This window comes from Felis catus, chromosome E1, assembly GCF_018350175.1.
Source record: "Felis catus isolate Fca126 chromosome E1, F.catus_Fca126_mat1.0, whole genome shotgun sequence".
Taxonomy (NCBI): domain Eukaryota; kingdom Metazoa; phylum Chordata; class Mammalia; order Carnivora; family Felidae; genus Felis; species Felis catus.
The window spans coordinates 44897298-45784176 of record NC_058381.1 but is presented as its reverse complement, the minus strand read 5'-3'; the positions used below and the strand labels follow the sequence as shown (position 1 = coordinate 45784176).

The window sequence follows — 886879 nt, the reverse complement described above, 5'->3', positions numbered from 1 at the left end:
CCTCTCTCTGCCCCTCCCCCGTTCATGCTCTGTCTCTCTCTGTCTCAAAAATAAATACACGTTAAAAAAATTTTTTAAAAAGATTTTCATTCCATTTGCAACATCTTTGTGCTTCCTTTACGAATTTCTCCATCTCTTTCAGCTCTACAATGAGCTATTTTTAAGACTGTTTTTCTTTCATACAGTAATACCGTTCAGATAGGCAACTTAATTGTCATCAGACCTTTTCTTAGTCTTTCAAGACCTTTTGTTACGGTGAAATAATTTTAGGCACACCAAGCACAGATCCATTAAATACTTTCCTTATTTCACTAATGAACTGTTGTGGGTGGTAAAAATTAATTTCATTCCACCCATGATACCTACATATCTGTTCAATTTTTATAGTTGAGAAATGGAGGTTGCAAATAACTGCACTCAAATGAAAATCCCCTCTTAAAGTGTCTGTTGTTTCATTTATGCTGAGACATACCCAGAGGAAAAAAAATCTATAAAAATACTTCATGATTTGAAAATGGTTCAATAGGTCCAATCTCAGGGTTGATGTTGCAAAAGTTTGTACAGACTGAACATGCTTAGGAATTGGAAGGCCCCTGTGTTGACGGATTGGAAGAAAATCCTCTGAGCAGATGTGTTTAAACTCATCTGGATGGACATGTGGGCTATTAGCAGACTTGCTTAAACAGGATACTGATGAGACCAAGGGCCTGGATTGAATGACCGTACGGCTCAGCCAGTGTTGCTTAATTCCGTAGGTCAGGCGGTAGCCCTAGCATCTCTGTCATTTTACATTCCATGCACCCCTATGGGAGGTCAAATGAGAAGGGCAGAGGCTGGGGATGAACTCAGGCAAACCCCGACCCACAGCATGGAAAGGAATGCCGAGCACAAGCTGTACCAAAGGCCAGGGAAGCCACTTTAACACATTTTAACAATTACAGGTCAGACTATTAGTTCTGATTGGAAGGCGTGAAGAAAAAAAGAAAAGAAACGAAACCACGCCCATCCCAATGGTAATGATCCCATTGGCAAGTGGAGGGTTGAGGAGAGAGATGTGCCTTCAGAGAAAAAAGGCAAAAGCCAGAGTTCTCTTCAGGGAGACAGGACAAGCATTTGAGTCCTGTACCCAAAGATAAATCTTTCCAGAACTACGAAGGACCTTGACAAATGTAAAGTTGGGATGGACTAGTACGTGCCTCCTCGTTTACAACCAGTCCCTTCCAGAGCCGACTCTGACTTACTTAACGTCAGTGCCTTAGGAAGCAGCAGCAGCATACTGATTTTGCTTTAGTCAGATTTAATTCTAGTTTCTGGCTTAAATGTGTGCAGACTGCCCCACAGGGTTCCACGAGCCTGGCGCTTTAACAACACTGCCTCACCTCTTACTGTGGACTCCTTTCTCCGCTCCTTTGTTTCCAAACCCCAAACCACAGATTGTTGAGAAGACACAATCAAGCAGAGTAATGAGAAGACAGTCTGAAAGAAAACAGGTAAGAATCCCCAAACTCATGTGCTGTGGCTCTGAAGTAATGACTCAGGAAAGTCTGATGGAGTTCATACCAGGGCTGAGTTTAGGGCTTAACAACATAACCACCAAGATCAGTGACAACTTTAAACAAGAACAAGAATGAAAAGGTAGTTGTCATATTTTTGCAGGCTATAAAATAATTATTTCATTGTGCTTCTTTTCCACACACACGTTCTAACACACACACACACACACACACACACACACACACAACCTGATACCTTTTTTTTTTTTCATATTAAATGGCAGCGAGCCATGAAAGACTGCAGAGAATAAGAAGTGGAGTCTGCCTCAAAGAAAAAAAGAAAAGATTTCTCTCCTCAAGTGACAGTAAATTGGATAAATGCTATTTTTAGATGAAATATATCTCACTAATGTCCAGATGTGAGTCTACCACATGAAGCGAAAAACAAATCTATCTAAAGCACTGAGCTGTACTTGAAAACATTTTTAAAAAAATTTCTGGGAATAATGATTTACAATGGAAAGACTCGAGGCACATGGTACTGACCATCAGCCTCTACGGCAGTTCACTTGGAAACAATGTCTGCACACATGGCTTCAACATGTAGATGATCCCAAGGTTTACATTCCTGATTTAATTGTTACTAACTCGCTGGGCTTGCAACTTGTCGGCAGTTTATTTCCATGTGAGCATAAAGGAGAGGAACCAGGCGTATCAGGATTTCTGCGCTAAGCCAGGGGGGTCCTCTAAGGACTGTCACCTTAAGAGGTCACCTGCTTGTTCCAATGCTGAAGCTTCTGCTCTAGACATTCTTGGAAGTCCTCCTACTCATTCACTCAACGTTATTTATTAAGCGCCTACGATTTTCCAAGCTGAGCATAAAGTGATGAGTAGAGCACACACAGCCCCTGCCCTCACACCTACAGTCGAGTGGGATTTCTTTTGGAGCCCAGGTTACAAACTGCAAAAGAAAATCAATCTGATTACTTTAGTGACACAAATAACGGTGTTGCGTCTGATCACAGTCTTCATTACTGTGCATGACCCTGAATAATGTCTGGCCATTTGAAAAAAGTCAACCCCTGAAGTAGAGTCACTGAAGATATTCAGAATAACGTGATACACGCTTTAAGACCAGAGCTGTACAAATAAATTATTGGATAGTGCCATCATCGCTGGAATAAAGGCTTGGCCTCTCCAAGTACCTGTGTAGTTTATGCTCCTACAAGAGAGTAAGGACATCTACCCGGGACAGCAGCAAAGTGGCAGGAAAGAGGCAGGGGAGGGGATGTGGCAGGAAACTAGGTGGGGTGAGTCCAGGCAGGTGATAAAATCCCTGGATAAAGGAAGGAGTGGATCATGAGGGAGAAAAGCATTAAGTAAGGCCAGCTCAGAGAGTTGAACCCTGATGGTTGGAGAAACTTGGCTAAGTATGGAAGAGAATCCATCTAAAACTGGATGTGGAAGCATGGGAACTAGGTCAGTAACCTGGATACCAAAGCCCAGGCGAGTAGAAATTTCCACGATATCCAAGACAACCTGGCCACTAGGAGCTAGACGATGATCTGGCCTCACCTAGGGCTAGACAAGAAGGTGGCCAGGCCACATGGCTTTGTGGTGCCCTGGAAGCATCTGGCACTTCCGCTGTAGGAACAGCCACAACTACTTTAAAACCTTCAAGACCACCTGGTTGGTCCCTCCTTTGTCCCAAGAAGAGGATGAAGGAGCATATGGATGAAGAGGATGAAGATAATGAAGATTCATTATAGTCAGTCAATAAAGGGTTAAGATGGAACAGGGACTAAGGACGCGGACACAATTTCCTACTGATTTCTTAAATATCCAGTAGCCATCAGAAGACACACGTGTACAAAAGGATCCTTTTGTCATAACTGACAAATCATATGCACGGTTTTGCAGGGTTGGTTTTTCCCTTCCCTGGCATTAAAGGTGGATTTGTACATACCTCTCCTACTTTATCTCGCTCACAAATAGCCCAGCTGCAACCTGAAACTGCTCAAACCAAAGAAGAAATCAGGCACAAAGCCTCCATTTTGCTCACATTATACTCCACAACTTAATGGAGGAGAGCCAGAGTTTGCCTCCTTTCCCTCCCCAAGGGCCACCCCATCTGAGTCAGCTTTTAAGCCTAGCGGGTCAGCAATATACTTATCTTGCACTCCTTGGCACCTCAGGTAACACAGCTCCCCTGTAGGGATTATCATGGAGCTGTCCTCTTGATCTCCATCTCAATGACCTGCTTGACAATGTACCTCAAATACACAACTGTGGGATAGCCTAGTGGGTGGGACCAGGCTTCCCCACTTAGTACACACTCAGCTGTTCTTTGTATTTTAAATCCATTTGCTAAACTGGTCTCCATGCAAGATTTTGTTTGATAAAACGAAAAGATTAGGGGAGGTTCTATTATATATTTATTTTCAAAAAAGAGATGAGGGTACTTGAAATCACTTTTCTAGACCAAGGGTCAGCAGTCATTTTAACCATATGTGGGATGAACAGGGCTAGACAATGGGATAAGTAAATTCTTTCCATGGCCTGTTAAAACCAAGGCATAGTCAAGAAGAAAAAATAGGTAAAAGGAAAAAGAGGGAAGTCAGAGAAAGAAAAAAGCCAACTGCTTCCATAGTAATTTGGGGGGTGGGCTTTCTCCCCAGCAATGCACATATATACATATTCACCTAATACTTTGCAAATCATCTGTAGGTCTCTATGACTGTGAAGTCCCTCACCTAGGGACCCAGGTTGAAAACCTCCATAGGAAGGCATCATCAGCCCATAGCAATGACCTTGGGTTACTCTATTAGTTATATAGTGCTGGTCGTGGAAGCAAAATTCTGGATTCTTAACTTTAATGCTGCTCTGATCACTTTACCTAATTCTCATGTAGATGTGACTATGAACCACACCTAAAGTTTTGAGCATGGCCTTTCGAGTATTTCACTGAGGATTCTTATCTGATTTAATAGCCTTTATCAGAGACTCTCCAAACCATATCTTTAGATCTCTAATTGGAAGAAATACTGAAATTGTCAGTTTCAGGTGATACTTGCCAAATGTGTTCAACAGTTGTCACATTAATAGCTCCCCTTGGAAGCACAAACAGTTCAGGTTGGTATGGAGACATCCAAATTATTTGGTTCTTTTAACAGCAATGGCCTCCTGGTGTCATCCTTAAACCTCTCATACTCCCTTAGATCTTAATTGTTATTGATACTAAAACTTTTAATGAGCCTTTTATTTAGAACCTTGAGACCAAGTAATCTACCAGGTCCATACCCTGTCATGCTGGATCATTACCCAAAATTATCATGCCTTTCTTACCATCTATCCTCTCTTGAACTAAATGAAGTAGAGTTTAACTCCTACACAGACTTCCTCCTGAGTTCTAGCCTCACACACCCAGGGGCTCGCTAAATCACCACTCAGATGTCCCAAAGTCACCTTAAATTCAACATGCCAAAACTATACTCTTCTTTCCTCCACATTTACTCCTCTGTCTACCTTCACCATCACCATACACACAATGCTTAAGACAAAGATAACTGGACTCTTTCCTTCTTCTTGACTCTCAGAGATCATAGATGTTAAGGTCTTGATTCTGTCTCCTTCATAACTAAGTGCTTTAGTCCAGGCCTTCTTCTTCTTCCTTCTGAACCCAGAAGGGGTTAGAGTAAAATTGAACTGGCCTTCCTAAGTCCACTTTTAGCCCTTCTCCCTTCGATCACTTGCCAATGACCTTTCCAAATCACAAATCTGATTTTGTAACCATTTCTACTTAAAATTGTTCAACAGATGCCCCTTGCCTTCAAAATGCAAACCAAACTCCTTAGCCTGGAATTCAGTGCCCCCCTAATGCCTCAGGCCGGCACCCAGTAAACCACCTGCTATGCCTTTGAAGGATGGCCTTCCCCTCTTGGTCCACATTCTTCCCTTGCTAAACACCTACTCGTTCTTCAAAAATACATGGACTGTTGATGCTGGCACTGTTTGGGTGCTCTACACATAGATTCTAATTTCTAATCCTCCCACCAACCCTATGGGACTTGCAGAATTTGCTGAAGATCATGCAGCCGATGGGTAAATTTCAATCCAGGCCTGCCTGCTTCCAGTGCCTACATTCTTTCCATGAAGCCAAGAGGCCTCCCTTTAAAACTACACTCAGATGTCTTCTCTGGGGGCCTCCCCTGACTCTTCTCATTGCTTGCCCTTACAGCACCCTGGCCAGCCCTTCCTCTACTGGCCTCAGGTTAACGTGCAGTACAAGTGTTCATCAGTCTCTGTCCTGTGAGCTTCTAGGAGGCAGAGGCAGATGTTGGACCTTTTAATTATTAAACAAAAACAAAACACCAAAATATTCACAGATACTAAAATTCAAATAATGTATAAAAATATGGGTAGACCCCCACCCCAGCTCCATAGAAGTAATCAATGTTAACTTCTTGTATAACCTTCTTGTGTAACAACATACACTTCTTGTGTAACCTTCCAGACTTTTAGGACTATGGAAATACACCTACATGCACTCTTCCTCCAACAGATGGGCTCATATTATATATACTTTCCTGAAATTTGTTTTTTCCTTTGAACTACATCTTAGCCATTTTTCTACGTGACTACATACAGATATCTTTTTTTTTTTTTTTTTTTTTTTTTTGAAGAAATAAATCCATAAGGGCGCCTGGGTGGCTCAGTCAGTTAAGCGTCCAACTTCGGCTCAGGTCATGATCTCATGGTTCATGAGTTCGAGTCCTGCATCAGACTCTGTGCTGACAGCTCAGAGCCTGGAGCCTGCTTCAGATTCTGTATCTCCCTCTCTCTCTCTCTCTGCCCTTCCCCTGCTCATACTCTGTCACTTTCTCCCTCTCTCTCTCTCAAAAATAAACATTAAAAAAAAACTTTTAAGAAATAAATCCATAATACTATTTTCACAGTTTATATAAATGAATAAAACTTACCATTTAAAGGTTAGAAAGACAGTCTAAGGGCGGGGGGTGGGGGTGGCGAGGAAGGCCTATCTGTATGCTGATTATAAGAGAAACACCTAAGACAGGATGCAAAGAGATTAAAAGTCAAGAAATTCATTGAATAAAATAGGAATAGGAATCTGTATGTGTGTAAATAAATAAATGGAAGACAAAGGACATTTCTGTCTTACAGAATAAAGCCAACTGATAAATATGGAAGGAATGTTGGAAGTAAAAAATTGCCATTTGGCAACCATCATCGTAATAATAGATCCAAGTAAAAGTCATTCATTTTTACTAAAACTAAAGGGTAAAAATTTGAAGAGTAAGAGCATATTTATAATTGCCTCAAAATCTATTTCCTCAAAAGAAAATGATCTTCTAAGTTACAAAGGGAAAACTAACTTTCCAATGAAAATACTAGACAGGCATCACTTTAACCAAGTGAGCTAAATTAATACAATTAACGGGACCTGTTGACATTATCTGATGTGATGGACTAAGGAGGACACAACATTACTTCTGGAGAATTCCTGTCACAATGTATAACCTGAGGGGCCCTGGGTGGCTCAGTTGGTTAAACATCCGACTCTTGATTTTGGCTCAGGTCATGATCTTGCGATTCATGGGATCGAACCCTGCATTGGGCTCTATGCTGGGCATGGAGGTTGCTTGGGATTCTCACTCTCCCTCTCTCTCTCAGCCCCTCCTCTGCATGCACTCTCTCTTTTTCTCTCTCAAAATAAATAAACATTTTTAAAAATGCATAACCTGAATATAATCATGAGGAAACATCAGACAAACCCAAATCAAGACATACTTGCAAAATAACTGGCCAGACCATTCAAAAATGTCAAGTTCATGAAAGACAGCAAAAGCACTAAGGAGGCATTTCTGATTAAAGGTCACTAAAGAGTTGTGACAACAGAATGCAATTTGGGACTTTCTTTTGCTATAAAGGACATTACTGGAACAAATGCCAATGACCTTTGAAAATTACAAATTTGATTTATAACCACTTCTCCTTAAAATTCTTCAAAAGACACCTTTAGCCTTCAAAATACAGACCAAACTCTTCAGCTTGGAATTCAACACTCCTCATAAACCAACTCACTTGTAAATATTTCTGTATGTATTTCTAAACCATGACTTTTTTGTTGTTAGCATAGCCATAATTTCATACTGGACTGGTTGTGGAAGCTATAGGAAACTCAGGGCCTGTGTGCAAGCCCCACCCCATCCCCCCAAACCTGGGACGTCAGAACTGCCAGGCTGCACCTGCTGCAGATGAACTATATTCTGGATCTCTCAAGGTGATGCCCAAGTGGTGCTATCTTTAACCCTCCATCCAAGGGATTAAAATGTGCAGTTGGTTCTTGCCAACCTCTTCATTCTATTTCCCCATCCTCTGCCTTTGAATTCTGTGTGATAAGACCCACAGTCTTGACCTGCTGCTCCTGAAGGTTTTGTCCTGTTCAACCCTCTCCCTTCGCCAGCACCTGGTCGTTCTGGGCTCCTGGATTGCTCTGGCATTGTCACACAGGATGGGGGTTTTCCATGGGTACATGTTTATCATCTTCAATAGATAGATCTCCTTGAGTTTGACCAACAAGCAGTGTGGACTACACTGAACCAGAGGCTCTAAAATCTGGGAGAAAAGGGCAAGATGTCACAGGCTTAGAAATTAGAAAAAGGCATCCTGGAAGGAGTGGCCTTTCGGCAGAATGATCACAGCAGGATGGGATGCGGAGCACCTGAGTGGCTCAGTTGGTCGAGTATCTGATTCTTGGTTTTGGCTCAGGTTGTGATCTTACAGTTTGTGAGTTTCAGCCCCATGTCTGGCTCTGGGCTGGCAGTGTGGAGGCTGGTTGGGATTCTCTCACTCTCACTCTCTCTCTCTCTCTCTCTCTCTCTCTCTCTCTCTCTCTCTCTGTCGCTACCCTTCCCTTGCTCGCACTGTCTCAGTCCCTCTCAAAATAAATAAACTTAAAAACAAATTTTTTTTGAAAAGGCAAGATGGGATGGGTGGAGACCTATAATTGGACTTGTAACTGCCTGAGTTCCCTGAACACCTCAGGTGTTGTATTTCTTTTCTCCACCTCTTACCTACTTTAACTGTGATCTTCTGTATCTTGAGGGTGGTTTAAAACATGGTCATCAGAGTCTGAAAACACTGGGGTTTGTACCTGTGTGGTCTGGGGCAAGTCAAGGGACCTCACTGACCTCAGGCTCCTCATCAGAGAACTGGGAATAATGGCACTTCACAGGGTTGCAGTAAGCATTAAATGGAATGTTCTAGATAGAGTCAACAGGGAACCACTGACAGTGAGTAGTTGAACAGTCATTCTGAGGTGGGCTTGGAATAGGGACAAAGCTGGAGGACCCTTTAAGATATCAGCCATATCCCAAGCAGTAAAAACATTACCTGACTCTTTTTAATTAAATGTTTATCTTGGGATCATTGTAGATTCACAAGAGTTATAAGAAGTAATACAGAAAATTTTCATATACCCTTATCCAGTTTCCCCCACTGGTAACTTCTTATAAAACTATGGCACAGTATCACAACCAGGATATGGATGGACATTGATACAGTCAATGTCCTTTACCACAAGGATCCCCTATGTTAGGCATTTTATTACTATATCTGCTTCTCTTACTGCCCCCTCCCCTCCTTAATCCCTGGCAACCACTAATCCATTTCTGTAATTTTGTCATTGCAAGAATGTCATATAAATAGAATCACGTATAAGCTTTGGGGATTGGCTCTCTTCGCTCTGCATAATCTCCTGGAGGGTCATGTAGGGGTCATTATATGTATCAGTAGTTCATTTCTTCATAGTGTTCAATAGTATTTTGACTGTACCCCATTTCATTTAACCATTCACCTGCTGAGAGACATTTGGGTTGTTTCCAATTTTTGGCTGTAAAGCTGTAATTAACATTTGTGTACAGGGTTTTGTGCAAATTGAACATACATGTTCATTTCTCTGAAATAAATGTCCTAGAGTGTAATGGTGGAATCATATGGTTGTTACATGCTTAAGAAATTGCCAAACTGTTTTCCAGATGACCCATGTTTTCCAAGTGATCCAGTTTCTTGGTATCCTTGCTGGGTATTGACACTATTTGGATAGGGAAATAGTAGTATCTCATGGTTTTGATTTGGATTTACCTAATGGCCAATGATCTTGAACACCCTTCCATGTGCTTATTTGCCCTCCTTAAGATCTTCTTCATGTCTTTTGGCCATCTTATAATTGGATTTTTGCTTATTTTACTGTTGAGATTTAAGAATTCTTTATATATTCTATAGAACTAGTTCTTTGTCAGATATATGGCTTACAAATATTTTCCCTGTAGAAATGTGTCCACAACTGTTTTTTTTTTATCCTCTTGATAGAGTCTTTTGCAGAGCAAAATTTGATGAAGTCTCATTTATCAATTTTTCCAGGGCTCCTGGATGGCTCAGTCAGTTGAGTGTCTGCCTTCGGCTCAGGCCATCATCTCACAGTTCAGGAGTTAAGCCCCACATTGGGCTTTGCACTGATAGTGCAGAACCTGCTTCAGATTCTCTGTCTTCTGCTCTCTGCCCCTCTCCTGCTCATGCTCTCTCAAAATTAAACATTAAAATTTTTTTTAATAAAATACCAATTTTTCCTTTTATGACTCATGCTTTTCATGTCATCTAGGAACTCTGCCTAGTCCTACATCTCAGAGATTCTATTTTTTCTAAAAATCTTATTATTTTACACTTCATATAAAAGTTTGTGACTCTGAGTTAATTTTTGTATACAATGTGAGATTTAGGTCAAGGGTTTTTGTTTTTGTTTTTTCCCCACCAATGGATGTCCACTTACTCCAGCACCATTTCTTGAAAAGATTTTCCTCCATTGAATTGCTTTTACATCTTTATCAAAAATCATTTGGGCATATTTGTGTGGGTCTATTTCTAGATTATTTTTTCTATTCTATTATTATGTGTTTAATGTGTGTTTTTGCCAATACTAGACAATCTTAATTACTATAGCTTTATAGTAAGTCTTAAAATCAGATAGGCTGATTACTCCCAATTTATTCTTTTTCAAAATTATTTTAGCTTTTGATTTTCCATATAAATTTTACAATAGCCTTATCTATACCTATAAAAATATCTTGCTGAGACTTTAATAGGAATTACATTAAATCTTTATAATCATTTGAGGAAAAGATACATCTTTGCTATGCTGAGACTTCAGTTTATGAACATGGAATCTCTCAATTTATTTAGATCCTCTTTGATATCTTTCATCATGTTGTATAGTTTACAACATATAACTCCTGTACTTATTTTATTAGATTTATACCTAAGTACTTGATTGTTAATAGTATTATACTTTTAATCTTGGTATCCATGTGTTCATTTCTAGTATACAGATGTAAGATCCACATATAAAAATCATATAAAAAGATCTATCACACACCCTGTTGAACTAATTTATTAGTCTCACATGGCTTTTTGTTCTTTTCTTTTTCCCCTTTTGCAAATTCTTTGAGATTTTCTATGTGGACAATCTGTCATCTTCAGATAGGAATTTTTATTCCTTCCTTCCAATTTATGGGACTTCTCTTTCCTTATTGCACTGGCCAGACCTTCCAGCACTATGTTTATTAAGAATGGTTAGAGTGGACATCCTTGCCTTGCTCCCAATCTTAAGGGGAAGCATCAGTCTTTCACCATTAACTAGAATGTTAGCTGTTGTAGACATTTTGTAGATGCCTAAAGGCACAGGATAGACATTCCCGTTACTAAAGGGAGAAATAGGAAAGAAGGAAGCGGTGATGGATCTCAAGCAAATTCCAAACACACCGAGGCAAATTCCGCTAGATCTGAAGGCTTGAGAATAATCCTCTTTGGTTGGATGCTCTACCTTCTGGACTCACTGGGACAGGAGTCCCACCTCTCTGGCTCCACCAGGCAGGAATCATACCCCCAAGGATTCAGGAACCCTATCCTCAGTCAGGTCATGAACCCTGATGGAACCCAGGTGGTAGCCTTGATCTCTAAATTGCCTTCAGGGTTCTTCTTCCCTTTTATTGAATAGCACCTGTTTGCAACTGAATAGCTCTATGGTCCAGTCCTGTAGGAACTAAGCAATCTGACAGCCTTCCTTCATTTTATCTTATTTTTAAATGTCCTGTTTCATTCAAATTGGCAGTGTCTTTACTGATATAATCCCATCTCTTTTCCTGCCTTCTGTTGAAATGGCAGATTAATTTCATGAATCACACCCATTATCTCTTTATCAGATAGATGTTCAGCCACTCTTAGAGTTCTCTTTGGAAAACCCTTTCTCATTTTTTGCAGTATGGATAGGTTGACAATTTTCCAAATCTTCAAGTGCGGTTCCTTTTCGTTTAATAGTTCATTCTTAAATTCATCTTTCCTCCTTTACATTTTATTGTGAGTATTCAGGAGGAACCAAATTTCTCCTTTGACACTTTTTGTACAAAATGTCCTCGGCTAAATGTCCGATTCTATCATTCACAAGTTCTACCTTCCACAAAACACTAGAACCCAGTTCAGCCAAGTTGTTTGCTATGTTATAACAAGGATCATCTTTCCTTCAGTGTCCAGATACGTGTTCCTCATTTCTGAGATCTCACCAGAATCACTTAACATCTGTATTTCTAAATGCATCTCAAAACTCTTCCAGCCTCTCCTCATTACCCAGTTCCAAAGTCACTTCTATATGTGTAAGTATTTATCACAACAGCAACCCACTTCAGTACCAAAATCTGTCTTAGTCTGCTTGGGCTGCTATAACAAAATACACAGCATAGACTAGGTAACTTAAGCAAAGTTTTTCCTCACCATTCTTGAGACTGAAGTCCAAGATGTAATAGGGTCCATGCCTGGTAAGGACGCTCTTCTTGGGTTGCCAATGGCCACCTCTTGCTGTGTCTTCATAAGGTGGAGAGAGAGAGAGAGAAAGAGAGGGAGAGAGGGAGGGAGGGAGGGAGGGAGGGAGAGAGAACATGCAATCTCTCACTTTCTCTTCTTCTAAGCAACTAATCCCATCATGAGAGCCTCACTTTCATGACCTCATCTAACCCAAATTACTTCCCAAAGGCCTCATCTCCATATAGCATCACATTGATGGTTAGGGTTTCAATATATGAATTTTGGGGGCACACAGTTCAGTCCATAGCATTATGGAGAAGTTTTCCGTCTTGCTAGGCGGCCCCTCTCCCAGTCCTTTAGTTAGAGACAGCATGTTATTGTTAGGGTTTTCTCGTCTACTTCTGTTGGCATTTCTAGGTTGCTAGCTTCTTCAGCTCCAAGTCTGGGACAGAGGAGGCAAAAAGAAAACTCAAGGAACTTGCTGCCATGTTGTTCCTTGGGTCCCGAAATCCCTAGCCATTCTGTCTCTTCTCCACCTTTCATTCTCCTGTTTCAGGTCATGTCTGGCATTTTCACTGTAAGCATCTTTGCTACAAGTTTTTTTGCCATGTAACTAATTGGCTGTGAGGAAATGTTGTCATGAAAGAGAAAAAATAACCAGTTGATAGTTTGGTTTGTTTGGCAGTTTAGTTTCATCAACTGGTTGAGTTTGGTTTCATTTCCCCCATTGATGCAGTACTCTCATTTTTATATAAATCATAGCCTTTATAATGATCTATACAGTGGTATAGAGTTTTGAACCCACATTTCCCATAGAACTTCAGAACGTCTATCAACAGACATGTGACAATATGCTAAGAACAACCATGTAGAAGGCTTTTATAATGCAAACAAAGCTAGTTAGAAATGTGCATCCTAGGTGCGCCTGGGTGGCTCAGTCGGTTAAGCATCCAACATTGGCTCAGGTCATGATCTCACGGTTCATGGGTCTAAGCCCCGCATCGGGCTCTGTGCTGACAGCTCAGAGCCTGGAGCCTGTTTCAGATTCTGTGTCTCCCTCTTTCTCATTTCCCCTCCCCTGCTCGTGCTCAGTCTCTATCTCTCAAAAATAAATAAACATTAAAAAAATTTTTTTAAAATGTGCATCCTAGTATTTGGAAATGGATACCTCTCTTAATGAAGAAATTGTAACAAAAAAAAGAAAACATGCCATGCTGAATGAGGACATAAATCAACAAGAGAGGGAAAAAAAAACAGCTTAACACCTTAAGTGAAAGACTTGGAAGATAGGTGCTTAGGTACAATCCACAAAATTAGATCAGTTATTTGGCTTGTATTGCCATGGATCTACATATCCTTTAAGTGTATTCAACTATTCTGTATTTCACAGGAAAGTCTTTTTAATCTTGTTCTTCATTTTTCAGGTTTCATTATGTCCTTTTTAATGGATGCCCTCTTAGTTAAGCAGTGAAAATGTTTGCAGTGAAACTACCTAGAACCATTTCATATATAATGTCTAGGGTTTTTAGCTATACTTAGTGGAAGGAATAGGGAAAAGTGAATCAACTCTACCATCCTGCTACTTATTTTTTAAGGACTCTGTTGGAGGGCTGTGCCATAAATTACTAATGAACATTTAGGTTGCTAATAAATATAATTTTTTTCCTATTAAAAACAGCACCTCAATAAACAAGGGAGTCGATTGTTTGGGTATTTGCTTGTTTTTCATTTCTGTATCACCAGGGCTCAGCAGTGCCAACCTAATAAATGTTTATTGAATGAATACATGCATTATGACTAATGTTCTACTTCCTTCTTGACCTAGCATGTGCTTCATTGCCCCAAAGACTCTTACCACATCAAGAGCAGACTTAAAACCTCAATGATTAGAACTGATATTGGCTAAAAATTAGCTTATTAATTGATAAGGCTTGAGGTATGCCTTCTCCATCAGTGTTTGCATTTTATGGTGGAAAGAACTTAGCTTTCCAGGTATGGGTGAAAAATAGGATTAGAAGAAATTTATCAAAATCCCAGGGTTAACTCAGATGATGATGTGTTTGAAAATTTCTTAGTGTCCTAAGTTTTCTACAAAGATCCTGTGTTATATCTGAAAAGAACAAAACAAAAATCCTTCTAAGGGTAGATGGAAGAGTTTTTAAAACCCAGTGACCTAAAGCTGTGGTCATTGGCGGAGGGTACCTGGGTGGCTCAGTTGGTGACTCTTGATATTGACTCAGATCACGATCTCGTGGTTTGCGAGACAACACAGAGCCACTTTGGGATCCTCTCTCTCTCTCTCTCTCTCTCTCTCTCTCATGCTCTCTTCCCCTTGCTCACATGCTGTCTCTGTCTCTCAAAATAAATAAGTAAACATTTTTAAAAAGAATTTTTTAAAAACACCATGCTGCCCATCAATTAACTGGTAACCCTGGCCCTGCATTAATTTGGAAATAGAAGTGAAAGCTTAAGTGGGATGCGTCACTTCATAAAAACATTGTGGTGTCTAAGGGTGAAAGGCGTGCGGGTAAACCACACAGAAGTTTCACAAAGCTATACTCAGCATTGGTCAGATGAGTGAGCTACACGGGTGAAGATAACAAAAAGTTGCCATTTACTGAGTCCATACTTCACATAAGGTACTGTTCTGGATGCTTTACATGGAGTGTTGTCCTCAGAACACTTCCCCCATTTTACAGATGAGAAGACAGAGGCAGAACTGCCTTATGTGATTGCCCTCAGCCACTCAGTACCAAGCAAAGGAGCCAGGACTTAACGCATAGCAAGTGTGGCTCCAGATCCCAAACTTTTAATTTCAGGGGTGTCAAGGTGGCCTCCTCTGCCCTAAAAATATTCCAGCTGTTTCTTGGTATGTCATCCTTGCCAAAAGCAGCATTAAGGTGTTTCTGGATGAAGAGAAGAGGCAACTAATCTTGCCCATGGGAATTCTGTGTGGGCAAGTACATCACTGTGACATTTCCCTGGTGGGTGGCCACTGGTTTTTCACTCCCGCTACTTCTGGGACACACTCCATAGTTTGGTCTCATCTTGAATTTTTTTTAAGGTTTTATTTTTAAGTAATCTCTACACTCAATATGGGGCTTGAACTCACAACCCCAAGACCACAAGTTGCATGCTCTACCGACTGAGCCAGCCAGGCACCCTTCATCATGAACTTTTGACCATTACCAGACCTTTGCCTTTAGAAGGGGCCCTGGCCACTTCATCAGTTGTATGTCACACCTCCTATGGTCCTATCCTTAGGTTCTGTTCTAGTTATTTCTCGTGTTCATTTATGTCTGTAGTCCCTCTGCTAAAGACGGACAATGCTAGAGATTTCTCGCTCTGGTTTTGGTCCCTGTGAAAACTTAGTATTCCTAAAGGGGAACACTAAGACTTATTAGTATTTTTTTCTTCACTAAGCTCACAAGAAGGCATAATTTCCTGGGCCAGAAAATAAGATTATGAAACTATTAAAAATGGAGGGGATGGCTTTCGGTGATGATGTTGATTACTTGAGTGATATCCATGAGGTTCCAGACCCTTCCTTCACATATCATATATATATATATCATATATATATATATATATATATATATATATATATATATATAAAATCTTTGCAGCCTTAGCCATAATATCCATTCCCTTCTACAGATGGGGAACAGAAGGCTCAGAGAAGTTAAATAAGATTACGTAGCCAAGATTCAAATCCAGGTCTGTCTGGTTTGCCAAGCTAGAGTTCTTTCCCCATTTCTATGCTGGTTGGACACTGTTGGAGGAATAAAAACGAGAAAGTTGGGGGCTCCATATATTGTCTCTATATACAAATAAACTATAAGCCCATTTACTGGGCATCAGCTAGCAATTTTTTGGCTATTGGGAGACATTGGCTCACAGACTTTAGTTGATATTTTTACACACACACACACACACACACACACACACACACACACACACAAAATGTATTTCTTGGAAAATATTCTGCCAAGAATCATTGGAAAAAAGTGTCTAAACAAAATTGGTTTTGACTCTGCCCAATGAATTAGAACACTAACTTCAGCGCATAATATTTCTTCTGTGCCTTCTAAATCATTTTTGCAGAAAACGAAGTTAACATTTCACATTTGGAGAGCTCATGATTTCCAATTCTATTTGGTCTTTCTGAAGCTTGAACTAAATCGTAGGAGTTGTACTTGTTTGCTCTAAGGCAATGGTTCTCAAAGTCTGTGGGCCCTGGGGAACTCAAAGGCCTTTCTGGGGGTGTCCACAAAACTGTCTTTACAATACTACTAAAATGTTATTTGCCTTTTCTCTGTGTTGAGATTTGCACTGATGTTACTCAACAGTGCTGGGTAATGCTGCTGGGGCTGCAGCATAAATCAGGGCAATGGCATCACACTGTACTAGTATGGAAAGCCTATTGATTTGAGAGAATGGAAAGACAGGCCACAGACCAGGAGAAAATATTTCCATAACACATATCTGACAAAGGACTAGTATCTAAACAGGAAAAGATCTCAATAGACACCTCACCAAAGAAGATACACAAAAAATAAGCATGGGAGGGTCTCCTGGCTGGCTCAGTCAGCTAAGTGTCTGACTCTTGATTTCAGCTCAGGTCACGATCTCATGAATCATGAGATCTAGCCTTGCATTAGGCTCCACTATGACAGCGTGGACCCTGCTTGGGATTCTCATTCTCTTCTCATTCTCTCTCTCTCTCTCTCTCTCTCTCTCTCTCTCTCTCTCTCTCTCTCTCCGCCCCCCCCCCCGCCGCCCTTCCCCCATTTGTTTGCTTGTGTGCAGGTGTGCACATACACTCTCCCTCTCTCTCAAAATAATAAACATTTTTCAAAAATAATAAGCATTGGAAAGATGCCCAACATCATATGTCATTAGGGAATTGCAAATTAAACAATAATCAGATACTACTGTATATCTATTAAAATGGCTAAAATCCAAAAAAACCCCACAAAAACCCTGATCATACCAAATGCTGGTGAAGATGTACAACAATAGAAACTTATTTAACTTGAGAGAGCACGAGTGGGGGAGAGGGAAGGAGGGGAGGAGGGAGAGGGGAGGAGGGAGAGGGGAGGAGGGAGAGGGGAGGAGGGAGAGGGGAGGAGGGAGAGGGGAGGAGGGAGAGGGGAGGAGGGAGAGGGGAGGAGGGAGAGGGGAGGAGGGAGAGGGGAGGAGGGAGAGGGGAGGAGGGAGAGGGGAGGAGGGAGAGGGGAGGAGGGAGAGAGAGAATCCCAAGCAGGCTCCACACTCAGCACAGAGCTTGACATAGGGCTCCATCCCACAACCCTGGGATCATGACCTGAGGTAAAATCAGGAGTCGGTTGCTCAACCGACTGAGCCACCCAGGTGCCCCCGAAATAGGAACTCTTAAATCATTGCTAGTGGAATGTAAAATGGTAAAACTACTTTGGAAAATAGTCTGGCAGTTTCTCACAAAGATCAACAGTCTTACTAGAGGACCCCACAATCACAGTCTTTGGTATTCACCCAAATGAGTTGAAAACTTATGTCCACACACAAAGCTGCACACAAGTATTTATAGCAGCTTTATTCATAATTTCCAAAAGCTGAAAGCAACTAAGATGTCCTCAAAAGATGAATAGATTGCTATATACTCATCAATGGAATATTATTCAGCGATAAAAAGAAATGAGCTATCAAGTCATGCAAAGACATAAAGGAACATTAAATGCATATTGCTTAAAGTAACCAGTCTGAAGATGTGGTGTGTGTGTGTGTGTGTGTATGTATATATATACATACACACACACACACACACACACACACACACACTGGAGTATTACTCAGCAATGAAAAAGAATGAGATCTTGCCATTTGCAACTACATGGATGGAACTGGAGGGTATTATGCTAAGTGGAATTAGTCAGTCAGAGAAAGACAAAAATCATATGACTTCACTCATATGAGGACTTTAAGAGACAAAACAGATGAACATAAGGGAACAGAAACAAAAATAATATAAAAACAGGGAGGGGGACCAAACAGAAGAGACTCCTAAATATGGAGAACAAACTGAGGGTTACTGGAGGGGTTGTGGGAGGGGGGATGGGCTAAATGGGTAAGGAGCACTAAGGAATCTACTCCTGAAATCATTGTTGCACTATATGCTAACTAATTTGGATGTAAATTTAAAAAATTAAAAATAATAAAATAAAAAAAAAGAAACCAGTCTGAAAATGGTATACACTATGTGATTCCAGCTGTAAGATAGCCTGGAAAAGGAAACACTACAGAGATAATGAAAAGATTGATGGTTACCAGAGGTTCAGGGGAAGAGGAGAGGGGGTGAATAGGTGGACCACAATGATTCTGGGGGCAGTGAAACGATTCTGTGTGATACTGTGCCGGTGGATACATGACATGCATTTGTCAAAACTCATAGAACTATACATCACAAAGAGTGAACCCTACTTTAAACTGTGTGCTTTGGTTAATAATATAGCAATATGGGCTCATCAACTGTAACACATGTTAGACTACATTAATGCAATACATTAACCATAGAGGAAACTCTTTCAAAACTCTTGCACTATCTGCTCAATTTTCTATAAACCTAAAACTGCTCTAAAAAGAGAGAGAGAGAGAGAGAGAGAGAGAGAGAGAGAGAGAGAGAGAGAGAGAGAGAGAGAGGCGGGGGGGGGGCAGGGGGGAGCCTGGGTGGCTCAGTCAGTTAAGCGTCTGACTTTGGCTCAGGTGGTGATTTCATGCCTTGTGAGTTCAAGCCCCGTGCTGGGCTTTGTGCTGACAGCTCAGGGCCTGGAGCCTGCTTTGGACTCTGGGTCTCCCTCTCTGCCCCTCCCTCTCTCTCTCTCTCTCTCTCTCAGAAAGAAATAAACATTAAAAATGAAACAAACAAACAAACAACAAAGTCTGTTGGGGTGCCTGGCTGGCTCGGTCATCAGGATGTGTGACTCTTGGCCTCAGGGTCGTGGGTTCGAGTCCCATGTTGGGTGTAAGATTTTATTTATTTAAGTAAACTCAACAAATAAAGTCCATTAATTAAAAAAAAAAAAGTCCACTGATGGGATTTCAGATTCCTCACTGTAACTAACCTTTAAAAAACCACCACTTGTCAAATTTAGGTTTGCAATCCAAGAATAATACCCATAATTATTTGAAAAAGCTGTGAAAATGCACACTCTTTCAGCTACATAGCTGTGCAGGGCCAGATTTTCTTCATATACTTCAACTAAAGCAACAGATCACGACAGACTGAATGGCAAAATGGATAGGAGAACCCACTTTTCCTCTGTCAAGTCACAATCTAAAGCAATCCCTTTCTCAAAAAAATTTTTCTTTAGAAAATAATTTTTTTTCTTTTGAAATGCTATTTATATTAACATGCGATGGGCTTTTAACATTATTTTTAAGTAAATGATTTTTTGAAGGTCTCAGTTCTCATTTCTTATACAGGAAATATTGGCAGACAAAATCCACACAAACAAAAACTCTTTCAAGAGTATAAAGGGGTCCTGAGACCAAAAAGTTTGAGAACCACTGCGCTAAGCCTCTGTGGTTTAGTCCAACTTTAATTTGTAGGCTATTTTCCAGACCATTGAACAAGTGATATACTAATAGCAACCACATCTAATAGTTAACTACACAGAAGCTGCCAATATCCAGAAAGTGGCCATCAAGCTGTCCGGGTGTATTCAGAAAATATGTATGCTAAGCGTATCTTTCTTCAAGCATGAATTTGGAATTTGTTCAATTTTCATTCTTCTGTTATCTTCCTTTAAAATGAAATATTTCAAAGAATATAATGAAACATGAAGGTAAATAAAAAAACAGTGCAAGTCAAATTTCTGGTGTGGGAACATAAGGCTTGCTATTACAGCTTTTAATGGCAGATAGTTTACAATAAACATTGGGCTTCGCCTGGTAGAAAATAGTCGCCGACAGGAGGTAATTACTTGTCCATCTCCAAGCATCAGAAACTCTGGAGTCCCTCCAGTGGAATAATGCAGATCTGCCAACTGTCACTCATTTGAACTAACGCTTTTTTGCTGTTGTTTTAATTAAATTGGAAACAAACAACAACAACAACAAAAAAAACCCAGAAGATAAACCTCCCTCCAAAAGGGCTAAAATTCCATGGATGGATAAATCCGTGACCCATCCTTTTACACTGTCTTTATTAGCCTTGAGTAAATCACACGGCCTCCCATAAATAGAGTCACAGAGGGGAATGGAATGTATACTGTGTTAGCAAGGGCTCATTGCCAGCAAATCTGAATGTTACAGTGAGGTTCTATAAACAGTAAGAGAAAAACAGCTAGGTCCCCATATAGATAACAAGAATATAAATGGACCTTTTCATGAGCTTTGCATCATCACGTATGAAATGATAAATACACCCAAACAGAGATAAAAAGGGGAAAAGCAAAATTATGCAATGATTCTGTCGTTAAGATATGTGGGCAGTGTGGCTCAAAATAGAAACCAAGGAGCTTTCCAAAGACGTGAAGGTTTTCGATAAAGAAAATATAATCGCTCTAATTCTTGTTTAATCCTGTTCCCTTCCGCTTTTGTCAGAAACTGTTACCCACCTCTGGTTATTTGAGGACAGTGGAACTGTTCACAGAAATATACCTGAAACAGATTCTTACAAGTACATATTCTAAGGTTTTTACATTTAAAAAAAGAACTGAGGCAAAATTCAAGGTTATGTGTAGGAAGAATAACCAAGATACAAACGACACACATATTTTATGTTAATCTCTAACATGCTCCGCAAATAACTTACATTTATTTTTGCTGTATGAATACTTTGGATTAAAGGGTAATTTCGCATCAACTCTTAAATTGTTAACTAAAAAGACTTCACCTGTGATTAACACTTCAGATTACTTGAAATCAAGGGCTCTCAATATAAATGCCGTGTACTTATCCAGGGTGTTTCTTGAAATGAAAAATGTGGTTACGAGTAATTCTGATTTTTATTTGGATCATCGTTTCATTGGCTAAGAGGTTGTTGTAGTGCTACAAAACTTCTATTTCATTTTACGGTGAAGGAAAACATTTTCTTTCCATAGATGTGTATGGAGGAACTAGTCTCCCCCATGGCAAGTGCTAGTAACTGCTTGACTTGTTTTATGGTCCAAAAGAATTTAAAAATAAACGATGCTAGATTGTAGCAACTGTAATGATCTTTACCTTCAATGTCACTGTGAAAATTTATGACGTGTCACAGGTGCCAAAAACCCAAAAGGAATGATGGGGTCAGCGAGAAAATGAATAAAATTTGAAAAGGAACTGAGGTACTTGCTTTTCTACTATTTTTCCTTCTGGTATGGATGTTCACGTTCATCAGTGTCCTCAGGGTCTAGGGCAAAAGTAAGCATGAGGATATCAGATCAACATTTTGCCAACCAACACAACTCAATATTGAGTATGAAGCGGTCTTAGACTTATCTAGAAGGTGGCACTCAGACAGCTTGCAGGTAGAATAGAGCTTATGAAAGAGTGGGCTTTATTTGACCTTTAGGGTGTCTTTCTAAAAACTGAATTCATGGGGCACCTGGGTGGCTCAGTCGGTTGAGCGTCCGACTTCGGCTCAGGTCGTGATCTCGCAGTCCGTGAGTTCGAGCCCCATGTCGGGCTCTGTGCTGACCGCTCAGAGCCTGGAGCCTGTTTCCGATTCTGTGTCTCCCTCTCTCTCTGACCCTCCCCCGTTCATGCTCTGTCTCTCTCTGTCTCAAAAATAAATAAACGTTAAAAAAAAAAACTGAATTCATTGTCAACATCACAAATCGGGATATTTCACAAAAACAAACAAAACAAACACAAACCTGCATCCCTGTCTTCTGGAATAATTGGAAGGTCTGGCAACAGAGCCTGCATCGTTGTGCCAAGGCATGAAACGCGAAGGCTGGGCAATGACGGTTCTCCTCCCAGAGTCTCCCCAACCCACCCTACTCACGCATGTTGCCTTCTTGGTGCGTGGATATATTTACCTGGAAGGCTGTCGTCAATGAGCTGTTCCAGCTTTAGCTGTGAGTCAATGAAGACAAGACTGATCAGGCTCAGGTGTCTGCTCCTTTGGGATTCCTCCCTACTCTTGCAATGAAACTCTATTATAAAGTATAGAGTTGCAGAACCCAAGTGGACCTAAAATGGGAGGCATTTAGGGCCATCGTCCCAGATGAGAATCATTTCAAAGTTATCATTGATCTGGAGATTTTCTGGGAAATAAGGGCTCAGAGTCTTTTCTTGGAGGTGATGTCAAATCTAAGTTGAGCTGGGTACTGTACCTCAATTTAGAATGAGAATAATTCTGAGGTCAAACAGGAAAAAGACCCACTATGGAGGTATTACTGAAATGTCTTTCTGTATATGAGATGGGGTAGAGATGAATACCCGGATTCTGCCCCACTTCCTGCCTCTAACCAGCTGTGAGACCTTAGGTGAGTCACTTAACCCAGCCTCTGTTTCTTCACCTGTAAAAGGAAGGGGATGTTTCTGCAGAGCCCAGGCCATACATTAGAATCACCTGGGGGATTTTTAAAACTACTGATACCTAGGCCCCATCCCAGATCAACTGAATCTGATTCTCTGAGGGGGATCCAAGAATCAGTATTCTCCTGACATTCCTCTCTGTGATTCTGAGGCACAGAGAGGGACACAATTCAACATGATCTCCAAGGAGAGACAAGGTCCAACATGATTGCCAAGGTTCCTTTCCAGTCTCCAATTTCGTGGTCTCACGGCTTGGTAGCAGGTGCCAGGTGAATAGCTATTTGCCCTGGTAATGTATCAGATTGCAAGCCAAGACTATTCTTTCACAGGAAGGAAGGAAGGAAGGAAGGAAGGAAGGAAGGAAGGAAGGGAGGGAGGGAAAAAGAAAGGAATGAAGGAAGAAAGAACGGAAGAAGAAGAAAGAAAGTGTGGTCATAGTTTTTCATTTATTAAGTCACTAAACCCAAATTCAACACCCACTCCCTTAAATTCACTCTCTACAACCACATTCAGGTATCGCTTGTGCAAAGCACACTCGTTCCTTCAATTTAAATATGTTTATCTGGAGAAGGTATCTAAACTGCTGCCATTTGAAAGATACCAAGACTTTCCCAATATAATGAGATAACCACCAGCCACACGTTGCCCTGAACAGCTGAAATGTCATTTGTCCCTGTTGAGATGCACTGGAAGTGAAAAATACACACCCACCTTTGCATGGTGAGTACAAAAAGAAGTAAAATATCTCCTTAATAATTCTTTTATCAATCATATGTTGAAATGGTAATGTTTTAATAGAGTGGGTTCGTAAGATATATAATGAAAATTAATTTTGGCTCTTTACTTTTCAAAATATGATTACTAGAAAATTTTCTTTCTTTTTTTTTTTAACGTTTTATTTATTTTTGAGACAGGGAGAGACAGAGCATGAACAGGGGAGGGTCAGAGAGAGAGGGAGACACAGAATCTGAAACAGGCTCCAGGCTCTGAGCGGTCAGCACAGAGCCCGACGGGGGGCTCGAACTCATGGACTGCGAGATCATGACCTGAGCCAAAGTCAGATGCTTAACCGACTGAGCCACCCAGGCACCCCTAGAAAATTTTCAATTAGGTGGCTCCCATTATATTTTTATTGGACAGTGCTAGGAGATGTCCACTTTCTTAAAGTTTAATTAAAGTTGATAGTATTAAAAAAAAAAAAAAAGATAGCTCAGGGTGCCTGGGTGGCTCAGTTGGTTAGGTGTCCGAATTTGGCTCAGGTCATGATCTCACAGTTCGTCACAGTTCGTGCTGACAGCTCAGAGCCTGGACCCCGTTTCAGATTCTGTGTCTCCCTCTCTCTGCCCCTCCCCACTTGCACACTCTCTGTCTCTCTCAAAAATAAATAAACATTAAAAAAAGACAGCTCCTCAGAATGAACTCAGTCGGGGTTTGAAAAACATTTAATTACTAGTCTTTACTGCATAGGATCCTAGAAGGGGACTATTCTTTTTTGTTGTTGTTTTTTATTTATTCATTTTGAGAGAGAAAGAGCATGCAAGTAGGGGAGGGGTAGAGAGAGAGGGAGAGAGAGAATCCCAAGCAGGCTCCTCACTGTCAGCACAGAGCCCAGCGTGGGGCTCGAACTCGCGAACTGAGAGATCATGACCTGAGCCGAAGTTGGACGCTCAACCAACTGAGCCACCCAGGCACCACACAAGGGGACTATTCTTTTTTTTTTTCAACGTTTATTTATTTTTGGGACAGAGAGAGACAGAGCATGAACGGGGGAGGGGCAGAGAGAGAGGGAGACACAGAATCGGAAACAGGCTCCAGGCTCTGAGCCATCAGCCCAGAGCCTGACGCGGGGCTCGAACTCACGGACCGCGAGATCGTGACCTGGCTGAAGTCAGACGCTTAACCGACTGCGCCACCCAGGCGCCTCAAGGGGACTATTCTTAATAGAACTTACTGGAACTACCCAGCCCCAATTGGACGGGGATATGCAAATCAAAAGCTGTACTTTAACCAGTAGGACACTTCTGTGCACCCACATACGGCCCCTGGGAGAATCCTAGTGGAACACGGTGGGGACAATGATGTGGTGATTCCTTCCACCTAACGTTAGGAATGTGACTTCAAAACATCTGCCCTCTCCCGATGTCTCCCCCCAGTCCTGCACTCCAGCCAGCTGTGTGCTTGCAGCATACATAGGGTCAAGAATGAACTAGAAGAACGAGTGCATTTCGAAGGGACAACATCTCAATGTCCTACTCACCCACCTTTGGTTTTCATCACTTGTCTCTCAAATGCCTCACCGTGGTTGTGTCCGCAGTCTTAACAGGATTTCCAGCCAGAAGGTCTCAGATTAGCAGTTGTCAGCCCCCGCCCTTGCCTTATCGTGCAGCCACAATAGAGGGCCAGGAGGGGAAACATGTAAGACTGGATGTTTGGAAACAGGGCCAGCTTTAAGTGCAGAAAGAGTAGGCAACTGTCCAGAATATGTGATTTCAGAAGTGCCAGGAACACTCCAGCCCACTAAGCAAACGCTTTTCTCCTTAAGCTGACTGAAGCCCTTTCTGCTTAAGGCTTTGAGGCCTCATAAATGCACACGCTCCCAGATGCACCCCACCTTAGTCATTTATGGCTTAACGTGAATACCTTTCAGATCAATTCGATTCAATGAACCCTGATCCACTGTGTGTGTGGCCGCCCTAAGCAGATTCCTAGAAGACCGTCAGGACCCCCCTTCCACACAGGAAGGGAAAGAAAGGGCAGGGAGGGAGGAAGAGGGCAGAGTCGGGAAGGCTGGGAGAGCTGACGACAGACGTCATCTAGCTCATGGTCCAGCCAGCGTCTGGCACTGTGAGAAATGCTTCCGTCTAAAGGGAACCGGCCCCGGCAGGCAACACTGAGTAGGGCCTCAAGCGATACGTGGAGGCACCGTGAGAACTTTTCTTTCCACTCTCGCATCTCCCCCTCTCCCTCTCCCAGGCCCACACCTACCTCTGCTGTCAAACTTACTCATGGTCTTGTTTATTTTCCTTCCTCCCCCACAGGCACAAAGGCCAGGCCTTATTCCTCTGTGAGTCCCCAGAACCCAGCACACCACTTGGCACCTAAGTGCTTCATAAGCGTTCGATGAATGAATGTGTGACTGCATCCCCCTGCCTCTTTGGGGGCAGCAGGACAGTCTGTCATCCTGCCCATGGCGCTCGGCTCCCCTGCATCAAACTCTGCCTGCCTTTCTCAACTCTGGACACAACGTTGCGCAAGGAAGATAAAGGGGAAGAGGCACAGGACAGGTCAGGGCATGAGGATACCACCACCCATGTGCGCACAGACCCACTTACCTGCTGTCGCTCTGCCCTTTCCCACGGACATGTGTCACTGTTTTACCCCTGACCTCAGTAGGTTTCTAAAATGTTTTTTTTTTTTTCGTTTATGTTTGAGACAGAGAGAGACAGAGCATGAACGGGGGAGGGGCAGACGGGGAGACACAGAACCGGAAGCAGGCTCCAGGCTCTGAGCCATCAGCCCAGAGCCCGACGCGGGGCTCGAACTCACGGTCTGTGAGATCATGACCTGAGCTGAAGTCGGACGCTTAACCGACCGAGCCACCCAGGCGCCCCAGTAGGTTTCTATGAGAAAAGCCACTAGCATGACTCCTTATCCTCTGTTGTGTATCAAAATAAATGAAAAGCAGAGTCTATCAAAGCCCTACCCCCATGACAGTTGATGACTATACTTTCTAACAAACAGACCCACCACCGTTTTCCAGCACTTACGATATGTGCTGCAAATAAGTGGCTGGCACTCAGCAAGCTCAAGGTTCCAGCAACAGTTGCGGAGCCTTGGACAAGGAATACAGGGAGATGCTTTGTCTTCTGGTTTCTTCAGTGCATTAAAAGAGATAGTGGTATATTCAATGGGTATGAAGAAAGCTTAACATTAGTCTGCATGAAGCTCTTTGAAATGCATGAAGGGCACTACAGTGTATAAATTTAACACTTGCCCTAGTGTTCTCAGAACCCTTGTCCGAACATTTAGACAATCTCTCTGTGGATGTGCACGCACACACACACACACACACACACACACACACACACACAAATACATTTTAAATCGCTTAATTGCTTTTAAAATTTTTTAAGTAAACACACTGAAATGATTATAAGGCATCTGTGCAATGTATCCATTGCAAGCCTGCCATGATAAGGGCTATTTGAGAAACTAAATCACATCAATGGAAGAATAGCAATGAGTCAATTGATGAAATATTGCATTAGCAATGGCCTCTGACCCCGTATGATGCCAACTGAATGCTTTTTCCTCTTTGTAATTTAATCATTTTCCAGTTAAATTAATTTCTTAAAATCCACTCAGATAAGCCGCCTATGTTAACCACACACACACACACACACACACACACACACACATACACACACACACATACACACCCCACATACCTCCAGGTGTAGGTGAAATAAAAGACAAACTACACTTGTGTTGTGACTTTCTACCCCTACTGTGTTCTGGAAACGGACAATATCCTGTTTCTTTTTTCTATATTTGACAAGAATTTTCCATAATTTCTTCCTGCTAAAGTATGATGTCAAAGGCTCCCAAATTCCCCAAGGCAGAGACCCAGTCAACACAACACAAAACCATGAAAACGCAGCCATGAACGGCCCCAGAGTGTGTCTACTGTACAGACTAACTGGCTGTCATGTTGTGTTGTTTTTTTTTTTCCCGTAATACAAACTAACCAGCTCAGAAGGTGGCTTTGTACAGGTAGCAGCTCTGAAGAATGCTACCAAGCCCGCCCGCACGTTTGTGCTCAGGCTTGCTGGTGGCGTGTCTTCCACACACATCCAGGAATTTGTTTGAGGCCTGAGCGTGGTTAAGTCATGTTCTAAGAATGTGCTCTCATTATCCTGACTCAGAGGGCGCAGTGAGCCACTGAAAGGAGGTTGCACAGTGATACCTTCTGTTTTGTCTGGTTTTCAAGACCTGTCTTCCACTGCATTGATGGCCACAGACTGATGTCACTGAGGTTCATTCCGTCACATCTTTTGACAGGGCTAGAGCAAGAGCATTTTTTCCTGATGACATTTCTCAAATCGCGTGACCTGGGGGGTAGGCCTGTTGAGGGAGGGGAGTGTGGGGAGAAGCCCCTAGAGGGGAGGGGAGTGGAACCAGTGGAGGGACTAGCATGGAATGAGAGGAGAAAAGCAATGACAAAAATGAGGAGCCAAGAAATCTGGGAAACAGAAATCAAAGAGCTGTGGTTTGGCAAGTAACTTTTTTTTTTTTACTTTTTTTTTAAACATTTATTTATTTTTGAGAGAGTGCAAATGGAGGAGGGGCAGAGAGAGAGAGGGAGACAGAGGATCCAGAGCAGGCTCCAAGCTGACAGCAGAGAGCCTGATGTGGGGCTCAATCTCACGAAGCATGCAATCATGAACTGAGCCGGAGTCGGACTCTTAACCGACTGAACCACCCAGGCGCCTCAGAACCGTCTCTTAATGAGAAAGGCAGAGAGAGAAGGAAGAAGAAACAGAGGTGAAGAGCGCTGAGGAAAGGAGAGAAGAGGAAGGAGAGGTGGAGGAGAGTGAGAAAGGAGGACAGGCAGGGGTGTAAAAGCAGCAAGACTCAGTGTGTGACACAAATGCATCAGTAAGGGATGTTATGAGGAGATGCACTGTGACGAGAGCCCGGAAGTGAAAAATCAGGATATACCACCCAATATGGCACCTCTGGTTGTGTCAGTGTCCCGGAACTAGGAGAAGTAGCTTGCAATTCATCTTTAATCAGCTTGTCTCGTGCCAATGGACAAGCATGTGCTTGAATGACATTTTGAAGTTTCCTCAAAGGCTGGGATAGGGATCGTGAGGTCATCACTAGCAATTCTGGTAAAGAACCTTCTCACAGGTCTCCACATGATATGTCTCTGTCTCTCTCTCACACACACACACACACACACACACACACACACACTCACACTTTAAAAACCACTCCATGGCTTTCCATTGTATTTAGAATAAAACCCACCCCAACTCCTGAGTCTTACCAGCCTCCCCTCACAACAGCCTTGTGGCCATACCTGCTGCCTTACAGTTCCCTGAATCCCGTGAGCTCCCTCTCACCTCAAGATTTTCCCAGTGTTGTTTTATCCACCTGTGCCCCTTCTTCACCCTCAGAGGGCTGGCTCCTCTCCATCCTCTACACCTCACCCAGTGAGGCCATCTTCAAGCACTTTGTCTCAATAGGGTCCCACACTCCCCATCGCCACCCCCAGCATTTCATCTCTGCATCTATTAATGTCCCAGCACTATCATTTGTCAGTGTATATTTATTGATTTGTCTACCTGCAAATTGTCCTTGACACCTACCTATCAAATATTTGTGAATTAAGTGAACAGGTGGAATGTTCTAGATTCACCGATTTGGGATGCCCAGCTTTGAACACTGGTAGCAGTCCCCAGCAGCCCTTCTTTACTAAGTGTCTCCTCCTCCTCTCTGCTGCCTCACACTCGTTCCCACCTTGGCCCTGAAGATGTTCCCGCTGCGTGAAGCCGTTCCTGGCTACCTACTAGTTCAAGGGGAGGCAAGCAGCTGTCCTTGGGTGGGGCAGATTCAATCAGAAGCTTCAAGAAGTTAAAGAAGGGCATTAGAGCTAGCAACTAACCGGTTGCTCCATCTGTATAATTAGAAAAACAGAAAGAACATCACAAAAAAGCGAGCCCTGGAGAGCAAAGAGCACAGAGATTAGAAATGCTCTCTGTCAGAGATGAATGTTCCTCTGCGTGGTACGGTCCTCAGGGGGACGGGGGGATCCCCACTGCGCCCCTGTGAGTGCAGAGGGCATTCCTCAGAGCCAAAGCTCCCTGGCTGCCACCATCAGGAAATGGGCGGTGGGAAAAGAGGCCACCTGCCCCCCAAACCAGAGCTGCCTCTGCTCCTCCATCCAGCTACCTTCGTGCAGCTCTCTCCCTCATTGGCTCAGCACCTTTATCCAAACAGAACATCCCAGGGTGACATCTACTTCCTGAAGGTCCAGGAGTTGCTTAGTGCTCATGTTCTTCTGCCCTCTTGATAAGAATGTGTTTTTTTTGGCCTGAATACTTATCCATCCAGAAACATGTTTAAAGATCACATGCAATCCTGACACTGTCATGGCTTTCTGAAGCCTGGGTTCTGAAGCCTGGGATCATCTTGCTCAGAGCTTGATGATCAGTCCACAAATTAAACTCTTGGCCAAAAACATGTATGGCTTGAGTTTATCCAAAGTCCAAACAAATCAGATACTCCTTCTGGAAAGAAGTCAAATGCTTTCCTTGGGTAACAATTGCTCAGAAATTTAGAAAAGCAGTATGTTTTGTATCCCCAAAGTTCTTATAATCACATCCAGTCTTGTATAAGATGCATCAATTGCCATAATGAAGGTTCTGAAAAGTCTGAGGCATCCAAAACGGATAAAGAAATCAAAGCCTGCTTGAACTTTTGAGAAGTATCTCAACACTATAGGATCCAAAAACATTAGTGAGTTTGCCCTCTCTTCGTGAGACAGCACAATAGGCCAGCTACAATTCCAAATGAGGAAAATTCTAAGGGATCCCCTAAAGGAGATGCATTTTTTTAAATCAATTATAGGGAGTTTGCCAATCTTTACTAGAGTCTGCTTTGTTCCACAAGAGAATCAAATCTCGGATATTTGGCCTATGAAAGCCCAAAAGGCATTACTAAGTTTCATATAGTTCATAGATGACTGCAACCCCCAAATTGGATACACCCTCATAATTAGAGATGAGGTCATAAAATGTCAGTCTCTGAAATTCAGGATAAAAAAATATCAATATGAAATTAACCACCATGACATCAGCAACGTAAGATTACCATTTTAAAGAAATAACAAGCCTTTGGAGCGGTTTGCTAAATTTGTAGGTGATGTACCCTGGTGTGTCCTCAGATCTCAGCCAGGAGAATTAAATCTACATGATATAAATGATAATGATAGCCACCATTTGCTGAGCAGCTATTACGTCGCCGACTCAGTGCCAGAAACTTTGCTATTTCATTAATCCTCACAAGGATGGCAAGGAGGCTCTGACTATTCCCATTTTAACTATGAGGATTTTGAAGTGTGAGGGGGCTGAAAGTTCACTGTCACGCAGCAAGTGTCACTGCTGGGACTCCAACCCCGCTCTTCTCAATCCCAAACTATGCTGTTAATGCCATAAGTGGAAGAGAAATGGTCCCGTGAAGTTAAGCAGAAAGTCAGTTAACTGAAACAAAGACGTGGTCTCTGAACGCCTTGAGGTGAATAATCCACAGCAGCTATTCCAGACTGAAACAACTCTGGAGGGAAGGCACATTATTCCTTAAGGCCTCCTCAGCCTGCTGGAGATATCCCTGAAGAATACTCAGGTCGCTTGGATCTAATTCAATATTCACCAAGCCTTATGATCTTTAATTTGATCTCCTGGGGATGCCTTCCTCCCCATTCCACCCCCCTCCCCGGGGAAAGTACTTTCGGTACCTGACCAGGGCTGGTCAGCTACCGGCTATACTCTCTGAGATAAAACAACTTGGTCAAGTGGAGGGCATTTAGTCTCTGCTGAGTGAAACTACTGGGAATCATTTCCTAAAAAGATCGGCTCCAAATGAACTAAAATGGTGTTTCTGATCTTAGAAAATCGAGGGCCTAATCCTGGGTCTTCAGTGACCTCCCTCAAAATGTCCAGAGGGCACACCTTGGAACAGCCTACCCAAGCTCTCTAGCCATTTTAATGACACCTATACAGGCCACTTTTAATAAGTGACATCAAGAGACTGTCACATTGCATGCTTAGCCTGGCCAAATATAGCTGTGGGATGAACACAGAATGTCACACGAGCCCATGGCAAATTCAAAAAGCCATTAGCCAGTTTTTAAAATTAATCAGATGAAGGGGCGCCTGGGTGGCTCAGTGGGTTGAGTATCTTGACTCTTGATTTCAGCTCAGCTCACGATCCCAGGGTCGTGGGATTGAGCCCTGCATCAGGCTCCGCACTGAGTGTGGAGCCTGCTTAAGATTCTCTCTCTCTCCCCCCCTTTTCCCCTCTCCCCTGCTTGCTCTCCATCTCTCTCTCTCTCTCTCTCAAAACTGAAAAATGAAATAAATAAATTAATTAAAATAATCAGATGAATCCCCTGCATAAAGGGGTTCTGGAGGAGAACCCGTGAATCTTTAAAGGACTACCATGCCCACAGTCCCCTTCTCAGGGAAGCCTCTCCTAGAGGTTCTTTCTGTAAAACTGCCATGGCCCATGCTTTGTGCATTGCATGAAAGCAACATCGCCACATTGGTCTCAACTGATGACAACAGAAACCCATTAGTCATGGCAAGACCCAAGGCAAAAATGACCATGTTGCATATAAGGGAGGCCATCAGCTTCTGAGGCCACTTAGTATACAGCTCTCTACCTTTCAGGAGAGCTCCTGATTAGACAGTAACAAAGTGACCTAGTTAGACTCCTCTCTTAGGAAGGGGAAATATTAGATGGACAAAGTACGTGTTGTTCGGGATCGAGTGAGTAGCTGGGCCAGGTCTCCATGAGGCTCTTGGATATCCCAGGCTTAGGGCGTAGTCCCAGTCTTGGGAAGCTTAGAATGCATAGCTACCCCCTCTGGACAGCTTACTCTCTGCACGAATTCAATTATTTCCCTCAAAAATGTTATTTCTGAAACTTAAGACATGGAACATTTCTGAAATTTTATACTTAAAGCTGCCCTTTGCAGAACGTTTAGATTAAGCTAAAGAACTTCCTGATGCTTATTTGTAAACACCAAATATCTCTATCTTTAGAACCCATGATCTACTCGAGTCTGTTTTCTTCACTTATTCATCATCTACCAGGGACATTTTGCAAAGAATAAGGAAGAGTAGGATTCTTTGTCCAAGCAGAAATTGTGTTTCCTCCCCACGCTAATATTTCTCTTCCTTAGCACTTTGCTTCTTAATCCTAGAACCAAGCTTATTTGTTACTTACATGCCAAGCGTAAATTCACTCATTAAACACTAAAGTTGGAGTCACTGGGTAACTGTTTACAGGCTGACCCCTAGCACTGCCACGTTCTTTCAAGAGCACCAAGATCCTTTTCATGGAACTTAATTTTCAGAAACACTTTGAAATGTAGAAGAGTTTAAAACTGAGGTATGAAGTGCCATCTCCAAACCTTGTTATTTAAAAATCTGAAAATATGGGGGCACCTGGCTGGCTCTATCAGTGGAGCATGTGACTCAACCTTGGGGTTCTGAGTTCGAGTCCCACACTGGGCACAGAGATTACTTCAAAAATAAAAAAAATAGGGGCACCTGGGCAACTCAGTTCGTTAAGTGTCTGACTCTTGATCTTAACTCAGGTCCTGATCTCAGGGTTGTGAGTTCGAGCCCCACATTGGGCTCCATGCTAGGCAATATATATGTATATTAAAATCTGAAAATATTTACAGCTGGCATCCATGTGCATTAAATAAAGTCTTAAAATGTACCTCAGAAAGTAAAGGTACTGATTATTGAGTGCTTACTGTATACTAAGTATGATGTTAAATGCTTTGTCCTCTCTTGTTTAATCTGCACAGCAATGTTTTATTTTATATGGATGTTGAAGTGGAAGGAGGAAAATCTGGGTCTAATATATACTAAGGTGCTTTTCTTACTAGTAGGCAAAATCAGGAGCTGAGAATGGGAAGCCCTACATTTGAGCCCTGATCTGCTACTTACCATGCGTCCTCCAACATGTCCCTTCTCTCCAACTTTCTCGCCTGGCTTTCACTTCCTCCCTCTGTTAGTCATTACTAGTTACTGATTATCATTAATCATTATGATTATTTTTATTTGAAGGGGGTCCTTGCTTCAACAGAACAAGGTCTACATCTATAATTTCACTTATAGTTTTGATTAGTGTGTCTGAAAGATTGAAAGGCAGAGGCCCCTAGGTGGCTCAGTTGGTTAAGCATTCAACTCTTGATTTTGGCTCAGGTCATGATCTCACGGTTCACGAGTTCGAACCCCGTATAGGGCTCTGTGCTGACAGTGCAGAGCCTGCTTGGGATTCTCTCTTTTCCCCTCCCTCTGCCTCTCCCTCACACCCTCACTCTCTGTCTCTCTCAAAATAAACAAATAAACTTTAAAAAACAAACAAAAAAGATTGAAAGGCAAATTCGGGACGACATGAATGGACCTAGAGGGTGTTATGCTAAGTAAAATAAGTCAGATTGAGAAAGACAAATACCATATGATTTCACTCATACGTAGAATCTAAACAAACAAACAGACAGCAGAATCAGACCTAGTATATACAGAGAACAAACTGGTTGCCAGAGGGGAGGGGATGGGCAAGATGGGTAAAGAGGAGTGGGAGATACAGGCTTTCAGGTATGGAATGAATAAGTAACGGGAATAAAAGGCACAACATAAGGAATATAGTCAATGATATTGTAAGAGCGTTGCATGGTGACAGATGGTAGCTATACTTGTGGTGAGCAAACCATTATGTATAAACATGTCGAATCACTATGTTGTACACCTGAAACTAATGTAACATTGTGTGTCAACTATACTTGAATTAAAAAAAAAATTTTTTTTTAAAGATTCAAATGTAAAACCCATGGGGAGAGGTCTTAGGTTAGTACTTATCAGTCAATGCTTTAATTCGCAGTTAATGCTTTGATAAGGATTACTTGATAGCCAGCTGAGAACAAGAACAGAACGTGGGTTGGGCTACCGTGGATGGAAAGGTACTCGTGAATGCTGAAGGACCAATGAAGGTTAGATGACAAAATGCCCCCCCAAAAAGGTTTTACCTAAGTACATATCATCTGGAGTCTGCCCGGCTCAGGATATGCCTTAGAGGTTGGCGTGAAGGCAGCGAGTAATGTTCAGGGTGTAATATGCAGTCTGGTCTGCCTGAAGTATGAATGAAGTGCTGACAGAGGAGAACCAAGAAAGCAAGCCCTGGGGGAGGGTACAGGGAAAGCCATAGTCAAGAGTTTGGACTTCATTCCACAGTCAGTGAGGAATCTCAGAGCGCTGCTTAACAAGGGCACCACACCATGAGACCTAAGCTGCTTATGGAATAAGGGAAATGGGGGGGGGGGGGGTAGGGTAAGGAAGACAGGGGCTCAAGATGTGGGCAAGAGGCCCTTACAATAATCCAGTTATGAAGTCCTGGAGGTCCAAACTAGGATGGTGGTGATGAGAATAGAGGAAGAGGGGAGCCTGGGTGGCTCAGTAAGTTAAACAGCTGACTTCAGCTCAGGTCATGATCTCACGGTTCATGGGTTCAAGCCCCGTGTGGGCTCTGCACTGTCTGCCCAGAGCCTGGCGCCTGCTCTTGATTCCGTGTCTCTCTCTCTTTCTGCCCCTCCCCCACTCGTGCTCGCTCTCTCTCTCAAAAATAAATGAACATTAACATTAAAAAATTTTAAAAAGAATATTAGGAATGGTGCCATGCTGCAGGAGATACAGATGCCGACTGGATTTGGGGGTTTGCTGAGAAGACACCCCAAGCCACAGACACCTAGGGACGCTGGGCACTGACAAAAAGTCCAAGAATTTCTAGTCTCCTTTCTCCCCGTTCTCCACCCAATCAAAACTGCCCTAACTTGACATCAGTTGGCAAGTTATTGAGTGCCTACGCATGCAAAATAAATGTAAGAGTCATCTTTGCATACCCCAAGCCACGGACAGAAATAAACCTGGCAGAGAGAAGGTGAGGCTAGCACCGCTTTCCGGTCCTTCTTTCCAAATCTGTGGGCACTAGTCTAAAGCTCTAAAAACCTCCTTCCTTGGGAAAGGCAGCCAAGATTACTGATAACCAGGAGATGACTGGGGTCTGGTCTCCCTTCTACCACTGGCGGGGTGCCCCTCTTAATCATCTACTTCTTCTTACGTTGGAGCAGGTATTTCCGAGATCCCCCAAACTCCCTCAAACTCCAGGGCTGCCCTATCTTTCCTCTACCCGTGCATTGTCTTTCATATTACTTCATTCAGTTAAAAACATTTTCCCCTCTCGTTTTCTAACCACGTTCTTTATAAAGCCCAGCACCGACACAGGGCAGAAGTGATGGCCTCAGTATCTGGGCCTGGGCTCGGGCATCAAGACAAAGCCAATCGGCCTCCTCCTTCAGCGTGTCTTCTCCGCCCGCCGCCATCACCGCTAGGCCTTCCCGACCGCATCCCGTTCCCACGGCAACCGCGGGGCGCGCGTCCGGGCTCTGGACCGCAGGGCCGCGGCCCCCGCCCCGCCCCCTCCCCCCCACGTTCGCGCGCGCAGGGCGAGGAGGTCGCGTTGCCAAGGGAACGGGAGGACGCTAGGCAGCCGCCCCCGCCGCCTCCGCCCCTAGAAAGCCGGGCCGCCGCCGCGGAAAGCTGTCCCCGGGGAGGAGGAGGGTTAGGGGAGACGAGACAGGAGGGGGAAGAGGAGCACCGAGACGGCCCCCGCGTGATTGATGGGCGGCTCCTCCGCCCTGGACCGGCCCGCCTGCCCCGCCCCTCGGCCCCTTCAGCCCTCGCAGGTGGGGAAGGACTGACCCGCCAGGTAACGGCCTGCCCGCCCCGGCCGCGCGCGCCCCCTGCGCCCCCCGGTCCTCCTCCGAGGCGTGGGGAGGAGAAGGGGGACAACGTAGCCTTTCGACTCCCGCCATTCTGGAGGGAAATCGGGCCGAGGCCTGGAGGCCTGGCCGCTCCCTGTCCCCCGTGCTTTCCTGCCTCAAAGGGACAGGTGCGGGGGCGGGGTGGGTGGGTGGGGGTGGGCTCTGTGGTCACGTATATTCGCGCTCTGGCAGCCGCCCCGCAGCTACAAAACTTCCCCGCAGGCTCCTCTGGTCTGCAAGCCCAGGGTATGGCCGCCCATCTCTGCCACAGTGTCACAATAAAATGAAGAGTCACCGCCAAAGAGCTTTTCTTATGAGCCCCTTACACACACCCCCAACCCAGCCCTTGATCTCTTAAACCAAATTGGCTGGGAGAGTCCGATTATCTGCGCACCCCCCACCCCCCATCCATCTCATTTCCTCCACTTTCCCTTGGGCCACAGCATTCTCTCAGTAGCTGGGTGTCAGGAAAATTGGCCCCAGATCACTCATCTTTGTTGCTTATATTCAAGTCATTTTTATAAGATTTTAAAACTCTTAAGATTTTTTTTAAAGCCGAGACTTAAAGGAATCCTGTAATCTTTGTCATTACAAATTAATTAAAAGGAGAACTAAGTTCTGAAGTCTTTCTTCCAAGCACCCACTTGTGGAAAAGGGGGACTTTAGAAACCTGATTGTCAGGTATTCATATAGCCATTTAGATTTGGTTCAAAGGAAGCTTCAGCCTAAAGAGGGGCTTAAATTTACATTTTTCTTGATTGCTGAACCAAGAAAATATTCACTTTAATACTTCTAAAAGACCATATTAGAAACTTCTAATAAGAAAAGAGTGAAATAGCTTGATGTCATTAAAAAGAGCTCCCTTCAATTCTTTGGACAAGTGTGGTCACTGAGCAGGACAGTATGTATGATATTTTAGAGAACTGAAATATATTCTGCAATCAGAGTCTGTTCTCCTTAGTCAGGGAAACTTGGTTTGAATTCATCACAATCTTACACTAGAGAGGAATACATATGTCACAAAGTTCTTAGAATATTCCTCATTGAAATTTCACAGATATGTAGAATTTTGAGGCCAAGAAGAAGCACTCCCTCTTCCTTTCAGCAAAGCAGGGCTCATCTCCCTTCCCCACATCCCTCCTACACCCTTCTCTCCTTCTCCCTCTCCCAATTTAATATGGCTTCTTATGTTGATTTTTAAAGCACAAGTTTGGCCCAATCTATTGTCACCAGAGACTTAAAACAGAAGTGTGCATGACCATGAGTGGATTTTAAATTGAGAAGCAGTTCAAAGGTGAGAAATGGGAGAGAATACAGGGTGCTATTTTAGAAACATGTGCCTTGCCCACATTTTATTATCACCCCCCCAACACACACACACACACACACACACACACACACACACACACACACTCTCTCTCTCTCTCTCTCTCTCTCTCTCTCTCTCTCTCTCTCAACCTGTGTGTATTTGCTGAGGAAAAATTTGGGGGCTTCATTTGGTTGAGAGGCCCACTAAACTGAGATCTGCAAATTAAGCATGATCTCACGTGAACTTACTTCCATACAGTTATTTCTGTTTCTTGTTCATCCTGGGCAGTTTTCGAACCTGCAGTACAGTATGAAATTCAAGTGATACTTCAGAAAGGTGGAAAGTGTTTACCTGTTTACTTAAACTGTGGCGATCTCCTAATCATCGGTTTGCCTAGTGCCTATGGTATTCGTTTACTCTCAGAGAGTACTGGGGTATTTAAATAAGAAAGCACTTGTGGCACGATGATGCTTCTAAATATACATTTTATAGTAAAGTACAGTAATAGAGAGTTTGTGGGAGGGTAAAGAGACTTTTGTAGGTAATTTCAAAGTCCTTTATTTGGTGGGTGTTTGTGAAGTCAGAGGTAACCTAACAAGTAGTTCAAATAGTGTTATTTCCTACCTAGTTAGGCAAAGTTTTGCCTCTTGACTCAGGACCCTCTTTAAAATAACACCACATTAAAGCCAGACTCTATTAGCTAGTTTTTCTATGTGAACTTTGTAACCAAAATGTATCATCCAAGTGGACTCTGGGATGTGCCCCTTTAGTGACCATTAACATATTTTCATTATGAATCCTTATGTTGTCTGCCTGATTAATATTCGGACAGACTTCTCTTTCCAACAGTAGCAGCAAGGGTTCATCTTTCTGCCTGTTTTAACACCATTGTTTTCTGAAAAGAGTGGGAACATAACTTCACTCTGTGCAGGTACAAATTCATAGGAAAAGGTGAAAGTGATCTTTTAAAGTGCAGTTCCATAAATGACTACTAAACTGGTCAGAGGCAAACTTTAGGTTTTGTGTGCAGTCTGTGGAACTATCCGTTGGATTATAGTTTCAGGTTCAGACCCTCAAAGACCAACTTTCTGTACTAGAGAGACAGTAACTCTGCAGGAAGCAGCACAAGTTGCTAGATGATATTGCTCAGAGCTAGGTGATAAACTTGGTGAGATTTCACAATGACCAGTCCAGACATGGAGTCACCACGAATCAGGGGCAACCTGATTTCGCCAATATCTACACAACTGAAAAAAAAATGGAGAGGGGAAGGAAAGGTTCAGAATGCAGAGACACCTGAGGGTAGGGATGTTGTCTATCTTATCCTACTGTTTTCCCCAGAACCTACAGCAGCACCTGTCACATGGTAATTATTTAAAAATGTGTGTAGGAGGGGCTGGGTGGCGCAGTCGGTTAAGCGTCCGACTTCAGCCAGGTCACGATCTCGCGGTCCGTGAGTTCGAGCCCCGCGTCAGGCTCTGGGCTGATGGCTCAGAGCCTGGAGCCTGTTTCCGATTCTGTGTCTCCCTCTCTCTCTGCCCCTCCCCCGTTCATGCTCTGTCTCTCTCTGTCCCAAAAATAAATAAAAACGTTGGGAAAAAAAAATTTAAAAAAAAATAAAAATAAAATAAAAATAAAAATGTGTGTAGGAAAGAACAACAAAGCTGGAGACATGGTGCTTCCTGATTTCAAACAATATTACCAAGCTATAATAATAAAATAGTATGATATTGGCATAAAAGCAGATACGTAGGTCAGTGGAACAGAATAGAGAGCCTCAGAAAACTCATGCATATGTGGTCAATTAACTTATGACAAAGGAGCCAAAAATTTGCCACTGGGACAGAACAGTCTCTTCAATAAATGGTGCAGGGAAAACTGGATGGGCACACGGAAAAGAATGAAACTGGACTATATTACGCTGTATGCACAAATTAACTCAAAATGGATTAAATAATTAAACCTAAGACCTGAAACCATAATACTCCATAGGTGGTAAGCTCCTTGACTTCAGTCTTGGCAAGATTTTTTCGGATTTGCTACCAAAGGCATCAAAGACAACAAAAGCGGGGCACCTGGCTGGCTCAGTCAGAAAAGCATGCGACTCTTGATCTCCAGGTCATGAGTTTGAGCCCCGTGTTGGGTGTAGAGATTACTTAAATAAATAAACTTAAAAAAAAAAAAAGGCAACAAAAGCAAATACCAGCAAGTGGGATTCCACCAAACTAAAAAGCTTCTACACAGCAGAGGAAACTATCATCAAAATGAAAAAGCAGTCTACTGAATGAGAGAAAATATTTGAAAATCATATATCTGATAAAAGGTTAATATCCAAAATACATAAAAAATGTATACAACTCAATGGCAAAACAAAAACAAACCTGATTCTTAAATGGGCAGAAGATTTGAATAGACTTTTTTTTTCCCAAAGAAGACATACATATGGCCAACAGGTACATGAAATGTGTTCAACATCACTCATGATGAGAGAAATGCATATAAAACCACAATGAGATATCAGCTCCCCCTTGTTAGAATGGCTAGTATCAAAAAAGATAAGAAATAAAGGTTGGTGAGGATGTGGAGAAAAGGGAGTCCCTGTGCACTGTTGATGGGAATGTAAAATGGTACAGCCACTATGGAAAACAGTATGGAGGTTCCTCAAAAAAAAAAAAAAAAAAACTAAAAATAAGAATAACCATATGATCCAGAAATTCCACTTCTGGATATTTATCCAAAACACTAACACCATGTTAGGCCATCTAGGCCATGGAGGCCAACTAGGTATCTACTGATGGATGAATAGATAAATGGGAGATATATTATATGATATATAATTATATATATATTAGATTATATATATATATATAGAGAGAGAGAGAGAGAGAGAGAGAGACAAAGACAAATACTGTATAACCTCAAATGGATTAAAAAAAGAAAACAACAAAACTCATAGGCAGAGAGAACATCCAGAGAACAGACTGGCAGTTTCCAGAAGCAGGAGGTGGGGAGGGTGGGCAAAATGGGTGAAGAGAGTCCAAATGCACAAACTTCCAGTTATGAAATAAATAAGTACTGAGGATGTGACATACAGCATGGTGACTGTAATTAATAATACTGTATATTTGGGGTTACTGGGGTTACTGGGTGGCTCAGACAATTGAGCATCCGACTTTGGCTTAGGTTGTGACCTCACGGTTCATGAGTTCGAGCCCCGCATCTTGCTCGCTGCTGTCAGCTCAGAGCCGGCTTCGGATCCTCTGTCCCCCTCTCTCTCTGTTGCTTCCTCGCTCACGCTCTCTCTCTCTCTCTCTCTCTCTCTCTCTCTCTCTCTGTCTCAAAAATAATAAACATTGAAAATAAAATAATACTGTATATTTGAAAGTTGCTAAGAGGATAGATCCTAAAAGTTCTCATCACGAGAGGAAAACCATTTTAACTCTGTGTGGGTGATGGATGTTAACTAGACTTATCAAATCAGAATGTTGTATGCGAGAAACGAATGTTATATGTCAATTAAAAAAAAAAATACCTAGAGAAACCAAGAGAGCGCTTCTCTGGCCAATCAGCAGGAGGTGCGGGACCTTAGATGACCATACTGCTGAGGTCTAGCAGGCTCGTTATGAACGGCGCCGTTTGATAACCTTGTGAACTTAAATATTTTGGCCATAAATTTAGGCCACGCCAATCCGAGCCAAAGCCCTTGGAAGCACTGGCGCTCCTTCCTTACCTCTCAGGCGCGGTTCCCTGCAATCTGTCTTCAGCCCCGCCGCTCTCTCGGCTAAGTGCTCTCACCAAGGTTATAAATAACCTGCTCTTCCCAGAATCTCTGAAACTGCACCCACCTGGTTTTCCTCCTGCTTCTCTGGCTCCTTTGCAGTTTCTCCATGTTCTTAAGTTGGAGCGTTCCTCAGAATCCTGTCTCGGGTCCTCTTTGCAGCACACCTTCTGCCTTCGACTCTGGTTGTCCCCCAAATGCCAGTGGTGCCCAGACCTTCACTTCTCCAGCCAGCTCCAGAGCCCCGCGTCTGACGGCTTGCTTGACATCTCCATGTTGTTTACCTGCCCCTCCTCCAGAATCGTCTGAGGGGACCTTCTCCCTGACCAGCTAGCTGCTGGAGCCGGTAACCTGGGCGGCTTCCTCCACGTTCCCTCTCCTGCGCCATCCATATGATCACCAGCCCTGAGTAGCCCTCCAACCCATCGTGGTTAGCACGGGGGCCCTGGTGTGAGACCCTCTGGGTTCAAATCCCAACTCCACCATTTAGTAGCTCTGTAACCTTAAGCAAGTGACTTACTCCCGCTGGGCCCCGGTTTCCTGATCAGCAAAAGAGAATTGTGATGCTTGCCGCAAGCATGGGCCGGAAGATGGAATGAGTTCACGTGTGGAAATGTTTAGAACAGTGCCTGGCACTTCAGCAGGCTCAGTAAATAGCACCTATGGCCTCCTCCTCCTCCTCCTCCTCTCCCCTGTTGCTACCCAAGTGTGGTCACCATCTTGTCTGGATTATTGTAATATATTCCCAGTGGTCTTTCGACTTCCATTTTTACTCCACCCCCCACCCCCCATTCATTCTCCATACTAGATCTGGAGGGGCCTTTTAAAATGCAGATCTAGCCATTTACTCCCCAGGTTGGATCCTTCCAGTGGCGTTGTGTGGCCCTTCCAGTCATAACCTTCCACACTCCAAGTGAACTGGTTCCTGCCTACCCTGCAGCCCTTCTGTTGCTGTCCTCCCCTCTCTCTGCTCCAGCTGCACTGGCCCACCTGTTCCTCAACTGCACTGCTGCCCCCAAAGCTCCTGTACCTGCTGTCCTTTCTTGCCTGGCTCAGCGTCTTGCCTGGCTCACTCCTTAGCAAGCCCAGTGTCCTCTCCTAAGGGAACCCTTGCCCCCTAGATCATGTGATGCCCTCCCCATAATAACCATCTCTCATAGAAGGCCACATTTCTGGGGCGGCTGGGTGGCTCAGTCAGTTAAGCGTCCGACTTCAGCTCAGGTCATGATCTGGTGGTCCGTGAGTTCAAGCCCCGTGTTGGGCTCTGTGCTGACAGCTCAGAGCCTGGAGCTTCAGATTCTGCGTGTCCCTCTCTCTCTGACCCTCCCCCCGTTCATGCTCTCTCTCTGTCTCAAAAATAAATAAACGTTAAAAAAAAAAAAGCCCACATTTCCACTCCATAGTGCTTATCACAATCAATGTTCCCTTGTCAGTGCTCAAAGGCTTAAGATTTGAACCCAGAGGGTCTCACAACACAAAGGCAAAGACAAAGGTCATGTTCCTCTGGCCAACTGCTCTATCCCAGTGCCCAGCCTAGTGCCTTAGCTGGAGTAGGGACACAACAATTGTTGAATGAGTGAATTTAAATTACCAAGGGCTCGTAACTTCAGTCGTCACTAATTTAGCTAGGTTTTCTTTTTTTTTTTTTATCAAGTTGTAAAACTTCTCCTGAAGCGGGTGTCTGTCAATCTAACCCTCTCTGAATAACCAGGACAGGATCACTGAAGCCAGCTGATGAACGTGGCTGCATTATTTATGCCGGGAATAGGAGGGCTGTAAGGGCATCAACACCAATACAAAGAGTCTTTGCAGGCTGAAAGGGGCATCTGTGGCTTTCAAACAATGGAAATTGGATTTGTAAGAGAATAAAAGCAGTTATACTATGCTAAATCCAAATATGGCAAAGCAACAAAGAATTGTGCCACAGCACATTCATTTATCTTGTATATGCAGGTTGGGGATTAAGGATCATGTTGCACGAAGCAAGGGACAGGCAGAAGTTCGTGAGTGATGTTCAGTATCTGCGGGACATGCAGCACAAAGCGGACTCTGAATACCAGGTAAGTGTAGAAAACTAGAACTATCCTCCCCCTCCGCCTACAGCTTTATGAGAGAATTCAGGGTGCAGTATCAGTGTTTGATCAGCAGTAATCGTTTCGTAAAATCCAAAACCCATCACGTCCTAGATGTGTGACCATGGAAAGCCACTGAACCTCTCTGTGCTTGCTCATCTTTAAAATGGAGTTAATGGGGCGCCCAGGGGGCTCAGTCCTTTGGGCGTCCGACTTCGGCTCAGGTCATGATCTGGCAGTCCGTGAGTTCGAGTCCCACGGCAGGCTATGTGCTGACGGCTCAGAGCCCCGAGCCTGCTTCGGATTCTGTGTCTCCCTCTCTCTCTGCCCCTCCCCTGCTCATGCTCTGTCTCTCTCTCTCTCTCTCAAAAGTAAATAAACATTAACTTAAATGGGGCTAATAATAGTACCTACTTCAGGGTGCCTGGGTAGCTCGGTCGGTTAAGCGTCTGACTGTCAGGTTTCGGCTCAGGACATGATCTCACAATTTCGTGAGTTCAAGCCCCATGTCAGGCTCTACCTCGTTGGTGCAGAGCCTGCTTGGGATTCTCTCTCTCCCTCTATCTCTGCCCCTCCCCTGCTCACACGGTCCCTGTCTCTCTCCAAATAAATAAATAAACTCAAAAAATTTAAAAAAAAAATAATAGTACCTACTTCATAATATTGTCATGAAAATAAAATAATACTGAAAAAGTATTTAGCACAGAGCTTGGCTCACAAACCTTTGATAAACAAATGACATTTGATAAACCAGCTATCAAGAAAAAAACCATTAAAGAGTTAACTGGATCGACGCACCATTTATAAAATAATATGGCCTTCCACTGTCATCCCACCAGAAAAAAGGTGTTAGCACATTCTCCAACAAGCTAACTATTCGTCACCCTAGTTACAGTGTTTACATGCAAAAACAAACCAGACAGGGAGCCTGAGGAGTCATGATGTAATTACCCAGAGCTGGCATAGGACAAGCTTGCCAGACTGGGTGTGGGATTCTGGGAGCAGTTAGAAAGTGTCGCTCAGCCGGATGGCCAGAGGTCAACCCTCGCCAATCAAGGAGGCGTGTCCTCAGCCTCAGCCGAGGATTGAAAAGTGCTCCTTCCCTTAGGAAAACACAGAACTGTCCTTATCAGATTCTTCTCCTTCTTAGCAATGTCAAATATAACCAAACCTCCTGGGTCACCAAGGAAACCAGACCTATCTTAGTAACCTGATTTCACCTGTATAACACAGCTTAGCTTTGGGATTGGAAACAAAGTCAGCAATTTCCTCCCACAACTTGCCAACCCATGTACAAGACTGTAAAATCGACGGAATTTCTGCACAATGAATAAGAACATAAATACCTGAACTGGTCACACTGGGAATCCATCTACTTTTCACCAGGATGCCTCTGCCACCTGACCCTCCTTTGGAAATACGTGTTTGAAATGGTCTCCAGAATAGGCATGTAAGAAAATCCATCATTATTTGATGGTCTGTGCTTAAGAAAATCACACAAATGTGTGGCTTAAAGTCACCACGGTCGTATTTTTCTAATCTCATTGAGTCTTCAACACTGTCCTTTAACAATACTTCTTAAGTACCTACTATGTCCTAAATGAAGTCCCCTCTCTCCCAGAGTTTTTATTCTGGGATTGAAACAAACACTACACACAAGTAAATAAATATGTAAGATAGTTTCAATTACTGATAAACATAAGGAAGCAAATAAACAGAAGTTTTGGGCAGTGACATTTGGCCATGGAGGTAAAAGATGGGAAAGAGTCGGCCAGAGCATCCTGAGTAGGAGGAAGGCAAGTGCAAAGGCCCTGAGGCAGGAACTAACTTGGAGCCCTGGAAGAAACAAAAGAAGGCCAGAGTAGCTGAAACACCTTGACCAAGGGAGAATGTGGCACATGACAAGGTAGGAGAGGTAAAAAGGGCCAGATGATGCCTGAATCTCTCAGGACAAAGCTTGGTGTTAGGAGTTTCTACTTATCTCACTGAGAATTATTGGATGATTTTAAGCAGCGGAGTGGTATGATCTGATTTACGGGGAGGTGGGGGGGGTGGTGGTGGTATTTATTTATTTATTTTTGAGAGAGAGAGTGCATGAGCTAGGGAAGGGCAGAGAGAGAGAGAGAGAGAGAGAGAGAGAGAGAGAGAGAGCGCATCCAAAGCAGGCTCTGTGCTCAGAGCGCGGAGCCTGATGCGGGCCTCAAACTCAGAAACCGTGAGATGCTGACCTGAACAGAAGTCAGATGCTTAGCTGCCTGAGCCACCCAGGCGCCCCTGATTTACACCTTTTACAGATCACTCTGGCTGCTGTGTGGGGAAAGGACCAAGAGGGGCTAGGGAAGCAGCAGAAAAACTTAGTAAGGAAACCCTGGTAGAAATTTAGGAGAGAAATTATGGCGGCTTGGACCCAGAGGGTAGGAGTGGAGGCGGTGAGATGTGGCCCCACCCAGGAAACAGAGGCAGAAGAGACATCTTGCTGATAGATGGAGAGGCGGAGTGGGGGAGAGAAAGGAGTGAAGGTTGACTCACATCAACATGTTTACTTGTCCATCAGCTTCCTCTGTCATCGTCCCTTTTAAACTTTTCTCCTTTTTTTTTTTTTTTTTTGGACCTCCCATCCCCACACTTTCAACAAAGAACTTCCCTTCCTGTTTTACACACACAGGAAACAAAGCAAGGCCATCAGGTGGGAAGCCACGGCACTCCTCCCCTTCCATTCCAGGCTCCGCATCCATCCAGCCCCTCAAGTCCCGAGGGTGAAGTGACACTCTCCCTGCCAGTGCCTGGCCCGAGTTCTTGGTCCACGCCCCGCCCGCTGTGCCCAGCCCCTCCCCATCCAGGCACTTCTCATCCGTATCATGGACATTTCCTTCCTCTAATTGGCTCAGCCTACAAACACGTTCAAGTCCCTCCTGTCCTCAGAACAAAAGAACAAAGCTGCCTGAGGACCCTGTGTCCTTCTCTGGCCACAGCCCAAGATGTCCCCAGACAGCTACATTTCTGTCACCTCCCCCCATCCCTCCCCGGCTCCCCATTCATTCCTAACCCATTGTGAGGACCCATTGCCTGGCTGTCACCTCCCCTCCCCTGAAACTGTTCTCTACTCAGGTCAGTAGCCAAATCCAGCAGCCGCCTTTTCAGGCTTTGTTTCCTAAAGCTTTGTCTACATTTGACACTATTACTCTTTTCTTCTCAAAACATTACTCCTTTGCCTTTCTGACGTCACACTGTTCTGATTTTCCTTCCGCTCCTGTCACAGTCTTCTCTCTGCCCCTCAAATGTTAATTCCCCCAGGTTTCCATCAGCCCAGTTTTCTTCTAATACACACGGTCCCTGTGACCCATCTCATCCCTCCTGTGTTTTTAACCACCACTCCTAGACTAACGACTTGAAATCCCGAGTCTCCCCCAAAGTGTCGACATCACGTGCACGCCTGCTTGCTGGGCATTTCCAGCTGGATGTTGCAGAGGGATGCCAGCCTGTTCCACCCCCTGCCATCCTCCTCTGCGTTCCCTCCCTGACGACAGAGACCTAAGCCTGCCCGACTCCCCTCTCTTCCTCACCACCCACACCCCACCAGTTACCAAGTCCTGCCACCATTACCCAAATGCTCGTGAACTTGTGCCTTCCTTCCCATGCTGTCGCTGCCATTCCGGTTCCCACCGCCACCGTTTGTCTCCAGGATTGTTCCATTGTCCTTATTACTGGTCTCCTTGCCTCCGACCTTGGCACCTTTCAGATTGCTTTTTTGAAGTGGATCTAAAATGTGAATTTGACTATGCGGTTGGAATGCATGCAGCTCTTGAGTTATTTCCCCTCACTTAAAGGCAGGCCCAAGACCCAAGAACCACAGCAAGACCAGCCTAAACCTTAACCACGTCTCCGACCTCCTCTCCTCCCTTCTTTACTCTCTTGACAAGGGTGGTGAGGACTGCAGTTTGAATTTAGAACTAAATGGAATGTCTGTACTCCCACCACACCCTCCTTTAAAAAAAAAAAAAAAACAACTTTAGGGGCACCTGGGTGGCTCAGTCAGTTAAGCATCCGAACTTCAGCTCAGGTCATGATCTCATAGTTTGTGAGTTCAAGCCCTACATCAGGCTCTGCACTGAGAGGGCAGCGCCTGCTCCGGATCTTCTGTCTCATGTTTCTCTGCCCCTTCCCCACTCCTGCTCTGTCTCTCAAAAATAAACATTAAAAAAATTACAAAAAACAACTTTATTGAGGTATAATTTACATATCATAAAATTCATCTGTTTTAAGTGTGTAGTTTCATAACATTTACCAAAGTTGCCCCCCTCACCATCATCCAGTTTTAGAACATTTCCATCACTCCCAACACCAAAACATCCTTTCCTAACTCTTTCACACTGCTTATGAAATAGTATTGAAATTGTCTTTTGTGTGACTTCCTCTCAATCCGGACCACAGCCTCTTAAGGACAGTGATGGAGTCTTAACTTTTCTATGTTGAACTGAATGCCCTGTCATTGATGTGAGTCAGCATTACCCAACTTGACCACCAACTCTGTTTATCAGACTTAGATTCAGCTGACTTGTAACTATTCCTCAAGGCCAAGTCCACCCCCATTGAGCATTTTCAAAACCACTCACCACAAGGTCTGCAGAAAATAATTATGGTTGTCTTTAATATGTTCTGAGTCTTGTTGAATGAAGGATGTAGCAACCCAGCAAAACTACTTTGAAGGGAACAGTAATAAGTTATTTGTGTTATTTAGTCTCTCCCTTGTCTTGTTCCAGAAAGGATTTAAACTAGGGGTTTAAGGATCTGTTACGTGACCTTAATAACCCCTCAATAACTTGGTCCATATATGACTTGTGTGTATCTAGATAATTGACCAAGGTAGACTTTGCATTAGGTCAGTATTGAAATCCTGGGTCATCAATGAGCTTGGCCGGTTACTTGTGGCCCAAGAAATCCCAGCTCTCGCTCCTAGCACAGCAACCTGCTTGGACACCCGTGAGTCCCATTTCAGGGTGTACAAATAGCATAAGACCTAATGACTAGATATGACTCCTAAATCATACATTTGCCACAGATTCCTTCCTGCGCTTCACTTGCCTTTAATGAACTGGCTCAAATTGAAGCCCTTGGAAACCTCCTGTATGCACTATTCCTGCTACATCCTAAAATATGCGAAGGCTTGGTACGCACCAAATTAGCAGTGCCTTTGCAGGTCTGTCTGCTGGCAACAGGAGAGGTGGGTTAAACCCACCCTGAGTTATTTTGATGCTACTCCTTTCAGTGGTTGGGTGGGGCCCTTTTGAAAAAAAAGAGGAAATAAACATCTATTTGGCCTATTACATGCTATTTCGGAATCTGGTAACTAGTACATAATTATATGCCATCTCAGGCTCTGGCTCTTATTTCTTCAAGGGTGCTCATGCTGCATAGGCTTTTTTTTTGGTCAAACGTGTTTATGTAACTTAAGGCAGAATTTAGCCATTAATGTCTACTGAAAGCTGGAGAGAAAGATTACACTTGGCATTTCAGAATGTTATTCGGTAATCTATCAAATGTGTTCAGATGGGTTTCATTTCCCGTCATTTATTCACCCTGATTTTTCACGTACCAGGCAAACAACTCAACATGACGATATAAACTTGTTCAAAGACGTGCTAGGTGACTATACCAGGTAGCAGGGGCTCGGGAACCATCGACTCAGGGGGTTGAAGGAGTAGAGATAATTCGGCTTCCTCTCCCATAGGAGCCAGGTGGGTTCCCTGCTCTGCTCACCTCTGGGGTGCATGCTTCTATACTCTTCACAGACAGAAGAGAAAAAGAAACTCATTTGAGGGGAATATCACGTCAAATTATTTTTACACCTTTGTTTTTTTAACCTCTTAAAACTAATGAGCTTGAACAATGCCCCCCAATGATAATTAAATCCCAAAATGTTGGATCATAAGAACAACAAAAACGTACCCACTGAAGCAGGGACAACTCCCACGTTTCAAAATGCTTGGAGACTTCAAGCAACAATAACCTTGACAGGGGCCACCTGCTCAAGAGGCAGAGATGTGCTGTGGTGTGGGGGGGGGGGGGGGGGAGGGGGGGGGAGGGAGGGGGGGCGGTTCACACCAGAACCCAGTGAGTCTGGGAAGTGTTCCTGGGGCATGTGGCTTCTTAAGGCACCAGGAGCTTGGATGGTGACTAGGAGGGACTGATTGAGAAACTGAGGACCCCTGTAGGTTCCGAAAGCTGTTAACACTTGGAGCGCCTGAATGGTTCAGTAGGTTACACGATCGATCGACTCTTGATTTTGGCTCAGATCATGATCTCACCCTTCATGAGTTTGAACCCTGCATCATAGGGCTCTGTGCTGTGCTGTGCTATGCGAACAGAGCCTGCTTGGGATTTGCTCTCTCCCCTCTCTCTGCTCCTCCCCTGCTCATGCTTGTGCTCTCTCTCTCTCTCTCTCTCTCTTAAAATAAATAAACTTAGAAAGTGAGAGAGAGAGATGGAGGGAGGAAGGAAGGAAGATAGGAAAGAAAAGAAAAGAAAAGAAAGAAAGAAAGAAAGAAAGAAAGAAAGAAAGAAAGAAAGAAAGAAAGAAAGAAAAGAGAAAAAGAGAAAAAGAGAAAAAGAGAAAAAAAGAAAAAAAGAAAAAAAGAAAAAGAAAAACGAGGGAGGGAGAAAGGAAAGGAAAGGAAAGGAAAGGAAAGGAAAGGAAAGGAAAGGAAAGGAAAGGAAAGGAAGGAATCTGTAACACTGAAGAAAAATCAGTTTCCAAGGCAGCCTGACTGACTGAGAGCAGGACTTTCTCAGTTGTCTGGCGGGGGAACTGCGGGCTCAGGAGACAGACCTCTGCTCCCAGAGCACAAAAACAAGGATGAACCTCAGGCCCAGACAGAAAGATCCTTTCTTCTTCCCTGACCAGAATCAGAGTCACATGATTTGGCAAAGGCTGACTTTAGAAATAGAAGTAAACCAAGAAATGGGATCAGAAACAACAATTAAAGCCTAATGATGCTAATGACGGCGGTGACGGTGGTGATGAGTGTCTTTCACTGAACACTCCCCATGAGCCACTCACTCTGCTGAGCGTCCTGCCAACGGGGACCCCAGGCTCTCCAGCAGTCTGGCAGCAGAGGGCATCTCCCTCGTACAGATGAGGGAAACAAGAATCAATGGAGGTAGTCAGCCTGCCCAAGGTCACGTTGGAGAAAGTGGCAGAGTGCGGGTCTGTCGTGTTTACCCGTATTGAGTTACCGTGAGTCACAGAAGCCACGTCATGCCCCACAGGCACATGTGCACATTCTGTGTTCTGCCCCCACAGTGGTAGCTTGTGCTCTGTGCGTGCCTGCAGTCACAGGGATGGGCTGGGGGGTGGGGGCCGCTGGGCGCCTGCAGTCACAGCGATGCGTGGGGGGTGGGGGACTAGTGGGTGCCTGCAGTCACAGGGATGGTGGGGGGTGGGGGGCTGCTGGGCGCCTGCAGTCACAGGGATGGGCTGGGGGGTGGGGGGCTGCTACACCAGAGGAGGAGGGGAGGAGGAAGCCGCTCATCCCAAGGAGGAAATGAGGAGTTACCTGAAGCCTTCCATTTTAAGACTGCCCTCAGCCAGTTCTGTCACATGAACAGAAACTTATTTATAGCAATCTAGCTCCAGACATGTGGAACTCTGAAAGGGGAATATTTTTAAAGTTCCAGAGGAAGGGGAGCCCCTGGTGATCATTACAAATCAATTCAACCTCTGCATCCTGCATCCTAAGGTTTCACACTTTGCCCTTGTCACTCCAGGACCCCCAAAGAGGAAGCAACTCCAGCATCAACAACAACAACAACAAAAATCATTCACATTACAAATAAAGAAAACCAGGGGCGCCTGGGGGTTCATTGGTTAAGCATCCAACTTCAGCTCAGGTCATGATCTCACGGTTTATGAGTTCAAGCCCTTCATCGGGCTTTCTGCTGTCAGCGCAGAGCCTGGAGCCTGCTTCGGAGTCTGTGTCTCCCTCTCTGTCTGCCCCTCCCCTGCTCACACACACTCTCTCTCTCCCTCAAAAATAAATAAACATTTAAAAAAGATGAAAAAAAAGCAAGTAACAAGAAAACCAGCCCCTGGAGGACGAGGTGGCAGTTATGGCTAGGTTCTTGCTATTTCTAGGACTGGAAGTCTAGACTTGCCTCTCTGTCCTGGTGTCCCTTCAACTCTGCAAAGCTGTAACTTCGAGAGGAGTAATGCTTGATTTACACAGAAAGACTGCTTGGCTTTATCAGGATAAAAATGAGGAAGGACCTACCCTGATGCTGGTTTGTTCTCTTGCTCCTCTGTGAGAGGAGGCATAAGGAACCAGAGGGAGAAAAAAATTTTTTTTTTTTTTACATTGCAAACCATTCTACTCCTCCTCCCCCTTTGGTAAAGAAATATTTAAGTTGCATGCATTCTTGGAGAGAATTTTCAAAAAACACTCAACCCACAAGAATTCTGTTCATCCCACAAAATCTGCTTTGGTCCTGCGTGCATTTGCTAACACCGTCCTGCACTTTTAGCCTATCAGCATTTGCCTCTTGCGCCTTTAATCCCAGTCGGTTAGGATAACACAGACATCTGCCGCTCCAGGAAACAACAGTGGCAGCCAGGACTCCTCCCAAACCAGCTCCAATCTGAAGTCATTGTGAAAGGAATGGGAAAGAAGAGGCCCATATTTACTTGAACGTCATTGAACTCTCTGGCTAACTCTCTCTAGGTTTACCTTGGTTTATTTTATTACTTGGTGTTTGTTTCACTTATTTATTATAGTTACTGTCCAGTATTCTGGGGGGGTTTCTTGCTTCAATTATTGATGAAAACAAACACTGCCCACGATTTATTAAAATGGCTTGCTATCTAGATAGCATAGTTTTGAAAATAAGGTTAACAGTGAGACAGGGGGGAAAATAAAGCGGCAACCATTTTGGAGTGCTCTCCCTTCCCCAGTAAGGCAGGGTGGAACAGTACCCTTCTCCTGGGAATCCAGGATTCCACTTGCTGCATGTATCACCTGGCCAGCAGTGCATGAGCCACACACCACCCCCCCAACCCCCAGGCCAGTGCCTCACCAGCAATTGTTGTGAGGCACAATGTAAACCAACTTGCTGTTCCCAATTCCAAGTGGTAAATGTTTTGTTAATATCAGGTCATTTCTATTTTTAACCATGTAGCATGATATTAGGCTTTCCCAGTGGTGTGAAATTCTGGCATGTCCTTCCACATCAAAGAAGGAGATGCATTTTCTAACAAAGGGGGAAAATGCGGAAGGAATCTTTCCTTTCTTAACCCAGCCAGGAAAGGGAGATGTCAGGCCCTGTTTAGAAACAGTATTGTTGGGTCCTTACGTTGCGTTTCTTTACCATGACAGGGGATAATTTGGCTCTAGCAGAGCAAAGGTGAATCTGGGCACTGGATCTACAGAAAGGCTCCAAGAAGTTTTCCTATTTTAAACTATTTAAAATATCACTGGAAACCCCCATATAGCACATGATTTCTTGGGGTTTGTTCAGTCCTGATACTGGAGAAGAAATCTTTTGGTACTAGATTTTTCTCTTAATTTCGTTTTTTGAAAATGGAATTTTTTTTTGTGGTTATTTTGTTTTTATTATTTTGCATTCAGGGACTGATATTTCCCCCTGAAACAATAATGCAATTGAGCTAACATGCCGTGCTAGACGCTGAGAGGATTCAAAAGGTAAGAGGTGGTCCTTACCCTGAGGGGTCGTCACTGATCAGCAGGAGACACGGGCTCAAAACAAAGCAACTAAATACAACAGTAAAAACGAAAATTGTGTAATTCCAGCTGCTTTTGTATAAAGGAGCAATTAATTCGGCCTGGGGAAGAAGAGCTTGGCGAGAGATGTCTCTTGAGCTGGATCTTAGTAGATCCACAGATTTGCCTGCCGTGCTGTGAACACCCCTGTGAAAGGCATTCAAAGGGGAGGAAGGGCAGGTGCAAAAGCTCTCAGGTAGGAAGGGTCTGATCCCACAACTGGGAGTGATCCAGGGGGACAGGGAGCCACGCTGGAATGAGCAGAGCTTTGAAGAGAATGAAGACAGAGGGGAAGTGAATGCTGCCTTTCAGGTACTTCCTGCCTTAAGGAAGCAATTGTTGGGGACACACTTGTCAAAACGCCTCTTAGTGTGTTTGTCACTGTAACTTATTAAAGCAGAGACGACTATTTTTGACCTGGCATTTTGGGGCAAAGGGAAGAGAGTCGTGATGCCTGGCTGAGTGTCTTGACACTTGGTAAATGTGCTGATGAGCCCTTGAAGCTGGACATTGTGTATTTCATGTTCCTCACGATAGGAATTAAGCAAAAAGTCATGAAAGTTTGTCGCAGACCTAAGCCAAAGATACTTTTTAAAAAAATTGTATTCTGCAGGCTTGTCTGAGACGACAGGAATACAGAAGAGACCCAAATGAGAAGAAACAAGATCAATTTGGGGGGCAAGAGACAAATTTGGAGAGACCCCGGTTTTCAACTGGGTCATCTTCCAAACAGGTACTTAGAACTCTGGGAGATACCCTCCTGCTGCCGTGTGTGTGTGTGTGTGTGTGTGTGTGTGTGTGTGTATACACGTGCGTGCACATGCATACGTCACTTAGGAAAAAGCCAACTCCAAAAGGAGGTACTGGAGAATCCTGAAAGTCAGGGTGGTCAGTCAGTTGGGCGTCTGACTTCAGCTCAGGTCGTGATCTCACGGGTCGTGAGTTTGAGCCCCACGTCGGGCTCTTTGCTGTCAGCACGGAGCCTGCTTTAGATCTCTGTCTCCCTCTCTCTCTGCCCCTCCCCTGCTCAGGTTCATGCACACCCTCTCTCTCATAAATAAAGCAAACAAGCAAACAAAGAAACAAATCCTACAGTTCAGAGCAGGGAGATACAGGGGCAGGAGATCCCATCCTGGATGCCGCCTGGGGCCGCTCCTCTGCTGTGTGACTGTCCCCCTTCACCCAGGTTGGGCCTCGTTCTTCTTTCCTGATGGATCCCATGGCGATGGTCTCTGAGATACCATCCAAATCAGAAATGCTACAACTCTTCCACTTCAAGAGTTGAGGCACTGGGCTTTCTAAAGCACAGCATCATCTCTCCATCTAAACGCCTGCACCTGTGTCTATCTGATCGGTCCATATAACCACAGCCATACATAGATATGGGTACGAAGATAATCTTATTTGTATATGGACTTATAGTCTAACTCGTTGCATTGCTTAGTCTGGTCTTTCAAATATAGTTAAAATGTAGTAATAACTGCATCGTGTAATGACTAGAAATTGCTCAAATATTTCTGTCTGGATGATAATAAAAAAGGATAAGATCCAAATAATAGTGATAAGACAATGACAATACTAGTCACCGTCATTACCATCATCTGAGTGGTGGCAGTGTTCCAGCCCTGTGCCAAATGTTTTATACATATTAGCTTATTTAATTCTCATAAATCTCTATATATTTACCTCCCCTCACAGATGAGAAACTGAGCCTCAGAAAAGACCAGAAAATTGACCTAAGACTCCATAGCCAGTGTGTGGTAGAGTCAGAGTTCCTTTCCAGGGAGCCCAGCCCCGGGGAAGTTGCTCTGAACCACTGAACGATACGATCATATTTCATGTTTAAGATCTTATCCGAGTAAGAATTTTACTTATCCTATGTAAGCACCAAACACCACAAGCTACATTCAACACCCATTTGTTAGCATGGTGAATTGATTTAGGATGAGCCAGACGCCTTTTATGAATTCTTATTTAATATTTTATGCCTGCAATATACTCTAGAGGATGGACTCTCGCTTTCTGTCAGCGGTGTGGATCCCTGAGATAGATCCTGGACACCTGATATCAATCGATTTGTTGGGATTTCTTTTTAATCTAGGAGGTTCACACTGCAGTTATTTAATGTTCAAAGGATCCCTCAGAAACATCAGCGATTGATGTATATGGGTGTAGATGTATCCCTGGGTGAGATCTATACTCCCTATTAAGGAACGTAAAATCACACAATCAGATATTCCACCTAGAGTCTAAAGGTGAAAGAGACTATCTTCTAACATTGGCAGCATCGAGAAGAACACATCGCCTGGATCGCTCCCTGTTAGTCGAAGACTAAATATAATGCCTGCTGCTGATTGAACTTAGGGAGTGAGATTAATCCAAAAATTAAATCTAGTTTGGCTCGAACAGCACACTTCTAGCATTAAGATAAATTCTCACATTTTTTGCACTTAGAAACAAAACTCAAGGACTGATAAGAAAAAAGGCAATTTAAGTCGAACGGTAGCATGTAGCAATCTTCCTAGATTGGTAAAGAAGTGGGCAGCTGGGTTCTTCTATTTTCACGCAAAGATTCACATGCATAGCAGTGGCCATTTTGTATGGCAATACTCACACATTTGGGACATTCTAGGACTAGAAGTTCTATGCTCCTCTCCATAAACTTTGTTTAGGGGACAGGCTGGTGACAGATTTCTGTAGTTTTCTTCTTTATGCTATAAAAATTATTCATTCTTTAAATCATCGTGGCAAAATGCTCAGACCACATCTAAAAAAGGATATGGTTGTACATATAAAAGTAATTATGAAATAAGGACAAAAATATGTGCTAAAACGCATAAAGCTGGCAATTTCTAAAGTGTAAGAACAGGATTTTTCATGTTGCACTATGCCACTGTACCTCAACCTGCCAGAAACCCCAAAACAACATTACTTAAATAATCTCAAATTTATTTTCCAGGTAATGATACCCCAAGGGTTTGGGCCTTGATTGTACAAGTGCCTCCAAGGTCACATCTTCTGTGTCAAGAAGAGTGACGAAATCAGAATTTTCCCCAGTGAAATTCACCTCTGCTTTCCTCTCTGTATTACAGATATTCTTTGGGGGATACTGGAGAATTTCCCCCCAGATACAAAAGCACAGGAAGGGCACGGGGAGTGAGAATTGTCACTGAAAGCATCATTCAACAGCCATATGACTTGTGTGCTCCTAGTGTTGACCCCACCCCCCACTCAATCCTTCCACTTTTGCTTGGTACAAGTGAAGCCAGAGATCCCTTATGAGACAGACCGTATCCAGAACTCTTCAACCCCCAGGATCATGGGTTGGTTTGGAGAGCTCTCCTCCCAGGTTTGGACCCCCACCCAAATTTCTATGAAAATCTGGCTGTTCCTAAGCCTTCATAGTCTGGGCCTGCCCTGCTATATTTTGAATCCTGAGGGGATACAGAACTTATCAAACCTCTTTATCAAACCTCAGTGCCAGGGAGGATGAGGATCCCAGGGGATCCCTGAGGATGGGATCCTCAGGTCCCAGAGGAGGGTATAAGAACATGGGCACCTCCCAAAGGAGAACCCAGGCCAGATTAGTCCCAGTTTCCAGAGCTCAGTGTATTGAATGTCACATCAGACAATTAGAGTTGCAAAAGATCATTGGTCGATGAGAAAAGACCAGGAGAAAGATACGTGTCCATGAGCAGACGTAAACCTAACCTAGCCCTCCTCCCTAGGTAAACATTCCCCTAAGTAATCCCCTTTTAGAGACTCCTGTGGCTGAAAACTCCAAGGAACGCTTTGCCTCTGATCTGTGAAGGGAAGTTCATTCTGACTGAGCCGGTGGTAGGGAAGTGGACTGCTTAATCCATGGGAAGTTTTCCACCACACGGTCAATACGTGAAGTGCACCACCACCCGTATTTTGACACTGGTATTGCAACTTCTGTCACTCGTTCCTTCCTTGCCCCAATCTCAGATTGTCACAGTTCTGATGAACCTGGAATAAGTGAGACATTTATCATCAAGTAACAGATCCACTATCAAGCCATCGTTTCCAGACACCTGCCTGGCAGGTGGCAGATCTCCCAACGCGGTGGCCCCACCATTCCGCACAAGCGCCTCACCACGACCAGTGCCTCGGGCAGAGGTTGTCTTACGTCTAAATCCAAGATAAAGCAGTAACCACCCAGCTCGTGCTGAGATGTTCTTCAAAGTGGTACCTCCTAAATACATTTAAGTTAATGGTGTGGCATAGAAAGAACCCTTATCATCAAGGGCCATCTCTGTCCCTCATTACAGTGTGAATTCAGACAAAGCACTGTAAGCACTTCAGTTTCCCATCACGGAGGTACTTATTATTAATGCTTATCTTGTGGGATCAATGCAAGAACAAGTGAGACTCTTGCGCTCATACTAACATTTGATTACCTTATAAATTGCCTTGGTGTCCGGCTGTTCTTACAAATGGTGCTCCAGTAGGTATTGGGTTCTGAGACTTCCAGAATACCTTCTTTTGCCTCAGCCCAATCCCAGGCCACATTACTAAAAGCCAACCTTATGTGGCAACTTAATTTTAGACCCTTCTCAAAGTTACATGCAACCTTGTTAACGAATCAGATTAGAATAAATAGGGAAATACATAACAGCTCCACAAAGTCATCAACTAGGAGCTGGATGAGCAGTAGACTAAAAACAAAGCAGTCTCTCAATATGAACAGGAAACAGTGTCCCCAGGAGAGCTGCTGGCCTAGAGGAGGACACATCGCCTGGATCATTCCCTGCTGTGATTGACAGGATATGTTGCCTTCTCAAACCTTCACAGAAGAGAAACAGGAGCCCTGATTTCCCCATAGAAAATGATGAAAATGAAAGGCGTCTGGGTGGCTCAGTCGGTTGAGCGTGTGACTTCGGCTCAGGTCATGGTCTCACAGTTCATGGGTTTGAGCCCCGCGCCGGGCTCTGTGCTGACAGTTCAGAGCCTGGAGCCTGCCTTGGATTCTGTGTCTCCCTCTCTCTCTGCCCCTCCTCCGCTCACGCTCTGTCTCTCTCAAAAATAAACATTAAAAAAAAATCTTTTTTTTTTCAAAGAAAGAAAATGACGAAAATGATAAGCCCATGACTTTGCAGGCAGCAACCTTCTGTGAAAAGGGACATCATGAGCATTTCTCATCTATCCTTGCTGGTCCAAATGCACAAACCTCAAGGACTTAGGACAGATCGTCACTGCATTTACTTTGCCGGCAACGAAGGCGGAGACCACCCAGCTCTCGGTTTTTCAAGAGTACTGTTTGCTTTGCTAATAGGAACAAGATTATTGTCCTTTACCATCAGCAACCAGCAACTAAATATTTAGATTCCAGGTCACAAGGACCCAACGTTACATTGGAAAGAGGCAGTAAACCTGATAACAGTAGCAACTGGCTCTTCCCCAGGCCTGGCTCGGTGGGATGTTGACCAGTGAGATCACCTGAACCTCCCAGAAAGCACGGTACTCTCAAGTGTGAAGGCAACTACCCAACATAAACATCTTAATTGTTTTGTCCATAATGATCCACACAAACTTTGGAGGTTAAAATTAAAAAGAAAGCCTCTTCAAGTAACCTGCAGTGGCTTAAAAAGTCAGAATGTCCATCCATACGTGAGGGCGGCGAAAGTCTAGAAATGTGTCGTCCAATAAGGTGGCCACTAGCCATGTGTGGCTAGTTACCTTTAACTTTAAATTAATCAAAAGAAAAATTTTATGTTCAGTTCCTTAGACGCACCAGCCAACATTTCACATGCTCAGTAGCCACATGTATCCCGTGGTTGCCATATTGGACCACGCAGATATAGGACATTTCCACCATTGCCGAAAGTTCTACGTGACAGCGCTGCTCCAGATTGTGGTCAAGTTCAAAAAAACAAAACAAGACAAGAGCCCAGGGGCCAGAAAGTATAATCCACAATACGGTGCTTTACATACTGTGGCTCTTTGCAAATGTTAGCTCTCTGAGGACAGTGCAGCTGTCCAAGAAGGCTGGCTCAATTTGCATTTTGTGTTTTCTGTGACCTCGCTATATTTGCATGCCTCCTTTCGTTACCTTCTTATTCAGCCTACCCTGCCTGTGAAACCTTCAGCTTCTCCTCTTTCAAACAGCTCTTGGGGAAGTTATTCTCCCATTAATCTGTCAGTGTCAACCCACCAACACCCTTACCGGTGTCATGAAAGCAGCCAGGGCTTAGCACATAGCATAAGCGTTCCATGACTCATCCTTCTCATTTTTCTGACTTCTGCTTGTCCGTTGTCGGATTCCTTGAGGGTCGGGCCTCCCTTCTTTCTGGCTCCAGGCCGGTGTGCGGCTGAGGCAGGTCACACACGCACACACCGGTTCTAACTGCCAGAAGGCCCCACCCTGGGAGGCTATGAGTCACCGTTAGCACCTGGTGTGCTGTCTGTCCTAGCCACCCTCTCGACTGTAGCTCAGATTCCGCACCCTCAAGGTGCACCTGAGCAATAACGTGGCTCTGCACACGACGTCTCAAGCTCCAAATGTACGTCATGGAGAGAGAATGTGCAGCTCACAGTTTGACAAGTGCAGATCTGTGAGAATTCTCATCTGAGTTTGTTTTCCATTTTAGCTGTTGATCTTTTCCCCATGGCATGTCCCACAAGCACCTCAGACTCAAGATGCTGACTGCGTCATCTGGTTCCCTCAAAACGGTCCCTCTTCCTGAATTAATTTCTGCCCAAGCCAGAATTCCAGAAATTATCTTGGGTTCCTTCTGCTGCTATTTCTCACACTTCACAGTAATCACACACCAAAGCCAGATCATCTTGTCTCCTTTCTCGGGAATCTGTCCATCAACACTCCCCTCTGCCGGGCCATCTCTTTTTTTTTTTTTTTTTTTTTTGCCTGGAAATTGTCAGAGTCATTTCCTTGGACATTTTGCCCTCACCTCACCCTTTCCAGCCAGTCTTCCAGACGGTACTAAGAGTGATCCGTCTGGATCATGTCACTCCTCTGTTGAAAATTCTTTAGTGGATCCCCACAGATCAAGTTCAAACACACAAGGTACTCAAGGCCCTGGCCGGCCTGACTCTCAACCCTGAGGGCACCTCTTCTGTGAAGTTTCTAGAGCTTCTCCTGGGGGTCAGGTGACTTTGCTGCTGTCTTTCCTCTGTATTCCCATAACACCCTCTGGACTCAAGTCCACCTTGGGGTTCCTCTTCCTATCTCCCTCCTCCCTTAGGCTGGAAGCCACTCGAGAGCAGGTGCATTTGTTGTCGTATCTCCAATGCCCACCATGTAACAGGAACTCAAGGAATGGCCGACGGCTGACAGTTACTGGAATGGTTTAGGAACACGCACGTGTTATAGGCATATAGCCGTAACAGCCAAAATAGGAATCCTCACCCCGCACGAGAGAAAATAGGAGATGTTGTTACTTGGAGTGGAGTGGTGAATGCTCCCTGACCTTGCTTGCAATTACTGAGAGGCAGGTAGTTTAGTAAGGTTGCCAGTGTGCAATGGCCAGTTTGGGCTTGAAGAGGAATCCATTCCAATCAACCACTTGGAAACCTCCACAGTGGTGATCACCAGAGAGTGACCAATGAAAGAGAGCACTCTTCCGTGCATACCCTTCCGCGAATGGACAGATGGCTTCTTCAAAGCTCTGGGTAATTTCCTTTTGTCACAGATAGGCAAGAACACGAGGACGTAGAAGGGCTGGGTTCAAGGCTCTCCGTGGACAGAGGAAACTCAGAACAGCCCAAAGTTGCTCCGGGACTCCGCTGTACTTTATTTTTTTTTATTTATTTATTTTATTTATTTTTGGGACAGAGAGAGACAGAGCATGAACGGGGGAGGGGCAGAGAGAGAGGGAGACACAGAATCGGAAACAGGCTCCAGGCTCTGAGCCATCAGCCCAGAGCCCGACGCGGGGCTCGAACCCACGGACTGCGAGATCGTGACCTGGCTGAAGTCGGACGCTTAACCGACTGCACCACCCAGGCGCCCCTCTGCTGTACTTTATAACAGAAGTCATGTTGTTATAAAGATGTGAATTCATCTTCCACCAGATAAGTCACCAGACTAAATTGGGTATTTCTTTTATAATTAGGTTATAGATTAATTGGAATACACTGGCGTGCATGCCCTTCTGTGGGCAAACCAGGGTGCTGAAGGTCTCCAACAGCATTAATGGAGAAAGCAAACAATAACTGTATCGTGGGCAAAGCCAGGAATGCTTCACTTCTCCTTCATTTCTGGGCTTTGTCTGAGTTCCACTAGGTAATTTAAAAATAGGCCATGGCAGTAAAATGGGGCAACTGTCAGTTCAAATTGCAGCTGCTTCCAGAATGTTGTCCTGCCTTTTTTAACAGATAAGCAAGACAAGCCTAGAGTCAGTCCTTCCACTAGGGCGATTCTGCCATGTGGCCGGGTGATACAAACACCAATTGTTATCCCAGTTCAGTGAAATTGTGGATGCCGAGAGTTGGTGGCCTCTGATCCAGAGGGCTCCTGATGTTAATTGGACTCAGCAGCTCCGAAATTGCATGAGAGAAGATTATAACAAAGTAGATTTTTGCCCATTTTATGCAGTGCTATGTATTTTGGTTTACTACCTTTTATTGAAATTCCTTACTTAAAAAAAAATGGCCCTAATTAATTTTTAAAACCAAAAAAAAAAAAAAAACCCAAACCTTGTTAAAAACCAATTAAAACTCAGCTATCAAACTTTAAAATTTTTTCACTTGCAAGATATTATTCAGGTGCATACCTGGGTGAAGCATGAGTTAGAACATACAACATCTCATCCTGAAACCTTTTGTTTTACTTTTATACCACTTTACTCACTAAGGAATTGCAAACCACTTTGTGTCCAAGACACGGTGTTAGATGCTGTGGGCACACGGTAATAACAAAGCCGTGCCCCGCCCGTTCACAGTGTGGGCGAAATAAGACGTTACACTAATGCCTACAGTTCAAGACGGTATCTGATGAGTGTAAGAAAAAGGCAAAAGGAAACCTGGAAAAGCTTCCTAGAGGAATGCAGATTTTCATCTGGATCTTAAGGCACGACAGGATTTGGGGAGCTGGGAGTGGGGGGTGGGGAGCTGAGGCAGGGCACCGTCACAGGTGGAAGGAAGAGACGAAATCAAAGAGAGATGGGCACGTTTGGGAAAGGGTGAGCCGCCCAGTCTTCCTGCAGCACAGGAAATGCACATCAGACCTCTCTTCAGAGCTCCCCTCCCTGGAGGACACCCGTCATACCCCCCTGCACCCTTTCCTTAGGATCAGGACACAGGAGGGTGCCCTTCTCACTCCCAATTCTGCTCCCAGACCACTGCTCCCCAGGCTTTGATGGAAACACGGGTGCCCTAAGGCTTGTGCTGTTTCGCTCCACCATTCTCCCCCCCCCCCCCTCCCCACACACCATCCCTCTTGTCTCCTGGCCACTCTCTTACTCAGTGAAGACGCTGGCAGTGGCTTGGTCTCTGCTCACCCATCCCCTGATCTCCTGCCGCAATCCTGGATGACTTTGGCACCCACCAGGCCACACCCTGGCTTCTCAGTTCCTGATGCGTCTTAAGTGCCCCCCTCCACTCCCCTCAGCCGCCGCCTCCCCCAGCCCGCGGCGCATCCCAGACTGCGCCATCGACCAAAAGGTCTCCATGTCCAAAATCCATTGGTGACAACAGTCTTCCAGCTCTCCTGCTCATCCACTTTTACTCTGACGTCTCTCCCACCTCTTGGGAACCTTTGGTCCATTGGCCCTTTGTCTTTTTTTCTCGCCTCTCTGGCAGTCTCAGCCTTCCGTGGTCTCTGGGTCCATATCCAGGCCCCTGGTAACTGCTGCAGAAAAGTCACTCAAATTTGAGAAATGGTCTTACTGAAAGGTCACAGCCACCAGTCTCCTGGAACCCCTCAGTGCTGCCGCGTTGCCCTGCTCAGCTCTCTCACTTGGATCCTCTTTCCCTTTGCCCAGTCTTCAATCCCTCCTCTCTTCCATTCCACACCTTGGTGGTCCTCAGAGTTTTCCCTAGCTCGTTGCTGCCCTGCCCACCCATCCCCTCTCTTGTGCACTACCCTCTCCTCAAGATCCCTCCTCCTTGCTGCCCACAGACCCTTTTCCATCCAGTTCCCTCACCCTGCCTGCACCCCCAGCTGACCCAGAACCTTCTATCAGCATCTAATCATGATCCACGGTCTCCCACCAAAAAAAAAAAAAAAAAGTTCTCCCTTGATCCTGTCCCTCCATTTATTTCTTCTCCTTCACAGTCAGAATTCTCAAAAGAATTATTTACACTGACTGACTCCATTTCCCCACCTCCCACTCACTCCTCAACCCACTGCAATCTGGTTCTCACGCTCCCTCATTCCACTGAAATGGCACTTTGTCAAACGACTTCCACATCCATGAATGGGGCAGGTCTTTGGGTCCTCTCCACATCTGCCCTCCCAGTGGCTTCCACTGGCCCCTTCACTCAGTCCCCCCGAAGCATGTGCCCCTGAGCTCCTGCAAAGCCATCTTCTCCTCCGGGTTTCCTCCCGTGTCTCTGGAGGTGATTTCTCCTCCTGTGCCTCCACTGCTGCCCAGGCCCTGAGTCCCGGGATTCCTCGAGGCTCGGGCTCTCTTCCCACTCCGTACCTAGGGGTTTATCTTAATTTTGTATCACAGACCTCGTGGGCACTATGGTGAACGCTCTTAGATCCTCTTCTCAGAATATTTCAAACGCATAAAATAATAATACAAAGGATTTCAAAGGAAGCCACTTTTATCGAAATAGTCATCAAAATATTTTTAGAAATCTGTGATTCAGTAATGTATGTGCTTCTTTATTAACACATTAAATAACAAGTGATGGGCGTAAAGGGTATTTTGAGACATCTGCAACAAATTTAATGAAATGTGAAAATATCTGTGATTTCTATTGGCGACAAAGTCACAGGAACTGCCAATACCACCGTGGTTCGTTGCCTGCGTTCAGAAATGAAAGCTACGCTTAGCTTTCAGTTGGGGGTTAGTGGAAATAACGATATAATTTTTTTCCCCCATCCAAGTTCACGACCCGCCCCCCAAGAAGCCCTGCTCTATAAATTTTCCTTAGGTCACCTCATCAAGATGTTAACTGCCAAAGTCAAGATGTTAACTGCCAAAGACCTCCAGATCTGCATATCCAACCCAAAACTCACTTGTAATCTCCAGGTCTGAATATTCAACTGTTTACTCAATACGTCTACTTGGAAGTCTCAACAGGCCCAACACCATAGTCCCCAGCCCGGTCCTTCACGATTCCTTTTGTGTGGCATCATCCAAATCTGGCACTTTCTCTCCTCCTGACCCTCATATTCAATTCAATCACCAAGTCTATGCCATTTACTTCCCCAATTGCTTTTTTTCTTTAATGTTTATTTTCTTTTGAGAGAGAATGAGCATGAGCAGGGGAGGGGCAGAGAGGGAGAGAATCGCAAGCAGGCTCCACACTGTTGTCACAGAGCCCAATGTAGGGCTTGATCTCACCAACTGTGAGATCATGACCTGAGCCGAAATGGAGAGTTGGACGCTTAACCGACTGAGCCACCCAGGCACCCCTTCCCCAAGAGCTTTTTAATCGGTCTGTGTGTGCTTTTCTTCCATTGCCTACTTGGGTTACTGCCGACACCTCCTGGCCAGTCTTCACACTTCTACTCCTCCCCCTAAATTCCACTTTCTGTACCACATGGAGTGACAGTGACGAGTGGAACTCAGATCATGTCCCGGGCCCGCTGAAACCCCTCCCGTGGCCTTCTGTGACTTTCAGAATGGGAACCAGAATTCGTCATGGAGCCAATAAGGGCCTGAAGGATCTGGTCCTCCGTACTGCCCCAGGTCCGTCCACCCTGGCTTCGGGTCTTCCCACCTGCCAGGCCACCTCTCTTACAACACGCACCCTGCCTTCCCACCATGCCTCAGATGTCAGCCCAGGTCACTTCCTCAGGGAGCGTTTTCCCAACTGTCCCCTCCCGCAACTAGATTCAGAGCCTTCTGCCCTATCTTCTATGGTTTTTCATATGCTTCCTTTTTTTTTTTAATTTAGGACTTGTAATTTTACATTAATAATTATTTGATTAAATGATCTACCTTCCTACCTAGACTGTAAGCTCTGTAAGAACCAAGTCTTTGTTTTACTCGTCATTCGCATATCCCAACATATGTGGCTATATTATCTCTTCCGTGGAGGGTCTCTGTTAGTATAAATTTATGTTCATCCTAAATCACCAAGTATAAGATGAGGCATATCTTTTAAAATTTATCCTGCATTGACTTCTCTGTATTGATCATTGATCTCTCATTGTTACCAGATGGTATCATGAAGGAAACATTTTAAATCTAATGAAACGTTCATTATGAGGTATAAAAAGAAACTGGCAGTGTTCCCACAAAGTACCTACTTTATCCTCGCAGCCCGACAATATCTATCTATATTTCTGCTCCATTTCCCCCCAATATTTTACTCTGAGGACTTCAAAACATAGAGAAAACTTGACAGAATTGTATAGTAAATATCCATATACCTACCACCTAGATTCTACAATTGTTGACATTTTGCTATATTTACTTTATCACGTATTTATCTGTCCATCTATCCATCCACAGATCCACCTTGGGTTTTGGCGCATTTCATTTTAATTCTTTTTAATAACGTTTATTTTTGAGAGACAGAGAGAGAGCACGAGCAGGGGAGAGGCAGAGAGAGAGGGAGACACAGAATATGAAGCAGGCTCCAGGCTCCAAGCTGTCAGCACAGAGCCCAACATGGGGCTGGAACTCAAACCGTGAGATCATGACCTGAGCCAAAGTCGGATGCTTAACCGACTGAGCCACCCAGGCGCCCATGTTTTGATGCATTTCAAAGCAAGTTGCAGACTTGCAACTTGATCAGTACTCTGCCCCCCAAAATACTTCAGCATGTACGTCATTAACTAGCATTGAATACTTGTTTATGGCTTTTGTGGTTTTGATGGTTCATTTTTTTTTTTTCCAGTGTTTGCTTAGGCGGTAGAAATTACCTGAAGTAAATTGTAGAGAATAGATTTTAAGAGTAATATTTAATGAGTTTTGACAAATGCATGTGCCCTGTAACCCACACCCCCATCAAGTTTTCATCACCCCATGAAGATTCTTTATGCCCCTTTCTAGCCAGTTCCCGTCCCTGTCCCTCTCAGAGATGGCTGCTATTCTAAGTATTTTCTCCATAAATTAGCTTCTGCCTTTTCTTGTTCCATTTCTTAAAAACGGTTTTGAGTTCTTTTAAGTAATCTCAGAACCTTTTTAGAAATAGGTGGAATATACATTCTAAATAGCTGAGATAAATGAGCCTGTGTAATAATTAAAATTACATATGAGTTACAATTCAAAATTATAATCTCCCAAAATGACTTTTCAAAAAAAGATAATAGTTGGAAAAGTTATGTGGAAGTTGGCATTCTCACATACATCTACAAATGTAAGTTGATACCAATATTTCTGGAGGACAATTTGGGAACAAAAAATTTTAAATCTTTGTGATGCTTTTAATCTACTAATATAAATTCCCACTTTGGGAAACTTGAGATAATTAAAGATGTGCATAAATCTAGAAGAATATTCACCATAGCACTATTTATTATAGCAAAAAGCTGGAAGCAAAGTACATGATCAACAAAAAGAATTATGATCGATCCATTCAGTGAGGAGTGTATTCTGAAGACAAAGAGAACTGGGGCATCTGGCTGGCTCAGCCAGCAGAGCATGTGACTCTTGATCTCGAGGTTGTGAGTTTGAGCCCCACATTGGATATAGAGATTACTTAAATAAATAAAAACTTAAAAAAAGAAATTGTAAACAAAGATTAAAAAACAAAGAGAACTACCAAGAAAGAACTTTACTTAGTGGGTTTATTCTTACAGTAATATTTGTATTGTAATTCTGACATCATTTCACATTTATTACAGAGCAAAACATGAAAAATATTAATATAATTAAGGAATAAAGATGCTAAATGTAAAATACGAATATAAAACTTTTCAAAGGAATGGAAAGCTCCATATAGTGTTAAATTTTAATTAGAAAGATTGCTGTGAACTCATGATTTTTTTAAATACATATTTTTTAAGTGTATTTATTTTTGAGACAGACAGAGACAGAGCATGAGCACAAGAGGGGCAGAGAGGGAGGGAGACGCAGAATCTGAAGCAGGCTCCAAGCTCTGAGCTGTCAGCACAGAGCCCAATGCGGGGCTCAAACCCACGAACCATGAGATCATCACCTGAGCCGAAGTCAGACACTCAACCGACTGAACCACCCAGGTGCCCCTAAATACATATTTCTAATGAATTCTATTGAAAGGACTTAGGAACAGTGTCATTCCAGTAGCAATGAACACACCCAGCATTGATATTAAGTCCTAACTACCATTTTAACTAAAAGGAACCAGAGCTACTTGGATTCCAGGTCTGAGACAGGTAAAATACAAGGGGGAAACTATGATATTTTTATTGTACCAGAAAGTAAGGAAGTGCTCAAAAACTCATGTCAAAAGTCAACTTCAGTGGACTCCCAGTGATAATAAATAAATTAAATATGTACATAAATAAAAGAGAAGGTGGGGGAATGTTCTTCTCTAGAGAAGAATGCCAGTTATTAATTGTAGAAGAAATGACAGAATTGGAAAAAAAAATTGTTTTGCTACTACCCCCAAATGATTATCAATTCAGGAAAAGTACATCAAGAGACACTAAAATCATTGGGTAAAGTGTTGTTTACGAATAGGCTATTCAGTGTCAAAGAATCATTCATAGATTACCTACTAATTACAATGGGGGGAAATGTAGTTTACATTGAAGACATCTGGCAGTCACCACCTTAGCTAGAGATCAAACAGCATTACCAATAGCATTGTTAGGTGCTGATCTGTGATGTTATACAGAAGGACACCACACCACTGATGGAATATGCATACCCAAAATGGTTAACCTGAATTTTATCATGAGAAAACAATCAAATTCAGAACGTAAGACCTTCTATGGGGCTGGGACTCTCCAAAACAGTAAAAAACATGAAAAAGCCAAAAAAGCAGAAAACCAAAGAGTAAAAGGACATAAAAACTGCATGCAATCTAAGTACCTTGACTGGATCATAGATCAAAACAAACAGCTAGAGAGACATTTTGGGGACAATTTGAATATGCTGTACGTATTAGACAATGTCACGGAACCATTACATTTTTTTAGGTAAGATGGCTGGTACTGTGGCTTTGCAGGGGAATGTCTATTTTGATAAGAGATAGATGTTTAAGTATTTAGGGGTGAACTATCATGAAGTCTAGTGACTTTGAAATTCTTTAGAAAAAGAATATATATAGAGAGAGAGTGTGCGCATACTTGTGTGAGAGTGGGCGCAAGAGAGCATAGCGTGCAAATAGAGTAATGGCTGTTTTTTGTACCGTTCTTTCGACTGCTCTATAGATTTGACATTTTCAGAATAAGATTGAAACATTATTAAAAGGTACCTGTTGATGCAACGTATTGTTGAGTGAAACAATATGTATGGCACAATTCTATTTTTTTAATCACACTTGTATAGGCATAAACGTGTGTTAGCGTAACATCAGCTGCTGTAACAAAGGGACCAAAAATATGATGAGTGATGAGTGAATCAAGGCAGTTTAGTTCTTGCACCTGTGACAGTTCAGGCTGGACGAACCAGATGGGCAGACAGCTCTCCTCCACCAAGACTTCCAGAGACTCGGGCTGATAACAGTTCGGTTGTCTTCAATGCATGACTTTCAAAGTTGTTGCCTTTCTAGCTGAAGTGCCGGGCCAGACACTGAGGCAGAAGTGAGGCAGACACTTTCATTCCCACTCGGTGGGTGAGACTTTCCTCCGAGGCCACACCACGTGGCAGGGGAGATGGAAACGTTCTGTTCAAGGAGGGTGGCCATATCCCAGCTTCACCCCATTGCTTGAGAAGGGATTTCAGTGGAAATCCATCGCAGTCATTAAAAGGGAGTCTTAAAGAATATAGACCAAGCTGCTTGCAGTTTTTAGTTCTAGGTTAATGGGGCTTTGAATGTTTTAAATTTTCTTTCTTAGGCTTCTCTTTATATGTCCATTATGAGCATGCATTCCTTTTGTAATGAAGAGTTACACTTCACCAAAAAAAGCCATTGAAACTATGAAAAGATCATTTCACTGGCAAATTTTCAGGATGCTTTCTTTTCCCGCTCTGAGAGAAACATACATGCTCATCTTAGAAACCATGTTAAGCATTTTTCTACTCAGAAACCTTCAGTTGGACCCCATTTTCTATCACATTGACTCTCAATTCTTTGCTTGCATCTCAGGGCCCCCCCCCCCAATCTGACGCCACCCTGCCATCCAGCTTTCGCTCTCCCCCTCCTCCCCCACTCTCTGCTCTGGCCCCTTGCCCTGTCGTCTGAGAATCATGCCCTACTCATTACTCCATCCATACCTTGGCTCCTGTGCTGCCTCCAGCCTAAGGCAGTCACCACTCATACTTCAGGTTCCAGAAACCTCAGGAACCCTGCCTTGACTTTGCATCTTTTTCTGTGCGTTCCTTTGGAATTCAGAATTGGTGCCACCCGATTTATCGCTTAATTAAATGTTGTTTTGCATTTCATGAGATTATAATCTCATCTCTCCCACCGCAAGCTTCTTGTCTTTACATGCCTTCCTGGTGCTTGAGTAGGGTTGAAGGCATAGTCGTTGCAAATGATGCTTCTCAATTAATTCCCACGTTGTATGACATATTATTTCGAGTAGGAGGTACTTTTGTAGAGGATCTCCATTTGACGGCCAAATCTTTCATGTTCCTCAGAGGATCCTCTCAGCTAAAAGGGGCACAGGAATTCAAATAAAGAATGGAGGAGAAAGTTATTGTAGCCAAACTCTACTTGAGAAATATCCAACGGAGGGCAGTCTCGATGTGTTACTAACCACTACACTTTAGTGTTCAAATTTTAAAAATCCAGCATTTTCTGGCCACACACCTGCTGCCCACCACACAGAACTCCATCCCAGAGCACATCATATGCACTCACTCACTCGCACAGGTCCCCAAAAGCATGAAAATGTGTCACCACCCACAAGAGTGATTTCTACAACTCACGAGGGATTAATTTGCATTACAAGAAATAGCTAGCAAGTGTCAGAAAACCTGTCATGTCTGCCATTTGAGTAGCTTGCAGCTCTGAGCTTCACCCAGAGGCCATTCCACAGTCAGACGGAGAGTCATCACGAAGCAAATTCTATGGTCTCATGTGCCCCTCCTTCAGGGAGCCGACGCCGTGGTCATCAGATGTTGGGAAGACTTTGACCAAGGCCACTAGTGACAGATCAGTGTCTCGGGCTGAGTCATTCCAACTTGCTAGCATGAGAATCACAGAGACCGTGGCAGGTGGGGGGTGGGGCGCTCTTTACCGAAGTCCATGGTAGACACAGGTGCACGTGATATTTACACACGTGGCAGCCCCCCTGACTCCAAAAAGCATCTTGCGGCGAAATGGAGCTCAACACTGTCCTGAACATGCGAAGGACTTTGCTGCTTTTAGAGTTTTTTCTAGATTAGAGACAGGTTAGCCTGCTTTGTGACAAGCCAGCCCTCTGTGTAGAACATGCTTTTATGCTTCTTGAATGCACAAAGGAGTCCACCCTGTCCAGAATGCTACGTATACAAGCTACCTTCGATTCTCTAAGGCTGTTTCTGTGTCTGAGGCACAATTTGAACGTAGACTTTGGAAACTTGAAGGTACACGTTCGCACCCACAGTCCTTCAGTCACCCTTCCCGTGTTGTTACTGTTTGGACGTCAAGTGTCACCGCGTTGGTCACCGTCTTTCATGGTCTCATGAAAACATACTTATTTCAAGTGTCATAAACACACGGTCCTTCTCTGGCAATAGCCCGACTCTACTCTTTTCCTCTTGTTCACAGCAGGTCGTACCCTGATCCACACCATATCGGGAGATCTGCTCAGCCCAGCTTTCCATCACATGACATGTGGCAAAAATGGGGCTAGTCTACGGCAATCAGAATGCAGTAGCACACCCTGAAGGAGGGAGGGCGGGAGAGAGGGGCCATCCCATTTGAGGACCAGTTTCCTGGGTCTTGGAAATGAGCCATCAGGCAAGAGCTGGAAAATAACCTGGTCTCGTCCATCCCTGACTACTTAAGTCTCCTTCTCTTCTAATTGTCTCTGTTCACTGTCACCTTGCCATTCCAGATCCCACATTGTGAGGTCCCAGGCGAAATAATCTCATCATTCTCACGTCCCTGAGGCAATGTGTTCCACTTCCCAACCCCTGGGTCTCCGTCTTCCAGGAGGCCTAACTAGAACCATTATAGCATCAATAAGTTGTTCCCTATGGAAGTCCCTAATGGGACTCCCAGACAGGAGTCTTTCTCTGAACTTTGGAGAGAGCCTTGCCCTGGGCAAGGTAGTCTCTCTATTCTGCCAGAAGAGCAAGTGGGGGACCGGGGGAGAATGATAAATACAAAAGTAATAACACTCTAGAAAAATGTTCATTTTGACAATAGCTTATTTCTATTCACATGGCTTTATTAGGACTTTCTTACCAAATTATGAATAGGGAACTGAGAATCCTCACATGTATCCTGTAGCTTGATTTTTAAAAGTTTCTTTCTAGTTAGGTTTTTTTTTTTTTAATGCTTTAGACTTTGATTTTGAAAGACAAAGCTGGTTTTCTTCCCCCAAAGGAATAGCAAAATGTGCTGTTGCCTCCACCTCCATGTGACATTTCAACTTAGGAACATATGGGGGAAGAAATGAACATTGTAATTACTGTTCAAAATTACAAGGGGGAAAAGACAGTTTTAAAATCAACTTTAAATCAAAATAACTTAATGATTATTGTTTGATAATCTCTGACTGTTGTTAAATATTTTCTGTCAGAGCTTTACTGTCTGAAAAAGAAATCGTGCCATATTTTCTTAAGACCAGACAAATTTCAGCTGGATACTTAGAAGACAATCATAAATTCAATAGCTTGTGAAAGAAACCAAGGGTCCAGGTGCGCCTTGGTGGCTCAGTCGGTTAGGTGTCTGACTTCAGTTTAGGTCATGATATCACAGCTCATGGGTTCGGGCCCCGAGTTGGGCTCTGTGCTGACAGCTCAGAGCCTGGAGCCAGCTTCGGATTCTGTTTCCCTATCTCTCTGCCCCTCCCCAACTTGTGCGCTCTCGCTCGCTCTCTCTCTCTCTCTCTCTCAAAAATAATAAATCAATCAATATATAAATCAAGAGTCTGATGTAAGATCTGATCTACCTCTCTGCTCACATTTCTTCGGATGAAGTGAAAATCCAATAGTATTTCTCACTGGGGATTTGGGTTTTGCTTTCAACCACAGGTAGTTAATATTCGGTTGTTAGCGAGTTAATTTTTTAAATGGGAAATTACAAAAGCCAACACTCACATGGCATTTACTGCATGCCTGATATTGTTCTAAGTGCTACGAGCATGTCCTAACTCATTTAATCCTCGCAGAACCACCACAAGGTAGACAGTATGGTTCATGGATGGAAAACTCTGAGATGCAGAGAGATGAACCAAAATAACACTATGTCGCACAATAACCCTGGGAAACCCAGAACCCCCTCCCAGGAAGTCTTAAATACTACACTTTGGTGCCAGAATGAGTTACTACACTTGTCACACCAAGGATCATCCTCCCTGATTAATATTATGCATTTTCATAAGAGAGGAGAGAGAATGGCAGAGAACGCAAGAAGACGTGAATAAAGGCACAAAAAAAGTTGAAATGATTTGCTTACGATTAGTGAAGCAAGCACGTTCATCATAACTATTATTATTTCTGCCATTGCGACTTTAGTTTCCCACTGACAAAACACCCCCTTCCAGTGGCAATTTCTAGACTCTTAAGAATGATTAGCAACTGGAAGCAAGTAAAGCTGATGGAACTAGGAACCGGAAAAGGATGTATTCAGAGCACAGGTACACTATTCCCTATGTAATAGGCACTGTCTCGTGGACCAAACTTTCGTTCACCTTTGGTGCTATTAAAGGCTTGAAGTATAATGAGTGGGTGAAGGAAGGATAAAATATGGCTTAACACCCACCCAATCAAAAGTCTTGTAACCAACTCCTCCCAATTCACCACTGCCGGGACAAGCAAAGAATCCAGCCCTGGCTGAGGGTGACAGACCCACCAGTAACGGTGGACGCTAATATTGCTCCTGATACTGTAACCATGGATATTGGTAGTCGTAACCCAGAGTATCTTTTTCCTGCCTTTGCATTGGCTAGAAATAAAGGGCTGAAGAATAGACCCTTTCTATTGTCCATTCACTCACATGAGGTATTTGTTGGGCAGTTTGTGGAAAAAATTCCATCCCATGTTCACTGACGTTCTCCTTGCCTAGGACAGTCTTGGGCATCATAATTAAAATTTGCCCACATTTCCTACTCTGAAAACAGAGAACCTGTCTCATGTTCAGAAATGACGTAATGCTTCATAGGGTGCCTGGGTAGCTCAGTCAGTTAAGTGTCTGACTCTTGATTTTGGCTCAGGTCATGATCTCACGGTTCGTGAGTTCAAGCTCCATGTTGAGCTCTGCATTGACAGTGCAGAGCCTGCTTGGGATTTTCTCTCTCCCTCTCTCCCTGCCACCTCCCTGCTCACACTCTTCCTCTCAAAACTAAATAAATAAACTGTTTTAAAAATGACCGAATGCTTCACCTTTGACATTTCAGAATCATTTTCAAGGATTTCTATTAAATTCCAGAATCGAAAAGGAAAATAGAGAACAACCAGTTCATTAAGTCCCTTCTTTTTCCTGTCTCTTTATCTGATTTGTTTTCTGAAAACACAGGGAGAAACAATAATTATTTGTTTGAAGGCTGTCTCCAGACTCTAAATTACAAAACAACAATTTATAACCTTAGAGGATAATGATCTGTCCACCTGTAGATTTATACAGACATCTTTGAAGAAGACTGACAAGCAGGGGAATTTTTTTTAGAATTTAGTTTGTCTTCTGTTGCACCCAATAATTCGAAGCTACTCAGGGTATTTTCCTGAGTCAGGAGCCCTTGAAATGAAAATGCCACAATTGTCAGCGGGAACGATGAGCAAGATCAATACAAATCGCCACGTTTGGGGAAGAGGGGGGCATTAGTGTAGCACTCTGTCTGCAGAAGACCATGCATCCTGAGAGGACTTTCCCAAGACTGGACTAATGTGCCTGTAGAAGAACTGAGTGACCCTCCCCCTGGGGAGGGAGGGGCGGAGACCTTGCAGTTTAGTTTGTTGCAGAGTGTATCACAAATCATAACACCAGGACCTAAAACCATGAGGTAGGACTTAACTCACCCACTGTGACCAGATTTCCCATAGCCGGTTACGTTGCTTTCATTATTCTTTTGGTGAGCGTAGTGGCGGCAAAGTAGAAAACTATCGAATGCCTGGATAATTTTTGTTGTGTTGGCAAGGCTGCGCTGAGACACTCTGACGCTGCAGGAATCATGATTTGGCTGTGCATAGATTTATACTGACTTCTTTATAGAAGACGGACAACTAGGAGACTCTTAAAAAGATTAGTCTGTCTCACGTTGCACCCAGTAATTCAGAACGGTAAACGGAGGTCTAATTTTTTCAATCCCAACACACTATCTAAATTTCCTTTTCATTGTCAAGTATATGATTACCATTAGGAACATCTTTCCTCACCCACCCCCAAAGCAGTTCAGATAACAAAAGCAAGAAGTTTAAGGGCATTGATTGTTTCTTTTGCTTTCATACATAGCTTTCATAACATGAGCTGTTTGTTGGTCATCAAATTACTTAAGGGTCAGAAATGTATTCTTTTCATAACGTTCTACAAGATAGACTCGTAGAAGTGTCTCCTTTTTATGGTGTTCTGCAAAATAGTCTCATTAGCTTTGCTATTATTTCTAATTGATTCTTCTAAATTGATACAGTCCATCAAAACCTCACTGGTAAAAGGGCATATTAAGCATGGCGGGATATTCCAGTGTTAGTGTTGGAGGGATCCCTGCAGTCAGCTAGTCTCTTTTTCCCTCTCTGCCCAGCAGAGATGACCTATTTGCCCATTAATACTCAGACACCTTTCATTTCTGGTAGAGTTCTGGTGAGGAGGATTCTGTAGCCGAACCAAGACTTTCCACCAAGAGTTCTGCGGTCAAGGGTGATTCCAGACTTCCGGCAATTGACCAAACATCAGTCAAACAGAAACATAAAAGTACCATGACCCCACGGAAACCGGAGAAGGTGGGCCCCAGCAAACCCTCTTCAGGTGAGTGACTGATGTGTGGAAATTCACAAACTCTGAAATCCCAACACTACAGGTAATGCCAACACTCAGACTGGTGGTACCAGTTACACCGAGGGCCCTCTGAGTGGCGAATTCAGGTTTTGGAGGGTCCGGTGATCTTACACAAGTGGTAAAATTCATTCTAGAGTACAAGAGCAAGTCAAGAAGGTGTGACTTATGCAGAACAACTGTTCCCACTGCCCAAATTTGCTGCCCAGTCATTGGCTTTGTGTGACACTTTCCTAGAATTGGTGCCTTTTCGTCTTCCTTACCCTTCTGGGGGGGGGGGGGATGGGGGAAGGCATTTGGCCCCAGGTATCAAATTTTATGACTCAAGCGAGAGCATGAAGAGAAGCTTTCAAAAGCATCTGAATGGCATAATTTATAGCCAAGAAAGAGAGAGTAATAAAGTCCTCCAATACTGGGGTTGTCCTCTCTGGGAGAAAAGGGGCTTGATACGTCCTCCCTTTTGTGCAATTTGGTAAATAATTCACTCTTTAGCTGCCTTTGAAGCAGAGAGCAGTCCTCCGCTTGAGGCAGGAATGATTTAATAGTATCCAGAAAGAGGATAAATTCAAGTGAAAGCGTAGAGTCCCTCGGGCTCATCCCCATCAAAGCCAACATATGGAGGACAAACTTGATTCCTCCAGGAACTGACTTCGAAGTTGGGGTAACTAGGCAGAAAGGTCTGCCTTCTGCTTGCAGTAGAATGGAAAGGATCCAAATTAACTGCCGAAGAATTTGTAAATAGCGTGCAATTCATTTAAATACAAATCACAACTACTCTCTAATCCTAAATAGCTCTTGTCATGCAACCACCCGTCCAGTTAAGTCTTAATGCATTTTTAGAAAATGGCAGCTTTCCCTCAGATTAACCACCCACATTTTGTTGCTTTAATGAGGTAAAAAAAAAAAAAAAAAAATCTGAAATGATGTCCTTCCAAGCAAAGCCCCAACACTTTTTCCTTATTTAATTAGGGGAAAGTATCATTAATAGTTAACAATTTCTCATTTTTAAGACTTTTAGTAGGAAGTGTGTTTAAAAATTTTTTTAATATTTATATTTGAGTGACAAAGAGGGCACATGGAAAAAGGGCAGAGAGAGAGGGAGACACAGAATCCTAAGAAGGCTCCAGGCTCTGAGCTATCAGCACAGAGCCCTACGAGGGGGCTCAAACTCACACACCATGAGATCATGACCCAGGCCACAGTCAGACGTTTAACCCACTGAGCCACCCAGGCGCCCCAGTAGGAAGCATGTTTTCAATTCAGCTGTTTAAGAATGGAATAGGGCAGATAAGATGATTCCCCAATTACTTCAAAATATATGTGGTCATTTATTGAATTGGGGAGGTTTTTAATAAAAAAAAACCCTGAAGTTTAAATAATGCAATTCCATTCACTAGATATGATTTCTAACCTTCTTGCTAAAACCGGGTAGCTATTTGCTTGGGCTACTTTGTCATCTGTCAAGTAAAATCATTAAAATGTACGGTTTAGGCCCACTAGATGATCTTAGTTTGTGTGATTAATACAGATGCTTTTCTGACCGAGCAAACTCCAGATGGACCTTACAACACTGACAAAAGGAAGAATTGATTCACTTTACATTTTATAAAACATCACGTCTGAAGAATTACTAGCCTGGAAACACCAAGGTTTAGGCAAGAGAGCCAAGTTGGCAGAAGGCTACCTATTTCATCAAATGAGGGATGTTACTTGGAGTAAAAGCTTTTAAAAAGTACCAGCTTTATCGTCCTATTATGACCCCAGACCATGTCCAGGACCCGCGCAGGAAGGGGCTAGACTGGGGCCTGGCTGTCCAGTGAGCACAGCGGTCCTGGTGATCAATGCCGGTTGCTACAGAAGCCTGATCAGTTGTACAGCAAACTGGATTCACGAAGTTGGCTAAAAGCAAAGCGTTGGCGTGTTAAGATCCACTCGTTCTGCATGTGTAGATGCACCCTCAGAGTTCCTTAATTAGCACAGTGAAATGAGAGCCCAGAGACATGGTGAGAATTTAAGCTGAGTCTTTTCAGGAAAAGTCTAGTTGAGTGACGCTAGCAACTCAGAAAATTCAAAGGACTCTCCTGTGGTTCTAGAAAAAGAGGATTGGGGGTCTGAATTATCTAGACACATTGATCCAGCTCACCAGGTTCCTGTTTTTCTTTACCTCTGTAGAGGAATATTTTCCTAAAGCATTTTGGGGGTGGGCCAAAGTTGACAGTGAGTCACCAAAACTCCTCCCATTTCAGAACTGAGATTCTGTGTCAAATTGAAGCATCCAAGCCAGTGAAATCCCTTTGCAACACCTGTGTAATAGACTAACCTTCCATACCGAGGTCTACCAGGCTTTTCCTGAATAAAATAATATAGCTGGGAAATGTGGATTGCCTTACACGCGAATCTATGTAATGATAATCCATTGAAATCAAGTTTTTCCTTATATCCATGTGACCTACCATCTAGAACCCCCAAGAAGGCTATTTACAATAGAGGAACCCATGGTGCCCTCTACCAATAGATTTATAACTGAGAAGGTGTCAGATGTTCATTGTTCTTCACACTCTTTTAGAAGGAGTTCACGCATTTTAAATTAAGTAAATTCATATATTCCATCAAACTGCTGCTAAATGAGTTGGCTTGTAATTCTCCGTGTTACACCCCCCCCCCCCCCCGCCTCCGTGTAGTGTCGGGGAAGTGCCTTAGAGTCAAAATGCTTGGATTAGCATCTGGGTACCATTTCTTATTTTCTTGTGTGCTTTGGGCAAGTGACTTCTCTGTGCCTCAGTTTCCTCATCTGTAAAGTGGGGGGTCAAAACAGATCCCACCTCCTGGGATTGCTGTGAAGTTTCAATGATAAAATGTACGCTCAGCCATTAGAACAGTGCCTGTTACAATTAAATACCTGGTAAATTACAGCATATTGATATCTAGGACACAAGAACTGTGTTTAGTAGGGAATGAATTATAAAACCTTGTTTTCTCCGTCTTAATGTTGCCCCCACTCCCCACAATCCTTTTTTTCCCCTTTACCAAAAATCGAGTTATATTTTTTAAATCCTAATATAAATGCAGGTACAAACACTTTTACTACACCCTGAATTTCCAGAGCAGAACACAAAAGGGGGAGAAATGAATAATCAGAAAGCATTCACCAAGCCAGAGATTTGCTTCATCTCCAAAAAGACATGGAAAAGTCAGGCAGCGAGTCCAGACCCAGCTGTGTCTGATGTGCAATGGATTCAGAAATCCTATTTCACGATCAAGGTGAACTCTGGTCCAGGGAGGGACAGAAGCAGAGCTACATATTCTTTCAGAATTCTCCATGGATCTGGGAGAAGCTGAGCAGGTCTCCAGGCCCCGCAAACGCTGGGGGACAGAGAAGCACAGGGAGCTACTATGGCCTCCTGGCCTCCTGCCTATACCCGAGACCCCGCCCAGTGCTAGCCTGAGTTGTAAAGGAGCCATCTTCCTTTTCCAGGATGCGTAGAGGCATCCAAAGGCCACTGTGCTGCGGGGTTCTGGCGCCTGGAGTCCTGCAGACCTCTCTGCCTCAGTGCCCGGCACACGGGAAAAGAGCATGCCCTCTCCTGTCACCTAGAGCTTGGGCATGGTCTCCTAGTTCTATGCCAGGAAAATGGATCTGGATGGAGTCCTAGAGCCTGCTTCCAAAATCTTGCCCTTTTAAACAAAGCCAAGTGTTCTGAAATTATCCTCACTTATTACTGAGTTCAATGTTAGTCATTACCAGATTCACATTTGTGGGAGTAGCAAAGCCTATTCAGCTTAATAATGGCTTCTCGTGAGGACGTATTCTTGTAAAACCAAGAAAAAGCAGTGAACTCAGATTTAAAAAGATAAACATCTAACATAACTGTGGTCTCTTGTGAGTCGGGAAATATTTATTTGAAGGGCGGCCTGGAAGAGAAATTGGACGCAAATCCCAAATCTTCATAACCTACCTTGCAAATAAATTCTGTGGAAGGTTTTCTCGAAAGGCCAAGATTAATGAATTTCCAGGCAGGTCCCTTGGTGTCCCAACAACTTTCCAGGCCATCTGCCCAAGTTAGAAAACAACCACCATAAGTGAACGCTCTTTCTACGTAGAGAATACTAATCCTCAGTCGTTTATGGTAATGCTTCCGAGACCGTGGGGCTCAGGGAGGTCACAGGGCCCAGAACGGGAAGCCATGGCTCAGCATCCTGGTCTACTACTTTATAGCCCTAAATGTGAGCTGACAACTTCCCCGAACTGTTTCCTCATCAGTAAAGTCGAGTTGTTACCTACCTCACCAGGTAGACGGGAGGATTAAAACCTTGTGGGGAGACTAGCCGTAGGGAAAGGTCAGTCCCCAGTCCTCCCTCTGCTTGGAAATCCCGACTCCCACCCCCACCACCTGCTGCTCCAGGCCTGGCATCTTCTTATAAGCTGCTCAACCAAAGCCATGTTAGTCTGAGATGTAAGACAGGTTATAACTTTCTTGTAAAAAAATTGAGGAACTCCAAGTAGTCTAGGGCCTTGGGCCTTAAAATGTCCCCAGACCAGGAGCAGAGGCCTCACCTGAGAGCTTGGTAGAAATACAGAACCTCAGATCCCAGTCCGGACTGACCAAACCAGAACTTGCCTTTGATAGTATCTCTGGGGTATTTGTGTGCACAGATGAGTTTGAGAAGCTCTGCTTTAGGGTCAGCCTACAAATTAAATTAGGAAGAGGAGAGTATAAAGCTGACACCGTATAGGGAGGCAAGGACCAGGTCCCTGAGGGCCTTGAATGTCAAGCAGAAAGGCATTGGCGCATCAACCTGGGAGGGGATCTAAGTGAGATGTGGTGCGACCCAACTGGCACTTTTACAAGTGGGCTGTGGCATGGAGAGGGGTCTGAAAGGGGAGTGAGAGCAGCCTGACAGAGGCCGAGAGACCAGACAAGCTGTACGTGCACTGCACCCAGAGAGAAATAAGAGGGGCTTGTCCTGGAGTAAAAGCAGAGGGGATGGGGAAGAGGGCTGGGCTTGAGGGATGTTCAAGGAAGTACTCCTGGCAGTACTTGGTGGTGACTCCTGGGTGTGGGGATAAGGAAAAAGGAGGAACCAAAGAGAAGCTGGAGCTCTGGCCCAGAAAACTAGGCCTGTGGAGGTTGCCTTTGTCAAGGCTGAGAAAGCAAGAAGAGAATGGGCCCCATTCCGTGAGTGTTGTCTTTGAGGGGCAGGCAGGATGGCCGGGAGGAAATGCCAGGAAACACCGGAGGACCCAGGTCTGCTGCTGGGCAGAGAGCTCCTGGCCACCAGCAGGAATCCAAGGGCCTAGAGGGAGAGCAAGGGAGCTGAAGAGGGTCTCCCCTGTGAGAGCTCATGGAGCAAGCAGGGATGATGTGGGGAAAGGGCAGAAGAAGACAACCACAGAGAAACGAGGCAAGAAGTAGCAGCCACTGCAAAAGCCTAGGGAGGCAGGGAAACGAAGGAACAGATAATTGTGTCAGATCTTGCACAGGATAGGAGTAACTAAGGGCTGAGACCCACCCCCACCCCAATTATACTGGAGGTAATGATCATGGTTTTCAACTGGATGCTTCCAAGGATGGCATTTTAGAATCGGGACTGATTGCAGGTGCAGCCTTTCCCAAACTTCTCTGATAAGAGTCACCCGGGAGGTACTTGATGAAAAGACACATTCCTGGTTCCCGTTCCTGACCCAGAGCGTCAGAATCGCCACTGAGGCCGCCTGTAAAACCACATCTTTAACAAGCACAGCAGGTGATTCTCATCACGGAGGTTTGGACACCTGTCTCACAGCCTTGATTCTAGAACATTAAAGTTGATGAGCTACCTGGAGACTCCAATAAGCTGCAGGTTGTGATTCGGTCGATTTGGGAGCAGGGGGCGAGGATTCTGCATTTCTAAGAAGCTTCCAGGGGACATCCATGCTGGCGGTCAAAGGACCACCCGTGGGGGAACAAGGCCTAGAGAAAACACCTGTCTCATTTTGCGGATGAGGAAATAGTTTTTGAGAAGGTAAACAGATGATCCAAGGTGACCCAGCTGGCTAGTGGCAGCGCTGAGAGATCTGTCATGCACGAGGGGGTCTCTCTGGATCGTGTCTCCATCAGGTGCCCATACTCCGCCTCCAGAAGGTTGGCAGATTAAGTGTGGGTTTAGCGGGCAAATCATTCACTTCGCTTGGACACCTCCCTCGTCCACCTGCTTCTTCCCCTCCTTGGTCCCTCCCCCTTTCCGTGATCCCACCAGGATCTCTCTGCTTCTTTCTCTTTTCTCAAACCTCCCCTCTGCAGCAGAAAGGCCAGATTAGGGCATGACTGCCGCCTCCTCCTGCGGGCAGCTGGAGGACTGGAGGGGGACAGCCTTACCGAGGTGAGACCCTGCCAGCCACCGTATGTTGCTGCGGGCACAGCTAATTAGACTGGCCGTGGGGGCGGAGAAGGGACCCCGCGCTGCCACGCAGGAACTTAGTGGGGGAAGAACTTTCCGGCGTCTGTCAGGGACGCCAGAGACTATTGGCTGGAAGAGGGTGTGATGATGAGGCCGTGTCCCTCAGTTAACTCTCGGGTGACTTTGAGATCCCATCGGCCACCCCTCTGACACCTGGACAGGCCAGCCCGAAGAACCCTCTTTGTGTTCTGATTCATTCACAGGCTTTCCCACCGTGAGTGCTGCTTCCTGATTGCTCTTTTTCTTTTGTGCAGGTGACAGCAGCGAGCACCCCCTGTTCTGTGTTGAATATTCCCCTTACTGCTCCGTCTTCGCTTTCTCCCCCTTCCCGCAGCCCAATACCAATTCCTGCTGCCTCCTCCTGCCGCTCCTGCCGCCAGCCTCCCCGGTGGCCCAGGACCCCTTCCCCCAGCTCCCTCCTGCCCCCTCTCCCTCCTTCACCAACCCCTCTTCCTTGTCCCCGGGCCCCGTGCCCCAGTCCCCGGCCACCCTGTGTTACTTCCCCGTGTCCTGCCCGACCCCAGCAGAGACCCCTGTGCTGTGTCTGCCGGGCCCCAGGAGGCCCAGTAAGATTTACCTCGTGTGGTAAGTCGCCCTCGGCCAGGCACACAGCACAGAGGCGTCAGGGAGAGGGGGACTTCGGGCTTCCGGAAGGCAGGTGGAGAGGTGGGGGGGCGGAGGGCAAGGTCACGAGCAACACCCAGGCGGTGAGGTGTGCAGGGGAGCAGGAAGACCAGACAGCTGCCACTTGACTCGGCCTCCTCGGAGCGCTAAGGCGTGAGCGACCAATAAAATCCCGTCCTCTCTCGAGACTCATCTGATTTCTTCGCTCCCGTGGCTGGCACACTCTGGAACATGACGCCCAGAAACAGAGCAGGCCCTCCTGTGTCCGATGGCAGCCCCGAGAGGGCGGCGCGGGGGGGGGGGGGGGGGGGGCAGGCCCTTCCCAAGGCACACGCTGGGACTGAGAAGCCACGCAGAACAGTGCCGAAAGGGGACAAATTAAAGGGCTCACTCACTGTTTACATTCCCTTTCCTGCCTACTTATTAGGCACCACATTTCCCAAAATCAAAAAATCCCACCTCCTGGGCTCCAAAATAAAACATATTTATGGTACATAATTAAGCTTTAATTAAGATCTCCTCTGGGTATGTGAGACAGCACACATTTCCAGCACACCCAAATAGGCAAATCGACGCGGCCTGTTATTTGTGAGTGTACAGAAAGCTGCCTATTACTCCAGGGCAACACTGGCCCTTGCAACTAAGCTGTAATTCTTCCCACGATCTAAAGGAAGAAGGACTTTTTTTTTTTTTTAAGTTTATTTATTTATGTTGAGAGAGTAAAGGAAGCAAGACATTTTTTTAAGAAGGCATCTCTTAGACAGAATCTTGGCACCTCCTTGTCAAGACGGGGAGGGAGTAAAGGTTTAGGAGTTGTATTTTTCTCTCTCTTCGACCTGGTCTATCAAGAACCGTGTCTGTGTCTGGCAAGCATGTAAAGAACTGAGCAATGATGAGGCACATGGAATTAACATGCACGGTTAAGTGGATTTGGTTCTCAGTCATCAGGGCCTTGGGTAAATAGGAGATTACTACATTTTCCCCCCCTAGTCAAATTAAGAACTATTCAATCAACAATTACAGCATCCCAGCATCGTCAAGAGAACTAGGACAGGCACCTTGTATCGAAACAGCCATTTGGTTTCTTTGTCCCTGGAGGCATCGCCTCGCTCAGACACTAGAAGAGGGTCCAGTGCAAAGCAAACCAGTCTTCCCCAAATTCGCTAACAAACTTCAGGGTGTTGAGTGGCAGCAATGGGACTGCTGAGCACAAATGCCTTCTCTCCAAGGCAACGGGTCTGTCCTCCAACCTGAAGAGGAAGCTCTATTTCCTCTTCCAGTGTGACTCTAACTTGGGTCTCTCTGTAGGTTAAGGTCTGTACCGTGCCACGGGGAGGACCATGCTAGAAAGGCCCCAGAGGTCTGAAGTTTGGTTTGATTTGGGTACGGGGAAGGTGAGTAGGACCCGGAAACAGGGTGCATAGAAGCTGTGCGGCCCAGGTCACCTCATCTGTGCCTGCAACGGCAGGTGGTGAAAAGGGATATTTTGTAAGAGTTTGCCTTCCACAGACTCTGAAAGGGTAATCACAAGGAAGAAGTCAGCAGTACCACCAAATTGGATTACAGTCTTTAAGGTCATGACCAAACTGTCTTACTCATCTTTGCGAACCCTCAAATTATTACATAGCAAAGGCACACGGGTATTTGTCGAACAGATTATAATAGGGAGTTGCTATTTGCCTTTTGGATTTTATAAAGGATTGAGGGAGGACGGCTCGGCAAGAACAGCACAGAAATGAAGGTTATCGAGTAGGTTATTCTCAAGGGATGAAACCTGCAGAACACGTTCGGGGCCAGTGCAATTCTCTCCGGGGAGCGACTTCAGATCCCCAATTAGCAGTAGGAGCAGTAAACTGTTTGTGGCACATGCTGCAACAGCCACTGAGAGCGGCCCAGAAGCACCGGACTCTGAGGCCATTTACGTACATTATGGCGAAACGTCGCAGTAACTCGGCAAGATAGGAATATTCCCGTTGCAGAGATGCCAAGCCTGAGGTCCGACCTGCCCAAAGTCAGGGGCTCCTGCCCACCCTGCCAGCTTCGCTTGCCAGACCTCGTAAAACCATCTCCGGGTTCTCAGCTTTATTACTCTAGTCTGCTGAAACCCTCGGTTAGAGACAGACAGGCTCATTTCTGGAAATCATTTAAAAGAGCTGATGCTTCGAAGAAAGCGCGCTTTTTTTGGAACAAGACAAAATCACCTTAAGTCATCTTGGATGGTTAGCCCCAGAAAAAGTTTGTTCTACTTTTGGACTCCCCCGTGGTAGCCGGGTAGCCGAACGCACCTTCGCACATCACACTAAGCAATTACTCTTTGTCCTGAAGGAGACCAGGCCACACGCGGGCTAAGACAGGGTCCTCATCCTTAAGGAGAGAAAAGATGTATACCTCGGGCGACGTTAGACTATTTCAATGCTAAAGGTCCTAGGAATCCTGAAAGTTCTGGCCAAAGCAGAGTCGGAGCATAAAAGCATGTGGGTGGGCATAAAAGTGGAAATAGGCCTCAAAGGACCTGCCGGCTGGGGCAGGCTGGGGCAGAAAGGCCCCTGGGGAGGAGGACCCCACCCCTGCACCCTGGGAGGGTGTGGAGGGGGGCGAGGGCATGGGGCAGTGGGCAGTGTGAGGTTCTGCTGCCCTGGGCTCTGAAGGAAATGCAAAGATTCTAACGGGATTCCCGCTAGGAATCAACGTGCAGTCCTTGTGACCAGGACCTTGGGGCCTGAATCCCAAGACTGCCCCTCCCTCGGCCCTCCAGCTGCCGCTTCTTCAGTAGGAATCCCATTGCTTCCCGCCCTGGCCGTCAGGGGAGAGGTAGGAGGCAGTCTTTGACTGCCGAGAGCTGGAGGGATGAGGTCCTAGATGACCAGGGAGAAACCCGGGGGTTGCAGGAAAGCAATCTGGGTGCCGAGAAAGCGCCTCGCTCCCCCCTCCGTCCTGGCTCCCAGAGCGTAAATCCCCTCTCACTCTCCTCCAGGTTGGTGAAATTGTGTCTCATCACCACCCCGCACCCTCTGAAGAATATGTCCTCATCTTCTGGAGAGCTCCCTCCTCTCCTTTGCGGGCACACCCGCAACCCCTCCAGGCCCCACCAGCTCACCCTACGTGAGCCGCCACCACCACCGGCCGCGCCCCTCTTTCCGCACATCCCCAGTAGAACATGGTCCCCTCTGTCTCGGGGACACAGAACTGAGTGCCTTCCCCTCCTGGGGCCCATCAGGAGAAGCGGGCCGTACCTAATCGCATTAAACTCGGCTTCGTGAGCTGCCAGGAAGAACTTTCATTCATTTCCTGAATCTGGACAAAAACCACAACTTACTCTCTGGAACATAAATCCAGTTGTCTCCACAGGCCAAGAACGGCTGCTCTCTCGCACACAACTCAAGGACCTTCCCAGCTTTACCCGTGTTGCCTGCTGGCTACGGTTATTTGTGAAACTTCTGAACTGTCCAAGAGGGGATGAGCCAGGCAAATTCCCCTGGAAAGATCTAGTTCAGATATTCACAATTCAACTGCCTTGTAAACTCAAGAACTTGCAGAGAGGCATGGAAAATACTGAAACGCTTGCCCCAAACTCTGCGGGCACCGGCGCTTCCTACATGTGCAGAAGACATTTGAGATTATTCAAACCAATTAGCAACCTAGTTCAAAATGTGAATTTCCAAAAAAAAAAAAAAAAAAAAAAATTCATCGGGAACTCATTCCACGTTAGCATTCCCACTACTGTCTTTCCCGTGAGTTTATCCTCCCAGCACATAGCCAAGCAAATAGGTATACCTGGTATTCCAGACGCTTGGGACTTTTCTGGAAGGCCATCTTAGCTGCTAATAAACAACCTGAGGGTACAAAATAGGCTGTGATTCAACCTTGGAAGAGCAGCTGGAGAGAGGGCCTTTGCACGTCCCAACGGCACAGGGCTCTCGACAGGGTTCCCAGCATGCCCATCCCAACATCTATAAACAGGAAGCTAGAAGCATCTTAGCAGAAGGGCACACCCCTTATAGACCCTGCTTGCAGGTGTCACAGGTGCTCCTTAACGGTGAGTGATAACAACCTTGCGAAGTAGGTATTATGATTTTCCATTTGATAGGGGAGGAAACTGAGGCTGCAAGGGGTGATGTGATCTGCCCAATTTCACACAGCTACAAGGTCACAGAACCAGGTTTCAAATCCAGCTCTTCTCTGACCACCTGGGCCCCAGTCCCTTACCTGCCTTCCCCGTTGCTGGGCCTTTGGAGCATTCTTTATGCAGAAGCTGTTTCCCTGTAAAAATTATTGAAAAGATTTTACACCTTTCAGCAGCCCAGGCACCACAAATTTTATCAAGGAAGAGGAGGCCAAACCTGGGGAGACTGACAGTCAGCCCAGAAACGCAGAGCCCCAGAGTGCCAGGGGACAGGAGCAGACAGAAATCGCAGCTGCCAGTGAAGTCGCCGGCCCTCAGGGGACCAGGTAAGGACCTGGGACCCATGCGTCTTGGTCCTCAGAGAGGACGGACTTGTGTGGTTACCTGGCGAATTCCATATGGTTTTCAGACACTTGGGCTTTTATGTGGAGGACAGCGTACCTTAAAATGAAATGCTTAAAAGGATTTGAAAGCAAACTATTGGATCTAGTTTCCTTCTCGGAGAGAGGCTGGCCGGAAAAGGTAGGGCAGGGGAGTTTGTTTTTATTTTTTTCTCCCGTTTATTCCATAAGCATGACTGTGCATGGTTTTGAGTGGGGGCCAGCCATTCGGCTTCTGGAGAGGGCATCTGGGTGGTGGGGGACAAGGGGTGGAAAAGCAGTCTGCAGTTCTGGGGCTGTCTCACCTGGCCCAAGAGGCGGGGAGGGGGGTCTGTGGGTGGCAGACTGCTTACCTCCCGCAGGGATCTTCTCGCCTCACCATCCAGAGCGTTGAGATCTCAGTGTGTAAGAAATAACATCAAAGCAAATATACACTTTCCTTCAAAACCCTGGTCTGGTGGATACGTCCTCTTTCCGTCCTGAGCATTCATCCAAAGGCCCAGGCCATGTTGCTCCACTGACCACACCACCCTCCCCTGTGATGGCAGAAGGAATAGGACCCGAAGAGTCTCCATGGGACTCAAAGAAAGTGACACTGGACAGCTAGCCTCGCCAGGGACCTAGTCTTCCCCTTGGAGAAACCACTGAGCATCACACTTCCTCACCACCCGATGAACACAGTAGGCTTTATTTTAAAATGTGGTATATACTTCAGTGGACACCTATAAATATCAAACAGGGTAGTGGTTTGGATGGCTTGGAATTAGGGGCAATTAGAGCATATGTGAACCTGCAACAACCATATGTCACAGGCCCCCAGTGATGTAACACCTCCTATTGAGAAGGGCAGACCTCCCTTCTAATTTTAGGTCTTCTTCCTCCCTGCCTTGGAGCCTGGGATGGTCAAGTAGCCCCTCTGGGTTACAGTTCCCTTGTCCTAAAATGATGCTAACGAGGGGCATCTGGGTGGCTCAGTAGGTTAGGTGTCCGACTCTTGACTTTGGCTCAGGTCATGACCTCACAGTTCATGGGATCTCACAGCGTTGGGCTCCGTGTTCTGGCAGCTCAGAGCCTGCTCAGAATTCTCCTCTCTCCACCCCTCCCCTGCTAGCTCACACTCTCTCAAAAATAATAAAAATAAAGAAACTTAAAAAAATAAAAGATAATATAATCTACCTCACTGTATTGCTGTAATAACTAAAGGAAGTAATACACCGACCAGCACCTAGCTATAGTAGGCTCCAAATTACTGTTAGTTTCTCTCCTGTACCGCGCCAATGGTCCTAGTAAACCCTTGAATATTATATGAAAGGTCAGGTTCCCCGTGCATGAAACATCCCATGAGGCTCATACAATCCTCCACCTATACCTGGAAGACATCTTCTGTTATCCTGAGATTCACTGAGAATTTATCCCAATTTTCTAGTATATATTCAGCTTTCTATTATATAAGGATAAGGCCTCCTTGTCTTCCCCCAATTTTTTTCCTCACTAGTCTCTCCTTCATTCTTTCTCTCACATTCTCAAGTGGTTTGTATAAATTGGAGTAGGAGCCAGATGTTTGAATCGCATCCGTGAGAAATTCGAAGCCAATGTGACAGAGAGGTAATATATAGAAAGCTCTTACAAATCAATAAGAAAACCCACGAGTACCTGATAGGAAAATGGGAAGAGGCGTAGCAGACAATTTCACAGAAGAAATGCAGGCAGCTAATAGACATGTGGAAGAAAACAACAAGTTGAACCTCACTAAGTAATAAATGTAAATTTGCACAAGATCGATTTGGCCCATGAAATTGGCTAAGGTTTTAACAATAACACCCAATACTGATAACAATATTGTTACCCAATACTGGGTAACAATAATACCCAATACTGATAGTGAAACGAATAACATTTCCTGCGCACTGTTGTGTCAATGTCATGCCAAGCCCTTGGCAGGAGCTGCTGGTGACACAGCTATGAGAGATGCTTTCATTTCGTACCTGTAGGGTAATTTGGTTACAAACTGGAATTTGGCAACATGTGTGAAAAGTCTTTAGAAGGGTCATACCTTTTGACCTAGCAATCCCATGCCCGCGAATCTGTTCTAAGAAGACACGTAGTCAAAGACGTACGAGCAAGGACATTTATCATGGTGTAATCTGTAATAGCAAAAACCATGAAACCACTTATATACCCAAGAATAGGAGAAGAGTGAAACAAATTATGATACATTTATATAATGTATCTTTTTTTTTTAATGTTTTTATTTATTTTTGAGACAGAGAGAGACAGAGCATGAGCAGGGGAGGGGCAGAGAGAGAGGGAGACACAGAATCGGAAGCAGGCTCCAGGCTGACCTGTCAGCACAGAGCCCGATGCGGGGCTCAAACTCACAGACTGTGAGATCATGACCTGAGCCGAAGTCGGACGCTTAACCGACTGAGCCACCCAGGCGCCCCTGTATATCTTAACCTGTCCTTAATATCATGCTCTTGAAGAATAATTGAACTTCTGGCAGGAGATAATGCTCACACTAAAAAAATTAGGGAAAGAAAGCAGGACATAAAGTTTTATGTACCCGAATATTCCAGTATTGACTTTTTTGAAAAAAAGTATTTCTAGGTAAGAGCGCTGACTTATAAATTCAAATGACTTCAGGGAACCCATGGAAACGGCAGGAGAAACACATAACCGAGGCTGTGGGGACTGAGGTAAACCAGAAAGTACAGGCTCCACCTAAAGGCAGTTAACTCAGTGTTCAGAGGCCGAGCCAAACCACTATTGCAGGCTGAAAATGGCCCAGGGGTCTTGGGTTTGCAACCCACCCCTGAATTCCAGAACAGGAACAAGGGCAGTCTGAGTCTTAGATTATGGGGATTTTTATTTCTTCTTCATCCTCTTCTGAAAGTTCCAAATTTTCTCCAAATGAACATCAACTACTTGTATAATCAGAGGAAAACAGGTAAAAAGTATATGGTTCCTACATTAGGACTGGTTGGTCAAGCACATGAAGAAATCTAGACCAAAGACAGAGAGGATGGATGCTTTTTCTGGTTTCATCTTGTTGCACCTGGAACATTCAGTGGCACCTGGTTGAACTTCTGGAAATGGAAGCCCCTCCCTTCTGAGCTGGAGTCCACACAGGGCCCAAGAGGCGTTCGGCAGAATCTGTAGGGCCTGGTCTATGAATAGCGCATCCTGGCATACCAAAGGGGGTGTTTATTCCCAGCCCGCGCACTATGAAGTCTGCTCCCTATCTGATAGACGCAAGAAATAGGGTTAAAATAGTGGAAATATAGAATGGCACAGTCTGCCACCTTTAGGGGAAACACACCAAGGAAACGCTGATTGAACCTTTAAAGAGGAAGGCAGTGGTGGTGACAAGGAGAGTGAAGACGCATTCCCTGGGGTGTTTTGGGATACACAGGAGCTGCCTTGCAGCATTCAGAAGCCAGTGTTGCTGGGCGACAGCTCTCTGGCTTCCTTGAAATAAGCTTGTGGTTCCTGTTGAGTGTCCAGGTCTGATTTGCAAAAGTTGTCCTGGCCGATCATTTTGCTCAGGTGTCTCCTGAAGCCCAGACTGAATTGGCTCAGGGCAGAGGGACAGCTGTGTGTTCAGGGACAGACCAGAAGATTCAGGTTCCAGCAACTTGTTAGCTAATCTCCACGGTGCTTCATCGGATTCAAAATGAAAAGCAATCGACCGGAGCCTGCATTTCTGAATCTTCTGTATCACTTTTTTTTTTTTCTCAAAAAAAAAAATCAAGAGAATTCAGTTGGTCACTTAGAAGAATTTGTCCCCCCAAACGGGATCTGAGTGGGCATACCAGCTCTACTCCTAATACACATACAGCCAGATGCTCAGAGCTTCCTGGAATCGCTGATATATCTCTTATTGGGGTTTATAAAACCCGTGAGGGGCCTGATTGGGAGAGCTTAACTGATTTCTGGAAGAGCTGATGAGTAAAAATTCACACTGCGTCGCTGAGTGTCCCATGCAGTTAACAATAAAAGAGGCTTAGAGAGTATTAGGACGTTAGAAGCTGGTGCTCCCAGGAGGCCCTCAATTAAAGTGAGTCGGTATTGACTTGGCCCTTGGCTGGGACGGAGGCTCTGCGGATTTGCATTTCACTTGCCTGAGCTATTACCACACAGGCCTTTCCAACCCCGTGGAGTCCCGTCCACTCTAGGGGGCGAACGGCTCTGGAAAGTAAATGATAAGGACCAGATCCTGCAGGATAGCACAGGGGAGGTGGGGGGTGGGGCCGGGAGGAGGCTGATGCCAGGAGGAAACCAAGAGAAGTGGGATCAGAGAAGTAAGTACTTTCAGTGTCCTATCTGCACTGAGAGGGTTAAAAAAAAAAAAAAATCCTGAACAGTACATGCACATCACAATGAATTAAACGGATACTCATTTTCACAAGGAAATTGGAAGTCCAGCCATTTTCTTAAGGGGGACACAGGATCGGGGTTAAGAACACAAACCATAGTGTCAGGCGGGCTTGAGTTTGAATGATCACACCCTGACTTCCTAGAAATGTGACCTTGGGTAAGTTTTGTGACCTAAGCCTTGGTGCCCTCAATCATAAAGTGGTGTCCTTGTAGCACCTATTTCCTAGGATTCTGAGGCAAAATGTGTGTATGTAATAAAGTTAGTATGGTGCCTGGCCCGTTCAGTATAAGCCCGCAGTAAGGTGTGCTTAGTCAAGTTTTGACCAAGGCAAGTTTTGACCAAGTGACTTCACCACTAGAAATTGCTACCCATTTGGGCACTTTGCCTCCTCTTCTCCATACATCTCTTCATAATTTAGAATCAGGGGGCGGGGGAGGAATTCTATTATTACTCGAGGTTACAAATCGACTGGGAGCTAGTGACAAAGAGAAGGTAATGATGTCATGAGAGAGTTATAATTTTTTTTTTTTTTTAAATTTTTTTCAACGTTTATTTATTTTTGGGACAGAGAGAGACAGAGCATGAACGGGGGAGGGGCAGAGAGAGAGGGAGACACAGAATCAGAAACAGGCTCCAGGCTCTGAGCCATCAGCCCAGAGCCTGACGCGGGGCTCGAACTCACGGACCGCGAGATCGTGACCTGGCTGAAGTCGGACGCTTAACCGACTGCGCCACCCAGGCGCCCCGAGAGTTATAATTTTTATTGCACTAAGCACTAAATGTAACCCAAGTCATCAGGGTAACTGGACACCAGCTTCTAGAGCCTTCCTCCCAATCTGCCCAGGTAGATTATATTTTCTTAAGATTTTTTAAAGCTGTGTGTGGTGCAGGAGTGTCATAAATGCGTGTTGAATGAATCCAGATGAAAAGGCACTGGTGGTTTTTGTAGAAGCCATTCCTGGAGTGCTGGTTTTCCTTATCCACAAACACTGTTATGAAAACCAGCATTTGAGAGATTTCCCCATAATCGGCCCTGACTGACCTGGGCTGGACAGTCTTCCCAAAGCTTCCACAAAAAAAAGACCTGTATCCTCAGGGTCACCCTGTCGCCCCAGAACCAGCCCGCGCTCCACAAAGTGTACAAAGAAGACTCCAGAAGCATAAAATGAAGCTACCTCTACTGTCCTGCTTCTGCACCTCCAGCCGTTTTATTTATTTTTTTTTTCACAGATATATTTATTTTATTTATTTATTTTTTATATGAAATTTATTGACAAATTAGTTTCCATACAACACCCAGTGCTCATCCCAAAAGGTGCCCTCCTCAGTACCCATCACCCACCCTCCCCTCCTTCCCACCCCCCATCAACCCTCAGTTTGTTCTCAGTTTTTAAGAGTCTCTTATGCTTTGGCTCTCTTCCACTCTAACCTCTTTTTTTTTTTTTCCTTCCCCTCCCCCATGGGTTCCTGTTAATTTCTCAGGGTCCACATAAGAGTGAAACCATATGGTATCTGTCTTTCTCTGTATGGCTTATTTCACTTAGCATCACACTCTCCAGTTCCATCCACGTTGCTACAAAAGGCCATATTTCATTTTTTCTCATTGCCACGTAGTATTCCATTGTGTATATAAACCACAATTTCTTTATCCATTCATCAGTTGATGGACACCTCCAGCCGTTTTAAAGCGTGCAGATCTCCTTCTCTAGGCTTGCTTGTTTCCTTGAGGGACTCTCACTCTTAGTGCTCGAGCTCTTTCATCCATGAGCACCTATAGAAGAATGATAAACTTGTCTTTTCTCCATGCAGATCCAATAGTTCAACAAGAGGGCCCAGTGTGGGCCAGTGGCACCAAGCTGAAGAGGCCAACTCAAGAGAGAAGACACTTAGTCCCATCTTCACAGCTAATGGCTATGACTGAGAATACCCCTGAGAGAGCCAAAAGAGGAGACTCAAGTGTTCTTTCTCAGAATGAGCCACATTCAGGCCTATCTCAGGCCTTCCTAGGAACAAACAGCCCTCAAGTGTCGAGTGAGTCCTTGGGGCCCCCACTCCTAACCACCACCATGGGAGGGTCAAGAAGGGCACCATTTAGGTTCAGAGATGAAGATTTTTATTCCATTTTATCATTAAACCCTGGAGGAGAAAATGATGACACTGAGGAGGAGACCCTCATAGAGGAAGAACTTTTGTTGGTTGGTATGCACCGGCCTCGTTCTCCTTCCAGTCATAAGAGAAGTCGATTTCTTGGGACGTCAGCCACTCAGGCCAAAAGTAAAAATTTTGAAGAAAGTCCTGAAAATTGCAGAGCAAATTCGGTAAGAAGAACTGAGTCCAGTCGTGGCTCATTAAGAATGAGCAATGCAATGGAACCAGTGACAGAGCAGCTTCCTGTGGGGGCAAGGGTGTCTCAAGACCTCAAGCCACCTGGTGGAGGGTCTCCTAACGAGAATGACAGTGGTGACAGTGAACATGAGAAAAGCACCTTTCCTTCATGGGACACCAAATCCACAGCTAGTCTAGATGATGACCTCAGTGCTGAAAATGGATTTAGAGACTGTACCTCCACGGAAGACAGGCCTGGTATCCGTGATTATGAAAGAGATTGGCATGGCTACTTAAGCAGTTCTAGTAATTCTCTTGACTGTTTTCTTTCTGGTGGACCAACAGCTCCAAGATCACCAGTGAGTTTATCTTATAACACTCCTGGATCATTAATGCATTCTGCCATGAGAGATGATATTCCAGTAGACTTGTCGATGTCGTCTACATTTATTCACAGTTCAGACTCAGAGGGAAATTCAAGGTTTAATGTTCGCCGACCATTGTCCCCTATTAGAAATAGGAATCCACTCACCGGTGCTGAGAACCACGGTTATTTTCCAGTAAATAGTGCACATGAATTTGATGTCAGGGGAGCAGAAGATATTCCTTTAACGAACCCATCCCAGGGGGCTCTAGAATATACGGAAGAGCTCTTACTAAATCCTCAAAGCAACTTGTCCTTGGGGGAGTCTTCTAGCTCCTCACCATCAAGAATGAACTTACAAGGCCATTTGCACGCGCCTGGGTCCCTGCAAGAAAATATGCCTTTTACTTTCTTCGCGGTCTCTAATTTCCCAAATCAAAGTGATAACGGGAACAGAATGGCAGCCTCTGCTTTCACAGATGAAAAGGAAGCCAATAAGATAAAGGCAGACTCTGAGAAACTCAAGAAACTGCAAGAAAGGTGAGGAATTTTCATAATGATATGTATATACTTTTTTATTCCATTTTTCCAGGTAGAAATAAGCACTGCCTTCATTAGAGCATCATGGGAATTTTAAATCCTAAGTAGGCCCTTCCTTGACATTTTAATGATTGCTTTTATCGACAACATTATCTATTTTGTTGCTCTTAAAATGTGTGTATCTATGAGGAAAATTTTGGTGTTCCAGCTCAATCTCTCCAGTATTCCCCAAATGTTTTTTTCCCCAAATACCATAACTTTAAGGAAGGCAAGTTTGCTAGACATAAGGGATTTTTGACTGCTACATAGGGCTAGCTCTTCTCATGGGCAATTAGGAACCAGGATCTTTTACGAAAAGGTTGCTATCTCCCCAGAGAGTGAGCCACTCCACACTTGAAGTTCACCAGCTCTCCCTCATGGGACTTTGTGCAAATCCAACCAACAGTTCTAGAATTTGAATCTTTCCAACCAAAAGGCCTGTCCCAAACCGTTACCATGGTTACCTCGGTTCTCCGAAGGGCTATGCTGGGGTAACCACAGCTTCCATTTTATGTGTTCTTTCTCACGCATGAGAGAGAAACAGGTCTTTTTTCTGGATTGCCCTTTCCTTTGATCTTCCCTGTCTTGTAAGATGATGTGGGGATATTTCACAACATCCACAATATATGAAATTGGATACTTTTTAAAGCCATCATTAGACACCGTGTCAGGATTCTGTTTCCTTTACGTAGGTGTTACCACACCCTGATGTTGGCTTACTGATCAGGAAATGCATTCTGTGAATGCAAGCCGCCTTTGTATACGTTAGTGTGGCTCATTTCAGCCATTAGTTATCTATTGATATTCATTGTAAGTGGGGAAATTCTAAGGCAATGAATTAGAATGCAGAGGGTAAGAGAGGACACAGGACACACACCTACTACTCCTTGAGGTCTGTTATCCAACTGCAGGAGTTAAGTCACTCTCCTATTAGCAGTACCTTTTCCTTTCCATATTTATTTATTTTTTTTAATATTTATGTATTTTTGAGAGACAGAGAGACAGAGCATGAGCAGGGGAGGGGCTGAGAGAGAAGGAGACACAGAATCCAGGCTCTGATCCGTCAGCACAGAGCCCAACGGGGGGCTCAAACTCACAAACCACGAGATCATGACCTGAGCCAAAGTTGGGCACTTAACCGACTAAGCCACCCAGGCACCCCAATTTTCCTTTCCCTATTATACGAGCTACCAGCAGACCGACTCATGGTTAAGGGCCAAAAGGCCTCACATTCACCCATCTACACCTGTCCAAAAATACAGCTTCAGACCCACTTGTCAGGAGTCTGGTCTTCCACCATCCCAGAGTGATGCCTTGGAGCTAAAAATGATTTCTTCTAAAAATACATCCACGTCTCGGCATGGCAATGCATTAAACAGCTATGAGTTATGTACTTCGCCTATCAGACACCCTTTTTCTTTCTGTATGTAATAAACCTTATGCTTTTCTGTTTATCTCAAAAATGTTCATTCTAGGAAGTATGAAAAATATAAACTTAAAAGAAAAATCACCTGTAATCCTATAATCCAGAGATAAGCACTATAAAATAACTTTGCTTCCCATCTTTTATCTTTGCATATAAATGCAATTTTTAGTAAGCATTGGCTCATATTTTATAATATGCCTCATTTAAATATTTCAAGCCCATTTCTCAATGCCACTTATACTCTTTAAAAATTTTCCCTTAGTTACTTTAATGCATACAAATAATTAGAGAATTCGAAATAAGGCAAAACCCAGATATCCCTGTGCCTACCTTCCAGCTAATAGAACTTTACTGGAGCCCTTGAGCCCCTCACCCACCCTATCTCATCTACCCCCTCCCAATATCCTTTCTGCCCCCAGGAAACCATTCTTGCATTGTATTTATCATTCCTTTGAATTTATTTATGTATGTATGTATGTATGTATGTATGTATGTATGTATGTAATCTCTACACCCAACGTGGGGCTTGAACTCACAACCCTGAGACCAAGAGCTGCATACTCCTCTGACTGAGCCAGCCAGGGCCCCCTCTTGATGTCTTTTAATGAAAATAAATTTTTAATTTTACTGGAGTCAAATATATCCATCTTTATGGATTGTGATTTGTATCTTCTTATCTTGATGAAGAAATCCTTTACTAACTGAAGGTCATTAACATGTTCTATCTATTTGGGGCACCTGGGTGGCTCAATACATTGAGTGACTTTGACTCAGATCATGATCTTGTGGTTCATGAGTTCGAGCCCCACATTGGGCTCTGGAGCTCAGAGCCTGGAGCCCGCTTCGGATCCTGTGTCTTCCTCTCTCTCTGGCCCCCCACCCCCCGCCCCACTCATGCTCTGTCTCTCTCTCTTTCTCAAAAATAAATAAACATTAAAAAAAATTTTTTTTTTACTGGGTGTTGTATGGAAACCAATTTGACAATAAATTTCATATATAAAAATAAATAAATAAATAAATAAATAAATAAATAAATAAATAAATAAATAAAATGGCATAAAAAATTGTTTTAAAGATACTCTTCCTATTTTTTTCTAAAATCTGTACAGTTTCACTTTGAACACTTAGGACTTAGTGTGAAATGGATTTTGGTCTTAAATGTGAAGTAATGTTTAATATGTGATGTGAGGTATGCTTTGTGAATGCCCAACTGTCCCAAGATCTTTCCTTGCTCAACTGAAGGGCCACCTCTGTCTTAGAACTATAAATGTACGAGTCTGCCTCAGAGCTCTCTATTCTGGCCTGTTCCTTTTTGTTTTTCCCTAATCCAATACGACGTCATCTTAATGTCTGTAGCTTTTATAAGTTTTGGTAGCCAGTGGTGCCCTTTGGTAGGCCTCCCCACTTTGTTCCTTAAGAGTCCTGGGCTATACACGTTCCAGAATCAGCTTGTTGGGATTTTCGCTGAAACTGCATTGAATCTGTAGATTATTCTGGGGAGATAACTGGCCAGAATGTTGGCAAAATTTCTTGGCAAGTGTTATGCTATTGGTGAATTCACATCCAGGTTCCTTGGTTCATCATCATCCCAAACGACATCTAGTGAGGGGTCTCTGTGTGCAAATACTTTGCCAGACTCTCGATGCACTTTGCAGAGCGGTGACACCGCCATCATGGCATCCAGGCTGCCCAAGACCCTGTTAGATAAGTAGTGGTGGTATTGGCACCACATGGCTTTATACGTGAGGAAACAGAGACCTGAGAAGCTTCGAGAACTGGTCCAGAGTCACCAAACCCACACGTTTCAGAGGCAAGCCTCAAACCCAGGCCCCCTGCCTGCAAATCCCACGTACTCAACAACAAGCCACACCGCCAACTCCCTCACAGTGGCCACGACAGGGGGAGGGGCGCCCAGCCCTTTCCATGACTTTCTTCTGTAGCCCTGTCCCACGCCTCTAGATTTATGGAGGCACTGCTGGTTCTCCTGGTCAGCTCACACGTACCACTAGCTGCAGAGGAGCCTGACACAAGACTTTGTGCACCTGCTATCAGTAACCCGGAAGAAGTTTCAGCAGGGTGGGAGGGAGCAGGGGGTGGGCCTGGGGAGTCCTGGGGGTGGGCCTCCCCCTTGAACATCCCGGGACGTGGTATTTGTAGTCTGTAGACACTGCAACTGTGCAGACCCCTGCTCACCAGGGCTTGTTTTCCATTTAGTCTCCTGGAGGAGGACTCAGAGGAGGAGGGAGACTTGTGTCGCATCTGTCAGATAGCCGGGGGTTCCCCAACCAACCCCCTCCTGGAGCCTTGCGGCTGTGTGGGAAGCCTGCGGTTTGTTCATCAGGAGTGCCTGAAAAAGTGGCTGAAAGTGAAAATAACATCAGGTGGGTGGGGAAGGAGAAGCGGAAAACGTGAGCCAACATATAATTAATAAGAGACACCACCGTGCGGGACTCCGAGCCTGGACAACTGTCCCCTCTCCTCCTAAGCAGTAGCCAGAAGAACCATGGCCCCTGACCCCAGGACTCTTGCTCACAGCGCTGATGGATAGTAGCGGGTCTAAATGCTGCCTTGAAATTATGGGAGGGAAATGAATTTGTTTCCCAAGTCTGAGAGAAGAATCTTGGCGATGCTATTAAATCCTACCCCACTTGAGCCCGAGCAGAGATGCTAAGATTCCCTCCCAGGAGGAAGGAAACTGAAATAGGTCAGTGGTTGCACCTCGGCAAAAGCACACAGCAGCCATGCCTGCTAATAGACACCTGGCAAAAGCAGTTCTGCTTCCTTTTATTTGCGGGGGAAGGAGGGTGTCACCTAAGAAACTGAGCAAAGCTGCGTTTTGGCAGTAGGGGCAGGGAAAGAGCGCTGATCTAATTTTCTAGAACCGTATTAGGTAAAGAGATTTCCGCGTGCTGGCTTTGTCAGCTCTGTCTTTTGCAGATCTTGTAACTGAATGTGAAGCCCTTTCTCAACTCCCCGGGGAGGTTATAACCTAAATACGGCCACATGGGGAGGTCAGCTGTGGTTTTCTTGGCAGAAAACAGGGGGTTTCTTTAAAACATGGTTTGAGGAAGGAGGGCAACTTGAATAACAACAACCAAAAACAAACAGACAAACCAAAACAAAATTAACAAACAAAAACAAACAAAAAACCCAAAACAGGAAACGGCAATGCAAAGAACCCATTACAAAATAGCTGCTATGTCTTCCTGAAAACCTTTTACCCCATAGCTGGATCCTAGTTCTCTTCTCTCCGTGTTTTCCTCCTTGGTTATCACTCTTTCAGGCAGCCTGGGAGACCTAAGAGCTTTATCCTGTCCCCATAGGGAGTGGCCACGTCCCCTCCAGAGAAAGAGGCAGGAACCGTGGGCCGATCACATTACCCGTCTCCTCCCTGATCCCCTGTCCACCTTCTGCATTTTCCCGAGCAAGGGAAACAGACCTGGGCCCATCATCCAAGCTGCTTAAACACATCTCCACGTAGCGAGCTTGGTACTCAGTCCTTCAGACGGGGAGGAAACGGGGATCTTGGCCGCTAATGACCCCGTCATGCAGTGTTTTATCTTACTACAAATTTGGGCCAATTAAACATCTAGCACAGGAAAAGATCACTCATGAAATGTGCAATGAAAGCGCCGCTAACTGCTTGTAAAACGCCAGCATCAGTAGGGGTGTGTTGAGCGCCATCAAGATCAGAGGCACATGGGACACTCAGTAGCCTAAAGCACTACGGAGAGGCCCTAAAAAAAAAATCAAGCAAACAAAATGCAGACACAGGATCACCATTCATCCTTGTCTTTTGACGTTCTCTACCATTTACTATTTCTTTACGTCCCCGTTGAGGCAGAGTAGAACTGGGGTATAAAACGGCACCAACCCTACCTTTCCCAGATAAATGCAGGTAACTAACCAGGCCTCTAGTTTCTAATGCATGAAAATAAACACCAGGACATCATTAGCAAAACTGCAGCACCCACGTGCCAGGAAAAGACGCTGGGCATGGTGTTTGCCTCAACGCAGCACAGTTCTGCATCTTCCATTTTTGCTTTGGGGACCAGGATAAGCGGAGAAAAAAATGCTGATCTAGAATGCATGTTAAAAAAAAAAAAAATTAAAAAAACCAACAACCCCACAGCAACAAAGGAAGGCTTCTCATGTTTCTTTTCCCAGATGAGGCTGAGCTCAGTCTCAGGGGCTGGCCAGAGATACTGCTGTGCTAGTTCCCATACATGGCCCCCGGCTCCCTCACCCCCTCAGGAGGGAAGTCACCTGGGTGAGAGGAAAGGCAGATTTTTTAAGCCACAGCCTGAGAATAGCTTCTGCCATCAATGTGGTCCTCATTTATTTGCTTGGACCTGTGTTATGTCTGTCAGAACAACAACAACAACAACAAAAACAACAACATAGGCCAATCTTCACTCTTTTGGCAAACACCTATGTTACAGATTCTCTGCCTCCATGTAGCAACTCCAGTTTTATGAAGCAGTGTGTTTATATTTAAACAGAAAGCAAGGCCTATTATTTAAAAGTCACGAGAATTTCACGTATACAAAGCTTGCATGCATAATAATGAAAACGATTACGAAGGAAATTTTCCAGATCTCAGATTCAAGGTCCTTTTCTACAGACAATGGCTGGCTTTAAAAAGGTCACTGAAACTCAGAATTCATAACAGACACAAGTTCACTCCCAAAATGTCAGCACAGAGAGACCCAGGGCTACATGTAACAAAGAATTCTTTAATTTCAGGAGCGGATCTAGGTGCCGCGAAGACCTGCGAAATGTGTAAGCAAGGCCTGCTGGTCGATCTGGATGATTTTAACGTGACCGACTTCTACCACAAACACCAGCAATCCCGGGTAAGAGACGCTCACGCCGATCTGCTTCCACGGGTCAAAGTCAGTTAGAGGCGGCACATGGTAGGAAGACATGCTGTCCCTGATAAAGGGACAGTATTAGGCCTGTGCATGGCATGAGTCTGGGAATGTCCCCCCCCCCCCCCCCACCCCGGCTAGCATCTCCAAGAAGGTCTGCTACTAAATCAGGCCATCAGGAGGGTTCGAAAGTCTTGGTCACCTGGGGTTGAGGTCCCACTGTTGTCAGGGGCAAAAGTAGGAAGGCAGAGTAGCCGACTGGACACAGAAACAGGAATACTCTGGCAAGCTCCATGCCCCGATTTGCTGAAGTAATTTAAATTTAATAGCGACAAGGAAAAAAAAAATCAGAGTCTTGGAAAAAATGGTCCCTAATTTACATAGCAAGTAACTCTAGGGTAATAAGAAACTGCTTTACTGTTTATTAACAGGTAGTAAGCACCTAGTGTGTGCTTTTTAACACCTGGTGAATTAATTCTCCTGGGGCATTTGGGTTGCAATTCTAATACTGTGAAAAAGCTAGCGGGGCCCCTGGGTGGCTCAGTCGGTTAAGCGGCCGACTTCGGCTCAGGTCGTGATCTCGCGGTCCGTGAGTTCGAGCCCCGCATCGGGCTCTGTGCAGACAGCTTGGAGCCTGCTTCTGTTTCTGTGTCTCCCTCTCTCTCTGCCCCTCCCCCGTTTGCGCTCTGTCTCTCTCTGCCTTCCAAAAATGAATAAATGTTAAAAAATTTTTTTTAAAAAAAAAGAAAGAAAAAGCTAGGTAACCTTATGTGGGAAGGTGATCCATGCTCAGAATAATAGTTAATTGTTCAGTTCTCAGGCAAACGATCTTTTCTTTAGAACTGCACTGTCCAATATGGCAGCCACAAGCCACATGTGGCTAATGAACAAGTGGCTACTGCCACTCAAGATGTGCTACGTGAGGGGCACCTGGGTGGCTCAGTCCGTTGAGATCTGACTCTTGATTTCAGCTCAGGTCATGATCCCAGGGTTGTGAGATCGAGCCCTATGTAGGGCTTCACACTAGCCTCCCTAAGATTCTCTCTCTCTCTCTCTCTCTCTCTCCCTCTGCCCCTCCCCTTGCTCCACCCCTCTCTAAAATTTAAAAAAAAAAATTAAAAAGAAAGATGTGCTGTGTCAAATGCACACTGAATTTCAAAGACTCAGTATTAAAAAAGGCAAAATATCACATAAATAATTTTATATTAATTAAATGTTGAAATAATATTTTGAATATACGGGGCTAAATAAAACATACTATTAAAATTAATTTCACCAGTGTCTTTTCACTTCTTTAATGTGGCTACTGGGAAGAATCAAGTTACATACCGGGGTTGCATCTGTGACTCACATTGTATTTCCATCGGGTGATGTTTATCTACAAGGTGCCTTGCATGTAATATGCAGTCAATAAGTATTTATCAAATGAAAATAGTCATCATTACCATTATGATTTAACATGATTAGGAAAAAAAAAAAGGATTAATAACCGTAACTGTAAAGCACATTACTTTAAAACTATAAAATCATTGTTAGTAACTAAAATGTCATTCTTCAGAGGAGTCCCTTTGACTTTTAAATCATTAGCCTGTGCCCAGACCTTTTTGTTTGTTTGTTTGTTTGTTTGTTGGAAAAAAGCACAGCTGAGTCAAAATGCTGCATCTGAGTCTAGGCAATTGTTTAGTTACCTTTTTTAAAACCCTAAGGCTTCGAGACAGAAGGACAAACTATTGATAAGAAGGAAATATTTGAATAGCACAACCAAGAAGTTTCTTGGAAAACTTGGAAAAAAGGAAGAAAGAATTTCCTGAGAAATAAATGTATTTTGAGTCCATCCTTTCTGAGGCCTGAGGGTCTTGAATCACTCGGTCACAAACCACAGGCACTGAGATGAGAAACAGAAATGATTCTGGAACCACACTACTGAAGGGAACCAGGGCCCATGAGCGCCTGAGATCAGGATGCCAGCCAGGGTGCAGAAGGTTCCACGTGGTCATCTTGGAAGATTATTTCCGGAAATGGAACCTGTGGGACTTCCTGAGAAGGACATGTCCAGACAAGGCCAGGTTATGTGGAATACTACCAGAATGGTCTGCAGACATCACACAGTGCAGCCCAAGGGATTGCCTTGTCTAGGGAAGACCCCTGTCGGTTCCAAGTATTTCTGCATCGTTCACCCTCTGCAAAGCAGCTACCACCACCGTGCACTGTTGGTTTACCATTGGTATTTGTAGAATTCACTCACTCACAGCAGACTTTTCAAGTTGTAGCAAAACGTTTGCACTCACGTAGCCAGAGGCAGCCTACCCCACCGAAGAGCACACCAGCTTTGATGCAGGTATGAACCTAAATCCCTATTCCCCTCCCCAAAGTTGCTGTGTGACCTCGGGGAAACTACACAAGCTCTCTGGATCTCAGTTCTCTCATCGGTAGGAAGGAGGAGATAGTTCCTACCCCGCAGGATGGGAGGTAGGAAAAGACTTGAGGATAACCCCTAATCCAGGACGTGTGCAGAGAAGGCGCTCAGGAAATGAGATCCACCGTGTTACAGCCCCAGAGATGCCCAACGTCTCTGGACTCGAGGGAGGCAGCTAAGAATGCCAGGACAAGGCTAGAGTCCATCACTGAAAAAAGCCGACCAGCCCATGCAGGGGTCATACCCGTAACCTTGGCTTCACTGCATCCTACCAGTGGAGAGAAGCATCTACAAGCATGTCCTAACCAGAACCTTGGAAGTAACTGTGTTAGCCAGAATCTTGGTGGAAGAGATCGAGGCACCCTCAACAGGGGTGAGTAAGGAGAGCTGACCTAAGAGCAGAAATGTGCAGGAAAAGAAACCAACAAGGTAGGCTGAAGTATCCTGAGACTGGCATTGTGACCATTCCTAGGCCTCAAGTGACAAGGGGAGGGTGCAACCCCCAGGATCAAGAGACCCATAGGTATAGGAGAGAGAGTCCGCAATGGCCTGTGACCTTCAGTAACGGAAAGCAGCCACTGCCACACCACTCTCCAGCAGAGAGGGAACAAGAAGAATAACCACCCGGCCTCCCTCTCCTCCCGCCCTCTGGTCCCCTGCCAGGGCCTCCCATTGGCCAAACCCAACGGGAAGCCAGAGAACAAGGGGGTCTAGTTAATGCGATCCATTGAGATCGGCGTGTAGGTCACAGCACAGGGTGGAAACTGAATCTGGAGGGGAAAGCAGAAAATACCTAGCACAGTGATTACTCTACATGGAAGCAGAAAAGAGTTTAAATGAGTTTCAGCAAGAACCTGACAGGCCATCAAAGCCTTTTGAAAATGCCCTTCATTATAACCACAGGTGGAAACTAGACAGACAGACCCACCCTGGTGGGCGAACAACAGTCCCAAGAACCAACGCGAAGTATTCACCTGCAGGTGGAAAACAGTTGCGGGCTCACCCTTTCGCAATGGTTCTGACTGCTCTGATGGACCCTTGTGGATTTAATGGAGTCTGTTTGCCAACAGTCTGAGTTAAACTTGAGACAGTAGGGAAGCATGACTTAGACAAATTCAGAAACTCCATGGACCGATGCGGAAGTACCTATTGTTGAACAGAAAGATATGGAGGATATAATATGCTCTCGGCTCATCCCCAGCCGGGGAGGCCCCTTGGCCTGGCCTTGGAGTTGTTATGTCTACACGGGCTCCTGAGGTCCAGGCCTTTCCCGACTCCCAAACCTTAGTCCTCTGGCCATCTTAGCCAATGCCCAGTGCCCTTCATTCCTGGCAAACAAGTTCCTTTGTTGAGACGTGAGGTAGCTGTTCCCCAAAACAGACATATACAAGGAAAAGATCAAAACCAGAAGAAGCCTAGAACTGACTTCAGCCCAGTCTGGGTCTCACTTGACCTCAACTAACTTGCTAACTCACTAATTAACAATTTACTTATTATCTTATGCATTTTTTCTTTAGGTAGTTTTGGGTTTTTTTGGTTTTGGTTTTTGTTTTTGTTTTTGTTTGCTTTTCTTCAATTATAAAAATCACAAACATGCAAAAATCCCCTATAATTAACATTTAGCTGCATGCCTTTTTATTTTCCTATTAAAGTATTCATGTCTAGGCCGGGCCCCAGAGATTCTGATTTAATTGATCTGGGATGGGCCCAGGTATCAAATTTTTTTTTTTTGAAGTGTGGCAAAATACACATAACATAAAAGTTTAACTTTTTTTTTTTAAATTAATTTATTTATTTTTTGGGACAGAGAGAGACAGAGCATGAACGGGGGAGGGGCAGAGAGAGAGAGAGAGAGACACAGAATCGGAAACAGGCTCCAGGCTCTGAGCCATCAGCCCAGAGCCTGACGCGGGTCTCGAACTCCCGGACCGCGAGATCGTGACCTGGCTGAAGTCAGACGCTTAACTGACTGCGCCACCCAGGCGCCCCAAGTTTAACTTTTAAAACACATATTGAGAGCCTAGTGTACATCAGATGCTCTGCTGGAGATATCGAGGTGCCCAAGACCAACACAGTCACTTCCTTCTAACCGGAAGGGCATAGGGAGGGTAACCCTAGTGTGGGAGCATCACAATGAGGGATGCGCAGGCAGCTTGGGAACAGCCACAAAGAGGTCTGACCCGTTCTCAGGACCAGAGAAAGATTCCCTGAGGCAGAGACAGTTAAGACCAGGAAGGAAAAAGAGCAGTGAGCTCTCTATCCACGTGCCCTTGAAGGCAAAATCTGAGATATCAAAGAAAGACACCTGACACAAGATCTGATCCCAGATCGCAGTCATGCCCACTGGGTGTCCAGTCAGCATTGTCAATGGCTTTGAGGGTGTGGAGGGGCTTAGATCAGTGTTTTCCTGGTTTGCTTCAATGCACCAGAGTAGGAGTAGAGTGAATGTTGCCCATGGGTTTTAACAGGGCATTGAAATGTGATTATGCCCCATCCCTCAGACACTGGGTGGTTCCTGTAGGCCCCGTAGATCAAGGCTTGTTACTTGGCTTCTAGTGGCTGGATTAGGAGCTCCTACAGGCTGTGTGCAGAGTGGCCCCATGAAGCAGAAACAACTGCGGGGGCCCTAGGACCTGGACTCAGCACTTTGGGGCCGCTGGCACCTGGTGGCCCAATCATAGCTCAACCCTCCCACCCTCCTTACTCAAGGATGCCTGAAAAGGAAGCCCAAGAAGCACCCATTCGCTCTGTGGTTGCTGTCCAGGAAGGAGGAGTCCTGTGTGACGTTCCTCACCTGGGAAGTAGGCCTCAGATCTGGCTCTGGCTGGGGCACTCAGTGTTGGGGTGCAAGGAAGAACCCCCCAGATAGAGCTCGAACTAACATTCCAAACTCCAAGACGGGCCAGGAGAAAGCAGGCTGAAGCACAGTTTAGATCACAGATTGTACACTCAGACGCCATAGAGGCCAGGCCCATATTAAATGGTCGGAATCCTGCAGGCGTCATTATAATAAAGGGAGGTGGTCACCGAGGCAAAATGGAGAGTTCTGTCTCCAACTGGAGAAGTTCGTGTTTGTCTGTCCATCCTTCCTCTCCTTCGTTCCCTTTCTTTCCTTCCCTTCCTTCTGCCCTCCCTACTTCCCTTCCCTTCCTTCTTTCCTTCCCACCAGAGCACATCCCCAGACCACATTGTTGATCCATAGCTTAGAGCAGTGGTTCTCCAAGACGGGTGATCCCCAATAGCATCAGCATCAATTAGGAACTTGTTAGAAATACACATTCTTTGGCTCTACCCACCAGACCCACTGAATCAGAATCTGGGGGACGGGGAGAGGTGGTGCCCAGCAACTGCTTTTTTTTTTTTTAAGTTTATTTATTTATTTTGAGAGAGAGAGCGAGAGAGCATGTGTACTGCATATGAGCAGAGGCAGGGGAGGGGCAGAGAAAGAGGGAGACAGAATCTTAAGCAGGCTCCATGCTATCAGCACAGAGCCTGATGCTAGGCTTGGGCTCAATCTGACGAACGATGAGATCTGGACCTGAGCTGAAATCAAGAGTCAGATGCTTAACCAACTGAGCCACCCAGGTGACCCCCAGCAGCTATGTTTTAAAAGGCCCTTTCAGTAATTCTGATGCACATTCAAGTTGGGAGTGACTAGGGTCAAAAGACACGGCTAAATGGGCCACTGTCTGGTCCAAAATCATACATTTTTGTCATTCTTTCATCTGTACATATATTTATTGAGCACACACCAAATATCCAGGGCTAGGCACGAGCACAGGATCAAACAGGCACATGTGGTCCTTGCCCTGAGTCCTATCTTTCCTCTCTGCCTCTCATAGGATATTTTTATTTTGCAAAATACCACGTCCACTTGTATTAGCTCATTTTGCCAAAAACACCTTGGGGAAACAGGCAGGATAGAGGTTACTTCTCCCCTTTTTATAACTGGAGTCACTTGGGTCAGGCCCAGTTAAAACTCCGCCCAAAGTCTTAGCACTCGATGGCCCCAGGCTGCCCGCTCTGGGGGCCCACGCCCACTGCGTGATGGAGATGTGCTGCCGTCTTCTTTGCCCGGCTGCACAGGAGGGTCTCAGCGGGCCTCTGGCTGTCATTGCTCTGAAGCACAGGCCTGGCTTTGCTCCATCGCAGCCACGGACAGATGTCCTTGGACACACGCAGCCACCTAATCACCCTCACACCTAGGAGCATCTCTTGAACACATCTGAAGACTTGATAGGACATTCAGCCAGGCTGTCTGCGTCTTTGAGTGGATTATATGGAGAATTTCCATAGGTAGCCAATCTCTTGGCCCAAATGAATATTAACAAAATGAAGGGGTGGGAGGGAGGTGGGAGAAAAGAAAGAAAAACATCTGGCAGGCAGCCTGAGTGCTTCGGGGCTCCTGTCCATGGCTTCATGAGCCTCCTCTCTTTCGAGCCTCCCTGCCCCCCACCCACCCACCCACTGCCGACACTGCACATGGGTGTCAATGCCCCACCAGAATGGTTCGGGGAGGGAGGGTCAGGAGAGCTACAAAAATAACGCTCCAAAACCTAGCTCATTTTGCCCTTGCCGAACAAATGCCCTGGAACTCTCTGTGATAACAAGTCCCTCCCACTTGTGGCTCGGAGCCTGAGATGACAGAGTTCACTAGCAAACGCATGCTCTGATTGGTCAGCCCAGCCCCTCTGTGGTGCATCACCAGCTCTGCAAAGGGCGCACATCAAGGGGCCCCGGCCAGTGAGATTTATGGCGCCACGTGACAGGTTCCCTCCCACAGGCCAGAGAAGAGACACAATCTGCTAGAAGTGACTTTTCAAATTATCTGCAGAAAACATTAGTGGATATTTTCCCCATCTGCATGCCTCCGGGCCTTATTGAGTCATAAAAAGTAAATGATTTCCCTGAATGCTTTGACAAACCTGATCGTTCCAAGCCATTTTCTAGCTGATTGATTTGCCATTATGCATCGGAGTGTCTCTCAGCACAAAGGCTTACTGGCGAAGAGGGTGCTGGAGAGAAAACCAGCAGCAGCTCGCGGGAGGCCACCGCCAGCCAGCGATAGAAGCGAGCAAGGGAGAAGGCTCGGTGTGCAGGGAGGAGCCGAAGGGTGTGGGTTAGGAAGGCTTCCCAGAGGCGGTGGCTTGCGAGACAGCCGACAAGGAGGCAGGTGGGAGGAGGCAATTAGGAAAAAAGTGAAAACAAGCAACTTCCTCTCTGCCCGCTCTAGGCCAAGGTCAGGAGAGCACAGAAAACACGACCAAAGGCTAAAAATAGAAGGCTGACTGCTAAGGACAGCTGACCAGAGCCTTTAAAGACAGGTCCGTAGGAGAGCGGAAGGGCCTTGAGCCGTGACCTTGGGGCCAGTGGTCAAGATCCAGAGTTGGACCTGATCCAGAAGGAAGGGTGCACCGATCCTTGCCAAACCTGGGCACCTCTTCTGGCAGCTGTTTTGTTCTTCCTGAGCTACCCTTGATGCAATGGGAACAGGGAGATAGGCCCGGAAGGAAGGGAAAAGCTCTGAGCTGGTCGCCGCGTCAGGTCTGAGCTTCAGTTATCCTAGGAAAACAGTCACACTTCTGACCTTTCCCCAGGGTGATGCAGAGGGCCATGTCCTCTGCTAGGGATTTTAGTCTCCCAGGGGCTTCCCGAGCTTGGTCTGGCCTTTCCCCATCCCCCAGCCATGGGGATCTGATGGGAGGCCAGGCAGGGAAACAAAGCGGAGGGGGAGGAGTCGTTTCTAATGCCCCTAATTTATTGAAGGTCCAGGAAGGGTCCACAGGCCTTGTGGCATAGACCGCCAAAGGCACTGAGGACAGAGGAGCTGTCCTCAGCCAGACAGCCAGACCCTCCCTGTGTACCTCCCTATGTTCCCAGCACCCGTGAGAAAAATAAAACACAACCCACCGCTGAGGAAAAGCAAAATGAGGTTCATCAGGAAGGCTTCTACAAGCAGGAGACATTGCGAAGGAAGTCCTGTGAAAGGAGTGGGGGAGGGTGGGGGGGAGGGGGAGGGGGGCGGGGGGCACTCAAAACAGAAGAACAAACCAAGCCCACCGATGGAATGAGGAAGAGGTGAGCCAAGGCCCTGAGGTTCGCAGTCCATCTGGAACTCTACTGGGCACATGCTCAGCTTGCCCTCTGGGAGTTAATGGACCAGCCAGGGCTGGGGGCTTTAGGTGAGACCATCATTAAGCCCAATTATACAGAGAGAAACACACAGAACTAAGACCTGGGGCCTTTTGTCTGGACAAACAAGGGATCTAGGAAAACAAAATGCCCGTGGCATCTGTGCTCCACATTCTCCCACAGAAAACTTTTCCTTCCTAAGATGCACATCTCATTGTGTTTACTCCTCCGCTCAGGTAGCTAGGTATACACACACAGCAGGACATCCACACTCTTGGTTCGGCCTGATACCCTCCCACCTTCCCATCTCGCCAGCCCATGCCCAAAGAGTTTTTCAGTCCAAGACAAACACCTTCCCCATACACTCCAGCCACACCAGTGCGTAGGGAATGTTACCCAATACGTGCTCTGCTCTCTCCGCCCCTGTGCCTTTGCTGGCATCCCATGCCTCTGTCTGAAAGGCCCTCACCAACCCTCAGAGCCCACCCAAGGTGCTCCCGTCCATTCGGGACCGTCCAAGGGGCCTTCCCCATGTCTTAGTAAACTGGTCTCTCTTCCCCGTGCATCTCCAGTGTAGCATGTGACACTCGCAGCTGGTACTAGAACCGTCTCTGAACGAGGCTGTCCCACACCAGACGACGGGCTCCCAGCAGGACCTCATATTCCCCACAACACCCAGCTCAAGGGTTTGACGTGTAACTGCTCAATACACGTTCAAGGCATGGGGTTGAGCCTGGAACACGGGGCTTTTTCAGGGCATCCTCCACTAAGCAGTAAAGAATTTCCAGCCTCTGCCCTGAGAGAGCAGTAAAGGATCCCCCCTCTCTTGCTCTGTTCTCTGATCCCCAAAGGCAGGCCTTGCCTTGGGGTTTGGGGTCTTGTCCCACTTCTTGTCACCTGGTGTCCTTACTACCCTCTGCCCTGTGATGTAGACCGTGAATAGTTTATAGATGCACTTAGGAGTCTCTTTTCCATATTTAGGCACAAAATGAGCTGATGAACTCAGGCTTGTACCTGGCGCTCCTGCTTCACCTCTATGAGCAGAGGTTTGCAGAACTCATGAGACGCAACTACAACCGAGTCATCAGAGAGAGGGTGAGTGTGGCTCCGACCCGGGCCGTCGGCAGCAGTCCCCCAAACCTTGCAGCGCTGGTTAATACGTGTGCAATCTGTTGAGGCCTTCACGGTCACTTGGTAGGATATGGCACTGCCATCATTAGGACTAAGACGTAGTGGCTGCTAAGTGTATGCACGGTGGGCCTTCTGGCTGAAAAGTAAGGGATAATCACATGATTGCTTCCTATTGAACATAAATAGCAATTAAATGGTCACTCTTGGTCATATAAGCAAGTGAGTCTCTGGAGATATTTGCTCCCCCAAGTAGAGGCCAGCAAGGCTGTGAGGCGTGCCCACGGCCCAAGCTCGGAGGGTCCATAAAAAACAGGGGCCTTCCCCCAAGGAGAACTGTTCCTTTTGCCTCGGCTCCCAGAGTGTGTTATTCCAGTGTCTCTGCATGTGTGAGGCCAGGAAATAAAGGTGCCGACAGTGTCCCATTTGTCATTAGAGAGGGGACAATGTGTTCACCGGGAATAGTCATCTGGGGCCGCCCTTCGTTTAATAGGAGAACCAGGAGCCCTCTATGAGGCCACGCAGTTTGGAGGGAGAAGCCTGGCCCCGCTACTAATTGGAGCCTGGACTTAGCAAAGTCCAGCAAAATGTACATTTGGTCACTGTCCAGTCAGAACGCAGAGCCCCAAGGGACTTCCCTCTTGGCTAAATGCCTGTCTGTGGCCAGGCCAGGAAAGCGTACTCCGTAGCCACACATGGGTACCTGGCTTACCTTAAGGTCATGCCAGGGACTGGTCTGCTTTTAGCATTCAATGCCCCTCGGGGCCTGAAACTTGACCTCTGCTCCTATCAGGAGGTCGTGACTGGCAAGCAAGGCAGTGTGGGCGACGGGCAAGCCACCAGTCGTGTCATAAGGCAGTTTTGGTGACACTCTGCCACCCTTTCCCTATGCATCTCTCTTTCTCTTGACTTTCTCTTCTCTGTCCCCCACTTTCTGTCTCTCTTCATGTCTCTCTCCTCTTCTTCCTCAAGTGGGTAAGAGGCACCTGCCTGGAGGCTGGAACCCAGTGATTCTGAGGGTCCCTGACATAGCCCAGACCTTGCAATGACAGCAGGCTTCTGAGCCATCCCTATTAGTGATGCTGTGTTCAAACCATCAGTCATAAGAATTCTAGATTTGTCCCTCCTTTTTTTTTCTGGCATAAATTCTCCCCTTAGACCTCAAGCTCTCAATTAAGCAAACAGGCTGGGTCTTGGCCAAGATATCTCCTCAGGAATCTCACCCTCTTTTTGACCCAGGCCTGTCCTTCCTTTAACTCTTCCGTAGTTTTAATGGTGACATAAATTCCTCAGAGAAATACATTTAAAAAAAAAAAATACAGGAAGCAGGAAACGATCCTTTGTTAACATTTCTGTAACCTTATTTTCATGATTCCACATCTTTTTTAATGAACTTTTTATTGCACATTGAACTTCAAAGCACCCAGTGTTTGATATAGGTTACAGATGGCTAAAACGTCAACAGGCTAATGTAAGCAATGCTAGCCTCCAGGACTGCAGGACAAACACGAGAGGACAACGTACAGTACAACCCCATGGGTGAAAACCAAGGCCTTAAAGCATTGAGTCTGCAGAACTTTCTGGTAAAACTATCCTAGAGAAGGAGTAAGTGACACCAGGAGCAATCTGGGAGCCCAGATTGCTGGGAAGGAAGAAGGAAGCAGAATGGACAGGGCAACACTCTTAGGCTTACATTTAATTTGGGAAACCCTGAAATAGATCTCACGCACTAAAACCACCACACAATAACCAGTACAAACAGCCAGTTAAGAGGGACCCAAATGGAAGGACGAAAACAAATGACTTTTGTCAAATTCACACTCTCCTGGATTTGAGTCTCGGGATCTTCTTGTAGAATATACTAAGAATCTGAGGGTAACATGTAGCAAAAAAAAAGAAAGAAAAAAGGCCCTATGTTGGGGGAAAAAACCCTTCTGTCCTTTACCTATCAGAACTGGAGAACCCATTCATGTCTGACTCCTTGGTGATGTCTCATTAAGACACCCAGTGATGAATGCTTGCCCATGGCGATGATCATTCACTCACTCTCTCATCCATGCCCTGGCTTGTTTCGGGTGCCGAGATGGGAATCAGGGGAAGTGGGCACCTGACATGATGCCATGTTGTCCCATTCTGACCAAGCTGGAAGATGAGACTCACGTATTTATAAAGACTGGAAATAACTGGAAAGTAGCACTTGGTCAAGAGAACCAGTGGATCCAGTGAATTTCTAGAGGCTGTGAATTAACAAGATCTTCCCTGGCTGGGACTTCTGGGGTTTCCAGTGACCCCATAAACAAACCATTTGTCTCCCTCATGAGGTTGTGTTACTTGAAGGCAAAGCCGGGCCTTCTACACCTGTCTGATGATCTGGGCATACAGTGAACCAATCATATTTGATGATCATGTCCCAGGCACTGTGGACGCCAGCAGCATTGAGTGATTACCAAAATGCTAAATGACTGCAAATGAGGACATGGTCTCCTGGGGGGCGGGGGTGGGGGGACGGTGGCGATCACTGGCAGCTCGGTCGTGGAATTTTTATCTCTCTTTGTGACCCACAAACCTCCAGTGCCTAGAAAATGCCTGCCGCATAGTAGGTGCTCAGTAAACTTTGATGCTCAAATCAATGAACTAATAAACCAAAGCCTATTCTCTAGGAAGTGAGTTTTGAGTTATGTTTTGGAGAAAGTAGTAGCACAAATTTGTGGAGCGTGAACAGTATTCTAGGTAAAGGAACCCTCTCAAGTTCAAGGTATATATTTGTCTATTCAAAGAATTTCTGTATGCCTACTACGTGCCAGGTTCTAAACTAAATTCTGGGAATACAAACTCCTTGCCTATAAGGGGCTCCGAGTCTGAAGAGAGATAAGCATGTAACCAAGAGTATCAAGAAATGTGCTTTACGATGGAAGAAGGAGCCAGATGCGGAAGCGCCCAGAGCAGTTAGGTCCCGGGAGGAACCACCCTTCTCACCCCTTCCTGCCACTCCTTCTCCAGGACCAACTGTCCAGGCAGGGTCTTCAGAGACACAAACTAACGTTCCAAGAGGACTTGCTTTTAATCCAGTTGGGTTGTACCCTCTGCCATAGGCCTTCCCACTGCTTGAGAAGCCTCATGCCAAAGCTGCTTCCATGCTCGCCCCCCCAACCTGATCAGCTCAGGAGGTGATGTCCCAACCAAATCTTGGGGAGTTTAGCAGCTGGACAAGGGGTGGTGGTGAGGGAAAGGGCATTCCATGCAGAAGGAAAGGCAGAGGCTCAGAGAAATGAGGAAGACTTGTATGTTTGAGAGAGTCGAGGAGAGGAGCGCGGCTGGAGCTGGCAGGAAGTGAGTGTGGAGGCGGAGGCAGGGAGCAGGGGCTGGAGGGTTTGTGTGCAGCTCTGGGAGGGCTTCTAGCTCCAGGCTGGCGGGCCAGGAGATTTGCATTTTTGAGCGAAAACTGCAGCAGCTACGTGGAGGGCGGGCAGCTGCTGCTGCAGTGGGATGGGTTAAGGGGGCCCAGGTGGGAGCACTGAAGACTGAAAGGGCACAGAGCGAGGTCCAGGCTGAAGGAAACACTGGCTGTTACTCTCTGCAAGGGCCCAGCAGGAAGCTGGCCTTTTCTCCAAATGCTCACGGTGGAAGCATCTCCAGAGAACACAGGACCCCACCAGCTGCCTGTTAAGCTGATGGGGACACAGGGCTGTCCTCTGTGGGGAAGCTAAATGGACTCGCCTTCCCTCACCTCCCTCCCTCTCAGTGCCCATGTGGGGTACTCCATTATTCAGAGCCAGTACCCCCAAAGCCCCCTGTCCTGGTCTCTCTCCTAGCCATAGGTTTTGTCAGTATCATGCTCTCCATTTCCTCAATGAAATGTACCTGTACCCTGAATCCCTCTCCCTGCTTGCCCAAGGCAGCTCCCCGATGCCCCAAAGTGCCGACCTCCATGGACTACGTCAAACCATAGAAAGAATCTCGGTCCATGAGCTAAAAGGCAAAGAGCAGAAGGGACCCCGGGCCTTTCAGGGATCATGACAGTGCCTGCGTCCTCCTGGAGTGAGCACCCGCACCCGCCCTGGTTTCCTGCCCCGGGTGTGCTGTATTAATTAACATTTCACCTGTAGGGCAACTTCCACCTGTATGAAACTGGGAGGAGGGGCAGGGAACGCAGCGGCTGGCCTGGGAGGCGGGCAGGGTCTTGAAGGAGCTCTGAAACCCCACTGGCCCATTCACGTGTGAGGCCACAGGGACTTTCTCCAGGTCCTCCTATTCACACTGTTCGTAGAAAACCCAAAACTCTTGCCTCAAAGGACCAAGTCTACCCAAAACATTTGAGGCCCAGGCTTGGCCCTCATTTGGGGAAACTTCCCTGCTCACCGAGAAGGCATTTCCTTGAGGAATGAGGCCTGGTTAATATAGATGCGGTCACCTGGCTCTGAGTCTAGGCCAGGATGTGGCCGGCTCAGCAGGAGGGCATGGGAGCTGCGGATAGCTCAGTCCTGGCAGTCCCCAGGAATGCTACTTAGGACAGAGTCCATCCTTCTCCTGCCCTCCCCCTAGTCTGCGGGTGACAGGGACCCAGGGGCCAACGCTGCCTCCACAATGGCCAGCAGTTGCCCTAGGAACAGCGTCTGGCACCCCTCGTTTTGTCCTCCAGCCTGTCACAAAGCCCCTCTTCTGCTGGGGGGAAGACCACCAGCCCTTCCGCACAGGAGCCACATCCTTGCAGCCTGGCACAAAGGGCTCCCACGGAGTACACAGTGTTTCTCATTGTGGCATAAAATGCCATAAAGTCAGAACAAAGAGGGAGCCCAGAGCCTTGATGGGCCTGCTGCTTCCTGCCGGGCAGAGAATACAACCGATTGTTTAAAAGCCAGTGGTGAGGCAAGTGGCCAATTAGCACGGCCTTCACCCCCACTGGCTCGTAGATGATTCGGGCCATCCAGAATGGGATTCTGCTACTCAGATCAATTGCTGAAAGGAAGCAAGTTGCGCACACATGGCCAAATTTAGAAGCCCTGAACCAGCAAAGGTGACCTGGGTGGTGGCCACCGGTGTCTTTAGGAGAGGCTAAGCCCTGCAGGTGAATATCAACACTGCCCTTGGCACCTCTGCCCCTTTAAGGTGATGTAAGGGAGTCCTAGGACATTCCTGAGACCGGGGAATTATACATCTGTTCACAATTGCTTTGGAGAAAAAAAAAATTCATTTTTCATTGTCTTCTTTCTCATAGTTGTCAAGAAATTACCCACAACCCAGACCGGAAGAAAATGAAAGTAGGTTTGGGGGTCAGTCCTGCCATCTTGAGGGTGTTTTTGCTAACTTACTCTTTTTCCCCCGTGGCTGTGTCGAACCTCATAGTGTGGAAGGAAGTAATGACCACCACCCAGAGGCAAAAATAACCCCACCAAGCCTGGTAAAGTCTAGCTGCAGCAGTCAGGAAAGCGAGTCCGAGTAGGCTGGAGGCACAGCAGATAAGAATTTTAACTCATCCTGAAATCAAGGACAAGGGCCAGCCAAAGGGAAGACGGTATGGTCAGGCGGGCTCCGGAGGGCTGGCTGCAGGCTTTTTTCCCTTTGCCTTTGCTGGGATTTTCCAGCATCCGGTACTTGGGGAGCCTCCTGGGTTATCTTCTAAACCCTGGAAGGGAGCTGTTTAGCCATCACGGGAAGGGACCACGTTCATTCACGGGCTAGTGGCTGTCCTGGATCCTCTCACCACGCGGTCCAGTCAGGCGGCTCAGCCGGATACGGAGGCTGAACGAGGAAAGCAGGTCCCCCGAGAAAGGTCCCACAAAGGAGGCAGCACAGCTGTCTTCCAACAGGTTCGTTATCCCATTAAAAAAAAGAAAAGGAAAAAAAAAAAAAAACCCACCACACGGAAGAAAATGTGCTTAATTAAAGCAGGAGGGTTTACAGCCAGACTCAGGAAGGATTCCTCCATCAGCAGGGAGAATGAACGTTACCGTGGACTGAGGCGGGTGTGACAATCCCATCTCCAGAAGTTCTCCAGGGGAGAAATTTTACAATCGCCCGCCCTAAGGCAGGTGGAAGGTTTAGAACGACGATTCCCACACTGGCCTCGCCATCGGAATCACCTGGGCGATTTACCAAAAGGGCAGGTTCCTGGGCCCCTCCCAGGGGTTCGGATTCAGACGGTGGGGTGGACCCCCGGGGATCCCGACGCAGCCGATCGCGGCGATGCTTTGGGGAACCCCGACCAGCTCAAAGCCCCACAGGGTGGGGCCCGGATTCCGACCCCAGAGAACCCAATTTATTATTCGGGGCACGCAGCGCTGAGAACCCGGGCTGCCCGTTCTCAGGGACGCGGGGAGGAGACGCTTCCCTCCGTTCACAAAAGGAGCCCAGAGCGCGCCACGGTGTCCCCCCCCCCCCCCCCGCGTCCCCTGGCGCCCTCGCCAGGTCCCGGGGCCGCTCGGGGCCCCGCCTCCCGGCCCTGCTGCCTGGGCCCACCCGGAGCCGCTGCTCCCCCTGCGGCAGCCGGGAAGGGAGCGTGGAGATCTAGAAAAGACCTTTGTGTCTCGGGGAAAGCGCCTCTGCGCCTCGCTCGCAGGTCCCAGCGGCAGCCTTCGGCGAGAGCCCCTGCTCCGAAAGGGCGCGGCCGGGAGCAGACCTCGGGCGCCTGGGCCCGCGCTCCGGCCGGGGAGTGGGGGGGGCCGCGGCTCCGGGCAGGGCGGCGGAGGCGCCCCTCCCAGCTCCCCCGCCCCGGAGGCTCTAACCGGTCCCGGGAAACCCGCGGCCCGCGCGTGATGGCTGGGCTGGGCGGGGGCGACCCCTAGTGCCCAGCGCAGGTCGCTGTCGCCCTGCGGTCCCGGGGACGCAGCCTTTCCCCGGGGGTCTGGGGGCCTCCTCGCCCGGGCCGCAGGGGAGCCTGCCCTCTCTGGAGAGCGGGGGAAGAGCATCCCTGGGGCTCTGCTTTAAAAAAAAAAAAAAAAAAAAAAAGAGTCTCCGCCGAGACCTGCGGGAGCCCTCCCTGCAAGTGCCTGGCGCTGCGCTGCTGCCCCCCTGCGTCGCTCAGAGGCAGATGGTCCCGCTGATCGTCACTTGCCCTCCCCTCTTCAGGAAGCTGGGACTAGCTGTAGGATCTGCCCCAAAGCGGGGCAGCCAATGCTCCCCTGGAAACGCGGGTCTAGGCCTTCTCTCCCTGCACCATCCCAGACACTGGGGATACAGCCCGGGTGGAGGAGGGCCCTGCACAGAGGGGCTATCTTGGCACGCTGGTCAGGTGCCGCGCTTGCCTAGCTTCCGGCCGGGGCCACGATCAAGACCCAGACAAGCCGGGGCAGCCAGAGGCAGATAGACGCACATGCCTCCGGTCCTCCTCCGGCCACACTCTCCTTTGCTCCCCAGAAGCCTGGCATGGCTCACCGGGTCGGCAGCACTTTTTTAAGTTGGGTTGCCAGAGCTGAGTCACAGCTGCCCTAGCTCAGTTCAGGTAAAAAGGGAGGAAAAAGACGAGACATTGGGGCCCATCAGGTGGCACAAGGAGACGCCAACCTCTCTGGGGCTCCGTGGTGCCCATGCCAGGCTTCTCACTGGGTTCCCCCCTCCCCTGGATCTGGAGCACACAAATGCCACCGGCAGCACTGAGGTAAAAGCAGCTTCGGAGAGTTCCTGGGTGGGTGTGCCCAAGTTCCACCACTTGCCATATGGCTCTGTGACCCAGCCCCCCCCAACAGGCACTTCACAAATGACTGACACAAATGACTGTCACCACAGCCAAGTCCAAGGCCTGGGAGGAGAACAATGCCTCCTGTAGCCAGCTGTACAGGTGTGGACAGGTGCAGCCTTGAGGGTCTTCAGGCCAAAGGCTGGGCCAGACCACCTCACCCCCATAGACACAAGTCTAGGCAACTAGCTTTGGGGGAAAGAATAGGATAGGCCAGGGCACAGGGGCAGCTCGTGGGGCTGGAGCTTCCTTGTAGCACAGGCAGAGGCAGAGAGGGTCCAGGATGTCAATTAATCCTGCTCCCTGCCCTTCTTCAGTGGTTTCCAGATAAGTCAGGGAGCACTCCTGATGCCAATGGGAAAAGTATTCTGAGAACAAGAGTTCCCCCAAGAATAAAGACAACTCCCCCATACTCCCCGTCTTCCCCGGGGCCCCCACTGCCACCCCACTGCCTCTTTGCTCCCTGTCTTCCCATCCCAGGACCCTCTACCTCCAGCCATTTGATCTCTGAAAGATTTCTTAAAGACCCAGCTCAACCCTCTCCCCATTCCCCCACCCAGCAAGGAAGTAGAGGTTTATGTGGAGGCATTGCCCTGAGAGGCAGCAAGGCTCCTCTGGGGATTCACCCTGCAAACATCTGCCACACCAGGTCAGGCGAGGATGTGGACTAAGGTGCTTTTGTGGAGGGGCTTACAGTCCCCTCTGCCCTGGTCTGGCTGGAAGCCCCGAGGGGCTTATCCGCCCTTATCCGTGCTGTTGCCGGCACTGCAGCGAGCGAGTGTGTGTGTGTGTGTGTGTGTTTGTGTGTGCGCGCGCGCGTGTGTGTGCACGCGCGCGCACACACACGCGAATGCCTGGGCACAGGTGCTGGGGTGGGGGCAGGAGGGGAAGCCCAGCCACACCCTGGTTGACAGAGCTCGCTGTCCACTATGGCTCCACAGCCTGAGATGCCTTCTTACTTTCCAGATTCCGAGCTGGGGGATGGAAACGAAAGCAACGGCCACGTTGTCTAGCAAGGGAGCTGGCCCTGGAGCTCTCCAAGGACATCGCCCCACAGCCGCTTCTTCTACATCCCCGTATGCCTCCTTTCCTCCTCCTCCTCCTCTTTACTGAAACGGAAACCAAAGTGTTTACATTACCGTTTTCCCCTTGTGCCCCTCTCTTCTCGGGGTCTGGCCCGAGCAATACAGACGGCAGCAGCGACCGGCGCAGCCCCAGTGCGGTCCCAGACAGCGCAAGCCAAGCAGCCCGGGGCTTGTTGGGTCCCTGCAGGTGGCCCTGCTGCTGGCTCAGCCAGAAGCCCAGGTGACCCAGCAGCCCTGCCAGCCCAGCAGCCCGGGGGGCCCTCTGCTGAGGGCACCTGGTCAGGCCTTACTCCATGCTGAGTGGAATCGAGCCACATCCTCAGTAAACGGACTTAATTCACCCAGCTTCCTTTTGTGTGTGCGTGTGTGTGTGTGTGTGTTTTGGTCTCTTTGCACAAAGGCTCAGGGCCTCAAACTTGGGGGACAGGGAAGCATATCTCACCCCTCTCCCCACCTCCACCTCTCCTTGCTCCCCACCATCACGGTGACATGTCCTGGACCCTGTGGACTGTGACAGGCTGGAATGGCCAGCAGCCCCTGTAGTACCTACTTAGGTCGGGCTTGGTGTGTGGACTCCATACAACTCTCCTATTGACACTGTAGGGCCCAAAGACTAGGCCAACACGTGAGGTTAAGAAAAAAAAAAAAAAAAAGGTCAGGGGTGCCTGGGTGGCTCAGTCAATTTAGCATCTGACTTCAGCTCAGGTCATGATCTTGCAGTTCATGAGTTCGAGCCCCACATCAGGCTCTGTGCTGATAGACCAGAGCCTGGAGCCTGCTTCAGATTCTGTGTCTCCCTCTCTCTCTGTCCCTCCCCTCCTCATACACTCTCTTTCTCTCTCTCTCTCTCTCTCTCTCTCTCTCTCAAATATAAATATTAAAAAAAATTAAAAGCTCAGAGAAGGTTTGTGCGTGTATGAGAGAGGGACAAGGGTCAAAAAAATAATAAAAGATGGCGGGAATGAAGTTCTAATACATGTAAAAGCATGATGCTAAGTGAAGGAAGCCAGGCACAAAAGACAACACTGTACGATTCTATTTACATACAATTTCTAGAAAAGGCAAAACTATAGAGATAGATCGGGAGTGGCAGGATTGGGACCAGAAGGAGAGACTGTCTACACACGGGCTCAAGAGGATCTGGGTGAGGAGGCTGCTCTAAAGCTGGGTCCTGGGTGATGCTTCCACAGCTGGACAAATTTACTAACGCTCATCGAACTGGGTGCTCACAATGGATGAACTCTGTGGTATAACTGTAAAATACGCCTCAATAAATTTTCTCTAAAAATGGAGGAAAAGACAGAGAATGAGAGAGAAGAGGGAGAGAGAAGGGGAAAATGAGAAGAAAGAGGTATGTCTCCCTCCTACCTTCCAAGACCAGGAGCAGCCATTGCAGATTTTGCCACAAAGACGGGGTCACCTGAGATGAGTGACGGTGCCGGCAGGGTTTTAGGAAATCCGAGTTCTGACTGAATTCCCTCAAAATCTTGTCCATCCCTGACACGATCCAGTTAAAGTGACTCTATTACTGCAAGCTGGTGGGTGTGGCCAGGCAGCCTAGCTCCAAGAGCGGAGAGCAAAGCACAGGGACGCCTTTGAATGTTAATAGAATCTACAAGAGCCATTCCAGTTGAAAATATCTCCCTGATGTAAATAAAACTCCTAAAACCTCAAATTCTTCCATTCACAAATGCAGCCCCAAGCCCTAATCATTCTATGAGAAAATGGGCCTTTATTTTTCAACTGCACTCAAAGGTTGACTCAAGACTAAAGAATTGGTCCAGGAGCCAATACTGAGAAATGTCTAAGAAGGAACAATACATATTTTAAAAAAAAAAAAAGTTTCAGGGCGCCTGGGTGGCTCAGTCATTTGAGTGTCCGACATTTGACTTTGGCTCAGGTCATGATTCTAGGGTCATGGGATGGAGCTCTGAGTCAGGCTCTGTGCTGAGCAAGGAGCCTGCTTAAGATTCTCTCTCTCTCGGGTGCCTGGGTGGCTCAGTCAGTTAAGTGTCCGACTTCGGCTCAGGTCATGATCTCCCAGTTTGTGAGTTCGAGCCCCGTGTAAGGCTCTGCGCTGACAGCTCGAGGCTGGAGCCTGCTTCGGATTCTGGGTCTCCCTCTCTCTCTGCCCCTCCCCCACTCATGCTCTGTCTCTCTGTCTCTCAAAAATAAATACATGTTAAAAAAATTAAAAAAAAAAAGATTCTCTCTCTCTCTCTCCTCCTCACCTCTGCCCCTCTCCCCGAATTGTGCTCTCTTTCTCTCTAAAATAAAAAATAAATAAGTTTTATAGAGAGCTTGATGGAATCTGAGGTGGCCGTATAAACATTGACAGGCCCAATCCACTATAAGATGGGACAATGTTTGAGGCCGCTACCCTGAGATTGTCACAGGTTTACATCAGCCAACACTGACTTTTTGAAAACTATTTCAAGGATTTACCCTCCTCGGGTGCCTTAGAGTGCCTCCTCTGAGGTCTCGGTGGGAAAGACACAGCAGAACTAATATCTACCGGCTCCATTAATTCAACATTGCTGTGGCCCAGGGCTCCACTGATGGGGCTTCTCACGGCCTGAGGTACTTCAAGGATCAAGTCTCATTTATTAAAAGACCCTGGTGAAAAGGGCTACATTGCCCCTTTCTAACTGAGTAAATATTGTCAAAATCTATTAGAGGTTGAGACACAGTAGATGGAACATGGATTAAAAAAAACAAAGCAAAACCTTTGCCTTCACCATGACCCTCAAACATTTATCAACCATCAACCATGTGCCAGGTTGTAAGGACACACAGAAAACAAATGATGCCCGCCCCCTAGGAACATAGCCTTTCTGGGGCAATAGGATATACACAGAAAAAGTCAAATCAAGGTTATATAGATGCCACCCATAGAGCACTTTCTATAAGCTGGGCCTGGGGACTCACAATAAGCTTGTGAGGCAGATATTACTAACCCCACATTACTTGAGAGGAAACTTGTAGTAGGGTTCTCCAGGGAAACAGAACCAATAAGGTATATTTATAAATATATGGAAAGAGATTCATTATGAAGGATTGGCTCACACAATGACGGAGGCTGAGAAGTCCTGCCATCTACCACATGCAAACTGAAGTTCCAGTGAAGTCTGTGAGGTAGTTCTAGTTCAAACCTGAAGGCCAGGGGTGCCTGGCTGGCTCAGTCGGTGGAGTGTGTGACTCTTGATCTTAGGGTTGTGGGTTCAAGCCCCACGTTGGATGTAAAGATTACTTAAAAATAAGAATCAGAGAGAGAGAGAGAGAGAGAGAGAGAGAGAGAGAGAGAGAAAGAAAGAAAGAAAGAAAGAAAGAAAGAAAGAAAGAAAGAAAGAAAGAAAGAAAGAGAGAGAAAAAAAATCACCAAAAACTGAACGCCTAAGACCCAGAAAGGCTTATTTTTGAGGGCAGGAGAAGACGAATGCTCTAGCCGAAGCAGAGAGAACATTCCCCCTTCCTCTGCCTTTTTGTTGTTTTCAGGCCCTCAACAGATAGGGTGATGACCACCCACCCTGGAGAAGGAGATATTCTTTACTCAGTCGACCCATTCAAATGCTACTCTTTCCAGAAACCCAGACACACTCAGAAGTAACGCTTTTCCAGCTATCTGGGTATCCTTAGCCCAGTCAAATTGACCCAGAAAATTAACCATCACAAACCTAACCTTGTGTGATGCACCGAAGTTTACAGGATGAAGTCTGTTGGCCAAGGCCAGGCTCCCAGACTGCCTAAGAGAGGGGGTAATATCCTTAACCAGCTCCAGGAGGGCCAAAGGTTCAGGGAAGGCTTGTGGAGGAGAAAAGGGCCTTGAAGGATGGTGGAGCTCAGGTAAGCAGAGAGGTGGTGGAGGGAGGGGCAGGTGGGGAGCACATACAAACATAGGGTATGGTGGGAGCCACTGGCTAGAAAGGGCTCATTGGGCAGGGGAGCTAGGGGACCGTGGGGCCAAGACAGGGAGCTGAGAGTCCACACATAGGCAGCAGGGAGCTTCCATAGTCACAACCCAGGCTGGCACAATGAGAGTAGGACCCAGAGGCACAGGCAGTAGGAAAGAGGGGAGCGCACCCTGTCACAACAGCACGTTGGATAAGTCAACTCCCACTGAGGAGGCGAATATGAGTTTTTAAGTATCCTTAACCTTGTAAATGTCTAACATATCAACCGAGTGCCCACCTCATTTCTGTGTATTCCCTGCAATTCCGCACATCGTACATTGTAACCCTCAGCCCTACCCCAGCCCAGGCTACCCACGTCTCCCTCCTCCACTGCCTTGGAAGGGCAAAAAGAAAGCCGTCCTTCTCCACCCTTAAGCTCAAAATAGGCTTCTGAAACTCTAAGCAGAAATGATAGGTTGAGACAAAACTCTTGGGTCTCAGAGACTGGCTTCAAGATCCCAGGGGCTCTCTGTTCCCATGGCTGACTCTGCCACAATTCCTATAGAGCAGCGGGGGGCGGGGTGGGGAAGAGGTGACATGGCAAGTCCTCCCCTCTTGTGCCTCCATTCCTCACCTGTTCGTGGTGTCTTGAAAGGGTAAAATCAGTTAGTTCATGGCAAACAGAACAGGGCTGAGCATAGTAAATACTCAATGAATATTTTGATTTTTACCATGATCATGGAGGAATGGCCTGTCTGAGGCAGTGTCCTGAGCCCCCTGCAGCCCCCGTATGGGGAAAGACACTGTCCAAAAGTTTCCCAAGTCCCAAAGAGAGACACACAAGGGCAAAAGAAGGGCATCTCTTCATCAACCAGCAGGGAGCTGCAATGACCAGGGACCGTGTCGCTGGATACTCCAGAGGACCACAGAACTTAGAGGTGCCGGGGAGGAAAGGAGAAAACCGCCCAGTGGACCAGAAAGCCTTAGCCGAGCAGGATTCCCTGGAAACGGCTAAAACTAAACTTCCACCATCTGCTATCAGAAGATAGTCAATTTTTTGCATTGGGTGCCAGCGACGAATCCATTTCAAGGGGAGGGGGGCGGATGCCTGCTTACTGCTTAGCTCCTCTCCTCCCTCCAGGGCTGGCTGTCCGCCTGCTTTTCCGGACAAGGAAGGATTGAAATCACACCTCGGGTTGTGCCGACTCTGGTGGCAGTCAAGACCGAGGTCAGCCTTTTCCTGGGGCCTCTTGGCAGCCCTGAGCCCTATGATAAAGGCCTGAACGTCTGGGCACTTGGATCTCATTGTCCCCCCTTGAGGCCCCTCCCTTTTTCCTCTCCTTTCCCCCTCCTGCCCTTCTTTCTCCGGTCTGCCCTCAAGATGCAATTCTTTACCTTGTGCCTGTCACACACCGGAGCCCCAGTGCTCCAGGCAGCTTGGCAGGGCTCAGACAGCCCGTTCCAGGAAAGCCATGTGGTGTGGCTGGCTGGCTCCTCACCCCTGCGGCCTCATCGTGCTGCCCACTGGGCCAGCCCAGGTCTGCCAGGACACCTGGGAGGAGGCCATCTCTGCCTCGACAAGGAGAGGTTGTGAGAAAAGGCCTAACACTGTTCTCTGGAGGGCGGCCCCACTCTCCCGTTCATTCATGGATTCAGTGAGCTGTCACCGAACATCCAGGAGGCCAGAGCTGAGCCAGGTTAGCCCTGCAGGGGGAGGTTGGCCTTGGTGCCTGGCACACAGTGCCCTCGGCCAGGCCCACCGGGATGAGATCCTGCCGCCGGCAGAGAGGGAATGCAGAGGCATCCTTAATGTTTATTGAATTGAAATGAACAGAAAGACAGGAGGTTCAGCGGACTCCATCAGAACCAGCACTGTTGAGAGGCCCGAGGGAAATGGCTGCTCCCGGCCCAGAGTCTTCTTCCTGCCCTGACAGAGAGCTGCCAGAGCCTCCCCTTACCTTCCTCTGGGCCAGCAGGAGCCTCCAAGCATAGAGAACAAAGTCTACAGGGAGCCCCCAGGTGTCTGTGAAGTCCAGCGTTTAGCCGGGGAACAGGGCTCTGGTGAGAACAACAGCCACCTGAGGGAAGGATAGAGGGGCCAGGAAAGGTATTTCTGGAATAATTTAAACCTCTGGACACTCACCATCGCTACCCCCAGGCAGCACTAGACATTTGCGTCCTCGGTTCCTTGGCTGCTCCTCCCACCCCCAGGAATCCCGTGACCCTGCCTTTACCCCTCAGCTTTTCTTCCCTCCCAGGGCAAGGGGTCAGCAGAGGCCCAGGGAGCTTCTGCCCCCAGGTGGCTCCCTGCAGGCCGGTCAAGCAGTCTTTTGAGCTGCAGATAATGGCAGGGCCCTTAGCGCACAAAGGGAGCCGCTCCCTAATTTGGGGAGCAAATCGCTTCAGGGGGAAGTGGATTAATCATTAAGGACCCCTCCCCTGTGGGATTGGGGCTCCCTCCCCAAAGTGACCAGCTCCCTCCACGGGTCCTGCTGCTGCCCGTCAGAGGAGAGCCACTGCAGGGAGGCGAGAGCTGGACGATGGCCTCGGGCTTGGCCTCAGTCACGGGTTCAGAGAAGCAGCTCACAAGCCCAACCTCGGCGGGGGGAGGGGCGGCTCAAAAAATGGCATCCCATTTACCCTACTGTCCAGGCCAAAAGCTTTGGACTTCTCAATGTGTATCTCTTCATACTGTTTAGGTTTAGACTCTGAACCACGTGGTGTTACAACTTACTCAAAAAACAGAAACTTGTTTTCAAAAATCACAAACAAGGTAAAACATGCACGTAATATGTGCCGGCGCCCAGAACCTGGCCACACCGAGGTACCGGTCCACACCACCATCTTCAAAGGACAATCGGATTAGCCATTCCCACCGACTTCCTATCATACCTCAAACAACGTCCATACTCTCTACCACTGCCTTCAAGGCCTTGGACTCCCCCATGCTCCCCTTCCCAACCCTCCAGCCAGCCTGGCCTCCTTGCTGGTCCTCTGAAGCACCAGGGACCAACACACAGCAGGGCCCAGCCGGCACCGCCTCCACCCCCACCCCCACCCCCACCCCCCGGCCTGGACCTACCTAGGTGTCTCCATTGCTCACTCCCTCACCTCCTTCAGGTTCATCTCACTTCCTCTGATAAGACTCTACCCCACCAGCCAGTCCAAACTAACACCCCCTTCCCATGGCCTAGTTCAGTCTTCCCCACAGCACCTAGCACGTACCTGGCATCGTTGACTAGCAGAGCCTTCTCTTTGTTCGCTGCTGTCTGCAGCTCAAATATCCGGAGTGAATGCTGGTGGGAGAAAGGTCTTGCAAGCCACCGACCCCGCCTCTGGGGGGTTTCAGAGCCCAAACTCCCCAAGAACAAATGTGCACTTTCTCGAAGCTCAGAGACAGGTATGTGGCTGCCTTGAAAGATGGTGACGTGGAGCCCCCAGCCCAGGGCTGGCCTGAGCACCTCCAAGGCTGCCCTGGGGGCCGCCGCCCAGAAATAACAGTAACAGCTGGCATTTATGAGGCCCTTACTGGCTGAGCTCGGAGGTGCTGGGCTGCTAACTGCTTTGCACAGATGATCTCATTTAATCCTCCAATATCCTTAAAGCAGCCCCAGGAAGCTCATCCTGTCCTCCTATCTTACACACGTTGAAAAGTGAGCTAAGTTGCCGAAGCTCACATAGCCGTCAGGTGGCTCCTGAGCTGTCCCCAGGAATAGGGAACGTGGGGAGCAGGCCCAGAAAGGCAAGGATCCAGAAGAAGAGACAAGGGTGCAGGGGTCTCCATGGGGCCAAGGCATAGTAACAAAATGGTGGACTGCAGAAAGAGCACACAACACGAACTCCAAACACGACATTTACCTCTGAGGCAACACGAAGTTTTGACGACAGAACAAAGCATGAACCCTTCTCTCTCAAGCCTCTTAAAGGTGTTTTATTTGTTTGCTTCTTTCTCTTTTCTTTTTTTCACAATAATGGCACATTAAAAAAATCAAGAACTACAAAAAAGGACGTCTTTGAGTCTGTGTTCACACTGCCCCGCGCCGTGGCACAGGGACTGGCCGCCCGCCCCAGCCCCCGCCGGGGTTCCGGAAGGCACTGAGTCAGCGCCCTGGGACTGGGCCCCCCAGGAGCTTGGGCACTGTTCCTCTGGGCCCCACTAGAGGGCGGTCTCCTGCTTCTGAGGTCCCTGGGGCTCTAGGAACCCCCTCCTCTCTCCCGACCAGAGCCAGGAGCTGGAAACGTTAGGGAACTTACTTTGGTCCCCACAGGGGACTCTTTAGGGACAGAGCCCTCCCCTAACCGGCAGGAGATGACACCTCAGCCCGGTCACCCCCAAAAGGTCAGGGCGTCTCTCCCAGTCCTGTCTCCAGCCCAGGTGACACCCCAGTGGTGCCCTGGTTCTCAGGCCCAACCTAGGCCCCTCCTGCCATGCCCCATGGGCCACTCCAGCAGGCACAGGAGTGACAGATGCTTGGCTCCCTCCGCTGACACCCACCATGAGCAACAGGGCTCCCCAAACCCTGGGGCTCTGGCTCAGGAGGAAGGGCTGCATGAGAAGCAGGGAGAGGGGTTGGGGGAGAGGGGCTGGGAGCCTAGGCTGCCAGGAAGGAGAGAAGCGACAGAGGCTGGCTGAGGGCTCAGGGGAGGACCCTCAGGTTCTGCAATGAGAAGGGGGTCCTGGGGCGTGGGTCAGCAGGCCTGGGCGTGGGGCCTGGGGAGAAAGGGGCAGAAAGAGGCTCCCGTCCTGCTTCCGGTCACCATGGGGGCACAGGCCTAGGTGACAAGACCTTAGGCCCCCCAAAAGGGAAACACCACTCTGCACTCAGCCAGGTCTCAGCCCGGCCCTCGTGGGAGGGAGGGACCCCACCAGCCAGGCCCTGCTCAGCCCCAGCTCCCGACAGTGATCCCAGAGGCACCCCTCCATAGGCCACCTGGGCTGGTAGCTGGTGGGGGGGGCCCCGCTGACCCAGGGCCCAGCCTCCCCACTCCTCCTGTCCCCACCCTGCCCACGCCCTTGGCTCTACTCCTGCTGCTCATTCATTTCCATGTCAGACACCAGAATGTTCTTCTCAGTGGCCTCGCCGGGGCCAGAGGCGCTGCGGCTGTAACGGGCGCCCTCAAAGGTCCCACGCTCCGCGCTCTGTCGCCGCCGGTAGAGGATCAAGGCCGCAGTCAGCAGGGCCAGGAGCAGCAGCACCGCCATCAGCACCACCACCAGGGCCGCCGGGTTTTCCGGGAGCGCTGCTGCGGCAAGCCGGACACTCAGGGGACAGGCTGCCCGCCGGCTGCCCACCTGCCCACCTGCTGCCCTGCATGCGGGGGAAAAAGCGGGGAGAGGGCTGGTCTGGGCCCAGCTGCAGACTCACCCGATGGAGAGAAGCTGCTTTCCTCGGCTGCAGGGGAGAGGGAGGGACCAGTCAATAACCGAAGTAGTTAACAGAAATAACAAGCAACCACGGAGACAGCACTTCCCGAGCGCCCGCCACGTTATGAGCTCATGAGCTCGTTTGATTTCGTAGGTACTGTGATTACCCTCATTTTACATAGGAAGACCCTGAGGCCACAGGCTTCAAGTAACTTGCCCAAGGTCACAGAGTTGGTAAAGTGGTTTGCCCGAGGCTTGAACCTTGTCCCTGCCCTTAACCACTACAAAATGATGGGTTTGCTGTCTAGTTTGGAAATTTGTAGGAAGGGCCAGTCCCTCCTACAGACCAATTTATCCCGGGGGAGGGTCCTGGCGGCCCCGGGGCCTGTCGGTTCCCGCCCTCCCGTCCGCCGTGTCTCCGGCAGAATGAGAAGCAGGCCCCTGGCCCAGGCCCAGCGCCGGCTGGCCGTGTGGGGGCGGCAGGGGGCTGAGCGCAGCATCTGCCAGCGCACTCACCTCGAGGGAGCTTGCAGACGACGCCCATGGTGATGTTGGTGCAGGCGCCCGGGCGCCACAGCCCGCTGCTGCTCTGGATCCAGTAGCAGCTGTTGTGGCTCAGCATGCTGGGGCCCAGGCCGGGGGGCCCCCAGTTGGAGTAGTTCACAGCTGTGTTGTCATGCCAGACCAGGGTGCCTCCTATGGGAAACAAGACACTGAGGGGTGTGGGGGAGAGGACACAAGGTGGAGCAGGAGCGGGTGCAAGAGAGCAGGCCTGTTCTAGAACCAATTCCCACCTCCTACAAGCCCTCACCCCCACCAAGCCCTGGAGGAGGGCTTCCCCCCTGTACCCTGAGGCTTCACCCTCCCGATGCCACACACAGGGTACCCACCTTTGGGGTTGAAGTTCATGCCCAGCCAGGCACCCCGACTCTGGCCCTCAGAGCTCTGCAGATGCTCCCAGACGAACACATTCTCCATCTCATCCAGAATGGACAGGACCGCCCCACCCGCTGGACACAAGGGAGGCCCATGTCAGGGCAGACAGGTCTCCCCAGGGGGTGGCGGAGACCCCCCCTCCCCCTTCCCAGAGGCCCCAGCCCTCTTCTCTGGCAGCCTGGGTAGAGGATGGTGTGGAGTCTGGGCGTCTGCGTGTGCGTGGCAGGTGTTACATGCGTGTAATGTCACATGTGGTCCCTGTAAATCGGAACACGACGGGGCACTTATGTGTGAGTGCAGCCTACAGGTGGAGCGTAGCAGGGGGACTGCATCCATGGAGTCTGTAAGTGTCCACGCCAGGGGCCACCACCTGAAATGCCCATGCGTGGGCACTCGCCTGCCCCGGCCCACCTCTCTGGCAGCGCTGCAACGCCTCCTTGTGGCCCAGCAGCAGCTCCATGTGGAAGGAGTAGCAGTGCTCCCGGAAGGGAATCCAGGCGGAGTCGGCCAGCCCTTGGGGACAGCTGCCGTGGTAGCTTATTCTTCGGGGAGGAGGGGGCCCTGCGGGGGTGCAGGGTTGAAGAAGTGTCCCAGAGTCCTCCCCGGGATAACCTGCGCCTTGCCCACCCCTCGGCCCCAGCGGCTGGGCACTCACCACTGTTCCCACCACAGACAGCACCCTGCAGCTTGGTGTCACAGCTGGTGGTGCGCCAGGCCCCATCTACGTCCACGTAGGCACAGCCCCCTGGCTGCTGGGGCTCCCCGTCCTGCCAGCTCACATAGCTCAGCGGCTCCTCCGAGACCCAGGAGTACCTCCGGGAGCCCTGGGCACGAGGGGGCCATCAGGGTGGGAAGAAGGGGGCCAGTGGGGGGAGGGGATGGGGGTGGGGGGAGGTGGGTAAGGTAAGGCAAGGAGTCGGGAGGAGACAGGGAGGGAAATCAGGGGAGCGGTCCCCAGCCCCGGCGTCAGGACAAGTGTGGGGGGCCCACCTCCTCACTGGCCAGCCCGATCCAGAGCGGGGTGCGCAGCCCTCGGGAGGCCTGAGTGAGGAAGGCCTGGGTATAGGGGTCAGGCACGCGGGCCAGGCTGGCGTTGCGGCTCTCACACAGCAGGAGGGCGTCATGCCAGCGCAGAGGCTTCTGCAGCAGCCGGAAGGTGCCGTTGAGGTAGGAGAGCACAGTGCCCGGGGCAGGGGGCGACGCTGCTGGGGATGGGCTCAGGGAAGGGTCTACAGGGAAGGGGGCAGAGCTCAGGCCAGGCTCTGCCTCCCTCACCCCACTTCCAGGCATGAAGCTGAGAGAGCACCAGCCACGGGGCAGAGACCAGGTCTCTGCCGGGCACGGTGCCTGGCACAGACTAACAGGAAATGTTAGCCACTGTTCCTAAGAACACATTCTTGCTGATAAACGGAGGAGCAACCTAGTCCTACCCCAGGAACCCATGTAGAACATGCACGGGGCTGCAGGTGCCTCAGATGCGGAACTTCAGGTTCCTGACAACAGGCACGCGCAGTGTCTAGCTGCCCCCTGTCAGCCCTCCATCCTCCCAAACCTTCCTCCTGAGACCCTCAGCGGTCACTGCCTTTCCCTCTGACTGGCGCCTGGCCTTTCTGCCCATCTGCTTCCCAAGCAGATACTAGACTCTGGGGGTGACCTCAGGGGGGGGGTCCTGGGTCTATGAGACTATGTTTCATTCCTCCTGGCATGGCCCACAGCATCTGGCCCCAGTGCTGACGTTTCTGAGTTCGCTGGTGACACGTACCCGTGCTCTTCTGGCAGATGAAGCCGTGCGTCTCCTCCGTGCAGCTCCGATCATCCCAGCGGCCAGTGAAGTGAGCTGAGGGGCTGTGCAGGACCACCGCACAGCTGGTCTGGGGGAAAGGAACTGCTCAGGGGAGCCCCGGCAGCTTTCCCCTGTGCCACTGCCCTGGAAAGGCTGCACTCTGAGCAAAGAGGCTGGAAGACAGGGGGACCCCGGGAGTGAAGGCAAGTGCCGCAGGTTGGCGTGGGGGTGCAGAGGGAGGGGCTTCCTCACCGGTATGTTGCCACTGGGAGCAGGGCTGGGGCCAGAGGGCTCCCCAGGTGCCCAGTTGGTATACAGCAGAGGCTCCTGCTCCACCCACTGGAAGTCCCTCTGAGAGGCATGGAGGCCAATCCAAAGGTCAAAGGTCACATTGGGCAGGCTGGCTGTGATGAAGGCTACAGTTCCCCAGAAGAGAGAATTATGAGTGACAGGACAGCCCCTCGCTCACTTGGCTCTAGCCATCCTGGGGGAGGGGGGGCGGGATCGCGTCAGAGGATACTGGGGCCCTCCCATGGGCTGGCCCTACCTTGCTCTAAGGGGTTGGCAATGGTGACCAGTTGGGCCTCTTGCTGTTCACAGGAGAACTGTGCCTCTGACCACTTCACCCGGTCCTGAGGGTCCTGGCCCTGGATTCGGAAACACTGGGGCGGAGGGGGAGACATGATGTCCTGCCCCACCATCCTGTCCCACAAACCCAGAAACTCTGCTGTGCAGCCCTCAGTGGGAGGCCCTGGGAGGCTTTGAGGGCTGTGAGAACAATAAACCAGAATCAGGACATCTGGGGCTCCTTGAGCAAGGCTCTGGCGCCCTCTCAGCCCAGCACCCCACATTCACACACACGTCCCTACACTCGGGAGAGTTTGTCAGTGGCAGGATTTCTTTGGGTCACCAAAGTCTCTATTACCTATGACAGCAGAGCCTGGACCACGCACGGAGACAAGGTCTGTCTCAATTTCAGCTAAACACGTTTTTGAGTGTTGCCTGAAATCTGCTATTTTCCCCCATGAACTTAAAAGTTCATCTGTATGATATCCTTATCTTTTTTTTTAATGTTTATTTATTGTGGGGAGACAGAGCACAAGCAGGGGAGAGGCAGAGAGAAAGGGAGACACAGGATCTGAAGCAGGCTCCAGGCTACAAGCTATCAGCACAGAGCCCGACACGGGGCTTGAACCCATAAAGCGCAAGATCGCGACCAGGGCTGAAGTCGGACTCTCAACTGACTGAGCCATCCAGGCGCCCCCAACCTTAGCTTTACTTTCGAATGATCTTTATTAGGCAGCAGCCTGTAACTCTGTAATTTTGTTTCTCTGTTCCCACCTTCACTACTTCTGTAAGGTCAAAGGAACCCTGTGTGGGAAATCTTTCAAGTGAAGACTATTTAAAAATGAATGACTTCCAGTGATTTCTTCCTTGGTAGGATGGAGGAGAAAGAAAGGAAGGAAGCTTTGGAGTCACAGAGGGCCGGGGGATGTGCAGCTCAGATTCCAGATCTAACTTAACCCTTCTGTAAAATGGGAATAAAAAAAATCTGTCTTTTGGGGTCATTTTAAAGGTTAAAGAGAACAGTGCACAACACAGGAGCAGGAGCTTAACAAGTAAAAGCTCTTACTATTACTCTTATGACCAGCTCTAACATGAGCTTACTGATGCAAATGTCAGATTTGGGGTAGAAAACTATAAGCCCAGAAATAACGCCAAGAGTTTGGGGGAGGTTTATCATGAAGCCCATGCATTTGGTTTCACAGAAGCAGTTCAGAGACATGGAGGCCTCCTCTAAATAACTAGCAAAATTAGTCACAAGATGAGAAGCAGCAAGGTCACACCCGTATCAGCAAGTATCAGCAGTTAAAGAGAGGAAGTATTCAGCCCAGCCCAACAAACACTACGGGACCTCCTATCATGTGCAAGTATATTTAGTGATACGTCAGGAGCCAGTGGCCCTGCCCTCCAGGAGCTTAAGGCTAGTGGGAGAGGTGGATCCTTACATCCAAATGCTATGGGGCTGCAAAGAGGGCAAAAAACTAGCAGAGCAAGGTATCTGGGGCCAGGGAGCAAAGGGGCAAACAGCCTCTCATAATTCAAAGGCTTCTGACAGGGGAGTAACTGGTATCTTCACAATGATGCTGATGCATTAAGACAGAGAGACCAGTTAGAGGCGCCTGGGTGGCTCAGTTAAGTGTCCGACTCCGGCTCAGGTCATGATCTCGCAGTTCGTGAGTTCGAGCCCCGCGTCGGGCTCTGGGCTGACGGCTCGGAGCCTGGAGCCTGCTTCAGATTCTGTGTCTCCCTCTCTCTTTGCCCCTCTCCCGCTCACACGCTCTCTTTCTCAAAAATAAATAAACATAAAAAAAAATTTTTTTAAAGAAAGAGACCAATTACCTACATATGATATATTGTTTTATATCAGGTAGGAGAAGCCACAAGAGTAAGTTTTTGAAAAAGGTAATGACATGAGAAAAATGCTCAAAATACAGCCCTGAGAAAGAAAATCGTGTTACGTGGTTTGATCGTGTTACGTAGTACAATCTCAATTATGTGGAAAAAGGCAAGAAGCGGAGTAATAATATCAATAGTGGTTATTTCTGGAGAGGATGAGTGAGTGAATTTTATTTTTTCTTTCTGTGTTTTCCGAAGTTTTAATAATACACGTGTTTGTTTCTAGAAAAGGTATAATATTCTCTTGAATATTCTGAAGACAGTAAGAGCTCCATGACACCAAGGGCTGGCTGCACTCCACTACAGGACAAAGATTTACGGATTATATGATCTGGGGTTAACTAATCTAATCCTCACAATCCGGCTAAGTGGTTTTACAACCTCGGCAAAGCAAGCAGGGACTGAAGCTCATACTCATGATGCCAGCACAAACAAAACTCTCAGCAGTGTTTTCACCACGAGGTGAAAACAATGAAGGTCTAATCAGATCTATAAATCAACCCGCTAGTGCAGAAGTAACCACTTTGGGGAAGAAATTCACACTCTTGAAGGAACATTTCGAAGCCCTGTTTGGAAATATACCCCTTCTGATTCATGTGACCGCCCCAAACTTTCCTATCTGCACACTCAGAACCCTTGGGAAAAGAATTTCCTAAATGGCGTTTCAAAAAAAATCTTCCAAAGGCTTGTTCTTAAACCATCTTAATCAGGTCTTCTGATTAGTTTATGAGGCAGATTAGTTTAGAATGCGGAAACTTCGTAGCTGATTGTTAAACAAAAACCTTTGTTTAACTGGTAGAAAGACTGGAAAATGAAAAAAGTCCAACCAACAATGAATGAACTTTTTCATTCTGATGTATTTGTCTTTGTGAGGCAACTTTTTCATCTACAATAACCATTAAATCCAAAATAATTCGAAGACCTGTGAAGCCCCGAATCACAAAGTGTCAGACCAAGATATTTGTTTAAATAATGAAATAATGCAATTACCTTCTCTTATCCAAATTACTTAAATACAAAAAATTATTATCATTGATCATTTTTGAGGCCTTTTCTCATACCACTAATATAGAAAACATTTTTACACTTAACTTAAAAATACTTTTTCAAGGGGCCCCTGGGTGGCTCAGTCAGTTGGGCATCCAACTTCAGCTCAGGTCATGATCTCACAGTTTGTGAGTTCAACCCCACCCCCCACCCCCCCCCCGCCCCGCCCCTCATCGGGCTCTGTGCTGACAGCTCAGAGCCTGGAGGCTGCTTCAAATTCTCCCTCTCTGCCCTTCCCCCACTCATGTTCTCTCTCTCTCTCTCTCTCTCTCTCTCTCTCTCTCTCTCAAAGATAAATAAACATTAAAAAAAATTTTTTTTAATACTTTTTCAAAAAAATACCTGTATTCTCTTTCAATCTTTAGCTCATGCTTTATATTCTTTTGTTCTTGTGCATATTTTAATACATATAACATTAATCACATTAGTACAGAAGTAAATATATACATATTCACACACATATATATACAATGTACATACATATTCTTTGAACGTTCAGTATTTCGTTTCCTAACAGGAATTATCAAAATTATCAAACATTATCGAAATGTTTGGCAACCACTAATCTCGAAAACTCACCGCACTATGTGGACACTCTACCTGGTGGATTAGAAGGTGCTACCAAAAGAAGTTGTTTTCCAGGGAGTCTAACCCCGGCACCAGGGCTAAGCAGGAGAGACGTTGGTGGGCACAGGCAAGGGGCCACGAATTTGATGTTGCCGAAGGGCCAGGACTCCTGAAAGTCGGCCTTGCCGTGTTCACATCTTCTCCCCTGACTCCCTTGGGGGGCCCCCTCCCCATCTCCTACCTTATTGAGGAACTGCTTCCAGCCAGAGGGGCAGCCCCCCAGAGCCGTGGGCGGCAGGTCTGGGGGCTGCGGCTCTCCAGTGCTGTTGCTGCGTTTGCAGATGTAAGGCAAGGCTGTCAGGCACCTCTGGTCCCCCCAGTCCTCTGCAGAAAGAGGGGGGCGGTCGCTCTAGCATAGGGCAGGGCAGGCAGCACCCTTACCTCATGCCCTAAGAAAAGAGCATGGGGGTCAGGTGCCTGTGTCCAGCTCTATCTAAACTCTAGTCCTCTATGGCTGCTGGACCGTGGAGACAGGTCCCCTCTCTGGGTCTAGCCCCTCTTGGGTTGTGGGAACAAAGAGAATGAGAAGAGACTGTCGGTCCTGCCTAGGCTCACCTCACTGCCCCCAACATCAACTTTCTCCTAGGCGTCTGCACCCTCTCTGCCCCCGCCTTGCTCTCACCTCGGCTGGCGGTCATGTACACGCACTTCTTATCCTTGCCGATGGGCCGAGGTTTACCGGGTGCCCAGGAGATGAAGTTTATAATGGAACCATCTGTCCACCTGCAATGGCACCAGGCAGAGGTGACTCCAGGATTGGCCCTGGGCCCAACCTCCCTTGGATGCAGCAATGAAGGCCACCAAAAGGGGGGCAGGAAAGGGCCCAAGTCCAGGGGCTCCAGGCTGAGAATGAGGCTACTGAGCTCAGGGCAGCTGGGGACCCAGAGACCTGGTGCCTCCAGGGAAAGCCCAGCCCTCCCTGGGCTCTCATTCTCTACCTAGAAAAGCCCAAGAATCCCAGAGCAGAGGCCCAAGGGCAACAGTGTGCTGAGATACCTATGTGCTCCTGGTCCTCGCTGCCTCAAGCCTCTTCATGCATGGTAGGTGGGTACTGAATACAGACAGAGCCCTCTGGACATCATATGTTCTTGCCCATGTCCTGAGGGGGCCTTATTCAAGAGTGGCCCCAGCATAATATGAGCTGCCATTATTTGGTGCCCAATTATATGCTGGATGCTGTGCTAAAGACTTCACATACCTTCTTTCTAATCCTCAGAGCAATCTTACCAGGCAGCATTATTCTCATTTTTAGGTGAGAAAATCAAGGCCCATTCGATCAAGGCCACACAGCCAGTGAGGAACAGAGCTGGATTCAAATTCAGGTCTATCTGCCTCTGTCCTCAGCCTCCCTAGCTCCCACCTGGGCCATGGGTGGCCATCCAGGCATGTGCATCCCCCACACCCGCTACCCGCCCCCCCCCCCCCCCCCCCCCCCAGGAAGGCTCCTACCTGAAACGCCCGTCACTCTCTGCAGTGTGCAGGCCGATCCACCAGTGCTGCTCCTGGCCCCGAGAGAACTGGGGAAACCGGTCAGGCAGATGAGGGGTAGCAGGGCCTCTCCTCCAGGTCCTGCCCGCAGGCCCCTGCCCGCTCAAGTGCTCACCTTCTGCAGGTTGTGCCCCAGGAAGTCCAGCTCGGCCTGGCTGTGCACGGAGGCCAGCTCGGCCTGGAACCACGTGCAGATGCGCTGCGCCTGGGCCCACGTGGAGTGGTGCTCGAAGAACTTGTACTCGGCCTCCTGGAAACGCAGCCACTCCCGCCGGCCTGCGGGGGCAGTGTGAGCATGCGAGTAGCGGCCAGCCAGGGTTTGCTTGCTCTCCCGGTGGGCAAGGCCCGGTCCAAAGGCAGGCAGTAGGTGGCTTTCGAGCCGCTAGGACCCGGGGTGGGAACCACTCCAGGCCCAAGCTTGCCCCTGCTTGGAGACGGAGGCCGACAGGGCTCCAGGCGTCCCGATTCCCCTTCCCTGGGCTCGAATCCCTAACTCCTTTCGTTCCATCTCAGCCAGGCCCTGCCCGGGAGGTGACGCCCCTCACCCTCTCCACACAGCCCGGGTGGGGGGGCGGGGCGGGGGCCTCACCTTGTGGGCTGACGTCGGGCTCCCGCACGTCTGTGCCTACAGGGACAACAGGGACAGAGACGCTGCAGGGAACGGAGGCCCCTCCCCCGGATTCCCGGCACCGACGCCCTTCACCCCATCCCCCCGTTTCCCAGCGCCATCCCACCCAACCTCGAGGGATCTTGCAGATCCAGTCCAGCTGCGTCTCACACTGCATGGCCACCCACTGCAAGGAGGCCAGGTCGAGCACTGCACAGCCCCGGATGTCGTCGTCGTCGTGCCGGCTCCGGTCGAAATTGTGATAAGAAAACTGGAGGTCGAGGTACGAGAGAGTTATCAGGCACGAGGCACACGCTTCAGCGTCCGAAGGACAGACGAACAGGGGGGCCCGACCTGAGCTGGGAACCCCTAACCTGGGCTGGATGCCCCGCCCCCCTTTCTTTACCCTGCGGGGTCAAGCCAAATACCCTAAATCCTCTAAACCTCGCCCACCTCCAGGACCAGTCCTGCCCCGAAAGACCACGCCTACAACCGAGCCCCGCCCACCTGCTGGCCTGTCCCCTCTAGGCCGGCTCACCCCCAAGCCGTCGCTCCAGCGCCAGCTCTGTCCCGCTCCGGGATCTCGACGGTTCAGACCAATCCAGAACCAGTTCTGCTCGTGGATCTCGGGCTCTGATTCACTTCAGCACAACACAGGGGTGGGGACAGAAGACACGGGGATAAGAGGAGCAGTCCCAAGGGCCTGGGGCCTCTCCCGTCTGGACTTCACACCCAGAGAACTGAGCTCGCTGGACCAGACGCCCAGCTCACTGGGGGAGGGTGGCCTGGCTCCCTTCCGGTGGGGTTTGCCCTGCCAGCAAGACTGTGGGCTTTCACTTCAGGATTTCAGTAAGTCGATGGGGATGGAGCATTGACCTGGGACTCTGGACTCAGATAAAAGTAGATTCCAGTCTGGGGTCACCCGTGGAACAGCTCCGTGACAGTGGGCAAATAACCCAACCTCTCTATCAGCCCACATGGGTCAGTGGCAATGTCTACTTCGTAGGGTTGAAAACAAGCCTGAATGAGGATTAAATGTTTAGTGCAGTGCCTGAGACGTGGTGAGAGGCCATTGGCAAGAGCTGTATTTACGTCAAATAACGTAACCTTGATGTTTGCTGGGAAGACATGGCCCTGGAATTAAGATCTCAGGAAGCCTGGTCCATTTGGCCTTTTCCCAGTGCCAAGGGATTAAAGGTGCTCTGTGTCATAGGGTGCTGGGAGCCCACAGGACAGACACAGGGTCCTGGAGGGACCCCCATGGGCAAATGCTCACTTGTGTAGCTTTTGTCCTCCTCTTTCTCAGGAAAAGCAGTTTATTGAGGAGAGTGGGTTGTTATGGGATGGTGTTGGGGGTGTTGGGTGTTGATGCTCAACTTGGATCAGCTTGCAGAGGGATGGGAAGGGCAGTTACTTTTGTCAAAGTCTGTGAGTCTGAGGGGGCCACTGCTGGCCCCCCGACACTGGTGAGCAACAAAGTCTCCAAGGGAGACTTCCAGGGAGATGACGGCTACCTGAGGGAGGACAGCATGGTCCTGGCACTCACTGTGGATACACAGGTCATTCCGAGCCCTCGGACAGGCCTCACCGGGGGCGCCCTCACCCTGCCCCCTGCCCTGCGCCCGGCAGAACCAAGAGCCCACACAGGTGCGTGCAGGCCACCGCCCCAGGCTCCGTACCCAAAGATCTTGTTGAGCATGTTGGCCACAAAGTGCTCCTCCTCATAGCTGGCCAGGCTCAGCAGCTGGGCTCCCAAATCCTGGCAGGCCCTCTGGGCCTGCACCCAGTTCTTCTTATCCTGCAGCCGCTCTGAGCTGAACACCTACAGGAACAAAGTCCAGGTGTCCCAGCTGTCCCCATGGGTCCACACGCCCTCCCATGACAGCAGTGGGGAAGGGGGCTGGGGCCGCACTGGACGGGGGTGCAGGCTACCTAAGACAAGCCTGCGCCTCAGAGAATGAGCTCCGGGGAGGGGAGCCAGCACAGCCAGCTCCTAGAGAATACCCCTGCCCAGACCCCTGAACCAGCCACAGTGTGCTGTGGGCCAGTCCCTTCCCCTCCCTGGACTCAGTTTCCTCATGTAACAAAAAACCTTGGACTATGTCAGTGGCTCCCGAACCCAGCAGGGTTTAAAAATTTAGGCCCCACCCCAAGCTAGCAAATCCCAATCTCCACAGTGGCAGCCCCAGGAGTTTATTTTTATCAAGCTGCCCAGATGATGCTGAAAAGCAGACATCCCAGCCCCAACATTTGGGAACCTCTGAAACTGATTATCTCCACGATTTTTTTTCAACCCCTCACACGTATATCGAGCACCTATTATGTGCCACACCTGACATTCCACTGACAAGCCTGTCATCAGAAATTACCTCTGTCTGCAAGCTGCTGTGGGGAAACATTGTCCCTGGGGCCCAGTTGCCTGGATCGAGCCTGGGCCCTGCTGGGGCTGCCCTCACCCCGGGCGTGCAGCTCCTTTGCTCCCTCCTCCCACGCCGGCAGGCTGCCTACCTTATAGCAGTGCCGGAGTTTGGGGTCTGACCCCCAGCCCTGGGGACAGGAGCCGGTGAGGCTGGGCGTGGGGTCTGGCCCAGGCAATTCAGGCGTCACCGGCGTGCCCAGGCTCTGCCGGCAGATGTAGCGGGCCCGGAACGCGGTACAATTCTTCACCTCCCACAGCCCCATGGCGCTGCCCGTGGCCAGGGCCACACAGCCCCCACGGCTGTACCCTGGAGGGGGGAGCAAGAGACCCGTTTGCTGAGGACTCGTGGTCCAGTCCTCCCCACAGGGCACCACCCCAGCCGGGCCCTGCACACTGGGTGACCAGCTCGGCCGGCAGCAGGGACCCGGAAGGGAATGGAGGCAGAGTCCCAGCTCTGTGTTTGCTCCTGCGTGAGATCTTAGGCAAGTCGCTTAACTTCTCTGAGGCTATTTGACCATCTATCTCATCAGGAAATTGAAAAGGCTACAAAAGATAATGAATGTGAAATGGCAATAATCATAATAGCAAGCACCTGTGCTAGCATCACATACAATAATTAGGCACTTCATGTCTATTAATCCATCTCAACCCCAAAGTACCTTATCGTCATTTGACAGATGAGAAATTGAGGCTCAAAGATGCACCAGGCGGTTTGGCCCCAGAGCCTGTGCCCCTAACCATTTCACCACACTGTACCAATAATCAGTTTACTGGGAAGCCCTGAGACTCAGTCCCGGCAGGGCAGGTCCATATGGCCTCCTGGCTTCACCAAGGAAGGTCAAAGAAGGGGTTGGCCAAGTGCCGTGCGGGAAGGGCTCACCAGGCTGGTCACGGTTCCAGTGGGTGTACATGACCTCATCCCCGCTGAGCCAGCGGAAGGAGCCGGTGCTGTTGAGGTCCTGCAGGGCGGTCCAAAAGTACTCGCCGTCCCAATTGTAGATGAGGCTGCTGACAAAGGCCTGCTCAAACCTGTAGAAGAGAAGCTGGTCAGGCAGGGAGCTCGCCCCAGCCCCGACCACTCCCTGGGCCACAGGCCAGATGCCCTGCCCCCCCAACCAGTAACTTGGGGGACCATGGGGACCCTACAGCTGACACATAGCAACCAAGCTCCCCGCCCACTGCCTGCACCTTCGTGCCTTGCTGAGAAGAAAGTAGAGAAAATCAGACACAGCCAAGGCCTCTCTTGGGCATCCAACCCATATCTACACCTGTTCCTGCTCCTGCCCCTGCCCAGGCCCTGCCCTACACTGGGGTCACTTAATAAACGGGAATCATTCTCATGACAATATTAGAAAAAAGGTCCTGAAGCCATTTGAGGCTCCCAGGACTCAGGTCCCTCTGTGCTTAATGTTACAACGCCACCCCGTTTGGTGCAAGGTCCACACTAGGCATTGAGACAGGCGTTGAGGGCTGGTCTGGGCACACGGTCCCGGCCTGTACCTGTTGGTGATGGTGACCAGCTGAGAGCCGTGATGGGTGCATAGGCGCCGGGCCTCACCGTAGCTTACTTGGTCCTCTCCCAGCCAATAGCAGGATGGGCTGTGCCATGTCCAACCCTGGCTCGAGAGAGTGGGCAAAAGAGGGACGTCAGTGGGAAGGACTCTCCTCCCTCAGCCAGAATCCCTGGGGTGGGGGATGCCATGGTGGCATCACTGAATGTGCCACAGGCTTGGGCACAGGACAGAGGGGACTGGCTGGACACCAGAGACGGCTCTTCCTGTGCTATGTTCTGCATCTTACCACTTCACTTCCCCACTCCCTACCATCACCCACAACTGCCAGACCAGAGGTGGAAGCATGGCCCAAGGGCGGCTGATCTGGAGGCAGCCAGTGGCCGGCCTGTGGGCCAGTGAAGAAAGATGGGCGGCCCACTGGACTCCTCTCTCGGGCATTTAAACCAAGAGTCACGGTGGGAAAATTGCCAGTTGGCTGCGAAACCAGAGCTGAAAAGCTGGGAGAGCTGCCAGGAAAGGCTGGGTAATCCTCGGGTCCTGGAAAAGGTACAGTGAGCAGAGGAGGCAGCTAGCCCGGGGTGGGGGGACGGACCCTCAGCGAGGAGCAGCGAAGCTTTGGAAGAGACCACTGCTCCTCGGTGGTTGGTCCTCTACCATCCAACCCCCAGGGGACCAGGCAAGGCTGCACCCAACAGACCTCCCGCCCCTCGGGCCACCCTGAGCTCTCTGCTCCTGCCTTTCACAACAGCAGCCGAGGCTCAGAGAAATTAAGTGATCGGACTTTGTACACAGACAGTACAAGGTGGAGCTCAGACTTGAACCCACACCACAAAGGCTGCTCCTGTCCTGACCACAGCCCTGTTCCATCCTAAGATGACACAAGGTGCCTGCCAGGGCCTTCACCTCCAGGAGCTCTTGAAATGGGAAGGCCTGGGGTGGATTTGAGGTTGGGAGAAAGTTACAGCCCCTTGAGCATGAGCCCAAGCAAAAGAGAAGCTGGTGGGGCAGGGCGGGGGGGGGGGGGGGGGGGGAGGCTGTGCTAAGACCCCAGGTCTCCCAGGGTGTTGACTGGGGCTGCTCAACATTGCACGTACATTTCAGGTGGCCCCGGGGCCAAGGCTGTTAGTCACTCCTCCTCTCTCCCCTGCCCCCACCTCACCCAAGCCAGGACAGAGCCCCTGGGCCAGTCCCTGCCCACGCCGGCCCCCTAGATGCTTCAGCAGGGCCCCTGCTCTCTCTCCTCCCCACTTCAGGTCGTGCCTATCGTTGTATCGGGCTCCTCCCCAGGGGAGAGCATGGGGTTCAAGTGAGATGGGGGTGCAGTAAAGGAAAACAGAGTGAGGAGCCAGACTGGCAGCAAGGGGCTGGCAGGAACGTGGCCTTGGCAGATGGAGCCACCAGGGGCCAAAACATCATTAAGTGTCTTTTTTGAGTAACCTCCCTTATTCATCCACACCACTTACGCCCCTGCTTGGCTGAGGGCCAGGCTGTGGGGAGCCTGGGAGGGCCTGGAGGACATGGGTCCCTCATTCATACACACACTGCCCCACTAACGTGGGCAGTCCTGGCCCTCTCCCTCCCTGAACATCTGGAAGCCCCTGGGGCTAGGAATGCAAGGAAGGAGACACCAGAAGGGCTTCATTCCTCCAGGAGACAGACAAGTGCACCGTGTGTCAGACGGCAAGGTGTGGGCCAGCAGAGACAGAGCCGGCGGGCGGGGGTGGGGGATGCACCCCGGCAGTCTCACTCAGGTGAGGACTTGGGGGCCTGCCCGCACCCATCTCCTGTTCTCTGCCGCCTCTGAGAAGTAGCTTCCCCAAAAAGAGCGGGGGTGGGGAGCTCTGCTTCCTCCCAACAGCCCCCACCCTACCCCCACCCTGCCTCAGCCACTATCACTCTTTCTGGAACAGAGCAGTGTGGAGAGTAGGAAGGAGGGATGTGCCAAGCACGGGAGGATGCCGGGGGAGGCTCTCCCCTCCCTCCCTCCTCTGGGAGCCCCTCTGGTTGGCCCCACCCAGGGGCAGCTCCAGAAGCACCCTCACCTTCCGGCAGCCGTGGTCCTCCTCGGCGGCCCCCTGGCTCAGCTGGCCTGCCTTCTTGCAGATGGACGGTAAGGATTGGTTACAGGGGCTATCATTCCAACGACCTTCCTAGGGACACAGGATGAGGGAGAGTCTCAGCACCCACCTCCCCCAAACCCTTTGGCGGACCTGACTTTTAGACCTGCCCCTGCCTCCAACTTGTTGTGTGATCCTGAGCAAGAGACCTGTCTTCTCTGTGTTCCAGACTGTCCTGTGTCCCCAGTCTCCTCGCCAGCAGTTTATCTGCCTTTAGCTCCATCCAGAGGGCAGAGGTGTCTGTGTCCCAGTCCCCAGGAGAATGCCTGGCACGTGGCAGACACTCAACAAATAATTGTTTATAAATTTTTAAATAGCGTCCCTTATGCCAGATGGCTCTGTCTCTACAGTCCTGGCACCATTTTGAAGCATCTCACAGCAGAATGTCCTGTCTGTCCCTGGAGTCCATCCTCTGTCCCTCTGACTTGGTCTCTTTTTAAAGGTTGTCTTGTCTCTACTTGAAGCTCTACATCAATTCCTACATCTACCCACACTGCATCTGAGCCCAAACCATGGCAAACAGCCATCACCCCATAATTTTTTGAGGAGACAGGACCCTGGGCTGGGTAGGGCTGGCACAGAGCAGCCCAGCCACTGGAGTGTGCCCACAAAATGTGGCTTCTGATGCCACCTGCCGGTAGGGAAGGGCAGCCGGTAGACCAAGATCGTGCCAGGCAGAATCCCAAGGCTTCACGAGAATTAACTCCTTTAATTCTCCCAATGACCGTCTGAGGTTCGCACTGTTAGTGTTCCATTGACAGATGAGGAAACCAAGGCACAGAGAGGTTAAGTAACTTGCCCAAGGTGCCCCAGCCAGTTGGGGGTGGGGAGGATTCAAATCCTCGCGATCTCTGCACATGGAAGGGAAGGGGCTGGTGGGGAAGTGGGGGATTCTGAGAGGCCATGGGGTGGTGGTACAGAGGCAGAAGCTGACAGCGGCACCAGGAGGGTGGGGAGAGGGGGTTCTCACCGGCCCCCAGATGGTGACACAGTCTTCCAGGCTGTCCCGGAAGTTGTTGGGCTCAAATGGGTGCCAGTGGGTGAAGCTCACGAGGCTCCCATCAGACCACTCAAAATTCATCTGCAGTTTCAAATCATTGAGGCCAATCCACAGCTCCTCCACCTCTGGGATGCAGCAGGGGACAGGGGAGAGAAGACACGGAGAGGTCAGCCTCAGCCACCAGCAGCAGAGGGACAGTCCCACAGCCTCTTGGGTGGGACCGGATGGGCGCTGGGAAGGCCCTGCCCTCCACTCCGGGTGTGGACGAGCAGCCGCTCACCTTGCTTGATCTGCTTGGTGATGAACTCCAGCTCGGCCATGCTGTGGATGCTGAGCAGGTCGCCCCCGCCCCGCAGACACGCCTTCTTGGACTCCTGCCAGCTGCGCTTCTCAGCCTGCAGGCGGTAGCAGTGGCCCTGGAAGGGCTGCCAGCTGGGCTCGCACTCCACCTTCACGTTGGCCCACACGTCTGCGGAGACCCACGAGGTGCCGTTCAGGACCAAGCCACCCAGCCAGGATGCCTTGACCCGCTGAGTGTCAACATGGGCAGGGCCCTGAAGTCACCTCCTCCCCACACCTGCCTCAGATCAGCCCTGGCCGCCAGAACAGGTCCGAATGCCGAAAGGTTCTAAAAAGACAAAGCCCTCCAGGGCTGCTGGAAGCCCAGAAGCAGAGCCCCAGGAAGTGGTGGCAGATTTCACCCAGGACAGGACAGCCCCTCCAGCTAGGGCTTTCAGAAAGAGATGAGTGGGGAGACTCAGGTCAGACCAGCCCTGGGAGCCTCAGTTTCCTCCTCTGTAAATGGGATTTCCTGGGGTGCCTGGGTGGCTCAGTCTGTTGAGTGACCGACTTCGGCTCAGGTCTTGATCTCACGGTTCGTGGGTTCGAGCCCCATGTTGGGCTCTGTGCTGACAGCTCGGAGCCTGGAGTCTGTGTCTCCCTCTCTCTGCCCCTCCCCCGCGCATGCTGTTTCTCTCTCTCTCTCAAAATAAACATTAAAAACATTTTTTAATGGTATTTCCTATTATAAGATTCAAACTTAGCTCATGTCCACCTTGCTTAATAAATGAGACCACTGTCACTACCTCAGAGAGCATATATTGAGTGTGGACCCAGGGCCGACCTCGGCAGTCCAGGATGTAGGGATGGGGAAGTGGGGCCACCAGGCCCGAGGCCCAAGAAGTCACTTGCTCCTTCCCCTACCCTCAGCTCCACTCAGGGCTGAGAAACTAACCAGGGACAGGCTCTTCCTCACCCCCACTTCCATGCATTTCAGGGTCACTCTCTAGGGATCCGGGTCCCAGAGCAGCTGAAGCAAACAAGCCCTCACCTGGGCCTTGGCAAGAGAAAACAAGACTTTACTAAACCACCCACAATGTCAGGCTCGGGCAGGACTCTGCCCAGCCAGGCAGGAAAGCATGCACCCACTGGAAGCGTCACCCCAGACCGGGATTCTGGGATCCACTCCATTCTGTGAGACGCTCCAGGGTCCAGCATAGTGCTTCTCAGAGGCCTGAGCCTGAGCTGACTCACTCCTCGGCTCTGACTTGTCAATCATCTCCTGGGCCTCCCGGCTAAGACCCAAGGTTGCCGCCACAGACAGAACCCAAGTTCAGACCCAACGGGGCCTTCTTCCGGCTGTTGGGAGGAAAGAAACTCAGGAAATATGGATGCCTTGCGGACACAACGGTGCCTGCCTTTGGAATGACATGCCTTGCATGATGAGACCCAGAAGACAGAACGCATTTGAGAAATTGCTTGGAAAAGATGCCTCATGCAGAGTGGGATGAAAGAGTCAGTCCAAGGCCACAGACACATCTGCAGATCCAGGAGGCCTCAGAGGAGACCTCCCCCAATGGGGACACACTGGCGAGATCCAGGAGCCAGGGGACTTGGTGAGGAGCTAGGCCCAAAGGGGGCCACAGATAGGTCAGGCCTGCCCACAGTAGGGCCCTCCTTCCTTCTAGGTCTGAGAAGACCTTGACTTGGTGCCTGCCCCAGGCCCCCTCTAGCTAGAGGGGAGGTGCCCTATGTGTGGGGTGCCAATCCCTAGGGGAGGAGGAGAGAAAGCAGTGGCTCCCACGGCTACTGGACTCCTGTCGTAGCCCTTCCAACCCACACTGACGAACATCTTCTGCTACCCACGGTCACGCTCCTTTGGGCAAGGCCCTGTCTCCAGCCTTACAACAACCCTGCAAGGGGTAGGAGCTTATTCGCGATTTGCGCTCAGAGACAGAGCTCCTTGCCCAAAGCCACACGCAGCAGTCCCCAGAACGGTGCTGTGCCCATTACCCCAACCTCCTCCATAGGCCCCTACAGCTATCTCTGTGAATCACAAATGTGAGCAAGACACTCCCTGGCTTAAAAACCCGCAGAGGCTCCCCACAGCCTACCTGGCCCCACCCAAACTTGACCCAGCAGCCAAGACCCTTCAGGGACTGGCTGCAACCTGCCTTTCTGAACTGTTCTCTTCAGCATGCCCTCTAAGCCAGGGTGCCTTGGCTGCACCTGCACACACACCTTGCTTGACGATCCTGTGAAATGGAGGCCAGGTGGAGGGGCTGAGAGTCCGCATTTATAACAGCATCACGCTGCCGGTCCAAACACCACACCCTATGTAGAGTCTACACTCCAACTAGACTGCAATCCTCACCAAACTTAAAGCTGCTGTATACTTCCATGCCTCTGCACCTTTGCACATGCTGTTCCCTCTGCCAGGAATGCCCTTCCCTCACACCTCTTTACAGTCAACTTAAAAAGCCCAAATCAAACGTCACGTCCATGAAGCCCTCCTTAACTCTCAGGAGCTTAAGCAGTTTCTTCTCTAGGCATGTCTTCTCTAACATTTATTACACATATTTTTATAGTGGTACACAACTCGGGATATTCCAATTGTGTGCTGAGATGTCTGTCACCTCCGGCTTGAGTGCGACTGCTACAAGGACCGTGCGGATTACCAGCATTTAACCACATTCCGGTTAGTCCATCAGCAGAGAGTCCCTTGTGTCGCCGCCCGACAGGCCCGTCCCCCGCCCCGCGCCGGGACCTCCGCTCACCGGGGGACGGGCGCTCGGCCGTGGCGTTGGGCTTTTTCTTGCACACGTAGGGCAGCGCGATGCTGCAGTCGCGGTTCTGCCAGCCGCCCGAGGACTCCGTGCGGATCACCCCGCAGTTCTCCTCACTCGGGTTGTCCGGCTGATCTGTGGGGAGGGGAGGGGAGGGCGCCAGCAGCCCGGGAGAGAGATACTCAATCACACCCGGGCCTCCTCCGGGCCCTCCTCACAGCCTCCGGCTCCCTCGGGGCCCCTCGCTGCCTCTCACCTCCGCCTCTCCCTCCCCCCTTGGGCCCAAACCCTCCTCCCGACACTGGTGACAGGCCCCCGGGGCCTCCCTGGCCGGGCTGCCGGTGCCCTGGGTGCAGCTGAAGGGACGGACAGGGCCTGAAATCCAGCCCGTGCCCCAGGCCCTGCGCCCTGAGGAGAGGGCATCGGGTTCTAGTTTACGCAAGGCCACTGCACGGGCCCGGATGGGGCGGGACCCGGTCCAGGAGGGGGTGGAACCCGGTCCAGGAGGGGGTGGAACCTGCCCCGCCGCCCCTCCCCCACACGGCCTGGAGAAGGGTTCCCGGGGAGGAATAAATAGGAGACCAGATGCCTGTGCAGTCCCCAGGCCACCCTGCGCCCGAACCCCACGCCTCACCACTCTCCCAGTTGAGGTACTTCAGGGGCGAGTTGTCCGACCACTGCCAGCCTCCACTGGTGTCCAGGTCATTAAGGCCAATCCACAGCGTGGAGCTGTAGCCAGTGAGGAGCCCTGACAGCAAGTCAGAGACAGTGAGAAGGGGACCGGCCTACCCGCGGCCCTCCCACTGTGTGCGCCCCCCCCCCCCCAAGGGCATCCGTGCCCCACCAGCAGGAAGGGCCCAGGGCCCTCCAAAGACGGGCAGCAGGGCCCAGGCTGCCGCAGCCCTGCCCTGCCGGGCTGCCAGACCCAGGATCCCCCCCCCCCACCCCACCCCGGGGACTGCCCTGCCGCCTCACCGTTGATGTAGGTCTGCTCGTGGATCTCCGTGATACTCAGCAGGTCCGCCCCCTGCTGCTCGCAGCTGGCCCAGGCCTCCCTCCACGACAGCGTGGACTGGAAGTTGAACTGGTAGCAGCTGTCAGTCAGCTGGTCCTTGTCCCAGAAGGTCTCACAGTCGTTACCTGCCACCACGACAGCGGGACATGGGTCCCACACGGGAGTCCCTCAAGGAGTGCAGACCCCACACACGCTGCTCCGCGCTACGAGGAGGGGCATCTTATCACCCCAGTCCGGCAAGTTCTTCCACCCACGCTGAGGCCCCTCGGGGTCGGCCTCCCTCCAGGAGCCACCCTGGCCCACCCTCTCCACCCTGCTCTCACTCTTGATAGGGCAGAAGCCCCAGCGCTCGTCCTTGCCGTAGTCCTGGGTGGTGGCACACCACAGGTGCCCATCCTCACGGCCCGTGCTGGTGCAGCTGTGGAACCACTGGTTGTCATACTTGAAGGGGATGGTGCACGGCTTCCCATGGGAGTTTCCCTGGATGGTGTAGACCTCTGCAGAACGGAGCCAGTGTCTTGGCATCTGGACCCCAGAGGCTGCCCGCCTCCCTCCCCCCTCAGGGAAAACCCCCTACCCCAGGGAGCTAGGGATGGGGCAGCGATGCGAAGGCCAAAGCGGCGCTTAAGGCTTTGAGGCCCCCTCCGCCGTCAGATCAGCCAGGGAACCTGGGAGAGGTCCTGCTGCTCATCCCACAGCGCTGGGAAGGGGTCCCCCCAGCGCCCCCCATGCCTGTCCAAAATCCAGCTGCCCCTCCCCACAAGTTCCATCTCAGAACTCAGGATGTCTTACAGGAAGAGGACCCCCCTGGACAGAGCTGTCCACCACAAAAGGCCCCTCACTGAGTGACCCCGGTCCCCGGTCGCCCCTGCAAAATGGGGAGCAAGACACCAATGGGGTTACTCTAGGGTCTACCCTGGAGAGTGGGCCTGGGAGAAGGGAATTTCAAATTTACGTGATACGCTTTTGCACCGTTTGAGGTCCTCGCAAGCATGTATTAATTTTTTAAGTCCTTAAAAATAAATGCTTTGAGGTTAATATTCTTAATTATTCCCAAATGCTTCCCATTACAATTAAAGATACGGCTGCCAAGGGTCTGTATCTGTCGCTCCTGCATCTGTCACTCTGTGGCTCCGGTCCTCCTGACACTGGGGCGGGGGCCCACCTCTTCCCGGCAAGTGGCCTCTCACCATAGTAGGGCCGAGCGCACAGATCCTCATCACTGCCATAGATGCGCCACTGGCCACCGCGGGTCTGGTCGCCGCGCTCGGGGCTGCCGGCCTTGGATGTGTTGCCAGTACGGCCCCCCAGGAGCAGGGACAGCTGGTCACCCAGGGTGCGACAGTGCCAGCGGAGGTTCAGGGCCTCCCGGTCACACTCGTACATGCCCAGGGAGGCTGTGGTGTTGGTGCCCGGCCAGCCCGTGCCCAGGCACTGCATGGCACCCAGGTTGAAGAGCCGGTTTCGGGAGACCCACTTCCAGCGCTGGGCGGGAAGGCTGGCATTGCAGGCTGGGGAGACTCTGACTTGCCCACCCTGGGCCTCCAGGCAGCCCTGCAGTCCATGGCTGAAGATGAGGAAGACGTTGGGTTCTGGAAGGGAAGGCAGGGCATGATGCCATCCCAGGGGCTCTCCTGGCTGGCTCTTGATGGCCAGTGCCACCTTCAGACGCTGCCCCGGAGCCTGAAACCGGCTGCATGGCCAGCCTCTGCTCTAGCCCCATGCTCAGCCTAGAGGCAGAACTCAGCCCTCCATCCCACCTTCAAACAGTAAGCCCGACTCCACCTGGCAAGTTGGGCGCTGTATACTTTTCCCAAGATCTTGTGAGGAGCAGTGGACACACTGACATCACTCGGCACATCACAACTTTATCCCAGGCTCCATGACACAGTGTGGTGTTCCCACCAAAGTTCCTCTCTGGCCTGGAGTAATTGGTCTTGTTCTTCCCCTTGGCCCCTCAGCTTCACTGGCTCCTTCCTTTCCTGACTTCTAGAATCTTCTAGAACGCCCTCCACCTCCATATCCAACCACTCATGCCTCCCAGAACCATTGCACACCATTTTTTAAGCAGCATTTAGCTGGGCTAAAGCTAGGGCTTCCCCCAGTCACTCATCAATTCACCCATCGCCTCACTGTGCAGACACTCTGGGGAAGGCAGTGAAACCCAACCTGCCCCCGAGCACACTGACTTTACAGATTAAGAAATGGAGACTTAAATGTATGGGAAGTTGACAGTGGTTGCCTGGGAGCTGGGCTGTGATGGGAATGGGGGGTGACTGCTAAGGGGTACAGGGTTTCTTTTGGGATGATGAAAATGTCCTACAGTTAGAGTGGCATGATAGCTGCCAAATTCTGTGAATAGAGTAAAACCCAATTAATCGTCTATTTTAAGTGGATGAGTTCTCTGAGACGTGACTTACATTTCAGTAAAGCTGAGAAAGAGAGGTAGAGAGGGAGAGATGGAAGGAAGGAAGGAAGGAAGGAAGGAAGGAAGGAAGGAAGGAAGGAAGGAAGGAAGGAAAGGAAGAAGGGAGGGAGGGAAGGAGGGAGGGAGGGAGGGAAGGAGGAAGGGAGGGAGACAGACAGGAATAAAAAAGAGAGAGGATCATGGTTAGTTTAGAGTCATGAGGTGACCTGCTCACGGTGTCACACAGCCAGGAAGCAAGCCCAGGCCTGACATCCACGTTTCGTCACCTAGTTGTACACAACACACACACAGCACATCCCTGTCACCAAGGAATTTTTGCATCCATGAACCACTACCCCCTCGGGATAATTTCCAGGTCTTAAAGGCATGAATCTGACAGCTAGGGTACAAACCCCAGCTCTGCCACTTAACGTGTGACTTGGGGAAGCTGCATTCCCTCTCTCTGACTCAGTTTCCTCATCAGACTATTGTAAAGGTTAAATGAGAGAATACCTGTAAAGGGGTCAGGCACACAGTAAGAGCACTGTAAATTATTGCTGTTGCCATTTATTATCATTACTATTCCATGTTATAGGTAAAGAAATTGACCAAGGGTAGTGAAATGATTTGACCGATCACAAGGCTGGTCAGAGAGGAGCTGAAATTTGGTCCTGGTCTTCGGAGTCCAAACCTCAAGCTCCTTCTGTTCCACCATGGTCTTATCATCCCTCTATAAGTCATTCTCTTGGCCAGCTGGAATGATTTTTTTAAAGATGTGAGTCCCAAATCTTTAAAAAAATAATACTGGAGTGTTGAAGGTCATAAAGTAAACAGTGATGAATTCAATGACATAATAATCTTTTCCATGGCAAAAAAATACCATGAACAAAGCCAGAATTCCAATGACAAATATATACATAAATTACTGATGGCAAATAGCTTATTCCCTAATATAAAAAGTTTCTACAAAAAATAGAATGAATTATGAGGAAAATATCAGCAGCAGTAGAAAAGAACACACATACACAGCTAAAAAAATGAAATGCAACTGGCTCGTAACTATTTGAAACAGCCTCACTCGTAGTAAGATATAAAATAACATACGTGAGGTAAGTTTCCCTCCTACTTAAAGTCCTTCAAAGGCAATTAATTCATCATTCTTCAAATAAAATTCAGACTTCTTACCATGAGCCACAAGATCCTACATGATCTGGTCCTGCCTACCAGTCTGATCCTGGATCACACTTGCTCCTTGCTCAAATCACAATGGTCTCCTTTCCCTTCCTTGAACAGGCTTGGTTCTTTCTTTTTTCTTTCTTTCTTTCTTTCTTTCTTTCTTTCTTTCTTTCTTTCTTTCTTTTTTTAAGGTTTTATTTTTTTAAGTAACCTCTACAACCAACATGAGGCTCCAACTCACGACCCTGAGATCAAGAGTCATGTGCTCCACTGACTGAGCCAGCCAGGAGCCCCAAGCTTCTTACTTTCTTGCCTCAAGGTCTTTGCATGGTTTTTCCTGCCTGATATTTCACTTCTCAGAAAAGTCACATCTTTAAAGAGGCCCTTCAGACCTGTAGTAGCTACTCAGTTACTCTCTATCATATTGCTCAACTGTAGTTATCTTCACTATTTATTATTCTCTGATTTTTTTTCAACATCTGGGTTCTCTGTGCACCTTTGTCTAATGATTATTTTTTCTCTTGATTATGGGTCACTTTTCCAGCTGCCTGCATGTCTAGTGATTTTTGTTACATACTGGACATTGTGGGTAATGTTATAAAGAGTCTGGATTTTTTTTTTTTTTTTATTGTATACAGGATGTTGTAGATGACATGTTATAGGGAGTCTGAATTTTTTTTTTTTTTTTTATCTTCCTAAAAAGAATGTTGAGTTTTGTTCTGGCAGGCAGTTAAATTACTGGTGGATCATCTTGATCCTGTAGAGGCTTGGTTTTAGGCTTTGCTAGGGTGGGGTTGTTTTGGTTTCGCCTTTAGTCTTAGGGTGCGGCTGTTAGCCTTGGGTTTAATCATAAGGTGAGACCCTTCTGGAGTTTCAAAGGAAAACCTTAGGCAATTACCAAGCCCCTCTAACTTAGTGGATCTTGAATTCCAAACTCTGTTCCCTCAGGACCAGGCAGCATCTGAAACCTCTGTCTCTCAGCTGCTGTTTCTTGGTGGATTCCCGAATGCCTCACCCTGCCCATGCACAGTTTAGGAGCTTCTGGAAGCCCCAAATGGTGACCAGTAAAACTGCCACTTTCTGTCTGAGGTCCTCAAATAGGGCAGTGCTCTCAGGGAGATATGCTGCTTAAATGAACCTCTCACTTCACCCACTTCTTTTCTTTTGGTGATTTTTTTCCTCCCCAGAATCTGCCTGTTTTTGATTGCTCTCAAACCACTGTGTTTTATATTATATCCTTTGTGTATAAGTACCCTTGTCTAGAGAGTTAGACTGCTACCAACTACACTGGTATTTCCAGAAGCAGAACTCATTATCTGATGTTTCTATTTTGTGTGTCTCTCTTCTTGTTCATAAGCTCCCAAGGACTTTCTCAGTCTTTTCCACCACTGCACCCAAAGCACCTACAACTTGGCCTTACGTGCTTAATAAATACTGGATGAACACGTGGATGAATGAATGAATGAACGAACGAATCTCCTGCCTAGATGACAATCACAACCAATCAGTCTATCTTTCTGTTCCTTGATCCAGCTGCCAAATTAATTTTTCTAAAACAGAGCACTGTCACAGCTTCTGTCACTGAGTGCTCAAAACACCACGGTAAGAAGGCTGATGGTGCAGGGACACTGGTCACTCTATTCTTCAACAAAACCAGGATGGGGGTCCTCTGTTCCCTCCCCACAGCCTGCTCCTTCCCTTCCAGCCGCACTCTGGAACCATAAACTGGCCCCATGACTTAATCCAGGCCTGACTGAGGCTCCTCTAAGGACTGGGTGTTTGATTCTCAAAATGTCCCCTCCAGTGAGAAGAGTCAGTAGTAACAGAAAGTGGCCCTTGGCAGGGGGTAGGGAAAGGGCCTGGGACCGGAAAAGGGAGAAAATAGTGCTTGCTTTTGTAGATGTTTCTCAGAGATGGGACAGGACAATGCAGCCCAAAACATCACAGGAGCCCACAGCAGCCCAGGGGGGTAGAACCCTCTGCTCCTCCCCAACCAGAAAACCCACATGTGGGCTGAAGCATTCCGGCCAGGCTGTGCATCATAATAAATGGCAAATGAGGGGTCTGAAGGGGTCTGTGTCAGCCGGGGGGGAGGCAGTCCCAGGGTCAGGCCACCTTTCCCTCACTTGACAGATGAGGAAACTGAGACCCAGAGAGGAGAAGAGATTAGGACGCCCAATCGCAGTACTTTTCAAGGTGTCAGTTTCCTCCTCTGTCACATGAACCACGCCTGCAAGTCCCCTCCATCCTAGGACATCCTAGGTTCTGGGTTCAAATCCACGTATCTTCCTGGTGCACCTGCCGTGTGTGTGGCATGTCCCAGGCAACGCTGGGGCCAGGAGGAAACACACAGCACTGTCCTAGTTAGAGAAGGACAGTGGGTTTGGACATGGCAGAACATGAGGCAAACAAGCCCTTAAAAGCCAGGTGTCTGGGGGTGTCAGAGAGAGCTGTGCTTCTGGAGGGGGCGGGAGACTCTCTGAAGACACTAAGGGTCTGGAGGAGGCAGGGGTGAAGAATGCAAGTCAAAGAACTGCCTTGGCAGCAAATGAGAAAAGAACAAGGAATTTGGGAGCAGAGGGGTGGAAGGCAAGAGAGCTACAAAGGGGAAGCTGAGGGGGATTCTTGGAGGTGGATCCCGGGGACTTTGCCAAGCTGGGACCTGAGTGGGGCGAGTTCCTGAGAGAGCATTTTCCACCCAAAGTCTAGGGGGTAGTGCCTGGGCCCTCACAGAAAGGAGGCTCTTTCTCCAGGGCCCAATGCAGGAAGAGATCAAGCCCAGCCTTGGCTGAGCTGGAAACGGTAAGGGGGCGAGGGAAGGGCACAAAGGTGTTTTGAGCTGAGACCGTGTTCTTTGCAGCCCTGTGCTCAGCCAGCCCGCATGAGGCAGCAGAGGGAGCTCAGGGTACAGAGGCCTGATGTCCCCCCATCCCGGGAAGGCCCCCTCCAGCCTTACCCATCCCTTCGCCTCACTCCACATGCCCTGGGGAGCATCAGGCGTCAGCACAGGAAGTAGAAATGCCCCTCACAAGGGTTGTGGTACGTACATCCCTCAAGGACAAGGACGACCTCCTGCATTTTGTTTGCAACCACACCACGACCAGCACAGTGTTGTGCACCAGGTTGTGTGTGGCTCCTTGTGTACTTGCTCAGTGGGTGAATAAAGAAATGAATGAAACCGGGCAGGAAGCTATATGTTGAGCACATCTATCCATCCATCCATCCATCCATGCATGCATGCATTCATTCATTCATTCATTCATTCAACAAACACGTATTGAGAATTTCACAGGTGCCAGGCACGGTGCCAGGTTCTGAGAGTACAGTGGGGAGCAACAGAGACATAATCTGGCCCCCACCACCATATGGTCTGGTTGGCACTGGGCTCTACATGGAAGATATGGAGATGGTAACAGAATCCCTGAACCTCACTGAACTTCTCTCAGTCTCTGGCCTTTGTTTTTGTCTGCCCAATGAACTTCCCATCCCTTCTTCTTCTTCTTTATAATTTTCTTGCTCTGGCTACGTGAGTGGGCACAAGGCTCACTCCTGGCCAGTAACAGTGTCCATCCCCCTGGCACGGTGACTGGGCACATAACTCAAACAGGGCTGATCAGAGGCCTCCCCTGGAATACGTGATTTTCTCTCTCTGTTGTGATCGCTAAACTGCGGCTGCCAATGGCCATGTCTCCTACCATGAGGGAAAGACCTTCCTGCTACAGACGAGAATGGGGACACTGGAGAAAGAGACACAGCTGAGCAGTGGAAGGGGAGGAAACTAGTCTTCATGTGCTGAATACCCAGTCCCAGACCCAGAGTTCCTGTGGCTCTTCTTCCAGCCTGTGAATCACTCCGGCTCACTGGCAGCCACATTCCCCTTTTGTGCTGAGCTTGTCTACAAGGGTTTCTGTCCTTGTAACCAAAAGGACCCTGATAAACACACAACCCTACGTCTTGGAGCCACAGCCTCTCTCCCAGCCTCCTTACTCCCCAGAGGCCACCGTTCCAGGATTCCCTCTGACCCTCAGACCAGCGATGGGCCTCTTGGGCTTGTCAGAGGAGGTACTTGGAGGCCAGACCCCCACCCCATCCTCCTTAATCACCCTTCTGCCTGCTCCCCCAGAGGCTTTCTCACTTGTGCAGATGACAAGCATTTATGACTAGGTACGACGGGGAAATTAGACAATGCAGCCTCTGGCCTCGTGACATTTACAATGAAGCCGGAGAGGCAGAACTCATGAAGCAATCCATGAAAAAGTTACAAGCAACACGTCAGCCCGTGTGTAAAACCCCCAGGTCCAATTCATACTGCGTGGCTGGGGATGAAGGTGTTGGAAAGCATGGATTTTCCAGATAACAGCAATCTTTCTGCTGCCGTGTCCACCCTTCCTTCCTTCTCAGACATCTCCAAGTCGTCAGCCTGGACATTTATGCCTGTGCTCAGAAGCAACTGGGTTTTAAGGCTATGTGCCCTACATTGAGGAGCCCCTGTCTCCTCCCTCCCTGTTGACTCTCACCGTGGCCTCTTTTCCTTTCCCATCTGCTGTGAGGTACATGCAATGCTTTGGCGGAGTCCTGAGGCTGAGTGCAAAAGACTCAGAACTGTCTCTGTCTCTCAGGAGCAAAGCTCTCAGCTGTCCCAGCAGCTTCCCGGCACTCAGCCCAGCAGCGAAGGCAGCCAGAGGTCTGACCTCGGATAAGACGGCTGCTCTCCATTACAAGAAAGACATGGTGCTGAAGGAAGCAGAGGGGAAGTTAATTCTAGCGGAGTGTCTGGCACTCAGCAGACTCTCAAAATCTGCTGAACGAGAGGCATGTCAAACAAAACCCTGAGACGCACCAGCAGAGACAAGAGCAAGGGAAGGTGTTCCAAGGTGGGGGAATGGCGAGAGCAAAGATTGGGGACCCAGTCACCAGCCTGGCTCAGCTCCTAGGGACCAGCTGGTGAGCCCTGGGGGCTGACCACATTTGGTCCCCGGGGGCATGGCAGGGTGACCTCTAACCACTGAGTCTCTGTAGTTGGCCCTTCTCCTCAGGCCTCCTCAGGCCATGCAGAGGCAAAGGGTCATCCCAGGGAGAGCCAGGGGCCGTAGGGCCACCAGCCAAGAGGAGCAGCTGCTTTCAATAAGCCGCTTGGCCCTGAGGCCAGGCCTGGAAATGTCCCTGAGTCAGCAGAAGCTGCCAGCCCCTCCCTGTTGAAAAGCTAACCCTGGGGACCCAGCACCCCACCCTGCCCTACCTTCTGCTAGAAGGTCCATGCGCACATTGGACCCGGATGGGGGAGGCGGGGCATCCCTTCACAGAAGGGCAGGACAGTTACAGGACACAGGGGCCCAATGCCCTGTCCAACTGTGCGATATCTCCACCCAAATCCTGGGCGATTGTGGGCTCCCGTCTACTCTCCACCCTCCAGGCTTTTCACACTCTCCTCCCTCCTCCCAACCACCCCTGCATTCCAGCGGGGCCAGACTGCCTGCTCTCCATTGCTTAAAGTGCATGTGACCCAACTCGGCACACGCAGCCCCCCTCTGCTGCTGTCACACGTGTGTGTGGTGTCTCTCCCTCTCTCCCTCCAGCCATGGTGAGCTTCCTCTATCAGTCATTTCTAGAGATGTTCTTCTCCCCCCTTAAAACGTATGTGCTGCAAAATGTGACCTGCTCCGTCCCAGGAAGATGTTGAAGCAGTCTCTGGGCGGGGAACGGGTTGAGGTGGACTTGTCACGTCCACGTAATAAACGCAAGAGAGGGGGTACGTGAAGCGGGTGGGAGCGACCTGGATTATTCGTAAAATCGGAGAGGCGATTTTCACCTTCCTGCAACTCTGCCGGGTCCCCCCACCCCCACCCCTCGGCCCCCACCCTCCGGGCTCTCTGGGAACCAAATACTCTCAGGCCCTGGCCTCCCCCCTGGCGATTTAGTGGTGTTTGATCTCACCCTCTGCCGGCTTTTGTCTCCTCAAACTAAGGCATCACAATCTTTGCGGCCTGTCCTTTCCCGGGCCCCATCTGGCAGGATGAAACGGGGATGCCGCCGGGCCCCTACAGAAGCGATCACGCCTCTAAGCTCCGGACGGACCGTCGGCTCCCAGGCCTGTCCTCTGTGCCCCTTCCCCAGCTGGACTCCTCGCGGGAGCATCCCCGGGGCGGGCACACCTCGACCCCTTCCTCCCTCACCCCGCCCCAGGACCTGGGGGCAGGGGGCCGTCGGCCCCCGGAGTTCTGGGTCCTCGCGGCCGCGCGCCCCCCTCCGCACCGCGCCGCCCCCCTCCTCGGCCGCGCGCCCCCCTCCTCGGCTGCGCCGCCCCCCTTCCCGGCGCCCCCTCTCGGCACCGCCCCCCCAGCGTTTCGGCGCGGGGCCTCCGCCCACCGGCTCCACGGCCCCGCTCTGCGAACGCGGGGTCTGCGCGGCCCGCGGCCCCCGGCGCCGTCTGCCAGCCCGCCGCCAAAATAAACAGCGCAAAGTCACTTCCTTCCCCCAGGGGGCCGCTTTCACCACGACTGCCCGCTCCAGTCGCGGCAGGAAGTGGCTTTTTCTGGGCCGGCACCGTCCAACCCCACTGGCCCGCCCGCGAAGAGCCAGATTCAGGACTGGAGGCGAGGCGCCCTAGTCACCTGCCCAGCAATGCCCACCGACGCATGAAAGCACGCCCCTACCAGTGCTGAGCCACGCTTGTTTATCTGCAGGAGGAAGTCGCGAACGGACAATTTCATTATATCGCTGACAGGAGAGCCGTCTGGGGCCCCAGGCACAGCGCCAGGTTGGGTATTCCATACCTGGTTGATGGAGGATGGATGGATGGGTGGATGGAGAATTACTTTATTAGGAAATGCGCAAATGTGGGGAGAGCCGCTTTTTAAAGTTTAGTTTTGACAAAGTGGCCTCAGGTGTGTGGGGGCGAGGAGTAACCTAAAGCTAAAACATTAGATGGCCCCTGGCTCGTTGAAGAGTCAACGGAAGAATTTCCTTTGGGCCTTTCTGTATTTTCCAATTTTCCACACTGAAATAATTTTTTAAAATTAGATAGCCACTCACAAGATAGAAATGTGTAGAGAATTACACTGCATGTAATGGTTTGTTTGCTAGAAACTGAGGTTTCAAATAGAAACATTCCATTCACTAGAAACATTTTGTGAACAATTTCTAGATAAGTCTTTCAAATAACACTTTTAAAACCTGGTAGGGATTCCCACCCCGCTGCCCGAGAGGTCCTTATTGGCCTCCGTCTCTGGCCTCTCCACATGCTGGGCATTTGCCTGGCATAGTCTGGACTCACGATAAATGTTTGTCAAATGACAAAATGAACGCAGACTGTGGAAATCTTAGAATTCATCTTGTCAATCCTTTAGAATAGTGAAATCAAACACATAGGGAGACCAGACTTGAAAATTCCCTGAGCAGACAAAAGCAGTTTAGTTATAAAAGCAAAGCTTAATTTAGCTTATTTTGCAACACAGGCAAATCTAACTTGAACTGGGTCAATACTTAACGTGTGCCTCTGAAAATTATAAGCAAAACTTAAATGGATCCCCAAAATTCATACGAGATAACCATGAACCATTTCCCTTTCATTTAAGAAAATACTAATATTAGGGGTGCCTGGGTGGCTCAGTCGGTTAAGCATGGGACTCTTGGTTTCAGCTCGGGTCATGATCGCACGGTTGGTGAGTTCGGTTTGGGAGTTCGAGCCCTGCATCCGGCTGTGTGCTGACAGTGCAGAGCCTGCTTGGGATTCTCTCTCTCCCATTCTCTCTGCTCCTTCCCCACTTACTTTCTGTGTGTCTCTCAAAAACAAATAAATAAACTTTAAAAAAAAAAAGAAAGCTCTAATATTATAACTAATCGCTGTGAAGTATAAACAGCCACTGCCTCCACACTATCTAAGTGCTTTATAATCATATACCTCTGAGCCTCATTCCATGTTTTGGTTTGAGTCCTCCTGGTTTGCAATCTTTGGTGTGTGCACAAGAAACTTTTACTAATTATATTTCAGTGATTCATTCTTTTTTCTGAAACTTTGACAAGAATGTGGAAACAGAAACATGGAAAGCCTAAGTGACTTGTCCAGAGATCCTCATACAACTGGAACCATGATCTTTTCATTGGAAATACAATTTGTTAAAGTCCTAAATGGCACAAGGCCAGTATTTGCTTAAATAGGTTGACCATATAATTTATTGTCTAATATTGAGAATAAAAAGGGGAGTTCATGATAATTACACATGTACCACAAGATTGAACCAGGGCTGTCCCAGGCAAACTAGGACATAACGTCACCCTGCACTTATGGAAAGAGACACAAATAATGAGATGTAAAAGTATTGAAATATAAAAGTTAATGTTTACTGTGGGCTTGGTAGGTACCAGGTGCCAGGTTTCAAGCCTTTTCTCGTTAATTCTCATAGCGGCCCTCAGAAGCAGGTAAAATTACCATCTCCACCTGACAGATGAGGAACATAAGGTATTAAATGAGAGATTAAGACAGCTTGATAACAGCTTGATAAGGGGCAGAGCTCAGAGGGGAGTCCAAGAGGACCGGGTCCAGAGCTGAGCACTGAACAACTTATTCCAGGTGCTTTAAATTGATAACCTACAGGTGGGTTATATTTGGTCATCACAGTGTGTGAAAGAAAAGTGAGGCAACATTTAAAACTGAAGAGATTTCAGAGGGTCCCCTGGCTGGCTCAGTAGGGCATGCAATTCTTGATCTAAGGGTTGTGAGTTCAAGCACCATATTGGGCATGGAGCCTACTTAAAGAGAGAGAGACAGACAGACAGACAGACAGATTTTACATAATAATCTGGATTTCCAGTTTCCAGTGTGTCCACAGGCAGCCAGTCCCGGTTCATGGGTGGAGCTGCCCACCTGGGAGGGTGCTCACTAGCTTGCCACAGTCCCCACCCACCCCTTTTGCAAACCCCCCAGCCCCCAACCCAACACTGAGGTAGAATGCAAGCAGCCACATAGTATCATGTTTGTACGACTGTTTTTATCAGAGAGGAGAAATGTTCTTCAGTATCCTGGTCTCTATTAAGAGTGACCAGAGGGCGCGCCTGGGTGGCCTGGTCAGTTAAGCTTCGACTTTGGCTAGGGTCATGATCTGGCCGTTCCTGGGTTTGAGCCCCGGGTTGGACTGGGGCTCTGCACTGACAGTGTGGAACCTCCTTGGGATACTCTCTCTATCCCTCTCTCTCTGCCCCTCCCCAACTTGCACTTTCTCTATCTCTCAAAATAAATAAACTTAAAAAAAAAAAAAAATGACCAGACAGCTATGCCTATTTCAAAACCAAAAATAAAAAGGGGGGGAGGGTCCTCTAAGTGAGGCTCTATTGCAAGCACAATGTCCCTGTGACATGTCGTATCCCTTTCGTAACACATTTCTGAATCGCAGCACAAGACTTTGAGAAATCATGACACATTTCATAATGACCCTTTTCCTCTGCTCTCTGGCAATTTCCTGACCTTCTGACGTGGCAGCAGCCAAAGATGACTTGTTTGGTTCTAGAAGCAAAGCGTGGCACTCTTCAGGATCTCCCTAACACGATATGCCGAAGATCAAATGTTTGCCGGCTTCTGGAATGACGGGCCGAGAGCACCTTGCCCACACCTTCTCCGGGAAGCACAGCGGTGGAGCAGTTAGGAGATGAGCTCTGCAATCTGTACCCACCCAGGTTCAAATCCCTGTGTGGGCCCCGGGGCTGGCTGCCTCACTTCTGCAAGCCTTGCTTTTGGAAGGACATTAATAAGGCCCGTCTCCTGGGTTTCTGGGAGGATTATGCAAGAAAATGGTGGAAGATGCTCTGTACCTGGTAAGTCCTCGGTAAGTGGAAGGGCCATAACTATTTTCTGATATTTAAGCGAGAGCCTCTGCCTTGACTGCGGCTGTGAGCTCCAGAATCTGTGTTTTGCAGCAGAGAGCCTGGGAACCAGGCTTAGCAGATGCTGCTGTCTGGATGAGAGGAAACGATAAGAGGAAATAAGGCCAAGGACGAAAGTGTTTAAGCTGGTCTTCCACAGAATTAAAAGAAAAATAAATTCACAGTCCAGACGCAGGATCCTCCCCCCAATTCCCGTGGGTGCCTTGGCAACCACCATTTGTTTCTGGCCTCTCAACTTTCGGCCCCTCCCCAGGTGTGCCTGGAAGGGAGATACAGGCGGAAGAGGCCGCAAAGTGTGTCAGGGCAAAGCGAGGGGGTCTCTGGGAGAGTTAGGGCGGCCTGGGGTGTACCCTGGTCCCTACCACATTCCGGGTCTGCAGAAATAAACTCCAAGGGCCGTTGTAAAGGGAAAATGAGGTCACAAAATACGCAGCTGGAAGGGAGAGTGTGGAAGGGAGTGGGGTAGCGCCCACACCCCTCAGCCTGGCAGATGCTGGGACAGCGGGTGGACAGAGTCTGCAAGGGACCTTCTCTGGGGCTCAAGCAGTCATGCGGCTGCGGGGCCCCGTTACCTACAAGAAGGAGGCTGGAAAGGAAATCTCAGATCTGGCTCAGGAGTTCAGGTTCTGATCCTGCCATTACAATCTCAATGACGTTAGGGGACTCTGTCTTCTTACCCGTAAACTGAATTATAAAATATTCTCCCTGACTCTTCACAGACTCCTCCTGGGGAGATCTACAGGGAGAGAAGTCTATGGAATCCTGACACGATCCTTTTAGGGTGTGTCTCCCTCAGTGACCAGTTCCTGGAGAACAAGAGCTGTGTCTCATCCACGCGCCTCCCGAGCGCATGGCATACAGCAGGTGTTCCCTACGTGTGTGCTGAATTGAACAGGACCCGGGGAGGGAGAAGGCAAGCTGTGTCCTATGGGTAAGGGTTTAACATCCTCTAAATTATACCCTCTTAAAAACAGATCTCCATATGGACAATGAACAGAAGGGAATAAAGTGAAAACACAAAATTATTTGTTGTGCCAGGAGGTTGGGATTACACATAACTTTCCATTATATTGTTACAATGTTTCTAGAGCAAATAAAACTGAGGGAAGGAAGACACAGGGGATCTTAACACCTTTGAAGAAACCAAATATTTCTGTACATCCCACAGAACCTGCCTCAGTGTCCAATGTTTGTGAATGTAACTTGCTTTGCCCTGGACGGAAACAAAGGGTCTCATACACAACACCGCACTACGGCCACCACCATTGTGACATCACCCAGACCCACAGTAACACACTAGACCTGACCTACAAAGGAACGTCTGTGCCGGTCCCCTCATATTACTTCTCTTTCCCCAGCCTCCGATGCCTTTTCCTGATTTCTTTCGTACAGTTTTTAGAACCATATAAAAAAAAAAAGTACTCCTCCCACAACCATCACTCTCTGATATCAATTTAAAATCATGGTGTGGTGGGGCTCCTGGGTGGCTCAGTTGGCTGAATGGCCACTTCTTGATTTCGGCTCAGGACGTGATCCCAGGGTCATGGGATCGAGCCCTGAGTCCAGCTCCTCCAGGAGTGTGGCACCTGCTTGAGATTCTCTCTCTCTCTCTCTCTCTCTCTCTCTCTCTCTGTCTCTTTCTCTCTCCCTCTGCTACCTTCCCTGCTCACGTGTGCTTTCTATAAAATAAAAATTAAAAAAGAAAAAGAAAACAAGATGTATTTAAAAATAAATAAAATCATGGTGTGGTTAAGAGCTCTCAGGCTCCAGATACAAGGCTGGGTTTGAAACCCTGCTCTCAAACTGGTTATTTGACCTCTTCATCCCTCAGTATTGTCATCTGTTCAGTGGAGAAAAGGGTCAGCCTGTGCCAGGAGCCGTGCTGGGTACTACCCACCAGGTAGTTGGCAGTACTGGTTGAGCCCACGGACAGAAAGGCCTCACCAACCTGCCCGGCAAAAAGTGAGCTTATGGAAGTAGCAGTAACCTCCATGGTAGTAGGAGGGTGACTTTCTTGGAGGAGAATTTGACAACATATATCAAAAGCCTTCAAAAGCACAAATGCAGGGCACCTGGCTGGCTCAGTCAGTGGGGCACACGGCTCCTGATCTCAGGGTCACGAGTTCAAGTCCCATGTTGGGTGTAGACACTACTTAAATAAATAAATATTTTTAAAAACTAAACTAAAATAAAATATTAAAATAAAACAATCTCACTTCTATTTTCCTTAAAAATGTCTATGCTTACTTATTATTTTTGAGAGAGAGGGACAGAGCACAGGTGGGGGAGGAGCAGAGAGAGAGGGAGACCCAGAATCCAAAGCAAGCTCCAGGCTCTGACCTGTCAGCATAGAGCCTGATGCGGGGCTCAACCCACAAACTGCGAGATCATGACCTGAGCTAAAGTTGGTTGCCCAACTGAGCCACCCAGGCACCCCTCTATTTTCTTTTAAATCAAGTAATGTCTGGAAAAACATTGGTACTTTCTTGTTCTTAAACTTGAGTGTCTAAATTGCCTGCGGAGCAATGTAGGTGCCCAGGCCTGGCAACAGACCTACTGAATTGGAACCGCAGAGTAAAGGAATATCTGGATTGTAAACAAGATTCCCAGGCACCCCAGAGTTTCGGAACCACTGTATACACCTAAGTGTCAACAGTGGTTATCACTGACTTAAGAGATAGCTGGTGGGTTTTTTTCTCTTCCTTGCATTTTCTACAATGAACATATTTGCTAATTTTAAAAAGATAGAGAATGTGTGTGTGTGTGTGTGTGTGTGTGTGTGTGTGTGTGTGTGTCTGTCCTTTGTTTCAAATGTAACCCTAAGTGACCTCAACCTATATGTGCAGAGTTCTACACTAAACTCAGCCCATCTGGAAAGGGAGATTACAGAAATAAACCAGAAGAGATGCTCCCCGGGAAAGTCTACAGATGGGGGAGACAAAACACCTAGTCCTTGTGCCAAGGAGCAGAGACTCGTAACAACAAAGAAGCTGGGTGAGTCCGGATGCATTAAACTGATGCCAGTCAAGCCACCTCCCCAGCCTGAGCCAGGATACCCATTATTTTGTAGATCCAATATGCTAGGATGCATACAGAGTTATCCACAACAGCGAGATGAGAAATGACCCAAATGTCCAACAAGGGGTAAGTTATGGTACAACCATACAATGGAATCCTACCCAACCAACAGAAGCATTGGGTAGAAATACATCAATAACGTATTGGCATACAAAAGAATGTTACAAAACAACATGAAAACATTTATGTCAAGTTTCATAAAAGAAGGGGGAGAGAGAAGGGAGGCAATTTGGAAGGATATTCTCCAAAATGTTAAACAGTGGTTGTTTCTTAGTGATGAGATTTCAGGTAAATTTTCTTTTTTGGTAACTTGTTCCTATTTGATTTTTTTAATGCTGCAAGTAAGTGCAATTTTTTACAATCGCGGAAATGTATTCTTTTTTTATTAGACAGAGAAAGCACGAGTGGGGGAGGAGTCAGAGAGAGAGAGAGAGAGAGAGAGAGAGAGAGAGAGAGAGAGAGAGAGAATCCTAAGCAGACTCCACACTCAGCACAGAGCCCCATGCAGGGCTCGATCCCTCTACCCCAGGATCATGACATGAGCCGAAACTGAGTCAGACGCTCAACTGACTAAACCACCCAGGCACCCCAAAATGTATTTTTTTAATGTTTATTTATTTTAGAGAGAAAGACACAGAGCATGAGTGGAGGAGGAGCAGAGAGAGAGGGAGCCACAGAATCTGGAACAGGCTCCAGGCTCTGAGCTGTCAGCACAGAGCCCGACGTGGGGCTCGAACTCACAGACCGCAAGATCATGACCTGAGCTGAAGTCAGATGCTTAACCGCTTAACCGACTGAGCCACCCAGATGTCCCTACGATGTATTTTTTGAAGTAATCTCTACACCCAAAATGGGCTCAAACTCATGACCCCAGATCAAGAGTCACATGCTGTGTGACTGAGCCAGCCAGGTGCCACCCAAATAAAAAATTTAACTTAAGAACAAACTGGAAAATACTTGTAACAAATGCAGCAAGAAGCTTATGTAAGTCAATGAGAAAAACACAGACACCTGCATAATTTTAAGCCGCTTAGATCTGAAGAGAGAAGATGATCGAGGATAGGAACACAGTTCACAAAGAAAAAATGCTCATGTCTAATTAGGCCACAGAACATCTTTACAAGCACTTGGAATACTAATAATACTAGTAACGCTCTTATTTGCTGGATCTGAGCACTGGCTTCATGGGTGTGCTGTTTGTGAAAACTCATTGAACTGAACATTTATATGTTCACTTTCCTATATTTATATTATACTTCAAGAATTAAAACTTTTAAAACCAAGGGATTGATAAACACAAAGTTCAGGGCAGAGTTGGGTTTGGGGGAATGAAAAGGAAGACAGATGAATAGCACATAGCTAGACAGAAGTATTGGAATGTCCTCTGTCTTGGATTCGGTGGTGGGTTCCCAAACGTTCATTATATATTAATCAATACTTATTTGTAAAATAAAAGAAGACCATGGAAGGAACCAAACAGGCCAGCATTACATCCCTGGCTCTGCCACTCACCAGCTATGTAATCCTGGCTCTGAGTGTTTCTGGCTCAATTTCCTCATCTGTGAAAGGGAGGCATAGGAGACTTAAAATACTGTATACGTGGAATTGCTTAACACTGACTCTGGCCGACTTGATGCGCTCAGTAAATATTCGTGTAGTCTCCATTTCCCATTTGTTGCACAGTGTTATACAGAAACGTATACAATTTTAAAAAGCACAAAGCCTTCCAAAAGCCCGTCCCCTTAACTGGCGCCCTTCTGATGTGCTCTCCAGTATGGGACGTACGTAGTGCTACTGAGTGCTTCTAGAGTGCTGTGTCCTGCTGTTGTCTAAGTGCAAACTTGCACTTCAGCGTCGTGGGTCCTCTCCCCTAGCCCCCTTCTGTACACACTCGACGGCTAAGTACAAGGTAGAGAGGGGCAGCCTCGCGTTTGGAGGGGCTTTCCAAACAGGCTCTTCCTGTTAAGGGGAAGAGCGTAGAGGTGGGTCCCCACAGCCGCTCCGCGACCCTGCGCTCGCCCCGGGAACCTGCCTGCGTTTTCGGAAAACCCGCCCCGAAGGCTGAGCCCCGGGTGGAGAGGCCCTACTCCGATTCGGCACTTACAAAAACGACGGGAGAGGAGGGTGGGTAACAGCGGGGGGAAAACCGCAGCCAAGGTCTCGGCAGGTCAGCGTCTCAGGCCCCAGGGCCGCCCACCCCGCTCCCTAGCATCCCTCCCGCCTCCCGGGGCCAGGCCGCAGTCGCCTGGCCGAACCGCAGCCCAAGACAGATACCTTGGCGTCCGGGCCGCCCAAGAAAGGCCCGCCCTTCCAGCGCGCCCCTGATTGGCTCTGCCGAGTCACGTGCTTCGGGCTCGGACCAGTTACGCGGTGGGAGTCAGGGGAGTGCTGCTGGCGTCACGTGGTTGGACGAGGAGAAAGTTGCCCCCTGCCTCCCAATTGCCAAACACGCAGACGTGTTCAAACAAAAAAAAGGCCTTATCTGTAATCACCCTTGTTGGATAATACGTAACACAATATGGTATAGAACAGTAGAATGTGACCTATAACCTCTGCTAAATTTTGGTATGACTTTTCTACCAATTTTATCTATAGACTCAAAATACACTATATACTCATGTGTATGCACATAATATGCATATGTGTACAGTGTGTGTATATATATATACACATTATATATGCAGATACATCACACACCTACACAGACGTTTTTAAATCTTGTTTTTGTCCTTTATTAACATCTCAGCAAAAGGATTTTTCTGTCTCTAAAAACTTTTGTAAAAACCATTTTCATGGCTATGCTAATCCATGAGGCACTGTATACTACCTTTCATTTATTCACTATTAATAGTCTTCAATTTATAGATTTTCATAATTATAAATAATGTTATATTGAACATATTGTTACATCAATCTTTGTTGGCACTATCGTCAGGGGTGAAAATGGTACCTTATTTGCTACTAATTTTAAACATTTTCCATAGGCTTATTAGATACTGCTACTCGTCTTCTTTGCAAAACTCTGTTCACAGCCTTTGCTGTCTTACCTATTCTGATTTTAGATGCCTTAGAACTACCGGGGAGGGGCACCTAGATGGCTCAGTCGGTTAATCGCCAGACTCTTGATTTCTGCTCAGGTCATGATCTCACCATTTGTGAGACCGAGCCCTGCGTTGGGCTCTTCACAGAGCGTGAAGGCAGCTGGGATTCTCTCTCCCTCTGCCTCTCTTCCCCTCTCACTCTCTCTCTCCTGAAATAAATAAACTTAAAAAAAAAAAAAAAACCTACTGGAGATTCCTGTGTTTTTCCCTATTGGCCTCTATGAGCTTCTTGCCAAAGACATAATAGATCTCTCTTCCCTGTGTGTTGTTTTTTTTTAATTTTATTTAAGACTCTGGTCACAACTGCTTTCACTAATGGTAACCACTCTCCTGATTTCAAACAGCATAGATTAATTTTGCCTCTTGTATTTTATATTAGTGGGATCATGAGCTCCCTCGAGTCTTGCTCAGTGTTTGTGAACTTCATCCACACTGTTGCACGGAGTTGCAGATTGTTCCTTCTCATTGCTCTATACTATGCCCTTGTGTGGGGCTACTCTAATGTATCCCTTCTACTGTTGATGGGCATTTGGGTAGTTTTTAGTTGGGGCTGGATTTCAGTTTGAGGCTATTATGAATAGTGCTGCTATTAATAACTTTGCTTTTTTAGCTGTTCCTTTCCTTGTTTTAGTTGAAGCTCCTTGGATTATCTACTAAACACAAAGGGGAAAACATAACTTTTTAGTGGAGAAATCTGGTAAACAACATGAACCAAGCGACCAAAGTTAGCATTACCAACAGAGGAACAAACATACTTAATGTGACACAATGGAAAGGACACAACATCTCCCATGTAGTTTTCTTTCCAAAAATGTTTAACATGAATGTAATGAGTGAACATCAGACAAATATAGACTGTGGACATTCTACAAAACAACTGGCCTGAAGTCATTAAAAAAATGCAATGCTTATAAGACAAAAAGACCAAGCAACTATTCTAGAATAAAAGAGATTGAGGAGATGTGACAACAAATTGGATCCCGGACTTTAAAAAAAAACAGCTGTAAAGGGTATTCTTGGGACAACTAGAGAAATCCAAACAAGGACTGCATGTAAAAAAAAAAAAAAAAAAAAAAAAAAAAAAGGTTGTATATTTCTTGAATGTGATTATGGTATTATAAAGGATAACGTCTATGTTTTGAGTTGATGGTGAAGTATTTAGGTGTGAGATGTCATGCCTACAACTGTCTCAAAGCTTCACCAGACACACACACACACACACACACACACACACACACACACACACACAGTGAGCTAAAGCAAATGTGACTAAACGTTAACAGTTGGTGCTTCTAGGTAAAGAGTATATGGGTGTTCACTATTTTCTCAGCTTTTCCAATGGCTTGAGGAAGTATAATATCAAAGTAGTACTCTGGGATTTTTTACCCCACTCGACATTCTGTCTCCAAGATTCACCCATGATGATGCATGTCGCTGAGGTTCACTACTTTCACTGCTGCATTATATTTCATTGTGTGTCTATACTCTGTAATTTATCCACATTTCTTTCAATGTACATTTGTTTGTTTGGCTATTATAAAGTGCTTCCAGGCTCTTCTAAACCAGCATTGCTCTTCTAGCCTCAGATCCTTCAGAAATGAGGTTAAGCATCTTTGGGGTTGTACCAGAAAATCCTTTCTTGGGGGCCATGACTGACTGCAAGGCTGTTTCCAGGTGAATTCCTACTTGCCCAGGCTGGTCTCACTCAGGGCTTCTCTCCTCTCAGACAGGTTCCCAACCCCATGTCTGAGATTGCAGAGATGTCTATGGCTCCCATCTTTCTTCTTTTTTTAAAGTTTATTTATTTATTTTGAGAGAGAGAGCGAGCGAGCGAGAGAGAGAGTGCACATGGGGGAAGGGCAGAGAGAGAGGGAAAGAGAGAGAATCCCCAGTAGGCTCAGAGCTGTCCATGCAGAGCCTGACGTGGGGCTCAAACTCACAAACTGCAAGACCATGGCCTGAGCCAAAATCAAGAGTCAGACGCGTAACTAATTGAGCCACCCCTGGGGGTCCTCCTGGCACATTGTCGGCACTCAGGAAAACAAAACCAAAACAGTTAAGTGAATAAACGAAAAATGAAGGTCCATGATAAGGCATGCATCCCCACTTGTTACTAGCATGTGCATAGTATTTTGTAAGATTGCCTTGTGGTCATGAGAACTTGCCTTCTTAGACATATCTGCATGCACTGACATTAGTTGTGTATTTGCCATTTAGAGCTACATAAATTGTCCATTGTGTTAAGACATCTTAGGTGCTTATCTATTATCTTACCAACTGGCATTTAAACGGTTTCCAGTTTGTTTTGCTACTATAAATAGCACTACTATGAGCATTTTTTTTTCCTTTGGGATTAATGCCTTATAAATTCCTCAAAGTGGAATAATGAGGTCAAAGGATATGGAGTCTTACATAACTAGTTTCTTACATATTGTCTGAAAGACTGAATCCTGAAAAACCGAACCAATTTATAGTGCCCTAAGTCATACAGATTGGTGTCTTCATAGCTGTCAAGTTTAGGTATTCTGTTTTTGCTAGTTTAATTACATATTTAAAGAAAGTTAATTTCTTTAATTGCTAGCGATCTTTTCACTTTCCATGTGACAACAGGCCCTATAAATTCCCTTAAGTGTGATCAGCTATAGCTTGAAATTAAAACTGTAATAATTATAATCTACTTGTCCAATAATATTTAAAAGTAAAGATTCTTTCCCCCACTAATGTGTTGTTTCTGGTGTTTCTCCCATTAAGTTCTTTTTTTTTTTAATTTTTTTTTCAACGTTTATTTATTTTTGGGACAGAGAGACAGAGCATGAACGGGGGAGGGGCAGAGAGAGAGGGAGACACAGAATCGGAAACAGGCTCCAGGCTCCGAGCCATCAGCCCAGAGCCTGACGCGGGGCTCGAACTCACGGACCGCGAGATCATGACCTGGCTGAAGCCGGACGTTTAACCGACTGCACCACCCAGGCGCCCCTCTCCCATTAAGTTCTTATAACAAGTTTAAGTCTACTTCTGGAATTTATTCCAGTCCATTGGATTCTTTTCTGTTTAATTCCATGCCACATGTTTTTCATGACTGTGACGTCATCTAAAACTCTGGAAGCATAGCTCTCCTTATTGCCTTTCTATTACAAAAAAAATTCTCATCATAAGAAAAAAAATTTTGTAGCCATGTGAGGCAATGGATGGGGCAATCATTTCACAACGTATATGTGTGTCAAATCATAATGCTGCACACCTTAAACTAATACAATGTTACAGGTCAATTATACCTCAGTAAAACCGGTGACGGGAGGTTCTTTGAACACTGGTCTGCTCTTTTCTTTCTTTCCTTTTTTTGTTTCAGTAACTACTTACTAAATGCCACTGTGTCCAAGGCAATGTGCGGGGCCAGTGTGGGGCCATAAATGCCTGTCCCGGAGTCCAGGAAGGGAAGGAGTGGCTCCACCAGGCAGGTGGCAGTGATGAAACATGAGAGGAGTTCTAGAAAGAAAGGCTTCTTCCAGCTGAGGGCAACTTGAGGCCTCAGGTATGAGCCGGGACTCGGACCTGTGGAAGCAGGCACTCCAGGCTGGGAGAAAAGCCCGAGCAGAGGCCGCGCTGGGCAGAACACCAGGGCCATCTCTGCGCGACACCAAGTAGGTCGGTTTGATTTGTGCCAGGGGTTGAAGAGAAAGGGTAGAATCTGAACTCAGCAGGCCCTCAAATTCCCAATTCTGAAAGTTGAGACCTTGTTCTGTTGAGGATTAAACCTGCCTTTTAGGAACAAATGTGGCAGCAATGCTGGGCTCTGCACTGAGGATGGAGGGGAAGACAGGAGGCAGAGACCACGGATGCAAACTGAGTGACAAAGGCCAGAGGAGGAGAGGATTTTCAAAAAGTGTCCATCCGTAGGAAAGGAGTTTCTTTGTACACCCCTTCACCAGAATCCTGGGCACTATTAAGGATGTGGCAGTGGGGCGCCCGGGGTGGGGGGGGGTGGTCAGTCGGTGGGGCATCCAACTCTGGCTCAGGTCATGATCTCGTGGTTTGTGGGTTTGCGCCCCGCATCGGGCTCTGTGCTGACAGCTCAGAGCCTGGAGCCTGCTTCGGATTCTGGGTCTCCGTCTCGCTCTCTGCCCCTCCCCCACTCGCGTTCTGTCTCTCTTAAAAATAAACATTAAAAAAATTTAAAAAAAAAAAGGATGCGGCAGCTCTCTAGCCTGTCATGGAAAGACCCACAAGAATATTATAAAATAAAAATTACTTTGTCACATCATAGAGTATAAAATGAGGCCCCAACTGTCTAAAAGGAGTATTTATGTGTGTGTGTGCATATGCATAAAAACCGGAAGATGACCCCATGACAGGGGTTACTGTAAGCTGTGGGCTGAGGGGAGGGAGGACCCCAAACTGTTCTTGTTTCACTTCCGTGTGAAACAAGACACTTCCGTGTGAAACAAAAACACTTCCACCGAGCATGCATTCTCTAAACCGAGGGTATCGACAGCACCCCCACGCTGCAAGGTGAGGCCTGAGGAGGGTCACTGAAATTAATAATCCGGAAGCCTAGTTACCATGACCATCGAGACGCAGCACGCTACAGTGGCCGGGGGTCAGGAAGCAGCTCCATTTGCCGGGGACTGTCTGGGTTTTCACACTGAAAGTCCAGTCTAGGAAACTCCTCTGTTCCTACGTGAAGGTCAGCTGGAGAAGCTTCGTGAAGAAGGGAAGTGAAGAGGGAAGGTGGGGGATTGAAGGGTTTTAGGAGCAAGAACAACTGAGGATAGGATTTTTTTTTTCCTTTTGGATTTAAATTGAGGTTCAGAAAAAATATGGTTACTTTCAGGCACTCAGAGTAGCCGGCGAAGTGTCAGTGTCACTGAGATGTAACGGGTTTAGACCGGCTTTGATCTCAAAACAAAAGTGCTATAGTTAGGATCTCATCTGTTGAGGACTGTTTTTTCACATTTAAGTCCCTTGGTATTCATGTTCTCCTTTCCTAATAATAATGAAAATAGCAATAATTTAATACGGTTTGCTAGGAAATTGACTCCGTACCAGGCATGCATCTCATACACATATTATCTCATCTCTGTGTAATATGATACCCCTAAGGAGGGGGTTTTGTTTTATTTTTCCCCTTTTACAAATGAAGAAACTCACACAGCTGGTGAGCGGCCTTACCTCAGTCCCGATTTACATTTCTGGAGGACTGAGGGGAGGTGGGACATTCCTGGCCACACCTTGCTCCTGCCTCAGTCTACACTTGGGCCGGGTGGGGGGACCACATGAGCTTCCCCTTCCGGACACTCTCGGGAGCGTGCCAGGAACAGATGGGAATCTGGCTTCCTGTTTTTACCTGTAGGAAGCTCAGGACAAAAGTGTGTCACTGTGTCATCCCAGAGGTGACCCAGAGAAAGAGATACAGAGAGGGCCCCCCACCCCATGCTGGGGTTTAGCCCCACGTGCAGTGTCTGGATGCTGGTCTCCCCTTAGCCCAGGTGAGCCCGAGGCAGTGACCAAGACTCCTTTGTGTCTTTCCCAGCATCCTGAGCCCTTTTTTTTGTTTATTTATTTTTGAGACGCAGAGCATGGGCAGGGGCGGGGGGGGGGGGGGGGCGAGGAGCAGAGAGAGGGAGACACAGAATCCGAAGCAGGCTCCGGGCTCTGAGCTGTCAGCACAGACCCTGACGTGGGGCTCGAACTCACGAACTGTGAGACCAACACCTGAGCTGAAGTCGCATGCTCAACCGACTAAGCCACCCAGGCGCCCCTAGGTTCCTGAGTCTCGAAAGGCAGAGTGTGGCAGGAGCCAGGGAGGAAGAAGGGAAGGGCATCCCGGGGCAGAGGAAGGTTCAGGGGAGATGGAGCAGACCGTGCTAAGGACAGGGGGAAGGTGTGGGGGCCGGGGGACCTGGGAAGAGGCTATGGTCTCCTAGCCATCATCTAGCAACACAACCAGAGTTGTGGGGGCAGAATGCACAGTCAGAGGAACCGAAGTGGGGAAGGGCAGGGCTGAGGTGAAGCAGAGAAGCAGCCCCCCCATCCCCCCACTCCGCGGCCAAGCAGGATGGGAGGGGTCTGCACAGTCAAGGGGAGAGGAGGGGGAAGGGCAGGAACCCCCCTGGCGTTGCCCGTCAGGCCACGTGTGAAGCTTGGGAGCCGACTCAATCTGTCCCCTAAGTGGCTGGAGCTGGCTGATGCCGGCAGGTCCCCAGGGTCACAGATGCCACTGTGTGGCCTTCACCCAGCCTGCCTGTTTACTGACACCACTGAGGAGTGAGGAGTAATGGGGATCTGCAGTGCCCAGGGTGAGATCCAAGAGCTGCATCACCACTGCCATGGCCCACCCCACCCAGATTTATAGGATCCAGTCATGGGAAGCGGCCCCTCCCATCTCATGAAGGAGCAAACAGGAAGGGACTCTTCCTGTCAGCAGTGCCCAGGCCCTCCAAGTCCAGGGACCCCCACCAGAGGGGTAGGCGGAGGTGGGCTCAAAAGAAGAGGCCACAGCCATCCCTGCTCTCAGCGCAGCCCCACGATCCTCGGACCAAATGAATGAGCCTATGAATCCCTAACCTTTGGGAAGCTGGGGTGCAGGGCGGGGGGGGGGGGAGGAGGGCTGGCTCCTCCTCCATCAGACCCCTTCCGTCACTCGCTTACGGAGGCCTCCTCAGAGGGGGCATCTCAGATATCCTGAGGACGCTGAGCAGGTCTCAGTCCCTGTGTCTTGGGCCCCGTGGGACTGGGGGAGAGACAAGCCCCCTGACACAGCCAAGGTATAAATAAACACAGGGTTGCCCGCTCTACCGTCTTCCTAGGGTTCCTCTCAGGACAGACTCATCGAGAGGATGCTCTAGAGGGCTTAGAGCTAGTGGGGAAAAACCCACCCAGCAGAATTTTCCAGCCTTTCCTAACACATACCACGTAATTCGGAGACGCAGCATGTTCTGGTACTGAAGTGTTCAGGCTCAGCAGCCACACCTGAGTTCGCATCTTGCTTTTACCACCTTCTAGGCTGTGGCGGTGTGCTCTCGAGCACATGACTTAACATCTCGCATCTGCTGACTGCCAGTGGTGGTGGTGACGCCCTCCCAGGGTTGTGAGATACCAGAGCTGTTGCCTATAAAGCCCTGGGCGAGGCGCCCGGCCCATGAATAATGGTAGCCATCGCTGTTATCACCTCATCCCTCCGCAGGGTGCAACAGGGCTTAAATTAACGGTGAATCCAAACGAATACTCTTCTGAGAATTTCATGGCACTTCTGAAATCATCTCATCGGCCCAAATCCCTGCACCATGCAAGCATCAGAAAGGGAAGATTTCTCTAATGTGCACTGATGGGGACAAAGACCTGGGCTTCCTCCTCCCCTGCCTGCGCCCTCGCCTTGTCCAGGTGAGCCTGAGGCGGAGGGCCAGCTCCCCAGCATCAACTGCGGCTCAAGCCAGGCGCCACCCCGGCCCTGGCAGCCCACAGAAGGCAAACGGGGTGGAGCAGGGAAGATTGGGTTTTGGGGGGCTGGCGGGTAATAAGGAGGCCCTGAACTCTGTGACTCACCAGGAGCGGGGCCGGAAGTGCAAGCTATTTGTCTGGCTGACTGGCAGCAGCAGGGATACCTGCCTGCCTCTCGGAAGGAACGTCTCCCTCCCTGTTCTCTAGACAGTGGTCTGTCCCCACAGGAAGACCTCCCAAGGTCTCTTCACCCTTCAACCTGGGTACCTGATCTCCAGGACCCCAGCAACCCTCTTTCCAATCCGCATCCCGTTCCTCCTCTGTTCAGAAACCCCAGGGGGTCCCTGGGATTCCCCACCCCCACCAGCAAGTGGTTCCCCCATTTTAGCCTCCCAGCCACCTGGCCCGCTTCCCCTTTCAAGCCTCTCCTCCACCCAACTCACCAACTCTACACCCCAGCCTAGCAAGCTTCCACATCATTCCCAGACAGCTAGCCCACCTTCCGGGTCTCCCTCTCGGCTCCCCTCCCTGCCGCTGCAAAGCCTGGTCCCACAGAGAGCCCTGGGGACCCTTTGCCCCACTCAGTTTCTCCCGCCTCCAACAAAACTTGCTCTGAGGATGCGCCTTACACTCTTCTGTCCCTTCCACCACCCCACCCCCCCCCCCAAGTATCTGGTTCAGCCTTGAGCAGTGAATGCTACAAAAAAAAACAACAAAAAAACAAAACAAAACAAAACAAAAAAACCCCGCACCAACCCTGCAATTAACAAAGAGGTCTTCCAGCCACACTGTGTGGGGCACTCCACGGAGCTGGAGAAGAGACGGGTTCTGCCATCACATACCCACAAAGGCACTGCCAAACTGCTGCCTCGCTGCCCCCAAGGGGCGCTGTGGTGCCCCATACTCTCACCCCACAGGGCTCCCCTGCTGGTGGTCAGACAGCCACTCGCAGACAACCCCCACCCCCCAGGGTTGAGTTCCGCCCCAGCACACTGGCCTGCCAAGCCCAATCCATCCCCCCCAAGCATTTCCTGGACCATTAGGATCCTGATGGCGGTAAACTGTTCCCACCCGTGGCTACCAAATTCATCAGGTACAGGGGCATGAGGAAGGACTGCGACCTAGAGGAGCGGCATTCCGGCCGAGGGAACAATGATGTGCAGGGATAGCACTGGTAACAACTTCTCCTTCCCGTCACTCCACTGCCGCTGTGGGGACCCGTCCCCCCACCGCCACCTCCCTGCCCACACCTAAGCTTCGTGCGGGGGTGTTCAATGCGATGCCACTGGGAAGGGGCCCCTCTGAGGCTGTGGGGGCTACACGTCCCGAGACGCAGTCCGAGGGAGGGCAAGAAGAGGGGGGACGGCAAGGCAGAGGGGATCCTCTCCCCCTCCCTGATGGGGCCTCTCCCCAGGCATTTCCAGCTCCCTCTGTCAAAAGCTCCATGAGGGAAAAGGCCGAGTCAGCATCTAGGCCACCACTCTCCCAGGGCCTGACTTTCAAATGTGCTCTTGGGCTGTTGGAAGGGCCATCCTCCTCCACCCCTCCCACCCTGCCTCTTCGGGGATCCTTCACAGAGGAGCAAGACACAGGCAGGAGGGCAGGGAGGCAGGGGACAGCGGGGGGTAGGGAGATGCTGCCTGGTTTGCGTCTAACATTCAATTCCAGGTGGGTGTGGAGTTCAGTGGTGGGGGGTGGGGTGTCTACATGGCGTGAATGTGGGTCACTCCAAACCCCATCGCTCCCATCCACACAATCCGGACAGCACAATCGGGCAAATACGGGTCTTGGTCCTCTACGTCACACTGCCCAGGCCAAGCAAGCAAGCAAGCATCGGCCATGGCTAGAGAACCCAGACCCTCCGGGGGGCTGTTTGGGTTTTGCGCAAAACTGCAAACACTGCACTACTGTCCCCTTCCACTGACCCCCATCCGCAAATTAAACATAAAGCAAGATGAAGCTGGGCCCAGCACTGGGGCTGTAGTAACTACACTCCCGGGAGGTTCCAGCTTTGACTCCTGCACCGCCCCCCCCCCACCTCCGGAAGTAGATCTTTCCCTTTAGTTCTCAGATTCTTGGTGAGGGGTCTGTCTGTCCCCACACGTCACTGTCACCCTTTGAAAGAGCAGCAGAAAGAAAAGGCACAAGTTCGGTTTTTTGTTTTGTTGGTTGGTTGGATTTTTGCATCTTTAGCAGCTTTTTTGGGACCCAAGGTCTGTCTACTCTGGAGGGGTGCCAGTTTGGTCAGAGCCACCCACACACCACCACACACACACACACACACAGTGCCCAGCTTGTCGCTGCATCCTGGGGGCACAAAAGTGCCCCACAGTGTTTCCTTCAAACAGTGAGGTTGCCACATGCCACAAGCTGTCCTTGAAAAACAAGTGTGGAAAAGAAAATATAAACGCCCCCGAGATGCCAGGAAGGGCAAAGGAGCCCTTACGAATAATTCGAAAACAATAATAACGTATGGGTCCTGGGGCAAAGCAAGGAGACTGGCCTGGAGGGAGCCTCTGGTTTCCCCGGACGCGCCCTGCAGGTCTCCGGGCCCAGGGCAGGGCCGGCGCCGGGTGGTCCGGGAGGGCGGGCGCGGGGGTCCTCCCGGAGCCCGCCCTCTTCCTCCGAGGCAGCTCGAGACCCCCGAGCTCCCCTCCCCCGCCGCCTGCCACATCTGGTTCCACTCAGGTCCTCCCCCACCTCCCGGCGTGCTCCTCCTCCCCTCTCCTCCCCACCCCGCTTTCAGAAAAGCGGAGACGATTTTTAAAAACCCAGTCACACACACACACACACACACACACACACGCACGCACGCACACGCACACACGAACACGCACACGCGCTTCTGGGAGAAAAAAAAAAAGGAGGGAAAAGTCGAGAGCGGCCCGCTCCCCGGCGCCCCCCCCCTCCCCCGGCCCGGCCCCCAAAGTTGGCCAAGTTGGCAGCGCCTTACCCGGGAGGGCGGCGGCGGCGGCGTCCCCGGGGGCGCCGGGGTGGCCGAGGTGCAGACCCCCGAAGAGCAGGACGCAGCGCAGCAGGTGACGAGACCAGGGCGCGGGGCCCGGCCGGCGGGGCCCCATGCCCGCGGCGCTGGGGGACGCGGGGACCGAGGGCGCACGGGCGCGGCGCGCGGTGGCAGCGCGGGCGCTGGGCTGTGACGACCGCCCGCGAGGGGCTCGCGTCTTCCTCGGGTCGGGACGAAGTGATGCCTCTCGGGGAGAAGAGGGGAGGAGGAGGGAAGGAGGCTGGCCCGGAGCGGGGGTGGGGGGGGGGCGGGGAGGGAGGGCGGAGGGAGGAGCGCAGAACCCGGAGGAGGGTTTGAGGGGTAGAGGGGAAGGGAAGCGGGCAGCGTGGGATGGGAAGGGGAGGAGGCGCCGGCGGGCGCGGGGCCGGGGCCCGGGCCGCAGAGAGAGCGCCAAGGGGGAAAGAAAGGGGAAGCGGAGAGGAGGATCCGCGGGGTCGAGGAGGACCCCGGCGGGTGCTCTTTCTCTCGTTCTCCGTCGCCCTCCCTCTCCCCGCCTCGCCTTCCCTCTCTTCTCAGTCCGGGCTTGGAGCCCCAGACGCTGCGTCACAGCTCCCCGGCTGGCGCGGGCGGGGAAGCGACTGCAAAAGTTTCCGCAAACTTCACGGCGTGGCGGGACCTGGGCTGCGAGGCTCGCTGGGGCGGGGGCGCGCGGCCGACCCAGGCGGCCAGAGCCCGGCCGCGGGCGCCCCCTCTATCCCGCCTTTCTGCGGACGTCTGCTCTGGCGAGCATCCGCTACCTCCACGCCTAGGAGGACCCCTGGTCGGGTCTGGGGGGAAAGGGGCGGAGCCCAGGGCTCGGCCACCAGGGCGAAGATTGGGGGAGGGGGAGGCAGGGCCCCCGGCAGTGTGCGGAGCGCAAACACTTGCACGTCGTTTTAGCATTTACGCGACCCCTGGGTCAGCGTCCTTGGCGCAAAGGGGTGCAGTGCTTTTGCTGGTTGGGGTTGCATCCAGAAACCCAGAGAAAAATCTGTCCGCTGAAGACAGACGTCCTCACTCTTACCAGCAACCATACTGCTGGCCGGTCGCAGAGGGCCGAATGGAAATTTCATAAAAGGAAAGACAATCCACAGTTATTCCGTATTATGCAACAGGTCACCGCAGTGCAGAGCACTGGATTGGGAGTCAGGATGTTGGAGTCTAGCCCCAACTCTACCTCTGATTCCCTGAGCAACTCTGGAAAGTCGTTTGGGATCTCTGGGCTCAAAGGAGGACTGAGGCATTCAGAGACCCTAAATGCAAAGGAGATTCACGTTCTCCCACCACGAGTAATCCAATAAAAACACTAGGAAACTGTAATATAAATTTTATTGTTTCCTGGGCTGTCCACCTCGGTGCTATTTTTGGAAATAGGGAACTCAGCTTTTTTTTCTTCTTCTTCTTCTTTTTAACTACCTTCAGTAAATCTTCCCCTCCCCATCTCTGCAGTAAGAATACCGGGCCAGAGATGCTCATTTAACTCTGTCTCTGCTGGGCTGAGATTCTTGGCAAATGTCAGTCCAGAGGCTGCAGGGCCCCAAAGTGAGCACCCGTGTGAAATCGCCTACAGTCCCCTGGAAAAGATTCCCACTATCCATACTTTGGCCCTAAAAAAATGGTTAGCCACCAGGCCAGGGGAGCCCCTGGCACTGCACAGCTGGCTTGGGGAAGTCTGACAGAACCAAGTGACTTCTGGGACACATCTTCGTGATGTGGCATGTCCCAGGACCCCAGTGCTCTGCGGGTGACTGGCCATGCTGGGGCTGCCTCAAAGATCATCCTCTTGGCCTCCCCTGTTCACAGTCCTTCTATCTACAAGGGGTTGACGACTGGCCAGCTTTAACTAAGCTGCTCTTTTTCTGTCTTGAGAGGCCAGATCACAGGATGCTTTTTCTCGAAGTCATCTTACAGGCTGCTGACTTATCTTTGGATGTGCTGGCCGCAGTCCTTACCAAAGGGTCCCCTTTCTTCTGAAGGGGAACTCAGGCAGGGTACCCGAGGAGCCCTCCAGGTTCTGGAACAGGGCCGGTTCGACATTCCCCACCATTCCTGCCACCAGCAGGGCAGAAGCCAACTACCTGACCTCACCAGTCAATCACGTGGGTCCAAAAGGCCCACTACTTGCCTGCACAGGACACAGAGTCCCCAGCACACAGGAGATGCTCTCTCATTTCTTCATTCACCCACTTCATGACCACTGATTGCTAGCCCTGTGCTAGCTGCTGGGGGAACAAAGATCAGCCAACGGTCGTAGCCCTAGAAGAGTTTTGTTTAGTGGGGAAAATAGACCCAATTTTTGCCATCCTCCAGGCAGAGAAGATGGCAGGCAGCTCGGGGGCTGAGGAGCACAAGTGCATTGCGCTCGCGGGGACAGATGTCTGGCCAAGTCTCTGAAGCCCTATTCTAGTCTCTGCCGAGCGTGAGACTTCCTGCTCCAGTGTGTCAGGGTTACATGCTGTATTCTGCTGACTGTCTGGGCCCACATCTGCGGCCACCATCTGTCTTAGATCTTGAACTCGGAGGGCAGAGAGCTGGGCCATGTCTGGGCAGTTCTCTTTGGAAAATCCGGCCGGTCCCCCACTGCTTCAAGATCCTGCACACCATCAGTTGATAACAGAACATGGTCACGGTCTGCAGGAGTGGTGGGTGTCCTGAGAGGGCTAAGGCTTTCAATGGGACCCTTTACTAGCACCCAGGCCCTCCTCTACTTCCAAAGGGCCAGTGTCCTCTGTGCCTACAGCCTCCTCACCATTCCTGTTAAAGCTCAGCTGAACAGCCATTTATTACTATGTGTCAGGCATGAGGCTAGGTGCTGGGACTTTAGTGAGGTCTGTGACCTGGTCTAGGAGAGTTCTACCTGGATGGTATCTACTGTGGTGCCATCGATACTGAGAAATGGCTCTCCTTCTGAAACAGCCAGCAGTAGGCACTGTGGGTTTGTGGATTTCAGCAAAACCAGTTCAGTGAGTACAGAGAGCAGACTCTGGAGTCAGAAAGACCCCAGTTCGAATTCTGACTCTCTCCCTTACCAGCCTTGCGGCATTCAGTGTTACTGAAGCTCTGAGTTCATGATTCCTATTATAAATGAGGCAACAATTCTTACCTTGTTCTGACAATTAAACGTGACGCATAAAGGGATGGCACAGCCCCGGATAAAGATGTTCAGGGAATGTTCGTCCCCTCCCTGCTTCCCACCTTCGCCATTTGAACGTCAGGGTGTCTCCTTACTCCTTATCCCTCACCCCGCCTGCCTCTCCAGCCACCCATTAACCCCACTGTCCATGAGAGCTGCACAGGGCAGTTTTATCAGGATTGCAACACTGGGGGCTTTCCTTTGGCTGAGAGAATACAACCTCCCCTCCCTGTCTGAACATCTCATATTAAATTGTATACAAAACTGGTGTTCTGGAGTGTAACCGTGGTCAATGCCCACCACGGCTGGCTAATGAATGCACGCCCATAAATCACCAAGCACGGAGCAATGGGATGAGTCCGGGCCTGGGGGCTACCGCTGAATTGGAATGCCAGCTGTCAGTTCTCACCACGTTTCCCTGAGCAAAGTCACTTCCCTTCTGAGCCTTGGAGCCCTTGGATGTGCACTTCTTGGCATCATTACTCACTGTGCTTCAGGCTCCTCTCGCATTAGTCTCCTCTTCCCTGGTTCTGGAGCTCAGCAGCCTCTCCAGACAGAGGGTGCCCGGGGGATGCAGACCTCTGGACACCCCCAGCAGGAGGATGTAAAGAAAGATGCAGTCGGTCCTTACCTGGAGAAGAGGGTGTGAACCCAAAGGGGCAGCCATGATTTTCTTCACCCGGGACCTTTCCAAGCCAGGGGAGAAGTCTGGCCAAGCAAGGGGCTGGCTTATGCCATTCCCACCCTCTCTCTCCTCTCCCCACTCTTCCTACAACTCAAACTCCTGGGTCTCCACTCAGACAAACCACCCTTTGAGTCCATGCGGCTACTACCCCCTCGTCCGCAGCACTGAGGATCTCAGAAAGGACTGGGCTATAAAGGGAAGAAAGGCGGCAGATTGGGATTCAGACAGACCCAAGTTTCAAAGTTTGGCTCCCCCTCTTCTAGGTTGTACGACCTTGGGACAGTTAACCTAAAGGAAGTATTTCTCCCATAGCAACATTACTGAGGAATCTTACCACTCTCTCTTGACTAGTCTACCCTATAATGACCACAGATACAACCTGAGAAAAACTCTGTCCACTTTACCTTCTGTTGGAGAACACCCCCCGCCCCCGCCACCCCTACTCCCTGGAGGGCTGCTGAGTTTGTATCCATTGGCTTTCAGTCCAAGGCCTATATTAGAAGATGGTTCCTTTAAAGGGATCCAAACCCTAGGGGTAGGAGATGATCACTTCACAACCCCTCCAAGGAGGCAAGTCGTGCAGACTCCCTCCCCAGGAGATGTGGACCCCCAGTTGAACGAGTCCCCATGACAGGCCTTCAGAAGTCGCCAGGGCCTTGGAGTTAAGTTCAGAGCAGGTGGGCCAAGCAGAGCCCAGGTCGCAGGCTGCAGCAGAGGCCACAAATCCATCGTCTCCAGGATCCTCACTGGCTCCTGTCTCTGTTTGGAAGGCTTTAGCAGGTCAGGAGCAAGCTGGCCAGTGGGGCTTCAGAGAGGAGCAGAGCTTGGCCTGAGGTGCCAAAGTGGGGATGCCAGAGCTGAGCTGAAGAACCAGCTGCAGTTGGATGGGATGTAGTTTCCAGAACCCTCTACGGCCCTACCCAGCTGGTACCAGGGCTTAGGGGAAGAAAAATGCCACATCATCCTGTCTGCTCTCAGGGGCCTCTCCCAACCTGGAGCTGCAGCTCCTCTGAGCCTGTCCTTGCACCGAGGGTAGGGCTGAGGCAGGAGTCGAGGCCCACCCTGGTCCACAGCACTGGCTAGGCTGGCTGCTTCTGCACCTGCCTCTTCAGGAGGTCATCTGACGAGGTTCCCTGGTCCTTGCCTCCCTCTGCCCAACTCAGGGAGGACAGGCAGGAGGTTTACTCTAGTCTCAGTACTTGACCTTCCGAAGCAAGGCTGGGCCCAGTCTTAGCCAACAGCCTCCTGGGATTCTTGCGGATTCTGGCCTGGAGGCAAAACATGCAGGAGGTGGTTTTGCAGACACAGAACCTCCCCTGACCCATCCTAGACCCTTGCTGGAATAGAGCCCCTGACGAGAACAGGAGCCAGGCAGCTGCATCCAGCTGGCCCACCATCCCACCCCAGCTCTGAGAGGCTAGCCAGACCTTCCAGAGTCCCGACTGACACAGTAGTAAGTGGACCTGTCGGGGCCCCAGCAGATGGTAACCAACATTTAAAAAAAAGAAAACAGTAGGGGCGCCTGGGTGGCGCAGTCGGTTAAGCGTCCGACTTCAGCCAGGTCACGATCTCGCGGTCCGGGAGTTCGAGCCCCACGTCAGGCTCTGGGCTGATGGCTCAGAGCCTGGAGCCTGTTTCCCATTCTGTGTCTCCCTCTCTCTCTGCCCCTCCCCCGTTCATGCTCTGTCTCTCTCTGTCCCAAAATTAAATAAAAACGTTGAAAAAAAAATTAAAAAAAAAAAACAGTAAATAACAGAGTATATTGCATGTTGAGCTAAATTCTGTTCTGTGAAATATGTATTGGGTTGAGATGTTAAGTGCTTTTTACTGTGGGTCCATCAAATTTTTTTTTAAATATTGGGGGGTGGGGAGGCGCCTGGGTGACTCAGTCAGTTAAGTGGCCAACTTCTGCCCAGGTCATGATCTCACAGTTTGTGAGTTTGAGCCCCGCGTCGAGCTCTGTGCTGACAGCTCAGAGCCTGGAGCCTGCTTTGGATTCTGTATCTCCCTCTCTCTGACTCTCTCTCTCTCTCAAAAATAAACATTAAAAAACATTTTTTTTTTTAATTTTTAAATATTTGGGGCACCTGGCTGGCTCAGTCAGTGGAACATGCAACTCTTGATCTCAGGGTCGTGGGTTTGAGTCCCATGTTAGGCATAGAGTGTAATTTTTTTTTTTTTTTTAATATTGCTGTTGAGGACCTGGAACCAGCTACTTCAGCTCCCTGGCTGGCCCTGCCCAGTTCCTATCTGCTCACTCCCTGACCGGCCCCAACTTCTCCTCTGTCTCCTATCTGAGGTCCCCCCCACCCCCACCACTGGTACAGTCCTGGGTCCCTAACTACTTCATCCTTCTAAGCAGTCCCTAGGCTTACCGAGGGCTCAGTTCTCCTGGTGCCAAACGAGCACATACACATAGCAAGGCAAGAGTTCAGGGAAAGGTGTATAAGGCGATGTGAGAGTCCAGACACGGGCAGGCTGGCCGCAGGTGATGCCAGAGCCAAATTTTCAGAGAGGTCAGACAGCCAAGGCAGGTGAACAGCATTTGCAAAGGCCTGGAGGTATGTGGGAGTATTGGCGGGGGGGGGTAAGGGGTTGGAGGGGCAAACATGCTATATGGGAAGAGCACAGAAAGTGTGAAGGACCCTTTGCAACAACACCCACCCCTTCTCATTCTCTTGAATTCTGCCAGGTTTCAGAGCCCCCATCTCAGCTTCATGTTCCCACTCCTCAGGGACCCCATCTTGCTCTTAAAGAATTTACTGGCTCCCATCTTTATTGCATTTAGCTTCTAAATTATAACCTTCCTTAAAGCAGGAGCTGAGTCTGATGTACCTTTTTACCTCCCACAGAGCTTAACCCAGCATATTATACTGTTTCGAGTAGATGCTGGAAGCTTATAGAACTGGCAACTGTAGCTCAGAGCGTGAGCACTGGGCCTGCACACGCAACAAGTTCAGAGTTGTGACCTGAGTCTAGTCCACACTCCGGGCTCTCCTGTTGGTTCTGGATACGGTTGTGTCTAGCTAATGTGGGACGAGGAGCAGGGTTAGCGTTAACACTGTGAACAGTGTTCTGAAAAGAGTCTGTGGGTATAAAGACGGAAAGAGTTCTTTAAGAGTCTGTAGGTATAAAGACTCCTAAAATACATTTGTAAGGAAGGCCTTCTTGTTCATGCTTCCCAGTGGCATGCCCTTTTCTCAGGGCATGGAGCCAGGCTGAAGGGCTCAGGTCTGGCTCTAGAACAGGTTCCTTTTAGAACAGGCCAAGGCCTTCACTGGGGGAGCTTCTACATCCTGCAAACCTCTCTCTAGGGGCCCCTGTGACATAGAGCCGGCATCTAGCAACACCCTTTGACTTTTACCTTTTCAGTTGCCAAAAACAACACATCTCCCACTCCAAGCCTGACAGCAACTTGGGAGGTGCCAAGGCAGAGGGGGCCATTACTGCCGGTCCATTAGGACACCGAGGGACAGGAAGACAGCAGTTGGCCAGGGCTGGGGCGTGGGGCAGGATTTTCTATTTCCTCATCTATAGATGACATGATCAGAATACGCAGGAACCTGAAGAACACGTGTTCTGTGAAGCCATGCCCCCAGCTTCCCCACCTCAGTTCAGTTCTGGCCTAGGACTATAGAGAGAGAGATGGTGCTCAGGCCAGCTGGGCCTCCAGCTAGACTTCTAAGACTGGCCGTGAGGGAGTGTGGGAGAGTGGAACCCTAGGTTCGGGCAAGATAGCTTCCAGCTGGGAACCGAGGTACAGCCTTCACCCACAGCGGTCTGCCCAAGGATGGCACTCGGAGACTCCACCCCCCCCCCCAAATTTTCAGGCTTGTAGTCCCTCCCCATTCAATCCTGCTCGACCTACTACCAGTCACCAAATCTCTGGGACTCCGTTTCCTCATCTGCAAAATCAGCGAGATACTCCTACCTTGTCTACCCCTGGGCTGTGAAGCAACACAGCTGAAACTTCCCTACACGGCACCAGTGCTAGAGCCCCTTCCCCTTGCTGATACTGCCCACTGCGCCCCACAGCTGCAGGTGCCTGGAGGCTACTAAGGGCAAAGGTTACCCTCCGTCTCCAGCCAGGCACTTCCCTCCAGACAGGGAGGCCCGAACCCACAGGCCCGAGGTGGGTGGGGCCGAGTCAGCCTGCCAGCTGCTGTCTGACCCCTTGCTGCCCACAGTGGGGGTCTCCTGTCCAGTGCCACACACACACCCTTTTGCTGACTCCAGCCTGTCTCGGGCCCCTGCTGACCAACCCCAGCACAATGGGTCTCTTGTATTTCCTGCCCCTCCCAGGTCCCACTGCTTCCCTCTGGCAGGTTCCCCCAACCCACCCGCAGAGCCCCGCAGCAGCCAGAGTCCCTAACCACTCTCTCCTTAACCCTCTTCTCCCTGCAAACTCTCTGCTTCCTCCACCCTCACTCCATCCAAAGAGCTGCAGTCCCAGGCTCTCCTCACTCCTGATCCAGAGTGCCGGGCTGGATTCATGGGCCCATCCAGGTCTGACCCAGGTCGCAGCTCTTTCCTGCAGCCCTGGACCCCACGGGTAAAGGAAAAAAATGCTAAGTTAATTCACGATAAAGTGCCGGTGAGTTGTTATATGTTTTCAGAGAAGACCAAGGATGAGAAGCTTTGCCCAAAGGAGTGAATGATTCCTGAATAGTATGTTAGGTACCAAGGCACCAGTATAAGAGATGTTGTCTGGCCACTCCTGGGGCTCCCCATAACGGAGTATATATGCATGAACATATAGAACAGCCCAGAGCAGGAGATAGATTTTCATCTCTAACACAGAAAATAAAACAGTCATCTCTGTCTTCCAGCCGGGTGAGTTTTAGACAAAGCCTGACAGCCACCCTCTCCAACTGCCCCATCCTTGTTGCTGCAGCTGATAGGAAGTCAGGAGGACTTGTGACCCTCAGTGCTCCAGCCATCTGGGAGGCAGACTGGGGGCGGGGAAGTGCTGAGAATGTGAATATCTAACAGGTTTCAGGTGATGCGGATGCTGCCGGCCTGGGCACCACACTGGCCTCTTAGCCATTCCTCCCAGATTCAGCCAGAGCAGTCTTGGACCCAGGGTAATAAGAGACTGTTGAATGAACCTATACAGGTTTGCAGGGAATCTCAAGCCTAAGGTGTGCATCACTTACCCAAGGCAAAAGGACCTCCTGACCACCTGGCAAGTAGAAAGGCTCTGACTCTTCACCAGCAAACCTGGGGGTTTCAGTCTCAGCAATCTTACTCACTGATCTTGTGATCCGTCTGCAAACCACATTTTTTACTCCCCTCTTGCGTGCCAAGTGCTTTACATACCCTATTTCTATTCTTGACAACCATGCAAGGAGCTATCCCTGAAGCTTACAGAGGTAGGATCTGAACCAGACCTACTTGTAAAGCCCGCAATCTTAACTTCTAGGTGATTCTGCCTTAAGAAATAAAAAGAGAACAGCTAATTTTAGGAAGCAGAGATTTTCCATACCTCAACTAGTGTGTGTACCACGTCTCTCCCCCACTTACCCCGGGGCTGATTTTAATTACAGACTGAGCTAGCTTGGGCAAGTAGAATGATGAGTAAGTGGGAGGGGGGAGGGGTAGAGATTCTCAGAAAGCAGAACTCCCCAAGGTGGGTCAGGCTAGTTGTAAATGTCGCCTTCTTAGAAGCGAGGAGCTGGACCTGAAGATTCTTCTAGCTCTAGCATTCTAGGAGATGACTGTGTTTAAAGAGAGTTTTTTTCTAAATGAGGAAACCAAGAGCTCCTTGACTGCTCACCTTCTCACCTGGAGGAAAACCTGTCCTCACAGCACTGGGGGAAAGGCAGAGGATAGCAGGTGTGTGTGGGTCGGCCACACAAGTGGGGTACATACCGCTCTCAGCAGCAAGTCTCCATGTAAAGCTGCCCATCTCCTGATGGTTAAGTTGGAGCCCGATTCATTCCCACCAGAGCCCTGTATCCCTTCCCTTCCTGGGCCCAGAGCCTTCACCCCTGGGTTGCAAGCCGATGGCTGTGGGCTTTCCCTATCCTGTTCACTGCTGTATCCCCACCAACAAGCATTAGTTGCTGGCACACTGGAGGTACGAAAGGTGTTCTACGAATCGACACATGGCCATCATGCCTGCGATGTCCACTGGGACTCGGTCAGCTGCAGGACTCCCCTACCTACCCGCCCCCTGTTTGAAGCTAAGAACTAGAGCAAAATCAAGAGGCTGGGAGATTCACTTCTTGAAACTTATTTTAATATCCTCCCCACCCCACCCCCCAAGTTGGGAAAGTCCAAAACAGTCTGACTGGATTTAATTACAAATTAATACACATTTTTTTTTTTTGTCATTGTTTAAAGTAAATCAGTTGTGGCAATAAGGGATCATCCTTGAAAAAAGTGAAACCCATATTAACAAAATATGTCATGGAAGAACCCCACTTCGTGATTTCACTGGCTACTTAAAAGTCTAGAAAAAGTCAGCGTTCCGCATGTTCTCCGGGGCTAGTCCATGCAGTGGAAAGAGGCCTTGCCCAGACTCAAGCGAGCCCCGTCAGCTCCAACCAGGCCCCAGACCCGAGGGAAGCGAGGAGACAGGGCGAGGGGAGAAAAGACAGATGGACAGATAAAGTCCTGAAGCTTCACTTCTAACTAAGCACATGGGGAGAAGGCGGCGGGAAGTTAGAGGGACGGCTCAAAGAAGCGGCATTCTTTCAACCTTAAGAAAAAAAAAGGTCTCGCAAAATCACTGCACGAGAAGAAAACAAGGAAGAGAACGTAATAATGCTGAGTAAGTCTGGCCTTCTCCGTCTCTTCACATATGCAGACACCATCCTCTCAGGGTTTTCAGGGTCGTGCTCAACCCGAGACCCTGTAGGGACTCTCTGCTTAACAGCTTGAAAGTAATGGTTAAAAAAAGGTACTACACAAACACACACAGACATAGATCATGTGTGCAACCCGTGCATAGACACTTGCGATTATGATAAAATGGAAAGCTGGGGGCACCGAGGACTCCTGGACCGACTTCCTTCCGTTCAGAGTTCCGCAGACCATATCTACCCACAAACATCTCTCCAACTGGGATTACCCCCTCTTCCCCTAAGATCTCCCGGTACTGGGGAGACTGGGGCAGAGCAGGTCCACAAAACCAACAAAGGTCCCAGCGCAAGTGTCACCAGTGACATTTTTCACACGTGAAAGACAGACTACAGTTATCTGAGAGCTCTCTGCCCTTCCTGACTGCCCTCCCCCTGCCCAGGGAACTCGCATGCCTGAATGCTGCATCTTTAAATATTTCTGGCTGAGCCCTCTTGCCACATATGTCAGTAACATTCCAAGCTGGCTACCACATGCTCAGGCTCTGGCCTCCTCCCCTCCCTACTGTCGAGTGCTGTGCTGTTTCAAGGGCACGTGGGGCCGCACATCTCCCGTTTCAGCTCTGTCTTCAGCTGATCACACATCTCAGAAACGACCGAATGTAAAAAAACAAAACAAAACAAAAAAACAAGAGCTCCAAAAGAACGTTCATATTCAAAATGCCTATCTCCCTGCAATTATTTTTTTAATTCCACTTGATCAATCTATTAAGGTGAGTTAGACAAAGCGAGTGTGCACATGCACACACAGACACACACATCAGCGCACACCCACAAAATTTAGAGGCTTGGAGGTTGTTTCCTGCCAAAAGATCTAACAGAGGAAAGCTTATGAGCTGATCAAGTTTTAATATCGTGGTTAACAAGAAAGTTACACCATTTAGCAAGCACACAGAGACCGCAGGTAGGACCTCCTGATCCCTGGAGCATTTGGCTCCCTGGCCCATTTTCTGCCTACCTCTGGGACAGTTTTTTGATAGTTACTACATTCAGAGAATTCAAGAGGACTGCATGGACAGATGAACCTTTATTTAAAAAAATAGCACTTCAAATAAATTAAAAGGGACAACCGTCAAGTGTTCAAATTGTGAAGAAATAGTTGAAAACCTAGAGACTCCAAGCTGCGGGCTTCTAACCTCGTTCTTTGTCCAATGGCAAAGCCCCACACATCTCAGTCCTGCCACTCGACGTTTTCCCTACTGAGATGAGGGAAGCAATTGCAAACAGGAGACCAGACGGAGGAGAAAGCTGCATCTGACTGGAATGAACATTGCCACGTACTTGCTAATACGGGTTTCACTTTATGACCAAATGTATTCTTTCAAAAATAAAAAAGGGGGGAGGGAAGCTGCATGTTTTTAAAAATTGAAATTATTTAGGGATAAAACACTAACTCTAGTGCCTTTAACGGGCAATAGCAACTTTTTTTCCTCCGAAGTCAAACACCATCCCCAGCTGAGCCTTTGTGCTACAAGCTTTTCAGGAGATGTTACCTAAACTTTATTAAAAGAAAAGAACAAGTTTAAATATAGACACTGGACTAGCCCAGTCTGTATTTTCAAGTCCACATTCTTCATCTGAAGCACTGCATCAGGGACCCCCCTGAGTCTGCATGTTTTCAAGTTCACAGTACATGGAACCAGTTTTTCTTTTTCATTTTTTCCTCACTCAGAGCAGCCACACGTAGTGGCCGTTGACGCCGGAACCTCGGGCGGGGCCTTTTCCTACGAGGCCTGGCCAGAGCTGCCCAAGGCTTCTCCTCAATGAGAATCGATGCTGTCATGCTCTATGGATGGGAAAAAAGCAAGAAAATAAAAGCACCTGGTACAGGTTTCATGAGATCCATTCGGATTCGCTATGTTCCAAACCCGCTGCTGAATGCCATTTGTCCACTCTGTGTGTGTGCTGAACAGTTTGCAGCCTAGGAGTGGGTCTCAATTCGAAGAACTGTTATTGGACGCCCCCGAGGTCGATGCAATAGCAGCTCCAGCAGGGCTACTCGTGGAGACCGACTTTCGGATGTGAGGCAGCAAGTAGGGGTCACAGGCCAGCTGCTGGACATCGATGCGGTCCTCCTTTCGGTAGGCCAAGCATCGTCGAATAAACGCCTGAAAGGAAAGTTTCTTGAAGAAGCCTGAGGCAGATAATCCTGCTGCTCCCAGAGGGAACCCTGAGGCTCTGTGGCAGCTGCCAGGGCCCAGGCCCAGAGCAAACACCCTCTATAAAGAGAAGGGGCTCGGGGCCTTTCCCAGAAATCACGCCCGGAGAGGACCAGGCAAGGAGACACACGGGCAGCAGCATCTCTCTGTGACCACGGGCTCCTTCCCTGACAGAGGCACCTGAGCCATTCCTGAGTGGGAATGGGGCATGACCTGGCCTCTAGAGACCTCTGCCCCCAAAGCACAAAGACCAACGCGAAAATCTCTCTGCCTTGGACGGTTTACACAGGCACATCTAACCTAATGGTCCTGCGTGTACAAATCACGGCCTCATGTGAACTCGCCACATCCTGAGGAAGTAAAAATTGTAATGACAAACCACCGCCACGTGCAGGGTGAGGAGACCAACACTAACACTACGACGTGTCACAGATTGGTAAATGCTTGCCTTGTGTATCACATTCTCCCCTAAAAGGTGATCAAGCAAATGATGAGGCACACGCCTACGTACTAAAGAAAACCTGAACAGGACTTGTTTCCCCAAGAGCTCTGCAGACAGAGAATCATGCTATGAGTGGGGTTTCATTCAGAATCCTAATTTAGTGGCGCCTGGGTGGCTCGGCTGGGCATCGACTCTTGATTTCAGCTCAGGTCACGATCTTGTGGTTCCTGAGTTCAAGCCCCACATCAGCCTCCATGCTCTCTTTCTCCTTCTCTCTGCGCTGCCGCCCCCCCCCCCGACCCCCCCCCCCGCCGCCGCTTATCTGCACCAGCTCATTCTCTCAGAATAAACTTAAAAAAAAAAAAAAAAAAAAAAAAAGAATCCTAATTTACTACCAACATGGAAGCTTCCTTTGTGCTAGGTATGAAGGGCTACACAGGATCAGTTTCTATGATTTGTATCACAGAGGCCCTTAAACAGATGGTTTATCTTTTCCTATTTTTTAACCAGACCATTTTAATCAAAGTCTCGTAATGCAATTATTTTAAATACAGGAATTGGACTTTTAAAAATCTAAAATGTCATTATCACCCAAAGATCATACTTTACATTCAGGTGATCATAATGTCCCAATGTAGGGTCCATCGAGGGTAACAAATGTCTCATTCTGGTGCACAATGCTGACAGTGAGGGAAGTTGTGCATGTGTGGGGACAGAAGTACATGGGAATTCTCTACTTTCTGCTCAGTGTTGCTATGAATCTAAAACTGCTTTAAAAAATAAAGTCTAACAAAGTCTATTTAAAAAAAAATCCAGGGACGCCTGGGTGGCTCAGTCGGTTAAGCATCCGACGCTTGATCTCAGCTCAGGTCTTGATCTCAGGGTCGTTGAGTTCAAGCCCGGTGTTGGGCTTGGCACTGGGTGTGGAGCCTACTTAAAAAAAAAAAAAACAACCTAAAACACGAAATGTATTATTTTTTTCCCATGTTTAATTAATAAAACACGTAAGTATAACAACAATCCTGGTTTTCCAAAATAAAAAATACCTGTAGGTAGCTGCCTGATTAAAGTATTTGGAAGATAAAAATGCATTCACAGAAATAAACTTAATAATCCTTGGCCTTTAAGAACGACCCTTCTTAGTGAGATATGTGACACGGTAACTTGAGTTAAATGGGTTACTTTGGGTTGGATACAATACTGGTCAAACTCCCACCTTGAACTTTCTTTCTACACAGCCTCCAGGGCAGGCTTTTGAAACAGCCATCAGATCACACGGCTGCCTTGAGTAAAACCTTCCTATGCCTCCCATCTCTCCCATCTCGGTCTACAATCTGCCCTGCAGCCTCTGCCCTGCCTACCACACTCTCCTCTGTTCCTCCTGCATCCTCTGCCCTGCCTACCACACTCCCCTCTGTTCTGCCTGTTCTATGGATCTCCTGAGCTTGTCCTCACATCTGAGCTTCGTGCGCTTCTCTGCCCAAAATATTCTTCTCCCCGGGCACCTGGGTGGCTCAGTCAGTTAAGCGACCCACTCTTGATTCTGGCTCAGGGCATGATCTCACAATTCGTGGAACTGAGCCCGAGCTGGGACTGTGCACTGACACCACGGAGCCTGCTTGGGATTCTCTCTCCCTGTCTCTGCACCTCTCCTGCTCGCACTCGTGTGCTCTCTCTCAAAAATAAACAAACTTAGGGGTGCCTAGGTGGCTCAGTCGGTTGAGCGTCTGACTCTTGGCTTCAGCTCAGGTCATGATCTCAGGGTTCATGAGTTCGAGCCCTGCGTGGGGCTCTCTGCTGACAGCATGGAGCCTGCCTGGCATTCTCTCTCTCCCTCTCTCTCTGCCCCTCCTCTGCTCTGTCTCTCAAAATAAATAAACTTAAAAAAAAAAAATCTTCTCCCAAATCTACACAGGGCTCCCACCATCACGTTATTCAAGACTGCTCAAAAACATCACTTCCTGCTCCCACACCCCCGTACCCTCCCTTTCTTTTTCTTCATAATCTCTATCACCATCTGAGATGGAACCGTTGTTAGTTACTGTTCGTCTCACCTGGTGGAACAGAACCTCCTAGCAGGCAGGGAACTTGTCTGTACTTCATTGCTACACACTCACCGTTCCCTCTCTATGACTTAGTACAGTGTCTAGTACTCGACAGGCACTCGGTAAGTATCTGTTGTAGGAGAGCGGGTGAAGAGGGTAAAGGTTTGAAAAAATACACATTTAGAAGGGGGAGAAGGCTTTTAATGACTCTTGAATTTTGTACTGATAATCCAGAAAACAGCAGTTGTTTCCTGCTGACCAGTAGGTCAAAACTTACCTTTGCTTCAGGTGTTACTACTGGCTTTGGCGGGAACTGCACTTCAGTAGCTTTAAGAATAGTATTTTCTTGTAGAATGTCTTGCTGGGACTGGTTATGGCCAAAAGGCTATCAGATAAAAACGAAACAAACAAAGGTGGGCCTGTGGTTAAAATTAAAGAGAACACAATTCAAAACCATAGTGAAGGGAAAGGAGAAGATCTGCTTTGATGAGAACTGCTAGAAAGAACTTCGGAGATGGTCTCCTCGCTCTCTTTTTATAGGTAAGGGGTGGAAAGGGTCAGAGCTTAAGTACTAACAAGCTCACGGTCCAGCACGGAGGTTAAGGCAGGGCTGGCACTGGAAGCAGCGTCTGCCACAGGATAATACCTCTGTTGAGGTTTGCTGACAACAAAAACCATCCTAGGAGGAACCGGCAACCTCTTCTGCCCTGAGTGACAACTGTAGGCTTAAGTAGTACACATGTGTGCCACTGGCAGACCCAAGACCCAGATAAAGACAGATGGAAAAGGAAGTAAACAGGAGACGGAATAAGAACAGGCGCGTGGAATAAAAGCTGGGGTTACTTAGCGGCTTCATCTGTGCCCCAATGTGCCATTTTCTAATAGCCTTAAAATACAAATTCAAGTTTAGTGTCATCTCTACAATGTTTCTACTAAGAGATCACAATTCTTTCTACATAACCTCTAGCAACATTATCAGCAGTACTTCCTCATTATCAGAGAGTATAAATAATAATTAACTCCTACTTGGGATGCCTGACTGGCTCAGTCAGTGGAGCACCCAACTCTTGATGTTGGGCCCATGAGTTCGAGCCCAACGTTGGGTGTAGAGGTTACTTAAAAATAAAACCTAATAATAATAATAATAATAATAATAATAATAATAATAATAATAATATAATTAACCATTACTGGCTCTGAAGTTTCCCCATATTACAAAGGGTAAGATACAGAAACAAAGACCAAGGGGCGCCTGGGTGGCTCTGTCAGTTAAGCATCCAACTTCAGCTCAGGTCATAATCTCATGGCTTGTGAGTTCGAGCCCCAGGTCAGGCTCTGCGCTGATAGTTCAGAGCCTGAAGCCTGCTTCAGATTCTGTGTCTTCCTCTCTCTCGGCCCCTCCCCCACTCACACTCTGTCTCTCTCTCAAAAATAAAAAAGAAAAGAAAAGAAAAGAAAAGAAAAGAAAAGAAAAGAAAAGAAAAGAAAAGAAAAGAGAAGAAAAGAAAAAAGAAAAGAAAAGAAACAAAGACCAAGGAGAAGTTAAAGAGGAAGCTGAAATCTAAATTAAGAGCTTGGTGTAGGGATTGTAACAAAAGTATTAAGAGTCCAGGGGAGTCGCAGAACCCCCAAATGGCTTATACTCACAACCTACACTGTTGGAACCACCTACAAATTTTGATTATTTATAACACACTGACAGCAAAAATACGGCTATATGTGCCCTGTATCCTAGTATGTATGTTTACCCTAAGGGAGCATTCTCATAAGGAAAACATAAATGTGAACAATTCATTAGGTACAGTTCACTACCTAGGTTATTAGGTGTCCAAATGACCTATCACCTTGATCCAGAGGTAACAGATGGTGAATATTTTCTAACACTACATCTCCCCAGTACAGAAGATAGAAACCACGCTTTTATTAATAATAGCTTTAACTACTGGGGTAGCTGGGAATGAAGACCCCTGTAGATTTTCCAAATTCCAGTCCATGGGACCCTGAAGAATGCCTCCTGGGACAACTGTATATTTGAAATAAACCAGGTCATATAATTCCTTATACATATTATCAGAATCAAAACCGATCCTGGATCTAATTGAAAACGGTAAAAATGTATGTTTTTCAATAGCCCAGTGAAATTCATTAGGTACTCTGTTGAAAAGTTCTGCTTATGCATAAAGCTGTTATTGTTGTCTGTGTTTTCCTCAAACCACATCCAAAAGTTCTGTATAACCAAACGATTAATTCCAGGAGAATAACGGACACCATGCCAGTGCATACATATGCCACCCAAGCCAGGTATCAAGCCACCACATCCGACCTTCCTTACCTTCCTTCCATAAAGACACTGGTAAAAGATCACACCCACTGACCAGACGTCAACTTTATTTGAGATCTTTGGTGGCTCTTTCCCAACCACAAAACACTCTGGTGGTAAATACCTGGGACAAAAGGAAAATAAAATGACTGTATAAATCTAGGACATATACAAAAAGGCAAAGTAGAAGACCTTGTGGGAAATAAAAATATCTCAATTTTAACTGAAATTTAGACGAAAAAGCGACTTGGGCCTTGCTGGGGAAAGTCCGTGAGAAAACACTGCAACTTAAGGAGGCAGCATGTCCTAAAAGCCTTAAAATACATTTCTCAGTTCACCGAGAGAGGCAAATATTCTCCCCCTGGCCCCTGTTTCACCCACCACAGCATCTTTTCCCAGGGTTGCGCCAAATAGGAGTGTCATTCAACAAGTTCCAAAAAGGAGGGGGAACACAAAAGAAGTGCATTCCCTTTTATAAGAGCTGCAGCAACAAACATCAAAACAGAACTTGAAGTGGTGTGGGTTTGCTTTCATGTTGGCTGAGAAAGAGGACTGTCTCTAAAATAACTATGTTAGAAGTCCAAAGGAGGCGGGGGGGGGGGGGGTGCCTGGGTGGCTCAGTCTGTTGAGTGTCCAACTTTGGCTCAGGTTATGATCTTGCAGTTCATGGGTTCGAGCCCCGCATAAGGTTCTCTGCTGTCAGCACAGAGCCCGCTTTGGATCCTCTGCCCCCTCTCTCTTTGCCCCTGCCCTGCTTGCACACACGCTCTCACTCTAAAATGAACAAACATTTAAAAAAAATAATAAAAGTCCAAATGAATTCAGAACCCAGTATTAATCTCTGAGGGGAGGGGCTGTCTGCCTTCATAAGGTAGCTCTCTTTGTAAAATCTGGACTGGGAATAACTACAAAATATAATAAATGGTGATACTACAGTCCAAATTATCAAAGGGTATTTTGTGTTGCCCACTTGAAGGGTGATCAGGGGCTTCCTGAGGGCTTCCTGAAGACTAACAAATAGGGGAGAAAAAGCCCACCAAACTAGTAGTTAGCACAACTCAATCCTCATCTGAATTCCTTCCCTCCCCACCCACTCCTGGCTTGGAAAAAGACTGGCTGCACAGCCAACCACACCAAATTGTATGGTGTGGAAGGTAAGTGCCTCTTGGCATTTAGGAAACCAAGCAAATACGCTTCCACTCACTGCCTGGGGTCTTAGCCATGGCACAGCTGGAAGGCAGCATTCTGAAGATAACAGATCGATTTTTGCAGATTTCATGCTGGCAAAATCAATTCTGTGAAAAATTCTTTATTTTAGACCCTGCTGTGCTTCCGGCATAAAAATCTAAACTTACAACTCGAAGGGGGCCACAAGAGCTGAGAGGAAGAAAATGTTCCATGATGGGCTTTTTTCTTTTCTTTTAAAAAAGTTTAGTCTTATGTTCTTGTTTCTTATTTATTTATTTTTAACAGACATTTGGGGATGATTAAGACCACTGACCTACATTATTACTTCACAGTGAAAACTGTTAGCCAAAACACACACTGAACTCATGAAGTGGGGAAAAAAGCAAAGTAACAAGAATATAGGAAAAAGAATAAAAAGAACAGCTCTTCCAAATGTCACTAAAACCTCCCTGAACCTGACTTTTCACGGTTCTTGATTCTTTAACATACATAATTTAAATATGATCTTGCATAAACAACGAATAGAAACTTGGTTCCAAAATGATCATTTTAATGTATTTATAACTCTTGTGGAGGTGGTAGAGAAGGACAGAAGTTGTTGAATTTGTCCAAATGATGAGTAATAATTTAGCCAAATATTCACAGTACAAAAGACATTGATTTAAAAAAAAAAAAAAAAAAAAGACGTTGACTGCCACTTGACAGTATCAGTCTGGAAAAGTCACTTTCTAGGTCTCAGTTTCCCCATGTATAAATGAAGAAATAAACTAGTTCTTCACCCAAATAATACTGACAATAATAAGCACTCTAATTCCCTATCAAGGACTTCGGGAGAGAGTAGAGGACGGTTCTATGATATTGCACGAAATTATGTTTAAAAACATAATTGCATATTCTGTCACAATAGAATCATCCTACAGAAACAGGATTCTCAGGGCCTAATCTATAGGTCATTTATTTATAAGTAGTATTGAGGGCACCTGGCTGGCTCAGTCAGTGGAGCATGCGCTGATCTCACGATTATGAGTTCGAGCCCCCATGCTGGGTATAGAGATTACTTAAGAATAAAATATTTTTTTAAAAAAGTAGTATTCAATGTAGGAGAATTCTACCAAACACTGCAACTACCAAAATACTGCAAACCGTTGCCTAGAATTTGTTATGTCTTCCCACCCTGTTTGTATCGATCCTCTAGGACCTAAGAGGATGACATATGAGGAGTGTGATTATGACAATGCTTAGCACTACCAATATGGAGATTTTTTAAACCTTCAGAGGAACCCACAGAATTAAGTTTTCTCAGTAGCCCCCTTTTTACCTCTCTTTTTGTTATGAAAATAATCTCCAAATATCATCTAAAGTAGAAAGAACAGTAAAATGAACCCCCAAGTAACCATCATTGAGCTTCAATAATTATCAACACGGGGCCAATCTCTGTTCATATACACCCCTCCCCCCACCAACAGATTACTCTGAAGCAAATCCCAAACATCACATAATTATTATTTAAATTCCAACCACTGAATTTTTATAGCTCAGCAAATACAGCAATAGGTAGCAATGAGAAAATGAACTGAACACAAAAAGGCTTAACTTTTTATAAGAACAAGTTACCAAACAAAAAAGCTAAAATCTAAGTTTCAGTGAATTTATATAGCAGAGGTATAGACCTGTTTCCAGAATTTCCAACAACAGATATTTTTGTGCCATTTAGTGACAGGAACACTAACCCACAATAACCACCATAGTAAATAAACACTGTAAATGTAGCTTCTATTTTAAACCCAGGATCTCAAAGGTTTAATTTAGGGACTGATTTTCACTATAGGTACCATCTCCACAAAAAATAAGGAGCAATGAAGAGTAGGAATTTTGTGCACATGATGCTTTTCTAAGGATTTGATGGATTCTCTAATATACATAATTTACATATGATCAGACTGATGAGAATAAAGCTCATCCTGTGGGCTGTAAATGATACTCTCCCTTCTCTGTCTGCTTCCAATCAACGCCCTCATTCCCAGGCAGTCAGTATTCTGCTAAGGCCTAGGGCCCTCCAGTCTCAAAGTTAAGTGATCTGACCAACTGACCCTGGGGTTTAATATATGTGGGACTTCTATGCCGCCCCCAACCTCAGTTTGGAATCAAATGTCCAATTGGCAGCTTTCTGTTACCACCTCAGAAGGAAAAAGAAAGCTCTGTTAACACACCTTTACAATCACAAAGTGAGTTGTTTGGGCTGTAGGTATCTTTTATGGCTCCTGCTGTCAAAAGCAGGCAGAAATAAGAGGTCATGGAATAAGCAGGCAGAGCTAGCTGGGGTAGGGTGGTGGTGGGGAGACGAGTGACAACAGATGGGAAGAAATGTGGCTCAAAACATTTTAGAACATGGCTGATGGGTACGGATAAATTTCTTTGCAAACTGTGCCCACTTTTTTCCTGTTTAGATTTCAAGGGATGCTGGGGTTACTTTACATACTGATCTTTGTAACTTCTTAGTTCTTGACAGGGCATCATCTGTAGGCAGCTCTAGAAATGAATCCCTCATCCCATTAACCCATAACAAGAGACCTACATTTGTACTGAAAAAAATTTAGGGCCATTCTTTAAATACACAGGAGCAATCTCGTTCTCTCCCTACTCCATAGGGCCAGCTCTAAAGAAACACACAACTCCAACACCTGGCCATATATAATCTCTCTCAATAGTTTTCAAGAAAGGAAAGAAAAATTAAGACAAGTTAATATAAATACAGAGAGTCAAACGGCCGAAAAGGCAGTGATATTTGGGGAGGAAAATCTACTTTGGTTTACTGCATTTTGCCTAAGACAGGATGTAGATATTAATGATCAATTACCAACATTTCAGTATAGCACAGCCATATCTCCACCAGCCAACCTGGCAGATCTCCCAGATACCTACCAATAAGTACCAGCACCTTGTGACGTTAGCTCCATGCCATCCACTGAATTGTAGCTATCATCATCCATGATCTTGGAAAGACCAAAATCTGTGATTTTTATCTCTCCACATGCTGTACCATTTACTAAAAGAATATTACCTAAAAAGATGAAAATCTTCATGAATAAAAAGAGACTTACTAATTAAGAGAAAAGTTCAAGGTAAAACAGACAAGAAGGGGACAAGTGAACTCAAACTCTCGCAAGTAATAGCAAACATCTAAATTCGTGGAATAAAATGATCTGGACTCTGGATGCTAGAGGAGAGTCCTCAGTGTCTGGCTGCAAACTTCCATTTTCCAAGAATCACCTGCTAGATGTGCCAAAACCACCACTATGAGCAGTGGAAAAAAAATAGCAACTCGCCAAAGTAAAATATCACTTGGACGGCTGGTCAAAAATGGTGGGAAAGTTTCATCTGAGCTTTCAGTAACAATCTCTAAACCACCCTGTTTAGAACAGTAGTTTCAGGACTGGGGGGGGGGGGGGGGGGAACCCACACAAGGGAATCAAAACTAGTACCACAGTGCCACCTACAGCTCCTATGATGGGAAAATGTATTAGATTCAGTGCTGGAAAACCCAATAACACAAATAGCTGTTGTTTTAAAAACCACTTCATTATAATGACTTTTTTTTGTCATTTGAATTGTATTAGAACATTAAAGAATAGTAAATAGTGAGATTTAATACGTAGCTACCAGTAGAGGAAAGCAGAGTTAACAACTGTGCCCACCAGGAGGTAAATGGGAACCATCTTCCCAACACCCAAGCCAAAGCTGGTTCCAGCTGTCTACAGAGAACATATGCACACTTCTAAAAAACAACTGAGGATGATGACAAAAAAAAACAGAGGTGGGGCGCCTGGGTGGCTCAGTCGGTTAAGCGTCCCACTTCAGCTCAGGTCATAATCTCATGGTTTGTGGGTTAGAGCCCCACACCGGGCTCTGTGCTGACAGCTCGGAGCCTGGAGCCTGCTTCAGATTCTGTGTCTCCCTCCCTCTCTGCCCCTTCCCTGCTTGCACTGCCTCTCTATCGTGAAAATAAAGAAACATTTAAAAACAAAAACAAAAAAAACAGAGGTAAAAAGTCTAACTGCCCTCTACTGTTTGCTGAGGACTACTGAAATTAGATAGTAACCATACAAGAAGATGTAAATCTGTTCGAATTTAATGAAATGGGAGGCATACCTGCAAAATAAGTCATTAATTTGGAGGCACTTTCGTCGAAAAGACTTGGACTAGAGGACTACTATGTAGTGTGAAATGGAGCTCACCCAGAGCAGGCCTTGCTAAATCGGTCTGACATGGTGACCCGCCCTGGCTCTACAGACAAGGGCATCGTTTCTCCAGAGCATTTCATCCGACTTATCCTCTCAAACCCAGCATTGTGTGGCTGGGCCTCTTTCATTCCCACACCTACCCAGGCAAAGCCAGATATTACTAGGCCTTCTAGGCTCCTGCCACATTCTCTAACTTTATCAGATTAGAAGTCACTTTTAAGATCAGAGAAAAGCCATCAATACTGTCACCTAAAAGTCAGACATACCTGGTTTGAGGTCATAGTGTATGATGGGAGGTTTTATTTCATTTAAGTACTTTAAAGCATTCACAATCTGCATGATAATGGACCGGGCCTCTTTCTCCGACATTAATTTGTGCTGTTTCAGGTAGAAGTCCAGATCATTTCCCTCACAGTACTCTAATACTGTACAAAACCTAAAGACAAATAAACCAACATTTGACTGTGGGAAACAGCAAGCAAATCAAGACTAACTAAACCAGCCCCAGCGAAAACTTTAATTAGCTTCTTGCTCTGTTCTTTAGTCCTGAAAATACTCTTCTATTCTTTATTCAGTATTAGCTACCTGAGTGTTTGCCAGGAAGGAAACGGCTTTCTCTCCTGGTGAAGAGCCTTCACACCCTCCACACTGGACTCTGTTGTGCTACAATTCGCCCACGCATACCTCTTCTTAAATCTAGTCTATAAGAACACTGACAAGAACTGTAATGTACTTAAGCTAGGTTATCTTTCTAGAGGGGTCTCCTACACATTTCCACACCGTGCTCCAGTTCTAAACAAGCATATGGTACTCAAGCATACAAGTCTCAATGCAAACATTTCAAATGATCCTAAGCGCTGACAGTGAGAAAAAATCTAGGGTTTGCCCACGTCCCAAGAACTGGTTTCATGTCATGTCTCCTGGTAGTTTGGCACAATACTGTATATAATTGCTTTTTGCTAAACACAAGAGAACTTTTAAAAGTACAGTATCTGTTGTTCTAACAAATATGCTATTGCATAGTGTGAGTTTTTTCCTTCACTTATATCAATTCATCATATAGACCCAAATTTAAAACTACATACCATTTGTGGCATGAAGGGTCATGTGTCTATCTTCTAAGGGAACTGTAAACTGAAGTAAGGATTCCTGAATTGTTTGAGTACTCCTGAGAGATGAAGACCTTTTAAACAGTCCTAAGCTGTGACAATACGGTTGTATCACTCAGGATCTAGCCAGGAAATAAAAACCACCTGAGTATTTAAAACAGAGAAGTTTTAGCTCAGGGAATTGATCACATGGATGATGGAAGAGCTGAGAGGATAAACTGGCCAGTGAGGCACCCCAGAGATCATCCAGAACAGGAAGCCATTAGCACCCTAGGGCCAAAGGGCGGAGATGGTGCAACCTGAACCCAGGGTCACCAAGAGAGACTGGAATCACAGCGGGGAGGGGGAGGAGTGTCCCTACCCACCACCATCTCGGTCTCCCCAGTGGCTGAGCCCAGCTGAACAACAACTGACACCGGAGCCTGGCAGAACAGCCTACAAGGGTCATCTTCCCTAAGATGCAGAGCAGGGTAAGGGTGAGGAGCAGACCTGAGAGCTAACAGGCTCAGGACTAGAGAGGACTAGGAGGCCTCTGGGAAATCTGAGGCCTTCAAAAAGCACTGCGATGAAAGGCGGACATACACCGTCCTGCGGGATCCCCAAACTGAGCAGCTTGTGTTTTCTATGAAGCATATTAGGGCATGTTAGCACCCTATTTGAGAATGAATATCAAAAATTTATAGATTCTCTGATCTAAGATATAGATTCTCATGTTTAGTGGAGGTATTTTTTGACCCAAGTGCAAGCTTAAAATAAAATGTCACTTTAACACCCAAACAACTCTCAGAAGATTTTCTAACATGATGGTGAAAAGTCACCACATACACAATAGGAAGAACAAAATAAACAACTCAAGAATAGCACACAACCAAGTCAATTTCTTAGATCAGTTAAAAGTATATATACAATTTGAAACCATAGATAATCTAAGTCATTCTCCTTATTTTTGAAATGTTTTTGTTATTGGGTGGGGGGCAGTCTACCTAGTATTCAAGGAATTTAATCACCCTTGGAAACCTGTTCTCTTAACCAGATATTCTTCTAAACCCCATCCACGCTAAACACACACTGACTATGCCTGGTCCGAGGGCCACCCTTCTGGAAAGGGGTCATCCCTGAGCAGATGGAAAAAGGGATGGTACACATTTCCAAAGGGAATGAAGGTCTCTCCCTTTGGGAAACATTTCTAAATGTGGGGTGGTTCTTGGCATAGCAGTCTCTGAGACACCTGCTGTTTAGAATAGGCCTGAATGCCTAGAATCACCCGGAAGGCTAAGAGGGAACACCTGCCGACCAGACTCTGAAGTTCAGACTCCTACAGAGAAAACATTTCCAAACGCTGAAATATTCCTAAACTCCTGGGTAAACCCAGAGGTGACAGAGCTTACCTTACCCAGTAATAAAATACAACAATGCCTAACAGTATTAAAGATCTTGGGCAAGTCATTTCACTTCTCTGGGCCTCAAATTTCCATCTATAAAATAAAGCTGAACTGAGATCCCTTCCAACTCTAACATCCCACATGCCTGTGAGGCTATGTTTTCAGGGCAGCACTGGGTTATGCCTTCATTTGTGCCACATTCGTTCCCATTCTATGATAAAATCACATTGCTGGTACTTCTTTAAAAGGCCCATCACGGTTCATCAGAATCTCTGGGGTGGGGCAGAGGCTCTCTTGTATAGTCCACACCCACTGGGGCACGTCAGAGGCAGCTGGCACCAACTTGTGACAGTTACCAAGAGCTGACAGTTAATTTTCAGGAATTTTATGAGTTGGTTATTAAGCCACTGGTAGGATGCAAGGACAAACAAAAGGTGGTTTATTCATACAATGGAATATATTTGGTCGTAAAAAGGAATGAAGTACTAATATATGTTACAATAAAAAACCTTGAAAAAACATCATCTCAAATAAAAGCAGCCAGTCAGAAGACTCCAGATACTACATGAGTGATTCCTATACAAGTCCAAAATAGGAAAGCTATAGAGACCAAAAAAAAAAGACTAGTGGCTGCTTAGGGCTGGGAGTGGGGTGGTGGTGGGGTGGAAGAATAAGGGGGTGACAGCAAAAGGTATGGGGTTTCTTTTTGAGGTAGTGAAAATGTCCTAAAAATGACTATGGCAAAAAAAAAAAAAAAAAAATGACTATGGCAATGATTGCAGATCTGTGAATATACTAAAGGCCTTGAACTGTTTACTTCAAGTGGGTGAACTATATGGCATTTAAATTATATCTCAATAAAGCTTTTTTTTTTTAAGTTAGTAGCTTGAAATTGGACCTGTTGAGAAATTTGTTATCACAGAAATTGTCAAATACTACATATTAGCCCTATTCCGACCCCCACCAAGCTGGTTGTTAAACATTAACCAGCACACAACTATACAAGTCCTGTGGCTAAGAGATGTGTTGCTGACCCAAACATGAATTCACACACGATCATTTGCCCATAAATACATACACTTGACTCCCTCAGAGAGTATTTCCTTGACCCAGATTTAAGCTCCATTTCATGAGTAGTCAACACACTGGAAGAAAACAACATAACTGCTAAGCTAAAATGTCACGGCACTTACGAGTCAGTGTCCAGTGAAAAGTAATCATACAGCTTAACTATTCTGGGATGATCCAGTTCTTTGTGAATCCGGTATTCCCTACATGCGTGCCTGTAAACAAAGTGGAAAATTAACATTTTGTATTTTGGACTGTCTTTTAGACCTCTAAAAGGATACTTCTACACATTCTCTCATTTTTCCTTGCTTCTGCCTATTCATTCCATTCAGATCTGGCTGGCTCTGTATCTTTCCTCATCCTGTTTTCACTATTGGTATCCACCAATCTGTTGAGAAAATAGTAGGTGCTCAAATATCATTGAATGAATGGATGCCGACCGTTTCAAGTTCACTCTATCACAATCTCACCTGTTTTATATTTATACCCATATATCGAAGCTTTAAAAATTATAAAGACAGCTTTTTCTCTCTCCTCAAAAACTTAGGATCTCTAAGTGTTTATATCCTGGGGATACATCAAGGAAATCAATTTTAGCATGTAAACTCCTTGGGTAAAAGGATCACTGACTGTACAAGGCAATTAGTAGTATTCTGTATTTGTTTTTAAACTCTCCTTACAAAAAGAACTTAAAGGGCTATCAGCTTGACTTTCTTTTAAGAAAATGTGAATCTGATAGAAAATTATGAAGCCCTAGTTTTCTTGGAATGAGAATCTACATATATGCAAATTAACATCTTTTTATTAAATACTTTTCCAATTTCAAATCACTTAATGAGATTAGGAACAAAAATATACTACATAATCCGACATATTCACTGAGTTTTAAAAGACTAGAACGTGTTTATTCAATGTAATTACTAATAATTTTTAAGGTAGTTCTTATTTACAAAGAGAAGAACAGAAAATTCTTGTATTTTAAGTAATCCGGCACCATTTAGCTTGGGGCATTTTCTTATAAGGCAAGATCAGAAAAGAGAAACTTTCCAGAGTATGGTAAAATATAATCAGGTGATGTTTTCTGAAACTGGTGTGTCCCAGTATGTCAAAAATACACAGAAAGTACTCAACTAAAAGAAAAGATGAGGAAATGATCAGGGCAAGGAGGAGAGAGGAACAAGAATCTAAAAGTAATTAAAATCTATTTTTCCCGAATGGAAACTGAGCCTGACTGAGCTTGTTTTTCAAGCTGCCACTTTTAGCAGTTTTTGCTTCTTGTGATACTTCATTTCATCATCTTTATGTCTTTCCGAACAGAAAAGACATGCCAAGCACTTAGGCAGAGAAGTGTCAGGACACCACTACCCTGGGACCTGGAAACCTGGCTGCAAGAGTCCCAGCTGTGTAACGCCACTTCTCTGGGCTTCCCCGACGCTGCACAGGATTGGAGGTTTCCGAGGACGCTCCCTGCAGACGCAGGCCTCCAGAGCCCCGGTGCAGACCCTGAGCAAATGTAGCTCTGGCCCAGCTCCTCATTCCACCTAAGCAGCATCACATGTGTCCTTTTCGTATATCAAGATCCCACCCAATAGTTCGTTCAGTAAAATTCAGACGATGCTGTTAACAAAAACCAAGTTTAGAAAGCTAGGGACTAACCAGATAACCCTCAAGTCATTTCTTCCTCTAACATACTAAAAATCTACAATTCTCTGCCCTTCTGTTGTAACTTTTTGGTTTTGTTGTGCATTTCAGGGCAGAGACCGATTTCTCCCTCAAGGTACAAGAAACAGAGGCAAGTAAAGGAGGCAAAACTTAAGAACCAAAGGAAGGGTCAAAGTCCTCCCCAACTAACGGCATTTGCTGTGTCACTGAGCACACTCCCTCAGCATCATGTGAAGCTCTAAGCCCGTTTCTCGAGCTTCATCGGGCAAGGCCGTGGCTCTTTCCACATCCCTCGCATGTTCAACTTTTAATTTAGCATCCAAAGGATTAACGCACTACAGAAAGCTTAATTAGAAACGGGAAGAATCTTATCCGCTCATGTGTTAGTCTTTTACTCTTTTATAAGTGGATATACATTCAATAGGCTTACAAAATGACTTTATCCTAAGAAATTAGAAGACCATCATATGTAAGTGTATACTAACTCAGATAAAATGATTTCTGTGGACAGCTTTATATGAAAGGTTTCCTACTGTGGAGTTTTTAATATGTTATTTGGGGGAGTCAAAGAAATCTTGTTAAAAAAAAGGGATCTTATAATACCTACTAATGCTTTAATAATGCAAAAGTAAAATAATCAGTTTGCTTTTCGTTTGTGGAGGAAGGAGAAGAAAGGAGGTGCAGAGCAGAACTCAAAATTAAACAAAACAACAACCTTTTGAGTTCTTCCTTCTTTCTTAATAAAGACTCAAATAAATGTCTTTATTCCAGATGGGACTGCGAAGTCACTCCCATGAAAGTAAAAGCAATCAGAGACGTTACTATGCAGGATAGCAGCATTTTCATATTTTATAATGTTACCATAACACTAAAGTGTACCACTTTTTAGTTTAATACTAAATTTTTAAAGCACTGCCTAAAATCTGTTATATGTTTGATATACGCCTCTGTAAGTTCCAAGGAGTTAATGACATTTTGCTAATTCACTATCATCTGTATAGCCTGTATTCATCAGTATGATTTCATTATAAGCAAAATCTTTCAAAGAAAGGTGAAAGTGTGTAAGAATTTCTCCCTAGGTTTGAGCAAAGGTCTTAAGAACTTGGCACGCTCCCTCCCCATGTGTCTGTCTGTCAGCTGGGAAATGGCCCCTGCAGAGACGGCTCCACAGAAGGTACTTGGGTGCCATGATTCCCACCTCTGGTGAGGAAATGAAGAGTAGAAAGGTACCACCATGAGCCTGGAGCGGGACCAGTAAAGAGCTCAGAAAGCTGAGATGCCCCCTTCACTTGCTCTAGGACTCTGCCTGGTAGAGAAACGTGAGGAACATGCCCAATCTCTACCCACCAGCACTCAAAGCAGCTTGCCAGATGTGTCACAGAGGTACAAGGTCCAGGCTTCGACCCCTCATTGTTTCAAAAGGCTAAGGTGGGCAGCACCCCACCAGCAGTCATCACAGTAATCCTCAGTAGAGTTCTCTTTAGGGCCAGCCTAAGAGCTGGACGCTGCAACTAGGCAAAGTATGTGCAAATCCCAGCACAGGAACCACCTTCTCAAGGTTAATCAAGGCTGGCCCCTCATAAAGTCAAGTGGTTTAGAGTGGTCAGGTCACACATAAGATACAGAACAGGCTCCAAGGATAGCTGGAGAGCATTTTTAAAGAGAAGCAAGTACCATTCCAACTCCCTGCGCACTCTGAGAGTCTCAATGTAAGGGGGACATTTCGCGTTTCTAACTGGTCAGAGCAACATGTGGCTTCCTTCTCTGAAGTGCTCCTGGCATTCACTGTGGCATATGCCATTCGTCCCTGAACGCCAAGTGACTGGAATGTGCTTGTAATAATGTAACTGTTCCTCAGAAGCATCTGGACTGCAGCTGCCTGTCACGTAAGATACACAGACAAGGTGCCATGCATAAAGCACACCTCATCCCTTTTGCTACCTCCGCTAAGCCCAATTTCTCTTAACGCCACAGGAACCTTCACTTCTCCAGTGCTGAGTGCCATCCAGCACAGAATGGGGGGGCGGCGGAGGGGAGGGGAGGTTCCTGGACCCCTGATAAGGAACATGTATACAGCAAGAGTTGCCTTGGTCTATGAACCAGTGGCCAAGAACCACTGATGATGTAGAAATGTTTTACTTTTCCCTTGAGATTTAGAAGCCAACTGAAAGGCTATTTCAGGGGTGCCTGGGTGGCTCAGTCGGTTAAGCGTCTGACTTGATTTTGGCTCAGGTCATGATCTCGTGGTTTGTGGGTGCAAGTCCTGCATCTGGCTCTGTGCTGATGGCGCGGAGCCTGCTTGGAATTCTCCCTCTTTCTCTGCCCCTTCGCCACTTGCACCCCCCCTCTCAAAATAAAATAAACTTTAAAAAAAAAAAAAAAAGGGCTACTTCAAAGTCCACTGCTTTTTTTCCCTTCAAAGTACAACCTGTAAGAAAAAAAAAAACACAACTGCTCTCATAGAAAGGAGGTGAGTTTACATTAAAAGTGGTTATCTTCTCCTTCCGGGGTCAGGACATGTCTAATTCAGTGCTTTTACCTACAACAAGGAAACAATACTAAGCCCAGTGGGGATCCTAACAGCAAATCAGGTATGAGTGGCCTCCAAACCGAATGAGCCATGAATTCCAACATTCTGAAGCTTGGGGCGGGGTGGGGAAAATAAGCAAAACCCGCCATTAGTGGATCAAAGAAATTCACACCTGTACATGTAATCATTATTCAAGCTAAAGAAGTCACCCTCCCAGCCCTTCTCCCAACACAGAAGAGGAGCGTCAGCCAGTGGCATTCAGGACCCTGAACACAGAATTCGGAGGGGAAACCGTGAGGGGGAGGGGGACACAGCACTGAGGAACTGAATGTCCAACAAGCACCACTGCAGTCAAGAGGCACCCCAGGTACCCCCCCTTCCCGTTTCCTCCATGAAGAAACGACTGAACAGGCAGGAAAAAGCCCAGCCCAGAGCCCCTCAGGATGCCCAGGCCACTGAAGGACTCCATCATCTGCTTTCTATAGACAGCAAGACAGTTTCCGAGGCTTTACTTGTTTACTGTAGCTAATGTTACACACATAACGGAAAGGGAGGTTGAAGAGCATGGGTTTTGGATTAAGGGAAGTCTAGATTTAAACACCAGCTCAGCCATTTCTTAACTATTACTCAAATTCTGTAAGTTTCAATTTGCTCATCAGTAAGATGGAAAATTTCTTACTCTCCCAGGATAGTCATAAGGATTAAATGAAACAACAACAATGCATGTACAGCTGTTAGCACAGGGCCCAAACTACAGCTGTTACTTCCAAATTTTGAAAAATCAGACACTCTAGGATCACTTACTTGTGGTAATTCTCCTTTTTCTCATCTCTCCAGTTTTTATTTAACTGGTGAATTTTCACAGCTACATATCTTTGTTCTGTTAGATCAAATGCCTGCAAAGAAAAGGAATAAATTATGTTCTGGATAAATGCTAACAAGAATTACAGGCAAGTAATGGACTCAAAGCTTCTATTTAACACATCCATGATTCAAAACCCCAAATGCATTATAAAATAAAAACAACAGTGGATGACAACACATCACATACTTGTTTCAGAGTTGCAACCATCTTCTTGAAACTTGTGATCAGATAATTTAGAAGTCTCCAGACTCACTGGCACCAAGGGGCTTAGAAAACAACCAAGTACACACCACAAACAGCAAGACAGCCCATGCCTTACCAGTCATTTCCAAACAGTTCTCTCTGTGGACAATATCCACCCTCTCTGGGACCTCACTCCCTTGCATTGTATCTCGCCCCTCTGCTGACACTGGGACAGGACACTTCTAAAATGCTGGGGACACACACTATCTGCTCCTTGAGAAATAACCCCTCCAGATACACCTCTTCACTGTTTGCTTAGAAAATAACCTCGTAATTTGTTACACTGTTTATTAAAATACAAACAAATAAAATAACACCCTGCCTTTAGCCCCACCCATATACAATGGGCAAATAAAAAGCAGTTTTTGATCTCAACATGTCTGAAAGTTGTCACACCAGATCACATCTCCAGCACTGTCCAAAGAAAAGGACATACTTTCCCCAAAGACTGCCACTGCTGGAAAGTCCTGCATCAGCTAGGTAGTGCTAGATCATGGGGCGGGGGTGGGGAAGAAGGGGAACAGGTGGGTTTGTGAGGATGCTAAGTGTAAATCACAAGTTGATAACGTGAGTAGTATTTTAACACAACAGGGTATTTCTCCTATACAAAAGAATTTATTGAAGAACTCCTTTGGGATGAATAGTTTTTTTAATTCTTAAGGTTGAGATGAGAGGTGCCTGGGTGGCTCAGTCAGTTAAGCCTCTGACTCTTGATTTCAGCTCAGGTCATGGTCTCATGGTTCCTGGGATTGAGCCCATCGGGCTCTGCACTGATAGTGTGGAGCCTACTTGGGATTCTCTCTCTCTGCCCCTCCCCCCCCCCCAAAATAAATAAACTCATAAACAAATTAAAGTTCAGTAAGAAATTTAATACCTCAGTTCCAGCACTATTACCACCCATCTACCCGTTTCCACAAATGTACGGACAGATGAAACCAACAGGTACAGGATAAGTCATGGCTCCTGTTCTATGGATCTTTTAAAACGTAAGCTACCTCTAGGGAAGCACTAACTGCAAGAGATGGCTACTCATGAAAGAAACTTCTAATTTATACTAAATTTAAACCAGCATTTTTTTAATATAAAAACTACACAATTTAAACAGAATAGCTTATTTCACAGAAATGGAAACTTCTGAACTCTTTTTTTCTTATAGAATCTGAAGTCCACCTACAAGCTTATAGAACATCATGCCTTTACAGGAGAAAACCATTTATAACCATTAAAAGCCAGATCAAATACCACCTAATTTGTAAGAGCACTAATGACACGACAAGTGTCTTTTTGTCCACCTACTGTACCCTATTTCTGAATCCAAGACACTGTGATCCACCACCGATTTAAGAAGCATCTAAATTTCAGGAATGTAAACATGACTAAGGAACACACTAGGAAAACACAGGATGAAGAAATAACTAACAAGTAACTGGGAAGCAACAAGAACAAATGCTGATGATTTTAAAAAAGTATTTGTTTCACTTGTACGTTTATACCCAAAAGAATTACAAGCAACTTCTCTAAGAGGTATGTGCACATGCATGTTCAAAGCAGCACAATTCACTACAGACCAGGAGAGGAAGCAACCCCAACATCCACTGCCAGAGGAATGGATAAAGAAAACGAAGTATATGCATACAATGGAGTATTATTCAGCCTTAAAAGAAGGAAATCCTATCACATCAACATGGATGAGCTTGGAGAACATCATGCTAAGTAAATGAGCCAGTCACAAAAAGACAAATACTGTGATTCCACTTACACAGGTATCTAAAAGTAGTCAAGTTCATTGAAACAGAAAGTAGAATGGCAGTTATCAGGGGCTGGGAGAGGAGACTTGTTGCTTAATGGGTAAAGTTTCAGTTTTGCAAGATGAAAAAATTCTGCAGATCTGTTTCACAACAACATAAATACACCTAACACTACTAAAATGTATACTTAAAAGTGGTTATGATGATAAATTTTGTTTTTTTTACAACTTTAAAATTATCAAAAACAAAAAAATAGAGTGTTTGATTCAAGAATGAAAACAGAAACAAAGAAAGCAAAAGGAAGGAAAGATTAAAAACACAAGTTAATGAAAAAATCAAAGAGTAGACGTGATCAACAAAATAAAAAGTTGATTCTTAGAGGAAAAAATAAACATTGACTCATCTCTGACCTATCACTCAAGAGATATAAAAATAAACACTTCAGGGGCGCCAGGGTAGCTCAGTCTGACTTTGGTTCAGGTCATGATCTCACTGCTAGTGAGTTCAAGCCCCACGTCGGGCTCTGTGCTGACAGCTCGTAGCTTGGAGCCTGGAGCCTGCTTTGGATTCTGTCTCCATCTCTCTGCCCTTCCCCCACTAGTGCTCTGTCTCCTCTCTCAAAAAATAAAAAAATTAAAAATAAATAATAAAAATAAACATTTCATAAAAAAGAGAAATAACTAAGGTATGGATGATATATATTTTTTAATGTTTATTTATTTTGAGAGAGAAAGAGGCAGAGCATGAGTGTGAGAGTAAGGCAGGGGCAGAAAGGGAGACAGAGAGAATCCCAAGCAGGCTCCATGCTGTCAGCACAGAACCAGACTCAGGCTCCATCCACCTCACCAACCGTGAGATCATGACCTGAGCTGAAACCTACAGTCAGATGCTTAACTGACTGAGCCACTCAAGGTGCCCCATGGATGACATTTTTAAACCAAGGTGAAATAGATTTTCCAGGAAAATTATCAAAACTGGCTTAAGAAGGGGAAGAAAATAGCAAATCAGTATTTGTAGAAGAAATTAAAAAGGTTATCAAAATGTTTTCCTCTACAATGACATCTACCCATGTGATTCGGAGTCTGCCCTTTTATTTTTTAATTTATTTTTTAATGTTTATTTGTTTTTGAGAGAGAACTCACACGAGCATGAGCAGGGGAGGGGCAGAGAGAGAGAGGGAGACACAGAATTTGAAGCAGGATCCAGGCTCTGAGCTGTCAGCACAGAGCCCGACACGGGGCTCGAACTCATGAACCATGAGATCATGACCTGAGCTGAAGCTGGACGCCTGAGAGACCGAGCCACCCAGGTACCCCTGCTCTTTTAAGGAGCCAACAATTCCTATGCAATGCATCCCAGGGCATGGGAAAAAAGAAATTTCACAACTTACTCTGGATAACTAGGACATAAAAGCTAGACAATGCTGCCTGCACACAAAAGAGGACTATGGGCCAGCTGCACTTATGAACAGAGATAGAAAATATGAAATACTAGAAAATCAAGCCCAGTCGTACACTAAAAATAATATTCTAGTTCTGGAAGTGAACAGTAATGGTAGTTGTACAACATTATGAACATACTTAATGCAAACAAATTGCACACTTAAAATGGTAAATTTTTATATATATCATCACAGTAAAAATTAACACTAAAGAAAACCGTGAAATCATTATGTTATACAACTAAAACAAATATATCATTGTATGCCAAGTAACTTCGATTAAAAACATTAATACACATGGGGCGCCTGGGTGGCTCACTCGGTTAAGTGTTCGACTTTGGCTCAGGTCATGATCTAACGGTTCGTGGGTTCGAGCCCCGTGTTGGGGCTCTGTGCTGAGAGCTCAGAGCCTGGAGCCTGCTTCGGATTCTGTGTCTCCCCCTCTCTGCTCCTCCCCCACTCATGCTCGCTCACTCCCTCTCTCTCTCAAAAATAAACAAACATTAAAAACAATTTTAATAAAATATTTAAAAATAAATATAAAATAAAATATTTAAAAAAGAAAGGGGGGTACATAACTAGTTTTTACTGTTTTTATCTGAAATGAAAACATTATTTTGCTCAAACTATTTCCCATATATAAATTCACAAGGCATAGTGTAAATCCCAACAGTGAAGACTGCACCTCAGGAAAAGGGAATTCACAGGGCCAGGCAGTAGAGACCATTTAATAAACCGACTATGCATGTAAAATCCTGGTGCCAGAAACACCTACAGAAACAAGGAGGCGGTGACTGGTGAACATGTTATGGATCTGCAGCTATACTGAAAACCTGCTGAATTTCTCATTTAGTACAAACGAACTAAAGGCACAGTGGTCTGACCTTCACTGGCCCGGCTAAAGCCAGGACGCTGCTTCAGAACGCTCTTAAAAGATGAGAACTTTTTTTTTTTTTTAATGTTTCATTTATTTTGAGAGAGAGAAAGAGAGAGAGAAAAACAGCACGAGCAGGAGAGGTGCAGAGAGAGAGGGAGACACAGGATATGAAGCAGGCTCCAGGCTCTGAGCTGTCAGCACAAAGCCCAACGCAGGGCTCAAACTCACAAACCACGAGATCATGACCTGAGCCTAGGTCAGATGCTTAACGGACTGAGCTACCCAGGCACCCAAGATGAGAACTTTTTAAAAATAAGAAGCAGGTTTTCAAATAAGAATGAACTTTAAGGCATCTATTTAAAAAAATCATAAGAATAAAAGTAACACAAACGTATTTCTTTAAAAAAAATTTTTTTTAATGTTTATTTTTGAGAGAGACAGAGCATGAGCAGGGGAGGGGCAGAGAGAGAGAGAGAGAGAGAGAGGGACACACAGAATTTGAAGCAGGCTCCAGGCTCTGAGCTGTCAGCACAGAGCCCGATGCGGGGCTTGAACTCATGAAATGTGAGATCATGACCTAAGCCGAAGTCGGACGCTTAACTGACTGAGCCACCCAGGCGCCCCACCCCCACACTTACTTCTAACAAATGTAAGTGAGGCAGGAAGTATAGAAACAGAATATAAATCACCATAATTTCACTACTGAGAAACAATGCTGTTTTTCCTTCCTGATTTATTAATTTTTTTTTAATTTTCCAAACTTGAGAACAGGGCAAAATACTATATCCTGCCTTAGTAAGTTTTTGAGTTTTAACCAAAAGATATCAATTCACAATTATTACTATTCTTAATGTTCTCCAAGTCAGTAATAACCAATCATTTAATCTTAGTCTTTGTATCCAGTTTCTTACACTTACCTTGTAAACTTCACTGAAACCTCCTCTACCCAAAAGATGTAACAACAAATATCTGTCATTTAGCGTTGGATGATCTTTAAATCTGTGGAAACAGGGAATACAGAACATCCTGAGGTCAAGGACTACACAATCTTCCATACTAGCAAAATTCCCAGAATATCCAACATGCTATGTACATGATTATAGCTGCTACTGACAGTTTGGTAACACCACCAATATAGCTAATTGTAAACATGAAATAAGTTACATAGTTCAAAGAGACTACATAAATACAAGGATGGCACTGGCTATAGAGCCGTAAGGTATAGATGCCAGCCTCAGCACAGTCACAACTGGACCTGTGACGTGTGTTGACCTTCCTCCCTGTCTGCCTTGCTATGAAGTGAGGGGACTATAGACTACACTAGATCAGGGATTTCCAAAGTGCGCTACTCAGTTCCTCCAAAGTATTCAAAGCCACATGTTCCCACCATTCCAAAACTAACACAATAAAACTCCAAGATATTTTACATAGCTTTAAAAACAGATCTGATTATAAAGTAAATCACATGTTCGTTCTATGTACATTTATTTTCCCTCTTTGAGACAGTCTCATGATATAACTGTTTCTGCCACACAGGATTCCACCTTGTGTTGTTTTCTAACAATAAGACAAAGACAAGAGAGATTCTGGCAAAAATAACTTTAAAACTATTTCTACCTAGTTCCTGATCTTAAACTGCCCCACTGTTAATCCTGGAAAACTATTTTAATTTTGAGACAGTGGCATGCCTGCAGAGGGGTGCCACTGCTGCGTGGGGGGTCGGCTCTGGCGTTCCACAGCAAGTTCGGCTCTTTGTTTAGTCGCAAAGCTGTGGGTCCCTGGTCAAGTCAACGTAATTTCGTTGGGGTCTCATGAAGACAGCTCTATGCCTGACACATACAGAGTGCTCGGTCACGGAAACTGCTGTGGCCTGCCACCTCCCAGAAAGAAAAATCCATGGCTCACACTGGCCAAACAAAAATACACAAGCAATAGCTATGTCCAAAAAAATCATGTTTCAGAGTCAGAAAAATTTTTAAAAGAAAAGATTACAAACTAAAGGTATTTCCCATATCAATCTACTTTTCAGTTTCAATCCTTTAAATGACTTATAAACAAAGGTGGGCATTCATCTACAATTAATACCTAAACCTAAGACAGTCTTGTTTAAAATCTCAGCACCCAAAGGGTCCTTAAAGGTCATTCTAAAACCATGCCATCCCAACCCAGGAACCCTTCCATGCCATGACACTGTCACCCGTGCTTCCATTTAGCAGGGCTCTGCAGGAATCTGAAAACACAGAGTATCCCAACCACCTACAACTGCAAAGCTATATTGTTTAGTGACCTCTATTTGTGTGAAAATGCTAGAATACATGTATACATATTTAACATATAAATCTATATTTATTTATTTTTTTAATGTTTACTTTTTTTAGTTTTTTTAACATTTATTTATTTTTTTGAGAGAGAGAGAGAGAGAGAGAGAGAGAGCGAGAGCATGAATGGGGGAGGGTCAGAGAGAGAGGGAGACACAGAATCCGAAGCAGGCTCCAGGCTCTGAGCTGTCAGCACAGAGCCCAACACAGGGCTCGAACTCACAGACGGTGAGATCATGACCTGAGCCGAAGCCGGATGCTTAACTGACTGAGCCACCCAGGAGCCCCTTAATGTTTATTTTTTGAGAGAGAGAGAGTGTGCGCAAGTAGGGCAGGGCCAGAGAGAGAGGTGGAGACACAGAATCTGAAGCAAGCTCCAGGCTCTGAGCTGTCAGCACAGAGCCCGATATGGGGCTCGAACTCACAAACCATGAGATCATGACCTGAGCCGAAGTCGGATGCTCAACCGACTGAGTCACCCAGGCACCCCTATATATATTTAAATTAAAGCAAGCCATAGTTGTGTTCACAAACCTGTATTACACCCTGCAATAGAGCTAAATACACCATGGAATCATATACCCAATTTATATTGAGCAGAACCATCATTCTAGACCATTCAAATCATGTCAGAAACTGTTTAGCAATCTCCAACCCAACATACCCCCAAGTTGCTTACTGTGAATTATCTTCATTATGTATCCTTTTTAGTTCCCTGATATGTAGATTTCTAACCCTTTCTAGCCTTTCCAGCTCTGCCTGGATCTCTGCTTCCTCCTAAAGTGAAAAGGAAAGAAAAAGCTCAGAACACAGGAAACTACCCTTTAGGAATCTCATTTCAAAACCAGACATTTTTCTTTTGAAAAACTAAAGGAAAATGTTTCTTCCACATTAAAAAGGATTTTTTTTTAAGTACTAGAATTTTAATCATAAAAAGCAAGATCACAGTAAATAATAAATAAAATTCAAACCATACAAAGGAGTACAAGTAAGAAAAAAGCCCTCTTGCTGCCCTGCCCTCTCGTCTCCATGCCCATTCCCCAGATGTAACTACTGTTAAGTATCCTGTGTAAATTTTCAGAAATGTTCTCTGTATTTATATACAGGCATACAATCTTTTTTTTCCTTTTTTTTTTTTTTTTCTTTTCCAAAAATCAGGTTCTGTATCTGGTTCTGCTCTGTAAGTATGGATTATGTTTGGTGCCTTAAGTTCCACTGATTTAACAAGATCTGAGAACCCAGTTGGAAAAACACACACCAAAGGCAGTTTATGAAATGCTTACTGACCATCATCCCCATAAGTAGTATCTACCAAAAATGTATGGGCTGTTGAATTTAGGAGATGGGCAATCCATATTTAAGACGCCTCTGTGAACATCATCAATACCTATTTTTATGTAGGTGACTTTGTGTGGTTGGTACAAGTTTAAAATATTAAGAGCTTTCAGATCAAATCTGAACCACCTGCTCATATTGAATATTTAACTTTTACCTAAGGATAACTACTTATGAAACTTTATGAGATATGCAGAGTTATCTATTGGTATATCACTGGTTGAAAAAAGTGCTCTCATTGGGTGGCTGGAGTTGACTCAAAAATTCAAAGACATGAATTCCACCATTCACGGTGGAATACGGGATATAATAGGGAGAAGAACTACTCCAGATTTTAGCAGGTATGTCCAACTATGACATTTGCTTTAATACTACATGTAAACTGATTTCTCCAGACATATTTTGCTCATTATTCTTACCTTTTTAAGATGACCTAATCTGAGTTTGAAGATTTCTTCTTGTTCATGGTATTCTGCTAATGTTAACCTAGAAGATAATGGTAGAAATTCCAGTAAATTATTTGAAATTGTAGTGTGCCTATCAAAAGAGAAATGCCAAAGCATGCCATATGGTAGAGTCAGTCTGTTAAAATAACTAAAAGCTAGATTATCTTGCAATCTGACAAAAGAAAACTTCTGTGATTTATCAGATGTGACATGAAGAAAGGAGGCTAATTTACAAAAAAAATGAGAAAAATAAATGAGCTTATATTTTTACATTATTTATGAAATGAGTTTTGTCCATACAATCTCAGATGAAAATCCATTGGGAAAGTAGCCAAAAATTATATGCCTGAACTTTCTTTTTGAAGAGACAGTAATAAGCCAATGGATGTGATGATTTTTGAGAATCTCTTAGACTCTGATACCATGATAACAAGGAGTAGGACGACATAACGGAAGAGTCCAGGATTTGGAGTCTGAGGTCTAGGGTTCAAAGTGCAACTCAGGCCAATGGCTATGTGACCTGGACAAGCAACTTAAGTCTCAGTTTCTTAAGAGTGGCAAGCAATAGCACCCATCTAAGAAAGCTGTTGTGACTATTAAGTGAGAATGTGAAATAATTCCTAAGTTGTAAAATGGTATTTGAATACAATACTCAAAGGGCTGACTTGAATGGGTAGTCACTTGTTGTGTTCCACCTACTCCAATCACAACTTTGTATCTTAAGAATGAGCATTTAAGGAGTGATCACTTACTCCTCCATCTTCACCCTCTTCACATTCTAGAAGCAGACACATAGACTTCAGTGTGTTAGATGTCACTGTTCAGTTATATTCCAAATAGCAGGAGAAAGAAGGAACAGCTATCCCATCAACGAGGAAGAGCTACAAAATAGCCTTTGAGGTCTGACTAAAAGAGACTAACAACAGGAAATACATCCACTAGGTTGTTACATCTGTCCCTTCACAGAGGCAGAAATACTTCTATCCATACTCCATATCACACGAGTAGAAAAGGGAGAAATGAAAATACAGTTAGGGATTCTCTCTGCCTGAAATAGGATTGATATCAGAGGTGATAATGTGACTCACTCTAAGGCTCCAGAGGACTGTTTTTGGCTTCTGGCCAAAGGAATGAGCCAAGTTACAGATACTTTAATTAAAAACTGGACTAAAGGCCTTCCAGCTTGGATTTTACACAGGACTCCAGATGGCAACTGCTTACTGACACACTACTGGCCTAGACTGAGTTCTAATTATTGTTCTATGGCAAGGAAACAGCCTATGCCTTCTTTATTACTACTAAGCCAATAGTCTTATGCATTAGCATTAAATAATTTTCAAGTAATACTGGAGGGACAGTCTCTTCACAAAATAAATCTGGGAATGGTCACAAAGAAGACAATGATCAGATTGATGTGTACAACATTTGCCCAGAGAATCTTCCAAATCTGGGTTCCTACTTGGACTTTCTGAAAGAAAATATTTTAAATTTAAAACCTAGTTTTAAAATATTTAGTGAAATATTTAGTTATAAGAATGAAGATGTTTTCCAAGTTTATTCACTGTGTATACTATTATCACTATCCTCAATGAAATCATTAGTTTATTTACCTGTTCATTTCCCCTAAATAAACTGTAAGCTCCTAAGGCTAGGGCTGTATCCTTTAGCTCTGTATCCCCAGTGTCCAGACCAAGGCCAATTGTACAATATGCATTTACCATAAACTTACTAAATGAATGTCCAGGAAAAGGCTCCCCAAACCATCAAGTATGTATGGAGTAAGGAATGGTATTAAGCCATCTTTCTCACTGGAATGGGATGTCATGGACCTTAAACAATAGTGCAGTACGCACACTATTATATTTGGTGGATTGGAGGTTAATGTTTTTGAGAACTGAGACGAAAACATAAAGGAAAAAGACATATTCTTCAATAAATTATACAATATCATTATCTTTTGTGTCTATCTTTAGACCTAAAACCTATTTTCAGCCAAAGACTCCCACAATGACAGCTTTGCAAAATTTCTTTTTCCCTTGAAAAACCAATGAAGCCACTACAGATATACAGATTACAATACTGGTTACTGTTTTTATGAAAAATGTATTTTAAATTTCAAACATCCAATTCAGGAATGAGCTTCATGGCTACCATCAATTCTTCAGTGATTGCCTACACTACTATCTATAGATCTTTCCCCCTGCCTATTTTTTTAATTTTTAATGTTTATTTATTATTTTTTTTTAATTTTTATGTTTATTCATTTTTGAAAGACAAAGAGAGACAAAGCACAAGCAGGGGTGGGGCGGAGAGAGAGGGGGACACAAAATCTGAAGCAGGCTCCAGGCTCTGAGCTGTCAGCACAGAGCCCGATGCAAGGCTCCAACCCAGGAACCATGAGATCATGACCAGAGCTGAAGTAGGACACTCAACTGACTAAGCCACCCAAGCACCCCAATGTTTATTTATTTTTGAGAGAGAGAGACACACACACAGAATCCGAAGCAGGCTCCATTCCGAGCTGTCAGCACAGAGCCCACCATGGGGTCCAAACCCACAAACCACAAGATCATGACCTGGGCTGAAGTCGGACGCTCAACACACTGAGGCACCCAGGTGCCCCTCTTTTTTTCCCTTTTTTATGTGAAAGCTTCTTGAAGACAGAGGCCATGACTTAAATGTCTTCATATTAAGTACGAATAAGAAATATTTTAAATAGGTAAACAATATATAGGTTTTATTTCCCATGTGAATTCTGTTTGGCAGTTCCTGCTTAGTTGACCCATGGACCATTCACCTCACAGTCTGTTTTTGTAAATCAAGTCTTATTGGAACATAGCCACACCCATTCATTTACGTACTACAACAGGCTACAACAGTCAGCAGTGCAGAGTAGATGCAATAGAGACCAGCCTGCCTACAAAGCCTAAAAGTATTTACCATAGCCCAGTATAGAAAAAGCCTGTCAACTCCTGCCCTAGACGAAGATTCTCTTAGTGGTCAAAATGGGATGATCAGGGGCGCCCGGGTGGCTGAGTCAGTTAAGCATCTGACTTCGGCTCAGGTCACGATCTCATGGTTCATGGCTTTGAGCCCCCGTCAGGCTCTGTGCTGACAGCTCAGAGCCTGGAGCCTGCTTCAGATTCTGTGTCTCCCTCTCTCGTTGCCCCTCTCCCGCTCACACTTGGTCTCTCTCTTTCAAAATTAAACATTAAAAAAAAAACTAAAGAAAAAAAGAATGTGATGATCAATTAGGGAAATCTGACACAGGGCAGGGGTGAAAAAAGAAAGCATCTATACTAAGGCTATGCTATCCCTCCTATTCATGGCAGCTATGTGACTACACTGCAACCGAAGATATTGGTGTTTCCCACAGGTCCACAGAACAGGAAAAAATACTGGTGATGTCAAGATTTGGCTTAGTGGCAAAATATCTTTTTCCTAAAATAATACCTATTTTTTTCTTAGCTTGCTCCTACAGTTTCTGTGACTGTTAACCAAATGCTCTTTAGACCAGTTAAGAGCATTCTCCAGCTAGACATTTTTTACTTCAAAAGGACAGCCAGGTAATCCCAAGATGATGCCAATGTACCATAACCCAGAACCACACATAAACAACTCTATCATTTGACCACCATGCTGATACCACATTTGTTGTGAGAGTGGCCGAAGACCATGACGTCAAGTGACCTTATTTGTCCCGCTCACTTGAAAATACCTAAATAATAATTAAAAAGAGAAGAAATAACAAGTGGTGGTGAGGATGTGGAGAAAAGGGAACTCTTGTGCAGTGCTGGCGGGAATGTAAATTGGTGCATCCGTTATGAAAAACAGCACAGCAGTTCTTCAAAAAATTAAAAATAGAACTATCCTATGACTTAGCAATTTCACCTCTGGATATTTATCCAAAGGAAATGAAATCACTCTCTCAAAAAGACCTATGCACCCCCATCTTCACTGCAGTATTATTCACAACAGTTAAGACATGAAAAAAACCCCTAAGTGTCCACCAATGGATAAATGGATAAAGAAACTGTGATATACATATACATAGCATGGCGTCTAAAGTTAATAATACTGTATTGTATATGTGAAAGGTGCTGAGAGTAGATCATAAAATTCTCGTAAGAAAAAAAATTGTAACTTTGTGAGGTGATGGATGTTAACTAAACTTATTATGGGAATTATTTTATAATATCTACACATATCTAATCATTATGTTGTACACCCAAAACTGATACAATGTTATATGTCAGTTGTATCTAAATAAAACTGAAAACAAACCCCAAAATACACCCAACCACCCCCCCAACAAAAAAGAAAGAAAATACCCAAATAAGATGAGGACTAAGAAAATGAATGAATTTTACGTGGTTTTTATATAAGTTGTGAGCAAATTCACCAACGTAACTAAAAAGAAAGCTTACGCCCTAGAAATCCCCGTAATTTATCCTTTTTTCCAGTGGCACTCCACAGGGCATTTGTATTTTGGGGAAGACTGTGGTATCTCACAGAGTTCACATTAATAAAGAACATACGTTTCATTTTCAGCTCCGTTGGTCTTGCTTTTCCGCTGTTTCTGCTCATTGGTTGCCGGAGGGGCCTGTCCCATGGCAGGGGGTTTCCGCTTTGCTAACATTTTCCGTTGTCTTTCTATCTCTTCCCTCTGTGAATTTATCCTTTCCTGCTGCCTACAGATATAAAAGATGTTGCACAGAGAAGAAGGTCAAAACACTGTAACGTGGCTGGAGAGTAAACACAAATATCTTGGCACCTATATATTTGATAGACTTGAGAAAAAGTAAGCCCCTTTAAATCAAGTAGAAATCTGATTATAACTTCAGGTTAGAAAAGCCAAATAACTGATGATAGAAAGATTTTTTTTTGGAATGAGTCTGTGCTTTAAGACAGTAGTTATGATTATTCTCCGAACAGGAAAAGTAGGCAGGAACAATATCAAATTTCCACTGCGACCTTATTTTCTGACTCAAGAAAGAATTTTCTGATTCCTTTTTAACAGTTAAGAAAATAACTCTCAGGGCGCCTGGGTGGTATCAATTTAACAAGAACTCTTGGGGCGCCAGTTTGTTGAGCGTCCACTTCGGCTAAGGTCATGACCTCACGGTCCCCGAGTTTGAGCCCGTCAAGGCTCTGTGCTGACAGCTCGGAGCCTGGCGCCTGCCTCGGATTCTGTGTCTCCCTCTCTCTCTGTCCCTCCCCTGCTCGCACTTTCTTTCAAAAATGAATAAACATAAAAAAAAAATTTTTTTGTTTTAAAAAGAAAACAACTCTTGGTATGGCTCCATTAAAAAACCATATTTATGTAAGAAAAATATTACAAAAGGTCCCAAGGGCCTTTTTATTTTTTTTATTTGAATTAAAGTTTCCTCAAATTATATCTAGAAAGTTAGCTAATATGAGGGATGCTGAACAAAGTAAAAAAAAGATTTTGCTTTTAGATCTATCATTTATTCTAACTCTAAGTGAGCCATAACCGCCCCATAGTCATTCCCACTCACTGATATGGTCAAACCTAAACTAAGTTTTTAAAAATCAAGTACATTCAGAGAAACCACAATGAAGCCTTGCAGCTAGTAAAAAACTCCTTAGGGAATAGGACGTAAAATGAATTCATAAAAAATATACATAAAGATTCTTCAGATATCGGGGCGCCTGGGTGGCTCAGTAGGTTAAGCGTCCGACTTCAGCCAGGTCACGATCTCGCGGTCCGTGAGTTCGAGCCCCGCGTCAGGCTCTGTGCTGACAGCTCGGAGCCTGGAGCCTGCTTCGGATTCTGTGTCTCCCCCTCTCTCTGCCCCTCCCATGTTCGTGCTCTGCCTCTCTGTCTCTCAATAATAAATAAATGTTTAAAAAACAATTAAAAAAAAAGATTCTTCAGATATCTAACACCATTACCATTAGAGGATTTCCTAAAGAAGTCTGAATTTTCTATAATAAACCCATTTGCACATTAGTAGCCAATAAAAATACCAATATATGAAAACTTTCTCTGTATATGTCTAATAGATATTGAAGTTTGGAGACCTGGCATATTAAAAATATACCAAGATTTCAGATTAACCATTCAAAAGACTAAAATCTATAAATCACCAACCCTAGTTGAGAATCAAATGCTAGCTCCCTTCTCTTTCTTCTACCATGCTTTCCCCCACCTCCTTTGCTTGATTCCACCTTCATTTTTGCAAAGTAAGAGAATCTAAGTTTTTAACCCATTTTCAAATGAAATCTATTCAACTCTCTTTCCTGAACACTGTAGTAAGTCAGTCTCTAGACTTTCCCTATACTCAGTGTATTTTCTTTAGAAGAATGGCAACCAGAAAAACAAGCCTATATTCCAGGGCAGATGCCCATCATACAATTTATGCTGCCGTTATCTATAAGGACAATAATGTAAGCAAGATTAACCTAGTCCAAACACTCTAAATAAATAACCATTCATCTCATAATACAATTCCCTTGGCTTTAGGATGAGCTGGGTCATTGATTGGATGTCAATGTAACAGAATGGAAATCAAAACTCAAGAGTTTTCTTGTCTGAAAAACCCTTTCAACTATCATTAGAGATATGTCTCCCCACCAAAGAATATGTAATATGAATCCTTCATGGCTTGAAAGAATTCTGGATTGAGACATAGAATCCTTAGGTAAAATCAAAATCCTCCTTTTGACTCAATGAGATAGCATGGTCTCTGAACGGTCTCTCAAGAGGAGTTTCCCAATTTAAAAAAAAATGGTAAAGTATCTTTAGCTCCTTTTTATCCTTTCATGGACCATGAATGCAAGGCACAATAAACTCTCTGGAGATAACCATAAATATTTAGTTTAAACTATAAACTATAGTGGGGCTAGTGAAGTACCACAACATTTTATCTTTGAAGACTGGCTGCTTTGGAAGACAGATTTTTAGCAATCACCCTTATCAAACATACAAATAATTTTCTATGGTTTCCAGTAAGAATCCAAACACTTGATCTCCAGAGATTCATAAAGAAAGGGGCCCCACAGTCATCATACATATTAAAGCATAAACACAGGGTGCAATGATGCCAAAACACCTCTGGGGAAATATTAAACCGTATATACTAAGAACAAGAGCACTTGCTTGAACACAAAAATGGATGCACCAGAGTTCACGATTATATATAACAATTCCTACGTTAATTCTTGATATTTTTGAAACGATTTAGCTATTTATACTGACAAATAAAAGTCATCTAAAGATAGACCATCAGTGATACTTAATTTAGGTTTATTTTGGGAGTAGAATCTGGAGTTATATCAGTAAACTTGGAAACTTCTCTTAGAAAAGGACCATGCCTTATCAAGCCTTGTATCTCCAACACATCTGACACTGCCTTTCAGAACTGATCCTTAAGATATTTCTTGCATTGCATCAGTTTTAGAGAATGCTTGCCATTTACCACCCATGGAAAGAGTACTACTACCACTACTACTACTATCTTTTACACAAGTATTGATGATTTGATAAATCCATCTCACTCAAATCTAAATAATCCTATTTAAAAAGCCACTGCCTCTACAAGAAAACAAGACAATTTGCCTTAGGTATCGTTACAGGCTGAGGTAGGTCACCTAAAAAGGTATGTTAAAAGCTCTAACTCCCAGAACTTCAGATTATAACCTTAGGAGATAGGGTCATCAAATGTCCTTACTTAAAATGAGGTCATACTAGAGTAGGGTGGGCCCTTAATTCAATATGACTGATGTCCTTATAAAGGGAGAGAAGACGCAGAGACACATGGGGGGGGGGGGGACACTTTGTGAAGATGGAGGCAGAGACTGAAGCTATGCTGCCACAAGCCACAGAACATCAAAGAACGATCCTCCCCTAGGGGCTTCAGAGGAAGCATGGTCTGTCAACATCTTGGTTTTGGATTTCTGGTGTCCTGAACTATGAGAGAGTAAATTTATGTTGTTTAACCCACCTGGTTTATGGTATTTTTGTTACAACAGCCCTAGGAAATGAATGACAGGCACTCTCAACAGTAACACTGTATTCCTGACTCCAACCCACCATACATACATACTAGTAGGAGGTATTAAAAAACAAACGTATTTTCAGATATCACTTTAACCAAAAATAATTTAGCAATGATCTACAGGTAGCTCCTGAATAGCCCAGGTAAGAATTTTTAAAGATTCCCACAACCTCATGTTCTGTATCTACTGTGAAACAGTATGGATACCCAAGGGAGATCTTGACACTTACAGAATCAAGAGAGTTTTTCATTATGGATCATGTAACCAAGAATCAGATGGTTCACAAGATCACTTTAAAATGGGATTCTAGGGGCACTTGGGTGGCTCAGTTGGTTGAGAATCTGACTTTTGATCTCAGCTCAAGTCACGATCTCACAACCTCACCGTTTCGTGGGTTCGAACCCCCCACCATGAGGCTCTCCGCTGGCGGCATAGAGCCTGTTTGAGATTCTCCCTCTCTGCCCCTCCCCCACCCACTCACTCTATCTCAAAATTAATAAACTTAACAAATTTTTTAAAGAATAAAATAAAATAAAAATGGGATTCTATAATTCCTTAGACACCAGAATAAATACCTGGAGTATCATTATGATGCTATAATGTTTAATTTACTCGTGCTGATAATCCACTTCTTAAATGACCACAATTTTGTTTATAAATCAAATCCCATTACGTCAATGTTGTTTCATTTCAATATAAAAAAATTTTATCTATCTATCTATCTATCTATCTATCTATCCATCCTCTACACCTAATGTGGGGCTCATGACCAGGAAATCAAGAGTCACATGCTCTATGGACTGAGCCAGCCAGGTGTCCCTAAACAAAATCTTTTTTTTTTTTTTTTTAAGGTTTATTTATTTATTTTGAGAGAGATGGGGTGGGGGAGAGAGAGAGAAAGGAGAATGAGAATCCCAAGCAGGCTCTGCGCTAACGGCCTGGAGTCCCATACAGGGTTCTATCTCACAAATCATGGGATCGTGACCTTAGACAAAATCAAGAGTCGGATGCTTCACTGACTGAGCCACCCAGGCGCCCCTAAACAAAATCTTAGTAAAGAATTTTTTCCCTCTTTGAGGAAAACATCCTAGGAACTTAACTGGAAAGCAAAGCCTTTTGAGAAATGCACCAACCACGCTGCATCCAGACTTTCCAGCCTGCTCTTCTAATCTATAGCTGCTGGACTTGAGTGGCAGCCTCCAGCTGTGTTTCTGACCTCCAGCCCAGCCACCCTTGCTCTCTCTGCAGACCTGCCAACTCCCACAACCCAAATCCTTCATCTATCCTGTTGATACTGTTTCTCCTGCCTAATGGGGATTTTGTGCAGTTCAGTGGTTTTTGTAAACTGACAAGAGTCTTTTAGTTTGTCTGAAGTCAAGGGGAGATTCTTCTCAGCAACAAGGACCTCCCTTCTGTCCTAAATGGGTTTTCCTCCAATTCCAATCCAAACTTTTACACATCATGCTCTTCCTACAGTTTATCTGTGTCACTAAATGCATAAATGTTTGAGAGAATTTACCACTCCCCCGAGATTCTCTAATTATCTAATATATTCTACATCCTTCAAGTGATCTGTTCGAGCTCTGCATTTCAGAAATCTTGACCTAAGGACAAGCATATACTTAGGCTCAATATTTAACGGTGAAATTTAGATCACTTCAATAAAAAACATTAAAACCATGCCCCCCCCATCAAAAACAAATTTTTTATTGCCTTGCCATTGACTGAGATTTTAAGATTTATTCAAATAAGAAAGAGTATACTGAATAACAACAGTATGTAACAGAACTACTTTCTCAAAACTATAAAATAAACTACTTCTTCAACAGGTTCAAACACACTTTGGAAAGGAAAAATTGCTAATCTGGACAAAAAATAATATAAATTTGATATGATTTTCTTACTAGCTGGTAAATCTTCGGTGTTAGGGAATAAAGATCACTTGAAAAGAGCAGAGGAACACAGTGAAAACAAAAGAATTGCACTGGAGGTCCTGTTGAGACTGTACTTGATTATCTGATTAATTTTTAAATGTTTTGAGGATGGTCTCTTCTCATAAAACCTAGTACTGCTACCTGGTGTTCAGCCACGTCACCCACAAATTATGTTGTCATGGAGTTTCTCATATACAGAAAATAATCATTTATAAGGATATCAAACATAGCCTTTACAACTGAAGAATTTCAACTGCTGCATTAAAACTGAAAGGGAATTAATTTATTAAAGCAAAACTTTAGAAAATAAAATACCTGTAATTAGTAGACACTGGCCAGACAGCTTCCCAAAAGAGATGGAGATATTTTATATGACATAAAAGCATGAAAAAATGCTATCCACCTAGGAGGAACAATCCTAGTTAGGGATCTCATTTAGATAGTCCCAATTTCTCTGATGGCTCTACAGCTAAGTCATCATTTTGTACTCTGTGTAAGATTTCCAGAACCTTCTGGGACTCGGGGGCTGCTTACAGAGTAAAAAGATAAAATATCGCTGTCAGCAAAAACTATGAACATTTTTCTTAAAAGTAATTACATTTTACAGCTCTATACAAACACACTATCTTCAGTCAAAGTCTTCAGATATTTTAAAGACAGCCATCTAAGAAGTAACCATTGTCAAAGACTTGTAGGGTCACTATCACATCTGGGACTCAGTCTGAGCATGAGGTGGCTATGGCCAGTACTGGGGATATAAGTTATATCTTCAGATCGCACTCTAATGAAACTGGATGGGGTGTCACTTGCAGGACAATGTGCACGTCCTGGTCAGGGTGTTAAGGAATGGGTGGGTACCATGACTCCACGTAGTGGCCACTATTATAGTGCCCTGGTGCGTTCCTGCTATCACCAGTCACCCATGCTTAGTGCTCGGAGTGGATGTCATTCTGAGCCTCTGGCACCTGACTTAACTCAAAAGGCTTTGTTTTCCTTTGTGGGTATTGGATCTTTGACTCAACAGCTAGCCTCTTATCACACCAAATTACACATACTCAAGGTACATGTGTGAGGCAAAAACATATCTAAGCCAAGGGGAGGGTAATGTATCACATATAAAGCAGTGACTACTAATGTGCAATCCAGGTTAGTATTATACTTTATTTCAGGCATATATTTGTTGTTTCTTATGTTTCCTTACTATTAAAGGAGTCCCACACTCTCCAATTACTGCGCAGGAAGTTATTTCAGCTAGGAAAAAAGGTAGGAAAAGCAGTCTATAGAATCCTCTAATTCATAGTGAGCTACAGATCTCAAGTTTGAGAGCCCATGATTAAAAACACAATGCCGTTCTCCCCAGTCTCAGATGGAAATAATCTAATAAAAATAAATAAGATATACCAAAATACACGACAATCTAAAGATTTGCTTAAGTCCAGAGCCAATATTAGCTATTTACACAGTTGGAATTTTAGGATTTTAAATGGTAATTCCCTCCTTGGAGTAAATACTTGAATGTTGAGTGCTTAGGATTCCAAGTCACTGACAGACACTGGGGGTGGCTACCAGCCTGACCACTGGTTCAGCCCCTGCTTTTGAGGTAGCCGCTCTCTCCAAGGTCTAGACACGGTCTCCTTAAAGGGCCTCAGGGACAGATCCTAAAGGTTTGCCTAAGGTTTTTATTGTTTTATACCTAACTCAGGATGTTCTTCCTCAGGTCATTTGTCTATGGAGCCAGAACAAATACGTTCATGGACTCCTCGTGAAAATCCATTACATAATTTAAAAGATAACAAGTCCTAGGATTTTTCTTCCTTAGCTTCAGCAATTCTTATTCTTTGTTAAGCTTTAATGTAGAACTCCTTTATTTTTTCTCTAATAACTTGCGTCATTTTTCCCAGGACTTCACCTCATTCCCTACCTTTCATTACACATATGGGGACTAAAGCTGAATGAAAAGAGGACTTCTACTACTAGCATTTTTAATGACTACAATTACAGCAAACTTAAAGCAACTTTTCAATTTCAATGTGATCATCGCACTTCACTTACTTGATAAGGTTCTGGAAAGCATAACCATCTGTCCATTGCTCAGTAAAAGAGGCCCCATGTCGAACAGTGGTAAAATGGCCCAATCTCAAGCGGTCTTGCATGCTTTTATCTCTACATGCCATCTTCTCTTGTTTTGACTTAGGAGAAAGGACAAATAGAAAATAATTTTATTCTCCTATGAGAATTCAGATATAGCATGATGTGTACTTTCTGTACTGTACTGATCAACATTTAGTACAACTGGCTGATTCTACATGGACTCCGGGAAGTACCTTAAAACTTTAAATTCTCTGCATTAACATATACCGTCTTATTTCAAAAATAAAAATGGAAAAAAGCAGTTTCTTTTCTATAAAATTAATGAATTAATAGCCGAAACAAAGTTCTCCTATCTCTGACATTAATAAAATGACCTACTATCAGCGTTCCCTGTCTTTTTAACAGCATTCCAAAGATTTCAGCAAAAGTAACCACCAGTCTCTCAAACCTCTAGCTTGTAACAATTTCATTAGCAAGTACTGCTATCTTTCAATATAAGATAAGTGTGTGTTGGGGACATATTAAAAAACTTTCAAGAAACAGTTACTAACAACTATTAACATCAAGTCACAACTAATCAATTACTATAATAAAGGAAACATCGGCCATACATAAGTATAGGCTGACTTAATTTTTTAAAGCACAAAGCACTTAATTATCACATTTTTATATACATAAGTTACTTCAAATATCATCTCTAAAATGGAAATGTAAGTACTGCTAAATGTTTGTAAGAGTTCTAGGGTATGTACTTCAAAGGTCAGGATGAGTGTAAGAACCAAGGAGCGCCACACCGCAAACAAACCAGGACAAAGCTGTCCCTGTCCGATCAACATCACACTCAGAGCAAAGCACAACCAGAAACGATGTCCCATATTATCACTCTGGATGTTTGCTGCTATGTCCATGGAAGAAAGAATTCTAACTGTCAAATTATAAGGAGTCTTTTCCTAAAGGGGTGCCTGGGTGGCTCAGTCAGTTAAGCATCCAACTCCCGGTCTCAACTCAGGTCATCACCTCACGACTTGTGGGTTTAAGCCCTGCATCTGGCTCCGCGCTGACAGCCTGGGATTCTCTCTCTCCGCCCCTCCCCTGCTCATGCTCTCTCTCCAAAAATAAACGAACAAACATTAAAAAAAAAGTCTTTCCCTAAAAAGCCCAACTTTAAAATACTTCCATCTCAGGTAAGGAATAAGGAGGCACAAAATGATACCCTGAGGATCTTGGGAGCAGGGGTCAGGCCACCGTTAATCACTCACCTTTTCTATAAGGAGTTTCTTGCTCATTGTCACACACCGATTTAATCGTTCTTTATACTTCTCTAGCATCTTTTGCTGTTCGTCAATCTGCCGCCTCAAATCACAGTTGGCCTTCAATGGAAAATATTTTTTATATTAGCTCCAAGGAAGATAGATGAATACAAAAGCAGTTTCTAGGGAGTCCAAACAGTATTTCTATTGTTAATCAAAAGCAAAATTAAAGTCCAAAGAGCTAAGATTAATTATGTTTACAATTTTTTATAATATTTCCTTCCTTTTTTTCTCTCTTAATAAACTTATCTTTTTAGTAAAGATGAATTCTGTTACAAGTGGGCATGTTTTTCTACTGATCGTATTTCACTCCTCTCAAAAAGCAGTTATAGTGCTCGCTTCGGCAGCACATATACTAAAAAGCAGTTATAGGTAAATCTAGTACATCACATATACCTAAACTGTCACAAAATAAAAAACCTACAATTAGGGAGATGTTTAAAATACATACAAAAGTTGATTAAGCACTTTACAGCACTCACAGAATACTTTCAAAGAGTAATTAAACACAAAAAAAACTGCAGAATTTTTTTTTAAACCACATAACGTTCTCAGGATCGATTGTTCTTTGTTTTTCTATTCTTGTTTCCAAAGAAAAAGAGACATGAATTTACATAAGTGTTTCTTTCCAGAGAAGCCAGGCACACCCAAGCCCGCATAAGACAGAACAAACGGGATGAATATAAGGTCCCGGTTCTCAAGAATGCCAGAATGTAAATACATAGTTAATTTAGCTGTGGTCAGAAGGATGGGCTAAATACTTTGAAAATTCAAACCTCCTACAATAACAGAGAAGGGAAGAACCACTAACCCAAGGTCAATTTTGCCCTGCGATTCTTAAATTTATTCTTGTATTAACAAAAGATCTCTACTCTTTCAACAAATAAATGCTACTTTATAATAATGTGCTTGAGTTGTGAAAAAAAATCTGGTTTTTCCCAATCAAATGATATAAGTGTTTCTGAAACAGTAAAAAGCACAAATGGAAGATGTTACAGCACATGCAATTTTAGAGACTTTTCAGCTTCATTATTAAAGTGACCAGTGTACAACAGCTTCCATCTCCAAATTTCTACTCTTCTCATAAGTTTAATTTCTACCTGTTTTTTGTACAGAGTTCTATGTACCACTCTATCAAAGGCAAAGTGCAAGTACATTTGGGGAAATGTAACTAATTCATAATAAAGAATCCATGGTGCGCCTGGCTGGTTCAGTCAGTAGAGACTGCGACTCCTGATCTCAGGGTTGTGAATTAAAGCCCCACGTTGGGTGTAGAGATTACTTAAAAATAAAATCTTGGAGGAAAAAAAAAAAAAAGAATCTTTAAGACAACGACTATGTAATGTTTATATGAAATTCAATCTTTTTTTGGAAGGTAAACACTCCCTTAAAATCTATAATCAAATGTATGGAACCAATCAATCTCTGGCAGCTTATTTAAAATCTTAAGAACTCGACAGGCGCCTGACTGGCTCAGTCAGTAGAACATGTTAAAACTCTTGATCTCAGGGCCAAGAGTTCAAGCCCCACACTGAGTGCAGAGCTTTCTTTAAAAATAAACAAATAACTAAGTAAATAATTTTAAGAACTCTAAATTTTTGTGGTTTTCTAGCATTAACAATTTGTGTTCAGGTTTACAACAGCACCTGCCTATCAGTTCCTGATGTCGCCTTATCCAACATATCACTAAAATGGAAAAACCCAATGAACCACCCATGCCTGCCTAAAAGGAGACATGAGGAGTGCTCATTGCCCATCCTGCCCGATCCAAAACACAAAATTTAATCAATTTGAGAAAAATGGCAGCTGCCATCAGTGTCTTCCTTTTTGATGTATCCATTCCTTTGGTATTGTTCTACAGCCAAAGAAGACTACAACCTTTAGAAAACAAGGTAGTAGAAGGTGGGCAATGGTGAGTAAAGGGAGCATACTACTTTCTAGACAACGAAAGCATTTTTTTTTAACTCAAAAACAGTGCTAAGTCAGTGCTAAGTTTTTCATATACTCCTCAATCTTTTCTGAAAGAGTTGGGTGATGAAGAAAAATGAACCCATGCTCCTTTTTCAATCCAGCAGAGATTCTCGGGAAAAAGACTACCGGTACTAGAACTGGGCTAGGAGCTTTCTAAACCCACAATCTAGCTAATTAAAACCTTGGCAATACAACCAGCACCCACATGAACAAAAAGAGGAGTTAAGAGCAACCCCAAGCAAGCACATATGCTAACAATAAAAGAGGGAAGATAGGTACTGACTCTAAATATGCCTCTCCAAATCAAAAGATGGAGAAAAGGAAACAACCAAAAATCAGACCCAAGGAAAACTACTTCTGAATAAGGAAAAAGAACATCAGCTTGAGAACGATGAAAATGATCTCCCTAAAGAATGAAAAGAACATTTTAGAATACTGCTTGTCATAGTCCATAAAACACAAAAAGACATCATGTCTATGAAATCAGAGCAAAAAACCATCAAGAATGTACAGGATGGAATAAGAAAGTGAGTTAGATAAGGGAAAAAAGTAAGTTCAAATGTAAATAACAGAATCAAAATTACATAAGATACAGTAAACAGCAGAAAATATATGGAACACAAATTAACATTTTAGTAAGATTCAGAAAAGAAGGTTGATCATATTAAATAAGACTCCAAGTGATAGAAATAAAGGGAAGAAATCAGGGATCCAGCCTAGAAACCAAGGAAGAAGCCAACACAAGACAGAAAGAGGCAAAAATTAAGCATAACCACACATTTCCAGAATAAGAATTTAGAGACCCATGTATACAGAAGTACCCTGGCAAAATTTCTTGAAATCTAAGAATAAGGGGGGAGAGTACCTACACTCATCACAAAAAACAGATTACAGTGCAGTGTTTGTTCCTTTGGTCATGGTCTTCTCAGAAAAATTGAATGCTACAAAAAATTGCAAAGGTTCACACATGTGTATGCGTGTTACAAGAAGGTAAGAGGTGAAGGCTAATAGGTTGTAACACAAAAATACCTTTTATATGGAGAGGCAAAAGAAAGAGTTCTCAGATCTACAAGGAAACAAAAAAACTTAACACTAATACATCCTTCTTGAAAAGTAATTACTTAAAATGTATTTCAGTTGGGGCGCCTGGGAGATTCAGGTGGTTAAGTTCTTGATTTCAGCTCAAGTTGCAATCTCACAGTCATGAGATCAAATCCAGTGTTGGGCTCTGCACTGGGCAAGGAGCCTGCTTAAGATTCTCTCTCTCCCAAGGGGCGCCTGGGTGGCTCAGTCAGTTAACTGTCTGACTTCAGCTCAGGTCATATCTTGCAGTTCATGAGTTCTAACCCCACGTTGGGCTCTCCGCTGATAGGTCGGGGCCCGCTTCACTTCAGATTCCGTGTCTCTGTCTCTCTCTGCCCCTCTCCCGCTCTCTATCTCTCAAATCAATAAACATGTAAAAAAAAAAAAAAAAGATTCTCTCTCTCCCTTGCCCTCTGCCCCTCCCCAAATCACATGTACTTTCTAAAAATTAAAAAACAATAAAAAAATAAAAACTTGTTTAAAAAATAAAACAAAAATTAAAAAATATACTACCAATGAGTTTAACAAACACGTGTAACTAATTATTGTAAATTAGGTCATAAAACTGCTTTTCATATAAGAATTATTCTTATATATGATATTAAAAGTAATAATTTAATAAGAATAGCCTAAAAACATCAGATTTTACTCATTACGACCAGGTTTATGGTTTAGATATGTGCTAAATTCCAGGTTTTATACAGGAGGGAGTCAAATAAACTAATACTATATTTCAATAATTACAGAAATATAGGTAAAAATTTTTGGAGGGAGAAAATTACAAATACAGTGGCTCTTATTATTTTTATTATTAAACATTATTATTATTGTTAATAAACAAAACCCTTCCTTCAGACAGTCTTACCCAGTAAAAAAGACTGCAAGATCCGCACCCAGCTGTGTCATGGGAGCCCTGGAGGTTCCTCCACAGAACCTTCAAGGCCCCACAGAGCCAGTTGGAAAACTACTGCATTAGTACAAATAAGAATCAAACCTAAACCTTCTAAATCACTGGAGAAGATAAAAATGTTAGTCAATTTTATTTATATATCAGTAATACCTATTTATATATGCATATACATATACACACACACAAACACACACACACACACACACACACACACACACACACACACACTACAAATGGCTCAAAAAAATTACTGAAGGAAATGTGCCAAATGTTTTACCCAGTTAATGGAATTATGGGTATCCTATCTTTCAGTATTCTCTAAATTTATTGTAAAAAGCATATATTGCTTTTATTTAAAACAAAAAGTTTTTTTAAGAATGTGTCAGTCAATATGATAAATTGCATATTACAAAATCTATCCTTAAAGACATCATGGGATAGGGGCACCTGGATGGCTCAGTCAGTTAAGCGGCCGACTTGGCTCAGGTCATGATCTCATGGTTTATAAATTCAAACCCCCTGCTGTCAGCCCAGAGTCTGCTTCAGATCCGCTGACCACCCCCGCCCTCTCTGCTCCTCCCCTGCTTGTGCTCTCCCTCTCAAAAATAGAAAAACATTAAAATATATATATATATATATATATATATATATATATATATATATATATATATATATCATGGTATATTTTCTAGAAGTATCTTTTCAATTCCAGATTATTTTTGAAGTTTGTCTTATAAGCACAAAAAACTTTAGACAAATACTTATAAAAGATACAAAATGTAAAACCAGGGCTGAAAAGTACTTGTGAGATAGTTTTAAAAACTGAAGAATATTGGGGTGCCTGGGTGGCTCAGTTGGCTGACTGTCTGACTCTTGATTTTGGCTCAGGTCCTGGTCCCAGGGTTGTGGGGTCGAGCCCTGCATCAGGGTCCTCACTGAGCGTGGAGCCTAAGATTCTCTCTCTCACTCTACCTCTTCCTCTCTCTCTTCTCACTCTGCTCCTTCCCCCACTCTCTCTCTCTCTCTAAAATAATAAAATATTTTAAAAAGTTCAAGAATATTTAAAAAACTTCTCTGGAACAGGAAAACAGTATTTTATATCATTTCCCACAGTTCTAGATGAAACCGAATACTCCACCTATCTCTCTAGTATATACTTAAATACTAAAATTCGGGGCGCCTGGGTGGCTCAGTCGGTTAAGCGGCCGACTTCGGCTCAGGTCATGATCTCACAGTCCATGAGTTCGAGCCCCGCGTCGGGCTCTGTGCTGACAGCTCAGAGCCTGGAGCCTGCTTCAGATTCTGTGTCTCCCTCTCTCTCTCTGACCCTCCCTCGTTCATGCTCTGTCTCTGTCTCAAAAATAAACATACATTAAAAAAAAATTTAAATATTAAAATTCTACAGCATAAGATATCCAATTTAAAGACAGTGCTTAGAATATAGGTTTGATCCTAGTTCCTACTCAGATTACCTCAGATTAAAGGAAAATATCCAAATGTTTAGTATTTAACTTTGTTATTTAGAAATAATAATGATCTCTACATTATTGTAGATCTATGTACATAATCCAAATATATATAACATCAATCAGTGCTTCTTATAAAATCTCTTACCATATTTTAATACTTACTCTTAACAAATCATCTATTCTTCCCTCCTTCTTTTCTAAGTCAGAATTCTTACTGTTTTCTAGTGCAGATATTTTTTCTATGGTGAGGTCAGACTATACAAAGAGAAAACAAATTTAGGATTAGTCTCAAAATATTACATGTTATCATACTTTTCTCATTACCTTTCTGGGGGGGAAAAAAAAACAACCAAAACACCTGCTAACACAAATAGTCTGGAATCACATAGCTAAAGAAATTAGGGGCGCCTGGGTGGCGCAGTCGGTTAAGCATCCGACTTCAGCCAGGTCACGATCTCGCGGTCCGTGAGTTCGAGCCCCGCGTCAGGCTCTGGGCTGATGGCTCAGAGCCTGGAGCCTGTTTCCGATTCTGTGTCTCCCTCTCTCTCTGCCCCTCTCCCGTTCATGCTCTGTCTCTCTCTGTCCCAGAAATAAATAAACGTTGAAAAAAAAAAAAATTAAAAAAAAAAAAAAGAAATTAAATATGCTTTCCTTAGCCCATTCTTTAGGTCTTGTATTTTATTACACAAATACACGTTACCTCTGGTATCAAATATATGAATCCTCAAACTGTTGTGCGTTGAATAATGCAGAAACATACTACTCTAGAAATGAAACTAACTTTGAATAGAAAAGGACTTCAGAGGAGACAGGGCCCAAATGTCTAAAGAACACACATGCCACCTAGTGGAAATAAAGAACATCAGAAGGGGAGAGAATGAAGTTACCTGAATCTAAAGTCTGTCCAACTGGCCAAAAGCTGGTAATTCAGATAAAATAAAAATCTATTCCTAAAGCTCTTGAGATTTAAGAAATTCTCCTAGATTGCCAAGCATCTTGTCTTAAAGGCGACACAATGCCAAGAGGCTTCAAAGAAAATGCAGTATACGATTTGGCTATATCAAAACTACAGAGTGGAGGATGCATCCGCTATCCTTTTCACATACTAACTTTGAATATTCCCAAGATTCTCTGAATTACGAAGTTTCTAAAAAACTCTTTACGGAGGAAATTGTGTTGGTATGCCACATGTTTAAGAATTTTAGCTTTATTCTTGCCAAATAAACAGGAATAAATCAACTACTTTCATAGGGTAGGGAATGAAAAATCACTGAGGTGTACTGTAAGCCCTGTCCTAATGCGCATTTTGTATACACTGTCTGAGATAACTAGAATCAACCGTATTTTACAGATGATTTCTATTAAAAAAAAAAAAAACTGAGGCCCAAAAAGATAACAGTGTTAAGTTGCAGAGTGAGGATCTGAACCCCAGCCTAGCTCTCCAAAACAAGTGCTCTTTCCCCCCAGCACCATGCTACAGTGTAGGCATTTCTACTGCAACACACCAGAATGGTAAAGAGACACACCTCAAAAAGTTAAAGCACCTTCCAAAAGACTTTAAAAACTCAAAATGCAAGTTCTGAGTATAATACACACAAATAATGAGGTAATGTTGGAGAAATAAAGGAAAGACAGAGAGGACTCCAAGATATCATATCTGGTTAGCATTTATCCCTAAGCACATCTTTTCCTCTGTATATTGATCACCAACCTACCTGGGTCTGTCTGTGCTGGATGGAGATCTGTTTCTGGGAGCTGCTGGAATGCTCTGTGTTGCCAGATCCCGTAGAAGAGGGACTGTTTTGCTGAGCCTGTAAAAAAGGTATATCAACTAATCACTAGAAAGTTTTGCATCTTTCTCCACACACATTTTTAGTTTTGTTTTTGTTTTTGTTTTTTTAGTAATCTCAACTCCCAAAGTGGGACTCGAATTCACAACCCGAGATCAAGAGTTGCATGCTCCACTGACTCAGCCAGCCAGGCCCCCCCGCACCCTCCCCACAAACGTTTGTAGGCATGCAAACAATTATATTAAACACACTCCTTCTGATGAAAGTCAGAAGTCAGGGTCATGCAGCCCAAGATGAAAGTAAAACAATTTAAATGAGAAGCAGGGGAGGGGGGCACTTGGGTGGCTCAGTTGATGAAGCATCCAACTCTTGGTTTCGGCTCAGGTCATGATCTCATGGTTCATGAGTTCGAGCCCTGTGTCAGCCTCTGCACTGACAGTGTGGAGCCTGCTTGGGATTTTCTCTCTCTCCCTCTCTCTCTACCCCTCCCCTGCTCTCTCTCTCAAAATAAATAAACTTAAATAAATAAATAAATAGATAGATAGATAGATAGATAAATAAATAAAAATGAGAAGCAAGGGCTGTAACATGGTGGCTTGGCTCATGTCCCTGTAAATAGTGTGAAGTACTCAAATGTGCCCAAATGAATTTTTAAATCTGTAAATCACAGAACACTGAAAGCTATTCCTGTAATAATATATCCTTTTTACTTGTACGTCATGGCAATATGCTTCTGTTGGAAAAGGCTGGCAAAGCATCCACCACACAGGGGATGCTTATGACTCTAGGCAGAAAGAACTGTGAACTACTATTCAGAATAGTCTCCTAAATCCATAAACCTTACCCATGAACACTCAGCAGTCCAAAAATCCAGGCTGATTTCCAATAATGTCGCTTGCTGATGTGACTTTAATACATAGTCACATAGTCACACTGGGCATTCTAAGGCATTTAAAATTTATAGGGTTTAGGTCTTAATGTAATTCATCTTTTCAGGAGTATACAATCCTTATACTCCCAAAAGTCCTTTTAAAAAACAAGATTGAACCTAACATAATACAACCCTTCACAGACATAATTAGAAAATATTGGATATTCTGAGGATTATGGGCTAATCCCATAATCTTATCTGAGATCTACTGCTACCATCTTATCAGAGAAGATGTAGTGTTTCCACATATGTGAATTTTGATACTTTCTATACATTCCTTAAACTAGTTTCCTCATCCATTAACATATAAACAAAACTATAACCACCACCTACTGAGAATTACTGTCAGCTAACTGCTTCAATGTCATGCTCACATGCAATCTTCACAAAACCCTGTAAGATAGTCATTATTATTACTTCCATTTATAGATAAAGGAAATGCAAATCAGAGATTCTAAGCACCTATGCACGGTCACAGAGCTAGTAAGTGAGAGACCATGAATTAAGGAGTACTTTCATCTACAATAACCATTCTCAATGGCCACAGCAGACTGACTCCCTCTCAGTAACAGAGTTACTGTCTCACCAGGCCACAAGCAAGCTAATAAGCACTTCATACACATAATTATCTTGAAGGCTCACGACAGCCTTATAAAATAAGGCAGGCAGTATTATATTCTGCACGTGGATTTCTTCATTCAACAACTACTCACTCCCTATGTCTAACCACTGTGTTAGATGTTAGGAACACAATGACCAAGTCAAACAGAAATAAAACCCACAGACCCAGTCATTATTCTGCCTTAACAGAGCTTAGAATCCCAGTGAAGATTTATTAAGCACTCAATAAATATTTGTTGAAAGAAACTGCTAAATAAACAATCATACAGTAAACACAAAATTCCAACTGGGATAAGTGCTGTAAAGAGTATTCAACAGGGGGGGACAAAGAAGAGTATCCAACAGGGCACATAATCTAATCTAGAGTCAGGGATGACTGCCTCAGGAAAGCAGCATCAGAGTTAAGATGTGAAGGAAATAAGCAGTCAAGGAGGAGACGGTCAGGTCATTCCCAGGAGAGAATGTGTACATAAACACAAGGGGAAGAGAGAAGACTGATGTGGGGATCAAAGAGGTCAAAAATGAGAAACCAGTCTCAAAAAGGCTGAACACCGTGCAAAGTCCGAAATGACAGAGGTGGGATCAGAGCCACATTCAGGGAAGTCCAAATAACGGAAAATGTTCTTTACTCTCTACGATGCAGCAAATCTTTTTTTTTTTACTTGCTAATTAATAAGGGTCATTGATATGAACCTCAAGTATTATACTGAACTATATGAGCATTATCTCCTTCAGTTATCATTAGATTTCTCTTACAATCCTCTCCTTTTGAAGTGTGTTTCTAAACAAATATGACTTTCAAATCATATAAGAGCCAGTAAGAATCACATGACTGACTAAAAGCCTCTTCTATAACTTTCAGGTTTTGGTATACAAGCTTTGTATATGTGCTCATTTGTGATTCTGAGTTTTCTTTCAGCAAACAGGGTGCTAGAATGTAACTCAGTGGGATGTGCCAAATTAAAGCTCTCTGTAAAGATATATGTAAAATAGTTCAATGATAAGAAGTAAAAATGCAAAAAGTTAGCTGAGCAAGGGGGACATAGGTTAGGAAGTAGCAAATCCTCATAAAAAGGGAAACAATACTTTCCAAAGGCAAAAGAACTACAGAAATAGAAGGACCTATTATTGTGACAAATGAGTCCATGGTAGAAAAAAAATGCCCTCATTCTGATCATTCATTCAATATTAACTGTGGATCTCTGTGCCTGGTCCTGGTTAAACTCTAGAAATGCAAAACTGGAAAGCAAAGAGAGCTTAGTCTCCCAAATGAGAACAGAAGTCGCTGGCTCTTCTAAGCCGGCCACAGTAGTTGTTAATTTAGTCCAACCCCAACCTTGCAAAACACCTCCCCAGATGTCCATATTCTTTGTTCCTATTATAAAAGTAATACTGGCTTCTAATTCATGATGACAAGATGGATCTTCCAAAGTCCTACTGATATGCAGAAACACTTTTAAAATGAAATCACAAGAGCACTAAGAAACAAGAGAGAGTCAAGGATCAGAAATGCTTTAAAACATTAAATTTTAAGAACCATTCAAAAACAGTTGGGTTCAGGTAGAGAAAGTGAAATACATTCACAGCTTAAAACATCACCAGTGAAACAGACTGGGTCTTTTCTAATTAAAGAAAAAAATTTTTAATGTTTATTTATTTTTGAGAGAGAGAAGAGTGTGAGCAGGGGAGGGGCAGAGAGAGAGATGGAGACACGGAATCCGAAGCAGGCTCCAGGCTCTGAGCTGTCAGCTTAACCAACTGAGCCACCCAGGTGCCCTTAGACTGGGTCTTTTCAAGGGAGCTCCTGAAAAGCTCCACTTGAGATTTACATTCACAAAAACCAGGAGTAAACCATGTGACAATTACCATGCATTTAAAACCGGTAAGGTCCAGTAAAGACCCCCTGGATCCCTCCCCTTGCATACTGAAGGGCCTGGATACTACCATTCTGACCCCAGGACAAAGCACCAGAACAGATCTCTTAAATAAGGCTTAAAAAAAAAAAAAAAAAAGTAAAGATTTAAAAATGAAAAATAAGTGGGTCCAGGGGAGGGCTCCTGGTGTGAATATTGTGGCTTGAGGGAAAAAGCAAAGAAAGTACAGTACCCCTGCCCTCCACAACTGATACAATGGGGAAAGAAATGGAAGGTACTGCAAAGAGTAAAACAGCTCACCCATCAAAACAAAGCCCTCCTTATTTAGACACTGGTAGAGGAGCTGGTGTTCCTGCCCAGAGCTTACCAAACATTCACACAGTCAGCCCTCCCACCATCTGGGAAGCAGAACTATGCCACTTGCAAAGGAAAATCCACGCCAATAACCAATATTAACCACCTTACTACTTCATCCAACTAAAGCTAAAGACACATTTCCAAAAAAGACAACAGCACAAAAGGAAGATCCAATGTGAAAAGACAAAGATCCAAGAGAAAACAGATAACTCCATAAAAACAACTTCAAAAATAAATTATGTCCCCAGAGAAAGGATACATCTATAAAAATGAAAAAGCAAACAACATGAAAATAAACTTAAAATTATCAAAAATTTGAAAACTGAATAGATTAGCTAAATAACAAAATGAACATAGTTGAATACAGAATCAGTCATCTGGAAGACAATGCCAAGAAAATCTCTCAGAAGTGAGGTACCTGGGTGGCTCAGTTGGTTAAAAGTCGGACTCTTGACCTCAACTCAGGTCTTGATCTCAGGGTTGTGAATTCAAACCCTATGTTGGGCTCCACGTTGGGTGTAAAGCCTACTTTAAAAGGGGGGGGGGGGGCGCGGTGCCTGGATGGCACAGTTGAGTACCTGATTCTTGATTTTGGCTTAGGTCAAGATCTCAGTTCGTGGGATTGAGCCCTGCCCTAACGGTGTGGAGCCTGCTTGGGGTTCTCATTCTCTCTCTCTCCCCCTCCCTCCCTCCCTCTCTCTCTCTGCCCTTCCCCTACTCACTCTTTCTCTTTCTCAAAATAAAAATAAACATTAAAAAAAAAAAGAAAAAGAAAATCTCCCAGAAGATAAAAAAAAAGTCAAATAAAGGAAAGAAAAGTTCAGAAACGTGAACAACACAGAGGCTCCAAAACAATCTAATAGGCTCTCCTGAAGAAAAAAATAAAGAGAAAGAAATAATCAAGGAAGAGTAAAATTAAAACTTCTCTGAGATAAAAAGGCACATTTTAAGAGTGAAAAAGCCTACTATATGACAAGTAGTATTTTTTTTTTAATTTTTTTTTTCAACGTTTATTTATTTTTGGAACAGAGAGAGACAGAGCATGAACGGGGGAGGGGCAGAGAGAGAGGGAGACACAGAATCGGAAACAGGCTCCAGGCTCTGAGCCATCAGCCCAGAGCCTGACTCGGGGCTCGAACTCCCGGACCACGAGATCGTGACCTGGCTGAAGTCGGACGCTTAACCGGCTGCGCCACCCAGGCGCCCCTATGACAAGTAGTATTAATGGAGAAAAACACAGTAGACAGACTTCAAAAACAAAAAGATACCATATACACCTCAATAGATCTAGAAAAAGCATCCAGCACTTTCATGATACAGACATTTAACAGACTCAGAAATAGAAGGATACTTTTTCTTTTTCTTTTTTTAAGTTTTTATTTATTTCTTTTGAGAGAGAAAGAGCAACTGGGAAAGGGGCAGAAAGAGAAAGGTAGACAGAATCCCAAGCAGGCTCTGCACTGCCAGCGCAGAGGCTGATGTAGGGCTTGAACCCATGAACCACAAGATCACGACCTGAGCCTAAGTCGAACACTAAACTGACTGAGCCACCCAGGTGCCCCAGAAGGTCACTTTTTCAACCCCCAAAAAGGCATCTCTGAAAAACATATAGCTAGGGGCGCCTGGGTGGCGCAGTCGGTTAAGCGTCCGACTTCAGCCAGGTCACGATCTCGCGGTCCGTGAGTTCGAGCCCCGCGTCGGGCTCTGGGCTGATGGCTCAGAGCCTGGAGCCTGTTTCCGATTCTGTGTCTCCCTCCCTCTCTGCCCCTTCCCCGTTCATGCTATGTCTCTCTCTGTCCCAAAAATAAAAATAAACGTTGAAAAACATATAGCTAGCCTAATACTGTCAAAGATCACATGCTTTCCCCCGTAAGATCAGGAATAAGACAGGATGTCCACTTGAGCCACTTTAAGTTAAAACTGCCAACATTGAGGGGCGCCTGGGTGGCGCAGTCGGTTAAGCGTCCGACTTCAGCCAGGTCACGATCTCGCGCTCCGTGAGTTCGAGCCCCGCGTCAGGCTCTGGGCTGATGGCTCGGAGCCTGGAGCCTGTTTCCGATTCTGTGTCTCCCTCTCTCTCTGCCCCTCCCCCGTTCATGCTCTCTCTCTGTCCTAAAAAATAAATAAACGTTGAAAAAAAAAAAAATTAAAAAAAAAAAAAACTGCCAACATTGAAAGAAAATAAAGAGACCTATATAAATGGAAAGTTATCTCATGTTAATGGAATAAAGACTTAGTATTTTTAAAAAGGCAATACTCCACAAATTGATCAAAAGATTCAGCACGACTGCCATAAATCCCAGGTGGTTCGTTTGCAGAAACTGAAAAGCTGATTCTAAAATTCTTATGGAAATGCATGGGATCCCACAGCCAAAACAATCCTGAAAAAGAACAAAGTTGAAGGAATCACACTGCCTGGTTTCAAAACTTAATTACTACAAAGCTATGGTCACTAAGACTGTAGTACTGACATAAGCATAGGCATATAGATCAATGGAGTAGAATCTGAGTCCAGAAATAAACGCTTTACATTTATGGTCAACTGATTTTTGACAAGGTGGCAAGACAATTCAATGGAGAAACAATAGTCTTTCCACAGAAATGGTGCGGGGGGGGGGGGGGGGGGGGAGGGGAAAGGGCAGGGGGTACCGACTGGATATCCATATGCAAAAGAATAAAGTTGGCCCCCTCCCCCCTTCCTGACACCACACACAAAGAATAACACAAAATGGATCACGGACCTAAATATAAGAGCTAAAAGGACACTGAGAAGAAAATACAGAAGTAGAGTTTCATGACCTTATGTCAGGTTAAGGATTCTTAGCTAAAACACTAAAAGCATAAGCAACGAAAGAAAAAAGATAAACTGGACTTTTTCTAAATTAAAACCTTTTGTGCTTCAAACACTTTCAAGAAAGTAAAACAACAACCCACAAGAGAAAATACATGCAAATCATACAGTGGACATGGGTCCCTTTCAACTCAACAACAACAAAAATAGCTCAATTTACAAATGGACAAAGGATTTATATGACATTTCTTCAAAGAACATATACAAATGGCCATTAAGAAAATTTTAAAAGTGCTCAGTATCATTAGTATTCAGGAAACGCAAATCAAAACCACAATGAGATATTACTTCACGTCCACTAGGATGGCTATAATCAAAACAACAGATAATGACAAGTGTTGACAAGGATGTGTAGAGGACCCTCATGTATTACTGCTGGGTTTGTAAAATGGTACATCTGCTTTGGAAAGCAGTTTGGCAATTCTGAAGAAATAGTTACCATAAGACCCAACGATTCCACTCTTTAGCACATACCTAAAATGACAATATACGCCTATACAAACTTGGACATGAATGTTCACAGCAGTATCATTCATAATAACCAAAAAGTGGAAACAACCAAAATGTTCATTAAATGATGAAAGCATAAAAAAGGCTGTGAGCAGCTGAGCACCAGGAGGAATGATTAGATTTACAGATACACATCCACAAAAATCCATGAGACCATAAGGATAACCAAAGAAGAGAAAGTTAGGGGCGCCTGGGTGTCTCAGTTGGCTAAGTGTCTGACTTCGGCTCAGGTCATGGTCTCGTGGTTCATGAGTTCAAGCCCCGCATTGGGCTCTGTGCTGACGGCTCAGAGCCTGAAGCCTGCTTCAGATTCTTTGTCTCCCTCTCTCTCTATCCCTCCCCCCTTTGTGCGCACACACACACACACACACACACACACACACACACACGTGCGCTCTCAAAATAAACATTAAAAAAAGTTACATTAAAAAAAAGAAAGTTACTTGTCAACATTTCATACAGCTATTCCTCCTTCCTTTAAAAATTAAAGTTTTATTTAAAAAATTAAAATTGGTAATTAAAAGGTAAGAACTAAGCATTTAACCTGCTTTTCTGAAGAACTGTAAGTCAATGTAGCCAAAGAGGCCCAGATGCTGACAGGAAAGTTCTATTTTACATAAGAATAGACATCAATAAAAGGTAAGTGTGATAATGTTAATCACGCTATCTAGGAAAATATCAATATTTCTTAGAAAATACCTGTTAAGTTATTCAGAGATAGGCGTTCAGAATTTCTGAATGTACTTTAAAATACTTCAGCATAAAACAATATGAAAGTACATTTTTAAAAATCCAAGCTTTTAAGAATATCCTGTGTAATGTTAAAAGATGCAGCTTTCGGGGCGCCTGGGTGGCGCAGTCGGTTAAGCGTCCGACTTCAGCCAGGTCACGATCTCGCGGTCTGTGAGTTTGAGCCCCGCGTCAGGCTCTGGGCTGATGGCTCGGAGCCTGGAGCCTGTTTCCGATTCTGTGTCTCCCTCTCTCTCTGACCCTCCCCCGTTCATGCTCGGTCTCTCTCTGTCCCAAAAATTAAAAAAAAAATAAAAAAATAAAAAAAAAACGTTTAAAAAAAAAAAGGATGCAGCTTTCAAGAAAATAAAAAACCTGACATTAAAAAAAACAAATCCAGAAGACCCTGACAACTAGAATTGTCTCATTCAATCAAAACTCATCATGGGGCGCCTGGGTGGCGCAGTCGGTTAGGCGTCCGACTTCAGCCAGGTCACGATCTCACGGTCCGTGAGTTCAAGCCCTGCGTCGGGCTCTGGCTGATGGCTCAGAGCCTGGAGCCTGTTTCCGATTCTGTGTCTCCCTCTCTCTCTGCCCCTACCCCATTCATGCTCTGTCTCTCTCTGTCCCAAAAATAAATAAACGTTGAAAAAAAAAAATTAAAAAAAAAAAAAAACCTCATCAATGACTAGGATGGTTTTCTCAGTGAATCCAACACAACGACTTGGTTTTGCAATGCCTAATAATGAAACCGTCATAATATTGTAAATGTTCCTTAAGTATTTTCAAAGTTCTAGAAGAATTTGGAAAACAGAAAATACTAAATTATTGTTAAAATAAAATAATAAAAATAAAATAAAATAAAAAATAAATAGCACACACTTACAATGTAACATTAACTAAAAAACTGAAAGATGAGAAAGCAGATGGGTGACAGTTTGAGTATGTTAAATTCATCTCTTATAATGGAGAGTAGACAGGGGAGCCTGGGTGGCTCAGCTGGTTAAGTGTCCTACTTCGGCTCAGGTCATGATCTCTCAGTCCATGAGTTAGAGCCCAGTGTTGGGTTCTGTGCAGACAGCTCAGAGCCTGGAGCCTGCTTCAGATTCTGTGTCTCCCTGGCTCTCTACCCCTCCCTCACTCGCTCGTGTGCTCTCTCTCAAAAATAAATAAACGTTAAAAAATTTTAGAAAATAATGGAGAATAGGGAGATCTTGTTTATAGTTAATTAAGAGATACATTATTTAGGGGCTGGGTGGCTCAGTCGGTTGAGCGTCCGACTTCGGCTCAAGTCATAATCTCACGGTTCATGAGTTCGAGCCCCGTGTCAGGCTCTGTGCGGACAGCTAGGAGCCTGGAGCCTGCTTCCGATTCTGTGTCTCCCTCTCTCTCTCTGCCCCTCCCCAGCTTGCACTCTGTCTCTCCCTCTCTCAAAAATAAATAAACATTAAAAAAAAATTTTTTTAAAAAGAGATACATTACTTGAAGTTCAAACAATAAATCAGTAGAAAATCTAAAACAAACTCTGGACAGTGGTTACATTTCTGAGGGTTGCAAAGGAAAGACTCTTTCCATCATTTTAATTTTTTTGTGGGCAATGTACATATACTAGTTTTACAATTTAGAAAATTGTATTATGGGGTGCCTGCGTGGCTCAGTTGGTTGAACATCAGACCAACTCAGGTCATGATCTCACGATTCATGGGTTCAAGCCCCGCATAGGGCTCTGTGCTGACAGCTCAGGGCCTGGAGCCTGCTTCAGATTCTGCGTCTCCCTCTGTCTCTGTCCCTCCCCCGCTCACATTCTGTCTCCCTCTCTCAAAAATAAACATTTAAAAAAAACATTTTTATATTATCTTACAATTTAAAAAATCAACTTCCTATATGTTAATTTTACTTTAATAAAAAGAAGAAAAAATTGAATTTCCTATGTTAAAACATGTAAAATTACATTAACAATATAATTTTAGATATTTATAGAATCAAACTCGGGGTGCCTGGATGGTTCACTCCAATTGAGCATCCAATTCTTGACTTGGGCTCAGGTCATGATCCCAGGGTCATGTGATCTAGCCCCCCCCACCCCTCCCCGGGAGATTCTCTCTCTCCCTCTCCCTCTGCTCCTCTCCACCACTCACGTTCAGGGTTTCTCTCTCTCAAAAATAAATAAAAATAAAAAGGATCGAACTCACGATATTCTGCCACCTGCTATTTTTATTTATCAACACCTATCTAGACATCTTTCTCTGTCACCATATACAGTTGACCTTGGAACAACAGGGGTATGAACTGCACAGGTCCAGTTACATGAAGATTTTTTCAGTAAATACAGTGAGGTACTGTAAGTGTATTTTTTCTTTTATGAGTTTCTTTTCTTTTTTAAAAAACATTTATTGGGGCGCCTGGGTGGCGCAGTCGGTTAAGCGTCCGACTTCAGCCAGGTCACGATCTCGCGGTCTGTGGGTTCGAGCCCTGCGTCGGGCTCTGGGCTGATGGCTTGGAGCCTGGAGCCTGTTTCCAATTCTGTGTCTCCCTCTCTCTCTGCCCCTCCCCCGTTCATGCTCTGTCTCTCTCTGTCCCAAAAATAAATAAACGTTGAAAAAAAATTTAAAAAAAAAAACACATTTATTTATTTATTTTGAGAGAGAGAGCATGAGCAAGAGAGGGGCAGAGAGAGACAGGGACAGAGAATCCTAAGCAGGCTCCATGCTCAGCATGGATGTGAGGCTTGGTCCTATGACCATGAGATCACGACCTGAGCTGACAGCAAGAGTCAGATGCTCAACCAACTGGGCCACGGAGGCACCCCTCATATGATGCTCTTAATAACATTTTTTCTCTAGCTTACTTTATTCCAAGAATACAGTATACAATATAAATAACATACAAAATATGTGTTGACCGGCTGTTTATGTTATCAGTAAGATTTCTGGTCAACAACAGGCTGTTAATAGTTAAGTTGGGTGGGGGGGGCGGTGGTCAAAAGTTAATACTGCATGATTTTTGACTGCCAGCAGGGTGTTGGGTGTCCCAGTCCCCAATGTTGTTCAAGGGTCAACTGCGTATATACCTTTCTCACTTCTTCTGTCAACTGTATAGCATTCCATTAGACTCTATATGAAGGATGCCTTTATCAATTCACACAACATATAATTGCCCTGAGAGTGTGTTAGAGTAGATCCTGTTCTGGTATTGGAAAATCAAAAGGAACAAAGCAGGGGAGCCTGGATGGCTCAGTTGGTTGAGTGTCCAACTTTGGCTCAGGTCATGATTTCAGGGTTCGCAAGTTCAAGCCCCACGTTGCGCTTGCTGCTTTCTGTGTGGAGGCTGCTTCCATCCTCTGTCCCTCATTCTCTCTGCCCCTCCCCCACTCATGCTCTGTCTCTCCAGAACAAACAAACATTAAAAAAGAAAAGTGAACAAAGCAAAGTCCTTGACCTGATGGAGTTTCCATGCCGTGGGGGCAGGGGAGGAGTCAGACAAGTAAATTATAGCAGGTCAGCTGGTGATAAGACTGAGAAGAAAAACAAAGCAGGGCATAGGAGGTAGACATTGTGTGGAGTGGGCAAGGAGGAGTTGCTATTTAATAGAGTGTGATCAGGGTAGGCCTCTCTAATAGGGTAAATTCAAGCAGAGAACTGAAGAAGCATGGCAGACTTACTATCTGGGGGAAGAATGTTAAGACAAAGGCAACACCAAGTGTAAAGTCCCTGAGGTGAGAACATGCTAGGTAGTATTTGAGAAGGCAAGGTGGCCGGTGTGGATGGAACCTAGTAAGGAAGGGAGGTGGCAGTAAGAGATGGCCAAGTGGTGAGAAACAGACCACGCAAGTCTTTATGTGCCATTTTAAGTACCTTTGAGCAAACATGACTGAATCACTCTCATCGGTTGAAAACAGATTAAAAGGCAAAGAAGGTAGGAGCAAAGAATCCAGTGAGGAGGCTACTACCATAACCTTAGTGGGGGACAACGGTTTAGTTCAAGTAGTAGTAGGAGTAGGAGTAGTGAAGAGGTTAGAAGCAGTAGGAATCTGAACATAACCGTAATAGTAAGATTTACTGATGGATTTGTAACTGCGATATAAAATAAAAAGAGACAAGAATGACTCCATGGTTTTTAAACAACTAGAAGGAGAGAATGGACAGTTACTGAGATGTGGAAGGCTGTTGAAGAAATGGGTTTGGATTGAATTCAGTTTTGGACATGTTAGGTTTGATATGCTTATCAGACATAAAGAAAAGTCTAGAAGCAACTGACTACATACATTTGGAATTCGGGGCAGGGCTCTGGGCTGGAGATATAAACTTGGAAGTGCTCTGCATATGGGTGATAACTAAAGCAAAGAAACTCAATGAGATTATGTAGAGAATAAAGGTAGACAAAAGTCTGAAGACTGAGCCCTGGGGCACTCCACTGTTTAGAGGTCTGGGAAATGAGAAAGAACAAAAAGAGTGGAAGCGGAGGGGAGCACAAGAGGACGTGCTTGGAGAAAGGAGTCATCAGTTATGGCTAATGAATCATGCTGGACAGATACATTCTGAGGACTGATCACTGGGTGCAGCAGTGTGGAGGTCACAGACACCCTCGATACAAGTTCCTGTGAAACACCGGTGAAGGGAAACCACTTCCGGATTTCTGCAATAATAAACAATGCAATAAACATCTTCATATAGTTTTATGGGAATAGAATTCCTGGGTCCCAGGACATGTAAATTTAACACTCGGATACAAACCAACTTGTCCAAGAGACTGCACCAATTTAGAGTCAGTATAAAACTTGCATGTGTATCTAAACTATAATCTACACTGAGAATTATCAAATGTAACAATCCTTAACACTCTGACAGGTCAAAAGTGTTATACCTTGTTTTATTTTGCATCTCTCCACGGCTGAAGTTAGGCAGTTTTCATGCTATTAGTCATCTGTCTTCCCTCCACCTACCCCGTAAAACTGCCTGCTAATTAATAGCTTTTGCCTATTTGTCAGGAAACTGCTGGTCTTTATTTATTAAAAACGTTTTTTTAAATATGTTAATGTTAACTCTTTTGCTTTCTTCTTTCTTTAGACTACTAAGCTTATATCCTGGCTGGAACTGCAGAGAAGCAAAGAGATCCAGAACTGTACCAAACCATTTAAGCCTTTGTTTTTCACATTTATTTCCCTGTTCCTTCTTCAGACACGTTCATTTCTTACTCTTCTCTGCCATCTCTCCTCTCCATGAGAACAATCTGGCTATAGCATCTGCACTCCTCTGACAGCCCGAGTGCACGAGCTGATAGGACTGAGGAAGCCGTTATCCACGTGCACCCATCCCAATACCTTTTTTGGAAGGCTCACAATAGGGGACCGAGTTTTGCTGATCGAAATCCTGGGTACTTAGCTACATGCCTGTCACATAGTGGGCATTCAGTAAGTATTCGTGCAATAAACAAAGGGAACTCCCCTCAAGTGAAATGGAAATAGCTTTCAAAAAGGCAATAAAAGAACGTAAGGACAAACAAACCTCTGATTATCCAAGGTTTGCCTGGGAAAGTTAGCTCGAAGATGAAGATTTAATGGTCAGTGAATAGTAAACAATGTAATTTTTACACACGCGCACAGACACACGCTCTGTAAGCATACTATAGAGAACCACAACATTCTCACACAAACTATGCCATACTACTGTCAGGCCCACACACAGGACTGTATTGGTCAATTCTCCAATTTTGTTTCTGACACCCACAGAAAAATTAGACCCTCTTCACACAAGAAGTCTCTCCATTCCTCTGATGCTTAAAAAATTCTCCAAGTTTAAAAGCTGTAATATCTCTTTGAGGAAAAGCAGTAATAATGGTAAGAAAGTATTCCAAGTTGTGCACAATGGTTCGCTAATTACTTCATAATTTTTATTTCCTTTCCTTAAGGCACCCACCCTTTTCGTGGCCTTTTTGAATACAATTGCATGTGGATTAATGACTCAGAATCCACGAAACAAATAAAGAGGAAACTTAGGTTACAAGTGGAGCGAATGAACCAGGAGAAGAGAAAGAAATTTGGATCAGTGATGACTTTAGCTCTGAAAGAGGCCCCCAAAAATGGAAGAATAGGGCAACGGGGCTTTCCCTTGCTCTGTATCATCTGTGGTGGGGCACAGAAACCAAGAAAAATAACAACCCTGGAGTCAAACTGCACTAGATAATTTGGTAAGTAAAAATGGGGTCAAACCTACTTGCTCTCCAAGGAGAGAGAAAGAAGCAAGCTGAGAACAGCAAACAGGTAGCCAAATACTCCTGGAAAAAGTATCTGTCCCAACACTGTGAAGAGGTGAGAGGAGGCAAGCGTACAGGTCACGCCAGTACCACGGAGGGGAGACAGACTGGCACACACACTACAGAATGCCCGCCTACCTGCTAACATTTTCTGACCTACATGCTGCTTCAAATAAGTGACGCCCGGAGTTTGGCGACTTTAATTAGACAAGTACTTTGGCCGTAACGGAATTTGATCTGTATCTTCTTCACTTCTTTGTCAACCTAAAACCGTATTTTCTTTCCCACGGTGTGCCCAGACTTTAACAAAGTAGTCCCTCTCACCCCCTGGAACCAAGGGACACTGAAGAAAACCACGCTACCTTTAGAAGGCACACAGTTAGTAACGGCATCATCTCTTCACGAACATAATTCCTCAAACTCCATCAAGGAGCTCGAGGGCAACACGGATCTGCATCAGGTCAGCCTTGGTACTCACTGACACAAAGGTGAAGCAGAGGCCAGCTCCCCTCTGCGCCAGCTGCTCCGTGTCAAGCCGAGGCTTCGCCAGCATCACCGACATGAGGGTTGGCAGAGCGGACTGCTCCTCCGACACCTCCTTTGCAGCGCTGCCATCTAAGCCATAGAGGGGCTGCTCTACCCGCCGCTGCAAAACATCAAAGAAACCCCACAGATTACATGAGAAAGCAGCCAGAAACTGCCAAAATACATAATGGATTAAAACACAGCGCATAGAAGAGTAATTTTTGAAAAACACCTTCTCTGAAAACAAATATGGACAGCATAATCACAGTGTTGCTGGATTATAACTTATCTGTAAATCTGGGATAGTACCTCACTTGAATTCTGTAAAATCAATTGTATTTTACAATTTTAATTGTTCCGTATTTCTACAACTGAAATTGCAGTTTACTTTGCAGAGTTCAACAAATCGACTTCACAATACCTTCAAACCTACAAAGGAAATGTTATTTCTATCCTGTAGGTAAATGAGGATGAAGACATTTGTCCCCTAATTTACAGGAAGCTTATTTCACTCTCAATTCTATCCTTACCATGCTATACTTATATGCAAAAATCGAAAATAAATACAAGCAACACAATTTCCACAGAACACTAAAAGAATGATATAACACAATTATGTATGGTTTATTCCAGAAATGTAAGGATGGTTCATTATTAGCAACTCTACCGATATAATTCATTACATTAGTATTGGGGAGCGGAGATATCAAGATTCTTCCCTTTAGATGCCAAAAGAGGATTTGCACATTGTTGGGCAACTCTTAAAAACAAAAACAAAAACAAAAAACACTGGGAGTATCCGTCTTTAATACAACACAGTATTTTTTTTCAGAGATGAACATAAATTCATGGTGCCATACCAAAGACACACTCAATAAAGTTAACAAAACTAGAAAGGGGTTAACACATTAATATCACAATCATTCAACATTATTACAGAAGGTTTAGCAATGTGATAAGGGGGGGGAATGAGGTATAAACAAGGGGAAATATTAAAGATTGAAAAGTGTCATTTTTGGATGATATAACTATTCACAAAGGAAACTAAGTAAATCAACTGAAAAACAACAAATAAGAGCTCGGTAAGATGGTCGAATATAAAATAAATATACAAAAAACAACAGCTTCCCCATATACCAATAATTGATTATTATCAGAATATATAATGGAAGAAAAAGCAGATTCAAAATTTCAAAAAATCTATACGAGAGAAATAAGTCTAGAAATAAACTTAAGAAATATGGAGATTACATATAAGAAAAACTATAGATTCACTGGCAGATGTAAAAGATGATCTACACGGTAATACCATGGGCCTGCATTCAAATTTTATAAATGTCAAATTTCTTTAAAAGCCAACGCATGTGGCTTTTTATTTACTTTTGTTTTTCCTTTTTCTCTCTCTCTCCTGCTACGAGAGAGTGCTGTAGTGGTGCAGTGATCACAGTGTCACTCTTGCTCTCTTTTGGGAGTTGATTTGGTGGAATTTCACACATTAATTCTAAGGTTCACTTGGAAAGATAATCAAAATTAGCCACACAACTTTTGATAAAGAACAGCAGGGAAACTTGACTAGTTATTAAAACATACCACAAAACAGCAAGACCACATCAGTATAATACCGGTACATGAGCAGACAGATCAATCAGTGGCACAGAACAGAAAACTCAGAAACAGACCCCTATGATATGGATATATAATCTGTGATTAAGCTGTGTTTCAGATTAGTGGGAATTTACTAAATAGATGGTAGGGTATTTGTATAGGTATCAGAAAAAAGTAGAAAAGCAGATTGCTTCCTTATACATAAAAATTACAAGGAAATACAAACAAGTATTTTTATGACTTTCTAGTGGTGAAGGACTTTTTAAGCATGACATTAAAAATACAAACCATTCAGGTATATCTCAGAATAACATAAAACCAGTAAGACATAAAGGAAAACAGTGACAAATCTGACTCCAAATTTTTTTACTCCTGAATGGCAAAAGTCAACCTGAAGTTAAAAGATAAAATTATAAATAGGCAAAAATGTTTACCATATAAATGACAATGAGTTGACAACCTTAATAAATAATGTGCTCCTCATCAGGAAGAAAAAAACAAACACTCTGATAAATAAATAGGCAAAGAACTTAAAGAAGCATTAAAAGAGAAATCCAAAAGGCCATTAAACTTATGAAAATATGTTTAATACCACTAATGAAGAAATGCAAGGTAAAACAAGGTATTCTTCTGACAAAATTACAGTGATAAACTTCAGTATTAGGAGGGTACATGGAAACTGGGACCTGCGAAGTGCTGATAATCTGCTAGCAATTATGTGATGACATTTTAAAGTAAGCATATTCTTTGACTAGGGAATTAGAGCTTGGAAATTTATCCAAAGCAAAAGAAAAGAAATGCGAAAGACACACACACACACACACACACACACACACACACACACACACGGACATTTGTTACGGCACTATTTAGAGGACAAAAAAAATGTTTACAGGATACTGGTTAAACAAATAAAACAACAGAAATTAGGAAACTATTATATGAGCATACATGTACACACATATATGCCCAGTAAACCCTAATTTAATAACAGTTCTGGAGGAGACCTGAATTGTTGGACTTTCATAACATGTATGTATCCCTTCATGAGGAAAAACTAACATTTTCATTTTAGAAAATAAAAGTAAAATAAACTAACCAAAATGATCCCAACAAAAGAATTTAGGTTTTTAATCTGTAAGCGGAGTCCACCTCCTCGAGGCCAACACTCCTACCCCAACCAAATGCAACTGTTTAAATTCAGGCTCCAATGTGCTTGTGATACCCATTCACAGCAATATCTGCACTACTTGGGAGACTATATCTCCGAAGCCCCAATACTAAAATTAATCATTCTGTTATGTACTCAATAAATGTTTGCCAAGGATTGAAAGATTTTATAGAATATTTCTGGAAATACAGCAGGCTAGGATGTTTGAACTAACCTTCCCTTAGAAAATGATTATAAAAACAGGACAAAACATGGGGAAAAAAAAGATGTTAAAAGCATTGAAGAGTTGATAAAATAAGGGATCTGCCAGGGCAAAAATCTAAGGGAAATTAGGAACGCAAGACACTTAAATGAAGCATTCAAGTCATATTTGCCCTAAGGGTACCTGCATATCTTGACTATCCCGCTTACAGAGCACAAGGTGCCAAACGGATCGTCACAGGCCAGAGTCCACTAAGGGCAGGGGGTTCAATAAGGAAACCCTTCGCGCTTCAAGCTTCAAGGACTTTCAAAGGCTTACACTCTAAAGGAAAATGTAAACCAGGAGAAAAATTTCCTCCACCCTCAGAGAACTAAAAGGAAGTTGCCCTGGCAATACAGGGAGCGGGGGCTCCCCTGAGAAATGCTAACACAATCCAGATCAATACCGACTGGGTAGCTGAAACAAACAAAATAAACCAATCAAACAAAATGCAAGCCATGAATTCAGCGGTTTAAAGTAGTACTGGATGGGTAAAATCTCTAGGCATTTGGAAGAAGCAAAGAAAAATTCTCCCTGGAGGAACACATCTTTTAGATCTCAAAGAAACTTCACAAATAATTTTTCAGGAAAAATGAGCGGCACACAGTCAAAAAACCAAAGAAGTGTAAAAGAAATAAAGCCCTGAGCAACAGCTAGGAAAAACAACAGACAACAAATAGATTCATAACACATCAAATGCCAGAATTATCAAATACAGATTATAAATACTCTACTAAATAAATAAATAAAAGACAAACTTGAAAATATCAGCAGGGAACACAATAACAAAAATTAACAATTCAGTGCAGTTGGACAGCCTGGGTGGCTCAGTCGATTGAGTGTCCAACTTCGGCTCAGGTTGTGATCTCAACGTTTGCCAAGTTCAAGCCCCACAACAGGCTCACTGCCGTCAGCACAGAGCTCATTTCAGATCCTCAGATCCTCTGTCCCCCTCTCTCTGCCCCTTCCCTGCTTGCGCTCTTTCTCTCAAAAATAAATAAACATTAAAAAATAATAATAATAATTCAGTGAGGTTAACAGCAAATTAGATGCAACAAAACAAGAGAATCTGGGACCAGAAAGGCAAGAAACTATCCAGAGTGGAGCAAATGGAGACTAAGAGAAAGTAGAAAAAAGTCAAAAGGCAAAGTGATAAGGTGAGATGGTGTGACACACAATTAATTGGAATTTCATAGGAAAAAGAAAAAGAGAACAGGGCAGAGACACTATCTGAAGAGACAATGGCTAATAATTATCCAGAACTGGTACAAGACCCAACAAAAAACCCTAACACATTGCAAACAAGAGAAATAAAAGGATGCATCATAGTGAAACTGCAGACCACCACAGATGGAAGATTTTTAAAGCAGCCAGGGGAAAACAAGAGCAGATAATTTCAAAGAAATGAGAGATATATGAAAGTTGTTTTCTCAGTAGTAACAATGGGAGTCAAAAGATGGTAATAATACATTCAGCTGTTAAGAGAAAAAAAATGCCAATGTAAAAATATACACAGCAAAAGTATCTTTTAAGAATAAAAGCAAAATTAAGTACTTTAAGCAACCAAAACCTAGACAATTAACTCCTCAGCAGATACATATAAAAGAATACTAAAGGAGTACTTCAGGTAGAAGGAAAGGGACCCTAGGTAGAAGACGTAAGATGCAAAAAAGTACAAAGAAAGAGGTAAATGAACACTGACAGTAAAATAGATGAACAGTGACAATATAAACTAATAATGTTGTATGAGGCTAAAAAAAAACAAACAAAAAGCAAAATACAAACATACACCACCACCACCACCAAGTTAGTAGCAAGTAAATGGAGTTAATGTTCTGAGGTCACTGTTTATTTCGGAGGAGGATAAAGATACTATTAACATCAAACTTTGGCAAACTGAAGATATATGTGGTAATTTCTATGAGAAACACCGAACAGGACCTAGCTTCTAGTGGAGAATGAGAATACACAATGATTAACCTGCCCCCCCAAAAAAACAACAACCCAAATAAAGCAAGAAATGAAAGAAAAGAGAATATGCAGCATGAATAGAAAACACATTAAAAGATGGCAAATAAATGCTAAAGGGGCGCCTGGGTGGCTCAGTTGGTTGAGCACCTGACTTCAACTCAGGTCATGGTCTCGCAGTTCACGAGTTCGAGCCCCGCACTGGGCTCTGTGCTAACAAACAGCTCAGAGCCTAGAGCCTGCTTCAGATTCTGTATCTCTCCCCCACCCTCCCCCCCCCGTTCATGCTCTGCCTCTGTCTCTCAAAAATAAATAAATGTTAAAAATAAATAAAATAAAATAAAATGAAATAAAAGCTAACGTTAAAAAAATACTTTAAACAGAATAAAGAAAAATTCAACTATTTATGTGTCAGGTATACTGAAAACATAATGAAAAGCTGGTAGTATAAAAATGGAAATATCTATACCATATAATGGTTTGGATACATTAAATATTGGATAAAATGCATTTAGAGCAAAAAGTATCATAAGAGATGAAGGGTCACTTAATAATACACAAAGCAAAACTATAAATACATGAAGACACAACTCGCACAATCATGAGAGATAATAAATACACCTCTCTTGGTAACTGCCAGGAAAAACAACCAAAAATCAGAATACAGAAAATTTAAAAACTATGATTAAACGCCATGATTAACAAAACTGACTTAATGACAGAACAAAACTATACTGTTTAGGGATACACACACGGTCGAACTGTAAGGAAGAGCACATTATAATCACGAAAGTTAGAATAGTGGTTGTTTCCAGGGTAGAGAGCGTTGTAATCAGAGAAGAGCACACAGGTTTCCAGGGTGCTGGAAATATTTTACTTCTTGACCTAAGGAATGATTACATGGAGTTAACTTTATAAGGATTTCCTTTTTGTGAAGGGCCACACAAATATTTTAGGCTTTACAGGCCATATAACATCTCTGCGATATATTCTTCTGTCTCCACAACTCTTTAAAAATCTAAAAATCATTCTTAGTTTGCCAGCTATGAGTTGTAGTTTTTACCAAACTCCTGCATTAAAAGCCTCATGTTTTAGGTACTTCTTTGTTTTCAACAAAAAATACAAAAGAACCTGGGAATGCAAGCTGGTGTAGCCACTCTGGAAAACGGTATGGAGGTTCCTCAAAAAACTAAAAATAGAACTAGCCTACCACCCAGCAATTGCACTACTAGGCATAGATCCACGGAATACAGGTGTGCTATTTCGAAGGGGCACATGCACCCCCATGTTTACAGCAGCACTATCAACAATAACCAAAGTATGGAAAGAGCCCAAATGTCCATCGATGGATGAATGGATAAAGAAGATGTGGTGTGTGTGTGTGTGTGTGTGTGTATATATATATATATATATATATATATATACACACACACACACACACAATGGAGCATCAAAAAGAATGAAATCTTGCCATTTGCAACTACATGGATGCAACTGGAGGGTATTATGCTAAGTGAGATTAGTCAGTCAGAGAAAAAAAATCATATGACTTCACTCATGTGAGGACTTTGAGAGACAAAACAGATGAACATAAGGGAAGGGAAACAAAAAGAATATAAAAACAGGGAGGGGGACAAAATAGAAGAGACTCATAAATATGGAGAACAATCTGAGGGTTTAATGGAGGGGTCATGGGAGGGGGGATGGGCTAAATGGGTAAGGGGCACTAAGGAATCTACTCCTGAAATCGTTGCACTATATGCTAACTAATTTGGATGTAAAATTTTAAAAATAAAAAATAGAATAAAAAAAATACAAAAAAATACTTAGGGGGGAAAAAACTAAAATAATTCTTTACCTATCGATTCTTTTTTTTTTTTTTAATTTTTTTTCTTTTAACGTTTATTTATTTTTGAGACACACAGAGAGAGAGAGCATGAACTGGGGGAGGGTCAGAAAAGAGGGAGACACAGAATCTGAACTGTCAGCACAGAGCCTGACGCGGGGCTCGAACCCACGGACCGCGAGATCATGACCTGAGCCGAAGTTGGACGCTTAACGAACTGAGCTACCCAGGCGCCCCTCGATTCTTCTTTTCAACAACTCTGAGCATCTGCTATGTGTGCCAAGCACGGTTTTGGGTGCTAAAGACCAAAAACTGAACAAGATATTATCTCTTCACGTCAAGTCAAAAAAACAGTAATAATAATTATACCGTTAGGTAATAAGACTGAGAGACGGAAACAGCAATCAACTACAAAGCAAAGTCCCAGGTCTCATGAGATTAACATTCTAGTGGAAGAAGATGTGCAACAGATTAACCAAATAGTTAAAAATTAAAATATAGGAGCGCCTGGTTGGCTCAGTTGGTTGAACGTCCAACTCCTGATTTCAACTTAGGTCATGATCTCACAGTTCATGAGTTTGAGCCCCATGATGGGCTCTGTGCTGACAGCATGGAACCTGCTTAGGATTCTCCCTCCCTCTCTCTCTGCCCCTGCCCTGCTTGCTTGCTCACACTCTCTCTCAAAATAAATAAACTTAAAAAAAATTTTTTAATTAAAATGTTAGTAAATAAAAATATTAAAATCATACCACACACCAGTGACAATGAGTGATCTACAACAAAACACACAACAATATGGATTCATCTCACAGAAGTAATGCTGAACAAAAGAAGACAGACATAAGAGTGTACATTGTATGATTTCTTTCATACAAAATACAAAAACAGAAAGAAAAAAAACATCTCTGCTGTTAGAAATCAGGACAGTGGCTATTCCCAATGACAGGGAGGGGGCTAATAACTGGCAGGGAGCATAAGGGGGTTTGGGGAGGGAGGCTGGTAATATTTCTTTCTTGTGTTGGAATACTTTAAGCACTTTAGTTGGTTTAAAAATTAAAAATAGGGGCGCCCTGCCGGCTGAGGCAGTGGAGCATGCACCTCTTGATCTTGGGGTTGTGAATCTGAGCCCCACGTTGGGTATAGAGATTACTTTACAAATTCTAAAAAAAAAATTTAATGAACATATAAATAAATGTTAAGAAAAATAGACACAAGCCTCCTCAACAGTTACCTAAAAACCCTCAACCTAACCAAATAGATCTACACATCAAACATTTCTAACTTTTTTAAAAATGTTTATTTTGAGAGAGAGAGCTCACATGCACGTGCAGGAGTGTGGGGGGGGGGGGGAAGAAGGGAGAGAGAGGGAGAGGGAAAGGGAGAGACAGAGAGACAGAGACAGAGAGAGAGAGAATCTCAAGCAGGTTCCGCGCTGTCATCATAGACCCTGATGTGGAACTTGATCTCATGTACCGTGAGATCGTGACCTGAGCTGAGATCAAGAGGAGGACACTTCCAGTTGAACCATCCAGGCACCCCTTTACATTTCTAACATTTTTAAATATAGCAAGGATGACAAGATAATAGCCAAATTTTCAAGTTGGATACAGTTTACCAAGTGCTTTAATAACTGCGGTCACCTTAATGAACGCATGTCTTTACGAGATAGAAGAGGAAAAGAAATGCATTCTAAACACTTTAACACAGAAGACTAAATCACTTAGGAGAAGATCAGTATTACCCAACTCTGCTAAGGTAGCAGAGTCAAACAGCTTTCCTAAAAACAGACCTAGCACAAAAACTGAACATCGGGAGATCCCTCTTCCCCCAAATCCCAAAGCAATACCTGAGGCATCAGCAGACAGAACACACTCCTGAGTACAAAGATCTTGTATGGTATCAACAAATTATCCAAAGGCACTCAAGTAAATTAACACAAAATCCCCTATTAGGTAGCTAGCTCAGGAGTCTCAATCTCGGCACCAGTGACAATTGGAGCAAGAAACTCTTTACTATGAGGGCCTATTCTGTACTTTGTAGGATGTTTACTAGCATCTGGCCTCTGCCTACTAGATGCCTACAGCTCCCTCCTCCCACCCTCCAGTTGTGATCAAAAATTACTCCAACAGTGCCAAATGTTCCCTGAGAGGCAAAACTACCCCACGTTGAGAACCACTAATCTGGCTATAATGGTCTTAAGATCTTCAGTTCTCACTTGAAGTAAGGAAACAGATGGGCTTGGCTGGCTCGGTGGGTGAAGCCTGCGACTCTTGATCTCAGGGGTTGTGAGTTCGAGCCCCACACTGGGCGTAGAGATTATTTAAAAATAAAAATCTTATTTAAAAAAAAAAAGAAGGGAAGGTAACAAACCCATCTCAAATTTGAGTAACATGAGTTTCTCTACCACATCACTGAGAAAGCCTTGAAAATAAATCAAATGCCAAACTTATATTTAAGTTTGGCAAGGATACAAAGTTTACGTTTAAATTGGAAATCATTTCCTTGACGGAACTGAGCTGTAGGCTTAGAGGTAACTTACTATACTGAGAAACAGGGGTAGCTCTTGTGCAACATAAATTTACGGAGACAGACTTGAGTCTCAGTGACTCACAGGTAGCACTGAATGTTTCTCCTCAGTGCCTCATTCCCCTGGGTAGTTAACGGAAGAGAAACTGCTGGAGTGATCCTGGGTTCTCGCCTCCTACAACAGGTGTCAAATTTCTCCAGGTGAATGCTTACCGGTAAGGGATTGGATAAGGAATGTTGCGGTGAGGATCGTGCAACTGGCGGAACACTTCTGCCAGGGCTGGTTCCTGGCCCGCTTCCCCCAGCAAACTGGCCAACAGGGAAAAACGGATATGAATAATTCAAAACAGTACTGTGCTTCAGATAAGGAGAGTAAAAGATTAACACACAAACAGGTCTTAATTATATGGCCCCTTTAAGTCAATACATCTCATGCTAAAGAGAAAAATACCATGTAAGTCAAATTTTGGCTAGCTTTTCAGTGAGATTTTAAGAAGGAGCTCCAGCAGAAATGTACCAAAAAGATATAAAGAAAACGTGGCTGAAAGCTGAAGGTACACATGGTTTTGAAAGGACATCAGAGAAGAATGTTTTCCCTTCTTGTCTCAAAATAACCCGAAGCAGGAATACAGTGGTACAGTGGATGTTAGTGTCTTCTTTAGGAACCACTAACGATGGGTCAGTGAGCTCACTACGTGTCCCACCGAACTAAAGGGAAGAGGACAAAAGAAGAGTCCAAGTCACTCCATTTCAATCTTTGCAAGACCCGAAACCTAGTCTGGCCAAGAGAAACATCACCTCATTTGTGAATTTTTATATCATCACAGACAAGACACATCATAAACAAATTTAAATTTAGGAAGTCAGCAGCAGTTTCCTCTTAACAGAGAGAGATGGGCCAACATCAGATTGATGAAGACGGGGAGGAAGGGGAGGAGAGCACAGTAAAGGCAAAACACTGCTTTCTAAAGCCTTAAATGAAGGCAAGGATTCAGATTTTTTAAAAATCACTATAAACTTTTTTTCCAAAAATTTAACTTACCTCAAAGTAATCACTAATCTTATGTCCCCTAGGAGTGCCTTTCCCTGAAAATGAAACCAAAGTAAGTATAGTTTTTCCAACAACATACGTAAACCATCATTCACTAAAACGTACTATGCGTTCACTAACTGCGTACGTCATCATCAATTCAAGTACTGGCTTTACTTTTAACAAATAAGCCAAATTACCTGTATCCTAAGAACAGAGACAGTTTCCTCCATCTAATAAAAGTCTTAATAAGCAGTGAAAGGAAGACTTTTTCTCAGCTTGCTTTCCTTTAAGATTTGCTAATCTTTCTTTTATAATATGGTAAGAAAACCTAGGCCACAGCTATGAATCAAAATAAAACAAATGTACAGTCCATGCCCTCAATCAAGAGAACAAAAAATTCAAAACAAACTCATCAGGACTAAAGGGTTTTATGCTAGGCCACAAAAAACTTTATGTGACCATGTCGCTTTGGGACAATTTTCTGCCCCCTGCCCAAAAGTAAAAAATAATTTGTAGATAAAAAAATAAGAAAAATGCAAAAAAGACTGTGACTTCCATTCCTTAGAGGGGGTGGAGGTGACGAAGCAAACCATTTATTCCCTCTTTAATTACACAAAGATATTTGGTATCATAACCCATCATATTTATAGATTTAGCCCACTGGGGGCCAATGCTCAACTGAATTGCCACAGGAGAGCAGGTACAAAGGACAGCCATGTAAATGAAACCATTTCTGGCTACCAATTATTAACAAATCACTGAGCTAATGCAAGACATAGTTACAACACCAATGTAACCTCTTTTCTGTATAATACATGCTTAGTCTGAAGAAAAACCTGTGGTGAGAAGATCGTTAACTTACAACAGGGAAAACAAGGGTCCCCAAAGAACTGACACTTTTGGCAAGTGTGTATCAAATGGCGAGTCTAGACTAAACAGCCTGATATTCCCTTAAGGTACACAAATCTCCTTTGTTAGGAATCCCTGTGTAGTAACTAATTATTTCGTGTTAGTTGGAAATTCTAAGTATCTAAATTCCAAGAATTCAGTATTTTTATTGGTATGAAATTATTAATACCTTGGCTAGTTTCATATGGTTCAGCTTTTCTTTTCCGGTTTCGCTGGTCATTCTGTTTTTTCTCAGGAGTCTGTTAAATACCATATACATCACAATTAGCATTTTGTTAACTTTTTCACATTATGAGAGTAGGTACAAAATATCAAACTTGTAAGAAGATAGAAGGCAAGTCCTAAATCAGAGTCCTGGAGTTATGCAGTGCTACCTTTCAACCCAGACTGAGGGTGTGGGAATGTGTAGTCTCATAGTGAATGTGGCCTCTTACCTCTACTTCTTTATCACTCAAGGACCCCACGCTGCACAAGCTCTGATTGGAAGACTCACTATTGAGTGGCCCCTGGAAAGAGAGGAAGAAAAAAAAAAAGGAATCAAAAGAAACTAATTTAAGATGACAGCGACACTGAAGAAGCCTGCCAATTTTGGTGTCTGAAGTCAAAGAAGTCAAGAATTAACTAGAGTACCCGTAAAAGCCAACTTGAAAAGAACTCCATCAACTATATGATGGTGCCCTCACATTAAAATTCTCTAGGCTCAGTCGGTAAACCACACAACTCTTGATCCTGGGGTTGTAGGTTTAAGCCCCATGATGTAGGGTGTAGGGATTGCTTAAAAATAAAATCTTTAAGTGTCCGACTCTTGATTTGACTCAGGTCATGATCACAGTTCAGGAGTCTGAGCCCTGGGAGGGGCTGTGCACTAACAGCTCAGAGCCTGCTTGGGATTCTCTCTCTCCCTCTCTCTCTGCCCCTCCCCCATTCCTGTTCACCCTTTCTCGCTCGTGCTCTCTCTCTCAAAAATAAATACATAAACACTTAAAAATACCAACTCTGTAATCATGTGCAAATTTTCCCTTCTAGAGTACTTCTGCACGCAGTGAATTCATTTCTTAAGGAAAATAAGCAGGGGAAATCCATTCTCTCGCCCTTCTGTATCACACAGGCATCATCTGAAAGTTGATATGCTAAGGAGGATGTTAAGAGTTTCTTACAAAGAATGGTCAGAGACTAGAATATGAAGGAACTGCTTTTCTGAGTCAGGCTTTAAGGAGGCATGACCACTAGCTCAAAAACCAAAGTTACAAGAGACTGACTTCCACCCTAATGGCATGAGGGGCTCTGCTGGCCCGCTCCTCAGTGAAACTGGTGAAAATTATTTAAAAAAATAAACAAACAAACAAAAAAAACCCATCATTCAAAGCCTCTGGAAATAGTCCCTAAGGGGAAACAGTAAATGAAGAAAATAATCATTCAATAAAATCTATGAAAATTTAGGCTGAAAGGTCAAAGTCTGAGGAATTTGAACCCAGACCACTCCCACTCCTCCCCTCTCCCATGTCAGCAATGTTCCCGTTCTTGCAGTGGCCAAGAACACATGGCTCCTTCTTCCCCCAGCTCTCAGTCCAAGAGCTTTCTTCTCTAAGGAGCTGGACTGTCCCCAGGCCCCTGCTGCTGACACTAAGTCCCAGGCAAGTACATCAAAAGCAGGGGCTCCCCTGTGTGCAACCCCCACTTGCAGAACAGAAGCTATACCTCAGGCGTGGCACACTGAGAATAGTGGGACCCCAAGAGCTCTTCCGTCCAGCTCATGAGATGATGGTGGCTCCACATCTGGAAAGGTTGCTGCATGCGCTTCCTTCCCACCTGACTGCCATCCTCCACCCGCTCCAGCACTCAGCTCCCAGATCCAGAATGTCACTCACAGAAAAGATTGCCATCATCCCCATCCCCAACTCCAGGAACCTGACTCAAATACTCTGCCTCAGGAGAAAGGCAGGAACACTTAGTACCAAATCTCTTCCCCAAAAGACTTGACTTCATTCCCATGGACGAGTTTAAGCCTAAGAGTATTCTCAAGAACAGTGGAAGCTGTGGTAAAAGAAAGGCAAACAGAAGATCTGTGGGTGAAATGAAGATACGGCTTAGACTGTAGGCCAGCTAGTTTGCAGAAGAGAACCAGGGAATAAGACACCTGGGAGAAGTCCTCCTGGGGTCAGAACAAACAGCAGCTAACACTGACCTCAGAAACTCTTCCTTCCAAGGAGCCCCAATTTGATCTGATTAGTTTGTAGAGGAATTTAAGCCTCAGGGCACTGTTGAAAACAAGAGAGCAATCCGGGCAATTAGTGGAGTTTTAACAGCTGGGTTGGTCAGGGAACGAAAGCTCTATTAGTACCAGTCATCCCGGGGCGACTGTAGGCATACTTAAAGCTGTGTCTCCCCAAAGTCACCACCAGAGGCTTGACACTGGATGAACAGTGGATAGAAAAGACGTCACTAAAATAATCTAGCCAGTCACTAAACAAATAAACAAGCAAACAACAATAAGTCCATCAGGGCACCTGGGTGGGTCAGTCAGTTAAGCATGACTTCAGCTCAGGTCATGATCTCATGGTTCGTGAGTTCAAGCCTCGCACTGGGCTCTCTGCTGTCAGCACGAGCCTACTTGGAGCCTCTGTCCCCCTCTCTCCCTACCTCTCCCCCACTCATTCTCTGTCTTCTCTGTCAAAAATAAATAAACTTAAAAAAAAAAAAAGTAAGAGCTTCTCTTTAAAAACAAAACAATAACAAGTTCAAGACTGGGATGAGAACTCAGTACCCAGAGTTGGTTGGTACAAATACGTCATCTAAAATGACCAGTTTCCAACAAAAAATCATGAGGCATGCAAATACAAAAATATGACCCATATACCAGGACGAAAAAATGGCAGACTAAAGAAACTACCTGTGAGAGTGACTAGATATTGGATTTAACAGAAAAATATTCAGAACAGCCATATAAGTATGTTCACAGAGCCAAAGGAAACCACAATTAAAGAAAAAAAGTGTGAGTGACAATGTTGTATTAAACAGCGAATATCAATAGAAACACAGAAATATATATTTTTTAAAAAAGGGGAATTATGGAGCTGAAAACCACAATAATGGAAATAAAAAAATGCACTAGAGAGGCTCAAGAGTAGAAATTAAGTGACAGAAGAAATCATTAGCAAATGTGAAGATAGATCAATAGAAATTATGCAAACTGAAAACCAGAGAGAAAACAGAAGAAAAATAAACAGCTCCAGAGAAACGTGGGAAAATGTTAAGTATGCCACAATGCACATAATTGAGGTGAGAAAGAGAGAGAGAGAGAGAGAGAGAGGTGAGCAGAAAAGAAGCAGAAAAACATATCCAAAGAAATAATGGCTGAAAATTTCTCAAATTTACTGAAAAGCAACAACTTATTCATCCAAGAAGCTTAATGAATTCCAAGCATGATAAACCAAAGAGACCCACATCATAGGCACATCATAGGAAAAATGCTCAAAGGCAAAGACAGGAGAAAATCTTCTGAAAGAAAAATTTTTTATAGTTTATTTATTTGGAGAGCCTGTGTGGTTCAGTCAGTTAAGCATCCAACTCTTGGTTTCAGCTCAGGTCATGATCTATCTCATGGCTTTGCAGGTTCGAGCAGGCAGTGCCTGCTTGAGATATTCTCTCTCTCTCTCTCTCTCTCTCTCTCTCCCCCTCTCCCTCTCCTTCTCCCTCTCCCTCCCCCTCTCCCTCCCCTGCTCATGCTATCTCTGTCTCTCTTAAAAAAAAAAAAAAAAGGAAAGAAAAAAGACAAAGATAAAAATCTTAAAAATAAAGAAATTAATTAAAGTTCATTTATCTATTTTAGACAGTGAGAGAGAGGGAGAGAACATGTGTATGTGGGGCAGAGAGAGAGGGAAACAGAATCCCAAGCAGGTTCCATGCTGTCAGTGCAGAGTCTGACTCGGGGCTCGAACCCACCAAGTGTGAGCCAAAATCAAGAGTTGGATGTTTAACCAACGGAGCCACCCAGGCACACCCCCCCCCTTTTTTTTTATGTTTGTTTATTTTTGAGAGGGAGAGAGAGAGAGAGACAGAGTGTGAGCAGGGGAGGGGCAGAGAGAGGGAGACAGAATCTGAGGCAGGATCCAGGCTCTGAGCGGTCAACACAGGGCTCGACCTCACAAGCAGTGAGATAATGACCTGAGGTGAAGCCAGATGCTTAACTGACTGAGCCACCCAGGCGCCCCCGTTTTTTTTTTTAAGTTTATTTATTTTTGAGACAGAGACAGAGATAGAGATCATGCGTGTGAGTGGGGTAGAGGCGTTGAGAGAGGGAGCAAAAGAATCCCAAGCAGGGCTAGACCCCATTAACAACCCCACAAACAATCACCTGAACCGGAATCAAGAGTCAGACCGCTAACCTACTACGCCACCCAGGAACCCCCTCAGGAGAAAGTCTTAAAAAGCAGAAATATAATGCATCACTTACAAGGGAATCCCAATAAGATTAACAGCTGACTTCAGAGCAAAAACAATTTAAAAGGGGGCAAAAGATCTGAACAGACATTTCTCCAAAGACTATATACAAATGGTGAATAAACACATGAAAAGAAGCTCAACACCATTAGCTCACGGGAAATACAAATCATAACCAAAATGAGACACCATTTCAGACCTACTAGAATGGCTAGACTAAAAAAGAAGTAAGAGGGGTGCCTGGGTGGCTCAGTGAGTTAAGCATCCGACTTCAGCTCAGGTCATGATCTCAAGGTTCATGAGTTCAGGCCCCGTGTCGGGCTCTGTGCTGACAGCTCAGAGCCTGGAGTCTGCTTTGGATTCTGTGTTTCCCTCTCTCTCTCTGCCCCTCTCCAGCTCACTTGCTCTCTCTCTCTCAAAAATAAGTAAACATTAAAAAAAAAAAAAAAGTAAGAAAGTGCTGGCAATGAGCACTGAGATATGCACAGAATTGTTGAATCACTGTATTATACACCTTAAATTAATATAACACTATATGCTAATTACACTTGATTTACAAAAAAAGTGCTGGCAAGAATGTGGAGAAACTATGTTCTCACCAGAAATATATTGCTGGTGGGAACATAAAATGGTGCAGTTGCTTTCAAAAACAGGCAGCTCCTCAAACAATTAAACATAATTACTGTATGACCCAGAATGCTACTCCTAGGTATATAAGGAAAAGAAACGAATATGCACAAAAATTTGGACACAAATGTATAGCATCATTATTCACAAAAGACATTTAATGTCCAATTGATGAATGGATAAACAAAATTCCATACAATGGAACGGAATGGTATGTAACTGTGAATATACTAAAAAAGCAATGGATTGCATATTTTAAAAGGGGTAAATTGTACTGTATATGAATTATATCTCAATAAAACTATTAAAAACCAATAGTCACTAGGCTTAGTGTCAAAAATAATTTGCATTCTTACTAGGGTGTATCAAGTATTCCTTTCGCCATATTCTTAACACACTACTTTTTAAGTATAATAAACACACTACAACAGACAGCTTCATAGTGAGATACTTGGGAAGCTGCGAAAATAATAAAGTGAAACTAGGGAGAAGAAACAAAATCAAATCATGTATTCCTAGTGACATAACTCAGCAAAAGACTTATTCCTACAATGGTATAGAGTTCCATGATGTTTTGAATGAGACAAAAAGGAGTTTTATTTACACAAAAATTCTACAATAATTCTTTTTAAATGTTTGTTTATTTTTGAGAGAGCGAGTAGGGGGGAACAGAGAGAGAGGGAGACACAGAATCCGAAGCAGGCTCCAAGCTCCGAGCTATCAGCACAGAGCCCAACACAGGATTCGAACTCATGAACCACGAGATCATGACCTAAGTTGAAGTCAGACGCTTAACTGACTGAACCACCCGGCGCCCCTAATTTTTTTTTTTAACATGTATTTATTTTTGAAAGAGAGAGACAGAACATCAGTGGGGGAGGGGCAGAAAGAAAGGGAGACACAGAATCTGAAGCAGGTTCCAGGCTCCGAGCTGTCAGCACAGGGCCCAACGCGGGGCTCGAACCCACGAATCATGAGTTTATCACCTGAGCTGAAGTCAGACGCTTAACTGACTGAGCCACCCAGGCGCTCCAAGAATTCTACAATAATTTAAACTGAACATTCCTATGCCCAAATTTTCAAAATATTCTGTTCATGAATTATCTTTATTGTAACCATTATTAAGTTTTTTTTTTTTCCTTTGGATAGTAATAAAACCACACATCGTATTTTAACTATACACTTGACTCACCAAATACCCCTCACTTTCAAGAGGAAATGGCAAATGTGATACAGAGAAGAGAGAACTGAACAGTCTATTTTTTACTCGGAATTACTGATACTGAAATACACTGGCAAGTGTACCTAACAGTGATGCACACTGTTGTGTTTGAAATGCTGTGTGTGAGGCACAAGGCTTCTTATGGTTCTCTGTGTCTAACCAGAAGAAAAAAGGATTAAGAATTATTTAATCCTCCCTTTTGCTGTCCTTTTCTGAAGCACAGCATCCCAAATTATTATAAAATCATTAGATTAAATTAGATTAGCAGGGATAAATGACATATATTGCCTGTTCTAAGGCAGCTTACTGTCTAGTAAAAGAGCTAAATAAAAGCTTTAAGGCAAACTGAATGTTATCTTTCAAAAATGCCACTATCACTAAAAAAACAAAAATGGCAGGGAAAATCTCAACTACATTAAAAGAGGATAAGAAGGTATGAGTAAATTAAATGTATGATCCTTGATCTGACCCTGAATATTGAAACAAATCAAAACCAGCTATAAAGGGCATTATTGAGACAAAGGCAGAAACTGAATATGGACTATATATTAAATAAGTAAGTGCTTTTACAAATTGGTCTATTATTATCAGTTCCTCAACTGAAAATTTTCCATTGGATGCATCTTTTTAATAGAGTGCTTTGTACGTTTTGTATGAGTTCATGTCCAGCTTTCTGAGCGTCTTCTACATTTCAGGGGTCAGGGGCAGTCCCAAAAACAGTTTAATGTCTGCCTCTGCCAATGGCCTATACTATTCATCAGTTCCAAACACATTTATTTATACATTAGTCATCCTGACCAAGATTTCCACACAAGGTTGAAGTTTCCATTTCTTGCAGGTGGCTTTTATTTATTTATTTTTTTTAAGTAACCTCTACACCCCAACCTGGGGCTCAAACTAAGGATCTCGAGACCTAGAGTCGTGTCTTCTACCAACTGGGCCAGCCAGGCGCCCCACTTCTTGAAGGCGGCTTTTAACAGCCACAAACCTAATATAAGTAGCTCACTTCTGTCCTATGTCTTGGGCCAGTGGGCCGTTTTACCAGTCCTAGCTCACAGAGAAGCTTTCCAATTCCCAGCTTTATACAGTTCCAGTTCAGACCTCTGGACTCAATTACCGCCCCCAGGGGTAAATTAAACCCGAAAGCAGAAACGCTTAGGGGCCATCAAGTTTAACTCCCATTCACCACTGTGACAATGTCATATATCTGAAGCTCTAACAACTGGGACTTAATTTTTCCAATTTCTCTTACACTGCTGACATTCAGGAATTACATAGTTTTCATATATTTCATTAAATCACTTTACTGAATTGTTATTCTTTCTAATCATCTGTTAGTTTGTTCCTTTGGTTTACTTGTCCAGATACAAAATCACAGCATTTTTAAGTAGTAAGTTTATATCTTCCTTTCCACAATTTGTATCTCTTACTTGTTTCACATTTTACTGTACTGAATAAAACAACAGAAATAAAAAGCATAGAGAGAACACAGTTCTTTTCTTTTTCAAGGTAACTCCTCTAGTGCTTTACCATTAAAAGCTGTATGAAGACCTCAAATAGCACTTTCCAGCCAGGGCCTGGCAGAATGGCTCCCGCAAAGCAGGGAGAAGAAGAAGGGCCATTCTGCCATCATCAAGGTAGTGACCAGACAACGTACCATCAACATTTACAAGTGCACCCAGGGAGTGGCTTTCAAGAAGAGTGCCCCTTGCACACTCAAAGAGACCCAGAAATTTGCCATGAAGGAGACAGGAACTCCAGATGTGCGCACCGACACCAGGCTCGACAAAGCTGTCTGCATCTAAGAAATAAAGAATGTTCCACCCCATATGCGCGTATGGTTACCCAGAAAACGTAACAAGGATGAAGATTCACCAAACAAGCTCTATACTTTGGCTACCTATGTATCTATCACGGTCACTACTTTCAAAAATGTACAGTTAATGTGGATGAGAACTAATCACTGATTGTCAAATAAAGGTATAAAACTGCAAAAATAGACAGACAAACAAAAACAAAAAAACCCAAAAGAACCTCAAATAGCCAAAACAATCTTGCAAAAGAACAAAGTTGGAGGTCTCCCACTTTCTGATTTCAAAACTTCCTACAACACTATAGTAATCAAAACAGTATGGCACTGGCATAAACACAAGATAGAGACAAAATGGAATAAAGCAGAAACCTAGAAATAAACTTTCACATATATGGTCAAATGGTTTGTTGGGGGGTTTTTTATTCCAATTTTTTCTTTGATTTTTTTTTTCAGTTTTATTGAGATTTAACTGACACACAGCTCTGTATGAGTTTAAGATGTACTGCATAAGAAGGGTGATTTGATAGAGGGGTGCCTGGGTGGCTCAGTTGGCTAAGCATGCAAGTGCGGCTCAGGTCATGATCTTGCAGTTTGTGGGTTCAAGCCCCACATCGGGCTCTGTGCTGACAGCTCAGGGACTGAAGCCTGCTTTGGATCCTGTGTCTCCCTCTCTCTCTCTGCGCCTCCCCTGCTTGTGCTGTCTCTTTTTCAAAAATAAATAAACATTAAACAAATTAAAAAAAAAATTTAATGTTTTCATTTATTTTTGAAGGAGAGAGAGAGAGACAGAGCATGAACGGGGAAGGAGCAGAGAGAGAGGGAGGCACAGAATCAGAAGCAGGCTCCAGGCTCTAAGCTGTCAGCACAGAGCCTGATGCAGGGCTCGAACCCACAAACTATGAGATCATGACCTAAGCCGAAGCCAGATGCTCGACTGACTGAGCCACCCAGGCACCCCCCCCAAAAAAAATTTTTTTAAAGGATGACTTGACATAGAAGATTTTCAACAAGAATGCCAAGACCATTCAACAGTGAAAAGGACACTCTTGTCAACAAATGGTGTTAGGAAAACCGGAAATCCATATGCAAAAGAATGAAGTTGGACCCTTATCTTACATCACATACAGGAATTAACTCAAAATCGAGGACTCCAAAAGCATAGGCAACCAAAAACAAACAAAAGATAAAGTGGACTACACCAAAATTAAAATCCTCTGTGCATCAAAAAACATGATTGGGGCTCGTGGGTGTCTCAGTCGGTTAAACGTCCGACTTTGGCTCAGGTCATATGAGTTCGATCCCCACATTGGGCTCTGGGCTGACAGCTCAGAGTCTGCAGCCTGCTTTGAATTCTGTGTCTCCCTCTTTCTCTGCTCCTCCACAGCTCGTGTTCTCTCTCTTTCAAAAACAAATAAACATAAATGACCAACAGGGGCACCTGGGGAGCTCAGTTGCTTAAGCAGCCAACTTTGGCTCAGGTCTCACAGTTGATCTCACAGTTGGTTCGTTAGTTCAAGCCCCACATAGGGCTCTGTGCTGACAGCTCGGAGCCTGAAGCCTGCTTTGCATTCCGTGTCTTGCTCTCTCTCTGTCATTCCCATACTCTCACTCTGTCTCTCTCTCTCTCAAAAATGATAAACATTTAAAAAAAATTTTAAAACAACAACAAAAAAAACCCACAAACACATGATCAACAGAGTGAAAAGGGAACCCACAGGAGAAAATATTTGTGAACCATATAGTCTATGATAAGGAGTTAATATCCAGAATATACAAAGAATTCCCACAAATCAACAAAAACACAATAGCCTGATTAAAAACTGGGCAGGGGCACCTGGCTGGCTCAGTTGGTAGAGCATGCAACTCGTGATCCCAGGGTCATGAGTTCAAGCCCAATGTTTGGGGTAGAGTTTATTTTAAAAAATAAATACATAAATAAATGGGGCGCCTGGGTGGCTCAGTCGGTTAAGTGTCTGACTTCGGCTCAGGTCATGATCTCACGGTTCGTGAGTTCAGGCCCCGCGTCGGGCTCTCTGCTGACAGCTCAGGGCCTGGAGCCTGCTTCTGATTCTGTGTCTCCCTCCCCTCAGCTCCTCTCCTGCTCACACTCTGTCTCTCAAAAAAATAAAGATTAAAGAAAAAAAAATTTTTTAATAAAAAAAAAGGGCAAAGGACTTGAATAGACATTTCCTCAAAGATATACAAAAGGAAAAGGGCCAGCCAAACAAGCACATGGAGAGATGCAACATCACTAATCATTAGGGAAATGCAGATCAAAATTACAGGAGATACCATAACACCTCTACCTGTTAGAATGGCTACTATCCAAAAAAGGAAAGTAATGAGCACTAGCAAGGATGTGGAGAAATCGGAACCCTGGTGCACTGTTAGTTGGAATGTAAAATGGTAAATTTTATATGTATTTTACCACAATCAACGCTTTTTAAAAAAAAAACTGTATTGTTTTTTAAATTAGGAAGTTCAGATGGCTACTAAGTTCATCCAAATACTTTCTTAAAAGTTATTACTTATTTGCTATTGTAATAATAATAGTCAATGCTTACGTAGCGCTTCTTTGGGTTGGCTGGGCATTCTATATTAGCACATTTCATTCTCACAACTTAAAAATAGACCACACAAATATGTCCCAACTAATTTTTGACAAAGTCACAAAAACACTTTGATAGCCTTTGCAACAAATTGGTGCTGGAGCAACTAGACATCCATAGGCCAAATTGTGAACCTTGCCTTAAACCTTATACTTTATTTTAAAAATTAAGTCAGGCATCAACTGTGTGGCTCAGTTGGTCAAGCATCTCTTGACTTCGGCTCAGGTCATGATCTCAGTTTGTGAGTTTGAGCCCCACCTCAGGCTCCGTGCTGACAGCACGGAGCCTGCTTGGGATTCTGACTCCCTGGCTCTCTACCCCTCCCCTGCTTGCTATCTCTCTTTCAAAATAAAAAATAATAATTTAAAAATTAAAAAAATTAAAAATTAACTCAAACAGGGACATCTGGGCAGCTGAGTCAGTGAAGCATCTGACTCTTGATTTCAGCTCAGGTGCGTGAGCTTGAGCCCTATGCCAGGCTCTATGCTCACAGCGTAGAGACTGCTTGTGATTCTCTCTCTCTTCCTCTCTCTCTCTACCCCTGCCCTCACGCTTGGGCATGCTCTCTCTCTCTCAAAATAAATAAACTAAAAAAAAAAATTTAACTCAAACAGAATCAATAACTTAAATATAAAACAAAACCATAAAATATTTAGGGGGAAAAAAGGGAGAAAATCTTCACAACACAGGAGTAGGTGAAGAGGTCTTAGACATGACACCAAAATCTTGATCTATAAAAAGAAAAATTAATAAACGGAACCTCATCAAAATTAAAAACTTTTACTCAGCAAAGGACCTTGTAGGAGGAAGACACAAATCATAGACTAAAAGAAAATATTTGCAAACCACGTATCTGGCAAAGGACTTAAAATTAAACTGTATAAAGAACTCAAAACTCAATAAATTTTCTAATCCAATTAGTAAACTGGCAAAAGACATGAACAGACATTTCACTGACAAGGATATATAGACCAATAAGCATGAGAAAGATGTTCGACATCATTAGCCATTAGGGAAATACAAATTCAAACCATAATAAAATTTCCTTATATACTTTTCAGAATGCCAGAATGAAATATAGTGACAAACTAAATGCTGGCAAGTATATAGAAAAACTGAATCACTCATACGTTGCTGGTGAAAATGTAAAAAGATGCAGCCAATTTGGAAAATTGTTTGGCAATTTCTTTTAAAAGCTAAAAATGTACGTAACACAAATCATATCCCAGCAATAGTACTACTGGACATTTGTTCCAGAGAAATAAGGTTCATGTAAAAACCTACATACAAATGTTCACAGTGATTTTATTCATTATAGCCAGAACCTGAAAACAAACCAAATGTCCTTCAATGGGTAAAAGTTAAACAAACTGGGACATCCACACCATGAAATACTACTCAGTAATAAAAAGGAATGAACTATTTATATATGCAACAATCCGGATGGACTTCAAGGAAACTATGCCAAGTCAAAAAACCCAATCTCAAAAGGATACATACCACATGATTCCATTTTTATATTATACATATAACATATATGTACATATGTCTTGAAATAATCTATAGAGATAGAAACATTAGCAGTTGTCAGGAGTTATGGTGTCAAAAGAGGAGGTGCGGGTGGCTACAAAAGGAGTAGCAAGAGAGCCTTATAGTGATGGGGCAGTTCTGCACCTTGATTATGGGTACAAGGAGCTTACACAAGTGATCAAAGTGCACAGATGCACACACACACACAAACACTAATGGTGCACGTATAATGTGAAATCTGAATGAGTTGTGTGGATTTTACCAATATCGATTGCCTGATTTTAATACTGTACTGTAATTATGCGAGATGGTTACATTAGGGAAGGAAAAATGCATGACACTTCCCAATACCTTTTTTGCAATTCCCTTTGAATCTGTAATTATTCTGAAATAAAAAGGGTTTTAGGTTTTATGTATTATTTACTTGCTATAGGTAAGTACTAAACAATACTTAGGTAGCAGTTGCTACATAGGCAAGGCATTCTATATTAGCACATTTAATCCTCATTAACAACCCATTAAGGACTCGACTGTGTCCTTATTAAATTTATGTTGAAGCCCTAACCCTCAGTACATCAGAATGTATTTGTTTCTTTTCTTAAACAAATATATTTTTAAATATTTATTTTTGACACAGAGAGAGAGAGAGATAGAGCATGAGCGGGGGATGGGCAGAAGGAGAGGGAGACACAGAATCCGAAGTAGGCTCCAGGCTCCAAGCCGTCAGCACAGAGCCCAACGTGGGGCTCGAACTCATGAACCACAAAACCATGAACTGAGCCACACAGGCGCCCCCATCAGAATGTATTTGGAGATAGGGTCTTTAAAGGAAGTAATTAAGTTAAAATGGGATTGTTAGGATGGACCCTAATCCAATATGACTGATGGCCTCATAAGGGGGAAATCAGGACACAGAGATACCAGACATGCATGCACAGAGAGGAAAGATCGTATGAAGACACAGCGAGAAGGTGGCCATCTGCAAGCCGAGGGAAAGCCTCAGAAAAAAAACCCCAACCCAGCTAACACCTTGATCTTAGACTTCCAGCCTCCAGAATATTGAGAAAATACATTTTTGTTCTTTAAACCACGCAGTCTGTTATGGCAGCCCTAGCAAACTAAGGGCTGCACAGTCTTATAAGAGAGTTGCTATGATTACTCTCATTTACAGATGAAGAAACTATAAGAAAACTTAGTAAACTCCCTAAAATCACACAGCTGGTAAGAAGCAGAGCCAGGATCCAGACCTAAGCAATGTGGCTTCAAAATATGTGACTTTGAGCTATACTGACTCTAGATACATTAATCAATTTTTTAAGTGTTTGTTTATTTTTGTGAGAGAGCACACATGAGCAGGGAAGAGGCAGAGTCCCAAGCAGGCTCCGTCCCCCTAACACAGAGCCCGATGTGGAGCTCCAACCCGTGAACTGTGAGATCATGACCTGAGCTGAAATCAAGAGTTGCAAGCTTAAGACTGAGCCACCCAGGCACCCCAAAATATATTTTAAATATAACATCCTTGTCAGGGCACCTGGTGACTCACTCAGTTAAGCGTCCAACTTCGGCTCAGGATCATAAATGAGATTAGGCTATATTTTTAATTCCTCAATTTTGTCAAATCTTGCTATTGGTGTTTATTATTTCTGTGTTATTATTAGATAGATCTAGTCCTTGAAAAATTAGGAGAGAGCACCAGTAAACAGGGAGCGGATTTCTGCCTCCTTCAAAGAACAGGACAGGGAGGAGGAGATCATTTCATAATCTTGACTTCTAGGTAATAGAGGAGACTATCCTGATTTTTACATCTTACTTTGTGAACATGAATTCCTACTGAGTAAAATTATCTACTTCACTAAGACTTTTAAATGAACAGGCTATAACCAACAGCATCCATTTCCAGGTTTTTTTACTTTTAGGTCCTCAGTATCTTTTGTTATACCCAATTTACTCCCTCAGTTTTTCCTCTTTCCCAATTTTCCAATTCTGGATTAACTGCTAGTCTTCTGTTTTGCAGTGTACTTATTTCTTCTTGTATTTTTATTATTTTGTTCTTTTTTCCCCTAAAACCTTAAGTCGTGATGGCAAATTCATACTCTTGTATGTTAAGTATGCCTTTGTCCACATGAGATAAATTTAATAACTACATAGTATTTTTTCATTTATTTTTTAAGTAAAATAGTCTGTCACTTGATATTTGATACACAATAGCTATTTAGAAGAACGCTTACCAACATCCAAGTCACTGGGCAGAGGAAACTGTCCCTTCAAAGAGTCCTCTCAGGCTCAAAAAGAAGCTAGAAAGAATTTTTTTAATAATGTATGATAGTAAGACTCCTTAGCAAAAGCCCCATTTTCTATGCCAACATTTCAACTATTTACCCTGTCTCCTGCTACTGATCATTTTTTTCATAAGTAAAAAAACCAATGACAGTTTAAGAAATAGACAAAAAATCCTTTTTTTGTTGTTTAAAAAAAAGTATGGTTTTCAAAAACAAAACACATTTCTAATATACTTAAAATGCACTTGGGTGGGGGGGGGGTCTTAAAAAAGTACTTTAGTCACAAGCCAAAAAAAAAGTGGATAAATGATAAACCCTTGAAAAAAGGTTGACAACCACCTTTAGCACATGAATGACGCCCGTATGAACAGAAGAAAAACTTGTAGAAGTAGGGGCCAAAGGTTAATCTTTTCACTCCTGTAAAAGCTTAAAATGTCAACATTTGTTGAGTTTTTAAAGTTTTCATTTCCTCCTTAGACTAAATTGGCATCTTAAAAGGAATTGAGAACAGCAGACAAAACTTGATTAAGTATAGAGGAGCACAGCTGACGACAGGGTCAAACTACCTGATGTAATAAAGATACTCCATTAGTCTATATCTAATGGAAATTAAAACTAAGGGTCTCCACACTTGTAGTAGCACCACCTTTTCACACCATAGCAGAGTCAAGTCAGCAATCAGAGCAGTCTGACTCCCAGAGACCTCTGGCACTGGCTAATTGATCAGTGTTCCCAGCAGTGAAATAGATGAGAAGTCTTATTAATCCTTCCTGATCTGTATAAGCAGAAGAGTCTAGGTCAAGTGAGAAAAGCATAACCTCAGTCGTTAAAAACACAGAGCCACAACCCTTCAGTCAATCCCAAGATGTGAGTCAGTTTATAGACCCAGAACCAGTGAATGGGGGGGGGGGGGGGGTCTCCTTGAGGAAGACAACCAAAAATTTACACTACAACCAAAAATTTACACTTTTAATCTTTCTCTTCCAGGCTTTCCCCAAAGGACTACACCTTTTACCAAGGCGTCTGCCTGGAGGAAAATGAAATCATCAACGACATTTTGAGGATTATTAGACACTGGCTCTGAACAGATACTAATTCCAGAAAACTCAAAACATCACTGTGGTCCACCAGTCAGAAGAGGGGCTGATGGAGGTCAGGTGATCACAGTACAGTTTTAGCTCAGGTCCACCTAACAGTGGGTCATGAACACTGATGTGGTTATTTCTCCAGTTTCAGAATGCATAATTATAATACACATACTCAGCAACTGGCAGAACCCCCTTACTTCCAGAATGTTCCCAATTGAGGAGGGAGTACGGTACCTTTAAACTTATAAAATCATTTTCAGCAACATTCTCCTAAAGAAAAAAAATATGTAAAGAACAAAAACAATTTGACTTATTTAAAACCTGGCAGCACCATTTCAATCCATTCCAATATAACTTTTATTGGTAACTGAGGTAGCTTTTTTACTATGATAATCAATCACGATTCCAAGTGAAGCTATCTACTTATCCTAGAAAACCCGAAAAAATGTTCAAATGAATCAAGTGGTTTAACTTTAATAACAGTAGCAAACATACTTGGGTGGCATAGGTATAAGGAAGTTCATTTTTTACTTCCATTTAATTTTGAGCAAAGGGGGGTGATTTTATTGTCTATCTGAAATATAATGTTGTATGACAATTACACCTCATTTAAAAAAAGCCTTCGTTGGGGCACCTGGGTGGCTCAGTCGGTTAAGCAGCTGACTTCGGCCCAGGTCATGATTTCGCGGTCCGTGAGTTCAAGCCCCACATCGGGCTCTGTGCTGACAGCTCAGAGCCCGGAGCCTGTTTCAGACTCTGTGTCTCCCTCTCTCTGACCCTCCCCCATTCATGCTCTGTCTCTCCCTGTCTCAAAAATAAATAAACGTTAAAAAAAAAAATTAAAAAAAAAAATAAAGCCTTCATTAAGAATACACTTATGAGGGGCGCCTGGGTGGCGCAGTCGGTTAAGCATCCGACTTCAGCCAGGTCACGATCTCACAGTCCGTGAGTTCGAGCCCCGCGTCAGGCTCTGGGCTGATGGCTCGGAGCCTGGAGCCTGTTTCCGATTCTGTGTCTCCCTCTCTCTCTGCCCCTCCCCCGTTCATGCTCTGTCTCTCTCTGTCCCAAAAATAAATAAACGTTGAAAAAAAAAAAAAAAGAATACACTTATGAGGGGCGCCTGGGTGGCTCAGTCGGTTGAGTGTCCGACTTCGGCTCAGGTCATGATCTCGCGGTCTGTGAGTTGGAGACCCGCGTCGGGCTCTGTGCTGACAGCTCAGAGCCCGGAGCCTGTTTCAGACTCTGTGTCTCCCCCTCTCTCTCTGCCCCTCCCCTGTTCATGCTCTGTCTCTCTATGTCTCAAAAATAAATAAACGTTTAAAAAAATTTTTTTAAAAAAGAATACACTTATGATGAGCACTGAGTAATACAGAATTTCTCAATCACTATATTGTACACCTGAAACTAATATAACACTGTATGCTAACTATACTGGAATTAAAATTAAAAACTGAAAAAAATCAACCTCCCCCCAAACAAAAAATCAGATTAACTGAAATTTACAGTGAATATACCAGGCCACAAGAACAAAAACATACCTTCAACCAAAAAAACCAAAAACCAAAAACAAAAAAACCCAAACACACACACACACACACACACACACACACACACACACACACACATTTTAAATGATTTTTTTTTTTAGTAAGTAAACAAAAATGTATTACACTGTCAAAAAAAATCCTTAATTGATATTAATGATTTTTTGTAACATTTCAGTCATGCCAAACTCTAACCATGTAATTTAATAATATCGATTTCCAGACAACAAGCAGGCCCAACAATAAGAAAAACAAGAAATCTTTTAACTGTCTTCTCTCCTGGAAACCTGCCTATTAAAGTCTACATAATTCACTCAAGATTTGATGCACATAATCAAAACAGATAATAACGTGTCAGCAAGGATATGGAGAAAGCTTAACCCTCACACACTGCAGGCAGGAATATAAAATAGGGCAGCCATATTGGAAAAGTCTGGCAGTTCCTCAAATAGTTAGACTAATGACTAAAATAAGAGATCTTTAGGGGCGCCTGGGTGGCTCAGTCATCTCATTGTTAGTGAGATTGAGCCCTGCCGCAGACTCTGAGCTAACAGCACAGAGCGCGCTTGAGATTCTCCCTCCTCTCTCTGCCCCACCCCGGCTCATGCACAGGCACACACGCGCCCTCGCGCACTCGCTCGCTCGCTCTCTCGCTCGCTCTCTCTCTCTCTCTCCCCCTCCCAAAATAAATAAACTTCAAAAAAAAATTTTTTTTTTTACAAAAGAGATCTTTTGAGTTTTACGTTAGCTCCAGCCTTTAACAGAGCACCTCTTAACCATAAGATCCAGCAATTCCACCACTAAGAATACAGCCAAGAGAAATAAATACATGTACACACAGAAATATGTACATGAATATTCACAGCACCATTATTCATAATAGCCAAAAAATGGGGGAAAAACCCAGATGTCCATCAACTGAAGAATGGATAAACAAAAGGTGGTATATCCATACAATGGAATATTATTTGGCAATAAAAAGAAGTTCTGATACATGCTATAACATAAATGAACCTTGAAAATATGATGCTAAATTAAAGAAGCCACTCACAAAGGACCACATATTGTATGATTCTATTTATATGAAATGTTCAGAATATGCAAATCTATGGAAACAAAAAGTGGACTGGTAGTTGCCTAGAACTGAGAGGGGAGGGGGTTTTGAGGGTAACATCTCAGCCGTCAGCGAGGAGCCTGCTTCGGACCTTCTGTCTCCCTCTCTGCTCCTTCCCTGCTCCTGAGTGTGCACATATGCGGGTTCTCTCTCTGTCTCTGTCTGTCTCTCTCTCTCTCTCACTCCCCCCATCAAAAGTAAACAAACATGAGAAAGAAAGTGAAAGAAAGAACAATCATCCAAACTAGGTCTATATAGCAACATCTAAATGGCAGATCTCAAAATCATCTGCTGAGTGAAAAATAGGCAAGTTGCAGAACAGTAATGATAGTTGGATTCAATTTCTGTAAAAATCACAAAAATCAGTCATGTATGCAAGTGGATGTATGCAAAAATATGTATGCAAGTGGATAAGTACAATACTTTAAAAATCTAGGGGCGCCCAGGTGGCTCAGTTGGTTAAGCATCCGACTTTGGCTCAGGTCATGATCTCACGGTTCATGGGTTTGAGCACCACATCAGGCTCTGTGCTGACAGCTCAGCCTGGAGCCTGCTTCGGATTCTGTGTTTCCCTCTCTCTCTGCCCCTCTCCTGTTCGCCTTCTGTCTCTCTCTCAAAAATAAACAAACATTAAAAAAAAATTTTTAAGTCTACACGGATACATCTCAAACTTTTCAGAGCAATTACAGTTACATCATTGTAAAAGTATGCATGCATTCCTTATATAATTAAAAATCAATAAAAACTAATTGTAAGGGAAAGGAATATGACTTCAACACATGTAGAAGCAAGTCATACGGACTACTTACTACGTATTTCACTAGAAAGCTTACATTTTAGCTTCAGCCTTTCTCCTTATGCTTAGAAACTCCTTTATAGATTAAAAACTACAAATTCAATATTTACAAATAGAAAAGAGGAGTTCTGTACAAAATTCTGGGGGCATATTCACAGTGAAGACAACACAGAAGAAATGGTCATAAGAAAAACAAAGATCAACATAATCTAGATTCAAAATATGCAAGAAGTACATAACCATGAAAAAAGTTTGATGATCAGTAAGTTTAAGTTCCTGGCTTTTACTGTTTTGAGGAGATCATTAATTAATCTGTAAGAAACAAACCTATTGCCATCTCTTACAGGAAACTATCACAAAATTTCTATTGCAGAGCCCAATATATTGGTATAATCACAGGAGTCAGTAGTCTAAATTCCAGTTCTGCCATTTAATGATTGTGGTACAACCTTTGGCAAGTCAACTGCTCTGAGCCTCAATTTACTCATCTGTAAAAAGCCAGGCGGACCAAAACCAAAAAGGCAGACATCACTAATGCACTCTCTGCCCCTTCAAAAGCTAGAATGTAACACAGTGATTTTAAGTTTATATAATCAATGACTTGGGGCACCTGGGTGGTTCACTCAGTTAAGCATCTGACTTTGGCTCAGGTCATGATCTCAGTTTGTGAGTCTGAGCCCTGCATGAGGCTCTCAGCTGTCAGCACGGAGCCTGCTTAGGATCCTCGGTCGCCTGCTCTCTGCCCCTCCCCCACTTGCATGCTCTCTCCCTCAAAAATAAACAAACATTTAAAAAAATTATAAAATTGGGGCGCCTGGGTGGCGCAGTCGGTTGAGCGTCCGACTTCAGCCAGGTCACGATCTCGTGATCCGGGAGTTCGAGCCCCGCGTCGGGCTCTGGGCTGATGGCTCAGAGCCTGGAGCCTGTTTCCGATTCTGTGTCTCCCTCTCTCTCTGCCCCTCCCCCGTTCATGCTCTGTCTCTCTCTGTCCCAAAAATAAATAAATGTTGAAAAAAAAATTTTTTTTTTAATTATAAAATAAAAAATAGATTCAAACTTAGAACTGTTAAGTGCATTTCCTGAATGGGAAAGAATGAGATGGCTCAGGAGTGTGACCAATAGAAAAATTACTGAAAACGGCTGGTACCAACAGTTTAAAATCAGACAGGTGTGGGAATCAGTGAACCACTGTATGAAACTGGGCAAATCACTGATATGATATATGAGCTCTGTGATATATGAGCTCTTTTCATCCATGATAAAAAGAGGGAAAAACACCCACCTTAGGGATAGTAAAAGGATTAACTAAAATAATACTATATACTGGGGAAGGAAGAAAACAACGCCTCTTCTATGAGGTGGTGCTCAATGAAGACTAGGCATTTCTTTCCCCTTGGGAATAGGGAGGCTATTCACAGACCATGTTTAACATGAAATTTTAACCAACCAACCAAACGAGTTTTGTCTTGTTTTTTCCCACATTGCTATCAGTTTTGCACAACTTAATGTGTATCTCAACAGCACAGAAAGGACTCATCGCTAGAAGGACAAAGATGCACATCCTTTTATTTCTAAAAAACATTTTCCTTTTTTAAAATCATGGTAGGTGTACTCTTTAATCCTCATCCTCTATTTCCCCATCTGCACCCACCTCCCCTCTGGTAACCATCAGTTTGTTCTTCAGAGTTAAGAGTCTGTTTCTTGGTTTATGTCTCTTTTTTTCCTTTGCTTGTTTTATTTTCTTAAATTCTACACGAGTGAGGTCATATGTTGTCTTTCTCTGACAGACTTATTTCACTTAGCATTATACTATATACTATTATACTAAAGAATGTTGCAATAAACATAGGAGTGCATGTATCCCTTTGAATTTGTGTTTTTATATTTTTGGGGTAAATATCCAGTAGTCCGATTCCTGGATCATAGGGTAGTTCTATTTTTAATTTCTTAAGGAACCTCCATACTGTTTTCCACAATGGCTGCACCAGTTTGCATTCCCACCAACAGTTCAAGAAGCCAAGCCAACCAGTTTTACTCACCCTATAAACTGTCAAGCATGTATTACAATAAAACAGTTTGCCCACACAGAGACCAGATTATTCAACTAGTTGCAATATTTCAGATACAACCAAAAGGTAAAGACTTTGAACCATTCACCTAATTAAAGCTGCAGCCCCCTCTCCCCCCAGCCTGGCTCAGTTGGCTCAGCTGGCAGAGCATGGGTCTCAGGGTTGTGAGTTCAAGCCCCATGTGTTGGGTGTAGAGTTTACTTAAAAAATAGAAAGATAAGTAAAATTTAACAATGCTAAGCCAAAGCTGGAAATTCAGTGACCTAAATCTAGTTCTTCCTTCAATCTCCACTAGATTATAAACTCCATGAGGGCAGGAATTATCTTCTTTATTCACTACCATATACTACTATCCCCAGCACAGTATCTGTTACTTAATAGGTGTTTAATAAAGGCGTGCTCATGAACAAGTAAGCGTTCTATAATCCTTTGTATCTAGATGCCCTCACAATGAAATGAGAATACAAGGTAACTTCTATTACGAGGAACTGCAACAAATATTCTCTTCTGTTCTTGGGGAATGTTTTTATATTTATATTACTTGATGCTATTGTAAATGGTATTGCTTTTCAAATTTCAATTGCCAACTGTGCATTCCTAGTATGCAGAAATACAACTGATTTTCATAAATTGATCTTGTATCCTAAACTGAAACTCTAATAGCATTTTTAAAGATTACTTAGAACTTTCTACATATGCAATCATGTCATTTATAAGACATCTAAAAAATAAACATAGTTTTACTTTTCCTTTCCAATCTGTAGGCTTATTCCTTTTATTTGCCTTAATACACAGCTAGGATCTTCAGAACAGGTTAAACAGAAGTGAGAATGAATATCCTTAACTTGTTCTGGACAATGGATGGAAAGCATTCAATCTTTTACCATGAAGTATGAGGGCCACTGCCAGTTCTTCACAAATGCCTTGGATCAGATTGAGGAGGCTCCTTTCTAGTAGTCCTCATTAGCTGAGAGCTTTTATCACAGATCAGTCAACTTTGTTTAAATGTTTTTCATGCATCTGTTACAAGGTCATTTGGCTTTTCTGCCTTTTTTTTTTTTTATCAATATGGTGAATTACACTGACTTTTAATGTTAAATCAACCTTGTAACTGGGATTAAACCCAATAATTACCCTTTACGTATGTGTGTGTATGTATATATATAGAGAGAGAGAGAGAGATTCAATTTGTTAATACTTTTTAATGATTTTTGACTATACTTTCATGAGGGATGTTGAGCTACAGTTTTCTTTTTACCTCATGTCTTTGCCTGGTTTGATATCTAGATAATGCTGTCCTCATTAGAGTTTTCTGATATTTGTGAAATTTTTGTTACCATTTCTTCCTTAAATGTTTGATGGATAGAATTTACCAATAAAGCCATGTGAGTCTGGACTTTTCTTTGTGGAAAGGTTTTTAATTACAAATCCATTTTTTAAAAATAAATATAGGGTTATTCAAATTTGCCTCTTTCATTTATTTTAGCTCTTTATTTCTTTCCTTCCACTTAGTTTGCTCTTTTTCTAGCTTCTGAAGGCAGAAGCATGGGTCATTTAGACCTTTCTTTTGAACCTTTAAGTTTCCTCCTAAAAGCACTGCTTTAGCTGCACTCCACAAATTTAGATATACTGTGTTTTCATTTTCATTTAGTTCAAAATAGATTCTAATTTCCCTTGTGAATTCAAATTTAAAGTTTATCTAGAAGTATGTTATTTTTATTTAGAAGTATGTTATTTAACTTTTAAATATTTGGCAATTTTCCAGATATCTTTTTCTTTTTGATTTCTTTAATTCCATTGTAGTGAGAATACTCCTTATAATTTAAATCCTTTTAAATTTGTTGAAACATGTTTCATAGCCCAGCATAATCTATTTTCATAAATGTTCCTTGTGCACTTGAAAAGAATGTGGGCATGGTGTTCTAGAACTGTCAATTAGGTACAGTCCATTGATAGACATGTCCAAATCATTTATATCCTTGATTTTTTCTTTTTTTTGCCTGCTTATTCTATCAATTATTGAGAGGATGTTGCAATGTTCAACTACAATTATGGATTTGTCAATTGCTGCTTTCAGTTGTCAGTTTTTGCTTTGCTCTATTACTGGATGCACAGACATTTCGGACTGCTGGGTCTTCCCAATGAATTGATCCTTTTTTCATTATATGTGCTTCATTATCCCTTACAATATTTTCTTTGTTCTGGAGACTCCTTTGTCTAATACAAACATAGCCACTCCAGCCTTCTTAGTGTTTATACAGTATTTTTTTCCATCCTTTTAATTATAAAGATACAGATTAAAAATAAAGTGGGTTTCTTTTATAGACAGCATTTGGTGGGTCATATAACAGTGACCTAACCTGACATTCCCATTTAACTGGAGTGCTAGACCTTTAACTATTTAATATCAATACATGTGTATTTAAATCTGCCATATTACTAATTTTTCTCCTATTTGTCACATCGTGGGGTTTTTTTTCCCTTTCCCTTCCTTAAGATTGAGGTGGGGGTACCGGGGTGACTCAGACAGTTAAGCATCCAACTTCGGCTCAGGTCAGGATCTCGCAGTTTGTGAGTTCGAGCCCTGCGTCAGGCTCTATGCTGACAGCTCAGAGCCTGGAGCCTGCTTCAGATTCTGTGTCTCCCTCTCTCTCTCTACCCCTCCCCTACTCAGGCTCTCCCTTTCTCTGTCTCAAAAATAAACATGAAAAAATAATAATAAAACAAACAAATAAATAAATAAAATAAAATAAAACATGGCCTCTCAAGGGAGTGAGGGAAGAATAACAAAAGACTGGGAATTACTCAAGTCTCCTGCACAGTAACTCTCCATACAACATCTCTAATAACTACTTACATGCTCAAATACTTCTTGCAAAAGACAAATATGTGTTCTAATTTGAGGTAACCAACTGCTATACAGTGTTTTTTAACCCTATTTTGAGTCACAAGACTGTTTAAGAATATATGAAAGCTGCAGAACCCCTACCTCCATAAATATATACAAATTTTACCTAAGATACATCCATAAATGTATACAAATTTTACCTACCATTTTACGAGGTTCAAGAACCCTAACACCTGTCCATGAACTCCTTTGCCATAACTGACTATGAAGAAACCAATGGTTTTATTCAGAGATACAGAACACTGACTGACTTAAAGACAGGTATCAAACTATATTCCTCCTCTCCACAGACAGGAATGTGGCTATAACTACTGAAATTACAAAGGCTCCTTTCCTTTGACCCAGCAATTCCACTTCTAGGGATTTATCCTGTAAACATAAATAAACACATGTGAAATGCCATTATGTACAAGGCTATTCACTATAGCACTGCTTATATCAACAAAAGCCTGGGGTACCTGGGTGGTTCAGTCAGTTGGTAAGCATCCAACTCTTGATTTCAGCTCAGATCATGATCTTGCAGTTCCTGAGTTCGAGCTCTGCATCAGGAGCCTGCTTGGAATTCTCTCTGCCCCTCTCTCTGCCCCTTCCCAACTTGCGTGCTCTCTCTAAACAAATAAACTTCAAAAACAAATCTTGTCCATTTTAAATGTCCATCAACAGGAAACATGGTTCAGCTGTACAATGGAATTTAAGCAGCCTCTGGAAAAAGGTCTAGGAAGCTCTATGTATCTTATTATAAAACAACTTCTAAGATTTTAAGCACAAAAAGCAAAATATACAATAGTACATATAATATACTTGTCACTGTATTTTTAAAAATTGGAGGGGGCTGGGGCACCTGGGTGGCTTAGTTGGTTAAGCATCCAACTCTTGATTTTGGTTCAGGTCATGATCTCAGTTTGTGGGTTTGAGCTGCACAACAGGCTCTGAGCTGGCAGTACAGAGGCTGCTTGGGATTCTCTTTCTCTCTCCCCCCTTCTCTGCTCATACTTGCTCTCTCTCAAAATAAATAAATAAACTTTAAAAAAAAATGGAAGGGGCTAATATAGCAACGTATTTGCACACCTATATATATATGTGTATATATATATATATATATATATATATATATACACATATATATATGTGTGTGTGTATATATGTGTGTATATATGTATATATACACACATATATGTGTGTGTATATATGTATATATAAGTATATATACACATATATAAGTATATATACACATATATACACACACACATATGTATATATAAAATATATTACATATACAACAAATATATGATTTGTATCACACCTATCCTATCACATATATACATAAAAGAAACTGTTAATGGTTGTCTCCAGGGAGGGAAACCAGATGGACATAGGAAAGGTGTCAAAGAGATGTTTCACTGTATATCTCTGAAATCTTCTGAGTTCTGTACTAACTAAATATATCATACCTAACTGAAATTAAATCTTTAAAAAAGAACCTCTACCCTAGACCCCAAGCAGTTTTGTTAAGCTTCAAAACCAAGCTGTGCTATCATTCTGTGACTTATTCTGTAATAATATTTTATCAGAACTTTTCTTAGGTTGTTTACCTGCGGTGTATGTTACGGTGATCTTTCTGAGCAGCACAGAAAAGGTCTCATCTTTTCCACACACAATCTGACTCCTGAGCAAACTACACTCCCTTCTTGGAGGCTCACAGTACCTTCACATCTCTATATTCACCCTCAGCTGTGTGCTATAGACATCTGGGTCCATGTTGGCCTAAGTGCCTCAAGAATATATAGTGCATCTTGCTTTTTTTTTTTTTTTTATAATCCTCCACAACACCTAGACTTAGTACAGACTCAATAGAAGTTGGTTGAACTCTAACTGCTGAAAATTTTGAGCATTAAAACTTCAATTTAGCTATTATGTCTCTTTTCCTTCATCTTATCCTGATTATCATACAAGCGGGTCAAATGGTTCATAAGAAACTGATGGAATGTTTTGTGTCTTGGTTCTAGCTAGTCAATCGTTAACATAACACAGACTGGGTAAGTTGGTTTTGCTTTGATGCTAGTAGCTTCTCCTAAATTTCAACATTAAATCTGTCTGTTAGAGTTAATTAACAGAAGATATCCTGAGCTGGAGGCACCATCTCCTGAGATCAGCCAGCCCTTCAGATTACATTTTAATTCCACAATTAATCCTTAGTATTCCTCTGGAGTCAGGCAAAACAGGAACCATATTAATACCAACTCTGGCAGCAGTTTATGTGATAAAAGTCACATATTTACTCCTTATAGAAGCAAAGTTATCAGTCATTACAGGTCACATCCATTACAACAGATATTAATATCTTATTTTCTTTATGTGGGCAACATTAACAGTCTTCACAGGACCTAATATTTAAGACAATACTGGTTAAAATAAAATTCTACGACATGAAATTTGGATAGATTGCTATTATTGTTCTAAAGCTGGCTAAAATAAAAGGCTATCCTATGTAACTCATCAAATTACACGATGGCTTATTTCTTCAACTTCCTAGGCCAATGTACTATCTGCAAAAACTGCAATGAGTATTATTACTAGTTCTTCTATAGATGTTAATGCAATTCCTAAGCCTAGGTTTTTGTAGATGTAAACTAAAAGAAAAAGAATCACCATTTTTGGCTGCCCTTTGTCCATTATAAGAGCTGAAGGGAGGTCAAACTCCAACCAAATAATGAAATTTAATATGATCCAGCCATTTAACTTCTGCCTAGGTACCCAAAAGAAATGAAAGGACTCAAATAGACATTTGTACACCTATGTTCACAGCAGTATTCACAGTAGCCAAAAGGAAGAAGCAACCCAAGTGTCCAGTGACAGATAAATGGATAAATAAAATGTGGTACGCATAATGGAGTATTATTCAGCTTTAAAAAGGAAGGAGAGTCTGACACATACTACAACATGGATGAACCTTGAGCATACTACGCTAGGTGAGATAAGCCATTCACACTGTATGACCCCATTTATGTGAGATTTCTAAAGCAGTTAAATTCATAGGAACAGAAAGCAGAATGGTGATTGCTACGGTCTGGGATGAGGAGTAAATGGGGAGTTACTGTTGAATGAGTATAGACTTTGTTTTTGCAAGATGAAGTTTCTTGAGAGAGATGGTGGTGATGGCTGCACAACAAAGTGAATGTCCTTAATGTCACTGGACACTCAAGAATGATTAGAATGGGGGGCACCTGGGTGGCTCAGTTGGTTAAGCGTCCAACTTCAGCTCAGGTCATGATCTCACAGTTTGTGAGTTCGAGCCCCACATCGGGCTCTGTGCTGACAGTTCAGAGCCTGGAGCCTGCTTTGGATTCTGTGCCTCTTTCTCTCTCTGCCCCTCCCCCGCGTGTGCTCTGTCTCTCTGTCTCTCAAAAACAAATAAAAATGTAAAAAAACAAAAAAAATTTAAAAAAAAAGAATGATTAGAATGGGGGAGGCTGCCTGGGTGTCTCAGTCAGTTAAGCATCTAACTCCAGCTCATGTCAGGATCTCACAGTTCATGGGTTCAAGTCCCACATCAGACTTTGCACTGACGGTGCAGAGCCTGCTTTGAATTCTGCCTCCCTCTGTCTCTGCCCCTCCCCCACTCACTGGTGCCCACATGTACGTTCTCTCAAAAAGAAATAAACATTAAAAAAAATTATTACAGGGGCACCTGGGTGGCTGAGTCGGTTTAAGTGTCTGACTTCGGCTCAGGTCATGATCTCACGGTTCGTGAGTTTGAGCCCTGCATCCGGGCTCTGTGCTGACGGCTCAGAGCCTGCAGCCTGCAGCCTGCTTTGGATCCTGTGTCTCTTTCTTTCTCTGCCCCTCCTCCACTCACACTGTGTGTGTGTGTGTGTGTGTGTGTGTGTGTGTGTGTGTGTGTGTGTGTCTGTCAAAAATAAACACTTAAAAATTTTTTTGAAAAATGACTGGAGGGGTGCCTGGGTGGCTCAGTTGGTTGGGTGTCTGACTTTGGCTCAGGTCATGATCTCACGGTTGGTGAGTTTGAGCCCCACATCAGGCTCTATGCTGACAGCTCTAGAGCCTGGAGCCTGCTTCAGATTCTGTGTCTCCCTCTCTCTCATGTTCTCTCTCTCTCTCTCTCAAAAATAAATAAACATTAAAAGAAATGTTTTCAGGTATTTTTTTAATTTTTTTAACGTTTTTTTTTTTTTTTTTTAATTTTTTTTTCAACGTTTATTTATTTTTGGGACAGAAAGAGACAGAGCATGAACGGGGGAGGGGCAGAGAGAGAGGGAGACACAGAATCGGAAGCAGGCTCCAGGCTCTGAGCCATCAGCCCAGAGCCCGACGCGGGGCTTGAACTCACGGACCACGAGATCTTGACCTGAGCTGAAGTCAGACGCTTAACCGACTGAGCCACCCAGGCGCCCCTTTAAGTATTTCTTAAAACAAAAAGTTATTATCCTGATGAGCAATGAATGATGTACAGAATTTCTGAATCACTACATTATACACCTGAAACTAATATAACACTGTATGTTAACTATACTGGAACTAAAAACTTAAAAAAAGAAAAAAAAAAGAAGAACAGGGGTGTCTGGGTGGCTCAATCAGTTGAGAGTCTAACTCTTGATTTCAGCTCAGGTCATGATCCCAGGGTCGTGGGGTAGGGCTCCACACTGAGCATGGAGCCTACTTAAGATTCTCTCTCCCTCTGCCCCTCTCCCCTGCTCATGTTCTCTCTCTCTCTCTCTCTCTCTCTCTCTCTCTCTCTCTTTCTCTCTCTCTCTCTCTCTCAAATAAAAATACATAAATAAAAAGAACAGTCCAAATTATAAAACCAGATTTCCCATTAAAGTCGCCGTAAGGGCAAAAAAGTTGACCAAGGGGCAGGCAGGTGCTAAGACAAACGACCCTACAAGAGAAGCTCTGTGGCCCCACACTAAGCCAAAAGACTACTCTCGAGTGAACCAAAGAGAAGAGAGAAACGGAAAGGTGAAGCCCTCTGTAGGGCAAAGTCACCAAATACTCCAGAAATGATTTTTTTTTTTTTTAATATGTCTAAAGTCCAAGGAAGGAATATCTGGAACTAGAAAAAAAGTAAAGTTTCCTTCTGGATTAGGGTAACGGGGCAACTGCACTGTAAAAGCTCAAAGAGAATAGCCCAAGAAGCATTTAACATGGCTAACATACTAGGAAGCATAATGTAAACTAATCCAGTCCCATCACATCTAGTAGTAATTAGGGCCAAGTGAAACCTACCACCAAGAGAGACCTAGCAATTTGAGACCCAGACAAGGCCAAGAAGAACAAGACCGACCAAGCCAAATCATCCCTAGACTTAGGGTTGAAATATGAAATCACGGATAATATACCTTATTTATTTCCCTTCTCCTTGCCTTTTTTAAATAGTTTTAAGGAATATTTCAATTCAATCTTTATTCACCTAAAAGTAAACAGAGAATAAGAAATAACGCAAGTGACACTAATGGCCAGGAGTGATGACAACACCTCATACAGGAAGGAAGGGAGCAGATGAGAAGTGAAAAATCACAAGGGAGAAACCTAAGTATGGATTCTTTACCTGCTGTGGCACAAGAGTTCATGCATACTTTTTAAGTGTTAAACAGGTTTATAATATCACTGACTGTAAAAAGTCCGGGGTGCCTGGGTAGCTCAGTCAGTTGAGCAACCGACTCTTGATTTCAGCTCGTGTCATGATCCCAAAGTTGTGGCACTGAGCCCCATGTTGGGCTTCATGCTTGGGATATTCTTTCTCTCTCTCTCCCTCTCCCTCTCTCTGCCCCTTCTCTGTTCATATGTACACATGTGTGCGCTCTCACTCTCATTCTAAAATTAACAAAAGAGGGCACCTGGGAGGCTCAGTGGGTTAAGCAACTGACTTTTGATTTCAGCTCAGGTCATAATCCTGCCCCACATCGAGCTCTGCACCATGACAGTGCGGAGTCTGCTTAGGATTCTCTCTCTCATTCCCTCTCTCTCTCTCTCTCTCTCTCTCTCTGCCCCTCCCATGTGCACTCTCTCTCAAAATAATAATAAAACTTAAAAAACCTTTTTAAATTAAAAAATGAAATGAGGAATTACTGCACCAAAATCCATGAGAAAACAAAAACTCAGAAAGGTAAGCTCAGATGGGTGGCTCAGTTGGTTAAACTTCTGACTCCTGACTTTGGCTCAGGTCAGGATCTCCCAATTGGTGAATTGGAGCCACATCAGGCTCGCATCAGGCTCATGCTGCCTGAGAGTCTCTCTCTCCCTCCTTCTCTGCCCCTCCCCCCACCTGCACACATACTCTTTCTCTCTCTCAAAATAAACTTAAAAAAAAAAAAAAGAAAAAGAAAAAGAAAGGTAAGTTCAGCACTCAAAATTTACTTCTATTTGAGGGCATTTGCAGATTTAATTCCAAAGAAAAACTTCGAAAATGAGCTATACTTTTAGGAGGCCTGGGGTGTCGGTAGAGAATAAAGTCAAAGCCTGGGACCTCCCCAATGAGGAAAGTCTGAGAAATCCACCCCATACTTTAAACAAGGAGCACAGGGCTACCTTTTCAGGGCAAGAGTGACCCAGAAACAAACCAGCCCTCATGGAAAGTCAATGGATAGGTTTACGCAGATTAGACAAATTTAAAAAGAAAATAAAGAAGCGGAACGTAGGTCAGAAGAAACAACACAGTATTCAGCCCTGGGAAATGATAAAGACCAGCAATACAGAAAACAAGGTAGGAGGCAGTGAAAATACAGTAAGAAGTTCTAACACGTTTAAATAGAGTGCAAGACGACAATGACAGAGGAGACATATGAGACAACAGCTGAGAATATTCTAGAACTGATCAAAATCAGCAATCCATTGATTCAAGAAGCCCAATGAATCCCAAGAGAATAAAAGTACTTCAACCATTCACAAAAATCTGCACATTGATGTTTATAGCAGCTTTATTCATAAGTGCTAAAACTTGAAAGCAAACCAGATGTCCTTCAGTAGGTGAATGGATAATAAATTGCGGTACATCTAGACAATGAAATATTATTCAGTGTTGAAAAGAAATGATCTAACAAGCCATGAAAAGCCACGGAGAAAACTTAAGAGGAATATTACAAAGTGAAAGAAGCCAGTGTGAAAAGGCTATATCCTGTGTGATCCAACTATATGACATTCCAGAAACAATGAAACTATGGAGACAGTAAAAAGATCAGTAATTGCTAAAGGCTGGGGAGGGAGGGATAAAGAGCCAGAGCACAGAGAGTTTTTAGGGCAATAGAACTACTATGTATTATGCTATAATAGAGAAATATTGTACATTTGAGCAAACCCATAGAATGTATAACACCAAAAGTGAACCCTAACGTAAACTACAGACTATGGGTGATAATGATGGGTCAAAATCAAGGTGCCTGGGTGGCTCAGTCAGTTGAGTGTTAGACTCACAGTGTGTGGGTTCAAGCCTTTCACTGGGCTCTGTGCTGACAGCATGGAGCCTGCTTGGGATTCTCTCTCTGCCCCTCGCCCACTCGTGCGCATATGCTCACGAGAGCTCTCTCTTCCTTAAATAAATAATTTTTTAAAAAAACGATGGGGCACCTGTGTGGCTCAGTCGGTTAAGCATCCAACTCTTGGTTTGGGCTCAGGTCATGATCTCATAGTTCATGAGTTCGAGCCCTACACCGGGCTCTCTGCTGTCAGCATGGGGCCTACTTCAGATGTTCTGTTCCCTTCTCTCTGCCCTTCCCCTGCTCATGCACTCATGCTCACTCTCTCTCTCAAAAAAATAAACATTTAACAATAATAACTGACAAAACTTTGGAGATGGGGAGAGAAAAAGTACTAAATGCTTATTTATTTTTCATAATAGAAAAATCAATAAATGAAAAAAATCATTTTAAAAGAAGGTAAAAGAGGCATAAGAAAGATTTAAAAATAAAACACAAGGAAGATTTAAGCCTAAATATATGTCATAGCTTTATATGTGGATGAATTAAATCTCCTAAATAAAAGACAAGAATTTTGAGACTGGAGTAAAACAATAAGCTAGAGCAGACCATGCCTATGGGTGACAACTAACTTTACTTTCATCTTCTCAATACTCTTTTCTAACTCAACAAAGACTTATTCAATGTGTATGATGCGCTGAGCATTTCAACAGTCATACGTGTTCTCAAGGAGACTAACAGGGGAAGCAAACAATGCATGTCATAATAAAAGTAGGTTATCAGGTGCTAATAAAATAATTCAACGAGAATGGTGCAAGTATCTGGAAAAGCTATAAAGACACATTACGCTCTGAACAGTAAGCTGAAAGTTCATCAGGCAAATAAAAAAGGAAAGGTAAAGGAGAGAGCATGAGCCTGTTTGCTAACAGATCAGTCACGGTTTGAGCAAGCAGAGCACAGCACTAGGAGAACAGACCACTGGCTGTGAAGTTGAAAAATTAGGGTAGGAGTTTTAATTCAGTCCAACAGTCTATGGGAACCTTTAAAGCAAGGGAATAAAACAATACTGGTATTTTTAGAAATATAACTGGAGACAGTTTACAGAAAGATAAATGGGGTAGCAGAGGCTGGTTATTACAGTTATGAACAAGGAAGGATTGAGAAAGTAGCAGGGAGAGCAGACAAATGCTTGAGAAACTTCAGAGAAAGAAGAGACAGGAGCTGATACTTGGCTAGATGTGAAATGAGAGAATTAAACAAATACGAAGTAAATGAAAGGGAGAAGTCAACATAAAGGCAAACATAACAATAAATTTAACAGTGCCTTAAAATTCAATGGTTTAAGTACAGACTTTCTCTCAGAATTTATGCTTATTAAGCATTGTCTAACTATGTATTAAATGCAAAACACCTAAACATATATTTTTTTAAATTACTGGATTGGTATGTAAAATAGCTAACACTAGCTATCCAAAACTGACACCTTCTAATTGATGCAATTAACTAAATAACAGGAGAAAAAGTTATCAGTTGGTTAAATATCTTTTCAGAAGTTAAATCTGATCATTTAAACGGATCGTGTATCAGAAAAAAATAAAAATATTTTAAATACGCTGATCACGTATCACTCACAAACTTACAAGAGGTAGAAAATGATCACTTTTCTTCAAGACATCAAAAAATCTACTATGTGACACTACTTAAAAATATATGGTCTTACAGCAGGCTCTATAAAGTGAAGGTTCCTGTGTCAGTACAGACCGTCCCACTTTCGTGGATTCTCATTTTGCTCTTCTTTTCAATACCATCCATCACAAACCATATTAATCCTTTTTATTCAATACAACTGAAACTAATAACATTAATCAAAAAAGTAGGTTGCAGTGGGGAATATAAAAAAAAAATTACACCTTAGACATTTTCTTTGAACTTGAAACATGTAAATGTATATTCTGTTGCAAGTCTTTTGATGCAGCCCTTTTGAGTTACAGATCCACTGACGACAGACCTGATCTCACACAAACCACACCCATAATGCATCAGCCACAATTTCTAGTTTCAACTTCTTTAAAAGTGAAGCAAGACTTAAGAGATATTTGCCACGGATCTAAATGAAGAATTCTTGGGGCGCCTGGGTGGCGCAGTCGGTTGGGCGTCCGACTTCAACCAGGTCACGATCTCGCGGTCCGTGAGTTCGAGCCCCGCGTCGGGCTCTGGGCTGATGGCTCAGAGCCTGGAGCCTGTTTCCCATTCTGTGTCTCCCTCTCTCTCTGCCCCTCCCCCGTTCATGCTCTGTCTCTCTCTGTCCCAAAAATAAATAAACGTTGAAAAAATAAATAAATAAATAAATAAATAAATAAATAAATAAATAAATAAATAAATAAATGAAGAATTCTTCCAGATTACAAAAAAACAAAAACTTATAAACCTTCAGAAGTATCTCCTTATTGGCTCACCTTACAGTTCTTCCATAGCAGTTAACTTAGTTTTCATAGAATCAACAATTCTTACATTTTGCAATTATATTTCATTGGTCTCCAAAATTTTTTATTAGATTATGTAATTATAATACAAGTGCAAATTGTAACAATGTGATCCTTGGTAAGTCCAGAATTCAACCAGCGGGAGCAATGCAGTGGGCATTAGCAGGTCTCACAAAAAGAGAACAGAGGTTTATTAAGACTAGTATCCCTGTTACAAAAGACTTAAATTCACATCACTTTTATTGTATTTTGAACAGTACTTGGCACTTAGTAAGTACCATGTAAGTATTTACTACTATATTAGCATTAAAACTAAACTGGCTACAAGGGCACCTGGCTGGCTCAGTCAGAAGAGCATGAGATTCTTGATCTCGAGGTTGTGAGTTTGAGCCCCACGTTGGGTAGAGAGACTACTTAAATAAAAAAAATAAACTTAAAAAAAAAAACTAAACTAGCTATAAATACAGTGCGTGCAGGGGTGCAATTCTACCTACTTCACACGGCCTCTGGAATCACAGAGACTACCTGTACTTAAATTGTCAAAATGGGGTGCCCTGCTGGCTCTAAAATGGTGGAGCATATGACTCCTGATCTTGGGGTTGTGAGTTTGAATACAGAGATTACTTAGAAGAATATAATCTTAAAAGAAAAAAGAGAGAGAGAAAGCAGGGTAGGGAATATAAGCTACAACAGGTCCTCACTGAAAACATTTAAATACAAGGTAGAGTCAGTTTCACATAACTAGAAGTGGCTTATCCAGTATAAGGGAGGAGACCTTAAAAAAAGAAGTAGGATAGCTCACATATCAGGTCAACAAGAAATGAAGAAGTAGGTTCACAACCCAATTTAACCTTATCACCTCAAAAATGCTAAAAGGATGGTTACATGCCCTCCTAAAAAAACTGGCAGCTAGATAGAGAAGAAAAACCAACCCTATTTTCTTGGTGTCCATCAGGCTACTTTCCTCTGTCATCAACCCACTAGTGACAGAAAACCCCAAACTCTTAAAAATCCACACAATGCATCCCAAGGCACAAAACAAATCCTTCTGGCTTACCAGTCATTAAAAATTAAACACGCTAAAAGAAAGAGAAACTGCATTTAAATGCAAGAAAATTTTATATTTGTGAATTAAAATCCTACCCATAAGAGCAACTTAAACATAAATAATAAATGTGGTGGCTTTTGACCATTTTATTTCAGTCTAAGTTTTGTGATGTAGATCTAACTTGCAGGTGTGAAAAACTTGAAGCGACGTAACAAAAGATCTGTTAACAACCAGGAAGTTCAAAGACTGCAGCCACTTAAAACACCCTTGTCCACTAGGAAAGAATCCACAATGGCACTAACTTTCTTCCTTCTATGGACATCAAAAAGTACTGAAAATGTTATGAATAGTTAGGAGAAACTCAAGAGACAGCCCCTGTGGCTGCACCAGTCCCACTAGATGGCACTATCACAGGAAAGTCACTCTCCTCTCCCATTTGGAGCAAGGGCTGAAACTGAAAACTATCAACTCAGTGACATCCTCATTGGGAAATGATGACCCATAATGAGGAATTCAAAGCTAGGAGGCGGAGTTTTTCTCAAAGCACCTTTTCTCCCAGTACATGGCCTCCTCCTCCTCAGTCCCATTTCAAATCAGTGGTCTGAGGGATACAATGTCTTGCAGGCAAAAGAAGTTATACAAAATGGATATTTTCTTTTCTTCTTCCTAACTCCAACTTACAGAATATTTACTTGCTTCCCCCCCCCCCCAAGTTTCTTTGCTATGGGGAAAAAAAAAATCCCTTGCCAGTCCTTGAATAATATTTATTATGATATACTACAGTAAGTATAGTCATAGTAGACTAAAAACATCAAAATAACATACAGTTACTGGCATAAAAAACATTTGGATATAAATAAACTTCCTTATATATACAACAGGAAGAACTTCCTATTAAACAGATTAAGTCTTCTGACACCTTAATTACAAGATTTTAACTTAGGCCTGGGCAGCAAGATTCACAAGGTCAATTATCGCCATCACTTATGCTCCACCCCATCAAAAGAGTACTTGGATATAGCTATCACGACCTTAAAAATTGAGGAAAAGAAAGGCATACTAACAACAAAACCCAATGAGTTTAAACTACCATACAATTTGAATACAAACTTACTTTTATTCCATAGGTGACCACTTGAACAGACAGATTTGGATATGAACCTTGTGCTGAATTCCCAAATGAGAAGACACATAATCAATTTAATCCAGAGATCAATTTAATACTCAAACATACTGCTCACTTCCAGTTGAAGCTACTTCTCCTAGATCAGAGAACTTACACTTATACGTGTATCTTCAATATGTGTCAACAGTCAGCATAGCCTTCCCAAAGTGCCCTAAGTACCACTTTAATCAAAGTGGCCAAAGAAACCAAGAACTACAAAATGTGCAACAAATCCTGTGTTCCCACAGCACCTGGTCACGGTTCTAACCCAGATGTCACCGAGGTATCATCTCTCTCTCGCTTCCTCCACAATGGAGGCTTGGAGGCTCTAAGTTGGGGTGTCATTCCTCACACCCTGCACAATGTCCAGTATGCGGTAGACACTCAATTTATCTGTTGAATGAACAAAAACTAACAACCTACTCCAGCTCACCAAAATTATGAGACCCCTCAAAGCAGCCAGTTTTTCCAACTAAACCTTGACAAACACCTTCTTCTTCAAGAAGCTACTGACCAAAGCAGGTCACTAACATTCAGGTCTCCATGAGAAATAAGGTTTCTTGAGAAGCATGGAAAGGTATGTATCATGTGAAGTCAAAGATCAAAAATTCACAAGTCTCAAGCCCAATTAATGCAACGATCTTAGAATGGTGAAGCTTTTAAATACAACATCGTAAATATATTTTACATATTGTATTAAAATCATAAGTATATTGTACTAAAACCATCCTATGAGAGCAGAGTGAACTACATAAGGACACACAGGAAGCCATAACATTGCTTAATGTAACCACCTGGGGGCTTGATCTTATTTTATGTTCCGTAAACAAAAACAGTGAACAAGAAGGAAAAATAGGAGGAGAGAAAGCAGTCTGGGGGTGCAACCAGGAGGAATCTGCTGAGCTACAGATCTGGAGAACTGACAAACAGCAGAAGCAGATTTTTCAAAACTCTTATCACAGAACTATCCAAAAAACCTACCGTAATGAATCTATGCCAATACCTTTTCGTTAAGTTTTTTTTTTTTTAATTTAATGACTGAGTTGTTTTGACAAAATATGGCACAAAAGCCAGATACACATCCCATTAGTATCCTTGCAACGAGATCCATGGGAAACCTCTCCTAAATTAGAGGGGAAAGAGATGCATATAGTTCCATTTAGAATCCCTTCAAATGTACCGTGAAGTTAGCGGAATGACTGGTAGGAGCTAAAAGTTCATCGGAACAGGTGAGCCCATCTCCCCTGCAATCTACCAGTTTGACCCACCCAAAATGATCATAACTGTTTTCTAAATGTGTTTCCATTTGACTGTGAACAGTGCTCATTATGGTCATTTTACTCACCTTACTAACGCCAACCCCTGTAAACCTGGCCTCTAATAATTCCTGCCGTCGAGGGTCCAGGCTATGCAATTCTTCCATCATTTCTACTGGAAAAGAAAAAGTAGGTTGTGAGACCATAAAAGCTAAAACACGAGGCACCAATTTTTAGTTACAACAAAATGTAATTATTTCATTGAATGGTCACATACAGGTAAACCTCAAGTAAATACGGCATACAAGCGATAAACTACAATGTGCTGCATCAAACAGTAATACATTTAAAGTTAAAAAGCTCAGAAGTCCTCTTCGGAGGGCTACTATATCCTTGTCTAGCTCTGATTTTAACAGCAAAAAACCTCAAACCACTCATATAATCTCAGTAAAAGTTGAACAAGGATTAACTTGCAAAACAACGACAAAAATTCCTTCCATCAACCTTTGAATTTAACGAAGTACTTTCGGATATTTGTTTCCCAAACCCACAGGAACTAGTTCTTAAACTAAAAATATGAATCATTAATAATAATTTAAAAATAATGCAGCATGAATCAGAAGCTACAAATAACTTCAAATAACGCTATTATATAGCTCCTTTCTCTGAAGAGCTCACGGTAGCTCATGAAAAAAGGAATTAATTATTTTAAATTTAATAGAGAACCCATGGTAAAACCATCAACCAGCATTCACTCAGGAAATTAGCAGAGCTCCATAACCATCCCTTTACAAAATCTTTTTCTGACCACTCCCTGGAGCAGTAGGTTTCTCTAGACATCTGCTTTTAGCACTCCTTCCAAGCAGGGAAGGGCAGGAGGACACCATTTTTAAACTCCTTCCACAACCAATAAATGCACAGGCTACTTTCAGCAAATACGTCCATCCATCGCAAGAGATCAACTCTTGCAGAGCCCACTGGAAACCTAATATTACAAGTGGGATAGGAACATATACCATTACACAGAACCCCTTTGAACATATTATTAAACAGCGATTGGAATGATTGGCATGATTTAAAAGTTCACTGAGAACATGAATTAAACATGCTCCTCTGCAATCTAACAACTCCACATTAACTGTAACAACCCCTACCAGTCTTCCAGTTTCATTTCCCTTCCTGGATTGAGAGCCTGGGGCAAAGGGGAATGAAAGGGTGACAAATTAAAGTTTCACCCACACAAACGAGCGCAGGTTAGCGAGGGAATAAGGAAATTCTCGAAAAGGCAGAAAGGCATCTTAAAAAAGAAAAAGAAAGAAAGGAAAAAGGGGACAGAGTGTGCTTCCCCTAAGTGGCCTTCCTCGCGTCTCGCCCTGCCTGCCCTAATCAAGGCCGGAATGGCAGAGGTTGCAGCCTCCCTCAAACCCTAGGGTCTCTCAGAACATTTCCTAAACCTCCATCCCCAGGCCTGGCCCAGAAAATGACGCCCCAGCGGTTATTCCATTTAATGTCAACTCATGTTAAGGAAATCTCCACTCTGTCTCATTCCTGCGGGGCCTTGGACTGGGATCCTCCCTGCAGCCCACAGCCGGGAAACAGAACCGATGGGGCCTGGTCCCGGCGCCCCTTGCCTCCCGCCGGCTCCAAACTTTCCCCAACTCCAGGCCCACCTGTCACGGAGGGAGGGCGGGCCGGCTCTCGGGGGTGCCCAGGAGGCTGCCGGGGCCTCCAGCTGCCGGGGCGTCCCCTTCGCCCTGCCGGCCGCCGGCCCCACTCCCAGGCCGGGGCTGCCTGGGCCTCCCCCATCTTCAGCCCGGCCCCTCGGCGACCCGCAGCCCTCGGGGAGCCCCTCCCGCCTCAGCGCCGAGGAGCTGCGGCCCGGCCCCCGGGTGGGCCCGGGCCGCAGCCTCCTCAGCTGAGGGGGGTCCCCCGGACGGTTAATGCCCCAGGCCCGGCGCCCTCCCCCGCCCGGGGCTCAGCCTCTCACCTGCCGCCGCCGCCGCCGCCGCCGCTCCACGCTCCTCCCGGGAGGGGCCCCGACCCGACCCGGCCGCCGACCGCTCCGCTCTCCCCCTGGGCAGGCCCGGGGCGGAGCCGGGGCCTCTCCTGAGCGCCGCAACCCCCCGCCCGGGCAGCCGCCGCCGGCGCCGGGCTCCACGAGAGGGCGGGCGGGGGAGGGGGGCCGCGGAGGCCGCAGATCCCCGGGCTCGCGTACAGAGCCAGGCGCCCGACGCGGGCCCGGGCCCGGGCGGCCGCGGGGGGCGCGGGACCGGCCTCCTGGCGCCGGACAAAGGCCAAGGGAGGCGCAGGAGGGCCCAGGCCGGGCCGGGAGGTGGGGGCCCGCTCGGCTGGGGGCCACTCGGGTGCGGCGCGGAGGGCGGGGGGGTCGGAACCGCTGGTGCCCAGGACCCGCCTCCGGCCCCTTAATCCGGATCGGTTCGGTCCGGATTAGTAGTGATCGGTGTAAACACACTAGTGAAACCGCGTGTTTCCTCGCGAGATTTGCACGGCTGGGAGGCAGGGGGGGTCCTGGGGGGGTGGGGGAAGAGCCGACAGTGGGGGAGGAGGGGGAGGGGACGAGGAAGGTGGGGGGGTCCCCGCTGCCCCGGCGCCCCGCCTCCTCCAATCAGCGGCCAGGCTGGCGGGCAGGGGTTAACCAGGGGACCCCGCGCCGGCGGAGGAGGCCGCCGCCTCGCCGGGCGGCTGAGGGCGGGCGCACGGGCGGCGCCGGCGACTGGCCGCCCCGAGCCCGACCCGGGCCGGAGTCCCGGAGCCCCCGCCGCCGTCAGCGTGTAAGCGGTCCCCGCCCGCGGGACCGGCCCGGCCGAGGCGGCTGAGCCGGCGCCTTGGGCCGTGGACCGGCGCTGGAGGGGCCTCGCCGCCTGGGCCAGGCGCTCCCCGATCCGCTTCAACGAACCCCGCGCCCGCCTAGTCCCTCGTCTCCACGAGTTTGGGTGAGAAGTGGGCTTGCTCTGCCCAGGGATGGATTTTAGAGGAAGAAAGCCCGAGAGCCGGCGGACCCCGCCCGAACTTCCTCGGAGACGCCCAGTTAGTGAGTTCGCTGTGCCCACCGTGTTGGCTTCTCGCACGCCCCGCCACTCTCCAAAGGGACTTTCCGGCTCCCCAGACCCACACTGGCCGCCCTGGAAAGCGGACAGCACTTTCCCTCCACATACCTGGCTGGCAGAGGGCGCCTCTAGGGACAAAAGGTGCCCTGGGATCAAAGCTGAACCCCCCACCCCCGCCAGGATGCTGCCCTCCGGAAGGGGGGGGGGGCGCTACCCCAAAGGGACTCCCCGGGCACCCAGGGGGAGGTTCCATTTCACCCTCTGATTAAACAAAACAAAAAAACACGGCCCTCCTGGTACTTAGCGGGACCTGAGTGCAAGTACTAGAATGGAAAAAAAAGGCCTGCCCTTCACAGAAATGTCTACTGAGGAATGAGAACTAGGAAGGGGTGCGTTCCTGCGCACAGTAGCCCCAGCAGCAAAGAGGGCTTCCTGCACAGGAAAAGGCTCGCACTCTGATCACCCAGCACCAGAGAAAAGAAGCACATTCTCCACCGACTTCTAGGAGCCAGGACACTGCAATGCCAATACCCGACTTTGTATTTTCCTCTAACACTTCCTTGATCAGACGTCTGAAGATGATTTAAGGAATACAAGTGAATCACAAGGGGGAAAGTTCAAACAATGAACAACAGCCTTGAACTTTTCCAGGGGGTCCGCAGTTACTTCAAGTGGAGTTTTGCCTTTTTTTCCTTACTAGTTTTTTCTTATGTCTTGCTATATTAACAGAACACAGACCTGCTGAAAGGGCAAACGACTGCGGTTTACTTTTTGTTAGTTGTGTGACCTTCCAAACCCTTGGGCAAATTAAGGCACTGTGGGAAAAAAATCCATTAAACCAAGCGTCACCTTGCCCCTGATCCCAGCCAGGTTGGAAAGTGCACACACATATTTCCAAAGATAACAGTGTTTGAAGGGGAGGGGGAGATCCAGTGGGGGGCAGAGGGTAGGGAAAAAAGGTCAAGGTGGAGGGCTATCCAGAGAGCAGGAGAACCAAGGGACGCATATTATACATATGACTTGTCTTCCACTCCAACACAGAAGACCTGCAAATTGCGTTCTAATGAATAATCAGGAAAGTAACTCCTTAAATGACACTGGAATGTCTTAAGTGGGGAGAAAAGAGTTTAAGAGAAAGAGCACTGGACAGAGAGCTGAGTTCTAGCCTCGCTGATCCACAGACAAGCCACATGGACCTGTTGCCTAACCTTTTCAAGCTTTGCCAACCTCATCCATGAAGGAGTCCTTTCCAGACCTAAAATGCTATGATTCCATTTTTTGAAGTAATTATTTAGAATAATCATTGGAATACAGGGAAAGGTGTTATTTTAGTTTCACTTTTCCAAGTGTGTTTTCTCAGCATGTCAGAGAACTTCCACTGCCACAGGCCTGTTCACAGCCACGCTCTAGATTTAACACTCATCCCAGTAGGAATTGCTTATAGGCATTTAATGAATTTGCTTACCACAAAGATTGGGTGCTTCTATTTATAAGCATCATATACAAGAAGATATCAGATATCAACAGCAAGGGAAAATAACCTTACCCTTTCCCAGAGTAAGATGGGCAATTTTTTTAAGTTTATTTAGAGAGAGAATGAGTGAGGGGGTGGGAGGGGCAGAGAGAGGGAGAGAGAATCCCAAGCAGGCCCTGCACACCAAGCGAGCACAGAGCCCAACGTGGAACTGGAATCCACAAACAGGTCAGGATCTGAGCCAAAACCAAGAGTCAGATGCTTAACCAACAGCCACCCAGGCACCCCCAGATGGGCAATTTTAAAATTGTCCAATGGTTCCTCTCACAATGTGATTGAACCTTTGGTTCATGAATCAATGTGTTTAAAGTGTGTTTGCTCACATGGTAACTTTGTCAGACTCAGCTTGTCACAGACTGGCAAATGGTGACATGCCCCATGCAAAGGCCCACTGGCTGTGGGCAAATAGATCCAAATAGAAGCTGACCACATTGTGCAAGCTGCTCCTTCCTATCTTCAGGGGAATGTAGGACAGCTCCTCCAGGTTTATGTTCATAGTCACAGAGAAGAACACGGAGCTGGCTGGACATGCCTCAGACTAGTTCTGATCCTCCCCAAGGAGTGCTCTGCAAACCTCAGTAGGTTAATATGCTTTAAAGGGAAGAGATGTACATTGGTCCTTGGGAAGTTCTCGCTTAAAGCTAAGTGGAATCCGTTGGGGCACCTGCGTGGCTCAGTTAAGTGGCTGACTCTTGATTTGGGCTCAGGCCATGGTCTTGCAGTTTGTGAGTTCAAGCCCTGTGGAGGACTCTGTGCTGACACTGTGCAGCCTGTTTGGGATTCTCTCTCTGCACCTCCCTGCCTCTCTCTCTCTCTCTCTCTCTCTCTCTCTCTCTCTCTCTCTCAAGATAAATAAATAAACTTAAAAAAACCCTAAATGGAATCCGTTATTTCAGTACTACTTGGAGCCTAAAATGTGTAATATGCATATGGCAATCTCCAGGAGGGGGATGGAGGTTTTCAGCACGTTCCCATTTAATTTTGGAATCATCACTGTTTTTTGTTGATTGGTTGGTTCAGTGTAGCCATGGAAAAGGTGTTCTGAGGAAGACACTGGGGGAAACTAGTTTTAACTTCCTTTTGCTCTTGGCCTATACCACACTAATGATTGTCCGGCATCTCCTTGAATGTTTCATAATATCCACCATCTGCAGCAAAAAGATCCTGGCATATTTTACTGAGCAGGTTGACAGTGAGTCTTAGTGTGATTGCACCTTTTCTAAAAGGAGCCTGCAGTGGGGTGGCAAAGAGGACATAGTTATTAGTCAAGATCCTTGATTTTAATCTGTCTCGCCTCTTACCAGCTGTATGGCCTTAAGCAAGATATTTAACTTCTCCATACCTTTAGCTTATCCATAAAATGGTGTTAAAATAAAATCTCCCAGGACTGTTGGAGGATTAAATGAGATAATATATATATGCCTGATAGAGTAATCCCTGAATAAATGATTCCCGAACTCCACATTTCTGCAAAAGGTTTACGTACATTTGTCATTAGATTGGTTTAGAGGCACACAGTTTAACTTTGGGAACCAGGCTGCCAATGCACTGAGTTGTTTAGGTGTGCTGTTTCATAACAGAAAAAGGAAAAAAAAAAAAAAAGACTTAATGTCTTTTTAATGAAGCATTATGTTTGTTGTGGGGGAGTGGTGTAGGGAGTAGAGAAAAACAAGAGTTGCCTGCTTGGTCTCTTTATGTTGTTTTCCCCCATCCCTAAGAACTGAGGGTTTCTCATCCTCTGAAGAAATACAGAATTTCATGCAGGCAGTATTTCCACTATAGATTGCACTAGGCAGGACAGTATACAACACTAAAGTATTTGTGACTGGACAGAGCTAGGTTCTGATCCTGTCTCTTCACCTCTGGGTTCCCCATCTGAAAACTGGCCAGCACATCTAATTCCATGAGTTGCTTTAATTAAAATTGAAACAGTGATGGGGCTCCTGGGTGGCTCAGTCGGTTGAACGTCCAATTTCAGCTCAGGTCATGATCTCGCGGTCCATGGGTTCGAGCCCCGTGTCAGGCTCTGTGCTGACAGCTCAGAGCCTGGAGCCTGCTTCAGATTCTGTGTCTCCTCTCTCTGCACCTCCCCTGCTCACACTCTGTCTCTCTCTCTCAAAAATAAATAAACATCAAAAAAATTTTTAAAAAAAATTGAAACAGTGATGGAAAATGTCATAACCATGCTGGATGGGACATACAATAGGCATTTAGTCAACATTATTTCCCCTCTTCTCCCCATTCCTAACAATGGAAAAGAGTCTGGTTGCCATGAACATGCACTACAGATTTTAAAAATTCAGATCTTGTCCTTCATAAGACTCTCTGCCAGTCACTCTCCTATCTCTGTTTGACATGTCCTCCTACTGACTAGCTTGCTCCACAAACCCCTCTTGAGCAGATGCCCTTGACACCATTTGCTTTATTTATCATGTCCTGCATTCTTCCCCCCCCCCCCCAGCCTCCTGAGGGTGGAACAATATTCTTATTCTCCTAAAGAGTATCTCCTTTCTCTAAGTTCCTCTTCCAACTCCATCCCCAAATGTTATTTTTTTAATAATTGCCTTTTCCCTGCATTGTGTGTTCCTTCTTCCCAGCAGCTGCAATGCAAGATAGACAAATAGAGGAGTGAAAGAGAGTAAAGGCCACTGACATGTAGCCAGCCCCCTCCCCTTAGCTGTTGAATCCCCCATACTGGTCTTTCTCAGAAAACTTCAAGACAGGAAACAACAGCAAACACACGATATTTTTGGAAACGGACAAAGTATATTTTTAAAATCTCTGTTCTTCAGGGATGGGTAGATGGCTCAGTCAGTAGAGCATGTGACTCTTGATCTTGGGTTGTGAGTTCAAGCCCCCATGTTGGAGGTGGAGCCTACTTTAAAAAATAACTATAAAAATAAATAAATAAAACTCTGCTAAAATCTCAGTTCTCCTGTGTTTTTTTTTTTTCTTGTAAATATAGGTCTTTAAAGTTTATTTTTATACAACCCAACATGGGGCTCAAACTCACAACCCTGAGATCAAGAGTCAGACGCTCCACTGACTGAGTGAGCCAGGCATCCCTCTTCTGTTGGCTTTTTATATTAGGCTTAAGTAATTAACCTTCTGACACAGTGACACAGGTCATGAGGGAAAGGGGGCCCAAGCCCCATGCCCATATGAAAAAAAGGGGATCACCCAGCAAAGGGGCAGGATGCTTGGGGATGGTCAGCCGTGAAAGGCAAGTCAGAAGATGAGCGTGTTTTTGTATAGCCTCTGAGTTAAGAATGAACTTTACATTTTTAAATGGTTGAAAGAAAATAAAAAGAGGCATAGTATGGCACATGAAAATTACATAAAACTCTAATTTTGGCATCCATAAATAAAGTACCATTAGAACACAGCCACACTAATCCTTTACATGTTTGTCTGTGGCTGCCCTTGCACCACAAAAACAAAACTCGATAATCATGACAGGCCAGTAAAACCTGAAGCATTTACTATATGGTCCTTTACAGAAAATGTGTGTCTACCTTGGCTCCGGGCCTAGGGTTTCTCAACTTGTACTAAGCCTTGACCGTTTTGCAAAAATGCAGGTTCTGATTTAAGAAGTCTGGGATGGGGCCTGAGATTCTGCATTTCCAGTGGCTCTCAGGTGATGCTATTGCTGCTGCTCTGTAGACCGTCCTGAGCATCAAGGCCTTGAAAGGCTTGTCTGTTACATCAATTTTTGTGCATCATTTCTAAGTAAGCAAATCTTAGAAAACATGAAAACTTGGAGTGCAACCCATAATAACCTCAAACAGACTTTCCACATTTTGTTCCATTGTTTTGGCATCATGTGACAGCCTGAAGGATGTGGAAATGGATTTGCCAGCAACCTCACTGAGGCCAAAGGGATGGGGGCCCCAACACTCCTGTTACGTGAGGCTCCCTTTTTTTTTTTTTAATTTTTTTTTTTTAACGTTTATTTCTTTTTGAGACAGAGAGAGACAGAGCATGAACGGGGGAGGGTCAGAGAGAGGGAGATGCAGAATCTGAAACAGGCTCCAGGCTCTGAGCTGTCAGCACAGAGCCCGATGCGGGGCTCAAACTCACGGACCGCGAAATCATGACCTGAGCCAAAGTCGGCCGCTTAACCGACTGAGCCACCCAGGCGCCCTGAGACTCCCTTTTACTTGTCCTAAACTTATCATCCCAGCTACAGAAAGGTCATCTTTCTAGGTGTTCCAGAACTTGAGAAAGAGGTCTGAGTTGACCTTATCCAAATTATTCTTGATTTTTCTAATTTGTGGCAAATTAGAGCTAAGAGCCTCTCTTAGCTCTTCCTTCAGTGACCAGCGTTCTCAGACCCTTGGAGAAACAGCCTGGGTTCAAATCTAGCCCTTCTGTATACATGTTCTGAGACCTAGAGACACATAAGCTCTCGTGCCTCAATTTTCCTACCTGAGCAACAGAGATGATGTTTGCAAAGCACATGGTATGCCACACTGGATTTGTGCAAGCATCTCAAAATGTCACATATCCCAGGGCACCTGGGTGGCTCAGTCGGTTAAGCGTCCGACTTCAGCTCAGGTCATGATCTCATGGTTCCTGATCTCGAGCCCCACGTCGAACTCTGTGCTGACAGCTCAGAGCCTGGAGCCTGCTTCAGTTTCTGTATCTCTCTCTCTCTCTCTCTCTCTCTCTCTCTGACCCTCCCCCACTTGCTCATGCACACACGCTCTCTCTCTCAAATAAATAAAACATTAAAAAAAAAAAAGTCACATATACCCCAAACCTGTTCCTCCCCCTAGCTGACTTGTTTTAGCAAATGTCAATTCCATTCTTTACAATCTAGACCAGAAAGCTTGGAATTATCCTCTTCCAATTTTACCCCCAGCTCTTTCATTCCAGCCTGTCTGCTCCCACTTCAGAGCCTCTGTACTTACTGTCCCTCCACCTGGAATGCTCTCCATCAGATGCCTAACTGGCGTTGGCCATGTGTTTTGACATCACCTGAAGTGCGTCCTATCTTCTGTGTACATTTGATAATGATACGGAGCTGGCAAGTAGCTGCCTTTCCATGACAGAGTGAGAAGAGCCTCCCACCTCTTCCAAGGGACAACCATTACAGGCTTTTGAGTAGAAGAAGTGAGGAGGGTATTTTAAAAAGAAGAGCATAGCCCCAAATCAAATGCTTGCTCTCATGTCCATGCCACTTGGAGAAACAGACAATAAACACGTGACTATGTCAAGGGTTATGACTGCTGTGGGGAGAAAGCAGGAAACATGAATAGAGCACCAGGCCCTGGTGGCAGTGTAGATGCTACTTTCTATAGGGAGGTAGGTCAAAGACAGCCTTTCTTCGATAACGTGCCATCTGAGCAGGTGCCTAAATGAAATGAAGGTACAAACTCCGTCACTGTCTAGGGGAAGAGCCTTCCAGGAAGAGAGAACAGTGAATGAAAATGCCCTGGGCCCACAAACTCGCAGGCCTATTTTGTCAAAGCGCGTTTCTGGGCTTTCTGGGCTCTGCGTGATACAGTGAGAGAGATGCCCGCCGCAGAGCAGAGCACACGGGCGGACCACAGGTGCAGCAAGGTTCTGCTACAACAGGGTACTCAATGCTGTAGCGAGTTTCAGCAGTTTTGAGGCTGTGTTTAATGTCTGATCCCAAAGGACAGGGATTATAACAAAAAGCACTTATTGAGCATTTATAGGGCAGGCACTAGAATAAGAGCATGTTCATTATCACATTTAATCCTTTCAATCTTGAGGGAGGCCCACCAGACAGACAAGGAGAAAGTGCAGGAGAGGTATGAAGTCCCCAGCCAGCTCACAGGCAGCTGAAGGGGAATCCTCGCAGAGAACGTCTGGCTCCAGGGCCAGGGCAGTTCGCCACCTGTGCCACTGGGTCTGGGTGGCAGCAGGTGGGCTGAGTGCCCAGTTCTGCCCCTCCTGGCCTGCCCCAGGTTCCACCTGCTCTTTTAGTTTGGTTCAGTTAACTCTAACTTTCCTTCACCTCATTCTGGTTTCTTGTTTCATTACCCCATATTCATTGTGTGCCACGTCTTTCCTTAGCTGGCAGCTAGTCCTCATTTCCTTTGAAAGTTCACACCCAGGCAGGTGGTTACTCAGGTAAGACTCTTATCAAATTCATCAGCACCCAGAATCTGGTTCAGGTCCCTTGCTTCAGAGTTCATCTAGCTCAGGAAGAATGTAATCAAAACACTGAGAGAATGGGCCACACCCATGATGTCACTTCACTCATTTTAAAAGGAGAACGTGACTGCCAAGCAGGGGCGTTTGACCAGCAGACTCTCCTCACAGAAAAGCTACTCAGGAAGGCAGACCGCCCCAGGAGGTGGCTCAGTGAGCCAGGGGAATGAGTGGGCTAATCTTACCGGCTCCACCTGTCAAGCTGTGTTCAGCTGCTGTTCTCAATTCCTCAAGACAGGACATGGTCTTCTAAAAGGCCAGAGCATTGGTCTGTCCCTGTCCTGAAATTACACCAAAGCCCTGCTTTTTAGACTCCTCTCTTGGATGCTGGGTGGGCAGATCACAGCTCTTCTGAAACCACAAGCAATGTAGAGGCTTACGTTTTCTTAGACATTTGGATCGCCCATTTTTAGCCAACTCTGCTTCTTTGTAGGTGGCTGATCTCATCCTACACTTGTTGAATCTTCCAAGTCTTGTTCTCAGGGTTTTGCAGGTATCTTGGTGAGGCCTCAGGTTTTAGGCTCTGCTCTATTTATTAGCATAAGACTTTAGGAGGTGCCTAGGTGGGTCAGTCAGTTGAGTGTCTGACTCTTGTTTTCAGCTCAAGTCATGATCCCAGGGGGATCGAGCCCCACGTCAGGCTCTATGCTCAGCATGATGCGTAAGATCCTCTCTCTCGCTCCTTCTGCCCCTCTCCCCCACTTGCACGCGCTCTAAAATAAAAAAAATTAAAAAAAGATTCTCTCTCTCTCCCTCTGTCCCTCTCCCCTGCTCTCGCTCTAAATAAATAAAAATAAAACCTACTCTTAAAAAAAAAAGACTTTAGGAAAGTTACTTCAATGTCCTCATCTATCAAACTGAGAGCTAACACCTGTCTTCCTCCCCAGCTTTCTCAAGCATTAAGCCTGTTAACACAACCAAGCTTTTTGAGAATTAGAAAAAAAAAGTATGTAAATAAAAATTGAAATTATTTTTCTTTTCCTTTTTTTAAAAATGAGCAGCAGGCAAAAGTTTATTAGAGTATAAGATTAGAAAGGAAGAACAGTATGAAAACTCTCTTTACAGAGAGCGGGCATTCAAAAGTGAATGCCCCTAAAAATGAAATTATTTTTCAAGGCAAGACCTCCCTATATCAACAGTTGCACCAGGGAAAGAGAAAGTGACATCAGAGCTGGCCCCAGAAACCCGCACACAATCTACAGCCTGTACTGTCTACCCAGCAGCCCAGTGTCCATTATTGATGGCAGCGTGGTTCTATCTGGTCCAAGAACCACTGCCCTAAAAAATACTTAATATCTCGACTTGAAGCCATCCACAGACTAGGGATATTGTTTGCCTGGTCTCCCATTGTTCTTCCCTAAATCCAGATTTTGGTGCAGAGTAAGTGCAATGTTGTGAAAGGAATACAAGACACAGTCATAAAACCTGGTTCAAAAGTCAGCTCTGCCTATCAGTGAGGCTCAGCCAAGAGTCACTCCCCGGACTGAGCTCCTGGCTGCTCCCCGTCTGTAAAAGGGCTGCTCAGATGACCTGCCCTCAGAACGGCTGTGAGGCCACGACGTGGTGACCCAAGTTAAGAGAGACTAGCATGAAGGTTGGCATGTAGCAGATACTCCAAAGATGCTTGCTAATATTTTTTCCAAAGAAGCTTGTTTAAAACAATAAAAACATCAGTCATGGCAACTGATTTGACAAGAGAAAACAGTCTATCATTAATCTCCTCAAAATGCTAGCTTTCTTCTGAGGTTTTAACTTTTGCCTGATATCCTAAGCTCTTTTGTTTGTTTGTTAAGAATGTTTTTTTGTCTTCCTAATCTAACAAAATATTTGGAAGCCAGAATAGATAACTGTGTGTACGAGGGGGGACTTCTTGGTCACTATTTTAGCCACCAAGACAATGGTGTGTTAGCCCCCAGGTTACTTAAGATTTTACTTTTGTTCTGAGGTTCAGTCACCAGCTTCAATGCTGCAAGGATATCACATGGTAACAGGCTCCCCAGTCTGACTGCGAACTTGAAATCTTATTGACCCATCCATGCCACTCCTGTGTCAAAGCGCGAACACCCTGATAGGTGCCTTTCTCCTCTCACACAGACGCAAGACTCACCTGACAAGTCCTTCTTCCCTGGGGAACCCTTACACAAACCCCCACATTGACAACCAGGAGCTGAGCTAAGGCCCCGCGGCCTGGGTTTTGGTTCGTAGGGAAGGGGTGGGGGCTGGGAGGCCTCAGGTGTTCATGCCTCCAGAAAGCTGGCATCACACCTGGCACTGATGCTGCATTTCTGTGCTGCCCTGTTGGGCTCGTGCAGGTGGGGAGCTGGCCTGGGCCCTCGTGGGCCTTCCACGGCCTCCCCTCCCCTCACCGGGCTCCCCAGCACAGCCCACCCCTAGGGAGGAGGCTTGGGTTTGGTTCTCCAGCTCCTGCTGGTCTGTCTCCTCCACCAGAAAAAGAGAAGTGTGTGTGTTATGTTAACAGATTCCTGTGGAGTGTCTCCTTGTCCACTGAGGGCATTCTGTCTTACAACTGGGAAAACAGAGGTGTAGGGTGTGGGGCAAAGGGCCTGACCTGGGAGCAAATGCTGAACCAGGATCCAGTCCGAACGCCATTCTGTGAACGTGGGCTGGTTACTTCACATTCCAAGCTCCAACTTCCTCCTCTATAAAATGGGGATACAATACCCTTCCAGAAAGACATACCTAAAGCATCAAGCGCAGTGCTTGGCCAAACAGATAGGCTGTAACATGGGTCTTCCTGGAATGAGGACTTCTTCTTTTGCTCATTTGACTTTTAAAAAAACCACCTTCCCACTTGTGTTGGCCGGTACAGATTTATAATACATAAAATTGACTTTATAGGGTTTTCAGGAAGTCTCTGCACTAGAGCTGGGTTCCAGCATTGCTGACTGAAGTGTGGTGGCCAGAGGCCCTAGCAGCACCAGCCACAGAAGAGGGATGGAGGGGGGAAAGGGGCCCAGCCTCTCCTCCCCCGCCACTCCTTGGGAGACGGCAAACTTTTTCTGTAAAGGGTCAGATATAGTAAATACTTCAGCCTTCACAGGCTATTGACCCTGCTGCAACTCTGAGGGCTAGCAGGAAAATAGCCACAGGTAATATATAAGTGAAGGACTATGGCTATTTCCAATTAAACTCCGTTTGCAAAAATAAGCTGCTGGTTGCAAAGGTGGTTTGCCAACCCCTGCATGATTCTCAAACTGTAACTGACATTAGAAGCACGAAGGGGACTTCTTCCGGGCATTCATTTTCAAACGTCCCCTCTCTGTAAAGAGAGCTTTCCTATTATTCTTCGTTTCTAATCTTATACTCTAATCAACTTTTGCCTACAGCTCAAAAAAAAAAGAATCACCTGGGGGCTTCCTCAGAGGCTGATCACTGAGCTCCACCCCCAGAGTTTCTGATTCAGTGGGTCTGGGGTGGAGCCTGTCGTCGTTTGCAATTCTAACTTCCCAGATGAGGCTGATGTCGCTGCTTTGGGAGCCTCTCTAGAACCACTGTAGCCTTTCCCACTCCCCTTCTTCCTACGTGCACCTAAAATACAAGCACAGCTTATATGATATTAATTATATTATATTATATTATATTAATTATATTATATTATGGTTAATGGTCAGTGTGTGGGTCTCCAGGATCGTTTTTTTTTTTTTTTTTTTTTAATCTTTAAGTAAGCTCTACATCCAACATGGGGCTTGAACTTACAACCGGAGGATCAAGAGTATTACCAACTGAGCCAGCCAGGTGCCCCTCTGGGATCCTTTCTTAATCATCTTCCCATCTTAGTGCCTAACCATAACAGTTGCTCAACATTCATTGAATTCAAGGGAAGGTCACAGCCATTGAGGCTCCAGGTCCCTCCCTGCTCCTTGGTGGACATTTCTGTCTGGCACTCTATGCCCCTGGGCCCAGCCCTGCCATGGAGAAGAGGAAAAGGGACTTTGTCTCCCTGCCTGCCCAGAAACAGACCAGGAAAGGAGACATTCCCTGCTCAAACTAGACCTTGAACCTGGACTATTTCCTAAGGAAATAAAAGAAGAGAGGGTGAGGGTTGGTTTAATTTTGTTACAATTATCATCATCATTATTTTGCTTCTAAATGGACTATCTTAATTTGTAAGTATGTGTGTGTGTGTGGAATCCAAATAGGTGTTTGCTCTGGAAAACCACTATTTCTAAGTTATAGAGACTAAGTAGACATGGCTTTTTCTCAGATCAGACAGAAGCAAGTTTGGTCTTGATAAAAAGGAATAATATTATGGGGCACCTGGGTGGCTCAGTTGGTTAAGCGTCCGACTTCGGCTCAGGTCACGATCTCACAGTGTGTGAGTTTGAACCCCACGTCTGCTTCAGACTCTGTATCTTCCTCTCTCTCTGCTCGTTCTTGAGCCTGCTTCAGATTCTGTATCTTCCCCTCTCTCTGCTCTTCCCCGGCTCACATGCTGTCTCTCTCTCAAAGATACAGATTTAAAAAAAAATTATTTTTAAGTCTAATGCATGATTTACTTAAAAACAAAAAGGAATAGTATTAAAGACCTTTCCATATTTTGAGTGGCACGAGCTTCAGCTACTCTCAGCCACTCTAGTGGCCACTTCCCTCTCCTGAAACTTACTAAGTCCTGGTTTTTACCCCTGGGATGCTCTGCAGGAGGCAGGTATGCAGCCCATGCTTCCCACCTTGCTCAACAGACACAGGGCTGTACAGTGGGGTAGCGGTGGTAATCCCAGTCATGGGCTGGCTGCAAACTGCACATGTAACAATGACCTCCCTCTTTCAGATTCCCAGGCCTGTCTGAGGGAGGATTACACAGGAGTTCCTTTGATCTGTGAAGTTTCAAGACCATCCCTACCTAAGTTCTGTCCCTCACTCTCTCTTTTCCAAGTTAATAGACAAAACCAGAAGTAAGGGCTCCTTCCTACCCCATTTTTTTTTTTTTTTACATAAACTCCATGCCCAGTGTGGGGCCAGAACTCACAACCTTGGGATCAAGAGTCAGATGCTCTACCAGCTAAGCCAGCCAGGTGCCTCTTCCCCTCCCCATCTTGATGAGGTCTGTGAACACTGCCCAAGGTCCAGATGACATTTGCTGCTCATCTGGACTGTAGCGCACAGAGCCATGCCTTGATAACCCAGAGCATGGGAAGTTAGCATGGCAAAGGAGGACTGATTCCTAGAGTGACTTAGACTCCTTCTGATATGCCCTGTCCCTGCCACCTCGTTACCTCTGCCTGCCAATCAGTTTCACATCAATAAACTTTATGTTCAGGGCTTTGCGGAATGAAATCAAAGGAGAGCAGCTAAAGACTGATCTCTGACCTTGGCACGTAAACAGCCTACAGATTGGACTTGACAGTTAATAAAGGAAAGGCCCAGTGATTCTCTGATGCCTCTTTGCTTTAATTAGAGTGAGCGTTCATAAGTTATGGGGAAATCTTCAATTTGAAGAGGAAGGCCCCACAAGACAGGAATTCACATCTCCACTCATTCATTCATCTGTCCCTCTGTCAACAGTCACTGGTACTTGTCAAGTGCCCTGTTACCTGCATTCAGCACCGCGCTAAGGCTTTCGAGTAAAGGGCTACAAGAACTCCAACGTCCACATGGTGCTCTCCTGGACGACGGCAGCCAGCTGGGCTGGCTGGGCAGTCAAGAGAACAAGCTTCAGTTCACTCGAATCTGAATTGGAATCCTGATTCTCCTGGGTGGCCTTTGACAAGTTATTTAACCGCTCTGCCCTTGGTTTCCTCTTGGGGTTAATAATGCCAACCGCCAAGGGCTGTCATCGAGACTGAGTGAGACCATCTGCACAAAGCATTCAGCACAGAGCCTGGCGCCCAGAGAGCACGCCAGAAATGGACGGCCCGGTGCAGTGCACTTGGCGTGCTGGCAGGCTTTCAGGAGCTGAGAGGCTCCGTCCCTCCCGCTGGCGCTCAGCCAGTCATGGGGAGCCGGTGATGACATCCGCGGTCTCTGCCCTCAACGATACTAGAAACCTACTGTTGACTGCTCTTAGTTTCTTCATCTCTAAAATGGGGTAGAGGTGGTCATCTCCCGAGAGGATCTGGAAAGAGCACGAGTGTGGAAGCCTGCAACTGCACCCTGCCTGAGGAAAGGACTGTGGGAATATTAGGTTCCAGTACAGTCTATGGCTTGTCATCCGATGCCACCGCAGCCCTGCGGGCTGTCTTTAATAATAGATATTTTAAAATTCCTGAACCCACTTCATGCTATATTTGCTCACACACAGAGGTTTATTCAGTGTTAATCACATTAATCTGCTGTTTCATTTCACGCTGTGTGGTGCCAACTTCAGTGAGAGCCAGGAGAGAGCAGAATTTACTCTCAAAGGGCTTCGTGCTGTGTTCACCCAAACGGCGCCTCGTCAAGGCATCTCAGAGGCCCAGGGACCTCTGGGCCACCCCCACACTCCTCAGGGGTGCCCTGAAGCCTTACACAGTCTTGTCTTTCAAGTGTCTCTCTGTATATATTAGTTTTTACCCTCAATTAGAAATCTCTTAGGCAAGCGTCCAGTTTTTACTAGCTATCTCTAATTCTTAGACAATGCGAACACATGCTGTTCAGTAAAAGCTCCCCAGCAGGTGTCCCGAAGGGACCTCAGCGTACAGGAGTTTGGAGGGTCCTGTGAGATCTCCCAGAACGATCCCCTTGTGTTACAGACGGAAAAACTGAGGCATAAGCACTTAAATCTCTCCTCTGTTGGCTCCTTTCTTAAACCAATGAATAAGTCTTCATTCAGATCTTAAACACAAAACAATACATTTGCCAGTTTTTTCTTGGCCCTGTGCCCCAAGCTGCTTGAACCTCTCACTTGACCTCCAGGTCCTGTCAGCCAGCCCACAGCCCAAGATCCTACTTCGTGAAGAAAATGGAAGTCATCAGACAGGAAAACCCACCACCCGATGACCCCGTGGCCAAGCCCAGCACAGAACAGTGTCCCCTTGGGCCAAGGCTGCCCTCCGTGTGCTCGCGGCTGGCATCTGCCACTGGCCTTCCCGAGGACCTTGCCCTGCACCTCTCACCCCTTTCTTACATCACCAATTTCTCTTTCCACAGGATCATTCCTGTCAACACACACATGCTCTCGTTTCTAAAAATTGTGTATAAAACCCTCCCCTGGCCTCGTGTTGCCTTCCAGCTACTGTACCATTTCTCTCCTTGAAAACTCTGCTGTATCCCTTACCTGTTCATCTCTCACTCACTTTTTCTAAGTTATCTTTTTTTTTTTTAAATTATGTTTATTTATTTTTGAGAGAAAGAGAGACAGAGTGCAAGGGGGAGAGGGGCAGAGAGAGAGGGAGACACAGAAACTGAAGTAGGCTCCAGGCTCCGTCCGAGCTGTCAGCACAGAGCCTGACGCGGGGCTCGAACTCACTGATGAGCCGAAGTCAGACGCCCAACTGACTGAGCACCCAGGCATCCCTAAGTTATCTTTTTTTCGTTTGTTTATTTATTTTGAGAGAGACAGAGTGTGAGTGGGGGAGGGGCAGAGGGCGAGGGAAAGAGACTCCTAAGCAGGCTGTGGAGCCTGACACAGGGCTTAATACCATGAACTGTGAGATCGTGACCTGAACCAAAACCAAGGGTCGGACACTCAGCCAACGGAGGCACCCACGCGCCCTTAAGTTATCTTTTTTTCCAATTTTTTTTTCCTACATAAGCCTACAGAAAAGTTGAAAAGCATTAAAATACCCTAGACCTAGATTTTCCAATTAGCATTTTGCCACATTTGCTTTCCTTTGCTCTAATAGATAATATACCTGTATAAAGTATGTAACATATACACATAGGTAATAGACATAAATGAGTATATGTAAATATATGTAGGTAGGTATGTTTGGTTTTGTTATTATTGCACCATTGGAAAGTTGCAAGCATCCTGCTCCTTCACCCCTCAATACTACAATAAATACTACAACGTGTGTCTCCTAAGAACCAGGATACTCCTTGCTTAACTGCAGACCATTATCACACACAAGAAAGCGAATGCTAGTAAATATTCAGTATAAAGTCCATTTTCAGATTTCTCCATTTGCCCCCAAAATGTCCTTCGTAGCTATGTTTTGCAGATTCCAGTGAAGGATGACTGGATTTAAACTTCCAGATTAAACCTCCACCCAGATTATCCAACATCAGGGTAACTTCATCACCAAATCTAAAGGGTGCTTCTCTGGCCTCAGCTGGGGCTCAGCCAGAGCAGTCTCCTCTGGGCTTTTGGGTCACCGCACATTCCTCTCCTTCCGCCTTCCTCGTTCTCCTCTACCAGTCCTCTGAATGTCCTCCCCAGGCCTCTGTGCTGGGCCCTCCTCTCGAGCTCCCAGGTGGTCTCATCTAGGCCCATGCTTTGGACCAGCTGCAGTCTGATGCCTCCCACATTTCCCGCATCCAGGGCCAACCAGTTCTAACCCAGCTCCCCAGCTCCAGACTGATGCACCCCACTGCCTTCTTCTCAGCATCTTCGCTGGGACGTGTCATCAGCACCTCCAACTTAAAATGTCCAAATGGAAGCCTCGAGGTTTGCCTTTCCCGTCTCGGTAACAGCGTCACCATTCACTTACTCTCTGGTTCTGACTCCGCCCCTTCCTCCCTGCCACACCCCCTCCCCACCCCACCCCCCACTGGGTCCTGTCTGGACTCCCATCTTCACAGCCACTACCAAAGCCTGGTCTACCCTTAGCGGCCTGGATACCCTGGGGGCCTCCAAATTGCTCTCCACCCTTACAATACATTTTCCACCCGTGCTAATCTTTTAAAATGTAATCCAGGTCAGGCAGCTCCCTCTCATAAAACTTTCCAACAGTTTCTCATTATAATGAGAAAACATCCCAACTCCGCAGGGTTTATGAGGCCCTGGTGGTCTCAGCCCCGCCTCTCTCCAACCTCCTCCCAGGAGGTTGTTTCTGGTGACCAGACCCTGGCCTCCCACAGGGCTTTGTTGGTACTGGCTTTTGCCTCGGGGCGGCCATGCTCTTACTCTGGGTCTCCTCAGCTTCCTCAGCTGCCCTGTCCTCGGCCTTCGTGGCTGCCGACATCCCTTAACTCACACAGCAAAGACCTGCCCACCCGCGTCCTCGGCCCTCCCTTGTAAATGTCCTGGGAAGGGCTCTGATTGGCTTAGCCGGTGTCACATGCACACCCTGTCCAATCACCTGTGGCCAGGGAGAAGGTCACCGGGCGGAAACATGGCTGCCGGGAGCTGCCCTCGTTTTTCCGGGGCTGAAGGGCTGAAGAAGGGGAGCTGGTCCTGGAGAAAGGGGTGTGTGTATAACACCCCAATTCGTCTTCTCTACGTCTCTGCTCAGTCTTCAGTGTGCTGGGCTAGTCAGCAGCACTTAACCTATCGGGGAACTGCCCTTTTTATTTTTCCAGTGAAAGACTTTTAACCAAAAAAGGGGAATGTATAGTTACCAATGAAAGAGTTCAAAAACACAGAAAATAGAGGGGAAGGAGACTCTAGATTTCCACCAGCTGATGACAACCACTGTTAGCCTCTAATCACTCTGTTGTCTTCTCTTTGGACAGTCTCCAGCCATGAAACTGAAGGGCCCTTCTCCTCTCAGCCTCCTCAGAGTGCAGTTCTGATTCTTTTTATTTATTTTTTTTTTAGTATTTATTTATTTAGAGAGAAATCACAGGTGGGGGAGGGGCAGAGAGACAGGTAGAGAGAGAGAGAATACCAAGCAGGCTCCACACTGTCAGCTCAGAGTCTGATGCAGGGCTCGAACTCACAAACCTTAGGATCAGGATCATGACCTGAGCCAAGTCTGATGCTTAACCGACTGAGTCACCCAGGTGCCCCAACTTTTTTAAAAAATATTTTTTAGGGGCGCCTGGGTGGCTCAGTCGGTTGGGCGGCTGACTTCGGCTCAGGTCATGATCTCGCGGTCCGTGAGTTCGATCCCCGCCTCGGGCTCTGTGCTGACAGCTCAGAGCCTGGAGCCTGTTTCCGATTCTGTGTCTCCCTCTCTCTGACCCTCCCCCGTTCATGCTCTCTCTCTATCTCAAAAATAAATAAACGTTAAAAAAAAAAATTAAAAAAAATATTTTTTAAGTAGGTTCCACATCTAAAGTGGGGCTCAAACTCATGACCCCAAGTTTGACAGTCACGTGGTCTACCAACTGAGCCACTCAGGCACCCCTACAGTTCTGATTCTTAACCCCATTTTTTTTTTTTTTCCAACTCGCACTCATCCCTTGTAGTGGCTTCAATCACCACCTTTGAGCAGACGATTCCTTCATTAAATCCTCTCCTGCCTATTTCTTAGCTACAAATTTGTATCCGGTTTTTGGATCTGGCCTCTCCAGGAGATACCTGTGGGTGACTCAAACTATAGGCTCATTACTCTCCCTCCATAGCCTCAAATCTCTTCCTCTTTCTCTTGACTGAAACCCTAATTATGGCATTAACATCCCACCATGGTTAAAGCCAGAAACTTCCAGGTTATTCTGTTTGTCTCACTCCCTGCCTCCCTTACCTCATACCCACCACCACTTCTGTCCATTATACTGGTTAAGTGCGGGCTGGCCCTGTTCCCAACTTTCTGCCCTCACTTCCATAGCGCTGGTTCATCCCATTGTGTTGGAACTAGTGGAATCTTCTCCGGGACCTTCCCGGCTCTGGTCTCCCCTACAGTTCTCCCCACCACACCCTTTTGTCCTCTGTGATTATCTCTCTGAATTGTTGCCAGAGGTAACTTTATTAAATGTCTTTTTTTTTTTTTTTTAAGTTTATTTATTTTGAGAGAGAGAGAGAGCATGAGCAGGGGAGACACCTGGGTGGCTCAGTTGGTTAAGCGTCTGACTCTTGGTTTGGGCTCCGGTCATCATCTCACGGTTTGTGAGTTCGAGCCCCATGTCGGGCTCCACACTCACAGCACAGAGCCTGTTTTGGATCCTCTCTCCCCCTCTCTCTGCCCCTCCCCTGCTCGTGCTCTCTCAAAAAAAAAAAAAAAAAAAAAAAAAGAAAGAAAGAATGCAAAAGGTTAGATTTTGTTCCTCAATGCCCTGGATGCTGCCATGCCACACTCCTCATCCATAGACACTTTCTCCCAGTTAGACTGCCCTACCTGCATATATAAATGCTAAAGACTTTACAAAACACTTCTTTCCGCAAATGTGTTTCCTTAAGGCAGTGTGAGTTGGACAGAGAGGGAAGGTGGAGGGAAGGGTTCACCCACATTTACCTCTATCACCTCTGCCCCCGCATCTGATGGGCTGATGACAGTGGGATCACACTGTGACTTACGTGGGTTCTGGGCATGTCTGCTTTCATGGATCCTTTCCTCAAAAAAAAAAAAAAAAAAAGTTAACTGTATTACACACGTGTTGATATAAAAACAAACATAAGCTAGGCTGCCTTCATTATCATATATTCATTAAATTCATTAAAGTTATATTCACTTTTCTTTCCTTCTGGTTTTAAAATAAATTAACATTAAAACATTTCCCAGGACCCCCAAAGGATCATGGGCCTGAGGCTGAATGTGCTCTGTACCTGATGGAGAAGCTGGCCTTGACTAAGGGGGAAACCCTGAAATTTGTTGAAAGCCCGAAGGTCTTACCTCCTCTTCACTGCTCTCTGGGAGCTTAGAGAAGACATGTAGATTTGTGCTTTCTGCTACAATCTTATCAACGATCATACAGTAACACATGTTTATTCTTTCCAGGCCAAGGGACAAACTGTTGGTATAACTATTAAATACACAACATATAATGACATGTATCTTACACAAAGGAGTCTTATAAATAGCCCACTGAATTTGGCGTTCAATGGTGTTCTCTGCAAGGAGTTCGGGTTGTGTTACGGGGGCCACTAGGGCTGCCGGATTATGTGTATCCTATTATTTATATCCAAATCGCAGTTGAAGGAACTGAGAATCAGAGGAATCCACTGACTGGGCCCGGGTGACACAGAGAACAAGTGAAATGTCGACTCTAGGATTTCAACCTCAGCCTGTGCTCTTATGAGTGGTTTTGGACAGAGTTGAGGTACCCAAGGGCCCTCTAGGGGAGAGGCATGTCTAGGAGGTATTTAGATAAACTAGTTCAAGGCTCAGGTGAGATCCTTAGCTCATGACATAAAACTAAGGAATTATCCAAGTATTGGTGACCTTTCAAAATTCAAAGTGGATCATCTTGTTCACTGTGTTGGTCTCTCTGTATCATGGGGCCCAAGCAGCCAGTTCCCTATGGCTGTTTCTGCACCTTTAAACCATTCTGACTGGGCCTCCTCTCTCGGGTAGCTGGGCAGTCTTGCTCCCTTGGTGGCTCTTGGTCCCTGTGCTTTCCCGGGGATGGTTGGTTTCTGAGAAACTTTTAGGGGGCACCTTCCATCTCCAGACAAACTATTTCCCACTGGATTAGATGACACAACTTGACTTTCCTCACTTTCCATGATAGGCAACTAGGGACCCAGTTCCTGGGTGACCTTCTATGTACTTACCCACCCAGGAAATATTTGTTGAGCACCTACTATGGGCCAGACACTATTGTAGGTACTGAGGATACAACTGTGATCAAAGCAGACAAAATCCCTGACCCTAAAGAGCTCATAGTAGTAGAGAGACAGGAGGTAGATATACAATTAAGAATAATACGGTGTATGGGGTGCCTGGGTGGCTCAATTGGTTAAGCGTCCGACTTCCGCTCAGGTCATGATCTCACAGTTCATGAGTTTGAGCCCTGCATCGGGCCCTGTGCTGACAGACAGCTTGGAGCCTGGAGCCTCCTTCGGATTCTGTGTCTCCCTCTCTCTCTCTGCCCCTCCCCTGCTTGTGCTCTGTTTCTCTTTCTCAAAAACATTAAAAAAAAAAAAAAAAGAATAATGTAGTGTGTCATAAAGAAGATAAAACCCCATAATGCGGTATGACTGAGGGAAAGGAGAGAGCTGTAGGGGGTGGTAGTGACATTGGCCGAGGGCATCAGCAGAGAGGGACTCTCACAGGTTGAGGGACACTTGAGTTGAAAGCTGAGTGAGGAGAAACCACAAGTCATGAGAAGATAGGGTACCTGCAGGGCTCTGGGAGAGTAGGAGCAGTGAGTCCTGAGGGGTCCAGGTATGGCACGTCTGGAAAGCCTGCCTGAGCAGGAGAACGGAAAGGCAGGAAGAGCCGAAGGTGGGCAAGCGGTCCTTCCCTGGACAAGAAGGCCCAACCCGGGGCCGCCAAGGATCAGCAGACAGGTGGGGAGGGAAAAACAAGTCAGGAGAAGACCACTCTTTTCTAAGGAAGGAGAAAGAGAAAGGAAGAAGGAGCAAGAAGGAAGCAGCGACAAGGCTGGCTACACAGTTTGAGGGGCCCTTTGTTAAACATTATCAAGCATTTCCAGATGGCAACAGCAGAGCTTTGAGCCTAGCTGGGCGCTTCCGAGTGCTCAGGGGTGTGAGTGAACAGGACGCGCCCCCTGGGCTGGAGTGTCTGTGGAAAAGCAGGCCCGGATCCTTCCTTCACCCCAGGGGGTGGGAGCCTCCCAGGCACCGGGTAAAATTGGTGGATTACATTTTTTTTTTACTATTTTGAGGAAAATGTCGCAAATTGTACAATGTTGCAAAACCAACACAATTTACGCAAGAGATTTCATGGACTACCTATAATTGTTTCACACTTCGGAGAGTTGCCCGTGTTTTCTTTTTCTTGGGAGGTTTGGGGTGGGTGGTGGGTGGTGTGGGGCCAGTGCTCTTTCTTCTCCCCCCGCCCCACGTGGGAGGCAACAGGGCTGACCTCTGAGCAGGCGTGGCATTTTCCAGACAGGCACAGTTGGTTGGAGCCAAGAATGTTTAAACCCATATATTATGTCAAATACCATTTATATCAAAATACCCCTCCTGAATCTTAGGCTAATTACCTGACAATTAACACTAGCCATCTGACCTTGGTAAACCATTTATCCTCCCTGAACACCAGATTTCCTCATCTGTAAAATGGAGATAATTACACTTATATTTCACAGGGGTGCTGTGAGGATTAAATGTATGAAAAGCTTTTTAAAGAGTATTAAGGTCTAAACAAACGCCGGTTAATGTTACTAAAGATCGGCTCAGCATCGGCTTCATTGGTGCGGACGGGGGACCTTGGTTCGGCCACAGTTTGACAGAAATCTTGGGGCCACCTGACTAGTGGGCTCTGGTGTATTCTTAACAATCAACTTCTGATCTTCAGTTTCTCAAGCAGCTTCCTTTCCTGGGGGGATCCCCTCGGCTTGTCAGTTAAGTTTGAGATCACAGGTCAATAATCCTGGTTTATATGCCAGGGTCTGGTGAGTTGGGCTGGCTTCATAATGTTAATAGTCCCTAGATGAACTGAGAAGACTCCAGACCCTGGACCTGAGGGTCAGTAGGAGACAGATAATCATTCTTACTCATTTCTTAGTACATAGTGCACTTGAGTAATGCTCTTTTTAAAATGTGCTAAAGGCAGATGCATTTCTGACAAGGGTGAGCAATTCAGCACTCCCGATGCTGTGGGGCAGGGAGAGTGGAGTCTATCATGGTCCTCCCACTAGGCCAGTGGCCATTCCTTCTGCCTAGAAGCCTCTTTGTTCAGACATCTGGGAGGGATGTCACCTCCTCCAGGAGACCCCATCTGAAAGGGCCTTTTCCCCGACTCCAACCTCCACCTCTGTCTACCCTGCTCAATCCTCCTGGCACATGCCCACCTGATTCATGCTTTATGGATGAACCATACGTGAGCTCCACGACAGCTGTGACTCTGCTTGGTGTTTCTAGGCTTAGGGTTCAGAGCCTTTGGTCAGCAACGGAATCCAGCTGGAATTTATAAGATTTAAAAATTTTCATTGTATGTATGTATTTTACATTTTTTTTTTTTTAATTTTAGAGACAGAGAGTGTGCGATCGGGGGAGAGGGGCAGAGAGAGAGAGAATCTTAAGCAGCCTCCATGCTCAGCGCTGAGCCCAATGTGGGGTTGGATCCTACGACCGGAGGCAAAGTCAAGAGTCAGACACTCAACTGACTGAGCCTCCCAGGCACCCCTCACCGTATTTATTTTTTTAAATACCTTCTGAAAGAGAAAGAAAAAAAAAAAAAACCTTCTGCTCATGATGAGTGATACTTGTTTTACATTTATAGTAGTGATATAAAGTTTCCTTTCAAAATAAATGTAAGAATATCAGTTATTTTAGAAGACCAAGGAAATAATGATGGTGCGCAGGGGTCAATATTTGGAAGGATGAAACAAAACAGTGCTCTGGGGATGCCTTTTGAGACTCTGCCTGGCCTGTAGACCTATTCTGGGACCAGCTTACTGACAAAGACACACACACACTGTGCACCCATTTAACAGATGCATCAGGTCTCAGGAGCTAAGTGATGGTTGCCTCCTACAGGGGCGGAGAGCAGATCTTAGAGAGATGGGGCAATGGTGGGCACACACTTCCCAGGGCTCTTCTGAGGCCCCTGTACATTTCTGTCCTGGGGGTCATGAGACACCCTGTGTTTTCCTACCTTCTGTCTTCGCCTTTAAACCAGCTTGAGCTGCTGATACTGGCAACCATAGCCCTGTACACGATGGTCTTCTGAAGTTAAACACAAACTGTGTGTCAGTGGGTGTCTGGGGGGGGGCGTGGGGGCAGGGCAGGAAGAAGCTGTTTAGTCAGTCCCCGTTCATTGTGCACCAACCAAGGGCCAGGCGCTTTGCTACTCTGCTAAGTGTTGAGAATCCAAAGTTCCCCACTAAATGATGAGCTCCACCGTCAGCCTTACTCACCCAATGAACGTTGAGGAATGGGAAGCAAGGCTGCGGAAGGGGTGGGGGGCTTACCCACAGCAGGTATGTCAGGGCTTTCTCCTCCCCCTTGGAGGGGTTTCTCTAACATGCCACTGCTGATAAAGGTTTAAGGTACGGCTCCTTCTGAGGATATTTTAAGTTTCAATGGAGAAATCCAAACTCAGAGAAAGGAAGGTGGGGAATGAAGGAATGAATGCAGTTTGGGGGCTCGCCTCAGGGTGAAGATGCCAAGCTTGAGCCTTTGTCGAGGATACTGGCTACTGTGTCTCGGGGTCCCCCCACTGGAGCATGGAATCCAACTGTGGCTGTTTGCTCGGTAACTTGGTCATGCACTGTGTTCCATGAACTGCAGGTGAGGCGATGTCCAATCTTGAACCTAGAAATTCACTGAAATAAAGGGAGGGGGCCATAGTGCACCATTTCAGTATTTTTTACCTGTGAAACTTACCATTAATGCTCCTTCCACCTCCTAACCAAGGTTCCCAAATCAACCTGCACAACCTGCACACCTGCACACATTCAGAAGCATATAAAAGCCTGCAACGCATCGATGCAACAGGCTCTGAAAATAGCAGCAGAAGCCACAAACCAAAGAACAGACCTTTGTGAACGGAGTGAAAGAAGCTGTTTGTCCTGAGTTCATCGTTTAAGCTACATACGACTCCCCACGATTACTAAAGTAACATCTTTAGGCAAAGATAGGGATCAACCCGAGGAAAGTAGAACGTCTTAATACGTTGGGTTTTCATTTTCCTGTTAAGTCTCCGGGGTTCTGATTTTCTTTTTTTTTTAATTAAAAAAATGTTTATTTATTTTTGAGAGAGACAGACAGAGCACGAGTGGGGGGAGGGACAGACAGAGAGGGAAACACAGAATCTGAAGCAGGCTCCAGCACAGGGCTCGAAGAGGGGCTTGAACCTATGAACCGTGAGATCATGACCTGAGATGAAGTCAGACACTTAACTGACTGAGCCACCCAGGCGTCCCAGGCCCTACTTTTCCAACCAGAGCCCCAGGGAGTGGGAACTTACACGAAGGCAGGTAGTGGAACCATTGCAAAGCACAGGTTTGACGGCATTAGCAGAGGCCAGGCTCCAGTGAAGTATATAAACCAGGGGATGAATCTTTGACGATGAATGGGTTCACAGCATAAGAACCCATGCACTCCAGGTGTCACTTGACCCTGGACGCCACCCACATGAACATGGCTTCACTCCCACTGTAGTCCCAGTGCACCCACCTTTCTCAAACCGTTACTCATTTTCCAAGCGATATTGAATCTATCTCCTCCGCCTAATTAACTGCTACTCAGGCAGATCAGTCAGTTTCAGAAACTTCTCCATTAGACTTGAATCTAAACCACACAACTTCCTGAGCAGTTTCACACGTGGAGCTACCTTCCCAGCCAACGCAGCACTTTTCTTGCATCAAGACTATCAAGAGATCAGACTCGAAAATACAAAGCACAAACTGGTGGTTGCCAGAGGGGAAGCGGGCTGGGGGATGGGATGGACAAAACGGGGGAAGGGGAGTGGGAGGTACAGGCTTCCAGCTATGGAATGAATAAGTCAGGGGATGAAAGGTACAGCATTGGGAACACAGTCAATGGTACCGTAATAGTGTTGTATGATGACAGATAGTAGCTCCACTCGTGGTGAGCACAGCATAACACAGAGGGTTGTTGAATCACTATGCTGTACATCTGACATTAATGGAACGTTGTGTGTTGACTATACTTCAATTAAATAAATAAATGTAAAAGAGAATATCAAGAGATACTGTTGGCAGTCAGACACAGTCCAGTCTGTGTGTTTTTGAGCGGCACCGAAGTCCTACTTTAATCTACCCCGACCGTGTTTAACTGTTCTCTGCCCAGTATTAGTGATTCCAAGGCTAGAAAATTACACAAAGTTCCTGCAGAGTTTAAGGTAGGCTGACAGATAAAAAGTCAGAGGGCAAGGGAACAGAGTGTAGCAGATGACTGAGAAGAAAAGGTAGCAGCGGGCAGAAAGAGGCTCTTTTTTTACGCCTAAAGCCCAAAGCCCAAGTCAAGTGCCCCAAAGATGGAATCAAAACTCTTCTTGTTGCTTGGAAATGCCTCAGAAATGCCAAAGGAAGGTTTTAGTGGATCATTTAATATATCTGTTCCTCATCCCAAAAGATAAGTGAAATACCATTCCAGTGACTCAGCCTTTTCCAGTTTTAAATACATTCAGTGTAATGGAAGAGATGGGAAGTTCTCTTTCTCTTACCCTTTAAAGATGAAGCCGAGCAAGGTGGAGGTTAGTGCAAGGGCGGAGGGGTGGTGGTGGTGGGGTGCTGGACCCTGGCAGGGCCTCTGTGTGAGGCGGGGAGCTGTGGCAATAGTGACTTGGTGTGGGTGTCAGAATATATGAGGGCACTGGCCCCCATATATTGAGGACCACAGGAGTTTGGGATTGTTGCAAAAGGAAACTAAAGTACAGAGAAGAGTAAAAACTAGAATAAATCTTGTGTTGGATCGGTACCAAAGGCAGTGATCTGAACTGATAGTTTTCTTTCTTTTTTTTTTTTAAATGTTCATTTATATTTGAGACAGAGACAGAGACAGAGCGTGAGCAGGGAAGGGGCAGAGAGGGAGACACAGAATCTGAAGCAGGCTCCAGGCTCTGAGCTGTCAGCACAGAGCCCGACGCGGGGCCCAAACCCGTCACCCGTGAGATCATGACCTGAGCCAAAGTCAGATGCTCAACCGTCTGAGCCACCCAGGCGCCCCAGAACTGATGGTTTTCAATGTGCAGTAGTATGAAAATACAGATGCAAGTATGTGTGTGTGTACCTACATGCAAATATCTTGGCGCTCCATCCACTCAGGGGGCTGGGAACGGGCACATACCAGGAGCAATGAGCACACTCAGCTTGGTTTCTAAATACCAGCACCTCTTGGGGGGAAATGCTGGATTCAGAAACTGTAAAATAAGCTTGGAACAACTTGTGCTTGGAGTGCTCTGAGAATCGTGGGGACAGTCACGAGATCACAGAAGCATTTGAAGAGGCTCCCACTGGCCAAATCTGGGGTAACAGGAGCACCAGACAGTAGATGTAATAACCACTAAATAAAACAGAAATCTGAATCCAGATTAAGAGAAGTAAATGAATAGGAAAAAAAAGGTTTCTTTACAGAACCAATATATGGAGAAAAAATGGTAGGGTTAGGAGACACTCACAGGCCACCATAATAGTAATTCAGCCAAGAAATTGGAACGCAGATGCCAAATGGAGGGTAAAGATTGATGAGGAATGGGTGATTTACCCGATTTCAAAGCATTACCCTATGAAATGCTTATTAGTAACTTTTCAGTGGAGAAAAACAGCAGATACCACCTCAATGAAGTGTTCAAGGTTAACACTACCAATGACAGGGTAATTCAAAATCGATTCCCTGATAGAATGTAATGGGAAGAGCACAGCATCACTCAGTGTTCCTGCCAGAAATGTCACTTGAACCAAATCATGAGAAAGCATCGACAAACCCAAACGAGGGACAGTCTGCAAGATAGCCTGTGATCTTCAAATGTCAAGGCCATTGAAACACGCCTGGGTTGTTCAGAGTATAGGGGACTGAGATATGACTACTAAATGCAACTTTTTTTCTGGTGATAGGTTATTGGGACCATTGGGAAAACGTGGTTATCTGTGGATGTTTTCAGATTTCTACTTCTGATGGATTTATTTGGTGATAGAATGTCTTTAGTTATAGGGATTATACATGAAAATATGCAGGAGAGTTGGGACATCACCTTGCAACCTATTCTTAAAAACTATTCTGACAAGAAAATGGACTATTCTTGCAATATTCTTGGTAATTGGTACTTTTCTTTACGTTTGAAATTAAAAAAAAAATTGCTTGTTTCTTATCACATTTCCACATGTAATACAATGATAAAAAGCAATTATGGGAATATTTGAGTTGAACATGCAAAACATAGGAAGAACTGAAAATTCTTTATTTGGTAAAAATTAAGAATACATTGTATAACTTATGAACCACCAAGAGGGAAACATGTAGGAGTGGTAACTGAAAAAAAGCAGAACATAAAAAAAGCAATACTGATGATGATCATTTTCAGTTGTACAGTCATGTGGCTAAAATAAAGTTCTCTCAATTCCTTTTGTGTCAAACAGTTAAGGGCACAATAAAAAAAACGAGACAAGTTTGCTAAATGTCAAGATCTTTTTTTCCCATTACTTATTTATTTTTTAAAATTTACATCCAAGAAAAGTCTAGATCGTTTTACTGTTTGAGAAATAGGTTACTTAGAGGGGGAACAGTGTCTAAAATTCCACAGAACTAGAGTTAAGTGGAGACCATGACTAAATAAACACGTAACAAGGACATGTTTTGATTCTCTTTAAAGCAGTAATTTTTTTAAATTGTTTATTTTTGGGGGAGGGGGAGGGAGGGAGGGAGACAGAGCGCCAGTGGGGGAGGGTCAGAGAGAGAGGGAGACACAGAATCTGAAGCAGGCTCTAGGCTCTGAGCAGTCAGCACAGAGCCTGATGTGGGGCTTGAACTCGTGAACTGAGAGATCATGACCTGAGCCGAAGTCAGACGCTTAACTGAGCCACACAGGTGCCCCTAAGGCAGTATTTTTGAGTCAGGAAAATATCCAAAGAAAGAGGATTCTTCTTGACGTGCTTCTCGCTGAACGAGACCTTTATTCACCGTATATATCAACTGCCTAGTCCAGATATTTGAACTCCGAAATAATTTAATGCAACTCACAGTCAGATGACACTTTATCACGTATAATACTTCCACATGGAAATAAATTCTTGACGCCTTTTGAATTCACGATTCCCATGAAATTTTAGTTATGATAAATTACAAAATGGCAAGAAAGATTCTTTGATATTTCAAAGTAAGAAAAAACTTAGGAAAGTACATATTAAAGGGCTTCCCAAATTGGAAGCACAATTATTAGAATCTTGATAAAAAGCAATTTTTTCTAGGTTTAAGGTTCAAGTCTGAATCCTTGGACTTTCCCACATCGACAAGACACCACTTGTGAATGTTCTTTTTAAAAAGCTCCAATGAGCTCACGCGTCAGGAGCAGGTGCCACTCAGCCAGCGCTGGACAGAAGAGGCTTGCGGTATTTGCACTGAATCCAGACTCGGTACATGGTCAGCTGTTTCCCTCGGTTCACTTGTAATCGGCGATCCACCAGGTTCTGAACCTTTTCCAGTCCAGCCGTAGTGAAAAGTGTATCCAGCTCATCTGGTTCGGAAAAGAGATGTTTACATATTTTCCGCTAAAGAAAAAACATGGTCCACCACTTCCTATATTAAATGGGGCTCCGTGAGACTGTTTTTATTTATGTACTACAAGTGGCTTCAGCAGGGCTGTTTATTTAGAAGTGTAGGAGCAGCTTGGTAATATTAAGTTCGTGTTTAAATGGGGGAAGCCAAACCTTCTGGCAAGGGCCCCTTGGAATCCAGAGGGAGAGCCTTAGAGCTGACAGGGAAGAATTTTCAAGGGCTTTATGGACACCTTCAGGTTATATGCAAAATCTCTATGCACGTAATGTCAAAGCCACTTTTTTAGCAGAGAGTTTCCACTATATTTCAACCAACAGCTCAAAGAAGTATGTGGCACAATAAAGGGGCCAAGGATGGCACTGGTGGGGGAGGAACCCCGAGGCAGGGCAAGCCGCAGAGGAGGGCAATTCTGGATTACACCTGGGAGCCGGGGCACGGGGAGCACAGCCTAATTCTGGCGCACCTACAGGACAACCCGGCTTACAGGGCAAAACCAGCTGCACTGGGGTCTTGCCGAAGGGGCAGGTTTCCCATCTGGGACAAAGCCACAGGGAGGAAGCGCAGACAGTCGAGGAGCAAAGCAGAGGACTGAAGGCTCCTGTAAGTGGAGCCCGTGTGGAGAACAGTGAACCGTTCAGGTGGCCTGGAAAGGCAGGAAAAGTCTTCAAAAGGCAGAAGGGGCATGACAGTTTTACTTCCGAGACTGTATCAAGCAACATTTGATCTGGTGTTTGGGGGGCTGTTAGCATGAAGAAAGAGGAGTGTTTCCATACCTTGTGTGAAGAAGTAAACTCTAGTACCATCGCCTCTCACGTAGAAATTTTCAGACAGACACTGACCTGTGGGGCGATGTGATAAACATCAGAGAGACTTTAAAGCACTTCCTTGAATTTCACTGCCAATCAAACGTACATCGTGATACCATTTCTTGGGCAGAGAACAGAATCCCTTCTTGGTTGCTCTGGGCACGTTGCAGCAACCTTCGGAGAAGAGGACCCCAAGGGGAGTGATCGAAATGCAGTGTTACGTCACACATGTGAACCTCAGCCTTCTGTTCTAGAGTTGTTTCGTGTTGGAAGGTGTTTTCCCCCCTCCCTGACTACATAAATACCACATACTCTTTGTAAAACAAAAGTAAATAAATAAAAGCCAGGGACCATAGCTGAGTCTGAGGAAAGGAAACTTGAGATGGACACCATGACCATTTCCCATGTCTGTCCACGTGCCCACACTCGTTCACAAGTACAAGACATACGCTGTTTTGGTTACGGACGCTCTCCCTTCAGCCGCCAAGCCCTCTGACCTAACGTCAATTTACCAACCTGGTACGTCGCCCCTCTGTACCTTCTGAATGCCAATATGATCTTACTTGCTTCACTTCTGCTTATTTCTCTCCAGCTACTCTTACACGTGGGGTCAACTTAAAATACTTGTCTGTACACTGCTCTTCTCATTCTGGGAATGCAGAACGGAAACCCCTCCAAGACCAACAGTAAGGGATCTACCCCACGCGGCAGGCACAAGATTCCCCTCTCCAGAGGCATTCACTTGGTTTTCGAGATTTTGCTTACATATGTATTACATGCTAGTTCTTGAGGAATTCCCGAAAGGACTGTTAGACTGAGTCAATAGCCCCAGTGTGCTCAAAAAACCCAGTGGGCGTCTGGGTGGCTCAGTCGGTTAAGCACCCTGCTTTGGCTCAGGTCACAATCTAACGGCTCGTGAGTTCAAGTCCCACATCGGGCTCTGTGCTGACAGCTCAGAGCCTGGAGCCTGCTTCGGATTCTGTGCCTCCCTCTCTCTCTGCCCCTCTCCCACTCACATTCTGTCTCTCTCCTTCAAAAAAAAAAAAAAAAAATCTTAAAGCAAAAACAAAAACCATTAATGGAGAAGCATAGCTCTTTTCGTGAGTTGGCAGATTAAAGAAGTGGTCATCTCATCCTAATTTTTGTTACCCTCAAGTTTGTTTTTGGTCATTTGGATATGTTCTTCTGGGAATCAAGTCTAAAATTTTCTTCCCTGTGTTTTGGGTGGGTTGCTGATCTTTTCCCTATCAACGTACCAACAGTCCCCGAAGAGCCCAGATAATAATGCAGTCTTTATCTGTTCTATGCACCGAAATTATCGGTCTTTAAACTGTTTTAATGGTACCTTTGGCCATACTTTGTTTAAAATTATTCATGTAATCAAATGTCTTTTCTAAAACTAGCTCTTCTAAATGCAGCGGTCTTGGTTTTAAAGATTTGCCCAATACCTAGATCACACAATCTTCAAAAACATACCACCTCTGTCATGTATTAAATGACTTCATATTGGAGCTGTAACTCTAGGTTTCTAATCGATTTCACGGATTTGTACATCTATTCGGATGGCCAATCTGTTGTTTTGCTTACAGTAGCAAAATATGTTTTATTTTATTTTATTTTTAAAGTTTATTTATTTATTTGGGGGGGGGGTGCAGACAGAGGGAGAGACAGAATCCCAAGCAAGCTCCGTGCTGACAGCAGAGAGCCCAATGCAGGGCTTGAACTCATGAACCATGAGATCATGACCTGAACTTTTAAGTTGGATGCTTAACCGACTGAACCCCGCAGGTGCCCCCATGATACCTTTTTTATTTTTTAGTTATTAAAAAAATTTTTTTTAATGTTCATTTATTTTTGAGAGACAGAGATAGAGTACAAGTGGGGGAGGGGCACAGAGAGACAGAGACACAGAATCCAAAGCAGGCTCCAGGCTGAGCTGTCTGCTCAGGGCCCATCGCAGGGCTTGAACTCACTAACTGCGCCATCATGACTTGAGCCGAAGTTGGACACTTAACTGACTGAACCCCCCAGGTACTCCCACGATACCTTTTTTAAATCGAAGCTGAGCCATGTCGTGGCGGCCATAATCTCGCAGAAGCATCATCCCTCCGGGCTTCAGAAGCCTGCTCAGCCTGTTGATAGCCTTCTGCATCCTGTGGGGCAACAGAGAAGGAAGATCAGGTCTCCTTAAGGACAGGGTCCCTTCTCCTTGTAGCACGTCTGGAAGAGCCAGTGGACTTCGTAACCCTGCTGACACATGGCCCCTGAAATCTTAGCTCCTCTGCTCTCCCTTCAGATGAGAACAGGAGCGCGTGTCTGAGCTTCTGATGTGCCTTCTGTGGTCTGCTCACAACTGTGGCTTCGACCCAGTCCCTTCAGTATGAAGAGGCCCGAGGACAACCTGCTTCTGCTGGAGAGTTCGACCATGGGCCAAGTTACATACTCTGCATCTGGCTCACTGCCCACTCCTGCGATTACTTCCCAGGGAAGCCGCCCCTGGCCTGTGCGCCTGTGCCTCTCTGGGCGCCACGCTGAAAACCTGCAGTGAGGCCTACTAGTCGGTGGACTCCTCTGCCTGCCCCCCCAGGCCCGAGCTCTTTGTGCGCAGAGACTGTGTCTTTCCATTTGTGGCAGATCAAACCCTAAGAACTTGCAATTTACAGGGTGAGTCAGCATGCAAATGAGCGCCTCGGCAGAGAGCTTTCCATTCTGACTGCACTTTCCATACACAGTCCTCGTGGGGGTTTCGGCTGTGCTAACCTCAGAAGTATAAGTGCTACACAGTCTATTTAAATAACTGAATAATGAATTTTAATTCTAATGTTTTGTTTCGGTCCATGTCAGTTTTTAAGTCTATAGCAGTTAAACTTCTGCCGTTTTAAAAAAAATCTATCTAGTAAACTCTACCCTCAATGTGGGGCTTGAGCTCATGACCCTGAGATTGGGTCACATGCTCTACTGAATGAGCCAGCCAGGTGCCCCTGAACTTCTGCAGTTATTAATGTTTAGAAGCATGCCTGGCTTTTGGGCTGTCCTGCATCTGCCTTTATCCACACTCACAAGGTCCGTGTCAGGTCAGATGACTCAGTGCCATCCTAAAGGCAATGGGAGCTAGAGAAAACCAATCACTCCTCTGGGTCTTTGGCTGATGCTGCTTCCTGAGGACAGTACTTCATCAGGACAGCTGGTTGCCCATGTCTAAGAAGTTTTTTGTTTTTTTTTTTTAAGGGAGAGAAGAGTGCATGTGAGCATGGGTGGGGGTGGGGGTGGAGTACATACAGGGAGAGAATCTGAAGCAGGCTCCATGCCGAGCGAGGAGCCCCTCAAGCTCGATCTCATGGCCCTGAGGTCATGACATGAACTGAAATCAAGAGTCGATACTTAGCCAACTGAGCCACCCAGGCGTCCCTAAGAAGCTTTTAGAGTTCAGCAACTGACTTTCCTTTCATCTAAACTTTATTTTATGGAATTCTCTTGTAACTGCAGTTTTCCAAAGAACTTAAGCATAAAGGAACACCTGAGTTAAGGTTCACCATAAATTCTGTGTTGTTAATAAGCTTGGTTTACTGCAAGCATTTAAAAAGGCCAATGAGGGGTGACTGGCTAGCTTAGTGGGTACAGTGTGTGGCTCTTGGTCTTGGAGTTTTGGGATCAAGCTCCACGCTGGGGGCAGAGATTACTTAAAAGAAAAATTAAAAAAACACAGCCACTACTCTCCCATTCCTTAGGGATGTTAAACCAGAACGATGACCAATCACTGCAGTCAACAGGCAGAGATTTAGAGGCTGAAAGAGAAGTTGGGAACTTGCAAATCTAGGAAAAGGGATGAGACACTGGTAACACTTTGACAGAGTGGCTTTTCCCTGCCTATCAGAGGATCCTTCTTACTCAGGACCCAACTTTGACGAACGCTTTGTTTTTGTTACACTGCTGGTGAAAGGACCTCCAACTCACTTGTCTGGCACAACTGCAGAAAGAACAAATATGAGGATGATGATATCAAGACTCCTCGTGGGCACTGGGTAACTCTGATCTTCATCACACAGATCGTGAACAAAGGCAAAACACCGGCAGGGATCATATGCTGAATTTGTCTGCAGACAGTTGAGAGACACACAGGTTAGAAAATGTTCTCTCTCTCTCTCACACACACAGATGCGCACACACACACACATCCACACAGCCTCAAGGAAATCTTATCTTGCTTTAAGTGTAACCGCAGCTACTGCCCACTGAGGGTTATCGGTCTAATCATGAAGGCACGCAATCTTACTCAAAGGTTAAGATTCTTGAACGATTCCAGAGAGGAGCTTGTGGAATCCAACTGGTACTTTTGTTTATTTATTTCTAAAAGATTTTAGTTTTGGGGCATCTGGGTGGCTCAGTCGGTTGAGTGTCCGACTCTGGCTCAGGTCATGATCTCAGAGATCGTGTCTTCAAGCCCCACATTGGGCTCTGCACTGAGAGTGCCGCTTGGGATTCTTGGGATTCTCTCTCTGCCCCTACCTACCTCGTGCTTTCTCTCTCTCTCTGAAAATAAATAAATAAACTTAAAAAAAGATTTTTGTTTTAAGTAATGTCTGCACCCAGCATGGGGCTCAAACTTGCAAACTGAGATCAAGAGTTGCATGCTCCACTGACTGAGCCAGCCCGAGGTGCCCTTAACCGGTACTTTTAAAACTAGAGTTCTTCATTCCTCTACTTTTATTCTTTACTCTGATGCAGAGTTAGATTTGAAGACTGGAAAATCATCAGGAAGGTAAGTGGCCATAAGGAAAAATAAAACCCCCATCAGGAGAGAGATAAAACATACAGACATTTAAACATTTAAGAGCAGGATTTAAAACAACTCCCAACTCAACTATACCATATTACATAGACCACAGAATTCTCCAGGAAAACCTATGTCTCTAGATGTGGAAAATTTAACTTTATATTTTATTACCATAAAATTAACTAAAAAAAACCCCAAAACTAACTAAAGATAAGCCTCAATATTCACCTGGTCTGGATCCATGAAAGTAACTCCAGAAAGACACAACTACCAATTCTGGAGCTCCTCTGCTACAAGCATTAGACATGATTGTAACAGACACATTAGGGTAATTTCCCTTTCCATATCTCTTCTCCAAAAATGTGACTTTATTCCTCATTGGCCCCCGCTAATTCAAACAGGGCAAGTAGATTATCAGCTGGGCTGGGTCAATCAGACTATTCCTGGGGACTTTGGAATCAGGACAAGTCATTGTGGTGAGGCTCTGAGAACCCTGAACAGGGTGGACTGGTAAGGGTGAGCATGTCAGGATCATATGTAAAACCAGGAAAAACCTATTACAGAAAGTTGGTCTGTAAACAGAGAACAAACAAAGGAGAAATGGGCACTGAGCTATGATTGATAGGAAACCATGAACTTGAGGGAGGTACTGTGATAGGAGGAGGAGAGGGTGGTGCCATCTTACTGGCTAGTCAACTTGCCTTGGTATCTGCCACCTTTTTAGGGCTCAGTTACAGTCCTGGCTACACTTTACGTCCTTGGGTTGCATGACCTTCTCTTTCTTTCACTGGCTGAGTTTGTCTAGATGTTTCTGTGACTTATAATTCAAAGAATTCTGACTAGAAACAGTCTTCTCATTTCAATCCTTAAAAGGAAAGTTTGGAGAGGTCAGGAGGCAGGCCCAAAGTTCCACAGCTGGCCAGTGAGAGGTTCTGTATTCATGTTTAGTTTTTTCCGCTACTGCTGCCTGTAAATCTCTTACTTTTGGACCACATAAGAATAAGAAATAAAAGGGGCACCTGGGTGGCTCAGTGGGTTAAATGTTTGACTTTGGCTCATGGCTTGTGAGTTCGAGCCGCACCCTGGGTTCCATACCGCTGGTGCGGAGCCTGCTTGGGATTCTTTCCCTCCCTCCCTCCCTCTCTAAAAAATAAATAAAAACTTAAAAAAACACAAGAATTAAAAACATTGCTAGAGACCCTGACTTTTAGAAGACGTTTTCCCCTCTAACCAGTGAAAATGATGGATAGGAGCAATTACACTCACCTGGACCAGTTCTATAGCTGTGGAAGAAAAATCACAACAGTAAACAAAGAGTCCTGGATCACTGAAATGGGCAGAAAAACAGTAGAACAATTAAGACTATAAAGTGAATTGTGTCTGTTCTCTTTCCTGTGTAGCAGAGGTTAAAATATCAAAGACACCACATATTAACAATGGAACAGGTTTTGAATCTTACTAATTTTCCTGATGACAAAGATAACTTGGAAATCAAATTAAATCAAGACCATTAAAAAAAAAAATCCAGACCATAAATCCGATCTCCCGTCACCCATGGTGCCCAATAACTACTGTTGCCAGTTTGCTGCAGTAAGTTCTGAGAAACAACACAGCCCTTTCTCCTCTGTGCGGTCACACAGTTAAACTTTAAACACACTTACTTGTTAGTTTGTAAAATCGGAAAGACTGTGTTTCCCACACCACAACCAACCTGCAGACAGAAATGAACTTATAGTTACAGGATTTTCCAAAAAATTAATTCCTGGAGCTAGATAAATAATAATCTTGCCTCCTAACTCCATTAGGGAAGGTGTGGTGACCAGAGCTAAATAGTACCCATGCCGTTCCCTGACCTTGACCTCAGAAAGTCTAAAAGAGGCAGCCATAGAAGACTTTGAAAGCATGGGCTTTCAACAGCAGAAGGGAGCTGGTATGCAAAAAAGGGCATAGATTGCTTTTACTTTTTCAGTTTTAGCAAACAGTCCTATAGATGAAATATTTTCTTACTGAACTGCACTATATCATTACTGGAAAAAATGTTTCTAATTGACTAAGCTGAAAAATTTATGAAAAGGGGACCACAAATAAGATTAGTCTGGGTGTGGTAATAATAAAAACCACCACCATATACTAAGGACTCACTACTTGCCAGACACGATTCTAAGCCATTTTACATGTTACCTCAATGTATGCAATCCTCATAACTATGAGGCAGACAGAGAGGCAGAAGTCCCGTTCCGCTTGGGGAGGGTAAGGGACTACTGACAAGGTCATGCAGGAAGTATACTCAACCCTAGGGTAATCTGCTTCTGGGGGAGTGTATAGTCACCGTCTGGCCTCAGCCACACCACCCCAACTAGGAAGACAAGAATTCTCCCATGCCGGAGAAGCAGGCACCCTCCCAACTAACCCCTCCATGTTCTAACTGTATTACAAGAGAAGTAAAAGACTTTGTCTTGTGACTTGGGACCCTTTTCTAGGTGGTAGGTACAGCACGATGCTACAACGTTCAGGGCAGTACAATGTTCCCAAGTAGCACCCCAAGTGATGTATCTGTGTGCTACAACCATCAAATATCTGGTCTGAATTTAGGACATAACGTTAGCTAAAAAAAAAAAAAAAAAAAAGGAGGTGTTTCTAGGCCAATATAGGAGTCAAGTCTAGGCACCTTCTTCACCACTTTTGTGGTCAGCCTCCCTAGGCCACCCACGTGTACGACAGCCTCATTAACCCTATTATCAGGACAATAAAGGGGGGTTACCTCAAGTATTCGGTAGGTGGCTGAGGATCCAGGGAACTCATCAGCACAGATTTCCAGGTGATTGAATTTCTGAGTTACATTTTCTTCCACAGGAGCTGTCTGTGTTTCATGTTCAAGACTATTTGAAGAACACTTGTGCTGTTCTATTTTTAAACCAGGTCCATCCTCACTGGTCCTACATTCGGGTACTTCACTCCTCTTGTTGTCGGAGGGCAAATCCTCCAAGTGATCTTGGCTTTGGCCTGGTGCCAGCTCTGGGAATTCGGTAAAAAGCCAGTGTCTATCCTTGAAAAACCCGTTTTCGTGGATTTTGTAGAAGTCATTCCAGTATTTGTGGGCATTTATTTCATAATCAACTGTGAACATTAAGGGAAGAGTTTAAAAAACCATCTCTCAGGATTTTATTTGTCCCTAATGTCATATACCATTCTGTCTCATTGAATGTCATTTTATACTAAAAGTATCCTCAAGCAGAGCCATTGTCTCAGAGCTGGAAATCTTTTAGTCCTACCATGTACCCTACCTGAACTCCCTCTGCATCCTGTCCTTCTAGGGAGTCCAGCTTCTGCCAGCGAACTTACTACCAATTCTCCACCCACATCTTTGGGTGGCTCTTAACTACTAGAAAATTCTAACATTAAGCAAAAAATCTGTCTTTTGATCAAAAAGTCCTATTTCATTTCTTCTTCTTTTTTTAAAGTTCTACTACTTCTTAGGGCCATACAGAACAACTCTTTTGCATTTAAGGGCAGTTATTTCCACCTCTAAATTTTCTCTTTTACAAGTGAAACGTCCCAGGTTCTTCAGTTATTCCCCATGTAAACTCAATGGTTATGATACATGCAGCTCTTCTTAAAACACACTCCCGTCTGTGGCTCTTCATAGAGTGTGGAGCTGAGAAATGAATTCAGTAATACCACAAGATACTAAAAAATAGAAACAAGGCTAAAAGGAAAGGAGAAATGCGGACAAGAGAGAAAAATGTCTTCAGATGAGAAGAGTTTTGATGATGGAGGACAGGAGAGACTCGAGAAGGGTAGACTGTTTACGCTGTAGTCTAAGGTGATCAAGACGGTGTTAGACTTGAGTTTTGTTTTGTTTTCTTTCTTTTTTTTTTTTTTTTTTAAGGCTTCAGTTTTTGGTTCTTTGCCAGACCTTGACTAGTGTAGTAGAAATGAATACAAATCTAAGAAATTGGATTTTAGTTCCACCCTTGCTACTACTAACTAACTGCTTACCTCTGGGAAAGGCACTTAATGTCCTGTGGTCCAAGTTTCTTTAACTGTAAAAAGAGGATATTGGACTACATGATTTTCAAAATCCCTTTCAACTCTAACCTGCATTGATCTAGTCTCTGTCAAAGCATGTAAAGTGAGTATTTTGCAACTGGAATCTTCTAATTGTTACACTGAACTGTGGGATTGCTACCCTCTCAGTTTCCAGTCCTACTTTCAATTGTCTTTTAGGAAAAAGGCCCAATCAGTACTAGTTTTAGTACCCAGAGATATTCTGCAGTGAAATCATCCACCTCTCCAGAAGGGGCCTCTTTTTCTTTGGCCAGACTTATCTACACTCTGCTTCACCCAGCTCTCCTCGGCAGAAGCCTTAAATCCTCTCAGCGAAGAAAAGACACATTCACCAGTCATTGGCTTCCTCCCCCAACAACATTGGGAATCAGATCACTAGAATCTAGCTTCAATCACATTTCCTCAGTAAAAGTGCAATCACATAGAGAAAGCACAGCCTCTAAGCCAATCACGTGACCACACGGTTGACGAAGGCGAGTCACATTAACATGGGTCTAGACAACGTAACTAAAACTTAATCGCTAGAAAATATCAAGATACACTTACTCTCAAATAAAGCCCAAAACAAAACTCCCTGTTTGCTCTAACAAGATTTTAGGGTGACGCCCTTTTCCGTCCTAACCCACCACCCCACCCCCCTCCCGTTCTACCCCCGAGTTCGGTATCAGTCCAGTAACAAAGACTCGTGGCGGTCTCGGTTCTCTGCCTCTCGTGGACAGTGCGTTCAGCAGTACACTGGCTGCAGATACCACCGAGGGCCCACCTGGGCGCACCTTGCTTCTCCTGGCACACTCGCTGGGTACTGTTCTCCCGGACTTTCCTCTCCGCCGCCGCGGCCTGCTCTTCCGACCACTCAACATTGTCCCTGGGAAAATCAAACGGGCAGCTTAGAGGCCTCACGTTCCAGCCGCGGGCAGGGTGAGTCGCTGGCCCCGGAGCGCCTCTCCCACGGGAGGAGAGCGCCTCAAGCAGGGCAGCGGGACTCGTGGCCGGCGGTCAGGGGCTTCTCGCAGCGCCCGGGGCGGCGGGCCAGAGGGCGGGCCGCAGGCCAGGCGAGGGGCAGGGCGGTTACCAGGCATTATGGTGGAAGACGCGCGCCGGATCGCTCAGGAACCGGCTCCCAAACTGCTGCCTCTTCTGGCCGACGGCAGCCGGCGCGCACTCGGCGTAGGGACCAGCCATGACACCGGAGCCGGATATGCTTACTTTTCCGTAAAGAGAAAACTTCCTGCGGAGCCACGCCCCCTTCCGGAAGTCGCGGTGTCTGGGCGGGAAAGGACCAGGGCAGGGCGGGGCGCGGCAGTCCCCTGTGGAGGTTGGTGCTCGAGCTCCGCCCACTGGGGCGGGGCCTGAGTTGGGGATGGGGTTGGGGAATGGGGCGGGGCGTACTCTGGCAGAATGTCTTCTCGGAGTGGGTTTCCTACTCCCCATCCCTTGCCAGGAGGCCCTAGTGGTCTTGCAGGCCCGCAAGAAAGTGGGAGACATTAATTAAGCTTGAGCCTCCTCTCTATGCTGGGGTCCTCTAGCAGGTTCCCCCGTTTCCCTCAAAAATTTTTAAAATGTTTATTTATTTTGAGAGAGAGAAAGAGAGAGAATGGGGGAGGGGCAGAGGGAAACAGAGAATCCCAAGCAGGCTCCGCAGTGTCAGTGCAGAGACTGATGGGGGGCTTGATCTCCTGAACTGCGAGATCATGACCTGAGGAGAAATCAAGAGTCTCACGCTTAAATGACTGAGCCACCCAGGCACCCCTCCTTCAAGTTTTAAGACAGGAAAAATCACTTTGAGAATTAAAGGTAGCTAGTCCCATGGAGCTTATGGTCAGAAGAATTTGAGGAAGGTAGCAAGCTGGCCCAGGAAATCTGGCAGTTTTTCAGCTTCCATCGTCAGCTTTTTGTAGTGTGAAAAGCTATGAAAAAAAACTTTTTCTGGGAGGAGGATATGAAATGAATTCTGAGAGCGCAAGGTTTATCTGTTTAATCAAATGGAATATCCATCCAAGGACAAGTTAAAAAATTTTTTGTAACCACATACTTTTTGGAATTATCCATATCCGAGCTTATTCACACAATCAGGATTGTAATGCAAACACACATAGTTTGTTATGTTCATACATTTTCAGCCTTCCATTTCTATTTTGATAATTACTACAAACTGATTCTCAAAAGAAAGCATGCTGTCTGCACAAGGTTAGATGAGAAGAGTTCCAGGAGAGTAATGATTACCATCTGGAAGAAGATAAGGAAAGGGTTAATTAGTTACTTAGATGGTGCATTACTAGACTCAGCACACTGGTACCCAGTTGTTTCCTTCATTGCAGATTCTTTCCATACGCAAAACTGAAGGGAGCTATGAGAGGTTCTGTATCTTTCTCAGAAAAGAAACTGGAACAGGCCCTAAATCCTCCTTAATCACAAAGAAAAATATGTGAGTGAATTGAAAAGATAAGAGAGTAGAGAATTTGTACTTTATTTGAAAACACTTTTGCCATTCTCATGGTCTTTTGAAACATTTTGAACAAGACCTCCTCTCCAACAAACAAGTGACGAGGATTTTTATAGTTTCTCGAGGCCAGTTGTTTGACATAGTGGTTGATTTATATGTATTCTTGGCATCTTGTTGTCTCTTCTACACTCGTTTTTCTCCCCACACCAAAAGCTATTCATGCTCCTAATCAACATTCTCACTGCAGAGTTTCTTGCAGGGAGCTCACTCTGTTTTCACTTGAAGTCACTTACTATATTAATTCCCATAACTAGTCATTTAAAATGGCAAACAACTTGGGCCCTTTTGGTGAAATGGGAGAAAAGTATCCTGAATTTTCGTACAATTATCTTATCTTTGGTTGACCTGTACAACTCATGTTTCTCCATCTTTTGAAGCACCTGAAGTTATTTTTCTGCAGAAATTTGGAAGACGTGACTCTGAGTCCTCTGTGCTACCAGACTTCACGCTGGACTGTATCTTCAGCAAGCAAAACTTTTCAGGGGAGTTAAGGGTCCCTCTGCTGGTGAGCTGGAAGAGCTCTTCTAGCTGGGTGGCATGGGTTCAAAGCCTGGAAAGGTTAACAACTCTCAGTCTGGATCATTGCCTTGGGTGTCAACCTGGGACGTGGGTAATTATTTCATGCTTTTCTTTAAGTTCCAGTCAGTGGAAATTCCGGTCTGTGTAAGCATGTGCTCTGGAACTGAAAGTGGGGGAAGGGACCCTGGTGTCCTGATTTGCTCTCCTTAAAGTTTCACAGAACATGTAGCAGGCCTAGATAATTGAATAAGCTGATTTAACAAATTTAAACAGCCTTTTGTGTTTTTTTTTCTTATTGCAAAATAAATATGTTTATTGTAGAACATTTAGACAAAAGAAAAAAAGAAACTACCCCATTCCATCCTTAATTTAACCCATTAAATACTTTGGTTTAAAAAAAAACAACACTGGTGTATACCTTCCAGTCTTTTTTTTTTTTCTTATGTATTTATAGAAGTAACTTTTAAATTACAATAGTTTCAGAACTGCTTTATGCCCTCTTATTTTACAACTTCATTGAGGTATAGTTTACATATAATTAAATTCACCCATTTTAAGTGTACCGTTTGATAAGTTTTCATAAAAATCTATATTTGTGCAACTACAATCATAATTAGGTTCTAGAACAATCCCATACAGCCTTCTCATGGCTCTGAGCAGTTGTAGCCTATTTTATAACCTGATGATAGCTTGTAATATCATTCTTTTGTTTGAATGGTCTTTTCTAACATCATTTTAATTTATAGAACTGTACCGTGACTTACTGGACGTTTAGGCAACTTTAAAATCCAACACGATACACATCCTTGTAACTAAATCATTTTGTATATTCATGATTATTTCTTTAGGAATAATGTCTAGAAGTGGAAGTAGTGAGTCAGTGGTTATAATTAGCTGGATTACTAAGCTGTGAGGTCAGGGCATTTTATCTGTTTGTTCACTGTTATATCCAGGTCCTAGAACAAGGTCCAACACATAGTATGCAACTCAATAAATGTTGAAGAATGGGTGCCTGTCAGTTAAGCATCCGACTTCGGCTCATGATCTCACTGTTTGTGAGTTCAAGCCCCGCATCAGGCTCTCTGCTGTCAGCACAGCGCTTGTTTCAGATCCTCTGTCCCTCTCTCTCTCTGCCCCTCCCCCCTTGTTTGCACATGCTCTCTCAAAAATAAACATTAAAAAAATAATTGTTGAATGAATGGCCGAGTACCTATTGCTATACTGACAGGATGCCAGTTTATACTGTCACTACAGTATGTGACAATTTGATAGAAAGACTGTGTTACTGTACATTTTAGATTTTCCAGGACAGATATGCTTAAAAATATTCTTTCCTGTTATCTCATTGATCCAAGAAAATATTTCAGGAATTCTAATTTTGGCATCCAAATTACATCTCTTAGATTGCCTATTACGGTCATAGCCATACCAAAAAAAGAAAAAAATCTGTCAAACCATAAATCTTATTCTTCAGGTAAGAAACATGGCCACTTGTCAATAAGCTTCTTTTTCTCAACATCATAACATTGTAAAGAATGGCAAATATATTTAGACAGTTTTGACTCTTCAAGGTAACACAAATTTACTTCAAGACTGTCATTAAATAGTTCTAGGAGCCTTCACTATTTTCATTGCTTTTTTCTGGCATGTTATGATTTTATATTATAAGCCACTGTCCCCATCAATGTGAAACATGTTTTTTTTCCTTTTTCTAACAGGAAAAAATAATGTAATGGATGATATACACCTAAATGTGATTAAAATAGTAAATTTTGTGTGTAGTTTTCCACCATAAAAATTATAACTACCAAACGTGTAATATAGTTACATATGTGCATCTTTATTAAATGCATTAAAGAACAAGTGTAATGGATGAGATAAACTTTAAAAAAAATTTTATGTTTATTTATTTCTCAGAGAGAGAGACAGAGCATAAGCAGAGGAGGGGCAGAGAGAGAGGGAGGCACAGAATCTGAAGCAGGCTCCAGGCACTGAGCTGTCAGCACAGAGCCCGACGTGCTGCTTGAACCCAAGAACCGTGAGATCATGACCTGAGCTGAAGTCGGGTGCTTAACCGACTGAGCCACCCAGATGCCCTGAAAACAACATCCCTTTTTAAAAGGTATCCAAGAGCTCAGCCTGAAAGATGTGTGGCTAAGGAGCCTTAGGAACACCCAAATTTAATCAAGATTCCCTGGGAGATGGTGATATTATTCCCTGGAACTGAAGGATCATTGTCATCTGCTGTCTTTGGCCTCTTTTACAAATAATCAAAAATCTAGTGCCACTTACAGTCACATAAACTAAGAGGCACGTTACAGGGAGAGCCCCTACGGGCTCACAGAGGCCCTTAAGGTAAGCGCACATCTCAGGTTTTCTCCTCGTGCCCAGGCCGTTTTGAGCCAGGTGGGGGCAGCAGAGTGCAGTTGTTTGCTGGGGGAAAAAAACCACATGACCTCTATTTACTAGGTAAGAATTAGGAAAGGGAAACCACATTATGACTTAAACTTTTTTACTGGTCAGAATTCAAAAGATGTCAACATTTCCAGCTGCTAAGAATGTACTAGACAAAAGCAAGAAACCACAATTTTGATATCTATGAAAAAGTAGTTTGCAGTGAGCTGTTTAGAAAATGTAGAAATCTCATCGTCGAAACCCTTTGAAACCTTTCCGTTTTCGTTTTCTTCCTGTGTCTGTGTCACATTCACTGATATCCGAGGAAGAAGAGAATACAGAGTTGTGGAAGGTATGCCTATTCATGTAGGCATCATATAACCTTAAGTCCTTTGGTGAAAGTAATTCTTGGCAAACATTCCAGGACCATGTGTAAGTAGAAAAGGTATCATAAAAGGACTCATTTTTAGTGTCTATTCCAATCAAATCCCCTCGGATCTTCTGCCAGAGGTTTAGCATGTCTTTCCGGTGCTCCAGGGCAATTCCCAAGTTATAGGTATCTATAGCTCTCTTCACCTGCAGTGAGAGAGCAGAAGTTGGCAGTAGTTACCTTACCATATCTTTGACTTATGGACCACAATTCTAGATATCCTAAGAGTTACATTCCCAGGCTGGTTGAACATCACTGAGTTTACACATTGGTAGGACCTTTTGAGGACACGCAAGTTAGGAGTTGATGGACAATCCAAATGTATGATTTGGGAATAATGAGAGAAGAAATGTTATGAGAATATTAAAAACACAATAGACTAAAACAAGGAGGAAATGGGGGATGGAGACAGGCTCTGGATATAATAGGAGTGCCAAGGACGGCACTCAATCCAGCTTAGGACAGGGAGGGAGAGATGCTGAGTAGTTCCTCAAGGCTTTGGCCAGACTGAGAGAGTCACTGGTGATGGGGAGGAGTTTCAGGGACAGGAGATAGCAGAAACAAAGGAACAAAGGCCTCTGGAATTGGTAGAGGCACAAGCACGTTGGTGTCGCTAAAGTGTCAGGTTTTGAAAGTGGGAGGGAAGGAGTGAAGGAGATGAGGCAGGCAAAGCACTGTGCTGTACTGGCCCTTAGACTTGATCTCAGGGAGGTTGGGAGAGCCCTTTCCTAGTGAAAATCATGCTGTAGTGAGCCACCCTTCCCTTCCCTTCCCTTCCCTTCCCTTCCCTTCCCTTCCCTTCCCTTCCCTTCCCTTCCCTTCCCTTCCCTTCCCTGCCCTGCCCTGCCCTGCCCTGCCCTGCCCTCCCCTCCCCTCCTTAGTAATTTCTCCACCTAATGTGGGGCTCAAACTTAAACCCTGAGATCAAGAGTGGCACACTCCACCGACTGAGCCAGTCAGGTACCACAATTACCACCTGTTTCTGACGGAAGGGAGATAAGTCTCTCAGAGTGTGGAGCAGAAAATCGAGTTGAAAACTCCTGCCATCGTTGAGAGGGAAGCATTCGTTCTTAAGCAGGACAGGGGCAGAGCTGGGTCTTTATGTTAGATCATGAGCAGCTGTGTGGAGAGTGGGTGGAGGGGAGCAGCTGTGAGGTAGGGATAGGAGGTTGGGGGGTCCAGGCAAGACCTAATGAGGGCCTAGTGAAGGCAGTAGTGATAGGATGGGATGAAGGAGACAGATTTGAAAAATTTTCAGGAGAACAAGAGTAGCCAGATTGTAGGTGGATGTAGGTGGATGTGAGGAGTGAGGACAATTCACAAATTAAGGGTGACTCCTGGCCTTCTAGTTTCATTGACTGGGTAGAGGGTGGTATCAGCAGCTGACATACGGAATCCCCAAGGAAGAGCCCGTTTGATGCAGATGACGAGTTTGGTTTGGACTGGTAGAGTTAGATAGGCTGAGACAGTGAGGTAAAAATGTTCATCAGGCAGCCAATGAGCTAAGGTGAAAGTACTGGAAAGAAGTCTAGGCTAGAGACAGATTTAAGAGTTACCTGTGTGTAGGTGGCAGCTGAAACAAGAAGGGTGGATTGAGATAGTGCAAAGAATGCTTGTCCTGGCTTTTCCTTCACTTAACGCAGAGATCCCCAAAGTTCTGTTGTGACTGGTTTACAGGTATGCCAACTGACTGCCTTCCTCAAGCTCCTTAGCCCTTGGGGCAGCCGGTACTCTGGGTTGGAGGCCTCCGGCTATAAGGAGCCTCCATTTATTCCAGCATGAGTATGTGCCATGATGAGACAGAGGTCGGGAGCCCACTCCTTTGTGTTCTTGTGGCGTCCAGTGCCGATCTCACCTGTTGTTTCACTTATCCCCATGTATTACTTCTGTTTATTTCCTTCTCACCCTCACGCCAAGCTCACGGAGGGCAGGAACTCTGTTTTTTCCTCCCCCGTGGTATCCCGTAAACCTAGAACTTTGTTAATAATGTATAAATATTTACTGAACAAATGACCGGACGAGTGCCTATAACGGGAAGAGCAGTAGGAAAACGAAGAACCATCAAGACTGAAGGGATGAACATTCAGGAAAGAAAAGCGAGAGGAAGGGACACAGAGCTGCAAGATGCAGTTCTGTAAAGGCCAAGGAAGTGGAAACCATCCAGGAGACCTTGATCATTAGTGTCACGTGCAGAAAAAAGGCGGCATGAAATACATATACCCCAGTCTGTCTCTGTGGAGTATAAAAGCTGCTAAGATGTCACGGCACAAAGGTAGTCAGGGAGCACAGAGTTATGGTTAAAAGTGTGGATTCCAGAGCCACACGGCTCGTGTTTCTAATTCTGGCTCTATTCCCCTATTCCTTCTGCCTTTAGACAAGTGAACCTCTCTGTGCTTATCTCTAAAATGACAAAGAACCATAACAGCACCTATCTGGAAGCACTGTTGTGATCAGTAAATGAATTAGTACCCGTAGAGTACTTGTGGAGCACCTATATAGCACCGTGCTTGGCACCTGGCAAGTGCTCTTGAACTATCCTTTTAGCTGCTGTAATCAAGATGCTTTCACTCATCATGGTTCCCTCAGTACACCCCCCTCACCGTGACAGCTGGCTGCCTTACCTAGTTGCTATTTCCAGCATGAAACAAATGAATGTCCCAGAAGCGATGCTGGGTATGGTTCCATGGATGATTAGCAGGATGAATTGTAACAGTTAACATTTGAATCCACTTGATTACAGAGCAAGAAGCGTCATTGCCATGGGTAAAAGTGAGAAATGAGCTTGTCTTGTTTTAAAGACACAGAGCAGAAAAAATAACGTTGGGGTTTATGGTTGTAGTATTGAAATGGAAAATATTCTCATCGGTGCTTTCTGAGAAGGTGCCGACAGTGAATACTCACGGGCTGTTTAATAGCTGCCGCATCAGTCACTGTCCAATTCTGCTTCTTTTTGAGCATTTGGTCAATGGCCAGGATGTCAGTAGGACAGCCTGAGACGGGGTCAATAGGCTTTATATTTGCTGCCTTTATACACATTTAAAAAAAGAAGGTTAGTGATATCTTTTGGGTTGAATTATACAATATAGACATAATAAGGAGAAATACATTGCATTATGAAGGGGTTTGTGTATGATACAGAAGGTAATTGCTAAGCCACTTGTCAGTTGTTTGGGGCTACATGGTATGGGCCATGTGTAAATGAGCATTTAGCAAATTTTCTTTCATAATGATGAAGCCTACTCAGAAGTATAGACCAGAAGATGGGGCGCCGGGGTGGCTCAGTTGGTTAAGTGCCCGACTCTTGATTTCACCTCACGTCATGATCTCACACTGAGTGAGTTCGAACCCCGCATGGGGCTCTGTGCCGACAGCGCGGAGCCTGCTTGGGATTCTCTGTCTCCCTCTCTCTCTCTCTGCCCCTCGCTCACACACACACATGCTCTCTCTCTCTCTCTCTCTCAAAAATAAGTAAATAAACATTAAAACAAGAAGAGATGGCTTATGTGTGGAATGGATATGGAAGGGAGAGAGGAGCCAACTCTACTTTCACCAAATTTCCCAAGCCATCACCAAGCTCTGAAAATGAAGATGGTGCCCTCCACAGATGACAACCTACGGTACTTCCAAACTTCCCATGGGGAGCCAGCCATCCATTTTCCCTGCTCCTGGGCTGCTGAACAATGCTGGCAGAAATCACGTAAATATGCTCATTGATTTCTTTGAAGACGTGTATTACCCAGTCTCATTCAGGCCCGTTGTACCGCCTGCCATTACTTTTCTTCATTCGCCGTTAACTCTCTTACAGCCCTCAGAGCAGTCCTCTTAGTGGCTGCTGGGAAACCAGGTCTGCACACTCCCTCAGCTACCGATCTTGTCTCTCCAGGGCTGCCTAATATACATTCTTTTCACTCTTCTTTCCACCTTAGGATTTCTCCATCTTGTAGCCTGATTTTTCCTCTTTGCCTCTTCGATGTGAGAGTTTTTCCTGAATATTTATTTGCTCCCTGGACCATTTCCCTTCAATTTCCCTTGTTCCAGAGCTGGCTTCGTGGGTGTGTGATCTGTACAATCACACAGGACCACGTACTTAGAAGGGCCCTGAGTTTGGTTTACTGTTCTGCTGTTGCTGTCTTTAAATTCTTAGTGATTTTTGGACAAGGGGGCTCCACGTTTCCATTTTGCACTGGGCTCCACAAATGGCATAACCAGTCTTGCCCCTCTCCTACAACTTCAGTTTCTCTGCCTCGGGCAGTGGTTGTCAGCTTTGGCTGCATGTTGGAACTTTTAAAAAATGCTGAAGCTTAAGCCCCATCCCGAGATCTGATTTAATTGGTTAGGGTTGTGGCCTGGGCACAGGGCTGTTAAAAGCTCTCCTTGGTGATTCTGTTGTGCAGCCAGGATTGAGAACCATAGCTCTAAGGGCTCTTCCTCCTGGCTGCTAATGTGCTCAAGTTCCCCATGTCCGGAAACAACTTTTTTCTAGATTCTGATTCTATATTAAGCTTTAGTTCCATGTCTCTCTTCCTTAACAGATAAGAGTTTTTTGTAAGATGAGTTGATTTCTTCTTCCTTCTTCTTCTTCCTTCTTCCTCTTTCTTCTTTCTTTCTTTTTTTTCTTTCTTTCTTTCCTTCTTTTCTTTTTCTTTTCTCTTTTCTTTTCTTTTGTTTTCTTTTCTTTTGGTCTGCTTTATCAGTTTCTGGAGATGCATGATAAATATCTCCCTTCTTTCTTTTCTTTTCTTTCTTTTTTCTTTCCTTCCTTCCTATTTTCTTTTATTTTTTCTTTTCTTTCTTTCTTTCTTTCTTTCTTTCTTTCTTTCTTTCTTTCTTTCTTTCTTTCTTTCTTTCTTTCTTTCTCTTTCTTTCCTTCCTTCTTTTCTTTTCTTTTTTCTTCTTTCCTTTCTTTCTTTTGGTCTGCTTTATCAGTTTCTGGAGATGCATGATAAATATCTCCTTTCTTTTCTTTTTTCTTTCCTTCCTTCCTATTTTATTTTTTCTTTTCTTTCTCTCTTTTCTTTCTCTTTCCTTCCTCCTTTCTTTTCTTTTCTTTTCTTTTCTTTTCTTTTCTTTTCTTTTGGTCTGCTTTATCAGTTTCTGGAGATGCATGATAAATATCTCCCTTCTTTTCTTTTCTTTCTTTTTTCTTTCCTTCCTTCCTATTTTCTTTTCTTTTTTTCTTTTCTTTCTCTCTTCTTTCTTTCTTTCTTTCTTTCTTTCTTTCTTTCTTTCAGTTTGCTTTATCAGTTTCTGGAGATGCATGATAAATATCTCCCACTGTGATTATGGGTTTGCCTATTCACTTTTTTAGCATGCATAGTGCCTTTAAAAAGTCTAAAGTTAATCCTTACAATTCTGTAAACTGTTATCTGTCAGTTTGCTAGGTACACACAGGTTCAGGATAGTTATATCTTTCTGAAGATTTTTAAAAGTAATTAAATAGCATCTTTATCTTTAGCTATGTTTTCCTTAAATTTTACTTTCCCTATGCTAATATATTGATACCAACTCTCTTTGATTTGTATTTGCCTGATTTATCTTTTTCAGTCTTTTTACTTTCAAACTTTCTGTGTTGTATTTTAGGTGTGTCTCCTTTAGAGAACATATATCTGAGAATTATTAAAAATCAGTCTCAGTGTCCTTTTTTATTTTAAACTTGAAAGATGATCCGTTGTCTATGTATTTTTCTTTTTCATCCTTGTTTTTTTAAACTAGCGTGTTTAATCTTTTGTTGTGATTACTGACATACTTGGATTTTTCTATTTTTTAAAATTTTTAAAAATATTTATTTAATTTTGAGAGAGAGAGACAGAGCATGAGCAGGGGAGGGGCAGAGAGAGACAGACACAGAATCGAAAGTAGGCTCCAGGCTCTGAGCTGTCAGCACAGAGGCCAACATGGGGCTGGAACTCACAAACCACGAGATCATGACCTGAGCTAAAGTCAGATGTTTAACTGACTGAGCCACCCAGGCACCCCATCTGCCTATTTTGTTTTACATTTTCTATTATCCCATGTTTTCTCTTTTTTCTTATTCTTTTTTCCTTCTATTTGACAATTATTCATTTTAATGATTATTCATTAACTTATTTATGATTCATTTTAGTGATTATCCTCACATTTTTAACACTCAATTTTATTTTTGAGGCAGCATGAGCAGGAGAGAATCAGGGAAGAGAGAGAGAATGGGAGAGAATCTTAAGCAGGCTCTATACGCAGTGTGGAACCACGTAGGACTTCATCTCACGACTGTGAGATCATGACCTGAGCTGAAGCCAAGGGTTCAGCGCTTACCTGACTGAGCCACAGAGGCGCCCCAACACTCATAATTAATTTAACAAATTATAGATTTGACCAGTATCCTAAGTCTCTACTCAAACAATAAAATGAACTTAGGAAGCTTTAATTCTGAGCACCACCCTTCTCATCGCCCATGTCACTGTGCTGTAGAGTATTTTAGCTCTTGTTTAGTACTCCCCAAAACAGTTAATTCTTTTTTATTTCCAATCTTTAGGAGTGTAAAACATACATATGCTTCAAAAATCAGAGTATGGTGAATATACACTGTGATCTCCTTGCCTCTTCGGTCTCCCAGCCCCTTACTTTCTCTGTCTGCAGGCAACCAATGTTACTATTCTCTTGGATTTCCTTCCAGAACATTTTACAAGGAAAAAGTATATGTACATACTTTGTATTTATTTATTTTTCTCCTTTTTATACAAATAGCAGTGTGCTACACATACTGTCTCATATCCTTTTCCTTTTGGAGACCTTTTACATCATCACACAAAGAGTTTCTTAAGTCATTAAAATGGCTGCAGGGGCACCTGGGTGGCTCAGTCAGTTAAGCATCCGACTTCAGCTCAGGTCATGATCTCCCAGTTTGTGGGTTTGAGCTGCACATGGGGCTCTCTGTTTCGGATTCTCTGTGTCCCTCTCTCTGCCCCTCCCCTGGTCGTGCGCTCTCTTTCTCTCTCTCTCTCTCTCTCGCTCTCGCTCTCGCTTTCTCTCCCCAAAATAAATAAATTTTTAAAAAATGGCTGCAGAATATTTCACGGTAAGGATAAAGCATAAGTTAACTAGTCCCCTAGTTATTTAACCTAGTAAATACAGTAGTAGTTAACCTAGTAAATAGTTAACCCAGTAATAGAGGTAATCTAGTAAATGATCATTTAGTTATTTCCCCAACCGTTTGCTAGTATAAACAACCATGTAATGAGTTGCCCTGTATGGGTGGCATTTGGAACAAGTGTATCCCAGATAGTATCCTAGGGGTGAGATGCTAGGTCATGAAGGTGGCTGAATATGCCACCCCAAATATGTGACTTTGGCAAAAGGAGTATTTTGAGTTAAAGGGACTTGGAAAACAGCGGGTGTTACGAAGAGCACTCTGATCTCTCTCCTCTTCCTTCCTGAATGCAGATCAACGCCCCATACGGAAGATGCTCTCTTTATACCAGGAGGAAAGTATCATTCTTATCACTGGCAATGGGGAGTTGAGGCTGGCAGAAATCTGTACAAATCGTGTTAAACTAACCTTTGTCTTCTAAACTCCACCCAATTAACTACCCTAGGCCAAGTCCCTTTGCCTGGACACGTTTTCACTCTATTTACAACTCTTTGGCCAATTTAGCACACAAGTGTTGGACTCTGCTACTTTGAGTCTTCGTTTTCTGTGGGGACTCCCCCGTACCTGTAAAATTTTAAAAATGTGTATGCTTTTCTGTTGATCTGTCTTATGTCAACTTAATTCTCAGGCTCAGCCGAAAGACCCTAAGAGGGCAGTGGAGAAATTGTTCCTCACTCATAGTCCACAGGTGTGAGGTCTGTCACTTTGGTAGGTATTACCAAATTTCCTCTGTGGAGGTTGAACCAATTTAAACTCCTATCTGCAATTTATGAGTACCCCATGTATTTTTCAACCTTTTGATCTTGGTCAGTCTAATATGGAAAGATACTATCTTTCTGCATTACCACTTTCAGGGTGGTTTTGATTTGGATCTTTTATGAAGAATGGGATTGAATATCTTTTCACACTACTGAGAACTATCTGTTCATATCCTTTTGCTTATTTTTATACAAGTTAGTTTCTTTCTAATCAATTTGAAGCTCTTTGATGTATTAAAGGAGTTAGCCCTTTGTGTACGAGTTGCAAATGTGATTATTTTTGGCCATGCAGAAATTTTTGATCTTGAAGTAGCAGAATTAATATCTATTAAAAAGGGGCACCCGGGTGGCTTGGTTGGGCGTCTGACTTCGGCTCAGGTCACGATCTCATGGTTCATGAGTTCAAGCCCCACATCGGGCTCTCTGCTGTCAGCACAGGGCCTGCTTCAGATCCTCTGTCCCCCAACCCCCCACTTCTGCCCCTCCCCTGCTCTCTCTCAAAAATGAATAAACACTAAAAAAAATTAAAAAAATACAATGACTGAAAACGTTTGTCATTAAAAAACATGTTATTAGTTCTGTTAAGTTAGAACTTAGAAACTTAAGTATTTGAATTAACTAATGTTTAACTATATTAATTTGAATTAATTAATAATTGAAATCTTACCTGTGCTTTCCAGTCTCTTTTATGGAAAAAATAGTTCTCAAAGAAGTTCAGAGGCTCCTTTCTCCTTAGCATTTCTAATTTCTGCATGTCTTTGAATGGCTTTCCCATCACCACCCCATCCACATTAGGGAACAATGGAAAGATGGGTATTTTTGAATATGGGCTATCTGAAGGAGGGTTGCACCCTAAAGATAAAAACAAAAATGATATTATGAACCGTGTAAGAGGAAATTCACATAAAAGACATACATGTAGTGCCTATTTTGCTCTTTGTCTAGTCTTCTCAGTGGCTGTGACCCCCACTCTTCACTCTCCTGCCCTCTCCCCCGCCCCCAGACTCTAGGCTTCACCTGAATCATGAGGACTCAGATTAAGATGCAGATATGCTTTCCAATGATACCTGTGTGACATAGACCAGACAGAATAGGCTGTGGTCCTGTTTCTATAGCACTTGACCTCTAGTATTTATTTCTGACCAGTAATCTACAAATAAATCCTTTGCAACAGTGGGGAGAGGACAAATGGCTCTTACTCTTGAGCTCTTCAAGAAATTTAAATAAATCCTTTTCTTTCATTATTGCAGTCCGGGCAGCATTGGCAAAGGCAGCTGTGCTTGAGCTGGGAGGGGTGCATATGTCTTGCTTAAATCTCCTTTTTTCATAAGCCATGGTGTAGGGATTCCATAACATTCCTGTTTCCTGGAATTTTCTTTGGAAATAGCTAAAAAAAAAAAGTAATCAAAAAAAGAATAAAAAGTGCTGTATAGTCCTACTGAAAAACTGCCTAAGTGTTGGACAAAAGGAAAAAAAGTCCAGCTGCAAGGTATTGGCTGAATCCATTTATTTTAAACTTAATTTATATATTCATTCAATATCATTTATTGAGTGCTTAATTTTGTGACATTCATAGAATATCTACTAATACTTTCCCCAGGCCATTTGGCTAGCTTATATTTCTAGTTTCTGGGCTTTGGCTTCCTTCCTCCTCCCCCCAAACCTCAAGTCTTGTCTAGAAAAATACCTATCGATAGTGATCCTTGACAAAGCCTTGAGTGGTACCAGCTTGAATACAAACATTAATCATGCCTACCATTATATTACTTTGTGTTGAGTTTTAAAATGCAACGTTCTTTTAATTAAAAGAAATCCTTATTGCAGAGAATTTGGAAAATGCAGAAGAGTATAAAAAGGAAGTGTCACCAATAATCTTACTATTCAGTAAATTACTATTGGTTGCATTTCTTTGAGTTGTGTGTGTGTGTGTATGCATGCACATGTGTATCAATGGATTTAGGAGATCTGTTACTGTGCATTTTAGTTTATAAATACTTTAAGATATGCTAAGGGACTCTCATTCACAGCACAAACATCCCCAAAGGTATAGACATCTGATTTACAAACATGCATGCCTTAAACATTCATTGCAGATCAGATTCCCTCTTGCAGCTGGAACGATGGATGTCTCTCTGGAGCTGTGGGCAGTGGGGGAGGACTTGGTATAGTGGGGCTTCAGTACCAATGTGGGAGACCTCGCTTCTCGGTTTGCGGAGCAGAGGACCGTCACTGCTTACTGTCTCAGAGGACGAAATGCAAGACCTTGCTTATCATTACACAGGCAGGTTTTTCTGTTACAGCAATGGGAAGCTTCATTGCTTTCTGGGATGATGACAGGCAACCTTTTTTTTTTTCCTCTCAGAAAGAGGGAAAGAACTCATTCTAAATGTTGGAGCTGCAGCAGTGGTTGGGTAGATGTGCCAATAGCGTTCTGCTTAGAGTCTGGTTTATAAATTTTATTTTATTTTATTTTATTTTATTTTATTTATTTTATTTTATTAGAAAGAAAGAGTGTGTGATCAGCGGACAGGGGGAAAGGGGAGGGGAGAGAGAGAGAGAGAGAGAGAGAGCGAGCATATGAATGAATCTTAAGTAGGCTCCTTGCTCAGTGTGGACCCCAACTTGGGGCTCTATCCCATGATCCTAGGATCATGACCTGAGCCAAAATCCAGAGTCAGATGCTCAACTGACTGAGCCACACAGGTGCCATAGCAGTCTGGTTTATAATCAGATAATTCCTTCCTTAACCTTGAGCCCAACTATCCACAATGTTCTTATCCTCCTCTGAAAATATATAATGCTCATTTCTCTTAGTGTAATTTAAAGGTCTTGAGGCAGGAGCATGTCTGGTGTATTTGAGGAACAGCAAGGGTGCTACCCTGAATGGAGCAGAGTAACAGGAGACAAAGTCAAAGAGGTCAAAAGTGAGGGCAGGTCACCTAGAAGACCAATTAAGTCACATACAGTCTAAGACTCATACTCAGAGGGAAATGGAGGGGTTTTGAAGGTTTTTTAAAATAATATTTTATGTTTTTAAGTTTATTTTGAGAGAGACAGAGACAGTGCAAGTGGGAGAAGGGCAGAGAGAGAGAGGGAGAGAGAGAATTCTAAGCAGACTCTGCACGGTCAGTGCTGAGCCTGATGCAGGGATTTCATGAAACCATGAAATCATGACCTGAACTGAACCAAGAGTCGAATGCTTAACTGACTGAGCCACCCAGATGCCCCATTGGCTGAAGATTTTGAGCAGAGGACTGACATGATCCGACATTTTAAAAGGATCATTTGGTGCTGTAGGCATTAAGACATCAGCTAGATAGAGGGAGTGTTGAGAATAGACTGGAGTGGGCAAGGCTGGGGTGGGGAACCAAAAGGTACAAACAGGGAGACCAGTTAGGAGACAGCAATCCAGGAAAAAGCTAATGCGTGTAAAGTGCACACTCAGAAATTGCACATAATGTTTAGTAAACGTTGTAATCAACTACAGGAACACCTGTCAAATTCTACCATTACCCAGCTCAAGACCGGCTTTCTCAGGAAACTACATGAATGATCTTTGCCACTCATTTGGCATTATTTAGTTGTCTACGTACTTAGGGCTTTACTCTCAATTTATATTTTAAGTTCCTTAAATGCAAACACTACATATCAAACACTTCATCTCCTTAGAAACCAGGTATATGATAAGTAACAACCATCATCATCATCAACAACAACATCATCATCATCATCATCATCATCAAAACACCAATATCAGCAAACATTTCCTGGTCACTTACTGGGTATGAGAGGCAGTGTAGGGCAGTGGAGAAGAGCATGGGTTCTGGAATCAGACTGTGCTAAAATCCAGGCACCATTGCTCCATGGGGCAAAGTACAACTACCTGTACTTTAGGTTTTTCATTTGTAAAATGAAGACAATAGTACCCATTAAGGAGGTGAGGATTCAAACACACACACATACACACACACACACACACACACACACACACATATATATATATATATATAGTAATGATTATTCTAGTTACTTCCACATAATAATAGTTTTTTTTATGGGGTGCTAGGAATATTTCTTCCTACGTTCCCACAAATGCCCTATAAGGTGGGTATTATTATTGTTGTTCCCATTTTATACGTGAGAAAACCAAGGCTGAAAGGTTAAGCAATGTGTCAAGTTTGTGTACTAATAGCAGGCATTTAATAAATGCCTTTGAACTGGAATGAAGAGTAGAATTTTGTGTGCCTTCTGTTCCACACCTGACAGATACAGGACAGCATAGAGCTACCCACGGAGGATTCAGAAAACATTCTGTATTTTTAAGCCTAGGAGGGAAGGCACAACTTTGAAAGAGAATTAGTTAAAAAATTGGTAACAGCAACATTCAATATAATATAATGATAACGATAGATTGAGAAAATTTATCTTTAGTGATATTTGTTGGAATAAAACACATTTGGGTGTGAGAATATTTCCTCATCCTCCATTCTCGTGTCTACTTCTGGCTGTGCTCCAGTCCAAAAGGCTACTTTGGGATGTCTGAAATTGCTATACATCGTCCCAGAGTCAAAGGAAGCCCCGGGGAGTTCCAACATGAATGAGAGTGTCTTCCAAATGAGATTTCCAAGCCCAACACAAAGATCATCCCTGGAAAAGTCTGAATTCTTCTGGGATTCTCTAGCCTAGGGTAGGAGAGTCTGAACTTTCTTGGTTGTCTTAGGCCTTCAGTGGGCCCTGAGATGGACTGAGGTCAGTCTTGCAATTTCAGAACTAGGTAGCACAGTTGGGATGAAGGAATTAGGTCTCATGTGGCACGTGAGCATTGCCACAGACCCCATCTCCTTTGTTCTGGGGCAGACCCTGTAGAGAAGGATGTTAATCAGAGGTGACTGCCTTGTACATATCCTCATAAGTGCTTCTAAGAAGGCTGTTTTTACCCCTTTCTTTGCCACTTACCTTACTATTTCCATTATAGCCTTTCTGGGTAAGGCCGAAGTCTCTACAAGCTTTGATAGGATTTCAAACAACAGGATCCCTGGGTTGGCAGCTAAATCTAAACATTTCTCCTTTTCTGGAACTATGAAGGAGAAAAAAATTCAAAATGCTTTCCGAAAAAACCATCTGTCAAAAAAAGTAATAAGCTGACAAGTCTTTTTATTCTATTTACAAGAGTAGTACCAGGTTAGGTACTAGAGAGTTATAGAAAAACATTAAAAAATCTGTTCTATTTGGTAGAAAGGTCATTTTAATTACTGAACAGACAGAATAATCATTAAAAAATACTTTTAGTTCTGGGAGCCTGGGTGGCTCAGTTGGTTAACAACCGACTCTTGGTTTTGGCTTGGGTCATGATCTCATGGTTCATGAGTTTGAACACCGTGTCGAACCCCGCTTCAGGCTCCACGCTGCCAGTGCAGAGCCTGCTTAGGATTCTCTTTCCCTCCCTCTCTTTGTGCCCTTCCCCTGCTCACACGGGCTCATGCATTCTTTTTCTCAAAATAAATAAATACTTTTAGTTCAGTGACTTCTAAGTATATATTGACTTGAAGTAAATATGACTTGTAATTAAATTGAATTTAACATAAACACGAGTCATGTATTAAGGACTATTGTCTTGTTCTTCTAGATTAAGAAATTGTTGATAAACATATCTCGGGTTTGCAAGCAAACCCTCGTTACTATAGTAGTACTTGAAGCAGTAACTTCTGTTTATTCTAAGGACAGTTCACAGCCTATGAATGAGTGCTTTAAAAACATTTTTTTTTTATTTTAGAGAAAAAGAGTGAGCAGGGGAGAGGGGGAGAGAGAGAGTGAGAGAAACTTAAGCAGACTCCACACTCAGCACAGGCTTGACACTGGGCTCGATCCCATGACCCTGGGATTGTGACTTGAGCCGAAACCAAGAGTCAGATGCTTAACCGACTGAGCGACCCAGGTGCCCCTGAATGAGTGTGTTTTCAAAACAGTACACAGTATTTAGAATTTAGAATGTATTTATCCTAGAAAATATAACCTGAATTGTGGTTAGTTTTTCCAAGGCAGGCTGTTAAACTCATAAATAAACCATCAGAGGACTAATAATATGTCAAATACACTTTCACATCATTTACGACCATGTGTGAGAATATGCTCTTTAACCTCTAGCCGACTCTCCAGTCCTTGCACTGAGGGAAGACTTCATCAGGGTGAGGAAGGTATTTTTTAGGAATAGTAAATTATTTATACCCCAAATTTGCACGAGAGAGAGCATTTTTCTTTTTCTAAAAAAATTTTTTCATTTGTAAAGGGAGCTCCTCTCAAAGTAGCACAGGCGCTTGGTAAAGAATATTATAAAAGGTGACCGATTTTTTCTACACTACTCCAGATGTTCACACCAGAGACCAAAAAGCAGTGTCTCCTGCAGAAGGACTTGATGCATTTAAGTTAAAATTCTAAAACTGTATCAATTTGCTTAGCAAATAGTGTTTTGGAGAAGCAGTATGGCAAGTAAATCTCATCCCAGAATACACCTTCCTCACGTGTCTCCTGATCAGAGGCCTAAATGAATAATAGTTACTATGCAGTGACTCACAGCTACCCAGCTGCCATCTGTTCTGTAATAGCTCTACTCACCCACAGCTTTAAGAAAGCGGTTCTTATCTGTTAACACCTTTATGAAGTCTGAGAAATTCACCTTTCCATCCCCTGAAACAGAAATTTGAAGGCTCAGAACAAAGATATAAGATGCATTTTAGTAATTAGATTATATGTTAAATGTCAAATGAAAACACCTTGGACTATTCAATATGTAAAATCACAGCATGTTAAGGCTGGAGATGTGCTCAGGTGAGCACTGGTCTTCTCGAAGTGGTTTTAGCACTGTTACATGAGTCACCCACAGCCACCAGAAGCAATGGTGGGGTAAAAACATCAACCAGGCTCTCAGCCCCTGCAGTCCTAACCACTCACTCCTTTCCTGGAGACTTGCCATTTTTGCATGGAATCCACCCCTGGCTTCCCATACCCCCCTCTGCTATTTTTATTATTAAAACAACCCCAAGTTGTACCCAGTCACCTCTAATGTTAAAGAATAGTGCTGTTAGAGGTATGTATGTGTGTTCTGATGAAAGAACAGACAAATTGGGCGGAGTTAGTGGAAACAAGCGATGCCTTAATTGACCAGTGACACTGATTCACATGTGGGCCTTATGCTAATTGAATGGGGCACTGGCAGTTGGGTGGGGAGAGGTGAGAGGAGATAGTGAATATATACTCCATACAACATATCAGCATGGGCTATAATCACTAGGTCAGTGTATTCAAAGGGAATGTTATCTAACAGCTTTAAAAATAGCAACAAAAATGCTGTGGCATTTTTGTCACAGTACAGATGGGCTCAGTGGGTGATGGGCATTAAGGAGGGCACTTGGGATGAGCACAGTGTTATATGTAAGTGATGAATCACTGGGTTCTACTCTGGAAACCAATACTACATTGTATGTTAACTAACTTGGAATTTAAATAAATTAAAAAATATGTAGGTGGGCTCTAATGATGGAAGGAAGATTTGTACTAATAAGATTCAAATGGAAACAAAGGGCTTGGATTTTCTTGGTAACATGTCATTTTTGAAGTTGTCAATGACTTGGTATCTGTTATTTCAAGGCACCCTCCAAAATGTACATCATGACAAGTAATCTGAATTTGATGTTGAAATATGACAGTCACTTTTAGTTTCCACACAGAACTTTTCAAAGGATAGTCCATTTTGTACAATTTGATTTTGTAACTTGTACACATACTTTACTGATATCCTTAAAGAGAAACACGTATATGTACTTTTGACAATAAATGAGATTTATTTCTCATTTATGTAATCACTGATAGAAATATATAAATTTATAAAAACCTTCTATGAGAAAAGTAATTACAAGTCAAAGTACTCACCATCAATATCAGCACATTTTAATTCATTATAGACATCATGCTTGGTTAGATTCATTCCCAACTTGGCTAGAGTGCACATCATTCCGTGTAAATCAATACAGCCAGTTTTATCCTTGTTAAAGAAGTTGTAGGCATCTTGGAAGGCTGAGGAAATGCAGTTAAGTTAGTCAGACAGTTAGTTATTCAAGAATGAGTATAGGGGTGCCTTGGTGGCTCAGCCAGTTGAATGTCTGACTTCAGTTCAGGTCATGATCTCACGGTTTGTGAGTTCGAGCCCCGTGTCAGGCTCTGTGCCGACAGCTCAGAGCCTGGAGCCTGCTTTGGATTCTCTGTCTCCCTTTCCCTCTGCCCCTCCCTTACTCGTGCTGTGTCTCTCTTTTCCAAAAATAAATACTAAAAAATGTATTAAAAAAAGAATGAGTACATATTCTAATGAACTAGGACAGACTATATAGTTGATTGGAGATCATGTTCTAAAAAATTATTGAGAGAAAAATGAGTACATAATAGACATTTCATATAAAGGACATCATCCTTCCATGAGATTTGAACTGGAATAAACTACTTGGTGGAAAACCAAATATGTTTGCAAAATGGTCTTTGAAGGATGTCCATGCCCTAATCCCTGGAATCTGTGGATGTATTACTTACACAATAAAAAGGACTTTGCAGTTATAATTAAGATAAATTATTGTGGATTATCGGAGTGTGCCCAATATAATTACAGGTCCCTTAGGCAGCCAGAAGCAAGAGAGATGTGGCAAAAGGAGAGATCGGAGAGATTCAAAGAATGAGGAGGGATTGGTTTAAAGATGGACCGGGTCATGTAATGTGGAATGCAGATGGTTTTACGGGGCTGAGAGAGACTCCTGGCTAACAGCCAGTAAGGAAACGGGTCCTCAGCCCCAGAACCACAAGGAACTGGATTCTACCAAGAACCTAAATAAGCTTGGAAGTAGATTTTCCTTTAGAGCCTCTTGGTAAGAAGCCAGGCTGGCCAACTCCTTCATTTTGGCCTTGAAAGACCCAGAGAAGAGGAACTAGCTGAACCCACCTGGACTTCTGACCGACAGAGCTGTGAGATAATACATCTGTGTTGTTTTAAGCTGCTAAGTTTGTGGCAATTTGTTATGGCAGCAACAGAAAACGAATGGACCCAAATATACCCAAATTATATGCATGCGAATGTTTTGAATAGAGTCAAAGTTTTTTCAAAGACATACTCCACGCATTAACTGGAGCCAAACTTAGACATGTATTTTCTAAAATCAGCGAATGAATAAATAAACCGAGAACAAAGTATATCCCAAATGGCACCAGAATAAAACTTATTTCATATCACAGTCAAGTATTAGCATCTATATGTATGCAATGTGTCTGTATGTATGAGATTCATCTTATAGAGATAATGATATCTGTCTTAAAAATGTGTGAATAGGTAACATCTTTCTCCCTTGATAGGAGGCAGGCTTCTCTAGGGCTGGAGCCATCTCTGACTGGTTTCTAATTTCTCCCTAGTATTTCTAGCATGTTAGTAGGTATTACCTTCATTCATGCAGCCTTTCAACAAATACGCATGTGTTTTTTTTTATGTTCATTTATTTTTGAGAGAAAGAGACAGAACACGAACAGAGAAGGGGCAGAGAGAGACAGAGGCACAGAATCCGAAGCAGGCTCCAGGCTCTGAGCTGTCAGCACAGAGCCTGACGTGGGGCTCGAACTCATGAACCGTGAGATCATGACCTGAGCTGAAGTTGGACGCTTAACTGACTGAGCCACCCAGGCGTCCCAAATATGAATGTCTTCTCTGCGTCAGGTGCTGCTCTAGGTGCCTAGGCTGCACTAGTGCCCTAAATAGACAAAGATCTCTGCACTTACATAAATATAATAAATAGCTAAGTTGGATAACATGTTACAAGGTAGAAGACAAAGGAAAAAAGAAAAAGAAATGCATGTTGGGGGGATTGGGAGTTCCAGGGATTGAGGGATAGGTTGCTTGTATTAAATACATGAGATCTGAGCAAAGACTTCAAGGGGATGAGGGAATAGATATCTGGGAGAAGAGAGGACCAGACAGAGGGAAGAGCCAGAGTGAAGGTGCCACGGGGAACAGGCCTGGCAGGTTCCAGGAACAGCAAAGAGGCTGGTGTGGCTGGAGTGGAGCGGAGTGAGCAACAGGAGAGGAACAGGAAAGGTCAGAAGTGTAGTGTGTGTGTGTGTGTGTGTGTGTGTGTGTGTGTGTGTGTGAGTGTGTGTGGGTATATTTTACCATTTATTTTAAATTTTATTTTAAAATGCATTTTTAAAAGTTTACTTATTTGGGAAGAGAGAGAGAGAGAGAGAGAGAGAGAGAGAGAGAGAGAGAAGAGAGAATCTCAAGCAGGCTTCACACTGTCCGTGCAGAGCCTGATGTGAGGCTCAAACTTATGAACTGTGAGATCATGACTTGAGCTGAAATCAAGAGTTGGGCACTTAACCACCCGAGCCACCCTGGCACCCCAAATTTTACTTCAGATTGGTTTTAGATATAGTTGCAAAGATAGCCCAGGGATCCCGTAGATCCCTCACCCAGTTTTCCCTAATGTTAGCACCTTACATTACTCTGGGACATTCATTACATCTAAGAAGCCAACACTGGTGTAGTGCTATTAACTAAACTGTAGACATGAATGGGATTTCATTAGTCTTTCCCACTCCAGGAAATAGTCTATCCCATCCAGGATACTCTATTACATTTAGTTGTCACGTCTTTTTAGCCTCTTCTCTGTCACAGTTTCTCAGACTTTTCTTGTTTTTGATGACCTTGGCAGTTTTGAGGAGTACTGTTCAGGTATTTTATGGAAGTCCCTCAATCTTGGGTTTTCTAATGTTTTTCTCATGGTTAGCCTGAGATTATGGATTTTTTGGAAAGAAGATGAGCAAAGTGAGGTAACGTTCTCCTCATGGTGGTAAGAAGGCTGCATATTGTCAAGATGACTCGGCACGGATACGTTTACCTGGATTACCTGGCTGAGGGAGTGTTCGTAAGGGTTTCCCCCTGTAAAGTTACTTCCCTCCTTTCCATTTTCTACTCTTTGGAAGCAAGTCACTAAGGGAAGTCCAGACTCAAGGGCCGGAGGGCTGGGGAATGAAGCGCCATCTCCCGGAGGAGGTAATAACTACATTCATTATTTGGAATTCTCTTGTAAGGGAGAGTTGTCGCTTCTCCATTTAAAAAAAATTCAATCAATGACCAACTAGGATTTATCCCAGGAATAAAAGGTTGATTTAATAATCAAAACCATGTATTAATGTATCATCTTATCAAGCTAAACATAAAAAATGTGGTAATTTCAAGAGACAGAAAAAAGTACTTGACAAGAACATCTATTCTTGCTATCTAATATCAACAACGTAGAAATACGAAAGAATGCTCTCATCCTAATAAATTTTATCTTTGAAAGACTCTGTAAAAAAATTCAATCATTTATTTCTGTCAGTATGGACTTGCAGTGTTATAACCCAACACTACTTTATTTATTTTGGTTGCCCCAAATTACTCTAGCTTTAATCATTGTGAGCCCTTCCAGGTTGCCCTCATGCATCCCTTTGAAAAGCTCCTGTGTCCTTTTGTTTCCTGAGTGCTTCCTTACTTTCTGCCAGTACAACATGTCCCAGATTTGTCTTGTCTATTCCCTGCCCGGGCCCCAGAATCAGCCATTTATCCAAGCTAGTCTGCTTCTTTTATGGGAGACCGGCATTAGGAATCGAGATCTGGGTGGTGGGTATGCTGTGGGGGTATTGATGCTTCTAAGTCCTCTCAGCCGACAGAGCTAGGAAATACTGTGCATGGATAGTAACACATGGATACACACATACTTCTAATTATTTCTTGATCTGTCCATCTGTATTCATATGAAGCTAAACATGAGTTCACACTGATGTCTCAGAACCTAAGCCAGCACCACTGGTTTACTGGAGCCTTCTCCCCGTGTTTATCTGTAACTTCCCACTCCAAACCGTGAGAAACCTGGCTTCTGCCATCTGTCGTCCATTTACTGGGATACTCCACCCAGTCCATAGGTACAACAGTTTCAGAATTGTTAAGCTATACCCCTATGGGAAACAACTTTACTGGCTAGAGTGTGTTGTTTCTGTACAGTTCCTTTTGTGTCAGGTCTTAGAGTTCCCAGTCAAAATACCATTTTCAAAGTTCCTTAGGTCATCTCCTCCCCTCACACCCACCTGACTTATGTTTCAACAGGATCACTCTGGCCGTTAGAAAAACAGACTTTTGAAAGAGTTTGGATACAAGTTGGAGACTGGTGGTCAGGAGGCTATTGTGGGTGAACAACAATGGTGCCTCTGACCAGGGTTGGAGCAGAGGTGGTAAGAACTGGCTGCTTCTAGATGTATTTTAAAGGTGGAGCCAATGAGATTTCCTCGTGGACTGATAGGTAGGGTGAGACAGAAGAGTCAAGATTTTTTTTTCCAGAATAGTGAAAGATGGAATATCATCATCTGAGATGGGGAAGGTTGTGGGTCGAGCATGTTTTAAGAGTAAGAGGCTGAGGGGAGGGAAGAATGGGGAGGTACTGTTTAGTGGGTGTGGAGGTTCAGTTTGGGAAGATGAAAACGTATGGAGGTGGATGTGGTGACGGCTGTAGAACATGTGAATATATTTAATGCCACTGATCTGTACGTATACACTTGAAAATGGTTAACACTGTAATTTTTATGTTATGTGTATTTTTGAAATTAATTAAATTTAGTTTAATTTTTTTATTTTAGAGAGAAAGAGAGAGCGAGCATGTGAGTGGGGGAGAGGGGCAGAGGGAGAGAGAGAGAGAATCTTAAGCAGGCACCATGCTCAGCATGGAGTCCGACACAGAGCTCGATCTTATGACTCTGGGATCATGACCTGAGCCGAAACTGAGTTGGACACTGAGTGTCACCCAGGTGCCCCTATGTTGTGTGTATTTTACCACAATGAAAAAGAGTGTATGAAGAACACGTCAGGAGTTCAGTTTGGGATATGTTGATTTTGTTGTATCTATTAGACATATACATATAGACATATACATACATATACATATGACATATTAGGTGTCAAGGAGGCAATCACATATGAGCCTGGAGCTGGGGAGAGAGGCTTGGGCTGGACATACACATTTGGGAAGTGTCAGCATGTAAGTAGTATTTAAAACCTGTTCCTTCCTGCAGAAACCACAGGAAGGGACCTTGCCCACTGCCCCCCACCCTCCACTTTGCCTCCTGGCTGACTCTGGTGCTGCCCCGTGTGCCCTTCATGGTTTGCTGTGCCTCTTATTTCTAGGGATGTAGGAGTATAACACTTTCTTCCTCCTTAATGGTCATTTATGTGTCTGTCTGTCTTATAATACCCAATTAAAACAGATCCTGGGAACCCTTAAAACAAGCATCAATGTATATGAATGCTATTAGAAACCTTAAAGTTAAAAAAAATTTTTTTTAATGTTTATTTATTTTTGAGACAGAGAGAGACAGAGCATGAACGAGGGAGGGTCAGAGAGAGGGAGACACAGAATCTGAAACAGGCTTCAGGCTCTGAGCTGTCAGCACAGAGCCCGACGTGGGGCTCAAACTCACGGACCGCGAGATCGTGACCTGAGCCCAAGTCGGCCGCTTAACTGACTGAGCCACCCAGGTGCCCCGAAACCTTAAAGTTTTAGAAGGCTATCAACTGTTGTTGTTGTGATTATTATTATTTTAAAGTTTATTTATTTATTTTGAGAGAGACAGGGACAGCCTGAGTTAGGGAGGGGCAGAGAGAGAGGAAGAGAGAGAGAATTCTAAGCAGGCTCTGCACTTCCCGTGCAGAGCTCCATGCGGGCCTCGAATCCACAAAATCGTGAGATCAAGACCTGAGCCAAAACCAAGAGTCTGACACTTAACGGACTGAGCCACCCAGGCACCCCTATAAACTATTATTAAGGCATTTAGCTCAGTTTTACAAGGATAAATGCAATTCCGATCTCGACAATCTTTTGTTTTTCAAACCGGTTTTCCCAGAAATAAAGGTGATTCTTTGCTTCCTGTTTTTTCAACTGGTCCCAAACTTGGAGGGTGAAGCATTAGCCTTCCCAGAACCCAAACACAGTCATGACTGACTTTCTTTCTTTTTTGTTTTGTTTTCTTTTTTTTCTAACGAGTCATGCTTTCCCTTTCCTTTGGGCCTTTGCAGATTCTACTCTATTTTGCCCAGAACGCTTCCTTTTTGCTGTCTGCCTTCCACTCATTATCCAACTTTCTCTGGGACTCCCTTTCTATCCTCCCAAGACCAAGTCAGGAGACTGTCTTTTATGCTCCCATAATACTTTATACTTCCCCTATCATAACTTGTGTCATATTGTGATTTAAATTGTTTCAGTCAAAAATTCACACTTTAATGATCTGACTTGTCTGAAAGACTTCCTATCAGGGCAATGACCATGTTTCCCAGGCTTACTACATCGTGGGCTTTAAATAAATATTTGCTATTTGGACTGATAAACTGTAGGAAGCTTAGCTAATTTTATCATTATGATTTTTTTTTCTGTGAGAAATCCTGGGGCTTCAGTTGTATTTACACTGCCCCATTACTTGATTTCTTTTTTTTTTTTTTAATGTTTATTTATTTTTGAGACAGAGAGAGACAGAGCATGAATGGGGAAGGGTCAGAGAGAGAGAGAGAGAGAGAGGGAGACACAGAATCCGAAACAGGCTCCAGGCTCTGAGCTGTCAGCACAGAGCCTGACGCGGGGCTCGAACCCATGGACCGCGAGATCATGACCTGAGCCGAAGCCGGCCGCTTAACCGACTGAGCCACCCAGGCGCCCCCCCCCCCCATTACTTGATTTCTATTTGACTTTGCATTTGTTCTTTTGCATACCCACAAGTCCTTATTTGAATAAAAATATTTGTCTAGGACTGTCCAAATTCTAGGAAGATGTCTGTTTGAAAGTAATGGCCCTTCCTACCCATAAATTAGACACTGAATTAGAACTTCTGGTCTCAAATAGCAGAGGACTACAGTCAACCCTTGAAGTTACAGATCTCAGAGAAGAAAATGATCAGATATATCAAGGAGCTTTCATTTGGGGATGATTCTCATTACCTTGTATTTGTGAAGCATTCAGCTTCCTTTCTTTGTGCTGTAATTGGCACGGGAGAGATCCTGGTAAATCTTTATCCCTGACAAAAGACATGAGAAGATTTAATACATATGTGAAACCAGCAAAGGTTAGTTCCATTCTTCAGTTTTTGCTGACTGGAATGACTGTATGCATCACAATATATCCAGAGGAGATGCAGCGAGAAAATGTTGGCCACCAAGGTCCACCTCTGCCCTATCCCTGCCCATCGCCCTTACATCCTTAAAAAAAAACCCTGATTTTCTCCATTTTACAAATGAGAAAACTGAGGCTCGGAGGGATTAAATAACTTGTCCCAATTGCACAGATAAAAGGTAGAAGTCCTGGGATTCAGACTCAGGTTTATCTGACTTCAAAGCTCAAGGATATAAGCCCTACACTATTCCTATTGCTAGAAATATAAATTCAAATTTTTAACGGGTGTAGGGGTGCCTGAGTGGCTCAGTTGGTTCAGCATCTGACTCTGGATTTGGGTTCAGGCCATGACCGCATGGTTTGTGAGTTCAAGCCCCACATCGGGCTCTGTGCTGACAGTGTGGAGTCTGCTTGGGATTCTCTCTCTGCCCCTCCCCTGCTCATGTGTGCGTGCTCTCTCTCTCTCTTAAAAGAAATAAACATTAAAATTTTTTTTAAACTGGTATAAATAATCTTATGTTGAATATCCTTATACTGAAAACTTTGTATCTATACTTATTTTATGACTTTAACTGACAAATTGTATTTTTACCCGCATATGAGATAGAGGCAGATATATCTATATTTACATCTATGCCTGTATCTATATATGGTCTATATGTATATCAACCATATCTATATCTATGTATCTACCTATCTACTGAGACAGTGATCACTTCTGGAAGGTTTGGAACACTGGGTTACTTTTCATTTCCTCAGAGAAATAAAATCTGGAAAAAAGAGAAAACGTATGGATACTTTGGGGATATTTTGTATAGATCTACAGGAGGTTATTAGTTTAGAATACATACATAAAGTACATTATGCATAACTGGGTTTTCTTATAGTAATTTAAAAGTTTTAAAAAAATCATAATTTTATACATTAATTTTATTTAAAATACATTTAGGTTTGATACTAAACTAAATGTTTCATTATTATTTTTTAATGTTTTATTTATTTTTGAGACAGAGAGAGACAGAGCATGAGCAGGGGAGGGGCAGAGAGAGAGTGAGACACAGAATCGAAGGCAGGCTCCAGGCTCCGAGCTGTCAGCACAGAGCCTGACGCAGGGTTCGAACTCACAAACTGTGAGATCACGACCTGAGCCGGAGTCGGACGCTCAACCGACTAAGCCACCCAGGCGCCCCTATTATTATTTTTTTTAATGTTTGTTCATTTCCTGAGAGAGAGAGAGAGAGAGAGAGAGAGAGAGACAGAGACAGAGTGTGAGCAGGGGAGGGGTAGAGAGAGAGAGGGAGACACAGAATCCGAGTCAGGCTCCAGGCACTGAGCTGTCAGCACAGAGCCTTACACGGGGCTCAAACTCACGAACTGTGAGATCATGACCTGAGCCGAAGTCGGATGCCAAACTGACTGAGCCACCCAGGTGCCCCTAAACTAAAAGTTTTAATGGAATCTCTTAGTTTTTATCTTTCTACAAGAAGCAAATGAAGTGAAACTGGAAGAAATACTACACATGGTAATTTAAAAAATTATCGTTTATGAATTTAGTCTCCTCCTCAGTATCTAGTAGGTTCAACTCATTTTCAAAGAGGGACCTAGGGAAAAAGGAGGTAATAGGTCTCAAAATGCACCATTCCCAACTTTTACAACATGGAATTTTACCTAATTAGTTTGTTTTCTCTGCTTTTACCAACACTGATTTCTTCTGCTGCTGTTTCCATTCTATCACTTATTTGAATCTCTGAAAACTCCAGTTTGCCCTTACTCAGGTTATTTTATATTCATCGTATTTCTAAATATAAACAGGTTCCTTTTGCATGATATAAAAGATGCGGTAGATGGAGAAATAGGAAGTTCTCGAGAAGCAAGTCAGGCAGTGTGATGTCTTTATTAGCAACATTCAAAAAGGATCCTCTTGGCAGAATTTCAAACCACACAGGAAATGGTCTTTTTATTTTATAATGTTTCAGAGCTTTGAAGAACCTTAGGTTTGGAATGAGCCTGGGCTAGCCTCTCATCTCATGTAGGAATTCCCTCTACGTGTGCTTTGTCTAGACTCTGCTTGACTCCTTTCAGTGACAAGAACGTCACTAGTTCAAGAGACAGTTTGTAATGCAGGGTGAGGGAACAATGAGATCAAGGGACTTGGGGGCTGTAAGGTGTCCTGCCCACATCCCTCGGAAAGAGGTCAGGAATCTATTCCTGCAGCAGCAAACGGCACAGTCAAGGACGCTTGGAGAAATCTCTCCAAGTGGCAGAGAAAATGGGTGGTTGTGAGGGAGAAGAGAGGCTCTTCTTCTTGTGCTCTGATAAAATATAGATCAGGCTGTTTTAGTCACTAGTGGCTACTGTTTATTGGAATTTGTAATTATCAGACGGAGGAAAAAGCTTTTGCTAATATCACAGGCAAATCTCCCTTCCCAATTTTAGCTCAAGGTCAGTCACGGCTAATTTACTAGATTTCATTTTACCCATCATATTTGAGCTACAGACATTCTCTGTACTGACTTGCTTAGGGGATTAGGTCTTCTTTGTGATCCCCTAACGTTATTCTCCTTTAAACTGGCACTCAACCCGCTTCAGATTCTGTGTCTCCCTCTCTCTCTGCCCCTCCTGTTCATGCTCTGTCTCTCTCTGTCTCAAAAATAAATAAACGTTAAAAGAAAAATTTTAAAAGAAAAAAAAGAAAAAAGGGGCGCCTGGGTGGCTCAGTCGGTTGAGTGTCCGGCTTCGGCTCAGGTCACGATCTCACAATCCGTGAGTTCGAGCCCCGCGTCGGGCTCTGTGCTGACAGCTCAGAGCCTGGAGCCCATTTCAGATTCTGTGTCTTCCTCTTGCTGACCCTCCCCTGTTTATGCTTTGTCTCTCTCTGTCTCAAAAATAAATAAACATTAAAAAAAATTTAAAAAAAATAAACTGGCACTCAAAATATCTTAATGTACTGCTGACAACTTCTTAAGCCCTCTAGGATATTCTGTCACCTTACACAAAAATTGTCTCTCATTTGGGTGAACAGGAAGAACTTTTTGTTTCTCCAATCAAAAAGGATTTTTTCTTTTCATAAAAATCTTTATCTTCAATTCATATGTTTTGTTTTATAACTAAATTTATCACAGGATACTTGAAGAACATCCTAATTTGTTTCCTCATAGCCTTTACGGGTATTTAATATATTTACCACCTTAATAATTCTTTTTTTTCCATTTATTTTATTTTAAAATTTTATTTATTTAAATTCAAGTTATTTAACATACAGTGTAGTAATGGTTTCAGGAGTAGAACCCAGTGATTCATCACTTACGTAGAACACCCAGTGCTCATCCCAATAAGTACCCCCTTAATACCCATCACCCGTTTAGCCCACCCCTCCCACTTCACCTCCAGCAACCCTCAGTTTGTTCTCTGTATTTAAGAATCTCTGATCGTTTGCCTCCCTGTTTGTTTTTTAAATGTTTAATGTTTATTTATTTTGAGACAGAGAGAGAGCAAATGGAGAGGGGGAAGGGAGGGGAAGAGAGAATTCCAAGCAGGTTCCATGCTGTCAGTGCAGAGCCCAATGTGGGGCTCGAACTCACAAACTGTGAGATCATGACCTGAGATGAAATCAAGAGTCAGATGCTTAAACGACTGGGTCACCTAGATGCCCCATCTCTGTTTTTAGGTTATTTTTCCTTCCCTTCCCCTATGTTCATCTGTTTTGTTTCTTAAATTCCACATATGAGTGAAATCATATATATGTCTTTCTCTGACTTATTTTGCTTGGTATAATACACTCTAGTTCCATCCACATTGTTGCAAATGGCAAGACACCTTAATAATCCTTTATCTTAATCTACTTATCACCTGAATACATTCATTACTTACCTCTTGCCATGGGAGCTGGGTACTTTTGTTAGAGGATTCAGCTTAACTTTTGATTTAATATCAGAAACTGCCATGGGGCCAATAACTCTGTCTGGAATTCAGAAGATACAAATAGATCAAATCACAGATTAATCCCTCTATTTTCTTTTGCAACTTCCCTAGCTTAAGACCTAGAGTTTGAAGTCCAGGGCCTTGAGGAATGGTAATATGTGCAAATTCAAGTTAGAGGTGTGTGCAGAGTTGGAAGGCCATGCGGAGGGGCCCTTCACCGTCCAGAGATCTCTAAGCAAAATTCTTATCATTGTCTACCCCCTTCACAGAGTAAAAATAAGTGGTACCATGTGACATAAAGCATCCTAGAAAGATGTGGAAAGAGTTATTTAAAGACAAAATTTATTTCTGAAATTGGTAGAATATACACGTCATAATTGACAGAGAATAAAACGTTACAGCATTTATAAAATATTTACCTACTTATTTATATCTTGGATACCTGCCTAGTAGTAAGAAGATCTTCCCAGGGTTTCCTTCCTGGAGGTCCCTCCCTGTCCCGTCAGTTCTTATGAACCTACTCGTCTTCCTTAAAAGTAGGAGTGGAGGTAGGATACAATGCTGTTTCACCGCCCTAGACTCTCCTGAATGGACTTTTAACCAGTAGAGCCTCCCTAGTCCTGCCTTTCCACTTCTGCAGAGTTTGGACATCAGGGCCTATGGGCCCGAAGCCAGGTTGGTAGGGCTTCCCCCTTTTATTGTTGGCTTGCCCTCTCTAATTATTTTTTCAAAGTATATTAGGTGGTTCACTGACAAGAATACTGGGTTGCTGACTTAGGAATAAGAGACAATCAAATACTCTGAAACCACGAAGAAAAAGTCTTTGTATATTTAGTTATAGTTTGATCCATTTTCCCAGCTCTTCACCTCAGAGCCTGGAAAGCCAGTTGTTTCTAAACAACTCAATTACATATGTTCACGGTCCAAAAACCTACCACAGAACTGGGAACTCCGGAGAGGCTCAACAATTTAGGCACTTGAAAGGTGCTGCGACATCATCCTCATGGTACAAAATAATCATTCCTTTAAAAAACTACCTTCAATCTCTCTTAGAGATGATAGATTTGGAAAAAAAAAAAAAAGGACTCAGCATAAATTCCTACACAATCCAGATATTTGCCTACTTCTAAGCCGCGCTACCTACCACCCCTGGGCTTCAATCAGATCAAGAATCCAATAAAGGGTTTGTTCCATCATACAACTGTGACCTCATTCACTTCTCAGGCTTGGGCCCAGGAGAGAATGACTTATAAGCTCCTTCCAGATTTAAAGCAACGGGTTTTTCAATGTGGTTCATTTAGTACCCTTGGGGTATCGTGGGTGTGAATTACAGAATGGGAACGTTTTGACACTGTCGGGGTTTCAGGGGAGGGGAAGGTTTTTTTTTTTTTAATTCTGTATTAGAATATTTCCATGTTAAACATCAGTGAGTTGGAAGTTGTTCGAATGAAAAATTTTACTGAAATGCCTTGATTTAATGGTGATTAAGAACCATTTCATTAATTGTTTTAGCCTAGAAAGAAGGACAAAAAATACCCCAAACTCTCATAGATTTGTAGACTGTGGTATTATTGGAAAGAGTGATTGAAAAAGAGCAATTTAGAAAAGGATTATGATTGTTGGGGCGCCTGGGTGACTCAGTCGGTTGAGTGTCCGACTTTGGCTCAGGTCATGATCTTGCGGTTTGTGGGTTCAAGCCCGGCGTCGGGCTCTGTGCTGACAGCTCGGAGCCTGGAGCCTGCTTAGAATTCTGTGTCTCCCTCTCTCTCTGCCCCTGCCCCGCTTGCGCTCTCTCTCTGTCTCAAAAATAAATAAAAACATTTAAAAAAATTAAAAAAAAAAAGGATTATGATTGTTTTAATTAGAAACTTTAATATTCAAGATCTGACATGCCTAATGGCATGGTAAATCAAATAACATGAGTTAGGCATATTTTTATAGTCTTCCTCGTGGCTAAACACAGATACCTTTGGCACCCAAGGTTTAGCTTGAGCCCCCAAAATTGTTTCAGGCCTCATTCAGGAGCTGCAGTTCTAGAGGCTTCTTATTCCTGTTCTCAGAGTTTATTGTAAGCATAATTTGACACTTCCCTAGTCTTTTGAACTTGATATTTGCCTCCCATTCTGGTCTGGGATACAGAGGGAAAGAAAGTGATGGTTTAATTTATGAATGAATTAAGTATTTAATAAGGGCCTACTGTGTTATGGGCCTATCAAGAATAAAATGGGAATTATGGGGGCGCCTGGGTGGCTCAGTTTGTTGAACGTCTGACTCTTGATCTCAGCTCAGGTCATGATCTTATGGTTTGGGAGATCGAGCCCTGCGTCAGGCTCTGCATTGACAGTGTGGAGCCTGCTTGGGATTCTTGCGCTCCCTCTTTGCACCTCTCTCACTTGTGCGTGTGCTCAATAAATAAATAAATAAATAAACTTAAAAAACAAAATAAAATGGGAATAATGGCATTGTCATTGGATGGGATTATTGAGAAATATTATTATTTTAAATATTATTTTAAACTGCGGTAAAAACACATAGCAAAATTTACTATCTTAACCATTTTAAGCATACAGTTTATCAGTTTATTTTTTAAAGTTTTATTTTTAATGTTTATTTATTTATTTATTTATTTTTGAGAGAGAGAGCGCATGTGCACACAAGCAGGGGAGGGCAGAGACAGAGGGAGAGACAATTTGAAGCAGGCTTCAGGCTCTGAGCTGTCAGCACAGAGCCTGATGAGGGGCTTGAACTCACGGACTGCGAGATTATGACCTGAGCTGAAATTGGGGGCTTAACCAACTGAGCCACCCAGGGGCCCCTAAGCATATGTTTGTAACTAAGTATATTTAAATTTGGGGCCCCTGGGTGGCTCAGTCAGTTAAGTTTCCGACTCTTGATCTTGGCTCAGGCCACGATCTCCTGGTTCATGAGTTTGAGCCCCACATTGGGCTATGCACTGTCAGCACTTGCTTGGGATTCTCTCTCTCCCTCTCTGTCTCTCATCTGCTTGTGCTCTCTCAAAATAAATAAATAAACTTAAAAAAAAGTATATTTACATTGTTGTGCAATCAACTTCCAGAACTTTATTTTGCATAAATGAACCTCTAAATTCACTGAACAATAGCTCCCCAATTTACCCCTCCCTTTAATCCCTGGCAACCACAATTCTATTTTCTATGAATTTGACTTCAGAAATCTCATCTAAGTGGAATTACACAGTATTTGTCTTTTTGTGACTGGTGTATTTCACTTAGCATAATGTTCTCAAGGTTCACCCATGTTGTAGCCTGTGTCAGAATTTTCTTATTTTTTAAGCCTGAATAATATTCCATTTTATGTACCACATTTTATTTATCCATTTATCTGTCATTGGACACTTGGGTTTCTTCCACCTTTTGGCTACTGTGAATAACGTTGCTATGACACATTGGTGTACAAATATTTCTTTGAGACCTTGCTTTCAATCTTTTAGCTTTATACCCAGAAGTGGAATTGCTGAATCACACAGTAATTATATTTTTAATTTTTTAAAGAAATATTGTTTGCCATAGTGGCCATCATTTTACATTCCTGCCAAAAGTGCACAAGAATTCCAATTTATCCACATCCTTTCCTTTTTTTTTTTTGATAATAGCCACCCTGATGGGTATGAGGTCATATATCTTATTGTGGTTTCAATTTATATTTCCCTAATAATCATTAGGGATTATTAATGTTGAGCATCTTCTCATATGCTTGATGGTCATTTGTATATCTTCTGTGGAAAACTGTGTATTCAATTCTTTTGCTTACTTTCTAATTTTTTTTCTGTTGTTGAGTTGTAGTTCTTTATATTTTCTGGATATTAACCCCTTATTATATAAAATATTTGCAAATATTGTCTTCCATTCTGTAGGTTGCCTTTTTACTCTGCTGATTGTGTTCTTTGATGCACAGTAGTTTTAGATTTTTATGTGGTCCAATTTCTTTTTTTATTTTTAAATTTTCCTTTATTTATTTTGAGAGAAAGGGAGAGTGTGGGGGAGGGGTGGAGAGAGAGAGAGAGAGAATCTCAATCAGGCTCCGAGCTGCCAGTGCAGAGCCTGACGTGGGGCTTGATCTCACGAAATATGAGATCATGACCTGAGCTGAAATCAAGAGTCGAACACTTAATGAACTGAGCCACCCAGGCACCCCTGTGGTCCAATTTATTTCTACTTTTGTTGCATGTGCTTTTGGTATAATATCCAAAGAATCATTACCAAACCCAATACCATGAAGCTTTTCTCCTATGTTTTCTTCTAAGCATTTACAGCTTTAGGTCTTCTGTGTAGGGAAAAGTAGAATTTTAATGTGTAGCACTGAGGGAAGAGCTGTTTAGAGTGGAAAAGGAACAAAAGTATGTAGAATAATCATGAAAATTAGGAGACAAAGAACAGCTCAACCACATTAGAGGATAGGATTGCATGAAGTGAGAGAGTGGGAGCAGAAATAATTAGGTAGGTTGGATTAGGTGTGGTTAATAGAACAGAGATTGCAAATTTGATCCTCACACAAATTTCATTAGGCTTATACCACATTTAAAAACTTGAATTTCAAAAGTGAAAACATGGGTAAATTAAGAGTTATCAGTTTACGACTTCTCATGAAAAACCCAAAGATCGGAAAACATGGGGCCCACATTCCTGCTTAGCCATAATTGGCTGGAGCAGAACAACTGTCATCCCCTTAACTGGAACCATATGTTTTCTGATTGCCATAGTCCCCATCATTTTTTGTAGTTTCCTAGACCAACCATGTCACTTATTTAATGTCTTTTTTTTTTTTTTTTAAGACATATATACATCTTCATTGTTAAGCTGAGGCATTCTGGACTTTATTAGCTCCGGGGAATCCTGAAGATATTTGAGTAGGAATGTTGAATGTCTATAGCTGTTTTCAATGGGAATTAATTCAACCATATTACTCTGACAGTTGCCTAGGCTCATATTCTCTTCTGACCTTATGAAGAATAAGAAGGAAATGAATATTAGATGGGCAGAATATTAGTATTTGGCTTCTTCCTATGTAGTACTGTTTGCTAAAGGAGAAAAACTTCATGATAAAAGGTTGTGTCTTGGTGTGATTTATAATTTGTAAGTTCTGAAAACCTAATATTTTTTTTAATGTTTATTTATTTTTGAGAGAGAGAGAGAGAGAGAGCGCACACAAGCAGGGGAGGGGCAGAGAGAGAGAGAAGGAGACACAGAATCTGAAGCAGGCTCCAGGCTCTGGCTGTCAGCACAGACCCTGCCATGGGGCTTGAACCCACAGACTGTGAGATCATGACCTGAACCAAAGTCGGACAATTAACCGAGTCACCCACGCACCCCTGAAAACCTAATATATTAGGGTAAAGTCTAGTTCATCTTGTACCGTTAAAGATATATGAGCTTTAAGGAGAAGAAAATCTCACCTGTTCTGTCATTTACCAGATTGATAGGAAGGGTACTTTTCAGAAAAAGAAAAAATGTAGCTAACTCTCTGTTAGAGATACTGCCCCAGTAGGCCAGTTTTTTTTTTTTTTTTTACAGGCAGATTCCTTTGTTTCTCTCCCTGGCTGTTTTGCTTTCATTGAGTGTCAGCACCTTGAGGTCAGAAGCTGCCATGTTCTATGACAGAGTCCTAAGAGATGTTCATTGAATGACTGGGGAAAGTCGAGATGTTCCTTCCTTTTGGGCACAGAAACTGTACTTCCCAGCAACTCCCTCATCTTTGGCTTTTCTCACTCTTTATCACCTAGAAATCATCAGGGTATGTCAGCATGAAGGAAATATTATTTCCTACCTTAACTCTGGTAACCTGGGTAGGCAAAATCCTTTGGGATGACGTCATCCTTTAATTTTTTCCCCCCAAATTTTTATTTAAGTTCTAGTTAGTTAACATATAATATTGGTTTCAGGAGAACTTAGTAATTCATCATTTATATATAACACCTAAGTGCTCATCACAAGTGCCCTCCTTAATACCCATCACCCATTTAGCCCATCCCCTGCCCACTCCCCTCCTTCAATCCTGTTTGTTCTCTCTAGTTAAGAGTCTCTTGTGGTTTGCTTCCCTCTCTCTTTCTTTTTTCTTAAAAATTTTTTTTAAATGTTTATTTATTTTTGAGAGACAAAGAGAGACAGAGTGTGAGCAGGGGAGGGGCAGAGAGAGAGGGAGACACAGAATCTGAAGCAGGCTCCAGGCTCCGAGCTGTCAGCACAGAGCCCGATGTAGGTCTTGAGCTCAAGGACTGTGACATCATGACCTGAGCCAAAGTTGGTTGCTCAACTGCCTGAGGCACTCAGGCAGTCCTTCCCTTTTTATTTTTTTCCCCTTCCTCTGTGTTCATCTGTTTCTTAAATTACATGTGAGTGATGTCATATGGTATTTGTCTTTCTCTGACTTATTTCACTTAATTAAGTGAAATACACTCTAACTCCATCCACGTCATCACAAATGGCAAGATTTCATTCTTTTTGACGGCTATTCTTCCATTGTATATATACACCACATCTTCATTTATCCTTTCATCAGTCAATGGACATTTGGGCTCTTTCCATAATTTGGCTATTGTTGGTAATGCTGGTATAAACATCAGGGTTCATGTGCCCCTTTGAATCAGTATTTTTGTATCCTTTGGGTAAATATCTAGTGGTGCAATTGCTGGGCCATAGGGTAGTTGTATTTTTAACGTTTTAAGGAACCTCTATATTGTTTTCCAAAGTGGCTGCATCAGTTTGTATTCCCACCAACAGTGCAAGAGGGTTCCCCTTTCTTGGCATCCTTACCAACATATGTTGTTTCTTTTGTTAATTTTAGCTATTCTGACAGGTGTGAGGTGGTATCTCATTGTGGGTTTTGATTTGTATTTCTCTGATGATGAGAGACGTTGAGCATCTTTTCATGTGTCTATTAGCCATCTGGATGTCTTCTGTGGAAAAATGTCTATTCATGTCTTCTGCCCATTTCTTAACTGGATTATTTGTTTTTTGGGTGCTGAGTTTGACAAGTTATTTACAGATTTTGGATACTAATCCTCTATCAGATATATCATTTGCCAAGATCTTCTCCCATTCCGTAGGCTGCCTTTGAATTTTGTTGATTGTTTCCTTCACATACAAATATGTGCAGAAGCTTTTTATCTTGATGAGCTCCCAATAGTTCATTTTTGCTTTTGTTTCCGTTGTCTCGGGAGACGTGTCTAGTAAGAAGTTGCTGTGGCCGAGGTCAAAGAGGTTGCTACCTGTTTTGTCCTTTAGGATTTTGATGATTTCCTGTCTCACATTTAGGTCTTTCATCCATTTTGAGTTTATTTTTGTGTATGGTGTAAGAAAGTGGTCCGGGTTCATTCTTCTGCACGTGCTGTCCAGTTTTCCTGACACCATTTGTTAAAGAGACTGTCTTTTTTCCATTGGTTATTCTTTCCCGCTTTGTTGAAGATTAGTTGGCTATACATTTGTGGGTCCTTTTCTGGGTTCTCTATTCCGTTCCATTGACCTATGTGTCTGGTTTTTGCCAGCACCACACTGTCTTGATGATTAGAGCTTTGTAATACTAGCTTTAAGCCCAGAATTATGATGCCTCCAGCTTTGTTTTCCTTTTTTAGGATTGCTTTGGCTATTCAGGGTCTTTTGTGGTTGCATACAAATTTTAGGGATGGCCCAGTCCTGAGGATCCCCAGTTCCTCTCTTGCTCCCTCCTGAGTAGTCTAGATTAATGGTAATGGAAATATTTGCAGAAATTAAAAGGCTTACTCCCCTTTACACAATACCATTTTAGCTATTACTCATTTAGACCAACTAGTTATAATTTAAAAATATATGTACATCAACATGGATGGTTCTTTTGGAGCAGCAACAATGGAAATACACAGCAAAAACACTCACCCCCATCCCATTCCAGCACGGCATGGATTCGAGAATGGGAGGGGGATTACAAGAATCAATATACATAGGCCCTAAGAGGAAAATACAAATATGTGACAACCACCTGTTCCTCTCATTGGTTTAGCTTGAGAATCAATCCAAAATATCAGAAAATTTTGCTAGCATCAACTTGATAGCAAGTTTTAATATTAAATTGTTTGACCCATATTCTGAAAACCACTAAATACTCTGATTTCCAGTATCTCCTCTTTCCATAATATTTGCATCCATACGTATTTGAATTCATTTCTTCACTAACTCAACAAATATAACACCAAATATAACACTAACTCAACAAATATAACAAATATATTCATTGGTCTCTTCACTTAGGAAACGGCAGTTCCATCCTTCCAGGCCTGTACTCCATGCTGTTCAGGCCAAACCCCTGGAATATGTTCCATTCCTCTTCTCTTGTATTCCACATCTAATCCAATCCACTCATTCCATAAATATTTTTTTGTGTGCCTACTGTGTTCTAGGCCCTGGGATACATCAGAGAATATATCTATCAGGAAATACTGTTGATTCCATCTTCAGAATATATATGTAACCAAATTACTTTCCCCCACCTCCATTTCTACCTGCACTTCTTGTCTAACTGGTCTCCCTGCTTCTGCTCTTGCTTCATCCACTTCTTGCCAAGTCTATCCTATACACAGAAGCCAGGATAATCCTTTTAAAATTTAAACCAGATCACATCATGTCTCTGCTCAAATCCTCCAGTAGTTTCCTATGTCACTCAGGGTAAAAATCCAACTTTTACAATGCCCTTCAAGGCTTATATGATCTGTTACTACTGCACCTGTTTCCCCAACCCTGCCATTGGAACACGCTATTGCAGGGTCCTGGAATTGCGCACTGCAGAGCCTACGTGCCTGAATGTGATGGTCCTGTCTCCTAGTCTATGACTTTATCTCTTCCTATACTGCCCTTGCTCACTCTGGCTAATTTGCTTTTTCTCAAATACTGCAAGCATGCCTTTGTATAAAGGCATTTACACTTGCTCTGCCCTCTGCATGGAGGGTTCTTGCCCTAGATTATTCATGGCTTACACCCTTACCTCCTTATTTTTTTCCTCAAATGTCCTTTATCAGCAAGGCCTTTCTTGCTTACCTTCTCCCACTTCCAGCATTCCTTATACCCTCTTTCCTTGTTCTTTTTTTAATCTGTAATCTCTGTCATACTATTATCTTATTTGTTTATTGCATACATCTCTTTACTAGAGTGTAAGTTCCATGAGGGTAGGGATTTTTGTCCTCAGCACGTAGAACAATGCTTGCACATGGTTGACACTGATAGTTTAAATGAATGGATACATGCATCCATTCATCCCTTCAGCAGATACCTACTATTTGCTAGGGACAGAGAATAAAGTCTTTTTAAGACCATTTTTTTAAAATGGTATGCCTACCCAGCTAGGTATGCCTAGCTGACAGACAAGTGGGACAAATTCATCCAAATTCAACTTTTCATGATCTGTGACAGAAGTCATCAAAATTAATAGGGTGGTATAAATATCCCAGGAGGCAGGCATGTGTTAAATTTAGTTACGCCAATAGTCATCTAGCCAGAACCAAATGGGATGAAGGGCTGATTTCACTTAATTTACTTGTGGGCCTATCCTAGGTGGTTTAGACCTGGTAGGCTGGTGTATAATTTATCTGTGGGGCTTATGGTCCCAGGATATAAGCTGGGTTCCACAGATAGGTACACTGGATAGATGGAAAGTGCTTTTGGGCTAGGACTTATATTTGGGGCCACCTCTTGTTTATTTTTTCCACTTAAAGAGCTTGACAAGTATACAGGTGCAGGTTTGGCATTCGTGTGTTTTTTTTAGCAGATTTTTTTTGGGTCATTCCTATACTTTTAAAAAAATTAAAATATAATTCACCTACCACAAAACTTACTGTTTTAAAAGTCTGAGTTCAGTGGTTTCTAGTATATTCACAAAGTTGCACAACCATATACTATCTACTTCCAAAAAAGTTTCATCACCTAGAAAGAAACCCTGTACCTCTAGCAGCTACTCCCATCTTCCCCTTTGGTTGCCTGTAGGTAACCACTAATCTGTCTTCTATCTCTATCAATTTGCCTATTCCTGACATTTAATTTAGACAGAATAATATAATATGTGGCCTTTTTATCTGGCTTCTTTCACTTTGTGTAATGTTTTCAAGGTTCATCAATGTTGTGACATGTATCCATGCATCATTCCTTTTTATGGCTGAACGATTATAGCTGTGCAGATAGGCCACATTTTGTATATCTGTTTATCAGTTGATGGGCATTTGGATTGTCTTTACTTTTTGACTATTATGAGTCATGTTTCTATGAACACTCTTGTACAAGTTCTTATGTGGACATAAGTTTTCATTTCTCTTGGGTCTTTCCCATGGAGTGGAATTGCCGGGTCATATGGTAACTAGATTTCACATTTTGGGGACTGCCAAATTGTTTTGCACAGCAGCTGCGCCATTTTATATTCCCACCAGCAATATATGACGAGTTCAATTTCTCCATACCCTCATTAACATTTGTAAGTCTCTTTTTTATTATAGTCATCCAAGTGGGTGTGAAAGTGGTATCTTGTGGTTTTGATTTGCATTAAAAAAATTATTTTTAAATGTTTATTCATTTCCTGAGAGAGAGAGACAGAGAGAGAGAGACAGAGTGTGAGCAGGGGAGGGGCAGAGAGAGAGGGAGACACAGAATCTGAAGCAGGTTACAGGCTCTGAGCTGTCAGCACAGAGCCTGATGCGGGGCTTGAACTCAGGAACCGTGAAGTCATGACCTGAGCCGAAGTTGGACGCTTAACCGACTAAGCTACCCAGGTGCCCCTCATTTGCATTTCTTTAATGACATATGATGTTGAACATCTTTTCATGTGTTTATTAGTCATTTTCATATCTTCTTTTGAGAAGTATCTATTTAGATCTTTTGCCTGTTTTTAAGGTTGGGTTGTCTTTTTATTGTTGAGTTATAAGGGCTCTTTATATAAGTCTTGGATACTAGACACTTATCAGATATATAATTTACAAACATTTTTTCCTATTCTGTGGCTTGTCTTTTCATTTTCTTGATGGTATCCTTTCAACCACAAAAGTTTGAATTTTGCAGCTAAAAGAGAATGAACGGATCTTAATCTAACTCACCTTTTTCATTTTTTAAAAGTGTTCATGGGGCGCCTGGGTGGCGCAGTCGGTTAAGCGTCTGACTTCAGCCAGGTCACGATCTCGCGGTCCGTGAGTTCGAGCCCCGCGTCAGGCTCTGGGCTGATGGCCCAGAGCCTGGATCCTGCTTCGGATTCTGTGTCTCCCTCTCTCTCTGCCCCTCCCCCGTTCATGCTCTGTCTCTCTCTGTCCCAAAAATAAATAAACGTTGAAAAAAAAAATTAAAAAAAAAGTGTTCATATTTTTTTACAGTTTCTTTTTTTACAGTTTATTTATTTTGAGAGAGGAAGGGAGGGAGAGTGGAGAGAGGGACAGAGAGGAGAGGATGAGTGCAAGTTGGGGAGGGGCAGAGAGAGGAGAGAGAGAAACCCAAGCAGACTCAGTGCTGTCAGCACAGAGCCCAACGTGGGGCTCCAACTCATAAAATGTGAGGTCGTGACCTGAGCCAAAATCAAAGTCAGATGCTTATCTGACTGAGCCACCCAGGCCCCCTGATTCACCTTTTTCATTGTACTGATAAGGACACTAAAGTCCAATGAATTGAATTAATCTCTTCAGTGGCAGAGTTAGGAACACCTGCTTTATGTAATTGTGCTATAAATTGCATCAAACAAGGTACCAGGTAACAAGAGATAAAAACAAATTCATCACAAATGAATCCATTAGAAAACAATGTAAAATATCTGATAGTCACATGTGATGCAGTGTGGTATGGACTATAAAAGCAAAAGGAGCTCAGAAAAACAACTGGAGAGATGATAGTGTACAGTCACGTAGCAAGAAGTAGACGGAGGGTAGTAACTGACAAAACTGTGAGGGGAAAGGACTATGGGATTGAAATACAGGAGTCAAAGTATTAAATTCCTTCACACCAGGCCTCACACTCACCTTTAGCATCGTGTTCAGTTTTCATCAACTTGTGTAGTGGCGTGAGTCCTTTTGCTTATAGGATTAAGATTAAAGACAAGATTAAAAATCAAAATTATTTACATTTCTGATGTTTTGAAAAGTAGCATAGTAGGCTATTATAATTTTCTTCTAATTTTTCCTTAGATGAGTGGGGAAGTGAAGAAAATGTCAGTTACAGGTGATACATCTCTTGTATTTCTCAAAAGGTTTGATTCAAATTCTAGTTAGTTAATAGGGGTGCCTGGGTGGCTCGGTCGGTTGAGTGTCTGACTTCGGCTCAGGTCATGATCTTGCAATTTGTGAGTTCGAGCCCTGCGTTGGGCTCTGTGCTGACAGCTCAGAGGCTGCACCCTATTTCAGATTCTGCGTCTCCTTCTCTCTCTGCCCCTCCCCCACTTGTGCTCTGTCTATCAAAAATAAATAAAATAAAAAAAATGTTTTTAAAATTCCAGTTAGTTAACATACAGAATTAGATTCAGGTGTACAATATGGTGAGACTCCACACCTCCATACATCACCCGGTGCTGATCACAAGTGCACCCCTTCATCCCCAGTTGGTGATACACCTCTTGGTTCATACTGCCTCTTTTGGTGCCTCAATGGATCAAACTCCAGAAAATTTTTTTCGAAAAGCATTATAGAGTTAACATTGAAGGCAAGACTGTTCATTCATCATCTTTCAGGATGAAAAGAAGTGAACAGGTTTTGCAAATTTGTTGACTCGAGGGGGATGGCCTGCTCCCTGTTTCATTTTCATTCGTGCTTTGGTTCTGAACTGTTTACCAAGTATATACCTTTTAATGGCATGGATATTTCTTTCTAGTGAATTCTCCTGTGAACTGCATGCACAAAATATTTGTTATAATATTAACTACAAAATCTCCTCCCCTTGCCCTACCCCAACCTCTGGCCAGAACAACAACCGAACAAGTACTTTAAGAGTACGGATTCAATTCTCCCCTCCCCACCCCACAATGTCGGGTTTCTATACACAAGGAGCTTAAATCAGGAGAAAAGTGCTGGATATAATGGCTCAATTCTCCAAGTTTGGTCTAGTTTGGCCAGATAAAGCCAATAATGTACTATTTTAATACCAGGAAAGGTCAGTTGCAGGTTATGGGAACATGAAAAAGGTTTTGGTAGCACATTTTCAGGCTGTGAAGGCTATACAGGGTAATTTATCCTGGAGAAGGCAGTACCCATCAAGTAGATGTATTTTCTTTATGAGAAGGGAGAGATTAATACTGACACAAGACAGAGATATGGGATTAAAAAACCCTACCAAACGTCTTTATTCCCTCCCTTTCCCCTCATCCTTCTCCCCTCTATTGCTTGCTTCTTTTCCCTGCCTAGACATTAGTTTGCTAGAGGCATCCCGTTCCATTGTGGGAGGCTGCATGTGGCGCCATTCTGGTTGGGATAGTGACGTGGAAGATTTGTTTCTGTCAAGAGGCAGACTTTATTTGTACACAGCAGGTTTTTTTACTGAATGTGTATTAGAGGTTTTCTATAGCCCTAATAAGTAGGGTTTTAGAAATTCTCATTCAGAACCCTACAACCCAAACAGCATCGCAGGCCAGAGTAGAATTTTGAATGTTCCCCGTCAAACGATATAAGTATTAGCAGGTCTTGAAGTTGTTCATATAGAAGGGTCATTTTCATGTTGTTTTGCTTAGTAACTGAAATTTGCTTTTATTCCTGAGAAAATTAGAAATGGCGAAATGGGAACTGGAGAGAAAAGATACTCACGTGTAAAAAGTGCCATTATCTAAACAACGAGTGTATCTAGTCATCAGAAATTTGTAAGTAAAAACTTTAATCATAAGTAGTATGTATTTGAATGTACAGCAATGTCAATACAATGTTCAGAAATAAAATCTGTTCCCTCAATACCGACATCTATAAAGGAAACTTAAGAAGTGGATATGGAAAACAGTATGGAGGTTCCTCAAAAAATTAAAAGTAGAACTACCCTATGGCCCAGCAATTACACTACTAGGTATTTACCCAAAGGAGACAAAAATACTGATTTGAAGGGGCACATGAACCCCAATATTTATAGCAGCATTATCTATAATAGCCAAATTATGGAAAGAACCCAAATGTCTATTGACTGATGAAAGGATAAAGAAGATGTGAGATGTATATATATACATATATATATATATATATATATATATATATATATATATATATAAAACAGAATATTAGTCATCAAAAAGAATGAAATCCTGGCATTTGCAAATGATGTGGAAGGAGCTAGAGTGCATTAGGCTAAGTGAAATAAGTCAGTCAGAAAAAGACAAATACCATATGATATCACTCATATGTGGGATTTAAGAAACACAACAGATGAACATAGGGGAGGGGAAGGACAAATAAGATAAAAACAGAGAGGAAAACCATAAAAGACTCTTAAACACAGAAAACAAACTGAGGGTTGCTGGAGGGGTGGGGGATGGGCTAAATTGGTGATGGGCATTAAGGAGGGCACTTGTGATGAGCACTGGGTGTTATATGTAAGTGATGAATCACTGAATTTTATTCCTGGAATCATTATTACAACTATATGTTAACTCACTAGAATTTAAATAAAAAGTTGAAAGAAAAGAGTGCACTTATCATGATGAGCATTGAGTAATGTATGGAACTGTTGAACTGCTATATTGTACACCTGAAACTAATATAACACTGTATGTTAACTACTTTGGGATTAAGATAAAAAGCTTAATAATAAATAAAACAAAACTCCAAATTAAAAAAAAAGAAGTGGACATTGAGTAGTAACAATGGGGAATTTGTGGAATAGACACTACTGTTGGAAATTTCTAAAATGAGGAAACGTACTTTTAATGTCTACATTTTCTTCAAAGCACTGTGGACTTCACAGAATAAAATATATTTTGGAATGGGCTTACGTAGTGAAGAAAGCAGTGGGACAGCAGGATGGGCATGTGAAACATTTATGTGTGATAGAGACTAGACGGGAAGAAAAAAAAGGCAACACTACTAGGAAAACAAGTGGAAGCAGGAATGAAAGAAATGTAATCTCTTATAGAGACAGGGAGAAGAGAAGAACAGGGAAAAAGAAGAAATGAAAGAGGAGAAAGAAGAAGAATGGAAAAGTAAGCAGGGGGGACTGGGAAGCTGTGCTTTCTTAGCTTTGCGAAAGGCTGATTTGCAGAACTCCCTCGTGTGCCCTGGGGTTTTACATAGTTTTACATAACTACTTCTTCAGAGTGGCCCAGATTGGGAGGGGTATTATGAGAATGACCTCAATACAGCTGCTAGGGTTAGTGAATCTTCAATTATCAAGAAAGCAGGAGACTAGAACCTTTATTAGTCAATCAAGAAGCATTTATTGAGCACATACTATACTCAAAAACCAGGCTTGCTAAAAGCAGGAACTTTGTCCCTTTTCATTGCTGAATTTCTTTCTTTTTTTTTTTTTTTTTTTTTTTTTACAGTGTTTGGGGACTGAATAAATGCTTATTGATGAACATTGATCTTATTATACATGATCTAGAGGATTGCTTCTGTATCTCTAAATTCAGCATCAGGATTTTAAATGCTGGGATTAAAAACTACCAGACAGACATTTTTGAAAGTTTTCTGGCATCAGTGACAGAGAGAGCAATATATGGGATAGAATGGGACCTATTCAGAGGATTTTTTTTTCTTTTATAAATAGTAAAATACAACAGGACTCGTTTGGAAATGTTAAGTGTGGGTGTCTAGAATTCAAATTTATCTTCTCTTATTAAGATTCATTTTGTAGATACTTACATAAAATACCTTAAATTATTCTTAAATTCTTTTTGAAACACAATCAGGCTTTCAAAGACATCAATTTTTACAAAATCGTTCTCGTTGAAGAATGCTGGCGCAGACAGCAAATCAAAATTATTGAAGAAGTACAGATTGAGGTTGTGTGTGGGGGCAAGGGGACCGAAGACAAGTTTTACCTTGCCTCTCCTGGCAAGTTTCATAGCATCATTTTCAAACTTACCACTTATTATTTTCTAAGTAAGTACAGACTGTGGCATTTGGCATTGGAAAACTTATTTTAGAAATAAATATGCTGGGGTACCTGGGTGGCTCAGTTGGTTAAGTGTCTGAGTCTTGGTTTTGGCTCAGGTCATGATCTCATGGTTTCATGAGTTCAAGCCACACGTCTTGGGTTTGGGGCTGGCAGCGCAGAACCTTCTTGAGAGTCTCTCTCTTCCCCTCTCTCTCTGCCCCTCCCCCACTTGCACTGTTTCTGTCTCTCTCAAAATAAACAAACAAAAAAATTAATATGCTAAGAGACCTGCAAACAAAATGTACTAAGGTTATATGCTAAATTTCACAGGCATCTAAAAAGGAATTTTAGGTCATTAGACATACCAATCAGTAGGTAAGATTTTTTAAAAAAATTTATTTATTTATTTTTGAGAGAGAGCATGAGTGAATGGGGAGGGTCAGAGAGAGAAAGAGAGAGAGAGAGAGAGAGAGAGAGAGAGAGAGAGAGTAAGAATCTCAAGCAGGCTCCATCCTGTCAGTGCAAAGCCCGACTCAGGGCTTGAACTCACAAACTGTGAGATCATGATCAATAGGTAAAATTTTAATATTAATACGAAAATGGAAAAGTACTTTGAAAGTATGACTTTAAAGCTAAATGCACAAAAATTGTGTGTATAAGGAAATAAAATTGGGGGTGAGAAAAATTATAGATTATCATTGGGTGATACAATTAAGAATTATTAACATTTTCCTTTTTCATTCTTTCATTTTTTCATTATAGAAACTTTCGATAATGAAAAACAGAACTTTTCTATAATGAATATGTATTACTTTTATAACCAAAGAAACACATGTAAAAATAGATGCATAGCACCAGATCTTCCATTTTTATAAACTGAATCATAAATTTCCACTCACGTTTAAACTTCTTCAGGCCCGCCATAATTGAAGGCACTCTAACCTTCCCATTTCCTGTAAAACATTTGAATCGGATACAGAGAAAGTCACATAAAAACTCATAAAAACTGATAAAAGTTGTGAAGTGATTAAAATGACATGGTAGCCTGGAACTTTGTCCGTGAGTTAGGAGGACTAGAGAGACTGGTTTGCTTGGGACTTGGATTCATTTTTCCCTCCGGTGAGGATGATGGAGCAAAGGAAAACTCTTCAGTGAGACAAAACTCTCTACGTCTTCAACACAGCTCCTCTCTTCTGTGTTTCAAGGTCTGACACTCCAAAGGTGACAGGCGGAAAAGGGATATTATAAAAAGAACCAGGGCTCAACTCTGGCAGCATCTTTTACAGACTCAGATCTATGTTATTTTAGAAACAGAGATATGAAGAGAATATGTTGGCCAAGTGCTCAGAGTTGGAATAGGGAGAGAAGGAGCTGCTGTATGTTTTCTTCTAACAAGTACTTCTTGAGAATGAATACATGTGAGGTGTGTATTTGTCCTTTTAAGGACACAGAGTGTGCTTCTCCGGCTAGAACCATCTTCCCGTACTTGTTCAGCTTAGGGTCTTCTCCAGGAAACCCCAGCCTTGGCTAAATCCTCCCTTAGCACCTTCTGCATACACATAGCACCTTTTTTAGGTGATGAAAATGTTCTAGAATGACTGTGGTGATAGCTGCCCCTATCTGTGAATACTAAAAACCGTTGAATTATATACTTAAATGGATAAATTGTTTGGTATGTGAAGTATATTTTAATAAGGCTGTTAAAAATGTTGGTTTGAAAAAAAGGAATAGGGGCACTAGGGTGGCTCAGTTGGTTAAGTACCTCTTTTTTTTTTTTTAACATTTTTATTTATTTTTGAGAGACAGAGTGCAAGCGGGGCAGGCGCAGAGAGAGAACGAGACACAGAATCCGAAGTAGGCTCCAGGCTCTGAGCTGTCAGCACAGAGCCCGATGCGGGGCTTGAACTCATGAACCATGAGATCATGACCTGAGCCAAAGTTGGACGCTCAACTGACTGAGCCACTCAGGTGCTCTAAGTATCTGACTCTTGATTTTGGCTCCGGTCATGATCTCACAGCTTGTGAGCTGATAGCACAGAACCTACTTGGGGTTCTCTCCCTCGTTCTCTGCCCCTCCCCCGCACTCTTTATTTCTCTCTCAAAAATAAACATTAAAAAAATAGAATGAGTTTTATAGCATAATATCATTTAGGGAGATTAAATACCACACACATGGAATTTTTTAAAACATTTTCTTAATGTTTTTTTTTTTTTTTTTGAGACGGGGGGAAGAGAGAGGGGCAGAGACAGAGGGAGACACAGAATCTGAAGCAGGCTTCAGGCTCTGAGCTGTCAGCACAGAACCTGACTCAGGTCTCGAACTCATGGACTGTGAGATCATGACCCAAGCCCAAGTGGGACGCTTAACCTTAACCCACTGAGCCACCCAGGCACCCCCCCCCCCACATTGAATTTTTAAAAGGATACATACCTATCTAAAATAGACATGAGGAAGGTAGATTGAAGAATATATATTAAATATAATACAGAATTTCCCTCCTGAAACAAATATTACACTATATGTTAACTAACTATAATTTAAGTAAGAATTTGACAAAGAAAGAGCATAAAGTTTACAAGTACCAAAAAAATAAAGATAAAAAAGAGAATGTACCTATGATGGAGGGAAGGAGCTAGGAATGGAAATGGGAGGTAAAGGGGAAAATAATAAAATGAAACACAAAGAGTCTTTGCATGGGCCAATGATGATAGTGCACCATACCGAGGAGTTCGATTAGCTCACTGTGTGCATCTGATGTTTAAGAAAAAGTCCACTCTTCAAAAAAAGTTTAAGATGCTGGTAGAAAAGGAAGAAATATTTAACAGGCGGCTGGAAACACAGCGGTGACAAAGAATAATTCAGGGAACAAAGGTTTTCAAACATTTTGGTCTCAGGGCATCTTTAAATTCTTAAAAATTTTTGATAACCTCCCAGAGGTTTATGTGGGTTATAATTATCATTAGATATTAAAACTGAGAAATTAAAAAAAAATGAGAAAACATTTTTTAAAATGTTTATTTATTTTTGAGAGAGTAGGAGCAGGGAAGGGCAGGGAGGGAGACAGATACTGAAGCAGGCTCCAGGTTCTGAGCTGTCAGCATATGAGATCATGACCTGAGCCAAAGTTGGAGGCTTAACCAACTGAGCCACCCAGCAGCCCCTAAAAAATATTAAAAAATTTTTTTTTCAATGGTTATTTTTTTTAACGTTTATTTATTTTTGAGACAGAGAGAGACACAGCATGAACGGGGGAGGGGCAGAGAGAGAGGGAGACACAGAATCGGAAGCAAGCTCCAGGCTCTGAGCCATCAGCCTAGAGCCCGACGCGGGGCTCGAACTCGCGGACCGCGAAATCGTGACCTGAGCTGAAGTCAGAGGCTTAACCGACTGAGCCACCCAGACGCCCCATAAAATAGCAATAAATCCAGTACATGTTAACATACTTTTTTATCCTAGCCACTAGACCACCAGGGAACCTGTTAACATACTTTTAAATGAAAAATATGTATCAGTTAAAAATGAAAAATTAAAGCATTAACATTTAGTGGGAAAGGAAGTGTTATTGACTGAATGTTTATGTCCCCCCATAAGCCCCCTAATTCATATATTAAAATCCTATCCCCAATGTGATGTTATTAGGGGGCTGGGTTCTGAGGAGGTGATTAGTATAGGATGAGATCATGAAGGCAGACCTTCATGAACGGGATTAGTGCCCCTGTGAGTCAGGAGAGAGCCTGCTGCTCTGAGCTCTCTGCCCTGTGAGGATACCATGAGAAATTGACAATCTGCAGCCCAGGAGAACGTTCTCACCAGAACTCAACCATGCTGGCACCGTGATCTCAGGACCTCTGGCCCCAGAACTGAGAGAAATAAATTTCTGTTGTTCATAAGCCACCCAGTCTATGGTATTTTTGTTATAGCAGCCTGAGCTAAAATAGCAATGTTTTACATTTTTGCGAATCTCTTTAATGTCTGGCTTAATAGAAGACAGCTGGGATTCTCAGTCTGTTTCTGAATTTAGTTTGCTGAGATGTATTTTTTTGGTTGAAGAAAATCTGGCCTCATAGACTCAGGTAGTCAGAAAAGAAATATTTTCATAGGTTTTTCAGTATATCCTGTGGATATATCATGTAGCTTATTGAAAAAGCTATTGTATACTTGTGAGTGAATGAGAGTGATGAAGGCAAATAATGTTTTAGAGTTATTTTAAAGTTTCTGGGGTGCCTGGGTGGCTCAGTCAGTTAAGCATCCAACTTCGGCTCAGGTCATGATCCTACGGGTTCATGGGTTCGAGCCCCGCCTTGGGCTCTGTGCTGACAGCTCAGAGCCTGGAATCTGCTTCACATTCTGTGTCTCCCTCTCTCTCTGCCCCTTCCCTGCTTGCGCGTGCTCTCTCTCTCTCAAACCTAAATAAACATTAAAAAAAAAAAGTGTCAGATCATTTCTAAAAAAAAAAAAAAAATAGTTTCAAACTCGTGGACCTCCCAAGAGAGAGGGGTCCCTGGACTGTCATTTGAGAGCTGCTGTCATAGAGAGTTGGTAACTAAAGCAATGATCAGGGAGCCATATAATCAAAGGGTGGAAGGAACTAAAACTAAGAAGACAGAAATAAACCCTCGGTTGTTCCCAGGTTGGGAACCTTGAATAAGTGAAGCTGGCAAAGGAGTCATTAGTGATTTCGGATTCTGGGGGCTATTTTGGTAGAGTCACGGCTATGTGAGTGAGGAAGCCAATTGCAAGGATTCAAAGAATGTGAACCTAGGAAGCAGAAGTGGCTTCCTATAGACAATTAAAAAGAGGATTGAGAAAGGAATGAGGGGTGGATGGTCATAATTATCAGGCAGAAGAGCCAGGGGAAGGTAGGTCTTTAAAAGGGATGGGAGAAAAATAAAGAAAAAATAAAAGGAGTGGGGGAGGGGTGCCTGGGTGGCTCAGTTGGTTAAGCGTCCAACTCTTGGTCTTGGCTCAGGTCCTGATCTCACAGTTGTGGGCCTGAACCCTGAGTTGGGCTCTGTGAGCTGAGAGTGTGGAGCCTGCTTGGGATTCTTTCTCTCCCCTTCTCTGCCCCTCCCTTGATCTCTGTCTGTCTCTCTCTCAAAATAAATAAACTTAAAAAAAAAAAGACGAGGATCATTTCTGAGGATCTTACATATAGGATAACAAAGACACACTTCTGGGAAGATGAGAATTTTTCTCACCTTTAACTGTCAAATGAGGCATCAGCTCCTTCATATCATCTTCTGTGAGCTCGATCCCTTCACTGGCTAGAAAGGTGTCCAAGTCCTGGATATCAATCACCTCTCCTTAGAAAAATTAAGAAACAAATTATGTAAATATTATAGAACTATCTATGAAGGATGAAAAATGCTATCTTATATATACTATACTTATATATACTTACTTATATATACTTATATATACTATTACCCACGAGTGCCCAGAATTAACAGGAGGGTCAGAAAAAAGTTCTGTGTCTTTAATTCTGGCGGCTACAAAAAGGAAAGCACACTATGGGTCAGGAATCGACTGGTGAGTTATTGCAAAATCCATAGCAAATTAAGCCACATATAAGGATTTGGCTTTGTTTTTACCCTTTCTCCTACCCTGCTTGAAAATTCAGTGTGTTTCTATAGACCAGTCTTAAAAATTTTATTTTCATCTGAAAATATTTGCTTGTAGCTTGCTTCTGTGATCACTATGCATTCCAAGAATTTTATTCATCTCAACACAGAAGTAATTTTTCCTCATTCACTGTAAAAAGAATGCAGCAACGTTAAAGATTAATATAAAAGGGGAAAAAAATAGAATTCTGCCATCCTACCACAAAACGATTTGTAGTTTTTCATATTCCATTTCTGGACTCTGACAATAAGGCTGTACTTTTACTATGTGGAAATCTAATATCCACACCGTCTGTATTCTGCTTTTCCAACCTAATATGATGTCGTTAACACATTTCCAAGTTACCACGTCATCTTTACAGTTAATTTCAACACATGATATCTCAGTGGCCTAATAGGCCAGGGTATATGTAGTCATTCCTCTACTGTTAGATATTTAGGCTGTTTCAAATTTCTCTGAAGGTCTTTGGATAGAGACTTTTTTCTTTTATTCAGCTATATTATTGCCAGAGGATAAATTTCTGGGAGTGGGGTTCATGGAGAAAAGGAATGTTTCTTTGGCTCTTGATCTGTTACTGTGGTGAAGAACTCTTTGGGGGAAAACTGAGAATATTATGGGAAGTTATATGTTAACACATATTAACTACATATTAACTACACATATTAACTGTTCGCCCAAGTTCAGAAGCATCCATAAAAGCACACATATGAAAGAACTGAAACATATGTGAAGGGGAAATATTATTCTCTACCAATTATAAAATATGAAGATGTTATTTACAATATCCTTTTATCACAGCTTGGAACTTACCCTTTATGCAACTGGCAGCATTCATCAAATCATTCAGACCAACGGTTCTATCATCTGTAAGGCAAGGGCAATAAACTTCAGAATAAGACAAGCTGGCATAACTGAGACCCACAAAATTTACGACACCTAAGTTCGGAAACTGTGAAGACCATGAAAATTCAGTAATTTTTTCCCCAAATTTTCCTTAGAATTTTATGGACTTAACTTCAGAGATAACAGTGTTATCTTAGAAATGAAGAAAGCTTTCAATCTGTAATGAATCATTCTTATATCTTCCTTTTTCTTTGCTTTAGAGGCCACCAGAGTAAGATTAAACCAAGAAGTGATTGGTTACAGGTAAGTATAGGGAAAAAGGACAAATGAACCTGACCCTGAGTATTTTTTTTTTTAATTTAGTCAGTGAATCAACAGATATTTAAGGGGGTGGCTTTTATGTGCCAGACACTTTGCTAGGCTTTGGGGATATGAAAGTAAACCTGCTGGCCGGGTTCTTGCTGTCAAGGAGTGTACGTACAATCTCACAGAGGGAAACAGGCAATTAGCATATAAACAAATAAACAAAAAGGATCATTTTAAGTACTATTAAAATGTCATTGAAATAAAATAGGGTTATACAATAAAGAGCAATGGTAAGATTGCTTTAGATGGGGAAGTCAGGGGTGGCGTCTCTGAGGACTATTTGGGTTGAAGCCTGAATGACAAGAAGGAATGTTCCAGGTTGAAAGACGGTACGAGGGACAGCCCTAAGAATGGGATGAATTTGATGTGACTGAGAGGCAGAGAAAAGGCTGGTGTGCATGGGCCAAATCATGCAGGGAATTGTAGGCCCCCATGATAAAGGTGGGGTTTTATTCTGGTTGTAATGGAAGGTCATTGGAAGCCTCGAAGAAGGGGGAGTAATTTAACTGGATTTTAGCTTTGAAAAGATCATTCTGGCTGATGTGCACAGGATGGGGAAACTGGAAGAATGGAGACTAGACAGGAGACTGTTTCAGTGGTCCAGGAAAGAGATCCTGGTGGCTTGGGCTATGGTTGCAGCAGTGGAGGCAGTGATAAGTGGATGAGTTCTGGACATATTTTCCAGGTGGAGCCTAGATTTAAATGTGTGATGTAAGGGAAAGGAGAAACTAAGGAAGAAAACTATTTGTCCCCTTCCCCAACCCTCCTTCCCCTCTTTCTCCATCAACAGGGTAGATGGGATGACATTACTGACATGGGACTAAATGTTATTACTAAATGTCATTACTAGAAAGCCTCAAACCTTTTTAGGGGAATTAATCAATATTTTATTAAATTTATGATGCCTTTTGGACATCAAAGTGGAGGTCTCAAATAGCTAGTTTGAGATACCATTCCTGACTTAGGATGGTTGAGCTAGAGAAATAAATTTGCTTTTATCAGCTTTAAGAAGTCATCTGACCCAATGAGACTGGATGCAATCCCCTAGGAAGAAGGTGCAGATAAAAACAACCAACCAACCAAATAAACAGCCAAGGTTCTACTTCTGGACCCTTCATTATTTAGAGACCTTGCAGGGGAAAAAGAGTCAGAAACTGAAAAGGAAACTGAAAAGAAGCTCCCAGTAAGGAAAGAAAAAAATTAGGTGAGTATGGGGCTTCAAAAGTCTGTAGAAAAAAATGTTTTAATAAAGATGGGTTAGTCACTATGTCAAACGCTGCTGAGATAGCAAGTGAAATAACAGAGACGTGACCATGAACCTTGGCAAGAGAGAGAGGTCACTGATGATTGAGAGCTGGTTTGGTTCCATGGCAGGGAACGAGTGCTCAAGAGTGAATGGGGGTGAGGAACAAGAGACAAAGAGTCACCACAAATGTTAGGGATTTTTTTGAGGTATAGTCGACACACAATGTTATATTAGTTTCAGGTGTACAACAGAATGATCCGACAAGTTTATACATTATGCTATGCTCAATGTAGCTATGATCAGTCACCAGACAATGCTAAGTAATGACAACTTTTTGAGAGGTTCTGCTTGTGAAGAGGAACTAAGGGATAGAATGGTCACTGGCAGGGGACAAGGGGAATAGAAAAGCATTATCAGCATGTCAATGGAATACATAGAGAGACACTGTAGAGAGGGAGAAATTGATGGTGCAGGAGAGAAAGGGGGAAAATTGTAGGAGTTGAGTCCTTGAGAAGGCAAGTGGAGGTGAGATCCAGGCTACAAGTGGAAGGGCCAGCCCACAATGGGAGCCGAGATTCCACATGGCTGGTGAGCAACTGGGGTTGGAATTCTGTACTCTGTCCTACTACAGCGCATGTTCAACAGCATTAGTCATCATATTCAGTTGGTGAATGGGGTAATGTCACAGCAATGTGGATGGTATGTTGGTTCACACGGATTTTTTTTCCTAAGTGAAAGAATTAGAATTATGAACTTCAGTAGGAAAAGTAAAAATTCTAGGTTGGGTATGGCAGGGGCTTTTTCAGCCCTATTTTCATAAAATAATTAATATAGGAAGAGATACTTGTGATATAGGAAGGGGAAGGAGGTTCACTGGCTCAGAAATCTACTTCCATCTACGTTATTTCAGAACTGCAAGCCAGCTTTTCAACTCTTTCTTTGTGGGTGTGGGTGTGCATTTTTTAATAGTCTCCAGCCACTCAGCTATTTACCTGGGCTGTCTACTCTTCCTCACACAGTATCACTTACTGCTTTTCTTAGTTTTCTGGTTACATATTTTGACTGGGCTTCTCCAATTTTCCCTATGAGCTCAGTTACTTTAGTGGGCAATTAAAATTTTTTTTTAATGTTTATTTATTTTTGAGAGAGAGACAGTGAGTGAGTGGGGTAAGGGCAGAGAGAGATGAGACACAGAATCTGAAGAAGGCTCCAGGCTCTGAGCTGTCAGCACAGACCCTGACGCAGGGCTCGAACTCACGGACCATGAGATCATGACCTGAGCCGAAGTCAGACGCTTAACCGACCAAGCCACCCAGGCGCCCCTAATGTTTATTTATTTTTGAGAGAGAGACAGCGAGTGAGTGGGGTAAGGGCAGAGAGAGACAAGACACAGAATCTGAAGAAGGCTCCAGGCTCTGAGCTGCCAGCACAGAGCCTGATGTGGGGCTTGAACTCATGGACTGGGAGATCATGACCTGAGCTGTAGTTGGACGCGCGTAACCAGTTGAGCCATCCAGGTGCCCCTAGTGGGCAATTTAAATTTTACAGAACAGGAGGTTTTTCAGGCATTCCTCCATTGTGTTATGGCAGAAATGTCTGCACAGTAAATAAACTGGAAAGGTAATCGTCAGAGAGTGGGTACGTGAAATAGAGTTTTTGGGGATGATGAAGTATAAGGTGGGGACAAGGTGTAGGTCATCACCATGTGAGTAGCAGTTAAGGGACAGGAGTGAAAGATGACTGAAATTAAGGAAGTCAAGGAACAGGAGGTCAGAGTGTTTAGATGGGTGACTTATATCAGGAGTTAAATAATATTTAATCAAGATTTCTTAACCTGGGGCCTATGTACCCTCTAATGATAGAATTCAGGGAGTCCTTGAGCTTGAATGGGAAAAAAATACAGTGGACCCTTGAACAACATGGGTTTGAACTACACTTATATATGGACTCTTTTGATAAATACAGTACTGTAAATATATTTTTTTCTTTCTTATGATTTTTTTTTAATTAAGTAGGTTCCACAGCCAACGTGGGGCATGAACTCATGACCCTGAGATCAAGAGTTGCATGTTCTACTGACTCAGCCAGCCAGACACCCCAATCTTATGATTTTCTTAATAACATTTTCTTTTCTCTAGCTTATTTTATTGTAAGAATATAGCATATAATACATATAACATGTAAAATATTTGTTAATTGACTTATGTTATTGGTAAGGCTTCCAGTCAACAGTAGGCTATTAGTAGTTACATTCTGACTACACAGGGGGCTGGTGCCTCTAACTCCCACAATGTCCCATCTGTATTTTCACTAACCACTCACTTAAATTTAGCATTTTCTTCAATTATTAATGCAGGCTACAAACCACAGTCGAAGTAGTAAAACCTATGACTTTGCCATTAATACAAATCACTGACATTTTGGATGTTACATGGTAGCTCTTGCAAATATATTGAAAAGTTACTTAGGCTCATCACTACTTTATTTATTTAATTAATTTATTATTATTATTTAAATATTTATTTATTTTTGAGAGAGAGAGGGAGAGGGAGACACAGAATCTGAAGCAGGTTCCAGGCTCTGAGCTGTCAGCACAGAGCCCAATGTGGGGCTCGAACCTGTGAACCGCAAGATTGTGACCTGAGCCAAAGTCAGACACTTAACCGACTGAGCCACCCAGGCACCCCTTTTTTATATTTATTTTTTTGAGAGAGAGAGATTGCGAGTGAGGGGGCAGAGAGAGACAGAGAGAGAGAGAGAGAGAGAGAGAGAGAGAGAGAGAGAAAAGTGGGGTTCACCTGAAGCAGGGCTTGAGCTCATCCATGTGGGATTTGAACTCACGAACCATGAGACAATGACCTGAGCTGGAGTCAGATGCTTAAATGACTGAGCCACCCAGGCACCCTACTCATCACTACTTTAAAACAAATTTTTTTTTCAACGTTTATTTATTTTTGGGACAGAGAGAGACAGAGCATGAACGGGGGAGGGGCAGAGAGAGAGGGAGACACAGAATTGGAAACAGGCTCCAGGCTCTGAGCCATCAGCCCAGAGCCTGACGCGGGGCTCGAACTCACGGACCGCGAGATCGTGACCTGGCTGAAGTCGGACGCTTAACCGACTGCGCCACCCAGGCGCCCCTCACTACTTTAAAATTCTAACAATTATTACATCTACTACTAGAACTTGTTAAATGTGTTATTAAGTACTAATAATTGATATTTTAATGTTTTGATAAATTTAGTTTCTTCATAATCTTACTTATTATATTTTAGGCATTTAAAAATATTATACTCAGAAGTGATCCATTCATCAGACTGTCAAAGGGGTCTATGGCACAGTAAAGTCACAAGCCCTGATCTGCCTGGAAGTTATGGAAGTTGCCAAGAAGAAGAGGAGTAGTGAAGGATGAAGACGTGAGCCCAGTGCTATTTCTTACCAAATGCTCTGGTCGCATCTCACCTATTTATTTATATAAAGGTCATATTTAGTAAACAAATATTTATTCGATTAGGACTTATATTTTCACAATGGCAAAATTAATTCATAGGTCATGGAATTTCTTTTCTTCTTCCTTCTGTTCTTCCCCAGCATCTCTTCCATATTCCCCGTCACCTTCACCGTCACCACCATCATCATGACTAACATTTACGGAGTCTTCTAGACATTGCATTAAGTACTTTGCAGGTTTTATCTATATTGATTTCAGAGAAAGAAGTGACCCTAGAGAATTATTTAGTTCAACTTCCCATTTAACATGGGAAGACACTAACATTCAGTAGGGATAAATTATTTGTTAGCAATTTAGTGGCAGAACAGGGACCAGGCCTCAGCACAAAGAAAAGCTACACTACAGATGAGGCATATTGGCTAGATTCACCAGGGGAAAAGGGAATCCCCCCCGCCCGGGAATCCCCCCCCGCCCGCCATAGATACTGCTAAATGATTTTTCTAAGACCATCTCTAGCAGTGGCAAACTCTTACCTGTCAGTGAGTCCCTTTCCTCATACCCTCGCCAGAACTGGATATTATCAATCTTGCTAATTTTTGCCTGTCCAATGAGTGAAAATAATACTGTATTTTTTTAATTTGTATTTTCATGACTATTGGTGAGGTCAGACATCTTTTATGTTACTGGGCAATTATATTGCTCTTTTATGAATTATCTATTTGTGTACTTAACTTTTTCTACTCTCAGTATGTTTTATAAATGTGTGAGGGCTTTTTCTACCATTGGGATACTAGCTCTTTGTCTTGCAATCATTCTCTGCTAACTCATCATTTGATTTCTGACTTTGTTAATTTTTCTCTTAAATGTTCCCGTATAAAAAATTTAATGTTTATTTATTTTTGAGAGAGATAGAGAGAGAGAGAGAGAGAGAGAGAGAGAGAGAGAGAGAGAATGAGTTGGGGAGGGGCAGAGAGAGAGACACACACATACAGAATCTGAAACAAGCTCCAGGCTCTGAGCTGTCAGCACAGAGCCCAACGCAGGGCTTGAACTCCAGAACAGCGAGATCATGACCTAGGCTGAAGTTGGGGGCTTAACCAACTGAGCTACCCCGGTGTCCCCAACATGTTTCCTTATAAATGAGGTATAAAATTTCACTTTTCTTTCAGTGACTTACTTGTATGGCATTGAAGGCATGGCTAAGTTTTACAAGTAGTATCCCTAACATATATTTTTTTAAATTTATTTATTTATTGAGACCGAGAGATAGAGATAGAGACAGATAGAGGGAGAACACACATATGACCAGGGGAGGGGCAGAGAGAGAGAATCTCAAGGAGGCTCTGTACTGTCAGCACAGAGCCCAACTTGGGGCTTGATCCCATGAACTGTGAGATCATGACCTGAGACCATTTCAAGAGTCGGATGCTCAGGGTGCCTGGATGGCTCAGTTGGTTGAGTGTCCAACTTTGGCTCAGGTTATAATCTCGTGGTCCATGAGTTTGAGGCCCACATTGTGCTTGCTGCTGTTTCGGATCCTCTGTCCTCTTCTCTCTCTGCCCCTCCCCTGCTCATGCTTTCTCTCTAAAAAAATAAAGAAAACATTAAAAAAAAAGTAAAGAGGGGCGCCTGGGTGGCGCAGTCGGTTAAGCGTCCGACTTCAGCCAGGTCACGATCTCGCGGTCCGTGAGTTCGAGCCCCGTGTCAGGCTCTGGGCTGATGGCTCGGAGCCTGGAGCCTGTTTCCGATTCTGTGTCTCCCTCTCTCTCTGCCCCTCCCCCGTTCATGCTCTGTCTCTCTCTGTCCCAAAAATAAATAAAAAACGTTGAGAAAAAAAAAATTAAAAAAAAAAAAAAGTAAAGAGTCGGACGTTCAACCTACTGACCCATCCAGGTGCCCCTGCAACATAGCTTTAAAAAAATTTTTTTTAATGTTTATTTATTTTTGAGAGAGAGAGAGAGACAGAGTGTGAGCAGGTGAGGGGCAGACAGAGAGGGAGACACAGAATCGAAGCAGGCTCCAGGCTCTGAGCTGTCAGCACAGAGCCCGATGTGGGGCTCAAACCCATGAACTGTGAGATGATGACCTGAGCTGAAGTCGGACGCTCAACCGAGTGAGCCACCCAGGCGCCCCACAACATGGCTTTTTAAAAAGCATTTTTGGAGATAGTATTTCCTAATGAGTCAGGATGAAGTTTTTCTATTTACATTTACTTCATTAAATATGAAAAAGGAAGGCTACTTTCAGTAGTTCTGATAGAAGGGTTCAATATTTCTTTGAAGGGCAGAATGACAGCCGTAATACTCACCATCAGTTGACACATCAGTCATTATTTCCTCAAGTTCCTCATCATTGAGTCTAATTCCCATGTTTTCCACAAGGGATTTCACTTTTTTGAGTTTGACCCTTGGTCCTTAGGAAAGAAGGGCACGAAATAAGATCATAAATACTGATGCTTAAGAGTGAAAAATGCTAATCATGGTCATGCATCATAAATTCCAACTGGAGGATAAAGCATAAGGGCACAAAGAAACCATTAACATATATATCTCCCTAGATTTAGATATTTCTGTTGAAAGTAGGAAAAGAGGTTAGAGAAGGAGAGAGCCAAAGCATAAGAGACTCTTAAAAACTGAGAACAAAGTGAGGGCTGATGGGGGAGTGGGAGGGAGTGGAGGGTGGGTGATGGGTATTGAGGAGGGCACCTTTTGGGATGAGCACTGGGTGTTGTATGGAAACCAATTTGACAATAAATTTCACATTAAAAAACAAAGTAGGAAAATTGAGAAAGATAACCATTGAGACCCAGGTGGACAGTAAACAGTATTTACCTTTATGGGGACAGATGAGATTGATGGAGGTAGGAGGACTCTCGCTTTTCAAAAAAATTGGGATATAATTGACACATTATATCACTTTCAGGTGTACAACATAACGATTTAGTATTTGTATCTATCGCAACGTGATCACCACAATAAGTCTTGTTAATATCCATCACCATGAAAAGTTGCGAATTCTTTTTCTTGTGGTGAGAACTTCTAAAATCTATCTCTTAGCAATTTTCTTTTTTTTAAAAAAAATTTAAATGTTTTTATTTTTGAGACAGAGACAGAGCATGAGCAGGGGAGGGGCAGAGAGAGAGGGAGACATAGAATCTAAAGCAGGCTCTAGGCTCTGAGCTGTCAGCACAGAGCCCCACACGGGACTGGAACTCACGGACTGTGAGATCATGACCTGAGCCGAAGTCAGACACTTAACTGACTGAGCCACACAGAAGCCCCTATCTCTTAGCAATTTTCAAAGATGCAATATGGTATTGTAACTATAGTCACCATGCTGCATATTATATCCCCATGACTTGACTTAGCAATTCTTTGCAGAATTTTTAAAAATGTTTATTTATTCTGAGAGAGGCACAAGCAAGGGAGGGGCAAAAAGAAAGAGGGAGAGAGAGAATCTCAAGCAGGCTCCATGCTGTCAGCGCAGAGCGCGATACGGGGCTTGATCTCACCAACTGGAACTGTGAGATCACGACCTAAGCTGAGATCAAGAGTCAGATGCTTAACTGCCTAAGCTACCCAGGTACCCCTTAGCTTACAATTCTTTTCTCAGTGTTCTAAGTGGTAGAATTGGATTGTTTTCTTGTAGTATTTGATGTTTTGAAAATAATTTCTGATCAAAAACTTAAAAAATTATTGCTTATAACAGAATAGTATAAAGGGTAGAGATAGGATATTTTCCTTAACACCCATCCAGTGGACTCTGCTTCAGTTTCCCATGAGAGGTGAACAGAGGGGAATAAGTGAGTCCACTCATGGTTGAAAATAGCATGTACAGTTCTAGCCGGAATACAGTGTTAGAATTTCTATCCTGAAATGTCAATGCACCCAAGAAAAAATGGGAAGTTACGAGTCTAAAACAATGGATCAAAAAATTGGCAAGAAGCAAAGTTGGAACATTTAAAGGCAAATGCTAAGCACGAGGAATTTATTTTTATTGGTGCTTTCACCATGATTCTCACTTACCACTGAGTGCTTTCACACCTTTTAGCAATCTCTTCTTATATACTCTTCCATCAGCTGTAAGACAAGACACGGTTAAGAATATAGGTTAAATGAAGGGAAGATTAACAAATAGAGCACAAAGACAATCCAACATCCATAATCTCAGGGGGAAAATGCTTCAGATCTGTTGAGGATTTTATTTTATTTTGCCCTCAAGTAAGAATGAAACCAAAGATAAAGTTCTCACTGATGTAAATCTACCTATTGGTTGAATTAAAAACAGTCTTTTTTTTTTTTTCAATGTTTATTTATTTTTTTGGGACAGAGAGAGACAGAGCATGAATGGGGGAGGGGCAGAGAGAGAGGGAGACAGAATCGGAAGCAGGCTCCAGGCTCTGGGCCATCAGCCCAGAGCCCGACACAGGGCTCGAACTCACGGACCACGAGATCGTGACCTGGCTGAAGTCGGACGCTTAACCGACTGCACCACCCAGGCGCCCCACCATTTGGTGGTTTAAAAGAACATCATAATTGGTATGATAGGGGGCTTCTGGTTAAGCAAAACAAAATGCTTTTTAAAAAAATTTTTTTTAATGTTTATTTATATTTGAGGGAGACAGAAAGAGAGAGAGAGAGACAGAGTGTGAGCAGGGGAGGGGCAGAGAGAGACGGAGACAGAATCCAAAGCAGGTTTCAGGCTCTGAGCCGTCAGCACAGAGCCCGACACGGGGCTCGAACTCACGGACCGCGAGATCGTGACCTGGCTGAAGTCGGACGCTTAACCGACTGCGCCACCCAGGCGCCCCTAAAAACAGTCTTTATCTCCCTATTTCTCCCATTTTCCTTCTTACTCTTACTCCTCTGATTTTCCTCATTTCCTTGGTCAGGATTTAGGTGAAGCAGTGATCCCAGGGTGACAGGATAATGTAGCCTTGATGATGGAGACTAGTGAGAGATGTTGCCAATTTTCAATATTAAAATGTAAGTGACAAGAACAGGATTTCTTCTTTTGTAACACCACGTTTTCTAGATGGGGTTTTACTAGACATAGGCATATATGATCTCAGCACTTTTCATACACAAGCCCATAAATCCAAGTTTCAGAGATGTGCTAAATGCTCACCACGAATGTTCATAGATGTGCTAAATGCTCACCATGAATGGGCAGAGTTTTCAACAGCTCCTTATTCTCCTCATCAGTCAGTACTAGTCCCATTTGCCTCAGCACATTGTTCAGATTACCCACATTAACCTTCTCTCCTTTGGAAAGATGAGAATTGTTCATGCATAAGATTTTTTTTTAATTAAAAAAATTTTTTTACATTTATTTATTTTTGAGAGACAGAGAGAGACAGAGCACAAGTGGGGGAGGGGCAGAGAGAGAGGGAGACACAGAATCCGAAGCAGGATCCAGGCTCTGAGCCATCAGCAAAGAGCCTGATGCGGGGCTTGAACTCATGAACTGTGAGATCGTGACCTGAGCTGAAGTCGGATGCTCAACCGACTGAGCCACCCAGGCACCCTGTTCATGCATAAGAATGTTAGGAATGGGCAAATAATTTCAAATTATAGAGAAGATTGCATATTTGGCATAAGTTTAATTAGAATAGCAAATTGACAATGAAACTTGTTAATCTATGTAGGTTTAGAGTACATGTGGGCAAATGGATTATGTTCAGAAATAGAATTTATACTTTCAATTCAAGCAAAAGAAAAGTAGATATAATCCCAGATATAAGTCAAATGCCATTATGTTTCCTGAATTATGGGGTCTTTTGACACATATTTCCTGGCTGTCCTACAAAAGCTTCACCTTGAGACTGAACAGCATTCACCTATATTTTGGTGGTTTAAACAATGGTGAAGTGGAAAACATTCTTGGTCCAAACTCCATATAATGTAGGTCTATGCAGGAAAAATCCCAAATCAAACAGTAAGATTATAAAGCAAACATTTAACCATTAAATTTGTAGGATGGGGGCAGGTCAACTTCGCATGTCAGTAATAGCCTGAAGAGAAAACTACTGTTTTAAAAGCATCTTTTTTTTTTCCTGTAAATCATTAAGGTCTTAGTTAATAACGAATTCCCTTTTTACCACTACTTCTTACCTATAAAAGCTTTTGCGTTGTCCATCACCACATTCAAATCCACCATTTTATTCTCTGTAAGAAGAGGCAATTCAGGCACAGAGACCAAATCTTAGACTTAGAAAAATGATATGAAAAATTTAAGTCGTAATATAAAAGGTTCAAATTCAGCTGTTTTTCATAATTTTCCCAGTAACTTTTTAAAGTCAAAATAAGCAAGAACAAAGAGAAAGATCAAAATGTTAAAGTGAACATCCTCTAATTAATACTACTTGGTAAAAAGTATCCAATGACCCTTAACCCAGAGATTAAGCAGGTTTAATAATACAGTTGATTCTTTTCTTTTTAAATTTTTTTAACCTCTATTTATTTTTGAGACAGAGAGAGACAGAGCATGAATGGGGGAGGGTCAGAGAGAGAGGGAGACACAGAATCTGAAACAGGCTCCAGGCTCTGAGCCATCAGCACAGAGCCTGATGCAGGGCTTGAACTCACGAACCGCGAGGTCATGACCTGAGCCGAAGTCGGACGCTTAACCGACTGAGCCACCCAGGCGCCCCAATACAGTTGATTCTTGAACAACGTGGGGGGTAGGGGTGCTGACCCCCTTACAAAGTTGAAAATCCATGTGTAACTTCTGACTCCTCAAAAATTACTAACAGCCTATCGTTGACCACAAGCCTTACCGATAACATAAAATATCAATTAACGCATATTTTGTATGTTCTGTGTATTTACTGTATCCTTACAATAAAGAAAGCTAGAGAAAAGAAAATGTTACTAAAGAAATCATAAGGAAAAGACATTTACAGTGCTGTACTGCAGTGACAGAATTTAAAAAAATGTGCACATAAGTGGATCCACACAGTCAAACCCCTGTTGTTCAAGGATCAACTGTAACCCCTTCTAACGGGACTCTCCCTTCCTTCAGACCCAATAAGGAAGCATATTTCAATAGACAAGATGGAATTTGAGGCCTAGATGTCATTTATTTACATGAGCAGTTGACTGTTAAACCCTGACAGAATGCTATCTTCCCACTCTCGAAATTTTGCTTATAGTCCCCACCTCCAACCCTCAGGACAGTGAACTGTTTGAGAGCAGAGATCATGCCTTAATTTTCTTTGTCCTACCAGGTATAAATTGTTCACTCTCTAGTTCAGTGTTTTGCATCTAGTTTTGTGCTAGCTAAATGAATGAATTCCAGTGGTATAGTAGTCATAATGTTGGATTAGAAAAAAATTATTCTTTCCTTTTTTTTTTTTTCTTTTTGAATGGCCTCAAAATATTCATTGGTAATAATCCCTTTTCTGGTAGGAAACATTTTAAGGGTGCCTAGCTAATATATGGGGACAATGTCACAATTAAATGATTTATAGTGATATTTTTCATGATAAGAAGAGGCTCCAGACAAAATAATGGATAATAACTCAGGGAGAGGGATTCATTCATTCATTCATTCATTCATTCATTCATTCATTCATTCATAGAGCATGCAGGGGAAGGGGAGCGAGAGGGGGAAAGAGAGAGAATCCCAAGCAGACTCTGCACTGTGAGATCATGACCTGAGCTAAAATCAAGAGTCGGATGCTTAACCGACTAAGCCACTCAGGTGCCCCGGAAATTTTAAACTACAAGGTGGGCTCAAACTGTTTTCTTCATTAAGACCAACTACAGGTAGGGGCAGCAAAGATGTTTGCTGGTGACAGTGGCCTTAGCCACACCTGCCAATCATTAGTTGAGAATAGGAACCCTGAAGTAGGGAAGAAGAATAATTTGTTTATTTTGGTGTGGCATGTGCTGGTTGTGCTGAAAGATGTGCTGTCTGGCTCTCTTACAACTTGTTTTTCATCAGGCTTTTAATGGGAAGCCGCTGGCTCTATGTTGGAATCCAAGAGCCCTCTAATTCAGGACCTTTTAGCCTGGCGCTTACCCCTTAGCCAACTCTTTCTTTTTTTTTTTTTTATATATATATATGAAATTTATTGACAAATTGGTTTCCATACAACACCCAGTGCTCATCCCAAAAGGTGCCCTCCTCAATACCCATCACCCACCCTCTCCTCCCTCCCACCCCCCATCAACCCTCAGTTTGTTCTCAGTTTTTAACAGTCTCTTATGCTTTTAGCCAACTCTTTCTAATGAATTCTACTATTTTTGCCTCCATGACATTTTTACCCAGCTAAATTGGTCTTATTCAGTCATTAATGAAACTGTCTTATTTAAAAAAGACATACTTGGAAAGGAAGGAAGATGTATGAAAGAAATAAGGAAAAATGGTAACATCTGTTAGCTGTAGCCAGCGGATACACAAGTATTTGTTACAGTGTTTTCTGCTTTGATAGATGTTTGAAATCTTTCAGAAGTTTTTCAAAGAGATCAAAAAATAGGTTTGCCTTCAGAAGCCCTCATATAGAAGCTCTAAGATTTGCTCCGAAGTACAGTGGTATCTGAAATACTTACTATCAGTCGGCAGGTGTTTCAGTAAGTCCTGATGGTCCTCTTTCTCAAGCTGAATTCCCATGTTCTTTATAAGGGGGTCCAGGTTACTGATACTGACTTTCTTTCCTTGGGAAAGAAGAGGATGTAAATAATAGAAGTAAGTCCAAGAAGTGGAAGATGCTAGCTTTGAATGTGTATCCACCCTCGGTGGAGAGTGAAACACTGGCCATTTAAATGAACCCAGATAGTCAGTGTTGGAGGTGAGAAGAGAAAATGCTCCCTCAGCACTGTGTTGTAACTTTTCATTGAAATAATCATGGAGGTGCCTGGGTGGCTCAGTCGGTTGAGCGTCCGACTTCGGCTCAAGTCACGATCTCACGGTTTGTGAGTTCAAGCCCCACGCTGGGCTCTGTGCTGATAGCTCAGAGCCTGGATCCTGCTTCGGATTCTGTGTCTCCCTCTTTCTCTGCCTCTCCCCCACTCAGGCTCTGTTTCTCTCTGTCCCTCAAAAGTGAATAAACATTAAAAAATTTTTAAAAAGAAATAATCATGGATGAAGAAGAATTAGATAAGCCTGATGAATTGTGATAATCAGCGTAAATGAAATCAGAATGTCAAACTTGCTGCATATTATTAAGAATAACTTGAGGTAGTTATACCTAAAGAAGAGTGGTAGGTTATGAGCATAAGTTCAGTGTCATTAAACCAGTGGAATAATGGAATAGCATGATTCTAATCAGAAATTTAAAAAGGCAGGGGTGCCTGGTGGCTCAGTTGGTTAAGCATCCGACTCTTGATCTCGGCTCAGGTCATGATCTCATGGTCCGTGGAACTGAGCCCCGTGGCAAGCTCTTTGTTGCTAGTGTGGAGCCTGCTTGGGATTCTCTCTCTCCTTTTCTCTCTGCCCCTCTCCAGCTCCCACTCTCCCTCTTTCTCAAAATAAATAAATAAACTTTAAAAAAAGAAAAAAAAGCAAATGCAAAGCCTAATAGATTTTAGCTGCTGTTCTCATGATTCTTACCTTTGAGAAGTTTCACACTATTCAGTAATCTTTTCTTGTACACCTTTCCATCTCCTGTGAGACAGGGTAAAGTTTAAGTCAAAAGAAAAAGGATAAGGAATTCTATAATTTTATAAAACATTTGACATGATTCATCTAGCAATTTATTTATCTCACCCTCAAAGAATAATAAAAGGAATGCCCTCAATGTGGTCAGTCTATTCCATCACTGGAACCTATGGCAGTAGCTGATGCAGGCTAAAAATACACCCATATAGTTGCCTCTTTCTTCTTCTTTTTTTTTTTTTTCTTGAACTTCACTTTGATGCTCTGCCTTTCTCCCTTTTCCTTGCTCGTGCCCTAGGCCCATAAGGTATTCCTCTAAGTCTATGTTTAGCCTGAATGATAGACCTATAAAGGGATTTTATTAAAAATAATTATCAATCCAAGCGGTGGTATAAAACAATATTTAAATAAATGTTCTCTAGACAGTTTCCATAAATGGAGAGGAAATTCAACAGGGTTGGAGAACACGGGACATCTGCCAGCCCCACCCATCTCCACAGGTGCTGTCTGTCCCAAAGGGCCCCTTCCTGTGGCAGGAGTGTCTCCAGTGTTGACAGACTCCACAATGCCTGGCATGTATATGCAGTTATCTCCATGACAGCCCATCTTCTCTCTGCGTCTTTGTCCTGCTGTCTCAGAGCCAATGTCCCAATTCTCATAATTGGCTCCTTGAGAAATCTAGGGGAATGCTAGACACGGGAAGTGGCCACAGCCTTAGGTGTATGTGGGGAGAATACAGATGGGCATCGGGCATTTGCTGCCCATGGTGCTGCTTCTGCCATCAAGGGGTACCAGCCCCCTCGGTGATGTGTAGGCTCGCTCTTGCTTAGGGGACAAGTGGTGACGGGAGTGTGTATGTGGGAAGAAGGTCTACGTGGAGGTCCATGAGACTGGGCAGGAGACACAGGTGGGGCACAGGCTGGTCTCTAGGGTCTCTAGTGGTGAGCATATGCAGGTGCCCAAGAGGTGGTTTTTGAGGGACTAATTGGATGACTGACCAATCGGATTCGAATACTGACAGTCCCAGCACGTGGTTCTGGAGGGCACCCTGCTCTCAGGTGTTTACCTTTTAGTTGCTGGATTATGGGGTGTTGGGGAGACACATTCAGGGGAGCTACAGAGAAGTCAGCTGTGTGGCATTTAAAATATTTAGTTGGGGGGTGGGGCGCCCGTGTGGCTCAGTCAGTTGAGTGTCCAACTTTTGATTTTGGCTCACGGTTCCTGGGATTGAGCCCTGCATCAGGCTCTGTGCTGACACCATGGAACCTGCCTGGGATTCTCTCTCTCTCTCTCTCTCTCTCTGCCCCTTCTCTCTCTCTCTCTCTCTCTCTCTCTCTCTCTCTCTCAAAATAAATAAATAAATTTTAAAAAGTTAAAAAACTATTTAGCAGGGGCCCATTGACTTGTAAATTTTTCACTTAAAAATTAATCACTTCCAAACTGAAACACAGATGAGAATGGGGTTTCTGTCTGGACTGCATGTTCCTTAGGGGGTTTCTTAGGGCATCAGACAGTTCTCCCCCAGAAGCCCACAGTGCCACATTTCCCTGAGCACCACGGTGGCATGTTATATACTCACCAGAGACTGGCAGAGTTTTTGACAGCATCAACTGCTCTGTTTCAGTGATCTCAATTCCCATGTTTCCCAGTACATTTTTTAAGTCATTGGCTTCCGCCTTTTCTCCTTTGAATAGATGGGAATCGTTTCAGGTGAAAACATTAAGAAATCGAATTATTCTGAATTATGGCGAACATAATCTAGTGCAGCATTATTTCCAACTGCAGGATGAAGTTGAAACACACAAGCTGACTCCAGTCACTAGAGTTATGGTAAAATCCAACACCTGAAAAGTTTCTTTACTCAAAATGAGAAGACAACTCTTCTCTTCTGTGTGGGGGTGAATATAGCATTGAGTAACATGGGGGCAGTGTGATGGTATATAGAATGTACATAGTTATACTGATACTAGCTCTGATAGTGCTTCATGACTTGGACTATGGGGCTGACTGTTCTTAGTGACCATATTTCCTGATGCAAAAACTTCACCTTGAGGTTTACTGGGTTCACCTGGATTTTGATTCTTTAAACACTGGAGAAGTAAACACTGGTCAAAATATCGAACAAGTTAATACTTCTTTTTGAGAGTGGCCACACTTTTCCTAAATCTCTAATAATCTAAGTTATTGGCAATAAGATGAAAATCATCAATAAATAAGTAAAAGAACAAAGCAAACTTACTAATGATGGATGGAGGGGGCAAAGTACTGCTTTAAAAAGGTACTTCTCTACAAGGCATCAAGATCTCAACTTTATGATGTCTTCTACAAGTTCTCACTCACCTGTAAAGGCACTGGCTGCTTCCATCAACACAGCCAACTCCACCTTTTCATCTTCTGTAGGAAAATTCAGAATGTAGAATCAGATGAAGATAATGAGACTTGAAAAGTTATATACAGTTCTTTTTTTTTTAAGATTAAAAAAAAATTTTAAGTAAACTCTACACCCAGTGGGGGGCTTGAACTCACAACCCCAGGCTCAAGAGTTGCAGGCTCTACCAACTGAGCCAGCCAGGGGACCTATATAAAATTCTTAAATGAAGATTTGGTGTATGGAATCCCAATAATTTTTCATGTTTTATTCTAAAAATTTTATATTTTCTTTTTAAAAATATTTTATTTAAAAATTTTATTTTTTAAATGTTTATTTTGTGAGAGAAAGAGAGAGAGATAGAGGGGCAGAGAGAGAGGGAGACAGAGAATCCCAAGCAGGCTCTTCACTGTCAGCCTGATATGGGGCTCAAACTCACGAACTGTGAGCTGAGATCAAAAGCTGGATGCTTAGCCTACTGAGCCACCCAGGTACCCCTAAAGATTTTATTTTTTCGGTAGTGCTGCTGTGAACATTGAGGTGCATGTGCCCCTTCGAACCAGCATTTTTGTATCCTTTGGATAAATACCTAGTAGTGCAATTGCTGGGTCATAGGGTAGTTCTATTTTTAATTTTTTAAGAAACCTCCATACTGTTTTCCAGAGTGGCTACATCAGTTTGCATTCCCACCAACAGTGCAGTAGGGTTCCCCTTTCTCCACATCCTCACCAAAGATGTGGTATATATATACAAATGGAATCCTACTCAGTGATGAAAAAGAATGAAATCTTGCCATTTGCAACAACATGGATGGAACTAGAGGGTATTATGCTAAGCTGAATAAGTCAGTCAGAGAAAGACATATCATATGATTTCACTCATGTGGAATTTGATAAACACAACAGATGAACATAGAAGAAGGGAAGGAAACGTAAGATAAAAACAGAGAGGGAGGCAAACCATAAAAGACTCTTAAATACAGAGAACAAACTGAGAGTTGCTGGAGGGGAAGTGGGTGGGGAGATGGGTTAAATGGGTGATGGGCATTAGGGAGGGCACTTTTGGGGGTTAGCACTGGGCATCATGTAAGAGATGAATCACCGGGTTTTACTTCTGAACCCAAGACTACATTGTATGTTAACTAACTTGAACTTAAATTTAAAAAAAATATTTCATTTTTAAGTAATCTCTATACCCAACGTGGGGCTTTGAACTCACAACCCTGAGATCAAGAGTCATATGCTCTACTGACTGAGCCAGCCAGGCACCCCTTATTATATTTCAATCTACAGGAACATATAATAAAGGAAAGAAGTTTGAGCTTTAAGTATATAACCATTCAATTAATAAAACTTCTTAATTATTTCATAAGCTGTTAAAAATCTTTGGAATCTTATGGTGAATGGGATGTTTTGTTTGTTTGAAGTCAGCTCCACCCCAGGCAGTTTTCCTTCTTTCAGACCTAGTTCTCTTGCACTAAGTAGAAGCCTGAGACAGGTTAGAGCAACAGTTCTCAAAGTGTGGTCCAAGGACCTTTGGAGTCACCCAATACCCTTTGCATTTTACACTTGTGACATTTGCACTGATGGTGCAAAAGTAGTAGTGGGTAAAATTGCTGACATCTTTGCATGAATTGAGGCAACAAACAGCACTAGCCATCGTTGTGTTCATCACTGTACATGCTTGTAGTAAATGGATGTCAGTTTCACTTAAGTGTTCTTGATGGTTCAGCAAAAGGTGTTAGTTTTATTAAATCTGAACCCTTGAGAACACATCTTTTTAATATTCTGTATAGTGAAACGAGAAGTTTGTAGAAAGCATGTCAGTTGCATACTAAAATAGAATGATTTCTTACAGAAAAGGTAAGAACTGGTGTGATTGAGTCTCAAGAAAACCAGCTGCCTTTTTTTTTTAATGTTTATTTATTTTTGAGACAGAGTGTAAAAGCAGGGGAGAGTTAGAGAGAGAGGGAGACACAGAATCTGAAGCAGCCTCCAGTCTCTGAGCAGTCAGCACAGAGCCTGATGTGGGGCTCGAACTCACAGACTGTGAGATCATGACCTGAGACCAACCAACTGAGCCACTCAAGCACCCCCAAACTAGCTGCTTTTTCATGGATCACCATTTTTGCTTGAGAAAATGGACAAAATTTACTTTGGTACTTGGGAAGCATCTACTTGTAAAGGAACAGAGTAAACCTGTTAATTTAAGAAAACAATTGACAGTAGATGTTTTAATGGTAGAGTTCAAATTTTCAAACACAAGTTTGAATTTAGGAAACCTTGTATTTACACAATGACTTGATAGATTCCCAATACTGAGCACTCTTCTGATTAGATTGGTGACAATATTAACAAATATCATTTTTTAATATCGAATAATGAAATGTGCCAGTATTTGGAAGATCTGTATAACTCAGTGAACCACTATTTTCCAAATGACCAAAATGTGATGTTACAAATATCCATGCATGGGTAACAGATTAAGTGTAAGACAGACCAACAGATTTTTAATGTAACCAAGTCTAAAAAGTTCATTTATATGATTTCTGATCCTATATTGCTACTAAACTTTAAGAAGCTACCACTTGTTGAGTTTTGGGATAATATCAAAGAAGAATATCCACAATTATCTGAAGAGGCTATTGAAATACTCCTTCCTTTGCCAACTATATACATCTATGTGAGGCCAGATTGTCTTTATATACTCCAACTGAAACAACATATCCCAATAGATTTAATGCAGAAGCAGATAGGAGAAACCAGACAGATGTAAAACTGACATATAAATATGTAAAACAGTACCTCTCTTCTCACTAAATTTTTTGTTTTATTTTGGAAAAATACATTTTTCTTTTTTTTATTAAAAAATTTTTTTTATGTTTTATTTACTTTTGAGAGAGAGAGAGGCGGAGTATGAGCGGGGGAGGGGCAGAGAGAGAGAGGGAGACACAGAATCCGAAGTAGGCTCCAGGTTCTGAGCTGTCAGCACAGAGCCTGACGAGGGGCTTGAACCCACCAACTGTGAGATCATGACCTGAGCTGAAGTCGGATGCTTAACCGACTGAGCCACCCAGGTTCTCCAGAAAAATACATTTTTCAAAAAATGTTTTTTATTTAACATGTAATAGATTTATTATTTTTAAAGTGAATTAATGCATATTATTAAAATGTGCTCTAATTTCTAATACAATTAACATTAATAGGTAGATATAATCAAAATCAGAAAAGCTCTTTGTTTTAAAAAGTTTTTATTTTACTTCCAGTTAGTTAACACACAGTGCTATGTTAGTTTCAAGTACAATATAGTAGTTCAACACTTCCATATATTACCCTGTGCTTATCACAAGTGCCCTCCTTAGTCCTCATCACTTATTTAGCCCATCTCCTTGTCCACCTCCCCTCTGGTTAACCATCAGTTTGTCCTCTGTAACTTAGAGTCTGTTTCTTGCTTCATCTCCTTCTCTCTTATTTTTTTTCCCCTTTGCTTGTTTGTTTTGTTTCTTAAATTCCACATATGAGTAAAATCATATGATATCTGTCTTTCTGTAACTGACTTATTCACTTAGCATTATATGCTCTAGTTCCATCCATGTCATTGCAAGTGGCAAGATTTCATTCCTTTTCTAATGGCTGAATAATATTCCACTGTATGTTTATATATACCACATCTTTTTTATTTATTCATCTATCAGCGGACATTTAAGCTGCTTCCATATTTTGGCTATTGTAAATAATACTGCAATAAACATTGGGGAGCATGTATCCATTTGAATTAGTGTTCTCGTATTCTTTGGGTAAATAGCCAGTAGCACAATTAAAGGAATGTATTTAAAACTCAGGACCTTAGGGAGGGGCCAAGATGGCAGAACCGCATGGAAGTTCTCGGCTTCTCTTGTCCCTGAAATGCACCTAGATCAGCACCAAACCATTTTGCACACCTAGAAAATTGCTCTGAGATTAACACAACAATTTGTACAACTTGAGCCACAGAACTCAGCAGGTACGAGGCACAGAGAGGTGAACTGGGGGAGAGAGAAGCCACGGAGGGTAGGAAGCTGTTTTTGCAGAGGGAGGACAGAGAAAGGGGAGAGTGCTACGAAAGTTGCTAGAGAGAAACTGTGGAAACACCCACAAGTGACTGAGCAAGAAAGGGAGAAAGGAGAAAGGAGAGGGTTTCAATACCATTAGGACTCCATAAACAGGGGAGAGCAGAGTCAGAAATTCCGCAGCTCAATAACTGGCGGTGCTCTGGTGGGAAGGGTGAATCCCCAAGAGCAGGCAGCGAGGTCCAAGGGGTCTGAGAGCCACAAGGGGAGAAACGGTTCCCCTGCTAGAAGGACATTTGGTAGAGGCCATGCAGCCTCCTCACAGGGAAAGGTCCCAGTGGACCCTGGAGAACAGCCACATTTGCTGCTATTGGAACAAAGATGCTAGGGTATGATCACACAACCTTTTTCTGGAACAAGCAGGCACCTGGCCATAATCTGTGAACCTCTGCAATAGTGCAACCCCACAAACGTTCCGGGGGGCAAGTCAGGACCCAGCTATTGCCTGGCAAGACCCTCCCCCAGAGGGTCGGAGCAGGTCCAAGCTGCAGGTCTCTAGAAGTGAGGGAAACGGCCCCTTATGAGATTTAATTCAGGAGGGAGGTGCCACCTGGCAGGCTGACACTTGGACACAGATAGTGTAGAAGTGGGGAGCGGATGGAAGCTGGAGATAAAGGAGGGGTGCTTGATCGCTGGTTGGTGACAGTGCAGAGTTCTGGTAAGAGAGACTGGGAAGCTGAGTGACCCCATTTTCACCTTTCCAACGCATGCGCGCACCCCAAACCAATCCACCCCAGTAAGCTAAGCGGCACCGCTTAGTGGAGAATGGAGCCATTGCACCAAGCCCCATCCCCTGCGCCAACTAAGCTGAGGCCCTAGAAGACCACCACAAGTCTCTCTGCCTGCTTAGTGCATGGACCATAAAGTGCTTCACAGTTAAACTTCAAGGGGAAACTGGATGTAATTTCAGTCAGATTTCATTCTGCTCACTGGTCCATCTATTGATTCTTTTTTTCTCTCTTTTTTCCTTTTTTTTTTCTTTTCTTATTCTTGGATACGGAAAGAAAACATTTATTTTTATTTTCTGTTTTTAATTAAAAAATTTTTACTTAAAAAAATTTTTTTTGTAAATTTTTAAAATTCTATTTTACTTCATTTCATTTTATTCTATTTTATCATATACATTTAAAAATTATATTTTCTTTTTTTTCTTTTCTTTCAACAACCAGATCAAAATACACCTAGGATCTAACTTCCTTTGATTTTTTGTGTCATTTTTAATTTTTTAATTAAAAAAATTATTTATTTCTAACTTAGTTTTATTTTTTTAAATTTACATCCAAGTTAGTTATCATACAGTGCAACAATGATTTCAGGAATAGATTTCTTAATGCCCCTTACCCATTTAGCCCATCTCCCCTCCCACAACCCTTCCAGTAATCCTCTGTTTGTTCTCCATTTTTAAAGAGTTTCTTACGTTTGTCCCCCGCCCTGTTTTTATATTATTTTAGCTTCCCTTTCCTTGTGTTCATCTGTTTTGTGTCTTAAGTTCCTCATATGAGTGAAGTCATATGATTTTTGTCTTTCTCTCACTAATTTCGCTTAGCATAATACCCTCTAGTTCCTTCCATGCTGCAAATGGCAACATTTCATTATTTTTGATTGCCGAGTAATACTCCATTATGTACATATACCACATCTTTACCCATTCATCCATCGATGGACATTTGGGCTCTTTCCATACTTTGGCTATTGTTGACAGTGCTGTTATAAATGTTGGTGTGCATGTGCCCCTTCGAAACAGCATACCTGTATCCCTGGATAAATACCTAGTAGTACAATTGCTGGGTCATAGGGTAGTTCTATTTTTAATTTTTTAGGAACCTCCATGCTGTTTTCCACAGTGGCTGCACCAGTTTGCATTCCCACCAGCAGTGCAAAAGAGATCCTCTTTCTCCACATTCTTGCCAACATCTGTTGTTGCCTGAGTTGTTAATGTTAGCCATTCTGACAGGTGTGAGGTGGTATCTCATTATGGTTTTGATTTGTATTTCCCAGATGATTAGTGATATTGAGTATTTTTTCATGTGTCGGTTGGCCATTTGTCTTCTTTGGAAAAGTGTCTATTCATGTCTTTTGCCCATTTCTTTACTGGATTATTTGTTTTTTGGGTGTTGAGTTTGATAAGTTCTTTATAGATTTTGGATACTAACCCTTTATCTGATATGTCATTTGCAAATATCTTCTTCCATTCTGTCGGTTGCCTTTTAGTTTTGCTGATTGTTTCCTTCATTGTGCAGAAGTTTTTATTTTGATGAGGTCACAATAGTTCATTTTTGCTTTTGTTTCCCTTGCCTCCGGAGACATGTTGAGTAAGAAGTTGCTACGGCCAAGATCAAAGAGGTTTTTGTCTGCTTTCCCCTCGAGGATTTTGATGGCTTTCTGTCTTACATTTAGGTCTTTCATCCATTTTGAGTTTATTTTTGTGTATGGTGCAAGAAAGTGGTCCAGGTTCATTTTTCTGCATGTTGCTGTCCAGTTTTCCCAGCACCACTTGCTGAAGAGACTGTCTTTATTCATTGGATATTCTTTCCTGCTTTGTCAAAGATTAGTTGGCCATACGTTTGTGGGTCCATTTCTGGGTTCTCTATTCTGTTTCATTGATCAGAGTGTCTGTTTTTGTGCCAGTATGAAAACATTTTTTTAAATGTTTATTTATTTTTGAGAGAGAGAGACAGAGTGTGAGCAGGGGAGGGGCAGAGAGAGAGGGAGACACAGAACCTGAAGCAGGCTCTGGGCTCTGAGCTGTCAGCACGATGTGGGGCTTGAACCCATGAACCACGAGATCATGACCTGAGCTGAAGTTGGACACTCAACTGACTGAGCCACCCAGGTGCCCAATTCAGTTATGTTCTAAACATTTTTGTCTTCGTTCTGCTCCTTTTTCTGTTTCTCCTCCCACTCTTGCCTTTGTGTGTGTGTGTGTGTGTGTGTGTGTGTGTGTGTGGCAATCATATAAGCTATGAACCTCTGCTTCACACTTCTAGTACCTCTCTCCCCTTCACCTACCACATCGCCTGCCCCTTTATCAGTCCTGCCCCTTTATCACCATGTAGTTCCTTAATACTCTTATCATCTGGACCTTGGCAGCAACATCTAAATTGCATCTCTGCCCCTGATTTTTCTCTCCCCAGCATGTGTTTCCTCACTGCTTTCAGAGTAGACTAGTCATTGTCTACTGGAAAAAGGTTTCTGTCCTTCCTCCCTCCCTTTCTTCATCCCTTCCTCCCTCTCTCCCTTTATTTATTTATTTTTAAGTAGGCCCCACACCCAACATGGGGCTTGAACTCATGACTCTGAGATCAAGAGTTTCATGCACTACCAACTAAGCCAGCCAGGTGCCCCAGGATAAATATATCTGAAATACTCACCAATAACTGGTAGGTGGGTTTGCAGGTCCTGGATTTCTTTTTCTTCATGTCTGAACCCAATACTTTGTAGAACATTTTTTATGTTACCAACATTGACTCTTCCTCCTTAATAAAAACAAGAAAAAGTAGATAAGGATGTCACACAATGAAAAATGCAGGCCATCAACTCTATCTAGAAATGAAAGCACAAAGAAGCTCTTTATAGCAAGTTGTGTGGGAGTCAGGGACAAAACATGACCCCATAACTAAACTTCTGAGAGAAGTTTATACAAGGGAGAAGAAATGTAAAGGAGGAGGAGTTTGGCAAATGGTAAATTAGGCAAGGACAACAATCAAATCATGCTATTCTAGACAAAGGATTTGAAACTTGCTACAGTAATAAATTACCTTCTTAATATAATTATACATAAGGAAAAACTAGTTAAGGAGGCAGAATAACTGAAAACAATAGTTTTTTTTTATCAAATCACCATAAAATATGAGGATTTACAGAGAGTCAGTGTATACATTTCAGATGAGTCAAATAATAAATGAAGAAAGTGAAATCTTAGGAAGACAAGAATAAAGTGTATATAATTTTTTATATGCTGTGTAGATAGTAAATACTTTTGAAATACAAAAAAAAAAAAGAAATCACAGGAGGAATGACTGATATAATCAAATTCATAAAATGAAAAACGTCTGTGTGTAAAAATACAACATAATGGACAGAGAGTAGATTGTTGGTTGCTTAAGTTTGGGAAGGTTGTGGAGAATGAGGAGTGACGGCTAATGGGTATAGTATTTTGGGGGGGGGTGATCAAAATGTTCTAAATTGATTTTGATGATGTTTGAGCAGCTCTGTTAATATACTAAAAACCATTGAATTATACACTTTAAATGGGTGAATTGCATGGTATATAAATTATATTTCAATAAACTATTATAAAACATATGACATGACAAAGCAAAAAAGTATTTTCTGTAGCTATGACAATTGTGCTAATATCTTTAATTTATAAAGAGGCCATTCAAATTAGGATGAAAAAGCTTGGATTCTGATAGGATAATGGGCAAAAGACAGGAACAAGTAATTAAAAGACCAAAAGACATAATGACATAAAAATAATTTCAACTTCATTGATAATAAAAAAAATCAAAGCAATGATTAGATTCCATTTCTCGTTTATCAAATTGGCAAGGATCAAAAAATGTGAATAAACTGTTGTGGCAAGGGCATAATGGTAACCAGTAGTCTTATCCACTCAAAAAATCACAGCCTTAACCATGTTAAGATTTACTGGATTTACTAGAAAAATCTATCCAAAGAAACTGACTAAAAGTTGGACAAAGATCACAGATGTATAAGAGCAAACCACTGGAGACTATGTAAATAAATGTTCAACAAGAAAAAAATGACTAAGTAAATCATAAATACAACTTGATGTATAGTCATTAAAAATGATGTTCATAAAAAAATTTTAGGGGCGCCTGGGTGGCTCAGTAGGTTGGGCGTCCAACTTCCGCTCAGGTCATGATCTCACAGTTTGTGAGTTTGAGCCCCAGGTCAGGCTCTGTGCTGACAGCTCAGAGCCTGGAGCCTGCTTCACATTCTGTGTCTCCCTCTCACTCTGCCCCTCCCCCAGTCTCTCTCTCTCTCTCTCTAAAGAATAAATAAACATTAAAGAAAAATTTTTTTAATGACATGGAATTCTTACACTATAATTTTAGGATTAAGTGTAGGATACATAAAATATACAGTAAGAGTTTAATTATCTGTACACCTGTATACACAGAAAAAAAGAATAGTGATAACTATAATAAAAAAGGTGAATATCACCTGGGGTTATGGGTAATTGCATTTTTTTCTGTATGTTACTTTATATATTCCAGCTCAAATACCCGACACAGAGGAGACACTTGGATATTTGTTGAATAAATGCATAATTTCCTGATTATTTATATTATCAGCAAAAACAGTTACAACAGTCTGATATTTTATTGTCCTTATCCTTTTCCTCACTCACCTTTGAAGGACTTCACACCCTCTAGTAATTCTTTCTCAAACACCTTTTTATCAGCTGTAAGATAAAACATAATTGAGTTTTTGATGGTTCACGGAAATTAAAGTGTTTACTTTCAGGAAGGGGAAATTTAGAAATTTATCACAATTCATTCTCAATGAAATGCAAAACTCAGTGTATTGATACTCTATCTCTGGGCAGAATACAAGGCTATTGTTAGTGGTACTCTAGTTTGCTAAAATGCACACAGCTTTTTCCTTCTCGTTATCTCCTCACAATTTGGTTTCATTTTTTCTTTCTTCATCTTTCCTGCCCTTCTGCCCTTTCATGTTCTTCCAGTTTAGACCTTAGATTTTTTTCCCAAAGGGACAAAAGAACTTGTTTGTCCTGTAATGGGACCTCTGACTGTAGAGGTCCCAGTTTACTAGACCAAAATCTAAATGAAAGAACAATATTTTTTAAAATGCTAGGATTGAGTCTTTTAAAAAAACATAGTTTTAATTGACATAAAATGTTTCAAACAGCAGAATTTCTAACACAAAACTTTAAAACAAAGCTTCTGTGCAGTTTTGAGGACTTGAGGAGACCTGGTCACTGCAGACATGGTCCCTGTTTGTCCAGAATTTAGGATAGTGCCATGAACACAACAGATCTTCAATAAATGTTTGTTGAATGAATAAATTTTTAGATATCAGTAAAGTAGAACTTCAATGCTTACCAGAAACTGGCAGGGTTTTCAGAAACTTTTTATATTCCTTATTTGTTATCTCTATTCCCATGTTTTTCAGAACATTTTTCAGGTCCTCAGTAGGAATCTTCTCTCCTTTAGAAAGACATACATATACATAAGGAAACATCCTTTTCAGGTTCAGCGGGGAAGAACTAGGCATAATCAAGCTTGGTTTAGCTATTCAGAATCAAGGAGGTAAGAAAATCTTCTCTTAACCTAAGAGAGTATCTTCAATGATAAGATAATATCATATATAATAGGTGAAACAGGGATTGTACAACTTCTCAGTAATTTAGATGTGTTTGATGACTAATAATTCAACCACTAATATAACATCTGTATTCTTTTCTTTCTTTTTTTCCCTCTTCTTCTACACTTTTCTCCTTACCCTCCTCTGGGCCTCCCTGCCCCCTTCCCTTTCCTCTTCTTTTACCTGAATTATTGGACTAGTTTTAAAAATGACAATAAAAGCTGGTTCTCTATTAAAATTTTCAGTAAATCTGAGTAAATTTATATTTACATTGTTACACTGTAAGCTGGGCCTATGAGAATAGGGAGATAGATTTGAAATCACATATTTAAAAATCTACTGAAGACAAGAGAAAACAAAAAAGCCATAAGAACAAGAAATCGGGGGAAAAACAGGCTAATTTGAAAAGGAACTAAAACAATATCTAGAAATAAAAATGTAGTTATTGAAATTAAAACCCCAATGGATAAATAGTATGAGACACAGTTGTATTAACAGTGAGCTAGAAGAGAGGTTTAAGAAAAGACAAAAACATAAAACAGGGAAAATATGAAAAGAAAGAAATGAAGAGCAAATGAGAAGGTTCAACATACATGTAATTGGAGTTTCTAAAAATGAGAAAAGAGCAAAAAAAAGAAGCAATATTTGAAACATAAGGGCTGAGAGTTTCCAAAACTTGATGAGAGGCATGCATGTTCAGTTTTAGGAATCATAAGTTCCAAGCAGGAAAAATGAAAAGAAGTCCACACTTGGCCACATGATAATGAGAATTTCAAAGATAGAGATAAGAGTGATAAGAGAAAAAGAGATTAACTATAAATAAACAATGAAAACTTATAGTTGATTTTTAGCAGCAAAAAAAGAGGTCACAGAACAGTGGATATATGAATCTATCATCTTTCTGTCTAATATTCATATGTATTTTCTTCTTTCTCCTTTTTTTTCCCTTTTAAATTTAAATATGACTTTTTATTATAGGTTAACTTTACAAGATAGTCTTTAGGTTACAGAATATTCAGATGGGACTGTAACGAAATTTGAGAATTAACATAGCACAGAGATAGTATGACTGTCTCCCAGAGATAGACTCCTGGAACTTTGCTTCTCCTAATTCTGGTAAGAGAATGAGAACACCTTCATTTGTAGGAAGGACAGTTGCATCTTATTCGTTGGAAACAAAGAGTTGTTTTGTTGTCATATGGAAGTTAAGTTCAAACATATGTAGAAGAGTCCATAGCTGAGTAGCCAGAGGGGTAGACTATTTCAGCTGTTTAGTTATTATCTCTCAGTCCCAACTCTACCCTTCTAATCTCTGCTTTGTGATGCTGAGGCTGGGACTTGGTAGACCATGTTTCTGTTTTGCTAGCTGGTTCCATATTAAACTCTGCCAATGAGTGGATGGGGGGAGTGGTAGAGAAACAGAGGGACTGAAAGACTGTCCAATGAAGTTCCTTCCTGTGGTAATAAATGAATACAGTTTTCAATTTTTCAACCTTGTGGAACCAGTTTCATTACACTCGTCAGAGATACGCACGGCAGACTTCAGAGTTCTAAGGTAGAATGATAATCTGTAACTCTAGACATAGTCAAAGCATGAGTCAAGGCTGAGTGTAAAACAAAGACATTTTCAGAGAGTAACCCTTGTTGAAATTACTAAGAAGTATGTACTTCAGGAAGAATGAAACTGAACCCAAAAAAGAGCAGAAGTAAAAAGCAATGGTGAACAAAGAAAGTAAGTGTATTCAAGTTTTGCAAAAGATCAGATTTAAATTGCTCTGCCCTTGCTTGCAATATACTCACTTGGCAAAAGCTCATTCCTGTTTAAATACAAGTTTGTGCTTACTCTGTGCCTGCAGGCAGGTAGCTGAACTAGAGCTGGAGTCAACTGTGCTGACTGTTCTCACTTTAAATGGATGATCGTGAACCTCAGGTGAGTCCTTAATTCGATTGGGCAACCACACTACTCTTTGCTAGTGTATTAACTTTCCTCCTTTTCTAGATGACTACTTCATATCTCTTCTTTTCAAACTCCCACTTCCTCTTCTTCCATTTGATCATATCTTCTTTTATGTCTTTAATTAAAAAAAAAAAACAACAAAGCCTTCTCTTGATGTCACTTTCACCAATTTACTTGCCTCGTTGTTCCACCTCTTTGCTTCCCCTGGCAGCAATATTTCTCAGATATTCACAATGCTTCTAAATGCTATCTTCCCATTTTCTCTTAAACTCACTTCAGTCGGCCTTCTTTCCACCCTCACTACCTGATAATTTTCTTCTTTGTATCATTAATGGTAGTTGATGATTTGAGATCACTATTGCGGCTATACGCAATGGTCAGTTCTCAGGTCTTATCTTACTTGAACTATTGACCTATTTGACTGTTGATCTGCCCTCCCGGCTGATACTTCTACAAGCTGCTGTAGATGCACTGATCACATCTCTTCAACCCTTACCATTTTAATGTGTGCTAGCCCAAGTTTCGGTTGTTGGCATCTCTTTATCTGAGGGATTTCTTTGGTTGCAGAGTTCACTCTGCCTATGCTCAACTGGCTGGAAATACAAGTGGAATAATATTGCCTCCCTCTCCTTGAGCAGTTACCAACCAATGACTGATAGGAGTTGATATAAAATCCTAGCTCTCCCACTCCCCCTGAGGCTGTGTTCTATGCCATTTCCCAGATATTCCCCAATGGGATTAAGTTCCAGTTATCTTCTTGGTAACTTGCCTGATAAACACATACTTTATTTGCTGCCTTCATTCACTTCTCTACTCCCCTATCTGTGTTTCTTGGACTCATCTTCCAAGTAAACCATCTGCCTGTATGATATTTGTCTCAGGGTTTGTGTCTGGGGGCACCCAACCTAATCTACTTATTTGGCTTTTAGGACACCATATTCTCTTGGTTTTCTACCTACTTCACTGGTCACTTCTTCTTGGTCTTTTTTGCTTTAACACTACTTAAAAAAATTAATGTATTTATATTTTGAGAGAGAGAGAGAGAGGAAGAGAGAGAGAGAGAGAGAGAGAGAGAGAGAGAATGTGAGCAGGGGAGGGGCAGAGAGAGAGGGAGAGAGAGAATCCAAAGCAGGTTTCGTACTGCCAGCATGGAGCCTGAAGTGGGGCTTGAACTCACAAACCATGAAATCATGACCTGAGCTGAAACCAAGAGTTGGACACTTAACCAACTGAGCTACCCAGACACCCCTGCTTTAACACTCCTTAATGTTGAAGTGTGCCAAGATCACTCCTTAGTTCTCTTTCATTCTCTATCTATACTCACTCACTCATTGGGTGAATTCATTCAATCTAATGGCTTTAAATATCATCTATATGCCTATGGCTTTCAATTTTATATTTTTAGCCAAGATATCTTTCTTGAATTTGTGACTTACTGGTAGCTTTGTACCTGTTATCTCTATTTGGGAGTCTATTAGATATCTTAAAATATCCCAAACTGAACTCCTAAGTTTCTTCCATCTAAACCTGTGTTTCAGGCAACTTTCTCCAGACTCTGATGTAAAGTCTATCCTTTTAGTTGTTCAAGACAAAAATCTTAGAATCATTCCTGACTTCTTCCTTTATCTAGTTGCTGTCAGGAAACCCTGTTGACTTCTTTTATTATTTTTTTTAATTGAAATAAAATTGACATATAACATTACTTTAGTTTCAGGTATACAACATAATGGTTTGATGTTGGTATAAGTTATGAGATGATCACCACAATCAGTCTGGTTAAAATCCATCAACACAGTAGCTCCTTTTAAAATATATCCAGAATCCAGCTACTTTTTAATCATCTTCATTGCTTTCTACCCTGGTATGAATCACCATCATTTCTAACATCAATTACTTCAAAAGCCCTTTTAGGGTTTTAATTCCCTATTCTCTACCTCCCCGAGTCTGTTCTCCCCATAGAATCCAGGAAGATCTGATGAAAACATCTGACATAGGTCAGATCATATCATGCCTCTACTCTAAAACCTGCAATGGCTTTCCATTTCTCTAAAACAAACAAACAAACAAAACAAAAAAAGAAAGCCCAGGTCCTGGAAGGGCTTTCATGGTCCCGACTAATCTCGCACCCATCACCTCTTTCTCCTCATCTCCTATTACTATTTTCCTTCCTTATTCAGCTTCAGATACATTGCACTTCTTTCTTTCCTTGAATAGTCCAGGTATGCTCCTGCCTTTAGGTCTTAGTCCCTATTCCTTTTGCCTATAATTCTTTTCCTACAAGTCCCCACATGGACAAAACCCTTACCTCCTTCAAATATTTGCTCAAATGTCACCTTCTCGGAGGACTGATTATCTGTTTAAAGCCATAAGTGCCCCTTTCCCCAAATACACCTTCCCCTTCCAATGTCCTTTAGTATACTTTTCATTTTTCTATAGCATTTATCACTTTCTAACATACTACATAATGACTTATTATGTTTATTGTTTATTGCTTGTTTCCCCTGCTAGTGTGTAAGCTCCAGAGGAGCAGTAATCTTTGTTCTGTTTGATCTTATATCCTAAGTGTCTAGAACAATGCCCACATTTAAATGCTGAGCAAATAGTTGTTAAATGAATAAGTGGAGGGAGGAAACACTATTGTGTTAAAAATATAGTTCCATATAGGAAACAAAAGCAAACCTGAACTACTGGGACTTCATCAAGATAAAAAGCTTCTGTACAGCAAAGGAAACAAAAAAATTAAACAGCAGCCTATAGAATGGGAGAAGATATTTGCAAATGACATATCTTCTAAAGAGTTGGTATCCAAAATCTATAAAGAACTTATCAAACTCAACACCCAAAAAACAAACAATCCAGTTAAGAAATGGGCAGAAGACATGAATAGGCACTTTTGCAAAGAAGACATCCAGATGGCTAACAGACACATGAAAAGATGCTCAACGTCACTCATCATCAGGGAAATACAAATCAAAACCATGATGAGATATCACCTCACACATGTCTGAATGGCTAAGATTAGCAACACAAGAAACAACTGGTGCTGGTGGGGATGCAGAGACAGGAGAACCCTCTTGCACTGTTGGTGGGAATGCAAACTGGTGCAGCCACTCTGGAGAACAGTATGGAGGCACCTCAAAAACTAAAAATAGAACTACCATACAACCCAGCATTTTAACTATTAGATATTTACCCAAAGGATACAAAAATACAGATTTGAAGGGGTACCTGCACCCCGATGTGTATAGCAGCATTAACAACAATAGCCAAACTATGGAGACAGCTCAAATGTCCATAAACTGATGAATGGATAAATGGATAAAGAAGATGTGGTGTGTGTGTGTGTGTGTGTGTGTGTGTGTGTGTGTGTGTAATGTAATATTACTCAGCCATCAAAAAGAATGAAATCTTGCCATTTGCAACGACACAGATAGGGCTAGAATGTACAATGGGAAGCGAAATAAGTCAATCTTCAAGATTTGTCAAGAGACAGACAAATAGTAGATATTTCACTCATATGTGGCATTTAAAAGACAAAACAGATGAGCACATGGGAGGGAGTGGGAGAAGAGAGGGAAACAAATCACGAGATTCTTAAGGAAAGGGAACAAACTGAGGGTTGGTGTAGGGAGGTGGGTGGGAGAGAGCTAGATGGGCGATAGGTATTAAGGAGGGCACTTGTTGTGATGAGCATTGGGTGTTGTGTGTAAGTGATGAATCACTGAATTCTACTCCTGAAACCAATATTGCACTGTATGTTACCTAAATTTTAAGTAAGAAAAATAGTTCCATATAAAACTTTAAGATCACATCATATAATCCTCATTGTACCATCTCACTCACCTGTAATATTTTTAACTTCATCCATCAGTACATTTACATCAATCTTCCCATTACCTTTAAGATAAAAAAGCATGAAAAAGATTTTTAGAAAAATGATATAAAAATTTTAAATTGCGAAATAGAAACCCCAAATTCAGCCACTTTGAGACACTTTCCCTAGAAATTTATTATTTTTTTATGTCATTAACTTAAATTAATATAGCTCCTGCATTTTACATTATCAAATTACATACAGCACAATGCACGAACAAAGTTTAAAGCACTCTCCTTTCCTTCAAGACAATCTATTATTTACTAGGTTACTCTTTTGCAGGCACGGGTCTGAAATGTTTTGAGAGTTTAAAAATTTTGTTTAAAAATGATGTTTCCATTTTGTCAGTGCTGACTTTCCCTTTGGGCTTATGATCACCTTAGCATCAAGTGATCCCTGCAAAGGATAGAGTGCTGTACGCCATGTCTAGCTGCTCTCAGGTTGCCAACATGATAATCATCATGTTGATATATTCAGTTACATTCCCAGATATGATGACAAAACTCTTGTGCAGTACCCATTCTCAACTGAAAGACTTTTTCATAGACTACGTGCTTAGTTTCTTTAGGCTATTTCTCAATTCTGAAGCTACTGGAGGTCAACGGATACATTTTTAGTAGTTTGTAATATTGCAAGTTTGAGAAGCACTGGGTTGGGATGTTAAGACAGTAGTTAAAAGATGCAATTACTCTAATTGGCAAGATTCAGTTTGGAACCTTAGAGCCGCCTGTGGACATACTCATTTTCCACTTATGACTTGGTCAAGGGTGCCAATCCGTCACTCCTCAAACATGTTCACACTCTTGTTTTAAGTGTAGTAATAATTCTAAGATTGTCAATTCCTCCAAGAGTGAGATACCAAGAATCACTTTGTATTCCTACTATTACCTTAGCATTAGTTTAAGAGTTTGCAAAAGATTGTTACTAAATTGATACTAAAGATTGATACTAAACACAAATGCTTCCTAAATAATTAAGTTCCAGTAGAATGCAAACATATTGCAGAGAATGAAGTAGCTTTAAAACCAGTTTATAGTTCAGGTTCTTAGATATGGAATTTTTCCTGGCTTGTTTTTTTTTTTATGTCTTTTCAGTTATGATGATCTTTTATTGGTATCCTTTTATAGTTTTAGAGCATCTATGATGATGATGATGATGATGAATACTATTATATTATGACTTTTACACAGGATAAGGAAAAACTTTTATTGGAGAAAAATCTGTTCCTGTAAAGGACAGATCCTAGAAGGTCTTTTGCTTTGTGTGTCTCTTAATCAGCTTCACTGAGGCCTATCGGGCCCCTGAAACAGTCTTCCCTCCTATTTCAGATGGTTCCACAGATGTACAAGGTAGTCCACAAGAATTAGGTTAGAATTAGCCTCATTTTAAATCACTGTGCTGGTATCTTTTCTCATGTTTCAGGATAGTAGAAAAACAAGGCAAAGACAAATATCTGTATTTATTGAACTGGCAGGTTAAGAGAGCTATGAAAGGGATTAAAAACCAAAGAAAAAGCCATTTTTGGGAAAACCGCTTACCTCTTACTAAGGCAAAGTTTCCGAGGCTCTAGAACAGTGTCTGACATATTATAGGCATTCAGTTAAAGTTTATGGAATAAAATAGTGGAAGGTACTACTGGTTTAGAAAAGTCCATGTTCATTGACTTGGATCTTATATCTTCACTCCTTCCTCAAAGGGGCAGGTGTCAAAATTTCCTCATGAATGTTTCTCAGTTCTACCAGCATGAGGACAGTCTGATATATGCCAAGTTTAATGAATTCTGTTGACCATTACTATGTATCCTCTTAAATTTCTTAGTTCTAGTAGTTCATGGCAGTATAGCAGAGTGGTTAATAGTTTCTGGAGCCAGATTGCCAGCCCACCACTTACTAGCTCTATGACTTTACACAAGCTACTTGAGTTCTCTGTGCCTTAGTTTCCTTATATGTAAAATGGGAGTAAAATTAGAACCTGCCTTATAAAGTTGTTTGCAAGATAAAGTAAGACGATATATATAAAGTGCTGATGATAGTGCCTTACACATTTCAGGACCATGTTGCTCATTGCTGTTTAATGCTGGTTAGTGGTAGGGACTCAAAGATTAAAATCTTGAGTATTATCCATTGAACTCTGGCGTTCCCTGTGAAGAGTGACACTTGCCATGTATACTGGGCACCATTCTTGGTGATACTTCCCAAGTGAGAACCATTGAGCTTAGTTTAGTAGCTATGCGAAAGGCCTCACTCTTTCTTTTTATTCTCAGATACGTCATATCTTCAGGTAGGTAGTCCAGGCCTGATACTAGCCTCAAGTCCAAAGTTTGGCTAAAGAGTATATTGACACTTAAAATTCTCACCATCAGTTGGTAGGAGGTCCTTCAGTTCCTGGATTTTTTTCTTCTTGAGATCAATTCCCATGTTTTTCAGGAAAGTGTCCACCTTATTTAGAGACACCTTCACCCCTTAGGAAAGAAAGGGATGGGATATGAAAAATATTTGTAATGATGTAAAGAGTGGGTTATTATAGATCATGCCTAGGCATCAATACTACATAGACAATGAAGAGCAAAGAACAATTAAACTATCCAACTAAATGTGGTTTGTTGTTATCTAAGTGAGGAATTCCTAAACCCTGACCTATGGAATTCTGTTATTACTTTTAGGAAAACATTTAAGAGAAGAAAGTGAACAATTAAGGGTATTTGGTAAGTCATAGCACAGACTAAAAATAACCTTTATACATGTGTTTGAACAGAAGAATGTGAAACTTGCTAAATTAATGGACAACTACAAATCCATCCATCCATCACCCACCCACCCACCCATCTGTCCATTCAGCTAGCCATCCATTGAGCCAGACAGACAGCCAATCCATGGATTTACTCTATCATAATTCTCTGAGACACTTTTTAAGAATATATGCTTCTAGAATCTATCCCTGGAAATTCAAGATCAATATAACTAGAAAGGGGCCTAGTGACTTGAATGCTACATATTCCACCCTCCCCCTGGTAATTTTAATATACAACTTTATTTGGGAACCGCTGCCTTTGGGTTACTGTAATGTACCTAAAGCATATGAAGAATAAACACTGACTTAACAAACCATTGGGACAGCTGGGATAATAATCTGAAAATTGAAAAATAGGAAGAGTTTTTGAAAATAAGAGCAAAGCCAAAAATGCACCCCTGGGACCTCATCAAAATAAAAGGCTTCTGCACAGTGAAGGAAACAATCAGCAAAACCAAAAGGCAACCGACAGAATGGGAGAAGATATTTGCAAACGACGTATCAGATAGAGGGTTAGTATCCAAAATCTATAAAGAACTTATCAAACTCAACACCCAAAAACCAAATAAACCAGTGAATAAGTGGGCAAAAGACACGAATAGACATTTCTCCAAAGAAGACATCCAAACGGCCAACCAACACATGAAAAAATGCTCAACTTCACTCATCATCAGGGAAATACAAATCAAAACCACCATGAGATACCACCTTACACCTGTCTGATGGCTAACGTTAACAACTCAGGCAACAACAGTTGTTGGAGAGGATGTGGAGAAAGAGGATCTCTTTTGCATTGTTGGTGGGAATGCAAGCTGGTGCAGCCACTCTGGAAAACACTATGGAGGTTCCTCAAAAAACTGACAATAGAACTACCCTACAACCCAGCAATTGCACTACTAGGCATAGATCCATGGAATACAGGTGTGCTATTTCGAAGGGGCACATGCACCCCCATGTTTACAGCAGCACTATCAACAATAACCAAAGTATGGAAAGAGCCCAAATGTCCATCGATGGATGAATGGATAAAGAAGATGTGGTACATATATACAATGGAGTATTACTCAGCAATCAAAAGGAATGAAATCTTGCCATTTTCAACTATGTGGATGGAACTGGAGGGTATTATGCTAAGTGAAAGTAGTCATTCAGAGAAAGACAAAAATCATATGACTTCACTCATATGAGGATTTTAAGAGACAAAACAGATGAACATAAGGGAAGGGAAGCAAAAATAATATAAAAACAAGGAGGGGAAAAACATAAGAGACTCATAAATATGGAGAACAAACTGAGGGTTACTGGAGGGGTTGTGGGAGGGGGGATGGGCTAAATGGGTAAGGGGCACTAAGGAATCTACTCCTCAAATCATTGTTGCACTATATGCTAACTAATTTGGATGTAAATTTAAAAAAATAATGAATAAAATTAAAAACTAAAAAAAAGAAAATAAGAGCAAAACCTGATGACCAGTTTTACCTGCCTTTTCAATATGCTTCTTACTCACCTTTGAGAGACTGTAACTCTTTCATCAATCTGTTCATGTACACCCTTCCTTTGGCTGTGGGGAAAAAATAAGTTTCAGGCAGGAGTGTTGATATTTAAATATATAATGAAACATGCATAGGTTCAGAAATGGAGACTTCTAATATTTTATTCTAGAAATTTAAATGATTAAAAAATTTTTTTCATGTGCATTTATTTTTGAGAGAAGAGAGAGACAGAGCGTGAGTGGGGGAGGGGCAGAGAAAGAAGGAGACCCAGAATCTGAAGAAGGCTCCAGGCTCTGAGCTGCCAGGACACAGCCCGATGCAGGGCTTGAACCCATGAACTGTGAGATCATGACCTGAGCCGAAATCAAGAGTTGGACACCCAACCGACTGAGCCACCCAGGGGCCCCTAGAAATGTATATTTCACTTCCAAGAATAAAACTTAGAGGAGTGGAAACAGCTCTCAATTTGGTGAAATCATTTTGGTGATGGGGGTAGGGGGATGAAACATTCCTTAACTAGGCAGTATTAGTTAAAAAAAAGTCCACATATTCAGGGCGCCTGGGTGGCTCAGTCGGTTAAGCGTCCGACTTCGGCTCAGGTCATGATCTCGCGGTTCGTGAGTTCCAGCCCTGTGGCAGGCTCTGTGCTGACAGCTCAGCGCCTGGAGCCTGCTTCAGATTCTGTCTCCTTCTCTCTCTCTGATCCTACCCCATTCATGCTCTCTCTCTGTCTCAAAAATAAATAAACGTTAAAAAAAATTAAAAAAAAAAAGTCCACATATTCAACTTCTCTAAAGGCCACTGAGATTTTTCCCCACTGTGGTATTTTTAATGCTCACCATCAACTGGAAGCTTGTTCTGTAGTTTCAGGCCTTCATCTTCTGTGAGTGTTATCCCCATATTTTCCAGTAAAATTTCCAGGTTACTAGTATCGACCTTCTCACCTTTAAAAATTAAAAGGTGGTAAAAGTTGAAAATTTGAAGAATGGTGATCTCATGTTCTAAAAAAAAAAAAAAAGAAAAAGAAAAAAAAATCCCGGGGTGCCTGGGTGGCTCAGTCCGTTGAGTGTCCGACTTCAGCTCAGGTCATGATCTCACGGTTTGTGAGTTCGAGCCCCGTGTCAGGCTCTGTGCTGACAGCTCAGCACCTGGAGCCTGCTTCGGATTCTGTCTCCTTCTCTCTCTGCTCCTCCCCACTTGTGCTCTGTCTCTCAAAAATAAATAAATGTAAAAAAAAATTGTTTTTTTTAAATCCCATTTGTTGATTAAACAATGAAATAATCCTGACAAGAATGCCAGCTAAGACATCATCTTAGAGCTTTTTGGCTCAAACAATGGCAATCAAATTTAGGCCAGCAGTCTGTAGATGCAAACATTCACGGATATACAGGTAGAGTGAGAGAATTTATCAGTAAGGAAAACAATGCTGCTGAAATATAATTTTGTGTAAATGTTAAAATCCTGGTGTTGCAAAGTCTTCTTAATTACCTATCATGGAATCATACAGGGCTTTTCTCCAGGGGCTTCTTTCTTAACCCAAACTGGCTCTCTGTCATGCCTCAGGGATTTGGTGGGCTTGCCTCCCTCTCTTCTTGGCAGCCTCTACCACCCATAAAGTTTTTTTGGTGGCTAGGAAATTAGATGCAGCCTTCCAAGCTCTCCTGCTTTTAGGGTCCCAGGAAAACTGGCACATAGTTATTTTTATTCTAAGGGCTTCAATGTAAAGTGCTACAATGAGCCAGACAGGGGAACATCAGACTCTCACAGAATGGGTAAGACACAAAGCTAACAAGTTTGTTTGGTAATGGACTTTTAGGAGGGTGGAAATCACCACTTATCCCTGCCGCCCAGTAGCTGTTTCCCAATCTGCTCGTAGGATGGCTGTGTGAAACTTTCCTTCATGATGGCTCTTGCCTCTAGCTTGAAGATGCAGTTTAGCAACAAAAACAACAAAATGGTAATTATGTGAGGTGACAAATGCGTTAGCTAACCATATTATGGCAAATATTCTGAAATACGTGTATCAAATCATCACATTGCATACATTAAACGTACACAGTTTAGTTTATATATATCTATTATATCTCAACAAAGCTGGGGAAAAAAGATGCTGTTTAAGTGGGCAATTTGCACCTCCTAATCATTTCCGATTTCAGGAAAAGAAAACTCTTGCTTTTAGTCCTCTGGAACCACACCGCAGTACTTCCATTGGGAGGATAATACCTGGGGAGGGAGCCAGTCTTCTGCACAAGTGCCTGGGAGGAAATGTGTACAAGGGTTGCTCTCCCCTAGCTGCTTCAGACTCTTCTGGAAAGCCTTGCACCATGGAGCTTCTAAAATGCCCCCCTCCCCCCCACCCTGTAAGCAGCCAAGGAATGATTCTTCAGATACAACAGAGCAATTTCCTAGTCTGCTAGCTCAATCACTTTTTTTTTATTAAAAAAAAGGTTTTTTTAATGTTTATTTATTTTTGAGAGAGAGATAGAGAGACAGAGCGTGAGCAGGAGAGGGCCAGAGAGAGAAGGAGACACAGAATCTGAAGCAGGCTCCAGGCTCTGAGCTGTCAGCACAGAGCCTGATGCACAGGGCTTGAATGCACTAAACCCCCTCCAAGATCATGACCTGAGCTGAAGCCGGATGCTTAATCAACTGAACCATCCAGGTGCCCCTAACTTGATCACATTTTGACAGACATGGGCCTTCTGCTAGGTTATCAGTCTAACTACCCCTGCCATCTGTATCATTCCCATTCTTCAAAATGTAAGCCCACAAAGTTTTCTATCCTCTCAAATCTATTCTGTGTTTTACCACTCTGATTTTTCTTTCCATTGCTAGCTTTCTTTTCACCCTTCCCACAGTGCCCTCTCGGGCTCATATTTCATTAAATATGAATTTCTCTAAATCTTCAGTCTCTTTATAGACTCTTACCTTCTTTCCTAACTGAACTTTGTCTGTTCTGGATAGATTTTCCTTTTGCTTTTCCTTTTCCTTTTCCTTCCCTTCCCATGCCCTCCCCACCCCTCCCTCCTTCTTTCCTTCCTTCCATCTCCCCTCCCTTCTTTCATTTCCTTCTTCCTTCCTTCCTTCCTTCCTTCCTTCCTTCCTTCCTTCCTTCCTTCCTTCCTTCCACCCTCTCTCCCTCCCTCCCTTCCTTCTGAGAGAAAGCTGCTCTTTTTTCCCCCCCCCCCATAACTCATTTGCCATAGGGCTTACATTCTCCGAGATCCTATGTGCTGCTTTCTGGCCATACTCAAACCTCTCCTTTTGTGAGAATTATGGTACTTGGCTTTCTTTTTATTGTCACTTACTGACTTCTTGGTCATTTAAGGAGCTTGTCCCATTACTCACAGTCTTCCTCTGCACCCAAATTCCTGGCATCATAATAGGCAATTCTAGTCTTTATATAGATAGTTCATTCCACAACCTGGCCTCTCAATTTCTTGAGCTCCTTAGCCTCAATGATGGTCCCCTAAATCCTATACTACTTACCTATCAAGGACACATCCTGAACTTTGTCATCACCTGGAAATGCTTTGCCTCTAACATCTTCAATTGTAGCATACCTACTTTTGGTCGGAACCTATATTCTTGCACTTCTTTTACTTCCTTCCTCCTACCACACCTGTTACAGTTTTGATAGAGACTTTCATTCCCTTCTCTCCTGCTTTCCTCCAAGTTCATGCTTTCCATGATAACTTCACTTCCTCTTTTAGCCACACTAGACCACCTAACCACTCTCTTCACAACACCACCATTGTCTTTAGGCTTTCATTCTTTTGGCACATCAGCTTTAAGAATCTCACACTTTGGGGGGCACCTGGGTGGCTCAGTCGGTTAAGTGTCCGACTTCGGTTCAGGTCATGATCTCGCGGTTTGTGAGTTCGAGACCCGTGTCGGGTACTGTGCTGACAGCTCAGAGCCTGGAGCCTGCTTCGGATTCTGTATCTCCTGTCTGCCCCTCCCATGCTCATGCTCTGTCTCTCTCTGTCTCTCAATAATAAATAAATGTTAAAAAAAAAAAGAATCTCATACTTTGGGGGGTGCCTGGGTGACTCAATCGGTTAAGCATCCAACTTCAACTGAGGTCATGATCTCATGGTTCATGAGTTCAAGCCCTGTGCCCGCTTTGGATTCTGTGTCTCTCTCTTTCTGCCCCTTCCCCATTCATGCTCCGTCTCTCTCTGTCTCTCAAAAATAAATAAATGTTAAAAAAAATAATAAATAAATAAAAAGAATCTCCTACTTTGGTCCAACTGAAGGATATCATAATCATGTGAAAAGTCGCCATTACTTATTTATGGTGTCTGACTTTGGTTAGACTCTTGGCACTTCTCAGCAAGGCTTTCATATATTCCTCATCAACTCTAGTTACTGTTCTCTTATCTGAATTATCCACCATCATTAACACTTTCCTTAATGTCCTCTACCCCACCACTGGGTCCTTTCTTTTAGTAGATGATCCTGTTTCCTACTATGCAGAGGATGGAAGGTTTTAGATGAAATCCTCTGAATCTTACTTCCACGTCTACCTAGATTCTCTATATCTGTATCCTTCCTGACTCGAGGTCTGCTTGTCTCAGAAAAAGAGGTGGCCTCAGATTCTTACTCACATATTTAACTGCCTAAGGTTCAGTCTCCCTGGAACCTCAAACTCAGTATGACCAAAATGGAAACTGTATCTCTACTTCTAAATGTATTTTACTGAATTACATATTTTGGTCAATGTCACTGTCACCCACTCAACTACTCAGCTCAGAAACTGAGGAGTCGTCCTTCATTTCATCCTTTTGCTCTAGCTCTATACAAAATCTACAGTAACCAAACTCTACAGTTTCTATAGCTGTAACATCTCTTCTACATGTTCCTTCCTCTCAAGCCTCACAGAGAATGATTTACTTCTACTCTTTACTGTCATTCACCTGGACATTTACAACATGCTTCCTAGCTAGTTTCCTTGACTCTATTCTTGTACGTACACCTCCCTCAATCCTTTATACTGCTGCTAGAGTAATCTTTCTAATTTACAAATCTAATTACATAGTCCCCTGCTTAAAATCCTGGAACAACTGCCCCCTCTGTGCAAAATGAAAGTCATACTTTTTTACTAGGTATTCAAGGTCCTCCGTGAGTTGCCTCCTGTATTAGTTTCCTATTGCTGTAACAAAACAGCAATTACCGAAAACATGGTGGCCTAAAACAATACAGATTTTTTTTTCTCTTACAGTTCTGGAGGTCAGAAGGCCAAAATTAGTTTTACTGAGTTAAAGTCAAGCTGTTAACTGGGCTGGTTCCTTTAGGAGGCTCTTGGGAAGAATCCATTCCCTTGCCTTTCCCACTCCTAGAGGCCACTTACACTCCTTAACTTACTCCCCCTCTTCTATCTTCAAGGCCAGGAATGGAGCATCCTGCTTCTGTTGTCACATTGCCTTCTACTTTTTCTGTCGTCAACTCTAACCTTGCTTCCCTCTTCTAAGGACACTTGTGATTATATTTAGAGCCCAACTGGATAATCAGGGATAACCTCCTCACTTCAAGATCCTTAATCACATCTCCATGGTCCCTTTGGCTGTATAAGGCAACATTCATTCCCAAGTTCTGGGGATTAGGACATGGATATCTTTGTGAGTCATTACTCAGCCCACCATATCCTGCTCCTTCCTCTTTAAGTTTATTCTTTGCCAAACTCCTGACAGCATTTATGGTGTAGCTAGCTACCCCAAATTTTTTCTAGTTCCTTAAAGCATCATACAGTTTCTCATTTTGGTGCCTTTTATTATTATTTTCTTCTCTATCAGGAATGCCCATCCTGCTGTGTCTGGAAAAACTGACTTATAGTTTAAGGATCAGCTCTTGTGTTGACCATTCTATTAAAGCATTTCCCAATTTCTCTTCCTCAGGAGCAAATGACCATTCTTCCTCTTCTTTACTTTGTATAGGTTTTTAACATCGCCCAATAACATCTTATTGCATTTATTTATATGTTTTTTTTCCTTGCCCAAGCTACATGACCTCCTGGATGGTTGGTTTTTATAGATCCACACTTGAGATGTACAGATGTTTACTAATGAGGTAATAAAGATCTAACCCACCTGTAAAAATATTTCCTTCATCCATTACCACATTCACTTCAATCTTCCCCTCATCTGTAAGAGAAGACAGAATTTTGTGCCCAAAACAATAGTAGAAATAGAAGAAAGACAAAGAAGCCACACACTGAAGTACAACACAAAATTCAGCAAATTTTAATGATTTGCTCTAGAATTTTATCCTATTTTTTATCAAACGTAAACGTAGAAAGTCAAAGCTCTGATTATAAAAAAGATACTTAATTTCATATGAAGACATCAGTATTTATTCTATTAAGACAAACTGCACATAGTAGAGTACTGCTAGGCTGACATTTAAAAAGTAGCCCTCTCTATTTTCAGATCAGGAAGAACTCCATTTTACTGATTATGAGGGTGACAAGCACTGTAAAAGGGGTAAATGCTCCAATAGGAAAGATCTGACTTGAAGCATTAATAATGTCTATTTCTGTACTGAAATGACAGGTGACATTTAGCTATGTTCTTCCACTATCCACATTCAACATGTATTTAAAAAGCTTGATCAACCTAAATGAATTTTAATATTTTTTTAAAAATTTTGTATTTTTTAAAAACTTTATTTTGTATTTTCCTCTTAAATGAGGGTATTTAGAAGGAACCACCTGATAGATTGTCAGTGCCTCACAGGAAAATGTCTCATCCATTCTCATGTATTTCAATTAGTCCCACAGAAGACTTAGGATGGTCTGAGATGGGTCTCTAATGCTGCTTCCTGTGGGCTCACTGACCTGAAGAGGGGTACTCAGGGAGATGGCTGACACTTCCACAACCAAAGTCACTGTTGTGGCATTCCAGTAAACTTTCAAGATACCTGGAAAATGTGGTAGCAAAAAATATCTACATCCTTTCATAGGCAGATCAAAAATATTGGGAAATTATATGTTTCTAGTAATAAAAAAACTGTCCTATGGAAAATTCACTTTTTCTGGCAACAGCAAAGGCATAATTAAGTGGCATTGTGTTGAGATGAATATAGACTGGTTGTTATTATTACTACTAATAAAAACTCTATGCTAGGAACTTGCAATGTTTAGGAAAGGTAGACATTATTCTGTTTTTAACAAAAGGGAACTAAGACTCAGAGGGGTTCATTTGACCAATCTTGCACAGTTAGGAATTTTCAGTGCTGAGATTCAAATCTGTGTCTCATTCCAACTTCTAAATTCTTTCCACAATGCCATCTAATCAGAGGAACAAGTGGGATTAATCTCAGGTTTTTGCTGTTTTTCCCATGAGAGTTGTTATCTTGGAAACTTTTCTGAGTAGGTCTTGTGGGTCTTGTATTATGGGGTCATGCTAACATATGCTAGGTGTGAATTATATATTGGCAAAGTACTTTGAAAATTATTCTCCATCTTGAAATTATTTCTGGTAGTTCAGAATCTACTCTAGGTAAATGTTTTGTTTTTTTTTTTTGTCTCTCTTTTAACACTATTTCCTCCTTATTCTATTTGCTTACTTTCAAACTTTTCTTATCAGATATTCCCTCCATTCTTCTTTTTTTTTTTTTTTTTAATCTTCTTATTTTGGTCTGATTATAATCTCATCAGTGCTCTGGCATGTTGCTAAGCTTTGCTGAATCTGTGGATTGGTAACTTCCTAAGTAAAGATGAATTATTAGAGTATTCATTTCTAACCATATTCATACATATACCTAGTTGAATGTCATGTAGGTATATTAAAGTCAACATGTCTAAAACTGAAACTACTCTCTTGACACTGTAACCTGAACATCTTCCTGAATTCTCCAATTGGCTTATGATATGACTGATGACCTAGCCACCAAAAGGTCTCTGTTTTCTTAAAATTCTTATTTTTCATAATTCACATGTAATCAGTCATCAAACCTATTCATTTTAATTCTAAAATATTTCCTAAATCTCTCATCTGTCATTAAGTTTACTTTGCTTGCTCAGGCCTTATCATCTCTTGTTGCATCATAGCAATATCTTTCAAATTTGAGTCTTTGCTTTCAATAGTGCCTCCTACATTGTCATCAGTATTGACTTCCAAAAGAGAAATACTCTAGAAATATCATTGCCTATAGGATAAAGTCTAAGATCAAGGAGAAAAATAGACAATTCAAGAACAATAGTTGGGATTTCAATATTCCACTCTCAATAAAGGATAGAACAACTAAATAGAAAAGTCAGTAGCATAAAGGAGACTTGAACAATATTATCAACCATGAGAAATTCTCTAGGATATACCAGGCCATAAGTCTCATTCAATTTAAAAGGACTGAAATCATAAAAAAGTATGTCCTCTGACTATCATGGAATTAATTCAAAATCAACAGCAGGAGAAAATTTGGGAAATTCACAAATATTTGGAAATTCAAAAACACATTTTGAAATAACCCATGGATCAAAGAAGAAATATTGGAAATTAGACAGTATTTCTAACTGAAAATGAAAACACATCATATTGAGATTTCTGGAATGCAGCTAAAGTCGTGCTTTGAGGAAAATTTATAGTCATAAATAAACACCTATATTAGAAAAGAAAAATTTCAAATTAATAATCTAAATTATCATCTTAAGAATCTAGAAACATAAGAGCAAATGAAATCAAATGTAAGCTGAAAGAAGGAAATAATAGAGATTAGAGCTGAAATCAATAAAATGGAAAGCAGAAAACCAGTAGGGAAAATTGATATCGGCTCTTTGAAAAGATCAACAAAATTGACGAATCTTTAGCTGGGTTAACCAAATAAAAAGAGAAAAGACACGGATCAAAATCAGGAGGGATGACATCACCATCAACTCTACAAGAATTAAAAGGAATATAAAGGAATACTGTGAACAACTTCGTGTCAACAAATTAGACATGAAATGGACAAAATGCTAGAAAGGTACAAATTACCAAAACTAATTCAAGAGGATGAAGGCTCAGCTCCACAGCATGGTATAAGGTCTTTCCAGTCTCAGCAGCCTACCTTTCCAGCCATGTTTCCTGTTTCTTTACAACATGAAGCATATATTCTAGCCACAAGGAAATACTTGCTGCTCTCCTAACATTCATGAATTTGCATGATTTTATGCTTTTGTATGCATTGCTTTCCTCATCTGGAATGCCTTTATCCCCCCTCAGGTTATCCTTGAGTTTTCTCACATAAGTAAGCACTTGCAAGTATAGGCTCTATATGTACTGTACATGTAGCCTGTGGGTGGGTGCTTGTTTGCTGTGGGTTGTCCCAGCTTTCTTTTCTTTTTCTTTTCATCTTTATTTTTAATTTTTTTTTGAGAGAGAGAGAGAGAGAGAGAGAGAGAGAGAACGGGAGATAAGGAGGGAGGGAGGGAGAGAGAGAGAGAAAATCCTAAGCAGGCTTCACGCTCAGCATAGAGTCTGATGCAGGGCTTGATCCCACCACCCTGGGAATCAAGAGTTAGAAACTCAACTGACTGAGCCATCCAGGCACCCCTCTTTTAAAAAAATTTAATTCCGGGGCGCCTGGGTGGCGCAGTCGGTTAAGCGTCCGACTTCAGCCAGGTCACGATCTCGCGGTCCGTGAGTTCAAGCCCCGCATCAGGCTCTGGGCTGATGGCTCAGAGCCTGGAGCCTGTTTCCGATTCTGTGTCTCCCTCTCTCTCTGCCCCTCCCCCATTCATGCTCTGTCTCTCTCTGTCCCAAAAATAAAATAAAAAAACGTTGAAAAAAAAAATTTAATTCCAATATAGTTAATGTACAGTTATATTAGTTTCAGGTGTACAGTATAGTGATTCAAGAATTCTATACATCATCCAGTGCTCATCATGACAAGTGCCTTCCTTTAACCCCATGGAATGCCTTTTTGTTTTCCCTGAAGAATTTCTATACATTTTTGACAAGTCTTCCTCTGATTCTTTACCTGGTGAACTTAGCTTTTCCCTTCCTCAGGATCTTACTGAATCATTTTTAGTATTATAGCACAACCGCATAGTGGTATGATGGCTTGTCAGCATGTGAGACTCCTTACTAGATGCTGAACTCCTAGAGGACAGAGAACCATCATCTTCATTTTTATATTCCTAATAGTTTATGTATATTAGGCACTCAATAAAGTCCACTGCAGGAATTGATGAATTCTTGAGGATTGGGTCTCTTTCTGTTTTTTAATGTTTCTGCACACTCTAAACATGCTCTCAGAAATTCTCACATACAAATGCAAAGTTTCACCGTAGGAGCAGCTCACCATCAGCAGGCAGGTTGCTGAGCAGGTCCAGGTACTCCTCTTCTTCCAGGTCAAAGCCCATATTTTTCATGAAGAGTCCTAACTGATTAACATTAAGCTCCACTCCTTAGGGAAACAAAGGATGGAAGTGAGAAGGGCAAACAATAATGATAAAGTGAAAAATGCTAGGCGTGTCCATGCATTAATTGGAGGGACAACAATCAAAGGAACAATAAATTTGCTTAAATGAAAAGAGCTAGCATGGGAATCAGGAACAGAACCTGCTCTTCATTGTTGTCCAGAAGACTTGACTGTAGCTCTCGGGAGACATTTATAAGGAGAAAAATAAAGGATTGGCAAGTCTGATGAAGACCATCTTTCTAATTCCTCTCTGGAAATAGGACTTGGAATGATAGAGACAAAAGTAATTCCTTCAAAGGTAGTTATGTTAAAAGTAGTAAATGATGAGACAAAAATTGTTAGATTGACAAATTTGTCATCACCAAAAATAAATGTGGTTTTTAAAATGTAAATACGAAACATAAGGAATCTCAATTTTACCTGACTGCTCACTCACCTTTGAGAGACCTTATGCCACGCAGCAACTTATGCTTATACAACTTTCCAGCAGCTGTAAGATAGGGCACAATACAGTAATTGGTATGGGAACCTGTTGTAATAATTCAAAACCTAGCAATTTCAGAAAGAACAATTCTTATAGTTTTACTCATTTCCCCCCCTGTTTATTATATCCCAACTTAAGAGTTAGACCAATAGAAAAAGCTCTCAAGAGAGTAAATCTACACACTACTTAAAAAATGTTTATTTACTTTTGGGAGAGAAAGAGAGAGAGAGCATGTGTGGAGAGGGCAGAGAGAGACGGAGACACAGAATCTGAAGCAGACTCCAGGCTCTGAGCTGTCAGCACAGAGCCTGATCCGGGGCTCAAACTCATGATCCGTGAGATCACAACCTGAGCTGAAGTCTAATGCTCGACTGACTGAGCCACCTAGGTGCCCTGTACCCACTTTCTGATTTGACAGTTGAAACAATTATTAGTGGTGTCTTTCCATACCTTTCCCATGTCTCTCTTTTCATCTTCTTCTCATTTTCTCCTTTTTTTGCTTAAGATCACACATATTAATGCTCGCAGGGATAAGAGTAGATACTAGTGGGATTCATGAGTGAAGACATGGATGATTTCTGAGCTAAAAAAACCTGACAACCATGACAGGACTTCTTTGAATATTAGTAATGAGTATTTCTACATGTTTTCCACGTGACATCACATAGATGTTGTTTTAGATATTTTCATTGACAAGCCCATGAAAATGACTCTTCTGCAAGGTAATCCCTCAGTGAGATGTCCTGTGCTGCCAACACAGGTGTTGTATTTTACAAAAATTCAAACATGGATTTCTACTCCCACATAGGTGGTGGACTAGCATGAATATCTGGTTCCTTCCCCACAAATCAACCCTGAAGAAACTGAAGTCTGAGCAGTGTCTAACCACTGCCCTTAAACCCCACAGGCTGATGTTCACTGGAGCCTGACCTTACACCTTTACCTAAAGCATATTTTCAAACATAGTAATGATGCCCCAAGAGAACAAGGACTCACAGGACAGGACCAAAGTAGCCAGTCATCTGAGGAATATAACTACTTCAAAAACAAACAAACAAACAAACAAACAAACTGAATAATGTATATCATTTGAATAAGAATTATTGGAATAAAAGGACCAGGAATTTAAAATAAGCATGACAGATATACTTAAGGAGAGAAGATATTAGCAAAATATAAAAAGAACAAGAAAATATGAAAAGAATCAATGGAAATATTAGGTATAAAACATTTGGTATAAAAACAATTTTAATTTTTTAAATGTTTATTTATTTTTGAGAGAGAGCACAAGTAGGGGAGTGGTAGACAGAGAGAGAGAGAGAGAGAGAGAGAGAGAGAGAGAGAGAGGTAAACCTAAGCAGGCTCTGTTCTGTCAGCATGGAGCCAGATGAGGGGCTCAAACCCATGAACTATGAGATCATGACCTGAGGGGAAGCCGAATGCTCAATCAAGTGAACCACCCAGGCTCCCAGGACACCCAGGCACCTCTGGTATAAAAAAGTTTAAATAAAGAAACACAGTGGATGAGATAGAGTACAAAGGAAATATCTAAAAAATTAATTAGTGGGTAGTTTGATCAGATTGAAGAATTCTCTCAGAGGGCAGCAGAAAAGGATAAAGAGGTGGAAAATGGAAAATTATAAGATATGCCTATAGAAGTAGCAGTACTAATCTCTGGGTAACAAGAGTTCCAAAGGAGAGAAAAAAAATGGTAAGGAGAAACTATTTGATGAAATAATTTAAAATCTCCAGGATTAAAGAAAGATGACTTTATATTAAAATAGCTCATATAGATTTAAATAGAAGATGGAAAATTCCAACCTAGATATACATTATAGCGACTTTAATAATATCAAATAAAAAGAAAATTCTAAAACTCTTCAGAGAGAAAAGAAGGAGACCTATAAAGGAAGAAAAACCAGATTGACATCAGATTTCTCAACAATAATTCTAGATGCTGAAAGGCAATGGAGTAAAATTAATGGAGAAATATTAAAAGGGCTTCGAACTTAAATACAAATTGTTATTTAAGCATGAGGGCATAACCAAAATATTCCCAAGGACTCAAGGTTTATGATTCATCACACAGACACCCATATTGAAAACTTTTTAAAAAGAAAGTACTCAGGGGTACCTGGGTGGCTCAGTCGGTGAAGCACTTGACTTCAGCTCAGGTCATGATCTCACGGTTGGTGAGTTCAAGCCCCCCATTGGGCTCTGTGCTGATAGCTCAGAGCCTGGATGGAGCCTCCTTAAGATTCTGTGTCTCCCTCTCTCTCTGCCCCTCCCCCCATTGTGCTCTGTCTTTCTGTCTCTCAAAACTAAATAAACATTAAAAAAATTTTTAAAAAGGGCAGTACTTGATAAGTAAAACAAATCTAGGAGTTGTTACAAGAGGTATGGAAGGGAAAAATGAACAAATATCTGGTGAAGTATATTGATTTTTTTTAAGTCAAGAGAAAAAAGAGAAAGAATATTATCTATAGTAACCCTGACTTAAATCCTAGTTAAATACCAACATAATTGGTATAGCAAGCAAGGTAAGTTGACAAATAGGACATGAGAGTATACTAAAATCCTTGTCTTATTTGGGGGATTGATGAATTTAAGAAATCAGTGAGGTAAGTGGCCATGAATATGGGTCTTAAGGACAACCACTATAATTTTTCAACCTGTAGAATAAAACTTAATGAATCTAATGGGAAATATAAAGACAGAAAAAAGTAATAAGAATACTGTAAATGGAAACTATGAAATATTATAGCAGAACCATGTCCTATGAACAGTAATTATGAAGGAATTTATTAAGGAATTTAACTCAACAATTATAAAATATAGACTCTTAGATGATATTAAAAAATAAAACCAAACAGTATATTGTCTACAAGTGACATAACAAAAAGACAGTAAAACTTGAAAACAAAAGCATGGATATGAACCAAAAGAAAGCCAGAGTAACAGTACTATACCTGACAAAATAGTATTTAAGGCAAAATATATATCATAAGGGACAAAGAAGGATGTTCTCTTAATGGTGTCTTATAAGTCCTTAGGCCTTCTTTATTCCTTTTCATTTTCTGTCCATTTTGCTTCTCTAATTAGATAATTTCAAATGATCTTTCTTCAGGTTCACTGATTCTTTCTTCTGCTTGTGCCAGCTGGGTTCTTAAGTTTTTAAGCTCATTATTGAATTCTTCAGTTCAGTTATTTTATTTTTCAGCTCCAAAATTTGTTTGGTTCATTTTTACATTTTTCATCTCTATGCTGAATTTCTCATTTTGTTCTTGTATTGTTTTCATTATTTAAATTGTTTATTTGACTTCTCTTGTAGCTCTCTGAGTGTCTTTAGAACAATTATTTTGAATTCTTTGTTAGGTAATTTGTGTATCTCCATTTCTTTGGGGTCAGTTACTGGAAGTTTACTGTGTTCCTTTGGTGGTATCATGTTTCCCTGATTCTTCATGATCCCAATAGACTTGTGTGTGTCTGTGCATTTAAAGAAGCAGTCTCCTATACTTTATATGGACTGTTCTCAGTAAGGAAAGACCTTCACCCATCTTTAGGGATACACCAGAGTTGTTGCGGCTCTGGGACTAGTGGTACCTGGTGCCAAGAGTGGAGATATGTGTTGACTCCAGGTCTGGGGGTATATGGTGTCTTGTCTGCTCACATTCCTGGGGTCCATGACATGAGCAACTCCATGGTCCTTAGTGAGAGCTATGGGGGATCCACAGTGGTTTCAAGGGCTTTTGGGGTCCTCAGTAGCACCTCCAGGTCCAGTGGCTAGGGAACAGGACAGGTGGCAGTGCTGGCTGGAGTTAGTGGTTTGCACATACTCAGCTGTGGGGCCTCACTGCAGGTGAGCCAGGGCTGGCTGCAGACATACTCATAGTAACGTGGGTAGCTGGCTTCTGTGAACACAAAAACCTTGAGCGAAAATCTTAGTGGCAAAATCTGCAGGAAATCTGTAGTGGCTGTGTTGACATTTGCTTTCTTCAGTAAGGAAAGCTATTGGGGTCCTCTGTGGAGCAGTGTGCTGGGGTCTGTAATGAGGTCCTCAGTGATGAAAGCTGGGGGTAACTTTCATATTTGCAAGGGCTATTGAAGTCATCAGCAGCAAAAATTGCTGGGGCCATTTGCAGATGAGGCCACTGGGAACTGTGGTTGCTCCCACTATGAACTGATAATGGTTTCCCTTTCCCTTCTTCCTTGTTCTTAGACATCTCTAGATGTCTTACCTTTGTTGGTCACCAGGTGGGGTGAAACGTAAGCAGGTCCTTTGTGCAGTGCCCCAAAGGCTTGGAAAGTTAGTCACTTACTCCATTCTCCTTTTCTTAGGAGGGGAACTCTTTTGGGCTGGGGAGTTTCCTCTCGGCACTGAGCAATGTTGGCCTAAGGGTGATGCAGGCAAAATGAAGCTGTTCTTTTTACTCTTTTTGTGTGGTTATTCATGGGTTTTCTTGATCCACTGTATTGCTTCAGGTTTTTAAGTGGACTCCTGAGCTCTCTCAGAGCTAATTTTGTTTGTGGATAGCCGTCTAATTGTTGATCTTTGTTGGGCGAAGGAGGCTAGGGTCTCCTACTCTGCCACCTTGGTGATATCTCTCCCCCAAGTAGTTTTTAAAAAATTTTTTTTAACGTTTTTATTTATTTTTGGGACAGAGAGAGACAGAGCATGAATGGGGGAGGGGCAGAGAGAGAGGGAGACACAGAATCGGAAACAGGCTCCAGGCTCCGAGCCATCAGCCCCGAGCCTGACGCGGGGCTCAAACCCACGGACCGCGAGATCGTGACCTGGCTGAAGTCGGACACTTAACCGACTGCACCACCCAGGCGCCCCAACCCCCAAGTAGTTTTTAAGAAATGATATTAACTTATAAAATTTTTTTAATGTTTATTTATTTTTGAGAGGGAGAGAGAGACAGACAGACATGAGCCGGGGAGAGGCAGAGTGAGTGGGAGACACAGAATCTGAAGCAGGCTCCAGGCTCTGAGCTGTCAGCACAAAGCCTGACATGGGGCTTGGACTCATGAACCATGAGATCATGACCTGAGCTGAAGTCAGATGCTTAACTGACTGAGCCACCCAGGTGCCCCCAAAATGGTATTTACGTAGGAATTTTTTTCTGAACCTTTGCTCAGAAAATGTCTTATTTTGTGACATATCAGATAAAGGGTTACTATCCAAAATCTATAAAGAACTTATCAAACTCACCCCCCCAAATAAATAAACCGGTGAAGAAATGGGCAAAAGACATGAATAGACACTTTTCCAAAGAAGACATCCAGATGGCTAACAGACACATAAAAAGACACTCAACATCACTCATCATCAGGGAAATACAAATCAAAACCACAATGAGGTATAACCTCACACCTGTCAGAATGGCTAACATTAACAACTCAGGAAACAACAGATGTTGGTGAGGATGCAGAGAAAGAGGAACACTTTTGCACTGCTGGTGGGAATGCAAACTGGTGCAGCCACTGGGGAATACAGTATGGAGGCACCTCAAAAAATTTAAAATAGAACTACCCTATGAATGGATAAAGAAAATGTGGTATATATACACAATGGAATCTTATTAGGCCATCAAAAAGAATGAAATCTTGCCATTTGCAACAATGTGGATGGAACTAGAGTGTATTATTCTAAGCTTAATTAAGTCAAAGACATAGGATTTCACTCATATGTGGAATTAAAGAAACAAAACACATGAACATAGTGGAAAGGAAAGAAAAATAAGATAAAAGCAGAAAGGTAGGCAAACTGTAAGAGACTCTTAAATACAAAGAACAAACTGAGGGTTGCTGGATGGATATTGGCGGGAAAATGTGCTAAATGGGTGATGGGCATTAAGGAAGGCACTCAGGATGAGCACTGGGTGTTATATGTAAGTGATGGATCACTGAATTCTACTCCTGAAAGCATTATTACACTATATGTTAACTAATTTGGATTTAAATAAAAATAATTAATTAAAAAAAGAAAATGTCATATTTTGAAATATGTGAGGATATGAATTTTATTCTCATACTTGATTGATAGGTTAGCTGGATATAGAATTCTAGGTTGGAAACAAATTTTCTAATAATGTTCAAGGTATTACACAATTGTCTTTCATCTTCAAGAGTTGTGGAGAAGTCCAATACCATTCACATACCCCCAACTTTCTATGTGACCTGCTTCTTTCTCTTTGGAAACTTTTATAATTTCGTTATTTCTGGTGTTCTGATTATTTTACAACCTACTCTGATGTGAATCTTTTTCTTTCTTTTTTTTTTTTTTAGTTTAATTATTTTTGAAAGAGAGAGAGAGAGCAAGCAAGCGAGCATGAGTGGGTGAAGAACAGAGAATGGGAAACAGAGAATCCCAAGCAGGTTCCACACTGACAGTGCAGATGTGGCGCTCGATCTCATGAACCATGAGATCATGACCTGAGCCAAATTCAAGAGTTAGTTGCTTGACTGACTGAGACATGTAGGAGCCTCGGGTGTGGATCTTTTCCTATTCTTTGGAGTGGTAGGTACTTGGTGAGCCTTTTCAGCCTGGAGTCACATTCTTTCAGATTTGAAGACATTTTTTTAGTAGGATTTATTTTACAGTTTGTTCCTCTATTTTCTTTGTTTCATCTTTTTGGGACTCCTTCTATTATTCAGTTGTCAGAGTTGTCAGACTGATTTTCTTATTTTTTTTTCTATTTTCCATCTTTTTTGTATTTTTGTTCCAATTTCCAAATTCATCTTCCAGCCCAATGAATTTCTAAATTTTTAGCGCTTTTTTTCCCAAAGAGCTTTTTTCTTTAAAAAAAAAAGTTTATTTTGAGAGAGAGAGTTAGAGACAGAGAGAGAGAGAGAGAGAGAGAGAGAGAGAGAGAGAGAGAATATATGCAAGCTAGGGAAGGGTAGAGAGACAGGAAGAGAGAGAATCCCAAGCAGGCTCCACATTCAGTGGAGCCTGACATGAGGTTCTATCTCACCAACTGCGAGATCATGGCCTGAACTGAGATCAAGAGTCAGCTGCTTAACTGAGTGTGCCACCCAGGTGCACCTCCAAAAGAGCTTTAAAAAAAATTTTTAGAGTGCTCCTTTTTTTTTAATTAAAAAAATTTTTTTAATGTTTTTATTTATTTTTGAGAGAGAGAGAGAGAGAGAGAGAGAGAGAGAAAGAGACCAAGCCCAAGGGGGGAAGGGACAGAGAGAGGGTGTGACACAGAATCCAAAGCAGGCTCCAGGCTGTGAGCTGTCAACACAGAGCCTGATGCAGAGCTTGAACTTGTGAACCATGAGATGATGATCTGAGCTGAAGTCAGATGCCTAACCCACTGAGCCCCCCAGGAGTCCTGTTAAAAAAATTTTTTTTAATGTTTACTTATTATTGAGAGACAGAGACAGCATGTGAGCTGTGAGATCATGACCTGAGCCAAAGTTGGACGCTTAACTGACTGAGCCACCCTGGCGCCCCATAGCGTGCTCCTTTTTCATAGTGTGTCCTAGCTTGTTGCAAGCCTCCTTTTCTTGTTTCGTAACTAGGGCTTTTCTCATCTTTCTGAAGATATTAGTTAAAATTGTTTTGAATTATTTTTCTGCTTTCTCCCTTGAGTATAGTAGTCTCCCCTTATCTTCAGTTTCACTTTCCCTGGTTTCAGTTACCTGTGTCAACCGTGGTCTGGAAGCAGATGACCTTCCTTCTGATGTTATTACCCAAAGGTCAATAGTAGCCTAATGTTAATCACAATGCCTCCATAATTCATTTCACTTCATCTAATCATGTAGGCATTTTATCATCTCACATCATCACAAGAAGAAGAGTGAACACAGTACAATAAGATATTGAGAGAGACACAGAGCACATTCATGTCATGTTTATTATGGTGTATTTTTATAATTGTTCTATTTGATTTTTAGTTATTAGTGTTAATCTCTTACTATGCCTAATTTATAAATTAAACTTTATCATAGGTATGTTTGCATAGGAAAAAACATATATAGTCTGGTACTATCCATGGTTTCAGACATCCCCTGGGGTTTTGGAACATATCCCCATGCATAAAGGGGGATTACTGTACTTCATCCAAGTTCCTTCTTTTCTGCTGGCTTTTATTTCTGTCCTTCATGTAACAAACCTTTCTTACAAGTCATATGATTCTTGGTTGTCTCTGTTTAAGGGTGAGGTGTTTTTATTTTAGTAGTACACATGTTATTATCTATAGTTTCATTGCAAGCTACAGATCTAAGTATCTGAATAAAGGATATTAGAATTCACTGCCAGCATCTAGGCAGGCCAATGGGAGAAGATGATGGGGGATCTCACCATGCTACACGTTGACTTTCATGTACTTTCCTTGTTTCAGTAGAAAATTCACTCCCAACCTTGGCTGGGTCTGATGTCTGAGAATCTCCCCAGTTTAACCTCTCCAGAGAGTAAATCTCTATGCTGCATGGATAAGAAATACTTGCTTAGCTGTGGAGTGAGGAAGGGGATCTGTCGATTGCATTGATCTTTTTAAAGACTTTCAGCCATATCTCATACTCCTGACTTTAGAGGTAACTGGTGCCTCTATTTCCTGAGCTGTTTACAGTTTTGTGACATGAAGTAGCCCTATTTTTTTAATATTTTATTTTTAAGTAGTATCTATACCCCACATGGGGCTTGAACTCACAACCCTGAGATTAAGAGTTGCGTGGTCTACTGACTGAGCCAACCAGGTGCCCCTGAAGTGGACGCCTTCTTGTTTGCTTCTCCTTTCAGGCTCAGTTTTCACCTTTTATGGTCTTTCATGCAATTTGTTTTTCAATATTTAACTGACATCTCTTATCTGCTATAATATTCTCTTCTCTTAGTCTTTGTGGAAATATTTAATTTGTTTTAAAATTAAAAGAAATTTTTAATTTGTTTTAAAATTAAAAGAAAATTTTTATTTCTTTTACATCTTTTTGGTATTTTAGAAAGTGGTAAAGATAAATGCAAATATTAAAAAAAGATTGCCATGTTTAGCCAGAAGGTCAAAATATGTATCTCTGTCTTATTTAGTCAACTAGATTATGAACTTTTTAAGTGCAAAGACTCTGTGTTATTTTGAGCAGTGAGCTTCTGGCACATATCTTCATAGCTCCTGAATCCAGAAAAATGCCTTAAATATAGAAATCATTTAATAAACATAACTGGAGTTCTGAAATAGAAAATCTAATAATTAATATATTTAGATTTTAAACATTAATTTTTTCATATTTTCACAGCCCCTATTTGGTTATCTTCACCACCATCATCATAGATACACATTGTTATTATCCTGTTTCACAGATAGATTATATAAGAATTATTGATTAGTTTGAGTCAAGCTCATAAAGTACTTGTCCACATAGTGTGAGTGTGTACTCAGCATGAAACTGTGCATGGTGCCCGAAACTTGCCATGGTTAGGTATCCCTCTTTGACTTTTTCCATGCTTTTACTTTTGGCTCTTCGTACCCCCTACCATCAAACCTTTCAGGCCTGTTTAAAGTAATAACCACTCTGTGAGGTCTTAGACACTCCAGGAATAGTTGGTCAATATCTCCTTTGCAGTTTCATAGCAGAATATTTATTAATCTTATAGCACGCATCACAATGTATAGCATTTCTTTCTGTTTTGTATGTGCTGTCCATCTCTAACTGAGGGCTTTTTAGGACCTGGGCTATGCCTCATTCATCTTTGTAACCCTTTGTAGTATTATGTCTCATACCTTACGGCAACCAGTAAACTTTTAGGGGGTGGATGAATACCTCATTGGTAAATTAAACACTCACCATCAAGTGGCAAACTTTTCATCAACACAGAGTTCTCCCTCAGTCTGAGTCTTAACCCAATGTTTTTCAGAATATTTTCCAGGTCTTCATAGTGAATTTCTTCCCCTTAAAAAAGAAAATAATGGTAGAAGGTCAAATTTCAAGCTTTAAATCATCATCATATCAATTATTTTTGTGTAGCATCACCCTCAAATATAGGATAAAAAGTAATGGAAACATTAAGTGTTGCCTAATTACATAAAATTAGAAGGGAGATTCAGAAATAGAACTTCTTTTTGTAAAATGTTAGGAACAAGGAATTAATACAACATGCAGAAAGTTGGTATTTTAACAGCCCACTAAGTTTACTGGTGTAAATAATTCTGCCAGCATGTACCATTTGCTATATTGTTTTATTTTTGCCTGAATTATGAGCTTGTTCATCTGGTCATATTACTGGTATGTGCAATCTGCCTTGGAATTTTGTCACTAGAACAGTAGAAAATAAAATTATACTATTGAAACTCCAAAGAACATAGGGGTTGTTACTTCAACGTTATACTGTGGCCTTTTGCATAAGATGTAGATAACAACTGATTATACTAATAACATTTAGTTTCTAAAGTTTTTCTTTAATTATGTATACATTACCAATTAAAAGAGATAAAATGACAGAATTAACATGTCATGGATAGGATAACAGAAAATGCTTTAAAATGGATAAAGATTTGTTATATATGCACAATGGAATATTACTCAGCCATCAAAAAGAATGATATTGTGCCATTTGCAATGACATGGATGGAGCTAGAATGTATCATGCTAAGCTAAATAAGTTAGAGAAAGACAAATGCCATATAATTTCACTCATATATGGAATTTAAGAAACAAGACAGATGAACATATGGGAAGGGAGGAAAAGAAGAGAAGACAGCAAACTACAAGAAACTTAAAAAAAAGAGAACAAATTGAGGGTTGATGGAGGGAGGTGGATGGGAGATGGGCTAGATGGGTGATGGGTATTAAGGAGGGCACTTGTAATGAGCACTGGGTGTTGTATGAAAGTGATGAATCACTGAATTCTACCCTTGAAACCAATATTGCACTGTATGTTGACCAAAATTTAAATAAAAAAATAATTGGGATGAGGTGGCCAAGTGGTTAAGGCAATGGACTTCTGAATAAAAAAGAATTATTTTAATATAGGAAAAAAATAACTTCTTTTGTTAAGTATTAAGAAATTTTTTTGAAGTAGGCTCCACCTCCAGTGTGAGGCTTGAACTCACAACCCTGAGATCAAGAGTTGGATCCTCTACAGACTAAGCCAGCCAGGTGCCCCAAGAGATTATTTTTATTATGCTTTATCATTATTTCTTCTCACTCACCTAGAAGTTCATGTACTTCATCCAGAAGTTTATCCAGCTTAACCCTTCTCTCATCTACAAGACAAGACAAAAATTAGGTATAGTTCCACTATGGACTGAAGTGTGTCCCCTCAAATTCCTAGTTTGAAGCCCTAACCTCTGATTTGACTGATTGGAGATAAGGTATTTAGGAGGTAATTAAGGTTATGAGGTCATAAGGGTGAGGCCCAACTCTGATAGGACTGTGGCCTTATAGGAAGAGGAAGATAACTCTTTCTCTTTCCGTCTCTCCATTTCTCCCCCTGTATCTCTCCCTGTCTCTCTCCCTCTTTCCTATCTCCCTGCCATGTGAAGACACAGTGAGAAGACAGCCTGTGCAAGCATGGAAGACAATCTCCATCAGAAACTGAATCAGCTAGTACCTTGATCTTGGATTTCCCTGCATCCAGAACTGTGAGAGAATACATTTCTGCTGTGTAAGTCACACAGACTATGGTATTCTGTTATGGGAGCCTGAGCAGACTAATTCAGGTTCCCATTACATAAAATTCTTAAACTGCAGAGTAAAATATAAGGATTTAGCAGTGGCCTAAAATTTTTTTTCTAATTAGATATTTTATTTTCATACTGTAAAGCAAAAGGTCGAAAAAAGAAAAAAATCTAAATAAGATAGAGACATCTATTCTGCTCCTTTTTCTTTTTGTGTTCCTCACTCATCAGAATGGAAGAAGAGAAATTCTTTCCATTTTTTGTTTTTTTATATCTGCTTTATTGAGGTATAATTAACAAATAAAATTGTAATATATTTAAGGTGTACATCATGGTGATTTGATATATGTATACATGAAAGGAATCCCCCATCTAAACTAACACATCTATCACCGATTATATTTGTCTTTTTGTGTGTGTGAGGATATTTAAATTCTATTCTCTTGGCAAATTTCAATTATATAATACAGTGCTATCAACCTTATTTTTCATTAGGTCCTCTGTCCTTACTCATCGTAGAGCTGGGAGTTGGTGCCCTATTGCCGTTTTGTTAATAATCATTTTCTGGCTGTTTCGTAATTCCTTTGATACTTTCTTCTCTTGATTTCTTCCTTTATAATTTGATTATTTTCAGGAGTGTTATGCTTAGATTCCTTTCTCTTTCTCTTTTGTGTACTGACTGTAGGTTTTTGCTTTGTGGTTACCAGGAGCCTTACATAAAACATATTTATAATAGTCTATTTTAAGCTTATAAGAACTTAACTAAGAATGCATACCAAAGGTATAAATTTCTATTTTCCCCTCCTTTTATGTTTTTGTTATCACAACTTACATCCTTTACCTTGTGTATCCATTAACAAATTGTTAACTAAAAATGTAGTTATAGTTATTTTTAATACTTTTGTCTTTTAATGTTCATACTAGATTAGTAAGTGATATACCCCTTACTATTACATTAGAATATTCTGAAATTAACTGTACATTTACCTTTAGCAGTGAGATTTACATTTTCATATGTTTTCCTGTTACTAGTTAAGTACCCTCTTGTTTCAGTTTGAAGAAGTTTCTTTAACATTTCTTGCAAGGCTGCTCTAGTGGTGATGGACTCCTTCAGCTTCCGCTTGTCTGGAGAACTATTTCTCTTTCAGTTCTGAAAGACAACTTTGCCAAGTAGGGCATCCTTGGTTGGCAAGTTTTTTTCTTCTCTCACTTTGAATATATAATGTCACTCCTCTCTGGCCTACCAAGTTTCTCCTGAAAAATCTGCTGATAGTCTTATGGGGTTTTCCTTGTATATAACAAGTTGTTTTCTTCTTTCCATATTTAAGATTTACCCCTTGAGTTTAACAATCGTAATGCACCTTAGTGTGGCTAGCTTTGATTTATCTTATTTGGGGCTACCTGAGTTTCCTGAATCCTCATGTCTGCTTCTTTTCTCAGGTTGGGGAAGTTTCCAGGCATTATTTCTTTGAATAGTCTTTCTGTCCTGTTCTCTCTCTCTTCTCCTTCTGGGAGCCCTATAATGTGAACATTGGTCCACTTCCTGGTGTTCCATAAATCCCTTAAGCTATTTTCACTCTTTTTCATTCTTTTACTTTTAGCTCTTCTATTTGGGTAAATTCCACTGCCCTGTATTTTGAGTTTGCTGGTTGTTTCTTCCACTTGATTGAGTCTACTGTTGAACCCCTCTACTGAATTTTTCAGCTGAGTTATTTTATTCTTCAGCTTTCTGATTTCTCTTTGGTACTTTCTTATGTTTTCTATCTCTTTGTTGAAATTCTCACTTTGTTCGTGCATTGTTCTCTTGACCTCAATAAGCATCTTTATGATCATTATTTTGAACTCCTTATCGGGTAAATCACTTAACTCCATTTCATTGAGGTCTGTTTCTGGACTTTTATCTTGTCCTTTTGTTTGGAACATATTCCTTTGCTTCTTCAATTTCCTTGACTCTGCTGGTTTCTGTACATTACATAAAAGAGCCACCTCTTTTAGTCTTTTTAATTTTTTTTAATTTTAAGTTTTTAATTATAGTTAGTTAACAGTGTTGTATTAGTTTCAGGTGTACAATATAGTGATTCAGCATTTCTATATATCACCCTGTGCTCATCACAAGTATACACCTTGATCTTCCCTTACTTCCCTCCCCTCTGGTAACCATCAGTTTGTTCTCTATAATTAAGAGTCTATTTCTTGCTTTGCTTCTCTCTTATTTTTTCTCTTTGCTTGTTTGTTTGGTTTCTTAAATTCCATATGAGTGAAATTGTATACTATTTGTTTTGCTCTGACCTATTTCTCTTAGCATTATACTCTCTAGCTCCATCCATGTTGCAAATGGCAAGATTTCATTCTTCTTTTTATGGCTGAATAATATTCCACTGTATGTGTGTGTGTATATATATATATATATATATATATATATATATATATAGCACACTTTCTTTATCCATTTATCAATCATCATCTCGATAGAGTGGTCTTATGTAGGAGGTAAACCTTATTTGTTCAGCTTAGTGAGAACTCCTGGTTGTTTCTCAAACCCATGTGTTTATCTAAGCTGTCTTTGTTTTCAGGGGCTACCAGGAGTTGAGGGTGTGCCAAGACTTGTCAGTGCCCCAAAATGTAAGATCTCAGGCAGCATCTTGGTGCAGGCTGATTTTTTTCATTTTTTAACTCACCAAAAAGTATTTGCTGGATGCCTACATATATGCCAGGCTCTATTTTCAGTGCTAGAAATACAAAGCAAACAACATGAAGTCTCTGCTTCTGTTGTAGCAATTACCAACGTCAGAGCAACCACTGGGTTACGAACAATTTCAGAATGACCAATAGAGCATTGAATTAAAACAGAAATTTATTTAAAGTGCTCTATCTCTTTGTTCCTTAGATTTATTTGGGTATCTTTGTTTCTTTGGTTATATTTTTAAAAGTCAGTTCTTGGTAACCTGTTTTACAGAGCAGAGGCAATAATATTTATTTTGAGGTTTTTAGCTAGACTGCCCTCCAGATAATTTAGGGTGGGGCCATATTCCAATTCCAACAGGAGTTTTATAATCTTGTCTGGCTCATGTGTTACACATGTGAAAAAGAAATAGTTTGAGACAAGAAATAGGAGACTCCTTTTTTGACAAGCATTTTGACAACGCTTGATTTCAAGCATGATCAGATCATATTAGATAAACTTGTAAACCAACACTTCTAGGATGCTTATCAAACTATTAATTAATCCACAGAATCATTTCAAGATACTAAAGATGTTAAGATGCTTAAGATACTAAGACTTAAATAGAGTGCTTTGATCAAATGCTATTGCTGAAAACCATGCCAAAAAGTGCTAATCCTAGATAAATATACTAATTATATTTTTCTCTATATCATAAAGGTTAGCTATTTCAACAAATTAACTATAGTGGGGGTTGCTTATTTAAAATTAAGATTCATAGGGGCGCCTGGGTGGCTCAGTTGGTTAAGCTTCCGACTTCGGCTCAGGTCATGATCTCACAGTTCCTGGGTTTGAGCCCCACATCGGGCTCTGTGCTGGCAGCTCGGAGCCTGGAGCCTGCTTCGGATTCTGTGTTTCCTCTCTCTACCCCTCCCCTGCTCGTGCCCTGCCCTGCCTCTCTCTCTCTCTCCAAAATAAATAAATAAGCATTTAAAAAATAAAATTAAGATTCATAGCCTCCACCTAAAACATATTTGATCATAGTCTTGAGGGGGCAGGTAATTTCTGTGTAATTTAAAGTTTGATACCTGTGAATTAATTTTAATGTGATTGTTAGATATATGCTGTATATATTTTACAATAGCACAAATAACATTTAACAGTTTCCAGCACCCTTCCCCATTTCTTTTTGTTGCTTTCTGAATTCCTTTATAATTTTCTCTCCCTACCCCTCAAAAATACTTTTTTGTTTGCTTTATTTTTTTTCACTTTTATTTTTTAACATGTTTATGTATTCATTTGGTTGGGGGAGGGGCAGGCAGACAAGAAGAGAGAGAATCCCAAGCAGGCCCTGCAATGTCAGCATAGAGCCTAACATGGGGCTCGATCTCACAAACTGCAAGATCATGACCTGAGCCAAAATCAGTTAAGCCAGATGCTTAACTGACTGAGCCACCCAGGTGCCCCTGTTTAGCTTAATTTTTTAACTTGTTTACTTGATCCCAACACTGATTTTCATCTCATTTTGGTATTCTCTGGCATAGGAACTCTTCAAGCAGCAATATAAGCAATTATTGATATTTTATTTAAGATTAATATTGAGACAATATATCTCCATTCTTTAGGATTGGGTATCTATAAACGTCTGGCTTTTTCCATGAAATTAGTAAGTATGTTTAAGATCTTCCTACGGAGCTCGGTGTGGGAAGATGGCGGCGTAGGAGGACGCTGGGCTCACCGCATCCTGCGGATCACTTAGATTCCACCCACACCTGCCTAAATAACCCAGAAAATCGCCAGAAGACTAGCAGAACAGATTCTCAGAGCCAAGCATAAATGAGAGGTCCACAGAAGAGGGTAGGAAGGGCGGAGAGGTGGTGTGCGCTACACGGACTGGCGGGAGGGAGCTGGGACAGAGGGGTGGCCCGCGGCCAAGCAGAGCCCCCGAGTCTGGCTTGCAAAAGCGGAGGGGCCGGGGGGAGTGTGTTCTGACAGCAAGAGGGACTTAACATCCGGAAGGTTATAAGTTAACAGCTCTGCTCAGAGAGCGGGAGGGCTGGAGGACAACGGGAGGGAGAGTTGCTGAGCCCTGGACGACAGAGCTCAGCTTGGCAGGGAACAAAGGCGCTCGCCAGTACCATCTCCCTCACCCATCCCCCAGCCAAAATCCCAAAGGGAACCGGTTCCTGCCAGGGAACTTGCTTGCACCACGCAAACACCCAATGCTGTGCTTCTGCGGATCCGTCCCTCCAGCGGGTCTGACTCCCTCCCGCTGCCACAGGGCCCCTCCCAAAGCAGATCTCCCAAGGAAAGGTGAGCTGAGCCTGCCCCTCCTGCCCCTGTGCACCTTGCCAATCCACCCCAGCTAATACGCCAGATCCCCAGCACCACAAGCCTGGCAGTGTGCAAGTAGCCCAGACAGGCCACACCACCCCACAGTGGATCCTGCGCCTAGAGGAGGGGAAGAGAAGGCACACACCAGTCTGACGGTGGCCCCAGCAATGGGCTGGGGGCAGACATCAGGTCGGACTGCGGCCCTGCCCACCAACGCAAGTTATTCAAGACAGCACAGGGGAAGTGCCCCACAGTCCCGCACCACTCCAGGGACTATCCAAAATGAAGAAATGGAAGAATTCCCCTCAAAAGAATCTCAAGGAAATAACAATAGCTAACAAACTGATCAAAAAGTATTTAAACAATGTAACAGAAAGTGAATATAGAATAATAGTCATAAAATTAATCGCTGAGCTTGAAAACAGTATAGAGGACAGCAGAGAATCTATTGCTACAGAGATCAAGGGATTAAGGAACAGCCAGGAGGAGCTAAAAAATGCTATAAACGAGCTGCAAAATAAAATGGAGACAACCACAGCTTGAAGAGGCAGAGGAGAGAATAGGTGAACTAGAAGATAAAATTATGGAAAAAGAAGAAGCTGAGAAAAAGAGAGATTAAAAAATCCAGGAGTATGAGGGGAAACTAGAGAACTAAGTGATGCACTAAAGAGAAATAATCTACGCATAATTGGTATTCCAGAGGAGGAAGAGAGAGGAAAAGGTGCTGAAGGTGTACTTGAAGAAATCATAGCTGAGAACTTCCCTGATCTGGGGAAGGAAAAAGGCATAGAAATCCAAGAGGCACAGAGAAGTCCCTTCAGATGTAACTTGAATCAATCTTCTGCATGACATATCATAGTGAAACTGGCAAAGTACAAGGATAAAGAGAAAATTCTGAAAGCAGCTAGGGATAAACGTGCTCTAACATATAAAGGGAGACCTATAAGACTCGTGACCCATCTCTCTAGTGAAATTTGGCAGGCCAGAAAGGAATGGCAGGAGATCTTCAATGTGATGAACAGAAAAAATATGCAGCCGAGAATCCTTTATCCAGCAAGTCTGTCATTTAGAATAGAAGGAGAGATAAAGGTCTTCCCAAGCAAACAAAAACTGAAGGAATTCGTCACCACTAAACCAGCCCTACAAGAGATCCTAAGGGGGATCCTGTGAGACAAAGTACCAGAGACATCGCTACAAGCATAAAACCTATGGACATCACAATGACTCTAAACCCATATCTTTCTATAATAACACTGAATGTAAATGGACTAAATGTGCCAACCAAAAGACATAGGGTATCAGAATGGATAAAAAAACAAGACCCATCTATTTGCTGTCTACAAGAGACTCATTTTAGACCTGAGGACACCTTCAGATTGAGAGTGAGGGGATGGAGAACTATTTATCATGCTACTGGAAGTCAAAAGAAAGCTGGAATAGCCATACTTATATCAGACAAACTAGACTTTAAATTAAAGGCTGTAACAAGAAATGAAGAAGGGCATGATATAATAATTACAGGGTCTATCCTTCAAGAAGAGCTAACAATTATAAATGTCTATGTGCCGAATACGGGAGCCCCCAAATATATAAAACAATTACTCACAAACATAAGCAACCTTATTGATAAGAATGTGGTAATTACAGGGGACTTTAACACCCCACTCACAGCAATGTATAGATCATCTAGACATACAGTCAATAAAAAAACAAGGGTCCCGAATGATACATTGGATCAGATGGACTTGACAGATATATTTAGAACTCTGCATCCCAAAGCAACAGAATATACTTTCTTCTCGAGTGCACATGGAACATTCTCCAAGATAGATCACATACTGGGTCACAAAACAGCCCTTCATAAGTATACAAGAATTGAGATCATACCATGCATACTTTCAGACCACAATGCTATGAAGCTTGAAATCAACCACAGGAAAAAGTCTGGAAAACCTCCAAAAGCATGGAGGTTAAAGAACACCCTACTAAAGAATGAATGGGTCAACCAGGCAATTAGAGAAGAAATTAAAAAATATATGGAAACAAACGAAAATGAAAATACAACAATCCAAACGCTTTGGGATGCAGTGAAGGGAATCCTGAGAGGAAAATACATTGCAATCCAGGCCTATCTCAAGAAACAAGAAAAATCCTAAATACAAAATCTAACAGCACACCTAAAGGAAGTAGAAGCAGAGCAGCAAAGACACCCCAAACCCAGCAGCAGAAGAGAAATAATAAAGATCAGAGCAGAAATAAACAGTATAGAATCTAAAAAAACTGTAGAGCCGATCAACGAAACCAAGAGTTGGTTTTTTGAAAAAATAAACAAAATTGAGAAACTTCTAGCCAGGCTTCTCAAAAAGAAAAGGGAGAAGACCCAAATAGATAAAATCATGAATGAAAATGGAATTATTACAACCAATCCCTCAGAAATACAAGCAATTATCAGGGAATACTATGAAAAATTATATGCCAACAAACTGGACAACCTGGAAGAAATGGACAAATTCCTAAACATGCACACACTTCTAAAATTCAAACAGGAGGAAACAGAAAGCTTGAACAGACCCCATAACCAGCGAAGACATTGAATCGGTTATCAAAAATCTCCCAACGAATAAGAGTCCAGGACCAGATGGCTTCCCTGGGGAATTCTACCAGACATTTAAAGCAGAGATAATACCTATCCTTCTCAAGCTATTCCAAAAAATGGAAAGGGAAGGAAAACTTCCTTCCCTCATTCTATGAGACTCATTCTATGAAGCCAGTATTACTTTGATTCCTAAGCCAGACAGAGAACCAGTAAAAAAAAGAGAACTACAGGCCAATATCCCTGATGAATATGGATGCAAAAATTCTCAATAAGATACTAGCAAATCGAAATCAACAGTTTCTAAAAAGAATTATTCACCATGATCAAGTGGGATTCATTCCTGGGATGCAGGGGTGGTTCAACATTCGCAAATCAATCAACGTGATACATCACATTAATAAAAGAAAAGATAAGAACCATATGATCCTGTCAATCGCAGAAAAAGCATTTGACAAAATTCAGCATCCTTTCCTAATAAAAACCCTCGAGAAAGTCAGGGTAGGCGGAACATACTTAAACATCATAAAAGCCATTTATGAAAAGCCCACAGCTAATATCACCCTCAATGGGGAAAAACTGAGAGCTTTCCCCCTGAGATCAGGAACACGACAGGGGCGTCCACTCTCACCGCTGTTGTTTAACATAGTGTTGGAAGTTCTAGCATCAGCAAGCAGACAACAAAAGGAAATCAAAGGCATCAAAATTGGCAAAGATGAAGTCAAGCTTTCACTTTTTGCAGATGACATGATATTATACATGGAAAATCCGATAGACTCCACCAAAAGTCTGCTAGAACTGATACATGAATTCAGCAAAGTTGCAGGATACAAAATCAATGTACAGAAATCAGTTGCATTCTTACACACTAATAATGAAGCAACAGAAAGACAAATAAAGAAACTGATCCCATTCACAATTGCACCAAGAAGCATAAAATACCTAGGAATAAATCTAACTAAAGATGTAAAAGATCTGTATGCTGAAAACTATAGAAAGCTTATGAAGGAAATTGAAGAAGATATAAAGAAATGGAAAAACATTCTGTGCTCATGGGTTGGGAGAATAAATATTGTCAAAATGTCAATACTACCCAAAGCTATCTACACATTCAATGCAATCCCAATCAAAATTGCATCAGCATTCTTCTCGAAGCTAGAACAAGCCATCCTAAAATTCATATGGAACCACAAAAGGCTCCGAATAGCCAAAGTAATTTTGAAGAAGAAGACCAAAGCAGGAGGCATCACAATCCCAGACTTTAGCCTCTACTACAAAGCTGTCATCATCAAGACAGCATGGTATTGGCACAAAAACAGACACATAGACCAATGGAATAGAATAGAAACCCCAGAACTAGACCCACAAAAGGATGGCCAACTAATCTTTGACAAAGCAGGAAAGAACATCCAATGGAAAAAAGAGTCTCTTTAACAAATGGTGCTGGGAGAACTGGACAGAAACATGCAGAAGAATGAAACTAGACCACTTTCTTACACCATTCACAAAAAGTAACTCAAAATGTATAAAGGACTTGAATGTGAGACAGGAAACCATCAAAACACTAGAGGAGAAAGCAAGAAAAGACCTCTCTGAGTTCAGCCGCAGCAATTTCTTACTTGACACATCCCCAAAGGCAAGGGAATTAAAAGCAAAAATGAACTATTGGGACCTCATGAAGATAAAAAGCTTCTGCACAGCAAAGGAAACAATCAACAAAACTAAAAGGCAACCAACGGAATGGGAAAAGATATTTGCAAATAACATATCGGACAAAGGGCTAGTATCCAAAATCTATAAAGAGCTCACCAAACTCCACACCCGAAAAACAAATAACCCAGTGAAGAAATGGGCAGAAAACATGAATAGACACTTCTCTAAAGAAGACATCTAGATGGCCAACAGGCACATGAAAAGATGCTCAACATCCCTCAGCGTCAGGGAAATACAAATCAAAACCACACTCGGATATCACCTCACGCCAGTCAGAGTGGCCAAAATGAACAAATCAGGAGACTATAGATGCTGGAGAGGATGTGGAGAAACGGGAACCCTCTTGCACTGTTGGTGGGAATGCAAACTGGTGCAGCCTCTCTGGAAAACAGTGTGGAGGTTCCTCAAAAAATTAAAAATAGACCTACCCTATGACCCAGCAGTAGCACTGCTAGGAATTTACCCAAGGGATACAGGAGTACTGATGCATAGGGGCACTTGTACCCCAATGTTTATAGCAGCACTCTCAACAATAGCCAAATTATGGTAAGAGACTAAATGTCCATCAACTGATGAATGGATAAAGAAATTGTGGTTTATATACACAATGGAGTACTACGTGGCAATGAGAAAGAATGAAATATGGCCCTTTGTAGCAATGTGGATGGAACTGGAGAGTGTGATGCTAAGTGAAATAAGCCATACAGAGAAAGACAGATACCATATGGTTTCAGTCTTATGTGGATCCTGAGAAACTTAACAGAAACCCATGGAGTAGGGGAAGGAAAAAAAGAAAAAAAAAGAGGTTAGAATGGGGGAGAGCCAAAGCATAAGAGACTCTTAAAAACTGAGAACAAACTAAGGATTGATGAGGGGTGGGAGGGAGGGGGAGGGAGGGTAGGTGATGGGCATTGAAGAGGGCATCTTTTGGGATGAGCACTGGGTGTTGTATGGAAACTAATTTGACAATAAATTTCATATAATAATAATAATAATAAAAGATATTCCTACAGAAAAACAAAAATTTCCTTACAGGGCACTGTGTACTTGAAATGCTCACCATCAACTTGTAGGTGATTGCACAATTTCTCAATTTCTTCCTCTTCAAGTGGGAATTCCATATTTTCAAGAGCATCATCTATTTTATTGACATTAACCTTTCCTCCTTAGGAAAGAAAGAGATAACAAAAGAAATTTGTATTTATGCCAAAGAGGGAAACTGCTTGGTTATACAAATCAAGAAACACAAATAGGAAGTAAAAAGCAGTGTTACCATTAAGTTCTTGGAGTGATCAAAAGAATTAGCTAAGGATTAAGAATAGAAAAATTCTCCCTGTCAACTTTCCAGAAAACACTATTATAGCAACTTGTATGATGAGTTTACCCAGAAGAGAGAGAAAAGCAGGCAAGACTGATGAGTTATAGCAAAGAGACAACCAATACACAAATTTCTTACCATTAAATAAGATTTGAAATTTGCTACAATGACAAAATAGTGTAGGTTATTTTCCCAAATGTGACTGTGTACAACCAAGAATGGCAGCTCATTAAAAAAAATAGAATAACATAATTAGCAGTCTAATCATTGAGAAATAAGAGAGATTTTAAGTAAATGCAAAAGCTTGAAGATGTTTTCTCTTTCTTGGCATGCTTCTCACTCACCTCTGTACGTCTTCACTCCATCCATCAACCTTTTTTTATACACCTTATTGTTATCTGTAAGATAAGGGTCAAATTTGGTTGACTAAGAAGTGGAAACAGAGAAAGGCAGTAGCAGTTAGTTATTTGTAGATTTTTACAAGTTATTACTAGTTATAATTCCAAAGAAGAAGGAAGCAAAGAGATGACTAAGATTCTCAAGGTAACTATTCATCTCTGCATCTGAGCTACTATTGGTAGAACTCTAACATGTTAAAACAGATTTCTTTCTTTTTTTTTCTAAAGTGTCCCTCCTTTCCCTTCTACAACTGTTTTATCACCTTTTTCCTATCTTTAGCTTTAGACTTGTTATAGATGCTGGTTCCAACATTGAAAAATGTTTATCCATAACAGCAGTACCCCAAAGAGAACATTACTCCCAAATTAATATTTAAGTGGTAAGGACAGAATATTTTATATCAGAAGTGGCTCTTTCTACATTTATTTTTCTCTTAATTTTTAAACACTGAGTATAATTGACATACAACATTTGTGAAGTTTAGGGTATACAACATATTGATTAGATATATTTATATTGTAGTATGATTGCCATTGTATCATTAGCTAATACTTCTACACATCAAAAAATTATTTCTTTTTGCAATGGGTAAAATTAAGATCTGGCTACTTAGCAACTTTAATGTTTACAATACAGTTTTGTTTTCTATAATCACGTTCTGTATACTAGATCTCTAGGATTCATTTATCTACTAGTTGTAAGTATGTATCCTTAAACAACATCTCTCCATTCTTCCATGACTCCCCCTACCACCCAGCCCCGGTAACCAGCATTCCACTGTCGAGTTTTTTTTTTTTTTTTTTAGATTTCACATATATGAGATATCATTCAGTATTTGCCTTTCTCTGCTTCACCTATCTCACGTAGCATAATGTCCTCAAGGTCTACCCATGCTGTTGCAAATGGTAGGATTTTTTCTTTTCTCATGGCTGAATAGTATTCCATTGACTATAATACACCACATCTTCTTTATTCATTCACTCATTGATAGGCACTTAGGTTGTTTCCATATTTTGGCTGCTATAAATAATGCTGCAATAAACATGGGAGTGCATAAATCTCTTTGATAACCTGTTTTTACTTTTTTCGGATATATATCCAGAAGTGGGATTGTATATTGTATTGTAGTTTTATTTTTAATTCTTTTGAGAAGCCTCCATATTTTTCTCCATAGTGGCCAAACCAGTTTACAATTCCATCAACAGTGTACAAGTGTTCCCTTTTCTCCACATCCTCACCAACACTTGTTATCTCTTGTCTTCTTGATGATAGCCATTTTTACAGGTGTGAGGTGGTATCTTATCGTGATTTTGATTTGCACTTCCTTAATGATTAGTGATGTTGAGCACCTTTTCATGTACATGTTGGCCATCCGTATGTCTTTGGAAAATGTCTATTTAAATACTCTGCCTTAAATTTTTTTAAATGTTTATTTATTTTTCATAGAGAAAGAGAGAGAGAGAGAGAGAGAGAGAGAGAGAGAGAGAGTAGGGGAGAAGCAGATAGAGAGAGAGGAAGACACAGAATCTGAAGCAGGCTCCAGGCTGTGAGCTGTCAGCACAGACCCTGACATGGGGCTCAAACCCATGAGCCACGAGATCATGACCTGAGCTGAAGTCCGACATTTAACCAACTGAGCCACCCAGGCACTCCTAAATACTGTGCCTTTAAAAACATTTGATTGTCTTTTGCTATTGAGTTGTGTGAATTCCTTATATCTTTTGAATATTACCTTTTTATCCTATACATGGTTTGAAAAATTTTTTTTTCCATTCCGTAGGTTACATTTTCATTTCATTAATTGTTTCTTTTGCAGTGCACAAGTTTTATGTAGTTCCACTTGTTAAATTTTTTTGTTGTTTGTGCTTTTGGTGTTATAGCCAAAATACCATCGCTAGGACCAATGTCAAGGACTTCCTTCCCGATGTATTCTTCCAGGAATTGTACCAAATTGGGTCTTATGTTTAAGTCTTTGATCCATTTCAAGATATTTTATGTGAGTTGTGTAAGATAGGGGTTAAGTTTTAGTCTTCTGCATGTATTTATCCAGTTTTCCCAACATCATTTGTTGAAAAGACAATCCTTTCCTCATTGCATGTTCTTGGTTCCCTTATCAAGTATTAGTTGACTGTAAATATGGGGGTTTAGTTCTGGGCTCTCTCTTCTATTCCATTTGCATATGTGTCTATTTTTATGTCAGTACCATACTGTTTTAGTTAACAAAACTTTGTAATCCGGAAGTGAGATGCCTCAGATTTTGTTCTTTCTCATGATTGCTTTGGACATTCAGGATTTTTTGTGGTTTATACAATATTTAGGATTGTATTTTCTATTTCTATGCAAAATACCATGGAATTTTTATAAGAATTGCATTGAATCTAGAGACAGCTTCAAGTAGCATGGGAATTTTAACATTAACTCAATCTATGAGCACAGGATGTCCTTCCAATTGTTTATGTCTTCTTTGATTTCTTTCAACAAAGTCTTGTAGAATTCATTCTACAAATCTTCCACTTCCACTTCTAGGTATTTTATTGTTTGTGATGCTATTGTGAATGGGATAGGTTTCATTTATACATTCATTTTACTTTTTTTTTAAAGTAAGCTCTATGCCTAATATGGGGCTTGAACTTAAGACTGTGAGATCAAGCGTCACATGCTCTACTGACTGAGCCAGCCAGGCACTCCTGGGATAAGTTTTTTTTTTTTTTTCCAGATGTTTTATTGTTCATATATAGAAATGCAACTGATTTCTGTTTATTGCTTTTATATCCTGCAGCTTAACTGAATTAATTGATTATATCCAACACTTTTTCTTAGTCGAGCCTTTGAGATTTTCAATGTCACTTGCATTTCAATATCATTTGCAATTAATGACAATTTTGCTTCTTCCTCGCTGATTTGGATGCCTTTTATTTCTTTGTCATGCCTGATTTCTTTAGCTAGTATTTCCGGGATTATGTTGAACAAAAGTGTTGAGAAGGAACACCCTTGTCTTGTTCCTAATCTTAAAGGAAAAGGTTTTGGTTTTCCACCATTGAGTATAATTGCTGTGGGTTTGTTGCATATGGCCCTTTTTATGCTGAGGTATTTTCTTCTTATACCCAATCTGTTGAGGTTTTTATCATGAAAGGATGTTGTATTTGGTCAAATGTTTTTCTGTATCTACTAAGATGATCATACAATTTTATCTTTCATTCTATTAATTAGTGTATCACATGTGTTGATATGCATATATTGAGCCATATTTGCATTCCAGGGATAAATCCTACTTGGTCATGGTGTATAATCCTTTTAATGAGTTCTTGAATTTGGCATGGTAATACATTGTTGAGAATTTTGCATCTGTGTCCATCAGGGATATTGGTATATAGTTTTCATTTTTGTAGCAGGTGATGCTGGTCTTGTAGAATGAGTTTGGAAATGTTCCTTTCTCTTCAGCCTTTTTGGCAGAGTTTGAGAAGGAGTGGAATTCTTTAACATTCTTTTTTTTTTTTTTTGAAGAGACAGCAGACTCTTGAAATTTATTTTATCTTTATAATACTGACTAGTTTTGTATTGCTTACTTGTTGTCATACATATTACTTATCCATTACTTGAGACTCCTCTATCATCTTTAACATTTTTTTTAAGAAAGAGAGCGCAAGCAGGGGACAGGGGTAGAGGGAGAGAGAAAGAGAATCTCAAGCAGGCTCCATGCTCAGCCTGGAGCCTGATGTAGGGCTCTATCTGACAACTACAAGATCATGACCTGAGCTGAAATCAAGAGTTGGCCACTTAATCAACTGAACCACCCAGGTACCCCAAGAAGGAGTGGCATGAATTCTTTAAACTTTTGGTAATATTTGCCAGTGAAGCCATCTGGTCCTGGAGTTTTCTAGGTTGGGAAGTTTTTCATTACTGAATCAATCTCCTTACTCATTATTAGTCTGTTCAATTTTCTATTTCTTCTTAATTCAGTCTTCATAGGTTGTATGTTTTTGGAAATTATATATTCCTGTTATCTATAGTGTCAGTTGTAATTTCTCCTCTTTCATTTCTGATTTTATTTGAGTCTTCTACTTTTTTGAACCTCATTAAGAGTTGTCAATTTTGTTTGTTAAAAAATCAGCTCTTAGTTTTACTTATCTTTTTTATTGCTTTTTTTCATCTCTATTTCATTTATTTCCACTCTGATCTTTCTTATTTCTTCCCTCCACTAATTTGAGCTTAACTGTTCTTCTTTTTTTTTTTCTAGTTCCTTTAGGTATAAAGTTAGGTTGCTTATATGTGATCTTTCTTATTTCCTGAAATATTCATTTATCACTCTAAACTTCTCTAACAGAACTACTTTTAAAGAATCCCATAGGTTTTGTATGTTGTATTTCCATTTTCATTTGTTTCAAGGTATTCTTTGATTTCCCTTTGATTTCGTCAACCCATTGACTTGCCAAGAGTGTGTTGTTTAGTTTCCACACATTTGTAGATTTTCCAGGTTTCCTCAAGTTGTTGATTTCTAGTTGTTCATTGTCTTTGGATAATGTACTTCTTTCTTTTTAAAAAAAATTTTTTTTTAACGTTTATTTATTTTTGAGACAGAGAGAAACAGAGCATGAACGGGGGATGGTCAGAGAGAGGGAGACACAGAATCCGAAACAGGCTCCAGGCTCCGAGCTGTCAGCACAGAGCCCGACGTGGGGCTTGAACTCACGGACCTCGAGATCTTGACCTGAGCCGAAGTTGGCTGCTCAACCGACTGAGCCACCCAGGCGCCCCAGATAATGTACTTATTTCACTGTTGAAAGCAGGACATTCAAGTCCCCTGCTATTATTGTACTGCTATCTATTTCCCCTCTCAGATCTGTTAGCATTTGCTTAATATATTTGGATGCTGTGATGGTGAGTTTGTGTATATTTATGATTGCTGTATCTTCTTGATGATTTTACCCCTTTATTATTATGTAATGACTTTCTTTGTCTCTTGTTACCATTTTTGATTTAAAATCTAGTTTGTCTGATATGATCATAGCTGTCCCTGTTTCTTTTGGTTTCCACTCACATTAAATGCCTTTTTCGATCTCTTTACTTTGAGCCTATGTGTGTCCTTAAAGCTGAAGTGAGTCTCTTGTAGGTAGCATATAGTTGGATCTTGTTTTTATCCATCCAATCACTTTTGACTGGTGAATTCAATCCATTCACATTTAGAGTGGTTATTGGTATGTCAGAACTTACTAATGCCATCTTATTAATCGCTTTCTGGCTGTTTGTGTTCCATTGTTTCTTTTCCCTTCTGTTTCTGCCTACCTTTATGAATTGGTAAGGTTTGGTGGTGGTATCCTCTGACTCCCCTCTTTGTATCTTTTGTAAATTTTATCCAGGTTTTTGCTTTGTTGTGACACCATAGGGTTTACATAAAATATCTTATAGATAAAACAGTCCACTTTAGGCTTATGGCAACTTACTTCAATCACCTACAAAGGCTTCATCCTTATATTTCTCAGTTTCACATCACTGATGCTACAAGTGACCTATTTTTAATATGTGTATTTGTTAATAATTTATAGTAGTTATAGTTATTTTTACTAGTCTTCTTTTAACCTTTATGCTATAGTTGACTGATTAACACACCATTCTATTATAGAATTGGAGGTTTTTAAAAAAGTCTAACTGCATATTTTTCACCTTTGCCAGTATGTTGTGTACATTTGTATGTTTTCAGGTGACTGGATAGTGTCTTTTCATTTCAGCTTAAATAACTCCATTCAGTATTTCTTGGCCAGACAGGTCTATTAGTGGTGAACTCCCTCAGCTTTTGTTTGTCTGGGAAAGCCTTTATTCCTCCTTCATACGTAAAGGATAACTTTGCTGAATAAAGTATTCTTGGCTGGCAAGTTTTCTCTTTCAGCACTTTGAATCTGTGATTAAACTCTGGAGTTTCTGCTGAGAAATCTGTAGATAGCATATAGTGGGAGTTCCTTTCTGGGTTACATTTGTTTTTTACTGCTCTTTTCAGGACTTTTTATCAATGATTTTTAAAATTGAGATATAATTGACATATAACATCATATTAGTTTCAGGTTTACAACATAATAATTTGATATTTGTATAGATTATGAAGTGATTATCACAAAAAAGCTAGTTAATACTATTGATTTTTGACTGTTTCAATATAATGTGTCTTAGATAAAGTCTTTTTGCATTGAGATAATAGGATGATCTATTATTAGCTTGATGGACTTGGATGTCCAAATTGTTCCCCAGATTTGGGGGGTTCTCAACTATTATTTCTCTGTTCTCTGCCTCCTTTTCCCTTTTTTCCTTCTGGGAACTGATTATTCTAATATTTGTCTTTTGATGGAATTCTGTAGCTCGCGTAGGCTTTCTTTGCTCTTTTAAAATCTTTGTTTTTCCCTCTTGCACTCTTGGTGGGAATGAAAACTGGTGCAGCCACTCTGGAGAATAGTATGGAGGTTCCTCAAAAAGTTACAACTAGAACTACCCTGTGATCCAGCAATTGCACTACTAGATATTTACCCAAAGGATACAAAAATACAGTTTCAAGGGGCACCTGGGTGGTTCAGTTGGTTAAACGTCTGACTTTGATCTCACAGTTCATGAGTTTGAACCTGCATCAGATTCTCTGCTGTCAGCACAGAGCCTGCTTCATATCCTCTGTCTCCCTCTCTCTCTGCCCCTCCCCTGTTCTCTCTCTCAAAAATAACCAAACATTTAAAAAATACAAATTTGAAGGGATACATGCACCTTGATGTTTATAGCAGCATTATCAACAACAGCAAAACTATGGAAATAGACCAAGTGTCCATCAATTGATGAATGGATAAAGAAGATGTATATGTACAATGGAATGTTACTCAGCCATCAAAAAGAATGAAATCTTGCCATTTGCAATGACATAGATGGAGCTAGAGTGTATTGTGCTAAGTGAAAGAAGTCAGAGAAAGATAAATACCATATGATTTTCAATCATATGTAGAATTTAAGAAATGAAACAGATGAACATATGGGAGGCGGAGAAAAAGAGAGAGGGAAACAAGCCATAAGAAACTTTTTTAAAATTTAATTTATCTTTTAAAATTTACATTCAAGTTAGTTACCATACAGTGCGACAATGATTTCAGGAGTAGATTCCTTAGTGCCCGTACCCATTTGGCCCAACCCCCTCCCAGAACCCCTTCAGTAACCCTCTGTTCTCCATATTTAAGAGTCTCTTATGTTTTGTCCCCCTTCCTGTTTTTATATTATTTTTGCTTCCCTTCCCTTATGTTCATCTGTTTTGTACCTTAAAGTCCTCATACGAGTGAAGTCATATGATATTTGTTTTTCTCTAATTTCACTTAGCATAATACCCTCTAGTTCCTTCCATGTAGTTGCAAATGGCAAGATTTCATTCTTTTTGATTGCCGAGTAATACTCCATTGTATATATATATATACTATATCTTCTTTATCCATTCATCCATCGATGGACATTTCGGCTCTTTCCATACTCTATTGTTGATAGTGCTGCTATAAACATTGGAGTGCATGTGCCCCATTGAAACAACATACGTGTATTCCCTTGGGTAAATACCTAGTAGTGCAATTGCTGGGTCGTGGGGTAGTTCTACTTTTAATTTTTTGAGGAACCTCCATACTGTTTTCCAGAGTGGCTGCACCAGTTTGCATTCCCACCAGCAGCGCAAAAGAGATCCTCTTTCTCCACATCCTTGCCAACATCTGTTGTTGCCTGAGTCGTTAATGTTAGCCATTCTAATAGGTGTAAGGTGGTATCTCATGGTGGTTTTGATTTGTATTTTCCTGATGATGAGTGATGCTGAGCATTTTTTCATGTGTCTGTTAGCTATCTGGATGTCTTCTTTGGGGAAGTGTCTATTTATGTCTTTTGCCCATTTATTTCTTCACTGGGTTATTTGTTTTTTGGGGTGTTGAGTTTGATAAGTTCTTTATAGATTTTGGATACTAACACTTTATCTGATATGTCATTTGCAAATATCTTCTCCCATTCTGTTGGCTGCCTTTTAGTTTTGCTGATTGTTTCCTTCACTGTGCAGAAGCTTTTTATTCTGATGAGGTCCCAATAGTTCATTTTTGCTTTTGTTTCCCTTGTCTCCAGAAACGTGTTGAGTAAGAAGTTGCTGCGGCCAAGATCAAAGAGGTTTTTGCCTGCTTTCTCCTCAAGGATTTTGACGGCTTCCTGTTTACATTAAGGTCTTCCATCCATTTTGAGTTTATTTTTGTGTATGGTGTAAGAAAGTGGTCCAGGTTCATTCTTCTGCATGTCGCTGTCCAGTTTCCCCAGCACCACTTGCTGAAGACTGTCTTTATTCCATTGGATATTCTTTCCTGCTTTGTCAAAGATTAGTTGGCCATACGTTTGTGGATCCATTTCTGGGTTTCCTATTCTGTTCCATTGATATGAGTCTGTTTTTGTGCCAGTACCATACTGTCTTAATGACTGCAGTTTTGTAATACAGCTTGAAGTCCGGGATTATGATGCCTCCTGCTTTGGTTTTCTTTTTCAAGATTGCTTTGGCTATTCGGGGTCTTTTGTAGTTCCATACAAATTTTAGGATTGTTTGTTCTAGCTCTGTGAAGAATGCTGGTGTTATTTTGATAGGTATTGCACTGAACATGTAGATTGCTCTGGGTAGTATTGACATGTTAACAATATTTGTTCTTCGTATCCAGGAACATGGAATATTTTTCCATTTTTTGGTGTCTTCTTCAACTTCTTTCATAAGCTTTCTATAGTTTTCAGTGTATAGATTTTTTACCTCTTTGGTTAGATTTACTCCTATGTATTTTATGGTTTTTGTGCAATTGTAAATGAGATCGATTCCTTGATTTCTCTTTCTGTTGTTTCATTATTGGTGTATAGGAATGAAACCGATTTCTGTGCATTGATTTTATATTCTACAACTTTGCTGAATTCATGGATCAGTTCTAGCAGGTTTTTTTGGAATCTTTTGGGTTTTCCATAGAGTATCATGTCATCTGCAAAGGGTGAAAGTTTGACTTCCTCCTGGCCTATTTGGATGCCTTTTATTTCTTTGCGTTGTCTGATTGCTGAGGTTAAGACTTCCAATACTATGTTGAATAACAGTGGTGAGAGTGGACATCCCTGTCATGCTCCTGACCTTAGGGAGAAAGCTCTTAGTTTTTCCCCATTGAGCATGATATTAGTGTTGGGTCTTTCATATATGACTGTTATGATCTCAAGGTATGGTAAGAAATGCTTAAATAGAGAACAAACTGAGGGTTGACACAGGGAGGTAGGTGGGTGATGGGCTAGATGGAGGATGGGTATTAAGGGGGGCACTCGTTATGATGAGCACTTGGTGTTATATGTAAGTGATGAATGACTAAATTCTACTTCTGAATCCAATATTGCACTCTATGTTAACTAACTAGAATTTAAATTTTAAAAAAGGAAAAAATATTTATTGCTTTTATTCTATGTTATTTCAAAACTTCTATCCTCTGAGTAATTTATTCTTTCTTCCATTTTGTATGCCCTGCTACTGATGCTCTCTATTGCATTTTTCATTTCATTCACTAAATTCTTCAGCTCCAGAATTACTGCTTGGTTCTTTTTCATAATTTCAATTTCTTTGGGAAAGAACTCAATTTGTTCTTACATTTATTCCTGATTTCACTGAATTTTCTTTGAGTTTTCTTGTAGCTCATTGAGTTTCTTCAAAACAATTATCTTGAATTCTTTATCCACTAGATGTCAATATGCATACCTTTGAGCTCAGTCTCTGAAGAATAATAATTTTCTTTTTATGATGTCATATTTCCTTGATTTTAAATTTTTCCTGTGGTCATGTGTTGCTACTTTGGCATTCGAAGGAACAGACACCTCCTTAGCTTTTTGCCTGTTGTCTTCAGATGGGGCGTTATATTCTATGGCGTTGTTATTATGAGTTTTTCCTTTGTCTTTGTGAAGGTATGCTTCCTCCACTCTTCTTGTTCACTTTGTGGCCAAATTTAATTTTAATTTTTTTCAACATATTTTTTAAAATTTGAGTATAGTCAATACATGTTACATTAATTTCAGGTACACAACATAGTAATTCAACAACTCTCTCTGTTATGCTATGTTCACTACAAGCGTAGATACCACCTGTCACTATGCAGCACTATGACAATACCATTGACTATATTCCCTATGCTGTACCTTTTACTCCCATGATGTATACATTCTGTAACTGGACACTTGTAACTCCTACTTCCATTTTGCCCAACTTCCACTCCCCCTGCGCCACAGCAACCATCAGTTTGTCTCTATTTATAGGTCGGATTCTGCTTTTTGTTTGTATAATCTTTATTTCTTTTTAGATTCACATATGGATGAAATCATATGGTATTTATCTTTCTCTAACTTATTTCACTTAGCATAATACTCTCTAGGTCCATCCATGTTGTTGCAAGTGGAAAGATCTCATCCTTTTTTATGGCTGAGTAATATTCCATTGCACATATACACCACATCTTCTTTATCCATTCATCTATCATTGGACACTTGAGCTGCTTCCCTATCTTGGCAGTTGTAAACAATGCTGCAATAAACACAGAGGTGCACACATCTTTTCAAATTGGTGTTTTTGTTTTCTTTGGGTAAATACCCAGTAGTGGAATTATTGCATCATATGGTATTTCTATTTTTAATTTTTTGAGGAACCTCCATACTGTTTTCCACAATGGCTGCACCAATCTACATCCCCACCAACAGTGAATGAGCATTCCTTTTTCTCCACATTCTCACCACTACCAGTTATTTCATGTCTTTTTGACTCTAGCCATTCTGATGGGTGTAAGGCGAGATCTCAGGGAAATGCAAATCAGGACCACAAAGAGATGTTACCTTATACTTGTCAGAATGACTTTGTGGCCAAATTTTAAGCTTTTATATATATTTTTAATGGTCTTTAGAATTCACCAGGTTGGCTATTGAAAACTTTTGTTTTCCACCAGGTGGCGCTCTAGCTCAAGTTTATGGTTTCTCACTTGCCACTCCTGGCGGTTTTCTGAGCATGCTTACTACTGGAGCTCGCTCTAGAGGACGCAGTTGTCACTCCTGCTCAAGGAGCTAGCAGCAGAATAAGGGGAGGTGTGGGCTTAGCACTTAGGCATTGGGAATCTTGAGAACCATAGGGAGATCCCCAGGTGTATTCCCAGAGACTCATGGGTCGACTTCCTGCTGAGCACAATCTCAACACTGCCAGTTGAAATTCATCTCTGCCTCTAAGAGTTCCCGCCTTAGTCCCCTGGGTGCTGGTGGAGAGAAATGGGTTTTCCCAGCTGGTCCTGCTCTGCTGGGGAAGCCAGGCACTCAGACACTCACTCACTGCTTTCCTTTCCCCTAGGGGAGAGGTCACTGTGGCCTACACATCACTCCTGTGCATTATTTGCTTCGGGGAGAGTGGCGCCAGGGAAGTTTCTCTTACTGCCTCCGCTGTGACCAAATTCGTATTTTTCTTTCTTTCTTTTTCTCTGATGGTGTGTTGGGAGTCTCCCTCCAGCAAGGCTAGACTTCTGCAGATTCTCTCTCATGCCTGGGTCAGCACTCATCCGATTTTTGCCTGACAGCACTGAGAGAGATGTACAGAATTTTGCCGGAATTTTGTGTTGTACGCAATTTGTACGCAATTCTGTGTTGGCTCTGCAGCCCCGTATGGAGGCTGGCTGTCTCTTGCGGGCTGCACAGGTGGGTGAGGCTCCTCCTGGGTCCCTTGGAGTAAGGTGCTAGTTCCCGAAACACTCCCAAAGGCACTCTTGTTTGTGTGTGAATGTCCAATTCATTGTTTTTGTTTTTAAAGTTTTATTTAAGTTATCTCTACACCCAATGTGGGGCTCCAACTCAGGACCAGAGATCAAGAGTTTTTTGCTCTTCCAATTGAGTCAGACAGGCGCCCTCTAATTCATTGAGTAAGAAGGGTGGTTAAAAGGACAAAGAGCTTCCATGCCATGTTGCTGATGTCACCCCTTTTAAAATTTTTAATAGGACTTTAAAGAGTTATACTTCGAGAATTTTATACAAAAACTCTTAAGCCCAATATTCTCTGAAATCCACAGCAATGCCTGAAATGCTTACCATCCAATGGCAGTATGTTCAGTAGATCCTGGCTTTCTTTATTTGTTAACTCAATACCTACATTTTTCAGATAAAGTTGTGTGGCACTGGCATTAATTTTATCACCTTTAAAAAGATGGGAGATAAGGTTTGTGAACATTTTCATGCATAACAATTCTAATTTAAGAAAATTATAATAACATAGCAGCATCTCAACTTGCTAGAGATATAACTTCAGAACAAGGATACAGGGAGGCTTGTCTAACTGCATCACAAGAAGGGGTTAAAAGATAACATGTCTCCTTTAAGCCTTGTCAAAAGAATGCTTTTTTTTTAAATTTTTTTTTAACGTTTATTTATTTTTGAGACAGAGAGAGACACAGCATGAACAGGGGAGGGGCAGAGAGAGAGGGAGACACAGAATCGGAAGCAGGCTCCAGGCTCCGAGCCATCAGCCCAGAGCCCGACGTGGGGCTCGAACTCACGGACCGCGAGATCGTGACCTGGCTGAAGTCGGACGCTTAACCGACTGAGCCACCCAGGCGCCCCAAGAATGCTTTTATTAATGCTCTAAAAAAGGGGGGAAAGCCAACCAGCCTATAATAAAATAGACTTCTTAAAAAATGATACTTCTAAAACCATAGGTAATAAGAAGTCCATCTATATTCTTAAAGACAAACACGCCATCAGTATATCGGTGAAATAAGGCTTGTGTATAGTTTGGAATACTGGGATATACGATTAAAATATGGTATGTACATACAACAAAGGATCCTGATTTTACATTTTTTCCTCATTACTTCTCACTCACCAGAAAATAAATTTGCTGTCCTCATAAAGGAGTTCAGTGAAATCCTTCCACTATCTGGAATACAAATCATAAATTGTACACAAACAAAACATGTATTGCTGTTGGGAATAGGACGCCTTTCTTCCATGAAATTTTCTAACTTCTCATTCCTTACATAGAGGGAATTTGTTGGTTTTTCATTTTCTTAAACCATCCAACAACCTTCTAGAATTCTAAAGAGGGTGTTTTAACATGCTAAATCAGATCTTTAATTCTTTTCCACTTGACCCTTTTCACTTAAAAGATATCTCTCTGGTGCCATATTACTGGTCTAAAGTCAGATATCACTGAGCTTCTATTTCAACCCAACCCGACATTCTTATTTGTGAAATCAGAATATGATCACCTCTGGTTTGTACACTACTTGTCAGACAATTCCAAACCTTTTTTTTTTTTTTTACCTCCTCATATGGTTTTGTCAATCTCTGACCTTTTTCCAGCATCTATTTCAATAACTTCTATTGTTTTCCTCTGAAGTACTGTTTTGCTTTTCCTAGCTAAATTGTAATCTACCAGCGCCCTATTGATCCTCACATGATATTAACAATAATAATCAGAAGTCCTATTTCTCATCCTCGAATGTTATAACTCTACAAGTGCTTTTAACTTTCGAAGTGAAATTGAATAAGAATACTCAGATTTCATGAGAAGATTTCAAAGATTTTTCTGAAAGGAAGTGGTAAGTGAAATACTCACTATCAATTTTCAAATGATTCCGTAGATCTTTGATTTCTTCATTTTCAAGGTCATAGTTCAAGTTTTCCAGAATGGTTTCTAGTTTATTTTCTAAAATTTTCCCTCCTTAATAAATAAAGAGGCAAAACAGAAATGTGAAACTATGCCTATTATTAAAAGAATTCTAGTTAAGTCTATGCACCAAATCCCAATGGGGTTGGGGGAGAAAAGCAAAGTTGCCATGCAGATGTTCAAGGAAAACATAAAACTAAGGTGGCGGGGGACAGGGCTGGGGAATGTGAAGAAAAGAACATTGTCCTTACATATGCTATAAGACACCCTGCTAAAATTTGTTATAGAATATAAAGCAAGGAAAAGGAATGAAATTTCTTATTCATTCTTCATTTATTATTCATAATGGAGGAATATGTCAGAAACAACAGCCACGATTCTGGCTGCTGAGTTTGAAACCTGCCATTATAACAGTAAACCATTTCTACACACTTAGTGGTTACCTGACCTTGAATTATAAGTCATAAAGGGGAACAAAAAGGTTAATAACCTAACTGTTAAATATAACAGAGTGGTTAGGAATAGGGGTTCAAATCCTCTTCCTAAGTTCAAACTGTGTGACCTTAGGCAAGTGAGTTAATACCTCCCATTTGTAAAATGGTGCTAATGTAAGTACATACCTCATAGAGTTTTTGTGATAATTAAGCGAGTTATTAGACATCAAGTACTTAGGACAGTACCTGGCATTATAATCAAGAGAAATAAGCTATTGCTATCATTAAGCTTATCACTCACCTTGGAAAGTCTTTACACCTTCTAGCAACCGAACATGATACACCTTTCCATCAACTATAAGAGAAGTCATAATTGATGTCTTAGAGAAAGTGATACAGCAATTCATAACAAGAGTACAGTCTATTTAATAAAGACAATGTCACATGCTTTGCCTTACAGATTTATCTCATTTCTTATCCACACATCCTTCTCTTGGCTTTAAGAAAAAGGGAAGGAGGGGGTGCCTGGGTGGCTCAGTTGGTTAAGTGTTTGACTTCGGCTCACATAATGATCTAGCTCACAGTTTGTGAGTCTGAGCCCTGTATCAGGCTCTCTGATATGGCATGGCTCTCTGAAGCAGCATGCAGCCTGCTTCAGATCCTCTGTCTCCCTTTCTCTCTGCCCCTTTCCCCTCTCAAAAATAAATCAACTTTTAAAAGAGTACGTGTCTATTAAAAAAAAAAAAAAGAATAAAGGGAAGGAGTAGAGGAAGGTCTTAAATTTATCCATTTTACTGTTCTGAATCTTTCCATCTCTTTGATTTGACACTTTTTAACCTGACTTCCTCTCTTTTTCCCCCTTCTTTCTCTTTATGCTTTAGGGCTGCCAGACATTTCAAAGTTAATATACTAAATTAAATTTTATCAATTTAAAAATCTTAATTTCTTTATGAAGTCCTCAAGCTAAGTCCCAATCAAGTAAGCTCCATCCCCTATGGCAGCCTCCATGAGGGCAAGGATTTTTGTCTTTAATCCCATAACCTAAGAAGTGCTCAATACATGCACTGAATATACATATATGTTTAATAAATGTTTAATAATTCCCCACCTACCCCAATAATATATACACTTAAACTACGTTCTCCTAAAGGCCAAACCAGTATCAGAAATGCTCACAAGTAATTGGCAGGGTTTTTAGCAGCCTCCAGCGTTCCTTAGGTGTGAGTTCTATCCCTATGTTTTTCAAAACGTCATCTACTTCATCAACATTAATCTTGATTCCTTTGAAAAGATGTAAATTATGACTGATGAAAAATTTAAGGGTGATGAGTGATTCTAAACTATGATTTTCATCTAAGTTTAATTGCAGAATTAAGAGTGGGGTTGGTCAAAATACTGAGTCAAGACTCTAAGGGAATGTCAGAAACAGCACTAAATCTCATAATTCTAGAGAGAAAAAAATACTCTTTGAATGCTCAAATAAAAATGGGATAAATCAACACTCTGAAATGGGAGTTGTATACGAGACTAGAACCACTTATATAAATGACTATATAAATCATTCTATAAAGATGGTATGTATATTACTTTTTATCTGCCTGTATGATAAGTTATTCAGAAAAATATTTATACCAATATTTTATCATGCCAGTTATTGTGGTAACATAGACTTTTGGCTCTTCCAACAATGGAAAGTGATGGGCATTTTTGAAAAAAAAAATCCAGAGAACACAGGATATTTTAGTAAGACATAAAAATTTAGTAGTTTTGTTCAAAAAGCATGTAACTCAGAGCTAATCTGGACCATTAATATACCAAGAAGACTAATAATGTCAGTATTATAGGAATAAAATGTTTAAAACCATAACATAAAAGCATCAGAATATTGCTATTTATAATAAGTTTTTCCTATAAGCTTTCACTCACCTCTGAATGGCTCTAAATTTTCCATGAGCATATTCAGCTTAACCTTTATATCTGTAAAATAATGTACAAATGAGACCCAGCCATAATGACTCAGACCCAGAAAACATTATAAAGATGTCATATTGTGGAACAAAACCCTGAAATTTAGAAGTTTATCCCAGATGAACATGGAATTGGAGAACAAAATTTTATTTTATTAATTTTTTAATGTTAATTTTTTTTTGAGAGAGAGAGAGAGAGAGAGAGAGGTGGGGGGGCAAGGGGGGAGGGGAAGAGAGGCAGAGAGAGAGGAAGACAGAATCTGAACCAGGCTCCAGGCTCTGAGTTGTCAGCACACAGCCCGATTCGGGGCCTGAACTCACAAGTGTGCGATCATGACCTGAGCCGAAGTCAGACACCCAACCGACTGAGCCACCCAGGTGCCCCAAGAATAAGAATTTAAATATGACAAATATATAGCAAAGAGGAAGAAGCTGCAGTATAAGATATCAAATACTGTACATAGGAGTGTTAGCAAGTTTTATTTTTAAATTTATTTTTATTTTTACTTTGATAGTTTCATGTCTACAATTTATTGAGTCAACGCTTCCACAAATCACCCTGTGCTCATCACTACAAGTGTACCCTTAATCCCCATCACCTATTTCACCTATACCCCCACCACCTCCCCTTTGGTAACCATCACTGTGTTCTCTATAGTTAAGAGTCTGTTTCTTGGTTTCCCCCTCTATTTCTTCTCCCCTCTGATCTTTTGTTTTGGTTCTTAAATTCCACATGAGTGAAATCATATGGTATTTGTCTTTCTCTGACTTATTTTGCTTAGCTCCTCTAGCCATATAAGCTCCTTATATCCTCTAGCTCCATCCACGTCGTTGCAAGTGGCAAGATTTCATTCTTTTTATGGCTGAGTAATATTCCATTGTATATATCCGTTTATCAGTTGATGGACATTTGGGCTCTTTCCATTATTTGGCTGTTGTTGATGATGTGTCCATAAACATCGGGGGGGCATGTGTCCCTTCGAATTAGTATTTTTGCATTCATTGGGTAAATACCAGTAGTTCTAGAAAGTTTTGAAAGCATTGCTGGTCCTGCCTTCCACTTCACTTGTTCTACTTTGGACTCCAGGAGTATTCTGAGGTTTGGCCACCTTACCATTGCAGGATTTAAAAGCAATGTATACTGTAACATCAATGTGTTTACCTACCTAAAATGTTGTATGTGGCTACTTCCACACTCAACCCTTACTCAGCACATTCTTTAAGCTTCCAATTCCATAGCCACCAAGATTTCCAGTCTTTTCTAAATCTCTCATTTGTGTACTTACTGGTTGAAAATCCTCGTTTCTAGGGCCACATCACACAGCCCCCTGAGGGTATCATTCATACCACAGTCTATGTAGTCCTCCTTACCTCTCCTACACAAGGCAGTATTATTTAGTAGAAAGGGCAAACCTTTGAAGTTTATATAAACCTAGAAAGGCTTCTATAGGGTTGACATCCCCACTCTGCCACTTAGCAGCCATGTGGCTTTGGTCAAGTCAATTAACTTCTGTGACTGACTCTCAATTTCCACGTCAGAGAAACTAGGATTACGATCTATTTTTCAGAGTTGTTTTGAGGACTATTGATAACATATTTCAAGTGCCAAATATTGTTTGTTGTATATAGCAGGCATTTAATACTTTGTAATTGTTGAGGAATAATGTCAGCATCATGGCAGGATAAGACATCCCTCCTTTTTGTCCCCCTTTCTAACAACCGAATTCAGCATCTATCCATGAACAAAAGTGTCTCTGTGGGAGTTGTGGGATCCGGCACCATATGCCAAGGAACCCAGCAAGAATCTACCCACATGGGTACTGGGTAACAGGTAGACAGACCTTGGTACAGGCTGTAGAACCAGCAGGAACTTGCAAACCAGGCACAGGCCCTCTGTGGTTGGGAAAATCCAGAAGAGTGATGACTTGCGCAGACACCAACAATGAGTGGGCCTTTGTGGAGGTCCACCTCTCCTGAGGAGAGATTCCAGCACTCCATTGGAGTTTGGATGCACTGGAGAGGGTAAGAGGAATCCTGCCAGTGTGGCCCCACCCTGAAGGCAACACAGCGCAGGGCTATACTACTAGCTGGTGACAGTCTCTCCCGTGGAGGAAGGGATAGCTGTGAGTGATTGTCCAGCTACCCCAGCTGTGTGGAAGACTGCTGGAGAAGCCGGTTTCTCTCCTGCAGCACCCCAAGTGTTGAGGTGGGACCACTATGACTGGGGAAAGGAAGAAGATCATGAACAGGCAGATAATGTTAAAGAGCATTCAACGGATGTGGTTTCTGCTGACTGCCTCAGGATGCAGTAGATAAGCCTGTCCATGAGCTTCTGGGAGAACCTCACCTGATGAACCCCACACCTGGCCTGTGTGGGCACCTCCAACACCCCGAGTTCTAAGCCCATACCTCTCCCCAACTCTGCAGCAAGCTGCTTGTGCAGGCTCATGAGTGTGGTGGCAACAGTAAACAGGAGTGTCCTCAGAGAACCCTCCAGGGGCTGTGGACAAGGGAGAAACCACAAACTTGAGCTGTAGCTCCACCTTTTGGAAAACAAAAGAGAGGTTTCCAATAGCCAGCCTGGTGTGTTGTAAGAACCAAAGACAGACAAGCCTAAGAGTTCTTCTGGAAAGTGGAGCTAGAAGTGTGGGCCAGGTGTATCCAGACAATGTTGGAGGAAGTCCCAGATAGAAGCAGGACCAGTGAAAAATCTCTCCCATCTGAAGATAATCCTGAAGACAAGTAGATTTGGGGAAGTGATTACTTGTCTTTTCTGCTATTATATCTCCTTCTTTTAGTCTAGTTAAAATGTATGGTGATTTAAGGGCTTTTTCCTTTTTTTTCCCCCCTGGCTGGTTTTAAAATTTCTTCTTTGACTTTACTTTCCTTTGTTTCATTTCTCTACCTGCTTCTTAGGTCTGTCAATTTCTAGTTGGTGTCTACGAATTTAGGCCTGCAGGGGTGTCACTGTTTTAACAGATTACTGATGTCTGATTTAAACAATAATGATCTGAGATGATACATTTTTTCCCATATGAATAAATTTGGAAGTTTTATTAGAGGAGTTCACTTTCCCTAAAGGTGGAACAACAAACTCACCATCAGTTGGCAGACGATTCTGCAGGTCCTCAACTTCCTCATCCTCCAGCTCGTAACCCAAGTTTTCCAGGATGCTTTGCATTTTAGGGGTGTAGCACTTTCCACCTTAGGGAAGACGGAATAGGGATAAAAATAGGAACTGATATCCAAGAAAAATACTGGCTATATTCACACACCAACTGAATGAAACAAATCCACAAGCACAATAATTAAAAACAAAACAAAACTGTTTAGGGCTACCTGTGGGACATGTTGACACATTCCACAATAGAAATGTATTGTGGAAGCCAAAAATAGAATATACTCCTATATATATATATATATATATATATATGTATATATATATGCATACATACATATGCATATACATATGCATATATGCATATGTATATATGCATATATATATACACACATACATATACACACACATACATATATATATATACATATGTACATATATATGGTGAATCTGATGAATTATGTTAGAAAATAACTAGAGCTCTGGATAGCAAATAGATTTTTGAAACTTTTTCAGTATCAGAGGACTATAAATTATCACATTGGATGTAGTTGCATCTAAAGTAGATCTATAGGCTAATGGGATAATAAAATCAATAATCCAATTATTGTGTAATGATAAGGTCTTTTAAAAGTTAAGGTAAAGTCTGGGGTGCCTAGGTGGCTCAGTCGGTTAAGCATCCGACTTCAGCTCAGGTCATGATCTCTCACTCTGTGAGTTCAGGACCCACATCCGGCTCTGTGCTGACAGCTCAGATCCTGGAGCCTCCTTCAGATTCTGTCTCCCCCTCTCTCTGCCCCTCCCCTGCTCATGCTCTGTCTGTCTCAAAAATAAATAAAAACATTAAAAAATTAAAAAAAAAGTTAAGGTAAAGTCTGTAGATCTTAGTTTTATTTGCCTTCTTGTTGAGATTCTGACTTACCAGGAAAAGCTTTTATATAATCGAGCAGTGTATTTTTCTCTACCTTTCCATCAGCTGTAAAATAATACATATTTAAGGTTAAAAAAATTAAGGTTATATGGACAGAGTAAGAAGAATGAAATTTCATAAATACATACTTTAAAAATATCATCTTAAGTTATATGCCTACATTTCCCAGGCCTACCTATCCTTAATAAATAAGAAAAAAATAAGATGAAGAGAAATTTTTTAATGTGGACAGTCTGTCCATTCTTCTACACTGAAACAGATACACCTTTCCCTCTCATCCTGATTTCTCCTTTTTCTTCCTTTGCTACCTGCTAAATTAGCCTTCTTTTTGTCTTTGCCTTGCTTAAGCTTCATTCACTTCCGAGTAATGATACTCTTAATGGCAGAACCTAGGTTGGAAGATACCACAGCCTCCCCAAACAATACACTTAAATGTCAAAGGCATAATTTCTTTACAACTAAGTGCTGATCTTTTTGTCTTTTAGATTTTTATAGGAAACCAGATGGGTCCATTCTTTAGATGTTCTCACATTAAAGTTTACACTAGCATAGAGATATACCATACGTATACAGTGATACAGAAACTACCTACCAGTAATCGGCAATGTTTTCAACAGCCCCCAGAGCTCTCTATCTGTGAGTTCTATTCCCATGTTTCCCAGTGCTTTGTGTATATCCTTGGCTTCAACTTTTCCTCCTTTAAAAGATGGGAACGGTAACAGATGAGAATTGCCTACTGACTCCAAATGAAGCGTCTAAGCTTAAAAGGGTTATCTATAGTTATCAGAAAGTATTTCTTGAGTTCTAAATAAAATATTTATTCCTAGCGCCCTTAGTGACCTCAGAGGAGTTAACCCAGATCACAGAAAGGAATATATAGGAGGCAAAGTGATCTAAGTTATGTACAGGCAGCTACCTCATTTTAATTGTATTATCATCACTAAAATCTGTTACTCTTTGCTTTGCCCTACTTGAAGATAGATTAGCTTCACTGACCGCATTATTTGTATCCCTGCCAAAGTTTTACCTTAACAATTTCTGGGTTACAGTAAACGGTAGTTAAATATTTTAAGTAAATGACCACAGGTGTGTTGCCCATTGGAACGAGTCACAAAATAAAAATGAAGTTTCAGAGAATACAGAACTTGTTATAGAGAGAGAGCAGCGCAACATTTTTGCCAAAACATAAATGTCCAATGTAATCTTCATGTCATTAGAATCAAATTTTAATTATTAAAAAAGTAGAAGTTAACGGTCAATGACAGAATAAGAAAACATAACCTTAAATATGTATGTGAATGTGAAGTATTTGCTTTTTTTGTTTTACATCTTTTCACAAAGCATCTTGCTCACCTGTGAATTTCTTTATTTCTTTTAGCAGTTTATGCAGATCAGCCATCCCGGAAGCTAAAAAAATAAGCCACAATTCAGACAGACACAATTGCGCACTGATAGAGAACGACTGTTAAATAGAGCAAAGGGATTAATGTTTCTTTATGATTTCTTGTTGAATACACATATGCAAATTAGCATGAAATGGAAAACTCCTCTCTAAAAATGCTCATTGTTAATTACACTATTTATTTTCTGCTTTCTTTTAATATCCCAACCTCCACACACCATGTAACATCTCCCTCCTCAGGCTTGTTCTCTTCAATGTATACCACCTACTATACCAGATCCTGGGAACAAGAGTAAAAAAGTTTCAGTTCAGAAATTTAAATCTAACTCTTTCCTCATTTAACATTCTCCAGTATTGACACTGCCAAGTTAACTTAGTTTATTGCATGTTTTCTAGTAGGTATGTTCATTATATGCTCAAAGATTGTGAGTGCCTTTAAATGAAAAAAAAAAAAAGTATTTATTCTGTATTCCCTCCAAACATCCTAACCCAGGAAGCACCATAAGGCTTTGCACATGGTAATGCTAAACACTTAAAAATTGAACAGTGGAGTGGAACATGTTAGAATGACAGAATTAGCTCTGAAATCAGTATATTTTTCCAGGATTGCAGATACAGTGTATTTTAGAGTAAGGAAAACTTAGAAATTATGCATATTATTAGCATTTTCTTACCCAAAAATATGCCACTTATTACTATGAAATCCCATTCTTCCTTTAGGGTAGGTTCCAGTATACCGTCTCCATATATATTTTGTTAGCAGATTTGCACCTTACGGGCTCTTGCTACATATATAGCATGACGTCATTTTACATAAAACTCCCAGTTAACTATCAGTTAATGCCTATTGCTGACCATAACTGGAAAGTCTTTGTGGAGAGCCTTGCAGAGTGGTTAAGAAACATATTACTTAATTAATTCAATTCCTCATTAATTCAACAAGTATTTACAAAGTATCAAGTATCTGCATATATGTGGGAGGCACTGAGGGATACAACAGTGAGCAACATAGACATGGTTCCTTTCCTCACAGAGCCTTTATTTATTACATATTTCACTGAGGCTAGGTAAGAAGAAACCTTTGATCTGTCAGCTTCTCTGTCAGGACACACTTTCAGAAATCTCTCTTTTATTTTTTATTCTAAGATAGCAAGGAAAATTTGTGCTGATTTCACAGGATCCACAGCAAAGGGATAACAGCTAATCATGCACACGATGATAATGGGAATCATTGAGGGAAGCAGAGTATTATTTGTTTGACCTGGGTTTGTAAATGCTTATCTTTGCTCCAGAAGTACATAATATCCTCTAGCCTGAGGACTAAACCCAATGGCTTCTCACTTCTCAATTTTTAATTGGAGCTCTCTCTCTGGATTTGTTATTTCAGTTTTTTTTCTGAGGAAAAAAATTAGTTTGATCAATTTGTTGGCTAGGGTGATGTTTCAAAACCTTACTCTCCACAAGTATTTCTTTCTTCTTCTTCTTGGAAACTTCACTAAAATGATATGAAAGGAATAACAAATGAATATGCTCACAAGGACAACAATATAGAAGATACCAGTGAACAAAAAACTTCACAAATAATTGCAAATTAGAAAGCAAGTAAGGTAGTGGTAACTAATTTAGCAGAGCTGAGGAAATTATATTCCCCTTATGAGGGGAATAGTAATGAAAAGTCATTGGAATGTCTCTGACAGATAGTAAACTCAAGTGAATAGGAAGTAAAGCAAATCCTTTCTGGAGGAATGCATTTCATTTCAGGTGTCAAAGAATTCTCACAGGAATTTTTCAATAACATTGAACAGCGTATAGTAAATAACCAAACACATAGGGAAACAAGGACACCGTAAATGAGAATCAGAAGAAACAACAGAGACAAAACCCCCAGCAATAGTTCATTAACTGGAATTATGAGACCAAGATTGTAAGAGAACCATGTTAATTTGAAAGTATCTGTAGGGAACAACAAACTAAAAACCTGACCTACTAGATTCGGAAGAGAACTAAGTAGAATTTCTGGAAATTAAAAATAAAAAACCAAAAGGATACAAGACAAGATACAAAAAAATACAAACGACACAAACTATTGTTTATATTTCTATTGAAATACAAAAACTAAAACCAAGAGGTTAATAGCTAGATCTAACACCAGGCTAGACACAGTTGAAGAGTTAGTATACTGGAAGTCAAGTCAGGCGAAATTATCGAGAATGAAGCACAGGAAGAAAAATACAGAAACTACTGAAGAGGGGCTAAGTGTCATGAAGGATAGAGGAAAACGGTTTAATATACGTTTAATTAGAGTTCCAGGGGAAGAAAAAAAGACTATGTGATACAGACAATATTGGAAGAGAGGACGACTGAGAATTTTCCAGATGTGATGAAAGATTCTAATTTTCAGACTCAGAAGTCCCAAAGAATCCCAGGGAGAATAAGTGAAAAGAATTCCATTCTTATCTTCCACATTATAGTGAAACTTTGGAAACAAAGATAAATGTTTTAAAAGAAAAAAAAAGACTACCCCCAAAGACCAATAGATTCATAGCTGACTTCTCATCAGCAACATTATAAAGCAGAAAACAATCGAATAGTATTTTCAATGTGCTGAAAAAAAAAAACAACTGTCCACCTAGAATTCTAAACCCAGAGGAAATATTTTTCAAAAGTAAGGGGAAAATAAAGATATTTTTAGGCCCAACTCCCCTCCCAAATCATTATTTGTTACTAGCAGATCCTAAATAAAGGAAGTTACTAACAGCAGAAGAAAAATTATCCCAAATGAAAGATCTGAAGAATGAATAGAAAAGAAAAGGTAAGAGTGGTTAAATCTGGATGAATATTGGCTTTATAAAACACTGGTACTAATGATGATTTGCTGAGTAAAAAGAATATAAGACAGTATTAAAAGACATTAAACAACTTTAATATACGGAAGGGGAAAATGGAGTTAAAAATGTTCTTAGGTCCTTGTACTATCCAGGAGGAAATGAATTTGGAGGGGCATTAATCTGTAAGTTTATATGATTTTCTTTAGCAAGGTTCAGAAATAAGAATGGAGATTTGAATGACTGAGATGATCAAATGTTGGAGTTATATACAGCATGTATGACAGAGAGAGTGGTCGGACAGTGAAAGAAGCAAAGTTAAAACAAGTTACATATTGAAAGAAAATGTAGAAATGCAGGGACTAGTATTTTTGATGAATATGAGGACTACATTTCTTGGTAATTAAGGTGAGAAAACTAGAAGGCTATTTTTGTTTGTAGGTATGTATGTAATCTCTCTATACCCAGGGTGGGGCTTGAAGTCACAACCCTGAGATCAAGAGTCATCATGGTCTTCTGACTGAGCCAGCTGGGTACTCCTAGAAGGCTATGTGAAAGAAGGCAAAATATTGCTGTTTAAAGTTCCTAATGTAGACCAGGGAGGAATAATGAAAACTAGTACCAAAATACAGGAGGAGGGAATCAGGAAGTTGGTATATCACAAAGGTACAGAGGAATGGTTGGTTCACAACCTTGGAAGCTTCCTGGATGAAATCTAAACCTGGACCCCCTAAACAGAGGGCCGAGAGAGAGCAAAGAAAGAGGTGGACCACTCCAGATTGGTAGATGGCAGGTTTAATAAGCAAGGGAACTTACATATAAGGATTCTCCTGGGTAGCCTCAAGATGAATAGATCTCTGCATCTACACTCTGGAATCTTAAAGTTCATAGAGAGGTCTTAACTGGGTTCGGTCATGTATACTGTCCAGATGGTTTCAAAACACATTGTTTTTCCAAGACAACATCCTTGAATATAGCTCTCACTGTGGGAATGGTGGGCAGAGCATATATTCCAGGGACAGGGGAGGGAGTGAGGAGCCTCTGATTGTCTGGGTCCAGCTCGATGGTCAACCAGTAGTCATATCCTTTTGATTATTCCTCCAACAGGATTGTATAGCTAGGTGATATGACTTTTAAAAGATATTTAAACTTTTTTAATGCTTATTTATTTTTGAGAGAGACAGAGACAGAATGCGAGTGGATTGAGGCAGAGAAAGAGGGAGGCTCAGAATCTGAAGCAGGCTCCATGCTCTGAGCTGTCAGCACAGAGCCCGACGCGGGGCTCGAACTCACGAGCTGTGAGATCATGACCTGAGCCGAAGTCGGATGCTCAACCGACTGAGCCACCCAGGCGCCCCTAAAAGATATTTAAGTCACATAGTTAATTTGAAATTAGCAACCTCTTCCTTTTGGGCAATAAGCCTTCCTTCAGCTACTTTCAAGTAAATACTTATCACCTATAACTTACTCTAACACATGTACCATGCACCGTGAGATTAATGAAAACACACTGAATCAAAAATATTGTTACGTTTAAAGAGTTAAAAAGTCATATTAGCACCAAAACAGATTTAGTTCCAGACACTCACATAAATAAGCTTTTAAGTCTAAATTTCCCTTAAGAGGTCTCTAATATCTATTATGCTTACCATCAGTTGGTAGGTTTTGTGATAAATCTTTAAGTTTCTTATCTGGGAGCTTGATTTTCATGTTTTCTAAAATGTTTTCCAGGTTACTGACATCAACCTTCCCACCTAAAGAAAGAATTGGGAATACAAGAGAAATTTGATGCCTTCTCCAAAGGAAAAAATTCCAATGAATCCCCCCGTGCCATGCAAAAATATCATTGACTGAACACATTCAAGTGCACAAAGGTGGACAAAGTAGAATGGCAACCTTTTCCTTGGTCTGGAGGACAATCCTGCAAAGTACAAATTCGTTCTCCAGTGAATTATAACGGTAGAGACAACCAATTGAAACCTTTTTTTCTGATAGGCAGGGCATAAATGCTGAGTTTCATTCTTCCAGTCACTGAAATGCCCTGAACAACTGCCAATTCTTTTTTTTTTTTTTAATTTTATTTATTTTGAGAAAGAGAGACTGAGAGAAAGAGAGAGGGAGAGCCGAAGTGGGAGAGGGAGGGCAGGAGAGGGAGGGAGGGAGGGAGGGAGGGAGGGAGAGAGAGAGAGAGAAAATCCGAAACAGGCTCCATGCTGTCAGTACAGATGTAGCCCTACAGGGGGCTTCATCCCAGGAACCTCGAGATCATGACCTGAACTGAAACCGAGTCCGATGCTTAACTGACTGAGCCACCCTGGCACCCCTACCAATTTTTGCCTCATGTTTTCTATGTACATGCAGATTTAAATATGCTCTTAAATTAAATTTGACAAAAACCAAACTTACTCAACAGCAAAATGAAAGAATTTGAACAAGGCAGCTATATTCACAACAGCAAAATAAATACAGAATCAGTTTATATGAGAGGTGGTAACAGCCACAAGAGAATAGCTAAAAATAATACAAATGTGAGGCAGGGGAATCTTATTTATCTTTCTTGTCATCATGTTACTCACCATTGAAAGATTTCAAACCGTCTAGCAATCTGTTTTCATATATGTTTCCATCATCTGTAAGAAAAGGCACAACTGATATCACAGATAAAGTGATATAGAGATAGACTTTATTTATTTATTTATTTATTTATTTATTTATTTGTTTATTATTTTAATACGAAATGTATTGTCATATTGGTTTCCATATCAGACAAAGGGCTAGTATCCAAAATCTATAAAGAACTCACCAAACTCCACACCCAAAAAACAAATAATCCAGTGAAGAAATGGGCAGAAAACATGAATAGACACTTCTCTACAGAGATTTAAAGAGACAGTACAAACATGTCATTTCACAAAGATACTTTTAAGTGATTTGCCTTAGAGATAAGTCTGATTCTTCTTTCTCTCCAATGAATCTGAAACCATGGAATGGAGAAAACTCTCAGAGCGCTGTGTCTGGCCAAGTGCAAAGCCAATAATTAGTGGCAGGTGCCATCATGGAATATGAAGATATTTTTCCTTCACTTTCTTTGACTTTTCCTTCTTTCTCCTAATCTCTTAATTCTCCCACCCTCACTTTTTTCTTACACCTCTCAGCTTAACTTTTAGTTTTGAGGGTGAAACCAAAATAGCTGAAAATTTTATATCGAAAGGGAGGATTCAAGAAAATAGAGTTGCTGACTCCCAAAGAACTAATTACACTTTCTAAAGGAAGAACAAGGTTATGCTAAAATTTCTTAGACCTTCCTTTTGTTGTTGTTTTAAAATTAGGAATATGGAATAAGTATAGCTTTTAAAAATCTATTTAAATTCAAGCAGTTCACAAATAATGTAGTATTGGTTTCAGGAGTAGAATTTAGTGATTCATAACTTATACATGACACCAGTGCTCATCCCAACAAGTGTCCTCCTTAATGTCCATCACCCATTTAGTCCACCTCCCCACACACCTCTTCTCCTGCAACCCTCAGTTTGTTCTCTGTATTTAATCTCTTATGGTTTGGGCAGAAGACTTGAATAGACACTTTTCCAGAGAAGACATCCAGATGTCTAACAGACACATGAAAAGATGCTCAACATCACTCATCATCAGGGAAATACAAATCAAAACCACAACGAGATACCTCCTCACACCTGTCAGAATGGCTAACATTAACAACTCAGGCAACAACAGATGTTGGTGAGGATGCGGAGAAAGGGGAATACTTTTGCACTGTTGGTGGAGATGTAAACTGGTGTAGCCACTCTGGAAAACAGTATGGGGGTTCCTCTAAAAATTAGAAATAGAATTACCCTATGACCCAGCAATTGCACTTCTAGGTATTTATCCAAAGGATACAAAAATGCTGAATCTAAGGGGTACATACACCCCAATGTTTATAGCAGGGCTATCAACAATAGCTAAATTATGGAAAGCGCCCAAACAAATATCCATCGACTGATGAATGGATAAAGATGTGCTGTATATACATGCAATAGAATATTACTCAGTGATCAGAAAGAATGAAATCTCGCCATTTACAACAATGTGGATGGAACTAGCATGTATTATGCTAAGTGAAATAAGTCGTCAGAGAAAGACAAATGTCATATGATTTCAGTCATATGAGGAATTTAAGAAACCAAACAGATGAACATAGGGGAAGGGAAGGAAAAATAAGTATAGTGCTTTTTTAAAAAGTTGTTTTAAACACACAGGACCACCTCCCTTGAAGGCTCTAAGAGTATTTGAAATGCTTACCGTCAACTTGAAGATTTTTCACCAGTTCCAGGTATTCTTTAGGTGTGAATTCTATCCCAACGTCTTCCAGAATATTTTTCAGATCTTTGACATTAACTTTTTCTCCTTCAAAAAACAGAAATTGCAAGTGTAGTTGACAATATTAAGAATTACCTAAGTATTCAAAAAGATGAAACAAAACTGCCCCTGTTTAAACATCACCCTCCCCAACTGCTAGGTTAAAGACAAAAGCACAAGACCTGCTTGGTGGAGTAAAGGGCAGGCAAAGAATTAGAATGTATTCCCTTGTCCCTAAGGGAAAGGTGCACTTTCTTAACACTGGGGATAAGAAAGCACAGTTCTCAGTAAACTGGGCTTTTTAGGTAATGTCTTGCTAATTAGAATATAAAGGTTAACTTAATATTGCTCTCGGTCCCCCCCCCCAAATTATTAGATTCTTTGAACAATATACCCCAGTTTTTACTTCAACTATTGTTGTGGTGATCTAGATCAAGGATTGGCGAACTTTATCTGTAAAGGGCGAGATTGTAAATATTTTAGGTTCTGCAGGGTGTACAGCCTCTGTTACAGCTACTCAACTCTGCTGTTGTAGCACAAAAGTGGCCATTAATAATACATAAATGAGGAATACAAGTGTGTTCTAACACAATTTTATTTATAAAAAGAGGCAGAGGACTAGATTTGGTCCATGGGCTGTAGTTTGTTTATCCTTGATACAGATTTTCAGGTTTTTTCCCAGTGGTGAGGATCAGAGGCATTATTATAGGCAAGCATTTTAGAGGATACAGGACTTGCTACTGAGAAATGAGAAAAAAATTTTAATCCAGACAACCCAAAGATTGACTTTGGGCAATTAGACATAAGCACTTGGAACAACATCTTTGTAACCACCATGTAGGTGAGAAATAGAACATGACAACACTCTGGGGGTCTGTCATACTCTTTCCCAATCCCTATCCACAGTCTTTCTCTAGAGGTAATCACTATGCTGACTTTTTTGGACAATGATTTCTTGCTTTTCTTTATAGATTTCTCACAATGATCTTAAAAAACAAGTTATAGAACCTGCAAATTATTAGGGTTAGGGAACACTGCACACTATTTGTGATAGCATTTTTACAGAGGCAGATGAAGCAAAATGAAATACTATGCTATTATTATATAGGTAATAAAACTATTATTTTTAAAAAGAATAATGAACAATATAAAATTCAGAATAGTGCTATCTCAACAAGTAAGGAGGCACGGTAAAGGAATAAGGAAACAACCATGTGTTGATGCAATGGTATTGGAAATATTCTAGCTACTTCATTGAGGTGGAGTCATGGAAATGAGTACTATACTTATGGATTATGTGTTCACTGAAAACAGGAAAATGTCATTAAAGAATTAGAATTTTAATCTTTATGATAACTTGTAACTTGCCTGTAACTGCTTTCACATCACTCATCACTTTTTTCAGAGAAACATTTCCATCAGCTGTAATACAAAACATAAAAAATTCAGACCATGACATAAGTCTTAGGAAAATTGGGACTTAGGGCCCAGTGAAAGTCCATATATTCTACTAAATAATTTGCGTTCACCTTAAATTTGTATTTTCTGCTTTGAGTGCTTGATTCCTTATTAGTAAGAAGGACAATGGCATTTGGGTCATGTTCCTTGAACACAGGGTCTGAATATGACAAATGTACTATCTCCAGATACTTTCTTATAAGCATGGCAAAATATATCATTTATAGAGGCCAGCTGGTTTTGTTTTTGGTGAACTTTGCATCTAGCACAGATACTGAGCAAGGGACTTTGCATCTTCCCTCTATTTGCCATTAACACTTCTTGAGTGTTTTCAACTCCTGTATCTATCTCAAAATGTTGGTGACATGTGGTTATTGGATATAATATTAGTGGTGGAAATATTAATGATGTTCTACTATTTCCAAGATGTATATTTTTCTCCCAATGATTTCAGGCTCCCTTGGTTAGTCATTCATTCATTTTCCCCACTGTTCCCATGTTTGTTTCTCTCTACCATTCTCTGGCATGACAACAGCTATAAATAAACTTTCTGCATTAATCACTGTTGAGTGGGATGATAATTTCAGATGAATAAAAATGAAAAAAGACAGGATTTCTTCTTAGTTTAAGACCAAGTTCTTTGGACGTCTGGATGGCTCAGTTGGTTAAGTGTCTGACTCTTGATTTTTTGCTCAGATTATGATCTCATGGTTCATGGATTGAACCCTGCATCAGTCTCTGCACTAACAGCATGGATCCTGCTTGGGATTCTCTTTCTGCCTCTATCTCTGCCCCTCACCCACTTGCAGGCACATGTTTTCTGTTTCTCAAAATAAATAAATAAATTTAAAAAAAGACCAAGTTCTTCTCCATGATTCTTAAAAATATCTTAAACTCCTCAAATCAATCTAGTTTTAGAAATTCTTATACATGATCCCAAGATTCTAAGTTTTCCCCTAAAAGGTGATGTAATTATTGACAATGCTCACCGTCAACAGGTTGATTTTGTATCACATTTTTAAATTCCTTATTTTTGAGCTTGATCCCCATGTTCCTCAGAACTGTGTTCAGGTTATTAGCATCAATCTTTCCTCCTTAGAAAGGGATGGAGATGTAAAAAAAAAAACAAACCAATAAAGACACAATATGAAAAATACTTCTTGTGCTGATGGATTAAATCAACTCTGAATAGGTCTGGATGCTAGTCACAATGTTAACTGGAATTATCTTACTGGAAAATGGTTTGGCAGTAACTATCGTGATTCTTCCAAATTTTTGTAATAGCCCACTAATTCCACCTTTGGGAATGTCGAAAAAGCTTATGCCACAGGGGGGAGAGAAATGTTTATTACAGTCTTACTTAAAATAAGGAAGGAAGGAAGGAAGGAAGGAAGGAAGGAAGGAAGGAAGGAAGGAAGGAAGGAAGAAAAACAAAGAAGGAAGGAAGGAAGGAAGGAAGGAAGGAAGGAAGGAAAGAAAGAAAGAAAGAAAGAAAGAAAGAAAGAAAGAAAGAAAGAAAGAAAGAGAAAGAAAGAAAGACCCAGAATTTCAATATCTAATGACAGGGTATTGGTAAGCAAACCATTATATCTTCATTCCACGGAAAAGTACATAGCCATAGCTGTTACAAAGGTGATTGCCACAGGAAAATAGTGTCATTTTATAGGGTGTTTTTATTAAAAAATTACATTATTTTATAGGGTGAAGTTATATCAATCATTTAACATATATGAATTAAAATCATATGCCCAGTAAAAATATACATAAAGTGAACAATGTAAATAATGCATGGGATTCTGACATTCCACAGTCAGCAAGTACATAAATAGAGTCAACCCAGATGGACATCAACTTGTTATTCCAGGAGATGGATTCATTTCCCCTATACCTATCATGCTGCGAGCATCTTAAGTCAATGTGATTCTAGTATTAGAAACAATTTTTTGTATATTGTGGCTCTTAGGCAAGCCAACCACTTTATCTAATTGCTTAACTATAGCGATAACAATGTATTTCATCGCTGGAAGAATATGTTTGACTTACCAAGACTAGCACATTGGTGTCTTTTATGGAGTCTTCCAATGGAATTTCAGAGCACTTGTGACTCTATGAGATTATTGCTATTTTAACCATATAGGGCTTTAAAATATTAACAGTGGTCATGATTGGATAGGATTATGAGTGATCATTTTTCTTTAATTTATATTTAGTGAGCACATGGCACATTTAATATTGAAAAAAAATAGAAGAAAACTAACAATTCACAGTTGACATTATGATGGTTATTTTCAGCATCGTGAAGGCTGAAAGTCTAATTAGACCTATCCAAAAGTGCATAGAAAGACAACTGTGGAGATACTTAGGACTGATTCCTTTGAGTCTGATCCTGAGATCAAGCTTATATAGCACCAAAAAAAAAAAAAAAGATTCATATATAGAAGGAATGGCAGAGGAATCATGATCTCATCGCTAGGAAAAAAATACAAATACAAAGATTAAAGATGTCAATTTTATATACTTTCTTAGTACATTTCCTACCTACCTTTGAAAGACTTCAAAGCTGACAGCAATCTATTCTGAAAAACTCTGTTGTCATCTGAAAGAATAGGCACAGTTCAGGATAGAGAATGAGTCACAAATAGATACAGGGGTCAGACTTTCCTTTGTGTGACTAACTTTAGAAATCTATCCACTTTAACCTTCAAATCATGATGACGTTAAGCAATGAAAACAGTTCTCGCTATGGTATAGAGTAGTAGTATGGTTTAGAGGTTCAAATGGCCTGGGTTCAAATTCTTGCTCTGGTGATGACTAGTTTTGTGGCCTCAAGCAAATTATTTAGCCTTTCTGTGCCACAGTTTCCTCCTCTGTAAAATGGGCACCAGCTGTCATCATTGTGTGTGGTGAGGACAGAACCTGGCACATCATTAGGGCTCAACAAATTTGAGCTGTTGTTGTTATTAGATCTACTTTGCTCTTTCACTCTCAAGGCAACTGTTGGTTCATATGCTACAGAGGTGAAGCTCACATACCCATACTTTACTGTTCTATTTTTGGCTCCTCTCATTTCTTATTTCTATCACATTTCCATTGTTTCCTTTACTTCTTACTCCCAAAGTTTGTCAGATCAGTGACCTAATGAGTAACAAAAGGAATTTGCTTGTGCCGTTTTTTCTTTTTCAACAGCACTTAACTTCTGAAAAGCAGGTGATTATTCCTCTGTGTTCTGCATCTTCTGTATCTGATTCACTTCCTGCAGGCGTTCTCTTGTGTTTTTTTGAGAGAGAATTCATAAATGCAGGAAGGCCTTTGCCAGAGAACATCTTTAGTAAATAAAGAGAACTCTGGTCCTGGGGAGATTTGAGATCATTTCTGGCATCTCCTGAACTTTTTCATAATTGACAAGTGCTCTGAGAAACAGGACAAAGCCTAAAATCAGGAACACCTGCCAAATCTCAGGATAGACCATCAAAATATCCAGAGAAATAGGTATAAAACTTGACAATCAAGATCCACTTAATTTGAGAGAGACCAAATCCTAGAATGGTCTCATACCTTCCTGTGGCTGAGGTGGTCAAGAAAAAGACATAAAAAACCCAATCCAGTTAAAGGGGCATGCCATGAAAAAGAGTTAACATGAAAATCCTCAGTTGGTCAGCATCATCAAAATTATTCTGACCCACAAAATCCTCACCTCTTCCAGGAATCAAAGGGATAGTAGCTTCAGCCTTGGTTTTCATGGCTTCATCATAACTTCATCATAGCGGTGCAGTGTCATAGATGGAGGCTTTGGAAACCCAGACTCATCTTTGTAGTCGAAATAATGCTGCATTCTCTTCCCATATGGTGGAGGAGTTTCACCTGCAGTCTGTTCAAGTTCCCCTCACCCTTTCTCATTTTGCAACTGCTGGTACCTGCTCCCATAAAGCTTGTGCTTGAAGGTTTTGCTAACTTCCAAACTGGTATAATAATGTCTAAAATTTTAATTTTCTAGGAGATGGTATAAGAGTTACTTGTATAGATAGACCTTTGTTAAGAAGATGCCATTTATTTATTTAGGAAGATGATGCCTTCCTTTGTGCTTAAAGGAAAAGAGAAATAATATTCATAAACAAAAGAGGAGACAATTGTGGCATCCTTTCAGAAACTGAGCTTAAAGAGGAAGGAAATAATAAAGATTAGAGCTGAAATAAATGATATAAAAAGTAAAAAAACTTCAATAGAACATATCAGTGAAACCAGGAGCTGTTCTTTTCTTTCTTTCCTTTCTTTCTTTTCTTTCTTTTTCTTTCTTTCTTTCTTTCTTTCTTTCTTTCTTTCTTTCTTTCTTTCTTTCTTTCTTTCTTTTAAAATTTAAAATTAAAATCAGGAGACTATAGATGCTGGAGAGGATGTGGAGAAACGGGAACCCTCTTGCACTGTTGGTGGGAATGCAAACTGGTGCAGCCTCTCTGGAAAACAGTGTGGAGGTTCCTCAAAAAATTAAAAATAGATCTACCCTATGACCCAGAAATAGCACTGCTAGGAATTTACCCAAGGGATACAGGAGTGCTGATGCATAGGGGCACTTGTACCCCAATGTTTATAGTGGCACTTTCAACAATAGCCAAATTATGGAAAGAGCCTAAACGTCCATCAACTGATGAATAGTAAAGAAGATGTGGTTTATATACACAATGGAATACTACGTGGCAATGAGAAAGAATGAAATATGGCCTTTTGTAGCAACGTGGATAGAACTGGAGAGTGTCATGCTAAGTGAAATAAGTCATACAGAGAAAGACAGATACCATATGTTGTGAAAACATATGGATCCTGAGAAACTTAACAGAAGACCATGGGGGAGGGGAAGGAAAAAAAAAGTTAGAGAGGGAGGGAGCCAAACCATAAGAGACTCTTAAAAACTGAGAATAAACTGAGGGTTGATGGGGGGATGGGGGGATGGGGGGGTGGGAGGGTGGGGAGGGTGGGTGACGGGCATTGATGGGGGCACCTGTTGGGATGAGCACTGGGTGTTGTACGGAAACCAATTTGATGATAAATTTCATATTAAAATTTTTTTTAAAGTTTTTAAATTTTATTTATTTATTTATTTATTTATTTATTTATTTATTTATTTTTAAGATTTTTAAGTTGATTTATTTATTTTGAGAGAGAGAGAGAGAGAGAGAGAGAGAGAGAGAGAGAGAGAGAGAATGAATGGAGGAAGGGCAGAGAGAGAGGGGGACAGAGGATCCAAAGTGGGCTCTGTGCTGAAGCAGAGAGTCTGATGTGGGGCTCGAACTCACAAACTTTGAGATCATGACCTTAGTTGAAGTCAGATGCCTTATGAACTGAGCCATCCAGGTGCCCCTTAATTTTTAAAAAAAAATTTATTTAAATCCAAGTTAGTTAACATATAGTGTAATAATGGTTTCAGGAGTGGAATTTAGTGATTCATCACTTACATATTACTCTCAGCGCTCATCCCAAGTGCCCTCCTTAATGCCCATCACCCATTTAGCCCATCCCCCGCCCACCTCCCTCCATCAACCCTCAGTTTGTTTTCTGCCATTAAGATTCTCTTATGCTTTGCTTCCCGCTCTCTTAAGAATCTTTTATGGGGGCACCTGGGTGGTGGTTAAGTGTCTGACTTCAGCTCAGGTCATGATCTCAAGGTCCATGGGTTCACCCATGTCCGGCTCTGTGCTGACAGCTCAGAGCCTGGAGTCTGCTTCAGATTCTGTGTCTCCCTCTCTTTCTGCCCCTCCCCTGCTCACATTCTGTCTTTCTCTCTCTCAAAAATAAATAAACAATAAAAAAATTTTTTAAAAAGAGTCTTTTCATGATTTGCCTCCCTGTTTCTATCTTATTTTTTCCTTCCCTTCCCCTATGTTCACATGCTTTGTTTCTTAGATTCCACATATGAGTGAAATCCTATGATATTTATCTTTCTCTGACTTATTTTCCTTAGTATAATACACTGTATCTCCATCCACGTTCTTGCAAGTGGCAAAATATCATTCTTTTTGATTGCTAAATAGTATTCCATTGTATATATATTTTGCATTTTCTTTATCTATTCATCAGTCGATGGACCTTTGGGCTCTTTCCATAATTTGGCTATTGTTGACAGTACTGCTAAAAACATTGGGGTGCATGTGCCCCTTTGAATCAGCATTTTTGTATCCTTTTGGTAAATACCTAGTAGTGCAGTTGGATCATGGGGTAGTTCTATTTTTAATTTTTTGAGGAAACTCTACACTGTTTTCCAAAGTGGCCACACAAGTTTGCATTCCCACCGACAGTGCAAAAGTGTTCCCCTTTCTCTGCTTTCTCACTAACATCTGTTGTTTCCTGAGTTGTTGATGTTAGCCATTCTGACAGGCTTGAGGTGGTATCTCGTTGTGGTTTTGATTTGTATTTCTGTGATGATGAGTGATGTTGAGCATCTTTTCATGTGTCTGTTAGCCATCTTCATTGGAAGCCATGTCTTCATTGGAAAAGTATCTGTTCATGTCTTTTGCCCATTTCTTCACTGAGTTGATAAGTTGAGTTTGATAAGTTCTTTATAGATTTTTAGGAGCTGGTTCTTTTAGAAGATCAGCAAAATTGATAAACTAGCCAGACTCATCATCAAAAGAGAGAGAGAAAGACAGAGAGAGAGAGGGAGGGAGGGAGAAAGGACTCAGACAAACAAAATCACGAGTGAAAGAAGAGAAATAACAAACAACACCACATAAATACAAACAATTATAAGAGAATATTAGAAAAAACTATACACCGACAAATTAGACAACTGAAAAGAAATGGATACATTCCTAGAAACATATAACCTACCAAAATGGAAGCAAGAGGAAATAGAAAATTTGAAGTGAATGATTACCAGCAAGGAGATTAAATCAGTAACTAAAAAACTCTCAAGAAACAAAAGACCAGGATCAGATGGCTTCACAGGTGAATCTTAACAAACATTTAAAGAATAGTTAATGCCCATTCTGCTCCAACTATTCCAAAAATAGAAGAAGGAAAAATTCCAAATTCATTTTATTAGGTGAGTATCACCTTGATACTAAAACCGGATAAAGACACCACTGCCAATATTTCTGATAAACATAGATGCAAATATCTTGAACAAAATACTAAGCAAACAGAACCCAACAATACTTTTAAAAAATCATTCACCATGATCAAGTGGGATTTATTCCTAGGATGTAAGGGTGGTTCAATATTCGCAAATCAATCAACGTCATACATCACATCAACAAACGAAAGGATAAAAACCATATGATCATCTCACTAGATGCAGAAAAAACATTTGATAAAATACAACATCCATTCATGACACAAGCCCTCAACAAAGTAGTTTTAGAGGGAACACACCTCAACATAATAAAGGTCACATATGAAAACTCCATGGCTAACAAAGACAAGGATGTCCATTCTCACCACTTTTATCCAACATAGTACTGGAAGTCATAGCCACAGCAATTAGACAACATAAAGAAATAAAAGGCATCCAAATTGGTAAGCAAGAAGTAAAACTCACTATTTGCAAATGACACAATACTCTATATAGAAAACCCCGGAACCTTGTGGTTTTTCATTGCTGAGGAGACCCCAGGAAAGAAAGTGTGCAAGCTAATTTTGAGCTGCCTCTTTTTGTAGTCTTAAGAGAGCAGAGCACCTGTTGTCTGACTATTACCCTCTATTTTTCTGTAGACAAGTCTTGTCTATACCCCTCACCATGGCTCAGCTCCAGACACGCTTCTTCATGCTTGTCTGGATTTGTTCAAAATCTCCAGACATGCTTTTGAACAACTTTTTTTTTTGGGGGGGGGTGGGGGTGTGCAGGGTCTGCAGTCTTTTCATTACTAGCAAGATATTGTTCTTGATTCAGAGATATTCACATAGCATTTCCCACAAGTGCTTATCTTTACTTCATCTGTTGATGTACAGAGATTCTTTTTTTTTAAGTTATTTATTTTGAGAGAGAGAAAGAGCAAGTGGGAAATGGGCAGAGAGAGAGGGAGAGAGAATCCCAGGCAGGCTCCACACCATCAGCACAGAGCCTGATATGGGGCTTGAACTCATGAATTGTGAGATCATGACCTGAGCCAAAATCAAGGGTCAGACGCTTAGCCTGCTGAACCAACCAGGTGCCCAAGAGATTTTGATACATAGTTACTTCTAAATTACAAGACTGTCATATAGTCTTCTTGTTGAAAAAGTCTTTGAATAAGAATTATTCTTGTAATAAGAGCTTTGCAATACCAGTATATGGATGTTTGTCGTTACCCAAACAGTTGTATATTTTTCTAAATTTGTAGACTGAACATTGATTTTTTTGTATAAATCTAATAATTAAGTCATTGTTCTTAAGTTGAAGATGTAAATGATTCAGATTTCAGATTTTTAAAAAGTAAAAATCCAAATAATTTAGTGAGAGAATTCTTTCAGAAGTATTTTAGTTAATAGATGCAGGAAGAATGAAGAATTTTTACCATTTTGTAACTCCAAGTGAAATAATGGGTTTAAGTAGTGATTATCAATAGCTGCTAAAACTATTCATTAGGTAAAAGGCTGACAGAGAATATTATGATGGATGGGATCAGAATGACATCATCAGAGTCCAGATGTAGATTTTCACATCATATAGAAAGAGATACAAGCTAATGCACTTCCTCATGTGATGCAATATGAAGCACATGATACTAGGTGTAAATATTCTTTCTGGGGAAAAAAAAGCAAACCTGAAATCTAATCAAGTGTTTAGGTCTGCCTAGTGTACAGAATGTGTAGGTGGTAGAGGAACATTTAAAGAACGCCCCAGAGGGCTGCCTGTGTGGCTCAGTTGATTGAGTGTCTGACTTTGGATCAGGTCATGATCTCACAGTTCATGGGTTCAAGCCCCACATCAGGCTCTGTGCTGACAGCTTGGAGCCTGGAGCCTGGAGCCTGCTTCGGAGCCTGTGTCTCCCACTCTCTCTGCTCCTGCCCCACTTGTGCTCTCTCTCTCTCTCTCTCTCTCTCAACAATAAATAAAACATTTAAAAAAATTTGAGGAACACCCTGGAGATGTAATCAATGAAATCTAGAATGTAAGAAATATTAGAACAGATGACCCAGTTTCTTTAATAAATAAATGGCAAGAAAAAAGGGAGGGGGAACTGTTAAAGTTTAAATAAAACATACTAATAAAAAAGAAAATCCTAAAGACTTCACCAAAAACTACTACAACTGATAAATGAATTCAGTAGTCACAGGATACAAATCAATAGTCAGAAATCTGTTGTATTTCTATACACTAATGATTAAGTAGTAGGAAGAAAAATGAAGAAAACAATCCCATTTACAACTGCACCAAAAATAACAAAATGCCTAGGAATAAACCTAATCAAAGAGGTGAAAGACCTGTACTCTGAAAACTGTAAAACACTGATGAAAGAAACTGAAGAAAACACAAATGAATGAAAAGACATTCCATGCTCATGGATTGAGAGAACAAATATTCTTAAAATGTTTATACTACCCAAAGCAACCTATACATTATTGTAATCCTTATCAAGATATCAACACATTTTTTAACTAGAAAAAAACCCTAAAATTTATATGGAACCACAAGAGACCCCAAATAGCCAAAGCAATTTTGAAAAAGAAAAGCAAAGCTGGAGGTATCACAATTCTGGACTTCAAGTTATATTACAAAGCCGTAGTAACCAAAACAGTATGGTACTGGCACAAAAAGACACATAGATCAATGTAACAGAATAGAAAACCCAGAAATACACTCACAATTATATGGTCAATTAATCTTTGTCAAAGGAGATAAGAATATCCAATGGGGAAAAGATAGTCTCTTCAATAAATGGTGCCGGAAAAACTAAACAACGACATGCAAAAGAATGAAACTGGACCACTTTCTTACACCATACATGAAAATAAATTCAAAATGGATTAAAGACCTAAATGTGAGACCTGAAGCCATAAAAATCCTATGAAAGAGCACAAGCAGTAATTTCTCTGGCATTAGCCATAGCAACATTTTTCTAGATTTGTCACCAGAGGCAAGGGAAACAAAAGTAAAAATAAACTATGGGGACTTCATCAAAATATAAAGCTTATGCACAACGAAGGAAACAATAAACAAAACTAAAGGCAATCTACTAAACGGGAGAAGATAATTGCAAATGACATATCCAATAAAGGGTTAGTATTAAAAATATATAAAGAACTGATACAACTCAACATTCAAAAACCAAATAATCCAATTTAAAAATGGGCACAAGACATGAACAGACATTTCTCCAAAGAAGACATACAGATGGCCAACAGACACATGAAAAGATGCTCAACATCACTCATTATCAGGCAAATGCTAATCAAAACTGCAATGAGATATCATCTCCCACCTGTCAGAATGGCTAAAATAAAAAACATAAGAAACAAGTTTTGGTGAGGATGTGGAGAAAAAGGAACACTCTTGCACTGTTGGCGGGAATGCAAACTGGTATAGCCAGTGTGGAAAAACAGTATGAAGGTTTCTCAGAAAAGCTAAAAATAGAGCTACCCTTTGAATTGCACTACTGGATGTCTACCCAAAAAATACAAAAACACTAACTGAAAGGGATACATACACCCCTATGTTTATAGCAGCATTATTTACAATAGCCAAATTATGGAAGCAGCCCAAGGGTCCATAGAGAGATGAGTGGATAAAGAAGATGTGGTAAATACACACACACACACACACACACACGCACACACACACACACCCCAGAATATTATTCAGCCATAAAAAGAATGAAACCTTGCCATTTGCAACAACATGGATGGAGCCAGAGAGTATATATGCTAAGCAAAATAAGTTAGTCAGAGAAAGACAAATACCATATGATTTCACTCAAGTGTGGAATTTAAGAACCAAAACAAGGAGAGAGAGAGAGAGAGAGAGAGAGAGAAACCAAGAAATAGACTCTTAACTATAGAGAACAAACTGATGGCTACCAGAGGGGAGCTGAGTGGGGTGATCATGAAATAGGTGATGGGTATTAAGGAGTACACTTGTGATGAGCACTGAGTGAGGTATGGAATTGTTGAAATGACTATATTGTACACCTAAAATGAATATATCACTGTATATTCACTACACTGGAATTAAAATAAAAACTTAATAAAAAAGAAATTGAGCTTAACAGAGGGGGGAGTTTTGAGGGTTCAGCTCTTAGAGGGATAAGGATTAGGAAAAGGGAACCCCCCAGGGACAATGTAAGGAACAGTAACTCTGGGAGAGAACAGGAATTTATGAGGACTTTTGCAATGTTTACTGAGACAAGATATAAATCCCTCTGTCCTTTCCCTTCCCAAATCATCAGTAACATCTTTCCTCAATACTGATTTTGTAGAAAAGGATTCTTTTTCACAGCTGAACTCTGTACTTGAATAGTACAGAGTAAGAGACTGTTCAAGCAAGAGCTGGAGGATGGGTGCAGGTAACAAATACCTGAACATGTGTCACTTTAAAATATAAAGATCATAAATAGAACCATTAAACTGAACTCTCTGGAGGTCACAGATGCAGCTCACCATCAGCGGGTAGTAATTTTTGTAGTTCCAGACATTCCTTATCGTTGACTTCTATCCCCATGTCTCCAAGAATGTTTTTCAGATCTGTGGCATCAATCTTTTCTCCTTTGAAAATACAGAAGGTTTATAGGTGAAAATTATAGAAATTAATTACTCAATATTACGTAAGTTTAAGAGGTTCATAAGAAAATGTTATTGACTTATATGATATGTACTTTTAAATATACTTAAAATAGCTTATATGGCATCATTCCCAGTTGGGGATTAAAGAGTGAAAGTAAAATGGAATGTGGAAATACAGTGTGTCATTAGAAGTCAAAGCAAATTTGTTCCTAAATTATTGACATAATAAAGGCTCCCTTAATTTGGGGGATAATGAACAGAATAAAATCTAGTTACCAAATTGGATAATGAATTGCCAAAAGAAATGATTATGGCAGGAGATCTTATACTGACTTATGTAGTTGATCGTTGACAAAACCACATTATCTTGAGCTTTCCAAAACTTTACCTTATTTGTTCATGTGCTTACCTAAAATTTAGCTGTTTACATGTAGGTGAAGACATATATACATATATGAGAAAAAAATCTGTACAGTACATAGGACATGTTATCAAAAGCAAGTCTTATAGTTTATTTTTCAAACAGATAATCCAAGATCAAATGGATTTTATCAGGCAGAAATATTTTATATTTTATAATAACTTGGTAAAATGGCAAAATTAATACGGACAATAGACTACTAGGAATATAAAATTTTAAATATAATTTATTATAAAGCATTAGGGTTTCAGTGTCATAGAAACTCACCTGTAAACTCTTTCATTTTCATTGTCACATTTTTCAGATCAACCTTCCCACCACCTGTAAGACAAAAAGCAGTCACAGACCAACAATGAGACTGTTCCTTCTGCTTTCTCTACTTATGATACCTGTCCCCCAACTAGAACATTGATATCATCTTGAATTTTAGTTCCAGACTATTATATTACATTTTTCATCATATTTACTTAGATATAAGAATGCATTTTACAGTTTTTTCCTCCACTTTGTTTCATGCATCTCAGTTTTTCCCCCTGTATTCAGATTCTGTTATTTTGTTTATAGTTGGTTTTTTGTTCTCCTGTTAACTATTTATACATTTCTTTTGGTTCCTGATGCTGTAAAATTTTATATGACTGTGTAGGTACAGGTTGAAAATATATTTTTTTAATTTTTTAATTAAAAAAAATTTTAAGTTTATTTATTTTGAGAGAGAGAGAGCACACACACAAGCAGGGGAGGGGCAGAGAGAGAGGGAGAGAGAGAATCTCAAGCAGGCTCCACATTGGCAGCACAGAGTCTGACACAGGCCTTGATCTCACAAACCCTGAGATCATGACCTGAGCGGAGATCAAGAGTCAGACACTTAGCCAACTGAGGCATCCAGATGCCTGAAAAAAAAATTTTTATTTGACTTAGCTCTCAGTGTTGCCTTTCAATATAGGACAACAGGGAAGGAAGGATAAGAAGAAATGAAATGATAATATATAAATAATTCTGGGAAAACATCGTATAAAACAAAAACAGTATCATCTTGAATGAGGATAAAAGTCCAAAATAAAATCGGATTATGATAGATTAAGGATGCATATTGTAATTTCTACAATAACCTTTGAGGCTTCTAAATTAACAAGAAAAATAAAAAATAATTAGTCCAAAAGGAAGGCAAGAATGGAAGGAAACAGAAAGTTGAACATGTGGTACAAAAACGGGAATTCAGTAAAAGTAGATTTAAACACAAATATGTCAGTAATCTCATAATTACCACTAATATTGCAAAAATGATTTTCAGATTGCTAATTGTTTAGGGTTTTTGCATGCTAATTGGTTAGGATTTTTGCATTGTTTGTTTATACAAAGATTAGCCTGTGATTTTCCTTTTTTGTGTTGTCTTCATCAAATTTCGGTATAAAGATTATGATAGTTCCACAAATCAAACTGGCAAGTGTTTCTTGTTTTTACGTTTTTTGAAGAGTTGAGTAACGTGGAAATTATTTCTTACTTATATGCTAGGTAAAATTCATCAAGGAAGTGGTCTAAGGCTCAAAATTTAAGAATTTAAAATATCTGAAATCTAAGGATTCAGAGAAGTCAAAAGTAAAAGGATGGATAAGTATAGACCATACAAACACTAAGCAAAGGTAGAGTAGGAATATTCACATCAAACAAAATAGGCTTTAAGAAAAAGCTTTTCTAGTAATAACAAAAAGAAGTTTAATTCACCATGAAGATGTTATAATTCCAAACTTGTATGCTCGTATTAACACGGTCTCAAAAAAACAAAGAAAATTATAAAATTATAATGAGAAATAAAAATCCAAAATTACACCAAGAGAAATTTTTTAAAGTTCATTTATTTTGAGATAGAGAGTGTGCGAGCAGAGGTCAGGGGCAGAGAGAGGGAGAATCTTAAGCAGGCTCCACGCTGTCTGCACAGAGCCAGATGTGGGGCTCAAAGTCACAAATTATGAGTCATGACCTGAGTCATAAGCCATCTAGGCACCCAGAGGGAGATTTGATACATCTTTGTTAGTAGTTAATAGAATAAGCAGATATTAAGATATTAAATCATTAAGACTTTAGGATATTTGAACAAGAAACTTAACAAAGTTGATTTAATGGAGATATAGGCAACACCGTACCCAATAATTCCAGAATGCATATTTTTTCACATAGGGAATATTTAGCAAAAATCACCATGTACTGGATTATAAAGCCACATCTTAACACACTAAAAAGTAATGGCTATAAGCAATTCAAAAATAATAGTAAGGAAAGTGTCACTTAGAAGAGCACTAAATAGAATAAATCACCTAGGAATAAAGTTAACAAAAGAAGTACAAAGATCATACTTCAAACACTACAAAACATTGTTGAAAGAAATTAGACAAAACTCTTAGCAAAATAGGAATAGAAGGGAACTCCTTTAATCTGATAAAAGTTATATATACAAAACTTCAATAAAGTAATACTTAATGGTGAAATATGGAAACGTTTCTCTTTGCGATCAGAAATGAGGCAGGCTGGGGCACCTGAGTGGCTCAGTCGGTTGAGTGTCCGACTTCGGCTCAGGTCTTGATCTCATGGTTCATGGGTTCAAGCCCCACATCGTGTTGACAGCTCAGAGCCTGCTTCAGATTCTGTGTCTCCCTCTCTCTCTGCCACTCTCCCACTCATGTTCTGTCTTTCTCTCTCTCAAAAATAAATAAACATTAAAAAAATTTTAATTAAAAAAAAAAAAAAAGAAATGAAGTAGGAACTCCTGGGTGGCTCAGGAGCAGTTTAAGCATCTGACTCTTGATTTCAGCTCAGGTCACAATTTCATGGTCCTAAGATCGAGCCGTGGTGCTGAGCATGGAGCCTGCTTAAGATTCTCTCCCTTCCTCTCCCTCTGCCCAGCCCCCACTTGTGCTCTCTCTCTCTCTCTCTCTCTCTCTCTCTCACTCTCTCTCTCTCTCTCTCTCTCTCTAAAAGAAAAAAAAGGAAAAGAAATGAGGTAAGGATGTCCGCTATCATCACATTTACAATACTATACTGGAAATTCTAACTGAAGCAGTAAGGCATGATGAAGAAATAAAAGGCATAATGATAGAAAAGAAAGAAAACTGCCATTATTTGGAAACATATATGTAGAAAACTCAGGAGGATATTCAGATAATTATAATTTATAAAAGTATAGAAAGGTTGCTGGGTACAAGGTCATTACACAAAAATCAATATTTTTTATGTATCAGCAACAAACTGAAAAAGAAAAAAATTTAAATATACCATTTTAAATATTATAAAAAATACCTAAAAATAAATCCATTGCATTAAATGCAAAGCTTTACCTAGAAAATTATACAATAGCCAGCCTAGGACACCAGAACACCAAGAAGATGATGTTAACTTTGTTAGTCCAAGCCACTGTTTGGACTGTGAGGAAAAGGAAGATGCAGGCTGACCCACCTGCCCCTACTCTGACACTTTCAGCAGTAAACAACTTCTCAAAAATAAGTTTGAACACATAGGTGTGAAAGTTTGTGTTCAAACCAGGGATTGTAATAGCTTTTCTTATATTCTAGAATATACCAAAACAAAAGTAGATTCCGATGGGGACGTTGTTCAAGATGGAGTCAGAGTGTTCATCAAAAAGAAAGCACAGCTAACACTTTTAGGAACAGAATTGGTCTAAGTTGAAGAGTTTGTGTTCAACAACCCCAACAAGAAAAGAAACTTGTGGCTGTGGAGAAAGCTTTAATATGTGAAACCTCGGGACTAGTCTGGCTGTAAGCTCCTGGAGGCTTGTGGAAGTCTGCGGGCTTACGGAAAAAATCACGTGACTGTTCTATGCTTAAGGTTTATAATGTATAACTGCCTTATGAGGAAAATACAGTGATGCATTTTGAAAACGAAGCCACTATGTTAGACTCTAGATGATGTTATTTGTATTCTTTTTAGAGGACAGAAAATGAGAAGCCCTCACTTTTGGGGGGTCATTTTTCTACCTTTTCCCTTCCTTTTAAAAGATTCATGTGTAATTAACATTCAGTAAGTTTTAGATGTACAATATCCTAATTACACAATTTTATACATTTCTCAGTGCTCATCAAGATAATTCTACTCTAAATCCCCTTTACCTATTTCACTCACCTGCTCCACTCACTTTTCTGTTAAGGAAAAAAAATCCTACTCTGCACTTAACTCTCTTGAATCTTTTCTGTTAGAACTAATTCCATTACAGTTGCCTTTCTGAGAGGATTTTGGGAAATGTATTCTTAATAGGTATGCAGTCATTAGATCTCTGTTGAATGGCCTGACTGCAAATCCATTGGCATTTTCCTGACCAGTTGACAGCTTTTAAAATTTAGAGGTAGGAAGTTCTGACTTTTAATCATTAAAAAATTTTTTTTAGTGCTCACAAGTTTATATTTTTAGGTTTGTAAAGATTCTTGTGTATTTTCTAAATACACTGACAAAACAGATTTGGAGGTTTACATACGTCTTAGGACACTTATACTAGGCAGGTAAATTACATTAAAAAGATTGGTCTTCATAAAAGATCTTCCCAGAGAGCATTAATATATTTTTTAAAGATTTTATTTAAATTCCAGATAGCATTAGGGGTGCCTGGGTGGCTCAGTTGGTTAAATGTCCAACTCTTGATTTCAGCTCAGGTCATGATCTCACAGTTTGTGAGTTTCAGCCCCTCATAGGGCTCTGTGCTGACAGCACGGAGCCTGCTTGGGATTCTCTGTCTCTTTAACTCTCTACCCATCCCCTGCTCACTTGTGTTCTCTCTCTCTCTCTCTCTCTCTCTCTCTCTCAATAAATAAATAAATAAACATTAAAAAAATTTAAATTCCTGATAGCATTAATCTTTTCCCTCTGCTTTTACTGTGATTATCTTAAGTTCTCTTAGTCTGTCAATAAGATTTCAGCCACATCTATTTTTTACTTTGATGTTTATAATTTATTTAGTAATTCTATAATGATTGCTTAGTACTTTGTTTCTTTAGTTAGGCAATTCCCCTTGTTTTATTTTTAAAATTTAATTATTTTTTAATTTTATTTTTTATAGTTTCAAGTTTTAATTAATTTTTTTAAATGTTTTTTAAAATTTATCTTGAGAGAAAGTGTGCATGAGAGGGGGATGGGCAGAGGAGAGGGAGAGAAAGAATCTTAAGTCTGAAGCCAGCCTCCATCTCAGGACTGTGAGATCATGGTGTGAGCTGAAATTAAGAGTCAGATGCTTAAGGGGTGCCTGGGTGGTTCAGTCGGTTCAGCGTCCGGCTTTGGCTCAGGTCACGATCTCGCGGTTCGTGAGTTCGAGCCCCGCATTGGGCTCTGTGCTGACAGCTCAGAGCCTGGAGCCTGCTTCAGATTCTGTGTCCCCCTCTTTCTCCACCCCACACCTGCTTGTGCTCTGTCTCTCTCTGTCTTTCAAAAATGAATAAACATAAAAAAAAAAAAGAGTCGGATGCTTAAAACCAACTGAGCCAGCCAGGCGCCCCTCAAGTTTTTACTTAAACTCCAGTTAGTTAACATATAGTGTAATATTACTTTCAGGAGTAGAATTTAGTGATTCATCGCTTCCATACAACACCCAGTGCTCATCACAAGTGCCCTCCTTAATCCCCATCACCCATTTAGCCCACCCTCCCCACCTTCCCTCCAGCAACCCTGTGGGGATAAGCTTAGGAATCCCCCAGGTTTACACCAATGGGTTAACAAGGCATAAAGAAATACAGTCATAAAATGCTCACACCCAAGTTTGGGTAAACTAGATTGGCACTCCAAGAATAGGGGGGTGCAAAGACACCCCGAGAATAGGGAGGCACAAAGCTGCCAGGAATAGGGAGGAGCAAAGGCACCCCAAAATAGAGAGGGGGTGCAGAGGTCCCAGAATAGAGAGGGAGAGGCAAAGGCCTAAAATAGGTATGGTGCAAAGGTGCCCAATAGATAGGTATGTGAAATTTTTTTTTTAATGTTTATTTATTTTTGACAGAGAGAGAGAGAGCATGAGCAGGGGAGGGGCAGAGAGAGAGAGGGAGACACAGAATCCGAAGCAGGCTCCAGACTCTGAGCTGTCAGCACAGAGCCCGACACGGGGCTTGAACCCACAGACCGTGAGATCATGACCTGAGCCAAAGTCGGATGCTCAACTGACTGAGCCACCCAGGCACCCCTGAGAGGTATATGAAATGAGCAAGATTAGATATTCAGGGTAGAAGCACCCCCAAGTTAGTACCACAGCAGAAAATCTGCTTTCACAGGAGAATAGGGCCAGGTTAGGTAAATTGGTGAATTGGACTATGGACCGCTGTACTGCAGGCAAAGCAGCCCGAAGCGGGAGATGGTTAACCTAAGAAAAGGTGCCTTATTAACCCTGAGGTTATTTCCCCTATCTGCCTTATCCCCTAGGCTGGCAAAGATAAACAGGTATGATAAAGAGCGCCCCCTGTCTGCTGTTAACAACCATCTACCCATCTGCCGGGTGCCCAGATTTTGTTTTATATTGACCCAAACCCCAAACACTGTATATCTTCAAAACCCCCCTTTTCCCTCACGTCCCCAAGTTAATGTTCCTAGTTTGTCTCTTTGTACACACCCATTACATTTGGGTGTAAGCCTTCTGATCTGAATCAATATGGGGCAAGGGCCCTTATTCGGGGCTCTTGTCTTTTCCCCAGACATTATCCATCTCTTGCTTTAATCTTGTGTCCACTCTTTTGCTGGTCAAAAGAAAACTTTAGCCTTAGAGTCTATGACACAACCCTTAGTTCTTTATCATTTGGAATCTGTTTCATGGTTTGTCTCTCTCTCTTTTTAAAAAAACATTTTTAATGTTTTATTTATTTTTGAGAGAAGAGCACAAGCAGGGGAGGAACAGAAAGAGAGGGAGACACAGAATCTGAAGCAGGCTCCAGGCTCTGAACTGTTAGCACAGAGCCTAACAAGGGGCTCGAACTCACTGAACCATGAGATCATGACCTGAGCCAAAGTCGGATGCTTAACCGACTGAGCAACCAAGGCACACTTGTCTCTTTTTTTTTTTTTTATAAAAAAAATTTTTTTAAGGTTTATTCATTTGTCAGAGACAGAGCGCGAGCGGGGGAGGGGCAGAGAGAGAGGGAGACACAGAATCTGAAACAGGCTCCAGGCTTTGAGCTGTCAGCACAGAGCCCGATGCAGGGCTTGAACTCATGGACTGCAAGATCATGACCTGAGCCAAAGTCAGATGCTTAACCGACTGAGCCATCCAGGTGCCCCTGTCTCTTTTGGTGCCACCATGTTATGTAACCTTCTCATTTTGAGATCTAGTTTTATTGAATCCATGAAATTGCTCCGTAATATGAATTAATTGTCAAGTACTTCTTTTTGGTTGTTCCTTAGGTTAAACTGACTATATTACTACGAGATGGGGTTGTTTTTTGCATGCTATCTTCCTTCCATTCCATCTTGTTTCCTTATTTTTCTTTCACTATTTTTCTCTGCTGTGCTAATGCTAGAATTGGTGCCATATCCTTTCTTTTCATTTTGCATATACTTCAGCAGTTGTGTTCAGATTTTCATTTTATTCTCAGGATTTAATGTAACAATGTTTAGTTGCTCTTTTGATAGCATCTCAGACCAGTTACCTTTCTTCAGCTAGATGCATTTAAAGAAAACTGTTCTATTCATTTCTATTGTAATAGGAGAGTGTGGTGATATGTTACATGGTCTTCATTATATGTGAGCCCTGCTCCCATATCTGAGGTTTGGTTTAATGTCCCAGCAGGGTTCGTTGCTCTAGTTAAGTAGAATGAACTCGGTAAAGACATTTAACCAAACCACAGATCTGTGTATGGGATGGTATTCTTGGGCTTCCCATCAGACCTTCAATTCTGCCTGTAGCTCTTTGTTCTTGTTCACTTTGTTAGGTATTGGAGGAAAGAAAAACTAGACAGATTTTGGTTTTTTCATCATCTCAAACTGGAATCCTCTGGACCGGTTTAGATAGGATTTAAATAAATTGAAGATTTGAAAGAACTTACTCCTAAAACTCTCTGTGCCTGTCACCTTTTGTTAGAGTGACAGGTGGTGGTGGACAGTTGATAGATGCAATTATTTGATAGGTTTTTGCAATTATTATTATTGGTCTCTCGATTTTTTTCACTTCTTTGCTCAACATAGGTAATTTATTTATTTTACACTGGAAAAATGTTCATTTTATTAATATTTTCAACATCTTGATCTCATGTTATATATAACATATTGTAATAGTATTATTATGCTTGATATCTAGTATGTTTTTAAAATTCTTATTATGTTTCTCTCTATCCCTTTTTAGTCTTTCTGACTATATCAGAATAGCTGAGGCATATATACTGGAAATAACCATCCGTCAATGTTTTAAATATTTTTATTTTTTACATTTATTTTTATTAAAAACATTTTAAGTGTTTTTATTTATTTTTGAGAGAGAGAGAGAGAGATAACAGCAGAAGGGCAGAGAGAACAGGAGAGAGAGAATTCCAAGCAGGTTCCACACTGTCAGCACAGAGCCTGATGCAGGGCCTGAACCCATGAACCATGAGATCATGACCTGAGCTGAAATCGAGTCGGACACTCAACCAACTGAGGCACCCAGGCACCCCAACCGTTAGTCAATTTGAATCATTCTTCATCATAGGCTGTTCTCTTATTGTTTAGTGTTTCTTTTAAATGTTTCTCATTCTGTTTTCATTTTCTTCTTTATTCTTTGATCTGAGAATGGTCTGTCAGTACTCTCACCAATTTTAATTATTCATAGTAGAACACTCTCTTAAAGAAGAGACAGGATGTACTTTCACATGAAACTTGAATTCAGCCACATCCTTTAAAAAATGCCCTGTTGATACTAAATAAACACTATCACTGGTCTATGGATACTCTCAAACCCAAGCTGTCCTAAAGGGAATGCATTTTTATGTGCAATGCTCACCATCAACTGGTAGGTTTTGTGAAAAATCTTCAAGTTCTTCGTGTGACAGCTTAATCCCCATATTTTCCAGAAATGGGACGAGGTTATTCATAGCCACCTTTCCTCCTTAGGAGAGACAAATTATCATAAAAACAACCAAGATGCAGAAAAACTCCTTACTAATTCATGTATATTATGGTTATCACTTTACTCATGAAGACTTTAAGGTCCAGTAAAAGATAGTCAACGGTATAAGGAGGGTCAATTTTAAGACTAGATGTAGAGTCTCATCCTCAGACTATCTTTTTGTTCATATCAACATAGTGCAAATTCGAAAAGGGCTGGGTAATTTACTAGGGATTTATGGCATATATCACATATCCATAAATATTGGGAAATACACATGTGAAATTTTTAATGTAATAAAAATAAATCAGTGTATATGAAAAATAAGAGAATATCACAGATATATCTGTTTTCTCATCATACTTCTCACTCACTTTGAAGAGCCTTCACACCATCCAGCAGCCTTTTTTGATACACCTTTCCTTCAGCTGCAAGAAAAGACATGATTCACGGTCAGAGAAAAATAATAAGGGAGATTCACCTAAATAATAAATATTCTACAATTTTCCCCCTATTTCCATAATTTCAAAAAAATAGACTTTTTAATGATTTTTCTGAAATGTACCTAATTTCCTCTCAAATAGTGACAAAGTTGGTTTGGAGAAAGTTTTAATGAGGCAAATTTATTCACTTTTGCATAAAAGGCAAGGATTAGTGGCTTAAAACTTATAAAACATATCTCATTTGATTCATTTTTACCTCTGACTTCTTTCCTTACATTCTTTCTTTTTCCATTTTTACATTTTTCCACTTACTCTCAGGAATATTAATGGAACTAAGGACAACAATACACATATCTTATTGGCAAGATTAAGGGAAATAGCCATTGATTACCATAATGAAAATGAAATGACCCTGATTTTTTGGGTCACTTAGTTTTTATTCTAAAATAAAAACTAAAATTTTAGTTTTATTCTAAAATAATTATTTAGAATTATTCTAAATAATGCTAAAAGTTTTCAAAAATGATTAAATAAAACAAAACAACCTGTAACAATCTGACAGCATTTTAGAAGAAAATCTCACAGGCAAGTAGTCTAAACCCCTTGAAGTATACATATATATTTTAAATCCTTACCATCAACTGGTAGAGTTTTTACTAAATTAAAGTATTCCTTGTCTGTGACCTCAACTTTCATGTCTTCCAGAGCACTGTCTACATCACTGACATCAACTTGCTTTCCTAGAAAAGACAGAAATGGTGATAAAAAAGAACTTGCGAAGAACACAAAATTAGTGAGTTTGATTACAATCAAATGCTGTTAACTAGCAATATTTTTACTCATGTGCCATTAAGATAATTTCATCGGTACTTAAGAATCACATAATCTATAACAAACAAAAAAATTAAAATAAAAAACCTTTTTTTAATGTTTATTTATTTTTGAGAGAGAGAGATACAGAACATGAGTAGGGAGGGGCAGAGAGAGAGAGGGAGACAGAATCTGAAGCAGGCTCCAGGCTTTGAGCTGCCAGCCCAGAGCCCAATGTGGGGCTCGAACTCATGAATGTGATCAAATCACGCATGACCTGAGCTGAAGTCAGACACTCAACTGACTAAGCCACCCAGGCACCCCCAAAAATTAAAATTTATTATCACCTTGGCTGGTTTATAAATATATAAAAAATAAAATAATAATTTGGGTCTTTTCTTCACAAAATAGAAATGTAAGTAGTTCTCCTGATGGTTGGAAATTGTAATTATGTTAGGAGCAGTATAATGTTAGGCACATAAATCTAGAAAGGTACAAAGATTATATGCCTTAATATGAATTAATAATTAATATAATATATATAAAAATACACATAGTGATGCTTGTTAAAAGTATGTTTCAAAACAGGGCCTCAGGCTTCCACAGTAATTTTTGTTTTGTACTATTTTTATGGTAAATAATCTTTTGATTAATATACTTTTGTAACTTTAAGAAGGAAAAACAATTTTGGTTTAAGTAAGCCTTTTGTTTAAATCAGTGTAAAGGGAACCTCTGAAGTTTGCTGCCTAGAATCCTAAACTTTTAGTTCACAAATTAGATATGTTGCATATTTCAAGTGCATATGTCTAGTATAAATTTCTTTTTATTTATTCTGCTTAGGAGTCACTTGGCTTCATTAGATTTATACTATTTATCTGTTCTGGAAAGTTCTCTTCAAATATTGCCTCTGTCTTGCTTTCTTTCTCTTTTCTTCTTGGAATTCCAAATAGATATATATAAGATTTTCTTATCTATCCTCGGTGTCTCTTAACCTCTCTTTCATAGTCTCCATTTCTTTGTCTTTCTGTGCTATATGCCTGGTATTGTCTTTCTCTGACTGACTTAGTTCACTTAGTATAACGCACTCTAGCTGTATCCACATTGTTGCAAATGGCAAGATTTCATTCTTTTTGGTGGCTGAGTATTATTCCATTGTATATATACACACCTTCTTTATCCATTTATCAGTTGATGGACACGTGGGCTCTTTCCATAGTTTGGCTATTATTGATAAATGAAACTAAGAGCTGGTTCTTTGAAAGAATTAATAAAATTGATAGCCTCCTAGCCAGACTTATCAAAAAGAAAAGAGAAAGGACCCAAATAAATAATATCATGAGTAAAAGAGTAGAGATTACAATCAACACTACAGAAATACAAATAATTATGAAAGAGTATTATGAAATTTTATATGCCAATACACCAATCTGGAAGAAACGGACGAATGTTTTAAATTTTTACTATTTTCACCTCTCAAAAGTCTTTTTGGTTCTTTACCAAATTGCTTGCTCTTTCCTTATATGTTCCAGCCTCTCTTTTGATTATTAAACTATATTAAGCATGCTTATTTAATAATTTTTGGTCTGATAATTCCAAAATCTAAAATCTCGGGGCACCTGGGTGGCTCAGTCGGTTGAGCGTCCGACTTTGGCTCAGGTCATGATCTCGCAGTCCGTGGGTTCGAGCCCTGCATCAGGCTCTGTGCTGACAGCTCGGAGCCTGGAGCCTGCTTCAGATTCTGTGTCTTCCTCTCTCTGACCCTCCCCCGTTCATGCTCTCTTTCTCTCTCTGTCTCAAAAATAAATAAACATTAAAAAATAAAAATAAAAAAAACAAAATCTACAATCTCTGCTCATCTGCTAAATGTTGTTCATTATGGGGGTCTTACTCATGGTGACTTGTTTCTTTGTATGTTTAATAATAATTTTAAACTATAAACTGCTCTTTATGTGAAATTTTTGTTTTGAGAAAGAGAGTACCCTTCAAGACAAGAGTCAGATTGATTCATTCTAGATTATCAGTGCATGAGGTCAGGCGACACTTCAGGAGCATTAACATAGCACATCAATACACAAAGACCATTGCTTATTATAGATTATCCCTTAATTCAGTAGCCTTGGCTATATCCTCCTTGCTTCAGAGAAACAGCCATTTCTAAAGTTAGTCAAAACATCTTCAGATCTCACATTAAGATCATATTTAAACCTGACAGCACTATATACAGTTATAATCTCTACTGCTACCTGAAAGTATCCAATATTGTTTTGACTAGTTGGTTACTAATAATGGACTATTGCTACTTTCTCCCCATATTACTATCCATGGTGGAGATATGATTACTATCATATCACTCTCAATCCAGTGACTCTATTTCCTTCACCGGTGGAGAAGAATTCTACTTCTGTAATTACAATTTCTGTAGTTCAAGAAGGGCCCATATCCTAAACAGATCATTTGGAAACTTCAGTACCACACTCTGATTTAATATTATTTGTTGGTGGGTCTTGTATTAAAAGTGAAAAGGGACATAGTAGGCTAAATATGCAATAATTAGTTTAGTTTCTCTTGAAAGATCCAAGTCCTTAACAGATATAATATTGGTTCAAGTGACTGAACATTGCCCTTTCTAGAGATTTCAAACTGGTAAAACTAAAGGATAGGTGACATACTTTTGTAGTAATTATTACTTGGTGCTTTGATGCTGCTCAAAGAAATTGCTATCATAAAGGTAGAAGTCCACAGTAAAACAGATGATATAATGACTAGAGAGAATGCTGTAGCAGATCGTCTTATTAAATAGACTGTGCAGAAAAGAGTTAACACAGCAAACCTAAGTCTACGATCTTTACAAGAGCCTGCTTGCCAGGTGGCACTTGGCTGGCATACGGGAACTCAGATTTCAGAATGTTCCCTCCAATATCAACTGATAAGCCTAAGTCACTGTGCCTAGACTTGTGCAAACAATGCGATTCATGGTGAATATTTGTTTTTCTTCTGGGAGTCTGGTATATTGAGAGTTGTTAGGCAGAGAGTGCCTATGTGACAAGCCTCCAATAAAAAACCTTGGGCACTGAGGGCTTAATGGGCTTCCCTGGGCACACACGTGAAACTGCATTTTTGCTGCTGGAGAGAAAAGTATGTTATGTGTGACCCTTCATAAGAAGGAGAGCATAGGAAGCCTTCACATAGATTCTTCTAGAAGCTGCCTACATGTTTTTCTCTTACTGATCCAGCTATATCCTTTGTGTTTACCCTTTGCATCATACAGTTCTATGGGTTTTGACAAGTGCATATGTCACGTATTTACGATTACAGTTACAGAATAGTTTCACTGAACTAAAATTCCCTTGTGACTCTCGTGTCCATCACTCCTTCCTATGCCACCCCCCGTAAACTCCTGGAAACCACTGATCTTTTAACAGTCTCTATAGTTTTCCCTTTTCCAGAATGTAATATGTTGGAATAACACAATATGTATGTAGCCTTTTCAGACTGGCTTCTTCCACTTAGCAGTATGCATTTAAGATTCCTTCATGTCTTTCCATAGATTGATAGCTCATTTCCTTTTATAACTGAATAATATTTCATTATGTGAAGGTACCACCATTTGTTTATTCATTCTTTAATTGAAGGTCATCTTATTTGCGTCCAAGTTTCAGCAATTATGAATAAAGCTACTACAAGTATTTGTGTGCGGTTTTTGTGTAGACATGCTTTCAGCTCATTTGGGTAAATACCTAATTTGCAACTGTTGGATCTTATGGTAATACCGATTAAGTTTAGCTTTGTAAGAAATTGCCCAACTGTCTTCCAGAGTGACTCTACCATTTTGCATTCCACCAACCATGAATAAGAGTTCCTTTTGTTAGCCATTCTAATAGGTACGTAGCATTCTCTCATTGTTTTCGTTTGCAATTCCCTAATGACATATGATGTTGACCATCTCTTCATATCCTTCTTTGCCATCTGTATATCTTCCTGGGTGAGGTGAATATTCAGATCTTCTGTTCACTTTTTAAAAAATGTTTGTTTATTTATGAGAGAGACAGTGTGCAAGGGAAGGGCAGAGAGAGATGGGGCAGAGAATCTGAAGCAGGGTCTGCGCTGACAGCAGAGAGCCCAATGCGGGGCTTGAACTCATAAACCATGAGATCATGGCCTGAGGCGAAGTCAGATGCTCAGCCAACTGAGACACCCAGGTGCCCATGTTCACTTTTTAATTAGGGTTGTTACCTTATTGTTTAGGTTTTTTTTGTTGTTGTTTATTTGTTTTTTAATTTTTTTTCAATGTTTATTTATTTTTGGGGGGACAGAGAGAGACAGAGCATGAGCGGGGGAGGGGCAGAGAGAGAGGGAGACACAGAATCGGAAACAGGCTCCAGGCTCTGAGCCATCAGCCCAGAGCCCGACGCGGGGCTCGAACTCACGGACCGCGAGATCGTGACCTGGCTGAAGTCGGACGCTTAACCGACTGCGCCACCCAGGCGCCCCCTTACTGTTTAGTTTTAAGAATTCTTTGAATATTTTGGATATAAGTCCCTTATCAGATATGTGTTTTGCAAATATGTCCTTCCCGTCTGTGGCTCATTTTTTCATTTTTAAAAACTAAAGTTTGTGGTTTTTTTTAAAGTTTATTTATTTTGAGAGAGAGCATGCTCACCCATGCAAATAGGGGAGGGGTAGAGAGAAAGAATCCCAAGCAGGTTCTGTGCTGTCAGTGCAGAGTCGGACATGGGGCTCAAATTCATGAACCAGGAGATCATGACCTGAGCCAAAACCAACAGTCAGACACTTAACCAACTGAGCCACCCAGGCATCCCTAAACTAAAGTTCTTTTTGAGTGACCTCTTATAGATAAGAAAAACATGTGTAGGATCAGATTCAAAGATTCCATTATAGAATCACACAATTTGACTTCAATTTTGTAAAGAAATACTTGGAATGGTCAGATTATAATATCCATGACAATAAGATCTGGCAAAGCCAGGATTTTTAACTCCTTGCATACATTTCAAATTGATTATTTGCCACAATCCTACATAAAACAACATATCACTGTAGGAATAAAAACCCCACATTATTGTATTTTTAATTTTATTTTGGGGGGGGGGAGAGAGAGAGAGAGAGAGAGAGAGAGAGAGAGAATCCCAAGAAGGCTTCATGCTAGGCATGGAGCCTGATGTGGTCCTCAAACCCATGACCCTGGGATCATGACCTGAGCCAAAATCAAGAGTCAGACGCTCAATCAGGTGCCCCAAATTTGCCACATTATTAAAAACTGATTAAGATATTTTGTATTATATTAGAGGACATCACCAATTCATGCCTACTCTGAAATAAAAATAATTCTGGAAAATCTGTAATCTTGAGCCCTGAATTAGAACTATACCTTAAGGGACCATTTGGGCATTTCCAAATGGATTTTATATAGTTGCTTCTGAGTTACGAATATGTACTAATAATATTATGTTTATTTTCTGGATGGGTTGAAACACTCTTTTGTCAAAAATCCATAGCACACATAGTGGTTAACAAACTTTTAGATGTCCTGTTACCTACCTAGAGCATTCCATCTTATCTATTCAAGTGTAGGGCAAAATATTTTCTTTTGGTAGTTATTCATGATTATACAAGAAGTCTTGCCTATTATTCAGAAATCTCACTGTCTTTTGAACACAAAAACTTCTGGTAATATTTAAGAGACATTATCAGAATTGGAAAATTACATTAAAGACCTCAAACTGAGGTTCTTCAGAGAGTCCAAGAAGCAGGTGGTTCATATAAGTCACCTGCTGACCCCAAATCCAAGATCCTCAGAACAAGCGGAAAATTGCATGAAGTAGACAGCTTCCATGTAAGATCATGAGAATAAAACACTGATTGTCAGTGCTCTGTATACTTTTCACGTATTTTTATTCTTATTTTGTCATATTTATTCTTTTTATTACTTAATTATATACTTCTGATTTAACCTATCATGATCTCCCTTAGTACTACCAATAACTTATTAAAGTTTAAGTTTTACTAGAGACAATCAGTTTGCTACAGTTAGGACAATCCTAACTCTATAACTCAGCCTTTTACTAGCAAATCAATTTAAAGAATTGCTGTGGGGCTAAGTGACAATTTATGTGTATGAATTGTGCATGACTTTCCAATACTCTTGATGGACCTTGTCTTCTTATAAAGAGTCCATGAGATTAGAAGCTTTTCTGGGGAAATAAATAATATCTAGTGGAACAGATTCCTAAGTATAATGTATTCCATCTACAGTAATAAAAAAAATTTGTCGCTGACTTAGCATATCATACAGTCCATGCCCTATTATTCAGTACAATAAGCCAGGTAAAATTCCCTGGATAAATGATAGAATTGCCTTCAATTTTCTTTTGACTAGAGGGGCATTTGCCCCATTGTTAATAGTGCGTATTGTACTTAGATTCATACCATAGACCAATTTATCTAAGAAAAGATAACTTGATTATGTAAGGTAGACTTAAGGCATTATTGGGACTAGTTTTCTTTCAGGCCTAAGAAATACTGGACCATGATTCTAGACTGCCTTCCATTTCCTTCTTACAACACCTTCAGCTAGTTTTGTTTGTCTCACAGCTGTTTGAGTTCTGCTTTTCAGAGTCTTAAATGCTTCTATGTAGCTGCTGTATGAACAAATAGTTAAACAAACGATTCAGAGGCAAAACCAGGATGAAACTATCCTGACATTCAGATGTCCGCTCATCTCAAAGAAAATCAACAATAGTGAAGGTCTGGACAGTTCCTGATAATCTCTCCTGGGGCTTTGGTTGAGTGAGGATCAAACGGTGGAATTAGGAATAAAAACATTCTCACATTATTAAGAAAAGTCTGTTGCTATAATAGAACATTATCAAAAGAATACAAGTTGTGAAAGAACAAAATGTATTTGGACAGTACCATATTCTTTTTTTTTTCAATATATGAAATTTATTGTCAAATTGGTTTCCATACAACACCCAGTGCTCATCCCAAAAGGTGCCCTCCTCAATACCCATCACCCACCCTCCCCTCCCTCCCACCCCCCATCAACCCTCAGTTTGTTCTCAGTTTTTAAACTCTCTTATGCTTTGGCTCTCTCCCACTCTAACCTCTTTTTTTTTTTTCCTTCCCCTCCCCCATGGGTTTCTGTTAACTTTCTCAGGATCCACATAAGAGTGAAAACATATGGTGGACAGTACCATATTCTATTGCCAGATGAAAAACAAAGACCTAAGGTCACCTGCTGTATTATGCAGAGTGAATACCAGACTTAAAAATATATATTGTTCCTTATTTATAATAAAAGGCACATATTCATAATGTTGGAGGAAAATACTACATATAATAATATAAGGCTAATATCACTGCACAGAAAATTATGTTGTTGATGACCTATTCAAATAATTATGTCTACATATAGTATCTCAGTTATAACCTAAATTTTGAAATTTCTTCTCATAGGTAAAGACCTAGTACCTCTGTTGCAAAAGCACAGATTATCAAAAATAAATAGGTTATCAAAGCAGGTAGAAATATTTAATCAATGGAAGGTTAAAATAGTGAAATTAACAAATAAAGGGTTGGTAGAAAATATCATTTGAACCGTGTAAAGAATTAAGTAACTTTTCACTTACCTAAAACAGAACTCAATTCTTCAATCAACGTATCTAGTTTGACCTTCCCTTTATCTGTAAGTCAAGACAAAATTTAGACACTGAAAAATCCAAACTCAAAAAAAATAAAGCATAAAAGACTTAAATTATGAACTAGAGTAGAGCCTAGATGAAAGCCATTCACTATATCTTGTCCTTTTTTAAATTTATAATTCTTGGATTTTGATAGATAGCTCCATTATCTGCAAGGGACACTAAGATTGTTTGAATCATACAGTTTATCTTAGGTAAATAAATCTTTTGGATTCGTTCTGTTTCAAACTCCATGTTTCCTTAGGAATGGCTGATAACACATGACTGGTATACATTTAAAACCATTGTTTGTGGTATTATGTTGCTTTCTATCATTGGAGAAAGACAAAAAATTTCAGGAAAAGGATCAATGAAGAGCAGAGTGTGTGGTAAAACTAAAGCTTTTAAATTTTGCTTGAGGGAAAAATGTCATGTAGGGAGTGGAAAGATGATTTGAAAGAGATTGGTTGGAACCAACAGTTTAGACATTGACATCAGATTGCCTGGATTTGGGAATAGAGTAGTGGGGAAAAAAAAGGTAAAAATCTTGGCTCCACAAAAGTGACATGAATTTGTTTTGTTTGTGGCTGTATTCCTAAGGCTAAAATAGAGACTCCTAGGTGTTAGGTGTTCAATAGACATTATTACATGAATGAATAAATTAATTTATCATAAAAATGCTTAGCACTGTGTCTGGAATATTGCAAGACTCGATGCATATAAGGTAAGAGGGGTTCACTGAAAGTCTTTTTTTTTAATTAAAAAATTTCTTAATGTTTATTATTTATTTAATTTTGAGAGAGAGAGAGAGAGAGCAAGCAGGCCAGGGGCAGAGAGAGACACTATCCCAAGCAGACTCCACACTAACAGTGCAAGGCCTGACACAGGGTTTGAACTCAGGAACTGTGAGATCATGACCTGAGCCAGACACTTAACTGACTGAGCCACCCAGGCACCCCCATTGAAAGGTTTTAATCAGAGGAATAACAAAGTCAGATTTTCACTCTGGTTAAGTCATTCAGGCTAGTGTGTACAGAATGAATTTAAGGCAGTGTGACCAGTGGCTGTTACACCAATCGGGAGCCTTCGGTAGCAGTAAGTGAAGGATGATGAAGATTCATCAGTAGGGTAGCAAAGTCAGAGAATATGTCTTTGGGATATGTTTAGGAGGGAAAATGAGGGAACATAAGTCAAAGATAGTTTGTGGCTTATTTCATGGGCAATTGTGGGTAGATGACAGCAGCAGAGAAATAAGAAAATAACTAGGAATGAATTTAACAGGGAAAATAGTTTACTTTTCATATGTTGAATTTGGATTTCCACTGGGAAATCTATGTCTCAATACGGATTTGTTCATATAGGAGATCTCTTAATTGATCTCCGTTTAATCAACCTGATGGCCTGAACTATATTCATCATTCATACTGATGCTGATGGTATGCTAAACTTTTATATCTAGTAAGCTACACTTTTAGTAAGCCAACACATTTGTGTTCTTATGGGTTGAGTTGTTGAACTTGTTTCCAGGCTTCTTTTTATAGAGTTGTACTTATTATTAAATTGATAACTTAATCATTATATAAACTGAGGAACTATAAATGGAAAAGGGAGTTATTACCATAAAAACAAATTTGAATGTTTTAGAGAGTTTATGTAAAGGCAAATTGCTAAAAAATAGTTGTGTTGAATTTGGTGTGGATAAAGAACTATAAAAAAATTGGGGAAAGAATTAAGATCTAGATGGATTCTGATGGAAAATTCTGCTCAACGTTTAAAAAAGCACTTTGCTCCACTTAAGAGAAACTGAAAATGGGGGGTGCCTGGATGGCTTAGCTAGTTAAGCATCCAATTCTTGGTTTCAGCTCAGATTATGATTTCACAGTTCATGAGGTTGAGCCCCACAACAGGCTCTGCACTGACAGTGTGGAGCCTGCTTGGGGTTCTCTCTCTCTCTCTCTCTCTCTCTCTCTCTCTCTCCCTTCCTCCCTCCCTCCCTTCCTCTTCTTCTCACTCTCTCTCTGTCCCTCCCCAGCTCATGCACACACATGCATGCTCTCTCTCAAAATAAATTTTAAAAAAACTTAAGAAAAGAGAGAAACAAAAAATGGGAGTGTAGATGACAAATGGGTATATTTGTGCAAGAAAATCTCCAAAGAGCATGGCTACATTAAATTAAAATGGCATTGGCTCAATTTTTTTATGGAAACAAAACATTTGAGGTATGTGTGTATATATATATATATATATATGTATATATATATATACATATGTGTATATATATATGGATATAAGTATATGTATACATGTATATATATATATATATAAATTTAAGGTATGTATACATATATATGTATATGTGTATATGTATACGTGTGTGTGTATATATATATATATATGTATAAATTTTATTATTCCTTACTTTAACTAAAATTTTATATTATCAGATCTTGCCCCTGCCATGGTACATAAAAAGACCTCACTGTCCTAAACTGAAATGGATGAAATAAGTATAGGTTTGAGATAAAAGGCTTGAAATCTTAAATACATATGGTTAAGTGGAATCATACAGGAACAGTGTGGAAAGAGCCTGAAAATAGAACTGTTATATTACTATCATTTAAGCCAGTGATTTTCAAAAATTTTTACTGTAAACCATACTAAGAACTCTGAGCACGTGCGCCCACACACATGTGATCATGAAGACTCATGAAACAATATCTAGCTTTACTATTTTATTCTATTTTATTAAAAAAAAACTCAACCCACTGGTTTGAAGTGAGAAAGAAAAGCCTATAAGAAAATGAGCCTTGTGAACAAGACAAGGGTACACATTCTCACCACCTCTACTCAACACAATACTGGAAGTCTATTCTAGAGCAATCAGTCTAGGGGAAGAAAAAGCATCCAAATAGGAAAGGAAGAAGCATAATTGTCTTTGTTTGCAGATTATATCGTCTTATATATAGAAAGTCCTGAAGACTCCACCAAAAAACTGTTAGAACTAATCAATGAATTTAGTAAAGTTGCAGGATACAAAATCAGCATAATGAAATCAGTTGCATTTCTATACACTAACAATGAAATATCTGAAAAAGATATAAAGAAAACAATACCACTCACAATAGCATAAAAAAAACAAGATATTTGGGAATAAATGTATGTATGTATGTATGTATGTATGTATGTATCTATCTATCTATCTATCTATCTATCTATCTATCTATCTATCTATCTACAAATAGGCTTCACAACCAGTGCAGAGCCCAATGTGGGGCCTGAACTCACATCCTGGAGATCAAGACCTGAACTGAGATTGAGAGTTCGACACTTAACTGACTGAGTCACCCAGGCGCCCCTTTGGAATAAATTTAAATAAGGAGGTGGAAGATCTATATAATGAAAACTACAAAACCTTGATGAAAGAAATCGGAGAAGACACAAGCAAATGGAAATATATCTCATATTCGTGGGTCAGAAAAATTAATATTGTTAAAATGTCTATACTACCAAAAGTCATTTATAGATTCAACCCAATTCCTATAAAAATTTCAATGGTATTTTTTTCATAGACATACAAAAAAATCCTTAATTTATATGGAACCACAAAGGACCCCGAACAGCCAAAGCAATACTGAGAAAGAAGAACTAGGCTGGAGGCATTACCCTTCTTGATTTCAAACTATTATTACAAGGCTCATCAAGCAGTATGGTACAGCATAAAAATAGATACATGGGCCAAGAGAACAGAATTGAGAGCTTGGAAATAAAACTTCACATATACAGTCAACTGTCAACAAGGCAGCCAAGAATACTCAATAGGGAAAGGATAGTCTCTGATATGATGGTATTGGGAAAACTGGAGAACCACACGCAAAAGAATGAAACTGTGCCATAATCTTATACCACTCACAAAAATGAACTTGAAATGGATTAAAGACTTAAATGTAGGACCTGAAAACTGTAAAACTTCCAGAAGAAAACATAGGGAAGAAAGCTCCTTGACATGAGTCTTGGCAATTATTTTTTTAGATAGGACACAAAAAGCACAAGCAAAAAAAAAAAAAAAAAAAAAAAAAAAAAAAAGAAAGAGAAAGAAAAAGAAAAAGAAAAGAAAAAATTACTAAGTGGGACTACATCACACCAAAAGGCTTCGGCCCAGAAAAAGAAACAATCAACCAAATGAATAGGCAACTTACAGAATGAGAGAAAGTATTTTCAAACTGCATTTCTGGTAAGGGGTTAATATTCAAACTATATAAGGAACTTGTACATTCAGTAGCAAAACCCCCAAAAATCCAGGGAAAAAATGGGCAAAGAAACTGAATGGCCATCTTTTTAAAGAACACACACAAATGGCCAATAGGTCCATGAAAAGGTGCTCAAAATGACTAATCATCAGGGAAATGCAAATCAAAACCATAATGAGATATCACCTCACACTTGTTAGAATGGCTATCATCAAAAGGATAAGAGATAACAAATGTTGATGGAGATGTGGAGAAAGGGAAACCCTTGTTCACCGTTGGTGGGAATATAAATTGGTGCAACCACTGTGGAAAACAGTATAGAAGTTCCTCAAGTAATGAAAAATAGAGTTACCATATAATCCAGCAATCCCACAGCATAGGATTCAAAATCCCACTTTGAAAGAGGATTTCAAAAAGATATCTGCACTCCCATGTTCATTGAAACATTAATCACAATAACCAAGATATGTCTCTGTCAACAGATGATTAGAGAAAGATGTGGTATATTATATACAATAGAAAATTATTCAGCCATGAGAAAAAAGGAAATCTTGCCATTTGTGACATGGAAAAACTTTGAAGGCATTGTGCTAAGTGAAATAAGTTGGACAGAGAAAGACCAATACTATATGATATCACTTGTATGTGGAATCTAAAAAAACTGAACTCACAGAAACAGTAAAATTGTGGTTATGAGGGGCTGAGGGAGAAGGTGGGGAAATGGGGAGATGTTAGGTTAAAGGTACAAACTCCCATTTCTAATGTGTGTAAATTCTGAGACTATAATACAGAATGGTGATTATAGTTAATAACACTGTCTTACATACTTGAAAGTTCCTAAGAGAGTAGATCGTAAATGTTTTCACCATAAAAAAGAAAGGTAATTATGTGATGCAACAGGGGTGTTAGTTATGGCATAAACATTTTGCAATATACAAGTATATAAAATCAACAGGTTTACACCTTAAACTTACACAACGTTATATGTTGACTGCATCTCAATAAAGATGAAAACAATAAATATCTCTTAAAAAGTACAGGGGGAATGTCAGTGCTCACCATCATCTGGCAATCTTTCTATCAGATCCATGAATTCTCCTTCTGTGATGCTGATTCCCATGTTTTCTAAAAGAGTGTCCAACTTACTGACATCAACACTGCCTCCTAAGTAAGGAGCAGGAAAGGAATATAGTAAAACAATCTTTCTAAAACTGGGACCGTGCATTCACTCTACTGTGTTATTATTCCTCTTTATCAAGCATATGTTTTATTAGAATAAGGAACATTTCACATATTTCTTAGCATTATTGTTAAGATTTTCAAGGCAAACACCAAAAATCCAGTTTTGTTCAGTTAATAGGACAATAAACTTCCTTTCACTTTTATGTTAGGATTCTGAAAAGCCAGAGCTAGAGGTGACTGACATAATATTCTATAAAACAAGAGGTATTTTTGTTGCCTGCGCTTTCAAATTATTTGCCTTTACTTTTGATTGAAATCTTTATCTGGCAGCATTCATTCTTCACCTTTTGCTTCGTACTTTATTTTGTTTCTTTGGGGCTAAGGTAGGAAGATCCCAGACAGTTTAACACTTTCTGTCAAGTATTAGTGCAGGAAACTACTTGGTTTACCTGATAAAATGCAGATCTACTAAAGAAACATAAATAAAGACACAATTATATAGGAAAGTATGATTCCTATTTTAACAATACAACTAAAGGTTTCAGATTCCATCTTTTCACAGTGCTTCTTACTCACGTTTGAGAGACTTTATGCCCTTCATCAACCTTTTCTTATACACTTTTCCATCAGCTACAAAAAATGGGTATTTTGAAAACAGAGTCAGAAAGAAAGAGTTTAGAAATCTTTGAGTAAGGAACATTTCAAATTACAAACAGATAAATAGATATACCAAAATGTTTGCTCTCAGGGGTAAAGGAGTAAATTGGAAATCATAATCATGAGATACTCTTTTTTGCTGCTGTTGTTCTGTATTGAGAATGTAGGGACAATAACATCCTCAAATACTGTTTGTGGGAGTTCAAATTATAAATATTCTGGAAGGCAAGTGAGAAGACAAAATATCTTCCATTCTGTAAGTCTACTTAAAGGAATTTCATCTCAAAAGATTTCAGAATGCTTACAAAGATTTATCCACAAGGCTGTCAAATAAAAAAAGGACATCTATTCAAAGATGGAAAACTGTAAAATATACATCTCATTTTTCACAGTAGCTATCACTTTGAGTTGGGAATAGAGAGGTTTTATTTTCACTTATCTACACTATCAAGATTTCTATGATAAATACACACGTTACCATTGTGAAGACATAACAGTTATAAATAATATAATAACACATAAATATTATCTATCAATCTAGTATCTACTGTGCACTAGAAGGAAATGTATGAAAATATTAATAATGATTATCTTTGGGTTAGAGGATTAAAAGCATTTTTTATGAAATTTTTTGGTGTAGTTAAGAACTATGGCCTTTTCTCAATGTACCATATTACCCACTTATTGATAAACTATATATTCGATGCTGCAGAAACACACAACTACATTATTAGTTGGTGCTGGGAAAACTGGACACCTTCCTCTCTCTCTTTTTTCTTTTTTTTTTAAATGCTTTTTTTTTTAAATGCTTTTTTTTTTTTAACAAATCCAGCTGATCAGTAACCTGAGGGCTGAGTAATGAATTTTTCCTTTGATAGCAACTTATAACTGAAAAGGCTTAGACAGATGATTTTTATTTTTTTATTTGTTAATTTATTTTATTTTATTTTTTATTTTTAGACAGATGATTTTTAAATCAAAATCCAAGTGGTGAGATTTTTCTGTGTATTTGCATTAGCTTTTTAACAGTTTTCAAGCATTTTTAGTTTATTTTGTAATTTTTCATATACTTCTACAAAACTAGTCTTTCTAAAACACCAAATTAGCACCCATAAGACTCACCATCAAGTGGCAGTGTCTTCAGCAACTTCAAATGTTCATTAGGTGTGAGTTTAATCCCCAAGTTTTCGAAAACACTTTCAAGTCTATTGGCATCAACTTTGTCTCCTTTGAAAGAAAAACGGACTGTTGACACATGGAAATTTTAGGACATTAGAATGATCCAAAATAATGAAAAGGCTGACTTATAAGAATACCATCCTCACTTTCATATTCTCATATATTCTAATAGTGTTTAAGAATAATGAGGCAAAACTTATTCCTTGATTCTTCATAAAGACAGAGTGGCCTCCGAAGACTAATGGTAAGACACCATAGAAGAAAATCAGGTTATATAATTGGCTAGTAATTTAGGATATTTAATCTGTTTTTCTCTTTTTAATGTTGAATCATGTGATTATTATTTAAAGCAGAATATTTTCTAAACTTATTCATCTTCCTATATTCTGTGCCTACCTATATTTGGCTACTCAAGCCAGTAGTCATTAACTCAAAAGCTTATAGGAGCCTAGACAAAGAAGGAATGAGTGAAACTAGCACATGCCTTGTCCCAAGAGAAAATACATCAGTTATTGTTGTGAGGAAATGTAGGGCCAGTGTTGCCTTATCTTACAAAACTTGACTGCAGACTGGATTCAATTCATGGGTGGCCCGTTTGTTAAACCTCTGATTTAAACACTGGTTAGGATCAATATAATACTGGCAGAAACTACAAAAAAATATCATTATTACTTAAACATCACCATTTTCTTTTGTAGCCAAATGCTAGATAATTCAAAGGGAGAAGTAAAGTTGAATGGAAATACTTCATGAAAATATGTAAAATATCAACATTAATAAATTTATGATATAATATTGGGAAAACACTATGCAGAATATAACATAGGGTTAGAATTTAATTAAAAATGTTTAAGTAATGTCTTACCCGAAAAAGATTTCACTTCATTCATCAGCTTTTCCAGATCAACCTTGCCTTTAACTGTAAGGCAAGGAATAAATTGGATAGAAACATGACAATGAGACCAAGAAAATGTGTTGCACAGAGCAGAAAAACTTAGCAGTATTTATTTGCTTTAGAAAATTTAACCTTTTGCAGGTACACACATTTAGTTACAAAATAAGTCATGGGGTTTAATACACAGCATGATGACTATACTTAATACTGAAATATTAATATTTGAAAGTTCTAAGAGAGTGGATCTTAATTTTTTTTACGTTTTTTTTTTCCTTTGAGAGAGAGAGAGACAAAGAGAGAGCAGGCAGGGGAGAAGGGCAGAGAGAGAGAGAGAGGGGGGAGAGAGAGAGAGAGAGAGAGAGAAAGAGAGAGAGAGAGAGAGAGAATCCCAAGCAGGCTTCAAGCTCAGTATGGAGCCTGATGCGGGGCTCAATCCCAATATCCTGGGATTGTGACCTGAGCTGAAATCCAGAGTCAGATGCTCAATCGTCTGAGCCACCCAGTTACCCTGAGAGATCTTAAAAGTTCTCATCAAAACAAAAAATATTTGTAACTGTATATTATGATGGATGTTAACTAGACTTAATATGGTAATCATTTTGCAATATATACAAATATTGAATCATTATGCCTGAATGTAATGTTATATGTCAGTTATACCTCAATATAAAAAATATAAAAACTGGTTACACATACACACACACACGCACGTGTACATGACACACAAGTGCACACACACTAAAACTTAACCTTTGCTACACCCTTCATAAGAAGGTAGACGAAGAGGGGCACCTGGATGGCTCAGTTGGTTGAGCAGCTGACTTTGGCTCAGGTCATGATCTCACGGTTCATGAGTTTGAGTCCTGCATCAGGCTCTGTGCTGACAGCTCAGAGCCTGGAGCCTGCTTTGGATTCTGTGGTTCCCTCTCTCTCTGCCCCTCCCTACCTCATGCTCTGTCTCTCCATCTCTCTCTCAAAAATAAACATTAAAAAAAAAGAAGGCAGAAGAAGAAAGATGTCAGCTTGAATGATAATAAGCACAATTATTTCCTGAAACAAGTAATACTCCAATATTTCCAATATATTATGCTCAGGGAAGAAAAGTGGCTAATTCCCATCATTTAGTTTCTGAAAAGTGCTTTTTTCCCCACAGTAAAATAATACTCCATGTTGATGAGAAAATCTAGCTATAACCTAGTGTTATAGGAAACACAGTGTAACATGTAGTTATTCATGAATTCAACAAACTTGTTTTTGAGTGCCTACAAAATACTCAAAGAATAACCAGAAAAGTGTATCAATTACCAATAATGTTGCTAATTCTGTGGTGAGAATTTTTGGACCTTATTCTTTGTCTCTTAAAGTGTTCTTAGCCACTAATAACTTCTGCGTCAATACCAACTACAGGTCAGGGCAAAATGGAAAATGTGTGCTGGTTTACCTGGGTCATTACAAGTAATCAAGTCTGTCATGAAAAAGAGATGGGATCCTTGGAGAGGATTACAATTTTTGGCCTGGCTTTGTACATGGGTCACTGTGGTTTTCTGTTCATCCTTTCCTTTGCCCATCTGGCTTATTACTGGGAAAATTCTGACCCAAGATGAAAGGGCTCTCTGCCATAGGCCGTCTAATTGGGAGGGAATTCTGTTCCATTAAAATATTCCAAGTTCCTCTCAGCAGAGGAGGAATCTACTAGTAAGATTTAAAACATCTGTGTGACAAGGGAATTTTTTTAAACTGAAGTTGATCATTTTCCTTTATTTATAATGTTATTCTTACTCTTTTGTATTTACTTTAATAAAAATTTTGGAAGGGCTTCTGTGAACATGGAGACTGGAACATGGCTCATATCCCTTTAACTACCACCTCAAAGCTGTCTGCCTTTGAAATTCAAATGCTGCTGGTCTCTCTAGGCTGCCAGGGCTATGTCAAGCCTTCAGCTCTGGTTGTGTCCTGGAAGAAGAATGGGCATGGGATTCTTTCCCCTCTCAACTAGGGAAGCACCAGAGAGGTGTCAGAGTGCACGAGGAGAACTAGAAAGTAATAGATCTGGGGAAAAGCTTGGCATTTAGAATCCTGAAGACCCTGGTGAAGATCAGTAGAGGCCAGCATGAGGGCATTCCAATTCCTCTGACTCCTAAAAGAGCACGAAGGAAGAAGATAGGTGGGCAGAAACATATATGCTCCTGAGGTGGTAGAAATACAGAGATGTCAAAACAGATGCTTCCTTCTTTTCTAGAAGTTTGAAAGTAATCTTTTATGGAATATGTAATATTAAGTGCTAAATAAAGAATCTTGAAATAGAAAGGAAATTATTTAAGATAGGTTTTTTTTATTATTGAGAGAGAGAGAGAGAGAGAGAAACACACACACACACACACACACACACACACACAGAGCAAGCAGAGAAGGGGCAGAGGGAGAGGGAGAGAATCTTAAGAAGGCTCTGTGCTCAGTGCAGAGCCCAATGCAGGGCTCAATCTCACAACTGTGAGATCATGACCTGAGGAGAAATCAAAAGTTGGATGCTTAACTGAATGAGCCACCCAGACACCCCTAAGAGAAATTTTATGAGTTGTTTGTTTGTGGGAGTTAAAACTGTGTGGTTGGGGAAGTAAAAGACATTCCCAAGGTCTCATGGTGGGGAGTGGGGGAAATGGTAGGAGGAATAAGAGTCTTCTAAAAGTTTGCCCGTATTGTGATTGTGTGGGGGGTGAGAGGGAAGGGATAAAAGTGAAATGAAATATTTGATTGGAAAGGCTATCTTGATGGAGAATAAAGTAGTATTTTATTGCCAGTAATAGTTATTATATGTAAGTATGACAGTGAATGGGAGGAAAAGAAATGTAAGACTTGATGAAATGTGACCCTCCTCTGAAACTTCAGAATTAATTAGGAAGAAAACAAACATAATGAATGACAACTTGAAGAAACCAGTGATAATAAGCCTAAGAAAAAAGAAAAAAAAACAGAAAATAAATAATAAACATAAGATTAAATAAATAAAATTAAATATATCCAGTATTACACCAAATCGGAGCAAACTGAAATTTCTCATTAAAAAAGGAACGATTGGGGTGCCTGGGTGGCTCAGTCGGTTGAGCGTCCGACTTCGGCTCAGGTCATGATCTCCTGGTCTGTGAGTTGGAGCCCCTCGTGGGGCTCTGTGCTGACCACTCAGAGCCTGGAGCCTGTTTCAGATTCTGTGTCTCCCTCTCTCTCTGCCCCTCCCCCGCTCATGCTCCATCTCTCTCTCTCTCTGTCAAAAATAAATAAACATTACAAAAAAATTAAAAAAAAAAGGGAATGATAGGGGCACCTGGGTGGCTTGGTTAAGTGTCTGACTTCAGCTGAGGTCATGATCTTGCAGTTCGTGAATTCGAGACCCGCATCAGGCTCTGTGCTGACAGCTCAGAGCCTGAAGCCAGCTTCGGATTCTGTGTCTCCCTTTCTCTCAGCCCCTCCCATGCTTGTGCTCTGCCTGTCTCTCTCTCTCTCAAGAATGAATAAGCTTAAAAAATTTTTTTTTCAAATAAAAAAAATAAAAAAGGAACAACTGTCAGATGGGTTCCTTAAAAACCCAGCTATATGATGATTTCGCAAAATATATTTCAACCAAATGATAAGAAGATTGAAAACAGAGGAATGGGCAAAGATATATGAGGCACATATACAAGCAAAAAGAAACCAGTACCATCAGTTATTAATATCAAAGTATAACTTAGAGTCAAATCATTAAACAGATATAAAGGGGACATCAAAAGGTATAGTTTATGAATAATATTATAACAGTCATAAACCTATAAGCAAAGATTACTATTTTATCAACATTTATTTAGAATTTGAATATGGATTATGGTCTGATTCAATTTTCTTTTTTTCTGGTTAAGTATTTAATCGTATTTGTTTTCGTTTTTAAAATTTATTAATTTTTTAAAAATTTACATCCAAGTTAGTCAATGTATAGTGCAATAATAATTTCAGGAGTAGATTCCAGGGATTCATCCCCTACATATAACACCTAGTGCTCATCTCAACAAGTGTCTGCCTTAATGTCCCTGGCCCAATTAGCCCATCCCCCCACCCACAACTCCTCCACCAACTCTCAGTTTGTTCTCTGTATTTAAGAGTCTCTTATGGTTTGTCCCCCTCCTTGTTTTTATATTATTTTTGCTTCCCTTCTCTTGTGTTCATCTGTTTTCTATCTTAAATTCCACATATGAGAGAAGTCATATGATATTTGTCTTTCTCTAATTTCACTTAGCATAATACACTCTAGTTCCATCCACGTTATTGCAAATGGCAATGGCAAGATTTCATTCTTTTTTGATCACTGAGTAACACTCCATTACACACACACACACACACACACACACACACACACACACACACACACACGTACTACATCTTCTTTATTCATTTATGTGTCGATGGATGTTTGGGCTCTTTCCATACTTTGACTATTGTTGATAGCACTGCTATAAACACTGGGGTGTATGTGCCCCTTCGAAAAGCATTCCTGTATCCTTTGGATAAATACCTAGTAGTGCAATTACCCAGCTGTAGCTGGGTAGTTCCATTTTTCTTTTTTTTTGAGGAAACTCCATACTGTTTTCCAGAATGCCTGCACCGGTTGGCACTCCCACCAGCAGTGCAAAAGGGTTCCTCTTTCTCCACATCCTCACCAACATCTGTCATTGCCTGAGTTGTTAATTTTAGCCATTCTGACAGGCGTGAGGTAGTATCTCATAGTGGTTTTGATTTGTATTTCCCTGATTATGAGTGACGCTGAGTATCTTTTTAAGCCTGTTAGCCATCTGGATGTCTTCTTTGGAAAAATGTCTATTCATGTCTTTTGTCTATTTTTTTCACTGGATTATTTATTTTTTCGGTGTTGAGTTTGATAAGTTCTTTGTAGATTTTGGATGCTAACTCTTTATCTGACATGTCGTTTGCAAATACCTTCTCCCATTCCGTCAGTTGCCTTTTAGTTGTGCTGTTTTCCTTGCCGTGCTTAATGAGGTCCCAATAGTTCATTTTTGCTTTTGTTTCCCTTGCCTCTGGAGACATGTCAAGTAAGAAGTTGCTGTAGCTGAGGTCAAAGAGGTTTTTTTCCCACTTTCTCCTCTAGGATTTTGATGGCTTCCTGTCTTTCATCCATTTTGAGTTTATTTTTGTGTGCGGTGTAAGAAAGTGGTCCAGGTTTTTTCTTCTGAATGTCGCTGTCCAGGTTTCCGAACACCATTTGCTAAAAACATTGTCTTTATTCCATTGGATATTCTTTCCTGTCTTGTCAAAGATCAGTTGGCCATACGTTTGTGGGTCCATTTCTGGGTTCTCTATTCTGTTCCATTGATCTATGTGTCTGTTTTTGCACCAATACCATACTGTCTTGATGATTACATGTTTGTAATACAGCTTGAAGTCTGGAATTGTGATGCCTCCAGCTTTGGTTTTCTTTTTCAGGATTGCTTTGGCTATTTGGGGTCTTATCTGGTTCCATACAAATTTTAGGATTGTTTGTTCTAGCTCTGCGAAGCATGCTGGTGTTATTTTGATAGGGATTGCACTGAATATGTACATTGCTTTGGGTAGTATCAACATTTTAACAATATTTTTTCTTCCAATCCAGGAGCATGGACATTTTTCCTTTTGTGTGTGTGTTTTCTTCAATTTATTTCATAAGCTTCCTATAGTTTTCAGCGTATAGATTTTTCACATCCTTGGTTAGGTTTATTCTTCCATATTTTATGGTTTTTGGTGCAACTGTAAGTGGGATCGATTTCTTGATTTCTCTTTCTGCTGCTTCATTATTGTGTAGTGAAATGCAAGTGATTTCTGTGCATTGATGTTATGTCCTGCGACTTTGCTGAATTCATGGGTCAGTTCTAGCAGTTTTGGGGGGAAATCTTTTGGGTTTTCCACATAGAGTATCATGTCATCTTTGAAGAGTGAAAGTTTTACTTCCTCCTTGCTGATTTGGATGCTTTTATTTCTTCATGTTTTCTGATTGCTGAGGCTATGACTTCCAATACTATGTTGAATAACAGTGGTGAGAGTGGACACCCCTGTCGTGTTGCTGACCTTAGGGGGAGAGCTCTCAGTTTTTCTCCATTGAGGATGATATTGGCAGTGGATCTCTCATATATGGCTTTTATGATCTTGAGGTATGATCCTTCTATCCCTACTTCCTTTAGGGTTTTTTATCAAGAAAGGATGCTGTATTTTGTCAAATGCTTTCTTTGCATCTATTGAGAGGATCATGTGGTCCTTATCCTTTCATTTATTAATGTGATGTATCACATTGATTTGTGGATATTGAACCAGTCCTGTATCCCAGGTATAAATCCCACTTGATTGTGATGAATAACTCTTTTAATGTATTGTTGGATCTGGTTGGCTAGTATCTTGTTGAGAATTTTTGCATCCATGTTCATCAGGGAAATTGGTCTGTAGTTCTTTTTTTAGTGGGGGCTTTGCCTGGTTTTGAAATCAAGGTAATGCCGGCCTCGTAGAATGAGTTTGGAAGTTTCCCTTCGATTTTTTTTTTTTTTTTTTTTTTTTTTTTTGGAACAGCTTCAAAGGAATAGGTGTTAACTCTTCTTTAAATGTTTCCCCTGGAAAGCCATCCAGCTCTGGATTCCTGTTTTTTGGGAGATTTTTGATTATTGATTCAATTTCTTTACCAGTTATGGGTCTGTTCAAATTTCCTTTTCTTCCTGCTTCAGTTTTGGTAGTTTATTTGTTTCTAGGAATTTGTCCATTTCTTCCAGATTGCCCAAATTGTTGGCATGTAATTGCTCATGATATTCTTACTATTGCTTGTAGTTCTGCAGTGTTGGTTGTGGTCTCTTCTCTTTCATTCATGATTTAATTTATTTGGGTCCTTTCCTTTTTCTTTTTGATCAGTCTGGCTAGAGTTTTATCCATTTTGTTAATTCTTTTAAAGAACCACCTCCTGGTTTCACTGATCTGTTCTACTGTTTTTTTCTATTTCAGTATCATTGATTTCTGCTCTAATCTTTATTATCTCCCTTTTTCTGCTGGTTTAGGGTTTTTTTTTTTCATTTTTTTGTTTTTGTTTTTGTTTTCGTTTGTCTTTGCTGTTCTTTTCCCAGCTCTTTTAGGTGTAACGTTAGGTTGTGCATTTGAGACCTTCCTTCCTTCTTTAGGAAGGCCTGGATTGCCATATAGTTCCCTCGAGTGACTGCCTTTGCTCCATCCCAGAGGTTTTAGACTGTCGTGTTTTCATTTTCATCGGCTTCCATGTACTTTTTAATTTCCTCTTTAAATTCCTGGTTAACCCATTCATTCTTTAGTAGGATGTTCTTTAACTCCAAGTATTCATGGTCTTTCCAAATTTTTTCTTTTAGTTGATTCTGAGTTTCATAGCATTGTGGTGTGAAATCATGCAAGGTATGATTTTGATCTTTCTGTACTCATTGAGGGCTGATTTGTGTCCCACCATGTGATCTACTCTGGAAAATGATCCATGTGCACTCGAGAAGAATGTGTATTCTGCTGCTTCAGGATGAAGAGTTCTGAATATATCTGTTAAGTCCATTCAGTCCAGTGTGTCATTCAAAGCCATTGTTTCCTTGTTGATTTTCTGCTGATGTGATATGTCCATTGTTGTGAGTGGGGTGTTGAAGTCTCTTACTATTACGGTATTATTATCAATGAATTTATGTTTGTGATTGATTTACATATTTGGGTGGAAACGTTGGTGACACAAATATTTACAACTGTTAGATCTTCTTGGTGGACAGACTCCTTAATTACCATATAATGACCTTCTTCATCTCTTGTTATGGCGTTTACTTTAAAATCTAGTTTGTCTGATATAAGTATGTCTACTCCAACTTTCTTTTGATGACCATTAGCATGATAGATGGTTCTCCATTCCCTTACTTTCAATCTGTCAGTGTGTTTAGGTCTAAAATGAATCTCTTATAAACAGCATATAGAAGGATCTTTTTTCTTATCCATTCTGATACCCTATGTCTTTTGATTGGAGTGTTTAGTCCATTGATATTTAGAGTGAGTACTGAAAGATATGAATTTAGAGCCATCATGTTGCCTGTAGAGTTGGTGTTTCTGGTGATAATCTCTGGTCCTTTCCATTCTTTGTTGCTTTTGGTCTTTTTTTGTTTTATCTTTTCTCCAAAGAGCCCCCTTAAAATTTCTTGCAGGGCTGGTTTAGTGGTCACAAACTCCTTTGGTTATGTTTGTCTGGGAAGCCCTTTCTCTCTCCTTCTATTTTGAATGACAGCCTTGCTGGATAAATAATTCTTTGCTGCGTATTTTTCCTATTCAGCATGTTGAATATATCCTGCCACTCCTTTCTTGCCTGCCAATTTTCTGTGGATAGGTCTGCTGTGAATCTGATCTGTCTTACCTTATAGATCTACGACTTTTTTCCCCCTTGCTGCTTTCACAATTCTTTCCTTGTCTGTGTATTTTGTGAATTTTACTATGACATTCTTTGTTGATGGTCTGTTTTTGTTGAATCTAATGGGAGTTTTCTGTGCTTCTTGGATCTTGATGTCTGTGTCCTTCCCCAGATTAGGAAAGTTTTCTGCTATAATTTGTTCACATAAACCTTCTGCCCCTTTCCCCTCTTTTCATCTTCTGGGACTCCTATGATTCAGATGTTATTCCTTTTTAATAAGTCACTGAGTTCTCTAAGTCTTGTATCATGCTCTTTTGCCTATATTTCTCTCTTTTTTTTCTGCTTCATCATTCTCCGTAATTTTGTCTTCTGTATCGCTATTTGCTTCTCCACTTCATCCATTTTTTGCCGTTGTGGCATCCATTTGAGATTGCATCTCAGTTATAGCATTTTTAATTATGTCCTGACTAGATTTTACTTCTTTTATCTCTGCAGAAAGGGATTCTCTACTTTTTCAATACCAGCTAGTGTTTTTATTATCATGGTTCTAAATTCTACATCAGACATCTGGCTTATATCTGTGTTGATTAAGCCCTTGGCTGTCATTTCTTCTTGTTCTTTCTTTTGGGGTGAATTCCTTCGCTTTATCATTTTAGAGGAAGAAAAATTAATTAAATAAAAAATAAAAATTAAAAAATTGAAGACAAAATATCAAATGAAGGAAGCTAGATCCTATATGTGTTTTGGTCTGCTTCTTAAAAGAAGCTTGATAGAATAGAGGCAAGAGGGGCGCCTGGGTGGCGCAGTCAGTTAAGCATCCGACTTCAGCCAGGTCACGATCTCGCGGTCCGTGAGTTCGAGCCCCGCGTCGGGCTCTGGGCTGATGGCTCAGAGCCTGGAGCCTGTTTCCTATTCTGTGTCTCCCTCTCTCTCTGCCCCCCCCCATTCATGCTCTGTCTTTCTCTGTCCCAAAAATAAATAAACGTTAAAAAAAATTAAAAAAAAAAAAGAATAGAGGCAAGAAAGGGGAAGAAAAGGGGAAAAAAAGGTAAGAAAAATTATATAATAGAATAAAATTAAAGAAAATGAAATGGAAGAAAGTATTTTTAAAAATAAAGAATAAGGTATAAAAAATAAAAATAAAATTTTCTCTTTCTGTATCCAAGAAAGAGGAAAAACAGAAAACAATTTAAGCAAAACAGAAGGAAAGAAAATGAAGAAATAAATGAACCATCAGGTGGAATGAAACCTGAATGAAGTTATATCCAGTTTCCCCTAGAACTGGAACTATGAAGTCTTCTTTAGTCCGTACACTAAACAGGTGGAGTGACTTGTGCTGGTCTTCTAGGAGATGTGCCTGGAAGCGCAGTTGGGTGGGGCTTGGTGTAACAGTCTGTTCTCCACTAGGTGGCGCTGCTTAGCTTGCTGGGATGGATCAGTGTGGTGAGCATGTGTGTGCAAGGGAGAGGTGGCTTCGCCCAGCTCCCTAGTCTCTGGCATTGGAACTTTGTCCTTTCACTGATACAATCAAGCACCCCTCCTTTGTCTCAGGCCTTCCTCGACTCCCTGTCCCTACCCGGTCTGTGTCCAAGATGTCCACCTGCCAGGTGGCACTTCCCTCTAGAGTTTATCTCAGATGGGGCTGTGTTTCAAAACCCCAGACACTTGAGAGACCCCTGAGGCTGGGACCGGTGCCAACTCTGGGGGAGAGTCTTGCTGAGCAATGGCCAGGTGCTGACTTGCCCCAGAAGACATTTGTGCAATCGTGCAGTGGCTGAGGGTCAGGGATTATGGCAAACCACAACACACAGCCGGTTCCAGGTTTCATTGCACTCTGACGTCCAATATGAGCAAATGTGGCTGCTCTCTGGGGTCTGTGGGGACTTTTGCCCATGGGGAGGCCATATGGCCTCTACCAAATGCACCCCAAGTAGGAGAACTGCTTCTCCCTATTGGCACAAGGACCCGTCAAACCCCACTACCTGCCCCTGGGGATTTGCCCTACTTCCTTACCAGAGCACCACCAGGCACTGGCCTCCAGAACTTCAGGCTCTGTGCTCCACTGTTTATAGAATCCTGGTGGTACTGACACCCTCTCCTTTCTTCCCATCAATAGGTTTTGGGGGGCAGATTTCTTGTTCAGTCCCCTGAGAGTGTTTTCACTCTTTCTGTTTCTCTCCAGCTACTTTCAGGGAAGTGTTGTTCTTCCATGATCGTGATGGACCACGCTCTCTTCCTCTCTCTTTTCTCTGTCCTCTCTCAGCAAAAACAGCTCCCTACCCTCCGTGGCTTTTCTCTCCCCCAGTCCACCTCTCCACACTGTGTACCTGCTGAGTTCTGTGGCTCAAGTTACGCAGATTGTTGTGTTGATCCTCAGCTCAGTTTCCTAGGTGCTTGACATGGTTTGGTGCTGATCTAGCTGCGCTTCAGGGATGAGGCAAGCTCAGGGTCCCCGTGCTGCTCCACCGTCTTAACTCCCACCAAAACAAATCACTGACACAGACACCAGAGATGAATCTAAAACACGTATGCTGAGTAAAAGGAGCTGTGGCAGAACATATGTTTCAAGGATGGCTGAGACATAGATTTCCCGCCCCACACGATCTTATTACAGTGTGACTGATACATCTCCCACCAAAAGCTTAGACTGAATCTGGGCAGGGTCTTGCGATTGCTTCAGTAACAGCATTTGGTGGAAGGGAGGCTCTGTGACTTCTGTGACTTCACTCGGCTACCGATTTAGAGAAGAACTGTTTTAAGTTGCCTGCAATAGACTTTTCCCCATAGGACCCATGTGAAGGTGAGACACAGACAGACGCTGAGATGGCGGCCATGTAGTGCAGGGATACTCTGGCCACATTAACAAAGAAAAAAAACAACAACATTACAGATAGCCACACCTATACTAAGTACCCTTTTTATAAATACTGATGTCACGCATTAGCAAATGTGGCCAAAGAGCTCAATTGTAATTTGAGCAATACCTACAATTCTCCCTTACTCTGTAGGGAAAAAAAGGTAAGGTTGAGTGAAAAAGTCGAGTTATCTTGAAATCTTTCTCTAGTGTGCGTGTGAAACCAGCGACAGACAGGATGCGTTCTTTCTTTGGACCTGAGTTTTTTTCCCCAAGCTTTTCAGAATGCCTTCTTGATGTCAAACAAGCATTTTGAATGATTGTTATAAATAGGCTTACAAAAGTAGTCTTTCTGGAGTGTTCAGTGGCATCCAAAATGCTCACCATTAACTGGCAGATTTTGCATTATGTCTTTAAGCTCCTTTTCAGTGAGGTCCATGCCCATAGCTCCCAAAACTTCATCCACTTTACTGGAATCAATCTTCCCTCCTTACGGAAAAAGAAGTATACAGGTAACAGTTAATGTCCCTAAAATGTGGGATAAACCCTGACCTCCGGAGGATTATGGTTATCATGTTCCTCCAAAAAACCAAAGCCTGATGAGATCTTTACAGGAGGACAGAGTCAATAAAAAGAGTTCGAGTTTGAGTTTATTGTTTTAATTTTAATCTTAATATAAGCATGCCCAGTATAAAAACTGAAAGGTGACAGAATGACTTCTCAGAGAATTCTAGTAGGGTGATAACAATTCCAGCTTTTCTAACCACTATTGTCTCATTTTCATTGTGTTCGTTTTTACAATTAATGTCTAGTTATGTTAAGGCATGCTGTTTTTCCATTACCATTTAAAATTGTTTATGGGGCGCCTGGGTGGCGCAGTCAGTTAAGCGTCCGACTTCAGCCAGGTCACGATCTCGCGGTCCCGGAGTTTGAGCCCCGTGTCAGGCTCTGGGCTGATGGCTCGGAGCCTGGAGCCTGTTTCCGATTCCGTGTCTCCCTCTCTCTGCCCCTCCCCTGTTCATGCTCTGTCTCTCTCTGTCCCAAAAATAAATAAACGTTGAAAAAAAAATTAAAAAAAAAATAAAATTGTTTAAAATTTAAGTAAAAAGTAAATCAGTATCAGTGAAAATATTAATAGTAGTACAAATAGTGTGTGGATTTGGCAGAAATCATGAAGGTGGTATTCGGAACCTTGCTTAGACATGACCTTTTTCCTGGCCTGCTCCCTGTCTATCTATTCAGTCCTGTGTTCTTTCAGCTTCTTGGAGACTTTCTAGCACTCTCTTGCTCTCTTGGTCTAAATGTCAGATTAGTAGTCTTTTGTTGCTGAATAAACTAACTGAAGAGGTGCTAATTTTCCCTTTACTTTTGCTATGTCGCCTGGGCTCTGATCATTTCTACTTCCGTCAAAGTTTGAAAAATCCCGAGAAAGCACAGGAATTCTTTCCAAGTTACAACATAAAAGATGATCTCCTAAAGAACACGATCATCCACAAAAGAAACAAAAGTATATAATAATGTGTTAAGTGGCAGAGTTGACAATTTAATCACAAGGAATTAGTCTAAATGCCAAACGTGATGATCTCAGACTCATTTGTGTTTTGCTAAGTTTCTCCCTTACCTTTAAGAAACTTTATACCATCCAGCAACCTTCTTCGATAGACCTTTCCATCTGTAAGGAAAAGGACTATTCAGATCACAGAAGAGCAATGTGGAATTTCATTACTGTCTAGTAAGAAATCAGCAATTTCAGTAAGACATCTTTTGTGAACTGCCTTAGAAATTTTCTGATTTAGTGGCAAACAATGAAATTATAAGGGATGGGGATACTGACATTCTGCCATTCTGAAAAATATCTTTTACTTTTCTTTTGTGATATTTTCATTTTCCCCTATTAGATCACTCCTTTCTCTTTTTCTCATTTATTCTGGATTAAATTTTACATCTCTTGATAGACTCAAAAGTTATAAGTAATATAACTGAATCCTGATGATAGGAGTCATGATGATACAACGGTTACTTCTCAAACTAAAGATAAATTTGGCACAGAGAAAATTTTAACATATAATAGTCATTTAAAATTATGTAACATGAATCATAAAATTATTTCTGACAAGCAATAAGATAGAGGCAATTTTACAAGTTTTCACAAGTTAACAATACACTTCCCTGTATGACTACATTTTTATTTAAATACTCACTATCAACTGGCAGATTTTTCACCAGTTGTGAGAGTTCTTTATCTGTGAGTTCTATTCCCATGTTTCCTAGAACTGTTTCCATGTCATTGACATCAATTTCCTCTCCTTTAAAAGGACAGAAATGGTAACATGTGAGATTTTAAAGAACCATCTAATTATTCTAAATAATAATGAAATCTCTTATTACTGTTTAATTATTAGCACCAACTACTCAATCTGTAATAAAGTCAAATGAGTCCTGTTTGACTGTAGTTATGGTAAAATATTAAAGTGTTTATTTCCATAACTTTAGTAATAATAGAGACAAAATAACAGAGTGCAGAGTAATGCATTTCATAATATTCTGTTGTGGGAGATTACTAGTAGGTAATAAAACTTTAGTCTCTTTTTATCGCACTAATATGTTTTTAGTAAAAATCTGGAAAAAATGAGATTATAGGGCCTAACAAAATATGGCACTATGTTTTGTTGTTAAAGCATTGACAAACCGGAGAAAGACAAATACTTTCTGATTTCAGTCATATGTGGAATTTAAGAAACAACACAGATGAACATAGGGGAAGGAGAAAAAAAAGGGAGAGGGAGGCAAACTCTTAACTATAGAGAACAAACTGAGGGTTGATGGAGAACGAACTGAGGTGGGCAAGGGATGGGCTAAATGGGTGATGGGTATTAAGGGGGGCACTTGTTATGATGAGCACTGGGTGTTACATAAGTGATGAATCACTAAATTCTACTCCTGAAACCAATATTACACTATATGATAACTAACTAGAATTTAAAGAAAAACTTAAAAAAAAAAAGAAAACCCTGAAAAACCAAAGTCCAGGAAATCAGTTTATTAAAAATTATGCCTAATTTATTTACTATTATTTTTAATGCTTATTTATTTTGAGAGAGAGTAAGCAGGGGAGGGGCAGAGAGAAAGGGACAGAGAGAATCCCAAGCAGGCTCCGTGCAGAGCCAGGTGCGGGTCTTGATCTCACGAACCGTGAGATCATGACCTAAACCAAAATCAAGAGTCAGACATTAACTGACCGAGCTACCCAGGTGCCCCAAAATATCATAATTTAAAAGGAATATAAAGTAACAGGGAAGAATATAAAATATGTGTAAAGAATCAGAATCATATGCATTTGGTAACTTTTTCCTCACCTGTAACAGCTTCTACTTTTTCCATCAGTTTTTGCAGATCAACTTTCTTAGAGCCTGTAAGACAAAGTTTAATCAGAGAAGAACAATAACATGGACTCAGAAAAAAGATACACAGGACAGGAGGTTTTTTTTTTAAATCTAAGATTTATGGTTCCAGAAGATGACCAAGGAAAATAATTCATTAGCAATGAGGACCAAGATTTAATAATAAATAATGAAAAAAAAGATCTTAAATGGTTTTATTAAATAATAAAGATGAAAACTGTCAAAGTTTATTTCACCTAATATTTAAGAAAATTCAGGTTATAACTATTCCATGATTCTTAGAAGAAACAATGAATTCAATGGCGACTGTTACAAGTGTGTTGGGATGTGATTTTTTTCTGAGCAAATTAGGTTATTGTACTCCACAGCTTTTGAACTTTGAAATGAGACATATAAAAATAACCTTTACCAAAAAAACTGACTTTGTTCCAAGAGGTCCTTTAAAATCTTTTGAAATTGAAAACACTGTATGTTGAATGTCCTATCATATTATTCATGTACATATTATTCACGTACAATTTTTCTTCTTCAATTATTAAATGTTCTAACTCTGCCAAGTCCACATTCGTTAGTGGCTTTGTGTGATTTGAGTAATCCTTCAATCTTACTTTCCTCACTTTTTAAAATTATGTATCTCTCAGTATTCGTTAGGATTGTTCTCTTGTGTTACCACATGTTGATGCAATGGGCAGGTAGAGACCAGTGTTAAGCAGTGAGGGATATTTGATAGGAACTAGTTACTTAAATGGTCAATTTAGTGATCCGCTGAACCTAATTGGTAGATAAAAACACAGCCCAAACCCTGTCATTTTACCACACCATTTGTATACATCTTTTTAAAAAATTTTTTAATGTTTATTTATTTTTGAGACACACACACACACACACACACACACACACACACACACACACACAGAATGTGAGCAGGAGAGGGGCAGAAAGAGAGACAGACACAGCATCCGAAGCAGGCTTCAGGCTCTGAGCTGTCAGCACAGACCCTGATGCAGGGCTCAAACTCACAAACCGTGAGATCATGACCTGAGCCGAAGTTGGACGCTTAACCAACTGAGCCACCCAGGCACCCCATGTATTCATCTTAAATTAAAAACAAAATAAATTAAGCTTAAAAAAGTAGAATTTAGGGGCGCCTGGGTGGCGCAGTTGGTTAAGCGTCCGACTTCAGCCAGCTCACGATCTCGCGGTCCGTGAGTTCGAGCCCCGCGTCAGGCTCTGGGCTGATGGCTCAGAGCCTGGAGCCTGTTTCCGATTCTGTGTCTCCCTCTCTCTCTGCCCCTCCCCCGTTCATGCTCTGTGTCTCTCTGTCCCAAAAATAAATAAACGTTAAAAAAAAAATTTAAAAAAAAAAGTAGAATTTAAAACATACTTTGTGTAACAGACTAAAAAAAAAAAAGAGCATTTAAGAAAAGGTAAAGGTCCCTTCTTTTACCTCTCCTCAGCTTCAGTACCTCTCCTATTACTAACAGTTTTGTGTATAGCCTTCCAGAACTTTCTTATGTTTATAAAGTGTATTACATATATTTTTTAACAATTGTAATACTATACATATTTTTCTGTTAACTTTCTTTGTTATAGTGACCAGAAAATAAAGCATCTCAATATCTATGAATAGAGAAATGAGGAATGGCTGAATAATTACATTTCACTTACATTTGCAAATAAAAAAGGCAGATGTTACCACTTTACACTGACAGATTCCTCAGAATGTGCCAATCTACACAGGCTCCTCTTTACATGGGACATACTGCATTATCAAGATTTGACACATGGAGCTTTCTCCTGAAGGCACAGACAGGTGTGTGGCATTTCTAGGTTTTAGTTTTGAGAACCCTGTGTCAATGACAGGTGCACTTAGTGGCTGTCAAATCTTCATATTCTTTTATAAGCGAATAAGCCATCCGGCTCAATGGTCAGAACACAGAGAGGACTGTATTTGGCAGGTACACACGATGGCCTTGGCACTGAGGAGTGGAGCCTCTCATGGATGATGTTCTGCACCATGGTGTGAATGGCAGTGATATATGGATCAGCGAAAAAAAAAAACAAAAAACCACATTGCAGATCCTATTTTTGTAAAACCAGACAACAAAAATCCCTCCCCTTGTCACTAGCATCCACCCCTAGTCCAAGATGTATGAAGAAATAGATGAGAGGTTTTAAAGCCACAAAAATGAACAGCCTTTGGGGCACCTGGGTGGCTCAGTCGGTTAAGCATCAACTTCAGCTCAGGTCATGACCTCACGGTTCCTGGGCATTGGGCTCTGTGCTGACAGCTTGGAGCCTGGAACCTGCTTCGGGTTATGTGTCTCCCTCTCTGCCCCTCCCCTACTCACATTCTGTCTGGCTCTCTCTCAAAAATAAATAAATGTTAAAAAAAAAAAAACTAAAAAAAAAAAAAAACCAGCCTTTTTCCCCCCTGAGGTCTTCTGCAAGCTATTCAAATGCCTTCAGGCAACAAATAATTTAAACCTTCGAAACAGTCAAAATTAATGCTGCAAGCACAACATCTGTTTAAAATCACAGTGTTTTCTATAATGCTCACCACGCAGAAGATCCTTTAACAGATTCAGTTCCTTTTCTGTCAGCTTGACCTCCATGGCTTCTAAAACAGGATCCAGGTTATTTACATCAATCTTCCCTCCTTGAAAACACGAAAAGGAAAGAAAAAATGGAACGATTACAAAATATTTAGAAAAATTCATGAACGTATATTATTATCTTCAACTAACAGACATGAATGTTTTCCCCCTTTCCCCCAGTTTTATCTTATTTAAAAAATTTTTTTAATGTTTATTCATTTGTGAGAGACAGAGAGAGACAGAGCATGAGCAGGGAAGGGGCAGAGAGAGGGAGACACAGAATCCGAAGCAGGCTCCAGGCTCTGAGCTGTCAGCACAGAGCCCGACGCGGGGCTCAAACTCACGAACTGCAAGATCATGACATGAGCCGAAGTCCATCGCTCAACCCCCGAGCCACCCAGGTGCCCCTCCCCCAGTTTTATTGAATAATTGACATATGACAGTGTATAAGTTTAAGGTGTACAATATATGTATATATATACACTGCAAAATAATTACCACAATAAGGTTAGTTAACACATCTGTCATCTCACATAGTTACATTTTTGGTTGTGTGTATGGTGAGAACTTTTAAATTTACTCTTTTAGCAATTTCCAAAAATATGATAGTGTTGTTAATTATAGTCAGTGTGCCTTACGTTATATCTCCAGAACTTACTCCTCTTATAGCTGGAAGTTTGCATCCTTTTGACTACCTTCACCTATTCCTCTCCCCAACCCCCTGCCTCTGGCAGCTACCAATCAGGTCTCTGTTTCTATGAGTTTGGTTTTTCAGATTCCACCCATAGGAGGTATCATATAATATTTGTTTTCTTCTGTCTGACTTATTTCACTTAGCATAATGCCCTCAAGTTTCATCCTTGTAAATGGCAGGCTTTCCTTCTTTTCTGCGGTCAAATAATATTCTATTATGTATTATGTATGTACAAATATATATATTTATTCTATTTTCTTCATTCATGTGTCAAGAGACATGTTGTGTCTTTGTCTTGGCTATTGCAGATAATGCTGCAATGAACATGGGGGTGCAAATATCTCTTTAAGATAGTAATAGTTGGTGCTGTTACATGAATATACTGCTAAAAGAGAATGACTTCACAATCTAGCATAACTGCTAAAATTTTCAAGCAAAGAACAAAACTACAATATATATGTACAGCTCTTTACAAGCTGAGTTACAATTTAAAGAGTTAAAAGCAGGGGCACCTGGGTGGCTCAGTTGGTTGAGCGTCCAACCTCAGCTCAGGTCATGATCTCATGGTTTGTGAGTTCGAGCCCCACGTTGGGCTCTGTGCTGACAGCTCAGAGCCTGGAGCCTACTTTTGGGTTCTGTGTCTCCCTCTCTCTCTGCTCCCTCCCGCCCCCACTCGCACTCTGTCTCTCCTGGTCTCTCTCTTAAAAATAAAAAAGCATTAAAAAATTAAAAAAAAAAATAAAGAGTTAAAAGCAGAGTTAGAATTAGAATTTGTTTCCTCAAACGTTAAATATACAGGCCCAGGAAAAAGTTAGGTGGGGCAGGGCTGAGCAAGTGTAACTAAAGAGCAATAACCAGTAATCTCCACCAAGAAGTAGAAATTATAGTCCTTTCCTAAACTCTTACTCTGAGATTGTTTTGTCTGCTTCTGCTCACGTTTTGGAGTAAGTCCCAAACCTTCTTCCTTTCTCCTTCCCACCTTCCTCCCTTGCACACGCCTGCCTGACTTCCTTCCTTCCTTCCTTCCTTCCTTCCTTCCTTCCTTCCTTCCTTCCTTCCCTCCTTACTTTCCTTCCATCTTTATTTCTGTTCATATAATTGTTTCTTCAGAGAGAGCTTCAAAAACACAATGCAGTAGAGAACTTTTCATCTAAGATAAAGGATTACTACCAGCAAAAACATAGATGTGGTACAAGAAGCAAAATAAGGTGTTATATTCTAGTGATATAAATTTAATGCTTAAGGATATTTCATATGCCTCATCTTTGTGCTTCTTACTCACTTTTATTATACTTCACATCCTTCAGCAACCTGCTTTGAAACACCTTTCCGTGGGCTGTAAGAAAAAGTACAATTCAGATCTCCAGAAAACCAAAACATTACAAATTATATGATTGTAGAAAGATACATTTCAATGATTTGCTTTAAAAATGCATTTATTTTATAGTTATACGATATGGACATTTAAAAATATAAATGTTTGTGGTGCCTGAGTGGCTCAGTCGGTTAAGGATCTGACTCTTGATTTGGGCTCAGGTCATGATCTCCGTCATGAGACTGAACCCCATGTCAGGCTCTGTGCTGAGTGTGGAGCCTGCTTGAGATTCTCTCTCTCTCTCTCTCTCTCTCTCTCTCTCTCTCTCTCTCTCTCTCTCTCTCTCTCCCCCTGCCCTGCTCATGTGCTCTAGATAGATAGATAGATAGATAGATAGATAGATGTTTTCCACAGTGACAAACTTACCCATTCTCTGGAATTAGAGACATTTATTAAACTCTCCCATGGTGCCATTCTAAAAAATACTTTAAAATATTTCTTCCTTTTTATTCTACTGATGTCCTCCTTCTCCTTCATTATGTTTCCTTGCTCTTATTGCAAAACTAATACCAATCTGAGAGGATAGTATTAGTCACTCAGATTACTATATGGCAATGTAGTGATGAATTTCAGATTGTGTTCCAAGAGGTAATGAAAGAATTTCTTTTCAAGTCAGAAGTGCTTTTCTCTATTAATTTATGGCATTTTAAGACAAAACTGTACTACTAAAAGATTGAGAATGGCTCGCACTGACCCATAAAGTCAGGTTCCCTGGAAGGCATGGTGGCATTTATGTGGCATTCACTTACCATCAAGGGGCAGTGTTTTCCTCAGTTGCTTGGCCTCCTTGTCTGTAAGCTCAATCCCCATGTCTTTTAGAGTATTTTGTAGGCCCCTGGAATCAACCTTTTCTCCTTTGAAAAGACAGAATAGTTACAGGTCAAACTATTAATGGACAATCTGATTATTTAACATGATCTCAACATTTACTTTTGCTGCTCTAGTCCTTTCTCTGATACCAGAATGAAAAGGAAAGATGGAGTGAAAGATTTTCTAATAAAAAGAGTCAAATGCTAAATAAAAAATAGAATTTGTCCCTCGATATTAGCACATGGGATGTATCCCTAACACTGGGAATGATATCACATAGTACAGAAGCAAATCTGGTCATATAATTATCCAGAAATAAGGTCAAGAGACGGTTAGTATGATACAAGACACAATTAACAAAGTGTGACATATTTTGCTTTACTTTGTTAAAACTATGTAATTAGCTGTTGGTAATGGACTTTTATTTCTACAGCTCCACCCTGCTTTTGCTGTGATCATCTAGGTTTGGGTGTATAAATAAGAGCCAGGCACTTTTACTGAAAAAACAGCATCAAAGAATATATGACTTACAATGAAGAAATAGTCCTTTTGTTTTACTTATAAACCCAGATAATGTTAGATTAAGATGTTGATCAGTAGATGCACATATTTATCAAAATGAATACTGAAAGTATGTGAATCTGTAAAGCAGTAGTAGAATTTTGAGAAAATGCTATTAAATTTTTTAGTGTAAATCACAATTTGTTGCAAATCATTTATAACAAATTCTTGCCTGTAAAAGCTTTCACTTCATCCTTCAAAGTTTTCAGAGCAACTGTATTATCAACTGTAACAAAAAAAAACATAACTTGAAGCTCATAAAATGACATAAAATAGCATAAGAACGCTCTCCTCCCCTTCAGATTATAACAGCTGTTACTGGGCATTTTGTTATGCACTTTAAATAGCCATTCAACAAATATTTACTCAGAATATGCTTGAATATAGAACAGAAGAAAAGATTTAAAATATTAAAAATATACTTATTTAAAAAATGTAAATTTGACTTTCTATTTCATAAAATATCAACTCTTGAATTTGATAACAAAAAGATGAGATTCAAAAGCGGCCATTTTGTAAAGGCAAACTTTGTCGTCCTCAGAACTTCACAGACTCTTCTAGTGGCCATGCCACCTGTGTCCAAATACTACATTCTCAACTTCTTTGTCAGTGTTCTTGTCCCATCTACAATCTGGACCTCTTCTGCGTAGAAAGTTCCCTCGTTCCATTCCTTTCATTGCTAACGGTACATAACACCTAAAGCTCAAAATCCAATGGTATCTCACGTGCTCACCACTGACTGGCAGGTTTTCTTTCAGATCTTCAAGTTCCTGGTCTGTGAGCTTGATTCCCATGTCACCTAGAATGGTTTCCAGGTTTTTGATGTCAACTTTCCCTTAATCAGAAAGAGAAAGGCTCGTGAGGGAAATTTAGTGACTCTAAAAAGTTATTTTTAGATTATTTAAAAAAATTTTTTTTAACGTTTATTTATTTTTGAGACAGAGAGAGACAGAGCATGAATGGGAGAGGGTCACAGAGAGAGGGAGACACAGAATCTGAAACAGGCTCCAGGCTCTGAACTGTCAGCACAGAGCCCGACGCGGGGCTCGAACCCACGGACCATGAGATCATGACCTGAGCCGAAGTCCGACACTTAACCGACCAAGCCACCCAGGCGCCCCTTTAGAGTATTTTTTTAAGAGAGTAAGGGTCTTCCTACCAAGACTTGAACCTAAAATTTTATTACCAAAACATGAATACCACAAAGTCCAACTCTGGACAAATATTTATAATAAGGAGTACAGTAACAGAATCAACATGGCATTTAAGGTTAATGGTAAAATATAGTTAGTGTTCTAATGGGAATTTAGGTTTATAGTGACTTTGTGCTCACCTGTAATAGCTTTCATTCCTTCCATCACGTCATGCAGATCAACATTCCCGTTTGCTACAGAAGTCCAAAAGAGACATGTAATCAATGACATGAGCTCAGAAAAAGATACACTTGGTTTATAGAGTATAATAAAGTCCAGCTAAATTTGTCTCACAACATAATTTTAATTGATACTCCTTTAAATCGAAGATCAAGATAAATAGATCCTGAATGCTATCTTTGGTACTCACCATCAACTTGTAGGTCTCCTGACAATCCAGCAAGTTCCTCATCTGTGAGCCCCATTCCCATATTTCCCAAACTAGTATGGAGGTAATTCTTTTTAATCTTCCCATCTTAGGAAAGAGACAGTAAAGCAACATTTGAAAAAAAAAAGTTGTATAATAGGAAAACTTAAAAATGTTTTTTAGGAAAACTATTATTAACTTTAATGACCACATATTATTAAAACAAAAGAAACAAAAGATAAAATATATTTCATGCCTCTGTTATTATTACACTTTGACAAGGCTGAAATCCCAAATAGACTTTTCCACTTAAAGACTCAAATAGAAAGTCAATGGAGTCAGAACTGCATTTCCTTTAGTCTATTCTTGTGGACAAGCCTACAAAGTAAGACAAGGTTAAGGTGCTGGAACAAACAGAACTGCAGACCACTAACTTAATTACTCTGCATAAAAAGTAGGGTTCTTTTTTGTTTACTGGCTTGACTTATTAGTGATTGTTGTAGCTGACCATTGCTTTTCAATAACAACCAGGGTTTTTTGTTTGTTTTTGCCAGGGTTGGTTTTTCTTCTTGAGAAAAAGTTGAAAAAAATCTAAGAAGACAGTGGACTTCCTGCCAAGAGAAAGTGTATATTAACAGCAGGTAAAATGTAGTTATGCTGGAAGAATTATAAATAAAAGCTTATATAGGGCCAAGATTCATGCTTGGATGGTGTATCTGGAGACCTAGATAACATGCCTTATAATTTCGTTTTTTACTTACTTTTGAGAGACTTCATAGCCTTCAGTAGTCTATTACGATATAACTTTCCATTGGCTGTAAGAAAAGTCATAATTCATGTAATGGTAGAATGAATACGAGTTTCAAAAAAATAGCATGAACTGAATAATTTCAGAAGCAGAAAATGCAGTCTTGTATCAACATACAAAAATCAACTGTATTGCTGCTATAGAGTTGCAACAAGCAAATGAAAAGAAAACTTAAGAAAGCAATTTCATTTACAAGAGCATGAAAAGCATAAAATGCCTAAGAATAATTTTAACAAAAGAAGTACAAAACTTATACTCTGGAGACTATAAACCATTATAGAAAGAGATTAAAGAAGACCTAAATAAATGAAAAGACATCCTATGTTTATGGATTGGAAGACGTAATACTGTGAATGTGACAATATTTCCTAAACTGATCCATGGAGTCAATACATTCTTATAAAAAATTCCAGCTGGTTTGTTTGCAGAAACTGATGAGCTGGTCCTAATATTCATATGGTAAAGCTCAGGCTCCAAAAAGCAAAAATAATCTTAAAAAGGAAAAAGAAGTAGGGGACTCACACTTTTCAGTTTAAAAACTACAAAGTGACAGTAATCAAGACAGTGAGGTACTGGCATAAAACTAGATATATAGATTAATGGAATAGAATTTACAATCCAGAAATAAACCTTCCAATGTTTGGTCAGCTGATTTTTGACAAAGGTACTTGCACATTCAATGAAGAAAGAACAGTCTTTTTAATAAATGGTGCTGGGACAACTGGACAGTCACATGCAAAGAGAATATTCTTTTGGATCCCTATCTCACATTTTATACAAAAAGTAACTCAAAATGGATCAAAGACCTAATTGTAAGTGTTAAAACTATAAAAATGTTGAAATAAAACGTAACTGTAAATTTTCTTAACTTTAGATTAGACATTTTTTTAATATATGACACCCAAACACAAGCAACAAAAGAAAAAAGTTATATTATACACTGGACATCATCAAAGTTAAAAATCTTTTGTGCATCAAGGAACACTGTCAAGAAAGTAAAAAGATAATTCACAGAACAGGAGAAAACTTTTGCAATCATGTATCTGATAAGGAACTTATATCTAGAAAATATAAGGGACTTGTATCTAGAATGTATAAAGAACTTCTACGATTCAATAATAAGAAGATAACCAAATTTAAAAACGGATGAGGGTTATGGGAATGGATTTTTCTCCAAAGGAGGTATATGTTTAGCCAATATTCACATGAAAAGATGCTTAACATCATTAGCAATCAGGGTAATGCAAGTCGAAACCAGAATAAGATACCACCTCATACCCACTAGGATATTATCAAAGGACAGAAGTAACAAGTGTTGACCAGGATGCGGAGGAACTGGGACTCTGATACACCGCTGGTGGAAATGGAAAGTAATGCAGCCTCTTTGGAAAACAGCCTGCACTTCCTCAAAAGGTGAAACACAGAATTACCATATGACCCAACAATTTCTCTCTTAGGTATATACCCAAGACAAATGAAAATATATATCCATGTAAAAACTTGTACATGAACGTTCATAGGAGAATTATTCATAATAGCTAAAATGTGGAAACAAAACAAACGCGCATCAACCAATGAATGGATAAATAAAATGTGTTATATCCATAGAATAGCCTATTTTTCAGCAGTGAAAAGAAACAAAGTACAGTTGACTTTAGAAAAACAGAGGTTTGAACTGTGCAGGTCCATTTATACGTGGGTTTTTTTTTTTATAGTATAGCACTGTAAATGTATTTTCTCTTCCTTAGGATTTTCTTAAATTATTTTTTTAATGTTGATTTAGTTTTGAGAGAGAGCTGTCAGCACAGATCCTGATGCAGGGCTCGAACCCACAAACCGTGAGATCATGACCTGAGCTCAAGTCAGACGCTTAACTGACTGAGCCACCCAGGTGCCCACCTTATGATTTTCTTATTAGCATTTTATTTTCTCTGGCTTACCTATTGTAAGAATAGGGTATATAATACATATAACAACAAAATGTATGTTAATTGACTTTATGTTATCAGTTAGGCTTCTGGTCATCAGTAAGCAATTAGTAGTTAAGTTTTTGGAGAGTCAAAAGTTATACACAGATTTTCGACTGCACAGGGAGTCAGTGCTCTTAACCCCTGTGTTGTTCAAGCGTCAACTGTATTAATACATAACAGGACAGAGATAAACCTGGAAAACATTATGTTAAGTGAAACTAGTCACTACGGACCACATATTATATGATTCTATTTATGTGGAATATCCAGAATAGGGCAACTGATGGAGACAGAAAATAGATTAGTGGTTGCCCAGGGCTGAGGGAGATGGAGAAATTGGGAGGTGACTGTTAATAGGTATGGAATATCTTTCTGGGATAATAAAAATGTTCTAAAATTGATTGTTGTGATGAATGTGGTGAATACATTAGAATTCACTTAATTGTATGCTATATTGGGTTACTTGTACAATATGTGGATGATAATTCAGTAGTACCATTATAAATATTTCACTTATGGGGTGCCTGGATGACTCAGGTGGCTAAGCGTCTGACTTCGGCTCAGGTCGTGATCTCGCAGTTTGTGAGTTTGAGCCTCGCGTCAGGCTCTGTGCTGACAACTCAGAGTCTGGAGCCTGCTTCGGATTCTGTGTCTCCCTCTCTCTCTGCCCCTCCCCTGCTCGTGCTCTATCACTCTCTGTCTCTCAAAAATAAATAAACATTGAAAAATTTTTAAAAAATGTTTCACCTAAAATTTTCATCTTTATATAACAGTGAAATTAAGGAAGAGAAGGCTTTTTCAATATGATAAGCTGTTCCCCTTGAGTGGGCCTACTGTATTGTACAAATATCTCTTTCTTTTTAATTCTGACTTTTATTTTTAATTTCTTCCATTGCTCGCTTATCTCTCTCTTTTTCCTTCTTATGGTATAAGCCCTGAAGGGAGACAGTAGACATTTGTTGGCTCTGATGGCAACTTACATCTGAGGAGTTGCTTGGCTTCTAAAATAAACTCTAAACGACACTTACTGTTTTAAGATGTAGCTTACATTTTAGTTTTTTAAAAATGTTCCATCATGTTTGAGAAGAAGTGAAAATTTTCATGCAGATCTGTAAAAATCTAGTTTCCCTGGAAGCTCCCACAGACACTTGTATGACTCACCATCAATTGGCAGTATTTTCAGCAGCTTCTCTAGTTCCTCATCTGTGAGCTCAAGTCCGAGATTTCCCAGAACATTTCTTAGCTCACTAGATTCAATCTTCTCACCTTTGAAAATAAGAAATTTGGTATACATCTTCATTTCAGATAGCAGTAATCATTTCTTTTTTTTTAAGTTTTTAAATGTTTTATCACTTATTTTTGAGAGAGAGAGCGAGTGGGCGAGGGGCAGAGAGAGAGGGAAACACAGAATCTGAAGCAGGCTCCAGGCCCTGAGCTGTCAGCACAGAGCCTGATGCGGGGCTTGAACTCACAAGCTGCGAGATCATGACCTGAGCTGAAGTCGGACGATTAACCGACTGAGCCACCCAGGCACCTCCAGATAATAGTAATTATTTCTAATGAAAAAAGTTATTTTAGGATAATACCATCTCCTTGTTTTCAGACTGAAAACTACAGTAATAAAAACAAACAAACATTTTCAACTACAGAATCAATGTAGATGATAGGTCAAATTTATTTTCTTAATGTGAACAAGAGAGTCTTGTAAAATCAGGACAGAGTACTTTCAGAATGAAATTTGATCTATTAATTAAAAAAATAGATGCTTATATGAATTTTTCTTTGAAAAAGTATTTTAATTTAAAAAATAAGAATTATATGATAAATACAATAAATTCATTACTTCCATCAATTTTAGGCTTCACTCTCTAATTTGCTGTGCCATTCTATACTGTGTTTATTAAACACTGGTGAAGTGAATTACATTATTGGCATAAACAACAGAGATTTTAGAATTTGAAAGCAAGAAATAGTATGGTAATTTCATTGCAAAATCAGATAATTTTATATCAATACATGTAACACTAGAAGCAAATATTTCATTAATAAATATAGAGAAATGTCAGAATTTACAAGTCAGTGATGAAGTACCAGGAAATATTAGCAAAAACCAAAATTTAATGTAGATAATTGGAATCCTAATTTTATAGTAACTTTTCAGTCACCTGTAAAATCTGTGATGTTTTCCATCAGTGTTTCTAGAGGAATTTTCTCATCAACTATAAGAGAAGATAAAATCGCAGTATATTATAGATCCCATATATTATGGATCTCATATATTATATAGACTTCAAATATTACATTCTAGATATAATACAAAAGTTTGTGAGAAAACATGGGAAGAACTGTAACAGTTGCACTTAACTATGTGTCAGGCCCCATCATAATTGCTAATATTTATTTAAACAAATATTTTTGAACACACTTTTTAGATTATTATTCTACTCCACTTTTATTCTAAGACAAGCATGAATAACAAGAAAATTCTAAACATGAAAACCACGCAATCGCAATGGTGCGGTTTGGCCTATAATATCTCAAATTTATTTGTGTTAGTAAGGGGAAGTTACTTAGAAGTGAATGTGTCTAAAGAATCTGCATTCTTGTATTCAAAACTGGAAAGACTCAACTACAAACATGATACTTACAGAGAACATAAAAGTCATACATATCACACATACAGAAAACTGGTTTAATTTTGACTTTGTTAACTGGATACTCATAAACTCAAATGACATTCTCTGTGTTTTAGTCATTGATATGGTGTCTCACACTGCTCTTGGGCCTTCCCTTCTCCCTATGAAAAAGGGCATTTCCCTGCCCCCCCCCCCCAAGTTTCTTGTAACTAACCTCTCTCCGGGGTTAACTAGTATATATGATAATATGCTTACCACCAACATGCATGTTTTCAGCCAGATCTTTAAGTTCCGTATCTGCAAGCTTTATCCCCAGGTTGTTCAGAACAGTGCCCAGGTTGTTCATATTGACCTTCCCACCTAAGAAAAGTGACAGTCCATAAAGAATATTAAATGACTTCAAAAGAGAAGTTCTTACACTTTTTTGATACACATATCCCATTGTGAATTTCTTGAGCAGTAGATCATTATTCACAAAATTTGCTTTGGACCAAACAGAAAATGTTTGCTCTAAAGTGAAAAAAATAAATTAATGTTCAACAATTTTAGCACAGAGACAAAATATTTTAAGCAGTCAATTACAAATTTAGCACTATGGCTACTTCCCTTGAGACTTGTCTTGGGGACCAGCCTACAGAAACACAAGGTTTTAAATAGCATTTAATGCTGAAATCAGTTTGAGAATTAGGTACAGAAATATGGGCTCAGAGTACAGAAAAGTCTCTCAAGAAATGGATGAAAAAGGGAAGAAAGAGATTGAGTTGTGGCCAAAAAAGGGTGTGGAGAGTTCTAGTTTGCTTATTTTATAGGATGGTGTATGTTGAACATGTAAATGGGCTGAAGAGGTTGAAAATGGCCAGTGGGGCAAGGTCTTAAAAGATATGGGAGACAGTGGAGTCAAGGGCATCCTGGTAAGCTTTGAGGAGGAAGAGGGACTTCTCACTCATCCTTTATACTAACATGGGTGTGCTTAAAGATACCTGAATAGGGAGGGATTGAAGATGTAAAGCTGAGGGCTATCACTCTTGCCAGCCTCAATTTTCTTAATGAATTAAAAAAAAAAATCTGGTTGAAAAAATGGTGTTCAATGAATGCTTAGGGAATTCTGGTACTGGAGGCAAACATTATTTAGTTCTAAACAATAGTAGGTTGACTTTTGATGAATGAACTTCCAATTTAGTTTTTTCTATTTATTAAGTTCTCTGAATCACTGCTAATCATTTATATTTTTTCCCATGTAAACATGAAATTTGATATTTCTCTTCCTGAAAATTTCGAAAATGACAAGAAAGTGTGGTGCTTTACTTCCAAGATAGAACATCAGATTCAACTGCTAAAATAAAGATTGAGGTCCAAAAAAGCATACATTTGCAATCAGTACATATGACAGATGGCAGCATTCAAATTCACATCTTGGAAACAGTATAAAATGAAGATCTCATATTCATTTGTATTCTTATTATGTTTCTCACTCACCTTTAAGGGACTTCACACCATCTAGCAACCTGTTCTTAAAGACCTTGTTATCATCTATAAAAAAGAACACAATTAAGGTCATAGAGAAATGATGTGGCTATTCACTAAAACTTTAGTAAAACTGAGATTTTCATGATTTGCCCTAGAAACTTCCCTCATTAAAATAAAGTTTGAGAGAAAATTAGGGAAAGTTTATAATACGGTAAGTCTATCTAAAATTTAGCATAGAAGACACTCTATAACATGCACAGCTTTTTTGGAAAATATCACCCCTGACCTTTTATCCCCTTCTAGTCTAACACCACTTCTTTCCCTTGGTTGCTTCCCACAATTGCCTATACGTATCTAAAAAGGTAAGGGTAGCCTCAGAAATGTAGTCCCCTTGATGGCATGAGTCAGCATCATGGGGATGATTATTCCAAAACAGAGAGTTAAACTGCATAGATGGAAATTTCCCTCTAGAATGAGTGAACATTTAAATTATTTTGTTTGGCATTTGTTTGTTTATTTACTGTTGCATCTTAGCAAATGGGGATAGTTTGAGTTTCTAAAAAAAAAAAAAAAGCTTAAGAGGAGACAAAACAAACACGGGGTAAAAAAGCCAGGCAAACCAAGAAACAGACTCCTAACCATAGGGAACAAACTGATGGTCACCAGAGGGGAAATGGTGAGGGAAGGGTGACACAGGTGATGGGGAGGAAGGAGGGCACTTGTGATGAGCACAGGGTGATGTGTGGATGTGTTGAATCACCAAATTGTACACCTGAAACTAGTATTACACTGTATGTTAACTAACTGGAATTTAAATTAAAAAATCTTTAAAAGCTTCAAAGAAGACTTTAAGGTCACATCAGTATATAAATGCCTACCATTGAAAGGCAGATTTTTCAGCAGCTTCAAACGTCCCTTATCTGTGAACTCTATTCCCATGTTTTTCAGAATAGCTTTCACATCTTTGACATCAACCTCCCCTCCTTAAAAAAATAGACATCATTACGTATACGAATTTAAAGGATCATCTAATGACTCCAAACAGGGAACGTTAATCTACGGCTATGTAGATTAAATCGGTACAGAATAAAGAGCATAGGCCAATGAGACCTCTCCAAATATACTAACGATGACTTTCACAGAAAAAGAATTTGATCTCTAAGTGCTAATAAAAGAAGTCACAGTCACAATGACAATGGCAAGGCAACTCTGAACCCTGTGAGATTTACATTATGTATCTGCTATTCAATTGGAATATTATAAATTACTTATTCAAATAAATGTATAAAATAAGGTAAGATCTGTTAGTCTCATTTTTTGTCAGTTATCTGTAGTCTTTATCAAAATTTTACTTCATATATTATTTCACTAGTACAGAGTTTGGCCATTCTAAAAGAGAGAAGAGCAAAATATACAAATAAAAAATATACCAGAAAACAAATGATTTGCTAGTAATTTAATGAACAAAGAAATAAATGCCATAACTAATATGGCAATTGAGGACTAATGATGAAATATAATTATTATAAATACTAAGTGTTTTAGATTCTTAATTTCTCTCTTACCTGTAGTAGCTTTTACTCCATCCATCACCTCTTTCAGACCAACCATTCCATTAGCTACAAGAAAAGGCACAATGAAAATAATGTCAGAAGCCCAGAAGACAAATTTAAGACATATATTTTAAGGAAACAATTCCATTAAAAATTCCTTACATCTTCATTTTACCTGAGACCATTTAGAAAATGCCTGGATCTCAGGGAGTTAAGATGATCTCCATTAATACAAAGGTCTCTTGTATACTAGAAACTGGGTCAGGAAAAGTGTGCTCTTCCTAGTATTTTGGATGCCATTATAAGCCATAGCTGAAGATACTATTGGAGTTGGCCAGGTATTCTGGTAACTTTACCTCATGTACCCACAAACAGCTGAGGAAGGGACCACTAATCCAGCTTGGTATGTTCTAAGATTGCTTCCTGCAGGAGATGTGTGTGAACTACATTAATGTATCAGAGCAGTTGATATGAAATATGGAAGGATGGAAGAGACTTCACATGGAGGAGAAGTTGAGAAAAATGTCCAGGGACATCATGCTATGTGTGTGAAACTACAAGCAGCTCAACGTGGCTTGAACAGTAGAAAAATGAGAGAAGATATGTCCGCACAGGCAGATGGAGCTTGAAGGTCTCATGCACTATGATAAAAATCTCGGAACACATTTTCGAGTGAAGATTTCATTAGACAGGAGGATAGATAGAAGAATGGCTTGTTGACTTCTCTATAAATAGATTTTCATATCCCTATTATTTTGCTTTCTTATTATTTAGACTATTAGAGTCCTGACAGCACCCTCTGCAGTTTTTGGTATATTTACGGAAAGGTGATGCTGTTTTAGGTTAATTGTAATGAAGATCTAAGATTTATTCTGACTTTAAAATTGGGCTCTCCTCCAAGTATCCATCAATAGATGAATGGATAAAGACATAGCACATATGTATGTGTGTGTCTACGTGTGTGCGTGTGCGTGTGTGTGTGTGTGTGTGTGTGTGTGTGTGTGTGTGTGTGATGGAGTATTATTCAGCCTTAAAAAAGAATGGAATCTTGCCATTTGCAACAACATGGATGGAGCTAAAGAGTATAATGCTAAGAGAAATGTTAAAGACAAATACTATATGATTTCACTCATATGTGAAATTTAAGAAACAAAATGAGTAAACAAAGAAAAAAAAAAGAAGAGAGAGACAAACCAAGAAGTAGACTCTTAACTATAGAGAACAAACTGGTAGTTACCAGAGGGGAGGTGGGTGGGGAAATGGGTGAAACAGGTGATGGGGACGAAAGAGTATGCTTATCACATATATATAGAATTGTTGATATATTGTATACCTGAAATAATATAATTTTTTATGTTAACTATATTGGAATTAAAATTAAAGACTTAAGTAAAAAAAATAAAATTGGGCTCTCCTCCAAGCTTTCTAACATGTATCTGTCAATTAAATCTATTTTCAAACATATCAGATATAAAAGAAAAATTAAAAAATGGCCTGAGGACATCTGTAGTGTTCACCATCAACTTGTAGATTTTTTGACAGCTTTGCAAGTTCCTCTTCCGTGAGCTCAAGTCCCAATTTCTTAAGGGTGTTGTCCAGGTTATTTACATGAACCTTTCCCCCTTAGGAAAGACAGAAGGGAGGAACATGAAAAAAAAAGTGTATTATGCCAAAATTCTGCATGCATATCAACTTTCTATTTATTTACTTATTATGTTTGTTTGTTTAAGGTGAAGTGATTTTTTCGTGCATGGAGAAGGGGTGTACAGAGTTGAAAAAAAATGCAAGTTCCATATGGAACTTCCTACAAGATAAAATATACACTGTTATCAGTTAAAATGTGGGTAGACTGCAAGAATCATAAATAAGGAATGATACCAAAGTGAGGAGCCAGGATTCATAATTGGAATAAAAGTGTCAAGTTGGGGAATGTCAGACAGTATGACTTTTAATTGGGTCTTACTCACCATTGAGAGATTTCACACCCTTTAGCAACCTGTTGTGATACACCTTTCCAGCAGCTGTAAGAAAAGCCATAATTCATGCAATGGGGAAATTAACATGAAATCACAAAAATGGTGTGAAATAAATAATAATTTAAATAAATAATTTCAAAAATAACATTTTAAGAAGAGTTGTCTCTAATTTTTAGTTTATTTCATCTAATATAATGAAGTTTGGAAACAGAAACCTCTCTTCTTGTGACAAACCTCTATTCCAGTACCTGAGGAAGTCTCCTTGCTCAAACATGAGTATAGCTTCCCTTTGCTTTTAAATTTCTGCTTCCCATCTTTATTTTTTTGTCATGGATCTCCAATCTTTCTTTTTTTTTTTTCTCTTCTCATGATATGAACAAATTAGTAGCTTGATAGGTAACAATATGTTTAGCTGTTAATGTCAACTCTTGTCTAAAGGGTTATTTAACTTCCAATATAAATTCTAAGCGACAGTGACAGGTTGCTATATACTTAGAACTCAATTTAATATTTTTTCTTTTATACTCTTGGAGAAAAATAAATAGAAACAAAGTTGGAAATATTTACACAGACCTAAAGACCAACAAAAGACCTCCATGACACCTCTATCAATCTCACCGTCAATTGGCAGTGTTTTCAGTAGCTTCTCTTTTTCTTGATCTGTGAGCTCAATCCCCAGGCTTCCCAGGAAAATTTTCAGGTCATTAGAATCAACCTTCTCATCTTTTAAGAGAGGGAACAATAGACATATAAGCTTTTGGAACTCTGGTATTATATCAAGTTGTAAAATATGTTCTATGAAGTTTAATGATACCCTAATATCAAGATGAGGTGTTAGGCGAAGATGTTCTCAATTGCAGAACCCTTGAGCATATCTTATGGTAATAAAGCATATCTTTATGAGCATATCTTATGGTATCTTATGGTAATAAAATACCACATTTATTATAAATTAAAGACCATTTTTCCTAAAGCTGGAAAAACTTTCAGAATAAAATCTGATGAGTGAATTAAGATAACGCAGATTCTTATATAAATTATTCTTCAAAAATATTTGCTTTGGTAAGAATTATTGATGATATCAGGAATACATTATCTTGATCATTTCTAAGCTTCACCATGCCATTTTCTATACATTTCTAGATATTTTTCATTTAAACATTTGTGACCCGAAGCATATTACTTGCACAAGTAACAGAAAACTTAGGATTTAAAATTGACATATAGTCTTGTATCCTAGTGTAGAAACTTCCCTAATGTCAATCCATGATTCATATATTTAAAAATAAAACATCAGAATTTATAAGATACCAGAAATACCACTGAAAAAAACTATTATAAAGGACCGAAACCCTAGATTTACATCAACTTTTCATTTACCTGTAAAAGTTTGGAGTTCCTTCATTGGTGTTTTAGGAGAAGTCCTCCTATCAACTGCAGAAGAAAATTAAAGTCATAATGAGATATAAAAGACTCATGAAATATCGTGAAAAACAATGTGGGGGTAAATATAATAAATCCTACCTTACTATGTGCCAGGCATTATCTTAAGTACTTTATATATGCTTACTTAAGAACTATTTACTGAAGAATATCTTTCTAGGCTATTAATTTATTCAGTTTTCATTGTCTTCATTAATACTATAAAGAAAAGCCTAAACATAAAAACATGCCATTTCAAAAATATTAATTTTACTTATAGTCCTATACTATTTCAAAGCTATATGCATTAGTAATGGGAAGAAATTCAGAAGGACCGTCATCTAAGTGGCCTGCATATTTCTTTTTAAAATGTGGAAGACTTTCTTCTAGTGACCATAATATGGATAAAGAACATAAAAGACATTTATACAAAGGGCAATGTTTTCACGGTGACTTGGTAGCTGGCTGCTTATATGCTGTTTACATGCTTTGCCCATATTTATAGCTTCTTACTATCAGTGTAGGTTACCATTCCTAAGGGCCCTTTCCCCCGCAACCTTTATTGTCCAAGCTCTCCCAACATGGAACTATGGTATCTGGAAACTTGCTCACCATCACCAGGGAGATTTTGAGTCAGAGCCTCAAGTTCCTTATCTGAGAGCTTGATTCCCATATTATCCAGTATTGCGTTCAAGTCGTTGACATTGACTTTCCCATCTAAGGAAAGAGAGTCCATGAAGAAAATTATGTAACTTCAAAAAAGAGGTTCATAAACCTTTTAGAGACACATGCCCTGTTGTGAATTGCATGAGCTATATGCTAGTGTTCACAAAGATTACATATCATTTCGGGGGGGGGGTCACATATTCTCTAAAGCCTATTCACAGACCCCCCTTAGTAGTAAGGTTAATAATCTTTGTTCTAAAATGTGAAAAAAAAAAACACCAATTTTAGAACAAGAGACTAAGGACCTTATTATGCCTATAGAGAAAGTCAACTATGACATTAGAATGAAGGTCACTTCTCGTGAGATTTGTCTTGGGGATCAGACTATAAAATACAAAGTTTTAAATACCATTGAATAAATGCTAAGTGAATTCTAGTTCTGAAGGCAAACATTTTTTACTTCTAAACAATAGGTTTTGATAACTGAATTCCCAGTTTAGTATTTATCTGCAGCTGATTAAATTCCCTGAATCAGTGCTAATCTTGTCTGTCACATTTTGCTATGCAAACTTGAAATCTGGTATTTTTTCTCTTGAAAAGTTTGGAAGAATTTTGAGAAGGTAGAAGGCTTTCTTCCTAGATATAAAGTAAAAGATCAGCAGCTAACGTGAAGCTTGATCTTCAGTGGGAGCATAAATTTGCAATCGGTATATATGATCAGTATAGCAGCAACCACTAATACCTTGGAAACAGTATAAAAGCAAGGATCCCATATTGGTCTGCACTCTCATTATGCTGCTCACGTACCTTTTAGAGACATCACAACTTCTAGCAACCTGTTTTGAAAGATCTTGTCATCATCTATAAGAAAAGGCAGAATTTAAGTCACAGAGAAATGTGGAAAATCACAGAGAAATTAGGAAAAATGACTTTTCGAGAGTTTTCTCTTATTTTAATAAAATTTGAGAGAAAATTGGGTGAAATTTAGCACATCATGCACACCTCTGTTCTTCTTCCCAATCCTGCCTTTATTCACTTCCAATTATTAATCCTTTCTTCTTTCACAAATCCCAGTTTAACCTTTGTTTTTTCCTTTTTTGTTTTTCCCTATTGATAAAAAGACCCATCATAATGGAAATGCTGCTTCCTAATCTAAAAGTAAAACCACTTAGGGATTCATTTCAGGTATAAGTGGACAATCTAAAAAAAATTTTTTTTGAAATGGATTTTCTATTTCCTAGAACTTAAGAAATGGAGATAATTTTAGAGCTTCTCGCAGACACAGAAATCTAAAACTTCTTTTTGGGGAATTAAGCATCCAACTCTTGGTTTTGGCTCAGGTCATACCTCACGGGTTGTGAGATCGAGCTCTGAGTCCGGCTCTGTGCTGACAGTACAGAGCCTGCTTGGGATTCTTTCACTCTCCCTCTCTCTCTGCTCTTCCCCAACTCACACATGCTCTCACCCTCTCAATATGAATAAACTTAAAAAAAAAAAAACCTCTCTTTGAATACATCAATATTTAAAATGCTTACCCTTAAAAGGAAGAGTTTTCACCAGCTCCAAGCATTCTTTACCTTTGAGCTCGATCCCCATGTTTCCCAGAACAGCTTTAACGCTATTGACATCAACATTTTCTCCTTAATAAAAAGATTAAAACAATGACATACATGGAATTTAAGTACAATCAAATTATTGCAAATAATTAAACTAAATTATGATGCTAAAACAATAGGATTATGAGCTGGGGAAGGTAATGATCACTGAGCTCTGTCCAAATACATGGAGATAATGTCACTTATGGAAACATAATTGGCTTTTTTTTTTAAGTTTGTTTTTGAGACAGAGAGAGACAGAGCATGGATGGGGGAGGGGCAGAGAGAGAGGGAGACACAGAATCAGAAGCAGGCTCCAGGCTCTGAGCCATCAGCCCAGAGCCCGATGCAGGGCTCGAACTCATGGACCGTGATCGTGACCTGAGCTGAAGTTGGACACTTAACCAACTGAGCCACCCAGGCGCCCCAGCTTTCTAAAGGCTAATAAGAGATGGCACTCTCACTCTTAAATACTGAGAACAATACTCAGGGGTGATCGGGGTAGGGGAGAGGGGAAAGTGGGTGATGGGCATTGAAGAGGGCACCTCTTGGGATGAGCACTGGGTGTTGTATGGAAACCAATTTGACAATAAATTATACTTAATAAAAAAACAAGAGAGAGAGAGAGATGGAACTCTCAACGGTGGTCATGAGAATGTATCCATAGGAGTTCCAACTATGGAGAACATAATTAACCAAGGGCCCCATCTTCTGCTTTGAAATTAACCTGTGTTTTTTTGCACTAATGCCATATGTATCATTGGCACTGGCCAATCACAAGTGCAGCCAAGATACTAGGGGAGCCCTGTTCCTGGAAGATACAGGTTGGTGATTTTAACTAGAGGATTCTTGAAAGCACTTTCGCCAGGCCCTCCTCAGACTGCATGACAATCTAGGATGCTTCCGCCCAAACATTTCTTCCTCTTTCCTTCACCTGGTGACAGATTTGCCCTGCAGTCTGACAGCCTCCCAGCCTTTCAGGCATCCTCCTTATTTTCTCTTACGCAGGCATTTCCCCTAATAATGTCCTGGCATGTTTAACCCTGCCCCGGCTTTTGCTTCTTGGGAGGCTTGGACTAACATACTCAAAATGACAATGACACAAAGTGGGTATTATAGATCTCTTTTGTCAACTTTCAAGCTGCAGATGGCTCATCTTCATAATTCTACTGACATGAAGAATGTATCACCTCTCCTTTAAGTAACTACCAGGGTCTTTTCCAAAGATTCATTTCACCTTTTATTGTACATTTTGGCTGTCTTAAAATAAGGAAAATGAAGTGTATTCGTGAAGAATATATCATAAAATTCTCCAATTTCTGGGCTACTGGTTATGAAAACCTTAAGCAAATAGGAGGTAAAAATGATAGAATTAGCCTATCAATTAAGGCATGAAGAAAAACAGTTCTGTAAAAATTAGGATCCTATGTTTACATTAACTTCTCAATCACCTGTGACAGCTTTCACTTCATCCATCACTTTATTCAGATCAATGTTTCCATTAGCTATGAAGAGAAGGGACAATTGAGACATGTAATCAATGTCATGAGCTCCAAAAAACATATACAAAGGATATACATTGATGGAAAATTCCAGATAAATTCCATTAATATCATAATTTTATACACACTTATATTAAATCTCTGAATTTCAAGGATTTTGGCTGATCTATTTTTCCAGTGTTTCTGGATCATTGGTATTTATCAGCTCTCTGGTAGCACTTCAGGTACTGCTGTGAGCCATGAGTGCCATAGCTCATATAGGAACCACTAATTCAAACTAGAGTGTTAAATGAATACATCATAGAGTATGTAGTGCCTGGCAAGTTAAAATATCAGATTTTAACTAAAGGAAAGGGGAATGCATAGAAAGAGTCTTCTACATGGAAGAGAGGCTGAGAAATATAAAGTAAAACCACACCTGGGTACAACATATACAACAGATACATATGCAGTGCATGGAGAACTATAGTCGGTTCAGCACTGCAGAAGAATGAAGTATGGATTTGGGAAAGGAAAGTTCATACAAGAGAGGTAGGTTGGACTCAGATTATTAAGGGATTTGTAAGTAATTTTAAGAAGCTTAGCCTTTATCTACTAGGTTATATAGAATCACTGAGTGGTTGGTTATAAGTTCAGGAATGATATGGACCAATTTGCATTTTATTTTAATTTTCTTTAACTTTAAATTATAATTAATTTTATTATTACAAAATTACATTTATATTGAAATATATAGAGAGTGATGTCATCAAGATGGTGACATAAGTTTTTCCTGACTTCAGTCCCCCTCACAAAAAGACCATCTTGCAAGTATCCACAGACAAGACACCATTGTGAAAATCCCACAATATGGTTGTGAGGCTGATGAATCTCCCTGAACCACAGAGACTGAGAAGGACCACATTAGAAGGGTAAGACAATCAGCTATGCTCTGACTGCACTGCCCCTCTCCCAGGCTAGTATAGTGCTGCACTGAGAGGGCTTCCCAGAGCTATGGTTTCTCTGGTGGGAAAAAGAGAGCCCAAGGTAGACATCCAGCTCCTCCAGAGTTGGGGGTTGCTTCCTGGAAGGCCCACCTGGGTCCTGTCCCATAGGTATTGGGGGGGGGGGAGGTATCCGTGGGTCTTAACCATTTGAGATCAGAATGAGATGGAGAAGGGAAACATGGCTTACATTAACCAGCACTTGGGTCTTGGCAGATTGTTTCTCCTAGCAGCAGTGCCTGAGTAGATATCTAACACAGTGGTTTTGCCCATCTGCAGAGCCAAGATGGTGGTCCCTCTGGCCAGGGAACCATTCTGCTTGAGTTGGGTCCCCAGCCAATAAGCCTTTCTGGCCTTGGAGCCTCTTCTATCACCCCATCCAGATGAGGAAGCAAATTCATGGCTCCTGCCTATTGCTGAGTATAGATAGTCCTCTGTCCTGCCTGACCAGAAAACCTATTGAGACCATCCCAGAGACTGTGTAGATTACCCTACAGCTCCTCTTACAGCAGTGCCTGAGTGAAGAGCCCACTCATGGGCTCTGCCTCTCTGCAGAACTGAGCTAGTGGCACTATCTGGCCAGGGATATTGATGGATACTCCTGCCTGGCTCAGGTACCCAGCCAATAAGCCTTCTCAGCAAAGGAGCCTATGATATAGAGACTGGGCTGGGAAGGAAATTCAAAGCCCTGACCAGGGATGAATATAGCTTCCAGCCTTATCTGACCAAGAAGCCTAACCAGAACACCTGGGAAGTTGCATAGTCCATCCTACAGATCTGGTTATAATGGTGCCTGAGCAGAGACCCCAAAATTGACAACCTAGAGGAAACGGATAAATTATTCCTAGAAACATACAACCTACTGAGATTGAATCATGAAGAAACAGAAAATCTGAAGAGACCAAAAACAAGTAAGGATATTGAGTCAATAATCAAAATCTTCTTCCCCAAAAGTCCAGGACAAATGGTTTTATTGCTGAATTTTTACCATTTAATGAAGAGTTAACACCAATCCTTCTCAAATTCTTCCCAAAAAATTTAAGAGGAGGGAACACTGCCAAACTCATTTACAAGGTAGCATTTACCCTGATACCAAAGCCAGACAAAGACACTACAAAAAAATTAAAACTATAGGACAATGTCCCTGACGAATATAAATGCAAAAATTCTCAACAAAATTCTAGCAAACCAATTCAATAGCACATTAAAAGGATCATATAGCATGATTAAGTGGGATTCATCCCTAGGATGCAAAGATATTTCAACATGTGCAAATCAATAAATGTGACATACTGCATTAATAGAATGAAAGATAAAAATCACATGATCATCTCAATTGATGCAGAAAAAGCATATGACAAAATTCAACATCCATTCATGATAAAAGCTGTCACTAAATTAGGTATAGAAGGAAAGAATCTCAACATAATAAAGGCCATGTATGACAATACTCAATACTTAACATCATACTCTAACAGTGAAAGGTTGAAAGCTTTTCCTCTATAATCAGAAATAAGACAAGTGCTCACTCTTACCACTCCTATTCAGTATAGTACTAGAAGTGTTAGCTAGAACAATTAGGCAAGAAAAGAAATAAAAGTCACCAGAATCAGAAAGAAAGAAAGAAAGAAAGAAAGAAAGAAAGAAAGAAAGAAAGAAAGAAAAAAAAAGTGTGTCTATTTGCAGATGACATTATTTTAAGTATAGAAAATCCTAAAGACTCAACCAAAAAAAAAATAATAACTTGTTAAATTTAATGAATGAATTCAGTAAAGATGCAGGATACAAAATCAACATACAAAAATCAATGGTGTTTCTATATACTAACGATGAATTATCAGAAAAAGAAATGAAGAAAATAATCTCACAACAGCATCACAAACTATAAAGTACTTAGGAGTAAATTTGGAAGAGACACAAATAGAAAGATATCCTGTGTTCATAGATTAGAAGAATTATTAACCTTAAAATGTCCACACTAAGGCAATGCCATCTATAGATTCAATGTAATTCTTAAGATTCCAATGGCAATTTTTACACATACATAAAACATAATCCTAAAATTCATTTGGAACCACAAAAGCTAAACCAATCCTCAAAAGAAGGGTAAAGCTGGAGGATCACAATTTTTTACTTCAAACTGTATTATAAAGCTATAGTAATCAAAACAGTATGGCACTGGCATAAAAACACACACTTGGACCAATGAAAGAGAATCAAGCGCTTAGATACAAACTCATACATATATGGCCAACTTCTATTTGACACAGAAGCCAACAATATTCAAGCAAGCCTAGAATACTCAATGGAGAAAAGTGTGTCTTCATTAAATGGTGTTAGGAAAATTGGATATTTACATGACAAAGAGTGAGATTAGACCCCTGTCTTATACTGTTCACAAAAATCAACTCAAAATGAATTAAAGAATTAAATGTAAGGCCTGAAATCATACATAAAACTCCCAAGGGAAACGGAGAAAAAAGCTCTTTGATGTTTCTCTTGGCAATGATTTTTTGGATGTGACTCCTATAAAGCACAAGCAACAACATAAAAAATAAACAAATAAGTAGGGCTACATCAAACTGAAGAGCTTCTCTGCATGGCAAAATAACCATAAGAGACCCTTAAATACAGAGAACAAACTGAGGTTGATGAGGTTTGGAGGGGAGGTAAATGGGTGACAGGCACTAAGGAGGGCACTTTTCAGGATGAGCACTGGGTGTCATATGTAAGAGATGAATCTCTGGGTTCTACTCTTGAAGCTAAGACTACACTGTATGTTCACTAACTTGAGAATAATAATAATAAAAAAAGAATCAACAAAATGAAAAGACAGCCTATGTAATGGAAGAAAATATTTACAAACCATATATCTTATAAGAGGTTAATATCCAAACAATATAAGGAACTCATACACCTCAATAACAAAGAAACCAAATAACACAATTTAAAAATGGGTGAAATATCTGAAAAGACATTTTTCCAAAGAAGATATTCAAATGGCCAACAGGTCCATTAAAAGGTGGCTCATCCTCACTAATCATCAGGGAAATGTAAATCAAAACCACAATGAGGTAGCACCTCACACCTGTTAGAATGGCTATCATCAAAAAGACAAGAGATAGAATGTACTGGTAAGGATGTGGGGGAAAGGGAAGCCTCGTGCACTGCTGGTGAAAGTGTAAATTGGTGCAGCCAACGTGAAGAGTATGAAGGTTCCTCAAAAAATTAAAAATGGAACTACATATGATCCAGAAATTATGACTTGGGTATATATCCAAAGTAAACAAAATCACTGTCTTGAAGAGATAACTGAATCTTCACATCCATTATAGCATAATTTATAATAGCAAATACATGGAAAAAACCTCAGCATCCATTGATGGAGGGATACATAAAGAAAATGTGGGGTATATATACAATGGGATATGAGGGTATATATGGGGTATATATACAATGGGAATGAGTTTTGGAAGCATGTGGGTGTTTAGGAATTTGTCCATTTCTTCTAGGTTGTCCAGTTTGTTGGCATATAATTTTTCATAGTATTCCCTGATAATTGCTTGTATCTCTAAAGGATTGGTTGTAATAATTCCATTTTCATTCATGATTTTCTCTATTTGGGTCATCTCCCTTTTCTTTTTGAGAAGCCTGGCTAGAGGTTTATCGACTTTGTTTATTTTTTCAAAAAACCAACTCTTGGTTTCGTTGATCTGCTCTACACTTTTTTTAGATTCTATACTGTTTATTTCTGCTCTGGTCTTTATTATTTCTCTTCTTCTTCTGGGTTTAGGCTGTCTTTGCTGTTCTGCTTCTATTTCCTTTAGGTGTGCTGTTAGATTTCGTCTTTAGGATTTTTCTTGTTTCTTGAGATAGGCCTGGATTGCAATGTATTTTCCTCTCAGGACTGCCTTCGCTGCGTCCCAAAGCATTTGGATTGTTGTATTTTCATTTTCATTTGTTTCCATATATTTTTTAATTTCTTCTCTAATTGCCTGGTTGACCCATGCATTCTTTAGTAGGGTGTTCTTTAACCTCCATACTTTTGGAGGTTTTCCAGACTTTTTCCTGTGGTTGATTTCAAGCTTCATAGCATTGTGGTCTGAAAGTATGCATGGTATGATCTCAATTCTTGTATACTTATGGAGGGCTGTTTTGTGACCCAGTATGTGGTCTATCTTGGAGAATGTTCCATGTGCACTCGAGAAGAAAGTATATTCTGTTGCTTTGGGATGCAGAGTTCTAAATATATCTGTCAAGTCCATCTGATCCAATGTATCATTCAGGACCCTTGTTTCTTTATTGACCGTGTGTCTAGATGATCTATCCATTTCTGTAAGTGGAGTGTTAAAGTCCCCTGCAATGACCACATTCTTATCAATAAGGTTGCTTATGTTTGTGAGTAATTGTTGTATATATTTGGGGGCTCCTGTATTTGGTGCATAGACATTTATAATTGTTAGCTCTTCCTGATGGATAGACCCTGTAATTATTATATAATGCCCTTCTTCATCTCTTGTTACAGCCTTTAATTTAAAGTCTAGTTTGTCTGATATAAGTATGGCTATTCCAGCTTTCTTTTGACTTCCAGTGGCATGATAAATACTTCTCCATCCCCTCACTCTCAATCTGAAGGTGTCCTCAGGTCTAAAATGAGTCTCTTGTAGACAGCAAATAGATGGGTCTTGGTTTTTTTTATCCATTCTGATACCCTATGTCTTTTGGTTGGTGCATTTAGTCCATTTAGTCCATTCAGTGTTATTATAGAAAGATATGGGTTTAGAGTCATTGTGATGTCTGTAGGTTTCATGCTTGTAGCGATGTCTCTGGTACTTTGTCTCACAGGATCCCCCTCAGGATCTCTTGTAGGGCTGGTTTAGTGGTGACGAATTCCTTCAGGTTTTGTTTGTTTGGGAAGACCTTTATCTCTCCTTCTATTCTAAATGACAGACTTGCTGGATAAAGGATTCTCGGCTGCATATTTTCCTGTTCATCACATTGAAGATCTCCTGCCATTCCTTTCTGGCCTGCCAAGTTTCAGAAGAGAGATCGGTCATGAGTCTTATAGGTCTCCCTCTATATGTTAGAGCACATTTATCCCTCGCTGCTTTCAGAATTTTCTCTTTATCCTTGTACTTTGCCAGTTTCACTATGATATGTCATGCAGAAGATCGATTCAAGTTACGTCTGAAGGGAGTTCTCTGTGCCTCTTGGATTTCTATGCCTTTTTCCTTCCCCAGATCAGGGAAGTTCTCAGCTATGATTTCTTCAAGTACACCTTCAGCACCTTTCCCTCTCTCTTCCTCCTCTGGAATACCAATTATGCATAGATTATTTCTTTTTAGTGCATCACTTAGTTCTCTAATTTTCCCCTCATACTCCTGGATTTTTAATCTCTCTTTTTCTCAGCTTCTTCTTTTTCCATAATTTTATCTTCTAGTTCACCTATTCTCCCCTCTACCTCTTCAATCTGAAGCGTGGTCATTTCCATTTTATTTTGCAGCTCGTTTATTGCATTTTTTAGCTCCTCCTGACTATTCCTTAGTCCCTTGATCTCCGTAGCAATAGATTCTCTGCTGTCCTCTATACTGTTTTCAAGCCCAGTGATTAATTTTATGACTATTACTGTAAATTCACTTTCTGTTACATTGTTTAAATCCTTTTTGATCAGTTCGTTAGCTGTCGTTATTTCCTGGAGATTCTTTTGAGGGGAATTCTTCCTTTTGGTCATTTTGGATAGTTTCTGGAGTGGTGCCGAACTGCAGGGCACTTCCCCTGTGCTGTCTTGAATAACTCACGTTGGTGGGCGGGGCGCAGTCAGACCTGATGTCTGCCCCCAGCCCACCGCTGGGGCCACAGTCAGACTGGTGTGTACCTTCTCTTCCCCTCTCTTAGGGGCGGGATTCACTGTGGGGTGGCGTGGCCCGTCTGGGCTACTTGCACACTGCCAGGCTTGTGGTGCTGGGGATCTGGCGTATTAGCTGGGGTAGATAGGCAAGGTGCATGGGGGGCGGGAGGGGCAGGCTCAGCTCACTTCTCCTTCTGTGATCCGCTTTGGGAGGGGCCCTGCAGCAGCTGGAGGGAGTCAGGCGCGCCGCCGGAGGTGTGGGTCCGCAGAAGCACAGCGTTGGGTGTTTGCGTGGTGCAAGCAAGTTCCCTGGCAGGAACTGGTTCCCTTTGGGATTTTGGCTGGGGGGTGGGCGAGGGAGATGGCACTGGCGAGCGCCTTTCTTCCCCGCCAAACTGAGCTCTGTGTCCCGGGGCTCAGCAACTCTCCCTCCCATTGTCCTCCAGCCCTCCTGTTCTCCGAGCAGAGCTGTTAGCTTATAACCTTCCAGATGTCAAGTCCCGCTTGCTGTCGGAACACACTCCCTCCGGCCCCTCCGCTTCTGCAAGCTAGACTCGGGAGCTCTGCTTGGCTGGCGGGCTGCCCCTCCGCCCTGACTCCCTCCCGCCAGTCCTAGCACGCACCGCCTCTCCGCCCTTCCTACCCTCTTCCGTGGGCCTCTCGTCTGCGCTTGGCTCCGGAGACTCCGTTCTGCTAGTCTTCCGGCGTTTTTCTGGGTTATTTAGGCAGGTGTAGGTGGAATCTAAGTGATCAGCAGGACGCGCGGGGAGCCCAGCGTCCTCCTACGCCGCCATCTTCCTCTCCGTCCTAACTCTACTATTCACTGATTTAATACAGAATATTTTTCCCCAACATAGAAGAGGTGTCATATATTAATGTCAAATTAAAATAAAAAAAAGAATTTGCTACCAAGACACAGAATTGAAATTATTTATTTTTATTTATTATTTTGAAAGAGAAAGAGAGACAGAGAGAGAGAGAGAGAGAATGAGTGAGTGAGAGGCAGAGATAAAGAGAGGGACAGAAATCCCAAGCAGGCTCCATGTTTTCAGGGCAGAGCCCCATGTGGTGCTTGATATCATGAACCTCAGACCATGACCCGAGGCAAAATCAAAAGTCAGCTGCTTAACCAACTGAGCCACCCAGGCACCCCAGAATTTAACTTTTATTACTAACATGCAGAGATTTAAAAGTGTAACTCTAAGAAATTAGATAAAAAACGATCTATCAAATGAAGGATAAAATGGTAGAATAAGCAAAGAAATAAAAGTCTTTGAAATATAATTTTGACTAAAACTTATATTCTTAGATTTATATTAACTTCTCACCTGTAAGAGTTTTCACTCCATCCATCAATTTATCAAGATCAACCTTCCCATTATCTATAAAAAAAGGTAAAGATAAAAATAATAAAATGATGCAGACTCAGAAAAACAGAGTATGAAAACCTTATATTGTGAAAGTCCACTTCTTTTCATTGTGCTCTATGTCAATCCTCAACTTATAAATCCAGTTCTTCAGAAATTCTATGATAGAAGACGTGCCCTATTCCCTATCAGAGGTGAGCCAACTATCGTCCATTGGCCAAATCCAGCCCACTGCCACGTATCTTTTTATTTTTTCACCACCTATTTTTATATGGCCCATGAGCTAAGAATCATTTTTACATTTTCAAATGATTGTAAACCCCAAAAGGATATTATTTGTGACACATAAAACTTACACAAATTTAAAATTTTAGTGTCCATAAATAAAATTTTATTGGAACACAGCCACACTAATTTGTTTACACATTGTTTACAGCTGCTTTTGTACTACAACAACATAATTGAGAAGTATGACAGAGATCACATCATCCACAAAGCCTGAAGTATTTATTATTTGCCCTTTATAGAAACATTGCTGACCCTGCCCTAGAAGACAGAGTCCACTCAGAGGCAATTTATACTCCTGAATTGTTTAGATTCACCCTACTTTATAAACCTGGAAGAAACTATTATTGATGTTGGCCATGTTCTATGACCCTGCTCAATTATGGTATATCCATAAAGCCTACCTACCATTGTATAATAAAAGGAAAAATGAAGTAATCTTTCATATATTCCCAATATAATTTTTTTAAAAAGTCTTTTCAATTACTATGATAATCATGGAATGGCTAGTGACATATGACTGGTGTATTTTTGAAGCAATTGTTAAAAAACTTCATTCATCTCATTATAGGCAAATTTCCTTTTTTTTTTTTTCTTATTTTCCACTACTTTTATTTACTTAGTCATCATACATTAGTTACTGACAAGTGGTCAAGAAGTTCCTAAGAAGAGGTATGGTATTTAACAGGATCACAAAGATTGCCACTGAAACTGCTAGGTTGGCTCGTCACATTTCCACAGATTTTGATGGTAATGAGACAATGAGCCCAAATGGATTAAGATAGTTTATTACTTATACCCAAGAAGTAAGATCAGCATGGTGTTGGATCTCTGCCACTTTAGTCCCAGAGTACAACACGGAACCAGCTGGACAGTGGACTGGTGGGACATGTGATGAGTTGTTCTGCTGCTGGGAAGCTCACTCAAATGGTACCCAACAAGTTTTATAGACTTATACAGAAATCTGCAGCTGTATCCTAAGGGAGAGAGGCAGAAAGTTGTGTTCAACTGAAACTAGGGAGATGAATGAGAAATGACCTTGTGACCATCTCCTGTAGATAGGGAAACAGATGGAGACACTGCTTGGTGGCAGCTCTTCACAAGGCTGCCTACTTCTCCTTGTTCCAGGAGGAATTGTGATGCTTTCAAGAAAGACTTTGGTAAGATTGTGGTCAAGATATATTTATGTGGCCTAGGTGGAGATGTGCAAAGTTGTTAGAGAAGAACCATTTCCCTCAAATTACATATCCAATATTTGAAATATGCTAGGTCTTAAGGGCACAAAGATAATTAAAGTACACTTTCTACTTTCAAGGACTTCAGAGTTTGGAAAAACTGGTTATGCTGAGTAAACAAAATTCAGAGATAGTGTACTTTTATGGAAGACTCTGATCAAATTGCCTGAAATTTTCCCATATACACCACATAGGAATTTTCCTTTTCCATAAGTAACAAGTTAAATTAGGAGATTATTATCTATTATTGTCGAGCCAAGTATTTTATTTATTTATATATATATTTTTAATACAATTTACTGTCAAATTGGCTTACATACAACACTCAATACTCATCCCAACAAGTGCCCTCCTCAATGCCCATCACCCTCTTTCCCCTCTCCCCCACCTCCATCAACCCTCAGTTTGTTCTCTGTATTTAAGTATCTCTTGTGGTTTGCCTCCCTCCCTCTCTGTTTGTAACTATTTCTTTTTTTTCCCCTTCCCATCTCCCATGGTCTTCTGTTAAGTTTCTCAAGATCCACATGAGTAAAAACATGTAATATCTGTCTTTCTCTGGCTTACTTATTTCACTTAGCATAATACCTTCCGGTTCCATCCACATTGCTGCAAATGGCATGATTTTATTCTTTCTCATTGCCAAGTAGTATTCCATTGCATATATAAACCATATTTGCTCTATCCATTCATCAGTTGATGGACATTTTGGCTCTTTCCATAGTTTGGCTATTGTTGAAAGTGCTGCTATAAATATTGGGGTACATGAGCCCCTATGCATCAGCACTCCTGTATCCCTTGGGTAAATTCCTAGCAGTGCTATTGCTGGGTCATAGGATAGTTCTATTTTTAGTTTTCTGAGGAACCTCCACACTGTTTTCCAGAGCAGCTCTACCAGTTTGCATTCCCACCAACAGTGCAAGAGGGTTCCCATTTCTTCACATCCTGGCCAGCATCTATAATCACCTGATTTGTTCATTTTAGCCACTCTGACCACTCTGATCATTTGGTGTGACGTGGTATCTCAGCGTGAGTGTGGCTTTGATTTGTATTTCCCTGATGATGAGTGATATCAAGCATCGTTTCATGTGTCCGTTGGCCATCTGGATGTCTTCTTTGGAAAAGTGTCTATTCATGTCTTCTGCCCATTTCTTCACTGGATTATTTGTTTTTCAGATGTGGAGTTTGCGAGTTCTTTATAGATTTTGGATACTAGCCCTTTATCCGATATGTCATTTGCAAATATCTTCTCCCGTTCCGTTCCATCGGTTGCCTTTTAGTTTTGTTGATTGTTTCCTTTGTAGTGCAGAAGCTTTTTATCTTGATGAGGTCCCAATAGTTCATTTTTGCTTTTAATTTCCTTGCCTTTGGAGAGGTGTCGAGCAAGAAATTGCTGTGGCTGAGGTCAAAGAGGTTGTTGCCTTTAAGCAAAGTATTTTAAATATACATATGTCCTATTGTAAAAGATAAGATTACAAACTGTAAGAAGAATATGAAAATCATCTAGGCCTGGAAATCTGCTAACTTGCTTTTTTTCCCTTATCATTTAGAATATTTATTTTATATCATTGAATGATGTTTATTTTTTTTTTTTAATTTTTTTTTCAACGTTTATTTATTTTTGGGACTGAGAGAGACAGAGCATGAATGGGGGAGGGCCAGAGAGAGAGGGAGACACAGAATCGGAAACAGGCTCCAGGCTCTGAGCCATCAGCCCAGAGCCCGACGCGGGGCTCGAACTCAAGGACCGCGAGATTGTGACCTGGCTGAAGTCGGACGCTTAACCGACTGCGCCACCCAGGCGCCCCTCATTGAATGATGTTTAGAGTTAAACCGATTTTTAAAATATCACTCTTATGCAGGGGCGCCTGGGTGGCTCAGTTGGTTGACTGTCCGACTTCGGCTCAGGTCATGATCTCGCAGTCTGTGAGGTCAAGCCCCCCACCTCGGGCTCTATGCTGACAGCTCAGAGCCTCGAGCCTGCTTCAGATTCTGTGTCTCCCTCTCTCTCTGCCCCTTCCCTGCTAGTAGTCTCTCTCTCTCTCTCAAAAATAAATAAGAAACATTAAAAAAATTTAAAAATTAAAAAAATTAAAATGTCATGCTTATGCAAACATAAAAATATGCGAGATAAACTTACAATTACTATAATTTCATATTTAGAATCTAATTCTTTTAAATTGCTGTTCAGCTCTTCAACGCAGAATCACTGGTGTCTGCTTTTGTCTCCAAAATATTGTCCAGTGTGCTATCAACAGCACTGGTGACACAGCATTTCTTAGATGAGGGCTCCACTAGAGTTTTTTATTTAAAGCGAACAAGAAATTAAAAATGTTTCTTAAGAGTAGTTGACACATAAGGCTACATTGGTTTTAGGTGTACAACACACTCATCTGATAGGTTTTTATACGTGATGCCACAGCACCACAGGTCTAGCTACCATCTGTCACCATACAACGCTATTACAATATCATTGACTATATCCTTATACAGTGTCTTTTATTCCCATGACTTATTCATTCCATTACTGGAAGCCTGTATCTCCTACTCCTCTGCATCCATTTTGCTAATACTCACATCCCCACCCCTCCGGCAATCAGTTTGTTCTCTGTATTTACAGGTCTGATTGGTTTTTTTTTGTTCGTTTATTGACTTTTTTTTAGATTCTACGTGTGAGTGAATTGATATATTTGTCTTTCTCTGACTTACTTCACTTAGCATAATACCCTCTAGGTCCATCTGTGTTGTCCCAAATGGCAAGATTTCATCTTTCTTGACGAATATGGCTGAGTAATATTCCAGTGTGTGTGTCTTCTTTGTCCATTCATCTATTGATAGGCACTTAGGATGCTTCCATATTGTGGCTATTATAAATAATGCTGCAATAAACATAGAGTGCATCTATCTTTTTGAATTAGTATTTTTGTTTTCTTTGGGTAAATACTCAGTAGTGGAATTATTGGATTATATGGTATTTCTAGTTTTAATTTCTTGAGGAACCTCCATACTGTTTTCCATAGTGGCTGTACCAATTTACATTCCCATCAGTAGTGCACAAGAGTTCTTTTCCTCTACATCCTCACCAACAATTGTTATCCTCACCAACACTTATTATTCTCATTGTTTTGATTTTAGCCAGTCTGACAGGTCTGAGTTGATATCTCATTGTGGTTTTTATTTGCACTTCTCTGATAATGAGTGATACTGAGCATCTTTTCATGTGTCTTTTGGCCATCTGTATGACTTCTTTGGAAAAGTATCTATTCAGATCCTATGCTCATTTTAAAAATCAGATTTTTTTTTTTGGTGTTGAGTTGTATAAGTTCTTCATATTTTTTGGATATTAACCCCTTATTGGATATATCATTTGCAAATATCTTCTCCCATTCAGTAGGTTGCCTTTTTGTTTTGTTGATAGTTTCCACCACTGTGCAAAAAAGGCTTTTATTTTGAGGTAGTCCCAATAGTTTACTTTTGCTTTTGTTTCCCTTGTGTTAGAAGACATATCTAGAAAAATGTTGCTACAGCTGATATCAAAGAGATTACTGCTTGTGTTCTCTTCTAGGACTTTTATGGTTTCAGGTCTCACATTTAGGTTTTTAATACATTTTGAACTTATTTTTGTGTATGGTATTAAAGAGTGGTCCAGTTTCTTTATTTTATATGTAGCTGTCTAGTTTTCCGGACAAATGGTCCAACAATACCATTTGTTGAAGAAACTGTCTATTCTCTATTGTATATTCTTGCCTCTTTTGTCATAGATTAATTGACCATATCATCACGGGGTTATTTCTGGGCTCTCTATTCTGTTCCTTTGATCCATGTGTCTATTTTTATGCCAGCACCATACTGTTTTGATTAGTAGGGCTTTGAAGTAGATCTTGAAATATGGAATTGTGACATCTCCAACTTTGTTTTTCTTTCTCAAGATTACTTTGGCTATTTGGGGTCTTTTGCAGTTCCAAACAAATTTTAGGATTATTTTTTCTAGTTTTGTAGAATGCACTTTTGGTAAATTGCACTGAATTGTAGGTTGCTTTGGATAGTATGGACATTTTAACAATATTTGTTCTTCCAATCCCTAAGCATGGAATATCTTTCTATTTGTTTGTTGTGTCATCTTCAAATTCTTTCACCAATGTGTTATAGTTTTCAGAGCACAGATTTTTTTTCCCTGTTTGGTTAAATTTATTCCTATTTCATTCTTTTTGGTGCAATTAAAGTTAACAAGAAATTTTGACAAGTTGATGTCTGATGTCCATCCTCATTGCTTGGAACTTTATTTTACCTTTGTGAGGGATTTGGCAGTTTCGTTTGCCTTCACTTACACTGTATGGTGTATCATAGGCAATTCTTTTGTGTATGCATCATTAACAACAGGTAGTATCGATTTTCTACTTGTGGGTTTCTTTCTTTCTTAGGTCCAAAAAGCATTTTGTTGTAGCTTTGCAATAAAATTTTGAAAAACAGAATTGTGGTCTTTCCTCCAATGGTGAGATGTTTTCTTCACTAATCATAAATTTATACTTTGCCACTGTTTCCATGCTTTTCCTGTATACACAACTTTCCCTTCAATTCTTAATGACAGCGCAATTTTCTTGGAGAAGTTTTTAAACAGCAATTAAACTCAACACATGGGGTACCAACAATACACAACTTAAAGTGGTAATGTGCCACAGTGACAGGCTAAAACCAAATTCACAAATGCAGACTCAATGACAAGAATGTAATAACTCTACTATGTGATTGGTAACAATTATAAGATGCATCCTGATTCACATGCTAAAATGTGAAAGTATTATTTACATATATATTTTTTTAATTTTTTTAATTTTAAAGAATATATATTTTTTAAATAATGAAATATGAGGCTGATTCTGATTCTGCCATGGCCGTATCAGCTCTCTACAATCTATTTTTCCTGATGATTAGACTAAAAGTCTAAAGAAAACACAAAAAGCAACAACACTAGACTATAGAAGAGAACCAAAACTTGCAGAAGTGACTGGCAACGGAAGTGAGCCTTCTGTTTTGGTTTTCTCTTTTCCCTAATGGCTTTGTCCTGAGGGTGGGGCCCCAATCACAGAACTGCAAGACAGAGCAGGAAGCTAAGACTGATAAAAACTCCATCTCTTTGACCAGAGAAACCTGGAAAAGAGGCCCCTTCAGGTTGGAAAATATGGGGTAATTCCAGAGAGGAGAGAACAATGGAGAAAGGGATCCCCTAATTCTGTGTATGAATCTGTAAAAGTCTTGGGCTCACTTTTGAGTTGTGCATGCATGAGACAGATACAAAGAAAGCATTCTTGCAACGGCTTTGAGAACTGAATTAAGATTTAAACCAGGGCCCAAGTCTCAGACTAACCCAAGTGGCACATGCAGACAGACCCATAGCAGTAAAACAAAGCTTTGTAGAATGAACTGAGACTGGAACCATCCAGAGAAATGGGAGATGGAATTTGTGTTCTGAATCTGAGTTGATTACCTGCTAAAACAAAACCCACCAGCATTGTTCAATGAATTTTAAAAGGATCCAGAGTCTACACAACAAAATAGTTGACAAAGTTGAGGATACAATTCAGAATTATTTAACATACAAAAAGTTAGGAAAATGAGATCAATTATCAAGTGAAAAGGCAATCAATACATGCCAATCCTTGGATGACTCAAGTGTTAGAATTATCAAAAAAAAAAAAAAGGCTCTAAAACAAATATTTTGGTCACAGAATCCCTTTACACTGTTAGAAGTTTTTGGAGACTCCAAAGAGCGTCTGATTATCTTGTATGCTAAATCGTAAAACAAGTGTTAATAAAATTCAAAGGACTGAAATCATGCAAAGTATGCTCGCTGACCACAACAGAGTTCAATTAGAAATGAACAACCAAAGGAAATCCGAGAAATTCAAATATTTTGAAATCAAACAACACATTTCAAAGTAATCCATGAGTCAAAGAAGAAATTACAAGAGAAATTAGAATGTATTTTTATCTGAATAAAAATTAAATACATGAGACACAGTGAAGGTGGTGCTTAAAGTAAAATTTATAGCCTTAAATAACTATGTTAGAGAAGAAGAGAGATCTCAAATCCATAATTAAGTCTTTATCTTCATCTAGGAAAGTAAGAGCAAGCCAAACCAAAGACAAGAAGAAGGAAGAAAATAATGAAGATTAGAGAGGATATGAGAACAATGACAGAGAAACTCAATGCAACCATTTAGTCTTCGAAAACATCATCAAAATTGACTAGCCAAGAAAAAAAGAGAGAGGACACAGATGACTAAAATTAGTAATGAAAGGAAGGATTAACCCACTGAACTTAACAGTAATTTAAAGGCTAAAGAGGGAATACTGTGAACAACTTTATGCCAGAAATTAAACAACTTACATGAAATAGATTCCAAAATGGACACAAGCTGCCCAAATGTAATAAAAAAGAAACAGAAAATCTGAATAGTGTTGTAACACACAAGAAAATTAAGCATTGGAAATTTTCTGAGAGAGAAGGGACTATGTCCAGATGGCTTCTTTGGTAAATTATTACAAATAATTAAAGAAATAATATCAGTCCTACATAAATTATTTCAGAAAACAGAAGTGGGAAAAAACACCAATTCATTCTATGAGACTAGTGCTACATTAATACGAAAGCTAGACAAAGACATCACAAGACAAACTCCAGTGGTGATGCCTTGTAATGATACTGGGAAGGGATGAGTTTTAGTAGAAAAATCAAGAGCTCGGACTAAGACAAGTTAAGTTACAAGTTATTTGAGCTATCCAAGTGGAGATTGCAAATAGGTAGTAAATAAACCAAATAGAGATCCAAGGAGTGTTTTAGGTTAGGAATATCTATCAGTGATTCATCACCATACAGATAGAATTCAGAGCTCGAAAAGTAGGTAAGATCACTTAAAGAACCCATCAGAGCCTTGAGTTATTTCAACGTTTTGAAAAAAGGTACAGAAAAGTAGAAGAGGGGAAGATAAGATGGGGAGAAAAAAACCCCAACTAGTTTTATGATCAGGTTTACATAGAAATGGATCATTCTGCCCACTGTGTGTAGAGTGGATTTAAAAGTAACAAAATTATAGGCAGAGAGAGAGTTATCTAGCAGTCTAAGAAGAGATAAAAAGAAATAGAAAGAAGGGTAGTGATACAGGGCTAAAGAGTAGGAATGGATTTTAAAAATATTTAGGAGTTTAAATAGGCAGCAGCAAGTAATTAAGTGGATAGAGATTCCTGGCAGGGTCAGTGAAGCAGAAAAAAGGATGATCAGTTTAAAAAGATATGGAATATATTAGATTACGAATTTTATCCTCCAACAGCTATTTGGGGTGGACTAAATAGAAATGTCTCAGAAGATTTAGAATAAAATAGTTTGAAGACTGGGGAGAAGACTGGGAAGAACATAACTGATGGTTCAAACAGATGGTTAAAAGTAGGGGTTCATAAAATCACTCAGGGAGAACACATCAGACAAAAAAGCAAATGGTTCAGATTGGAAGAACTAAGAAATGAAGCGTTAGCCAGCGTATGATCACTTTTAAATTTAATCCGTAGAAGTTTTATTCTACATTCTGACTATTCCTCAGATAAACATTCTGGCTTCTCTGGTTTCTGTATGAAAACATGTCGATAACTTTAAATTTTAAAAATGAGGCAGGATTTCTTTTTACTTTAGAATGGGTTCTACTCTAAGATACATTTCCTTTCAGCATCAAATAATCCTAATTTCAAAAATTCTCATATGCACATTCACAGGCAAAGCTCTGCAGAAATGCAGAGAAATAACCACAGTGCTTACCGTTAACTGGTAGGTTATCTGTTAGACTTTGAAGCTCCTCTCCTGTGAGCACGATTCCCATGTTTTCTAGAACAGTATTGACTTTACTTCTTTCAACCTTCCCTCCTGAGGAAAGAGACATAAAGAATGACAAAAAATATTAAAATATGAAAGAACATTAAATACTAGAAATCTATCAGTGCTCTGTTACTATTATATTGAAAATGTTTTTACTATCAATATGAAAAAACTAGGAATAAGGAAAAATAGAATCCTTTTCAGTACTATTAATATTGCTTTGAAACATGAGTACCAAACTCTATTTTAACATCGTGTTAAAGAGCCTTAAGCTTTGCCTTGATGAAACTATGGACAAGAAATAATTTATGAAGGGATTTTGCAACTTAAGCTAAAGACAACTAATTGAATTTGCAGTAGAGAAGGATTTTGAAAAAAAACTCTCAGTTGCCAAAAAACTTGTACTGCTTTCCACTGGAACTTGACAATTACTTTACGCCTGGTTTATCCATACTGTGAAAACAGTTTATGAACACCGATTTTTTGGTGAATATTTTAAGACAGAAAACTATTTGTATTAGTTAAAAAGAATAGATAATTATCTTGTAAACTACCTAGCATGGTAGTTTACAGAGGGCTTTAGTTAAAATGTTAAAAATTTAGTTAAAAATGTTCTGAAGCTGAAGCAGGAGCTGAGGCTCAGAGTGCATGGAAAGGAAAATTTATTATTAAAATTGTAAAACAGGAGGCCTAGAGACTAGAAAAACTAGATGGATAGGGAAAGAGAACTACAGGGAGGCCGACAAGTATCTGGCTATGATTGTCTCATTTTTAAGGTGACGATTTAGTTGATAAAGACACATAGCAAGATGCTATCAAATGGGCAGCATGGTGGACAACTTCCACATTAAATTGAAAAATAATCCTGCTCCCACTCTTCTGGAGGGCCTGGGAATGCGAAGAGGCACTCTTCTTTTGACAGGTGACTCCTCTCAATAGGTACCAAGTGGCAGAGCTTTTAGGTCATTTCTTCATTCTCTTCTCTTCTTCTGGACTAAGCACTAGGAGGGAAAGCAAAACCAAATCCTAGGCACAAGCTGGTACCTTTGCCTACATTTTTTTTTTGTCTTAACTGAATCTCACACTAAAACCACATTCTTTTTAGAGGAATTATAATGAACATTAATTTATGATTTGGATTCTATCAGGAAACAGTGTCCAATATTTCTAACAATAGAAACTATTTTTATTTTCTTTGCTTAATTAATTTTCAGACTACCTATCATTCTCTTCATGTTTTGTTTTATCTACCTAGAATTCAATTTACACTTTCAAGATTAAGTTATGAAAAATACAAGAAAATGTGGGACCTACAAAGATTTAAAAAAACTCATCACAAAATACCTCTTTTAAAATAAAGAAACTACATTTAAAAATCAGTTCATAAAAGGATGGCTTGGGTAAAGCTCTAATGATATAAATTAAAATGTTAAATCTCAAACTGCTCATTAACTCACCTTTGAAAGACTTCAGACCATCCAACAATCTATTTTGATAGATCTTCCCAGAAACTACAATGTAAATCACACTCTATGTCAGACAAAGCATTATATAGATGCTCAGAAACATAATACATATACTTCAGAATTTCAGGGAGAGTTTTCATTTACTGAGTAAATATGTTCTTATTCATCCTCGAATAACAACAAAAAAAATGAGATGGGATACAATAGTGACAATTATGCCATTCTAAACCCCTGACAGAACAGTCTCTCTATGCTGGTTTCTTATCCTTTGATTTCTCTTGTCCAATTCTTCTAAAATTCTCTCCCCTAATCACATTCCTTCATTTTTTTTTTCTAATAGTTTTGTCATTGGCTAGAAGGCATGACATGGCAGCATTTATTTTGCCCCTGGTGGCCTGGGTTATATATAGAGATAGAGATATATAGATTGATAGATATAACTTAAAATCTGCCTTTTCTAATTACTTTAAATATATATATATATATATATATATATATATATATATATATATATTAAATGCTAGAAGAGAAATTTTTAAAAAATTAAGTTTATATATTTAGAGAGAGAGAGAGTGAGTGGGAGATGGGCGGAGAGAGCTAGGGAGAAAGAGAGAAAGAATCTCAAGCAGGCTCCATGCTGCCAGCACAGAGCCTGGAGCAGGGCTCAGTCTCACGAACTGTGAGATCATGACCTGAGCCAAAATCGAGAGTTGGACGTTCAACCGACTGAACCACCCAGGCGCCCCTAAAGAGAACTTTTAAAACTTCTCCCATGGTACCATAAAGCTAAGTATTCTAGAAGGCTACTAAAGTATCTTTATGGCTTACCATCAACTGGAAGCTTCTTTAGCAGCCTCTTTTGTTCTTTATCTGTTAGCTCAATACCCATGTTCCTCACAAAATCTGATAGATGTTGCACATTAATATTTTTTCCTTTGAAAATATGAAACGTGATCATTCAAGAATTTTATAGAATAAGTATTTCAAGTAATAATTTAATAGTGTTAAGCATGTTTCTTCCTAACTTGAGGAAGTTCAAAGATATAATAAGATATATACATCCATACAGAATTGAGAAGGGTCATATATCAAATTTGCTTAAAAATACTGAAAAGTATGATTTCTTAATCTGACAAGAAGTCAAAGTAGAATAGATTTTACCTAAATAACTGTCTGATTAATGAAATATCAACATCAATTCATTTCTCCATCTTATCAGAGAATACTATATATTTTAAATTTTTTTTCTGAAATATGTTATTTGCTCTTGATACTGACAATAAATAAGCTTTTTTTAATTAATATAATATATTGTCAAATTGGCTTACATACAACACCCAGTGCTCATCCCAACAAGTGCCCTCCTCAATGCCCATCACCCATTTTCCCCTCTCCCCCACCCCTTCATCCACCCTTAGCTTGCTCTCTGTATTTAAGAGTCTCTTGTGGTTTGCCTCCCTCTCTCTCTGTTTGTAACTATTTTCTTCCCTTCCCTCCCCCCATCATCTTCTGTTCAGTTTCTCAAGATCCACATATGAGTGAAAACATATGATACCTGTCCTCCTCTGACTTATTTCACTCAGCATAATTCTTTCCAGTTCCAAGAATGGAAAAAAAAAAAAAAAGCTTTATTTTACTGTTGCTTGATATACTCTGATTTGGGAATCTATTAATAATGTTGAAGTGAGTATTATTAGTATAAAAACTCCAGAAAGTTCAGAAGTTATTAGTAAGTTATAGGCTTTTAATTACTATATATAAAGGTAAACCGTGGGACATTAGGAGCAAATGTTTCATTAGAAAAGGTTGAAAGCTACAATTTACAAATCAGCAATAGAATGGTAAAAAATATTATTTAAAACTATACTACTACATAAAGTCTGCAGATCTTGGTTTTATATAACTTCCCACTGACCTGTAAAAGCTTTTAATCCACTACACAACTTTTTCATTGTAGTTCTCCCATATACTGTAAGAAGAAATGCAAATAATAAAAAGAGACAGTGAAACACACAAATAATAGGAGAGGAAAATATTCCAGCAACACTTTCGTACTAATAATATTCTCTACTTTTACCCACTTCTTGAGAATGAGTGTAAAGAGGTTAAATATGAAAAATATAACGTCAACAATACAACTATGACTTAATTCTTCTATAAAAAATCAAACCTACAATAGTCAAGGGATAAGATTCAAAAGCCACTTACTGTCCAGGGTCTACTTTTTAGCTCTAAGACTTTGAAGAACTTTCTTATTTCTATCAGGCCATGACAACGGGTTTATGTTTGGTACATGCTATTCAAAAATGTTTAAACTTGGGTTTCAGCAGTGATTTTCTCAGGTAATGTGTTCTCATTCAATATTCCCTGATGTTTTAACAGACCCAGAAAGATTTATTTCCTCCATTTGGATTACAAGATAAATTATTAAGCACTTTGAAGACAAATCCTTTATATTAGCAATTGGGGGGGCAGTTATCACACTGATAGACTAACAGATTTTATTTCCAATTTAATATTTTTTTTGAAAATTTTATTTGGGTAATTGTAGATGCATATGAAGTTAGTAGAAAAAATAGAGAGAGATGCCTTGTACGTTTTTGCCCAGCTTCCCTTAATGATAAGACTTACAAAGCCATAGAATAATACCAAAAACAGAATACTGGCATTGATACAATCCACCGATGTTATTTACATTTCCTTAGTGTTACTTGTACTCATGTGTATGTCTCTGTATTATTAAATTCCAGACAATTTTATTACCTGTGTAGGTGCATGTATGCACTGCCACAGTCAAGATACTGAACAGTTCCAGTCCCACAAGGACCCTATTATAACCACATCCACCTCCTTCTGCCTCTACCAATCCCCTATCTCTAAATCCAGGCAAGCTCTAATCTGTCCTCCATTTCTAAAATTTTGTTATTTCAAAAATGATATGTAAAGATCTTACAGTATGTAAGCTCTGAGGTTGGCTTTTTTAGCTCTGGATAACTATCTGGAAATTTGTCCAAGATGTTGCATGAATCAGATAGTGTACTTTTACTGATGAATAATAGTATTCCATAATATGTATGTACCACAAGTTTGTTTAGCCATTTACCTGTTGAAGGAGACTTGGGCTGATTCCAGTTTTTGGCTCTTACGTTCATGTACAGATTTTGTGCGAACATAAGTTTCAAAGGTGTAATTGCTACGGTAGCTCTATGCTTAGTTTTGTAAGAAACTGGTACTTTTTCTGTAGTGATTGTATCACTACCTTCCCACTACCAAGTATGAGTGGTCCGGTTTCTCTAGCATCCTCATCAACATTTGGTGTTGTCATTATTTTTTATTTTAGCTATTCTGATAGGTATGCAATGATATCTCATTGCAGTTTCAAATGGCACTTCCTTAATACCTAATGACGTCAAGCATCTCTTCATGTGTTTATCTGACACCTGTATATCCTCTTTGGTGCAATGTATTTTCATTCATATAGTTTCATATATTTTCCCCATCTTCTTATTGGTTTGTTTGTATTTTATATTGCTGAGGTTTTCTCAAATCAAAAAAAAAAAACCTTTTAATGTTTATTTTTGAGAGAGAGAGAGAGAAAGACAGAGCACGAGAGGGGGAGGGGCAGAGAGAGAGGAAGACACAGAATCTGAAGCAGGCTCCAGGCTCTGAGTGGTCAGCATAGAGCCCAAGACGAGGCTCAGCCAAAGTCAGACGCTCAACTGACTGAACCACCAGATGCCCCTATATTGCTGAGTTTTGCGTGTCCTTTAAATGCCATAGATGCTGCTGCTTTGTCAGATGTATCATTTGCAAATATTTTCTCCCAGACTGTAGGTTGTCTTCCACCATCTCCACACAGCTTTCCAGAGTAAAAGCTTTTAATTTTAATGAAGTACAATTTATCAATTTTTTCCTTTGGTGAATCATGCTTTTCGCATAATATGTTTCTAAATCAATTTATTCTTACTAGGCGGCATAAGCATAAATTACATAACTCAAATGTTACCAATAAGAATACAGTGAAAAATATATCTCCTTTATAAACATCTCCATTGTCAGAATTCTCTTCCTTCTAAGGAACAAACATTGACATTTTTTGTTTACCTTTTTTAGAGATATTCTATGCATATATTTGTATATAAGAATAGAGCTGACTGGTTCTTTTGATGGCTCCATATATTAAATTGACTAGATGTTCTGTAATTATGGAATCAATTTTAAAATGCATCAAAATGGGTATAAATTGTTTTTCCTTGCATTTTCAGATACATTGTTTTAAGAGAATATATCTTGTTTGTACAAATATTCTCTTCCCCTCTGTATCAAGTCTGTATTATGGGAGGATTATACTTCTGTTCCCAATGATATCATGCAATTTGCTTTGTCAGATGAAATATTTGAGTCTCTTCTGAGTAGAAACTTTAAGAACTATCACATGGCTCCATCATCTCTCTTTTTCCTGTTACAAAAGTGACACTGTCCAGACAGGGACTGTTCTTGCATCCTATGTCCTATAGTAGAGAACAGATGGACAGCCAACCTATGGGCAGTGTCTAATATTGAGTGTCACTCTGAGCGCAACTATTGAGTGCAACTCTGTTGCCACTGAGATTTGGGGGTTGTTTGTTGCTACTGCAGCATAGCTAGCTGATAATAGGAACTGGAACCACAGGGCGCCTGGGTGGCTCAGTCGGTTGAGCGTCTGACTCTTGGTTTCAGCTCAGGTCATGATCTCACAGTTCATGAGTTCAAGCACAGTGTTGGGCTCTGCACTGACACTGAGGAGCCTCCTTGGGTTTCTCTGTCTCTCTCTCTCTCCCTCTTACTCTGCCCCTCCCCTGCTTAGGCCATTTCTGTCTCTCTCAAAATAAAGAAACTTAAAAAAAAAGGAACTGGAGCCACAAGTGTGTTGCTGTCTTAGCAACAACAAAATTAGTAGCAAAAACACCAAAACTATGTGGCATTGGCTCTGGTGCTGGAAGTGTTTGGTGAAGAAATTGTTACTGGAGGCTGGAATGAACCCATGCCTTGCAATGGTGTTGGTGAGTTTAGCAATTTCAACAACTTAGAAGGCAGAAAATGTACTGAATATGCTTGTACTTTAAAAGAAGAAGCTGTGTGGGGCGCCTGAGTAACTCAGTCATGTAAGCCTCCAATTCTTGGTTTTGGCTCTGGTCATGATCTCACAGTTTGTGGGTTCGAGCCGCACATCGGGCTCCATGCTGAAGCCTGCTTGGGATTCTCTCTTTCTCTCCCCCTCTCTGCATCCCTCCTCCACTCCCTCTCTCTCTTTCTCTCAAAAATAAATAAATAAACTTTTAAAAAAGAAGAAGAAGAAGCTAGGAAATACAGTGTTACTAGAGTATCTGGTTGATATTGGCAGCAACGGACAAGTTACTACAAAAAGAAATGAACCCAGAAAACAACTGGCTGGCTAGCAAGCAAGGATAAAGGAGAACAGAGAGAATCCAGAGATTCAGGGTGTGACATGGCACAAAAAATGAACTAGTTCTCATCTTCTACAAATAGAAGATAACACCTGGAATTTCTTTTAGTGACCAAGGGCATTCAAAACTAAGTCTTCTGGCAAAGACAATATGAAGAGTGTGATCATCATTCCTTTTGTTGAAACCTCTGATTTGATTAACATGGTGCCTAGTAAATCCTCCAAATTTGAAAAAATAATTCAGGAACAAGCATCTTAGGTTGTGCTTCTCCCCAGGGAAGTCTGATAAAACTCAAGGGATCTACAATTAAATCTAATGAGAAGCACATCTCAAAAAGAATTGTAGATGTAACTATTGGCACATTAAGCAAGTTGTAATCAATCAGATAAAAAGTCAACCCTATTTTAGTATAAAACTTAAACTAAAAGGTACTCTGTTCATGACTTAAAGTGGGGTTCCTGCCCTCTACAAATAGGAAGTACACTAAGAAAGTTGCCCCAGCCCCCAAGAAGGGGTTATTCTTCAATGCCTTCTTCAGATGTGAGAAAAAGAATAATGGAAAAAGGTAGAACTTCTTTAATCCCATAACCAAGATCCATAAAGAACAATGAGCTGGGAATCTAATCATCATGGTAAGATTTTTCCCAAAGAACTTAAAAATATTTTCAATGCTCACCATCACTGGGCAGGTTGCATTTGAGATCCTTAATTTCGTCTTCTGTGAGTTTCCATCCCATGGTTTTCAAAACTGAATCAAGTTTATTGGCATTAACAATCCCTCCTTAGAAAAGCAAAATGGTCAAGAAATACCAAAGGAAAGAAAAATACAGTTTATATATTTAAATAACCTATGGGCCCACATGGCTGTAGTGTAGGTGGAAATATAAAGGGTGTCCCGTCAGAAATATTTTTTCTTTTGCAGGCAAGGGATCTTTTTCTAAAATTTTTGTTTGGGGGATTTTAGTTCTTAGAAAGTTCCGTCTGCAGAAAAAAAACAAAACAAAACAAAACTGAAATCTTGAACTAATTGTCCAGAATGCATTTTATTATAGTCAATTAGCATGCTGTATAGTTTTTGGATTTAAATAACTTAAATAGGCTCATATATAGCATGACAGTTGACTTGTTTTAGCAAATACATCAAATTGTTGACATATACTAACGTTATTTTCAGCAGGAACATCAAGTGTCTATAGTACAAAGAGGGTCAATAATAGATAATAATAGATAATAGCTCTTTAAAAAGAACCTCTTTCTTTAGTGGGATCATGGGGACAGGTTTACAAAGCATAAGCTTTAAAAGGGCCTGCACTGGGGTGCCTGGGTGGCGCAGTTGGTTAAGCGTCCGACTTCAGCCAGGTCACAATCTCGCAGTCCGGGAGTTCGAGCCCCGCGTCGGGCTCTGGGCTGATGGCTCAGAGCCTGGAGCCTGTTTCCGATTCTGTGTCTCCCTCTCTCTCTGCCCCTCCCCCGTTCATGCTCTGTCTCTCTCTGTCCCAAAAATAAATAAACGTTGAAAAAAAAAATAAATAAATAAAAATAAATTAAAAAATAAAAGGGCCTGCATTAGTATTTAATAATTCATAGTAATGAAAAACATTATTTTATCTTCTCACTAATAAGTGGGCTCATTTTTGTTTATTTTATTGTCTCAATGCCTAACCAAATTCCCCAAGTATTTTCCCTTTAATTTTACTGTTCTGACACAGACTTTATTTTCTCTTATGTAAAATATTATTTAAATTTCTATATGGACATAATTTGCTCACAGGTCTATATCAGAAGCTAGGAATGATATCAGTATTTAAGGAGGTTAGTGAAGTTCACAATTGGATATCTAGGAGATAGTATAATGTGTCTCTTAGAATCATCTGGCTTTGTATTATGCTTCTCACTTACCATTAAGAGACTTCAAACCATCCAGTAACCTATTCTTGTAGACTTTTCCTTTAGCTACGTGGAAACATAAATCAGGTCATACACAAGTAAGTGATGTGGAGATTCACCAAGGCAGCAAGTCATTATTTAATGTAAGGAGGATTTGTAATTTTCTCTAGAAAATTTCCAATTTACTTTCAAATTTTTAAAAATGAAATAGCCACCAATGTATCCACTCTATTCAATTATTGACACTTAAGCATGTTAATCTTGTAATCTTAGTGCTTTTTTTTAAATTCCTTTTCAGCTCTCTAATGTCCTTTTCTGTTCTCTCACCTAGTTAGCACCCAGTGTAACTTTTACAATTCCCCATCTATAGAACCACAACTACAAAAGGTATTTCTTAGCCCTGATGGCAGGTTGTGAATAAAGCAGCAACTGATTTCCAACTAAAAATTAATGGAATTCCTTCTTAAAAATCTTCTCTTGAAATATTTTTATTGTAAAGAATTTTAAATATATACAAAAGTAGAATAGAAACAATGAATCCCCATATACACTCAGCTTACAGTTACTGATGTTCTACCATTAGATAGCATCCTTTTAAGGTGAAAATGTACCATTCATTTCTTTAAAAAATTATTTGCATACATAAGTGTATAAATTGAACCATATCACAATGGCTGTACTTTTTCGGTCTTTGTTTTTGTTTAAGTGCCTTTTTCTACTTCTTCCTTCTCAGTCTATGGTGCAGCCACAAGTCCCTAGATCATTCATGTTAACAACCTAGAATATACCTACATATTATCTATCAGTATGTGAAGATACATAATTACATGAGTGAAATCATTCATACTAAGTAGTTTTTGAAAGCATTTTTTCTATGCTATCAGAAAGTATATAGAAGTTCTCATAAACAAAATAAGAAATGTATGCTTCCTTCAAGACCATATTAATATTTTAAATGCTTACCATTAACTGGCAGGTTTTTTACGAGCTCTACACATTCCTTATCTGTGACAGTTACTCCCATGTTTTCCAGAACACCTCCTACATCACTGACATCAACCTCTCCCCCTTCAACATAACAAAATGGTCACAGATTAGTAGAGAGAAGGGCCTAACCACAGCCCCCCCAAACCTGTTGACCCTTTACAGCTTCAGCTACAATAGCTGAATGAGCAAACACACACAATATGTTAACTGTTCGCCACTGTCATTAATTGGGGGTAGAAATAGAATTTTTCTCTTACGCTTAGTAAAGTAATAGACATACTGATGCAGTTTATATAATACAAATTAGGACACTGTAGGCATAAGATCCATTTATTTTGTAAGGATATTATCTCTCCCCTAATCTCTTAATGATAACAGAATTTTATCTCTGTGAAAGTTTGCTGTATCATTAGCTATGCTAATTCAAATTTAGGCTTTCAAAATCAAGAATAGTGACTATTCTTGGCAAATATTCCAGAAACTAAGAAATTTGCTACTATAAATTCACACAGAAAAATTAGTGCTAAAATGCAAATGTTCTAATGTGTAATTCTGGGTAACTGTATGCAGATATTCATCAATATAGAAGAAAAATGGGTAGAATAGAATAAAAAAGGGAATGTAAAAATGATGGTTCTACACAAAAATATAAATTAGCTAAAGAATAAAGACATTAGATTTATAGAAACTTCTAATTAACCTGTAATAGTTTCCACTGCTTCCATCAATTTTTTGAGCTCAGTCTTCCCATTAGCTGTAAGAAATACCATAATGTGGCAATATTATAAAAAGATAAAGGAGCTAAATTAAGAAATAGAGATTCTCCCCACAATTTAATCTCACCAGCCAAAAACTTTTATGCAATGGATTGTAAAGAATTCATTCTATGGTAGATAGAGGGTTAACCCAAGAAAGCTTTCTCTGTCTTATGCTTGCAGGAATGTTACAGTAGGCTAAGTATGTTGTTGTTTGGTCTCTGATAGCCCTTCTGATGCAAACGCAAGGTTCTTCCCATGATTGATGTTGAAAACATTTTTCATGTTCTATCTTTTACTAATACTTTTCTTTAGTTATTCCAACTATTAACTTGGAATGGCTGGTTATGTGTTCTCAATCTTTTGTTACCAGCACGTGCATAAAGTTTGGGTAAACGTTTCTACCTTTCTATGTTTGGGAAAAAAGAAATCATTAGCTAAAGCTAGAGAGTTATAGCAATATGGCATTGTTCCAATATCAGGAAGGATTGATCAACCCCCTAAGACCAGCTACTTTATTTACTGGGCCAAGTACAAAATGAAAACGTGGGACCCCTTGTTCAAAAATCAGGAAAAAAAACTTTGCTTTTTTTTTTCTTCCACAGTCTTGTTCCCAAACTGTCATGGTGGTGTTTTTGTTTTAGTTTTTGTTTATAAGTCAGCTGGTAAATGTTGCACTGTCACAGGCATGGCATCTTCTAGGGTTGAGTGCAGAACCTCACAGGCACCCTGGGTGGTCCCATTACTCAGCATGCACGAGGCTCACTAGCAGCAGACTTCCTTCCTTCCTCCTGCCGCCAGAACCACACAACTGAAAATTGAGTCACGTGTCTCACTTTCCTATGCACTGGTTGCCTCAACTCACTATGGACAGGCGACTCCCAAGAGTAATGCAGCCTTGACGTGGGGACACACTAGATACCTGGAAGGGGATGAGGAACAGGCTTGACCCTGCCAGCCCAGAGTGGGGACTGCTGCTGCCATGTCTTGTCACAAGATGCCTTCAGGTACAGGTTGCCAATGCCAGCCCTCCCTGCAACCATGCCCAGGTCCCTGCTGGGGTCAGGGGATGCAGATGTTGCCAGGCATGGTGGTGAAAGGGAGGTTGGCCATACCAGAGGCTGTGGAGTGGTTGATCCAGAATACATCCTGGGGACTAAATGGCAAGGGCAGTCACATGCCTGAGCCAGGGTGCCAAGCCCCAGCCATGCTCTAGTTTCCCATCAGACTTCAATTAGGAAACACAAATTCAAAGATAAAATTGTGAAGACTCTCTTGTGGCACTTGGGGAGCTCAGTCGGTTAAGCGTCCAACTTCAGCTCAGGTCACGATCTCACGATCCGTGGGTTCGAGCCCCGCATCGGGCTCTGTGCTGACAGCTCGGAGCCTGGAGCCTACTTCAGATTCTGGGTCTCCCTCTCTCTCTGCCCCTCCCCTGCTCACGCTCTGTCTCTCTCAGTCTCCAAAATAAATAAACATTAAAAAATTTAAAAGCAAATTATGAAGACTCTCTTGATGGCCAAATCAGAGCACTAAACCCCAAGCATGGCACTCTTGAGATCACGGCTGTGTCCAACTAACCTCACTGGTTGCACACCACCATTCCCCAAAGCAAATAAAGGAAGGCCTACAATGCCACAAATCTATAAACCAAAAGCCTCAAGAGGATAGCTGACTGCATAAACCATAACCCCTGTTCCTTAGGTCTTTCTAACATTTCTGAGTGATGTTTTAAAACATAATGAGAAGGTAAGTGATTCGACTTGAAGAACGTGAAGCTGGAATGGGCAGGTGACAGAGAAGCCAAGCATGTGCAAGAGAAGCAAAGAAGCCTAAGACTACACCTTTTTTCTGTTAATGAGCCAGTTTCCCCATTGCGGAACTTAAGGCTTGTCTAAGTTGTGGTTGGTTACAGGCTCCTCGAGGCATTAACAGTCCTCAGCTGGGGACAAAGCAAAACTATCTGCTGCAATCTGGTGTTGGGCTTGTTACCTGGAAATATATACTGTTAACCTCAATGAAGATGACTAGGAAACAGTTTTCCTTTATGGATTTATTTGGATTTGATTTCGTTTTATTTTACCTTCTTCAGTTCTAGTCTCACGGAGACTTCTTAGGGAAGGCCTCCTGGGCTTCAAATCACATGGTGCATGTATATTTGAGGCAACTGTCAACGAATACGAAACAAAACACAAAAAGCAGCTAACTACCTACCAATACTCTGATTTCCTCTCAGAGCATAGAATCATAAATGGAAGTGGATGCCCAGACAGATACTACATCTCTACCGCCCCACCTCCGCCTCACGTTTATTTAGGTGCAGCCACGTGACCAGTTCTCCACAAAGGAATGGCTACGGAAATAACGCGTGCACTCTCTCTCCTTCATGCTCTCCTTTCCGTTCCATTATTAGATAGAAACGATGACAAGGCCTTAAAAAGGAATCCAAGAGGCAAGGAACCTGGATCCCTGTATCGCCGAATGGAGAAGAGCCACTGTCCGTTACCCAAAGATACTCTCGCCTTGGACTTTCACGGGGGAAAGAATTTAACTTCTGCTGCATTTAACCGGGACATAATTTTAGGTTTGTTTTTATTTTTTTTTCAACTTTTTTTTTCTTTTTTTTTAAATTTATTTTTGGGACAGAGAGAGACAGAGCATGAACGGGGGAGGGGCAGAGAGAGAGGGAGACACAGAATCGGAAACAGGCTCCAGGCTCCGAGCCATCAGCCCAGAGCCTGACGCGGGGCTCGAACTCACGGACCGCGAGATCGTGACCTGGCTGAAGTCGGACGCTCAACCAACTGCGCCACCCAGGCGCCCCTAGGTTTGTTTTTAAATAAAAATGTAGTTTCCCCTAAATAATACGTGATCTGTTCTTAAATGAAGACTGTTCATCCCTATCTTTGCAAATGCTTCTAATTTCTTTTGGTATACCAAATATCACTAGTTAATGTACATTCTCTTACACAAGCTCATAAATGTAAACTCCTAAGGCTCATTATTATCTACAATGCTTACCACTAAGTGGCAGATTTTCTGCCAGAGCTTCACGTTCCTTTTCTGTGAGTTCAATTCCCAGATTTTCCAGAACCCTGTCTAGGTTATTGGCTTTAACCATTCCTCCTTAAGAAACAAACAGGAAGTAATCATGAAAAAAAATATTACGTGATTTCCGAAGATTATATATAATTTTTTTTCTCACATGCATTTTAGTATGATAAAAAAACAAAGAAAAAGGTACAATTTATTTGTATTAGTGAACAGGCATATAAGGTTGACTCAGTAAATCACCTAAAATGATGTCAAGAACAACTTAGATAAAATGTTCTGAGGTTGGGTGTGCCTGGCTGGCTTAGTCAGTAGAATGTGTGACTCTTGATCTTGGCGTCTTGAGTTCAGGCCCCACATTGGGCATTTAGCCTACTTAAAAAATATTCTGAGGTTGAAGCATTACTGGGTGACAGGCTGTGATTATGTGTTTAAAGTTACTATTTGTAGTATTAAGTAATACTCATCTGTTAAAAGAGGGGCCAAAAGAATACCAATGATAGGACTGTCCCCATGGGGAATACAGAGAGAGTACTGTGCAGGTCTGTCCCCAAAACAAAGCCAAGGTATCAGCTGAGAGGGATAGTTCAAGATTCAGATCATCAATGTTCTGCTATTGCAATATACAAAAAGTGTATGAAAGATGAAAAGACTATAAAAATGGATTCAATGCTCTCAAAGAGAAAACTGTCATGAACAACACATTCACCACAAAATTCTCCAAGAATGTTGCTGACTGGAATTATTCCAAGTATCTGGGATGTCAGGAGGCCAACTGCCACCTGCAAGAGGCTTCTCTCATTAAATAGCAGCAAATCTTCTATCCTTTTCCTCTTTCCCTTCCTACTTCCCCTTCTGGTCTCTTTTTCTAAGGACCTACAGGAAGAGGAAGTAAAAAAGCATTTTGGCCACAATACCATGCTTCTTTTCCACATTTGCTGTTGCTGCTATTGTTGTTAACTGGTCTTTAGGAAAGAATGTTTTAGAGAAAATAACTTGAGGGGCGCCTGGGTGGCTCAGTTGGTTGGGCGTCCAACTTCGGCTCAGGTCATGATCTCACAGTTTGTGAGTTCGAGCCCCGTGTCGGGCTCTGTGCTCACAGCTCAGAGCCTGGAGCCTGCTTCCAGTTCTGTGTCTCCCTCTCTCTCTCTGCCCCATCCCCACTCATGCTCTGTCTCTCTCTGCCTTAAAAGTAAAATAAAATAGGGGCGCCTGGGTGGCGCAGTCGGTTAAGCGTCCGACTTCAGCCAGGTCACGATCTCGCGGTCCGTGAGTTCGAGCCCCGTGTCGGGCTCTGGGCTGATGGCTCAGAGCCTGGAGCCTGTTTCTGATTCTGTGACTCCCTCTCTCTCTGCCCCTCCCCCGTTCATGCTCTGTCTCTCTCTGTCCCAAAAATAAATAAACGTTGAAAAAAAAAATTAAAAAAAAAAAATTAAATAAATAAATAAATAAATAAATAAATATAAAAAAGAAAATAACTTGATTTGTGCCATAAAATTATTAAAGATCACTCCAAAATCCTTTGTATTGTTGTTGGGCAAACGCTCAGAAAAACTGCCTATGATATTCTGTATATTATGTGTTGTATAAATTAGATTTCAAATGATTCTTTGGGGGTGCTATTTAGAAATATTCTCCAAGAGTGAATGGATCCCTTGCAATACTATACCATGGGTGATTATGCAAAAGTGCTTAACATAATGAAATAAAAAAATCTAAATACAGGAATGTAGACATGACTCAAAACCTGGTGGTAAGATGTTTGTGTTGATATTTGTGTTGACATTTAGCAGACTTTTCTGCTAATCATGGTTCTTAAATACCTTTTACAGACTTCACACCATCCAACAATCTGTTCTTATACACCTTTCCAGCAGCTATTAAAAAAGAAAAACCATAATTTATATCCAAAGGAAAAGAACATGGACACACAGTTTTTGGGCAACTGGGTAATTCTAGGAGCAATCTTTTTTACTCTTTCCCTAGGAAATCTGTTCTATCTCCTCATCAAACAAAAATTATTTTAGGAAAAAAATTGTGACAAAAATGTACCCAGTGTTCAGCAACCAAGAAGACTGCTGGGAAGACTATACTGTGCAGGAAAAAAAAAATCACTACTTCTTTGTGTCCCCTCCCCCCTTTTTTTTTAACCTGTGTCTCACTTCCCTCAGTTTCCTTCCTATCATGCAGGCCTCTCAGGGGTGTGACTGGGTAGTGTTATTACAACCTGCATCAACTCTGATGGCAATATGGTTATGGTTAAAGAGCTGGGTTGACAGATTGAATCTGTACGTCAGCAAAGTTAATTTGTTTTAAAAATTATTTTCAGTGCTTTTTAGGAGAAACAAAGAGACAACAATTTAGAACTGCTGACAATGACCCCCCAAAACCAATGTCCCCGGAAAGGCTGTTCTGAGACTTATATGGCTCACCGTCGATAGGCACGGTCTGTCTCAGCCTCACTAGTTCCTTTTCAGGGAGCTCGATCCCCATGGCTCCCAGGACCTTTAGCAGATCATTGGCATCAATCTTTTTTCCTTTCAAAAGACAGGAACATCAGTGCGTGACAATTTGGAATCTAATGATTCCAGATAATGAAAAAATGATCACCTTCAGCTCGGAGGTAGCGAGAGAGTAAAAGGAAACACATACAACTACACAGAATCACAGGGAGGCCACAAATAGAACACAGGTCCTTAATCTCCTAAAAGGCATACTCTCTTAGTGATGGATCTGTGTGCATCTAATGCAGCAGAGGGTAGATTTGCTTTTAAGATTGGCCAGCAAGTTAGAATGATGGAAATCATGGAAATTTATAATTTTGGCAGGGGAACTTAGAATTTTGGGGAGATCCTAAATTATGTGATTTTTTCTCTTCATATATGCCTATCAAGGTATGGGATTATTTGAATATTAGTGAGGTACGTGATATTATTGCTTTATTAAAAACATTTGGGCCAGATTTCTTACCAAGACACAGAATTTTCATTGTATTTTTAAAATTTAAGTTGTACAAATAAATACAGCCTAAAACTCTGAAAACAAATATTCAATAAGACATAATATAAAGACATATAAACAGTTTGGGGAAGTTGAGGAGATATTCTAAAAATAGTACAATTTTATAGTAACTTGCCACTCACCAGAAAACATTTTCAATGCATCCATCAACTTTTTCACCTTAACCTTCCCATTATCTGTTAAGAGAGCCACGTAAATCAAATACAAATATAACACCGGCACTCATTAGCAATATGGAATTTAAAAAAGAAAGCAATATATGTATACTCTAATATTTTATCCTATATTCATCTTGAGCCAGAAGTTCTAAAATATTACTAGAGCTTTGATTCATTGAACTACAGAAAATTAAACCTCTGGTAGTTAAGGATGAGATATAAAATTAAGTCACCATTTCCCACAGAGTCTGCTTCATGACTCCTATACGTTGGGAAACTCTCCACTGTTTACATCAGGCACAAGGAACGGAATTTACAATTTTTGTGTGCTACATATTAATGTTTGTATCTGGCTCTTACAATTGATCTCCTTATGTAATAAGCTGATACTCAGTAGTTCCTGACTTTTTTTTTTGACACAGAGTTTCTTACTCCTTTATTCCCTATGAGTAAATTAATGATCACTTCAGTGATTGGCTTGAGATAATTTTAAAAGTAGAGATTCTGTATATTTTTAAATCAATATTTAAAGACATTAACATGAAACCATATTACAAAGATAGAAATTTGGGATTCTATAGGATCTCAGATTCATTTTTCCTTACTAGACCAAAAACAACTAAGACATTGCATTTACACAAATTATTATTTTTTGTCTAATTTGTAGATGACAAATATGTAAATAGAAGCTTCATGTCATTTTTGTTCTTTATTATCTTCTGGCTCTAAAAGTACAGAGCAGGCCAATATTCGTTTTTAAACAATTTATTGAGATATAATTTGCATACCAAACAAATTCATCCATTTCAAGTATACAAGTGAACAGTTTTCGGATATAGACTGAATTCTGCAACTATCACTGCAATCTAATTTTGGAACATTTTCATATTCCGCAAAAGAAACCTCATTATAAAAAAAGAAACCTCATACCATTAATTTGCAGTTCCCATCTACAGCCCCAACCGCAGTCCTAGGCAATCACTAATCTATCTGTGTCAGGGAAAGTGTCAGGACTAAGTGTCAGTATATTATATGAGGAAAAGATTTCTAAAAATCCAAATGGAAACATTAATATGTAGTACATACAGATCTGCTTATTCTGGACATTTCCTATAAATGGAATCATACAATACGTGCTCTTTTGTGACTGGCTTCTTTCACTTAGCAAAATGTCTTCAATGTTCACCATGTTGTAGCCTGTGTCCCAATTTCTTTCCATTTTAAGGTTGATGAACACACAGACTGAGCCCATCTCTTGGCTCTTTGAATAGTGCTGGATATACAAATTTGGATATGCACTACAAAAGCCTGAATGTCTGTGTGCCCCCCTACCCTCTGCCATTCATATATTGAAAACCTAATTCTCAAATTGATGCTATTAAGAGATGGGTCCTTTGGGAGGTTATTAGGTCATGAGGGCAGAGCCCTTATGAATGAGATTAGTGTCTTTATAAAGGATAACCTGCAGAGATCCCTTGCCCTTCCACCTTGGAATGATACAATGCGAAGTCACTGTACAAATACAACCCAAAGGAGGGCCCTTACCCACCCATGCTGGCATCCTGATCTTGGACTCTAGTCCCCAGAACTGTGAGAAATGAACTTCTGTTGTTTATAAGCCATCCAGTCCCTGGAAATTTATTACAGCAGCCTGAATGCACTAAGACACATGCCCAGAAATGGAATTGCCGAATCATGTAGTAATTTTAAGTTTTTGAGGAACTGCCATACTGGTTTTCATAGTGGCTGCACCATTTCACGCTTCCACCACCAGCGCACAAGTGTTCCAACTTCTCCACATTCTCACCAACACTTGTTATTTTCTGTTCCTTTTTAAAAATTTTTAATTTTTTATTAAATTTTTTTTTCAACGTTTATTTATTTTTGGGACAGAGAGAGACAGAGCATGAACGAGGGAGGGGCAGAGAGAGAGGGAGACACAGAATCGGAAACAGGCTCCAGGCTCCGAGCCATCAGCCCAGAGCCTGACGCGGGGCTCGAACTCACGGACCGCGAGATCGTGACCTGGCTGAAGTCGGACGCTTAACCGACTGCGCCACCCAGGCGCCCCAAAAATTTTTAATTTTTTAAATGTTTATTTTTGAGCGGGGGGCGGAATGGAGAAAGCATGAGCGGGGTGTGGTGGGGAAGGGGGGCAGAGAAAGGATAGAGGATCCAAAGCACAGCCTGATGTGGGTCTCACACTCACGAACTGTGAGATCATGACCTGAGCTGAAGTTGGATGCTTAACTGACTGACTGAGCCATGCAGGCGCTTCTGTTCCTTTTTATAAAATCGCCATCCTATGGGGTGTAAGGTGGCATCTCATTGTAGTCCACTATAAGTCTAATTTTTCATTTGTAGGTAGTCAGAATGCACTGTGGTTGCCCGTAGGGTTTTTTGTTTTATTCTGTTTTGGTGTTCTGTGACTTGCTTACGATTTGATTAACCAGAGACCTCTTAAGCAACCTTTTAGGACTCATTACGTGCCCTGTGTTTTAGGATCCATGTCTTTGAACAATCACAAAAAATTACCAACTGTTAGGTATTCAAATTAGCATTTTCTTTCTTTGTCTCTGTTAGCTCTTTTGTATACTGTTGGATAAATTGGCAGATTTTTCACTCTGACCCTCAGGCCTCTTACTCCTCCTTCCTGTTTGTTACTTTTTTGTCTCTATGCTGGAATCTTGGTAATTTTTTCAGAGTTCTATTCCAGTAATCCAATTAATTCTTCATTTACTTCTGCTAATAAAACCATTATGTTTTTAAATTTTCCAGGCTAGACATTTCATTTCTAGAAATTTTGACTCCTTTCAAATCCATTTTTTCCTGTGCTAGTTTTTAAGAGTATTTCCATTTTCTTTTTGTGAATTTAGTCATTTAAAGCATACTTATTTTATGGTCTACTTAAAATATTTGTATCATATGAAGTCTTCGGGGGTTCCATTTGTTATCGTATATATTGGCAAATTTTTTTTAAATATACTTTATTGTCAAATTTGTTTCCATACAACACCCAGTGCTCATCCCAACAAGTGCCCTCCTCAATGCCCATCACCCACTTTCCCCTCTCCCCCAACACCCATCAACCCTCAGTTTGTTCTCAGTTTTTAAGTCTCTTCTGGTTTGCCTCCTTCCCTAACTTTTTTTTCCCCCTTCCTCTCCCCCATGGTCTTCTGTTAAGTTTCTCAGGATCCACATATGAGTGAAAGCATATGGTATCTGTCTTTCTCTGCCTGACTTATTTCACTTAGCTAACACTCTCCAGTTCCATCCACGTTGCTACAAAAGGCCAGATTTCATTCTTTCTCATTGCCAAGTAGTATTCCATTGCATATATATAAACCACATCTTCTTTATCCATTCATCAGTTGATGGACAGTTAGGCTCTTTCTATGATTTGGCTATTGTTGAAAGTACTGCTATCAACATTGGGGTACATGTGCCCCCATGCATCAGCACTCCTGTATCCCTTGGGTAAATTCCTAACAGTGCTATTGCTGGGTCATAGGGTAGATCTATTTTTAATTTTTTGAGGAACCTCCACACTGTTTTCCAGAGCGGCTCTACCAGTTTGCATTCCCACCAACAGTGCAAGAGGGTTCCCATTTCTTCACATCCTGGCCAGCATCTATAATCACCTGATTTGTTCATTTTAGCCATTCTGACCACTCAGCGTGAGGTGGTATCTCAGCGTGGCTTTGATTTGTATTTCCCTGATGATGAGTGATGTTGAGCATCGTTTCATGTGTCTGTTGGCTATCTGGATGTCTTCTTTGGAAAAGTGTCTATTCATGTCTTCTGCCCATTTCTTCACTGGGTTATTTGTTTTTCAGGTGTGGAGTTTGCGAGTTCTTTATAGATTTCGGATACTAGCCCTTTATCCAATATGTCATTTGCAAATATCTTCTCCCGTTCCGTTCCATCGGTTGCCTTTTAGTTTTGTTGATTGTTTCCTTTGTAGTGCAGAAGCCTTTTATCTTGATGAGGTCCCAATAGTTCATTTTTGCTTTTAATTCCCTTTTGGCAAAATTTTTTCATCTTTTGTAATTTTCTGTTTCAAGTTCATTTTAAGAAAAGTTTTATAGGGAAAATTCTTCTGACCATGATATGAGGATAAATTTCTTTAATACTAGAGTTACTACAATGCTGGTGCAAACTTTAAAAAATTTTTCTTTTAATATTTATTTCTTTTGAGAGAGAGAGAGAACGCACATGCGTGTGAGTGGGGGAGGTGTGGAGAGAGACTGAGACAGAGAATCCAAAGCAGGCTCTGCACTCTCAGCACAGAGCATGACATGGGGCTCAAACCCACAAACCATGAGATCATGACCTGAGCCAAAGTCACACACTCAACTGACAGAGCCACCCAGGTGCCTCACTTTTTGTTAAATTTTTGTGAGTTCCTGGGCCATGCAGGGAGTGCAAATATGAATTGGAACCAACATGAACATAGGTCCATAGTCATGAATTTTCAAAGAAGACATTTCTTCGTGATCTTAGAATCCATGACTATACACATAAACTTCCTTTTACCTACTTGTGCTCATTAGACATTTTTCTAGTTTACCATTTCCTTAAGGGTGAAGTTATTCAAGAGTTCTACTTTTATGTGGATTTTTGCTTCCATCTTAAGGTAAAAGAATGGTACAGGAGGCCATTTCGTAAAATAAATACAGAGAAGATCTTTGGAAAAAACATGAATGTAGTTTTACACACACATACACACACAGTGGTAAAGGCTTCTCGTCTGCTTTTCAGATTCAGATTCATCTGCTTTTTTGCTATAACTGTCACTCACCTTTAAGGGTTTTTACACCATCCATCAACCTATTTTGGTACACCTTTCCAACAGCTGTAAGAAAGAAAGAAATCAGACCACACCAATGAAAGATTAAGTTAGGCATTTAGGAAAAACAGACATCATAATTTACCCCCAGAAAAGGCCTAATTTAATTGTAAATAACCAAGAAAACAGTTAACAAGTAGAGAAAATTTTCAATATGGCCCCTGGCTTCTGAGGGAGTTATTATGGGCACTCTACTATGCTGAAACACACACATCTTAATTCCCTATGCCTTCCTTTAATTTCCCCATTTTCCCTTTCTGGTATTTTCTCACTCTTTTTACTTTCCTGTATGTCCCTGTTTATTCTTGAGGATGCCTTCTGACTAGAATCAAAAGTTAGAATAGGCACTTCCTTGACTTAATACCAGGTTAGTGACTGAAGGGGCCAATGATTCTATAAACAAAGTGGCACCGCTGGGGTTACTTCTTAAACTGGAACTGCATAATTCCTTCTAAATCCTGTTTTTATCAAATGGAAATAATTCTAGAACTTCTCAAAAAATAAACACAGGTCTGAGTTCCTTAAAGGCTACATTGTTTTTTTAAATACTCACCATTGACTGGCAGACATTTCTTTAGTTTTGAGCACTCCTTGTCTGTGAGCTCTACCCCCATTTTCTCCAGAATACTTTGAATATCACTGACATTAACTTCTCCTCCTTCAAAGAAAGAAATGTAAGTCGATGAAAAGTTTGGATATGACCTAAAATCTCCAAAATATGAAAAAAAGAAGTCATTTATCTATTCAGCAGATCATGCAACAGCTATGAACAAAGTAGCATGAGACCTTTGTGCCATCAGACATCATGGAAACAGAATTGTTCCCTTTACTCAAAAAATTCAATATCTATAATTATGGAGTAAAGCAATTTTTTTTGAGTAAAGCAATTTAAGCAAGATATAAGTGGCTTGGGGGATTCCAAGTTATTTAAAATATCACAGATATTTAAAATTCAGTGTCTCTGTTATTACCTTAATTATGAGTGTTGTACCTGGTTTTACTTCACTACTTAATATTTTAATTCAGCATAATGTGCCTTTGCCTTTGAGAACATTTAATTCTATTACACAAGTGAAGTAAGTACATTAGTTCTAGTTTGTAGTTTACAAAACATGGGCTACATCTTTTAAGATGTTTTGCAATACAGACAAGTAGTTTTTAAGTAAAGGGTATGTAAGTTAGATAGAAGGGAATGAAAGAACTGAGCAATATTTAATACTCATGAGGCATTACATGCACATGGAGAACATGTTCACTAAATATATGTTAGACTAAATGTATAAGAAGCGCTAAATATTTGCGATACTCTAAAATTGCTTGAGGCACCAAATATTCAAGATGTGGTAAATATTTATGACACTTGTTCAAATGACTCTAATTTGGCAATCCATTGGTGATACCATTTTTAGGTCTTCTGTGTCCTCTGCTCAAGGAACACAAAACCTATGGCTCTTTGATGGCCTTAATGGCAAACTACAACTATTAACAACAGGTACTTGTCCTTGTGTCTTTCTTTTTTTGTTTTTGTTTTTGTTTTTTTAAGTTTATTTACTTTGAGATAGAGTGGGGGAGAGGGGCAGAGAGATTGAGAGAGAGAGAGAGAGAGAGAGAGAGAGAGAGAGAGAGAGAGAGAATCCCATGCAGGCTCTGTGCTGTCAGTGCAGAACCTGACATGGGGCTCGATCTCACGAACTGTGAGATCATGACCTGATACAAAGTCAAGAGTCAGACGCTCAACTGACTGAGCCACCCAGGTGCCCCTAACCCCGAGTCTTTCTGAAAGAGTTTGTGTCACAGGCTAGAGCACTTTCCATCTGTGGTCCATCTGCTTGAATCTCAATTCTGGTCCTTATAACCACATCAGCAGCAGGAAAAACTAATGCTGCTGAACAGAGAGAGACACAAAACTTATTATGCACATCACACACCTTAGATTCAAGTAGTGTAGTCCTTCCATTCACTCTACCCTGAATTTGTTAATGTATTCCATATTTCTGCCCCATTTTTGCTGTGTGTTTTTATTTTATTTTATTTTATTTTATTTTATTTTATTTTATTTTATTTTATTATTTTTTTGCTGTGTGTTTTTAAATGATTTAATACTGTGTGACTCAAACATTTTAACTGGGTCCATGAGCCTTTCTGTCCTGCGCACTCTGGGCTAGTACTTTGAGGCTACAATTGCAGAAAGTCCGTTTCCCTTCAAGACACTCAGATTATGCATATCGAAGTACTGTTTGGAAGAAACCTCAGAGGATAATGAATTTTTTATCAAGCATTGCACTTCAGTATATAGTGTAAATATCAAAAGTTAAAATTCCATACAATTTATCACATATATAAGGACTACTTGGAGTAAAAGAGGGTATTAAAAATAATTCGTTAAAATTAATCTCCCTCAGTGGTAAACCATAACAATCTAGGATGTAAGATCACTCTGAAGTTAAACTCTAGTCTAGGAGTCAGCCAACTTTTCTATAAAAGTTTATAAACAATAGAAAATATTCTAGGTTTTGTAGGACTTATGATCTCTGTCACAACTACTCAGCTCCACCTTTGTATGGTAAAAGTAGCCATAAATAATGCACAAACTAATGGGCTGGATGTGTTCCAATGAAATTGTTTACACAAACGGAAGCAGATTTGGCCCAAGGGTCAGAGTTTGCCAACCCGTAGTTTAGACAATTAAAGTAGAAACACTTCCCCAATAAAATGGTAAAATGGCAGAGTAAAAAGGTAGTGATGGGAGAGTTGGAATAGAGCATTAAAATAGAACTTAATGTACGAATTAGGAGCTTAGAGTCACAGTAATTGTTCACTAACCTGTAACAGTGGCCACTGCATCCATCAATGTGCTGAGCTCAACCTTCCCATTAGCTACAAGGAAAGTCAAAATAAGGTAATAAGGCCAGAGAGCCATATATAAACAGACAAAAAATAGGGTAAATTGGGAAATAAGAGATCGAAGTTCATTAGCTCCACTGCTTTATCTGACTCAACTATAAGGATATAAACCCTGGATTTAAAGAATTAACTCCACATTAGTTGAGGGAGAGTCTTTATCTCTTGGACGAAATGGAGTCTTGAATGTACCTCTTGAATTTGAAGGCTGCTCTCCATCTTACTGGCAGGGTGAAAGGTCCCAGTGACTTATTTGACTGTGTAGCAATTTATCGGCTTTGGTTCAGCCACATTTGTCAGAGGAGTCTTTGGGGACCACCTTTCTTGTCTTCTTACCTTTTCCCAATTTGTCTTTCTCTAGTTTCTTTGTCTATCACAACTATCTTGGGATTTTTGATCACATAAATTGGTGACCTGTTTCTTCTATTAACACTACATATACTTGTGTGTAAAGATAGGTATGTATTTCTCTTTAACCCTAAAAGACGGGTAGATATTTCAGAGAGTCTCCAAACTGAAAGGACTTGTGGTAACATAATAACTAGTTACAAAGGGGATTCAACAGTTCACTGAAAGCTAATGGGTTAATAAAAATTCTACGTGATGAGTCGAATGTGCAGACTTGCTCTCCTATGTCCTAAGGCTTCATGAAATCCTTGTGTAACACTAGTAATTATTTTTTTTAAAAAAAGGGTAATGAGTCATAAAAAAAGCAATAAACTTTAGAAGAATATTATGCCTTATTGGGAATAACTTGGAATTAGGATGGTTCTGAGGGGGGGTTTCAAGAGAAGGTCAAGTTTGCACCCGTGTGCTAAGTATGAACAAGTATTCCCTTGTATGCCACTGAAATTGGCCAGGATGTTGCTGGTTGTTTCAAAATGAGTATAATTTCTGCCAAACCTTCTTTGGAAAGCAGAAAACTGCATGAGTGATGATTAGGCAATTGTCTTTTTGCTTTGATAACATTTATACCAATGATTTGGAGCCCTTTGGTTATGTACTGCTCAAATGAAGTGTTAGAAGGCCAGCCTATATTTGACGTTCCTCTTGGAAGACTTTCTGTCACTTTGAATTATTTGTATTTTTCACTGTTTTTCATTTGTTTAGTCTAATTATTCCATCATTCCATTCATTCTTCAATATTTATTGCCTCTAAATATAAAATGATGTAGGTATGGTTTCTACTTATGAGAAAATCACAGTTCATAAACAAAGAAGAGTGATATAAAGACACTCACTTTTTATACAATATGCTAAGTGTATAATAATATATGTGTGAATAGGATGAATTTTAAACTAAGAGGAAGAGTAAATAAAGTGAATTCCAGGGATCAGGGAGCTCTGGAAAAGGTAAACTTTGAGATTAATTTTATAGACAAGAATTGGCCTGATGAAATATGCCTAAGTATTTTTGTTCTAGGAGTTGGAGAGTATGTGGAAAAGGACAATTGGATAATCAAATCAGATGCCATGGTATAAGCATTAAATAACAAAGAAGATCTGTATATTAATTGAATAAAATTTTATGAATTATCTACTAAATTTCAGGCACCATATGAGGCACTAAAAATTAAAATATATTTAATAATAAATTTAATATAATTTCTGAACAAGTCAGTTTCTGGGGTGAGACGGACAAGTAAACATACTGTAATAGAGTAGTTGGGTTGATGTACAGCAAACGATAAAATCAGGAGATGCTCCCGCTAAAATTCATCCATTTATAGCTACTGCTTTGCAACAGGGTGGAGAGCCGACTATATAAGAATCCTGAACCCTGCCTATATCCAATACTATGGTTCAGACACCTCAGTGTTATAGGGCAATGTGGAAGCAGGAAATAATGTAAGATAAAGCTAAAAGGAAAGCAAGGGTCAGATCACAGATGTATGAAATAGTCAGCACTCCTAATTGGTAGGACTTGGTATTCAATGAGATGTGGCACTAAGAAAAAGTTGCAGTGAAAAATACCAATTCGGTTTTTCTTAATATTTATTTATTTATTTATTTATTTATTTATTTATTTATTTATAATTTTTTTTTTCAACTTTTACTTTTGGGACAGAGAGAGAGAGAGACAGAGCATGAACGGGCGAGGGGCAGAGAGAGAGGGAGACACAGAATCGGAAACAGGCTCCAGGCTCTGAGCCATCAGCCCAGAGCCCGACGCGGGGCTCGAACTCACAGATCGTGAGATCGTGACCTGGCTGAAGTCGGACGCTTAACCGACTGCGCCACCCAGGCGCCCCAATATTTATTTATTTTTTGAGAGAGAGAGAGAGAGAAAGAGAAAACGAACAATTGGGGGAGGGGCAGAGAGAGAGACACACACATAATCTGAAGCAGGCTGTAGGCTCTGAGCTGTCAGCACAGAGCCCAGCACGGACTCGAACTCATGGACAGCGAGATCATGACCTAAACCAAACTTGGAGGCTTAACCCACTGAGCCACCCAGGTGCCCTGAAAAATGTCAATTTTTAAATTTGTTTTACTAAGAACATGATGGTGCCACCAGCTGAGAAAGGGAATATATAATTAGGAGATAGTTTTTGGTAGGTATTTTTAAATATAGTGAATTTAAGATCTGAGGCTTTGCTGAGCAAGAATGAATTTGGCAGATACAACCCAACAGGAATCTGGATGTGGTTTTACCCAACCCATATTTGGGGAGGAATTTGGGCTGCAGAAAAACATCTAGAAGTTTTCAGCATATAATGACACTTGGAAATAGGAGTGTGGATAATACTGTCCACTGAGAATTGTAACACGGAATTGTAAAAGTTAAAGTGATTAATGGGCTTAGGACACAACTATTTGAGGGATACTAATAATAGGGAAATTAGTCATATTTTTCTTCCTTCCTTTCTATTCTCTAGCCTATGAGATTCATTTTGCTCCTTGTAAATTCATTACTGGATCAGAAAGTAGTTATAATAGTTCTGTGTGTGATGCTTGGAATCCAAAAGAGAAGAGGTTAAAGATATGGGGCTTATAGAAATGAAGAGAAGGCTAGTTTCTTCTCTAAGCTTTGCAAAAATGTCATTTTGAGACTAGGTAAAACTAATTATGGACACACTCATGTACAAGTGCAGAAAGTCTCCGTAAGAAACAGTAGTATGTGAAACACGCACCGGTAAGTGGTAGATTTTCTGTCACATCTTCGTGTTCCTTTTGTGTGAGCTTGATTCCCAAGTTTTCCAGGACAGTGTCCAGGTTATTCACCTTAACTTTGCCTCCTTAGGAAACATACAGGAATGAAACATGAAAAAAAATGAGTTTAAAATATTAGAAATATATTTGTGAATGTGAATTGTTATCTGAATATATATACTTTGTCATCATTACAATAAAAAACAAAAGAGAAAATGTACTTATGTGATTATTACTTTTCTGTATGAACTTCCATTTAACATGTCTAAGAGCATTAAATAATCAACAGAAAAATCAGAATTAGTAATTCTTCCTTTAAACCTTGAATGGAAGCCTGTATTAAAAACAGCTCATGAAGGGATAGGCTACATGATTTGATTATAACCAATATTAGAGAGAATAGGAATGAGCTTTGATGATAAGACCTCATTAATTCATTAACTAACTAATAGTAAAACAGAGTGAAGATCATAAGGTAACCTTAAAAACAAGCAGAATCTTAGCACTTTTTTAGATAAAATCAATCATTTTAAAGTGAACACCTTAGTGGAATTTGGTACATATTCACAATGTTGTACAAATATCACTTCCAGTTCCAAAACATTTTCATCATCCCCAAAGGAGAGCCCATACATATTAAGTAGTCACTCCCTACTTCCCTCTCCACCCAGCCCCCCGCAACCCTAATCTACTTTTTGTTTCTATGGATTTGCCTTCAATCTTCCTTCATAACAAGCTTTCCTTACACAACTCCCTAAAAATTCGGTAATCCTTTTCTTCATAATTTGCTGTGTATGATTAGATTTTTTGGGTTGTGAGTATGGATTCCTAGAAAGATGTATTGAGACATTTTAGTGTAAAATATTATGATGATGAAAGTAACTAAGTAACTGGGATGCCTAGGTAGCTCAGTCGGTTAAGCATCTGACTCTTGATTTCAGCTCAGGTCGTGATCTCAGGGATGGTGAGTTCAAGCGTCTGGCTCTGCACTGTCAGTGCAGGGCCTGCTTGGGATTCCCTTTCTCTCTCTTTCTCTCTGCACTCCCCCACTTACTATCTTTCTCTCTCAAAGTAAATAAATAAACTTAAAATAAAAGAAAGTAACTAAGTAATCTATACATAGGAAGCTAGACAGGACTCGTATCTAAATGATGTGAACCTTGAAGATTTCAGATGTCTCTGCCTTTCTTATCAGGCTTTTAACCTACCCTTAGTGGATTTCACCCCCTCCAACATTGCATTCTGAAATACGTTTCCAGCAGCTATAGGAAAAGGAACAATTCATGTCAGAAGGGAAATGGTATGAACATTCACTTACTTATAACTTCAGTAGAACAACTGTAACTGAGGGGGAAATGTGTTCTGTCTCAGTATTAAATTTAAAAAGAAGTTATGGAAAAGAAAACTGTCTCAGTGTGACAAATATATGTATTTTCTGGCAAGTAGGAGACTGACAGCTGAGGGAAACACTATTATGTTGAAACAATCACACATCTTTCCTTTTTCTGTTGACTTCCCCTTTTATTTCTTTTCCTAGTCCCCTCCAGTTTCCTTCCTTTTCTTCCTTAGGATATAGGCTGATCAACTACCTGACACTCAGATGGCAAAGCTATGGCTGAAGGGTTTGGTAAACTGCAGACTAAACCCAAATGACAATGCCTTTTCCTAATCAATTTCAGGATTTTTCAGAAAGCCCTTGACAGGTAAAAATTTGAAATTGTTCACACGGGCCACAAAACCAAGTTCCCTAGAAAGTCTTTGTGGCTTCTGTATAGCTCACCATCAATTGGCAGAGTTTCCTGCAGCTTTTTAAGCTCCTCAGCTGTGAGCTCAATCCCCATGCTTCCCAGAACTTTCTCCAGATCACTGACATGAACCTTTTTTCCTTTGAAAATACAAGAACATTAATGTCTGAGAATAATCATTCCATGAAATGGTGAAAAATTCATTCTCATTATAATGCATCCCCCCCATTTGAGGAAATGGAAGGGGAAAATGAAACACGTCTACACAGAATTATGGGGAAGTCACATAATAGAACATAACCCCTTAGTGTTTACAAAAGGAAGGTCTTTTATTTCTGGGAACAAGTCTGCCCTGCTGAGAACAAATTTGTTTTATAATTGGCCAGCAAATTAAGATACTAGATGGAAAACGTATAAATTCAGCTATCATTTATTGTATTTATTCTTGTCTCTGAATAATGTGACTTTTTTCTTCATAATGACAATAATTTGATCCTGTCAGAGCTTTACAATGTAACTGGAATAAGTGTACAATGCACAATATAATGATTCCACAACTCTATACATTAATCGGTGCTCATGATAACAAATGAACTCTTAATCCCATCAATTTATTTCACTCATCCCCTCACCCACCTCCCTTCTGGCAACAATGTGGTCTCTATAGTTAAGAGTCTAGTTTTTTTTTTGGTTTGTGTTTCTGTTTTGTTTTTTTTTTTAATTTTTTTTAATGCTTATTCATTTGTGAGAGAGAGAGAGACAAATACAGAGCGTGAGTGGGGGAGGGGCAGAGAAAGAGAGGGAGACACAGAAGCTGAAGCAGCTCCAGGCTCAGAGCTGTCAGCACAGAGCCCAATGAGGGGCTCAAACTCATGAACCATGAGATCATGACCTGAGTCGAAGTCGGATGCTTAATTGACTGAGTCACCCAGGCACCCCATTCGTTCGTTTCTTAAATTCCACATGAGTGAAATCAAACGGTATTTGTCTTTTTCTGACTGATTTATTTCACTTAGCATTGTACCCTCTAGATCTACTTAAAAGTAATTTCTTATTGAAAGATTGAGCGACATTGGCAAAAACAGCTGAGCAGTGAGTGGGTTGCTTCATGAAACTATCCTTCCACCAAAACACAATGAGTGAGAAAGAACTATCAGAATCAACTTCCTTAGAACTCTGGAAAATAGTCAAAGTTTGGTACATCAACCAAGTGAAAGCAGAATTGAGAAAAAGGTGACTTATAGTAAGAGAGCTCTGTGGCATTTTGACTCCCTTGCCCAAACTGTTTTTGATCATCCATCCCTGTGAGCAAAATATTTTCCAGGACAAAGGTGACAGTCTCTTATTTACCTGTAAAAGGTTTCATTCCATCCATATGCGTTCTCATTTCAACCTTCCCATGAACTGTAAGAAAATGTAAATCAAATACATAGTGGCATTCACTGAGAAATGCAAAACAGGAAGCACAATGGCATTCATTGGCTACTGAATTTTATCCCCCACCTACCCCAAGGAGCACAAAAGGACATGGAAAATAATCACTCTGCTTGTTATAAAGGTGCCTGTTTTAACAATTGCTTTCATCCATTGTCATATGGCAACACGCTAAAGGTGTGAGATTCAAAAGTCACCTCTTTTCATCAGACTTTATTTTTAGCTTTACACTTTGGAAAACCAAAGATGATTTGGGCCACGCCAGGGAAAACAAAATTTAAAACTGGGATCTTATTCACCACTGTTTTAACGGGACTTTTGAAATGATCTCTTTCTTTACTGAGATTCTAATTACTATTTCCTTTCACAGTTTACTCTTGATTTGCATGACGTATGATTTGCTTGAGGGCAATATTCATTTTGAGCTTAACTTCCCAACTCTAATGATTTGCATAGTTTTCATAGTAGACATAGTAGACAAATTGAATTTCATACAAATTAATATTTAAAAAGACATTAATATGTTAAAGAACAGAAATATCTCACGAATAGATGATTTTTGAGATCTATATTTTGCCAAGAAAGAAAAACGACCTAAAAAACTGTCACTGTTGGGGCGCCTGGGTGGCGCAGTCGGTTAGGCGTCCGACTTCAGCCAGGTCACGATCTCGCGCTCCGTGAGTTCGAGCCCCGCGTCAGGCTCTGGGCTGATGGCTCAGAGCCTGGAGCCTGTTTCCCATTCTGTGTCTCCCTCTCTCTCTCCCCTCCCCCGTTCATGCTCTGTCTCTCTCTGTCCCAAAAATAAATAAAAACGTTGAAAAAAACTGTCACTGTTGGTAAGTTACTTGAAAAATTCCTGATTTTAGATTGTAATAAATTACAGTATACAGTATCTAAAAACCCCTATACCATGGAAAATTTACAAATGAAGGTCCTGGATAACTCAAAAATATTTACTGAAGTATTAGAAGTACGCAGTGACTCTTAGCAGAAGCTGTGTGACACTTACATGTACACAATAACAAGTATTAGAACAGTGAGCAGGATAAATATACATTTATTCATTGGTTGCTAAATCTAGGCTAAACGAGAATCTTCCTTGTTTTTCTTCTGGATCTTTTGAGGCAGAACATTCCAAAAGTTATTTCTGTAGTAAAACCAATTAGTGAGGTCAGGAAAGCATGAAGATATGTGTCAGTTTTACGGGGCCACTGGAAATTCTCAGAAACAAAGATGATAACACCTATTTGGTGTAAAATTCGCTATTTAACTTGGGTCCCATTTCAACTGAATCTTGCCCTCTCCAGTAAATTCATATCTCCATCCTGACAGACACAGTATGAGAAAAGCTTTGCCCTAAATGGGGTCTTTCTGTCCCAAATGATATAATTGGGGCTCTATGCTTGAGCCTTAATCTTTCACAAAACTTCTTTTTAAGCTCAATACTGATGGTAACTCTTCAGATGAGCAGATCACCAATAAGCAATAACTTAAAAATTTTAACTCTGGGGGTGCCTGGGTGGCTCGGTCAGTTAAGCATCCGACTTCAGTTCAGGTCATAATCCCATGGTTCATGAGTTCAAGCCTGCATCAAGCTTGCTGCTGTCAGCACAGAGCCCACTTTGGATCCTCTGTCCACCCCCCTCTTTGTCCCAGCCCCCGCTTACGCTCTCTTTGTGTCTTTCAAAATAAATAAATTAACTTTAAAAAAATTCTAACTCTGATTTAAAGAAAAAAGGATTAATCATTCCACATGTCCATTTTATTTCATGTGTACTTTTTAATCTCACAATGATTTTCATTATGTTGGTTGATCTGAAATTATTATTTTAAAATAAGGAACAGAAATCATTGGCAATACCAGAGGATGGTTTCAAATAATAGCTATATTTCCACCCATAATTCTGCTTTTTTTAGCAATATTAAAAAAAATTCCACCATAATCTCAAATAGACAAAAAATAGTTTTCTATTACGAAAGCTGATTGTTCCATATCTAGTCTCATTCACGGATACACCATTGCAAGCAAAGAAAACAAGACAGTGAAGACCACTTGCATGGTCCTTCTAGTACACTACCAGTGGTAAAAATTAGAGAATAAATTAAATGAATTAACAAAAATAGTTTTACGGGTACACTGCTTATCTTACACAATGACGTGAATAAATGCACCTTAATAAGATGAGCAAGTATTGATTCATCTAAGGTTATATGATAGTTAAGGCATGTTCCAGACAGATACTTCTTAGCCCTACTATAACGTTCTCAGGCTGATATTTAACATTTGCTTATTTAGCTTGAGAATTCTTTTAGCCCCAATTCAGAATGTACTAAACTTTAGACTTTGTCTCTAGCCCATCAAGGGAGGAGATTAGAGCTTTGGGAGCAGTCAGTCCTTGGACCATGGAATCCAGCTCAGAATGAGGGGATGTAAGCAGAGGCATAGGTGGGGCCGCTGAGCATTCAGACATTCCACACATTCAGGCCTGAGTGGTTACTGTTCCTTTTCCCCTCAAGGGTATCTGGAAAACTTGGTCCTATTCCTTTGGTGCAGGAAATAGGTCCTACACTTCATATTCCTCCTTTATCACGCTTTTTTTTTTCTTTTAAGAGAGAGAGAGTGAGCGCGCGTGTGCACGAGAGAGACAGAGAGAGAGAGAGAGAAAGAGAGACAGAGAGAGAGAGAGACAGTCCAAAGCAGGCCACACTCTGCACAGAGTTGGATGCAGGGCTCGATCCCACATCCCTGGGACCATGACCTGGGCCAAAATCAAGAGTTGGACGCTCAACAGACTGAATCACCCAAACGCCCCTATTCTGCCTTTCTACATGTCCTTGAAAATGGTGAGGCAAAGACAGAAATGCTATTTTAATAACCTCCCACTTAGGGGTACCTGGCTGGCTCAGGTGGTAAAGCACGCAACTCTTGATCTCAGGTTGTGAATTCAGCTCTACACTGGGCCTAGAGCTTACTTAAAAGAAATTAAAAATAATTTCCCACTTTGGGCTCTGCTCTCTTTTCTCTATAATTTTTAAAAATTTTTTCTGTGTTAAAGTTTCTTCTATTTAATGCACCCCACTCCCTTCCCTCCACAGCAGTGTCTCTCTCTAATTTTGTTCAGTTCTAATAGTGGCCTTGGCCTTGGCCATACTCCAAGTGGAAATGAAGTTACTGAAAATGTCAAGGGGCAAAACATGTTTACTTCCAGTCTGAGTCATCTTTCATGTTTTCCGTCTTCTTAATGCCAAAGTAGAGTTTTCAGAGATTCTTTTATAGAAGCTCAGATTAACCGATTCAAACATATCTTAAATACTCACCGTCGGCTGGTAGATCACGTGTCAGATCATTAATTTCCTCTTCTGAAAGGTTCGTCCCCATAGTTTGCAAAGGAGAATCCATTTTATCGACATCAATAATCTCTCCTTGTGAAAAAGTAAAGAATACAGGGAAAACTCACTGATTCCAAAATGTGACCACTCGCATTACTCATAGTGCATTAATGATTATCAGTCTCATGGGGAAAACAAGATTTAATATAGTCTATTCACATATATCAAGGGGGTCAATAAGGATGTTAGAATTCGAATAGAAATCTTCTAGGTGAATGAGCAATTTTCAAATCTTTCACAGCAAATGGTAAAATCAAACTGTGGCTGACAATGAGGGTTTTTTTTTTTTTTTTCCTGAACTCCCAGATTAGATGCCTCAACTCCTGACAAAAATCGATCATCAAGTTCTGTTTCCATTTATGTGGAGGACGATGTTATTCAGACCAACCTTCCTCTGGAAACTGAAATCTTGGATAAAATGTAAAAAGCATCTCCTCAAAAGTACTAAAGAGCTGATAAGAGAGTAAGTTACTAGTGCAAAGTCTCATCAAAAGTAGGAACCTAGGGAGGTAAGCAGAGCCCTGTTACTGTTTCTGTTCTAAGGATACTTGCTCCATCTGGATTTGAACTGTCATGTTGATGACCTCATGGAGTGTGGGTGATTCTGTCCAAGTGCCCAGCAGAAGCAAAGGCAAGTATTCCTTAGGAACATGCTTCCATCCTTACCCTCAAAGGTTTCTTTCTATAATTTTCCAAGGAAAATAGCTCACACTCCAAAGAATCAAACACAGAGCGAAACAAGTTACCTGAGAGAGAATAAGCAGAAATAACAGGCAGCAGCAACATGCTCATAAAAACTTTAGATTTAGAAGTTATCAGGCACAAGTTACAAAACTATTGTGCTTCCTATGTGTAAAGCAATGGAAAACAAGCTAAAAGTATCTGCATCTGCAGGAGATAGGAAACAATACAAAATGACCCAGGATAGCCGAAAAAGAGAAAAAAAAAATGCTTAGAAATGAAAAGAAGGGGGAAAGAGGAGGAAGGAGGGAGGAAGGAAACAAGACAGCTGTATGGGAACATGAAGGGGACCTTGAACCACATGGAAACTCATCCTCTACCCACTGGTGAATCTAGGGCTGCGGGAAAGTCCTTTGGGACAATCCTTGGTTTAGTGCCAAGTAGCGGTGGTGTGTCTTTCCCGAGCTTCCTAGTGGGCAGCTCACGGTGTCTATGGGGCACTCTTACTGGTGCACACCGTGCACATGGCATTGTCTGCACCCATGGAGGCCGGAGCTACAGCCAAGTGGGTACATCACCACGTGGTTAAATCTTGACTCACAATAACGCGGATCTGTATTGAATGTGGAAGATTTCGATGTTAAAGTTGAAATGGTAGTCAGTATTTCTATACGACAGAAAACAAGAAATAAGGGTGCATGATATGCTTTCATATTTCTTCATTATGTTGGGATTTAAACTTGACACAACAGTAAACACGTACATGTGATAAGTCCTCTCATAATATAAGTGGTTTTCAAACCCTAAGAAATCAATCTTCTCACCAGGAAATATGTTACCCAGCAAATGGAAAATGAAAGAAAAAAAAAACAAGACAAATACACTCCTACTAAAAGTCACACAAAAAAGATGTTTCTATAAAGAACAGCCAGAACTGGGCAGGGTGGACAAGGGAGCGTGTGTGTGTGCGTGTGTGTGTGCGTACAAGGGCTGAGGAGTGAGGGGTTAGATCTACTCATATCAAAAGACTATAAAGCTGTTATACTCAACACAATTTAGAGCATGAATAAGCAGACCAATAGAACGGAATGGAAATTCTCAAAATAGACAAGTGCACATGGAAATCAAGTATATAGTTAGGATGGCATCTCAAATTCAAGGATGTGGTGACAGACTTTTAAATAAATGATTTGGGACAACTGTAGAGCCGTTTTCAAAAAGATAAACTAGATCTGTATCTCCCGATGGAATGCAATGTGAAATAAACAGTATTACTTATGAAGCATTCTTGTCAAAAAATGTTGAAGATGAAAACAATTAAGCCATCAGAGCTGACTCCTGGTTTATGAGGAATACGGACAACAGAGAAACAAGAGAGATGAGAAAACAGACAAAAACGGGTAAATTTAGTATATGGGAAATTTTTCTTTTTTTGGTATATAGAAATGCTACAAGACAATCGGTAACCCAGTTTCTTAAAAAAAAATCAGTGCCTAAAAAGAAAAGACGAAGAAGGTAGAGGAATAGCTGTAGAGTACGTGAGATTTAAGTGTCATAATAGATGCAGTGTGTAAAGCTTGTTAGGTTCTTTATTTGAATAAGCTCACTGTAAAAAATATTTTAAAAAAGGGAAATTTAAAAATAAACTGTATAATGGTATTGCAGTCATGTAAAAAAATCCATACTTTTAAAAAAAATTTTTTTTAACGTTTATTTCTTTTTGGGACAGAGAGAGACAGGGCATGAACGGGGGAGGGGCAGAGAGGGGGGGAGACACAGAATCAGAAACAGGCTCCAGGCTCTGAGCCATCAGCCCAGAGCCTGACGTGGGGCTCGAACTCACGGACCATGAGATTGTGACCTGAGCTGAAGTCGGATGCTTAACCGACTGCACCACCGAGGCGCCCCAAAAAATCCATACTTTTTAGAAGATGTATACTGAAGTATATAAGGACTAAATGAAAATTTGCTTTGAAATAAATAAGAGGGGCTCCTGGGTGGCTCAGTCGGTTGAGCATTAGACTTTGGCTCAGGTCAGGATCTTGCGGTTTGTGAATTCAAGCCCCACGTCAGGCTCTGTGCTGACAGCTCAGAGCCTGGAGCCTACTTTGGATTCTGTGTCTCCTTCTCTCTGCCCCTTCCCCGCTCATGCTCTGTCTCTGTCTGTCTCTCAAAAATGAATAAACGTTAAAATTTTAAAAATAAATAAATAAATAAATAAATAAATAAATAAATAAATAAATAAGAAGCAAGTGAGATGAATCTTCATAACTGTTGAATCTAGGTTCATTCTATTATTCTTTATTCTTTATCATTCATTATATTATTCTTCCTACTTTGTATATATTTGGAAATGCTCATTATAGCCAAAAGGCAGAAAGAACCCAGATGCCCATCAAAGGATGAGTGAATAAACACAACATATACACATACAATAGAATGTGTTATTAGGCAACAAAAAGGAATGAAATTGTATACCCATGTTCACAGAACATATTCACAATCACTAAAATGTGGAAGCAACTCAAGTATCCACTGATGGATGAATGAATATATATACATATAGTAGAATATTATTCAGTCTTAAGAAGGAAGGAAATTTTGACATATGTTACAACCTGGATGAAACATGAGGACATTAGGGTAAGTAAAATAAACTAGTCACGAAAATAGATACTGCATGATTCCACTTATATAAGGTATTTAGATTAGTCAAAACCATACAGACAGAAAGTAGAATGGTGGTTGTCAGGGGCTCGTGGGAGGGGAGAATGGGAAGTGTTTGTTTAATGGATACAGAGGGTTTTTTTTTTTTTTTTTTAACGGTTATTTATTTTTGAGACAGAGAGAGACAAAGCATGAACAGGGGAGGGGCAGAGAGAGAGGGAGACACAGAATCTGAAACAGGCTCCAGGCTCTGAGCTGTCAGCACAAAGCCCGACGCGGGGCTCGAACTCACGGACCGCGAGATCATGACCTGAGCCAAAGTCCGCCACTTAACCGACCGAGCCACCCAGGTGCCCCTAATGGATACAGAGTTTTAATTTTACAAAATGAAAAGAATTCTGGAGATGGATGGTGGTAGTCATTGCACAAAAAATGTGAAGGTGCTTAATAACACTGAACTGGACACTTAAAAATGGTTAAGGTAGTAAACTTTATGTTATGTGCATTTTACCACCATAAATAAATTGGAAAAAAGGAAGAATGGAATATTGATACATGCTACAATATAGATGAACCTGAAACCATCATACTAAGTGAAAGAAGCTAATCATAAAGACTACATACTATCCCGCTTATATGAAATGTCCAGAATAGGTAAATCTATAGGGACAGAAAACAGATTAGTAAGTTGCCTAGGGCTTGTAGGGTGGTGGGGAGAGAATAAAAGGGTGATAGCTAAAGGATATAGGGTTTCCTTTTGGGGTGTTCTGGGTATTCACAGAGTCCTTTGATAAAGCTACTAACTATAATGAAATTGTAATTAGTCCCAATAAAGTAAATTATAACCCAAAAAGGGACATTCGGTGACTCAGACTAGAAGGACATGGGGGTAGAATGGGGAGACGACAAAGAAGAAATTGGAAGAAAATAAGAGAAGTTTCGGTCTCTATCTCTGCATTGTCTATGAAACCATCTTTCTACCATGTCATTGAGACTTGAACAGACTGCAATAGATTACAAGGTTCCTTGAGCGGAGCACCTGGGTGGCTCAGTTGGTTAAGTGTCTGACTCTTGATCTCAGCTCAGGTCATGATCTCATGGTTCGTGGAATTCAGTCCTGCATTGGGCTCTGTGCTGACAATGCAGAGCCTGCTTGGGATTCTCTCTCTCTCCTCGCTCTCTGACCCTCCCCCATTCTCTCTGTCTCTGTCTCTCAAAAATAAACTTTAAAAAGAAAGAAAAGTCCTATAAAACTTACAATACACAATATTTGAGTGAGAAAATTGATCTGAAGATATAAATCTGAATATTTTGAGGATATAGGGATGATGGGGGAAAGGAAGTTTTTTCAGAGAGTGTTAAATGAAACAATGAACTACATACAGAACTTCATTCTGCTCCCTGGAGTTTATAAAAATGAAGAAATAGGACTTTTACATTAGGAATTAATCCCTCCTTAAGATCTGAAAATATCTTCTGAGTGCTTTAGAAATTCTGGTATGCATGTTCACAAGCGCTAACTCCCTTCAAAGACACAGTTATTTCTAAAATCCTCACCATTAAGTAGCAGGTTTTCTGTCAGTTTTTTCTGTTCCTTTTCTGGGAGCTTAATCCTTATTTCCCCCAGAATGCTGTCCAAATTACTCACATTAACCTTCCCACCTTAGGAAAGCAATAGGGATGGGAAATAAGAAAAATGGAATGTTTCCACAATATTAAAAATGCATTCGTTTCTGTGTATTATTAACTTAATTAGCCCGTGCTAATGATATGAAAAAAGAGAGATAGTGTAATTTATGTCTTCATATTATCATTTAACATTTTAAAGAGGAGTACCAAGACTCATTTGACTTTTCTAATTATCTGGAAAATTTTAATAGGATGGGTAAAACTAGAAGCTGTCGCCTTTCACCTTATCTTGGGACAACTTGAAACAGCAAAGGGTGCCTAAGGGCTTTTAGCCTTAGGGCTATTTAGCCTTAGGGCTATTAGACCACAGATCTCATTTCTTATTCTTTTCTGCTCTTTTCAGTTTATCTCTTGATTCATCTTTCCATACTCATGAATTATTCATTTATTAATTCATACATAAAGGGAGACAGATATAAAGCCTCACTCCAAGGAACTACCAAACAGACCAAATAATGACAGTTCTTAGGCAATAAGGCTTTGAAAGAGCTCCAGTTCCCCTCTGCTCCCTCCAGTGGTTTCCAGGCTACTAGTTTTCACTGCAAATAGAAAATGTTATTTTTCAAGGCTATTACGGAGCTGTAAGACAGAGGATGGGAATAGGGCAAATTAAAATATCACAAAGCTCACTATTCTTACGGAGATTCAGTCTTTTTTCTCTTAAATCCTCCCAGATTGCAGCAAACCTTTGGTTAATTTCCAGTTCTGAAAATGTTAATTTTGACAATTTTTGCCAGTTTGCTCATTGCTCTTATGGAGGAGAGAGTTTTTCGGTGGTTCCTATTCTGCCTTTTATCTGACATCCCCAAGTGAGTTTCTGAAGCTAAAAATAACCTCTGGCAATTGTTGATAGTCCCACTTAGTTATTTTTTCCAGATGTCCCAGGGAAACTTAAAAGCATAAAGAAAATAAGCAAATAAAAAACTAACTACATGTTTTTCATTGGTACACAGTAGTACTTGAAAATTAAGGAATGATTCAATAAAAATATCTTTTGGGGAAAAAAAACTCACCCTATCAGAAGGGTATAAAACCCATGGCAAAGACATAACTAAATAGTATATGAATCATGTGAAAAAAAATATTTTTTCAGGTAAGAGGCAGTATTCAGTAAAATGTTTCTAGGTGATATTGCTTGACCTCAGTGGATTGTGCTCAGCTAAACATATTCTTTTTTGGTTTATTTAAAGTGGGGATTACTTTGTGATACATCACACTTCAATCCTAATATTTTATTTAATACATACAATACTGACCTTGAATCGTGAAGTCTGGTCCAAGGATATGACGATCCATGCCTATATAGAAGTGGCAAAAATGTCATTCATATTGGCTGAAACCAAAGCCCTTGTTCCTGTGAAAACTACTAACCTGACTGAGGCCCCAGCAACATTCTCAGCCTCTACTAGAATACTAAGAATTGTGATACACTAGACATTAAGTTCCTTGGGTCAAGGACTATGTCTGTATTTCGTGGTCATTGTATTTCTGGCACTGAGCAGAATACATACTATACAGTGCTCAGTAAATATTTGTTAAATAAACGAGTATCAACTTTAGATTAATATATTGAGAGAAAAAATAATTCTTATTTCAGCTACATAAGTCCTATAAAAAATGTCAGCTGCAAAACCCAAATTTTCATGAAGGCATAATGATACCTAAATCACTCACCATCAGCTGGTACATCTGAAGCATCTGAAGCAACTGGTACATCATTAAGTTCCTCAGCTGTAAGTCTGATTGCCATGTTTTCAAGAATAGAGTCAAGGTCATGGTCATCATCTTGCAACCCAACAAAAGAGAAAGATATGAGGATATTAAAATAAAAATCAAAATATAATATAAATTCCTAATGTATGGTGGTATCAATTTCATCATAAAAAAACAGGCTAAGGACATTTAAATTTTTTTTTTTTTAATTTTTTTTTTCAACGTTTATTTATTTTTGGGACAGAGAGAGACAGAGCATGAACGGGGAAGGGGCAGAGAGAGAAGGAGACACAGAATGGGAAACAGGCTCCAGGCTCTGAGCCGTCAGCCCAGAGCCTGACGCGGGGCTCGAACTCCCAGACCGCGAGATCGTGACCTGGCTGAAGTCGGATGCTTAACCGACTGCGCCACCCAGGCGCCCCAGGACATTTAAATTTTTAAAGAGAAATACTAATGGACTAAAATTATCTATTCATTTATACCCAAAATATCCCACACTGAAGATAAGCTTACATAACACAATACATCAGAATAAGGCTGAGACACCACTCAGGTTAATTTTAGCAGCAAAAACTGCAAATATAATAGTTACTTTTTATATAAACATTTATACAAGGAGATTCAGTTTGGTCACTGTATTTCAACATATACTACCTTAAATTTTTATAGCTGGGCCTAAATTTTATTATTTCCACATCAAAAATCTAGGTAAACCTAAATATTTAGAACACCTTTTAAAAACAAGACAGAAAATTATTTAATCAGTAGGAACATATGTGTGTATTATAAAACTAATCGTGGAAATATATATGAGAATGGCAGGGGGCAATATTTAATAAGAAAAAAAGCAAAACACAAGAGTCTCAATCTGACATCTTTATTTGAATCTCACTCACCTTTTACATCTTCTGCACAATTCAGCAAACTAGTCTTATATATTTTTCTACTAGCTGTAGCTGCAAGAAACACATAATTTAGGTCATAGAGAAAATATCTAGACATGCTAAAACAATATCAAATATCCAAGTTCAGAAATATACAGCATAAAATAATTTGCTCCTAAAATTTACCTAGTATCTTCTAGAAATAATAAAACAAAAAATGTAAACGAAATTCTTAATATGGTAAATCAATTCTTTAGCACCTGCGACAATTATTAATATTTACCAGGCCAGAGCAAAAACACTTCCTTATGTTGTATTTTTTCTGAGTCCACATTTTTCCCCCTCTACTAGTAAGGATAGTTCTACATCTCTCCTCGTCCTCCTCCTTTTTCCTAGAGGTCTTAACCCAAGGCATCTCAATGGAAGGAAAAATAACTATCAATATTCCTTAGTCCAGATGGCAAGACTGATGATTGATGAGCCTCTTGATTTTGACATATTTTTAAATGGCAATTTATGTATTCCTAAATATTAAAAATAATTATCTTTAGAATTACGGATATTTTTAACTCTAACTTCTAAGTGATCTAGAATAAACACGGAGATTTGGATTATAAAAAATTTTTAGGCTATAATTCTAATTCCCTCAAGATTCTACCTGATACTTGCAATGGCTGAACAACTCCCTGGATGACTATATTAACTCTCTTGAAGACTATTCTGATATTTGAAATGCCCACCATTAATTGGAAGTAATTTCTTTAGCTCCGAATGCTCTGGTGAGGACTCTATGCCCATATTTTGCAAGACATTTTCCAGGTCACTGAGGTCAACTTCTCCTCCTGCAAAACAAAAGAAGTAGAGAAAGATGACATTTTAAAAAATAACATAATTTCCAATTGTTAAAGAGAAATAAAGCATAATGATACCTGCTAAAAAATAAGCAGTCAGTTACAGACACAAAATGAACAGTGTTTCTTTAACACTGGCAAAAGAGATGCTCCCATAATAATGGTTATAAAGTAATATTTCACAATTGAATAAGGTTCATATAATTTAAAAATTATTAGAATAATAAAGATGATCGGTACAAATAACTTAATATAGGGTATGGAAATTAAGCTAGAAATCAATAGCAAAAGCTACTAGGAAACTCCCCTAACTTTGGAAACTAAAGAATGCCTCTCTAAGTAAATCATGTGTCAAAAAAATAAACCATACTGGAAGTTAGAATATTTTGAATTGAGTAAAAATAATAATATTACATATTAAAACTTGAAGGATATGGTAAGGTTGTGCTGAGGGAAATTCACAGCCTTAAATGCATGTAATAGAAAAGATGAAAAGATCAATAACCCAAGGTTCTATCTTAAAAAGTTAGGAAAGAACAGCAAATTAAACCCCTCAAAAGGAGAAGAAAAGTTCTAAGGACAAAAGCAGAAACTACTGAAATGAAAAGCAAACTTTAAATAAAATCAATATAGCCAAATGTTGGGTTTTGGAAAGACCAACAAAAGTGATACATACCTGCACTAAGACTGACAAAGAAAAAAAAGAGAGAAAGCACAAAGAATAAATATTTCTAATGACAAAAAGGACATTACTAAGAATAGCCAAGAAGATTTTAAAGAAGTAAATAAAATTGGGAGGATTTATGCTTCAGATATCAAGACATATTAAATCTACATTAAAAGAGTAGGTATACTGGTGCAAGGACCAGCAGATAGACCAAAGAACAAAAAGAATAAAAAGTCCAGATATAGCAACACATTTATTATCTTTGATTTATGAAAAAGCTAGCCTTACATTAAAGTAGGGAAAGGATCATCTTGTAAATAAATGGTGAATATCCATTTAGAAGAAAAGGGGACCCTTATCCCACATCATGTAGAAAAATCAACTGAGTGGATTATATAGATCTAAATGTGAAAGGAAAATAATAAAGCTCCCAGAAGATAAAATAGGAGACGTTTTCATGACCGTGGTGTATGGAAGGATTTCTTCAACAGGCTCCCAAACATTCTAACTATAAAAGAAAAAAGGTTGACTAATTCAACTACATGTCAAAGAGAAACTTTTGTTCATCAGAAGATAAAATACAAGAGGAAACACCACACAGCACTGCCAATGCCCCTGCGGAGAAACTGAGATCACCACCGAATTTGAAATATTTAAAGTGGATACAAAATTGTTTCAGTAATGCAGACAATTAAGTGCGTTGTTGTGGGTGACGGTGCTGTTGGTAAAACATGTCTCCTGATATCCTACACAACAAACACATTTCCGAGGATGTACCGACTCTTGGTGACAACTATGCAGTCACCATTATGATCGATAGGGGGCCATACACTCTTGGACTTTCTGATACTGCGGGGCAAGAGGACTATGACAGATTACAACTGCCAAGTTATTCTACAAACGTATTTCAATGTATCTACGAATACATTTCTACAAATGTATTCCAGTCTGTTATTCAGTGATCTCTGCCTCCTCATTCGAAAATGTGTAGGAAATGTGGGTGCCTGAGATAACTTACCACTGTCCCAAGACTCCTTTCTTGCTTGTTGGGACCCAAATTGATCTTAAAGATGACTCCTCTACGATTGAGAAACCAAGAACAAAGAGATGTCTATCCCTCTGGACTGCTGAAATGATGTGAAAAGCTGGCCCATGACCTGAAGGTGGTCAAATATGTGGCGGGTTCTGCGCTCACAGAAAGGCCTACAGAATGTATGTGATGAGGCAGTGTTGGCTGGCCTGGAGCCTCCAGAACCAAAGGAGAGCTGCTGCTATGAACAACTCTCCAGAGCCCTTTCTGCACTGCTGGTGTCAGCATTGTACTAAAAGCAATGTTAAACTAAAGATGAAAAATTAAAATTCATTTCTGCAATAATGACAAGTGCCTTGCACCTACAAACATGCACTTGTGTGAGACAAGGCCCATAGGTATGATTCCCTTCCCCTTCTCAATATTAGTTAATTCAGTAATTGTGTATTGTCAGAAAGTGATTAGTACTAGGTTTTTATCTTGTTTCAAAAATATTTTTTTTTTAATTTTTTTTTCAACGTTTATTTATTTTTGGGACAGAGAGAGACAGAGCATGAATGGGGGAGGGCAGAGAGAGAGGGAGACACAGAATCGGAAACAGGCTCCAGGCTCTGAGCCATCAGCCCAGAGCCCGACGCGGGGCTCGAACTCATGGACCGCGAGATCGTGACCTGGCTGAAGTCGGACGCGTAACCGACTGCGCCACCCAGGCGCCCCTCAAAAATATTTTTTTTTGTTGTTTAAAAGCAAGGCATGCTTGTGATGACTCTGTAATCGACGAATTTGGGTTGTTAAAGCTACTTCCAGGCTCCATCCACTCTCGAGTTGCAAATATTTATGTGCCCAACATGAAAGCAGCCAAATACATAAAGCAACTCTTAATAGATATGTAAAGGAAGAAATTGATAGCTATGAACAGTAAAGGACTTTAACATCCCACTTATACCAGATATATAAAGCAACTATTATTCTGGAGAACAATCTGGGAAATCCAGTTTTTTTTTTCTTTTACCTTTATTGGGGGGGAGGAGAGAGTATGTGGGCATTTGTTTTTATTTAGTCATGCTTTTTAAATTCATTAGCCACTGGACAGCTCTTAGGGGGAAGATGGACTGACTCCACATTCCATTTCCTAGATCAAGTTTAGAACACTTGTCCCCCACCTGGTGCTCTTAGGAAGGAGTATAGTAAGTGCCTCATTTAATAACATACTCATAGTTAAAAGTTGCCTTTTCTCTCCACCTATGAGTAGGTCCAGTACTTGATGAAATTCCTGAAAGTAGGGAGAACCTGTCTGGCCCCTCCTCTTTTCTAGGATGTACTCTATATGTGACTGTGACTTTCAGGGAAATTTGATTGCCATATGCTATTTTTTTGACATTACTTTCTAACTTCTTTCACTGATAAATGAAGAAAAGTGTTTTGGGGGGTATTTTGAAATACATCCAATGGGGGCGCCTGGGTGGCGCAGTCGGTTAAGCGTCCGACTTCAGCCAGGTCACGATCTCGCGGTCCGTGAGTTCGAGCCCCGCGTCGGCTCTGGGCTGATGGCTCAGAGCCTGGAGCCTGTTTCCGATTCTGTGTCTCCCTCTCTCTCTGCCCCTCCCCCGTTCATGCTCTATCTCTCTCTGTCCCAAAAATAAACGTTGAAAAAAAAAAATTAAAAAAAAAAAAAAAGAAATACATCCAATGGATTGAGTGTGTAATTAAAAAACATTTTTCCCTATCAAAAAAAAAGAAGATAAAATATAAGTGAAAAGTTAAACTATACAGTAAGATATTTATAATTTATATAACCTGCAAGGGACTTGTATCTAGAGTACATTAAAAAAAAAACAAACAGGTAAAAGATAAACGAAAAATGCGATATGAATTTCTGGGAAAGATGGCAAGGTAGGAGGATCCTAAGCTCATTTGTCTCATGGATACCCCTCGATACACCCATATCAGTATAACCAACCCAGAAAACAACCTGAAGACTGTCAGAACAGACCCTCCACAGTTAACTGAAGAGGAGAGGCCACAATGAAAAGAATGGGAGGAATAATGGAGATGTGGTTAGAATCAGACCCCCAGGAAAACCAACCACAAATGTGAGGGACGCCACAAGCACGGAAAAGGGAGAGGAAGAGATCTCCTACCAGGCACCCCAGACATGGGTGACCTGCACTGTAAAGACAAACCCCCATAATATTTGGCTTTGAAAGACAGAGGGGCTTAACTTTTTTTTTTAACTTTTGCAATCACTGGAGCTTAACACCTAGAATTTTAAAAATCAGTTGGCTTGGCTCTGGGAGAGCTGGAGGGCAAGAGGAAACAGTCTCCATCCTTAAAGAGACAGCATAACAAACAGCCCTGCAGGGATCCAGCATAGAAGTGGCAGTTTGAAAAGTGGCTGGGATATAGAGAAAGGAGATTTATTTACTAATCTCAGAACTTCTCCTGGAAGGGCAGGGATCTTTAGGAGACTTCTCCAAGAATAAAAGACCTGGCAGGCACCATTTCTCTCCCCTACCCCCACCCTAATCCAGATACCCAGACAGCTGCAGGAACCAGCTGGAACACTTACCATGTAGCTTGCTAACACCGCTCGACCCACCCCTGCATTCTCCTGCAGACTGCCCCCTCCAACCATCCCCACTGGGCAGGAGTCCATCCAAAGCAGCACTAGATGCCTCTCATTTTGTAAGCAGCAGGCAGCTCCAACACTGTCCAGGACCACTCCCAAGTGACTCTTGCCCTGGGAGACGGAACATAATCACACACATCAGTTTGACTATATTCCCAGCTCTGGGATGGGTACAGACCTCTGACTGCCAGCTCTACCCACCAACGAAGACCTCACAGCGGGCAGCAGAAAGTGAGCACCCTGAAGTTTGGTGCAACCACAGCTCTGGCAAATGGGGTGAGGGCAGGCATCTGGTCTGACCCAACTCAAGCCCAAGGTGGCCCCAGACTGGCCCTTTAGCATCACAGGGACCAAACCTTGTCCACAACAGGCAAAGAAGGCCATTGCAGATGACAACTGATGGCAAACATGACTCAACAATCACAGCCCTAGGGCATGCAACACCCAGAAAAGACACCTGAAATGCTAGTTTTTGGTGAACAGGGGACATTACACAACAGGACACTACAGGGCCTCTTCTTCATAAGACCGCTTTTTTCAAGATCAGGGACATAGCTGACTTTCCCAATACACAGAAACAGACACAGGGAGTTAGACAAAATGAAACTGCGGCCTATGTCCCAAATGAAAGAACAGGTCAAAATCACAGCAAAAGAGCTCAATGAAACAGAGATAAGCAATATACCCGATAGAGAATTCAAAGTAATGGTCATGAAGATACTTACTGGATGTGAGAAAAGAGTAGAGGATCATAGTGAGAAATTCAACAAAGGTATTAGAAAATACAAAAAAAGAACCAGAGATGAAGAACTCATTAACTAAAACTAAAAAACACACTAGAGCACCTGGGTGGCGCAGTCGGTTAAGCGTCCGACTTCAGCCAGGTCACGATCTCGCGGTCCGGGAGTTCGAGCCCCGCGTCAGGCTCTGGGCTGATGGCTCAGAGCCTGGAGCCTGTTTCCGATTCTGTGTCTCCCTCTCTCTCTGCCCCTCCCCCGTTCATGCTCTGTCTCTCTCTGTCCCAAAAATAAAACAAATAAAAATTAAAAAAAAAAAAACACTAGAGTGAATAAATAGTAGACTAGAGGAAGCAAAAGAACAGATCATTACTGAAAGAACAGTAATGGAAAGCAACTAAGCTGAAAAGGAAAGAGTAAAAGAACAATATAAAATGAGAATAGAGAACTCAGTGACACCATCAAATGTAATAACGTTAGCATTATAGGGATCCCAGAAGGAGAAGAGAGAGAAAAGCGGCCAGAAAAGTTTGTTAGAAGAAATAATAGCTGAAAAATTCCCTAATGTGGAGAAGGAGACAAATCAAGATTCAGAAGACTCTGAGTCCCCAACAAAATAAACCCAAGGAAGTCTACACCAAGACACATAATAATTAAAATGGCAAAAAATAGTGGTAAAGAGAGAACTTTAAAAGCAGCAAGAGAAAAAAGTTATATGCAAGGGAAACTCCTTAAGTCTGTCTGCCGATTTTTCAGAAGAAACTTTGCAGTCCAGAAGGGAGTGGTACGATATATTCAAAGTGCTGAAAGAAAAAAACCTGCAACCAAGAATACTCTATCCAGCAAGGCTATCATTCAGAATAGAAGGAGAGACAGAGTTTCCCAGACAAACAAAAGTAAAAGGCATTCCTTACCATTAAACCAGTCTTACAAGAAATGTTAAGAGGAATTCTTTGGAAAGGAAAGGCCATAATCAGGAGCAAGCAAATTAGGAAAGGAAAAAAATTCACGGGGGCATACAAACATAACCAAAGTGGTAGATCAATCACTTATAAAACCAGTATGGAAGTTAAAGCATAAAAGCAGTAGAATCAATTATAGCTATAGAAATCAGTCAAGGAATTCACAAAATAAAAGGAAGTAAAATATGAAATCATACATATAAAATGTGTGTGTGGGGGGGGCGAAATTTAGTGCTTTTAAAATGGGTTCAAACTTAAGCAACCAGCACCTAATATAGGCTGCTATATGCATAGGATATTATATATAAACCTGATGGCAACCACAAATAAAAAAACGTGTAATAGATATGCAAAAAACAAAAGAAAAAGATATTGAAGCATATCACTAAAGGCCATCAAACCACAACGGAAGAAAGCAAGAGAAGAAAGGAACAAAGAAGAACTACAAAAGCCACCAAAAGCTACTAGAACCGATAAATGAAATCAGCCAAGTTACAGGGTACAAAATCAATATACAGAAATCTGTTGCATTTCTACATGTTAATAATGAAGTAGCAGAAAGAGAAATTAAGAAACCAATCCCATTTTCAATTGCACTAAAAACAATAAAATATTTAGGAGTAAATTCAACCACAGAGGTGAAAGACCCATACACTGAAAACTATAAAATATTGATGAAAACATTTGAAGATGACATAAACAAATGCAAAGATATTCCATGCTCATGAAGTAGAAGAACAAATATTGTTAAAACGTCCATAGTATGCAAAGCAATCTACAGATTTAATGAATTCTCTATCAAAATACCAGTAACAACTATAACAAATAGTCCTAAAATTTATACGGAACCTCAGAAACCCCAAACAGCCAAAACAACCTTGAAAAAGAAGAACAAAGCAGGTGGTATCACAATTCCAGATTTCAAGTTATACTACAAAGTGGTAGCAATCAAAACAATATAGTACTGGTATAAAAGTAGACATATAGATCAATAGAAAAGGGTAGAAAGCATATAAAGCATATTTAGGCATATAATCCACAATTATATGGTCAATTAATCTTTGACAAAAGATTATACAATGGGAAAAAAGACAGTCTCTTCAACAAATGGTGCTGGGAAAACTGGACAGCTCCATATAACAGAATGAAACTGGACCACTTTACACCTCACACCAAGGGATACTAAAATGGATTAAAGACCTAAATAGGAGACTTAATACTATAAAAATCTAGAAAAGAGCACAGGCAGTAATTTCTCTGACATTGGCTGTAGCAACATTTTTTTCTAGATATGTCTCCTGAGGCAAGGGGAATAAAAGCAAAAATAAACTATTGGGATGCCATCAAAATAAAAACTTCTGCATAGCAAAGGAAATAATCAACAAAATTAAAAGACCACTTATTGGATGGGAGAAGATATTTGCAAATGATGTATCTGATAAAGAGTTAGTATCAAAATGTATAAAGAACTTACACCAAGTCAACATCAAAAAACCCCAAATAAACCAATTAAAAAATGGGCAGAAGACACAAGCAGACATTTCTCCAAAGAAGACATACAGATGACCAACAGACATGTGAAAACAAGCTCAATATCACCTATCATCAGGGATACACAAATCAAAACTACAATGAGATATCGCCTCACACCGGTCAGGATAGCTAAAATCAAAAACACAAGAAACAACAAGGGTTGGTGAGGATGTGGGAAAAAAGGAACTCTCGTGCACTGTTGGTGGGAATGCAAGGTGGTGCAGCCACTGTGGAAGACATTATGGAGAGTCCTCAAAAAATTAAAAATAGACTACCCTATGATCCAGTAATCACATTACTGGGTATTTATCCAAAGAATACAAAAACACTAATTCAGAAGGATATGTGCACCCCTATGTTTACTGCAGCATTATTTACAATAACCATACTATAGAAGCAGCGCAAGTGTCCATCAGCTGATGAATGGATAAAGAAGATGTAGTGTGTGTGTGTGTGTGTGTGTGTGTGTGTGTGTATGTGTGTGTGTGTGTGTATATGTATATATATATATATATATATATATATATACATACACATACATTTATATAACGGAATATATATATATAATGGAATATATATATATATAATAATGGAATATATATATAATAATGGAATATATATAATGGAATATATATAATGGAATATATATATAGTGGAACATATATATATAATGGAATACATATATAATGGAATATATATGTAATGGAATATTCGGCCATAAAAAGAATGAAATCTTGCCATTTGCAACAACATGGATGGAGCTAGAGACTATAATGCTAAGTGAAATAAGTCAATCAGAGAAAGACAAATATCAAAGGATTTCACTCATATGTGGAATTTAAGAAATAAACAAACAAAGAGAAAAAAAAGAGTGAGAGAAACTAAGGAACAGACTCTGAAGTACAGAGAACACACCGATGGTTACCAGGAGGCAGATGGGTGGGTGGGTTGGGGGATGAGTGAAGTAGGTAATGAGGATTGAAGAGTACACTTAGCTGATGAGCACTGAGTAATGTATAGAGCTGTTGAATAATGTATAGCTGTCACTAGAATGTACACCTGAAACTAATATAACACCTTATGCTAAATATACCTGAATTTAAAAAACAAATAAAAATTTTTTTAAAAATTCAGTATGTAGAACACAGACATCCAAGCAAATAGGCAACAGACAAGAAAGGAGCTTTATAGTAGAGGTATCCAAATAACCAGTAAACATGAATGCTCAACATCATTAATCATTAGGGAAATCCAAAAATAACAGTGGGATACCACAGCACGCTCACCAGAATGGCTACAATGGAGAAGAGAGATAATACCAAGTATTAGCAAGGATGTAAAGCAATTGTTGATGTGTCAAATGGTACAACTGCTTTAGAAAATGGATTGACAATATCTAATCAAGTACATACAATCCCATCTTACAACAAAGAAATTTCATTTCTAGGTGGATGGCCTAGAATTGTGCACATATGTTCACCAAAAGGCATATACAAGAATATTCATAGCAATATGTTCTTCCTGTGATGGTAGACTGGATACATATCTTGTGGTATACTGATGCAGTGGAATATCGCACGGCAATTCAGGTACAACGAGCTAGTCAGAAATCATTTTACCTACTACCGCACATTCTCTTAAGATCTCTTTGACTATAATTTGGTAGACTGTACAATATGCAGCAATGAAAACTAACAAACTGCCGCCACATGCAACAATGTGGACATATCTCAGAGAATAAGATGTAATACAATGTTACATGAAAGAAGTCAGACATCATGGAACACAGTTCAGATGACTGCATTTATACAAATTTCAAAAGTGGGTGAAACTAATCTGTGGTCCTAGAATACAGGATACAGTTACCTCCAGAGAGTCCAGAGGACATGACTGTGAAGTGGTATAGTGGATCTTCTGTATTATTGATAATGTATTTCTTCATCCAGGTGATAGATAAATATGTATGTTCACTTGGTAATAATTCTTAAGCTGGACACATTATACAATGTAGTAATTACGTGTTTCATACTTCAGTAAAATATTTATCACAGGAAAAAATATAATTTAGTGTAGACTTGGGATCTCATATTTATAGTAATTTCTCACTGACCTGTAATAACTTGTACTGAATCTATCAATGTTTTTAGATCAGTCTTCCCTTTAGCTAAAAAATAAGACATAACAGGGGCGCCTGGGTGGCGCAGTCGGTTAAGCGTCCGACTTCAGCCAGGTCACGATCTCGCGGTCCGTGAGTTCGAGCCCCGCGTCAGGCTCTGGGCCGATGGCTCGGAGCCTGGAGCCTGTTTCCGATTCTGTGTCTCCCTCTCTCTCTGCCCCTCCCCCGTTCATGCTCTGTCTCTCTCTGTCCCAAAAATAAATAAAAACGTTGAAGAAAAAAAAAAAAAAAAAAAGAACGCTGGCTGCGTTTAAAAAAATAAAAAATAAAAAATAAGACATAATGGAGATACAAAGCAGGTTCTTTAAAAAATTATAAAATAAGAAACCAGAAATAAGCTAAATTTCATTATTCCACATCACCATTTGGGCTCACTTGAATTGCTTAATTCTTAGTTTTATGACATTGATTCTATTTTACTTTTTTAAATTTTTTTAATGTTTTAATTTATTTTTCTTTGAGACAGAGAGAGACAGAGTATGAGCAGGGGAGGAGCAAAGAGAGAGGGAGACACAGAATCCAAAGCAGGCTCCAGGTTCTGAACTGTCAGCACAGAGCCTGACGCAGGGCTCGAACTCACAGACTGTGAGATCATGACCTGAGCTGAAGTCAGACGCTTAACCGACTGAGCCACCCAGGTGCCCCAAGACATTGATTCTATTTTAGTAAGCTGGCCTTTGACCCTTGAACCATAAAGTCTGGCCCATGGAAAAATATGCTTTTACTCAGCTATTTTAGTCCTTATAAACAGGATAGAAAATACCATCCATGAAAGTTAATTCTCTAAAGGCCCTCAATTCTGGTAATGCTATGACTCTTAAGTATGAAGTCTCTAGTGAACAAAAGTCTATTTTCATCTCTGGTTTATTGCTAATATACTCTGATTCTCCCTGTTGCTCAGAATTGCTGCAAATGATTACAATGTACTAGAAGTAAGTATTAGTGGCCTGACCAAAGGCAGTTTTTGTTTTCCTTAGGAATCATTCATTTTTTGCTCATTTACTCTATCATCTCTCACTCAACATTTATAGGGTGCTTACTTATAGGCCAGACACTCTGCTAGGTACTAGATACAGAATAACCTTTTCCATTCTAAGGTCACATTAAAGTGACAAGACAGGCAAATAAGCATACATTTACACAATGTGGCAATTATAATGAAAAATGTATGCAGTTATTGTGGAAACACAGAGAAGAGACATCTAATGGAGCCTGGGTATTTAAAGAACTTACTAGAAAAAGTGCCCTCAACTCTAATAAGCAATGGTGAGGAGTAGGCCAAACAGAGGGGAAGGGGAAACTCTCTGAATAGCGGGGAAAGTATAAACAAAACAAAGATGCGGCAAAAAGCATGATATATGTATGCTTGGAATAAAAGTTCAATGTTAGTGAGGGTAAAATACTAGATTGGACAGATAAGGCCAACCCAGATAATGAAAGAGCTTGTTTGCCATAAAAAGGACTTGAGACATTCCCAAGTACCTAACTGAAAGCCATTAAAGGATTTTAAATTGGTGCAGAATGTCATCAGATTTGCATCTTATATGGATCACTCTAATGTCTAATATTTTGTGGAAGCCGTTGTAGTAGCTGAAGTCTGGAATGAAAGGACCTAAAATAGGGCAGTGGTAGCAGGGAGTGAGAGAAACTGATGGATTTACATATGGGATTTTTTCCAATGGTTTATTATGAAAATTTGTAAACATATAGCAAAGTTGAAGGAACTGTGCAATAAACACCCATATGCCCACCATCTGATTCTACTATTTAACATTTTACTATACTTGGCTTGTCACATATCCATCCATCTACCCATCTGTGTGCAGTAATTTTTAAATTTAGGCTTATATAAAGGTAAAACTTACAAAATTAGGTGACAGATAATCCAGATAGTGGTTGACAGGAATTGGGGGAATCAAAAATGAATTCCATATATCTAGCTTAGGTGAATAGATGGATAGGGAGAGCACAAATGAGATTGAGAATACAGGACTAGGAGACTGGACAGGAAAATACTGAATTCAGTTCTAAATTCTAAATTCAGTTCAGTTGGGAAAAAGAAGCATCCCATGGAATATCCAAGTAGAAATGTCTAGCAGGCATTTGGATACACCAGTCTGAAGCTGTATAGAAACACAGATTTACAGTCATAAGCATGTAGATGATAGGTTGAACAAAAGACAGTGATGAGATTACCCAGGTAGAGTATGCAAAATGAAAATCAAAAAATGAGAAGATCCAGGTTAGGAGGAAAAAAACACAGAAGCCAAAGGAGAATAATTTCAAGAAGGTGAGAATTATCACCAATACAAAAGACAGTAGAAAGCTCCAATAAAAAGTGAATAATGTCTAATGCAACTAGCAAATGGCAGGTTACTGGTGCCCAGAGAGAACTTTCAGTAGTATTATGGGGCTGTGTCCGAAGAGAGGAATGATGGGGAATGTGGGAAGGGTACACAGTGGGCTTGCATTTATTTCCTTTCCCATCGTTTAACTGTGCTTCCTCAACATTCCCAGATGTGAAAGATGGTCTTGGAATCAATCTAGTCAAGTGCTTTGTGTTCTATATACATTCAGAAAATGGAAGACAGGATTAGTTCTTGTTCTAGAACTACATTTTTCCCTAAGATTTTACATCACAAAATTAATCTGGTTTCAGAATAACTCTTACATAGACCCTCGAGACCAAATTTTCCTGAAAGACTTTTTATATCTAAAATGAGTCACCATAAAGTGGAAGTTTTCTTTTCATCTCTCCAGAATCTTCTTTGGTGAGTTCAAAGCCCATGTTCCCTAGTATCTCGTCCAGGTCTCTGACAGCTACTGTCTCTCCTCAGGGAAAGAGAAAAAAATATGAAAATTCCTACTAATGCTGAAATGTTCCATATATTTTACCCATTCATTATAGACTTGGCAGAAATATGCAAGATCCATGGAACATGTTTCAGTTTAAGGCAGGGCTTCAATACGGTTAGAATTAAGCTCACTTCTCTTACACCTTTTTGGAAAAATAACCATATACACCATAAACTTCTAAAGGAACAGAATTACTTTCCAGTGTCTAATTTTTATGATAGAAACAGGCAGGGGGCGCCTGGGTGGCTCCGTCAGTTAAGTGTCCGACTTCAGCTCAGGTCATGATCTCACAGTTCCTGGGTTCAAGCCCCGCATCTAGTTCTGTGCTGACGGCTCAGAGCCTGGAGCCTGCTTCAGATTCTGTCTGTCTGTCTGTATGTCTCTCTCTCTCTCTCTCTCTGCCTCTCCCCCACTCATGCTCTGTCTCTGTCTCTCAAAAGAAAATAAATGTTAAACATTTTTAAGAAAAATAAATAGGCAGTTCCAGTGAAATGAGAAAATCACCATGGTTGGAGTAAGAACACAAGGGTTGAATATCGTTCTCTACTATTTATTATCTACTGGAACTTAGGTAAATAACCTAACTTTGAGTCCTAGTTTTCTGTTGCATGAAACAAAGATGAGACTATCTCGCAGAGCTTCTGTGAAGATAAAATAACACTTATGAAAAGATCTAGAACTCTGTCAGGTATGTAGCAGACATTTGATACGTTTTGTTTTAATTTTTTTTTTACATTTATTTATTTTTTAGAGACAGAGCAAAGCGGGGGAGGGGCAGAGAGCGAAGGCGACACAGAATCTGAAGCAGGCAAGCATTCAGCACAGAGCCCAACGTGGGGCTCGAACCCACGAACAGGGAGATCATGACCTGAGCTGAAGTCGGTCACCTAACCTAACCAACTGAGCCACCCAGGCGCCCCGCATGATACATTTTAATAACTACATCTAAGCCAAAGTAGCATTGGCTTCCTTTTTTTTTTTTTTATCTCTAACTAGATTCATTGCCTGTGCTAACCAAAATCACAGAATAATTACATTCTTATTCTGCATTTCACAATTAACCTGCAATAATAAATTCTGTCTCTTGTCTTGGAAAATTTGTTAAAATTCATATCAATAAGATCAATATAAAAGCCCCAAAGAAAACAACCTACCAAGATAAAATAATTTCAATTATATGGAATCCATATGTTGGAGAGTATCAGGATTCTTTATCACACGATTAGGAAATAAGACAATAAGTGATACATTGCGAGTGGTTTGTTGATTCATCATCAATCTCACCTTGGAAAGGTAAGATTTCACAATGATACAGCTTCCTGTTAGCTAAAGACAAGGCAAAATTCAAATCACAGAGAAAGAGAAGTGGAATTCATAAAACTGCTTAAGTTTCATAAAGAAGCACTTTTCTCATTTGGCTTATACATCTGGAATACCTATCTCCATAATAATATAAAAGCTAGGTCAAAATCTTTTCCCCTTGAAGTAGCTGTGAGTGACATCCTGCCATGTTGAAACATGTGGAACAGGTATGACGTTGTAAATTGTACTCATGTATTTTTCTTCTTCATATTCCTTTTCTTCCATAAAATTTTTCCTATTCAGCCATAGAATTTATATAACTCAGAGGAAAGAGGGTTTTTTTTTTAATTTTCAAAAGCTACTTTTTATAAAGCAAACCTGAAAATCTAAAATTTCGTTTTACTGTGAACCAGAGGGTTGAAAGGGGAAAAAAAAAAATGACACAAGGAAGCTCCCTTTCCTTCTTCTTCCCGTATCCTATTTGGTAAGAAGAGGAGGGGAAAAGTCTGTTAACTACCTGAAGGGAGTGGGTGAGGGGAGGAGAAACAGGTGATGGCGGAGAAACAGTTTCACATCCGAAACTGGTATCACACTGTATGTTAACTAACTGGAATTTAAACAAAAACTTAAAAAATAGAGTTAACCTAGTTTCTTCCGGTTTAAAATAAAAACTTCCTTTTTGGTTGACCTCGTTTATTTTGGGAAATTCTGTTTTTCAAACCTTTCCGCACTTCCGCTCTGAGAGGCCTCCTTGTAGTATCAGGGAAAGCTTGGGGGTCCTGCTGCCCGTAAAGGAGGGCGGCCAGACCTTGGGTTGCCCTCTGGATTCTCGATAGCCTCTTCAACAAAATCCACATTTCATGAGCCCTGACAGCCCATTTCATGAGTCCTGACATCTCCTGCTGAAGCTGATGGCCTGAGAAACTTGTGGTCTGTGTCGTTGTGGTCTGTGTCGTTGTTGTTTTGTTTTTTAGCAAAGTCAAGGTTCTTTGGTCCTTCCTTCACTAACTTGGTTGGCTAAGCCCTAGCATTCACTGGTGATGAGGTCCTCTGTGTCTCAGTCAAGTATTCTATTAGTCCCCAGACCGTACTGTCTACTCCATAGCCTCTGGAGGGATCACCTCTCCCTTTGACTTGGTGCCCATGGCAGACCCACTGACCTCCATCTCTGAGAAACCTTCTACATTGCTTACTGGGAGTACGTGGGAAAACTGGATATCCTTCATACCACACAAAGCCAAAGGGGGCAAAGCGGCGGCCTGTTTCCAGCCCTCCCTCTGCCTAAGAACACCATACCGCAATATCTATTCTGGTGAAAATGGCATCTTGTCTGGACACTCAGTGAGGTGGTGACATCCCAGAGTTCCAAATAGGAAGCACGACAAAAGGTCTCCTTGGTTTTTTCTATACCCTCACTCCCATCCCAACAACACATCTAGAGTTTTTCTTCTATCTTACCTCCTATCAGGGTTTGATTAGAAAGAGGGGTTGAGGGTAGAGATGACGGGGATGTGCAGCAGGCAGCAAAAACACTTAAACCTTCTTTTGAGAGAGAGAGAGATCTTTATCTCTGTTTCTCCCCCCAGTTGCACTTTCTTAAGCCATAGATTCATAAATACAGAGAACAAACTGTTGGTTGTCAGAGGAAAGGGGAGTGGGGGGGGGGATACATGAAATAGGTGAACAGAGTCACAAAGATGAAAAGTACAGCATAGGGAATATAGTCAGTAATATAATAACGTTGTATGATGACAGATGGTAATGACATTTACCATGGTGAGCAGTTAGTTAAGTAGATAATTATTGAACCGCTACATTGCACACCTGAAACTAGTATAACGTTGTATGTCAACTATACTTCCATAATTTAAAAAATATTGCTAAGAATACTGTTGCAAAAATATGTTTTAAAAGCATTACTATCTCAGGTGCGCCTGGGTGGCTCAGTTGGTTAAGTGTCTGACTTCAGCTAAGGTCACGATCTCATGGTTCGTGGGTTCGAGCCCTGCATCGGGCTCTGTGCTAACAGCTCAGAGCTTGGAGCCTGCTTCTGATTCTGTGTCTCCCCATCTCTCTGCCCCTCCCCCCCCTCACAAATCAATAAAACATTAAAAAAAGTTTAAAGCATTGCTCTCTCAGTTTTATATCAACTTCTTCCCTGTAACAGTTTCAGCTTTATTCATTAGTTTATTAGGTTCAACTGTTCCATCAGCTGTAAATGAGGTACAAATTACAGAGATCATAATGAGATTCAAACACATGAAATTCTTAACTGTGAAACAGAGCATAAGAAATCAACAATTTCCCATGATTTTTACTACAACTGTACTTCTCTCCCCCCGCTCCGCCCGTGCCTTCATATTCTTTTCTGTGCTCCACCCCACCAGGTACATAACTCCACACACCAGTATTTCCATTCAAAATGCTTTTATTACCTGCCCTGGTCTATAAAGTCCATGTTAGGACTGCTTTACCTCTATTCCCACTTCTCTGCAAACTAGGGGGTCTGGGACATGAGCAGTCATCCCTGTATAATTCTATTTTTACAGACTGATTCATTTAGTCCTGTTTCCTTCACATCCAGTTCCCTGTCGATGTCAGTTGGCCCTTCCACTTTCATGCTCCCCTTGCCTGTGGAACCATGTCTGGTCCTAGCTGTGGTTCCCATTGCTCGCTCATCGCCCTCCTTGGTCAACCTTGTGACCGTCTCAGGTATGATCATATCACCAAAAGGGGGGAGGCAAGATAAGGGCTTTTTATCACATTTTGATTTTTTTTAACATTTATTCATTTTTGAGAGATAGAGAGACAGAGCGTGAGAGGGGGAGGGGCAGAGAGAGAGGGAGACACAGAATCCGAAGCAGGCTCCAGGCTCTGAGCTGTCAGCACAGAGCCCGAAGCGGGGCTCAAACTCACCGACCGCCAGGTCATGAACTAAGCTGAAGTCGGACACTAAACCGGCTGAGCCACGCAGGTGCCCCTCACATTTTGTAATCATATAAAAATAGTAGATAAATTGCTTAATGGTTAGGTTGTTCCACAACTTTCAACATTTTGATATTTTTAATCAGATTTGCAAGTTAAAGGATTTGTCAGTGTTTCTTTAAATAACAGTAATGCACGTTACCCTATGCATAAAATGTTCTTAGTTTTATAAAGTTGAAACTCCTGCCTTTTAATATTGTAAAAAACACAAACAAACTTGTATCTTGTAAATTTTTTCCTGCATTGAGCTATTTAATAGCAGTGTAATACAGCTGTATTTATTCTATAGAAATCCTTTTCTTCGGAAGCTGATTCTTCATCATGTCTTGATTCTGTTTTCAAAGTGCAGAATAGCATTTTAAAAGGAGAAAGGAGGAAAAATTGAAAAAAAAAGTTTAAAGAACAGAATGTTGTGTGCCAGGCCTTTCTTGGTGGATCGGACTGGGTATACACGGTAACGGTGGCAGTTTAGGATGCTACCCTGCTCCTAAAGTTCGAGCCCTTCGTCGGGCTCGGTGCTGACGGCTCAGAGCCTGGAGCCTGCTTTGGATTCTGTGTCTCCCTCTCTTTCTGCTCCTTCCCCGCTCATGCTCTCTCTCTCTCTGTCTCTCAAAAATAGAAAACGTTAAAATTTTTTTTAAATAATAAAAAGAATATTGTGGGATCTTAATGATGCTTTTTGAATCAGTGATACAGAGGAAAGGTTGCCAAAGTATTCCTAGAAACGTAAGTTTGGATCTAAAGTACTAACATAGCAAATGGAACTTTTGGAAACCATAAAATTTATTCTCAAGGAGGAGAGCCTAAAGCATGACACTTAAGGTAACTTTTTTTTATTTTTATCATTTTCTATGGTTCTTTCTATAAGAATTTTATATCTAAGAAGTTTACATTAATAAAAAGACTTCTCACAACATAGAACCATGTGAACGATGTCTATGTATATGTCACCTTCAACTGACGGGTGCTTCAGAATCTTACAAAATTCTTTACCTGACATCTCCATCTTCATGTTTCCTAGAAAAGTGTCTAAGTTGCTGTCATCAACCTTACTTCCTAGGAGAAAAATAGAAGCGGTAAAAGCTATGAGAATGGGAAATGCTAATAATTTTCAATTTCAGAAAAATACTTCCTATTATCTTCACATCGCTATATTCCATTTCAGTGTGAAAAGAAGAGTCTTTTGACATGTATTCAGATGCACACTTTCAGTTATTCTATCAGAAATAGAAACATGTTCTTTTGATCATTTTAAAGAGAATATGGCTAAAAGCACAGGAACATTTAACCCAGTACAGCCCATATGATATTAGACAAGAAGTGTTACTGGCTGATGTTGAGGGAACAGTTAGGAGCCAATATGTTAAATGTGGTAGGGGCACCTGGGTGGCTCAGTCGGTTGAGCGTCCGACTTCGGCTCAGGCCATGATCTCACGGTCTGTAAGTTCGAGCCCTGTGTTGGGCTCTGTGCTGACAGCTCAGAGCCTGGAGCCCGCTTCGGATTCTGTGTCTCCCTGTCTCTCTGACCCTCCCCCGTTCATGCTCTGTCTCTCTCTGTCTCAAAAAAATAAATAAACATTAAAAAAATGTGGTAAATAAAGAGTCATGTAGCCATAGAATGGGGAATCAATTTTCAGCTTGTACTCAGAGGAAAAAGTGATTTCTCTTCCAAAATGATACATTCGGTATTCTCTGCCAGCCAATTCATCAGGAAGATATAACAATCATAAATGCAGATGAGCCAAATTAGTCTAAAACGTATATAACAGAACTGACAAAATTTCATGGAGAAATAGAAAATACAACAATCATAATTAGAAATGTAAGCATCAAAAACACATGAGAAAAAGGTAGTAAATAACAAACAAGGCCAACATGGTTAATAGTGCTTAAATATTAAGTTTAGATCTGAAACTTTTTGGAAGCTAAGGCATAAAGGGGAACTCAGGTTATTACCTACACAAAGAAGCACACTGGTCTTTGGAAGAGAGATTTTTTTTTTTTTTTCTGATATTAAATTTCAAGGAGTGCCTGGGTGTCTCAGTCAGTTAAGCATCCAGCTCTTGATTTCAGCTCAGATCAGGATCTCATGGTCAATTGTGGGATGGAGAGCCACATCAGGCTTCACAATGGAGCCTACTTAAGATTCTTTCTCCCTCTCCCTCTGCCCCTCCCCTGCTGGTGAGCACACCTGCCCTGTCTCTCTCTAAAAAATCAATCAATCAATCAATCAATCATCTAAATTTCAAGACACTTTTCATCACTAAATAATCTAATGGGCAACATCTTCTGAAGATATAGTGACACTCTTGATATGGCTATTTTTAACACCAGTTCCCAAAAGCAGCTGATATATACTATTAGGAAGTTGTCTCAAAAAAGGCATTTCTAGGGATGCCTGGGTGGCTCAGTCAATTAAGCATCCGACTCTTGATCTCAGCTCAGGTCTGGATCCCAGGTATTTCTACAAAACATCTCTTCATAAATATTTTTTTGCTTATCAAAGCTACATATATGTGCTTATCCAAAAGTAGGTGGAAATGGTCAAAGAAGTAAACCTTGAATTTCTGCAACCATAGAGGGCACTTAAAAATGGACAATATGAAGTGGTTTGAATGTGTGTATAATTTTGGCTTGGTGCCAGAGATATTCTTCTCACTTAAATGTGCAAAATGTAAATCATTCCTTCCTTTTCAGCACCATAGTGGCAAGAAAGGGTAGCTTATCAGAGAATTCAGAGGCCTAAGGTTACAGAAATACTATGCAAACCAAAAGAAGAAAAGGGTCCTTAACATTATAATTGACAAACATTGTGCTAAAATTAAACTTTGAATTAGTGTATAAAGAGAAACTAGGGGCAAAAACATGGAGCCCATACAAAGAAATAACCAAAGAAAACAACGTTGAAATAACAAAAGAAAAAAAAACAAACCTGAAGAAAAATTCTCCTAACAGTAACAAAGATTTTCACTCATTTCTTAAAGAAGAATTATTGTAAATCAATATCAGGAACCCACTATTTATCATATTAATATGTCTCACACAATTACACTTGAGTTAAAGTAGAGTAACTTGCAAACAGTGTAATTCTAAGTGCTGGTTTAGTCATTTTAATTAATGTGATTTTTTTCTTCACAAGGTCCTTAGTGGAAAGATAACTGCAGTCAAGACTCTGGTCTCAGACTAGGCAGAAGAGGTAACTAGAACTCTCTAAAGGGCATGTTCTCATGTGCTACATACACATTTGACATGTGTGGAGTAAAGATACTAGAAAATTATGCCAGTGGTAAATCAGTTTAAGACCATCTCAAAATCTAGCTAGGGTTTTCCCAAGAGATCTATAACCTACATATCATTAGCTATCTCCATTCAACTGAAAATTCTTACTTTCAGGTAGAAATGAAAATCCTGAATTGACTAAATTGCCAATGAACCCTTCTAAATTCACTTTCCCATCTTCTGAAAGAAAAAGTGCATGTCAGAGAACAAGGAATATGAACAGAGATTGGCAACTATAATTGCTATACTGAAAAACGTTTGATATTTTGTAGATTCCATCAAAAAGACAGACTCATGCGTATCATTCAGACACATACCTCCTACCGTATAGATCCTCCTCTGTATGATGCTACTTAAAAATAAGTAGAACCCAAATGGGTAGTTGGTAGAAAAGAGCTCGGATAATCCATGAAGTGGATAAACCCTTTAAGGATTCTTGAAAAGTTCAAACACATGCATGTCAGCTAAGATAAAGGATACCTAGAAATGTTAAATACTCACCCGTGATAGCCACATTCTTCAGGGATCTTTGAATCGCATCTTGGGGTAATGGAACTCCTATATTTTTCATCATGGAGTCTAGATCATCGGGAGTGACCTCATTTTTCCTAATGGCGGCCAAAGTTTTCAAGGGGCCTTCTTTTTCTATATTCAAAAAAATATGCAATATATGAAGCTAAAAAATATGCAATATTCAATGGGTCCTGAGTGACAATAATTACTACTAGTAGTACTACTACTGCTACTTCTACCACTTATTAAGTATTCAGCTTAGTGCTTGCTAAGCACTATGCTAAGTGCTTTATACACACCATCCCATTTTATCATTTAAAAAAATTTTTAGAATGTTTATTTACTTTTGAGAGAGACAGAGACAGAGTGAGAGTGGGGGAGGGGCTGAGAGAGAAGGAGACACAGAATCTAAAGCAGGCTCCAGGCCCTGAGCTGTCAGCCCAGAGCCCTAGGTGGGACTTGAACCCACAGACTGCGAGATCATGACCTGAGCTGAAGTCGGATGCTTAACTGACTGAGCCACCCAGGCACCCCTCCACCATCCCATTTTAATACAAAGATTCTGTGAGGTTGTTACCAATATTTCCCTTATTTAACAGATAAGGAAACCTAGCCTTAGAGAGGCTAGTCTGTCTAAGCATACACAGTTAGTAAATGTAAAGCCAAGTGTGAAGTGCAGGCTATCTGATTTCATAGAATGTTTAGGCGCTAGGCTGAACAGGGCATTTAAATATTTAATTTGAGATTGAGGAATGATTACATATAAAGGAATCTCAGGACATCTGCTTATACTCATCTCTGGCATATCAGAGGCTGGGAATTCCATTAAACCTAGGATAACTAAGCATAAAAGTAATTCTAGCAATTCTCTTGCCAAAAATTAGATAACCAGCCATAGTTTGATGTGACTATTCTTAATTTTTTTCATTCAGTGGATACTTGGATATATCCAACACATACACACAAAAAGTCCCCCAAATAATGGAAGGATTAGCACTGCTATCAATACCAAAAAAAGGTAACATTCATTTCTGAAAGTATCATGGTTCAATTGTTCAAGTAAGAAAACACATTTTAAATGTATTATGATAAACACTATCACATCATAAACATTAATACTGTAAGAGATTTGCTTATAAACCACATACCTAGGAGAGTTTTATAGATCCCATTCAGAAAACCAGAGATTAAGGACAAAATATTTTGTCAGTTGAAAAAACATACCATTTTGGTCACATCCTAAACACTTACACTCTAGGGGATAATTTCATTTTTGTAGCTACCTAAATTAGGCCTTCTGAATTTTGTTCAGTTTCAATCTTGGGAATTAAAATTTAGAGGAAATTAAGCCATTTCAATTAATCTCAAGAACAAAGGCTCCAAGGAGACCCAGAAGTTCCACAGATATCACAGATATCTCACAGTTGGAGATGTCAATTAAATGAACACATTGAAACCAGATTACATTCAATGCCTCATGGCTAAGGCAGTGGAATAATGAGATGAATACCTCTTACAAAATATGGAGGAAGCTTGTATGTTTCAACATATTCCTACATGTTTCAATAGTTAATCTTCTCATGATAAGATCCCATTTTTATGAACATATAATAGGATAAAAAAAGAAAAGGTAACATTGATTTTTTTTTTTTTTTAGTATAGCTGACACACAATGTTACATTAGTTCCAGGTATACAACTTAGTAATTTGACAAGTTTATAGTTATGCTCTGTTCACCACAAGTGTAACCGCCATCTGTCCCATTACATCACTATTACAATATCATTGACTGTATTCTTTATGCTGTGCCTTTTATTCCTGTGACTTATTCATTTCATAACTGGAGGCCTGTATCTCCCTCTCACCTTCACCCTTTTTGTCCAACCCTCAAGACCCTCCCTTCTGGCAACCATGAAGTTGTTCTCTGTATTTATAGGTCTGATTCTGCTATTTGCTTATTTATTTATTTGTTGTTTGTTTATTTATTTATTTATAATTCTTCTTTGTATTTTTAAGTGATCTCTACACCCAATTTGGGTCTTGAACTTAAAAGCTTGAGATCAAGAGTCACAAGCTCTACCAACTAAGCCAGCTAGGTGCCCGTGTTTGGCTTTTTTTAGATTCCACTAATAATTTGAATCATATGGCATTCACCTTTCTCTGTCTGATTTATTCCACTTAGCATATGGTCCATCTATGTTGTCTCAAATGGCATGATCTCATCCTTTTTATGGTTTCCTTATTCATTCAGCTATTAACACTTAGTTAATCCCCTTTGAGTGATGGAAAAATACTATAAGTTCATAAAATTTAAGTCAAGAAAAGGTCAGGACTAGGATCCCTTACTGATTCATCATCCAAAGTACATTTGTTATATACATGATGTGCTTCAGCATTAGAAAACTGCACAAATGCATATAATCAAAACTAAAGGATTCCACTCAAAATTTTTATTGTTAAAAAATTCTCACTTACTTTGAACTTTTGTAAAATATGGCATTTTCATTAACTGAGTCAGGAAATCTTTTAAGTTCACTTTCCCCTCGTCTGAAAATGAAACATCAAGAAATGAATGGTCTTTCACCCAAAGTTACAAAGGGATGAAGTCAAAAGATATGCATGCTTACCAAATCTTCAGAACCAAGTTAGTCCTGTTTTCTAACTCTGATTCTGCTAAACACACCTCAGACTATAAAAAGGAACATGATTATGATAACTCTTGCAGTCTTTTTTGTTGTAGAGCCAATGAGTGTTTTATGAATTTTACATACATTTTAACCACTTGGGACCATTGTTTTTTGGTATGTTTCCTCTCTGGTATGACATTCTCTGAATTTTTCAGCATTACAAGTCCTACTACCACTATCTATGCTACGAGGGAAGAAGATATTCCCTACAAGTACCATAAACCAAACCCCAACCGAAATACCTAATGGAGACTGTATATATACTTATAAGCAAAGATATATTAGTAAAGGAAGTGTGCATCTTTTGTTTTTTATTAGCCATGTATTTGGAACTGAAGAAGAAGAAAAGTACCCCTTTGCTTTGCATGTAAGTTAAACCTCCCACTGGCAGGATTCCAAAAACACCACTGTAGCCCTTTGAGGACTGTGGGGAAACCAAACTGGTAAGTGTGTGTCACCACACTAAGGCTTGGCCCTGCATTTCAGGGGCTTGAGAGAGCTGCACAGCTCCTGTCCAATAAAAACGTATGATTCAAACCTCAGGAGGCAAAGCAATGGGATGAAGACAGGAAGATTATACATCCCTAGGATAATTCAATATGAGAATAATCCAAAGCAAATTCTCACCCAAGCCTAATAGGGAAAATCTAATGTTGTTGAACTCATTGCATTTGATTCCTAATTAATCAGCTCTGTGGGTTTATAAGTGAAAGTAAACACGAGTGTGATATGTAATAAATGACTCAGAAAAGAAATACTTACTATCAAGAGAAATGGATGTAAGCATCTCCTGCAATTCTTCCTCTGGCAAATAAATCCCCAAGCCTTTCAGTATAGGTTTTATATCATCAACAACAACTTTTTCATTGGTGACTTTGTTTAACGCCTTTGCAAGTTCATTAACCTCTATCCGGAGAAAATACTTTCAGTTTAGATGCAAATTCTAAACAATTAGCTTAAACTATGATTCAAAAAACTAATATAGATACCTAGCATTTTTTAAGCATTCACCTTAAATACTCTCTTGAGGTACATACACATCTAACTCTAATTGTATACCTACAAAATAGGTCACTTATAGGGCAAACTCATGGTAGAAATTAAGCCTTGATATCTGTCTCCTTCTGTCCATCTATCTTTGCCTCTCAAGTTTCTTACATCTTTTCTGTATGTGTCCAGGGATCTCTCTGCTGCCCCTAGTCACTGCCACCTCAAATCTGCCTCTTTCCCGTCCCTTTATTAAACTTAATTTGTCTTATACTGATTCTCTTGTACTTAGAGCTGAGAACCTTGGTATACACAAGTAACCGCTAATTAATCTGCTGATAGAATTGTTATTGTTTTTAATATATGAAATTTATTGTCAAATTGGTTTCCATACAACACCCAGTGCTCATCCCAAAAGATGCCCTCTTCAATACCCATCACCCACCCTCCCCTCCCTCCCACCCCCCATCAACCTAGAATTGTTATTTTTTTAATAATTGGAAACCAATGTTAACAGAAGAGAGAGCTTTGCTTCCCCTCCGTGTCAGTTTCCTTCTTATTTAATAACAATACTTTAATAGTGGCCTAAGATAGGTAATACAAAAGAATGTCTTAATGATAGTAATTTCTGATGCTGTGAAAGATCCTAGAGAGCTTTTTTTTAGAGGTTAACTATCCTTCCTATCACTTTAAGTAGTTACATATTCTGTCTAGGAAAAACCTGTATTTATTCTCTAATAGTATATAAGCAACCTGAATTTAGCACTTTGGAATATGGATTTATAACTTCTGACTGTGATGACTGTACTTCCTAGGTACAAAATGTGCTGACACTGCTTTTGTATTCAGGTAAAACTTTTCTGCCTAGAAATAGACACCTAAAAATATGATAGCTATAAGGTAGTTAGTAATTCCATTATGTATTTGGGGAAAGACAAACTCAGCCACATTATAATTTGCAATGTTATAAAGTAGGTATTTTATCATTCAGATTTTGTGCATTCCCAAATCTATCCCACATCTTTCTACTTTATTCCTCACAGACATCTAAGTCATTCTCACATGTTTTCTTTGGGCAGGCTGGTCTCCTCATCTAGAATATACATCTAAATTCTCTCCCCAGTCCAGCAACCAGTTCAAGGTCCATCTGCTCCTTTAGGCTTCCCCAGATTACCATAGTTCATTCTGATATACCATTATATATAATAATGACATAATATCAGTATATATAAGATGTATTCTTCTCATTATACTTAAATTCTTGTAGCTCTTATGGCTGGTGCCACATGATCTAGTATACAATCTTCTAAATGTCTTTTTTCTTTCATCTCACCATAACCTCCCTTGTGAGCACAAGACCCTTGTGCTATAATACTTCTACGATCTCTACCATGCATACCAAATAGACTCAATAATTGTTACTTGATTATTGGCTAATGTATTTTCTCCTCTGCTCCCTTAATGTTTCCATTCCTCTATCCTATTGTCATGCCTACCTACTATTCTACTTCCCTCCATTCTGTATTACTGAGCTTCTCAAATGAGTAATTTAGTATTTCTTGCCCCTATTTCATCACCCAATCTCTATTTTAAGCCCCCATAGCTCTCTTGGAATGATACTACTTTACATTTGACCACTTTTTATAACTTATGGGGTACTTCTATATTAGTTCCTTTGACAGCCACAAAAAAATCTTATGAAATATATAGGACATGTACTATTATCTATAGTTCAGCACATATACCTGTATTTTATATTTAGATGAAGTGATTTGTCCAAGATCATGAGGAAGAAAACATTAGACTACAGGTCAAACATTCTGATGCAGAGCACAATGCTTCTGCTATTACAAAGAACAGCAAATAACTTCTCAACCCCCTTCTTTGTCAGATCTAATAATCTTAGCCTTCACTGTCCTCTGTATAATTTGGGTAGCTGACTATCTGCCCTCACGTCTTAATTAGCCTCCTTCCTTCCAATTACAGAATGAGTACACGCCATGCCACGTGCTTAATGATTTACATTTTAACAGTGTTTGGTCCTAATACTCTTTAATATCAAGTTTCATTTCATTTAGCAATGTATTTTCAACATTTTCCCTTGTCAGCATATTATTCTAGGAGTATTATTTTTATTTATTTTTTATTTTTTTATATGAAATTTATTGACAAATTGGTTTCCATACAACACCCAGTGCTCATCCCAAAAGGTGCCCTCCTCAATGCCCATCACCCACCCTCTCCTCCCTCCCACCCCCCATCAACCCTCAGTTTGTTCTCAGTTTTTAACAGTCTCTTATGCTTTGGCCCTCTCCCACTCTAACCTTTTTTTTTTTTTCCTTCCCCTCCCCCATGGGTTCCTGTTAAGTTTCTCAGGATCCACATAAGAGTGAGACCATATGGTATCTGTCTTTCTCTGTATGGCTTATTTCACTTAGCATCACACTCTCCAGTTCCATCCACGTTGCTACAAAGGGCCATATTTCATTTTTTCTCATTGCCACGTAATATTCCATTGTGTATATAAACCACAATTTCTTTATCCATTCATCAGTTGATGGACATTTAGGCTCTTTCCATAATTTGGCTATTGTTGAGAGTGCTGCTATGAACATTGGGGTACAAGTGGCCCTATGCATCAGTACTCCTGTATCCCTTGGATAAATTCCTAGCAGTGCTATTGCTGGGTCATAGGGTAGGTCTATTTTTAATTTTCTGAGGAACCTCCACACTGCTTTCCAGAGCGGCTGCACCAATTTGCATTCCCACCAACAGTGCAAGAGGGTTCCCGTTTCTCCACATCCTCTCCAGCATCTATAGTCTAGGAGTATTATTTTTAAATGACCACATAGTATTCCACCGCATCCTATCTTTCTAAACCAAAATTCAGTGGAATCCTAATAATGAACCCTCTTAGAATTTTCTTTCAGAAGAATTGGCCCAATTTACACAAATACGTAGGTAGTGAAAAAAAAAAAAGCCATTCATTTCACCACATCCTTTCCAACTCCTATTTCCTCCTTATTCTCTTCTTATTCTTCTGGAAGAACTTTAAGATCATGCTGTCAATCATTTCCTGCAACACCTTCCCACAAAAACATCTCTTCAGGAATTATATTACATTTATCAATTAAAGAGAAGTGACTTATGTATGATATGCGACATCTATCCATAAAATGGTAAAATCTTTCTCATTTTACCTTAAGGGGATTAGCATTAACTCAAAGATTGATAAAACAATCAAAGTAATGAAATTGACTAAACAGATTAAGAATCTAGGCTAGAAGGTCTTGGTCATTGCTTTTTCTTTTCTATATTATCTCTGAGATTTATTTCTCCTGATTGTTATCCACCTATTACCTCCATGAGGCAATTACATGGCCAAATTACATCTCCAGCTTTTCTCATGTGCCTATTTCTCTGGACAGTCTCTGAGGTACCATCATTGCTACTAACTTGAAATAAATATACTTTCAACTAGATTCATTCCTTCATTAACCTAAGTTGGAACCCATGGTTCTGTTTTCATTTGTTTCTCTCTAAACCCAGACACCACAGTTTTTTCCCCTTTTAGCATATCTCTTTCATTCATTTTTCCTTACTAATCCATACTGAGGACCCTATTTAGGTCCTCACCTCCCCAGGCCTGTATTATTTCCAAACTTTTCTAAATACTATTAAATACCACTCTTTCCCTCTCTCAATCCAATCTCCACACTGCAACGGGAGTGACTAAATTGATCATATCACTCTGTTGTTTAAAATCATTTCATTGGGGGCATCTGGGTGGCTCAGTCAGTTAAGCCTCTGACTTCGGTTCAGGTTATAATCTTGTGGTCCGCAAGTTCGAGCCCCACACTGGTCTCTGTACTGACAGCTCAGAGCCTGGAGCCTGTTCAGATTGTGCCTTCCTCTCTCTCTGCCCCTCCCCTGCTCACTCTCTCTCTCTCAAAAATAAATATTAAAAAAAATAAAATAAAAACACTTCATTGGTTTCCATTATATTTTGAATTCGATTCAAATTCCTTACCTTTTTTTTTTTATAAATTTTTTTTCAACGTTTTTAATTTATTTTTGGGACAGAGAGAGACAGAGCATGAACGGGGGATGGGCAGAGAGAGAGGGAGACACAGAATCGGAAACAGGCTCCAGGCTCCGAGCCATCAGCCCAGAGCCTGATGCGGGGCTCGAACTCCTGGACCGCGAGATCGTAACCTGGCTGAAGTCGGACGCTTAACCGACTGCGCCACCCAGGCGCCCCTCAAATTCCTTACCTTTATTTTCATTAAAGAATCTGAATGATCTGGTCCATGACCATCACTCTAACATCATCTTTTGCCAGTCTCTCCTTTTTTCACTAGACTTCAGCCAGAAAGGCCTTTCAGTTTCTTAAACATATGTGTTATTTCCTACCCTAGAACCATTCACAGCTTCTTCCTCTTGTCTGAAAGATGCTTCTGCCAACTCTTCCAGCAGCTGATTCCTTCTAATCCTGTAGGTTTCAGCCTAAATGTCACATGTCAGAACATGCTTCCCTGGCCATCCTATTTAAATTAAGTCACTGCACCTTAACGCTCTACCTCCTCCTTGTACATTTTCTCCTTAACATTTAGCACAATTTGTAGTTATTTATTTGCTCATCTGTCTTTCTTCAGTGAATTCTCTGGGGTCAGAGACCAGTATTTACCTGTCTTGGTTACCAGCATAGTGTCACTCATTTGCTGACTGAATGGATTAAATAAACGATCTTCCTGTTTCTAGTGGCTCCTTAGTCCAATCCACTGTTAAATCAATCTTTAGAGACAGCTTAGTACCTGACACTCTCTTGCCCAAAGACTATATTGAGACCTGTTTTGAGCAAAACATTTAATATCTCCTCCAATGTAGACCTACCAACTATCTCTCATTCCTTATCTTTCAAATCCTACTTACACCTCTGGTCTTTTCTTCCCTTTTAAATCTCTAGGTGTCAATGTTTTCTGGCTTTCCCTCTACCTATCAAGCAAGATGCTACCCTTCCTTCACAGTTCCTCCATTTTTTTCATAGGAATCTAATCTTCACCTAAACTCTTAAAATAATATGCATCACTAATTTGCCCTTACAGAATACTAGTTATATTTTTATGTCAATGACCTATCTTTTCATCTAGATTTTAAGATTTCTCACGGCCTACTTTATGCCTATTTTTGCCTATTTTTGTGTTCAATATATGTGTGCTGATCATGATAATATTAATCGGTAAGTTATAGCATTAAAGGAATTTTGAAACTGAACCATTAAACTATAATACAGTAAAAGAAATATCTGCACATGGAGTCCAACACTTGCTGTGGGGTCTTAGGTAAGGTACAATTTCCTCGAACTTCACTTTTCTCTTTCTTTATTGTAAGATTTCTACTTAACAGGATAGTCATAAAGAATAGTTAAAAAATAAATTATGTGAGGGGCGTCTGGGTGGCTCAGTCAGTTAAGCGTCCAACTTCGGCTCAGGTTATGATCTCATGACGATTTGTGAATTTGTGATTTTGAGCTCTGCATCAGGCTCTGTGCTGATAGCTCAGAGCCTAGAGACTGCTTTGGATTCTGTCTGTCCCTCCTCTGCTCATAGTCTCTGTCCCTCTCAAAATAAATAAATATTTTTTAAAAAAGAATAATTATAAAAAAATAAATTATGTGAAAGTGTTTGGTAAAACATCAAACACTATGCAAAAATATTATTTGCCAACCATTAATGATATTATTTGAAACCAAAGAAAATAAAGTATACCTTTAGAGACTATGAAATAAAACTATGTACTTTTGACCCTAAGATACTTTTAATACTGAAAATAAGAGTTAAAGAAGAGTTTTGGTAAGTTCATAAAACATTAGGCAATTAACTCATTTTTAAAGTGAGTTAGATATTTTCAAAATTATACTCAAAAGTTAGATAATTCACACAGGGCATCCATCATGTGACGCTGCAAAATGTTTCTTGGTACCACAATTGATAAAACAAAGATTCAAGTTGGAAGGATCACTGATCCCAATAAGTTAAATATACGAATTTCCATCAGGGGTGCCTGGGTGGCACAGTCAGTTGAGCGTCTGACTTTGGTTCAGGTCACGATCTCACAGTTTGTGAGTTCAAGCCCCATGTTGGACTCTGTGCTGCCCGCTCAGAGCCTGGAGCCTGCTTCGGATTCTGTGTCTCCCTCTCTCTCTCTGCCCCTCCCCTGCTCACACTCTGCCTCTCTCTCTCTTTCCAAAATAAATAAACAAAAAATTTTTTTAAAAATAAAAATAAACTAAAAAAATAAATTTCCATCAGAATGAGAATTCACATGTTCTCTATGCAACTATAAAAAGGAATGAGAAAGGCCTTTATATTCTGATATGAACAAATATCCAAAATATATTACTGTATTAAAAAATCAAGGATACAGAACAATGTACATATCATGCTCTCACATAAAAAGTGAGGGAGGGATATGTATATATATATATATATATATATATATATATATATATATTCATACATATATATACATACATATATTCATATTTTCTCAAATGATCTAAGTACTTCCTGTCTCAAAAATAAATAAAACATTAACAAAAAATTAAAAAAAAAAAGAAACTAGTTACTTATTAGTTACTGGGGAAAAAGAATAGGAACTGAATAGACCAGGCAAGAAGGAGATTTTCATTGTGTATCTTTAAATACTTTTTTATTTATTTTTACTTAAAAATTTTTTTTAATGTTTTATTTTTATTTCTGAGACAGAGAGAGACAGAGCATGAGCAGGGGAGGGGCAGAGAGAGAGCGAGACACAGAATCCAAAGCAGGCTCCAGGCTCTGAGCTGTCAACACAGAGCCTGATGCTGGGCTTGAACCCATGAACTGTGAGATCATGACCTGAGCCGAAGTCAGACGCTTAACCAACTGAGCCACCCAGTGCTCCAATACTTTTTTATTTATGATTTGTGTGAATGTATTACCTAATCAAAAACCTTAAATTTATTAAAACATTTTTAGGGTCACGTATTTTTGGCAACCTTGTTAGAAGACATATTTGCTCCAATTACAAACTTATAATGTTTCAAACTAGACTTACATGAACACAGGAAGCTCACCTTCATCTGAATACCCAAAATACTGAATGTATACCATTCATTTAATCTTGTAGCGTATTAGTTATATGTTGATGTAAGTAGTCCATCACTTTTCAACAACTAGCTAAAAATTTCCTATATTCTAACTGTGTTCAAAACTTCCTAATTATTCTCACCTCTAAAATCTCGAAAACGCTTAATGCTCTTCAGGGCTAAAAGGGCAGTCTTTAGAAAAATATCTCCCTTTTCTGTGAAGACAAAAACAGAACAAAGAAAAATTAGTAGATTCAAGAAACATAAAGTACTTCCACAGTGAGCTAAATCGGTTCTCTTGCTGCCCCTTAAAGCATCTTATGGTTTTCTAGCTACGTAAACTTTTGTCCTGAATGCAATCTACAGTCTGCCTATTTAAATCCTATTCATGTCAAAACCAGCTCCTAAGTCTAGATTTCTAAAAAGCCTTCTGTCGAACCTAGATGATACCCTCTAACCACTACTCTTTCCTTTTCCTTTCCTTCCCAAACTATTTTCTGGAAAAACAATGTTCTTATTCATCATAATCATATTGTCATTCACACATCAAACTGGTCTTATCTAGCTTCCACCCTCTCAAAACTGCTTTTACCAAGTTCACCCATTAACTATTTATCGCCAAATCAGTGAATACTTTTTTTTGGTCTTATTTAATACTTTCCTCTTTCATTCCCAAATTAATGAATACTTCTTAATTTGTTGGTCTTATCTAATACTTTCCTCCTTCAAACTCTTTTTTCTCTGTTTTGTTGCTATAGCTTTCTTTTGGTTTCTCTCCTACCGTTCGTTCTAGTTACTTCCTGTTACGTCCTTTATAAACTATTCTTTCTCCACCATTACTTAAATGTTAGCATTTCAATGTCCTTGGCCCTCTTCTTGTTGCACTCTATAAACCATTCCTGAATTCTCTTGTAACTACAAACTGTATGTTGCTGAGTCTCAAGTTTCTATTTCTAGGCTAGACCATTGTCTACTGCACATCTTCAACTCCGTGTCCACTCCATGCCCTCAAACACAATATTTCCTTTTTGTATGATATATTGAATGTGGTTCAATGAATTCAATGTGTGATATATTGAATGTGATTCAATGAATTAAGTGAATTCAAATGAACAGATGATTTTATTTCCATGCAAATAACAACTCTTTGGGACAGATCAGATACATTTTTTTACTTCCATATTGCCAAATTTTAATTTGATCGGTTCTATATTTATCCCCCTGTGGCAGCTGGAGCATTGACAGTAGACAGAAACTTTCCTCATTCCAGTCTATCAAGGAAAATCTGCAGTTAAAAACTTTGATCAGCAGGCATTCAGAGAATGGTAGGTGGCAAATAAAGATCTTAGTGGATTATTCTAACTGCATTTTGTTTTACCTTCATAACTTAAGAAGCTGTAAGAAAAGAGAGAGGACAACTTTCTGTGTGTGTGGTTTTTTTAGTATAATTTATTGTCAAGTTAGCTAACATTCAATGTATACAGTGTATACTCTTGGCTTCAGGAATAGAATCCATGATTCATCGCTTACATACAACAACATACAGTGCTCATCCCAATAAATGCCCTCCTCAATGCCCATCACCCACTTTCCCCTGATCCCCACCCCCCCATAAATCCTTAGTTTGATCTGTGTATTTAAGAGTCTCTTATGGCTTGCCTCCCTCTCTGTTTGAAACTGTTTTTTCCCTTTCCCTTCCCCTATGATCTCTTGTTAAGTTTCTCAAATTCCACATATGAGTGTACACATATATCTCTCTTTCCTTGACTGACTTATTCCACTTAGCATAATACCCTCCAGTTCCATCCACGTTGTTGCAAATGGGCAGATTTCATTCGTTTTCATTACCGAGTAGTATTCCACTGTATATATAAACCACATCTTCTTTATCCATTCATCAGTTGATGGACATTTGGGCTATTTCCATAATTTGGTTATTGTTGATAGTGCTGCTATAAACATTGGGGTACATTTGCCCCTATGAATCAGCACTCCTGTATCCTTTGGATAAATTCCTAGTAGTGCTATTGCTGGGTCGTAGGGTATTCTGCTTTTAATTTTTTGAGGAACCTCCACACTGTTTTCCAGAGAGGCTCCACCAGTTTTCATTCCCACCAACAAGTGCAAGAGAGTTCCCATTTCTCCACATCCTCACCCACATCTGTTGTTTCCTGAGTTGTTAATTTTAGCCACTCTGACCTGTGTGAGGTGGTATCTCAGTGTGGTTTTGATTTATATTTCCCTGATGATGAGTGATGTTGAGCATCTTTTCATGTGTCTGTTGGCCATCTGGATGTCTTCTTTGGAAAAGTGTCTGTTTGTGTCTTCTGCCTGTTTCTTCACAGGATTATTTGTTTTTCATGTGTTGAGTTTGGTAACTTCTTTATAGATTTTGGATACTAGCCCCTTATCCGATATGTCATTTGCAAATATCTTCTCCCATTCCATCAGTTGCCTTTCAGTTTTGTTGATTGTTTCCTTTGCTGTACAGAAGCTTTTTATTTTGATGAGGTCCCAATAGTTCATTTTTGCTTTTATTTCCCTTGCTTTTGGAACTCTCATCACTGTTATTTAACAGAGTGTTGGAAGTCCTAGCTTAAGCAATCAGACAGCAAATGAAATAAAAGGCACCCACATTGACTAAGAAGAAGTCAAACTTTGGCTTTTTGCAGGTGACATGATACACTACATGGAAAACCCGAAAAACTCCACCAAAAAGCTGCTAGAACTGATACATGAATTCAGTAAAGTCACAGGATGTAAAATCAATGTACAGAAATTGGTTGCATTTCTATACACCAATAGTGAAACAATAGAAAGAGAAAACAAGAAATCAATCCCATTTACAATTGCACCAAGAACCATAAAATACCTAGTAATAAACCTAACCAAAGATGTAAAAGATCTATATGCTGAAAACTATAGAAAACTTGTGAAAGAACTTGAAGAAGACACAAAGAAGTGGAAAAACATTCCACGCTCATGGATTGGAAAAACAAATATTGTTAAAATGTCGATACTACCCAAAGCAATCTACACATTCAAGGCAATCCCAATCAAAATTGCACCAGCATTCTTCTCAGAGCTAGAGCAAACAATGTTTCAATTTGTAGGGAACCACACAAGACCCTGAATAGCCAAAGTAATGTTGAACAGGAAAACCAAAGCAGGAGGCATCACAATCCCAGACTTCAGGCTCTACTACAAAGCTATAAACATCAAGACAGTATGGTATTGGCACAAAAACAGACACGCAGACCAATGGAATAGAATACAGAACCTAGAATTGGGCCCCCAAGTGTATGGCCAACTAATCTTTGACGAAACAGGAAAGAGTATCCAATGGAAAAAAGACAGTCTCTTTAGCAAATGGTGCTGGGAGAACTGGACAGTAACATGCAGAAGAATGAAACTGGACCACTCTCTCACACCATACACAAAAATAAACTCAAAGCGGGTGAAAGACCTAAATGTGAGCCAGGAAACCATCAAAACCATAGAGGAGAAAACAGGCAACAACCTGTTTAACCTCAGCTGCAGCAACTTCTTTCTCGACATGGCTCTGAACTTTCTGTGGTTTTTGACAGTTGTATTTACATCCTTCTTTAATGAACACTGTACGAAGTTTTCACAGACTCTAAGTATGAATCTAGTTTGAAGTGTCTAGTGTCAATTTGCACAATGGATGCAGAGAAAAAAGAACTAGGATAATTGGATGTGCTAGATATATAAAAGTATTGACTAATGTTATTACAAATTATTTTTATCATATTCTCTTATTTATTTTCACCACTTTCTTTACTGGTGTATTACTTTATATTGAAGACAGAAGAGGTAAACACAACATTTAAATAAAAGAATGAAAAATTAAGATGAGGCAAAATTAGGTCTAAAACAAGCAATAACTGGATTAATTTGCATCTTCTTTTTAAAACAAAATCATTTTATTATAAATCAACCCCCCCCCCAAATCTCAGTTTAAACTGTTATTTTGGGTTTTATAACATATATCTGAAAGGAATTAATTTTCACATATTAATTGGTTAAAAGAATGAGCATTTCTGGGAAATCAGTTTTAATGTAAACCAATGACTATTTGCCTAACAATTCCTTACTTTTTAAACAATTGAAAACAAGAAACTTGAAGATTCATCTAGGGGGCAAACTTTAAAAATGACCACCTACCCAGTGGTAGTGTAGTTCCTACTAATTTTTTTATGTTTTTATTTTATTTCTGAGAGAGAGACAGAGAGAGAGAGAGAGAGAGAGAGAGAGGAAGGGGCAGAGAGATAGGGAGACACAGAATCTGAAGCAGGCTCCAGGCTCTGAGCTGTCAGCACAGAGCCCGACATGGGGCTCGAACTCAAGAATGGTGAGATCATGGTCTGAGCTGAAGTCTGATGCTGAGCCTCCCAGGCACCCCTCCTGTTAAATTTTTTTAAAGCAATATGTATATATTGTATATTCAGAAATATGCAAGTACTTTTATTTTTCCTGTTAGCTGGAAGAACCTGCAAAATAAATGAGATACTGTGATGTAGGTCAAAGTAAGAAGTGGAAACCCAAACAAAAACATATGTTTCTCATTTGATCTTTCCACCTACCTCACACTGTATTATGGCTTTAAATATTTAACCTGTTCTCCCCACAGAATACTTTAAATTTGTTTACAGTTTAAGTATTCATTTTTCATCAGTAACCAAATGCTCAAAATGTATCCTCTCCTCATAATTTTCATGGAAATTTCTCCAAAATAATATCACTTTTCTCAAACAGTTATAAAGCAAAAATTGTCTCAATGATGCTAAACATGGCATGTTATTGAAATGTAAAAGGCTTCCACATCTAACTGAATGAATTAAGAAAAGCTTCAAGGAGGTTACATTTTTACTGACTTGGCTGCATATTTGAAGGTTGACAGAAAGACTCATAAGGAAAATGTATATAAGTGAGTACGATGCGTTCTGGAAACTATAAGTAGTTTTTTAATTTTGGATTTAGTTTAAATTATTCTATTTGTGTCTATTAACCTTACAAAAATGTGTCAGAAAGTTTGTGGGCAAAGGTTAATCTTAACAGGTCCAGTAACGGGAACTAGATTTAAAAAGGCCTTGTGCATTTTGTGAAGGAATTTAGATTTATCTATTCTCATTTCAATCTCTTCCCTCCATCATGCCCTTCATCAAACACAATATATCCTAAGCTGAATTCATCTTTGCACTAAAGCCTCCTCCTATATTCCCCAGCTTATTAAAATGCATCACTTGGGTGCCTGGGTGACTCAGTCGGTTAAGTGACTGACTCTTGATCTTGGCTCAGGTCATGATCTGATGGTTCATAAGTTTGAGCCCCACATCAGCTCTGCGCTGAGAGGATAGAGCCTGCTTGGGATTCTCTCTTTCCTTCTCTTTCTGCCCCTAGCCAGCTCACGCTCTTTCTCTCAAAAATAAATCAATACACTTAAAAAAAAAAAAAGACATCACCATGAAATGTCTCCCAAACCAGAAGTCTGTTAATCATTCTCAATTCCTCTCTCTTTTCCTTCCCTAACTTAACCAAACAATGAAAAAGTTCTGCCTCCTAGAACTCATATCTGTTCCCTTCTTCCCATCCCTGGAGCCAATGCCTTACATCAACACTCATTACTTTCAACCTGAATTCTTGCGTGCCTTCTAAAATGTCTCCTTGCTTCCAATCTTGCCCCCCTCTGCTCTTTCTTAACACTGCTATCATAATGCCCATTACAAAGTGCAAAATTAGTCATGTCACTTTTCAAATTTGACTTCTTCAATGACTCCCTAGAGCCTTCAAGATAAAATTCAAACTCTGTTGCTCAGAGAACAACAAAGATAGAAACAAAACCCTTCTGGATCTGCTCTTGACTATATGGACACTTCATTTCTTTCTTTTCCCACTCCTTCCACCACTATGCACCATCAAGTTGATAGTCAAACATCAACCTGAACTGTAAAGCTTGTTAAACACACACACACACACACACACACACACACACACACACACACACACACACACCTTGGCCATGATTCAGATATTCTGGGTTTTTAACAAATTCCTAGGTAGTTCTGATGTAAATCAGTCTGAGATCCAATGCTGTAAGTCCTACTGGACTACTTAGAGTTCCTTGGCTTCTCCATGAGCTTTGTTCTGTACTTTGTACATACTGAACATTCCTTCCTAACTCCTTTCAGCCCCTTTCCCTGCACCCGCAATTCTTGGCTAGTTCCTATTCATATTTCAAAACTCAACTCCAACAGCATCTCCTCCAAACAGCCTCTCTGACTACCCTATCCAACCCTGTGTGGGTTAGGTACCTATTGTATACGATCCCATAACACTCTGTTTACCTCTGTCGTGGTATTTAACAACTGGAATTCGCGTTGTCATCTCGACAGACTATAAGCTCTTTTATCTTTATATACTTAGTGTCTAGCAATCAACAGTGCTTAATAAACTTTCATTGAATGAATGAAATAGCTCACCTCTGAACTCTCATACAACTCAGTATCATCACTTGTGGAGGAAAAAACTCAGTCCTCCTCCTGTGTTTCTTCTTTACTCTCACTCTACGGCCACACTTACAGAACTCTGACACCAGATATGTGGGGGGTTTTCTCCCACCAAGCAATTCTCTGCAACACCAACTGAGTGTCATACAATTTAACGCAATTCTGACACTATCTACCTGGAGATGGCATCAGGTCTCACAAGTTAAGGGCTCAGTCCCATGAGACTGCTCCCCCTCCACTGCAGATGCCAACCACAAGTAGTAGGTCCCCAGGTTACCTACAACTTCTGTCCAACTTGGCTACAAATTGGAGGTTCCCATGACTTTCTCTCCCTTGGACTCAATTACTTCCTAAAATAGTTCACAGAACTTAGGGAGACACTTAACATTTATCAGTTTATTAAAGGATATGATAAAATATACAAATGAACAGTCAGATGAAGAGATACATAGGGTCTGGGGGGTCTGGGAACATCCCAAGCATGGCAGCTCTGTCCCTGTGAAGTTGGGTCAGTTACCTTTCTGGTATGTAGATGTGTTCACCAACCTGGAAACTCCCCAAACCCCATACTATTGGGATTTTATGGAGACCTCCTCACATAGGCATAATCAATGATTCACTCCATTTCCAGACCCTCTCCCTTTTCTGAAGAATGGGGGTGGGGGACAGAGCTGAAAATTCCAAAGTTCCAATCATGGCTTATCCTTATGGTGACCAGTCCCCACCTAGAAACCAGAAGCCTTCCCAGAATCACCTATTAGAACAAAAGATGCCCCTAGAGTTCTCATGACTTAGGGATTTGCCAGTGTTTTAGGAGCTCTGTGCCAGGAATGGGGTTGAAGGGCAAATATATATTTCTTATTATAAATCACAACACATCACATCACTATGTCCCTGGCTATTATTCAAGTACTGCCATATATCATTGCAAATTCACTGAACTTTTATCTCTTATATTGTTATATACCCTTTTGTTGTTTACAGCTTGCCTCACCAACTAGACTGAAAGCTTCCTATGAATATTTTCTATTTCCTTGATTATCTGACACATTACATGACCCCTTACATATAAAAGACACTCAGGATCAGGTCTGTCCCTAGCCATGCAGGCCAGGCACTGCCTAACACTGAAGGGTGCTGTTTACAAGCACCCATAAGTTGTGCTGTACAGCGGCTCCCGTCAATATGATTAATGAAACAATGCTTAAACCCATTTAATAATGGAATAAAGAAAATACTTTTAGGAGCTGAATTTAAATGAATAAAAGAACCACATAATAATTGGCAAAATTTGAAAATTATACATTGTTTTCTCTGAAACCTCCTAGGATTCAATCAATCTTCTCCCACAAATGTCTCCTGCAGAGGGGAGAAAGTCCTCCCTCAGTCTCTTCCTGGCTCAGAGCAGTTTCCCTTCAGCACAGCTTTCACAGAGAATGACCTTGCCTTCCCTGAAGATGCGAAAAACATACACACAAATACACTCTGATGGAATCAACACAGGATACTTCACGGGTCGTAAAAAATCTTATTAATCTTATTCAAAGATTTTTCTGTCAAGATAAATCTATGATCTCAGTAGACATGCTCTCTTAGAGTACTTTTTCCATTAGGATAATAAAGAAAAAAATTATTGGGGAGTGATGAACGGAGGATAGGGAAGGGGAATGGAAAATTTGCTATCACTTTATTTGGAAAGTCAACGTAGTTATATATACCATCAACATCAAGCGTTTTCACTAACATCTGGTGTTCTTCAGGCTTTACAGAAACATTGAGGTCATCAAAAGCATCTTTCAAGTCACCAATCTGAATTCTGCTGCAATTCATCAAGTTGACAGTTTGGAGGGCAGTACATAAATCTGAAAACACAGGGGGATTCTATAGGTCATATATTTCAATTAATATTATCATTATGATTCCAAAATTAATAAGCCAAACATCCCTTTATTCCAAGCATATTTCCCTGAGATGTTCAGTTATTTTTGTCTCAAACTAAAAAAACTAAGATGACTCAGTTTTGTTTTTGTTTTTTAACTTAACTGCCTTACCAGTGAGTTACACAAATCATCATACACTCAAGGTATCAGCTTCTCAAAAATTAAAATAGGCCATTATTGCATCTTTTAGGGAACTGTTTCATTGTATATCCATGAGACAGAATTTGGGGCTTACCTCTGTCTATATGAAATAGCCCAAATTTCAGAGTAGAAAAATATTAGTCCTGAATTTTCTTCTGCTTATTTTGCTACTGCTTTCATTTTTTGCATATTCTTCATAACTTTCACTCTATTATTAGAAGTCCGCCAAGGAGTGTGGGAGTATTAAGGTGCCCCATTCCCAGCTCTTATCTAAAACCTCTAAGGATTTTCCCTTCTAAATGGGGTCCTTAGGATTAGAGCCAAGCCTCGGTCTGCCTTTTCAATGACTCACACAAATCATGGTACACTCAAGGTCACTGTTTGGATTATAATCTCTAGTTTATCTAAGAGAATATTTAAAAGGAGGCAAAGTACTGATACTCAAAAGAATTGCAGGAAAGAGTTGTACTATTTAGTAAGACATCATTAGATAAGACATTTTCCAACAAATCCTAATTTACGAGTGCCTTATTTCTCCAATAAATCCCAGCAGGCTTTTTTGTAGAAATTACAAACTGATTCTAAAATCCACATGGCAGTGTAAAAGTCCTAGAATAATCAAAACAAATTTTTTTTACATTTTTTAATGTTTATTTTTGAGAGAGAGAGAGCGCGAGAGAGCGAGCGAGCAAGCAGGGGAGGGGCAGGGAGAGAGGGAGACACAGAATCCGAAGCAGGCTCCAGGCTCTGAGCTGTCAGCACAGAGCCTGACATGGGGCTCAAACCCACGAACCATGAGATCATGACCTGAGCTGAAGTCAGACGTTCAACTGACTGAGCCACCCAGGTGCCCCAGTCAAAACAACTTTTTAAAAGTAGAACAAAGTTAGAGGGCCAATACTACCTGAATGGTTTCAATGTTTATTGTGAAGCAACAGGAGTCAGACAATGTGGTTTGTGTAAAAACTGACAAAGATTAATAGAACAGAAGAGAGAATCCAGGAAATAAATATATATGTATATTTATATGATTTGTTACAAAACTACAAAGGAATTTCAGTATAGAAAGTATAGAGAAAATACAATCTTTTCAACAGTGGTGCTGGAACAAATGAAGGTCCATATGCAAAAACAAAACAAAACAAAAAGGAACTCTGATCCATACTTTATTCCACATATAAAGATTAACTCAAAATAGATCACAGAGCTAAAATACAAAACCAGAGGTGCCAGGGTGGCTCAGTCAGTTAAGCATCCGACTTCAGCTCAGGTCATGATCTCCTGGTGAGTTTGAGCCCCGCCTCAGGCTCTGTGCTGATAGCTCAGAGCCTGGAGTCTTGCTTTGGATTCTGTCGCCCTCTCTCTGCCCCTCCCCAACTTGTGCTTTCTCTCTCTCTCTCTCTCTCTCTCTCTCTCTCTCAAAAATAAATAAAAATATTAAAAAAATATTTTTTAATGCAAAACCAAAACCCATAAAACTTTTAGAAGAAAGCATATAATAAAACATTTGTAACCTTGGGTGAGGCAAAGTTTTCATACATGTGACACCAAAAGCACAATATATAAAAGAAAAAAAAAACTAATTAACTGGACTTCATCAAAATTAAAACTAATGCTCTTCTAAAGACACTTAAGAAAATGAAGACACTCAGAGAAAAATGTGCTCAGTAGAAGACTCAGAGAAAATATTTGCTAAGTATATATCTCATAAAGGACATGTATCCAGAATACAAACAGAAATACAAAAAAAACCATCCAACTTTATTTTTTTAAATTTTTTTAACGTTTATTTATTTTTGAGACAGAGAGAGACAGAGCATGAACGGGGGGGGGGGGGGGGCGGCGGTCAGAGAGAGAAAGGGAGACACAGAATCCGAAACAGTCTCCAGGTTCTGAGCTGTCAGCACAGAGCCCGACTCGGGGCTTGAACTCACGAACCGCGAGATCATGACCTGAGCCGAAGTCGGCGGCTTAACCGACTGAGCCACCCAAGCGCCCCAAAACCCATCCAACTTTAAAAACGGGCAAAAGATCTGTACAGACACTTTATAAAGAAGATACACAGGGCACCTGGGTGGCGCAGTCGGTTAAGCGTCCGACTTCAGCCAGGTTACGATCTCGCGGTCCGTGAGTTCGAGCCCCGCGTCGGGCTCTGGGCTGATGGCTCAGAGCCTGGAGCCTGTTTCCGATTCTGTGTCTCCCTCTCTCTCTGCCCCTCCCCCGTTCATGCTCTATCTCTCTCTGTCCCAAAAATAAATAAACGTTGAAAAAAAAATTAAAAAAAAAAAAGAAGATACACAGATGACAAATAAGCACATGAGAAGATGCTCAACATCATTAATCAGTGAGGAAACACAAATTAAAACCACAATGAGATACTACTACACACTTATTAGAATGAAAAAAATTAAAAAGACTGACTACACCAAGCACTCCCAAGGATATGGAGGAATTGGACCTCTTCATACACTGCTGGTGGAAATGTAAAATGGTGTGGCCACTCTGGAAACCAGTTTGCAGTTTCTTAAAAAGTTAAACATACACCTACCATGTGAACCAGCCAATCTTTGGTAACTACTCAAGAGAAAGGAAAAGCATATATTCATACAATGAATTGTACACAACTGTTCATAACAGCTTTATTTATAAGAGCCCCAAACTGGAAATAGCCTAACGAGCCTCACCAAGTAAGTAGATAAACTGCAGTGTATCAGTAAAATGGAGTGCTATGCCAGTAATAAATAAGAATGAACTGCTGATACATGCTACACGGATGAATCTCAAAATAATTATGCTGAATGAAAGCATCTAGCAAAAAAGAATATACCCATTTTATAAAAGTCTGGTAAATGCCAATGGATCTATACTGGCAAAAAGCAGATCAGTGGTTGCCTACGGATGAGGAACAGGATGGGAAAAAGGCAGGAGAGATTACAAAGGAGCATGAGGCAGTTTTGCAGGTCAGGGATGTGTTCATTACCTTGATTGTGATGACAGGTTTATAGGTGTGTGCATATGTCAAACTGTGTACTTTTAATTATAAAAATATACAGCTTTTGAATATCATTTATAGCTCACAATACTGTTTAATAATAACAAAAGGCAATGGGAAATATGACCCACCTTCAAATTCAGGAGCTGGCTTATTTGTGTTCAAAGCCTCCAAAATTTGTTTGAGACTTACTTCACTATTTTCTAAAAAGTAAAGTATAAGGATTATAAAATGGCAAGGTGTCAATGTTAATAATCATCATTAAAATAACCATGACAGGGAATGGTGTGTGTGGGGGGGGGGGGGGGGGGGGACAAATTTTGTTAATGTCTGAAAATTAGCCAGATAAAAACTAATCAATTTAAAATAATTTTACCACGAATCTATTCCCTTAAAACAAGAAAAAATTCTAACCGTATTATTTGTCTTAATTAAATATTGATGTATACGTTCTACAAATGTGATGTCAGACAGAGGGTGACTCTTAAAAATATTTCCAAGAGTAAAAAAATATTAATTTTAATTTGTTCTCAGTATGCCTACATTCTCATTATGTTTCTAAGACCTAGTTTATCTAAAACATACATATATAAAACATATCCCAAGCACACAGTAAAACTAGGACTTCAACAGAGATTGTTCTTTTAAAAAGGACTCACCATCAATAGATGCTTGACCCAGAATTTCCTGGAACGTCTTGTTGCTTAATGGAATTCTAGCCTTCCAGAGTTGGGACCTCAGCTCATTTATAGGCATCTTATCATTTCTGATCTTATCAAGAGTTGTAATCTCTTTACATAAATCTGTAGACAAGTCAAGAATAGAGAACTGATGAGGAAGTTGAGGCAAAGCCCTTTTTTAGACTTAACACCCTAACCTGCACAGAGTAGATGCATTACAAAAGGAATTCTGAGTTAGAGGGCTTTCAAAACACGTCAGTGGGCTTTGTTTTCAGAAGTCACTTAAACAATAAGCAAAATTTAACATACCCCTAGCCAGCTAAAAGTTGAGTTTCTGCAACATTTTTGTAGAAGTTTGCTTTTATTTATTAACTATTTCTCTTCAAAGGTTTTTCTACTACATGCTCCAGTCTTTCATAGACTGTAAAGCATTTCAAGAACAGCTTGATAATAAATAGCTCTTAGAATGAAGTCAAATATCAAAAATAGAACCCAGCTAGTTGGCAAAAGGAAAACTGAAAAATATAAATCTGTTATGCACTGAAAAACAGTCACACCCTATTCTAGGCATTAGAAAGCCTCTCTTTCTTGCTAGCCTACCTACTAGTATTACATGCAGTAAATCCTTTTTTTTTTTTGTACTTTTTTTTAACGTTTCACTATAGGTGAGAAAAAGAAGCATATGGAAATTATTGGAGGTGAGAGAAAATTGTATTAGATTCACCAGGGGAGAAAATGTGTACCTTATACTGGAGCATATACTGAGACAAACTATTTTGCTTTAAGAAAGCATATTCTAGGAATGTAATTCTAAATAATTCATTACAGTCAAAGCACAGATTAAATATGATAAGGAATAAGAAAGCAGATTATAACATCTTGATACATTAAAAAGAAAACTTAAGGAATTAAAAATACAGGGGAAAACAAACCATATTTTAGAAAAAGAATACCATTGAATGATCTTAGAAATTTACTTTTAATTTTCATTCTTTTACTATACTTACTATTGAATGGTGTTGATGGTTTAGGTGAATTAGTGAAAACATCAATTACATCTTTTAAGATCTTTTTACTTTCTGCAAAGTTAAGAAATAAAATGGAATTTAAATAGATTTTAGGCTCATTAAAGCAGGGATCTGGTATTGTTTCAATTTCATTCAGCTTTCAAACTTCTGTGACCATAATGCATGGTAAGAAATACACTTAGATTATGAGCATGTGCGTGTGCACACACACACACACACACACACACACACACGCATACACACACACAAACAGGGAATGCAAGGAAACACAATCTGGGAATTGCAAGGTACAGTTAGGATTCAGACCTCCCCATCCCCTGCCCCGAGGCAGGTCATAAGACACTCAATGTGAGAGATGCCCTTGCTATACCCAGAGGGAGGGTGCATCCTTATCTCTGAAGACTGAGGGTTGGAGGGACACCAAGAGGAATCTGAACGAACAGACCTTACTAAGTTTCCCCTGGTTGACCACCCTCAGCCATATCATTTTGTCCCATCACAGTTTTCTACCACTTTCCACACTTCATCAAAGCTAACACCAAAACATTCAGGTTTAACAACTCCTTATGAATATTCCCCTTTCATGTAAAATTTACATTAAATTTGAATGCTTTTCTCTGGTTGATCTGTCTTTTGTTACAGGGCTCCAGCTGGGAACCTAGAAGGGTAGAAGGAAAAGATTGTGTTCCCACTCCTACAGAAGCCTGCTTCAGGGATCATAGGCTGGTAGCCCACAGACTGAATATAGCTGAGATTCAGTCATGTTCATTGTCCTAGGGAGTGGGGGGGTTTTCTCTCCATTTGAATTTAACTGTCTTCATCTAGGACACATGCTCTCAAGTTACCCTACAGTCCACACCCCTTCCTTTTGTCTTATAACCAACTCATTTTATTAATTTTGCATTCCGTGCCTGGCTACTGCAGGCATTTGAGTCAGCGGACTCTGCAGAGCCTGATTCAAAAGTTACCCTTCTCTATTGAAGTCTATTGTAATTTATCTAAATAGCAAATATTGGAGCTATGGCACTATACCTCTTGAAGTGGCAGGATAATTTGACCCATCTTTCCTATTCGAAGCAGTTAGCTTGGCCTTAAATATTTCCTCACTCCTGAGATTTTTGTAGACTGAGAGTTTTTGTAGGGACTGTGTTTGCAAAAACCTAGAGTCATTGAAGAAAATATGCCAAATGCCTAAATAGAGAGGAAGAGTTTGTCTGGAGACAGAGACAGAAGGAAAGAGAGGGACAGGGAGGGGTTGAGAGACTAGAGGTTTGATGGGAAAGAGTGAGAATTACCCTGTGGGAGCTTCCCTTCACACAGATGCAGGATTACCACAGGCTCCAACAACAAAGCGTCCGTAGAAACACAATGCAGGGAAGTTTTAAAAGCTCTTCCTCTGTCTCCCACATTATGGTGCGACTTTGGAATGGGAGAGGGTGCCAGTAATCAACCACCCTGCCCCCAGGGTCTGATTTAATTTAATTGAAAGAAAAAAATGATTTCAATTCCTGGTATTTAGTAGCTAGATATCTGGATCAGCCCTCCTACTAAAAACAACTAAAAATTCTAAATAAAATTATTGCTATAAAAAAAAATCTTGGGGCGCCTGGGTGGCTCAGTCAGTTAAGCGGCCGACTTCGGCTCAGGTCATGATCTCACAGTCCGTGAGTTCGAGCCGGTCATGATCTCACAGTCCGTGAGTTCGAGCCCCGCGTCGGTCTCTGTGCTAACAGTGCAGAGCCTGGAGCCTGTTTCAGATTCTGTGTCTCCCTCTCTCTTTCTGACCCTCCCCGACTCATGCTCTGTCTCTCTCTGTCTCAAAAATAAACAAACGTTAAAAAAAAATTTTTTTTAAATCTTGAATTCATCAATGTGCTGCCAAGAAAGTAAGAAATTCCCAGACCAAACAACTGATGAAAGGCTGTAATCCAGAAACACGGCGACTGTTTTTACCCAAAGAGTGTTTGCCAAAGACAAAACAAAAACAAAACAAAATTGGATGAATTTTAGTTTGTAGTTTCAAAGGCTCAGACAAAGCCCAAGTTCCTCCCAAAGTGGAGGGGAACGTGGGGTGGTTATCCTCAATTTACAAAAATGTTTCTCTAGATTTCAAGACCCAGAAAAAAATATCAAGAATAAGAAAAAGTTCCTCCTTTATAGATAATTTGACTTTTCTCTCTAGCTACCTTTAAGATTTTTCTTTCTGTTTGGTATGTCACGGTTTCATCATGATAACCCTACGTATGGATTTCCTTTCATCCTATGTGGGATTCCCTGGAATTCTTGTATTGGTAGGTTTAGGTCTTTCTCATTCTGGAAAATTCTCAGCTATAGTTCTCCAAATATTTTCTCTGCAACCACTCTGTCTCTTCTCTCCTGTGTGGATATATATCACATCTTTTCATTCTTTCTTTTTCTAGCTTTACTGAGATGGAACATTATATTAGTTGTAACTAATATATAACGTAATCAGATACACATACATACTTCAAACTGATTGCCATACTAAGTAGACCTCTTCATTCTGCCTTCCTTTTAGCCTCTTCTTCTTCTTTTTTTTAATGTTCATTTATTTGGGGGAGAGAGAGAGTAGGAGATGTGCAGAGAGGGAGACAGAGGATCTGAAGAGGGCTCCATGCTTCCAGCAGTGAGCCCAATGCAGGGCTCTAACTCACAAACCACAAGATCATGACCTGAGCAGAAATCTGATGCTCAGTCAACTGAGCCACCCCAGCGCCCCTAACCTCTTTCCTATATTCCAACTCTGTCTTTCTATGCTGCATTCTGTATAATTTCTTCAAACTCCTTTGCACTTCATATTTCTCTCTTCACCCATGTTTAATCTGCTAATATTGTTGTCTGCTAATTAATTTTATTATATTTTTAATTTCTTTATGTCCTGTTTCCTTCTTTTCAAATTCTAGTTTCCCTTACATGTTTTCAAATTTATCTTTTTTTAGAAGAGTACAGAAAGAGTGAAATTAAAAGAATAGAAAATACATATATATCCAAAAATATACTGTATTGCATATTTGCAGGTTGCTCAGAGAGTAAATCTTAAAATTTCTCAACATAAGAAAAAAACCCCTTTTTTTTAACTATGCATGGTGACGTGTTAACTAGATCTATCGTTGTGATCATTTCATTCTATATGTGAAATATATATACAAAATGTCACAAAATCAATGGTAGAGAAGAAAATGATACAGATGAAAACATAAATTGAGGAAACAATAAACACACATGATAGAGAGGATCAGAAAGCCAGGAATTAGTTAAGAGTTATTAAAATTGACAAACCACTAGCATAAATGACCTAAAAAGAAAAAAGATGGGGCGCCTGGGTGGCTCAGTCGTCAAGCATCCGACTTCAGCTCAGGTCATAATCTCATGGTCCATGAGTTTGAGCCCCGCGTCAGGCTCTGTGCTGACACCTTAGAGCCTGGAGCCTGCTTCAGACTCTGTGTTCCCTCTCTCTGACCCCTCCTCCTCCACTCTCTCTCTCCCTCAAAAATAAATAAAAACATTTTTAAAAATCTTTAAAAAAGAAGTATCTGATTTTATTTATTTTTTAAAATGTTTGAAAACATCTTTTTAAACATTTTTTTAATGGTTATTTATTTATGTTTGAGAGGGAGAGAGAGAGGGAGAGAACAGGGGAAGGGCAGAGAGCAGAGAGAGAATCCCAGGCAGGCTCCGTCTGTCAGTGCAGAGCACTGTGAGATCGTGATCTCAAACCGTGAGATCATGACCTGAGCCAAAATCAAGAGTTGGACGCTTAACTGACTGAGCTACCCAGGCGCCCCAAGAAGTATCCGATTTTAAAACCTGGATAAAAACAGTACTTGTTTCTACTAGTCTTCTCCAAACAAAGAAGAGTATCCACACACTTTCCAAAAGGGTTACAACAATTCTCAGTAACCAATTTATAAACATAGCAGTCCCATAACAATCTTCCTAAACCTATGGTATTAGTATTCTTAAAAAAAAAAAAAAAATGAGCCAGCATGAACACGTATAGTCTGAACAGGAAAACTGAGAGGTAACTCAGGAACTCACCATCTGTTTCAGAGTTCAGTAACACCTCAGGTTTTTCTTCATTTAAAGGTTTCTCCAGGCCCTCCAACGCAGATAAAAGGTCTTTAACTTCAACTTTCCTATCAAAGACACTATTAACAACGTTACATGCATCTTCTATTCCTAAACAGAGACATGACAAAATACAAAGATATCTAGTTGGTCAGTCTATCCAGAGAAGCACATAACAGCTTGATTTGGGTGAAATGTATTCATTTTCTAGAATACCCAGTCTTGAGAGATTTTGCCTCTCTGAAATATTCTCCAAACTGAAAGCTCAACAACATTTACAGGTTTACAATGCTTATATCAGAAAACAAGACACACTGAAATAGGTTACCTTACTAGTTCAACGCAGGAAGCTAAACAAAACAACAAAATACCAAAATTATCTCTAAGAAAATAGTGCCATGATGGGGAAACAAAAGGGGGCACTTGGGTGGCCCAGTCAGTTAAGTGTCTGACCTTGGCTCAGGTCTTGATCTCACGGTTTGTGAGCTCGAGCCCCACATCAGGCGCTGTGCTGTCAGCGCAGAGCCAGCTTCAGATCTGGCACTCTCTCTCTCTGCCCCTTCCCTACTCATGCTCGCTCACTCTCTCTCTCTCAAAAATAAATAAACAAACATTAAAAAAGGCAGCCCTTTCTGTCTTCATCTAAACATTCGGAAAGAATGACAGTGTTGTTGATGACATGCCAATAATTTGTTGCTTTACTAACTTAAGTGTTATTCATTTATATCTTTTAATCTCCCTGTATCCAAGTTACAACTGTTTTCTTTATTATGTCCTCCCTATTTTTTCCCCTTCATCATACTTCCTAAAGAGTTCTTTATTAGTCTTTTGAAAGAACCAACTTTTGGTTATATGGATAAGTGTGTGTGTGTGTGCTTGTGTGTGTGTGTGTGTGTTCTATTTCACTAACTTCAACTTTCCACTTTGTTAGCTCCTGACTAGCACTTTTCAGGGGGATTGTACTGCTCTTTTGTTGTTTATGCTGCTGGTTAGCTCTGTAAGCTGAACGTTTAAGATAAATTGTTCTGGAAGCGCCTGGGTGCCTCAGTCAGTTAAGCGTCCCACTCTTCATTTTGGCCCAGGTCATGATCATGTCAGCCGCGCTGACAGCAAGGAGCCTGCTTGGGATTCTGTCTCTCCTTCTCTCTCTCTGCTCTTCCCCCCCACCCCCCATATGCACTCTTTCTCCAAAAATAAATAAACTTAAAAAAAGATAAATTATTTTTGATATTTCTTGTTTTCTAATAAAAGCATTTAATGCTATAAAATATCCTGTAAGATTGTTTTGGTCACACTCTACACGATTTGATACATAGTGCTTTCACTGTCATCATTTCTAAAATCTTTCAGGTTTCTTTTATTCTTCAACCAAGGAATTACTTACAAGGCAATTTGTTTTTCATCTTAAAAGCAACACTTTTCCTTTCTTTCACAAATAATTTTAATGTCACAACATCATGGTCAGACTATGTGGTCTGAATGACTTCTGATTTTTAGAATTCACTGAAATTTTTATTTGTGGCTTAAATACATCATCTATTTTTGTGGCTATTCCATAAGTATTTGAAAAGAATGTGTATGTTTTTAGGATACAGAGTACTCTAATCTGTTTCTGAAGTCAACTTTGTTAATACTGTCACTTCAATCTCAATCTCTTTATCAATTTCTTTCAATCCGTCTATTTCAATCTCATCTTTCTATTTAGAATTCAGTGTTTACCTGGAAATAGATATAAATATGGTTGTGTTTTATGGGCATTAGTAGAAATCCAACTTCTATAAAGCATTCTTTGTTATACACTTATTCCATTTTTTCCTTTCTTCATGGAACCGTATTATTACTGAGGTCTCTCTCTGGTGCAAATGTAAATCTAGTTTACTGTTATGACGTGTATGTATGGACCATATTTTATTCAACCATTTCCCCAATCATGGACTCATAGATTGTTTTCATTTCTTTCCTCCCATAATGTTGCAGGGAGCATCCCTGTACATGTCTCTACAAGGAACTTATCTGGGCTATTTATCTGAGAATAGAATTATTGGATCATAAGAAATATGCATACTGAATTTGACAAGTACTGCTAGATTGCAATCTGGAATGCTGTACCATTTTACCTACTCACTAGCAATTTGTGAGTATTGCCAACTCTCTTCATACACATATTTAGCTATGTGGGTTTCTCCTCCTGTATACTAAGTCTTATATCCTTACTTATTTTTCCAATTGATTTCTTTCTTTCTACTGTTGATTTGCAGAATTTCCTTATATTTGAGATATTAATTTTTTGTTAGTTATCTTGTAATTATCTTCTTCCAGTCTGTTACATGTTTTAGAGTCCTTCATTTACCAGAAATCCTTAATTTTGATGTAATCAAATCCTTTTTTACCCCATGGTTGTGCTTTTGGGGAGTAACATCTTTAAGAAGGCATCCATGACCACAAGGCACAATAGTTTTTCTTACATTTTCTTCCATCAGCTTTATAGTTTAATCTTTGAGATCCATTTTAACATTCATTTGATTCTTTGAAGGTTATTTTTGTATATGGTATGAAATAGGGATTCTACTTCATTTTCTCTGCATTGTAAGACAATTTTCTCAAATCAGAAGCTAAATAATACATCTTTTCCCCCACTAACTGATGATGTCATTTCTATCACATTCCGAGTTCCCATTAATAGAAGTCTCTACTGGGTTCTATATTGTGATGCACTGGTCTATTTTCACAGGTCTATATTAAAACAGCATTATGCTATGTACTAACATGTGACAAAGCAAGATCTTTATCTTTTTTTTCCCAAAAGGGTCTTAGCTATTCATAGATCTATAATCTTCTATAATGAATATAGAATTAATTTGTCAAGGTTCCCACCAAACTTATCCTGAGATAGTGAGTGGAACTGCATCCCAAGTACAGATTATTTAGAGAGAATCCACTTATTTCAATACTTCTTTTAAAACCCCAGTTTTAGGACTACAATTCTCAATCTCAATGTCTGTGGTCCAAGGCTGTTTTAGTGTCCCCATGATAGAACTGTGCTGAAATGTCAAAACAAGCCGAAAAAAGTTAAGCATTTGGCCAATGTTTTTCACAAGGAGATAGAGAGCAAATGTAAAAATATATATATATGAAGAAATAAACAAGAAAGATAAGAATACAGAGGGGAAAAGTCATTAGATGTGATTTAAAAAAACAAACCTGACTACTTTGATTATAAGATGGATAACCCCATCAGCATTAGTAAGGACAAAAGAAAGAATATAGCAATAAAACACATGACAAGGAAGAAAGAGAGACAACAGAAATTTTTTTAAATATTTCAAGAATATTACAGTATGAAAAATATGTATCTATGTGTGAAAACCTAGAGTTTACAACATCAACTGAGTTTAAATGAGAAAATGCATAAAAGGGGGGTTTGGTAGAGTATATATAAAGTCTATATACACACATACCTATACATACACCAACCCCCAAAAATGAAGTTCCTGTTCATATGCATTTTGAATTTCATACTTACTGTGGCACTCGATAAATTCATCACTGTTGTTCAATTCTCTGATGAAATCCTTAAAACTCACCACTTCATCTTTTTTTAAAAAAGAAAAAAAAGAAAGAATTTAGATATTATTGTAAAAAGGACCATTTGATGTTATAACACCAGAGCTATAAACACAAAAATAATGGAGAGGACTGGTAATCCTATTGTGACACATGTGATATGCAGAATAGACCTAAAATAAAGGTGTCAGAGATGCACTTTGAACATCAATTCCTCTGATAAAAACCCATAAATTGATAGACAAGAAACAATTTTTAATTTCTCTTTTAAAAGATATATGGCAGTATATTTCCTTTGGCATTTAGAGTGAAACTTCTGAAATACGCAAAATTTGTTATTTTAAATTGAAATAATTACTCACCGTTAGGATTAGTGTTATCCAAAGTCTCCTTTATTTTATCATCTGTTAGATAGATTCCAATGGCATTTAAATTTTGCTGAAGTACAGGAATGTCTTTAAGTTCATTTTTGTAAATGTTGATGTTGTAAAATTGATTTTTATTTCCTGGGAAGAGATAATCACCTTCAGTTAGAAAGGAATTTTCATGTTTCTCCTTTATATTTTAATTTTTTTAATGTTTATTTATTTTTGACAGAGAGAGAAAGAGCATGAGCTGGGGAGGGGCAGAGACGGAGGGAGACACAGAATCTGAAGCAGGCTCCAGGCTCTGAGCTGTCAGCACAGAGCCTGACACGGGGCTCGAACTCACAGACCGTGAGATCATGACCTGAGTTGAAGTCAGACGCTCAACCGACTGAGCCACCCAGGCACCCGTCTCCTTTATATTTAAAAAAAAGTGGGGAAAAAATCTCCCAAGATATAAAATTATACTTAAGAGAAAAGGCAGTATTTGTATTTATTTATGTACCTAAAATAATTTAAAATAGGTGACGATAGGTACACATAAATGTATAAATATAAGTAAGGAAACTGGGGGAAAGAAACAGAAGAGCAGCAAAAATAAGACAAAAGAGAGCAACAGACAAAGTACATTTCATAAGGTCATATACATTAAATTTTGCAACAATATCAAATGTGTATGCATCTAACAAGAGCCTTCCAAATATAGCAAAAACTTGCAGAATTAAAGGGAGGAATGCATGAACCCATAATCAGAACCGCAGATTTGAAAATCTTGCACTTAGTAATTAATAGAACAACTAGAATAAACATCAGTAAGAATTAAGGGCGTCTGGGTGGCTCAGTCAGTTAAGTGTCTGACTTTGGCTTAGGTCACGATCTCACAGTTCATGAGTTAGAGCCGTGTTGGGCTCTGTGCTGACAGCTCAGAGCCTGGAGCCTGCTTTGGATTCTGTGTTTCCCTCTCTCTCTGCCCTTCCCCTGCTCGTTCTCTCTCTCTCTCTCTCTCTCTCTCTCTCTCTCTCTCTCTCTCTCTCTCAAAAATAAATATTAAAACAAAAAAAATTTTAATGTTTAAAAAAAATCAGAAATTAGAATACCCAACAAAACTAGCAAACAATCTAACCTAATGATATTTATAGAACACTACCCAACAACTACAGAATATACATTCTTTCAAGTGCACATGGAATATTCACCTAGGGAAGACCACATGCTAGTCTTTAAACCAAATCTTAATGAATTTAAAAGAATTTAAATTGTACGAAATAAATTCTCTGACCAACGTGTATTAAATTAGAAATCAGTAACAAGATCCCTAGCACATGTCCAAATATTTGGAAATTAAATAATATAATTTTTTTTAATGTTTATTTATTTTTGAGAGACAGAGAGAGGCAGAGCGTGGGTGGGAGAGGGGCAGACAGAGAGAGAGACACAGAATCCAAAGCAGGCTCCAGGCTCTGAGCCGTCAGCACAGAGCCCGACACGAGGCTCCAACCCAGAAACCATGAGATCATGACCTTAGCCGAAGTCGGACACTTAACCAACTGAGCCACCCAGGTGCCCCTAAATAGTACATTTCTAAATAACTCATGTTTCAAATGAGATATCACAAGGTAAATTAGAAAATATTTTAAATAAGTGATTATCAAATCACAACATATAAAATTTTGTGAGATGCTGTGAAAGTGCTCAGAGGGAAATTTGTAGTTTTAAATGCTGGAAAGGTATAAAATCAGTAGTACAAAAAGTAGTGGTATGAAATTCTTTTTTCTTAATGTTTATTTTTGAAAGAGAGAGAGAGAGCGCGGGAGCATGAGTAGGGGAGGGGCAGAGAGAGATGGAGACACAGAATCCAAGGCAGACTCCAGGCTGGCACAGGGCTTGAACTCACGAGCCGTGAGATCATGACCTGAGCCAAAGTCGGACACCTAACCGACTAAGTCATGCAGGCACCCCTGAAACTCCTTTTTAAAAAATTCTTTTTTATAGTTGTATAATACCCTACTGTACATAGAAACTAAAGTTTATTCAACTAACCTCCAATGTTTACACATTAAGTATTTTCATTATTTTGCCATCTCAAATAATTCTGTAATGAATAATCTTATGTATCTATATTTTCACATTGTTGGAGGGTATCTTCAGGGAAAATTCCTAGAAGCAGGATTGCTGGGTCCAAAGGTAAAGGCATATGTAGTTCTGTTAGACATTGCCAAATTCCCTCCATTAGAATGGTAGCATGTTAAATGCCCACCAGCTATAGGTGAACGTCTTTTTCTCTACAACCTAACAGAGTATGCTGTGAAGGTTTTCAATTTTTGCCAATCTAATGGGTGAGAAATTGTATCTCCATTTTAATTTGCATATTTCTTATTATGAGTAAAATCAAACATCTCTTAATATGTTCATAAGCCATTTAAGATCTTTTTTATGATTTATATATCCATGACTTTTGCCCATTTTTCTATTTTTCTTCTGTGATATACATTATAGTTTCTACCATATTGTTATTTGTTCTTTGACTTTACCTATGATATTGTATTAATAGATAAAATTGGGTTTTTTTAAATTTTTTCCAAGATGGATGTCAGAGAGCTTACTGCCTATGTTTTTCCCTAGATTTTTTTTAAACGTTAAAAAAATTTTTTTTAACATTTTTCATTTGTTTTTGTGAGACACAGAGAGAGAGAGAGAGAGAGAGTGAGCAAGCATGAGCCGGGGAGGGGAGGAGAGAGAGGGAGACACAGAATCCGAAGCAGGCTCCAGGCTCCGAGCTGTCAGCACAGAGCCCGACGCCCACAGCCCGCGAGATCATGACCTGAGCCAAGCCAGACACTTACCTGAGTCATCCAGGCGCCCCTCTTCCAGGAGTTTTACGGTTTCAGGTCTTACAAGTGCAAGTATTTAATCATAATCTAAGATAGGAATCCAGTTTCATTCTTTTGCATGTGGTTGTCTAGTTTTCCCAACACCACTTATTGAAGAGTCTGTCCTTTCCCCACTATATATTCTTGCCTCGTTTGTCCTAAATGAATTGACTGTATATGCAAGGGTTTATTTCTGAGCTCTCCGTTCTGTTCCACTGATGTCTGTTTTTATGCCAATACCATAGAGTTTTGATTACTATACTTTTGTAATAAAGTTTGGAATCAGAAAGTATGATGGCTCCAGCTTTGCTCTTTCTCAAGATTGCTTTGGCTATCAGGGTTTTCTACAGCTCCATACAAATTTTAGGATTGTTTGTTCCAGGTGTGAAAAATGCCATTGGAATTTTGATAGGGATTGCATTGAGCCCGTATATCGCTTTGGGTAGTATGGACATTTTAACATTATTAATTCTTTGACTCCACAAGCATGGAATATCTTTCCATTCATTTGCATCATCTTCAATTTCTTTCTTCAATGTCTTATAGTTTTCAGTGTACAGGTCTTTCACCTCCTTGGTTAAATTTATTCTTAGGTATTTTATTATTTTCAATGCAATTGTAATGGGATAGTTTCCTTAATTTCTTTCTGATAGTTTATTAGCAAATAGAAATGCAACTGGTTTTTCTATTGGATTTCATATGGTGCAACTTTACTGAATTTGTTTATTAGTTCTAACAGTTTTTTTTAATAGGGCCTTTAGGGTTTTCTACATATAATATTGTGTTATCTGCAAATAGTAACAGTTTTACTTCTTTCTTTCCAATTTGGATGACTTTTGTTTCCTTTTCTTGCCTAATTGTTCTCAGTAGGACTTCCAATACTATGAATACAAGTTGAGTAAAAGTAGTGAGAAAAATTACAGCAACTGGCAAAATAGGCATCCTTGTCTTGTTCCTGATCTTAGAAGAAAAGCTTTCAGTTTTTCCCCATTGAGCATATGTGTGGCCTTTCGTATATGGTCTTCATTAAGCTGAGGTATGTTCCTTCTGTACACACTTTGTTGAGAGGTTTTTTTTTTAATCATAAATGGATGTTATCTATCATAAATTGATGTTTGGCAGTTTCTATCAATTTAAATATATATCCCAGCAATCCCATTTCTAGGTATTCAACTAGGAGAAATGAAAATATATGTCCACACAAATACCTGTACATAAATATTTATAGAAGCTTCACTCATAATCACCAAAACCCAGGAAACTTCAATAGTTTATCAATTGGTAAATATACAAACATTACATTCATGTAATGGAATAATACTCATCAATAAAAATAAACACACTGCATGCAAAAAGTTGATGAATGTAAAGTATAATATGCTATGTGAAAGAAGCCAGACTCAAATGAGCTTCATATGTTATGATTCCATTTACATGACATCCTAGAAAAGGCAAAACTTTAGAGTCAAAGAATAGATCGGGGGTCACCAGGAATGAGGGTTAGGGAAATGGATGGACTACAAAAGGACACAAAGAAACTTCTGTGGTGATACAGTCTATGTGCTGTTTAGTAATGGTTACATGACATTATTTTTAAGAATTTAAACAATGATATACCTAAAAAAAGGTGAATTTTACTACATGCAAGTTATACTGCAATAAATATAAATTTGCTCCTCAAAAATATAGTCAAGAGAGTAGTTGAGAATACATAAAAACAGAAAAGATAGGTATAAAATCCACTTTGCTAGGTTGGTCAAAAGTTTTAAAGTTGTCTTCTTTTTTTTTCAAATTTTTATTTAAATTCTAGTTAGTTAACATATAGTGTACTCTTGGTTTCAGTAGAATTTAGTGATTCATCACTTACATATGACACCCAGTGTTCAACGTAACAAATGCCCTCCTTAATACCCATCATCCTTTTAGCCCATCCCCCGCCCACCTCCCTCCATCAACCCTCAGTTTGCTCACTATAGTTAAGACTCTTTATATGGTTTGCTTCTCTCTTTCCCCCACCTTCCCCTATGTTCATCCGTTTTGTTTCTTAAATTCCACATGTGTGAAATCATATGGTATTTGTCTTTCTCTGCCTGACTTATCTCGCTTAGCATAATCCAGTCTGGTTCCATCCACATTGTTGCAAATGGCAAGATTTCATTCTTTTGATGGCTGAGTAATATTCCATTACATATACATATACATACACCATAACTTCTTTATTCATTCATCAGTCCATGGACATTTGGGTTTTTTCCATAATTTGGCAATTGTTGACAATGCTGCTATAAACATCAGGGTGCATGTGGCCCTTCAAATTAGTATTTGTGTACCTTTTGTGTAAATACCTAGTAGTGAAATTGCTGGGTCATAGGATAGTTCTATTTTTAACTTTTTGAGGAAACTCCATATTGTCTTCCACAGTGGCTGCACCAATTTGCATTCTAAAAATTATTTTCTCATCATTTATAATATTCTAATAAATTCAGGTCAGATATACCTAGTGAATAATCTCAGAGAACAGTATATATTCTAATATTTTTCTAGCACTATCAAAGTAAAACTACCCATAACTTTGAGTTTGGGGTAAACTTAGCAGTCTTTGCCATATAATTCAAACACAAGTTATATAAACTAATACTGTATTGTTTTATCTTTAAAAAAATTTAATGTTTGTTTATTTTTGAGAAAGAGAGAGACAGGGAAACCGAGTGCAAGCGGGGGAGGAGCAGTGAGGGAGGGAGACACAGAATCCGAAGCAGGCTCCAGGCTCTGAGCTGTCAGCACAGACCCTGATGGGGGGCTCCAACTCATAGACCACAAGATCATGACCTGAGCCGAAGTCTGACGCTTAAACAACTGACCCACCAAGGTGCCCCTATATTGTTTTATCTTTATATTGTTTCTTACTTACCTGTGCTTTATCTAATCCTGTGTGTTTTTTAAAAGATTTTGTTTGTTTGTTTGTTTGTTTGTTTACTATTTTAGGGAGAGAGAGAGCACAAGCTGGGGAGAAGGATGAAGGGAGAGAGGAAATCTTAAGCAGGCTTCATACTCAGAGCGAATGGATGCAGGTTGAGCCCATGACCCTGGAATCATGACCTGAGCCAAAGTCAAGAGTCAGTTGCTCAACCGACTGAGTGATACAGACACCCCAATCCTGTGTTGTTTTAACATGAAAACCACTGTCTGTCCTTCCACACGGAGCCAGTAGATACATATTAAGTGGAACTCACCTGAGGCTTTAGGCATGTTCAATGTATCACAGAACTTAATAAAAAATTCTTGAAAGGTAATCTTGCCATTTTCTGTAATGCAAAGTAAAATGTAGATGAAGGAATTACTGCTTCTGAATTAATCTGTCAGCAGTTAATAGTCAAGTTATAAAAAAGGTGAAAAGCCCGGGGGTCAGCCTGTACTGTTCCTTCTTCCTTAACTTCTGCATACATATGATTATCAATTTCTATTCAATTATTTCCAAATACTTCTTGAATATATCACTATATTAGTTAATGCCTATGCTATTACAATAGCATTGCTAAAAATCTATCGCATCAGTCTCATTGCTCTCCATTTATTTTAAACAATGCAGCAAGAGAGGTCTTTCTCTTTAAAAAAAAATCTGGTTACTCCTCTGAATAAAACCCTTCAGTAGCTCCTACTTGTCCAAAAACTACAAAAGCAAAACAAAACAAACACATGGTGGGCAGGCAAAGAGGCTATAGGCCAATATTCCTTACAAATGTGTTAACATCTAAGTGAAATTCTAGAAAATAGGGTTTAGCAGTATAAGCAGAAACTAAAGTTCTAGATACCTTTAGGACATGCATTTTCACTGAGGGTGATAGGCTTTCAGGAAGGAAAACAGGTTCTCGGAGGGGAAAAAATCTTAGCCATTACAATGGTTTGTGGCCACAGTACATAAGCAAATATTTATTTTTGGCATTAAATATTCATAGCGTGTGGGATGGTGAAAAAGACAAAAACGTCTAAAAAGTCTCCTTAGGGGAGTGATATTTTTTTAAAAAGGTTAAGAAACACTACTTTTAGGATAATGGGAACCACCTAAATTTACTCTGGAGAAATCTAAGAAAAAGGCTTAGAAATCCATAGGACCAAAGATGGCACCTTGATGTGGAACTCAGTGCATAGGATTTGGCGGTGAAGGAAAAGAAAGAAGCAGTTAAAGATGAAGTCCCTACTAAACAGTATCAAAATGTCAGAAGGCTCACTACCCCCACCTCCCACCCTCTGCCCCAAAGGTGCCATTAAAGTAAATGGACTTCATCTACTTCAGTAGAAACTGAAGACAGAGCTCCAAACTGAATGTGCCACCCAACACCCTCAACTCTTTCAACAAATCGGGATAGAAATGGACAAAGGAAGATTTGAGATGGGAACCAACAACTCAGAAAATAGATTGTGTAGAAAGACCAAGTCAGCTCCAAAATAAAGACTCAAGTAAAGTAAAGGTACACAAGGTGGAATGGATATGACAAACTATAGTAAGGGACATAAAGGATAGACATGAAAAGAACCAAAAGGAAAAAAAAAAAGGAGGGGGAGAGAGAAAAGGAAGAAAAAAAAAAAAACCAATGCAAAAAAAAAAAAAAAAAAAAGTAGAAAAGTTTACAGCAGAAGTGACAGAGCCCAGAAATAAACTCCACATACGCTCAACTAATATTTGACAAGGCAGCCAAGAACATTCAATGGAGAAAGGATGGTCTCTTCAACAAATGGTGTTGGGAAACTTAATAACCACTTGGGATACTCCCCAAAATTACCTCAAAATAAATTAAAGATTTAATTGTAAGATCTGATACTGTAAAGAAAACATAAGGGAACAGCTTTCAGACATTGGTCTTGGCAATGATTTTTTTGGACATGACACCAAAAGCACAAACAACAAAAGCAGAAATCAACAAGTAGAACTAGATCCAATTGAAGATTTTTCTTTTTTTTAATGTTTATTTATTTGTGATAGAGAAAGACACAGAGCGTGAGCAGGGGAGGGGCAGAGAGAGAGGGAGACACAGAAACTGAAGCAAGCTCCAAGCTGTCAGCAAAGAGCCCGACATGGTGCTTGAACTCAAGAATCATGAGATCAAGACCTGAAGTCGAATGCTTAACTGGCTTTAGTCGACGCTTAACCAACTGAGCCACCCAGGCACCCCAGAACTACATTCAACTTAAAAACTTTTGTACAGCAAAAGAAACAATCGGCAAAATGAAAAGGCAACCTACAGAATGAGAGAAAATATTTGCAAACCATGTATCTGATAAAGGATTATTATCCAAAACATATAACAAAGAATTCACACAGCTCAATAACAAACAAGCAAATGAACTATTTTAAAAATGGGCAGAGCAATAGAATAGGCATTTTCCCAAAGAAGACATCCAAATGACCAATAGGTGCATGAAAAGGTGTTCAACATCACTAACCATCAGGGAAATGCAAATCATAACCACAATGAGATATTGCTCAAACCTGTTAGAATGGCTATCACCAAGAAGACAGGAGATACGGATTTGTGATGATGTGGAGAAAGGGAACCCTCATACACTGTTGGTGGCAATGTAAATTGGTGCAGCCACTATGGACAATAGTATAGAGATTCCCCTCAAAATTAAAAATAGAACTACAATATGAACCATCAATTCCCCTTATAAGTGTATATTCAAAGGAAACGAAAACAGGATCTTGAAGACACACTCCTGTGTCTATTGCAGCATTATTCACAATAGCTAAAATATGGAAACAATCTAAGTGCTCATCAACAGATGAATAAACAGAGGTAGTGTGAAAATATACAACAGAATATTTTTCAGCCATGAGAAAGAGAGAAATCCTGTCATTTGCAACAAGATGGTAGGATCTTGAAGTCCTTATGCTTAGAGGAGATAAGCCAAAGACAAATGTTGTATATATCACTAATATGTGGAATCTAAAAAAGCCGATCTCATAGAAAGAGAGTAGAATGGTGGTTACCAAGGACTTAGGGGGTGGGGTGATTGGGGAGATACTGTTAAAAAGTACAAATTTGCAGTTAAAATGAATAAATTCTGGAAATCTAATGCTGTGCTGATCTAATACTGTATTACATAATTGAAAGTTGCTAAGAGACTAGATCTTAAATGTTCTCACCACAAAAAAAGAAATTGTGATAATTACGTGATGTGATAGAGGTGTTAGATAACATTACAGTGATAATTATATTGCAATATATAAATGTATCAAATCAGCACATTGGACACCCTAAACTTACATAATGTTATTATATGCCCACTATATCTCAATTTTACAAAAAGGAAAAGAAAAACTCTGTGGAGGTGGAGTGGGGGAAAAAAAAGCTCTAAGTCACTAATATTGAGGATGAAAATGAAGGTATCATTATAGATGAAGCAGAAATCAAAAAAGATAAAAAGCAGATGTCAAGGACAACTTTATCCAATACATTTGAAAAGTCAGATGAAATGGACAAATTCCTATAAAGACACAGCCTGCCAAAATTGACAGGAAAATAGAATATTTTCTTGGTAATACCATGCAATTTAAGAAATTAAATCAATAATCCAGAATTTATCCATCAATAAAACTCTAGGCCCATAAGGCTTCACCTGTGAGTTCTGCTTAACGTTTGAGGAAGAAAAAAATCTCTTACAGAGAATAGGAAAGTAAAGAATATTCCCCAACTCTTTTGAAAACATAGCAAAAATGATGTTCAACAATACCAGTCATTAAAATAACGCAGTTATTTTGTACATTTATAAACATCTGCTTCCCTGAGCCAATGCCACAGGCAACACCCCCTGAGGTATTCCTGGATATCAGCATAGTTTACCTTCCAAAGGGTTAACACGTGGCGAAGGGCCTCACGGACTCTGTTGTACTCTGTGCATGGCATTCTGATTGAATACTGCCCGTGCCAGTCAGTTCACAAAGTGACCTCATCTCCCAAGTACCACCACCCACAGGGATAAAGTAGGCCCAGACTCACCCATCTGTTCAGTCTCACAGAGCTCAGGCTTGGCACACTATGGTGGCACTGGTGCTCACCAGTCATCTCACTGCAGCCACCCCCAGGGTGCCCTCCATTGCTGTATACCCCATCCGTACATCTCCCATCCCCACTGGTAGATGATGGCCTTTACAACTAGATGCATTTAGACTACTAACCGTGTTCAGGTCCATGTCTTAATACTTCATCAAGTAAAACATTAGCTGCATGAAAGTCACTGTTCATCAATAATGCCTTCAGGTTAGAGACATCAATCAGATCATTCTGGAGAATTTGAACAGTAACGAAGAGTAGCTGTGTAACTGAGAAAAAAAAAAAGAGCAAAAGCATGCTTCAACAGCAGAAATAAGAGTACATTGTTCACTTTCACTTAATGGGCTTGAGTTGCATAAAAGAAGTTTACATGAAATTACTAGTAGTTTTAAAAACCATTGTGTATTATAACAGCTAGCAGTTACTGAACACTAAGTGCTGGAGACTCTTCTGAGTACTTCTACTTTACCTATTTAAGTCTATTATTACCTATAATAATTCCAAGATAGGCATTATTATCCCCATTTTTCAGATGAAGGAATTGAGGTTAGTGAGATTTAAAAAATTTTTTTAATGTTTATTTATTTTTGAGAGAGAGAGACAGACAGACAGACAGACAGACAGACCATGAGCAGGGAAGGGTCAGAGAGAGACAAAGATGCAGAATCTGAAGCAGGCTCCGGGTTCTGAGCTGTCAGCACAGACTCCAACGTGGGGCTCAAACTCACTAACCGCGAAATCATGACCTGAGCTGAAGTTGGGCGCTTAACCAACTGAGCCACCCAGGCGCCCCGAGGTTTGTGAGATTAAGTGATTTACTAAAGAACATACTGGTATTAAGCGGCAGGGCCAGGATTCAAATCCAGGCACGATATTTCCAAAGCCCATGCTCTTAACTACTGTGGCTTTCAGGTAGACATATGTAACTGGTCAACCATTATGCCTACAGCTACATAATACTTCATATGTGGACCCTGAAATAATTGTGAAGCATTACAAAGAAGTTTACATCAAAACTTTATTGCCTTATTTCACTTAAAGTTATGTTACAGAGACAAAATAAGAAGAAGAAGAAGGTGCTGTTTCTGTAAGTCGTGCTCTTTATATTTATCTTATAGCCCCACAAATCTTGACAGCCTTGGTCACTTTCCAATGCCTTCAAACAGTTGTGGTTGTTGATGCTGTTTAATTTAGTCCACATTTTACTAGTTGTTCTCAGCAGGAGGGTTGGTTTCACATAAGCTACTCCATCATAGTCAGAAGTAGAACCAGGTAACTCAAGCTTTATAGGTAAATTTGATGCCCTGCTCTGGTTGAAAATTACTGTTTAGGCTATTACTTTACTACAAAGCTATAGTGATTAAGACCATGTGGCATAAGAATAAATAAAAATCAATGGAATGGAACTGGGAGTCTAGAAATAAATCCATACATTTCTGATCACTTGATTTTTTACAAGGATGGCAAAACCATTTATTTAAGGGGGAAAAGAATGATCTTGTCAACAAATGATGCTGGGGTAACTGGCTATCTGCATGCAAAAGAATTAAAGTGGACTCCCATCTCACACCACATACAAACATTAACTCAAAATGAATCAAAGATTGAAATTAAAAGGCTAAAACTATAAAATTCTTAGAAGAAAACATTAGTATAAATCTTAATGATCTTGGATTATGTTTAGACATGATATCAAAAGAAGTGACAAAAGAAAATATAAACTGGATTTCACCCAATTTAAAAATGTTTGTGCTTCAAAGGACACCACCAAGAAAGAGAAAAGACCCATAAAATTGGAGAAAAGATTTGCAAATCATCTATCTGATAAAGCTATAGTATCCAGGATATAAGAACCCTAACAACTTGATAAATAACCCAATTTTAAAATAAGCAAAGGATACATATCTCTAAATGGCCAGTAAACACATGTAAAGATGTTCAAAGTTATTAGCCATCAGGGAAATGCAAAACAAAACCACGGTGAGATACTTGTGAGACTAGGCTAGAATAAAAAAGACAGACAATGTAACAAGTACTGACAAGGATTTAAAGAAATGTACAATGCTGTTGGGAATGTAAAATGGGGCAGCTGCTTTGGAAAACGTTCCAGCAGCTCCTCAAGTTGAATGTAAAGTTACCACGTGACCCAGCAGTTCCATTCCCAGGTAGGTACCTGAGAGAAATGTAAATGTACGTCCACACAAAAACCTGTACTCAAAAAAATGTACACATGTTCACAGCAGCATTATTCTTAGTGGCCAAAAAAGGGAAACAACCCGAGTGTCTATGAACTGATAAACGGCCAAAGAAAATGTGGTATAACCACAGAATATTATTCTACCACGAAAAGGAATAAAGTACTCATTTATGTTATAATACAGGTGAACCTTAAAAACAGTATGCTGGGGCGCCTGGGTGGCTCAGTCGGTTGAGCGGCCGACTTCAGCTCAGGTCATGATCTCATGGTTTCGTGGGTTCGAGCCCCACATCGTGCTGACAGCTCAGAGCCTGGAGCCTGCTTCGGATTCTGTGTCTCCCTCTCTCTCTGTCCCTCCCCCGCGCTCTCTCTCTCTCAAAAATAAACATTAAAAATTAAAAAAAAAAAAAAACCAGTATGCCAAATGAAAGAAGCCAGACACAAAAAGCCACGTATTATATGATTCTAGTTATATGATGTTCAAAAATCAACACAGATAGAAAGCAGACTAGCGGTTGTCAGTGGCTGGGGAGAGCGGGGAAATAAGCACTACAGGGTACAGGGTTTTTTTTTTTTGACGTGATGAAAATGTCCCAGAATTAGAGTGTGATGGTTGCACAACTTTGTGGATATACCAAAAACCACTGAATTGAACACCTTAAAAGGATGAGATTTTATGGTATGTGATTTATATCTCAGTAAAAATGTACATTTGATAAATAATGCCATTGATTATAAAGGTGCTCTAATTTTAGAGATATTCAAACGTGAAGAAAAAAAGACATTTGTTTCCCCAACGCATTTAGAAATACATTGTTGGCAGGGGTGTCTGCATTTGTGGAGAGTTCTTCGGTAGGTGTTCTCTGTAGACATGGGGGTTTAGGGAAAGATGCTGGTGTTGAAATGGTTTCCCTAATTTCAAGGAGCACGAGAGGAACTTTGGGGACAAAGACCAAGCAATTGTCTTTATGCAGCAGGGGCAAAATGATGTGGTTAGGCCACAGAAATGACATGGTAGTAAGAATGATACAGGGATTAACGGCCCAAGCATTTAAAGAAACTAGATAGATGAAGCTAAGATTTCTATAAGTGAAATCAATGGCCAGTCCATTTGGGTAAACCTGAAAACTCCAAAGGCCTGACTTGAGACAGCACAGAGGGTAGTGGTCCCTCACCCAATTTCCACACCTGATTTCATTCATAGATCCAGAACCCCTTGAGTGAAGAAAAATTTATCTCCTCTTGAGGAAGGACTTTATATTAACAGCAAAGGTATTTACTGTGTATCTTCTTCAATGCTGTTTTATTTCTTTTCCCTCCTTTATAACTTTGCCCCATTTTCACTTGTTTTTTTTTATATCGCATAAGCTGCTTGAAATCCTTTTTGAAACTATAGACACTACAAATTAAACACTTGAAATCCATTTAGTGATTTTTTTTTAATTTTTTTTTTCAACATTTATTTATTTTTGGGACAGAGAGAGACAGAGCATGAACGGGGGAGGGGCAGAGAGAGAGGGAGACACAGAATCGGAAACAGGCTCCAGGCTCTGAGCCATCAGCCCAGAGCCCGACGCAGGGCTCGAACTCACGGACCGCGAGATCGTGACCTGGCTGAAGTCAGACGCTTAACCGACTGCGCCACCCAGGCGGCCCTAGTGATTTTTTTTAAATGTGATTTCATTATCTTTATTTTACAGTCACTTCTTTAAACTGGAAGTATTCACTTACCTATGGACTCTTTGAAAGGTGGACTTCCTTTAATTCTTTCAAAGAAATCTTTTAAATTCACCTCATTATCATCTGGAAATATCAAAATCAAGCATATTGTCATTAAAACCCTGATACTCAATCGGTACACAAAATAAAGGCTCTGATTAACAATACCTAAAATCTCATTCTACCTCATTTCTCTCTCAAATGGCTGAAACTATTTCAATGTAATTTTTCATACTTTCAGGAACCACACCCATTGATCAGTTAATGATATTAATAGTTCACTTTTTTTGACTTCTTACTCAAAAGTAAGAACTTAAAATAACTTTTGAGTTCCTTATGTATACTAAGTATCCTTTTATGATGCTTCACATTTATTAACTAAAATATGTACAAGAATTCTATAACATGCTTGATATGCCTATCCCTAAAAGATGAAAGCAAAGAGAAATTAAATAACTTGTCTAGGTCACAAGAGCCAGAAAGTGCTCGAGGCTGTATGTGAACTAAGGCAGTCTAAGGCCAGAGGTGACAATGTTAACTGTTGGGACACACACACACACACACACACACACACACACACACACACAGGAAATAAAATACAGTAATGTAACCACAGCAGAAAATATAGGGCTATACCTACAATGAAAAGACTTTAACTTATAACAAAATGGCAAGCTGGGTAGCACAGGAATGATTACAAATTCCTAAAGATGCTGTATGAAATACTTTATTCTATAAATGCATTATCAAGTTGTATGAAAAGGAAATAATGAAACGTTAAGTGGGCACAGAGATCCAGAGGGGAAAACCAAGTGAATACTAAGCCTACAGCTATTTGGGGATACATATTAGATCCAAAAGCAGCAAGGTGCTTGATTTAAATGTTCATGCATATTCATAAAAGAAAACTTGGGTCCTGCTACACGGAGAGTTTGAATTTAGATACCAAATGAAACTGGGATGCTTAAAGAATTTCAATCCAGTGAAAGGGAGATTAAAATATTATATTCACTGGCCCATGTAAACACCAAGGTGACCTAAATCTTCCCAATTTTGAGAGGCAGTGGGTAAAAAAGATCACCTGTGAAAAATCTCCTGCATCTCATGTGGGCTTAGGGTCTAAATTTATACCACTCTCATGATATGAAAAACCCCAGGTCAAAACATAAAAATTGATTGAGGTCAATAATAATCTATGGCAAAAGCAATAACCAAACAATGCTGGGGAGGTACTCTTAAACCTAAGACATGCTCATGGGATTCCCATAGAAAAAACAAGCTGGTTAAGATAAACCCCAAATAAAAAGCCACCTAAAACTGGTAAAACTCACCAGCTTCTAGAAGTATTCCCACGCGATTTGACACTTAAGAGTGGATGTAAATAGGAAAGGAGATCAAGTACACAATACATGAAGTCAAAGATGGAAAACAAAGATAAATATGTGACCACTTGGAAACAATGATCAAGACTAAATAATTATTCTTCTGAGATGTAATGAAACTTTGGGTATTTCCTTTGGTTAAAAAAGCAGAATGGGACAAGCAAAATAAAAGGTGAAAGTGGGTCTCCTCTGAAGAAAGACTGCAGATCAAAATGAAGCTGCTGATGTCATGTCTTTGTTTTATTACATAATGGTATTTTCCCACCCATGCTTACAAGAAATGAATGCTAATTATCTAAATAAGCATATGTAGAGTATGAACAGATAGATACGGTCAGTAAATAAATTAGCAGACTATTTTGGCTCTAATTTATATCAACCTAAGCCTCATTGCGACTGCCTTTAGCATTTTACCTCCATATAAAACACTCTAAAACTGGTTCCTATAAACAGGGAAAAATGAGCAGAATCTCAAGCCAAAAAAATGCTCACCACTGATGTCACAATATTTAAGGGCTTCACTGACGTCCTCCTCAGCTAAATTAACATTCAAACTTTTCAGGGCATGCTCCAAGTTACGTATGCCAATCTTGCCATTATCAACACTTGTCAAGATATAAGCAGCTTCTTTAAATGCTACAAAGATAAATAAATATATATAAGATACTATTATTTTAAAAAATGCAAAATAGTTTGTCCAGAGTCCACTATAGGTGAACTCTCAATTTAAGTATATATATTTAACTAAAATCTCTGCAGAAAAAAAGCGAAGTATTTTCTACTTGTAACTGACAACCTATTTATTTCAAGCAGCATTTAAAAAAATTAAGGGCGCCTAGGTGGCTCAGTTGGTTAGGCATCCAACTTCAGCTCAGGTCATGATCTCATGGTTCCTGGGTTTAAGCCCCACATTGGGCTCTGGGCTAAAAACTCAAGCCTAGAGCCTGCTTCAGATTCTGTGTCTCTCTCTCTGCCCCTCTTCCACTTGTTTCTCTCTCTCTCTCTCTCTTAAAACTAAACATTTAAGAAAAGAAAAATTAAACCAAAAAATTATATGCAGAATTTGATGGGTTATCTGAATCCATTCATCCATTAGATACTGAATAAGCTGTGACCCTTTCTTAAATAATAGTAACGTCCTGTACATGTAGATCTAAAGACTTCTATCAACTGATGAAATAAACCAAAAAAAAAAAAAAAAAAAAAAGCTAAAATTTGAGATTAAAGCTCTTGATCTCCAGGGCCACTACCAGTCTATATTGTGCTTTTGTATGAATTGAAAAAAGGCACCCCTCTCTATGTATCAATTACAAAGAGGCATACCTTCCTCTAGGTAGCTGCAATCTAGCATTGGTGGTCCCAGCCTGGGGAGCACAGTGGAATGTAGAATGCATTTCAGTCTCTACTTGTACCCTCTCAACCAGGCATCTTTGTGCAAGCACAACCCATACAACCAAATGTAGTCCTGTTGATACCACACCAATTTAAAATATAAAACGTGATCATTACTGGGAGTTTCAATTTTTTGTCAATACCATTTCTCACCCCATTTCTCTCTCAACCCCAAAATGAAGTTATCGTGTATGTTTCCATAGTCCGAAAATCGTTGCATTATACTAACAGATCTAAACCTTCAGTTGGAAAGAATACCATAATACCATTTTAGACCTATATTCACTTTTACTAACATTTATTTTATAGCTATAAAACCAACAATGAAAATTTCAGCCCTCTTAAAGAGTTTCCTTTAAATTCCTTGAAGACAGGGACTTTAGAATTTGTCTTGTCTATAAATAAAATTATAATACATTATATAGTTGGTACTATGAGAAAAATGTGTGCCAGATATGAGCACTGAGCACTCAGATATAAAGCACTGAGACAGTTCACCTAACCTATAACTCTAAAAAGTCTTATGGGTTGAGGAGTGATGTTTGAGCTGAGTTTGGGGGAAAAATGTGAATTTGTTTGACAGAAAATACACAGAAAGGAAACAGCACATGCAAATATATGGAACCAAAAGCACATGGAAGATATGGAACCAATTTAAATTATAATAAGTAATATGGCTACAGAATACAAATGCAGAAGTGATGAGAGATGAGGCTAATGAGATAAGAAGGCAGATTTATTGTCATTCTTTAATTCCATAAATATTCATAATTATATAAGTTAATAATATAAAAGATTTGAAACAATGCCTAGCACAGTAAATATCATATAATATTAGCTATTAAATTAGCTATTAATAAGGGGCTTCTGAAAGCCAAAATTGTGCTAGGATCTGGAGAAACAATGCTAGGACTTGTAGCAAAATGGAAACATGGTTCTTGGCCCAATGACGCTTCCAGGCACGTAAGAAAAGAATCATTAACCAAATAATCAAAAATATGACTAGAAAACAACCAGATTTTAACATGGGCAGAAGACCTAAATAGACGTTTTTCTGAAGAAGACATACAGATGGCCAACAGACACACGAAAAGATATTCATCACCAATCTCAGGGAAATGCAAATCAAAATAACAATGAGATATCACCTTACACGTCAGAATGACTAAAATCAAAAACATAAGAAGTAACAAGTGCTGGCGAGGATGTGGAGAAAAAGCAGCCCTTCTGCAATGTTGGTGGAATGTAAATTGGTACGGCTGATGTGGAAACAGTATGGAGGTTCCTCAAAAAGTAAAAACAGAAATACTATTTGACCCAACAATTCCACTACTGGGTATTTACCTAAAGAGAACAAAAACACTAATTCAAAAAGGTATATGCACCCCTATATGTTTATTGCAGCATTATTTACAATAGCCATGATATGGAAGTATCTCAACTATCGATCAATAGGTGAATGAATAAAGATGTGGTATATTATGGAATTTGACACAACCATAGAAAAGAATGAGATTTTTTTTTGCCATTTGCAACAACATGGATCGACCTAGAGGGTATTATACTAAGTGAAATACGTCAGACTGAGAAAGACAAACACCATTTGATTGCACTCACATGTGGAATCTAAAAAACAAATAAAAAAAAAAAAGAAAAGCAAAATCAGACCTATAAATACAGGAACAAACTGATGGTGGCCAGAGAGAAGGGGGGATAATGGGTAAAATGGGTAAAGGGGAGTAGGAGGTACAGGTTTCCAGGAATGTAATGACTATGTCATGGGAATAAAAGGCACAGGAAAGGGAATATAGTCAGTGATACTGTAATATTGTTGTATGGTGACAAATAGCTATGTTTGTGGTGAGCATAGCAAAATGTATAATCACTACACCTGAAACGAATATAACATTGTGTGTCCACCGTACTCAAATAAAAAAATTTAATGAGAAATTATATTCTTTTGGTCTTAATGAATTAAGATAATTCAAAGTTCTCTAATATTTTTGCTACTTTTTTTCCTAAGTAAGCTCTACACCCAACATGGGGCTTGAACTCATGACCCTGAGGTCAAGAGTTGAATGTTCTACCAACTGAACCAGTCAGATGCTCCTACTTTTGTCACTTTATAAGCTGAAATATATTGAGCATTTCTAGTGTCATTTAAAAAAATATTAATGGGTATTTATAGTATGAAGTAAATGCTATGAAAAAGACATAGTTTAATGAAAGCTTATAATAAAAGAAGCTGACCTCGACTAGCAGATAATGACAGGCTCCCTACAAGAAATTGACATTCATTCAATTTTTTTTTAATGTCTATTTTTGAGACAGAGAAGGAGAGACAGAATCTGAAGCAGGCTCCATGCTCTGAGCTGTCAGCACAAAGCTCAGCACAGGGCTCAAACTCACAGACTACGACATCATGACCTGAGCCAAAGTGAGACACTTAACCAACTGAGTCACCCAGGCACCCCATCACTCATTTGAAAGAGGAGTAAACATTAACTAGGCAAAGAGTGTCAGGGAAAACTATTCCAGGGAACAAAATACGCAAAAGCTTTGTAGTTGGATTTCGAAGGAAATGAAAGAAAGCCAATGTACTTGAAAATGCAGAAAGCAAGGGTAATGGTACAAAATTATACCAGAGAGCTAGGACATGCAGGATTTTTATCTTTAATAACAATGGAAAATGTTTAAAGAGTTGAAAATAGGGGGACATCACACAATCAGATTACTTTTTTGAAAAAAAAATTACTCTGGCTGGAGTGGGAAGAATGGACTAGGAATCCATTGGCACCTGGCAATGATCCTAAAAAATAACTCTTTCATGGGGAATGCTTTCTTGTATACATATATAAAGTCCTTACCATCTGCTGTTGGTAGTTTCAGATTTGAAGACAAAGCCTCTTTCCTAAAGTCTGCAAATTTAAATAGAGAGATTTTGCCATGAGGAACAGCATCCTGATTTTACCCAGTTTGGAAGAAAACCAATGGATAAATTACATACTTCATTTCTCAATAACATTTAGCATTGACCATTCCCTTCTTCTCAAAATCCTCCACTAGCTTCCAGAATAACGTTCTCTACTCATCTTCCTCTTACTTCTTAGACTCCATGGATTCGTCAAGCTCCACCAAGCTTCTTAAATGTGGCTGAGATTCTGTTACAAATGCTTCCTTTATCCCTAAGAGAACAGCTTAATCCCCAGGCTCATATATTCAATAACATGTTTAATTATTAGTCTGAAGTGTCCTTCTTTAGTCCTGCCTGCCTACCTATCTATCTAATTCTGGAGCTTTTCCTAAGGACAAGGTGCAGTTATACCCTTCATCCTATACATTTTCTACAAAAATGCAAATTGATACAGAGATCTATTTGAAGGACAAGTGATAGAAACAAAATATGTCCATTTGCATAGATGGACCACATTGCAGTTAGAGAGCAGTTTAGAATAACTCACAACTAGTACAGGTATTACCTTGAAGCAAAAGGGGGTTAGAATCAAGATACATTATATTTACATTAATTTTTAAAATGTGATCTAAGCAGGATTAAAAAATATAACTAACCTATTAAAAAGTACTTTCAAAATAGTAGGTTTGGCAATTTTACAAGATAACTCTAAAACAGAATTTCTCAACCTGAGCAAAATTACATTTGGGGCCAGCTAATTATGTGGGGGAGTGCTGTCCTATACATTATAGGGTGGTTAGTAGCATCCCTCACCTCTACTCACCAGATCCCAGCATTCCTCCCCCATCAGTTTTGAGAATCTAAACTGTCTTTGCATATTGCCAGTTTTTCCCTGAGACACAGATCTGATCTCATTTTTTAGCTGAAGTTAAATTTAAAGGCAGGATATGGCTTTCCAAGTATTGATAAAATCCATCTGGGTATATCCCAGATAAGCATATGGATGGATCAGGTAAATTCTTTGTAAATAGAGCAAATAGCCAGATCAACACTTACACAGAATGTTATATAGACCAACGGTTTAATTGTTCAACAATAACTTGTATTTTTCAAAGAGACTTTCACCTAAAAGAAAAAGAAAGCTAGACAACTATTAGGACCTCTCTAAAATTCATAAAAGGAAAGGGATTAACTTTGAAGTGAAAGTACTCTAGAAAGAAACATTTTAAAGCCATATGACAATATATATAAATACTTTCAGACCAAGTTTACAATGCAGTCCAAGAGATCATCCAGGAATTTGATATTGTAATAACTAAATCTCCGTGAATATAGAATATAAGATATATATCTAAATCTGATCTGTAGTAAATTGCATTTCAATACATTTACAGTAGTATTTAGGAACTAAGTATTAAGATTTAATTAATTATTTGGTAAAATATTTTAAAACCTTGGATAAAATTTTAGAAGAAATTTTTATTACAAGTTGCTGGTTATCTGCTCAATCAACTCACCGTCGAGCAAGGAATCATCCAGCACTTCTTGAAAACTATTATCAGTGAAATAAATTCTATTGGTGTTTCCAAGTACATCTGCATAGTTGTCCTTGCCAGACTGATCACTTTCCTCCATACATTCCAATGTACCGATGATGTCATTCAATGCTACAAACACAGAGAATATACATGCAACATGTAATTCAGTCCACGGATCTAAATTTTTGGAACATTAACAGTAAAACTGATGGATTCTTCCAGTTTTGCACTGTCCAAAATGGCAGCCACTACCCACATGTGGCCATTTAAAAAGGTAGAGCAATCCATTCTCCACTATAGTTTTCTATAGTCCCTTATCTTTATTCTTAGATTATTTTGTTAAAACTCCGGGTTCTGCGTGGGCTATTCCTTTATGAACAAAAAAGTATGCCAAAGTTTCTCTAGTTATTCTATTAACGAGCTCACCATTTCATAAAAAATACCCTCCATTCGTCACAACTGCTCCCAAACTCCAATCCTTCCCTTTCTACTTTCTTTCCCTACACCCCTTGCTCCTGTCAGCTCACTTTACCCAATTTAGAGAATCAGCAAAGCCTATTATGTTTAGCATGATAATATCAAACATCTGAACTAGGAAATCCATGACTGACCATCCCCCCCCCCTTAATTAAAACAAACAAAAACCTCTTCACATTTCTAAAGTACATGTCTAAAAAAATAATCTTTCAGAATTCATTAAGAGAAATATATAATAAATTACTTTAAAATTAGCTAATTTATGTGAAAGTATAATTTAATATATTATGTTGTTCCATGAGTTAGTCATTAGTCATTGGTAAGAAGTTTCAAAAATAGGCCATGTGAGGAATGGTTGAAGGGAAATCTGAGTCCAGAGAAAAGATGATTCAACGTAAAAGAAAGAAAATATTAGAGCTCTCCTCCCATCCCTGGAGGGCTACTGACAGGGGGAAGAGTCCAAATGTTAAGTTTGGGAATGGAATTATAAGGCAGGATTTCCATCAAATATGTGGAACAATTGACTAGTTCTACAGCTGTCCAAAAATTATGGAATGGGCTGCTTCAAAAAGTCATAAGGATTTCCAAGACAAACAGTAGGATGAGTGTACATTACGATTAGCCTGTCCCTGAAACCCACTAATGTGGTTTTTTTAAATTTTTTTTAATGTTTATTTCTGAGACAAAGAGAGACAGAGCATGAGTGGGGGAGGGGCAGAGAGAGAGGGAGACCCAGAATCTGAAGCAGGCTCCAGGCTCTGAGCTGTCAGCACAGAGCCCGACGCAGGGCTCGAACTCACAGACCGCAAGATCATGACCTGAGCCAAAGTCGGACGCTCAACCAACTGAGCCACCCAGGCGCCCCTAATGTGGTTTTTAAATAAACATGTAAAAATCGAAAAAACTCCATATCTAATTAACACAGAAACTATCAAATCCTCTACTATAGACCTCATTCTCTGACCACAGTAAACTAAAAATAAACAACAAAGAGAGGACAATAATGAAATTCAAATTCAAATTTAAAATTTTTAAATTCATTTAAAATTTTTCAAATAATTGCTTTTTACATCAAGGAGAAAATCAAAATACAACTGAATATACTTAGAAAAAAACAAGAATAAAGACTTTGATAAACCAAAGTCTTACTGAAAATTGATAGTCTTAAACATTTATTTCTCAGTAAGAAGAAAAAAGTAAGTTCATAATTTAAACAACTTAGAAAAACTATAAAATGGACAAAAGGGAACAATAGAAAGGACATCCTAAAGATAAAAGCAGAATTTTTTTTTACTATAAATAGAAACACTAAAGATAAATCTAAGATGTAGAGCTTTAAAAACAGAGATAATTAAAAGATCTGCTAGGAAATCTAGAAAAAGATATATAAATACACACACACACACACACACACACACAAACATATATACAAATTTAAGAATGAGAAAATAACCAGATACAAAAAAATCAAAAGAATTATCACTGCATAGGATTGTACTAATATTCCCAAAAAACACTTGAGTAAAATAAATTTCCTAGGAGAATAAAAATTACCAAAACTGACAAAATAAAACAGAGGATGGCAATAAGCAGTCCACCAAAATCAAAGTCAAAGATGAATAATAAACTAGAAAAAAAAATGGCAATAGACAAGACAGAACATTAATGTCCCTTATATAAAGAGCTATTTATAAATTCATATGAAAAAGACAATCTAATTAAAATAAAAGCAAAGCATATTCGACAATCATATGAAAAATGTTTTACATCACTAGTCATTAAAGACATGCATATTAAAACAATAATAGAATTCTTCTACCAGCAGAATTTTCAATAAATAATATCCATTACTGATAAAAGTGTGAATTTTTACAAACTTTTTGGAGGATAATTAAGCAGTAGCTGTTAACATCTCACATCTGCATATATTTCAGTCTAGCAGTGTGACTTCTGAGGATTTTATCCCCCAGGAGAACTTTATGCACATATATGCATACAACAATGCTCATCAAAATGTTTCAGTGGTGAAAAATTGGCAAATTTTCAGATTTTTAATTGGCAAATATCATCAAAAGTGTTGTGGATAAAATGACAGTACATCCCCCAAATGGAATATTATGCAGTCTTTAAAAAGAATGAGGTTGTTTATGATACAATGGAACATGGAACAATATCTAAGATACATTGTTAATTTCTTTAAAACTCCAAGTCGTGGAATATTATGGACATGGTAATTTTATTTTAATTAATTAATTATTAATTAATTAATTATTAATTAATTAATTAATTTAGAGAACAAGCAGGGGCAGAGAGAGAAGGAAACAGAGGATCTGAAATGGGCTCTGTGCTGACAGCAGAGAGCCCAATGTGGGGCTTGAACTCACAAACCATGAGATCATAACCTAAGCCAAAATCAGACACTCAACCAACTGAGCCACCCAAGTGCGCCTAATTTTTAAATAATATCAGAATACACAAATATTCATAGATTCAAATAAAAAAGGCTAAAGGGATATTTACCACACTTTAACAGGGATATTTCCAGAAGGTGACATTACATGAGCCTTGCACTTTATATCTCTTACACTCCTGGTCACTAAATTTTTTTATAACAGTTTCAAAATTGCCATTATTATATAATAAAATGTCCTTACTTTAGCTATTGGAAAACATCATAACCTTGTGATTTTCCCAATCTTTTCCATTAAAATACAAATTCTTAAATGAAAAACAAATGTAATCAAGTTTGCCATAACTGGAAGAGTTCAAATGTAGATGAAACAAACATTTGGCACAGATACTACAAAGAAGATCTGAGCACCAAATATAATGTTTGGCTACGTGACCTCTGAATGAGTCCTGTGTTGTTTGCCATTCAACAGTTTTACCATAAAGTTCTTACCAACAAAACTGGAAAATTTCTGAGTGTCCTTCAAAGCCTTCATACAGTCTTTAACATTCACCATGTTGTCATCTGTAAGAAAGAGAGAGAGGGGGAACAGACAAGAATCCCTGGAAAACGTAATATTAAAAAGCTCATATGAAAATCAAAACCAGCATACAATTTCTTTACTTTACATACAAGATACTTGGGATTCATTTTCACCCACTGTGCCTTGCAATTAACCTTACAAGATTGTAGATATACTAATTCTGATTCTACCTGTAAGGCAACTAACCTACTAAGAAAGTTGTAAGTCCAATAACTTTACTTGGTACAAACGAACAAAGCTAGGTATTCTATTCACAGAGCTGGAATTTCCAAACTATGTGTTAGTCACTAAATCAAGATCTATCTAAAGAGAGTGGATACCAACGAGCCCACTCCCCCACAAAATTTCTACCTGCTTGCTAAGAGTATTCTCATTAACTGTAAAAACGGACTGTAGGGGCGCCTGGGTGGCTCAGTTGGTTAAGCGGCTGACTTCGGTCCAGGTCATGATCTCATGGTCCGTGAGTTCGAGCCCCGCGTCGGGCTCTGTGCTGACAGCTCAGAGCCTGGAGCCTGTTTCAGATTCTGTGTCTCCCTCTCTCTGACCCTCCCCCGTTCATGCTTTGTCTCTCTCTGTCTCAAAAATAAATAAACGTTAAAAAAAAAATAAAAAAAAAAAAACAAACGGACTGTAAAAGAAAGTCTCCTCTTTAAGGACATTTACAGCAATACAAGCAAATACCTATAGATATTAGCTCAAAGGAGCCCCATTTGCTTGAACAAAAACCTTGCACACTTTCTTCAGTTACTCCTACCCAAAACAAAAAAAAATGGATAATATTTAAATGCTTACCAGAAACAAGATCTGACTGAAGAATTTTCTCTACCTCTTCTTCAGGTGACTTAATCCCAATATTTCCTAGAAAGCTCTCCAAGTTCTTCCCAGATATCATGTCACCTTCAAGCCCATCAAGAGCTAAGACAATGTCTTGTAACTCTAGAAACAGAAAAAAGTGATTCGGTAATTGAACTAACCTCTGACTTAAAAAACAACAGTAGCCATCACTAAAGACTTTTGTCAGTGGTAGTCCATGATTTATGGTCACCTCTTGAATAAGAAATCTCAGTGAAGAATCCAGCCCTCAGGAAATTCTAAGTCCAGCAAAATATGCTTGGTCTGCCATGTTTCTTTGGTGCTAATAGAAAATTGGCACAACCAAAATGGTTGCTATGGCTGAATTTTTCACTGCAATGACACAAAGTAGTTATTTTAAACTAGAGCTCTAATGGTAGCAAACGAAATTAACTCATCCTGGTGGAAGTGAAATAGATTTCAGAAGCATGAGAAATGTAAAATAGTAAACACAAGTATCACAAAGACTCACTCACCTTTTCTTTTCAATTCTACCAAGATCCAGTTGTACTCTGGCATCTGGAATTTTGTTTTATTTCCAGCCCTTTCAAAGGAGGCAGTGTTAAGTACATTCAAATCCTGGCTCCAGGATTTGTGACCTGAAACTATCTGACCTTGAGCAAATTATTACTATTTAACCCCTCTATCAAATTCAGTAAGTAGTCTTATATCTAAAATAATTTAATAATACTATCTACCTCACACAGTTAATATGGAGATTAAATATATGATGTATGAAAAACACTTAAAACAACATTAGGTATATAGCAAACACTAAGTGTCATATTAATAGCAATAAAGTTACTATTATTATTATTATTATTATTAAGCCATCAGGAATAGCTGCAAACAGTAATCACAGCTTCTTAGTACCTTCGATCCCGCTTCACTTTCTGTCCCCCTAACATCTCAGCGAGGCAACTGCAAATGGCAGTCACCTAAAAACCTGTATCAGCTCTGCTTGTTTTACCTAAAGCTTGGTTTCCTTTAAAATACGGTTTCTTTGCACAGACACCTTAAGAGGAGTCTGCTCATCCTCCCATGCTCCACATAGGACAAGGAAGCAGAGAAACACTCCTAAGATTCTGCTGTCTGGCTATTTTAGTTCCACCTTCAATCAAACCTATCCCTCCCCTGAGATTCAGACCTGTCATTGACCTACACTACCCTCCGGACACCATCATCTACTGACTTTCTGATCACTCTTTCACCTTCTTGGAGGATCTTTGGTCACCCTGCTCATAATCCTCCCTCAGCCCCATTTCCCATTATCATCTGATGACAATAAGAATGACCTTGACCTCTCAACTCCAAAAACTTTCACTTCCTTTCCAAAGTCATCCAAATCAATGGCTATCCTTAATCCTCATCAATACCTAGAACTGCCTGCCCAACCTCTAAAATCTTCAACTACAAGATCAGACACTGACCATAATCCCTTAAAACTGTGTGTATACTGAAGGAAAGCATAGAACTTGATCCACAATATGCCTATTTTCTCAGCCCCTCCAAGTTTGTCAACAAATAGTCCAGGCACAGTGAACTAACCTTATCAGTCAGTAATGAAGGGAACATTCTGCGCATATGACAGTCAACCTTGCAAGCAGACTTTTCTAAACAGAGCAGTTTCAGGCCCGCCATGTTAACATTTTTCTTCCAGGGTGGCCCTTCCTAACTCTTCCCTGTAATTATTGGCCTTTTCTTGCACTGGCTGACAGATTCCAGTGTCAACCCCCAATCATTATTACCAGCTCCCAGATTCAGGTACCTAAACTACACCTTTCTCCTTTTTCACTGTTCTCCTTTCTCAATGGTTTAGTTTCCATTTTTTTTCCTTCATCCACATAAAAAGTTACCTGTCCTGAATACCAGTCTTTCTGAACTCTGTTTTCTGATTTCAAAATTAACTACCATTTACCAAGTATATAGTATGTGCCTAATAATTAGATTATGTGCTTTATATGTGTTTTTGCAGTTGATCCTGACAACTCTAGGAGAAACGTGATTTTATTAGCTTCCTTGTTTTAAAGATGAGGAAACCAGAATGACCTACAGAGACTACCCAGCTGGTAAGTCAAAAACCCACAAACCACCATGTATCAAACTCCATAGCCCATGTTCTTTTCTACCTGTATGCATTGTTTCCTATAGCACAGCTAATCTATTTCACTATACTATATTGATGCTAATTATGTTATGTGACCCAGGTAACATATTAATATGTCAACAGGGAATTATTAAGTACTTTTCTTAACCTAAAAGAGAAGCAATGATGTTAAAATTTTTATACGAGGGCAGAGTGGTTATTAAAAATCTGAAAAGTATCTATCTACTTCTTTACACCCAGAAATGACTCTGCTTCCATTTTCCTAAACATATACCTATGTTGTTATTCTTCTCCTGACAGTCCTCATTGACCAAATAGTCATTTGAATGTTATTCAAATAAATTACCAGTGATAATTAAGTTTTAAACTTATTTTCCCAATAGAAAAGTACACAAACTCTATGAGTATGATCTCCATTGGTTTTCGGTCTATGATTTTAACTTTTAAGCAAAAATGGAAGTCAAGTGGTAGGAAATACCCACGGTACCAAAATGCACATGGTCACTCTTGTATGTTAACAAAATCCAAAGAAAGGAACGTGAGGAATGTCTACTAAAGGAGGAGGTAGAAGATTTCTGAGAAATTCTATAATATATAAGCCTTTACACAGGGTAGAGTCCTAAGTCTGAGGCTAAAAATGGTATAGAAAATTTTCATATCTGAAAAATTGTAAAGCTAGTATCTGACTTTACATAAAGTCCAGAACAAAACACACACACACACACACACACACACACACACACACACACACAAATAACAACAACAAAAAAAGGGATTTAAGATAGGTTTACACAGGCCCCATTCCAGAAAAAGGCTTTTTTCTTTCATCATGGATGCTGCCAACTTTTAATCAAAATCAAGTTTTGCCTGCCTTAAAACAGATCAATGCCAACATGGTAAGCAGAAATTAACAGAACTAGAAATTCTAAAAAACAAAACACGAAGACATCTATTCAATAAAAGTAAATGTAACAGTCACAAATAATTTACTAGTTACCTTTTAACCTGGAGGCATCACGAATATCCTTTACCACTTGTCCAAATTCTTCTATTTGTACTTCATCATCTTCTGCAAGAAAAACATTTTTTTAAGTTTATTTATTTATTTTGAGGGGGAGGGAGGGGAAGAGAGAGAGGGAGAGAGAGAATTCCAAGCAGGCTCCATCCTGTCAGCACAGAGCCAGACAAGGGGCTCGAGTCCATGACTGTGAGATCATGACCTGAGCTGAAATCAAGAGTTGGACACTTAACTGATTGAGCCATTCAGGCACACCCCCCCTCGCCCCGACCTTTTTCCTTTTTTAACATACACCATGGTCAAAAAGAGGATCCTAGGTCAGGAATGCTTACGTTCTTTCTCACGTTTCTAAAGCTCTGTTGAAATACTTAAGCAGTTCATTTGGTCATTGCCCCCACTTTATTCAGAGAAACTCAACTTTTATGATTTATATATTGAGGGACTCTGTAAGATTTCATTTAGAAGAAAAGGATTCTACTGCTTTACCAGCACCAAATATAAATACAAAACCAAAAATAACAAGGTTCAAAACTTTGCAAACCACTGCATTAAAATAAGAATTAAATCACGTTGTACTGAAGGTCCAATAAAAGGTCTCAGTAAAAGAGAGGGAAAAAAATCGCTATTATCAGGTAGTATCATATTTTCATCAACCCTCCTCATCTCAAATATGTTAATAAACAAAACAACCAACACACTTAAAGTTCAAAATTACCAGTCTCACTTAAACAGGAGCTTAATGAAGAAAAGGGGGTAGGTAATCCTCACAGGGAAAGACAGTTCTTTGACAAAGACCACAGACAGCATGCTCTTGTTACTAGGCTAGTTTTGCATAAACATTTCACATAAAAGAGTATAATAGTACATTTGTAACTTCAAGGTATGAAAAGTACGAAGGAGTGGAAATGTTCACCTGTGGTTGTGTACTACCTGGCTCCTACATGCAGAACATCAGCAGTAAATGATAGTCTTATTTGAAAAACTGTAGAGGTGCCTGGGTGGCTCAGTTGGTTAAGCGTCCGACTTCGGCTCAGGTCATGATCTCATGGTTCATGAGTTTGAGGCCCGCAACGGGCTCTGTGCTGACAGCCCAGACCCTGGAACCTGCTTCTGATTCTGTGTCTCCCTCTCTCTCTGCCCCTCCCCCTGCTCCTGCTCTGTCTCTCTCTCTCTCTCTCTCTCAGAAATAAATGCTAAAAAAAAATTTTTTTAAGAAAAATTATAGTCCACGGTCTTTGTTTTACTTTGTAAACTCATTTTTGTTTTGTTTGAATCTTTTTTTACTTGCTAACTTAGTAGTGGTGGTGGCCACCATGAAGTCTATTTTACAGTATGGATATCTGAAATCATGTTAATAAAAAAATGGGAATAGATCTCTTAACATTTCCTAACAGTCCCCTCTGTGTTCACGGGGATATGCCATTTTCCAGTTGCATGTTACACAACTTGAAGGTAATCAATGCATATTTGATCAATTTAGAGTAACAATAAATTAGATATTAACATTTTTTCTGTTGGACAACCAAACAATCTGAGCTTTCTTTATATTTTCTAAGTGTATATATTGGCATATCAACCAAGTACAAGATACAAGGGGAAAAAAAGATTGACAAAAGGCAGACCGACAGTCTTATATATCTTTTAATTGTAATATTTGGAATACTTACCATCCACTGTTGTTAATTTCAGTGCAGCTAGGAATTCATTTTTTTTCAAGTTACTATTCAAGTTAGACAGAGTGGTCCACAGGTGAGAAATATTCATCTTCCCTTTGCTGAGATTATGGAGGTTTTCAATAGCATCAGGCAATACTGAAAGGTAGATCACACACAAGTTTTACAACACCCTTGTCCAAGAAGTTAGTACAGTTAAACTATTACCTGGAACAGTCAGGAACTAAGGTTTTTATGGCTAAGAAGAATAACAAATATGTTATAAATGATTGCCAATTTTCAAATATTAAAACACAATAAAATATTTAACACCAAAATTAGTGTTTCTTTGAGGATTCTGAAATATTTCAAGAACTTATAGTGACCCTCTGCTGAATAACCAATATAAAGAGTCATTTTCATTGACTTATAGATTTACAGAAGTCTGAATTCATAAACAACTCCAACTGATTAAACCATGAATTAAACCATGAAACCAAAATAGCTTTTGCTCTACATCTCCCCCGAACATTGTTCCCTGGATCTTACTTTCTCTTCAATCTACTACTGCAGCCCATGGAAAGAAATTTTGTGGGTTTTTTTGTTTTGTTTCTGTTTTGTTTTTAATTCCAATGGAAAACCTTTGGAAGGTTTAAGGGGCAGGGAGTGAAATTATCTCATTACCAATGTGTAAAAAGATCACTCTACTACTGTATAGAGAATAGACTCTCTGGAAGATCAAGCAGTTAGGAAGCTAGTTCAGAGAAAAAGATGACCGTGGCTTCAGCAAGGGTAACAGTGATGAGAACGGAAGTGGACAAATATAGGATGTGTTTGGAAAATAAAACTGAAAGTATTTAAAAAAAATTTTTTTAATTTGTTTAAGATTTTATTTTTAAGCAATCTCTACACCTGATGTGGGGCTCAAACTTACAACCCAGAGATTAAAAGTCACTCACTTTATCAACTGCACCAGCCAGGTGCCCCAAGACTGAGAGTATTTAGTGATGAACTGAATGAGAAGCTGGGGCCATGAAGAACTCCTAGGTTTAGAACTTAGAAGCTGAGTGGACAGTGGTGTCAAAAACTGAGGTAAGAGAGCCTAGGGAAAGAATAAGATCGTTGGACAGCAAGAATTCTTTTTTATACATATTAAGTATGAGATACATGGGGAGTCAAAAGAACAGCAATATTATTTAAAGCAATAAGATGATTCGGGAAGAGGCTTAGAGAATGGGACTCAGAATGGATCCTGGGATCATGTTAATATAAAAGCCAGTCAGAAAAGAAGGAGCCAGCAAACAAGACCAAAAAAGAAGAGCTAGGTCTACAATGGAATATTATTCAGTTATGAGAAAGAAGGAAATCCTGACATTAGGGACAAAAGAGTGACAAGCACTATGCTTGGTAAGATAAATCAGAGAAAGACAAATACTATAAGGTCTCACAGCTGAAAAAGCAGAACTCAGAAACAGAGTAGAATGGTGGTTACCAGGAAATTGAGAAGAGGCTGGTCAAGGGTACTAATTTACAATCAGAAGATGAATAAGTTCTGGGCATCTAAGGCACAGCATTGTGATTATAGTTAGCAATACTATATTATATACTTGAATGTTGCTAAGAGAATAAATCTTGGTGTTCTCACCACAAAAATAGAAATGATCATTATGTGATGTGATGATACTGTTAACACTATGGTGGTAATCGTATTGCAATATATAAGTGTATCAAATCAACACTTTGTACACCTTAAATTCACACAATGTTATATGCCAATTATATCTCAATTTTAAAGAAAAAAAAAGGAAGAGCCAATAAGGTGGGAAAAAAATGAGATGACGGTGTCACAGAAAACATAAGGAGAAGAATTCTGAAGAATAAACATATTAAATTAAAAATAATGGTTGAATCATTCAACCTGCACACCTGAAACTAATGTAATACTGTATGTTAATTATACTTGGGTTAAAAAAAACTACTAAAGGTAAACAAGATGAAAATAGAAAATTGGCAAATGGAGTTAAAGTGAGATTTAACTTTTGTAAAAAGCTAAGGTGGAATGTCAAGGGTTTTTTTAAGTTTATTTTATTTCTATTTTGAGAGAGACAGAGAGAATGAGAGCAGGGAAGGGACAGAGAGATAGTGGGAGAGAGAGAATCCCAAGTAGGCTCCATGCTGTCAGTCAGCACAGAGCCCAACATAGGGCTTGAACCCACGAAACTGTGAGACCATGACCTGAGCCAAAATCGAGAGTTGGATGCTCAACCAACTGAGCCACCAAGTCACCCCATGAATGAGTGTTTTTATTTTTTATTTTTGAATGTTTATTTTTGAGAGAGAGAGAGAGACACAGCATGAGCTGGAGAGGGGCAGAGAGAGAGGGAGACACAGAATCTGAAGCAGGTTCCAGGCTCTGAGCTGTCAGCACAGAGCCTGACACAGGGCTCAAACAGTTCAAACAGCACAGAGCCTGACACAGGGCTCATGAACAGCATGATCATGACCTGAGGCAAAGTTGAACGCTTAGCCGACTGAGCCACCCAGGTGCCCCCTATAAAGAGAGAACTGGCAATATAGAATGACGATAGCCAGATTCCCCTTCAATTTCCAATGCAAAACATACTCTATACTGAGTTAAAATATCAATAAAAATAATATTTGGTGATGAACTGAATCAGAGAAGTGGAAGTGGTGGAGCTAGGGCCATAAGGAAAAAAAAGACCAAGAATGACTCCAAACCTTTCAGCCTAAACAACTGAATGCTAAGCTCAATAGAAAGGGAAATCACCAGATGCCAAAAGTGAGGAAGAATTATTGTGTGTGTGCCTGAGCTGACGCCATGGCAGTCAAATGGTATAATGCATAAGTAGAGAACATAAGCTCTGAGTTGCTTTTTTTTTTTAATTAATTCATTTATTTTGAGTGAGAGAGAGAGAGAGAGCATGCGGAAGGGGCAGAGAGAGGGAATCCCAAGCAGGCTTCTCACCGTTGCATGGAGCCTGATGCAGGGCTTGAGCTCACAAACTGTGAAATCATGACCTGAGCCGAGATCAACAGTCAGATGCTTAACTGACTGAGCCACCCAGGCGCCCCATGAGTTGCCTTTTTTTTTTTTGAGAGACAGAGTGTGTGCATATGGGAGAGGGGCAAAGAGAGAGAGAGAGACAGAATGCTTTTTTTTTTTAAATATAACTTATTGTCAAGTTAGCTAACATACAGTGTGCTCTTGGCTTTAAGAGTAGATTCCCATGATTCATCGCTTACATACAACACCCAGTACTCATCCCAACAAGTACCCTCCTCAATGCCCATCACCCATTTTCCCCTCCCCCACAGTCTCCCCATCAATCCTCAGTCTGTTCTCTGTATTCAGGAGTCTCTTATGGTTTGCCTTCCTCCCTCTTTGTTTGAAACTATTTTTTCTTCTTCCCTTCCCTCATGGTCTTCGGTTAAGTTTCTCAAATTCTACATATGAGTGAAAACATGATATCTCTCTTGCTCTGACTTATTTCACTTAACATAATACCCTCCAGTTCCATCCATGTTGTTGCAAATGGCAAGATTTCATTCTTTCTCATTGCCGGTAGTATTCTGGTGTGTGTGTGTGTGTGTGTGTGTGTGTGTGTGTGTGTGTGTGTGTGTATCACATCTTTTTTATCCATTCATCAGTGGATGAACATTGGCTCTTTCCATAATGTGGCTATTGTTGATAGTGCTATTATAAACATTGGGGTACATGTGCTCCTATGAATCAGCACTCCTGTATCCTTTGGATAAATTCCTAGTAGTGCTATTGCTGGGTTGTAGGGTAATTCTATTTTTAATTTCTTGAGGAACCTCTACACTGTTTTCCAGAGAGGCTGCACCAGTTTGCACTCCCACCAAAAGTGCAAGAGGGCTCCCATTTCTCCACATCCTCACCAACATCTGTTGTTTCCTGAGTTGTTAATTTTAGCCACTCTGACCTGTGTGAGGTGGTATCTCAGTGTGGTTTTGATTTGTATTTCCCTAATGATGAGCCATGTTGAGCATCTTTTCATGTGTCTGCTGGCCATCTGGATGTCTTCTTTGGAAAAGTGTCTGCTCATGTCATCTGTCCATTTCTTCACTGGTTTGTTTGTCGGGTGTTGAGCTTGGTAAGTTCTTTATAGACTTTGGATACTAACCCTTTATCTGATATGTCATTTGTAAATATCTTCTTCCATTTGATCAGTTGCCTTTTAGTTTTGTTGATTGTTTCCTTTGCTGTGCAGAAACTTTTTATCTTGATGAGGTCCCAATAGTTCATTTTTGCTTTTATCTCCCTTGCCTTCAGAGACATATCAAGTAAGAAGGTGCTGTGGCTGAGGTCAAAGAGGTTGTTGACTGTTTTCCCCTCTAGGGTTTTGATGGTTTCCTGTCTCACATTTAGGCCCTTCGTCCACTTTGAGTTTATTTTTGTGTATGGTGTGAGAGAGTGGTCCAGTTTCCTTCTTCTGCATGTTACCGTACAGTTCTTCCAGCACCATTTGCTAAAGAGACTTTCTTTTTTTCCTTGGATACTCTTCCCTGCTTCATCAAAGATTAGCTGGCCATAAATTTGTGGGTCCAGTTCTGGGTTCTATATTCTATTCCACTGGTCTACGTGCCTATTTTTGTGCCAATACCATACTGTCTTGATGATTCCAGCTTTGTAGTAGAGGCTGAAGTCTGGGATTGTGATGCTTCCTACTTTGGTTTTCCTGTTCAACATTACTTTGGCTATTCAGAGTCTTGTGTGGTTCCCTACAAATTGAAAGATTGTTTGTTCTAGCTCTGAGAAGAATGCTGGTGCAATTTTGAGTGGGATTACACTGAATGTGTAGATTGCTTTGGGTACTATCCACATTTTAACAATATTTTTTCTTCCAATCCATGAGCCTGGAATGCCTTTCCATTTCTTTGTGTCTTCTTCAATTTATTTCATAAGTTTTCTACAGTTTTCAGCATACAGATCTTTTACCTCTTTGGTTAAACTTATTCCTAGGTATTTTATGGTTCTTGATACAATTGTAAATGGGATCGATTCTTTGATTTCTCTATTGCTTCATTCTTGCTGTATAGAAATGCAACCAATTTCTGTACATTGGTTTTATATCCTGCAACTTTGCTGAATTCATGTATCAGTTCTAGAAGTTTTTTGGTGGAGTCTTTTGAGTTTTCCATGTAGAGTATCATGTCATCTGCAAAAAATGAAAGTTTGACTTCTTTGCCAATTTGGATGCCTTTTATTTCCTTTTGTTGTCTGATTGCTGAGGCTAGGACTTCCAACACTATATTAAACAACAGTGGTGAGAGTAGACATCCATGTTGTATTCCTGATCTCAGGGGGTAAACTCTCAGTTTTTCCCCATTGAGGATGATATTAGCTTGGGCTTTTCATATATAGATTTGATGATGTTAAGATATGCTCCTTCTATCCCAACTTTCTGGAGGGCTTTTACTAATGATGCTGTATTTTGTCAGATGCTTTTTCTGCATCTATTGACAGGATCATATTGTTCTTATCCTTTCTTCTACCGATGTGATATACCACATTGATTGATTTGCGAATACTGAACCAGTCCTGCAGCCCAGGAATGAATCCCACTTGATCATGGTTAATAATTCTTTTAATATACTGTTGAATTCAATTTGCTAGTATCTTGTTGAGAATTTTTGCATCCATGTTCATCAGCGATATTGGCCTGTAATTCTCCTTTTTAGTGGGGTCTCTGGTTTGGGAATCAAGGTAATGCTGGCTACATAGAATTAGTCCAGAAGCCTTCCTTCCATTTCTATTGTTTGGAACAGCTTGAGAAGAATAGGTACTAACTCTGCTTTAAATGTCTGGTAGAAGTCCCTTGGGTAGCCATCTGGCCCATTTGTTGGGACTCATTTGTTGGGATATTTTTGATAACTGATTCAATTTCTTCACTGGTTGTGGGTCTGTTCAAATTTTCTATTTCTTCCAGTTTGAGTTTTGGTAGTGTATGGGTGTCTAGGAATTTGTCCAATTTCTTACAGATTGTCCAGTTTCTTGGCATATAATTTTTCACAGTATTCTCTAATAATTGTATTTCTGTGGTGTTGGTTGTGATCTCTCCTCTTTCATCTGTGATTTTATCTATTTGGGTTCTCTCTCTTTTCTTTTTGAGAAGTCTGGCTAGGGTTTAATCAATTTTGTTTATTGTTTCCAAAAACCACCTTAGATTAATTGATCTGTTCTACTGTGTTTTTTGTTTTCTGGGTTTTTTTGGATTCCATATTGTTTAGTTCTGCTCTAATCTTTATTATTTCTCTTCTTCTGCTGGCTTTGGGGTTTCTTTGCTGCTCGGCTTCTAGTTCCTTTAGGTGTGAGGGTAGATTCTGTATTTGGGATTTTTCTTATTTCTTGAGATAGGCCTGGATTGCAGTGTATTTTCCTCTTAGGACTGCCTTTGCTGCATCCCAAAGGGTTGGGAATGTTATATTTTCATTTTCATTTGCTTCCATATATTTTTAAATTTCTTTTTTAACTGCCTAATTGACCCACTAATTCTTTAGTAGGATGTTCTTTAACTTCCATGCATTAGGAGTCTTTCCAAATTTTGTCTTGTGGTTGATTTCAAGTTTCATAGCATTGTGATCTGAAAATATGCATGGTATGACCTCAATCCTTTTATATTTATTTAGGGCTGCTTTGTGACCCAGTATGTGATCTATTTTGGAGAATGTTCCATGTGCACTCGAAAAGAATGTGTATTCTGCTGCTTTGGATAAAAAGTTCTGAATATATTTGTCAAGTCCATCTGGTCCAGTATATCATTCAAGACCATTGTTTCTTTATTAATTTTCTGCCTAGGTCATCTCTCCATTAATGTAAGTGGAGTATGAAAGTCCTCTACAGGGAAGATGGTGGCGTAGGAGGACGCTGGGCTCACTGCATCCTGCTGATCACTTAGATTACACCTACACCTGCCTAAATAACCCAGAAAACTGCCAGAAGACTAGCAGAATGGAGTCTCCAGAGCCAAGTATAGATGAGAGGACCATGGAAGAGGGTAGGAAGGGCGGAGAGGCAGTGCGTGCTACAGACTGGCAGGAGGGAGTAAGGATGGAGGGGCAGCCCGCCTGGCAAGCAGAGCCCCCGAGTCTGGCTTGCAAAAGCGGAGGGGCTGGACAGAGTGTGTTCGGACAGCAAGCGGGACTTAACATCTGGAAGGTTATAAGTTAACAGCTCTGCTCAGAGAGTGGGAAGGCTGGAGGACAACGGGAGGGAGAGTTGTTGAGCCCCGGACAACAAAGCTCAAATTGGTGGGGAACAAAGGCGCTTGCCAGCACCATCTCCCTTGCCCATCCCCCAGCTAAAATCCCAAAGGGAACTGGTTCCTGCCAGGGAACTTGCTTGCACTGCGCAAACATCCAACGTTGTGCTTCTGCGGATCCATCCCACTGGCGGCGGGTCTGACTCCCTCCCGGTGCCTCAGGGCCCCTCCCGAAGCTGATCATGGAAGGATAATCGAGCTGAGCCTGCCCCTCCCGCCCCTGTGCACCTTGCCGATCCACCACAGCTAATACACCAGATCCCAGCACCATAAGCCTGGCAGTGTGAAAGTAGCCCAGATGGACCACGCCACGCCACCCCACAGTGAATCCCGCCCCTAGGAGAGGGGAAGAGAAGGTACACACCAGTCTGACTGTGGCCCCAGCGGTGGGCTGGGGGCAGACATCAGGTCTGACTATGGCCCCACCCACCAATGCAAGTTATTCAAGACAGCACAGGAGAAGTGCCCCGCAGTTCCGCACCACTCCAGGGACTATCCAAGATGACCAAACGGAAGAATTCCCCTCAAAAGAATCTCCAGGAAATAACAACAGCTAATGAACTGATCAAAAAGGATTTAAACAATATAGCAGAAAGTGAATATAGAATAATAGTCATAAAATTAATCGCTGGGCTTGAAAAGAGTATAGAGGACAGCAGAGAATCTATTGCTACAGAGATCAAGGGACTAAGGAACAGCCAGGAGGAGCTAAAAAAAATGCTATAAATGAGCTGCAAAATAAAAAAACCACGGCTCGGATTGAAGAGGCAAAGGAGAGAATAGGTGAACTAGAAGATAAAATTATGGAAAAAGAGGAAGCTGAGAAAAAGATAAAAAAAAATCCAGGAGTATGAGGGGAAAATTAGAGAACTAAGTGATGCACTAAAGAGAAATAATCTACACATAATTGGTATTCCAGAGGAGGAAGAGAGAGGGAAAGGTGCTGAAGATGTACTTGAAGAAATCATAGCTGAGAACTTCCCTGATCTGGGGAAGGAAAAAGGCATTGAAATCCAAGAGGCACAAAGAACTCCCTTCAGACGTAACTTGAATCGATCTTCTGCAAGACATATCATAGTAAAACTGGCAGAGTACAAGGATAAAGAGAAAATTCTGAAAGCAGCGAGGGATAAGCGTGCTCTTACATATAAAGGGAGACCTATAAGACTTGTGACTGATCTCTCTTCTGAAACTTGGCAGGCCAGAAAGGAATGGCAGGAGATCTTCAATGTGATGAACAGAAAAAATATGCAGCCGAGAATCCTTTATCCAGCAAGTCTGTCATTTAGAATAGAAGGAGAGATAAAGGTCTTCCCAAACAAACAAAAACTGAAGGAATTTGTCACCACTAAACCAACCCTACAAGAGATCCTAAGGGGGATCCTGTGAGACAAAGTACCAGAGACATCGCTATAAACATGAAACCTACAGACATCACAATGACTCTAAACCCATATCTTTCTATAATAACACTGAATGTAAATGGATTAAATGCGCCAACCAAAAGACATAGGGTATCAGAATGGATAAAAAAGCAAGACCCATCTATTTGCTGTCTACAAGAGACTCATTTTAGACCTGAGGACACCTTCAGATTGAGAGTGAGGGGATGGAGAACTATTTATCAAGCTGGAATAGCCATACTTATGTCAGACAAACTAAACTTTAAATTAAAGGCTGTAACAAGAGATGAAGAAGGGCATGATATAATAATTACAGGGTCTATCCATCAGGAAGAGCTAACAATTATAAATGTCTATGCACCAAATACAGGAGCCCCCAAATATATACAACAATTACTCACAAACATAAGTAAACTTATTGATAAGAATGTGGTAATTTCAGGGGACTTTAACACTCCACTTACAGAAATGGATAGATCATCTAGACACACGGTCAATAAAGAAACAAGGGCCCCTAATGATACATTAGATCAGATGGACTTGACAGATATATTTAGAACTCTGCATCCCAAAGCAACAGAATATACTTTCTTCTCGAGTGCACATGGAACATTCTCCAAGATAGATCACATACTGGGTCACAAAACAGCCCTTCATAAGTATATAAGAATTGAAATCATACCATGCATACTTTCAGACCACAATGCTATGAAGCTTGAAATCAACCACAGGAAAAAGTCTGGAAAACCTCCAAAAGCATGGAGGTTAAAGAACACCCTACTAAAGAATGTGTGGGTCAACCAGGCAATTAGAGAAGAAATTAAAAAATATATGGAAACAAACGAAAATGAAAATACAACAATCCAAACGCTTTGGGATGCAGCGAAGGCAGTCCTGAGAGGAAAATACATTGCAATCCAGGCCTATCTCAAGAAACAAGAAAAATCCTAAAGACGAAATCTAACAGCACACCTAAAGAAAATAGAAGCAGAACAACAAAGACAGCCCAAACCGAGAAGAAGAGAAATAATAAAGATCAGAGCAGAAATAAACAATATAGAATCTAAAAAACTGTAGAGCAGATCAATGAAACCAAGAGTTGGTTTTTTGAAAAAATAAACAAAATTGATAAACCTCTAGCCAGGCTTCTCAAAAAGAAAAGGTAGAGGACCCAAATAGATAAAATCATGAATGAAAATGGAATTATTACAACCAATCCCTCAGAGATACAAGCAATTATCAGGAAATACTATGAAAAATTATATGCCAACAAACTGGACAACCTGGAAGAAATGGACAAATTCCTAAACACCCATACACTTCCAAAACTCAATCAGAAGGAAATAGAAAGCTTGAACAGACCCATAACCAGCGACGACATTGAATCAGTTATCAAAAATCTCCCAACAAATAAGAGTCCAGGACCAGATGGCTTCCCAGGGGAGTTCTACCAGACGTTTAAAGCAGAGATAATACCTATCTTTCTCAAGCTATTCCAAAAAATAGAAAGGGAAGGAAAACTTCCAGACTCATTCTTGTTATAATTTTTTTTAATGTTTATTTATTTTTGAGACAGAGAGAGACAGAGCATGAATGGGGGAGGGTCAGAGAGAGGGAGACACAGAATCTGAAACAGGCTCCAGGCTCTGAGCTGGCAGCACAGAGCCCGACGCAGGGCTCGAACTCACGGACCGCGAGATCATGACCTGGGCCGAAGTCGGACGCTTAACCGACTGAGCCACCCAGGCGCCCCTTCCAGACTCATTCTATGAAGCCAGTATTACTTTGATTCCTAAACCAGAGACCCAGTAATAAAAGAGAACTATAGGCCAATATCCCTGATGAATATGGATGCAAAAATTCTCAATAAGATACTAGCAAATCGAATTCAACAGCTTCTAAAAAGAATTATTCACCATGATCAAGTGGGATTTATTCCTGGGATGCAGGGCTGGTTCAACATTCGCAAATCAATCAATGTGATACATCACATTAATAAAAGAAAAGATAAGAACCATATGATCCTGTCAATCGGTGGAGAAAAGGCATTTGACAAAATTCAGCATCCTTTCCTAATAAAAACCCTCGAGAAAGTCGGGATAGAAGGAACATACTTAAAGAGCATAAAAGCCATTTATGAAAAGCCCACAGCTAATATCATCCTCAATGGGGAAAAACTGAGAGCTTTTTCCCTGAGATCAGGAACACGACAGGGATGTCCACTCTCACCGCTGTTGTTAACACAGTGTTGGAAGTTCTAGGATCAGCAATCAGACAACAAAAGGAAATCAAAGACATCAAAATTTGCAAAGATGAAGTTAAGCTTTTACTTTTTGCAGAAGACATGTTATTATACATGGAAAATCCGACAGACTCCACCAAAAGTCTGCTAGAACTGATACATGAATTCAGCAAAGTTTCAGGATACAAAATCAATGTACAGAAATCAGTTGCATTCAACAGTTGCATTCATCAGTTGACAAATAAAGAAACTGATCCCATTCACAATTGCACCAAGAAGCATAAAATACCTAGGCATAAATCTAACCCAAGATGTAAAAGATCTGTATGCTGAAAACTATAGAAAGCTTATGAAGGAAATTGAAGAAGATATAAAGAAATGGAAAAAACATTCCGTGCTCATGGATTGGAAGAATAAATATTGTCAAAATGTCAATACTACCCAAAGCTATCTACACATTCAATGCAATCCCAATCAAAACTGCACCAGCAATCTTCTTGAAGCTAGAACAAGCAATCCTAAAATTCATATGGAACCACAAAAGGCCCAAATAGCCAAAGTAATTTTGAAGAAGAAGACCAAAGCAGGGGGCGTCACAATCCCAGACTTTAGCCTCTATTACAAAGCTATAATCATCAAGACAGCATGGCATTAGCACAAAAACAGACACATAGACCAATGGAATAGAATAGAAACCCCAGAACTAGACCCACAAACGTATGGCCAACTAATCTTTGACAAAGCAGGAAAGAACATCCAATGGAAAAAAGACAGCCTCTTTAACAAATGGTGCTGGGAGAACTGGACAGCAACATGCAGAAGAATGAAACAAGACCACTTTCTCACACCATTCACAAAAAGTAACTCAAAATGTATAAAGGACCTGAATGTGAGACAGGAAACCATCAAAACCCTAGAGGAGAAAGCAGGAAAAGACCTCTCTGACCTCAGTCGTAGCAATTTCTTACTTGACACATCCCCAAAGGCAAGGGAATTAAAAGCAAAAATGAACTACTGGGACCTTATGAAGACAAAAAGCTTCTTCACAGCAAAGGAAACAACCAACAAAACTAAAAGGCAACCAACGGAATGGGAAAAGATATTCACAAATGACATATCGGACAAAGGGCTAGTATCCAAAATCTATAAAGAGCTCACCAAACTCCACACCCGAAAAACAAATAACCCAGTGAAGAAATGGGCAGAAAACATGAATAGACACTTCTCTAAAGAAGACATCCGGATGGCCAACAGGCACATGAAAAGATGCTCAACGTCGCTCCTCATCAGGGAAATACAAATCAAAACCACACTCAGATATCACCTCACACCAGTCAGAGTGGCTAAAATGAACAAATCATGAGACTGTAGATGCTGGAGAGGATGTGGGGAAACGGGAACCCTCTTGCACTGTTGGTGGGAATGCAAACTGGTGCAGCCTCTCTGGAAAACAGTGTGGATGTTCCTCAAAAAATTAAAAATAGACCTACCCTATGACCCAGCAATAGCACTGCTAGGAATTTACCCAAGGGATACAGGAGTACTGATGCATAGGGACACTTGTACCCCAATGTTCATAGCAGCACTCTCAACAATAGCCAAATTATGGAAAGAGCCGAAATGTCCATCAACTGATGAATGGATAAAGAAATTGTGGTTTATATACACAATGGAATACTATGTGACAATGAGAAAGAACGAAATATGGCCCTTTGTAGCAACATGGATGGAACTGGAGAGTGTGATGCTAAGTGAAATAAGCCATACAGAGAAAGACAGATACCATATGGTTTTACTCTTACGCGGATCCTAAGAAACTTAACAGAAACCCATGGGGGAGGTGAAGGAGAAAAAAAAAAAAAAAAAAAAGAGGTTAGAGTGGGAGAGAGCCAAAGCATAAGAGACTGTTAAAAACTGAGACCAAACTGAGGGCTGATGGGGGGTGGGAGGGAGGGGAGGGTGGGTGATGGGTACTGAGGAGGGCACCTTTTGGGATCAGCACTGGTGTTGTATGGAAACCAATTTGACAATAAATTTCATATATTGAAAAAAAATAAAGTCATCTACAATTACCGTATTATTATCAGTAAGATTGCTTATGTTTGTGATTTATAAATTTGGGTTTACCAAGTTGGGGGCATAAACATTTACGATTGTTATCTCTTCTTGATGGATAGGCCCCTTAATTATGACAATAATGCCCTTCTTCTTTATCATTTGTTACCGTCTTTACTTTAAAATCTAGTTTGTCTGATATAAGTATGGCTATTCCAGCTTTTTTTGACTTCCAGTAGCATGATATATGGTTCTCCATCCCCTCACTTCCAATTTTCAGGTGTCCTCAGGTCTAAAATGAGTCTCTTATAGACAGCATATAGATGGAACTTGGTTTTTTATCCATTTTGATACCCTATGCCTTTTGATTGGGGCATTTAGCCCATTTACATTCAGAGTTATGACTGAAAGATATGGATTTAGTGTCATTGTGTTATCTGTAGGTTTCATGATTGTGGCAATGTCTCTGGTCCTTTGTAGTTTTTGCAGCATTCCACTCACAGAGTGCCTGCAGGGTTGGTTTAGTGGTCATGAATTCCTTCAGTTTTTGTTTGTCTGGAAAAGCCTTGATCTCTCCTTTCATTCTGAATGAGAGCCTTGATGGATAAAGGATTCCTGGCTGCATATTTCTCCTATTCAGCACATTGAATATTTCCAGCTACTCCCCTGTGGCCTGCCAAGTTTCAGTGGACAGGTCTGCTACTACCCTTATGTGTCTGCCCTTGTAGGTTATGGCCTGTTTGTCCCTAGCTGCTTTCAGAATTCTCTCTTTATCTTTGTATTTTGCCAATTTCACTATGATATGCCTTGGGGCTGACCTGTTTCTGTTAATTCTGAAGGGAGTTCTCTGTGCCTCCTGGACTTGGATGTCTGCTTCCTTCCCCAGATTAGGGAAGCTCTCAACTATAATTTGGTGAAATAAACCTTCTGCCCCTTTCTCTTTCTTCTCCTTCTGGAACTCCTATGATACAGATATTATTATATCTCATTGAATCACTTAGGTCTCTAATTCTCCCCTCATGGTCTAATACTTTCCTCTCTCTCTCTTTTTCAGCTTCATCATTTTCCATAATGTTATCTTCTATTTCATTTATTCTTCCCTCTGCTCCTTCATCCTTGCTGTCTCTGCATCTAGTTTATTTTGCATCTCATTTACTGCATTTTTTAATTCATCATGACTATCTCTTGTGTCCTTGATCTCTGCAGCAATAGATTCTCTGCTGTCTTCTATAGTTTTTTCAAGCCCAGCTCCTAGTCTTATGACGATTATTCCAAATTCTTGTTTAGGTATATTGTTTATATCTGTTTTGAGCAATTTTTCTGGCTGTCATTTCTTCCTAGAATTTTTGAGAATTCTTCTGTCTAGTCATTTTGTCTAGTTTTCTGTCTTTTACGTGTTTTAATAGTTTGTTATGTGTCCTGCCCCTGTGAGTACTACTGTGTTAAATAGGGGTCATATACTATCCAGGGCCTGACCCTTCAGGAGGTGTTTTTGGAGTGTGTCACATGCTCTCTGTTGTTGTGACTCTTGTTGCTTTATACCCCTACTCCCAGTGGTGGTTTGGACCTTCCACCAGGCGTGCTTTGATTTGTTCATTGACGTAACCCTGGAAAAAATTAAAAAGGGGAGGGGGTGGAAGAAGCCTTATCCCATAGAAAGAGGGAAATGACAGGGGCAGGGAAAGAGAAAAAAAAATTGAGCGGACAGAGAATCAGAGAAACTATACGGCTTAATCTAGAGAGAGAGAGAGAAAAATAAAGAAGGAGGAGATACACAAGAGGTGTAAAATGTATAGATTAAAAATGCCTGCTTAAACAAATTAACAACCAGAATAGAGAAGGGAAGGAGGAAGAAGAAGGAGAAAAGACAAGAAAAGAAAATATGTATTACCAAAAATCAAATCAGAAAATGAAAAACTGCCGGACCGTTGTCCGAAGGTGCCCTGGAACCAGTGGTTGTGCTGGTGTGGAGGAGGGACCCTCTGGTTGGGTAAGTGTCAATTCTCCCTCCAGCAGATATCCAGTTGCCAGGCATGGTGAGGCAGGGTTTGGTGTAAGCAGTCCAACCTCCACTGGGGGCCTGCTGTCCTGTTCCCTGAAGCCCCACCATGTTGGTGATTGGAGGAAAATGGCATCATCGCAGTTTCTCCTCCCTAGACCAAACCACCCTGTTCAGGCAGCCCTCACAGCACAGCACAGGCACGATCTGGTCAGTTCGTCCCGCTCCAGTCTCCTGCACCTCCTAGGCACTCAGCTGGGATTCAAACCCCAACATCTTAAAGGATCCCACTCCACACACCCGGTTCTGGGGTGGCACCACTCTGCCAAGCTGACACAGGGCCTCTCAAGATAGAATCTTAAGCAGGATCCATGCCCAGCACAGAGCCTGATGTGGGGCTCCATCTCACAATGTTGCGGTCATGACCTGAGCTAAAATCAAGAGTCGGACACTCAACTGACTGAACCAACCAGGCACCACTCTACCCGAGTTCTTTTTTTTTTTTTTTTTTTTTAATTTTTTTTTTAACGTTTATTTATTTTTTGAGACAGAGAGAGACAGAGCATGAACGGGGGAGGGTCAGAGAGAGAGGGAGACACAGAATCTGAAACAGGCTCCAGGCTCTGAGCTGGCAGCACAGAGCCCGACGCGGGGCTTGAACTCACGGACCGTGAGATCATGACCTGAGCCGAAGTCGGCCGCTTAACCGACCGAGCCACCCAGGCGCCCCTCACTCTACCCGAGTTCTAATCTTAATTCTACCACATACTAGCTATGTGACTTCTTTAACCTGGAAGTCTTTAACCAGGATGGTTTTCCCATCCATAAAATAAAAATAATAGAGTAGATGTGAGAATTAAATGAGTTAATAAATAAAAATTATTTAAAACAGTACTGGCACATAGTAAACCCTCAATAAATGTGAGTAATATAATAAGTATTATTGTTATTACTTGGTACAGACAAGTCTAGAATTATAATTGAGATGCCTACTTAAAACCAGGGCTGGGTGGCTCAGTCAGTTAAGCGTCGACTTCAACTCAGGTCACGATCTCTCAGTTTGTGAGTTCGAGTCCCCCATTGGGCTCTGTGCTGACAGCTCAGAACCTGGAGCCTGTTTTGGATTGTGTGTCTCCCTCTCTCTCTGCCTATCCGCTGCTCGCACTTTGTCTCTTGCTCTCTCAAAAATAAATAAACATTAAAAAAAATTTTAATACAAAACAAACAAAAAAAAGACAGGGCTCAGCTTTGCACAGTGGCAGTATCATAGCCAATGAGGTTTATCCGAGGCACGATTATTGCTAATTGAAAACTTTTCCCAAAAAAGACAGGGCCCCGGAAAATCTATCTGAAAATTATTAATAAAAACACTTTAGTCACCTTTTTAGGAATTCAAGAATAAAGGCTGCTCTCTGCCAGAGGTATGGATAGAAGGAATAAAATCTCCAATGATAACCTAAATCCCAAGGCCATCATGTGTGAGTGTCAGGTTCCAAATCAATTTATACAATACATAAATCTCAAAGAATTAATATAAAACTGTCACCAGCTAATATCTTTATGGAAAAAAACTAAATTGGATCCCAATTTCACTCTAAACATAAAAATCAATTTCAGGTGAATTAAAGACTTAACTATGAAAAAGAAAAACTTAAAAACTTTTAGGAGAAAATATTGGGAAATATCTTAACATCCTCAAAATAGTGACAGGCTTCTATTTTCCTTTTAAAGGCTAAGTTATCTGCTAAATGTGAGACGGGCTAAGGTTGGAGTAGGAATGGAAGTTTGAGAGAATGGAGATTGTTAATTAGTTATTTCAGAGAGTAAAAGAATAAACTAACTGGGATAGGGTGGGAATCACATAATTCCTAGGTAGTGCTGAGGGCCACCAGACACTGATGGTCAAGATTTCAAAGTGTTCAATCTGCTGAGCTATATGATTTTCTCTAGAAATGATGTCAGCCGCGAGGAGAAGCCAGGGTTGGGAGTTTTGTCAGACAGGCGCAACCAAAGGGCAATTTAGGGTACTGAAGACTTTAGGGTATTCGAGGTACACAGACCAGAGATTTTCAAGTGGATAAGGAAGAAAAGTGAAAACAGGGAGACTGGTGGGTAAGGACCAAGTTGAGGGATAAATGGATGGAAGGTCCCAATGAGGTATACAGAACCAATAAGCTGTCTGGTGAAGAAATGAGCAGCCAGATGAAGAAAAAAGGAAAGCAGTGAATATAAATGTGCAACATTTAATAACAAGAAAGGAAATTTAACTATAGATACGAGTAAGATAATATACTATACAACTCTGTGCTAATAAAACTTTTTAACTCAGAGTGCCTGGGTGGATCAGTTGGTTAAGCATCCTACTTCGGCTTGGGTCATGACCTCGCTGTTTGTGAGTTCGAGCCCCACGTCGGGCTCTGTGCTGACAAGCTCAGAGCCTAGAGTCTGCTTAGATTCTGTGTTTCTGTCTCTTTCTGCCCCTCCCCGGCTCGTGCTCTATCTTTCTCTGTCTCTCATAAATAATAAAAATGTTTAAAAACAAAAACAAAAACTTTTTATCTCCATGAAACTAAAATTCCTAGGATAAATGAAGTGACTAACAATGCAAATAATCTCTTCATCCAATTAATCTATTATGTTCCACCTTGTATAGAAAGCAAATTAAATTGATTTCTAGTGTAAGGTAAAATAACTGTTACTTAAAATGCACTATTACCCAATAGCTAAGCACAAAATAACAAAATACTACTTCTCGCTTCAATTTTTAAACTAACTTCACTCCATTTAAAATATACATATAGGACCTTATATTTCTTTACAGTGAGCTTCTGAGTGGCCAAGACTGTCTTTCTCATCTTAACAGCTCATCAGCTTAACAGAAAGCATATATAACAATGGCTCAGTAAATATTACTGAATAAATTGGAAGATGCAAAAAAATATATAAACAAATGAAAGAGGAAATTCTGCATATGAGTACTCAGCGCTAGTCACTAGATGGCATCACTTCCCCAAATTGAGAAGACATTTTACATCTTCCAAAAAGGAATTTTATATACACGGTTCTAGCTCTTTATAGTAAGTGTGAGGATAAACAGTAAGCTCGTAAAAACTTTCAATTCATTTGCACGTGGAAGTGCTCGAGATTTAGAAATCATGAACAGAGAAGATTGAAACCAAACATCAGCAGTAAGCCAGGCATCTGTTTGGCTGACGACCTACAGGATGACTGCCTCTTTTAGTCTACTACACTCTTCTAAAGTTTGTCACACCAGTTGGTCCACTAAAAGCACGATATATGTTGGGGTGGGTGGCTCAGTCGGGTAAGTGTGTCCAACTCTTGAGTTCCGCTCAGGTCACGATCTCATGGTTTGTGAGATCGAGCTGTGCACTGGGCTCTGTACTGACAGTGTGGAGTCTTCTTGGGATTCTCTCTCTCTCCCTTTCTCTCTCTCTGCCCTGCCCCTGCTCTTTCTCTGTCTCTCAAAATAAATAAATAAACTTGAAAAAGTAAATAAAAGCACAAAACGTGATGTTCTTACATAATTTTTCAGAGAAGCGTTCCGTATTGGTCATCATTGTATCAATGAAATCTTTAAAATTCACTTTTTTCGTTTCTAAGGAGAAAAGAATATTTTCTTCAATATCTTCAAATGTTAATTATGACAACTATTGAATTATGTAAAATAAATTATAGGGAGATAACATGATTATAGCCAGCAGCTAATACCACTAAAAATATATGGTTCTAAGAGGAAAAAGCAATTCAACACACAAGGAGAAAGTAAAACTGAAAAATGCCAGGAAAGTTAATCAAAATCCTTCTAGTTACAAGTGCACAACATTTTTAATTTTAACTTACATTATCTTGTCTTGGCCTGACAACAATTCAAAGATATGTCGGTAAAGAATTAGTGTATTACTTTATACATTTCAAAAAATACTTAGACATGATATCATGATTTTTTTCCCCAGGTCACAAAAGGAAATACAAGATCAGAGATTAGAAGTGAGCTTTCTTGACCTCTGGTTTCTCCCACCTCAGGCTACCATTCACATTGTTATCTTTATTCCAGTACACTTTTGAAACTATTAAACATTTTAATTGTCATTCTATACTTAGAGAATGTCTTTCCTTGATTATATATAATATCCCAATATTAGAATGAATAAAGATTTCTAAGAATTTTCTAAGGCCGCATATAAAGGTTTTATATAAATAGGATGAGCTTTTGATAACACTACTCCTTTGTTTATCCCACTAAAAACATCAAATTCCAATTCTAATCTATAAAAGATAAGGCACAGCCTATTGCCTATTTCCAAGATAAAGAATCTTTGAGAAGTTTACTTTAAGGAGCACCAAATTACTTTGTATTCTTAACCAAATATTTAAAGACTTGAAAAAAAATGAGACTTTGAAAAATTCTAGGGGAATGTTAGAGTTAATGAAGATTTACATTCACTAACAGGAACATATAACTTTCTAAAGCAATAGATTCCCTATTTTTGATAATGTCTATTTGATACACAAATGTTTTAGCTGAACCACTGAACCCGCCTCCCATTTGAAGAACATTATTGTTTTAAGGACAAAATTACTTTTTATTTTTATTATTTTTTTAATATAGTTTATTGTCAAATTGGTTTCCATACAACACCCAGTACTCATCCCAACAAGTGCCCTCCTCAATGCCCATCAGCCACTTTCCCCTCTCCCCCACCCCCATCAACCCTCAGTTTGTTCTCAGTATTTAAGAGTCCCTTATGGTTTGCCTCACTCCCTCTCTGTAACATTTTTCCCCCTTCCTCTCCCTCACAGTTGAAGAACATTATTAACACCACTGCATCTGCTTCTGTGCTTCCCCCATTCTATTCTACTGCTTCTTTACAGAGAGAACATTGCTGAATTTTTTTAAATTAACCAAGGTCTTGCTTTTTTACATATAATTTTACACAGGATAAACAAAATATTCCTTAATTTTGTTTTACAACTCTCTAAAAATTATCACACTATAGCAATCTAGACTTGCTTTTTTCATTCAATATTATATTTCCAAGAACCATCCATATAGTATATTACTATAGTTCATTTTCACTAATGTACACATTATCAGTATTTCATCATGCATCAGTGGTAAATACCACAATTTATTTATACATTCTATCACCGATCATGTTGTTTCTTTCTTTTTGTTCCTTCCTTCCTTCCTTCCTTTTTCTATTAAGATCAGAGCTGCTATGAGCATTTTTAACATGTCTCCTTGCACATCAGTGCAGAGATTTTCTGGGATGTATCACTAAAAAGTGGATTTTCTAAGCCATGAAATATGAAAACCTTACAGAATACTACATAATGTTTTTCAAAGTTCTTTTACCACTTTTGCCTTATTTACCAACAATTAAATTAACAGACCTTAATTTTTGCCAGTTTGGTCAGCATCAAAAGGTATTTCATTGTGACCTAAATTTTGCATTTCCCTGATTACTATGATGTATAAAAAGACTTCATATGATTATTAGCAACTTATGTTTCTTCATCTGGCAATGGCTGTTCTTGTAATTTGGCCATTTTTCTCTCGGGTTGTTAATTTATAGGGGTTTCCTATTTATTCTCCACAATGATCTTTCACTGTTATGAGTGTTACAAATAATCTTTACTCTGGAATGCCTGGGTGGCCCAGTCGATTAAGCATCCAACTTTGGCTCAGGTCATGATCTCACAATTCATGAGTTCAAGCCCCGCTTAGGGCTCTGTGCTGACAGCTGGGAGCCTGGAGCCTGCTTCAGATTCTGTCTCCCTCTCTCTCTGCTCCTCCCCCACTCATACTCTGCACGTCTCTCTCTCTCAAAAATAAATAAACATTAAAAAAAATTTTTTTTAATAATAATCTTTGCTCCATTTGTGGCTTATATTTTCATTCTGTTTGTATTACCTTTTAATAAAGAGAAGTTCTTATTTTTAATGTAGTCAAATGTATAAATCTTTTCTGGTTAGTGATTTTGTATCTTAAAAATAATTCCTTGTAACTCTAAGTCAGAAAATTTTTCTTCTTTCTCTAAAGAGAATTTTAGTGTTCGCATCTGGAAAGCATTACTGAATATGATACATAGGTAGGGATCCAATTCTATTTTTTACATTTGAATCATTAATTATTCCAGCACCATTTATTAACTGGTGCTTCCCCTCCCCCCCAGTAATCTGCCACCTCATTATATATGTTTCCTTATATGTGTGTAGATAGATTTGGAAGTTACTTATCCTGTCCTATCAATTTCTCTATCCCTGTGCCATTTTCACACTGTTTTACTTACTGTAACTTTATAATGAGTCTTAATATCCAGGGTAGCAAGATCCCTCCAACACCACTCATACACCCTATCCACGTTTTTCTTCCTCAAGAGTGTTTTAGCTACTCTTGATCTTTGTTTATGCATACAAATATTAGAATTAATTCCTCAAAAAGTCAGGGTTTTTTTAGAATTGCTTTAGATAAGTAAATTAATTATGAGAATTGGCAGACTTGGGGGTCTCTGAGTCCATTAATATGGGATATATTCCAATTTATTTAGGTATTCTATAATGTCTTTTAACAAAGTCTTATCATTTTCTCACGTAAGGCACATAACTTACATTTGTTCTATTCCTTTTTTGCTTTTCATTATGGAAAAATGTTAATACACGCAAAAGAAGAAATATATTGTAATAAAAGTTCACATACTCTTCCTGTACTCTTCACATACTCTGCATGGCCATTCTTATTTCATCTATAGCCCCACACACTTGTCTATCTCACAACCACCCTTTCTCTTTAGAAAAGATGCTGCTAAGTAATAAGGGTATAGATACTCAAAACTAGTACCTTCCTTATGAATTATAGGCTTTGGCATAATAAAGAGTCGTTTGTCCCATTTAACGACTTTTGTCCTGACCTCTTCCTTGTCAGAAAGCAAAACCACTAACTCTACTTTCTTTTTGTTTGTACTTTTGCCTATAGGAAAAAAATGTCTGGAAAGACTGTTAATACTGGGTATTTCTGGATCATGGGGTTTTGTGTGTTTTGTTGTACTTTTGAGTATTTTTCTGTATTGACTTCATTTTAATGGACTTTTTTCTAATCAAAAAAATAAAGTCATTATTCTGAGGGAAAAAAATAGCAAAGTGACCATCTTTTCACATGTGTCAACCCAGTTTTCACTTACTGTCAGCTTCAGTCAACTCTGTGATCTTCTCAAATTCTGGCTTAGAAAGGTAAACTCCAAAATGCTGAAGACAAGTATTCATATCCTCATAATCAATATTTTCATCTTTAATTTTATCAATGGCTTTAATGACATCAGTCAACACTGAAAATAAAGCAGTATGCTAATGAGTATTAAATATAAGTCAAAAAGAAAACACCAAAAGTAAGATGAATTTTAGTTCTAACACTAAATAAACAAGCATAGAAAATAACTTCAGAAATGTTATATATGAAAAGAATTACCAGAATCTTTAATACTGAAAACCAACAAAGTACAAAATGAGAGCCAAAAATATATTCTACTTTGCTATAATCTCTGTACCGAAGGAAGTGCCAATTTAATTGCAACTTAAGTGCACAGGAACAAAAATATTATACAATTTCCCCATTTAATTTTCTAACAATTTAAAATGTCTTAGTAGTCTGTTTCTCGGTAGCAGATACAGAAATAAGTAGAAAACTTTCAATCCTGAATAATGAATTGGGGTAAGGTTTTGTAGCAATACATGGCTCAGCCCTTGGTTAATCTTAGTTTATCTTCTGTATATATAAATATTATCACTTGGAAATAACTATCCCACATGTCTTTTTATGACACTTCGGAATATATGCTTCACAAATTTGGGCGGTATTCCCTCCATTTAATTTAAACAAATTTTTACTGCAATGAAAGCTTTCATGTTTATTTTTGAGAGAGAGAGAAAGGCACAGCATGAGTTGGGGAGGGGCAGAGAGAGAGGGAGACACAGAATCTGAAGCAGGCTCCAGGCTGTCAACACAGAGCCAGACATGGGGCTCAAACTCAGGAACAGCGAGATCATGACCTGAGCCAAAGTGGACCCTCAATCAACTGAGCCACCCAGGTGCCTACGCAATAAAATTTTCTTAAAATAACTTACAAACACATAGAATTATTAAGGGGGTCGACAGGTATGCATGCGGGTGTGTTTTTGTGTCAATTTTGGAACAAACTAAACTCAAATAGATTTTCTCAAATAGAATATTAGGATAGGTAAAGTGAGGAAGCTGGGCAGTGGAGGGCATTAAAGCCATTATCAGGAGTTAATCGACTTTAGGCAGTCACTGGACGTCATTATGGATTACTAAACAAAGAAATGATCAAAATAATGTCTGAATTAGATGATTCTTAAAATGATTCTTAAAAAGGTAATTTTTATGTATAAATATGTAGAACAAGATATATGATACTATCTTGTGAACAGAATTTTTAGATGAAAAAAATTCTCACTTAAAAGTAAATAGCTGATGGGGCACCTGGGTGGCTCAGTTGGTTGGGCACCTGACATCAGCTCAGGTCATGATCTCATGACTCATGGGTTTAAGCTCTGTGTTGAGCACTGTGCTGACAGTTCAGAGCCTGAAACCTTCAGATTCTGTCTCCGTCTCTCTCTCTGCCCCTCTCCCACTCTCGTTCTCTCTCTCTCTCTCTCTCAAATATAAATAAACATTAATTTTTTTTTTTTAAAAAAGCAAACAGCTTGTGAGTGATGTCAGTAAGATGGTTAAGTAGGACGCCCTGGACCCTTCTTCTCCCCACAAACACACTGATTCAGCAGAAATTAAAAAATAAATTCCTTTTGTGATAAATTAGAAACTAACTGACAGGCTCTTGTATCCCAGGAGAATGCAAAACAAGACGTACTGAAGCTGGTACAGACATTTGGGACACCCTCCCACAAGTGCTACCTCCAATGCAGCACCATATGATCCAAAAAAAAAAAGACTCTAGCTCCCAGCTTCACCCAAGGGGAAGAAGAGTTTGGTCCACATATCCAGAAATTCAGCTTTTCCAAAATGCCTCCCCAGAAGATTGGCTTCTGTTTTGCCAGCCTTGGAGCTCTGATGGGTCTAGCACAGTCTAGTATTTGGGGGTAGAATAAAGCGATGGCTTGGGCTGGTAGAAGGCAGTGATCCTCCCCTCTGTTCAGCACAGGATTAGATTAAAATTCCCAGCTCTTAGTTTCCTCCTGGAGAGGTAAAGAGTTTATCCAGCACGTCAACTTTTTCAGGGCATCTCAAAGAACCATCAGCTATCTTGTCAGTCCTAGAGCCTGGGGAAGGAAAAAGGTGGTAGAGGCCTAGGGCCTATCAGGCTGGGCCGATGGGTGGGGGTCTTCTCCCGTATAGGGACAGTATGTGAGGACTGGGAGAGCTGCCTGCTTTTTCTCTTGCACAAACACCAACACAGAAAGTCCAAATGGAAATTTAATGACTAAAAAATATGATAACTGAAATTAAAAGTTCAGTGGATGGACTCAACAGCTGAAAGGAGGAGAGAAAAGTAAGAATCAATGAATTGAAAGCAACTGAAATCATCCGATGAACAACACTGAGAAAATAAACTGAAGAAAAAATGAACAGTTCCAGAGACCTGTAGGAATATAAAAATGATCTAACATTTGTGTCCATCAGAGTCCCAGAAGAAGAGGAAGAGACTTAAAAAGGCACTCAAAGAAATAATGCCTGCACACTTCCCAAATTTTTATCAAGAGACATTAACCTACAGATCCAAGACAAAAGTGGACCTCAAACAGGATAAATCCAAAGAAATCCATGTCAAGATCCATCATAATTAAACTTCTGAAAACTAAAGACAAGGGAACATTTTGAAAGCAGCCTAAGAAAAACACTATAGGGAAAGAAAAACAATTTGAATGACAGGATTTCCAGCAGAAACCATGGAAGACAGAAATAAGTGACACAATATTTTTCAAGTGCTGAAAGTAAAGAACTATCAACGTAAAATCCCATATTCAGAAAAACTATTCTTCAGGAATGAAGAGGAAATCAAGATGTTCTCAGATGAGAGGAAACTAAAAGAATTTGTTGTCAGTAGACCTAAGAATGGATAAAGGAAGTTCTTAAACAGAAAACAAAGGATAAAACAAAAAACCTCTGGAATATCAAGAAGGAAAAAAGAAAATGGTAAGTCAAAATATGGGTAAATATAGTAGGCTTTCCTTCTCTTGAATTTTTTAATCAAGTCTGATGGTTGAAGTAAAAATAATACCACCTGATGTGGTTTTAAATATATATAAGGAAATATTTAAGGTAATTATATCATAAAGGAGGGAGCGATGTATATGGAGATAAGGCTTCTGTATTTCACTTGAACTGGCAAAATGATGACACAAATAGAGTGTGATAAGTTATGTATATATACCTGAAGCAACAACTTTAAAAGGTATACAAAGAGATATACTCTGAAACACTATAGATAAATCAAAATGGAATTCTAAATGTGGACAAAAGATTTGAATATATATTTCACCAAAGATATATGAACAGCTAGTAAGCATGTGCAAATAAACTTGACATTATCAGCCATTAGGGAAATGCAAAATTAAAACCATAATGAAATTCCACTACACAATTATTATAATGATTATAAACAAAAAGATAATACCTACATGTGGAGGATAGGAAGAAAACAGAATCCTTACACATTGCCGGTGAGAATGAAAATGGTATAGCCACTTTGGAAAACAGTTTGGTAATTTCTTTAAAAGTACAACATAAATTTACCATACACATTAGCAATTATTCTCCTAGGAATCTACCCAAAAGACATGGAAACATGTCCACAGAAAGACTGCAATGCAAATGTTAATTTCAACATTATGCATACCAGTCCCAAACTGCAAATAAGCAAATGTCATAAATTGGTGAACTATCAACAAAATGGAATATACCTATAAAATGTAATATGGACTTATTTAACCATACAAAGGAACAAACCACTGATACATACAACAACATGAATTAGCCTCAAAAAAAGTGAAGTCAGGCACAAAAGACCACATGTTTTATGATTTCATTTATATTAAATGTAAAAAAAAAAAAAAGGCAACTTTATGGAAACAGAAAACAGATCAGTGGTTGCCTGGGAATGGAGGTAGAGATTAACGGTAAATGGGCACAAGAGAATTTTAGGAGTGAAGGAAATGTTACAAACCTGGATTGTGTCCACTTCTGATTATATATCCCAAAGAATTGAAAGCAGGGGCTCAAAGAGGTATTTGCATACCCACATTCACAGCAGCACTAGTCACAATTGCCAAGAGGTAGAAGTAACACAGGTGTCTATTAATGGATAAATGGACAAACAGAATGTGGCATATACATGCAATGTGATATTAGCACGAAAAGGAAAGAAAAATCTGACACGTGCTACAACATGGATGAATCCTGAGGGCATTATGATAAGTGAAATAAGCCATTCATTCATAAAGACAAATACTATATGATTCCAGTCAAGTATCTGGAGTAGGCAAATTCACAGAAACAGAAAGTAGAATGATGGTTGTCAGAAGCTGGAGAGGCACACATGGGTAGTTGTTGTTCACTGGGTATAGAGTTTCAGTTTTGCAAGATGAAAAAGTTCTAGAGATTCGTTGTACAACCGTGTGAATATACTTAACCCTAATGTTCTTGAACTGTACAGTTACAAATGGTTAAGATGGCAAATTTTATGTTACGTGTTAGATACCACCATTAAAAATAAATTTTAGGGGCACCTGGCTGGCTCAGTCCAAAGAGCATGAGACAATTGATCTTAGGGTTGTGAGTCTGAGCCCCATGTGGGGTGTAGAGATTATTTAAATAAATAAATAAATAAATAAATAAATAAATAAATAAATAAATAAAACGTTAAAATAAAATAAATTTTAAAAACAGTACAATGGGGGAAATGGGAGGGAGGAGTCGGCTACAACCAAGACACTACTTCACAAAACAGCAATGAAACGGTGACTGAGTTCGTGAATGAATGATTACAAGGTAAAGCACTCAAGAAATTTGCTAATAGTGTCTTTAAGAACACCACTTAAGCAATTCATCGTAAGTGACAAATTATAATGTAGCTTTTTTTTAAAGTTTATTTATTTTGAGAGAGAGAGAGCACACAGGGTAGGGGCGGAGAGAGAAAGAGAGAATCCCAAGCAGGCCCTGTGTTGTCCACAAGAAGTCCAACACAGGGCTTGAACTCACAAACTGTGAGATCATGACCGGAGCCAAAACCAAGAGTCGGACACTTAACTGACTGAGCCACCTAGGCGCCACAGTAATGTAGTTTTTAACATGAGACTTCATGTAAGTATAAGAGAAAAATCTCTTCCTTTGGATTAATTTTTCTCTATCTGAGAAATCCTTTGGGAAGACACAAAAAGCTTATCTTTCCTTTTCAGCATATGAATAAACAAAAGGAAATAAAAACACCAAGGCTTAGTATCTTTCATTTCTCATGTTAATCTTGCTGAAAAATATTTAATTATTTGCATAAAAACCCAAAATCGTTGCAAGCAAACTGATTGTGGTGTTGATTGTATGACTCTATACATTTCATGAAAATTAGTGCATGAGTGAGTTTTATGTATGTAAATTATAGCTTAATACAATTTTTCCAGAAATGTTCTAAAACAAGGGAAACAAAATCAGTATTTCATTCAAACAAGTTCCTTATAAAAAAATTAAAAATCAAATCACCCATCAATTGCTAAAAATGGGCTAATCACCTATTGGAATTCCTCATTACCTTACTCTACATTTATGTAGTACTTTACAGTTTTTAAAATCCATCTAACAATTCTGTGAGGGAAGCAAGTTAGCTATCACTACCCTAATGCATCAAGTTTTCATGGCTTGCCTGAGAATTTCAGAACTATTAAGTATCTACCCAAAAAGCAAACTCAGTTCAGTTGAACCTCTTTTCAACCTAACCACTTCTTTCCTCCAAATCATTTTAAAATAAATTTCCTACCTACCATCACATTCAGGAAGACTTTGCTCCTTGGAGAGAGCGCTCATAAAGTCATCTAACTTCACCATTCCATTTCCTGTAAAATAAAGACTTTAGATCATGCATTCTTTATATTTTTGCATAAAAGGTAAATTCATAGTTTCATACAACTATGAAAAAAATTACTTCTTCACTTCATCATAATTCTATTTCTCCTTTCATATCCTGTCTCTGAATTAGGTCAGTTTGTTTCATTTTGATAATTACTCAATAATTTTTAAATACCTATTATAAAGTGCAATGGACTGAGCTAGGTCCTCAATTTTTGATAGATATAGGAAAAAGGAAAGGTGACCATATAGATGGGCCATGAGAAACTTAAGGAGTCTATTTCATACCATCATGAAAACCCAGTCAAAATGCTATCCATTAAGACACCTTGACAATACTGACCAATCCTGACAGACCCAAGTGTCCCCATTACTATCAGCTGATCCAATTAACTACCTATTTTTAGATATACACCCTCCACAGTGATCCTACCAATCCTGATAAGCAACATGAAAGGGCTCAATAATTTTAGTAGCACCTACACCTTAGATTTTTTTTTTTTTAATCTTCTTTCCCATTTGCCTTAGCTAAGAAATTTTGCTCAGGTTCTAAGAATTCATTTCCCAAGAACATATTCCCAAGTCAGTCTTTCCCCAAAATGTTGCCTCTGCCCTCTCCTCAGCTGAACTTGTGTTGTGGATGGTTCTTACTTAATGATAAAACAACTTCTCCAATACAAAAGCTCTTCCTAGAAACTTAAAATCTGCCTTGAACTTATGCTGGTGACTGGGATATGCTATTTAACATCTAGATGCTAATCATCTGCCTTGATTGGTTAAGTATCATTAGCCCTAAATTCCTAGTTGTAGCACTTCCTTACCATTTTGGAATCTCCAGTTATTTCTTCTTGGATGCTTAGGCTATTTGCTCAGAGATTTTTGTACCCCTTGGATTTTGTGCTCTTATTGCCTGAACCTCCCTACAACTGGGTCAGCCTTTCCAGTACCTGTCCCATACGGGAAGGCATAGCTAGGGATAGTGATAGAGTGTTACATAACAATTCTGAGATATAAAAGGCCTAGTCCCTCCAAATCAATCCATTAGGGCAGATTTTCCAGGAATTTTTTTTTCCACTTTCCATTTTTATATCTGTTCTTTTAGAATCTTCTTTAGCATGGCCCATTCTGTTCCATTCCTAGTTGAGAACTTACTCCATCATTTAATACTATCCCATAAAAGTATCTAATTTTTTCAAAAAGTTTGGTATTATCAGTCTCACCATTTTGAGTAGTCTTTGCCACAATCTCCTTGAACTCTTTGTCTGATAAAGTAACTCCTATTGAAGGCAAAAAGGACTGAAGTTCTTCTGCAGCAATACAATTTTCTTGGAGTTTATTGATAGCTTCACAGATGTTTTCTAAATATACAAAATGTAGAAGACTATTCAGCCACAGAATTTATGTGTCTTAAGCAATAATTAGCACCCAAAGTCTTTAGCAATTAGAAAACAAGTTTTATCTAATTATTATTACCTCATATGACTGCTTTTTTCTTCGTATTTCTGTTGTATCTTACATTATACCTAAATATTTCCCATATAGCTCAAACAGAAAACAATCTTGAAGTTCTATAAATGTTTATAAACTACTTGTGTGGAGGAACAGCCTGTTCCAGTGACCCAGCCAATGCTGCTTGGTTCTGATTAAAATATAATGAACGAGTTCAAGAGATCACAACAACAAAGTGTTTAGTTTAAATTCCAGGATTCCAAGCAAACAATGAGAGTTCTTCCCCTTCCCATCATTTTAGGCTACCATGTTTTCAGTTCACAATCTTCAAAATCATAAAATCTTCGCAGTAGATCCACATGGCCATCGTGAGTCCCCTAATATCATGCACTGAGATAGGCATAGTATCACTTCTCTGTAATTCCCACCAAAAATGCATAACCTGAACTTACGAAGAAATATAAGGAAAACCCAAAATGAGGGACATTTTACAAATTAACTAGTCAATACTCTTCGAAAGTGTCATGGTCATGAAATTATCCTAGATCAAAGGAGACTAAGGGACACATGACAACTGAATGTAATGTGTGATCCTAGAGGAGACCTTGAACCAGGAAAAATACATTTATGGACTAATTGAAAAAAATTGAATAAGATCTTCAGAATATAAATAATATTGTATCAGTGTCAATTTCCTGATTTAGTTCACTGTACTGTGATTATACAAGATCTTAATACCTGGGAAAACGAGATGAAGAGTATATAGAAATGTCTTTCCCTTTGTGTAATTCTTATGATTCAAAAATTATCATAACAATTAAAAGTTAAAAATGTTTTTAAAATGTATATCAAATGACAGTCACATTTCAGAAATGTTCAATTACCATCAATTTATCTTGAGAAGTTATACCAGATAAACTATTTCACACTTCTCTTTACAAAGAATATTAAGTATGGCAAAGGTTGGCGACACCAGCAAGATAGATAAGGGCTTTCTTCCACAGTCTTCTTCTACCCAAGGGCTAAATGCCTACTACTCCACTGTTCCTTTAACAAGGGTTTTAATCTTACTGGAATATAAAGAACTCAGAATTAGGAATGAGGCACAGAGTCATAGTAGTGTATCAGTAAAGGAATCAGAAAGAACATTGTTGTGCCTCCTTAAAAGAGCACATTTTCTGTTCAACTGAGTTGTTTAAAATATGTATTACTGTGTAAGAACCACTAGTATTTCACTAAGCACTCATTTTAACAATTACCTTCAATATTAAATGCAATAAAAAGATACGTTTCTTTCAAGAAAATAAACAGCTTATGTAACTTCAGCCAAGGACTATAGGAAGGAGTATTTAATTAAGTTCCACACACAGGACTTCTGTGATAGAGGTACCACGGAAGGAGGAAACTATATATTGGTTGGAAAACCTTGCTCATCTTTGAGAAAGACCATAAAGCCCTGGGGAACCAAACTGTAAAATAGTAGTTATTTTATCTTTCTTCATATTCTCATGTCCAAAAGAGATGATATCTGAAGCATTATCAAATCATATTGGATATGGATATCATATATTTAAATTATGGAACCTGAACAAAAATTTCACATAGACTCCTTACGTATTTAGTTTAAAAATTATAAAATAAGCATTTCCAAAAGAAAACAGGCCCTCTATTTCTAGGGAACTTGAGTGAGTTGAATTAATCTCTGAATAAACTTCTTGGTCAAAGTTAGGCATCTGAAAAAGGGAACACAACCATCTGAAAAGGCACAACTTAAAACCACAGTGTTATATACACTGGTCCAGAAGTGGTGATTACTCAATAGTATTGACAAATGAAATGCAAACAACTGTCTAATCAATGGTTAATTCAGCTTGTTTCTGTGATGACTCAAGAACTCAAGGACCTATATTTTGACTTACATATATGATACTGACCCAGAGCATTCACTGCAATCTTTTCTTTCGATGAAACCTGTTTTAGGAGGCTGGAATGCCTTCTCACAGCTGGCTTCTGAAGTTTGGGGATACTAAAATGATCACTTTTATCCAGAGACTTTTTGAGGCTTGTGATGCTCTTCAAGCTATGTGACGTAGACTTTGAGTCATGAATTTCAATCTTCTCTGAACTTTTCTTAAAGTTTATGCCATCCTTTGAATATGGTTCCCGGAATCCTCTATCACTGCTATCAACCCCATTTAGGAATTTTTTTATTTGCAAAGGAGTTTTTGATCTTTTAAATTCAAGGTAATCATTATCCTCCATAACTTTATGATATTGGAGGTGTTTTCTATTTAACTTTGGGAATAATGATGGTTCACGTAGTCTGGAAGAGAAACTGCTTTTCATCCTATACTGTGGATAACATTCTGATATATTTGATAACTTTCTGTTTGAAGTAGATTCATCCAAGGCTGATGATTCCATAACTGCTAAGCAAGAGAAACATATTTAATTATTCTATTTACCTGTACCATTTGTAATAGTTTTTAAAAAGTAACAACTAAGTCCTCATGAAAACTATTCAAGAAATTATCAATTGCTTAAATAAACAAAGTTTAAAAAGTTAAATAAGGTTAATATGTTGAAAAACTAACAGAGCTGATAACTAAGACTGAAATATTAACTAGGTTAAATATAATCTTCTGGTTTAATATATTTAAATTCTTTTATCCAAAGCTATTTGAAGTTACACCAAATCAAAAGTGATAGCCTACTGAAGTTTGTAGTTCTCATTCCCCACTCTGCCAATTTTGAAAGATTATAGGCTAAATATGCCAATACAGCTACAAATCCCTTAGTTATGAGCATACTGAAGTATAAGGAAGTTGGAGTGGGGAAATTTTTATTTATAAAATCAGAATACAGGGGCACCTGGGTGGCTCAGTTCGTTGGGCATCCCACTTCGGCTCGGGTCATGATCTCACTGCTCATGGGTTTGAGCCCCACATTGGGCTCTGTGCTGACATCTCAGAGCCTGGAGCCTGCTTCAGATTCTGTCTCCCTCACTCTCTGCCCCTCCCCCACTCACGTTCTGTCTCCCTCTCTCTCAAAAATAAACATTAAAAAAATTGTTTTTAATTTAACATCAGAATACAAATATTTACTCTCCTAAAGATTCTCAGTACTTGTGGGAAAAAATAGTTTGTATATAAAATAACCTCTTCAGAAAAATATTAATACAATGTCCCACTGGGACTTCCTTTATAAAATTCATCTGACGGCTCAGAATAGTACCTTACATTTGAATAACACATTTTAAAGTATTTCAAATGTTATAATACTTGATTTTATGATAGACTATTAGTCTCCTCTTAGAAGTTTAAAATATGTTTGATCATTGAAGGCAAAACTTATAAAACATTGTCTGAAGTTTTCAGTGTGTATAGTGGTAATACATAATAAAATTACAGCTTAACGGAGGGGGGTAAAAAGATCTATATAATGGTAAAACTTCTATATTCCACTTGAAGTGGTAAAATATTTATTTTAGTATACTAGAAAAGGTTAAGTATGTATACTATAATCCTTAAAACAACCACTGGAAAAATACAGAGATATAGTGAAAATACATATAGAATAAATTCGCATACTATAAAAATGCTCCCCCAAAAAGAAGGGATAAAATGATTGAAAAACAGAGGAAAAAATAGAAAACAAATAATAATATGGTATACCTGGTCTGAATGTATAAGTAATTACATTACATATGATTTAAACACTCCAATTAAAATATAGGAATTATACAAATAAATACAAAAAACATCACCCAACTCTGTGTGGCTTACAAAATACTTCAAGACTGGTGATATAAGAAGGTTAAAAGTAAAAGGATGGAAAATACTTACCATCTAAGCACTAATCAAAAGAAAACTAGAGTTATATTAGAATCAGAAAAAGTAAACTTGAGAGAAAAGAAAATTACCAGTGATCACATACATATTGCATAATGATAAAAGAATCAGCTCACCAAGAAGATATAACTATTCTAAATGTGAATTCACCTAGCAACAGAGCTTCAAAATGCATGAACCAAAACCTGACAAAACTGAAAGGAGAAATAGACAAATCTACAATTATATTTGGAGACAATGTTCCTTTCTCTATAACAGAACTAGTAAAAAAAATCAGCAAAGATACAGAAGAATGAATAACACGAATTATTATGCATGGGAGTGGGTATGTGATTATTAGGAATATCTATGTCAGAAAAGAAAAATTAATGAAAAAACTTCTACATCAAAGACAAAATTAGAATTCAAAATAAACTTTGAAACGTTCAGGTAATAATAGCAAATTGAAGAGCCTTCAAACACTCCATTTAAACTAAGGAATTTTGGGGATGCCTGGGTGGCCCAGTCAGTTAGGTGTCCAACTTCAGCTCAGGCCATGATCTCGCGGTTTGTGAGTTGGAGCCCCACATCAGGCTCTGTACTAACAGCTTGAAGCCTGAAGCCTGCTTTGGATTCTGTGTCTTCCCCTCTCTCTGCCCTCCCCGGCTCGCTCGCTCGCTCTCTCTCTCTCTCTCTCTCTCTCAAAAATAAACTAAAGGAATTTTTAAAACATCACAAATCCATAATAACAAAAAGAAGAGGAAAAGAAACTACTACAATTAAATTTTGGAATCTGGAAAGCTGATGAACTTAGTAGACCTGAAAAGGCTGAACCATAAGGCAGAATGGGGAAAGCCAAGAAGCAACCCAATTCATAACACAAAAACTCCAAAAGCTCATAAATTAGTAGCATTTAGGTACCTCTAAAAGTGAGGGTAAGAGTGAAGCTAAAAAGAAAGAACTGGTTAAAATCCCTTTAAGTAGTAATTTGATACCTAGGGTCTCTTCACACGGCCATTCACTTTTATCCACTGGGCACAGCCAGTTATTGATCTTCTCCTACTCCAGCAGGAAAGTGACAATTCATCAGAAAGGGTTAAACACAAGGTCTCTGGATTATGGAATACTAAACACAATAGAGGGTAGGAGCATTAGCTGCAAAACTCAGAGGGAGGCTTACACTGAATAATGAGAACTTCAGTCTTTCGTCTTATTTAACACCTGGAATTCTATGAAGCAAGGCTATACCTCCGGGAAGGATATTCAAAGTTTCTTTGAACACTCTGACCATCTCAAAAGGAAATATACCCTAAAGACAGTCATATTAAGGGTTTTCCAGGCAAATAGCCCAGCCAGACCACCCAATAGCAGGGTTTCTCAATCTCAGCAGTACTGGCATTTTGAGACAGATACTTCTTTATTGAGAGAGCTGTCCTGTGTATTGTAGGATACTCAGAAGCATCCCTGGCCTCTCATCACTTGATGCCAGTAACACAGATTGTGATGACCAAAAATGTCTCCAAATGTTTCCAAATGTTCCTGGGGGAAGGGGAAGTCCGGGGTGGGGGGTGGGGGAAATCTCCAAATCATCTCTGGTTAAGAATCACTATCCTACAGCTCATAATCAGCTAGTTTTGCCCTCAGTCTCAGAGCTTCCAAATAGCTTTTGAGTTCACCATTCTCAAATATGAGTAGACAACCAAAGATCACCAGACATTTGAGGAACACTCCTAAAATGAAAAACAAACAGAAAAAAATACCTTGGAGGAGACAGAATATGAATGAAAAAGGAAATCTCAAAAGCATCGCAACAGAAGTTCTTAGTTGCAACAGAAGATACTGTTTGTGGAACAATAGAAATGCCCATGAAATAAGAGGAGGATATTATAATAAAATAACAGAGGGGAAAGAAATTATTGGAAATTTAAAAGTACAAATGAAAAACTAAATAGAAGCATTGGAAGATAAATTTAAGGAACTCTCTCAGAAAACATAACAAAGAGTGGCACCTGGGTGGCTCAGTTAAGCATCAGACTCTTGATTTCAGCCCAGGTCATGATCTCACAGTCGTGAGACTGAGCCCTATGTTGGGTTCTGCGCTGGGTGTGGAGCCTGCTTAAGATTCCCTCTCCCTCTCCCTTTGCCCCTCTCCCACTCCCACTTGTGTAATAAATATAAATAAATAAATAATAAATAAATAAAGCATAACAAAGAGATAAGAGAAAAAGTTAAAAAAAAAGGAATCATCCCATTATGTCACATATCCAAATATCAAGAGTTCCACAGAGACAGAAAAAATAGAGGAAAGGAAATCATCAACAAATTATTTTAATTTTCCAGAATCAAAGGACGATGTATTCAGCACAATCGTTACAAAGAAACTTCTTTCAAGGAGACTTTCAGAAGACTAGAAAATATCCTACATGCTCGAAAAAAAAAATCAGTGATGATTTTGCACTTCAATGGCAATACTGAAAACTAGAAAACATAGAAAATTATTTACAATCTAGAATTCTGTACCCAAACTATCAATAAAATACGAAGACAGAATCTGTCATAGGAGGAGAGAAGTGAAAAGTCTCCAGCATGTTAATGAAGAAAGATCTCAAGATGACAGTTGCACACAAAATGTAGAGGGCAACAAATTCATACTGAAGAACATCAAAATACTCTAAAGAAGATTTCTTCAAGAAGACAAAACTACTAGAATACCTTGTACAGACAAACTTACGAAGAGGATATTTAGACAGTTGGCAGAGTTTAAGCTTCAATCAGTAATATATATACTTTTTTTTTTAACCAAGCAAATAAGTAAGACAACTCAAAGAGGGAAAAATTGTACAGAAAGAGAAAGTAGCCACAAGATACTTACATGTGGCTCAGCAGTGAATAGTGTGTACATAAATATATTAACATAAATACAGAATTAAAACTTACTCAATTACCCTATGACTATATTAGGAGGATGGATAGGTATGGGAAGTGGATGTGGTGGGGACAGGGAAAATGAAACAGAGCTAAATCCTTATTTTTCATATTAGGAAGTTTACTAGGTCTGCCCAAAATTAAAAAAAAATCAACAAGAAGCAATACAAACATGTTATTTACAGTCATGAAGACAAATGTCAGGTAATCAGCTAAAATGTTTGCCTCTGGAGAAACTAAGGAAAGGATCAGGCAAGAGGCTGCTCTATTTGTAGCAAGTTTATTAGAACTATATAATTCTTTTTTTAATCTTTTTTAATCTTTATTTATTTTTGAGAGAGGCAGAGACAGACCGTGAGCAGGGGAGGAAGAAAGAGAGAGGGAGACACTGAATCCGAAGTAGCTGAGGATGTCACGAACCGTGAGATCATGACCTGAGCTGAAGTCAGACGCTCAACCAACTGAGCCAAATTGAGCTTAAAATTATACACATAGATAATCTTGACCAAAGGATGTCCGGACAGAGAAAGAAAAGGGAGTGACACCATGTGCAATAGGAAGAGATTTTTAAAAACATACTTAAGAAAAACAAAACTAATCATGAATGATACTGAATAATATACTAAAAACAATTTTTAAAAAGTTTTAATGTTTATTTATTTTTGAGAGAGACAAAGCACAAGCAGGGGAGGGTCAGAGAGAGAAAGGGAGAGACAGAATCTGCCTCAGCCTCCAGGCTCCGAGCAGTCAGCACACAGCCTGATGAGGGGCTTGAGCTCACGGACCATGAGATCATGACCTGAGCCGAATTTGGACATTTAACTGACTGAGCCACTCAGGCACCCCTATATTAAAAATTTTTAACTGTCAATGTCAGGATGTCAGAATGACCCACAAGTTGCAAATTACGTTTTTTTTCTTAGTGTTATTATTTTGTTTTAAAGTTGACTTCATGTTGCAAAATATTAAGGGAAAGATAAAAGAAAATTATGGTAGTTACATAATCAATACTGATTAGGTATGTTTAGGATTTAAACTTTTATCTAAAGAGTTAGAGTAATGGGGGGCGTGCACATGGGTGGCTCAGTCGGTTAAGCGTCTGACTTCAGCTCAGGTCGTGATCTCGCAGTGTGTGAGTTCGAGCCCCGCGTTGGGCTCTGTGCTGACAGCTCAGAGTCTGGAGCCTGTTTTGGATTCTGTGTCTCCCCCTCTCTTTCTGCCCCTCCCCCACTCACACTGTCTCTCTTGCTCTCAAAAAATAAAGAAAACATAAAAAAAAATTTAAAAGAGTTGGAGTCATGGGGTCAGAGAAGGCTTTCAGAGTCCATATGATAAAACCTACAAATTAGGATTTAATTTAAAGGCAACTTATTTATAAATAATACTTGCTGTAGCAACGAGAGCTCACTTACAAAAATCTTCATACTGGTGCTGTAGTTCATCCAAAATAAATAGAATATCTCTAATATCCACCATGTGGTTACCTGTAATAGAAAGAGTAAGTTCAAGTACTGTTATTTCTTTTTTGAACACAAATCTAGTTTCCATCCCATTCTAACACAAAAACAACAGAGATGTGTGAAAGTAGGAACAGAGGGTGTGAATAATATCTAGAATTGTTAATAGCTCAGTACACACTGAAACATAAAAGACCATTATTTTCTTTTTCCCTTAATAAAAGAGTTTCCCATCAAAAGAAATGAGTCACATTTTAAGCTCCACAGCTAGGTAATCAGGTTAATATTTCATTCATTTAATAAATACTGTTTTGAGAATTTACTATAGGTAGAATTTCAAGTTTTTTTTAAATTTTTTTTCAACGTTTATTTATTTTTGGGACAGACAGAGACAGAGCATGAACGGGGGAGGGGCAGAGAGAGAGGGAGACACAGAATCGGAAACAGGCTCCAGGCTCTGAGCCATCAGCCCAGAGCCTGACGCGGGGCTCGAACTCCCGGACCGCAAGATCGTGACCTGGCTGAAGTCGGACGCTTAACCGACTGCGCCACCCAGGCGCCCCTAGAATTTCAAGTTTTAACTCTTTTGCCTTTCTCACTGGATTGTGAGCTCTTCAAGAGTACAGGATGTCATTTGTTTCCCCAATGCCTAGCAAATTATATACTTCCTAGCGCTTAAAAACTAATTTTTTTGAGGGGCACCTGAGTGGCTCAGTGAGTTGAGTCCAGAAGACTCTTGACTGGGGCTCAGGTCATGATCTCAGAGTTCATGGGTTCGAGCCCCACGTTGGGCTCTGCGCTGACAGTGCAGAGCCTGCTTGGGATTCTCTCTTTCCCTCTCTCTCTGCCTCTCTCCCACTTGCACTGACTCTCTCTCTAAATAAATAAATAAACTTTAAAAAAATTATTTTTTAAAAATTATTTTTGATAAAACAGGGAGGGGGACAAAACATAAGAGACTTGTAAATATGGAGAACAAATTGAGGGTTACTGGAGGGGTTGTGGGAGAGAGGGTGGGCTAAATGGGTAAGGGGCACTAAGGAATCTACTCTGGAAGTCATTGTTGCACTATATACTAACTAATTTGGACGTAAATTTAAAAAAATAAAAAATAAAATTAAAAAAAATATTTTTGAATGAATAAATATACTAAAGGCTGTAAAGAATCATGCAATGTCTGCATTGTGGATAGCAGTAAACCATTTACTTAGCGTCTTACACATGTACAGCACTCCCATAATTATAACTTCCTACCATTCCTGCCCTTGCCTCTGTCTAAAACCATTTTCCTTCTTGGACAGTGTATGACAGAGAATGGGGTCAGAGACAGTGACCTCAAATAATGTTGTTCCAATTGGACACCCAATAGTTCTTGCCTCCAAATGTCTGGCTTCGCCTGACATCCAAGGTGAGAAAGACCAGGTGTTGACTTACCTACTTATAAAAATACTAGGTTTGTTCTTCAGCCTATGCCTAAAAAATCAACTATTCAGTTATAAGCATAAGCAAAGACCCTGAAAAGAAGATGCCAGTTTTTAAAGTGCCTTTTGAGTCCAAGAATTATTATATACACTATGGTTTTGGTGTTGGGTAAGATTGATTCATTCTGCTTCTTTGAAAATTGGTAAGCTATGTCAGGTCCAGGACTTTAAATCACTGCAAAGCAAGTAAGTATTTGACCCAACCAAAGAAGTGCTATACCAATTGATGTTGTCTTCTGATTAGAACTGCTTCTTACATTCTGGGGGTTTTTTTAAATTATTTTTAATGTTTATTTATTTTTGAGAGAGACAGAGACAGAATGCAAGTGGGTTGGGGCAGAGAGAGGGGGAGACACAGAATCTGAAGCAGGTTCCAGGCTCTGAGCTGTCAGCACAGAGCCTGACGTGGGGCTGGAACTCACAAGCCACGAGATCATGACCTGAGCCGAAGTTGGACACTTAACCGACCCAGCCACCCAGGCGCCACTCTTACATTCTGTTTTTTTTATTTTCTTGGTATTTATTCTCATTCTGTTCTTGATTGTGGTTCTAACACCCCAGTGAACTTCTGGAACTTTTGTAGATAGAGTCCATATCCCAAGTTCTTAGATCAAAGCATAAGTCCTAAAATAATTCAAGGCTTCAGCCCTCAAACTCCTGAATTTGATCAGTGAAAAGTATTCTGTTGGATCATCCATAAATTAATCCAGTGGAGAAGGCTGTATTGTTTATATCTGGTCTCTACTTAAAGAACTCCCCTTTCTGGAAAGAGGTCCAACATTGACCAGTGAGCATGCAGTAGCCAACCATTTACAGATTTACTAGCTCTCGCTCAAATTTATTCCTTCTTCTATGCAATGACAAATACTTCTCACACGCCTCTAAGACAAATACTATCCATTTATATAGTCTCTGGTGGCCAAATAAGCATTACAGAATCTGAAATTACTATTTTGACCCCTACCTAGCTTATCAAAACCTCAATGAATAATTCCTGGTTGAGACTGAGACAATCAGTATAGTTACAGGTAGCATTTACTTCATAAGAGAAGTTCAAAACAGCTTCCCACTCTTACATTTGTCCTTCTGGAGGAAGCTCATATTGGAACTTTCCTTTCCATTCAACCTGGAAAATGTAACTATCTAATGTGAAAAAAAAGTATCCTAATCATCAAAGTCATATTCAAGGCAACATTACTTTGAAGGTGTTAAATGACTATTAACACATTTCCATAATCTCCACAATAGCTCCACAATATCAAAGACCTTCTCATCAAAAATCGTGCTAGTTACTACTTTTCACCCAGTTCAATTACTAGATCGGTAAATACCACGAGAGAAAAAACTACTGCACCAATATCCTATCTCAGAAACCAAACTACCAGAACTGTCATCAAGTGATTTTCCATATTCCTCTTGCCAGATCTTAATGAAGCAAATGCTTGTTGGACTTCCTTGCAAATTCCAGCGGCATTCCTCTTCATCATGCATACTCATGAAGATATTCTCCATGTTATCAGTATTGCTCCAAAAAACCAAACCAAATACAAAAACAAGATGTTAAAACAGTACCTGTACCAGGGTGCTACGACTTCTACTAGCGGGATAACTGACTTATATCACTCCTTACTTCAAAATTCTGTTACAGAAGAATCCATATCTCCTACCGGGGTAACCCAAAACTTTTGGCATTCTGAGGGTGTCCTTTCCTTTAATGTTTAAGTAAAATAGCCCCGACCCCACACCATACATTATATGAACAGCAATCAATACTCCCTCCAAAATTTGAAGATTCCTGAGTGTTTTATACTCTGGCGGTTGATTTTCGTTTTGTTTTCTATTCCCGTGGACTCCTCATCTCCCTCACATTATCACATCCTATAGGTGCTATCTTGTCTCCACCCCAAGCCTACCTAACACAGAACCTACAGACCTTTTTCCTTTAAATCCACCCACCACATGACTAACACAAGGCTATTGTATATAACCAACTCTTACTAGATAACTTGAAATTAATGAGAGTAAGGGATTTCTTTATAGCACAGCAAGCACTACATAGTACTGTCCTAGAGTTCTACAGCCACTCTCTATTGATTGCTAGACCCCCATCCACTCTTAGGTTCCCTCAGTGTTCCTCTTCCAGTTGCCGATTAGCCACTGTTGTATTCTAAGTTCCTGTTGTTTTCTTATATAGAGTACTTTACCTTACCTTTTTGCTCAAACTAGGTATCTCCCAATAGGCTTTAGCTCTCATAATCAAACATACCTGTTAAAATGATTTTCCTAGTCAAAAGACAAGGACCTCCCCTATGAGGAATTTTACCTTAAGTCACAACCAGGTTATTAAAAATGACAAAATGAAAAAATCTTATTCTCTCTGGTTGGAGGAGATGGAGTGAAGGGTGAGACTTATTAATTCATTCAACATATATTTGTTGAGCAGTTAATATGTGCCATAAGCACTGTATGGAGTACTGAGGATACAATATTGAGCAAAAGTACACATGGTATCTGCTTTCTTGGTATTTAGTCTTATTTGAGATATAGATCTTCACAAAACAATAAGAAATAGGGGTACCTGGGTGGCTCAGTCAGTTGGGCATCTGATTTTGGCTAAGGTCATGATCTCGTGGTTTGTGAGTTCGAGCCCCGCATTGGGCTCTGTGCTGACAGCTCAGAGCCTGGACCCTGCTTCAGATTCTGTGTCTTCCTCTCTCTCCCTGCCTCTCCCTCACTCACACTCTATTTCTCTATCTCTCTCAAAAATAAACATTGAAAAACTTTTTTAAAAATATAAGAAATAAAAGTTGCAATTGTGATTAGTGCTGTGAGAGTGTATGAGAACTTGACCTAGTCAGAAAAGTCATGGAAGCATCCTTAAAGAATAGAGTTGAGTTTAGATCCAAAGTATAAGTAGTAATTCACTAGGAGGGGAAGAATGCTCCAGGAAAAGAAAAGAATATATGTAAAGGCTATGGCAGGAGGAAGCCTGGTATATAACTGAAACTCTAAGAAGGCACAGTAAGCAAAGCAGAATGTGGTCTGAGATGAAGCTGGAGATCTAAGGTAAAGGCCAGACATTGCAAGTCCTTGTACGTGACCGTAAAGGGCTCTTCATCCCAAGAAGTATTATTAGAGTTTATGCAAGGAGGTAACATGATCAGATGTGTGGGGTTTTTTTATTTTTTTATTATGTTTATTTATTTTTGAGAGGGGAGGAGGGGCAGAGAGAGAGAGGGAGACAGAATCCGAAGCAGGCTCCAGGCTCCGAACTGTCAACACAGAGCCCAACATGGGGCTTGAAACCACAAGCCTGAGATCATAACTTGAGCCAAAGTCGGACACTTAACTGACTGAGCCACCCAGGCGCCCCACAGATGTGTGTTTTGAAAAGATCATTCTGTCCATAGTGTTAAGGGGTATAAGACTGGGTGTGGGTGGGGGCACCTGGGTGGCTCAGTCGGTTGAGCGTCTGACTTCGGCTCAGGTCATGATCTCACAGCTCGTGAGTTCGAGCCCCCCGTTGGGCTCTGTGCTGACAGCTCAGAGCCTGGAGCCTGCTTCGGATTCTCCCTCTCTCTCTGCCCCTAACCCACTCGCATTCTGTCTCTGTCCCTCTCAAAAATAAACAAACATTAAAAAAAAAAAAAGAAAGACTGGATGTGGGTGGAATTGTTAGGATGAACAGTGATGGTCCTAAGGAAAAATTATGGTAACTTGGACTAAGGTAATGGTGGAAAAGAGAGAGATTTAAGAGATATCTAGAAGTTTAAAATAATAGTAATTCACAACGGTTGCATGAGGAGAACAGAGAAAACAGTCGCCAAGGATAATTCCCAGGTTTCTGCCTCCTATTTCTTGAGACTATTCTAGTGCCAATAGGTTCTATTTAATTCCTACAACAATCTATGATATCAGCATAATTTTTCAGTTTAGCTCCCCAAGTACAAAGCCTGGAAATCCAGACCAGAATTCCAGAAGCCAAAAAAAAAAAAAAAAAAGCCACAGTGGTTTCATATGTAATTTATGTTGCTTCTGGTAGAGCATGCCCTAAAGGCTATTTAATAATATGACTTGAGATTAAGCTTTAAAATCCCTATTTTATGGACATCTTTATGCTCCAGAACATCCCTCCACTTATGTCTATCAACCCAGAACTCACCATAAATGACTACCTACTAAAATCCATGCAGCCTGGTTCTATCTTCACAGTACATCCCAGCCACCAAAGACCCCCTAAAAGCCACCACTGACAAATGACAAAAACCTGTGGAAGCCCATGGAAAAGGATGCCATGTCTGATAATGTTCCTGCCATATTTACACAAACTGTTCCCTCAGTCTAAAATGTCTTTCTCATTCTTCATTACCACCTTCAACCAACTAACCCCTATTGATCCTTCAAGATTTAGCTCAGACATCACATTCTCTGATGATCTTTCCCTGGTGTTTCCAGTATACATTTGCAGCCTAACTACATTCTATAACAGTATTTGCTATACAACATTATAATTTTCATTTTATTTGACTCTTTCCACACTAGAATGGGGACTCCTTTGGAAAAAGAAATGTGTTCTATTCATCTCTGTATCACCTTGCATAGTTCCAAGCACAGTAGATATTAAATGACTATCTGACTCATTAAATACATGGATAATCAATGAATCAATCATTTATCAATCCATTATTATCAGACACCCCCTGGTGACATATAAACATGTAATACAAAACATCTGCTAAATATATTCATAATGTTTTTTTTTAAATCTACATTTTGCAAAGAGTAACTGAATAGCATGAGAAGATTGTGTAATCAAAGCTATCTAATAAAGTTAAAAATTCAAGAAATTTAGGTCCCTAATTTGTGAAGCCAATGCCCTTGACATTAAAGAAACCATCTCTCCACAAACAAGAAATGGAAAAGAGAGGAAAGTTTGAAAAGAAAATAAATACATTTTTCTCTTACATTTTTATCAAACATACCAAAATCTAATAATTTTAGAAATTTCTCATTTAATTTTTCTAGACTATCTCTTACCACAGACACCAGTAAGCAATGTTGATAGGTGGCAAGAGGTAAGAATCAAGAAGGAGAGATAAAGGATGAATCAGAACACTGATATCCACGAAAGATATATTTACATAGTAATTCAAATAACTCACTGTCTATACTAGCATGTTTTATCACTTCCTGAAAAGTTTCAGGAATTACAGGAATATCCATGCTATCCAAAACAGCAGCCAGTTCATCAGTCGCAACTCGACCACTTTTTATCCTACAGAAAATCTTCAAGGCATTCTGGAATGCTGCAAAAATATAATAAACAAAGAAGTTATTTTATCATGAGAATCAACAGCTTTTCTTGGAGGGGCTGATTTTGTGTCAATAGCCTACCAGGGTACAATACCTTTACATAGGCATAGGGTTTTCTAAAAATTTACCTGCAAGTAGGCATTTGCCCAATTCTGACCACATCCCTAATATAAAATGTAATTTTTGCTATTATCACTACTGATATAATATTAGCAAAGATAGGTGGTATTTATTGAATGCTATTTATATGCCAAACATTGTGCTAAAAGCTATAGGCATTGTGCTAAAAGCTCTGGATTATCTCATTATACTATATTCACCACTTAGTTAAGCCTTGTAACTAAAATAATTTCATATCTATCAGTGGTATAATCTATAATAGCAAGGCAGCTTAATTTAAAATTTGAGGGCATCATTAATTGTTTTAAAATGTAATTCAGAAAAAATAGTGTAAAAGAAAGAACAGATGCAAAATTTCTCTTCAGATTTTTTTATATTACAAAGAGTTTAGCAATGGTTTAACCACTATTTAAAGGTCTTCTATTTCTCCATAGAAACTTCATTTTCTTATGCTAACAGTCCTTAACATCAAAAATGAATTGGAAAGATTTGCAACAATATGGATAGAACTAGAGTGTATTGTGTAAGTGAAATAAGTCAGAAGAAGACAAATAGGTTTTCACTCATATATGGAATTTAAAAAACACAACAGATGAACATAGGGGAAGGAAAGGAAAAATAAGATAAAAACAATAAGAGACTCTTAAATACAGAGAACAAACTGAGGGTTGCTGGAGGGGAGGTGGGTAGGGGGATGGGCTAAATGGGGGAGGGGTATTAAGGAGGGCACTTGTTGGGTGAGCACTGGGTATTATACGTAAGTGATGAATCAGTGGGTTCTACTCCTGAAACCAATACTACATTGTATGTTAACTAATTTGACTTTAAATAAATAATTTTTTTAAAATGAATTGGAAAGAACACAGCTAAATGAAAATATTCATATTGAGAGAATTTTCCCTAAACAGATGTCCTCCTTAAAATCTAAACAGATTGATACCTGTGTCCTAATGCTAAATTTAAGTGATCCTCAGACTACCGCACCCCTTAATTTGATAAGGAAACACAATTCCCATAATCCACTTCAGAGAGCGAATCACTTTTTGTCAGACTACATTTTCTCGGAATTCAGGATATAACGAGCCTACTGATCCACAAGTTCTTAGATTTGCACAGTCATGGAGGAAGAACTGGGCATTATTCACTCATCCAACCAACCAGTTGTTATTGACCAGGCAAGCAAAAGTAGCAGAGGAAGGACCTCTGAGAAGCCTCTCCTCCATAAAAGCTGTGAGAACACGGGGCGCCTGGGTGGCGCAGTCGGTTAAGCGTCCGACTTCAGCCAGGTCATGATCTCGCGGTCCTTGAGTTCGAGCCCCGTGTCAGGCTCTGGGCTGTGTCAGGCTCTGGGCTGTGTCAGGCTCTGGGCTGTGTCAGGCTCTGGGCTGATGGCTTGGAGCCTGTTTCCGGTTCTGTGTCTCCCTCTCTCTCTGCCCCTCCCCCGTTCATGCTCTGTCTCTCTCTGTCCCAAAAATAAATAAACGTTGAAAAAAAAAAAAAAAAGCTGTGAGAACACGGATGCAAACTGTCAGAATCAACTTTTTTCAAAACTCTGGCTATAAATCAAAGGCTTAGAGTCATCCAAAGAGTGTTTTCTTTCAGAAAAACGGCTGAACCTCAGTAATAGTGAGCTTTGTGGCATTTTAGCTTGCCATTATTCCCATTTTACCTTCCCAGCTTCCCAGGAGCCTTGAAAACTAAGAGCCTACCCTCATGATGAAAAACAGCAGCCTGACAGCCAATGGAGAAGAATGAGTTTGGAACTTCTTCAAAGCCCCATTCTCTAAGAACTGTCATTATTAGACCTGTCTTGTGGCTCCCTGGAAGACCCTACTTGCCAAGCTGCCTTATTTGACCGGACTCAAAGCTTGCCCAAGGCAAAGAGTCTTTTCCCTGGAAGTACTCCTCAAACACAATCAGAGGCAATTAGTTAACATTATAACTGTCTGAAGTGGTGGGTAATAGTTGGAGCAAGCACTGGATGTTACATGTAAATGATGAAGCACTAAATTCCACTCCTGAAACCAGTATTATACTATATACTAACTAATTAGTTTAAGTAAAAACTTGAGACAAATGAACAAAAACCAGTCAGATTCAGGAGCCCTGCTCTTAAATGCTATTGCTGCTCTTCCAATGACATACTAATATTTTTTAAGATTAAAAAAAAAATTTTTTTTTGGAGAGAGAGAAAGAACAGGGGAGAGGGGCAGAGGGAGGGAGGGACGGAGGGAGGGAGGGAGGGAGAGAGAGAGAGAGAGAGAGAGAGAGAGAGAGAGAGAGAGAATCCCAAGCAGGCTCCATGCTCAATGTGGAGCTTGACTTGGGGCTTGATCCCACAACCCTGGGATTGTGACCTGAGCCAAAATCAAGAGTTAGATACTCCACTGACTAAGCCACCCAGGGGCCCCGACACAATGATTTTTAAAAATCAAATAAACCCACAACTGTACAAAGAAGAAAGATAAAAGCAACACAAATTTCCCATCCAGGGCATGCAAAAAATGATGCATTTTGATTAATATCCTACTTGGATACCTTTCTATGTCTCTTTATGTTCATCAACGATTGTGAACATTTCACTCAATTAAAACAGTACATATAGTATACTGCCTTTTCACTAAAAATATGCCATGGACCTATTTACAAGTCAATAAATGTAGATTCATGCCATTAAAAAAAAAACAATTGGGGCAAATAATAGTCTAGCAAACAAGCTTAAAAGGAAAATCTGGGAAATGAGATGACTTTGAAAAGTTCCAACATATTCCTGAGCATCTAGATGGCCACACACATAAACAGGTCTGTACCCAGGAAAACCAGAGTAGGTTCTGAACTCTCAGGTCTGGCTTACGTTGAGGATATACACACGCAGAAAATGAAGGCTAAGGAAGAGTTGAAAACTATCTGTTTGAGTGTTGAAGGCATGCCCCAATGCACACATAGGGTCCCTCTGGTTCTCCTCTACCTAATAATTGGCAACTAATTTTGCCTTAAAAGGCACTTAAGGACACAAGCATACATATATAAACTATAATGTGAAAATAAATATGTATAAAATATAAGAAAAGATATTCATTGTGAAAGTGTCTATACTAGGAAGATAATTAGAATCAATAAAGGATTAGTTAAATAAATTATAGTATATCTACATTTTTCAGACACCATGCAGCTATTAAAAAATAAAAGGATCGAGCACCTCGGTGGCTCATTTGGTTAAGCATCCGACCCCTTATTTTGGCTCAGGTCATGACCTCATGGATGGTAAGATCAAGCCCCACATCAGGCTCTGCACTGACAGCATGGAGCCTGCTTGGGATTCTGTCTCCCTTACTTTCTGCCCTTCCCTCACTTGCTCTGTATCTCTCTCTCTCAAAATAAATAAAAATAAACTTAAAAACAATTTTTTTTAAGTAAAAGCCTGACCTACACTTACTGGCACGGGGAAAACTTTCCAAGACATATTACTCAGTTAAAAAAAAAAAAATCATGCTAGACAACAAAGTACATAGCATGATCCCTTTCTCTTAAAGTATAAGATGATCATATTTTTCCCTTTTATTTTCTTAGGGTCTCTTGATTTCTAACTGTATGCTTGATCTTTTCACTTGCCTCTATAAGACCCAGGTACTCTAGTTCTCTTCTGCCTAGTAACTGATAACTCATTTTCTCTTACAAAATATGTAAATATTTATATACATTCATAAATGCATATAATAAAAGATGCTAAAGTCAACATTAACTTTAATATAGGAAGGACTAAGGGGGTATTTTACATTTATATACTATTATATTGCTTGGATATTTTACTAAAAATAGTGTATTTGAGAATTAGGCATACTGTTTTAAGAGGAAGAAAAGAAATTTGGCACTTCTTGGTTGGTCTCAGAACATTTGACCATAAATAAAAAATAAGGTCAAAATAGAAAACTTCAAATAGAACTTGAAAAACAAAGGAATACATGATAGCTCAACTGGGGCTCGACAAGCAGGCAGTACTTAGGTACCCAAACACACTTACAAATCTATAGTCAAGAAAAAGCTATAAGCTGAATACCAAGTAGACAAAGAGGAAACCCAGTGTTATAGGAGTTAATCAAAATGCCAAGTAGGAAGAAATTCAAAGAGGGAAAGCAAGCCAAGCATCACATCTATACTGCTAATTGATGCATACGGTAATGTATTAAATAACATTCACTACATTAATGAATAAACATTAATGAGTTTTTCTTGCCTCTTGCTTCTTATCCAGGTATATGAAGATTATCACATTCATATATCCTTGATTCCAAGAAAATACAGGCTGGTTGACAGAAATATATAATCCCAAGGACAGATTATAGGAATTTGATCTTGCCTAATGGCAAAACCAAGGAACTGGTTTTTGTTTTGATTTGTTCTAACCCAAAGAACTGTTAAAATTAGGTCACAAACCCTAGATATCTCAGAATATTGGAAGCACTGTTTCTATCAGTAACATGAGTATTTCTTCCAATCACTTTCTTTGCTATTTACAGGAGTGTAAACTAAACGTTGTTAGGAGATCCATCAGTGTCTGAAATTTTTAGGGAGAAATACAAGCAGATTCCAAAGAGAGCAAAGAAAGTACTATTCACATTGGAGAAGAAAACAGATTTGAGATTTCAAAGGGAAAAAAAGAAAAAAAAAACACATGAACAAAGAAAGGCCTGGAAACAAGAATGAAATTGGCATGTATAGACATTTGTGTCTATACCTGGAGCATGGGGTTCTTGCCTGGAAAAGATTCTACGAAGAGGAAAGTGGCAAGAAAAATTATAAGGGGGTGAGGATGTCAAGCATAAGGGTTTGGACCACATTCATTTCATCACAGGAAAAGCATCTAAATTTTTGAGCAGGAGAATGATATGACAAAAATCGTGCGTTAAGAAAATCTAGCAGTTGCATGCAGGAAAGAGTGGAGATTATGGATAGAAAATTAGGATACTGTGGACAGGTTTTTAGTGCCTTTTATGAAATAACTCGTGTCTAATTTTTCTCAACCTAGGCTACAGGGGAAAAAACTATGTGAGAGATCTGAAAAAAACATAAATTCATATAACCATCCCACCCTAAAATCAGTGACAATCAAAATCATTCTTTTCTGCAATTTTGAAGAATCGTTTTTTTACCTGGATCCTGGGAGACCAAATAACAAACATCATTCACAGTCTTAAGGAAATCTGAAAACTCCAGCATTCCATTAACTATAATAATGGTTCAGAAACAGAAGGAAAAAAACTGCATTAGCAAACTCATTAAGAACATAAGATAAAAATCCAACTAAAAATGTGAATAGAATTAACTGATAGTCTAGAGGAGCATTAACATTAAATATAGAATGTAAAAAGAAAACCTATCATAAAAACATAATTACACATTTTAATTATGTAGTAAATAGTGCCCAGCAATAATCAAAATGATATAGACTAGAATTTAAGATACTGCAATATTCTTTACTCAAAGCTCTAATTTTTATACTTGTCATTAGATGCAAAAAAATCATGCAACTTGTCTATTTTACATATATAATGGTTTTACCTGAAAAGAATAGGACTGATTTCATTGTGTTCTAGCTAAGACCCTCTATACCAGTGGTTTTAGGGGAGATTACAGATCCAGATGAGACTCTAATGAAAGCTTTGCCTCAAATCATTCCACCTGCTTCTCTCCTCTCCTCCTTTCCTCTCTCTCTCTCTCTCTCTCTCTCTCTCTCTCTCTCATTACACACACACACACACAAAATGCATTAAACAAATGCACAAAATATTGCACAATATTAAAATCTTCACCCAAAAAATCCTCTCATTTATCATGCAAAAAGTAATGCCTATTTATTAAAAGAAAGAAAGAAATCTAAATTGTACAAATGAAAATTTCAGTAAGAAATTATTGCTTGGTTTGAATGAGAAGTTGAAATTATGGAGCTTTTTTTTTCTGCATGATAATGCACAGGTCATCTCTGATGAGCAACTAGAGCTGAAAATCCAGATTTACAAAGTGTGACAAAACACAGAATCAGGATTCTTCTGTCTCATTTTCTAGACAAGCATAGATCTGCGTCAAGGAACATCTGAATTTTTCAAGATTCTTCAAGTTAAATAACTAACGTCATTTTCCTCTTTATATAGTAAATGAGGCCAATTTTGAAAGGGTTTATCTGTGTTTGGAAGAAACTTATTATAAATTTACATTTTATTTTTTTTTCAACGTTTTATTTTATTTTTGGGACAGAGAGAGACAGAGCATGAACGGGGGAGGGGCAGAGAGAGAGGGAGACACAGAATCGGAAACAGGCTCCAGGCTCCGAGCCATCAGCCCAGAGCCTGACGCGGGGCTCGAACTCACGGACCGCGAGATCATGACCTGGCTGAAGTCGGACGCTTAACCGACTGCGCCACCCAGGCGCCCCTAAATTTACATTTTAAATTAATGTAATCTGAACAAAGTAACTCATAAAAGAACATTTCAGTGCTTCTGGTGGTCTGCAGGCTTCTACTGTCAGAGAAATTGACAAGGCTTAGTTGTTCTCATTGCTAAACCACAGAAACACTTTCTGGATTGGAAAATTTGTCAAGTTGTCTACCTCAAAATTTCTTTTTCAGTGTCATAACTTGAGAGTGGTTTCTCCTTTCCTTCAAAGAAACAATGAAACATCTGTGCAAATTTCAATCAATTATTTTGATTTGTTTTCTGACTTCTATGTGACTTAGGTTTAAACAAAAACCTTATAGATAAAACATCAAGAGCACAATCCATACAAGAAATAGTTGTAGACTAGACTTCTTCAGAAGTATGAACTTAAGTTGAAAGATATTCTTCAAAAATTGGGGTGCCTGGGTGGCTCAGCTGGTTAAATTCCGACTCTTGATTTGGGCTCAGGTCATGATCTCACAGTTGGTGAGTTCAAGCCCCGCATAGGGCTCTGTGCTGACAGGGCGGAGCCCGCTTGGGATTCTCTCTTTCCTCTCTGTTCCTCCCTTGCCTGTGCTCTCTCTCACATATCCAGTAAAGGACTCGTATTCAGAATATATACATTCAAAACGCAATAGTAGGAACACAAACACATTTTCAATGGGCATAAGATATACAGGGAGCAAAAAAGCACATGAAGATATATTCAAAATCATTTGATCATTCAGGAAATGCAAATTAAAACCACAATGAGAAAACACCATACATCTATTAGAATGACAATTTTTAAAGGCTCACCAATTCCAGGATTGACAAGGATGAGGAGCATCTGAAACTGTCATAAATTGTTCATAACAATGTAAAATAATTCAGCTGCTTTGCAAGCACAGTTTAGCAGTTTCTAAAAAATTCAAATATACCTACCATATGACCCAGTTATCCTACCATCAGGTATTTACCCAAGATAAATGAAAGTATATGACTACACAAAGACACATAAATGAATGTTTACACCAGCTTTATTTGTAATAGCCAAAAACTAGAAACAATCCAAACATCATCAATTAATGAATGGATGAACAAATCATGGTACATCCATAAGAGAGAACGCTGCTTAGCAATAAAAAGAAATAAACCTGATATGTACCAAAGCATAGATGAATCTCAGTATAATTACGCTGAGTGAAAGAAATCAAACTAAAAAAAATGAGTACTTACTGCACGATATCATTTATATAAAGTTCTAGAAAATAGAAACAATCTGTAGTGACAGAAGCAGGTTAGTATTTGCTTGGGAAGTAGTGAGGGGGGGTTGTGGAAAGAGAATGGGGGCTTACAAAGGGGTATAATGGGATTGAGTTTTCACAAGTATATACATATGTAGAAATTTTCAAATTGTATACTTTAAATATGTCAAGTATATACCTCAATAAAACTATAAAATACGCAGATAATTTAAAATCCATTGGAATAGCCAATTCCAAAAACAGTACAGAGGTTTTGTCTAAAAATTAAAAACAGAACTATCATATCATCCAGCAAGCTCACTTTTGGATAGATACCCAAAGGAAATAAAAGCACTATCTCAAAGAGCTATGTGCACTTCAAACATTGCAGCATTATGCCCAATAGCCAAGAAATGGAAACAGCCTAAATGCTCACCAACAGATGAATAAAGAAAATGTAACCTCTATGTATATGACATATTCTGGAGGGTGGAGGGAATGGGCAGATGTTTGTCAAAGGATACAAACTTTAGGTATAAGATGAACAAGTTCTGGGAATCTGATGTACAGCATGGTGACTATAGTTAATAATACTATATTGTATCTTTGAAATTTGCTGAGAGAGTATATCCTAAGAGAGTAGTGTTCTCATCACACACAAAAAAGGTAACTATGTGAGGTGATGGAGATGTTATTTACTTGATAGCTGGTAATCATTTCACAATGTACATGTATATCAAATCATTACGCTGTACACTTTAAATATATGCAATTTATATTTGTCAATTATATCTCAATAAAGCTGGACAAGATAACATGACTTGACATAAACCATGTTCCTATAGGTATATGCATATCCTATGACCCAGCTTCTTCATTTCTAGAAATCTATCCTATAAAAATATTTACACAAATGTGCAAGAATTGATGAACAAGGATGCTCTTTATAGCATTATTTGTAATAGCAAAAATTTTAGAGGTAACTTCACCACTAATCAACATGAGACCAATTAAAATGTATATAACAAATATCCAGGAAGAATACCTACCAAATTATTAACAGTGTGTACTATGAAGAATTGTAGTGAAAGATTGAGGTGAAGAGATAATTTCCATTTTGTAATTTGTAAACTTCTTCAAGCTAAAAATACTAACTTAAAACAAAAAAAAACCTTTATATTCAGTTATTAAACTTTTTCTTGTATTTGCAATTTTTACCAAGATATTCAATATAGGTCTACACTTTTTTCAATGTAAAAATTAAGGAATAAAAATTTAAACTAACATATGTTATCTAAAATTGTTTGTATGGACACTAATAATGAAGCAGCAGAAAGAGAAATTAAGAAAACAATCCCATGTACAATGGCACCAAAAATAATAAAATACCAAGAATAAACTTAAGCAAGGAGGTGACAGATCTGTACTCAGAAAACTATAAAACATTGATGAAAGAATGTGAAGATAACACAAACAAATGGAAAGACATTCCGGGCTCACGAACTAGAAGAATATTGTTAAAATATCCATACTACCCAAAGCAATCTACAAATGTAATGCAATCCCTATCAAAATACCAACAGCATGTCACAGAACTAGAACTAACAATCCTAAAATCTGTATGGAAACGGAAATGACTCCAAATAGCCAAAACAACCTTCAAAAATAAAAAGAAAGCTGGAGGTATCATAATTCCAGATTTCAAGTTATATTACAAAGCAGTAGTAATCAAAACAGTGTGGTACTGGCACAAAAATAGACACATAGATCAATGGAACACAATAGAAAACACAGAAGTAAACATACAGTTAAATGGCCAATTAATCTTCAACAAAGGAGACAAGAATATGCATTTGGAAAAGAGAGTCCCTTCAACAAACGGTGTTGGGAAAACTGGACAGCAACATGCAACAGAATGAAACTGGACCACTTTCTTACACTGTACACAAAAGTTCAAAATGGATTAAGAATTTAAATGTTAGACCTAAAACCATAAAAATCCTAATAGAGAGCAGAGGCAGTAATTTCTCTGACATCAACTATAGCAACATCTTTTTAGATACATCTCCTGAGGCAAGGGAAACAAAAGTAAAAATAAACTACTGGGATTACCACAGAATAAAAAGCTTTGGTACAGCAAAGGAAACAACCAATAAAACTAAACAATAACCTACTGAATGGGATAAGATGTTTGCAAATGACATACCCAATAAAGGGTTAGAATCCAAAATATATAAAGAACTTATATAATTCAACACCAGAAAAACAAATAATCCATTTTAAATGGGCAGAAGACAGGAACAGACATTTCTTCAAAGAAGACCTACATATGGCCAACAGACACATGAAAAGGTGTTCAACATCACTCATCATCAGGGAAATGCAAATCAAAACCACAATGAGATATCACCTCACACCTATCAAAATGGCTAAATTTAAAAACACAAGGAAAAACAAGTGTTGGCAATGATGTAGAAAAAAAAAGGAACCCTTGTGCATTGTTGGTGGGAATGCAAACTGGTGTAGCCACTGTGGAATACAGTATGGAGATTTCCTCAAAAAATTAAAACTACCATATGATCCAGTAATTGTACCTCTGGGAATTTACCCAAAGAATAAACATTAATTTATAGGTATATAGGCATCCCTAGGTTTATTGCAGCATTATTTAAAATAGTCAAATTATGGAAGCAGTCCAAATGTCCATCGATAGATGAATGAAGATGTGATACACACACACACACACACACACACACACACACACACACACACACACACACACTGGAATATTATTCAGCCATAAAAAGAATTAAATCTTGCCATTTGCAAAAACATGGATGGAGCTAGGGAGTATAATGCTGAGTGAAATAAGCCAGTCAGAGAAACACAAATACCATATGATTTTACTCACATGTAGAATTTATGAAACAAAACAAGTGAACAAAGTGGTGGGGGGCGGGGGTGGGGAACAGGACAAACCAGCAAACATACTCTTAACTATAGAGAACAAACTGGGGGTTACCAGAGGGAAGGTGGACGAGGGGATGGATGAAATAGGTGAAGGGGATGAAAAGTATACTTATCTTGATGAGCACTGCATAATATAGGGAATTGCTGAATCACTATATTGTACACCTGAAACTAATACAACACTGTATGCTAACTAACTGGAATTAAAATAAAATAAAAACAAATAAAATAAAATAGGTTGTATGGCTTTGGAGTAGACTTTTATCTTTCTGTCCCTCAGTTTCCCCAACTGTAAATCCAGGTAATTGGAAGAAACTACATCTGAAGTCTTGAAATCTAAAGTTCTAAAGATTTATTGCTTTGAATTTCTAATAACAGTATTACTTAAAAGCCTTAAAATGTTCACATCCTTTGACCTAGCAATTTCAATTTTAGTGACCTATCTTTTTTCTGATGAGATAAAGAGAAAAAACCCTGCTTATAACAGCAAAAATATTAGAAATGACATATTTATTTAGATTATTTGTTATATTGCTTATTTTTCAAAACAATTTGTTTTTGTGCTTTGATCTGTTCCCAGAATAATTCACAGCTGCCAAAAGCCAAGCTCTCCAACCAGCCTGATGGAAGGGCCCGGGTGATGGATGGATCGGGACTGCATGGTGGCCCACCGACAGTGAAGCTTCTTGTACCCCTGCTTTTATGTAATTTGGCCTTAGCATTGGTCAGGGCAGCCCCCTACCAATGAAAGTACCTGGGGATTTGTCGGTTGGGGAATTGCCCATGACAGGCCCCCTGGGAAAAGGACCACGGGGGAAAGAAATAAGATTCCACAGGGAAATTATGCGGGCCTACATCCAGCCCTTGCCACCCCCTGTAAAGACTCCTCTACCTAAAGGAAGGATAGCCCCATATATTTCCCAGCCAGGGAGGGGGACAAATGGATTTGAAATCCCCACCCTGGCAACAAAGGAATGCATCTATGGTACAAATTACTCCAACCCCTAGGCCCACTTGGCCCCCAGGAGGCATTCCAGATGATAACTGGACCTGGTGGGTTAAGGTACAGAATGGTTCATTAGTTCCTAGGTATACATTGTCTCCCTGGGAGCGCAGAAGGCGTGGGTTCCCAGGGCCCTCTTGGCTCCCTCCCGGCACCCCAGACCAAAGCGAATAACTTTTGTTCCTTATACGCAAATGGTTCAAAGAAACAATTAAGAAGTCATGTCCCTGTAAATGTTCCACTTGAGGTGTTGAGAGATAGATGACCTTTCATGAAAATAGCAAAGCAAACGCTTTATAGACTATAAATAAACGTAGATACATAATGAAAATAATATGAAGAAATTAATCAATTTCTTGTAACGTTACAAGAAAATAACCATGTTGTCCCTTAATGGGTGATTACACAAAGGAACATTTTTAGAATTAGGTAAAGCCAAGAAACATAGATGACGCACGCTACAAGGAAATTGCTAACAAATATAATGCCACGTTTGCCGCAATAAAGCGGCCAGTCTAACACACTGTTGTTGTCCGTGTCCATTTGTTATTTTCGCCGAGGCCGTGCATCCTTCGGGAACCCCTGGACCTGCTGGGGCTGGACCCCGGCACACAGCCATTTAAAAAGGCAGTGTTGGGGTGCCTGGGTGGCTCAGTCGGTTAAGTGTCCAACCTCGGCTCAGGTCATGATCTCGCAGTTTGTGAGTTCGAGCCCCACGCCTGGCTCTGTGCTGACAGCTCAGAGCCTGGAGCCTGCTTCTGCTTCTGTGTCTCCCACTCTCTCTGCCCCTCCCCCACTCATGCTCTGTCTCTCTCTCAAAAATTAATAAATGTTAAAAAAAAATTAAATATTTAAAAAGGCAGTGTGGATCTATATTTATTTATATGGAAGGTTGCCTAACATATAAAGTTAATAGAAAAAGGTAACAAAATTGTATGCATGTGAGTCAACATATATATTTTCTAATTATGTGTTTATGCATATGTATATACCACAGTTACACACACACACGCACACACATGCTTAGAAAAATCCTAGAAAAATATATGTAAAAATACCAAAGTTCAGCTCTGGGTAGTGGGATTACACATAAGTTTTATTTTCTCCTTTCTATTCCCCTATGCTTTCAGAGAATAAAGTTATTTCCACTTTGAATAATTATTTTAATAATAAATCTCCAAAAAATTATATGTCAAGAGAATTAACAAATGGATAAACAAACATGTCAGAAAAAATAGAGTTGCTTTTTAGTCTTTCTAAAAGTTAGATTTATATTTATTATTTTATTTTTATACCCTCTGAAAGTTGTGTACAGTAGGCACTCAAAAAATGTTGGGGTGACTCGGATAGATAGACGAATGACACCATTGCAACTTGTCAACTCCCGTTAGGTTGCTAAGTAACATTCTATTGGTGGTCCATTTGACTCCTAGTATTCTCCATCTACAAAGTTTTTATAATAACCAATCCACATCTTTTATTTGAGTAGCTTGATGCTTTTAACCTCAGAGTATTACTGTGCCATTGTGTGTATTAAGTTTATTTTATTTCTGACCAATCCTTCAACTTATCTATACCATTTTTATTCTAAACTTATTTCTCCTCCTTAATAAGCTTGGAATGATCTGTAAATGTAATCAGTTCTCTATTATTTATTTCTTTGATTAAAGTATTGGACACTGACAACAAAAGAACAATTACTTTTCCAGATGTTTTAAAATAAAATTATTAGGATTTTGATTTGCATTTTTTTGACTACTGAGGATGGAAAATATTTTTATATGATTATTGGCTACATATATTTTCTTTTATGTGATATTCTTATCCGTGTGTCTTACTTTTCCATTCCATTGTTTGTTACTAATTTGTATGAGTTCTTTACACATTCTGAAAACTAATCCTTTGTCACTTCTGTGAATTGCAAATATTTCCAAGTTCATAACTTGTCTTTTTACTTTAAAGTGTCTTTTGATAAATAAAAGTTATTAATTTTAACATAGTTAAATATATTAATCTGGTCTTTTATACTCAAACACTTTGCCTTAAGAAATCTTCCCTATCGTATGCAAGTAGCAAAAATTAAAAGTCTAAAAATATCAGATGTTGATGAAAGTATGTCATAATCAAATCTGGTAATCAATCAATCCAATTATACCGGAGGCCCAATTTCTTAATATTATCATAAATGTGCAAAAAACGTTTTTAGAACATATTATAAAACTTAGCTTTCCTATGATTTGTAATTAATCTGACCAACATATAACTTACATCCATGTTTGCAAACCTTAAACTAATAATGAAAACACAAAACTTACCATCAATATCAACAGTCTTTAGTGCCTTTTGCATTTCCGAATCACTTATAAAAATCTTCAAGGTGTGATGGATCATTGGCAGATCATTCACATAAATTTTACCACTTTGAATTTTGCTAAAAATTTTACAGGCCTTCTGAAGTGCTAAATACACACGACAAAACAGTTAATTAATTCAAACGAATAATTATCGTCATCCCTGCTACACTCTCTCCCAATGAAAAAACAACAATGATCAGTAAAGGAAGAAAGAGGAGCAAGTCTTTGTGTTCTAATTCTTTGCTTTAAAATCAATCTCAAGGGGCGCCTGGGTGGCTCAGTCGGTTGAGCGTCCGACTTCAGCCAGGTCACGATCTCGCGGTCCGTGAGTTCGAGCCCCGCGTCGGGCTCTGGGCTGATGGCTCAGAGCCTGGAGCCTGCTTCCGATTCTGTGTCTCCCTCTCTCTCTGCCCCTCCCCCGTTCATGCTCTGTCTCTCTCTGTCCCAAAAATAAATAAACGTTGAAAAAAAAAATTTAAAATCAATCTCATGATTTATTTAGGTATGTCTAGAGTAAATGACCTCCAAGTCTACAGGTTTCCTAAACAACTCTCAGAAACTGAGAAAAGTCATGCAAAGCTCACATAGCAAAGGCAGTCACAATTTTCCCTGGGAATGTTTAAATCCTTCTTCCATGCTCCCATATCACTTGGTACCTATCTCAGACAAAGCTATTGGTATTGTGAATGCTTGCATGTCAATATCCCTCACTCAACTATCAGGCTCTAGGGGGCAAGATTTTTCATTCTTCAAGTGCCAGTGTCTACTTCAGAACAGATCCTCAAAAAATGTCTGTTGAATTAAACTGAATTTAGTTCAGTGGGTACTACCCTTAGTTTTCAGAAAAAGAGGTGCTAGATGACAGCGCTAAATACCAGAGAAAGACTAACATATTGGTAACAATGTTTTTTTTTTTTAATGTTTATTTATTCTTGAGAGAGAGAGAAAAACAGAGTGCAAGCTGGGGAGGGGCAGAGAGAGAGCTGGAGACACAGAATCTGAAGCAGGCTCCAGGCTCTGAGCTGTCAGTACAACCTATGTGAGGCTCGAACCCATGAACTGCAAAATCATGACCTGAGCCGAAGTTGGACGCTTAACCGACTGAGCCACCCAGGCGCCCCACGATGGCTTTAATAACAGGAGTTTTAGTAGAGTATTAGGGGTGGAAACCAGGTTTCAGTGAAATGGGAAGTAAATAAATAATTAAGGAAACCAACTCTTTCAAGAAGCTTCTTTGAAACACATAGAGTATAATACTGACACAGTCCCTGAGGAAGCAGAAGAAAATTCAATGGAAGAAAATTAAGAGTGAAGGGATTAGTGACATGAAAGGGAATCTTCTCCAATGAGAAAATAGGGAAGGCTATGGATGTTGTTTACAATCCTAACAGTTCTCCTCATGAGGAAAACTTTTTTTCTGTATCTATATGAGATGATGGATATTAATTAAACTTACTGTGGTAATCATCTCACAATATATGTAAGTCAAGTCATTATGCTATACACCTTAAACTTACACAGTGCTACATCTTAATTATATCCCAATAAAACTGGAGGATAAAAGATGTCTGGAGCACGTGGGTGAGTCAGTTGATTAAGCATCCGACTGCAGCTCAGGTGATAATCTCGTGGTTCGTGAGTTCAAGCCCCACATTGGGCTGTGTGCTGACAGCTCAGAGCCTGGAGCCTGCTTACGATTCTGTGTCTCCCTCTCTCTCCACCCCTCCCCTGCTCACGTTCTGTCTGTCTGTCTCTCTCTCTCAAACATAAATAAACATTAAAAATTTAAAGAAAAAGAAAAGATGCCTAACATAGGGGCATCTGGCTGGCTCAGTTAGTAGAACACGCAACTTCTGATCTCAGGGTTGTGAGTTTAAGGCCCACGTTGAGCACAGAGATTACTTATGAAAAAATAAAATAAAAAGATGCCTAATATGATGATCAGAAAGGAAAAATATGCTAAATGACTCCATAAATATAAAGAAGAGGCCCAAGATACGGGAGAGTTCAGTGTCAAGAAGTGAAGGGGGAAAAAAAAGAAGTGAAGGGTACTATGTACCAAGAACTAAATCCTAGTAAAATCAGTGAGTCTAGTGCTTACTAATATATTCATTGGATGTAATATTCAGACTTTTTTCCCAAAATATTTTAACTAAAATAAGCACATATGTTACATTTTGCCTATCAATATAACAGAAGATATTTCTAAAAAAAAGATATTTATGAATACTTATTTTACCTAGTTTGCTTATGCTTACTCACAGACTACAGCATTTGTCACATCATGTAATATTAGTTGATATCATATGCCATTAGGAGTAAAGAAAGCGACACTAATCACTGAAACAATTTCTAAAATGTACACAATCAGGTAATTTATTCAAGAAGTTCTAGAATCTATTATTACCGCTTAATTCTTGTGAGTGTAAGTGTCCTTGAGGTACTTCATTATATGATGTCTTGCAGAGGCTAGAAAGCATTTCCCTTTTCCTGTCAAAGAAACAGCCACATTAGAAAGCAGCACAAAAACGAAACGAAACAAAACAAAACAAAACACCACACACACAAAATATTTATGCCATTTTTCCATTGAAATACTAGCAAGCCTATCAACAGTTTGAGATTCTCCAGTCTCTTACTCCATAAAAACCTTTATTAAAAGACCATCCAAGTGATAGTGAATTATATACTCTTCATCCCAGAATTCCCACCTTGCTTCTTTTAGACATCTCTCTATGGAGCAGAATTTACCCTGGTCAGTAAGTAGTGCCCATGATTCACTATCCTTTGGCTGTCGTCCAATTTTTGCTACTCTTAATTCAAGTCACAGCAAATTTTATAGAAAGTTATTATAGTAAGGAAAAACAAGAGTATCTTTAAATAGCAAAGAATCCCAGATGCCACAACCTGTCAGTAAAAATTTTTTGAAAAGATGATTTATCTAATCCCCTAACACGTAAATAACTCAAATCATAGAATGTTAGTGTTAGAAGAAATCTCAAGGGTCCGTCTAGTACAAGATTCTTGTACAGATGTGGAGACTGAGGCCCAGAGATATAAAGTGAATTGTACAAGAGCCTAAGCTAGCAAGTGAGGTCAATAAGGACTCAACGTTAAGTTTGTGAATTCCACATACAGTGATCTTAGCTCTACGCCACCCTCCCTAGAGCATAGTCTTAGTCTGCACAAACTATTTTGCATACTTTATGTGGAAATGATAGAGGATTCTGAAAAGAAAAACCCAAATCTTAATGCAACATTTAAGGGAAAAAAACAATGATTTAAATACCGAATAACTGAGGAAGATGTACAAAGGGGTGATAAAGTCTTGTGAACACTGTCCTGATTCGGAAACTTGAGTGAAGACCTTTCTTTCTTAGTCATCTTCTCCTTCAACAGCTTCACTGAGGAAGAGGCAATCTAGAGCCAAATGCAGGAATGTTGGTGCCTGAGATCACACTGGTAAACCAGCATTACTGGAAAATAAACCTCTTAAAAAGATAGCTAATCATATCTGGGTTCCTCACTGATGTAAAATTGCTTTTTGTAATGGAATTAGAGTTTACATACACTAAAATTTTAAATAAACTATAGAATTTTTTTTGCAGAGTCATGTTTTTCTAAGTATGCAACTAAATCATCTAATTAATGTCGTGTCAATTTAAAATAGTGGATTTCACAAAGCAGGGCAAATCTATGGTATAGTGAAGAGAAGACCACCAGATTCTAGGCTACATATATGGGCTCTGACCATATGAGCAAAATAATGTGGAGAATCAACACAGTTATTCAAATAACACAGGTACTTATGCTTTAAATCATCCTCATGATTGAGAAAATTATCCACTTAACATGTATGCATAAGCATGATTCAAAGGTGGCAAGTAGCTGGGTAGACAGAAAAGCATCACTTTAGAAAATGAGGACTGTAATAATGGGTGTCTTCAATTTTACGTGGAGTCTAGACCCTTGTTTACATGGAGTCTAGGCCCCTTTTGAAGCACAGAAGTATGCAGAGTAAAATCTGTCTTTGTCTCAGCTCCAGGCTGGAAAAAAAGAGAGAGAGAGAGAAGAAAGAGTACTCCTCTGGATTAGTTATGGTGACAGATCTACCCACACATGAGTACAGACTCAAATCTACACTAAATATGTGGGGTAGGAGAACAGAAACCAAAAAAGTCATTTAAAGTTGTCCCATGTCCATCACATTTCTGAAGTGCAGTGCAGAAGAGAATTCAAATTCTCTTGGAGGAGAATACTCTAGATCCAGACTCACGTGAGATTCCCACAGATTTAGATCAACAATATATGAGAAAATAAACAAAAAGTACAAACTACCCAAGGACATAAGTTAATGAGTGAGAAGCAGACAAAGCAATAAACAGAAGATTTAGATCCCCCAGGGACTTTGTATTATCTTTATCAGGTATCAGTCTTGAAACAACTAAAGAACATGACCAAAAAACATGACATAAGGCAGATTATAAGAAGAACCAAATGGGGGTGCCAGGGTGGCTCAGTCGGTTGAGCGTCTGACTTCGGCTCGGGTCATGATCTGGCGGTTTGTGAGTTCAAGCCCCGCGTCAGGCTCTGTGCTCAAAGCTCAGAGCCTGGAGCCTGCTTCAGATTCTGTGTCTCCCTCTCTCTCTGCCTCTCCCCTGCTCATGCTCTGTCTCTCTCTGTCTCTCAAAAATAAATAAATGTTTAAAAAAAATTCTTTTTAAAAAGAAGAACCAGGGGCGCCTGGGTGGCTCGGTCAGTTGAGCGTCCGACTTCGGCTCAGGTCATGATCTCGCGGTCCATGAGTTCCAGCCCCGCATCGGGCCCTGTGCTGACAGCTCAGAGCCTGGATCCTGTTTCAGATTCTGTGTCTCCCTCTCTCTCTGACCCTCCCCCGTTCATGCTCTGTCTTGCTCTGTCTCAAAAATAAATAAACGTTAAAAAAAAATTTTTTTTAATTAAAAAAAAAAAGAACCAAATAAAGTTTCTAGAGGTAAAAAATATAGGCACTGAAATTAAATTCTCAATAGACAGTTTAAACTAGAGATTAGATTCAGCTGGAGAAAGATAACCTAGAAAGCAGATGGGAGAAATTACCCAGATGAGATAGACAGTATATCTAAGTACATCATACAGTGAATGAAGCAGGCTGAATGGTGGCCCCAAAAAGATATGTCCATATCCTAATCCTTGGAACCTGTATATGTGACTTTATTTGGATAAAAGGTCTGTGGAGAGGGAACAAAGTTAAGGATCTCAAGATGAGATATACAATGAAGTGTTTATAAAAATGGAAGGAGACTTGAGATATAAACACAGGGGAGAAGACCATATATAGAGCAAGATGGGGGCCAAGATTAAAGTGATGCTGCCACAGCCAAGGAATGCTCAGGGTCACTGTTACAACAGCAGAAGTGTTAACAGAGAGCATAGTAATAAAAATAAAGATCTAATGGAGAAGGAAGGGGAAAATGTCATATTCTTCTGAATGGGTTCCTTGTTACATTTTTTGTAAAAGAAAAAAGAAGGAGGAGGAGGAGGAGGAGGAGGAGGAGAAGGAAGAAGAAAAAGAAGAAAAAGAGGAGGAACAGGGGAAGGTAGAGAAAGAAGAAGAAATATTTAAGATTGTGATATTTCAGGGGTACCTAGGTGGCTCAGTAGGTTAAGTGTCTGCACGAATTTCAGTTAAGGTCACGATCTCATGGTCATGAGATCAAGTCCATGTCAGGCTCCATGCTGGGTGTGGAGCCTGCTTAGGAGTCTCTCTCTCCCTTTTCCTCTGCCCCTCTGCCCCTTTCCCCTGCTCGCACTCTCTCTCTTCTCTCAAAAAAAAAAAATGATTTTGATTGATGTGACATTTCAATACTTGGACTAAAATGTGATGGAATGTTTGAAAGCTAAAAACAACGCTCAAAAGTAAAATATTTTCAGATCATATGTACCTCAGTTCTTTCAGTATGCAACTGTACTTGTAAACTTTTCTTTCTTCTGAACTTTTTCTCTCCTGAAAAATCAGAGGATTTCTCTTCTCCACAGAGGAATATCGATGTTTCATACCTAAATTGCACAGAAAATTGGAATAATTCCTGAGTTGCTTTTTTTTCTTACTTTTTCTTTTTTTCATCTTTTATCTATAGAAAATTTCAAGCATATACAAAAGTAGACAGACTAATGTGATGATTGGGGCGACTGGGTGGCTCAGTCGGTTAAGTGTCTGACTTTGGTTCAGATCATGATCTCATGGTTCATGGGCTGGAGCCCCGCATTGGAGTCTGTGCTGACAGCTCAGGGTCTGGAGCCTGCTTCAGATTCTGTGTCTCCCTCTCTCTCTGTCCCTCCCCCACTCATGCTCTGTCTCTGTCTCTCAAAAATAAATAGACGTTAAAAAGAATAATGTGACAATCTTCCCATGTACGCATCACCCAGCTTCAATAATAGGCAATCCTATTTCAGCTATATCCCTACTCCTGTTTCTCATTATTTTGAAGCAAATTCCAACATCATATTATTTCATGAGTGAAAATTTTAATATTAATTTCTACAAGGTGTTTTTTCTTTTATTTTTGAAAAAAAATTTAATGTTTATTTTTGAGAGAGGCAGCGCACAAGCAGAGGAGGGGCAGAGAGACAGAGAGAGAAAGAGAGACAGAATCCGAAGCAGGCCCCAGGCTCCCAACACAGGGCTCGAACTCACAAACTGCGAGATCATGACCTGAGCAGAAGTCAGACGCTTAACTGACTAAGCCACCCAGGTGCCCCAAGGTGTTTTTTCTTTTAAAAAAACACATTTAAAACACAATTATGACACCCTAAAAGTTAACAATAATTTCTTAGTATCATCAAACATGGTCAGTGTTCAAATTTCCAATTGTTTCATAAATGTCAAAATTTATTAACACTCTGCATCAGGATTCAGTAAGGTCACCATTACAGTTTGTTGACTGATGTGTCTTTTAGATCTCTTTTTTATCTATAGGCTCTTTTTCCATGTCTTTTATCATCCTCATTATCACTATTGCCAGGCAATTTGTCCTATAGATTTTCCACAGTGTAGATTTTGCTAATTATATCACCATGGTTGTAGAATTTTAAAGATTTGATCAGATTAACTTCAACAGATTAAGTGTTGAACCACTAAATTGTACACCTAAAACTAATATTATACTATATGTTAACTGGAATTCAAATTAAAACTTAAAAAAGACAGCCAGGTGATTTTAACGTGTAGATAAATTTGATAGTCACTATGCAAACAACCACAGGCTTGTTCCTATTCAGAACTCCCATCAATTGGTCTATAACTCAGCATTTTATAAGAAATACCTTATTCTTCCTTATAAAGGAACTAAAAGCAAAATTAAAAGCTCTTTAGCAGAAGTGGCTCCTTCTTTTCAGAGTAACCTGCTATACAAGGGCTACTTAAGTAATACAAAGGACAATGAATGGATTGAATCTATAACATCTTCAGATGAATTTGGCCCCAAGCAAAATTGTGATGTAGAGGTAATTTTTATCATGCACCTACCTCACTGCCCTTCCTTAGCAGGTAACTTGCCCTTTTGACTCTCTATCCCTTTAAGTCCAATCCCATGAATTCCTGCCCTGAGAGTGCCATTACCTTGCTCTTAGCCCCCCTGAATCTGCCCTATTATCAGTCTCCTCTGCAGTCCTCCACTCACAAAGGGAATGACTTTAACTCTTTTGATTACAACCCAGAGTATAAAATACATTTCTATTGAGATGTAGTACACATATACAAAGAGAGAGAACTGAAGTAATTTCACAAAGTAATACTTATTATGTGAAAAACACTCTAGTGTCTTCAATACTATTCGAATTTCTTTTTAAACAAAATACCAGTTAGTGACCTCCTAAGTTGATTTTATAACACACAAGTGAGTCATAATCTAGAATCTACTGCTACTTTATATCACCCATCCTCTCCCCATATATCTCCATTGAGATCTTCATATTTCTGGAACAATTATGATTTCCACATTACTACATGATTTTTCAAATCCTTTATTATTTTTCTAAAGTATAAGTGTGTTTATGTTATGAGCTGCCTCAAACATTTTACAGAATTGGGATGACTTACTATAAATAATGAATAAGTGAAAACATTTGTTCTGTACCCTATTCTTCTAGGGCATTGTGTCTCCCAGGTAACCTAGTTTATACAGTGCTAATGAAAGAATGTAAAGGAACACTTCCACCATCTCCCATTCCTTCCTAGGTGACAAGTTTTATTGCGATGTTCTAGAAATAATTATTTTGCCTTTTGTCACTGAACATAAAGGAATAGTGGGATTCTCCATGAGATTATCACCAGATTTGTCAGCAGGAACCTTGCAGGCCAGAAGGCAGTGGTATGGTATATTTAAAATCCTGGGGGCAAAAAATACCAAAAACAAAAACCTGCCAACCAAGAGTACTCTACCCCCCAAAGCTGTCCTACAGAACCGAAAGACAGATAGTTTCCCAGACAAAAAAAAAAAAAAAAAAAAAAAAAAGGCTAAAGGAGTTCATCACACTAGATAGACTGACCTTATAAGAAATGTTAAAGTGGGGGTGCCAGGGTGGCTCAGTCGGTTGAACGTCCACCTTCAGCTCAGGTCACGATCGCATAGCTCGTGAGTTCGAGCCCCACGTCAGGTTCTGTGCTCAAAGCTCAGAGACTGGAGCCTGTTTTAGATTCTGTGTCTCCCTCTCTCTCTGCCCTTCCCTTGCTCACACTGTCTCTCTCTCTCTCCCTCTCTCTCTCTCTCTCTCTCTCTCTCTCTCTCTCTCTCAAAAATAATAAATAAACATTAAAAAAGAAAAAAGAAATGTTAAAGGGAGTTCTTCAAGCTAAAATGAAAGGATGCTAATTAGTAACATGAAAACAAATGAAAGTGTAAATCTCACTGGTAGAGGTAAACATATAGTTAAATTCAGAATACTGACATCTTCTAATGGTGGAAGGTAAATTACATATAACTCTCACATAAAGGTTAAAAGATAAATGTATTAAAAACAACTATAACAACAATAATCTGTTAATGGATACACAAATATAAAAAGACGTAGGTGGTGACATCAAAAACAAAATGAGAGTGAGGTGTAAAAACGCTGAACTTTTGTATACATTTGAAGTTAAGTTGTTACCAGTTTAAAATAGGCTTATAAGATGTTTTATATAAGCCTTATGGTAACCACAAAGCAAAAACCTACAGTAAATATACAAAAGATAAAAAGAAAGGAATCAAAGTATATCACTAGAAGGGCACCTGGCTGGCTCAGTCAGTGGAACATGTGACTCTTGATCTCGAGGTTGTAAGTTTGAGCCCCACATTGGTTGTAAAGATTACTTAAAAGTTAAAAAATATAGTTTTAAGTATATCACTAGAGAAAATCATCAAATCACAAAGGGAGAGAGTAAGAGGAAGAAAGGAACAAAGAAAACAAGCAACCAAGCCAGAAAACAAGCAACAAAATGGCAATAGTAAGTCCACACCTATCAATAATCACCTTCAATGTAAATGGACTAAATTCTCCAATCAAAAGACAGAGTGGCTGAATAGATTAAAAGAAAAAAAAAAAAAAAAAGACCCAAATATCTGCTGCCTCCTAGAGACTCCCTGCAGCTTTAAGGACACTTATAGACTGAAAGTCAAGGGATGGAAAAAGATATTCCATGAAAATGGAAACCAAAAGAGGGCAAATGTAGCTATATTCATATTAGACAAAATAAATTTCAATAAATATTTTTTGGTTTTTGTTTTTTTAATTTTTTTAATGTTTGTTTATTTTTGAGAGAGAGAGAGAGACACAGAGAGTGAGCGGGGGAGGGGCAGAGACAGAGGGAGACACTGAATCCAAAGCAGGCTCCAGGCTCTGAGCTGTCAGCACAGAGAGCAACACGGGGCTCAAACCCATGAACCATGGGATCATGGCCTGAGTAAACGTCAGTCACTTAACCAACTGAGCCACCCAGGCACCCCTCAATACGTGTTTTTTTTTAATGTTTATTTTTGAGAGAGAGAGAGAGACAGAGAGCATGATTGAGGGAGGGGCAGAGAGAGAGAGAAGGAGACACAGAATCTGAATCTGAGCTGTCAGCACAGAACCCCATGTGGAGCTCCAATTCACAAACCGTGAGATCATGACCTGAGCTGTAGTCGGACGCTCAACCGACTGAGCCACTCATGTGCCCCTCAATGTATGTTTTTAAGCCAAAAATTATAACAAGAGACAAACAAGAATCATTACATAATGATAAAGGGGTGAATTAATCAAGAGGATATAGCAACTGCAGTGTTTATGTATCCAATATTACAGCATCTAAACATATAAAACAAATATTAACAGATCTGACGGGAGAAATAGACAGCAATGCAGCAATAGTAAGGGATACTTAAATACCCCACTTTCAACAGTAGATAGACTAACTAGAGAAAAATGAAGGAGAACATTGAACTTCAACTATACTGGAAACCAAATGGACCTAACAGACATATAGAGAGCATTCTATCCAACAGCAGCAGCATATACATTCTCTCAAGCACACATGCAACATTCTCCAGGATAGATAATTTGTTAGGCCACAAAACACGTCTTTAAAATCTTAAGAAGACTGAAATCATATCAAACATCTTCTGTGACCACAAAGGTATAAAACAAGAAATCAATTACAAGAAAAAAACCTGAAAAAAATCACATATGTAGCGATTAAACAATATGTTCCTGAACAACCAATTGGTCAAAGAGAAAATCAAAAGGGAAATAAAAAATACCTGGAGACAAAGTAAATGAAAACACAATATACCAAAACTTACTGGATGCAGCAAAAGCTGTTCTAAGAAAAATGTTTATAGAGATAAACACGTACATAAAGAAAAAAGAGGGGCACCTGGGTGGCTCAGTTGGTTGAGAGTCCAATCGGCTCAGGTCATGATCTCACATGACAGCTGATAGCACAGAGCCTGGAGCCTGCTTTGGATTCTGTGTCTCCCTCTCTCTCTGCCCCTCCCCCACTCACACTCTGTCTCTGTGTCTCAAAAATGAATAAACGTTAAAAAATAAAACTTAAAAAAAAGAAAAAAGAAAGATCTCGAATAAACAACTTAATTTTATACCTCAAGGAACTGGAAGGAAAAAAGGAACTAAGCCCAAAGTTAATAGAAGGAAGGAAATAACAAAGCTCAGAAATATAGACTAAAAAGACAATAGAAAAGATAAAAGAAGCTAAGAGTTTGTCTTTTGAAAAAATAATCAAAACTGACAAATCTTACTAGACTAAGAAAAAAAGAAAAGTCTCAAAATCAGAAATAAAGAGGAGACATTCAACTGATAACAGAAATACTAAAGCTCATAAGAAATTACTATGAACAATTATATGCCAACAAATTAGATAACCTAAAAGAAATTTATAAATTTCTAGAAACATACAAGACTGAATCACAAAGACATAGAAAATGTGAACAGACCAATTATTAGTAAGGAGATTGAATCAGTAATCAAAGACCTCCCAACAAAGTCCAAGATGGCTTCACTGGTGATTTCTACTAAACATTTAAGAATTAACACCAATCCTTCTCAAACTCTTCCCAAAAACTGAAGAGGAGGGAACACTTCCAAACTTGTTTTATGAGGCCAAGATTACAGGTAACAAAACCAGACAAGGACACTACAAGAAAAAAAATCTGCCGTCCAATATCCCTGATAAACATAGATGCAAAAATTCTCAACACAATATTTCAATAGTACATTATATTAGTACAATATTAGTACAATACAATATTAATACTAATTAGTACAATACAATACTAATATTGTACAGTATTATTACAATATACTAATATTTCAATTGTACATTAAGAGGATCATAGACCATGATCTAGTGGGATTTATTTCTGGAATTCAAGGATGGTTCAACATAGGCAAAACAGTAAATGTGATACCCCACATGTGATACCCCAAATGGGATAGGGAAAAACCCATTCTTCTTCTGTGTTTCTCCTTTACTCCTCCACGACTACCACACTCACAACACTTCTGACACCAGATGTGTGAGGTATTCTTCCCCACCACCAAGCAATTCTCTGCCACACCAACTGGGTGTGGCACCAACTGGGTCCTACAATTTACCTCAATTCTAACACTATCTACTTGGATATACTGTCAGATTCCACAGGTTAAGGGATCTGTCCCACAAGGCTGCTCCCACCCCACTTGTGCCAATCACAACTCCAGATTGTGACCTGTGCTTCAGACTCATCACCTATAAATGAGAGGCTCCCAAAAGACCCTCCTTGGAGTTGATTAATTTGCTAGAAGAGCTCACAGAACTTAGAAAAATAGTTACATATGTTTACCAGTTTATTTTTTTAAATATGACAAAAGATACAGGTGAATAGCCAGATGAAGGGATACATAGGGCAATGTCTGGCAGGATCTTAGCACAGGAGCTTCTGTCCCCAAGGATTTGGGAGGACATCAGCCTCCTGGTATGTGGATGTGTTTACCAACCTGGAAGATCTCTGAACAGGCCTATACTATTGAGATTTTTATGGAGGCTTATTCATGTAGGTAGGATCAATTATTAATTCCATTTCCAGTCCCCTTCCCCTCTCTGGAGAACTTCTAGGTTGGTGAACACATCCACAGACTAGGAGGGTGACACACCCCAACCCCATGGGGACAGAAGCTCCTGTGCTTGGGACCCTCCCAAACCTCACCCAATGAATATCTTCATGTGACTATTCTTCTGTATACTCAGTCATGTCCTTTAATAAACTGCTGAACATAAATGTTTCCCTGAGTTCTGTGAGATGCTCTAGCAATTAATTAAACCTGAGTAGGGGTCATGGGAACCTCTGATCTGTACCCAAGTCAAACAGATTACAAAATCAATGGACAAAAATCAGTTATATTTCTATACACTAACAAGAAACTATCAGAAAGATAAATTAAGAAAACAATCCCATTTACAATAGCATCAAAAAACAAAATACTTGGAAACAGATTTAACCAAGGAGGCGAAAGATGAGTACACCAAAAACCATAAAACATTAATGAAAAACACTGAAGAAGACACAAATAAATGGCAGGATGTTTTGTGTTTGTGGACTGGAAGAATTAATATTTTTTAAATGTCTTATACTACCCAAAGTGATTTATATATTAAATGCAATTCCTGTCCAAATTCCACTGGCATTTTTTGCACAGAAGTAGAATAAATAATCCTAAAATTTGTATAGAATCACAAGAGACCTCAAAGAGCTAAAGCAATTTTGAAAAGGAAATAGTAACACTTGTAGAACATAGTAAGCTCTTCGACATTGGACAATAATGTTTTGGATTTGACACAAAAAGCAAAGGCAACAAAAGCAAAATTAACAAGCGGGACTACATCAAACTAAAAAGTTTCTGGACAGCAAAGGAAACCATCAGCAAAATGAAAAGGGAATCTACAGAATGGGAGAAAATATTTGCAAACCATATATCTGATGAGTTAATAGTCAAATATACAAGGAATTCATACAACTCAATAACATAAATAATCCAATTTTAAAAGGACGTGAATAGACATTTTTCCAAAAAAAGACATACAAATGGCCGACAGGTACATGAAATGGCTCACAATCGCTCATCATCAGGGAAATGCAAATCAAAACCATAATGACGTATCATCTCACACCTGTTAGAATAGCTGTTTTCAAGGAGACAAGAAACAAGTATTGGCAAGAATGTGGAGGAAAGGAAACACTTGTGCACTGCTGGTGGGAATGTAAATTGGTGCAGCCACTATGGAAAACAATGTGGAGTTTCCTCAAAAAATTAAAAATATAACTACAATATGATCCTGCAATTCCATTTCTGGCTATATATCTGAAGGCAATGAAAACACTCTCAAAGAGATATCTGCACTCCTAGATTCATCACAGCATTATTCACAACAGCCAAGGTATGGAAACAATATAAATGTCAATCAACAGATAAATGGCTAAAGGTGTGTCATCACACACACACACACACACACACACACACACACACACACACAGGAATACTACCCAGCCATGCAACATGGATGGACCTTGAGGGCATCATGTGAAGTAAAATAGGTCAGACATAGAAAGGCAAATACTGGATGATCTTATATATATGTGGACTCTAAAAAAGCCAAATTCATAGAAACAGAGTGTAGAAGGGTGGTTTCCAGGGATGGAGGTGGGGGAAATAAGAAAAGGGAGAGGCTGGTAAAGGGTAGAAACTTTCAGTTAAAAGATAAATAAGGTCTGTGGGCCTAATGCATAACATTATGGCTATACTTGATAACACTATATTGCACAATGGCAATTTGCTAAGAGAGTAGAACCTAAGTGTTCTCACCAACATAGTTAAGTAAATAAGGTAAATATGTGAAATGAGTAAAAGGTGGTAATCATTTCACTATGTAAACATATATCAAATCTTCACATTGTAGACTTAAATACATTATTTTGTCAAAAAAGACAAACTTGCAGGCATATGGATAATTGCTCTGCTATAACTAGAAGCCCATGGTGGCTTAGAGGCTTCCACATAGCTGTGAGAGAAATGAGAAAAAACATGAAAAGAACGGCTACCTAGGAGTTAAAACTATACCAAAAGAAAGGCCACAAATATGCATGATCCTCCACATTTAGCACCTTATGAGAACATAGGAGCTACATTTTTGGTTCTCTCAAGCTTGCAGCAGTATAATTCAATTTAGTGAGTTCACACTTTAACTTACCTTTTTTTGTGCTCTAGCCTCAAACCCTTAATTTCACGTGAAATTGTCTTCTGTGTCATTTGAGAAAACTTGATGTCTTTCTTGTTGTCAATATGTCTCGATGGCAAGTTGGTTGCAAGAGAACCGCAGCCTTCATCTGATAAATCGCTATTTTCTTCTGCCTGGGGAGTAACCAAGAGCCACAGTCAACCGTGTTCTCTTTGCACAAGTAAGTTCAGTATGACCTTCCGGGTCAAATAATTCATTGTAGATACATATTTTCTCTAAAGTGATGCTACCAGACAGAATTTTGCTGAAAAGGATTTAATTATCAGTGCATTAGTTCAGATTAGGTACATGTTCTAAATGTCACCAACTATCCTTAGTGCATTATGCAGCTATAAAATGCCCAGCATTCGTGAACATACCTAACAGTTGTGGAATCTAGTTCTTAAGGCATCTTTAAATTACTTCATTAAATTAAAAACTCTTCTCCATGAACATAAGGGAAGGGAGGTGAAAATAATATAAAAACAGGGAGGGGGACGAAACATAAGAGACTCTTAAATATGGAGAACAAATAAAGGGTTACTGGAGGGGTTGTGGGAGGGGAGATGGGCTCAATGGGTAAGGGGCATTAAGGAATCTCCTCCTGAAATCACTATTGCACTATATGCTAACTAACTTGGATGCAAATTAAAAATATATAAACTAAAATTTTAAAAAATAATTAAAAAGAAATAAAAACTCTTTTCTACATCCACTATCAAGAGGATGAGAAGACAAGCCACAGACTGAGAGTAAGTACTTACAAAAGACATATCTGATAATGGGCTGTACTCAAAGTACTGTTATTCCGTATATTCAAAAATATATACAAAGAACACTTAACAATAAGAAAAAGCACAACCCGGGGCGCCTGGGTGGCACAGTCAGTTAAGCGTCTGACTTCAGCCAGGTCACGATCTCGCGGTCCGTGAGTTCGAGCCCCGCGTCGGGCTCTGGGCTGATGGCTCAGAGCCTGGAGCCTGTTTCCGATTCTGTGTCTCCCTCTCTCTCTGCCCCTCGCCCGTTCATGCTCTGTCTCTCTCTGTCCCAAAAATAAATAAACGTTTGAAAAAAAAAAATTAAAAAAAAAAAAAGAAAAAGCACAACCCAACTTAAAAGTGGGCAAAAGATCTTAACACACATCTTACCAAAGAAGACGTGCAGATGGCAAACAAGCAAAGGAAAAGATCATTTGCTCAACATCATGTCAATAGGAAAGTGCAAATTAAAACATCAAGATACCACTACACATCTGTTAAAATGGCCAAATCCAAAATACTGACAAAACCAAATGCTGGCAAGGATGTGGAGCAAGAGGAACTCTTATTCATTGCTGGTGGGAATGCAAAATGGTACAACCACTTTGAAAGACAGTACTAAACATACTTATACCATATTTGGCAGCAATCACACCCTATTAGTATTTACCAAAGGAGTAGAAAACATATATCCACACAAAAACCTGCACACAGATGCTTAAAACAGCTTTATTCAGAATTGCCAAAACTTGGGGAAAAAAACAGTGCCCTTCAGCAGATGAATGGCAGTAGATTCAGTACATGAACTGTGGTACATCTAGAAAATGGAATACTATCTGGCACTAAAAAGAAAGGAACTATCAAGCCATGAAAAGACACGGAGGAAACTTAAATACGTATCGCTAAGTAAAATAAGCCCATCTGCAAAGGCTACATACTATATGATTCCAACTATACGACATTCTGAATAGGTTAAACTATAAAGACTACAGAGACCAGCGGTAGTCAGTGGAGGAGGGGGAAAACGAATAAGCAGAGCACAGAAGATATGTAGGGCAGTGAAACTATTCTATATACTATAATAATGGCTACATGTCACTATACATTTGTCCAAACTCACAGAATGCACAATACTGAATCAACCCCAATGTAAAGTATGGACTTTGGGTGATAAAGATATGTCCGTGTAGGTTTATTGATTGTAACAAATGTACCACGGTGGTGTAGGATGTTGATAGTGGAGGAGGCTGCACATGTATAGAGGCAGGGAGTATATGGGAACTCCCCACTCAATTTTGCTGTGAATCTAAAACTGCTCTAAAAAATAAAAGTCTATCGAGAAAAAAAATAAAGCAGCTATACTGCTTCTAAACAGACACCTCCCCCTCCAAAAAAGGAAGTAGAGCCCAGGAGCAATGAACATGTTTAGAAAAAGAGGAACGAAGTGAGAAATATACTCTTTTGAAATGCGGGTGTTTGCAGGTCATCTGGGTAGCTCAGTGGGTTAAGCATCCAGCTCTTGGTTTCAACTTAGGACATGATCTCACAGTTCATGAGTTCGAGCCCTGCATCGGGCTCTTTGCTGACAGTGCAGAGCCTGCTTGGGATTCTCTCTCTCCTTCTCTCTCTCTCTGCCCCTCCACTGTTCATCCTCACTTTCTCTCTCTCTCTCTCTCAAAAATAAACTTAAAAAAAAAAAAAAACATGGCTGCTTGCTTAAAACAACTGGACTGCATCTAGCTGATCAAAGGTACATTAGTTTTTAACCCCTGAACAAATTACAAAGGCAATGTATAAAGCAAATCACTAAGGGGGTTTAGAGAATCTCTATTTCTACACAAAATGTAAATTAAGGGAACTATTTCAGTGACTTTTAGGGTCTGCATACATTCATCTTACAACAGAGGCACACCTTTAACAACCTGCTTCAAAAAGGCAATCTGATTTGCTGCCCTAATATTTATCAGGAATGATGAAAAGTTTCCTAGAGATGTTGAGAAAAATGACTCAAAACAGAAACCAGGAAAATAAAAGGAGGAAGATCTAAAAAGACAGAGAGGCACAAAAACCTGTTATCAAAGACCAGATGAACAGAAGCAGTCAAATAGTGAACAGAAACTTTGATGATACAGAAAAGGAAGAAAATAATCTCTGAAATTCTGTGTTTAAAGGTGAACCGTCTGTGAAGTATAAACTACACAGCCTAAGGAAGACAAACTGGTATGATATATTAATACTCTTAATTATTTTAACTTTTAAGAATCAGCTCTTCCAAATCAGCTCATGAGGATACAATCAACTAAGTATTAGGTATAAGAAAGTGGAACAGGTTAGTAGACATATCACACATCTTGGTACTTAGCAAGAAGCCTTGAAATTGTTTTTTTGTTTTTTTTTTTTGCGGGGGTGGGGGGGCACCTGAGTGGTTCAGTTGGTTAAACATCTGACTTTTGTTTTTAATTTTTTTAATGTTTATTTATTTTTGAGAGAAAAAGAGACACAGATGAGTGGGAGAGAGGCAGAGAGAGAGGAAGACACAGAATCAAAAGCAGGCTCCAGGCTCTGAGCTGTCCGCACATAGCCCGTCATGGGGCTTGAACCCAAGAACCATGAGATCATGATCAGAACCAAAGACAAATGCTTAACCAACTGAGCTGCCCAGGTGTCCCTAACTTTTGATTTCAGCTCAGGTCATGATCTCAGTTTGTGAGATCCAGCCTCACACCACTCTGTCTGCTGACAGCACAGAGCCTGCTTGGGATCCTCTCTCTACTTCTCTCTGCCCCTCTCCCACTCATGTTCTCTCTAGCGCACATGTGCTCTCTCTCAAAATAAATAAATAAACGTTAAAAAAAATTTTTTTTAATTTCTTTCGGATTACAGTATAGGTACATGTCATATGGTAGCACCAGATCCATTGAAAGCATAAATTTAAAAGGTTAAGACTCTCAGCTGACAATGTTGAATTTTTCCTGAGCCTTGTGCTCCTGGAAAGCAGTGAAGATTAAAGGAATCCCTTCACCCTTTTGTGTTCTGGAAAATGGCCTGCTGCAAGGAATCACCCTTCCCCCCATAAGCTTTAGATAAAACTCACAGATGCCCCCCTTGTTTACCTATGACAAGGCCAAATACCTTCAAAACTCCTTTTCTTTGCTCTACGAAATGATTAGCTAAACTGTTTTAACCCCACTGATTAATTAGAACAGAAGGATTATTAGCCAAACTGTGGTTAAGCTTTCCTCCTTCCTCCAGGCCCCTACAATATTCTCTGATCTGTTTATCTCATCATGCCACTCTTTCATCCCACTTCCCCAAATCCAGTTCCTAGCCTTGTTGACTCCTCTCCATGAAAGAAAAGCCATTTTTGCCTAGCCCTTGAGCTCCTTGAAGATCTTATGGTCACAGCCTTCCCTCTCCTATTTCAATAAATAGTCCCTTTCCTCCCTTGGAATAATCCTTTCAAATAAAGTCTCTCCTTACTAAGTCCGGGTTTGTTTTTTGTTTGACACAATACCGGCCAATGGATAAGAACATCCCCTGAATCACAGGGAAGAAGGCTAGCTTGGTATCTTTTAGATTACCTTCTGGTTAGACTCCCACATCATTAATTATGTTACCTACAACCGTTTATGTAGGTTTAAATCTTTATTCTCCTAAAAAATTATCCCAGTCCCCTACCCCGCAAAATACTCTCAACATACACCACAGACCTCTTGATATTGCTGGGATGAAAGTTCATTATATGCCCACTAAAAGAACTCAAAACTCACCTTAGTTATTAAAAGATCCTATAACTATATTGCTCTATGAATCTGCTTACTGATTATGGGTGTGAGATAAACATAAACTAATTTTTTAATGTAAACTATTTTTGAAGAAGAAGAAGAAGAAGAAGAAGAAGAAGAAGAAGAAGAAGAAGAAGAAGCCGCCTTTAGAAACTGTTTTTGAAAAAAATACCTGGCAGAATAAAGGTACTTTACTTTCCATTTTTCAGTTTAGAGGTAAATTCGGCCCTTGAGGACTCAAAGGTCTTGATGAACAAGTATGAATGAGCACAAAAGGATTTCCTGCCAAAAAAAAAAGATAAGAAAAAAATCATATGCCTGCTTAAGAGACTTAATTACATTTACCTACCTGGTTATCCCTGTAATATAACACAGTATAATACCAAATAGATATTCCCCAAGCCATATATGTGTACAAAAACTAGAAAAAGCAGTTAGTAGATTGTAATTCACAGGAGATCACACCGTCCCTTAATTTTACCTTTTGTGGTATAAGAAGTAGAGAAATCCAAAACAAATGACATAAAAGGCAGAGAAATCCACTTATATTTATTTATTCAAATAAACCCAGAGAAACAGAACTACTAACATAGCAGCAATTCCCAATGTTATTAAATGCTTACTATATACTAGACATTATGATGAACACTTTAACATAAATTATTTCATTTATTCCTTACAGATATTTTTTAAGGAATTATCGTTATCTTTATTTTACAGATGAGGAAAATAAAGACTCAGATCAAGTTGTCCAAGATTAAACCGGCAACAAATAGCGGAGTCAGAATTTGAAGTCAGACAGCCTAACTCAAGAGCCGTGGTCTTCAGCACCCTATAACATCGCCTCTCAAAAAAATACTATTGTAAACAAAAGATGCCTCAGCCTGTTTTAAATCAAAGACTTCCACATCACATACCAACCAATTTTCAAAATTCCTCACATTTTCACAGGCTTTTTTTACTTATATCTGAGTTACAGTGGATGTGCTATTTATTACATTGCTAGTTATATTACATTGTTACAATTATCAGGGTCATTTTCATACCATGAAGTTTAACTGCAAGTATTAATATTCTTAACAGAGATAGTAGTTTAAAATCACTTACTTCTGAAATGTTATACTAATTACTGCTGAATGTGGTATGTCCAACATTCCTGGATTCAAACCATGTTAAAAATCCAATGAAACCATGTGACAAATAGCCATCTCAGAAGACATTAGGTGGCTATGCAGATTTCCCCAGCAACCCACTCGATGTTACCTCTTCGAGGTCTTCTCGAATGAGCTCAATCTTTACTTAGCAACTATTTGGTATAGTATGGTCTCCACCATTATAACTGTCTTCACTACTCAACTGGCATTAATCATTTGCCTTATATTTTTATTTGCCACATATACATCTCCTATATCAACTATAACCTAAATTTCATGGATGGTATCTTGGATTGGTATCTTATCATTCTTTGAATTATTTCTCACAATAACAAGCACAATGCTATATGTATAAAAGAAAGGAAAGAAAGAAGGGGGGGAAGAGAGGGAGGAGGGAAGAAGGAAAGGAAAGGAAAGGAAAGGAAAGGAAAGGAAAGGAAAGGAAAGGAAAGGAAAGGAAAAGAGAGAAGGCATGTCTTCCTTATGGAGATTACTCACCAACAGCTTGTTAAGTTATCAAAGTACCTAATTAAGCACAGTAAGCTTTATTTAAATAAACCATGAAAGGAAGAATTGTTTCATAATTTTTTGACCTATCAAAAAGTTGACTGGTTTTAATCCGCTGGATGAATCAAATACTACATAACCCTCTCCAAGCTAAGAGAAAAAATAGTACAGGAAGTCCCTTCCCCATAAATCTGACAAAAGATGTCTCGAGTCTTTCAATCCTATGATACATATATGAACTTGCAAGGACAAACCAAGAGAAATGAACTTGTATTTCTCTTGTCCAATCTATCCGTTTGTCTCTCCATCCATGAATTCAACACATATATACTGCATGCTTACTATGTACTAGGCTCTCCTCCAGGCTGAAAACAGAGACAACAGGGATACAGCAGTGAAAAACACAGGAAAAAACAAATCCTGTTTATTTATCTGGCTCCTCATGGAGCTCACATCCTAGTCAAGGAGTATGTTATCTGTGATAAGTATGAAAGGGGAAAAAAATGTAAAGTAGGGGGAAAAAGTGAAGTACGGTGTTAGGGAAGAGAAGCAGGGAACAGATAGGGTAGCCAAGAAAGACCTTACTGAGAGGGAGACTTGTGCATACAGATCTGAAGGCATGAAAGTAGGAAGCCAATGAATATCTGAGGGGACAGCACTTCAGCCAGAGAAAAGCAAGTACCTAGGCTCAGAAGTAAGACGCAGCTTCATTGTTCAAGGAACAGTGGGAAAGCCCATAAAGCTGAAGCAGAAAAAGCAAAGTGAAAGAAGTGGGGATCAGAGGGGTCAAGGAAGGGGGGCAGAAATAGAGGGCCCTTAAATCATTGTAAAAACTCTGGCTTGTGCTCTGAGATGGGAAGCCGTGAGACCGTTTTGAGAAGGGAGATGACATGATGTAAAGTCCTTTCTGAAAGGATCACTCTAGTCGTCACAAAGAGGATAACCAGGTGGGGCTAGATTCCTAAAAGCCAAGTGGAAAAAAGTACTCCAAAAGAAGAATGAGTAATTGCCTGGGTGGCTCAGTTGGTTAAGGGTCTGACTCTTGATTTCAGCTCAGGTCATGATCTCAAGGTTCATGAGGTCCAGCCCCTCATCAGGCTCTGCACTGACAGTGCAGAGCCTGCTTGGGATTCTCTCTTTCCCTCTCTCTCTGCCCCTACCCTGCTCGCTCTCTCCGTCTCTCAAAATAAATTCCAAAAAAAAATAAGAATGAGTAATCAGCTGTGACAAATGCTGCCAACAGGTGAAGTGAGAGGAGTACTGAATGGCTGAGTAGGTTTTCCAACATGGAGGACACCAACGACCCTAAGAGGAGCCATTTGGGTAGTATGGTAAGGAAATAATGTCCTTGGAGTGAGTTCAAGAGAGAACGGAGGAGAGAAAACAGAGACAAACAGAAGACAGGACTCTTTCAAAGAGTATGCTTTAAAGGGGAAAAGAAATGAGGTAGTAGCTGAGGGGCAAAGGGGTTATGAGGGTTGAAGACGGGGGAAAATAAAGGCATGTTCATACGCTGATAAGAATAATCTAGTAGAGAAGCAAAAATTGATCACACTGGAGGGGAGAATTACTGAAACAATATTCTCAAGTAGGATAAAGGCGATGAGATTTAGGGCACAAGGGCAGGGTCTGTCCTTAGCTGAGAATATACTTATATAATAGGAGACATGACAGAGTAATTGGGCTTAATTACATGAAGACCAAGTAAGTAGATGTGGTTGTAGAGGCTTGTGAAAATCATCTGATTGCTGTGAGTTTTCTTTTATTATTTAATATCTATATTATATATATAAACTTTTAAGATGGAAATCATCTGATTGCTGAGTTCTCTTTTATTATTTGATATATAGATAAGCTTTTATTATTTCTCATATATATATATATATGCTTTTAAGTAGGCTCCACACCCAATGTGGGGCTTGAAACCACAACCCTGAGATCAAGACTCATATGCTTTACTGACTGAACCAGCCAGCTGCTCTCGATTGCTTTAGTTTTCTTAGTGAAACAGGTAGCAGCATAATCAACTGAGAACAAGGATGTGAGAGAAGATGCTAGAGGTTTGAGGATAGAGGTATTGTTATATAACAGTCATCTAGGAGAATGGAAGAATTAATAGCCCAAGGGTACCTGATAAAGTTGCTGGGCAGCCTCAAGGGTCCCTTGAGGAAAGGACAGTGAATTTAAAGTGAAACCAGGAAGCATGGTTGTGGTTTTTTTCTCTAGCTGTGTTCAATGCAGAGATCTAGATTTAATCTAAGATTATGACTTCGCCAAGAAAGGAAAACGAACTGAAAATGTGATAAGGAAACTGGGGGGGAAATGAAAGGGAATGGTTTTAATTATTGACCATGTAACAAACGGAGCAGGTGTGTGGGAAATAAGTATGAGAGACGGTGAGTGACATCTAAAAAAAAAAAAAAAAAAAAGTAGACTGAAGATCCTGGTGGGGTCCAAGGACTATTAGAGTCAGAGTGAGCCTGAAAGACAGGAATGTGATGGTTGGAGAATGGCACACACAGTATTCCCCCACCTTATGCATGGAGACCTGTTCACAGACCCCCAATGGAAGCCTCAAACTACAGAGTACCAAACCCAGTATATATTGTTTTTACCTAAACACAAATACCTACAATAAAGTTTAATTTCCAAATAAGGCACAGTAAGAAATTAGCAATAATTAATAAATTAATTGAGAATTAATTTTTCATACTGAGAATACGAAAAAGGGACAAGTGACTGAGGAAAGGTTAAATAATCGTAGGAAGACAGGAACTGAGAGATCAGAGTACTGGAAGGATCATCTACGTGAATGCTAAAGTCACAAGAATCATGACAGGAGTACAGTTAGAGCAGCAGAAAGCCAGGAGCTGAAATTTAACTAAAGCAACAAGGAGTGGTAGTGGGTGGTATCATCTGATAATGCGAGATGCAAAACTGAGCATTTTGAAAATGGAACGAAGAAATGTCTGGAAGCACCTATGAGAATCAAGAAGGGGTCATCTACTCACCCTCTAGTCCCAGTAGTACCAGGAGAGCGAGAGAGAAAACCACCAGCAGCAGCCATACCTATGTTCTGCCCACCACATTCCCAGATACACAGTCTTTTCTCATTTTCCCTTACATCTTGGTGGTCACTATCTGATTCATCAAAAACTCCCAAAAAGAAGGAAATTCAAAACCGTCTGATACATCACAAGTATTTTTTTTAAGTATCATGACTGATCCAGTCCCCATGTAGATCAAGCTATCATATTATTATTAAAGGGTTTTCCATTCCTTGGCAGAGTATAGAATTTTCAAAATTTTATAATTTAATACATACATTAAAATTAGGGGAGGAAGACATCAGATGGCCAACAGACACATGAAAAGATGCTCAACATCACTCATCATCAGGGAAATACAGATCAAAAGCACAATGAGATATCACATCACACCTGTCAGAATGGCTAAATTCAAAAACACAAGAAACAAATGTTAGTGAGGATATAGAGAAAAAGGAATCCTTGTGCACTGTTGGTGGGAATGCAAGTTGGTGCAGCCACTACGGAAAACAGTATGGAGGTTCCTTAAAAAGTTAAAAATAGAATAACTATATGATCCAGTATCAGACGATTCGATATTTACCCAAAGAATACAAAAACAGTAATTCAAAAAGATATGTGGGGGTACCTGGGCGGCTCAGTCAGTTAAGCAACCAATTTGGTTCAGGTCATGGTCTCATGGTTTGTGGGTTCAAGCTCCACATTGATTGGTCTCTGTACTGACAGCTCAGACCCTGGAGCCTGCTTCAGATTCTGTGTCTCCCTTTCCCTCTGCCCCTCCCCTGCTTGCGCTCAGTCTCTCTCTCTCAAAAATAAACATTAAATTTTTTAAAAAACTATATGCACCCCTATGTTTACTGCAGCATTATCTACAATAGCCAAATTTTGGAAGCAGCTCAAGTGTTAGCAGCCCATCTATCCATTGATAGATGGATGGATAAAGGGGTGGTATACACACACACACACACGCACACACACACTGGAATATTACTCAGCCATAAAAAAGAATGAATAATCTTGCCATTTGCAACAGCATGGATGGAGCTAGACAGTATAATGCTAAGTGAAATGTGTCAGAAAAGACAAATACCACAAGATTTCACTCATATGTTATGAAACAAAGGGAAAAAAAGGGACAAACCAAGAAACACTCTTAACTATAGAAAATAAACTAATGGTTACAAGAGGGGAGATGGGTGGAGAATGGGTCAAATAGCTGAAGGGATTAAGAGTACACTTATCATGATGAGCACTAAGTAATGTACACAATTGCTGAATATTGTACACCTAAAACTAACACTTTATGTTAACTATATTGAAATTTAAATAAACAAACTTTAAAAGCCGTAAATGAAGTTGGGGAGGAGTGCTTATTGTTACATGAAATCATAGAATCCACAACAGAGCTAGGATGATTTCAGAAATCTTTCTGGTCAGGGGTGCCTGAGTGGCTCAGTGGGTTAAGCTTCTGACTTCAGCTCAGTTCATGATCTTACTGGGGGGGGGGGGGGGGTCGAGCCCCACATCGGGCTCTGTGCTGACAATTCAGAGTCTGGGGGCTGCTGCAGATTCTGTGTCTTCCTCTCTCTCTGCCCCTGCCCCACTTGTACTCTCTTTCTCTCAAAAATAAACAAACATTTTAAAAAAAGAAATCTTTCTGGTCTAATACCTTAATTATATATAAGGAAGCTGATACACAGAAAGATTGTGATTTGCTCACACAACGTACACAAAATAGTAGCAAAATTCAGGTACCTGACTCCCAACTCCAGGGATACTTTCACTAAATTTACACTGCTGCTTAGTAAACCCAGAGGCACAGCTAGGCAGAAATATGGAGAATCTAACTTTATTTTGTTTTTAGTGCTCTGATGTTTGCATTGCGCTTTCACAACTGCACTTTCTCACTTGCTGAATTACCACCACCTCCTCATCTGCTTCCCTCCCATCACCCAAGGGCGACAGCCTTCTGCAAAGTACTTTCTACTCTTTTCATCTGGGTTCCCTTCCAAGCCGCCCCCTCACTTCCTCCCTCACTTCCCTTGCAGCGATGGCCGCAAACGTCCATTAACAGCAACTGCAGACACCTCTTCACTGCACCCGTTGCCCTTAACGTTCACACACGACCGGCACCACCCCCAACTGCCACCTTTAACAATACTGACTGAACTTCCACTTCATGGAAGAACCTGTGCTGTGGAACATTCCAACAGGCCCTGCTCGTTTAGCCTTCTGGCGAAGAAAGTGAGTAGACCTGCGAACACGTTAAACTACTCACCAGATGAAAACAAGTGCTCTACTAGAGGTTTGAGGGTTTGCTCAAGAAGCAGGGACGCTTCCCAGCCACCATGACCTCCACCCTTCCAGAACCACCACCATTTCTGAGGCACCATCGGATCCAGCCGCGTCTGCCCCTTTAATGCCCCGCCCGCCCAGTCACATCGCTGCCCCTTCTGGAACCTTCGTCCATCTCCGTAATTGTTCTACTTTGTCCCTCGCACCGGGTGGCACGCTCCTCGGCAAGTCTTGCCTCTCCACCTGTGTCCCCCCGGGGGGGGGGGGTCCCACCGTGAACCCCCTCGGGCTCCCAAGGGTGTCCCCCTCCTCCCGCCTCACGGGCGAGGCCCTAGCCCCTTGGGATCCGAAGGTCCTAGCTGCAGGCCGCTCAGCCCCCGCCCCCCCACGTGGCCCGGCGCTCTCGCTGAGCCGCCTTCCCGGGCTCCCACGCGACGAAGCCCCGCCCCCAGGTCACCTGACCGAGGCCGACGCTCCGCCCACTGAGCGGCCCGCGCTGGAAGAGTGCGGGACCCAGGGCACCGCCACCGCCACCGCCTCCGCCACCGCGCAGGGGCTCCGGAGCAGCGGGGAGCGGCTGAGCTCGCCGCCGCCTCCACGCCGACTGGACAGCGCTGCGGCCCCGCGGCTCCACCCCACCTCACAAGGGCCTGTGACCTCACCTGGCCCCGCTCGGCGGCCCAGACGCGAGCTCCTCCCCGCGCGCTGTCCTCCCGGCACCTGGATTTCGCCGTCCGTCCCGCACTCCCTACCCTTCCTGCAGCTCTCTTCGTTCCCTGGTGCAGTGCCCCGCCCCAGTCTGACATCTTTTCAGGATTATCCTGTATCCGTCCTTTGAAGACTTCCCGCCCTGCCTTCGAAAACATTCCATCCTTCTTGGTTTCTACCGCTCTGTACCGGACAACAGCGCAGAGCTCTTTGTCCCGACACTTTGCTGAAATCGGTTCCAGGCTGCCCTTCAGAGGACTAACGCTTACTTTGGGAAGAGACGCTTTGTGTTTCTTCGAAGATCAATTTTTTGTGTGTGTGCATGCTGCAGATGAAATGTTACTGGTAAAAGACAACAAAGCGACTTTTCACGGCTTGCCCCAAATATGTCGCTAAAAGGTTGTACGAATCCAAGACAGTGAAATTAATCATTTTTAAGGTTTTTGCTACACTAGAGTCGTAAATGTTCTGTCAAGCGGAGAGCGTTTTGCAAATATTTTCCCCCTAAAGCTCATGATTTGAGGTATAAAGGTAAATTTTCAAAAAGGTAAAATTCACCTTGATTGAGCCAACCTGAGCTCTCCGTTGTTAACATTGTGGTGAGCAGCGTGGACTTTAGAGCTGGATCTATGCAAATTCAATTATTGAGTCAATTATCCTAATTATTTACGGTATGCAGTGGGGCAAACTAAGCTCTCTAAGCCTCAGTTTTCTCATTCGTTCAGAATTGTGATAATTCAAAAATGTTTATGCAGTGCTCAAAAAATGTTAAAACATTTAATTACTTCAGAGATACCTGTGCCCGTTTATATCTCAAATCCTGTTGTGTAGGCATTCTTTAGTACTTTTAACATGTACGTGTTTTATGTCCCTCAACACTCTGTAAGTAATGAGTGCTGAGACCATGTCCTTTATTTTTGTAAACACCCCACCCTCCATTCCCTACTTCCCCACCTGCCCACACACACTGTTTACAGTCCACCTCTGTTAATGAGCTGAGCCCATTTTCCATCTATTCATAAGACATCAACTTCTAACGTGTAAGGATTATAATGGTTTCAGTCCGTCTGATCACCAGATTGTGAATGCTTCACAATCTTGAGCACTTGTGGTTTGTTAGTACTGAGTCTATTGATGAGTTAGTTACTGTATTAGTTTCAGAGATGCTCACCAAATAGCACCAAGAGTATAGTAGTTAGGATTAGATTCTTTCACCTAACAGAAAATCCCTAAATAACAGTGGCCTAAGCAAGATAGAATTTTATTTCTCACATTCGAGAGGTTCAGAGATGGTCACCCAAGGGTGAATATTGCTAACCATAGTTGCAAGGACACAGTCTTCTATTTTAAGCTCCACTGGCATTTATTCCAGTAGTGGCTTAAGGGAGATATCACAGGCAAAAGACTCTCAAAAGATTTTAAGGTTATGCTTCTTGGATCCTCTCATTCAAATAATATGGCTTCTAAGAAGCTTAAGGCTTTTGTCCTTCTGCAGAAGCCCGAGGTAGCAAAAGATTTAGCTCAAAGATATTTATGGGTAGGGCTTTTATTTTTATTTTATGGGACTGAAACCCAATCAAGATTTGCAGGAGATTCATAATTTTTTTTAGAGAGTATTGTAATTGTCAAAACACTGCCAGCTTGGGCTGAAGGAGTCAGAGCATGAAAAGGAAAGAGGTCTTTGGACCCTCAAGCTCTATAAGCAGGAAGCAGGCTGAGAAAACTATTTCCATGTAAATATATGCTACCTTTAATGGAATAAAGATGGCTTCAAGGGTAAAACCAAAAGCCTAGAAGATAGAATGAAAATCCATGGAGAATTATTCCCAGGCCTTTCATATGGAACTGCCAGCCTATATACCCAAGTGACTTTCAGAACTGCTATGGACTGGGGGTTTCTGCAAACCTGTTTTCTGCCCCTTGAAACTGGAATGTCTCCCTATCTGTCCTGCCATTTTAATTGGTTGTTGCAGGAAGAGAGCATATAGCTTTTTCCTTTAGTTCACAGGACTTCAGATGAAGAGGCACTATACTCAAGTGGCCAAATGTAAGGAACTATATCCAAGAAGACTCCTCTGCCCCAGGACCTATTTAGAGGACAAGACTCTGGACTTCCAGTGAATGCTATAATGAGATAAGACCTTGGGGGGTCCTTGGGAAGGGGGTGCACTTGTTGCATGTGAGGGAACTATGAATAAGTAGTGACCAGAGGGTGGACTGTGGCAGTTTTGAACTATGTCCACAAGTTCTTTGGTGTATTAGTTTCTTGTTACTGTAACAACTTACCACAAACTTCAACAACAATTTATTACATTTCTGGGGGTCAGAAGTCCAAAATTGACCTTACAAAGGCTGCATTTCTGGAGGCTCTAAAGGAAAATCTATTCCTTACCTTTTCCCGCTTCTAGAGGCTTCTGCATCCCTTGACTCGTGGCAACCTCACACTGACCTGTTTCCATCATTACATTTCCTATTCTCACTCTGACCCCCTTATGATTGTATTAAGGCTATCCACATAATCCATGAAATTTCCCTGTTTCTGCCCTTAATTACATCAGCAAAATTCTTTATTCCATGCCAGGTAACATATTCGCTGGTTCTGGGGATTAGAACATGGGTGCCTTTGGGAGAGGGGGATGGGCAGGGGCAACAGTTTTATCTACCACGGTGCTCATACCTTCAAGAAGTGGCATCTAGGTTCATGAGTTCTAGCCCTGCGTCGGGCTCTGTGCTGACAGCTCAGAGCCTGGAGCCTGCTTCAGATTCTGTGTCTCCCTCTCTCTCTTTCTGCCCCTTCCCCACTCATACTCTGTCTCTGTCTCTCTCTCTCTCAAAGCGTAAACATTTAAAACAATTTTTTAAAAAAAGTGGCATCTGATCCACGCTTCTTGAATGTGGACTAATTGTAGCGGGCTACTTAACAACGAATAGAGTATGGTGGAAATGCTGACGTGACACGTACAAAACTACGTCACAAGAGATATTGCAGCTTCCTCCTGGCTCTCTCTTGGCTTCCGCACTTAGGGAGAAGCCAGCTGACATGCCGCAAAAACTGCAAGATCGCGTTTGTGGTTTTAAACTGCTAAATTGTGGGGTAATTTATTATGCAGCAATAGATAACTACCACAATCCCTCAGGTCCCATCCTGTTCTGTGAGGTCTGCTTAAATTCTAGCTATTATCTCTACAGTGGGCCTACCTGAAGAAGGAAGGGGAGAGGAGAGGCATGCTCCCTTCTTAAGTGGCTCTTGATGGAAGTGGTATGCACCCCTTCCATTCACATCTGTCTACAAGATGGACAGGGCAGCCTAGCTGCACGAGAAGCTTGGAGACATAGTATCTATTCCAGGCAGCCATGTGTCCAACTGGAAATGAGGAGTTCTGACTTTATGTGAGAAGAGGAAAACACATATGGGGGCACAATTAGCAACCTCTGGCACAATGGGGGATTATAAGGGTCAGGAGAAGCAAAGTTGAGCATAGATCCATTAACATTTTTCCTAACCAATCTCTTCATTGGCCACCGAATGATATTTACACACCCAGCACTCTGATCTCTCCAAAGAAATCATGCCAATTGTATGAGTCACAGGAAAACCCAACTAATAGAAAAAAAAAAAAAAACCCACAATGAATTGCGAAATTTTTTTTTTCTTACAAAGCTGTTTTCAGGGACACTGATAAAGAGCAATTTACTGTGGAGATTTTGCCTGAAGGCTGTTAAATCTCCTAAATGTTGCTTTCTAAATGCTTCTATTCTGTGAGCATTCTCCCGTGTATTGTCAGAAAATACACAGCTGACGGAAAATGTCTTCTCTGTGCAAAAGTTTAGAGAGACAGCACTATGGCAGCAATCGCAAGGAACACAATCATGTTAACTGACCTAGAATTTTCTTTTCACATGCTAACTATTCTTGGATAGTCTCATTAAGTGGATTTTTAAAAAAAAATTTTAAGTTTATTTTTGTGAAAGAGACAGAGCAAGTGGGGGAGGGGCAGAGAGAGAGGGAGAGAGAGAGAATCCCAAGCAGGCTCTGCACCATCAGCACAGAACCCAATGTGGGGCTCAAACTCACAAACCGTGAGATCACGACCTAAGCCAAAACCAAGAGCCGGACACTTAACCGACTGGGCCATCCAGGCGCCCCTTAAAATTTAACAATATAGACAACTCCAATCACAAGCATTTAAAACTGCCTGTGTGCTTTAGTCAAACTACAAAATATCAGAAATAGATATTTCAAGAAATATGTTACAAAACCAAATAGAAATTATTTTTCAACAAGCATTAAATGGTTTTCTTGCACAGCATATGTTAGTTTCCTTACATCAGTGTGAAAAATGAATGCACTGTAATTCCAAGACAACTTGCTTGTAATTGATCCCAGTGGTCATTACTTGGCTGTTACTGTAGAGTTCAGACTACACAGGCCAAGAGTTAGGGGATTACAAATATGATTTGATATATAGCTTTTCATTTCATTTTCACATAAAGTCCTCCATTTTACCCAGATATTTATTCATCAGTTACCATGAAGTAAATAAAACACAGTGTACCTACATTTCACCATAAAAGGTCTCAGTGTGTGTTCACATAATCCTTTTATGACGTCATGCACTGTAATGTTTTTTAAAAATGCACGTTATTTAAGGAATGTAAGACCCAAAGGCAAAGATGATGAGTGTGCTATAAAGTACTTCAACCCCACACTGTTGATGCTCAATACATTTTAAATAGCAGAAAGTGAAGTTGCAAATTCTAGAGTCTTACCCTATAAAGTGATAATGCTAATAATTTCGATATTCATCCCATCTCCTGTGAATAAAAGGTTTTCTTAGATGCCTGCCAAGTATCCTGTTAGTTGGGTTTCTTTCCCTGTGATTTTGATCTAGTACTTTTAGTTTTTCATGGGAATTTGTGGCTGTGAGGGAACCAGAAGCCTCTGATCACTTAATTTGGAAAATGGATCAAAAGTGGATTTTCATTTTGTGTGGGTAGATATTTGGTTTTCTTAATATACCCTCCAAGCTATATTCATAATCTTTTAGTAACTGAGATAACTTAACTGCAAACTTAGTAAGCTAGAAGGACAGGTAAGTGACTTCTTAAGTCAATGGTTCTCAAACTTGAGTCAGCAGCAGAATCACAGGGAGGGCTTGCTGAAACACAACACTGGGCCCGGCCCCATCTCAGATTTTCTGAGTTAGTAGCCCTGGGGTGTGGCCTGTGCATTTTTATTCCTAACAACTTCCCAGGTGATATGGAGGGTGCGGGTCCTCAAACCACATTTTGAGACCCAATTCCTTAAATAAAAGTTGGGCATTTTTCCCCCTAAAGCTGGGCATTTAAATGATCCTGTCAATAATCTGCCATCAAGCCTTTATTGTACTGATTTATGCCTCCTGCAAACAAAACCTAGGCTAAACTGATAGTCTGTTCTATTGAGGTTGTACAAGTTCCTAAAAAATCCCCAATTAAAAGACAAAAAACTCCAACTCTTAGAACAGCAATAACCTACTCAGTTTGAAAACATTATGAAAGTCTAAAGAAACGCTCTGCGTTCTGGAGTAAACTTCAGTCCCCGTGGTGGTCATCATTTGGTTACATTTGGAAACAGGCTTGTTCTAAAATAATCATTTTTGAGGCGATGACATTTACTCTTTTCACCCAAAGAAAACAGAAATAACAACACAGGAAGAACTGGGCAGCCTTAGGTCAATTCTTTTTGGAAAGCACATTTAATTTACTGTTGCACAATTCAAACAGAGGGGGTGGTTAGGAAGTCAGGAAGGCACTTAAGTCATTTCAACCAGGAATACCTAACAAAGAGAAGGATCTTGAAATCATGGATGGTCTAGGAATATCTGAGAGAGAAAGATGGGATTCGTTAAGTGACAACTTGTCAGGAGCATCCCAAGCTTCCCATTACTATCCACACACCCTGAGACTGAACATAAGTTCTCTCCAGATGAGCTGAGCACAAATAAATAACTTCTTTGGGCTGTGCTGATACCAAAATACTATTTAGATGTTCACCCTACGTGATGCCCAAACTGACTGCCATTTGCTGTCTCGCGAACACAGCTACAGGTTCTCCCCGCATACAAAGAGTATTGGTCTTTTTTTTTTTTCTTAATCTTCATTTATTTTTGAGAGAGCGTGAACAGAGGAGGAACAGAGAGAGAGGGAGACACAGAATCCGAAGCAGGCTCCAGGCTCTGAGCTGTCAGCACAGAGACTGATGTGGGGCTGGAACTCACAAAATGCGAGTTCATGACCTCAGCCAAAGTCAAACACCTAACTGGACCACCCGGCGCCTTTTTAAAGCCTAGGAGTCTCCTTCCAGAAGCTCAGAGAAGAGTCCTACTGATTTTTTCATCCTTTAAATATATGTTCTTCCTCCTTTGATATAGTGTCTTCATATAAACCATCTTATCTAAAGAAAAGGTCCAACTACTGCTTTAATGGACTCTTGTCTCAGTAGCCAGAGGGTATAGTTAGGTTCTAAACTTCTTGGATTCATTATCAACCCTCCCCTCCCCCATTTACCCCTCTACTGTACTACCATCCCTTTCAGTAAAGAGTAATCCATGGGTGAGACAAGGCTCAGTCATTTGCCCTACTCCTAATTCCAAGGCTTATTCTCAGTGTTAACACACGAACACAGAATACACATTTCAGCTACTTCTTAATGGATTCCTCTCCCTTATATGTGGATGCAAACGTGTGCAAAGTGAGCTAAGGAATAATAAACTGAGTGGAGCTTGAGTGCTACATTAGGAAATGTGACTGCTAACAAACATCGGAGAAGGGGCTCTAAGAGAGGCCAGAATGAGGCTTTTTCATTGAGAAAGGTGATGTGGAATGACATCCGCTCTTGCAAAAGCCGGTCTCTCAGATCTCCCAACTTAACAACAAAAAAAGTAGTATCAACATCTCACGGAATCTTGACTGTATGTCGGATGCCACAGTAAGTCCCAGCATCTCAGATTATCGATATTGAAAGACACCTTCCAGACTGGCTGGCCCAAACTATCATTTTTCAAACTAGAAAACTGAGCCCCGAAGGGAAGGAAGAGAGGCTGGCCTTAATTAAGGGTAAAGCTTCCTCAGCTGCAACAATGAGGCCAGGACTTACATTTTCTGATCGTCAGACCACTGTCTATAGCTCTTTCCTTTTTCTTGATGAATGGGGGGTGAGGGTGGTTGTTAATGTTTAGACCAATGTGAACACCAAGGAAGCAACTGCTAGGAGAAAAGAACCACTTGTACCCCTCCTGCTCAGAAATGGCCCAGCATGCCCGTGGGGCCATCCCCAGAGGCTCCCAGGATGAGAGAGCCCCTACAGATCCAGCAAATGGGCAGCAACTCCCTATGAATGATGCCAAGTGGGAGGGTCTGTATCCATCCCAAGTCTGTGTGGGGTTGTTGTTGTTGTTGTTGTTTTAAATATGCTCCTCCTCCTCAAATAAAACTACAAAATAGAATGCAAATGTGTTTCTGTACGTATTCCTTTAGATTAAGCAAGCCTCATCATGGTTTCAGGTGACCCAATGAGAAAAATAAAATAAAACTGCACTTGTGGCCTCTCAGATTAAAGACTGAGTTAAAATGAGGTTGCCCAGCCCATAGGAGAATAGGCCACACACGCTGATCCAACTGGCCCATCATTCTAAATGTGGCACATATGCCCAGCAGACTCAGAGACCCATGGGAATGATTCCTTCACAAGACAGCCAAGAGGTAGATAAGTGCAATCAGCCCCATGGATGGATGTAGCACACAGAAGCACCAGATTGGGTGTAGGGGCGGGGGGGTGCCTTGGACAAGGGGCAGAGGGCCTGAAGGGTGGGGCCAGATCTCTGGCTCTCATCACAGCACTCTCCCTGGGAGGAAAAGCGTCCGGTCATGAAAGAAATTCCCAGTATGTAGCAAATGTCTACAGCAGTGAGAGTGTGGACGTAGAAGGTAAAGAGGTGATGCTGGTCTAAGGGTAACACGCGTCCTCCAATCGAACTTCTAGGGTGGGGTGCCAAGGAGACAAATCTGAAGGGTGATGATTATGAACTGGGGGACTCTGGCACATTCATCCAGGCCATGCATGACCCCTGAGTGGCCTTCCCATCCTCACTCCCAACAGGATTGCTGGCAAGGGCTCCCCTTGTGAGAGAACCATACTAGATTGAGGGGATAGCAAAAGACAGGCAACTCCGATGGCTCCGCTTGCTTCTGATTTCTCCTTCAGCCTGAGGGAAGGCAAAGGAAATCAAAGTCCAGATGACACAACAAGGCTGCAGAGCCCAGCATTTGCTATCAGAGCTGCTGAGCGTCGGACCCAAGAACCGTAAACTCAAGGCAGAGTCAAGGCCCCTTCCTCTGGAATGAGAGGCTCAGCCCTGCCCTTCTCTTCGGGAGAAATGGCCGGAAAAGGAAAGCTGGCTTCTCACTGAGGTAATGAACAGTACCTGCTCAGCTACGTGGGTCACCCTAAGGTTAAGCAGGAAGGATCCCTGAAGGAGGCATTCTGCGGACAAAGGCTGAGGAGCTCCACGTGTCTGGACACACCTCAAGTTTTAAATTACACACTCCCCCACATGCAGCACACTCACGCGTACACACGCACAGAGACCCACACCTCCACATACTGACATTCTTGGAACCCACCCCACTCCCAGCCCCCGATCCTGCCCCACAGATTTCATTCCCTGTAAACATGACAGCAGATGTGTCCACAATTCTGGGACAGCCTGACAGTGAACTGAGGATGACTGCTTGTCATTAAGTGCCCCGGTAGGTGATGTTGGTGAAGGTGGATGTGGCCTCTTTATACAGTGGGTTGTTGGCCTGCGGAGAGAACAGAAATGTGTCTTACAGTGAATTCTTCAATTCTTCCCTGCCCTCAACGATTACATTTCGCCTGAAGAGTTTACCCAAGACACCTTTCTCCGGGCTACACCATCCATGAATCGCTTAATGCTCATTGTAACCCCATATTCGCTCCTGAGATGGGAGTGGGTAGGAAATAAGAGGGGAGAGAAAGTGGAATGCCATTGTGCTGCTGTTTCGAAGGGGTTGAATTCAACCCATTACTTTTTGGTGATCCCCAAACACCTCAGTACCACTTGTAGCCAGTATCTATTTCCTGCTTCTCTCCTGAATGCTCTCTTTTGCCCTTCTCCAATTTTTTTTTTCTTTTGTTGTGACTATGCTGAGGGATGCGGGCAGAGACGAGAAATGTAGCAGGTGGTAGCTGAAACAGAGAGGATAGCTTTCACTCAAAATAATTTTAATTTGTTCTCATCTCATCCTTCCAAGCGCTACCCACTGTCATGTTAGCAGGAAACAATAAGACCCTCACTGGGTTGCCCAAATTATTTTCTAACAAAAAGTGATAAATCCCATAAGATCTGGCCGTCTTTAGGAGTCCCATTTCAAGAAATACAACACATTCTCATGTGCCGCTGAGATTCCAGATTTCTACACTGTACGAACAGAAACATCTCAAGTTTCTTGGGACCCTTGAGTACCAAGGCCTGAGGTGACCATCAAATGAGAACAAACTTTCAGCCTCCCGCTAGACATTCGTGGAGTCAAACAGCCATTTTGGAAGGTCCAGAAAAAAAAGTCGGAATGTGGAAGATGAGCCAAAGGAGAACAGAGCAAAATTAAGTATATAGAAAGTTCTCAATAGATGCTTGATTGAATGCAATCAGAATAAACTGCAGAGAGGATATGTTTTAAGAGGCTGGCTCAAAGAGTAATTTCTATCATAACTTGATTCCCTCCCACAATTGGGCAAGCCGTTGAACCTCTCTGTGCTCAGTTTTCTTATCTACAAACTGGCAATAATAACGTCCCCCCCCCCCCATCATTTGTCCTGTCTTCCTCAATTAGAGAATATGTTTCCTTTTGATTGTGTCAGTGTCCAGAGCAGAGCTGGGCCCTACCTGTATTCAGTTCTCACCGATGGGACCTATGGTCACTGTGTGGCAGGGAGAGACTCAGGTGGTTTTCAGAAATAAAGACAACAGGACCATCTCCCAATTTCCACAACAGAGACTAACTGGGAAATTATGGTGCTGGCTGAACCTGGCTCCCCTAAGTACCTACTATTTCCAGTTGAGGCTCTCAAACCAATGACTCAAGAAAATGCCCAGCCCCGACTCTTACTGTGTCCCATTTTGCTCTGGCTCGCTCTTCCTCAAATTTAGCAAACTCCTTCCGGTCATGGATGGTGATGAGGAGCTTCCAGATGAGCAGAGTAGCAAGGCCGATGAGCAAAATGGCCCCCATCACTGAGAGTAGGACCACCAGGATGTCAGGACCCTTGGGACACTCTGTCAGGAGAGAGCACAGAGCAGGGATGTTGTAAAGGCAACTTGACCAAGTAAGAAATTACTAGAAATCTCTCTGAGGGAAACAGGGCTTACAAAATAAATCAAAATTTTTAAAAGGGGGGGGGAGCACCAATATTTAAGACAGCGATAATCTGTCCTGAGTAGTTTAAATTAGAGGTCACAAGCAGGTCACCCCCGGTAGAATCTAACCTACTCAAGTGTTTATTAAAAAGTTGATTTTGGGGCGCCTGGGTGGCGTAGTCGGTTAAGCGTCGGACTTCAGCCAGGTCACGATCTCGCGGTCCGTGAGTTCGAGCCCCGCGTCAGGCTCTGGGCTGATGGCTCGGAGCCTGGAGCCTGTTTCCGATTCTGTGTCTCCCTCTCTCTCTGCCCCTCCCCCGTTCATGCTCTATCTCTCTCTGTCCCCAAAAAAATAAATAAACGTTGAAAAAAAAATTAAAAAAAAAAAAGTTGATTTTATGTTAACTCTACTGGATTTAAAACAAAAGCTTGATTAAATTTTTATTTTGTTGGCAGCATTAAATAATCAGGAGATTATCCCCCTAAAACTTCAGATTCTTCTTCTTCCCTTTAAAAACATGAATAAATAGAGGCGCCTGGGTGGCTCAGTCGGTTGAGCGTCCGACTTCGGCTCAGGTCATGATCTCACAGTTCGTGGGTTCAAGCCCCGCATCAGGCTCTGTGCTGACTGCTTGCTCAGAGCCTGGAGCCTGCTTCAGATTCTGTGTCTCCTTCTCTCTCTGCCCCTCCCCTGCTCATGCTTTGTCTCACTCTGTTTCTCAAAAATAAATAAAAGTAAAAAAAAAAAATTTTAAACATAAATAAAAAGGTCTGGAAACACTGCACCCACAGGGCAGCCCTGGTTAGATGTGAGTAGCTGCTGTCCCCTTTAGATGGGACACATTTTCTAGTTTGCCAGACTTGCCACCACCCTCTTTTCTCCACTAAACAGAGGCAACATGTAACTTGTCATGGAGGCTGTGCTACTGTGGGCTCTGGAGCTAGAACGCCAGGGTTCGAATCCTGGCTGACAACTTACTTTGCTATGTGACCTTTGATAAACTATTTAACCTTTCTGGGTGTCTGTTTCCTATCTCTCCATGTTTAAAATGGAGAAAGTAATAGCACTGAATTCCAAAACTTATGAAGAATAGTTAAATATATACTTTTAAAAATTGTTTTTAACGTTTATTTATTTTTGAGAGAGACAGAGACAGAGCATGTATGGGGGAGGGGCAGAGAGGGGGAGACACAGAATCCGAAGCAGGCTCCAGAGTCTGAGCTGTCAGCACAGAGCCCAACACGGGGCTCGATCTCACGAACTGTGAGATCATGACCTGAGCTGAAGTCGAACACCCACTGCGCCTGCCACCCAGGCACCCCAACTTATTTATTTTTTTAATGATTATTTATTTTTTAGAGAGAGAGAGAGAGAGAGAGAGAGAGAGAGAGTGCGCATGAGTGGGGGAGGAGCAGAGAGAGAGGGAGACACACAATCTGAAGCAGGATCCAGGCTCTGAGCTGTCAGCACAGAGCCCTATAGGGGCTTGAACCCACGAACTGCAAGATCGTGAGCTGAGCTGAAGTAGGACGCCTAACCAGCTGAGCCACCCAGGCATCGGGCTCCATGCTGATCATGAAGCCTGCTTGGGATTCTCTCTCCCTCTCTCTCTCTGCCCCTCTCCCCAACTCGTGCACACTCTCTCTCTCTCTCCCACAAAATAAATATTTTAAAAAAAAGAAACCTGTAAAAATAAATAAGTTAAATATATTTAAAGAACTCAGAACTCTGCCTAGCACAGACTCAGTGCTCAGTAACTATCAGCTACTGTTATTACTCGTGTTCTTGTTACACCTGACTGTTTTCACTAATTTATTTACCTAGCTCCTTAGGCATTTGTATTTGTTTCTCTGGTTTGGATATGTACATCTCTGAGGGCTGGGAACCTAATGACCTTGTTAGCACACTTAGAGACCAGGAAGCCTGCCAACCCAGACAATATTTTGAGTTCCTTCCCAAAATATTTCGTCATCTTTAATCCTAACCCTATTGAAAGCCGACTTCCTGTTCAACCCTAGTCAACAACCAACACAGACAGAGGTGCATCACCCCTCTGAAGACCAAGCAGACTGTGCTCTGCAGAGCTCTGCTTCCCGTAAACCACAGGTGTCTGATGGGTGACCTCACTCCAGTAACTTCTCAGGTGTTATGTAATTAGGTGTTTGGATATACGGGTATTGATGGGTCTGGAGAGGTGGTCATGCCCACTTTCCACACTGTCTCCCACCTTCTTCTCTAAACATACACCCTATGCTCACCACACATGACCCAAAAACAACCACCGATGCAGACCCAAGCTGGCTATTTCCCAAGCTACCAAATTATAACCTGTCTATAATTAAAGGAGCATCTGGAGAGAGGCTGTGAGGTTCCAGTGACTGAGTTCCCAGGAGTGAAGGGCACCAGCTCTTCCGGGAACAACAATCATGAATTCTTGGGAAGAGAGGGCTGACCCTCAAACCTCAGAGTGAAATCTCTTCAATTCTGCATGTCAGTATGGGCGGGACAGGTAGAATGTCAAGAGGTCTTCAGGCAAAAACATCTATTAAGCATTTGTCCTGAAAGGAGTAGATGGCAGGATTCCTGGAAGAAGATGACGAGATCAGCTGGTCTCTAGAGAGATCTCTCAGCCACGGTGATGAGGACCCATCGTGGGGACCCAAGGTCAGGAAAGACTGGGCAGGGCTAGCAGGTTTGGCAAAAGCACAGGAAATCCAGTTAAACTTGAATTTCAGATAAACAATAATTTTTCAGCCTAAGTAGGTACTAAATGTTGAATGGGACATATTGTATTCGACGAGGCAACTCTATCTGGGAGTGATAAGGACCCAGCTCAGTGGAGCCCACTCTACATAGTAGGCTGAACACCACCCAGTCAAGGCCAAGCCCTTTGGCAGTGCTGTCTCTACTGCCTTACAGTGGCCCAGCCCTTCAGGGAGACCATCCGCAAAGGCATGAGTTGGGGAAGAGAATGAGAATAATCCCCTCCTATGCTCTGGGACCTCAGATGACACATTCTGCACAAAGCCAGAACCCCTGAAAATAGTTGGGGGCGGTAGGTGAGAAGAGAGGTCAAATTCAGAATTCCAGGGCAACAAGATAGGGAATATGGGTCTGGGGTCCCATCTCCTCATGTGGAGGATGGGATCTACATCAGAAAAGCTACTCCACCCCCCACCCTGGGGGGTTATTTGTACAAGCTCAGGTTATCACCATCTTTCTGCCCCATAATTACAGGTAGTGGATTCCAGTCTAAGAATATCAAGCCACAAGATTTTGGTGTTACAGCAGAAGCACCTGCAAGGATTGTTATAGCAGAGATGAAGTAACATTAAACCCCAAAGCAAGAACATACTGCCCTTCAGAAATGAGAAAGCACAAAGGTGCAAATAGGGCGGGTGTGGAAAAATCCATGAAACATGTTAACACAGGTGGGCGGGAAAGTGTGAGGGGTCATGGCCAAATAATCCACATGTGCTCCCCCACAGATACATACCCAGACTCTGCCCTCTCCCCTTCCCATGTCAGCTTTCCCCTGAGTCGCTAAATCAAACTAAGGTCATACCCTTTCCTTTACCTTCCTTCTCCCTTCTGAAGGGTGAGAGCCCTGGGAAAGGCAGGTGAACAATATCACGGTAGGGGGCGCCATGCTCTCCGGTACCCATGCAGCCAGCAACACCCTGGCTGACCCAGATGTAGTAGAGCTTCTTTCCACTGTCACCTGCTTCCTTCTCCAAGCAGCCAAAGTTCTCCGAGCAGGTATCAACATGTATGCAAGCCCGCCTGTCAACTCAAATAATCAGTCCTAGTAACTCATTCAAAACCCGTTTACTAAGTATCTTCTCTGTAGATGACTGAGCCAAGTATGGAGATATAACAATAGATAAGACAGATGGTTCGTGTGTTCGTGGAGCACGTGATCTACTGAGGGAGATGGGTGATTAAAGAAGCAAGTTAATGGTGGAATGAAGGCCCATCTAAGGGAAACACAACTGCTCTGGGACTCAAACAGGAGCACCCAACCAAATCAGAAGAAAGGATGATGGAGGAGGTCTGAGAAGGCTCACTAGGGGAAGTGATGTGTCCAAAGCAGAGGCACTCAAATATTGGGGCGTCTCACAACTGCTAGGAGCACTATTCAAGAACACAGAGGCTGGAGACACCTGGGTGGCTCAGTCGGTTAAGTGTCTGACTTTGGCTCAGGTCATGATCTCACAGTCCATGGCTTCGAGCCCTGCGTTGGGCTCAGAGCCTGGAGCCTGCTTCGGATTCTGTGTCTCCCTCTCCTTCTGCCCCTCCCATCTTTCTCTCAACTCGTGCTCCATCTTTCTCTCAAAAAATGAATAAACATTTAAAAATGTAATAAAAAATCAAATAAAAAGAACATAGAGGCTCGTGGAAGCAGCATGGGGCTCAGGACTCTCGATTTTTTAACAAGGGGAACATAGAAAAGTTTGAGACCCACTTTCGTAAAGCAGGGGCCAGCAAGCTATTGTCTGGGAGCCAAATGTGGCTTGCCACCTGTCTTTCTAAATATACTTAGGCTTGTGCATTAAATATAGACTATGGCTGCCTTCCTGTTACAATGGCAGAGTAGTCATGGCAGAGACCACAAGGCCCACAAAGCCTAAAATATTTATTTTGAGAGAGATTGAAAGCACAAGTGGGTGAGGGGCAGAGAGAGAGAGAGAGAGAGAGAAAGAGAGAGAGAGAGCGAGGGAATCCCAAGCAGGCTCCACACTGTCAGTGCAGAGCACAATGTAGGGCTCAAACCGATGAACCGTGAGATCATGACCTGAGCTGAAATCAAGAGTCAGACACCTAACCAACTGAGCCACCCAGGTGCCGCCAAAGCCTAAAATATTTAACCCCTGGCCCTGAACAGAAAGTGTTTGCTGGACCCTGGTCTGAAGGAGGATTTGAAGAAATTTCTACAGCTGTAGGAATCAACTGACGAGCAACCAACTGACTTAGTCTCTGCCTTCAGACATTGTTCCTTCACTCATAGAAGCTCCTGTCTACCCCCCGCCTTGGCACAGCCCTTGTCCCTCAGCAGTATCACTATCAATTTACATGTCCCTCTCCCCCTGGCCTGTGAGTGCCACATCTGCTTTATCTATTGTTATATTCCCAGCACCTAGTCTACCGCCTGATATACAATAAGTACTTGAAAATATTGTCTAGTGATTCATAGCTTCGTCTGTTGTGTAAGAGAAAGGAAGGAGACGGGGGTCGTAAGGGGAAGCGAGCTAATCTACTACGCTGGATGGCGACAAACCTGTGGTTGGTCTGTGTATGATGGATGAGCTCCTCCTGCTTCCAGAAGGCTGTGAGAGCAAGCACTATGTTTTCAGTGCTCAGAACACCGTGGGTTGGTGCCTCAAACCCAGTACTGTGTCTCATGGTGACCCTGGTAAGGTTAACACCTCAAAGCATCAGGCCTTCCTCTGAAGCAGCGAACAGGTTGCCCTTGGCAACCACCTGACCTTAAGTAGAGCGGACGCTGAAGAGTCCCAGACTTTAAATTCCTCACTTCTTAATACTGTCACCTCAAAACAATGCCAGGATGTATTTTGTCCCTTCGTGGGATCCATATCTACCTTCTTCCTTTCCTTACCCACCTTCTTTTTCTGTCTCCTCAATTAGCAAGTCACTTTCTCACTAAGATCGGTATTTAAATATCTCCCACACCCAGATGACAGGCCCTAACTTACCACTTGTAAGGTAGTCATAACTTGGCTGTTCTGTGTAAGAGGCGTAATGGGTGGAAATTGCTGCCTAACGTGGCTCTCCCTCTCCCTATAGGTGCAGCGTCAGGGGCCCTGGTGGTTCACGCACCTGGCTCCTCTACCACATAGAGAATGGACTTTCCACTGGAGTCTTCATAGTACTGGAATCTGACAACACAGTCATCTTCATTCTTGTACGTGCAGTTCACTGCATCCTTGCCAGTATCCTCTGAGGAAGGGGAAAATATGGGAGAGTGAAAAACAAGGCAATTCCTGGAAGACGGGGCCATCCCCAAACCCCAGTCATGGGACTTCTGAGAAAGTATGCAACAGGAAACCCTATGCCTGACATTAGGCAAGACGCCTAGATTTGAGATGGCTGTTGTGCCTGGCAATTGCCTCTAGATGACACTCGCTGCTGACTTTTGTCCCTCCTAGACCCTTTTTGGTTCATATTCCTTCCCTTGGAAGGGACATGACAGAACACATGACACAGTGTGATTCAAAGCCTGGCTCTACCACCTGTCAGCTGCGTAATATTGGGGAAGTTACTTGACCTCACTGGCTCTTTCTTCATCTATGAAAGGAAAAGGATAACCCTCCTTTTCCTCCTCTACCACAACACTGGTAGAGAACTAAATGACGTCAAGTGAACAGTACCTAATACAGAAGGGTGTTCCCTTCCCTCTCTTTCCTTTCCCTCCTGGCTCAACTATTCTCAATAGTTTGTTGGCAAAGCCCTTACATTTCTTCCGTTTCTGCGTCTGATCCAGTGTTCCTCTCCAGAGCCAGCCTCTCTTCTCTGACTCCCATCACTTTTTTGTAGGCTTCACCTCTTCTAATTCTGAAGCCTGTTATTCTGACAGGGAAACTACAGGTGCCCCTCTATCATTTGCACCACATCCTATAGTGATGCAACCAGACAGGTAAAACTGACACACGATGACGTTAAGCAAATGCACCAAGGTCAACACAAGTACGTGATGGAACAGAACTAAAACAGGAGTCTCAGAGCATACCAGACTTGACCTCAATGATTGCTTCTCAGCCTTTTGGCTAAGATCAAGTATAGTATCAGACTTGAACTCAATGAGCCTCCCGAAAACCAGTGGTCTAAGAGTACAGTGGAAAGAGTAAGGATTTCCAGATTCAGTTCTAAGCTTAACTTGTTCGGGCAAGTTATGTAGCTTTTCTGAGATTCAGTTTCCTCATCTGCAAAATGAAGATAACAACAGTACCACAGTTCTACTCTACTAGGTGGCTGAGAAAAAGACAAGATCATGTGTATGAAAAGATACTTGCCTAACTTTTATAAGTTACACAATTCCATACAAACAAGCATTTATCTTTATGATTATCATGGCACGGGGGTAGGGGGTAAGAGAAATACTTTCAACTAACCTGAGATTCCCCTCTGGTCTAGGTAATAAAAACATCTCACATCTCTCTCAGCAGTCTCACCCGCCTGAGCTAATCACAGCATACCGATTCTCCTCAGGAGGAAAAGCCGTCTCTTCAAACTCAATCTCCAAATCACGCCCCTCACCCCCCCCCCACCAGCCCCACTTCTGATATTAGCCAAAGGATCCAGAGAGCTGACCCTTTTCTGTAACACCCCCAGCCAGAAGCCGACTGACTGGCTGTGTCTCACTGTGGCTCTCACTGAAAACATGTTTCCTGCCTTCGTGAGAGACAGCTATCTCAGGAGAGATTGCCATCTCCCTAGACCAACCAATGCCTAGCTGACCCAGATAACCACATCAGATGCGCTGACAGCAACAAAGATTATCCCCTTTTCGGTCAAGGTGAAATTCAAACTAGAATGACTGCAGGCAAGAGTTTTGCTCACCACTGTATTTTTGTCTGTCTTATTCTAGGAAGGGCTCCAGAGAGCCAAAAAAGGCTACAGCATTATGATTTTAGCTAAAATCCATAAGGGTGAAGGTTTCCCTCCAAACCAGCAGAGCAGTATGCCTGGGCATTGCTTAACACTCTCAGTTAAGTAAACTCAGTAAATGGTTACTAGCCTCCTAAACTGACGTCACCTAGCCTAGGTTTCTTCATCCGTAAAATGGGATGCATTGTCTTCCTTTCCCGGGGGAGGTCAAGTTAGGGTTGATTTCTACATACTTTAAAAGTTGTCTGTAGGGTCTTGCTGAGTCTGTGGGTTCCAGGAAGCAGCAGAATGGGGAGGGACTGTGGAACAAATTAGCAGAGGGCACAAGAGGACTCAGGGAAGCTGGCCTTTATTAAGTGCCTCGTGTGCCTCAGGTCTTTACAACATGCCTTTGAGGCAGGGATTACTCTTCCATTTTACTGATGAGACATAGACACGTTCTGGGATCAACTGAAAACTTCAGCGGCCGCATATGTGCGCGATTCTAAGACATGCTGAACTTACTGAGCTCCTTCACAGACTCAATCTCATCACGACAGTAACGGCTGCAGGTATTTTCTTTACGTAGGTCTCCCCGGTCAAATTTCTTACACTCCACACACTCCCTAAAAGAGAGACGACACAGAGATTAAGACAAGGGAGGAGAGGGACGCCTGGGTGGCTCAGTCAGTTAAGCATCCGACTTCGGCTCAGGTCATGATCTCGCCGTCTTTGAGTTCGAGCCCCGCGAGTTCGAGCCTCGCGTCAGGCTCTGTGCTGACAGCTCAGAGTCTGGAGTCTGTTTGAGATTCTATGTGTCCCTCTCTCTGCCCCTCCCCCAGTTGCACTCTGTCTCCCTCTCTCTCTCTCAAAAATAAATAAACAAAAAAGACGAGAGAGGAGCAAACCTACGTGTGTGTCAGTCCAGCTCTGACCTCCACACACCAGAAAGCTGCCCCACCTCGGAAAACAAACACCGAAACAAAAACCCCTGTAAGACAATTCTGGGGGACCCAGAGGGTCGGGTCTGGAGTTCAGGGGTGGGAGTTCCTCCTCACCCAGAGGCAGGGCCTGGCAGGCAGAAGGCCCCAGTCCCCTCATTAAACTTCTTCATGTCCCATCCGAGAGTGTGACAGGAGGTGAGGTGTGTGCCACTTCCAGGAGCCTTAAAGGCAGAACCGGTCATGTAATCTGGGGACCCAGCACAAAAGAAGATGTCAGGTCCCTTGTTCAAAAATCCCTAAGCATTACAAGACAGTGCCGGCAGAGCGGTAAACCAAGCATGGGGCCCTTCTAAGCACAGGGCTCTGTACAAATGCACAGGTCGCATGCCTATGAGCCCAGCCCTGCTTAAAGTGGCAAGAGAAATGGCAGGAGCTTCCCCTGACCCCAGATGAGTGGAGTTTGTACTAGCGAACATCTCCTGTTTCACAGAATCCTTCATAACTCCAGCCCAACTCTCCCACAGGATCGGAACATGGGAACGTTCCCCAGAAGTTCCCTGGTTTAGCCTTCCTCCCAACTCAGGGATTCAGGATGCCATCCCAGGAGAGGGGTTTCTCCAACTGGAGTCCAGCGGGTGCTACTTTGGCCCCTGCATGGTTGGCTCTACCTCTACCTTTGCCCAAACTTTTCCGTGGGAAGAGGAAAGCTAGCCTCTTAGCTGCAGCGGACGCCTCCTCCTGAAGCTTTGGTGAATAAGAACCTGGAGGGTTGGGGATTCTAGCCTGGGGGGCCCCCTCCCTCCTTCTAGCACCCGACTGGCTCCAACTCACTTCTCTGCCCACTCACTTCTTAAAGGTGCAGGTGTCAGGGCAGGTGGGGCACTTCTCACAGGTGTCCCCGTAGGAGCCGAGCTGGATGCACACGCAGCTGCCGCACTCACACTTGCCCCGGCCGCTGCACAGCAGCCCGTTGCTGGACATGCAGGTGTCGGTGCGCGTGGTGCAGTTGCAGTAGAAGCCGGTCCAGTCGGAGTCACACAGACAGTCCCCACAGCTGCACTGGCCGTGACCTGAAAGCACACAGCCTGAGGGGGCGGGCAGCAGGTGAGGGGCCCCAACCCGCGGCTCAGCCTGCTCTCCATCTTTACCCTCATCCACCTTCCTCCCACGGCCACTCATTAACACCCCACGGAAGCGTCACCACCTTCTATCCTTCTAGCCTCATGCTGCTAGCTCTGCCTTGACGCCCTTTCGTCCTGTGATCGCTACCAAACTCCCACTTACCTTTCAAAGCTCAACTCAAAAGTTCCTTCCTCTCCATAACTTTTTCTGACCTCCCCAGAGCAAATTAACTGTCTACTATGTGTTCTCTCAGCACTTACATATACCTCTATCTTAACCCTCATGACCAGCCCATTTGCTTGCCTATCTGTTTCTCTTTCTAGATTTTGAGCTCCACAGTGAGAGAGGACATATCAATTTGTCCGTCGGTAGGGATTAGCGTAATGTCTGAAATACAGTAGGCATGCAATTAATGTTTCTTTATCCATTTATGCAACAAATATTTATTGAGCTCACACTGAGCACTGGAGATTCGGCAGTGAATGAGACAGGAAAGGTCCCTATTACCATGGAGCTTATGTCCTAGTTAAGTTCCTGGGTAGGGTGCCTGGTGGCTCAGTTGGTTAAGCATCTGACTCTTGATTTCAGCTCAGGTCATGATCTCACGGTTTGGTTAGTGAGGTCAAGCCCTGTGTCAGGCTCTGGGCTGACAGCCTGGAGCCTGCTTGGGATTCTCTCTCTCCCTCTCTCTCTCTCTCTCTCTCACACAAAATAAGTAAATAAACATTAAAAAAGAAAAAAAAATCCTGGGAACCACACACACATTCACCAGCATGTGCCCTGTGTTGTATTATCACAGTACTGCAGAGAGCCATCAGCCCTAGTAGGAAAGACCTACTCACTTTACTGCATGAATGTAGGAATGGGAAAGAGAGATTGGGGTGGGGGGTAGGTTGGTTAAATGCAGGTGTTAACTCTCAGTGCTACATCCCCCTAATCACTTAACAAGGCTTGAAAACTTGGCTCTCCCAAACTCAGAAGAAAAGGTGACTCATTCTCAAGGATTCCAAATCGGGAAGAAGTGGATGAATAATAAAAATCTGACTGTTAATCAGAGGAAAGGCAGGGAGCCAAGGGGAAGTAACCTCAACGGGTCTGAAAATCATGTCACTGTATGAGCGGATGGGCCCCAAGATGGTGGAGGAGAGCGAGGTGCATAGGCTCAAACAGACACTAGCTGGCATCTTCTGCTCCCCAGGGACCCCAGTGGGTCTGACTAGCGGCCCTTGGTCAATGAGTCTCTATGCCAGTGATCCTAGCACCATCCTCTAGTAATACACTTGAATTATACTTGAATTATACTTGAATACACTGATATTCAAGACTCAGACACACCTTCGCTGCCTTGGAAAGAGATGTCTGCTTCTTTCTGGATGGTAAACATAAGGTCAGCTGCCCCAGCTCCAAATATCTGCAGAGTAGAGCCCGCTCCACCCGGAAGCAAAGGGAATGGTCTTGTGTAACCTTTGTCCACCAGTCATTGGCCAAGGTCTGAGGGCAAGACAGCTCCTGTCAGCTGAAGATAATTCCAAGGAAGGGGCAGCTGTGAGCCATTATCAGCAGCCCTAACAGCAGCTGGAGGGGCCCCACAGTGTCTACTACAAGCAGCTTTCAGTGATGGCTCCCGAACAGGGAAAGGCAGACGCCACAGAGGTCTGGCAGCACCCGGAGGCCTCCGCCTCCTCAGAAACCCTTGTCCCATAGTGTTTCCTTTGTGAGGCCAAACAAAGTAACCTTTGAGAAGATGGTCTGCCAGGCCAGCCACGGAGCGAGGCTGGAAGTAGGGTGGCGGGCCGGAGCCGGCAGGCCGAGCCCGAGCCCTGGCAGGGTCAGCCCTCAGAAGGAAGCTACAGTGTGGTAATGTCACAGGACTGGCATCCCTCCAGCAAAAGGGTGGCTGAGCCTGGGTTCACAGCAAAGTCAGAGGAGGAGGGTGAGAAATGAAGAGAGAGTGTAAGAAAGAGGAGGGAAATAGAAAAGAAGGCAGCAGGGGAGGGGTGGAGATGAGGGAGGGGGAGGGGTAGGGGAGGAGCAAGTATTTTAGGTCAGAGGGAATGACCTCTCCCTATAGAGCGTGACCCCCAGGCCGATGCTCAGCCCCACTCCTCTCTGCCTTATGAGCCGACCCTTTATCTGACATCCTACTTCCTCCATGAAGCCACCCAGGCCTCCTCTGTCCACATTGAGTCTCTCTCCAGGAGACTCCTATAACATTCCCCAGGGACAACTCACTTCTTTTCTTTTTTTAATTTTTTTTTAAAATGTTTTATTTATTTTTGAGAGACAGAGAGACAGAGTGAGAGTGGGTGGAGGGGCAGAGAGAGGGGAAGACACAGAATCGGAAGCAGGCTCCAGGCTCTGAGCTGTCAACACAGAGCCCAATGCGGGGCTCAAACTCACAAACCACGAGATCATGACCTGAGCCGAAGTAACCAACTGAGCCACCGAGGCGCCCCAAGGACACCTCACTTCTAAGATCTGGCATGTTCTGCCTCATGTTGTGAATTATCCTCAGGTAAGTTAATTAAGGGCAAAACTGTCTTATTCATGCCTCCCTATCCCACAACACTACAGCACAGAACCTGGCTCAGGGGTGTCTGAGCAATCTATGCTCATGGATGTGGTAGGCGGAAGAGTCCCTCGGGGAGAAGGATGCACTCCCTGATGTTTCCGACCGAGGTGCTGATAACAGATGACCACAAAAGACCATGCCTCCAGCGGGGAGGGGGAAGGCCAGAGGCTGGGGAAATGGCTGTCATAGCATGCCCCCCACGTGAGCCACTGCTTGCAGCAAAGAACAGACCAGGCCAGCAGCCCAGGGAAGAGACAATGGTGAACTGGTCTACAAACTGAGTGGTCAGGAATCACGCATGCCCCCTGTTCACCTGTGTGGACTGAGTGCCTGGCACAGAACAGGTGCTCAATAAGTGTGTGTCCCTGAGCATCCGTCACTGGGGAGTGTGACGGCGGCACCACAGGATCCAGACCTGCAGCTGGTAGGCACACAACACCCGGGCTGGCAGTGGGGGAGGGAGGCCTCTGAGCGGCTGCCTGGGGTTCCCTCGTGAACTGGGTGGAGCGCATTGCTGACGAGCCGAGCCGTGCTTGCACCAGTGAGAGACAGGAAGCAGGCTGCTGAACCCGACGGCTTTGTTTCGCAGCATCGGTGGGGCCAGCAGCTGAAGGAAACACACTCTGCCCTCGGCCCCTCCCACCCAGCCTCATACCAGACCAGGAACCATGAGGCTTGGAGGAGAAGTGGCCCTCCCTCTGTCCCTGGTGCCCCCAAGGGGCTATCTGTAGGCCTCACGTAGGACAACCCTCTTCCCCTCAGCCCCAGCCTACTCCCCGTGGTCTCCCACATCAAACTTACCATTCCTTTTGGTACTCTGAATATGATGTAAGTACTATTCACTAGGAAAATGAGCTGAAATTCCTCCCTCCCCCTCTAATTCAAACTGCTGTGGGGGGTCCATGCCTGATCTCTTTCTCCCCTAATCTCCCTGCTGCCATTTTTTTCCAATCTCTGTCAAATTTTGCTGACATGAATAAAGGAAACAATGTTGTAGATAATAAAAAGAAGTCTTTTTTATGTGACTTGGGCATGCTTTAGAATGACATAGATTTATGGGGCACCTGGGTGGCTCAGTCAGTTAAGCCTCCGACTTCGGCTCAGGTCATGATCTTACGGTTTGTGAGTTCGAGCCCCATGTCGGGCTCTGTGCCGACAGCTTAGAACCTGGAGCCCACTTCGGATTCTGTGTCCCCCTCTCTCTCTCTCTCTGTGCCCCTCCCTCACTCATGCTCTGTCTCTCTCTCTCTCTCTCTCTCTCAAGAATACATAAACATTAAAAAAAATTTTTTTAATGTTTTTAGAATCAAATTGTTTTTTTAACATTTCTTATTGAGAGACAGAGACAGAGCATGGGCACAGGAGGAGCAAAGAGAGAGGGAGACACAGAATCTGAAGCAGGCTCCAGGCTCTGAGCAGTCAGCACAGAGCCCGATGCGGGGCTGAAACTCACAAACCGCAAGATCATGACCCGAGCTGAAGTAGGATGCTTAACCAACTGAGCCACCCAGGTGCCCCCTTTTTAATTTTTTTTTAAAGAATGACATAGATTTACCTTTCTAATCAAGCTTTCATATATATATATATATATATTTATATAAATTTTAAAGTTTATTTATTTGAGAGAGAGAGAGAGAGCTCAAGCAGGAAAGGGGCAGAGAGAGAGGGAGAGAGACTCCCAAGCAAGCTCCACAGTGTCACCGAGAAGCCCATCGTGGGGCTTAAACTCACAAACCCTGAGATTGTGACCTGAGCCAAAATCAAGAGTCAGTTAACCATCTGAACCACACTGGCAGCCCTTTCTAATCAAGCTTTCTTAAAGACAGATGTTAAAGTGAACATCTGGTTGGATTAGTTCGGCTCCTTTAAGCCCCATTGCAAAGGAAGCCAATCTGCGCCATAGATTTGATCACCAAAGAAGCCAATTATAATCTGTGTTAATTTACCACACAACACACCCATAAACCAGTCCTAAACAACTGGCAAATGTCTTTGATCTCTCTGTCACAAGAGGAATCAAGCCTCAGAGACCATAATCCAGCGAAAACCTATCCCCAGTGCCCCAGGAACTACTCAGGCTGCCTAGTTGCCTCTCTGAGTATTGTCAGCACATACAGACGACATTCACATTAGTTCCACTTGGTCTAGCTAGGGAAGTAGCCTAGGAGCAGTCTTTAGGGCAAGGAAAGACCAGGTTGGGATTTTCAGTGGGCCTCAAGACTTTACTGAATTTTGTAATGAGAAGGACAAAAAACTCAGTATCCTGCAGGTAGAAGGAGCCAAAATCGTAACCCCCAGTTTGCAGGCTGGGCCTCTCAATGGCAATCCTTTCCCATGTCTGTGCTGTCCAGCATGCCAGCCACGAGCCACGTGGAGCTCCTGAGCAACAGAGGAAATGAATTTTTCATTTTTCATTTCTCACTTATTTTTTTAATTTTTTTAAGTTAATTTATTTTGAGAGAGAGGGAAAAAAAAAAAAAAAACCCTCCAATGGGGGAGGGGCAGAGAGAGAGAGAGAATCCCAAGCAGGCTCTATGCAGTCAACACCCTGGCAGTGCAGTCAGAGCTTTAACCTACTGAGCCACCCAAGCGCCCCTCATTTTTCATTTAACTTAAATTTATTTAAGTTATAATTCAACGTGACTAATTTACAAATAAATAGCCACACGGGGCTACTATATCTGACAGCACAGATCTAGAATCCAAAACGTCATAGTGCCAATAGCGATAACAAAATGGTGCCAGCACGTAAAACGAGCTTACGACTTTCCACTCATTGTTCCGAGTGTATTGGCTGTTGAACGTGCTCCATTGCCTTGCTTTTTTACTATTTTCCAAGTCTTGTCATGAAAAGACAAATTCATGTAAAATAATTACTACCAACTTTACTACGTAGTCTGATACCGTGCAGTTTCCGAATCTGTAACTACTAAAAATCTAATTACCAGCAGCCAGAGATTTTTTTTTTTTTAACCTAAAAAGGGAGTTGTTCCGCATCCTTGAAATGATCAAGAGCCAGTGATTTAAAGTATTAGCAGAATGGCAGGTGGAAGAAAAGAAAATAAAGGTCTTCACCTTCAAGCTCCCCGGCTCGTTCCCATGCTCCAGGAGAGCAGAGGCTCACTGGCGCTGTGTACCCCAGGAGCAAGGACGCGGGGAGCAGAGCGGACTTACAGAGAACCTCCTTCCTGTCTTCTGCCGTTGGAGTGGAAGGACCATCCACTCGGCTCTGCCTGCTGGGCCTTCCTGTGCCCACCTAAGCCCCGGCCTAAGTTTCCAGAGGCTGTGGATGTGCCAGCGAGCGTGCGCGGGTACAGGGGCAGGAGGGTGTGCAGTTTCACTCACCTGAGCACATCTCCCCCTTATAGCGGACGCAGGAGAAGTCATCACACTCGCAGTACTTGCCCGTGATCTTGCCAAAGTCACTGCTGTGGCAGACGCACTGGCCACACAGGCACTCGCCCCGCTGGCTGCAGGCGGGCTGGCCCTCCTGGGGGCTGCACTCTTCCTGCTGCGAGGGGCGGTAGTCCTCTTCGGAGCACTCGCACTGGGACCCCAGCCACCCGGGCCCGCAGCGGCACACCCCACACTCAAAGGTCCCGTTGCCATTGTTGCAGCGGCGGCTGTAAGGCTCAGCATGGGCCTGGCACGCACAGTCACAGTCGAAGGTGACCTGAACGGTGAGGCTGTCTTTGAAGCCTACAGGCTTGATGGTGAAGGACTTCTCCCTCTCCTGCGGGCAGCCTCGCACCTTGGCCTCAATGCTGAAGCTCACCTGGGTGGAAAGGAAGACCGCATTCAAACACAGGCGCACCCTGTTATCACTCCAGCCCTGGAGGGAAAGAAGCCCCGCCCTGCCCCGCCCTGCCCCGCCCGGGGGAATATCCAAACTGGGTGTCTCATCCCCCAGCAACCCGGAGTTCCTCAGCCTCCAAATGACCAAGGTCTGCAAAGCAAAAAGAAAAGCCTGGGGACAGTTGTCCAGTTATATCTGGTTGGGTGCACAGACATAATTTACAGTCAGGAGAGAGGTTGGTTGGTTTTTTTTCTTTAATATATATTTATTTTTTGGGAGACTGCAAGTGGGGGAAGGGCAGAGAGAAGGACAGAGGATCTGAAGCAGGCGCTGCGCTGACAGACTGACAGCAGTGAGCCTGAGGTGGGGCTCGAACTCACGAACTACAAGATTATGACCTGAGCTGAAGTTGGATGCTCAACCAACTGAGCCACTCAGGTGCCCCTGGATGTGTGTGTGTGTGTGTGTGTGTGTGTGTGTGTGTGTGTGTGTGTGTGTGTGTGTTTTAATTCCACCCGTGAAATAAGCCAGCTCAAGCAGAACAGAACCTGTGATCTTATAAAAATTCTTCTCTGGCCAACGAAGCGAGCTGGACTGATTATACACAAGGTCAGTCAGCCAGACACACAAAGCACTATATGGCACCACACGATGCCACACAGTGACCAAAGGCTCAGGATCTACTGTTTAATTTCCATATAGTACATCATCACTTGTGCAGTCAAACACCTTTCCGGCCAATATTTCTTAGACGGGATATGTGCACATGTTCTAGAACATAGATAGGTGTACGGACAGATGGATGGACCTAGATATAGAGATGACAGAGACACAGATGATACCGATGATAGAGATATAGCTATCCCCCTTTCTGCTTCCCTCCCTCTTCACCAACCCCTCCCCCATCGGCAGAAGCAGAAGAGAACCAGTAAGGAAAGAAAGCCATAGAGGCCACAGAGGGACCTGAGGGGCAAAATGAACATTTGCGTTCTGGAAGTCTATGACAGTGGGTATTTGGTATTTTTGCCTGTTCCATTTGCTGTTGAATCTCCAGCAGCAAATGATGCCTGGCACAAAGTTGGCACTCAGCAACTATCTGTAGATGTGACTGCCATTTCACATTGTAGAGGAAAGACAGGTATTACCGTAGGGGAGGCTGGAGACTGGGCCAAAGGTCAGAAATATTTTCATTTGCAATCAACTGTGCGTAAACAAACAGAGGTAAGCTAAACGCAAGTTTTTTAAAAATCTCTGCGTAGCGGAGAAGTTTAGACAACAGGAGTCTCCGAGGAAAAGGTTGGAAGCTCCATTATATCCAACTTGTAATGACCTTCGGGAAGAAGGTGCAGGGGAGGAACGGAAGGGGTGCCCACACACGCTCAGGGGCACAGGCCAGGGTCAGAGCTGAAGCTTCAGCCCCTGCCCAGCCCAGCCCACCTCACCGTGTCTCCAATCTTGAGTCCGACACAAGACTTGAGGCCAGGGATGACCTCGTTGTTGAGACAGGTGGCGTTGAAGGATAGAGACAGCTCCTCGGGGAGGTCCCGCACTTCCAGCTCTACTTTAGAGCGGATTTTCTGAGCAGAAAGGGGACAAAAGAAGGTTAAGGAGATGAGCCGAGAGGAAGTAGATAGGAACCAATTCCACCCCAAGTAAAATATCAGGTGGCCATGGACTCACCGCGGCAGTGCTGGGTGCTGGGGTTTGCTTAGAAGCTGCCAGAGGAGAGCATCCTTAGGAGCCTATTTCTTACAATATTTCCTGCCCAAGGCCTGCTCCTCTCTCTCTCTGTCCCCCCTGGTGTCTAGTTGAATCTGGGTAAAATCTAAACCAGCCACACCCTCCTGCAAGCCTCAGAGACATGCAAAAACGGAGGGCTAGCACTGCTCACCTTGGATAGTAGCTTTTTTTACCTAATTTTTAACCAACCTCATCTTCCCCTTGGCTCAGCTCCCTCTTCTCTCTATTGTTGGAGCCCTATCCCTCACCCTGTCCTTCCTCATCACCATCCCCAACCTCTCTTTCCTTTCCACCTTCTCTAAGCTCTTCCACCCACTGCTCCTGACACTCCCTGGCATTTCTTTCTGAGCCATTTCCCTCTCAGAAGGCTGCATTCCTCCCAGTGCTGGCCATCATCCAGCCTCTAGAAGAATAAGAGGAAGGCAGTGAAGGCTGCATAGTGGACTCACATCCAGGACTCCAAAGTCTGCGTGCCCTCCTGGGGAATGCCAAGTGAGGTGGATTCTTAGCAGACCCAACCCCAGTGCGAGACACTTACCCCATAAGCATCAACAATGAGCTGAAGGACGTTGCTGGAATTGGCAGACAGAACCCCCACTGTCGTCCCTGGGATGAGCTCGCTATAGTTCTAGAAGGTAAGACAGAGAGATGTGCAAGGCTGACTAAATGAAGAGGGTGATCTCAAAAGCCCTCCCCAAATCAGAATGAGGGTCTTGATACGAAGATTGAGGGAAGGATGGGATATTTTACTTGTCACTTTCAGGAACAAATATAGCAGTTTTGCAGCCATGAGCAAAATTATAAAGAACTTCTCACACCCCTCTCCCCCAATAAATTACTCCCCTCCAGCACCACAAACACCAACACACCCATCCCGTAAGGTTCAAGGTTGGAGGAGAGAGACCATAAAAAGGAACCATTTGCCCCTGGGAATAGGCTGGAGGAGGGGCTTTCCTGGTTGGGAAACATGGCCCGCGCTAGTGTGCCTGGGTTCCCAGAGACAGCTCCACCCAATACAGACCCCACTCCCGAAATCCCTGAAGGCACAGTCACCTGGTAGAGACTGACTACATTTTCCGTTACAGCAAAGATCAAATTGATGTTTTTCTGGGATAGCTTCTCGGTCATCAGCCCCAGAGAGGGATAATCCTGTAAAATGGGAGGATGTGGAAGTCAGTTAAGAATTCACCTGAATTCTACACCTTAGAACTTGGCTGATTTGGGCTGTGGCCCAGATGGTGGTGGTGCTTAAACCTTTTCACACCATGATCAATGTGAGGCAATGGACTAAGTGGCAACACAAACCCAGTTGTGAACTCCAGGGACAGATGAAGAGGCAAAGGCTGGTCAAAGCCAAGCATCTCAGGGCACCTGGCTGGCTCACTTGGTTGAGTGTCCGACTCTTGATTTTGGCTTAGATCGTGATCTCACAGTTCATGAGACTGATCCCCGCATCAGGCTCTGCACTGACAGCGTGGAGCCTACTTGGGATTCTCGCTCCCTCCCTCCCTCTCTGCCCCTCCCTGCACACTGCGTGTGCTCTCTCTTTCTCTCAAAATAAATAAATAAACATTAAAGAGAACCCAGGTGGCTCAGTTGGTTGACGGGGTCATGATCTCACGGTTTGTGAATTCAAGGCCCTCATCAGGCTTGCTGCTGTCTGCACAGAGCCCACTTCTGATCCTCTGTCTCCGTCTTTCTGCCCCTACCCCACACATGCATGCGCACGCGCGCGCTCTCTCTCTCTCTCTCTCAAAAATAAATAAAACATTTAAAATAAATAAGCATAGGGGTGCCTGGGTGGCTCAGTCGGTTGAGCGTCCGACTTCGGCTCAGGTCATGATCTCACGGTCCGTGAGTTCGAGCCCCGCGTCAGGCTCTGTGCTGACAGCTCAGAGCCTGGAGCCTGCTTCCGATTCTGTCTCTCTCTCTCTCTGCTCCTCCCCCGCTCACACTGTCTCTCTGTCCTTCAAAAATAAATAAACATTAAAAAAATTTTTTTAAATAAAATAAATAAGCATAGAAAGAAAGAAAGGAAGAAAGGAAACCAAGCATCTTTCTTCCTACTGGACTTTGATGCACTCATACCAGTTAGTTGTCAGGCCTCGTTTTTCCCCCCACTAATTCGCTTAACAAACATTTTTATTTAATGATACACATATTACAGTCTCTGCTGCCAAGGAGCTCAGAGTCTAGTGCCGAAGCCAGGTACATACGACACAAAGCGAAGTGCAGAGAGGGGCGTCGCAAGGGAATGTTGGGGCTCCGAGGAGAGAGGGGCGGGTGACGAGCGCGAAGGAAGGAGGGAGCTGCAAGGCAGAACTCCAAGTCTCCCTACCCACTGTTCTCCATCCAGCATGTGTCAAGCCCCATTTTGAAGCTTCTTCTTGTTTTGCAACTACTGACAAATGCCTCAGCCTGGCGTGCATAATCCTCTCCAACGTGGTCTCAGCCTTCTGGTCCACACGGCATACACCTCTCTCCCTCTTCCACTGACCACTGAGCTGCCCCCCCCCCCTCCCCGCCATGGACTGGCCTTCTTTCTGGTAACCCTCCTCCTTCCTTAGGACCCAGCTCAGGTCCCACCTTCTCTGGGAGTCCTTCCTTGACTATCCCAGTTCATGATGAGCTTTCCCCCTTTGAATACCTAAAGCCCTTATTGAGCGTGCTACCCCACTGCACACTAATCAATCATGCATCTTGTATTATTGGTAGCACGTCTCCTCAACTAAACCAAAAAGGGTAGGACCTTACGTAGTCCCTTTATCCCCCTCAGCCCCTGGTAAGGTGCCTTGCATACATTAGGTGTCAATGATTACTGACTCACCCAGTGCCCGGTCCTGCCCACTTGGACATGGCTGACACCAAAGAACCCAAGTCACAATGGGGATGCTGGTGAACTGCGAATATGTCCCTGGGATCCTAGACCTTGCAGAGAACTCATGAGATCATCCAGCTTGGGGGCAGGGGCGGGGGCGGGAGGGGGGGCGGGGAACTCCCGCCTTTACACAGGTGTACCATTAAGCCACCTAGACAAGGAGGGGCTATACTGTCTTTAAGAGACGTAGAGTTCACACCTCCCCCCAGATGCCCAGGTATCAGTATTCTGAGGGTCTTACATTTCTTCCTGGCTTACAGCCACTTAACTCCTCTCCTGTTACTTGACCTACTAAGGCCATAGAAAACAACTTAGAAGAAGTCGTCTTCTGTATCAGCTACATCATCCTTTCACCTTCTTCCTTTTTGTCCCTTTAACCTTTCCTCACAGGAATAGATCGCCATTCTTCAGATGATCTTTGTCTCTTTTTCCTCTGTCTTCTTCCAATAATCACAAGTGAGCCCGGTATTCCAAGAAGAGGCTAATCTGTGCACAGTAGACAGGAAGGCCCGCTTCCCAGCTGGACCTGCAAAAGTCCTTTGGGTCCATTCTGGATGCCATGCTGCTGCCGCTGCTGTTGCTTCTGCTGCTGGAGGCAGGGGAGGTGGTGGCGACAACGCCACAGCCAGGACCGCTTATAATGGCTGTGCAGGCCGTACCGGGGGTGAGGGTGTCCAGTTGGTATGGGGGGCAGCGGGAGGACAGGCTGAAACAAGCCTTGCACCCTGCCCAGGGGAAGTGCCGCCATTTCCACATTCACACAAAGACTCTGCCTGGGTTAGGGCAGCCTTGGCCAGAGTGAATTGGGACCATAGGTGGTACCAAGAATCTCACCATGGTAGTGGAGGCAGAGTAATGGTTGTCACTGCCAACGTGGCACTGCCCATCATTGGGCTGGACAATGCCTGCCAGCCTTCCATCCAGCGCAATATGGGTCTTGGCATCAGTGGTAAACACCAGCAAGTGGGAGGCATCATTCCTCCAGCCAATCTTCTCCTGTTTAAAAAAAAAAAAAAAAGCAAAAGAAAGAAAGCAACTTAAGCCACATCATTGGTAGAAAACAAAGATTCAAGGACTTCCATGCGTGAAGGGCTGAACAAGTCGTCTCGAAGAGGGGCCTCAGTCCCAGTCCTCAGAACACAAGCCAGAGCTTTTCCAAGTTGAAGATTTCTGTCTCTTAGGAAAAGAGTCTCAGCTGATTAGTTCAGGCAGCTGAAAGACACCTACTTCAACTCCAAATATAACTTTTCCAGTGATAATCACATGGCCCATCTAGAAAGCCACCGGCAAGTACAAGCTGGGCTGGGCTAGAGAAATCCCAACTGAACACCTGCCCACTTTGCTAAGGTTAAGCTAATCCAGCCTTGACTCTGACACCCTTCTAGAAAAGGTGGGAAGATGCTCTTCCCAGAAAACATCTGGGATCACTGAGGTTCAGAAAAACGTCTGCTCTGGCCAGGGAACAATCCAAACAAAGGCTGCATAACAGGAGAAACGTACTGTTCATACTATACAAAACGCTTTGTTCCTCTCTCTTATTTCGCACAGAAACCCCCACAGTTGGACCACCTTCTTCCCCATTTTAATCTACGCCAACCACACCCACCACTCCCTGCCGTCCAAACTCACATCACAGACTGTAGCCTGCATGATGGCATCAAAGCCACCCTCTGGGGCATCTCGGTTCCGCGACACACTCTGCTTCTTCACTTCCTCATTGAAGCGGGTCACCTGGTCAGTTAGTGTCAGCACATGTTTGTAGCCAAACATAGGCAAGCAGGTGTTCTTCATACTGGTGGAGGGAGGGAGATAATTGAAGCAGAAACCCTAACTGGAAAAGGCTGCATGAGGAGTAAGAGGGAGAAAGGGGGAGACAAGCATGGGTAGCACAAGGCCCAGGCCGATTCCATACAACCGCCGCTACCCAGACCGTTCAGACTCCAAACCCCTCTAATGACCCAAGTCATCATGGTGGCTTTGCCTCCAGCTGGCCTCCAAGATAAGATAGTGAGCTGTGGAACCAGTCTGCCTGGGTTCAAGTCCCAGCTCCTCCACTTACCAGCCATGAGACTGTCATGTGATAGATCAAAATGAGAGGGTCAAAATGATAGGTCATATCTCCTAAGAGTTATTGTGAGGCTTCCACGAGTCGACTCATGGAAAGCGCTTATATCAGAGTGAGGCTCCAGTTGTTACCATCACCTTGGACTTAACACCTCTCCAAGGTAACACTGACACAACAATAAAGCAAAAGCTCATCAACAACTTCATATCCGTGAACCACCAACAAATTGATAGATCTGCACCAGACTAAACCAACCAACAGTTTAACTGATGGCTGACATCTACTGGGGAACTTAACAACCCAGACAGAAAGTCAAAAGGGTACCTCGTATAACTCTGAAAACGAAAAGGTAAATTCATCCATTGTCTGGCTCAGTAACCATCCTTTGAAATGATTACACTCCATGGATGTTCAGAGTCTTTACCAATTAAATAAGCCATTCAGTTATAAGCCAAAGTGTCAACAGAAACACACATATCAACTTTCAGACTATTAGAGAGTTCAATAAATATCATTTCCACTCTTTTTATATTCCTCCAGGACTTAATCCCCCTTGCATTTTAACTCTGTAGTACTCATAACCTTGAAGATGAGGAGACAATGGAATCAACCCTTCCGAAATTATAATTCCTCTATTTATTCATCCATAAATTTCTCTCTACTTTTTATCTCCTTTCCCTCTCGTTTTCTCTTGTCTCCTACTTCTTTGTAACAAGACCAAGAAGCTGATGAGTTTTCTTTCTGGAAATTCTCCACCCTTTCTTTTTTTTTTTTTTTTTTTTTTTTTTTTTGAATTTTTTTAAATGTTTTATTTTTGAGAGAGAGAGACAGACAGACAGAGTGCAAGCCGGGGAAGGGCAGAGAGAGAGGGAGACACAGAATCCATAGCAGGCTTCAGGCCCTGAGCTGTCAGCACAGAGCCCAACGCAGGGCTCGAACCCACGAACTGTGAGATCATGACCTGAGCCAGTGTCGGACACTCAACCGACTGAGCCACCCAGGCGCCCTAATTCTCCACCCTTTCTAAATGCCCATCTGTCTAATCCTCTTCCCAAGAGTCACAAAGATTTTGGCAGTTACTACACTCCAAACAGCCTTGGATTCTACTGCCACAATGCTCCAGATCAACAGGCCAGCTCACTTGCCAGACAGGAAGACCAAGGTAGAAAAGAGACAGGATTTGGCCAGACGGCAGCCAACGAATCTACCCCAGAGCTAGAAACAGGCAACAGGACTTGCACCTGCCTGAGACAAAGGCAAATGATGCTGCCCTGCCTTCTCGAAGAAGGACTTACTCATAGCAGGGGTTTTTGAGGGCCTCTGGAGGGGAGATGTACATGTATGGTGACACAGGCTTGTCCACAAAAGCCCCAAAGCCAATCCGCAAGTTACTGGTGAGCTTGCGCATCTGGGAGGCCAGCTTGGTGCCCAGGTTCTGGATGCTCCACAGATCATCCTTCATGGAGTAAGACAGGTCCATCAAGTAGTAGATGTCCACAGGGTAATCCTCCACCTGCCGGACTCGGACGGAGAAAATCTTCGAATCATCTGGAAGGCAAGAGGATGTTTGTTTTTCTCCTTTTCCCCCTCCAAGACTTAATAAGTGGATTGGACACAGTTGGGATTGAGTAACTTCTTGATCAAACCAGACTGGAAAGCCCTGGTCCTTTCTCTTCTCCCCCTAATTCTATTCCTCTTACAATTCTTGATCCTTTTATTTTATTTTATTTATTTATTTATTTATTTATTTATTTATTTATTTATTTATTTATTTATTTAGAGAATGAGCAGGGGAGGGGCAGAGGGAGAGAGAAAGAGAGAGCGAGCGAGCGAGAGAGAGACCCAAGCAGGCTCCATGTTTCACGCTGAGCCAGACACGGGGCTTGATCCCACAACCGTGAGATCATGAGCTGTGCCAAAATCAAGAGTGGGATCCTTAACCAACTGAGCCACCCAGGCACCCCAATCCTCTTACTTTAACCTCTTTTTTTTTCCACCTAAAATTCTCCACCCTTTCTAAATGCCCAACTGTCTAACCCTCTAGGTCCCAAGGGTCACAGAGGTTTTGGCAGTCACAACACTTTCAACTCTGTAAAAGGCACGAACTATGTCCCACCCTCCTCTGAACCCCCTAGCACCTAACACATGCCTTGCATGAAGAGGGTACTTGGTAAAATTCTTCTTGATGTAATTGGAGAGTCTAAATCAATGCTTCAAAAAGCCTGTCTCAGCCTAATCCTTGTCCCCCGAAAGTCTCCTGCCCCTATTTTATCTGCCGCCATGCCTTTGCCCTAATCTTACCTGGAAAGGGGGCTTACAATTACAGATTACTTTCTCATTTTGTATCTCATCGGAGCCTCAACACAAAGCTATAAGTTAGGTAAAACAAGCATTGGGAAAAGAAGAAATAAACATTTTTTCCAGCTCCTACTATCTTAGAAGAGTTAAGTAACTTGCGCAAGGTCAGATAGCTAATACATGGGGCAGTCAAGATTCAAACTCAGATCTTTCTGATTTGAAGTCCCAATACCTTTCATTTTCTTCTGTTCTCCTGCCCATACCACCCCCAACATCCTTCTCCTCCCACCCCATTTCCATCGTGAGCTACATCCCCAAGGTTCAGGCCTCCACCTTGTACCCTGGGCCCATCTGTCCGGGATCTCTCCCCAGAAAGAGCCCCATCCCTACCTGGCCGGAGCCGGAGCGCAATCCTCTGGGGGCTGACTTGAGTAATCTGGGAGCTGTCTCCAGAGCCCTTGTCGCTGAGGGGCCTGGCCTCTAAGATGCGGGCCTCACTGACGGGGAACTCGACGGACTCCAACGCACAGTTATCCTTCAGCAGATTCTCTTTCAGGTTACAGCGGGGCGAGCCCAGAGGGAGGGCCTGTAAGACAAGAGCCCAAGGTGAGGCCCTGTGGTCAGAGCCATGTGGCTCTCTGCGTCCTGCAGGCTTTGCCAACTCCCAACAGCCTAGAGTTTACCCAGCACTCCGGAGCTAAACCAGCATAAATGAACTCGGGTGGTCCCTCTTAAGACAGCCCATTGTACAGAAGAGGGAAATTGAGGCACCGGAAATGCTGGGCGAGCGCCTGTTCGTGGATTGGTAGCTAGGAAGAGGGCCAGTACAGTAGGATGCCTGTTAGACAAGCAGTTTTCAAACAGAAATGCAACCCGCACGTGAGTCCCAGAAATCAATGTAGAGGATCTCAACCATCAATGTATTAAATAAAGTACAGAGCACAGGAGTAGACTGGCAGAGACTCTTCAGCACTGCCTCTTACTAGCTGGCTCCGAGGGCAAGTCACGGAAGCTCTCCATGCCTCGATTCCTCAGCTGTCATGTGAAGATAATAATAGCCCCCCACACAGGGATGTTATGCAGGACTAAATAAGACAATGCACATGAAACACAGAGTATAGTGCCTGCCTGAGGATAAGTGCTCAATAAAAGGTAGCTATTGTTATGAGACGCTCTATAAATAGTTCCTGGATAAGTCGGTTATAAATAAACTCCACAAGCTGGGACAAATCCCATGATGCCAGGCACTGACCAGAGCCTCCCCTATCACTTTAAGCTTCCTCCCTTACCCTGGACACAGGGCATTGAGCGCCCTTCCAAAAACCCTGGCGTATATCCCACAGCCCTCGGAAGCTCTGTGTGTGTCTACACTGGAGTACTGAGTGGGGGGCATGCTGCACTGGAAAGGAATCAGGAAACAGGCTCAATCCTAGGTCTACCACTAATGAGCACATGACCCCAGATAAGTCATTTCACGCCTTTGAGCCTCAGTTTCCTCACCTGTGGGACGAGGGGGTCGGGTGACACGGTGTTTTCAGTTCCTTCCTGCCCTGACGTCCAGCACATTTAGCCAGCACTGTGTGGGCACAGATCCAGGAGGGCTCCTTGCCAGGTTGGGAGAACTGGCCGGAAAGCCAGAAAGCCCTTCCCTGGACTTATTTCACAATATTTAGGCCTTCAGGCCCTCAATCCTCACCCCCATCCCTACCCACTCCCTCTCACAACCATTTCCAGAAGTCAGCTGAACAGCCCGCACCAATATCCCAGAAAAACTGGTGTTAACATTTACTGAGAACTCACCGCGTATCCCGCACAGCGACACGCACTTTATGTGGACACAGCTCTGGTTACAGTTCCCTCGTGCCGGAACTGTTGTTATTTTCTAAGTGAAAAACCTGAGGCCCGGAGGCTTCACAAATGGGGAACCCGATCTTGCAGGAAAGACATCTAAGGCTTGGAGAAGTTAAGTAACTTGCCCAAAGTTACAGAGCTAAGAATGGCAGAAGAGAGGTCTAACTAGATTATCTGACTGTAATTATCCTCTTAAAGTGATAGTTTGTATTAAATTCTGTATAGAGTGAGGAACAAGGCAGAGAAACAGGAGTGTGGAAGCGACGGTCCTGGGAAGAGTCACACCTGAGAATGCCCGGGTAGGGAACAGAATGCAGGATGGGGATGTGGCTGGTGTGGGAAGGATAGATAATGTTCTGCCTCCTTAGCCCCTGCAGGTGACTAGTAGCCATACTGCCAAGGGAGGGATGTGGCCACAAGGAACCATCCATACTCAAAAAATCAGGACTCTGTAGCCTAAAACTCCTCCTGATGCTTGAAGTCTCTCTCCCTCTCATGCCCAGCCCTTGCCTGATAGACTGAAAGTCTTCTCCATGTGGAGGGAAACATGAAACCAATAATGCTATAGACTGAATGCCTGTATCCCCCCCCCCCAGAACTCACATGTTAAACCCTAAACCCCAAGGTATTAAGAGGTTGGGCCTTGAGAGGTGATTAGGTCTTGAGGTGGAGCCCTCATGATGGGAGTAGTGCCCTTAAAAAAAGGCCCCATGGGGCACCTGGGTGGCTCTGTCAGTTAAGCATCTGACTTTGGCTCAGGTTGTGATCTCACGGTTCATGAGTTCGAGCCCCGTGTCGGGCTCTGTGCTGACAGCTCAGAGCCTAGAGCCTGCTTCAGATTCTGTGTCTCCCTCTCTCTGTGCCCCACACACACTCTCTCTCTCTCTCAAAAATAAATAAAACATTAAAAAAAAATTTTTTTTTTAAGAAAAAGGGTCCCAGAGAGCTCCCTGGCCCCTTCTGCCATGTCATAGCAAAAAGACAGCCACTATGACACAAAATTTGCTGGTACCTTGATCTTGGACTTCTCAGCCTCCAGAATTATGGGAAATAAATGTTTGTTCTCAAGCCATCCAGCCTGTGGTATTTTAAGTTTATTTATTTATTTTGAGAAAGAAAGAGTTAGCATGGGGGGGGGAGGAGCAGAGAGAGAGAAAGAGAGAGAGAGAACCCTGATGCAGGGCTCGATCTCACAAACCGTGAGATCATGACCTGAGCCAAAACCAAGGGACGCTTAACCGACTAAGCCACCCAGGCCCCCCTATGGTATTTTTGTTATAGCTGCCTGAATAGACTAAGAGAAATGGAATGAGGACCATCCTGGCCCAGGCAAAAAGTGGAAAAAGCTTCTGGAAGTTGGCAGCTTCCTTCTTTCCCTCTCAGCTTCATGAGTATGAGGTGATTAAATGACATCAGCAGTGGGAAACAGTGCAAAGGACTTAACCTTCTTGGCCCAAAAGATTCCAACGGGGACATCACAGATCCTCCAAATCTCTGGGATAGATGAAAATCTCCTCTCCGCTCCCAGCCCTGGCCAAGGACAGATGGCGGAATGAACTTATGGGCACTTGGAGTTTTTGTGCCCAATCTTCTCTGGCTGCCCCTGCACATCTCTCCCAACCCCTCTCCCCCAGGAAACATCCTCCTGCTCACAGTGCTCCCTACCTTATCTCTGAGCCCAGCTACCCGCAAAGCCCCAGGGAGAAAATCTTCCAAAAAAGGCAATGACTGGAGAGACCAAGATGCACGGAGGAGCTGACCCTTTCCAGTACTAAGACATTTGCCAAAGGAGAGAGCAAAGGGGAGACCAGGGAACTGAAGGAGAGCAGCAAGGCCTTCGTGGGTCTTTAAGCTGCACCCTTGAAGGCGGGGTTTCTTGACTGCCCATTTCCCAATATGACAGTGCTTATTACGAGAAGGTTTGAAGTACTAAGCCCTGCTGACAGTCCTTATGGTTTGTTATGAATTTCCTTAGAAATAGAAACACTGACAAACAAAAACTGTCTCCCTCCCTCCTTCTGCGGTCACTGACATCAGAGGTCAGGAACATAACAGGCGGGCCCTTCAGCCACGCTCTCCCAGAGTCTCCTGTCCCGGGAGGATACCAAGGTGGTGACCTCAACACACTTGGGCAACATTCCCTTTCTTAATAACCCAGATTAGGAAGGTAGAAGGAATGTCTCTAGGTTACTCAGAGAAAAAAACTGAAAGGAGGGAGGACGAAGCTTAAAGTTCCAGTTCCTGGTGAAACCGGATGTGACACAAAAAGGGCAGAAATAACCAAGACCCAGGGGAAGATCCTGAGCACAGGGGTGGGAGGTTCCAGCCCACATGCCGTGTGAGCTGAATCCCCTCCCTCTCCTGGGAGACTGATGCATGCTATTAGTCCTATTCTTCATTCATCCTGATTTGGAAACTGGGAAAGTACAGCACGAAAAACTCTCATCATCCTACCTCTCCCACAGGCTTGGTCAGGGGATAACATAAGACTGTGAACACGAAATGCTTTCAAAATATGAAAAATCTCAATAGAAGTCAAACATACTCAAATTCTTTTGATAGGATATAAACCAATAAATGCAAATAGAAGGTGACTGTTTGGGGGGCACCTGGGCGGCTCAGTTGGCTAGGCATCCAACCCTTGGCTTTGGCTCAGATCATGATCTCACAGTTTCATGAGTTCAAGCCCGACATCAGGCTCTGCGTTGGCAGAGCGGAGCTTGCTTGGGATTTTCTCGCTCCCTACCCCTCCCCTACGCACACTGTCTCTCTCGCTCTCTTTCTCTCTCTCAAATAAAGTTAAAAAAAAAAAAAGAGGGTGACTCTTTTCTACCAAATGCCTCCAACCCAAATAAATTAACATTGTTTTCTTGATTGACATCCAGTGAGGACAAGAAATCGCTTGGCCATACAGTGACAAAAGTGTGGAAGGGACAGAAAGAAGGAGAGGAAAAGAAAAGCACTTTAGCTTATGGTTATTGGTATCCATACCCCATTGTTTATGGGAAGGGGAACACTTTCAATATTATACCTTTATTTTTACAATAACACATTTAGCAAAACTCTCAAGATGAACATTTACCCTCCAGATTAAAAGAAAAATAGAAAGAAAAAGCAGCAGAGAAGTGAGAACAAAATTATAATGCGACTGAAAAAGAATTCAATAGTAGCCTCAAACCTTTCCCCGACAGATGCAGAGAAGAAAATAAGTCACCTCTACTGGAGTCTTCTACTTAGCTAAACCCAAACCCATTCCTCTTCTTTCATCCTCGGTTGTCAGGCTGAGTGTCAGCTGGTCCACCTTCTGATGCAAACTCAGGACTACAGAAGAATTTCTAGTACCTCCCCTCTACTTAGAGTTGCCAAATATAGCAAACATTTGGGACATACTTACATTAAAAATTATTCGTTATTTAATTCTAATTTTACTGGGTGTCTTGAATTTTAGCTGGCTGCCTTAACTCCATCCACCCCCACCGACCATGACCCCAGTGATCAGCCCCTTTGATCAGGAGTATTTGCCAAACTTGCTACTATAAGAACCCATGCTGGTGCAAAAGGTCCAGGATCCATCCGGGGAACCTTTATATTTAAAAAGCACCCCAGGTGGTTCTTACGAGGAGGCAAGTTTGGAAGGTTCTAGATTCCAACATGGCGCCACGGAGGCCGAGACCATGAGTTGAATCTCTGGGGGAGCTTGGCCTCTTTGTTACATTCACATCCCAGAGACAGTACACCGCCCCCACCCGTATCAGTATCCAATCCTCCAGGAACACACCCTCTGCAGATGGACCCAAAACTGCACTCATCCACTTTGGCTATGTTTTCCTATTACCCGGCCAAACACTTGCGATACACACCCAGAGCTGCTGTCCTCTAGGACCAAGGGAAAGCTGAGCCCAACCAGTTGTTTTTCCAGGCACTGCCAACCCTGCCTGCAATGGCTAAGGTGAGGGAGGCAGAGGCAGAGGGCCCTCTAGGGTCAATTATTCAACAAGTCACATACAAAATGGCCCAGATGGTTCACTTCTGGGTTTTTAAGCTGACAGCCAAGACACTTTCAGCAGTTAAACTTGGCCTGTGTAGGGGAAGCCCTCGGGCAAAAAAAAAAAAAAAAAAAAAAAAAAAAAACAACAACCACCACCACCACCAGCAGTCGTGTTCAGGTTACAGGCTGGGATTCCCACCCCCCACTCCTCCCTGGCTGACACACTTTGCCTCATACTGGGCTCCTCCGCTATCTCTCCTCCCCTCCTCCCCCTTTCTCAGAGATAGTTGTAGTCATTCTCTAACCCCTTGGCCTCCCCCACTTTCCTGTTTATATTCCATTCTCCCAGAGAATATCTTATTGGACCTTCTACTTCTACTCATTAGTTTTCTTTGGTCCTTGATACACTCATTTCCTCTCTGACTCACCCCATCCCCCCCACCACCACCACCACCATTCCTAGGCAGGTCCTACCTTACGCTTTGATCCTACCCTCACCTTCCCGCTCCCCCCATCCTCCCCTGGTCTGCCCCAGGAGACAAAATTCACCACGGTCATCCATAAATATTCTGCACTTGCATTTCCAAAATCTGGTCACATGACCTACGGGCTTTGTCCGGTTCGGCCTCAACATACCTCAGCTACAGGGCATGTCCTTATGCAGAGCAAAAGGGGTGATGGACACTCCAAGAATATGTTTTCTTTTTCCCCAGATGCCTCTTGGCCACAGTTGCCTTCATTTTCTCTCACTTTGGGTTGAAAAGGAGGGAAAGGGGATGGGAGCATCCTTTGAGTGACACTAGGGCTTCTCCCCTGGCTACCCATCTGCTCCAGCCAGCTTCAGGCCATCCAATCCAAGAAGGAGGCATCCACCCCATCCAGCTCTCCCTTCTTCTGGGATGCAGTTGCAGAATTCCAACTTCCTTACAAGAGCGGGTGAGTGATATTATGATGGCAACCAAGGGAAGGAGGATATGGCAAAGGACAAGGGAGGAGGCCCCATCACACTGGAGCAGCCAGCTCAGCCCAGAGGGGTGGAGAACCTATGGGGGTGGGGGGAGGGGGGATGGATTCACCCGCCCCCTCCCCACCTCTCCCTCCCAGCCCCAGGGAATGTTTCGTTTGCTAAATGAAGTCAATGTGGCCCAGATGTTGGGCAGCTGCCTCTGGAAGCAGTTCCTGTGCTGAACTGTACAGAGGCAAAGTAGTGTGTTGGGCTGGCCCCCGCAGCTCTGGCAGTCCTCCTGTCTAAGGATAAACACAGCCTCCCAGCTCCCACTCTCTCTCCCCACACGCCCACCAGCCTGCCAGGGAGGTTGCCTTTTTAGGAAACTCAGCAGATCAGGAAGAGAAGCAAAGGGACGAGGAGGCTGGGTTAGAGCAGTCAGAAAACTGCAGAGGGCAGAGAGGTGCTGTGGTGACAGAGAGGGCGCCTCAGGTAGTGGGGAAGCAGCCAGGCCAGGAGTTCAGGTAAACACCTGCCGGGGGCCAGGCCAATGACTCAGTCTCGGTCTGTAATCACTGGAATCCCTCCAGCCACACTCACCCCCCAGCTCTCACCAGCTCCAAATTCCCGTCCCAGCCACAAACACAGCCATTCCCTCAGACACACTCATTCCCTAGGGCCCCAGACACAACAAACCCTCTGCCTAGACACAGCTAACCCTTTCCTGTCACCCTTGTATCCTCACCAAATGGGCCCAGCGCCTTCCCTCATTGACACCTAAGCGAGGGAAGGAAGGAGGAAAATAAGAGAGAGAGGAGCAGGTAAAGCTGCGGGGGTCCAGACATCACAGAGGAAAAGGGAAGAGAAAAGATCTTCTGACTGAACGTCCCCCACCGCTGTCACGTTAAGTGTAAGATTCTTCTTTTACCGGTCTTTTAAAAACTCTAGGATGTTTGTATGCCAGCATCCCCTCTATACCAATAACCCTCTGCTGCCTCTCTTTTTGAAACCCTCCTTTCCCGGGGTGCTCCACCCCAACAAAAAAGCAATCAAAGTGTGGCAAAGGGAGACAATGGCTACAGTGACGCCAGGAGCCTAACCACATTGGCTCGTGCTGGGGGCCACACCGCAGAGTCTGGACGGCGTTCCCGGCAACAACCCCATGACAGCTCACGTTGACATCTACCAATTTGAAGGCTTCCTTCTAGTTCTGCTCAGAAGGGACACGGGGCTTGTGTATTTAGCAGGGAGGAGATAACCCTATGGGTCCATTCCTGCACAAAAGCAGCGAAGCCTGGGTTAAGAAGGAAGGTCAGATGTCCTCTCCTTACCTCATCTGAGCACCAGGCACACGCAGGACTCACAGCCAGACACTCCTGGCAGGAGTGGATGCCTCGTGTGGTACAGATGTTGGACACTGCAAAGGAGACAAAGGCGTTAGCAACCGACTTGGCCTCACAGGGTAACTGGCCTGCCCCATCCTTCCCAACTTCCCCAAATGCTCAGATGTATAGCTCTCAGATGCACACAGCAGGTCTGACCATACCATAGACATTCACCAAACACAGGCTGTTTGGTAAGGAGGAAAGAGAACGAGAAAGGTCAGGAGAAACTCATCGCCACCCTCACTGATGAGGCCCCAGTGATGACAAGCTTTGGAGCAAGATGGACCCGCAGTGTCAGATCATAACAGATGGAAAGGCTTTCATTAACAACTGGTTTGACACCCACACTATGCACAGGAAAATCTGAGGCCCAGAGCAATGCAGTGTGCCCTCTCTCCAATTATTCGTGTGACGGATTCACAGCCACTATGTGGGGATCCCAGGCCCTGATGCACTAACATTAACACACAGCCTAAATATGGTGGGGGGCAATGGTGGGGGTCACTGCCAGGCAGTGTTCCACTGGCCTTCCAGGACAAAGCAAATCTTCTGAAGCCCTCTCAAGACTCCCAATACATATATCAAGGTGTCAGGGTGGAGAATGGTCCAGGGAGAATGCCAGAAATGTCAGAAAAGGCTGAGTGAGATAAGCTGGAAGAGCAGGAATGGGAGTTGGAAGGCCTGTATTTGAATTATTTTTTAATTTTTAAGTTTTCATATTCAGGGGCACCTGGGTGGCTCAGTCGGCTGAGCATCTGACTTCAGCTCAGGTCGTGATCTCCCACTCCGTGGGTTCGAGCCCTGCATCAGGCTCTGTGCTGACAGCTCAGAGCCTGGAGCCTGCTTTGGATTCTGTGTCTCCCTCTCTCTCCACCCCTCCCGCGCTTGTGCTGTCTCTCTCACTCTCCTTCAAAATAAATAAATAAATAAATAAATAAATAAATAAATAAATAAACAAACGTATAAAAAAAGTTTTTATGTATTTATCTTGAAAGAGAGAGACAGACAGACAGCAGGGGAGGGGCAAAGAGAAAGGGAGAGAGAATCCCAAGCAGGGAGAGCCCGATGTCAGAGCTGTCAGAGCAGAGCCCGATGTGGGGCTTGAACCCATGAACCACGAGATCATGACCTGAGCCGAAATCAAGAGTCAGACACTTAACCGACTGAGCAACCCAGGCACCCCTGTATTTGAATTCTGAATGCTCCTTTTACTAGCTGTACCAGGACTAACTGAGCTGCTCAGTTAACCTTTATGAAATGGTAACACCCACCTCACAGGATTTGTGCAAAGAATTCAGGGAGGTGAAGGAGAAGCACTCGGCAGGTGACAAAATGCCATTTGAATGTGAACAGTTTTCACATTGTCATGGGACAGAGAAAAGCCTGGGGTGTGGGGTGGGAGGGGGAAGAGCAGAGACCACCACAGAGACCGAAAAAATCCAGAGAAGCCTAGCCAGGAAGCAAACCCCAGGCATTGGCTTGGGCGGAAGCTCTCATCCTCCCTGTTTCCCTAGTTCAGCCGTTCTGGGCTCAGCCAGGGAAACCTCCTCCCTTCCGCAGTGGTCCCCAGGAAGGCTTTTTCCAGTGTAAGGAACATACTGAGGAAGATACGTTCCTCTCCATGACCCAGGTCCTTCATCCAATTTCCTAAAGTAGTCCCTTTGCTCCCGGCTGGTAAGACCAGCAAATCTTTTAGGGAAATCAGCCTGATCAAAAAAAGATTGTTTTCCCAGTGCCCCCAAAACTTCCTATCAAGCTGAATGTCTCAAGTCTATTTTATTATAACATGTCTGAACTCCCTTCCAACACCTAGATAAAACATACCCAGAAAATGTGTGTATACACACACATACACACACACACACACACACACACACACACACACACACACACACAGAATATTGTCAAGAAAAATTATCCATTGTTATCTGTTGTATCCAGTGTTGACAAGTAGACCCACCATACTTAGGGATTATCTGATTTTCTAGGAGTGCATACCTTTGTTTGGCTTCTATTGATTAGGACATTTTAGAACTCTATAAAAGTAGAGGTTAACTTGTAGAAAAACAGTAACAATAGAAATGATTCTTGGGGTGCCCGGGTAGCTCAGTCGGTTAAGTGTCTGACTCTTGATTTCAGCTCAGGTCATGATCTCATGGTTTGTGAGTTCAAGCCCCGCACGGGGCACTGCGCTGACAGCATGGAGCCTGCTTGGGATTCTGTCTCCTTCTCTTTCTGCCCCTCCCCTGCTTGCTCTCTGTATCTTTCCCAAAATAAATAAAAATAAACAAACAAAAAGAAAGGATTCTTGATAATAACAGTGTATATGATTCTTATCCAACAGCAATGCAAATGATTTCTGTCTGGTTTTATTGCCTTTAACCAATTTTGAAAATATTAGGTAATTGATTTCAGCGTTCCTTTCAACTACCAACTATGAATCTCCCTTCCCTGAATTTTCTAAAGATTGTTTGAAACTATTTTTAATTAATCTCTCCACCCAACATGGGGTTTGAACTTACAACCCTGAGATCAAGAGTCGCATGTCCTATGGCCTGAGCCAGCCAGGTGCCCCTCCCTTCCCTGAATTTTCTTTTGAATTAACCTGACTCCCTCATTAATTAAGCCGAATAAAATCTTTGACACATGTTCGTGTTACACTTGTATGGTAACGTACTTTTACCTCTTTAAAAAATTACGTTTTACCGATATCCATCTCAGGGCCTCACCAGGGGGCGGAGGGAGCTAACAGAAGAGCGAAGCGTGCAATCAGTAGACTGCGGTCCTCGTTGAGTCACCACTGCTAACGTGGCCTTGGGAGAGTATGCATCTCTTAGCCTGTTTCTTCACTCGTAACTCCTAACGTTACAGTTGTTCATCTATCTATCTTAACAACACTGCCACCCAATAGATTTTAATAAGCCTCTTGAGGCTTGCCCCGTCCAGCCCCATCCAGTCCCGTCCAGCCCCGTCCAGCCCCGATCCTTGCTCACAGGAGATGCTCCATAGATATACAGTGGAGCAAATTGAAAGGCACTGGCCTGGGTCAGTTATATTTTGTGGGGTTTTTTTGTTTTTTTCTTTTTTAATTTTTTTTTTCGACTTTTATTTATTTTTGAGACAGAGAGAGACAGAGCATGAACGGGGGAGGGGCAGAGACAGAGGGAGACACAGAATCAGAAACAGGCTCCAGGCTCTGAGCCATCAGCCCAGAGCCTGATGCGGGGCTCGAACTCATGGACCGCGAGATCGTGACCTGGCTGAAGTCGGACGCTTAACCGACTGCGCCACCCAGGCGCCCCTATATTTTGTGTTTTTAAGCAACCGAGCTCACGTCTCCAAATTATGCATTGAGTTCCATTATAAAACATGCAAATGCATTGAAACAGTGCCTGTGACAATTTAAACTTCCACTGTTCTCCTAAAAACACCAGCATCACATGTGGAATCCTGGAAGCCCCAGACTTCCTCAGAGCTCGAGTCTAACTTTCAAAGGCTTTTCCCAAATCCAGTTCCCCAAGTGGGGTGCCGCTACCAGCCCATGAGGAGGCCCCAGGCTCTGACTTGACTGACACTCTCACTGAGTGAGCGCGAGGACCGTGTCGTGGGAATCACAGCAGTGGCTCCCGGCCTGGCCCTGAGCTACCAAGGCCACCTCTGAGTTGGGGCAGCCCCCAGCCATGCATTGTCTATAATGGAAGGAAGGTAGCCAGGAGCTGCTGGCCTCAGAAGACCTCACAGTTCAGAATCCACGAGGCAACCAGGAGGCCTCCCCTTGCGAGGACTGCCTGGCCATGTCTCAGCTCACGGTGGCTCTTTCCCTGGCCAGATGTGAGCACACACACCCCGCCCCCCCACCTTTACCGCCTTACTGGAAGCATAGCTCAAAAGGTTTTCAGTCTCTGTCTCCCTTCTCAAAGTTTCCATGGGAATCAGCATCAGGGGGGTAACTCCAGACATAAATGCCATCGATTTTCACTGGGGTTGGGGGGAAGAGGCAGGGGGAGACCTCGGGAGGAGTGAGACTAGAGAAGAGGACCATGGGAGGTGTGGGCACCTCCAATTATTTTTGAAAACTCTCCCCAGGCTATCCATTTTTCCACCCATTCACTCTCAAATTGGCATGTATTTGCCTAGGAGCCCTCGACTCCACTCGTAGCCACAATAGAAAGCCTTGCCAGATGGGAAATAAATAACAGCAGGCCCCCTCCCGGTGAATGGGCAGCCCATGACCCCAGAGGATGAGACAAGCCGCTGGGATCTGTTCTTTAGGAAGTCATGCCCGGGGAGTCATGAGAGCCCGTTCCCCTTTCCTCTCTTAGTGAATCATAGGTTGATTTCATGAGAACCAGTGATTCCCCCCACAATACCCCCCACCAAGACCTACCACCAAAGGCAGGTTCCCCGGATCGCAGTGGCTAAAAGTGACTGACTCATCAGAAGTCTCTGCGCCTGGGCCACGCTGATTCAATGAGCTTCAGCTCTGAGACTACCCCTCCCTCCTGAACATGTGGAAGGAGTTTGGGCCTCTGTTTCCAGCCATTCATAAGGCCTGTGTTCTTGCTCAGCCTCAAGGGCCCAGACTCAGCCCTGCCAGAGAAGTGGCAATCTTCATCGGAACTTTGTCGCTGAAAACAATCAGCAACCCCACCACCCATTTCCTCTGATGGTTTAGCCAGAGCAAGCAAACAGGGCCCTGGTCCTCACAGGGTGGCTGTAAGGATTAAATGAAACAAGTCCCTGTCAAACTCTGAGCACAAAGGGCTGGCACACAGGAAGCACTCCCTAAAGGCTGCTGCTGCTGCTACAGTGGCTGTCGTTTTTGTCCTTGCTGTTTTCATCCTGAGTCCCAAGCTGTTTGAGGCAGGTGAATGTTTTACTTTCTTCTTACTTTTTCCCTGAAGCCACTCTTCTACATGACACTAGACACACTGCTGAGCATGCCCTGAACAGGGGGGTGGTGGGAGCACAGAGCCAGAAAGCACCAGACTACAGTAAAACGATCAGTTGTCAGATCTAACTTCTAAATGGAGTCAGGAATGTTAGTGTTCGAAAATCCAGTCCAGGAGGGATGGCCAAGAGGGGAAGGCCAAATAGGAAATAGAGAGAGGGGCGCCTGGGTGGCTCAGCCGGTGAAGCGTCCAACTCTTGATTTCAGCTCAGGTCACGATCTCACCATTCGTGAGATCGAGCCCCACGTCATGCTCTGTGCTGGTGGCTTGGAGCCTGCTTGGGATTCAATCTCTCTCTCTCTCTCTCTCTCTCTCTCTCTCTCTCTCTCAAAGTAAATAAATAAACATTAAAAAAGAAAGAAAGAAAATATAGACAAGACCGCCAAGAAGTTTGCCTGAAAAGCAGTGGAAGGAAAGGCTGTGGTTTGGCACGTCAGCCCAATTCACAAAACCAGAAGAGAGACAAAGGATGGGGAAAATGGGGGAAAAAAGAGGAACCCGGAAGGGAGTTGGAACAAGTGGAAGTCATAATGTGTCAATGAGAGCTATTTTGAGGACACACTGTCCAATGAGCCAGGATGCCAGAAGGCAGGAATGGGCCGCCCTAGTGAAGCCAGGGTGCTTCAGGAAAGGGCTAAGTCAAAAGGAGAGGTGTTTAGTGGGAAGGGAGGGTGATCCACACTGCGTACACTACGGACTGTCTTACTATCTGCCAGAAAGGAGGTCTGGCCTGGCTCTCCAGCCCTGCCACTGACCTTTGACTAGTCACTTCCCAATTAGGTCCGCGGGGACACCGGCTGACTTGGCGGGGCCTGATCTTCCATTGCAGTCACCTGGCTGAGTGAGTCATCCAAGAACAAAACATCTCATGCTAACTGCCATATGGATCCACAAGTTTCTCTAGAGCTTTCTTAGAGCAATCTGCTAAGAAAGTTTATTTTATTTTCGTTCCTTCATTACATGTAGCAGCAGCTCAGTAATCTAAGGAAGGGGAAGGGGAAAGGAAAAGTGAAGTTCAAGGTAACACGCACCTCTGAGCATAAAGCTCCAGGAGGCATCACCCAAAATGGCAGGAAATCCAAATTTCCACGTTTCACCATATCTAAGACTATGGATGTAGGATGTACCATAATTTCAGAGATTTAAAAAAGTGCATCACAGTTCGTTAAATATGGCATGTGACATCAGAAGGCATTTGTGTATAATCTGCCTCTACCAATATTAAAATGTGTTATGGGTTGAATTCTGTGCCCCCAGAAAAATATGCTGACGTCCTAACCCCCAGTGCCTACCACTGTGACCTTATTTGGAAACAAGATCTTTGCAGACATAATCAAGATAAGGTCCTCAGGGGAGGCCTAACCCAGCCTGACTGATGTCCTTGCAGGGGGAAGACACCATGTGAAGACAAACATACAGAGAAAATGCCATGTGATGACAGAGGCAGAGATCGGAGTGATCCAACTGGAAGGGAAGGAATGCCAGAGTACCAGCCACCAGGAGACAGGAAGCAGCAGGGAAGGATTCTATCCAGAGTCTCTGAGAAAGCAGGGCCCTGCTGATACCTTGCCTCCAGTTTTCTAACCTCCAGGGAGAATAGAATAAAGTTCATTGCGTTAAGCCCCACAGTTGTAGCACCCCTAAGAAGATAATACAAAAAGGTTTTGCATTTCTATAGCATATATGACACGATTTTGAGAAACACTGTCCTTAAATACTTTACGTGATTGAGGGGAAAAAAAAGCCATTCTGGAATGAAAATGTTGCTATGGTTAATCCATCTATAGATAATAGGAACATGGCCACTCCAGCTTCATACTTTTATACTAATATACATCAGTGGTGTTGGTGTTCATTCATTCATTTACTCAACAACTATTCATGAAGCACCTACCTGTGCCTGGCGCTCTCCTAGGCACTGGAGACATATTGTGGAACGAAACAAGCCCCCTAGTCTTGTGGAGCTCAAATTTTAGTGCAAAAACAAAAACAAAAACTTACAACAAAAATGGACAATTTCAACCAGTGGCAAATGCTTTTTTTTTTTTTTTTTTAAAAAAAAAAGGAGAATAAAATAATAACATCAATGAGGGGAAGAAGTCTCTTCTAGAGAACATGGTCAAGAAAGGCTTCTCTGGACCTGAATAGGCATTTTTCCAGAGACCTACAGATGGCCAACAGACACATGAAAAGATGCTCAACATCACTCATTATCAAGGAAATGCAAATCAAAACTACAATAAGATATCACCTCACACCTGTCAGAATGGCTAAAATCAAAAAGACAAGAAATAACACGTGTTGATGAGGATGTGGAGAAAAAGGAACCCTCGTGCACTGTGGGTAGGAATGTAAGTTGGTGCAGCACTATGGAAAACAGTAGGGAGGTTCCTCAAAAATTAAGAACAGAAACATCATATGATCCAATAATTCCACTACTGGGTATTTACCCAAAGAAAACAAAAACACCAATTAAAAAGGATACGGGCACCTCTATGTTTACTGAAGCATTATCTACAATACCCAACTTTGGAAGCAACTTAAGTGTCCATCAATAGATAAGTGGATAAAGATGTAATACACACACACACACACACACACACACACACACACACACACACACTAGAATATTGCACAGCCATAAAAAAGGATGAGATCTTGCCATTGGTGATAACATGGATGGACCCAGAGGGTATTATGCTAAGTGAAATAAGTCAGACTGAGAAAGACAAATACTATATGATTCACTTATATGTGGAATCTTGAAAACAAATTAATGAACAAACAAAAAGTAGAATCAGACCTATAAATACAGAGAACAAACAATGTTTGCCAGAGGGAAAAGGGGATAAGTGGATGGGCAAAATGGGTGAAGGGGACTGGGAGATAGAGGCTTCCAGCACTGGGATGAGTAAGTCATAGGAACAGGGAATACAGTCAATGGTATTACAATGGCGTCGCATGGGGACAATTGGCGGCTACACTCGTGAATGTAGCATAATGTACAGAGATGTTGAATCACTACGTTGCACACCGGAAACTAATGTAACATGTATGTCAACTGTACTCAAATAAAAAAACAATTAAGAAAAGGGGGAAAAAAGAAAAAAGAAAGGCCTCTCTGAGTTGACATTTCAAAATGATATGAGTGGGTCATGAGAAGATCTAGGGGACAAGCATTCCAGAAAGAATCCACAAGTGCGAGATGGACTTCAGCCTGTTAAAGAAGTAGCAGGAAGAGAGAGGGAGGAGGAAAGAGGCAGAGAAGTGGCTGGAGGAGCAGTCAGGGACCAAAACGCTAGAAAACTACAACCATGGTAAGGAGTATGGCTTTCATTCTCCATATGATGGAAAGCCACTAGAGGAATTTGAGCAAACGTGAGTAGAGAAAAGGTCCTCCTGGCCACTGAAAGGAAGGCAGACCTAAGGGGAACAAGATGAAAAGAAACCAGTTAGGAAGCTATTACAATAATTCAGGCAACAGACGGCAGGGATTTGGATTGGGATAGTAATGGTGTTAACAGTGTGGTCAGACCCTAGACCTGTTCCAAGGACTTACTGCCGGATGACATGTGGGGCACGATAGAAAGACAGGTTTGCTCCCTAGCAAGTGGACCTGCTTGGACAAAGTTCGAATGTTTTCACCACCGGCCATACCCTTTCACTGACTCTTCAGCCAGTAGGCCCTGCCCTTGTAAGTAAAGCCAGATCATGCCTGGTTTGCATCTCCAACTGGGTTAATGAGGTAGCCGTGTGCAGAACACTGCAGAAGGTCCCTCCTCCGACCGAGTCCTACCTTCTGTATGGTTGTCTTATAACATTAACACCCAGTCCCTGAGCAACACCATAGGGCAGCCGTGGTAAAATCAATGATCATTATTATTGTGTAACAGTGGACGTGGTGGGGAAAACAAGCAGAACTATAGGCAGGGGATCTCAGGTCCAAAGCCACTTCTTTGCCATTCCGCTGGCTAGGTAGCCTCCAGGAGGCCAATTCGTCTCCCTGGGGCTCCGACACCAGTGACTCTTGTATTCTCTACTCAAGGACTCGTAATTGCTCATTGGTGTTTAAAGGGCCTAATGCAGCCACATGGGCCAAACACGGGAGACCCCAAATGGCTGCTTCCTTTCCCCATGCTCCCAAATATGGACATAGTACTTATCTCAGGCGTTGTTAGGATTAAATGAGATAATTTATGTGGAAGAACCACCTGTGGTGGATGCTCAGTAAATGTTGGCTTCCTTCCTCCTCACCTTCCCTCTAACTGCTTCCTGCGTTAGGAATGCCATCCCCACCGCTGCCCCAGCCCTGCCCCAGGGTCAGACTCACAGGACCCTCTGTCTCTAAAAGGATATGCTGAAGAAATCACTGGCCAGGAGACAAGAGTCCCCAGGGCTAGAGCCTACCAATGCCACTAAACGAGCTGTATGACCTTGGGAGGGTCCCTTCAACGCTCAGGGTCTCCCTTTCTCCTTCTCTGTAAAGCAAACAGTGTTGGGTTAGAAGATCTTCAAGGTTCCGCCAGTCCTGGACGTCTATATTCCAGCCAGAAAGCATCACGAGTGACTCCCAGTCTAGGAGGCCTAGCCTCCCTGGGCCCAAGACCACTCACACAATGCACAAACGCCCATTTCTTCTTAACAGCTTGACAGACACTTGATTCAAATGCTGCATCTCGAGCTCTGGAAAATGTTATCAGCACAGGCCCCACCTCCCAAGTGACACACTCAGCACAGAGAAGAAGCGAGCTGGTACCAAGCTCTGTTTGAGGCCCAGCCCAGCGGTGCCCTGTTGGTGACCTCCTTGGCATGCAGCTGTCCAGTTCTGCTACTCCTCCTCCTCCTCCAGCTCATGTCTGGTGGGTACGGACAGCAGGCAATGGTCCTCACGGTCCCCACCCCCACCCCTCCCCACCCCGTCTTGGTAGGAAGGCAAATTACTCCCACCGTTTTGGAAAACAACTCAGCAAAACCTATTACAATTTAGATGTAAAACATTCATGTCCTTTGACCCAGCAGCTTCGGTTCAAGAAATTGAACCTGTAGAAACACTTGAACAAAGGTGCAGACAATGAACAAGCAGACTCCCTGCCGCTTTATTTGTAGTAGCAAATACATGGGAATGATCCCAAAGTCCGTCAGCAGGGAATCCATTAAGTAAATTCTGCTACATCCATATAACAGTATGCCTTCTGGCAAGAATTATATCTCTTAGGATAAATAATGGAAAGATATAAACTGACATAAAACATGCTTAGAGGGGCGCCTGGGTGGCTCAGTCGGTTAAGCGTCTTGACTTCGGCTCATGTCATGATCTCATAGTTCACGAGTTCGAGCGCCACAGCTCAGAGCCTAGAGCCTGCTTCGGATTCTACGCCTCCCTCTCTCTCTGCCCCTGCACAGCTTGTACTGTCTCTCTCTCTCAAAACAGTTTTTAAAAATTTTTAAAAAGAAATAACAATAAGAATAAATAACTGCATATGGTGACACACATGGGGGAAAAAACTGGAGTAACTATTAACAGCGGGTATCTTGAAGGACAAGACTACAAAGGACTTGGTACTTTGCATTATCCTACTTCTGCACTGCTTCAACTTTTTTTTTTTTTTTTTACAACAAGCGGAATTACTTTTATAAGCTAAAAAAAAAAAAAATTAAAGCTAATTCTGAATGTCCTCAGTCCTGTCTCATTTTCTACACTGGCATTCACCTACATGTAGGCTCCCCAGACAGAGCATGCCAGGCTTCCTACAAGCCGGGACGTCTGCAGCATCAGCACGCGTTAGCCTCTTTGAATCTGAAATCCAGCGGGAACTCAGGAATAGACTTTGGCCCACTCCCTTCAGGAACCGCCCGGGAGAGAGCGGGGTATGGTCTGTTGTCAATATGTAGCAGTCCCAGATCGGAGACACCACGTTCCCCTCATCTCAGGGAGGTGGTCACACCCGCCCCCACCCCCCCAACGCAGCTCCAGCAAAGGTTTAACCTGAAGGAGCTTATCTCGTGTAGTGGCTAAAGCAAGGGTTTGAAACCACGGGTGGATCTCACAGGCCCGGGGTTTCTCGACCCAGGAATCCCATTTAGCACAGAGATTTAGGTTAACTACGGGGACTTCTTCAAGTGGCTACTGAATGTGCCTTTTGCCAAACCTCTGGAGCTCTCTTCTGGTGCGAAATTTTTCAAGCCTGTTTTTAACTGTAGACCTCCCTCTTCCCCGCCCCCCCCGCCCAAGAAATCTTTACATGGAGTTCCATGATATGAATTAGTTAAAGGAAAAGCTTCTCCAGTTGAAGGTGAGGAGGGGCAGGTGTGAACCAAAGTCTCTCCCTCCATCTCCTTCCATTTTGCAGCCCCTGAGACACCAAGAGCCCGACCAGGCTCAGGGGGAAGATGGCTTGTGCAAAGTCACCCAGCAAACGGATGAAAAAGCTTGCACAGCTGGGAATCGAATATAGGTTTCTCAGTTTCCGACCCGCAGATCTTTTCACACTGACTTTTTTTTTTTTTTTCTGCATGAAAGGAGGTGTTTTTTGTAAGTTTAAAAAAAGAAATAGCACAAGTTTAGGTAGAGGCATAGGGACACACATGAGAATTATTATATATACATGGAGGAAAATCTGTATCGAGCACACCACCTGGGGGCACTTGGGCGGCTCAGTCGGGTAAGCGTCTGACTCTTGATTTCTGCTCAGGTCATGATCTCACACAGTTCATGAGTTCGAGCCCTGCATTGGGGCTGTGTGCTGACCCTGCAGAGCCTGCCTGAGATTCTCTCTCTCCCTCTCTCTCTCTCTTTCCCTCTCTCTGTACCTCCCCCCAGTTGTGGTCGAGCATGCGTGCTCTATCTCAAAATAAATAAATAAACATTAAAAAAAATAGAACACACCATCTAATTAATATTGAACGTTATGGGAGAACAGAATTAAAGGGAAACTAGCCATTTTACTCTCCAATGTTTGACTTTCTTAAAATGAGCGCATATCACCTCATTCTCTCCTTGAATGTCTGAATGTCTTCACCAATTGAGCTAAGAAATGCTGAGTTGGGGGGGCGGGGAAGGAGATTGGTCTTTTTGTGGGAATATGACTAAAAACCAGAAGGAAGACTTATTATTTTCAGATATGCTATCAAAAATTTTAATTAAACATTTTTCAAAAAATTTTTAATGTTTTTTAATTTATTTTTAAGAAAGAAAGACAAAGTGTGAATGGGGGAGGGGCAGAGAGAGAGAGGGAGACACAGAATCCGAAGCAGGCTCCAGGCTGTGAGCTGTCAGCACAGAGCCCAACGCAGGGCTCCAACCCACGAACCACAAGATCATGACCTGAGGTGAAGACCAACACTTAACCAATTGAGCCACTCAGGTGCCCCCCACCCCCGCAAAAACATTTTAAAAGGTAGAATAGTTCCAGGTTTACTTAACAAGGATTGTGATGTACCATATTTGGCCACAAAATATGCATTCCTTTCCAGACTAATAATAAAAGTGCTGGTTGCTGCAAAGTCCTCTCCAATATCCTGAAGAGATCACTACTTAGCACTGGGGAAATCAAATGGGTTATACATGGCTCAAAGGCATTGATCCCGTTAGAAAATTTAGAAATGGAAAGTTGCATCTGGGTTTCATTCACATGGTCCCCTGCTTTCTTTTCTAATTTTTTTTAATGTTTTTATTTATTTTTGAGACAGAGACAGAGTCCGAAGCAGTCTCCAGGCTCTGAGCTGTCAGCACAGAGCCTGATGCAGGGCTCAAACTCATGGACTGTGAGATCATGACCTGAGCTGAAATCGGACGCTTAACAGACTGAGCCACCCAGGAGCCCCATCAGGGTAACCGCCTCAGCACCTAAGGAAGATGAAGTAGACCTAGATAACCCCTGGGCTTTCTGGGGTTCTCCACAACATGGATGAATCTCAGATGTGTCACGCTATGTGAAAGAAGCCAGACTTAATGGGCTATGACTTCATTTATATGACGTTCCATTAAAGGTAGGACTGTAAGGACGGGAAACAGATCAGAGGTTGCCAGGAACTAAAGGTGGGGATAGGGTACTGATGACAAAGGAGTTCAAGGGAACCTTTTGGGATGATGGAAATATTCTGTATCTTGATTATGGTGATGGATGCTTGATTAAACATGTGTCACAATTCAAAAAACCATATACCTAAAAAGGGTGGATTTTATTGCATGTAAATTACCCTTCAGTAAACCTCACTTTATTTTTTTTTTAATTTTTTTTTCAACGTTTATTTATTTTTGGGACAGAGAGAGACAGAGCATGAACGGGGGAGGGGCAGAGAGAGAGGGAGACACAGAATCGGAAACAGGCTCCAGGCTCTGAGCCATCAGCCCAGAGCCCGACGCGGGGCTCGAACTCACGGACCGCGAGATCGTGACCTGGCTGAAGTCGGACGCTTAACCGACTGCGCCACGCAGGCGCCCCAAGTAAACCTCACTTTAAAAAGAGTGTTCCTGGAGGGGCATCTGGATGGCTCAGTCAGTTAAGTGTCTGACTCTTAATATTGGCTCAGGTTACGATCCCAAGGTTATGGGATGGAGCCCCCAGCCAAGCCCCACTTTGGGCTCTGTGTTGAGCGTGGAGCTTGCTTAAGATTTTCTCTCTCTCTCTCTCTGCCCCTTCCCTACCTCCTGCCCCCCCCCCCTGCTTGTATGTGCACACTCTCTCTCTAAAAAATAAACAAATAATAATAAGAGTATTCCCGGAGACACTATGTACATGGGGAAAAAAGGCAGATTTTACACATTTCTTTTGCTGGATAGTTTCACGTTGCAATAAACAGCAGCAGCTTACACAGGAAGAATAGACAGTATCATTCTCCCACTCCCACCTGCATTGGCACTTAGGAACCGAGTTCCTTCAAACACAATGATCTTCCCATCTAGGAACGGGCAGAGCTCAGGGGCAAGGAGGCGAGGCGATGGGGTGAAGTAGCAGGCCAGCTCTGTGGGCAGCAGAGGGGGCTGGCTCAGGCCAAGTGGTTTATCCCTGAAGCTGCTCAGTCACTCCCCCAGTTAATTATCTGTCTGCTGATTCATGAGTTGTGGTTCCTGTGGGCATGCTTCTTGGCTATTTCTGCCAACAGAGGCAGAAGGATTCGCAGGGCTGGGAGGGGATGATAACCAGAGATCCTGAGTGTGGTGGGGAGTTACAGAGGAAGAATTTCTATTAGGAAATTCCAGAGTCATATCCATTTTCCCCCTCCTCACTGTCGCCTCCTTACCCCATCTTATGCTGTCCCCAGGAGATCTCTACCACTCACACGGTTTTGAGGGAGGTAAAGGAGAAAGCTTCCCTCCTGAGTGTCTCCTCCCAGGAGAGAGGGGAAAAAAGCAGACAATCCACAGAGGGTCCCCTGAGAACAGAGGTCTAAGGCACCAAGTGCAGAGATCCAAATGCCCAAAGAATTCATGGTCTCAGCTGTATTCTAAAAATCTCCAGAATGCTCAGATGGAACACTGGAGGATCCTCTGTGAATCATTGCAGATATTCAAATACTGGGTTTCTTGCAATGAGGCACATCACCTCCAGATGCCTTTTGCTAGCCTTCCCTAGGTATTTATTTTGGCTGCCAGGGTGCCAGTCACTGGGCCTACAGCACTGAACAAAACAGACATGTCCTTCTCCTCACAGCACCTGAAATCTTGTGAATGTCTTTCACTTTCCTCTTTTCCCAGAGACAGAACTTAAGGTTTTCTAGTATATAAAGCAAATGATGGGCCTCTTTCCTCCTTGGTCTCTTCTGCGGCTTCTTGCTGGGTGAGAGTGGCTGAGATATGCCACACCACCAATGGCGGAATGTCACAAGGGTATGGGATAAGGGACTCCATCGTCTCATTCTGGGAGCCTGGGTTGCATGCCTGCATGAAGCAGTAATAGCTCTTGTCTCCAACACATGGTAGGTACCATGGATAGGAATAATGGCAATAGTAAACGCCATTTGGGGTGCCTGAGTGGCTCAGTCGGTTGCACGTTTGACCCTTGATTCGGCTCAGGTCATAATCCCAGGGTCATGGGATCGAGCCCCACATCCAGACCCATGTAGGGCTCTGTGCTGATTCTCTCTCTCCCTCTGCCCGATCCCCTACTCACGTTCTCTCTCTCTAAAATAATAACTGATAATAATAATAAAATAGTAAATGCCGTTTGTTGAATGCTTATTTTGTGCCTTTATCTCATTTAATTGGCATAATCATCAAAGTATTGTTTTCTCCACTTTACAGATGAGGAAACTGAGATTCCCAAGAGATGAAGTAACTTGCCCAAGGTCACACAGCCAATAAGAGGCAAAATCAAGAATTAAACACGCATCTGGCTGGTTTTAAACCATAGCTGTCCCTTTCCCCAGCCAACAAGCCTTCCTGCCATGTCTCTCCAGGCCCTGAAGGTTCCTGCAGAAGCTTCATCTCGAGAGTTTCCAGGATATAAACTCAGAAGGAGAAATTAGCACTTCAACTCAGAACTAATCAACTTAGATGGTGACAGCAAACAAAACTAGTTATCCCTCAGGTCTCAGGTTAGAATAAAGACTTAAACTCGGGAAGCCACAAAACCCAATACCTCTTGGGTGAAGCCAGAAAGATCACCTTTGCATGTAAATTCCAAATTTCAATTCTACCCTCAAACGACCTTGCTTCTCCCCATACCAGACTCTCCTATTCTGGGACAGCCTCTCTGTGCCACCACCCAGCTCTTTCTGTGTGTCCCTTCAACACTGTGTGGACCAACAACCCTCTTCTGCTCTCATCCTAACCTCCTGCTTCCCCAGGAATCTGACAACACCTGCGACCCAGCAGCGGGGGATTCAACCCTGGGGTAGGGGATTTAAACATAATTGAAATTGCTTTTACCAGGAGTCTATTATTTTGGAGGTCTGACTCTAGAGAGCAAGCTCTTAAATACTTCTCCACCCTGGCTCTCAGAAGGAGTCTGGGGCTGGCTCAGCACAACCCATCACAACAGCTGGAATGATCCCAATCAACGACGAATCTGTGAACAGATCTCCCAAAGGATATTTAATGCAAACTTAAGTATGTCAATGCGGTGGTATCCTATATGGATCATTACAACTCTGTAAACCAGATCTACAAAAAAGACCAGGAGGGAAGGGTGGAGGAAGAGACACCAAAATGACAGGTACACTCCTCATCTTCACTAATACTGGCACCTGCACCATGCTAGGCTCTACCTTATGTTACTTCATTTCCTTCTAAGACTATAAGAATATAATGATTAGACTCGGAAATCATTCAGAAATTCAAAAAGCTGTAGACGTAAAAAGAAAATGTTTTAAGTTCACGGAAGCAGGCAGCCCCACTGCCCTCATCGACACCAGGCAGCATCTGAACCGCGGCTCTAACACCTCCCAGGACACAAGGCTGGAGATGCGTATTTCTGTCCTATGGTCACCAGGCTGCTCACTGTAGGCTGAAGACATCGGTTGACATGTTTGAGCATCTATCGCATGGGAAGCTTCGGCAAAAACAGCTTAGTCCCCTATAAATGATCTGTAACTCCCCCATCACATCATTCATACAGATTGTGGGGATGGTTTCCTGGGTGTACATTTATCTACAAATTCATCAAGTCATATACATTAAATAAATACAGCTTTTTGTATGGCAACCATACATTAAAGTGTTTTTTTTAATATTGTTGCCTTGTCCTGTATAATCTCTTATACACACACACATACACACACGCACACACAAGATCTTGAAGGCAGTCATCAAAGTATTTCTGAAGAGCTATCTTCGATATGGACTTATCTCTTTTAAATACCTTCTGCAGGATTTAAATTGTCTTACAAGGAGTACTACTGGTTTCATTAAGAGTACATATATGTACACATGGGTGTCCTCTGCAGAGGAACGCCCTAGCGGACCAGGAGCCAGAGTTCTCCCTGGCAAGGTCACTAGGGCTCCGGAAGGACCACGGGCAGCATCCCTAGACTGTAATCTCTGCCCCTCCACCCGCTCCCCAGGTCCAATGAGGCCGAATCGAATGCTAACCGCCTTGGCATGGTGTGTGCAACAGCGGGAGAGACAAAGCCAGGGATCGAAGCCAGTAACAGGGACCCGTGGTGTGGCTCCTCGCATATACTGGAGGGCGATCCCGGAAGCGGAGGCACTGCTGTAACCCAGGACCCAGGAGGAGGGTGGGAGCCAGAGCCCTCACCCTCCTCCGAACCGCTCCTGCCGGGAGCCACCAAGGAAAAAGAAGAAAAGAAAAGAAAACTTGGGAGAAAGTGTAACCCAAGGAGAGAGAGGAATGTGCAGGAGCGGGCACACCCGCGCGCGCACACACTCTCATCCGAGCAGCTACAACCACATCCCTCGACAGCGCGCGGGAACAGCCCCGGGAAGCCGCAGCTCGCCGCGCCCACCCGAGCCAGCCGGCCTCCGCACGCCCCAGACCACCTGCGATGCGCGCCGCCCCGAAGGTGCGCCCGCCACCCCCCGCGCGCGCGCCGAGGCTGCCGGGGGCAGGCCCCCGACTCCCCTAAGGGCTCCGGCGTCCTGGAGGACCCGCCCCTAGGTGGCCTCTGAACCCTGCTACCGCGGGGTCGGGAAGCTCCCCGGCTGCGGGCTCCGGCGGCCCAGCCTGGCCCCGCGCACTCGGAGCGCAGACGCGTGGGGGCGGCCCGCGCGTTTCCCGGCTCCGAGTCCGCAGACTCCGCGGCGGCAGGATGCGCGGCGCGGATCTCCGGGGAGCCGCGTCCCCGCAGCGCGGGAGCCTCACCCACCTCCGACACCGACGCCCGCCAGCGCCCCCAGCACCAGCACGGCGGCCCAGAGCGGCCGCGCTCGCATCTCGTCCGCCGCCGCCGCCGCCGCGCCCGCCCCACAGCGAGTAGCGGCGCCCGCGGCCACTTTTCCCGCAGCGGGAGGGGAGGGGAGGGAGCGGACGCGGTGGGTGGGACAAACGGGGCGGGCCGCCGACTCGCGCTTCCTCCCCTCCGGCGCTTTTCTGGACCCTACGCCGGCAAGGGGGCGGTGGGAAACCTCGGCTCCTCTCCCCCCGCCTGGCCGGGACCCGCCTCGAGAAGCTAGGCTGGGACCGGAGCGGGGTCGTGGGCACGTTCTCCGCAGACATCCTGGTCCCGGGGTCCGCGTCCGGATCCCGGGTATGCTTAGAAAAGCCAGGAGCCTGTGGCCCGTCTCTTGACCCAGTCTCACCTCCTGAGGGCTTTCTCTTTCACCTGAACTCCTGGGCACTTTCCCTCTGTACCTTGACTTTCATTCATGCACACTTTAATTTGTTTATTTGACAACCTTTTGAATGCTTACTCTATGCCAAGCACCGGTCTAGTCCTTCGTTATTCACTATTTTTCCCCCTTTGGGTTACTTTGGTTTTCCAGAAAGCCTCTTGACAAGACCGCATCTCAAGCTTGTGCAAGCAATGATGTCCATAAAGGGCCTCTCTCTACAAATACTTGGCTTGCGTGTGGAAAGTGATCAACGTTTCAGGACAGGGGCCAATACACTTCCTCCAAACGCAAACTCACAGGCTTTGCAGCTTTATCGTATTTTCCTCCAAGGTTTCCTTCCCACTCTCTGCCTGTCCCCCCTCCCCCCCCTCCCCCCCGAATCCCTCCCCTGGGTCTCTGGGTCTTTCCCAAGACCAGAAACCAGCCGGCTCAGAGGGGCAAAACGCCGTGGATGTGAGCAGCAGACCGCCAGGGGCTGGGGCTGGTGCTCCTGACGCAATGGGTAGCTCTAATGACATAAAAACCAAACCTGATGCATCAAAGAGGATATGGAAGTCTCTCCAGCTCCTGGGCTCCCCTAAGGGCTTTCAACCTGCCCCTGGGCTTCCCTAAACCCTCTCTTGAGACACGCAAGATACCTGAAACCTGGCCCTGACTCAGCTTTCCAGCCTCATCTCCCACCCTAGCCCAGGAAGTTAACTTGGCATTCTCAGACACTCCATGGCTTTCCATCTGACTGACCTTCCTAAATCTTCCACCTGGAAAATTACACTTCTCTTTCAAAATATCCCCGATGTAATCTCTTCCAGGTAGGCTTGTCTGGGCCCGTTCCTCCAGCCCCACCCTCTGCAGAGGTGGGCACTTCCTCCTCAGACCTCCTAAACATTAGGATACAGCAAAAGAGCAGCACCCATCAGCAGAAATGTCACTAGCAAGTTGAAGGGGACAGAGGAGGAGCCAGCCCACAAAGGGTAGCTGGGCTTCCTGACCCGGGGTTTGAGACACCAGCTGCACATGCCTCTCTCAGCTGGGGAAGAGTCTCTAAACCATGTCCACAGTGGTGTCCTTGCCCTGGCACAAAATCCAGATCACACGGCCTGGTCACATGTCTGCCCACGTATTTACTTATTTGCTCAATTCCCACAATTATAACCAATCTCCCAATCACCCAGGTGTCTCCTCAGCCTAGCTCTGTTGGCCCCAGAGGTTCAACAAACCTGCTGTCCCACTCCCCAGCCCCTTCAGCCTGAAAAACTTCCTTTAACAAACCTTGCAGTGAAGGTCTCCTGGCAACAAATATGCTCAATATTCATTTGTTTCCTGCTCGTTTGCAATATTTCTTAGATCTAGATTTCTATGTTGACAGCGGTAGGGGAGGTGGTTTTCTTGTACTTTATAGATGTTGTTCCACTGTTTTCTGGCCTCCACTGTTTCTTATGAGCAGTCAGCCACCCCTACCATTGTGGTTCCCCTGTCTTTTCCCTCTGGTTTTGGTTTTTGTTTATTTGTTTTGAAATCATTTACAGAAAAATTACAAAATACTAAAGACTTCTCTCCAGTCCTTCACCCGGTTTCCTCTAATGTCCACATCTTATTACCAAGTCATAATTACCAGACGCAGGAAATTAACATAGACACAATAGTATTAATGAATCGAGATACAATATTTGGATTTTGCCCATCTTCCCACTAAGGTCCTTTTTCCAGTCCAGGATCCAACGTGGCATCTTCTCAGCCTATTTCTTTCCTCACCTTGACACTTTTGTGTCAATTGTTAGGCCAGTTATTTTACAGTATGTTTCCCGGTTTGGGTTGGTCTGATGTTTTCTCATGATTGTATTGAGGGATTCTAGACAGAATACCACAGTAATGATGTGCTCGTGGACACGTCATATCAGGTGGTACCTGATGACAGTATGTGTTGTTACTTACAATGTTCACCTCGGTCATTGGTTAACCTCGGTCAACGTTAACCACAATGTTAACCACGGTCACATGGTTCAGGTGGTGTGTGCCAGACTTCTTCACCATAAAGTTACTGCTTTCCTTTTCGTAATTAATAAGTGTCTTATGGAAAGACACTTCAATTCTATACAAATATGTTTTTCTTCATACTTTCAATAATTTTAGCACCTGTTAATGGTTCTTGACTGCTATCGGTCCCATGGTGTTTGATTAAGAGTGATTTCTACTTCCTTTTTTTCCTTTCACTGCTATCAATTGGAGTTCCACAATAAGGAAGAGTTGCCCCTTTTCTCTTATTTTAAAATTTCAATTATTGGGGCGCCTGGGTGGCGCAGTTGGTTAAGCGTCCGACTTCAGCCAGGTCACGATCTCGCAGTCCGTGAGTTCGAGCCCTGCGTCAGGCTCTGGGCTGATGGCTCGGAGCCTGGAGCCTGTTTCCGGTTCTGTGTCTCCCTCTCTCTCTGCCCCTCCCCCGTTCATGCTCTGTCTCTCTCTGTCCCAAAAATAAATAAACGTTGAAAAAAAAAATAAAATAAAATTTCAATTATTGGGACGCCTGGGTGCTTCAGTCAGTCAAACGACCGACTTCGGCTCAGGTCATGATCTCACAGTTTGTGAGTTCGAGCTCCGCATTGGGCTTTGTGCTGACAGCTCAGAGCCTGAAGCCTTCTTTGGATTCTGTGTCTCTGTCTCTCTCTGCCCCTCTCCCACTCATGCTCTCTCTCTCTCAAAAATAAAGGAACGTTAAAAACATTTTAATAAATAAAATAAAATTTCAGTTATTTACTTATATCGGTATGAATTCGTGGATATTTATTTTATTCCACAAGTCATAATGCAGGGCCATCATTATTTTGTTGCTCAAACTGTCTCAGGATGGTCTCTAGTTGCTTTTAAGTTTTCTCTTTATCTTTGCTTTTTTTACCAGCTTGACTATAAGGCGAATAGGTGTTGTTTTCTTGGTATTTATCCTGCTTGGGGCTGATGAGTCTTTTGAATATGTAAGTGGCTTATTTTTCACCAAATATAGGAACTTTCTTAAAAATATTTTTTTTATTTTGAGAGAGAGAGAGACACAGAGCGTGTGCATGGGGGAGAAGGGCGGAGGGAGAGGGAGAGAGAATCCTAAGCAGGCTCCACTCTGTCAGCGCAGAGCCCGATGCAGGGCTCAATCTCACCAATCATGAGGTCATGACCTGAGCCAAAATCGAGAGTCTGATGCTTAACCAACTGAGCCACCCAGGCACTCCAATCACCAAATATAGGAACTTTTAAGCTATTATTTCTTCAAATATTTTTTCTGCTCATTCTCTCTCCTCACCTTCTGAAATTCCAATTACACATATTTTAGATGTCATCTAAATATTTATAATTATTTATATAATTATAAGTATTTAGATACTATCCCACAGACCACTGAGGCACTATTCTTTTTTTAATCCCTTTTTTCTTTTTGTTTTTCAGATTAGACTATTGAACTCTCTTTAAGTCTCTCAATTCTATATTTTGCAGTCTCTAATATGCCGCTAAGCCTATCCAGGGAATTTTTCAGACATTGTGTTTTTAAGTTCGAATAATTTCCCTTCACTTCTCTTTTATAGTTTCAGTTTCTCTGCTGAGATTCACCGTATCTTCAGTTATTATATCTGTGTTTCCTTTTATGTCCTTAAGCATGTTTATAATCCTTTAAAAATGCCTGTCTGCTCATTCTGACTCCTCTCAGGGACTGTTTTACTTGATTGCTTTTTTTAAAAACTGTGGGTCCCAATTTCCTGCTTCTTCAAATATATAGTAATATTAGACTGCATACTACACATTGTAGATGATTCATTTTAGAGTTTATGTGATCTTCCCTCTAAGAGCATTGAGTGTCGTCCTATTAGGCATTTAAATTACTGGCAAATAATCTTGATGCAGTCAAGCTTGGTTTTATCCGTTTACAAGACTAGTCTTTTATATATATTTTTTATTTTTAGTCGTTTTTATTTTTGACTATAGAACACGGTCCTTACTCCTAAAGCGTGTAGACCTCCTGTATCATCTAGGGACCCAAGTTGTTCAGTGAGGTCTTTGCACTCCGACTCAGCTGAAACTCCAACATCTCTAGGCGATGTGCAACTTCTGTTCAGCTCCCATCTGCCTTCTGCTAAGACTTCCAGAACCTCACCATGTACATGTGCTGCTTCTCCCTCATCCAAAGACCCCGGGGGACACCCATGCAGACTTCTGGGGGCGCCTCTCCAGTCAGCAACTTCCACTCTAAGAACGTTCCCCACAGATGACAGCCCCCTCAGCAGCCTCCAACTCTTAAGCTGTGCTCTTGGGTGAGACCGCCATGCCCTTCTTAGGTTCACTTCCTCGCCATGCCATCCAGACAGTCTCCCCCAAGCAGAAAGTGGGGCAGCCGTAGGCCTCACCGCACGTGTTTCCCTTCCCTCGATGGTTTTAGTTCGGCGTCCAAAGCAGCTCCTCAAACATTTTGTCTAAATGTATTGTTTAACATGGGAGAGAGAGCCCCATACCACTTTGTCAGAGTCAGAAGCAGAAGTTCTGTGGTTATGAGTTTTTTCACGCTCACCTCTCCACCGCTGCCGAACAACGAGCTCCTGGAGGGCGGGAACTGTAGTTCGTTATCTTTACATTGCCCAGTAGGACCTCAGCATGTAAAAGAATCTCTTCTATTTTTTTTTCTTACTTTCTTAGCAACTAATTTTAACTACTAATTACTTTCTACTAATTTCTTAACTAATTTTCATAAATTATTGGGGCGCCTGGGGGGCTCAGTCGGTTAGGCGCCCGACTTCGGCTCAGGTCATGATCTTGTGGTCCATGAGTTCCAGCCCCGCGTCGAGCTCTGTGCTGACAGCTCAGAACCTGGAGCCTGTTTCGGATTCTGTGTCCACCCGCCCCCCCCCCCCCGCCTTCTCTCTCCACCCCTCCCCTGCTCGTGCTGTCTCTTAAAAATAAACAAATGTTAAAATTTTTAATTAAATAAATAAATAATGAAATAAAATATTAATTGAGCAACAATGGTGGACACAGAGCGTCCATTCTGTGGTCTTCTTGAGAGTCTGCGGATGGAGGGGAGGGGTGTTGAAGGCATGACATGTAGATCTTCTCCAAGACTTTTGCCCCTTTAAGAGGCAAAAATCATGTTATCTGGCCCCTTGCCTGACCATAGCTGAGCTGACACCAAACTAGGGATCCTTTACCTGTGCTCTCACCAGTTATCTGCCCCACTGGGGAAGCCCCACCCCTGTTCAGATCTTCATTGGAGGAACCAGGTTTTGGCCATTTCCTAGACCTCTTGCCTTAAAAGTCATACTAGTTACGTGATCTTGAAAAAGTCCAAATCTTCTCTATAGCCATTTCCTGTATCTGTAAAAAATAACCCATCTGGTCCCTGCCCTTTTCCTCACCACCAATCCCACTCTAACTCTAACCCCCGCCCTTCAACACACACACATCATTATGAGGTTCTAGGAGACCATGGATATGAAAGCCCTTTGGACTCTGAAAAGCACAGAGGAATATGTAATTATTATTGTTACTATTTGTGGAAAGACTGTAGATCTCTCAATGCAAATCCATTCCTGTAGTTAAGGAGACCAAGTGTGGAGTCGCATATTGGCTCAGAATCTTCTCCTCCTACACGTTTGGCAGAGGTCCTTCTGTCCATTGAGAAAAGGCTGACCTAGCTGTTCCTTTGGCTTGAAGGAAAATGGGCTTTTTAGAGTCCAAAATGACTAAAACTGGTATAGCTTGGAATGTCTAGACTCTGGGGAACTCTCTGAGAAAGTACTCCTAGATTTTATCAGGATAGTTGGGGAGAGAGGAGCTCAGCCTTGGCATTTTACATTCATTCACTAGCACATATCAAGTACCTGCTATGTTCCAGGTCCTTCTCAAGATACAGTAGCAAAGAACACCAGGGCCCCGCCCTCCTGGGGCTTGAGCCCAGTTGGGCCCAAGACAATCAACTTCTGTCTTGGGGTGCATCCCCTCATGAACCAGAACTATCTCTGCTGAGGAGAAAAAAAAAAGTGAGAGTCAAGGACTTTGCATCCCAGCTCAACATACAAGGTACCACCTGGCCGAGACTCAAGGATTCAGGCTCTATGCCCATAGAAGGCATCGTGTAACTGCTTACACTCCATCTGAAACCAATTCAGGCCCTTTCCCCAACCAACCCTGAAGCCAGGGTAACACCATGTTCTGATAACAGAGCTGCTGCTTGGCTTCTGACACCCAATTCCTGTTTTGTGTCTTTCTAAATCCCCAGTCATTGAGTCTCTGCTCCAGTGAATACAAGCTTGCAGCTGGGCTCCAGACACATGTCTTAGCCCTTTCAGGCTCTCCTTACTCCCCCTCTTAAGAGAGAGTAATATCAGGATTGAACTCACCATAGTCCAGTGGCCAGGATTCAAAAACTAGCTCTGCCATTTGTTAGTAACCTGGGGCAAGTTACTTAACTTCACTCGGCCTCAGTTTCCTCATCTGCAAGATGGGAGTTAGATGGGAAAAAAATTAACGTAAGACAGTTAGCACAGTCTCTGGCATGTAGTAAGTAGTCAATAAATGTGAGTTAGCTTTTCCACCTTAGGATCAACTCATCTCTGCTGGATTCCTAGTCAAAATCCCCAGATTCTGCCTAGAAATCAAGACACCCATCTGCTTCTTCACTGCTCCTATCGCTAGACCCCTGGGCAATGTTGGCCCAGTTAAGGTGGGAGGACATTATAGGCTATGGGTGAGGCTGTTGCTGGTCAAACTGAGCATCCTCTGACAGCTCCTAGGTCAGATTCCCTGCCCCTGTACCGATCCATGGGTGATCTTTGGCACATATACAATAGTACATTGCATATATACCCTCCTCTTTTTGTATACCTCCTTCTTTACAAATATTGATCATCTTCCTTAATCCTCATAATAACCGCATAATAACTTTTAACAGAGGCAGAAAGTAAGGCTGGAGGGATAAAGAGGCAATTAGTAGCAGTAGTAGTCAAGGCACCCGGGTGGAAGGTAGCAAAGCTAGAACCAAGAACAGGTTGATCTGGGATGCCTGGGTGGCTCAGTCGGTTGAGCATCTGACTTTGGCTCAGGTCATGATCTCACAGTTTGTGAGTTTGAGCCCCGCACTGGGCTCTGTGCTGACAGCTCAGAGCCTGGAGCCTGCTTTGAATCCTGTGTCTCTCTCTCTCTTTCTGCCCCTCTCCCACTCATGCTCTGTCCTCTCTCTCTCTCTCTCTCTCTCTCTCTCTCTCTCAAAAATAAATGAACATTACAAAAAAAAAAAAAAAAAAACAGTTGACCTGATTCTACAACCCATTGTCTCCCACACATTAAGTGTGGGTACAGGATGGCAGACACCCCCAAATGTTTTAGGTGGGCATTGTCATGTTAATGGGAGAAATTCCTATTGGAATACAACATTCTCACGCTGCCCATTTCTGAGATAAAATTGGGAAGTCTACAAAGAAACAGTTACCCGTAGGGTCTCTGCAGTCCAGGTCAAGCCCAGGAAGTCTACGCGAGGGAATTATGGCCCATGGAGGCACCCAAGGCCTTTTTCCACCAGAAAAGCCTTCTCCCTACCCTCCCACCCCCTAAGACTGCTCTATTTCCAGGTCCTGACCACTTCCTGTCTTGACTATTATAAGAAGTTCTCAGCCATGCCCGGCTGACTTCTGAGATACGGCAGCCACACCGGAAAAACCTGGGCACTAGACCAAGGTCTGGGCCGAACAGAGGGCCCCTGGGATTCAGCTTTTCCCTGAAAGAATGACAAAGAGTGGGATGACAGTGAGCTGGGAGTGTGATCAGCAGTATGGCTCACTTCCCCATGGCTCTGGCTGTTTCCAACCCAGTAAGACCTGGAGTCCTGGGCCCCAATCTGGAAGCCACGAGGCCTGAGGAACTGAGGAAGGTGTGGAAAGGGAGAGTCATGCCTCCTTCACCCTCACCAGGACCCCTGGCAGGAGAACACCTCCACTTCTCTGGCCCTCCCTCCCCCCACTCTCCTCTCCATCCCTCTTGCTCCATCCTCCTCCCCTCAGGGGCTCACACTTGTGACCATCCCAAGGGCCTTATTCTCCATCCCTTGCTAGTTTCTCCCAACCACCTTTCATCTGTCCTCCTGATCCTGTTTCTTTGGTCCTTCCCTAGGGGCTTGCACCCTCACCCCCAACCCTTAAATGCTCAGCGGAACCTGTACGTGATCAAATCTTCAACTGAAACCATCCTACTTTAATGAATGCCCTGTTCTTTCTAGAGCTTTCCTTTGCCCGGATCACAAAATGTGATGTTTCCTCTTGCCTCAGAACTGTTACTGGGCAATCCACTGAATAAGGCAAGATGACAGAGTGGTAACAACTTCATAGCCAACATTTATTAAGGGTTTATTTTTGTTGTTGTTTTTCAATGCTTATTTATTTTTGAGATAGAGGCAGAGCACGAGCAGGGGTGGGGCAGTGAGAGAGGGAGACACAGAATCCAAAGGAGGTTCCAGGCTCCAAGCTGTCAGCACAGAGTCCGACGTGGCGCTCAAACCCACAAATCGTGAGATCGTGACCTGAGCCGAAGTCGGACGCTTAACCAGCTGAGCCACCCAAGCGCCCCAATTGAGGGCTTATTATGTCACAGCCACTGTGCTAAATGCTTCATACATGTTACCTTGTAAAATCCTCACAGAACCCCTCAACGAGATGAGTATTGTTTTTATCCCCATTTCTCAGATGAGGACAATAAAGTACAGAAAGGAACAGTCCACTCGCCCAAGCTCATTCATTGATAAACCATAGTCCTCAGCTCCAAACCCTGGCATTCCAACTCCCAAGCCCAAACACTCAATTAACAAGCCACACCCAGGACCCTTCAATGCCAACGCCCGCTAAAAGTGGTTGATAATGGACATTTGGGACACTCTGGCAGGGACCATGGGTGCCCTTTGAGGCAGGGGGACAGAACTTTCAAAGTCCCTCAAAAACTAATTGGAGCGTGGCAACACATGGAGGACAAGCACATGATAAACTCGCCAAAGATTCAAGAAATGAGCTACGCGGGCTCTAAGCCATAAGTCCCAGCCCTATCTATCTGCAGCAATTTTTAATTGTATTTCTTATCAAGATAGAAAAAAAAAAAAGGCAAATAAATGCTGGAGTGATTGTGTATTAGGACTACTCCTAACAAGTCCAAACCTGCAGGAAAAAAGAAACTTAGTAACCTATCCACCCAAGCGGCAGATCTTATCACACCAGTGACTCACTGCCTCTCCGACTCTGCCCTGGAATACTCTCTTCCTGTCCCATCTCCCCCACCCAACAACCCTCAAATTCAGCTCAACCAGACGCCTCAGATGCTACAAAGAAAGGGACAGGGTCACCGGGGAGGCGTCCCCCCCTCTCACTTTCTCAACTGGAGCCCGGAGTAGCATTCCCCGGTTCCTTTGAGGTCTGCTTCCTGGGAAGGGTCTCTCTGGTCACTTCCTTATTCCAAATCACCTTGGTATTTTGGAGTTTGTAGCCGTGGTTTGTTTGTTTGTTTGTTTGTTTGTTTGTTTGCTTGTTTTAACCTGCTGGCAGGTTTGTATATGCGCAGCTGTGGGGTGAGGGACTCAGGGGTGGGGAAGGGGAATCCAAGGAAGGCAAGGGGACTATAGCTAGAAACTCAACCCAGGCTTAGGCAGTAAATGGATGCGGGTCTGATTCCTGAAGTTTCTGCTCGCTCTCTAAGTGCTCTTGTGATACTTAGTCTCTATCAGCCTCAGTTTCCTCATTTGTAGAATGGGGATAATCATGCCTGCCCCAGGAAGAGTACTGGAAAGAAGAAATGGGGCACCTGGGTGGCTCAGTCGGTTAAGCGTCTGACTCTTGATTTTGGCTCAGGTCAGGAGCTCATGGTTTGCGAGATCGAGCCCTGCATCAGGGTCTGTGCAGACAGCACAGAGCCTCCTTGGGATTCTCTCTCTCTCTCTCTCTCTCTCTCTCTCTGTCTGACAGCTCACAGCCTGGAGCCTGCTTCAGATTCTGTGTCTCTGTCTCTCTCTGCCTCTCCTCCACGTGCACTCTGTCTCTCTCTCTCTCTCTCAAAAATAATTAAACTTTTTTAAAAAACTCTTAATTAAAAAAAAAAACAGTAAATGAACATTGCATGGAAAGCACAGAAGAGCATTAGCACAGGATAGGTATGCAGTAAAGGCAATTGTATTCTAATGAACATTATTTCTTCTCCATTTGTTTGCAAGGTATTTTTATTATTTTGGTATATTTATCACTTTTATTATTATTTTATTATTCCCAAAAGAATAGTAGTTCTTGAGTGCACTTGCCATGGTGAGCACTGGGTGATATATGGAATTGTTGAATCAGTATCTTGTATACCTGAAACCAATATAACACCATATGATAACTACACTGGAATTAATTTTTTTTTTTAAAGAAGAATTGTTCTTCCATTTTCCTTCTTTTGCTGGAGTTGTTCCCTCTTCCTAGAATATTCTTCTCCCCTATAGAGCTAATAGTTACTGAATCCTTCAAACAGTGACAGACAGTGTTTTAAGTGTTTTACATGTATTCATTCACTAATCCATCTCCTAATAACCAAATGAGGTCAGTACTACTGTTATCTCCATTTTGTACATTGGGAAATTGAGGCTCAGAGAGGTTGAGAAACTTGCTGGAGGTCACACCGCTCCTGTACATAGACCCATTGTGACCCTGAGACTATACTCTTTTTTTTTTTTTAATGTTTATTCATTTTTGAGAGGGAGAGCATGCGCAGGGGAGGGGCAGAGAGAGAGGGAGACAGAGGATCTGAAGCGGGCTCTGCGCTGACAGCCACACGCCCGATGCGGGGCTCGAACTCACAAACCATGAGATCATGACCTGAGCTGAAGTCGGACATTCAACCGACTGAGCCACCCAAGTGCTTGGGATCTACTCCCTTGAGATTCTACTCTTAACCCACTGCTCTACCACTTCTGTGGGTGTGGATCAAAACCACCCCCCCCCCAGCCTCTACTCTTTCAATGCCAGCTCCTCCCCCTCCAACGAGCCTTCTGTGATCTCCTAACTGGAAATAAGCCTGCTTCTCCCTCTCAAGCTCCCCCCCCCACCCACTTTGCGAGTATCAGTCTTACAAGCCTTTGCCTTCTGCTTGATGTTTTCGTGTTTGAGCACAAAACATGTCTTAGCTTACCCATCAATCTCGATATTCCTTGAGGGCAAGGACCAGATTCTATTCAATTTCCTAAACAACAAAGGCCTGGCACCATGCCAGCTTTTTCAGTACAAGAGACTAGACCCTGGCAAACTGTCACAAAGACGAAATTCTAAGGCAAACGAAAAGTTGCAGTACCAGCAGTAAAACGCATGAAGTCAGTGTGGAACTCTTCACATTCCAACTGGTAACCGCGCTGTCAACGCTGGATGTTTGGCCCTGGCTTCTCCATAGCATGTAGGGCACAGAGGAGCTGAGTTCAGACAGTGAGCGTGGGTTGGGATGGAATGGGAGAAGGGGTGGTAGGGCCCAGGGGGCTACCTTTAAATCTCCTTTGAAGCCTGAGGGTCAGGAGGCTGAGGGAACCCTGAGACCAGCCCAGCCAGATGTGCGGTTCCCGGTCCTCAAGGGCTGGGACCAAAGTCTCACGTGCCACAGACAAAACTGAGACGCAGACAACCCCAAGCCCCTATCTCCACACTGACTGTGGCCCTTAGTTGCCAGAGGCACCAGGTAAGATTCATATAAACGCAGAATGATTAAGTTCTTGTAGAAATTGCACATACTGTCTTGGGGATGACCAAAAATTTATGAGATGGGATTCATCTCCATTTGACAATGGACTCTGTCTAAGAAAAATGAAACTAGTAGGAGAGTAGGCATGAGAATACTGACCACCAAGAAGACTCACATCCACAGGGAACCCACTGTCTGGAAGCCCAGAGGAGGCTATCGAATGTGATAAGGGAAGAGAGAAGTGATGGTAGAAATTCAACGAGCTCCAGCCGGGAGGGGGGCAGTGGTGCACACCCACGTGGATCCGGCTTGGTAGGAACATTTAGTCAGCTCAAAGCGGGGCCACAGAGGAAGTGGAATTGCCTCTTTAAACCTAAGTGTGACTCAGGGATGTCTGGGAGAGAGGCAGAAGTGAAGAGAGTCCTTCGAGAAGGGGGTGAGCTATCTTAGAGGTCATGGTAGCCTGGAAGGAACTCTGGCCACACCAGATGCAATGTCAAAACATTGAGGGAAAAGATAAACAGAATCCCACAAAGACGCTGAAACAATGGTTATTAACCTTTTCTGGGTCTCTGACCCCTTTGAAAATATGATGAAAAGTATAAGTCTTCTTGGAAAAAGAGCATGAATGTGCCCACAAGGGCCTTTTATGGTTAAATCTCTGTTCCTAGCACCAGCGGAATGGATGGTATTCAAAAGCAAATCGCAAACAACTAAATAAGGAAAAAGGTGGGGAAGGAGCTCCAAAGAGGCTGATGGAGCTGAGGAAAGAGGTTCTGAGGGTTCTTATCCGTAAAGGTGGAAGGAGGGGCAGCTGAGGGCTGATTGTGAACATAAACTTGGGGCATGGAGCTGTGAGGAACAAGGCCAAGAAGGCACAAGTCCTAAATGAGGAAATTTTTTTAATGTTAGAATCAATAAGAATATGATGTGCATATGTTCAGAGCAAGAAGAACAGGAAGAGTACAGTCCTTTGTGCTGGCAGTTTTGACCTCAATTACATATTTTCTGTCCAGAAGATTAATTTCCAGACTCTAAAGTGTGCAAGTAGGGCGCCTGGGTGGCTCAGTCGGTTAAGCGTCCGACTTCGGCTCAGGTCGTGATCTTGCTGTTTGTGAGTTCAAGCCTTGTATTGGGCTCTGTGCTGACAGCTCAGAGCCTGGAGCCTGCCTTCAGATTCTGTGTCTCCCTCTCTCTACCCCTCCCCCACTCATGTCTGTCTCTCTCAAAAATAAACATTAAAAAAAAAAATTAAGTGTGCAAGTACACTGCTAACAGAGAACTGAGCCCCCGATAGAACAAGTTAGAAAGCAACTGGCCACGTTAAGTGGATTCAAGGATTTGGGCCTGGAACAAGCACCTGCTGGTAGGCCCTCAGCTGAGGAAAGAAGAAATGCCAACTTCTGTCGTGGGGAATGTTCTTACATCTTTTCTGGGTTACTTTGGAAGACAAATCCAGGACCATTTGATGGAAATCTCAGAAGTGTAAATATCAGATTCTTACTAAGAAGAATATCAGAGTTTCTCTCAAATGGAATGGGTTACCTTGAGAGGTGGCAAGTCCCACATCACGGTAAGTATTCAAGTGAATAATGGGTAGTCATGTTACAAAGCTCTGATGGAAGAGTTTGAACTAGAGGTCTCTTCCCAGCCTGGAAGTCTATAATTCTGTGGTTCTACAAGGCTAGGGGAGAAAAGAAAGTACTTTCCCAGTTTACCTTTAGATTGTTTTTATATGTCTTCTCTACCTCTGAATTGGTGTACATCACTCCTGAGTGTGGTCCCTGCTCACCCCTCTCTCTCTCTCTTCCATTCTGCTTGCCTCTCGTCCCATTCTCCAGTTCTTTTTCTCCCTGTCCTTTCATTCTTCCCTATTTCTTTTTGCCAAGTCCTAAAAGACAGAGACTGGTTCTAGTTGGTGGAGATCCAAGCTTGCCACACCTCTTCTGTGAAACCCTCCCTGACTACATCTCCTCTGAGCTCCCACTGCTCTGTGGGATCCCAAGCCTCTCCTTTGATACATAGACTTATACTGCCTGGTGTCCTTTCTTCTATTTTGTCTTTTAACGTAGTTTATTCACATGCAGGTCGTTTGTTCTCCAAGAGAGCTTAAACTCAAAACTTTGTTTTGTTTTGTTTTGTTTTGTTTTGTTAATCTCCCAAAGCACCTACTACAGTGCACTCCATAGTTCTTCTGAGTGAATGCTTTCTACCACTGAAAGTTCTAGAACCACAATGGCGATGAAAAGAGAGCAAATGGACCAAAACTGAATAGCAAGAAGTTTGTCGAGTTCTAAATGGTCAGTATCAGAAAGCTGCAAGGGATTAACGATGAGCTCATCATCCTCCTCATTTTGCAACCTGTGGGACTGAAGACGAGCACGGATGCGACTTAGGAGCCGACTGGACGTGTCCGGGATAGTGTCCTCCCTTTGACCCCTCTTTGCAAAATTTTGTGGGGTTACTGAAGCAAGCTGGCTAATAGTTGTGAGTCTTTGCAAGTGAATAAAACCCCCATTTTCCTGAAGGCATAGTGATGGACCGAGTGACTTCTTAGGGTTCCTTCCAGCCCAGCCTGAGAATTCCTCTTCCTCCGCTTCTCGGGTCCAGCTGTGCGATCACACCTGGGCGCCCAGAGGAAGCATGCCGCTGCAATTCTGCCATCTAGCGGTGTGAGGCGGATATTGCACCACCGGCAGTCTCCACCAACACACCTTCCACCTGAAAGCCCTGGTAACCAAGGACGTTTTACAGAAGGCCACCCAGGCACGTGATGTCACTACGCGAAATGCTGCTCTCAGGTGATTACACTCCACTGGAGTCTCCAGGGTCTCCTCTAGCTCTGATATCTTGGTTCCAACTTGACAGCTGTGTTAAGGAGACTAAATTGTGGCCATCGATAATTAGCACAGACCTCTGGCAGCGGGGAAAGCTGGGGGTGCGGGGCGGGGGGGGCAGCCTGACTTGGGTCTTGAAGGGTGGGAATCATTTGCGCAGAAAGAAGAGCACGCATCAGGAGGGAGGAATGAGATGGATCAAGAGGACGTGGAGGCGAGGAGGGAGACGAGGAGGAGGAGGAGGAGGAGGAGGAGGGAGACGGGGAGGAGGAAGGAGACGAGGAGGAGGGAGACGGAGAGGAGGAGGAGGGAGACGGGGAGGAGGAGGAGGGAGACAGGGAGGAGGAGGAGGGAGACAGGGAGGAGGAGGGAGATGGGGAGGAGGAGGAAGAGGGAGATGGGGAGGAGGAGGAGGAAGAGGGAGACGGGGAGGAGGAGGAGGGAGACGGGGAGGAGGAGGAGGGAGACAGGGAGGAGGAGGGAGATGGGGAGGAGGAGGAAGAGGGAGATGGGGAGGAGGAGGAGGAAGAGGGAGACGGGGAGGAGGAGGAGGGAGACGGGGAGGAGGAGGAGGGAGAGGAGGAGGAGGAGGAGGGAGACGGGGAGGAGGAGGAGGAAGAGGGGGTGAGGAGGAGGAAGAGGGGGGAGGAGGAGGAGGAAGCAGAATGGGGGAGCTGACTGAGGGGAAAGAGGTCAGCTGGCCACAGCAAGTGGTGTCCCTAGGAGCGTAGGGCCAAATAAAGGAAGAAACTGACAGAAAAGTTTGGGAGTGACCAGTAGCTTTTAGGGAGGTTTTGGAAGTCCTAATTGAGGAAGCAACTTGATGAAAATGGCGTTCTGGGAATATTAATATTATACCATACTACAGCCTTCGACTGGAGCAGAGAAATTAAGAGACTAAAGAATAGAGCTTGTTGTCATTCTCTGTCATGTCTTAAAAATCTTAACAGGGAGAAGGACTCTTATCTCGCAGGCTGCTATGAGAAAAAGTGAAGTGCTTAGCACAGCACCCAGCACACAGTAGGTGTTCGCTAAGTTGATAATGCTCTTTATCGTCATCTCTCTGAAATTTGCCTGTGGCCTCAGCAGACCCCATTCCGTAATCACCTTGGCCCTAGTGACTGCCTTCCCCATTTTGTCTCCAGGGGGCAGGACAGGCTCTGGGCTTAGGACCCAGGACGCACACAATGACCTTTGGACAGGCGGTGGGGAAGGGGCAGAGCAGGGGAGAGTGTAAGCAGGAACCTTCCCTAAATCTCCTCCCTGTGTCCTGCTTTGGTTCATCCCCTCTGATGGTGGGAACTTTCAGTGAAACTGCCCATCCTCTCTGAGCTGGAGCAGGAAGCTTCCTCTGCAGCATCTGTCCACAGGGCTCGGGGTGGTGAGGAAGCTACACCAGGGTCTGTGTTTACTGTCCCAGGTGCTGGGAGACGGGAAGTCTGGCCTGTGGGCACATTCAGTCGCCTTCATCCTTCCACAAAAACAGCTGTTCCGTGTGCCATCACTGGCCGTCACCCCACGGGGACGATGGCATTGCTAGCCCCAGGCCGGAGCCCTCCTCCCATCTGCACAGGATCTGGGATGGCCCTTCCCCCAACCTTCATTCGACCTCCTTGAAGGGCCACCCTCTTAGGTCAACAGTCAGCCCCCCCTTCAGGGTGGCAGAAGGGACCACAGTGGGCTCAGTCCTATTCCTATAGAGTATATGGTCTGCTATGGAACTGAATTATGTTCCCAAATTCGGTTCCCAAATTGAATTCCCCAAATTCATATGTTGAAGCCCCAGCTTGCTACTCCCAATGTAAAGGTATTTGGAGGTGGGGCCTCTGATAGCCGTGTTTGGGCAAAGTCATGATTGTAGAGCCCTCATATGGGGTTAGCCTCTGCCTCTCTTCTTCTCTCCCTCTCCTCTCCCCACTTTTTCTCCTCTCTAGGGATACGACAAGAAGACAGGAAGAGAGTCCTCACCAACCCAAGCAGACTGGCACCCTGATCTCAGACTTCCAGCCCCCAGAACTGTGAGACATAAATGCCTGTTGTTTAAGCCCCCCTGGTCTGTGGCATTTTGTCACAGCAGCCCGAGCAGACGAAGACATGGCCCGGGTCATGGTTTGAAATCCTGGAAGTCAGTCCGAAGAAAAATTTGAAATAGGTCGCCTTTCACCCACACCTCTTCCCTGGTGGGGCAAGTGCTGACTGGCGCGCCAGGCCGGAGGGAGGCTGGGGAAGGAAGGGGTGACTGAGAGGACAGGGGTTTCTTCTGTCTTCGCGTGAACAAGCCCACCACCACAGAGGTCGTGCTGGTGCCCGAGGAGGCTCACCGAGTAGGAAATGCTTCCGGAGCTCCTCCCCCGGTAGAAGCGGTAGCTGAGCCAGAACAGCCGTGTTAGACCGTGAAGAGAGGTCACACACAGCGGGGCCATAAGGTACAAGGAGCCTGGGTCCCGAGGGCTTTGTGCAGAATGGCTGCCATCCCAGCCCTGGACGGCCAGCCTCTGGACTTCGACGGGAGGGAAAGATGCACTTTTGTTTCTTTTAAGCCACTTTTGGTCTTCGTGACTCACAGCCAAATACAAGCATAACTGCTACTGTGTTCCAAAAATGTTGGCTGTTCTCTGTCACGTGATTACAACCATTTAATGTCTGTCTTCCCGTTAGACTGTAGGCTCCATGAGGGCAGGGACCATGGCTGGACAGTGAATCCCCAAGGCCGAAGCCAGTGCCATCCACACAGCAGGCACCCAGTAAGTGTCTATTGAACGAGTTGGTAAAATTCCTGTTCGAGACCTTCTTTCTCCCTGGGGCTGAGCACCAGCCTTGGGGCATCTTTAAGGTCTCACTTCAAGCCCATCTCCCAAGGAAAATCTTCCCTGTCACACCTCACTTCTTTCTGGTTCCTCTTCTTACAGGCCTCTTGGAACTTACACCATAAGTTACAAGGATGAAGCCATCCTGCTGCTGTTATGCCACTGGGCAGGCGTTTCCTGGTTAGTCCCTGGATGCTTCTGTCACTGCTGAACTGGACCATACGCTACTCTTTGGCAGGGAAAACACTTTCAGTTTTGTAATCATTGGGAGCCTTAGCCCCAGTTCCTCAGAAATGCATATAGTGAACAATAAACACTTCATGAAGAAAAGAAGGGAGGAAATCTGATGAGGCCCCAACGTGGAGGAAGAACGTCAGATTTCAAGTCGGGGAGGGTGATTTTCAAAAAGGAGAAATAAATAAGGTCAAAAAAAGAGCAGTCAGAATGGGAGGGAGTAAACAAGAGTGAAAGACTCCCGAGAGCCTAACTTGAAAAAAAATTTCAAAGGCAGGTTGGTGTTGAAAATGGGGAAAAGATAGGATTCTGGGAAAGTGGGCTCAACTACTATTAGCTGTGCCCTTGGATAAGTCACTTCACTTCAATTGATCCATTTCTTTTATTTTTACAGTTAGGCCTGGCTCGATCAGTGGTCTTCTGGTTGTGCTCCAAGGAGCTGGAATCCAGCCCGCCGTCTCAGCCGGAGAGCTCGGTTCCCATCAGCTTCATGATTGGCTTCCCCATAGAATAGAAGTTAGTTCGAGCAAAAGGCTTTGGAGCTAAAACAGTTTAAAAACCACTGGAGTCAACGACCCCTCTCACAACTACATAAAGATCTCTGGTTTTATGATTCAACCAGTTTACTCCCAAAGCAGGAGCCCTCTTCAAAGAAGAAGGCCTATACATGGGCCTTGGTCTCCTCTTCCTGGCCAGACTATAAATTCTGAGAAGGGCAAATTTGGGCTTGCGGTTCTCTGCTTCCCACAACAATCTTCCCATTTGGGCTCATGGAATCTCAACAATGGCTGGATTTATAGATGTTCCACAAAGTTCTGTGGCTGGATGCCCCAGCAGGGCAGCAGAAAGGCTGTGAGAGGAGAATCTGATCCACCCTGGAGAGTTCTCAGGGATATAGGGACACCCATACAGGGGTAAGGGGGTCCCTGAGCTCCCGTATCAGTGTTTCTGTTCTTGGGTGTGTGTCTTTAACTTCATCACATCCTCCATCTCCTTCCCTAGCCTGGTTTTCTCATCTCTCTCCTCTTGCCACTTGCCCACCACTGCTCCCCTGCCCTCCCAGGCTGAAGTCTGTGCTCCCTCTGACCCTGACACTTTCCAGG

At 41.6% G+C, this 886879-nt stretch overlaps 6 protein-coding genes, 5 long non-coding RNA genes and 3 pseudogenes across 91 annotated transcripts; 7 read left to right on the top strand and 7 right to left on the bottom strand.

Moving 5' to 3' along the window:
- The first annotated feature begins 36174 nt into the window (after nt 1-36174).
- MARCHF10 (membrane associated ring-CH-type finger 10) lies at nt 36175-120042 on the top strand. 16 transcript variants are annotated; one of them, XM_019818066.3, is made up of 12 exons: nt 36178-36414; nt 37696-37786; nt 41742-41925; nt 43533-43639; nt 54035-54154; nt 75558-75729; nt 87115-87267; nt 93509-94928; nt 98608-98774; nt 101140-101249; nt 110794-110907; nt 119579-120042. In XM_019818066.3, exons 4-12 carry the CDS (start codon nt 43550-43552, stop codon nt 119723-119725), a joined length of 2493 nt encoding a protein of 830 aa, XP_019673625.1. In that variant the 5' UTR covers nt 36178-36414; nt 37696-37786; nt 41742-41925; nt 43533-43549; the 3' UTR covers nt 119726-120042. The 16 variants fall into 16 exon arrangements, with proteins under 16 accessions (XP_044901176.1, XP_044901175.1, XP_044901177.1 ...); XM_019818063.3 differs by having other exon boundaries at nt 36178-36437; XM_045045241.1 differs by lacking the exon at nt 54035-54154 and having other exon boundaries at nt 36175-36437.
- Nucleotides 120043-127498: 7456 nt separating this feature from the next.
- MRC2 (mannose receptor C type 2) lies at nt 127499-179315 on the bottom strand. 3 transcript variants are annotated; one of them, XM_023244718.2, is made up of 30 exons: nt 179059-179315; nt 150221-150622; nt 149354-149527; nt 148991-149155; nt 148650-148763; nt 148007-148150; nt 145231-145419; nt 144921-145075; nt 143876-143983; nt 141820-141935; nt 141200-141348; nt 140409-140626; nt 139580-139722; nt 138439-138541; nt 138033-138171; nt 137883-137918; nt 137409-137569; nt 137255-137322; nt 136428-136528; nt 135987-136129; nt 132219-132333; nt 131924-132087; nt 131651-131759; nt 130879-131117; nt 130544-130712; nt 130300-130449; nt 129843-129962; nt 129469-129648; nt 128954-128980; nt 127499-128831 (listed from the first exon to the last, which is right to left on the bottom strand). In XM_023244718.2, the coding sequence occupies exons 1-30, from the start codon at nt 179183-179185 to the stop codon at nt 128608-128610; spliced, it is 4452 nt and encodes a 1483-aa protein (XP_023100486.2). In that variant the 5' UTR covers nt 179186-179315; the 3' UTR covers nt 127499-128607. The 3 variants fall into 3 exon arrangements, with proteins under 3 accessions (XP_023100486.2, XP_023100487.2, XP_044901173.1); XM_023244719.2 differs by having other exon boundaries at nt 127499-128828; XM_045045238.1 differs by lacking the exon at nt 179059-179315 and adding an exon at nt 159267-159399.
- On the top strand, nt 161877-163514 carry LOC109494406. The gene is made up of 2 exons (XR_002149266.2): nt 161877-162420; nt 163209-163514. It is a non-coding gene; the product is annotated as an uncharacterized LOC109494406 (long non-coding RNA).
- Nucleotides 179316-190798: 11483 nt separating the features above from the next.
- On the bottom strand, nt 190799-305279 carry TLK2 (tousled like kinase 2). Of its 11 annotated transcripts, none has more exons than XM_045045075.1 (22): nt 304830-304980; nt 303249-303334; nt 266173-266244; nt 265908-265977; nt 264839-264882; nt 264010-264105; nt 254393-254560; nt 239715-239810; nt 238162-238254; nt 232516-232626; nt 231218-231354; nt 223748-223900; nt 219183-219249; nt 218108-218205; nt 216028-216109; nt 210741-210832; nt 205870-205959; nt 202452-202621; nt 200867-201005; nt 196769-196880; nt 194714-194821; nt 190799-191576 (listed from the first exon to the last, which is right to left on the bottom strand). In XM_045045075.1, exons 1-22 carry the CDS (start codon nt 304963-304965, stop codon nt 191415-191417), a joined length of 2382 nt encoding a protein of 793 aa, XP_044901010.1. In that variant the 5' UTR covers nt 304966-304980; the 3' UTR covers nt 190799-191414. The 11 variants fall into 11 exon arrangements, with proteins under 11 accessions (XP_044901010.1, XP_019673615.1, XP_044901012.1 ...); XM_019818056.3 differs by lacking the exon at nt 304830-304980 and adding an exon at nt 305147-305279 and having other exon boundaries at nt 191432-191898; XM_045045077.1 differs by lacking the exon at nt 304830-304980 and adding an exon at nt 305147-305279 and having other exon boundaries at nt 191432-191898; nt 303249-303331.
- Nucleotides 305280-324944: 19665 nt separating this feature from the next.
- Nucleotides 324945-330509, bottom strand: LOC123382067. Its single transcript, XR_006589834.1, has 3 exons — nt 329433-330509; nt 328627-328735; nt 324945-325251 (listed from the first exon to the last, which is right to left on the bottom strand). It is a non-coding gene; the product is annotated as an uncharacterized LOC123382067 (long non-coding RNA).
- Nucleotides 330510-333680: 3171 nt separating this feature from the next.
- Nucleotides 333681-345894, bottom strand: METTL2A (methyltransferase 2A, methylcytidine). 5 transcript variants are annotated; one of them, XM_004001403.6, is made up of 9 exons: nt 345735-345894; nt 345436-345527; nt 343356-343711; nt 342256-342305; nt 341861-341921; nt 339775-339914; nt 337867-337973; nt 335788-335853; nt 333681-334973 (listed from the first exon to the last, which is right to left on the bottom strand). In XM_004001403.6, the coding sequence occupies exons 1-9, from the start codon at nt 345842-345844 to the stop codon at nt 334819-334821; spliced, it is 1137 nt and encodes a 378-aa protein (XP_004001452.2). In that variant the 5' UTR covers nt 345845-345894; the 3' UTR covers nt 333681-334818. The 5 variants fall into 5 exon arrangements, 4 of the variants coding, with proteins under 4 accessions (XP_004001452.2, XP_044900727.1, XP_044900728.1 ...); XR_002149263.3 differs by having other exon boundaries at nt 334889-334973; nt 335788-335994; XM_045044792.1 differs by lacking the exon at nt 333681-334973 and adding an exon at nt 334980-335657.
- On the top strand, nt 345310-347954 carry LOC111557749. Its single transcript, XR_002738013.2, has 2 exons — nt 345310-345580; nt 347543-347954. It is a non-coding gene; the product is annotated as an uncharacterized LOC111557749 (long non-coding RNA).
- Nucleotides 347955-350179: 2225 nt separating this feature from the next.
- On the bottom strand, nt 350180-810386 carry EFCAB3 (EF-hand calcium binding domain 3). 50 transcript variants are annotated; one of them, XM_045044749.1, is made up of 152 exons: nt 808799-810386; nt 798868-798977; nt 794126-794286; nt 785310-785424; nt 782657-782787; nt 781775-781857; nt 779329-779472; nt 770533-770607; nt 765112-765255; nt 758424-758495; nt 752191-752685; nt 750028-750165; nt 748723-748794; nt 742899-743042; nt 739238-739312; nt 720709-720852; nt 719021-719092; nt 715857-716000; nt 714974-715045; nt 711574-711723; nt 710010-710060; nt 706243-706386; nt 704381-704452; nt 700578-700721; nt 696634-696705; nt 690528-690671; nt 690125-690193; nt 686572-686712; nt 682492-682563; nt 681464-681607; nt 680936-681007; nt 677450-677593; nt 669348-669419; nt 661851-661994; nt 660877-660948; nt 658390-658533; nt 655603-655665; nt 653783-653836; nt 650194-650298; nt 647401-647454; nt 637622-637723; nt 636894-636953; nt 635959-636069; nt 635541-635582; nt 629176-629280; nt 625774-625827; nt 624459-624563; nt 623887-623940; nt 622660-622764; nt 619448-619501; nt 617178-617282; nt 616577-616630; nt 611740-611793; nt 611020-611133; nt 610420-610473; nt 608567-608671; nt 605491-605544; nt 604767-604871; nt 603816-603869; nt 602593-602697; nt 598385-598438; nt 597298-597402; nt 596461-596514; nt 594947-595051; nt 585584-585637; nt 577374-577427; nt 575863-575967; nt 575135-575188; nt 574274-574378; nt 573620-573673; nt 572858-572962; nt 572231-572284; nt 571781-571885; nt 570276-570329; nt 569589-569693; nt 568720-568773; nt 567499-567603; nt 566773-566826; nt 565769-565873; nt 562591-562644; nt 561833-561937; nt 561603-561656; nt 561003-561104; nt 560442-560495; nt 559648-559752; nt 558806-558859; nt 556793-556891; nt 554188-554241; nt 553033-553137; nt 552453-552503; nt 551216-551320; nt 539556-539609; nt 538634-538738; nt 537431-537484; nt 536732-536836; nt 531375-531428; nt 523551-523655; nt 522847-522900; nt 522368-522472; nt 513691-513744; nt 512880-512984; nt 503857-503910; nt 502304-502408; nt 501225-501278; nt 499800-499904; nt 498077-498130; nt 497150-497254; nt 492627-492680; nt 491866-491970; nt 491265-491318; nt 490324-490428; nt 487184-487234; nt 486434-486538; nt 485559-485612; nt 484773-484877; nt 484038-484091; nt 483248-483352; nt 471097-471150; nt 470495-470599; nt 459665-459718; nt 458301-458405; nt 448464-448517; nt 447908-448012; nt 443716-443769; nt 438466-438570; nt 437641-437694; nt 435700-435804; nt 433313-433366; nt 427251-427355; nt 426536-426589; nt 424530-424634; nt 417023-417076; nt 416262-416366; nt 414638-414691; nt 413638-413742; nt 411196-411249; nt 410242-410346; nt 409108-409161; nt 407391-407495; nt 399987-400040; nt 398753-398857; nt 394453-394506; nt 389512-389565; nt 377475-377565; nt 373433-373509; nt 366319-366462; nt 365005-365076; nt 363349-363469; nt 359592-359779; nt 359060-359244; nt 353410-353532; nt 350180-350654 (listed from the first exon to the last, which is right to left on the bottom strand). In XM_045044749.1, exons 2-152 carry the CDS (start codon nt 798895-798897, stop codon nt 350328-350330), a joined length of 13869 nt encoding a protein of 4622 aa, XP_044900684.1. In that variant the 5' UTR covers nt 798898-798977; nt 808799-810386; the 3' UTR covers nt 350180-350327. The 50 variants fall into 50 exon arrangements, 48 of the variants coding, with proteins under 48 accessions (XP_044900684.1, XP_044900683.1, XP_044900681.1 ...); XM_045044748.1 differs by lacking the exon at nt 808799-810386 and adding an exon at nt 806361-806489; XM_045044746.1 differs by lacking the exon at nt 808799-810386 and adding an exon at nt 806156-806293.
- LOC123381967 lies at nt 400275-405130 on the top strand. Its single transcript, XR_006589654.1, has 3 exons — nt 400275-400322; nt 401388-401589; nt 404907-405130. It is a non-coding gene; the product is annotated as an uncharacterized LOC123381967 (long non-coding RNA).
- LOC102902612 lies at nt 503918-512804 on the bottom strand (annotated as a pseudogene).
- On the top strand, nt 516804-517169 carry LOC101092655 (annotated as a pseudogene).
- On the top strand, nt 736941-737063 carry LOC111557950 (annotated as a pseudogene).
- On the top strand, nt 794204-798835 carry LOC123381966. The gene is made up of 3 exons (XR_006589653.1): nt 794204-794333; nt 797082-797130; nt 798788-798835. It is a non-coding gene; the product is annotated as an uncharacterized LOC123381966 (long non-coding RNA).
- Nucleotides 810387-812125: 1739 nt separating the features above from the next.
- On the bottom strand, nt 812126-867885 carry ITGB3 (integrin subunit beta 3). Its single transcript, XM_003997035.6, has 15 exons — nt 867733-867885; nt 849962-850047; nt 842236-842431; nt 840843-841095; nt 839112-839274; nt 838317-838478; nt 835658-835753; nt 835143-835232; nt 834307-834441; nt 832414-832843; nt 826222-826444; nt 824956-825056; nt 822664-822783; nt 816577-816743; nt 812126-815250 (listed from the first exon to the last, which is right to left on the bottom strand). The coding sequence occupies exons 1-15, from the start codon at nt 867797-867799 to the stop codon at nt 815185-815187; spliced, it is 2355 nt and encodes a 784-aa protein (XP_003997084.1). The 5' UTR covers nt 867800-867885; the 3' UTR covers nt 812126-815184.
- Between the last annotated feature and the right edge of the window lie 18994 nt (nt 867886-886879).

What these genes read in the sequence shown, in the direction of transcription:
- ITGB3 (XM_003997035.6), bottom strand. Translation starts at nt 867,799, where the DNA reads ATGCGAGCGCGGCCGCTCTGGGCCGCCGTGCTGGTGCTGGGGGCGCTG. An exon ending in CTCAAAAACCCCTGCTATGA is followed by an intron (nt 839,275 to 840,842) that starts GTAAGTCCTTCT and finishes TCCCTCCACCAG; the next exon opens with TATGAAGAACACCTGCTTGC. An exon ending in TCATTGTTGATGCTTATGGG is followed by an intron (nt 834,442 to 835,142) that starts GTAAGTGTCTCG and finishes CTTTCTGCTCAG; the next exon opens with AAAATCCGCTCTAAAGTAGA.
- METTL2A (XM_045044792.1), bottom strand. Translation starts at nt 345,844, where the DNA reads ATGGCTGGTCCCTACGCCGAGTGCGCGCCGGCTGCCGTCGGCCAGAAG. An exon ending in AGTGTGCCAGGAGAAGCAAG is followed by an intron (nt 343,712 to 345,435) that starts GTGCGCCCAGGT and finishes TAATGTTCACAG; the next exon opens with TTGATTATGAAATAAATGCC. An exon ending in TCTGCAGTTGTGCCAGACAA is followed by an intron (nt 337,974 to 339,774) that starts GTGAGTTGGAGG and finishes GTTGCCCCACAG; the next exon opens with GATGCAGAAGGCTATCAACA.
- MRC2 (XM_023244718.2), bottom strand. Translation starts at nt 179,185, where the DNA reads ATGGGGCCCCGCCGGCCGGGCCCCGCGCCCTGGTCTCGTCACCTGCTG. An exon ending in GGCCGAGCGCCCGTCCCCCG is followed by an intron (nt 145,420 to 148,006) that starts GTGAGCGGAGGT and finishes GGGTCTCCGCAG; the next exon opens with ACGTGTGGGCCAACGTGAAG. An exon ending in CTCCCAGTGGCAACATACCG is followed by an intron (nt 131,760 to 131,923) that starts GTGAGGAAGCCC and finishes CCTTTCCCCCAG; the next exon opens with ACCAGCTGTGCGGTGGTCCT.
- EFCAB3 (XM_045044749.1), bottom strand. Translation starts at nt 798,897, where the DNA reads ATGGAAAGTAAAGTACCTTTATTCTGCCAG. An exon ending in GAATCGTCTGCCAACTGATG is followed by an intron (nt 487,235 to 490,323) that starts GTGAGTTTGTTG and finishes ATTATTTTACAG; the next exon opens with ATATAAAGGTTAAGCTGAAT. An exon ending in GGGTGTGAAGTCCTTCAAAG is followed by an intron (nt 424,635 to 426,535) that starts GTGAGTGAGGAA and finishes GTTTTTATTAAG; the next exon opens with GAGGAAGAGTCAATGTTGGT.
- TLK2 (XM_045045073.1), bottom strand. Translation starts at nt 304,965, where the DNA reads ATGGGGGAGGCCCAGGCAGCCCCGGCCTGGGAGTGGGGCCGGCGGCCG. An exon ending in GCTTTCCAGAACCTTATCAA is followed by an intron (nt 223,901 to 231,217) that starts GTAAGTGAAGTG and finishes TTATATCTGTAG; the next exon opens with GCAGCAGGAAAGGATAAATT. An exon ending in CAAGGTGCTGGTACTTATTG is followed by an intron (nt 196,881 to 200,866) that starts GTAGGTATCTGG and finishes CTTTTGTCCCAG; the next exon opens with GTATTTACCACCAGAGTGTT.
- MARCHF10 (XM_019818064.3), top strand. Translation starts at nt 43,550, where the DNA reads ATGTTGCACGAAGCAAGGGACAGGCAGAAGTTCGTGAGTGATGTTCAG. An exon ending in CCCCAGCAAACCCTCTTCAG is followed by an intron (nt 75,730 to 87,114) that starts GTGAGTGACTGA and finishes TACACCTTTCAG; the next exon opens with CAGCCCAGGCACCACAAATT. An exon ending in CTCAAGAAACTGCAAGAAAG is followed by an intron (nt 94,929 to 98,607) that starts GTGAGGAATTTT and finishes TTTTCCATTTAG; the next exon opens with TCTCCTGGAGGAGGACTCAG.